General features: G+C 47.5%; 4 protein-coding genes and 1 long non-coding RNA gene across 15 annotated transcripts; 4 read left to right on the top strand and 1 right to left on the bottom strand.

Annotated features, from left to right (window-relative positions):
* The first annotated feature begins 51,858 nt into the window (after positions 1-51,858).
* Positions 51,859-56,296, top strand: LOC119975177. The gene is made up of 2 exons (XR_005462674.1): positions 51,859-52,272; positions 55,974-56,296. It is a non-coding gene; the product is annotated as an uncharacterized LOC119975177 (long non-coding RNA).
* A 72,946-nt stretch (positions 56,297-129,242) lies between these two features.
* asb7 (ankyrin repeat and SOCS box containing 7) lies at positions 129,243-170,118 on the bottom strand. Of its 2 annotated transcripts, XR_005462493.1 has the most exons (5): positions 169,768-170,118; positions 154,913-155,183; positions 141,982-142,587; positions 136,264-136,378; positions 129,243-133,298 (listed from the first exon to the last, which is right to left on the bottom strand). XR_005462493.1 is itself a non-coding variant. In XM_038812967.1 (4 exons), exons 2-4 carry the CDS (start codon positions 155,121-155,123, stop codon positions 133,159-133,161), a joined length of 957 nt encoding a protein of 318 aa, XP_038668895.1. In that variant the 5' UTR covers positions 155,124-155,183; positions 169,768-170,116; the 3' UTR covers positions 129,243-133,158. The 2 variants fall into 2 exon arrangements, 1 of the variants encoding a protein (XP_038668895.1); XM_038812967.1 differs by lacking the exon at positions 136,264-136,378 and having other exon boundaries at positions 169,768-170,116.
* Positions 170,119-170,384: 266 nt separating this feature from the next.
* Positions 170,385-232,180, top strand: lins1 (lines homolog 1). Of its 8 annotated transcripts, none has more exons than XM_038813901.1 (7): positions 170,385-170,407; positions 192,122-192,563; positions 204,511-204,600; positions 212,956-213,097; positions 219,018-219,635; positions 226,836-227,028; positions 231,201-232,180. In XM_038813901.1, exons 2-7 carry the CDS (start codon positions 192,162-192,164, stop codon positions 232,081-232,083), a joined length of 2,328 nt encoding a protein of 775 aa, XP_038669829.1. In that variant the 5' UTR covers positions 170,385-170,407; positions 192,122-192,161; the 3' UTR covers positions 232,084-232,180. The 8 variants fall into 8 exon arrangements, with proteins under 8 accessions (XP_038669829.1, XP_038669827.1, XP_038669833.1 ...); XM_038813899.1 differs by lacking the exon at positions 170,385-170,407 and adding an exon at positions 189,385-189,467; XM_038813903.1 differs by lacking the exon at positions 170,385-170,407 and adding an exon at positions 189,483-189,654.
* Positions 232,181-246,034: 13,854 nt separating this feature from the next.
* Positions 246,035-357,421, top strand: cers3a (ceramide synthase 3a). 3 transcript variants are annotated; one of them, XM_038813957.1, is made up of 11 exons: positions 246,035-246,281; positions 257,001-257,174; positions 276,583-276,700; positions 279,185-279,303; positions 296,102-296,159; positions 300,787-300,837; positions 307,111-307,203; positions 309,263-309,391; positions 329,885-329,991; positions 333,019-333,172; positions 355,266-357,421. In XM_038813957.1, the coding sequence occupies exons 2-11, from the start codon at positions 257,002-257,004 to the stop codon at positions 355,386-355,388; spliced, it is 1,125 nt and encodes a 374-aa protein (XP_038669885.1). In that variant the 5' UTR covers positions 246,035-246,281; position 257,001; the 3' UTR covers positions 355,389-357,421. The 3 variants fall into 3 exon arrangements, with proteins under 3 accessions (XP_038669885.1, XP_038669884.1, XP_038669886.1); XM_038813956.1 differs by having other exon boundaries at positions 256,998-257,174; XM_038813958.1 differs by lacking the exon at positions 246,035-246,281 and adding an exon at positions 254,837-254,856.
* A 55,404-nt stretch (positions 357,422-412,825) lies between these two features.
* adamts17 (ADAM metallopeptidase with thrombospondin type 1 motif, 17) lies at positions 412,826-997,185 on the top strand. Its single transcript, XM_038813320.1, is given in 23 exon segments — positions 412,826-412,943; positions 415,236-415,561; positions 418,916-419,075; positions 454,288-454,448; positions 525,717-525,800; positions 526,330-526,484; positions 566,656-566,699; positions 636,293-636,398; positions 699,239-699,379; positions 710,044-710,194; positions 749,101-749,202; positions 771,896-772,041; positions 790,548-790,711; positions 831,944-832,071; positions 837,529-837,649; positions 884,638-884,718; positions 894,283-894,440; positions 917,423-917,582; positions 925,640-925,775; positions 935,291-935,495; positions 956,984-957,136; positions 993,925-994,102; positions 995,962-997,185. Coding segments are annotated over 23 exon segments (3,321 nt in total). The 5' UTR covers positions 412,826-412,867; the 3' UTR covers positions 996,147-997,185.
* The last annotated feature ends 156,248 nt before the right edge of the window (positions 997,186-1,153,433 follow it).

Genomic DNA, 1,153,433 nt, shown 5'->3' with positions numbered 1-1,153,433 from the left:
CGGAGGGATGTTAGGCTGGGGAATTCTCTTTTCCAAAAAGTAGTGGAGTTTTAGTCATTGAATTTATTCAAGATAGAGTTAGATGTTTGATAGACAAGGGAATCAAGGGTTATGGTGGTCAGGCAAAAAAGTGGAATTGAGACCATAATCAGATCGGTCGTGGTCTTATTGAATCCTGCTTACCAATACCACCCCATTCCCCCAGCTTCACTCTCATGGGTACCACCAGAACCCCAGCCATTGGTTCTCCTTGTTGATGAGCCCCTTATTTTATTTTGTGAGTGTTGCACACCCTGTGTGAATTCATCTCATTCTGTTTAAATTCAGGATCACTATAATTCTGTAGCTGTTTTCCTTAGCCTGTCCTTTCAGTTTGCTTCTCCGTGAAATGCAGGATTAACATTGCCTCCTTTGGTGTAGGCAGCTCATTTTTCTGTTGATCAAAATCTCCTTTAGCTGCTTTAAGAACTTTGTTATGGTTATTTGGATGTTGAGCTAAGAAAGCTTGATAATCCTTTGTATTTAGTTCATAAATGTTCTTAATTTCTTCTTGCTTTTCATCTTCCCACTATCGTCAAGAATAGTTTAGTTCTGTTCTAATAAGTGAAATTACCACTACACTTTGACATTTAAGTTATGTTTAAGAACATGAATCCTTCCTCACCGCTCTATAATGTCAGTAGATTCAGCTTTTCCACTCTTTTTATGGTTTATTTCTGTTTCATTTTTAGCTTTGAGAATTTTGCCACCTGTGTTGCCTCATCTTGCTCATACTTATTCTGCATTTTTAATTCAGTTAACTTTAAATCATCTCTAATGGTCATTAACTTTTCCTTTTCAGCTGGATTAATAAGGGGATCAGGAGGTTATGGGGAGAAGGCAGGCGAATGGGGGTGAGAAATATTTGAATAGCGGAGCAGACTCGATGGGTCGAGTGGCCTAATTCTGCTCCTATATCATATGGTCTTACGGATGTGCCATGGTCCTTTAAAAATGAAAAGGTTGATTGGGCAGCATGGTAGCATAGTGGTTAGCACTATGGCTTCACAACACCAGGGTCCCAGGTTCGATTCACGGCTTGGGTCACTGTCTGTGTGGATCTACACGTTCTCCCCATGTCTGCGTGGGTTTCCTCCGGGTGCTCCGGTTTCCTCCCACAAGTCCTGAAAGACGTGCTGTTAGGTAATTTGGACATTCTGAATTCTTTTCACAGTAACTTCATTGCATTGTTAATGTAAGCTTACTTGTGACAATCAAGATTATTATATTATTATTATTGACACATCTTTGGTTTACAGAAACTCATTCATTCATTCTTTCAAGTAACTGAGCTATTCTGGTACAATGTCAGTTTCAACAGCCAAGACAACTGGAGACAGCGATACTCTATCCCCAGCTAAGTAATTTCTTACCCAGTAAATGAGTCACATTTTAAATTAACCCCTCACATCTTCCATTCATCCCCAACACCTGTCACCCAACAACCCTCTTCCAGCCTGACTCCAGACACCCCCAACTCTCCCCAGCCCGACTCTCTGCCCCCCTCATCCCCCCAAGCCTGGTTAGCTACCCCTTCCTCTATCCCCAACTCTCTGACAAAGAATCATCCAGATTCGAAACGATAGCTCCCTCCTCTCCCCACGATGCTGACCGAGGTGTCCATGACGAGGTGTTGGCATTGTCCAGTATTTTCTGTGTTGTCTTAGATAACAGGGGGTCAGTCCATGACCATGCATATATCCGGGCCACCGTGACCAGCAATGGATTCATAAAATGTATAGCAGCGATGACCTTGCTTGCATTGGGGGGCTTTGACAGCCTCGTCGGGAGCCTACTCAATACGTCAGAATTCACGATCTGTGTCCCAGGCTGGTATTCCAGCCCGTATTTGTACGGCACCAACAACAGAGCTTTATTGAATTGTGGCCAACGGTATAGGCAGGATGGCCGTGCCCTCTTTGAATAATCCCAACAGCGGCTTGTGATCAGTCAATACCGTGAAACAACGCCCATAGGTGCACTAGTGAAGCCTTTTTATGTCAAAGACCATGATCAGACCCTCCTTCTGTATCTGAGCATAACCTCGCTCAGCCGCGACCAACATCTTCAAGGAGGAAGCAATTGGATTCACCTTGCCATTGCTCATTCGATGAGACAACATGGCACCAATGCCGTACGGCGAGGTGTCACAGGTGACCGAGAGAAGTTTAATGGGGTCAGCAGCTGAGTGAGCTGCCATTTTTACCTCAGCAAATCTGCCCTCATCGCCCACCCCGGTTCTTTTCTGAGTAAATTGTGCAGGAGGTCACGCCCCATAGTAATTTACAAGCCCCAGGAACAAATGGAGCTGTCACGCCTCTTGGCACGTGGCCCTGTTGGATGGCCTGCACTTTGTCTTCAACCATGTGGAGGCCCTCCTCGTCCATGTGATAATCCAGATAGGCCAGTTCTCGGGCATGAAAAACACATTTTTCTCTTGCGGATGCGAGCGCCAGACTCGACAAAGCAACGGGGCACCTCGTCCAGTTTATTCAGGTGGTCCAATTCTGATGTTACTATGATCAAGACATCATCCAGATAGACCGCTACGCATGGTAACCCCCACAGAATATTCTCCATTATGCGCTGGAAATTGGCGCAGGCCGACGACACGCCAAAAGGCAATCTCGTACATTCATATAGTCCCCTATGCATGTTCATCGTCACATACTGACGGGACTCTGGGTCCAACACCAACTGGAGGTACGTGTGGCTCACATTGAGCTTGGTGAATGAGTGGCCACCAGCCAAATTGCCATTTAGGTCCTCAATCCACGGCATCGGATATTGGTCCAGCTTGGAGACCCTATTCACCGGCAGAAAATCGGCACAGAGGCGAACCGTGCCATCACGCTTCATGGCAGGAACAACCAGTGCTACCAAGTCTGCTAACTTCACCGGCTGGATGACCCCTAGACCTTCGAGCCGACCGAGTTCTGCCTCTACCTCAGGCATAGGGAACTGGGCTAGCACGAAAGTACCACGGTTACACCACCGGGTCCACGGGGATCTTCGACATGGCATTGCGGATCATCCCCAGCCAGGTCTGGAAAACCTCAAGGTACTTTGATAACACCGTTTTGGGGCATCCCGAGCCCAATGGAAAACTCTCTGCCAATCAATGTGGCGGTGTTGTAGCCAGTAGCAGCTGAGCAAGTTGGGGCCATCATCTTTCATCACGATCAGGTGCAAACAAATGGATTGCAGCTCGTAGCCCACTGGGGCCACCATTGACCCCGCTATAGCTAGCAGTTCTCTGGTGTACATAGCCAATAGAGCGATGGCATCCCCCACAATGACAGGAGATGATTTGATTTGATTCGGATTTGGATTTGTTTATTGTCACATGCACCGAGGTACAGTGAAAAGTATTGTGAAAAGCTGCACTCCCATCCGGAGCTCTGAAAAGTGTGCCTTCCGACATCCGAGATTAGCAATAGGTGGCCATTTACTTGAACCTTGACCCTAATGGGGGCTGCTTTGGATGATGCAACGCAGTTCAACTGCAGACAATCACCCATTCCACAAAAGGTGCGGGACCAGGATGGGCAGATGGACTATCCCACGGATGCTGTTTCCTGTGGCCTCTCCGACTGCACATCCCATAACACCATGGGCCTTCCTCATCCGGATCAGGGGAGGGGCACCCACCTGGTCATCGGGGTACTAGGCCACCGTCGTCCTGCTGCCCAGGGCGGTGAACAGGGTCACCTGGCCGAGGGGCGCCGTGCTCCAGCAAGGGGCACGACCCAAGTTGAGGACTTCCATTCCTTGTCATTCCTGTACACCCTGCCCTGCGCTTTCTCACAACAGGGTGATTTCCACGCCCGTTTGAGGTCCAGCTGAAGCTCGGCAAACAGCTTCTGCTGGCTCACTGTGTTATGCACACCACAGACCAATCTATCCCGCAATAATTTGGAGAGGGGAGTGCCATATTTGCAGAATGCCGTAAGCTTCTTGCAATGCATCAAGAATTCTATGATGCACTCACCAGGGGTCCTCTCCGCCGTATTGAAGCGTTATTGTTGGACGATGTCTGGGATTGAAATGATCTGCTACTAACATTAACAGATCCGTGAACGACTTTGAATCCGGGGCTGCGTGATATGTCAGTCTCTTAATCACACCAAAGGTGGGTGGCCCATTGGCCTTCAAGAGGATTACCATCTGCCACTGATCTCCAATAATGCCGTTGGCCCAAACAAAAATGCATTGCGCTCGACATATTGTAACCAATCTTCGATTCCTGCGTCAAATGCTTCCAGCTTCCTGAAGTGCGACATCGCAACGGTAGATGAACCGACCTCCAGAGGTCTGTTTGGCAGGTGGCCAGGTACAGCGAAAATGGTCCTTCTGTAGCTCCACTTAATCCTCATCGCCAGTGTTGAGTTCACAGAAGCAGCGTTGGGAACGAAAGTTTTATTTACACAAGTATAAAAAGCCTGTGTGCACACGTCCCAGTGGGACTACCGTGCCTAGCTCACACTCGGGCCGAGTCTAAATACTCTGAAGCCCTGCTAATAAGAAGGCCTCATTCCTCAGCGGGGAAACTTGTATTCCATGACACTCATGGTGAGCATAATCGGCCCAGCCCTGTGGGTGTTATAACAATGTGAAGTTAATCATTTGTTTCCCATTCACACTACAGTGAACTGTTCAGTCACAGAGCAACATTAGCAAAAGGTCATTCATCCCTTTACACCATCAGTCAATCAGATCATGGCTGATCATTATCTTAACTTTGATCACCTACCTCAGCTCTGTAATCTGTAAACCCTTTCCCCTCCAAAAATTAACAATCTCAGTTTTGAAGTTTCAATTAATACAGATTTTGGGGGCAGAGAGTTCAGATTGCCACTACTTTTGTCAGAAATATTTCCGGACATCGTCCTTAAACATTTAATGTGATTGTCCTTTTAAGGGAAACACGACAGAATAAGGGTCACATGGTCTGCGTGACCAATTGGGACTCAGAGTGTAGAATCACGCCACGATGAGAAAGATTTTTTTCGGCAAATAGACATTTGTGGGAGTTGGCCACAGCCATGCTGCTGCTGTACAATTTTTTTAAATTCATAAACACCTTTTGTTTCCACTAATGAAGTCTGTAAAACTGTATCCTTATATTTGGAGACGAGGATAAATTATCCTGACACTGCCTCTGTGAGTTTGGGTGAGTCAAGCGCCTTGGGTATTATTTCCAAGTAACCAAAATAGGGAGGAGGTGAAATGAATGGCAATTCTCCTCAGTGTTTGTGAAACTCAGACCTATAACCTTACTCGCAGTCTTAAAGCCCCAAGCGGGCCCCACTCCAAATCAGTTAATGAGTTTGTGGATTTAATGAAGGCTCAATTGCAACCTCATAGTTCAAAAATTCGAATTTAGTTCAAGGGTGAGAGCTCCAGGCAATGTATCACAACTTACATTGTTAAACTGATGCAATAATCGGAGTATTGTGAACCGCCCTAAATGACATGTGAAGGGATAGGTTAGTCTGTGGTGCGAATAATGTGCTATTCAACGCAGATTGCTTGCAGAGGTCGACATAAATTTTAAACTAACAATGAAGATAATGTTGGCTATGGAAAGCACTGGAAAAGGTGCATAAGAGCTGCAGAGCAACAAAATGCCGCCGTTCATGGAATCTGCAGTCATCCATGGCATCAAAAGCACCAAAGAAGCTGCAAAGCGGGAAACAATTTCAGCCACCAGATAAACCAAAACATACAGAATAACCAATCAGTCAGTAAAGTGGAATGTTACTGATGTGGAGATAACCACACTCCTGAATTGCGTGGTTTAAGGAGGCTGAGTGTTTTATTGCCACAGCATTTTCACATTATATATTAATGATTTGGATGAGGGAACTAAATGTAGTATCTCCAGAGTTGCAGCTGATACAAAGTTGGGTGGGAGAGTTAACTGTGAGGAGGTTGCAGAGGTGCTTCAGTGGGATTTGGACAGGTTGAATGAGTGAGCACATGCACGGCAGATGTAGTATAATGTGGATAAATGTGAGGTTATCCATTTTGTGAATAAAAATAGGAAGACAGATTATTGAATGGGTGTAAATTGAGGGAGGTGGACAGTTAGTGAGATCTTGGTGTCCTTGTGCATCAGTTGCTGAAAGTAAGCATGCAGGGACAACAGGCAGTAGAGAAGGAAGATGGCATAGAGCATAGAACATACAGTGCAGAAGGAGGCCATTCGGCCCGTCGAGTTGCACCAACCCACTTAAGCCCCCACGTGCACCCTATCCCCGTAACCCAAAAACCCCTCCTAACCTTTTTTTTGGTCACTAAGGGCAATTTATCATGGCCAATCCACATAACCTGCATATCTTTGGACTGTGGGAGGAAACCGGAGCACCCGGAGGAAACCCACGCATACACGGGGAGAACGTGCAGACTCCGCACAGACAGTGACCCAGCAGGGAATCGAACCTGGGACCCTGGCACTGTGAAGCCACAGTGCTAATCACTACCAGGTTGGCCTTCATAGAGAGAGGATTTGAGTATAGACATTAGGGATGTTTTACTACAATTGTGTAGGTAATTGGTGAGGCCACACCTGCAATAGTGTGTGCAATTGTGGGGCGGGGGGGAGGGGGGGGGGGGGGGTTGGGTTGTGTTGCAGCAAAGGTTTACCAGACTGATTCCTGGGATCGCGGGACTATCAAATGAGGAGAGAGTAAGTCAGTTAGGATTATATTGATTGCAGTTTGGAAGAAAGAGAAGGGATCTCATAGAAACGTATAAAATTCTAACAGGACGAGACAGAATGAATTCAGAAAGAATGTTCCTGATGGTGGAGGAGTCCAGAACTGGGGTTATAGTTTGCGGAGAAGAAGTAAACCTTTTAGGAAAAACCTCTTCACCCAGAGAGTGGTAAATCTTTGGAATTCACTGCCACAAAAAGTAGTTGAGGTGAGAACTTCCTGTAGTTTCAAAAAGGAATTAGGTATAGTCTTGGGTCTAAAGGGATCAAGGGATATGGGAGGAGCAGGGTATTGACCTTGATGATCAGCAATGATCATAATGAATGACAGCTGGGCTCCTGCTTCTATTTTCTATGTATCTTTCTGTGTAAAAAAGAGCATTTGATAAAGCATTTGTGATGAAACCCCGGATGACTGCACGGTCAATTCCAGCCCCACTGACCTCGAAGTCCCAACATAAGTGATTTAACCAATAATTTTTGTATTTCCTGAGATTTTTAACCCTTGACTGCTCCAATGAGTTGTAGGGACCAGATTTAAAAGTAAAACATTAAAAAATGGTTTATTATAACAAGAAATGAAATGAAAATCGCTTATTGTCACGAGTAGACTTGAATGAAGTTACTGTGAAAAGCCCCTCGTCGTCACATTCCGGCGCCTGTTCGGGGAGGCTGTTACGGGAATTGAACCGTGCTGCTGGCCTGCTTTGTCTGCTTTCAAAGCCAGCGATTTAGCCCAGTAAAACATGAACATATAATGGAAATAAAGGACCAATGATCTACTAGTCTAACTGTTCCCAAAGACCCATCCCACCCTCCATCCAGACACACACAAGACAGACACACGGTGGGAGTAGGAAAGAAGATTTGTGGATCTTCACTGCGGGGCTGAGGCCTTTGTATGTAGTGATATGTTCAAAATGTGAAGTGTTGAAATGTTGGTTGGTTTGGATCTTCAACCTGGGCCACTCAGGTTGGATTTTCGGGCTGTGGGATCCCCTCTAGGGTCATGCTTCAACTTGTGTTGAGCTGGGCCTTACCCACGGAAGATGCACTTCAGCTCTGCAAAGTTTCTGATGTGTGGTCAGCTTCAGCAGACTCACCAACAGCTTGTCTCAATTAAACAGAATATCAGAGCAATGGTCGGATTTAGGCAGGCCTTCAAGTAGTCTGGTAACTTTAATGGGAGAGGAATCCAGAAAGTACCCCCCTCCTCAGTTCTATCTTCAGGCTTTGAGTACTCACTAACGGTTCTGTTTCCCTGAGGGGAGTTCCAGCGAAGATTTGAGAGAGAATTTCCTCCTCCGGAAGAGAGATTCAAAAGGATTCTGCAGTTCAAATCAAAAACTGAAACCAAATACACAGGAAGTCACCCAGCAGGACATTCCAAAATAGAAAGCACACTCCGAGAGACATGCTTCGCCTCAGGATTGCAATGGAGTTGATCGGTTGTTGTGAAGTCCATAAAAATGACATGACGGGCTATGCCACAGAACATACTGAATCAAGGGGGCTGCCTGGTCAGTCCAAATAGCAGCTTGTCACGGAAGGGTTCTGCTCAAGTCTGTAATGTTGCGCAGGACAAGGATTAAAAAGAGAAACACAAGAAGGACGAGGATTTAACAAGTTCCTTCAACAGTGCAGAGCTAAGTCAAGATCAACGAGTAATCAATCATAGAATCATAGGACCCTGACAGTGCAGAAGGAGGCCATTCGACCCATCGAGTCTGAAGTGGCCCTCTGAAAGTGCACCCCATCTAGGACCAATTCCCACCCAATCCCCATAACCCTACATAGAGGCAATTTAGCATAGCCAATCCACCTAAGATGCGCATCTTTGGACTGGGAGGTAACTGGGGCACCCGGAGGAAACTCACGCAGACACAGAGAAAATGGGCAAACTCCATACAGTCACCCGAGGTCAGAATCGAACCCGGCCACTGGTGCTGCAAGGCAGCAGTGCTAACTGCTGTGTCAGCATGCCGCCCTAAGATGTTACAAGTATACAATGTGGAAAAGCCTGTCACCAGTGATTCTGGTATTCACTCTCTATTTAATCTAAAAACAGGCAAGGTGGGCACTATTACTGTAACGCTCCTGGGAAGTGAGAAGCATTTTAAGATGGAAATGAATACAGGGGCATCAGTTGCTGTAATGAGTGAGCATACATTTCAGTACCTAAGAGAAAGAGTCCAAACTTTGAATGTGAAGAGAACTTCTGCCAAATTGAGGACTTATACAAGGGAAGCAATAAAAATAAAAGGCACGACAATGGTGCCTGTAAGCTGTGGACAACAGTCTGCCCAGCTCCAGGTGATAATAGTGAAGGGTGAAGGAGTAAGCCTTCTCTGCCGCAATTAGAACCATAGAACCATACAATTCCCTCAGTACAGAAGGAGGCCATTCCATCCATCGAGTCTGCACCGACCCTCTGAAAGAGCACCCAACCTAGGCCACACCCCTGCCCTATCACTGAAAGGCTGAAATTGAACCCGAGTCTCTCGTGCTGATAAACAGCAGTGCTAACCATTGTGCCACCATGCTGCCCCTTGGGTATAAAGAAACCAAGTTGAATTGGGCCAAGATTTTTCAAGTGCGGGAAGGGGGACTGCCTAAACTGATAAGAAAATTTAAGAGTTTCTTCCGTGATGCATTAGGCAAAATCAAAGTGCCACAAACTAAGTTTCATGTGGATTCAGAGGTGACTCCCCAGTTCTTTAGGGAAAGACCGGTACCATGTTCCTTACAAGAGAAAGTGGATACTGAGTTAAACAGGTTGGCCGAACTAGGAATTATTCAACCACTTCAGTTCTCGGAATGGGCCGCACCTGTAGTCCCTGTATTGAACCGAACAAGACCTTCCCCATTTGCACCAATTATAACAGATAATCAGGCCACTGAGCTGGATAAATATCCAACCCTGGGAATTGAAGACCTGTATGCAAAGCTGGCAGGAGGTCAGTCTTACACAAAGCTGGATATGAGTCACACGTAGCAGCAACTCAAATTAAATGACACATCCCAGGGGTATTTTCATAGAATTCCTATAGTATAGAAGGATGCCATTTGGCCCATCGAGCCTGCACCAACCCTCTGAAAGAGCAACCACCCATGCCCACCTTCCCTCCCTTATCGCCATAACCCCACCTAACCTACACATCTTTGGACACTAAGGGGCAATTTAGCCTAGCCACGCCACCTAACCTGCATCCGGAGGAAATCCAGTCAGACATGGGGAGAAACTCCACACGGACAGTCGCCCAAGGCTGGAATTGAACCCGGATCTCTGGAGCTGTGGGGCAGCAATGCTAACCACTGTGCCACCCAGATCATGATAAACACACACAAAGGCCTGTTCCTGTGCACACGCCTGCCTTCTGGCGTGTCTTTGGCATTTTTATGTGGCAGAACCATCTCAGAAGCAGATAAAGGCTACTCACAACTCAAGAAGGGAGGACTATCAAGAATCTTTGATGTCAAGAAATTCCACCAGTACTTAAATGGTCAACACTTTACAATCGTTGTGACCACTAGCTGCTCTTGGGTCTCTTCAATAAGTCAAGGCTACTCCGTCGATCTCCTTAGCAAGAATTCAACGAATGGCATTTATTCTGTCTGCCTATGAATATACTATCAAGCACCGACTTTGAACACACATAGCAAATGTGGGTGCTCTTAGCAACCTACCCTTACAAGAAAGTAACACATGTACTCCAGTGCCACAAGAATCATGGCATTTTTAGACACATAGCCAGTCTCGAAGAAGCAGATCAGGAACTGGACCAATCGAGATCCACTTCTGTCCAAAGTGAGAGACAAAATATGAGTAAATGAGCCAGTTTCCAAGGAAATTAACCATTCTTTACCATAAGAATGAATTGGATTGTCAGGATGTCTTCATGCTCTGAGGAGCAAAAGTAGTCATTCCTGTACCAGGCAGAGAGCTGCTCCTAACTGAATTATGCAGCATTCATCCTGACATCTCCAAGGTGAAGTTGTTTGCCAGGGGTTTTGTCTAGTGGCCTGGTATCGATGCTACTGTCGAAGAGCTGATCAAGCACTGGCAACTGTGCTAACTGCAATAAAGGTTGCCTGCTACAGTCCCACTTTGCCCTCGGGAATAGCCTGGCTGGCCATGGGTACAAATTCATATCAATTACTTTGGTCCATTCCTGGGTACAATATTTTTTCTCATGTCATAATTGATGCACACTGCTACCCCACCATGGACTAATGTGCGGTCAATTCCAGCTCCAGAGTCACAACACAAGTGAATTAATAAATAATCATTGTAAAATACCTGAAGCCTTTGACCCTGGCTGCCCAATAATCACAGTCACCAGGTTTGTAAATGTAAACACAATTACTGCTTACTTATACCAAGAACTATCATGAAATATGCGGGAAATACAAATGGTTCACAAAAAGCTAATAACTAATACCCACTCTCTCTACACACACACACACACACACACACACACACAAGACATACAAACACAGAGGGGTGGAAATGGGTAAAAAGAAACATAAGTGGAGAGAAGAAAGAGTCTTTGTTTCAGATGATGGTCTTTAGCACACTTCCTTCACAGCGAGCTGGCAGATTAAAGCCTTAGGTTTGCAGCCTGTAATGGTCTTCTTTGTAGATTAATTCAGTCAGGTTACTTGTAGATTACTCACAACCTTTCCTGGAGAGGTAGTTTATTTCACATCAATCTCTGCTTTCAGTTTGTGCTTTGTCTTCAAGCCACTGTAGTTGCATTAGAGAGAGTTTGTTGGTTCTGGAGTTTGCTTATGCAGCCTGCAATGGTTCTCTTGTACATAGATTCATCCAGGCTCCCTGCCAGTTCAGAAACAGTCTTTCTGGGGAAAAAGGGAGATGAGGGGTTAGCAGGACTTTCCTTGAGGATGCCAGGAGTCAAACATCTTGGGTAATTCTATCAGTATTATTGGTTAATTTTGTTTTGACTCAGGGGCACGTGGGCTGCAATTGACTGTGCACTAGCCCAGGTTTTTAAACGTAATTTGGGGGCTTGTCCGGAACCTGTGGAACAGGAAACAGCAAAGTTTAGGTTACAGTATAAATTTAAAAATACAGCAGATTTGTAGTGATGTAACAGCATGGCTCTGGAATCTGCTAAGCGTTTTCTTCAGGTGGAAAACATATCTCTGTCTATTTAAAAGAGCTTCATAAAGACAAGCCAGTTGAATTGGTATGTGAATTTGAAATAGAGGTATCAGCTAGAGCTAAGAAGGTGGAGATAATTGAAGTGATTGCTCAACATTTAAATTTGAAAGAGATATGAGGAACACAGGTCAGACCACTAAGTACTTTTGCATCAAGAACGTTTTCTTGTGGGGACGTTGAGCTGGAAACAATTTGGTTGCAGTTAGAGAATTAAAAAGAATAGAAATGGAGAGGCAGCAAAAGCAAAGGGAGCTGAAGCAAAATGAGGCTGGACTTAGAGAGAAAGGAAGAAGCAAAAGAAAGAGAGGAAAAAGCAAAATAGTGCTTTTGAGAAAATAGCAACCCAAATGGAGTGGCCAAGAGAAAAGTGGACATTAGCCATGCAGAGTAAACAGATGGGATGGGCACAGGAAGTTTATGCTTCCCTGTCTGACGGGTGTCTAAGAATTATGAAGCGGTAAAAAATGACTATTCTGGTTCATATGAATTGGTTCCTGAAACATATTTTGTCAAAAGTTTCGGAATTTCAGGACACAGCCGGGACAGATGTATACCGAATTCAAAAGGGTTAAGCAAAACAATTTTAATAGATGGGTTAGAGCATCAGGAGTTGGAACTACCTGTGAGGTCCCTGCGAGAGGTCATTCTCTTGGAAGAATTTAAGAATTCCCTACGTTCTGTGAAAAGGACCCATGGTGAAAACCAGAGGGTGAAAAATGCGAGGCAAGCAGCAATTATAGCTGACAATTATGAGCAAATCCATAAATTCAAACGTTTGTTCCATCATCCCCATAATATTGAACAAGATATGAAGTGGGAGGATGGGAGGAAGGCTGGTAGCCAAGGTAAGGAATGAGAAGCTGGTGTCCATGTGGAGTTTACACATTCTCCCCATGTCTGCATGGGTTGCACCCCCACAACACAAAGATGTGCAGGGTAGATGATTTGGCCACGCTAAATTGCCCCTGAGTTGGAAGAAAAAAACATTTGTAAAAATGAACGGGGATCTGGGAATGATCCGAGATTGCCTCAGACTAAGAAGAAAGGTACTGAGGGTGGAGGTGAGACTCAGAAGCCTAGGTCTTACATAATGTTTAGTTAATATTTAGGACGGAGTGAATTTGTTATTGAACATTGTGTAAAAGACTTAAAGGGGGAGGGATGTGGTGATTGACCCCTTCAGGGCAACACAGCAAAATACAGGTCACATGGCCTGTGCATCAACTGGGACTCAGAGTATGGAATGACTACATGATGAGAAAGGCTTCTTAGGCAAAGAAACATTTATGGGAGTTGGCTGCAGGCATGGGGCTGCTGTACAATTCTTATTAATAAATATCTTTCATTTTCACTAGTGAGGTGTGTGAAAGTGAAAGTTTTTAGATTCTGTCCCCTTGTTCTGGACTCCCCTCACCAGTGAAAATAGTTTTGCTTTATCTACCCTATTAAGTCCATGAATCATATTACATAAATTGATTATATCGTCCCTGAAAGAAATGGAAACTGAGTCTATTCAATCTGTCCTCAGTTCAACTATTTCAGTGAAGACTCTGCCTGCTTCTGCTAAAATTCTCAGTGATAGAGAACATCTTTTAAAAGGATATTATTTATGATTCTGAGTGTGTGAATCTGATGCAAGTGTGCTGTAATCTTTCAGCTGTTCTCAGACTCCATCTGATTTATAAAGAACGCAATCACCCTCCCATCACTGACACTAATGACTAAACTGATCAAACTGCAGCTGTGGTGGCCTGAGAGAGTCCGGCCCAGATAACTCTCCCCAGGGCTCCAGCCCGCAAACAATGAGCCTTTTCAGCCATGTCTGAGAATAAAGTGGCTTCACTCATTTCCAAAACAGCCCTCAGTGAGATTTTCCCAGATGCCAATACAACTAGAGCAACATGTAGTTTGAAGATACTTTCTCTGTTAGCGAACACGTTCAGCCCTGAGGGAGTAACCTGCTGTAGGTGAACGCCCTATTACATGGTATTAATTTTTGATTGAAGTCCTTTCCAATGATTCACTTCACAAACTCAGACCCATTTAATACCTTCAAAATTATACTGAGGTACATGAGTTGTTTGATTGTTAGAAAGTTCAACCTGGGTTGAATTCTATAACAGACACGCTCCACCCCTGAAAACAATCTGCCCCCTCATCTCTCCACTTCAGCAATGATCTGTGCCAGTTCCGAATGGATGGCCCAAACAGCCTGAAACAGCTTGACGAAAGGGCCACATCAACTTTAACAACTGATGTTTTCTAACATTGCATCCCGTTTTGGATATTATGTGTAGAAAATATTGAAATGCAAAGAGTTACATTTAAATGTTTCTTAAATGCTACATTTAAATGATTCCTCCATCAAAGTATATTCAGACAAATTAGAAAAGGTTGTCATGGGAGTTGTTTTCCTGAACAACTGAAGATAAGAAATGGGTCACTAATATCCACCTATCCCCAGTGCTCAGTAACTGATGCAGTTGGTCTGAATTTAGCAATTTATAACATTGACCGCTGCACTCAGATCTATGTGAACTCTTACATTGAGAATCATGTCTATTTTGGTCACATTGATCGTCACACTTTTCATGTCCTAACTCACTGTCAGGGAATTGCTTTGATTCCAACCTATTTAAGAATAAACTGATTAGCAGCAGACACAGGCGAACAAATCCGGTCAGATTAGTTTAACCTGTAAACTGCACAACTTTTCAATAAGTTCTTCTCATTTATCTCTCTTTTCTATCTTATTCCATCAAAGAATGCACATGCCTGCATCTGACAGCTCTGAAATATGGGACTTTGAAGTTGTAAAGGATAATTTATCCCAGGTAATTTTCACCATTTCAGGAACTTGCTGCAGTGTGAGATAGCTTAATCTGTCATGACCTGGCAGAAGATTGAGAGACTGCCAGGCTCACTTTGCATTCAGAGATCAGAGCAAATGAGTAATTTATCAAACAATAAAGTCAGTACAAAAGAGTTTAGGTTTGGACCTATTAGCAAAATGGAACAAGAAAATCAGCTGGGAGAACCTCCTTTTTTCTGCCCATGTCCTGAAATGTTCTTGAGGAGGCATGATTTCAGTCAATAGTTAAAGCTGGGATGTTCACGTTCAGATGACATTTTCTCATTGCAACAATAAAATTAAGTCATTCTTCAAACATATCTCCGACATATTCAAGGTACAGGGATTCATTTCCATTCTTAGAAATCTGAAATAAGCGACAGGGTTATATAATGAGATTTATTTTAGCATTATATCGATGTGGTAAGAGTCAAACATGCCTAAGAATACATCAAACCAGTATTTCGGATCCTGATGGGAGCCTCGGAATTCGTTCCTGGGATGTGGTGTCACTGGCTAGTCAAGCACTTTATAGAATCATAGAATTTACAGTGCAGAAGGAGGTCATTCGGCCCATCGGGTCTGCACCAGCCCTTGGAAAGAGCACCCTGCGCCTCCACCCGATCCCCGTAACCCAGTAAGCCCAATAACCTTTTGGAAACTAAGGGGCAATTTAGCATGGCCAATCCACATAACCTACACATCTTTGGACTGTGGGAGGAATTCGGAGCACCTGGTGGAAACCCACACAGACACGGGGAGAAAGTGCAAAATCCACACAGACCGGAATTGAACCTAGGGCCCTGGAGTTGTGAGGCAGCAGTGCTAACCAAGTTCTCCCTGCCAGCCTCTGGTCAAGCGCTTGTTACACTTTCCCTAATTGTCCTTGAACTGAGTGGCTTGCTTGGTTGCTTGGCCATTGCAGTTAAGGCCCCAAGGTCGTGACCCGCGGGTGGGCCACGAGCGGGTGTCGGGAGTGTTGTCGGGGCATGCGTCGTGTTGCTCCCAATTGTGGGGCCATGTGCCGCAACGTTCCGGATTGAGGAAAGCTGTGCCCAACGGAATGACCGGCTTTGAAAAATGCTGGCTGTTTCGCACATGCGTCCCCCCCTCAGCCATGCGCCGGCTTAGAGCCCAGCTGGGCAGAACGCCTCCTTATGATGAATGCGTCTTGACCCAGGAGCAGATTTGTTTTAAATCGCTGGAGTCTTCCTGCTTGGAGCGGTGGCTGACATGTCCCTGTGAAAATGAGGGATAGAAATGGCAAGATTAGGGAACCATGGATGACAGGTGAAATTGTGAGACTAGCTAAGAGGAAAAAAGGAAGCATACATAAGGTCTCGGCGACTGAAGACAGACAAAACTTTGGAAGAATATCGGGAATGTAGGACCAATCTGAAACGAGGAATCAAGAGGGCTAAAGGGCTGAAATATCTTTAGCAACAGGGTTAAGGAAAATCCCAAAGCCTTTTATTCATATATAAGAAGCAACAGGGTAACTAGACAAAGGGTTGGCCCAATCAAGGACAAAAGAGGAAAGTTATGCATGGAGTCAGAGAAAATGGGTGAGATTCTTAACGAGTACTTTTCATTGGTATTCACCGAGGAGATGTTGAGGTTAGGGATGGATGTTTGATTACTCTAGGTCAAGTCGGCATAAGGAGGGAGGATGTGTTGGGTATTCTAAAAGGCATTAAGGTGGACAAGTCCCCAGGTCCGGATGGGATCTATCCCAGGTTACTGAGGGAAGTGAGAGAGGAAATAGCTGGGGCCTTAACAGATATCTTGAAATGAAAATCGCTTATTGTCACGAGTAGGCTTCAATGAAGTTACTGTGAAAAGCCCCTAGTCGCCACATTCCGGCGCCTGTCCGGGGAGGCTGGTACGGGAATCAAACCGTGCTGCTGGCCTGCTTGGTCTGCTTTAAAAGCCAGCGATTTAGCTGAGTGAGCTAAACCAGCCCCTCTTTGCAGCATCCTTGAACACGGGTGAGGCACCGGAGGACTGGAGAATTGCTAATGTTGTCCCCTTGTTTAAGAAGGGTAGCAGGGATAATCAAGGTAATTATAGACTAGTGAGCCTGACGTCAGTGGTAGGGAAGCTGCTGGAGAAGATACTGAGGGATAGGATCTATTCCCATTTGAAAGAAAATGGGCTTATAAGTGATAGGCAACATGTTTTTGTGCAGGGAAGGCCATGTCTTACCAACTTAATAGAATTCTTTGAGGAAGTGACAAAGTTGATTGGTGAGGGAAGGACTGTAGATGTCATATACATGGACTTCAGTAAGGCATTTGAAAAGGTTCCTAATGGTAGGCTGATGGAGAAAGTGAAGTCTCATGGGGTCCAGGGTGTACTAGCTAGATGGATAAAGAACTGGCTGGACAAGAGGAGACAGAGCGTAGTAGTGGAAGGGAGTTTCTCAAAATGGAGAACTGTGACCAGTGGTGTTCCACAGGGATCCGTGCTGGGACCACTGTTGTTTGTGATATACATAAATGATCTGGAGGAAGGTATAGGTGGTCTGATTAGCAAGTTTGCAGATGACACTAAGATTGGTGGAGTAGCAGATAGTGAAGGGGACTCTCGGAGAATACAGCAGAATATAGATAGATTGGAAAGTTGGGCGGAGATATGGCAGATGGAGTTCAATCCAGGCAAATGCGAGGTGATGCATTTTGGAAGATCCAATTCAAGAGCGAACTACATGGTAAATGAAAAAGCCCTGGAGAAAATTGATGTACAGAGAGATCTGGGTGTTCAGGTCCATTGTACCCTGAAGGTGGCTGCGCAGGTCGATAGAGTTGTCAAGAAGGCATACGGCATGTTTTCCTTCATCGGAAGGGGTATTGAGTTCAAGAGTTGGCAGGTCATGTTACAGTTGTATAAGACTTTGGTTCGGCCACATTTGGAATACTGCATACATTTCTGGTCGCCACATTACCAAAACAATGTGGATGCTTTGGAAAAGGTGCAGAGAAGGTTCATCAGGATGTTGCCTGGTATGAAGGGCGCTAGCTATGAAGAGAGGTTGAGTAGATTAGGATTATTTTCACTAGAAAGACGGAGGTTGAGGGGGGACCTCATTGAGGTCTACAAAACCATGAGAGGTATAGACAGGGTAGATAGCAAGAAGCTTTTTCCCAGAGTGGGGGACTCAATTACTAGGGGTCACGAGTTCAAGGTGAGAGGGGAAAGGTTTAAGGGAGATATGCGTGGAAAGTTCTTTACGCAGAGGGTGGTGGGTGCCTGGAACGCATTGCCGGCGGAGGTGGTAGAGGCGGGCACGATAGCGGCATTTAAGATGTATCTAGACAGATACATGAATGGGCAGGGAGCAGAGGGATACAGATCCTTAGAAAATAGGCGACAGTTTTAGATAAAGGATCTGGATCGGCGCAGGCTTGGAGGGCAGGAGGGCCTGTTCCTGTGCTGTAATTTTCTTTGTTCTTTGTTCTTTGAATTCAAGTCCCACTGGCTGTTGGGATTGAACTCACACCCCCAGAGAAGCCACTGCCTTCCGAGGCAGAGAGTTCCAAAATCGAACAACCTCAGAAAGAAAATAATTCTCCTCATCTTTGTCCTATAATGGTGACCCCTAATTTTAAAACAAGAGGAAACATCCTTTCCACATCTCCCTTGTCAATACCATTCAGTATCCTGTAAATTCAATCAAGTCACCCCTCACTCTTCTAAACTCCAGTGGAAACAAGCCCAGTCTGTGCAGCCTTTCCACATAAGACAACCCACTCATTCCAGCAACCTTCCTCTGAATGGCCTCCAACACACTTTCATCCTTCCTTAAATAAGGAGAACACAGTATTCAAAATGTGTTTTCAACAATGCCCTGTACAACTGAAACATAACATCCTTACTTTTAAGTTCAATTCCTCTCATAATAATGGATAATATTCCATAAACTTTCTTGATTACTTCCTGCGCCTGATACTAACTTTTTGCAACTCATGCAAAACACCCCAGTTACATAGAAATTCATAGAAAATAGAAGCAGGAGGAGACCATTTGGCCCTTCACGCCTGCTGCACCATTCATTATGATCATGGGCTGATCATTAAGTTCAATACCCTGATCCCCCCTTCCAACCATATCCCTTGATCCCTTTAGATCCAAGAGCTATATTTAATTCCTTCTTGAAATTACACAATATTTTAGCCTCAACTACGTTCTGTGGTAGTGAATTCAGGCGGCATGGTAGCACAGTGGTTCGCACTGTTGTTTCACAGTGCCAGGGACTCGGGTTTGGTTCCAGGCTTGGGTCACTTTGTGTGTGGAGTCTGCACGTTCTGCCTGTGTCTGCGTGGGTTTCCTCCGGGTGCTCCGGTTTCCTCCCACAGTCCAAAGATGTACAGGTTAGGTGGATTGGCCATTATAAATTGCCCCTTGATTCGATGAATTCCACAGATTTGCCACTCTCTGGGAGAAGAAATTTGTCCTCACCTCATCCTAAAAGGTTTATCCCTTCTCCTCAAACTATGACCCCTAGTTCAAGGCGCCGCCAGCATTGAGAACATTCTTTCTGAGTCTATCCTGCCTAATCCTGTTAGAATGTTATAAGTTACTATGAGATCCTCTCTCACTCTTCCTAACTCCAATAAATATAATCCTGTCTACAAAATTATGAGAGGTATGGACAGGGTGGATAGCAACAAGCTTTTTCCAAGAGTGGGGGTGTCAGTTACAAGGGGTCATGATTTCAAAGTGAGAGGGGGAAAGTTTAAGGGAGATGTGCGTGGAAAGTTTTTTACGCAGAGGGTGGTGGGTGCCTGGAACGCTTTACCAGCGGAGGTGGTAGAGGCGGGCCGATAGCATAATTTAAGAGGCATCTAGACAGCCGTCGTCAAGGCCGCGGCGCCGTGACGCACGGGGCCGCGTTCCTAGCCCCGCCCAGGGGGGAGTATCGGCCCCGGAAGTGGGCCTGAAGGCTGCCGTGGGTCACGGCCTGTCCCACGGCAGCCTTTACGATTCTCCACATTTGTGGAGAATCTCGCCCTAAGTGCCGACGCCGGAGTGAAAACCGGAGTGTTTCACTCCGGCATCGGAGGCCGCTCCTCACCCCTATTCTCCCACCCCTGGGGGGCTAGGAGCGGCGCCGCGTCATTTACTTTCGCCGGGCCTTGGCGCCACGTAAAAGCGGCACCGCGTAAGTTACACGGCCGCGCCACGTAAGTGACGACTGCGCATGCGTGGTTGCCGTCATCCCCGCAGGCGCCCCGCAAGAAATGTCGGAGTGATCTTGCGGGGCGGCGGAGGAAAGGAGTGCATCTTTCAGAGAGGCCGACCCGCCAATCGGTGGGCACCGATTGCGGGCCAGACCCCTTTTGAGCGCCCCTCCGGTGCTCGATCCCCCCTCCCCCCCACTACAGGCTGCCCCTGCAGCGTTCCCACGCTGTTCACGCCGGCAGCGACCAGGTGTGGTCGGCGCCGGCGTGAACATGTCGTATTGGGTAGGCCGCTCGACCCATCCGGGCCAGACAATCGCCGCTCGCCCATTACAAACGGCGAGCGACAATTCTCCGAGCGACAATTCTCCGAGCGGCCAGCCATAAATCTCGGCGCGCCGGTTTGTGGGGGGGGTAGGAGAATCGCGCGCGGGTGCCGGGGCGGCGTGGCGGGACTCGCCCGGCGCCCCCGCGATTCTCCTACCCGGCGTGGTGGGGGTAGAATTGCGCCTGTTATTCTTTCAAATAACTCCATTAAATTGGTTAAACATGATTTCCTTTGAGACTCGAGGATGAAATCCATTGGACCCGGGAATTCAACAGCTCGCAACTCTATCAGTTTGCACTGTACCACTTCCCTAGTGCTGGAATTTCACCAAGTTCCTCTCTCCACTCCACCTCCTGATCTACTACTATTTACTGGAATGTCTTTTGTATTCCTGCAATGGAAACAGAAGCAGAATATTTTTTCCTTTCATCCGTCATTTCCTTATTATCTCCTATTAATTCCCTCTTCACACTCTCTAGAGGACTGACTCTCACTTTACTTACTCTTTCCTGTTTGAATACCTCCAGAAACTGTTTCTTGCAGTTTTTACTAGCTGGCTTCCCCTCAGACTCTAATTTCTTTCTCCTGGTTAACATTTTAGTCATTTTCATGACCAATCATCTAACTTGCCAATTAACGTTGCGCAGTTCTATAATTTTTCCTCATGTTTGGTGTGCCTTCCTTAACTTCTTTAGTTAACCAATTATGGTGGATCCGCCTCTATTCTTCCTAGTTGGAATAGACTTATTCTGAGCATCCTGAAATATCCCCTTAAATGCCTGATATCTTTTGATCCCCACTTCTTCTGAAAGTAGATATTGTTGCTGGGTGAATCAATGAGTGCAGGGAGTCCCAGGTCAGACCAATCCTGTTCTCACATACACAACCTCGTTGAAAGCACTGGGCAATAAGGAGCAGGACCACCTCTGAGTAAGTTTTCTGTTCTGTGTACTGTGGATAAGTTATTGCACAATAGTGCTACTATGTCATGTATTTCTCGTTTGTGGATAATCATAGAATCCCTACAGTGCAGAAGGAGATCATTTGGCCCATCTATATCCATCCAGCGAAAGAGTACTCCACCCAGGTCATCTCCCCCGTCCACCCGGCCCTACACCCATAATCTAACTTGTGCATCTTTGGACAGTAAGGGGCAATTTTTAACTTGGCCAATCAACCGAATCTGCACATCTTTGGACTGGGGGACAGAACCGGAGCACCTGAAAGAAAACCCATGCAGACACTGAGAGAATGTGTAAACTCTACACTGTCACTCAAGGCCAGAATCGAACCTAGGTCCCTGGCACTGTGAGGCAGCAATGTTAACCATTGTGCCACCATAATGTACCTGTTACTTCATCTGAAATGAAATGAAATGAAAATCTCTTATTGTCACAAGTAGGCTTCAAATGAAGTTAGTGTGAATAGCCCTTAGTCACCACATTCCGGCACCTGTTTGGCGAGGCTGGTACGGGAATTGAACCATGCTGTTGGCCTGCCTTGGTCTGCTTTAAAAGCCAGCTAATTAGCCCTGTGCTAAACCACAAGTGCAAAGATAGCAGTGATGCGGAAGGACTTGACCCAAAAGGAATGCTGTCAGGCATTCATAGGAAAAATCAAGACCACAAGCCCTACATCACAGAAAGACTTGAGTGCAGAATGGAGGTCTACTATGGAGAATGCATGTGATTATTCCTCTGTGCTTACATAGTAGAGTCCTTGGCCAAGTGCATGAGGAACATCCTGGTGTGGTGAGGATAAAGGAATTAGAATGCATTTTTTTTTGGTGGCCAGAATTAGATGCTCAAATTGAAGAGAAAGTTGGGTAGTGCCAATCTTGTGCAAAACAAAGGAACATGCCAACATTACAACCATTACATCCGTGGGAATGACCAACACAGCCATGACAGAGAATACACATTGATTATGCTGGTGCAGTGGAGGGACACATAGAGTCATACAACACAGAAAAGGCCCTTCGGCCTTTTAACATCCTGGTAAATCTCCTTTGCACCCTTTCCAATGCTATCATATCCATCCTCTAATGTGGATTCCAGAACGGCACACTGTACTCTAGCTGTGGCCGAACCAATGTTTTATACAGTTGCAATATAACCTCCCTGCTCTGAAACGCTGTGCCTCGGCCAATAAAGGCAAATATGCCAAATGCCTTCTTAAACGCTGTTTCCTCCTGCTCTGCTACCTTAAGGGATTGGTGCACATGCATTGCAAGATCCCTCTGATCCTCGGTACTTCCCAGGGTCCTGCTATTTATCATGTATTCTCTTGCCTTGTTTATCCTGCCCAAATGCATCTCTTCACACTTTTCTGGATTGAATTCCATTTGCCACTGATCAGGCCTTCTGACCAGCCCATCTATATCCTCCTGGAATCTAAGGCTATCCTCCTCACTATTTACCATCCCACCAATTTTCATATCATCCGTGAATTTATATAAACCACAAATAGCATAGGCCCCAAACAGCATTGGACACAGCCTTCCAGTCAGAAATATACCCTTCGACCAGCGCCCTCTGCTTCCTGCCACTCAGCCAATTCTGGATCCGATTTGCCAAATTTCCTTGGATCCCACGGGCTCTTCCCTTCACTATCAGCCTCCCATGTGGGACCTTAGCAAAAGCCTTGCTGAAGTCCAAGTAGACAACATAAATGTATTTCCCTCATCTACACACCTGGTCATCTCTTCGGAAAATTCAATCAAGTTGGCCAGACTTGATCTCCCCTTAACAAATCCATGCTGACTGTTCTTGGTTAATCTCTGCCTCTCCAAATGCAGATTAATCCTGTCTCTCAGAATTGCTTCCAATAGTTTCCCCACTACTGAGGTTAGACTGACTGGTCTGTAGTTTCCTGGTTTATCCCTTCCTCCCTTCTTGAATAATGGTACCACATTGGCTATCTTCCAGTCCTCCGGCAGCTATCTTGTGGCCAGCGATGAATTGAAAATTATTGCCAGCACCCCGGCTATTTCTTCCCTTGCCTCACTCATCTGGCCCTGGAAATTAATCTTAAGCCTGCCAGACCACTCAGAACCTCCTTTCTGTCTATGTTAATATCTTTAATTTTATCACAGTCCTTGCCCCGATTTATATACCCACACTGTTCCTCTCACGAGTGAACACCGACTCAAATTGTTCATTATCTATGTCCTCCGGCTCCACATTGAAATTACCACTGTGGTCCTTAATGGGCGCTACTTTTTCCCTAGTTATCCTTTTACGCTTAATGTACTTGTACAAAAACTGAAGATTTTCCTTTAATTTACCTGCCAGTATCCTTTCATGCCCCCATTGTGCTCTCCTAGTTTCCTTTTTAAATTCCCTTTTGCACATTCTGTACACCTCTCGGGTTTCTGCTGTTTTGAGCCCTCAATATCTGCCAAAAACTTCCTTTTTTGCCTTATCCAGTATGTATATGCCTCCAAAGCCAGGGTTCACTGGATTTGTTGATCCCACCCTTTTTCTTGATTGGCCCTGTACTCTCCCTATTTCTTTCTTGAATGCGTCCCACTGTTCTGTTACAAATTTACCTAAAGGTGTCTACCTTTACCTAAAGTCCACCCTGGACAAATCAAATCTGATCTTATTAAAATCGCCCTTCCTCCAGTTTCGAACTTGGACCTCAGGCCGATCCTTGTCCTTTTCCATGACAATCTTGAATGTAACGCAGTTATGATTACCGACTGCAAAATGATCCCCCACTGATACTTCAACCACTTGCCCAGCTTTGTTAGCTAAAATTAAGTCTAGGACTTAATTGTAGGTCTCTTGCAGGACCTTCTACGTACTGGCTTAAAAAGTTTTCTGGATGCATTTTGAGAATTCTGCTCCCTCTAAACTTTTCACACCGGGCGGCACGGTAGCACAGTGGTTAGCACTGTAGCTTTACAGCACCAGGGGGCCAGGTTTGATTCCCGGCTTGGGTCACTGTCTATGCGGATTCTGCAAGATCTCCCCGTGTCTGCATGGATTTCCTCCAGGTGCTCCAGTTTCCTCCCACAAGTCGTGAAAGACATACTTGTTAGGTGAATTGGACTTTCTTAATTCTCCCTCTGTGTACCCGAACAGGCTCTGGTGTGTGGCGACTGGGGATTATCACAGTAACTTCATTGCAATGTTAATGTAAGCCTATGTGTGACAAAGATTATTATTACTCTGGCTACCCCAGTTAACGTTAGGGAAGTTGAAATCCCCCACGGTCACTACCCCATCACTTTTACACTTCTCTGAAATGTGCCTACATATCTGCCCTTCTATTTCTCTCAGACTGTTCGGGGGCCTATTGAACATTCCCAGCAATGTGACTGCCACTTTTTCACTTTGAAGTTCTACACATAAGGCTTCATTTGAAGAGCCTTCTAATAATAATAATAATCACTTATTGTCACAAGTAGGCTTCAATGAAGTTACTGTGAAAAGCCCCTAGTCGCCACATTCCAGCGCCTGTTCAGAGAGGCTGCTGGCCTTGTTCTGCATTACAAGCCAGCTGTTTAGCCCACTGTGCTAAACCAGCACCTAAGATCTAAGACGTCGTCCCTCCTCACTGCTATCATTGATTCATCGGATCAAAATTGCACCACCCCCTCCTCTTTTATCTCCTTCCCTATCTTGCCTGAAGATGCTGTATCCTGGAATATTGAGCTGCCAACCATGCCCCTCTATCAACCATATCTCAGTGACAGGAATGACATCATAGCCTCATGTTTTAATTTGTCCCCTCAATTCATCTGCCTTGTTCTTCAGACTCCTTGCATTAAAATAAATACCATCCAATCTTGCCAAACTCCCTTGTTACTGAACTGGTCTCGACATTCTAAGCCTTCCTGATACACTTGATGTCTCTTCTAATTTTGGCTGTGTATCTACCCCTGCTGAACCTTCTTTCAGGATCCCAGTGCTTTCCCTGTGAGTTTACAAGTTGTCTAAAAGCTGTGTGCAGACCTTCAATACCCAAACATCAAGTGTCACTACACGTGGATGTTCTGCCTGTCTCTGATCTTGTGGCCATGTTGCTCCACTCAGTTGGATCGTGCTGTACGAGCTGTCCTTCGTGGAGATGTTAATGCAGAAAAACACTTTTGGATTCAAGTCCATCAGGCGGTGGTCCGGTCCGCACGTGACCTACTCAGGACCCTGCAGGAAAAGGAGACAGTGGATCCTCGCAGTTGGTTCCCTGAGCAGTCTGTGAAAGTCATTTGGCAGAACGCCCCACCACCAGATATGTTTTCCAAGACATTTCTTGGCTGGTGGTAAGAAAGGCCCTCCCTATCAGATCCTTCCTACATTACCAAAGTTACACTCCCTCAGCATATCTTTTTGAGGTGGCTGTGGTGAGGAAGTGCACATTGTCCATCGCATTCTGGAATGTGCCTTTGCAAAACAGAAATAGATAGAAACTAAGTATTGTTTGGTGTGGTTCATCCTGAGTGCCTCTGTGATGCAGGACTCTGTGCTCTAAGGGCTCCTCCCAGTGCCACATATCGAACTAAACATCAATTGCAGCTTGAGGATCAGCAACTCGGTGAAAGACGCTCTTTGGTCTGCCCAAAACTTGTTGGTCTTCCAGTACAAAGAGTTGTCCTTGAGCTAGTGCTGTTAAGTAATGAGTTAAGAGACGTTCCAATTAGTTGTCTCATTTATCTTAAATATCCAATAATTGACACTGAAATGTAAAGAGGCTTCAGGTGGCCTTTGTGTCAGGTGATGTGAAGATAGAGTTTTGTGCAGAGTCTGTTAAAGTGAAATAAAGGCGTTTGTGAAAAGGAGAAGAACCTTTTGTCATAATATACACCAGTATATCATGGTGCAGACACACACACTTATGGACATACAGTAGGGCCAATCAACATGCATAACACCGCAGCCAATCACCAGTTAGAGCACACTCACTATAAAGACAGAGGGCATCAGTTTTCCCGCTCATTCGGGACGCAGCCTTTCAGAAGTACACGAGCTTATTGTCACGCTGGAGGGACGGACTTTGAATGAGCCCACCCAGCCTCAGTTTTCCAGAGATCCGGTTGCCGACCTCCTAAAATAAAAAGAAAATAAGGACACCCTCTCCCCACATGGATACGCAGACCCCCCCCCCCTCCACCGATATAGGAGCCCTCTCCACAGACCTTCCCAATGGACCCCCCCCCCCCGCATCAGTGCCAGGCACTGTCCCCCTTTTTTCCCCCTTATCCCTCTTTTATTGTGAGTGTAAAAAAGGGACAGGTGTTGCAATATCCCTTTCCTGTATTTTGTGTGTGAAATAAACCAACCCTCTAATTTTATGTTAATGTATTTTCTGTCGGGGGCGGGGCGGGGGGGGGGGCGGTATTCATAGAGGATCAGAACTGAAGGGCTGGGGAAAATACGCCACCATTCATAAACGGGGTAATCAACAATCATGAACACCTTCCTGTTAACAGACATGTAGTAAAAGTAGAAATCAAGATTGTTTAAATCAACCAACTCCTGTCCATACCAGAATACATTTTGGGGGTGAAATAAATGTAGCATAAATTCACCCTGTTCCACTTTGGTGTGACGTCCTTGGCTTGGCACACAGCAATAGGTTTTTAGGGTGAGAAACTGAGGTCGATGGGAGCCAGGTTCTCAGATGCAGCTCTGGAGGTTTGGGTGGGAAGGTCTAGAGGAGGAGTGATGTCTTGTATCCATGATGGGGTACGGAATCCACCACATCCTCCTGTCTCTCTCTCCAGCATCTTCTCTGTCTGGGCTCATGTCCTCCACATATTCCTCATCCAGGCCATGCAGGACCCCTGGCAAGATGCCCATGAGCAAGTACTCTCTGCTGTGATATGATGTACATGTAGCTTTAAATGTGCATACCTTAAATGGCTGTCAATCATTGCGCGCCTTGACACAAGTTGTGGGGGGGGGGATTCGCTGAGCCTTGCGCTGGGCCGGAGAATCGCCGCAACCGCGCCACGCCGCCCCGACGCCGGCGCGTGATTCTCAGAGGTGCAGAGAATCAGCGCCATTTGCACTGGTGCGTTTGGTGCGGCTCCGGCCCGGATGGGCCGAGCGGCGGTCCCGATGCGACAGAGTCCCGCCGGTGCCGTTCACCCATGGTTGCTGCCGGCGGGAACTCTGCGGGAACGCGTGGGGGGCGGCCTGAGGGGGGGAGGGGGGCTCCTTCACCAGGGAGGGGGGTGCCTCCGAAGGGGTCTGGCCTGCAATTGGGGCCCACCGATCGGTGGGCCGGCCTCTCCCCACCGGGCCTACTTTCCGCCGCGGCCAGCCCCTGAACACCGACTCCATGTTGGGTCGGGGCCGGCGCGAGTAAGAAGTTCCCCGCGCACGCGCAAGGAGGCTGGAGCTCCTGTGAGGGCCAGAATAGGTTGTGCCTGGGCCCTGTTCGCGCCGTCGTGAAACGTGACGGCGTTCACGATGGCGCGAACACGGCCTCAATATCGAGAATCGCCCCCATGATGTATTAGCTTCTTCACTCCATACTCAGAAAACAGCAGCAGTGGATCAGATCCGATATGTGTACAGACTGTTAACACTGTCTGGATATGCTCTTTATTGAAAATGTAGCCTATCTTTAAAAAATGCAGTTTGAGATTTTGGAGGTGAATAAAAACATGAAAGGTTTAGAAAACCTATTCCGAGGGAAGGAAACCTTGGAATGCAACATTTTTAAATTTCCGGCCCTTTCCCTTGTCTTGATGTGTCTATTTGAGGATTAGAACATAAACTATTTTAATATCCTTCATTGTATGGAAATTTATCTTGAAATCACGATCATTGAATTATTAATAATAATGAATATTTTCAGACATCCACAGTCTGAACACTCTACCGTAAATATCTTTCAGCATTATGGGTGGCACGGTGGCACAGTGGTTAGCGCTGTTGCCTCGCAGCATCAGGGACCTGGGTTCAATTCCTGGCTTGGGTCGCTGTTTGTGTGGAGTCTGTACATTCTCCCGTGTCTGCGTGGGTTTCCTCCGGATCCTCTGGTTTCCTCCCATTGTCCAAAGCTGGGCAGGTTAGGTGGATTGGCCATGCTAAATTGCCCCTTAGTGTCCAAAAGGTTAGGTTGAGTTACGGGGATAGGGTGAGTCATGGGCCTATGTAGGGTGTTCTTTGAGAGGGTCGGTGCAGATTCGATGGGTCGCATGACCTCCTTCTGCACTGTAGGGATTCTATGATTGGCTTGAAGTGAAAATATCCCAGGAAATTTACAGTTGATTGGTGGGCGAAATTACGATAATCAATGGTTCAGGATTACGGAAATGGGATATTAGTGTAGTTATACAGAAGTCCCAGGAAGCGATGATGGAGCATGAATGGAACTATAGAGCTTGATTTTACGAGTGGGAACTGACGTGAGCTTCCCGGCTTCTCGGCCCAACATTCAAGGCCAACATTAATTAGTCTACTGAATGAGGCCCCACGGGTGTTTTGCCGCAAATGAAGGCCTGCCAGCCGATTCCCCGGCACCAGGCTCGCCAGCACCCTCCCCCCACCCCTCCCCCTGCTCCGCTAACAAGGTCAAGCTGCACTTAAGCAGCACTTGCTCAGCAAACCCCAGGGAGCTCACAACAATGGCACCCAGGAGACCTGCCACAAGATTGGGGGAGGAGATCTGGGGACGCTCCTGGACACAGTGGAGGACAGGAGAGATGTCCTGTTCCCCGGACAGTCAGTCACAGAGCAGTCAGTGCTGCCTGGAAGGAGATGGCGGTGGCTGTGAGCACCAGGAGTGTGGCCAGGAAGACTGACCTCCAGTTCCAGAAGGCCAACGACCTACCACCAGGCAGACACCAACCCTCCCTCCAACCTCCCACCCTCTCCCTTCAAAACCCGCCAACCCTTCCTTCACACACCCCCTCCCACCACTGCCAGCCACGCATGTGTCTAACGATGCCCTCTATGCTTCTCCTCAGGAAAAGCTCTCCCACAATTGCCGGGAGAGGGCCCAGACAGGTGGTGGGGTGCCGGACATAAGAATCCTCACCTTCTTCGACGAATGGACCCTGGAGGTGACTGGTGTGGCCGAGAACAGAACGGTCACCAACGCGGAGGCTGGTGAGGCAGAGGTGAGGAACCCTCTGGCCCCATCGGGAGGAACGATCAAATGTGAGTTATTATTGCCCACTGACCAGATGTCCAATCTCCCATAGGTCCTGCAGCCGATGGCGCCGGCCCACCCTGGGTAGCCCCCTCTCCTGACTTCCTAAAGATCACTTCACAGCGGAGCTCCAAGGAAGGCACAATCGAGGTGTCACAGCTGTCATTGCCACCTTCCACCAACACAGATGAAATGAAATGAAAATCGCTTATTGTCACGAGTAGGCTTCAATGAAGTTACTGTGAAAAGCCCCTAGTCGCCACATTCCGGCGCCTGTCCAGGGAGGCTGGTACGGGAATCGAACCGTGCTGCTGGCCTGCTTGGTCTGCTTTAAAAGCCAGTGATTTAACTGAGTGAGCTAAACCAGCCCCTACACGCACCTCGGTGGGAAATGTTGGTGCTCAGTTTTCTGGGGTACAATCTGGTGAGCACCACACAGCTGTTGATGCACATCAGGTGGAGGCAGAACCCCCAGAGGAGCCAGCAGTCAGGGTTCTGCTGCATCCCAGGACCCAGCTGGGTCTCAGCCTGATGCTGAACTTATGGAAAAGGTAATCACAGAGCTGATGGAGATGATAGGGTGCAGTTAGGGAATTCAGAGAGAAATGTCAGCGACACGCCAGCAGATCCATGGCCAATTGGAGGAGTCCCAGAAGCTACAGGCGCAGGAAATGTCACCGGCGCAGTCGGTGACGGCCATGGCTGAGGGTTTTGACAGAATGTCCGCCTCACTGGGGGATGTGACCCAGTACCAGGCTGACCTTAACGAGGTTCTGTGGGTAATGTCCTGCGCTCAGATGGGAATGGCCGAGGTGCTGCGGAGCTTGTCCCAGCCGCAGGAAGTCATTGCTGAGACACTGCAGAGCATGTCCCAGTCACTGAGGAGCATCATTGAGGGCGTCGACACGATCATGCAGACCCTGGGGGGCCGCGAGGGCTGGCAGAGCTAGATGATGCAGGGTCAATCAGGGCTTGAACCAGCTGCCCCTGTATCCCAAGGTGAACCCCAGACCCCTGTGGGCACCGGCCGGGAGGAGGGAATGCTGAGTGCCAAACCGGACCCATCCTATGGAGTGGCGACTGTGGCACCAGCTCCCCCGAGTTCCACTCCTCTAATGAGGCCGTGTCTCTCAGCCAGCACCTGGCACAGGTTGGCACGGCTGTGATTGTGCTGCTGACAAGTGAGCTGGGGCTCCCCAACCTCAGAGCCACTGAAGGACGTCCACCAGGACATCGAAGGACACGGGATGTCGGAAATAACTGGCTGCCTCCACCTCAGATGTGCATCCTGACGACATAACGAGAAGTAGTGGTAAAGCTTGGAAGGCAAAGCATCTCAAGGATCATTGAGGGCACCGGGGTAGGGGGAAGTGGGGAGGGGGTGGCTGTGGAGAGGAAGCGGCACCATGGGCAGAGTAGGGAATTGTTACACACAATAAACACCATGTGAAAGTATGATGCTTCTGTCACTTTCTTCTGCAATGCGGGCCAAGATCCGAACCCTTGGCCCATGGCTCCAGGCATCCTCCCCTCCCCATGGCACCCACACACCCTCCGGCTGTGGACATGACCCCGGAGCTGTGTCCCAACCCCTGAGTGTTTGGATGTTGGCTGCTGCGTGTGCGGTATTTCCTCCTGCAGTGTTCAGGCACAGTGTCCAGGCATCGCAGTCTGATTAGGATGCTGGGCAATGACTCCCACATGCTACATGGCCCGCCTACCAACAGGAATCCACTTGGTTTGTGTGAAGTGCTCGCTTAACCACGATTGCCAATTCCCCATAAGCAATACCCTTCAACCGCACAGCCAGGGGCCTTGGTAGTCTGTGGGGTTATGGGTGGTCGGTGCGGCAGACAGGCAGGGGCAAGGGTTGCCCCCGGAACGAGTACACACGATCCAGCAGTTGGCTTCATGCTGCCGCGTGCAGTTGCCCCCGGTTTTCCTCCCCCCAGCACCTCCCCTCCCCAATCTCCCATGGCAGCCCATCCTTGCAGAGGGTCCACCATCTCCTGCCGAGGGTCCCTCAACCCCGCCGAGCACTGGGGTGGCAAGCCCAGCGTCTCCGGGCTCTTTGCCTGTGAGCAAAGATAGCTACTCACCGCCACGGCTTCCCACGGAAGCCCTTCTGCCACATTTTTAAACAGTAGTACTAATCGGCACCAGCATGCTCACAGGCTGATGAATGATGGGACACCATTGGCTATGGGGTGGCTCCCGTTAATTGTATAGAAATAGGGCTTAACTGGTGATAATTGGTTTCTCGCCACGCTACGGTGAGATCCCGATTTCGCCCACGGGAGCGGACCGATTGCATCGCAAACTGTTTGGCGCCTGGCACGGTTTTCGTTTTCGGCCTTTCCCAGTATTCACCAGCCTTGTTTTGCTCGAGCGATAGCGTAACGAGCCGCAGAATCGCGGCCAGAATTTGCAAACACCATCATTTTCTTTAGCTTCAAGTCTAGCTTCGTAATGTTGCAACAGCTATGTCATTATTCTGGTCCAAGTTTCCGGGGAATTCTCAGCTGAGCTAATAAGACAAATTAAACCGCATGTATTTGACAATTTGCCCTGGAGTTGTTTACAGGAAGGTCCACTAAAATAACATGTTAATATTGTAAGTTAGATGTAAATGGAGATGGAAAGTCCCAGTTCTCCCTGCCCCATGATATTTGCATCTCACATCCATGTACGAACATAATTCATCTGTTGTTTCCAAAGTTTATATCTCCACTTATTTTTTCCAATTTACAGGAATTGTTGATATTGCAGCAATGAAAGGGGCCATTCAGACCGTTGTACTTGTGCAATCGCCAATCTTTCAATGGGAGTGTCTGAATCACATTCCCCTGCACCTTTTAAGTATGTTGCCCATAATATCAGACACTCAGGCTGAATTGTATTTATATATTTTAGTTGATTATGGATGAACCGGAGCTCCGGAGGGGGGCGAGGGTAGGTGTCCTGGCCTTTGCCTCGCTTGTGGCTATACCGCCAAGCACCTCAGTGTGGCTGGGTGACTTGATGGAGTTTTTGCACCTCGAGAAGATCAGGTTTACTGTAAGAAGGTCAGTGGAAGAGTTTTACCATCGATGGCAGCTCATTATAATGTACCTTTAAAGAGCTGGTCACTATTAGCTGTTGGGGGGGAGGGGGGAGTTAGTGTTGAGGTTTATAATGCTGTAAGGGGAAGTGGGGGTCATACCTGTTTAGTTGTTATTCTGTCTTATTGTAAGCTTTGTATAAAAACTGTTTCAGATGATAATTAAAATATTTCCAAAAAAATGAACAGGACAGGAGATTGTAGGCTAGAATTAAATAAAGGAGGATATTGTTGGCAAGGGAATAGGTAGAGCTAAAAAGCAGGAGTTTAAAAAGACTCAGAAAGCTCCAGGATCCCAGGTTCGATTCCTGGCTTGGGTCACTGTCTGTGCGGAGTCTGCATGTTCTCCCCATGTGTGCGTGGGTTTCCTCCGGGTGCTCCAGTTTCCCACAGTCCAAAGATGCGCAGGTTAGGTGGATTGGCCATGCTAAATTGCACTTAGTGTCCAAAATTGCCCTTAGTGCTGGGTGGGGTTACTGGATTATGGGGATGGAGTAGAGGTGTGGGCTTGGGGAGGGTGCTCTTTCCAGGAGCCGGTGCAGACCCGATGGGCCGAATGACATCCTTCTGCACTGTAAATTCTATGAAAAAGAAATCCCATTAAAAATTAGTTAAAATATCTGTACTGCAATGCACTCAAGATGCAATCTACCCGAATGGGAACGGAGTCCCATAGTGCGAGATTAGCACCGAGAAACACCCATCTGGGTAGGTCAGGGGCCTCTGAAGGGCACTCTACAATGAGGCCACACTTAGCCCTGTTTTTGGAAGTGGGTAGATGCCGCCCACAATGTACATAATATATCAGCTGGAGGCAATTGTGCTTTAGAAGAAAGCAGACATAATGGGAATAACTCAGATATAGCTACAGGGAAATCAAGACTGGGAATTAAACATTGAAGGATATAACCTGTTTAGTAAAGATAGGAGGGGGTGGAGTACCTGTATTGATTGAAATTGAGAAGAGGGACACAGCACGAAAGACAGAAATATAATCTCTATGGACAGAGATGAAAAGTAAAGGACCAACCAAATTTATTTGGTTTCATCTGCAGTTCACCTAATAGTAATTGAGACAAGGAGGAAGAAAAATGCAAATTCGAGGATTGAGGGAAAAATGGACAAAAATCATGAGCGTTTGAGCTCCCCTGATATGAATTGGACAGAACAGGTAGAAACAGGGAAGTGAAATTCCTTCACTGTGTCCAGGATTCCTTTCTAGCACAATACGGAAAAGATAAGCCTAACAAGGGAAGAGTTGATAGGAAAAGTAAAGCTTGGAGAATATCTCGGCAATGAGGAGATCATGCACTCAGATATAACGGTGCCCATAGCTTGAATAGACTCCTCCATTTTCATCGCAAAGTGCTTCACTCTCTCATGGGAATAAATCAATGTGGTGGGCTACCAGCGGACTGGTGGCCACATGGAGCCCATCTGGCTTCTGAATGCGGCCCACGAGACAGTTTGTTGACTGTTGCCCACACTGACCGCACTCCCTCAAGCGACTCTGGTTGACACGATCCACACATTTCCAACCACTTGGTTATTTTTCCTATCTGTATGACTGCAGTGATATGCACATAAAGCAAGACTCCCTTTATGTCCAAAGTGTAAATATTGATTTTATTTTTACATTTGACGTTGGCGACAGTTCTACATAATCTTATTTGTGGGGTCATGGTGAGTGAAGTAACCCAATTTTAATCTTCCAGCTGATGAAGGAGGGCCACTTTTGCAGCAACTCACTACCCTAGGTAGCTCATCACTGCTCAAAGCACTCCTGCTGCAATTCCTCAAGGGGCTGACCGCACTCCCTCAGGGGACTGGCCGCACTCCCTCAGGGGACTGGCCGCACTCCCTCAGGGGACTGACCGCACTCCCTCAGGGGACTGGCCGCACTCCCTCAGGGGACTGGCCGCACTCCCTCAGGGGACTGACCACTCACCCTCAGGGGGCTGACCGCACTCCCTCAAGGGGCTGACGCACTCCCACAGGGGGCTGACCGCACTCCCACAGGGGGCTGACCGCACTCCCTCAGGGGACTGGCCGCACTCCCACAGGGGGCTGACCGCACTCCCACAGGGGGCTGACCGCACTCCCTCAGGGGACTGGCCGCACTCCCTCAAGGGGCTGACCGCACTCCCACAGGGGGCTGACCGCACTCCCACAGGGGACTGACCGCACTCCCTCAGGGGGCTGACCGCACTCCCACAGGGGACTGACCGCACTCCCACAGGGGGCTGACCGCACTCCCTCAGGCGACTGGCCGCACTCCCACAGGCGACAGGCCGCACTCCCTCAGGGGGCTGACCGCACTCCCACAGGGGACTGACCGCACTCCCACAGGGGGCTGACCGCACTCCCACAGGGGGCTGACCGCACTCCCTCAGGGGACTGACCGCACTCCCACAGGGGACTGGCCGCACTCCCTCAGGGGACTGGCCGCACTCCCTCAGGGAACTGGCCGCACTCCCACAGGGGACTGGCCGCACTCCCTCAGGGAACTGGCCGCACTCCCTCAGGGGGCTGACTGCACTCCCACAGGGGACTGACCGCACTCCCTCAGGGGGCTGACCGCACTCCCACAGGGGGCTGACCACACTCCCTCAGGGGACTGACCGCAATCCCTCAGGGGACTGACCGCACTCCCACAGGGGACTGGCCGCACTCCCTCAGGGGACTGACCGCAATCCCTCAGGGGACTGACCGCACTCCCACAGGGGACTGGCTGCACTCCCTCAGGGGACTGTCCGCACTCCCTCAGGGGGCTGGCCGCACTCCCACAGGGGACTGACCGCACTCCCACAGGGGGCTGACCGCACTCCCTCAGGCGACAGGCCGCACTCCCACAGGCGACAGGCCGCACTCCCTCAGGGGGCTGACCGCACTCCCACAGGGGACTGACCGCACTCCCACAGGGGGCTGACCGCACTCCCACAGGGGGCTGACCGCACTCCCTCAGGGGACTGACCGCACTCCCACAGGGGACTGGCCGCACTCCCTCAGGGGACTGGCCGCACTCCCTCAGGGAACTGGCCGCACTCCCACAGGGGACTGGCCGCACTCCCTCAGGGAACTGGCCGCACTCCCTCAGTGGGCTGGCCGCACTCCCTCAGGGGACTGGCCGCACTCCCTCAGGGGCTGACCGCACTCCCTCAGGGGACTGACCGCTCTCCCTCAGTGGGCTGGCCGCACTCCCTCAGGGGACTGACCGCACTCCTTCAGGGGACTGACCGCACTCTCTCAAGGGGCTGACCGCACTCCCTCAGGGGACTCTGTCCGCACTCCCACTGGGGGCTGACCGCACTCCCACAGGGGGCTGGCCGCACTCCCTCAGGGGACTGGCCGCACTCCCTCAGGGGGCTGACCGCACTCCCACAGGGGACTGACCGCACTCCCTCAGGGGACTGGCCGCACTCCCACAGGGGACTGACCGCACTCCCTCAGGGGACTGGCCGCACTCCCTCAGGGGACTGGCCGCACTCCCTCGGGGGCTGACCGCACTCCCTCAGGGGACTGGCCGCACTCCCTCAGGGGACTGACCGCACTCCCTCGGGGGGCTGACAGCACTCCCTCAGGGGACTGACCGCACTCCCACAGGGGGCTGACCGCACTCCCTCAGGGGACTGACCGCACTCCCACAGGGGACTGGCCGCACTCCCTCAGGGCACTGGCCGCACTCCCTCAGGGAACTGGCCGCACTCCCACAGGGGACTGGCCGCACTCCCTCAGGGAACTGGCCGCACTCGCTCAGGGGGCTGGCCGCACTCCCTCAGGGGACTGGCCGCACTCCCTCAGGGGCTGACCGCACTCCCTCAGGGGACTGACCGCTCTCCCTCAGGAGGCTGACTGCACTCCCTCAGTGGGCTGGCCGCACTCCCTCAGGGGACTGACCGCACTCCTTCAGGGGACTGACTGCACTCTCTCAAGGGGCTGACCGCACTCCCTCAGGGGACTCTGTCCGCACTCCCACTGGGGGCTGACCGCACTCCCACAGGGGGCTGGCCGCACTCCCTCAGGGGACTGGCCGCACTCCCTCAGGGGGCTGACCGCACTCCCACAGGGGACTGACCGCACTCCCTCAGGGGACTGGCCGCACTCCCACAGGGGACTGACCGCACTCCCACAGGGGACTGACCACACTCCCTCAGGGGACTGGCCGCACTCCCTCGGGGGGCTGACCGCACTCCCTCAGGGGACTGGCCGCACTCCCTCAGGGGACTGACCGCACTCCCTCGGGGGGCTGACCGCACTCCCTCAGGGGACTGGCCGCACTCCCTCAGGGGGCTGACAGCACTCCCTCAGGGGACTGGCCGCACTCCCTCACGGGGCTGACCGCACTCCCTCAGGGGGCTGACCGCACTCCCTCAGGGGACTGGCCGCACTCCCTCAGGGGGCTGACCGCACTCCCTCAGGGGACTGGCCGCACTCCCTCAGGGGGCTGACCGCACTCCCTCGGGGGGCTGACAGCACTCCCACAGGGGACTGACCGCACTCCCTCAGGGGGCTGACCGCACTCCCACAGGGGGCTGACCGCACTCCCTCAGGGGGCTGACCGCACTCCCACAGGGGACTGGCCGCACTCCCACAGGGGACTGACCGCACTCCCTCAGGGGGCTGACCGCACTCCCTCAGGGGACAGACCGCACTCCCACAGGGGGCTGACCGCACTCCCTCAGGGGACTGACCGCACTCCCACAGGGGACTGGCCGCACTCCCTCAGGGGACTGGCCGCACTCCCTCAGGGAACTGGCCGCACTCCCACAGGGGACTGGCCGCACTCCCTCAGGGAACTGGCCGCACTCCCTCAGTGGGCTGGCCGCACTCCCTCAGGGGACTGGCCGCACTCCCTCAGGGGCTGACCGCACTCCCTCAGGGGACTGACCGCTCTCCCTCAGGAGGCTGACTGCACTCCCTCAGTGGGCTGGCCGCACTCCCTCAGGGGACTGACCGCACTCCTTCAGGGGACTGACCGCACTCTCTCAAGGGGCTGACCGCACTCCCTCAGGGGACTCTGTCCGCACTCCCACTGGGGGCTGACCGCACTCCCACAGGGGGCTGGCCGCACTCCCTCAGGGGACTGGCCGCACTCCCTCAGGGGGCTGACCGCACTCCCACAGGGGACTGACCGCACTCCCTCAGGGGACTGGCCGCACTCCCACAGGGGACTGACCGCACTCCCACAGGGGACTGACCGCACTCCCTCAGGGGACTGGCCGCACTCCCTCGGGGGACTGACCGCACTCCCACAGGGGACTGGCCGCACTCCCTCAAGGCACTGGCCGCACTCCCTCAGGGGCTGACCGCACTCCCTCAGGGGACTGACCGCTCTCCCTCAGGAGGCTGACTGCACTCCCTCAGTGGGCTGGCCGCACTCCCTCAGGGGACTGACCGCACTCCTTCAGGGGACTGACCGCACTCTCTCAAGGGGCTGACCGCACTCCCTCAGGGGACTCTGTCCGCACTCCCACTGGGGGCTGACCGCACTCCCACAGGGGGCTGGCCGCACTCCCTCAGGGGACTGGCCGCACTCCCTCAGGGGGCTGACCGCACTCCCTCAGGGGACTGGCCGCACTCCCTCAGGGGACTGGCCGCACTCCCTCAGGGGACTGACCGCACTCCCTCAGGGGACTGGCCGCACTCCCTCAGGGGACTGGCCGCACTCCCTCAGGGGACTGACCGCTCACCCTCAGGGGGCTGACCGCACTCCCTCAAGGGGCTGACGCACTCCCACAGGGGGCTGACCGCACTCCCACAGGGGGCTGACCGCACTCCCTCAGGGGACTGGCCGCACTCCCACAGGGGGCTGACCGCACTCCCACAGGGGGCTGACCGCACTCCCTCAGGGGACTGGCCGCACTACCTCAAGGGGCTGACCGCACTCCCACAGGGGGCTGACCGCACTCCCACAGGGGACTGACCGCACTCCCTCAGGGGGCTGACCGCACTCCCACAGGGGACTGACCGCACTCCCACAGGGGGCTGACCGCACTCCCTCAGGCGACAGGCCGCACTCCCACAGGCGACAGGCCGCACTCCCTCAGGGGGCTGACCGCACTCCCACAGGGGACTGACCGCACTCCCACAGGGGGCGGACCGCACTCCCACAGGGGGCTGACCGCACTCCCTCAGGGGACTGACCGCACTCCCACAGGGGACTGGCCGCACTCCCTCAGGGGACTGGCCGCACTCCCTCAGGGAACTGGCCGCACTCCCACAGGGGACTGGCCGCACTCCCTCAGGGAACTGGCCGCACTCCCTCAGGGGGCTGACTGCACTCCCACAGGGACTGACCGCACTCCCTCAGGGGGCTGACCGCACTCCCACAGGGGGCTGACCACACTCCCTCAGGGGACTGACCGCAATCCCTCAGGGGACTGACCGCACTCCCACAGGGGACTGGCCGCACTCCCTCAGGGGACTGACCGCAATCCCTCAGGGGACTGACCGCACTCCCACAGGGGACTGGCTGCACTCCCTCAGGGGACTGTCCGCACTCCCTCAGGGGGCTGGCCGCACTCCCACAGGGGACTGACCGCACTCCCACAGGGGGCTGACCGCACTCCCTCAGGCGACAGGCCGCACTCCCACAGGCGACTGGCCGCACTCCCTCAGGGGGCTGACCGCACTCCCACAGGGGACTGACCGCACTCCCACAGGGGGCTGACCGCACTCCCACAGGGGGCTGACCGCACTCCCTCAGGGGACTGACCGCACTCCCACAGGGGACTGGCCGCACTCCCTCAGGGGACTGGCCGCACTCCCTCAGGGAACTGGCCGCACTCCCACAGGGGACTGGCCGCACTCCCTCAGGGAACTGGCCGCACTCCCTCAGTGGGCTGGCCGCACTCCCTCAGGGGACTGGCCGCACTCCCTCAGGGGCTGACCGCACTCCCTCAGGGGACTGACCGCTCTCCCTCAGTGGGCTGGCCGCACTCCCTCAGGGGACTGACCGCACTCCTTCAGGGGACTGACCGCACTCTCTCAAGGGGCTGACCGCACTCCCTCAGGGGACTCTGTCCGCACTCCCACTGGGGGCTGACCGCACTCCCACAGGGGGCTGGCCGCACTCCCTCAGGGGACTGGCCGCACTCCCTCAGGGGGCTGACCGCACTCCCACAGGGGACTGACCGCACTCCCTCAGGGGACTGGCCGCACTCCCACAGGGGACTGACCGCACTCCCACAGGGGACTGACCGCACTCCCTCAGGGGACTGGCCGCACTCCCTCGGGGGGCTGACCGCACTCCCTCAGGGGACTGGCCGCACTCCCTCAGGGGACTGACCGCACTCCCTCGGGGGGCTGACAGCACTCCCTCAGGGGACTGACCGCACTCCCACAGGGGGCTGACCGCACTCCCTCAGGGGACTGACCGCACTCCCACAGGGGACTGGCCGCACTCCCTCAGGGCACTGGCCGCACTCCCTCAGGGAACTGGCCGCACTCCCACAGGGGACTGGCCGCACTCCCTCAGGGAACTGGCCGCACTCCCTCAGTGGGCTGGCCGCACTCCCTCAGGGGACTGGCCGCACTCCCTCAGGGGCTGACCGCACTCCCTCAGGGGACTGACCGCTCTCCCTCAGGAGGCTGACTGCACTCCCTCAGTGGGCTGGCCGCACTCCCTCAGGGGACTGACCGCACTCCTTCAGGGGACTGACTGCACTCTCTCAAGGGGCTGACCGCACTCCCTCAGGGGACTCTGTCCGCACTCCCACTGGGGGCTGACCGCACTCCCACAGGGGACTGGCCGCACTCCCTCAGGGGACTGGCCGCACTCCCTCAGGGGGCTGACCGCACTCCCACAGGGGACTGACCGCACTCCCTCAGGGGACTGGCCGCACTCCCACAGGGGACTGACCGCACTCCCACAGGGGACTGACCACACTCCCTCAGGGGACTGGCCGCACTCCCTCGGGGGGCTGACCGCACTCCCTCAGGGGACTGGCCGCACTCCCTCAGGGGACTGACCGCACTCCCTCGGGGGGCTGACCGCACTCCCTCAGGGGACTGGCCGCACTCCCTCAGGGGGCTGACAGCACTCCCTCAGGGGACTGGCCGCACTCCCTCACGGGGCTGACCGCACTCCCTCAGGGGGCTGACCGCACTCCCTCAGGGGACTGGCCGCACTCCCTCAGGGGGCTGACCGCACTCCCTCAGGGGACTGGCCGCACTCCCTCAGGGGGCTGACCGCACTCCCTCGGGGGGCTGACAGCACTCCCACAGGGGACTGACCGCACTCCCTCAGGGGGCTGACCGCACTCCCACAGGGGGCTGACCGCACTCCCTCAGGGGGCTGACCGCACTCCCACAGGGGACTGGCCGCACTCCCACAGGGGACTGACCGCACTCCCTCAGGGGGCTGACCGCACTCCCTCAGGGGACAGACCGCACTCCCACAGGGGGCTGAACGCACTCCCTCAGGGGACTGACCGCACTCCCACAGGGGACTGGCCGCACTCCCTCAGGGGACTGGCCGCACTCCCTCAGGGAACTGGCCGCACTCCCACAGGGGACTGGCCGCACTCCCTCAGGGGACTGGCCGCACTCCCTCAGTGGGCTGGCCGCACTCCCTCAGGGGACTGGCCGCACTCCCTCAGGGGCTGACCGCACTCCCTCAGGGGACTGACCGCTCTCCCTCAGGAGGCTGACTGCACTCCCTCAGTGGGCTGGCCGCACTCCCTCAGGGGACTGACCGCACTCCTTCAGGGGACTGACCGCACTCTCTCATGGGGCTGACCGCACTCCCTCAGGGGACTCTGTCCGCACTCCCACTGGGGGCTGACCGCACTCCCACAGGGGGCTGGCCGCACTCCCTCAGGGGACTGGCCGCACTCCCTCAGGGGGCTGACCGCACTCCCACAGGGGACTGACCGCACTCCCTCAGGGGACTGGCCGCACTCCCACAGGGGACTGACCGCACTCCCACAGGGGGCTGACCGCACTCCCTCAGGGGACTGGCCGCACTCCCTCGGGGGACTGACCGCACTCCCACAGGGGACTGGCCGCACTCCCTCAAGGCACTGGCCGCACTCCCTCAGGGGCTGACCGCACTCCCTCAGGGGACTGACCGCTCTCCCTCAGGAGGCTGACTGCACTCCCTCAGTGGGCTGGCCGCACTCCCTCAGGGGACTGACCGCACTCCTTCAGGGGACTGACCGCACTCTCTCAAGGGGCTGACCGCACTCCCTCAGGGGACTCTGTCCGCACTCCCACTGGGGGCTGACCGCACTCCCACAGGGGGCTGGCCGCACTCCCTCAGGGGACTGGCCGCACTCCCTCAGGGGGCTGACCGCACTCCCTCAGGGGACTGGCCGCACTCCCTCAGGGGACTGACCGCACTCCCTCAGGGGACTGACCGCACTCCCTCGGGGGGCTGACAGCACTCCCTCAGGGGACTGACCGCACTCCCACAGGGGGCTGACCACACTCCCTCAGGGGACTGACCGCACTCCCACAGGGGACTGGCCGCACTCCCTCAAGGCACTGGCCGCACTCCCTCAGGGAACTGGCCGCACTCCCACAGGGGACTGGCCGCACTCCCTCAGGGGACTGGCTGCACTCCCTCAGTGGGCTGGCCGCACTCCCTCAGGGGTCTGGCCGCACTCCCTCAGGGGCTGACCGCACTCCCTCAGGGGACTGACCGCTCTCCCTCAGGAGGCTGACTGCACTCCCTCAGTGGGCTGGCCGCACTCCCTCAGGGGACTGACCGCACTCCTTCAGGGGACTGACCGCACTCTCTCAAGGGGCTGACCGCACTCCCTCAGGGTCTCTGTCCGCACTCCCACTGGGGGCTGACCGCACTCCCACAGGGGGCTGGCCGCACTCCCTCAGGGGACTGGCCGCACTCCCTCAGGGGGCTGACCGCACTCCCTCAGGGGGCTGACCGCACTCCCTCAGGGGGCTGACCGCACTCCCTCAGGGGACTGGCCGCACTCCCTCAGGGGGCTGACCGCACTCCCTCAGGGGACTGGCCGCACTCCCTCAGGGGGCTGACCGCACTCCCTCAGGGGACTGGCTGCACTCCCACAGGGGGCTGGCCGCACTCCCTCATGGGACTGGCCGCACTCCCTCGGAGGGCTGGCCGCACTCCCTCAGGGGGCTGACCACACTCCCTCAGGGGGCTGACCGCACTCCCTCAGGGGGCTGACCGCACTCCCTCAGGGGGCTGACCGCACTCTCACAGGCGACTGGCTGCACTCCTTCAGGCGACTGGCCACACTCCCTCAGGGGGCTGCCCGCACTCCCTCAGGGGGCTGACCGCACTCCTTCAGGGGACTGACCGCACTCCCTCAGGGGGCTGCCCGCACTCCCTCAGGGGGCTGACCGCACTCCCTCAGGGGGCTGACCGCACTCCCTCAGGGGACTGACCACACTCCCTCAGCGGACTCTGTCCACACTCACTCAGGGCATTCTGTCCACACTCCCTCAGGGGACTGACCGCTCTCCCTCAGGGGACTCTGTCCGCATTCTCTCAGCAATTCTGTCCACACTCCCTCAGTAGACTGACCGCACTCCCTCAGGGGACTCTGGCCGCACTCCCTCAGGGGACTGACTGCACTCCTTCAGGGGGATGACCGCACTCCCTCAGGGGACTGGCTGCACTCCCTCAGGGGGCTGGCTGCACTCCCTCAGGGGACTCTGTCCGCACTCCTTCAGGGGACTGACCACACTCCCACAGGGGACTGACTGCACTCCCTCAGGGGGCTGACCGCACTCCCTCAGGGGACTGACCGCACTCCCTCAGGGGGCTGACCGCAATCCCTCAGGGGACTGACCGCACTCCCTCAGAAGGCTGGCCGCACTCCCTCAGGGGGCTGACCGCACTCCCACAGGGGACTGGCCGCACTCCCTCAGGGGGCTGACCGCACTCCCTCAGGGGGCTGACCGCACTCCCTCAGGGGACTGGCCGCACTCCCTCAGGGGGCTGACCGCACTCCCTCAGGGGACTCTGTCCACACTCTCTCAGGGGACTGACTGCACTCCCACAGGCGACAGGCCGCATTCCCTCAGGGGACTGACCGCACTCCCTCAGGGGACTCTGTCCACACTCCCTCAGTAGACTGACCGCACTCCCTCAGGGGACTGGCTGCACTCCCTCAGGGGACTGGCTGCACTCCCTCAGGGGACTGGCTGCAGTCCCTCAGGGGACTGGCTGCACTCCCTCAGGGGACTCTGTCCGCACTCCTTCAGGGGACTGACCGCACTCCCACAGGGGACTGGCCGCACTCCCACAGTGGGCTGACCGCACTCCCTCAGGGGACTGACCGCACTCCCACAGGGGACTGGCCGCACTCCCTCAGGGGGCTGACCGCACTCCCTCAGGGGACTGACCACACTCCCTCAGCGGACTCTGTCCACACTCACCCAGGGCATTCTGTCCACACTCCCTCAGGGGACTGACCGCTCTCCCTCAGGGGATTGACCGCTCTTCCTCAGGAGACTCTGTCCGCATTCTCTCAGGGACTCTGTCCACACTCCCTCAGTAGACTGACTGCACTCCCTCAGGGGACTGGCTGCACTCCCTCAGGGGACTCTGTCCACACTCCTTCAGGGGACTCTGTCTGCACTCCCTCAGGGGACTGACTGCACTCCCTCAGGGGGATGACCGCACTCCCTCAGGGGACTGACTGCACTCCCTCAGGGGGCTGACCGCACTCCCTCAGGGGGCTGACCGCACTCCCTCAGGGGACTCTGTCCGCACTCTCTCAGGGGACTGGCCGCACTCCCTCAGGGGGCTGGCTGCACTCCCTCAGGGGGCTGACCGCACTCCCTCAGGGGGCTGGCTGCACTCCCTCAGGGGGCTGACCGCACTCCCTCAGGGGACTGACCGCACTCCCTCAGTGGACTCTGTCCGCACTCCCTCAGGGGACTGACCGCACTCCCTCAGGGGACTGGCTGCACTCCCTCAGGGGACTGGCTGCACTCCCTCAGGGGACTGGCTGAACTCCCTCAGGGGACTCTGTCCGCACTCCTTCAGGGGACTGACCGCACTCCCACAGGGGACTGGCCGCACTCCCTCAGGGGGCTGACCGCACTCCCACAGGGGACTGGCCGCACACCCTCAGGGGGCTGACCGCACACCCTCAGGGGGCTGACCGCACTCCCACAGGGGACTGACCGCTCTCCCTCAGGGGGCTGACCGCACTCCCTCAGGGGACTGGCCGCACTCCCTCAGGGGGGCTGACCGCACTCCCACAGGGGACTGGCCGCACTCCCTCAGGGGGCTGACCGCACTCCCTCAGGGGGCTGACCGCACTCCCTCATGGGACTGGCCGCACTCCCTCAGGGGGCTGACCGCACTCCCTCAGTAGACTGACCGCACTCCCTCAGGGGGCTGACCGCACACCCTCAGGGGGCTGACCGCACTCCCACAGGGGACTGACCGCTCTCCCTCAGGGGGGCTGACCGCACTCCCTCAGGGGACTGGCCGCACTCCCTCAGGGGGGCTGGCCGCACTCCCACAGGGGACTGGCCGCACTCCCTCAGGGGGCTGACCGCACTCCCTCAGGGGGCTGACCGCACTCCCTCATGGGACTGGCCGCACTCCCTCAGGGGGCTGACCGCACTCCCTCAGTAGACTGACCGCACTCCCTCAGGGGACTCTGTCTGCACTCCCTCAGGGGACTGGCCGCACTCCCACAGGGGACTGGCCGCACTCCCTCAGGGGGCTGACCGCACTCCCTCATGGGACTGGCCGCACTCCCTCAGAGGGCTGACCACACTCCCTCAGGGGACTGACCGCACTCCCTCAGGAGGCTGACTGCACTCCCTCAGGGGGCTGACCGCACTCCCTCAGGGGACTGACCGCACTCCCTCATGGGACTGGCCGCACTCCCTCAGGGCGCTGACCGCACTCCTCAGTAGACTGACCGCACTCCCTCAGGGGACTGGCTGCACTCCCACAGGGGACTGGCCGCACTCCCTCAGGGGGCTGACCGCACTCCCTCAGGGGGCTGACCGCACTCCCTCAGGGGGCTGACCGCACTCCCTCAGGGGGCTGACCGCACTCCCTCATGGGACTGGCCGCACTCCCTCAGGGGGCTGACCGCACTCCCTCAGGGGACTCTGTCTGCATTCCCTCAGGGGACTGGCTGCACTCCCTCAGGGGACTAAGTCTGCATTCTCTCAGACAACTCTGTCCTATCTCCCTCAGGGGACTCACCACAATGCCTTCGGGTCACTGACAGATCCCCAAACACCTGCTTTACATTTGGCCCATGGAGCTCCAAATCTCCAGCTGGCTGGAGCGGTATTGCATTATCCAATGGAGATTGCTGACTGAGAGAATTATACTCATTAGGATTCCACATTCACCTTCTTGTGTTTTCTTTTACCTACGAACACTGATGATGTAGTGATGTGTTTGTTTACCCTCCACCCTACATCTATCTCCATCGGGCTCCCTGTACACAAACACGTTCAGGTTTTCAATCTCAATCTTGATGCACCATCGATTCACCATTTCCCACTTTACTCTATTCCATATCTTACTCTCCTGTTGTTGAACAGATTAAAAGGCAGGTTCAGATAGTAAAGCAGCCTTCTCCAAGTCTACACGATAGCACAATTTACAATGGCCTATTGGAATCTTTTTTTAATCTCCGTTCGGTGTACTTTATCATACTGATAATGTCAATTCCCATTCTGATTCTTTATCAAGTAGATTACAGTGTTTGTGGTTTTAATGCATTATCTCCTTATCCACCTTTTTATCTCACATACAGAACCCTCAGGATATAGATAATCGGTTGGTTGATTCTGAATTTGTGAAGCTGACCCAAGATGTCAGCGTCTTTTGTGAAAGACTTTGTCAGAACATCGCCATCTATTCATAGCCAAAAGAGCTAAAATAAAATAACATGCCTGGAGACAGCAGAGTGACTCGGTGTAATTATCTGAAATGCAGTGTCAGAGAGAGAGAGAGAGCGAATGGTCACTGCCTGCTCACCTGCGACTCACTTTGATGTGAGTGAAGGCAGAAAAGGCCTGTCGGTATCATATAACTATCTTTGTACTGAATACATCAGAGCAAATAAGCCTTTTAATATGATTTTATTTGATAAACACTGTCTATAGATGAGGGAGTTGAACAAAGATAAAGGGCTTACAGATTCATGCTCTCCTCTGCATTGTGGGTCTTACCCTGCAGGGTGGGCCGCCCAGCTTTCCTGCCAGTTTACATACTGACTAATTGTAAAAGTGAATGCAAGCCTAAAAGATTGTGCATCTTGGAAGTTTATCAGCATCTCATCTCTCAAAAATGGGACATGACTGTGTTGTTGGTGTTGTGACGATCCTTGTGAATCAATGCCCTTGTGCAGGGTACTGAATAACAGAACATTGTTGACATTTCCCTGTGGCTCAGGGTGGGCAGGTCAGTGTAGCAGAATCACACTCAGAACTCCCTCAGGTACATCCACCTCACCTCTCAGCAAACGGAGACACTGGCTGACCCTCAGCACACTGTTCCTCCTCGCTGAATAAATAGAGCTTTTGTCTCACACCGGCTATCTATGTGTACCTTTCAGAAACCGATAAGGGAATGTGTTTGTTTGACTGCAGCTGGAGACAGGATGTTAGTCGGATATTTTCTGTATAACAAATTGATTTGTCTGATTACAGCGCCTTTGGTAGGTCTGAGCACTTGATGTAAGGGATTTTTCTTATTTTTATAATCTTTCTTATTATCACAAGTAGGCTTACATTAACTCTGCAATGAAGATACTGTGAAAATCTCCCAGTTGCTACATTCCTGTTTGGGTACTGAGGGAGAATTCAGAATGTCGAATTCACCTAACAAGCACATCTTTTGGGACTTGTGGGGGGAAACCCACACAGACACGGGGAGAATGTGCAGACTCGGCACAGACAGCGACTCAAGCCGGGAATCGAACCGGGGACCCTGGCGCTGTTTCTTGTCTGTTATTGTTTAACCCCTTAACATTCAGTGCAACTCTCTGACAGCCAATCTACGATACACCACTGCCACAAAAGAATGCGCCCAGGGATGCATGATAAACGAATATAATCCTTAGCTTTGTGTTTGTTCATGGTGTTTCAGACATACTGCTAACCCCAAGATTACCCCTCGAGGAAATGGCTTTCTTGACCCAAGGTCTTTTCAGTTTAACAGATGATGCTGTTCCATTTCAAGTTTGTTGAATATGTGCAATTGACCTTTTACACTGTTATCACCAGAAATATGAAATTAAACTTTACCCACATCCACTATGGACATGAGATTAAGGGAACTAATTAACATGAGACTGTAGCATGGGCTCTGCTTCAGCCACCTCCAGTATCCCATTGGTTAATGCCAGGGAAGACAGTGTGGCGGGGAGGGGCTGGAGTTCAGCCCAGGTAAGTAAACTGTTTATTCTTCACCGTCCAAGCGCCTGGTTACCACCCGGTGAGTAGGGTTTAAACTGACCCTATTAGTCCATTAGTTTTGATCATGAAAGCAAACGGTCTTCAGAATTATTCAGCAATCCCCCTATCCACCACCCCTTAACTATCTGCAAAAATAAACTTTGACAAAAAGTTGAAGCATTGATTTGGCCCTCTCGATAATTTTGCTATGCCTCGCGATTGTACCAGAGATGTTAACCAATTTAAAATAAATGCTTGTTAAATATTGATGGAGGCCTTCTGGTGCAATGGGTATTGTCCCTGTCTCTGAGCCAGAAGCTCATGCTTCAAGCCCCAGCTTGGACTTGACGGCCAATGATGGTGCGTTCAGAACCAGGGCCAGGGAGAGAAATCAAGGGCCCTGGTGCTTCTCCTCTTCTGTATCCTTTACTGTCCACCAACATCCACCAACCCTCAATCATGCATGGTGACACGGTGGAACAGTGGTTAGCACTGCTGCCTCACAGTGCCAGGGACCCGGTTCAATTCTGGCCTTGGGTGACTGTCTGTTTGGAGTTTGCATATTCTCCCCATGTCTGCATGGGTTTCCTCCGGGTGCTCCGGTTTCCTCCCACAGTCCAAAGTTGTGTAGGTTAGGTGGATTGGCCATGCTAAATTGCCCCTTAGTGTTCAAAGATGTGTAGATTAAATGGATTGGACAGGCTAAATTGCCCCTTAGTGTCCAAAGATGTGCAGGGTAGGTGGGGTTACAGTGGGTAGCGGACCTAGGTAGCGTACTCTTTCAGGGAGTCAGTGCAGAATCGATGGGCCAAATGGCCTCCTTCTGCACTGTAGGGATTCTATGATTCTATGATATCATTCATCTATGAATTCACCAATCACAGAAAGGTCTGAATAAATTAATAATGCCCATTGTTGGAAACTGATAACAAAAATTAGACATGCAGCATGGGGAGGCACGATAGCACAAGGGTGGAACGGTAGCACAGTGTTTAGCACTGTTACTTCACAACGTCAGGGTCCCAGGTTCGATTCCCAGCTTGGGTCACTGTCTGTGCTGAGTCTGTACATTCTCCCCGTGTCTGCATGGGTTTCCTCTAGGTGTTCCGGTTTCCTCCCACAAGTGCCGAAAGATGTGCTTGTTAGGTGAATTGGACATTCTAAATTATCCCTCTGTGTACCCGAGTGTACCCAGGCATCGGAGTATGGCGATTGGGGGATTTTCACAGTAACTTCATTGCAGTGCTAATGTAAGCCTACTTGTAACATTAATAATGATTATAAAACGATTATTTTAAAAATCTGACTATTATCAAATAAACATTAGGAATCAGAATCACGTGAATCAATGAGAAGTGAGTCCTGTTCAATATTCACTCATATGCTACTGGACCTCAAGGGTTAAATAATGAGGGCAGGTTCCATAAACTTTCTTGTATTTTGTTGAGCTTAGAAGAATGAGGAGTCATCAAATCAAGGAATTTGATAGGGCAGGTATATAGAAACACCTTTTTTTTGATTGGGCAGTCAAGAACAAGAACATGTATATTAATATGGGTGGATTAGGAAGACAGGGCCAGGAATTTTGGATGGGAAATTTTGTGCCTGGGAAAGCTGAAGTCTGGGTTTTCTCAAATGCTGTGGAGTTTTAACTCCTCAACATTTGTCTGTTGCTCCTGACAGGTCCCCTGAGCAGAAAGCAGACTGATTGCATTGTCAGTCTACAGATTGGTGTGGAATACAACAGAGGAGGTGGGTCTGATCCCCAACCAAGGAGAGGCGTCCAATCTTTAATGCCAGTGAGGGGGCAGATCCAATCCCGAGGGCAATAAATCCCTGATCCATGGCAGGGTCTTTGTACAGGCATGGGTCCTGATGACAGACGAACTTGGTGGCGGTTCATGGGAAACCCTTGTGCTTCCCTTCCCCACCCACCCCTTCACAGTTCAAGTTGTAACGGCAGTTGTGGGGAGGCAGTGGCGAGGAGGTATCACCACTAGATGTGTAACCCAGAGACACAGAGTGATGCTTTGGGACCCAGGTTCAAACCCCACCACGGCAACTGGTGGAATTTAAATTCAGTTTAAAAATCTGGAATTAACAGTCTAACGATGATCAGGAGCTTGGTTGGCACAAAAACCAATCTGGTTCAGGAATGTCCTTTAGGGAAGGAAGTCTGCTCTGCCCTTAGCTGGTCTGGCCTACATGTGTTTGATTCTTAACCTGCTCTGAAATGGCCGAGCAAGGCTCTCAGTGTTATCAAACCGCTACAAAGTCACAAAGGAATGAAGACGGCAGGATCACCTGACATTGACCTAGATACTGGTCACAAAATCAGCCCTGTCGAACGTGAACATTTCTCCTTACTGACGTCTGGGTGCTAGTGCCAAAATTGGGAGAGGTGCCTCACAGACTAGTTAAGCAACAAAATCATACCTTTCAGAAAATGCCCCAGGCACTGCCATCACCATTCCTGGATATGTCCTGTCCCACCGGCAGGACAGACCCAACAGAGGTGGTGACACAGTGAGGAGGAAATTACCCTGGGACTCCTCAACATCTTATGGCATCAGGTCGAACATGAGCAAGGAAACCTTTTCAGGATCGACAGGGCTGTACAATTTAGAATGCGTTTCCCAGGTATCTGGACTGGGAATCAGCTCTCAGACGCCTCTTTGAAAGATCAAAAGACCAAAGAGAGTAATATCGACCGTGTGAAATTGTAAATCGACAGCATTCCTCCTCGTATTTTATTTCCATTCCCTTCAGTGGAATTGAATATCATACAACAAGCGTACAATGGGTGTACAACAGGTGGACGAAACTGAATCACCCGTTTTTGAGGAGGGTCCACGATGAATTGCTCCCCTCATGAGTTTTAACCCCAGGGTGTCTAAAAGGGACACTAACTCAGAACAATCTGAGGACCAGGAAGATACACAAGGCCCATCAATTCTTCCTTCCCGCAGCTATAGCTGATGGGGCATTTCTCCCCGACAATTTCACTTGGAATGATCTTGGGCAGGTTTTCTTGTTTCTGGACTCTGGGTATTTAGGTCACCTGGTAATAGAGAAAGAAGGAAATTGAGCGTGGGACAGAGGGTGGCATGGATCGTACCCTCTTACAGGGTCCCATTTGATTTTCCTGCACTTGCTGTACGCAGGTCATATGATACAGTTACAGGAGTGAGGTAACTTGGTCCTTACGGTTTACCTTGGTATACCTTTCAAACGCCAACTCCCTTCTCTCATACCGAAGTAATGAATTTTTGTCTTCCCTCTTCAACATATACAAAATACCACTTACACGCCCAATTAATGAACACAGCATAAAATGTGAAACTTGTCTCATCTGTTATAAAATCTGCCCTTATATCTACTGTACACTACTTTTTTTGCTGTGAATGAAACTAATTGCAGTATATTTCTTTTCGATAAGACAGAGCTGTATTTTCTGACACTGAAATAAAGGCAACAGAGGTGGACCCCCTGGCCCTGACCGTGAAGAATCAGTTTATTGTTAGTGAGGTCTGGCTGCCACCCAAGCTGCTAATTGATACCAATGGTTAGATCTATATTTTGAGTTACTTCTGCAGTGACAATAAAACAATTGTTTCTGCTGCCAACAGCTGGTCGAACTGGTTTCAGTTTAAGGAACAAAAGTTAATCATTAGTCCCGAGTTATGAGTGAAATCCGCCACATTTCACGTAAAGTCTAATTAGTTTACCCAGAATGGTCCCAGATTTCTAAGAAATTATTGTACCCCTCAGACATTGGCCCCAATTGTATATTATTTATGATACTTTATTGGGACGTTGCTAAATAGATTGGACAGCTGTTATGAATGATAACCATCTCTTTCAGTGTGTTCGGGGTGGGGGGGGCGCAGAGGGGGGATTTATTTTTTCTCCTGTCTTGAAATAAATTGGAGAAAGATAGGGCAGACTTTTCCGACTTGTTTTGTCAATTTGCGTGTGAAAAGCGGAGTGTAGCCCACTCGGAAGCATTGGTAGCTTTTCCCTACGTATTTTTACATACTTAGAAACAAAACTGGATTCACTCTGCCTCTGTGGCGGGTGGAACCTGATTCGCCCATTCCACCATCAGCTGAGAGACCCAATCAGTGGACGCTCCATTTAAATGTCTCCCCAACACTTGTCCTAATTCCACCGAGCTGGGTTTTGGGAGAGAGACCTCACCGGAATGCTGGATCCCGTAGAGAAGAGACGCTATCTCCTGTACCCGCAGGCGGGGAGGAGACCCTCCAGCAAGCTCACCAACCCCGCATGGGGGGCAGTGGCAGCACTGGTAATCGCTCGCTCCTGTTTCTTGCAGAGGAGGACGGGCGTCCAGTGTTGGAAGAGGATGAATGATCTGTTCAGCCAGGGTAAGTCACTCTTCTCATCTGTCACCACTCACACACCCATCACACATCCACAGGGAGCTCACTCACGGTTACATCAAGGGGCATCACCACTCGCTCTTGCATACATTTCCACATCTCCTCACCACCTCACTGCTCGCACTCACCAAATACACTCCCATCCATTGACTCTGTCTCCACCTCCTGCTGCCTTGGGAACGTGGACAGCATAATCAAAGACCCCTCCCACCCAGGTTATTCTCTCTTCCAACCTCTTCCATCAGGCAGAAGGTACAAATATCTGAGAACATGCACTAACAGGTTCAAAAACAGCTTCTTCCCCACTGTTACCAGACTTCTGAATGGCCTTCTTATGAACTGAACTGAACTCTCATAATAATAATAATTATAATAATAATTGTTATTAGTACCACATGTAGGCTTACATTAACACTGCAATGAAGTTACTGTGAAATTCCCCTAGTCGCCACACTCCGGCGCCTGTTCGGGTACACCGAGGGAGAATTCAGAATGTCCAATTCGCCTAACAAGCACGTCTTTCGGGACTTGTGGGAGGAAACCGGAGCACCCGGAGGAAACCCACACAGACACGGAGAGAACGTGCAGACTCCGCACAGACAGTGACCCAAGACGGGAATCGAACCAGAGTCTCTGGAGCTGTGAAACAAAACATCTTCTACATTAAAATTTAAAATATTTTTTTTAAGCTTAGAGTACCCAATTCTTTTTTTCCAATGAAAGGCCAATTTAATCACAGTTATTCTATGCATCTTCTCTACAGTTGCAGGACTATCTTCCAAATGCATCACCTGATATCTATGTTTATATTTTACATTGTGCATTTATGATATGTTTGATCGATCTCGGATCGTGTTTTCGGGATCCTTAAGGGGGAGGAGGAGCAGTCCCAAGTCGTGGTCCACATAGGCACCGACGACATAGGTAGGAAAAGGGATAGGGATGTAAGGCAGGAATTCAGGGTGCTAGGGTGGAAACTTAGAGCTAGAACAGAGTTATTATCTCTAGGTTGTTAACCGTGCCACGTGCTAGCGAGACGAGGAATAGGGAGAGAGAGCAGTTGAACACATGGCTACAGGGATGGTGCAGGAGGGAGGGTTTCAGATACCTGGATAATTGGGGCTCATTCTGGGGTAGGTGGGACCTCTACAAATGGGATGGTCTACACCTAGACCAGAGGGGTACCAATATCCTGGGGGGGGGGTTAGTCAAGGACAGTATTACGGTGCCAGAAAGGAAGTTTGATGAGGACTTGTCTACTGAGGTTAGAAACAGGAAAGGAGAGGTCACCCTGTTGGGAGTTTTCTAAAGGCCTCTGAAAAGTTCCAGTGATGTAGAGGAAAGGATTGCAAAGATGATTCTGGATAGGAGCAAAAGTAACAGGGTAGTTGTTATGGGGGACTTAAACTTTCCAAATATTGACTGGAAACGCTATAGATCGAGTACTTTAGATAGGTCCGTTTTTGTCCAATGTGTGCAGGAGGGTTTCCTCACACAGTATGTAGATAGGCCAACAAGAGGCGAGGCCACATTGGATTTGGTACTGGGTAAGGAACCAGGAGAGGTGTTAGATTTGGAGGTAGGTGAACAATTTGGTGATAGTCACCATAATTCGGTTACGTTTACTTTAGCGATGGAAAGGGATAGGTATATACCGCAGGGCAAGAGTTATAGCTGGGGGAAAGGCAATTATGATGCGATGAGGCAAGACTTAGGATGCATAGGATGGGAAGGAAACTGCAGGGGATGGGCACAATTGAAATGTGGAGCTCGTTCAAGGAACAGCTACTGCGTGCCCTTGATAAGTTATGTACTTGTCAGGCAGGGAGGAAGTGGTCGAGTGAGGGAACCGGGGTTTAGTAAAATAGTTGAATCACTTGTCAAGAGGAAGAAGGAGGCTTATGTAAAAATGAGACATGAAGGTTCAGTTAGGGCGCTCAAGAGTTACAAGTTAGCTAGGAAAGACCTAAAGAGAGAGCAAAGAAGAGCCAGGAGGGGACACGAGAAGTCTTTGGAAGGTAGGATCAAGGATAACCCTAAAGCTTTCTATAGGTATGTCAGGAATAAAAGAATGACTAGGGTAAGAGTAGGGCCAGTCAAGGACAGTAGTGGGAAGTTGTGCGTGGAGTCCGAGGAGATAGGAGAGGTGCTAAATGAATATCTTTCGTCAGTATTCGCGCAGGAAAAAGACAATGTTGTCGAGGAGAATACTGAGATACAGGCTACTAGACTGGAAGGGCTTGAGGTTCATAAGGAGGAGGTGTTAGAAATTCTGGAAAGTGTGAAAATAGATAAGTCCCCTGGGCTGGATGAGATTTATCCTAAGAATCTCTGGGAAGCTAGGGAAGAGATTGCTGAGCCTTTGGCTTTGATCTTTATGTCGTCATTGTCTACAGGAATAGTGCCAGAAGACTGGAGGATAACAATTGTGTCCCCTTGTTCAAGAAGGGGAGTAGAGACAACCCTGGTAACTATAGACCAGTGAGCCTTACTTCTGTTGTAGGCAAAGTCTTGGAAAGGGTTATAAGAGATAGGATTTATAATCATCTAGAAAGGAATAATTTGATTAGGGATAGTCAACACAGTTTTGTGAAGGGTAGGTCGTGCCTCACAAAACTTATTGAGTTCTTTGAGAAGGTGACCAAACAGGTGGACGCGGGTAAAGCAGTTGATGTGGTGTATATGGATTTCCTCCCACAGTCCAAAGATGTGCGGGCTAGGTGGATTGGCCATGCTAAATTGCCCGTAGTGTCCTAAAAAAAAAGTAAGGTTGGGGGGGGGTTATTGGGTTACGGGTATAGGGTGGATACGTGGGTTTGAGTAAGGTGATCATTGCTCGGCACAACATCGAGGGCCGAAGGGCCTGTTCTGTGCTGTACTGTTCTATGTTCTAATTGGTGGCAGATTCATCCATCACACTACTGGGTCACTGTCATGTGGAGTTTGCACATTCTTCCCGTGTCTGCGTGGGTTTCACCCCCAAACCCAAAGATGTGCAGGTTAGGTGGATTGGCCAGGCTAAATTGGAAAGAAAAATGATTGTGTGCTCTAAATTTATTTAAAAAAAAGAAATTTCAGATGCGTCTGTTAAAAAAAAGATCTGTACGCTGAGGCTTGAATATTTGACAATTTGAAACTACAGATTGTTTTTAAGTCTCTTTAAACCTAAGTTACTTTTGATCATGTTGGTATGGAGTCTATTTGTTGAACAATGGATAAGACTGCATTATAAATGAACCATTATTGGTAGAACATAGAATCCTTACAGAACAGAAGGAGGCCACTTGGCCCATGAAGGCCCTCTGAAAGAGGACCCTCTGAAAGAGGACCCTACCGAGGCACACTCCCTCGCCCGATCCTTGTAGCCCCCACATTGATCATGGCCAATCCACCTAATCAGCACATCTTTGAACTGTGGGAGGAAACCAGAGCAGCCAGAGGAAACCCTCGCAGACATGGGGAGAATGTGCAAACTCCACACAGACACCCCAGACCGGAATTGAACCACTGTGCCACCGTGCTGCCTGCAACCTCACACAATGCAGTGGTAAAGCAATGGTGAATGAGTTTAGCAGGAATAGGAAAGCAAAGGGGTTTCCAGGGGTTCGGTCTGAGCTGTTCACCTCTGGCGGAGGTTTCTGCTCTCCGAGACGAGCTCTCGTGATCACTTCTCATGTCTCTCACAGGTGCAGACATCCGTCTAGGGAACCTTCAGCCGCCCAAGCAACAGCCCAGGAGCAGCAGCAAGAAACTGAAGAAGCTGGCCTTCCATCAGCATAGATACTCGCCCCTTGTTGGGTCTTCCTGTGTGTTTAAATAGGAGGCCACTGGGTGAGGAGCAGGACACAAATGTGCAGGAGGAGGTGCCAGAGGAAGAGGCAGCTGCGGACTGTCTCTCTCAGAGGACCAGCGATCGATCCAGCCCTGCTCAGCTGGGGATAGAAGCAGGATCTCAGGCGTTACTGATTCCAGACACTTTTCTGTTGGACCAATAAACTGTCTAAGCGGATGACTTGTCAAATATTCTTGTGGACACACTGTCACTGGTTTAAACACTTTCTTTTTAAAGAAAACGGATACTTCAAGTTTCTAGGGATAGTCAGAAGAGGTACGGGGGATAGGGAGAGTCTCGAGTTTAGTAGGGGCGGTGTGGGTGTCAAGAGGGTCATCAGGGGTGGTGGGGTCTGGATGAAATTGGGGTGAAGTCGGGGGCTAGTCAGGAGGTGTGAGAGTAGCCACCTGCACCAGCTAGGGCTAGGGCCTTGGCAATGCATACAAGGGAGGTTCACAACAACCTGATTTACAGCTACTTCTTACGAGGAAAGGTTGAGGGTGCTAGGCCTTTTCTCATTAGAACGGAGAAGGATGAGGGGCGACTTGATAGAGGTTTATAAGATGATCAGGGGAATAGATAGACAGTCAGAGACTTTTTCCCCGGGTGGAACAAACCATTACAAGGGGACATAAATTTAAGGTGAGTGGTGGAAGATATAGGGGGGATGTCAGAGGTAGGTTCTTTACCCAGAGAGTAGTGGGGGCATGGAATGCATTGCCTGTGGAAGTAGTTGAATCGGAAACATTAGGGACCTTCAAGCGGCTATTGGATAGGTACATGGATTACGGTAGAATGATGGGGTGTAGATTAATTTGTTCTTAATCTCGGACAAAAGTTCGGCGCAACATTGTGGGCCGAAGTGCCTGTTCCGTGCTGTATTTTTCTATGTACCTCCAGTGGCATGAGTTATCTGAGCTGCAAAAACTAATAGGCTATATCTCCACACATACTAATAATAATCTTTATTATTGTCACAAGTAGGCTTACATTAACACTGCAATGAAGTTACTGTGAAAATCCCCCAGTCACCACACTCCTGCACCTGTTTGGGTACAGAGAGGGAGAATTCAGATGTCCAATTCACCTAACAAGCACATCTTTTGGGACTTGTGGGAGGAAACCGGAGCACCCGGAGGAAACCCACGCAGACACAGGGAGAACGTGCAGACTCCACACAGACAGTGACCCAAGCCGGGAATCAAACCCCGGTCCCTGGCTCTGTGAAGCAAAAGTGCTAACCACTGTGTTGCTATGCTGCCCCATCTTACCATCATATCAGGCATCATTTAACACTTACCAGTATCCATCATCCACCCTCGCCAAGCCCTCTAGCCCATACAAAGAAATTACAATGTTCTGCCTTCACCCCTAAAAACAGGTCGATAAGTGTCCAAGGACGCAGAAACCTTCAGAAGCCAGGAGACACTGAACAAAGACACAGGAATATATAAACCAACAAAATTTAATGACACACATAGACAAATAAGTGAAGAGGGCATTCAGTAGAGCACACACTACCACCACACTGTGTTAACTCAGTGTTATTACAATTATACAGTTCTTCCTGAGGCATCTCCCGGCCGCGTTGATGCTTTGTAAACACAAAGGGAAAAATAGAATTTTCTTTTTAAATTCAGAGTTTCGAATTTGTTGTGGACGATTCAGGAGAGTCCACATCCAACAATCTGCCCCAAAAACCTCCATTCGGACTTTAGCAGCCGTGACAAATTGCACCACAGCAGCAGAGACAAGCCTCAACAAACTCAAACAACAACCAACATTCTAAATCAAACATCAAAGTAACATTTTAAAACAGTCAAAAAAATCCTAAAGCAAACAACCAGACATTCCAAATCAAACATCACAGAACATTCTAAAACAATCAGCAACTTTCCAAAAGAATCCATAACATTTAAAATCAAACATCCCACAATATTCTGTAATGATCAGCAATATTCCGAATCAAAAATCACACAACATTCTAAACCAATCAACAACATTCTAAAACATTCAGTAACATTCCAAATCAAACATTACACATCATTCTAAATCAATCAGCAACATTTGAAATCAAACAATCAACAGCATTCAAGAAGCATCCACAACATTCTAAATCAAATATCACATAACATTCCAAATAAATCAGCAACATTCCAAAACAAATATCACACAACAGGCTGGATTCTCCGTTTGGTATGTTTTCCCACCAGAAGTGAATCGTGCGGGTCTCAACCACTGGATTGCTGGCGAGTGTTGGGAGGGTTGTGGAGTGATCGGTCGTGCCATTCCCGTGGTTTTCCCGATCCCTGGGAGAAGCATCAATGACCGCGACCGGCTTTAACATTGAGAACGGCGGCCGCCGCCGCCTTTCAAATGAAAATAAATGAGGCTGTGTTGTGTCTTCCAGCCAGAAGCAGCAGAAAAGAGCACATACACCTGATGTCAAGGACGTGCTTTTGGCGACAAACCACGGAGCAAAGTTGTTTCCATTTTTCAGCTGCTGGCAAGAGGACTGTGAACATGGATTATGTTCTTAAAAGTAAGAGACGGCCAGAGACTCAAATAGACAGTGTACCTATTGGACAGGCCCTCACAACTAAATCTGCTAGAGAGAGCTGCTCTGGAGCAGGGCAGGTAGGGCAGGGAAGAGCAGTGCAACTGTTAGCTTTGTACAGATCGTCAGGGCCTCTGGTTAACAGCATACAAAGAAAAAACTTAAGTCGGGAACAAAGCAGGAGAAGATGATTTCTTGAGGTATGGTTTTGTCAATTGCGTCAATATAAATAAGGATGCCAAGCCCCTGTGTGCTATATGCAGGGAAGTACTGGCAAATGAGAGGAGAAGTTTCAGATTTTGAAAGAGAAGTGGTTGATGAAGAATTCCTTTTAACATTGAGACCCCAGAATCAGTTATTAACTTAGAGCTGACTCCAAATTAAAAGGTTACGCTGCTGTGGCTGATCTATGATACCACATTAAAATCATAGCAAAAAACCCACGAGACTGTCAGCATTCTGGAATACCATCTCCCAGGAGTATCAGTGCTAAATAAAACAAGCGCTTTGTAGCTAATGCCCTTCACGACAACCTACATGGGCAGGTTCGATTTCATGAAGATGAAAACGGCACAAGGGAACTGGCTGAAGTTTGCACCTGATATGCACATTGCCCTCTGCTCCTTTGAACCTGATTCAAGTGAGATTGTGAGGACCAAGCAGACGCCCCCTTCACATTAAAGGTAAGCGAATGTGACATGAGTCGCAAAGGTCTGCGTTGGCAAAAGTGAGTCCCGGAAAAAAAAGTTTGAGAAACACTGGTTTCGTATTTGTGGTTCCACTGGGGGGAAATTCAAAATTCAGGTCATGCTAATGAGCCAGCACCCTGTCCAAATAAAACGCGAGTGATTCCCAGCCCTGTTAGCACCAGGATTCGCATTCAAAGTGCCTGTCAAGCTCGAGTTGCCTATAAGCGCTCCACTCACCCCACACTGTCATTCCAGCCGGGACAATAGCTGCACTGACACTAGCCTCCTGGTTCCGTGAGTCCGAGATTGACCGAATGCTGGACACCATTGAGGAGAGAAGGGATACCATCTTCCTCAAGGTGGGCTGGAGACTCAAGCCCACTCTTCTCAACAGCGCCTGGGAAGAGGTGACAGAGGCTGTCAGTGATGGCAGCCTCAGCAGGAGGACTAGCACCTAATGCAGGAAGGTGAATGACCTCCTTAGCGAAACCCGGGTGAGTCATTACCTCTGTGCCCCTGGCATCACTCCCTTCCCTCACTCCTCACCTCACCCCCCAATCCCCTAGAGGCCAACATCACCCCACCTGCCTGCATCGCCCTTACAACCCACCCTCCACAAAAGCCCAACACGTGTATAGTCCTCTTTGGCCAGGAGTCTTGCACACACATGCCACCAGCGACAGACTGTCGCCGCCCCCCCCCCCTCCATTGAACCCATCCCCCAGCATCTCACTATGTCCTTTCTCTGTCCCCAAGGATTAGACAGCCCATAATAGGCGTGGGCACTAGAAGAAGGGAATCATTAACATTTGAGTCCAGACCTGCTCAGGGGAGAGGGCCCTGCAACTCGCAGGGAAGGCTGAGGAGAGGGTGGTGGCTGCGATGGAGGTCGACATGTGGCAAGCAAGTGAGAGTCCAATACAACGCAGGTGTCCTGATAACAAGTGAGTCACCCATCTCCCACGGACCAATGCTTCCCAGGATCTCACCCCATGGCTTTCGTCTTTCGGTGTGTGCCGCAATTTTGGAAGGTATGATCCCATCACTGATAGAGATGCAGGCACAGGATTTACAGGAGATGTCAGCAAATTTATAATGACTGCAGGTACAGCTGGAGGAGTCCAACCGCCTCCAGGAGATGCTGGTGACAATGCTTGGCACCCAGGCCAACAGTGAAAGGGTGGCTCCTGTGGTAGGAGGCCTGAGGAAGGAAGTTATAGCTATGGGTCAGGAAGACCAAGGCTTGGGGCACACTGTGCTGTTAATGGCTGAGGGGGAGGACAGGGAGGCCAATCACAGGTGGGTGCCGATGTACTGCAGCACTCCGGAGCTTGATCCATTCACAAAGGGTCACAGCTGAGGGCCTCAAGAGCATTGGCTGGGCACTGGCTGACCTTGGCCAGTCACAGAGGTGACAAGGATCAAGCACAGGATTCTCAACAACCTTCTTGAAATTCCCTGGCAACAACTCCGGTCAGAAACAAAACAAAATGAAAAACCCGGAAATGCCCTTGTTTGGGAAGCTCAAGCCTTATTTTTTTAAAAATATTTTATTCTCCTCCTTTTTCACATTTTCATCCAAATTTAAACCGACCAACAATGAACAATAACAATACAATGTCAAACCCCTGGTCAACAACCCCTCCTCCCACCAACCCCCAAACAGCCCCCAACATTTTAAATACAGACATCAAAGAAAAGGATTCAGGAATCCACCATCCACCCAGACGTATTCATCAACAACATACACAGTCCAAAACGCCCCCACAACCTCCAACCCTAATGTTCGATGTCATCCAATTCTTGAAAGTGCATAATGAACAAAGCCAATGGGGGGCACAGTGGTTAGCACACTTGCTTCACAGCTCCAGGGTCCCAGGTTTGATTCCCGGCTTGTGTGTGCGTAGTCTGCACGTTCTCCCCGAGTCTGCGTGGGTTTCCTCCGGGTGCGTCGGTTTCCTCCCACAGTTCAAAGATGTGCAGGTTAGGTGGATTGGCCATGCTAAATTGCCCTTAGTGTCCAAAAAAAGGTTAGGTGAGGTTACTGGTAGAGGTCTGGGTGTGGGTGGGGTGTTCTTTCCAAGGACCGGTGCAGATTCGATGGGCCCAATGGCCTCCTTCTACACTGTAAATTCTATGAATCTATAAATTGTAGAACTCTTCCACCCTTCCCCTCAACTCAAACCTCAGCTTCTCGAGTGTTAAAAACTCCAACAGATCCCCCCACCCTGCCAGGGCACAGGGTGGAGCAACTGACCTCCACCCCAACAGGATCCGCCTTCGGGCGATCAGCCAGGCGAAGGCCAAAACATTTGCCTCAGCACCCGCTTCAAATCCCGTCCGATCCGATACCCCGAATATGGCCTCCAGAGGACCAGGCTCAAGTCTCACATGTGCCACTTTCGAAATTACCCTGTAAACCTCCCTCCAATACCCCTCCAGCTGTGGACAGGATCAAAACATATAAACTTGGTTTGTGGGCAGGAAGCTCGAGCGTTATGATGTGGACGGGGAGGACCAGGCCCAGTGTGCCGAATGTATGCGCTACTTCTTCCACGCTAACAACGCAGAAGGGGATGACAGAGAGAAAGTAATCCTTTTGATCGCATTTGGGACCCCGACACTCATCATTATTAAGAGTTTAACGTATCCTACAGCCCTTGACACTAAAATGTTCAACAAGCTTGTGGGTTTAATAAAGAGCCATTATGACCCAAAACCATCTGTAATACTCCAACATTATCGATGCAACATGGATGGGAGGATCTCTGGGGAACCCGTGAAAGAATTCCAGGCTATGCTAAGGAAGCGGGCCAACTGACCGAGATGCTACGTGACCGGCTCGTGTGTGGGATCAATAAAGTTGCGATACCAAAGAAATTGTTGGCAGAACCCACCCTGGACCTCAAAAGGGCTATAGAATCAGCACTACCTTGGAGAACTCTGAGAAAGGGGCCCCAAGAGCTCCAAGTGATGATGGACAGTAGCTTTCTCAGGCTTGGGTGGGGGAGGGGGTGGGGAGGACCCTTATACAGAAAATCCAGCATTCCCAGCAAAGGTTCCCATGAGCCTCACCCACCACCAACTCAACATTCAGCCAGAACATTCTGTCATCTCAAAAGACGGCCGGACAACCCTAGAAGTACCTAGGAGGCAGCTGTCAGTGTGGTCAAAGGACATGACCCATGCATGGCTCCCAGAATCACCGGTACGCATGTCACCCAGGCCGGAAGCCATAGCCACCTCAGGCCCGGGCCTTGCAAGTCTATTAGCCCGTTGAGGATCATAGAATTTACAGTGCGGAAGAAGGCCATTCGGCCCATCGAGTCTGTACCGGTCCTTGAAAAGAGCACCCTACTCAAGCCCACACTTCCACCCTATCCTGACACCTCTACCCTATCCCTATAACCCCACCTAATCTTTTTTTGGACTTTAAGGGCAATTTACCAATCCACCTAACCTGCACATCTTTGGGCTGTGGGAGGAAACCAGAGCACCAGGAGGAAATCCACGCAGACATGAGGAAAAGTGCAGACTCCCTATAGACAGTGACCCAGGATGAAACAATGCAGCTCAACTATGGACTGTACGAGGTCATTGATAAATACCTAGAGGTTTCCAAGAAGGCCTTTGATGGATAAAGGGATCAAGGGCAAATATTTATGTGGATCCCAACACCCTATCCAAATATTTCAGGGCATGCCCAGTCCATACACTTTACTTACCAAAGTGGAGACTGAACTTGAGTGGTTGGAGAGCCTTGAGTTAACATGACCAGTGCAGTTTGCAGAGTGGGCTGCACCAGTAGCCCCCATCCACAAGCGCAACAAGTTGGTCCGCCTTTGCAGGAACCATAAACGAATGGTTAATAAAGCCTGACATTTAGATCAGTGTCTCATGTCATACGTTGAAGATCTAGATGACAAATTGGAAGGGGGTCAAACCTTCACCAAATTAGATATGAACCATGCCCATATCCAGCTAGAATTAGACGAGTCATCCAGGAAGTTCATGACGATTAAGAACATAAGAACATAGGAACTAAGAGCAGAAGTTGGCAATTCAGCCCTTCGAGTCCGCTCCGCCATTCAATATGATCATGGCTGATATCCTCTTGGACTCAACTCCACTTTCCGCTTGACGTCTACTTTGTCAATACCGTTTATCATCTTATGCACCTCAATTAGGTCTTCTCTCATTCTTCTAAGCTCTGGAGAGCACAGGCCTAAACTGTTTAATCTCTCTTCATAACACAAAACCCTCGGGTGGGATTCTCCATCGGCCGACGGCAGAATCAGGAAACACGATTGGGCGGAGAATCGCACGTCGGCCGAAAATCGAGGCCGGCGCTGGGCAGCCGGCAGAATGCAATGAAATGATGCCTCGACATCAGTGTGAATGCATTCTATGCCGCATGGACAGTAAACGCTGTAGGCCCATCCCGGCATTCTGGGAAGTGTGCACAATGCCTTTATCCTGGCACATCCGACAGTTCACGACACTTTAGAGGTGCTCCCCAGGTGAGGGGGTAGCATTTACTATCATCAAACCTCCTAACTCATTTCAACCCCAAGAAAGAACTGGTATTAACCTGTGATGGAGTAGGTGCAGTCCTTCCTCATCGATGGGGCGATAGCACAGAGAGATCTATAGCATCTGCATCCAGAACCTTGACGGATGTAGAAAGACGCTATTCTCAGATCAAGGAGTTTTGTCTGGTGGCCCAGACTCAATACAGACATCTGGTGAAACATTGCTCCTTGCGCCAGGAGAACCAGAAGCTCCCACCTTTGGCCTCTTAGCAGCCATGGGAATGACCATGAACACATTGGGTACGGGTATACGTGCATCTCACTGGCCTATTCTTGGAATCAATGTTCTTTGCCCACTGGAAATAGTTAGAAATACATTGTAAGTCCTCCAAAACGTCTCATGCAACAATAGAAAAACTCTCGCAAAGTTTCTGTACCTACGGCATATCAGGGTTCCTTATATCCGACAATGGTACCCCCTTTACCAGCAGAGAATTTCAGATATTCATGAAGTCGAACGACATTAAACACATCCAAATGGCGCCGTACCCTCCATCGTCTAATGACCTGGCCGAATGGGCTGTTCAAACATTCGAGACTGGAATGAAGAAACAGCCTGATGGTTCCCTGGGTACGAAATGAGCTCGGTACCTCTTTGATTGTAGAACCACGCTGCATACAATGACGTACGTCGCACCAGCGGAATTGTTAATAGGACGACTGCACACCAAGCACAGCCTGCTGTTTCCCAACTTGGGGGAGGGGCTGAAGGTGTGTGAAAGCAGGAGACTCAAAAAAGGAACTATAACACCAGAATACCCAAAAGGGCCTTCTATTTGCAAAGCTGTGGTGACAAAGTCAAAGTCCAAGGGAAGGCCATGAAAAAACACTTGGACCACCTGAGAAGCAGGGAACACACTCCAGTGGAGGCAATTTCAGCAGTGGCGACGTCCTTGGCGCCCGTTGCGACTACCTCTGTCAAGGGCACTCAGCCTTCTGAGTCCCCTTGAGCAATGAATATTCGGAGTACAAAATGGAGACTGAGGACTGTGGTGGTATGGATATGAGCACTGCCATTGGTGCAGAGCACTGGCTTCCCATTGGCTCTGGCTGGTCATGTGCCTCTCGTCCGATTGGTTGGGACTAGTCATGTGACTGCTCTCCAATTGGTCGAGAGGCAAGTAGGCCCCGCCTCCGAGGTGGGGTATAAGTACCCAGAGTTCCCGGCGGTCGGCCATTCTCTGTAGTCGACCACCGGGCTAACAACTAGCTGATTAAAGCCACAGTTCGGATCCTAATTGTGTCTTGAGTCGAATTGATGGTACATCAAGGGGATTGATCCTCCGTCGGAGGTCAGCACCAAAGACGCGCTTCTGTTTGTGACCCTTTGGCGCTCAACGAGGAGACAATCCCCAGTCTGCTTCACGTCCCCTGATCTGACTCCACCTTCCGCCGACTTGAGGCCTTGTGCCAAGCAATGAAAGGCGCCTCATTGCCGCGGGAGTGAAGGGGATGATTCGGAGGTGAGGGGGGGTAATGTGATAACCCTCATGAGGACCACAGGGAATCGCTGATTGATCTCCTCATGGGCTTCGTAGAATGCAAGTTCCCCTGGAATCAGTGGAGTGGCCGAGGAGCAGGAGTCTGCTCCCTCCCAACCTGGAGACAGAGCACTGAGAAGATCCTGGACTACAGGGTGTAACTGGTGAGTGGCAACAACATTCAGGTGTCATACCCTTCACTCTGACTTGTCCGGCATTCTCCTGCCAGATGCTTCAGGTCTACACCCTGACCAGCTCCACCCATTCCTCTTCCTTTAAACAGCCCCTCACCTCCCCAGATAAATGAAATAACTTCCAAAAAGTTCGTAATCACATGCCAAGCAGTGAGAGCTAGCTCTCAAAGGAGGTGTTGTGAACGGCAGCCTTAGGCATGACTGCAACTATTCAATTTTGCTTTTTACAATTTCCCAGCCTGTCTCGCTGAACAAATACTTCCCATTGTGATCCCGCTGAGTTCACACTGGCAAGTTCCACACAGCCCAAGAAACCCATGTGTTGGCTGTTAAAATCAGAAATCTGGGTTAAATCCTGAGTTAACATGGGAATTGAAACATTTTAATTATTCACGCAATAACTCCATGGGGCTATTACGTCCTGCAAACCTGCCCCTACCACCCCCTCTGACCTCTCTCAAAAAAGCTAAGGATCTGATCATTCTTTTAACAGCTTTCTCAATGTGTCCTGCCACCTTAATCGATTTCATAGAATTTACAGTGCAGAAGGAGGCCATTCGGCCCATCGAGTCTGCACCGGCTCTTGGAAAGAGCACCTTACCCAAGGTCAACACCTCCACCCTATCCCCATAACCCAGTAACCCCACCCAACACTAAGGGCAATTTTGGACACTAAGGGCAATTTATCATGTCCAATCCACCTAACTTGCACATCTTTGGACTGTGGGAGGAAACGGGAGCAGCCGGAGGAAACCCACGCACACACGGGGAGGATGTACAGACTCCACACAGACAGTGACCCAAGCCAGAATCGAACCTGGGACCCTGGAGCTGTGAAGCGATTGTGCTAGCCACAATGCTAACGTGCTGCCCTACTTGTGTACCTACATCACCAGGTCTCTCTGCTCCTGCACCTTCTTTAGAATTATATGGTTTCATTTACTTTGTCTTTTCTCATTCTTCCTATCAAAATGAATCGCTTCACACTTGCTGACATTGACCTCCGTGTCTGTCTGTAACTTCCTGAAATCTGGTCCAACTATATTTCCCAAACTTTGAAATGATGGTCTGCTCATCCATATCCAGGTCATTAATATGTATTAAAAAGAACAGTGGGTCTTGTCATGTCCAGCACTGGGCTTACGGGGTGGGAATGATTATCTTTCCTGTAGTTCCCACGAGTATGAGCTCCCTCGCTGAAGAGTGGGGGAGCTCCATTAACCTTTGTATTTAAGTATTACGACCCTCTACAGGGACAGAGCTGTATAACATCCGCTTCCCCTCTTAGGTACTCAGGTGACTAGGGGGTGGTGGAGCTCTCTCCTAATTGGAGAAGCTCCCCACAGAATATAAATCATGACATGGAAGCAGTTCGGGGAAGGAGCCCCTGCGAGGAGTGGAGTGTGGAGAAGAGTGATTATTGTGACTCGTGTGACAAATGTGGAATAAAGTAAGTTGTACCCTGTCAGCTTGGCCTCTCGTGGAGTCTTTGCATCCTTCTGCAACACTGGCGACAAGGATCAAGTGGAGCTGCCGTAAGAGGCAAGTACTCCGACCTCGGACCATTTTTCAACCACCTTGGGTGGCAGCTCTCTGACCGGCAGGCGTGGCAAACAAAAGGTAAACTCGAGCCTTTGACACCGACTTGGACGATTGGGCCCAGTGCGTCGAAAGACTTCAACTTGTTTTCCGCACAAACACCATCACCAGTGATGAGTGACAGATCGTCACCTTACTGACTGTCGTTGGCAGACCGACTTATGCATTAATCAGGAATTTGACTTACCTGGATAGGCCGGATGGATTGCCATTCGCCACGCTGATCAATCTGGCGGGCCGTCACCTAAATCCACAGCCCCCGATTATGGTCTGACAGTACCGTTTCCACACCACAGACGCTGGAGGAGTCCACAGGGGAATACTTGGTGCGCTTACGCGGACATGTTGACCCTGTGAGTTTGGAGCCACGTTGGCTGATTCGCTGGGGCACCACTTCGGTTGCTGACTTTGGAACTGGGAGACGCAGCAAAAGCTGATATTGGAGAAACCCCTGACTCTCGACTAGTCCGTCGACATAGCGCCACTCAGGAAAGCGCTAACCGCGGGCTCCAGGAACTCCAGGGCCTGGCAGTCCTGAACATTGGGCATCACCGAGACCACTGACTGATGATTACTGGAAGCGAGGTGATGGGATCTTCCTGGGTTGGAAGCCACCGCAGGTCCCGCTACCGCCACCCGGAGCGACCGTGGAGCTTCCCCCGACTCAGCATTTCCGGATGACAGACACCAGTATCCAGCGGGAAACCAAGGCTCCAGACAATCACGTGAGTGCGCTGTCCCCCAGCAACGAACGAGTCGCCATTTCCCCCCTGGAGGCCGCAAGCATTTCCTGGAGGACTTGGACGCTGAGGAGCCAACCTTACCATTGCTCTGTGTGACTGCCCCAGAACGACACCTATCTGAGTGGCGTTGCTGTTAAACAGACACCCCACCCAGATGGAAGATGGAAACGCCTATGGGAGCGGCACATTTACCGCCATCCAAACAGGTCTTCAGCCTCTAGAGCTTCGTGACACGGGGCCCAACTGGCCACGTAAACCAGTGAGCCCTTAGAAATTGAGGGCACCACCCATGTGCCCCTGGCATACGGAGACCAGTACACGTGCTGATTGGTGGTAGTCCGAGGCAACGTGCCCAGCCTACTGGGATGCAATTGGCTGCGGCACCTACATTTGGATTGGCAACGAGTGTGCCAGATGTACCCCCGTGGACCGGATGGAGCGCTGTCTAAGTTCCCTTCGGTTTTTGCTGAAGGCCTCAGGACCATTAAAGGAGCTATGGCCACGATAAATGTGGAGGAAAACTTCCAGCCCTGGTATTTCCGTGCCCGCCCAATGCCGTACGCACTTTGTGCCAAGGTAGACCCGCAATTGGACTGTTTGGAGCAGCTGGGCATTATTCGCCCTGTCCACTATACCGATTGGGCCGTGCCCATGGTCCCCGCGTTGAAGCCGGACAGGTCGGTGCAGTTCTGTGAGGACTATAAAATGACCATGAAACGGGTATCCCGCCTTGACCATTACCTGGTCCCTCAGACCAAGGACCTCTACGCCCTGCTCAGTGGCAGAAAACATTCACTAACCAGGACATGAGCCACGTGTACTTGCAGCTGATGCTCGAGCTAAGTTCCTGGAAATGCGTGACGATCAATATCCATTGGGGTTTGTACAAATATACATGATTGCCGTTCGGAGTCTCCTCCGCTTGTGCGATATTCCAGAGGGTTATGGAGAATATCTTGCGAGGATTGCCAAGGGTGGCCCTCTACCTGGACGATGATCTCATCATCGGGCCTTGCATCAGGAACACGTGGAAACCTAACCGAGGTTCTCAAACTGTTTGCTTGGCCCGGGACCCGCCACCAGAGGGATAAGTGTGTTTTCCATGCGCTGGAAGTCATGGATAGCAGAGGCCTCCATCCAGTGGAGAAAAGGTGCCGGCGATTCGCCAGGCCCCGCATCCCTCATGACCAAATGGAACTTTGTTCTTTCCTCGGCCTGGTGAACAACTACGGGAAGTTCATACCCAGGATGGCCAAGCTACTCAGTGCGCTCCGCAAACTACAGAAGAAGGGACAGAAGTGGAACCAGGTGGCGTTCCACGAGGTGAAGCAGCGTCTCTCATTAGAGGTCTTACTTAGCCATTTTGACCCGGACAAGCCCCTGCTCCTCACGTGCGATGCCTCATCACACGGCATCGGGGCGGTTCTGACACACCGCATGCCTGACGGCACAGAGCGATCTATAGCTTTTGCGTCCCGCAAGCTGGCGGACACCGAATGGAACCACACCCAGATAGAGCAGGAAGGCTTGACAGTGGCGTTTGCAGTGCGGAAATTCCACCAGTACGTTTATGGGTGGCCGTTCCCGGTTTAGATCGACCACAAGCCCCTGCTGGGGTTATTTAAGGAAGATTGGGTGATTCCACCGATAGCACCGGCCCGGGTTCAGCGGTGGGCTCTGCTGCTGATGGCCTAGTACACATATGCTGTGAGGGCTTCATTTTGGATCCAAACCACTTACCACCGCCCTCCCCCCAACCAACCCCCCCCCCCCCCCCCCCCACCCCCAGCAACTAGCACACCCCCCTGACTGTCTGTGCAGAGTCTGCACATCCTCCCCGTGTGTGTGTGGGTTTCCTCCGGCTGCTAAGGTTTCCTCCCACAGTCCAAAGATGTGCAGGTTAGGTGAATTGGCCATGATAAATTGCCCTTAGTGTCCAAAATTGCCCTTAGTATTGGGTGGGGTTACTGGGTTATGGGGATAGGGTGGAGATGTTGACCCTGGGTAGGGTGCTCTTTCCAAGAGCCGGTGCAGACTCGATGGGCCGAATGGCCTCCTTCTGCACTGTAAATTCTATGATGAAACTGGATTTTGCAGCCTAAGCCCACTCCTTTTAATGTTGGGTGTTAGTATGGAGTAGCATGTAGGATGAATAAGGCAGTAATGCTGGCTTGATATAGTCACCTTCTGAATCACCATTGTATCCTGGAGAAATCCCAAAGGAGTAATAGGGATGCTGTAAAGCATAAATATCCAGGAAAAGATGGACAAAGGGAGATTTTGGAACACACACCACTGTCTCATTGAGCAAATCTGAAACTGCAAGTAATTGTCCCAGGAGCTATTTGATATGTCAAGACCGGTCAGCGGATAAAAATAAAGCTTTTGATGGGGCCTCAATTTGGAGTGCGTGACCTTAATTTCCACAATGAAAGGTTTCTTGGCTTTCATCAAAAGCAGCCAAGGGCGATGCACAGTAAGTTGCGCAGGTACCAGGATCAGGAGAGGATCCTGAGTTGGGCTTGGCAGAGCAGTTGGGAAGGACACAGAATGAGGGTGTATCAGGATATTGGGCATTTCTGGCAAAGTGTGGGGCCAGGATTAACCACGCAAAGTCGGCACTGTACCAGAGCAATGTAAAATTTGGGATGTTATTGCCAGCCAGGCTCTGGGTGACATTCCAGAATAAGGAACGTTATTTCACCACCCTGGCAAAGGCGGAAACGTTCATGCAGGTGAACGGCTTGGACAAAGGTAAACAAAGCAGCAGTGAGGAAGGCACCGGGAGAGAAAACAGTCATGGGCATGGACAATTTTTGCATGCGACTGCACTGCTTCGCTATGAGCATTAGCTCATTGGAAGGAAGAAGCGAGCACAACAGAGCGCAGGAGAGGGTGAGGAGACAGAGAGGACAGCAATGGATCGGGCATAGGAGGGGGAAAGATCAGCCCTGGGAGGGGGGGGACACCACACTAGCGGGGGAAGCAAGTGCCAGGAAGTATGAAAGAGAGGGAGGCCGTGGCACATCTCAAAGCAGGGAGAGAGCGCCTGGCAGGGGGGTACACAGGTGTGGGGTATGTGGGGAGGCAAATAGGAAGGGCGACACGGGGGTGGGGTGGGCAGGGGAGGACAGAGAGGAGTATAGAGAGGGGAATCGGGACCACAGGGGAAACATAATGATAAAGAAGGGAAGGGCTCAAGACTGGCTTCAGCTGGTCAGGTTCGGGTTGAAGGAACAAGATGGCACCGTAAGCAGCCACTTTGGAGGGATCCTGAACAAAGGGAAACCCCGGAGTGCAGAGGCACACCCACGTGGTGTACACACAATGGGTGGGGGGGCGGAACAGAAACCCCTAACAGGATTATTACCTGTAACGCAAGGGGACTTAACGGCCCAGTGAAAAGATCCAGAGTCTTTGCCCACCTGAAACGTATGAAAGCCGGCATAGTCTTCCTCCTGAGGGAGAAGGGCCGACTGCGGGTAAGGAAGGGCTGGGTGGGACAGACCTCCCATTCCTGCTACAGGACAGGAGCAAAGGAGGTAGCCATACTGATAAGTAAGAGGACGGTGTTCACGGCGACAAAGACGGTTACGGACCGGGGAGGGAGGGCGGTACGTCATGGTCAGCAGTGCCCTAGGTCGGGAACCAGTAGTCTTGGTAAACGTGTACGTGCCCAACAGGGCGATACGGAATTTGTAAAGAAGACCAAGGTCTAAATCTCCAACATTGATAGGCACTGACTGATTATGGAGGGGGGCATACAGGACGGACAGTCAAACCCCAGAACGGGGAAAATGACAGACATGGTTACAGAACTGGGAACGTTCAGGGAGCAGATGGGGGGCAGTCGACCGATGGCGGTTGCTGCACCCAAGTGAGAAGGAGTTCTCATTCTTCTCACTAGTACATAAAGTCTACATCTGCATCAACTTCGTTGCAGTGGGGAAATCAATGCTTCCAAAAATAGTCAAAACGGAAAACTCCGCAATCATAATCTCTGACCACACTGCACATTACATGGATGTGAGGTTGGAGAAGGGCCCTGCCCAATGCCCCACATGGAGGTGGGACACGACCCTCTGGGTCGACAAGGTCTTCTGCCAGAAAACATCACAGGCCAAAGGTGAGTACGTTACTAACAACCGGAATGGGGAAGTCTCACCTTCCACATTCTGAGGCACTGAAGGCAGTGATTAGGTGGGAGGTTATAGCCTACAAGGCACGTAGAGATAGGGAAGAGTGGGCGCCAGGAAACAGCTGATTGTCTCCATACTGGAGGTTGACAGAAAATACTCCGAGGCCCCGACTGTAGAGCTTCTGGCGAAGAGGAGAAAGCTACAAATGGTCTTTAACCTGCTATCCACCAGGAAGGCAGTGCACCAACTCCGCCAGACACGAAGACCTTCTCTGAACACAGAGAAAAGGCTGCCCGCTTACTGACTCAGCAGCTGAGAAAACAGGCAGCCACGAGGGAAACAGCACAGGTGAAGAACAGCAGAAGGGCATTCGGAGCTGAACCAGAAAAGGTCAACAAAGCTTTCAAAGCCTTCTACCGGGGACTGTACAACTCCGAACTAGCCGATGAAGATTCGGGGATGAGCCAGTTCCTCGACGGACTGGACATGCCAGTTGTTGGAGACAACAGACAGGGGAGTTGGAAGCACAGATTGAACTGGGAGAGACCATGGAGAGCATCAACTCAATGCAGGTGGGGAAGGAGTCAGGACCCAAATGGTTCCCGGCGGACTTCTACAAAAAGTTTGCACCGGCTCCCACCCCACACTGCGGGAGATGTCCACATATTCATTAGTGAGGGGCACCCTGCCTCCAATGTTAACACAGGCCACCATATCACTGATACCCAAAAAAGCCAAAGACCCGGCTGAATCCGGATCTTGCAAACCCATTTTGCCGCACAATGTGGACACGAAAATACTAGCAAAATACTCACAAAAAGGCCAAGAGACCGGAAAACTGCATACCAGAGGTGTCACAGAGGGCCAGGCAGGCTTTGTTAAAGGTAGGCAGCTAACTGTGAACATCAGGCGGCTGCTGAATGTGATACTGACCCCATCCGGAGGTGATCGCCTCCCTGGATGCAGAAAAAGCCTTTGACCCAGTCGAGTGGAAGTACCTCATTGAGGCGCAGGAGACGTTTGGGCTGGGGACAGGTTCACCTCATGGGTGAAACTCCTGTACAACACCCTCAAGGTGAGCATTCGGACCAACACCACCAGCTCTGAATACTTCCAATTGCACATAGGCACCAGGCAGGGCAACCCTCTGTCCCCGCTCCTGTTCGCCCTGGTAATTGAATCCCTGACGATCGCCCTGTGAGACACGAGAGGCTGGAAGGGAATAAAGAGGAGATAGAGAGCCCAGAGTCTTACGCTATGTGGATGATCTGCTCCTCTACATCTCGGACCCACAAAGCAGCTTAAATGAAATCGTGAAGCTTCTGGGAGAGTTCAGGGGCTGGTTTTTCCAATTTGGAGACTATGTCCTGATGCTGGCATGGGAAAGGTGCCGTTTTACGACCGACAAAGTGGTGCAAAACAGCCACCGATCCGTCTGGTGGGGGGCGAGCAGGCACGCAGCGTAGAGCACCCACTAGCTGCCGATATGACCGGAGAATTGCCGGGTCCGTGGCCACACATGCGCATGGTGGCGGCTTGCAGCCGCCGCGCCACCCACGCATGGACCCGGCCTGCCAAATAGTGCCTGCCTTTGGCCAGGCTCTGCATCCGCGGCCCACCTCCCACCAGTGCCCCCAGCCCCTGCCAAAGTTCCCCGCCCATGGATTGGATCTCCCCTGACTGTGTTCCCGACAAAAATAACATGAGTAACCCACACTGTCAGGAACTCGGCCTATCTGAGGCGGAGCATCGGGGAAGGGCCTCAGGTAAGTCCTGAGGCCGTCCATATGGCGTGCGGTGTACTCCGAGAGTATGCCGTTTCGGAGGAGGCGAAGCATCGCAAAAGCGGTGCTGCCCCCAGTTTCGACGTCAACGTGGATTCTCCGGCAGATCGCCGAAAGTAATTTTGCCGTTGGAGGGAAGAGAATCCCGCCCAGAGCTTTCTCGGGCTACAAACACAACCTGGGGAAAAGTGGAGTTTGCCTGGTGAATCCGAACGGGGGAGGGGCAGAGCTGGAGGGTCTATCATTTAAAATAACCCAAAATAAATTCCGCTACCTGGGGATCCAGATAGCCCACGACTGGACACGGGTCCACAAGTGGCATGTGACCAGCCTGGCGGAGGAAGTTATAAAGGACCTACAGAAATGGGATGCACTCCCGCTTTCCCTGGTTGGTAATGCTTAGTGGATAGTTAATTCATAAGAATCATCCAGCTCAAACAAAAATCTCCTGTTATAGGCTGAGCACAAAATCCCTGAGGATCGAGAGTGCACTGATCGGGTGGTATAATGAACTGGGTTGGATTTGTCCTGCTTTATGTGAGCAGGACTTAGGTGGATAATTTTCCACTGTGTCAGGAGACTGTCAGAGTTGTGGATATACTGGAACAGCATGGCTAAAGATGCAGCTCGTTCTAGAGCACAAGCCCATAAGACCATAAGACATAGGAGCAGAATTAGGCTACTTGGCCCATTGAGTCTTCTCCACCATAACCTCTGATCCCCTTATTAATCAAGAACCTATCTATCTCTGTCTTAAAGACACTCATTGATTTGGACTCCACAGACTTCTGTGGCAAATAGTCCCACAGATTCACCACCCTCTGGCCAAAGAAATTCCTCCTCATCCCTGGCAGACTGTCAGTGGGTATCGGTGTGGGCAGTGGGTCACAATGCAGAGAGTGAGCTAAACGGAGAGAATTATGCGATCATGGGCTCTGCATATGGCAGTGAGGCCTTTCATTCACCTCATTTTGTCTTCCTAATCCGACTTTAATATTTGATTTGATGTCGCAATGATTAGAAGATACCTATTGCGACTGTACTTTCCCTGGCACTGTTTCAATTCAAATGGGACACTGTAAAAACAAAAGAGGAACTAAATAGAATTCTGTTGTTTCTTATTTGAGACATGGAATCCCCCTTAAAACAGAAAGGAAGTCAGAGAATTCCAGTAAATCAGAGATCTGACTAAGAGCTTGTTGATTTGAGGAAATGTAAACATCGCTGACAATGGTTTATTCTCTGACATTCTAAATTAAAGTTTTCTGAACAGATGGTGTAATGACTCAGCAGTTTAATTCACTCTCTAACTGATGTTTTAAACCACAGGGCCAGGATAGAATTGTAAATTCTGTGATTGAGCTGTAGACACCCACAAATAACCCTGAGACTGTGCCAAAATATGTGTTGATATCAATAGATTTCTTGGGGTACATTTTCCATGGGGTTTTTCCTGATCTGCTGAAGTGTGACTGATGCACAATCAATTATGACGAGCCGAGCGTAGAGAGTAATCGAGGCTTTATTACGCAGAGATGTGTAGCCAGGGGCAGCACGGTAGCATGGTGGTTAGCATAAATGCTTCACAGCTCCAGGGTCCCAGGTTCGATTCCCGGTTGGGTCACTGTCTGTGCGGAGTCTGCACGTCCTCCCCGTGTGTGCGTGAGTTTCCTCCGGGTGCTCCGGTTTCCTCCCACAGTCCAAAGATGTGCGGGTTAGGTGGATTGGCCATGCTTAATTGCCCGTAGTGTCCTAAAAAAAAAAAAAAAGAGATGTGTAGCCTCCTGCAGCTGCTGCCGAAATGGCTGCAGCTCGGAGAGCCCACACATTTATACTCCGCCTACTGGGCGGAGCCAGCAGGCAGGGATCTACCCCCATACCTGTAGTTCAGGGGCCTTACCGTAATACCCTCGTATGCAGTGTACACAATACAACATTAGTGACTACCACATTCATCCCCTGTTAAAAAAGAGTCCAGCGGGGGTGGTGGAAACTAGGTACATGCAGGTTGTTTTATTTTAAAATACAGGTTGTTTAAATGTTAAGAAAGAGGTTACAAATTTAGACGGTCGGGCGCCTTGGTCCGCCGTTGCAAGCGACGAAGTTGTGGTATTGATTCAGGCATCGGTTCACTCACTGGGGACACGCTCCGGGAGCGTGTCGACCTCATCTTCATCCATGGGTGGGACCAAGGGCAGGGCGGATCGTCCTGGCGCAGGGGCTATGGTGGGGTGCGCCGGGGGGAGGGAGGGTGGTGCCGGGGCAGGGGGGGGGGGGTTTGTGGGCACCCAGCTGGTGCCAGGTCCCGGAGGAACACTGTGTCTTGGCGGCCGTCGGGGTACGCTACGTAGGCATACTGCGGGTGCGCGTGGAGTAGCTGTACCCTCTCAACCAACGGGTCCACCTTGTGCAGCCGCACGTGCTGACAGAGGAGAACGGGTCCTGGAGCTGCCAGCCACGTTGGGAGCGAAACCCTGGAGGTGGACTTCCTGGGGAAGGCAAAGAGACGTTCATGGGGAGTTTCGTTAGTCGCAGTGCACAGGAGTGACCAAATGGAGTGATGGGAGTCGGGGAGGACCTCCTGCCAGCGGGAGGCCGGGAGATTTCTGAACCGTAGGGCCAGCTAGACGGCCTTCCAGACTGTCCCATTCTCCCGCTCCACCTGCCCGTTTCCCCTGGGGTTGTAGCTGGTCGTCCTGCTCGAGGTGATGCCCCTGTTGAGCAGGTACTGGCGCAGCTCATCGCTCATTAATGAGGATCCCCGGTCGTTGTGGACGGAGGCGGGGAAGCCGAACAGAGTGAAGATGTTGCTGAGGGCTTTGATAACGGTGGCAGACGTCATGTCGGGGCATGGGATGGCGAAGGGGAATCTCGAGTACTCGTCGACCACATTGAGGGAGTAGTCGGTGGAGGGGAGGGGCCCTTTGAAGTCCAGCTGAGGCGTTCAAAGGGGTGGGAGGCCTTCACCAGGCCCGCACAGTCTGGCTGGTAGAAATGCGGTTTGCACTCCGCGCAGACCTGGCAGTCTTGGTGATAGCCCTGACTTCCTCGATGGAGTAGGGCAGATTACAGGCCTTTATGAAGTGATAAAAGCAGGTGACAGAGATTGTCGTGCAGGGTGCAGAGTCGGTCCAGTTGTGCGCTGGCACATGTTCCTCAGGATAGGGCATCAGGGGGCTCGTTGAGCTCGATCCTCCACCTCAAGATTTTATCATTTTTGATCTTACCCCACTGTATGTTGTTAAACATGAAGGCAACCGACCGTTTGTCAGTGAGGAGAGTGAATCTCCTGCCGGCCAGGTAATGCCTCCAATGCGGCACAGTTTCTACGATGGCTTGGGCCTCCTTTTCAACAGAGGAGTGCTGAATTTCAGAGGCATGGAGGGTGCGGGAAAAGAATGCCACGGGCCTGCCTGCCTGGTTGAGGGTGGCGGCCAGAGCAATGTCTGATGCGTCGCGCTCAGCTTGGAAGGGTAGCGTCTCGTCGACAGAGTGCATCACGGCCTAGACAATGTCGGCCTTGATACGGTTGAAGGCCTGGTGAGCTTTGCCGTTAGTGGGAAAACGGTGGAGTGAATGAGTGGGCAGGCCTTGCCCACACAGTTAAGGACCCACTAGGCATAGTACGAGAAGAACCCCAAGGCATCATTTGAGGGCCTTAGGGGGAGGGGGAGTTCCATAAGGGGGCGCATGCGATCGGGGTTGGACCCTAGATCTCCATTCTGGACCAAATAGCCGAGGATGGCTAATCAGTCTGTGCTGAACACACACTTCTCCTTGTTGTAGGTTAGTTTGAGGAGTTTGGCGGTGTGGAGGAATTTGGAAAGGTTAGAGTCGTGGTCCTGCTGGTCGTGGCCGCAGATGGTGACATTATCCAGGTATGGGAAACTGGCCCGAAGTCCGTACCGGTCAACCATTCGGTCCATCTCCCATTGGAAAACCGAGACCCCATTAGTGACGCCGAAGGGAAATGGTAAAGATGACCGTCCGCTTCAAATGCGGTGTACTGGCGGTCCACCTTGCGAATGGGGAGCTGGTGGTAGGCAGATTTCAGGTCCACTGTCGAGAAGACGCGGTACTGTGCAATCTGATTGACCATATCAGATATGCATGGGAGGGGGAACGCGTCGAGCTGCGTGTACCGATTGATGGTCTGATTGTAGTCAACGACCATCCTGTTTTTCTCCCCAGTTTTCACCACTACCACTTGGGCTCTCCAAGGGCTGTTGCTGGCTTCGATGATGACGTTATTCAGGGCACGCCAGAAATCTTACACAGACTCACCGGGGAGTTGATGCCGTGTGGAGAGGAGGTGCCTAGCATAGATTTTGTTGGTCTGCTGCGTGTAGTTCTCCTTCAGTAGCGCCATGGCCTCAGCATATGTCAGTGCGTCCCGGACGAGGGGGAAGATGTCTGAGCTCAGCCGCGTATAGAGGATCTGGAGCTTCTTTGCCTCTGAGGGTTGTTCAGCTGCAGATCCTATGTATGCCTCGAAGCAGGCTAGCCAATATGCGAAGGCCGACTTGGCGTTGTCTGCTTTAGGGTGCAGCTGCAGGCGATCCGGCTTGATGCGGAGATCCATCGTTTTAAAATCTCTGCGTAATAAATTGATGCACTATCAATTATGACGAGGCGAGAGTAGAATAATCCAGGCGTTATTACGCAGAGATGTGGAGCCTCCCGCAGCTGCTGCCAAAATGGCTACAGCTCGGAGAGCCCACACATTTATACTCCACCTACTGGGCGGAGCCAGCATGCAGGGATCCAACCCCGTACCTGCAGTACAGGGGCCATACCGTAATACCCTCATATTTAGTATACATAATACAACACAACAGTGGTGACTACCACGGTGACATCAACAAAACCTTCGGAGAAGTGGCAGAAATGCTTTATTCACTCCCAGGATGGGGGTTGTACAGTAGATAGCAGTACTGCCTCACAGCGCCAGGGACCTGGGTTAAATTCCGGCATTGGGCGACAATCTGTGTGGAGTTTGCACCTTCTCCCACTGTCCCCGTGGGTTTCCTCCAGATGCTCCGGTTTCCTCCCACAGTCCAAAGATGTGCAGGATTGGGCATGCTGAATTTCCTCATCGTGTCCAAAGGCTAGGTGGGGTTATAGGGATAAGATGGGGAAGTGGGCCTACGTCGGGTTCTCTTTCAAAGGGTAGGTGCAGAATCGATGGGCCAAATAGCCTCTGTGGTAATCCCGACAGGGTCTAATTCTAAGGCCAACTAAATTGGACATCCTAAATTAAAGGATTGGGCATTTTAAAATTATATTGCAGTCAAACCTCAGACAGGCTGTTGGGATTTAGATTTGACCAAAGTCAAATACACAACCCACAGACTAACTGGCAGAGCATGTCCGGTCCTGCCCCGTCAATCGCCCATCAGGAGATCACTGCACCCTATTGATATGCACAGGCCTATTGTCAGCAGCTCAGATTGGACCAGACTTTCTGTCATCCAGAGTTCCTCATATTCCTAGGAGTGCACATCACCAACAATCTGTTCTGGTCCACCCATGTCGACGCTACAACCAAGAAAGCACAACAGCGCCTACACAGAAACGAAGGAAATTTGGCACATCCACATTGACTCTTACCAACTTTTATAGATGCGCCATAAAAAGCATCCTATCTGTCTGCACCACATGCTCGACCCAAGACTGTGAGAAACTACAGAGAGTCGTGAACATCACCCAGTCCATCACACAAACCCTCCTCCCATCCATTGACTCTGTCTACACCTCCCGCTGCCTTGGGAAAGTGGACAGCACAATCAAAGACCCCTCCCAATGGGCTTATTCGCTCTTCAAACTTCTTCCATCGGGCAGGAGATACAAAAGTCTGAGAACACGCACGAACAGATTCAAAAATAGCTTCTTCCCCGTTATTACCAGACTCCTAAACCATCCTCTTATGGACTGAACTGATCTCTTCACACATCTTCTCTACTGAGTAGTACCACACTCCTGTATGCTTCACCCGATGCCTGTGTCTATGTATTTATATTATGTATTTTATGTTTGCCCTATGTATTTTTTTCCATGTACCGAATGATCAGTCTGTGCTGTACGCAGAACAATACTTTTCACTGTACCTCGGTACACGTGACAATAAACAAATCCAATCCAACCCAATATGGCAACAGGTTATGTGCATCCCACACCACCAGAGATGGGACACCTGGGGTGGGCACAGGTGGCCAGTCAAGCGGTCATCAACCGGACCATTGAGTGCTGAGACCCTCCTCCTGAGGCATCATTGGCAGAAAGCCAGAGGAAATGGCAAAAAGGCACGAATGGATGGGGAATAAAAACAGGCACCCGAGGCAGATTAGGAGTGAAGACTCCAGGCAGAGGCAATCGGGACATCTAAGAGGGAAGGAAGGAAGAAGCTGCCAGCGAGACTCACCTTCCATGAGATGGGCCAGAGTGACTCAAGAATATGGCCCACAGTTTAATCAAGGCATATTTGCAGGTAGTATAACCGGATCTTGGGTGTTTCTAGTATCATATTGTGGTTTCATTTACAGGTTAATTGTCTGCTTAATAAGAGTTTCTGAATTTATACTCATGTTGTCCTTTGTTCATCTCACAGCTGATGGCACCTGGATAAAATTTTGATTAATGTACTGGTCAAAGTATCTGTGGTTTTACACATGCCACACCTCCTTCTGCATTGTGGGGTTTATATGAGTCACTGCGGGAGGCTGGTGTATAATAACCAACTTTAGTTGTCCTGACAAAGTTCTGGTTTGTTTCCTTCTTGAAGAGATGCTACAGTGAAAGGACTTTCTCTTTAAGAAAATACAGTCCCTTCCACACCCAGGGGTGAAGATTGACCGATGGAGAAGAGCTTGTTGAGTCTGACAGGGTTGACAGTGCTGTACCATTTCTCCGATGGCTTTACCGATGCCTGGTCACTATATGTAGCTGTGTGCCAGCATCTTCATCTTTGTTTGCCTAGGGTTGGCACTATGCAACTCTGGCTATTGGTGGAACAACATCTCGTGAGCCCCACAAGATCACACCATCCTCACCGGTCAGTTCACCTTGGCGAGTTAAACAGGTCCTCAAGTGCTCGGATTTCTCATAGGGCCTCCTGGTCTGTATCATTCATTTTATTTTCGATAATATGGGATCCCCCTGAGTCCAGTTGTGAATGTCTAGCTGACAAGGTCTAAGAAATTCAAAGCAAATATAATCTCCTGGGGTACTGATGGAGGTGGCATGCCTTTTGGTGAGTGAAGTCGGCTCAATACATTGGCGTTGGCAATCTGAGCGCCAGATCCGTGCATAGTCGTAGGCCGTAACCAGCAAGGCCCAATGCTGCACCTTGCAGAGGCTGGTGGGATTGATTTGTCCTAACTCAAGGGGTATAATAGTGGCTTATGGTCACTGATTATAATGAAAATTGGTGGAATTTCTTCACACCGCATATAACTGCTAATCTCTTTTTCTTGATTTGAGCATTGTTTGGCTCTGCTTTTTTAAATTCATTGATGGGATGTGAGCATCACTGGTTAGGTCAGCGTTTATTGCCCAACCCTAGTTGCCCTTCAGAAGATGGTGGTGAATTGCCTTCTTGAACCGCCGCAGTCCTTCAGGTGTAGGTACACCCACTGTGCTCTTAGGGAGGGGGTTCCAGGACATTGCCCCAGCAACAGTGAAGGAACCGTGATTTCTTTTCCAAGTCAGGGTGGTGAGTGACTTGGAGGGGAACCTCCAGGTGGTGGGGTTCCCGGTATCTGCTGCTCTTGTCCTTCTAGGTGGTAGTGGTCATGGGTTTGGAAGGTGCTGTCGAAGGAACTTTGGCGAGTTGCTGGTAGATTGTCTTTTGTAGATGGTACACACGGCTGCCACTGTTCGTCAGTGGTGGAGGGTTTGAACGTTTGCGGAAGGAGGAGCAATCAAGCGGGCTGCTTTGTTCTGGATGGTGTCGGGCATCTTGAGAGTTGTTGGAGCTGCACTCACCCACAGGGGTGGAGAGTATTCTATTACACCCCTGACTTGTGCCTTTTAGATGATGGACAGGCTTTGAGGGGTCAGAAGGTGAGTTACTTGCCGTAGGATTCCTAACCTTTGACCTGCTTCTGAAAGGGTCCTTGAGGCAAAGGCAATAGGCTGCTCTGAACCATCCCCCATCTTGTGGGATAGTACCGCTGCTATCCATGAGGAGACACATCACATGTGAGAACAATTGGTTCCAAAGTGAACTAAAATTTTGAGTATTGCAAAACTTGTTTTACCAAGCAAACAGCTTGGTGTGGCTCTGCCATAATTACCATGCCAAGGAAGGATTTGAGTTCAGTCACATTTCTGGATTCTGGGACCTCTCAAATAGTCTTGACTTTCTCCACGTGCGGTTGTAACCCTGCTGCATCTACCTAAATTTGTCAGTTTTGAGGCTTGGAATGTACATTATTCACGTTGAGGTGGACACTCACATCTCAATAATTTGAGCACCACCATCAGGCTAGACATGTGTACTTCAGGAGTAGTCCTGATGACAAAAACATCGTCAAGGAAACCATCAGTTTGGGAATCTGCTAAAGGCACTGCAGCAACTCGCCAGTCTGGGAATCAGTTGTAGGAAAATAGGGCAGGTTGACGCTTCACTGAACGGCAACCTCATGTAGTAGAATGGACCCTTGTGTATTTATCGTGGCAAAGCCCTGGGACACTTTGTTCAATTCCAATTTTAGGTATACGTGTCTGAGAACAATCTGGCTTGAGGACGGAGACTATTGGGACTGCCCACTCTGAGACTGAACCAGTTTGATTATGCCCAGTTCTTCTAATCTCTTAAACTCAGCTTCAAACTCTGAAGCAGGTCATAGGGAACTGGTTGGTTCTAAATAACTTGGGTGTTAAATCCGGATTGGCATTAATTTTGGCTTTGGTGCCTTTGATCCGGCCTAGCTCGCTGTGAAAAACGTCCTTGTATCTTCTCAGAACATCTTGAAGGATACCACTAGAAAGGTTAAACATTCCTAGCCAATTGAACATAGAACATAGAACAGTACAGCACAGAACAGGCCCTTCGGCCCTCAATGTTGTGCCGAGCCATGATCACCCTACTCAAACCCACGTATCCACCCTATACCCGTAACCCAACAACCCCCCCCCCTTAACCTTACTTTTTTTTTATTAGGACACTACGGGCAATTTAGCATGGCCAATCCACCTAACCCGCACATCTTTGGACTGTGGGAGGAAACCGGAGCACCCGGAGGAAACCCACGCACACAGGGGGAGGACGTGCAGACTCCACACAGACAGTGACCCAGCCGGGAATCGAACCTGGGACCCTGGAGCTGTGAAGCATTTATGCTAACCACCATGCTACCCTGCTGCTTTTCTGTCACCAGACCCCCCCTGTGAGGCTGGGCCTGTGTCCTTCCACGGCAACCAACGGCAGATGAGCCTCTTGCTTATTGTACATCACTGGTGTGATGGAGGTCCCAAGGATTTTGGGGGTTTCCCAGTGTAAGTGGAAAGCTTGGCTGTGGTGCAGCTCAAATTAAATTCCACAAACTAAACGAGCGTACAGCATATCGCTAAGTGCGACCCTGAACTCACAATGTTCAGTGAGCTGGTGAAGCCTGACTATGAAAGGCTGAGATGGACTCTTCAGGGTCCCTAGCAGCAGAATTGAATTTATACTGCTGGGGGATGATTGAGGGCCTGGGGTTAAAAGGGTCTTTGACCAGCTTGACTAAGTAGTCAAATGTCTTTGAGTGGGATGCCTCCAGAAACATGGGGTTCCTTATCAAATTATAAATTGGTGCCTTCAAACTGTCAGGAGTATCGCCTTCTGCTTGTCCTCAACTGTGATCTCACACGTGATGAAGAAATAGTCGAGCTGTTCAATATAGTGGCTCCAAACATCAGCCCCTTGGTCAAATGGGTCAAACATATTGATAATAGGCATTTACACTCATGTTTTGAAGACACAATACAATCGGCTGCATGTGATGTCCGGCTGTAAGGATGTTTAAGTCCCTGAATTTGATGAGACAACAGTGCCTCTATTGCCATGATCCGTGGTGGGTAAGAGGGCTCTGGAGAGGGCATCAGCCAGGTACAGCTCTCCCTCAGTACTGACCCTCTGACAGCGCAGAGCTCCCTCAGTACAGACTCTCGGACAGTGCAGAACTCCCCTCAGTACTGACCCTCTGACAGTGCAGAACTCCCTCAGTACTGACCCTCTGACAGTGCAGCACTCCCTCAGTACTGACCCTCTAACAGTGCAGAACTCCCTCAGTACTGACCCTCTGACAGTGCAGCACTCCCTCAGTACCGACCCTCTGACAGTGCAGCACCCCCTCAGTACTGACCCTCTGACAGTGCAGCACTCCCTCAGTACTGACCTCTGACAGTGCAGCACTCCCTCTGTACCGACCCTCTGACAGTGCAGCACCCCCTCAGTACCGACCCTCTGACAGTGCAGCACTCCCTCAGTACTGACCTCTGACAGTGCAGCACTCCCTCAGTACTGACCCTCTGACAATGCAGCACCCCCTCAGTACTGACCCTCTGACAGTGCAGCACTCCCTCAATACTGACCCTCTGACAGTGCAGCGCTTCCTCAGTACTGACCCTCTAACAGTGCAGCACTCCCTCAGTACTGACCCTTTGACAATGCAGCACTCCCTCAGTACTGACCCTTTGACAGTGCAGCACTCCCTCAGTACTGACCCTCTGACAGTGCAGCACTCACTCAGTACTGATTCTCTGACAGTGCAGCACTCCCTCAGTACTGACCCTCTAACAGTGCAGCACTCCCTCAATACTGACCCTCTGGCAGTGCGTCAATACTGACCCTCTGACAGTGCAGCACTCCCTCAGTACTGACCCTCTGACAGTGCAACACTCCCTCAGTACTGACCCTCTGACAGTGCAGCACACCCTCAGTACTGACCCTCTGGCAGTGCGTCACTCCTTCAGTATTGACCCTCTGACAGTGCGTGACTCCCTCAGTACTGACTCTCCAGCAGTGCAGCACTCCTTCAATCCTGCATTTTCCCCGGCAATGCAAGTAAACCTGTTTCTATTCAGGATCAGCCACCTTCCCCACGATTGGATGTCCGCCTGACCTGGAATTCTCACCCATGCTCTCACTAACACAGCTGCAGGCTTGCCTCCGGCTCCAGCTCTGAGGCCTCTTCCAGAACATTCCCCGCCTGACTGGGAACTAAAGCTGCCATCGGGCTGACGTCCAGGTAGGTAACCTGGTGCAGGTGAAAGATGTGGAGATAAAATGCCGTAGCATTCTGGGAATCACTTCACCTCAACTCAGAAATCCCTCCAACCAAATTGGAGCCAAAGACTTTTGAACCGTTCACCCTCTTACCACCCACATGTCCTATTTTATAACACTCCTGTGGAGCACTTTGGGGTGTTTCATTAAATTAAAGGCGTGATATAAATATAAGTTGTTGCTGTGAGAATGGTTCCAGGGATTAGGGGCTTCAGTTCCGTGGATAGATTGGAGAAGCTGGGGCTGATCTCGTTGGAGAAGGGAAGGGTGAGCAGAGATTTGATGGAGGTTTTCAAAATCTGGAGGGCCCTGGACCGAGCAGGTAGGGCAAACCCGTTCCCATTGGTGGAAGAGTTGAGAACCGGTTTAAAGAGTTTGGCAAAAGGAGCAATGGCGACATGAGGAATAATGTTTTGATGCAGCGAGTGATGAGGATCTGGAATCTGCTGAGAGTGTGGCGGAGGCAGATTCAATCACAACTTTCAATAGGGAAACAGCTAAACTGCTTAAGCGAAAACAACTTGCAGGGCCATGGGATGCGGACGGGTAAATGGGGCTTGTTGAAATGGTTTGCAGAGAGTTGGTGTGAACTTGATGGGCCAAATGGCCACCTCCTGTGCTGTCATAGTTACGATTCTATTCTATGATCCGAATTATTTCATTATCGTGCACATTGTTATGTTTGGATACTATGATCTCACATATGTTGCTACATTCTTCTATGTTTTTGGGTGCTGCCTAATGGCATTCATTTTGTAACTGAAGATTTGTGAATCCCAGTATCACCTGCGTGCAATATATGGGCGGGATTCTCCCAACGGGCAGATAACTGCCGACGCCAGAGTAAAAACGGTAGTGTTTTACTCCAGCGTCGGCGCCCATTCTAGGACCCCATTCTGCGGCCCACAGGGGGCTAGGGCGGTGCTGGAGCGGCCTCCGCCACCCCAGCTCCATCCGAGCCGCCCCAGCTGCCGATCCCAGCCTGAACCCGGCGCTGTGGGGTCCGCGCATGCGCAGTTGAACCGGCGTTAACTCGCGCATGTGCAGTGGCCATCTTCCCCGCGGTGGTCCCGAAGCCAAATGGCGCAGGGCTATAGGAGCTGGCGTGGAGGAAAGGAGGCCCCCCCGACAGAGAGGCCGGCCTGCCGATCGGTGGGCCCCGATCACGGGCCAGGCCACTACGGAGGCCCCCCCCCCAGGGGTCGGAACCCCCCTTCCCCCCCCACAGGCCAGGATGGGTAGGAAATTCAGCGCATACTCCGGTGCCACGCCAACCACGCCGGCACTGATTGCGCCGATTCTTCGCATTGTGGAGAATTGCGTCCTGGTGTCGGGGAGGCGTCGCGCAATTCGCGCGGCGCCATGCCGATTCTCTGACCCGGCGGGGGTCGGAGAATTCTGCCCTATATATCTGCAAATCTCTCCATTAAATACCCTCATGAAACAAGGCCAATTGATGAACAATCGGTTAACCAGCAGGCTGGGTTGTTTTATGTAAGCTATATGATTGAACAAAATACAGTTTTCGCTGTGAGATTCGGCACAGTGGTTAGCACTGATGCCTGACAGCTCCAAGGACCGGGTTCAATTCTAGCCTCAGGTGACTGTCTGTGTGGAGTTTGCACTTTCTCCCCGTGTCTGTGTGGGTTTCCTCCGGCTGCTCCAGTTTCCTCCCCCAGTCTAAAGCTGTGTAGGTTAGGTGGAATAGCCATGCTAAATGCCCCTTAGTGACCAAAAGGTTATGTCTGGTTACTGGGTTTATGGGCATAAGTGGGGGTGTGAGCTTAAGTAGGGTGTTCTTTCCAAGGGCCGGTGCAGACTCAATAGGTCTCCTCTGCACTGTAAATTCTATGATTCAATAAGATCTTTACAATTTTTCATACTGTTAAATACCGCCGGTCCCAGTTATGGATTAGATTCAAAAACAAGTTAGTGCCTCTCACAGGTATTTTCATCGTACAGCCTGTACTTTTCCAACTGGAGCTTAGAGCCTCTCAAGCCCCTTCTCGAGAGTACATCTCTCTGCTTTTGCTCCCTCTTGTTATCTCAAGGTGCCCTAGAATTACTGTTCCAGAGCGAAACAGAGAGTAAGACAAAGGGTGACCTCTGACTTAATCCTAAACTCAGTGTGACAGGGAAGGTTCAATGAATTGTCACTCAAAGTTAGCACCTTGAATGAGAAGCACCTCTTGATTTGGGAGTTCATGGCAGCGGCATTGTCTGTTTCGCTAAGTGGTCAGCAAGTTGTATTAAATTAAAACCCATTTTAACTCCCTGAGGTAAATTGCTCTGAGCTGTGTTCAGTGACTTCCCATTGTTGAAAAGGTAACGTGAAAATGTGAAAGCAGACAATTTCATGGCTCTCCATCTGATCCAGCGCCTGATTATTCTAATCATGCAACCAAATTTCTCCAACTGTTGCTCTGCACTGTCAGGTGTCGAGTTCTGACAAAATGGATTTGAAATAGGTTCTCACAAAGTTCGGATTGGGTAGGAGTAGCGGCAGTGAGGGGTAGGGGCAAGGAGGGTTGGAGGAAAAGAGGGGACATAAGCATAAGGAGGGGGGCAGGGTTTATAGTCCAGTGAGACAGTTGGTAAAGGATGATACTGGAGTCTATGGTTACTCGGTCTAAGATTTATTTATAGAGTGAAACATGACAAGCATGTACCTCCTAACTCAATCACCACACAGTCTCCTCATATGTGCTCAAGTAAAACTGCAATAAATGTCCTCCATCGACATAGAGAAAACACAATTCATGCACAATTACCAAGCATAGAGACAAGAAGGGAGGAGGAATTCTGTCTGAACTGGGAAATCCTACTTCTGCTGCCGTATGAATCTCTGCAGGTGTGTGGGGTTTAGTACACTTAATGCGATAAAGGCTGGGATTTTCCGCTGCAAGCCCTTCCCTTTACCACTGCTTTACCACTGCTAGTAAGGATGGAGAATTTGGCGCTCAGCCAAATCTTCCATTCATTGCAGCGGGACCAGAGAATCCTGTTGCAGTGAACAGACAGAGGATCCTGTCGAAAATCACACCTCCAAATGGACACGGGTATATCCCAATGAAGGGTCCAGTCAAGGAACTCCACCTGGGCCATCAAATTTCAGAGAACCCTGAAAACAATCTCACCTCCTCTTCTGGAATCGATTGCTTCAGTGGCCTTCCCAACGGACAAATGGCACACTGGGATACTCATGATCCTGCTGCACTAGTGCCCCTCCCAGAATGGGGTGCCCACATGCCATTCCAAGAGCAGCTGAAGTACAATTTCTTGCTTCTGAACTTCTGCAACACCACCTCCAACAGGGCTGTCAAAACTAATTTTACGCCCGTTGAGTCCTTGCAATGTTATTGGGGCCTGACTACAATTTTAATTTGGGGCTTTGAAGGGAAACCATTAAAGCCAACACAGGAAAGGAATTTTTTGGCCTCTCCAAGAGATGCCAAAAAAGAGCTAGGGCCTTCTTGCCTCCATGAAGCCAGGAGCAGTAGGAGTTCTCCTCCGGCTTCCACAGGGAATCATAGGCCATCCATGCCGTGGATTCCTCCCTTCTTAAACATGAGATTCCCACATGAATTATCCCTGGAATCCAATTCCTTCACCAACATTGTGTTGGCATGCGGCCACTGAATGCCATAGATTCCTCCGTTTTCCACTGGCCCTAAAAAATGTGCCGCATGTCAATGAAACCAGACAGTTAAAATAGCACCAGGTCGTATTGCTCCTTCTAAGTATACATTTCTAAATTACATCCCTATTCCGCGCCCCCCCCACCGCCACCCTGACCCCACATAACACCCACCACCTCTCTCACCACCAAACTGACCTTTCACCGCCCAACCCCACCCCTCACCCCAACCCCACCCACGCCAGCCTGCCCCCCCCCGCACCACCACCCCTACCCCTCACCCCAATCCCACTCCACCACCCTTACTCCTACCACCCCCACCTCCCACCTCCAACCACCTCTCCTCCCCCTCACCCCCACCACTCCCAGTGAGGAAAGATTGTGAAAACCACACAGACACAGAAAAAGCAAATAAAACTCAACCAGAAGGCAACAGTGAGTGACAGTGAATGAATTTAAAGAGACGGGCGGAAGCAGTTACAGGAAGAAAGGCAATATTCATTTTTCGCTGTAAGGACGATGTGAGGTTAGTGTGCATTACTGGCGTAAAACTATAATGAGGCCTCATTAGGAAGCAGAATGGAATGGTGATTATCTGGTGAGAGCCTGAGAACCAAGCAGGAGGCTAGAGATGAATTACAAGTAGTAAGATGAGTATCTGATGATTGATTTCCCTGCGAAATGCCCATCACTGTAATTGTAGATCTGTTTATGTGGGAAACCTCAATCTGCTATTAACATCTCAACAAAGCTCCAGCGACAGGACTTGGGTTATGTAAACCAGAAACTGAGAGCTATTATTAGTGAGACTACTAGTGTTCCCTGCCTGCTAAATGGGAGGATTCTCTGTAATTTTGTTATCCAGTTATGACAGAAAATACATGGTGTGCTAAGTATTTTACAGCCTAATGCATGTTATGTCACTGTGACCTGTCTCAAGTACATTATTCTGGGTGCAGTCTGCATTCTGGAAGTGTATTACTGCGCTTTTAATCTTCAATTCCACGCATGATTGCATCTTTTTAAACCCTAAGAGGCCTGATATCCCATTTCAAAGCACAAATATAATTTGTTGGAATGCTTCGCCCTTCTGTCGGTTCTGAAATAGTTGTGTCTTTCTACTTCTTTCACAGATGGATGACAATTTTTATGAAGGGAAACAAGAGCTGCCTCCCTGTTCCCAGATGGGTTCGCGCCATCCAGGGACAGGGAAGAAATTTGGTCGATGGAGAGGAAACATCAAGGCCGTTGTTTGGACTGGAGAAAGGTTGCACGTGGAGTATCCAGGGGGTCAGCGCAGGACCACTATTCTCCTTGTGTCTCGCGGGCAGTTTGGGCTCGGTCAGGGGGCAACATAATCTCTGAATCTTGCTGACAAAGACGTGGCATTGAGGAAAGTTCCAACAGAACTCAGGAGACAGGTTAGGGCAATGGGCAACCGGGTGTCAGAGGCTACGTGAATAAATGAGAGCTTGTTTTAAGAGAAAAGAAAACAAGGGATTGGAGGACAAGCTTGAATCGAAATTCACCGATGTTTGAGGACCAACAGGGAGACCAAGGATGCAATTCCACGAATGTATGAGTGGCAAAGACAACACCATAACTAAAAGGCTGTCAGCATTTTGCATTTTCTTACTAGTGACGTAGAAAACAGAGTAAAGAGGTTATGATAAATTTGTGGAAAAAGACCTTGAGCATTGCAGACTGAGACAACATAAGATCTTCGGAACAGAAGAAATAGGAGGAGGATTTGGCCAATCACATCCTCAAGCCTGCTCCGCTATCCGATAAGATCGTGGCTCATCGGATTGTGGCCGTCACTCCATTTTCCTGTCTGTCCCCCACAAACCTTGACTGTTGTAGATCAAAAATCTGTATTATTCCCTGGGCCGGTTTAGCTCAGTTGGCTAGAAAGCTAGCTTGTAATGCAGAAAAAGGCTAGCGGCACGGGTTCAATTCCCGTACCGGCTTACCCGAACAGGTGCCAGAATGTGGTGACTTGGGGCTTTTCACAGTAACTTTGTACTTGTGACAATAAAAGATTCTTATTATTAGAATGTATTCCACATGCCAATTTTCTTTTTTTATTAAATGTATTTTATTCCAAACATATTCAAAAGTATGAAAACATAAATAAATTGGAGAATGTTCTCCACATTGCATGGTTAACAATTATTACAGGTTTTCCCCCCTTTTCACCCCCTTCCCCCTCCCTCCTCACCCCCGCCCTCCCCGCCCCCCGTGCAATGAACAATTCCTCAAACATGGTAATGAATAGTCCCCAGCGTATCTCAAAGCCCTCCGCTGATCCCCTCAATTCAAATCTTCTCCAGCCAGAGGAAGTCATACAGGTCCACCAGCCAGGCCTCTATCCCCGACGGTGTTATCGACGGCCAGTCTAGCAAAATCCTTCAACGAGAGAGGCAACAGCCGCAATATTGGCCCTCGTGATATCCGCCTGTTGAACACAGAAAAACTGTTTGATTAATTTATTAGAGTTCTTTGAGGATGTGATGAGCAAGGTGGATAAAGGTGGGCAAGTAGATGTGGAATATTTGGATTTCCAAACGGCGCCTGGTAAGGTGCTACAGAAAAGATTACACAAGATCGCTGTAGGGGGTGATATATTAATATGGATAGAGGTTTGACCAACTAACAAGAAATAGTGTGTCGGGATAAATGGCTAATATTCAGATTGACAAGCTGTAATAGGAGAAAAGCCACAGCGGTCAGCTGTGGCCGTCGCTGGTTAGGCCAGCATTTATTGCCCATCCCTAATTGCCCTTCAGAAGGTGGTGGTGAGTTACCTTCTTGAACTGCAGCAGACCTTCAGGTGTAGAAGCACCCCACTGTGCTGTTCGGGAGGTATTCCAGAATTTTGCCCCAGCAACAGCGAAGGAACGGTGATATATTTCCAAGTCAGGATGGTGACTGACTTGGAGGGGAACTTCCAGGTGGTGGGGTTCCCAGGTATCTGCTACTCTTGTCCTAGATGGTATCGATCGTGGGTTTGGACGGCGCTATCTAAAGTACCTTGGTGGGTTACTGCAGTGCATCTTGTAGATGATACACTGTTCGTCGATGGTGGAGGGTTTGAATGTTAGTGGAAGGAGGAGCAATCAAGTGGGCTGCTTTGTCATGGATGATGTTGAGCTTATTGAGTGTTGTTGGAGCTGCACTCATCCAGGCAAGTGGAGAGTATGCCAATACACTCCTGACTTGTGCCTTGTAGATGGTTGACAGGCTTTCGGGAGTCAGGAGGTGAGTTATTCGCCGTAGGACTCCTAGCCTTTGACCTGCACTAGCTGCCATAGTATTAATGTGGCTAGTCTAGTTCGGTTCGCCATCAATGGTCACCCCCCCAGGATGTTGATTATAGGGCAATCAGTGATGGTAAATGCCGTTGAATGTCAAGGGCGATGGTTAGATCCTCTCTTGTAGGAGATGGTCATTTCCTGACACCTGTATGATGCAAATGTAACTTGCCACTTGTCAGCCCAAGCCAGGATATTGCCCAGGTCTTGCTGCATTTGGACATGGAATGCGTCATTATCTGAGGAGTGGCGAATGGTGCTGAACATTGTGCAATCATCCGCAAACATCCCCACTTCTGACCTTATGATGGAAGGCAAGTCATTGATGAAGCAGCTGAAGATGGTTGGGCCTCGGACAATGCTGAGGCTTCGAATATTCACAACCTATAATAATGACTTGGATGATTAAGGGACCAACTATACTGTTGGCAGATTTCCCACCGATTGAAAGATAGGTGGCAAAGCAAATTGTGAGGAAGATAGAAAGGGATATGGACTGATTAAGTGAGTGGAGAAAAAAATGGCAGATGAAGTATAATGTGAGAAAATGTGAGGTTGTCCATTTTGGCAGCAAGAATAGGAAAGCAGAATATTATTTAAATGGAGAAAGATTGCAGAACTCGTTGGTACAGATGGATCTGGATGCCCCTGTACATGAATCACAAAAAATGAGCATGCATGCACAGCAAGTAATTAGGAAATCAAATGTATTGTTGGACTTTATCGTCAGGGGGTTGGAGTATAAAAGCAAGGAAATTTTGCTATAACTGTAGAGGGCATAATTTTGGTCTCCTTACTTCGAGAGGGACATAGTGTGATTGAAGCAGTCAGTGCAGATTCACTTGGCTGATTCCTGGGATGAAAGGGTTTGTCTATGAAGAAAGGCTTGGCCTATACTCATTGGAGTTCAGAAGAATGAGGGGTGATCTTATTGAAACATGTATGATTCTGGGGGGGGGCTTTGATAGGGCAGATGTTGAGAGAATATTTCCCCCAGTGGGTCAATCTAGAACTAGGAGGCATCTGCGATTTATGAAGAAAGTGAGGATGAAAAATAAATATTGTATATACATCGGTTGTTTTTAGCTATTGACATCGGTTATGACTTCTTATTTTGTATTCTCCGGTGGGTGATTATTCCCAACTGGTTAGACCAATTTTTGAACTGCAAGGGGGACCAGGGTCATGGGGGGATGGGTGCAGGCAGGAAAGTGGAGCTAATGCCACAATCAGGTCACCCATGATCTTAGTGAATGGTGGAAGAGGTGCAAAGGGTCAAAACACCCACTCCTGTGCCTATTGTTATGGGCCGGGGTTTAGAGAACCCCAAAGTGTATCATGGAGTTCACCTGACCCACAACTTTTAATAGATTGTAGTTGTTGGGAGCACATGGGCCTACTTTCTAGGTGTGATGCAACAGAGATGTATAGTACATTGAAATTAAAACAATGTTTATTTATGAAACAGTTAACACTTTATAAACAGTAAAGATCTTAACAACCATCAATACCATTAAATCCCCCGACGAATACAGTACTCTATAAGTAACTCCTAATCTTTCCCTGCAACATTCATAAGACACAAAATAACCCTTTTTACAGAAAGACATCAGGTTTAACTTCTCTACTGAGAGAAGTTACCACTTTAAAATCACCAAATGAACATTCTTTAGCTTGCAGAGATTCATACACATCTTGCTGTGACTGCAGCTTCTCCAAATCTAAAACTAAACACACCCTGTAGCAGACATCCCAAAGCGAAAGTAAAAGCAGGCAGACAGCCCAGCTCCACCCACGCTTTGACATCACTGAAAAACACCCATTTCTTAAAGGTACATTGACTACAGCTATTTTATAAACCCTCATTTCTTAAAGGTACTCTCACATTACACTATTTCTTGTGTTATTACCTTGATGGAATTAGCATAGAGTCAATCCTGGGGTGACATTCACAGCTGCTATCACACTACACGAGTTATATTCCTGCCAAGGCGTGAGATACCAGGCCTCAGAATTGTGCCTTTTCCTGTGTTCCATGTTCTCCCGCCAGAATTTGAAGTTTGTACCAATAACACTAAGTGCTCTTCTGGATCAGCTTCTGTCCTGCTACCTTTTGGGAACAGACGCTGTGCATGTGGCCATTATTCTGTAAGAGTCCAATGCAGGCACTGGTTCCAGAGAGTGAAGAGAGGCAGTCGGCCACTCTTCCTCCAAGAGCATGAGGTCTTCAGCACCTCCGGCCCCTCTGTATTAGATCAGATCATGGTTGGTTTGCACCTCAAATCTATTTCCTTGCCTTTGCTCTACAGACCGTGCCACTATTAGCCAAATTGTTTTGTTTTTGTCAATTTCAACCTCTTTTCAAGTTCCAATTAGAAAGCATGATTTTTTTTTGAAATCACAGCAATGACATGAATCACTTCAAAGAAATTCAGCCTTTTTCTTGTTTTCCAGAAGCTGAGGATGTTTCTCACTGACCTCTGATAGATTATAGGCGGGATTCTTCATCCCACTAGCACATTTTCCAGCAGGGTGCGTCCCCGCCAGCAGGATCCTCTGTTCCGGCAGCCGGCCATCGGGGTTTCCTATTGTGGCTATCCCACGCCGTCGGTATACCAAATTCATGGCCAGCACCGGTTTCACGCCAAATCGCAATTCTCCGTCGCCTCGACAACCGCGTCAATACGTTCCAGAACGCACCATAGTGAACGCCGTTTGCATATCATTCACAAGCCCAACCCAGTTTTCTCTGGGACCTCCGCAAATCTCCACATCCAGTGGGCCGAATTCCCATGGCGGGGTTCATGTGCGCTTTTAAAAATCATGTAACCGACATTACTTCTGATGTGGGAAAGAGAGGAGGTAGGACATGGAGCGGCACGGCCGTGGGCTGCCGGGTCGGGCACTGGCACGGCTGGTTGGGGGGGGGGGGGGGGGGGGTGGTGCAGGGGTATCCCGGTGAATCTGGTTGGGCACTGGGGTTTGCATTATGCTAACCTATTTCACCCCCTGGCCTTTCACCCCTGCAGACAATGGATCTTTGAATTCAACCAGCGATGGTGGCCTTCCTCCTAGTTGCCCCAGGGGATACCCAGCGGCTGTACAAGCTGGAGCTGCTCGAGGAGCAGAGCGTGGAGCAATGGAGCGTGCAGCAGCGGAGCGTACAGCTGCGGAACAGGACGCAATCGCCACGGATGGAGAGCCGGCTGCCGAACAGGCCGAGGAGGAGAGGTGCCAAAGGGCGCATGAGGCCCCATGCGTACCAGCAGCGCCTGTCATTCAAGGAACTGCCGGACCGGGCATGCCATTGAAGACTCCGGCTGAGCAGGGAGACAGTGAGACATATCTGCCAGATCATGGAGCACCTAGCAGCACTGCGGAGGTATGGGGGAGGACACCCGCTCCCGGTGGCCATCAAGGTGACGGTTGGCATGAACGTTTATTCCATGGGCGCCAAGTGGGGACCTGCCCGGGATCTCCGTGATACATACCCGCCGCATTGCGGGGGTGCGGGCCCTGGGTTGGCAGTAACAGCGGGTCTAGTCCATGGGAAGGAGGATGATGACAACCCACTCTGCGATGAGTTCTGGTGCTCCGCATCGTTTGACAACATCTGACTCCACAGTAGCACTTTCCACCATCCACCTGGCGTGATCCCCGCATGCCAGCTGGTCGTTCCATCACATGGTGCCATCGGATCCCTGGGGTGGCGGGGGTTGGGACAATCAGTGGGGGGAGAGGGTGGGAAGGCCAGCCCACCAACAACGTCTCCCCAGTCCTCCCCCCTCCCCCGTACCCCCTCTCTGGCCAGCCCAGGCTAGCTCACACCTCATAGCCATCTGATAAAGCACCAAGGCAGGTTGTAACAGTGTTGACAGGTGTTAAATGTGAACAAATATACACAGATATGTGCCCTAGCCCATATCACTAAACTGTGCCTTGCAACCATGCCAACGTAACTGGTATCTAACTTTATGGTCTTACAGGCCCTAACGCTATGTCTAGGTGGGTCCCCAGACGGTACATCAGGAGTGGAGGTAGCCTGCTGTGATTTCCACCCTGTGACCTGGGTCCTCATTGGCCCTTGTCTTCTGGAGCGACTGGACCTGGAAGGGCCTGGCTGCTGTTCGGGTGTCCCAGGTGGTGTGGTGTCACTCTGTTCCGCCCGCTGCCCACCAGATGTGCCAGGGACAGGAGAGGGGAGTTCAAGTTTCAGCGGTGTTCTGGTAATTTGTCTGCGAGAGTCACCGGCCTGGGCCCCATCATCTTCTCTTCCCTCGGGGTGCCCAATGGTCCCTGGGGTACTCCATGGGATGGTGGTGCGAGTGGAACTATCCCTTGCGCTGCCAGTCCTGGAACCCGCTCTTGGCCTGGCCAGGGACTGAATGCTCGTGGCCATGGACACATCTCCATCTAGGACTGCGCCACATCACACTATGAATGTGCCATCACCTTCTGGGGCTGTGGCACATCAGCCAGTGACTGTGCCACCTCCCTCTGGGACTGGGCCGCCTAACTCTGTGTCTGCACCATGTCGGCCAGCGCCTGGGCAATGCCGCTGGTGTTCTCAGCTATGGCCCGCTTAGGCCATGCCAAGAAGCACCATTGCAATGTAAATAGCTCTGGCACATGGCTGCCTGTGAGAGGGCAGCCCTATCCTGGGCCTCGGCCAGCACAGAATGCCCCAGGCCTTGGACATGCTAATCCATGGCTGAAACCCTCACTCCCAATGCCTCCACCATGGACACCACCCATGCTGTGTTGGCCTGGGTGGCACATATGGTTGGCACCACCTCCTGCTCCTGCACGTTGTTGGACTCCTCCAACTGCACCTGCAGGTGCTGGATGCTCGCGACAACCCCTCATCTAGTTCCAGGCTCTGCTACTGCATCTCCATAATCAATGGGACTGTCCATTCCAGAAGCCCGAAACACATCTGGGCGGCAGCTAGTTACTGAGGATGGCCCGCCCCACAACCGTCCACCCCCTCGGGAGTTCCTAACTCCACCTGATATATGGGATCAGCCGTGTGGTGGCAACAGAGGGTGCCCCAGGAGCCTCTTCACTAAAGTGCCCAGCTATTCCCAATATATATTGATGATTTAGATCAAGGAACAAAATGTAATATCTCCAAATTTGCAGGTGACCCCAAGTTGGGTGGGACGATGAGCTGTGAGGAGGATGCAGAGATCCTTCAGTGTGATTTAGACAAATTGAGTGAGAGGGCAAATGACTGGCAGGTGCAATATAATTTGGATAAATATGATGTTCTCCACTTTGGTGACAAAAACAAGAGGGCAGACTATTATCCAAATGGCCATAAATTAGGAGAGGGGAATGTGCAACGAGACCTGAGTGTCCCCGTACACCAGTCACTGAAGGTAAGCATGCAGATACAAGAGGCAGATGGTATTCTGGCCTTCATTGCGAGAGGATTTGAGGACAGGAGCAGTGATGTCTTGCTGCAATTATACAGGGCCTTGGTGAGGCCACACCTGGAATATTGTGTGTAGTTTTGGTCTCCTTATCTGAGGAAGGATGTTCTAGCTATAGAGGGAGTGCAGCGAAGGTTTAGCAGACTGATTCCTGGGATGGCAGGACTGACGTACGAGGAGAGATTGAATCAGTTAGGATTGTATTCGCTGGAGTTCAGAAGAATGAGGGGGATCTCATAAAAACCTGTAAAATTCTAACAGGCCTGGACATGGTTGATGCAGGAAGGATGTTCCCGATGGTGAGGGTGTCCAGAACCAGGGGTCACAGTCTGAGGATACGGGGTAGACCATTTAGGACAGAGATGAGGAGAAATGTCTTCACTCAGAGAGTGGTGAGTCTGTGGAATTCGTTACCACAGGAAGTAGTTGAGTCCAAAACATTGTATGGTTTCAAGAAGCAGTTCAGTATGGCACTTAGGGCAAAGGGGATCAAAAGATATGTGGGAAAGCAGGGGGCCCATATAATCACCCGTGTAGGCTTTGTGAGCCAGTCTTGAGTTGACTGGACTGCTAGCAGCACTGTTTGTAGCTGCTCCTGTAATATCGTTATTGTAAATAAATATTGGTGTGGTGACGGAACTCCTGTCTCCCATGGATTACTACAATCATAATGAATGGCGGAGCAGGTTTAAAAGGACGAATGGCCTCCTCCTGCCATTCTATGTTTCAACTGAGATGAGTGTCTCAGGGATGGTGGAAGGTGTTGGAAACAGTTGTGACAGGAAATCAGTGTCATCCCTGGACTGGACCTCCGGAGTGTCTTGAGTTTCGGGTCAATGGCTCCCATCTGTGTCAGTGTCGTCTACGACGCTGGTTGACAAACAGAGAATTTAGAGTGCAGATGGAGGCCATTCGGCCCATCGAGTCTGCTCCAACCCATTTAAGCCCTCACTTCCACCCTATCCCTGTAACCCAATAACCCCTCCTAACCTTTTTGGTCACTAAGGGCAATTTATCATGGCCAATCCACCTAACCTGCACGTCTTTGGGCTGTGGGAGGAAACCGGAGCACCCGGAGAAAACCCACGCAGACACGGGGAGAACGTGCAGACTCCACACAGACAGTGACCCAGCGGGGAATCGAACCTGGGACCCTGGCGCTGCGAAGCTACAGTGCTAGCCACTTGTGCTACCGTGCTGCCCCAGGGGCTCTGGCTGTGGCACGGGCTGGGGGCATGGGGGACACCAGATGGACCTTCCCCATCACTAGCAGGTCCTGCAAGACACAAGACAAGACACATGATTAGACCGTGGCCGTGGGGGGTGTGGGGGTGAGGGTGGTGTAGGGTGAGGGTGGTGTGGGGCTGGTGTGGGGAGTGACGGTGGGGTTGAGGATGGTGTGGGAGTGAGGGTGGGAGTGAGGGTGGGGTTGAGGGTGGTGTGGGAGTGAGGGTGGGGTTGAGGATGGTGTGGGGGTGGTGTGGAGGGGGAACGTGGGGGTGAGGAGGTCAGGGTGTGGGGGTGAGGGTGGTGTGGGGTGAGGGTGGGGATGAGGGTCGGGATGAAAGTGTGAGGGGGAGGGTGGGGATGAGGGTGGTGTGGGGATGAGGGTGTGGGGGTGGTGGTGGAGTTGACACGTGTTACGGGGAACCGCGACTAAGCAGGTTCTCACCTCCTCGCCTGTGGCCAACCGCCACACCAGCAACATCCTTTTATTCTGACCCGCCGACCACTGCTCAGCCACGGTGAGGGGCCGCAGGTACGGAGGTCCCCATCTAGTTTTCTCTCGCTCCCAGCGGTTATGTGAAAAAATGAAAAATGAAAATCGCTTATTGTCACGAGTAGCCTTCAATGAAGTTACTGTGAAAAGCCCCTAGTCGCCACATTCCGCCGCTTGTCCAGGGAGGCTGGTACGGGAATCAAACCGTGCTGCTGGCCTGCTTGGTCTGCTGTAAAAGGAAACTGAAATCGATAGTGTTGGACAGTTTGACGCATGGAGCCCAGGGGGTGGGTAGCTTAGTGGCGAGGGCACCATGGCGGATGGTATGGGTGCAGGCAGGTGGCATAGGGTGGGGGTTCAGCCGCTCTCCTGATTGGTGGGGGAGAGAGGGGTCAGCCTCTTTTCCAGGCTGTGGTACAGGGTGACCTGCCTCTCCTCCACCGTGTCCAGGAGGGTCTCGAGCTCGGCGTCCGTCAACCTTGATGCCGTGCTGCCATCTTGTTGGCTGGGATGGTGTGTGTGTGGGGAGTGCAGTGTGTATATGTGGCTGCAGCTTGTCAGCCTCCTGAGTGTCAATGGCGAATTCGCACCGTTTCTCATTGGAATCGATTGTGTTCCTCATAGCCCCGGTGCGAGCTCCTTATCTGAGTCTCCCTTTTCCCTGTCTGATTTCAGGTGTAAATGTTAAAAGCAGAATGTGGTGATCTTTGCTTCTTTGTGTTTCTGTTGCTGTTTTTTGAGTTCCTCTCGCCTGGTGTCATAAAGGATGTGATTTCTATGCTGTGCTCTGTGTTAGGGTAAGCAGCAGAAAATGTCCATTTAGTTGAAAGATCCCAATCAGCCAGAGGGATTTACGTTAATAAGACTGGGTTCAGAATGTTTAACCTGAACCATCGCAGCAACATTCCTGGTACTGAGCGGAATTAACCCCTGTCAAACAGCAGAGAGTGTAATCAATAAAGCAGGAAAAAGGATCTTTCACTTAAGCTCCAATTTTACAAGCTGTGCACCTGAACAATATTAGTTTCTGAAGAATGTAATTTAATTAGAGTATGGACCATTTAGCACAATTAAATCCATGAATTTACAATTTATAAACTTTCTAAGTGGGTTCATTGATGAAACCTTTACTAAATATCCAGAGTCATTCTGTGTTTCACTTCTGAAGGTTTTTAATTTACAAACAGCAGCGGTGCCACTAAACCCAGCCTATTGTGCTGAAAGATTGGATAGAGTATCTTCCAGTTCACTGTCAATTCCAGTTCTTAATAAAGTCCTATTAAACCCATTAGGCTGACATCAGTAAGAGGTGGTTCTGGGTCTAGGGCGGAGGTCGGAGGGGAACTTGTGTGGCAATAACTTGATGAGACATTGCCAGCGGGGGTCTATAGAGACAATCCTCTCAGAGAAAACCTTCGCGAACTCAGAGTGCATGTTACACAATAAAACCCCTGACACTCGCCACTCCATTTAAACTTCCAGAAGATTCTTGACAAAGTTCACATGGAAGATTTCTAATTAATCTTAAAAACCCCCCGCACATTCCAGGGTTGAAGGGATTATAAAGTAGGAGAGAAGGTGTGAGTTGGCAGGCCGGGGAAATTCTGAGCTGGGTCCCACCACAGCCTCTCTGCCCCGACATCAGTATCCTGGATGTTGAAACCAACCGGAAGCTGCCTAAGTTAGCTGACCACGCAAAAACAAAGGCCGATTTACCACTGGTTTATTTGTAATTATTCAGATAACTATTCATGTTCATTCGGAGAACTGGTGCAGACACAATGGGCCGAATGGCCTCCTTCTGTACCGTAACAACTCTGTGATTCTATAAGGAGCCAGGAGTCAATTGTTATGTGGATATATATCCTGAGATGACATATCACTGTCGCACTGTAGTCATGTATTGAATAATAATGTGCGCAATTTAACCAAATGGGCACTTTGTCCCATAGCGAGCGCGTTTAGCCACGTGTTTCCCAGCACTCACAATGCCAAGAAACACAACGTTATCTAACGTGACTCTGGTTAGGTACAGGGCCTCAGCAGGTAATGCAGCCAAGGCCACACTTAGTCCCTTTTCCTGCACTAAGGAGCCATGCTTGCCAAAACCCCTTAGTGCAACGAGAGATCGGGATGCCCCAACAGCCCCCCACCCGCCCCCCCACACACACACACACCCGCACAGGGCCCCCCTCCCCCTCGACCTGATCACTCCCATGCAAAAGGTTCCAGCTTGGCAACTGGGTAGTGCCAAGCTGGCACTCTAGTGACACAGTCAGGGTGCCAGGTTGGCAGTGCCAGCATGCCCAGGTGGCAAAATCAGTGACGGTACCATCCCACCCAGATGGCATGCACCTGGGGGCCTCCAATCCCTTGGGAGAATATCACGAGTGCCATTCCGTCTAGTCCCCGTTTGTGGAGGCCGGTACTGAACGGCGTGTGGTGAATGTGATTCACACTATATATAGTTGCCAATATCACTCCATGTATATATGTTCGTTATCTACCCGTTGTAAGATCAATGTTGTATATAGTTGCCAATATAACTCCGCGTATATATGTTCACTATCCACCATTGTAAGTGCAGTTGCACTATCCAACCACCAGGGGGAGTCGCTCTGGGAGTACGCGAGAGTTTGTACTGGGCTCCTCCCTTGGCTCCGCCCAGGACCCCTCCCCCTGGGACCGATGTATAAAGATCAGTGCCTAGAGCCAGCCTGCCAGTTCATCTGAAGTTCAACAATGAATAGGCTGGCTCGGTTGTAAGTGTATTAAAGCCTCTGTTCAGATCCAACTACACTTTGTTCGCTGAATTGATGGTTCCATCACGGCGCTCATCCGAGGTCTCCAAGGTGAAGGGGATAGATTCCAACGCCTTGGTTACCTCAGGGAACTGCAATCAGAGTGAAACTAGCTGTCTCGCTCGAATATGCAGATTTGCCAAAAAGTGATCCTGCCCATAATGGGCGGGCTTCACATGGCAACATCTCGGGGGATCGCGTTAGGTCTTGCGAAGTGTGGCTAGCCGGATAGATTCTGGGAGCAAGGTCTCCCTTTATTTACTGGCCACGTTGCACCGCGATGTGCAGCTTTTCAAGCATAGCTTGGCCGGTAGATCGCGCCCAATGTACCAGTGTAACAGTCTGCCAGCCACATGGAGAGCAGCATTGGATGTACACTTACTGAAGCATGTCAAGTTGAAATGGCGATTATTTGTGGGAACAAAAAGACATAATACCATTCAATGAGTTTAATTGGATTCAACCAAGGGGGAAGGCGAAAATAAATTGGAGAAAGGATTTCAAAAAGTATTACCCTCTAGCTTCAGGCAGCAAATTAAGTTTAACAGTGATAGGTATTAAACATGGCACTTTGTGGATCAAGCCCGAAGAATGAGTGGAACTGAGTTGAGAGAATGGCAGGGGGAGGCGAAGTAGTGAGAGATGAAAAGCCACAGCTATTCCAGCAGAAGACCATTGTAACCCCGTCAGGAGTTTGCCAAGAACAGGAATATAAACAGGATACAGAGGTGGAGCAGGGAAAATGGATTGGAATGCTTAGTTCCAGGTGAAGAGTTAGCGCTATCACAAGCTCGATGGGCAGAATGGTTTCTAAGATTCTGTACTTGCTACACACAATAGAGACACAGAATTGATGGGCGGGATTCTCCGTTCCTGAGAGTAAGTGTTGATTTGTCGACTTTCACGACAGCAAAACTGCCGCCGAACCTGGACCGATTCAGCAACTGTTAAGGGGCTAGCACCAGCGCCACGTGGAATACAATCGATTCCAATGGAAAACGGTGCGGGATTCGTAGCAGAACCCTCCCGGCCAGCAGCATAACTGTCAGTAAACTATGGTGATGTTGAACACTTTCCGTACCCCCCTCTCTCCTCAGCAGCCATGATGCCGATTTCACGATTTTTAAAAGCACAAGTGAACCACGCCGTCGGGAACTCAGCCCATCAGAGGTGGAACATCGCGGAGGCCCCAGAGAATACCGGGTCTGGCCTGCTAATGACATGCAAAAGGTGTTTACTGTACATGCGTTCCGGGCCACACTGATGCTGCTGTGGAGGTGACGGAGGATTGCGATTTGCCGTCAAATCAGCGCCTGCCACGATTTTAGCGTAGGAACCTATTCCTCGCCCAATCGCGTTTCCCAATCTCGCCGTCATCCAATGGGGAATCCTGCCGATGTGTCAGACTTCCACTATTTTGAGATTGTTCGCCTACATAACTGTTAATAATATTTGAGGGACTGGGAATAGTGCTGCTGTTAATTGAATTTAATCCTCCCTAACCAGCAACAACTGAATGAGAGACGTTAAAATCACCTATGGAGCTTGCCCACGACGTTCCCCAAACCTACCACGGGTTCTGACCATAAGCTCCTGGTGAGGTACCTTTGTAAGCTTTGCGCAGGTCAAGGAGACACAGCCGGAGTGAGGCACATCCAGAGTGGGAATTGCAATTTGGTAATTTGGTGCAGTGAGGTAATTCGGTGCAGAGTGGGAGAAGGTGCTTTTTCCCTGTTTCGTTCTCTCTCTTTCTTCTGGCCTGTAACTTTTAATCTGCAGGGAGAGAACCAGAGAGCATCTGAGAATCTGGGAAGATAAGTGATTTGTATTTATTTTTATTTTTATTACCTTTTCAAATTGTGGTGGGGCGGGGGGGGGGGGACTGAAGTGACATCATAGTAAAGCTGTGACCTGATTGGCTGGTTGGGAATCTACAATAAATTTAAAAATTAAGCATTGTTAAACTAATTAAACTTAATTACTTAATTATAATTTAGAGGGGTATCTGAGCCAAAGATAGGAGAATGCTGTATTTAGCTTTCACATTTATAGTAGAAATCTAGTGCTGAGAAACATATACTGTAGTTAACAGTAACTTTTTTTTAAATTTAATTTACTAATTAATTGATGCCATGTCAATTAGAGGGACACAGTGCTCTGACTGTGAGATGTGGCAGGTCCAGGAGGCTTCCAGCATCCCGGATGGCTTCATCTGCAGAAAGTGCACCCAACTGGAGCTCCTCACAGACCACATGGTTCGGTTGGAGCAGCAATTGGATGCACTTAGAAGCATGCAGGTGGCATAGATAGCAGTTATATAAATGTGGTCACACCCAAGGTGCAGGCAGATAAATGGGTGACCACCAGAAGGGGCAGGCAGTCAGTGCAGGAATCCCCTGTGGTTGTCCCCCTCTTGAACAGGTATACCCCTTTGGATACTGTCGGGGGGAATAGCCTATTAGGGGAAAGCAGCAGCAGCCAGAGCAGTGGCACCATGGCTGGCTCTGATGTTCAGCAGGGAGGGTCAAAGCACAGAAGAACAATAGTCATAGGGGACTCTAGTCAGGGGCACAGATAGGCGCTTCTGTGGACGTGAAAGAGACTCCAGGATGGTATGTTGCCTCCCTGGTGCCAGGGTCCAGGATGTCTCCGAACGGGTAGCGTGCATCCTGAAGGGGGAGGGCAAATAGGCAGAGGTCTTTCTACATATTGGTACTAATGACATGGGCAGGAAGGGGCATGAGGTCCTGCTGCCGGAGTTCAGGGAGCTAGGCAGAAAGTTAAAAGACAGGACCTCTGGGGTTGTAATCTCAGGATTACTCGCTGTGCCATGTGCCAGTGAGGCTAGAAATAGGAAGATGGAGCAGCTAAACACGTGGCTAAACAGCTGGTGTAGGAGGGAGGGTTTCCGTTATCTGGACCACTGGGAGCTCTTCCGGGGCAGGTGTAACAAGTATAAGAAGGACGGGTTGCATCTAAATTGGAGAGGCATAAATATCCTGGCTGCGAGGTTTGCTAGTGTCACATGGAAGGGTTTAAGCTAGTATGGCGGGGGGGGGGGGGGGGGGGGGGTTGGGTACAGGAGCAATAGGTCAGAAGGTGAAAGCATTGAGGGAGAACGAGGGAATAGGGCCAGTATGGTTCTGAGGAAGAGCAGTGGGTCTTGTGGCCTATAGTGCGTGGCCGCGATTCTCCTCAAATGCGGTGAGTCGTAAAGGCTGCCGTGAAACTGGCCGTGTTTCACGGCAGCCTCCGCGCCCCCTCCCAGGACCCGATTCTCCCCCCCCCCCCCGGGCGGGGCTAGCAGCGCGGCCCCGTGAAGCACGGCATCGCGGACTTAGCAACCGTTGCTAAGTCCGCGCGCCAAGCGTCACGGCGGCTGACGCGCACGATGACGTCAGCCGCGCATGTGCGGGTTGGACGGCTCCAACCCGCACATGCGCGGATGACGTCATCACGCAGACGCGTCAAACCCGCACATGCGCGGGCCGTCATGCCCCTCAGCTGCCCCGCGGACTGATCCTTCGGGGCAGCGGAAGAACAAATAGTGCGCGGGTATCAGACCCGCTGCCTGCGATCGGTGCCCACCGATCGCAGGCCCATGCCACCCTTGGCACGGCCGTGGTGCAGCCGTGCCAATCGGTGCCATGGTTGTCTGGGACGGCACTTTGCGGCCGTTTTCATGAACATGAGAGCAGGTGTGATTGCGTTCGTGAAAACGGCCGTAAAGGCCTGGGTACTCGGCCCATCGGCCTGGGGAGAATCGCTGTTCGCTGTAAAAAACGGCGAGCAGCGATTCGTGTTGTGGGGAAGGCGGGAAAATTGTCGGGAAGGCCCTCCCGCTATTCTCCAACCCGTCGTGAGCAGTGGAGAATCGCACCCCATATGTTTTAATGCAAGAAGTATTACAAGCTTGGATTTGTACTTGGAACTATGATGTTGTTGCCATTACAGAGACCTGGTTGAGGGAAGGACAGGATTGGCAGCTAAACTTTCCAGGATTTAGATGTTTCAGGCGGGATATAGGGGGATGTAAAAGAAGTGGTGGAGTTGCGCTACTGGTTAGTGAGAATATCACCGCTGTACTACGGGAGGACACCTCAGAGGGCAGCGAGGCTATGTGGGTAGAGATCAGGAATAAGAAGGGTGCAGTCACAATGTTTGGGGATTACTACAGGCCTCCCAACAGCCAGCGGGAGATAGAGGAGCAGATAGGTTGACAGATTTTGGAAACGAGTAAAAACAACAGGGTTGTTGTGATAGGAGACATCAACTTCCCCAATATTGACTGGGACTCACTTAGTGCTGGGGGCTTAGACAGGGCAGAGATTGTAAGGAGCATCCAGGAGGCCTTCTTAAAACAATATGTAGACAGTCTGACTAGGGAAGGGGCTGTTCTGGACCTGGTATTGGGGAATGAGCCTGGCCAGGTGATAGAAGTTTCAGTAGGGGAGCATTTCAGGAACAGTGACCACAATTCAGCAAGTTTTAAAGTACTGGTGGACAAGGATAAGAGTGGTCCTAGGGTGAATGTGCTAAATTGGGGAAGGCTAATTATAACAATATTAGGCGGAAACTGAAGAACCTAGATTGGGGGCGGATATTTGAGGGTAAATCAACATCTGACATGTGGGAGGATTTCAAATGTCAGTTGAAAGGAATTCAGGACCGGCATGTTCCTGTGTGGAAGAAGGATAAATACAGCAAATTTCGGGAACCTTGGATAACGAGAGATATTGTAGGCCTCGTCAAAAAGAAAAAGGAGGCATTTGTTAGGGCCAGAAGGCTGGGAACAGACGAAGCCTGTGTGGAATATAAGGAAAGTAGGAAGGAACTTAAGCAAGAAGTCAGGAGGGCTAGAAGGGGTCACGAAAAGTCATTGGCAAATAGGGTGAAGGAAAATCCCAAGGCTTTTTACACATACATAAAAAGCAAGAGGGTCGCCAGGGAAAGGGTTGGCCCACTGAAGGACAGGGGAGGGAATCTATGTGTGGAGCCAGAGGAAACGGGCGAGGTACTAAATAAATACTTTGCATCAGTATTCACCAAAGAGAAGGAATTGGTGGATGTTGAGTCTGGAGAAGGGTGTGTTGATAGCCTGGGTCACATTGAGAACCAAAAAGATGAGGTATTGGGCATCTTGAAAAATATTACGATAGATATGTCCCCAGGGCCTGATGGGATCTATCCCAGAATACTGAAGGAGGCTAGAGAGGAAATTGCTGAGGCCTTGATAGAATTCTTTGGATCCTCACTGTCTTCAGGTGATGTCCCGGAGGACTGGAGAATAGCCAATGTTGTTCCTTTGTTTAAGAAGGGTAGCAAGGATAATCCAGGGAACTACAGGCTGGTGAGCCTTACGTCAGTGGTAGGGAAATTACTGGAGAGAATTCTTCAAGACAGGATCTACTCCCATTTGGAAGCAAATAGACATATTAGTGAGAGGCAGCATGGTTTTGTGAAGGGGAGGTCGTGTTTCACTAACTTGATAGAGTTTTTCAAAGAGGTCACAAAGATGATTGATGCAGGTAGGGCAGTGGATGTTGTCTATATGGACTTCAGTAAGGCCTTTGACAAGGTCCCTCATGGTAGACTGGTACAAAAGGTGAAGTCACACAGGATCAGAGGTGAACTGGCAAGATGGATACAGAACTGGCTAGGTCATGGAAGGCAGAGAGTAGCAATGGAAGGGTGCTTTTCTAATTGGAGGGCTGTGACTAGTGGTGTTCCGCAGGTATCAGTGCTGGGACCTTTGCTGTTCGTAGTATACATAAATGGTTTGGAGGAAAATGTAACTGGTCTGATTAGTAAGTTTGCAGGCGACACAAAGGTTGGTGGAATTGTGGACAGTGATGAGGACTCTCAGAGGATACAGCAGGATTTAGATCATTTGGAGACTTGGGCAGAGAGATGGCAGATGGAGTTTAATCTGGACAAATGTGAGGTAATGCATTTTGGAAGGTCTAATACGGGTAGGGAATATACAGTGAATGGTAGAACCCTCAAGAGTATTGACAGTCAGAGAGATCTAGGTGTACAGGTCCACAGATCACTGAAAGGGGGAACACAGGTGGAGAAGGTAGTGAAGAAGGCATATGGCATGCTTGCCTTCATTGGCCGGGGCATTGAGTATAAGAATTAGCAAGTCATGTTGCAGCTGTATCGAACCTTAGTTAGGCCACACTTGGAGTATCGTGTTCAATTCTGGTCACCACACTACCAGAAGGATGTGGAGGCTTTAGAGAGGGTGCAGAAGAGATTTACCAGGATGTTGTCTGGTATGGAGGGCATTAGCTATGAGGAGCGGTTGAATAAACTCGGTTTGTTCTCACTGGAACGACGGAGGTTGAGGGGCGACCTGATAAGGTCTACAAAATTATGAGGGGCATAGACAGAGTGGATAGTCAGACGCTTTTCCCCAGGGTAGAGGGGTCAATTACTCGGGGGCATAGGTTTAAGGTGCGAGGGGCAAGGTTTAGAGGGGATGTATGAGGCATGTTTTTTACACAGAGGGTAGTGGGTGCCTGAAACTCACTGCCGGAGGAGGTGGTGGAAGCAGGCATGATAGTGACATTTAAGTGGCATCTGGACAAATACATGAATAGGATGGGAATAGAGGGATACGGACCCAGGAAGTGTAGAAGATTTTAGTTTAGACGGGCAGCATGGTCGGCACGGGCTTGGAGGGCCGAAGGGCCTGTTCCTGTGCTGTACTTTTCTTTGTTCTTTGTTCTTTATCAGAGACTGTTCTCTGAGACCATCCTCTTCCCAGCCAGCATCATGCTCCTGCCAGCCAGCCTGCAGCTAGGAAGCCTTCCGCCCTAAGGCAGATGTAGCTGGGGAATTAAAATCTCACATTGCCTCGGCAAATAAAGCCCCTCCGCTGCCTCCTTCCCTGCACCCCCCCCCCCTCCCCCCACCCCCCTTGTTAGGGGCTGATTTAGCACAGGGCTAAATCGCTGGCTTTTAAAGCAGACCAAGGTAGGCCAGCAGCACGGTTCAATTCCCGTACCAGCCTCCCTGAACAGGTGCCGGAATGTGGCGACTAGCGGCTTTTCACAGTAACTTCATTTGAAGCGATTTTCATTTCATTTCACCGACCTGGCACAACTCCCCCACCCGCATGTGACTGCTGCCTTGAGTTAAAATCAGGGCTTTTAAATCTGATCACAGTCACCAATAGCCTCTGGTTAAAACATAAAATGCTGACAGTATACAGCGGGTATACAGTGTGGCATACAGTAGGTGTACAGTATACCGCAGATATAATAATAATAACCTTTATTCATGTCACAAGTAGGCTTACATTGCCACTGCAATTAAATTACTGTGAATCACTGTGAAACAATCTAGTCGCCACATTCCAGTGCCTGTTCGGATACACAGAGGGATAATTCAGAATGTCCAAATTACCTAACAAGCATGTTTTGGGGACGAGTGGGAGGAAACCGGAGCACCTGGAGGAAACCCACGCAGACACAAAGAAGATGTGCAGACTCCGCACAGACATTGACCCAAGCTGGGAATTGAACCTGGGTCCCTGGTGCTGTGAAGCAACAGTGCTAACCACTGTGCTACCATGCCGTCCATACAGTGCAGTGTACAGTAGGTAAACAGCATATAGAACATGAACAGTGCAGCAGGTACACAGTGCAGGAGGCAGCAAGTATACAGTATAAACAGCAGATATATTGTACAGCGGGTACACAGTGTAGTATACAGCACATATACTGTCAACTGCAAATATCAGTACAGTGAGTATATGGTGTGGTACACAGCAGGTATACAGTATATACAACGGGCAGACAGAGCAGAATATAGCATGTATACAGTATACAGCAAATATCAGTTCAGTGGGTATACAGTGCAGTACACAGCAGATATACAGTACACCGGGCATTCAGTGCAATATACAGTGCAGTTATATACAGTATACAGCAAAGATGCAGTATGGTGGGTATACAGTGATGTATTCAGCAGGTATGCAGTATATAACAGAGGTACAGTACAGTGGGTATACAGCACAGTATATAACAGTCATACATTATACAGCATAGATACAGTATAGAAGGTGTACAGTGCAGTATACAGCAGCTGTACAATGCAGTGTACAGTGGATACACAGTGCAATGTGCAGCAGATATGGCGTGCAGTACGCAGTAGGTATATAGTACAGTTTGCAGCAGGTATACAGTGCAGTTTGCAGCAGGTATACAGTGCAGTATGCAGCAGGTATAGAGTACAGTTTGCAGCAGGTATACAGTGCAGTTTGCAGCAGGTATAGAGTACAGTTTGCAGCAGGTATACAGTGCAGTTTGCAGCAGGTATACAGTGCAGTATGCAGCAGGTATACAGTGCAGTTTGCAGCAGGTATACAGTGCAGTATGCAGCAGGTATACAGTGCAGTTTGCAGCAGGTATACAGTGCAGTATGCAGCAGGTATAGAGTACAGTTTGCAGCAGGTATACAGTGCAGTATGCAGCAGGTATAGAGTACAGTTTGCAGCAGGTATACAGTGCAGTATGCAGCAGGTATAGAGTACAGTTTGCAGCAGGTATAGAGTACAGTTTGCAGCAGGTATAGAGTACAGTTTGCAGCAGGTATAGAGTACAGTTTGCAGCAGGTATACAGTGCAGTATGCAGCAGGTATAGAGTACAGTTTGCAGCAGGTATACAGTGCAGTATGCAGCAGGTATACAGTGCAGTTTGCAGCAGGTATACAGTACAGTTTGCAGTAGGTATATAGTACAATTTGTAGCAGGTATACAGTGCAGTATGCAGCAGGTATAGAGTACAGTTTGCAGCAGGTATAGAGTACAGTTTGCAGCAGGTATAGAGTACAGTTTGCAGCAGGTATACAGTGCAGTATGCAGCAGGTATACAGTGCAGTTTGCAGCAGGTATTCAGTGCAGTATGCAGCAGGTATACAGTGCAGTTTGCAGCAGGTATAGAGTACAGTTTGCAGCAGGTATAGAGTACAGTTTGCAGCAGGTATACAGTGCAGTATGCAGCAGGTATACAGTGCAGTTTGCAGCAGGTATAGAACACAGTTTGCAGCAGGTATAGAGTACAGTTTGCAGTAGGTATACAGTGCAGTTTGCAGCAGGTATACAGTGCAGTTTGCAGCAGGTATAGAGTACAGTTTGCAGCAGGTATAGAGTACAGTTTGCAGCAGGTATAGAGTACAGTTTGCAGCAGGTATACAGTGCAGTATGCAGCAGGTATACAGTGCAGTATGCAGCAGGTATAGAGTACAGTTCGCAGCAGGTATACAGTGCAGTATGAAGCAGGTATAGAGTACAGTTTGTAGCAGGTATACAGTGCAGTATGCAGCAGGTATACAGTGCAGTTTGCAGCAGGTATATAGTACAGTTTGCAGTAGGTATACAGTGCAGTATACAGCAGGTATACAGTGCAGTATGCAGCAGGTATACAGTGCAGTTTGCAGCAGGTATACAGTGCAGTTTGCAGCAGGTATAGAGTACAGTTTGCAGCAGGTATAGAGTACAGTTTGCAGTAGGTATACAGTGCAGTTTGCAGCAGGTATACAGTGCAGTTTGCAGCAGGTATAGAGTACAGTTTGCAGCAGGTATAGAGTACAGTTTGCAGCAGGTATAGAGTACAGTTTGCAGCAGGTATACAGTGCAGTATGCAGCAGGTATACAGTGCAGTATGCAGCAGGTATACAGTACAGTATGCAGCAGGTATACAGTGCAGTATGCAGCAGGTATACAGTGCAGTATGCAGCAGGTATACAGTGCAGTATGCAGCAGCTATACAGTGCAGTATGCAGCAGGTATACAGTGCAGTATGCAGCAGGTATACAGTGCAGTATGCAGCAGGTATACAGTGCAGTATGCAGCAGGTATACAGTGCAGTTTGCAGCAGGTATACAGTGCAGTTTGCAGCAGGTATAGAGTACAGTTTGCAGCAGGTATACAGTGCAGTTTGCAGCAGGCATAGAGTACAGTTTGCAGTAGGTATAGAGTACAGTTTGCAGCAGGTATACAGTGCAGTTTGCAGCAGGTATAGAGTACAGTTTGCAGCAGGTATAGAGTACAGTTTGCAGCAGGTATAGAGTACAGTTTGCAGCAGGTATACAGTGCAGTATGCAGCAGGTATACAGTGCAGTATGCAGCAGGTATACAGTACAGTATGCAGCAGGTATACAGTGCAGTATCTAGCAGGTATACAGTGCAGTATGCAGCAGGTATACAGTGCAGTATGCAGCAGCTATACAGTGCAGTATGCAGCAGGTATACAGTGCAGTATGCAGCAGGTATACAGTGCAGTATGCAGCAGGTATACAGTGCAGTATGCAGCAGGTATACAGTGCAGTTAGCAGCAGGTATACAGTGCAGTTTGCAGCAGGTATAGAGTACAGTTTGCAGCAGGTATACAGTGCAGTTTGCAGCAGGCATAGAGTACAGTTTGCAGTAGGTATATAGTACAGTTTGCAGCAGGTATACAGTGCAGTTTGCAGCAGGTATATAGTACAGTTTGCAGCAGGTATACAGTGTAGTATGCAGATGGTATAGAGTACAGTGTGCAGCAGGTATACCGTGCAGTATGCAGCAGGTATATAGTACAGTTTGCAGCAGGTATACAGTGCAGTATGCAGCAGGTATATAGTACAGTTTGCAGCAGGTATACAGTGCAGTATGCAGCAGGTATAGAGTACAGTTTGCAGCAGGTATATAGTACAGTTTGCAGCAGGTATACAGTGCAGTACGCAGCAGGTATACAGTGCAGTATGCAGCAGGTATACAGTGCAGTATGCAGCAGGTATACAGTGCAGTATGCAGCAGGTATACAGTGCAGTATGCAGCAGGTATAGAGTGCAGTTTGCAGCAGGTATAGAGTACAGTTTGCAGCAGGTATAGAGTGCAGTTTGCAGCAGGTATAGAGTACAGTTTGTAGCAGGTATACAGTGCAGTTTGCAGCAGGTATAGAGTACAGTTTGTAGCAGGTATACAGTGCAGTTTGCAGCAGGTATACAGTGCAGTATGCAGCAGGTATACAGTGCAGTATGCAGCAGGTATAGAGTACAGTTCGCAGCAGGTATACCGTGCAGTATGCAGCAGGTATAGAGTACAGTTCGCAGCAGGTATACAGTGCAGTATGCAGCAGGTATAGAGTACAGTTCGCAGCAGGTATACAGTGCAGTATGCAGCAGGTATAGAGTACAGTTTGTAGCAGGTATACAGTGCAGTATGCAGCAGGTATACAGTGCAGTTTGCAGCAGGTATATAGTACAGTATGCAGCAGGTATACAGTGCAGTTTGCAGCAGGTATATAGTACAGTTTGCAGCAGGTATACAGTGCAGTATGCAGCAGGTATACAGTGCAGTATGCAGCAGGTATACAGTGCAGTATGCAGCAGCTATACAGTGCAGTATGCAGCAGGTATACAGTGCAGTATGCAGCAGGTATACAGTGCAGTATGCAGCAGGTATACAGTGCAGTATGCAGCAGGTATACAGTACAGTATGCAGCAGGTATACAGTGCAGTATGCAGCAGGTATACAGTGCAGTATGCAGCAGGTATACAGTGCAGTATGCAGCAGCTATACAGTGCAGTATGCAGCAGGTATACAGTGCAGTATGCAGCAGGTATACAGTGCAGTATGCAGCAGGTATACAGTGCAGTATGCAGCAGGTATACAGTGCAGTTTGCAGCAGGTATACAGTGCAGTTTGCAGCAGGTATAGAGTACAGTTTGCAGCAGGTATACAGTGCAGTTTGCAGCAGGCATAGAGTACAGTTTGCAGTAGGTATAGAGTACAGTTTGCAGCAGGTATACAGTGCAGTTTGCAGCAGGTATAGAGTACAGTGTGCAGCAGGTATAGAGTACAGTTTGCAGCAGGTATAGAGTACAGTTTGCAGCAGGTATACAGTGCAGTATGCAGCAGGTATACAGTGCAGTATGCAGCAGGTATACAGTACAGTATGCAGCAGGTATACAGTGCAGTATGCAGCAGGTATACAGTGCAGTATGCAGCAGGTATACAGTGCAGTATGCAGCAGCTATACAGTGCAGTATGCAGCAGGTATACAGTGCAGTATGCAGCAGGTATACAGTGCAGTATGCAGCAGGTATACAGTGCAGTATGCAGCAGGTATACAGTGCAGTTTGCAGCAGGTATACAGTGCAGTTTGCAGCAGGTATAGAGTACAGTTTGCAGCAGGTATACAGTGCAGTTTGCAGCAGGCATAGAGTACAGTTTGCAGTAGGTATATAGTACAGTTTGCAGCAGGTATACAGTGCAGTTTGCAGCAGGTATATAGTACAGTTTGCAGCAGGTATACAGTGCAGTATGCAGCAGGTATAGAGTACAGTGTGCAGCAGGTATACCGTGCAGTATGCAGCAGGTATATAGTACAGTTTGCAGCAGGTATACAGTGCAGTATGCAGCAGGTATATAGTACAGTTTGCAGCAGGTATACAGTGCAGTATGCAGCAGGTATAGAGTACAGTTTGCAGCAGGTATATAGTACAGTTTGCAGCAGGTATACAGTGCAGTACGCAGCAGGTATACAGTGCAGTATGCAGCAGGTATACAGTGCAGTATGCAGCAGGTATACAGTGCAGTATGCAGCAGGTATACAGTGCAGTATGCAGCAGGTATAGAGTGCAGTTTGCAGCAGGTATAGAGTACAGTTTGTAGCAGGTATACAGTGCAGTTTGCAGCAGGTATAGAGTACAGTTTGTAGCAGGTATACAGTGCAGTTTGCAGCAGGTATACAGTGCAGTATGCAGCAGGTATACAGTGCAGTATGCAGCAGGTATAGAGTACAGTTCGCAGCAGGTATACCGTGCAGTATGCAGCAGGTATAGAGTACAGTTCGCAGCAGGTATACAGTGCAGTATGCAGCAGGTATAGAGTACAGTTCGCAGCAGGTATACAGTGCAGTATGCAGCAGGTATAGAGTACAGTTTGTAGCAGGTATACAGTGCAGTATGCAGCAGGTATACAGTGCAGTTTGCAGCAGGTATATAGTACAGTATGCAGCAGGTATACAGTGCAGTTTGCAGCAGGTATAGAGTACAGTTTGCAGCAGGTATAGAGTACAGTTTGCAGCAGGTATACAGTGCAGTATGCAGCAGGTATACAGTGCAGTATACAGCAGGTATACAGTGCAGTATGCAGCAGGTATAGAGTACAGTTTGTAGCAGGTATACAGTGCAGTATGCAGCAGGTATACAGTGCAGTTTGCAGCAGGTATATAGTACAGTTTGCAGTAGGTATACAGTGCAGTATACAGCAGGTATCGAGTACAGTTTGCAGCAGGTATACAGTGCAGTATGCAGCAGGTATACAGTGCAGTATGCAGCAGGTATACAGTGCAGTATGCAGCAGGTATACAGTGCAGTATGCAGCAGGTATACAGTGCAGTTTGCAGCAGGTATACAGTGCAGTATGCAGCAGGTATACAGTGCAGTTTGCAGCAGGTATAGAGTACAGTTTGCAGCAGGTATAGTGTACAGTTTGCAGCAGGTATACAGTGCAGTTTGCAGCAGGTATCGAGTACAGTTTGCAGCAGGTATAGAGTACAGTTTGCAGCAGGTATACAGTGCAGTATACAGCAGGTATACAGTGCAGTATGCAGCAGGTATACAGTACAGTTTGCAGCAGGTATAGAGTACAGTTTGCAGCAGGTATACAGTGCAGTATACAGCAGGTATAGAGTACAGTTTGTAGCAGGTATACAGTGCAGTATACAGCAGGTTTAGAGTACAGTTGGCAGCAGGTATACAGTGCAGTATGCAGCAGGTATACAGTGCAGTATACAGCAGGTATCGAGTACAGTTTGCAGCAGGTATACAGTGCAGTATGCAGCAGGTTTAGAGTACAGTTGGCAGCAGGTATACAGTGCAGTATGTAACAGGTATACAGTATATGTTGCTTGGGCTGGAGAGTTTTAGCTATGAAGAGAAATTGGATAGACTGAGGTTGTTTTCCTTGGAGCAGAGGACACTGATGGAGGAGATTATTGAGATGTATACAATTTGAGGGGTGTAGCTAGCGTAGGCAGGAAGAAACCTTTGCCCTTGGTGGAGGGATCAATATCCAGGGGGCATAGTTTTAAGGTAAGGGGCGGCATGGTAGCACAGTTGCTTCACAACTTCAGGGTCCCAGGTTCAATTCCTGGCTTGGGTCACTGTCTGTGCAGAGTCTGTATGTTCTCCCCGTGTCTGCGTGGGTTTCGTCCCAGAGTCCAAAGATGTGCAGGTTAGGTGGATTGGCCATGCTAAATTGCCCTTAAGTTAGGTAAGGTTATGGGGATTGGGTGGAGGTGTGGGCTTGGGTCGGGTGGTTTTTCTAAGAGACGGTGAAGACACGATGGGCCAAATGGCCTCTTTCTGCACTGTAGATTCTATGAAAAACATTTTACTCGAGAGGGTGGTGGGAGTCTGGAATTCACTATCTGAAAGGTTGATGGAGGCAGAGACCCCCATAACATTTAATAAGTAGTTTAGATGTGCACTTTTAATCCCAAGGCATACAAGACTATGGACCAAGTCCTGGAAAATGGGATTAGAATATTTAGGGTCAGAAAAGAGTAAAAACCCCAAGAAGATCATATCGGCACTGCATGGAGCAGCAAAGGAAGAACACCGTCCCTGTGGAATGTGGTTACATTCTCAGAAGACAGCAAGCGAAGGATATGCTGGTCTCAAGCCAGGCAACAAAGATCTTGTGGGGAAGAACCTGATAACTATTGTATCTGGGATCCCAGTGGCGAATTGAGTTCAGAAAGAAAGTGGGCAGGATGCAATATAACAAGGCAAATGGGTGCAGGTCCCTCACTCTCACATCAGTAATCGTGGAGGAAAGGACAACTCAATGATTGGGAATGGCCACAAGGAATAGATGCAGTAGCAGATCACAAGGCCCAGAAATAGGAGCAGATCATACGGCCTAGAAGAGAATTAGACAGCAAAGCCAACCTTCATACACCGTCAAATTCTCAAATTTCCTGACCTCAAGCCAGCCTTTCACTAACTGTTGCATGGAAATGGAAGTGGGACTCCCATTGTCCTAGATTCCCTTCAGATCCTGGGTTTTCCAGGGGTGGGGCAGTAATCCCTGGGCAGTGGTGGGACGTCAGTCAATGCCCCTGTTGGACAGGGAATCACCCAGTTCTGCGTCTTCTCAGCAGCCTCAGGCTTCAGCTGTTCACCTTTTGAGAGCCAAGCACAATCAAAGGCCTTCCAACAAAATTCTTTCCCCACCTCTCAGCTTTCTGCCCCTTGAAGAGGCCTCCTTCTCTTCAGGCGTTTCCCACTGTCACACTGCTTGGATGTTCCTTCAGAATCTAATCAGGAGCCCACCCTGTGAATTTAATAGCCGTAGCCTAGGATTCCGATCAGGGTAATGGGTGGAGACCTTGCCCCCACCATAACCAGTTCAGTTTGTCCAAATGATGTGAGGTGATCAATAAACAGAGTGGGTAATATTGCTGACACAGAGTGATTTCAAATCAGCCTGTTATACTGAAGCTTAAGGAGCACTGGTCAGGTAGCACCAGGAATATTCAGTAGGCAATCTGATGTCTGTGTGACAAATAGGGCCATTCAATCCTCAAAGAAGATGCTGAGGGCAGTAACAAGGTTGTCTCTCACAGCTGGAGGGAGGACTGATGAGGGACAGTATGATCAGCTAAGGTCCATCAATCAGTAGAAACACACGTTCTAAAATTATATAACATTTCTTATTGGAATCGGCAATGTAGAGGATGTATCAATACAGGTTGATTAGCAATCTGCAAATCATTTGAATATGAATTCCCTGGTCAGCTAGACTGCAGCAGGCAACGGCAAACCCACTGCAGCAGTTCACCAAGCGTAATCGTTGACCAATCCAATGGGAGTCCATGGTCGGCAATGCCGTCCCAGGGTTTGGTATCTGAAGGAGGAGGAGGCAGCAGTGACAGGATCACGGGAGGATATTTGAGGTAGAATGCCGGATACAATTCAAAGAAGCTCATTATAAAATTGGGATAAAATGGGAATAAAACCCAAGGGGCTTATGTAATGAGACAATGACTTAGTGAGATAATGGGCTGAATTTTACTGGCTCTCTGAAGATATTTCCTCGACCGTTCCAGTCCATTGAGGCAGGCGGCTGCTTTGCCAGCTTCACGAATCATATCATAGAATTTACAGTGCAGAAGGGGGCCATTCGGTCCATCGAGTCTGCCTACGAAGGTGGCCTACACTGGGGAAATGCAGAGGCCTTTCAGAACCAGAGGTCCATGACCCAAACAAGGGGCTGCAGTCATGAAAGGTAGCTCCTGCAACCTCAACAATCCCTCCCGGGGGGCTGTTCTTCTGTTTCATGCGGCCTGTCACCCTCAGCCTCCAAAATATTCATTTTTACATCGCTGTCCAAGGGTGTCTCCATTTTGAGACAACCCTGAGGTCTCTTCCTGCCTCAGCAGCACCCACATCTCCCAATGGTGAACTCACTGGCATCAAAGTAGGAGGCCGTCTGCTGTTAAATCGCTGAGTGGCATTTCCTGTTTTCATTCCAGGTTACAGAGGGATTTGAAAACAGGATTAAAGCCTTTGGCAAACCAGAAGCTAATGTAGATCATCGTGCTCATGGCTGATGGGAGAACGGGACTTGAAATTAGTTCACGTTTACAGAATATGGAAGAAGAAAGGTCAGCCGGGAATGCGTTAGATGGTGGCAGACTTGGACCTGCATCTCAACCTGCCATTGGGGTCCTGAAGCCCGTAGTAAAACTCATTCCCTGTAATACTTGGCTGACAACCTGACGCAATTCTCACTGAAAAATAATTTGTAAAGTTCTAGTGCCCGGGCAGACAGTTTTCACTCTGGCTGACGGTCATTCCTGTTTACAAGAAGCAGCTTGGACAGATGATAGTCTTCACAATTGGATAGCTCGACAGCACCTTCTACAGGAGCACTCCTGTCATTGCCGAAAGATTTAACACTGATCAACAACCACCATCTAGTGGTTAGTTAAAGCTGTTCTTCAAAATCGACAATAGGAAACCTTGCAAAGCTCAGCCTTTCCTCCTTGTTAGACTTATTAATTACAAACGCTTTATTAGTTAAGAAATTAACATCTAAAAGTCTTGAATTCTCTCAATGTTCAACAAATCAATTGTAAAACAATTTAATATAAGGGCTTACATGATGGAGAGGGTAGAACAGGGCAGATTCGGAGAGAAACAATTTAAGATAGCAAAGCAGGAGGGGTCTTCGAAATTAGATGTGAGGGACCAAGAGCAGGAGAAACACAGAGTTTTGTAGTGGGATTCACGTCCAAAGTCAGTGGGTGTGACAGAAAGTGTCAACAATCAAAGTGACACTGCATAGATTTATGAAGATAATGGGGCTGAGTGAGATGGAAGCAAACTGGGGGGGGGGGAGAATGTAAGAGGAATTATTTGGACTGGTTGGGTCATATGGCCTGTTTTTGAGCTGCATCTTCTCCTTATTCCATCATATTTGTTACAACTTCTGAACAACATTCACAGCTGCTTAATTTGTGTTGGAATCCAATTTCATTTTTATCTATCCAGTTGTAGCCAGAAATTCCTCGGCCCATCCCTGACTCCCTCCTATTTCTTATCCGCATGCTGTGCCTGATCAGCACTGTCTGATAGCACAATGATATGGAGTCGATAGTGTTATATTACTGGGTCTAGTAATATGTGTCGTTACTAGTTACTGTTGATGCAGATGGTCTGATGGTGTGATGCTGAAGAAACCTTCAGGTCTTCAACTTAGAGCAAACTAATTTGTTAAAGTAACGATTGATTATATCTGAGTTTGGCACTCTACAGAACTATCTCTAAAATCAAGTAATTAAATATGATCGAATTAACTGATTCACACTATAAATACTAACTGTACTAAGAGCCATCTGAATACACAACTGCTTACTAAACACTCCTGGGTTGAAAGAGACAAAGATCCTCTGGGAGCTGATACTTATAGGTGGATCTAGTGGTGCCCTCTAGTGGCAGTGTTACAGCTGGATGTCGTAATTAACCCTTTCGTTATATACACATATACATATCATTACAGATAGTTCAGCACAGTTCAGTTCCCAATGATGGGTGTGTCCAGAACCAGGGGGCACAGTCTGAGGATTCAGGGTAAACCATTTCGGACAGAGATAAGGAGACATTTCTTCAACCAAAGAGTGGTTAGCCTGTGGAATTCATTACCACCGGAAGTCGTTGATGCTAAAACATTGAATATATTCAAGAGGCGGCTAGATATAGCACTTGGAGAGAATGGGATCAAAGGGGGAGAAAGCAGGATTAGGCTATTGAGTTGGATGATCAGCCATGATCGTGATAAATCGTGCTCCTATCTTCTACGTAACTATGTATTTATGTAAAGATGTTGGCTGAGGGATAAATATTGGCCAGGACACTGGGGATAACTCTCCTTGCACTTGTCTGAAATGGCAGAAGACTCATTATTTTAACATCTTATTAGAAAGACAGCATCCCCACACGTCTCACTCTTCCACAGCATGGCACTGGAGTGTTAATGTCAACTTTGTACCCACAATCTGTAGCATTGGATCAGAATTCCCTTCTGTAAACTACTGCTGAACATTCAGCCACACAACCCTGGACGGCCTGTCCTGTCTGGTACACTTAGCGTCCAGCTCTTTATGCTTGGTCATGATCAAGTGAAGAGATGCGGATTGGGGATTTTAAAGCATTTCACTCGATCTCTCCTGTTTGATTTCACCAAGTTAATATCTAAAATATCCAGCTTGGATTGTAGTGATCTCACCCAACATTTCAAATCAGCAAAAGCTGGGGTTCAGAGAAAGGAAAATGAGGTATTACAAACAGATGGCTGAAGATTCTTTTATCTTGAATGGGGCTCAATCAAGTTCTCTTTGCCTCACATGACCAGCTCCCAGCAACTTTGAAATTCCTTCCTGCCTGTGAAACATGAAAGGGAATCACTTCACAAATTGGTCCTTAGAAACTAGTTCCTGTTGATTAACAGAGCAGAAACACATATCATTAAAGAGAAAAGGTTTTTGGAAGTGAGATTTGCTTGATAAAGTTGTCTGCATGCTATAAACAACGATGAAAGTGAATTCCACTGTATTCCTTTAGAACATAGAATTTACAGTGCAGAAGCAGGCCATTCGGCCCATCGCCTCTGCACCGGCCCTTAGAAAGAGAACCCCACTTAAGCCCCACATGTCTACCCTATACCCGTAACCCAGTAACCCCACCTAACCTTTTTTTTGGACAGCAAGGACAATTTAGCATGGCCAATCCACCTAACCTGCACATCTTTGGACTGTGGGAGGAAACCGGAGCACCCGGAGGAAACCCACGCAGACACTGGAAGAAAGTGCAGACTCCGCAAAGACAGTGGCCCAAGCCGGGAATCGAACCTGGGACCATAGCGCTGTGAAGCAACCGTGCTGACCACTGTGCTACTAAATGGGTGCCTCAATGGGTGATAGTGAATGACCAACCACCATCCCCTCACCCATCCTCAATAAGCTATTCCACTTCAGTGTTGCTCACTAACTAGGGAGGGTGGATACTGCAACATTTTAACATAGAAATACAGTTTGCATACGATCAGGATATTGAAAAAATGCATAAAGAAAATTTACAAAGCTATTGACAGTTGAAAGAATGGATCGATTTGGGCAGATTGAAAAGCCTTTTCCTCTGCATATAGGAATTTAAAATTATAAAAGGATTTGATGGGCTGGATATGGAAAAAGCATTTCCAATTATAGGTGACCACAACAAGGGAGCATAAGATAGCCACTAACTAATTGAAGAAGAGAAGAATACAGGATTTAGTGGGTGTAGGTAATTGGAGTGGGAAGTATGACCTCTGGCAGAAGCCAGTTGCGCTGAGCGGTCTATTTGTGTTCTCGAAGCTAGTTTCTAATCATACTAATATATACGGGTCAGTGTGGAATCCAAGATATTGCTCCTGTTGGTCCTAGACAAATAATTCATAACTAAGAACTTGAACTGCATGCACCCCAACAACATGCTTCCTTTACTAACTCCCATCTCTCCCCTCAAGAACATTTAAGGACTGGAACTACCTTTGACAAACCTCGAACACCATACCCTATTACTATTAATTGAAGGAAAATCTGATCGATTTTTTAAAAATTAAATGCAAGAATGCCGAATTCCAAACCATCACAATTTATACTACAGGAGAAAGTCTGATTGGTTGACAAGTGGCCTCTGATTGGATGAGGCATTGGTATGGAGAAAGCAAATACTACAGGCTCCCCAAGCTCATGGGTAACTCACAAAAGGTGTAAGGGCTTGAACATATTCCTGTTTGCAGGATGGCTCTCTGCGTATGAATGTTGGTTCCAGCAAATGTAAATGAGCCACATTTCAAGCTGGGCAGATCATCTGAAATTGGTTGTTGGTGTAGCTCTTACTTTTAAGTCTTGCACTTCTGGCTCACCCGGGAGCATGGGGAGCCTACAGTTCCCTGTCACTTTCTCTGTGGAAATGTCTTGGCCAATCAGAGTCAATTTGCCAACTAATCAGCACCCTTTACTCCTGCAGTATACATTGTGATTGGTTGAAATTCATTCTAGTGTTTGCTCTGATGAGTGCAAGGCAAACAACTTCAGCAAGATGAAAGTTCTATACCACCAAGTGACTGATTCCATAATTGCTGTCAGTGGCAAGGAGTACTGAACTCTTTAAATGTGGAGAGAGAAACCAGGTAACTGTCGAGCTGTCAATTCAGCATTGATTTTGAGGAAGCTGTTGGAATCTATCATCAGGGACCAACTACCAGCTTTTGGACAGATACGAAGTCATCACAAAGTGTAACTATGGGTTGTGAAAGATGGGTCGTGTCTGACCAACATACTTAAGATTATTTGAGGGAGTCATTGGCACGGCGGATAGGAGAGTGCCTACAGATTGTTGTTTGGACTTTCCAAAGGAATTTGATAAGGTTCCATACAGCAACAGCAAAAATAAAACTCCATGGAATTGAAGGCTGCAGGAAAAAGCGATGGAATTGAATTTTATAGAAACTTTTAAAAGGAAACCGTGCAACAACTTAAAGATAATTAATTTGCAGTATTCTGGGGGAATTCTAGATATGGAAAAATCCATGGCAAGTCCATGGCCCTCCTATGGACTGAACTGATCTCTGCACATCTTCTTTACTATGATAGCGCTAATACTCCATATGTTTCACCCAATGGCTATGCCTATGTAGTTACATTGTGTATTTATCGTATGTCCTATGTTTTTCCTGTATGAAGCAATCTGCCTGGGCTGTACGCAGAACAATACTTTTCACTGTACTTCGGTACACGTGACAATAAATCTAAATCTAAAAATTTAGGGTATGGAACTAAATTGGGCTGTTGTTCGAGAGAGCTGGAACAAGACTAGAACGGGAGTCACTGCAGACTCAATGGGCCAAATAGCCTCCTTCTGCACTGCAGCAAATCTATGATTCTATGCTTGGCGATACTCCAAAGGGTTCTGCCATTTACTGTATAATTCCCACCTGGATTAAACTCCATGTGCCATTTCTCCGCCCCAGTCTCCAACAATCTATATCCCACTGTATCCTCTGACAATCACCTTCACTATCCGCAACTCCACCAATCTTTGTGCCGTTGGCAAACATACTCATCAGGCCAGCTACATTTTCCTCCAAATAATTTATGTATACTTTGAACAACAAAGGTCCCAGCACTGATCCCTGTGGAATACCACCAGTTGCAGCCTTCAATTCAGAAAAATACCCTTCCACCGCTACCCTCTGCCCTTTTTTTGTATTTTTATAAATTTAGAGCACCCAATTCATTTTTTCCAATTAAGGAGCAATTTAGCGTGGCCAATCCACCTACTCTGCACATCTTTAGGTTGTGGGGGCGAAACCCACGCAAACACGGGGAGAATGTGCAAACTCCACACGGACAGTGACCCAGAGCCGGGATCGAACCTGGGACCTCGGCGCCGTGAGGCTGCAGGGCTAACCCACTGCGTCGCCGTGCTGCCCCCTACCTTCTATAAGGAACTGTCTTGTGATTCTTTGTTGGGACTCTTGATTCCCTTTTAATTCCTGTTCTTTTGGCTGTCATAATTTCTACACCAGCTGGGATCTACACCTTTAATTAAAAAAAAACAGTAGTAGGATGTGCTCTGATATCAGTGGTTACACATCTCGACAGAAGTCACCAGCAACCAAACACCACCATTGTAATCCCAGGGCTAATCAGATCCTCAATGCAGGTTGGTACTTTTTATTCTGGAATGCCCTGCTGGGTGACTGTGTTTGGTTTCAGTTTCTGATTGGAACTGCAGAGCTGAGCAGAATCCTTTTGAATCTTTCTCCCTAAAGAGGTGGAATTCTCTCTCAAATCTTTGCTGGAACTCCCTTCAGGCAAACAGAGCAGTTAGTAAGCTTTCAAAGCCTGAAGATAAAGCTGGGGAGGGGGATCCGTTCAGATTCCTCTCCTATTAAAGTTACCAGACCACTAGAAGGCATTGTGAAAACTGCTGCTTTGATATTCTGTTTAACTGAGACAAGCTGTTGGTGAGTCTGCTGAAGCTGACCACGTATCGGAAACTGTGCAGACCTGAAGTGCATCCTCTGTGGGTAAGGCTCAGCTCAACACAAGTTGAATCGTGTCCCGAGAGGGGATCCCACAGCCTAAGAATTCGGCCTGACTGGCCCAGCTTGAAGATCCAAACCAATCGATGGTTTTCAACACTGCGCATTCTGAAGAGATCACCGCCTACAGAGACCTCAACCTCAGCAGCGAAGATCCTCAACTCTCTCATACCTCTAAATCCCTGTTATTTTTAACCTTTCCTACCCCTCCACTGTGTGTCTGTCTTGTGTGGCGGGGTTTGGGGAATAATTAGATAAGCAGACCATTGTTCCATTCTTACCAGTATATGTTCATATTTTATTCTTATAAATAAAAAGGGATTTGTTAATATTTTACTGATAAATCTGGTGCCAGTAACTCATTGGAGCAGTAAGTGTCAAAGATCCCGGGAAAATACACAAATGATTGGTTCATTCATCTGATGTTGGGACTCCAGGGTCTGTGGGGGTGGCTCACAATAACCCTTGTCATCCAAGTTCCTGAAACTTGCCAAACGTAATAATATAATAATAATCACTTATTGTCACAAGTAGGCTTCAATGAAGTTACTGTGAAAATCCCCGAGTCGCCACATTCCGGCGCCTGTTGGGGAGGGCGGTATGGGAATTAAATCCGCGCTGCTGGTCTTGTTCTGTGATACAAGCCAGCTATTTAGCCCACTGTGCAAAACCAGCCCCAGTACTTATCCTTCACGTTCACATGAATATGCTGAATTCCAGAGGAAACCCACACAGATACAGGGAGACCATGCAAACTCCAGTCACCCAAGGCCGGATTGAATCCGGGTCCCTGCCGCTGAGTGGCATCAGTGCTAACCACCGTGTTGCACAGGGCAGTGGACTGAAATGGTGCAGGGGCTATTGTCCTCAGTTTTCCCTCTGACAGCTGGGCATTTTATTTCTGATCACCTTTTCCAATACCCTTCCCAACAATCATCTTCCTGATGATGTAACAAGTTTCTCTTACAGGGTGTACAGTGGGGCAAGAAACTAACATTTATACTAAATGGATGAACATTGATACTATCAGCTCAGATGCAGTGAAAGTTTTTGATCGGTGTGATGGCACTAGCTATACCTACCTTCACTAATTGCAGAATCACAATGAAGCTGCTGCTCATCTTTTTCACAGCGAGGAAGTGGGAAGCGGGAGGCTCAGTGAGAGGCGGGTTCAGAAGTGGGAGGGGCCAGGAACCCGAGGGTCAGTGATAGGAAGGGTCCACAGTGACCAGGAAGGTCAGAGAGTGGGATGTGTGGTGACTGGGTGATTCAGGAAGCAGGATTGGAGGCGGGGGGGGGAGGGGGGGGGGGGGGGCGGGGGGGGGGGGGGGGGGGAGCACGTAGAATGTATTTCTTTCAGATTTTAAAAATTATTTTGTTAAAGTTTGTTTCATTTGCTACCAGCCTCCCCGGACAGGCGGCGGAATGTGGCGACTAGGGGCTTTTCACAGTAACTTAATTGAAGCCTACTTGTGACAATAAGCGATTTTCATTTTCATAATATAGGAATTAGCAGTGTAAAGTATTTCAAGTACATTTTAACGGTTTTTTTTTCTGGTGAAGAAGGTTCTACCTCGGTGTTAATAGGAATATGTGATTTACTTAAAAGTCATTTCACTTGAATGCAACTACAACTTTGAAGTGAGGCTTTGCTGTACTCACTGACACTAAGCATTACTGTGAAAACTTCAATCTATTGTCAATCAGTATGTCAGATCACTTTCACATTTCTGTCATCATGTGAAGTTTTCTTGCATTCCTTGGCATTAAATTTCATCTGCCACCTACCTGTCTGTTTGTAAGACCATAAGATATAGGAGCAGAATTAGACCATTCGGCCCATCAAGTGCCTCGCCATTCAATCACGGTCGATATGTTGCATCCCCATTCTCCGGCCTTCTTCCCAGAACCCTTTAATTAAAAACCTATCTATCTCTGTCTCAAAGATATTGAAGAGACCTGGCCTCTGCAGCCTTCTGCGGCAATGAGTTCCACAGATTCATCATTCCCTGGCTGAAGAATTTCTTCCTCGTCTCAGTTTTAAAGGATCGTTTCTTCAGTCTGAGGTTGTGCCTTCGTTTCCTAGTCTCTCCTACTAGTGGAAACATCTTCTCCACGTCCACTCTATCTAGGCCTCTCAGTATTCTGTACGTTTCAGTGAGATCTTCCCTCATCCTTCTAGGCTCTATCGAGTACAGACTCAAAGTCCTCAACTGCTCCTTATATGACAAGATCTTCATTCCAATGATCATTCTTGTGAACCTCCTCTGGTCTCCCTCCAAGGCCAGCACATCCTTCCTTAGATAACGAGGCACAAAACTGCTCACAATATTTCAATACTAGCTTTTCCGGAGGATCTGTCAAAACCCTTGCTGAAATCCATGTACAACACACCTATTGCCTTACCATATTAAGCTCCACTGTCTCACGTCAAAGAAAATATCCCATGCAAACACAAATATTGTGCGCCCAATGCAACGTTCCAAGAATATTTAACATTTCTACTACCAACTATTTTGTGCATGCTCTCATCCCAGTCAAGGTTGAGGTCCCACTGCAGAGATCAGAGCACAGAAAGACTAGACTGACGCCAGTGCAATTCTGAAGGGAGCACTACACTGTCAGTGCTGCAGTCTTTCAGATAAGATGTTAAACCAAGGACCCACCTGCCCTCTCAGGTGGATGCAAGAGATCCCTTTTTAAAGAAAAGCAGGGGAGTTATCCCTCAATCAACATCTTCTAACATGATTATCACATTGCATGGACCAATTGGCTGCCACCTTGCTTGTGTTACAACAGTGACTACATTTGAATGAGTTGTAAAGCATTTTGGGACGCCCAAGGTTGTTAAAGGTGTTATCTATTTATTTTTTGAGACATTTAGATTACCCAATTAATTTTTTTTCCCAATTAAGGGGAAATTTAGTCTGGCCAATCCACCAAACCTGCATATCTATGGGTTGTAGGGGTGAGACCCACGCAAACAGGGGGAGAATGTGCAGACTCCACATAGACAGTGACCTGGGGCCGGGACTGAACCCGGGTCCTCAGCGCCGTGAGGGCAGCAGTGCTAAGCACTGCGCCACCGCGACATCCCCATGATATCTTATTTAAATACAGGGTTCCATATTGGATGTATGTATTCCCATCGGATTCATCCATAAAAATCATTGAAATAAAACTTCCAATTGTTTTCCTGGATTTTTGAGGGAGTTGATCAGTTCACAGATTTTCTCCTCAATTTAATATTTCCCTTTTGCTTTCTCACCAAAATTTAGGCCTGGAAATAGAACATAGAACAGTACAGCACAGAACAGGCCCTTCGGCCCTCGATGTTGTGCCGAGCAATGATCACCCTACTTAAACCCACGTAACCCGTATACCCGGTAACCCAACAATCCCCCCATTAACCTTACACTACGGGCAATTTATCATGGCCAATCCACCTAACCCGCACATCTTTGGACTGTGGGAGGAAACCGGAGCACCCGGAGGAAACCCACGCACAAACGGGGAGGACGTGCAGACTCCACACAGACAATGACCCAGCCGGGAATCGAACCTGGGACCACTGGAGCTGTAAAGCATTGATGCTAACCACCATGCTAATGTGTGACCATCAGATCCATAATGACAGAGGGGGACAGTGAAGAGCCTGGGTAATAACACAAAGTGATTATTAACAAGTGAATACACTACACAGACTAATCACAATATAGCACAGCACACACTACAAGCTTTCAATTAAGCACCGACTGTGTCACACTGTTTCAGACTTCAAAAATATTCAAGCTTCATAATTATGGTGATGTGCTCCTTGAAATTAGTTGCAGCCATTAACATTTTGCTGTATGCTGTGCAGACATTTACAATTTTCTGGTCAGGATAGTGCAACAGTATTTTGTAATTTTGGAAATCTGCAATTTGGAACCTGCCAATAAACAGTGCCTAGTGCTGTACTTTTTCCAGCTGGTGATGCCAAAATTTTAAAAATTAGAAAAATTTGGAAAAGCCCAGCAAAGCAAGAAAGGTTTAATGGGTTCCAATTTATGCATTAGGTTAGTTGAGAAGTTGCGACCAGAATTTGTGGAGGATCTAGAAGATGATTCACTTTTAAATGTAGAAAATACCTCTGGCAGAAACTTTTTTTATATGTGAATTAAGAGTGTTTCATTATTTTTTGTTCCAATTAAGGGGTAATTTAGAATGGCCAATCAACCTAACCTGCACATCTTTGGGTTGTGGGGGACAAACCCACGCAGACATGGGGGGAATGTGCAAACTCCACACGGACAGTGACCCGGGGCCAGGATCGAACCCGGGTCCTCAGCGGCGTGAGACCGCAGTGCTAACCACTATGCCACTGTGCCACCCTACCTCTGGCAGAAACTAATCAAAGAAAACACTTTTGCAAATGTGCCTTGGAGATCAGGTCGCCAATGTTTTTTTGTGAAATGTAACAGACAACACAAGCATGTTCAAAGTATCAGAACACAAACAATATAACGTGAGGAACACTTAGGAAATATTTTATTGAATTGTGGCATTTAAATAACTCAAAATGTATTAATCTGTTTACATTTAAGTCACAAAACATTTACAAAAATCAGTGGTCCATTTCGTCAAACATTAAATAGCTCAGCTGATACATTACCAGTTTATAAAACTGTACAAAAAAAAATTCTTCCAACGAATTCTTTAAGATCTTAGTTTCTCTTTGGTATTTCAAGTTAAGATGAAAAATGTACAAAAAAACACTTTAAAAAAAATCTGTGTCCCTTATGCATCATAGCTTACTAGATTTAAGAAAAAAGGTGTTTATATAATCCGGTATTTACTAAAGGATTGGATCCCAACCCATCAAGTCTAGAAATGATGCAAGATGTTTGGTCTTCAAAGCTGTTCAACTCCAATAGGTTTGCCATTTTGCACTGAAAAGGCCACTTACTAAATGTCCTTGCAGTTGGTGCATTTAGAGCTAAATAGCTCTCAGTCTGTTAAGGCATTTAATAAATGCCCTAATACATCCTGGTAGCACAGTGGGCCTTTGCTACAACATACTTTTCAGGACTAACTAAATGTCCTATGCAACAGGAAATGCATCATAACTTCAATGGGCATTATAAATTCTAGGGTCAGCTAGTGAATAGACTGCGATGGGCAGAAACAGTAGGTTTCAGTGCTAAACAAGAACAAGGCCAAGGCAAAATACGGGTTAGCCACCAAGAACATTGACTTATAGGTGCTCCTAACTACTTGAATTCCTACCAAATACATTAGTGTCACCTGAAAGAAACGGTCAGAAACAATTTAAGCTTTAAATTATATTTTATTAATTCTTTAAGATGAGTAAAACAAAATTATGACTGCTACAGTGCTTGTTCTCTTATTGTTCCTTTTTTTTTGCTGTCAGTGCGGAAAGGGGTTACTCAAGTGTCAGACCAGGGATAGATATGTAAGGCATTTTGTAACTGCAAGGTAGACACTAATATCTTGTACAACATCAATGTCGGTGGTTCCAATGTATAGATATCGCAATAATGGTTTTATTTGCCATTGCTATTTAGAAAGGCAACATGCAGAGGAATACTCAGCTCTGAGTTAGTTGCCAGGAACTGTTAACTGGTACAGTGCAGCATGCGACAGTTACTGCCGCTGGTATGAAAAACAAGTGTTGAAAGCTGTAAATAAATGTATATTTGTAAAGAATGTGACTGTATAGGATTTGTAAACATGCAGCACTACCTCTGCTCATATTTTCACCTGAGCAAAGAAAGGAGATAGGTGATAACACTGTAACAAACTGAACAGGAATACTTAGCCTAACCCCAAAACACACACACAACCCACACAAAACTGGCAAATAAAAGTATACGGTGAGTCTTACATCTTAGTGGCTAAAGCATATTCTTACCTTAGCTTACAAACTTTGAAACCTATGCTTTGAGTCATAGCAATCTTTCAACAAGTTTGAAACAGTAAGAGGATCCCATAACTTACTGTATTTAATTTGTTGGGGACATAGAGGGAAAAGAAAAAGAGGACAGACGGGGAAGTCGGGATCACCTCGAGTCTTACCAGCTTTAAAGAACAGCCTGCTTCCTAATGTCTGATTTGAACATTTAAGTGCACTGTTGAATAATACTCATCAAGCAGAACAGAACAGTGCACTCATGTCTACAGTAAACAGAATAATTCTCTCCATAGCAATAGCTGGAATAGTTCACCTGCTTTAATATTCTGATGGAACCAAATAGGAATTGATATTATTCTCACCAAGCTTGACTTTAACATAAAAACTTTGACTAGTCAGGTTTTCTGCTCCATGTTCACCAGCCTTCATTTTCCTGAGCATTAAAGTGAACCAGGGGGAAAATTATGGCTGAGGAGACACCAGCAGAAAGCCAAGGTCCATCTTTTTCCACAGCAGTTTCTTAGCTTTAACCACCCTGTTGCAAGCGATCATTCCAGACCGAGTATATCACGAAGCATGGCCCCTAATTTGATTTCTCTGCACTGGACTTCATATACCCATATAAAATTACAGATAAATTAGAAGAATTCTTTTTTTTAAATAAAACCGTTCAATCTTAGAATTGATTTCTAAAGTTTGTAATGTAGTTAGAAAATGTAATTGTCAGCGAGTGTTCAGAATATAGAGAGAAAAATGAAATATTCGGCTTAGAATTTGATTCAAGTGTAGTCTCTAAATTCGGCTTAGTACAACATTCATTAGAAAGTTGTATAGCTTTCAGGATACTTCTACCTTTTCTGAAAGACCTCACACAAGGACAAATACCATTGGGCACACATGAGAAGAATGACTCACCGGCACCCGTCAGCCTTACAACTAATGCTGGCTGTAAGTTTGAAAAACAGAAGGAACAATGAACTGGTTGTATGCACTGTACCACAACATAGTGGTCAGCTTACAATATAAATGAAGTTAATGAGGCCCTGGTGTCGAGAGAATGGAAAAATGTAAATTCTAGAGCAAAACAAGTTGAGGAAGAGGTGGTATCACAGAGGCACGCTAGTAAACAGCACAAATTGATGAGAGGGACCATGGACAGAACAGGGCTGAGTGAAGAGAGATATTTATTATATGAAAATCTGATTATGATACACACGCTGGTTAGCTTTTCCTCCATCTCTCAATCAATATATCCAAGTTCAAAGCATCAACTGTATCTTGGCATGTCACTTGCTGCCAAAGCACCACAGACATCAAAACAGAGAATTACAGTGAAGGGCAATACAAGCAGTTTTGGGAGGAGTGGAAAAAAGGGAAGACAAAAGTACAGGAAATACGGCAATAAAAGTCCAAATCACAATGGCACCGTTCAATTTTGTTTCTCACCAAAACATAATAGGCTGGATGTGGCAAACCATGTTTCAGAACAGGGAAAGAAAAATGGATCAATATATGAATAGAATTAGTAAAGAGGAAGGGGAGGGTAAAGTACCGCATGAATGTTTGTTGGGTGATTTAACAGATCACCTCAGTCACGTAATCCCGCAAATTGTTCCTTAAGCTTCCTGGCTCCCTTAGTTATTCACACATCCTTCTATGAACAGTGCTATCATTTACTTGACTGCAGTGATCGGATACATCATTCATTCCATTCTCATTTCACCAGTTTGTTGGGCTGTTTGTTGTTCCCCTCTCCATCCCACACTTTTCCTGATATATGTGGTCTCTCGTGTTTTTCCCTTTTTACTACCCCCCTCCCCACAAGCTCAATACTTGCTTAAAACCTGTTACATCTTTTTTCCAGTTCTGATAAGGGGTCATCAGTCTGAAACAGTAAATGTTTATCTCTTAACCTCTGCTGCCTGGCCTTCTGTGCATCTCCAGTATTTTCTGTGTTTATTACTTATCTTTCAATTCTCACAGGTGTACGAGGACAAAACGCCAACTCTCCGTTCCATTCACAGATGCAAAATGACCCATGCATTTTCAGCTTCTTCACTTTTGTTTCAGATTTAAAACACTTAAGCTGCATTCGTCGTGATAAAAAGTAATTTACAGCTGCACCAAATACATTTATGGATATTTTACAAACAGAATTTCTTTGTCGTTTGTTCGCTGTAACCTCCATCATTCAAATGACACTTGTTCCATTTCAGTGAATTTTACAGTCACTAAGCTAAAATAATTGAACATTATGTTGGAATAGAAGTCAAGTTGAAGAGAGGAAATAACGTAAGCTTTTGAACTTCACCAATAGTATGTATACCAGCTTGGAACAATTTTTGGAGGTGAACACAGATCTTCCTGGAGCAGGCCAGTAATGCCAAATTAAGAAATTCGGAGAGGTAATGATACCCGTACTGACTTTAATTCAAATCGGGAATTGCATAGGATGTACTTGGGGCAAGGCAGCACCTACTTCAAACCCTCAAGACTTGAACTTTCAACATTCAAATGTCATCAAACTTGTGCTTCAAATAGTCTTTCATGACTTTTGCAAGAGGAAGTTCATCCAGTCCTTTCAAACTTTGAAGGCCGATACACTGTCGAATACCAATTCGGCACAGATCCTGTAAATTTCTAGGCTGTCCTAGAGGAAAAAAGAAATGACAGAAGCATTAATGTCTCAGGCAGTCTTAATAAATCAGATTAACATGAAAACCTCCCTACATTGTCTTGAAGATAATTAGACCCAAAGTCAAGGAAAAGCTAACATATTAAAAGCCAGATGAACACATTTTATGGGGGTAAATTAGAAATATTGGTTTATTTTCTGTGATTTCCTTATTTATTTGGTGGAGGTTGGGAGAGAGGGAGAATCTGAAACTTGCTCGTTGGCTGCAAGTATTTGCCAGGATCAGGTCTACATTTACCAGTAATTTTAAATATTCACCAAACCACGGAGCAACTTCATTTTTCTACTTTAAAAATAATTAACTAGATTAAACTACATATCCTCTGGGCTAACCAGCAATTTAGGAACAAAGCAAATATAAATTTCACTTTTAATTGCATCTTACAGATTTAAAGACTCAATTTGCCACTGAAAATTAAGGTATTAATCATTTTTCCTGCACTTGTTTCAACCTCACACAAGAACTGAGACACACAGTTTGACTAAAGGATTAGCGTGCGTGTGTTTTGAAAGCAGCAGTGGTCCTTTAATCTATTTTGTTAATTACTGAATTATTCAAAGATTTTACAGAGGTGTTCTACTCTCCAAAACAGGCAAATATCAGAGCATGCACAAGTACCTAAATGCCAGCTCTGGCACCATTATGGATGCAATGTCAAATTCACTGGTCAGCCCAGATTGGTTTGTAAAGAAAAATATTCATGCATTTTAAATTTATTAGATAATTTGAAATAATTTGTACAAATTGCAAGCTACGTAGGTTTACAAAAATTATAGAATTTACAGTGCAAAAGGAGGCAATTCTACCCATCATGCCTGCACTGACCCTTGGAAAGAGCACACTTTTATCCTCGTCTATTCTGTCCAGATCCCTCAGTTTTTAACTCTTCTAGCACATTTCTCCTCAAAGGAGAGCACCCAGTCGCTCCAATTAATTCTTGTAACTGAAGGCCCTCATCTCTGTTACCATACTCCTAAATCATTTCTGGACCTTCTCTACATCAATTGTAAAGAGTGGTGCCCAGAACAGGACACAATGCTCCAGTTCAGATCAAAACAGCAGTGTTCCAAAGACTCTTCATAACTTGCTTACTTTTGTACTCTATTCCCCATGAACAAAAGGTATGTTTCCTGTGTCCAGGAACTTTGATGAAACACGGAGACTGATGAATGCGATTCAAGAGCTGAAATGATTGGATGAGAAACCCTACAATTCAGATGCCAAGTTGGAAGGTCAGATTATACGTGATGCCACAATTGTGTGGGATAGTGGGAATGCTTGGAACTTTGTAGGGTGCATCTTTGTGGCATCGACTATTTAAAGCAAAATTTACCTTTTTATTTGAAATATCCTATGTCTGAGTTACATTGAATTTATTTGATTTGTTGCAAGACAGGTTTTAGAAGGGAACTCTTGTCTGACGATTTTCTTTCCATTGGCATTGTGGGGATGTCTTCATTTCTGAAAAGTTATTGGGGTCCGTAACACTATACTGTCCTCCTCACAGTTCACAATATTTCCAAATTTTGCGTCATCCACAAATTTTGAAATTCTGTCCTATACACCCAGGTCTTGGTCATTAAGCATAGGTCAAGAACAGCAGTGGTCCCATGAGAAACCTCATAAATACCTTCCAAAATACAACGGTTCGAACTACAGAGTTGTAATGGACAGGGGGTGGCAATTAGGTCCATTCTGGATCTCTGTAGAACAATCCAGACAGTCCCATTCCCCTGCTCTGTCCCTGTAGCAAGTGTACATCTAATTTCCTTTTGAGATCTTTCATTGTCTCTGCTTCTACCCTCTTCGTAGGTCTTGTGTTCCAAGTCATTGCCATCCGCTGCGTTTAAAAGTTTTACCATACCTCATCCCTGTATCTCATCCCAAAATCTTTCTTTTTTCTTTTATAAAATAAATTTAGAGTACCCAATTATTTTTTTCCCCAATTAAGGGGTAATTTTAGCGTGACCAATCCACCTCCCGGCACATCTTTGGGTTGTGGGGGTGAGACCCACGCAGACAGGGGGAGAATGTGCAAACTCCACACAGACAGTGACCTGGGACCAGGATCGACCCCGGGTCCTCAGCGCTGTGAGGCAGCAGTGTTAACCACCGAGTCACTTCTCTTCCCGAAATCTTAATGTATTCCCCAAACCGTGCGCCATCAGCTGGAATCATTCCCAAAATTCTCCTCTGCACACTCTCAAGGACTCTCACATCATTCCTAAGCGTGACGAGAACCGGAACCAATCATTCAGTTGTAGTCTAACCAGAGCTGAATAAAGATTCAGCATAATTCCCTGTGTTTTATTAAGTACCTCTATTAAGACACCCAGATCCCACACGCTTTGCTAATTGCTCTCGCAATATGTCCTGCTACCGTCAAAAATCTTTGTACATGAACCCGCAGATTCTTCTGATCCTGGACACTCTTTAGAACTGCGCTATTATTGTGCCTCTCCCGACCTATCCCTCCTGCCAAAGTGGATCAACTCCCATATTTCGGTGTTAAATTCTATCCACCACTTGCCTATTCTGATAGCCTATGTCCCCTTGCAGCCTTTTTGTACCATCCTGTTTGCCGTATCTCCAACTTTGGTATCTGCAAATCTTGAAATTTTACTCTATATTCCAATCTCCAAGCCATTTACATACAGCAGAAAAAGCAGTGGTCCTAGCATTCACCCTGGGGAACACCATCCTCTAGTCTAAATAACAACCAATTTTGACAGCTCACTGTTTTCTGTTCCAAAGTCAGTGTTTCTATCCAAATTGGCAATGATCCGCCCATTCCATGAAACTACTTGGTTATCTTTGTCAAAGACTTTTTAAAAAAATTATCCCATTAGTAGCTTTTTTAATTTTAATATGATCTCATTAGTAACTTTGTTGTAAATTGGCGAAGGCCCAGTTACTTACCAAGAGAACGAAGTCAAAAGATTCCAGTTTTAAACAAATCTCTTTCAGAGGGTTGGTGCAGACTCGATGGGCTGAATGGCCGCCTTCTGCACTGTAGGGATTCTATGATGCTATTCTATGAAATAAGAATTTTCACCGTACAAGAGTCTCCAAAGCAACAGTCATGATTATCTATTCTACAATCTAACATCCAGTTCAGCAATTATTCTAGCCGTGGCATGCGCCTCAAGGCATAGATTATATTTTTTATGCCTAATCTGCTCCACCCCATCTCTTACTGCCCTCCTATGATTCACATGCTGCTGGAAGATTGTCGGATTCTCTTTCATGTTAGCTGCCATTCTATTCTCATTCTCTAGACGAGTCTTAATTTCTTCAAGTTTATTGTATTCAGCCTGCTTCCAGCTTGAAGAATTCACCTGACTTGCATCATGCAACTTTTTCTCGTTTCATCAGCTTCTCTAATTACCTAGTCATGCAAGAGCTCTGACTTTGGTCCCCTGACCTTTACTTCATTACAATGAACCTAACCTGTAACTAGAACATCTCCTCCATTGCCCATCAAATGTTAGTTCAATTCTACCCTGGGTATATCCACTCTTATCCCATTAAATTAGACCTCTCCAATTCAGAAGCTCATCATTACTCTGTCTTCTGTCAACCAGCCAACTTTGTAGGCAGGCTTATCAAACACTTTCTGAAAATCCATGTAAACCACATCAACTACATCCCGTTGAATCCCATAGAATCCCTGCAGTGCAGGAGGCCATTCGGCCCATTGAGTCTGCACCGACCCTCAAAGAGCACCCCACCGAATGTCACTCTACTGCCCTATCCCCATAACGCCATCTAATCTGCACATTTTTGGACTGTGGGAGGGAACCAGGGCACCACGCAGACATGGGGAGAATGTGCCAAGTCCACACCAACAGACACCCAAGGCCGGAATTGGACACGGGTCCCTGGCGCTGTGAGGCAGCAGTACTAACCACTGTGTCACCATGTCGCCTATCACACTCATCAACTTGGTTACCTCACAAAAAATTCAATAAAATTTAAACAGAATTAGCCTTTAATTGATTCTGTAATGGCTTTCCTTAATAAATCCCCATTTGTCCAAGTGACTGTTAATTTTGTCCTGAATTATTGTTTTCAAAAGCTCTCTCACCAAAATTAAACTGACTCGCTACAGCTTCTGGGTTGAACAAGGGTCCATTATTGCAATTATGCAGGCCTCTGGCAATAACCCTGCATCTTAAGGAGGATTGGATGATTATGGCCAGCAGTGTAACTAATTTAGACCTGGCTGCATTCCTTCTAAGTCTGACTCCACCTAATACCTTAAAATGTTTTATTCGCGTGCTATCTTTCTTTCCCAATCCTTTGTGTACCTCATTTCCCCTTCTAATGCTCCATTCTAGTTCTTATCCAAATTAGTTTAAGGCACTTTGCTTCACAGCTCCAGGGTCCCAGGTTTGATTCCGGCTTGGGTAACTGTCTGTGCGGAGTCTGCACGTCCTTCCAGTGTCTGCGTGGGTTTCCTCCGGGTACTCCAGTTTCCTCCCACAGTCCAAAGATGTGCAGGTTAGGTGGATTGGCCATGCTAAATTGCCCTTAGTGTCGAAAATGGTTGGGTGGGGTTACTGGGTTACGGGGATAGGGTGGAGGTGTGGGCTTGGGTAGGGTGCTCGTTCCAAGGACTGGTGCAGACTCGATGGGTCGAATGGCCTGCTTCTGCACTGTAGATTCTAGGATTCTCCATTGAGCTCTTCCCCATCTCCATTCAGCACTTCCTCATTCTACTTTCAACTTACTTTTTCTCCCCCTGCTCAGCAACACCCTGAACTGCATCTTCTGGATTGATAAGCAAATCTCTTAACAGCTATTCACAAATACTCTTCCTTCCTTTCTGCAGAACAAAATAGCTTAAATACTTGTGAGGGGAGAAAGACGAGGGAAGCAAGCCCTCACACAGATGGGGCAAATTGGCAGTACAGAGAAAGAGAGTTTTGGAGGTAGGTTTCCTCATTTCTCATCTAATCCTTCTACCAATTATTTGAAACCTATTGGGCCCTGCTTTCTAGCCTGGTTTTCAGTAAACTGCCCCAATATCTCATCATGTGGCTTGTGATAAATGTTGTCAAGTCACACTCCTGTGAAGCATCTTGGGACATTTTACTATATTAAAAGGGCTATGAGAGAAAAGTTGTTCTTGCTGACACAGGGGTAACAAAAGATGTGAGCAATCTAATTTAGTTAATGAATAAATCTGGGATAAAAAGCTAGTCGAGGAACGATAATCATGAATATACGGAGTTGTCAGGAAAAAAACAGGTGGTTGAAGCATTCAAGTGTTGAGGCTTTCAGTGCTGGAAGGTGAGCTGAGCAAGTTTCTGAAGAAATATAGCCAGAGATTCTGCATTATTCTGACAGGCTGGCAAGGGTCTTTCTTTCAAGCAGTCTCAAAAAGATCTCTCTTTTTCAAAGTGGAGTATCCAAGACATTTAGTGCGAACTGCATTTTAAAAGTGAATTGGGGCCAGAGATGGGTTTGTTGTTGAAGTGGAAATAAGATAGCAGTTAAGAGCTATCGTGCCACTGTATTGATTTGCATTGTTTGAGCTATTTTCCTGTGATGTTGAAAATATTTTGATACTGTGTTAGGAATAAAGTTTGTATCAAAATACCATATCCCTATTTTGTGCGAAATTACATCACCTATAACCGCTTGTACTTGAGGGATGCTAACTACCGCAACAAATCCCAAAGCCCTTTCATTCTTGCAATTATTGTGAAGTAACATAGCTAATGGCCCGAGCAAAGGGGGCATCTGCTTGATGCAATTACAGACTGAAAGATGGCGGAAAGTCCCCATTTCAACTATTACATAGACACAATCCAGCACACAATAAAACTTCCTGCAGAAGTCTGAAGACATTGGTAACAGCCTACTTGGGTACGGCTCCTCCAACAAATCCAGGAAACTCATTCTAGACCTTCCATCCAGTAAGCTAAGTGAAGGTCCTAACAGGACCATTGATTCTCTGCGATGGGACAGGTGCTCTACTTCATACAACCAAACAAGTTCCAAAAATTACAAGGGAACAAGATCATTATCTGGAGGGAATAAATTTCCACATCTGCAGTGACACAAGAATGGGGCTCGGTGAGATACTCTTGCAGGGAGACAATACAAACATGACAGGCTGAATGGCCTCCTGTAACCATTCTATGATCTCATGAAAAGAAGCAATCTCCATGAAAAACTGGAAATCCAACCAGAAGATACAAAAGTCTGAGAACCCACACATCCAGACATAGGAACAGCTTCTATCCCACAGCTACGAGACTCAACAACTCTCCCTTGGACTGATCTGTTCCCTGTAAGAACACTATTCATGCCGCCCTACGCTGTTCTTGCTCATGTCTTGCTCGTTTGGCCCTTGTTCCGCACTGTAACAAATCACTATTTATTGATGTACCATTTGTCAAGGTACTCTGTTGATTATTCTTTTGTCTACTATGTACGTACTGTGTATATTCCCTTGTCCGCAGAAAAATACTTTTCACTGTACTTTGGTACATGGGACTATTAATATCAATCAATCAAAAATCACACTGGTAGATAACCATTCAGTGCTTGCAGCTAAGAGTCCTTTTAAATAGGACTTCCATGGTCCTTCAATATGCCTTCCCTGTCCTTGAGAGATTAATGCTGTGAGGTGTTACTCTGCAGATTTATCATTAATGGGACTTCAATTTTGCTTATTAAAATTACTATGACATCTGAGGACCCCAATTCACATGCATTCTTGAGGCTCTTATCTGCTTTCAGGCAGGCACCTTGGATGCCGAATAGCGCTGTCCAGTTAAAATAGCAGCTGACCAAATCAAGTTGCAAAGGAGAGTTATAAAAGCATAATATATAATTTGCATTGGGCGTCGTGAATAGTGTTCTTACAGGGAACAGATCAGTCCAAGGGAGAGTAATTGAAGAGTCTAGTAGCTGTGGGGAAGAAGTTTTCCTCTGACGAGATGTGCGAGTCTTCAGGCCTCTGTATTTTCTGGTTGGATTTGCATTGTGATATATTACACTGTTGACCTCTATTCTCTCTGCAAGTATCACCTTTTGTCTCTTTTGTACTTTTTCAGTATTTCTGGTGCACACAATCTTTCTGGCTCAATGAACAGCAAGTTTGAGGTGAATAGGGGAGAGTTGTTGAATAATTTTAGAAAGGTTGGACAGAAGGTCATGTCAAGGAGAGGCAGCAGATAGGAGGGGATAAGCTGGAGTGGGCGGTACCTATTAAGAGAAGCAAGATTGAGCTATCGCGATGATGCATAGTTGCAGTCAAGGCGGGAGTCAAGTGAGATTCATGGCAGCGGAGGTGTGCGAGTCATGGGACCTGGATATAGATTCAGGAGTCTTCAGGTTTGTGCCACTCTCAAAATAATTATCAGCATTGGAGACTGCTGGAGATGACAACACCCTGGACGAGTGCAATCCAGAGCAGGGCACCAAAAAGGGACTTGACCAGGCAAAGAGTAGAGATTGAATAGTAGGAGATTCAGAATTAAGGGAACAGTTGGCATTTCTGCAAATATTGTCACGAGTACCACATGGTGTGTTCCCTCCCTGGTGTCAGGGTAAATGATTTCATGGAGAGGGTGCAGAATATTCTGCAGGGGGAAAGGAGTGAGCCGAGCTGCAGTACACATTGGCACCAATGACAAAGACGTCAGATATAATAATAATAATCTTTATTGTCAGAAGTAAGCTTACATTAACACTGCAACAAAGTTACTGTGAAAAGCCAATGGTCAGACTCTCAGAGCTAGGAAGGAAGCAATCTCTGTATTTTTCCAATTCCACACACCAGCAACAGTAGAAATAGGAAGATAGAGAGATACAAGGTTCGGTTCAACCAGTTCTGCTGAATAATTATTTTTGACTCAAAATGTTAAGTCAGATTCCCTCTCCAGAGATACTGCCAGACCTGCTGAGTATTTTCAGCACTTTGCTTTTGTTTCAGATTTCCAGCATCTGCAGCATTTTGCTTTCATTATATTGGAGAAGCTGGATTTATTCTCCTCGGAGCAAAGGAGACCGAGGGGAGATCTCTCAGAGGTGCACAAAGCAATAACAGGTTGAGATCAGGTAGCTACCCCATTAGCTGATGGTAGATTGACCAGGGGACACAGATTTAAGACCCTGAACAACAAATGCAGTGAGGATATAGAACATTACAGTGCAGTACGGGCCCTTCGGCCCTCGATGTTGCGCCGACCTGTGAAACCATCTGAAGCCTATCTGACCTACACTATTATGTGGAGAAACCTTTTTTTGACACATCTAGAACTCCTGTGAGGGACTGTAAAAGGAATTAGATGGGCATTTGAGATAAATAAACTTGCAGGGATAGATGGAAGGATCGGGACTGACTCAACTGTCCATGGATCTGTGCAATACTGATTCGTTGACCCCACATTAGTGCAAAGTTCTTTCTCCATTGTTCTATTTCGCACTGTGATTTGTGAAATTGTTTTGTTTTAAATTAAATAGAAAATTCAAGGCAGAACTTTTCTAAAAACTTGGTATTTCTTGCAAATTAATCCATGTGATCTACCTTAATTATAACATAGAATAGCATACTAAGACAGGTGGGCTGGTGGTGTGCTTCATGACTTAATCTTTCAAATCAAAAAATTAATGACTTACTTGTAACTTCCTGTAAGAAATCCAAGCAAGGTCTGCTGGTTCCAGATAGACTTACAGAGACAGCCAGAGGGGTCTGTCCCTCATAGTTCCTGGTGTTACAGTCTGCACCATAGTTATGTAACATCCGTGCACAAAGCACATCGTCCTTTAGTGCAGACAAGTGTAATGGGGTTTGCCCGTCCTCCAATCTGCCAAGGTTTGTATCTGCACCTCTTTGAAGAAACATTCGACAATATGAGTGGTTGCTTTTAATCACTGCATATCGCAGCAGGAAACCATTCTGAATGTCAATGTTGGCATTGTGATCCAAAAGAATTTTCACACAGCTTGAGCGCTCTCTGATGATAGCCAGTTGAAGTGGTGTGGTGCCTTTATCGCTGAGTGGGTCAACCTCAGCTTTAAACTCCAACAGCAGTCTGACAAATGAGTCTCTACCATAATGGGCAGCCACATGGAGAGGAGTCCAACCATCATTGCTTTTAGCATTAATTATATCAGGTCTGTGTTCTGATTCCAACATCAACCTTGCAATCCGTGCTCGGCCATGCATGGCTGCATAATGCAAAGCAGTAAAACCTCCAATTAAGTCTTTAACAGTGGGATCGGCTGCAAAAGATCAAAAACAATTAAAAGGAGATAGTATCAGGACATGGCCGTTCAGAAACAAAGAAAAGAAAAAGCTCATTAACTAATTGGGTAGGCAGAGTTGTAAACCTACAAGGTTGAAAACATTAAGAAAGGCTTGTGATTATGACGTCCCTCTCTCTAAAGAATTCTTCGGTAATCTGATCTCTAGCAGTCACTTTGCCCTCTGGAACCACTGTGTTAAACACCTGATCAATCTTTATTTGGGATTTTACCCATTCAATGCAACATTCTGACATGCCCTTCTGCTTGCTTCAGTTCCATATTCAAACTGCACTTTAATATCGTACTATGGTGAAATCGTTTTAAAGAGACAATACTCCTTAATTTAATCTATATAGACTATATATACCCTGTACAAATACTGTCTTCATATAGCAATAGACATAAGAGTGGAGGCAGAGGTGATTCATATGTTCAGCATTGCTCAGTCGTGGCAATCTTGACACAATTAGAAAACTCTGGGTTAAATTTTCAATCTAGAACTGGTGCACAAAATCTGCAATGACTCTTCAGTGCTGCACTGTTGGAGGTGCAGACTTTTAGACGTGTTGCAAGATGACCTGTCTGCCCTTTCAGGTGTACATAAAAGATCTCACAGCACTAGCTGAAGAGCAGGGGAGTTTGTAGAGCCAACGCTTATCCTTCAAGGAATGTCCAAGGCCTATGATCGGATTAATTATTTCATTTATATTTGAGAGTGCTTGATGTAAATTGACTACAAAATTTCTTATGTTAACACAAAGTGCTTATTGGTTGTAAAGTGCTGTGGTGTGTTGCGACGTCATGAAAGATGCTGTATAAATGCATACCTTTCATTCCTCTTAAAATAACAACCTCAAGAACAAAGCTACAGAACAATGGTAATGCACATCATCCAGACTTACAATGCTCATCATGCAACACTGAGCCTGCTAACCACCAAGCTGGTTTTTAACCAGGCAATGATTTTGTTATCCAGCATAGTGTTATTGGTGATAGCAACAATTCTGTACTGAAAGGAGGAGCGTGGTATTGATTGTGACTGCAGGGTCTTGGGAGTATGGGCCAGGGGTGGGTTGAACAAGATCTTCCAGTTTTATTGTCGGGCTGAACAAGAATCTGAATGTTCTCTGGAGCATGTGCAATGAGAGCGCAGTCGTCTGCAAAGAGTTCACTCACCAGCTGTTCGGCAACTGTTGTGCAAGCTTTGAGCCTTTGCAAGTTGAAGAGATTGCAATTTGCCCCGAATTGAATGTGAACTCCTGTATCAAGAGTGCGTACTACAGCATGGCTGAGAAGTTTCTTTATGCGTCGCAGGCTATGCCAGCATTTATTACCCATCCCCAATTGCCCCTTGAGGGGGCAGTTAAAAGTCAACCATATTGCTGTGGATGTGGAGTCACATGTAGGCCAGACCAGGTAAGAATGACAGATTTCTTTCCCGAAAGGACGTTAGTGAACCAGATGGGTTTTTAACGACAATCAACAATGGTTTTATGGTCAACATTAGACTTTTAATTCCATGTTTTTATTGGCTTCAAATTTCACCATCTAAAGTGGTGGGATTTGAACCTGGGCCCCCATAGCATTACACAGTGTATGGTAAACAGAGCTGGAGCCAGCACACAATTTTGCTTGGTGCCGTTGGCATGAGGAAAGACATCTGATAATTTGCCACCATGTACCACACTGGCCATCATAAAGTCATCATAGAGGGTATCCTTTGTGCAGAATCTTCCACAGGATTTCCCAGTTTCCGGTGCCAAAAGCCTTCGCCAAAACAATGAACACCGTATCGATGTTCTTTTTCAGTTAGGACTTTTGTTGAATTTGACATGCTGAAAAGACCTTGCGTACTGTTCCCCCTTCTGCATGGAAGCCACACTGCAATGCTGGGTACACAGTCATTGAGCTGAGTGACAAATCCGATTAACTAGAACTCCCCAAAGAATTTTTCCTGCTATTGAAAGAAATTATATTCCACATTGATTGTCACAGGTGGACTTTCCTTTCCATCTGTAGTATAAATTACAGAAGCATCCTTGTTGTGAGCCACAACACTGCCCTTATCCCAAGTTAGACTGAAGAGATTAGTGGGTTTTGAAATGATGTGAGGACCTCTGTATTTTCAGATTCTATGGTACATTTCTAAAGGGATTGCAGGAGCACAGAAATCTGTAGGTATATCTATACAAATGTTTGTAAGTGGCAGGGCAGATTGAGAAACAAGTTAAAAATAGATTTGGGATCCTGTGTTTGAGGCACAAAGCAACAAAAAAAAAAGTTACAATGCAAGTTTATAAAAGACTGCTGGGGTGGCACGGTGGCACAGTGGTTAACACTGCTGCTTCATGGTGCCGAGGACCCGGGTTCAATCCTGGCCCCAGGTCACTGTCCGTGTGGAGTTTGCACATTCTCCCATGTCTCTGTGGGTCTCACCCCCACAATCCAAAGACTGGCCACGCTAAATTGCCCTTTAAAAAAAATAGACTGCTTCGACATCAACTAGAATAGTTGCCCAATTCTGGATACCGCATTTTAAGAAAGATGTGAAGGCCTTAAAAAGGAAGAAAAAAAGGCCTCAAAAGAAAGAAGAAAAAATTCCCAGAATGGTTCCAGGGCTGAAAGAATTTGATTATCATCATAGATTATCATAGAATTTACAGTGCAGAAGGCGGCCATTCGGCCCATCGAGTCTGCACCGGCTCTTGGAAAGAGCACCCTACCCAAGGTCAACACCTCCACCCTATCCCCATAACCCAGTAACCCCACCCAACACGGAGGGCAATTTATCATGGCCAATCCACCTAACCTGCACATCTTTGGACTGTGGGAGGAAACCGGAGCACCCGGAGGAAACCCACGCACACACAGGGAGGATATGCAGACTCCGCACAGACAGTGACCCAAGCCGGAATCAAACCTGGGACCCTGGAGCTGTGAAGCAATTGTGCTATCCACAATGCTACCGCGCTGCCCCCAAAGCTACCGTGCTGCCCCGGTATGTGAGAACAATCCCAGCACCTCCATAAAGGAGAGAAGATTGAGAACAGATTTGATAGAGGTGTTCAAAATCATCAAGGCTCGAGGCAGAGTAAATAGTGAGAAACTGTTCCCACTGTCAGAAGGGTTGGGAATTACAGGACACAGATCTAAATTATTTGGCAAAAGAGCCAAAAGGCAACATGAGGAAGAGTGATTTTGTGCCGCAAGTGGCTCGGAATGCAGTGCCTGAAAGGGTGTTGGCAGCAAATACAATCACAGCTTTCTAAGGGAATTGGATAAGCTCCTGCAGGGACAAGCTAAATTACTCTTGCAGAAAACTGGCATGGGTTCAATGGGCCCAATGACCGCCTCCTGTGCTGCAGCCATTCTATAATTCTTTCTGTAACTGCATCATCATCAACAACTTGTATTTATACAGCACCTTTTACATATTAATATGTCGCAAGGCCTTTCATAGGAGCTTTATAAAGCCATGCCATACAAGATAATGTTAGCGTAGATGGTTAAATGCTTGGTGAGTTTTAAGGAGCATCGTAGAGGAAAGAGATGTAAAAAGGCACGGTAGTCTAGTAGAAATTTTTTCCAAGATATGGACAACCCAAAGCCAGCATTTACTGCCAGTCCCTCACTGCTCGAGTGAGTGGCGGTGCACCACCTTCTTGAATACACAAACTGATTTGCTAAGCCAATTTAGAGGGCAGTCGACAACATTGTTGTGGTTCTGGATCACAGTGGCTAGACCAGATCAAGTTGCCAAATTTCCTTCCAAGAACGACTTTTGTGAACCAACTGGTCAATCTAGTTGTTTAATGATCACCTTTACTGCCGAGTGTTTTTGCTCCAAATTCCTTTAATTAACTAATTTTAAATTTCCAGTTGTATAGTGGGATTATGAATTCAAATCACTTAGCAAGACAACTACATTCTATTCCAATAACTTAACTATATTGCCATCGTCATACCAAAGCTTAGGGACTTGGAGGCTGAAGGCACAGGAAATCAGGTATGCTCAAGAGGGCAGAATTAGAAGGGAACAGATATTTCCGAACATTGTGGAACTAAGAGATTACAAAGGTAGAGAAGTCAAGACTATGGAGTGATTTGAAATTAATAATGAGTATTTAAAAACTGAGGCATTGCTTCTCGAAGAGCAAATATAAGCCAGCAAGCATATGTGTGATATGAATGACGAGACTTTTTTTTTTGTTTATAATAATTTAGAGTACCCAATTATTTTTTTTCCCAATTAAGGGGCAATTTAGCGTAGTCAATCCACGTACCCTACACATCTTTGGTTGTGAAGGCAAAACCCACGCAAACACGGGGAGAATGTGCAAATTCCACATGAACAGTGACCCAGGGCTGGGGTCGAACCTGGGACCTCGGCGCCGTGAGGCAGCAGTGCTAACCACTGCACCACCGTGCTGCCTAATGAATGACGAGACTTAATGAGAGCAAAGGTACTGGCAACAGAGTTTGGATACCCTAAAGCTTATAAAGGGTAGATTGTGGAAAGTCGGTGAAGAACGTGTTGTTACAACCATATCAAGATCTATCAGAGGCACAGTTTCAACAGCAGATGAAGCTGAGAATGAATAGAGATGGATGATGCGAGGGATTTGCAAATGGGCAATCTTGTTGACAGCATGGATATGTGGCGGGAAGCATATTTCAGGGTCAAATACGATACCAGGATTGCTCAGCACAGACAGTTGCCAGACTGTGGGATAGATGAGGTGAAGCTAATCAATGATTACAATATTAAACATTTTAAATTGATATAGTGATGTTATTGGATAGGCTGCCTGTACTTAAAAGCTGATAAGGGGGCAGGACTGGATGAGAATCATCCAAGCATGTGCTGAAGGAGATAATATAGTCTTTTTTAGACTCAGGGATGGTGCCAGAGTATTGCAGAATTTCAAACAAAAAGGCATAACCGTAAGCCCAGCCAATCAATTTAATCTCTTGTGGTGGGGAAAGAAATAAAAACAATAATTTGAACAAAAATTAATAGTTACAAGAACAAATTTGGGTTAAGGGAAGCAAGCATGAATTTAAGAGAAAATTGTGTTTGACTAAGTTGCTAGAGTTTTTTGAAGGGGTAACAGAGTTGAAATTTGTTGGTAAAATTTATAGTTTGGTGTCCACATTTAACACAAATGGGTACAAAAAACAAAGAAAGCACTGCACCTCCACTTTAAAAAAGAATTAAACAAGAGTCTTGATTAGAGAGATTTATTTGATACGAGTGTTAAAACAAAAGATAATACATTGCTCCATGTAGAGTGAAGGCAGTGTGGCCGTGTTGAGCCTGATGTGTGGTGGTGGGGGGGGAGGAAGGGAAAGAAGAAGAAGATACAGTGTAAATCGCTGTCATGGGGTTGGGCGATGTAGAAAGATCAGGGTGGAGCTTGGGTACAAGTGTTGGGATTGGGAAATAAATTACAAGTGTCTGAAGAGTTCAGTACAAGGACGGAGTGCTGTTACCTTCTACACGCCAGCCTATCACTGCACCATAACTCCCTTGGGGTTGTCTATTCCCCATCACTTCACTTTGAGTCTTGTACTCCCCAACACCCCTCTGCTCTGCTGCTTTTGCAAACACCGCTCATGGTCCAAAAGGTAACCGTGCATAAGATCACAACTGTGTTCCAGACTGCAGACAGGCTATAAACAGGTAATATGTGCCTGATCCTACAGCAATCATTACATTACAGAAAAAGCAAAACAGTCTGATTGGAGTTAAATAAAAACAAGCAAAAGACTTTTCAATTGGAATCTGTGCTGAACACATAAAAAGTAGATGATAATATTGGATTTGAACAGTTAATGTTGCAGCGATACATAAAAGCAATTAACCCAATACTAAACAGAATGGAAACACAGCAACATAATACAAACTGGTAACCACAACAAGCTGGTAACCACAGTGGAAGACAAAAGCTTGCCACAATTCATCGTTAGGAGAAATTTGCATCAAAACTTGGTTCTCATAGCTCGTAAGGGTGACAGTGACAATTTAAAAATAATGGAACACATGTGGCAAGCAGAAAGAACCAGCAAAGGAAGGTAGGATTTCAGAGTGAGTGTTCCAATGCTGAGAGGGAGAAATGATCAGCTGAAAGAAAGAAAAACATTTAAAACTACGGGACATAAAATATACACAATGGGTATATACAGATAAATAAGTGACTACCAAACAAGTGACCTCCGAAACAGGTGAGCAAAGAAACGGAAATCTAATTTTAGATTAAAACCAACATGTACGCAAGTTTTAGAAGTGCCAGTGAGGGAAAGAGAGATGAGAAATTAGGGAAAGGAAGTGGGCGAAGGCTTGAGTGTTGTCGAAATTCCAAAGAAAGAATACTGCGAGAAAGGGAGTGAGTGCTAGCCCGCCAGCCTAGTCGACGGCGGTACGAGTGTGGTTGGAGGAAAGATGACGGTAGCAAGTTCCCGTCATCTTTGGATCTTGGATGTGCTGGCTGAGGTGATAGCGGTGGAGTTTCAGCGGCAAGGGAAGGAAATGATGAACACTCTTAAGAAATCAGTGGAAAAGTCACTGGCCCCGATAAAGTAGGCTCTTGGAAAGACGTCGGAGATGGTGAGAGAGAATGGTGAGATGCTGCAGGGGATAGAGAAATGAAATGAAATGAAAATCACTTATTGTCACGAGTAGGCTTCAATGAAGTTACTGTGAAAAGCCCCTAGTCGCCACATTCCGGCACCTGTCCGGGGAGACTGGTACGGGAATCGAACCGTGCTGCTGGCCTGCTTGGTCTGCTTTAAAAGCCAGCGATTTAGCCAGTGTGCTAAACCAGCCCCTAAGCACTGTCGCGACACAGTGACCAGATTGCCTCACTCGAAGCGGAGATGCTGAGGGTGGAGGACAGGAATAAGGGCCCGAGGGCCAAGGTTGAGAATCTTGAGAAAAAGTAACGAAGGCAGAACCTTAGAATCATGGGGCTGCCTGCGAAGATGTTCCCCCCACCACACCCCCCAAGGTGGATAGGGCCCACCAGTTCCTCCGGCCGAAGCCACGGCGAACAAGCCGCCACAAGCTGTGATTGTCTTCACTCATAGCTATCAGGTGAAGGTGCAGGTATTGAGATGGGCCACGTAGAATCGGGAGATGTGGGATGGCAGTAAAAGACAGTAAAACAGTCTGATTTCATCCACGTTAAAAGCGTTTCATGGCACATAATCGCTCAAGACTTGGGCAAGACATTTTGAAGTTAATCTGTTCATGCTGCTATAACCACTACATCCTCCGCACTTACTGCGTGGAAGACGATGTTGGGTCTGGTCTTGAATCGGTCCAGCCACCTAACACTGTGGGTGAACTCCCTGAAGCCCAATTTCTTTGCCAGGGCGACTCCCCTTTTCTGCAGCATTGGGCTAGAAATGGGAACATTCTCTGCTTGGACTGTCTTGAACCACATTTGCAGAGCTTCTTCAACATTGGGATAGTCAGCCATTCTAATCCTCTTCCTTCCTGGAGAGAATGCCTACTTGTCAAACTGTTCCAAATTGTTTGCTTTGTACTTCATAATACTGGAGAAACTCAATGGTGGAATCTCTGACTCCGTTGTAATGTTCGCTTTCTGCTCTGGTTTTCCACTTGCTGTATTAACTTCACCTTCTCCTTGATTAACACTTTTATCTTTCTCACAGGTTTAGCCATAATCGTAGACTATACATGTCCTTTCACAGGGATATCGCAGAAATTGCAAAGTATTCCATGATTTTGCACTTGAGATCTAACTCCACTCCAATTGGTTGACAGGGTCCTATGATATACTTTGACAAGTTTAGCTAATCCAGAATTACCAGTGCGGAATTTCAGCTATCATGAGCATTGTCCAACAGAATGGTGACGACATAGACATAACTGGAATTTGTCACCTTAGTTGGACTCATCGTAATCTCATTGTAATTTATGACTCAGAAGACATTCCAATAAAAAAAACAGCATTGAAACATATGGGAACCAAGGGTAGAATGTAATTTGGAACTAGGGTGCTTAGAAAACATAGGACTAATGAGAGATGTAGTGTCACCGAGTAAAGTACTGAATGTAGTCCCACACATCAGTACTTGGAATTTACTTACGCAAGATATAGAGCCACTAAACAGGCTATTTGGCCCAAATGGCTAATGCAGGTGTTAAAAAATGAGCCTTTCCCCACTATTTATCCCTTTAAACTCTGTAAGCATATTCTCTTTTCCACTGTGCATACTTCATTCAGCCTCTCCATAATTGTGTCAAAGCTATTGTTTCAACCGTGCCACATGTCAGCAGTGCAACCATTTCAATTCTGTGAGAAGAAATCTTTTTTGATGACTTAGTATCGATGATATGTGTGTCCCTGTCAGGCAGGGAGGAAATGGTCGAGTGAGGGAACCATGGCTTACAAAAGAGGTTGAATGTCTTGTCAAGAGGAAGAAGGGGGCTTATGTAAGGATGAGGAAACAAGGTTCAGTTAGGGCACTTGAGGGATACAAGTTAGCTAGGAAGGAGCTCATAAAAGGGCTTAGGAGAGCTAGGAGCGGGCATGAGAAGTCCTTGGTGGGTAGGATCAAGGAAACCCCAAGGCTTTTTACACTTATGTGAGAAATAAAAGAATGACCAGGGTGAGGTTAGGGCCGGTCAAGAACAGTAGTGGGAATGTGTGCATGGAGTCTGAAGATATAGGAGAGGCCCTAAATGAATACTTTTCTTCAGTGTTCACAAAGGAGAGGGGCCATGTTGTTGAGGAGAATAGTGTGATACAGGCTGGTAGGCTAGAGGAGATAGATATTCGGAAAGATGTGTTAGAAATTTTGAGAAGTCTGAGGATGGATAAGTCCCCTGGGCCTGATGGGATATATCCTAGGATTCTTTGGGAGGCGAGGGATGAGATTGTAGAGCCTTTGGCTTTGATCTTTATGTCCTCACTGACCACAGGAAGAGTGCCAGAAGACTGGAGAGAGGTGAATGTTGTCCCCTTGTTCAAGAAAGGGAATTATAGGCCGGTTAGTTTCACTTCGGTCATAGGTAAATTATTAGAAAGGGTCCTGAGGGATAGGATTTATGATCATTTGGAAAGATACAGCTTAATCCAGGATAGTCAGCATGGATTTGTGAGGGGCAAGTCTTGCCTCACAAGTTTGATTGTATTCTTTGAGGAGGTAACTAAGTACATAGATGAAGGTAGAGCAGTTGATGTTGTATACATGGATTTCAGTAAGGCGTTTGATAAGGTGCCTCATGGTTGGCTCATGCAGAAAGTAAGGAGGCATAGCATAGAGGGAAAATTGGCCGATTGGATCAGTAACTGGCTATCACATAGAAGACAGAGGGTGGTGGTAGATGGTAAATTTTCATCCTGGAGCACAGTCACCAGCGGTGTACCACGGGGATCAGTGCTGGGTCCTCTGCTATTTGTGATCTTTATCAATGACTTGGATGATGGAGTTGAAGATTGGGTTAGTAAATTTGCTGATGACACCAAGATTGGTGGAGTAGTGGATAATGTGGAGGGCTGTTGTAGGCTGCAAAGAGACATTGATAGGATGCAGAGCTGGGCTGAAATATGGCAGATGGAGTTTAACCCTGGTAAGTGTGAGGTGATTCATTTTGGTCGGACAAATTTGCATGCAGATTACAGGGTTAACGGCAGGGTTCTGAAGAACGTGGAAGAGCAGAGAGATCTCGGAGTTCATGTCCTTAGATCTCTGAAAGTTGCCACCCAAGTGGATAGAACCGTGAAGAAAGCCTATAGTGTGTTAGCATTTATTAACAGGGGGATTGAGTTTAAGAGCCGTGAGGTTATGCTGCAACTGTACAAGACCTTGGTTAGACCACATTTGGAGTATTGCGTGCAGTTCTGGTCACCTCATTACAGGAAGGATGTGGAAGCATTGAAAAGGGTGCAAAGGATATTTACAAGGATGCTGCCTGGATTGGAGGGTAGGTCTTATGAGGAAAGGTTGAGGGAGCTAGCGCTTTTCTCATTGGAGCGAAGGAGGATGAGAGGTAACTTAATTGAGGTGCATAAGATGATGCGAGGGATGACAGAGTGGACGTTCAGCGACTTTTTCCTCGGGTGGATGTAGCTGTTACAAGGGGGCATAACTATAAGGTTCATGGTGGATATAGGAGGGATGTCAGAGGTAGGTTATTTACTCAGAGTGGTTGGGGCGTGGAAAGCACTCCCAGCTATGGTAGTGGAGTCGGACACTTTAGGAACTTTCAAGCAGTTATTGGATAGGCATATGGAAATGAAAATCGCTTGTCAAAAGTAGGCTTCAAATGAAGTTGCTGTGAAAAGCCACTAGTCGCTACATTCCGGCGCCTGTTCGGGGAGGCTGGTACGGGAATTGAACCGTGCTGCTGTCCTGCCTTGGTGTGCTTTCAAAGCCAGCGATTTAGCCCTGTGCTAAACAAGCCCCTAAGTGTTCACTAGAAGAGTGCACTAGAATGATTGGGAGTAGGTTGATTTGATCTTAGTTTCAGACTAGTTCAGCACAACATTGTGGGCCGAAGGGCCTGTACTGTGCTGTCCAGTTCTATGTTCTATATATTGCTGCTCTCTAACCAGGGCTCACATTTCACCTTGCGTCTCTTGGTCTTTTCTCCAGAGAAAAGGGTCCTATCCTACTTGATCTTTCCTGACAGTTGCATCCAAGACATCGCCAATGTACCATAAGACCATAAGACCATAAGACATAGGAGCGGAAGTAAGGCCATTCGGCCCATCGAGTCCACTCCGCCATTCAATCATGGCTGATGGGCATTTCAACTCCACCTCTCAGCATTCTCCCCATAGCCCTTAATTCCTCACGACATCAAGACTTTATCTATCTCTGCCTTGAAGCCATTTAGCGTCCCGGCCTCCACTGCACTCTGCGGCAATGAATTCCACAGGCCCACCATTCTCTGGCTGAAGAAATGTCTCCGCATTTCTGTTTTGAATTTACCCCCTCTAATTCTAAGGCTGTGCCCACGGGTCCTCGACTCCTCGCCTAACGGAAACAGTTTCTTTGCGTCCATCCTTTCTAAGCCATGTATTATCTTGTAAGTTTCTATTAGATCTCCCCTTAACCTTCTGAACTCCAATGAATACAATCCCAGGAACGCCAGCCGTTCCTCATATGCTAGACCCGCCATTCCAGGGATCATCCGTGTGAATCTCCGCTGGACACGCTCCAGTGCCAGTATGTCCTTCCTGAGATGTGGGGCCCAAAACTGGACACAGTACTCCAAATGGGGCCTAACCAGAGCCTTATAAAGGCTCAGTAGCACATCGCTGCTTTTATATTCCAACCCTCTTGAGATAAATGACAACATAGCATTCGCTTTCTTAATCACGGATTCAACCTGCATGTTTACCTTTAGGGAATCCTCGACTAGCACTCCCAGATCCCTTTGTACTTTGGCATTATGAATTTTCTCACCGTTTAGAAAGTAGTCTATGCTTGGATTCTTTTTTCCAAAGTGCAAGACCTCACATTTTCTCACGTTGAAATGCATCAGCCATTTCCTGCACCACTCTCCCAAACTGTCTAGATCCTTCTGCAGCCTCCCCACTTCCTCAGCACTACCTGCCTGACCACCTAACTTCGTATCATCAGCAAACTTCGCTAGAATGCCCCCAGTCCCTTCATCCAGATCATTAATCATTAATGTACATGCCAAACAACATGTGTTTTCCCAGATCTAAACAAACTGGGCAGAGCCCCTCCCATCCTGATGCATGTCTAAATGAGTGGTCATTAATACATTAACTCTTACTTCTCCACTCCATTTCTGGAGTTCTGTGCAGTCACTACATTCAATACTTGGAAGAAAACACACCTCTAATTTTCCCATTCAATTAATTAATAGACATATTGTAATAGATACCTTGTAAAATGCTAATTTCTAAATTTGTAACATCTTCAAATCATGCAGTTTTTGAAATATGGTCAGGACCGTAGACAGTTAATTCATTCTGAACAAATTTGCACTCCAATTGTTACCATGCCCCATAGTAAAGAAGCGGCATATTAAATACATCTGAACTATTCACATGATTTTACACCTCCTGATACAATTAATCTTAAATTACCAATTAGTTACCAAGTTTTGAAACAAGACAATGCTCAATGCCTTTCCTTCCGTATCTCTTAACATGTTTTCTCTGGTCCGATCACCCTTAATCTGCAAAAAGGTGATTGGACATCACCAACAAACATGCAGTTGGTTTTGCTAATCAAGAACACAAGCAATTGCAAATAAACTAAGAGTTAGGTTTGAGGCATTGTCTTCACTTACCTCCGTGCTCTAAAAATACTCGAACACATCTTTCTTTGCCTCTAGCTGCAGAGAAATGGAGCAAGGTCCACCCATTGGCATCACGACCGTTAGGAGAATAGCCTTGTTCCAGCATCTTGCGCACTGTATGAACATCACCAGCTGCAACAGCATTTTGAATTTGCAGTTCTTGCTGCAGTTCTGGGTTTCTTCTACAGTGATGATGGAACATGCTAGTGAGTCACGTTGTCACAATAGATGCATGAGGTCAATGTTCTACACCTTCATCAAACTTTAACAAGAATTCACAAATTAGTCAAATGTAATGGCAATCTCCAAATCATTTTATAAAAATAAACACCCAATAGAATTTGCAATTGAGGAAAGCTGGTGTAAACTTAGCAGATCTGTCAATAAATAGAATAGATTCTGTTGGAAGCTTTGTTTTCAAAAATCTATTTGCTTAATAACAGGCTTATTTGTACTCTGAATTCTCAACAACAGACATTGTGAAACTAAGTAAATAACAGAAAATGCTGGATAAACTCAGCAGGTCTGGCAGCATCTGTGGAGAGAGATAGAGTTAACATTTTAGATTTACATGATCCTTCTGCAAAACTGAAACACGGTAGAAATGTACAGAATATATAGTTGGAAAGGGGGAGGTGGGGCAGTATAGAAAACTAGGGATAGGCCATGGTAAATGGCCAAATTTGTCATGGACATGTGCTAACTGAGTAGCCAGGGACAGGCGGCAAAGTGGGGTTGTGTTGGGGCAGACCATGGAGCTGAAAAACAACTGACAGCAACAGAAGGGGGTTTTAAGATGGAGGAGGACGTTTACTGTCTAAAGTTATTGAAGTTAACGTCAAGTTCAGAAGGCTGTAACGTGCATAATTGGAAGAGATGTTGTTTTTTCAGTTTGCATTGGGAGCATTACAGCAGGCCAAGGATGAACTTGTGGGCTTGAAAGCAAATGTGGAATTGAAATAGATAGTGACCAGAAAGTTGAGGCCATCCTTGCTGAGGCCTGCAGTCACATTCAAGTAAAACCAGCTAAGAATGGCAGAAGTTCTTCTCTCTTGGAAACCTTGGACAGATAAGTGGCAAGTAACATTCGCACCACACAAGTGTAAGTTTCTCCCCCACATATTCAATGGCATTACCATTGCTGAATCCCTCACTATCAACATCCTGAATAGTACCATTAACCAGAAACTGAATTCAACTAGTCACAGAAACACTGTGGCTCCCTCAGCAGATCAGAGACTGGGAATTCTGCAGTGAGTAACTCATCTTTTGACTCTCCAAAGCTGTAAGGTTCACCACCTGCAAAGCGTAATACTCTCCACTTGCCTAGATGAATATGCCTCGAACAAAACTCAAGAAACTCATCCAGGACAAAGCAGTACAATTGATCAGCACCCCATCCACTACCTTAAGCATTCACTTTCTCCACCATTGACATATAGTAGAAGCAGTGAACAGACACCAACACAGCAATTTGCCAAGACTCCTTTAACTACACCTTCCGAATCCAAGACCTCTGCCACCCAGAGGAACACAATTACTTAGTTTCCCATACCAACCTCCCCGAACAGGCGCCGGAATGTGGCAACTAGGGGCTTTTCACAGTAACTTCATTTGAAGCCTACTTGTGACAATAAGCGATTTTCATTTTCATTCTTTTCATTTCATTTCAAGGTCAATAGATACATGGGGAACATAACCACCTACAAAGTTCCCCTCACTGTTGCAGGGTCAAAATCCTGCAACAACCTTCATAACAGCACTATGGGTGTACCTGGGCCAAATGGACTGAAGTAATTAAAGGCTGTGGTTCTCCACCACCTTCTTGGGGATAATTAGGAATAGCGTTGCCAGTGACACCACATACGAAGGATGAATTTTTTTAAAAGTTGTGCTGTCTATCACGCAGCAAAGGAAAATTCAATTTAGACGTAATACCACTAACATCATTTTGGTCCAATTTCCAATTACATCCTATTAAATACAATTCATTTTCTACTTGAACTAACCAATTATTTTAGAATTCGATACACTATAAATCATTAGATAAAATAAACTTTCTTGGATGAATTATGTATGCTGCATTTAATCAGGAATATGATTACCACTTCAAAAAAAAACAGGATTGTTTAAAATGGTTGAACTAAAAGCTGACTAGAGTCAAGAGTCTTTTAACTCACGGATGAACTTGACAGAACAAATTACTGAATTAGTGGCAAACCTCTAGTCCAGGTCTGCAGATTGGTGCCTGAGGAAATAGTGCAGCTGCTCAAGAAGACAAGGAACAGCACCGACATTCAAAGGATTGTAAAATGATAAACCTGCCCCGTGATAGGACCCTGTTTTGTTGGGTCAGAGGCCAAGTAATGGCGATCACCACATCTTTTAAAAGCAGTCTACTAAAATCTAGCAATCTCTGTAGTTTTTACAATTTTGCTGATGTTGAAATCTGGTGCCAAAGTCAAGATAAGGGCCGGGATTCTCCAATCATTGTTCCCACCACCGCTGCCAGGGTGAACGGAGAATCTGCGCTCTGCCAAAACACTTATCCTGCGGCAGCCCAAGAAAGGACGGCACCTCTCTCTTAACAAAATTGCCACCTGCAGGTACCTGAAACCGTTCCCCCGGGTAACTCGTGCTCCTCCTCCAGGTCCTCCAACTTCACAAACCTGCCTCCTATGAACAGGTCACCAAATCGCTCAATTCCCCGCCTGCTGCCATTCCCGAAACCTCGTATTCAATCACCCTGGCGCAAACCTATGGTTGTCGTAGATAGGTGCCCACACCGAGGCACCCTCCAGTCCCAAATGCTGCCTCCACTGCCCCGCACCTTTAAGGCCGACACAACCACTGGGGTCACGGAGTGCCTGACTGACAAGAACGGCAGAGGCGCTGACAACCTTCGACTCATTCCCCTACATGATGCTGCGTCTATCCGGCACCACACCGACCACTCCCCCAAGACCACTTCCTAACCATGGTGATGTTCGTCGCCCAGCAGTCAGTCATCATGTTCAGCAACGCCAGCCCCCCACCCCCTCTCCAGGAAAGCCCTCCTGATCCATGTGGTCTTCCCTGCCGCAAACAAACCCAGAGATTAGTGCATTCATCCTTTTGAAAATCGAACTTCGGGATGAAGATTGGGAGGTTCTGAAACACGAACAAAAACCTTAGCAGCACCGTCATTTTTTACAGTCTGCAACCACCCCGCCAGCGATAGCAGCAGCAGATCCCACCTCTTGAAGTGCCCCTTTATCTGTTCCACCAACCGAGTCAAGTTCAGCAGCTTCTGCAGCTGCGCCCAACCCCGTGTCAACTGGATGCCCAAGTATCTAAACTCGTCTCCACTATCTTGATCAGCAGCTTCCCTAATCTCCTCTCCTGCCCTCTAATCTCAATCGGGAACACCTCACTCTTTCCCACATTCAATTTGTACCGGAAAACTGGCCAAACTCCTCCAAAATCCCTATAACGTCCCCAACACTACCAAATGAGTCCAAAATGTACAGCAGGTTACCCGCATACAGCGAGACCCTATGCTCGGCACCTCCCCACACATGCCCTCTCCAGTCCCGTGACGCCCTGAGCGCCATTGCCAGCGGCTCTATCGCCAAAGTAAAGAGCAACGGGAAGAGCGGATAACCCTGACTCAGCACCCGATGCAGCCCAAAATATCCCAAACTCACTTGGTTTGTCCGCACACTTGCAACCGGTGCCTTGTATGGCAACCGGATCCAGTCCACAAAACCCCTGCCTGAACCCAAACCGCCCCAACAACTCCCGCAGGTGCTCCCACTCCACCCAATTAAATGCCTTCTACGTGTCCATCGCCACCACTACCTCCTGTTCCTCTGAAGGCATCATAATTACATTAAGCAGCCTCCTCACATTCGCCGACAACTGCCTTCCCTTCACAAAACCCGTTTGGTCCTCCCCTATCTTCCCAGGGATGCAGTCCTCAATTTGCGAGGCCAACAGCTTTGCGTCTACGTTCAGTAACTATATCGGGCGCTCCGACCCACGCTGCTCAGGATCCTTATCCTTTTTCAATATCAAGAGATGGAATCTTGCCACAATGTAAGGGGGAGATCCCCCCTCTCTCTTTCCTAATTTTACGCCTTCATCAGCAGCGGCCCCAGGTCACAGACAAATAGAGTGCACAAAAGGCCCTTCGGCCCATCGAGTCTGCACCGCCGCATGAAAGACACGTGATTGCCAATCCTAATCCCATTTGCTCGCACTTGGCCCATAGCCTTGAATGTTAAAATGTGCCAAGTACTCATCCAAGTACTTTTTAAAGGAGATGAGGCAACCCGCCTATACTACCGTCCCTGGCAGTGCGTTATAGACTGTCACCACCCTCAAACCTTTCATAGAAATCCACTGGGAACCTGGCCGGACCCAGGGCCATCCCTGCCTGCATCACCCCCATACAAGGGCAGCACGGTAGCACAGCGGTAAAGGCAGCTCGGTAGCACAGCGGTAAGGCAGCACAGCGGTAAGGGCAGCACGGTAGCACAGCGGTACGGGCAGCGCGGTAGATGAGCGGTAAGGGCAGCGCGGCAGCACGGCGGTTCGGGACACCGAGCGTGAAGGAATTTTCATACATCTACCACATGCACTGTTGTACTCCTGGATCAACGTTACGTGTTGGACAAGACGTTGCTGGTGGTTGTCTTAGAGCATTTGGCGATCGTGACCTCTGACCATGCAACTGGGTGGATTTGCAAGGTTAAATGTGTCGGAACCCCCGGCCGGTGAGGAGGGGTTGCAGTGGTTTATGGATGGGGAAGTGGGGTTGGATGTGGTTCTGTTGGCGGATGAGGAGGTCTGTGAGTGAGTGAGGACTACCATTTCAGGGTATGTGGAGCTAAATGGCACAGGGGGGAGGACACAGATGCCACGCTGTTGGAGGCGGTTAAGGTGGTGGTTAGGGGGGGGAAGTTCATCTCAATTCGGGCGTATGGGGAGAAAGCGGAGCAGGTGGACATGGCAAGTTTGTAGGTGAGATCTTAAGGGTGGATAGGAGGTATTTGGAGGCAGGGCTGTTGAAGGAGAGGCAGAGGCTCCAGATGGAGATTGGGTTAGTGTCCACGGGGAAGGCGGTGGGGCAGTATGGAGGGGCAGTGTAGGAGCATGGTGAGAAGGCAGGCAGGATGCTGGCGCACCAGCTAAGGAAGCAAGAAGCGGTGAGGGTAGGGTGGTGTTGGGCCCAGAGGGGGGTGAATGGTGTGTTTGAGGTGTTTTACAGAAGGTTATACGAGTCGGAGACCCCGGCTGGGGAGGAGGGGATGCAGTGGTTTATAGAGTTTCCCAAGGTAGAGGAGGAGCTGGTTCAGGGATTGGGGGCCACCAATTAGGTTGAAGGTGGTGATGGACAGAATCATAGAATGTACAGTGTAGAAGGCGGCCATTCGGCCCAATGAGTCTGCACCGGCCTTTGAGTAGAACACCCTACCCAAGCGCTCACCTCCACCCTATCCCTGTAACCCAGTAACCCCAACCAACCATTTTGGACACTTAAGAGCAATTTAGCACAGCCAATCCACCTAACCTGCACGACTTTGGACTGTGTGAGGAAAAATGGAGCACCGAGAGGAAACCCACGCAGATGCGGGGAGAACGTGCAGACTCCGCACAGGCAGTGACCCAAGCCCGGAATCGAACCTGGGACCCTGGCGCTGTGAAGCAATTGTGCTAACCACTGCTACCGCGCTGCCCTTAACGCTGTGCTACCGCGCTGCCCTTACCGCTGTGCTACCGCGCTGCCCTTACCGCTGTGCTACCGCGCTGCCCTTACCGCTGTGCTACCGCGCTGCCCTTACCGCTGTGCTACCGCGCTGCCCTTACCGCTGTGCTACCGCGCTGCCCGTACCGCTGGGCTTCCGTGCTGCCCTTACGGCTGTGCTACCGTGCTGCCCTTACCGCTGCGCTACCGTGCTGCCCTTACCGCTGTGCTCCGGCGGCTGGACAATCCCGCCGGCTCCAAACCTTACCGACCTGACGCCCGTCCCTCAGGCCCCAATCGCCGAACATACCCGGGAAGAGAGAACCATGGGGAAACCCCCGAAAAAGTCCGACAAATCGCAGACCAGTGGAGCTTCTCCCCGACGCAGCCACTCTGCTCGTGAGCGCCCATCAAACCTTTTTCAACTGTGCATCAAACACAACCTTGTCAGAAACTCTTCCCCCACCACCCTTAACAAAACACCAGCCCCACACCCCCACCTCCTGACAATACACCTCTTCACTCCCGTTAATTTGCCCGCCCAGCTATCATGGTGGCTCCCGCCCAAGGCCTCCAACTTCCCTGCCGCCTCCAACTTCCCTGCCGCCTCCAACTTCCCTGCCACCCCCAGCACCCCTCCCACCTCCATACCCCACTAGAAAACAACAAGTACGCTCACCCTCGATGTTCCCCCATGACGAACCTGCTCTCCAGAAACCCCACCATCAAAAACACTTCAAAGAAATAAACTTTTCAAAAACAAACACACACAAACTCCTCCAAAGTTCAATGTCCTCACTCTCTTCCCAGTCCATTGTCCCTCATGAACTCAATCATCTGGCATGCCAAAATAGTACTCACACTTCTGAAAAGGCACCCAGAGGAGGGTCGTGTACAGCACTTGAACTTCACCCCCTTTTAAAGAGGGCAGCCTTGACCCAGTTAAACCTGGCTCTCCTCTTTGCCAGTTCTGCTCCCAGGTCCTGGGGCACCCGCAGCTCGTTCCCTTCCCAGTTGCACTTCTTAGTCTGCCTCGTCCATTGGAGGATCTTCTCCTTATCCAGAAAGCGGTGCAACTACACCACCATTGCCCTTGGCGGCTCGCCTGCCTGTGGGATCCTCATCAGCGCCCTATGCACTTGGTCGACCTCCAAGGGCGGGTCAAAGGCTCCCACCCCCATCAGCTTCTCCAGTATTTTGGCCACTTACTTGCCGGCCTCCGCACCCTCGATGCCTTTGGGCATCTCCATGATCCTCAGGTTTTGTCTTCTGGAGCGATTCTCCAGATCTTCCACACTCTACTTCGGTTTGGGCTTAGGTAGGGTGCTCTTTCCAAGGGCCAGTGCAGGCTCGATGAGGCGAATGACCTCCTTCTTCACTGCATATTCTATGACCCCAGCCTCTGCTTCACTCTCTCGATCCCCACTTTAATTGGCTCTACCATTTTAGCCAGGTCTTTCAGGCCTCCTTCCTCTGCTGACATAACTTTGCATTTAGGAACTCTATTAACTGCTCCGTTGTCCACTGGGGGTGCAGGGCAGCTCCCTTGCCCACCGCCATCTTATCCTTGGCGCCCCAAAGACTCTCCTGTTCCAGCAGCTCTTTTCTTCATGCCCCACTTCCAGTTTGTGGATCCATGCACCAGCCACACCAGAGGAGTAAAACCTTTCACAGGCACTCCTGCACCGCTTGCCGTCCAATACTTAGCCATTTGGACGGAGAAAAGGCAAACAAAAAAGCACCTTGAGCAGGAGCCACCAAATATGTGACCACTCACTCAATGTCCGCCACCGGAAGTCCATGGTTACTGCAGTTTATTGGGCTCAACCAAGGACCTCGGATATTTAAAATAAAATCTTATTTTACCTGTGTTGCGACTCCGGGTAAAGTAGCACTGAAGTAGACCGGGCACGAGCCCAGTGTGTGGTGACAACATATTCAATGTTTGGTTTGTTCAGCAAGTCATCAACCAAAATATCAGACAAACCAAGCTCTGTGGCAATGGGAGAGTGACGGCAGGGACAGGTAGAGAACGTCGCTGACAATTTTCAGTCATAACCCTGCAAGCGGGGGGGTATCCACTTGTGGCGACAAAGTAGACTTTTACAGGTACATTGTGGCTCTCCCCCATCTGAGGAAGAGGGAAGAAAAAGAACCCCAAACACAGTCTGCACTGGTCAGGTTATCGCTCCTGACTGGTCAAAGAATAAAATTACTAGTCACTATATGAAGCTCGGTTCACGGAATGTCCGATCTCTTGTACACAACAATACGAGACCAGAGTGCAGGACTGCCCTCATAGCCAAAATGCTGGGAAAGTACAACATCAACATAGCCACCCTAAGTGAAACATGGCCCGCTGAGGAGTCTCAACTTGCACAGGATGGTGCAAACTCCACACTCCACTGGACTGGTAACTCCACTGGACTGGCAAATCCAAGGCAGGCTTGACGGTTAAGCTTGGGCTTTGCCATTCCATCAGACCAACTGAAATAGGAACAGGAGTAGGCCATCGGCCCCTCAAGCCTGTTACACCATTCAATAGGATCATGTGGATCCAACATTCCTCAAGTCCACTTTCCTGTCCTTTCCCCGTATCCCTTGATTTCCTCACCAGTGAAGAATCTATCTCAGCTTTAAAAAAAACACAAGGACTTTGCCCCCACAGCTCTCTGTGGCAAGGAGTTCCAAAGACTCTCAACCGTCAGAGAAGAAATTCCTCCGCATCTCAGTCTTAAATTGGCACCCCTTTATTCTGGTACTATGCCCTCTGGTCCTAGTTTCTCCCATGAGGGGAAACATCCTCTCAGCATTTACCATGTCAAGCCCCTTAATAATCCTATATGTTTCAATGAGATCACCTCTCATTCTTCTAAGTTCCAATGAGTAAAGTCCAACCTGTTTAATCTTTGTTCATAAGACAATCTCATTATATCAACATCCAAGTGAACCATTGATGAAGCGTCTCCAATGAAATAACTTTCCTTAAATAAGGGGACCAAAACTGCTTACAGTGCTCCACATGTGATCGCACCAGTATCTTGCACATTTGCAGCAATAGTTCCCTCCTTATATTCCAACCCCCTTGAAATAAGGACCAACATTCCATCAGCCTTACTGATTACCTGCTACACCGGTGTGCTAGCATTGTGTTTCATGCACAAGTACTCCCAAGTCCTGTTGTGTTGCTTTTTGCAGTTTTTCGCTATTTAAATAATACTGTTCTTTTGTTCTCCCTTCCAAAATTAATTTCACATTTTCCCACATTATACTCCATTTGCCAACTTTTTGCCCATTTACTTAATCTTTCAATATATCTTTGCAAACTGTTTGCATCCCCCTCACAACTTGCCTTTCCACCTATTTTTGAGTCATCTGCAAATTTGGCTACAATGCATTCACTTCCTTCCTCCAAATCATTAATATATATTGTAACAGTGGCAATCCAGCCCAGGTCACCAACCTGAAAAAGGACCCCTTCGCCCCACTTGCCATTCCCTTCCCATTAGCCAATTCTCTGTCCATACCAATAAACCAGCCCCAACACCATGGGTTCTTCTCTTCTGACTTAACCTTTTGTGAGGTACTTTGTCGAATGCCTTCTAGAAATACAACATATCTACTGGTTCCCGTCTATCCACTCTAGTTGAGATTTCCTCGAAAAAAATCTAATAAATTAGTCAGACGTGATTTCTCTTTCATGAAGCCAAGCTGACTCTGCTTGATCAGATTATGCTTTTCCAAATGTGATATTACTTCCTTAATAGTTGATTTAACAGTAGATGTGAGGCTATTGGGGCCCATAGTTACCTGCATTTTACTCCTCTCCCTTTTTGAATAGATGTCACATTGGCATTATTCCAACCCTCCAGTAATACTCCAGAATCCAAGGATGTTTTGAAAATTACAACCAATGCATCCATTTTCACTGGAGCTACTTCTTTTAGGATTCAAGGGTGCAAGCCATCAGGGGAGCTTGGTGGCACAGTGGTTAGCACTGCTGCCTCAAAGCTCCAGGGACCCGGGTTCAACTCTAGCCTCGGGTGGCCATGTGTGTGGAGTTTGCTCTTTCCCCCCGTGTCTGTGTGGGTTTCCTCCAGGTGCTCTGGTTTCCTCCCACAGTCCAAAGATGTGCAAGTTAGGTGATTTGGCAACGCTAAATTGTCCCCTAGGTTAGATGGGGTTACAGGGATAGGGCAGAGGAGTTGGCTTGGTAGGGTGCTCTTTCAGAGGGTCAGTGCAGACGTGATGGGCTGAATGGCCTCTTTCTGCACTGTCGAGATTCCATGAAAAGGTTGTCCTTATTTTTAAAATTGCACAAGGTTGTCTAACTGAGCACGAGAAAATGTATGTTCAGCCAAAATAAATGATAAGACTCTGGAAAATTGGATTTAATCTAATATCAAGCATCTTCCAAAGCTTTAATTCGAAAGGCAAGTCATTGCAGGAGAGCTCTGAGCATTGGTTTGCTCTTGTTCCATGTGGGAGGCCAGGAACATCTCCAGTGCCCTGGGCCAGCATGTATGCAGGAAGTGTCTCCAGCTACAGCTCCTGGAAGCCCAAGTTTCGGATTTGGAGTGGTGCCTGGGGACCTTGTGGAGCATCCGTGAGGTGGAGAGCGTCGTAGATAGCACCTGTAGAGAAATGGTCAAACCACAAGCTGAGACTCCACAGGCAGGAAGGGAATGGGTGACCACCAGGCAGAGCAAGAGAGCTAGACAGGCAGTGCAGGAATCTCCTGTGGCATTCCCCTGCAAAACAGATATTCCGTTTTGGATACTGTTAAGGGGAATTACCTCTCAGGGGAAAGAAGCAACAGCCAAATTTGTTGCGTCATGACTGGTTCTGCTGCAGAGGGGAGGGGAAAAAGTGTGGGAATGCAATAGTTACAGGGGATTCGATTGGAAGGGGAATAGATAGACGTTTCTGTGGCCGCAAACGAGACTCCAGAATGGCATGTTGCCTTCTTGGTTCTAGGGTTAAGGATATCTCGGAGCCGTTTCAGAACATTCTGGAGGGGGAGGATGAACAGCCAGTGGTCATGGTGCACATCGGTACCAATGGCATAGGTTAAAAAAAAGGGATAAGACCCTGAAAGCAAAAAAAAAGGGAGTTAGGAAGAAAGTTGAGAAGTCACACCTCAAAGGTAGTGATCTCAGGATTACTACCAGTGCCACGTGCTAGCCAGAGTAGAAATAGTAAGATGAATCGGATGAATACGTGACTGAAGAGATGTGGTGGTGTGGTTGGGAAGGGGGGGTGTTGGCTTCAGATTCCTGTGGCATTGGGACCAGTTCTGGAGGACGTGGGATCTGTACGGGTTACACCTAGGCAGGACGGGGACCAAGGAGACCCTCTTGCTAGAGCGATTGGGGAGGGTTTAAACTAATATGGCAGGGAAGTGGGAAACTATGTAAGGATTCAGAGCAGGGGGAATGAAGAACAAGGGAAAAAGACAGAAAGGAAAATTAGAAAAGTGCTAGGCAGAGAAATCAAGGGCCCTGTATCAGATAACATCACTGTAAAAAAAGAGGGGGGACGGGACAAGGAACGTTAAAAGGACGAGCCTTAAAGGTTTTGTACCTCAACGCGCGTAGTACTTGAAATAAAAGGGATGAATTGGTTGCGCAGATAGAAGCAAAGGGATGTGATATAGTTTGGATTAGGGGAGACATGGTTCCAAGGTGACCAAGGATGGGAACTAAACATTGAGGGCTATTCAGTTTTCAGGAAGAACAGACAGAAAGGAAAAGGTGGTGGAGTTGCATTGTTGATTAAAGAAGATATTGATGCAATATCAAGAAAATAAATTAATTAGGATGATGTGGCATCTGTTGCTGTTGTTATTAGAAACACCAAGGGGCAAAAAACATTCAACGGGTGGATAACAAACCAGACAACTGCAGTGGTAATTTTGGGAATGGCATTAGACAGGAAATCAGAGATGCATTGGATAAAAGAACATCTGTGATTATGAGTGGATTTAATCTATATACAGATTGGGTGACTCAAATTAGTCACAGTACAATAGAGGAATTACTGGAGTGTATACGGATGGTTTTCTGGACCAATACGTTGAGGAGCCAACAAGGGAACAGGCCATCTTGGAAGGTTGTGCAATGAGAAAGGATTAGTTGGGGGGGGGGGGGGGGGTGAGAGAGACGATGGGGGGGGGGGGGGTGAGAGACACGATGGGGGGGGGGGGGGTGAGAGACACGATGGGGGGGGGGGGGTGAGAGAGACGATGGGGGGGGTGAGAGAGACGATGGGGGGGGATGAGAGAGACGATGGGGGGGGGTGAGAGAGACGATGGGGGGGGGGTGAGAGAGACGATGGGGGGGGTGAGAGAGACGATGGGGGGGTGAGAGAGACGATGGGGGGGGTGAGAGAGACGATGGGGGGGGGTGAGAGAGACGATGGGGGGGTGAGAGAGACGATGGGGGGGGTGAGAGAGACGATGGGGGGGGGTGAGAGAGACGATGGGGGGGGTGAGAGAGACGATGGGGGGGGTGAGAGAGACGATGGGGGGGGTGAGAGAGACGATGGGGGGGGTGAGAGAGACGATGGGGGGGGTGAGAGAGACGATGGGGGGGGTGAGAGAGACGATGGGGGGGGTGAGAGAGACGATGGGGGGGGGTGAGAGAGACGATGGGGGGGGTGAGAGAGACGATGGGGGGGGGTGAGAGAGACGATGGGGGGGGTGAGAGAGACGATGGGGGGGTGAGAGAGACGATGGGGGGGTGAGAGAGACGATGGGGGGGGTGAGAGAGACGATGGGGGGGTGAGAGAGACGATGGGGGGGTGAGAGAGACGATGGGGGGTGAGAGAGACGATGGGGGGGTGAGAGAGACGATGGGGGGGTGAGAGAGACGATGGGGGGGTGAGAGAGACGATGGGGGGGTGAGAGAGACGATGGGGGGGTGAGAGAGACGATGGGGGGGTGAGAGAGACGATGGGGGGGTGAGAGAGACGATGGGGGGGTGAGAGAGACGATGGGGGGGTGAGAGAGACGATGGGGGGGGTGAGAGAGACGATGGGGGGGTGAGAGAGACGATGGGGGGGTGAGAGAGACGATGGGGGGTGAGAGAGACGATGGGGGGGTGAGAGAGACGATGGGGGGGGGAGAGAGACGATGGGGGGGTGAGAGAGACGATGGGGGGGTGAGAGAGACGATGGGGGGGTGAGAGAGACGATGGGGGGGTGAGAGAGACGATGGGGGGGTGAGAGAGACGATGGGGGGGTGAGAGAGACGAAGGGGGGGTGAGAGAGACGATGGGGGGGTGAGAGAGACGATGGGGGGGTGAGAGAGACGATGGGGGGGTGAGAGAGACGATGGGGGGGTGAGAGAGACGATGGGGGGGTGAGAGAGACGATGGGGGGGTGAGAGAGACGATGGGGGGGTGAGAGAGACGATGGGGGGGTGAGAGAGACGATGGGGGGGGGTGAGAGAGACGATGGGGGGGTGAGAGAGACGATGGGGGGTGAGAGAGACGATGGGGGGTGAGAGAGACGATGGGGGGTGAGAGAGACGATGGGGGGTGAGAGAGACGATGGGGGGTGAGAGAGACGATGGGGGGTGAGAGAGACGATGGGGGGTGAGAGAGACGATGGGGGGGTGAGAGAGACGATGGGGGGGTGAGAGAGACGATGGGGGGGTGAGAGAGACGATGGGGGGGTGAGAGAGACGATGGGGGGGTGAGAGAGACGATGGGGGGGGTGAGAGAGACGATGGGGGGGGTGAGAGAGACGATGGGGGGGGTGAGAGAGACGATGGGGGGGGTGAGAGAGACGATGGGGGGGTGAGAGAGACGATGGGGGGGTGAGAGAGACGATGGGGGGGTGAGAGAGACGATGGGGGGGTGAGAGAGACGATGGGGGGGTGAGAGAGACGATGGGGGGGTGAGAGAGACGATGGGGGGGTGAGAGAGACGATGGGGGGGTGAGAGAGACGATGGGGGGGTGAGAGAGACGATGGGGGGTGAGAGAGACGATGGGGGGGTGAGAGAGACGATGGGGGGGTGAGAGAGACGATGGGGGGGTGAGAGAGACGATGGGGGGATGAGAGAGACGATGGGGGGGCGAGAGAGACGATGGGGGGGGCGAGAGAGACGATGGGGGGGCGAGAGAGACGATGGGGGGGCGAGAGAGACGATGGGGGGGGCGAGAGAGACGATGGGGGGGTGAGAGAGACGATGGGGGGGTGAGAGAGACGATGGGGGGGTGAGAGAGACGATAGGGGGGTGAGAGAGACGATAGGGGGGTGAGAGAGACGATGGGGGGGAAGCGAGAGGATGGGGGGGAAGCGAGAGGATGGGGGGGAAGCGAGAGGATGGGGGAAGCGAGATGATGGGGGGGAAGCAAGATGATGGGGGGGAAGCGAGATGATGGGGGGGAAGCGAGATGATGGGGGGGAAGCGAGATGATGATGATGGGGGGAAGCGAGATGGTGACGATGGGGGGAAGCGAGATGATGAAGATGGGGGGAAGCGAGATGATGATGATGGGGGAAGCGAGATGATGATGATGGGGGGAAGCGAGATGATGATGATGGGGGGAAGCGAGATGATGATGATGATGATGGGGGGGAAGCGAGATGATGATGATGGGGGGGAAGCGAGATGATGATGGGGGGAAGCGAGATGATGATGGGGGGAAACGAGATGATGATATGGGGGGAAGCGAGATGGTGATATGGGGGGGAAGCGAGATGATGATATGGGGGGGGGGAAGCGAGATGATATGATATGGGGGGGAGAAGCGAGATGATGATGGGTGAGAAGCGAGATGATGATATGGGGGGGGGAGAAGCGAGATGATGATATGGGGGGGGGAAGCGAGATGGTGATATGGGGGGGGAAGCGAGATGATGATATGGGGGGGGGAAGCGAAAATGATATGATATGGGGGAGAAGCGAGATGATGATGGGGGAAGCGAGATGATGATGGGGGAGAAGCGAAATGATGATATGGGGGAAGCGAGATGATGGGGGAAGCGAGATGATGGGGGGAGGGGGGGTCTAGGGCCCTGACGGTTGCGCTGAAATGAGGACCCGGGATGCCGCCCGTGTCTCCATGCCCCGATACGGTGCCCGGTTTCGCCCCCCACAGACACACTTACCTGACTGCGCCTTTCCCTCGGCCTCCCTTTACCCCCTCATCGCTCCGTCTCCACATCCTGTGAGGGGGGGGGGGGGGGGGGGGTCCCCAGGCTGGGCCCCGGATTAACAGAGCACGGTGCCGGCTGCTTGCCGGGAGCGCCTGTCGTAGGGGCTACCAGTTCCAGTTGTGCAAGGCGCCCTACCTGCTGCCAGTGAGCGAGTGAGGGCTGAGCAGGCCCCAGATGCCAGGTGCGGGCCGTACGCAATTTCCTGGGGAACTTGTTGCTGCGGAGCCATCGCAGGCCGAGGGAGCCGGGCAGCGCCTCGACCCCGGGGGCGCATGCGCAGGGCACGGCAGCAGCTCCATCTCCGGGGACGCATGCGCAATGCCCCAGCCGGGCCCGACCCCCGGCGGTGCATGCGCCTGCGCAGCGCCCACTGTCGACTCCAACCACACGAGCGCGTGCGTTGAGCTCGGCATCGGTGCCCACTCGAGGAACGCATGCGTACTGTCCAGCAGAGCCGCCTCCTCCAGGGGCACATGCGCAGGGTTCAGTGCACTCCCAGGGCTTTGACATCTGCGCATGCACAGTCTTTGGATCGCGCCGCAGAGGCGGGAATGTTCCAGAAGGCTGTCCTTTCGCCTGAGTCACTGGGATGGTCTTTTTTTTCCTAAAATCTGAGAGTATCCAATGTTTTTTTTTCCAATTAAGGGGTAATTTTAGCATGACCCAATCCATCGAGCCTGTACAAAATTTGGACTGTGGGAGGAAACCTATGCAAACACATTATGATCATCGCTGATCATCAAGTTCAATACCCTGATCTCGCCTTGCTCCCATATCCTTTGATGCCTTCAGCAATATATAATTCCTTCTTGAAATTACACAGTGTTTTAGCTTCAACTACTTTCTGCGGTAGTGAAAGGGGAGGACTAGCTGCTGGGATGTTAGTCTTATACTGCATCTCCCATCCATATACCCACTCACCCATCCTGCTCAAATCACGCTAAAGCATCTCTGCAACCTTCTCACACCTCTCCCATTCAGTTTTGTATCATCCAATTTGGAGATAATACATTTAGTTCACTTGTCCAAATCATTATTATATAATGTGAACAACTGGGATCCTAGCGCAGATCCCTGCGGTACCCCAGTAGTCACAACCTGTCATTCAGAAAATGACACATATATTCCAATCCATTGCTTCCTGTACATATTTCAAGACGCTACCCACAATTCCATGCGCTTTAATTTTACATAGTAATCTGCTACGTGAGACCTTGTCAAAGGCCTTCTGAAAATCTAAATAAACCACATCCACTGGTTCTTTCTGGTCAACTCTACCAGTTACATCCTCAAAGAATTCCAGTAGATTTGTCAAGCATGATTTCCCTTTTGTAAATCCATGCAGACTTTGTCTTATACTACTGATTTACAAATGCTGTGCTATGGAATCCTTGATAATTGACTCTAGCAACTACTGACGTTCGGCCCACTGGTCTATTGTGTCATGTGAGAGTACCTTTAAGAAATGGGTGTTTAAGAAATGTACCTTTAAGAAATAGGTGTTTATCAGTGATGTCAGAGTGTGGGTGGAGATGGGCTGTCTGTCAGCTTTTTACTTTTGTTTTAGGCTGTTTGCTGCAGGATGTGTTTTAGTTTCGTTTTCAAAGAAGGATAGCTGCAGTCACAGCCAGAAGGTGTATTAGAGTCTTTCTGTAATCTAAAGAATGTAAATCGATCCTTTGGTGATTTAAAACTAATAACTGTTCTTAGTAGTGACTTTAACCTGATGTGCTTCTGCTGAAAGGTTTTTTTTTAAGCCTGGATGTTAAAAGGACATCTTAAGAATTACTTAGTGTTGTATTCTTTGGAGGTTGTATTTGAATTAATGGTTGCTAAGATGTTCACTGTATGTTTTAAAAAGGTTAACTTGAGTTCATAGAATAAACATTGTTTTGCTTTAAAAATACTTTTCCATTTCTGCTGTACCACACCTGTAGAGTGGTCCCCATACCACAATCTATTAAAAGCTGTGGGTCAGGTGAACTCCATGATACATTTTGGTGTTCTCTAAACCCTGGCCCATAACAACTGTTCCCTGTTTTCTTTCTATCTCCTTTTTGAATCGCAGTCTTATATTAATTAACTCCCCTCTAATCTGGAGGAACCATTTCAGAGTCAAAAGAGTTTTGGAAAATGACCACCAATAGATCTACTATTTCTAGGGCCAGTGGCGGACTGGCCAGGGTGTCAGCTTGCCCGATGGCAAGTGGGCCCCCTATATCAAATAAAAATGCAATAAAGAAACAAACACACACAACTGTTTTAGTAATAAAAAGGAATAAGAAAAAAAAGAGAACAGGACACAAATAAGCAGTGCATGAAAAGGAACGAAGCAGAGGAGGTAGTGGAAGGATGTGGAACAGGGGGGCCCGGGTCGGGCATAATTAAGGAAATTCCATGTTTTCAGCCAGAGTGTGTGAATTTAAAGATAAAGTTACAATTCGTGATTTGAGATGGTCGGCAACTTCAAAGGTTATCAAGCAGTAGTCTTGGTTCAGCCGGTACATCGGTCCGGGGCCCGGAGAGCCAAGAAGGGGCCTGTGAATCTCTGAAGGGCCCTTAAAAATTATAATTAATTAGATAAATAAATCTCCAACTTCTTTCCTGAGATTTGTATTCTAACTTAATAAAATATAATTGTTTTTAAAAAGAGCAATACCAAATAAAAATGCAATAAAGAAACAAACAAATAATCACTCAGTGTATGAAGGAACGAAGCAGTGTTAAACGGATGTGAAAAGGAGTTGGGGGAGGGGGGGCTGGTTCACCCGGGTCGGACATAGTTGGAAATCCACGTTTTCAGCAAGAGTGTATGAATTTAAAGATAAAGTTACAGTTCGTGATTTGAGATGGTCGGCAACTTGAAAGGATATCAAGCAGTACATAGAGTCGTGAGGTCACTGAAAAGGAGAAGCGGTACCTTTGACCGTGAATCATGAGGTCAAAGATATTGAAGTGATAAGCCATGATCGGTAAACTCAAAGGGTTGCGACTTGTAACACTACACTGGTATCAAACTGGACATGTTAACTTTGGTTGTGGGACCATTCTTAATGTCTTACTATAGTCGGACCAAACTTCTAAGTTTCAACAGTTGTCTCAGTTGCTTGCTGGTGTGAACACTGGACAAGGGATTGTCTCCTCTTCTGAAGCTGCAAAGGCCACAGTAGTATTGACTAATGAACATAGCCTATTGAAGTGTAAGTAAGTTATTTTATATTTTTTATCAAGTAGGGGTTTATCTGGCGTTCCTTCAAGTTATTCTTGCAATCATCAATATTCATTTTTCCCAATGTGGGCTATTTTTAGTTAAGCTTTTATTTCAGGAATATTACCCCTACCAGCATGGAAAAGAAAAAGCATAAATCTGGGTCACTAAAACGCAAAGAACAAAAAGAAGCAGAAAGGAAGGAATCAGCCAAGCGATGCAGGCCTATTACAGAGTTTATAATACCACAAGCACAATCCACATCAATATCCAGTTCTGCAACAAATAATCAAGAAGCAAGAAACAATGCTCATGGTGATGATGCAATGACACGCGAGTTACAAGAACAGAGAAGAGCTACTTTGAATGTAGAGACAAATACAAGTGCATCCATTACTAATCAACCCAGGCCCAATATTTCTTCTGGCTTCCTTGTTCCGGTATCTGTACTGCCTGTAGTTGCAACATCTGAACACATAGCTTCAACTAGTGACAGGGAATCAGATATTCCTTCAAGCATAAATGACTTGGTATCTGAAGCACATCCTGTAAATGAACCTACGCAAGAAAATGAAAGATCAATTGCTGGAATCTTCCAATATCCATCACGAGCAAAGCTAAAACAGTTTTTTGCTGAACATCCACTTCAGCCACTTGATGATCTGCCATTTGATGCTCGTTTGTATGAGAGGAAAATTATGAATGACTCAGTCCCAAGAAAATGGCTAACATATAACAAAGAAAATAGATGCTTATATTGTTCATACTGCTTACCTTTGAGTTTCCCAACACTTGTAATCCATCACCCTTTGTACGTGGCTTTAGTGACTACAGGTGTATTAGCCAGAGCTTGACTTTACATGAATCGACAACTACACATGTCAGAAATGCTCAGCAATATATCAGTGTGGTTAATGATGGCACCTTTAATAAATTTTTGCAGCATCACTAATTAAAAGGAAAGAAGAAGTATTGAAGCAGAGAAATATTGTCATGAGGATTATAGACATCATAAAGATGTTAGGCAAGCAAGCACTTCCTTTTCGAGGTCACAGAAATGAATCGGCCTACACTCTAGATAATGAGGTTCTGAATCATGGCAATTTTTTAGCTACAGTGCAGTTGATGGCAAAATATGACCCCATTATGACAGCTCACGTTTCTGCAGTGCAAAACAAGTCTAAACAAAGAATCAAACGATTAGAGCAACAAGGAAAGGCTCAAAGTAAAGGCCGTGGTGGACTTGTTACATACCTGAGTAAAACAACTATAAACATGTTAATCAAAATTATGAAGAATATGATACAAGAAAGAATTAGTCATGAAGTTTCTCAAGCAAAATATTATTCTATTCAGGTTGATTCAACACAAGATAATTCATCCATCGATCAGTTTAGCATTATTATTCGGTATGTGCTTAAAGGTATTATCTGTGAGCGACTACTTTCAGTTGTGCCAAGTAATGATGGTACAGGACAGGGACTTTTTGATCTATTGATTGAAACATTACAGCATCTTAAAATTGACCCCCAAAAATGTTTATCTGATAGCACAGATGGCGCTGCAAGCTACCATGGCCAGTATAATGGTTTACAAAGTAAAATTGCTGATGTGGCTGATCAACATGTTCATATATGGTGCTATGCCCATGTCTTGAATTTGGTGATAACTGAAACAACAAAATGTTGTGTGCCTGCAGTTTCTTTTTTCAATTTGCTCCAGAATATAGCAACGTTTGTGAAAGCATCATACAAGAGAATGGCTGTATGGATAGAAGTTGTTGGAAAACATCTAGGACAAGAAAAAATGAAACAGTTAAAGCTAATTGGTGAGACCAGATGGTCAGGAAAATCCAATGCAGCAACAACTATATTTGGACGTTTTGATGATGCCGCTGCCAGTACTTCGGTAAATCTATTGACATGCTTATCAATGATACAAGATTCAGAAAAGTTTGATGCAAAAACAAAACATGAAGCAAATGTTTTACTTCAAAGTCTTCTAAAGTTTGAAACCATATTGACAGCATTTACTTACTTGTATATATTTGAAACTACAACCCCCTTATCAAGTTATCTACAGACAAGTGGTTTAGATATGTTTACTGCATGGAGTTTGGTAGATTCAGCTACAACAAAGTTGAAGGAACAGACAAGAACATTTGATAACGTTCACAGCAAGGCTTTGGAATTTGTAAATAAATGTAATGACAGATGAATATGGATGAAAATCAAACATTGGAAATTGATGCGTTGGAAACAGCATTGCCAGTTAAGAGGCAGAGGAAGAAGAAAAGAATGGCAGATAAGCTTATTGATGATGAAAGAAATTACTCAGATTCTCTAGCTGATTTTCGAGTAAATGTGTTTAACCTAATAATGGATCGCATTGTCCAATCACTAGAATCACGCTTTGTACAACACAAACAGTTGTATAAAGATTTGCCCTGCTTGGACCCAGCAAAGTTTAAAACTATTGCAGAGAAGGGCCTTGAAGATGAAGCATTGGAAGGTATTATTAAGCTGTTTCCACAAATCAGCAAAGATCAAGTAATATTGGAATTGTTTTCTTTTGCTTCAAACTTTGATGTATTAAAGCTATTGCTTAATGATGGTGAGAATATGGATTCCAGTTGCAACAATTGTAAAATTTGCAGCACTTGCCCATCGTGTGCACTAAAAATTCTGGCATCCAACAGACTTCATGACAAGGCATATGATAACCTTTATGAACTTTATAAAGTCATCTGCACACTATCAGTTACTCAAGTCCAATGTGAGAGGACATTTTCAAAGCTAAAGATCATAAAGACAAGGTTAAGAAATTCGCTGTCTGAGGAGAATTTGGAATCATTCATGTTGTTATCCATTGAAAAGGAATTGTTAGATGAATTGGATGCAGAAGCAATTATTGGCAGATTTGCACAATCATCTAGCGAACACAAACGATTGCTCTTAATATAGTGGACTGCATGCAATGCTCTATTGTGCTTTTGAACTATCTGTTAATGTGTAAATTGTGCAGTAAACTATTTAAAAATATCAACCAATTACTTAAAATTTAAAAAATAAATTAAAAATTCAATTATAACATTCTGTATTTACATTTGGTATCTACTGCCAGTAATATGTACAGTAGATGTACACTGTAATTACTAAGAAATACACATTTTTTCCACAAAAATTTTAATTGTACCCTTTTTTCCATATGTATTTTTTGAAAATTTTATTTATTCGTTATGAAAATTAAATGATAGGATAGTTGTGGGAGGGCCCTCTTTGTCTCCTGGCAACCAATATTTTTAGACCCAGTCAGCCACTGTCTAGGGCCACTTCCTTAAGTACTCTGGGATTAAGATTATCAGGCCCTGGAGATTTATCTGCCTTTAATCCCATTAATTTTTCCAAAACAATTTCTCTACTAATACTGATTTCCTTCAGTTCCTTACTAAAACCTGTGTTTCTCAGAACTACTGGTACATTACTCATGTCTTCCTTTGTGAAGACAGAAGCAAAATACAAATTTAATTCTTCAACCAAATCTTTGTTCCCCATTACGAATTTTACCATTTCTGACTAAATGGCCTACATTCATTTTTGTCAATCATTTTCTCTTTACATACCTATAGAAACTTTTACAGTCCGTTTTTATTGTCCCCTCCAGACTATTCAGACTATTTTCCCCTTCTTAATCAATCCCTTGGTCTGCCTTTGCTGAATTCTAAACTGCTCCCAATCATCAGGTCTATTGCTTTCTCTTGCCAATTTGCATGCATCTTCTTTGAATCTAATACCATCTTGATTTTCCCTAGTAAGCCATGGTTTTGCCACAGTTCCCTTTCCACTTTGCGCCAAATAGGAGTTAACAACTTTTGGAGTTCATCTATTTGTTCCTTGAATGCCTGTCATTACCTGTTCACTGTCCTTTCCGTAATGTATCCCAGTCCATCATTAAAAAAATTTTTTTAGAGTACCCAATTCATTTTTTCCAATTAAGGGGCAATTTAGCGTGGCCAATCCACCTGGCTTGCACATTTTTGGATTGTGGGGATGAGACTCACGCAAACACGGGGAGAATGTGCAAACTCCACATGGACAGTGACCCAGAGCCAGATCCCAGTCCATCATAACCAACTCGTGCCCCAGAATTACCTTTATTTGTAGCCACTATCCACCTTGATAAAGAATTCTATCATATTAAGGTCACCCATCCCCAAGGGTTCTTTCACAACTTGATTTCCAACTAATCCTTTCTCATTGCACAATACCCAATTCAAGATGGCCTCTTCCCTTGGTGGTTTTCAATGTATTGGTCCAGAAAACCATCTCATATACACTCCATAAATTCCTTCTCTGTTGTACTGTGGCTAATGTGACTCACCCAATCCTTATGCAGATTAAAATCACCCATTATTACAAACTTTTTTTTATCACACGCATCTCTGATTTCCTGTTTAATGCTATTTCCAACATTACCGCTACAGTTTGGTTGTCTGTGTACCACCCCACAAATGTTTTTTGCCCCTTTGAGTTTCTTAACTCGACCCACACAGATTCCACATCATCTGGGCTAATATGTTTTCTCAATATTGCATTAATATCTTCTTTAATCAACAATGCAACTCCACAACCTTTTCCTTTCTGTCTGTCCTTCCTAAACACTGATTAGCCCTCAATTTTTGGTTCCCTTCTTTGGTCACCTTGGAGCCATGTCTCCATAATCCTAATTATATCATACCCGTGTCCATCTATCTGAGCAGCTAATTCATCCATTTTATTTTGTATGCTCTGAGCATTCAGGTGTATAATAATAAAATAATAATAATTAATAATAATAGTTAATTCTTTTAACATTCCTTGTCCCTTTTCTACTATTTTTTATTGTGTCCTTATCCAATTCTGGCCCTTCATTACTTTGCCTGTCACTTTTCTGATTCTCCTTGCTGTCTTTTTCTCATGTTCTTGATTTCCTCTGCTCTGAATCCTTACATAGGTTCCCATAGGTTAGGTGGATCTGGCATGCTAAATTGTTCCTTAGTGTCCAAAAGGTCAGGTGGGGTAATGGGGATAGGACCCTCTTTGGGGATATGACCCTCTTTCAGAGGGTCGATACAATCTCAATGGACTGAATGGTCTCCTGTGCTGTTGGATTCTATGATTCTTTGAAAGGTGAAGTTTTGGAGCAACAAGTCCAGAGAACCCTGGATGTCAAGGGGTGAGGCAAGGGGTTACAGGGGATTTGATTGTAGTTTTCGAATTCTCAAACTGGGAATTACAGGCAGGTGAGTCGAGCATCAGCGGTCGTGGAATTATTGGAAAAAATTCTAAGGTACAGAATTAATCTTCACTTGGGAGGTAAGAATTAATCAAGGATAGTCAATGTAGCGTTGTCAAGGGTAGGTCACATCTAACAGATTTGATTGAATTATTCGAGGAAGTGATTAGTTGTGTAGATGAGGTAATATAGTTGATGTGGCCTACGTGGACTTCAGAAAGGCTTTTGACAAGGTCCCACATGGTAGACTGATCAAGAAGGGAAGAGGCCATGAGATCCATGGTGGCTATGTCGTGGAAAACGGAGTCCTGGGCCCCGACCCGGACCGTATGAGCCCCTCTTACAACTCCCTCTCCCTCATTGTCCCAGGGCCCTCAAAAGGTGCCTGGGATTTTTCTCTTATTATGCCCAGTGGGTCCCTCAGTAGGCGGACAAAGCCCGCCCACTATTTAAGGCCACACTCTTTCCACTGTCAGATGAGGCTCGTCAGGCCTTCACCTGCATGAAGGAGGACATCACCAAAGTGGCCATGCGGGCGGTGGATGAATCCGTCCCCTTTCAGGCGGAGAGCGACGCCTCAGAGGTCGCTCTCGCAGCCACACTAAATCAGGCAGGGAGACCAATCGCCTTTTTCTCCCGAACCCTCTCCGTTTCGGAACTTCGACACTCCGCAGTCGAAAAGGAAGCACAAGCCATTGTGGAAGCTAGACGACACTGGAGGCACTACCTCGCAGGTAGGAGGTTCACCCTCATCACCGACCAAAGATCGGTTGCCTTCATGTTTGACAACTCACAAAGGGGCAAAATTAAAAATGATAAGATCCTGCAGTGGAGGATCGAACTCTCCGCCTACAAGTACGATATTATGTATCGACCGGGGAAGCTCAACGAGCCATCAGATGCCCTGTCCCGCGGCACGTGCGCCAACGCGCAAGACGACCGCCTGAAAGCTATCCACAATGACCTCTGCCACCTGGGGGTCACCCGGCTCGCCCACTACATCAAAGCCCGAAATCTGCCTTTCTCCACCGAGCAGGTAAAAGCCATCACCAGGGATTGCCCGATCTGCGCGGAGTGCAAACCGCACTTCTATAGACCAGACAGAGCCCACCTGGTAAAGGCCTCCCGGCCCTTTGAACGCCTGAGCATCGATTTCAAAGGGCCACTCCCCTCGACCAATCAGAATGTGTACTTCCTGAACGTCATCGACGAGTTCTCCCGCTTCCCCTTTGCTATCCCGTGCCCCGATATGACCTCCCACACAGTCATCAGAGCTCTGCACAGTATCTTCACCCTGTTCGGGTTCCCCAGCTATGTATACAGCGACAGGGGTTCGTCCTTTATGAGCGACGAGCTGCGTCAGTACCTGCTCGACAAGGGCATCGCCTCGAGCAGGACTACCAGCTACAATCCCAGGGGGAACGGACAGGTGGAGAGGGAGAACGCGACGGTCTGGAAGACCGTCCTACTGACCCTCCGGTCCAGGAATTTCCCAACCTCCCATTGGCAGGAAGTCCTCCCCGACGCGCTCCATGCTATTAGGTCCCTCCCATGCACAGCCACCAACCAGACCCCTCACGAACGGCTATTTGTTTTTTCTAGGGGCACTAGCACAGGGGTTTCGCTCCCAGCTTGGTTGAAGACACCGGGCCCGGTTCTCCTCCGGAAGCACGTCCGGGCACACAAAACTGACCCACTCGTAGAGAGAGTGCTCCTACTCCACTCAAACCCCCAATACGCTTTCATCGAATACCCTGACGGCCGTCAGGACACTGTTTCCCTCCGGGGCCTGGCGCCAATCCCACTACCACTACCGCCGAGATACCCCTCACACTACACCCCACACAACCCTCCATGCCCTGCGCCCCGCACCTACAGGTTCAGTGCCCGTGCTCCGCGCCCCCGCGCCTTTGGGTTTCCGGCGCTCCCCATCGCCAGTCGAACCAGTCGGGTACGAAGCTCGGACCGAATCACCCCCGGAGTCCACTATCATACCCTCACCTACCGTCACCACCCAGCCACCAGAAGAGGCTGCAACCCCGGTGCTTCGCCGATCACAAAGGACGACTCGGCCGCCGGACCGGCTCAATTTGTAGACCCATCACCCCCGCCGGACTTGATTTTTTTTACAGGGGGTGAATGTGGTGAATTATAAACCTAGTAATTCACACTGTTGTATCATATGTATTGTGTCCTTGTGGAGCCATTGCACGGCTCTACCCATAGGGGGAGATGAGGAGTTTGTACTGGGCTCCACCCTTGGCTCTGCCCATGGCTCCTCCCACTAACCGGAAGTATAAAGAACTGCAGTCGTGAGCCTGCTGCCAGTTCATCTCGTCGCAGGCAGGCTCAGTTGTAAGACTATTAAAACCACTGTTCACTTCCAATCACGTGTCTTGTGAATTGATGGTCTCATCAGCCCGACAGCAGGGTTCCCTTAGGAATCCCTCATATTTCTTACCGTCCATACATTTGCATGGCAAGGATTACGGAATTGCTTCCTGATTTGTGCTCCCGGGGGAGAACATAGAGCTGGATTCACTGTTTTTGAGATTAAATGCGGAGTGTCATGTGAATGTCTCTTTAAGATAGGTTTGGTCTTACCACATGGCTTGTAGCATGGCTTCAGTGATGCCATTTGTGGGTGGAGATGGGCTGTGGCTGTCAGGTGAGAGTGGGTTCAGTGCTTCTGTATCAGTTGCAGTGTGTTGGTTTGGACTGCAAAAGAGAAGCAATGTTTCCCTGTTTTCTCTGTTTTTATTTTTAAAGCTGTTCCAGTGAACTGAGAGCACATTGGGTGTGGCAAACTGCCTTGGTAACTTTAAAGATAGAGTTACTTTTTGGAAGGAGTTTTGAATCTGCTGGTTGGAGGCTGAATCTCAGGGAAAGGACCAATCCCATTCAAGTGAGATTACAGCATACTGGGCCACACCCTTGAAGGGGTTTTGGTTTATTGGATTTTGTATTGAATTGGAATAGCTTCTAAATGGGATTCATTAATAGCTATTGTATACTTAGATTACTGTAGCTGTTGTATGTTTTTTAATGTTTGTAATTGATATCAAATTCTTGATAAGTGTTAAAAAATGTTAACTACATTCTTATAAGAAACTTTGTTTTGATAAAAGTGCCTAGGAAGTCTGATGAATATACGCCTGAAGTGAAGGCTCTTGTGCTCATCCTAAAAGCCAACATAAAAGTTACAGGTCAGGTGGGCTTCCTAGTACACTTTGGAGTTTCTAAGCCCTGACCCATAACAGGAGGAACTGTGGTAGTTTACAACAACAAAATCCGCACCGATCCTGCAACTGGTGGGGGGGGCTAGCAGCTGCACCGAGTAAAACTCCCGGCTCCCACGTTATAAACGCTTGGAGAATGGCCTGCAACAGTTGCGCCGTAAAACATGCGCGGGCCTTCAGGTGACGCGGTAATGCCATTCCAACGGCGTGCGGCGCGCGATACAATGACACCATTTCGGAATGGGCTGAGGATGCAGAACCTGCATCAAACTGGCGCCGCCCCCGATTTCGGTGTCAGAAAGGATTCTCCGGCTGACCGGCGATTCTGAAATCGGCATCGGGGAACGGTGAATCCTGCCCGTAATCTCCCAAATGGAGAATCTCGCCCCATGTCTTTCTCTTTAGTGAATACAGATGAAAAATATTTATTTAAAGCATCACCCATATCCTCTGACTCCACGCACAGATTGCCCCTTTGGTTTGTAATAAGCCCCACTCTTTCCTTGGTCATCCTCTTGTTCTTAATATACTTATAAAATGTCTCAGGGTTGTCCTTAATTCTTCAGGTTTTCGTTAATCCTATCTGCAAATAATATTTTGCGGCCCCTCTTTGCCCACCTAATTTATTTTTTAAACACTCCCTTACATTCTCTATACCCCTAAAGGGCCTCCCATGTTTTTAGTGCTCCATACCAATCAAATGCTTCCTTTTTTTCCTTTTATTAAACCCTTGATATCCCTTGACATCCAGGGTTCCCTGGACTTGCCACCCTTGCCTTTCACTCTTCGAGGAACACATTGGCCCTGAACTCTCACAATTTCACTTTTAAAATAATGCAGATTTACCTGCAAGTAGCTGCTCCCAGTCTATGTTTTCCAGATCCTGTCTAATGATATTGAAATCATCCTTCCCCGAATACAGGCACTTGATTTAAGGACTCTACTTATCCCTTTCCATAGTAACTTTGAAACTTATGGAATTATGCTCATATCCTCAAAATGCTCACCCATTTCCTAGAATTAGGATTAGCACTCCCCATCCCTAGTAGGACTATCTATGTACTGGCACAAAAAGCTCTCCTGGATGCACCTAAAAAGTTCCACCTATTTAATCCTTTCCCGTAATATCGGGAAAGTTTAAATCCCTACCTACGATAACCCTATTCCTCTCACACCTCTCTGTGATTTGCCTACATATTGCTCCCCTATCTCCCTCGGACTGTGGGAAGCCTGTAATATAATCCCAGCAGAGTGATCATCCCTTTTTTATTTCTAAGATCCACCCATATGGCCTAATTTGAAGAGCCTTCTGAAACATCTTCCCTCATTACTGCAGTGATGGTCTCTTTTTATCAATAATGCAATGCTCCAACCTCTCTTACCTCCCCCCATCATATCTGAAACTTTTTAACCTGGAATGTTGAGTTGCAAGACCTGCCCTTCTTTCAACCATGCCTCAGTGATTGCAACAATATCATAAATCCACGTGCTGATCAATTCCCTAAATTCATCGGCCTTACCAGAAAGGCTCCTTGTATTAAAATAGATACAATTTAGCCTTCCAATCCTCCCATGTGCCTTATCCTGCCCATGTCTTCTCTACCTGCTGGACTGATCTAGTTTTCGTCCATATTTGATTGAACCTCGTGCCCAACTGTACACATACACTGTTCCAAATTAGTTTAAAACGTCCCCAACAAATTAGTTTGAAACCTCCCCAACAGCACAAGCAAACCACCCAGCAACTGGACCCATTTAGCTTCAGATGCAAATTGTCCAGCTTGTGCAGGTTCCACCTGTTGCTCGTTATGCCCTCCTTAATTTTCTCTGTTTTAATTACGTTTGCTCAAGAGTCGCCAGGTATCTTTTCGATACCGCCACAAGGTTCAGAACCGAATACTGATCAGAGACTCGATTCACCACTTAGTAAGTTTGAAATCATTGCACATTTATTTGCACACACAGTCAATTATTACTCATGCACAAACTCTACTCACTAAACTACAACTACTACTAAAAGCCTAAACTTAGCTTCGGGTGCCCACTCAGCCAGAGGAACAATGGCCGTTGTCCGATTTTGAGGCTGCTGGCATCGAACTGGTATAGAATAGTAGCTAGGAGCGCCTATCTCGTAGCATGCGTTGACCTTAGACTTGCTTGGCAGGTCTCTCGTCGCTGAGAGCCAAGGCCAAGATGAAGGTGAAGAAGAAGAGAGCGATCTGTCTTTTGGGACTCCTCTTTATATCCCAAAGGTGCTTTGTGCTCTTTTGGGCGGGCCCTGAACTTGGCCCCAATTAATTGGACCATGTCCTAATCATTTGTATTGATTCTCTCCAATAAAGGGGTCGTTGCTTGATCATTGGGCGGGTCCTAGGTGACCGTTGGCCTGCCTTTGTTTTAGTCTCCACTGGCGCCGGGGAGTCTGCCCTGGTACCGATTGCTTAAATGTTTCTCTTTTGTCCCCGGAGATAGTTTATTAATATGCTAATAGCTTGTAGTATCGGTTTTGTCTGGGAGCTGCAAGTTCCAATCCATAGGCAAACCTTGCACCTGCTTGTCTCTTTAGCACTGTCCAATTTTCCCTTTACTCTTTGCAAGTGTCCATTTTGAAATCGGGACGTGGCCACCCCAGGTGGCTACACACCTAGCCCAGAATCTGTCCAATGATCCAAAATTCTAAAGCCCTCCCTCCTACACCATCCCTTTCGGCATGCATTCACCTGACCCATCTTCCTATCGCTAGACACAGTATCATGGGGCATTTGAAATAATCCAGAGATTACAACCCTATATATCCTGCTTTTTAATCTGCTACTCCCTAAATTCCTGTTGCATTCAAGGGACCACCTCCCGTTTTCTACCCATGTCATTCATATCATGAAGAAATTGGTGCATTCCTCAAACCTATTAGTACACTTCGACCCAGCTGAAGAACTGGTATTGACGTCAATGCTTCTCCATATGGTGTTCAAAGTGAGAGTCAAAATACTTATAGGGTGGTTCAATGAGCCAGTTTTCGAGGAAATGAAACCATTTACCCTCAAGAACAAATTGAGTAGTGGGCAGCTCTGTGGCAGAGTGGTTAGCCCTGCTGCCTCACGGCACCAAGATCCCAGGTTCGATCCCGGCTCTGGGTCACTGTCCGTGTGGAGTTTGCACATTCTCCCCATGTTGGTGTGGAGAAAATGAATTGGGTACTCTAAATTTATAAACAAAAAAAACAAAATACTACAATGAAGTCAGTGAAAATCTCCTAATCACCACACTCTGGTGCCTGTTCGGGTACATTGAGGGAGAACTCAGAATGTTCAATTCACCTATCAAGCACGTCTTTTGGGACTTGTGGGAGGAAACTCACGCAGACACGGGGAGAATGTGCAGACTCCGCAGACAGTGACCTAAGCTGGGAATCAAACCTGGGACCCTGGCGTTGTAAAGCAACAGTGCTAACCCTCATCTCCTAATCATCCCAGGAGCTCTCAGCTTTTCACCATGTCTCCCTCTGGAAAGGGATTCCCCCTTTGAATCGCCAGGATGTGAAAGGCAGAGCAGACCACAATGGTGTGGAACACCCTCTGTGGATAGTACTGCAGAGACCCGCCTGAGCGGTCCAAGTATCAGAAAATCATCTTTGTGATGCCAATGGCCTGCTCGATGCTGGATCATGTTGCTTATCCGGCACATTGTATCTCTCCTCTGAGTGACTCAGAGGGCGAAGTTCTGGTGTCATGAGCCATCGATTGAGTAGGTGGGTACCTCTTATACCCAAGGAGCCGTCCCTGTATTTGTGGAGGCCCTGGGAATATGTGAGGCACCTGGGAGAGTATCAGGCTATACAAGTCATTTCAGCTCCCAGGGTACCTGGCACAAATGATGATCACACCAATTGAGTGTTGATGCAGTGGAATCTTTTCCTGTTTATGAACATCAGAAGTTGTTGTCATGGAGCTCCCTATCCGAAACGTGTGCAATCAATTGCATCCTGTACTCTCAGGAAGCCTGAGACAGCAGGAAACCCCATCCAGGCCGAGAGCCTGCGCAGACTGCATTGAGCCAATGCACCTCATAATTTCCTCCAGCCCCTGCACTGTTTCCTTCTCTACCACCGGGAAGTCCAAACCATCCAAGAATTTTACCATCTCAGAGACCCTTCCAGGGGCTCCGACCTGTAAAACCCCAGTAAAAGGTCTCAAAACACCCTATTTTCCCTTCCAGGATCAGAAACCACTCTGCCCCCAGAGTCCAGAATTTGCACTCCCTAGAGGCCATCTGTGTCTCAACTGGTGAGCCATAACATACTGCCCTTCTCATGCTCATAGAACACCCTCGTACACAACACAGCTGGCCAACCACTTTCCCCATCAATACCAATTTGAACTCCATCTGGAGCTTCTTCTGTTCCGTCAACACGTCCTCATTCGGGGTAGCCGAGGATTTCTGGTCCACTGCCAAAATAGCCTCTCCCAACCTCTGTCTCTCCACCCTTCCCGCCTTATCTCTGTGTGCCTGAATTGAGGTTAGCTCCCCTCTAATCACCTTCTCTAATGCCTCCAAGAAGGTGGAAGGCAAGACCTTCTCACTCTTATTAAACTCCACGTACATCCCTACAGAAGCAGCTATCCTATCACACGCCCCCTTATGGATGGATAAAGAACTGGCTGGGCAACAGGAGACAGAGAGTAGTGGTGGAAGGGAGTGTCTCAAAATGGAGAAAGGTGACAAGTGGTGTTCCACAGGGATCTGTGCTCGGACCACTGTTGTTTGTGATATACATAAATGATCTGGACGAAGGTATGAGTGGTCTGATGAGCAAGTTTGCAGATGATACTAAGATTGCGGGAGTTGCAGATAGCGAGGAGGACTGTCAGAGAATACAGCAAAATATGATAGATTGGAGAGTTGGGCAGAGAAATGGCAGATGGAGTTCAATCCAGGCAAATGCGAGGTGATGCCTTTTTGGAATATCTAACTCAAGAGCAGACTATATGGTCAATGGAAGAGTCCTGGGGAAAATTGATGTACAGAGAGATCTGGGAGTTCAGGTCCATTGTACCCTGAAGGTGGCAACGCAGGTCGATAGAGTGGTCAAGAAGGCATACAGCATGCTTGGCTTCATCGGACGGGGTATTGAGTACAAGAGTCGGCAGGTCATGTTACAGTTGTATAGGACTTTGGTTAGGCCACATTTGGAATACTGCGTGCAGTTCTGGTCGCCACATTACCAGAAGGATGTGGATGCTTTAGAGAGGGTGCAGAGGAGGTTCACCAGGATGTTGCCTGGTATGGAGGGTGCTAGCTATGAAGAAAGGTTGAGTAGATTAGGATTGTGTTCATTGGAAAGACAGAGGTTGAGGGGAGACCTGATTGAGGTCTACAAAATTATGAGAGGTATGGACAGGGTGGATAGCAACAAGCTTTTTCCAAGAGTGGGGGTGTCAATTACAAGGGGTCACGATTTCAAGGTGAGCGGGGAAAAGTTTAAGGGAGATGTGCGTGGAAAGTTTTTTATGCAGAGGGTGGTGGGTGCCTGGAATGCTTTGGCAGCGGAGGTGGTAGAGGCGGGTACGATAGCATCATTTAAGATGCATCTGGACAGATATATGAACGGGTGGGGAACAGAGAGAAGTAGACCTTGGAAAATAGGCAACAGGTTTAGATAAAGGATCTGGATCGGCGCAGGCTGGGAGGGCCGAAGAGCCTGTTCCTGTGCTGTAATTGTCTTTGTTCTTTGTTCTTATCTGCCGACGATGCCACATCCAACTTCCACGGGGGTCGCTGGGCACATCTCCTCTATGAACACAAATCCACATCGTGCGGAGTGTGGTCGGATATAACAATTGCCGAGTATTCCGACTCTACCACCCGGGGAGGGGGACAATGCCTTACCCACTATGAAAAAGTCAATGCGGAAGTAAACCTGATGCACATGTGAGAAGAGAACTCCTTCTCCCTCGGGTGTCTAAATCTCCATGGATCCACAACCCCCATCTGCTCCATGAATCTGAGCAGCTCCTTCGTCGATAAGGGATTTGAGGCACAACCTGCCCAGTCTGGGATCAAGCCCCCAATTAAATTCCCTCCCCCATAATCAACTGATAAAAATCCAGACCTGGGACCGCCGCCAGCACCCTCTTGATAAACTCCATATCTTCCCAATTCAATGTGTTCATATTCACAAAAACCTCCCTCCAACCTCCCGCTCACTATCCCTTATCTGCCCCCCGGATCCACCACTATGTTACCCATCAAAAAGAGCACCCTCTTATTGATAAGCACGCGGTTCCTCTTGTCTTCGCATCAAAACTAGAATGGAACACTTGGCCCACCCATCCTTTCCTCAATCTCGTTTGATCCCTAATCCTCAGGTGTGTCTCCTGTAAGAAAACCACATCCGCCTTCAAGCTCTTGGATTGGATTTGTTTACTGTCATGTGTACCGAGGTACAGTGAAAAGTATTTTTCTGCGAGCAGCTCAACAGATCATTAAGTACATGAAAACAAAAAATAAAATAAAATAAATAGGGTAACACAAGGTACACAATGTAAATACATAGACACCAGCATCGGGTGAAGCATACGGGTGTATAGTATTAATCAGGTCCGTCCATAAGAAGGTCGTTTAGGAGTCTGGTAACAGCGGGGAAGAAGCTGTTTTTGAGTCTATTCGTGCTTTGTATCTCCTGCCCGATGGAAGAAGTTTGGAGAGCGAGTAAGCCGGGTGGGAAGGGTCCTTGATTATGCTGCCCACTTTCCCCAGGCAGCGGAAATTGTAGATGGAGTCAATGGATGGTAGGCAGGTTCGTGTGATGATCTGGGCTGTGTTCACGATGGGCATGTTTAAATGGGCGAACACTCAAGATAATTTATTTGCCCATTCAATATCCTTACGTTCCATGTGCCAGTCTGGTCAGGGGCCTCCAGGCCCCCCACCCTGATCAGCCATACCCTAGGCATAAGTGAATTCAACAGGGCCTCACCCAGAATCCAGGCCCACTCAAGATGGCCCCACTAAGAGACCTTCACCGTCAGCAGCCCCACTTCCCCCAACCTCCCACGGGGTTGCACGGTAGCACAAGTGGATAGCACTGTGGCTTCACAGCACCAGGGTCCCAGGTTCGATTACCCGCTGGGTCACTGTCTGTGCGGAGTCTGCACGTTCTCCCCCTGTCTGCGTGGGTTTCCTCCGGGTGCTCCGGTTTCATCCCACAGTCCATGCAGGTTAGGTGGATTGCCCATGATAAATTGCCCTTAGTGACCAAAACGTTCAGGAGGGGTTATTGGGTTACGGGGATAGAGTGGAAGTGAGGGCTGAAGTGGGTCAGTGCAGACTCGATGGGTCGAATGGCCTCCTGCACTATTCTATGTTCTGTGTTTTCCCCTTCTACCCCTTACTGACTTGAACCCGTCGCCCCACCGCCAGACATCATACCTATTGCCCTCCCCCACCTGCTCCATCCCAAAGAAAACCCAACCATCCTAGGCTCATTATCCCAACAAAGAAAACAACCCCCTCTCCCTCACAGTGGCTTTCTCACCCATTTCACTTCTGTTAACCAGCATCTTTGCTGGCAGGGTGACCCCCCGCACCTGGGGAGAAATGCAAGTTATATTTTCCGAAATTCTACACGCACTTCCCCCTCTCCAAACCTGATTTTAATCTTGTACATCAAACCAATCCTAACCCACACCCACTCCCCACCTCCTAGTTCCACTCTGGTCTCGCCTTTCCTTCCTGGCCCCTCCCATCCCACAGGTCCCGCCCCTTCCTTACTGGCCCCACCCCTCCCACTCTGGTCCCGCCCCTTCCTTCCTGGCTCCACCCCTTCCACTCTGGTCCCCCCCTTCTTTCTTGGCCCCTCCCTCCAGCCCTTGTCTGTCCTCTGGAGATGCTGTGCGCCTGCGCGGAGTGATGGTCGGTTTGAGGCTGCTCAGGTTGGTGACGTCGAGGCCCGGCGCCGCGGCTGGCGGGGGGCAGATCGGCCCGAGCCCGGGCGGGTTCCTCTCTACTGGGTGCCTCTCTTACTCACCCCTTTCATCCTCATGTTGATTAATGAGCATCAAGGCAGGAAATCCCCTGAATAAAACCCACCCCCCACATGCATGTTTTGCAGCCAGCTGAGTTAATTTTAAACTATTTAATATTTTATATCCATGTACTGGAATTTGTTTAATCTTTCCTTAAATGTCAGCTCTTTTACGGTTGGGATGTTTCCTGCACTGTTTTTAAAAAGAATCCGTACAGTGCAGAAGGAAGCCTTTCGGCCCCATTGAGTCCGTACTGACCCTCCGGAAGTGTACCCCCTTCCCCCACCCTGTCTCCGTAATCCCACCTAATCCTTTGGACACGAGGGACAATCCACTCGTGCTGTGAGGTAGCAGTGCTTCCACCGTGCCACCCTATATTTCTCCGGACTGAGTGATCAGAATTGCCCATCGTACAATGATTCTCTGACTAGTACCTAAACAACCCCCTGACACATGGGCAGCACGGGAGCACAGTGGTTAGCACTCTTGCTTCACAGCTCCAGGGTCCCAGGTTCGATTCTTGGCTTGGGTCACTGTCTGTGTGGAGTTTGCACTTTCCCCACGTGTTTGCGTGGGTTTCCTCCGGATCCTCTGGTTTCCTCGCACAGTCCAAAGATGTGCAGGTTAGGTGGATTGGCCATGATTCCCTTAGTGTCCAAAACGGTTAGGTGGGGTTATGGGGATAGGGTGGAGCTGTGGGCTTAACTAGGGTGCTCCGTTGCAGGCCAAATGTCCTGCACTGTACATTCTATGACTATGACTTCTATTGTTCACGTTCGTGTTTTATCTGCTCCGACATTTGTATTACCTCACCACATTATACAGGCACTGAAAATCATGAGTCTGTTGACACTGTCTGATTCCTTTCGCAATCTCCCTGTGGTAATTATATTCCATTCATTGAATTCTCATCATGTATATGTTTCAATGAATGAACAACACATTTGGCAGTGCTAAATTTTATTTGCCTCTTTTATTGGTAAGAATTTAGAGTCTGTTATTAAAGATGAGATTGCAAAGCACTTGGAAGCGCATGGTAAAATAGGACTGAGTCAGCACGACTTTGTCAAAGGGAAGTCGTGTCTGACAAATCTGTTCGAGTTCTTTGAGGAGGTACCAAGCAAGTTAGACAAAGGAGAACCAGTGGACACAATTTATTTAGATTTCCAGAAGGCCTTTGACAAGGTGCCGCATAGGAGACTGTTAAATAAGTTAAGATCTCGTGGTGTCAGGGTAAGATCCTGGCATGGATAGAGGATTGGCTGACTGGCAGAAGGCAGAGAGTGGGGATAAAGGGGTCTGTCTCAGGATGGCAGCCGGTGACTAGTGGTGTGCCTCAGGCATCTGTGCTGGGACCACCAACTTTTTACAATATACATTAATGATGTGGAAGAAGGAACTGAAGGCACTCTTGCTAAATTGGCAGATGATACAAAGACCTGTAGAGGGACAGGTAGTATTGAGGGAGCAAGGGGGCTGCAGAAGGACTTGGAAAAGCTTGGAGAGTGGGCAACAAAGTGGCAAATGAAATACAATGTGGAAAAATGTGAGGTTATGCACTTTGGAAGGAGGAATTTAGGCATAGTCTATTTTCTAAATGGGGAAAATGCTTCGGAAAGCAGAAGCACAAAGGGACTTGCGAGTTCTTGTTCACGGTTCTCTTCAGGTTAATGTGCAGGTTCAATCGGCAGTTAAGAAAGCAATGCAATGTTAGCACTCATGTCAAGAGGGCTAGAATGCAAGACCAGGGATGTACGTCTGAGGCTGTATAAGGCTCTGGTCAGACCCCATTTGGGTGAGCAGTTTTGGCCCCCATATCTAAGGAAGAGTATGCTGGCCTTGGAAAGGGTCCCGAGGAGGTTTGCAAGAATGATCCCTGGAATGAAGAACTTGTCATATGAGGAACGTTTGAGGACTCTATGTCTGTACTCGTTGGAGTTTAGAAGGATGAGAGGGGATCCTATTGAAACTTACAAGATACTGCGAGGCCTGGATATAGTGGACATAGAGAGAATGTGTCCACTTGTAGGAAAAACTAGAACCAGAGGACACCATCTCAGACTAAAGGGACGATCCTTATAAACAGAGTAGAGGAGGAATTTCTTCAGCCAGAGGGTGGTGAATCTGTGGAACTCTTTACCGCAGCAGGCTGTGGAGGCCAATTCTCTGAGTGTCTTTAAGACAGAGATAGATAGATACGTTCTTGATTAATAAGGGGACCAGGGGTTATGGGGAGAAGGCAGGAGAATGGGGATGAAAAAATATCAGCCATGATTCAATGGCGGAGCAGACTCGATTAGCCAAGTGGCCTAATTCTGCTCCTATGTCTTATGGTCTTTCCGCTGTACTGCATGAAGGATCTCAATCCAGATATCACTATTTTGCTGTATTTTCCTGCCTCTACTCTCCCTGTCTGAGAAGCTTTCATATTTGAATATCCAGGCTTTTCAATGTAAATCAGAAATAACAAGTCCAAGCACTGATAGTGCAACTTCAGTCACTTTCCCAGTTGAATGTTTTGCTTTCCGTAATTACACCGTTTTCTCTTTTCCACGTTCCAGCCAATATTCAACTTGGGGGATGGTCATCCAATGATACAGAATGATGGGGAAATACTTGCCATGTCTTCATCAATTCTACAAGGAGTTGTTGGCGGGAGGGAGGCCAAGCAAGGACAGCCAGGAACTGGCAACATTCCTTTCTCCTGATATGTGCATTGAAGACTCAAACATTTCCCTAGGAACCAATGAATTTACCGAACCAAGTAACCAAGTTTTTCATTTCGATGTGGGGAGCACATTGTCTATGGGTAGTCACGGCATGTCACGTGATAGGAACTCCAGCACAAAATGCAGTCAGAATGAAATCCTGTTGATACAGATATCCCTGATTCAGATGATGAGTTCTAAAGTACATTCTGAAGTATTGAATAAAGATGTCAGACAATCATACCTGAACGCTATAAGAGTTTTGTTAGAAGACATGGACATTTTATCCAAACTGGTGAGTGTGACTGATTATTCTGATCACTCTTATGTTTTATGACACAAATAGGACATTTGTGATGAATGTGGAAATTATTATATCTTATTATTAAATTATTTTAAATCTGTTACAGCAAGATTTTTAAAAGCCTGGGTTAAGGTATATGTTTGTTGCAGTAATATTACCAAAGAACCTAGGTTAAGATATCCAGACCGTGTGTGTTAAAGTTGTAATTAAGAAGTCATAAAAGGTGAGGTCATGACTCTAACCATTTACTTTGTTACATGCAGAAGGCTAATGGGATCTTGTTATTGTTGCTTGAGATTTCCGGAGAGTAGATAACATCTGAGGGATTGTATTTCGTTGGATCTAAGCAGATCGTGTGACATCTTAGTCGGAAACAGATGATGTATTTGATGGGAGGAGCCAGGCCTGTGTAGTTTTGCCATAGGATGAGAATCTGACAAGACCGAAGAATTTTAAATTGATCAGCAGTTTGGCAAACTACTGCTAGGTTGAGGAAAAGTGCACTGGTTCGGCTCCTGAAAGGATCTCTCCAAACATCCTCTAGTCTACACAACTAAACAAGTAATCTGTTTTGTTAACTTTATTTATAAGTGGCATTTTAACTGCATTGGGTTTCTCAATTGAAATTAGTAGCAGGTAAAGATAGTAAGTTTACGTCTTTCCTTGTATTTAAGAACTTTTTAATTGATAATTGTAAAGCTATTTTCAATGAGGTTAATGTAGTTAATTCTGTGTTTAAATTAAAATTTGTTTCAACATAAAAGATAGCTATTGGTCAGAGTCATCACTCCTGGGGTGAAGTATTCTTTTCTAACAGTTTTACAATTTCAGAAAAACTGTTTAGGATTCTTGTCCAGTATCCTAAGACAAGTTGTGGCCTGGTCCGAGATCTTGGCACATTCAGCTGAACTAATCCATGCCAATTTTATGCTCTGCACAAGCCTTCTCCCACTTTACCCTACCAGGACAATCTTATTCCCACAGAGGGTGGTGGTTGATGGCAAATGTTCAGAATGGAGTTCAGTTACGAGTGGCGTACCACAAGGATCTGTTCTGGGGCCGTTGCTGTTTGTCATTTTTATAAATGACCTAGAGGAGGGCACAGAAGGTTGGGTGAGTAAATTTGCAGACGACACTAAAGTCGGTGGAGTTGTAGACAGTGCGGAAGGATGTTGCAGGTTACAGAGGGACATAGATAAGCTGCAGAGCTGGGCTGAGAGGTGGCAAATGGAGTTCAATGTAGAGAAGTGTGAGGTGATTCACTTTGGAAAGAAAAACAGGAATGCGGAATATTTGGCTAATGGTAAAATTCTTGGCAGTGTGGATGAGCAGAGGGATCTCGGTGTCCATGTACATAGATCCCTGAAAGTTGCCACCCAGGTTGATAGGGTTGTGAAGAAGGCCTATGGTGTGTTGGCCTTTATTGGTAGAGGGATTGAGTTCCGGAGCCATGAGGTCATGTTGCAGCTGTACAAAACTCTGGTACGGCCGCATTTGGAGTATTGCGTACAGTTCTGGTTGCCTCATTATAGGAAGGACGTGGAAGCTTTGGAACGGGTACAGAGGAGATTTACCAGGATGTTGCCTGGTATGGAGGGAAAATCTTATGAGGAAAGGCTGATGGACTTGAGGTTGTTTTCGTTAGAGAGAAGAAGGTTAAGAGGTGACTTAATAGAGGCATACAAAATGATCAGAGGGTTAGATAGGGTGGACAGCGAGAGCCTTCTCCCGCGGATGGAGGTGGCTAGCACGAGGGGACATAGCCGTAAATTGAGGGGTAATAGATATAGGTCAGAGGTGGGTTTTTTACGCAGAGTGGTGAGGCCGTGGAATGCCCTACCTGCAACAGTAGTGAACTCGCCAACATTGAGGGCATTTAAAAGCTTATTGGATAAGCATATGGATGATAATGGCATAGTGTAGGTTAGATGGCCTTTAGTGTTTGACTTCCCATGTCGGTGCAACATCGTGGGCCGAAGGGCCTGTACTGCGCTGTATCGTTCTATGTTCTATGTTCTTTATTGTTTATCTAGCATCTCCTTAAATACATCTGTTTTTGCCTCAACGTCCTGTGGTAAAGAGCTCCATATGCTCACCATTCTGAGTCAAGAAGTTTCTCCTGAATCCTGAATTGGGTTTATTAATGACTATTTATATTTATGACCCTTAATTCTGGTCTTTAACACAAGTGGAAACATCATCACACGGAAACATCCTCTCCACGTCCACTCTATCCAGGCCTCGCAGTGTCCTGTAAGTTTCAATAAAATCCCCCCTCATCCTTCTAAACTCCGAGTACAGACCCAGAGTCCTCAAACGTTCCTCATACGACAAGTTCTTCATTCCAAGGATCATTTTGTGAACCTCCTCTGGACCCTTTCCAAGGCCAGCACATCCTTCCTTGGACACGGGGCCCAAAACTGCTCTCAATACTCCAAATGGGGTCTGACCAGAGCCTTATACAGCCTCAGAAGTACATCCCTGGTCTTTTATTCTCGCCCTCTTGACATGAATGCTAACATTGCATTTGCCTTCTTAACTGCCGACTGAACCTGCACGTTAACCTTAAGAGAATCGTGAACAACGATTCTCAAGTCCCTTTGTGCTTTTGATTGCCTAAGCAATTCCCCCATTTAGAAAAAAGTCTATCCCTAAATTCCTCCTTCAAAAGTGCATAACCTCACACTTTTCCACATTGTATTTCATTTGCCACTTCATTGCCCACTCTCCTAGCTTGTCCAAATCCTTCTGCAGCCCCCTTGTTTCCTCAGTACTACCTGTCCCTCTACAGATCTTTGTATCATCTGCCAACTTAGCAAGAGTGCCTTCAGTTCCTTCTTCCACATCATTAATGTATATTGTGAAAAGTTGGTGGTCCCAGCACAGATGCCTGAGGCACACCACTAGTCACCGGCTGCCATCCTGAGACAGACCCCTTTATCCCCACTCTCTGCCTTCTGCCAGTCAGCCAAGCCTCTATCCATGTCAGGGTCTTACCCTGACACCACAAGCTCTTAACTTATTTAACAGTCTCCTATGCGGCACCTTGTCAAAAGCCTTCTGGAAATCGAAATAAATTGTGTCCACTGATTCTCCTTTGTCTAACTTGCTTGGTACCTTCTCAAAGAACTCGAACAGATTTGTCAGACACAACCTCCCTTTGACAAACCCTGCTGACTCAATCCTATTTAACCATGCGTTTCCAAGTGCTTTGCGATCTCATCTTTAATAACAGACTCTAAAAGCTTAGCAATGAGCAAAGTCAGGCTAACCGGCCTATAATTTCCTGTCTGCTGCTTCCCTCCCTTCTTAAACAGTGGTGTTACATTAGCCAGTTTCCAGTCCTCTGGGACCCTTCCTGCCTCCAGTGAGTCCTGAAAGATCATCACCAATGCCTCCACAATTTCCTCAGCTATCTCTTTTAGGACTCTGGGCTGTAGTCCATCCGGTCCAGGTGACTTTTCCGCTTTCAGACCTTTCAGTTTCTCCAGAACCTTCTCCTTAGTAGCCAAGGTAGCTAAGGTACCTTGCCTAGTCTAGTTTAGTTTCATTGTACTGTAGACTGCCACTCACTTTGCCTGCTAAGCTCTGTGTATTTTTAGCCTTGAATCCATCTAACATATCTAGTTCCAACTCAAGATGAAAGTGTGAAGCTTTAACATCCTGCTGGACCCCCAACCTCAGCTTCCTTCCTCTTCACCTGATCCCAAAGTTCTATTCTTTTACCAAACCTGTGTTCTTCCATGTCTAACATTTTCCACCCCCTTCTGAAACTGTGATCTATGCATTCATCATCTTGAAGCTCGACCTAGCCTCCTCCTATCAACTGTTTGAAAGTTACAACTCATTTAAAACCCATCCATACTATGTTCCACACTCGCATCATAGATTTTCATTATTCATTTTAAATTTCTTGCTTTTGTTTTCAGATGTCTTCATGAACTTGGCTCGCTTAATGATTTCCTGTTACGTGATAGCCCTGCAAACATCTTCTCATGTCATGCTCCATTATCTTTCTGTCCTTCCCTGCTGCTCTCTAAGTTTTCCATCTGCTCTCCCTAAGCTTTAGTCCCTCATACCATTCCAATGAACCTCTATTTAGAATCTTCCTAAAAAGTGGTGCATAGTATTAAATGCAGTATTTCAAAAGTTTAACTTCCTTGCTTTAGTGCTCTATTAATAAAGCCAGAGATCCCTCATGTTTTTTTTTTGTCAGCTCTCACACATCTCACCTTCAAGCTCAAGTCTCCCTCTTCACATACCCCTTAAAAGTGTATAATTTAGTTCTTATTGCCTTTCCCATTTTTCCTTCCAAAATGGATCACTCCTACTTCTCCGTGCTGAATTCAATCTGCCGCAAATCTTCCCTGAAGTCTGCCACCATCCTCTTCAATGTTTTTAATTTAAAAAATTTATATATTTAGAGTACCCAATTATTGTTTCCCAATTAAGGGGCAATTTAGCGTGGTTAGTCCACCTACCTGCACATCCTTGGATTGTGAGTCAGAGACACAGAGACGGGGAGAATGTGCAAACTCCAAACAGACAGTGATCCAGGGCCGGACCGAACCCGGGTCCTCAGCGCCGTGAGCCAGTAGTGCTAACCACTGCGCCACCATGCCGCCTCTTCAATGTTTACAACATTTCCAAACTCTGCCATGGGTCCGAAGTTACACATCGACCAAACCAGATAAGGACATCACATTTCCTTCCTTAAAAGACATTCGTGAACCAGATGGATTTTTATGACAATGTGGTAGTTTTGTGGTCAGAAAGTGCCGCCTACTTCCGGTGGCGGCGATGTTCGAGTGAGCCGCACATTCGGCGGGCTCTCACTCCGGCGGGGCTTAACAGCTGATTCCCCGCGATAGCGGGACCACGGGGGCGGCAAAAAGGCTGCCGTGAAAGAAGAGGAGAGCGGGCTGCAGCGGATTGAATCATGGGAGGCCAGCAGGTAGAGGAAGAAAGAGAGAGAGAGAGAGACGGAGGCAAGGAGGAAACTGACCTGAAGGGTAAGATGGCGGACCCACGGACCTTCCTTCCTCCAGGACAAAGAAAAAAAGTTTGGAGTTGCTGAGGAGGGACAGCTTGGACCCACTTCAGATGCCCAGGAGGTAAAATTTAAGGAGCTGGGCGAAGGAAGGCGGCAGCGAAGGTGCTGAGGAGCGGGCTGCGGCACATGGAACAGCGGGATTCCAGAAGGCAGAAGAAGAAGAAGAAAAAGGGACAGAGACAAGGACCTGAAGAAAATTACCTGGGACCTAAGATGGCGGACACACGGACCCCGGACTCAGCAATCCATCTGGCGCTGGATAACATGCTCCAGGTAATGAAGTCCAGTTTTGAAGTGCTGAAGCGGGACAGCTTGGACCCAATCCAGAAAGCGGTGGATCAGCTGAACCAGAGGCTGGACGCCCAGGATGTTAAAGTTAAGGAGCTGGGAGAGGTGGTGGAGGAGCAGGCGGATGCGCAAACGGTTGCAGCGCTAGAAGCTGACGGCCTGAAAGAGCGGCAGAGAAGACTGCTGGACAGAGTGGAGGAGCTGGAGAATAGAGTCCGCAGGAACAATCTGAGGATGGTCAGCCTCCCGGAAGGGGCTGAGGGAACTGATGCTGCAGCGTTTGTAGCAGACCTGCTGAAGCAGCTGATGGGGGCCGAAGCCTTTCCGTGACCGCTGGAGCTGGAGGGGGCACACAGAGTGCAGGCAAGGCAGGGGCGGCCGGGCGGACCCCCCCCCCCCCCCCCCCGCCCGATGGTGATTAGGTTCCACAGGTTCGTGGACAAGAAGCGGGTGCTGCAGTGGGCAAAGAGCGCCAGGAGCAGCACGTGGAACAAATGTTCTCCGCATTTATCAGGACCTAAGCCAGGAGGTGGCTCGGCGGCGAGCAGCCTTTAAGAATGTCAAGGCGGTGCTGTTCAAGAAGCACGTGAAGTTTGGTCTGCTGTTCCCAGCTCGGCTATGGGTCACGCACCAGGGTCAACACCACTACTTCTCCGAGCCTGAAGAAGCGATGGATTTTGTGAGGGACCTGGGGCTGGTCCCGAAAGGAGGCCCCAAGGACGCGAGTTAGGGCCCGAGGATTTCTGTGGGAAGGAACGCCGAATGTGCCTGGACTGCTGATCAACGGTTTGCTGGGCCAAAGGGGCCAAGCGGAACATTTGAGACTCTTTCCTTTGTTCATGGACATTTATGTGCTTTTTCTCTTTTTTCTGTGTTTTTTTTTTCCTGTTTGGGCTGGTTTGTGCTTTTTGTGCAGCTCGCGGAAGACACTGGAGCCGGCTTGCCCCAGTGGGTGGGGAGGAGGACGGGGAAACAATGGGAATGAGACAGGAAGGCGCCGGAGTGTTGAGTCACCGGGCTAGCAGATTGGCTAGTCAAGGGAGTCAGATGGGGGGGGTAGTTACAGCCAGTAGATGGCAGGGGTGGGGGTATCGGGGGATGGGGTTAGGGGAGGGGGGGTTTGTTCTGCTGACGGGAGAGGGACTTTAAATAGGCACTGGAAAGGAGGTCGAGGGTGGAGGCAGCCAAAGGGCGGGCCAGGAATGGCGCGACGCACGGGTCAGGGGCCAGCCTGAGAAAGGCTATGGCTGATCGGCGGGGTGGGGGGGGGGGGGGGGGGGGGGGGGTGGGTGGGATGCGTCCCCCGACCAGGCTGATCACCTGGAACGTCAAGGGACTGAATGGGCCGGTTAAGAGGGCGCGGGTGTTCGCGCACTTGCGGGCCCTGAGGGCGGACGTAATTATGTTGCAGGAGACACATCTGAAAGTGTCAGACCAGACCAGGCTAAGGAAGGGCTGGATTAGCCAGGTCTTCCACTCGGACTTGGACTCGAAGTCCAGAGGGATGGCAATCATGATCAACAAGCGCGTGCAATTTGAGGCAGAGGGCATATCCGCAGACAGGGGGGGGCAGATACCTGATGGTACGGGGCAGACTGGTGGGGAGAAGAGTGGTGCTGGTCAATATATATGCCCCGAACTGGGATGACGTGGACTTCATTAAAAGAGTGCTGGGGAAGATCCCGGACTTGGATTCTCGCAGGCTAATAATGGGAGGGGACTTTAACATGGTCCTTGACCCGACTTTGGATCGGTCGTGTCCCAGAACGGGTAGACTCTCAGCAATGGCAAGGGAGCTGAAAGGGTTTATGGAGCAAATGGGGGCAGTGGGCCCCTGGAGAGATGGACAGCCAACAGGAAGGGGCTACTCGTTTTACTCGCACGTCCATAAAGTATATTCCAGGATAGATTTCTTTGTACTAAGCAGGGACTGTATGGGGGAGGTAAAGAACACGGAATACTCAGCAATTACCATTTCAGACCATGCCCCGCATTGGGTGGACCTGCAGTTCGGGGGAGCGAGTTATCAACGCCTGCCATGGAGGCTAGATGTGGGACTGCTGTCGGAGGAGGGGATCTGCGAGAGGCTTCGGAAATGTATAAAAAATTACCTGCAGGTGAATGACACTGGGGAGGTCTCAGCGGCCACCTTGTGGGAGGCGCTAAAGGCAGTAGTGCGGGGGGAGCTGATTTCAATTGGGGCCCACAGAGCCAAGGCAGACCGGGCAGAGATGGATAGATTGGTCAGGGAAATGGGTCGGATAGATGAAGAGCACGCGGAGTCCCCGGGGGAGGTTTTACTCAGGGAGAGGCAGAGACTACAGGCGGAACTGGGGGCACTATCCACGAGCAGGGCCGTGGAACAGCTTAGGAAGGCGAGGGGAGTGGTGTACGAGCATGGGGAAAAGGCTAGCAGACTGTTAGCGCAGTAACTCAGGAGGAGGGAGGCGGCCAGGGAAATAGGTAGAGTGAGGGACGAGGGGGGGGCGCAAAGTGGAGGATCCGGCAGAATTGAATAGGGTATTCCGGGACTTCTATCGTAAGCTATATACTTCGGAGCCGCCGGAAGAACCGGAGGGGGGATGAAAAGGTTTCTGGACGGGTTAACATTCCCAACAGTTGGGGGGGGGGGGCGCGAGTGGAAGAGCTGGGGGCCCCGATTAGCGTAGAGGAGGTATTGGGGGGCCTAAAGGCCATGCAGTCGGGGTAGTCCCCGGGGCCGGATTGATACCCAGTAGAGTTTTATAGGAAGTTCTCTGAGCTGGTGGGCCCGGTCTTGGCGAGGGTTTTCAATGAGGCAAGGGACAGAGGGACCCTGCCACCGACAATGTCACAAGCCGCCATATCTCTGATATTGAAGCGGGGTAAAGACCCGGAGGTGTGCGGGTCCTACAGGCCAATCTCCCTGATTAATGTAGACGCCAAGCTCCTGGCAAAGGTACTGGCGGGTAGAATGGAGGACTGTGTACCGGAGGTGATTGGGGAGGATCAAACGGGGTTCGTGAAAGGTAGGCAGCTGGCGGCCAATCTGAGGAGATTGCTCAATGTGATTATGATGCCCCCGGCGGGTAGAGAGGTGGAGGTAGTGGTGGCAATGGACGCCGAGAAGGCCTTTGACCGGGTGGAGTGGGACTATCTATGGGAGGTGCTCGGACGGTTTGGGTTCGGGGAGGGATTGGTGAATTGGATCAAATTATTATATCAGGCTCCGAGGGCCAGCGTCAGGACCAACAGAGAAGTGTCGGAGTACTTTAGGTTGTACCGAGGGACCAGACAGGGCTGCCCGCTCTCCCCGCTGCTGTTTGCGCTGGCCATAGAGCCGCTGGCGATTGCGCTGAGAGCCGCAGAGGGTTGGAAGGGGATGGTGAGGGGCGGGGTTGAACACAGGGTTTCTCTTTATGCAGACGACCTGCTCCTGTACGTGTCGGACCCAGTGGTCGGGATGGGAACTATACTGGGAATGCTGAGGAAGTTCGGCCAGTTCTCAGGATACAAATTAAACACGGTCAAGAGTGAAATGTTTGTGGTCCAGGCAAGGGGCCAGGAGAACAGATTGAGAGGGCTACCGTTTAGGCTAGTTGAGGAAAATTTCCGGTATTTGGGAATCCAGGTGGCACGAGACTGGGGCAGGCTGCATAAGTTAAATTTGGCCAGGGTGGTGGAGCAAATGAAGGGAGAGTTTCGGAGATGGGATGCACTCCCGCTGTCGCTGGCAGGGAGGGTGCAGACTGTAAAGATGACAATCCTCCCTCGATTTTTGTTTATTTTTCAGTGCCTCCCGATCTTTATCCCACAGTCCTTCTTCGAAAGAGTTAACGGGCTGATCATGAGCTTTGTCTGGGCGGGAAAGTCTCCGCGGGTGAAGAAGGCGATGCTGGAGAGGAACCGCAGCGAGGGAGGGCTGGCTTTGCCGAGTCTGGTCAATTATTACTGGGCGGCCAACATCGCTATGATAAGGAAGTGGATGGTGGGTACGGGGTCTATTTGGGAGCGGGTGGAGGCGGCTTCGTGCAGGGGCTCCAGTTTGGAAGCCCTGGTCACGGCTCCTCTACTGCTGCCGCCGGCCAAGTACACCACCAGCCCGGTAGTGGCGGCGACCCTGCGGATATGGGGCCAGTGGAGGAGGCATGTGGGGGAGATGGGGACGTCTGTCTGGGCGCCAATCTGTGACAACCATCGGTTTGCCCCCGGCAGTATGGATGGGGGGTTCCGAGTATGGCGGCGAGCAGGGGCGGGAAGGGTGGGTGATATGTTCCTGGAAGGGAGCTTCGCGAGTTTGAGGAGCTTGGAGGAGAAATTTGGGTTGGTAAGGGGAAATGATTTTAGATACCTACAGTTGCGGGACTTTGTTCGTAGACAGGTCCCATCTTTCCCGCGCCTCCCGCCAATGGGGATCCTCGACAGAATAGTCTCTAGGAGGGAAGAAGGGGAGGGCAGAGTCTCGGGTATATATAAGGTGCTCATGAGGGAGGAAGGGTCCCAGACAGAGGAACTGAAACTTAAATGGGAGGAGGAGCTAGGCGGGGAAATGGAGGATGGGCTGTGGGCAGAGGCCCTGAGTAGGGTAAATTCGACCGCGACATGTGCTAGGCTCGGGCTGATCCAATTTAAGGTCGTTCACCGGGCCCATATGACGGTGGCTCGGATGAGCAAATTTTTCGGGATAGAGGACAAATGCGCTAGGTGCGCGGGAGGACCAGCGAACCATGTTCACATGTTTTGGGCATGCCCTGAGCTGAGGGGGTACTGGGAGGGATTTGCGGGGGTCACGTCCCAGGTGCTAAAAACAAGGGTGGTGATGAGTCCAGGGGTGGCAATTTTTGGGATTTCGGAAGACCCGGGCGTCCAGGGGGAGAAAGAGGCCGATGTGTTGGCCTTTGCTTCCCTGATAGCCCGGCGACGAATATTATTGGCGTGGAGGGACTCAAAGCTCCCGAAGACTGAGTGGTGGCTTGCGGACATGTCGAGTTTTCTGGGGATGGAAAAAATTAAGTTCGCCTTGAGGGGATCTGTGCAGGGGTTCACCCGGAGGTGGCAACCATTTATTGACTTCTTTGCGGGAGAGTGAGCGTCAGCAGGGGGGTGGGGGGAGGGGGGGGGGGGGGGGTAGAGTAGAGTAGGAGGGAAAATATGGCGGGTAGTGCCGGTGGGAGGGGAGCGGGCTTGTGCAATATGTTACGATGGAAGTATTGAAAGTACGTGGATGTTTGCACATTTTTGCCTTTTTTTCTTCCTTTCTGATGATGTCTGTAACTGTTTATAAAGCCAAAAACTACCTCAATAAAATTGTTTATTAAAAAAAAAGAAAGTGCCGCCTAAGGAGCCTTGGTGTGTTCCTGCAGTGCATCTTGTAGATGGTACACATGGCTGCCACTACATTGTTGGTGGAGGGAGTAAATGTTTCTGGAAGGGGGAGTAATCGAGCAGATGTTTTGGCCTGGATGGTTTTGAGCTTTTTGAGTGTTGTTGGAGCTGCACTCATCCAGGAAGGGGATAGTATTCCATCACACCCCTAACTTGTGTCTTGTAGATGGTAGACAGGCTTTGGGGATGCAGGAGATGAGTTACTCACCATAGAATTCCTCGCCTTTGATTTGCTCTTACAGTAACATTGTTTATCTGGTGGCTAGTCCAGTTCAGTTTCTGGTCAATGGTAAATCCCAGGATATTGATAGTGAGGGATTCAGCGATGGGAATGACAATGAATGTTAATGTTCTCTCCTGTGGGGTCCCTTGCCCCCATTGGTGCCATGGTCTGGACTGCAGTCGTTCAAGTTGTTGCCACTCCAACCAGTCTCAAGGATTTTTTTTTGTAGAAAACAAATGCTATTTATTTGAATGTCACAACCTCATCGGATTGAACCCACGTGACATGTGGAAAACTCTTACGGTCACATTTCCTCGCTCTACATATTTTCTCCGATGCTTCCTCCTTCTCATTCAGTCCTCCCGTCTCTTTTCCTCCTTTTTAAAAATGTATTTTTATTCAAATTTTTGGTGAAAAACATAATCTTTTGCATAACCGTACGCAACAATTAACAGAACAAAATAAATGTTATCTGTACATACAAAGAAAGGAACAATACAACGTAACAATCCCCTCCCCTCCCCCCCGGGATGCTGCTGCTGCTGACCTATTTGATCACTCTTGGCGTGGATAGTGACCTCATTCGGTCTTTCTGTTGAACCAAAACCTTTTCAGACTGTGATTCTCCATCCTTCACAGATAATTCACTAGTCCTGGGTAGGTACAGTTTAAAATGCAGGAGGCTTTCCTGCCCTCTCTTCCTCTTCCATCAGGACATGCAGAGGCTCGACACATATTCTCGACCAGCAGGCCCCTTCACCCTCTTTAGCATTGTGAAACTGGACCTCAAGGCAGGTCAGGACAACTGGAGAAAATCAGAAATAAAATTCTAAAATGTGTCCATTTTGGATGAATATTCAGTTAAAGTTTATTCAGCCCAAGATCAGAACAGTGGAAGATGTCGACAGGATATGTAAAGTAACTGAATTATTCCACATCCTTCCTGTTTACTTTTATTAATTGCTACAGTCTTGAAATTCTGAATGATATGTGATGTATTCTGTCCTTAGGTTTCACTGTTTGGCTGTCCAGACAAGCTGTTGTCTCACTTGGCTATGAAATGCATCGGATCACTGATTCTGGTTCAGATTTTGACGATGGTGAGTCTGAACTGAGGGTATAGTTTATAATAATAATCTTTATTTGTGTCATATGTAGGCTTACATTAACACTGCAGTGAAGTTACTGTGAAAATAAGAGGATCATTTTACTATTAGATGCAAATACTGTATTAGTTTGATTACATGGCATTGCTTGTAGGCAAAACTTGTTGTCTCTCTGTCTGCAGTAAGTTTCTGAAACTTTAATTTAATTGTAATTAATTAATTTAACAGCTATTTGCAATGTACATGCATTCATGGTTCTATGGCACACTTGTGGTTTCTATCTACAGGAAGAGGGTCCCTACTGACACCAAAAACTATCAAGATATTTAGCTGATGCCAATGGTTGTTAACTTCAGGTTCTATTAGGTTATCTTCCAAGGTATCAGATGCGATGTCCTCCTGATCTCATGCTGACTTTGTTAAATAGCCTTCAGAGACACTCCTAGACTTCCATCACATTTCAATGACAGGCAATCATTTATTTCAGATCAGGAGCTAAACATACCACCTGTAAGCTTTCATCAGCAACAGAAATAAACTCATTAAGTTGGTGTGAAAGAAAGAGTCCATGTTAAATGCACCTACATCTTTGCAGAAATGCACATTATCTTTCACATGGTGCAGCACAACTTCTGAAGTAACATTCACACAAGTGGCAGGCAATTCTCCAACAAGAGAGAATCAAAACACCGCCCCATGACATTCAATGGCATTACCATCACTGGATTCTCCACTGTCAACATCCTGGGGGTTATTATTGGCCACAACTGAACTGGACTAGCCATATAACTACTGCGGCTTCAAGAGCAGGTCAGAGGTTAGGAATCCTGCGGCAAGTAACTCGCATCCTAATTCCCCAAAACCTGTCCACCACCTACAAGGCACAAGTCAGGGATGTGATGGAATAATTGCCTGGATGAGTGCAACTCCAACAACTCGCAAGAAGCTTGACACCATCCAGCCCGCTTGATTGACACCCCTTTCACAAACATTCACTCCCTCCACCATCGCCGCACAGTACCAGCAGCCATGCACCACCTACAAGATGCACTGTGGGAACTTATCAAGGCTCCTTAGGCAGCACCTTCCAAACCCACAGCCACTACCATCCAGAAGAAGGGCAGCAGATAGCTGGGAACTCCACCATCTGGTAGTTCCCCTCCAAGTCACTCACCATCCTGACTTGGAAATATATAGTTGTTCCTTCATGTCGCTGAGCCAAATTCCTGGAACTCCCACCCTCGTAGCACAGTGGGTGTACCTACATCTCATGGACTGCAGCAGTTCAAGAAGGCAGCTCACCACTACCTTCTCAGGAGCAATGAGGGATGGGCAACAAATACTAGCCTAGCCAGTGAAGCCCACATCCTGTAAAAAATGAATTAAAAAAATATAATGCCACGGAGGTCTGATAGTTATAGCTGTAAAAAGGATTTGCACCAATGCTACAGGTTTTCAGACTGACTTTGCAGAATGGGTCACTGTAATTACACAGCTCCATTTTCCATGATGAAGTCATTAATGTATTAAAACCCCATTTGTAAAATTCTATTAAAAAAGCAAAAAACCCCTAAAAACCTCAGTAGCTGTGCTCCATGCTGTTTGTATGCATTCATCTAAAAAGTGAATGCTTCATTGTTTTATGTTTGATTGAAAGAAATGAAAGTTGCTATAGTCCCTGAGGACCATAGGCTGCTCTCCCCTTTTGAGAGAAAACTGACGGGTGGTGATTTAACCTGAGGGTTACCACACCTCAGGTGAGGGGTAGGATTGAGAAGGATCTTTGTGGATAACCTCAGTCAGTAAGGGAATTGAACCAGGCTGTTGGCATTGCTCCGCATCATGAACCATCCATCCAGCTAACTGAGCTAATTAACCACCATGTTGGATTAGGGAAACGCCGAAATAATTACATATTTGTCTGCCTCCTCTCCATAGAACCATGGAATTCCTACAGCACAAAAGGAGGCCATACGGTCCATTGAATCTTCACTGACCTTCTGAAAGAGCACCCTAGTTAGGCCCAAACCCTGCCCTATGCCCATAACCTCACCCAATCTCCACATCTTTGGTCACTAAGGAGAAATTTTTAGCATGGCCAGTACACCTAACCTGCACATCTTTGGACTGTGGGAGGAAACAAGAGCACCCATACAGACACGGGGAGAATGCTCAAACTTCACAGTGACAGTCACCCAAGGCCAGAGTTGAACCTGGATCCCTCTCTGCAGGAAGGCTTTTTGAATCCTGGGAATCTTGCCACCCAAACAAAGACTGTAATTAACTTATCAAACCTAATGCAAAAAGATTTGGGGAAGAAGATCGGAAGACACGAGCACAAATAAGAACCTTGGCAGAACGTTCATTTTGACCTTCTGTATTCTCCCCACCAAGGTAGTGGGAGGGCATCTCACCTCTTCAAGTCCTCCTTCACCCCCTCTACCAGACTGGCCAAGTTCAGTTTGTGTAACAGAGCCCAGTCATGCACCACCTGAATCCATAAACATCTAAACTTCGTATTGGCCAGCTTAAACGCCAGCCTCCCTGAATCTCCTCCACCCGCCAGGAGATTCACCGGGAAGTTTTCGCACTTGCTCACATTCAATTTGTACCCTGAGAAGGATCCAAACTTCTTCAACAGCTCCATTATCCCTCCCACACTAGTGAGAGGATCAGAAACGAACGACAACAAATCATCCGCATAAAGGGACACCCTACGCTCCTCGCCCCGCCCTCTCAATATTTCTCACTCTCCAGTGATATAAGCGTGATGGCCAACGGCTCAGTCACGAGTGCGAACAACAACGGGACAGCGGGCATTCCTGCATTGTGCCCCTATATAATCTGAAATACCCTGAGCTCACTGAATTGATTTGGACACTAGCTGTAGGGAACTATACAGCAGTAAAGTGGAACATCTGCCACACCCAGCCCTTCCTCAGCCTCGCCTGAACCCAAACATCAAATGCGTCTTTTGCAAGAAGACTACCTCTGCTCAAACTCTTCAAATGGGCAGAAACACAGGAGATAAATGTTGGTCCAAACCTAAATCGTCCCAAGACCTCAAAGAGGTACCTCCACTCTGCCTGATTAAAATTCTTCTCTACATCCATAGGTATGATTATCTCAAGCTCCTGCCCCATAGAGGGCGACAGGTCCACGTCCAAAAGTCTCCTGATGTTGGTTCCCAACTGTCAGCCCTTGACAAACCCTGTTTGGTCCTCAGAGATCACCTCTGACAAACACCCCTCCAGACGCTTCAACGGATCCTTAGTGAGTACCGTAGCATCAGTGTTCAACAGTGAAATAGGCCTGTAAGTCCCACAGTGAACGGGACCCTTGTCCTTTTTTTTGGGATCATGGAGATCGACACCTACGCCCATGTGGCCAGCAACACCCCCCTTGACATAGAATCATTGAACATCCCCAGTAAATGTGGGTGGCAACATGCCCGTGAACTGCTTGTAGAATTCTACTGGAAAACAATCTGGTCCATGTGTCTTCCCTGATTGCACAGAACTGATACAATCCATAGCCTCTTCCAACCCCAACGGTGCCTCCAACCCCGGCCACTTCACCCTCTCCACCACCGGGAAGTCCAACCGTCCAAAAACTGCTCCATCCCTGAGTCACCCTCCTGCGGCTCAGACTTGAACAGCCCATGGTAGAAAGCCTCAAAAGCTCCATTAATCTTGTCTGAAGCAATAACAACCCCCCCTCTCAGTCTTAACCTGGGCTATCTCCTATGCGGCTGCCTCAGATGCTAAGCCAATTGGCAGCTGGCCTTATCCCCGTGCTCATTAAATGCCCCTCACGAGAGGCGAAGTTGGCTCACCATCTTCCCTGTTGATTCAAGCTCAAATTCCATTTGTAGCCTCTTTCTCTCCAATAACAACTCCGACGTAGGGGCCATGGAGTACTGCAGATTCACCTCCAAAATTGAGTTAACCAACCACTACCTTTCCGTCCTGCCAACCTTATCCCTGTAGGCCCTGTACGCGATTACCTCCCCTCTGACCATCACCTTCAACGCTTCCCAGAACATGGAAGACAAAACCTCCTGTTATAACTTGCACAAGATCCACAGGGTAGTTAATCATCCCAACCCTGTAAGACCCATACGGGCTGGGTCGGGATGATTAACTTCCCTGTAAGACCTGTGCAGGTTATAACACATCCCCATTCTGATTAAAACCTTCATAGTTCCCAATTGCTAAAGCTACCCTTTCACAAAACCCCTTATCTGCAAGGTACGACGTGTCTAACCTCCACGGGGGCGCTGGGCCTAGCCTATCTCCAATCGCACATCCACATAATGTGGAGCATGGCCCGATATTACAATTGCTGAGTACCCAGTCCCCACCAACGCCTGAGAGTTAACGCTTTCTCTACCACAAAGATGTCTATTCAGGAGTAGATGTGAGAAGAAGGAAAAATCCCTCTCCCTTGGATGATTAAACCTCCACGGATCCACCCCCAACCCCATCTGTTCCGTGAACACGGCCATCTCCCTCGCCATTCCAGAAGTTCCCAGAGACCTGGGACTCGATATGTCCATCCTCGGATCTAATACGCAATTTAAATCTACCCCATAATCAACTGATGTGAGTCATGTTCGGGATGGTTGCCAACATCTTCTTGATAATGTCCGCGTCGATCCAATTTGGTGCATCTCTGTTCACTAAAATCAGGTGCGCACCCGCCCACACCCCACTCATCTTGATGTAGCGCCCCCCCCAGCGTCCGTCAAATCACCGGCTGCTATAAATCATCCTTCTGTTAATCAAGATCCCCACCCCTCGAATCAAAATTTGAGCGAAACACCGGCCCCACCCAGCCCTTTGTCAACCTCGTCTGATCCTGAATCCTCAAAAATGTCTCCTGCAAGAAGACTAACTCGGCGCTCAAACTCTTCAAATGGGCAAACACCCGGGACCATTTAACCCCCTAACGTTCCATGTAACCAGCATGGCGGGGGGGCCTCAGGACCCCCCCATACTATAATCGGCCATACCCTGCTGTCGTCCCCCCCCAACACACACACAAACGCAGCGAAGAACTCCGACTGTGCCCTAGCCTACCTCGAATCCAGGCCACCCATGGTGGCCGCTGACCCCATAGTTCGCTTTGCCAGTTCTACCCTGATATCTTGGTAGATTCGAATGAAGTGTCCCTCCCAACAACTTTGACATGTGGCCTTCCCTTTAAGATCTGCTCCTTGTCCTGATATCTATTGAGATGGACCATGACCACCCAGGGCGGATCCCCAGATTTTGGCTTCTGTAGGCCCGGTCACCTTGCGAGGGTTCACAAAGACCGCCACCAACTTTCCGAACATCTTCTATGGCCTGACAATCCTCAGATCCTGGCGCCTGGACCGGTTCTCCAAAGAAGCAATCCAGTCACTGTGGTTCGAGACCGTCTCCTCCACCTCCTGGATCATCCTGCCCTGCTCCTCTAAGCGCTGCTGCACCTTCTCCAAAGTTATTCAAAGGGATGCCATTGCCATCTCAATCGCATTGGAAAATTCCTCTATCATTGACTGCCTTTGTTTCTGGAATTCCCCCATAAGGTATTTCGCCAATTCCTCTGTTGGCCAGTGGGAGGGTGTTAGCGACAATGAGGGCTCCGCGATATGTTCTTCCAATTGTCACGAGGGACTGCTGAATCTGATGCGGGGCCTTTATTGACTTCAGCCTGGTGTTATACCCTTCAGACATCCCACACCAGAGTAGAAATCAATAAGCTTCACTTACTTCCCCTTTCTTCCCACAAATCCGCTTGTTAACCGGGCCAGAAACTACGTCGCCAAGCGGGAGCCACCTTGTGTGAGACCACTCACCTCTTCGCTGCCACCAGAAGTCGGCTGGATGATTTTATGAAGGTTAATGGCTTGCATTAATCGATGCCTTACTCAATGTCAGTGACCAAACACCAATTTTCCATTTAGTGGCAGGGAGGTGGGGATGCTAATTACATTAATATCATTGTGCAATGAAATGCAAAATTGCTACTAACTAAAGGAGAGTTTCCGGTGAGATGATTAGTGAATTAGAATATCTATGGGTCAGTTATTAACCGTGGAACTATTGTATGTTTTCTGTAATTCCTCATTTCAAATGAATCATGCAGTGTTTTATGACCTTTTAATAGTTCAGACTGGGAACGAAGGATCCAATTTCTAAATTTAATTATGTTCCAATAGTCCAATACATATTTTAATCTATTTTGTATTTTGAGCAATAACATTTCATCATTGACAATTGTTTTGAATAAATAGATAGGAAGGGTTCCACTGCTGGGAACGATCACACAGATTTTAGATAATTAACAAAAACAAAACTGTGGGCTAAACTGAACAAAGGCAGTTAGACTAACATTAGAAGCAGCGAAAATTCTTGAGTCTATCGTTTGGGCTGTGGTAACTTAAAAAACGACAACATGATTAGACCCCGTTAGCACTGTTTTATGAAAGAGAAATCATGTTTGACAAATCTATTTTAGTTTTTTTGAGAGTGTAATTATCTGGGTAAATAACAGGAAACCGGTTTATGTAGTGGATTTTCAGAACGCATTTGATAAAGTACCACAGGTGATTACACAAGTTTGGGGCTTGTGGGGTTTGGGGTAATGTACACCAGCATAGAGTAGGAATAAATAGATCATAAAAGCAAATTAATGTGGATGCTGGAATCTGAAACAAAGACAGAAAATGCTGGAAAATCTCAACAAGTCTGACAGCATCTGTGGAGAGAGAAACAAAGTTAATGTTTCGAGAAGATTGGAGAAATGGTTAGCACTGCTGCCTCACAGGACCAGGGACCTGGGTTCGATTCCCGCCCTGGTTGACTGCCTGAGTGCAGTATGTACTTTCTCCCCGTGTCTGTGTGGGTTTCCTCTGGGTGCTCCGGTTTCCTCCCACAGTTACAACCTGTTGTACAGTTATTTATGATGTTGCTATTGCTTTATCTTTTATGTTTTTGCCAATGGCCCTGTCTCTTGTGTCTAAATCGTGTTACTAAATATGAAAAATCCCAATAAGAATATTTTTTAAAAAGAGAATGGAACCGTCTGGGATAAATTGAAATTGGCAGTCAAAATGGTACAGGAACAATGGGCTGCCTGGGAAGAGGAGATGATTCAAGTACAGTCAAGGGATACTCCCACAAGGGGGGTGGGTAGATGGAGAAGTTGTTGCCAGAACATCCTGGATGAGGAAGGAGAAAGAGAATCAAATGTGAAGAAAAAGTGGGTGGATGACATATCAGGTTGATACGACAACTGGGAATCAGGCTGAATATAGAATGCTCAAAGGGGGAGTGAAAAAGAAAATGAGAGGCAAAGAGAGAGTATGAGAAAAGACTGGCGCTAACATAAAAGGCAATCCAAAAGTCTTGCAGGCATATGAATGGTAAAAGAGGGTAGGAAGAGGGATGAGTCATGTTGGCAACCAAACACCACATCATGTTGCAAACTTTCTCTTTAAGTCACCTTGTGGAATTTTCTGGATTTGAATTAAAATTGCATGGGTAGGGAGGGAAAGAGGGGGGCAATTGAGGGAAAGAACAGTAAGGTTGGGTGGCGGAAGGACTGGGAGGGGAGAGGATCGAGAAGGATGGGGTGGGGGGGGAAGGGAAGAGGTCTGGGAACGATGGGGTGGTGAGGGAGGATTGGGACGGATGCAGTCGTGGGGGGTTAGTTGGGGGTGGTGTGGTTGGTCCCCTGGGCGGTTGGGCCTGGGTATTTTAGATCATTACTCTGGGGTGAGAAGTTTTTTTTCTTCTCTTTCAGAGAAATTATCAGGGTAAAACTGGCAGAGCCATCCAAAGTTAACCATTTAAATTGTTTCTGTCAGATGGTTCCCAGCCCAACGCAATTGTCCAAAGGAAGATTGCACTTCTGAACAATTGCCAGGTACAACTTCCTGGAGAGATTCTCCAGTGCATCATTGGGGTACACACTAAATGCGACGCTGCGGAACCAGGAAGTTCTGGGCCTATCTCTCTCAGCTATGCTTAAGTTTTATAATGTTTTGTGTTTTTAAGGATCGTGAAATTATTATAGCTTGTCCAATCATCCCATGTTATCTATCTGACTACAGTTAAGGGATTGGAAGGCGGCAACGAATTAGCAATATTAGCTAAATGCAAGCTCAGTTTCAGTTCAAATAAAGCTAGATTCTTTAACAAGAATAAAAACAAAATGTTGGAAAGAACTCAGCAGGTTAATCAGGGCGGGCGGGCAGGAGTGAGGGGGAATCCGAACAAATGTTTCAGATCAATGATCTTGCATCAGTACGTACCGTTTTGTTAGCAACTTTTAACAAATCCTGTTTTCATTTGCTTTTAGAATGTATCTACGGAAGGTTGGATGAGGCGCTGTCTGTACACACTGTCAGAAGAAGCTGAAAGTAGTCAAGCAGCTAAATGGCTTCAAACAATTACATTTGTGATTAAAGAACTCTTAAAGGGCAAATCTCTCAACAAGACAGGTCAGTGAATCCTTGTGGCAATATTAAGATCAAGCTGTGATGAATTCTGTATCTTTTAAACTTCATTGTGCACATATGAAAGGGTGGGAAAAATAATTATTGTGACCCCTCCCAACTCCACGATAGTGCCTCTGCATTCTGACCATTGCATTGTCCAACCTCCGTATGATAGCTTTCGATATTTACTCCACTGACCTAGTGTATTTGGTTTTATTTCATTGATTACTGTTCTGCAATGCATGATTGTGGTCAAAACAATGCAGCATGCACTTAACTTCCAAATCTCTTTCTGTTTCTTTCTAACTAGTTGAACATCGTTCGTCAAATATATCTATAACATATATTTAAAAATCCCAAATGGTCACAAATCCATGTGTTTTTTTTAATTTATTTGTTTATGGGATGTGAGCATCATTGGCCAGGATCAGTATTTATTTCCAATCTTTAATTGCCCCTGAGAAAGTGATGGTGGTGAGTTACCTTTTGAACCGCTGAAGTCCTTATATTGACAGTAGACACCCACAGTGATGTCAGGAAGGGAATTCCAGGATTTTCAACCTTCAACCGTGAAGGAAAAGTAATGTAGTCCCAAGTCAGGATGGCAGGATGGTGTGTGACTTAGAGGGGAGCTTGAAGGTGATGGTGGTCCCATGCTTTTCCAGCTCTTGTCTTTCTAGGTGGTCTGGAAGCTTGCAGATTTGGAAGCCCTCTGTGGCACCCACCAGTCGTGAAAGACTGCCAGCACAGTGGCTGACACTGTGTGCTCCCACTCCAGGGACACCCAAGCATGGACATAACCACAGAAGAGAGCCCGACAGTTGAATCGAATGACCCCCCTCAAAGATCCACTGTCCGGACCTGTTAGTGGCCACCATGGCCAGGCCGAGGAACAGACTAATAACCCTTCAGCATTGGGTAGCCAAATATCAGGAACGTTGGGCTGAAGTGCAAGCAAATGTTGAGGAGCAATGCCTTCTCAAATAATGGAAAGAAGATACAATCTGCGTAAACGTGGAACACAGGTTCCTGAAGGCTACATTAAGCAAAATGCCTCTTTAAACTTTTTTGAGGATACCAAATAAACAAAAGGACTAATAAACAAATAGGAGCAGGACCTTTAGAGGGATTTGAGGGTAAGGTTTTATCACCCAGAGGACGGGAATCCGGAATGCACTGCCTAGGAGCGTAGTAGAAGCTGGAAAGCTCACAGCTGTTAAAAAGAAGTGGATGAGCACTTGAAATGTCATAGCTTTCAAGGCAATGGGCCAAATGCTGGAAAGTGGGATTATATAGATTTAGTGTAGTTTTGTCAGTGCTGACTCGATGGGCCAAAAGGCCTGGGGCGGAATTCTTCGCAAGGCCCAACGCTGTCGTGAAACCCGGAGAGGTTCACGACGTCATCGGAGGCCGCTCCTCGTCCCCTATTCCCCCCTCCCCCCCCGGGGTGCTAGCAGGGCCGTGCCGTAAATCTTGGCTGCGGGACCTTGTCACTGGCGCCAAGGCCCGGTGCGCCGAGAATGACGCGGCCGGCGCGCCTAATGACGTCAGTCGTGTATGCGCAGGTTGGCCGGTGCCAACCCGTGCATGCGCGGTTGCCGTCTTCCCCTCTGCTGCCCCGCAAGCCGCGGCGGCTTGATCTTGCGGGGCGGCGGAGGGGAAAGAGTGCGTCCCTTTGAGATGCCGCCCCAACGATCGGTGGGCACCGATCGCGGGCCAGTCCCCTCCCGAGCACAGTCGTGGTGCTCACTCCCCTCTCCGCCCCCCACAAGCCACAAACCAGCTTTTGGCGCCATGTTCACGCCAGCAGCGACCAGGTGTGGTTGCCGCCAGCGTGAACTGGTCTGGAACGGCAGGCCGCTCGGCCCATCCAGGTCGGAGAATCGCGGGTCGCCGTGAAAAACGGCGGCCCGCGATTCTCCGAGCGGCGTGCCGCAAAACACGACACGCCATTTTGAGGGGTGTGGGAGAATCACGAGGGGTGCCAGAGCAGCCCTCCCGCAATTCTCCCACCCGGCGTGGGAGCGGAGAATTGCGACCCTCTTCTGTACATCAGGCAATGAGACCCTGTGCGAGAACCTTTCTGGCTGCGTCAAGGGCATCTTGAAGCCCATTGTACAAGGAACGCCCAGCTTCTGTCGCGATTTGACGAACTTCTTACAGAAACTCAGCACCCAGGGACCAGTTGAAGCAGGACCATTCCTCGTCACGATGGGCATCTTGGTACTCAACACCAGCATCCCTCATGATAACGGCATTGCTGCAACAGCCTCAGTACTCAACACCGACAACTGCTAATCTCCAGACGCAATTTTGCAACTCATCCGCTTCATTCTGGATCACAATGTCTTCACCTTCGACAACAAGTTATTCATCCAGACACACGGAACAGCCATGGGGACCAAATTCGCACCTCAATATACCAACATCTTCATGCACAAGTTTGAACAAGACCTCCTCTCCACACAAGACCTTCAACCGACGTTGTACACCAGATACATTAATGACATTTCTTCCCTTTGGACCCAAGACGACAAATCACTGAAACAACTACACAATGACATCAATAAGTTCCATCCCACCATCAGACTCACCATGGATTAATCTCCAGAATCGGTTGCATTCTTGGACACACTCATTTCCGTCAAGGGCGGTCACCTCAACACTTCGCTTTGCCACAAGCGCACGGATAACCTCACGATGCTCCACTTCTACAGCTTTCACCCTAAACACGTTAAAGAAGCCGTCCCCTATGGTCAAGCCCTCCGTGCTCTGGCCAGACGAGGAGGTGCGTAAAGACATCTAAATATGCTGAAAGGTGCCCTCGTACGAACGGGATATGGCGCTCGACTCATCAATTGACAGTTCCAACGCACCACAGCAAAAATCTGCATCGATCTACCTCAGAAGACAAACATGGGACACAACCGACAGAGTACCCTTCGTTATCCAGTACTTCTCCAGGGTGGAGAAACTATGACATCTTCTTCGCAGACTTCAACACGTCATCGATGAAGCCGAACATCTTGCCAAGGTCATGCCCACACCCCCACTACTTGCCATCAAACAACTACGCAACCTCAAACAAACCATTGTTTGCAGCAAACTACCCAGCCTTCAGAACAGTGACCACAACACCACACAGCCCTGCCATGGCAATCTCTGCAAGACGTGCCAGATCATCGACATGATACCACCATTACACGTGAAAACACCACCCACCAGGTACGTGGTATATACTCCGACTCGGCCAACGTTGTCTACCTCATACGCTACAGGAAAGGATGTCCCGAAGCGTGGTACAATGGCGTGACCATGCAGACGCTGCAACAATGGATGAACGGACATCGCTTGACATTCGCCAGGCAGGAAAACTTCAGCAGTCAAGGGCATTCAGCCTCTGATCTCTGGGTAAGCGTTCTCCAAGGCGGCCTTCAGGACGCGCGACAACACAGAATCGCCAAGCAGAAACTTATAGCCAAGTGCCGCACACATGAGTACGGCCTCAACCGGGATCTTGGTCTGGGCTTGTAAAATCCTACCAACTGTCCTGGCTTGAGACAATTCACACCTCTTTAACCTGTGATTATCCCTCTCTCCAGTTGCTCCGTTTGGACCTGTAAAGACTTAATTACCTGCAAAGACTCTCATTCAAAGTATCGTCTTGCCTCTTTGACTTTGTCTATATATATATATATATATATATATATATATATATATATATATATATATATATATATGTTTATATATGTTTCCGGAACCTACCTCTTCATTCATCTGAGAAAGGAGCAGTGCTCCGAAAGCTAGTGATTCAAAACAAACATGTTGGACTTTAACCTGGTGTGTTATTGTTGGGAGTGAAAGAGGAAGTGGCAGAGAGCAGTCCTGCACTTCCACACAGCTCCCGGCAGAGGGCATTATATACAGTGAACAGCAGCATTGTGTCACTTTATCTCAGTTGTAGAACTGAGCTACAGATCAGATCAAATCTCGGGACTTTCCTGATTCCCTTGGCAAATTTGCCACCAAAAAGTCTGTTCTTTAACTGCGCAGGTTGGAAAATTACCTAACTGCCTGAAACCAGGCCTCTCTTGGACCAGAGTATGTTTTTATTATTGACATACCATGAGGATTGTTCTGCATTAACCCTCACAGTATGAGGCAAAATCTAGGTATAACTGAGCTTTGGAGACTGCCAGTGTTTATTGGTCAGGGCTGTCTGCTGCACTCCACGGATTGACACAGTCAGATCATAGAATCAGGACAATGCTGAAGGAGGCCATTTGGCCTATTGAGTCTACACCAACCCTCTGAAAGAGCACCTTACCTGGGCCCACCCCCATGCCCTGTCCCCGTAACCCCACCTAACCTTTTGTACGGGCAATTTAGCATGGCCAATCTATCTAATGTGCACATCTTTGTACTGTCTGTGGGAGGACACTGAGCACCCGGAGGAAACCCATGCAGACACTGGGAGGTAGTGCAAACTCCATGCAGAAAGTCACCCAAGGCTGGAATCAAACCCGGGTACCTGGTGCTGTGAAGGAGCAGTGTTAACCACTGTGCCACCGTGCCGCCCATATTCAAATCTCAGCTGGGTCAACCAAGTTTCTCTGATCTGAATAATGAGCTTTATGATCCTGGAAGAGGAAAACATGGAATCTGATTTTTAAAACAATAACATTCAAGTGGAGAGATTGGGTAAAAACTGGTTTAAAAACAAGTTTAAATAGACTGGGAATATGGAGAAAATAAAGATAAATTAAACAATTAAAATAGAGACTTCATTTTTTTTTTGTAATTTAGAATTAACCTTGGAACTAAAGAATGAACATTCCCCATATTCAAATAGTTTCTTGACAGTAATATTAATACTTATTGCAAAGCAGCTGTTCAAAAACAGTAAACTGGAAGCCCAGAGAGGTGATCATTTTCCTAGAATTCTCGGTGGTTTAATGGATATACTCAATGCACCAATATAATGCTTGCATATGATAACTGACAGGACTATTTTATTTCATAATGGTGTTGTTCAAAATAATGCGAGAATCCGTTAGCGCCTAGGCAGCCAATTAATCTGCCATGTTGCAAACCTTACCATGCTAAGCACAAGGATGTGAGAATTTATTCAAATATTGAGCGAAAACTTTATGATTCGCAAACTTTTTCAACATATTGCGTTTTAAGAAACAAGAAGTTTTGAAAGAAAGTCAAAAAGCGGAGTCCGAGGGTTCTAGTGATGTTTTTAACGGCAAAGTCACAGCAAGGCAAGTGCCTACGGTGCCAGCTGATAACTTGGCGAGTAGTGACCTCACCTGAGGAAGGAGCAGTGCTCCAAAAGCTAGTGTTTGAAACAAACATGTTGGACTTTAACCTGGTATTGTAGGACTTCTTACTGTACTCACCCCAGTCCAACGCCGGCATCTCCACATCATGTATTCTCTTACACTCCTCGACACTATCTGCCACTCTACCAACCTTGGTGCCATCTGTTAACTTACTAATCAGACCAGCTACATTTTCCTCCAAATCGTTTATATATACTACAAACAACAGAGGCCCCAGCACAGATCCCTGTGGAACACCACTAGTCCCAACCTTCCATTCAGAAAAACACCCTTCTACAGCTACCCTTTGCCTTCTGTGACCAAGCCCGTTCTTTATCCATCTTACCACCTCACCTCTGATCCCGTGTGACTTCACCTTTTGTACAAGTTTGCCATGAGGCACTTTGTCAAAGGCTTTAAGACGTTGTCCATGTAAACAACGTCCACCGTCCTCTCCTCATTAATCATCTTTGTCATCTCCTCAAAAAACTCGGATCAAGTTAGACCTCCCCCTCACAAAAGCAACACTTGAATGTCTGTGCTCAATGACCATGCACCGTCTTTAGTTAACTTTGAAATTGTTTCCATTTTTGCAGTGACTATCCAGAAGTTCCTCATTCCGCTGGACTCTGTATTCGATGGGTTATACTCCTCCATATTTGCCTTAAATTTTGGTGACTGCCGAACAAGCAGAGCTACAACCAGCACTGATAACGGGAAGATTGCCGCAACCAATCAACTTGCATTCATAGATTTGCTCGAGGTTTTTGTTGCTATTAGAATCCAGCTGAAATTAAATTTCTCATGTCTGAGGATATTATACCTGCGTGCCTCACAAATACTGCAGTGCGTCATTTCCTCTGCTCATAGTTTGGTGAGAAAGAGGCTGCTTTTGCTGCTCAAACAATGTATCCTTTGCCATGCTGGTGAGGATGATGCCAGTGATTCCTGTTGTGCAATATCTCAGCAAGATAGTCACATGGTCCATGATTTGCTGGCAGTATCGAATGTGATGTTACAAGCTTCCATGTCAGGTTGGTTAAGACAGGTTCCTGTGAGTCCCAAGCCATCTTTCTTTGGAGGCAGTGAGATACTTGGTGTTGAAGATTCGAACTGTGGGCCAGATCTGGTGATGGTGAGGGCTGTAAGTCTAATTCTAATCAAAGCCATGGAAATGAAGGTGCAAAACAGGACCTTGGCAGTCAAAGAAAAAGGTAATAATTTAACATTTTATTTTTTAACTAACCTGAAGACTGTAAATAGCAAAAGTTGTTTACAACTACCTACCCTTTTGGTGTCTTAACATATTGTTTCTAGACAACATGGAAGGTTTCAAGATTACCTGAAACAATTGGGCTGACAAAAAAATATTTGAGCAATCTATTAGCACTTGGCACTGCCAACCAGTGAATGTTTAACTGCCACTAGTCAATAGCCTGTCAATGTAGGAAATCAATATTCATAAACTTAAAATCACCTTGTATTCCCCTCCTCAAACCTGTCTCTCTTCCAGCCACTTGTCATCCTTGTTTTAAAAATCCTCCCTATCTCTCTAACCTCCCAGCTTTACGACGCTTCAAGTGTTCTGCACTGCTCCAATTCTGGACTATTGCACAGCCCAGTTTTAATCACTGCATGGATGCCATGTATTCAGCTGTCTGTGCTCTAAGCTCCTGCTCTTGCCTCCCCCCCCCGGGCAGAAAAGTGAGTTGAGGTAGATGATCAGCCACTATCATATTGAAAGGCGGAAGGCTTGAAGGGCCGAATGGGGAAGGAGGGGCCTCAGTTACAGGGAAAATTAGAAAACCCAAATTAAAGGAGGAGGTAGGAGTACAGGTTAGCGATGTGGTGGATCGTTACCAGAAAATAAAGGTGCGGGCAGAATGGGCAAATGTCCTTTTGCGCCAAGGAACTATAAAAGAATAGGGAAATTTGATAATAGAACACATTTAAAAGCTTTGAAAGCTTCGTATTTAAATGCATGAAGCCTTTGGAACAAAGTTAATGAGTTTATGGCGCAGATAGAGACAAAAGGGTATGATTTGGTGGCAATTACTGAGACATGGTTACAAGGAGACCAGGTCTGGGAATTGAATATCCAAGGGTACTCAGTATTTCAGAAAGATTGACTGATAGGAAAAGGAGGTGTGTAGCTTTGCTGGTCAGTGCTCTAATAAAAAATGATATAAGCACTGGAGATCAAGATGTGGAATCAATCTGGGTAGAAATAAGAAATAACTAAAGGAAGGAGTCCCTGGTAGGTGTAATCTGTAGGCCCCCAAATAGTAGTTCCACAGTGGGACACAGTATAAACCAAGAATTATTGGGTGTTTGTAAGAATTGGGCGGCAATAACATGGGTGATTTTAATATGCACATCGACTGGATTATTCAAATTGGCAAGGGTAGCCTCGAGGGAGAGTTCATTAAATATATTAGAGATTGTTTCTTGGAACAATATCTTGTGGAACCAACCCAGGCTATTCTGGATTGAGTATTGTGTAATGAGGGATTACTTGATGACCTCATAGTTGAGGATTCTCGAGGGAATAGTGACCATAATGCAATAGAATTCAAAATTCAGTTTGGAGACGATAAAATGGAATCGCACACTAGCGTTCTGGAATTAAACAAAGGTAATTACATAGGCATGAGGACAGATTTGTCCTGAATAGAGTTCGCAGGAAGGCTAAAAGGAAGGACAGCTGATGAGCAGTAGCAGTTGTTTAGCGAGATGCTTAATTCCTCACAACTAAAATATATTCCAGAGAGGAAGAAAGGATAAGAGGGGTAAAATCATCCATGGCTAAGCAAGGAGGTTAAGGACAAAAACTAAGATATACCATGTTGCAAAGGGCAGTGGCAGGCTGGAAGATTCAGAAACTTTCAGACATAAACAAAGAGTTACTAAAAACTAATAAAAAGTGGTTAGGTAAATTACGAAAGAAAGCTAGCACAAAAGGATGGCACAAGCTTCTACAAGTACATAAAAGGGAAGAGAGTCACTAAAGTAGATGTCGGTCTCTTGCAAGTTGAAACCAGAGAGTTAGTAGTTGGGGGACACAGAAATGGCAGATATGCTAAATTAATATTTTGCCTCCGTTTTCACAGTGGAGAACACTAGTACCATCCCTATAGGAACGGGTAATTCAGAGCTAGTAGAAAGGGTGGAATTTAGAACAATCAGCGCCAATGGGGAAACAGTACTCAATAAACTATTGGAATTGAAAGCAGACAAGTCCCCAGGGCCTGATGGCCCACATCCTAGGGTATTAAAGGAAGTGGCTGCAGAGATAGTGAATCCATTGTTATAATATTCCAAAATTCCTTGGACACGGGAAAGGTTCCAGTGGTTTGGAAAAATGATGATGTAATGCCCTTATTCAAAAATGAAGGGTGGCAGAATGTAGGAAATTACAGACGTTAGTGTAAAATCTGTCGTTGGGAAATTGTTAGAATTCATTATTGAGGTAGTACGGGTAAATCATGTTTGACTAATTTTCTAGAGTTCTTCGAAGATGTAATAAGCTAAGTGGATAATGGGGATCCTGTAGAAGTTGTATATCTGGACTTCTGGAAGGCGTTTGATAAGGTGCTGCACCAAAGGTTAATACACAAGGATAGATAACATGGCGTTAGGGGGACTTCCGGTGGCGGCAATGACGTAGGAAGCCACACGTTTGGGAGTTCCTGTTTTAAACGGACTTTTCGGCTCTTTTTAGAGGTCTTCAAGGACTTTTACGGGGAACTGTACCGGTCGGAGCCAACGGGGGAGAGGAGGGGAATGGAGAGGTTCCTCGACGGGCTTTCTTTCCTGAAGGTGCAGGGGTTGGGTGCGCCGATTGAGCTGGAGGAGCTAGTTAAGGGGATCGGGCAGATGCAGTCAGGGAAGGCACCGGGGCCGGATGGGTTCCCGGTGGAAATTTATAAAAAGTTTGTGGACCTAGTGGGCCCCTTGCTGGTGCGGACACTCAATGAAGCGTGGGAAGGGGGGACTTTGCCCCCGACGATGTCGCGGGCGCTGATCTCGTTAATTTTAAAGAGGGACAAGGACCCCCAGCAGTGTGGTTCATACTAGCCCATATCTCTCCTCAACGTGGATGCTATCAGGTGCTGGCAAAATCCTGGCCACCAGGATAGAGGACTGTGTGCCAGGGGTTGTGCACGAGGACCAGACAGGTTTTGGGAAGGGAAGGCAGCTGAACACGAATGTGCGGAGATTGTTGAATGTCATCATGATGCCGGCGATTGAGGGGGAGGCAGAGATAGTGGTGGCGCTGGATGCGGAGAAGGCCTTCGATAGAGTGGAGTGGGGGTACCTATGGGAGGTGTTGGGGAGGTTTGGATTTGGTGAAGGGTTCATTGGATGGGTAAGGCTGCTATATGAGACCCCGATGGCGTGCGTGACCACGAATGGGAGGAGGTCGGAGTACTTCTGGCTTTACCGAGGGACCAGGCAGGGTTGCCACCTGTCCCCCTTGTTGTTTGCACTGGCAATCGAGCCGCTGGCGATGGCGTTGAGGGATTCAGAGAGGTGGAGAGGCTTGGTGCGAGGTGGGGAGGAACATAGGGTGTCGTTGTATGCCGATGACCTGTTACTGTATGTGGCGGACCCGGTGGGAGGGATGCCGGGGGTGATGGAGCAGCTAGCTGAATTTGGGACCTTTTCAGGTTATAAACAAAATTTAGGCAAAAGTGAGGTGTTTGTGGTGCACCCTGGAGACCAGGAGGAAGGAATTGGTAGGCTCCCACTTAGGCGGGCAGGGGAGAGCTTTAGGTACCTGGGGGTGCAGGTGGCCAGGGACTGGGGGACTCTTCACAAACATAATTTCACCAGACTTGTAGATCAGATGGAGGAGGAGTTCAAGAGGTGGGACATGCTGCCATTATCGTTGGCGGGGAGGGTACAGTCCGTCAAAATGACGGTGCTTCCGAGGTTCTTGTTCCTCTTTCAGTGCTTGCCCATCTTTATCCCCAGGGCCTTCTTTAGGAGAGTGACTAGCAGTATTTTGAGCTTTGTGTGGGCACATGGGACTCCGAGGGTGAGGAGGGTGTTCCTGGAGCGAGGGAGGGATAGAGGCGGGCTGGCGCTGCCCAACCTTCTGGGGTACTATTGGGCGGCCAATGTGTCAATGGTGCGTAAATGGGTGATGGAGGGGGGAGGGGCGGCGTGGAAAAGAACGGAGATGGCGTCATGTAGAGGTACGAGCCTGGGTGCCATGGTAACGGCGCCGTTGCCGCTCTCCCCTAAGAGGTTTACCATGAGCCGGTGGTGGCGGCGACCCTAAGAATCTGGGGACAGTGGAGACGGAATCGGGGGGAAACAGGGGGCTCGATGGAGGCTCCAGTGGGTGGCAATCATCGGTTCATCCCGGGGAACAAGGATGGGGGATTTAGGGGGTGGCAAAGGGCGGGCATCAGTAAATTGAGGGAGGTTTGCGGGCCTGGGGGAACTGGAAGATAAATTTGGGCTTCCCCAAGGGAACATGTTCAGATACTTGCAGGAAAAGGCGTTTGCTAGGCGACAGGTAGAGGGATTTCCTCTGCTACCCTCGCGGGGGACGATGGACAGAGTGCTTTCGGGGGTGTTGGTCGGAGAGGGGAAGGTGTCTGACATCTATAAGGTAATGCAGGAGGTGGAGGAGTCGTCAGTGGAGGAGCTGAAGGCTAAATGGGAGGAGGAACTCGGGGAGCAGATAGAGGACGGGATTTGGGCGGATGCCTTGGAGAGAGTCAACTCTTCCTCCTCATGTGCGAGGCTTAGTCTCATCCAATTTAAGGTGCTGCACCGTCCCCACATGTCCGGGACTAGGATGAGTAGGTTCTTTGGGGGTGAGGACAGGTGACAGGTTCGGGGAGTCCAGCGAACCACGCCCATATGTTCTGGGCATGCCCAGCACTGGAAGAATTCTGGAAGGGGTGGCGGGGACGGTGTCGAGGGTGGTTGGATCCAGGGTCAAACCAGGGTGGGGACTCGCGATTTTTGGAGTTGCAGTAGAGCCGGGAGTGCAGGAGGCGAAGGAGGCCGGTGTCCTGGCCTTTGCGTCCCTAGTAGCCCGACAAAGGATTCTGCTACAGTGGAAGGATGCGAGGCCCCCAAGTGTGGAGACCTGGATCAGTGACATGGCGGGATTTATAAAATTGGAGAGGGTCAAATTTGCCCTGAGTAGATCAATACAAGGGTTCTATAAACAATGGCAGCCTTTTCTGGACTTCCTGGCTCAATGATCGGTATCTTGGTCAATAGCAGCAGCAACCCGGGGGTGGGGGGAGGATGTTCCTTATTGTAGTTTCTATTCTGTAACTTTATATTGTGTTAATTTGCGTTGTTGTTAAAATGCTGTGTTGTTCATGGAGGTGGGGCGAATGTGTATGATTGTTAATATTATTGTTATTTTTGGTATTTTACTATGGTGCGTTATTGTTGTATAAATTCAAAATTTTTTCAATAAAAATTATTTAAAAAAAACAAAACATGGCGTTAGGGGTAATTTATTACCTTGGATAGAAGACTGGCTGATGGACAGAAGACAGAGTTGGGATAAATGGGTCTTTTCTGGATGGCAAGATGTAACCAGTGGGTACCACAGGGTTTCGGCCCTTGCCCCCAAGTATTGACAATCTATATCAACAACTTGGACACACTGATAGAATGTTTCATAGCCAAATTTGCAGATGACACTAAAATAGGTGGGACAGTAAGTTGTAATGAGGAAATAAGAACCTTCCAAATGGATATAGTTAGGTTAGGTGAGCCAGCCCAAATGTGGCAGATAGAGGTTAAGGTGGATAAGTGTGAGGTCATCCATTTTGGTCAGAAAAATGGAAAGGCAACTTATCTAAATGGAGAGAAACTTCAGAGTGCTCCGGTGCAGAGGGATCTGGGTGTCCTCGTGCAGGAGTTGCAGAAAACTAGCATGCAGGTAATAAAGAAAGGGAATGGAATGCTGGCATTTATAGCTAAAGGAATAGAGTATAAGGGTATGGAAGTGTTGTTGCAACTGTACAAGGCATTGGTGTGACTGCACATGGAGTATTATGAACAGTTTTGGTCTTATATGAGGAAAGATGTAGTGGCATTGGAGGCAGTTCAGAGGAGGTTCACTAGATTGATTCCAGAGATGTGGGGTGGGATTCTCCATTGCCCGATGCCGAAATTGGGAATGGCAATCGGGTGGAGAATAGCTCCCGATGCCAAAATTGCGGCAGGCGCCAGTTTGATGCCAGGCCGCATTGCTCCACCCCCTCTAAATCGGTGTCATTGCGACACGCATAGTTGCAACAGCATTCGCATCTCATTATCTGGCCCACCCTCGATACTCTGCCTCTGATGGGCCGAGTTCCTGACGGCACGGGCCACGTGTGGTCTCAACTGTCGTGAGCCTGGCGTGGTGGTTGCAGACCCACCAATTTCCTCCACCGTTTTTCACGTGTTCCGCGGGTGTGGCGCTAATTTGTCCATCATGGAACTCCACGGATCCTCCGTTAGTGTCAGCACTTAGACGCAGGAATGGAGAATATAGACCATCGGATTTGTCTTAAGAGAGATTGAGCAGTTTAGAACTATACTCTCTCGAGTTTAAACAAATGAGGGGCGATCAAATTGAGGTATATAAGATGATTAACGGTAAGGATAAAGTAGACGTGGAGCAGATACTTCCTCTTGTGGGGCATTCTAGAACGAGAGGTCATAGTCTCAGGATAAGGGGCAGCAAATTTAAAACTGAGATGAGGAGAAACTACTTCTCCCGAATGATCGGGAATTTGGAATTCATTACCCCAGAGTGTGGTGGATGCTGGGACAGTGAGTAAATTTGAGGAGTTAGACAGATTTTAAATTAGTAATGTGTTGAAGGTTTACAGAGAATGGTCAAGACGGGGAGCTGAGGCCTTGTCAGCCATGATCGTTTTGAACAGTGGAGCCTGAGAGGCTAAATTGCTTCTCCTACTCCTAGTTCTTATGTTCTAAAAAAGAACTATTGTGTCTAATTCCACCTTCCAGCTCTTCATCTGTAGCCCTGGCTATGAATCACTCAGGATGTGCTCTCTCCCACTGATCGTGTGCAAATCTCACTGTGCGCTTCCAATAGTCCCTTTCTTAAATCGGGTTGAGGTGACTCACGCCAGGTAAGAGGGTTTTAACAAACAGAAAGACTAAGTGATTCTGTACTCTGTACTAAGCCAAGGCTGACATGTAAACTGATTGAATGTGTACTGACCTACAAGCCACACAGGAGGACAACTTTGTTGTGTTGAAACTAGACCCACTTCTACTCTCAGCCTCAGGAATGTGGAATTTTTTCTTCCAAACTTTTCACCTTATTCTGCACATAATGTTTACAGGTTCCTCTAATGTATTTAACACGCTGTAAGAGCAGATCTTGAGGTGGTACTGACTGTGCGTCATGTTTCTAGGCAGCCTGAGAGATCAGCTCCAGTCTTGGGTGTCTCAACTGATGATGTTTCTGAGGATGCATTTCCAGAGCCCTGCACATTCCCAGCAGCTCTCGCATCCATGTGCCTTGGTTTCCTTGGTTTTCGGGGAGCAGGATGATGATATGGTGGAGGCTGCCAGAGGACTGCTAACCATCTATGCACGTTCCTACAGGTTGGTAGCTCTTTTGTATTTTGATCAGATTGTTTGACAATGATTCAAATTCAAACATCTATGTTTTAGTATTCTCCTTGGTGGCAAAGCCTGCAGTTATAAACATTTGTAAAGTACATTTATTTAATTTAGTTCCAGCTCCTCTGTCGAGTTGATTCTTATCCAAAGATTTGTGCTTTTGTTTAAGAACAGATCAGGAATAGGCGCAGAAGTAAGCCATTTGGCCCTTCGAGCCTGCTCCATCATTCAACATGACTCAACTCCTCCTTTCCATCAGAACCCAAAACCCATTCATTCCCTTCGTACCCTATAAGTTATGTACCTCAATGACTGAGCTCAAGCAGCTCTTTGGGGTAGACAATTCCAAAGATTCACAACCTTCATCCTTGCCTTTATTACCTCTAGATTTGACTATATCAGTATACTCATCGATGGATTCCCACATGTCTGCTGTAAAACTTGGTCTTCCAAAACCTGCAGCAAAACTCATTTCCCTATTACCCCTGTGCTCGCTGACCTTCATTGATTCCCAGACAACATCTTGATTTTAAAATTCTCATCTTCATCTTCACATCCTTCTGTGGTCTCGGCCCTCCCCATCTCCGGGGTCTCCTCCAACCCCACAACCCTCTGAGATTTCTGTGCTCCTTCAATGCTAGCCTCATGTGCATTCCCAATTGTAACCGCATCAGTGTCGGCGGCCATGCCTTCAGTTCCCTGGATCCCAACCTATGGAATTCCTTTCCTACATCTCTCTGTCTGTATTGTGCTTTTTTCCTTCAGGCACTCCTTAAAATCTACCTCTTTGACCAAGTTTTTAGTCACTTGACCAAATATCTCCTTATGTGGCTAAAACTGTCAGCGTTTCTCGAACTGTTTTGTCTGCGGATCACTTTGCCATGGCAAAGCAGGTGTGATACCTGTGGGTGACCAATGAGGGCTTCGGCCCACCTAAGTGATCCACAGACTAAATAGTTTGAGAAACACTGATCTGGAACATGGTCACAGTCTCAGATTAAGGAATCAGCAGTTGAGCATTGAGATGAGGAAAGATTCCTTCATTGAAATAACATAACATTATATTTATGTGTTGCCTTTAACACATCGAGACATCCCAGGACTCTTCCCAGGAGCATAATAAATAAATCTGACACCTAGCTACATCATAGAATTTACAGTGCAGAAGGAGGCCATTCGGCCCATCGAGTCTGCACCGGCTCTTGGAAAGAGCACCCTACCCAAGGTCAACACCTCCACCCTTTCCCAGTAACCCCACCCACCACTAAGGGCAATTTTGGACACTAAGGGCAATTTATCATGGCCAATCCACCTAATCTGCACATCTTTGGACTATGGGAGGAAACCGGAGCACCCGGAGGAAACCCACGCACATACGGGGAAGATGTGCAGACTCCACACAGACAGTGACCCAAGCCGGAATCGAACCTGGGACCCTGGAGCTGTGAAGCAATTGTGCTATCCACAAAGCTACCGTGCTACCCACATAAAAGCAAAAATTTGGGAATTGATGGGCAGAATGGACTTGCACTGTGAGGTGATGTCTGGTTCCAAGCTAGAGAGTTTTGGTCACGTCGTAGACTCCACCTTCAGCAGCTTCCTCATTGTTTTCAGCCCCACACGCTTTGAAACCCTTGCCTCACAGTTGAATGATGCTGAGAATGGCAACAGGTGCTTCAGAGCGATGTCGGCGACTCCAGGAAACTTTGGCTATATGTGCAGGCAAATCACCTTCAATGACCTGAATTATGGACCAGCCATGGACCACTTAGCGGATCCTCAGGAACACTGCTGATCCACAGACTACACTTTTGAAACCACTGCTCCCTGGGCCCCTCACTCACATCCTGGTTCCCTCCCCCCACCCAAAAATTTACATAAGTGTCAAACGCTGTGAGCCTCGACAGTGAGTGCACACAAGAGGCATTATACCCAAATCAAATTATCCTTTCTGCTTGTGTCCATATATTGATGCTCTCCACTAGGCAGCCGAATGCTCTGCTGTCTGGTCAGAGTCACTGGGGCAGCCGTGTGCTCTGCACTCTGGTCAGGGTCACTGGGGCAGCCATGTGCTCTGCACTCTGGTCAGGGTCGCTGGGGCAGCCGAGTGCACTTCTGTCTGGTCCGGGTCACTGGGGCAGCTGTGTACTCTGTGTCTGGTCAGGGTCACTGGGGCAGCCGAGTGCACTTCTGTCTGGTCAGGGTCACTGGGGCAGCTGTGTACTCTGTGTCTGGTCAGGGTCACTGGGGCAGCCGTGTACTCTGTGTCTGGTCAGGGTCACTGGGGCAGCCGTGTGCTCTGCTGTCTGGTCAGGGTCACTGGGGCAGCCGTGTGCACTGCTGTCTGGCCAGCGTCACTAGGGCAGCCGTGTGCTCTGCTGTCTGGCCAGGGTCACTAGGGCAGCCGTGTGCTCTGCTGTCTGGCCAGGGTCACTGGGGCAGCCGTGTGCACTGCTGTCTGGCCAGGGTCACTGGGGCAGCCGTGTGCTGTGCTGTCTGGTCAGCTGTCTGGTCAGGGTCACTGGGGCAGCCGTGTGCTGTGCTGTCTGGCCAGGGTCACTGGGGCAGCCATGTGCTCTGCTGTCTGGTCAGGGTCACTGGGGCAGCCGTGTGCTCTGCTGTCTGGTCAGGGTCACTGGGGCAGCCGTGTGCTCTGCTGTCTGGTCAGGGTCACTGGGGCAGCCGTGTGCTGTGCTGTCTGGCCAGGGTCACTGGGGCAGCCATGTGCTCTGCTGTCTGGTCAGGGTCACTGGGGCGGCCGTGTGCTCTGCTGTCTGGTCAGGGTCACTGGGGCAGCCGTGTGCTGTGCTGTCTGGCCAGGGTCACTGGGGCAGCCATGTGCTCTGCTGTCTGGTCAGGGTCACTGGGGCAGCCGTGTGCACTGCTATCTGGTCAGCTGTCTGGTCAGGGTCACTGGGGCAGCCGTGTGCTGTGCTGTCTGGCCAGGGTCACTGGGGCAGCCATGTGCTCTGCTGTCTGGTCAGGGTCACTGGGGCAGCCGTGTGCACTGCTGTCTGGTCAGCTGTCTGGTCAGGGTCACTGGGGCAGCCGTGTGCTGTGCTGTCTGGCCAGGGTCACTGGGGCAGCCGTGTGCTCTGCTGTCTGGCCAGGGTCACTGGGGCAGCCATGTGCTCTGCTGTCTGGTCAGGGTCACTGGGGCAGCCGTGTGCTTTGTGTCTGGTCAGGGTCACTGGGGCAGCCGTGTGCTCTGCTGTCTGGTCAGGGTCACTGGGGCAGCCGTGTGCTCTGCTGTCTGGCCAGGGTCACTAGGGCAGCCGTGTACTCTGCTTCTGGTCAATGTCACTGGGGCAGCCGTGTGCACTGCTATCTGGTCAGCTGTCTGGTCAGGGTCACTGGGGCAGCCGTGTGCACTGCTATCTGGTCAGCTGTCTGGTCAGGGTCACTGGGGCAGCCGTGTGCTGTGCTGTCGGGCCAGGGTCACTGGGGCAGCCGTGTGCTCTGCTGTCTGGTCAGGGTCACTGGGGCAGCCGTGTGCACTGCTGTCTGGCCAGGGTCACTGGGGCAGCCATGTGCTCTGCTGTCTGGTCAGGGTCACTGGGGCAGCCATGTGCTCTGCTGTCTGGTCAGGGTCACTGGGGCAGCCGTGTGCACTGCTGTCTGGTCAGGGTCACTGGGGCAGCCGTGTGCTCTGCTGTCTGGTCAGGGTCACTGGGGCAGCCATGTGCTCTGCTGTCTGGCCAGGGTCACTGGGGCAGCCGTGTACTCTGCTGTCCACCAGGAGAGCTCCATTTATCTAATCAGCTGCCCCCTGATCTTGTCCAGTATTTCAAACAACCCTGTGATGTACCATCAATTGTACGCGAGGCGAGTGATTTACCAAAGTTTGGCTTTAATTGACTAGAACACAGCTCTGCGATCGTCTACAATGGAAAGGGACGATCGTCAGTCGTCTGACCATTTATACCTCGTTAATAGCGGCGTGGTTAACTCAGCCTCTCGGCCAATCGGTCGAGAGGCACATGACCGACCAGGGTCAATGGTAAGCCGACGTTCTGGCCCAATGGCAGACGAGTAGGCAGATCATATCACCACACCCTGTCCACTGCTGTTTGCCATATTGAGAATTTTGGATATCATGAGATTTGAACTGGTCATTTGCAGTGTATTAAAAGTCTTTTCATCTATCCCTACAGATCTTTGGAGAGTTACCCTCAAGAAAAGGCAGATCTCTCTCGTGAAATACATGAACATTGCTTCAATCCCCATTGTATCTTTCTCCTGATGTTACAGAGTTTAGCGTTTGATCATTGTGTGCTGCTTGATTTCCTGATTTCCACGGAAACCTGCTTCCTGGAGTATTTAGTGAGATATCTGCGACTTCTTCAAGAGGACTGGCAGCCCTTCTGCTCTATTTGTGTTCAGTTTGAAGCTGTTGAATCATTTTGTTTGCCAGCAATTAATGATGTGTGTGATGACCTCAATCTCACTGTTGGTGTCGAGCAAGTCAGGACCAACAATCAAACTGGCACTGAAGCCTCAAAAGAAGCAATTGTAAATACTACAGAGCCGCACCTTCTGACACCCATGGGGGAGCTGAGGAACAGTGAAGACACTGTGAGCTGCAACAACTCTCACCTGGTGAGCAGCTGTAGGCCCAGGCCACAAAGACAGTCCCACGGCCTAGTGGATTATGAGAGTTCGGAGGACTCTGATAACGATGGAATGGAATCTGCCTCCATGAATGTCATCACCCTGGAAAGCAGTCAGGATAATGAGGAGGTGAAAGACGCAGGAATAAGTGAGAGAGTGAAACAGGTTTCAGAAACAATAGAAAGTATCAAAGTTGTAAGAAATCCAAGAGATGTCAATTCATACCATTGTGAAAAGGACACAAAAATGTCCTTTGAAGGAATGTTTCAGAAATCAATGAGCTGTTTGACTGAATTGAGAAAAACCATTAGCCGTTTGCAGGGAAGATGTCTTTTTCCATATAATGCAACGGCACTGCTAAAACTGCTGCTAGATATTGAAACGCGCAGCAGAAAAGACGTTGATAGCCTACCTAACTGCCAGTGAAGAACAGATCCTTTGTCAATTCAGACGATCAGTTTCTTCAAAAATTGTACAATATTAATTTATGATTAATTTTTGTAAATAAAACTTAACACGAAAACTGAGTTAACTTTGGTAAAATACAAAGTTTGCAACAGCAGAATGAAGATTAGAGAGATTACACTGAATCTGAATTACCTGTGTACTTCACAGTGAGGCTGAGACCTGAACAAGTTATGACTAGTTATAATTATCCTCACATTTTAGGATTTGGGACCACATGGGAAAGGAACCTGGAAAAATTAGACATTTCTCATTGGGACAACACAGATAACGGGACAACAGAGCAGATAGAAACAAAACTGTTTACAATATTTGAGGGGGCCAGGATCGAGGGGCATAAACATAAGATTAAACCAGTGATTTAGAACAGAGTGGAGAAGGTTTATGCAGAGTCATGATGTGGAAGTGTTGGTGGTCGTGGCAGAAACAATGTCAATGTTCAGTATTAGATTGGATTGTTTGGTGAAGTAAAGGATAAAGGGAACTGGGTTTGTGGCAGAGATTCAAATTGCTCGCATATGAATAGCAGCAGCAGTTGAACATTGAGTCCCTCGAGCCTGCCCCGCCGTTCAATAAGATCACGGCTGACCTGATTTTAACCTCAACTCCACATTGCTGCCTACCCCTGATAATATTTCACACCCGTGTTAATTATGAATCTATCTAGCCTGCCTTAAAAATGTTCAAAGACTCTACCACTCTTTGAGGAAGAGAATTCCAAAGTCTCATGATCCTTGGAGAGAAATTATTTCCTCATCTCTGTCTGAAATGGGCGATAACTTCTTTCTAAACAGTGACCCCCTAGTTCCAGATTGTCCAACAAAACAAAACATCCTCTCCACATCCACCCTGTCAAGACCTCTCAGGATCTTGTATGTTTCAATCAAGTTCCTCTTACTCTTCTAAACTCCAGCGGATACAAGCTCAGTCTGTCTACTTTTCTCATAAAACACTCCACCCATTCCTGGTTTGTTCTTGTAAACCTCTGAACTGCTTCCAAAGCACTTGCATGCTTCTTTAGATAAGGAGGCCAATTTTGTACACAATACTCCACATGTGGGCTCACCAATGCCCTGTACAACTGAAGCATTAGGTTTACAATTACCCTCGCGATAAACAATAATATTCTATTAACTTTCCTAATCACTTGCTGTACCTGGAAACTAAACTTTTGCAAATTATGCAATATGACACCAGATTATTCTGCATCATGGAGCTCTACAATCTCTCACCATTTAGACAATAAGCTTTTTTATCCTTCCTGCCAAAATGGACAACCTCACATTATCTCACATTATATTCCATTTGCCAGATTTTATCCTATCTATATGCTTTTGTAGCCTCCTTATGTCCTCTATACAACTTACTTTCCTACCTCTCTTTGTGTCATCAGCAAAGTTAGGAATCTTGCCTTCAGTCCCTTCATCCAAGTCATTTATATGAATTGTGAAGAGTTGAGGCCCCAGCACTGAGCCCTGTGGCACACCACTCGTCACATCCTGCATTTACGCCTACTGTTCCCTGTTAGCTGGCCAATCTTCTATCCATGCCAATATGTTACTCCCTACTGAGTTTTTATTTTCCACAATAACCTTTGATAAGACACTTTATCAAATACCTTCTGAAAATCAAAGTACAGTACATCCTCCAGTTCCCCTTTATCTACAGCACTTGTTACTTCTTCAAAGAATACCAATAAATTAGTTCAACACGATTTCTCTTTCACAAAACCACGTTGACTCTGCTTGATTACCTTGAATGTATCTAAATATCTTGCTATATCAACTTAAGTTTCGAACATTTTCTCTATGACTTGTCTCAGGACACCAAGGTCCCAGGTTTGATCCCGGCTGGAGGGCACTCTCCGTGTGGAGTTTGCACATTCTCCCCGTGTTTGCGTGGGTTTTGCCCCCACAACCCAATGATGTGCAGGGTAGGTGGATTGGCCACGCTAAATTGCCCCTTAATTGGAAAAAATGAATTGGGCATTCTAAATTTATTTTTAAAAATCATTTTCTCTGTGACAGATATTAAGCTAACTGGCCTATAGTTTCCTGCCTCCTGTCTCCCACCCTTTTTGAAAAACAGTTATATTTTCTATTTTCCAATCTGATGGAACCATCCCTGAATCTAGTAGTTTTGGAAAATTAATATTAACACATCAACTATTTCACTCGCCACTTATTTTAAGACACTGGGACGAAATCCATCAGGACACGGGGACTTGTCAATCGCAGTTCCAACAATTTGCCAAGTTCCACTTTCCTGATGATTGTATTTTTCTTGAATTCCTCCCTCCTAATTCCTGTTTTCCAGCTATTTCTGGGATGTAACTTGTGATGTGTTATCTGTGTTGGTCTAACATTGACTGCAACTGGATGCAGTGAAACGAGAAACAGGCTTCCGACACAGGAGATGGTCCAACACTGTTTTATTGAACCTGCTGATTGCTGTACATAATCTGCTGTGGGTTGACACTCTATTAACCTAACTGATAACCTCCTCCTGGCTTGACCAGACTAGCTCTCTACCACATGGTGATGATGTTCACTGGCTTGTGCACTGTGACTATCTCCTTAGCTGTGTCCTGTGAGAGAGGGAGAGTCTTAATGCCCTGTGGGCTTTATAGTTGTGGTGTCCTGTCTGGTGATTGGTTGTTCTGTGTCGTGTGTGTTCATTGGTTATCCTGTGTGTCAATCACTGCCTGTCTGCATCTTATGATATACATGAGTGGATATTATGACAACTTGTAACCTCTATTTTTAAAAATACATTTACGGGATGTGGGCGTCGCTGGTTGGCCAACATTTATTGCCCATTCTGAGTTGCCCTTCAGAAGGTGGTGGTGAGCTGCTTTCTTGAACTGCTGCAGTCCTTAAGATGTAGATACACCCACTCTGCTGTTAGGGAGGGAGTTCCAGGATTTTGCCCCAGCGACAAGGAATGGCGATATATTTCCAAGTCAGGGAAGTGAGTGACTTGTAAGGGAACCTCCAGGTGGTGGGGTTCCCAGGTATCTGCCACTCTTGACCTTCTAGATCAGGGGTGGGCAAACTACGGCCCGCGGGCCGCATGCGGCCCGCCAAGGGTCTTTATGCGGCCCACCAAGATCAAGTCATTAAAAAAAAAAAATTATTTTTTTTAATTTATTTTTTTAATTTTAAGGTTAATGGGGGGGGGGGGGGGGCTGTTGGGTTACTGGTATAGGGTGGATACGTTGACTTGAGTAGGGTGATCATTGCTCGGCACAACATGTGTTTCATATGAAGTTTCTACTTTAAAATATTAATTAATAAAAATTAATTGATTTTTTTTTCTTTAAAAACCTTTTATTTTGGCTATTTTAAATATTAATTATTTTACTTAATATACTATGCGGCCCTTTAAAATTGTGAATTTCTGAATGTGGCCCTTGCACGGAAAAGTTTGCCCACCCCTGTTCTAGATGGTAGTGGTCATGGTTTGGAAGGTGCTGTCTTAGGAACCTTGGTGAGTTACTGTAGATGGTACACACGGGTGCCACTGTTCGTTGGTGGTGGAGTGTTTGAATGTTGTGGAAGGGGAGCAATCAAGCTGGCTGCTTTGTCCTGGATGGTGTCAAGTGTCTTGGGTGTTGTTTGAGATGTACTCATCCAGGCACTCTGAAGATCAATACAAAATACCGGTCCACCGCACATCTCTTTATTTTCCAGACTCCCTTTCAATTGGACCAACAGAAACTCTTACGATCTATTTTTATGTTTCTAGCTAGCTTTCTCTTGTACTCTAATTTTCCCTCCTTATTTATCATTTCATCATTCTTTGCTAGTTTTTATATTTTGCCCAATTTTCTGACCTGCCACCACCCATCCTTATGCGATTATATGCTTTTTCTCTGAGTTTGGTACTATCTTAAAGTTTTTTAGTTAACCATAGAACAGTACAGCACAGAACAGGCCCTTCGGCCCTCGATGTTGTGCCGAGCAATGATCACCCTACTTAAACCCACGTAACCCGTATACCCGTAACCCAACAATCCCCCCATTAACCTTACACTATGGGCAATTTAGCATGGCCAATCCACCTAACCCGCACATCTTTGGACTGTGGGAGGAAACCGGAGCACCCGGAGAAAACCCACGCACACACGGGGAGGACGTGCAGACTCCACACAGACAGTGACCCAGCCGGGAATCGAACCTGGGACCCTGGAGCTGTGAAGCATTGATGCTAACCACCATGCTACCGTGAGGCCCCATGGATGCTGGATCATTCCGCTTGGAATTTTTCATTCTTGTTGGAATGTCTCTTCTGTGAATTCTGAAATATCCTTTTAAATGTCCACCACTGCACCTCCATTGACCTATCCTTAAACCTAAATTGTCAGTTTACTTTTGTTAGCTCTGTTTTCGTGCCCTCGTAATTGCCCCTATTTAAGTTCAAAGTACTAGTCTTAGACCCACTCTTCTCTCCCTCAAGCTGATTGTAAATTTAAATCACATTCTGATCACTGTTACCAAGGAACTACTATGAGGCCCTATCTTATTGCACAATACCAGGTCTAGTGTAGCCTTCTCCCTCATTGGCTCCAGAAGATGCTGATCGAAGAAATTATCCCGAAAACATTCCATGAATTTGTCATCCACACTACCTTTGCCTAAGTGCTTTTCCAGTCTATTTGTAGATTTAAATTCCCCATGAAAAGCACTATATCTTTCAGAAAATCTCCCATTATTTCTTTGATGCCCCATCCTACCATGTGATTACTGTTGAGAACATAAGAACTAGGAGCAGAAGTAGGCCATCTGGCCCTTTGAGTCTGCTCCGCTATTCAAATGAGATCATGGCTAATCTTTTGCGGATTCAGCTCCACTTTCCCGCCCGAACACCATAACCCTTTATTCGTCAAAATCTTTATCTTGAAAACGTTTAATGAAGGAACCTCAACTGCTTCACTGGGCCGGGAATTCCATTGATTCACAACCCTTTGGGTGAAGAAGTTCCTCCTAAACTCAGTCCGAAATCTACTTCCCCTTATTTTGAGGCTATGTCCCCTAGTTTTGTTTTCACGCGCCAGTTGAAACAACCTGCCCGCATCTATCCTATCTGTTCCCTTCATAATTTTTTATGTTCCTATAAGATTCCCCCGCATCCTTCCAACGAGTACAGTCCCAGTCTACTCAACCTTTCCTCGTAATCTAACCCCTTCAACTCTGGGATTAACCTAGTGAATCTCCCCTGCACACCCTCCAGCGCCAGTACGTACTTTCTCAGGTAAGGAGACCAAAACTGAGCACAATACTCTAGGCGTGGCCTCACTAACACCGTATACAGTTGCAGCATAACCTCCCTAGTCTTAAATTCCATCCCTCTAGCAATGAAGGACAAAACTCCATTCGCCTTCTTAATCATCTGTTGCACCTGTACACCAACTTTTTGCGACTCATGCACTAGGACACCCAGGGCCCTCTGCACAGCAGCATGTTTTAATATTTTATCATTTAAATAATAATCCCTTTTGCTGTTATTCCTACCAAAATGGATAATCTCACATTTGTCAACATTGTATTCCATCTGCCAGACCCTAGCCCATTCACATAAACTATCCAAATCCCTCTGCAGACTTCCAGTATCCTCTGCACTTTTTGCTTTACCACTCATTTTAGTGTCATCTGCAAACTTGGACACAGTGCACCTGGTCCCCAACTCCAAATCATCTGTGTAAATTGTGAACAATTGTGGTCCCAACACTGATCCCTGAGGGACACCACTAGCTACTGATTGCCAACCAGAGAAACACCCATTAATCTCCACTTTGCTTTCTATCCGTGCTACTTCTTTACCCTTAACGCCATTCATTTTTATCTCATGAAGCAACCTTTTGTGTGTTACCTTTTCAAAAGCTTTCTGGAAATCCAGATATACCACATCCATTGGCTCCCTGTTATCTACTGTACTGGTAATGTCCTCAAAAAATTCCACTAAATTCATTAGGCATGACCTGCCCTTTATGAATCCATGCTGCGTCTATCCAATGGGACAATTTCCAAGCTGATGCCTCGCCATTTCTTCCTTGATGATAGATTCCAGCATCTTCCCTACTACCGAAGTTAAGCTACTGGCCTATAATAACCTGCTTTCTGCCTACCTCCTTTTTAAAACAGTGGTGTCACGTTTGCTAATTTCCAATCCGCCAGGACCACCCCAGAGTCTAGTGAATTTGGTAAATTATCACTAGTGCATTTGCAATTTCCCTAGCCATCTCTTTTAGTACTCTGGAATGCATTCCATCAGGACCAGGAGATTTGTCTACTTTTAGCCCCATTAGCTTGCCCATTACTACCTCCTTAATGATAACCATCCTCTCAAGGTCCTCACCTGTCATAGCCTCATTTCTATCAGTCGCTGGCATGTTATTTGTGTCTTCCACTGTGAAGACCGACCCAAAAAACCTGTTCAGTTCCTCAGCCATTTCCTCATCTCCCATTATTAAATCTCCCTTCTCATCCTCTAGGACCAATATTTACCTTAGCCACTCTTTTTTGTTTCATATATTTGTTGAAACTTTTGCTATCTTTTTATATTCTGAGCAAGTTTACTCTCATAATCTATTTTACTCTTCTTTATAGCTTTTTAAGTAGCTATCTGTTGCCCCCTAAAAATTTCTCAATCCTCTAGTCTCCAACTAATTTTTGCCACTTTGCATGCTTTTTCCTCAATTTGATAATCGGCTTTATTTCCTTCAATATCCACGGTCGATTTTCCCTCTTTCTACCGTCCTTCCTTTTTGTTGGTATAAACGTTTGCTGAGCACATCGCTTGGAATGTTCTCCAATGTTCCTCAACTGTTTCACCATAACATCTTTGCTCCCAGTCTACCTTAGCCAGCCCATCCCATCCCAATGCCTCATCCCATTGTAATCTCCTTTGTTTAAGCACAAAACACTAGTGTTTGATTTTACCTTCTCACCCTCCATCTATATTTTAAACTTTGCCATATTGTGATCACTCCTTCCGAGAGGATCCCTAACTATGAGATAATTAATCAAACCTGTCTCGTTACACAGGACCAGATCTAGGGCCGCTTGTTCCCTTGTAGGTTCCATTACATACTGTTCTGGGAAACTATCGCGGATACATTCTATAAATTCCTCCTCAAGGCTGCCTTGACCGACCTGGTTAAACCAATCGACATGTAGATTAAAATCCCCCATGATAACTGCTGTACCATTTCTACATACATCAGTTATTTCTTTGTTTATTGCCCACCCCACTAGGATGTTACTATTTGATGGCCTATAGACTACTCCTATCAGTGACTTTCGCCTTACTATTCCTGATTTCCACCCAAATGGATTCAACCTTATCCTCCATAGCACCGATGTCATCCCTCACTACTGCCCCGACTGTCATCCTTAACAGAGTTACACCATCTCCCTTACCATCCACTCTGTCCTTCCGAATAGTTTGATACCCTTGGATATTTAACTCCCAGTCATGACCATCCTTTAACCATGTTTTAGTAATGGCCACTAAATCACAGTCATTCACGATGATTTGCGCCATCAACTCATTTACCTTATTCCAAATACTACGAGCATTCAGGTAAAGTGTCCTTATGTTGGCTTTTATACCTCAGTTTTGAATCTTAACACCTCTAACAGTAACCTCTCCGAAGTTATTTTTCCTTTTAACTTTTCTCCTAATTTTCCTTATTGAACCCATATCTTCATGTAACAACTTGCTGCGTTGCTTTCCATTTATGTTTTTACTTCCCGTTTTATTCCTTTTAGTATTACTGGACCTATTCACTGAGCTCTCCTCAGCCACTATACTGTGGCCCTTTTCGATTTTTGAACATGGCTTCTCTGCCTTACACTTTCGCCCTTACTGCCTTTTGTTTCTGTCCCCGTTTTACTTCCCTCCGACTTCCTGCATTGGTTCCCATCCCCCTGCCACATTAGTTTAAACCCTCCCCAACAGCACTAGCAAACACCCCCACCCCAAGGACATTGGTTCCAGTCCTGCTCAGGTGCAGGCTGTCTGGTTTGTACTGGTCCCACCACCCCCAAAAACGGTTCCAATGCCCCAGGAATTTGAATCCCTCCCTCTTGCACCATCTCTCAAGCCACACATTCATCCTATCTATCCTGACATTCCTACTCGGACTAGCTCGTGGCACTGGTAGCAAATCTGAGATTACTTCCTTTGGAGGTCCTACTGTATAGTTTAACTCCTAATTCCCTGAATTCAGCTTGTAGGACCTCATCTCGTTTTTTTACCTATATCATTGGTGCCTATATGCACCACGACAGCTGGCTGTTCAACCCCCCACCCCCACCCAGAATGTCCTGCAGCCGCTCCGAAACATCCTTGCACCAGGGAGGCAACATACCATCCTGAAGTCTCAATTGTGTCCGCAGAACCACCTGTCTATTCCCCTTATGATTGAGTCCCCTATAACTATAGCCCTGCCATTTTTCTTCCTGTCTTCGTGCGCAGCAGAGCCAGCCACAGTGCCATGAACCTGGCTGCTGCTGCCTTCCTCTGGTGAGCCATCTCCCTTAACAGTATCGAAAACGGTATATCTGTTTTGCAGGGAGTTGACCGCAGGGGACACCTGCACTGCCTTCCTACTCTTCAATTGTCTTTTGGTCACCCATTTGCTATCTCCCTCAGTAATTTTCACCTGCGATGTGACCAACTCGCTAAACGTGCTATCCACAATGTCCTCAGCATCGTGGAAACTCCAAAGTGAGTCCACCCGCAGCTCCAGAGCCGTCAAGTGGTCTATCAGGAGCTGCAACTGGACACACTTCTTGCACATGAAGGAACCAGGGTCAGTGGATGTGTCCCTGAGCTCCCACATCGCACACAAGGAGCATGACACGGATCTGGGATCTCCTGCCATGTCTTAAACCGGAGGTTAACTGATACAACTACAATGCTGGAAAAAGAAAGAAAATAAATAAATAGACAAATGAAAAGAAAAACTACTTACCAGTCACTTTCCAGGGATAAAAATCACCTCCTCCCCACCCAGTTTCAAATTCCCACCAAGCTTCAAATTCCCAAACTCACTCTTCAATGTATCTCACTCTCGCAGTGCCTTCTCTGGCTTACTGGGAGAACTCACTGGGAGTGGGTTTCAAATTGCTCTTTTAAATTGGCCTGAGATGATTCCCCCCACCTGCTAATGTTAGATCAAAATAGCTTCTAACCAGTGACTTTAAGGGGCCTGTACACCATTTCCACAAGCAATTTCTTGCCCTTATCATTCCTGTTCTCCACCCAAACTGCTTGTAGATCCTGATTTCCTGATCTTAGATCATTGCTCTCTGTTGTGTTTTTTATTTTTTTATTTATAAATTTAGAGTACCCAATTATTTTTTCCAATTAAGGGGCAATTTAGAATGGCCAATCCACCTATCCTGCACATCTTTTTGGGTTGTGGGGGTGAAACCCACGCAGACACGGGGAGAATGTGCAAACTCCACACGGACAGTGACCCAGGGCCGGGATTCGAACCCGGGTCCTCAGCGCTGTAGGCAGCAATGCTAACCACTGTGCCACCGTGCTGCCCTTCTCTCTGTTGTGTTAATGTTGTCTTTAATTAACAAGGCCACCGTTCCACTTTTCCTAACTTCCGATTGTTCCAAAAGTTCACATACCCTTCAGAATACGCATCCCAATCTAGGCTATTGTGCAGCCATGTGATATGGCTGCAGGATGACATAGATTAAACATTGACATGGACTGGGGCCTGTTTTTGTGCAGTATGAAATAGTGACAATAAAAGGCAAATTAGAGAATGTTCTAAGGATACTAAGGCCAGAAACATTCTAAATACACCACGAGAATCCTTCCAAGCCCATGTTACAAAACAAATCACAAAAAGTCACCGACAGAATCCACATCACAGAATGACCCTACATGTAATTTCTACACTTATGTGAGAAATAAGAGGATGATCAGAGTGAGAGTAGGGCCGATCAGGGATAGTGGAGGGAACTTGTGCCTAGAGTCTGAGGAGGTAGGGGAGGCCGAAATTAATATTTTGCTTCCGTATTCACTAGAGAGAGGGACCTTGTTGCTTATGATAACAGTGTGAACCAGGTTAATAGACTTGAACAGGTTGATATTAAGAAGAAGGATATGCTGGAAATTTTGAAAAGCATCAGGATAGATAAGTCCCCTGGACCAAACAGGATATACCCAAGGTAACTACGGGAAATGAGGGTTCGATTGCTGTGCCGTTGGCGATGATCTTTGTGTCATCACTCTCCACTGGAGTAGTACCGGATGATTTGAGGGAGGTGAATGTTGGTCCCCTGTTCAAGAAACGGAATAGGGAAATCCCTGGGAATTACAGACCAGTCAGTCTTACGTCTGTGGTGAGCAAAATAGTGGAAAGGATTCTGAGAGATAGGATTTATGATTAGAAAAACATAGTTTGATTAAAGATAGTCAGCATGGCTTTGTGAGGGGCAGGTCATGCCTCACAAGCCTCATTGAATTCTTTGAAGATGTGACAAGACACATTGATGAAGGTCGGGAAGTGGATGTGGTATATATGGATTTCAGTAAGGCATTTGATAAGGTTTCCCATGTTAGGCTCATTCAGAAAGTCAAGGGGCATGGGATTCAGGGAAATCTGGCTGTCTGGATACAGACGTGGCTGGCCGAAAGAAGACAGTGAGTGGTAGTGGATGGAAAATATTCCACCTGAAGGTCGGTGACCAGTGGTGTCCCGCAGGGATCTGTTCTGGGACCTCTGCTCTTTAAGGTTTTTATAAATGACTTGGATGAGGAAGTGGAAGGGTGAGTTAGTACATTTGCCAATGATACGAAGGTTGGTGGAGTTGTAGATCGTGTCGAGGGCCGTTGCAGGTTACAACAGGACATTGACAGGATGCAGAGCTGGGCTGAGAAGAGGCAGATGGAGTTCAACCTAGATAAATGTGAAGTGATTCATTTTGGAAGGTTGAATTTGAATGCTGAATACAGGGTTAAAGGCAGGATTCTTGGAAGTGTGGAGGAACAGAGGGGTCTTGGGGTCCACATACATAGATCACTCAAAGTGGCCACCCAGGTTGATAGGGTTGTTAAGAAGGCGTGTGGTGTGTTGGCTTTCATTAACAGGGGGATTGAGTTTAAGAGCCATGAGGTTTTGCTGAAGCTTTATAAAACCATGGTTAGACCACACTTGGAATATTGTGTCCAGTTCTGGTCTCCTAATTACAGGAAGGATGTGGATGCTTTGGAGAGGGTGCAGAGGAGATTTACCAGGATGGAGGCATGGATAGAGTGGATAGCCAGAGACTCTTCCCCAGGGCGGAGATGGCTGTCACAAAGGGACATAATTTTAGGGTGATTGAAGGAAGGTATAGGGGAGATGTCAGGGGTAGGTTCTTTACCACCTCCGCTGGCAGTGCATTCCACGCACCCACCACTCTCTGTGTAGAGTCAGAGTCATTAGGGACATTTAAACGATTCTTGGACAGGCACATGGACAGCAGTAAATTGAAGGGGTGTAGGTTAGGTTGATCGTAGATTAGGATAAGTGGTCGGCACAACATTGTGGGCTGAAAGGCCTGTACCATGCTGTACTGTTCTATGTCAGTAGTCATTCTCCAGTTTCTTGTTGATTGCACTGAACCATTTTGTGACATGGTTTAATTCATGACCTATTTGTGATCTTTTCTGTATTATTAACCATGGCATTCCTACAGTGAAAAAGGACGCCATTTGGCCCATCGTGTCTGCACTAACCCTCTGAAGGCGCACCATACCTATGCCCACTCCCCCACCCTATCTCTAACCCCACCGAACCACATCTTTGGACACTAAGGGACAATTTATCACAGCCAATCCACCTAACCTGGTTTAGCTCACTGGGCTAAATCGCTGGCTTTTAAAGCAGACCAAGCAAGCCAGCAGCACGGTTCGATTCCCGTACCAGCCTCCCCGGACAGGCGCCGGAATGTGGCGACTAGGGGCTTTTCACAGTAACTTCATTGAAGCCTACTCGTGACAATAAGCGATTTTCATTTCATTTTTTATTTCATTTCACCTGCACAGCTTTGGACAGTGGGAGATAACCAGAGCACCTGGAGCAAACCCATGCAGACATGGGGAGAATGTGCAAACCCCACATAGTCAGCCAAGGCTGGAATTGAACCCGAGTCCCTGGCGCTGTAAGGCAGCAGTGCTAACCACTGTGCACAATGCTGCCCCAGTGCTGAACATGTAGTAGAACCAGTGTGAGAGCAAACTGGGTCGATGCTGGGAGCAATGAAATAGATAGTTGTACATTTGAGTTGGTACAGAAGGAGTCAATGGTGTTCGACACCAGATTGGAAAACAGGACCTGAAGGAAAACCAATGCAGAGCTGGGGAGGGGGGTGGAGGCAGTGGCGTACTGGTATTGTCACTGGACTAGTAACCAGAGACCCAGAGTAATGTTCTGGGGACCCAGGCAAATCCCGCCACTGCAGATGGTGAAATTTTAATTCACTAAAAAAATCTGGAATTAAAGTCTAATGGTGACCATGAAACCATTGTCGATTCTCATGAAAACCCATCTGCTTCAGCAAAGTCCTTCAGGGAAGGAAATCTGCTGTCCTTACCTGGTCTGGCCTACATGTGACTTCAGACCCACAGCAATGTGGTTGACTGTTACTGCCCCCTCAAGGGCAATTAGAGATGGGCAGTATAGGCTGGCACAGCCTGCACGTCCACGTCTCGTGAAGGAATAAAAAAAGGGAAGTATTTGCATTCTTCGAACATTTGGAGGGGGGGGGGGGGGGGGGGTGGTGGTTTCTCGAAGAAACAGATGTATCATTTTCATCTGAACCCTAATGGCTCAATATCCATAAAGCATAAATGGATGAACATACCAGAGTGGGAATGGTCTGAGACTAGATGGTGACAATGAAGCTATCAAATTGGATTGGTGGAAATGATGATGAGAACGGGTATTCAGTGAGATTTTAAAAACATATTGGGTCAAAGGCCAGTGAAGGATTCTACCGCAGTTCCATAATACAATTTTGCGGGATGGAGGGAAGGAATTGCATTCAGACAGAATCTTTATGGGTGGAGTTAACAAATATGAATGGTGCAGGTCATGCATTACAGGTCATCAATTAGTGGAGCAGTGCAAATGTGGACATCTGCAGACATTTCAGAGAGAAATGCAAGATCCACAGGACGCTAAGACTGGATGGTTTCAATCAACCCATCATAGACTGGAATAAACGCAATCAATGAGTTTTCATTAGGACTGGTTCCAACTGGGTAATAGACATTGCTTCATTTAGTGTTTGGATCAATAACTGTTGTGAAAGTCGCAGAACAATTGGGAAATATCAGCCACAACAGAGTGAGGTAAGAACAGACAAGGACAACAAAGTCAAAGATAAGAGTAACAGCAAAAATCCTGCAGATGGCAGAAATCTAAAGACCAAGTACTGGAAAATCTCAGCAGGTCTGTGAAGAGAGAGAAACAGGATTAACATTTCGAGGCGAATATAACTTCTTCAGACTGAAACGACTCAGGTGTCTCTGTTCCTAGTAGCAGCCATCTTGTGTTCCCAGTGCCATTCTAATGGGACATTCTGAATTCTCCCTCAGTGTACCCGAACAGACCTGACGACTAAGGAATTTTCACAGTAACTTCATTGCAGTGTTAATGTAAGCCTACTTGTGATACTAATAAAGATTATTATGAATCTCATCTCGATCTCAGTCCCAGGAATCCTGTGTTATCTCAGCCACATAGCAATGGTAATCCCACATTTACTTCACAGAACTCTGCACGCAACTCACATCTTTCCCAATCCTTTCAGTGACTGTGGCTGATTGACAGCAGGCCCCGCCCCAGTGTCAGCAACTCTTACAGGTTGATTGTAAAAATCCCATGATTCTTCAAGCTCACTTTCCTTCAAACGCATTGTGTCCATTGTGGGGCAGGACGCCCTTAAACTATTGTTCAGGGTAACGCGTCAGTTTAGTGAGTAAGCATTAACGGAGTGAGGGCCTGAACTCCAGGACCTTCAACCCAGCACCCTGGTTACTGGGTTGTATCCATGTGAGAAGCCGGACCCGGAGAATCAGTGTTCAGACACAGCACTGCTGCCACCCCTGGGTTAAAGCATTCTGAACGCTACGTTTGAAAGGTGAGCTGCAAGTTCTTTTTTGTATTCCCAATCTTAAAAAGCACATCCATACCAGTTTAAAGTGAGTTTGCTCGGTGTCACTGTGTGGGGCCCAGCAATTGAATGGCACGTTTACCCCCAGCAATGTGACTGGAATTCAAGGCTCAATTTGTTTATGCAGAGAATTGCTTCGCATTCACTTCTGCCCCATCTAGGTGAGAGATTCTCAAAAGGTGTCTGTAGTTTCAGGGCGTGTGTGGGGACGGTTTAAATTACTACAGGGAATGAGGCGATGGATTGAACAAGAGTGGATGTGGCAGGAAGGTGTGAGGAGCCAGCAGGTTTTCTAGGAAGTAAGGCAGCCCACAGGTGGGGACTGACTTGACTTGTGGGCTGACTTTAGCGACAGGCGGACCAACCGCTCTGGGCAATACAGTGGCGGGATCCTCTGTCAAGCGCCAATTCTGTTCAGAGGGGACCTGCTGGACCACCCGGGCAACTGATCAGGGCCCGGGGACATTTTCCAGTGGCAGCAGCCACCCTCCCAGTGTATTCATTGCTGAGGGTGTGTAGTTTCACCTACAGATCGGGTGAACCTCCTGAGGAGGCGGGTTAATCTTAATCTCCTCGTTTAACCAGGCGAACAGGTTTCCAGGCTGTGGGGGAAACGTGGTTCTGAGTGCGTGCCGGAACATTCCTAACACCGAGAGCTGCTGTCGGAATGTGTGGCAATCAGCCCGGGTTTTATACTCATTGTGGGCAATATTACAGCTATAGGTAAACTGCTAGACTCGGAATTTGGATGCACTTTAATGCATTTAAACGCAGCTTCATTTCTGACCATTTAGACCTGATTATCCTGGACAGTTAGGAAAATAGAATTTCAGCTTCATTTCTGACCATTTAGACCTGATTATCCTGAACAGTTGCAGTGATTATCCGGAACAGAATTTACAGTGCAGAAGGAGGCCATTCGGCCCATCGAGTCTGCTCCAGCCCTTGGAAAGAGCACCCTACTCGGTGGAGCCTCCACCCTATCTCAGTAAACCCAGCAACCTGACCTAACCTTTTGGACACAACGGGGCAATTTAGCGTGGCCAATCCACCTAACCTGCACATTTTTGGGACTGTAGGAGGAAGCCGGAGCACCCGGAGGAAAACCACGCAGACACGGGGAGAATGTGCAAACTCCACAAACAGTCACCCGGGCTGGAATTGAACCCAGGTCCCTGGAGTTGTGATGCAGCGGTGCTAGCTACTGTGCCACCCCTAAACCCGGCACCAGATCATTGTAGATCAGAGATCCAACAGTCAGAGGTTGTTTGTGAAGTGATCCCAGCAGTATATCCACAGTATTTTGGGATCAATGTAGACATTTAGTGATAAGATCATCCAGATCACAATGGTTTTTCCTTATCCCCCAACCTGCCTGACTTTATCGTTTGGGAGGAGGATTCTCCACTCACATTGTCCCCTGGCTGTTCTGAAGAAGCAGCTTCTGATATCAGTCCCAGAGTTTACCTCTTACCCATGTGAACCCTGTCATGGAGTTTTACAGCACAGAAAGAGGCCCATTGTGTGTGTGACCCTGACACTGAGAAGTACAGCCTCATGGCACCTCTCAGCTATGCCTTAGGAACAGGAGGAGGCCATTCAGCCCATCTGGCTTGCTCCTCCAAAGCTTTACCTGTAACAACTCCATCCACTCACCTTGGCCCTGTAACTCTAAATGCTCCAGCTTAACAAAAATCTATCCATTTCAGGTTTGAGATTTTCAACTGATCGATGCTCCAGCCTCTACAGCATTTTCCGGGGGGGGGGGCTCTAGATTTCCACCACGCTGTGAAGGAATACTTCACAACATCCCCCAGAATGTATAATTCTCATTTTAAGGCTGTGCCCCTCGTTATGGCCTCTTGTACCAGAGGAATACTTTCTTTCTATTTACCCGATCAAGGTCTTTAATGATTTAAAATATCTTAATTAGGTCATCCCTTTCTCATCTATAACCAGAGTAACACAAGCTGCAAACTGCAGTCCAGCTTCTCGTCACAGTGATGACACCTTGAAGGAAGGCAGGGAGGTGGCACAGTGGGTAGCACTGTAGTCTCACAGCGCCAGGGGCCAAGGTTCAATTCCGATCTTGGGTGACTGTGGAGTTTTCACTTCCTCCCCGTGTCCGTGTGGGTTTCCTCTGGGTGCTCCGGTTTCCTCCCTTAGTCCAAAGGTGTGCAGGTTAGGTGGGGTTACTGGCATAGGGTGGGGGAGAGGGCCTATGTAGGGTACTCTTTTTCAGAGGTTCGGTGCAGATTGGATGGGCCGAATGGCCTCCTTCTGCACTGTATGGACTCTACGTTCTATGGTGTATGTTGGGGAGGGTTGGCGAGGGATAGGTGCCAGCATTCAGAAGTAGAAAAATAAAGTGCATAGTTCTGGAGAAGGAGGTAGTTCCATATTCGGAACAGGCTCACGAGAAGGAATACAAAGACAGGTTTAGAATGCAGGTACATAAACGCGCAAAGTGGGGTGAATAAGGTTTGTGAGCAACAAGCACAAAAAGCAGTGAGAATACAATATAGTAGCATACAGAAACGCGGCTTAAAATAGTGAGGACTGGATGCTTCATATTCCTGGGGACAGGGTGTTCAGAAAAGATCGAGAAGGATAAAAGGGAGGTGGGGTGGCAGTACTGATTCGGGAAGACAATGTAGTGTTGGAAAGGGAGCATGTCCTTGAAAAGGGGCAAGGTTCATTTGATTAGAACTGTGAAGTTTAAAAAAATATATACTTGCATAACTGCGGGTATTCTGTTGGCCATCAAATAAAGAGAGAGAGGAGAAAATCTGCAGTGAAAGTTGTTCAGAGCTATAACAAATTTTCTAAAATGGTGCTGGAGAGCTTCGTTGATCAGTATATTCTCAGCCCTAGAATCTTGAATACTGGGCCACTTGTTCCCTCGGGACTGCTCCGCCATTCAATAAGGTCATGGCTGATCTGATTGGAATCCCAGCCCCACATCCTCGCCTACCCCCGGTAACCTTTCAATTAACAGATTCCCGGGATGGCGGGGTTGTCTTATGAAAAAAGTTTGGTTAGGTTGGGCCTAATGCAAGAGGATTGGAGTGTGGCAAATGTTGCACCCTTATTTGATAAATAGTTGTCCGAGTAACTGCAAGCTGGTCAATTTTACATCAGTGGTGACTAACAGTGGAGAGGGGTGATGGGGAGGTTGAATGGGGCGTTGTCAGCGTACATGTGAAAACTAGGGGAGGCAGTGGCGTAATGGTATTTTCACTGGACGAGTGATTCAGGGTAATGCTCTCGGGACCCCGGGACCCGGGTTCAAATCCCACCATGGCAGATGGTGTATTTTGAATTCAATAAAAGTCTGGTTCACTACACGGTCTGACCTACATGTGACTCCAGGCCCACAGCAATGTGGTTGACTCAGAAAGTGAGACACTCGAGGGTAATTAGGGATGGGCAACATCCCATGAAAGCATAAAAAGATACGGACACTGTCTTTTCGGGGGGCAACATGGACATGGGAAATGATAGGAGGAAAGAATTGATCATTGGGTGGGGGGGAATATCAGAGGTGAAAGTGAGGAAACAGGAAGAGACACCATTGCAGATGATTCTCTGGCTACAGATAGAAAAGAGTGGACCCAGGTGAGGGCAGTCCCACCCAGCTGGAAACAGTGGAGAGAAGTTTTGAGGATTGTTTGGTCAAACTGTGTCAAAGTCTGCAGACAGATAGAGAAGCGATAGTTTACCTTTGTCACAGTCACACAGGATGTCATTATTCACTTAGTTTAAAAAAACTTCACCTCGTCTCTGGTTCCTTTGCCAGTAATTGAAACTTTGTGTTTCGTGTTTACCATTCCTCTCGGCACAGTGGGAACTGTTTCTCCTTATTTACTCTAGCTAAACTCCATGTCCAGCCGCTCCACGTAACAGTAAGCAAAGAATGAAAATGGGGGATGATGCTGAAGGCTCAGTCCTTTTCCTGCTCTTCTCTCTCTACCCAGAATCTCCAAGGCTCTCTCCAACAATCTCCAGTCAAAGGGTATATTTTCAGGTGATTCGTCCAGGCTGTGGTCACTGTGATAGATTCTGTGCAGTTTACTCGCGTCAGCAGCTGGTACAAGGCAGGTGTTGGACTAAAGAATCCAGTAGACGATTGTGTAGTTCAAACTCCCAGTTATGAGTGTGTGGAGAGCCAAAGTCTCAGAGAGTGGGCACATAATTCTTCACCTAGGCTGATTTGTCAACAATCCTGACTGCAGGTGCTCCCACCCTCCAAAAACATCATCCTTTTCTGTAGCCCCTCCCCCCACAGCCATCCCTGCCACATCCTATGGAAGCTCCTCGAACAGCAGTTTAGAATTGATCTGTATTTGTGCCTCACTTAAACTCGGACCTCATTCGTATTTGAGGGAGACCCGCGGCCCTCAAAAAGCAGCTGGGGTGGAATAATGTAAAAGTTCAACATTTGGTCATGAGCTCCATGGTGAGACTGTGGCCCAGCGTGACACAGTTTCTGTGCGGCTACGCCCCAATCCTCCTTGAGGTTTTGGGCTTGTGTTTAACCTGACCACTGGACTCTGCCCAGCATGGTACCTGGTGTTTGCTTTCCGATTGGATTTGGAATTTATTTGTCTTAGTCATAATTGGTTTAGTTATGGTTATTTTAAAATCTAAGCCACAAATCAAAGTTCAAACATAAGTGTGTTTGGTGACTTTGATATTTCTCACAACAGCTTTGTGTTTTTGGGACAATGAGATCAGAATCTCTCAAAATGTATTATTCATTCATGGGGAGAGAACACCACTGGCATTTGTTCAGCATTTATTGCCCATCTCTATTTGCCCTTGAGAGGCAATGGTGGTGAGCTGCCTTCTTGAGCCTCTGCAGTCTGCCTGTTGTAGGTCCACCCATAGTGCTATTAATCAGGGAGTTCAAAGAACCTGTGCAGGGAAAATGAAGGAACAGTAATATTGCTGCTGCTGGTCAGGATGATGTGTGGCTTGGAGGGGAACTTCCATGTGGTGGTCTTCCCCAACTGACTGCTACCCTCGTCCATCTAGATGGTTAGTGGTTGTGGGTTTGGAAAGTTCTGTCAACGGAACCTTGGGTGAGTTGCTGTAGTGGATCTTGTAGATGGTACACACTGCTGTCATTGCATCAGTGGTGGAGGGAGTGAACGTTTAAGGTTGTAGGTGGATGTTGATCAAGCGGGTTGCTTTGTCCTGGATAGTGTTGCTCACCCAGGCAAGTAAAGAGTATTCCATCACTCTCCTGCCTTATGCTTTGTAGATGATGGACAGGCTCTGCCTAGTAAGGAGGGTTAGGGTTATTTGCTGCAGAATTCCTAGGTCTGACCCACTCTTGTAACTGCATCATTTATGTCTTTGGTCGAGAATAGCCCCCAGGATGTTGATAATGGGGGATTCAGTGATACTAATGGGGGATTCAGTGATACTAATGCTGTTGAACCTCAAGGGGTTATGGTTAGATTCCCTCTTGTTGTAGGTGGGTATTATCTGGAGGTTTTGTGGCTTGAATGTTACTTGGTTCAGCTCGAGCCAGGTGGATGCAGTGGTTAAGAAGGCAAATGCTAATAATAAAGGCTTTAATAGCAGAGGCATAGAGTGTAAGAGCAGGGAGTTAACAGAATGTCCTTGGCAGACAGGAGTAAGGAGAATCCCAAGGCATTTTATATGTGTATTAGAAACAAGAGGGTAGCTAGAGAAAGAGTTAGTCCTTCGAGGACAAAGGAGGGTAATAATGTATCGAACCAGAGGAAGTAGGTGAGGTCTTTAATGTGTGTTTTGCATCGGTGTTCACAAAGGAGAGGGACATGTTGATTCATGGGGTCTCAGAGGGATGTGTAAACACTTTAGAGCAGGTCGTTATTACGAGGGAGGAAGTGTTAGGTATGTTAAAAAGCATTCAGGTAGACAAGTCCCCAGGGCCAGATGGCATCTATCCCAGATTTCTGAGGAAGACAAGAGATTAAATTTCTGGGCCTCTAACAGAAAGCTTTGTGGCCACAAGTGAGATCCCAGAGGATTGGGGGATAGCCATGAGATCCCAGAGGATTGGAGGATAGCCAATGTTGTACCATTATTTAAGAAGGGTTGCAAGGATAATCCGGGTAATTATAGGCCAGTGAGCTTGACGTCAGTGACAGTGAAATTGTTGGAAAAGGTTCTCGGAGATGGGATCAATGCACATTTGGAAGTGAATAGTCTTATAAGCAACAGGCAGCATGGTTTTGTACGAGGGAGGTCATGTCTCACTAATTTGATTGCATTTTTTTGAGGAGGTGACAAAATTCATTAACAGGGGAAGGGCAGTGGACGTTGTCCACATGAACTTTAGTGAAGCATTTGATAAGGTCCCTCATGGAATGGATCAGAAATGGTTTTGCACAGAAGGCAGAGGGTAGCAGTGGAAGGGTGTTTTTCCGAATGGAGGTTCTGCAGGGATCGGTACAGAGACCTCTGCTCTTTGTAATATACATAAATGACTTAGAAGAAAACATGACGGGTTTGAATAGCAAGTTTGGGATAATACTGAGATTGCAGGAGTTGCGGATAGTGATGAAGATTGTCAGAGAATGGGCTGTAAAATAGGGCTGGTCGGGGGAGGGGGCGTTGAAATAGGCCCTCGCGGCGATTCTCCGTGGGCGACCGCTCAAACTCCCACCGGCGTGGTTTACATCTGGTACCATCCGGCGGGAGTTTGGGCTGCGGTAGCAGTCCTGGTGGGGAGAATCTGACTCCCGGGGGGCCACCGCGGTGGCCAGGCCCGCGATCGGGGGCCACCGATCGGCGAGCCTTCACGATCTGGGGAGACCTACCTTACTCCGCGCGGGCCTGCTGTGTGGCTCCGCCATGTCGGCGATGCCTGTGGCGAAGTGGGCCACCGTGCGCATGTGTGGACCTGCTTGTGGCCGCCATGTGCATACACAGCCACTCGGTCTGGACAGCAGGATCCCACCAGTAGCCAGAGCTGCACAACGCATGCCAGGGCCCTGCCAGTCCCCTGGAAAACGGCGAATCACCCCGAACTTTTGAGGAAAAAGTCTAGAGTGATTCTCGCCCGTTTTCCGGCGGACGTGGGGATGTAGTCCCCAAAAGGGAGAATCGCGGCCGTCATCTCCGTGTGCCTCAGCAATCTGCCGTGTGGCCTTTACTCTTCCTGGTGTAGGCAAATAACCTTCCCAACAAGTTAGAAACCAGAGTGACTATTTGCTAATGACTGCATGATTTACGCAGCAGGGGAAACTCGAGATCATATCAATTCACAAGATGGTCTTCTGGAATTACAAAAATGGCAAAAAAAACATTTTGTACCAAAAATGCGATGTCATGCGCATCACCAACAAAAATGATTCACCAACAGATAACTTTTTTTTTAATATATGTTTTTTATTGGATTTTTGAACCGAGTATATTTTGCCATTTATGTACACAGGATATGGTATCTACAACTATAAGTAGGCTTCTGTTTGTGCCGGCGAGTCACTTCCGGAGGGCAATCCTCGAATGGGTCTGGTGCCGGTGCTGCCCCTCGCTTCTCCCCTGGTTCCTGGCTATTCTTCTACTTGTTTGTTGGCCACAAACAAGTCCCAGAACAATTGGGTGAATGGCTCCCGTGTTCTGTGGAAGCTGTCGTCTGACCCTCGGACGGCGAATTTAATTTTCTCCATTTGGAGAGATTCTGAGCGGTCAGGCAGCCAGTCTGCAGCTTCAGGTGATGCTGCTGACCGCCAGCCAAATAGGATTCTCCAGCGGGCGATCAGGGAGGCAAAGGCAAGGGTGTCTGCCCTCCTCCCCAGAAATAGATCTGGCTGGTCTGAAACCCCGAAGACTGCCACTTTCAGGCATGGCACCACCCTCGCCCCCACCACTTTGGACATTGCCTCAAAGAAGGCAGTCCAGTACTCCACAAGTCTGAGGAAAGAACAGAATATGTGGGCGTGGTTGGCCGGGCCTCCTAAGCACAGTTCACATCTATCCTCCACCTCCAGGAAAAACCTACTCACATGAGATCTTGTTAAGTGGGCGCTATGTGCCACTTTTAGTTGCGTCAGCTGAGCAACAGATAACTTTAATGAGATTCTCCAACAAGCAGCTACACAACCATACCTGGAGTTCATCTTCAATGGAGGTTCCACATTCGGCTGATTCCACCTAAAACAAGCAGTTCTTGGATTTCTGAGGAATAATCTTTGGTATTGCAGCAAAATTACCTAGAGTTAGAGCTTATCAAACATTTGTTTGTCCGAATCTGGACCATTGCTAGAACTCGTAGATACCGTTTAAAAATATTTAAGATGGAGATGAGAAGAATTTATTTATCTTAGAATCATTAATCTTTGGACCTCTCTTGCCCAGGTAACAGTGGAAGCAGGGTCAATTAATAATGTTAAGACAGAGGTGGCTGGATTCTTCACTGACCAGGGCGTCGAAGATTACCGGGGGTAGGAGGGATGTAGAGTTGAAGCCGCCATCAGATCAACCATTATTTTATTGAATGGCGGAGCAGGCTCGAAGGACCAAATGGCTTCCTACTGCCCCATTTGTAAGTTGTGTGTTTGGAATCCTTGTATATTTAGATCATAGATCATAGAATTTACAGTGCAGAAGGAGGCCATTTGGCCCATCGAGTCTGCACCGGCTCTTGGAAAGAGCACCCTACCCAAGGTCAACACCTCCACCCTATCCCCATAACCCAGTAACCCCACCCAACACTAAGGGCAATTTTGGAAAGATTGAAGAGATCCAAAAACTCGTGCTGCACGATTCCTGAAGAATCATTTTCCGAAATACACCAGTGTCACATCCTTGATCAAAGACTTAGAATAGGAATGACTACAGCAGCATAAAGAGAGCCATTTGTATTTGTTCCTAAAAATTATTCAAGTTCCTCGCTTTATTTGCTGGAAACAGAGTAAATCTGTCTCCTCATTGCGATAGGAAAGATCACCCGCCCTGCATCTGATGTTTATTCCGTTCATTTAATATCATAATCTATAACAAGCAGCCAATTCCTTTCCTCCAATAACTGTTGCCTTCATCACACAACAGCAATCTAAGTCATCATTGCTCACTAATCCTGCCAGCAATTACTGCCTCATTTTGCAAGTATGTCTTTGCCACTGTTGTGAATTGACATGAAGAACATTTGCCTTTGAACTGTCTCCAGGTCGAGAGACCAGTTGCTCTGTGATTCCTTCACAATTCCAGCTTTTTATCCAGAATTTACAGTGCAGAAGGAGGCCGTCGAGTCTGCACTGGCCTTGGAATGAGCACCTTACTTAAGACCATACCTCCAGCCTATCCCCGTAAATCCAGCAACCTGACCTAACCTTTTTTTTTTGGACACTAAGGGGCAATTTAGCATGGCCAATCCACCTAACCTGAAAATCTTTGTACTGCGTGAGGAAACTGGATGTGGAGATGCCGGCGTTGGACTGGGGTGAGCACAGCAAGTCTTACAGCACCAGGTTAAAGTCCAACATGTTTGTTTCAAACACTAGCTTTCGGAGCACTGCTCCATCCTCAGGTGAATGAGGAAGGAGCAGTGCTCCAAAAGCTAGTGTTTGAAACAAATATGTTGGACTTTAACCTGGTGTTGTAAGACTTCTTACTGAGGAAACTGGAGCACCCGCAGGAAACCCATGCAGACACGGGGAGAAAGTTTGCACCGTCACCCGAGGCCGGAATTGAACCCGGGTCCCTGGCGCTGTGGAGCAGCAGTGCTAACCACTGTGCCACCATGTCGCTCAACTATTGTTGACTCAGCTGGTCTAAAACAGCATCACCAAGCTAGGGTTGAAATCCAACGACCACACTGTCATAATATACATCCAGGTATATGATGGAGTGCAGACAGGCAGTGTTTGACACGCAGGATGACCAGTGAGCACGCAGAACACAGCAGCCAATTACCAGACAGGACACGACCGCTATAAAGCCAGAGGGCACCAGTTTTCCAGCTCTCTCGGGATCCAGCCTCTGAGACAGCCAGAGCTCGTGAGCAGCAACTAGTACAAACACTATGTGGTATTCAAATAGTCTGGTCAGGTTAGCCTCAGGTCTCCAGTCAAGTCAGCATAGTGTCAACCCACAGTTAAGCATGTATTATAGTTAGTTGATCAATAAAATCGTGTTGCATTTCTTCAAGTGTTGGAAGCCTGTCTCTCTCTACACTGCATCAAATGCAGTCCACGTAGACCCAGCTTATCCAACACATCACACAGATACTTTCTAAAATTCAGGCTTATGGATTTCCCTTCACTTCCCAGCTCATTAATCATTCATGGGTTGACAGGCCCCAGTATATTTGTAAAAAGGTTGTTTTACATTTAAAATTAAGTATTGTAAAGAAAGAGTATTAGAAAATTACTCCGTTCTAAATTCTCAATTCTTTGCACAAACAAATGTAATTTCTAATGACAGTATTTTAAAGTTGGAAACAAAACTGTTGTGACAGGGTTGGAGACAGTTTGTAACAATTCCCTCCCATGTGCCCCAAGTATGGAGCAGGGTATCTAAACTGAGCTGAGACAGATCCTTTTGTTCCCTGGACTCTGCGTTTATTACAGCAAACATGGTCAGCTAAGAACATTTAATAGAATCTGCAGATTGTGTAAGTTTTATTTAATGGTGTGATATACAATATGAAAATGGATAGTTGATTAATTGTTATTTTATTTCCAGCAGGATGTTACAGACACTGAGTGACTGGTTTTGGTGGGATCACCTCTGGCTTCCCCGAAATCTAACCTGGGCTGACCTTGAGGATGGAGAGGGCTATGTGTATGCCAAGGTCTCCCATTTATATGTCACAGTCCTGTATGCTATTCTTCTTTTGATAGCTCGACGCTTCTTTGAAAGGTAAAGCCCTTTACTTTGCTATGTCCTGCAGTGTCTGTGACAAGAGCTCTGAAGGAGAACATGGATGTTCTGTAGATGATATGAATAGATATTGAATGATTGGGAGGGGGGGATAAGTGGATTAGGTTTGAGGAGTTGCCATGGTGACAGCCCCGTTGCCGTTAGCCTTGGGAAAGCTTACTGAGAGTCCGGTGATGAAGTCGACTGATAGGATAAGGAACCAGTTGAGGAGGCATTTTAAGTTGGATTTAAAAAGTCGGTGTTGACGCCTGTGTGGGATCCATAGGTTTAAGGCAAGGGCGGATGTATGGGATGTATGAGAAGTGAAGCGAGGTGGGGCTGGAGTGAGTTAGAGATGTATTAAAAAAAAATTTAGAGTACCCAATTCATTTTTTCCAATTAAGGGGCAATTAAGCGTGGCTAATCCACCTACCCTGCACATCTTTGGGTTGTGGGGGCAAAACCCACACAAACATGGGGAGAATGTGCAAACTTCACACTGACAGTGACCCAGTACCGGGATCGAACCTGGGACTTCGGCGCGTTGAGGCAGCAGTGCTATCCGCTGTACCGCCCTGAGTAAGTAAATGGGAAGTCCTTTGTGTACGTGGGAGCATAAAATCAGGAGTAGGTCATTCAGCCCATCGAGCCTGCTCCACATTTCAATTAGATCATGGCTGATCACCTACTTTTCTGCACTATCCCCGTATTCCTTGATGCCATTAGTATCCAACAATCCAATGAATTTCTGTCTTGAAAATGCCCATTCTGCCCAAGACTGAGCTTCCACAGTCCTCTGGGGTAGAGAATTACAAATATTCACCACCCTCTGGATGAAGAAATTCCTCCTCCTCTGTCCTAAATGGCTTGCTCCTTATTCTGAGACATTTCCCTCTGGTCCTAGGCTCGCCAGCCAGGGGAAACATCTTGTCCACATCCACCCTGTAAAGATTTTAAGTTTCAATGCAATGACATCTCATAATTCAAAACTCTAGAGATCACAGTTTGTTCAATTTCTCCTCATGCAACAATCCAGCCATCCCAAGGATTAGTCTGGAGAATCTCCATTGCTCTCCGATCTATGGCATAGATAAGGAGGTAAAAAATTGTACACATTGTTCCAGATGCTGTCTCACCAAGACTATACAACGACAGCAAGACATCTCTACTCCTGTACTCTAATCCCCTTGCGATGAAGATCACATACCATTTTCCTTCTTATTCTTTGCTGCAACTGAATGCTAACCTTTTGTAACTCATAAACAATGACACCAAGGTCCTTATGGACGTCAACTCTTCCCAACTTCACCATTTAAGAAATACTCTGCCTTTCTGTTTTTTTCTAGCAAACTGGATAGCTTCATACTTGCATTATATTCCATCTGTGATATTCTTGTCCATTCTCTTAACCTGTCCAAATCCACTTTAAGCCTCCTTGCATCCTCCCCACAACTTACAATCTTACCTAGTTTTGTGTCATCAGCAAATTTGAATTTACCATGGTTCCCACATCCAAATAATTTCTATAGATTGTGAACAGCTGTGGCCCCAGCATTGATTCATATAGTACCCCAGTAGTCGCAGCCTGCCATCCTTGTTTCCTACTGTTTTCTGTCTGTTAACCAATTCTCAATCCATGCCAGTATATACTCTCCAATCCCACGTGCTGTATGGGACCTTAACAAAGACCTTCTGACAATCCAACTACATCACATCCACTGGTTATCCTTTGTTGCACCTCAAATTTAGGTCAACTAACGTTCCAGGCAAAAGACTCAAACTCTCAAATTATCGTACAACGATCTCACCGGGTTACCATAAAAGTATCAAAACTCCACTAAAATGGGTATCAAAAGTTCTGTACACAAGGTATCGAAACTCCGTTCTAGAAAAAGGTATCAAAACTCACAGCTTGGACCTAAATACCACCCATTAAGAGGCGAGATGATCAGTCTCCCTCTTGGTAGATTCCGATATCCTCTCTGAGTCCCAGACCAAGGGTGTTGCTTTTTATGGATGGTTGTTCCTGCAGGTTGTCACACCAGAAGTTCCTTTGTCTCTCCTTATACTGATCTTGCTGGCACTGATCATGGTCACAGGACAGACATTAATCAATCACTGTCATGAATGCTCAGGGAATCTTGTCTCTCTTAGGGGGTTGTATTTCTCCCAGGAGCACGACATGGGTCTGTATCCAATCACTCTCTACTCCAGGCATAGCAGCAGCCACTGTCCAATCAGCTCCTGTGCCTGTTCTTCATCGCAGACCCTCACAGCCTTGCTGCTCCCACAGTCCTTCACTTGATTAAGAGTTAGCTCTTTTAACCATCAGGCTTTGCTGGTGTCTTTATGAATACCCATCGGGTTACATCTCTATCTACGCCACAAGTAATATCCTCAAACAAATCTCCTACAGGTTTGTCAGACATGATTTCTCTTTTCTCAATCCATGGTGATGCCGCCCAATCATAATCATTATTTTGCAGGTATCCAGTTATCACGCCCTTAGATTCTAACATTTTCCCTACTTCCGATGTTAAACTAAAGTTTGTAGGTGTCTGTTTTTCTCTCCGTCCCTCTTTAAATAACAGGGATATATTTGCTCCTTTCCAGAATTTATAGAGTTTAGAAAGATAATCACCAATGCATCCACTATCTCTATAACCACCTTCTTCAACACTCAGGGATCCAGCTCATCTGGTCCAGATGATTTATTAACCTTCAATCCAAATAATTTTTTAGTATTACCTCTTTATACTAATATCTTTGCATTCCTCATTTTTGCAAATCCCTTGGTTCCCGGGTGTTTCTGGGAGATTTTCAGCATTGTCTCCTGTGGAAACGTTACAAAATAACTGTTTAGGTTCTCTGCCATTTCCTTATTCTCCAGTCTTCGCCTGTAATAGACCCACATTTAGCCTTGCTAATCTTCTTGCACACCAAAAGGAACTTTTACAGTCCGCTTTTATGTTTTTCACCAGCTTGTGTTCATATCCTCCCTTCCCATTCCCAGTTTCTTGGTCCTCCTTTGTTGGATTCTAAGTTCTCAAGCCATCATGTACATACTCCAGGAATTCATCCTCCACCGTGACACTGCTAATTAGGTTTACCCAGTCTAAGTACATTGAAGTCACCCATTATTACTGTATTTCACATGTTAAATGCAGCCTTAATTTCTGGATTTATATACAATCTAAGATCTTCTCGTGTACTGATCTTGCCCCATATTAACCGCACCTTTTCTTTTTAGCCTTTCCTTTCTAAATGATGAGTATCCTTGAATAGTCAGTTCCCAGTCTTGGTCACCCTGTAAGCATGTTGTTGTGATGGCATTTAAATCATAACAATTTACCTCTATTTATGTCTTCAAGTCATCTACCTTGCTATGAATGCTGCATACGTTCATATAGAATACCCTTAACATTGCTGTTTTAATGTTATTCTTCATTCTCATCCTATTTGATGCTTGCCTTTGCTTCACTTGCCTTTCAATTTCACTTTTCTACTTCCTGTTACCAGTTTTGCATCCGTCCACTCAGCTCCCTTTCAGGTTCCCATCCCTCAATCCTCCACAGCTGCACGAGCGAATCTCCCTGTAAGGGTGTCGGTGTCGTTCCTGCTAAGGTGCACCCTGTCCATCTTGTACAGGTCCCACCTGCCCCAGAACTGGCCCCATTGCCTCAGACCTCCGATGCCCTCTCTCTTTGGGCAGCACGGTAGCACAGTGGTTAGAACTGTTGCTTCATAGCTCCATGGTCCCAGGTTTGATTCCCGGCTTGGGTCACTGTCTGTGTGGAGTCTGCACATTCTTCTCCCTGTGTCTGCGTGGGTTTCCTCCGGGTGCTTCAGGTTCCTCCCACAAGTCCCGAAAGATGTGCTGTTAGGTAATTTGGACATTCAGAATTTTCCCTTTGTGTACCCGAACAGGTGCCAGAGTATGGTGACAAGAGGATTTTCACAGTAACTTAACTGCGGTGTTAATGTAAGCCTACTTGTTACAATAAGATTATTATTATTATTATTATTACACCAGTTGTCTAGCCACGTGTTCAATCGCTCAATCATCCTATTCCTGTACTCACTAGCACATGGCACTGGGGGTAAACATAGGAACATAATTCCTGATGATACTGCTTTTGAGATCATGCTTTTTAATTTCTCCCTAACTTCTGCTTTCAGGACTTCATCTCTCTTCCTACACTTCTGGGTGCTGGTTTAGCTCACTGAGCTAAATCGCTGGCTTTTAAAGCAGACCAAGCAGGCCAGCAGCACGGTTCGATTCCCGTACCAGCCTCCCCGGACAGGCGCCGGAATGTGGCGACTAGGGGCTTTTCACAGTAACTTCATTGAAGCCTACTCGTGACAATAAGCGATTTTCATTTCATTTTCATTTCTCATTGGTGCCTTTGGTTATTCACCCTTCCCAAGAACGAAGTCCTACAGCCATTCTGTAACATCCTTGCCCCTGGTGCCAAGGTACCATCCCAGAGTCATGTCTACGACTGCTGAAATGCCTGACTGTTTCCCCCAATTAATGAATCCTCCATCACTATTGTTCTTCCACTCGTCTCCTCTCCTGAGCAGCTGAGCCACCCATGGTGTCACAGACGTGACTCTTGCCACATTCCTCTGAGGAACCATCGACCCCTCCAGTATCCAAAATGGAAAACTGGTCAGAGACTCCTGCACTATCTGCCAGGTTCTCTTAGTCTGCCTGGTAATCGCCTGTTCCTTTCCTGCTTGTCCCCAGCCCGCATTGTAGCCACCTCCTTAAAGGAGTGATTGGTTTTCTTTCTACTAATCGGCTAATATCATCTTTTTTTGTTGCTATTTCTATAGAGCGATCAGGTCTGAAATTTAACACTGCTTTGGACTGAATAAACATCACCTGAAAACTATTAAAGGTGGTAATTCTGTATCTGTGCCTTTGTCATCGGCACATATCAGATAATTAAACCTTGAAATTATAATGTGTGCAGTCTTCTACATAATTTATATGTAGAAAACAAAGTGAAATTGAACATAAACTTGCTGTTTTGGAAATTAAACATCTTTCTTTAAATTAATATATCTCCCCTGACAGAGCTCTCAGCGATGACAATGCTACACAATGACACAGAATTCAGCACAGGTTAGCAGATCTCCCATGGGTGCACGCAGTGTGGAGCTCAGGTTCAGGGTGGGAGCAGTCAACTGGAAATGGAACAAATGCTGAGAGAGTAGATTTGTTGGCCTAGAGTGGCCTCATCTCTCAATCAACAAAGCAGGGAGGCAAGAGAAATAAAACCTCAAAGCAATGGGGTAAATTTTAGTAAGCTCCTGCTCTTGAAGTGAAGCGAGGGGGGCTAGATCAGAGAATCAGGTGCTGGCCTGTCGTGCTTTGTGTGCAGTCGCCAGCGATTAGCTTTTAGTTCAGCTCTGGACCTTCTCACATACTCCCAACAACATAATCCTCCAGAGGGCAGTCTTTATTTTAAATATGTCAAATCCACAATAATAGAATTGTTTACTAAATTAATGTAAACAATTTACCATGAGATTCAAAAATTGAATATTTATAATATTTTGTGAATATTGCAATATGATAGCATTGGGTAATCGAACATCTGAGTCCATAAACTAACAGATTTCATAATAACCGTGTCTGGGAGTTTTCAGATTTCATTGGCTCGATTACCGTCTCACCCACACTTAAAAAAACAATCCCACCGTGAAAACTTGAAAAGTACAACTCGCGTAAACTTGGTCACATCTGTCAAAGCGTTGAGCTGAAAGACAGATATCAATCAAAACATTCAATTTAAGGGCTGTTTTAAATTTAATTATTTCTTTCTGTCTGATGAGAACAATGGGATTCTGACAGGGTCAAACAGTTTGTTTCCATTGGTGCGCTTGAGTAAATAGCATCCCTCGGTGCTATTCCACCTGTCAAAAAACAGAGATCCAGGACAGCGCAGTGGTTAGCACTGCTGACTCGGCGTCAAGGACCCGGGTTCGGTCCCGGCCCGGGGTCACCTTCCGTGTGGAGTTTGCACATTGTCCCCGTGTCTGCATAGGTCTCACCCCTACGACCCAAAGATATGCAGGGAGGTGGATTGGCCACGCTAAAATTTTCCCTTAACTTTGTGGTGGTCTGTCCCTTTGGGGTGGGGTGGGAGAGTTATCAAGGGTCACATGACCCATCGGATGAAGCGAAGCAAACGCGGGACGTTTGTCAGTTGGGAGTCTGGGAGCCGTTGAGTTTAGAAGCTTTGTTATCTCAGGCTTGTATATAGATATTTTTACCCCAAATAAACCCTTGTTCATTTACCTGCCTTATTGATCACCATTTCCTCGCTGTCATTGCATTTGGCAACGAGGTAAAGCGGAACTTTTTCTGTTGCCTGCTGTAAGTCAGGAGAGCAGTCCTTGAATCGCAACCCTTCTCAGCAACACTACTGCAATAGCTTGTGAGTGCTAAAATATCTTTACTTGGGAAGTTGGAACCATTTGTAATAATAATCGTGATTGTCACAAGTAGGCTTACATTAACACTGCAATGAAGTTACTGTGAAAAGCCTCTGGTTGCCACATTCCAGCGCCTGTTCGGATACACAGAGGGAGAATTCAGAATGTCCAATTCACCTAACAGCACGTCTTTGGGGCCTTGTGGGAGGAAACCTGAGTTTCCCGGAGGAAACTCGTGGAGACACGGGAAGAACGTACAGACTCCACACAGACGATGACCCAAGCCGGGAATTGAACCTGGGACCCTGGCTGTGAAGTGACAGTACTAGCTACTGTGCTGCCCTAAATAGAGCTCTGGGTCAAAAATGTGGAACATCTCCGATTGTTTTTTAGGGCCAATAAACTCTGGGTGGGTGGGAAGGAAAAGCAGCAGGTAATCCTTCTAACAATTATGGGGCTCAGATTTGACTTCTCCAGAGACCCCAGAAACAACAACATTTGAGCAGCTGGTTGAACTGGCCAAAGAGCTCTATAACCCAAAATCATTGGTGATAACGCAGCGATATAAATTTAATTCTGCAGTGAGAAACCCAGGGGGGAGGTTGGCAGCATTCATGGCATGGTTAAGGCAGTTAGCTGAACAATGTGAATTTGGATCGACACTTAACGAGATTTTAGGAGATAGAGTTGTTTGTGGTATGAATAACCTCGCCATACAGAAAATAAACTGTTAGCAGAGACAGAATGTATCTTGAAAAATAATGTTAGATATTGCTCAGGATACAGAAAGCACTAAGTTGCAAATCATAGAATTTACAGTGCAGGAGGCCATTCAGCCCATTGAGTCTGCACCAGCCCTTGGAAAGAGCACACTACTTAACCCCACGCCGCCACCCTATCCCCACAACCCAGTAATCCCACCTCACCTTTTTGGACACTAAGGGCAATTTATCATGGCCAATCCACCGAACCTGCACATCTTTGGACTTTGGGAGGAAACCGGAGCACCCGGAGAAAACCCATGCACACGCAAGGGGAAAGGACTGATTGCGCACAGTGACCCAAGCCGGTAATCGAACTTGGGACCCTGGAGCTGTGAAGCAACTGTGCTAACCACTGTGCTATCATGCAGATAGGCGAGGTTAACCAACTTTGGCGGGAAACCTCAGGGACTCGTGGTGCCAGGCATGAGAGCTCTGAAAGCTATGAGTCGAAGAGCAGTGAGCACCATAGAGCACAGAGGTGCAGAAAGTCCGGCCTGCAGACCAATAACTTAGAAGAATGCGATCAGTGTGGGGGAGAGCACCCCAAGGAGAGGTATAAATTTTAAATTTGCAACATGTTCAGCCTGTGACAGGAGGGGGCATATTAGGAGTAAATTCAGCACCAAACAAAGCATCCCAAGGGCCAACAAAAAAATCTACTATTGTGGTGCATTGTTTAGAAAATGTACTCCGAAAAGGAATCTGAAGTTCATAAAGTAAACAATGCTGAAGTGAGCAAGTCAGCCCCAATTGTAATTGTGCTAATGGTAATTGATCGGCCACTGAAAATGGAGGTGGATACAGGGGCCTCTGCCATGACCAGAGGTGAGCAGACATATCGGTATTTGCAAGGTAGGGTCCAGCCTCTTAAATTAAAAAGCACAATGGCCAGGCTGGACATTGGAAATACTCGGTGCCACGGCAAAACCAGTAACCTACCAACATCAATCATTGTGGTCAAGGGCCAGGTCTTATGGGCTGAGATTGGCTCCATCAGATCCAATTAATTGGTTGGAGATTTTCAGCATTAATGAAGGCAATTTACACAATGTTAAGGAAATACCAAGACGTATTTCAGAACCAACTGGGCAAGATACAAGGTATCAAGGGAAAGGTCTACATTGATCATGAGGCAACACCCCAAGATCTACAGAGCTCTTCCAGTGCCTTCTGCTTTACACCGAAAGGTAGAAGCTGAGCTCAAGTTGCTCGAACTTGGGAATAATTAAGCCTGTGTGAGCTGCCCCCATCGTCCCTGTTGTTAAGCCTGACTGGACTGGAAGGATATGCAGAGATTATAAACTAACCATCAGTATCCTATACTAAAAATCGAAGATCTGTATGCCAAGTTAGCTGGAGGATTGACTTGCATGATACTCAACATGAGTCACGCTTATCAGTAGATAGAGTTAGATGAGACATCTAGGGAATTCGTAACAGTCAACAGCCACACCGGCTTATGTCAATATTCCCAGCTGTCATTCGGAGTATCCACAGCGTGTGCCATTTTCCAGTATACTATGGAAAGCTTGTTTCAGGGCCTGCCCAAGCTAGTGGGAAACATGGTGGCACAGTGGTTAGCACTGCTGCATCAGCACCAGGGACCCGGGTTCAATTCCAGCCTTGGCTGACAATCTGTGTGGATTTTGCACTTTCTCCCTGTGTCTGTGTGGGTTTCCTTCGGGTGCTCCGGTTTCCTCCCACAGTCCAAAGATGTGCAGTTTGAATGGATTGGCTATGCTAAATTGCCCCTTTTTAGTGTTCAGGGATGTGTAGGTTAGGTGAAAGGATTATAGGAATAGGGCGGGGAGTGGGCTTGTGTGAAGTACTCATTCAGATGGTCGGTGCAGATTGAATGGGCCGAATGGCCTCCTTCTGCACTGTGGGGATTCTATTCTAGTTGTCAATTTTGATAATGTATTAATTATGGGAACCTCTGAAGAAGAACACTTAGCAAATTTGGAGGATGTGTTGAAAAGATTAAAAGAAGCGGGGGTAAGGCTCGAGAGAAAAATGCACATTCCAAGTCCCCGCAGTAACATATTCGGCATTTAGGGTTGCCACTCAAGGACTGCATCCAATGGGAGAGAAGGTTAAGACAACCCAAGGAGCACCAGTCCCTGAAAGGCATCAGAACCAAAATCATTCTTGGGGATGGTGAATTATTATGGGCGATTTATCCCCATCCTGTTCACATTGCTGGCACTTTGCATACGCCTCTCTGGAAGTACCAAAAGTGGCACTGGAATGAACATCAAAAGGAAGCATTTAAGCGGGTTAAAATGACAATGCAGTCTTCAAACATCTTCGTCTATTTTGATCCTGTGAAAGAAATAGCGCTGACCTGTGACGACCTGCCCTACAGAATATTTGAGGATTGTGTAGAGAGACCTATTGTTTCCCGTCCTTGAACACGATTGAATGCGGAGAGGGACTATTCTCAGATTGAAAAGGAGGGTTTGGTTATTATTTATGGGGTGAAAAAGTTTCACCAGTACATTTACGGAGTGCACTTTAAGCTAATTACCGACCCTAGGGTACTTTTAGGGTTGTTCAGAGAGGACAAAGTCATCACTTCAGCGAGGGTCCAACATTGAGCCCTGGTGTTGGGGCACATGGCTATATGTGCCCACATTGCCAATGTGGATGCTTTAAGCCGCCTTCCTTTGCCACAAAATACTCCACCGCCATCAGTACCCCAAGGAATTGTGCTCCCTCTTAATTTTCTGAACATGTTACTTGCGTCAGCAAATCAAGTTTTGGACCCATTTTGCCTAGAGTCAAAACGGATGATCCTTCACGGTTGACATCATTCAAATCCGAACAATTCCGACCATTCCAAGTCAGAAAGGCTGAGCTAAGTTGCGAATATGGAGCACGGTTGTGGGGAACCAAGGTGATTGCTCCTGCTCAGACAATGATTTGCATTGTGCACATCCTGGTATGAGGAAAATGAAAATGTTTGCCTGGAGTTAAGTTTGGTGGCCCTGGATCGATAAAGACATTGAAGACCTTGATGGACACTACAACCAGTGTCAAATACAGCAAAGTTAACCACCCTCGGCTTTTCTGCACAGGTGGGATTGGCCGGTCCACCGTGGGTGTGACTCCATGTTGATTTTGCAGGCCCCTCATGGGCAGCTTGTTTCTCCTCATTATTGACACTCATTCAAAATGGATAGAAATTCATGAGATGAAGACCACAAACTCTTTAGTCGCAACTGATAAGCTACAGCAGACATTTGCCACACATGGGTTGTCTGGAGTGTAGGTCTCTGACAATGGGACTGCATTCACAAATGAAGAATTTTAGCACTACATGCAGACCAATGGGATTAGGCATCTAAGAACAGCCCTCTACCACTTGGCCTCAAATGGGTTTGCTGGAAAGGCCATTGAGACGTTTAAATCTGCTACGAAGAAAGAGTCCTCTGTGTCTTTACAACTTGGAATGGCCCTTTTGCTACTAGCGTACAGAACACTGTCTCATGTCACTACGGGAGTCGCCCCTGCTGAATTTCACATGGGAAGACATCTGAATTGGGTCCCTGGGATGGTTGTGGCCAAGATCGGTCCAGTGTCATACGTAATTGATGTACACGGGAAGGGAATGAGGACCTCCTGAGGAGACGAGAACCACGCGCAGTACCAATTGAACAGTCTGTCCCTGCTGCACCTGTTAATGTTACCCCAGCAATTATAAGTGCAACCAAATCTAACAGCCCTGAGAAGGAGCTCAGTCCATCACATTCCAGTGTGATTTTGGAGAGGTTATCGAACAACCTGTGCAAACTGGAAGTTTTCCTGTTGTTTCAGACAACATCAACTGACAAAGCACCTGTTAAAGAACTGTGACGCTCACATGAATTAGAAAATCTCCAGATACACTTACTTATTGAGAGACTGTGTTAAAGTTTTGCCCCCCCCCCCCCCCCCCCCCCCCCCCCCCCCCCCACCTTGCTGTGTAATATTGTAAACAGTTTTGTTATTGTAAAACATTAATTAAAAACCTGAAGGGGGAATGATGGGTGGGAGTTTATTGGGGGGGGGGGGGGGGGGGAAGCACATGACCCTTTTGGCTAATTGTAGGCGGGTACATGAATTAAGCACGGAGTGTGGGCTGAACCATTAAGTTCAGAAGCTTTTTATCACCGTCCTATAAATAGCTGCTTCACAGCATCGGGGACTTGGGTTTGAATCCCAGCTTGGGTCACTGTGCGGAATCTGCAAGTTCTCCCCGTGTCTGCGTGGATTTCCTTTGGGTGCTCGAGTTTCCTCCAACAAGCCCTGAAAGATGTGCTTGTTAGGCAAAAAGGACATTCTGAATTCTCCCTCTGTGTGCCCGAACAGGTGCTGGAATGTGGCGACTAGGGGCTTTTCATTGTAACTTCATTGCAGTGCCGATGTAAGCCTACTTGTGACACGAATAAAGATTATTATTTTTAGTTGTTTTTCCCCAAATAAACCCCTGTTTGTTACCTGCCTTGTTGGTCATCAGTTCCTCACAGTCATTACAATCTTAAAAGGGATCATTATTGCCAGCTCATAAGTCAATATTTCAGCAGACGTAGATCTTTAGCACAAAGTCCACCAACACTGACAAATATTGTCCAAAGCAAAGTTGGGTTGTAAATTTAGTTTACTTTTATGGTGACTGTTCCATATTAAATCTGACTACCTAACACAGCAAATAATGAGATCTTCGTGCCTAAGTTGTGATCTCGTCCACCACGAGGGTACATGCAGCTGATATAATTTGCTGCAAAACTTCTCTCAGTATCTCCATTTCTGTGCCCCCCCACCCCCGGGATGTGTGTGTGTGTGTTGGGGTATAAATCCATATTCTGCCTTCGTTATGACCTAGAATGAATATGGTGGGTATTCCATCTCGCATTTGCCACCCCTCTCACGGATTCAGTCATGATCTCAGCTGCCCCTGATCGCTGTGGTGGAAGGAAAAGCCATTTTTGCTAAAATGTGGATTATTTTTACTGTAAACCAACATCAAACCTGGTGGAAATTTTGTTCCGACTGCTGTTTAATATCGATTGATGAGAACTCTGTTTCTTTCAAAATGTGTCACCTAGACCCCTCCTATCCTCGACGTTTACCAAAATACTTCCCAGTCAATGAAACGTTGAAACATGGGGCTGGGTTTTGTTGATTGGATGAACTTCCCACTTAATATTACCCCAGAGGGCAGTTAATATAGTGACTGTTACCGTGGCTGCCACTGCATTCAGGATGGCTTCCGGCCCTATCGGAGAGTCAGGAGCCTCAGCGCTGCCACCAGGAACTGTGGTCATTGTTGAGGCAGGTCGGAGACTTGTCGGAATGCACGGTTAAGGAGAAAAACTTAAATAAAAATCTGCTGGGGCAGTGGGTGCTGCCTTCCAGCCGCCCCCCCCCCCCCCCATAACAAATCCATTCTCCCCCACCGCTCTTCCTCACCCCGAGCTGCCGCTGGGAGGCTGCTTCCATTCAGTGGGGCAAATACTGACTGCCCGGTAAAATAGCCCTTCGTTGGGCCTTCACATATTTAAATTGAAGGTGGACAGCCTCTTCAATTCCTGCATCAGGAAAGATCCCTGTAGGTGGGACATGGTCAGGGGGCTGATCTGCCACAGCTCCCCATGAATTCACTGCATGCTCCTTCCCTAGCCTCCCTTCCTGCCTCGTGGAGGCCAATAAAATTCTGGACGTAATTACTGGTGATACAGTGATAGCTAATGGTAGGCACAGCATAATCCCTTAAATAATAATAAGATAAATAACCAGCTAATCTGTCGAAACAGAGAAATACAGTCCCATTCACAGTCGCTAAAGGATTCTCTGGATTTACTGCTCAGCTTTATAAATAATAAGTATTCTGTTTGTTTCTTGACACCATTTCTGTACTTTGACTTCTTTTACGAAAAGACTCAAAAACAGCTTTTTACCCGCTGTTGCCAGACTCCTAAATGACCCTCTTATGGACTGACCTCATTAACATTACACCCCTGTATGCTTCATCCGGTGCTTATGTAGTTACATTGTGTACCTTGTGTTGCCCTATTATGTATTTTCTTTTATTCCCTTTCCTTACCATGTACTTAATGATCTGTTGAGCTGCTCGCAGAAAAATACTTTTCACTGTACCTCGGTACATGTGACAATAAACAAATCAAATCAAATTAAGAAATCTATTTTTAAAATAAATTAAGAGTACCCAATTATTTTTTCCAATTAAGGGGCAATTTGGCAGGCCAATCCACCTAACCTGCACATCTTTGGGTTGTGGGGATGAAACCCACGCAGACACAGGGAGAAGGTGAAAACTCTACACAGCCAGTGACCCAGGGCCAGGATTGAACCTGGGTCCTTAGCACCATAAGGAGCAGTGCTAACCACTGTGCCACCCCTTCTTTTAACTATGACTGCAGTGTATGAACAATCCATAAGCTGTATTACAGCAACTGCCAAGATTTTTCAACAGCACATCCAAAACTCACATCCCTAACTCCCAGAGGGACAGGGGAACAGCACCACCTCCCAAGATCCTCTCAAAGTCACGCACCATCCTAACCTTGACATACGCCATTGTCCCTTCACGTTCACTGAACTCCGGGAATCCTGGAACTCCCTCTCTCTAACAGCAATGTGGGAGAACTTCCATACAGAAGTAGCGATTCAAAAAGACAAATTATCACTACCTCCTCGGACAATTAAGAATAGGCAATAAATGCTTGTCAAAGAACTATTACTAAATCGTTAATTGACTACACTGAGGGCAAATTACATGGTGACGTTGTAAATGGTCTGTCTGATAAGGTAAATTACAACCAAGCTCAGTGACGTTGCACATTTGTCTGTAAGATTGCTTAAGTATTTGTTAGCTGGCCAATCCGTCAGTATAAATGAACACTCAGTCAGCCCAACTGTGCTTCCTGAGTCTGAATTTCATGTTCCATATGAGAACGGAAGCAGAAGACAGAAGGTGCAAAGTTCACTCAGATATTCTGTCCAACGGCCAGACTAAACTATGGCCTTGATAATATTCTTACTGAACTGAGAGGTTTAATTTTCTTTCCTCAAAGTTTTCAGCCAAACTCCCCGAATCCAACGGGTTAATAATAAATACCTTCAAAAAGAGTGACCATGCAAGTTTTTAAAAAATCTATCAAATATAGATTTGGACAAACTCAGGAGATGTTTGTATCGGAATTGAATGGTGTGGCCCGATTTCTTCAGACACCAGTTACCATCCACTTCAATCATCCAGTGTGTTAACTGATAACACTTCAGTGAGCTGAGGCTGGTGTACGTTGCCGAGCTCCACTGTTTACAGAGAGCCAGTAAACATGCTGAGAAACACTTCAATCAAAATCATTAAACATCAAATATTTCGTCATGAACAAGGACAACCAGTGAATCAATTTGCTTGCATAAATAAAAACAAAGTGTTGGAAATACTCAACAGCTCTGGCAACATCTGCGGAGAGAGAAATAGAGTTAACGATTCAGGTCGATGACATTTCATCAGACTGGGAAAGGTTGGCGATGTAATAGGTTTTGAGCAAGGGGTGGTTGAGACAAGGACAAAGGAAGGTCTGTGATAGGGTGAAAGACGGGAGTGATCGAATGACAGAAGAGATAGTTGTCAGGGCCAAAGGGAATGGAGATGAGACAAGAAAAGAAACCCCCAAAGATCAAACAGTCTGTGTTCCCATCTTCTCCAGTGATCTTTGCTCCAAGGCTTCCCACTCATAGTCCGTTCAGTTCGCTTCTATCACCTTCCAAACATCCACAAACAGGACTGCCCTGGTAAGACCTATTGTTTCAGGCTGTGCCTACCCCACTGAAGTGATTTCTTCCTACTTTGATAAAATGTTTTATCTCATTGTCCAGTCCAACCCCACTTAAATCTGTGACTCTCCTGGTGATTCCTGCCACTTTAAAAGTTTCCAAATTCCTGGCTCTCACCACCTCTATGGACACCCGATCTCTCTCCACCCCCATTACCCCCAGGATTGTCTGAGGACTCCACTCCTTCTTTGAATGAAAGCCCAACCAGTTCCCATCGATCACCACCTCTATCTGGCTGAATTTGTGTCTTATTGAACAATTTCTCCTTTAATTCTTCTCACTCCCTCCAAATAAAACGTGTTGTTCTGGGTATCTATAATGGCCCAGTTACGCCAGTCATTATATGGAATATTTGGAACATTCCTTGTTCCAGTCCTACTTGGGCCCTCAACACTTTTCCGCATACAACAATGATTGTATTGGTGACATGTCCTGCTCTTGCCCGTAATTGGAAAATATTGTCAACTTTTCTTCCAATTTCCACTCTTCTCAGTTTCACGTGTTGTCATTGACACTTTCCTACCCTTTGTTGACTTCTCGTCTCCATATCTGATGAAAGACCACAACTGAGATTCAGTATAAGCCCACTGATTCTCACTGCTACATTGACGACACTTCCTCGCATCCTACACCCTGTACGGATTGCACTCTTCCAGTTCCTCCGTCTCTGTCACATCTGTCCCGATGATGCAACCCTCCACACAAGCGTTTCTGAAATGCCTTTTTTTCTTCAAGCAAGGATTCTTAACTGCTCACCTCCACCTTATTCGGCGGGGTTGTCTAGGTTGTCTAGCACGTTTCCCACACTTCTGTTCCATTACATCCCTCTCAGAACCATGGTAGAGTTCCCCATTGTCCTCTCCTTTTTCTCTACATGCCTTCATGCTCAACGGATCATTTTCCACCATTTCTGTCACCTCCAACATGATGCCACCACCAAACACATCTTCTCCAATTCTCCCTAATTCCACAGAATCCTTAGAATTCCGACAGAACAGAAAGAGGCCATTCAGCCCATTGAGTCTGCACTGACCCTTCGAAAGAGCACCCTGCCTAGGTCCACTCCCCTACCCATCCCCATCACCCCACCTCAACTTTACATTCCGGGACACTAAGGGGCAATTTAGCATGGTCAATCCACCTACCCTACACATCTTTGGGCTGTTGGAGGAAACCAGAGCACTTGGAGGAAACACACGCAGACACACGCCCGTTTTCCCCCTCTCTTTATTGTTCAAGGTCCCAAAGGGGAAGCAACAATTTGCTTGTACTTCATTCTGCTGTGTCACTACTCACAACATCGCCTCCTCCAGCTCCGAAGAACAGTGACATGGATTCGAAACACTGACACTGATTCTCTCTTCCAAGATGCTGCCAGAGCTGCTGAGCTTTTCTAGCATGTTCTGTTTTTCTTCCCAATTTCCAGTATCCGCAGTATTCTGTTTAAAAAAAAAAATTAAACTCCCTTTCAGTACATTTCAACACCGATTATGACCAAGGCAGACTTTGACTTGGTTGATGTGACTCTTGCAATAAACTGTCTTTTTCTTAATCGAACATCCCAGTGATCTCGGGTGTTCCCTTGTTCTTTTTCTCCCAGTGTCCACATGGAGTGCAAGGATTGTTGCTCCGACTTCTCCCCCCATTCTGAGATTTTCCAACAGGCCTGTCAATCAAACAGGAACATTCTCCTGACCATGAACTCACTGCTTGAAACCCTGCACAATTGTCTCGAGTGAATGGTAGCTTGAAGGAAGATAACATTGTTTATTGGCGGTGGCAAATGTTCACACAAACCGATCACTGTTTGTCTCAGAAGATACAGTACATCACACTTTAAACTGGTGTGAACCCACTTTAGTCTTAAAACCTGACAGATTCCTAAATCCTTTCTGTGGGGTGGTGAGGTGGCACAGTGGTTAGCATTGCTGTCTCACTGTGCCAGTGACCTGGGTTTGATTCTGACCTTGGGCAACTTTCTGTGTGGAGTTTGCACTTTCTCCCTGTATCTGCATGGGTTTCCTCCAAGTGCTCCGGTTCCCTCCCACAGTCCAAAGATGTGTAGGGTAGGTGGATTGACCATGTTAAATTGCCCCTTAGTGTCCAGGAATGTAAAATTGAGGTGGGGTTATGGGGGTGGGCAGGGGAGTGGACCTAGGTAGGGTGCTCTTCCGGAGGGTCAATGCAGACTCAATGGGCTGAATGGCCTCTCTGTTCTGTCAGAATTCTAAGGATTCTATGGAATTGGGGAGAAAATCCCAAGTGTGACAGTGGCCTCAGTGTGTATTTGTCTTATCTTTTCTGCCACTTGATTAATAATTTACAATCCTTGGATTGGAGCAACTCTGAGGAAAGGTTTGAATGTGAAGGAACAATTCTAACCACAAATTCTTCCATACTTCTGATAAAATCATCAGACAGACTCAGAGGAAGTGTGAAGTTGTGTATTTTGACAGGAAGATTGAGAAGAAACAATACGAAAGTCGGTGCAGGAACAGAAATCTGTGCACAAATCTTTAAAGGTGAAAGGGCAAGTTGATACGGTTGTTTAAATAAAGAACAAAAAGCATCTTTACGCATGGATAATTGAGCAACAAATGCCAGGATGTTCTGGTAAAGGTACACATCACCAGTTGGTCCCTAGCTGAAGGATTATAACTGTTATAACCCCCACGGAAGTCACAGTATAAGGACAATCCGATTTCTGTCATCTCCACGGATTATGAACTTCCCTGGTAAAGGGTGTGGTGATATGCATCACTTTAAATACACAAGGGGTTAATGTAAATAGACGTAGACTAGATAGACACTAGAGGGGGCACCAGAGACATGACACACAGACATTCAACTAATAGGTCAGTAAAATAGGACACGACCAATGGGCATTCACGATACACACAAGAGGTGACACTACCATAGGAGGGCATTACACCAACCCATATAAAAGGACACAGCACATATGATCTTCCTCTTTCCAGTGGAGACACTCAGTGTGTACACAGGGTTGATTTGAAACACGTCACACCCACCACCTGGATTGTAGCAGACTGGTTCGTCAGTCTGAGTAGCTATAGTAGGATTAACAGGAGAGTCGAATCCAAGTAGGAGAATTGTTAACAGTTTAATAAACGTGTTAAAGCTATCTAAAAGTCTGAACTTTCCTTTGTCAGAGTGCACATCAAGGAAGCAGCTTATGCTACGTCAAGAGCATAACAAAACAAAGGGGGCGGGGGTTCATCTTTACTGGGGGAATCCTCACTTGTATATAAACCCTGACCTGGGTGCAGGTTGTGGAGGGAGACCTTTCAGGAAGTGGGGACTTATTGTAGATCGAATAAACCTAGTAATTATTTTCTACCTGCTGGGTCATGCGGGCTACTTTGGCAGATTCTACAGTGTCCAATTCTGGGTCTGACACTTCAGCAAGGAGAGTGTGCAGAGGAGATTGGCTAGAACAGTACCACGGATGAGGCACTATAGCTATGTCAAGTGGAGAGACGAGGAAAGCTAGGATTGTTCTCCTTGGAGCTGAGGGAGGTTATGGGGAGATTTAGTAGGGGTGTTCAAAATCATGAGCGTTTTTTATAGTAGTTAGCCCCTTTAAGGGACGTTCGCTAAGGGAGGGGTCATGTGACCTGCTCGTCGAATCAGGGCTCGAGTTGGGAATTCACTGGGGTGTGTTGGGACATGTTAGGTGGATTGGCCATGCTAAATTGCCCGTAGTGTCCTAAAAAGTAAGGTTAAGGGGGGGATTGTTGGGTTACGGGTATAGGGTGGATACGTGGGTTTGAGTAGGGTGATCATTGCTCGGCACAACATCGAGGGCCGAAGGGCCTGTTCTGTGCTGTACTGTTCTATGTTCTATGTCCCAGCAGCTGGACCCTCGAGTTGAACATGGAGAGAATATTTTAAAGCACTCTGTAAATAGTTGTTTATTGTTGTAATAAATCATTGTGATTTATAAGTTAAGTAAGTGGTGGGGCCAATTCTTGAAGTTATTACAGTTTTGATAGAGTAAATGAGACAAAACTGTTTATACTGCAGAAAGGTTATTACCTAGAGGACACTTGGTGTGGGGGGGGGGGGGGGGGGGGGGGGGGGGAGGTAGGAATTATTTTTCACACTGTGTCTTTGCAATGTCTGAAAAGGCAGTGGAAGTAAATTTGATAACTTTCCAAATGGAATTGGATGAATATTTGAATCAAAATATATTGCAAGGGTGTGGCGAAAGAGTAGGGAAACGGGAGTAATTGATTAGGTTTTTCACAAAGCCAGCACAGACATAATCAGAAGAAAACCTGACTCACTTTGATTGTAGCCCCAGGTTTACGATGATGTATTTACATTCACAGGTTGATAGCTACACCTCTTGCCAAAATGATGGGGGTTAAGGACCAAGTACGGTTGAAGGTCACGAATAACGTGGTGTTAGAAAACTTTTTTGTCTCTATTTCAAAGCATCCGACCAGGGTAAGTTTGAATTGCTGCAGAAAATATATGGTTTTTTTCGTGACAAAAAATGAAGTTATCTCTCTTTCGCAGTTATTGTGAATTCACCTGAATAGTGAGGTACTAGTTTAGTATTGATTATTTCCGATACAAATACATTTCCACGTGAGTCAGAGGTTGCACAGTGACAGGTTGGGAGGATTGGAAGTATGACGTTGAAAGGTGAGGTGTGTTGAACACACTGACCAAGTTGCAGTGCATGAATTCTCAAATTCATGATTCGATAATTCACCAGGTGTAGTGGCATCATCGGTCATTATACGCTAACTAAAGAATGCCAGTCAGGACAAGATCCACTTGTTCATCTGCCTGCCCATTACACTTGTGGTACCTTGACCATTGGAATGTAGACACTCCTCACTCCGAGCAAAGTAATGTCTCGAGACCAGAAACCAGATACAAAGCAGAATATTACATTGGAGTGGGTGTGGGGAGGAGGGAGCGGGAGAGAGTAGACAACATCACCCCTAGAAACAGGTAGCTGTGGAGCCAACCCTTTCCTGTCAGCCTGCCCCGTACCCTTAAGGTGCTGTGGACAGGCACAGCTAGGCAGGGTGCGACTTCCACGCCCGGGAGCTTCATTGGTCCGGATAGTGCCAAGAGTGCATTAGGTCAACGTCGAGTTTTCTTTTGAAGGAATTCAGTGGATCAGGGACCACCACACAAACAAGTCTCAGAAGTTAACTAATCTCTGGAGAAAGAAGCACCTCCAAGAATCCAACCTAGTTCTGCTGAAACAATTTGTCTCCACAAACACACAATCCAGGCCCAAAAGTGTTGCTGGAAGCCGCCCCAAGTGTCCACTTCTGTAAAGTGAAGCGACCAGACCTTTGAGCCAGCTGGGTGAGTAAAACGTTTGAAACTGGGACCTAGCCTAATAGGCCACCTCTCAGCCTTCTACAAAGCTACAGTGTCACCCAGGATGTGAGGAGATGGGTATTCTAGCTGAGTTCTGACCAGGGTCTTGTACAAAGACAGAATAGTGAGCTCTGTGTTTATTGATTATTCTGCGTCATTATCAGATTCCTCCATGATTTAGATAATGGATGTGTAGCAAATCTGCTGTAGCTGGGGCTATTTCATTTAGTGAACTTTTCCTGATGACTGAATGTGAGAGGCAGCTTCTGGTACAAGTACCACAAATGAAATGGTTATTGGGTGCCGTTGTTTTTTTAAATTCAGTTATGGGATGTGGGTGTTGCTGGTTAGGCCAGCATTTACAGCCCATCCCCTAGTTGCCCTTCAGAAGGGGTGGATAGCTGCCTTCTTGAACAGCTGCAGTCCCTGAGGTGTACATGCACTCAGTGTCAGCCTATCTTTTAACCACTTTTAGGCCATGCAGTATTTCAGCTTTTGGGTTTATTTTGTGCATCATGTAGACTTTGCTTCAATAATGGATGTCCTCTAGGCTGAATGGGTCTCAAAATAGCCTTTGTTGCAGGCTCCACCTTTACCAAATATTCCTGCTGATGTTTCACAAATTATTGATCTTGGCGACTTCCAAGTGTCATTAACATCAACGCCAGCATTCCCTGGTAAAGCTTTGGTGTTTTGAAATCACTCGAGTTTCAATGCGACATGTTGGTATTTGGTACCATTTTCTGTGTCAGGGATGTTGATGTGGGATAGTCAATCACATTCGGAGCTGTGAAACCTTTGGGGTTGCACCTTCATTTTACTGGTGACAGGAGAGTCGTGATTGTCTCAATCTGCGCTGTGGTTGATGCGGGTATGGAGAGCGCTGTGTAACAATGTATATGTTGTATGGGAGATAAAGAGTTAACAATTTCATGTACATTCACCTTATCACCAGATGGTGATCAATAGCAGTCACATATATATATATCTTGTGACATCCCTTGATTTCGAGAAGGTGTTTAGGCATGAGAGAGATCAGTTGTATATTTGAGAGTTCTGTTGTCAGAGTTGTAGTCTAGTTTATTTTAGCAACCTTTACTTTAGGAAGATGTTCAAATCTAGTTTAAAGTAGTGTAAATAAATCAGCCTTGTTAATTAACATCACTTGATGTTCTTTGTTAAACACTACGCATTCAAGGCATCCTGACAGAGAACATCACACACTGGACAGATCTTCTGATAATCAGGTCAAGTTGGTGACATTGGTTAATCCTAGGGTGTATGCCATGATGATGTTTGCCTTGAGAGAAAGTATTGCTGAAGCAGACTTTGTTCACAAAGTTCAGGAAGCAGTTGTCAGAAAACTTGCCCATCCAGCACTGACCGAGGTATGCTGGCTATGAAACTCTGTCCGACCAAACATTGAAATGACCAAGATAAATAATGCCTCAACGTTTGGAATGTCCCTCGTATTCACATGAATATGATGTTGAGCTGTACATGAAGCAAAAAGATTATACCGGGGAATTGAATTAATACTGCATTTTTTGTTTAAAGTACTTAATTGTTTTTCTGTTAAATTTGCAGCCACAGATAGAAGGCTTGTCAAAGAAATGTAGCTGGACAGAACGGATGATTGAGAGATGGTTTAGAAGAAGGCGCAATCAAGATCGACCAAGCTTGATGAAAAGATTTCGAGAAGCTTGGTAGGTTTGAAATGTTGCAGGTCCTTTGTTAAGAATATCAAATTGTTTTGCTTCTTTTTCAGGGAGCATCTTTGTATGGTGCACGACGGCACAGTGGGTAGCATACTGCCTCACAGCATCAGGGACCCAGGTTTGATTACAGCCTCAGGTCACTGACTGTGTGGAGATTGTTTGTTCTCCCCGTGAGAGGGCATGAAAAAAGATTTGCAAGTAGAGTTAAAGAAAATCCAAGAGGGCGGCGACACGGTGGCGCAGTGGTTAACATTGCTGCCTACAAGCTGAGGACCCGGGTTTGATCCCGGCCCCGAATCACTGTCCGTGTGGAAGTTGCACATTCTCCCCGTGTCTGCATGGATCTCACCCGCACAACTCAAAAGATGTGCAGGAGTAGGTGGACTGGTCACGCTAAATTGACCCTTAATTGGAAAAAAATTAATTGTGTATTTTAAATAAAAAAAAAAGAAAATCCAATCATGTTTTGCCAATATATTAATGGTATACGTTTAGCTAAGGAAAAAGTGGGACCTGTCAGAGATGAAGAAGGGAACTTGTGTGTAGGTGCAGAGGCTGTGGGAAGGGCTTTAAATGAATATTTTGTCTCCGTTTTTACAAAGGAAAGGGATGATGCCAATATAGCAGTCCAGGAGGAATACTGTGAGATAATATTGGACGGGATAATCATAAAGAAAGGAAGTACTCTAGTCGAAGGACTGGAATCCTTGAAAGTTGATAAGTCGCCAGGGCTAGTGGGGAATGTTTCCAAGGCTACTGAAGTAGGTCAGGGAGGAGATAGCAGATGCTCTGAGGATGATTTTCCAATCCTCGCTAGACGCTGGAGGGACCGAAGGACTGGAGAAATGCAAACGTGGTTCCATTGTTTAAAAAGGGATGCAAGGAAATGTCAAACAATAATAGGCTAGTTAGCCACCATCGGTGGTGGACACTTTAGTAGAATCAATCTTGAGAGATAGGATTAATTATCACATATAAAGGCATGGACTAATCAGGGATGGTCAGCATGGATTTGTTGAAGGAAGGTCTTGCCTCACAAATTTGATTGAATTCTTTGAGGAAGTGACAAGAAGGGTTGATAAAGGTAGTGCAGTAGATGTCGTGTACATGGCAGATTGGGAAATTTGCAGATGAGACAAAGATTGGCTGAGTGATGGACAGTGTAAAGGATAGCTATAATCTCCAAAATTATATAGATGGGTTGGTGGAGTGGGTGATAAAGTGGCAAATGAATTTTAACACAGAGAAGTATGAGGTCATGCATTTAGGAAGGTCAGATAGTTATAGGGAGCACACAATAAATGGAATATACTAAGAGGGGCAGGTGGAATTAGAGATCTTGGTATACAAGTACGCATGTCCCTAAAGGAAGCAGTTTGAGTAGAAAAGGTTGTAAAGCAGGCATATAGAATGCTCTCCTTCGTTGGCATAGGTAAGGATATGATGTTGGAATGGTATAAAATACTGGTGATGCCACAAATGGAGTATTATGTGAAGTTCTAGTCACCACATGACAGGTCGGACGTAATTGCTCTGGCAAGAGTGCAGAGGTTCATGCGAATGTTGGCAGGACCAGAAAAGTGTAGCTCCGAGGAGAGATTGGATAGGTTGGGATTATTTTCTTTGGAACAAAGAAGGCTGAGGGGGCGACATGACAAAATTATGAGGGGAAGAGATAGAGTGGGCAGGATAAAATTGTTTCAATTGGGGAGAATTCTAGAACCAGGGAATATAGATTCACGATATTGGCAGAAGGTGTGGAGGGGACATGAGGAAGAATTTTTTTTTTGCAGAGGGTAATGGGAGTCTGGAATTCGCTACCGAGTTAGCGGTGGAGACAGAGACCCTAAACTCTTTGGATCTGCAACTTAAGTGCTGTAAGCTGCAGGGCTATGGACCGGGTGCAGGAAGATAGGGTTAAAAAGGGCACGTAGGTGACCTCGGGCTGGATTGGAGAAGATGTGGTACAACTTTTCTATGGTTCAATGTGGGTGCCAGCCCTAATTACCCTCAAACAGGTGGTGGTGAGCCCCCTTCTTCAACGCTGCAGTCCATGTGGTGCAGGTCTCGGCCAGGCCTGATCCAGCACTGACTGCCTTTGGTTGTTGGAAAAACCCATCTGGTTCATTCATGCCCTTTAGAGAAGGAAATCTGCTGTCCTTACCTGGTTTGGCCTACATGTGACCCTGGCACAGCAATCTTAACTGTCCTCTGAAATGATCCAGCAAGTCACTTGGGCAATAAATGTTGGCCTTGCCAGCAACATCCACATCCCACGAAACAATAATAGTCTTATCTTAAATGTGCCTCATCTAAAAGTGTAGCACTCCCTCAATACTGCACTGGGAGTGTGAGCCCAGATTTTGTGATCTATTCTCAAGAATACAAGGTCTTGTGTTGCAGTGAGTAATGTTCACATCTCTAAGTCAGAAACTCCAGGTTTTAGTCCCACTCCAGGACTTGATGACCAATGAAGATACATTTGTAATGTGACCAAACAGTTTGATTATCAGCCTGTAAATGCTTCCAAGCATGCTCATGCCACACAGTGGGAGAGACTCCTGGCCAGCCACACTTAGAACATAGAACATAGAACAGTACAGCACAGAACAGGCCCTTCGGCCCTCGATGTTGTGCCGAGCAATGATCACCCCACTCAAACCCACGTATCCACCCTATACCCGTAACCCAACAACCCCCCCAACCCCCTTAACCTAACTTTTTTAGGACACTACGGGCAATTAAGCATGGCCAATCCACCTAACCCGCACATCTTTGGACTGTGGGAGGAAACCGGAGCACCCGGAGGAAACCCACGCACACACGGGGAGGACGTGCAGTCTCCGCACAGACAGTGACCCAGCCGGGAACTGAACCTAGGACCCTGGAGCTGTGAAGCATTTATGCTAACCACCATGCTACCGTGCTGCCCTTGATGCGGAATAGCACCCCTCAAGCTATAGCCTCTGACGACAAGTTAGCAACCTGTTCCAGGAAAGGTTAGCGAAGGAAACAACTTCTAAGCATATGATTTGTCTGCCTCACCCACCACGCGGTGTGGGAAGAGAGATGAAAAAGAAGATTCTCCAGAATGAGACTTGAGCCTGTACCGTGTGGCTGAGGAGATAGCAGCTGCTCTAGCTGGAGGATGTGGCATTGCCAAATCTCATCCCCTTAAGACCATCAGCAGGCATGGATGGTAGAGCTACATCATCTGTGCTGTTCTCGCTTTGAAGGCTGGCAGCACAAAAGTGCAGCTAAAGATGGGTGGGGTATTGGTGAGGCGAAGTGACAATCTTCTGCAGTGGGAGTGCTCGTTGACGGAAGGAACGCTTTGCAAAGTAACCTCTTCGCTGACCATGTCTGCAGCTGTTCCATGTAACTCCTCAACTTCAGAGAAAATGCTGGAAAATCTCAGCAGGTCTGGCAGCACCTGCAGGGAGAGAAAAGAGCTAACGTTTCGAGTCCGATGACTCTTTGTTCAAGCTCAACTTCTCAGCTTGTCAGTTTCAATGGGGTAATATCCCTCCCCTCCACCTTATCCCCTCTGCATCATCCCCACAGTACTCCCGCCTTCTCCAATGTATTGTTTTGGAGACACTGGGTAGGACAGATTCCTTGTTGGGGAAGAGGGAATCCATGCACACAGTTCCTCCATAATTACCTGCTTCACAGCTTTAAATGACCTTCCTCAGCCACAGAGTTCTCAACTTCACTCCCTACCTGCCTGGGAAAGGGAGAAGGAGGACGCAGTATGTCAAGATACTGACCAACATTTATTTTCTGCAATTTCGGTCCCAAACATTAAACTCCACACCTTTGGTCAAGGCACTGTGCTCAGAGTGTGATTTGGTAAATTACCTCTTGCGCCTTCAGTACATCATTTTCTTCTAGCTTTGTTGATGATGTACTTTTGCTTATCTCTCTCGGCATCGTCACAAGGACACTGTGGCATAGTGGTTAGCACTGCTGCCTCAAAGCACCAGGGATCCAGGTTTGATTCCGGCCTTGGGTGACGTGTGGAGTTTGCACATTCTCCCCCTGCCTGTTTCCTCCGGGTGCTCTGGTTTCTTCCCACAGTCCAAAGATGCTCAGGTGAGGTGAACTGGCCATAACCAATGCGCGGGGTTACGGGGATAGGGTGGCGGAGTGGGCCGAGGTGGAGTGCTCTTTCGGAGGGTCGGTGCAGACGTGATGGGCCGAATGGGCTCCTTGTGCAATGTAGGGATTCTATGGGTGTGATGTTGCTGTTTGTGGAATCTTGCTGTGCAGAGATTAACTGTTGCCATTCCTACAGTGCAGCGGTAACTGTTTTAATGTCTGTGAAGTGCAGGGCAGCACGGTGGCCTAGTGGTTAGCACAACCGCCTCACGGCGCTGAGGTCCCAGGTTCGATCCCGGCTCTGGGTCACTGTCCGTGTGGAGTTTGCACATTCTCCCCGTGTCTGCGTGGGTTTCGCCCCCACAACCCAAAAATGTGCAGAGTAGGTGGATTGGCCACGCTAAATTGCCCCTTAATTGGAAAAAATAATTGGGTAATCTAAATTTATTAAAAAAAAAAATGTCTGTGAAGTGCTTTCGGACATTCTCATGCCATGAAAAGTTCTTTCTATTTTTTTAATTGGGCTGGCTGGGTGGGTGATTAGCCTGTGTACCAGTGTCCTTGGCACGTCTGCACACTCTGCCAATATCCCTGTGCTGTCTCAGCAGATTGAGAGAAAATCACAGGCTGCCGAACAGGAAGACAGAGAACTGGCCTGTATCCCTTGTGCACTGATCGCTGAGAATATTCCCCCACAACGTTCTCACTGTCGTGGCTGAAAAGGAATCATCCTTTATTACATTCAACGTAAATGTTGTAATATTGTTTTATCTGTGAAGCAAATTGTTCCAGGTATCCCGATTGTCAGATTGATCTCCATTCTTGTCCCATGTCGTCTCATTAAGTGCTGGAGATTGTCAATGCTACATCAGAAATTGAGCTCATGGGCAGAACACATCAGCAAAAACCAGGTGGTTTGAAGTTGAAATGAAACAGAAAATGCTGGAAATCCTCCGAAGGTCGTGGCAGCATCTGTAGAGAGAGAGAAATAAGTTAATAATTCAGGTCAATGATCTTTTGTCAGAACACAATCAAAAGCTGTCTCTTTAACTGACTGCATCTTTCACAAGTGTCTGCCGCCGGGGTGTCCATGTTAGCTGATAGTGATAATCTTTTCCTCTTCAACTTGCGTCAAGCGCTATCTATCATCCCTCGAAATACCAACCCTTGTACCCACAATTCCTGTAAACTACCGTCCCATCTCCAACCTCTCTTTCCTCTCTCAAGTCCTGGTGATGTATTGCCACCTTCCAAATCCATTCCCACCTTTCCCAAAAATCCATGTTTGAATCCCTCCAATCAAGTTTCTCCTCTGCCACAGCTCTTATCAGAATCGCAAATGACCTCCTCTGTGGCTATGACAAAAGGTAAACTTTTCCTCCTTATCCTCCTTAACCTGGCCACAGTCTTTGACAGTATGACCAGGCCATCCTCCTCGAACCGCTCTTCACTGTTGTCCAGCTGGGTGGGACCTGGTTTCCTTCTCACCTGTCCAGTCCTAACCAGAGAATCATCTTCCTGCCCTCACACTATCCTCTCTGGTATCCCCTCCCCCCACTTCCTATCTACATACTGTCCCTCGGTGACACCATCTGATACCACAGTGCTAGTTTTCACGTGTGCTAATGCGCACTCCATCCCTCTGGCAGCAGTCTCAGATTAATTTTACAGCTTTGGCGTCACCTTTAATCTTGAGATCAGCTTCTGATCTCCTATTCATACAATCACTGAAGCCACCTATTCCCAATAACTTCTCCCAATTTTGCCTTGTCTCGACTCATCTACTGCTGTAACCCTCATCCATGCCTTCATTACCTCAGCGCTTGACTATTCCAAAGCACTTCCTGACTGCTATCCCGCAAACCTACCCTCTGTAAACGTGGGGCCATCCAAAACTGCTGCCTGTGTCTTGAGGCCCATCAAGTCCCGTTCTCCCATCACCCTTGGTGCTTGCTGATGTACACTGCCTCCCAGTCAATCATGGAACCATACAATTCCTACAGAGCAGAAGGAGGCCATTCGGCCCATCTGTGCCCCAGCGACTGTCCGAAAGAGCACCCCATCCCCGTAACCCCACCTACCTGCACATCTTTGGACTGTGGGAGGAAGCCAGAGCTTCAGGAGGAAACCCATGTTGACATGGGAAAAATGTGCAAACTCCACACAGACAGCCACTCAAGGCCGGAATTGAACCTGGGTCCCTGACATGGCCAGGCAGTAGTGCTAGCCACTGTGCTGCCCCAACATCTTGATTTTAAAGTTCTTATCCTCTTTTTTCAACTCCCTCCTTGGCCCTGCCCCTCTCAATCTCTTTAATCTCCACTTAACCCCAGAATCCTCCACCATCTCTACCCACCTCTAATTGCCTCTTCTGCACTCCTGATTCACTCCTCCATCAGTGGCCATGATTAAATTGCCAAGGCCCCAAGTCTCCTCGTACCTCCCCGTCTCTCTCTCTCTCTACTTTTTTTAAGGGCACTCCTTAAAACTGACCTGCTTGACAAAGCTTTTGGCCACCCGACCTATAATGTGGCTCGCTACCCTATGTGATACAATAAAGCTCTAAAGAAGCATCCTAGGATGTTTTAGTACATTGAAGGCACAATATAAATATGAGACATTGCTGTTGCAAACACTGCCCACAGAAGGGATTCATCCCAGGTCGACCACAAGGGAAGTGCTCACACTGGAAACTTCGCACAATGCATTAGCCCACCCTACACTGCATTCGGATGGGGGGAGGGACAGATGTGGGTGGGGGGGGGGGGGGGGGGGGGAGGTCTCAGCCAGTATCACCAAACAAGCAATCGAAAATTGACGGCATGTTTTATAGCAAGTTCAGTTTTTTTTGCGAGTGACATTGTAGGTTAAGATGTAAAGCAGGCGACTTCCGGTGGCGGCCATGGAGGGGCAGGTCGCATATTTGATAGCTCCCGCCCGTAATGGGCTTTTGGACCTTTTTCCCCTGTTTTTTTTTCCCGGATTTTATGGGATAAATCAGTGAAGAGTGAGACAGTAAGGAGAAATCCCCCACCCGTGTATGGCGAATTGGACCAGAAGTGGCCATGTGAGAAGACAAAGTCCTATAAGGGAGACGCAAGCAGAGCTGGTAACACGGGACAGCATGGCGGAGGGGAAGGGCCGCGGGGAGACGGCACAGTGGTCGACGGAGCAGCTGGTGAAGTTTTTTGAGGATTGCTTTGCCAAGCTGAAGAAGGACATGCTGGACCCAATTTAAGGCTTCGATTGATCAAGTGGTTCAGAATCGGGAGCTACTTAAATTTATACAATCCAGCACCACAAATCGTTGCCACAGTACTCCAAGGCTTAAGGAGAGCGATCCAGGAGGTCGAACAAAAGTTGTCCGAGTACGAGGAGTATATAACCATGCTGGAAAGCAAGGTGGGGGATGATGGACGACCGCCAGAAAAGAATGCAGGAGAAGCTGGAGGACCTGGAGAATAGGTCCAGGAGGCAGAATCTCAGAATTGTTGGCCTCCCTGAAGGCAGTGACGAATTGGATGCGAGGCCCTATGTGATGGACATGTTGTAGAAGTTGATGGGGGCTGGGGCGTTCCCTTGGCCCCGGAATTGGACAGAGCGCACAGAGCCCTCGCACAGAAGCCCAGAGTGAATGAGCCACCGAGGACATGGTGGTATGTTTTCACCGTTTTAATGGACAAGGAACCGGTTTTGCGGTGGGCCAAGAAAGAACGGAGCAGCAAGTGGGAGAACTGTGAGTTGCGCATTTATCAGGACCTGGGAGCGGATTTGGCCAAGAGGTGAGCTGGGTTCAATCGGGCAAAAACGACCCTCTTTTAAGAAGGTGGTGAAGTTTGGGATGCTGTACCCAGCCTGTCTGTGGGTCACACATGTGGAACGGGACATCTATTTTGAAACGCCAGACGAAGTAGGACTTTTATTACAGAAATGAAGCTGGACGTGAATGAAAAGACACTTAAGCCTTGGAGAAGTACTGTGGCAGTGATTTGTGGTGCTGGATTGTATAAATTTAAGTAGCTCTATGTGAAATAATGGGCTGTGTGGATGGTTAAAGATTGATCTGTCTTGCAGGGACCTTGTTGGGGGGGGGGGGGGGGATGGGATGGGCTCTGAGTTCTGCTTTTTGGGTGACTATTTTTCTAAAGTGACTGTTTCTTCACTGTTTTTTCTGTTTGTTTACTGGGGAATGTGATGCTTTTAAAATGTTTATTCATGTGGGGGGGGAGAGAGGAGAGTACAATAGGGAGACAGACTGCTTGGTGCCAGGGGCGGGAGCTATTGAGTCAGCATGGGTCAGCTGACTCTCGGAAGCGCGCTGCAGGGTGAGCAGGTGTTACGCTGGAGCTTGACTTGGGGGATTGGGTTTCTAGTGCTGTTGTTAGGGGGGAAGGTGGGGGGAGCTGCTTTGCTGACAGGAGACAAATGGAAGTTTGGGAACGCCGACAGCCCGAGTGGGGACTCGAGGAAGCGGAGGGCGCGAGCTCAAAGCTGGCCTAAAAGGGGTGACGGCTAGTCGGCGGGGGGGGGGGGGGGGGGGGGGGGGGGGTTGTTGGAAGCCCCCCCATCTAGGCTGATCACCTGGAATGTGAGAGGACTGAATGGGCCGGTCAAGAGGGCTCGCGTGTTTGCGCATTTGAGGGAACTGAAGGCGGACGTGGCAATGCTGCAAGAGATGCACCTAAAGGTTACAGACCAGACGAAATTGAGGAAGGGGTGGGTTCGCCAAGTGTTCCACTCAGGACTGGACTCAAAGACCAGGGTGGTAGGGATCTTAATCAGCAAATGAGTGGCATTCGAGGCAGGGAGAATCGTGTCAGACAAGGGGGTGGAGAATCGTGTCAGACAAGGGGGATAGGTACATAATGGTGAGTGGGAAGCTGGAGGGGGTGCGAGTGGTAATTGTGAACATATATGCTCCGAATTGGGACGAGGTGGAATTTATGAGGCGGGCATTAGATAAGATCCCAGACTTGGAGTCACATAACCTGATCACGGGAGGGGACTTCAATACTGTCATTGATCCGGAATTGGACCAGTCAAAATCCAGGACAGGGAGGAGGCCGGCTGCGGCAAAGGAATTGAAGGGTTTTATGGAACAGGTGGGGGGAGTAGACCCATGGAGGTTTGCACGGCCAAGGGCGAAGGAGTTTTCCTTTTTTTCACATGTCCACAAGGTATACTCTTGTATCGTCCTTTTTGTTCTGGGCATGGCGCTAATACCAGAGGTGTGGATACTGAGTACTTGGCAATCGCAGTGTCGGATCATGCCCCGCATTGGGTATATCTACGGGTTAGTGTGAAGAGAGGGCAACGCCCGCTGTGGAGACTGGCTGTGGCGTTGCTAGCGGATGAAGCGATCTGTGGGCAGGTTAACAAGTCCATCCAGAACTACCTGGAAACATGTGATATGGGGGAGGTCTCTGCAGCGACGGTCTGGGAAGCTTTGAACGCAGTAATCAGAGGGGAATTAATCTCGATACGGGCTCACAGAGAAAAGGTGGAACGGGCGGAGAGGGATAGATTAGTGGAGGAGATACTCCAGGTGGGCAGGAGATACTTGGAGGCCCTGGACGTGGGGCTACTGAGGGAACGGCGGAGATTACAGGTGGAGTTTTGGCTGTTGACCACAGGGAAAGCAGTGGAGCAGCTGAGGAAGGCAAGGGGAGCGATCTATGAGTACGGGGAAAAGGCAAGCAGAATGTTGGCGCACCAGCTCAGGAAAAGAGAGGTGGCCAGGGAGATAGGGAAAGTAAAGAGTAGAGGTGGGAATACTGTCCTGGATCCAGCGGGGGTGATCGAGGTGCTTAAGGACTTTTACAGTAAATTATATGAGTCGGAAGCCCCGGCTGGGGTGGAGGGAATGAGGCAATTTCTGGATCAGTTGAGGTTCCCGAGGGTGGAGGAGGACCTGGTGGAGGGGCTGGGAGCCCCAATTGAGATTGAGGAAATAATCAAGTGGCTGGAGGGCATGCAGTCGGGCAAGGCCCCGGAGCCTGACAGCGACCCGGTGGAATTCTGCAAGATGTTTTCAGAGATATTGAGCCCACTGTTGGTGAGGACATTTAACAAAGCAAGAGAGAAGGGAGACCTCCCCAAACAATGTCGCAGGCCTCGATTTCATTGATCCTGAAACAGGAGAAGGATCCGGAGCAATGCGGGTCATACGGGCCGATTTCTCTACAGAATGTGGTTGCCAAACTGCTGGCTAAGATACTGGTCACAAGGATAGAGGACTGTGTCCTGGGGGTGATAGGGGAAGACCAGACGGGATTTGTAAAAGGCAGACAACTCAAGGCCAATGTTTGAAGGCTTCTAGATGTTATTATGATGCCCTCGGAAGGAGAGGAGGCGGAGGTGGTGTTAGCGATGGATGCGGAGAAGGCTTTTGTTCGGGTGGAGTGGAATTACCTGTGGGAGGCTCTGGGAAGGTTTGGGTTTGGTGAGGGCTTTATTGACTGGGTGTGGTTGGTCTATCAGGCACCAGTAGCGAGTATGTGTACGAACTGGCTGAGGTCGGGGTATTTTGAACTACACCGAGGGACTAGGCAAGGGTGCCCCCTCTCCCCATTACTGTTTGCTCTGGTCATAGAGCCACTGGCCATGGCGTTGAGAGCCTCTAGGAACTGGAAAGGGCAGGTTCCGGGGGGAAGGGGGGGGGGGGCATCGGGTCTCACTCTACGCAGATGCCCTGCTCTGGTACATTTCGATCCCACTGGAGGGGATGGGGGAAGTAATGCGAATCTTGGGGAAATTTGGCAATTTTTCAGTGTATAACTTGAATATGGGGAAAAGTGAGATGTTTGCAATGCAGGCAAGAGGATAGGAGAAGAGACTGGGAGAGCAGCTGCTTAGAATGGTAGGGAAGAGCTTTCAATATCTGGGAATCCAAGTGGCCCAGAAATGGGAGTTACTACAGAAGTTAAAACCTATCTACCTAGTTGGTAGAACAAATGGAAGGGGACTTTAAGAGATAGGACATGCTCCCGCTATCACTGACTGGGAGGGTACAGACCGTGAAAATGATGGTCCTCCCCAGATTTCTGTTTGTCTTTCAGTGCCTCCCCATCTTCATCCCTCGGGCCTTTTTCAAGCGGGTGAATAAGATTATTTTGGGCTTTGTGTGGGCGAATAAAACTCCACGAGTAAAGAAAGTGTTGCTGGAGCGCAGTCGGGGGGAGGGTGGGTTGGCGCTGCCGAACTTCTGCAATTACTACTGGGCGGTTAATATAGCCATGATCAGGAAGTGGGTAGTGGGGGAGGGGTCGGCATGGGAGCGGATGGAGGCGGAGTCATGCAAAGACACCAGTCTGAGAGCATTGGTAACGGCACCTCTGCCCCTCTTGCCGGCCCGATACTCCGTAGGTCCGGTGTTAGTGGCAGCTCTGAGGATCTGGGGGCAATGGAGGAGATATAAGAGAGTAGAGGGAGCATCGATTTGGACCCTGATTTATAATAACCCCAGGTTTATACCGGGTAGGCTAGATGGCGGGTTCCGGAGTTGGCAGAGGGGAGGAATTGAAAGAATGGGGGATCTATTTGTAGACGGGAGCTTTCCCAGCTTGAAAGCTTTGGAGGATAAATTTAAATCACCAGCAGGGAATGGTTTTATATGCATGTGCAAGACTTCCTGAGAAAACAGGTTCTGGCCTTTCCACTGCTGCTGCCACGGGGGATACAGGATAGAGTAGTCTCCAGTACCGGGGTGGGAGAGGGGACGGTATCGGATATTTACCAGGAGCTTTTGGAGGTGGAGGAAGCTCTGGTGGAGGAGCTTAAGGGCAATTGGGAGGACGAGCTAGGAGGAGAGATAGAGGCGGGGCTATGGGCGGATGCCCTAAGCAGGGTTAATACCTCCTCATCATGCGCCACGCTTAGCATGATACAGTTTAAGGTAGTCCATCGGGCAGACATGACAGTGGCTAGGATGAACAAGTTATTTGGGGTAGAGGATAGGTGTGCGCGGGAAGCTCAGCAAATCATGTCCACATGTTTTAGGCATGCCCAAAGCTATGAGGGTTTTGGCAGGCTTTTGCTAAGGCGATGTCCACGGTACTAAAAACATGGGTGGTGCCAAGTACGGAGGTAGCGATCTTTGGAGTGTCGGAAGAGCTGGGAGTTCAGGGGGCGAAAGAGGCCGACATCCTGGCCTTTGCCTCCCTGGTAGCCCGGAGACGGATCTTATTAATATGGAGGGACTCGAAGTCCCTGCATGTAGAGACCTGAGTTAGTGACATGGCTGGGTTTCTCAGTCTCGAGAAAATAAAGTTTGCCTTAAGAGGGTCAATGTTAGGGTTCTCCCGGAGGTGGCAGCTGTTCATCGACTTTCTCAGGGAAAATTAAAATGTCAGTAGATGCAGTATTCCAAAAGAGAGAGAGGGGGGGGTGGGGGGATTGTTGTTGCATGGTTGAGGTGCGTGAAGATTGGGCTGGGGGGCTGGGAAATGTTTATTTTACCATGTTGATGTCATTGTTTATGTTACTGTTATAAAATTTTTCAAATACCTTAATAAAATATTATTGAAAAAAAATGTACAGCAGGCTGCCCACTCTGGGTATGTTGTGCTCACAGTGAAGACCACTTTCACCCTCCCCTCCCAATATGGAGACTCATTGTGTGATTCCTGCTGGATTCACTTGGTGATGCTGGAGAGTATTAAGTGGTTTTCTCAGAAGAAAACTTAATGGCTCATATTACACAGACTACACAATAAAGAGGCAGTAAAAGTTGATGTTAGTATGCAGAAGAAAATTGGACAATCAGTGCACAATCTGTGACCATAAATTGGCAATTGGAACAGTGCAATGTTATTATTCAAAGGGAGATTAAGACAAATAGGGACATTTGATTTGACCTCAAATCTATGAATTTTCTCTTCATTGCAGCAAGCTGTACATTAATCTCACACAGACTACCTGTTCAAAAGATCCTCTGTGTTTCAAAATTAAAGGTATAATTCATTGAGATCGAAATGGGAGAGTTAGTGTTGAGCTATCTCCCATAACTGGTCGTCTTGGTAGTTTGAATAATTAAGTGCACAGATTTATTTCCTTGTATTTCTCCAACATTGCTTCCTCATACTGGACACAGCCACACAGGAACAAATATCCTTTACCTTACCTTTATGTGCAAGTCTTCACAGTGAGTGTCAACACAATGTTCGACTGTTGGTGATGGTACAGCTAATGTAGTCCTATTCACATTGCACAAGGCCAGCAATAACTGGATAATGGAGCAAAGATCTTGACCCACTATTCCACTCCATGTCTTGGGGACACAGGAAAGAACCCTAATGCCTGCACAGGGCTCCAGAGGCTCAACACTGACTGTGCTGGGAGAACAGTCTCCATGACACCCAGTGAACCAGCAGAGGAGTAAGTTCACGTTGTACCTCTTGCCTGTCCCATGTGCCAGCACCTGCAGGCATTCAGAATGGGGGCATTGTGTTTGAGATTACCCAGCATAGGCTTGGGAGCATGCCACAGGCAGTGGGTTCAAAGGTGATACCAAAATAGCTACCTGAGAGTAACCTTTACATGCGCCTGGGAGTTGGTTACCTACCTACCCACTGATCAACCCAACATCAACCCAACTCCGCAATGGCTCTCATGTAGCTTCTCTAACATGCTTTTCCTCAACGATGCCAGTATAATCACTCCGAGCCCCCGTGGAAGACATCCTGACTGCAATGACAGCTCCAATCTCCTGGAGTGATCGGGTTTCAGGTCAGGTGCTCGTTCCGGAGTCTTCCCTCGTAATACCATATCCAACACTTCTGAGAGTATCGGATTGCTCCGAGTGTGTTTCCTCACTTGTTTAGAAGTGCCTGGTGTGTTGTCTACTTGTTGAAAGAAGAATATATTCTCATTTGAGCAGTCTGACAAACTACCTGACAGTGGTAATCGTGAAAATCCATCCACATTACCGTTAGACTTGTCTGTCGGTACTTAGTAGTATAAATATGCGCAGACAAAAGCAACGTCCGTCTTTGCTTTCTACTTGTGGCAAGTGATGGAATTCACATGTGTGGTCCAAAAATGGTGGCTAATGGATAATGGCTCATCAACAATGTGAGCTTTCTCCCGTACAAAAACTGATGGAATTTCTTTACTCCGAGAACTGTCCCCAATGTTTCCCTTTCAATCTGGGCACAGATACTTTCAGCTTCGCTCCAGGTTCGAGAAGAAAAAGCAATGGAACTAGCTTCACCTGATGGCATGATTTGAGAGAACATCACTCCTACACTTTAAGGAGACGCAACACAAGCTAAGGGTAGCATGGATCAAATAGTGGGTGAGGATGTCAGCTATAAGTAAAGCTTCATTGGCTTGGACGAAAGCATTACTGCATTGATCTGGCCACTTGCACTTTCTCTTCTGGTAGAAGAGTTTATGTCATGGTTTTGGAATTATTGCCAAGTTTGGGACAAATCTTCCAGAGCAGTTCAACAATTCCAGGGTGGAAAGTTATTGTTCTGGAAGGCCACTGGCAACAATTACATGTGCCAAATACTCAACAGAGGACTGGAAGAACTCACACTTACCCTTATGGACTCAGACCATAGTCGCCCAATCTCCAGAGAGTGGCATTCAGATTTGGAAGGAGTTCCTCTTCATCTCTCCCAGTAAGACGTCTTACAACACCAGGTTAAAGTCTGACAGGTTTGTTTCAAATCACTAGCTTTCAGAGCACTGCTCCTTCCTCAGGTTTTTCCTTGTGTTTAAGGGCTGTTTAACTGATAATTGTAAAACTATTCCCTTTGATGTTAATGTTGTTAATTCTGTGTTTAAAGTTTGTTTTAACATAAAAGATACCTATTGGTCAGAGTCATCACACCTAGGGTGAAGCATCCTTTTTTCTCAGTTCTACAAATGTTTCAAAAAACAGTTTAGAGTTTTCATCTGGCATCCTAACAAATGTTGGGGTCTGGTCCGGTATCCTAACACCCCCCAGTCATGCTCAGGAAAGAGGGCACCATAATTCCTTCAGCTATTTTGTTTGCCTGCACAAAGGAGCCAAAATGTTCAGTATAGGAACTCCATCGCTCCACATTTTCATGACAGGATCCCACAACTGCAAAAACTCCTGACATTTTTCCACCCATACGTACAATTCACAACCGCGTTTTCAGCAACTACAATATTGATTCCCTCACACAAGGCAACAATCTGATCTTCGGCCTCTTAGTTATCAGACTACTGTATAATCTGTTCTACAGGCAGATTATAATAACTCATGTCCACCTAGCCCGTTAGTTCTCTGCAGCACAGTATGTACAGTGTGTTATCTTTTACACGGCTGTTTCTTCTCTCACCGTTCCCCGTGCTCGGACTTGTGATGTCACAATGCAACAGAGCTTCTCCAGAACTAAAAAGAATTAATGCAAGTACATAACACTAACAACTCTTTTTTGTTTTTGAAAGATATTTCCCCGAATTGCTAATGGATTCATTGGTGACTCTCTTACATTTATGAACATGACAGAAAGTCTCTTCTCAACAACTATCCAACTGAACTCTTCAGAAATTTAACGGCCTCTATTAGGTCAGCCTTCACCCTCTTTTCCACCTGATCGATGGATAATGATGCACGAGTGCCAAATGGGGAATGCATCAGAGGATTTACAGGACTGCTTCCTAGGTGGGCCTGTGCAACAAGGAAAGAAGCATTGCTTGATTTAATCTATGGAAAGGAATTGGAACAAGTGTGAGAACAGGAGAACATTGGGAAATAGAAAACACAATATGGTTTTTAAAAATAAATTTAGAGTACCCAATTCATTTTTTCTAATTAAGGGGTTGATGTTCTGTATATTCTATAGATTACATTCTTAGTCCCATCCAAACATAAGCCACGTTTCTGTTCAAACTAATGAAATAACCATATAAATAATAAATTTGTAGCCAGATAAAAATTGGAATCTCCACTAGAGAAGCGAATGCTGCCAATGTAGCAGTAACCAAGGAGGAAGTGAGGAGATTTGATTGGATCAAATTGGGGGTGCTCAAAGTAGGGAAGTCACCTGATTGCAAAAAGGAGGGGAGACGTATCAGGGGGAGGGAAGGGGAGACGGATGGGGGAGATGGATCAGGGAGGGAGGGAAGTCGGATGGGAGGGTGGGAAAGGGAGACAGATGGTGGGGAGGGGACTTGATTGGTCTCATGAAGGAGCCTGGGGGGGGTTATGGGAGAGGAAAACCAGCACCTCAACTTTAATGCTGCTGTTTCTGCTGTGTGGCAAGTGTTAATTGTACCCTTCCCAATGCACCCTCCTCCCCAAGACCCCCCTCCCCCTGCCTCTCCCAATGGTATCTGCACCACAGCCTTTCTGAGGAAAGAACCACCGTTTTGACTACAGTGATGCCCCCTGATACCCCAAGTGTCTGCAGCCTTTCCTGTTGCTGCTTTTCAGCATCCACAGCCAGGCAGAGCAGAGAAACCTTCCTCCTGGGGCTCTGTGTTCTTGGGTCCACATTAGAGAGATGATCTCGGTATGTCACACTGATATAACTGCCCAAAGGATAACAGACAGGGCTGTAGGGATGGGCCATTGGGATAGTAGTGTAAAAGAGCCAGCAGTGGACAGAATGACCTCCTGTGCAGTGTAAATGATGTGTGCTTTCTCATTGCTGTCAGTCTGGTTTGGGAGAGAAATTTTTGACGATATAAGTGGTTTGTTTTCTAGCTGGCGATGTACATTTTATCTCCTGGCATTTACTGGTGGTGTTGCTGTCCTCATTGATGTGAGTAATTTCTCGGCATTCTTTGTTAATAACTTCATATCATTGAGTTTTAGTCACGTTTAACTTTGATACATAAGGGCAATTTTAACCTTGTCCCAGGCAGCAACTAGACAGGACAGAAGTAAATATCCAGGTGGTATATTTACCATGTGTTTCATGTGCGGGGTTATATGGGGCGGTGGTGCGTGGGTTGGAGGGCTGAATGTCTTCCCAGCTTCCCACCTGGGAGTTACAATTACTCCCATTGCTTGAGCGTGTGTGACACATTTTCACCTGATTCTCCCAGTGTTTCCCTGCCTCCCTGGAATCTCAGCCACGAGGTTATTCAGCTCAATTAGCAGTCAACCTCCCTCACCAGGTACAAAAATAATTGGATTTTTTTTTTAATAATCACTTATTGTCACAAGTAGGCTTCATTGAAGTTACTGTGAAAAGCCCCTAGTCGCCTCATTCCGCCGCCTGTTCGGGGAGGCCTGAACTCTGATCGGGAAATGCCCACTCTCTCCACATTAATGAAGCTCTGAACTCCCTTCTATAAAGGTACTCATAAATTGTCATTGCTCAAGCCGACGTGTACCCAATGTATAGGACGGACACCAAACCTTTGACAAACTGTGGTTGGCATAGCAGCCAGTTTTTATTGTAACCTTACTGTCCAGAGAACCCCACCCTTTTGTGGGCTACAAGTCTTGCAAGCAGTCTCTGCTCTATGTTACACAATGCCATATTACTCAGCACTGATCATAGAAAATGGGAGTAGGAGGGGGCCATTCGGCCCTCCGTACCTGCTCCGCCATTCACTATGATCATATTAACCATCCAACTCAATAACTGTTCCTGCTTTCCCCACACACCCTTTGATCCCTTTAGCCCCAAGAGCTATAAGTAATTGCTCTTGAAAACATGCAATATTTTGGCCTCACCTACTTCCTGTGGTAACAAACTCCACGGGCCAACCACTCTCTGGGTGAAGAAATTTCTCCTCGTCCCCGTCCTAAATGGTCTACCCCGTATCCTCAGACTGTGACCGTTGGTTCTGGACATCTCACCATTGGGAATATCGTTCCTGCATCTACCCAGTCTAGTCCTGTTCGAATTGTATATATTTCTATGAGATCCCTCCTCATTCTTTTTTTAAAATAAATTTAGGGTACCCAATTATTGTTTTTCCAATTAAGGGCCAATTTAGCATGGCCAATCCACCTACCTTGCACATCTTTGGATTATGGGGGTGAAACCCACGCAGACATTGGGAGAATGTGCAAACTCCACGCAGACAGTGGCCCGGGGCCGGGATCGAACCTGGGTCTTCAGCGCTGTAGACAAAAGTGCTAACCGCTGCACCACTCTGCCGTCCAACATCCTCATTCTTCTGAACTCCAATGAATATAATTCTAACTGGGCAGCACGGTAGCACAGTGGTTAGCACTGTTGCTTCACAGCGCCAGGGACCCGGTTCGATTCCCGGCTTGGGTCACTGTCTGTGCGGAGACTGCACGTTTTCCCCATGTCTGCGTGGGTTTATTCTGGGTGCTCCGGTTTCCTCCCACAAGTCCCGAAAGACGTGCTTGTTAGGTGAATTGGACATTCTGAATTCTCCCTCCTGTGTACCCGAACAGCTGCAGGAGTGTGGCGACTAGAGGACTTTCACAGTAACTTCATTGCAGTGTTTATGCAAGCCTACTTGTGACACTAATATAGATAATTATTATTATTAACCACTCACTCTCTCCTCATGTGTCAGTCCCACCAGCCCAGGAATAAGTCTTGCAAATCTTCGCTGCACTCCTTCTAGAGCAAAAACATCCTTCTTCGGGTAGCATGGCGGCGCATTGGTTAGCACTGCTGTCTTACGTTGCCGAGATCCCAGGTTCGATCCCGGCTCTGGGTCACTTTCCGTGTGGAGTTTGAACATTCTCCCTGTGTTTGCGTGGGTTTCGCCCCCACAACCCAAAGATGTGCAAAGTAGATGGATTGGCCATACTAAATTGCCCCTTAATTGGAAGAAATGAATTGGGTACTCTAAATTTATTTTAAAAATTAAACTAAAAAAAAGAACATCTTTCTTCAGATAAGGAGACCAAAACTGTGCACACTATTCCAGTGTTGTCTCACCAAGACCCTGTATAATTGCAGCAAGTCATCCCTGACCCTCTCACTATTAAGGCCAACATACTATTTGCCTGAGAACATAGAACAGCCTTCTTCACCGCCTGCTGCACCTGCATGCTTACTTACAACGACTGAGACCATCTAGGTCTCGTTGCACATTTCCCTCTCAATCTCCAGCCATTCAGATAATCTGCCTTCTTGTTTTTGCTACCAAAGTGGGTAACCTCATTTTTATCCAAATTATACTACATCTGCTATGCCTACTCACTCAACTTGTCCAAATCACACTGAAGCATCTTTGCATCCTCCACGATCTAATACGATCTCCAATTTCCCCTGTAAGCCATGTTTTGGCAACCTTTCCTGTTTTATTATTGCGCCAGACAAGAATATACAATTGTTGCAGTTTATCCATGCGCTCTTCGAATGTTTGCCATTACCTATCCACCATCATCTCTTTAAGTAACATTCTCCAATCCATCATAGTCCACTCTCAACTCACACCATTGTAATTTCATTTATTAAGATTCAACACCCTAGTCTCAGAATCAACTAAGTCACTCTCCATCTTGATGAAGAATTTTATCGCATTATGGTCACTCATCCCCAAGGGATCTCGCACAACTAGATTGCCAATTATGTCTTTCCCAATACATAATACCAAGTCGAAGATAGCCTGTTCTCTGGTTGATTCCTCAAAATATTGGTCCAACAAACCATCCCGTATGCACTCCAGGAATTCCTCCTCTATGATATTATTGCTAATTTGATTTGCTAATTTGATTTGCCCTATCTATTAAATACAATGTAATTAAAGTCACCCATAATTACGATGTTCTTTTATCGCATGCATCTGAAATTTCCTGTTTAATGCCATCCCCAGCATCACCCCAGTTTGGGGGTCTATATACAACCCCCACTAACGTTTTATGCCTCATGGTGTTTTTCAGCTCCTCCCATACATCGCCAGAGCTGATATGCTTCCTCTTTAACCACCAATACAAACCCACCACCTTTTCCATTATGTCTGTCCTTCCTAAATACCGAATATCCTTGGATGCTCGGTTCCCATCCCTGGTCTCCTTGCAGCCATGTCTTTGTTTTCCTGACTATATCATACCCATTTGCATCTGCTTGCATGATTAATTCATCCACTTTTAATGTGTGGAGCATTCGCCATAGGCACAAAGCCTTGAGGCTTGTGTTTTTAATATTCCTTGTCCTGTTCCCATTATTTTTCACTGTGGCCCTGTTTGATTCTGACCACTAACTTCTCTGCCTATCACTTTTCTTATTCCCCTTTCTGTCTCCAGCTCTGTCATCACTTTTCTCTTTCCCATTTCCGTCTTCAGTTCTTGTCCGCGTTTCACCCTCACCTGATTCCTTGAATAGGTTCCCAAACCCCCTCCCATTTTAGTTTAAACCCTCTCCAAGCACTCTAGCAAATGCTCCCTCTAGGACTGAGCCCCAATCCTGCCTGGATGTAAACCGTCCAGTTTGTACAGGTCCCACCTCCCCCAGAATTGGCCTCAATGTCCCAAGAATCTGAAACCTACATTCTCACATCATTTCTTCAGCCACGGAAATGTTAAAAGGGATGATCAAAAGTTTGCCAATGAAATGGGATTTATAGAAGGGGAGGTAGGTGGAAGAGCTGGGGGTGGGTTGGGGGGGGGTCCTAGAGCATGGGGTTTAGATTGTTCAAGGCTGGCTAGTCAATGTTGAGGTGAAGAGGATAGATGGATACAAGGCATCTCTGCTGCGCTCGTGTCCTTGAGATGGAACTGGCTGAGAGAAGCAAGAAAGGACAGTCCATAATAAACTGGCACACCAGGTACATCATCAGGTCCTCCTATACTCCACATCACAGTCTAGAAATCTGATTGTGCTGTACCATTTTACACCCATACAATGGAAGGCCAGGAATCCAACATAGTGGGTGGCGAATGTGCACTCATGTCACCATGTTTGATCGAGCTGCCCAGTCAGCCTCTGAGGTGCATGCCTGGAACATTTAAAGACCTCATAATATTTACATTTAAACCCTTTTGGTCTTTATTCAATTGCTGTCACATTTAACAATGGTGACTTTCATTCCTACGTTAAAGGCGTTATAGAGATGTACGATTCTGTTTTTATTGACAGAATTATACACATTGATTTAGCTAAATCCAGTTTAGTTTTGTCAAGTTGGTCTACATTGCTGTGAGAATGTAAAACCTGGTTTCACCCAGTCGCTACTGGCGATATAGACATAGACGCGAGCTCCGCAAACTTGCTGTTGCATTGTGCCAAGAAAGAACAATGGCTGTGATTTCAGCTAGTTAACTGGCTGGAAAGACGTGGGACATTCCGAGGAAGTGGCAGCAGGTGTTACAGAATTACTAGTTCTTTATTTCCCTGTTATCTTGATTGTAAAGAAAGGTTTTGATTATATTGTTTACTCTGTCTTGATGAAGGTTGTTGAAATGTTTGGTTAATGATGCCCATGCTGTGTTTTCCTATTCTATTGTAGAAGCCATGGTTCCACGACACATGGGAGGTGTGGGTAGGCTATCCTAAACAGGTGAGTTTACTCTTAAGCGCTTAGCTCTTAACTGTGTGCTTCCTGCCCACTTTCCAACCCTTGTATTGGTAATTGTCAAAGATTCAGCAAGCCTAATCTCAGCTCTGCTCTCAGTGCAATTAGCATCAAAGGTGCTTGTGATACATCTCTCAGCAGTTCCTCAGGACCAAGGACGACTTGCTTCCACTCTGGTTTGGTGGGTTCTGAGAAGGCTGATCAGTTCAATGCCTAGTCTACAGTCTCTGCCATGTGTGAGACAGGTGGTCTTGAAGCGTGGGGTAAATAGTTTGTGTGGGAACTTGTGCGCTCCATCTCATGCTTCGACTTCGCCTCTGTATGCTCCAGCAATCTCTCTGTGTTTGGTGCCTTCCCGAATGAACCCTCTCCAATTTGTTCAGTCACAAGCCAGCGTCTCCCATGAGTCAGCGGCGGATGTTTGACCGCTTCATGGATGCTTCGAGGACGCCCAAAAGTGTTCACCCCGTCTTCATGGGAGTCTCCTGTTGTGACCAAGCTCCGAGTGGAGCAGTTGCTTTGGGAATCTGATATACACATGACATATCTGCCGAGCGGAGCTGGTTTGGACTGGTTAGTGCCTCGATGTAGGTTTGGGAGGGGATCCTGCTGTTGGACCGCCTTGAGGCCGTAGACTCTGGACTGATCCATAGCTACCAGGAGCTCTGCAACACTGGCTGTTTTGCAGATATTATGACCTCCAGATACTGCCGAGAAACTCAACCATCTCTCAACCCTCCTTAGCAACTGAGGAGGATGCCCACCATATTGATAGAGGTGAAAGAACAGAACCCAGAACTTGTGCCTGAAATTATGTTAAACCCTGTTTACATGTGTTTGAAGCTGTCTCCCCACCATTCAAGTTTGTCTCAAGCCAACGGGAGTGCCATCATCAAGATAAATGCTTTGGATATACTGAGCTGAATGGAAAGAAGAGAATGCTCTTCCTAACCGCACATTAGGGGCTGATTTAGCACAGTGGGTTAAGACAGCTGGCTTTCAATGCAGAACAAGACCAGCAGCGTGGGTTCAATTCCCATTCCAGTCTCCCCAAACAGACGCCGGAATGTGGCGACTAGGGGCTTTTCACAGTTACTTCATTGAAGCCTACTTGTGACAATAAGCGATATTATTATTATTATTATTATTACAACTTGGGCAAACCTGCTGCCCAAAATAACCCCAGTTGCCTCCTTTATCCCACTCCCAACCCCCTTACAGCTATTGCCTCCGCCTTCATTATGGCCTCTACCGTTCTAGATCACTGCTGACTGCTACCTTTTCTCCCGACTTCATTGATCCAGCTTCCCCCAGTGGTCACCCCTCGCCGATTAAGGACTTAGCTGAGGGTTACTGGGGTCATAGTGACCCGATTGTCTTGTCTCCTTTGCCACTGAGCTGCCTGGCGCCACATATTAGGTGTCCACAGCGTGCCAATTCAAGGTTGATGGAGCACAAGACCCAATGTCACAAGTGCCACAGGCCTTGGCATTCTGGTAGGAATCATTCCCTGTACACTGCGGTTTTGGACTGCTCAGTATTTTACATCATTGTGTGGGAGGACTATTCTCAATTTCTAATTAACATCTTTGTAAATCAGTATAATTTCCTCTTTCGTTCTTCTTCTGGTAGTCCTCAATCTGTATCCCTGGTTACTAACTCAAACAATCTCTCACTCTTTACTGCCTCAAATCTTTCATATGTTTGAATATCTCCTTCTGTTCCCAGATAACTCAGCTAAAATTGAGCCTTTATTCATGATTAGATCCTTTTATTCCTGCCTGTTTTACGAATCATCATTAAATGATTCCCTGAACTGCATCAGATATCCTTGCGTTGCTGAATGCTGAGGGAGTGCAACACTGTCAGAGGTGCCTTCTTTTGGATAACACATTTAAATGCGACCTCATCACCCCCACCTCTCCCTCCCGCACCCACCCCCACTTCTCCCTCCCGCACCCACCCCCACTTCTCCCTTCCGCACCCACCCCCACTTCTCCCTCCCGCACCCACCCCCACTTCTCCCTCCCACACCCACCCCCACTTCTCCCTCCCGCACCCACCCCCACTTCTCCCTCCCGCACCCACCCCCACTTCTCCCTCCCGCACCCACCCCCACTTCTCCCTCCCGCACCCACCCCCACTTCTCCCTCCCGCACCCACCCCACTTCTCCCTCCCGCACCACCACATCTCCCTCCCGCACCCACCCCCACTTCTCCCTCCCGCACCCACCCCCACTTCTCCCTCCCGCACCCACCCCCACTTCTCCCTCCCGCACCCACCCCCACTTCTCCCTCCCGCACCCACCCCCACTTCTCCCTCCCGCACCCACCCCCTCTTCTCCCTCCCGCACCCACCCCCACTTCTCCCTCCCGCACCCACCCCCACTTCTCCCTCCCGCACCCACCCCCACTTCTCCCTCCCGCACCCACCCCCACTTCTCCCTTCCGCACCCACCCCCACTTCTCCCTCCCGCACCCACCCCCACTTCTCCCTCCCGCACCCATCCCCACTTCTCCCTCCCGCACCCACCCCCACTTCTCCCTCCCGCACCACCACATTTCCCTCCCGCACCCACCCCCACTTCTCCCTCCCGCACCCACCCCCACTTCTCCCTCCCGCACCCACCCCCACTTCTCCCTCCCGCACCCACCCCCACTTCTCCCTCCCGCACCCACCCCCACTTCTCCCTCCCGCACCACCACATCTCCCTCCCGCACCCACCCCCACTTCTCCCTCCCGCACCCACCCCCACTTCTCCCTCCCGCACCCACCCCCACTTCTCCCTCCCGCACCCACCCCCACTTCTCCCTCCCGCACCCACCCCCACTTCTCCCTCCCGCACCCACCCCCACTTCTCCCTCCCGCACCCCCACTTCTCCCTCCCGCACCCACCCCCACTTCTCCCTCCCGCACCCACCCCCACTTCTCCCTCCCGCACCCATCCCCACTTCTCCCTCCCGCACCCACCCCCACTTCTCCCTCCCGCACCCACCCCCACTTCTCCCTCCCGCTCCCACCCCCACTTCTCCCTCCCGCACCCACCCCCACTTCTCCCTCCCGCACCCACCCCCACTTCTCCCTCCCGCACCCACCCCCACTTCTCCCTCCCGCACCCACCCCCACTTCTCCCTCCCGCACCCACCCCCACTTCTCCCTCCCGCACCCACCCCCACTTCTCCCTCCCGCACCCACCCCCACTTCTCCCTCCCGCACCCACCCCCACTTCTCCCTCCCGCACCCACCCCCACTTCTCCCTCCCGCACCCACCCCCACTTCTCCCTCCCGCACCCACCCCCACTTCTCCCTCCCGCACCCACCCCCACTTCTCCCTCCCGCACCCACCCCCACTTCTCCCTCCCGCACCCACCCCCACTTCTCCCTCCCGCACCTACCCCCACTTCTCTCTCCCGCACCCACCCCCACTTCTCCCTCCCGCACCCACCCCCACTTCTCCCTCCCGCACCCACCCCCACTTCTCCCTCCCGCACCCACCCCCACTTCTCCCTCCCGCACCACCACATCTCCCTCCCGCACCCACCCCCACTTCTCCCTCCCGCACCCCCACTTCTCCCTCCCGCACCCACCCCCACTTCTCCCTCCCGCACCTACCCCCACTTCTCCCTCCCGCACCCACCCCCACTTCTCCCTCCCTCGCCCCCTCTCGGTCCCCTCTGTAGTGATCTTTGTGAGATTGACTTCAGGACGGAAAGCAGAGTGATCACAAAGATACTTGAAGTTCTTCTCATCAACTAAACTAATTTTATTTACACTACTTGATTTAGAGTTCAATACTTATTCCTACGATAAGCAAATGTATTATTAAACTGAACTCACTAACACTATCTCTATATTCTGACTACAATTATATTCTATCTTACTAGCTATACAATGCACTATACTCCAGTCTGTTACCACCTCCAGCTCACTCTCCCAGAAATCCAACAGTCAGTGCAATTTATAGTACTGTCCCTTATCTCCCTCTAGTGGCTAGTTTTAACATATCATTATCTCTTCACATGCTGTACATTTATATAATTTCACTCCCTCCCCCCACTCTCTCTAGTTCTCTACGACTAGTCAGCATTCCCACTGCAGGGTGTGAATTTATAGCCAGATGGAGGCCGAAGGCCACCATGCTCCCGCCAATAGACGCCTTTCACTTCCTCTCTAACCTGACGGAATTGAAGTGCATGGAGATTTACAATGTTATACCTGCTCAGGGCAGCACGGTGGCACAGTGGGTTAGCACTGTGGCCTCACGACGCAGAGGTCCCAGGTTCGATCCCGGCTCTGGGTCACTGTCCGTGTGGAGTTTGCACATTCTCCCCGTGTTTGCGTGTGTTTCGCCCCCACAACCCAAAAGATGGCAGGTTAGGTGGATTGGTCACGCTAAATTGCCCCTTAATTGTGGAAATAAAAATGAATTGGGTACTCTAAATTAAAAAAAAAGATCTAGCTGCTCAAAATGAAAATGTTGGTAATTGTGATGTAATTTGAAGCAAACTGTCCAGGCAGGAATCCCATGGGACTGGCTGGACTGCTCTTTTTACGTTCTGATCACTGACTCGGGTGGAGAGTAAAATTGCGTGCGGTGTGAAACTAGCGTTGTCCCCTCAGCAGTTGAGTCGGTGATTATTGAACTGATGATTCCGATGTGAGATGACCGACTCTGAGCTTTGCGTTGTGAAGATGTTTCTGAGAACAGTTTTACTCCTTGTGCTCTGAGTCACTGACTAAAGTGGAGCTTGCAAGAGATTTGGAAGCTGGTGTTCTGGTGTGAACCTGGCAGCACAGGTCGTCCATCCTGTACACCAGTCAACACAATGCAGGGCCGTTTCTGTAATGGCAGCTCATCACATCGCCAGATTTACAGGCTTGTGCTTCTTGCTGATCACCTTCGTATAAGACTGACGTTTAGGAATGCCACCCCTGGGGGAATTCACTGATGCTCCAATGTGGATTAAAGAAGATGATTAGGGGAATAGATAGAGTAGACAGTCAGAGACTTTTTCCCCGGGTGGAACACACCATTACAAGGGGACACTAAATTTAAGATAAATGGTGGAAGATATAGAGGGGATGTCAGAGGTAGGTTCTTTACCCAGAGAGTAGTGGGGGCATGGAATGCACTGCCTGTGGAAGTAGTTGAGTCGGAAATGTTAGGGACCTTCAAGCGGCTATTGGATGGGTACATGGATTAGGGTAGAATAATGGAGTGTAGGTTAACTTCTTAAGGGCAGCACGGTAGCATTGTGGATAGCACAATTGCTTCACAGCTCCAGGGTCCCAAGTTCGGTTTCGACTTGGGTCACTGTCTGTGTGGAGTCTGCACATCCTCCACGTGTGTGCGTGGGTTTCCTCCGGGTACTCCGGTTTCCTCCCACAGTCCAAAGGTGCAGGTTGGGTGGATTGGCCGTGAAAAATTGTCCAAAATTCTATGATTAACCTAGGACAAAAGTTCGGCGCAACATCGTGGGCCGAAGGACCTGTTCTGTGCTGTATTTCTCTATAAAAAAGAACATTTGGCTGAATATTCCCGTACCAGCCTCCCCGGACAGGGCGATGTGGCGACTAGGGGCTTTTCACAGTAACTTCATTGAAGCCAACTCGTGACAATAAGCGATTTTCATTCATATTGATTAAAATACCATGGAACTACAATCTACTCCACGGCTGCTGCCATCCCTTGGGTGCGATTTTAACCTCCATTTCAACCTCAAAGAAACCTATGGAATTCAAACAGGACTAGACAGGATAGATGCAGGAAAAATGTTCCCGACGGTGGGTGTCTCCAGAACCAAGGGTCACAGTCTGAGGATACAGAGTAAACATTTCGGAGAGAGTTGAGAAATTTTGTCACCCAGAGAGTGGTGAGCCTGTGGAATTTGTTACCACAGGAAGCAATTGAGGCCAAAGCATTGTATATTTTTGAGAAACGGTTAGTTATAGCACTTTGGGTGAAGGGGGTCAAAGGATATGGGGGAAATGCGGTATCAGGCTATTGAATTTAATGATCAGCCATGATCCTGATGAATGACGGAGCAGACTCAAAAGGGCCGAATGGCCTCCTCCTGCTCCTATTTTCTATGTTTCTATATTGTTTGACTGAAAATAGTGCAGAAAATTATCAGGTTTATAGAGAGCTGAAGAACTGGGCCATCCAAGAATGTGGTTGGGTGTGTAATTTGGACACCTTGTAAATTAGCCTGAAGAATGTTTCTGTCTTGACAAGCGTGTCTTTATTCTCCACGCAGACACTGTTACCATCCCAATATTGGTATTATATCCTCGAGTTGAGTTTTTATTGGTCGCTATTATTCAGTATTGCATCGGATGTAAAAAGGAAGGTAAGTTTTTGAATCATTACAATTAATTTGCTGTGATGTCAAGCCAATAGTTAGAATTTTGGTATTTCAACACAAAGGTATTCAGGCTGGGGATGAATTGGAAGTTTCAAAACTTAAGATCGATTTATATTCAGGATTAAAGAAGCAGGTGTACATGTGGAGTTAAGATGCAGAATGGCGGTGGGACGGGCCGAATGGCCTCCTCTTACTCCTATACCTGGCTCCACGGTGGCAATGATATAACAAGCTAATCATCAGCTGCTTTAAAATATTGTGTCTTTTAAAGGCATGTTTTCAAATAGTTTACATTCCCATCAAGCTCAGATATATTATTCTCAGTCTCTTCATCCAAGTCATAGTTTGCAAATAGTTGAGACCTAGTTGGCCTCCTTCTACACTGTAAATTCTGTGATTCGATTAGGGGCTGATCCTTACAGCACTTCCATTAGTCACAATTTGCCAACTTCAAAATGCCCCATTTGTCCCTACTCTCTGCTTCCTGCCTGTTAGCCAATCCCTTTCCATGCTAATATATTACCCCAACTCCAAAACATATCTTGCTTATGAACCTTTTATGTGTCTCTTATCGAATGCTTTTTGGAAATCTAAGTACATTACAACTACTGGTTCACTTTCAGCTACCCTACCAATTACATCCTCAAAAAACCCTATATTTGTGAAACACAATTCCCCTATCATATTGACTCTGTCTAATCATACTATGATTTTTGAAGTGCAGTATTAAGACTTCCTTAATAATAGATCCTAACACTTTCCCAATGGCTGTATGGCCTGCCTTTCCCACTTTTCTTCAATAGTGCGGTCACACCTATTAACTTCCAAGCCACTGGGGTCATTCCATAATTTTGGGAATTTTGGAAAATCATAGCCATTAACTCTGCAGCTCTCTCTTTAGAACCTGAGGATGTAGGCCAACGGGTCCTGGAGATTTGTCAGCTTTTCCTCACAAGTCCCTCTGATATTTTTCTTTGGTAATATTAGTTACTTTTAATAATTATTAAAAGTTCTACATGTTATTGACCTCTTCATTGTCCTACTTCTGATATGTAATTTGTATCTTTTGCTATGAAGACGGAACAAATATTTTGTGTCTGTGTCATTTCTTGGGACAATGGCTCAGTTGTAATGATGACTATCAGGCTTTCAAATCCTCCCTTTTCACATTCACAAACCCCCATGCCCCCTTATGCTCCTTATACATCCCATGCCAAATCATACCCCCCCCCCCCCCCACCCCCCAAACCGGGATCGTCCTTAGTGACTCGCCCAGCATCCATTATGGACAGACCTCAAAAGCCATGTAGTAGCAATGGGATGGCTTTGAAATAGACCTGAAAATAATTAAATTTTTAACAATCTAATCAGGCTGTCACATGAACGCACTTCTTCCTATATTTAAAAACTGTTGACCCAATAAAACAACTTTAAATCCACCAAGTAGTCTTTAAGTTGTAAAAATAAACAAACATCTATTAAGTAACCACATCATGGACAGCCTTGTAAAACCATTGATAACCTTGTAAAACTGTCGAAACCTGTACAGAACCCCTTGTTGAGATAAGCGATTCGCAGCTTTTGAAATTCAGCCAAGCATTCATCACGGGCTCAGCTCAGTGGAGCTTATGGAAACTGAAAGATCAGATGTCTTTTTTCTAATGGCCTGTCGATTCAGGAGGGTGGCTGCTTTCTTTCAGTTACTTGAGACTGGGGTTCACCCTAATTCACAACTTCTCCCAGATGCTTATACACTTGAAGAAGGGGCCCTGCACTTTTATCTGTGTCGTCTGAAACCGGAATAGGGGAAAGAACCCTGGAACAAGGTCCCACACACCATTTCTAATGGGCTTTCACATTGGCTTAACTTGGTGAAAATCCAGACCTGAGCCTCTATTTTCAGCCCTATGTGGATTGAACTGTTCAGATTTCCAATTAATGCTGCATAGCCTCAGATACTGTGATATCTATTACTGGGACAACACTGATTGTGAGATATTTCTGGCACATTTCCACAAATTAACTGTGACTTTTAATTGTTTAGGATTTTAAAGAACAAATAATACATCACTTATCTACCATCATCCTGCTGAGCTTCTCCTGGTGTGCAAATTATATCCGTGTGGGGACCCTGGTGATGGTTGTACATGACTCATCTGACATTGTGCTGGAAGTAGGTGAATTTTCCGAGATGTAAATATCAGTTCTGTACCTTGCATGTCCACCTCCGATTCAAGCTGCCTGATCGTTTAATACACTTTGATTTGACGTGTCACTGAATACATTGGCGAAGAATATCAGAGGGTGAGAAATTGGCCGCTGACTGTCTTTCAGTTATCCTGTCCTCCTGCCCAAAACTCATTTCATCCCCTTTGACCCCCATAGTAACAGCACAGGGAGGGGTTGGAGGTGGATGGGGGAGTTAGTTTTATATTTTGGTTCATTTGGAAGAATGCGTTTTCCTCGAATTCTGGAATAACATTATGAACTGATTGGCGTTTTTTACCTCTTTCCCATCCACAGCCAGATTGGGACTGGTTGTCCAATGGATAGGAACTGGAAGGAAAAAAAGAGATTGGGGATAGGAATGAGTTGGAAGAAGACTAAGGGGCACTGGATGGTGGCCAGGTTTTGACGGTAGGGTAAGGGGGGGGGGGGGGGGGGAGGGATAAAGATCACATGGGGAGTGAAGGGGAGGCAGATGGAGATTGCAGGCTGTGTGGACAACACGCTGATGGCGGGTGGGGAAGGAGGGATCGGTTTGCTGAGAGATTAACAAGTTCACTTGGTGGGCTGGAAGGACACAATCCTACTTCTCTTAGCCCACAGGCAGTGTTGTAAAGACCCCCCCACCACCCCCACTGTCATGCAGCAATCTTCATCTTCATCAGCTGATAGGTCCCACAAGGTCCACCTCGGCACTGGCATCTACCCGACATGTGGAAAATTGTCCAGCTATGTCCTCTTCACAAAGGGCAGGACAAATCCACCCGAACAGTTAGTGTCCCATGAACCTATTCTCGATCACCATCAAAGCGATGAAAAGTGTCATTGACGGTGCCATCAAGCATCACTTGATGATCCCTATCCTACTCTGTCAGGGCCACTGAGCTCCTGCTCTCATTACAGCCTTGGTTCAGACATGGACAAAAGTGCTGAACCCCAGGAATGAGGTGAGACAGATATCCCTTGACCGGATAAAAGAGCGCGAGGAGAGCGGCGGGGACAGAGTGAAAGAGAGCGGCGGGGACAGAGTGAAAGAGAGCGGCGGGGACAGAGTGAAAGAGAGCGGCGGGGACACAGTGAAAGAGCGCGAGGAGAGCGGCGGGGACACAGTGAAAGAGAGTGGCGGGGACACAGTGAAAGAGCGCAAGGAGAGCGGCGGAGACACCGTGAAAGAGCGGCGGGGACACAGTGAAAGAGCGCGAGGAGAGCAGCGGGGACACAGTGAGAGCGAGGAGAGCGGCGGGGGCACAGTGAGAGCGAGGAGAGCGGCGGAGACACCGTGAAAGAGCGCGAGGAGAGCGGCGGAGACACAGTGAAAGAGCGCGAGGAGAGCGGCGGGGACACAGTGAAAGAGGGCAAGGAGAGCGGCGGAGACACAGTGAAAGAGGGCAAGGAGAGCGGCGGAGACACAGTGAAAGAGCGCGAGGAGAGCGGCGGAGACACAGTGAAAGAGCGCGAGGAGAGCGGCGGGGACACAGTGAAAGAGCGCGAGGAGAGCGGCGGAGACACAGTGAAAGAGCGCGAGGAGAGCGGCGGGGACACAGTGAAAGAGCGCGAGGAGAGCAGCGGGGACACAGTGAGAGCGAGGAGAGCGGCGGGGACACAGTGAGAGCGAGGAGAGCGGCGGGGACACAGTGAGAGCGAGGAGAGCGGCGGGGACACAGTGAAAGAGCGCGAGGAGAGCGGCGGGGACACAGTGAAAGAGCGCGAGGAGAGCGGCGGGGACACAGTGAGAGCGAGGAGAGCGGCGGGGACACAGTGAAAGAGCGCGAGGAGAGCGGCGGGGACACAGTGAGAGCGAGGAGAGCGGCGGGGACACCGTGAAGGAGCGCAAGGAGAGCGGCGGGGACACAGTGAAAGCGCGAGGAGAGCGGCGGGGACACAGTGAAAGAGCGCGAGGAGAGCGGCGGGGACACAGTGAAAGAGCGCGAGGAGAGTGGCGGGGACACAGTGAAAGAGCGGAAGGAGAGCGGCGGAGACACCGTGAAAGAGCGCGAGGAGAGTGGCGGGGACACAGTGAAAGAGCGCGAGGAGAGCGGCGGGGACACAGTGAAAGAGCGCGAGGAGAGTGGCGGGGACACAGTGAAAGAGCGGAAGGAGAGCGGCGGAGACACCGTGAAAGAGCGCGAGGAGAGTGGCGGGGACACAGTGAAAGAGCGCGAGGAGAGCGGCGGGGACACAGTGAAAGAGCGCGAGGAGAGCGGCGGGGACACAGTGAAAGAGCGCGAGGAGAGTGGCGGGGACACAGTGAAAGAGCGGGAGGAGAGCGGCGGAGACACCGTGAAAGAGCGCGAGGAGAGTGGCGGGGACACAGTGAAAGAGCGCGAGGAGAGCGGCGGGGACACAGTGAAAGAGCGCGAGGAGAGTGGCGGGGACACAGTGAAAGAGCGGAAGGAGAGCGGCGGAGACACCGTGAAAGAGCGCGAGGAGAGTGGCGGGGACACAGTGAAAGAGCGCGAGGAGAGTGGCGGGGACACAGTGAAAGAGCGCGAGGAGAGCGGCGGGGACACAGTGAAAGAGCGCGAGGAGAGTGGCGGGGACACAGTGAAAGAGCGGAAGGAGAGCGGCGGAGACACCGTGAAAGAGCGCGAGGAGAGTGGCGGGGACACAGTGAAAGAGCGCGAGGAGAGTGGCGGGGACACAGTGAAAGAGCGCGAGGAGAGCGGCAGGGACACAGTGAAAGAGCGGCGGAGACACCATGAAAGAGCGCGAGGAGAGCGGCGGGGACACAGTGAGAGCGAGGAGAGCGGCGGAGACACCGTGAAAGAGCGCGAGGAGAGCGGCGGGGACACAGTGAAAGAGCGCGAGGAGAGCGGCGGGGACACAGTGAAAGAGCGCAAGGAGAGCGGCGGGGACACAGTGAAAGAGCGCGAGGAGAGCAGCGGGGACACAGTGAAAGAGCGCGAGGAGAGCGGCGGGGACACAGTGAAAGAGCGCGTGGAGAGCAGCGGGGACACAGTGAAAGAGCGCGAGGAGAGCAGCGGGGACACAGTGAAAGAGCGCGAGGAGAGCAGCGGGGACACAGTGAAAGAGCGCGAGGAGAGCGGCGGGGACACAGTGAGAGCGAGCTGAGCGGCGGGGACACAGTGAGAGCGAGGAGAGCGGCGGGGACACAGTGAGAACGAGGAGAGCGGCGGGGACATAGTGAAAGAGCGCGAGGAGAGCGGCGGGGACACAGTGAGCGCCAGGAGAGCAGCGGGGACACAGTGAGAGCGAGGAGAGCGGTGGGGACAGATTGAGAGCGAGGAGAGCGGCGGGGACACAGTGAGAGTGAGGAGAGTGGCGGGGACACAGTGAGAGCGAGGAGAGCAGCGGGGACACAGTGAGAGCGAGGAGAGCGGCGGGGACACAGTGTGAGCGAGGAGAGTGGTGGGGACACAGTGAGAGCGAGGAGAGCGGCGGGGACACAGTGAGAGCGAGGAGAGTGGCGGGGACACAGTGAGAGCGAGGAGAGCGGCGGGACACAGTGAGAGCGAGGAGAGCGGTGGGGACACAGTGAGAGTGAGGAGAGCGGCGGGGCCACAGTGAGAGCGAGGAGAGCGGCGGGGACACAGTGAGAGCGAGGAGAGCGGCAGGGACACAGTGAGAGCGAGGAGTGGCGGGGACACAGTGAGAGCGAGGAGAGCGGCGGGGACACAGTGAGAGTGAGGAGAGCGGTGGGGACCCAGTGAGAGCGAGGAGAGCGGTGGGGACCCAGTGAGAGCGAGGAGAGCGGTGGGGACACAGTGTGAGCGAGGAGAGTGGCGGGGACACAGTGTGAGCGAGGAGAGCGGTGGGGACAGATTGAGAGCGAGGAGAGCGGCGGGGACACAGATGAGAGCGAGAGCGGCGGGGACACAGATGAGAGCGAGGAGAGCGGCGGGGACACAGTGAGAGCGAGGAGAGCGGCGGGGACACAGTGAGAGTGAGGAGAGCGGTGGGAACCCAGTGAGAGCGAGGAGAGCGGCGGGGACACAGTGAGAGCGAGGAGAGCGGTGGGTACACAGTGAGAGCGAGGGGAGTGGTGGGGACACAGTGAGAGCGAGGGGAGTGGTGGGGACACAGAGTGAAAGAGAGCGAGGAGAGCGGTGGGGACATAGTGAGAGCGAGGAGAGCGGCGGGGACACAGTGAGAGCGAGGAGAGCGGTGGGGACACAGTGAGCGCCAGGAGAGCGGCAGGGAAACTGAAAGAGCGCGAGGAGAGTGGCGGAGTCACAGTGAGCGCGAGGAGAGCGGCGGGGACACAGTGAGAGCGAGGAGAGCGTTGGGGACACAGTGAGAGCGAGGAGAGCGTTGGGGACACAGTGAGAGCGAGGAGAGCGGCGGGGACACAGTGAGAGCGGTGGGGACACAGTGAGAGCGAGGAGAGTGGTGGGGACACAGTGAGAGCGAGGAGAGTGGTGGGGACAAAGTGAGAGCGATGAGAGCGGCGGGGACACTGTGAGAGCGAGGAGAGCGGCGGGGACACTGAAAGAGCGCGAGGAGAGCGGCGGAGACACAGTGAGCGCGAGGAGAGCGGCGGGGACACAGTGAGAGCGAGGAGAGCGTTGGGGACAGAGTGAGAGCGAGGAGAGCGGCGGGGACACAGTGAGAGCGAGGAGAGCGGCGGGGACACAGTGAGAGCGAGGAGAGCGGTGGGGACACAGTGAGAGCGAGGAGAGTGGTGGGGACAAAGTGAGAGCGATGAGAGTGGTGGGGACACATTGAGAGCGAGGAGAGCGGTGGGGACACAGTGAGAGCGAGGAGAGCGGTGGGGACACAGTGAGAGCGAGGAGAGTGGTGGGGACACAGTGAGAGCGAGGAGAGTGGTGGGGACAAAGTGAGAGCGATGAGAGTGGTGGGGACACATTGAGAGCGAGGAGAGCGGTGGGGACACAGTGAGAGCGAGGAGAGCGGTGGGGACACAGTGAGAGCGAGGAGAGCGGCGGGGACACAGTGAGAGCGAGGAGAGCGGCGGGGACAAAGTGAGAGCGATGAGAGCGTTGGGGACACAGTGAGAGCGAGGAGAGCGGCGGGGACACAGTGAGAGCGGTGGGGACACAGTGAGAGTGAGGAGAGTGGTGGGGACACAGTGAGAGCGAGGAGAGCGTTGGGGACACAGTGAGAGCGAGGAGAGTGGTGGGGACACAGTGAGAGCGAGGAGAGTGGTGGGGACAAAGTGAGAGCGATGAGAGTGGTGGGGACACATTGAGAGCGAGGAGAGCGGTGGGGACACAGTGAGAGCGAGGAGAGCGGTGGGGACACAGTGAGAGCGAGGAGAGCGGCGGAGACACAGTGAGAGCGAGGAGAGCGGTGGGGACCCAGTGAGAGCGAGGAGAGCGGTGGGGACACAGTGAGCGCCAGGAGAGCGGTGGGGACACATTGAGAGCGAGGAGAGCGGCGGGGACACAGTGAGAGCGAGGAGAGCGGCGGGGACACAGTGAGCGCGAGGAGAGCGGCGGGGACACTGAAAGAGCGCGAGGAGAGCGGCGGGGACACAGTGAAAGAGCGCGAGGAGAGCGGCGGGGACACAGTGAAAGAGCGCGAGGAGAGTGGCGGGGACACAGTGAAAGAGCGGAAGGAGAGCGGCGGAGACACCGTGAAAGAGCGCGAGGAGAGTGGCGGGGACACAGTGAAAGAGCGCGAGGAGAGCGGCGGGGACACAGTGAAAGAGCGCGAGGAGAGTGGCGGGGACACAGTGAAAGAGCGGAAGGAGAGCGGCGGAGACACCGTGAAAGAGCGCGAGGAGAGTGGCGGGGACACAGTGAAAGAGCGCGAGGAGAGCGGCGGGGACACAGTGAAAGAGCGCGAGGAGAGCGGCGGGGACACAGTGAAAGAGCGCGAGGAGAGTGGCGGGGACACAGTGAAAGAGCGGAAGGAGAGCGGCGGAGACACCGTGAAAGAGCGCGAGGAGAGTGGCGGGGACACAGTGAAAGAGCGCGAGGAGAGCGGCGGGGACACAGTGAAAGAGCGCGAGGAGAGTGGCGGGGACACAGTGAAAGAGCGGAAGGAGAGCGGCGGAGACACCGTGAAAGAGCGCGAGGAGAGTGGCGGGGACACAGTGAAAGAGCGCGAGGAGAGTGGCGGGGACACAGTGAAAGAGCGCGAGGAGAGCGGCGGGGACACAGTGAAAGAGCGCGAGGAGAGTGGCGGGGACACAGTGAAAGAGCGGAAGGAGAGCGGCGGAGACACCGTGAAAGAGCGCGAGGAGAGTGGCGGGGACACAGTGAAAGAGCGCGAGGAGAGTGGCGGGGACACAGTGAAAGAGCGCGAGGAGAGCGGCAGGGACACAGTGAAAGAGCGGCGGAGACACCATGAAAGAGCGCGAGGAGAGCGGCGGGGACACAGTGAGAGCGAGGAGAGCGGCGGAGACACCGTGAAAGAGCGCGAGGAGAGCGGCGGGGACACAGTGAAAGAGCGCGAGGAGAGCGGCGGGGACACAGTGAAAGAGCGCGAGGAGAGCGGCGGGGACACAGTGAAAGAGCGCGAGGAGAGCAGCGGGGACACAGTGAAAGAGCGCGAGGAGAGCGGCGGGGACACAGTGAAAGAGCGCGAGGAGAGCAGCGGGGACACAGTGAAAGAGCGCGAGGAGAGCAGCGGGGACACAGTGAAAGAGCGCGAGGAGAGCAGCGGGGACACAGTGAAAGAGCGCGAGGAGAGCGGCGGGGACACAGTGAGAGCGAGCTGAGCGGCGGGGACACAGTGAGAGCGAGGAGAGCGGCGGGGACACAGTGAGAACGAGGAGAGCGGCGGGGACATAGTGAAAGAGCGCGAGGAGCATGGCAGGGACACAGTGAGCGCCAGGAGAGCAGCGGGGACACAGTGAGAGCGAGGAGAGCGGTGGGGACAGATTGAGAGCGAGGAGAGCGGCGGGGACACAGTGAGAGTGAGGAGAGTGGCGGGGACACAGTGAGAGCGAGGAGAGCAGCGGGGACACAGTGAGAGCGAGGAGAGCGGCGGGGACACAGTGTGAGCGAGGAGAGTGGTGGGGACACAGTGAGAGCGAGGAGAGCGGCGGGGACACAGTGAGAGCGAGGAGAGTGGCGGGGACACAGTGAGAGCGAGGAGAGCGGCGGGACACAGTGAGAGCGAGGAGAGTGGCGGGGACACAGTGAGAGCGAGGAGAGCGGTGGGGACACAGTGAGAGTGAGGAGAGCGGCGGGGCCACAGTGAGAGCGAGGAGAGCGGCGGGGACACAGTGAGAGCGAGGAGAGCGGCAGGGACACAGTGAGAGCGAGGAGTGGCGGGGACACAGTGAGAGCGAGGAGAGCGGCGGGGACACAGTGAGAGTGAGGAGAGCGGTGGGGACCCAGTGAGAGCGAGGAGAGCGGTGGGGACCCAGTGAGAGCGAGGAGAGCGGTGGGGACACAGTGTGAGCGAGGAGAGTGGCGGGGACACAGTGTGAGCGAGGAGAGCGGTGGGGACAGATTGAGAGCGAGGAGAGCGGCGGGGACACAGATGAGAGCGAGAGCGGCGGGGACACAGATGAGAGCGAGGAGAGCGGCGGGGACACAGTGAGAGCGAGGAGAGCGGCGGGGACACAGTGAGAGTGAGGAGAGCGGTGGGAACCCAGTGAGAGCGAGGAGAGCGGCGGGGACACAGTGAGAGCGAGGAGAGCGGTGGGTACACAGTGAGAGCGAGGGGAGTGGTGGGGACACAGTGAGAGCGAGGGGAGTGGTGGGGACACAGAGTGAAAGAGAGCGAGGAGAGCGGTGGGGACATAGTGAGAGCGAGGAGAGCGGCGGGGACACAGTGAGAGCGAGGAGAGCGGTGGGGACACAGTGAGCGCCAGGAGAGCGGCAGGGAAACTGAAAGAGCGCGAGGAGAGTGGCGGAGTCACAGTGAGCGCGAGGAGAGCGGCGGGGACACAGTGAGAGCGAGGAGAGCGTTGGGGACACAGTGAGAGCGAGGAGAGCGTTGGGGACACAGTGAGAGCGAGGAGAGCGGCGGGGACACAGTGAGAGCGGTGGGGACACAGTGAGAGCGAGGAGAGTGGTGGGGACACAGTGAGAGCGAGGAGAGTGGTGGGGACAAAGTGAGAGCGATGAGAGCGGCGGGGACACTGTGAGAGCGAGGAGAGCGGCGGGGACACTGAAAGAGCGCGAGGAGAGCGGCGGAGACACAGTGAGCGCGAGGAGAGCGGCGGGGACACAGTGAGAGCGAGGAGAGCGTTGGGGACACAGTGAGAGCGAGGAGAGCGGCGGGGACACAGTGAGAGCGAGGAGAGCGGCGGGGACACAGTGAGAGCGAGGAGAGCGGTGGGGACACAGTGAGAGCGAGGAGAGTGGTGGGGACAAAGTGAGAGCGATGAGAGTGGTGGGGACACATTGAGAGCGAGGAGAGCGGTGGGGACACAGTGAGAGCGAGGAGAGCGGTGGGGACACAGTGAGAGCGAGGAGAGTGGTGGGGACACAGTGAGAGCGAGGAGAGTGGTGGGGACAAAGTGAGAGCGATGAGAGTGGTGGGGACACATTGAGAGCGAGGAGAGCGGTGGGGACACAGTGAGAGCGAGGAGAGCGGTGGGGACACAGTGAGAGCGAGGAGAGCGGCGGGGACACAGTGAGAGCGAGGAGAGCGGCGGGGACAAAGTGAGAGCGATGAGAGCGTTGGGGACACAGTGAGAGCGAGGAGAGCGGCGGGGACACAGTGAGAGCGGTGGGGACACAGTGAGAGTGAGGAGAGTGGTGGGGACACAGTGAGAGCGAGGAGAGCGTTGGGGACACAGTGAGAGCGAGGAGAGTGGTGGGGACACAGTGAGAGCGAGGAGAGTGGTGGGGACAAAGTGAGAGCGATGAGAGTGGTGGGGACACATTGAGAGCGAGGAGAGCGGTGGGGACACAGTGAGAGCGAGGAGAGCGGTGGGGACACAGTGAGAGCGAGGAGAGCGGCGGAGACACAGTGAGAGCGAGGAGAGCGGTGGGGACCCAGTGAGAGCGAGGAGAGCGGTGGGGACACAGTGAGAGCGAGGAGAGCGGCGGGGACACAGTGAGAGCGAGGAGAGCGGCGGGGACACAGTGAGCGCGAGGAGAGCGGCGGGGACACTGAAAGAGCGCGAGGAGAGCGGCGGGGACACAGTGAGAGCGAGGAGAGCGGCGGGGACACTGAAAGAGCGCGAGGAGAGCGGCGGAGACACAGTGAGCGCGAGGAGAGCGGCGGGGACACAGTGAGAGCGAGGAGAGCGTTGGGGACACAGTGAGAGCGAGGAGAGCGGCGGGGACACAGTGAGAGCGGTGGGGACACAGTGAGAGCGAGGAGAGTGGTGGGGACACAGTGAGAGCGAGGAGAGTGGTGGGGACAAAGTGAGAGCGATGAGAGCGGCGGAGACACAGTGAGCGCGAGGAGAGCGGCGGAGACACAGTGAGCGCGAGGAGAGCGGCGGGGACACAGTGAGAGCGAGGAGAGCGTTGGGGACACAGTGAGAGCGAGGAGAGCGGCGGGGACACAGTGAGAGCGAGGAGAGCGGCGGGGACACAGTGAGAGCGAGGAGAGCGTTGGGGACACAGTGAGAGCGATGAGAGCGGCGGGGACACAGTGAGAGCGAGGAGAGCGTTGGGGACACAGTGAGAGCGAGGAGAGCGGCGGGGACACTGAAAGAGCGCGAGGAGAGCGGCGGAGACACAGTGAGCGCGAGGAGAGCGGCAGGGACACAGTGAGAGTGAGGAGAGCGGTGGGGACACAGTGAGAGCGAGGAGAGCGTTGGGGACACAGTGAGAGCGAGGAGAGCGGCGGGGACACAGTGAGAGCGAGGAGAGTGGTGGGGACAAAGTGAGAGCGATGAGAGCGGCGGGGACACTGTGAGAGCGAGGAGAGCGGCGGGGACACTGAAAGAGCGCGAGGAGAGCGGCGGGGACACAGTGAGAGCGAGGAGAGCGTTGGGGACACAGTGAGAGCGAGGAGAGCGTTGGGGACACAGTGAGAGCGAGGAGAGCGGCGGGGACACAGTGAGAGCGAGGAGAGCGGCGGGGACACAGTGAGAGCGAGGAGAGCGGCGGGGACACAGTGAGAGCGAGGAGAGCGGCGGGGACACAGTGAGAGCGAGGAGAGCGTTGGGGACACAGTGAGAGCGAGGAGAGCGGCGGGGACACAGTGAGAGCGGTGGGGACACAGTGAGAGCGAGGAGAGTGGTGGGGACAAAGTGAGAGCGATGAGAGCGGTGGGGACACATTGAGAGCGAGGAGAGCGGCGGGGACACAGTGAGAGCGAGGAGAGCGGCGGGGACACAGTGAGCGCCAGGAGAGCGGCGGGGACACATTGAGAGCGAGGAGAGTGGCGGGGACACTGAAAGAGCGCGAGGAGAGCGGCGGTGACACTGAAAGAGCGCGAGGAGAGCGGCGGAGACACAGTGAGCGCGAGGAGAGCGGCGGGGACACAGTGAGAGCGAGGAGAGCGTTGGGGACACAGTGAGAGCGAGGAGAGCGGCGGGGACACAGTGAGAGTGGTGGGGACAAAGTGAGAGCGATGAGAGCGGCGGGGACACAGTGAGAGCGAGGAGAGCGGTGGGGACACTGTGAGAGCGAGGAGAGCGGCGGGGACACAGTGAAAGAGCGCGAGGAGAGCGGCGGGGACACTGTGAGAGCGAGGAGAGCGGCGGGGACACAGTGAGAGCGAGGAGAGCGGCGGGGACACAGTGAAAGAGCGCGATGAGAGCGCGATGAGAGCGGCGGGACCACAGCTGCCGGAGAAGCGGCCTTCAGATTTTCGGCGGGGGCAGTAGCCAGCGGTCTGTCGGGGAGGTAAGTTTACCTCTTTAAAAACTTTAAAAACTTTTAAAACTTACCTTGAAGACTGATATCACAGAAAGCAGTGACCTGATTGGCTGGTAAGGAAAGTGCTCCAATTAGCAGTAGCTGGGAGAAATTCAACTCTTCGTGTATTGGTAAGTATTGTGATTGGTAAGTAAAATCTTTATTCCTTTCACTTATTCATTATTTGATATATTTGTAATCAGTTAAGGTAAAGTGTAAAAATGGCAGGAGATCCCAGACCCGTGTTATGCTCCTCGTGCTCAATGTGGGAGTTCAGGGACGCGGCCGATGCTCCTGACTCCTTAATGGGCAAGAAGTGTGTCCAGCTGCAGCTCCTGTTAGACCGCATGACGGCTCTGGAGCTGCGGATGGACTCACTTTGGAGCATCCACGATGCTGAGGAAGTCGTGGATAGTACGTTCAGTGAATTGGTCACACCGCAGATTAGGATTGGTGAGGCAGATTGGGAATGGGTGACCCAAAGGCAGGGAAAGAGCAGGAAAGCAGTGCAGGTGTCCCCTGAGATAATCTGTCTCCAAAACAGGTATACCGTTTTGGATACTGTTGGGGGAGATGACTCACCAGGGAAAGGCAGTAATAGCCAGGCTCATGGCACCGTGGCTGGCTCTGCTGCACAGAAGGGCGGGAAAAAGATTGGCAGGGCGATAGTCATAGGGGATTCAATCGGAAGGGGAGTAGACAGGCGTTTCTGTGGTCGAAAACGAGACTCCCGAATGGTATGTTGCCTCCCGGGTGCACGGGTCAGGGGTGTCTCAGATCGGCTGCAGGACATACTGAAGGGGGAGGGTGAACAGCCAGTTGTCGTGGTGCATATAGGCACCAACGATATAGGTAAAAAATGGGATGAGGTCCTACAATCAGAATTTAGGGAGTTAGGAGATAAGTTAAAAAGTAAGACCTCAAAGGTAGTAATCTCAGGATTGGTACCAGTGCCACGAGACAGTCAGAGTAGAAATTCAAGAACAGTCAGAATGAATACGTGGCTTGAGAGATGGTGCAGGAGGGAGGGGTTCAAATTTTTGGGATATTGGAACCGGTTCTGGGGGCGGTGGGACCATTACAAATCAGATGGTCTACACCTGGGCAGGATTGGAACCAATGTCCTAGGGGGTGCTTTTGCTAATACTGTTGGGGAGGTTTTAAACTAATGTGCAGGGGGATGGGAACCAGATTAGGAAGTTAGAGGTCAGTAAAGAGGCAGCAACTAAAGCCAGTAAGGTACTAGATAATAAACTCAATGTGACTAAGGGGAAGAGTAGACAGGGAAGAGATGATGAACGCAAAGGGACAGATGGTCTGAGGTGCATTTGTTTTAATGCGAGAAGTGTAGCAGGTAAGGCAGATAAATTTAGGGCTTGGATTAGTACCTGGGAATATGATGTTATTGGTATTAATGAGACTTGGTTGAGGGAAGGACAAGACTGGCAACTAAATATCCCAGGGTATAGATGCTTCAGAAGGGATAGAGAGGGAGGTAAAAGGGGTGGAGGAGTTGCATTACTGGTCAGAGATGATTTCACAGCTGTGATTAAGGAGGGCACGATGGAGGATTCGAGCACTGAGGCAAAATGGGGAGAGCTAAGAAATAGGAAGGGTGCAGTAACATTGTTGGGACTTTACTACAGGCCTCCCAAAAGCGAGTGTGAAGTAGAGGTACAAATATGTAGACAGATTATAGAAAAATGTAGGAGCAATAGGGTGGTCGTGATGGGCGATTTTAACTTCCCCAACATTGAATGGGACTCATGTAGTGTTTGAGGCGTAGATGGAGCAGAATTTGTAAGGAGCATCCAGGAGAGTTTTTTAGAGCAGTATGTAAATAGTCCAACTCGGGAAGGGGCCACACTGGACCTGGTATTGGGGAATGATCCCAGCCAGGTGGTTGAAGTTTCAGTCGGTGATTACTTTGGGAATAGCGACCACAATTCCGTAAATTTTAGAATACTCGTGGACAAAGACGAGAGTGGTCCTAAAGGAAGAGTGCTAAATTGGGGAAAGGCCAAGTATAACAAAATTCGGCAGGAGCTAGGGAATGTGGATTGGAAGCAGCTGTTTAAGGATAAATCCACATTTGAAATGTGGGAGTCTTTTAAGGAAAGGTTGATTAGAGTGCAGGACAGACATGTCCCTGTGAAAATGAGGGATAGAAATGGCAAGATTAGGGAACCATGGATGACGGGTGGAATTGTGAAACTAGCTAAGATGAAAAAGGAAGCATACATAAGATCTAGGTGACTTAAAACTGATGAAGCTTTGGAGGAATATCGGGAAAGTAGGACAAATCTCAAAAGCGCAATAAAGAGGGCTAAAAGGGGTCATGAAATATCTTTGGCTAACAGGGTTAAGGAAAATCCCAAAGCCTTTTATTCGTATATAAGGAGCAAGAGGGTAACTAGAGAAAGGATTGGCCCACTCAAAGACAAAAGAGGGAATTTGTGCGAGGAAATGGGTGAGATTCTTAATGAGTACTTTGCATCGGTATTCACCAAGGAGAGGGACATGACGAATGTTGAGGCTAGAGATGGATGTTTAAATATTCTAGGTCAAGTCGGCATAAGGAAGGGGAAGTTTTGGGTATTCTAAAAGGCATTAAGGTGGACAAGTCCCCAGGTCTGGATGGGATCTTAACAGATATCTTTACAGCATCCTTGAGCACGGATGCGGTCCCGGAGGACTGGAGAATTGCTAATGTTGTCCCTTTGTTTAAGAAGGGTAGCAGGGATAATCCAGGGAATTATAGACCTGTGAGCTTGATGTCAGTGGTAGGCAATGTCAGTGGAATTCAGGAGAGTCAGTGATGTCAGTGGTATTCACATTTGGAACAAAATAGACTTATCAGTGATAGGCAGCATGGTTTGTGCAGGGAGGGTCATGTCTTACAAACCTAATAGATTTCTTTGAGGAAGTGACAAAGTTAATTGATGAGGGAAAGTCTGTAGATGTCATATACATGGACTTCAGTACGGCGTTTGATAAAATTTCCCATGGCAGGTTGATGGAAAAAGTGAAGTCGTATGGGGTTCAGGGTGTACTAGCTAGATGGATAAAGAACTGGCTGGGCAACAGGAGACAGAGAGTAGTGGTGGAAGGGAGTGTCTCAAAATGGAGAAGGGTGACTAGTGGTGTTCCACAGGGATCCGTGCTCGGACCACTGTTGTTTGTGATATACATAAATTATCTGGACGAAGGTATAGGTGGTCTGATTAGCAAGTTTGCAGATGATACTAAGTTTGCGGGAGTTGCAGATAGCGAAGAGGACTGTCAGAGAATACAGCAAAATATAGGTAGATTGAAGAGTTGGGCAGAGAAATGGCAGATAGAGCTCAATCCAGGCAAATGCGAGGTGATGCATTTTGGAAGGTCTAATTCAAGAGCGTACTATACGGTCAATGGAAGAGTCCTGGGGAAAATTGATATACAGAGAGATCTGGGAGTTCAGGTCCATTGTACCCTGAAGGTGGCAACGCAGGTCGATAGAGTGGTCAAGAAGGCATACAGCATGCTTGCCTTCATCGGACGTGGTATTGAGTACAAGAGTCGGCAGGTCATGTTACAGTTGTATAGGACTTTGGTTCGGCCACATTTGGAATACTGCGTGCAGTTCTGGTCGCCACATTACCAGAAGGATGTGGATGCTTTAGAGAGGGTGCAGAGGAGGTTCACCAGGATGTTGCCTGGTATGGAGGGTGCTAGCTATGAAGAAAGGTTGAGTAGATTAGGATTGTTTTTGTTGGAAAGACGGAGGTTGAGAGGGGACCTAATTGAGGTCTACAAAATTGAGAGGTATGGACAGGGTGGATAGCAACAAGCTTTTTGCAAGATTGGGGGTGTCAATTACAAGGGGTCACGATTTCAAGTTGAGAGGGGGAAAGTTTAAGGGTGATGTGCGTGGAAAGTTTTTTATGCAGAGGGTGGTGGGTGCCTGGAATGCTTTGCCAGCGGAGGTGTTAGAGGCGGGTACGATAGCATTATTTAAGATGCATCAAGGCAGATATATGAACGGGCAGGGAACAGAGGGAAGTCGATCGTTGGAAAATAGGCGACAGGTTTAGATAAGGGATCTGGATCAGCGCAGGCTGGGAGGGCCGAAGGGCCTGTTCCTGTGCTGTAATTTTCTTTGTTCTTTGTTCTATCAAGGCAGCATTTAACCGAGTATGGCATTCTGGAGCCCTAGCAAAACTACAGTCAGTGGGAATCTGTGGGGAGAATGTGCAGACTCCACACAGACAGTGATCCAAGTCGGGAATCGAACCTGTGACCCTGGCGCTGTGAATAATTGCAGGAGTTCCTCAGGGTAGTGTCCTAGACCCAACCATTTCAGCTGCTTCATCAATGACCTTCCTTCCAACACAAGGTCAGAACGGGTGATGTTTACTGATGTTCAGTACCATTCATGACTCCTCAGACATTGCAGCACAGTACCACAGTGCTGAGCACTGCTGCCTCACAGCTCCAGGGTCCCGAGTATAATTCTGTCCGAGGGTGACTGTCTGTGTGGAGTTTGCACATTCTCCCCATGTCTGCGTGGGTTTCCTCCAGGTGCTCCGGTTTCCTCCCACAGTCCAAAGATGTCCAGGTTAGGTGGATTGGCCATCCTAAATTGCCCTTAGTGTCCATAAAGGTTAGGTCAGATTGCTGGGTTACAGGGATAGGGTGGAAGTGTGGGCTAATAGGGTGCTCTTTCCAAGGGTACATGTGGACTCGATGGCTGAATGGCCTCCTTCTGCACTATAAATTCTATGATTCTATGAAGCAGTTCATGGCCAAATGCAGCACGATCTGCACAATATCCAGGCTTGGACTGACGAATGGTAAGTAACATTCGCGCTACACAAATGCCAGGCAGTGACCATCGCCAACAAAGGAGAATTTCACCCTTGCTCCTCAACATTGAATCCCCCACTATCAATACACTGGGTTATCATTGAGTAGAAACTGAACTGAATTAGCCATATAAATACTGTGGCTACAAGAGCAGGAAAGAGTTGAGAATTCTGTGGCGGGTAATTCACCTCCTTACTGCCCTTGCCTGGATGAATACAGCTCCAGAGGTTTGACACCATCCAGGACAACACAACCTGCTTGATTGGTACCCCATCCATCAAATTAAACACCGGCTCCCTCCAACACTGATGTATAGTGGCAGCCGTGTGTACCATCTACAAGATGCACCATCGCAACTCATCAAGACTCCTGCAACAGCACCTACAATCCCTGTGACCACTACCACTCAGAAGGACAAGCGCAGCAGACACATGGGGAACACTCACCTGCAAGTTCCCCTCCAAGTCGCCGGTCCTTCACTGTTGCTGGGTTACAATCCTGAATTCCCTCCCCCCCCCCCAACAGCACTGTGGGTGTTTCTACACTACATGGACTGCAGCGGTTCAGTAAGGCAGCTCATCACCACCACCATCTAAAGGGCAATTAGGTATGGGCAATAAATGCTAACCTAGCCAGCGATACCCACATCCCGTAAATGAATACTAAAAAGACTTCTGGTTGGAGAAACGCAGATGAGGGAAATGCTGCTGGTGTTTATTTTTTTAAAATATTTTTATTCTCCTTTTTCGCATTTTTTCCCAAATTTACACCCAACAATGAACAATAATCAGTAACGAATGTAATGTCAATCCCCATATCAATAACAACGATCCCAGCCTCCCACCAAACCCCCAAACATTAGCCCGCATGGTAACATAAACAAATGACAAAAAGGAACCAGGAATCACGCAAAGTCACCATTAACACACACAGTTCCCCCCCCCCCCCCCCCCCCCCAATGTTTGATGCAATCCAATTCTCAAAAGTGCATAATGAATAACGCCCATGAATTGATTGTAGAACCCCTCCATCCTTCCCCTCAATTCAAATTTAACCTTCTTAACCTTCTCAAGCATCAAGAGTTCCAGCAGGTCCCCACTCCAGGGCACATGGTGGAAATGTTGATCTCCACCCTAACAGGTTCCATATCAGGTGATCACGAGGTGAAGGCTGCAACATCTGTCTCCACACTCGTTTCCAACCCCGTCTGGTCCGACACCCCGAATATGGCCTCCCGAGGGCCCGGGTCCAGTTTCCCGTGCACCACTTTAGAGATTACCCTAAAAACCTCCTTCCAGTAAACCTCCAGCTTTGGACAGGACTAAAACATATGAATGTGGTTTGCAGGGCCTTCCCCGCAATGTTCACACACATCCTCGACCCCCTCAAAGAGCCGGCTCATCCTCGGCCTTCTAAGTGTGCTCTATACACCACCATCAGCTGTATCAGCCCCAACCTCACAGTCGAAGGTGTTCACCCTCCGGAGCACCTCACATCAGAACTGCTCCTCCATACCCTCTCCCAACTCTTCCCCCCACTTTACCTTGATCCCTTCCAGCGGCGCCTTCTCCTCTTCCAAAATAGCTCCGTAAACCGCCGATACTACCCCCTTCTCCAGTCCCCCTGTCGTCAGCACCTCCTCCAGCAATGTGGAAGCCGGCTCTACTGAGAAGCTCTGTATCTCTTTTCTGGCAAAGTCTCGAACCTGCATGTATCTAGTATTTCCCCGTGCACCAGCCCATACTTTGCTCCCAGATCCTTCAATCCTGCAAACCGACCCCCAAGAAACTAATCTTGTAGTGTCCTAATTCCTTTCTCCTCCCATCTCCGAAAATTTCCATCCCACTTCCCTGGCTTAAATCTATGGTTCCCCCGAATCGGCATTTCCCTTAACCCTGCCCTCAACCCGAAGTGCCTCCAAATTCTCAACAAAGCTATTACTACCGGACTCCTGGAGTATCTCCCCGGGGCCATCGAGAGCAGCGCTGTTACTAGCACCTTCAATCTCGACTCCCTACACTCGCCTCCATTCTGACCCATTGGGAGTCAACCCCTCTGACCCAGCTCTGTACCTTCTCCACATTCGCCGCCCAGTAATAATACATCAGGTTCAGAAGATCCAAACCCCCTGCCTGCCTTCCTCACACTAGTTGCACCTGGTGATGATGTTTATTAACTAGGCTCAGCATCATCCAAGACTAAATTAATAAGAAAAGCACAATACTGCAGATGCTGGGAACCTGAAATGAAAACAGAAAATACTGGAAAAGCTCAACAAGCCTGGCTGTATCTGTGTAAAAAGCAAGTTAACACTTTGAGTCCAATATGATTCTTCTTTGGTACTCATTTTGGAATGAATAATGGCTTGGGTTAGTGTGCTTGTTTGATTCCTACCTGTACACACAGAACCATTAACATCAGGGATGCCTGTGTACTGTATATTATTCTGTGCGTAGTTCATTTTAAACTTTTAAATTGGTGTTTGTCATGCCATATCACTGTTAGTTCTGTAACCACATTCCCAGAGCTTTGTTAGTTGGCATCACACAGCCTATTGAGCACCTTACAGGAGGAGCGCTTTAAATTAATTACATGTAATTGGACGCACTGAATAGATCTCGGTGAAGTCAACCCCAGAGAACTGCATTTGTCGCGCATTTGTGAGAAGTGGAATGATTACAATGGACATTCCTCCTCAAATCCCGTGCCCTCACTCCGTTTCTGCTACAGCCCACTCTGTGCCCTCAATTGGTGTCCGGTTACAGCCCATCACGTGCCCTCACTCGGTGTCTGGTTGCAGCCCATCTGTTAGGAATGGGTCAAGAGACATTCCAATTACATATCAAATTGGTGTTAAGTATCCAATAATTGACACTGATCTGTAAAGGGGTTGCAGGTGGCACGTGGTGTGGTGATAGAGTTTTGTCTGGACTGTGTTCAATGAAAAATAAAGGTGTTTGGGAAAGAAGCAGATCTCTTGACTCTTTACTCAACAGCAGCTCTGAACTAACACACACCCTGTGCCCTCAATTGGTGTCCAGTTAAAGCCCAACATGTGCCCTCACTCGATGAGGGGCCACCTGCTGTTAGATTGCTGGGGCTAGTGAATGGAAGAAAGTTGTAGCTGTTAGCCAGGAGCAGTTGCATTGTTGACGTTAACAGGGTTGTGGACAATCAGAATGTGGAGTGTAGCGGATTTACAATTGAAATGCCGGGTGTAGAATTTCCCGTTTATTTGAACCCAGAGACACACACAATTGGAGCCTATAGCAAACACCCAGGTAAAGGATGCAAGAATCCCAGATGTATTGCACACATAACTATACCGCACTCAAACTTTCCACACCTGCTTGCCAGACCCTGCACTCAGCCTGGTTCATTATAACCCTGAGGCCACGAACCAATCCCGCAAATCACATGCAGTTACACTTCCTCAAATTGGGTGCAAAAAGACCCCAGAATTTCAGGTAAATGAAATTGCTTCTTGTGTTTTATAGGGATTTTTTTAACTTATCCTCATTGAGGTCAGATTGAAATTTTCTGTTTTGTGGCTGAATATTTATGGTGTTGATATGAACCAGATGTGCAGGACTGATGGCTGACATTTTACTGGTTGTACTTGTAGTCAATAGAAAGATTGAAGCCTGTAATTTCCTCAGTTAAGCAGGCAGTGCAGTTAGAATAACAACAACCAGAAATCACAAATGAAAGCTGCCATCAATGAGCAGGTTCAAGTGCAACTGTGCCGGTAATGGCCTCAATGTAACCTCCTCCCCCACACACACGCCACGGTGGGTGGGAGACAGGTAATGGCCTCAATATAATACCCCACCTCTCCCTGTGATTGATGGGGAGCATCAGGGGAGGGGAGTTTAAAAAATGACATGTTGAGGAGGCAACTGGCGGTGCAGAAGCCCATGGTTATCAAAATAACGCTGAATGTCAGCTTGTCCTGCAATAGAGTGGCAAAGTGTTTCTTTACCTGCTTAAATTGGACTCTGTCAGTGCAGTTGAGAGCCTGATTTGAAGTGAAGTCCTGTTACACGGGCTTTCCCAGGGGTAGGATAACTGGCAGTGAAAGAGAGAAGAGCAAAAGTCCAAACCGATGCCCTTCGAAGGAGCCCCTGCCACCCTGTAACTATGGGAAGCCAGGTTTCAGTTTCATGACCTCTGAGCATGCCAGTTAGCGGTTCTACAGGCTGGGTGAAGGTTCACACTGTGTACGGTTTAAACAGCAGCTTAAACGATTGCTGCCATCTTCAGATTTGCCAGTGAACATAATAAGAACATAAGAACTAGGAGCAGGAGTAGGCCATCTGGCCCCTCGAGGCTGCTCCGCCATTCAATGAGATCATGGCTGATCTTTTGTGGACTCAGCTCCACTTTCCGGCCCGAACACCATAACCCTTAATCCCTTTATTCTTCAAAAAACTATCTATCTTTACCTTAAAAACATGTAATGAAGGAGCCTCAACTGCTTCACTGGGCAAGGAATTCCATAGATTCACAACCCTTTGGGTGAAGAAGTTCCTCCTAAACTCAGTTCTAAATCTACTTCCCTTATTTTGAGGCTATGCCCCCTAGTTCTCTGCTGTCACCCGCCAGTGGAAACAACCTGCCCGCATCTATCCTATCTATTCCCTTCATAATTTTAAATGTTTCTATAAGATCCCCCCCTCATCCTTCTAAATTCCAACGAGTACAGTCCCAGTCCTACTCAACCTCTCCTCATAATCCAACCCCTTGCACTTGCACACTGGAATAAACTCCTATTATGAGTTGTTCATTATTTATTTAATTATCTGACATGATGAATGAAGCATGAAACTCTGGCCATTTCATTTTGTTTGGCTGTAAAGTCATTTACGTTCAACCCTCTCGTTCCCTGACAGTTTGCCAAGATGCTTAATTACGCTGGCTGGAAATCCATCTGTAACTCGCTGTTCATCGTCTTTGCTGCAGTATTTATAATCACCAGGCTCGTCATCTTCCCTTTCTGGTCAGTATCTCTGCAAATCCCTTCCTCCTTTGCACCATCAGTAAGGAGATAGTTTCGAGTAACTGGATGGCACTGTCTTCCTGCTCTCTGTCCAATAATTCACTGGACACAGCTCAACAGAAATTCACTTGAAATCAATCAAGTCAGCTTCAAGTTAAAGGGACGGTGACTGTAGAGAGCTGGGTCGTTAAGTATGTTCAAGGCTGAGATAAACAGATTATTAATCAGGAAGGGAATCGAGGGTTATGGGGATAAGGTGGGAAAGTGGAGTTGAGGAATATCCTTCCAGATCTGTCATCATCTCATTGAATGACGGAGCAAACTCGATGGGCAGAATGACTGACTTCTTCTCCTACGTCTGATTGTCTTATGAGCACTGATCCTCACAGTGTCAGAAAAATTAAAGTGATTGTTATAATTCACCCACTGGGTGTTTCTGCCAAGCTGGCCTTTGCAAATGGTTCTGACCTGTTGGAGAAACCACCACTGGAACCTCCCCTTTCGGGTGTCAGATTGAGGTTTGATGATATCAGATTTGATGTGTGTATTTAAAACTGGACCAGTTTGAGCAGCCTAATCGGTGGAAAAGGCAGAACGGGAGCAGGGCCAGAGTGACTGCCTTGACTTAACCTCCACCTCATCCCTCCCAATTTCTGCCAAATTTCAGGGCCACAGAAACCTTTACGTGTTCCTGTAGACAGGGGAGCAGGGTGAACATAGGCCGAGCCCAGGGACAGGGGAGCAGGGTGAAAATAAGCCTAGTCCAAAGTCAGGAGAGCAGGGTGAACATAGGTCTATTCCAAGGACAGGGGAGCAGGGTGAATATCGGCCTAGCCCAAGGACAGGGAGCAAGGCAAACATAGGCCTAACCTGAGGATAGGGGAGCAGGGTAAACATAGGCCTGGCCTGAGGACAGGGGAGCAGGGTAAACATAGGCCTGGCCTGAGGACAGGGGAGCAGGGTAAACATAGGCCTGGCCTGAGGACAGGGGAGCAGGGTAAACATAGGCCTATCCTGAGGACAGGGAAGCAGGGTGAATGTAGGCCTAGACCAAGGACAGGGGAGCAGGGTAAACATAGGCTTAACCTGAGGACAGGGGAGCAGGGTAAACGTAGGCCTATCCTGAGGACAGGGGAGCAGGATGAATGTAAGCCTAGACCGAGGACAGGGGAGCAGGGTAAACATAGGCCTAGCCTGAGGACAGGGAAGCAGGGTGAATGTAGGCCTAGACCAAGGTCAGGGGAGCAGGGTAAACATAGGCTTAACCTGAGGACAGGGGAGCAGGGTAAACGTAGGCCTATCCTGAGGACAGGGGAGCAGGATGAATGTAAGCCTAGACCGAGGACAGGGGAGCAGGGTAAACATAGGCCTAGCCTGAGGACAGGGGAGCAGGGTGAATGTAGGCCTAGACCAAGGACAGGGGAGCTGGGTGAACATAGGCCTAGCCTGAGGATACGGGAGCAGGGGGAGCACAGGCCCAACCCGAGGCCAGGGGGGTAGGGTGAGTATAGGTCTCACCCAGGAACAGGGGAGCAGAGTGAGCATAGGCCGAGGCCAGGGGAGTAGGGTGAACATAGGCCTAGCCAGAAGCCAGGGCAGCAGGATGAGCATAGGCTGAGGCCAGGAGAACAGGGTGAGCATAAGCCTAGCCCAAGCACGCGGAGGCCTTGCTGATCTTTCCGGCAGGGCCTCATTTCAGTAATTTGCTGGAAACTCCTGCAGCTCAGAATATTTGCCATTTCACTGCTGTTTATAAATATGCCTCTTCTCTAGGGGTGTTTTCCCTCCATGATTTTTTTTTCATTTTTAACATTTTATTTCCTTGTACAAAATGGATTTCTTGTTTGTAGCTTGACATCATTGTACCTTCTTTAGTTGACTTAGTAACAATACAACAACTCCCCCCCCCACCCACTTCATCCCGTGCACAGCCACCCCAGACATCAGCTGAGAGGTAAGGTACTGAACAATTCTGGCACATCCCACATTGCAACGTTTCGGACTTGCATAGGCCTGGACATTAACAACAGCAGCTGCTTCTTATTTACCTGAGTGTACTTTGGAAGCAGTGTGCAATGGGCTGACTCGTCTTGCATACTCACCCTTGGCAACTCTGGTAGGCGTCAGGACACCAGCCACACCACACACTTTGGATGCGGAATATTCACAGCTACTTGTACTGTCAACCCTTTAGATTGATTTCTTTTTTTTAATAAAAATTTTTATTGAGGTAGTTTTTGGCTTTGTAAACAGTTACAGACATCATCAGAAAGAAAGCAAAAAAGGCAAAAATGTGCAAACATCCACTTACATTCAATACCTCAATTGTAACATACTGCACAAGCCCGCTCCCCTCCCACCGGTACTACCCACCATATTTTCCCCTCTACACTTCCACCCCCCCCCCCCCCCCCCCCCCCCCCCGACGCTCACTCTCCCGTAAAAAAGTCAATAAATGGTTGCCACCTCCGGGCGAACCCCTGTACAGATCCCCTCAAGGCGAACTTAATTTTTTCCATACCCAGGAAACTCGACATGGCCGCAAGCCACAACTCAGTCTTCAGGGGCTTTGAGCCCCTCCACGCCAATAGTATTCGTCGCCGGGCTATCAGGGAAGCAAAGGCCAAAACATCGGCCTCTTTCTCCCCCTGGACTCCCGGGTCTTCCGAAACCCCAAAAATTGCCACCCCTGGACCCATCGCCACCCTTGTTTTTAGCACCCGGGACATGATGCCCGCAAATCCCTCCCAGTACCCCCTAAGCTTAGGGCATGCCCAAAACATGTGAACGTGGTTCGCTGGTCTTCCCGTGCACCTACCGCATTTGTCCTCTATCCCAAAGAATTTGCTCATCCGAGCCACCGTCATGTGGGCCCGGTGAACGACCTTAAATTCCCTCCATGTTTTAACATGAATGCTCTTTCGAATATCCCAAAAGTTCAGTGTCAAGTGGTGATTATAATTATTTGTTTCAATGGCCACTGAGTACATCTGCCTTTAACATTGTAACCTATATTCTTGTTGACAGGATCATCCACTGTACCTGGGTCTATCCAATACATCACTACCCTCCATTCTTTGGATATTATTTCTTCAATGCCATGCTCGTTGTCCTTCAGCTGCTCCATATTTTCTGGGCGTACCTCATCTTCCAAATGGTCGCAAAATTCTTCTCCAGTAAGGTAAGTTGTTCCCTGTCAGCAGAGAAATGTCCAATGTGACGGGTAGTGGAATTGTCTGTAAACCATGCAGCACACACACACACACACACAGGGACTGGCACTGACACTGGGTCATTCTATTTACCCTGCATAGAAATTGGGTTTATATGAATGGTTGAAATAATTTTCTCCTTGTTCACTGTGGGGAGCATTTGTTTATTCCCTGTTCGACTCCATCGCTGGTTGACTCTGCTCCTCAGCAGAGTAGGAATCGATCACTTTGGTGTCTGAGTTGGCACTAATTCTGAGATTGACGCTCCCTTTCACTGGCTCGGTGCACTGAGAAGGGGAGAACTAACTGGTGTCCAGTGGAATTTCAATAAGCTTTTTAAATAATTCAATCACGTTAAAAAATATAGTAAATGTATTTGTACACATTGTGTAAAACTAACAGCAAATAAAAGTAATTTGTATTTGTGGTTATAAGACCATAAGACATAGGAGAAGAATTAGGCCACTTGGCCCATCGCATCAGCTCCGCCATTCAATCATGGCTGATATTTTCTCAACCCCATTCTCCTGCCTTCTCCCCATAACCCCTGATCCCCTTATTGATCAAGAACCTATCTATCTGTGTCTTAAAGACACTCAGTGCTTTGGCCTCCACAGCCTTCTGCGGCAATGGTTCCACAGAGTCACCACCCTCTGGCTGAAGAAATTCCTCTTCATCTCTGTTTTAAAGGATCGTCCCTTTAGCCTGAGATGGTGTCCTCTGGTTCTAGTTTTTCCTACAAGTGGAAACATCCTCTCCACGTCCACTCTATCCAGGCCTCGCAGTATCCTGCAAGTTTCAATAAGATCCCCCCTCATTCTTCTAAACTCCGACGACTACAGACCCAGAGTCCTCAACCATTCCTCATATGACAAGCTCTTCATTTCAGGCATCATTCTTGTGAACCTCCTCTGGACCCTTTCCAAGGCCAGCACATCCTTCCTGAGATACGGGGCCCAAAACTACTCACAATACTCCAAATGGGGTCTGACCAGAGCCTCATACATCCTCAGAAGTACATCCCTGGTCTTGTATTCTAGCCCTCTCGACATGAATGTTAACATTGCATTTGCCTTCTTAACTGCCGACTGAACCTGCACGTTAACATTAGTTAACGTTAAGGATTAGTTAAGAGAGAAATGTTGGCCAGGACAGCTTCCAATGTTGCTATGCAATCTTTCATCTCAATCTGAACCGATAAGGCAGTTCAGCACTCCCTCAGTACTGACTCTCTGACAATGCAGCATCTCCTCAGTACTGACCCTCTGACAGTGCAGCACTCCCTCAGTACTGACTCTCTGACAGTACAGCACTCCCTCAGTACTGACCTCTGACATTACAGCACTCCCTTAGTACTGACTCTCTGACAGTGCAGCACTCCCTCAGTATTGACCCTGTGACAGTGCAGCTCTCCCTCAGTACTGACCCTCTGACAGTGCAGCACTCCCTCAGTACTGACCCTCTGACAGTGCAGCACTCCCTCAGTATTGACCCTCTGACATTACAGCACTCCCTTAGTACTGACCCTCTGACAGTGCAGCACTCCCTCAGTACTGACCCTCTGACAGTACAGCACTACCTTAGTACTGACTCTCTGACAGTGCAGCACTCCCTCAGTATTGACCCTGTGACAGTGCAGCACTCCCTCAGTACTGACTTTCTGACAGTGCAGCACTCCCTCAGTATTGACGCTGTGACAGTGCAGCGCTCCCACAGTACTGACGCTCTGACAGTGCAGCACTCCCTCAGTATTGACCCTCTGACAGTGCAGCACTCCCTCAGTACTGACCCTCTGACAGTACAGCACTCCCTTAGTACTGACTCTCTGACAGTGCAGCACTCCCTCAGTATTGACCCTGTGACAGTGCAGCACTCCCTCAGTACTGACTTTCTGACAGTGCAGCACTCCCTCAGTATTGACGCTGTGACAGTGCAGCGCTCCCACAGTACTGACGCTCTGACAGTGCAGCACTCCCTCAGTATTGACCCTCTGACAGTGCAGCACTCCCTTAGTACTGACCCTCTGACAGTGCAGCACTCCCTCAGTATTGACCCTGTGACAGTGCAGCGCTCCCACAGTACTGACCCTCTGACAGTGCAGCACTCCCTCAGTATTGACCCTCTGACAGTGCAGCACTCCCTCAGTACTGACTTTCTGACAGTGCAGCACTCCCTCAGTATTGACGCTGTGACAGTGCAGCGCTCCCACAGTACTGACTTTCTGACAGTGCAGCACTCCCTCAATACTGACCCTGTGTCAGTGTAGCACTCCCTCAGTACTAACCCTCTGACAGTGCAGCACTCCCTCAGTACTGTTCCTCTGACGGTGCAGCACTCCATCAGAACTGCACTCAAGTGTCAGCCTAGTTTATGTGCTCAAATCTGTGGCGTGATCCTTGAACCCTTAACCTTCAAACTCCGAGATGAGATTGCTACCACCTGAGCCACACTTTGTAATATTACAGCCACTGGCAGCATGCAAAGTGAGACACTCTGACTGGTGTTCAGTTAGAGAGCAAACTGTTTATTCACCCCTTCTGCTGTCTACATGATAATTAATGATTTTTATTATAGAATTAGTGCTCCCCTCTAGTGCTGGTCCTTTGTCTTAACAGTTTATCACCTCATTGCTCCATGTGAATGTCCTGCACATGAAACCCATTAAGATTGAATTGGATTTGTTTATTGTCACGGGTACCGAGGTACAGTGATTAGTATTTTTCTGCGAGCAGCTCAACAGATCATTAAGTACATGGGAAGAAAAGTGAATAAAAGAAAATACATAATAGGGCAACACAAATTGTTAAGTGACAATTAAGCAGCTATTACTGGACTCAATGTTTACAGAAAGAAGCCTTACAACACCAGGTTACTGTCCAATAGGCCACCAAATATTGGGAAGGTGCAAGAGGGACATTTTCAGGCAAATTACTGAGAGGAGCAGTTTATTCTTTGATGGGAAGTGTGTGTCACTGGGGCTAGGTCAGCATTTGTTGCCCACCCCTAATTGCCCTTGAGAAGGTGATGGTGAGCCACCTTCTTGAATTGCAGTGGCCCGTGCGGTGCAGGTAGGGTGAGTTCCAGGTTTTGACCCAGCGACAATGAAAGAGTTATAGAGAAGTGATAATGGGAGACATTAAGTACTCCAATGTGAGTCGAATGGAACAAGCTACCGTGGGAGAGTGTTCCAGTAATAGTGATCGTAGTATCGTAATTAGTAGATACGTTATAGTGAAGGACAAGGGGAAACCTGGGCTAAACATATCTCTAGGGGTGAGGCTGTGTTGCTGACCCTGTGCTTCACTTCATCACTGTGTATTGGTTGTTTGGTTTCAATTAAATTGTTAAACTATTTGCTTTGTTGAAGTTTTTTTGGAGTTTGAGCAGGTGGCAATTTATGAAAGTGGCTTTTATTGCCAGGAAAAATCTGTTCAAGAGGTATTTTGTTCCCAGTCTCATAAGCTGACTAAATAACATAATGTGAATTTTGCCTGTTGTTTTCATTTATTTTAACTGCAGTAAGTGTTTTCATGGTAGAGTGTTATGTGTTTGTATGGTATGGATGTGTGTAACATTTGCACAAATGTATGAATGTAGGTATACATGAAGTATCCCTGTTTTTAACTAATGAATGTATGATTATAATTATACTGGAGGTGAAGCCAAAGACAAATTTCCACTTTTGCATCCGGACAATAAAGCTCTCCCCTCTCCATTCAATCAGAGTAGATGGTTCAGGTAGTCTACTTAAATTTCCACATGGGGGGGCAAGGAGAGAAACCATAGTCAGAGCTCCCTGATGTCAAAGGCAGCACAGTAGCAGAGTGGTTAACGCAGTTGCTCCACAGCTCCAGGGTCCCAGGTTCGATTCCCGGCTTGGGTTACTGTCTGTGCGGAGTCTGCACATTCTCCTCGTGTCTGCGTGGGTTTCCTCCGGGTGTTTAGGTTTCCTCCCAACAGTCCAAAGATGTGCAGGTTAGATGGATTGGCCATGATCATGGAATCATCGAATTTGCTGTGAAGAAGAAGGCCATTTGACCCATCGAGTCTGCACTGGCCCTTGGAAAGAGCACCCCACTTAAACCGAATCTATCCCCGTTACCCAGTAACCCCACCGAACCTTTTTGGACACGAAGGGCAATTTAATATAGCCAATCTACCTCTGCCCAAAAAGGTTCGGTGGGGTTACTGGGTTACGGGGATAGGGTGCAGGTGTGGGCTGAAGTCGGGTGCTCTTTCCAAGCCCGGCCAGGTGGTAGATGTTTCAGTAGGGGAGCATTTCAGGAACAGTGACCACAATTCAGTAAGTTTTAAAGTGCTGGTGGACAAGGATAAGAGTGGTCCTAGGGTGAATGTGATAAATTGGGGGAAGGCTAATTATAACAATATTAGGCGGGAACTGAAGAACCTAGATTGGGGGCGAATGTTTGAGGGTAAATCAACATGTGACATGTGAGAGGCTTTCAAATGTCAGTTGAAGGGAATTCAGGACTGGCATCTTCCTGTGCGGAAGAAGGATAAATACGGCCAATTTCGGGAACCTTGGATAATGAGAGATATTGTAGGCCTCATCAAAACGAAAAAGGAGGCATTTGTCAGGGCTAGAAGGCTGGAAACAGACAAAGCCTGTGTGGAATATAAGGAAAGTAGGAAGGAACTTAGGCAAGAAGTCAGGAGGGCTAGAAGAGGGTCATGAAAAGTCATTGGCAAATATGGTTAAGGAAAATCCCAAGGATTTACACGTACATAAAAAGCAAGAGGGTAGCCAGGGAAAGGGTTGGCCCACTAAAGGATAGGCAAGGAAATCTATGTGTGGAGCCAGAGGAAATGGGTGAGGTACTAAATTAATACTTTGCATCAGTATTCTCCAAAGAGAAGGAATTGGTGGATGTTGAGTCTGGAGAAGGGTGTGTAGATAGCCTGGGTCGCATTGAGATCCAAAAAGACGAGGTGTTGGGCGTCTTGAAAAATATTACGGTAGATAAGTCCCCAGGGCCTGATGAGATCTACCTCAGAATACTGAAGGAGGCTAGAGAGGAAATTACTGAGGTCTTGACAGAAATCTTTGCATCCTCACTGTCTTCAGGTGATGTCAATGTTTATGCCATCTATGTTGCTCGAGAATAGCCAATGTTGTTCCTTTGTTTAAGAAGGGTAGCAAAGATAATCCAGGGAACTACAGGCCGGTGAGCCTTACATCAGTGGTAGGGAAATTACTGGAGAGAATTATTTGAGACAGGATCTACTCCCATTTGGAAGCAAATTGACATATTAGTGAGAGGCAGCATGGTTTTGTAAAGGGGAGGCCGTGCCTCACTAACTTAATAAGAATTTTTCGAAGAGGTCACAAAGGTGATTGATGTAGGTAGGGCAGTGGATGTTGACTTCAGTAAGGCTTTTGACAAGGTCCGTCATGGTAGACTGGCACAAAAGGTGAAGTCAAAAGGGATCAGGGGTGAGCTGGCAAGGTGGATAAGGAACTGGCTAGGTCATAGAAGGCAGAGAGTAGTAATGGAAGGGTGCTTTTCTAATTGGAGGGCTGTGACTAGTGGTGTTCCGCAGGGATCAGTGCTGGGACCTTTGCTGTTCGTAGTATATATAAATGATTTGGAGAAAAATGTAACTGGTCTGATTAGTAAGTTTACAGACGACACAAAGGTAGGTGGAATTGCAGATAGCGATGAGGACTGTCAGAGGATACAGCAGGATTTAGATCGTTTGGAGACTTGGGCGGAGAGATGGCAGATGGAGTTTAATCTGGACAAATGTGAGGTAATGCATTTTGGAAGGTCTAATGCAGGTAGAGAATATACAGTGAATGGTAGAATTCTAAAGAGTATTGAAAGTCAGAGAGATCTAGGTGTACAGGTCCACGGTCACTGAAAGGGGCAACACAGGTGAAGAAGGTAGTCAAGAAGGCATACGGCTTGCTTACCTTCATTGGCAGGGGCATTGAGTATAAAAATTGGCAAATCATGTTGCAGCTGTATAGAATCTTCGTTAGGCCACACTTGGAGTATAGTGTTCAATTCTGGTCGCCACACTCCCAGAAGGATGTGGAGGCTTTAGAGAGGGTGCAGAAGAGATTTACCAGGATGTTGCCTGGTGTGGAGGGCATTAGCCATGAGGAGATTTTGAGTAAACTTTGTTTGTTCTCACTGGAACAAAGGAGGTTGAGGGGCGACCTGATAGAGGTCGACAAAATTATGAGGGGCATAGACAGAGTGGATAGTCAGAGATTTTTTCCCAGGGTAGAGGGGTCAACTACTAGGGGGCATAGGTTTAAGGTGCGAGGGGCAAGGTTTAGAGGAGATGTGCGAGGTAAGCTTTTTACACAGAGGGTAGTGGGTGCCTGGGACTCGCTGCCAGAGGAGGTGGTGGAAGCAGGGATGATAGTGACATTTAAGGGGCATCTTGGCAAATGCATGAATAGGATGGGAATAGAGGGATACATGCTGTCGTGGGCAGCATGGTAGCATGGTGGTTAGCATAAATGCTTCACAGCTCCAGGGTCCCAGGTTCGATTCCCGGCTGGGTCACTGTCTGTGCGGAGTCTGCACGTCCTCCCCGTGTGTGCGTGGGTTTCCTCCGGGTGCTCCGGTTTCCTCCCACAGTCCAAAGATGTGCGGGTTAGGTGGATTGGCCATGCTAAAGTGCCCGTAGTGTCCTAATAAAGTAAGGTTAAGGGGGGGTTATTGGGTTACGGGTATAGGGTGGTTACGTGGGTTTGAATAGGGTGATCATGGCTCGGCACAACATCGAGGGCCGAAGGGCCTGTTCTGTGCTGTACTGTTCTATGTTCTATGACCCTGGAAGTGTAGAAGATTTTAGTTTAGACGTGCAGCATGGTCGGCACGGGCTTGGAGGGCCGAAGGGCCTGATCCTGTGCTGTACTTTTCTTTGTTCTTTCCAAGGGCCGGTGCAGACTTGATGGGCCGAATGGCCTCCTTCTGCACTATAAATACTATTATTCTAAGATTATTGTCACAAGTAGGCCAAGGCAAAAGAAGGTGGTATATGACGAGGGAGGATCAGACTGACTATAATCTGTACAGAGGAGCAATGAGAAAAGGAAAAGGCATGTAAAGAGTCAATACTGGAATAGATTCATGGCAGACAGAAAAGGGAATTCAAATGTCTTTAAAAGGCGGATTATCAGTAAAAGCTTTGTAAGCGGAATGGTGGCGCTAATTAGGTAACAAAATTGAGATCTGGGGGGGGTGGGGGGGTCATGTCATGTGAGCACAGGAATGGCTGCGTTTGTCAGGAGCCCTGGTTCTGCTTATCTTGTAATACTTTATTTTATCCTGGTGCATGTTTCATATCTGTTTTTTCTTGGGATATACTGCTATGTTCCTGGAGGATTCTGATTGGTGTTTTACAAAGAGGAGCTGAGGTAAATTGCAGAGAATCCCCTGGCGATGGAGTGGGCTGGGGTGGGGCCCAGCTTGCAGTGGCGTTGTTGCTGGTGAGCAGGCCTTCGCCACGTCAGTGCTGTGTCCATCCGGATGATGGCCGCCATTAAGAATATTGTTCTGGATGAAGGTCTTGGCTTTGCAGTGTACGTCCTTAGAACTCACTTTGAAGATTTGAGGTATCCTTGGGAGAATGGTGGAAGTGCATGAGAGAGAGTCCTTGTGCTCAGAAGAGCACTTTCCCTGGTAAGGACCACCTTCGAGACATTGAGATTCTGCTGCTTGGCACGTCATTTATCCTGACGGCCTGGCCCCTGGCGTGAGGTGGAAGACAAGTTCCCGATTGGCAACCATGCTTTAATAATCTTGATTTGGAGGCTGGGTGCATTCGAGTCGAAGAAGCACAACGTATCCGAACGTTAACACCCCAACCACTGGCCAAATATCATCGTATCCTTAATGCTCATCACAACGGGTTGGAGGTGGCTGAGCGGATTGAGTCATCCCACAACGGGTTGGATGGCGGCATGGTGGAAGTGAAGGTGCTTCATTCATTGGAATCCTTGAAGGATCCTGAGGAGGACAGGGGCAGATCATGTTTTGCGTTGGTCTTCTCGAGCAACATAGATGGCATAAATATCGTGGCATTCTTCTGCAATCCTGGATGTTACTCCCTTGTGATTATGTTGTTGATTATTCAGAGTTGTCTTTTCTCCTGCAAGGCCGTGTGAGATGAGAGCACGAGGGCGAGTGTCCTGTTCCAGCAAAAATCATAAGAGTCGATTATGTGAAATCTGGCGTTTTACTCGTTTTTGTCATGTTAAAATCCTTGAGTGATGGAAGGGGAGTGCTTTTTGCCACTCCTTATCTCATTTATAAGGAAGAAGAATGTAGCCAGGGTGGGGTGGATGGTGGGGGAGAGTTGGATTATAGGGTTAGCTCAGTCCTCCCTTAGATTGAGGAAGGGAGGAGGGCTGAGACTTTGAGCAAATTGGTGTTGGGTTTGAGCTTATGCGCATTAAGTATTTTAAGTGAGGTGGAAGCGATAGAATTTACAGTGCAGAAGGAGGCCATTCGGCCCATCGAGTTTGCATCCGCTCTTGGAAAGAGCACCCTACCCAAGCCCACACCTCCAGCCTATCCCCATAACCCAGTAACCTCACCCAATACTAAGGGCAATTTTGGACATCTAAGGGCAATTTAGCATGGCCAATCTACCTAACCTGCACATCTTTGGACTGTGGGAGGAAACCGGAGCACCCGGAGGAAACCCACGCACACACGGGGAGAATGTGCAGACTCTGCACAAGTGACCCAAGCCGGGAATTGAACCTGGGACCCTGGAGCTGTGAAGCAGTTGTGCTAACCAAAGGAAGAGAGGGTTCTGGAAGTGTGACCCATCTGGTTTGTGAAGTGAGAAGTTTGAGGTACAATCACACCATAATTGTATAGAGTGGTTCATGTTTCATCAATTTATTCAGGAGTGCTTGTGTTCTTTTCAAAGCCATGTTCAGCTGTGAGCTTTTAAGATATAAGATAACATGTACAAACAGCTCCCAGTGAAGTGGAAAGTATACAAATGAGTCAATAAGGTTATGAACATGATGTGGTGATAGTCTGCAGGACAAATCCTCGGAGGGGTTTGTTGAACTAAAGGATCATGTTGACTACTTTGAGGGCATTTATAGTACATGTTGTGACATAAGTTCACTAATGAGGAGCACAAATAAACCTTTAGTCAACGTACCAGAACTGATGTGTTCCTGTGGCCCAGAGTTATGCTTGGGCTCAGGAAAACCAACCCCCACACATTTGCACCTTCCGAAATGCACACCCGACCCAGAAGTGACTTTGGCTCGGGATTCTTGTCATTCACAGAGGTTCACGTGCATTTTTTGAGCCAGAGTGAAATACGGGAAAATTGTGGGTGCAGAGGTGGACTAGTTAGAAGGCCCGTCTCGGTCATCCAACAGAGAAGCCCAGCTCCCAAAATTGTTTAAAGACCCGCTAATCCTAAATTCACTCCCCATCTACTCTCCTAACCCATCAGATCAAGCATGCCCCCTCATGTCACCATCCCACCCCGTGAAACATCCGTGTCCTTCACGTAACCTGCATAGCCACTCGCTCCGCATCCAGTATGTAAAGCCCTCTGGAACCATGCAATAACAATGGGAATTATTGCAAATTAATTAGAAACATTTGAACCTCTAACAATCTAATAAAACCGTCAAATCAAACACTATCATTGCTAATGGAAAGAAAAAAACCTACTCCAATGTAAAATAAATTGTAATCCTTTAATTGCCTATTAGGTTTGTAAAGAAACAAAAAACCCCATCCAAGGCTGAGCTACCCAAAGGTAGAGACAATGCTGGAAGTGTGACCCATTTGGTTTGTGAAGTGAGCAGGCCGAGAACCATTTGTATAGAATGGTTCATGTTTTGCATCAAAGGCATACTGTTACGTGGCCCGCTGAAACTGTCAATCATTCTTCAATCAAGGGGCCAGCTGCTGAGTAGAAGCCACCATAAGCTTTTGCAACCCATCCAAGCATTCACAATGGCTATAGCAACTGACAGAACAGCACAAAGTGCATGTTAATCAGTGGAGGGTAGTAGGTCCAAAAATCTTTCTCGATTTTCAAAAGTTTATTTTCAAAGAAGCAAGAGCTGTAGGTTGAGTTAAATCACAGTACAAAACATGGCAACAGAGTCTGACAGGACTTTTTATTACATTTTTAAAATAGGATTATTAATGTTTTACATTTTAGCAAACAATGCAACAAAATACAAAAATGGTATTTCACCATAGGCAAAGAAAAAATTGCTGCTGTATGTGCATAAATTCAGAGGGGAATAGGACATTATAACTGGCTTGATACAATCATTAGACATAGCTAGATACCGTCAACTACCTATGCTCCAGATGAGGGGGGTGGGGGGAGGAAACGGGGGAACGATGCGGCCTGCACGGGTGACCCCAACCCACCTTGACTGACAACAAGATCAGGATCACACAGACCAAGAGGTTGGATGACCAACCCAGCCCCAGGCCTTGGAGATAGGATTAAACATGGCAGCCTGTGCCCAAACTCAGCTAGGAACCTCTCCACCACCTCACCAGAGACTCCAGGCATGACCAGGTTCCCCTCTGGTTCCCGTTAATCCTCACCCGATCTTTCCAGGCTGGCGAAAGGCCATGCAACAGGGACTCAACCATGAAGAAGTGGGCCTGCACAAGAACCTCCTTGTGTGCTGCCACCACCTTCATCAGGATAACTCACAACTCTTTTATAATTGGGCTTTAACATCCTGCACCTCGGAACCAAGATTATCAGATAGAAGCATCTGTCAGTGTGCACCGGATCGTCAAGATGGGAAACCTCTCCAAGGCAGCTGTGCTGCCAAAAACTAGGCCCCATCCCAACTTCCTCCAACCACCATGAAGGTTAAGGCATATTGCCTTGACTGAAAGATGCTGAAACTTTGGCCAACAAATCTCGGTACGTGGTAAAGCCCTGTGAATTGGAAAGAGCCATAAAGGAGGTGTGCACACAGATAACAATAAAGATTGAAAGATTAACAGATGCAGAGCTTGCGGAAATGCAGCCGCTCCCATGCTCGCAACACGTGATCCCCAAATTTTCTCATACCAACCTCTCAAAAGAGAAAAAAGAGAGGACCAAAGGAAAAACTACAACCTCAAGGAAGAGTCAGAAGGAACCCTGTTATCTCTACATATGTAGTTTGCCCAGGCTATTAAAGGAGGAAGGCAGGGATTCTTAAATTCTAAATAACAGAAAAAACAAACAAAAATAAAAACCTGATACGGTTCCCTCTAACTGGGGGACTATCCTCAATTTCAGTGAGGGCTGAACCAACTCTATCATCCAGCTCCACCCCGACCATCCACCCATCACCCTGCCATGGCTCCACTCATCTTCGTTATAAACGAGATAGGGGTGTCAATAAAGCACTCCCTCCCATAACCACAGGGATGATAACACATTACGATAAAAAAGAGTAAAACTGCAAAGACCAGACAGCACATTCACCTTAATCAATGCAATCTACCCAGCCACAAAGCTGGCAGGGACGACCAAGGAGCCAGGTCCCATCTGAAGGACGCAATTAGCTGAGGAAACTTTGCCCCCGTACAGTTGCTTAAAGAAAGGGGTAATTACAACAGCTTGGTAAGTAAATCCCGAAGGGGAGAACCTGAAATGGAAGTTAGCGAAGGGGCTTGTCCATCTCTCAGTCCTCCCACTGGCGTAGTCCCAGTCTTGGTAAAATTAATCTTGTAACTACCACATCAATAACAAGGGGAATCGAGACGTCTGGTTTCGATATAAACAGCAGCACATCATCAGCATAAAGCATGAGCTTATGCTGCTCCCCGCCCTCCCCACACCCCACCCAACTGCACAACCCAAAATCCAGAGGCTGCTGTCTAACAGCCTCTGCCAGAGGCTCTATGGCCGATGCAAACAGCAAGGGGTATAAGGGTTAGCCCTGCCTAGTTCCTCTCTGAAGGCCAAAATTCTCAGATCTATAACCATTCTGTTGCCAAGGGCCTCTGATACAGCACATGTATCCACGTAGCATATTCCTTTCCCAACTCAAATCCAAAACCAAGTCACCCCATTCCACAAGGTCAAAAGCTTTCTCCGTGTGCAGGGAAAACAGGAACCCATCGGCGCCCACTTTTGAAAGACTTGGTAACATTGTCACCGTCTGACGTTATTGCAAGATTTCTGACCCTTTATGAACCCAGTCTGATCACCCCGGGCGATCAATGGGAGAATTTCCCCGCTACACCAACACTTTAAACCAACAATTTCAAATCAACATTCAGAAGTGAGTTGGTCGATAGGATGCACATTCCTCTGGGTTCTTGCCTGCCTTCAAAATCAGGGAAAGATTTGCTTCTCAGAGTGTCGGCGGTAGCAGACCTGCCTCAAACTAATGACAATGAACAGATATATCAGAAAGTCCTCAAATTCCCTGAAAAACTCACACCGAAAATCATTCTGCCCCAGGGCCTTACATGGTTGGAACTCCCTAATGGCCACAGCCACCTCCCTTTTAGAGTTCGGAGCATTTAGGACCAGCCGTTGATCCTCCGATACTGTGGGATACTCGAGGGAAGAAAATAAGTGCTCCATACAGGGCAACATGGTAGCACAAGTGGATAGCACTGTGGCTTCACAGCGCCAAGGTCCCAGGTACGATTCCCCGCTGGATCAGTGTCTGTGCGGAGTCTGCATGTTCTCCCGGTGTCTGCGTGGGTTTCCTCCGGGTGCTTCGGTTTCCTCCCACAGTCCAAAGACGTGCAGGTCAGGTGGATTGGCCATGTTAAATTGCCCTCAGTGTCCAAAAAGGTTAGGAGGAGTTATTGGGTTACGGGGATAGGGTGGAAATGAGGGCTTAAGTGGGTTGGTGCAGACTCGATGGGCCGAATGGCCCCCTTCTGCACTGTATGTTCTATGCGCATATCAGTACATCCCCAGACTGGCCCGTCTTATAAAAATAAAAATACAAAAATCCCTAATTGCTTTATTAATGACCATAGTTTCTATTAGCCCTGGAATCACTTACTGAGGGTATAGCCCTAGAATCAGCCCTCTTCTTAGGCCACAAAGCCAAATATTTACTCAGCTTGTTCCTGAATTCATACAATTTTTGTTTCGCAAACATTAAACTCCTCTTGGCCCGCTGGCTCAGCAAGGAATCAAGTGCCTCCAGAGCCACGTTAATCTCCTTCAACAACTGCCGGTTGGGTTTCTCCCAAACTCCAACGCCTCGGCAAATCTAACCTCCAACCGCCTCCTCTTCACTATGGATGTCCAATCCCTCTACACCCCCATCCCCCACCAGGACAGATTGAGGGTTCTCTGCTTCTTCCTTCAGCAGAGGTCTGACCAATCCCCAGCACCAATCTCATAGAATTATAGAATCATAGAATTTACAGTGCGGAAGGAGGCCACCCGGCCCATCGAGTCTGCACCGGCTCCTAGAAAGAGCACCCTACTCAATCCCACGAACCTACCCGATAACCGTAATCCCTACTTAAACATTTTGGACACTAAGGGCAATTTAGTATGGCCAATCCACCTAACCTGCGCATCTTTGGACTGTGGGAGGAAACCGGAGCACCCGGAGGAAACCCAGGCAGACACGGGGAGAACATGCAGACTCCACACAGACAGTGACCCAAGCCAGGAATTGAACTTGGGAACCTGGAACTGTGAAACAACTGTGCTAACCACTATCCTACCGTGCTGCCCTCTCCTCTGCTTGCCCAAACTTGTTCAGTCACTAAGTAATTTCTCCTTTAACATGTCTCACTTCCTGCAAATAAAAGGTGAGGCCAGGAGTACTGGCATGGGCCCCAGTCATGCCTGTCTTTTTTTGTGGGTTATGTGGAACATTATTTGTTCCAGTCCTACTCAGGCCCTTTCCTCTAACTTTTTCCATTACATCGACCACTGTATTGATGCCGCTTCTGGCTCTCAACTGGGCCTGGAAAAATGTATCAATTATTCTTCCATTTCATTCCTTCTTTCACTTTCACAGTGTCCATCTCCGGCATTTCACTTCCTTTCCTTGACTTCTCTGTCTCGATGTTTGGTGATAAACTGGCCACCAATATTCATTACAAACCCACCGATTCCACACAGCTACCTTGACTACAGTTCCTCAATCCACGCTTCCTGTAAGGACTCCATCCAATTCTCCCAGTTACTCCACTTCCATCGCTTCTGTTCCGATGATGCCACCTTTGAAACCAGCGCATCTGACATGTCTGTCTTTTTCCTTAACCGAGGTTTCCCCCCAGCTGTGGTTACCGGGCACTCAACCCTATCTGACCCATCTCCCGCACCTCTGCCCTCACCCCTTCCACTCCCTCCCAGAACAAGGATGGTCACTTTTAACCCCATTAGCCTCCGCATTCAAAGGATCGTCCTTCGTCATTTCTACCAATTCCAACATGTCACCACCAAACACGCTGTGGAGATGCCGGCATTGGACTGGAGTGAGCACAGTAAAAGTCTCACAACACCAGGTTAAAGACTTCTTACCGCCAAACACATCTTCCCTTCACTCCCCTGTCAGCATTCCACAGGGATTGCTGCCTTCGTTACAGCCTGATCCACTCCTCCATCACCCCCAACTCCGCAACCCCTTCCCATGACACCTTCTCTTGCAAGTGCAGAAGGTGTCGCACCTGCCGTTTACCACCTCCTGCCTCACTTTCCAAGAGCCCAAACACTCCTTTCAAGTGAAGCAGAATTTCATTTGCATCTCCATCAATTTGGTCTATTGTATTCGCTGCTCCCAATACAGTCTCCTCAACATTGGGGCGACTAAACTCAGACTGGGTGACCGTTTTGTGGGACACCTTTGCTCAGTCCACAAGCATGACACCAACCTTCCCATCACTTGCCATTTTCACTCAGCATCGTGCTCACATGTCTGTCCTTGGCCTGCTGCAATGTTCCAGTGAAGTCCAATGCAAGCTGGAAGAGTAGCATCTCATCTTCCGCCTCGGCACGTTACAGGCTTCAGGACTCATTGAACATAGAACGATACAGCGCAGTACAGGCTCTTCGGCCCTCGATGTTGCACCGACATGGAAAAAAACTAAAGGCCATCTAACCTACACTATGCCATTATCATCCATATGCTTATCCAATAAACTTTTAAATGCCCTCAATGTTGGCGAGTTCACTACTGTTGCAGGTAGGGCATTCCACGGCCTCACCACTCTTTGCGTAAAAAACCCACCTCTGACCTCTGTCCTATATCTATTACCCCTCAATTTAAGGCTATGTCCCCTCGTGCTAGCCACCTCCATCCGCGGGAGAAGGCTCTCGCTGTCCACCCTATCTAACCCTCTGATCATTTTGTATGCCTCTATTAAGTCACCTCTTAACCTTCTTCTCTCTAACGAAAACAACCTCAAGTCCATCAGCCTTTCCTCATAAGATTTTTCCTCCATAGCAGGCAACATCCTGGTAAGTCTCCTCTGCACCCGTTCCAAAGCTTCCACGTCCTTCCTATAATGAGGCGACCAGAACTGTACGCAATACTCCAAATGCGGCCGTACTAGAGTTTTGTACAACTGCAACATGACCTCATGGCTCCGGAACTCAATCCCTCTACCAATAAAGGCCAACACACCATAGGCCTTCTTCACAACCCTATCAACTTGGGTGGCAACTTTCAGGGATCTATGTACATGGACACCGAGATCCCTCTGCTCATCCACACTACCAAGAATTTTACCATTAGCCAAATATTCCGCATTCCTGTTATTCTTTCCAAACTGAATCACCTCACACTTCTCCACATTAAACTCCATTTGCCACCTCTCAGCCCAGCTCTGCAGCTTATCTATGTCCCTCTGTAACCTGCAACATCCTTCCGCACTGTCTACAACTCCACCGACTTTAGTGTCGTCTGCAAATTTACTCACCCATTCTTCTGCGCCCTCCTCTAGGTCATTCATAAAAATGACAAACAGCAACGGCCCCAGAACAGATCCTTGTGGTACGCCACTCGTAACTGAACTCCATTCTGAACATTTCCCATCAACTACCACTCTCTGTCTTCTTTCAACTAGCCAATTTCTGATCCACATCTCTAAATCACCCAAACTCAACATTGGGTTCAACAGCTTTGGACTGTGACGTTTCTCCTCCACCTTGAACCCTTTTTAATCTAAATGTTTTTGTCCCAATGCAAATCCCCTCCCCCATTGGGCCATTCAGCCCATCTTGTCACTTGTTCTTTAGTTTTATTTTCACCCTGCACTGATCTTTGTTCTCCTATTAACACATTCTGCTATCTTACCTTAATGCCATCATCAGCACCTTCCCATCACACTGCCATTAACACGTCCTCTGTCTCATGACCTGCACATCTTTGTGCCCTCTCTCCTTGCTCACACCTATCATTGACCCTGTACTTTACTCCACCTGCTCCATCACCTCCTATACAGGATAAAATATATCACATTTCTCTCTCTCTTTAACTCTGAAGAAGAGCCATATGGGCTCTGTTTCTCTCCCCACAGACGCTGCCAAACCTGCTGTGTTTTTCCAGCAATTTCAGTTTTTATTTTATTTTAGGGGCCTCACGGTAGCATGGTGGTTAGCATCAATGCTTCACAGCTCCAGGGTCCCAGGTTCGATTCCCGGCTGGGTCACTGTCTGTGTGGAGTCTGCACGTCATCCCTGTGTGTGCGTGGGTTTCCTCCGGGTGCTCCGGTTTCCTCCCACAGTCCAAAGATGTGCGGGTTAGGTGGATTGGCCATGCTAAATTGCCCGTAGTGTAAGGTTAATGGGGGGATTGTTGGGTTACGGGTATACGGGTTACGTGGGTTTAAATAGGGTGATCATTGCTCGGCACAACATCGAGGGCCGAAGGGCCTGTTCTGTGCTGTACTGTTCTATCTATTTATGATATGATAATACCTTAGACTGCAGTATAAGAGGGAGATGCGCCTGGCACAGTGGCTAGCTGGCAATATATGCCAGCTGTGAGTCATAGAATCGTAGAATTTACAGTGCAGAAGGAGGCCATTCAGCCTATTGAGTTTGCATCAGCCCTTGGAAAGAGCACCCCACCCAGGTCCACACCTCCACCCAACCTTTTTTTGGACACTAAGGGCAATTTAGCATGGCCAATCCACCTAACCTGCACACCTTTGGACTGTGGGAGGAAACCAGAGTACCCAGAGGAAACGTCTTTCCACCAAACCCATCTTCCCTTCACGCCCCTGTCAACATTCCACAGGGATTGCTCCCTCCGTGACAGCCTGGTCCACTCCTCCATCACCCCCAGGAGTCCTGAGTGCATGTCTCGAAACAGTGCTAAGTGTGTGAGGGGGAGGTAAGATCACAAATGTGAGGCATGTGCCATGGTTAATATAAACTGTGAGTGGACATGTGAAGGGGAGAGGTTGTGAATGGTGCAGTGTGGGAGGCTAGTTCTGCTGTGGGAATGATATGACATTTGATGATGCATTCACTGACCCAATGACTCCATGTGGGGTCATTGAACTCCTTTATGCACTACAACCTGGTCATTGGGGCTGCACTACGGGTATTAAATGCAATGGTTGTCTGTTCCCACTCCCTTCCAAATATCATCCAATATCTATGCAGCGTGGGCAATTATGATTAAAAGAATCATAGAATGTACAGTGCAGAAGGAGGCCATTTGGCCCATTGGGTCTGCACCGGCCCTTGGAAAGAACACCCAAGCATCTAAGCCCACACCTCCACCCTATCCCCGCAACACAGTAACACCACCTAACCTTTTTGGACACTAAGGGAAATTTAGTATGGCCAATCCACCTAACCTACACATCTTTGGACTGTGGGAGGAAATTGGAGCACCCGGGGGAAACCCACGCAGGCGAGAGGAGAATGTGCAGACTCCGCACAGACAATGAGCCAAGCCGTGAATCGAACCTGGGACCCCGGAGCTCTGAAGCGACTATGCTTAGCACTCTGCTACCGCGAACGATATAATGCACTGTTAGTTTGTGTGCCCCAGGCATCCCACTATGACTAGTAAACAAACTAGAGTGTACAACTTCTATTCTATTAGTGTTGTGCAACATTATTAATTTGACCGGAAAATCTCCCATTTGTTGCTTATAACACTTAGCAGAATGAGATTGATTGTCAATGGAAAGACACTTGAGAATCCTGTGCAGTGTAAAGCAGTTACTGTTATCCATGAGCACGTTAGGCTCCCTTGTCCTGGCAATTTCATCACATAAAACCTGCTCACAGTAAACTTTTATTAGCAACAAAATAAGCACAACTTCAGTCATGGTTTCTACCCTCTTGGCAAAATAATTACGGATGACAAAAGCCCAGTTCATCTGATCCTTCTAGAATGATAAATAAACACACCTATTTGGAGCAGGAGATTTTCGCCAAAGGCAGTGTGACACATTTTAACAGCTGCTGTCCACTGTGACCAGTTCAGTCAGCACAGACGGGATCAAACTTGGGCTTTTCGGGTCAGTATTTCCAAACGCAGCTGGTGAATGTCACCACAAGGTGGAGCTCCAAGACTGGTGTCTGATCCAAACATTCATTCTCGAAATGTGACCGCAACACCCCCCCCCCCCCCCCCCACCAAAGCCACGAGGCTGGAGTCGTCACAGGATGTTGGCTTATCTGAGTCTAACTAAATCTACCTGTGTCCTTTGGATGATAAGTCTAGAACAACATTGAAAGGCCATTGCTATAGAAACTCTTCAATCATAAGCCTGTTGGTTTTGGCAGAAATTGTGTTTGAAATGGAGAAGACAATTTGACACTGAGAACCATTAACCTTGCTCACAAGAGTGGGATTAATGACGTTGGAGACTGTAGCTGCTTCAATAAGCTGATGTAGTTTTGGGCAGCAGTTAATTGTCTGCCAAGCATAATATAATGAGAATTTGTTATAATTAGTATGTGTGTTTGAAGGCCAGAGTGGTGATAATGTCACATTTTCTTAGATAGATTCCTGATGTCACTTCCAAAAATCACTCTCCGCCATTGTACGAGACTCTCATGCTAGACTCTTGTGCTAGACTCTCGTTGTGCTAGACTCTCGTTGTGCTAGGCTCTCGTGCTAGGCTCTTGTGCTGGGCATTTGTGATAGGCTCGTAGTGCTAGACTCTTGTCGTGCTAGGATCTCGTAGTGCTAGACTCGTGCTAGATTCTCATTGTGCTAGACTCTCGTGCTAGACTCTCAGTGTGCTAGACTCTTGTGCCAGACTCTTGTGCTAGACTCTTGTCGTGCTAGACTCTTGTTGTGCTAGACTCTTGTTGTGCTAGACTCTTGTTGTGCTAGACTCTTGTCGTGCTAGACTCTTGTCGTGCTAGACTCTTGTTGTGCTAGACTCTCGTTGTGCTAGACTCTCGTTGTGCTAGACTCTCGTTGTGCTAGACTCTCGTTGTGCTAGACTCTCGTTGTGCTAGACTCTCGTTGTGCTAGACTCTGGTTGTGCTAGACTCTGGTTGTGCGAGACTGTGGTTGTGCGAGACTGTGGTTGTGCGAGACTGTGGTTGTGCGAGACTCTGGTTGTGCTATACTCTGGTGGTGCTAGACTCTGGTGGTGCTAGACTCTGGTAGTGCTAGACTCTGGTAGTGCTAGACTCTGGTCGTGCTAGACTCTGGTCGTGCTAGACTCTGGTCGTGCTAGACTCTTGTCGTGCGAGACTTGTCGTGCTAGACTCTCGTTGTGCTAGACTCGTGCGAGACTCTTGTCGTGCGAGACTCTTGTCGTGCGAGACTCTCGTCGTGCGAGACTCTCGTCGTGCGAGACTCTCGTCGTGCGAGACTCTCGTCGTGTGAGACTCGTCGTGCGAGACTCTCGTCGTGCTAGACTCATTATACTAGATTTGCATTTTATTCCTTAGTTCAACCCATTTAGTTTCTTTTGATGCTCCTTTGAGTGTATGGTCCCAAGTTTATTGTTTCTTTAATATTGTGACACCTCCTTTTTCATTCCCTCGCTGCCCCCCTCAGGATCCCTTCGTTGCACCCCCTCACTGCCCCAATTCGCTGCTCTCATTCGCTTCCTTCCCTCCTCTTGTTTTCCCCCTTGCTGATTTGCCCCTTTCATCCCCCCCTCTCGGTCCCCCCCTCTCTACTCCCCCCCCCCCCCCTCTACTCCCCCCCCCCCCCCCCCCCCCCCCCCGTCTATCCCCTCCTCTCTTTTTCCTTTCTCTATTCTTCTCTCTATCCTATCTGAAAACCCTGGAACCAGGAACGTTGAGCGGCTATTCCTGAGCTTCCTTTATCCACATTTTAGTAACAGTTGGGATATACGAAGTGCCTCTCTTTGCCCATCTGCCTTATTCACCAGGCTCATTGCATATAAATAAATGCAGCAACCCTATTATTGTCTATTTATGGGCCGTGTTTTCTCTGATTTCCATACTTGCTCAATAATTTTTTGTAATGTCATGGAATGTGGGTGTCGCTGGCTGGGCCAGTATTTAATGCCTAACCCTGAGGGCAATTAAGAGTCAACCACATTGCTTTGGGTTTGGAGTGGCCTGGAGATTTCCTTCCCTAAAGAACATTAGTGAACCAGGTGGTTTTTACAACAATCAACAATCATCATTAGAGTTCTAATTCCAGATTTTATTGAATTCAAATTTGACCATCTGCCATGGCAGGATTCAAACCCACATCCTGAGAACATGACTCTGGGTCTCTGGATTATTACTGCAGAGACAATACCACTACACCACTGCCTCCCCTTTCTGCCGTTCATGTCTAGCTTTGCTCTGCTCTCCTCCAGATCACCCCTCACGTTCTGGGGAGGCAGGGTTACAGTGATATTGTCACTAAATGAGTAATCCAGAGACCCAGGCTAATTGGGACCTGGGTTTGAATCCCACTATAAAAATCTGGTCTAATGGTGACCATGAAACCATTGTCGATTGTCATTAAAAACCCATCTGGTGCACTAACGTCCTTTAGTGAAGGAAATCCGTTGGTCTTACCGGGTCTGGCCTACATGTGACCCACCAGGGATACTCCAGAGATTTCATTTTTTTGTCTTAAAAATGTTGAGTACCCGCCGTGCGCCCCTTGCTTCAGAGATTTCAACTCCCTCCTTTTAATTTATTTCCCCACTCCCTGGAGTCTTAGCCAAACAACTTGCCTTTTCTTTCCCCATAGAATTTATAACCGATCAACAAAAGGGTTCAAAGAATAAAGAGGAACTTTATTTTAACATCCAATTGTTTTTATCCTGGACTCCTCACCGACATATCCTGGAGCTTAATCTTCTATTACTGGAATCTCCAGGCCAATCATGGAGAGTTGGAGACCCAGGGATAAAACCAAATGGTCCATTGATGTTTTCTCAGCACCATTATTGTAGAAAAGAGCCGGATTGATGCTGGACTGAGGGGGGGGGGGTCTGAGGAATGTGTCCCCAGGCAGCGTCTAGTATCCCTGGGCTGGATGCTGCTGCTGTAAGTCATGAATAATATATCTTAAACCACTATGATCTCAATTAATGATGAGCTTGGGTCATCAAAATCGCTGGAACCAGCAGAATTTCATCCCCAAATCTGGGCTGGAGTCAGTTCAGGCTCTGCAGCTGTGGCAACTTTCAAAATAATAATCTTTATTGTCACAAGTAGTCTTACATTAACACTGCAATAACGTTACAGTGAAAATCCCCTCGTCGCCGCATTCCGGCGCCTGTTCAGGCACACAGAGGGAGAATTCAGAATGTCCAAATTACTTAACAGCATGTCTTTCAGGACTTTATTTGAACCCGCTGGCACAACACGTGGAAGAAATTGAGGTCCAGACTGGATACTTTTTTATTGGGGATGCCTGTCGAAGGATTATTGCAGCAATTTACATTATGCCATGTTTCAATCATGTCATGATAACACTGGGTTTGGGGCTGCATCATTAATGCAGGAATTGGATCTCCGCCATTTCATTTAACCAAGTTCTTGGCTATATTCAGCTGAGCTTCATCATTCTGCCCTCGGAGAGTTTCAGGATCCATCTCCTCATCTTAACTAAAGGTAAAGACATATTGTGTTCGAAATACATATTGGTCCATTTAAATCAGAGCAACGCTGTCTGTTTTTCAGCTGGACGGTGACGATCGGAGTGATCAGGAGGAGTGCGATGGGAGTGATGAAGAAGATGAGGGCATGAAGAATGGTGCTGGCTCCAAAAACAATCGGGCCATGAACAGTCACCATGGTCACTGAGACCAAGGCCACGATAGCTCCTGTGACACAGAAAGAAAGTGGGTGTGGCAATGCCTGTGGAACAAGTGTTGATAATAAATGAGTAATGCGCTGTTATTGGACCGAGAGTAAAGCGAGCGTTGACTTCAATCAGCCCTATTTGTGGAACTCCCCCCCCCCCCTCTTTATAGGTAGGGAAATCCCCCTTCCCCCCGTAACCAAGTGTTCACCATTGATCTTGGTATGAAGACTGCTGAAGTTTAAACATTATCTGGCCAACCAGTACCAACACATACTGCTGGCAGAGTGTCGGTAACAGTATATCCAGGCCAGTTTCCCATTGACCGACTGACATCGTTGGTCTGCTTCAGCAGGCATCTCTCCATGTCCCAGACAAATTTTTGTCCAACACTTTCGGTTCCCATCACACTCACGGAGCACGGAGTCACTACGAATCCACGGCCTCCAGATCTAAAAACCAGCCCACGATTCACAGTAAATATTTGTGGAAAAACTTATTAAACCGTGACTGGCCTTTTTTACTGTCCTGAACGTGAACTTGTTCAACCTTTTATTTTGCTGATGCCCGTAGCTGCTCCCATTGTGCAGGTCGTTCAGTGAATGATGCTCCGAGCAGCTTGCACCTTGCAGCCTGTGAATTTCTGACCATTCGTTTTAATATTGGAATTGTCTCTGTTGTGCAATATTCAGACTGACATTTCAAACATAATGACCCAGTGCCAAATTCTAATTCTCCAGTTAGAGAGGGAACACACACACAGCTGAATTTTTAGGACCCCTGAAAGTAAGAACGGAGGCTGAGGACATGCAACCTGGAAACATTGGTGCCCAGCGGTTAGCTGTAGGAAGCCATTTCCGGCACTTCCCATTTTAGGGGAGATGAACTCGAGGCCCAAGTAGGCTTCCCCACACCCACGAGGCAGGCGCATTAAAGGTGAGTCTCATTAAAGGTGAGTTGATGGGATTATCCAGTTGACCTCTAGTTTCCTGATGCAATCGGACACGAGTGTGATCAGTTGCCTGGTGATGGGCACCCAGTGGCACGCCAGGAAGTCAGGGACTTGTGGGAGGAAACCGGAGCGCCCGGAGGAAACCCACGCAGACACAGGGAGAACGTGCGGACTCTGCACAGACAGTGACCCAAGCCAGGAGTCGAACCCGGGTCCCTGGCGCTGTGAAGCAACAGTGCAAACCACTGTGCCACTGTGGGTCTCTGAGCAGCCCTCCAGCTTCAAGGGTTCACCTGCTGCAGTTTATTGGTGAGGAAACCTGGCTTCATGCTGATTAAAGGCTACGTAATAATCTGAATTTTAATATTGTCCTCCCTAATGCGGGTGTCTGACCCAAAAACAAGCCTGTTTCCTGCCTCCCTGGTGAAAATCCAGCCTCAAGTATGAAAATACATAGATATTCCTAAAGATATGAGCTAACACTTCTGTTCTAAGTAAGAACTTCCAATATATGTTGCATCTTTCACACCCTCCAGACATCCCAAATGAATTGCTTTTGAATTGTAGTAACTGTGATACTGTAGGAAACACAGACATGAATGTACAGAATGCAAACTTCAATGAACAGTGATACATTAATGGTCGGGTAATCAAATTCATAATTTGAGTGGATAATTATTAAACAACTAAAGTGAATTGACTCCGAGGGAATAACATGATTTGAGTTATTAGGTGAATGAGCACAGCATTTTAATCGTCTGTCAGATGTTAATCGGCGGTCAGATGCCTATTTGCCGTATTCTGCAAGTAGCCAATTCTCACCCGCAAATATTTGAAACGGGCAGAGAGCCTCGGGAAGAAGGTTTTCCCAGAGGAGGTTTGTCAGTGGGCTGGAGTAACACATCCAACAGTTCGTCCAATCCCACAATGATCCTGGTCCATGTTCGCGCCTCAGGATTCGTCAAGGCAGACTCGCAGAGGCCTCTGTCTTCTTCAGTCCGGAGTTTGCCAATGCAAAGATGGAAGGGCAGAGTGCTGAGGTCTGGGACAAAAGGACAAATCAGTGCAATAGCTGGCACTCAGGGTGGGGGGAGGGTGGGGGTGGGGTGGGGTGGAGGCTTCAAATGTGCCTGGGCAAATTGTTAGGCTGTTCTGAGTGAGCTCAGCTCTAAGGAACTTTGCAATGGAGAGGTTGGTGGGACAGGGGGTAGCGGGGTACAGTGGGCAGGTGTTGGCAGTAGGTGAGGGAATTAGCTAGATCACCAAACTGAACCTTGCACCTTCCTGATCCTGCCAACCCCCAACCTCTCTCTCCTTATGGCCTTCCAATTTCACTTGCAATGGAAAGAGGAGTAATTGACCCCACCCGCCCCCATCTTAGAATAATAGTATTTATAGTGCAGAAAGAGGCTCTACAGCCCATCAAATCTACACCGATGGTAAGAGCACCCTACCTAAGTCCAGGCCTCCCCCCTATCCCAGTAACCCCACCTAACCTTTGGACAGTAAGGGGAAATTTAGCATGGCCAATCACCTTAACCTGCACATCTTTGGACTGTGGGAGGAAACTGGTGCACCTGAAGGAAACCCACACAGACAAGGGGAGAAAATGCATGCTACACACAGACTGTCACTCGAGGCTGGAATTGAACCCGGGTCCCTGGAGATGTGAGGTAGCAGCGCTAACCACTGTGCTACGTTGAAGCCCCTGATTTCCATGTGTTTACATTTTTACATATTGTGGGCAATCGATATTGGTAGTGGAAATCCCAGTGTCGGGATTGGTGGGAGATGAGCTCTTGTTCAGTCTCCTTGTTTCTTGGCCCCTACTCTCTGCTTTGGGACGAAGATGCGATGAAACATAATCCTCACTAACTCAAAAGAATCAAATACTTATCCTGCGATATTTACCGGGGTCTCCAGTTCAATTCACTTTTACTGCACAGTGCAATGATGCACTCCCACTTTGGGTTCTCGCTCAACAGGAGCATGGCTCATGGGGTCCTGGACAATCTGGAGTGAGCTACCTGTGAGAAGTGCCACGGTTAAACCAGTCTCAGCACTGAAAATACACTGGGCCAAATTTAACCCAATGTTCAGCTCTTCAATGATCAATTATTCAATTTCTTGTATTTTTAAAACTTTTAAGTTCAACTTTGCATTAAATTCCCAGCAACGATTCATTTGCGGTAAATATTTATCCCTTAGTCAACAGCCACCAAAATGAATGGTCTGTTCATTTATCATATTGCTGTTTGGGGGATCTTGCTGTGCACAAATTGGCTGCTGTGTTTCCTACATTGCAACCGTGATTATAGTTCAAAACGTCTCAATAGGCTGTAAAGCAATTTGGGATGACGTGATGTTATGAGAGGTGCTCTATAAATGCTAGTCTTTTCTCTTTTAATATGAAACGAGTTGTCTCTTCCACTGCAGTGAACTGTTTTGTTAGTACCTTGATGAAAGATTTTCACTTGGCCTGGTGAAACATTCAAAGTGCTGCCAATATTCAGTGGATTTGTTATTCATCCTGAACTCCTACTCAAAAAGGGAACACAAAAATATCGTGCTTCACAGTGACTCAGTGTTCAGACCCAAATGTATTAAACTGAATCCGTTCGCAGGAACAGTGTGGACCATGTGTAACGGTAACACACAAACGTGGAAACTATGATCATCTTTCCTTGTATTAACTCATTTCTATTTCATTTCATGATAACAGAAATCTAGCCTGCGACATTGAAATTAACCTCACTATTGCCCAACTGTTAGACCCATCAATGTTGTATTACACTGTAGTATGGCAACCAATACTCTTGTCATTCCCGACTCTTTCCTTCCCATCCCCAGTATTTAACTGGCAATGGTCACCACTTGTGCTTTATTTTGGACAAGTTTCCTTTTCGGTGCTGGTGGGTTTGATGGGAATGCTGATGGATTACAGTGCTGCATAGGCACCATCTTGAATCTCACGCTGAACACTAATTTTGAATATTCCCCTCGTATTATATTCCTTTGTGTTCTGCTATCACAATCATACTTTTTACTCAGCCTGGAAGGTGGGTTGGCTCCCGGCTGAAGCTCTCTGCTCATCCGCCAACAGGAAATTAAACTTGTGGAGTAAACAGAAACGCTTGTCTCGTTGTTAGACCCCACCCTCCGCCCACTCTGGCATGGAATGTTCCAGCACAGCCCAAAGCCAGCAAACCCCACACCAACAAGTTCTATACTTGTTTTGTTATTCAAATCCTAGACGATCAATCCAGGGAAATCCACAGCAGCAATTTAATGAGGGGTAATGCAGGAATCGTTACAATCTGGCTGCTGGGAGCCTTTGCACAAACGTTCCTCCACATTGTCTGTCTGGATCAGTGAACAATCATGCTCTGTGATTGTCTACGGTTTGCTGTAATTCGGAGTGGTCTCTGAGTGTGAAGATACTGTGTCCACAGAACTTGATGTTGAGGATCAGTATCTGATTCAGCTAGGTTAAGAGAGATTTGTGCTGTGATCTCAAAACACAATGACTGTTTACAACCACTATACTGACCACCATGTTAGAACCTGCAGTGTTGAAAAATGAACGATGGCAGTCAATGTTTGGGAAGCTGTGAGAGCAAACACAAACAGAGCAGAGCACCAAAATATTTATTTGAAGTTTCTTTTGGGTGTTACAGTTGTATTCAGAAATAATAACTGAGGGGCTCTGATTTGATTGGAGGAGTCACCCTGAAGTTGTGTCCTTCAATCACTGACTGTGCACAGTGGTAACCCACACAGTTCTGTATTCACACTAAGGTCAAATTTTGCATTTCTCCGAAGTAGTACCGGGATGGAGGGCCTGAGCTATGTCAGGATATAGTTGCCATTGTGAGCCAATGAGTTCATTCATTGAATGATGGCCACTTGGACTGGTTGTGACCTGAACCTTGGCCATCACCAGCTAACAGAGCTAGTGGCTGGACGAGGAGTGAAGTTCTGACCGGTAGGTTGCGCGTCTCCCATTGCCCAATTCTGTGACATGTCCCCTCAGTGAGTGAAGCCCTCTTATCAGCAGCAGGGTTCCAGGCATGAGTCCCCTCTGTTACCTGCCATCACCCAGTAATGTAACAATGTAATGGAACCAGAAATCTCTAATATTTTTATATTTTACTGAATAAGTGTGGTTTTACTGCTTACATTCTCATCATGTTTATATTTAGGTAACCAAGAACTCAAAATATTTGAGTGCGTATTCTACTTATGAAAATGTGAATGTTAAAATGATAATTTTCAATTTTGTTTACAATAAAACATTTGTTATCTGATTATTATTGTGAAATTTATCATAGACTTACTGTAGTGGCAGTGATTCATTTGAGGATTCAACCGATCCTACAAAGGATTGTTTCTGAAACGTTAACTATCCACCTCTCCACGCACAAACACCTGATCTGCTGAGTGTTTGCAACATTTTCCTCTTCACATTTCTCAATGTTCCCGGCTGGTCAGGAGCCTGATCCATTCGGTGTGTCACTGATATTCCGATACCTGTGGCTGGCAGATGAAGTGACAGATGTTCTTCAAAACAATTCAGCTTATATGAGCGTGTACATTTGGCAGTGGGTGTGAGTGCATGTGTGTGAGCGTGTGTGTGTTTGAGAATGAACGATTTAGAGTATTATCCCAATTGACATTTGGGAAATTCCTAATATAATCACTCTAGATCTTGTACATCGGTAATTTTCCTACGGATTTTCTACTCTCTCTCTCTACAAGTGGCAACCATGACGTGGAGATGCCGGCGTTGGACTGGGGTGGGCACAGTAAGAAGTCTTACAACACCAGGTTAAAGTCCAACAGCTTTATTTGGAATTATTAGCTTTCACCTAATGAAGGAGCTATGCTCCGAAAGCTAGTGATTCCAAAAAGATAATTCACTCCAGGAGTAACTCCACCTACACATAGAGATATGGTACATTAAAACAAACTTTATTACTAGCACAGTGTACTCACTTTAAGGCCGTGCAGAATATATCTTTCAATTACCAGTTAAACAGTGTTTAACAAAAAAATGAAACACCATCTCCTAACTGCTATCTTTGATCTCCATTCAAGTTTCAAGAGCTTCAAGTTTTTAGGTGTACAGATCACCATCAGCCTGTCATGGTCCCCCCTGGGGGGGGGGGGGTACCGCAACGTCCACATTGTAACAATCTAAGATGGTCTCCTGCAAAGATCCATGGGAATTATGGCCAACCCAGGACTCGGACAGATACAAAGCCTATATGTATCTAAAACACCGGTCACCAGACTGGACCAAGACCCCCCCCCCCCCCCCCCCCCGCTCGTTTACATTTTAATGGCCCATTTTCCCAGGACAATAGAACTCCAATCAAGCAACCGGTACAGCCACAGACTGATCGGCGCCACTCCCCTTACTCAGAAAGCACCACTGCCAAAGTCAATGACTGCTAAGGACCCGCCCAGCTACCAAAGTACCCGCCCCTCTATTGGCCGAAATCGAAGAGAGTGACCAGTGTCCTGTCGAACTATTGGGTCGAAGGTTAAGGACAGCCCCAAAAGCGCAAAATCCCAGAGGGATAAAAGAGAGTGCAGCCGTGTGTTCTGTCTCTCTTGTCACCCAATTGCAGCAGGAACAGCCAGTTAAGTTCAAGACCAATAATTGCTACCTGACAGATGAGCCCAGCCAAGTGAAATCCAGAAAAAAGGCCTTTATCCATTTGCACAGTGCCGGTCACCCTGAAGTTAAGTATAGGTTATTGTAGCTGATAGGTGTAGTTTAACTCATAGTAGATATTGTGTTTGCATGTTGAGATAACGCTTGTGTGTGTAAATAAACCATCTTATGAACTAGCTAACTGGTTGTGTGGTCATTTGATTGATATAAGGGAAAGGCTTGTGGTTCACCGAGATAAATAAATAGAGCAACAACTTGTTCTGAGTGTGTCCAAGACTAAGGGAGTTCTGGCAGGGATTCTCGGATGTTATATCCGATGTTCTGGGCGTGGGGGTGACCCCGAGTCCGGAGGTGGTGATATTTGGTGTGTTAGAATACCTGGGAGTGCAGGGGGGTTGAGGTGGGGGGGGGGGGGGGGGGGGGGGGGAGAGGCTGATGTATTGACCTTTGTCTCCCTCAGCGCCCGGAGACGGATTTTGCTAGGTTGGCGGGACTGGGAGCTGCCAGAGGCGGGGTGTGGGTGAGTGACCTGCCGAATTCCTGCGGCTAGAGAAGATCAAGTTTGCTCTGCGGGGGTTGGTAGATAGGTTTGCTCGGAGGTGGAAACCGGTCATCGATTTCTTCCAGGAGGATTGAGGGGTCAGCGAGGGAAGGATTTCGGAGCGGGGGGGGGGGGGGTAACGGAGTTAAGAAGGGGACGTGATTGTGGGCCAGTGTCAGAGGGGCTGGACCATTGGGGTTGATGGGTTGTGTGAAGGTCTTTTGATGCTCTGGTTGTTTTTTGGATATTTTGTATATTTATATTTTGTTGAAAAGCCTTGAATAAAAATATCTTTAAAAGTAGTCTGTGGTGAGCCACCTCCTGATCCACTGCAGTCCATGAGTGTAGGTACACCCACCGTGCTGTTAGGGAGGGAGTTCCAGGATTTTGACCCTGCGACAGTGAAGGAACGGCTGATATATTTCCAAGTCAGGATGATGCATGGCTTGGGGGTTATAATATCCACAGGAGTCCGAGAAGATTCAACCACAAAGGTTTATTTAGTCAAAGGAAAATAGGACCTCAACACATACAGTACATCAGTCCCAGCTGGAAATATCCATCTTTCCGGTTTCTGGCCAGCTTGGTTCATGAATCCCAGCTACCAGGCTTCCGTCCCTCAGCGAGGGAGCTTATATTCCACGAGCCCCATGGGTCTCGTGAGGGTTATTACATCCTTCAGCCCCCCCCCCCACCCCCCAGAAGTCCGTAAACCCCTCTGTTGGTGAGGATGGAGGAGGTCTCCTTTGTCTCATTGCCTGCAGCTGTGTTTCCAATGGTTGTGGGGCTGAGGCGGAGGGGTGTGTAATGCGTTGGGGTGCATTGCTTCCATGCCGATCATCTGGGAGGGACAGTCGTGGTCTCTTGCTGGGAAAACTGTCCTCTGAGACTATGGATGCTTTTGTCTCCATGTCTGACCCAGAATCTTCCACCTCGTGGATCTGCCCAGCTGTTGCTCAGATGACCCACAGATGATGTGGTGCTGCTTTGTTCTGCTCCCTGCCCACCAGATGCGCCAGGGGCAGGAGGGGGGAATCCGAGGTGCTGCGGTGTTCTGCCACCTCCCCTGCGGGAGTCACCGGCACAGGCCCCAGCACCTCCTCTTACCTCATGGTGCCCTATGGCCCTCAGGCTACTCCATGGGATGGGGATGCAAGCAGAGCTATCCCCTGAGGCACCCTCGCCACCTGTCATCACCTGGGGTCCTCTCTCGTCTCAGCCAAGACCTGCATGCTCGCAGCTATGGAGGACATCATACTGTAACTGTGCCACCAGCTTCTGGATTGTGCAACATCAGCCAGTGACTGCGCCATCTCCCTCTGGGTCTGGGCCTCCTCACTCTGCATCTGCGCCACGTTGGGCAGTGACGCCGATGCCCCCAGCCATAGCCAGCTGTGACTGGGCCACACTCAGGAGTGCCGCTGCAATGTCCGGATGCCTCTGGGACATGTCTGCCTGTAAGAGGGCAGTCCTGCCCAGGGCCTCGGCCAGCGCCTGCACAGATTGACCAGGCCTTGGACATGCTGATCCATCGCCCTTGCCCCCAAGGCCTCCACCGCGGCTGCCACCTGGGCAGTGTTGGCCTGGGTGGCATGCATGGTCAGCACCACCTCCTGCAGCTGCAGGCTGTTGGACTCCTCCGCTTGCGCCTGCTGGATGCTCGGCGACAACCCCTCATGTAGACCCTGGCTCTGTGACTGTACCTCCACTACAGATGGAATTGACCGTTCCAACAGCCCGAAACCCACCTGAACAGCAACTAGTCCCTGAGGACAGCCCGCCCTCCAACTGTCCACTCCCTCGGGAGTTCCTACCTCCACCTGATGTAATGGAGCAGCTGTGTGATGCACACCAGAGGGTGTCCCAGAAGCTTCTTCAGTAAAGTGCCCAACCAAAGTGAGTGTCTCTGGGATGTTGGAGGGCGTTGGAGACAGCTGTGACGGGAAATCAGTGTCCACATCGGAATCGTGCTCCAGGGTGCCCTGGGTTTCAGGCATATGCGTCGACTCCATGTCGTCATCGCTGCTTGGCACACGGGGAGGTTGTTATTGTGGCACACGTGGGGACGGGGCAAGAGGCACCAAATGGACCCGTCCCATCACCAGCAGGTCCTGCTAGACACAAGACAAGATACATGATTAGATCGGGGGGGGGGGGGGGGGGGGGCGTGGCGGCGGTGTCGGAGTGAGGCTGGTGTTTGGGTGAGGGTGGAGGTGAGGGTGAATGTGGGGGCGAGAGTGATGGAGAGGTGAGCGTGAAGGTGAGGGTGGTGGGGACGATTGGAGTCATGGGGGTGGTGTTGGGGGGGAGGGTCATTGACGTATGTGGCAAGGCAAACCACAACTAAGCGAGGCCTCGGCGATCTCCACCCCGGCGACTTCCCTTTCCTTGGGTCTGCCAACCGTGTCTAGGGTCTGAGGTGAGAGGCCACAGAACCAGTGGTCCCTTCCAGTGTTTTCCCACTCCCGGCAGTTATGGGCAGCCTTCCCCTGTGAGGGGGATAGGAGGGTGTGTGAAACATAAAATGCACAGTGTTAGACATGTTAGGCAGCCCAGGGGGTGGGTAAATGGTGGCGTCAGTGGCCTGGGCACCGGTCATGGCGGCCTGAATGGGTGCCGGCTTGTGGCGCAGTGTGGGAGTTCGGCCGCCCCCCCCGGTAGGTGTGGGGGGGGGGGGTGTTAGGGGTGTGTGGGACAGGGGTTGGTGCTGGGGTCACAGTGCTGCCCACTCTCCCTGGCCACCCTGAGGAGTTTCATCTGGCACTGCTGACCGGTCCGGATGGCGTTGCCCATGGCGCTTATCGCCTCTGCCACCTGCACCCGGGCACGGCGAACGGCAGCAGCTGGAAGCCTCCTTCCCGGGCCACGGTGCCGAGTCTCTCCTCCACGCGTCCAGGAGGTTCTCAAGCTCGGGTCCGTAAAGCATGGGGCCATGCGACTTGCTGCCATCTTGTTGGCTGACTGGGATGGTCTATGTGTTGGGAATGATTATGTAAATGCGGCTGCAGCTTCCGAGATTCAATCGCAAACGCAGCGAATCTGGCACTGTTTCTCTTCGGAATTGATTGTGCTCCACGTGGCGTTGGTGCTAACCCCTTAACGGTCACTGAATATGTCCAGGTGCGGCATCAGTTTTGATGTTGTGGCATCAGTTTTGATGTCGTGGAAGTTCACGAATCCTGCCCCGGTCTCAACTCTTAGTCTCAGGAACGGAGAATCCAGCTGCCTATCTTTAGGGGTGTGACTGCCTCCTGGTACAAAATGTCCAGGTAACTTTCCCCCTCCCTGATGTGTCGCAGTATCGGCAGTTCAGCCTCCAACTCAATGACTCTGAGCTGTGATGTGTTGGGTAAGCTGGGTCTGCGAGGACTGCGTTTACTGCAGCAGTGAGAGTGACAGGCTTCCAACACTTGAAGAAATGCAACTCTTAACTGTAATACATACTTTAATTGTGGGTTGACACTATGCTGACTTGACTGGAGACCTGAGGCTAACCTGACCAGACTATCTTACTACCACATGGTGGATGTTCTAGTTGCTGCTCACAGGCTCTGACTGTCTCAGAGTCTGGATCCCAAGAGAGTGGGAAAACTAGTGCCCTCTGGCTTTGTAGTGATCATTTCCCGTCTGGTGATTGGCTGCTGTGTTATGTGTGTTCATTGGTCATCCTGTGTGTCAATCACTGCCTGGCTGTGCACCATCATATACCTGGATGTATATTATGACAAGCTGAAGATCCTCAAGCCGCAAACACTCACTGTGTTTGAGCTGGATCACAATTTGATCCAGGAGCTCCACATGCTGTAGCAAAGACACTCTACCAGTCCTGCCATCCTTAATGTGTTTTAAATAATGACTTAATTACGTTATTCGTTTATTTATGTTGTGCTTTTGTATATTTTATTACTTTACCACAAATGTGGGTATTATTTTAAACTTGAGGATAGAATAGAACTTACTCACTTTCCAGTTACTTACCAAACAGCTAGCTTCTTTCCCTGTCATAACTGTAATTTCTTAAAGAGCGAGAAAGTTAGAAAAAGGAAATGAACACCCCCTTTCCCAAAGTGCCCCACTCACCAAACCCGGTTTCTCAGCTGCACTCATTTGCCTTGGCTGCATTAAAGAACCTGAATTCATGGTAAACTGAACTGGGGCAACATTAACTCAACCAGTTAGCTGATCAACTGCTATGGGGAGGTGGTGGTATAGTGGTATTGTTGCTGGATTAGTAATCCGGAGACCCAGAATAATGATCTGGGGACCTGGGTTTGAATCTCACCAGGGCAGCTGATGGAATTTAGACTCAATAAAATATCTGGAATTAAAAGTCTAATGAAGTCCATGAAACCATTGACTGTTGTCATAAAAACCCATCTGGTTCACTAATGTCCTTTCGGGAAGGAAATCTGCCATCCTTACCTGGTCTGGCCTATATGTGACTCCAGGCCCACAGCCTTGTTGTTGACTCTTCGTTGTTGTTGCCCCCTCAAGGGCAATTAGGGATGGACAATGAATGCTGACACAGCCTGCGACGCCCACATCCCATGAATAAATTAAGCTCCCCAGCTATGGTGAAAGGGAGCATTTTGAGCTTGTGGGAGGGTGCAAAATGCCTCATTTAAATACTAGGGTAAAGGACCTGAGTCACAGTTCTGAAATTCAGCCCACAACTTTATATCACAACGATTTAACTCTGGGTTGAAATCACCTCCTTTTACCCACCAAAGATTGAGCTGTGCAAACTCTGATGTTAGAAATTGGTCACATAGAACAGGATGTCAGTTTTCACAAATGATCCCCAGCACCAAGTGAGGGCTGAACTTCTGGAGAAGTTACATGAATTGGTCCGAAAATGCAAAATGGAAATGAACAAACCTCCAGCTTCACACCTGTTACTCTCATTACTCCCCAACGTGGGCGGGAGTCATTCCAGGGACAGTGCGGAATGGCACCGGAAGCAAGTTTGTGAAACTTGCAGCGAGGAACACTTTAAGGAAATTTCTAATCGCTCTCCCCGTGCCACTGCCCACCCAAAGCGTGACTCCCCGAGATGGTGAAATGTTTTCAGTTAAATGGGTGTTAATGGGAATGTTTGAATTGTGAAATTCAAGATGGCAAATGATTTCACGGAAATGTGAAATCCCTGCCAGAAGTTTATCAACCTGAAGAAGGGTGGAGGCTTTTCTGATTTTTCTGATAATGCAAACACTGGAAAATAATGCAGAAGTAATGGCCACGGTCCCCCTTTCATCTGTTCCATTCACACGTGGCTAATCATTCGTTCAATTGCTAACGCCTTTCATTTCTTCAGCTTGCTCAGTGCCATAACTGCTTTCATCTCCAGAAATGGAACTTCCTGCTGAGGGAATGTTTTTTTTCATTAGTGGAAGATGACTGTTCAAATGTGCAGAGTTGGTCATTTATTCAGAGCCAACAATCCAGGGGCCTGACTCACCATTTGTTTTTCACACACAACGCCTTCAGTTCCTGGTCAATCGATGGAAATTCAAGTACGTGGGGATTGACCCTGGCTTTGTGAGTTGCATAAAACAAGTGGGAGTGAATTGACCGCCTGTTGTGATCCTCTTCCCATTTCCATTTGAGTTATGGAAGGAGGGATCAGCTCATAGCAGTAATGGTGGCTTCAGCTCATAACACACTGAGGCCTTGATGCAGTCTTTGTTATTTTCAGCTCTGAACCTTATCCCTCTACACGGAACATTACCTGGACCAGCGATCTCCATCAATCATCGAGGCATTGGTGTGGCATCTGTCATCAGTGAAAAATGAAACATGTTCTCCAATTTGTGGGATGCTGCAAAGCACCTTGCTCTGTACATTCAAATTGCATGTTTAATTATTTTTTCCATGAAAAATGAAAGTAAAGTTGCCATAGGTCCCAGATTCCCCTGTTGAGAGGCAGAGCTGACTGGTGGTGATTGAACTTGAGGATCAGCGCTCTTCAGGTAAAGCGTGAGGTTGAGAAGGCAGGGCCTTCACAAATAACGTCAGCTGGTGCAAGGATTGAACCTGCGCTAGCGGCCTCCATTTTTTTTCCACTTTTTCCATGTGTACTTATTGAAACATTCCTCTCCAACACTGGTGGCAACATGAGAAGGGAACGCGTTGATATTTTCATCACCTGACAGATATTTCCCCAGCCAAAGACTGATTGATTTCACCCTCTGACATGTTCTGCAGACCCCACCCGTCAGCACCTTTCAGCCAATGGGTGTAGGGAATTGGGGGGGGGGGGAGAAAACACCCCCTGCTCCCTCCACCCCCTGAAGCAATTGACTCATTTGAATTCCCTGATTCTTCCCACCCTCCTTAGAAGTGGAATTCTGCAAAGTCCCTCTGAGGTTAGTTACTGAGCTATGTTGCAGCTTCCAGAATGTTCCCAGCTTTCCAAAACACTTCATAAGATGCAGCGGCCCTTTAAAAGCCAACAGATGCTGCAAATTTCTGCTCTCTCATTTCAGCATCACCGTGCACATTCTGCCCGTTAAACCTTTCAAAAAGGTATTCTATTCCACACACATGAAACATCAGCAAAATACACAGTCCATCAAATCACGATCCTCAGTTTGTACAATTTTCCCCTTTTTACCCCCTCCCACCGCAACGAACAACTCTCAAATAGCGTCATGAACAACCCCTCCCACACCCCAAAGCCTTCCTCTGACCACAACATCGGACCCCTTTCCCTCCAGGATCTCTGGCACTTCCGAGACCCCATAAATCGCCACAATCTTAGATAGCATCCCAAACACCACCTCCCAGTATTGGTCCAGCTTCTCGCAACTCCAGGACATATGTGCATGGTGCGCCCACACTTCTCGCACCCGTCAGCCACCCCTGGAAGCATCCACTCATCCTCGCCCGGGTCATGTGTACCCGATGCACCACCATGAACTGAACCAAGCTCATCCTCGCACAGGAAGAGTTTGAGCTCATCCGCTGCATTGCCTCAACCTATTTCCCTCCCCAACTCCTCCAATTTATTCTTGATCCTGACAAACAGGATACATTTCCAATCCTGCCCTCCCCCAGGTCATCAGGGAGCAGCAGTTTCTCCAACTCAAACCTCTCCTACAGCTCGTCCAGTCCCACTTCCCCTCCAAGACAATGTCCATAACCCGCTCCAGCCCCGCCGCCCCTCCACTTCCTATCCATCTCCCACAGCTAGAACCTGTGGTTTCCACACAATGACGTTAGCAACTTCATTAGTTCCAAGTTAAAATGCCTCCTCAATTCCTAAACCTGACCATCGGTCACACTACCGGGCTCCCCGTGTACTTCCCCAGAGCTAACGGCAACGGGGCCGCCACCAGGGCCCTCAGACTGGATCCCCTGCAGGACTCCGCTTCCAACCTGACCCCCCCCCCCCCCAACCATTGCCTCACCTTCTCCACATTCACCGCCCAATAATAATGAAGCAGGTTCAGGAGCGCCAGCTCCCCCCCCCCCCCCCCCCCCCCCCACCCGCTAGCCTTCCCCATCCCCCCCCCTTTTCTGTCTCTGCCTCTGTAGCAGAGCCCTCTTTACCCTCGGCACCTTCCCCGCCCATATAAACTCCGAGATCAATGCCTCCAGCCTCCGGAAGAAGGCCTTTGGGAGAAAAATCGGAAGGGTCTGAAAGATAAACAGCAGTCTGGCAGCACATTTATCTTCACCACTTGCACCCTCCCTGCCAACGTCAAGTGCAAATTTTCCCACCTCTTAAAATCCCCCTTAACCTCCTCTACTAAGGCTGTCAAATTCTACCTGTGCGATGTGGCCAACTCACGGGTCACCTGAATCCCCAAATACTCCAAATCTCTCTATCTTCCTTAAATAGCAGTGCCCCTAAAGTGGCTTCCTGTTCTGCCACATTCACCGGAAACTGCCCGCCCTTCCCAACATTCAGCTTATACCTGGAGAAGGTCCCAAACCTCTCCAACAGGCCCATGATCCTGCTCATACTCTCCAATGGGTCTGACACAAATAACAACAGGTTATCTACATACAACGATACCGGGTGCTCCCTGCACCCCTCGCAATCCCTCACCACTCAGCCGACCCCCGAAGGGGCATCTCCAATGCAAATAACAGTGGCGACAGCGGGCACCCCTGCCTCGTTCCCCTGTGCAACCCAAAGCCCAGTGAACTCACCTTGTTCACATACATGCTTACCACTGGGGTTGCATACAAAAGATGCATCCACGCCATGAATTTCAGTCCAAACACAAACTTTCCCAGAATTTCAAACAAGTACCTCCACTCCACCTTGTCAAAGGCCTTCTCTGTATCCATAGAAGCAACAACCTCCGGTGCCCGCCCTCTGACGGACTCATAACTACATTTAACAGCCTCCTGATGTTACTGCAAGCTGCCTAACCATTACAAAACCAGTTTGATTCTCAGAGACCACCCCTGGCACACACATCTCCATCCTACCCTCCTACACCTTAGCCAATACTTTCATGTCCGTATTCAACAATGAGATGGCCTGGACAACCCACACTCCAGCGGGTCCTTCCCCTTCTTCGGAATCACTGTAATCAATACCTGTGTCAGTGACTGGCAACTCCCCCTTCTCCACTGCTTCACTAAATATTCCAGCAGGTGATGGACCAACTCTGTTGCAAACAGCTTATAAAAACCTGCCGGAAAGAGGTCCGGCCTCGGGGTCCTATCCGACTGCATTCTCCTAACACCTCTCTCAACCCCAGTGGTCCTCCAATGCCTGGCTATTCTCTTCCTCCAACTCTGGGAAGTCCAACCCATCCAAGAATCATCCCATAGCCCCCTGTTTTCTGACCGGCTCAGCCTTATACAACTTCTCGTACTATCCCCTGAACACCTCATTTATCCTGCCCAGCATTGACATCATCTCCCATTCTCCAACCGCACCCTTAAAATAACCCTAGCCGCCGCTTGCTGCCGCAACTTGTGGCCAACATGTAACTCGCTTTCTCTCTGTATTCATAATGTACCCCCTTTTCCTCTACAAATCCTGAACCTCTATAAATCCACCATCTCAATACACTCCAATAAACCCTCCCAGCTCCTTCGCCATCCTCGACTTTCCCACCTACTTGAGTTCGACCTGTCTACCTTTGGCTCCAATACACAGTTAAAATCTCCACCCATAATCAGTTGGTGTGTATCCAAGTCCAGGATCGCCCCAGTAATCCCTTCAAAAACCCCGCATCGTCCAGTTATGCGCATGTACATGGACTAGCACCATCAGTGTCCCCTCCAACACCCACTCACTATCACACAGCTTCCCCAGGGTCCCACACTTCCTTGGTCCCCACAAACCCCATCCTCTTGTTCAACAAACTGACCACCTTCCCCTTGACTCTGAACCAAACCCCGAGTGAAATAATTGCCCTAGCCATCCCTTCTTCAGCCCAACCTGATCCTTCACCCGGATGAGACACCACCCCTCGCAAATTCCTCAGGTGCACAAAAACCCGGGACCTTTAGACTGGCCCATTTAGCCACTGGACGTTCCATGTCACGACTCTTACTGGAGTCTCCTCTGCCGTCTGGCAGTTCTGCTGTGCTTAATCCTGCCCTGAACTGGACCCATCCAAGATAACCCCCCCCCCCCCCTCCGCCCATGACCACGCTCATCTTGCAACGTTGCTTTCCTCCCTCCCCCACCCGCGCCCCCCTAACCTGGCCATCCCTTGCAACCTCCTCTCCCACCTCATTTCCGTTCACTGGCATCGGTTGCTCACATGGCTGCTCCCGACCGAAGATCCCACTTGCACACCCATCTGCCCCATCCTCACCCGTCCCTCTTTAGCCTTCCCTATGGCCCCTTACCCCCCTGAATACAGACAAGACCAGCACGCCACCCTAAGGGCCCTGTCATGCACACCCCTTACATGAAAAAAATGAAAGATGGTGTGCGTTTTAATAATAATCTTTATTATTGTCACAAGTCGGCTTACATTAACACTGCAATGAAGTTACTGTGAAAATCCCCTAATCGCCACACTACGGTGCCTGCTTGGGTACACTGAGGGAGAATTTAGAATGTCCAATTCACCTAACAACACATCTTTTGGGAGGAAACCGGAGCACCCGGAGGAAACCCAAGCAGACATAGGGAGAATGTGCAGACTCCGCACAGACAGTGACCCAAGCAGGGAATCGAAACTGGGACCCTGGCATGGTGAAGAAACAGTGCTAACCACCGTGCTACTGTGCTGCCCATTCTGCAGTCCATCGCAAATATGTGGCTAGAAAATGTTACAACCAGTTTATTACCTTCTTTAAGTTATTAAACATTGACCTGGATCCTTTAAAGAGATTGGACATGAAGATTAGAGTGAAAAATGACACTAAAATGAAGGAACAGGTGTTCTGTTTGCATAAGGACAGAAACGGGGCTATTTGCTGAAGTTTGCACATTCTAACCGACCAGATGTGGAACAAGAATGTTGGATTTCATTGGCAATTTCTGCAACGCACACTCGTGGTGTGTGAGACTGCATTGAGATCAGTAAAGATAGAAACATACTCCTTCGTGCTGAAAGCTCATTAAAGACCTAGCATGGAAAGAAAAATATCAGAATTAAGCTTTGAATTAATTTCCCTGTTGTTGTGCCAAGATTATCCTATTTCCCCCCTCAAAGGCTATTTTAGTATGTGCAATTAAATTCTTAAAGGGAAAGCTCTCTTGGATTGTTTGGTTATGTTTACAGTACCTGCTTAACCCCGATTTTATATTTCCCTATATTTCGGAAAATATTATTTGTAATACATATTTAGAATAATTTGGGGGAATAATATTTACTCATTACTGGTTTTTAAAAGTTTCAAACAAAATAGTCCATGGTTGCCCGTTACAATTTAGGAAATGGTCTAATGTGATTCATTTATAGAACGTTGACACCAAAGAAACATGGGTGATATGAAAGGAACTTCACTGTTAGCAATGTTCACGGGTGCTCAGGAATATTGCAATGTTGGAATATCCCTTTCTGGGATTTCAGTTTGACATGTCATGCGATTCAGTCTTAGTTCCACTTTTGTTTTGAGCAGAGCACACACACAGTTCTGATGTCTTCAAGCTTTATACCAATGTGTAGCTATTGTCAAGTCCCTAGTCTTAATAAATTAACTCACAACATGTTTACCCAATGCCTCATGAGTGATTAATGCCTTGTGTCTTAATCAGTAAATAAGCCTGAGGTATTATCTCAGGTTAATAACACAACAGAACCAAAAGGCATCTGAGTACAGGGTCCTGCCGACGCAGGCAGTATGGGGTCAGTGGGTGAATTTTCTGTTGCTCGGTGGTGGATGCGTGTCTGACCCTGAAGCGGCGGAAGACCAATTCCTGCCCCCGCTTTTGAAAGACACCAGATGATGCATCTTTCATCCAATTAACCGTTACTCTGCAGGAAGCTGGCTGATAGAAATCTAACTTTTAATATATAATAAGTTTGAAGGAAGAAATGGTTCAGAATTAAAATGGTTTATTAAAATGGTTTATTAAGGCCACGCAGTTCAAACGTGACAGTGAGAATTGCTGAATAACACGAGAATGATCAGATTAAAACAGGCCAGACAGAAGCAAGGACACATTTGTAAGTATGAAAATCTAGGGGCAGCACGGTGGCCTAGTGGTTAGCACAACCGCCTCACGGCGCTGAGGTCCCAGGTTCGATCCCGGCTCTGGGTCACTGTCCGTGTGGAACATAGAACATAGAACATAGAACAGTACAGCACAGAACAGGCCCTTCGGCCCTCAATGTTGTGCCGATCCATGATCACCCTACTCAAACCCACGTATCCACCCTATACCCGTAACCCAACAACCTCCCCCTTAACCCTACTTTTATTAGGACACTACGGGCAATTTAGCATGGCCAATCCACCTAACCCGCAAATCTTTGGACTGTGGGAGGAAACCGGAGCACCCGGAGGAAACCCACGCACACAGGGGGAGGACGTGCAGACTCCACACAGACAGTGACCCAGCCGGGAATCGAACCTGGGACCCTGGAGCTGTGAAGCATTTATGCTAACCACCATGCTACCCTGCTGCCCCCTCAGTTTGCACATTCTCCCCGTGTCTGCGTGGGTTTCGCCCCCACAACCCAAAAATGTGCACATTAGGTGGATTGGCCATGCTAAATTGCCCCTTAATTGGAAAAAAATAATTGGGTAATCTAAATTTATTTAAAAAAAAAAAAAAAGTATGAAAATCTGGGCAACGTTCCTCGTCCTGTTTTCATGACAACGGATAAAGTTTGGTGGGAACGAAATATTTCAGTCACACCGTATCAAAATGTAATGGACAGATATTTCAATCGAATTAAATGAACTATAATTATTATGATCCAATCACAGACAGAAAGGGACAGAACATCAACGACAGCAATTACCTTAAAGCTAGGTGCCGGTTTTGAACAATTCATTCCGGAATCATCTTACTTAATTTCTTTAACTATTTCCAATGCTTTTGCTTTGAAAGCCGCCGTTTTGTTTATTTCCAACTTCTCTGTATTGCATATTATGATTTGAAGAAATCATCAAGAACTGTAATTTGTATTGAATTTAACTCAGCCACCTGTATTTGCTTGGACAAAACAAACTTTTTTAAAACTCTGTATTTGCAAGCAAACTGATCTGATCAAGAGGCAATTTAAAACTGACTGAATAAAGCGACAATTTACTTCACACTTGAAGCTCAGTTTTATGTTCTGTCGAGTGATATATAGTGTGGCAACACATAAGATATATTAACCAAGCAGTTGATGTGGTGTATATGGATTTCAGTAAAGCGTTTGATAAGGTTCCCCATGGTAGGCTATTGCAGAAAATACAGAGGCATGGGATTCAGGGTGATTTAGCAGTTTGGATCAGAAATTGGCTAGCGGATAGAAGACAAAGGGTGGTGGTTGATGGGAAATGTTCAGACTGGTGTCCAGTTACTGGTGGTGTACCACAAGGATCTGTTTTGGGGCCGCTGCTGTTTGTCATTTTTATAAATGACCTGGAGGAGGGCGTAGAAGGATGGGTGAGTAAATTTGCAGATGACACTAAAGTCGGTGGAGTTGTGGACAGTGCGGAAGGATGTTACAAGTTACAGAGGGACATAGGTAAGCTGCAGAGCTGGGCTGAAAGGTGGAAAATGGAGTTTAATGCAGAAAAGTGTGAGGTGATTCATTTTGGAAGGAATAACAGGAAGACAGAGTACTGAGCTAATGGTAAGATTCGTGGTAGTGTGGATGAGCATAGAGATCTCGGTGTCCATGTCCATAGATCCCTGAAAGTTGCCACCCAGGTTGAGAGGGTTGTTAAGAAGGCGTACGGTGTGTTATCTTTTATTGGTAGAGGAATTGAGTTTCGGAACCATGAGGTCATGCTGCAGTTGTACAAAACTCTGGTGCGGCCGCATTTGGAGTATTGCGTGCAGTTCTGGTTGCCGCATTATAGGAAGGATATGGAAGCATTGGAAAGGGTACAGAGGAGATTTACAAGGATGTTGCCTGGTATGGAGGGGAGATCTTACGAGGAAAGGCTGAAGGACTTGAGGCTGTTTTCGTTAGAGAGAAGAAGGTTAAGAGGTGACTTAATTGAGGCATACAAGATGATCAGAGGATTAGATAGGGCGGACATTGAGAGCCTTTTTCCTCGGATGGTGATGTCCAGCACTAAACGCATTCAAATGGCCATTGGATAGGCATATGGACGATAAGGGAATAGTGTCGATGGCCTTTAGAGGGGTTTCACAGGTCGGCGCAACATCGAGGGCCGAAGGGCCTGTACTGCGCTGTAATGTTCTATGTTCTCAGTACAGATCTATCACTGGCTAATAGCACAGTGGAATTGTAGGCAGGCTGCCAAATTGGGGATGGGGAAAGAAGGGACAGGCCATGGACCAAATTCAGTCACAGCCATTCCCCCCGCCCTTCCCCCCCCCCCCCCCCCTTGGATTGTGGCAGCTGCACTAACAATCACACTTAGTAGCCTGAAGCTTTTGCCCACAAACTGTTTTAAATCGCTTGAAGTATTGGAGCAGGTAAGATCTTGGTTTTAAATGTGGATGAATCTTGTGCTAGTCGTGAATCATTCAGGAGTTTTGTCAGACAGGAAATGGGACATCTGACCCATTTCCATGAAGAATAGCAACTGTTTATGAGGAGACTTCAGGGCTAATCTCTCCTCGTCTCTCCACAGATGGAGGACAGAACAGAGATAACAACTGACTAGAGATTCAGACCCAGGATGGTTCCGTGGTTTGACAAGGACTCCCTGAAAACCCTCCTCACAACCAGACAAAAGCAGCCTGGTTAGCATTTGTAGAAGAGGTCACGGCAGTGGGATCACTCAGAGAACCTGGCAGCAGTGATGTAAAAGGCTCAATGACCTCTTGAGATCTGCCAGATTGAATGACTAACCATTTTTAGGTGCAGGTTGTAAGGGTGTGAACTGGCTTGTCGACAGTTTACAACATCGTTGACAAGGCTGCATGACGCTGTTATCTGCATCTTTAATCAGACCATCTTTTAGGTGTCTAAATTCACATGATTCCGCCAGCTGAGTTACTGCTATCACATACCAATCAATGGTCTCATTTGCACTCTGAACTCTAGTGTTCATCCATAACATTCATATGTAACACTCATTTGGGGCATAAATAGTGTGTTCAAGGCTTTCAAAATCTCTGTTATCAGTTTTATCTGCTTAGATTTAGGCTGGTATGCACTTTGTAGCCGTCTCTCCCCAGCAGTGTAAAAGTGTGGCTACTCTCATCAGTTTAGGCTTGTTTATTAAATCTGTTGCAATCTTAGTTGTTTCATTGTAAGTCAAAAAACTGCCAGTCTTGCTGTGCAGCACTTCCAGTCGACTGGCAATGGGAGTGTAAAACTTGCTGTAGCCATTTTACTGATGCAGCAATTTACATGCAGCCCTTCCCTATTTTCCTATGTCTTTTGCAGCAGCTTTTCTGCAGGATTGAACCTTCATGTGTTTCTGAGTTCTCAGTGCCTTCTCTCCATCATTTTCAGGATTAAAAAATCCATTTTTCTGAGCTTCCCATTTTCGGGGTTTGGGATCAGCAGGAACGGGAAATCCCACGGGAGTCCCAAAACACAATTTGCGCCAGCTGGATTTCCTGTTCTGATTATCACCATATGTCGCCAATGGCATAACGGGCATAACACTAGTTTATAATTATCAGACCTTTATATCTAATTGTGCACCCCCCCCCCCCCCCCCCCCCCGTCAGATTGCCCATTCACATCCAGGAACACAACAGATCTCCCGTGGCATGCATCTGGCAAGCAGAAACCGCCAGCGTAGTTCGGGTGAGAGCTTGGCTTGGGGAGAGGGTCATTGTTGGGCACGGCCTCCTGCCACTACCACCTGCCATGTCCCCCAGCACTACCCATGACCACTGCAGGGGCCAGAGCTGGGGTGTGGGACGGGTAGGTGGGGGGGCGTTGCGCATGGGTTGTTCAAGGGTGGTGTTCAGGGAAGGGTTTCTGTCTTAAATATTTTGCATTGGGGGTGTTCTTGGGATACCCTTTTAAAGTGCACCCAATTTCTTAGGCTGGCGGGGCATCCTGGGACCCAGGCCTTGGAATTTATTTTTCTATGTGCCTACCAATGGTGAAAGAAGCTACCAATGGGGCCAACAGCTTCCACCCTGTTTTTTTACTCCTGCCGCCGCACTCTGCAAAAATATGCAAATATTCCACCCCATGTTTCACATGTAACGACAACAGTGCTCATCAGTGAGACACTTTATTGAACTCTTTAAGATGTTTGCCTCCAGAGGCAGCCTCATGGCATAGTCACATGATTACAGAAACTCAGATGTATTAGTCAGACTGGTTACATTTCAAAACTATTCCTCAGGCTGATGAAATGTCAATTTTCCACTTCCCTGTCTCCTTCCTCAAACTCAAAGTTTTCCTGAGCTGGATACATTCACGTAACATCCCATTGGCCCATGCACCAGGGCTCATGCACATCGCAGCAGCATGATGTGGAGGGAAGGTTTCAGTGAGGCATTAGCCACTCAGCAGGGAGCCTGGGACGAGCTGCTTCTGATGAAATTTGGAAATTTGTCTCTAGTTTGTATCGCATATACCTGTTTCAGTAATTTTAATCACATTTGGGTAAGTGGCTTAGCAATAGAAGTGGCTAAAGAACATGTGGGCATTATTGGTTCAATCAAGGTTAGCAGGTAGAGAGTGTGAAGTGTTTGCGTGACCAAACGTATGACGCTCTTCGGGTAATTATGATTTTGGAAAAATGTAAAGATTCACTTCCCGCAGTAGTGAAAACTCCTGTGGAAGAGCAAAGGGTTAAAACTGCGAGATTAGCAGCAGAAATGGCAGAGTATTTTGAATTAGTTCATAATTTAAGTTTTGGTTTTCAATTTCAGGATTCCAAGCCTCTGACTTGCCCTTGTAGTGTTTATATTATTTTATTTTCATGTACTAAATGGTCTGTTTGAGCTGCTCGCAGAAAAATACTTTTCACTGTACCTCGGTACATGTGACGATAAACAAATCTAATCCAATCAAAGGTGGGACTAATCACGTTGGAAAGTCACATCTACGTAGAGTACAATAGAGGAGCGAAAGAGTACCCCTTATCCCTTTCCAGTACTGTTAGCAGGTCATCCTACATCCTTCCTCCCCTTACTCCAGGCCACAGAAGCTGAAAAGGTAGGAACAAATGAATACACAGCCTCCAGGCATAAGCAGCCACCAGCAAGCAGCAAACACAACCTACAGCATCGACTTAAAAATATTTTGTTTATTAACAGTCAACAATATCTTTATCCAAAAAAGATAAAAATAAACTACTTAACAGTCCACATTGTTAGACATTTAGCTGCTGTTGTACAAAGAATCAACGGTACTGCTGCTTTTACAAACACCTGTACTTCCCTTCAACAGACTGTGCACCAAACTATATCTTCCATTACTGAACAGTCTCCCCTTCCTTGGAGAAAAACAAATAATTAGGTGAAAACAAAATTACAAGAAACTCAAAAACACATACACAATTTCCCTTTTTTTTGGCGGAAGAAAAAAAGTCACAGAAATAGGCGCCCTTCATGAACAATATCCAAAAGTTTCTGTGAGCTAGCCCCTCTTTTTGTAAAACAGTCCCCAAAACAAAAATTATAAACCCTCCTGCGCTTGAAACCCCATCACATAAATTTGAACAGGACACATCACGATAAACTATGAGTTTCAAGTGCCTAAGGCCACCTAAAACTGAGAACCTCAAAACACACTCCTGCATTTTTAGTTTGACCAATGCTTTATTTGCTCTTATTATGTCTTCCACTTTGGGATTCATTTTTGTACTCAACTCTAAGACATCAAAATTCACATCCGGTCTAGTCTGTCTACCGAACCAGTTCAGTTGCCCAATTAAACTTCGCAGTTGCTCTTTTTCCATCTTTGAAATCATTGTGTCTTTTTGTGAAACCCAGGGCTAATTGCTATTGAGCTGATGCTTTCCAAAAAAGATTGCTGACGTAAAGTTGCCCCTAACTTAGTCTGTATGATTTCCAGTCCAATATATTTAAATGCACCGGAAGCCTGACTTCCAACCCTGAATTCTTTCCACAAACCAGAGATTACAGTAGCTTCGAAATCAATAGTCCCACCCCACAAAAAATCATCGCCACGCATCATAAAGATGCCAGAAAGATTTCCTTTACAGTGCCAGTAAAACATTGCAGGATCTACTTTCAACTGGCAACAGCCTAACTTTAAGAAAACTGACCTTACCGAAAAGTACCAGACTCTAGATGCATCGTTCAATCCATATACACATTTGTTCAACTTCCTGTGTTAGCTGCTTCTTTAGGAGGATGGAGAAAAGCTTTTATATCTATAGATTTGCATTCCCATGCCTTGGTGGCTCATAGAGCCAAGAAGATCGTTAAAATAACTTTCAAATTCCTTAACCTTCTTACGATTTTCAGTATTCAAGGAGGCCAGGTAACATTTTAACCAGTCAATTCCACACACAGTAGATGTGCAGCCACTGTCTAATACAGCACAATTGAAGGATTCTGCAACCAACACCCTCATTACTGGCGTAAAACTGCTTGTTAATAGGACAATGCCTTCTTTCTGGTCACTATCTTTTTCCTCGTCTGACTCTTGTGTGTCATGTGTCGCTTCAAACACTCTATTATAACGTGTTGAACAGTTGAAAGCATGGTATTGAGAGTCACATTGAAAACATCGATTTATCATACCCCAGGCATTTCTGGGGTTAACATAGAACATAGAACATTACAGTGCAGTGCAGGCCCTTCGGCCCTCGATGTTGTGCCGACCTGTGAAACCCCTCTAAAGCCCATCTACACTATTCCCTTATTGTCTATCTTCCTTTTGTAGATTCTAACTGGGTTTCTGTCTTCATAATTTCCAGGTCCCAATCTCCTTCTATAGTCTTGGAACCTGTTTGCAGACTGATCAATTTGGGTCATCAGAGCCATTGGAATCGAATGTTTCCCAGAAACCTTTTAAAGCTTCTGTCATCTGATCAAATAAGGTATCCTTATCCGCAAACTGAACTCCTGTCAAAACCAGAAGCCTATCCATGTTGCTCACTCTGGCTTAGTCAAGTAATTTAAAGGCCAACACAGACTGTGGAAATTCCAGGTTGTGTTTCTGCAGCCTTTATATAGTCTGCCAAATTCCATTATATGGTCTTCCATGGAGAAATCCTCTATTTTCCGGAACCTATCAAAATCCGACCATGCTTCATATGCACTTAACAAGTCATCCTTTTTATAAATCTTATCCATAATAGTTAATAGAGTCTCCAGACCTACTTCTGAGTCTAACTTCCAATTTCAGCTCAGAAAACACTTTGCTTCGGATTTTACTGTCATAAGGGAAGAGAAAGAGCCAATGCCATACCTTGCTTTCTCTTTCCCAAGGCAGTCTACATAACTACTGCATTTCTCCATTGGTCATACATTCCCCTTTCAGAAAATAAGGGGGCGTAGCCATATCCAGACATCTTTATCCTAAGTTCAGTCATATATCTTCTTTTTTTTTTCTTCTCACTCACTCCTTGGTTTGGGCTGGAAAAGTTGTATCTTTCAACCCTTCACATTTGCGCAGCAACATTCCTCTGCTACCATTTGTTAAACGTTTAGCTGCTGTTGTATAAAGAGTCGAAGGTACTGCCCCTTTTACAAACACCTTTATTTCCCTTTAACAGACTGCACAAAACTATATCTTTGCATCACCTGACACAAAGGCTTCTTGAAGCCTCTTTACATAATCAGTGTCAATTATTGGATACTTAACATAAATGAGACAACTAATTGGAATGCCTCTTAACCCATTACTTAACACACATATCAAATTAACCGTTAACCAACAAGGATGAGGCACCGTGCTATACACACAAGCACCTGTTCATGACTGAATATCAGTAAAAACACAAAGCCACAACAGTGGATTTATACAAAGACAACCAAATACACGTTAAACATTAAACAGTCAATAATACAAGGACGTTACCAATATCTGAGTCAACCTGCCACTCTTTCACCTTCCTGCAGCTCCCAGCAGCAGACTCACATCAGTGCAAATTTGCCTGGGGATAATGCAACGATACAGTGGAAAGTCACACTGATGCAGAGCATGGCGGAAGAGCAAAAGCAAGAGTTTCCGGATTCCAGGCCTCAGACAAAAGGGGCTGCAGCAGCCTAACACACAGCCTCCTAACATCAAACAGTAAACAGTCAAAAGTACAAGAACCCCCCCCCCCCCCCAACTCAGTTTCAGCAGTAACCTTACCAGTGGAAAGTCACTCAGGGATGAGCAGAACAGTACATCAGAAAAGTCCCACCAACACAGAGCATGACTGAAGAGCAAGAGAGCACCTACTCTGCTCTCTCCAGTACTGACAGTTGATCCGACATCCAGGCTACAGATCAAACGGGCTGCAGGGAAACAAGCACAAAGCCTCCAGGCATGAAACAGTAAACAGCAACAGTACAATAGCAAGCACACAGGCTCTGAACATTAAACACAAAAAAATAGTATGAAAAGACATTAGCATCTTCAGGGCTTCCAAAGCTGAAAACCTAAACAGTATAAAGTCAGCAGCAAACTTCAAAGGCTTTCTTCATGACCTTCAAGTTGCTTAGCTGCAATGAACCCTTCCCCTCCTGCGGTACCAGCATCTGGTCACCAACTCCACCCAGTCCTTATCCAGGCCACAGAAGTAAAGGAGGCAACACAAACAACTTCCAACATGAAACATTGAATAGTCAGTCGTACAACAAATGCACCAGCAATAATGCAAGAGCATACCTTCAGCAAGGGCTCAGACAAATCGAGCTGTCACCCCTCCACTCCTGCAGTACCTGCTTCTGGTCATGAACTCCACCCAGTCCCTGGTGCTGGCCATAGAAGTAAAAGAGGTGATAGCAAGCAAACACATGGCCTCCAGATATGAAACCGTGCACAGTCAACAGTGCAACAAAAACCCAGCAAGCTGAATCAGCCACCACCTTTCCCCTTCATCAGCACGAGCAGCAGTTACATCTTACTCTCTCTCCTTCCTCACTCCACGCAGCAGCAGCAAGCAGACACACTGTGCGTGACCTACCTGAGGGGGTCTAGAGTCCCATAGCATGCAGGGTGTTCCCCAGCCTATCTAAATCCCATCAGGGTAGATCAGGGCTCAGCAGGGGTCTCCCCATGGAGTCACACTTATCCCCTGTTTTCTGCACTGAGAAGCACTGCTCACCAGAACGCCCCAATGCAGGGAGAGATTGGGATGCCATTTGTAAATGGCATCCCAATCTCCCAGCCCCCACACAGCCCCCAACATTCCCCAAGTCCCAACAAGGAGGGTCGCTGGGGCTCTCCTACCCCTCCAGGGCACACTCCGGCCCAATTAGCACCATACATAAAATGCCAGCTTGGCACCTTGGCAGTGCCAGCCTGACACCCTGTCAGAGGCCCTGCTAGATGGCACTGCCAGGGTGCCACCCTGCCTAGAGGGCATGCACTTGGGGGCCTTCAAACCCTGGGAGCCACCCACGAGTGCTGCTCCATCTGGTCCCGTTTACGGTGACCAGTACTGTACAGTGCTGGCCCGAGGCCTCCAAGGCGAGCAAGTTAGATCCTACGCTTGCTTAGATACCATGAATGCATAGTAGAGGAGAACTCGCTGTGTGACTCTAATATTCAGATTTGGTCAGAAAGTGATCCCTCCCATGATGGGTTAGAATTCACATTGCGATGTGTTGGTGAGATCACGTTAGATCTCGCGTAGCGTGGCGAGGCAGATATATTCCAGAAGTGGGATCTCCGGCATATACCAGTCACGTTGCTCCACGCTGCGCTGATTTTCAGGCACAATGTGGGCGGTAGATTCAGCCGAATGTTTCTAAGTGACAACAAGAGCATTCAGGGTCACTCCTCCTGTTTCTCCCCCCTCTCGCAGCTCCCAGCAGCAGACTCTCAAGCCAGGAATAATCATTACCTGAATCCACACTAACACAGAGCATGGCAGAGGAGTGAGAGAGCACTTCTTCCACTTTGTCAGACGGGCAGTAGGCCAGCCAATCTCCCCTTGCCTGATTGCAGGCCACAGAAGCAGATGAGGTAGCAGCAAAAAAACACACACCAGCATCCACGCATTAGCAGCCACCAGCAGCAAACACAAACTGCAGCATCACTTGAAAGCTTGAATTGCTCCGACACTAACAAGGCCAATTCCCTATGAGCAATAATCTTCAGCTGTGAAGCTAGAGGCTGCTCACAGTCAAAGAGAGTTCAAGTACTTTGGCATATAACCAGAACAGGGCTCTATCCTGGAAGTTTTTGGTAGAACAGACATACAGCAGCTGTAGTGCCCCTGTAATGGGTATCTACACTATTTAAAAGATGGCTTCAAGGCCTCACAGACGAGAAGCCCCCTTGACCCTAACCCAGTCAACACCCCTGGCCCAGGAGCGACCCCGATCTGGAATGATTCAGCCCCCCATCAAGTACAACTCCCCTGAGGGGTCTCCCCCTCTCGCTGCTTCAACCACTGGGGCAGCAGCTCCAGTACCCTTGAACTGCATGCTCGAAATGAAAATGGCTACTTACCGTCCTCAGCTATTGTGCCAGCTTCACTTTTTAAAAAAGGATGCCAAACGAGGCCGCGCGTGATTTCACACTGTGAGAATTGGTTAATTCGAATCCAGGTCCCTGGCACTGGTGAAGCAACAGTGCTAATGACTGTGCTACCGTGCCTTGGAGGGAAACCTTAAAGTGTGGTGTTCCATTTATCGGCTGTCCTTGTCATGTCTGGGCAGCATGGAGCAACAATGGTAACACGTTGCTTCACAAGCGGCAGAGTCCAGGTTCGATTCCTGGCTTGGGTTCACTGTCTGTGCGAGGCCTGCACGTTCTCCCTGTGTACTGCATGGTTTTCCTCCGGTGCTCCGGTTTCCTACCACACCTCTCGAAAGACGTGGAGTTAGGTGAATTGGACATTCTGATTGTCCCTCAGTGTACCCGAACAGGCGCTGGAAGGTGGTGACTCGGGGCTTTCACAGTAACTTCAGTGCAGTGTTAATGTAAGAATACTTGTGATAATAATTGATTATTATTATTATTCTAGGTGGTAGAGGTCCTGGGTTTGGGGGGTACTGTTGAAGGGGCCTTGGTAAGTTGCTACAGTGTATCATATAATTGGTCACTGTGTACCGATGCTGTAGTGGAGTGAATACTTAATGGAGTGGATGGGATGCCATCAAGCAGATTGCATTGTCTTGGATGGTGTTGAGCTTCTTGAGTGTTGTTGGAGCTGCACTCATCCAGACAAGTGGAGAGTGTTCCATCACACTCTGGACTTGGTAGAAGTCTTACAACACCAGGTTAAAGTCCAACAGGTTTGTTTCAAACACGAGCTTTCGGAGCACGGCTCCTTCTTCAGGTGAATGGAAAGGCTTGTTCCAGAAATGTTTATATAGACACAGTCAGAGATGCCCCGAATGCGAGCACCTGCAGGCAATCAATCATCAAAGATGCAGAGACAGAGGTAACTCCAGGTTAAAGAGGTGTGATTGTCCCAAGCCACATCACTCTGGGACTTGTACCTTGTAGATGTGGAAAGACTTCAGGAGTCCAAAGCTGAGTTACTCGCTGCAGCATTCCCAGCCCCTGACCTGATCTTGTAGCCACAGTATTTATATAGCTGGTCCAATTCAGTTTCAGGCCATCCCCTCCAGATGTTGATGGCAAGGAATTAGCAATGAGCAATGTAATGATGGTTACAATAATGGATGTGACGTATTTGGCTGAGGGAGTGAAGAGAATCCTGAGGGAAGGAAAGGCACTATATAAATGCAGTTGTTTCTTGGTTCCATTTACATGCCCTGTTGTAGTTCCATGTACACTTCATTGACATCCACAAAGGTAAAACAGTTGGCGTATGTATCGAAAGTTAACCTAGAAAGTTGAGTGTTTGGCACACATACAGGTTTTCTTTACAAAACTTCTTATGTTCTTCTGCAAGTTACTTTAGGAAACCGGTTATTCCATATCTGGATGTACATTTGATGCTGTCAGGTTTAAAGGGAAAATAGCCCATTTCTGATAACCGTGTGCTGTTGTTCCATATGGCGAACACGAATACAAACAATACATTCACAACTTACAGCCACATTGACTCCACAGTGAAAACTGATGGCCCACCATGTGAGTTGTAAAGGTGTTCGGAGAAGACAAGCTTTTCACTGAAATAAAACAGAGGTGGCAACTTGTCAGTTTGCTGTGTAGCTGACGTGATGACATGATTGGCACACAGCACGCACAGTTGACATGCTCCAAGCTGCAGGATCCACTGCCACCCAGTCAAGACAAATTGAATAAGCTGTAATTCAATCAGCGCAGGATGTCCCACGGGGGGTTTGAATGTGAATATATAGTTTAACACAATGTGCAAACAATTGACAGCTGTTAGTGAGTGAAAGGTCCATTGCTATTTACTTTGGACCAACCCCAAAGGGGCATCTAAGAAAAAGACACGGGCCATTGACATAGTGCCTTAGGGTGACCCTGTAGCAAAAGTAGCAAAAGACGTTTGAAGACTAGTCACTGTTGTAATGAATGGAAATGTTGCGGTAATGGGCATAGCAAGGTCCCCAAACAACAATGTGGCTCATAATCCATTGTGGATGGAATTTCTCTAGAGTTCTGATGTGTCGCTGGTACACAGTCCAAGTCTCAATGCTGTCAGGAACGAAGTGATGACAACTGGCCCTACACTAGGACTTGCACTGACTTGCAGAGATCTGGACAGAGATAGTGGACAGCACTGTAGCATGGTGTTGCATAATGCTTCACAGCTCCAGGTCCCAGGTTCAGTTCCCGGCTGGGTCACTGTATGTGCGGAGTCTGCACGTCCTCCCCGTGTGTGCGTGGGTTTCCTCCGGGTGCTCCGGTTTCCTCCCACAGTCCAAAGATGTGCGGATTAGGTGGATTGGCCATGCTAAATTGCCCGGAGTGTCCTAAAAAGTAAGTTAGGTTAGGGGGGGGGGCGTTGTTGGGGTTACGGGTATAGGTGGATACATGGGTTTGAGTAGTGTGATCATGCTCGGCATAACATCGAGGGCCGAAGGGCCTGTTCTGTGCTGTACTGTTCTATGTTCTATCTTGTTGTCAAACATTCACTGTCATAGTTTATAGAGGCTGAGTTGACGCAGCAGAATTGAAGTTGGATATTCTCGTCAATGGCAGCCCTTCGAAAGAGGTGGCTGCCAAGGTGTGGGAAGTATTCAACATTCCGATTGTCTCCTTGAACCTATATAGGAGGTGGAATGTTTGGCTGATTCAATGGATTCAATGGCAGATAAATACTTGATGCCCTTCCTGAAGCCAGGTCCAAAAGTATTCAGGCTAAACCCCTGTAAAATATCATCTGCAAGTTCCCCTTCAAACCATACCTCATTCTGAATTGGAACTTTAAAAACAATTCATTTTATTGGAGCCAGCATTTATTACGGTGGCAGAGTGGTCAGCACTGCTGCCTCACAGTGCCAGGGGACTAGGGTTCAATTCCGGCCTTGGTGACATCTTTGCTGTGCTGGCTCAAAATCCTGGATCTCCTTAACGATGCTGTGGGTGTTGCAGCAGTTCAAGAAAGGCAGCTCATCACCACTTTTTCAAGGCGTGGGCAATAAATGTTGGCCTCGCGAGCATGCCTACAGTCAACTTTTATGGATTGGGTAATGTCTCCCGATTGCCAAAACTGTCTTCTGCAATGGCCAATATTCCAGGGGAGGGCAAGGAAACTGTTTGCAAAGTAATCTGATGCTCTCCATGAGGTGCAGGAGCATTGGCTATGTGTATTGAGTTTGTTATGGTCCAGGGTTTAGAGAATCCCAAAGTGTATCATGGAGTGCACCTGACCCACAGCTTTTAATAGATTGTGGTAATGGGGAGCACATGGCCCCTGTCTCTGTATTAGGGTAATAATAATAATAATCTCTATTGTCACAAGTAGGCTTACATTAACGCTGCAAATAAATTACTGTGAAAATCCCCTACTTGCCACACTACGGCGCCTGTTCGGATACACGGAGAGAGAATTCAGAAAGTTCAAATTATCTCACAGCACGTCTTTCGGGACTTGTGGGAGGAAACCGGCGCACCCGGAGGAAACCCATGCAGACACGGGGAGAACGTGCAAACTCCGGAAAGACAGCGAACAAAGCTGGGAATCGAATCTGGGATCCAGGCACTGTGAAGCGACAGTGCTAATCACTGTGCAACTATGTCACTACCCTGTGGGAGTTAGTGTGTGTCTGTACTGGGAATATGGGAGTGAGTCTGTGTCTGTATTGGGAATGTGGGAATGACCCTGTATCTGTATTGGGAATGTGGGAGTGTGTCTGCATCTGTATTGGGAATGTGGGAGTGAGTCTGCATCTGTATTGGGAATGTGGGAGTGAGTCTGCACCTATATAGGGAATGTGGGAGTGAGTCAGAATCTGTATTGGAATGTGGGAGTGACTCTGTGTCTGCATTAGGAATGTGGGAGTGAGTATGTCTCTGTATTGGAAATGTGGGAGTGAGTCTGTGTCTGTATTGGGAATGTGGGAGTGATTCTGTGTCTGTATTGGGAATGTGGGAGTGAGTCTGTGTCTGCATCTGTATTGGGACTGTGGGAGTGAATCTGGGTCTGTATTGGGAATGTGGGAGTGAGTCTGTGTCTGTATTGGGAATGTGGGAGTGAATCTGCACCTATATAGGGAATGTGGGAGTGAGTCAGAATCTGTATTGGGAATGTGGGAGTGACTCTGTGTCTGCATTAGGAATGTGGGAGTGAGTCTGTCTCTGTATTGGAAATGTGGGAGTGAGTCTGTGTCTGTATTGGGAATGTGGGAGTGATTCTGTGTCTGTATTGGGAATGTGGGAGTGAGTCTGTGTCTGTATCTGTATTGGGAATGTGGGAGTGAATCTGGGTCTGTATTGGGAATGTGGGAGCGATTCTGTGTCTGTATTGGGAATGTGGAAGTGAGTCTGCACCTATATAGGGAATGTGCGAGTGAGTCAGAATCTGTATTAGGTATGTGGAAGTGAATCTGTATCTGTATTGGGAGTGAGTATGTATCTGTATTGGGAATGTGGGAGTGAGTCAGAATCTGTATTAGGAATGTGGAAGTGAATCTGTATCTGTATTGGGAGTGTGGGAGTGAGTATGTATCTGTATTGGGAATGTGGGAGTGAGTCAGAATCTGTATTGGGAATGTGGGAGTGACTCTGTGTCTGCATTAGGAATGTGGCAGTGAGTATGTCTCTGTATTGGAAATGTGGGAGTGAGTCTGTCTCTGTATTGGAAATGTGGGAGTGAGTCTGTGTCTATATTGGGAATGTGGGAGTGATTCTGTGTCTGTATTGGGAATGTGGGAGTGAGTCTGTGTCTGCATCTGTATTGGGAATGTGGGAGTGAATCTGGGTCTGTATTGGGAATGTGGGAGCGATTCTGTGTCTGTATTGGGAATGTGGAAGTGAGTCTGCACCTATATAGGGAATGTGGGAGTGAGTCAGAATCTGTATTAGGAATGTGGAAGTGAATCTGTATCTGTATTGGGAGTGTGGGAGTGAGTATGTATCTGTATTGGGAATGTGGGAGTGAGTCTGTATCTGTATTGGGAATGTGGGAGTGAGTCTGTATCTGTATTGGGAATGTGGGAGTGTGTCAGTATCTGCATCTGTATTGGGAATATGGGAGTGAGTCTGTGTCTGTATTGGGAATGTGGGAGTGAGTCTATTTCTGTATTGGGAATGTGGAAATGACTCTATCTGTATTGGGAATGTGGAGTGAGTCTATTTCTGTATTGGGAATGTGGGAACGAGTCAGAATCTGTATTGGGAATGTGGGAGTGAGTCTATTTCTGTATTGGGAATGTGAGAATGAGTATGTGCCTGTATTGGGAATGTGGGAGTGAGTCTGTATCTGTATCTATTCGGAATGTGGGAGTGAGTCTGTTACTGTATTGGGAATGTGAGAGTGAGTCAGTGTCTGTATGGGGAATGTGGGAGTGAGTCTGTGTCTGTATTAGGAATGTGGGAGTGAGTCTGTGTCTGTATAGGGAATGTGGGAGTGAGTCTGTGTCTGTATCTGTATTGGAAATGTGGGAGTGGGTCTGTGTCTGTATAGGGAATGTGGGAGTGAGTCTGTATCTGTATCTGTATTGGAAATGTGGGAGTGAGTCCGTAAGTGTATGTATTGGGAATGTGGAATGAGTCTGTGTCTGTATTGGGAATGTGGGAGTGAGTCTGTATCTGTATGTATTGGGAATGTGGAGTGAGTCTGTGTCTGTATTGGGAATGTGGAGTGAGTCTGTGTCTGTATTGGGAATGTGGGAGTGAGTCTGTATCTGTATTGGGAATGTGGGAGTGAGTCTGTGTCTGTATTGGGAATGTGGAGTGAGTCTGTGTCTGTATTGGGAATGTGGGAGTGAGTCTGTATCTGTATCATGGCAATGTGGGAGTGAGTCTGTATCTGTATTGGGAATGTGGAGTGAGTCTGTGTCTGTATTGGGAATGTGGGAGTGAGTCTGTATCTGTATCATGGCAATGTGGGACTGAATTCAGTGTCTGCATTGGGCTTTAAATTTTCCCAGTTCTGATGAAATGCCATTGATTTTGCAAAAGGAAACTTTTCTATGTTTGGGGACTGTGTTGTTAATTAGGTTGAAATGGAAGAATGAAGGGGCCTTCAGGCCTGTTCTGAAGCCTGCTCCCAGAAAGCCGATGAAACATATGTGTAAGTGATTAAAGGGGCCCGGCGTTTTACAGAGCAGAAGGTGCAACGTGTTCACGCCTGTAAACAATGATCAAAGCAAATGTGCTGACAGTGGATAGGCTGTTGAGCCTAGTTTTAATGTGTTAATGGGGGAGGAGGGGAACCGGAAGGTTTTCACACATTCATGCAGGTTTTACGAATCAATTGGGACATATAAAAGTAAAGCTGACTCCAAGTAGAAGGGATTTTTGTCAGTGCCACAACCCAACTTGTTGTGACTTAAGACTTGTGTGGAAATGTTGTAACGCCATTGTGGGAAAGTCAGTTTTGAGTGTGCAGAAAATTCAAATAAGACATTTTTCAGGGGGGTGGATAGTCTGATCTCCTCGTTTGTCTGGATGGGGAAGGTGGCAGGGATAAGGAAGGTAATACTGCAGAGCGGACAGCAGGCCGTGGGGGGGGGGGGGGGGGGGGGGTGGCTAGGCCTCCCAAATTTGATGCATTATTATTGGGCAGTGAATGCAGAGATGGCTCACGGATGGAATAAGGAGATGGGGGCAGTTGTGCCTGAGGATGGAAGCGAGTTCATGTCGGGGTCAGGGTTCCGGGAGCTGGCAACAGCACCACTCCCAATCGCCCTGGGGAAGTATTCGGTGAGTCTGCTGGTGGTGGCCACACTGAAGATTTGGAGGCAGTTTCAGCAGAATTTTAGGTTGGGAGTGGGGTCCGGGAAGGGGGGGGCGCGTGCCGATCAGGGGAAATCCGGGGAAGGTGGATGCAAGGATGGGAAGAGAACTGGATAAGGGAGATGAAGGATCTGTTTCTGGGAGAGCGGTTTTCGAGCTTGGAGGAGCTGAATGAGAAGCTTGGGTTGGTGCAAGGTGGAAATTTCCGGCTTATGCAGGTGCAGGACTCTGTGAGGAAGGTCTTTCCGACTTTCCTGATAGTGCCCGCCTCCTCACTGTTGGAGGCGGTGCTGTCAGCGGGGGAGTTGGAGATGGGGATCGACTAGCGTTTTACAGGAGGAGTTTGGAGGAGGATAAGGTGTCCATGGAGGGGGTTAAGGTAAAGTGGGAGGAAGAGCTCGGGGCAGTGCTGGAGGAGGGATATTAGTGTGAGGTACGGTGGCGGGTGAATACCTCAACTTCATGTGCGAGGCTAGGGATGATCAAGTTGAAGGTGATGTTCAGGGCTCACCTGACAATGTCTATGATGAGCCGGCTGTTCAAGGGGGTGCAGGAGGTCTGTGAGCGATGTTGGAGGGACCCTGCGAACAATGTGCGTATGTTTTGGCCCTGCCCGAAGCTGGAAAGGTTTTGGGGGTCGCAGTTTTCAGCACTATTTCAGGGGTTCTGCATGTTGATGTGAGGCCAGTCCCCTGGTGGCCATATTCGGGGTGTCGGACCGGCCGGAATTGCATGCATATGTCTTAGCCTTTGCCTCAGTGATTGCTAGCAGGCAGCCCTTGTTGATGTGGAGGTTAGCTGCTCCACCCTGTACCTCGGTGCGGCGGGGGCACCTGCTGGAGTTTTTGGGGAAAGTGAAATTTGCTCTAAACGGGATGAGTGATGGGTTCTACAATAGTTGGGATTAGTTCATTTTGCATTTTGGGGAGTGGTTATTGTTAACTGCTGAGGGAGGGGCAGGGCGAGTTTGATTTTGTTTTACCATCGCGTTTACTGAGGTACAGTGAAAACTATTGTTCTGCATACAGTCCAGACTGATCGTTCCATGCATGAAAAAACATAGGACATACATAAATACACAATGTAAATACATAGGCACAGGCATCGGGTGAATATACAGAGTGTAGTACAACATCAGTTGAGAAGATGTGTGAAGAGATCAGTTCAGTCCATAAGAGAGTCATATAGGAGTCTGATAACAATGGGGAAGAAGCTGTTTTTGAATCTGTTAGTGCGTGTTCTCAGAATTTTGTATCTTCTGCCCGATGGAAGAAAATAGAAGGGAGAATAACCCGAGTGGGGGGGGTCTTTGAATATGCTGCCTGCTCTTCCAAGGTAGCAGGAGATGTATACAGAGTCCATGGATGGGAGGCAGGTTCACGTGATGGCTTGGGCAGTGTTCACAAATCTCTGTTGGGGGGAGGTATTGGGGGGTGGGTGGGTTTAATGTGCTGGGGGTGATAAAGTATTGATTTATTCATAGTTTTAGGTGCTAGTTAAATGCATATAGCTGAGAGGTAAAATTATTAAAAGTGTCTTGACTGTGGGAATCTAGTCATTGCTTCACATAATGAATTAGACATTGTATTCCAGTGTATTCAGCGTTAAGAATGTTCTCAGTCTAATCAATTAATCAGTTACAGCAAGGTCTCCGGACCAAGCTGTGTAACGTGGAACACATAGGAAACATATTCTGTAATTTTCCTGGGACTGCGCACGCAGACGCTGTACTAGTTTTGATAGGCACCAGTCAACGTTAAGTAATGTCCAATGTTTGAGTAATAAATCATCCTCTAAGTTACAGACTTTCATTTGAACAAACCAGGAGGTCTCAGCTGAGAATTAGAAACCAATGAGAGTAAATGAGGGGTGAAACCAGAGATAGGAATTCCCTTTAAAGTAGGACCTCGTGGTCGAGGTCCTTGTGCCTGAATTCCTGAATTCTTGAATCATCTATCTGTTTATTCGTGTTAAAGTGATGTCTTTATGTTTTATGATTTTTTTTTGTCATGTGTTCGACATTTTTATGTATTGTTTGATATTCCCTTTCTGAGTTTTGATTCAGTTCCAATTCAAGTGTATTCAAGTAAACAATTGGCAATGAAGTCCTATTTTTGAAACCTCCAATCTACCGGACTATCGACTCTTATTAGAATGTAAAATCAGGGTCCCAACAAGAGGGTTTTCTGGTTTGTTGTAAATTGTAAAAATGTTGAAAATTTAGAATACAAATACTTCAAAAAAATTAAAACTCGAATATGTGTCACAGGAGTTCCAACGGCTCAAAGACAGGTGAGTGGCTGACACCCAAGGGAGTTGGAGGGTGTACCCTTCAAGATAATTCACAGACTCAGCCATCCAGGTGGGAGGCAGTATTAAGTGCCAGGTCACTGAGTGGACAAGTGAGCAGAAAGCCAAGCAATCTGCTGAAATGAGGATGGCACCGTGCGGAAAAAGGCATTGAAGGCCGGAATGTGCAGCCAGAGGGAGGGGACTTGGTAAGGAGTTGGAAGCAGCATGCATGCACCGGGCAGGAGGAGAAGGAGGACAAGAACCAGCAGGCATATCCTGTGGTAAGGGTCTTCCAAATTGAAAGGTCATGACCGAAACCAGTGTAGGCGAAGGTTGAGAATATCCAGAGAACTGGTTGTAGAAATATGTTCCAAGGTGCAACAGGATCTGTACCACAGTCAGCAGATCCCTATGGCTCTCAATTACATTTCTGCCAAATCATTCCGGGGTCTGCCACAGAGCTTTGCAGCATTTCACTGTCAGCTACCCACTGGTGCAGCAAAACCATTACAGATGCCCTCTTTACTCAGGTGGGGAAAACACGTAAATATTCCCATGGATGCGTCAGCACAGGAGCAGAGGGCCATGGGGTTTGTGAACAGAGAAGGCTTGTCTCAGGTACAGGGAGTTGCAGACTGCACATACATCACCATAAGAACATCACTTCATCAGCTGAGAACTTTCATGAACAGGAAATCCTTGCACTCACTGCATGTATAATTGGTGTTTGACGGACAAGGTGTTCCGAAAGAAATGTGCACATAATCTAGGAAACTCCATGACGCCTTAAAACTCAGGAATTTGCAGCTGCCTCAGCGTTTTCAGCCCTCAACACAGGTCCATGGTTAGCGACTTGGTGCAAGGGTGGCCAATGACCCCTCTAGGAAGCAACATACGGAGCCTGTAATGCAGTAGAATAGGAGCCATGTGCAAAACCATTGAGCAGACTATTGGCATTTTGAAGCTGCCTTGACCATTCTGGAGGGGCATTCCAGCGCTCCCCCGAAAGGGTCTCCAGGATAGTTGTGATGTGTTGCATGCTGCACAATATGGTTCAGCAGAGGGGCCGACAACTAGAGAGGACAAAATCCGGCAGTACAGTCATCTGAGAAGGAGGACAGTGAGAAAGATAAGAACAAGGGGGAGACTTCCTATCCAAGGCAATGGAGTTGACATGGAGGAGAAGGGCATCAATGGGAGACCAGCAGGAGGAAAAGCGGTGCTATGTCTTTTGGTCCGACGTCATTTCGTCCAATGACACTTCGTCCACGTCTTTTGGTCCAACGTCTTTTTGTCCGCACGTCTTTTGGTCCTACATCTTTTTGTCCGATGATTTTTTTCGTCAAAGACTTTTTGTGACTTGTTACTTTTTTTGTCGGATGATTTTTTTTGTCAAAGACTTTTTGTAACTTGACTTTTTGTAACTTTCTTATTAGCACTCCACTCCACTCTCCACATTAACTTTTTGTAAATAGAAATCTTCTCTAATGCACATAGCAAGGTATAATATGCAATAAAGGATTTTTATTACCGGTCTCTTTCCTTTAACGAGCCTCGTTAAAGGATAGTTATTATCGTTCTCTTTCCTTTAACGAGCCTCGTTAAAGGATAGATATTATCGTTCTCTTTCTTAATTCGCCCATCCCGAAATGGCAAAGTTCATTGTGTCAACGAAGAGCAAAAGGAAGGTAGCTGATGAATCGTAGAACTACATCTACGATTTTCATTCGAGCAGTCCAAACCTAGGAAAAGAATACTGGAGATGTGAGAAAAGAAGGCTGTGTTCAGTGCGGATTCACACGGTAACGGAAAACAATGAGCCGAAAATTATTTATTTCTCTAATGAGCACCTTCATCCAGCTGATGTTGATTCGTTAAGTGCTAGAAAAGCAGTTGCAGAAATAAAGCATGAAGCAGTGGAAAACATAGCAGCAAGTTCGCGTAGCATACTAGCGGCCAAGTTTACGCTGCTATCAGAAAATACCTGCTCTCAACTCCCTAGGTTGCCCGTCGTCTCAAGGACTATTCAGAGGTGCCGACAAAAAAATTCTGGATTTCCCGCTATTCCAGCGGCTAGACACGGTTTTGAAATACCTGACAAATATTGTAAACTTGACAATGGCGAGCAGTTTCTGAGATACGATTCGGGCGCCGAGGATCAACAGCGCTTACTAGTATTCGCATCAGAAAGTGCTCTTCAGGATTTAGCATCATATCGTCATTGGGCATGCGATGGGACATTCAAGATTGTGCCACAACAGTGGTTTCAACTGTTCTGCATTCATGTACAAGTTAAAGGAAGCAGTTTTCCACGGGTCTTTGCATTACTGCCGAATTAAAGAAAGCAGACATATGAATTATTTTTTGACCAATTGAAAATTATGCAACCTAATGCAGATCCGATTGATATCATGGCAGATTTTGAAGTTGCAGTTCACAAGGCAATTAATTCATCATTCCTTAATTCATCTGTCGTGGCATGTTTGTTTCATTTGAGCCAATCTGTGTTTTGAAAAATTACCGATTTAGGCCTCAAAGAAAAATACAATACAGACTCTGAATTCTGTCTTAAAATTCGATGTTTTTCAGCATTAGCTTTCCTCCCCGTTGAAGATGTCGAAGAGGCTTATGAAGATTTGATAGACGATGAAGAAATACCTGCTGAATTCATCGTTTACTTCGACTTGACTTACATAGGCATTGTGAGAGGACGTGGTGCCAGATGAAGGAGAGAAACACCTACATTCCCGACAGCTGTATGGAATGTTAATCAGCGTGTTCTACAAGATCTACCGAGAACAAATAATGCTGCTGAGCGGTTTCATTCTGCGATAAAGCGTTCGGCGGGTGGAGCTCATTTGAATATCTGGAGGTTAATCAAAACTCTGAAGGAAGAGGAAGGGTTCATAATAGGCAAAAAGGCTCAAATTCTTCGGGGTGATCAGTCGACTTCATGTACGCGATATAAGAAAATAACTGAACGCCTCAAAAGATTGGTCGTTGAATATGATTCTACAACAAAAATTGATTTCTTGAGGAATGTTGCTTACAATTTACATCAATTTTAAGTAACTTTAAGAATTTACATTTTCCAACTGTATTCTCTAAGTGATGTGATATCTTTCGGGAATTTTAAGTAATTAGTAAACTTTTAGATTTTCTAACTGCATTTTTAGATTTTTTAACTGCATTTTTCAACTTGCATTTTAGCAATTAAATTCACTTGCTGTATTGTACTTGCATTTTAGCAATTAAATGGTTTTATACGGAGTTTATTTGTAATTGGATAATTGGACAAAAAGACATTGGACCAAATGACGTGGACGAAGTGTCGTTGGACGAAGTGACGTCGGACGAAAAGACGCGACACGGGAAAAGCTCATATACCCATGGCTGATTTCTCCCAGAAGTGGTTGATCACCAGAAACCTTCTTTATAGAGCAGGTTCTCCTAGGTGTGCACTGTGATATATCCCCAATTCAATATATCCCGGGGACTTCAACAAGGCCAACCTCAAGAGTGTACTGCCAAAATTCCACCAGCACATCTCCTGTGCCACCAGGAGCGACAACACTCTTGACCACTGATACTCAAAAATCAAGGGGGCCGACCGTTCCATCCCCTGCCCACACTTTGGAAAATCAGACCATAAGACGGTACTCCTTCTCCCGGCATACAACCGTAAGTGGGAGAAACCAAAGGTCATGCAGTTCTGGTCCGAGGAAACAGAAGAGCTCCTGCGTGACTCCTTGGAGACAGTGGACTGGTCCATATTTAAGAACTCAGCCACCAATTTAAATGAGTATGCCACTACTTTCACAGACTTCATCAGCAAATGTGTGGACGATTGCGTGCCGAAGAAAGCAGTACGTAAGTTCCCAAACCAGAAACCGTGGCTTAATCGTGAGATTCACTCCCTACTGAAGGACAGGTCTGAGGCGCTCAAGTCAGACGATCCTGACTTATACAAAAAATCCAGGTACGACCTCCGCAAAGCCATCCAGGATGCCAAGAGAGAATATCAGACCAAGCTAGAGTCACAGACAAGCGTTTCATACTCCCGCTGGTTGTGGCAAGGCCTAAACAACATAACGGGCGACAAAACAAAGCCGAGCAGTATCTCCAGCAGCAGTGCACCCCTACCCGATGAACTCAATGTATTCTTTGCTCGGTTCGAGCAGAAAACCATCAATCCGCTGCCAAATGCCCCAGCAGTTTAAGATTGGCGGGGAGGTTAACATTGGCGGGGAGTATCCAAATGGTGAAAATTAATATTCTGCCAAGGTTCTTGTTTATCTTTCAGGCTCTCCCAATCTTTATACCAAAGGCTTTTTTTTTTGAAAGGTGGACATGATCATTTCTAACTTTGTATGGGCTGGGAAGGTGCCGAGGGTGGGAAGGACTCTGCTACAGAGGCAGAGGCAGCAGGGGGAGTTGGTGTTGACGAGCTTCATTATTATTGGGCGGCGAATGTGGACAAGGTGCGATGGTGGCAGGAGGGAGAAAGGGTAGAGTGGGTTAGGATGGAGGAGGAATCTTGTAAGGGGTTTAGTTTGAGGGCTATAGTGACGGCGGCATTGTCAATGGCTCCGAGTAGGTATTCAGGGAGCCCAGTGACGCAGTCCACGGTGAAGATATGGAATCAGCTGAGGAGCATTTTAGGTTGGAAGGGATGTCGGTGCTAACGCCGCTGTGCGGGAATACTGGGTTTGAGCCGGGGGGATGGATAGTGTATTCAGGAGGTGGAGGGAAGTGCGGCTGGTCAAGGTGAGGGATTTGTATCTGGAGGAAAGGTTCGCCAGTCTGGAAGGGCTGAAGAAGAGGGTTGAGCTGCCGAGCGGGAGTGAGTTCAGGTATCTGCAGGTTAGGGACTTTGGGCGAAAGGTCTGGAGGGGGTTCCCTAGGTTGCCGGGATACACCCTGTTGGAGCAACTGCTGCTTCCGGATGTGGAAGGGGAGGGACGAATTGGGGATATATATACAAGTGGTAGGAGGAACAGGGAGGTGAGCGTATGGTGAAGATCAAGGAGAAATGGGAAGCGGCGTTGCGAATGGAGATCAATTCGGGAGTATGGAGTGAGGCACTGCAAAGGGTAAATGGACCTCCTCTTGTGCAATGATGAGCCTGATACAGCTTAAGGTGGTGCACAGGGTGCAAATGACTCGGGCAAGAATGAGTGGTTTCTTTCAGGGGATAGCAGATGAGTATGAGAGGTATGGGACAGCAAATCACGGGCACATGTTTTGGAATTGTGAAAAATTGGGAAGATCCTGGGCGGGAGTGTTCACGGTCTTAGCCAGGGTAATGGAGGAGGAAGTGGACCCGGACCCTATGGTGGCGATATTTGGGGTTTCAGAGAAGCCTTCATGGCCTTCACCTCTCTGATTGCACAGGGGCTAACTTTGCTGGAATCACGGTCAGCCACCAGGAGTAGCGCCTTGGTTGGATGACCTGTACGACTTCCTGCGGTTGGAGAATCTAAAGTATGAATTAAGGGGCTCAGCAGGGCAGTTTGAGAAAAGGTGGGGGATGCTTGTGACCGTGTTTGTGGAGCTGTTCATCGCAGAGGGGTGGAGTGGGGTGGGGGGGAGGGGGGGGGGGTGAAAAAGGGGAAAAATCTGCACAGACTGCAATTGATTGTTGGAAAGTATGTTTCCCAGGGTGTTTATTTGCTGTCACCTATTTTGATGCAAGCTTGTAATAAAATACATTTTTTAAAAAAGTGCCCCAGCAGCCCAAAACACACACATGCCCACCGTCACAACTTCCAAAGTCAGATTGGCCTTCCTGAAAGTGAACCCTCGGAAGGCAACGGGTCCGGATGGATCCCTGGCCCTGCACTCAGGGCCTGCGCGGACCAGCTGGCAGATGTGTTCACGGACATCTTTAACCTGCCTCGACTCCGCTCCTAGGTCCCCACCTGCTTTAAGAAGACCTCCATCATACTGCTGCCAAAGAAGAACCAGGCAACGTGCCTCAATGACGACATCAATCGTAATGATGTGCTTCGAGAGGTTGATCATGAAGCGCATCGCCTCCATACTCCCAGAATGCTTAGATCCACTTCAATTTGCATATCGCCACAACTGGTCCACAGCACACGCCATCTCCATGTTCCTACACTCATCCCTAGAGCATCTCGGCCACAAGGACTCCTACATCAGACCCCTATTTATTGACTACACCTCCGCCTTCAACACCATAATCCCAGCCAAGCCCATATCAAAGCTCCAAAACCTAGGACTTGGCTCCTCACTCTGCAACTGGATCCTCGACTTTCTAACCCACAGACCACAATCAGTAAGAATAAACAACAACACCTCCTCCACAATGGTCCTCAATACCGGGGCCCCGCAAGGCTGCATACTTAGTCCCCTACTATACTCCCTGTACACACACGACTGTGTGGCTAAATTTGGTTCCAACTCCATCTACAAGTTTGCTGATGACACAACCATAGTGGGCCGGATCTCGAATAACAATGAGTCAGAATACAGGACGGAGATAGAGAACCTAGTGTAGTGGTGCAACAACAACAATCTCTTGCTCAATGCCAGCAAAACTAAAGAGCTGACCATTGACTTCAGGAAGCAAAGTACTGTCTGCATCAACGGAGCCGAGGTGGAGATGGTTGACAGCTTCAAATTCATAGGAGTGCTCATCACCAAAAATCTGTCCCGGTCTACCCACTTTGACGCTACCACCAAGAAAGCACAACAGCGCCTATACTTCCTCAGGAAACTGAGGAAATTCGGCATGTCCACACTGACTCTTACCAACTTTTACAGATGCACCATAGAAAGCATCCTATCGGGCTGCATCACAGCCTGCAATGGCAACTGCTCGGCCCAAGACCGCAAGAAACTTCAGAGAGTCGTGAACACAGCCCAGTCCATCACACAAACCTGCCTCCCATCCATTGACTTCATCTACACCTCCTGCTGCCTGGAGAAAGCAGGCAGCATAATCAAAGACCCTTCCCACCCGGCTTACTCACTCTTCGAACTTCTTCCATCTGGCAGGAGATACAAAAGTCTGAGAACATGCACAAACAGATTCAAAAACAGCTTCTTCCCTGCTGTTACCAGACTCCTAAACAACTCTCTTATGGACTGATCTGATTAATACTACACTCCTGTATGCTTCAACCGATCCTGGTGTCTATATATTTACATTGTGGACCTTGTGATGTCCTTTTATGCATTTTCTTTTCTTTTCATGTACTAAATGATCTGTTTGAGCTGGCCGCAGAAAATTATTTCTCACCATACCTCGGTACACGTGACTAAAACAAATCCAAATCAGCCAGTTCCCAGGGCCGGCTCAAGGCACCGGCAACTCGGGCAGTCGCCCGGGGCGCCATGTGCTAGGGGGCGCCAGAGACTCGGGTCCCGCGCATGCGCAGTTGGGCCGGTGCCAACCAGCGCATGTGCGGTGGCCGCCCTCCCCCAGGGCGGCCCCCCCCGGCTCGGTCCGCTCCCCCCCGGCTCTGTCCGCTCCCCCCGCACCCCCCCCCCCTCGGTCCCCCCCCACCCCCCCTCGGGTCCGCCCCCCCCGCCCCGCCCTCGGTTCGCCCCGCCCTCGGGTCCGCCCCCCGCGGGTCCGCCCCCCCTCGGGTCCGCCCCCCCTCGGGTCCGCCCCCCCCCGCCTCCCCCTCGGCCCCGCCCCCCCAAGGGCGCCGAAGTTCAGCTTGCCCGGGGCGCCAGCAACCCTAGGGCCGGCGCTGCCAGTTCCCAGTGAGCAGCAGGACCTTAAACCTGGAAGCCACACATTTTCAGGAATCCATAGAATCCCTCCAGTCCACAGGAGTGTGTAAAACATGCAACACCCAAAGCTGCCAAACACCTTCGCTCCCTGTGAACCCACAACCTATTATACCTAGAAGGCAGACAAAAGCTTCAGTTATAGATTTTTAAAAATTGTTCATGGGATGTGGCCGGATTCGCTGGCTGGCCCAGCATTTATTATCCATCCCTGAAGGCATGGGTTGGGGTCTGGATTCACATGTTGGCCAGACCAGGTATGGATGGCAGATTTCCTTCCTAAAGGGACATTAGCAAATCAAATGGGTTTTTATCACAATTGATTCATGGTCATCATTAGAAGTTTAATTCCAGATTTTTATTGAATTCAATGTCCATAATCTGCCCTGGTGGGATTTGAACCGTGGTCCCCAGAGTATTACCCTGGGTCCCTAGATTATTCTCCCAGTGACAATACTACATCACTTCCTCCCGGCAAGCATTCTTCCCTGAAGCATACACAGCATCTTGACATGTCAGGAACCCTCATTAATCATTGTGTAAGAACCATGTGCCAACAACTGACTTCGACACAGCACTAACGCTTGGAGTGCACCAGATAAACTGGATTTGATCATTGAGTCTGAGTGATCACTGACCTTCCCTAAAAAGCAATCATTATTGGACAGCAACAGTTGCGAGGAGCTTCTCAATCACAACTTTTGGTGCTCTAAGATAAAAGCAAATTACTGTGGATGCTGAAATCCGAAACAAAAACAGAAAATACTGGACAATCTCAGCAGGTCTGACAGCATCTGTGGAGAGAGAAGGGAACTGACATTTCGTGTCTGGGTGATTCTTTCAAAAACCTGGAGCGAATTGGAGAAATAGAGTTAGATTTATACTGTTGTGGGTGGGGTATGGAGAACGGGGGGGGGGGGGGGAGGGGGGGCTGGATAGAGGGCCAGCGATAGGTGGAGATTGACAAAGGTGTCGTGGATGGAAAGACAAAAGGAATGTAAATGATAATGACTAAGAAGGGTGCTGATAGTGGTACATTATGAGATCAGAATGTGTTACTGGTAGAACAAAGGTGACCAGTATGTCAAAGAACCACCTGGAATAGCGAACAGATGGCCCAAGTGGGTTGAGGGGAGGGGGGGCAATGGTGATAGAAAAATGGATCGGTGGAAGAAATTAAAATGAATTGATAGAACTGAAAATGGGGTGAAGAATACAAATGTAACGTGCCTAATTGGAAGATGAGGTGCTGTTCCTCCAGTTTGCGTTGGGTTTCACAGGAACATTGCAGCAGGTCAAGGACGGACATATGGACATGAGATCAGGATGGTGAGTTCCTTTGACAGTGACACCTTCGGTGTCCTGCTATCTTATCTGAAGGTCTGAAGGTTCCAATCTTCCACTGGCAGACACGCATGGGCACACCCTCACCCTTGATGGTGTCAATGAGAGTTAGACTTCAGCATATAGTCTCCAGTGTCAAAAGGTAAAGTATCTTGCTTTCTGTTGACATCCTAATTGAAGATATTGGTGTAAAAAACAGACCAAAACATTTCTTCCATTGGATATGTGTATTTACAAAGTGATTAATTGTGATCGTCATAAAGTCATAAAGGGGCCTCACGGTAGCATGGTGGTTAGCATCAATGCTTCACAGCTCCAGGGTCCCAGGTTCGATTCCCGGCTGGGTCACTGTCTGTGTGGAGTCTGCACGTCCTCCCCGTGTGTGCGTGGGTTTCCTCCGGGTGCTCCGGTTTCCTCCCACAGTCCAAAGATGTGCGGGCTAGGTGGATTGGCCATGCTAAATTGCCCGTAGTGTAAGGTTAATGGGGGGATTGTTGGGTTACGGGTATACGGGTTACGTGGGTTTAAGTAGGGTGATCATTGCTCGGCACAACATCGAGGGCCGAAGGGCCTGTTCTGTGCTGTACTGTTCTATGTTCTATGTTCTAAAGTACTATGAAATAAAACCAGGCTAAACCCATTAGTTATTGAGTCACTGTGGTGCTCTGCAATCATGAATGCCCTTCAATATTAGCCCCTGATGTTGCCTCAGAGGAAGTGGAGGCCACTCACCTCTCCGCAATCCTGCGATATAACATTGAGGGATGTAATAGCCAGCCTTGTCATGGATGACAGTCCTCAGGCTGCAGTCTCTGCATTTTTGAAGAGGTAGCCACTGTCACTGGGACAAGGACTTTGGCAGAGGAGTTAGGAGATCAGAAGAGTGCTGAGATGCTCTTAGAACTTTCATTCTCCTCACACACCACCACAGCCCAAGAGTGGCCGTCAAATGGGTTAGTTAGGGTAGGCTGCTGGGGGGCAGCAGTTGTCCACCCCAGGATACTTTGCTTCTTTTGAGTTACATTAGATAGCTTTCATTCATTCACAGCCGCCCACACATTCTGCATTTCCATCTGCTATTGCAGTTTGGTTAGTGTGTCAGCATTTTCAAGAGACTTTTTCCAAGGCCATTTTTTTCTTCTGCACTGAAATGCGCGTGCATTTCAATGTGCTGACACGGCCGGCAACCATCTTGTGGTTTGCTTGAATATTGTCTCCTTTGCTCTGGGGTCTTTTGGCTCCCTTGTGCTGAGGTCTTTTGTTGCCTTCGGTGCTTTATTTGTAGTTGTCCCTCCGGCGTCTCTTGTTTACCTCAGTTACTTTCTTGGAGCTTTCCTCTCTCTTGACTCTCTTGTTACCTTTGGTGCTTTATTGGGGGCGTTGTAGACCACTCTTCTTTACCCAAAATGTGTCTAACTCTTCTAGTTTTCTGTCCATGGGCATTTGTGGTTTCTTTCCTTACAGCTTTAAATGTTATTGATGCTTTAAAACTGTCAATGCAGTAACCTTTTTTTTCACTTCAGACTGTCTCTGCAGCTATATATTTTCTTTGTTGTGAGTTTCCTGTGCTTTTATGATCTTGGCGGGTTCCCCGACAACTGTGGACCGTATTTTTAACTTTTTGAACTGCAGCAACTTCTTGTCCGGTCTGCACGGTGGTTAGCACAGCTGTCTCACAGCGCCACGTTCATTTCCGACCTTGGCTGACACAGTCCAAAGATGTGCAGGTTAGATGTGGCCATGCAGGGCAGCACGGTGACGCAGTGGTTAGCATTGCTGCCTATGGCGCTAAGGACCCGGATTCGAATCCTGGCTCTGGGTCATTGTCCGTGTGGAATTTGCATTCTCCCCATGTCTGCGTGGGTTTCACCCCCACAACCCAAAGATGTGCAGGATAGGTGGATTGGCCACTCTAAATTGCCCCTTAATTGGAAAAAATAATTGGGTACTCTAAGTTTATTTAAAAAAAAGATGTGGCCATGCTAAATTGTTAATGTGCCATGTTAAGTGTCCAGGGATGAACGGGGATAGGAGGAGTGGGCCTGGGTAGGGTGCTCTATCAGAGGGCCGGTGCAGATATGATGGACAAATGGCCTACGTCTGCACTGTCGAAATTGTATGGTTCTATGGTGAAGACCAACTTCCGGGTGATTCCTTTTGTTTAACTTTGCAAGTTTTCTATTTTTTAATGTCCCATACCCTGGGAAACTTCTCTGCCATCAGCCATGTGACCTTTTTATTTGAACTTAGAGTGACAGCACTTCATTTTTAAAGTGTGTCAGTCTTTATTTTTATCCTGCAGGTTCTTCTTCTGCTCTGCCTGCCTTTTAACTTTTATTCACTTCAGTCTAGCTCCCTCCTGTTATTTGGTGCTGACTAATATTGAAGCTTTCCTCCAGCTGCACTGTGCATATGCTGAGCCGTAGGACTGCCACCTATTATAGAATGTAAGTACAGCTTCAGTTTTTAATATTTTTTCTCATCATTTTGTGAATGAACTAAGGGGCGTTTCACAGTAACTTCATTGCAGAGTTAATGTAAGCCATTGGTAGATCCAAGTCAGGTGGGAACTATAAAATAAATGGCAGAACCATCAGGAGCATAAAGGCACAGAGAGATCTGGGTGTGCAGGTCCACAGATCCTTAAACATAGTAACACAGGTGGAAATGGTGGTAAAGAAAGCATATTGCATGCTTGCCTTCATAGGACGGGGTATCGAGTATAAAAGCTCAAAAATTATGTTAAGTTTTATAGAACATTGGTAAGGCCACATTTGGAATACTGTGTCCAACTCTGGTCACCGCACTACCAGAAGGTGGTTGAGGCAGATACGTTAGCGACCTTTAAGACTTATCTGGATATGCACATGAACAGGCCAGGTATAGAAGGATACAGGCAGTTGGTCCAGATAGTGCATGTGATTGGCGCAGGCTTGGAGGGTTGAAGGCCTGTTCCTGTGCTGTATCGTTCTTTGTTCACCTACTTGTGACAATAAAGATTATTAATGTGACTCTGTGTCGCTTAGGGTCTTGCAATTATTATAGTTTTGCTCAGTGTTTTGTGATCCAACCAGGTTTTTATTTTTCTTAACGTTGCTCCACTTGGGGATCTTGCAAGGGGCTTCCACTCACTTTGTTGGATACCTCAATTTCTAAGTCTGTGGCTTCTTCATTTTTTTCTTCAAATTTCCTCCTTAAGTGCACATCACTCTAATGCAGACTTCACTGCCTTTAGTTTTCCCCACCTTTGGATACTGTTCTGGGTTCATAATTTAAAATGTCACATGTCATATCACTGCTGATCACCACTTTCTATTATGATGTCAGACCCACCGCTGCCAACCACGTGGTAATATGATGTTTGTTGCGGTGATGGCTCAGTGATGAGAGTATCTCAAGACGTACACGTTTACAACATAAACTGTTTATTAGAGTCATAGTCATCGGGTCATGTAGTCTAGAAACAGGCCCTTCAGCCCACCACATCTATGCTGACATTCAAATACCAATCTGTACTAATCCCATTTACCCGCACTTGATCTATAGCCAACTAGCTTTGGTGATTTAAGTGCTCATCCAGATGCTTCTTAAAAGTTGCGAGAGTACCTGACTTCACCACCCTCTCAGGCAGCGCGTCCCATATTTCCACCACCCTCTGGATGGAAAAATGTCTCCTCCGGTCCCCTGTAACTATTTAACCCTCACCTTAAACTTGTGCACTCTGGTCTTAGACATCTCTGCCAAAGGGAATAGATTATTAATCTTTAGCTGTTTACAGATCCAAGATATTGTCTTTTTAAAAAATAAATTTAGCGTACCAATTACTTTTTTCCAATTAAGGGGCAATTTAGTTGGCCAATCCACCTACCCTGCACATCTTTGGGTTGTGGGGGCGAAAACAGGGAGAATGTGCAAACTCCACACGGACAGTAACCCAGAGTCGGGATCGAACCTGAGACCTCGGCGCCGTGAGGCAGCAGTGCTATCCACTGCACCACCAGGAAATTGTCAAGCATGGTGTTGCTGCTTCTCCATACAGGTAGGCTTCCAGAGAGTGTTCTCTTTGAGTCTATTACCATGTGACTTGATACATCATGCACTGGATGGTGCTGTTCTCCACTCCCTTGTTAACCCTTGAATAAACGCAAGATGCTGCAGCTTCTGCAATCTGAAACAAAAACAGTGACTGCTAGAAAATCTAGCAGTTCTGGCAGCATCTGTAAGGAGAGAAAACAGAGTTAACGTTTTGAGCCTCCATTTCTCTTCAGAGCTGACGAGAAGGAGAAATGTGTTGGAATATATACTGTGTAAGGGGCGGGACAGCTGGGTCAGAGTAAAGATCAGTGATTAGTGGGAGCTGGGAGAGAGTGCAACAAAGAATGAGCAAAGCTTAAGAACAAGTGACAGATGGCTCGATGGAGGAGGGAGGGATTTTACACAGGGACACAAAATATTAGGGACATAAAGCAAAGTTAAAGATGGAGGAGAACGGTTACCGTCTAATATTGTTGAACTCAATACTAAGTCCCGAAGGATGTAACGTGCCTAATTGGAAGATGAGGTCCTGTTCCTCCATTTTGTGTTGGGCTTCACTGGAACATTGCAGCAGGTCAAGGATTGACATGTGGGCATGAGAGCAAGAAGCTAGGATAAAATGTCAGCAGGAAGATTGGAGGTCATGCTTGTGGACTGAGGTGTTCCGCAAAGTGGTCACCCAGCCTGTGTTTTGTCTCCCCAATGTAGAGACAGGAGACCTCATTGGGAGCAGTACATATAGTTGACAAAATTGAAGGAAATGTAAGTGAGTCATTGCTTAACCTGAAAGGCGTGTTTAGAGCCTTGAACGGTGAGGACGGGGGGAAGTAAAGGGGCAGGTGTTGCACCTTCTGCGATTGAATGGGAAGGTGTTGTGGGAAGGCGATGGGGGTGATGTAGGAGTAGACCCGGGAGTCACGGAGAGAGTGGTGATATGCTGACAGGGGAGGTGAGGGGAAGATGTGTTTGGTGGTGACATCATGCTGGAGTTGGCAGAAATGGCAGAGGATGATCCTTTGAATGCGGAGGCTGGTGGGGTGAAAAGTGAGGACCTATCATGGTTCTGGGAGGGAGGGGAAGGGGTGAGGGCAGAGGTGCAGGAAATGGATCAAACCCAGTTGAGTGCCCTGTTGAACACAGTGGGAGGGAAACCTCGGTTTAGGAAAATGGCAGACATGTCAGAGTGTAATTTTAGAAAGTGGCATCAGCAGGACAGATGCGAAGGAGGCGGAGCAATTGGGAGAGTTGGATGGAGTTCCTACAGGAAGCGGTAAATGAGGAGCTGTAGTCAAGGTAGCTGTGGGAATCTGTGGCTTTGAAATGAATATTGGAGGTCAGTCTGTCATCAGAAATGGAGACAGAGAGGTCAAGGAAGGGAAGTGAAATGTTGGAGGTGGACTATGTGAAGAAAGAGAGGGGTGGAAATTGGAAGCACAATCGATAAATTTTTCCGGGTCCGGATGAGACCCTGAAGCGGCATCAATAGAGGCAGCAACGTAGCATAAAAAGAGTAGTGGGAGAGGACCTGGGTAGGACTGGAACAATTTATGTTCCACATAATCCTCAAAAAGATAGGCATAACTGGGTTGCATGCGGGTACCCGTAGCCATAAGTTTATTTGCAGGAAGTGAGACAAGTTAAAGGAGAAATTATTTAATGACAGAACAAGTTCAGCCAGGTGGATGAGTGGTGGTGGTTGGGTATTGTTCAAGCCTCTGCTCAAGAAAGAAGCGTAAAGCCCTCAGACTGTCCTGGTGGGGATCGGGGCGTAGAGGGATTGGACATTCAAAGTGAAGAGGAGGCGGTTAGGGCTAGAGAACTGGAAATTATTGAGTTCTATGGAGCAGGAATAGGCTGACACAATGGGTCTACAAGGACAGCCCAGTTTGTGGATTTTGGGGAACAGATAGAGCAGGCTGTCTAAGGTTGGGGGACTATGAGGTTAGAGGCTATGGAGGGAGAATCTCCAGAGGCGATGAGGTCAATGACAGTCCAGGAAACAATGGTTTGATGCTTGGTGTTGGGTCATGGTCCAAGGGGAGATAGGAGGAAATGACTGAGAGTTGGCACCAGCCTCTGAGTGGTAGAGGTGAGTATGCCAGAATACAACAGCCCCATCCTGGTCAGCAGGTTGATAACAAGGTCAGGGTTGGACCTGAGCGAACGGAGCTGCATGAGTTCAGAGGGAGACAAGTTGGAGAGGGTGAGATGGGCAGGGACATTGAGACAGCTCTCAATGAAAAGATCAATAACGGGGAGAATGGGATGGCATGTGGTGCAATGGTTATCACTCCTGCCTCACGGCACCAAGGACCCGGGTTCGATTCCGGGTCACTGTCTGTGTGGAGTTTGCACATTCTCCCCGTGCCTGCATGGTTCTCACCCCCAAACCCAAAGATGTCCAGGGTAGGTGAATTGGCCACGTTAAATTGCCCCCTAATTGGAAAAAAAATAATTGGTACTCAAAATTTTTTTTCTTTTAAAAGGTAGGTAGGAGGCCAGAGGAACCGTTCAGCGAGGGAGGATTCCAGCCCACAGGATGAGCACAGACGAAGGTGATGGAAGAAGAGTTCAGCATTGTGCGGAGTCCGAAATTGATTGAGGTGAGGATTGAAGGAGATGAAACTGTGTCCTCTGCTGATTACAGGATGTTCAGCGTCAGAGAGAAGCAGGTCAGAGAATAGAGTCAATATAAGGCAAGGGATGGGATTTGAAGAAGGAATGGCATCAGAGGGATGGGAAGGTGTAGAGGGTCCCGATAAGACGTTAGTTTCAGTAGGTTGTTGAAATATGCATTCCTTAACACATGAAAGGAAGAGTGTGAATCCCAGCACCCAGTGTGGCTCGGGCACCTAGTGTGGGTCCCGGCACCCAGAGTGGATCCCGCCATCCAGGGTGGATCACGGCACCCAGGTTGGATCCCGGAGCCCAGGGTGGATCCCGGCACCCAGTGGCTCGGGCACCCAGTGTGGGTCCCGGCACCCAGAGTGGATCCCGCCACCCAGGGTGGATCCTGGAGTGGATCCCGGCACCCGGGGTGGAACCCGGAGTGGATCCCGGCACCCGGAGTGGATCCCGGCACCCGGGGTGCATCCAGACGCCCATGGCAGATCCCGGAGCCCAGGGTGGATCCCGGCACCCAGGGCGGATCCCGGCACACAGGGCGGATCCCGGCACCCGGGGTGAAACCAGATTCCCAGGGCAGATCCCGGCACCCAGGGCGGATACCGGCACCCGGGGTGGCTCCTGGCACCCGGGGTGGATCCCGGCACACGGGGTGTATCCCGGCACCCGGGGTGAAACCAGATGCCCAGGGCAGATCCCGGCACCCAGGGCGGATCCCGGCACACGGGGTGGATCCCGGCACACGGGGTGGAACCCGGCCGGGGTGGATCCCGGCACCCAGTGTGGATCCCGGCGCCCAGTGTGGATCCCGGCGCCCAGTGTGGATCCTGGCGCCCAGGATGGAACCCGGCGCCCAGGGTGGATCCCGGCACCCAGTGTGGGTCTCTGTGCTCAGGATGGATCCAGGCACACGGGGTGGATCCCGGAACCCAGTGTGGATCCCGGCGCCCAGGTTGGATCCCGGAGCCCAGGGAGGATCCCGGAGCCCAGGAGGATCTTGGGGCCCAGACGGGATCCCGGCGCCCGGGGTGGATCCCGGAACCCAGCGTGGATCCCGGTGCCCAGGGTGGATCCCAGAGCCCAGGGAGGATTCTGGCGCCCAGGGAGGATCCCGGCGCCCAGGGAGGATCTCAGGGTCCAGACGGGATCCCGGCGCCCGGGGTGGATCCCGGAGCCCAGAGTTGATTTCATCGCCCAGGGTGGATCCCGGCGCCCAGGGTGAATCCCGGCAACCAGGGTCGATCTCGGCGCCCAGGGTGAATCCCGGCACCCAGGATGGATTCCGGAGTGGATCTCGGCGCTCAGGGTGGATCCCGGCGCCCATGGTGGATCCAGGAGCCCAAGTTGGATTCCGGCGCCCATAGTGGATCCCGAAGCCCAGTGTGGATCCCGGTGCCCGGGGTGGATCCCGGAGCCAAGGGAGGATCCCGGAGCCCGGGTGGATCTCGGCGCCCAGGGTGGATCCCGGAGTGGATCTCGGCGCCCAGGGTGGATCCCGGCACCCAGGGTGGATCCCGGATCCCTGGGTGGATCCCGACGCCCATGGTGGATCCCGGAGCCCAGGATGGATTCCGGAGCCCAGGTTGGAACCTGTGCGGATGGAAGTGCAGTTGGAGTGCATCTGGGGCAGTCGGTGTGGGAGAGTCGCTGGGGAAGGAGATGTGGCCGTGGGGTGAAGAGTTGGAGGGGACGGACGGTGAAGCTGAGACAATCGGGAGCTCCGGCGGGGTGGAACCCGGAGCGGATCCCGGCACCTGAGGTGGATCCCGGAACCCGGGCTGTATCCAGACGCCCAGGGCAGATCCCGGAGCCCAGGGTGGATCCCGGCACCCAGGGCGGATCCCGGCACACGGGGTGTATCCCGGCATACGGGGTGTATACCGGCACACGGGACAGATCCCGACACCCGGGGTGGATCCCGGCGCCCAGTGTGGATCCCGGCACCCATGGTGGATCCCGGCGCCCAGGGTGGATCCCGACGCTCAGGATGGATCCCGGCACACAGGGTGGATCCCGGAACCCAGTGTGGATCCCGGAACCCAGGGTGGATCCCGGCGCCCAGGGTGGATCCCGGAGCCCAGGGAGGATCCCGGCGCCCGGGGAGGATCCCGGCGCCCAGGAGGATCTCGGTGCCCAGACGGGATCCTGGCGCCCGAGGTGGATCCCGGAGCCCAGGGTTGATTTCATCACCCATGGTGGATCCCGGCACCCAAGGTGGATCCCGGTGCCCAGTGTGGATCCCGGAACCCAGTGTGGATCCCGGCGCTCAGGGTGGATCCCGGAGCCCAGGGAGGATCCCGGAGCCCAGGAGGATCTTGATGCCCAGACGGAATCCGGCGCCCGGGGTGGATCCCGGAGCCCAGGGTTGATTTCATCGCCCAGGGTGGATCCTGGCGCCCAGGGTGAATCCCGGCACCCAGGGTCGATCTCGGCGCCCAGGGTGAATCCCTGCACCCAGGGTGGATTCCGGAGTGGATCTCGGCGCTCAGGGTGGATCCCGGCGTCCATGGTGGATCCCGGCGCCCATGGTGGATCCCGGCGCCCATAGTGGATCCCGGGTGAATCCCGGCACCCAGGGTGGATCCCGGAGCCCAGGGTGGATTCCGGAGCCCAGGGTGGATCCCGACGCCCATGGTGGATCCCGACGCCCAGGGTGGATCCCGGAGCCCAGGATGGATTCCGGAGCCCAGGGTGGAACCTGTGCTGATGGAAGTGCAGTTGGAGTGCGGCTGGGGCAGTCGGTGTGGGAGAGTCGCTGGGGAAGGAGATGTGGCCATGGCGTGAAGAGTTGGAGGGAACGGACGGTGAAGCTGAGACAAGCGGGAGCTCCGGCGGACTGTGCATTAAACACTGAGATCAGCAAAGCTGCAATCAGGAGGCTGCAATCTGGCGCAGGACAATAGCGAACTCAGACTCTGTACACAGGCTGCCCGACCGCCTGGACAGCGGCTGCAATTTCCGCATTGATCCCAGTCCAGCACCTTCCCAGCACAGTGGGCGGGGCCACCGTGCGGTGGGCGGGGTCATCGTGCGGTGGGCGGGGTATCTGACCCAATGGGCGGCCCAGTAGTGCGATGGGCGGGACAACTAACGCAACGGGCGGGGCCAGTAGTGCGATGGGCGGGGTAACTAACGCAATGGGCGGGGCCGGTACTGCGATGGGCGGGGTCAGTAGTGCGATGGGCGGGGTCAGTAGTGCGATGGGCCAGGCAAACCCCGCCCCCCCCCTGCTCTCTGTGTCTCTCAGAGCGCAGCTGGTAAAGCTGCTTCTCCCGCCCGGAGTGCGGACCATGTGTGGCCGCTCACTGCCCTGCCTGGCGCTGGCCGCCTGCCTCCTGCTGCTGTCCGACTGTAATTCTGACCCAGGTACCCACTGCCCAACCGCTGGAACCGGCACCCGGGAGTTGTCAGGGAGGGATCGCGTGTCCGGAGGAGGTGTCACTCCCGGGTGTCCAGAGGGGGTCGGGTGTCCGGGGGGGCGGGCAGGGGGGTCGGGTGTCCGGGGGGGGGGGGCAGGGGGGGCCGGGTGTCCGGGGGGGGGCGGTGGGGGCCGGGTGTCGGGGGGGGGGCAGTGGGGGCCGGGTGTCCGGGGGGGGGGGCAGTGGGGGCCGGGTGTCCGGGGGGGGGGGCAGTGGGGGTCGGGTGTCCGGGGGGGGCAGTGTGGGTCGGGTGTCCGGAGGGGGGGAGGCAGTGGGGGTCGGGTGTCCGGGGGGGGGGGTCGGGTGTCCGGGGGGGGGGGTAGGGTGTCCGGGGGGGGGGGGTGGGGTGTCCGGGGGGGGGGGGGTCGGGTGTCCAGGGGGGGGGGGTCGGGTGTCAAGGGGGGGGGGTGGTCGGGTGTCAAGGGGGGGGGGGGTGGTCGGGTGGCAAGGGGGGGTCGGGTGGCAAGGGGGGGGTCGGGTGGCAAGGGGGGGGGTCGGGTGGCAAGGGGGGGGTCGGGTGGCAAGGGGGGGGTCGGGTGGCAAGGGGGGGGCAGTGTGGGTCGGGTGCCCGGGGGGGGGGGGACAGTGGGGGTCGGGTGTCCGGGGGGGGGCAGTGGGGGTCGGGTGTCCGGGGGGGGGGCAGTGGGGGTCGGGTGCCCGGAGGGCAGTGGGGGTCGGGTACCCGGAGGGGAGGGGGCAGTTGGGGTCGGGTGTCCGGGGGGGGGGGGGGGGGCAGTGGGGGGGCAGTGGGGGTCGTGTGTCCGGAGGGGGGGGGGCAGTGGGGGTCGGGTGTCCTGAGGGGGGTGGACAGTGGGGGGGGGCAGTGGGGGGGGGGGGGCAGTGGGGGCCGGGTGTCCGGAGGGGGGGGGGCAGTGGGGGTCGGATGTCCGGTGGGGGGGGGAGCAGTGGGGGTCGGATGTCCGGTGGGGGGGGGACAGTGGGGGTCGGATGTCCGGTGGGGGGGGGGCAGTGGGGGTCGGATGTCCGGTGGGGGGGGGGCAGTGGGGGTCGGGTGTCCGGAGGGGGGGGCAGTGGGGGTCGGGTGTCCGGAGGGGGGGGGGCAGTGGGGGTCGGATGTCCGGTGGGGGGGGGTGCAGTGGGGGTCGGATGTCCGGTGGGGGGGGGCAGTGGGGGTCGGGTGTCCGGAGGGGGGGGGGAGTGGGGGTCGGGTGTCCGGAGGGGGGGGCAGTGGGTGTCGGGTGTCCGGAGGGGGGGGCAGTGGGGGTCGGATGTCCGGTGGGGGGGGGGGGTGGGGGTCGGGTGTCCGGAGGGGGGGGGGCAGTGGGGGTCGGATGTCCGGAGGGGGGGGGCAGTGGGGGGGGCAGTGGGGGGGGGGGGCAGTGGGGGTCGGGTGTCCGGAGGGGGGGGGGCAGTGGGGGTCGGATGTCCGGTGGGGGGGGGAGCAGTGGGGGTCGGATGTCCGGTGGGGGGGGGCAGTGGGGGTCGGGTGTCCGGAGGGGGGGGGGGAGTGGGGGTCGGGTGTCCGGAGGGGGGGGGCAGTGGGGGTCGGGTGTCCGGAGGGGGGGGCAGTGGGGGTCGGATGTCCGGTGGGGGGGGGGCAGGGGGGGTCGGATGTCCGGTGGGGGGGGGGGCAGTGGGGGTCGGGTGTCCGGAGGGGGGGGGGAGTGGGGGTCGGGTGTCCGGAGGGGGGGGCAGTGGGGGTCGGGTGTCCGGAGGGGGGGGGGGCAGTGGGGGTCGGGTGTCCGGAGGGGGGGGGCAGTGGGGGTCGGGTGCCCGGGGGGGGCAGTGGGGGTCGGGTGTCTGGAGGGGGGGGGGGCAGTGGGGGTCGGGTGTCCGGAGGGGGGGCAGTAGGGGTCGGGTGTCCAGAGGGGGGGGGGGGTAGGGGTCGGGTGTCCGGAGCGCGTCGGGTGTCCGGATGGGGGGGGGCAGTGGGGGTCGCGTGTCCGGGCCGGGGGGGGGGGGCAGTAGGGGTCGGGTGTCTGGAGTGGAGGGGCAGTAGGGGTCGGGTGTCCGGAGGGGGGGGGGGAGTAGGGGTCGGGTGTCCGGAGGGGGGGGGGGGCAGTAGGGGTCGGGTGTCCGGAGGGGGGGCAGTAGGGGTCGGGTGTCCGGGGGGGGGGGGGAGGGGTGGTTGGGTGATCGGTTGGGGGGGGGGGGGGAGAGAGGGGGAGGGGTGGTGGGGATGGTTGGGCGATCGGTGGGGGGGGGGGGGAGAATCCCCCCTGAGTCCGGTCTCTTCTGTCCCCGCCCCCGCTAACCTGCCGCTTTCCTCTCACTCCAGCCGCCGCCGAGCTGACCATCCCCAGGAGGATCCGCCTGAGCGGGGAAGGAGCGGGAGGCCGGGCCCGGCGCGGGCTCCTCCCGGGGGAGGATGGAGCTACCGGCGGGGAGCAGCATCTCTACATCCAGCTGCCGGCCTTCGGGACCCAGCTGCTCTTACACCTGAGGCGGGAGCGGAGCTTCCTGTCGCCGGCTTTCACCGCCGAGGAGCGGGGCGATGGAGGACGGAGCATTCGGTCGCTTCCAGCCCCGCAGCTCTGCTTCTACACCGGCCACGTCCTCAAACAGCAGCGCTCAGCCGCCTCTCTCAGTACCTGTAATGGACTGGTAATCAATAATCAATCATTCATCAATAAGCCACTCCATAAACATCAGACAACACAGGGGAGGGAGACCACTCAGCCCATTAGCACTTGTACTAGCTCTATGGACTGAATGGTCAATGAACCCTCAGGTAAACAAGAGGTTAAGCCTTCCAGCAAACCTTTGGCTTTAAGCCCCGATCTCAGATTAATTTGCACCAACATGAACCTTTGCTTAGTTTGAACTTTCATTAAATCTGAGTATAACCGTTGGGAGGAGGGAATGAGAAGCAGATTCAGACATTTACTGGAGAGAAGTCAGAGTTTGGATCTGGGCTGGGGGCTAAACTCTGCAATGTGCTGTCACTCTGCTCAGAAATTAAGTGTTTTTTCTCGTGGAGAAGTGGGAGAGGTGCGAATCCAAATGTCATGTCCACACAGACGGGACACTTCGCATCATTGTCATTTTTCTTAATGGTTTGAATTTGCAGTTAATATTCCTGTGTCTAAACCCAGACCAACCCTGCTGCAGTAAGGAGAAGTGACTGGGAGCAAATTAGAGAGCTGGTAACAATTTACAAGCAGGAAACCCTGGCAGATGGCTTGGAGCGAGGAGGAGAGTTGAACTGGATCTCTTACTGTAGCTGGGTCAGGTGTAGACTAGAGACTCAGTTGTGGATTGGCAGCAGGAGCTTGGCTCTATATCAGTTGAGATGGAAAGCTGTAAGTAGGTTGGGTTCAAGCCAGATGAGCAGGACGTGAGCGGTATTCCCCTGACACCTCTTTCCTTTAGAAGCGAAACAAGGGGCAATATGACTGAGTGATGCCATGAAGTTCCCTGTAAGACCTCCCGAGAAGTCTTCAAATCCAATCATTTTTTTTTAAATAGTTGAAAATCCAAAGGGACTAAGATCAGCCAGAAGTGACTTCGATTGACTCCAGAGTAAGGATTAATTGGATGTTTATTATAGAAGCATAGCTACTGGCAGTCAGTTTGAACGGAACCCTGTGCCCATTAACTCTGTAATTGATTTAACTTGGGCTGCATAATTAATTTCCTTCTAACCAGAGTTCCGGAGCAGTTTTCTTATTCGAACTGTCTAACAATGGAAGTTCTAAAATATTGTAATATTGATCGATTGCATGCGGTTTGCTCAGTTAAAAATTTTTTTCCTACTTTGAGTTTTTTAATTCTCATCGTTTTGAAAGAGAACAATGGATTTTGAGAAGTTTGTAGGAATGATTACTGGGGTAATTGACTATAAACGCTGAGGTTCCAAAATGTGGGCATGGTAGGATGCTCTTTCAGAAGGTTGGTGCAGACTCAATGGGCCGAATGGCCTCCTCCTGCACTGTATGAATTCTATGGTGCTGTCGTTCTGATGAGATGTCCCCGTCTTCTCTGACCTTTAGGTATAAAATATCCCATGGCATTATCTCGAATAAGAGGATAGTTATCCCGGATGTCCAGGTCATCACAATCAATTTATCCATCAGCAGAATCAGATTATCTCATTATCACAATTGTATATGGGAGCTTGCTGTGTACAAATTGCCTGTCGCGTCTCCTACATTGCAGCAATAAATATGCTTCAAAGAAGTACTTCATTGGCTGTGAAACAATTTGACGATGGTCAAAGGTGCAATCTTCTATTAAATGATCGAGAATTCATTACATAAAAGTGGTACCAGGAAAATGGGTTCACATTGTTCAGTAGAGTCTTCACTAAATTCCAAGTATTACCAGACCACACCATATAGGAATATGTACTTTGTTTCTTAAGTCCAATTGATAAACAGATGCTTTGTGCGCAGATGGACCAGCTGTTTCCGAGAAGGGTAATTGAGGTTACAGCTCTCCTCCTCCCGTTGGAAGTCTTTCATTCCAGATTGTGGCTTCAATTTATGGGTTAAGTGAAAAGCACGGCAAGGAATTGTTTGCTTTGGTTCCCTAGAATTTAGGCAATGTTGCTGCAGATTTTAACTGTTAAATGTCCAATGTTTTAGTAAGACAAATGTTCTTTGTCAGAAGAGACATTAACTAAACAAGGAAAAAAAGTGCGCTTTGATGAGATTACAAATTATTATTGATGGCTAACAATTCTGCAACACTTAAAAAAAATCTGTAAAGTTGAGATTTCTCCAGAATACATTAAGATTATTTTTTTTATGTGCAGAGCCACAGCAGCTACAAACTGAGAACATCTGTGTTTTCCTAATACGTGGGTGCTTTAAGAGGCTTTAAAGGGCTCTCTGAACATGATCAGTTAATGAAAAAGTTATGCCTTTGATTTTACTGGATCCTACTAAAGGAATGCTCAAGGTCAAAGCCTTATGGGAGCAAGGAGTCAAATTCTGTCTTTGCACATCATCAATCACACACAGTAGTTTGTAATGTACCCCAGAGGTTCAGTCAGCCCCATCCTCTGTGACATAGAATCAAGAATCCCTACAGTGCAGAAGGAGGCCATTCAGCCCATTGAGTCTGCTCTGACCCTCCTAAAGAGCACCCTACCGAGGCCTGATCCCTGTAAACCCACCTAACCTACCCTTTGGACACTAAGCGGCAGTTTACCATGGCAAATCCACCTAACCTGCATATCTTTGGACTGTGCAAGGAAACTCAAGCAGACACCGGGAGAATGTGAAAACTCCACACAGACAGTCACTCGAGGCCGGAATCGAACCTGGGACCCTGGAGCAGTGAGACAGCAGCGCTAACCACTGGGGTACCATGTCATGTGTTTTTAGTCAGAGGAGGAATTTGTATAGCTGGCACCTATTAAAATAGTGGCACATCCTTCATTGGATAACATTTTACACCAAATAGTGTATGGATACATTTCACTCAATATCAATTAGGGGGCAGCACGGTAGCATGGTGGTTAGCATAAATGCTTCACAGCTCCAGGGTCCCAGGTTCGATTCCCGGCTGGGTCACTGTCTGTGTGGAGTCTGCACGTCCTCCCCTTGTGTGCGTGGGTTTCCTCCGGGTGCTCCGGTTTCCTCCCACAGTCCAAAGATGTGCGGGTTAGGTGGATTGGCCGTGCTAAATTGCCCGTAGTGTCCTCAAAAGTAAGGTTAAGGGGGGGTTGTTGGGTTACGGGTATAGGGTGGATACGTGGGTTTGAGTAGGGTGATCATTGCTCGGCACAACATCGAGGGCCGGAGGGCCTGTTCTGTGCTGTACTGTTCTATGTTCTATCACGATCCTCTCCTCCATTATATCTATGCTTTGACCCTCTAACCCATAACCGTGGGAGGCAGTAGTGAGATAATGGTTGGCTTGATAATTGGCAAGGATTGGTTAAAATATAAGATGGGTAAATATAAGCCACCTTACCTAATACATTAAAACAGCTTTCATTTTTTTTTCCAGTTTGGCTATATCCAGATTGGAGATGATCTGCTGTCAATAGAACCTGTGAATAAATTGAATTCGTCATTCAGCGGAGAGGTTCACCAGATCTACAGGCACAAACGCTCCCTCTTACCAGAGACAAAACACTTCCCACATGACTTCTGCAACGTGATCAAAGGTAATCTACTTTGGGTCAAAAGATGGTGGGTGTGTGGGAAAACTGGACCATGAACCTAGATTTTCCACATTGGGAGCAGTTTGAGGAACTGTGGTCAGCGTGGGTTTGTAGGGTAGGTCACCCTGATGAATCTGAATGTTTTGAAGAGGTGCGGAAAATGTCGAGGGATGCTATTTATTTTAAAAAATAAATTTAGAGTACCTAATTCCTTCTTTCCAATTAAGGGGTAATTTAGAGTGGTCAATTCACCTACCCTGCACATCTTTGGGTTGTGGGGGGTGAGACCCATGCAGTCACGGATAGAATGTGCAAACTCCAGAGAGCCAGTGACCCGGGACAGAATCGAACATCGGTCCTTGACACTGAGACAGCAGTGCTAACCACTGTGCCACCTTGCCACCCCGCTGGATGTTATTTATATGGACTTCGTGCCTTCTGAAGAGATTGTTAGCTGAAGTTGTAGCTCATAGAATTGATGGTGTCTTATTGGTTTGTCTAGGAAATAAGCTGGGCGACAGAAAACCGATTGGGTATAATGGGTGGGTATATTAATTGGCAGGACATGATCATGTTGTATGAGCATTTGTGTGCCTGGCCACGTTGTAAGTGGTATTGAGGTCTTCTCTACATTGGGGAGACTGAACCCAGACTGGGTGACCGCTTTGCGGAACACCTTCACTCAGGACATAAGCATGACCCCAACCTTCCTGTTGCTTCCTATTTTAACTCTGCATCCTGCTCTCATGCCCACATGCCCATCCTTGGCCCACTTCAATGCTCCAGTGAATCCCATCACAAATTGGAGGAGCAGCATCTCATCTTCCGATTAAACACGTTACGGCCCTCAGGACTCAACATTGAGTTCAACAACTTTACATTGTGACCGTTCTCCTCCTTTTTAACCCCTTTTATTTTAGTGCATCCCAAACATTTTTTGTCCCAATGCAAAACCTCCCTCCCATCTGTCATTTATTCTTAAGCTTTGCTACATCTTTATTTCAATCTCTCCCAGCTCCCACTAATCACTGACTTCCTACTCTGTTCCAGCTGCTCCACCCCATCTTTTACAGTATATAATTCAACACATTTCTCCCACTCTTCAGCTCCGAAGAAGAGTCAAATTGACTCAAATGTTAACTGTTTTCTCTCCCTACAGATGCTGCCAGACCCACTGAGTTTTTCCAGCAACCTGTTTTTGTTTCAGATTCCAGCAACCATTTTTTTTACTTGTACTATAAGTGTTGTTTGAATCACAGCATTACAAAAAGATGCTGATCAATTAAGTGAATGCATAAAATGTGGGAAAAAAATTACTTCGTTGCAGGCAAATGTGAAGTTGTTCACTTTGAAACTAAAGAAGTATAAAACAGGGCACTTTTCTAAATGGCGGAAAGCCAGAAACAGCGGGGGCCCAAATTAACGGGGGAGTGTCAGGGTCCATATGTATGATCATTAAAATGGAGAGTAAGATAGAGCAAATAATCAAAGGCTACTGGAATGCTGGGCGTTATATCTAGAGGATACAAGAGAGTAGAACTGGTGCAACCATACCTGTAGCACTGAGAAGTTCTGAGGCAGAATACATTGACTTTGGAGGAAGTGCAGTTTAGCTTTACTAGAATGATACCTGGACTTCAAAGGGTTAAATCATGAGGTGAGTATTACGCAAATAATGATTGTAATCCCAGCCATTTATTTGATCAAAGTTTTCTAGATTTTAAGGACATTTGATACAGGGAAACTATTTGCACTGTTTGGGAAGTATGTGCTCAGGGCCATAGTCTTAAAAACTAGAGCAGGCTTTTCGGGCACAATAAAATAGTAAAAGTTTGGAACTCTCTTCCTTGGATAGAAATTGATGTTAGACGTAGAAGCAGAATTAGACCATTCGGCCCATCAAGTCTGCTCTGTCACTCAATCATGGCTGATATGTTTCATAACACCATTCTCCTGCCTTCTCCCTATAAGGCCTGATCCTCTTATTAATCAAGAACCTATCTATCTCTGTCTTAAAGACACTCAATGATTTGACCTCCACATCCTTCTGCTACAAAGAGTTCCACAGATTCACCACCCTCTGGCTGAAGAAATTCCTCCTCATCTCAGTTTTAAGGGATCGTTCCTTTAGTGGAAACATCCTCTCCACGTCCACTCTATCCAGGCCTCTCAGTATCCTGTAAGTTTTAATAAGATCCCCCCAAATCCTTCTAAACTCCAATGAGTACAGACCCAGAGCCCTCAATGTTAGATTAATTGTCCATTTTAAATCAGAGATTGATAGATTTGTGGTAATCCAAGGTATTAAGGGATATGGAACAAATCTAAGTGAAAGGAAACTAGAGCAGGCTTTTCGGGCACAATAAAATAGTAAAAGTTTGGAACTCTCTTCCTTGGATAGAAATTGATGTTAGACGTAGAAGCAGAATTAGACCATTCGGCCCATCAAGTCTGCTCTGTCACTCAATCATGGCTGATATGTTTCATAACACCATTCTCCTGCCTTCTCCCTATAAGGCCTGATCCTCTTATTAATCAAGAACCTATCTATCTCTGTCTTAAAGACACTCAATGATTTGACCTCCACATCCTTCTGCTACAAAGAGTTCCACAGATTCACCACCCTCTGGCTGAAGAAATTCCTCCTCATCTCAGTTTTAAGGGATCGTTCCTTTAGTGGAAACATCCTCTCCACGTCCACTCTATCCAGGCCTCTCAGTATCCTGTAAGTTTTAATAAGATCCCCCCAAATCCTTCTAAACTCCAATGAGTACAGACCCAGAGCCCTCAATGTTAGATTAATTGTCCATTTTAAATCAGAGATTGATAGATTTGTGGTAATCCAAGGTATTAAGGGATATGGAACAAATCTAAGTGAAAGGAAACTAGAGCAGGCTTTTCGGGCACAATAAAATAGTAAAAGTTTGGAACTCTCTTCCTTGGATAGAAATTGATGTTAGACGTAGAAGCAGAATTAGACCATTCGGCCCATCAAGTCTGCTCTGTCACTCAATCATGGCTGATATGTTTCATAACACCATTCTCCTGCCTTCTCCCTATAAGGCCTGATCCTCTTATTAATCAAGAACCTATCTATCTCTGTCTTAAAGACACTCAATGATTTGACCTCCACATCCTTCTGCTACAAAGAGTTCCACAGATTCACCACCCTCTGGCTGAAGAAATTCCTCCTCATCTCAGTTTTAAGGGATCGTTCCTTTAGTGGAAACATCCTCTCCACGTCCACTCTATCCAGGCCTCTCAGTATCCTGTAAGTTTTAATAAGATCCCCCCAAATCCTTCTAAACTCCAATGAGTACAGACCCAGAGCCCTCAATGTTAGATTAATTGTCCATTTTAAATCAGAGATTGATAGATTTGTGGTAATCCAAGGTATTAAGGGATATGGAACAAATCTAAGTGAAAGGAGGAAGGTTACAGATCGGTCATAATCTCAGTGAATGGCGACAAAACAGGCGTGAGGAGTGCCGATTACTCCTCTTGTGAACCTAGCACCAATTCACTTTACATGAGAAAATCCTGGGACATAGTTGGTGGGGGGGGGGGGGGGGGGGGGGGAATGACTCGAGGTGGAGACATTGGATTGGAAGTTTCCACATCAGTAGCCCTGGCACCCACATTTACTGGTGGGCTGAATTATTGCAATTTTCTGATGTTGTTTGCCACGTGCCCTGGGAATTCTGTAGCGGAAATTCCACTTTATCTAAAAGGAAGAAATAAACGCTTATTTTTCTACTGCTTGTTTATCGTTTTTCTTGAATACAAATAATGCTGTTTGATATTCTATTTGCTTGTGATAGAAGCAAAATGGGAAATGGATTCCTGTATCTAGATTATTTCCTGATCCTATGTTCCTATGATCTGTTTAGGATGATTGAGGCATAATTTAGATTTCCTGCTTGCTGTAAAGGATAATTTTTTACCTTTTGGTTGGGGATGGGGCGTAGTGGTGGCTGACCGTAACCTATTGAGTCTCATGATCATGATTGCAAGCCACGGCCATCAAATGTTCAATGGTGATGGTGGAAGTGTTGGAACCCCGAGGGAAAGTGGCTGCTTACAGCCAGAGGATACTTTGGGAAGAGGACCTGTGTTTCTTCTGAGCACACATGAAGAAGGCAAAGCAAAACTACCTCATGTATTCTTTTCTCTAGTCATGTCGTTCATTGAAATTGGAAATGGGAGGCTGTTATGAACAGTGAAGAGGAGAGCACAAGACCATGAGATATGGCGAAATGCCTTTACAGTCGCTTACTGGAAGTTTATGTTGGGTGACATGATACAGTTTTGAGCAGGGGGACCTGAGGTGTTGGTGCAGAAGTTGTGAGGGCAGTTGAGAAAATGGTTAATGAGGCATTCAGGATTCTGGGCTATAGAAATAGATGGTAGCCATGATGTGGAGATGCTGGCATTGGACTGGGTTGGGCACAGTAAGAAGTCTTTCAACACCAGGTTAAAGTCCAACAGGTTTGTTTGGAATCACTGGCTTTTGGAGCGCAGCTCCTTCATCAGGTGAGTTATCTGATGAAGGAGCTGTGCTCCGAAAGCTAGTGATTCCAAACAAACCTGTTGGACTTTTAACCTGGTGTTGAAAGACTTCTTACTATAGAAGTAGAGGCACAGAGTACAAAAGCAAGGAAGCTATGGTGAACATTTTATAAACACTGTTTTGGCCTCCATAAGAGTATTGTGTCAAATTATGGATACTGCGTAACGCTACAATTTAGGAAGGATGTCAAGGCATTGGAGAGGGTTCAGTAAAGGTTTGAGAATGGTTTCAGGCATGAGGGACTTCAGTTCATGCATAGATTGGAGGAACTAGGGCTGTTCTCCAGAGAAGGATGAGAGGAGATTTGATAAAGGTGTTCAAAATCATGAGGGGTCCGGAATAGAAAGGAAGAAATTGTTCCCGTTGGCGGAAGGATCGAGAACCTAAAGGCATTGAAATAAGATGATTGGCAAAAGAATATAGGAGACACATGATGAAGCTTTTTTGCAGCAATTGTTTAGATCTAGAATGCACTGTGTTAAGTGTGGTAGAGGCAGATTCACTCATGACTTTCAAAAGGGAATTGGATAATCAGCTGAAGAGAGGATTTGCAGGCTATAGTAAAAAGGAAGCCAGAGTGTACCTCTGGTAGGAGCACCCGCCTCTGAGTTAGGAAAGCCGGGGTTGGTGTTCCACTTCAGGACTTGTTCTCCACAGGATAATCGTAGCATCCCTACAGTACAGAAGGAGGCCATACAGCCCATCAAGTCTGCTCCGACCCTTCGAACGAGCACTCTTCCCATATCCATTCACCCATTCACCCCTCCCCCCCCAACCCCATAACCTAACCAGCGCAATTCTGGACATGAGGGGCAATTTAGCATGGCCAGTCCACCTAACTCATACATCTTTGGGCTGTGTTGGGAAAACGGAGCACCCGGAGGAAACCCATGCAGACACTGGGAGAATGTACAAATTCCACACAGACAGTGACCCAAGGCTGGAATTGAAGCCGGGCCCCTGGCACTGTAAGGCAGCGGTCCTAACCGCTATGCCACCGTGCTGTGAGAACTCAGCAACTGGTTCAGGCAAGCCAGCATGTGTTAGTGCCATACCCCAGCCTCGATAAAGAGCAAGGTTGGCAGCAGAGAAGGCATCTGGTTGTAAACCGACCTGTCAAATCTGCCCCAAAACGACTGTTGATATGATGGGTGAGCAATCAACATTGTGGGTGACCCCAAGTAATGTGGGAAAGAGCTGAACGAGATGGGAAAAGATTGGGGACGATATGGGCTCTTGCAAAGAGTCAGCACCCAGAGATCAAATTATGGCCTCCTGTTCTGTAATCCTGCCACGATAACATGACTGATTTTAGTCCATAGTTGCTTGTGAAAGTGACCGCATGTTAGGTCTCTGTATTTCTGGAACTGCACTCCAAATCTCTGAATTCTGGTGTAAAGGAAGGTTACACACTCTGCTTTTCCGAAGAATGCTGTGAGCTCCCTCAGCTTAGTAACTCTGCTATTGTTTTTTAAGCCGTGCCATTGAACATGTTAGCTTGGCGACGACCCTTTACAATGACAATTTTTGTCATATCTCTAATTTGTGCCTCTTTATTAATAGCTCATAGCCAGTGGAGGTTATTTATTGGCATTTACCCATCGTGTGCCATATTTGTCCATCTGAAAGGTGTGGTGTTTGCTGTATGAAATTTTCCACAGTGATGATTAACATTATTCAATCTTCGGTTGGGGCATGCTCCTTGTGTATTGTACCATTGGCAGAATGTTGTGATGGGGGTTTTGTGCATCTGGAATTCAAGGCCAATCTGCAGCTGCACTATCTTCCATTCTTTAATATTTTCCACTTTCTCTATCTTTATCTTTGATAAAGTGTCACCTGGGCTCGAAATGTTAGCTCTTTTCTCTCCCTACATATGCTACCAGACCTGTTGAGATTTTCCAGCATGTTCGTTTTGGTCGCCCATTCTTTAATGGCTGCTAATTTACATCAGATCTGCTGATTTCCAGGTTCGAGTGTTGGACTGTTAAAAATAAAAGCAATAGTACGCACAATAAAATGCTAAACTCACTGAGGTAGGCACTTTTATTTTGCCAGAAAATGAAAAATTTTGACCAAAGACTCAAAAGTTTGACTCTTCATTTGAAAAAAACATTAGTGCCTCACATAAAATAAATGCTTAACTCATGGAGTGCAGTGTTTGTTGCAGTTCTTTCTTCACTGTATTCCAATATATGGTAGCACAGTGGTTAGCACAGTTGCTTCACAGCAGCATGGTCTGAAAGCTAGTGATTCGAAACAAACCTGTTGGACTTTAACCTGGCGTTGTAAGACTTTTTACTTAGAATAGAAAAGGGAAGGCTGAGGAATAATATTTCACGATATTAAAGGGTTTAATAGGGTGGGTTTCTTTATTATTCGAGGGGTGTGGGTGTCGCAGGTGAGGCCAGTATTTATTGCCAATCCCTAATGGCTCTTGTGAAGGTGATGCTGGGCCATCTTCTTGAACCGCTGCAGTCCATGTGGTGAAGGAACACGCAATGCCATTAAGCAGGGAGCTCCAGGTATTTGACTCAGTGGCAGTGAAGGAATGGCAATATATTTCCAAGTCAGAGGGGAATTTGCAGGCGGTGGTGTTCCCATGTATCTGCTGCTCTTGTCCTTTCAAGTGGTAAAGGTCGTGGATTTGGAAGGTGCAGCCAAAGGAGGCTTCATAAGACCATAAGACAAAGGAGAAAATTAGGCCACTTAGCCCATCGAGGCTGCTCCGCTATTCCATCGTGGCTGATATTTTCTCATCCCCATTGTCCTGGCCCCTTCCCATAACCCCTGCTCCCCTTATTAATCAAGAACCTATCTATCTCTGTCTTAAAGACACTCTGTGAATTGGCCTCCACAGCCTTCTGTGGCAAAGAGTTCCATAGATTCGCCACTCCCGGCTAAAAAAATTCCTCCTCATCTCTGTTTTAAAGGATTGTCCCTGGTTCTAGTTTTTCCTACAAGTGGAAACATCCTCTCCACGTCCACTCTATACAGGCCTCGCAGTATCTTGTACGTTTCAGTAAGATCCCCTCTCATACTTCTAAACTCCAACAAGTACAGACCCAGAGTCCTCAAACGTTCCTCATACGACAAGTTCTTAATTCCAGTGCTCATTCTTGTGAACCTCCTCTGGACCCTTTCCAAGGCCAGCACATCCTTCCTTAGATATGGGACCCAAAACTGCTCACAATACTCCAAATGGGGTCTGACCAGAGCCTTATACAGCCTCAGAAGTACATCCATGGCCTTGTATTCCAGCCCTCTTGACATGAATGCTGATATTGCATTTGCCTTCTTAACTGCCGACTGAAACTGCACATTAACCTTCAGCGAATTGTGAACAAGGACTCCCAAGTCCCTTTGTGCTTCTGCTTTCCGAAGCATTTCCCCATTTAGAAAATAGTCCATGCTTAGATTCCTCCTTCCAAAGTGCATAACCTCACTTTTCCACATTGTATTTCATTTGCCACTTCATTGCCCACTCTCCTAGCTTGTCCAAGTCCTTCTGCAGCCCACTTGCTTCCTCAATACTACCTGTCCCTCTACAGATCTTTGTATCACCTGCAAACTTAGCAACAGTGCCTTCAGTACCTTCTTCCAGATCATTAATGTATATTGTAAAAAGTTGTGGTCCCAGCACAGACCCCTGAGGCACACCACTAGTCACCGGCTGCCATCCTGAAAAAGATCCCTTTATCCCCCCACTTTGCCTTCTGCCAGTCAGCCAATCCTCTATCCATGCCAGGATCTTGCCTTTAACACCATGGGCTTTTAACTTATTTAACAGTCTCCTATGCGGCACCTTGTGAAAGGCCTTCTGGAAATCTAAATAAATCACATCCACTGATTCTCCTTTGTCTAACCTGCTTGTTACAAAGAACTCTAACAGATTTGTTAGACACAACCTCCCTTTGACAAAGCCGTGTTGACTCAGTCCTATTTTACCATGCACTTCCAAGTGCTTTGCGATCTCATCTTTAATAACAAACTCTAAAGTCTTACCAATGACCGAAGTCAGGCTAACCGGCCTATAATTTCCCATCTTCTGCCTCCCTCCCTTCTTAAACAGTGGTGCCACATTAGCCACCTTCCACTTCTCTGGGACCCTTCCTGCCTCCAGTGATTCCTGAAAGATTATCACTAATGCCTCCACAATTCCCTCAGCTATCTCTTTTAGGACTCTGGGGTGTAGTACATCCGGTCCAGGTGACTTCTCCACCTTCAGACCTTTCAGTTTCCCCAGAACCTTCTCCTTAGTAATGGTCACTGCACTCACCTCTGCCCCCTGGTTCTCCTGGAGCTATGGCATCCCGCAGGTGTCTTCCACCATGAAGACTGATGCAAAGTAACTATTCAGTTCGTCTGCCATTTGTTTCCTATTATTACTTCTCGAGCCACATTTCCTAGTGGTCGAATGTCTATTTTTGCCACTCTCTTACCTTTTATATATTGAAAAAAAATCTCTTCCTATCTTCCTTTATATTACTAGCTAGCTTGCACTTGTACTTCATCTTCTCAATGAGTTGCTACAGTGCATCTTGTAGATCATAGATTATCATAGAATTTACAATGCAGAAGGAGGCAATTCGGCCCATCGAGTCTGCACCGGCTCTTGGAAAGAGCACCCTACCCAAGGTCAACACCTCCATAACCCAGTAACCCCACCCAACACTAAGGGCAATTTTGGATACTAAGGACAATTTATCATGGCCAATCCACCTAACCTGCACATCTTTGGACTGAGGGAGGAAACCGGAGCACCCGGAGGAAACCCACGCACACACGGGGAGGATGTGGAGACTCCACACAGACAGTGACCCAAGCCGGAATCGAACTTGAGACCCTGGAACTGTGAAGCAATTGTGCTATCCACAATGCTACCGTGCTGCCCATGCCACAATGTGTCGGTGGTGGAGAGAGTGAATGTTTAGATTTGTGGTTGGGGTGCCAATCAAGTGAGCTTTTTGTCCTGGATAGCTTTGAGTTCTTGAGTGTTGATGGCCATTCAGCTTCTTGTACCAGTCTGCTCTTTGAAGGAGCATCAGAATTAGCCCCAATAACCCCTTGCTCTCTACCCATAGTCCTAAAAATGTCTCCCCTTCATATATTTATAATTTCCTTTTGAACGTGACTTTTGAATCTGCTTCCACTGCCTTTTCAGGCAGTGCCTTCCAAATCAGAATAACTCGCTGCATAATAAAAATTCTCATCTCCTTTTGGTTCATTTATCAGTTACCTTAAATACATGTCCTCCTTTGTGACTTTTATATGATGGACAGGCTTTGGGGAGTCAGGAGGTAAGTTACTCACCTGCTCTTGTCGCCACAGTTCAGATTCTGCTCAATGTTAACCCAAATGATGTTGACAGTGTGGGATTCAGCAATGATAATGCCATTGAATGTCAAGGAAGATGGTTGGATTCTCTCTTGTTGGAAATGGCTATTGCCTCGCACCTGTGTGACGTGAATGTTACTTGCCACTTGTCAGCTCAATCCTGGATGTTGTCCAGGTTTTGTTGCATAGAGACACATTGCTTCAGTATCTGAGAGTTGTGAATGGTACTGGATATTGTCCAGTCATCACCGAACATCCCAACTTCTGACCTTATGCCGTGGGGAAGGTCATTGATGAAACGGCTGAAGATGGTTGGACATGGGACACTGTTGTGAACTCCAACAGCGACGATGTGAGGCTGAGATGATTAGCCTCCCAAAGCCATCTTTGCGCTAGATGTTCGATTCCCGGCTGGGTCACTGTCTGTGTGGAGTCTGCACGTCCTCCCCGTGTGTGTGTGGGTTTCCTCCGGGTGCTCCGGTTTCCTCCCACAGTCCAAAGATGTGCTGGTTAGGTGGATTGGCCATGCTAAATTGCCCGTAGTGTCCTTAAAAGTAAGGTTGGGGGGGGGGGGGGGGGGGGGGGGGTTGTTGGGTTTCGGGTATAGGGTGGATACGTGGGTTTGAGCAGGGTGATCATTGCTCGGCACAACATCGAGGGCCGAAGGGCCTGTTCTGTGCTGTACTGTTCTATGTTCTATGTTCTATGTGACTCCAACCACTGGTGAGTTTTTCATTATATTCATCAATTTCACTTTGTTCGGGCTCCTTATGCTGCGCTTGGTCAAATACAGGTGTCAAAAGGCAGTCAGTCTCCCTTCAGCTCGAGAATTTGGACGGGGCAATGTTTCCAATTGTGCGGCAGTTCAAAACTGGAGATTTGAAGTAAGAGTCAAGAGTTCCAAATGGGAGGAATTCTGTTACTGAGTGGTTAGAATGAGGAACCTCCCGTTGAAGCAATTAGCATGGACATATTTCAGACAACATTATGGGAGAAAAGAATACAAGGGTATGCTGATGGTGTTTGAAAAGGAAAAGCTTGTTTGCAGCATAAATGCTGGCATAGCCCTGTCAGGTCAGGTGGCCTGTTTCTCGTTCAACCTCTTTGTTTCCTTATTGTCTCGCTACAGGTGGATCAATGTGTTTCTATAATTCCTTTCCCCTAATTCTGTTTTGTCTTGTTCCTGCAGCATTAATTTTTAACTTTTGATACTATTGTTACGACATCCTGGGCTAGTACACAATCAATTCTAGCCCCACTTGACCCAGAGTCGCAATACAGTTGAAAATAGCTCTTAATTTTAAAAGCACCCATGGTCTGTGGCAGCCCAATAACTATAGTCACCAGGTTTGTAAATTTAAACACAATTAACTTTTATTAACAACAACTATATTTAAGTAGGCAGCAAATACAACTATTATCTAATGTCTAACCCCCCTCCCTCTTATCTCGCTCCACCCCATATATATTATATACAGAGGGGGATGTAAAAATAATACTAAATGTAAAGGGATAAAACTCTCTGTTTCAGATGGACGTCTTCCAGTTAGATCTTTTTCAATCTAGGCCTCCCATTGCATGTCTTTGCTTTCAGCCTTTAATGGTTTTTAACGATAGATTCATCAGTCTCTTGAGACATCTCTGCAGACTCAGAAACAGCAGACATGAAACATTTGGGAGAGAGAGCAACACACAGCCTCTCCTCTCAGCGTTCAGGAGCTTTCTCCTAGGTTCTCTGAAAACCCTACCTGGCAGGTCCCAATCGCTGTTTGTTGCCGGGCAGAATACTGTTCCTGGTCAATCTGTTGTCCATACACCAACCTCTCGGGTATCATAAAGTCTGTTAATTGAAGCAGGTTTTTTCCTTGGATATTGATGGGGTAAATTCTATGTTAATAAGAAAGTTTGTTTTAATTTACAAGACCACTGGGTGGCAATGGAATCACTCCTGAAGCGAAGTATCCTTTCCTCACAGTTTACACATTGGAAAATTGTTGGGGTTTTGTCCGATTTCCTAATATAAATTGGCGTCAGCTTTGGGTACTGTAGCACTTGGAAACAAATATGTGTTTTGTAAGTGTTTACAACTTCTCTGAAGACAGACTGAGCAAATACTTAGACTTTGGGCTGGATTCTCCAGCGGCGGGATGCTCTATTTTGCTGGCAGCCCGGGAGTTTCCCGACGGCGTGGGGCTGCCCCACAATGGGAAACCTCATTGACCAGCTGGCGAAACGGAGCATCCTGCTGGCGCGCTGAAGCAGAAATCTGGCGTGGTGGGCCAGAGAATCCAGCTCTAGGTCTACTATAAATCTGTGCACTGCTTTCTTTCAGTGAGAAGTCTTACAACACCAGGTTATTGCATGCAGTAAGATGAAGATAGAGCATATGTTGTGAACTGAGTCTCATATCATGTCATTCATCTTTGCACAATAATACAAAATAAAGATTATGACACACTTTCCCATGAGTGGATCATTTGCCTTCAACAAAATTATTTCTGTCTGCATTCTCCCACCCTAATTATTCCATTTTCCTGGCTGCATCTCTCCCTATATCTGTTTTCTCTCTGGCTGTTCACAGCCAGATTAGGGAGTCTGGTTGGTCCTCCTCAGTGCCTGAGATCAGTAAGATACTAACTGTGCATGTGAGTGTGATTGATTGATAATTGAGACTGGCTAACTAACTATCCATTAACAATTTGTATTTATCTAATGTCTTCACACGAAATAACAAAGTGATAAGTGTCATTACCGATGCTATGAAATGGCACTTGTAACCTGCTCACTGCTCAGTTTGGGTTCTGTCTGGACCATTCTGCTGTGAACCTCATTACAGGTGGCAAAAGAACTTAATTGGTGAAGTGAGAGTCAATGCCCTCCATATCAAGGTAGCATTTGATGGAGTGTGGCATCAAGGAGCCTGAGAATAACTGGAGTCAATGGGAATTGGGAGGGTGGGGTGGGGGGTGGGGGGTGGGGGGTTGTCGGGGGTAGGAAAGAGAGAGAGAGAGACAATTCACTGGTTGTCGTCATACCTGGTACAAAGGAAGATAGTTATTATTGTTGTTATTTACAGCACAGAAGGAGGCTATTCAGCTCATTGTGTCCACACTGGCCCCCGAAAGTGCTACCCAGCTAGCCCTGTTCTCCAGCCCTATCTCCCTAGCCCTCCAAATGAATCAATTTCAAATATGTATCCAGCTCTCTTTTGAAACCTTCTCCAGATGGAATCCACCTCCACCACTCTCCCAGGCAGCACATTCCAAATCCTAACAACACTGAGTAACAACGTTTCTCCTCATCTCACTCCTAGCTCTTTTGCTGACCATCTTGATACTGTGACCCCCTAGTCATTGACATACTAACTAATGGAAACAGAATATCCCTCTTTACCCTGTCAAAATTGTTCAGAGTTTTGAACACCTCAATAAGGTCGCTCTTCTCTGCTTCAAGCAGAACAAGTCCAATTTCTCCAATCTTTCCTTGTATCTAAAATTCCTCATTCCTGGTATCATTCTAGTCAATATCCGCTGCACTCTCTCCACGGCTGTAACATCCTTCCTTAAATAAGGTGCTCAGAACTGAACACACTGCTCCAAATGTGGTCTGACCAATGATTTGTAGAGGTGCAGCATCACTTTCTTGTTTTTATACTCCATGCCTATTTATAAACCCAAGGATCCTATAAGTCTGAACTGTTTCATCTTTCCTGGCCGTCTTCAGAGAATTCTGCACTTGAACCCTGAGGTCCCTCTGCTCTTGTACTCGCCTTAAAGTTGACCAATGAGCCTATATTGTCCCCCCCATGTTGCTTACACCAAATGCATTACCTCACATTTCGCTGCATTGAAGTTCATCTGCCAGGTGTCTGCCCATTTGGCTGACTTTTCAATGTCCCTCTGAAGTCGCCCAGCGTAATCCTCACAATTTACTATTCTCACTGGCTTAGCATCATCTGCAAATTTAGAGATTTTGCCCTCAACACCCACCTCTAATCATTTATGTAAATCAGAAAAAGCCAGGGTCCCAACACAGCCTTGTGGAACACTACTTTCAACTTGCCAACTTGTGGTGGTTGGAGGTTAACATGTCAGCCCAAGACCATCACTGCAGGAGTTCCTCAGGGTAGTCCTTGGCCCAACCATCCTCAGCTGCTTCATCAATGGCCTTCTGTCGTAAAGTCAGAAGTGGGGATGTTCGCTACTGATCTTTGTTCAGCACCATTCACCATCACTCGGACATTGAATCAGTCAATATGCATCTACAGCAAGACCTTCACAACTTTCAGGCCTGGGCTGATTAGGAACAGTGCTGGGCCATGACCATCCAACATGCGAGAATCAAACCTTTCCTGGTTGACTTTCAGTTATATTACCGTTACTGAATCCCACACTATCAATGTCCTGGGTGGAGTCGCTATTGACGGGAAACTGATGTGCACCAGCCATGGTGTGGCTACAATTCCACACTCCTGATGGTGCCGCCCCACTCTCCCCAGCAAGTGGTCACACTGGCACCGATTCTCCATGACTGGCTCACCGTGGCTGCAGTAGAATCATCTACAGGATGCAATACCTATGTCAGCACTTCACTTTCTCTGTGATCTTTATCACCAGGAACAGTAATGTAATGAGTGATGTGTTCATCTGTATTGTCCCACGCTATTTTGGTTTGGATACACAGATCGCTGTACTATCACCAAACAACACATTTGACTCAGTCAATCGTTGTGATCTGTAGATCGTGTTCCAAAGATTTTGATGCCAAAGAAACGTCTTCATAATCCTGCAACTGCTTCATGAAGATATGACTACAACAATCACGAATGGGAGATCTGAAACAGATATCTTCAAAATTTGGCTTGGGGTAAACATGGCTGTGTGATAAGCCCCCTACTACCTGACACTGGCTGTTCACCTCATCAAAGGTCAAGCACACTCTGGTTTGAGTATTAAATCATAGAATCATAGAATTTACAGTGCAGCAGGAGGCCATTCGGCCCAACAAGTCTGCACAGGCCTTTGGAGAGAGCTCCCTACTTAAGCCCACACCTCCACCCTATCCCTGTAACCCAGTAATCGCACTGAACCTTTTTGGACACTAAAAGGAAAATTTAGTATGGTCAATCCACCAAACCTGCACATCTTTGGACTGTGGGAGGAAACCGGAGCATCTGGAGGAAACCCACGCAGACACCGGGAGAAAGTGCAAACTCCAGACAGTCACCCGAGGCCGGAATTGAACCTGGGACCCTGGAGCTGTGAGGTAGCAGTGCTAACCACTGTTTAATTCCTCAACGCCGCTTTAACAACGCCCTCAACCTATATATCTATCTATATCTACATCTACACGTCGACATATCTACACGTCTACACATACATATCTACATATCCATATCCATACCTGCGCCGACATACCTGCGCCGACATACCTACATATACACACACAAGATAGACAAACAGAGGGGAAGAAAAGGGTTAAAAAAAATAAGGAAAAGAGAAAAATAATTGTTGTTTCAGATGGTGGTTTTCAGTACTTTACTCCTCTTCAAATCTTGCTTTCAGTTTGCGGTTTTACTGTAGGTTTATCAAATCTCTGTAGTTTCATAGCCTCTCTGGAGGGAGAGAAGGTCTTGCCTTTGTCTGCAACCTGTAATGTTTTTCCTGTAGATTCACTCATTCACTCATTCAGATTCTCTGCAGCCCCAGGAATACAGCCTTACAGAGAAATACAGAGGAAAAAGAGTAGGGTTTTGCCTCTGAGCTGCCAGGAGTCAAATTGAAACCGTTGGGTCTTTCAGAACCATCCCACTGGGATAGGGTCCAATCACCACTTGTTGCCAGGCAGAATGCAGCCTTTTGGACCAATTCATTGGCGACCAACCAATCAATCAAACAGAGTTGCATCTAATGGGCAGCACGGTAGCACAAGTGGATAGCACTGTGGCTTCACAGCGCCAGGGTCCCAGGTTCGATTCCCCGCTCAGTCACTGTCTGTGCGGAGTCTGCACGTTATCCCCGTGTCTGCGTGGGTTTCCTCCAGATGCTCCGGTTTCCTCCCATAGTCCAAAGACATGCAGGTTATGTGAATTGGCAATGCTAAATTGCCCTTACTCTCCAAAAAGGTTAGGAGGGGCTTTTTGGGTTACAGGGATAGGGAGGAAATGAGGGCTTAAGTGGGTTGGTACAGACTCAATGGGCTGGATAGCCTCCTTCTGCACTGTATGTTCTATGTTCATCTCTCTCTTTGGTGCCAACAAGTATGGAGCCTCCTGTACAAATCAGCAGAAATGAGTGTTGTCTCCTGTAACTTCTGAATTCTGCTACTTGATTTAAAGTTGCATGTCCATTAATCCTCCATGGATCAAAAATAATAATGGCAAAATAAAAGAAAGGGGGATTAAGGAGGAAGGATTCTTGCAGCTTCCTGAATGTTCAGTGGGCAGTGTACAGTGAGCACACTTCTCGGTAGCTGTCTGGTTGTCTGCTAATTAAAGCCTTTGTATTACCAATCATCTCTCTCAAGTTGTAATTGAGGACATCTCAGGGCTATTTGCTAGAGCGGTTGGGGAGTGTTTAAACTAATGTGGCAGGGAGATGGGAAATGATGCAGGAAGTCGGAAGGTAGTAAAACAAGGGCAGAAACAAAAGGCAGTAAGGGGGGGGGGGGAAGTGTAAGGCAGAGAGCCAATAGTCAAAAATCAAAAAGAGCGACAGTACAAGGTACAGTGACTGAGGGGAGCTCAGTGAATAGGCCCAGTAATACTAAAAGGAATAAAACGGGAAGTAAAAACATAAATGGGAAGCACGCGGCAGGTTGTTACACGAAGATATGGGTTCAACGACGAGGAATATTAGGAAAACCGTTAAGAGGAAAAATAACTTAGGAGAGGTTACTGATCAAGGTGTTAAGATTCAAAACAGAGGCATGAAGCCAACATAAGTGTACTTTACCTGAATGCTCGCAGTATTCGGAATAAGGTAAATGAGTTGATGGCGCAAATCATTGCGAATCACTATGATTTAGTGGCCATTACTGAAATATGGTTAAAGGATGGTCATGTCTGGGAGTTAAATATCCAAGGGTATCAAACTATTCGGAAGGACAGAGTGGATGGTAAAGGAGGTGGTGTAGCTCTTTTATTCAAGGATGACATCCAGGCAATAATAAGGGATGACATCGGTGCTATGGAGGATAAGGCTGAATCCATTTGGGTGGAAATCAGGAATAGTAAGGTGAAAAAGTCACTGATAGGCGTAGTCTGTAGGCCACCAAATAGTAACATTATGGTGAGGCAGGCAAGAAACAAAGAAATAACTGATGCATGTAGAAATGGTACAGCAGTTATCATGGGGGATTTTAATCTACATGTCGATTGGTTTAATCAGGTTGGTCAAGGCAGCCTTGAGGAGGAGTTTATAGAATGTATCTGCGATAGTTTCCCAGAACAGTATGTAATGGAACCTACGAGGGAACAAGCGGTCCTAGATCTGGTCCTGTGTAATGAGACAGGATTGATTAATGATCTCATAGTTAGGGATCCTCTCAGAAGGAGCAATCATAATATGGTGGAATTTAAAATACAGATGGAGGATGAAAAGGTAAAATCAAACACTGGTGTTTTGTTCTTAAACAAAGGAGATTACAACGGGCTGAGAGAAGAGCTAGCGAAGGTAAACTGGGAGCAAAGACTTTATGGTGAAACAGTTGAGGAACAGTGGACAACCTTCCAAGCAATTTTTCACAGTGTTCAGCAAAGGTTTATGCCAACAAAAGGAAGGATGGTAGAAAGAGGGAAAATCGACCGTGGATATCTAAGGAAATAAGGGAGAGTATCAAATTGAAGGAAAAAGGCGTACAAAGTGGCAAAGATTAGTGGGAGACTAGAGAACTGGGAAATCTTTAGGGGGCAACAGAAAGCTACTAAAAAAGCTATAAAGAAGGGTAAAATAAATTGAGAGTAAACTTGCTCAGAATATAAAAACAGACAGTAAAAGTTTCTACAAATATATTAAAACAAGAAAGAGTGACTAAGGTAAATATTGGTCCTTTAGAGGATGAGAAGGGAGACTTAATAATGGGAGATGAGGAAATGGCTGAGGAACTGAACAAGTATTTTGGGTCAGTCTTCACAGTGGAAGACACAAATAACATGCCAGTGACTGATAGAAATGAGGCTATGACAGGTAATGACCTTGAGAGGATTGTTATCACTAAGGAGGTAGTGATGGGCAAGCTAATGGGGCTAAAGGTAGACAAGTCTCCTGGCCCTGATGGAATGCGTCCCAGAGTGCTAAAAAAGATGGCTAGGGAAATTGCAAATGCACTCGTGGTAATTTACCAACATTCACTAGACTCTGGGGTGGTCCCGGCGGATTGGAAATTAGCAAACGTAACACAACTGTAAGCATGTAATTATAGGCCAGTTAGCTTAACTTCGGTAGTAGGAAAGATGCTGGAATCTATCATCAAGGAAGAAATAGCGAGGCATCTGGATGGAAATTGTCCCATTGGGCAGACGCAGCATGGGTTCATAAAGGGCAGGTTGTGCCTAACTAGTGGAATTTTTTGAGGACATTACCAGTGCGGTAGATAAAAAGATCAGCCATGATCTCATTGAATGGCGGAGCAGGCTCAAGGGGCCAGATAGCCTACTCCTGCTCCTAGTTCTTATGTTCTTATGTTTTTATGTTTCTGATCATAGGATGCGATTGCATGAGCCTCTATACAAATTCATTAAATCTACCCCATTGTTCTCCTGTTTGTGTTGCAATGCTATTGGAACAAACCTAGAATGACTAGTTTTTCAGGCTAATACCAAATGAATTGAAACACTGCAGGCCCTTTGTTTAATTTTATTGTAGTAAGACATTTAAACTCTGTCCAGTTATGTGATTTTTAACCCTGATTTTTAACTTGGGTGGGATACATGGCCTCTGTGATCTCACTGGTGTGAGGTCTGTTCTGTTTTTACTTTCTGGGTTTTATTTAAACAATGGAACACTGACCACTATCTGAACCTGGGAGGCAGGAGGCCAATGTTGGGTTCCAGAGGGAACGGTCTCCCATAAGTGATCAGGAGGTTTTTGTGCTTGGGAGGGGGCAGAATCCATAGAACCCTTACAGTGCAGACGGAGGCCATTAAACACATTGAGTCTGCACCAACACGCTGAAAGAGCACCTTACCTAACTTCACATCTTTGGACATTAAGGAGCAATTTTAGCATAGCCGATCTAGCTAACCTGCATAAATTTGGCCGGCAAGAGAACTTCATGGCCAATCAACCTAACCTTGCATCTTTGGACTATGGGAGGAAACCAGAGCACCTGAAGGAAACCCACGCAGACCCGGGGAGAAAGTGCAAACTCCACACAGCCAGTTGGCCAAGGCTGGAATTGAACCGGTGACCTGGGGCCGTGAGGCAGGAGTGCTAACCATTGTGCCACCCTGGGACAGGGGTGGCCCAAAATTATGACGCCCCCTTCCGGTCAACTGTAACAGCCTCCCCGAACAGACGCCGGAATGTGGCGACTAGGGGCTTTTCACAGTAACTTCATTTGACGTCTACTTGTGACAATAAGCAATTTTTATTTTTCATTTTCAAATGTCCTGAAGATGAATCCTTGGACCAGTGAAGCTTAGAGGGATGCCATACGTGTTCCTTGTAGATACAAAACTGTTCAACTGACAATTTGGCTCATTCTCCGCCAACCTGAATACACTTGAACTCTGTTTAGTTCCATTTGAATGAGATGAGTTCTCTGATTAATTTCTGTGTTTCCACCCTGCCCCCCCCCCCCTTCAACTACATATTTATTGTTAATAGTTTTTGTGTTTACTGAGGACCAGTGGTGTCTGTAAACATTATGCATTGTATAGTATAGATAAAGCTGCAGTCCTGTGCTTGTAAACTAGGAATAATGTTAACACTAATAAACTTGCAAACCTTTAACAAAGATTAAATGTGACACCTGAACAAACCCAATAGCAAGATCAGAGAGGAGGCTATTATCCTTCTCTCTCGATTCTCAGGCTGTAGTTTTACTCCATTTAATCTATTGCTAGCTGTATTAACATTATAGGCCTGGGCATTTATGACCCTTCTCACTGTTTCAATTTCTGTTTTCACATCTTGCAACCTTAAGTTGTATCGAAAAGCATTAGCGCTTTAGAATTAGCAGGACATGACAGGCATGTGCACAAAAGAATGATACTGAGACTTAGGCTTGGGGAGGGTGATTTCAAATATGAGACTGTGCAAGCCTGATTAGAAGCAGGTTACACTTGATCTATGTACAGACATTGAAATCTGAGTGCGTTTTCAGTCCACAAAACTCAATACAGATTAATCGTTTTATCAAATGAATTAACTTTACAACCTCATAATTTTGACCCCTGAACAACGTCTCACTTCAAAGGAATTTTATATTTTGTATGATCAAAAATAGCAATTGGCTGAAATGACTGCCCTTTGATCAATTTGCAAGCAGTTTCGTTCATTAGCGATATACAGTAGTAAACGGGATCAGAAAAGTGCAATTTTCATCTGGCTACTTGCTATCAAATAAGTTATTTTCTTTCAACTTTTACGTTGTAATAGATGCCAGCTGTAAAATTGCTGAAGATATTCTTAGCGTAGCTTCTGGCTATATCCATAGAATCCCTACAGTACAGAAGGAGGCCATTTCAAACCCTGGTCCCTGACGCTGTGAGGCAGCAGTGCAAACCCACTGTGCCACCATGCCACCCATAAATAATCCAAGTGGCTTTGCAGACCGTTTGGCTATATATTAACGATTATATGTTTGTAAAAGTACTAAGTTCATGACATTGCATTGTTTAAGTTAGTTTATTTCTGAAACATTTACTGCTAAATTAAAGAGAGCCAAACCAAGCAACAGTAAATTAAAAGGACATTGGAATCAATGCAGTCAGTTAAGTGGGACTTATGGTCTTATGATTTGTGTTGGCCTGGGCTTGAATATTACATTTTGGGGTCTACCCAAAGGTTCCCCAGTAACGCCGAGACAGTGTTGTTAACATGATATTCCGCTTGGTGGCCAATTAATGACCATCAACAATATGAAATTGCCTCTGTTGAAGGCCGAGCACCACGGGAGGAGGGAGGCGGCTAGAAAGGGGAACGGGCGGGCTCGTGCTTCCAATGTGCTTCCTCTGGGGCCATCCTCAGCAGAGTTGTCTGAGATCTGCTGGCTGACCCGCGAACAATAAATATCAGTGGAAAAACTGTGCCATAATGTCTGGGCAGCACAGCCATACAGTCCGTGGACATACTTGTTAATTTTATTTGAGCCCTGACTTTCATTGCACTCTGAATGCAGGTTGCAGCTCAAATGGAGAGACGGCCTTGCCAATTGGCCTACCCATCAACAATAAAGGCGGACGGGCTGCATTAAATCCCAGCCAATCGCTCCTTAATTAATCTATAATGTGGAGATGCCGGTGTTGAACTGGGGTGAGCACAGTAAGAAGCCTTACAACACCAGGTTAAAGTCCAACAGGTTTGTTTCAAATCACTAGCTTTTGAAGCACTGCTCCATCCTCAGGTGAATGAAGAGGTAGGTTCCAGAAACATATATATAGACAAAGTCGAAGATGCAAGACAATGCTTTGAATGTGAGGATTTGCAGGTAATTAAGTCTTTACAGATCCAGAGAAAGGGATAACCCCAGGTTAAAGAGGTGTGAATTGTCTCAAGCCAGGACAGTTGGTAGGATTTTGCAAGCCCGGGCCAGATGGTGGGGGATGAATGTAATGCGACATGAATCCCAGGTCCCGGTTAAGGCCGTATCCATGTGTGCGGCACTTGGCTATAAGTTTCTGCTCGACGATTTTGCATTGTCGCCGTCCTGAAGGCTGCCTTGGAGAACGTTTACCCGGAGATAAGAGGCTGATTGCCCTTGACTGCTGAAGTGTTCCCCGACTGGCAGGGAACGTTCCTGCCTGGTGATTGTCGCTCGATGTCCGTTCATCCGTTGTCGCAGCGTCTGCATGGTCTCGCCAAAGTATCACGCTTCGGGGCATCCTTTCCTGCAGCATTTGAGGTAGACAACGTTGGCCGAGCCGCACGAGTATGTACTGCGTACCTGGTGGGTGGTATTCTCACGTGTAATGGTGGTACCGCACACGAGTATGAAAATGAAATGAAAATCGCTTATTGTCACAAGTAGGCTTCAAATGAAGTTACTGTGAAAAGCCCCTAGTCACCACATTCCGGCGCCTATTCGGGGAGGCTGGTACGGGAATTGAACCGCGCTGCTGGCCTGTCTTGGTCTGCTTTAAAAGCCAGCTATTTAGCCCAGTGTGCTAAATCAGCCCCAGAATGGCCTCAACCGGGACCTTGGATTCATGTCGCATTACATTCACCCCCCACCATCTGGCCTGGGCTTGCGAAATCCTCCCAACTATCCTGGCTTGAGACAGTTCACACCTCTTTAACCTGGGGTTACCCCTATCTCTGGATCTGTAAGGACTTAATTACCTGCAAATGCTCGCATTCTAAACATTGTCTGGCATCTTTGACTTTGTCTATATAAATGTTTCTGGAAGCTAACTGTCCATTCACCTGAGGAAGGAGCAGTGCTCTGAAAGCTAGTGATTTGAAACAAACCGGTTGGACTTTAACCTGGTGCAGCAAGACTTCTTACTTAATTAATCTAAATTGACTTCTTGATTATCGATGGGAGGTCTTCTGACTTGTGCCCGCCAACCGAAATATCACATTGGGACACACGCCCGATATATTCTCTTGTGATTATATGCACTTCCGGTCGGGTGCATACTCACCCGAGCAACGAAGAATTCTGGCCCTGGTGTGGCTAGGAAGGGTTACTTTATTGCTGGGAAAGGGGTCGTGGAGGGAAGCCCATCGGCAATGGCAGAATCAGGCTTTGGGATTGACACACATTCCAAGGATTACACATTGCGCTAAAACTGCTGGGCACACTTTCCTTGTCAGAATGACAAACAGACACGGAGAGAATGTGCAGTCTCAGCACAGACAGTGACCCAAGCTGGGAATCGAACCTGGGACCCTGGAGTTGTGAAGCAACAGTGTTAACCACTGTGCTGCCCTAGAGCACTGCCCTTGAGCAGTAAACAAATTGGAATCTGTCCTAGGTAGGTTGTGAGGTTGAATGCGAAAAGTCTGGGTGAACCTCATGGTGCCTGGATATGAGGGAGTTCTTGCATCCTCTCCATAGACTCCCAAACATCTGCAAGTGTTGATGGTGTTGCTGTTGTAAACAGTGTTTGCCACTGACTTGCGGCATGGTGAGACAGTGGTTAGCACTGTTACCTTACGGATCCAGGGACCCGGGTTCAATTCCAGCTTCAGGTGACTCTGTGTGGAGTTTTCACTTTCTCCCCGTGTCTGCGTGGGTTTCCTCCACATGCTCAGGTTTCCTCCCACAGTCCAAAGATGTGAAGGTTAAGCGGATTGGCCACGCTAAATTTCCCCTTGGTGTCCAAAAGCTCGGTGGGGTTACAGGGATAGGGAGGAGCTGTGGGTTGAGATGGGGTGCTCTTTGAGGCTTGGTGTAGACTCGATGGGCTTAATGGCCTAATTCGGCACTGTAAATTCCACAATTCTCTGGTTGAATGTGTAGGCTAGAGAATGCCTGATGTGACAGATTTTTTGCTTACCATGCCTGGATCGGAAGGATGTGCTGACATGAAAGCATCATGCTGTGTTCACCTTCCTTTCTACATAGCAGCTGTCCTGTTCCATATGTTGAGTGTAAATTCTCCTGCTTCAGAACTACAGCTGTGTGCCAGCTGCTTCTGTAAAATAGAAGTAACAAAGTCAGATCCCCAGAGCTGTGCCCTGTGGCATGTTTAATAAATGCTAAGCTTAGGTTTGTAGCTGGTAGAGGCCACCGTGCTCTGTTGTCCATCATCAACTTGCCTGCCTTATTCGTTCAGTTTCTTTGCAGCTCAAGTAGAAATTTATTAGAAATTTAAAACAAAAATGGCAAGCACTTTGTAATGGTTACGCAATACTAACCTGCCTTTCTGAAACAGTCCCACATTGGCCAGACCCCAGGATCCTGACCATAGGATACATGTCGGGAGCGGAGCTTTTCTTCGAACTGGAAGGGTTATGGGGGAGGGGGACCTAATCCATGTAATCAAATTAATCGGTGTGTAATAGCTGCTTAGTCTCTTGCCCTAAACCGTTGATTGGAACGTTGGGCACCAGGAATCCTCTCTCTCCTGAAGAGTTGGGGAAAAATTAAGATTTAAAAATCAAAGTAAAACAGGGAGTTGATTAGAAGAGTCTGGAGAAACGAGATATAAATTCATTTACCAGTGGAAAACAAAGATTTTTTAACATATGTGATGAGAGAAAACAATGGGGCTATAGACGTGGTAACTTCAAAGTGAAGAGATAAGGAGACTGACACATATCTGCCAAAAGCCAACTCCACAGGGTGAATAACATCAAAGGGAAAGAAATGGTATAACTGTAGGACAATAACTAAGGGAAGGGAGGGAGAGAGAGAGAGAACAACATTACAACTGCAGCAAGCTGACCTCGGGGCTCCGTTCCAGGAACCTGACTCCATGTATGCAGGCTGACAGGTGCTGAGGAAGTGATACTGTCGAAGATGCTCGCTTAACTTGGAGCTGAGTCGACCGCCTCAGGTGGATGTCGAAGATCTCATGGCACTGTTTGAAGAAGAGGGAAGTTTTCCCTCGGTGGCCTGAGCAATATCTATCCCTCAATCAACAAAACACAAACAACTGTACTGGTCGTTGTCACATTATTTCTGGGATTTAGCTGTGCAAATTCGCTGCTACCTTTCCTTCATTACAACAATGACCGCTTTCCAAAAGTAGCAGTTCATTGGCTGTAATGTGCTCCTGAGACACACAAGTCCCTTCTGCTTGTCCTGCCACGGAAATGTAATGCATTCGATCTACTTGCAAAGGGAGCAAAAATCAAGCCTAAATTCACCAGAAGCATTGTAGAATGATTTGATGCAAGTTCCATCATGGATATGTTGCTGCCTCATTACTGAAAAGAGATTGAATTCAGGATGGGTCAAGTTGCAGGAAATTGGTTTCCATTCCTTTGGTTGAAGTATTGTACACCATGCATCAACATTTCATTCTGTGATAAGTATAGCAACTTGTGTCTGGCGTGTATGGATAACAATGGCACTTTGGCTTAACATCCCCTTCTCAACACTGAACAATCATACATGTCTTCACGGAAGCATGCAAAAGATTTTCCATTTGGTACACATTGAGAGTGTGTGAATTTGCTGTATTCCCTTGCTAAATGGACAATTAGGATGGCTGGCTAAAGTTGCACAGCCTCCAGATGATGTTTGTAGTAACTCTTATTTTTTTTCTTACAAAAATAAGGTGTCCAAAACACGCTTTATCACTGAAAATTCACTTAATACACTTGCATAAGAACTGAATCAAAACATAGATCATAATAATACATAAACTTGTCAGAATACAGCGAAAAATCATTAAAAACATTAACATAAGAAAAAGTAAAATAAAATACTTCAAAATAAAAGTAATTTCGACAGATGCTTCAACAATTCTGGAGCTCTAGAATTCTTCTGAAAAATTAATCATACGATCATATTCTTAAGGAGGGCAGCATGGTGGAGCAGTGGTTAGCACTGCTGCTTCACAGCGCTGAGGTCCCAGGTTCAATCCCGGCCCTGGGTCACTGCACATGTGGAGTATGCACATTCTCCCCGTGTTTGCCTGGGCTTCACCGTTTTGGAATCGGGAAGGTGCCACCCCAGGTGGCTACAGCCATGGACTTCACCATGGCGGAGGCGGAAGAGACCCCCTCCCCTGCGCATGCGCCGGTATGACGTCAGCAGCCGCTGACGCTCCGGCGCATGCGCGGACTTATGCCAGCCGGTAAGGTCCTTTCGGCCCCGGCTGGCATGGCGCCAAAGGCTGTTCACGTCAGTCGGCGGAGTGGAAACCACGCCGGCGCGGGCCTAGCCCCTCAATGTGAGGGCTTGGCCCCTAAAGGTGCGGAGAATTCCGCACCTTTAGGGCGGCCCGACGCCGGAGTGGTTCACGCCACTCCATCACGCCGGGACCCCCCGCCCCGCCGGGTAGGGGAGAATCCCGGCTAAGTGTACCATAGGCCTTCTTTACCACTGTATCCTCCTGCTCTGCTACCCTAAGGGACCGATCTTGCACACCAAGAACCCTCTAATCCTCGGTGCTTCCCAGGGTCCTGCCATTTATCATTCTTTTCCGGGCCATGTATTCCCTTGCCTTGTTTGTTCTCCCCAAGTGCATCACTTCACACTTATCAGGATTGAATTTCATTTGCCACTGATGGGCCCATCTGACCAACCCGTCTAAATCCTCCTGTAATCAAAGGCTATCCTCCTAACTATTTACCACTCGACTAATTTTCGTATGATCTGTAAACGTGCTGACTAATCCTCCTACATTCATGTCTAAATCATTTATATAAACCACAAACAGCAAGGACTCAACACTGACTCCTGTGGGATCCCACTGGACACAGGCTTCCAGTTAGAAAAAAATCCCATAACAATCATCTTCTGCTTCCTGACACTCAGCTAATTTTGATCGAGTATTTGCCAAATTTCCTTAGACGCCATGGGCACACCTTGGTTATTAGTCTCCCATGTGGGAACTTATCAACAACCTCGATGAAGTCCAAGTAGACAACATCAAATGCATTTCTCTCATCTGTACACCTGGTCACCTCTTTGAAAAATTCAATCAAGTTGGTCAGACATGACCTCCCCTTAACAAAATCATGCTGACTGTTCCTGATTAATCTTGCCTCTCCAAATTCCAATGAATTCTGCCTTTCAGAATTGCTTCCAACAGTTTCCCCACCAATAAGGTTAGACTGATTGGCCTGTCGTTTCCTGGTTTATCCCTTCCTCCCTTCTTGAATAATGTTACCACATTGACTACCCTCCAGTCCTCTGGCATACCTCCTGTGGCTAGAGAGGAATTGTAAATTATTACCAGTGCCCCTGCTATTACCTCCCTTGCCTCACTCAGCAGCCTGGGATACATTTCATCTGGTCATGGAGATTTGTCTACTTTTAAGCCTGCCTGACCACTTGGAACCTCCTCTCTGTTTATATTATTCTCTTTAATTTTATCACAGCCCTTCTCCCTAATTTCTATACCCACACTGTCCCTCTCATGAGTGGGCACTGATACAAAGCATTCATTCTACCTACATCCTCCAGCTCCACGTACAAATTATCACTGTGGACCTTAATGGGCCTACTCTTTCCCTACTTCTCCTTTTACCCTTAATGTACTTGTAAAACAATTTAGGATTTTCCTTTAATTTACCTGTCAGTATCCTTTCATGGCCCCCTTTTTGCTCTCCTAATTTCCTTTTTAAGATCCTTCTTGCACATTCTATATGCATCTAGGGCTTCTGCTGTTTTGAGCCCTGGACATCTGCCTGCCTTGTTCTCCTTGTCCTTTACACAGATGCTTCCGGAACCAAAGGTCAGCTAGAGGGTTGGATGGTGCAGAGCCACGATTTGAGGTAGATTTAGGACTGTTCAGGAAATTCGCTACCAGTGATCATAGAATCCCTACAGTGCAGAAGTAGCCCATACAGCCCATTGAATCTGCACTGACCCTCTGAAAGAGCACCCTACACAGGGTCAAGCCCCCACTCTATCCCCATAACCAACTTAACCTTTTGGACATTAAGGGGCAATTTAGCATGGCCAATCCACTTAATCTTCACATTTTTGGACTGTGGGAAGAAACTGGAGCACCCGGAGGAAACCCACACAGACATGGGGAGAAAGTCCACACAGACACCCAAGGCCGCAATTGAACCCGGGTCCCTGGCACTGTGATGCACCACTTTGCCATCCTATATAAAATGTGATGTATAAAACTGACTTCCAGAAACAATAATAGAGTGAATATCCTTAAATTGTACAGAGCTGATTGAGTGTTAAAATGGGGGCTACTTTAGGTTCTCCGTGGTAGGATGATGAGATGGGTTGAATAACCTTCCTCCTCCGTAATCCTAGTCATCTCTGGACTATGGTATATTCGCATTGTTACTCTTAAAATAAGTACTGCAAACTCTGCATGTGTTGTCTACATTTGAAAAAACATTTGAAGCCTGGTCACAATGTGATTGATATTAACCACTCTCCATCATGCTTTTTCTGTCACTCTGGCTTGATTGCCACTGTGTTTTACTTGGGCCAAACCTCGAGCTAAGGATGTAGGAAAATTGCCAATCCTTTTAGTGGCCAGCAAAGAGAAGCAAAGAAGATTTCTCAAAGTGCTGTTTGCTTTTCTTTGTCTGGCTGGTGAGCTTGGGTTAAAACCAAATGGGACGATTTCCCCATTGGGTGCCAGGGGGATTTTCCCACTCATTTCCCCATTTAATGCTGCAGGTTTTGGCAGCAGGTGAGGTTTTTGCAGATACTGGCAGGAGCGTCACTAAATACATATTAGGATTCTGTGATTTACATGATAATTATACATTAGTTGGATGTTGTATTAAGGTAGTGGACATTGACAGGTGATTCACCTGTGCTCATTTGAAAATAGAAGGCTGAAGCAGTGATTGATTGGAGGTATATAACGTGATGAATATAGGAATTTCAGATATGTCAGGCGAGATTCAACTAAATGGGAACAAAGTCCCATAGCGAGAGTGTTTAGCCGTATGTTTCCCGGTACATGCAGCACCGAGGAACACCTGGCTATAAAATGCCACTTGCGTTAAATAAGGGGCCGCAGCGGATAGTGCGCGGCTAAGGCTGCACGTTTTCTATACCGAGAGGTTTCGCTCGCTGGAACTCCTCAGTGTAGCAATCTCTGGGGTCCCAAACATGACCCCCCCCACACCCCCAAGCCCCAACACACTATGGGAGGGTCCTCGGCCTCCCACATCCCCACACAACACCTGCGCAGGGCACCCCTTGCCAGCACCCAGAAAATGCGAACTTGGCACCTTGGCAGTGCCCCTGCCAGCTAGCAGTGCCACCTGGGCACCTTCGCAGTGCCAGGCTGGCACCCATGTGGCACTGGCAAGGTGCCAGGCTGCCCAGGTGGCACCAACTGTGCCAGGGAACCACACTGTCCAAAGGACATGCACCTGGGGACCTCCAATTCCCTGGCGAGCCCATGAGTGCCGTTCTTCTGGTCCCTGTTTGTGGGGCCCAGTGCTGAACGGCACTCGCCCAAGGTCTCCGAGACAAAGGGGATAGATCCCAATACCTCAGGTGCCTCAGAGAAACTGCATATTACAGATAGACTCGCTGTCTTGCTCTATTGTGCAGATTTGCCAAAAGTGATCCCACCTACAATGGGTAGGCTTCACATGCAACGTCTTGTGAGATCGCATTAGATCTCGTGAGGCATTAGGGGTCTCCTGGCTTTTATTGGCCATGCTGCACCTTGATGAGTTGCTTTCCAGAAGCAGCATGGCCATTGCATTGTGCCCATTGTATTATCTGTATTTGGTGCAGTATGGGTTAAAAGCCTGGGTTATGTGTGTGTGAGTGCTGCAGTAGTGTTTTTAAAGAATCCTGGTTTGCAAGACAACTAGGCGTTTTGGAGCCAGAGGTGCAATTAAAGCATCATAAAAGTATGGGCTACTGGACTTTGATTTATATTAAGAGGGTACCCTACAGAACAGTTAATTAGAAACATTGTCTTCAGTTGAGTAACATTAAGTAGTTAATGGGAGGACCAAGAACAGTTAATTAGAAACATTGTCTTCAGTTGAGTAACATTAAGTAGTTAATGGGAGGACCAAGGGGTTGAAGCAGTCAGGTGTTGAGGTTTTCAGGGTTAGTTATTGGCTGAAAGGTGTGCTGAGAAGGTTTCTGCAGAAAGACAGCCAGATGTTCTGCATTATTCTGACAGCAGGTCAGGTCTCTTTCTTTCAAGCAGTATCAAAAGATCTCTCTTTCACAAAGTGGAATATCCAATACATCTCTTTACAGCAAGCATTCAAAAGTCTGCTAACTGTATCTAAAAGTGCGTTGGTGTCTGAGATGTTTTTATTGTTTGCGTGGAAATAAAGGTAGCAGTTAAGGATTATTGCATCACTGCATTGATCAGCATTGTTTAAGGGCTAATCGTAAGTTATATTCTTGTGTGATTTAAAAAAAAAATTTAGAGTAGCCAATTCTTTTTTCCAATTAAGGGGCAATTTAGCGTGGCCAATCCACCTACCCTGCACATCTTTGGGTAGTGGGAGTGAGACCCAGGCAGACACAGGGAGAATGTGCAAACTCCACACGGACAGTGACCCGGGGCCAAGATTGAACGCGAGTCCTCAGCACCGCGAGGCAGCAGTGCTAACTACTGCGCCACCGTGCTACCACTTCTTGTGTGATGAAGTCTTTTAATACTATGTTAGTAATAACATTTATTTTAACATACCATATCCTTATTTTGTGTGAAATCACTCCTGGAGCAAGGTCTCCTTTCCTCACAGTCTTACAAAATTAAAATAAAGTATCGGGGTTTCTGTCGAGCATCCTAGCAAGTATTGGGGCCTGGTCTGGGATCGTAATAATTGTGTATTTCCTGTCAATAACTACTTGGAAGGCTATAAAAGGATGGCTGCAGTTCTAGTCTTCACTGTCAGGCTATCTTGAGTTCGAGTACATGGGGCCCTGAGGATATTCTGACCCAATCCTGAGCAAGTTGAAAAACTTGAACTCAGTTCTGATGAAGGGTCGCTGCCTCAAACGTTAACTCTGTTTCTCTGTCCGCAGATGTTGCCTGACCTGCTGAGTGTTTCCAGCGTTTTCTGTTTTTATTTAATATGCACAATCTGTTATGAAAGCTTATCTGACTTTATGAAAGCTTATCTGACTTTATGAAATGAAGTTGATTAGGAACTGAAATCTGTAACGCAGGGCCGGGCTGGATTCTGCCCACAGCCACTGGAGAGACTCCCAGGAGTTTGGCTGTATTTTAGCCTGGCAGTCATCGTGCTGTCTCTGAACTTGGAGCTTGAATGTTTAACTTCCAGCTTGGCAAGTTGTAAAATTGAATGAAACGCAAGCAGTTTGAGGTCTTACACCAAACAAAAAAAACAAAATCACCGTCGTTTTGTCAGGAAAAGCCACTTGTTTTCTTTTAACCTTTGGGGAAGGGAAGTTGCCGGGTTGGCCTATTCCTCTGAAGTGGCCTAGCAAGGGATACATGTGGAAAAAAATGGCCTTGGGTCATCAGTCATATCCTGTGAAGAGCAATATAATGAATACCACCCACTCTTCCTGCTGATCTGTCTCTGGTTGAAATGCTTGACGGCCATTCTCCACTCGAACTTGAAAAGAGTTGGACCTCAATTTGCACCTTTAATGAAGGATGATGTTTGCTGCAGGCCTGCCTGCCCAAGAGAGCAGGTTTAAAAACCAGGGGTCCAGGCAGGAAATGGGTGGGTAAATTACCCGAGTAAAAAGTTTGAGAACAAAAGTTCAAGAACATGTACCAATAGATTCAAAAACAACTTCTTCTCCGCTGTTACCAGACTGCTGAATGGCCCTCTTAGGGTCTGAACTGATCTTATTGACTGAACTGATCTTTCTACGCATCTTCTCCTCATTTGTAGCACTATATACCTTACACGTCACCCACTGTCTATGGTTATGTTTTTTCATTATGCATCCTCATGTATTTGTTAGGTTTTCATGTATGGAACGATCTGCCTGGACTGTGTGCAGAACAATATTATTCATTATACCCGGTAAACGTGGCAATAAATCTAAATCTAAGCATTAATACACTTCCGTGGTTTCTGTTGCAAAGCTTCAAAATCTCCGCACCTGCCCAAACCCAAAGTGCCTCATAAGGGAGAGCTCTTAGAGAAGAGAGTGAAAGAGGCAGCAAACATTGCCCCAGTGTAGTGCAGCTTTTGTTATCAGACTCTGACCGGGATGAGGTTGTGGGTATGGCCTTGGTTTGGAAAGTCTGCCCTTGTGGCAGAAGAATGAGCTCCGAAGGGTGCAAGCTATATGTTAGAACCTAGTCAGGAAATATCGCTAAATGCTTTTGTGCCTTAAGTGTTAATAACTGTGCCTATGATATGTTTTTTTGTAATAAGTCAGATTATAATAAATATAGTAAGTGGAGAACTGTTGGCTTGCCCACAAAGATCTCGCAATTTCTTTCAGTAAAGAGAAAAAATGCACCAAGGTTTACGTCTGGTGGCCAGGGGATACCTTGGTGACAACAGTAATGATAGCAGCCAGTCACATTAAAGTATTCACACATTGCAGACTTAAGAAATGAAAGCACTTGATATATTTTACTTTTGGTTTCACTATCTGAAAAAAAGAAATGAGGGGACTAACAAACCAACGTTTTAAATTAAATGATTTTTAAAAATACGCAATTTTAAAAATCATGATCATAGATATCATAGAATTTACAGTGCAGAAGGAGGCCATTCGGCCCATCGTGTCTGCACCGGCTCTTGGAAAGAGCACCCTACCCAAGGTCAACACCTCCACCTTATCCCCATAACCCCACCCAACACTAAGGGCAATTTTGGACACTAAGAGAAATTTATCATGGCCAATCCACCTAACCTGCACATCTTTGGACTGTGGGAGGAAACCGGAGCACCCGGAGGAAACCCACGTACACACGGGGAGGATGTGCAGACTCCACACAGACAGTGACCCAAGCCGGAATCGAACATGGGACCGTGGAGCTGTGAAGCAATTGTGCTATCCACAAGGCTACTGTGCTGCCATGGTGGGGGAGCTTGTGTGATGAATATAGGAATTTCTGATATATTGTATTATGTATTTGATGCAGTATATGTTAAAAACCGGGGTGAGTATGTAACTGCTGCAGCAATGTTTAAAAAGAAATACTGGTTTGAAAAGCAGCAGGCGTTTTGTCTACATAGGTGCAATTAAAACATCGTAAAAGTTGGGTGAATGAAAATTTTGTTGATATAAAAAGGGTTTCCTGGGGAGTAGATAATTAGAGACATTGTTTAGCTTTAGTAAGATGGTGTAGTTAATGGGAGGAACCGAGCAAGGGACTGGAGCAGTCAGGTGGTAAGTTTTCAGTTTTGAAGCTCTGTTTAGATAGGGGGTGTGAACCGACAAGCAGCTTTTTTTTGCAAAATGCTGGGAAGTTAAACAGTAGTTTGGCACAGGCAAGAATCTGTTTCCAAAGGATTTCCCCTCAAAGCAGTTTATCCAAGACATAATAATAATAATAATCTTTATTGTCGCAAGTAGGTTTACATTAACACTGCAATGAAGTTACTGTGAAAATCCCCTAGTCGCCACACTCCGGCACCTGTTCAAGTACACAGAGGGAGAATTCAGAACGTCCAATTCACCTAACAACACGTCGTTCAGGACTTGTGGGAGGAAACCCATGCAGTCACGAGGGGAACGTGCAGACTCCACACAGACAGTGACCCAAGCCGGGAAACGAACCTGGGACCCTGGCGCTGTGAAGCAACTGTTCTAACCACTGTGATAACGTGCTGCCCATTTATTGACATCTCAATAAAACGGGTATTCCTGGGTTAGTGACTGTATTTAGAAGTGGGTTTTGACCCGAGATGGGTTTTGCTCGAGTGGAAATAAAAAAACCTAGCAATTAGGAGTATTTAATTCGTTGTTAAGCATTGTTAACACCCCTACCAGCCTCCCCGAACAGGCGCCGAATGTGGCGACTAGGGGCTTTTCACTGTAACTTCATTTGAAGCCTACTTGTGACAAAAAGCGATCTTCATTCTTCTTCATTAATAGGTCATTGTAAACTACGTTCTTGTATGATATTAAAGTTATTTTAATCCTGCGTTAGTAATACATTTTAATTTCCCATATCCCTATTTGTGCATGGAATCATTCCTGGAGCAAAGCATAATTCCTCACAGTCTTACAAATTAATTAAATTTTGAGCGTTCGGTCTGGTATCCTAATAACTGTTTGGGTCTGGTCTAGGATCATAATATTGGTCATTAGCTTCCAAGAATCATTGAGGGTTTTTAGCAGTAATTAAGACTCTCGACAGTGCAGAAGGAGGCCATTCGGCCCATCGAGTCTGCACCTACCCTCGTATAGAGCACCCCACCTCGGTCCACTCTCCCACCCCATCTTCATAACCCCACCACATCTGCACATCATTGGAGGAAACCAGAGCACCCGGAAGAAACCCATGCAGACAGGGGGAGAACTCCACACAGTTACCCAAAGTCAGAATCGAACCCTGGTCCATGGCTCTGTGAGGCAGCAGTGCTAGCCACTGTGCCACTGTTGTTAGTCTTCTGTTATAGGCCCAATTACGCTTCTTTCAACAAGGTATAATTTCAAATGTTTCTAACAGTGAGGCCAGCAGAGTAAGGGGGAAATGAACTCCCCAATTAACTTGTTTTGCAGTCTGGGTAGTGCCTCTGGGAACGTGTTGAATCACTGACTGCTTCTATTTCTGCATTATTCTGTGCATGTGCGGTCTCCAGAAGTTGCTATCCATGATGGTGAATGCTGACCATTTAACATCATTATCACTGAAATCCGGGCCAGTGTTTAAATCTTTATTTAGAACAACATTTGCTTCTTTTTGTAGAATTCCAAGCTTGAAGTGGAAATTGGACATAATTGATTCAAATTCCCCAAACCTTTTCTTTGTTCTGTGAAACCATTTGTATAATTTGTAACCCTTTGAGAAAAGTTGACATGTCTCCATCAGGATGCTGAGTGGTAACCTATAGTTTCCAATGCTTCACACAATGACCCAAGTAAATAAACATGGCCCATCCTTTGGTAAATGCCTTCAGATTTTTCTGCCACCCTCTTTATCTGTGCCAATGCATTCCCCTCATAGCTGACCCAATGAAAAACATGCTCTATTTCTGGTTTTCCCAGCTCTGCCACTTCTCTCTCCATGACCAGATTAGAAATTGCAAGTATAGAACCCTCTTGGAAGGAGCAGTGTCATCAACAATAACTTCAGTTTATATAGCATCGTGAACCTGATAATTATCCCGAGGTGTTTCACGGGTGCCTTCAGGCAACTTTAGGTACTGAGCCACATAAGATGATTAAAGGGGCTTCAAGGATAAATCCAGGTCACCATTAGCTTTATCCAATGAGGCAATTTCAAGTCAGTGGGGTTTGATTGATGAGCAACCATAAACCCACCTATATCTGACCAGATGATAAACGCTGAAACGACTGGATCAGTAGGTTGCCTGATGCTATGTACATTTTTGTATGTCTGAATGCTTGGGCTGTTGAGCATGTGTGTAAATGTATCAATTCTCCTCTTAGGAAGAAAGAGACATAAGGCCGATGGCTGGCGACCCCGAAGAAATGCCATTCGGTTAACCAATGAATACACCGTGGAGACGTTGGTGGTGGCAGATTCGGACATGGTTGAGTATCATGGTGCCGAGGCTGCCCAGCGATTCATACTGACTGTCATGAACATGGTATGTTGTTTAAATTGCTGTAGACCATTGGAGCATTAGTGCCCTTGCTTGAGTGTCTGAATAATATTGTGCGGTTATCGAGCCGGTGTCTTCATGCCATTTGCACAAGTTGCTATGGTCTCCTGTCTCAATGCATATTACAAACCAAATGTTAGTGGTGAACAAGGAACCTATGAAGGGGTTTCAAGATAGACCTGGACAGATCAGATTCCAGGTTATACCCCAAGAAAATAAAAGGCCTTTCACAACTTCAACATCAAAATTGTTTACAGTCAATCCACAGTTTAGCAATGTCATCAGTTGTAATGTAGGAAACACAGCAGCCAATTCGTGTAAGACTAAGGTCCCATGTTGGATGACTGGATGACCTACGTTGATTGAGGAATGAATGTCTCGATTGGTTGATCACCCTCTTATTGAAATATATTGTGCTTCTGTGAAACCAACACGGACGAGATGGTGCTCGACTCTTACAAGAGAAAAAATAAAAGATTGATGGCACTTATATGGTGGAGGTTGCAGGGCCCAAAATGTTCGCGTCAGATTTGTTCTGCGTCCAAGTTCAGAAAAGCAGTTTTCACTTTTTGGGTTAAATGATTGAGGAAATATTCACTGAACAGGTGTCGCAATGGATTTTTCTTCAAGAAGTGATAGATGTATTCCCCAGGAGATCGAGTGTAAGGAGAGAGATATCTTTGCTGATCTACTGACCTAACTGATGTGCAATTTAGATTGAGATTAATACCCCCAGGGCTAGATTTTCCCTTGAGAGCAAGAAATAGAAATCCTGAATGTTTCCAGGTTCTGAACCAACCCCATTCCCAAAAACCTCATGCATTGATCATGGCCAATCCACCTAACCTGCACATCTTTGGCATTTGGGAGGAAACTGGAGCACCTGGAGGAAACCCACGCTGGCCACACGCAAAAATACCATACTCTTGATGCATCATTCAATCTGTAAAAATATTTGTTTAATTTCCATAATTTTCCTTCTATATCGCCGGCTTCTTTAGGTGGTTTCAAAAATGCTTTCCTTTGAAATTTTCCATGAAATCACTTTTAGATTTATCAATTTGCACTTCCAGGATTATGTGAGGATGGCACAATGGTTAGCACTTCTGCCTCATAGCGCCAGGAACCCGGGTTCAATTCCGACCTCACGTGACTGCGTGAAGCGTGCACATTCTCTCCATGGTTGCGTGGATTTTTTCCGGGTACCCCGGATTCCTCCCACACTCCAAAGATGTGCAGGTCAGGTGGATTGGCCACGCCAAATTGCCCCCAAGTGTCCAAAGGTTGGGTGGGGTTAAAGGATTATGAGGATAGGGCTGGGGATTGGGCCTAGGTTGGGTGCACTTTCGGAGGGTCGGTCCAGACTCGATGGGTCAAATGGGCTCCTTCTGCACTATAGGGATTCTATGTTGCCAAAAAGAAATCTCTCTTTTCCTGCTGCAGGGGAGTCTACTCAGATATCTTGATCTTTCAAATCTTTCCTCAAAACCCCTAGCTATTAGTCTAGCTTTAGCCTTGTAGGTGTTGACCGGGAGCACCTTTTCAGTCCATATCCACTTGCATGGCAAGGCTGGCTGTCCCATTTCGGTAACACCACAAATTCTTTCCAACTCTTTGTTTTGTTTCCTTACGAGTTCATCTTCCAGTTTATTAGCAGCTACTAACATTTCTCTATCATGAGGGCATCTACTTTTAGGTGACCTTCTGAAGTTTGTTCTGTAGTTCTCTGATCAAGCTCCGACCTGTACACGTCCTCTTCTCTCTTCTTAAATTGCTGCTACATGATCTTTCCATCATGTGATCAGTGTCCTATCTCTAAAATATTTTCCTGGATCTCTAGCCCTTTCCGCTTCACTGTCAGAGCTCCTATTCCATTCTGACCTTCCATGTTTTTACCTCTTTTTGCCAATCCACGGTTCTGATTTCCCACCTTCATCCTGCACGTTTAAACAGTGTTTATATTTAACAGTGGTCTTTCCTGCTCTTCCTAGCACCCATGCATGGCACCTGGCATGTTACCTTCTTTCCTACTTTGGGCAGTTGTCCTTTTGAATAAATAGTCCTATCCTACGTTTGTGTTACTTTGTTCATGGTCAATCAATTCTCTATTTTCCGTAGTTGACTCCTCAATTGCCCATTATGTGCATATGTGAAGTGCACCGTGCCTCTTCACTTTGTTCCAAATTTTTCTCTTATTTGTAACATACCAATCCTTTGGTCTTACGCGGTGCCATAAGGCTGGTTGAATTTTCTCCAAAACATTGAATGAAAGCCTTTTCGCTTGCATGCAAAGCATTCGGGTGACTGGAAAAGTAGAGCTAATGTAGTCCCTGCTAGAGGAGGGCGAGCATTTGATGAGACTAAGAACAACTTTGGATTCATCAACAGGTAGGAACGGTATCCCCAATTACAAAGAATTCTTTGAATGCACTGCCCATACCAGCACCCATTTGCAATTTATAACCTGGTTGATCAGCCAATATTTTATATAACATGTCATCTGTCACTACATGGTTTCTCTTGCACAAGACTATTACTGAACCGGCTCTCATGTGCATAACTATGATAATGACCCAACTTAAAATTCCTCACCATTATCTGTCAGGAATTTTGTTGGTGTCTCTAATCCTGTTAACTCCCTTTTCTCCATGACCGTTTTGATAATGGTCCTTTTGTCCTTGCCATATCTAACGATGGATGTGCTAAATCTGGTCACAATATCTATATAGTGTGGCAAGAAAAAATACTCGTCCTGTTCCCATACTTTTAAGCTCATTGACACTGTACCGTTAAATTCCTTGGCTTGTGGCAAGCTCACCACAGGATACTGGTGTGTCTTCCTATATGTTATACAAATTTAACATCAAGCTATAATTTGCTGAATATGGTTGCCTTATTCTTTATGAAATACTCCAGCATCTCACAGTAAAGCTTAGAAGTTTTGTGGTGCTGGATGTGCAACTTGCAAATAATCGTCCTTTTTTCCACCAAATTCTTATTCCCAGAAGTTAAGACTTCCTGGACTCTGATGAGAAATTTCTGGCATCCTTAAATTATACAGCAACTGCCTGACATTCCAGGGTCTGCCCGTACACGATCTTGGTCTTCAGGTCGAGTGTCATTTGTGCTTTTTTTGTTGACGATCTGCTCAACGGGAGAGATAGGTCGCTAGAAACTGCATCTTGTGTTGGTGAAAAGGCTGATCCCAGATGACTACTAGCATGTTGTCATCTCCAAACCTTTCATACTCCTTGACCATCCACCAACCTGCCTCAAGAGACTCCAAGTAAAAGTTAAGCCAATCCACCCTACATACTGTGGCAGAGCAACCACTATCTAAAACGACACAGTTGAACAAATCTAAACACTCATCACTGGATTCAAACTCAGTGACCAACTGAGTTCCTTCACGGTAGTCCCCATTGTTTGTAGCCTCAGAATTCTGTTTAATGTATGATTTCAAAAGCTTGATTCCTTCGCTGTGGACAGTGCATTGCAGAGGGATACTTGGAACTGCACCCATTAACTATTCCTTGTGCATGTCTTGGGTTTAAGCACTTAGTCACCATCCCAAATGCACTTTCTGTCTCACCTCTCAAATCACCTAAAAGTGCAACCATCTTCAGAACACTAATCAGTAATCCTGGGCTGGATTCTCCGTTGTCGGGATTCTCCGTTACGCCGACAGCGCACCCACACCTGGGGATTTCCCGACGGCGTGGGGCTGCCCACAATGGGAAATCTCATTTGCTGGCTAGCGGGACTGTGAATCCCGCTGCCAGCGGGATGGAGAATCCCACCCTCTATCTTTGACAAAATATTAGATGCAGATTCCAATACAATCTCAAAACTCAGCCACCAACAAATCTTCCATCCTTTTGCTTTACCAGAATTGCCTGTATTCAATGGGAAAGTAGCTGAAAAATGACTGTTTTCCTAAACATGTTTTAGGGCACAGTAAGAAGTCTTACAACACCAGGTTAAAGTCTAACAGGAAGACATACCTTTTCATTCGCCTGAGGAAGGAGCAGTGCTCTGAAAGCTAGTGATTTGAAACAAACCTTGAAGTGTTGGGCATTGTGGACTCGTGAAGCAGACATATCCCACCAACACTGAAGAAGGTTCAACACTATTTTATTAACTCTTATAAAATACTAGACGTACTATAACTGTGGGTTTACTCGATGTTAGTTTAACTAGAGACCTGTGCCTGTCCGAACCAGTTGAATCACTCAGCACGTGGTGTGAGTCTGCACTGTAACTGATAAGCTCTTGTGCTTCTGAGAAGCTGCACCTGAATGAGCGGGAAAAGTGATGCCCTCTGCCTTTATAGTGCGTGTGCTCTAACAGGTGATTGGCTGCGGTGTTTGTGCATGTTGATTGGTCCCAGTGTATGTCCATCAGTGTGTGTCTGCCCCATGATATACTGGTGTGTATTATGACAAACCTGTTGGACTTTAACCTGGTGTTGTAAGACTTCTTACTGTACTCACCCCAGTCCAACGCCGGGATCTCCACATCATGTTTTAGGACAGCAGCCATTTGGTCAAGGAGAGTGCCTTTACTGTGGAATTGAACCCCTCTCAATACCAAAAGTCTTATCAACTTGAGAAATACATGCATGATTGAGTAACTTAAATGCCAATGCAGATTCCAGGATTTCAAGCTCAAATCTCTTCAGTCTCTTATACCATTTATTAAAGTCGATAATGTATTCCTCCATGGATTGATCATCTGTTTTCTTAAATTATCAAAGGTTGACCATGCTTCATATACTGTCGATGACATTTTGGTAACATTTAACCATAAACAGAAGGTCTAATCCCTCTTCATTGTCCAAATCGTTCACTTCAATTTCAGAAAACACGTTACCAGGAAACAATAGGATCAGCAGGAACGACAAAGCCAAAATCATGCCTTGCTTCTTCTAGGGCAAAGCAGTAGCCCATGTCAACATTTCCATTTTTTTTTCTATTGTCAATATGGTTCAATCTCTCAGAAAATCAGATAATCAAACGTGATATTTTACAGCATCCTTCTGCCATTTTGCCATTTTCTAACCAGGTTTTTTCAGCAGCAGTAGACTTCCTTTCTCTCTTCCATCACTCCCCCACCCCACCCCCCACCCCCCACCCAACAGAAGATAGAGACCAAAAACCTCTTTTACAGCACCCTGTCTGTTTTACAGCACCCTGTGCATCCTCTGCCACCATGTTAACTCAATTAATTATATATGGTGAAGGAATAAGTCTGCAGCCAGTTTATTTCAAGAACAGCCCAGCATGGTGCCAGCCTCTTTCTGTTCCCCCACACCAAACTGTTCCAGCTAGGTCCATTTATACTCGTTTGGAGGTGAAGCTGTCAATTATCACCTTTAACAATGCAATTGCCAAATGATGTAATTGCTGATACATTAACAACCAAACTGGGTATATTCTACCTTAAACCAGTGTTATTCAAACTTTATTGCTGATGCGACCATCAATTCAACCAGAGACACGAGTTGGAGTAAACTGTGGCTTTAATCGGCTTACAACTGAGCCTGCCTGCGACTATGCTGAACTGAAGGCGGACTCGCAGGACCGCAGCACTTATACTTCCTGAAGGGGGGTGGAGCCGAGGGAGGAGCCTTGTACATGCTCCTCATCTCCCCCTGTCGGCAGAGCCGCGCAACGGCTCACAGATGGGGCCCACAGGGACACAGTAATGTACAGTGTGAATTATAGTGGTTACACATTCACCACATTCACCCCCTGTTAAAAAGATTAAGTCCGGTAGGGGTGACGGGTCTACAAGTTCAGTCGGTCCAGCGCCCGAATCGTGCGTTGAGACCGACGAAGCACTGGTGTTGCAGCCGTCTCGGATGGCTGTGGAAGGATGTTCGGTGCGGGTCCGGGGGTGGACTCCGGGGATGGTTCTTCCTGAGCTTCGTTCCTGCAAACCGGTGTGTTGGGCGGAAGGGAGCGCGGGGAGCAAATAGGCGCAGGGGCGCAGGGCATGGGAAGTCGGGTGGGGTGTAGTGTAGGAGGTACCTCGGCGGTAGTGGTAGTAGAGCCTGCGGATGCCAGGTCCCGGAGGGAAACGGTGTCCTGTCGGCCATCGGGGTGTTCAACGAACGCGTAGTGGGGGTTTGAGTGCAGGAGTTGGACCCTCTCTACCAGGGGGTCGGTCTTATGTGTCCGAACGTGTTTTCGGAGGAGGACAGGGCCCGGTGTCATCAACCAGGATGGAAGCGAGGCCCCCGTGGTAGTTCCCCTAGGGAAGGCAAATAAGCAATCACGAGGAGTCTGATTCGTGGCCGTACAAAGGAGGGACCTAATAGCATGGAGCGCATTGGGGAGGACCTCCTGCCAGTGGGACATCAGGAGATTCCTGGACTGTAGGGTCAGTAGGATGGTCTTCCAGACCGTCGCGTTCTCCCTCTCCACCTGCCTGTTCCCCTTGGGGTTATAACTGGTAGTCCTGCTCGAGGCGATGCCCTTGCTGAGCAGGTACTGACGCAGTTCGTCGCTCATGAAGGACGAACCCCTGTCACTGTGGACATAGTTGAGGAAACCGAACAGGGTGAAGACACTGTTCAGGGCTCTGATAACTGTATGGGAGGTCATATCGGGGCATGGGATGGCAAACGGGAAATGGGAGAATTAATCTATAACGTTGCGGAAAAAAATGTTGCGATTAGTTGAAGGGAGGGGCCCTTTGAAATCGATGCTCAGGCGTTCAAAGGGCCAGAATGCCTTTACCAGGTGGGCCTTGTCTGGTCTATAGAAGTGCGGTTTACACTCCGCGCAGATCAGGCAATTCCTGGTGACGGCTTTAACCTCCTCGGTGGAGAAGGGCAGGTTGCGGGCATTGATGTAATGGGCGAGCCGGGTGACCCCCGGATGACAGAGGTCATTGTGGATATCCTGTAGTCGGTCGTCTTGCGCGCTGACACATGTGCCGCGGGACAGGGCATCTGGGGGCTCATTGAGCTTCCCAGGACGATATACGATATCGTAATTGTAGGTGGAGAGATCGATCCTCCACCGCAAGATTTTGTCATTTATGATCTTGTCCTGCTGTGAGTTGTCAAACATAAAGGCAACCGATCTTTGGTCGGTGATGAGGGTAAACCTCCTACCCGTGAGGTAGTGCCTCCAGTGCCGCATGGCTTCCACAATGGCTTGGGCTTCTTTTTCGACTGAGGAGTGTCGAAGTTCCGAAGCGGAGAGGGTTCGGGAAAATAACGCTACCGGCCTACCTGCCTGGTTCAGAGTGGCAGTGAGAGCGACCTCTGAGGCATCGCTCTCCATCTGGAATGGGACGGACTCATCTACCGCACGCATGGCGGCTTTGGCGATGTCCGCCTTAATGCACTTGAAGGCCTGGCGAGCCTCGGCTGGCAGTGGGAAGAGGGTGGCCTTAAATAGTGGGCGGGCTTTGTCCGCATACTGGGGGGCCCACTGGGCATAGTATGAAAAAAATCCGAGGCACCTCTTGAGGGCCTTGGAACAGTGAGGGAGAGGGAGGGAGGGTCAGGGTCGGGCCCTAGGACCCCGTTTTCCGCGACGTAGCCGAGGATGGCTAGCCTGGTAGTGTGGAAACGCATTTCTCCTTATTGTAGGTGAGATTGAGTTTTTGGGTGGTCTGGAGAAATCGGTGGAGGTTGTCGTCATGGTCCTGCTGGTCATGGCCGCAGATGGTGATGTTATCCAAGTACAGAAAAATGGCCCGCAGCCCGTACTGGTCCACCATTCGGTCCATTGCTCGTTAGAACACCGAAACCCCGTTCGTGACGCCAAAGGGAACCCGGAGGAAATGGAGGAGGTCGCCGTCTGCCTCGAACGCCGTGTAGTGGCGGTCCTCCGGGCGGACTGGTGTTATGCAGACTTCAGATCCACCGTGGAGACCACGCGGTACTGTGCGATCTGATTTACCATGTCTGCAATCCGGAGTAGGGGGTACGCATCAAGGTGCGTGAACTGGTTAATGGTTTGGCTGTAATCAACCACCATCCGGAGCTTTTCCCCGGTTTTGACAACCACGACCTGAGCTCTCCAGGGGCTATTACTGGCCTCTATGACTCCTTCACGCAAAAGACGCCGGACCTCGGATCCAATAAACACCTTGTCCTGCAGACTATACCTCCTGCTGCGAGTGGCCACTGGTTTGCAGTTGGTGGTGAGATTAGCGAAGAGTGGAGGGGGGTCGATTTTCAGAATTGCTAGGCTGCATATAGTCCTCCGTGATGGGCGGGTGGCCACGCGCGCAGGCCTGGGGCAGCCTTTGGTCGGGGTTCCACGATGGGGTCGCGTGATCAGCCGAAAACGCAGTTAGACTTTTGAAAGCGACCTCCAATGAGGTCGCCAGTTTTACCGTGTCCTCCAGGTCCTGGGCCCCTTTCTCAAGGAGACGCTGCCGCACATAATTTGATCGGACCCCCGCAACGTACGCGTCTCGGCCGGCGAGTTCCATGTGCTGAGTGGCTCTAACGGCCTGTTAGTTTCAGTCGCGTGCTAGGGCTTTGAGTTCGCGCAGATAGTCATCTATCGACTCCCCAGGGCGCTGGCGACGAGTTGTGAAGATGTGCCGTGCATAGACTTCGTTCACGGGCCACACGTACAGGCGGTCGAGTATCGCGAGGGCCTCAGTGTAAGAGTCAGCTTCATTAAATTGAGTAGAAATACGATGGCTCACCCGTTCGTGGAGAAGACTTAGTTTCTGTTCATCTGTAACGGAGGAGGTCGTTGACACAGCCAGGTAGGCCTTGAAGCACCGAAGCCAATGCAAAATATTTTCTTTTGCCTCAGCGGCCTGTGGATCGAGTTCCAGTTGGTCAGGTTCGAGGGCTGATTCCATAGTAGTTCTTTAAGTCGATTAAATTGATGCGACCATCAATTCACTCTGAGATACGAGTTGGAGTAAACTGTGGCTTTAATCGGCTTACAACTGAGCCTGCCTGCGACTGCACAATACTGAGGGCGGTCTTGCAGGACCGCATCACTTATACTCCCTAAAGGGGGCAGAGCCTAGGGCGGAACTCTGTACATGCTCCTCATCTCCCCCTGTGGGCAGAGCCGCACAGTGGCTCACAGATGGGGCCCACAGGGACACATGTAAGGTACAGTGTGAATTACGAGTTACACATTCACCACAACCCATACGGGCTGACCTTTGGGACCCACACGGGCCGACCTTTGGGACCCACATGGGCCGACCCTTGGTATTCACATAGTAGACCTTCGGGCTGACCTTCAAAACCCACCATTTTTGCTTACCTCAAATGTGACAGGTGAGTCTGGTTGTCCTCATCATCTCACGTGCTTTGTCATTCAGTGTTACATTTCTGCTGTGGACTTCAGCTGACAATTTAAATTCTCGCTGCATCTTTTGGAAAAAGTATTTGTCTTCAAACTCGTCAATTGTCTTTGAAGTTTTGAGGGTTTTAACCTTTCATTTGCCAGTACACCCCTCATATGACAACATGGGCTTTGCATCCAGATTTTCAGTGGCACAATTAATAAATATATACCTCAAGAAATCATCTTTGTACTGATTTTTCTGATTTTGGCTTCTTCTCAATAGATTATTCATCAGAGGCGCTGGAGCTCACACCAGCACTACGGCAGCTATAAAATGGAGGAATCTCTCTCTCGTCCGGAGCACGTGACCTGCTCTCTGCCGTTGCTCCTGGAGAGGAGACCCTATTGATTTTTAAAAATAATCTGCCCCTGGGTCAGCGTTTGCTGGCATTGGGAGGAGCCGTTCTGTCTTGCTGGGCTCCAGGCCTACACACTGCTAAGGGGGCATGCATGCGTAGGACGGCCGGCATCCTGCAAGCCTGTCATGGCCCGTATTTGTGAAAACTGATCCTGGCCGTTGGGCACTTTGTCTCACGATCGGGAACGTCCAACGCCGCAACCGATGGTCCCACGGCCTTCCCTACACCCACCCACGACCCACCCACGGGTCGTGACCCTGAGTTTGAAAATTACTGCCTTAAACATTACAATTTCCATTTTTTTTTAAATTGAGGGGCAATTTAGCGTGGCCAATCCACCTACCCTGCACATCTTTGGGTAATGGGGGCGAAACCTACGCAAACACGGGGAGAATGTGCAAACTCCACACTGACAGTGACCCAGAGCCGGGATCGAACCTGGGACCTTGGCGCCATGAGGCAGTAGTGCCACTGTGCCACCGTGCTGCCCTACAATCTCCATAACCAGAGGTCACCCCCACTAGTGATAATTTGCAAAAAGAACACATGACAAATCCCTAACAAATTGATTCTATCATACAGTGCCTATTAGGGGAAGGTGATGGCGCAGTGGTATAATCAGTGGACTAGTAATCCAGAGACCCAGGGTAATGCTCTGGGGGCCTGAGTTCAAATCCTACCACTGCAGATGGTGAAATTTGTATTCAATAAAACAAATCTGGAATTAAAGGTCCAAAGATGATTATGAATCCATTGTTCTAAAAACCTATCTGGTTCACTAATGTTTGTTGGGGAAGTAAATCTCGCCGTCCTTACCAGGTCTGGCCTACATGCGTCTCTAGATTCAAAGCAATGTGGACCATCTCAAGCTCAATTAGGGATGGGCAATAAATGCTGGCAAAGGCTAGCGATGCTCGCATTCCATAAATCAATTTTAAAAAAAAAACAACCATTTATCCATTTGCAGAGGCAGTATCGCCGACAGTATTGTCCTGTGGGGCTGGGTATTGCCTGAAGCTCTTGAATGGCGTTTGGACCCACAATCTTCTCACTTGCAGGAAGAAGTTTGATTGACATAAAGAGTCATTTTGTGAATTACTATGAGTGGTAGTTTCTCTGAGGACACTGTCGACATTCCCGATGTGCACTCCTGATGGTGAAGTTTTGATCCAGGGATATAATCTCAGTTTTCCTGTTCAGAGCTCACTGTTAGTGTCACTCACTGACGTGGCTGCTCCAACCTGTACTCTCCCATCTTTCCAGATTATCTGATGGGTAGATGTGTTATGTTGAACACAAGCCTCAAGGTCTCTCATCATCGAACAATCGCTGCTTCGATTTACCAATATCTAACTTGTGTGTATAATGTTTATTTAGAATTTGGGTTTGAGTGGATTAATTTTGAAGATTGTACCAAAACAAAAGTTAAGGGGGGGATGCAGTGATTGTGGTGTCGGTCTCTTTATGACAGCACAGCGGAAGAGGGTCACCTGGCTTGGGGGACCAATGGGGGCTGAGAGCGGGTGACCACCCTAGAGCGTGGAGTCCCCCCTTCGGGCAGAATACATCTGGATGCCATGCAGTAAGCATGTAAACATTGGAGCAGCCAGTGACTGCTGCTCCAAGGCAGCCTCACACTGCAAACCCCTGCACATAATTTCTCTTTATTAATACATACCTTTTTGTTCCTAATAAAGCTTGAAGTGTCTCAACGACATGTGAAATGCCATCCAAACTGCTCGACAGGAGTTGTGGGGGAGGGAGTGTGCATGCCTTCTCATCAGGCTTCCGAGTCCTTTGAACATCCTATAAATAACCCCTGTAAATTGGGTAGCAGAGAACAAAGATAGGAGAGCCCGATATGGGTACATTCCTCATTATACCGTTTACGGTTTTTAATAGGCTGCTTTTTATCTCCTGGTGGGTAATCCTGGCTGAGCTATTTTGATAGAGCCCTCTATTTTTACTTGTTTCTGCACATCAATGTGTCTGTTCTTCCAATTAGTTAACATTTTTGGATCCTGTTTTTAGCCAAATCGAATGGAGAGTTGGGAAAATGTTCTAAGCTGTACAAAATGAAAATGGAAGTAGAATATGTTTAATTCAAGTTAACTGCAGAAAGTCAGCAGAACTTGCTTAAATTGTGTGTGAGATCTGAGGCTCGATAAAAGGATATGCACAGGAAATGCAGGCTATAATCATTGGTCTGCTGCATTGCATCTTAACTCCCTGTGTGGCGTTTCAGCTGGTTGTACCTGGTTGTGCCTCTAGAGGGTGCACCGATATAAATAGCATCTTCGACATATGTTGTACCAGGAAGTCTGAGTGCACCAAACGCTCTCGCAGAAAAACTGGTGATACAGCTTCCAGCATTGCTGTTTCAATGTCTCTGACACATTTTTGCCCACAATTTGCTAGAATTGGGGGGCACGGTGGTTAGCACTGCTGTCTCACAGCGCCAGGGACCTGGGTTCGATTACGGCATTGGGTGACTGTGCACTTTCTCCCCGTGTCTGCGTGGGCTTCCTCCAGGCGCCCCGGTCTCCTCTCACAGTCCGAACATGTGCCGGTTAGGTGGATTGGCCATGCTAAATTGCCCCTTAAGTGTTCAAAGATGTGCAGGTTAGGTGAGGTTACGGGGATAGGGCAGGGGCATGGGTAGGATGCTCTTTCGGTCGGTGCAGACTTAATGGGCTGAATGGCCTCCTTCTGCACTGTCGGGATTCTATGATTTTCTGAATTGGGACTTGCAAAACAAGGTTGTGGCTCACTGTGAGGGGTCAGTCTTGCCTTCTGATTTACACAAACCTGGTAACAGGAGGAGGCCATTCGGCTCTTTCTGCCTGATATGCCATTCAGTTAGCTAACAGCTGATTTTGACCCCATTTTACCCTTGAAAGTTTCAGTCGCTTCCCCCTCCCACTCCACAGTCTATCTTATTGGAAATTAACTCCAGGAAATTGCTATCTCATCTCATCTTATTCCACCATTTTTCTCTCTAGGTCCAGTTCTTACTTTAAAACTCTGTCTCTCTCCTCGTGGCATACTATGCCTATCACCTTTTTAAAGTGTTGCAGTCGCCAGCTACCTCTAACCCCTGCCTTGGTCCACTCTCCAGTTTAATTGGGGGTCACTTTAAATGCATTCCGGACCCCAGGCTACTCATACTACAGGAGGCCAGTTGGTAAATGTGAAATATCATAGGAGAGCCAAGTACCAAAAGTACCCCGAACACAAAATTGGGTGGAGAATTGGACGTCTGGCCAAAATTGAAGTCCATGCCCAGCACCGATACGGATGGCATGCCCCTCTCCCTCGTTGGTGGCAATAGCTAGGTTTGCGCCCTGTGCCGGTGGTGGCATGCAAAACCGGATTCGCATTAATTTAAATGCGATTAGTTCATTTGATCCACTATGCTCCGGGCCTCTGCAATGCTCCGCCCAGCTGAGGCAGACATCACACGGGCATGATTTACTACAGGCTCCACCGTCATGTGGCGGTGCCAGTCCTGGAGGCCCGCACTTGTCTCAACAAGGGTCTCGATGCCCTCAACCATGGAGCACAAAGACTGGGCCACGTCCCTCAGAAAGTGAGTTATGTCCCTCACTGATTCGGTCATGCCCCTTTGTGACTGACCCAGGCCAGCTTCAGTCAATGCCACGGCCAATGCTCTTGACACCCTCAGCCATGACCCTTTGTGACTGGGCCAAGCTCTTAAGCACCGCAGCAACGTCCATATGGGAGAAGTTTTAATATTGGAGACCCGTTTTGAAGAAAAACAAGAAATTCCTGCAAATGTTGTACAAGTCATTCAGAGTTTGCAAAAGTAATATTTCGGATGTGACTCCCCTTGTTTGTTAAGTAATTTGCAGTTGTATCTGCATTTCCCTGTATGTGCCTAAGGAGTCACTTCCTCCATTTTTTTTAAAGAATGGAAACCCTCAGGTTTTCATGGCTGTCATTTCCTAAGCTGTAGTCGGTGTGAGTGCTACACCCTTGGGATTGTTAGACTGCAGCAGCAACCTTTACTGTTAGCAGCAGGTCTCTTGTGGAGTTGGGTGTAGTGAGTGGGAGGTTGTGCTGCAGCTGGAGTTGGAGTGTGACTGGGTAAGGAATGAATATGACAATACCCTGATACAGAGAGTGCCTTGAATCTTGTTCAATACGTTTTTTCTTGTCAAAGTGAATGTGGCGACACAATTATTTTTGGACAAATCAGAAATTCGGTGGTTTCCATTAGTTGTATTTTTACAGGAATTGGCTTTATAATTGTGACTTATGTATATTAATACATATATATATATATATATGTAAAACCAATACGATCCACCAGATTATTGAGTCTTATGGCTGAGATTATTTTCCTTCTTGATATTGCCTCATATTAAGAAATGAATTATGCTAAATGATTACATTGTGTTTTTGAGATAGTGATCCCTGTGGTTAAAGAAGACTGGTTGGGGATGTTGATGAACTCATTGTTTCTGATGGCTGAAACATTAAGGGAATTAAGTCAAAAAATATCCAGACAAGTAGCAGCTGCTGCTAACCCTGGAATGCAAACAATTCCTATCATTTGGTTGGTAAACCCTTTATTCGGCCTGAAATATTCCGGGGAGAGGTCTCAATCTTCTGTTCAGTTTAGAGATGACTGCTGGGTGTCTGAAGATCACCCACATATGTACAGCATCACATCCAAATGTTTCATCCAGAAGACATAAGTAATATGTTATGTAAAAAAACTAGTACTTGCTAGAAAAGGCTACCTGTCTTATCTGATATTACAAATATTGGGCACGTTTTCATTGGGGGGGGGGGGGGGGGGGGGGAGAGGCCCGTTTTGGGTGGGTTTAGTGAGTTGCAGCGCTGAGAATGACCCCGATATCAAATGGGGCTTTTTTGTCTGGCCTCGGTGAAGAACGCCTGACTGCTGTGCCAATGTGCCCGGGTGGCAGCGGGAGCTCCAGGGTACCACCCTGCCCAGAGCCCAATGGCCTGCCCCCCCCCCCCCCCCCCCCCCCCCCCCCCCCTCCCCACCTCCACAGGTGCCATTACGGGTAGTGAAAGGAGAACCCTTCTCTGCTGGTGGCAGAGTTGAGGGAAAAGGGCCATAACCTTAAAATCAGAATGTGTTAGCTCAGTTTTTAATCTGAGATCAATTGATTTATATTTGAGTCTGGATGACACTTGGTCAAAGATTTGACATAGGGCCAGCCAGACTCAAAACATTATTTCCCTTCTCTCTCCACAGATGCTGTCAGACCAGCTGAGACCACCCAGTATTTTTTTGTTTTTATTTCAGATTCCAGCATCCGCAGTAATTTGCTTTCATCTTAGATTTTTACTTGGCATGGTTATGGAGATATGGAACCAAGCTAGTGGGATGCAGTTAGCATACAGTTCAGCCATGATCCAATTGAATTTCAGGGCAGGCTTAAGGGGCCGATGAGACTTCCTCCTCTTCCTTAGCCTCCTCAGGATCATAGAATTAACAACAAAAAAATCCCAACTACATAATTGATGATTGAGACAGTTGCTTTCTCAGTTGTCATGGCTCCTGATATGAGGAACACTCCGCAAGCAACCCCCCAATTCTAGCTTCTTGTGTATCCCTGATTCCCTTCTCTTCACCATTGGGTCCAGAACTCCGAAATTCCATTGTTTAAGTTATTCAGGAAAAGGTTTTATACAAACGCAGAGGCAGGCATTTTTCCTCAAATTTACAACTTTGCGTTTCTTATTTATAAATATTTCACATTTTAGAAGGTATAATTAAAACTGTTTGTAAAGCTAACTCTCAATATTCTCAGCATTTTGATGTTTGCTGCTTGTGAATTTGAGTGGGAGAAGTTGGGTGATTGGGTGACCTGATACCCAAGTATTAATTGGATTATATTTCACTTCATTTGTGCCTGTTCGATCAATGAAATCTTAGGTATAGTAAAGGCAAGTGTTCTTTTCAGCTGTTCCTTTTTTTTTCATATCAGATGAACACAGCACACATTGAGGTATGCTATTCTCTGATGTGGTACTTTAAGGAATGTGACATCTCCATGTGTTACATTCTGGTCGATGAGACTTTAGTGACACAGCCATAGAAAAGGTCAGTGGCAGCTGGGATTTTAAAAAATGAAGAATGGAGTGATGATTTGAGACAAAGCACTGCTATGGCCACACATAGAACATTGTGAGCAGCTTTGGGAACCCCATTAGGAAAAGAGCATTAAACCAGTCAAGTGCTGTCTGCAGAACCTCACCAGGGATGATGTTCGGATGGGAAACTATATAGTAAGAGGAGAAATTGGAGATGCTGGGAAAATTTCCATTGGATCAAAGAAGGCTGCACAGAGATTTAAGAGGATTTTAAAGTTATGAAGGATTTGATAGATTAAGTAAGGAATTTCCTCTCATTGCAAAAATCTTGGATTTAAGGTTGAGAGAGTAAGGGGAAACGTCCTATGGGATCATAGAATCATAAAATCATTGAATTTACAGTGCAGAGGAGGCCATTCGGCCCATCAAGTCTGCACCAGCCTTCGGAAAGAGCACCCTACCCAAGCCCACACCTCCACCCTATCCCCGTAACCCCAACTAACCTTTTTTGGACACTAAGGGCAATTTATCATGGCCAATCCACCTAACCTGCACATCTTTGGACTGTGGGAAGAAACCGGAGGAAACCCACGCAGACATGGAGAGAACGTGCTGACTCCGCACAGACAGTGACCCAAGCCGGAATCGAACCTGGGACCCTGGAGCTGTGAAGCAACTGTGCTAACCACTGTGTGCTACTGCGCTTTACCACAGACCCCATTGCACCTTTTAAGGAATCATTAAATGCACATTTGAAACTGAGGAATATGGAATACTCTGGGGGGAGAGAGCTGGGCAGTGCAGTTATTCAGCAGAATTACAGAATTGTTATGGTGTAGACGGAGGCCATTCAGCCAATCATGTTTGCACTGGCTCTTCGAATGAGCACCATGACTTAGTGCCATTCCCCTGCCGTTTCCCCATAACCCTGCACATTGTTTCTATTCAAGTAATCATCTCATGCTCTCTTCAATGCCTTGATTGAACCTGCCTCCACATCATTTCCAGGCAGTGCATTCCAGACCCGAGCCGCTCGCTGTGTGAAAAGGTTTTCTCATCTCACATTTGCTTCTTTTGCAAATCAATTTAATTCTGTTCCCTCTCGTTCTTGATCCGTTTATGAGCAGGACCAGTTTCTCCCCATCTACTCTGTCCATCCCCCTCATAATTTTGAACATCACAATTAAATCTCCTCTGAGCCTTCTTGCCTCCAAGGAGAACATTCCCAACCTCTCCAAACATTCCTCATAATTGAAGTTTCCCATTCCTGGAACCATTCTTGTAAATCTCTTCTGCACTTTCTTCAACACATTCACATCCTTCCTGTAGCGTGGCACCTAAAACTGTACACAATATTTCAGCTTAGGTCTAACTAGTATCTTGTGTAAGTTCAATATAATCTCCTTGCTCTTTTCCTCTCTGCCCCTATTAATAAAGCTGAGCATTCTATATGCTTTATGAACTACTCTCTCGACCTGTCCTGCTACCTTCAATGGTCGATGCACATATACACCAGACCCCTCTGTCCCTGCATCCCCTTGAGAATTGTACCCTTTATTTTATATTGTCTCTCCATGCTCTTCTTACCAAAATGCATCATCTCACACTTCTCCACATTGAACTTTATCTGACACCTGGAAACTCATTATTCATGAAGGCCCACCTTCTCAACCTTGCCTCTCGCCTGAGGTGTGTGATCCTCAGGTTAAATCACCACCAGTCAGCTCTCTCCTTCAAAGGGGAAAGCTGCCTATGGTCATCTGGGACTGAGGCGACTTTACCTTTACCTGCCACTCAGTATCCTTTTGACGTTCCACAACTCTCCTCGTCACAGGTTACAATGCCTCCAAGTTTTGTATCATCCGGAAACTTTGAAATTGCCCCCTGCACAACAAGATCTCGATCCGTAATATATATCAAGGAAAGCATGGAGTCCCAATACCAACCCCACTACGAACCTCCCTCCAGCCTGAAAAATATCCATTAACCATTACTGTTTCATATTACAAAACCAATTTTATTTGTGGCACTGTATCAAATGCCTTTTGAAAGTCTATGTGCACCACATAAACAGTATTACCCTCATCAACCCTTTCTATTACCTCCTCAATAAACTCCAGTAAGTCAGTTAAACATGATTTAGAAATGCAAGCTGACTCTTCCTAATCAACCCACATTTTTCTATGTGACTATTAGTCCTGTCCCAAATAATTATTTCCAGAAGCTCCCCACCACAGAAGTCAAACTGACTGGTCAGTAACTACTGAACTTATGTACACAGTCCTTTTTGAATATGGACATAATATTTACAATTCTCCAGTCCTCTGGCACCTGCCTGAGTCTAGGGAACACCAAAAGGTTCAGAGGGGAGATGACAAAGCTCAATAGAGAAGTGAAGAGGGATTATGAGAGAAGACTGGCAGCCAACACTTTTTAAAAAATTTAGTGTTCCCAATTAATTTTTCCTAATTAAGGGGCAATTTAGCGTGACCAATCCTCCTACCCTGCACACCTTTGGGTTGTGAGGACGAAACCTACGGAAACACGGGGTGAATGATCAAGCTCCACATGGACAGTGTCCCAGAGCTGGGATCGAACCCGGGACCTCGGCGCCGTGAGGCAGCAATGCTAACCACTGTGCTACCGTGCTGCCCCAACATAAAGGGTAATCCCAAAGTCTTCTGTAGGCATATAAAGAGTAAAAAGGTGGTAAAAAGAGGAGTAAAGTCAATTGGGGACCTAAAATGGGGCTTGGCTGAGGTATTCAATGAATACTTTGCATCCGTCTTTACCAAGGAGGTAGGTGCTACTCAGGCCATGGTAACAGATGTCCCTGTAATTTCCACTCTCACTTCATTCAATATCCTTGGATGCATCTCTCTGGTCCTGGTGCCTTGTCAACCTAAGTACCGACAGTTTATCCAATACTTCCTCCTTATCAAATTTGAACCCTTCGAGCGATAGAGTTTCTTCCTCTGTTACCATGGCCTGGGTAGCACCTACCTCCTTGGGAAAGACAGATGCAAAGTATTCATTTAATACCTCAGCCAAACCCCATTTTAGGTCCCTAATTGGCTTTACTCCTCTTTTTACCACCTTTTTACTATTTATATGCCGACAGAAGACTTTGGGTTTACCCTTTATCTTGAATCCCTCTTCACTTCTCTATTGAGCTTTGTCACCTCCCCTCTGAACCTTCTGTATTCCTCTTGGTTCTGAACTGTATTTTCTACCTGACACCTGTCATAAGCACTGTTTTTTCTTTATCTTAATTTTTATCTCTTCATCCAGGGAGCTCTGGGTTTCTTTGCCCTACCTTTCCTTTTTGAGGGAATCTGCATTTACTATGTCCAAACCATTTCTTGTTTGAAGGTAGCCAATTGTTCAGCTACAGTTTTTCCCTCCAACCTTTCATTCCAGTCTATCCAGCCCAGCTCTTTTTGCCCTATTGAAGTTGGCTTTTCCCCCAGTTAGGTTATCTTACTCTGGTATTCCCATTGTCCTTTTCTACTGTCACCCTAAACCTTACGATACAATCATTACTGTCTGCTAAATGTTCCCTCAATTTGTTTAAAATTCATTTATGGGCCATGGGTGTCGCTGGCTAGGCCAGAATTCATTGCCCATCTCTAATTTCCTTTGAGAAGGTTGGTGGTGTGATGCCTTTTTGAACCGCTGCAGTCCATGTGGTGTAGGTATATCCACAGTGCTGTTAGGGTGGACATGCCAGGATCTGACCCAGTGATGGTGATATACTTCCAAGTCAGGAAATTTCAGGTGGTGGTGTTCCGATGTGTTTGCTGCCCTTGTCCTTCTAGACGGTAATGATCGTGGATTTGGAGGTGCTGTTGAAGAAGACTTGGTGAGTTCCTGCAGTACATCTTGTAGATGGTACACATGACTACTACTGTGCGTAGGTGGTGGAGGGATTGGATGTTTGTCGAAAGGGTGTCAATCAAGTGGGCTACGTTGTCCTTCTTGAGTTATAGTGAGCTATATTGAGCTTCTTTAGTTGTTGGAGCTGCACTCATCCAGGCAAGTGGAGAGTATTCCATCACAATCCTGACTTGTGCCTTGTAGCTTGTGGACAGGCTTTGGGGAATCAGGAGGTGATTTACTCACCACAGGGTTCCTAGCCTCTGATCAGCTGTTGTAGCCATCATTATTATATGGCCAGTCCAGTTCAGTTTCTGGTCAATGGTAATCGCCAGGCTGTTGATAGTTGGGGATTCAGTGATGGTAATGCTATGTCAAGGGGCTATGGTTAGATTCTCTCTTGTTGGAGATGGTCATTGCCTGGCACTTGTGTGGAACGAATATCACTTGCCATTTGTTAGTCCAAGTACGGTTACTGTCCATGTCTTGCTGCATTTTGGACATGGGCTGCGTCAGTATCTGAGGAGTAACGAATGGTGCTGAACATTGTGCAGTCATCAGCGAAAGCCCCCACCTCTGACCTTATGATGGGAGGAAGGTCATTCTGAAGCAGTTGAAGATGGTTGGGCCTACAACGCCAGCCTGAGGAACTCCTGCAATGATTTCCTGGAGTTGAGACGACTGACCTCCAATCACCACAACTTCCTTTGTGCCAGGTATAACTAACCAGTGGAGAGCGTTCCCCATGATTCCCATTGACTCCAGCTTTGCTCGGGCTCCTTGATGTCATACTCTGTCAAATGTGGCCTTGATGTCAAGGGAAATCATGCTTACCGTACCTCTGGAGTTCAGCTCTTTTGTCCATGTTTGAACCAAGGCTGTAATGAGGTCAGAAGCTGAGTGGCCCTGGCAGAACCCAAACAGTGATCAGGTTATTTCTGAGTAAGTGCTGCTTGATAGCACTGTTGATGACCCCTTTCTACACTTTGTTGATGATAGAGTTGACTGATCTACTTAGCCCACGTCAGTTCAAAGAACCAGATCCAATAGTGCATCCTTTCTTGTTAGACTGGACACATACTGCCTTAGACTTTTTTCTTGAACGCAGACTGGGAACGTTTGCCCCTCTCTGTCCTTAACACTGCCACTTTCCCAGTCTACATCAGGTAATTAAAGTCCTTCATTATAACTTTAACGTTTGCATCTCTCTGTAATTTCCCTGTAGATTTGTTCCTTTCTATCTTACCCAATAGTTTGTGTCCTGCAGACTACACCCATCAATGTAATTGCATCCTTTTTGTTCCTTAGCTCCAGCAAAATTGATCCTAGTTGGCAGAATCTGGGAAGATAGAATCAGTTCATGTTTTGAGTCATTACCTTTTATCAGAACTGGAAAATGTTAAGAGATGAAACCTGTTTTCTGCAAGTACTGAGGTGGGAAAAGTGGGGATTGTAAAAACCAAAGAGGCAGCCTGTAATTGGCAGGCGGGATGAATGATGAAACAGAAGGGCCCAGGGCGGATGCAGATGCTGAAGCCTTGGCCTGGGAATGTGCTGGAGAGGGATGGGTGGACCCCAGGACTCCGGTCTACTCTGGCTGTATACAGATGGAGATCCCCAACCCAGAACCAGGCCCCACACTGCCTCCACTGCCCGTGGCCCTGGTGCAAACATCCTCTGTTACCAGAACCTGCTGCCTGAGAGAAAATGAGAATGGTTTTGAAGATGTAAGGTTGTGAGCCCAGAAGGATTCCTAATTTAAAGATGAGGTGATGTTCCTCAAGCTTATGTTGAGCGTCATTAGAACAATGTGGGAGGCCCTGGTCAGAGTCGGGAGTGCGGCAGAGAATTAAAATGCTTGCATTTCTGAACCGATGCGTTCAGCAAAACGATCATAGAATTTACAGTGCAGAAGGAGGGCATTTGGCCTGTCGAGTCTGCACCGGCCCTTGGTAAGAGTACCCTACTTAAAGCCATGCCTCCGCCCCATTCCAATAACCCAATGTAACCCCACCGAACCTTTTGGACAACAAGGGGCAATTTAGCATGGCCAATCCACCTAACCTGCACATCTTTGGACTGTTGGAGGAAACCGGAGCACCAGGAGGAAATCCCGCAGACGGGGAGAAAGTGCAAACTCCACACAGAAAGTCACCCGAGGCCGGAATTGAACCTGGGACCCTGGAGTTGTGAGGCAGCAGTGCGAACCACGGTTCCACTGTGCTGCCCTAATCATGCAATCAGCACTTTGTCTCCAGCATAGAGGAGGCGGCATCACCAAGGTGGCCAGATGCCCCAGTGCCCTTGCCACCACATTATCAGCTTACACTTGTAGCAAATTTCAGGGTAAGTCTTTTTTCGAGTTGGAGAGTGAGGGGAGGGGGGATTCTAGCCAACGGTAATGGTGTACATCGTAAGGTGGCTCATTACAGTAGATTGCTCTGCTTCTCCTGATAGGCTTTCAGTTAGTGATCTTAACCATCAGCGCAAAACGAGCTTTCTTCATTTACCCACGGATTCTTTTATCAATTATTTTGCATCTACGGTCTCTGGTTACTGACCCACTTGCTCTCTCAAAATCGCTCAATTTTGAATACAACTTTTAGATCTCTTCTTCATCTTCTCTGCTCCAAAGAGAACAATCCCAACATCTCCATCTTCTCCCAAGTTGCTTATCCCTGGTATCATCCTGGTAAACCACCTCTGCACCCTATCCGGGGCCTGGACGCTCTTCCTGAATAATTAGGTTTCCTCCTGAAAACTAACTGGGAATTTGTAAAGACTGACTGATTGATTTTCATGCTTCCGTACTCAAATGTCTCTATATTTAAAGTCATATGTGGTCTTCCCAACTTACAGGATTTGTGTGTACGCACTCGTGATACCTCTGGTTTTGCATCCCCTCAAAATAATACAGGTTAAAATATTACTGACTCACCGTCTTGTTTTGCGCAAAGTGCAACACCTCTGTACATATCAATGCAATTTAATGTCCACTTCAACATTCTGTCTGTGTTCTTCTGAAATATGCTACTATCCTGTATGTCGCTTACCCAAAGTTGCTGAGCTTTGTATCTGATTGGAATTTGTCCGTAGCACGTGGGTTTTGCTGGCAAGGTCGGCAAATAGTGCCATTGAAGTGGACCACCACCGTGAATCTTTGCAGCTTACGTGGCATACCCACAGTGTTAATGGGAAGGGAATTCTCGGATTTTGATCCTGTGACCATGGTGGAATCTCTTTGCTGCTGTGATGAATGTAGGAATTTGTATTGTCGTTCTTTGGTGCAGTAAGGGTTAAAAGCCTGGGTTGGTGTGTATGACTGCTGCAGTCATGTCTTAAAATAATCCTGATTCAAAAGGCAAGTACATTTTGGGAGCCAGGGATGCAATTATGGCGTTGTAAAAAGCTTGGGCTAATGCAGTTTTGTTTGGATTAAGGATGGTTTGGTTTCAGCTTGGTAAGATGATGTAGTTACTGGGTGGTGCTAAAGTATCAGGCATATTGCAGAGAAGGCAGAGTTTCAGTTGAGACTCGGATGGAGATGTGAGCCGGAGTCAAGCATTTGGCTATCACTGCATTTTAGTTAAGGATATGTCTGTGGACAGATCAGCAGTCCTTCCAAGCAGTTCAGAATTTGTGATTCGGACTTCCAAGCAACTGCCATAGTGCATAACTCCCCTCAATCGATTAAGATCAATAGCACAATCCTGGAAAATGTGGATCTTGGGAGCTTCCTCTCTGTAAATGGAGATAGTTGATGAAAATTCACCATCACCAATGTGCCGCCTCAGCTTTTGGCCAGCTGAGGAAAAGAATATTTGAAGACCATGGATCTCAAACCTAAGGTCTGGTTTACCAGGTAGGTGATCTTAATGCTTCAGAGATTTGGACAAGCACCTCTTAAGTACTGGAGAAGTACCACCAGCAGTGCTTTTGCAAGATCCTCCAAATCTAATGGCAAGAAAGGCAACAGCAAGCATTTGCTCGTGGACCAACCTACCCAGCATTGAGGCGCTAATGACTTAAAAACCCGCTCAGCTGGACATAACACATTGCTCATTTGTGTAACATCAGATTCCCAAAGCAATTGCTCTGTTCAGAACTCGCATTTGACAGGAGACACCCAGGAAGAGGGTGGAAACGTTCTCAGCAAACCTCCAGGATAACAGCCACAGCGCCAACTGACACACAGGAAACCTATACCCTCAGGGCCTCCAGTGTACCCCAGAAACCTGTGCCCCCATCGAGCTTTGTACCTTTCCAACCCCAATCAGGGCAATACACTATAAGAGGATGATTACTCCAGCCCAAGAGGGGAGGGGGGCCCAATCTGAGAAGAAGAATCATCAAGAAACCCAACAATTAGGCATCCTGGGAGAGATAGCTGATTCCATCCTCCCCGACACAACCATAGAAACACCCCGTCCCAAACCAGATCAGGACAAGAACCAACTCAATGCTCACCCGGATGAAGAGAAGAAAGGAAAACAGAATCCCCTGCGAGGGGATGCCCAGCCTAGCTCAAAATGACCATCGCAGAAAGGATACCTAGCGTGTTATGGGCCAGGGTTTAAAAACACCAAACTGTATTATGGAGTTCACCTGACCTATAACTTGTTGTTGAATTTTGCTGGGATGAGCACAAGAGCCTTCACTTGCGGTGATTCAACAGTCTGCCTAAACACTTTAATCAAAATAAACTTTATTCAAAGAACTTAGTTAACATTTATATAAACACACAGCACAAATTTTATCAATTACAAACATAAAGACACCCCACAGCTACAGTAATCTCTGTATAACACTTAATGAATTCCCCCTTAAGTGTTCCAATACAAAAACAAAATCCCATAAACCAAAAACCCATTTTCAAGGGCGTGGCTAGCACTCTGCATTCTCACTTGAATAAGACTGACTTTTCCTGAGATTCTGACCCCGTCTCACCAGCAGGTTTAAACCCTTCCAGAAAGCAAACTATATGTTTTTAGCCATGATGTGGAGATGCCGGCGTTGGGCTTGGGTGAGCACACACCAGGTTAAAGTCCAACAGGTTTGTTTCGAATCACTAGCCTTTGGAGCACATCTCCTTCATCAGGTGAGTGAAGGGGTGGGTTCCACAACCACATATATAGACAAAGTCAATCATGTAAGATGAGTAGTGGGGGCATGGAATGCACTGCCTGTGGAAGTATTTGAGTCAACATTAGGGACCTTCAAGCGGCTATTGGATAGATACATGGATTACGGTAGAATGATGGGGTGTAGATTAATTTGTTCTTAATCGCGGACAAAAGTTTGGCACAACATTGTGGGCCAAAGGGCTTGTTCTGTGCTGTATTTTCTATGTTCTATGTTCTATACTTTGAATGCGAGTATTTGCAGGTAATTAAGTCTTTACAGGGCCAAAAGGAGCAACTGGAAAGAGGAATAATCACGGTTAAAGAGTTGCAAATTGTCTCAAGCCAGGACAGTTGGTAGGATTTTGCAAGCTCAGGCCAGGTGGGGGGTGAAAGTAATGTGACTTGAATCCAAGGCCCCGGTTGAGGCCGTACTCATGTGTGCGGAACTTGGCTATCAGTTTCTGCTCGACTATTCTGCATTGTCGCGCGTCCTGAAGTCCGCCTTGGAGAACGCTTACCCGAAGTTCAGAGGCTGAATGCCCTTGACTGATGAAGTGTTCCCTGACTGGAAGGGAACATTCCTGCCTGGCGACTGTCACGCGATGTCCGTTCATCCGTTATCGCAGCGTCTGCATGGTCTCGCAAATGTACCATGCCTCAGCACATGGGTCATATGAAGTAAACAACATTGACCGAGTCACACAAGTATGTACCCCGTACCTGGTGGGTGGCGGTCTCACATGTAATGGTGGTACCCATGTCGATGATCTGGCACGTCTTGCAGAGATTGCCATAGCAGTGTTGTGTGGTATCGTGGTCGTTGTTCTCCTGAAGGCTGGGTAGTTTGCTGCAAATAATGATCTGTTTGAGGTTGCGTGGTTAGAACATAGAATATAGAACAGACAGTGGAGAAGGAGGCCATTCGGCCCATTGAGTCTGCACCGACCCACTTAATCACTCACTTCCACCCTATCCCTGTAACCCAATAACCCCTCCTAATCTTTTTGGTCACTAAGGGCAATTTATCATGGCCAATCCACCTAACCTGCATGTCTTTGGACTGCAGGAGGAAACCAGAGCACCCGGAGGAAACCCACGCAGACACGGGGAGAACATGCAGACTCCGCACAAACAGTGACCCAGCGGGGGAATCGAACCTGGGACCCTGGCGTGTTTTAAGGCAAGGTGTGGGGATGGCTTTGGCAAGATGTTTGTCTTCATCGATTAAATCTTGAACGTTGCGAAGAAGATGTCGTAATTTCTCCGCTCCGGGAAAGTACTGGACAAAGAAGAGTATTGTGTCAGTTGTGTACTGTGTTTGTCTTCTGAGGAGGTCAATGAGGTGTTTTTGCTGTGGTGCATTGGAACTGTTGAGCGATGAGTCGAGCGCCATATCCTGTTCTTATGAGGGCGTCTTTCAGCATCTGTAGATGTCTGTTACATTCCTCCATGTCTGAGCAGATCTTGGGTATACGGGAAGGCTTGTTCACAGAGGATGGCTTCTTTAATATGTTTAGGGTGGAAGCTGGAGAAGTGGAGCAGCGTGAGGTTATCCGGGGCTTGCGATAAAGCAAAGTGCTGAGGTGACCTTCCTTAATGGAGATACGTGTGTCCAAGTATGAAACCAATTCTGGAGAGTAGTCTATGGTGAGTCTGATGGTGGGATGGAACGTATTGATGTCATTGTATAGTCGTTTCAGTGATTATTTGCCATAGGTCCAAAGGAAAAAGTGCCATCGATGTAACTGATGTATAGCGTCATTTCAATGTCCTGTGTGGTGAGGAGGTCTTGTTCGAACTTGTTCATGGATATGTTGGGGTATTGAGGTGAGAATTTGGTCCCCATTTCTATTCCATGTATCTGGATGAAGAACTTGTTGTCGAAGGTGAAAACATTGTGATCCAGGAGGAAACGGATGAGTTGTAGAATTGCGCCTGAAGATTTGCAGTTGTCGGTGTTGACTACTGAGGCTGTTGCAGCAATGCCGTTGTCATGGGGAGTGATGAGATGTCCATTGTGACGAGGAATGTTCTTGGTTCAACTGGTCCATGGGTGCTGAGTTTCTGTAAGAAGTCTGCCGTGTCACGACAGAAGCTGGGAGTTCCTTGTACGATGGGTTTCAAGATGCCCTCAATGTAGCCAGGATGTCTCGGCGCTCTGCACCAGCACTCTACACCAACAGGCCAAAACACTTCTTTCTACTGTCTGAGTCCACAGCAGTCAAATGTGAAAGTGAAACCAAAACAGCTCACAGAGCCACAGCCCAGCTCCACCCACACAATGACATCACTGAAGCCATGTGATAAGACAAAAATCTTTCTTAAAGGGACACTCCCATGACAAGAGGAACCTTATTCCTCAAGAAGCTAACCAGCAGGATACGCCAGGAGGGGAACACTAAGAGAGACCCAAACATGGGAAGGAAAAACTCCTCTCAAGGAGGAGACAGGGAACCCCAGTCCTCCCCAGGCCAAAGAAGGATAAAGCCATGGATACTGAATTGAAAGAACATGAATTAAAAAAATATATAAATCTAAAAGAAAAATCAGAAACGGATTAGCTCCTACTGGGCCTGTGGGGGTGAGGGGGGTGGGGGGCGAGGAGGCAATACCCTCAATCTGTGAGGACTGATCGAACCCTATCAACCATGTCCACCCACCTTTCACCCCTCCCCAGATCTAGTCGCCCTCTTCATAAATGAGATGGGGATGACAAAAACAAAATTCCCCTCCCCCATCCATAATTATTATGAAACACAATAACCAGGAGTGCACAAAAACTATGCAAAAGTAACACTTCACATAACTGGCTCCAAATGATTTTGATGGAACCAGATAATCAACGACACCAAGAGCTCGCTCAGTTGCAACTGGGTCCCACCCCAGCCCATTCGGACAGCCACGAGCAAATGAGAATTTTAGCATTTCATCACTGCTCTTTCATCAGCAACATCCAGGTACATAGTGCAAGCTATGTATCCCAAGGAAAAGCAGGTATGAAATGTGCACCACAATGAGACAAAGGATTTAACGGCAAGCAGAGCCGGAGCTAGTTAAAATGCAACTAACCCTTGCTCACATCTCATGACCAATTCCCTCTGTCAGGGCCCCCTGGACTAGTGTGCGCTCAATTCCAGCCCTACCTGACCAGAATCCCAACACAGGTGAAATTAGATTTTAAAAAAAATATCCGAGGTCCTTGGTTGAGCCCAAATAAATACAGTCGCCTGGGGCCGCCGGAAATACTGCCCCCGCCGTGGCAGAGATTCTCCGCAACCCGGGAATTGGCGGAGGTGGGAATCACAGCCCGCCGATCGGCGTGATGTCCGCGTCGATCGGCGAGGCCCCTGTGGCGATTCTCCGGCCCGCGATGGGCCGAAGTCCTGCCGCTGGGAGGCCTCTCCCGCCGGTGAGGTTTGAACCACCTCTGGTGGCGGCGGGATTGGTGGCGCGACCGGGCCCCCGGGGTCCTTGGGGGGGGGGGGGGGGGGCGCGCCGGGCGATCGGACCCCGGGGGGTGCCCCAACGGTGGCCAGGCCCGCGATCGGGGCCCCCCGATCGGAGGGCGGGCCAGTGCCGTGGGGGCACTCTTTCTCCTCCGCCTCCGCCATGGCGGAAGCGGAAGAGAATCCCCCAGCGCGCATGCGCCGATGGTGATGTCAGCGGCTGCTGATGCTGACGTCACCACTGGCGCATGCCCGAACCGGAGAAGGCCTTTCAGCCAGCCCCGGCGCCGGGCGGCGGGCCTGAAAGGCCGCTGGTGCCAGTTTTGGCACCAGTCGGCGTCGTGCCAACCGCTCCGGCGCGGGGCTAGCCCCCAAAGGTGCGGAGAATTCACTACCCTGTCCCGCCGGGTAGGGGAGCATGCCACCCCAGGTTTGTAACTTAAAACACAAGTAACCTTTTCTGTACAGTATTATAATTAAAGGGACAGAAACTGTAACTGTATCTACAGCCCCTTTCCCAATCCCCTTCTTTCTAACTTGCCCCCTAAATAATAGACACACACAGACACACAACAGAGGGGATAGGGTGGTGGAAAGGGAAACAAAATATTCAAAGAACTGAAAGGATAAGGATTTTTGATGTGATGCCAGTCAATGTCCTTCTGGAGTTCAGGCTTTCATTTTGGTACTTCCTTCCTTCGAGGCTTGAGATGCTTTTATCTGTCAAGGTTCTCTACCTTCTTTGCCGACTCAACATCATTTCAGGTTCAAAGCACATGCACTCACTGCATTCAAGAGGGAGAACAAAACCTGGAACATATTGCCTTGACAAACAGGCTGTTTCAACTTTGAGTCTTCTGCTTAAAGGCACATCCCGACTACGTGTCTACAGACCGAAATAAAAAAAACATAAGGACGGTACGGTGGTGCTGCAGTCAGCACTGTTGCCTCATAGAACCATGGACCCGGGTTCGATTCCGGCCTTGGGTGACTGTGTGGAGTTCTCCCCGTGTCTGTGTAGGTTTCCTCCAGGTGCTCCGGTTTCCGCTCACAATCCAGATATATACAAGCTAGTTGGGGTTACGGGGATAGGACGAGTGAGTGGGCTCTTTCAGAGGGTCGGCACAGACCTGATGTGCAGAATAGCCTACTTCTGCACAGTAGACATTCTAGTATGAAATGGGAACACCAATTAACTCCAACATTTGAAATCTTGGAGAATGCACTAAAAATATCTCATCCATTAACATTTCCTGGGGAGCACGAGCCCTGATTCCACTACAGCCCTGGATACATCATTTTTAAATCCATCCCTGCAAGCATTACATGTTTGTGTGTTTCAATATTTCCCTTTGCACAGCTGAAGGAATACCGGCGCTAGTTACAATTAGACAATGACAATTTCACATCCTACCGCATTCACGTTGTCTGTGTGTCAGTTTTCACAAGAAAAACAACTTAAATAATGGAATGTGATGTTCAAACGTGAAATAATATCCTGAAAACGAACTAAATAAAATGAAAACCAGTGGAATGTAACTTATTCAGTCGCCTTGAAACCATGCCCGTGGTCATGATTCCTGATTTCAAGGCTGTTCTTCAGGCGAGCATTGATGTTTCGTGGTGTCGAGCTTTCACGAGCTATTCAGAACCCCTCTGGAAGTTTGATTTTTTTTATTGTGTGCATCAGTCCGAGCTGGAGAATGATCACTGACCATACCACTCCACTGTCCAATCGCCAGCCTGCACTTTTACATATTTAAGAGCTAGTTTCTGATGAATTGTAGGGGCTACCTTTCTTGAGTATAAACCTTTGTTGTTTGCTTTAGAAGCTGAGTCGCTGGGCAATCAAAGAAGGGATTAAGTGAAGTTGGAACATGATCTTCTGTGGTATTTGCATCATTTGCTGGGTGCAAAGAACTGAATACTTCTGATTCACTGTGAACTGCTTAATTAGGATCCATCATTCTTCTTGATTTGCACAGGACTGATCAGATTGTGGCCCAAAAGGTTTTAAGTGGAAAATCAGAATATTGTGACTGGAAACTCCTCTCTTCAGCGGCAGTCAGGAACATACTTCAGTAAAGACTATTTGCAGAGCCAAAATATATGGGGTAGCTATCTAGCCACTGCCTTTATGTTTGGCACCAGATCAATTGTTCAGTAAAAAAAATTACACACGAGTTCTCAGAATAAAAATGTATTGAATCCTGGTTAGAGCAGGGAGAGGAATGCACTCACAAAGCAAAAGGGAGAGAGATACCACAGGCAATTCAGCTGTAATATAACATCTATAAATTGCCACATACTGTTCTGTGTGAGGGATTGTTTGCACTGCATTTGATGAAGAATTAGCGAATTGATGGCCTCTTTAAAGAATACTTGTTGCACGTGATTGACACTCGATAATTGCGAAGCTTTTCCCAGAATGTGGGTTGGATTTTATGTGTGCAGTGACAGCTGGGAATGCTTTCCACCTAGCAAGTTCTGAAGGGCCGCTCCCTGATATTCTGGATGGTGACAAGCTGATACAATTCCTCAACCTTTGTATGGATTCTTTTTCTTCTCTTTTCTGTCGCAGATTTTTGTCCTTTGGGGTCTCCTTTCCCGGCACTGTTCACGATTTCACAACCGCAGCAAATTTACAGCCAGTAAAGTCCCTTTGAAGGGTAGTGGTGTTGAGCTGGAATACAGCAGACTCTGCACAAGCAAGCTCCCATAATATGTTTTAAAAAAAAATAATTTTTATTGAAAAAATTTGTATTTATATAACAACGAACCGCAATAAAATACCAACAATAACAGTAATGATAACAGTTATACACATTCGCCCATCCTTAATGAACAACAAAACATATTAACAATAACTTAAGTTGACAATATTAAGTTAAATAACCATAGAAAAAAAAATAGAAACAGTAAAGAACACCCTCCATTCCCCCCCCCCCCCCCCCCCCGGGTTGCTGCTGCTATTGACCAAGATACCTATCTTTGAGCCAGAAAGTCCAGAAAAGGCTGCCACTGTTTATAGAACCCTTGTACTGATCCTCTCAGGGCAAATTTGACCCTCTCCAATTTTATAAATCCCGCCATGTCACTGATCCAGGTCTCCACGCTTGGGGGCCTCGCATCTTTCCACTGCACCAAGATCCTCCGCCGGGCTACTAGGGACGCAAAGGCCAGAACACCGGCCTCTTTCGCCTCCTTCACTCCCGGCTCCGCCGCAACTCCAAAAATCGCGAGTCCCCAACCTGGTTTGACCCTGGATCCAACCACCCTCGACACCGTCCCAGCCACCCCCTTCCAGAATTCTTCCAGTGCCGGGCATGCCCAGAACATATGGGCATGATTCGCTGGACTCCCCAAACACCTGGTGCACCTGTCCTCACCCCCAAAGAACCTACTCATCCGAGTCACAGACATATGGGCCCGATGCAGCACCTTAAATTGGATGAGACTAAGCCTCGCACAGGAAGAGGAAGAGTTAACTCTCTCCAAGGCATCCGCCCAAGTCCCATCCTCTATCTGCTCCCCTAGTTCCCCCTCCCATTTAGCCTTCAGCTCCTCCATTGACGACTCCTCCACCTCCTGCATTACTTTCTAAATGTCAGACACCTTCCCCTCTCTGACCCACACCCCCGAAAGCACTCTATCCATCGCCCCCTGCGAGGGCAGCAAAGGAAATTCCTCCACCTGTCGCCTAGTAAACGCCTTTACCTGCAAGTATCTGAACATGTTTCCTTGGGGGAGCCCAATTTTTTTCTTCCAGTTCCCCCAGGCCCGCAAACCTCCCGCCAATAAACAGGTCCCTCAATTTACTGATGCCCACTCTTTGCCACCCCCTAAATCCCCCATCAGTGTTCCCCGGGATGAACCGATGATTTCCATCTAATGGAGCCTCCATCGAGCCCCTTGTTTCCCCCCCTATGCCGTCTCCACTGTCCCCAGATTCTTAGGGTCGCCGCCACCACCGGGCTCGTGGTATACCTCTTAGGAGAGAGTGGCAACGGCGCCGTTAGCAGGGCACCCAGGCTTGTACCTCTACCAGACGCCATCTCCGTTCTTTTCCACCCCCCCCCCCCCATCACTCATTTATGCACCATTGACACATTGGCCGCCCAATAGTACCCCAAAAGGTTGGGCAGCGCCAGCCCGCCTCTATCCCTCCCTCGCTCCAGGAAAACCCTCTTCACTCTCGGAGTCCCATGTGCCCACACAAAGCTCAAAATACTGCTAGTCACCCTCCTAAAGAAGGCGCTGGGGATGAAGATGGGCAGACACTGAAAGAGGAACAAGAACATTGGAAGCACCGTCATTTTGACGGATTGCACCCTCCCCGCCAACGACAATGGCAGCATGTCCCACCTCTTGAACTCCTCCTCCATCTGATCCACAAGCCTGGTGAAATTATGCTTGTGAAGAGTCCCCCAGTCCCTGACCACCTGCACCCCCAGGTACCTAAAACTCTCCCCTGCCCTCCTAAGCGGGAGCCTACCAATTCCCTCCTCCTGGTCCCCTCCACCTCCCTGAATCCCTCAACGCGATCGCCAACGGCTCCATTGTCAATGCAAACAACAAAGGGGACAGGGGGCAACCCTGCCTGGTCCCTCGGTAAAGCCGGAAGTACTCCGACCTCCTCCCATTCGTGGCCACACACGCCATCGGGGCCTCATATAGCAGCCTCACCCATCTAATAAACCCTTCACCAAATCCAAACCTCCCCAACACCTCCCATAAGTACACCCACTCCACTCTATCGAAGGCCTTCTCCGCATCCAGCGCCACCACTATCTCAGCCTCCCCCTCAATCGCCGGCATCATGATGACATTCAACAACCTCCGCACATTCGTGTTCAGCTGCCTTTCCTTAACAAAACCTGTCTGGTCCTCGTGTACAACCCCTGGCACACAGTCCTCTATCCTGGTGGCCAGGATCTTTGCCAGCACCTTGAATCCACATTAAGGAGAGATATGGGCCTGTATGAACCACACTGCTGGGGTTCCTTATCCCTCTTTAAGATTAAAGAAATCAGCGCCCGCGACATCGTCGGGGGAAAAGTCCCACGCCTCATTAAGTGTCCGCACCAGCAAGGGGCCCACTAGGTCCACAAACTTTTTATAAAACTCCACCGGGAACCCATCCGGCCCCGGCGCCTTCCCTGACTGCATCTGCCCGATCCCCATAACCAGCTCCTCCAGCTCAATCGGCGCCCCCAACCCCTCCACCTGCTCCTCCTGCACCTTCGGGAAAGATAGCCCGTCGAGAGACCTCTCCATTCCCCTCCTCTCCACCGTTGACTCCGACCGGTACAGTTCCCCACAAGCGCGCAGGCTGCAACATTCCAGACTTTATTTTCTTCTTATAGAGCACCTCCTTCATCCGATTAAACCCGGACCGCCGCTTAGCCGCCTCCGCACTCCAATCCTGGTAGATCCGTACTACCCCATTCTCCCAATTGCTGCTCTTCACCCTCTTGGCCCAGCGCAGCACACACTCCCGATCATTGAACCGGTGGAACCTCACCAGCACCGCACGCGTGGGTTCATTCTCCTTAGGCCTCCTGGCCAGTACTCTGTGGGCTCCCTCCAGCTCCAGGGGCAGATGGAAAGATCCTGCCCCCACTAGCGAGTTCAGCATCGTGGCCACGTATGTTGTCAGATCCGACCCCTTCAGCCCCTCCGCAAGGCTCATGATCCTCAGATTCTTCCGCCTCATGCGGTGATCAAGCTCTTCGATGCTGTCTTGCCACTTCTTATGGAGTGCCTCGTGCCCCTCCACCTTACTCACGAGGACCACGGCCTCCTCCTCTCGTTCAGCGGCTTGCGCCTGCAACGCCTGGATGGCAAAACCCTGGGTCGTCTGAATCTCCGAAAGCTTTTTATTCGTTTCCTGCAGAGAGCTCAGCACCTCAGCCTTAAAATCTGCAAAACAGCGCAGGAGAGCAGCTTGCTGCTCCTGCGCCCACAGCCTTCACTCCTCTGGTGCTCCGCCGGCCGCCATCTTGTAATCCTTCCCCCGTTTTTTCTGGGGAACTGCTGCCGTTTTTTCCCCCTTTCCACTCCGAGTTCGAGTCATGAAATGTGGAGAAAGTTGATCACCACACCTTCTCCCACCGTGACACATTGAAAAAATTCAGTTTTGGGCTCTAAAAAGAGCCGAAAAGTCCGTTTGAATCGGGAGCTCCCAAATGTGCGGCTGCCTACGTCATCGCCGCCACCGGAAGTCCTCCCATAATATGTTGATGAACGGTTAATCTGTTTTCATGAGGTTGGTTGAAGGATAAACACTGGCCAGGACCCCAGGAGATCATTGGCCTTGCTGCACTTTGAAACGCCACAGGATATTTTACACCTCTCTAAGGGAGTAAGCGGAGCCTCTCTGACAGTGCAGCACTCCATCAGTTATTGCAAGGTGGTGTCAGCTCAGAAAATATTCTAGCCTCTGGATTGAGCCTTGAACCCACAATCTTGTGGCTCAAGAGTGCTACCAACTGAGCCATATCTGACGTTTCATCAATGGTGTGACACAACTGTGAGAGTGTAGGTGTGTTAAAACCCATCTCATCTTCCAATTGCACTCTCTCTGTCTCTGGGAATGTCTTCATGGGTATTTCATATCTTCTCCTGATAGTCAGGCAGGAGCTTATCATGTGAAGATTTGGGGACATCCTTGCACCTTCTGACCCCTTGGCTCATACCAAATATACCAGATCTGTTATACTAATAAGCTGCCTCTGGTGTCTCCAATCTACCGCAGTGATCATTCACCAAAGGGAGCAGTACCATCAACTTCGCAACTGCTATTTCCCTCTACAGCAATGCAGAGTAGCGTTGTACATTGGCAAAGTTAACCATGATTATAGTTCATCAGTGTTCACTGCCAGTGATTAGTGGCGCTTTCCATATCCGCCATGGAGAATTGCCTGAATGACACTTATTTGAAGCCAGGCAGTTGAGAGCTGCCTGATTAATGGCAGCCGTTCTTCTCGCTTGGAGAAGGAACTGCACCGGTGATATTTAAATAAAACCTACCAGTTTTATTTAACTAATCATAAAAGCCCTACTGTCACTGGCAGGTGGGGGATTAACTTGTTGGACCGGTTTCCACTGGACACCCACTCTGATAAAATCCATCCTCATCATTACACAAGACGAAGCAGATATACATAGTTCTTTACATTAATGTTTCATTTAACGACAGAATTACATTGTTGCAGGAGTCGAACACAGGCTCATGCCAGGAGCTGTGTCCTTAAAATCACACCAGAGTACCCCCAAATTCAGCAAGTAGCATCTGGAAAACACTCGATTACTAAAATCTCAGAAATGGAGTTAAAATACATCACGGGCCCAATGTTACTAACCGGTGACCTTCATGACCCACCTGCTTGGTCCTCATGATCTCACTTGCTTTGTCATTCAATGTAAGGACTTCAGCTGACGATTTAAGTACTTGCTACATCCTTTGAAAACAATCAAGAGGTTTTCCCTTGAACCCACCGTGCTCAGCCTTCAAATGACGTTTTGAGGGTTTTAACCTCTCATTTGCCTTTACTTCCCTCCATTTAACACACACAGGCTTTGCATCTTGATTTGATTTGGCACAATTAGCAAAGCCACACCTCAAGAACTCATCTTTATACTGCTTTGTTCCCAATTTCAGTTTTTTTCTTTGTTGGCTGTTCACCAGAGCTAACACTAGCACTGCATTGTCATGCCGTGGACTCTCCTGTGCAGCTCTCTCCAGATTTGGTTGTGAGATCCTGGCCTGTTTGTGACTTGGCCCTCTCTTCCTTATAACAAAACAATCTATCTTCAGTTCTTCACAGCTCTGTTGCCTTGCTTGCTTTTAGAAAATGGAGGAATCGGACTTCTGGTTGCGGCTATGCGGAGCTAAGCCGCACGTTCGGCAGCTCCCGCTACTTAAGGACTTTTGGGCCGATTTCAGGGCCCCAAACGGCGCTGTTTCGACGAATCTCGGTGGGGGAAGGTGTCTAGAGGAGCATTCCCCATAATTTATGGTGCTCACCCGGAGTGGGGCAAAGGAAAAAGCTGCAGCAGCTCCCCAAGAAAAGCGGGGGAAGAAGGACAAAATGGCGGCCGGCGGAACACCCGAGGACTGGTGGAAGTGGGCGCAGGAGCAGCAGTCCTCTCTTCAGCGCTGTTTTGCGGAGCTGAAGGTTGAGCTGCTGGACTCCCTGAATGCGACTACCAACAAGCTGCTTGGGACCCAGGCGGCCCAGGAGGCGTCCATTCGGGAGTTGCAGCAGCAGGCTGCTGAGAGGGAGGAGGAGGCCGTGGTCCTCGTGCAGAAAGTGGAGTTTCACGAGGCACTTCACAAAAAGTGGCAAGACCGCTTGGAGGAGCTGGATGTTCGCACGAGGCGAAAGAATTTGAGGATCCTGGGCCTGGCGGAGGGGCTGGAGGGGTCGGATCTCCCAGCGTATGTGACCACGATGTTGAGCTCGTTGATGGGGGCGGGGTCCTTCCATTTGCCCCTGGAGCTTGAGGGAGCTCACAGAGTGACGGCCAGGAGGCCTAAGGCAAATGAGCCCCCGAGGGCGGTGCTGGTGCGGTTCCATCGATTCAGCGACCGGGAGTGTGTGCTGCGCTGGGCCAAGAAAGAGAGGAGCAGCAAGTGGGAGAATTCGGTAGTGAGAATCTACCAGGACTGTAGTGCGGAGGTGGCTAAGCGGCGGGCCGGGTTCAACCGGACGAAGGCGGTGCTGCATGCCAAGCAGGTCAGATTTGGAATGCTGCAGCCTGCGCGCCTGTGGGTGACATACAAGGACCGGCACCACTACTTCGAGTCCGCGGAGGAGGCGTGGGCCTTTGTACAGGCGGAGAAGCTGGACTCGAACTAGGGCCTGGGGACACACTATGGCCGTTGCTGTTTTCGCTGTTGCTGTTCTTTAACTTTGACATGTGTGTTTTTTATGCTGGTTTTTTTTTTGCTCTGTTTCCGGGTGGGTCTGTCTGTTGCGTATGGGTGTGGGGTATGTGGGGAATGTTTGGGGTTTGGGGTTTGTATTTTATATGTTCTCTTCTGTGCGGGGCTGGGGGTTGGGGTGAAACTGGATTTTGGGGAGCTGCATCAGAAGGGTGGGGTGTGGCAGTGTGAAAGCGCGGGCTTTCCTCTGGTTTCCCGCGCCGCGGGGCAGGGAGGGCGGAGCTGGCAGTGGGGGCATGGCTTCTACTGGTTTTCTTTCCCGCGCTGAAGAGGTGCCAAGGAGGTGTGGCAAGAGGGGGATGACCCCATGCCGGGAGGGGATGGGTTTTGGCGGGAGCTGCCGGGGTCAGCAGAAGTCAGCTGACTCACGGAAGTACCATGGAGGGTGCGTCGCGGCTAGGAGGGGTCCTAGCCTGGGGGGGAGGGGTGGGGGTGGGGGGGGGGGAGGTGGGGGGGATACCGGGTTGCTGCTGGAATGGTCAGGAAGGAGCTGGTGTGGGCCGGGGGGGGGGGTAGAGGAGGGGGGCGGGTTGCCCTCTGATCCGGCTGATTACCTGGAACGTGAGGGGGCTGAATGGGCCGATTAAGAGAACTAGGGTATTTTCTCATCTGAAGGGGTTGAAGGCGGACGTGGCTATGCTCCAGGAGACCCACTTGAAGGTGGCGAACCAGGTTCGTCTGAGGAAGGGGTGGGTGGGGCAGGTTTTTCACTCAGGATTGGACGCGAAGAACCGGGGGGTGGCGATTCTGGTGGGGAAGAGGGTGGCGTTAGAGGCGGCTGAGGTGGTGTCGGACAAGGAGGGCATATATATTATGGTGAAGGGTAGGCTGCAGGGAGAGAAGGTGGTGCTGGTTAATGTGTATGCCCCAAATTGGGATGATGCTGGCTTCATGAGGCGCTTGTTGGGCCGCATTCCGGACCTGGAGGCAGGGGGTCTGATCATGGGGGGAGGCTTTAACACAGTGCTGGATCCCCCACTGGACCGGTCCAGTTCAAGGACGGGTAGGAGACCGGCGGCGGCCAAAGTACTGAGGGGATTCATGGACCAGATGGGAGGGGTGGATCCCTGGAGGTTTGGGAGACCGAGAGCGCGAGAGTATTCCTTTTTCTCTCATGTCCATAGGGTTTATTCACGAATAGATTTTTTCGTCCTGAGCAAGGGATTGATCTCGAGGGTGCAAGATGCCGAGTATTCGGCCATAGCGATTTCAGACCATGCTCCGCACTGGGTTGATCTGGAGATGGGGGAGGCGCGGGACCAGCGCCCGCTCTGGCGCCTGGATGTGGGGATGCTGGCTGATGAGGAGGTGTGTAGGAGGGTCCGGAGAAGTATTGAGGGGTATCTTGATACCAATGACACGGGGGAGGTCCGGGTGGGATGGTCTGGGAGGCTCTGAAAGCAGTGATCCGGGGGAGCCGATCTCCATCCGGGCCCACAGGGAAAGGAGGGAGAGGAAGGAGAGGGAGAGACTGGTGGGGGAGCTCCTGGATGTGGACAGGAGATACGCGGAGGCACCGGAGGAGGGGTTGCTGGGAGAACGGCGTAGTTTGCAGGCCACATTTGACTTGTTGACCACCAGAAAGGTGGAGACACAGTGGAGGAGGGCGCAGAGTATGGGGAGAAGGCGAGCAGGATGTTGGCGCATCAGCTCCATAGGCGAGATGCTGCTAGGGAAATTGGTGGAGTGACGGATGGTGGTGGGAATGTAGTGCAGAAGGGGACAGAAGTAAATGGGGTCTTTAGGGACTTCTACGAGGAACTGTACCGGTCGGAACCTCCGATGGGGAGAGGGGGGATGGAGAGCTTCATGAACAGGCTATGTTTCCCAAGGGTTCAAGAGGAGCTGGTAGAGGGGCTGGGGGCGCCGATAGAGTTGGAGGAGCTAGTCAGGGGGTTTGGACAAATGCAGTCAGGTAAGGCCACGGGGCCGGACGGGTTCCCGGTGGAATTTTATAAAAAGTATGCGGATCTGGTGGGCCCCCTGTTGGTGCGAGCCTTCAATGAGGCATGGGGGGGGGGGGGGGGGGGGGGGCTTTGCCCCCGACGATGTCGCGGGCACTGATCTCTCTGATCCTAAAGCGGGATAAGGACCCCTTGCAGTGTGGATCATACAGGCCTATCTCGCTCCTCAATGTTGATGCCAAGTTGCTGGCGAAGATCCTGGCCACCAGGATAGAGGATTGTGTGCCGGGGTGATACATGAAGATCAGACAGGATTTGTCAAGGGACGGCAGCTCAACACGAATGTGCGGAGACTGCTAAATGTTATCATGATGCCGGCAGTGGAGGGGGAGGCGGAGATAGTGGTGGCGCTGGATGCAGAGAAAGCGTTTTATAGAGTTGAGTGGGGATACCTGTGGGAGGTGCTGGAGCGGTTCGGATTTTGGGAGGGATTCCTCAAATGGGTGAGGCTGCTCTACGTGGCTCCGATGGCGAGTGTAGTTACAAATGGAAGGAGATCGGAGTACTTTAGGCTCTACCATGGGACCAGGCAGGGGTGTCCCCTGTCCCCCTTGCTCTTTGCACTGGCAATTGAACCTCTGGCTATGGCGTTGAGGGAGTCAGGGAGATGGAGGGGTCTGGTGCGGGGTGGGGAGGAACATCGGGTATCGCTGTATGCGGACGACCTGCTGTTGTATGTGGCGGACCCAGAAGGGGGAATGCGGGGGGTGATGGAGCTGTTGGCGGAATTTGGGGGCTTCTTGGGCTATAAGTTGAATTTAGGCAAGAGCGAGGTATTTGTAGGACACCCGGGAGATCAGGAGGAGGGAATTGGGAGGCTCCCGTTTAAGAGGGCAGTGAAGAGTTTCAGATACCTGGGGGTGCAGGTGGCCAGGAGTTGGGGGACCCTCCATAAGCTTAATTTTACCAGGCTGGTGGAGCAGATGGAGGAGGAATTTAAAAGGAGGGACATGGTGCCGCTATCGTTAGCGGGTAGAGTGCAGTCCGTCAAAATGACGGTTCTCCCGATGTTCTTGTTCCTCTTCCAGTGTTTGCTCATCTTTATCCCTAGGGCCTTTTTTAGAAGGGTGACCAGCAGCATCATGAGCTTTGTTTGGGCGCATGGGACCCCGAGGGTGAAGAGGGTCTTCTTGGAGCGGGGTAGAGATGGGGGGAAGCTGGCGTTTCCCAATCTCTCGGGGTACTCCTGGGCGGCCAATGTGTCGATGGTGCGCAAGTGGGTGATGGAGGGGGAGGGGGAAGCATGGAAACGGATGGAGAGGGCGTCCTGTGGAGATACAAGCCTGGGGGCCCTGGTAACGGCGCCGTGGCCGCTCCCTTCTACGAGGTATACCACGAGTCCGGTGGTGGCGGCTACCCTCAAGATTTGGGGGCAGTGGAGGCAACATGGGGGAGAAGTGGGGGGCTCGATGGAGGCTCCGTTAAGGGGGAACCATAGGTTCGTCCCGGGGAACATTGATGGGGGATTTCAGGGTTGGCACAGAGCGGGCATCAGACAGCTGAGGGACCTGTTTATTGATGGGAGGTTTGCGAGCCTGGGGGAGTTGGAGGAGAAATTTGGGCTCCCCCCTGGAATCATGTTCAGGTATCTGCAGGTAAAGGCATTTGCTAGACAGCAGGTGGAGGGATTCCCTTCGTTTCCCGCGAGGGGGGTGAGCGACAGGGTGCTTTTGGGGGTCTGGGTCGGAGAGGGGAAGATATCTGATATCTACAAGGTTATGCAGGAGGTGGAGGAGGCGTCAGTAAAGGAGCTGAAAACTAAGTGGGAGGAGGAACGGGGGGAACAGATCGAAGACGGGACATGTGCTGATGCCCTGGAGAGGGTTAATACTTCCTCCTCGTGTGCGCGGCTTAGCCTCATCCAATTCAAGGTGCTGCACCGGGCCAACATGACTGGGACGAGGCTGAGTAGGTTTTTTGGGGGTGAAGACAGGTGTGTCAGGTGCTCGGGGAGTCCAGCGAACCATGCCCATATGTTCTGGGCATGCCCGGCACTGGAGGAGTTCTGGAAGGGGGGTGGCGAGGACGGTGTCAAGGGTGGTGGGATCCAGGGTCAAGCCAGGATGGGGACTCGCGATTTTTGGGGTTGGGGTGGAGCCGGGAGTGCAGGAGGCGAAAGAGGCCGGTGTGCTGGCCTTTGCGTCCCTAGTAGCCCGGCGAAGAATTTTGCTACAATGGAAGGATGCGAGGCCCCCAAGCGTGGAGACCTGGATCAATGACATGGCGGGTTTTATTAAGCTAGAGAAGGTCAAATTCGCCCTGAGAGGATCGGTACAAGGGTTCTTTAGGCGGTGGCAACCTTTCCTCGACTTTCTGGCTCAACGATAGGGTACTGGGACAGTAGCAGCAGCAACCCGGGGGGGAGGGGGGGGGGAAGGGGGAGGGAAAAGGCGGGGAGGGGGAGGGAAAAGGCGGGGGGGGGGAGGGAAAAGGCGGGGGGGGGGAGGGAAAAGGCGGGGGGGGGGGAGGGGAAAGGCGGGGGGGGAGGGAAAAGGCGGGGGGGGGGAGGGAAAAGGCGGGGGGGGGAGGGAAAAGGCGGGGGGGGGAGGGAAAAGGCGGGGGGGGGAGGGAAAAGGCGGGGGGGGGGAGGGAAAAGGCGGGGGGGGAGGGAAAAGGCGGGGGGGAGGGAAAAGGCGGGAGGGGGGGACGATGACTATGTTTATTTAATTTTAATTATTTTTAAGTTCTCTTGTTGGGGTTGGGAGGGTGGGGGGGATATGATACATGCGTTGATACGGTCTGGGGGGTGTTACAGTTGTTATGGGTTATTTTGTTGCATTTCATTGTTTGTTGTTATATTTTATATTTTTTGTAAAAAATTCCAATAAAAATTATTTAAAAAAAAAGAAAATGGAGGAATCTCTCCTCTGTGATTTTGTGCCAAAAGCACAGATATACAAGGCGCGTGATATCAATGTATGTGCCGAGTGCGTGATCTGCTCTCTGTCACCGCTCCTGGCCAGAAGATGGCATCGTTCCATTTAAATGCCGGTCACGGCCAACATTCTCAATATAATTTAGTGTGTAAAACGTTAGGTGGGGTTATGGGGATAGGGTGGAGCATTCACCTGGGTAGGGTGTTTTCACAGGGTCGATGCAGACTCGATGGGCCGAATGGCTAACTCCTGCAGTAGAGGGAGTCTAAAAGCCGGTCGCGGCCAGCATTCTCAATTTAAAAGCCGGTTGGGCCGTTGGGTTCTTCTACTGGGATCGGGAAGGCTGCGACTGATGACTGCGGCGTGACCCTCCTGACACCTGCCCACCCATGATCCACCCACAGATCGTGACCAGCAGTTTGAAAACCCTGTTTTACACAGTGAGTTATCAGTACGGGAGCACAGTGGAGGGCAGCATGGTAGCACAGTGGTTAGCACAGTTACTGCACAGCTCCAGGGTCCCAGTTTCGATTCCCGGCTTGGGTCACTGTCTTTACGCAGTCTGCACCTTCTCCCCCTGTCCGCGTGGGTTTCCTCTGGGTGCTCTGGTTTCATCCCACAGTCCAGAGATGTGCAGATGGATTGGATTTGCTAAATTGCCCTTTGTGTCCAAAAGAGTTGGGTGGGGTTACTGGATTGCAGGGATAGGGTGGAGGTGAGGGCTTGGGTAGGGTTCTCTTTCCATGGGCCGGTGCAGTCTCGATGGCCTGAATGACCTCCTTCTGCACTGTAAATTCTATGATTCTATGATCTGGAATATACAAAAACGGTGGAAGAAGATTTAATAATAACTTTTGAAATACTTGAAAGGGGACTGTTTGAATTGCCAAGATATTCATTAGGTTGAATACGTGGAACGTGCTGATATATCAAATGTGGAAGAATTTTGTGTTGAGATGAATTAGTTGCTACAGCCAATATTAGTAAATTAAACTGCATTCCTACGTGATGGATCTGAGCTGCTTATGTTCTGGGATGATTATTAACCCGAGGTGATTGCTAACACTGGTTTGTCCCTGCGTGTGTTCCCTCACGTTCCAGTATTTTTGTTTGATTACCATGTACACCATGGAATTTAAATGTAGCAAAATCTTTTCCTTATGTTTTGTCTTTCCAGAAACTTATTTGGTAAGCTAGTTTATGTTTGTGGGACAGTAATGAGTGATCCATGTTCACTTTAATTGTGTGATGTATTTTGCCTTGATTTCTGTGCCTTTAGTAAACGTGTTTCCCAGACATTACTTGCTGAATATGGAGGTGCTTTGGTGTCACTTAAGGGGTACAACTCCTGGCATTGTGCATCATTTTTGGATTTACAGTAAGACTGGAAATTTGAGATGTGTCAGAATGTGTGGTGTGTTTTAACCCTACTCAATGGGGATTTACAGAGACTGGGGAGAGCAGTTCAATAGATTTGCTGGGTGTAAGACCTCTGAATGTTGCTGTGATCTGCTGCACAAACAACACTGCGTTGGACGAGTTTTATCTGCAGGAGGAAGAGTGTAGGGACCTCCAGCTGCTGCAATATCCAAGAGAAATGCCCCCCCCTCCCCCCAAGCACCCCGTCCGCAATGACCACACGGTGAGTTGCCTGAAATGGTGTCCATAGCACTGGCGGCTGACTGATTAATATAACAATGCAACCCAGGTACCAGTTTGACCTCATCTCACTGATGGATTGACCATTAAACCTGATGTCCAGTCATGTCTGTGTGAAACTCAAATTCATTTGGAGTTGGTCACTCATTTTACAATGGAGTAAGTTCAATTTCTTGCCCCCCAATCTTTGGAACTGAGTGACTGGAATTTGCGGCCTGCTGTCTCTGAAGCCTCCGAAGGATTTATCCTCATCCACACACTGCCCCTTGCCTCTCATCTGAAAACATGTCAGACTCCACGCGTACAACATCCAGCTTTATCCACCGGTCCCAGCCATCAGTCCACTCCCTCTACTGTCATGCTGCTTATCTCGCATTATCATAGAATCGTAGAATCTACAGTGCAGAAGGAGGCCATTCGGCCCATCGAGTCTGCCCAGGCCCTTGGAAAGAGCATCCCACTTAAACCCACACCTCCATCCTATCCCCGTGCAGACATCTCCAACTAAAAACAGGAATGTCCAAAGTCATGGAGGGATGGGGGGGGGGGAGGAGGAGGAGGAGGAGGGGGGGTTCTTCTGATCCTGCTTTCAGCAGGCAGGAAGGGTGGCGGGGGGAGGGGGGGTGTATGGTGAATCGAGGGGTATCCCAAAACTGCTTTTATGCTAGCGGGATTTCTTCGTTCAATTGTCCCCATCCCCGCCAGCGTTGTAATGGGGTTCCTGCCGTTCAATGGTTGGAGCCCCATTTAAATACATTAGCATATAATTAGTGGGTCTCCCTGTAGTGATATGCATAAGCAATTGTACATGTAAATATGTTTGACCTCCGACCACTAGGTGGCAGCCAATTTATACCTTGTGACACTGCAACCTAGGGGGAGTCTGTGAAGAAGTCATCATGGTTAGTTGTGTTTTGTGATTGCTCCAGTTTGTTAGCATTAGTTTCCAACCCATGTTTTTATTATTCAATAATAAATAAAACCAGTCCAGAACTAAATGCTCTTTGGCGCACTGACTCAACCCACACACTGGAACGTAACACTCCCCACTGTATTATTGCCCGCATACAAAAGTCCTCCAGGGTGGGGGTGGACTCGTGTCTGTTGGGGGGAGGTGTCTGTGTCTGAGGGTTCCTTTTGTTTTTGATCGATAGGAGCCGGGTTTGCTGGCAGATTCAGAGCCTATCCAGCCAGTATGAAGTCGTGGGACACACCCCTACACTTAAAAAAAAATGTTTTAAGTACGGTCGGAAATGCCCGCAAGGCAGCTGGGCGGCTGTCCTCCATATTTCCCGCCGCTGCTGGAGACAACACTTCGGGGAAAAAGGAGTGAAAATTCCATCCATTTGTCTTCAGCCCTTGTTATAAACTCTGCTCCTTGGTCCGTGATTCCATCCCACCTCTCTCATGTCACTGTCTCAGGCCTTGCATTCAATTTGAGTTTGATAGACCAGGATCAGCTGAGTGAGCATCTCCTGATGCTGTAAGTTTTTATGTCCGAACACAAATAATGATCAATCGCACAAACAAAACACATTGCGACACTTATTGCAGTTAGCATTGAGAGGGAGGAGGTGTTCGCAGTTTTAGCAACTTAAAAGTGAATAAATCGCCAGGCTGCTGTGTGAAGCAAGAGAGGAGATTGCAGGGGGCTCTGGTGCTAATTTTCAAATCCTCTCGGGCGACAGAAAAGGTGCCAGAGGACTAGAGGACAGCTAATGTGGTTCCATTATTCAAGAAGGGAAGTAGGGAAAAACAGGCCAGTGAGTCTAACATCAGTACATAGAACATAGAACATACAGTGCAGAAGGAGGCCATTCGGCCTATCGAGTCTGCACCGACCCACTTAAGCCCTCACATCCACCCTATCCCCGTAACCCAATAACCCCTCCTAACCTTTTTGGTCACTAAGGGCAATTTATCATGGCCAATCCACCTAACCCGCACGTCTTTGGACTGTGGGAGGAAACCGGAGCACCCAGAGGAAACCCATGCAGACACTGGGAGAACGTGCAGACTCCGTACAGATAGTGACCCAGTGGGGAATCAAACCTGGGACCCTGGCGCTGTGAAGCCACAATGCTATTCACTTGTGCTACCGTGCTGCCCCTACGTAGTTGGGAAATTATTGGGAAAAAATCTGAGGGACAGATTTAATTTCCACTTGGAGAGGCAAGGGTTAATCAAGAATAGTCAGCATGGCTTTGTCAGGGGGAGATCATGTTTGACAAATCTGATTTAATTTTTCAAGGAGAGTACTAAGTGTGCAGATGAGGGCAGTGCAGTAGCCTACATGGACTTCAGAAAGGCTTTTGACAAGGCCCCGCATGGGAGTCTGATCAAGAAGGTGAATGGTCGAAGGTTTAGGGCAGCACGGTAGCATGGTGGTTAGCATAAATGCTTCACAGCTCCAGGGTCCCAGGTTCGATTCCCGGCTGGGTCACTGTCTATGTGGAGTCTGCACGTCCTCCCCGTGTGTACGTGGGTTTCCTCCGGGTGCTCCGGTTTCCTCCCACAGTCCAAAGATGTGCGGGTTAGGTGGATTGGCCATGCTAAATTGCCCGTAGTGTCCTAAAAAGTAAGGTTAAGGGGGGGTTGTTGGGTTACGGGTATAGGCTGGATACGTGGGTTTGAGTAGGGTGATCATTGCTCGGCACAACATCGAGGGCCGAAGGGCCTGTTCTGTGCTGTACTGTTTTATAAGTCTATAAGTTGTTTTTGTGACTGGAAGCCTGTGTCCAATGGTGTACCACAGGGATCAGTGCAGGGCCCATTTGTGTTGGTAGCATACGTTAATGATCTGGAAGTGAATTTGGGAGGTATGGTCAGTAAATTAGCAGATTACATGAAAATGGGAGGAAAGTCTGATTACCGGATTGTATAGCTGGTCAGATGGGCAGAACAGTGGCAAACGAAAGTTAATACTGAAAAGTGTGAGGTGATGCATTTTGGGAGAACTAACAAAGCAAGGCAATACACAATGAACAATTGGATGCTAGGAAATACAGCGGGAGCTTGTAGTGCCTGTCCATGGGCCTCTGAAGGCAGCAGGACAGATAGGTAAGGTGGTTGAGAAGATATTCTCGCCATTATTAGCCGAGGCATAGAATATAAGGGCAGGGACATTATGCTGGAGCTACATAAAACGCTGGTTAGGCCACAGCTGGAGTACTGTGTGCAGTTCTCGTTGCCACACTATTGGAAAGATGTGATTGCAGTGGAAAGGGTGCAGAGGAGATTCACCTGGATGTTGCCTGAACTGGAGCGTTTCAGCTATGAAGAGAAACTGTGGCTGATTTCCTTGGAGTAGAGAAGGCTGAGGAGGAACCTGATTGAGGTGTACATAATTATGAGGGACATAGATAGGGTGGATATGGAGAACCGTTTCCCCTCAGTTGAGGGGTCACTCACCAGGGGGCATAGATTTAAGGTGAGGGCCAAGCGATTTAGAAGGGAAAACCTTTTCCGCCCGGAGGGTGGTAGGAATCTGGCACTCTGCCTGAAAGGGTGGCAGAGGCAGGAATCCTCAAACATTTAAGCAGCATTTAGACGAGCACTTGAAACGCCACAGCATACAAGGCTCTGGATCAAGTGTTGGAAAATTGGATTAGAATAGATTGGTGCTTGATGAGCGGCACGGACATGATGGGCCAAAGGGCCTCTTTCTGTGCTGTAAAACTCTAACTCTATTCCAGGATATGGCTTGTTACACCATCATGGAGGGCGCCAAGACCACAATCACATGTCGGCCCAGGCTCGGTAATCGTGAGAGCTGACCTTTGCTTAAGGACATTGGTGAACCAGTTATTGTAGACCAGCCTGACCGTGGATAGCTGTAAAATACAAGGCCACAATCTAGCAAAGTAATTAAACTTGGTTTCACAACTCGTCATTGTGGAAGTTCTTCTGGGTTTTAAATGAACAATCTTAACACTGTACCATTTAACTGGTCAAACAAATACCTTTCACCAGTAGGCTCTGCTTAAATCAATAAATGTAAGTGCTGTTGTAGGCAATACTTGGCAATAAGGCAAGATGAGAAAATATTAAGCTGGAGTGTTGTAGGGTTTTCTAAGAATCTGGGCGTGATTCTCCGCAAATGCGGCGAGTTGTAAAGGCTTCCATGAAACTGGCCGTGTTTCACAGCAGCCTCCGTGCCCCCTCCCGGGACCCGATTCTCCCCCTGGGCGGGGCTAGCAGCGCGGCCCCGTGAAGCACGGCATTGCGGGCTTAGCGACCGTTGCTAAGTCTGCGCGGCAAGCATAACGGCGGCTGACGCGCACGATGACGTCAGCAGCGCATGCGCGGATGACGTCATCACGCAGATGCATCAAACCCGCGCATGCGTGGGCCGTCATGCCCCTCAGCCGCCCTGCGGACTGATCCTGCGGGGCGGCGGAGGAACAAATAGTGCGCGAGTATCGGACCCGCTGCCTACAATCGGTGCCCACCGATCGCAGGCCCATGCCACCCTGCCGTGCCAATCGGTGCCATGGTTGTCCAGGACGGCACTTTGCGGCCGTTTTCATGAACGGTGAGAGCAGGTGTGATTGCGTTCGTGAAAACGGCCGTAAAGGCCTGGGAACTCGGCCCATCGGCCTGGGGAGAATCGCTGTTCGCCGTAAAAACCGGCGACCTGCGATTCGTGTCGTTGGGGGGGAGCAGAATAGCGGGAGGGCGGGAAAAATGTCAGGAAGGCCCTCCCGCTATTCTCCGACCCGTCGTGGGCAGTTAAGAATCGCGCCCTCTATCTCTCGCCGACCTTTGGAGTGTAGCTTCTGGCGAGGAGCACAGGATCTCAGACTGGCCACAGCTAACTTGGCCTCCACAATAAAAAGCCACACCCGAGACAGAGGAAGAGTGAAGAAATGCTTCTGCCAGAATTAGCAAGGAATGATTCAGTAATTCTTGTTATCGAACCACTCTGCTGTGTTTTTTCTAAAAGAAAACACCCAGGTGTAATGTTAACTAAAACTGCCTGCTGGGAACAATAGATGTTAATCACCCTTCTGCTCCGTTCCTGCTGAGAACAGGGAATATTTATCAACCTTCTGCCAAGTCCCTGCTGGGAACAGTGAATATTAATCAACCTTCTGCTCCGTTCCTGCTGGAAGCAGTGGACATTGATCGATCTGATGCCCCGTTCCTGCTGGAAGAAGTGGACATTGATCGATCTGTTGCCCGGTTCCTGGTGGAAGCAGTGGACATTGATCGATCTGATGCCCCATTCCTGCTTGTAGCAGTGGACATTGATCGATCTGATGCCCCGTTCCTGCTGGAAACAGTGGACATTGATCGATCTGATACCCCGTTCCTGCTGGAAGCAGTGGACATTGATCGATCTGATGCCCCATTCCTGCTTGTAGCAGTGGACATTGATCGATCTGATGCCCCGTTCCTGCTGGAAGCAGTGGACATTGATCGATCTGTTGCCCGGTTCCTGGTGGAAGCAGTGGACATTGATCGATCTGATGCCCCGTTCCTGCTGGAAGCAGTTGACATTGATCGATCTGATGCCCCGTTCCTGCTTGAAGCAGTGGACATTGATCGATCTGATGCCCTGTTCCTGCTGGAAACAGTGGACATTGATCGATCTGATGCCCCGTTCCTGCTGGAAACAGTGGACATTGATCGATCTGATGCCCCGTTCCTGCTGGAAACAGTGGACATTGATCGATCGGATGCCCCGTTCCTGCTGGAAGCAGTGGACATTGATCGATCTGATGTCCCGTTCCTGCTGGAAACAGTGGACATTGATCGATCTGTTGCCCTGTTCCTGGTGGGAGCAGTGGACATTGATCGATCTGATGCCCCGTTCCTGCTGGAAACAGTGGATATTGATCGATCTGATGCCCCATTCCTGCTGGGAACAGTGGACATTGATCGCTCTGTTGCCCCGTTCCTGCTGGAAGCAGTGGGCATTGATCGATCTGATGTCCCGTTCCTGCTGGAAGCAGTGGACATTGATCGATCTGATGCCCCATTCCTGTTGGGAACAGTGGACATTGATCGATCTGTTGCCCCGTTCCTGCTGGAAGCAGTGGGCATTGATCGATCTGATGTCCCGTTCCTGCTGGAAACAGTGGACATTGATCGATCTGATGCCCCGTTCCTGCTGGAAACAGTGGGCATTGATCGATCTGATGCCCCGTTCCTGCTGGAAACAGTGGACATTGATCGATCTGATGCCCCGTTCCTGTTGGAAACAGTGGACATTGATCGATCTGATGCCCCGTTCCTGCTGGAAGCAGTGGACATTGATCGATCTGATGCCCCGTTCCTGCTGGAAGCAGTGGACATTGATCGATCTGATGCCCCGTTCCTGCTGGAAACAGTGGGCATTGATCGATCTGATGCCCCGTTCCTGCTGGAAGCAGTGGACATTGATCGATCTGATGTCCCGTTCCTGCTGGAAACAGTGGACATTGATCGATCTGTTGCCCTGTTCCTGGTGGGAGCAGTGGACATTGATCGATCTGATGCCCCGTTCCTGCTGGAAACAGTGGACATTGATCGATCTGATGCCTCGTTCCTCCTGGAAACAGTGGACATTGATCGATCTGATGCCCCGTTCCTGCTGGAAACAGTGGACATTGATCGATCTGATGCCCCGTTCCTGCTGGAAACAGTGGACATTGATCGATCTGATGATCCGTTCCTGCTGAAAGCAGTGGACATTGATCGATCTGATGCCCCATTCCTGCTTGAAGCAGTGGGCATTGATCGATCTGATGTCCCGTTCCTGCTGGAAGCAGTGGACATTGATCGATCTGATGCCCCGTTCCTGCTGGAAACAGTGGACATTGATCGATCTGATGCCCCGTTCCTGTTGGAAACAGTGGGCATTGATCGATCTGATGCCCCGTTCCTGCTGGAAGCAGTGGACATTGATCGATCTGATGTCCCGTTCCTGCTGGAAACAGTGGACATTGATCGATCTGTTGCCCTGTTCCTGGTGGGAGCAGTGGACATTGATCGATCTGATGCCCCGTTCCTGCTGGAAACAGTGGACATTGATCGATCTGATGCCTCGTTCCTCCTGGAAACAGTGGACATTGATCGATCTGATGCCCCGTTCCTGCTGGAAACAGTGGACATTGATCGATCTGATGCCCCGTTCCTGCTGGAAACAGTGGACATTGATCGATCTGATGCCCCGTTCCTGCTGGAAGCAGTGGACATTGATCGATCTGATGCCCCGTTCCTGCTGGAAGCAGTGGACATTGATCGATCTGATGCCCCGTTCCTGCTGGAAACAGTGGACATTGATCGATCTGATGCCCCGTTCCTGCTGGAAGCAGTGGACATTGATCGATCTGATGCCCCGTTCCTGCTGGAAACAGTGGGCATTGATCGATCTGATGCCCCGTTCCTACTGGAAGCAGTGGACATTGATCGATATGATGCCCCGTTCCTGCTGGAAGCAGTGGACATTGATCGATCTGATGCCCCGTTCCTGCTGGAAGCAGTGGACATTGATCGATCTGATGCCCCGTTCCTGCTGGAAAGAGGAAGTTAGTCGAACCGCTGCCCCGATCCTGCTGATGGGCAGATGAGTCTGGGGAATGCACTTGCGAGGAACAAACAGTTGCTTCATAAATGATGGAAAATTGAGACCTTTTCATTGGTTAAGACTCCAATGTGATTTCCAATAATCCACTAATTGAAACCTGACAGGATTGTCTTCAACAGTCTGAAGGACTGTTTAACGATGCACTAAACTGCCAGTATTTCAATCAGGGAGATCCGCATCCTGTTGTGCTTGGTGCATTTCTAAGAAATTTCAGGCTTGCAAATAGTTGTTCCTTTTTTTTTTTGCCTTATTCGCCCTTTAGCTTAACATGTAAATCATTTTTGGTTCTTTGCTTCCAAATTAAGCAGTTTCCCCAATGACCAGGAGAGGTGGCTGTCAGGCCTGTTAGATGGTACATGAGGGCACCTGCCCATCAAAGTCTATACCCAGCTCACTGGACTGACAGACTAGGATCAAATAATTGGATATTTCTGAGGAGCATATTAGTAGGAAGCTGAGCTTCACCTGACCGGCTGTTGCTGATCTCTGCAGAGCCCAGAGGACATGCCTTGCTACTGGCTGTCTGTCATGATCACTTTTAACGTTTGTCTCCTGCTGCTTCCAGGCTGTTACTGGGGTCACCGCCCACTGTCTGCAACTCCTCCGCCCAGCCAGCTTCGTGTCACTGTGGTAGATATTGGTTGAGGGGTTGGTGAGGGAGCTGGTCTGCTGACAAGTGGAGGGCAGCACCTGCCACTCCCATGAGACTGAGACTCATCATTTCCACTGCTCTGTGTAAAAGCAGCGACGTAGTGGCTCCATTCATTTACTCCACCACCTTTTCCAAGGTAGACATTAGCCTCCAAGCTGGAGCCGCAGTGCGGCCTGACTGGCAGAACCAGTGGCTGTATTGTTGACTCCTGATGAGTGGGTCCTCTGCCGTTTCTTTGATAGACAGCAGAGTGCCGATCACTTGGGAGGTGACTCCATGCAGGTCAGCCAGAACCCGGACCCCCGTGAAGCAATTGCAAGTTCCTGGTGTAATGATGCGTGAGAGAGACAGTTCGCTGTTCTCCGCTGAGTTGAGAAAAGCGTTTCTCCACTGAACTGTTTCTACCACCAGTACCAGCCCTTGCTCAATCCTTTATTGCATCACCACAGCTAGCTCACTCCCTTACCCCCTTGGCATGCCAATCTTTATGCTGGTGGTTGAGAGCAATGGAGCAAGTGCCTCCTGTCAATGAATAACCTCCTCCGAGGTTTCAACTTCACGGACCGTGGCTGTTGAGAAGAATCTGGAGGAAAGTGAAAAAGAACAAGTGTTGGCTGTGAGTCGCGGGAAGATTGGAGATGATGGCGATCACAGTGCAGGACTGGATGTTGTCAGGCTGGTTCTGCATTGCCCGTGTTTCCTGACGGGGTACAAATAAGTCATAGACCTCATTCAAAAATACCCTAGCCTTATAAAGCATGATGCACGTAACTCTCTTCATGCCACTTCTTCTCCAGCTTGCAGCTCCTGTTTCAATATGACCACGAGGTTGGGTAACCCTCTCCCAATCAAACTCTCCCTGGTATTTGCTGTTTTCCTCTGCAGAGTTAGTATGTTCTAGAAAGGAGAGTGCACATGTGTTGGCTTTCTGCTGCATTATACGTGCGAAAACGAAGGAGCACGGTTTGCATTCATTACTGGTGCATTTTGAGAGTTGTAATCTATCACCGGAATGTGCACATCGATCTTATGCATCTCATTTTTAAGCTGGGTAAGTTTAATATTATTATATTTTGTTACTATGCCTTGAGGTGACCTACAAAATAAGATGGCAACTTGACAAAAATTTTGAGCAGTTTAATTGGTTCTCATTGGCTCAAACCTTACTTCTGTCCAAGGCGTCACGGGTCAGGGGGGAGAGCTGGGGTTGGTGGTCAAGTGGATGTTGATGGGCCTCATGGATGAAGCTGAAGAGTTCTGTGTTGGAGGCAGGTTGCTCAGAGACAATGGTTCAGAACTTGCTTTTTGGTGCAGTGTTTTTTGTTAGTTGGCAGGTGAATTGAGAGTAGCGACAGAGCTGGGGAGGGGGAGGAGGCTGGAGGGGAGGGGGGGGGGGGAGGAGGCTGGAGGGAAGGGGGCGGTTAGTGAGGTCTGGCCAGTACAGCATTACAGATTCACTGATGTATGGCCTTAGGACCGAATCTGAGAGACATCGAAACTTACTTCACAAAGGCCATTTGACCTCTTGTGCCTGTGTTGGTTATTTCAAAGAGCAGCCACACATTCCCATGTTCTGTCCATGACCTTGCAAGTTTCTCATCCTCCAGAACCTGTCCAGCTCCTTTTTTGAAATTATTCATGGTTTCGGGTCCCCCCTCCCCAACTTTTCAGCTGGAGCATGATGGATTCCGACAACTCTGGGAACATTTCTCTTCACCTCCCATTCAGAGCTTTGCCCCATGATTTTGAATCTATGATCTGTGGTTATTGACCCATTTTCCAGAGGGAAGATTTTTTTTTCCCCCCGACCTATTGATCAAAACCTTTCATCATTATGAAAACCTTCATTGAACCACCTCTTAACCCTCTCTATTCCAAGGAGAACGGTCTTAACTTTACAACCTCTCCTCATAACTGGGGCGGGATTCTCCGACCCCCCGCCGGGTTGGAGAATCGCCCGGGGCCGGCGTCAATCCCGCACCCGCCGTGTCCCGAATTCTCCGCCACCCGAGATTCGGCGGGGGCGGGAATCGCGGCGCGCCGGTCGGCGGGCCCCCTGCGCCGGTTGGCGGGCCCCCCGTGGTGATTCCCCGGCCCGTGATGGGCCGAAGTCCCGCCGCTGACAAGCCTCTCCCGCCGGCGTGGTTTAAACCACCTACCTGACCGGCAGGATTGGCGGCACGGGCGGGCTCCGGGGTCTGGGGGGGGGGGGGGGGCGCGGTGCGATCTGACTCCAAGGGGTGCCCCCACGGTGGCCTGGCCCGCGATCGGGGCCCACTGATCGGCGGGCGGGCCTGTGCCGTGGGGGTACTCTTTACCTTCTGCCTTCGCCATGGTCTTCACCATTGCGGAGGCGGAAGAGTCCCCCTCCTCTGCGCATGCCCCGGCATGACGTCAGCAGCCGTTGACGCTCCGGCGCATGCGCGGACTTACGCCGGCCGGTGAAGTCCTTTCGGCCCCGGCCGGCGAAGTCCTTTCGGCCCCGGCTGGCGTGGCGCCAAAGGACGTTCACGCCAGCCGGCGGAGTGGGAACCACTCCAGCGCAGGCCTAGCCCCTCAATTTAAGGGCTTGGCCCCTAAAGGTGCGGAAAATTCCGCAACTTTGGGGCGACCCGACGCGGGAGTGGTTCACGCCACTCCGACATGCCGGGACCCCCCGTTCCACCGGGTAGGGGAGAATCCCGGCCCTGAAGTCCCTCATCCCGAGTACCAACCTGGAAAACTTCCTGTGTACTCTTTCTAAGGCTTCTACTTTAAATTAGATTTATTGTCACGTGTACCGAGTTACAGTGAGAAGTATTCTGCGTCTAGTCCAGGCAGATCATTCCATGCATGAAAAACATTGGACATACGGTAAATATACAATGTAAGTATATAGACATAGACATCAGGTAAAGTGTAGTGCTACAACAGTAGAGAATGTTGGTGGAGAGATCAGGTCATTCCATAAGAGGGTTGTTCAGGAGCCTAGTCCAGCGGGGAAGATGCTGTTTTTGAATCTGTTAGTACATGTTCTCAAACTTTTGTCCCTTGTGCCTGATGGAAGAGGTTGGAAGAGAGAATAACCCATTTGGGAAGGGTCTTTGATTATGCTGCCCGCTTTCCCAAAGCAGTGGGATGTGTAGGCAGAGTCAATGGATGGGAGGCAGGTTCGCGTGATGGATTGGGCTGTGTTCACGACACTAGTTTCTTACAGTCTTGGGCTGAGCAGTTGCCATACCTGGCTGTGATGCAGCCAGATAGAATGCTTTCTATGGTACATACAAAAATTGGTCAGAGTCAATGTGGAAATGCCGAATTTCCTTTTTTCCTGAGGAAGTATAGGTGCTGTTGTGCTTCCTTAGTCGTAGTGCCAATGTGGGTGGACCTGGACAGATTGTTGGTGACATGCACACCTAGGAATTTGAAGCTGTCAACCATCTCCACCTTGGCACCATTGATGCAGACAGGTGTGTGTATGACACTTTGCTTCCTGAAGTCGATGACCAGCTCCTTAGTTTTGCTGACATTGAGGGAGAGATTGTTGTCATTGCACCATGCCACGCTGTTCTCTATCTCTCTCTTGTACTCGGACTCATCATTGTTTGAGATGCGACCCACTACGATCGTGTCATCAGCAAACTTTTTATTAATCTAATAACTCAAATGTCTTTTTAACCACCTTATTAGCTTATCCTGCTACCTATATTGGTTGATCTGCACTTTTAAAAATCTTACCATTTATAATATAAGAGCAAAATGCTGCAGATACTGGGGATCTGAAATAAAAGCAGGAAGTGCCAGAAAAACTGAAGACAAGCCATATTGAACTCGAAACGCTAACTCTGTTTCTCTCGCCAAAGATCCTGCCAAGCCTGTTTAGCATTTCAAACATACACCATTTCCAATATTCTGTTTTACTATTTAAAAAAAAAAATTCATTTTTACAGAATGTAGGTGGTGCTGGCTAGGCCACCATTTATTGCCCATCCCTAGTTACCCTTTAGAGGTGATGATGAGTTGCCTTTCTGAACCGCTGCAGACCCAAAGGTGTAGGTACATCCACAGTGCTGTTCGGGAGGGAGTTCCAGAATTCCAGTGTTAATGTAAGCCTACTTATGACAATAAAGATTATTATTATTAAGCGGGGGGAAGGGGGTTAGGAATTAGATAATGGTTAACCTGTTGTATTTTCTGCATATTTAATTATTAACACTGCAATGAAGTTACTCTGAAAAGCCCGTAGTCGCCATATTCCGGCGCCTGTTCGGGTACGTACACTGAGGGAGAATTCAGAATGTCCAAGTTACCTAACAGCATGCCTTTCGGGACTTGTGGGAGGAAACTTGAGCACCCGGAGGAAACCCACCCGGACACAGGGAGAACGTGCAGACTCCATACAGACAGTGACCCAAGCCGGGAATTGAACCGGGATCCTGGAGCTGTGAAGCAACAGTAATAGCCACTGTGCTACTGTGCTGCCCTTGTGCTACTATGCCGCCCTAAACTTGTCCCACCCTTATATAATATTTATATATATATATATATATTTATATACACTCACACACAGGCCAACCAATTGAACTGCGTCCCACCGATCTCTCGGGTGCTGAGTTCGACTGTTCGAAAGCTAACAGTGTTCTCTTTGTAACTTTTGAATTCCTCACTTCCCCTGCTCCACTTAACAATATATGTACATTAAGTATCCATGTATCAAAATGATAACAGCAAAAATAACGTAAGGAGAAAAAAGGGAATCTACAGAAAGGGTGCTTACATACATGGACGTTTCATTAGGAGGTATGCAAGACATAAATCACAAATATATAACGGGATGAATTAATGAATATACAAGTTCCTTTCCCAGTATTTATCAATCTGTCTGTATTTTTTCAGTATCTTTATTACATCTTCTCTCTATTCTGCTTCTGCTGATAGGTTTGCATCTTTGGTTTTGGAACTCCCTCTAATATTTTCAAACAGTGCCTTGTTTTCACTCTTCTTCAAAATCCAAGTTTTAATAATCTTTATTCTCACAAGTAGGCTTACATTAACAGTGCAATGAAGTTACTGTGAACAGCCCCTAGTCGCCGCACTCCGGCGCCTATTCGGGTACACAGAGGGATAATTCAGACAGTCCATATTACCGAACAAGCACATCTTTCGGGACTTGTGGGAGGAAACCGGAGCACCTGGAGGAAACTAACGCAGACACGGGGAGAATGTGTAGACTCCACACAGACAGTGATCCAAGCCGAGAATTGAACCTGGGACCCTGGAACTGTGAAGCAACAGCACTACCCACAGTGCTACTGTGCTTCAATTTGTCAGGTTTCTGGCTGTCCAAATTGGAGAAAGCCCCTGAATGAGTTTCTTCTGCATTTCTGTCTCTTTCTGTCTCTCATGTAATGCAGCCAGTCTTTTCTGATTGTAAAAATAAATGTTCATCCAAATTTCAGGGATCGTCTGTAGCCAAACTACAAGCAGTATTGTCAATGCTGAGGGAAATATTTGATTCATATTTAATCAATAAACACTTTTTAACCCCTCCAGCTTTACATTTTCTCTTTTCCTTCACGTGATTACTTTCAGCGACAAGAAAAGCTGAGAGTTCAATCTTCACAAGAGTTGGTTGACTTTATATTCACCAGTGTTTGTTGAACAGCTTTTATCCCTTTATCAGAGTCTTTGTAATCACAGCTTTTATCTCCATTCAGTAATATGAGGTTATACAGTTAGTGCTTTCCAGATTTCAATTTTTCTTCTTTATTTTCAGACATACATAGATACATAGAAGATAGGAGCAGGAGGAGGCCTTTTTCCCCTACGAGCCTGCTCCAACATTTATCACGGTCATGGCTGATCATCCATGGTGAAAACCTGTAACTAGGAATGTTTATGGTGGATAAATTGAATTGAAGAAGTATTGTTCCTTTAAATGGTGGCTTGCAAATACTTTTGACCTCATTATGGGAATTAAGGATTGCAGATTGTTGGTTCCATGAACTTTCTGTTTTTTGTTAACAGATGTGGTTGCAGAAACACTGTATGGTTCTGCATTTTGATTTTCAAAAGGAATTGATCACTAATTATTTCATCTCCTTTGCCATTTGATTCCTTTACCTTGAAGAGGAACTGCAGGTCTTTAAAAGGATGTAGGTTGATCAGCTGTTTGCTTGGTATCATTTCGCCGTCACTGCTGTACTCACCCTGAATAGCTGATGCCATCCTATTATGTATATTTCCTTTCAAGATAGGCATGCTCTGGGAAATATTTGGTTGGCAATGGTTTACTGCAAAAGGCTGTAACAAGTTACTTTTAGGAAAGTCCAATTCATTTTCTTCTTCCAATTTGCTATCTTCTTCCTTAGCTTTGGAAGCATTAGTTGCAATCCGTTCAGGATCAGTTAGTGACAGGTTTATTCAGTAGCAGTTGTTCATCATTTATTCGTCAGAATCCAAATTGGGTTCCGAACTCTCGTCCAAATCTTCATCACTGTTATTACGATGCGGACTCCTCTGCCTCAGGATCACCTTCAGTCTTGGAGTTCTCAGAATCTGTTCTTCGACGAGACTTTATCTTTGACAAACTTTTGTGAGGAATCATTCTCGTAGATATAATTTAATCAGTATCAGCAGAACCTGGGGCCGCATGGTACCACATGGGTTGGCACTGTTGCTTCACAGCTCCAGGCACCCGGCTTGGGTCACTGTCTGTGCGGAGTCTGCACGTTCCCCCATGCCTGAGTGGGCTTCCTCCAGGTGCTTCTGTTTCCTCCCACAAAGTCCGAAAGACTTGCTTGTTAGGTGAATTGAACATTCTGAATTCTCCCTCTGTGTACCCAAGCAGGCACCGTAGTGTGCCGATTCGGGGATTTTCACAGTAACTTCATTGCAGTGTTAATGTGAGCCTACTTATGACACTAATAAAGATTATAAGATTATCAGATTCACTTCCATTGTCATTTGAAGTGTATCCTGGAAATAATAATAGACAGAGGCTTCGAGCTTCGCTTTAGGATTTTTATTAACACAATATCATGGAGAGGCTGCCGTACCTAAATAGCCATTCCACAGCACTCTGAGATTGGGCAGAAAAAGGCATATCTTTATAGTCTGAAATAAACAGGTTTAGAGAAAACAGCACCTAACTGGCCATGTTTATGTTAAACAAACTTGGGAAAAGTACGTATTTCTTGCCCTTGCTAAAACAACTCTAAAACAACCTGTCAGCAGAATAAGGTTTTAGCTGTTTAAGAACAAAGAACAAAGAAAATTACAGCACAGGAACAGGCCCTTCGGCCCTCCCAGCCTGCGCCGATCCAGATCCTTTATCTAAACCTGTCTCCTATTTTCCAAGGTCTACTTCCCTCTGTTCCCGCCCATTCATATACCTGTCTAGATGCTTCTTAAATGATGCTATCGTGCCCGCCTCTACCACCTCCGCTGGTAAAGCGTTCCAGGCACCCACCACCCTCTGCGTAAAAAACTTTCCACGCACATCACCCTTAAACTTTCCCCCTCTCACCTTGAAATTGTGACCCCTTGTAACTGACACTCCCACTCTTGGGAAAAGCTTGTTGCTATCCACCCTGTCCATACCTCTCATAACTTTGTAGACCTCAATCAGGTCCCCCATCAACCTCCGTCTTTCCAACGAAAACAATCCTAATCTACTCAACCTTTCTTCATAGCTAGCACCCTCCATACCAGGCAACATCCTGGTGAACCTCCTCTGCACCCTCTCCAAGGCATCCACATCCTTCTGGTAATGTGGCGACCAGAACTGCACGCAGTATTCCAAATGTGGCCGAACCAAAGTCCTATACAACTGTAACATGACCTGCCAACTCTTGTACTCAATATCCCGTCCGATGAAGGCAAGCATGCTGTATGCCTTCTTGACCACTCTATCAACCTGCGTTGCCACCTTCAGGGTACAATGGACCTGAACTCCCAGATCTCTCTGCACATTAGTTTTCCCCAAGACCCTTCCATTGACCATATAGTCTGCTCTTGAATTTGATCTTCCAAAATGCATCACCTCGCATTTGCCTGCATTGAACTCCATCTGCCATTTCTCTGCCTAACTCTCCAATCTATCTATATTTTGTTGTATTTCTCTGACAGTCCTCCTCGCTATCTACAACTCCACCAATCTTAGTATCACCTGCAAACTTGCTAATCAGACCACCTATACCTTCCTCCAGGTCATTTTGTAGATCACAAACAACAGTGGTCATAACACGGATCCCTGTGGAACACCACTAGTCACCCTTCTCCATTTTGAGACACTCCCTTCCACCACTACTCTCTGTCTCCTGTTGCCCAGCCAGTTCTTTGTCCATCTAGCTAGTACACCCTGAACCCCATACGACTTCACTTTTTCCATCAACCTGCCATGGGAAACCTTATCAAATGCCTTACTAAAGTCCATGTATACGACATCTACAGCCCTTCCCTCATCAATTAACTTTGTCACATCCTCAAAGAATTCTAGTAGGTTTGTAAGACATGACTTTCCCTGCACAAAACCATGCTGCCTATCACTGATAAGTCTATTTTCTTCCAGATGTGAATAGATCCTATCCCTCAGTATCTTCTCCCAACAGTTTGCCTACCACTGACGTCAAGCTCACAGGTCTATAATTCCCTGGATTATCCCTGCTACCCTTCTTAAACAAAGGGACAACATTAGCAATTCTCCAGTCCTCCGGGACCTCACCCGTGCTCAAGGATGCTGCAAAGATATCTGTTAAGGCCCCAGCTATTTCGACCCTCGCTTCCCTCAGTAACCTGGGATAGATCCCATCCAGTCCACCTTAATGTCTTTTAGAATACCCAAAACTTACCCCTTCCGTATGACAACTTGACCGCGAGTATTTAAACATCCATCCCTAGCCTCAACATCCGTCTTGTCCCTCTCCTTTGTGAATACCGATGCAAAGTACTCATTAAGAATCTCACCCATTTCCTCTGAGTCCACGCATAAATTCCCTCTTTTGTCTTTAAGTGGGCCAATCCTTTCTCTAGTTACCCTCTTGCTCCTTACATACAAATAAAATGCTTTGGGATTTTCCTTAACCCTGTTAGCCAAAGATATTTCATGACCCCTTTTAGCCCTCTTTATTGGGCGTTTGAGATTCATCCTACTTTCCCGATATTCCTCCAAAGCTTCATCAGTTTTGAGTTGCCTCGATCCTATGTATGCTTCCTTTTTCATTTTAGCTAGTCTCACAATGTCACCCGTCATCCATGGTTCCCTAATCTTGCCATTTCTATCTTTCATTTTCACAGGAACATGTCTGTCCTGCACTCTAATCAACCTTTCCTTAAAAGACTTCCACATTTCAAATGTGGATTTACCCTTAAACAGCTGCTCCCAATCCACATTCCCTCGCTCCTGCCGAATTTTGTTATACTCTGCCTTTCCCCAAGTTAGTACACTTCCTTTCGGACCCCTCTTGTCCTTGTTCATGAGTATTCTAAAACTTACGGAATTGTGATCGCTATTCCCAAAGTAATTACCGACTGAAACATCAACCACCTGGTCGGGATCATTCCCCAATACCAGGTCCAGTATGGCCCCTTCCCGAGTTGGACTATTTACATACTGCTCTAAAAAACTCTCCTGGATGCTCCTTACAAACTCTGCTCCATCTACGCCTCCAACACTACATGAATCCCATTCAATGTTGGGGAAGTTAAAATCTCCCATCACAACCACCCTATTTCTCCTACATCTTTCTATAATCTGTCTGCATATTTGTACCTCTACTTCATGCTCACTTTTGGGAGGCCTGTAGTAAAGTCCCAACAATGTTACTGCACCCTTCCTATTTCTCAGCTCAACCCATATTGCCTCAGTGCTCAAATCCTCCATAGTGCCCTCCTTAATCACAGCTGTGATATCATCTCTGACGAGCAATGCAACTCCTCCACCCCTTCTACCTCCCTCTCTATCCCTCCTGAAGCATCGATACCCTGGGATATTCAGTTGCCAGTCCTGCCCTTCCCTCAACCAAGTCTCAGTAATACCAATAGCATCATATTCCCAGGTACTGATCCAAGCCCTAAGTTCATCTGCCTTACCTGCTACACTTCTCTCATTAAAACAAATGCACCTCAGACCACCTTTGCGTTCATCATCTCTTCCCTGTCTACTCTTCCCCTTAGTCACATTGAGTTTATTGTCTCGTACCTTACTGGCTTTAGTTGCTGCTTCTTTACTGACCTCTAACTTCCTAATCTGGTTCCCATCCCCCTGCCACATTAGTTTAAAACCTCCCCAACAGTGTTAGCAAAAGCACCCCCTAGGACATTGATTCCAGTCCTGCCCAGGTGTAGACCATCCGGTTTGTAATGGGGCACCGCCCCCAGAACCGGTTCCAATGTCCCAAAGATCTGAACCCATCCCTCGTGCACCATCTCTCAAGCCATGCGCTCATTCTGACTATTCTTGAATTTCTACCCTGACTGTCCCATGGCACTGGTAGCAATCCTGAGATTACTACCTTTGAGGTCCTACTTTTTAACTTATCTCCTAACTCCCTAAATTCTGATTGTAGGACCTCATCCCTTTTTTTACCTATATCATTGGTGCCTATATGCACCACGACAACTGGCTGTTCACCCTCCCCCTTCAGTATGTCCTGCAGCCGATCGGAGACATCCCTGACCCGAGCACCCGGGAGGCAACATACCATTCGGGAGTCTCGTTTTCGACCACAGAAACGCCTGTCTACTCCCCTTACAATTGAATCCCCTATGACTATAGCCCTGCCAGTCTTTTTCCCGCCCTTCTGTGCAGCAGAGCTAGCCACGGTGCCATGAGCCTGGCTACTACTGCCTTCCCCTGGTGAGTCATCTCCCCCAACAGTATCCAAAATGGTATACCTGTTTTGGAGGGAGATGACCGCAGGGGACACCTGCACTGCCTTGATGCTCTTTCTCTGCCTTTTGGTCACCCATTCCCTGTCTCCCTCACCAATCCTAATCTGCGGTGTAACCAACTCACTGAACGTGCTCTCCACGACCTCCTCAGCATCGCGGATGCTCCAAAGTGAGTCCATCCGCAGCTCCAGAGCCATCATACGCTCTAACAGGAGCTGCAGCTGGACACACTTCTTGCACATGAAGAAGTCAGGGGCATCGGCCGCGTCCCTGAACTCCCACATTACGCACGAGGAGCATAACACGGGTCTGGGATCTCCTGCCATTTTTACCCTTTACCTTAACTGATTACAAATATTGTATCAAATAATTAATAAGTGAAAGGAATAAAGATTTCACTTACCAATCACAATACTTACCAACACACGAAGAGTTAAATTTCTCCCAGCAACTGCTAATTGGAGCACTTTCCTTGCCAGCCAATCAGGTCATTGCTTTGCTGTGATGTCACCCTTCAAGGTAAGTTTTTAAAGAGATAAACTTACCTTCCCGACAACCACGGTTGTTTTTTTTTGGTTAGACGAGGGGGTAGGGAGGGAAACACTGAGGAAGTGTTTCAGGTTAAATTTGGCAGCAGTATTTTGTTTACATTACCTGACCTTCTAAGTTTTGTTCAAACGCAGTGTTAAAATATAGTCAAGCATTCCCATCATGCTTTAGCAAAGTGCCTTTTCTTTAATAGCAACTAATATTAATGTACTCTCTAAGCGGGCAACTAATCCTCACATTAATTTCCCTTCCACAGAGTGTGATTAATGTCTTTTAACATTTCTTTCTTTGAGTCATTTAATGCCCAATGTGTTTTCTTAATTTCCACCTGTCCTGCCGTTAGTATCTCGTGCGCTATCCACATGTACCTCCCTTAGACTCTCTATAATCCCAGATGAAGCTACAACCTTCACTTCTGCCAAATCATTCCCCAGAAGGAATTCTACTCTCCACTGGTACGATTCCCGTACCAGCCTCCCCGGACAGGCGCCGGAATGTGGCGACTAGGGGCTTTTCACAGTAACTTCATTGAAGCCTACTCGTGACAATAAGCGGTTTTCATTTTTCATTTCATTTCACTGGTAATTCCTTAACCACTCCGACAACTACTGGACCTGACACTAAATCACACTACAATTGTACTTTATGCAATGGAACCCGGATAGAATCTCCACCTATCCCCTTCACTAATATCTTAGCATTGATTGAACTCTCTGGAGGGGAAACCAAATCCTTCTCCAGTAAGAGAGTTTGCGTATCACCTGTGTCCGTTAAAATACTCATGGGTTTTCTACCTCAGTTGATGAAAATGGGGTGATCTCCCCCTTTTTAGACAAAAACTCTGTATATCTCTCATCTACCTCATTCGTCACAACTGCTCCCACAGCAGAGATTACCTCAGCTCTCCTAAGTCCAGTTAGAGCTACAGTCTTCCCTGTAGCATTCTCCACTTTGGTTCACTTTTCAGGATCCTCATTATAAACTCCAATAAGCCCCATGGGCTTTCCTTGCAACTTCCAACATGCTGAACAAACGTGTCCCACCTTATTACAATGGTAACACCTAGGCTTCCAAGTCTCACCTTCACCCTCAATACCTTCCTTCCTGGTCGGAGGAGGCGATTTCGGAGCACTCCCAGCTATCCATTCTCTACCATGGCTACCTGCCTTTCTTTCTTTTAAAAAAAATAAATTTAGAACACCCAATTCTTATTCTTTCCGATTAAAGGGGCAGTTTAGCGTGGTCAATCCGCCTAGCCTACATATTTTTGGGTTGAGGGTGTGAGACTCATGCAAACACGGGGAAAATGTACAAACTTCACACAGAGAATGACCCGGGTGCTCAGCGCCATGAGGCAGCAGTACTAACCACTGTGCTGCCCTACTTGCCTTCCTCTCACTCTCCCACTTCCTATCCTTTTCAAAAGTATGGGGGTGATGGCAAGGGTTTAAATTTATGATCAGGTCATAATCATCAGCCATTATTGCTGCTTGTCTAGCGGTTTTCACCCTCTGGTCTTCAGCATGAGTTCTTTTGAGGGCAGCACGGTAGCACAATGGATAGCACTGTGGCTTCACAGCACCAGGGTCCCAGGTTCGATTCCCCACTGGGTTACTGTCTGTGCACAGTCTGCATGTTCTCCCTGTGTCTGTGTGGGTTTCCTCCGGGTGCTCCGGTTTCCTCCCACAGCCCAAAGACATGTAGGTTAGGTGGATTGGCCATGCTAAATTGACCTCAGTGTCCAAAAGGTTAGGGGCGGTTATTGGGTTACGGGTATAGGGTGGAAGTGAGGGCTTAAGTGGGTCGGTGCAGACTCGATGGGCCGAATGGCCTCCTTCTGCACTGTATGTTCCATGTTATCACAGAAGTTTGGGAATTCTTAAATTCTTCTGATAGAATGACCTCTCTCAGGGGCCTCATACGTAGTTTCAACTCCCGATGCTCGTACCCATCTATTAAAATTGTTCTGCTTAACTCTTTTGAATTTGGTGTACATCTGTCCCGGCTGTCTCCTTAAATTCCAAAGCTTTTCCCAAATGCCTCGAGAAACAATTCATATGCACCCAGAATAGCTTTTAACCTCGTCAGTATTTTTAGACACCCGCTCTGACAGTGAAGCATAAACTTCCTGTGCCCACCCCGTCAGTTACTTTGCATGGGTAATACCCACTTTCCTTTTGGCCACTCCATTTGGATTGCTATTTTCTCAAAACCCGAAAAAGTTTTCTACCTCATTCTCTTCGAACTTTGGGAGAGCGTGTATAAATTTAAACACATCACCACTGGGTTCCGTAATAGGGTTACGCTCACTTCTGGTTCCTAGCAGCTTCCTTTCAATTTCAGTGCCTTAAATCTCTCTCTTTTGCTTTTTCCCCTCTCTCTATTTTCAGGTTCCTCATTTCAATTTCCATTTGAAAAGCTCTAACTTTTTCTTTTAAAAAAAATGTATTTTATTACAAACATATATCAAAACAGCAAATAAACACCCCGGGAGATATACTTCCCAGTAATCAACTATACATCCTGTACAGATTTTTTTCCTTTTTCACCCCACCCCCGGCGACGAACAGCTCCTCAAACACGGCCACAAACATCCCCCACCTTTTCTGAGTTATAGCTGGTATGTCTATATTTAATTCAGCTGCCAATTTGATTAGCTTGTCTTTTTGAAGCCCTTTTATATAAACCAAAGACAGATTGTCCACCTAAAGAAAAATCTTAGGAGCCACCCTGTTATAATGTTGCAGACCTGGGGTGGGATTCTCCAATCCCGCGCCAGAGCGTCCACGCCGTCGTAAACGCCGTCGCGTTATACGACGGTGTGAATGGGCCACTCCCAGGACTAATTCTGGCCCCTATAGGGTGCCAGCATGGCGCTGGAGTGGTTGGCGCCGCTCCAGCTGTGAATCTCGGTGCAAACTGTGCGCCGCGGGATCCGTGCATGCGCAGTGGCGCCGGCGCCAACACGCGCAGTGGCCTCCTTCAACGCGCCGGCCCTGATGCAACATGGCGCAGGATGACAGGGGCCGGCGCGTAGGAAAGGACACCCCAGCCACAGAGGCCGGCCCGCCGATCGGTGGGCCCCGATCGCGGACCATGCCACATCAGAGGCCCCCTCGGGGTTGGACCCCCCTCACTCCCCCCCACAGGCTGCCACCCAACGCCAAGATCCCGCCGGCCCCACAGCAGGTTAGAACGGCACCGGCAGGACTCGGTTCTTTTCTTACAGCTGCTCGGCCCATACGGGCCGGAGAATCGGTGAGCCGGGTGCGTAGGGCGGCCAGTGACCGGCGCCGCGCCAAGCATGCCGGTGCCAATGGCTTGCATGCCGGCTTCGGGGCGGCGTGGCCCATTCACGGGGATTCTCCGGCGTGGCCAGGGCTGGGAGAACCCTGTCCAAGGTGTCTCTTTTTAATTTATACTGTAACCTAAACAAGGCTGTCTACCATACCGAAGATCATGGACTCTCGCTCCCAAATTATGTTATGGCTCCTTGGGCTGGTGCGCGGTCAATTCTAGCCCCACTTGACCCAGAGTTGCAACACAATTGAAAATAATAAATACTACTTAGACAAACACTCAAAGTCTTTGGCCCTTGGCTGCCCAATAACTACAGTCACCAGGTTTGTAAATTTAAACACAATTAATTTTATTAATAACAGTGACTATAATTAAATGTGCAGAAAACACAACAGGTTAACTATTATCAAAATCCTAACCGCCCACTCAAACTCACCTCACCCTCTATATCAGACATACCACAAACACATAGCAGACAAATTCAGAGGGGAGAAGAGGGGGTTAAATAATAAATAAAAGGGATAAAAGTCTTTGTTTCAGATAGTTGTCTGATAGCACCCCTTCCTCCAATTTAGGCTTTCAGCTCAAGGTTTTCTGTTTCCAGTCTATAATGATCTTCACCTTAGATTCATTCAGGTTTCATAAGTACAACAGCTTTTCTGGAGCGAGAGAGAGAGGGAGAGAGAGAGAGAAAAGAGAACAGGTCCTTTCCTCTGACCATCCAGGATTCAAACTTGCTATTCCTGAGGCTCTCTGAAAATAATCACACTCAGGCAGGATCCAATCACCACCTGTTATCAGGCAGAACACAGCCTTTGGCCAATTTATTGGCCACCAGCCAGCCAATCAAACTGAGTCTCACTGATCTCTCGAGTGCTGAAAATTCTGAGTGTTGTCCGTAAGCTAGCAGAGTGTCCTCTTTTGTAACTTTTAAATTCATAATTTCCCCTGCTTGGGCAGCACAGTAGCATGGTGGTTAGCATAAATGCTTCACAGCTCCAGGGTCCCAGGTTCGGTTCCCGGCTGGGTCACTGTCTGTGCGGAGTCTGCACGTCCTCCCCGTGTGTGCGTGGGTTTCCTCCGGGTGCTCCGGTTTCCTCCCACAGTCCAAAGATGTGCGGGTTAGGTGGATTGGCAATGCTAAATTGCCCGTAGTGTCCTAAAAGTAAGGTTAGGGGGGGTGGTTGTTGGGTATAGGGTGGATACGTGGGTTTGAGTAGGGTGATCATTGCTCGGCACAACATCGAGGGCCGAAGGGCCTGTTCTGTGCTGTACTGTTCTATGTTCTATATGTGTACATGAAGCATCTACCGATCAAAATGACAACAGTAAAAATAACAAAAGGGGAAAAAAGAGAAGCAACCGGAATTGCGCTTACATATTGCCAATAAATAGTCACTGGAACTGGATGCTGTGTCAGTGACGAGCAGTTTATTGCTTTTCTATCAGGAGCTCAGTGTTTTTTCCATTTATTGGCTGCAGATGGAGACACAGACGTCCTGAATCAATGCCTTTTTGGGGATTTTCCTTCAGCTGTTTATCTTCTGTTCAGCAAGTTGGCCGTTCTTGTGAGCTCTCATTCCCTCCAGACCATAATGTGCCTCTGCATGTCCAATATTTCTCATGCCCAGTCATCAAATGGAAAGCTTTCATTTACATTTAGTTTATTGGTTTTATTACTGGCGCTGGAGGCTGTGCAGAGGAGATTCACTAGGTTAATCCCAGAGCTGAAGGGGTTGGATTATGAGGAGAGGTTGAGTAGACTGGGACTGTACTCGTTGGAATTTAGAAGGATGAGGGGGGATCTTATAGAAACATTTAAAATTATGAAGGGAATAGATAGGATAGATGCGGGCAGATTGTTTCCACTGGCGGGTGACAGCAGAACTAGGGGGCATAGCCTCAAAATAAGGGGAAGTAGATTTAGAACTGAGTTTAGGAGGAACTTCTTCACCCAAAGGGTTGCGAATCTATGGAATTCCTTGCCCAGTGAAGCAGTTGAGGCTCCTTCATTACATGTTTTTAAGGTAGAGATAGATAGTTTTTTGAAGAATAAAGGGATTAAGGGTTATGGTGTTCGGGCCGGAAAGTGGAGCTGAGTCCACAAAAGATCAGCCATGATCTTACTGAATGGCGGAGCAGGCTCGAGGGGCCAGATGGCCTACTCCTGCTCCTAGTTCTTATGTTCTTATTACATTCCACTAAACTGTGGCCCAGACTGTACGCTGCCAAAGAGAATTAATAATCAATAAATGGAGAAGTGAACACACTGTGAACACCATCTGAACTATCCTTCCTTGGAATGTGAAAAAAAATTGCCAAGTTTCAAGTTGAACTGAAGCTGTCAAGGAAGATTGTTTTGATGATATTGTTTGATATGTTGATTCCTTATTGAGAAGGTTCCAGTTGTGCTCCTTCCAGTGGTTCCAGATGGCTGCATTATCTTTTTGAAAATTTATTCTTCCATGGGATGTTGGTTTACGCTGGCAAGGCCAACATTTATTACCCGTCCCTAAATGCCCTTAAACTGAGTGGCATACCAAACCATACCAGAGGGTGGTTAAGATTGAACCCAATTGCTGTGGGTCTGGAGTCACACGTAGGACAGACCAGGTAAGAACAACAGATTTCCTTCCCTAAAGGACATCAGTGAACCAGATGGGTTTATATGACTCTCAATAATTTGATGGTCACCATTCGTGAGACTAGCTTTCCATTCCAGGCTTATTAAGTCTAAATTGGTAGCACAGTGGTTACCACTGTTCCTTCACTGCACCAGGTACCCGGGTTTCATTCTCGTCTTGGGTCATTGTCTGTGTAGAGTCTGCACATTCTCCTTGTGTCTGTGTTGGTTTCCTCCGGATGCTCCGATTTCCTCCTAAGACGTGCTGTTAGGTGATTTGGACATTGTGAATTCTCCCTCAGGTGGTAATCGAACAGGCGCCGGAGTGTGGTGACTTGGGGATTTTCACAGTAACTTCATTGCAGTGCTAATGTATGCCTACTTGTGACACTAAAAGATTCTTATTCTTCTTCTTAATATTAAATTCCACCAGCTGCTATGATGGGAGTTGAGCTCATATCCCCAGAGAATTAGCCTTGGCCTCTGGATTACTAGTTCAGTAACATTACCGCTTTGCCATAGTATTGCTGCCATCTGCTCCGAGTGGGGAATAATTACTTGTTCTTGGTCCATGGATGGTCTTGGTGGTTTGGACGTTTGTTGTGTCGGGCTGTGTAGTGTTGAATTTCATTGGCTTTCTCACCCCACCACATCTTGATGACAGTATCTGCGCTGGGGCTTTGAGTGCGAAGTATTCTTCTCGTTTCTGCAGTGATGTAGGGTGCTTTTGACAGGTGCTATCAGTTATCTAATTTTTCTCTTCATCCCCTGAAGGAGAATCTGATTTCTTGTAACTGCAGGGTGGAACTGTTGGTTCTGTATTTAAACTCCAAACCATACGAGTGCCTCAGCCAGGTTGGGGATGTTGTGACTGCACCCTCGGTTTGTCTACTCGTAGTCTAGCTGAGATCATATGCAAGCCCTGCCCTTTTCCCCCATCTCTCTCGTGAGTGCAGCATTGACTGGTTGAACTGAGGCTTTGAAATCAATATGTACATTTTTTTTTAATATATAAATTGAGAGTACCCAATTCATTTTTTCCAATTAAGGGGCAATTTAGCGTGGCCAATCCACCTAGCCTGTATATCTTCGGGTTGTGGGACCGAAACCCACGCAAACACGGGGAGAATGTGCAAACTCCACACGGGCAGTGACGCAGAGCCGGGATTGAACCTGGGAACACGGCGCCGTGAGGCAGCAGGGCTAACCCACTGTGCCGCCGTGCTACTCATATGTACATTTCTTACTTTGCAGCCAAGATATTTCCTAACTTGTCGACTTAGTGCTGCAGGCGAGAGATGTTATTAATAATGAGGCTATTTGCACTCGGGGAAGCAGTGAAAATAATAGAATCACATCCTTTGAGCACTGATTTTATGATCAACACTGGCAGAAGCTTTGCTGTAGCTCTATGATCTCTGGCTATTTCCACTTTCCTCACCTGCCCTCCCGTTCACTCCCACTGGCCCTCTTCCTGCGACTACGCACACTCACTCACTCACGCTTTCTCTTTCTCTCTCTCTCACTCTGTCTGTCTCTCTCTCTCTCTCATTCACTCTGTCTCTCACTCTCTTCTTCGGCTTCTCTCTCACTTTCTCTCCCTCGCTCTCTGTCCCCCTCGCTCTCTGTCTCCATTGCTCTCTCTCTCACTCCCTCACTCTCTCTCACTCTGACTCTCTCTCAATCTCTCTCACTCTCACTCACTCTTCTTCGGCTTCTCTCTCGCTCTCTCTCCCTCGCTCTCTGTCCCCCTCGCTCTCTGTCTCCATTGCTCTCTCTCTCTCTCACACACACAGCCTCTTTCTCCACATCGTTCGGTCTCTCATTCTCACGCTGTCGGGCAGGCTCTCTTTTCTCTACTCCACTAAGGTGATAGTTGTAGTGACACTTTGGAAGACCAATGTGGTTGTGATTGCAGTTGTCACCCTGTTCTTTCTGCACTGTTTCTCTCATCTTGGTTATCGTTACAGCTGAAAATGTTATTTCTTTGGCAGGTGTACAACATGTTTCAGCATCACTCTCTGGGAATCAAGATCAATATTCAAGTGACCAAACTAGTCTTGCTTCGCAATCGTCCAGTAAGTATGATGGGAGAAGTTGGAGGCCATCCAGTCCCTCGATTATGTCACACTTTTAGTTAAACCATGGCTGATCTTTATCTCAATTTATGCCTTGGTTCCCTAGCCCTAAGTACCCCAAACAAAAATCCTTTTGGATTTCACCCACCGCAACATCTGCCATTAATCATTACAACGACCCATGGTCACCTGACTGGTAAGTATTCCAAGAGTGCTGAGAGATCAGATTTGGTTTATTTTGTATAATATTTTAATTAGAAAAGTTCAGCCTTTTAATCTACAAAAATATTAAGTCGTTTTAAATTCCTTTTGAATAACGGAACAATTTCATACCACATCAATCCAAATTTTAACATATCTATATCAAAACACAAGGGGTTACTAAGCAACCAGCCAATTGCATGCTGTAGACGTTTGCAGCAAATGTCTTTGTAAAAGCTAAAAATTACTTTGTCAGCAATTTTCTTTTGTTTCGAATAGTTCTGGATTTCCTTATTTGCGTAATATATTTTGAATTTTTTTTTCTTAGGAGCAACTGTTGATTGGTCACCATGGAGAACGGTCACTAGAGAGCTTTTGTCATTGGCAGTACAAGGAGTTTGGAGTGAAGTATCTGGGGAATAACCAGGTACCTGGTGGGAAAGATGACTTCCCAGCCGTGGATGCCGCCGTGTTTGTCACAAGGTACTTGGTTTTTGTCTTGCATAGAACTATTTGTGTTCTTTCAGCTGGTGAACCCAGTGCTTTGGGATTGAATAACAACTTCATCATCTCCTTCAGCCTGTACATCATTGTGCAGAGTTTATGGTTGTCCGCGCTGCTTAAATATATCATCCATTGACATTAAACTTCAAATAGATTCTTCCACTTTTACCAGAACCTTGTGTCCATTTTCATACTTGTGAAAAACTAAGCAGAAAGCCAATGTGTTGAAGGAGAACTGAACATTTCAAATAATAACAACTTGCATTTTTATAGAGTCATTAAGGAACAGAATGAGGCTATTTGGCCCATTGAGTCAATGCCAGCTCTGTCTGCAGCAATCCAGTCAGTCCATTCCCCACTCTATCGCCGTGGGCCTGGAAGTTTATTTTTCTTTTGTGTTGTCCACTTTCCTATTGAATCATTCATTGTCACTGCTTCCATCCCTCTCATAGATAATGTTCCAGGTCATTACCATTCACTTTTGGTGGAATTTAGTCAGTGCTGTGCCATTCCCTATGGTGAAACCAGAAGTGGGTGCCTCTTCTCGCTTGCTTTTTCTTACTTGCCACGCAATTACAATTAAAATTTAAAGTGTTGGTGACACATACGGGAGACTCGGACGATTCAGATACATAGAACATAGAACATAGAACAGTACAGCACAGAACAGGCCCTTCGGCCCTCGATGTTGTGCCGAGCAATGATCACCCTACTCAAACCCACGTATCCACCCTATACCCGTAACCCAACAACCGCCCCCCTTAACCTTACTTTTTAGAACACTACGGGCAATTTAGCATGGCCAATCCACCTAACCCGCACATCTTTGGACTGTGGGAGGAAACCGGAGCATCCGGAGGAAACCCACGCACACACGGGGAGGACGTGCAGACTCCGCACATGTGTAGCATTACTGGCCAGTTACAGAACCGAATGAGTTATCGCGCTTTTATTACCAGGAGCAGTGTTGGGATGCCCTGTTGGGAGGGAACTCCGAGGGAAACATAAATGAAATCTCCAATATCGAGAAAGGTGGTGAATCTAAACTCCTGAAAAGCATTGCTTCAAAGATTATGCAAGGACAGCCCTGGTATAGTCCAGCTAAATTGAAAGGCTTGATAGGAATACTCACCATGATGAACCATTGAGAAGACATAGACTCACTGCTGTTCATGATTTCCCATAGTAGGAACAGGAGGAGTAGGATGTTCATCCCTTGAACTTGTTCTGCCATTCAATTAGATCACGGCTGTAGATCTAATCTCAACAACATTTACCTGCCTTCTCTCCATATACCTTAATACCCTTACCTCTTCATATGTTCATCTGGCAAAAAAATCTGACCTGTTTTGATACTTTCAATTAAACTCAACCAGCCTCAGTAACTTTTTGAGTAAGAGAGTTCCAGATTTTTAAAGTGATGACCCTTTGCTCTGGACCCCTGTCCTGCAACAACTAGAAAGAAAGAAACTATCATAATACTTATTCTCTTGATATGTGCTCCAAGGAGGTGATTTCAGAGATTTGTCAGAGAAGCTATTTATATATTAGGCAATTTCAGAAATGAACAGATGGCTGGTAAAATTGCTTCAAACAATTACGACCAATCCCATAAATAAGGAAGATGGCCAGAGAGCTCTCCTCTCATTAACATAAGTCTCAGCTGGTTATGAGCTTCATTAACATGTATCTTTCTAATTGAGTTCAGTGCAAATCATTTATGTCCACTCTTTGCTTTTGCTAACCTTTAAAAAAAAAATTAGAGTACCCAATTCAGTTTTTCGAATTAAGGGGAAATTTAGCATGTTCAATTCACCTACCTTGCACATCTTTGGGTTGTGGGGGCGAAACCCACGCAAACTCGGGGAGAATGTGCAAACTCCACACGGACAGTGACCTAGAGCCAGGATCAAAACTGGGACCTCGGTGCCGTGAGACTGCAGTGCTAACCACTGCGCCACCGTGCTGCCCCTGCTGCTTTTGCTAACCTAATGGAAAATGTGAACATTGGTTTTAGGAACAGGTGACTCATAAAATATGATTTGATAGTGGTGGAAGGAACATTAAGAACAGAAGGAGGCCAGTTAGTCCTTGAGCTATGTAATTAGATCACAGCTCATCTAATGGTTGCGGTTGGGGGGTGGTGGGGAGGAAGAGAGAGAGAGAGTGTTTCCTGATTTCACTCCCGAATAACTTAGCCTTAATTTTAAGATTGTATTCCCGTTTTCATGATTCCTCCATGAAAGGAATAGCTTCCCTTTATCTCCCCTACAAATCATTTAACATGTAGGGTGTCACAGCTTACCCTCAGATTTTAGTTTCTATGCCATTTGGCCTTTCTTCCCTTGGTGTCTGTGGCCATGACTCATCTTTCATTCCCTCACCCTACAGTATAAATATCTCCCACTTTCTTTGCCTTTTCGCTTTGACAAAGGGTCATCTGGACTTGAAACGTTAGCACTTTTCTCTCCTTACAGATGCTGCCAGTCCTGCTGAGATTTTCCAGCATTTCCGCATTATGTATGGTCAATGAAAGAAAAGGGCCAAAATAAAATAAGATTGCAATGCCTGTGGTAACCCTGAGCTTTGACAGTCAGTGACATCTCAAGATCAGTCCAACGATCTCAAGCCAGGGATGGGTTAGACATGTTGCATTCAGAAGTTCCCTGACTGCAGGATGAATATCAATGTGGGTTCCTGCTGCTCAGTGTTAGGATTCTGGATCAGCCCCAACATTTGTTCAGAGACCAGACGAGAACCAATATTTTATTTGTTAATTTGTAAAACTGTGAGGAAAGGATACTTCACCCCAGGATTAATGACACTGAGCAATAGGCATCTTTTGTTAGAACAAACTTTAATTTAAACACAGAATTAACCACATTAACATCAAAGAAAATAGCTTTACAATAATCAGTTAAGCAGTTCTTAAACGCAAGGAAAAACTTAAACGTACTATCTATACCTGCTACTAATTCCAATTAAGCAACCCAACACGGTTCAATTGCCATTTATAAAGTTAACAAACAAATTACTTGCTTAGTTGTGTCGACGTTTGGAGAAAGTTTCTTTCAAGAGCAGATTCAATACAAAATGCCTCTTCAACATCTCTGCCATTTCCTGGTTTTCCATTAATTCCCCAAACTCTCTCTCTAAAGGCTTTAGTAACTCTTTTTCTATTTAGAATCATAGAATTTAAAAAGTTTAGAAACTCCTAATATCTGTTTTTATATTACCCGCTACCTGTCTCTCTTCTTCTTTCTCCTTCTTTATGTTTTTTTGTCATTTTGCGATTTTTAAAATTTATTTAACGGGTCATGCTCATTGCTGGCTAGGAACGCATTTTATTCTCCATCCCTTGAGAAGGTGGTGGCAAGCCACCTTCTTGCACTGCTGAAGTCCATGTGGAGTAGATCCTTGTTTGGGAGGGAATTTCTGGATTTTGACCCTGTGACAGTGAAGGAACGGCAAATATAGTTGCAAGTCAGGATTGGGAGTGACTTGGAGGGAAACTTGCAGGTGGTGGTATTTCCATGTGTCTGCTGCCCTTGTTCATCTAGTCCAACAGGTTTGTTTCAAACCACTAGCTTTCGGAGCACTGCTCCTTCCTCAGGTGACTGAAGAGGTAGATTCCAGAAATATATATATAGACAAAGTCAAAGATGCAAGACAATTCTTTGAATGCGAGCATTTGCAGGTAATTAAGTCTTTACAGATCCAGAGAGAGGGGTAATCCCAGGTTAAATTGTGTGAATTGTCTCAAGGCAGGACAATTGGTAGGATGAACGGACATTGCACGATAATCGGCAGGCAGGAATGTTCCCTGCCAGTCGGGGAACACTTCAGCAGTCAAGGGCATTCAGCCTCTGATCTCCAGGTAAGCGTTCTCCAAGGCGACCTTCAGGATATGTGACATCGCAGCATCGCTGAACAGAAAGTTATAGCCAAGTTCTGCACACATGAGTACAGCCTCAACCAGGACCGTGGATTCCTGTTGCATTAAATTCACCCCCCACCATCTGGCCTGGGCTTGCGAAATCCTAACAACTATCTTGGCTTGAGACAATTCATACCTCTTTAATCTGGGGTTACCCCTATCGCTGGATCTGTAAAGACTTAATTACCTGCAAATGCTCTCATTCAAAACATTGTCTGGCATCTTTGACTTTGTCTATATATATGTTTCTGGAATCTACCTCTTCATTCACCTGAGGAAGGAGCAGTGCTCTGAAAGCTAGTGATTCAAAACAAACTTGTTGGACTTTAACCTGGTGTTGTAAGACTTCTTACTGGGCTCACCCCTGTCCAACGCCGGCATCTCCACATCTTGTTCATCTAGATGGTGGAGGCTGATGATTTGCAAGGGATTTTCAAAAGAGCCTTGGTGAGCTGCTGCGGTGCATCTTGTAGATGGTACACACGGCTGCCACTGTGTATCGGTGGTGGAGGAAGTGAATGTTTGTGAATGGGATGCCAATCAAGCTGCTGCCTTATCCTGGTTGGTGTTAAGCTTCTTAAGTGTTGTTGGAGCTGCACTCATCTAGGCAAGTGGAGAATATTCTATCACACTCCTGATTTGTGCCTTGTGGGACAGCCTTTGGCAGTCAGGAGGTGAGTTTCACTGCAAGAATGTCCAGCATCAGACATGCCCTTGCAGCCACAGTATCTATTTGCGGGTCCAGTTCAGTTTTTTGGCAATGGTAACCCCAAAATGCTGATAGTGGCGTATTTAGTGATGGCAATACCATTGAAGGACAAGGGGTGATGGTTGGATTCACTTTTGCCAGAGATGATTATTGCCTGGCTTTTGTGTGGCATGAATGTTACTTACCACTTATCAATCAGCCCAAGACTGGATATTGTCCAGGTCTTGAAGCATATGAGCATAGACTACTTCAGTATGTGAGGACAGGTGGTAAAAATTGTGCCATCATCAGTGAACATCCCCATTTCTGACCAAGTGATTGTAGGGAGGCCATTGATAAAGCATTGAAGATGGTTGGGCCAAGAACACTATCCTGGGGCACTCCTGATGTGTCTTGAGGCTGAGATGGTTGACCTTCAACAACCACAACCGTCTTATGACTCCAACCAGCGGAGCGCTCCCCCCCCCCCCCCCCCCCCGATTCTGATTGACCAGTTTTGCTGGGGCTCCTTGATGCCTAACTCGGTCAAAAGTGGCTTTGATGACAAGGCAGTCACTCTTGCCTTATCTCTTGAGTCCATGTTTAGACTTCGGCTGTAATGAGGTCAGGAGCTTTGTAGTCCTGGTGGGACACAAACTGCGATGAGTGAACAGAGTTGTTTCTGAGTAAGTGCTGCTTTATTCCACTGTCAATGAACCTTCCAGCACTTTACTGATGATCAAGGATAGACCAATTAGGCCGTAATTGGTCAGATTGAATTTGTCCTGCTTTTTGTGTTCAGGACATAACCTGGGCAATTTTCCACATTGTCTGGTAGATGTCAGTGTTGTAGTTGCACTGGAACGGCTTGGCGAAGGGTGCAGTTAATTCTCCAGCACAAGTCTTCAGCACTATTGCTGTAATGTTGCCAGGCCCCACAGCCTTTGCAACATCAGGTGCCTTCAACCACTTCTTGTATTACGTGGAGTGAATCGAATTGGCTGAAGATGTGGTGCTGGCGACTTCAGGAGGAGGTCGAGATGGACCATCTACACTTCTGTTTGAAGATTGGAGCAACTGCTTCAGCCTTGTCTTTTGTACTAATGTGCTGGGCTCCCCTGTCATGGGATGTTGGGGACATTTGTGGACCTTCCCCCTCCATTTGGTAGAATTGCAGAGTTTAGATTTGATCAATTGGTTGTGGAGTTGTTTAGTTCTGTATATCACTTGCTACTTTTATTGTTTGGTGTGGAAATAGCCATGTGTTGCAACTTCACCTGGTTGGCAATTCATTTTTCGGTATGCCTGGTGTGGGTCCTGGCATGCCCGCATGCACTCTTCGTTGAATCAGGATTGACCCCTGACTTGGTGGTAATGATAGAGTGGGGTATATGCTGGGTCATGAGGTTACACATTGTGGTCAAGTACAATTCTGCTGCTGATGGAACACAGCGCCTCATGAATGCCCAGTTTGAGCTGCTAGATCTGTTTGAAATTTGGCCTGTTAAGTATGATCATAGGGCCGCACAACATGATGGATGGTTTCCGCAATGTGAAGGCTGGACATGGTCTCCACCAGGGTGCAGTGCTGTCGGAGCAACTCCCATGCACCTCCCATTTAAAGGTTTTAATATTCACTGCTCAATTACTGCTGAGGGACAAGGCCACTGAGCCTTAACTTTTAGGAGCGACATTCATGGTGCGACTCAAGTCTTTCCAATCGGTCACCACCCAATATGCCGAAATTGCAGGCTTTCTCCTGGTCTACATCGGGAAGCTTATTCTCCTGATGGCTGTGTCCGCACTGATGCCCTGTATAATATCCCAAGGCACTCTCTCTAGAAGACCGACTGAAAAGAGCTCCTCTGCTAAACGATGAGAACACCGGCTACCTTGTGGTCGCCGACACCTTGGACAACTCTTCCAATGTTGCCTATGGTGCTTACGTTTGAAAGGCAGCGTGCCCCATTGAATCAGAAATTAACGTATCAATGAGGGAGGGGACCAGAGGGATATGAGATCTCAGAACTCAGATTGTGGTTTGAGCAGAAAGACTGTGGTTTGAACAATATAAAAATCAGAGCCATGATTCCAGCACTGTCCTGATAGAAGGGTGAATAAACTCAATGCACTGAACTTGTAGAAAGGTTAATGTATTTTGAACATGACTCTACGTCCATGCTTGGATTTCCTCCGGCTGCTCTGGTTTCCTCCCTCAGTCCAAATATGTGCAGGTTAGGTGGATTGGCCGTGATCAATTGCCCCTTAGTGTCCAAAGATGTGCAGGTTAGGTTGGGTTATGGGGATAGGGTGGGTGAGTGGGCCTAGGTTATGGTGCTCTTTCAGGGAGTCGGTGCAGATTTGATGGACAAGTGGCCTCCTTCTGCACTGCAGGGATTCTATGGATTCTGTTCGCCGCAATGTTTATTACTGAACAAACTTGTGAAACGTGTCGTTTCTTTGTAAACTATGGTCAATATGACGGCATTCCAAATATACTGTGAAATACTATATCTTTCGTGTTTTTTTAATACTTTACCTGGCTTGAAAAGTGAGATAAAGCAATGACGGAAATTTACAGATACTCTTGACGCTTCTTTGTGAAAGACAGTTTTTGAATGGACATTGTGCGAGAACACCGTACCTGATGTGACAAGTGTTCGAGAAATGGTGAACCTTGTAGGCAAGATCAACACTATATTGTGTGTGATGAAAAACGTTTTGAAATTGTTGACTTTGCAGATAGATTGTGTTTTATTTGAAATCAGACACTTCGATTACATTTTATAATAAATGTTTTAAAAAAACACTCAATTTGTTTTGTTCCTCGTACCAGCTGTAACTACATAATTTAGAGCTGATTATAGTTTTGGGTGTGGACAAGGAGAAGGCGGAACATCTTTTGAAGTATTCCAAGACCAGTGCAAGTATTCACTACCCTCTCCGATGGAAACTCCTATTATCCTTCAATATCTGTAAAGTCGCACAGGAACAGAAATTATGAACATGCAAAATTGAGCAGTAGGAAAAAAAACAGCTGCTGCATCAAACCTGCCCCCCCCCATTACTTTTTGTAAATTTTGTCGTGGGTCGATACAACTGAAGTGACTCGCCCGACCATTTCAGAGGGCATTGAGGAATCAACCACGTTGCTCAGGTCTGGAGTCAGATGTAGGCCAGACCACGTAAGGACGGCTGATTTCCTTCCCCGAAGGACATTAGTGAACCAGGAGGGTTATATAACCATTGACAATGGTTCCATGGTCACTATTACCGAGATTAGATTTTTAAAAAAAAATTAAAATTGATGAACTGAATTTAAATTCCACCAGCTGCCATAGTGCAGTTGTTAACCTGGACCTCTCGATTATTCGTCCACTATATCACCACCTCCCCGAAAATATAACCATTATTTTATCTTGAAATTTGACCAATCTCCTGACCTACCATTAACTTTCGCATATTTTCGTGTCTCTTTCAATTTGATACTATTCTGAACTTCCTTATTCAGTCATGGATGATATTTCCTTTTCAAAGACTCTTCCTTTCTCACCGGGATAAATTTTTGCTGAGACTTAATAAGTATCTCCTTAAAAGTCTGCCACTGCATCCTTACTGGCCTAACTGTTTAATCTAGTTTCTTAATTCAGTTTAGTTAGATCCGCATTTATACCCTTTGGTGGTCTTAGACTCACACTGCTCTCTTTCAAACTGAACATGAATGTTATGATTGCTGTCAGCGAGAGGCGCCTTTACTATGAGATTATGGTTTCTCTTTGATCCACCAACATAGGCTTCAGCATCCCTGGTTATATGTGTACAGCGCTGCCGGGTATGTGGTGGTGGTGGGACAGCTGTTGATTGGGCGGGGATCCAGTTAGGATGGCATTCCTTGAACCAGCTCCGCTAGGTTGCGTTCCTCTGATAGATGTGGCTCCGAATCAGCCTCTCCTTGAAGTGTGGATATAAGTGAGGTAACTTTTTACCTGCTCTAGGCAAGTGTTTTGAGGTCAGTGGTGTAGTTCCCTGGTGGGTGTGTCCTTACTCGCTTACCGGAAAACCCAAATACCCAAACTACAGAGAATCCACCCTTTTGTGACTCTTGGATCGGAATTATACGTAGCAAGCTAGCAGCCATGTTAGAGTCCTACACTGGTCAAAAGTTATGCCCTATACAGTAAAAAGCTTTGAAAATATATCATTAATCGTTGAACCCTTTTATGCTATGATAATCTCAGGATGTGCCTTATGTACCAATGGTAACTTTATCAGTTAATCTGGAGGGTAGTACAAGTTGCACACTGGATTTGGTGAGACTAATTTCCATGTTGTGCATTTTACAGGATGATTACATTCAAAACGTGACTCTAATTGGATCAGTGGTTCCCAGATGTGATTCATCATGTGCAGGGGGCGCGATTCTTCGAAATGGAGACTGGGTGTTTGCGGCGTCGTGAACGCCGTCGCGTTTCACGTCGGGGCAAAACGGGCATGGGGACTACCGATTCTGGCCCCAACCGCGCCAACCTGCGCATGCGTGGGGGACTTCTTCAGCCCACCGGCCCCGACGCAGCGTGGCGTGGGAGTTTCGGGGCCGGCCGTGGAACAAAGTAGGCCTAGGGGGAGGAAAACACTGGCCCGCCGATTGGTGGACCCTGATCGCGGGCCAGACCCCATCGGAGGCCCCCCGCCCCCCCGCAGGCCGTCCCACCCGCCGACCCTTCCCACAGAGTTCCCGCCGGCAGCGACCAGTGGTTGGCGCCACCGGGACTCTGCTTTTTCCGCTCGGCTGCTCGGCCCATTCGGGCTGGAGAATCGGCAGCAATGCTGTGTACAGTGGCCCGCGACTGGCGCTGCGTCAAACACGCCGGCGCAAATGCTGGTGATCCTCCTCACCTCGGAGAATCACGCGCCGGCGTCGGGGCGGCATGGCGCGGTTGCAGCGATTCTCTGGCCCGGCATGGGGCTCGGAGAATCGCGCCCCTGGTTTTTCAAAGTTAGGGTTGTGACCCATGGGCGGGTTTTGAGAGGGTTGTGGATTGATTGGTCAGGGCATTCCAGATTGCGGGGGAAGTGCCGGGGGAAACGCAAATGGCTGCAACCAGCTTTTAAAAATGCTGGCCGTGACTGACTTAAAAATGCTGACCACGACCGGCTTTCAAGAATGCCAGCTGCCCTGCACGTGTGTCCCCTCAGGCAGATCCGACAGTGCACAGGCCTGGAGCCCAGTGGGACAGACCACCTGCTGACGTCAGTGTGCTGTCCCAGGACCAAATTTCTTTTTAAAAGGGATAGAGTCTTCCCACCAGAAGAGATGGCAGAGAGCAGATTGCATATCCTATATGGCTGTGCTTTGGGTGTGAAATCACGGAGGAGAGATTCCTCTATTTTGTTGCTGCCAGTAAGCAGGCAACAGGTCTGTGAAGAGCTGAAGATGAATCATTTTGTAAGAAGGAAGAGGGCCAGAGACACAAACAGCCAGGATTTCACAACTGAATCTGCTGGAGAGAGCTGCTCAAGAGAGTCTATGGTCGGACAAAGCAATGCTGATGTGAGCTGGAGTAAGAGCTCCAGGGCCTCTGGTGAACTTCCCATTAAGAAGAAACTGAAATGGGAACAAAGCAGTATTAAGATGATTTCTGGAGGTATGGGTATGCTAATTGTGCCAGTGCAAATCAGGATGCAAAGCCCATGTGTGTTACATGCAGGGAAGTACTGGCAAATGAGAGTTGGATGCTAACTATATGTTACCTGCAGACATCTTTTCAATTCTAAACAAACAACCTCAAATTGCAAGGGAAGAAAGATGATTGCTTTTGCCACTGTGCAGAAATAGATGCTTTCCAAAAGTCATTGAAAGTTTGGCAAGTGCGAGTACATGTTCTCCATACTGCTACGACACATTGAATAAAACAATATTGGTAGGGGAGCTGTCAATAGACTGGCAAGCTTTATTCAGTCGCAGCTGGCTGTGCTGATCCGCTTTTGTCGCTACTTTCCAGAGGAGAAGTTTCAGATTTTGAAAGAGAAGAGGTGGGTGAAAAATCCTTTTGTTTGAGACCTCAGAGTCAATTATTAACTTACAGCTGATTCCAAATGAAGAGACTGAACTTCTGCGCCTCACCTGTGACAGCACATTAAAAACATGGCACAAGTCCATGAGGCCGTCAGCATTCTGGACTAGCGTCTCCAAGGAGAATCCAATTTTGAGTAAAACAAGCATTGTTGTTTTTGCCCTTCGCAATGACCTCCATGTGCGAGGTTGGAATTTCTATTCTCACAAAGCTGAAGGCAGCACAAAGGAACTGGCTGAAGTCTGCACCTGATATGCGCATTGCCCTCTCCTCCTGTGAGTTTGATTAGAGTGCGATCGTGAGGACCAAGCCGGCTCACTTGTTACATTAAAGGTAAGCGAAAATGTTATGTTGCGAAGGTCAGCCAGTGTGGGTCCCAAAGGTCAGCTGGTTGGTAAAAGTGGGCCCCGGGAAAAAAAAGTTTTGAAAAACACTGCTCTAACAGATCTAAAACTAATTCCATAATCCCACTGCCCTTTGCTGAAAACATTGTTGGAACTGAAGATAATTAAATTCATACACAATTTAATTGAGTTCTTCAAGTGACATTATTCACAGGACGAAACACATGATCCCTCGAGCATTAAAGAGATGACTTTGATGGAGAAATCTGACATTGCTGTTTTCTAGTGTTTGGGTAGTGAACAGCATTCTAATTGATTGGCTGAAGAGGAAACTTATCGATTCTGTGCCGTTTTTAATATAATGTTGTGTTCTTGGTGTTGCGGAACCAATAGAGCTGTGAGGCTTGGGTGTGGATTATTTACTGCATTTCACTGGATTGCTTTAAAGGCACTTTAGCATATTTAAACAGATGTCCTCAATGCTTTGTTTCATTTATTCTTCCCGAAATTGTTGTACATTTTTGGGGTGTGGGTGATACTAGTAAAGTTTCTATGTGCCATGCATTTCATGTCCGACCTAAGGGCATGAAGAGCTGACCGCTTGGGCTCGAATTTTGCAGTAGGAATCTCAGTGATGCTCACTGTTAATAAGGGTAAATTGCACAGTATCTCCTGGCATTTGCACATGAGCAGTTGAACACAAATTTGGAAGTTCCCGTTTGACTTGCCCTGTTCCTACTCCAAGCTTGGCTTGGCGACACTGGTACCTCACTGATAGATTCAGTGTTAAAATACGTGTAAGGCCATGAACTTACTGTCATTGCCCACTAGTTGCTCACTCAACTCATCACACAGTCAGGACTTCATTTGGACGTAAATTCATTTTCAGTAGTGTAATAATAGGTCTTAATTACTGACGAACAAGCTCTCAGGCCCAGAAAAATAAATTTTACAAGACTGGTGGAGTGTCATTTTTGCAAAATGTCATTATTGGAGACAAAAATGAAAAGTTAATGTAATATGATTTTACTTGGTCTCATCCCTCAATCTCATTTTCCCTTCCCTCACTTTATTTTGATTTCTGCACATGAATATTCCAATCCATGTGCTTGCCCTACCGGTCACATCGCACCCCAACGTCAGCACAAATAGTCGGTAGATCCTGGGTGAAGCCTCCCGTGGACTTCCCGGCAGCCACAATGCCTCAGGATCTACCCAAGTCTCATTAGGAATCCACCCACAATGGGCGGGACCAAGCCCCGCTCACATAGGTAGGTCTTAAATCTACTTACGGCCTACTTACCTGGTATATACCGGCCTACTGGGATCTACTGGATTCCCAGGAAGGCTGCAGCCAGGCGCTGTTCAGTACTGGTCCACACAAATGTGGATCAGGCGGAACGGCACCCGGGGGGTCTCTTCGGCCATCGGAGGCCCCTTGGGTCCACAGGTAGAGCAGGCTGGCCCTTTGGCATTCTGGAATGCGAGCACCTTGGCATTGGCACTGTAGCACTGCTGTCCTGGCACTGCCAAGGTGCCCGGGTGGCACTGCCAAGCTGGCAGGAACACTGCCAGAGTGGCAGTGCAAGAGTGCCCAGGTGACATTGCCCAGGGTCAGGGCCCGAGGGGGACCATGCTCATAAAAGGACGGTGGAGGGAGGAATGAAAGTTGGAAGGATGCATGAAGGGTGGAGGGGGGTATGAAGGGTAGAGGGGGGATATGAAGGGTGGACGGGGTGCAGGGCAGGTAAGAAGGGACCTCCTGAGAGGTTGGGGGGGTGACGGGTGGGAGTCCTGGAAAGGGGGGGCTGTGAGGGGGGGGGGCCAGGGACCCCATAGCGAGGTGCCCTCACTTGGGGTGTGTTTGGGGTAGTGCCCATTGTGTGGCGGGCGACATTACCCATGGGTGGGGGTATAGCTGACTCACAAGCTCACTTAGAAATTGGGGCACCCTTTCAAAAACCGACCCGATCTCGGAGTCCAGCTTCCCAGAGATGAAAAAACTATTAGTGTGGGCTACACCAGTGAGAAACTCCCCAGGGCTCAATACCATGACTAAGTATCGTTGTAAAGCAATGGGGAGCTTGCCGGCAGAGCCGGCGGGAAACTCCCTGAAAAAACCCGCCACAAATAACACTTGGAAACCTGTCTGTTAAATCATGCCCTATATTTTTAGACACCAATTGTCTCAATACATTTGATTGGTTGAAGCGATGCACTTGACTTATGCTCAATTGCTGCAAATTCCCTGTAGAGGACACTGCATCGAAAACGAACGCTAAATATCACTTGTTCCTGCTCATAAGGCCACAAAAAGATTACGAGCAGCTTTGGGAGAGGTGAATTGCAAGCACCGATCCTTCACCACTGCCCGCAAAATTCTAGCCACAGCGTGGAACTAGAATTGGGATTCAGGGTGGCTGAATTCTTTTGTGTGAACAACATGAGTCAAAGAGCTGGAAATTTATGACAGCTTTAAATTGTGATTTTCCTCTCACATGGACCGACCTCCAGATTCCTGGTTGGCAGCTTACTACTACGGAATTTGCCTGCAGATCATACATTCAATATCAAAGCCTTGCGAGCAACCTTCCTGCTGAGAATGTCACTGTTGACATAAAAACTATTTTTCTGAATGAGTGAAAAATACTGAAACAGTTACCTTGTTTAGCAACTGTACAAATTAAATTATTCGATACACCTGAATGATTGACCTGTAAAAAGGCGAGCTATGGTGAGCTATCAGTCAAGCAGATATGGAAGGATTGGTTGAAGAAATGCCTGTGAGTGATTGTATTCATGTTCTCTGGCAGTATAGCAGCTTGGAGAAAATGTGGCATAATGTCCAATGAGAAACATTAATAATAATCTTTATTAATGTCACAAGTAGATTTACATGAATATTACAATGATGTTACTGTGAAAATCCCCTAGTCGCCACACTCTGGCGCCTGTTCGGGTACACTGAGGGAGAATTCAGAATGTCCAACTCACCTAACAAGTACGTCTTTCGGGACTTGTCGGAGGAAACTGGAGCGCCTGAAGGAAACCCGTGCAGATTCAGAGATAACGTGCAGACTCCGCACAGACAGTGACCCAAGCCAGGAATCGAACCCGGGTCCCTGGTGCTGTGAAGCAACAGTGCTAACCCCATTGCTACCGTGGCTTATAAGATTCAATGGTAGGGCAGTGAAGAGGTGGTATTCTATTGAGATGTGTGCTGAACAAAAATGAAAATTGCAGTATATTTAATTTTTACAGTGAGTACCTGAGCCAAGAGGGGATGTGAAAATGGATGAAAGTTTTTTTGTTAGAACAGCTGTCCAAACAATACAAGTCTGTAAGAACTCTTGACAGAACCTGCTTTAGCCCAAGATAGATGTGAAGCTTAAACGTTACATGACATGCAAAGCTGTACTTTGCCATTTCAGAGGCTGATGAATTTCAGACATTGACTTATAACCTACTTGTAACATAACTCCTTTTCATTAAGTTAGAGTGTGGACAGGACAAGAAAATGAATGACAAGGTTGGCTCAAAACTGGTGACACCTTTAGTCGCCGAGATTTCTTTTCACACTGGCTGTTCATTTTGTATTGTAGCTGACCAATTAGGACTCATCTCTGATTTTTACACCATACGCTTTGCCCCTCAGTGATTGGTTGGAAAGTTAACGTTTCCCATTTCTTATCACCTGTGGTCCATATGTTTGGACCGATCAGCGAAACTGGAAACGCTGAGAGAGTGGTAGTGCAACTCAGAACAGTGGGAAATTGCTTAAACTGAAAGCAAGCAGCTAAATTGAATGAAATTAAATGAAAATCGCTTATTGTCACAAGTAGGCTTCAAATTAAGTGACCGTGAAAAGCCCCTAGTTGCCACATTCCGGCGCCTGTTCGGGGAGGCTGGTACGGTCTAGCCCAATTCATTGACTGAGATATTGCCTAATTGGTAATTCAGTGTCATTTGAACCAGAGCTGTTACTTTTTATGGGTGTCGCCAACCTGTTAAATTTGAAGTGCAGGTATTAAAAACTGTTTGCATAGTTCGTGCTGCACAAGGAGATGATTTTAAAATTGAATTCTTGAATAGTTCTGATTCAATTCTTTGCACTGCAGTAATTTGTTTAAACAAACGAACCTTGACGTTGTCAATTTCCCACAAGGACCCATGCAGTTTACAGCTCGCACCACACTGGGGCTCTATCATGGTAGGAGGAATCTCAATTATTTCCTGAAACTCGCCTACTTTCACCAATTGCAGCACTTAATCATTAATGTACCAGCTGAAATTAAACCCCCATTAAACAGATATCACAAAGGATTTAATAAGCTCCAGGCAGAATTGTCTGTTTCGGTGACTGAGTGCTTCTGCCGACGGAGAAACGGGACTGTGGCCCACTGACGCTAGGAGTGTCGGCGAGATAGTATTCTTAGACCTTTATTGTGCAAAATTCTGTATAGGGCAGATGTGCCGGTTCTCCTGCACCTATTGGTCTTGGGCTGTCAATTTTGAACGAGTGCCCTGATCCCAGTGTCCAGAGACAGGCCCCCCTTTCCTCGATAATGCAAATGTTGACCAACCCCCTCTTCCCCCCCCTCACCCCCTCCCCCCAAGCTGACAAGGGGAGCAACCCCCACTCCACATCAAGGAGGGGCACCCTCTACCCATACAAGAAAAAAACAGGTCACCCCCCCGCCACAGCATGCACGCATGGGGGTGACCCGACACCCGCCCGTCCCACCTGGCCCCCCCAGAACCCTTGCGTGACCCTCCCTCTGCAGCCTGGCAGTGGCAGAGGGGCACATGAGCACTGGGCCATCCCCTTCAACATCACCCCCCCCCCCCCCCCCCCCCCCCCCCCCCCAGCCTGAGGTCCATTGTGCCACGACTGCACTTGCCAATACTTGTACCAAAACCCGGCCAGCGGTATTCCCGCTGGGGAGGGGATCGGAGCATTAAAAGTTGGGGGGGGCGGGGCAGAGATTTGGACTTCCAGTCCCTTAATCGCATTCAAATAAATGCATATCATGCCTCAGTTGTATAGAACCTTAGTTATAATAAGTTGGAAGATAGTGTTAAATTCTGGTCGCCACACGACACGAATGTGTGGATGCATTGGAGAGGGTACAGAGGAGTTTTACTAGGATGTTGACTGGTATGAAGGGCATTAGCAATGAGGAGAGGTTGGATAAACTCGATTTGTTCTCACTGGAACGACAGAGGCGTTTGAGGGGCGAACTCAAAGAAGCCTACAAAATTATGAGGGGCATGGACAGAGTGGATAGTCAGAAGCTATTTCCCAGGGTGGAAGAGTCAATTACTAGGCGACACAGGTTTAAGGTGCAAGGGGCAAGGTTTAGAGATGTGTGAAGGGCGTTTTTTTACACAGAGGGTAGTGGTTGCCTGGAATTCGCTGCTGGAGGAGGTGATGGATGCAAATACGATAGGGTTATTTGAGAGGCATCTCCACGAATACTTGAATAGGATGGGAATTGAGCAATACGAGCCCTGGAAGTGTACAAGGCAGAAGGCAGCACCTGCAAAAATTAGGGTTAGCAGCTCAGATTGTGGTGAATGGGACAGAATAGCTTGAGGGTGGGGGTGGGAGTGGGAGTGGAGAGGGGGGCGGCACTCTGCTTGTGGACGTCTTGGGATTCAGTAGGTAGTGCCCCTTTGTCTAAGCCAGAGGCTTTGGGTTGAAGACCTATTCCAGTTCATAATGTGGTTCAACAGTTTGATCCTTCCAACACTTCTCCACTACTTCCCAAAGGGGAAAGCACGTATGTGAAGATGGGAAACACACACATGTTGCTGAGTTATGATAGCTCCAGAAAATCCAGGCTGCAAGAACTCAGCTTTATAGGGTGCACGTTAGTGAGCCAACCACTGGAACTCGGGATCTCAGGCCAACCCCAGGGCGTGGGACAGCGGGCCAACCCTAGGGCCTGGGACGGCAGGCCAACCCCAGGGCCTGGGACAGTGAACCACCCCAGGGTATGGGACGGTAGACCAACCCCAGGGCGCGGGATGGCGAACCAACCCAAGGCATGGGTCGGCGGACCAATCCCAGGGTGCGGGATGGCGAACCAACCCCAGGGCATGGGGCGGCAGGCCAACCCAGGGCATGGGGCGGCAGGCCAACCCGAGGGCATGGGACGGTGAACCAACCCAGGGCACGGGGCAGCAGGCCATCCTGAGGGCACAGGACGGCGGGCCAGCCCCAGGGCATGGGGCGGCAGGCCAACCCCAGGGCATGGGGCGGCAGGCCAACCCCAGGGCATGGGGCGGCAGGCCAACCCCAGGGCATGGGGCGGCAGGCCAACCCCAGGGCATGGGGCGGCAGGCCATCCTGAGGGCACGGGATGGTGGGCCAACCACAGGGCATGGGACGGTGAACCAACCCCAGGGCATGGGGCGGCAGGCCAACCCGAGGGCATGGGACGGTGAACCGACCCCAGGGCATGGGACGGTGAACCGACCCCAGGGCATGGGGCGGCAGGCCATCCTGAGGGCATGGGACGGTGAACCAACCCCAGGGCACGGGATAGCGAACCAACCCCAACAGGACGTTGGAGGTTTGATCACTGATATTATTTTAATTAATGGGATTAGTTTCCTTTTTGAACTACGGTGCATCCAAATTTTGTGACTGTTTTTCATAAAATCTCAATTATAATGTAAGGCAGAACTTAATAACTGGGAAGGATTTAACTGGGACTCGTCCTCTCCATAATTCAACTGGTTACAAGCTAATTCAACAAAATGGGCACCCCTATAGGTCCAATTTTCCTAAAATACACCAAATGCCTGAGAGATAGAAAATTGCAGAAATGCTGAGCAGGCCTGGCAACATCCATGGAGAAAGAGACCGAGCAAATATTTTGTCAGAACCAGCAGAAGGCTGTGGAGGCCAAAATCACTGTGTGTCTTTAAGACAGAGATGGATAGGGTCTTGATTAATAAGGGGAACAGAGGTTGTGGGGAGAAGGCAGGAGAACGGGGATGAGAAAAATATCAGCCATGATTGAATGGCGGAGCAGACCTGATGGGCCGAGTGGTCTAATTCTGCTCCTATGTCTGATGGTCTTATGGTCTAACTGCATTTGCACTGACCAAGGTTTGTCTGACAGACACACAAGGGGAAAAATGTGGGCCAGCTCCAGGATATTCCATTAGGAGCTTTGGTTGAGTGAGACTCTGACCGAAAATATTAAATCATACAGCATAAGAGACCATTGGTGTGACATGCCTGTGCTGATTCTTTGAAAGAGCAATTAATTAACATTTATCAAATTCCCTTTTGAGGCAATGCAATCCAGATCATAACGACTTGTGCTGTTTTTGAAAAAAAACTCATCGTCCCACTTCCTGGCTCTTTTGCCAATTATCTGAAGTCCGTCAACATCTGTGGGGATCAGGTCTGTGGCCTTTTCATCAGGACAATATTACATTTTCATTTCCGATTCCTAGAATCCACTGTATTCCACTTTTGTATCTGAATTCTGTCCGTGGGTTACTGTCATGCATTGAGGAAGTCAGTGCAAGCATCTGTCAGAAGGGGTTTTAATGTCAAACCAGCAACTGTTTCTTTATGGATTGTAATTATCTTGAGATACATTACCTACAATGAGAAATTCTTTCCTTTAATTAAATTGGAGCGAGCTGCTGGGCAGAGACTGAAGAGATGCGGTGTAATTCTGTACTGTAGCTGGGAATGCCATTAGTGTTATTGTGTCTTCTGGGTGTGAGGCTGCTGTGTTATAAATGATGTAGTTCACTGATGCTCATTTTTAACATATAGCTTTGGGAATGTTTAAACAGCAGTGATGTTGTATCCTGGTTTATGAATATTCAGTTCAAAGAAGACTTTACAGAGTCCCGACTGATGTTCCAATATAGTGTGGTATCGGGTGGCACAGTGGTTAGCAGTGCTGCCGAACAGCACCAGGGACTCGGGTTCAATTATTTCAAAAGGTCAGTGCAGGCTCAATGGGCCGAATGGCCTCCTTCTGTAATGTGGGGAATATGTGATTATGTTAGTTCTCCGGCAGCTGGATCCATTGTTCAGAATCCTGTCAGTCCCAGGCATGTTGGATTTTAGATTCATCTGGACCACTTTGCCGGTATTCCTGACACTAGCTTTGACCAATAATGAATGGTTTACATGTTTTTAAAAAGTGCAACTGGACTGATGTTTTTTTAAGTTCAATCTGCCTGCCATCCCCCTAATATTTTATGAATTTCTTGATTTTGAGTGGAATTTGTTGACGTGTCAAGGATTTGACTGAAGAGGTCCCTGAAACTTTCCCAGGAACCAGATGTGTTAAATTGAGTAGAGTTAGCGGTTACTGAATATCAGTCGTCGTCAAGGCCAGCATTTGTTGCCCGGTCCTGATTGATTGCCCTTGTAAAGGTGGTGATGAGCCGTTGCATTGAACCGCTACAGTCCATGGGATCTAGGTACATTCATAATGCTGTGAGGGAGGGAGTTGCAGGATTTGGACCCAGTTACAGTGAAGGAATGATGATATATTTCCAAGTCAGGATGGTGTATTGCTTGGAGAGTAACTTGCAGGAGGTGGTGTTCCCATGCCTATGTTGCCCTTGGCATTTAGGCGGTAGAGATTTGGAAGATATTGCCAATGGAAGCTTGATGAGTTGCCGCAGTGCGTCTTGTAGGTGATGCACACGGCTGCAACTGTGTGCCAATGGAAAAGGGATTGAATATTTGTGGTGGTGGATGGGGTCTAATAAAGCAGACTGCTTTGTGCTGGATGGTGTTGAGCTTTTTGAATGTTGTTGGAGTTGCACTCATCCAGCAAGAGGATAGTATTCCATCACGCTCCTGACTTGTGCCTTGAGATGATGGACAGGCTTTGTGGAGTTGGAGATGAGTTATCATTGTAGGATTCCCAGAGTACTGCTCATGTCGCCATAGTATTAATATGGCTAGTCCAGTTCAGTTTTTAATGGTAACCCCTAGGATGTTGATAATGGGAGATTCAACAATGGTAATACCATTGAATGTCAAGGGGAGATGGTTAGATTCTCTCTTGTTGGGGTTAATTATTGCTTTGATTTATGTGGCAAGAATGTTACTCAAACTTGGATGCTATTTACATGTTGTTGCTTATCAACATAGATTGCTTCTGTATCTGTGGAGTTGTAAACAAAACTGAATGCTATTGTCATGGGAGTGTGCCTTTAAGAAATATTTTTGTCTTATCAGATGCTTCAGTGATGTCATGGTGTGGTTGTAGCTGGGCTGTGGCTCTGGGTTTTTCCTTTTGCTTTTGAGTTGGGAGCTGGCTGTGGCTCTGAATTTTACTTTTTGCTTTGAGTTTGAACTAGTTTGTACAGCACAGGTTGAAAAAGGATTTTTTTCTCTATCTGCATTTTAAAAGTTGATAACTTGAAAATAAATAATTTGATTCTGGAAGAAATTCAAACCTGCTGTTTTGGAAAGGAAACAAGAACATCCAAACCAGGTCTTGAGTGCTGTGTTATTAAATTGGAACAGCTTAAGGGGGAAATTTATTAAGGGTTATGCATAGAGTGTGAGGGCAGCACGGTGGCACAGTGGGTTAGCACTGTGGCCTCACGGTGCCGAGGTCCCAGATTCGATCCCGGGTCTGGGTCACTGTCCGTGTTGAGTTTTCACGTTCTCCCCGTGTTTGCGTGAGTTTCGCCCCCACAACCCAAAAGATGTGCAAACTAGGTGGATTGGTCATGCTAAATTACCCCTTAATTGGAAAAAATGAATTTGGTACTCAAAATGTTTTTAAAAAGGTTATACATAGAGTACTGTAGCTGTGTGGGGTATTTATATTTGTAGTTGATAAAAATGCTTACTGTGTGTGTTTATAAAAATGTAAATTAAATTTGTAGAATAAACTTTGGTTTTGATTAAAAGTGCTTAAGGCCTCTGTTGAATAACATCTGAAAGTCAGGCTCTTGTGCTCACCATAACCAAAATCAATAAACAGTTGTAGGTCAGGTGAACTCCATGATAAATGGAGTTTTCTAAACTCTGGCCCATACACTGCCTATGCTATCCCTCCAGTCTCTTCTTAGATCTTTCTGATTCTTTCAATAGTCAATCATTCCATTCTGTCTTCTGTGGATCTGTCCTTAGTTACTTTTTTATTTATCCGAATGGAACTCCAGTTCCATTCTAATTCTAATGCCAGCGACGACTCCTGCCCACATGCTCCATCTACAGTGCACTCCTGTTACTCAATTACATGTTGTCTCTCCACTTTAATCCTGACTGCTTAGCAAAAATTGGATGGGCAGTTAAAATGTTTGCAGCTAATATAAACTTATAAAGTGCTGGAAAAACTCAGCAAGTCTGGCAGCATCTGTGGAGAGTTAACATTGAGACCAATGTGATTGTTCTTCAGAACTGGGAGATTTTACTGCCAGATATATAGAGCTTGTGCTTTGAAGGCATTGAGCGGGACAGGTCATTTTTTAACCAGACATTTGCTTGGGGAAGCCGTTGTAGCTTTCCTATCTGCCCAACCTAGCAGAATTATTTTTTAAATATTTGTTTATGGGATATGGACGTCGCTGGGTGGACCAGCATTTATTGTTCATCAACCACATTGCTGTGGATCCGGAGTCACACGTAGGCCAGACCATGGCAGATTTCCTTCCCTAAAAGGCATTAGTGAACTAAATGATTTTTGCAACAATTGACAATGATTTCTTGGTCACCTTTGAGACTTTTATCAAATTCAAATTTCACCTTCTGCCATGGCGGGATTTGAACCTGGGTCTCCAGAGCATGACTCTGGGTCTCTGTATTACTACCCAGCGATCATACCACTACGCCACTGCCTCCCTTCACGTGTCAGGACCAGAATATGTCCAAAAAGCTAAATGTACTTTCATTTGTTTTTTTGAGTCAGGAAGAGCAAAAGTACTTCTTCAAGACCCTCTGGGAATGTTTAGGCATCCCACCTCTGGCTTTTACTACACCCCCCCCCCCCCTCTAATTACGAGATCCTCATCCTTTTGTTTTACCCAAATGCTGTTTGTTCTGCCTGACACAGCACTGCCCCTTGCTAGCACTGCTGCCTCACAGCGCCAGGGACCCAGGTTCAATTCCGGTCTTGTGTCATTGTCCGTGTGGAGTTTGCATATTCTCGCTGTACCTGCGAGGGTACCTGCACAGTCCAAAGATCTGAAGGTAAGGTGGATTGGCCAGGCTAAATTGTCCAAAGATTAGGTGCGGTTGCGGGGATCGGGCGGGGGTGTGGGCCTACGTGGGCTGCTCTTTCAGAGGGTCAGTGCAGACTTGATGGGCCAAATGGCCTCCTTCTGCACTGTAGGGATTTTATGATTCTATGTGTCAGTTAGAAGACCTTTAATAGTAATGATAGATACTCAAAGATCAATTGCTCCAAGAATTTCTTAGAGTGGACACTAAACACTCCCCTGTAATTGCAAATAGTACAAGTTAGATATCAATGAGACTGCACCCAAATTAGGCTTCACTTGCAGTCAACTAGCTTTTGGCAATTTGCATAGGCTTGAGGCTTTTCCAGTGCAGGCCCAGTCCAAGTAGCACTTGCAGCAACAGTAAGTTAGCTGCTGGCATTTCGGGACTTCTAGCTGCTGGCCTTAGCCCTCTAACAACAAAGGTACCTGCTTTGGGTCCTGTCACCTTTGTTGGCCCTCCATGACTCGAGAGGGACCGGGGGCCTGAGGTGTTCTTATTCTGGGCACCTCTTCAAATTGGTGACTTTCCAGTATTGGGGAAGGTAAATACTGTGGGATTCAGGGATATCCTTCACCTCATTACCCAACAGCCCTTTACCTGCTCCTGCTGCAGAGGGAGGTATTCAACCTGCCCTCGGTCTGTGGTCAAGAGATCCTGGAGTAAAGGTGAAGGAGGTAAAGACACCTGATGCTGCCTCCATCGCTTCTTCCTGGACTTCCATTTGAAGAGTAAGAACTTTGTGTGTTTACAACACTGGAAAATCAGCATTGTTGAATTGTTCAAAGGAAGCAATCAAATCAAACTGATCCAGGGTTTCAGCAGAAAGTCATGATTATAAATTAAGAGCAACAAAAACTATTCAGGAGGTTCTCATCTCCTCTAAGGTGGGAAGTGTATGTGGAACAGATTTCCTGCACAGGAGGTGGAGTGAGGAACTGCCATGGGTTTCCAGAAGAAACTAAAGAGGTTCTTAATGGGAGTCAGAGTTCTTAGAAATGCACTAAGGAAAGAGGACTAAAAGGGCCTTGTCTGTCTGAAATAATTGAGTCACTCAGCTAAACTAACCAACCAAATCAGTGATGAGGGGGAGGATATTCTGTAATGGTTATGTGATGCCTTGGTCAAATTCACCTCAATTGTGCCATCCAGTGTGGTTAAGAGAATCGTAGTCGATGGTTTGTACAGATTCATAGGTTCCCAACAATGCAGAAGGAGGCCTTTTGGGTCCATCAAATCTGCACCCACCCTCTGAAAGAGCACCCTACCTATCCCACCCTCTGAAAGAGCACCCTACCTATGCCAATGTCCAGTCCCTATCCCTGTGACCCAGTAATCCACCTAACCATCTCACCCAAACTTTTTTGGGCACTGAGGGTCACAATCGTAGAACCACAGAAAAATAGAGTGCAGAAGAGGCCCTTCAACCCATCAAGTCTGCACCGATGCATAAAAAACACCTGACCTGCTCACCTAATCCCACTTGCCAGCTCTTGGCCCATTGCCGTGAACATTATGACATGCTAAATGCTCATCCAGGTATTTTTTAAAGGATGTAAAGCAATCCACCTCTACCACCCTCTCAGGCAGTGCACCCCGGACTGTCACCACCCTCTGGCTAAAAAGGTTTTTCCTCAAATCCCCCCGAAACCTCCTACGCCTCATCTTGACCTTGTGTCTCCCTTGAACTAAGGGGAACAGGTGCTCCCTATCTACCCTGTCCATAACCCTCAAAATCTTGTACGCCTCGATCAGCTCGCCCCTCCGTCTTCTCTGCTTCAGTGAAAACAACATAAGTCTATCCAACCTCTCTTCATAACTTAAATATTCTATCCCAGGCAACATCCTGGTCAATCACCTCTGCACCCCCTCCAGTGCAATCACATCCTTCCTATAATGTGACGACCAGAACTGCACACAGTACTCCAGCTGTAGCCTAATCAAAGTTCTATACAACTCAAACTTGACCTCCCTGCTTTGTAATCTATTCCTCAATTGATAAAGGCAAGTGACCCATATGCCTTTTTCACCACCCTATTAACCTGCCCTCCTGCCTTCAGAGATCTATGGACAAACACGCCAAGGTCCCTTTGTTCCTCAGAACTTCTCAGTGTCATGCCATTAATTGAATACTTCCTTGTCAAATTACTCCTTCCAAAGTGTATCACCTCACACTTTTCAGGGTTAAATTCCATCCGCCACTTAACTGCCCATTTGACCTTCCCATCTATATCTTTCTGCAACCCACACACTCAACCTCACTGTTAACCACTCGGCCAATCTTTGTGTCATCTGCAAATTTATTGATCCTACCCCCCACATAGTCATCTATGTCGTTGATATAAATGACAAATAATAGAGGACCCAGCACAGATCCCTATGGTACGCCATTGGACACTGGCTTCCAGTCACTAAAGCAGCCGTCTGCCATCACCCTCTGTCTCTACAGCTAAGCCAATTTTGAATCCATCTTATCAAGTTACCCTGTATCCCATGTGCATTTTCCTTCTTTATAAGTCTCCCATGTGGAACCTTGTCAAAGGCTTTGCTCAAATCCATGTAAACTATATCAACTGCAGGACCCTCATCTATACACCCGGTCACAGGTTCAAAAAATTCAATCAAATTTGTTAGGCATGACCTCCCTCTGACAAAGCCATGCTGACCATCCCTGATCAAACCTCGCCTCTCCAAGCGGAGATAGCGAGCACAATTACCCAGCCTTGTTGCGCTATCGCTCGAGTGAAACAGGGCCGGTGAATAGTGGGAAAGGCCGAAAACGAGAACCGCGCCAGGCGCCAACAGTTAGTGATGCAAACGGCCTGCTCCCCTCGGCGAAATCGGGATCTTGCTGTTGAGTGGCGAGAAAACAGTTATCACCACTTAAGCCTTATTTCCATACAATTAACGGGAGCTTCACCGTATCCAACGGCCTTCCATCATTCATCGGCTTCCCCAACAATCTTTGCTCAGAGACAAAGAACCCAGGGGCGCTGGGCCTGCCACCCCAGTGCTGTGGGGGGGGGGGGGGGGGGGGGGGGTGTGAGGTGGAGGGGGTGGAGAGACACCCCGGCTGGGGGTGGGGGCCCTCTGCATGGGTGGGCCGCCATGGGAGGGTGGCAATCGCTTGTGGCAACAGCATGTCAACCCCTGGATCATGTGCATCCTTTCCGGGGATGACCCTAGCACCTGCCCGTCTGCCCCAATGACCCTCCACCGACTACCAAAGCCTCTGGCCATGCGGCTGAAGGCTATAGTTAATAGGGAATTGGCCATCGTGGTTAAGTGAGCACTTCACACAACCCAAGTGGATTCCCATGGGTTTACGGGCCATGTAGGAATGTGGGAGTCATTGCCTAGCATCCCAATCACACCTTGATGCATTGACACTGTGCTTGATCACTGCGGAAGGCAACACCACAGACGCAGCGGCCAACATCCACACACCCTGCAGATGGGACACAGCTCCGGGAATATGTTCACGGCATGAGTGCTACAGCAAGGGGGAGATGCCTGGAGGGATGAGTCAAGGGTTCGTAGGTCGGGCCGCATTGCGGAAGGAAGTGACAGAGGCGTCATGTTGATTGTGGCCAAGGATGTTTATTGTGTTTTACAGTTCCCCACAGTCCCGATCATCCTGCCCCTTCCCCAATCTGCCTTCCCCCATCTCCCTTCCCCCAGCCCCAACAGGGGCTGTTTGGCACAGGGCTAAATTGCTGGCTTTGAAAGCAGACCAAGCAGGCCAGCAGCACGGTTCGATTCCCGTAACAGCCTCCCCGGACAGGCGCCGGAATGTGGCGACTAGGGGCTTTTCACAGTAACTTCATTTGAAGCCTACTCGTGACAATAAGCGATTTTCACTTTCACTTTCATCTCCCTCACTCCCTACCTACCCCTCCTCCCCTCCCCCTGGTGCGTTCAGTGATCCTTGATGTGCTTTGCCTTCCTAGCTCTACTGCTACTTTGAGGTGTGTTCCCAGGACACACATCGGAGGTGGAGGCAACCAGCTGCTTACCTCGTCCTGTGGCCTTCGATGCCCTGGCGCGCGTCCTCTGGTGGCTCTGGGGCCGAGGGCCCAGGCTCACTTTGCGGCACATACACAGACAGGCCGACCTGTTCTGGTTGCTGACTGTGAGAGGCGGCTTCATCAGAGGGGTGGAACTCGGGGGTGCTGGTGGCCACCATCGCCATCCCATGGGACGGGTTAGGTTGGCACCCGGCATTCCCTCCTCCCACTCGGTGCCTATCGGGCCTTGGGGTTCACCTTGAGGCGAGGAGCAGCTGGTTTGCGCCCCAGCTGCCCCTGCATTATCTGGCTCAGCCAGCCCTGGGGGATCCCTGATGCCTGCACCATCGTGTCGATGCCCTCGGCGGTGCTCCTCAGTGACTGGGACATGCTCTGCAGTGCCTCGGCCATGCCCATCTGAGAGTGGGACATGTCTCCAGCACCTCATCCAGGTCGGCCTGGTACTGGGTAACATCCCCCGGCGAGTCGGAATTCTGGTGAGACCCTCAGCCCTGGCTGTTACCGGCTGCACGATGCATGGGACACCTTCACTAATACTACTGATGCCGTGCCCCAGGCTCTCCACTAGCCTGTTCAAGGTACCACCCTAGCAGTGTTGGCCTTGGTGCCACGCAATGCTGGCGACATCTCCTGCGCCCGCAGCCTTTGGGACAGCTCCAATCGGCTATGAATCTGCTGGAGTGTTGCTGACATCTCCCTCTGAATGTACTGACCACACCCTAATGTCTATATCAGCTCCAGAATGACATCTTCCATAGGCTCAGCATCAGGCTGGGACCCAGCTGGGTCCTGGGATCAAGCAGACTCCCACAGCTGTCTTGCATAGGGGTTCCTACCTCCAGCTGATGAACATTAGCAGCTGTGTGGTGCTCATCAGATTGTGCCCCAGAAGCCTGACCGTGAACACTTCCCACCGAGGTCCGTGTATCTGCACTGGTGGAGGGTGGGGATGACAGCTGTGACGCCTCGATCGTGTCCTCGGAGCTCCCCTCCGAGGTGGTCTCCTGGGAGCCTGGAGTGCTGTACGGAACGGTTTTCAGACTGGAGGAAGGTTTACAATTGAGTGTTAAGACCACTACTCTTCCTGATTCACATGTAAAACCGAGCCTTTGGTGCATAAAGAACACAATTTCAAAACTTGTGGATGATAGGAAACTTGGAAGCATTGTGAATTTCAAAAAGGCATAGAAAAGTTGGTGGAATGGGCTGACGAGTGGCAGATGAAATCTAATGCAGTGAAGTGTAGGGGATTTTATTTTATGGGCCGCATGGTGACACAGTGGTTAGCAGTAGATCGAACCCGGGTCCTCGGTGCCGTGAGGCAGCAGTGCTAACCACTACACCACCGTGCCGGTCCCCGGTTTTACATTTCCAACGTGGACACCAACGCTCCACCTAAGGAGGCATTCGCAGAAATGTGACTGGATCCGTGTAAGCAGGTCAATGTTTGAACACACTGGTTTCTCATTTACACCACTCCGAACGGTGACAAAACAACCGTTCGGATCAGTTAGTTTATCTTCTGAAGTGTGACTCTCCAGTGGCGAGAATTGGAATAAATGGATTCCAGCGTCAGACATGGCTCAATTGTTGCACTGTTGCCTCCGAATCTGCAGATCATGGACTCAACTTGCCTTCCAAAAACTCCAGCACATACACAAAAAACACACTGACATTGCATTCAGTGCATTTCTGACCAAGCTTCTAGTCATTTGCCCTACTGTGCCTTTATGTATCTGTCAAACGTTGTTTCAAGATGTTCCTATGTATCTGTGGACACGTAACTATTATGGTGACATATAAATTCAATTAATTGTTGTTATTGAATGCAGTATTTTGGATGTAATATTAAACTGAAGGCTCAATTTTGTCCCTTTTAAGATCTTTTGGATTGAAAGGGCAGGATTTTCTTCCCCATCCACCGTGTGTTCTGCAGCGGCAGGAGGCGGCTCGTCAGTGGCCATTAGCGAGATCTTCCTGTTGACTGCATCCCTCGCCGCCACAAAACTCGTGGCGAAGGCGTACTGCTGACGGCGGAACCTTAAGATCCCGCCAACGTGACTGGCCAGAAAATGCCACCGAAAATATCCCCGGGTACAATTTGAAGAAGGTGGACTTCTTCTTTGTATCTTGACCAAATGTCACTGAAGATTATCTTGAACATTTTTCCCATTGATATTTGTGGGAGCTTACTGTGTTCATATTGGCTGCAGCGTTTCCTACATTACACTTCAAAAATACTTATTGGCTGCAAAGTAAATTGAAACATCCGATGATCATGAAAGGCGCTACAAAAGTGCAAGTCTTTCTTAGTGATGTGAGTAAAATTTCAATGATTCATCTGAAGTTTAAGCACACTCAGCCCATTTACCCGAGCCAAAGACCCCATTGGCAGTGAAGGGAATTTGAGATTATAAAACGTAATTATGTTAGCAATAAAGATTTTTTTCCGGCAGAAACTTCTGCTCAAATAGAATTTACTTGTCAATATTAGCCTCCATTCTTTGCCATTAAGATTAGGGATGACGTAAGGGACACTTATGTCATTCACAACATTTCAGATGCACAAATTTTGTAGAAAGCAGGACCTCACTTAACCTAAAAGTTGAAAATTTCAGAATTGGGATGGCTAGCTTGTTACGAATACAGAAAAGCTGGAACTGCTCAGTTCTGGCCGCATCTGTGAAGAGAGAGACAGATTTGAGTCTAATATTACTCTTCTTCAGAACTTACTGATAGATTTTTGTTACGCAAGGATCTTAAGGGTGACAGAACCAAGGTGGGTAATGGTGTTAATTCAGCCATGATCCCAGTAGATAGTGGACCAGGCACATGGAGCTGAATAGCATCCTCTTGTTCCTATGATTTGCATGCCACCCATCATTTTATACTGGCTTCAATAAAATTGAATCTTAAATAATAATCATCTTTATTGTTGTCACAATTAGGCTTACATTAACACTGCAATGGAGTTACTGTGAAAAGCTCCTAGTCGCCACACTCTGGTGCCTGTTTGGATACACAGAGGGAGAATTCAGAATGTCCAAATTACCTCACAGCACGTCTTCGGGACTTGTGGGAGGAAACCAGAGCACCGGGAGGAAACCCACACAGATACGGGGAGAACATGCAGACTCTGCACAGACCGAGCCGTGAATCAACCTGGGACACTAATGCTGTAAAGCAACAGTGTTAACCACTGTGCTACCGTGCCGCCCATAAATGTTACCGAGGGAGAACCCTGATGCTAAGTGTATGCTCATGTCCCTTTCCACTTATGTAACTGGTTATCTGGGCAATGCATTTACAACTTTACAAATACAGATCATGGAGGTATATACGGCACAGAGGAACTTCTTCACCCAAAGGGTTGTGAATCTATGGAATTCCTTGTCCAGTGAAGCAGTTGAGGCTCCTTCATTACATGTTTTTAAGGTAAAGATAGATAGTTTTTTGAAGAATAAAGGGATTAAGGGTTATGGTGTTCGGGCCGGAAAGTGGAGCTGAGTCCACAAAAGATCAGCCATGATCTAATTGAATGGCGGAGCAGGCTCGAGGGGCCAGATGGCCTACTTCTGCTCCTAGTTCTTATGTTCTTATGTTCTAAACAGGCCATTTGACCCAACGGGTCTCTGCTGGCATTTATGCCCATGAGCATCCTCCCACCCTTCTTCATCTTGCATGAAATCAGCATCAGCTCCTATTCAGTTTCCCCCTTGCGCTTATCAAACTTCTCTTCAACTGTATTGCTCTATTGGGTTTATTTATGCTTAGCGCAGCTATTTGACAATGAATTAGAGTTGTGAATGTGCGCTGTGAGCTGCAGGTGCTGGAGTGCAGTGAGAGTCACAAGTGCGGGCCTCTGGTGCTCGTTCCACTTTCACACCAATCCGCTCCTTCGGCTTGGAGCTGCCACAGAATCAACTCCATTTTGAACTGTGTGCTGAGAGCTGCATCTGGTCCGAGCAAAGAGTGTTTCAGCCCATGTGAAAATGGTAAAGCAAAGATTTGAACCTCAAGATACCAGTGCAACCTTGCTAAAGAGCCAAAACTGTGACAAAAGCTTCTAAACCAGATTACATAAAGCACCTAAGAGACGTTTAATTTAAATCTGCATTCCAGCATGATGTAATACTGAGAGCTTTGGAAAGATAAATACTTAGAAAATGTAAAGTCATGGATGTCTGTAGCTTTACACTTAAGTACTTGAAAAAGTTCACAGAAAATTAAGCACTGAGAAAAGTATTTGGCTTAAATTCTCTGTACAGTCTCATGGACACTGAGCCAGTTCAGGGAAAATAGGTCTGCTTTAACTCATACCCTATGGTGACTGTTCTAAGGTGGTTCTACAATAAATACTGCATGTGCAGATAAATCGGCTTCAGGCTAATTTGAATAGCTTCAAATCCCATGTGTAGACTGAATTTAAGCCAAGCCTGGTGCGGTGGGGTGAATGTGTATTTAGGTTTTCTCTGAATAAAGATGATTTGTAACAGCGCTGATGGCTGTGCGTCACCGGGCTCTCTCTCGGGATCACCTCCATTTGAAGGGCAGGCTGCCACGGACTGATGGTTTGGCAGCCACAATGACTAGAACCTAACGTGCTGACTGCCAATATAGTCCCAGAACCGGCTGCCAACTTTCTCTCCAGTGGCTCAGCAGCAGACCTGTCTTCCGGTCCAATGCAGTATGGTACATAACTACAGCAAAATTGGAGCCCTCGCGCGCACTCTTTATTTTTCACAATGATTTACTTTTAATAACTTACTGTTGCTTTCTGTCTGTCGTGCGCTGTTCCTGGGAAGAGATCACCACTCCAGACGTTCTATCACATTTTTGAATGTGGGTTGGAATTGTCTTTCCATGGTTTCAATAATGTTCTTTTAACCTACAGTTTGATTGAACACTTAGTGAAAAAAATGTGGGAAGAGGAATTATTAGAAGTTGTTGGAATTACAGGGCCTCTGTATAAATTGATATGAGGGAATTCAATCTGGAAATTCTTAGAAAATAAGTCATATGGATTTAATTTCATTACGTGGGACTTGGCGATTCGTGCCTAATATGGCACCCAAAACTCCAAATAGCCCTGAGAAGTTAGAAAAAGTAATGCTGGCTATCCAAAGTTTCTGTGGTAAAGTTGATCTTTGTGGAAAGTGTGAAACAGGAGACAGCGAATTGGACGTCTAATTTACCTTTCCCTTCCCCTCCACTCGATTTGCCTCCACCACAAACATTGAACCCTGCCTCCCGAAGCACTGCCACTGTCCCCAGATGGAGTGCCCCAGGTGCTCTCCTTCAGATAAGACATTACCGGTTGTTATCACTATGCTGTCTGTGGGAGCATGCTATGCACAAATTGCCTGCTGTGTTTCCTACATTACAAGTGACTACACCTCAAAACTACTTAATTGTAAGCAGTTCGGGATGTCCTGACTTTGAGGAATGAAAGTTTTTCTTTCAACCTGCAAATTTCAAATAGGATAAACAAGTGAATAAAACTATAAAAGCAATTGGGCTTGGTGGCTCGAAATCCGGGGCTGATAGTCTCTAGGCCACAATCTGAAAACCCCTGCCCTAAGATAAATGGGAGATTGGTCTAACCAGGATTCAATAGAGGTTTTGTACAACTTCCCAACTTTTGAGTTGAGCTGGAAATCCAACCTAGTGCTTGATATTTTTTCTTTTTATGGTCTTGCTAACCCACAGCACAACCTTTAGTGATTGGTGTATTTGTAATATGCCATCTCTTTATTCCTCTGCTCTATCTAGCCTTGCATCTTCCAAGTAATAAATTATCTCCCTATTCTTCCTACCATATGTTATCAGTGGTTGAGCACCATTTGCCAATTACTTATCCATTCCTGCAAATTTATTAATATCCTCCTGTAATTTGTAGCAAACCTCCTCATTATTGATTATACTACACCACTCCCCAACCCAAATTTGGTGTCACTTGCAAATTTAGAAAATGTGGTTTTAGTTCCAATCTATTAATCTGGTATTCGTCATACTTTTTCTATCATCACCGTGAAAGCATATTATATTATGGTCACTATTGCCCAGATGTTCACCCACATTAATTTCTTTTGTATGCTCTGGTTCATTCTCCATTACCAGATCCAATAGTGACTCTTCCCTTATTTTATGTATTGGGTTAGAAAGGAGTCCTGTACACATTGGAGCAACTTTATCCACTTTGTCCAATTAATATGAATTTGTTCATGATTAATATTCTGTTTTAACTCAATTCTCTAATTTGCATTTTCCTTCCTCCAGCTATTAGGTGATCTGTAAACTACACTATTAGTGTGATCAGTCCTTTATTAATTTTCTTATCTCTATCCATATACCGTAGATTTTATCCATTGCGGAAGAAAGTGACAGATGCATCCTACTGGTTGTGCACAAGGGTGTTTAATGTTCCATACAGGTCCCCACTCGCCCGATGGTGCTGCCCCCTCCCTCCCAACCCCCACCCTCCATGCCCTCCTCACCCCCTACATACCCGTCCCCCCTCCCCTTGTGCCCTCAGTGATCCTCGATGTGCTTTGCTGCGCCCCCCTCCTCCCGGTCAGTGCCCATAGGGCCCTGGGTTTCACCTTGGAATGGGGGAGCAGCTGGTTTGAGCCCCGGCTGCCCCTACATCATCTGGCTCTGCCAGCCCTGGTGTTTTCCCATGGTCTGCACTATCAAGTTGATGCCTTGGCGATGCTCCTCAGTGACTGGGACACATCCCCCAGTGACTCTGCAGGGACACATGCTCTGCAGTGCCTCAGCCATGCCCATCTGCGATTGGGACAAGCTCCGCAGCGCCTCGGCTATGTCCATCTGAGAGCGGGAGATATCCCGCAGAACCTCATCAAGGCCAGCCTGGAACTTGGTGACATTCCCCAGCGAGTCGGACATTCTGCCCAGACCCTCAGCCATGGCCGTATCTGACTGTGTGACGCCTTGGACACCTTCACTAATGGTGCCAACGTTGTGTACCAGTCTCTCCACTGCAGTCGCGTAGATTTGGCCTCGGTGCCACTCATTGCCGGCGCCATCTCCTGCGCCAGTAGCCTCTAGTACTCCTCCGATCGGCTATGGATCTGCTTGAGTGTCGCTGACATCTCCCTTTGAATGTCCCAACCACTCCCCAACATCTCCATCAGCTCAGGGTAACCATGTTCTATAGGCTCAGCATCAAGCTGGGTCCTGGGAATCGGCAGATCTCCAACTGCTGTCTCCCCTGGGTTCCTGCCTCCACCTAATGCTCCAGCAGCTGTGCGGTGCTCACCAGAATTTGCCCCAGAAGCCTGACCACTAACATTTCCCACCAAGGTGTTTGTATCTGCGCTGGTGAAGGATGGGGATGACAGCTGTGCCACGACTATAATGGTTGCATCCTCGGAGCTCTCATGGGAGGAGAGGCGGTCTCCTGGGAGGCTGGAGAGAGTGACACCTGGGATGGACCGGTGCCATCGGCTGGGGGACCTGAGGGAGAATGGACATGTAGTCAGTGGGGGGGGATGGGTCAGTCAGTAAGGCAATAACAACTCACGTTTGACAGGTCACTCAGGGGGAACCTGGTGGCTCCTCACCTCTGTGGCGTCCGCCAGATTCCGCGTTGGTGAGCATCCTATCCTCGGCCACACCAGTCACCTCCAGGGATTGCTCCTCGAAGGAGTTGAGGATTCTTAAGTGCGGCACCCCTCCGCCAGTCTGGGCCCTCTCCATATGATAGCGGGAGAGCTTTTCCTGAGGAGACACAGAGAGGGCTAGTGAGCCACAAGCTTGGTTCACAGTGTTAGAAAGTGGGTGTGGAGGGAGGGTTAAGGTGGGTGGGGAGGCTGAAGGGGGTGGAGGGAGGGTTGAATGGGGAGGACGTGGAGGGAGTGTTAGGGTCGCCTGGGGGGTTGGGGAGTGGATGCTCCTTGGCGGGGGGCGGGGGGTGGGGGGCGGGGTGGAGGGTGGGTTTGGGGGGCGGTGGTGTCTACTCATTCGTGGTGCCCGGTGTTTTGACCTTTTTCTGGCACTGGAAGCCAGTCCTCCTGGTCACACTCCCCGAGCTGACAGCTGCCGCCATCCCGTCCCAGGCAGCACTGGCTGCCTTCTGGCTGACTCTCCGGGAACCTCGGACATACAGGACACCCCTCCTGGCCTCCACCATGTCTAGCAGCCTCCGCAGGTCTTGGAGAATCGCCGAATCTTGGAGCTGGTCTCCTCGGTGCCATTGTTGTGAGCTGGCTGGAGTTGGCTGAGCAAGTACTATTTAAGTGCTGCTCGACCTTCTTAGCGGGGGGGGCTGGCGAGCGCGGTCCCGGCAAATCAGCTGGCGAGCTTTCATTTGCGACAAGAAGCCCGTGAAGTCTCGTTAAGTGGACCAATTAACGTTGAATAGCGTTGCCGACCTCCCGGCAATTCCGGCTCACTACCACACTTTTTCCGGAGAGTGTGTGTGTGTGTGTGAATTTGAATAAAAAACACCAGCAGCAAAGCCTTTATACAGTGCAGAGCTAATGTGTTTTGATGTTAAGGTGTGTTGTGTAAAGTGAAGGTCTTGAGGTGTACAGTTGTCTTTGCCGCTGCATGACTTCCACGGTTGAACTGCCAGACCTTGCTTTCACGGATAACTTAATAAATGGAATCAGGTGAAGGGGAGGGAGGAGCTTCACTTTCAGGGAGATACAATGTGGCCCATTTTTGTTCTTAATAAATTTAGAGTACCCAATTCATTTTTTCCAATTAAGGGGCAATTTAGTGTGGCCAATCCACCTAGCCTGCACATCTTTGGGTTGTGGGGGCGAACCCACGCAAGCACGGGAAGAATGTACAAACTCCACACAGACAGTGACCCAGAGTGGGTTCGAACCTGGGACCTCGGTGCCGTGAGGCAGCAATGCTAACCGCTGTGCCACTGTGCTGCCCATGTGGCCCTTTTTAACCTGATTGATTAAAGCAGTTTGATGGCTATGCTTGTTATCATGTGACATGTACAAAACTGCCAAGTCATCTCCCAAATAAGGCATTGACACTTCAGACAACCTTTCTCCCACCTGTGGATCTTAGTTCTTGTCCTGGCCCATGCACAATTTACATTCTTACAATTTATAAAACTTTGCTATATCCTGGCCAAGACCACAGTGAACTATCACTAAATTAAGAATTGTCTTTTGTACTCTCAAAAGAGATGGCCCAGCCTGAAATACACAACTTTGTCTGGTGACATGGAGCCATTTTGAAACAGTCTTCTAATAATAAAAAGAAAAAATCTTTATTGTCACAAGTAGGCTTACATTAACACTGCAATGACGTTACTGTGAAAAGCCCATTGTTGCCACATTCCAGCGCCTGTTCGGGTACACAGAGGGAGCATTCAGAATGTCCAAAATACCGAACAGCATGTATTTCAGGACTTGTGGGAGTAAACCGGAGCACGCGGAGGAAACCCACGCAGACAGGGGGAGAACGTGCAGACTCCGCACAGACAGTGACTCAAGCCGGGAATCGATCCTGGTGCTGTGAAGCAACAATGCTAACCACTGTGCTACCGTGCCACCTTTAAAACTCAGTTCAACATTTTTAAAACATGTAGCCTTTAGAGCAGTTTTTCTTTTTTTTAAATTTAGATTACCCAATTATTTTTTCCAATTAAGGGGCAATTTAGCGTAGCCAATCCACCTACTCTGCACATTTTTTTGGGTTGTGGGGGCGAAACCCACGCAGACACGGGGAGAATGTGCAAACTCTACACGGACAGTGACCCAGAGCCGGGATTCGAACATGGGACCTCGGCGCCGTGAGGCAGCTGTGCTAACCACTAGGCCACCGTGCTGCCTTAGAGCAGTTTTTCTAAACAAACAATTGTAATGTCGTAACTGTGCACCGTAACAGGAAGCAATAAAATTGTGTTCCTTAACCATCAGAGGACTTTAGTAAAGTAACTCAAGATATCTGTGGATATCACAGAAGTAGAGAGGGCCTCACGGTAGCATGGTGGTTAGCATCAATGCTTCACAGCTCCAGGGTCCCAGGTTCGATTCCCGGCTGGGTCACTGTGTGGAGTCTGCACGTCCTCCCCGTGTGTGCGTGGGTTTCCTCCGGGTGCTCCGGTTTCCTCCCACAGTCCAAAGATGTGCGGGTTAGGTGGATTGGCCATGCTAAATTGCCCGTAGTGTAAGGTTAATGGGGGGATTGTTGGGTTACGGGTATACGGGTTATGTGGGTTTAAGTAGGGTGATCATTGCTCGGCACAACATCGAGGGCCGAAGGGCCTGTTCTGTGCTGTACTGTTCTATGTTCTAGATTTCCTCCCCAATTCCACACGCTCGGTGTGAGCAGTCCGTGAAGAAGCAGCAGGCTGGGCAGTTCACTCTTTACCCAGCAATCCTTTTTCGTACGAAATCCTTGAAGAAAAGCAGGGTTGAGAAACTTGCACAAAGCTATGAATTAGTGAGTGGATAAATGGAACGCTGCAATTATGATAGGATACAGGGGGATGCGAGCAGGCGAATGGATTGTTCTGGTGGCAGTTCTGAGATCTTGATGTGCATGAATGATCTGGATTTGCAGTTTCCATGAATTCCCTCACATTTGCATGTGAAAGAACTCTAAGGAACTGCGCTCTGAGGAGACAACTCAGATTATCAAAAGGAGCTCATTAGAGTTTGCAGTGGGCTAATCAGTTAGAAATAAAGTTTCAAAGGGGACAAAGATATCCTACCAAGTGCTTACCGTTGGTGTTTGTGAGCAGCGATACAGCATACTAAATTACAAGTGGTACAGAAAAGCGCTGCTTCACCTGGAAGGAATCAGTCGCAGGGAAGTGTAATATCTGACCTTTCACCTTCTCTCTCTTCGCTGTCCAAGATCCAAACTGCTCACTGCAGACACAACACCAACTTTACGCTTGTTTGCTATTTTAATTCAGCACCTTGCCTTCAGGCTCACTTTTCTGCTCTCAACCTGCTATAATGTGCCAGTGAAATCCAATGCAAGCTTGAGGAACACCACCACATCTTCTAATGAAACACTTCACATCCTTCAGTGCCCAACTTTGAGTTCAATAAGATCAGACTCTGAACTCTATCCTCCATTGAGATGCCACACCTGGAATTTTGTGTGCCGTTTTGGACGCCTTATCTGAGGAAGGATGTTTTCTCTCTCTAGAGGGGGTGCAGCGAAGGTTTACCAGACTCATTCCTGGGATGGCGGGATTGATGTATGAGGAGAGATTGAGTCGGTTTGGATCGTACTCACTGGAATTCAGAAGAATAAGGGGGATCTCATAGAAACCTATCAAATTCTAACAGGACTAGACAGGGTAGATGCAGGAAGGATGTTCCCGATGGTGGGTGTGTCCAGAACCAGGGGTCACAGTCTGAGGATTCAGGGTAGACCATTTAGGACAGAAAAAGGGGGAGAAATTTCTTCACCTAGAGAGTGGAGAGCCTGAGGAATTCATTACCATAGGATGTAGTTGAGGCCAAAACATGATATCAAGAAGCAGTTAGGTAGAGCACTTCGGGTGAGGGTGCTCAAAGGTTATGGCGGGATCACGGGATTAGGCTATTGAGTTGGATGATCAGCCATGATCATAATGAATGGCAGAGCAGGCTCGAAGGGCCGAATGGCCTTCTCCTGCTCCTATTTTCTATGTTTTTATGACACCCCGAGCCTTCTTTATTACAGCATTTTGCGGCCTGTCTTTCTCTAAATAATGTTCGTGGCCATCGCATTTTCCCGTAACCTATGCATGTCCCTTTTCAGGTGCTTTATATTCTCACAACTTGCTTTCCTACCTATCTGTGTATCATTCCAGTCATTAATACAAACAGTTGAGGCCCCTGCACTCCACCCTGCAGCACTCAGTTAGTTACAACCTGAAAATGGTTCTTTTTTCCTGACTCTTTATTTCCTATTAGTTAGCCAATGCTCTATCCATGCTCATACCAACCCCAACACCATGAACTGTTATCTTGTGTAGCTATCTTTCATGTGGCACCTCTTCGAATGCCTTTTAGAAACTCAAAATATAACTCCTTTTTGAGCTGGGAATCTCTCTCCCTTCCTTTCCAGCTAAATCCATATTTATTATGGTTTGCATTGTAAGGCTTAGAATGACCAACGCAAGGACAAGAAAAGACTGGTTGGTTAGTCGCACCTGTTTCGACCTGACATGCCCCATCTCTCTTAAAACCCATTTAAGACCAAATTCCTGGAGGAACAGAGAAAGCCTTGGGCTGATTTAAGAGAGCGCTTGACATGGTTAATGCTGGGGCATTCAGACTGCAGATGGCTGATGCTACGAGCTCCAGTGATCCACCTGAATTCCACAGACATTAGAATAAAGCTGGCATGTTTGAAGTCAACATCTTTCTGGGAGATCAATTAAATTGATAGAAAATTTGAACAAAAATCTGGTCACAAAAATCCTTCTTTCTGATTTTCCTATATTTTAATTTTTGTTGCAGATTTCATCCTTATGGAGCAGCTTGCCAGACAGGGACATGAGATGGTATTCCATTGTACCGTCTAACACCCAGTGCCACACTCTACTCCACAGACACCCACACAGCACCCCACAGTTTGGAGCCCATGTTTGTATTGGGGGCGATTCTCCCCACCCCGCCCCAGGCTAGAGAATAGGCGCAACTGTGCCACGATGCCGGCGCGCGATTCTCCGAGGTGCGGAGAATCGGCGCCGTTTACGCCGGCGCGTTTGGTGCGGCGCCAGCCACAGGCCGCTGGAATTGGCGGGGCTGCTGATTCTCTGGCCCGCATGGGCCGAGCAGCTGCTCGGATACGACAGAGTCCCGCCGGCGCCGTTCACCCCTGGTCGCTGCCGGCGGGAACTCTGCGCAAACGGTCGAGGGACGGCCTGTGAGGGGGGGGAGGCGAATGGGCTCCTTCACTGGGAGGGGGGGGGGGGGCCTCCGATGGGGTCTGGCAAACGATCGGGGCCCACTGATCGGCGAACCGGCTTCTCCCCTTCTGGGCCTACTTCTCTGCGTGGCCAGCCCCTGAACACCGATGCCATGTTGAGTCGGGGCCGGCGCGCTAAAGAAGTCCCCTGCGCATGCGCAGGTTGGCGCGTATCAACTGTGCATGTGCGGGTTGGCGTGGGAAAGGAGGCTGGAGCAGCGTGAACTGCTCCAGTGCCATGCTGGCCCCCTGTGGGGGACAGAATAGGTCATACCCGGGCCTGGTTCGCGCCGTCGTGAAACGTGACAGCGTTCACGATGGCGCGAACACTTGGGCTCCATTTGGGAGAATTGCCCCCATTATTTGTGATATGCTTGCATTCGTTCTCTTGCTGAGGTTATTGCTGTGTTCAGTATCAGGCATTTTATTACTTTAAGTATGTTGTATAAATGCAAGTTGTTGTCTGGCTTTTGAGGGTTGCTTGTCATGGAGGGGAGTGTGGATTCCATTGGAAGTTGTTTCCACAGCCTTTTCAACTATAGACCTCAGGCTTGTCTTCTACAATGCATCTCTGGGTAGCTGAAAGCAGCTTTCAAAGGCTTCTTTTTCTTCAGCTATTTGGGAGGGTGAATTTGACTTGTTTATACCGCCAGGAACCAAAAAGAGAGGATGGTCAATGGGCAGCTCAAGCAGTTAGCAGGAACTCCTGTACAGCCCACCATCACCTGCCAGTCAACAGATGCGCACACAGTCTGCTGATACCCAGAGTGACAATATTGAGATTAACCTTAACTAGCTCACTGCTTTTGATATGGTTTCAATTCATCATTGAACGAGCATCAGTTTTCATGATGGACCAAAGCTGTCCAGTTGTTTAGTTGTGTCAGGGATGTGTGAAAGTTTTATCTGCAGAAAGTTATTCCCTCTTCCCCTTTATTTGCAGGACTGATTTCTGTGTTCATAAAGATGAACCCTGTGATACTGTAGGTGAGTAAAAGCTTTTTGAAATGTAAAGTTTGTTTATAATGAATATATTTACAGCACATTGATTAATATTTGATCTTGAGCTCAAATTGTATAATCTTACATTGTAAAATTTCTCCTCTAATCTAGACTTTTTTTGTGGCATTTGTTTTAGAGTTTGTAGAGTTTACTCTTCCTTTCCATGTGTATTGAGTTGAGATGTAAATATTGATAAGTCCTCAAATTTGCAAGATTTCACTCCTGATGTGGTCTTGCTTGATTGAACTCTCAATTTGCAGTGTGTTATAACCCCCACAAAGCCAACGGGGAAGCCTTAATTGATCTCCCTGTGGGACTTGTGGAGTGCGAGCTCCCCAGGTAGGGGGCGAAGACCAACCACCTAGGGCCCGTGGTGTGCAAAGGTAAAAGCAGGCCCAGCCAGGGCCTGACGAGATACGTCCGCCCAAATAGGGTTTCACTGGGGTGCTGCATTATTATGACCCTTGTAAATAAATCTATATTAAGTTTACCATCAGACACTGCGTCATTATACAGTATTTCCAATTTTCTGGTCTCTTTTGCACACGCCCACCTCTGTCACCTGTCTTCTGGCCCAGCTACAGTGCATGCTGGGAAGCAGGGTTAATTCTGAGCTGTAACATGCTTGGATCTCCCTGAACATTCATTGTGAATACTCTGCTTTGGTTATCTCGCTGTCCCTCTGCAGGATTGTGAGTGGTTTTGTAATCATATTTACAGATTTTTATCCAAATAGCTACACTCTATCGTGGACTGATGTTTTCATTCAAAATACTTCCTGCTTGAAATTGCTTGTGTGTGAAGAATGGAAAGCTGAAAAGTAAGGCAATGTTGCATTACATAGGGTAACTTCATTAACCTTGGCCCTTTCTGCATCTTTGGAATGGATGACTGCAATTTAGTGAAACTGTGGATTGTTTTCTGATAATGCAGTGGTATAGTAATCACATCACATTACAATGGTAACCTTTGTAACCAGATTAACACTGACAAATAAGTTGCTAGTGGATCACCCATTGACATTACTCAAGATATGTAAGATCTATAGAGGGATAATTTTAATTATGGATATAGGAAGGAGATTGGAAATTATGAATCTGCCACCCATTTTACATCTTGCCCATTTATCTTGCCTGGTTCCCTGGTGCATTGACATTTGTAGGAGAGAATATCAAGTCAGTGTTATAATGGAGTAACTTACAGGCTATGTGTCCAATAAGGGGTTAATTCATAGCAGTTTTAAGGGAAACTCCTGTTTTAATAATAATCTTTATTGTCACAAGTAGGCATACATTAACACTGCAACGAAGTTACTGTCAAAAGCCCCTAGTTGCCACATTCCGGCACCTGTTCGGGTACACAGAGGGATAATTCAGAATGTCCAAATTACCTAACAGCACGGGCGGGATTCTCCGACACCCCGCCAGGTCGGAGAATTGCCGGGGGACAGCGTGAATCCCGCCCCCGCCGGCTGCCGAATTCTCCAGCGCCGGAGATTTCGCGGGGGCGGGCATTGCGCCGCGCCGGTCGGCGGCTGCTCGCAGCGGCCCCCCCACCCAGCGATTCTCCGCCCCGCGATGGGCCGAAGTCCCGCTCATTCTATGCAGGTCCTGCTGGAGTAAATTGGACTAGGTCCCTTACTAGCGGAACCTGGCGGTGCGGGCAGGCTCCAGGGTCCTGGGAGGGGCGCGGGGAAATCTGGCCACGGGGGGTGCCCCCACGGTGGTCTAGCCCCTGAAGGTGCGGAGGATTCCGCACATTTGGGCTGGGCTAACGCCGGAGTGGTTCACGCCACTCCGTCCCGCCGGGACCCCCCGTCCCGCCAGGTACGGGAGAATCCCGTCCCATGTCTTTTGGTACTTGTGGGAGGAAACCAGAGCACCTGGCAGAAACCCACGCAGACACAGGGAGAACGTGCAGACTCTGCACAGACAGGGACCCAAGTCGGGAATCGAACCTGGGACCCTGGCACTGTGAAGCAACAGTGCTAACCTCTGTGCTGCCTTGACACATTGGGGGTTTTTGATGAGGTAACAGAGAGGGTTGATGAGGTGTACATGGACTTCTAAAAAGCATTTGAAACAGTGTCCAACAACAGACATGAGAGCAAAGTTATAGTTCAAGGCGTTAAAGGGAGAGTAGCAACTTGGGTACTCAATTGGCTAAGCGACAGGAATCAGAGGCATTGCTCATGGGATGATTTTGATACTGGAGGGAGGTCTGTAATGGAGTTCCTCAGGGATCAGTGTTGGGACCATTGCATTACCTAAACTTAGACGTTGATGTAGGGAGCACAGTTTCAAAATTTGCAGATGATACAAAACTTGGAAGCATTGGAAACTGTGAGGAGGATAGTGTGGAACCTCAATAGAAATTAGACAAGTTGGTGGACTGAGCGGACAGGTGGCAGATGAATTTCAGTACGGAGAAAGGTGAAGTGATTAATTTTGGTAGAAAGAACATGGAGAGACAATAGAAGATAAAGGGTGCAACTCCAAAAAGGGATGCAGGAGCAGATGGAACTGGGTGTATATGTGCATAGATCATTGAAGGTGACAGGGCAGGTGGAGAGAACAGTTAATAAAACCCAGGATACTGTGTGCTTTAATAATAGGGGCAGAAAGTACAAGAGCAAGGAGATTATGTTGAACTTGTATAAGACATTAGTTTGGCCCCAGCTAGGGAATTGAGTCCAGTTCTTGGTGCCGTTCTTTAGGAAAGATGGGAAAACATGAGAGAAGGTGCAGAAAAAATCGATGGAAATGGAGCTAGGGATGAGGAACTTCAATTATGATGATAGGTTGGAGAAGTTAGGAGTTGGAGAAAAGAAGATTCAGAGGAGATTTGATATAGGTATAAAACCATGAGGGGTCTGGACAGAGCGGATAGAGTAAAATACTCCCCACTCAGTGCAGCAGCATGGTTGGGCCATGCCTCCTATTTTCCTTCCACCCCCCTTTTTCCCTTTACCCCCTTACTGCTGACGTTCAGTTTTTGTTAAAGAAATCGATGAATGGCTGCCAACTCTGGGCAAATTCCTCTATTGATCCTCTTAAGCAAACTTGATTTTCTCCAGACTGAGAAACTCTACCATATCACTGACCCACACTCCTGATTTCGGGGGCTCCGAGTCCCTTCATCTCAGCAAGATCTGTCTCCGGGCCACCAGGGAGGAGAAGGCCAGAATATCGGCCTCCCTCCACCCCCCGCTTTGCCCCCGGATCTTCCGACACCCCAAATATTGCTAATTCTGGTCTCGGAGTTACCCTACCTTCCAGGACTTCGGACATATCATCTGCAAATGCCTGCCAGAATTTCCTCAGTATCGGACATACCCAAAACATATGAACAAGGGTTGGCCTGGGTGCCCCCACACTGCCCACTTCTGTCCTCCACCTCCTCGAAGAACCTACTCATCCGGGCTAGCATTATGTGTGCCCTATGGACTACCTCGAACTGAATCAAGCTGAGTCTAGCACAGGACGAGGATGCATTTACCCTTTTCAAGGCTTTTTCCCACAGTTCAGTTTCCAGCTATCTCCCATCTCCTCTTCCCACTTCCTCTTCACCTCTCTGATTGGGGCCCCTTCGCACTTTAACAATTCCCTGTATTTGTCCGAAAACCTTCCCACCTTCAACTCCTGTTTTTGACAGCACTTTATCCTGTAGTCCCCTCAGGGGGAGGCGAGGAAAGCTTGGGACCTTTCTCCGTACAAAGTCCCGCACTTGAAGATATCGAAACCCGTTCCCTCCCGGCAAGTCAAACTCCTCCTCTAATGTCTCCACGGTCGGGAAGCCCTCCTGGATGAATAGATCCCCAAACCTCTCAATCCCTGTCCCCTGCCATACCATAAAGCCCCCATCCAGCCCTCCTGGGACAAACCGGTGATTGTCACAGATCGGTGACTACACTGACGCCCCCTCCAGTCTCATATGCTGCTTCCATTGCCCCCACACCCTCAGGGCTGCCACCACCACAGGACTTGTGGAGCACCGAGCCGGTGAGAACGGCAGGGGCGCCGACAGTAAAGCCTCCAGACTCGTACCTTTGCAGGATGCTGCCTCCATCCACTCCCAGATCGACCCCTCCCCCACTACCCACTTCCTGACCATCGATATGGTGGCAGCCCAGTAATAGTTAGTAAAGCTCGGGACTACACGGAGAACAACCAAAACGGGGAGGTCTCATCCTCCACGTTCTGGGAAGCGCTTAAGGCCGTACTAAGAGGGGAAATCATTGCCTACAAAGCGCAAAGAGATAGGGAGGAAAGGGTGGCTAGGCAGAAGCTGGTCGACTCCATACTGGAGGTAGACCGTAAATACTCCGAGGCCCCGACCGTAGAGCTCCTGGCGGAGAGAAAAGAATTACAAAGGAACTTTGACCTGCTCTCCACCAGGAAAGCAGTACACCAACTCCGCCAGGCACGCGGGGCCCTGTACGAACACGGAGACAAAGCCAGCCGCCTGTTGGCACACCAGCTGAGAAAGCAGGCAGCCAGCAGGGAAATTGCGCAAATCAGAGGTACCAGAGGCACGTGGGAAACAGAACCAGAGAGGATTAACGAAACCTTCAAGGCCTTCTACCAAGAGCTATACACCTCGGAGCCCCCAACGGGGAAGGCTGGGATGAACCGGTTTCTTGATGGACTGGACATACCAGTCGTGGGAGAGGGCAGAAAACGGGATCTGGAAGCACCACTAGCACTGGGAGAGATCATGGAGAGCATTAGCTCCATGCAGACGGGGAAGGCGCCGGGACCGGACGGATTCCCGGCGGACTTCTACAAAAAATTTGCGACAGCGCTGGCCCCACACCTGCGGGAGATGTTCACAGACTCGCTAGCTAGGGGCACACTGCCACCCACGTTAGCACAGGCCTCAATCTCGCTGATACCTAAGAAAGACAAAGACCCAACGGAATGTGGGTCATACAGACCCATATCTCTGCTGAACGCAGACGCCAAAATACTGGCCAAAATCCTAGCCAAAAGGCTAGAAGACTGTGTACCTGAGGTGGTCACAGAGGACCAGACGGGCTTCGTCAAAGGTAGACAGCTTACCGCGAACATCAGGCGCCTACTGAACGTGATAATGACCCCCTCCGGGGAGAGAACACAAGAGGTGATCGTCTCCCTGGACGCAGAAAAGGCCTTCGACAGAGTCGAATGGAAATACCTCATAGAGGTACTGGAGCGGTTCGGGCTTGGAACAGGGTTCACCGCTTGGGTAAAGCTCCTATACAACGCTCCCATGGCGAGTGTACGGACCAACAATACCAACTCCCAATACTTCCAGCTGCACAGGGGCACCAGACAAGGATGCCCACTGTCCCCGCTGCTGTTCGCACTAGCAATCGAACCGCTAGCAATCGCGCTCAGGGCAGCAAAAAATTGGAGGGGGATCCGAAGGGGAGGTAGAGAGCACAGAGTCTCACTCTATGCGGATGATCTGCTCCTCTATATCTCGGACCCACAAAGCAGCATGGACGGAATCATAGCGCTCCTGAAAGAGTTTGGAGCCTTCTCGGGCTACAAACTCAACATGAGCAAAAGTGAGATCTTCCCAGTACACCCGCAGGGGGGGGGGGGGGGGGGGGCAGCACTAAAGGGCCTGCTGTTCAAACAAGCCCGAAATAAATTCCGCTACCTGGGGATCCAAATAGCCCATGACTGGAAAGGGATCCACAAATGGAACCTCACCAGCCTGACGGAGGAAGTTAAAAAGGACCTGCAAAGATGGAACACACTCCCGCTCTCCCTCGCGGGGAGAGTCCAGACGATCAAAATGAACGTACTGCCCAGGTTCCTTTTCCTGTTTAGATCCATTCCGATCTACATCCCCAAGGCCTTTTTCAAAGCGCTGGACAAACATATCATGGCGTTCGTATGGGGGGGTAAAAATGCTAGGATCCCAAAGAAGGTCATACAAAAAACAAAATCCAGGGGGGGGCTAGCCCTCCCGAATCTACAATTCTACCACTGGGCGGCAACAGCCGAGCGAGTAAGGGGATGGATCCAGGAGCCAGAAGCCGAGTGGGTGCGTGCGGAGGAGGCCTCCTGCATGGGAACCTCCCTCCGGGCCCTCGCCACGGCAGCACTCCCATCCCCACCCAAAAAATACTCCACCAGCCCAGTGGTGACAGCCACCCTCCAATCCTGGAACCAACTGCGGCAGCAATTTGGCCTGTACAAAATGTCGGACAAGGCTCCCATCTGCAACAACCATAGGTTCAAACCAGCACTGACCGACGCCACCTTCAAAAGGTGGAGGCAGGACGGGGGGACACTGACAGTCAGGGACCTATACACGGACGACAGGATCGCAACACTGGACGAACTGACAGAGAAATTTCAGCTAGCTGGGGGGAACGAGCTACGGTACCTGCAGCTCAAAAACTTCCTACGAAAGGAGACAAGGACGTTCCCACAACCGCCACGACAGACACTATTGGAAGACCTACTGGACGCAAGTATCCTAGAGAAAGGGAACTGTAGTGACATGTATGACCGACTGGTAGACAGGGACGACACCGTACTGGACGCAACAAGAAGGAAATGGGAGGACGACCTGGGGATGGAGATACGGTGGGGACTCTGGAGCGAAGCACTGCATAGGGTCAACTCAACCTCCACGTGCGCAAGGCTCAGCCTGACGCAACTAAAAGTGGTACATAGAGCCCACTTAACAAGAAACCGTATGAGTAGGTTCTTCCCGGAGGTGGAGGACAAATGTGAGCGGTGCCAGAGAGGCCCGGCCAACCACGCCCACATGTTCTGGTCTTGCCCCAGACTTGTGGAGTACTGGACAGCCTTCTTCGAGGCTATGTCCAAAGTGGTGGGGGTGAGGGTGGAGCCATGCCCGATAGTGGCGGTCTTCGGGGTTTCAGACCAGCCAGATCTATTCCTGGGGAGGAGGGCGGACGCCCTTGCCTTTGCCTCCCTGATTGCCCGCCGTAGAATCCTGTTTGGCTGGCGGTCAGCAGCACCACCCAGAGCTGCAGACTGGCTGTCCGACCTCTCGGAATCTCTCCAAATGGAGAAAATCAAATTCGCCATCCGAGGGTCGGACGACGGCTTCCACAGAACGTGGGAGCCATTCATGCAACTGTTCCGGGACCTGTTTGTGGCCAACGTACATGAGGAAGAATAGTCGGGTGGCCAAGAACCAGGGGAAAATGGGCGGGAATCGGGGGAAGGTAGCCGGGGGGAGGGGGGGGGGGGGCGCTACGGGCTCGGTATGGGGGTTTGATGGCAAGCCAAGGCCCAAAACCAAACTATAAATAAATGCCTATAAACATGTGCCTCGGCCATATTGGGGAATGTAAAATATGTATGCTGGCTAAAGGGGGCGGCCACAATTATTGTTATGAAGATGCTTACCTGTAAATATTCATGTTAAATTTTTGTGTTTTCCTTTTTTTTTTTCTCTCTCTCTAATAACTTGTAATTTGTCATATATAAAATATGAAAACTCAATAAAAAAACATTTAAAAAAAAAAGTAAAGCTCGGGAGAGCCAATCCCCCTTCTCCGTGGGCCCGTTCCAGGACTACCCTCTTTACTCTCAGGGTTTTACCCGCCCATATAAACCTCGATATTGCCACATTAATACTTCTGAAAAAAACCTTTGGGACAAAAATCGGGAGACACTGAAAAAAGAAAAGCAGTCTCGGAAGGACGGTCATCTTCACCGACTGAACCCTCCCCACCAGCCTCAGTGGGAGCATGTCCCATCTACAAAAACCCTTCTCATTTGATCCACTGCTTTGCCCAAATTTAACTTGTGAAGCTGCCCCCACTCCTTGGCCACTTGAATCCTTCCCAACCACTTTAAAAGGTAGCTCCTTCAGCCTCTTTTCCTGCCCCCGTGCCTGAATCACGAACATCTGGCTTTTTAAATTTGTAATTTTTCAACTGTCAGGCGGCAAATTTAATGAGACAAGGCCAGTTTTAAAGATTCAGAAGGAAACCGAACGAATGCAATCTGAGTTGATTATATTTTATTCACATATTTAGATCAAACTGGTTCAAGAGAAAATCCAATCCTAACTCTCCAGAAAGGCCGAGTCTTAGGGAGTGCATTTATGCAGAAGGGAGGGTATGTCTTCCAAGTATACATATAAGGTTCTTAAGGGGCTTGACAGGGTAAATGCTGAGAGGATGTTTCCCCTCATGGCAGAGTCTAGAACCAAAGGGCATAGTCCCAGAATAATGAGGTGCCGATTTAAGACTGAGATGAGGAGGAATTTCCTCTGAGTGTTGTGAGTCTTGGAACTTCTTGCCACAGAGAACTGTGGGAGCAGAGTCCTTGTGTAAATTTGAGAAGTCTTACAACACCTGGGTTAAAGTCCAACAGGTATGTTTGGAATGACTAGCTTTCATAGTGTAGCTCCTTCATCACCTGAGGAAGGAGCTGCGCTCCAAAAGCTAGTGATTCCAAATAAACCTATTGGACTTTAACCTGGTATTGTAAGACTTCTTAATGTGCCCACCCCAATCCAACACTGGCATCTGCACATTGTGTATATTTAAGGTTGAGGTACATAGGTCCTTGATCAGTAAGGGAATTCAGGGTTACGGGGAAAGGACAAGAAAGTAGACGTGAGGAATGTTGGAGCAGCCATGATCCTTTGAATGGCAGGGCATGTTCAAGGGGTCGTACGGCCTACTCTTATTTCCTATGGTCGTAAGTAATCTCTGTCACAATAGCCGGTGGACAAACAGACTGTGAATAACAAGGTGAGGGAGACGTCTGTGATGCGATGTAGAAAGCTGCAGTTTCCCACAACATAGCTGGACTGCAATATACAAACTAAATGATAAGATAAAGCATAAAACAATGTGACAAATTCCACATGGTGGCGTAGAGAAGAACTTCAGGTTTAACAAGTTGGAGCGATTAATATAACAGAGACTCCTGCTTCAGACCAGGCTGAAGATAATTTTTCTCTGAGGGTTGTTAGTTTCTGGAATTCTCTTCCGCAGAGAGCATTGCAGGCTGGGTCATTGGATATGTTCACAGCTGAGTTAGGTTTTTGATTGACATGGGAGTCAAGGGTTATGGGGAGGGGGTGGGGGGCAGGCAGGAGAGCGGAGTTGAGACCACGACCAGATCAGTCATGATCTTATTAAATGGCAGAGAGACTCGAGGGGCCGAATGGCCTATTCATGTTCCGGCTCTTGTGATATTACCCTGCTCTGCTGGGAATGTTGTTTTTCAGACTCTTCCCTCTCGACTTCACCATGTGGAACTTCTCACATTTTAAAAAATACTTTTGCCATATCTATCTGTTCATATTTTTTGCGGTCCAGCTATTGTGGGAGATTAATTGCTTTTCAAATCTCATCAGAGACTTGTCCCTCACAGCACTTTCATCCAGCCATTGTGGGAGATAAATCAGAATGGTGAGGCAGGACGTTATGGTGATCCTGTATAAAACTTTGGTTCATCCCCGAATGCAGTATTGTGTTCAATGCTGTCGTGGCATTTCAGGAAATTTGTGAAGGCTTTGGGGCAGTGGTGGGCAATCTGTGGCTCATCAGGTTCTGACTGTGGCATGCAAGACATTTTGTTGAGAGAGTGAGAACAGTGTTTGCGAGAGTGAGGGCGCAGGAGGGAGGATAAAAGAACACGAGAAAGAGTGAGACTGAGAGTGGAGCCGGGAAACATAACGGCACGGTGATGCACTATCAATTACGAGGAGACGAGAGTAGAGAGTAATCAAAGTTTATTATGCAGAGATATGGAGCCTCCCGCAGCTGCTGCCGAAATGGCTGCAGCTTGGAGAGCCCACACATTTATACTCCGTCTACTGGGCGGAGCCAGCAGGCAGGGATCTACCACGTACCTGTAGTACAGGGGCCTTACCGTAATACCCTCGTACGCAATATACACAATACAACAGTGGTGACTACCACAAATGGGAAAGATCGTGGGCAGAGCGATTGGCTGGTTTTCCGAATTCATCTTTAAATACTTTAACAATTTGCCCGTCACTAAGGTTTTTTTCAGAATAAAGTTTTAAGAGCAGCAGGAGTAAAGCTGATCGGGAGGACCGTAGAACCGTAGAATTTCTGCAATACAGAAGTAGGCCATTCGAACCATCGAGTCAGCACTAGCTCTCTCAAAGAGCACCCTACCTAAGACTACTCCCCCGCCCTATCCCTGCAACTCCACCTAACCTACACTTGCACACTAAGGGGCAATTTAGCATGGCTAATCCACCTAACCTGCATATCTTTGGACTGTGGGAGGAAACCGGAACACCTGGAGGAAACTCACGCAGACAGGGGGAGAATATACAAACTCCACACAGTCACCCAAGGCCGGAGTTGAACCCAGGTCCCTGACTCTGTGAGGCAGCAGTGCTAATCACTGTGCCATCGTGCCGCCCAAGGCATGGTCTGGTGTGGGGAACCTGGTGTCAGGAAAGAAGAGCGGGAACACGAGGGAAGCAAGGAGCTATCAGTGGGGTGATGGGGATGGTAAAGAATGTGATTAAGGCCTAAAGGGAAGAAGGGACAAGTGATCCAAATAGAATTTTCTGTCAGCGTTTAATCTTTAAGCTTTCTTCTGCCTTGAGACAGCACAATATAGAGGGGCTATGTACCCATTGTTGGGAGTCTGGTTCGGGGGCATTAGGGTGTAACTACATGCCAGTCGGCCTGTCTGCCACCCATCTGGGGGCTAGGCTACCTCCCAGTTCTCTATAGGTTAGCCTGGGTCCGTGAGGTTCTGACGCTATACTTGTTGCCATGGAGAGGGCCAACAGAGAGCCTGTTGAAGAAGAGACTCCCAAACGCAGTGAATAAGTGAATTGGAGCACACATCCTTGAAAAGAAAGTAATTTGCTTGCAATTCTCCTTAACATCTGAGTATGCCATGGCTGACATGGACTGGTTTGCAATAGCCACATTAGTCTTTCTTGTCTTCCTCTTCATGGACCATCCGGACTGACTGTCCTTCTCACCTGGACCTCTGTTCTCTCCTTTTCCTTTGTGCATCCACAGGAAATGGGGAGGGTGAGGGGCCATCACACTGGCTTCCATCCTGACCACACAGTTTGGGAGAACACCTTCCATTTAGCCCAGCTACTCCCTTTTCTCGCCGAGTGGATTCCTGGCCGAAAACCATACTGGATTCAAATGAAAGGCTCCCAATAGGTGTGGATGTTTAGAAGCTGCCTGCAGCAAGGTAATGAATCATAATATAAACATCTTCAGTGCCTGGCTCGAAAACCTATAAACTCCACTTTGACTCTCTGGCTGTAAAGAGAATATTAAATTTATCCAGCTCTGATTTAATTTGAAACATACCAGTTAAATGTAACTTGTTATCAAATCCTTTCTGCAGACAAAACCCCCAACCCATTCTGTGGCCTGCTGAACTGCTTGCCATTGTATTGCCAAAAACAATAGCCCTGATTCTAACCTCGCCAAGCTTGACAAGAACAGGATGTGCAGGGGAGATTACAATAGAGACAGTGTGTAACTCACCATGTTTGCAATGCACACATGGCATGCACCAGTTTGAGCATCTAACGAGGACATTGCCTCATCCGAGATTCACGCACAGGGGTCAGAGGGTGCCTGGGCAATTGGGCTTGGAACATTAAAATGAAGCTAGGCTGTTACATTGATCCGGGCTTTTCATCTGTGAGCCAGATTGCGCCCTGGCGCACCCCCTGCTGACTAGCCCCACAATCGCTCTTTAATCTAAATTGGCCTTGCGCTGCGTGACAAATTGTCAAGCCTGCCCTTTAAGCTGCTTGCATGCCATTAACACCCTGCAGTAGCACTCCATTTTCCCACTCCACAATGAGTGAGCTTTTAATCACAGGCATTGCTGATTTCGAGGGCTCTAAGATGATGCTAATGCTGCTGATCGCACAATTCTGCCCAGGATCAATCACTGACCCACTTATGGAAGATCTGCTCTGATGTTCACAACTGATTAATTATGGCAGTCAAACTGAGATGAAGCATTGGTTGCATTTTTTTGGCACTACTTTTAATTTGTTGCTCCCAGCATGTAAGGGGAACACATTCGAGGTCTTCCTAATGGGTGTGGTCTGAAGGTGGCTTTTTAGCACAGGGCTAAATCGCTGGCTTTGAAAGCAGACCAAGGCAGGCCAGCAGCACGGTTCGATATCCGTACCAGCCTCCCTGAACAGGCGCTGGAATGTGGCGACTAGGGGCTTTTCACAGTAATTTGAAGCCTACTTGTGACAATAAGCAATTTTCATTTCGTTTCATTTTTCATTAATAGCTGCCCACAAGGCCAGTGCGAATAGGACATGCCCTGGAGATCAGCGCCAAAGTACCCAATGATTTATTAGAGATGCTATAACTGGCGGCATTGTAGGAGATCGATTGCTTTGTTGATCAGTTGCCATATCAGCTCTACGTTTTCTTTTGCAAAAATTTACTCTGTTCATAAAATATCTGAAAGAACATTACAAAGTGCAATAGTATTCAGGTTTTCTACATAGATCCTGTTTTCACTCAGAGATGCGACAATACAATTGTGTTGTCTACATGTAACATTCACTGTATAGATTCAATGTGAGTCATACAGCCTGAGAGGGTTCTATATATTCTCCTCCCCTCGGTGCACTATTGCTGCAAAGTCTTAGACAGCGACCTTTCCCCATTGCGCCTCTGCAATCTTTAGTCCATCCCTCAGCACATAGTCCTCGGCTTTGGAATGTGCCAGTCTGCAACACTCGGTCGGGGACAACTCTTTGTCCTGGAAGACTAACACATTTTGGATAGTTCAAGGAGCATCTTTCACTGAGTTGCTGATCCTCTAGCAGCAGCTGATGTTTGCCGCGGTGTGCATCCATGGAAACAACCCGTAGAGCACAGTGCCCTAAGTCACAGAGCCACTTGGGATGCACCTCAACAAAAACCACCTCATCTCTCTCCAGACTTTCTTTGCAAAGGCACTTTCCAAGAATCAGCTGCACTTTACTTGTTTTGCGTTATTAGTTTGTGCATATTGGTGAAATTTCTGCCAGTCTTGACCACCTGGAATGCACATTGGAAATCATTTAGCTATTTGAGTTACGTGCACAGTACGAGGTACAGTCATGGTCCTCCTCTTGTGCCCTGAGATCATTTTTTCTGCATCTCTGCTACTCATCTTCCTCATTCCTTGCCATTGTGCTCAGTGAAATAGGACTCCTGCTTGTTCATTTAGAGACAGAAGTGGGGGGGGGGGGGGGGGGGGGGGGGGGGATAATCTGGAAGGCTAACTGTGCGGAGCTGGATGTCAAAGGGGAGGAAGTTGTTTCAGTTGTACAGAGCCTTGATCAGATTCTAATTGGAGAAATGTGTTCGGTTCTGGCCACTCTACCTGAGGCTTTGGATGGGGTACAGTGCAGGGCAGATTCACCAGAATGCACTTCTGAGGACTGGTTGCACAGATGTGGCTTGTGTTCCTTGGAGTCATAGAATTTACAGTGCAGAAGGATGCCATTCGGCCCATCGAGTCTGCACCGGCTCTTGGAAAGAGCACCCTACTCAAGCCCACACCATCCCCATAACCCAGTAACCCCACCCAACACTGAGGGCATTTTGAGACACTAAGGGCAATTTAGCATGGCCAATCCACCTAACCTGCACATCTTTGGACTGTGGGAGGAAACCGGAGCACCTGGAGGAAACCCACGCAGACACGCGGAGAACGTGCAGACTCCGCACAGACAGTGACCTAAACCAGGAATCGAACCTGGGACCCTGGAGCTGTGAAGCAATTGTGCTAACCACCATGCTAATGAATAGAGGATTAAGGGATGATCTGATTGCAGTGTTTAAATTGAGAAAATAGTTTGATAAAGAAGCTGCCGTGAACCTAATTGACCTGATGGGGGAATAACCTTAAAGTTAGAGCTTGGACCTTTTGAGAGAGGAATCAGGAAGGGCCCTCTCACAAAGGGTTGAACTCGCTTCCTCAAACGTCCGAGTGCTTTGCCATCAGTTGGTACTATCATGGTCGAGATGAAATTGGCACTCTTTCAGATTAGAAATTCTCCCAATTTATTAGATTCAATTTGCTGGCCCTATGTCATTGATCACAAATTTCAGACGTGGAGCTGGGAAGCCTGTGTTCTCTGAGCACAGCCATTCCAGTTTGTGGTGTGCCGTTACTTGGGAGCAGTATTCTCTTTGCCTTCCCATATGTGAGAGTACCATTAGCTAGCTGGAGTTTATTTTAAGTGTTCATTTGTAAAGCATTTACAGCCTTTAAAACTGCAAAGGGCTCTCACAGATGTTCGCTTGTCTGGGATGAATAAGTGAACCTGTCCCCAGGCTAATAGTGCACGACTGGTGGATCTGGAAACGCCGTCTGAGCTGTCTTGCTTCGACTTGCCATTTAACCATTTGTTTTGTCTCGTCCGTCTGTTTATTTCTGATTTTCGATCGTAAATGCCCAGTTATGTCTAAACTCCTTTTTGGCCAGGGTTGCAGAGTTTACAATAAGGTATCACAGACAGGACCATTCCCAGCAGCTGCAGAATCGGCTGGACTACCAGATAAGCACCAGCCCCGGGAACATGCAGGGAAGCAGCTGCTGTTGCATATAAAATTATCCAAAAATGTAAACATCGAGAGGACAAGTAACTGCAAATAAATAGCCTACCCCCGAGACTGGGAATTACGGAACTGCCTCCAAATATATAAATAAGATCTAAGACAAAATCTGAATAACGATGAGCCGGAGGCACGCCATCTCAATCTGCAGCAATTTAATAGTGAGGTGGAATTCAGACTGGGAAACCCAGAGAAACAGCGGTGAAAGATAAAATGGGAAAGAAAAAACGGAGAACAAGCACTGGAGAAAATGGAAGAGGGATGGGCAGATACTCCTTATTGTGATCCTAAACCAGATCCCAACAGTGGCTAGGATACTGGACAGAAACCCCAATATTTCAATTTAATTTTGTAAGACTGTGAGGAAAAGGATACCTCGCTCCAGGAGTGATTTCACAAAAAATAGGGACATGGTATCATTAAAACAAACTGTATTCCTAACACAGTATTGAAAATATCTTTTAACGTCACACAAGACAATAGCTTACAATTATCCCTTAAACAAAGCCAATCAATACAGTGGAACAATAATCCTTAACTGCTATCTTTATTCCCACTCAAACAGCAAAACCATCTCAGCTCTCAATCCATTTTCTAATACAGTTAGCACTCAGGAAAACCTGCTGTACAGAGATTCCTGGATACTCTACTTTGAGAAAGAGAGAACTTTTGACACTGCTTTCAATAAAAGACGTGAATCCTGAGACTCTGGCTGTATTTCATCAGAAGCTGCTTCTCAGCTTCTTCCAGCCACACAATTCTGAACTGCGTGGAAAGGAACTGCTATTCTGTCTACAGACATTTCTTTATCTGAGCTGCAGTGAGAGCAGATCCTTGTCGTCTGCTCACATTTCAATCTAAAACTCAACTAAAACCGCTTTTCTGCAAAAACCTGATATCTTAGCTCCTCCCATTAATTACACCATCATGCTAAACTGATTAAATCTAATTAGATCTAATTAAATCCACAGGGAACCCCCTCCCTTAACCCAAACATAACTCAATTTTCCCAAGCTTTTTCAATGTCTTAATTGCACCTCTGGCTCCGGAAACATTTCAAACCAGGAGTCTTTAAAAACACTAATGATAAAATTGCCATATTCCCAGATGCTCATAGGCTGTTTTCCCCTTTGAGGAGGAGGGCTGACTGTTGGTGATTTAACCTGAGGATCACCACACCTCGGGTGAGGGGCAATGTTGAGAAGGTGAGGCCTTCATGAATAATCTGCAGCAGTCATCCACACACTAAAGCATGCTTTTAACCTTTACTGCATCAAATACACATAATACAATAATTAATCTCTGTAATTCCCATATTCATCACATCCTTACACTGATTTCAATGTACTCCCTGTTGAATGTTGACCTATGAATAATTTGCTTTAATTAAGACACTTGTTTAAATGTTATTCTAAGCCACACCTTTTTCTCCCAACTTGAGCCAGCAAGGTTCCAATTCCATCTGTTTCCCTGATTTAACTCTCTTATTTTGTGACTTCTTCATCTCTCTTTCCATTTCTTTCTCTCTCCTCTATGTAACCTCTATCATACATTCTCACTTTTTGCCTCCCACCTCTCCTTGCTTTTTCTCATTCTCATGCCTGTCTTTCTCCCATTCTTTCTTCAATAGTTACCTCTCTAATCCTCCTCTCCTATGCCAGATTTGTAGCCACACGTTTAGCTGTCACGTTCTGTCCTATTCTGTTCTGTGCTGCTTGCAGAATTCAAAAGACTAATGTTAGGGTCCTTTCTGCGTGTTCCTGTTCATTCCCTTATTTGTTTCTGCCGTTACATTTTTGATCCATGAATGATTTATGGACATGTGTCTGTAAGAAGAGTGGCATGGGCCTTTAATTCAAGCAGAAGCCGGCGCTGGTTTGGTCTGGGGTTGTGGACTGACTGGCACCAATGACAGAAATTGGTTGAGTCTCAGTTTGATTGATTTGTTTGACTGCTAATAACTTGGCCCAAAAGGGTGTGTTCTGCCCGGTAACAGGTTATGATTGGATCAGATCTCACTGAAATGGTTCAGAGGTCTAAGGAGCTTTCAGTTTTTAAAATAAATTTAGAGTGCCCAATTTTTTTTTCCCAATAAAGGGGCAATTTAGAGTGGCTAATCCACCTACGTGCACATCTTTGGGTTGTGGGGGCGAGACCCACACAGACACGGGAGAAGATGAAAACTCCACATGGACAGTGCCCTGGGGCTGGCATCTAACCTGGCCCTCGGCACCGGGAGGCAGCAATGCTAACCACTGCGCCATCGTGCTGCCCTAGGAGCTTTCCGTTTTGTTTTTGGCAGCTTTGAGAGAAGACACACTTTACCCACTTTCTTTCCACTCCGTTTCTCTCCACTGGCACGTTTCTGAACTGGCAGACAACCTGGATGAATTAGTTTACAGGGTTGGTTTACAGGAGAACCATTACAGGCTGCACAGGAAAGGTTCATGATCTGATCACTCACTTTCCAGAAAAGGCAGTGGCTTGGAAGAACCCCACCCGCGTTTGTCTGTCTTTTGCAAGGGCCAAAGATTTCAGGAATTTCTATAGGACTAAGTGGTTAATTCACTTGTGTTATTACTCCGGGGCACGTGGGGCTGAAATGAGTGCACACTTATCCATGGTGGTGTAAGAATAATATTTTAGAGCTGCCTAGCTCCTGGAAATTTGACTGCCAAACCTCTTGCCTGTATTAGAAATGATAATGGGGGACTCTAATTATCCGAATATAGTTGACATAATAATAGTCATGTTTACAGCATGGAAACAGGCCCTTTGGCCCAGCTTGTCCATGCCGCCCATTTTCTATCACTAAGCTAGTCCCACTTGCCCGCATTTGGCCCCATGTCCCTCTATACCTACCCTGCCCATGTAACTGTCTAACTGCTTTTTAAAAGACAAAATCGTACCCACCTCCACCACTGCCTCTGGCAGCTTGTACCAGATGCTCACCACCCTCACCACCCTTTGTGTCGAGATCAGAGAGACTTTTCTGAATCGGATCTTTCTGAGCCAGTAAGGAAGGAGGCATTGCTGGATCTGATTGCAAGGAAATAGGTGGAACAGTTAAAATGCACTTCAGTTGAGGAACATTTAGGCTGCAGTTGTCATAGAGTCATAGAAAAGGCTCTTCGGCCCATCGTGTCTGCGCCGGTCAAACACACCCACCTCACCATTTTAATGGCATTTTCCAGCATTTGGCCCATAGCCGTGTGTGCCCTGGGATTGCAAGTGCATAGTACAAGGCTTAGGTTAGCTATGGAAAAGGACAAGATGTAATCTAAAATAAAATTTATAATTGTCACAGGCGCCCTGAGAAGGTTTCAAGATAAAGGTTTATTCTGTGAAGTCAAAATAAGACCGCCAACGTGGCAGACATAAAATCAGTCCAGCCAGGTCTATTGGTCTTGCCGGTTCCAATCTTGGCCATCTTTTGAAAAAATATTTTTATTGGAATTATGCAGTTTATACATAGTTTACAATAGGTGATTGTTGTGTATTTACATATGTATAGTTCCTCTTCCCCACCCCCCACCCCCCCCCCCCCCCCAACTTGCCCTCCTCTCCCCTGTCGATTAGCCTCACTCTCCATCTCCTCTCCCCCCATCCCCAATTGTTTTAGGTATCCTTGGTGTCTTGGTCTATTTTGTCTTATTTGCTTGTGCCGGCCCCAACAGTGCCCTCGCTCTGTTAATCTGCCAGTTGGTATGGACTTTCCAGCCTGAGGTTGTTGGCACCCCTCCCCCTACTGGGCGGTTCAGCGGCTCCCATTTTGACCTGGGGCCCTTCATCCCTGCCGCAGGGCCCTGTCTATGTGGCCTTGTCCTCCAACCCTCGGATGGTGAATTTGACTTTCTCCAGGTGGAGAAATCCCCAATAGGTTGGCCAGCCAGTCTGCAGCTTTGGGTGGTTCTGGATTCTTCGGCGGGCGATAAGGGAAGCAAATGCAAGGGCGTCGCCCCTCTTCTCCACAAATAGTTCTGGCTAGTCTGATGCTGCCACTTTGGGGCTTGGCCTCTTCCCCACGACCTTGGACATTGCTTCAAAGAAGGCTAACCAGAACCCGAGAAATCTCAGAACATGTGGGTGTGGTTGGCGAAGCCTCCCTGGCGCTGTTGACATTTGTCTTCCACCTCCGGGAAGAACCTGTTCATTCGGGATCTGGTTAGGTGTGCTCTGTGCACCACTTTCAATTGCATGAGGCTTAGCCTTGCACAAATGGAGGTGGAATTGGCCTTGTTCAGTGCTTTGCTCCATAGTCCCCACTCTATTCTAATCCCTAGTTCTTCCTTCCATTTTTACCGTGTATTGTCCAATGGGGAATGTGCACTTTCTAGTAGTCGTTCACACAAGTCCCCATAGTTTCCCCCCTCACAGATTGCCCACGCCCAGTAATTCCACTAGTATTGTGTGTCTTTGGGTCCGTGGGTATGATGTCGTCTCCTTGCAGAGGAAGTTCTTTACCTGTAGGTAGCACAGTTCGTTCTGTTGGTGGTTGTAGTTTTTCTCTCAGTTCCTCTAAGGTCGTTAGCCTGTCCTCGTATAGAAGTCAGTATCAGTCAGCGTCCCTCTGTCCTGTTTCCAGCTATTTATTCCGGATGTTCCACCCCTCTCCCCACCTCCCCTCTTCTCCCGCCCCTCCTTTCCTCCCTCTTCCTGTTCTGTGCTGTCTTGTAGGCCCCTCTGCAGCTCCCTCTCCCCTCACTCTATTGGCTGTTGGCTTCAAACAAGTTTGTGAATGGCTTCCTCCCTCCTCCAACCCTTGGATGGTGAATTTGACTTTCTTCCTGTTCTCTCCCTGGATGGGGTCATTATCACGTTTAGGAGTTGCCTGGTGTTAGCTGTCTACCCTTAACAAAGCCCGTCTGGTCTTGTGCATCCACTTCTGGTACGCAGTACTCCGGTCACCTGGCTAGGATTTATGCGGGTATTTTCAAATACACATTGAGAAGCAAAATGGGCCTGTAGGATCGGCATTGGGTTGTGTCTTTGTCTTTCTTGGGTATCATTGATATAGTGGCTTGTGGTAGCATTGGAGGCAAGGTCGCTAGTGACTCTGTGAACATCTGCAAGTGTGGGGCCAATGCTGCCGCAAATATAGAACATCCAGTGCAGAAGAAGGCCATTCGGTCCATCGAGTCTGCACCGACCCACTTAAGCCCTCACTTTCACCCTATCCCCGTAACCCAATAACCCCATCTAATCTTTTTGGTCACTAAGGGCAATTTATCATGGCCAATCCACCTAACCTGCACGTCGTTGGACTGTGGGAGGAAAACGGAGCACCCGGAGGAAACCCATGCAGACACGGAGAGAATGTGCAGACTCTTTTGTAGAAGTCCGCCGGGAACCCATCTGGTCCCGGAGATTTCCCTGCCTGCATGGGGCTGATGCTTTCCATGACTTCCCCCAGTTCTCGTTTCCAGACCCTTCCTCCTATCATCCCCCACGACTGGCATGTCGGGACTCGCTTTGGTTCCGTCCAGTGGAGTTCCCCACTATACAAAACGGGGCTATGTATGGCCTCAAAAGCGAATTTTCCCATTCAGGCCCCTTATACAATGCGAATGTGTTTCTCGGGACTGCGAGCGCCGGAAAACACGCGACTAAACACACTCGCTAGGGGAGTTGGTTCCCTTTTGGGAGTATCGCGGCCATAGTCTTAAGACGAGACAGGATTTATGGCCGAGGAAGAGGCCCAAGACCGGGAAAGGCTCTTGGTCAAAGCTTGATGCTAGGTAGGACTCAGAGCCACAGGAGGGAGAACGTATTCATGCCTCTGTTTGAAATTAATATTATTTTAAATAATTTCTGTGTATTCATATGTGTTGGGCATAAGCTATAGCTTTAAATTTGAGTTTTAGTTTAATTAATATTTCTGCACTTGTGTGTTAAGGAGCATTGCATTTTACCAAGAACAAACAACAAAGAAAAGTACAGCACAGGAACAGGCGCTTCGGCCCTCCAATCCTGTGCCGATCATGATGCCCTAACTAACAACAAAACTTCTGCCCTTACTCTGTCTGTATCCCTCTATTTCCTCCCTATTCATACATTCATCCAGATGCCTCATAAATGTTATTAATGTGCCTGCTTCCACCACATCCCCTGGCAGCGCATTCCAGGCACCCACCACTCTCTGCGTGAAAAACGTACTCCGCACATCTCCCTTCAACTTTCCTCCTCTCACCTTGAACCTGTGCCCCGTTGTAATTGACGCATCCACCCTTGGAAAAAGCCTCTGACTATCCACCCTGTCTATCCCTCTCAAAATTTTGTAGACCTCTAACAGATCTCTCCTCAGCCTTCGTCTTTCCAGTGAAAACAGTCCTAGCGTATTCAACCTCTCCTCATAGCCAACACTCTCAAGACCAAGCAACATCCTGGTCAAACTTCTTTATTCTCTCTCCAAAGCTTCTACGTCCTTCTGATAATGTGGCGACCAGAACTGCATGCAATATCCCAAATGCAGCCCAACCAAAGTTTTGTGCAGCTGCAACATGATTTTCCAACTCTTGCACTCAATGCCCCGGCTGATGAATGCAAGCATGCCATATGCCTTCTTAATCACCTTGGCCAACTGTGTTGCCACTTTTAGCACTTTTAGGGAACTGTGGACATCCGTGTCCGGATCCCTCTGTATGTTAATGTTCCTAAGGGTTCTGCCATTTACAGTATCATTCATACCTAGATTAGATCCTCCCAAATGCATCACCTCGCATTTGTCCGGATTAAACTCTGTCTGCCATTTCTGTGCCCAAGTCTCCAATCTATCTATATCCTGTTGTATCCTCTGACAATCCTCGCCACTATCAGCAGCTCCGCCACATTCGTGTCATCCGCAAACTTACTAATCAGACCATCTGCATTTTCCTCCAGATCATTTATATATACTACAAACAACAGAGGTCCCAGCACTGATTCCTGCGGAACACCACTAGCTACAGATCTCCATTTTCAAAGAAACTCCTTCCACTGCTACTCTCTGTCTTCTTTAACCAAGCCAGTTCTGTATTCAATTAGCAAGCCTACCCCGAATCCCATGTGATTTCAGTTTTTATACCAGTCTGCCATGTGGGACCTTGTCAAACGCCTTACTAAAGTCCTTAAAAACCAAATACACAACCCTTCCCTCATCAATTTTCACAAAAAACTCAGTCAAGTTGGTGAGACATGACCTTCCCTGAACAAAATCATGCTGCCTGTCACTAACTAGTGCATTTTCCTCCAAATGTGCACATATCCTCTCCCTCAGTATCTTTTCCAAAAGCTTCCCCACCACTGATGTCAGACTCACCGGCCAATAATCTGCTGGATTGTCCCTGCTTCCTTTCTTAAACAAAGGAATAACATTGGCTATTCTCCAGTCCCCCGGTCAAAGAGGATGTGAAGACATCTGTTAAGGTCCCAGCTATTTCTCCACTTGCATCCCGCAGTACCCTTGTGTAGATCCCATCCTGCCCCGGGGACGTGTCTACCTTAATGCAATTTAGGATACTCAACACTTCCTCCTTTGATGTATTGATGTTCTCAAGAAAGTTCACACACCTATCCCTGACCTCACCATCCGTTGTGTCCTTCTCCATGGTGAATACCGATACGAAGTACTCATTAAGGATTTCACCAATTTCCTGTGGTTCCACTTCTCTTCTCTCCATTGTCCTTAAGTGGGCCTACTCTTTCTCTTGCTACCCTCTTGCTCCTAATATATGCATAAAAAGCCTTGGGATTCTCCTTGACCATGTTTCCTTTTAGCCCTCCTAATTCCACGTTGAAGTTCCTTCCTACTTTCACTGTACTCCTCAAGGGCTTTGTCAGTTTTTAGATGCCTAGACTTATTATATGCTTCCTTTTTCCTTTTGACTAAGCTTACAATTTCCCTTGACATCCATGGTTCCCGAATCCTGCCATTTCTGTCCTTCACTTTTACGGGGACGTGCCTGTCCTGCACGTCAATCAGCTGGCCTTTCAAAGCCTCCCACATGTCAGACATGGATTTGCCCTCAAATAGCCGCTCCCAATCCACAGTCCCCAGTTCCTGCAGAGAGCAGGTTATAGAATATAGAACAGTACAGCACAGAACAGGCCCTTCGGCCCTCGATGTTGTGCCGAGCAATGATCACCCTACTCAAACCCACGTATCCACCCTATACCCGTAACCCAACAACCCCCCTTAATCTTACTTTTTAGGTCACTACGGGCAATTTAGCATGGCCAATCCACCTAACCCGCACATCTTTGGACTGTGGGAGGAAACCGGAGCACACGGAGGAAACCCACGTACACACGGGGAGGACGTGCAGACTCCGCACAGACAGTGACCCAGCCGGGAATCGAACCTGGGACCCTGGAGCTGTGAAGCATTTATGCTAACCACCATGCTACCGTGCTGCCCCTGTGAGGTTTAGGTTCCAACCTAAAGAACAGAAAGATCCCAAAACAAGGGAGAGGGACAGAAGAAAGTTTCAAGAAGGCCTTCTGATCAATGGGGCATAGCAGTAATCTGGAAAAAGGTCCTGTTATGTAAGGCTGAGAATGAGGAGGAGAGGCTCTCATGCAAAAGACAGTGCTTCATGTGAGACCTGGAATAATGTGGGTTTGCGAGAAGCCAGAGCTCCAAGGTGACCTTAAGGTTTGTGATGGGCCTGGGAGACAGTGGGGTTCTGTAGGCACAGCTGGGTATCTGAGAGAATGCGTCAAAGACTAGGCTTGAATGCACTTGGGGCTCCAGAGCAGAGCAACACTAGAAGCAGAGTATAAAACCTTGAATAGGAGCCTTGGTGAAGCCATCCAAGAGAAAGTGTCATTTGGGAGAAGATTCCAAAGCGTGTTCTTTGAGAGAGGAGATTGGAAACTCTTGTATCAAAGATAGGGAGGGCAATTCTCCAATATTGGGCCCAAGAGTTTGTGTCGTCGTGAACGCTGTCGCATTTAACGATGGCGCCAACCAGGCCCGGTCACGTACGATTGGGGGCCAGCATTGTGCTGGAGCGGTTCATGCCGCTCCAGCCTCCTTTTGGCGCCGCGCCAAACCGTGCCCGCGCAGTTGGGCTGCGCCAACCTGCTCATGCGCGGGGGTCTTTTGCGCGCCAGCCCCGACCAACATTGGGTTGGTGTTCAGCGGCCGGCTGGGCCAAGAAGTAGGCCCGGGGGGGGGGGAGAGGCTGGCCCGCTGATCAGTGGGCCCCGATCACGGGCCAGACACCATCGGAGGCCCCCCCCCCCTCCACAGGCCGACCCCCGACCATTCCCGCAGAATTCCCGCCGGCAGTGACCAGGCGCCGGCGGGACTCTGTCATATCGGAGTGGCCACTCGGCACATCTGGGTCGGAGAATTGGCGGCCTCGACGATTCCAGTGGCCCACGGCCGGCGCCGCGCCAAACGCGCCGGCACAAATGCCGGCGGTTCTCCGCAGCTCGGAGAATCATGCGCTGGCGTCTGGGCGTCGTGGCGCAATTGCGGCGATTCTCTGGCCCGGCGCGGGGCTCGGAGAATCGCCCCCAGAGTTCCAGTAAGACCAGTTGGCTCACAGTGTGATAAGCGTCTGGGGGGAATTGATGAGAAATCCACAGTTGTTTTTGGTGGAATCAGTCACTTGGTTTCAGAATGTGGTGTGTTTGACTACAGTTTGCCTATTGGTTTACATGGACTGTGAACATACTGTGACCATTAGAGTATAGGATAGATTTTGTAACTTGTGTTATCCTGACAGATCTGTATGTGTCTATAAAAATATATTTGGGGTGAAGGATCAGTGTAATATAGTTAATATTTTCCGGTTTAATAAATGTTTAATTCTTTTGTTAAAATTTCATCAACTGACTCTTTCCACGTATCTAAACAAAAGAATAAAAGCTAGGATCTATCAAACCGGTTTTTACCCTGGGATCTGACTAGTTGGAGCATCATCTGGGATCATAACACTTCTGATTATGAAATTCACTGACCACAAGTTTAATCTCTTGTTGTCTTTAATTATCCACCCTTCATGCCATGGCTAGCTCATTCCTTAGGGACCGCACCGATGTGCGAAGGCTTGTGTGATCTTTGTATTCATGCAGGTGAAAACTTGTAGTTTTCCCTCCATTGCTCATCAAGACTATGTGGTTGAAGTCAAATGTCTTCCAACGATGTTATGTATATAATCTGGTTTCTGTCTGGTTAGTTACCGTGTGTTTTTGGTTCTAAAGAGTAGCAGAAAGTTGAAACAGTGGATAAGGACCTGGGGCGGGATTCTCCGACCCCCTGCCGGGTTGGCGAATCGTCGGGGGCCGGCATCAATCCCGCCCCCGCTGTGTTCCGAATTCTCCGGCACCGGAGATTCGGCGGGGCGGGAATCGCTCCACACCGGTCGGCGTGCCCCCCCCCCCCGACGATTCTCTGGCCTGCGATGGGCCGAAGTCCCGCCGCTGTCATGCTTCTCCCGCCAGCGTGGATCAAACCACCTACCTTACCGGTGGGAGCGGGCGGGCCCTAGGGGGGTCGCAGGGCGATCTGGCCCCGGGGGTTGCCCCCACAGTGGCCTGGCCCGCGATTGGGGCCCACCGATCGGTGTGCAGGCCTGTGCCGTGGGGGCACTCTTTTTCTTCCGCCTTCGCCTTGGTCTTCACCATGGCGGAAGTGACCCCCTCCCCTGCGCATGTGCAGGGATGACGTCCGCATCTGCTGACGCTCCGGTGCATGCGCGGATCTCCGCCGGCCGGCGAAGTCCCTTCGGCCCCAGTAGGCGTGGCGCCAAAGACCTTCCACACCAGCCGGCGGAGTGCCAACCACTCTGGCGCGGGCCTAGCACCTCAATGTTAGGGCTTGGCCCCTAAAGTTGTGGAGACTTCTGCACCTTTGGGGCGGCCTGACGGCGGAGTGGTTCACGCCACTCCATCACGCCGGGATCCCCCGCCCCGCCGGGTAGGGGAGAATCCCAGCCCTGATCTTTGAATTAAGGCTCTGCTAGTGTGTAAATATATCCCACTTTTTTAACTGAATGTGTTCATAGTTTGCACCAGCTCCGGGTTCCACTGCCTTGGTCCAATAAAAGTTCTCATTGGAATCATTCAGTCCTGATTGAGGCTTATATTCCCTGTTGTTTTAGTCTGTGTTTCTGGGAAATTTTCATCAAAAGCTAAAGTTTGAATGTTTTTTTGTGCCGGTTTGGGATTATTCAACTGTCTGTAATAACCACTTGCAATCATCAGAGATTCAAATTTATTCCCTCCTGTATTCATTCAAGCTGGAGGCCCCTGTTGTAAAAAAGGGTTCCATGATAGTTTGACACTGGGCACTGTCCAAAGCTTACAAGGTTTCTGCAATGAATCCCGTAGCAGCATGTCTGCCCCAAATTAAGATGTTAATGTAATTTGAGTAATCCGTTTGAGCTGTTGGGAATGATAACTTGTTAGTCTTTATATTCCCCAGTTCTGTATTGAGCAGGGAATACCTACAAGTGTATACAGAAAGGTTCCTTGAGGCTTGCATAGTCACTGTAAGTAGAGAGATTCCAATGATTTCCGCATTGTGACCATTTTATGTTTAAGTTAATTACCTTTAACCGTTGGACGGATAGCTACTCAATTCCTGAATCAGGCGAATTGCTGAGATGTCAGTGGCTGATGAATGCTCCACAGTAAATAGTGCCCAGGTAATGGGGAAAGCTCTGTTCATGTTGGTGTGGCACTACCATTGTCCCACTCAATACCTATTCTTCAGTCAACCTTAATAAAACAGATGATCTGGTCATTCATGGGATCTTGCTGTGTGTGAATTGGCTGCCATGTTTGGTACATTTCAGAAGTGGCCCATTGGTTTTAAAGTGGTTTGGAGGATATGGAGGCGCTCTATAAATGCAAGTCCTCCTTTCTGTTACTGAGAAAAAATGATGAATAAAGTTGTGAGCAGTTTTACATGTACTGTGACCGGTCACCTCGATCTCAGTACATTTTTGGGGATTATGATCAAATGGCCGACTCTATGAGTCTCCTCAGCAGTGCGAGGAGTTATCTGTTATTCAGCAGTGTTCAGGCTTGTTTCAATTTTGGTCTGAAAATTGTGCCCTGCCTGTGCCCAAATTTCAGGATGAACTGTTGGCTGCGGATGCGATGCCAGAGCCAAGACGTTAAGAGAATTAATGATCACCGATCACCTCCTCCACTCTTGTCCCGCAGTTCAACAATTTTTATGGGTGGCAGTTGTAAATTCTGAATGGCGCCCCTGGCAGTGAAGCTTTTGAGAGGAGCAAGCAATCGATAAAATTCCAACTGTCAACATTGTGGCAAGGGAGAAATGAAAGGCTTCTCCGATGGTAAACAGATTTGAAAGCTCTTTCCAGCAATCTGTGAATGATGGATTGTTTGGTGTTTGAGCTCGGTTGGCAGGCTGTGGAGACAACTCTCGCCTGTCTTTAAATTATGACCAGATTTCTGTGAAATGTTCCTGGCTCCTCGCCCCCAAAATTTGTTCGTCTTCAAAGTTCACCAGTCAGATCTTCCACTTAGACAGATCGCATTGAACGTTTAAGGAGGTATTGGCCTTAAAAAACAAAGACACTGCTTTACAGTTAGGGTCATTTCTGTTCTCTGTTTGTACTTTATAGGAGTGGAGTTTTAATGTTACACCCGAGGGAAGATTTTTATTATTATTATTCTTATTGTGAGCCCAGGGTATGTTGCAGGGGCCAGACAATTTAATTGAAAACAGAAAGCTAGATGGATTTTCACTCATCCGCTCATGGGGAGGTGTGGTGTAGTGGCGTTGCCTCGAGGCTACTGATTCAGAGGCCCAGGTTAGTGCTTGGGGACCCGCATTTGGTGAAACGTGAATTCGATAAACATCAGGAATTAAAAGTCTAATGATAATCACAAAACCATTGCTGTTTGTCATCTGGTTCACTAATGCCATTTAGGGAAGCAAATCCGCCATCCGTACCTAGCCTGGCCTACATCTGACTCCAGACCAACAGCAATGTGGTTGACTCTTAAATATTGCCTCTCAGGACAAGGTTTGGGCCCAACCAGCGATGCCCACATGCCATGAATGAATATAAAAAGAAAACACCCCCATTGTAATGAGCAGTAGGATTGGCACATCTAGTGCATTGATATAGTACCTTTTATGACCCCAGGATGTCCCAAAGATCTTTACAGCCAATGAAGTGCTTTTCAAGTACTATTGTACTTACTGTTGTAATGAAGCAAATGTGACACCTGATTTGCACAAAGCAAGCTCGCACAAAAGCGAAGTGATAATCTTGTAATGTTGTTTGATAAATGTTAGCCAGAACACCAAGGAGAACACTCCTACACTTCTTTGAAATAGTGCCAAAATCTCTTTTACATCCACCTGAGAGGACAGAATGAGACCTTGGATTAAATCTTGATGCGACAGACGGTGCCTCTCGGCAATGCAACACTCCCTCAGTTCTTGAAAGTGCCCGTCTTTATTTTTTGTGCTCAGGGACGGAGTTTTCCATATTTCTTTCAAGGTGTGAACTTGGGCAGGAAAAGTGGCGTGTAGCCTGAATGTTCTCCTGCTGAATGTTTCGGCACTCTGGGAGGGAAGGGGTGGGGGGACGACTCTTGGTGGTGGGTCCCTCTATGTTACACTCGATGCCCCGGTCACGAAAAAGAAAAAAAATGAACTCCCCCATGGCCATGTAATCCCTTCCCAGTCCCCTCCCCAACAGAGGCCCCCCCCCGCCCTCCCCAACACTGTCGAAGTTAATTCAGTGCCCCCATCTCCATTGGTGTTGAAAATTCTGAGTTTGTCTCTGTGTTTGGTGCTCTTGGCTTTCTTTTGAAAAGCAGCATCACTGGTGAACTCTGTCGTTTTGTGTGCGGTATTTCGGTATGACATCAATAAGTTGTTCACTCGTCTAGGCAAGGTAACTTGATCCTTCGATGCCTTGATTGAATATTTAAGGGCTTTTCACAGTAACTTCTTTGAAGCCTACTTGTGACAATAAGCGATTATTATTATTATTATTATTATTATGTGACTGTACGAATAGCTCGGCCAATCTATTTGTTGCAAGGTGATACAGAGCCGATTTGATGTGCTGTATACCATTTCCTTCTAAGTAGTCTTCGAACACCTTGGAAGTGAAGTGTGTTCCATTGTCACTTATGACCTGCTCCGGTCTAACAAATCTTGCCAATATTTCATCCAACTTCTCAATAGTTGGTTCTGTCATCGTGGACTTCATAATAGAATGTGCATCTACAATCACTAGGAACATGTGTCCTTCCACTGGACCAGGGTAGTCCATGTGTATTCTCTGCCATGGCTGCGTCGGCCATTCCCACGGATGCAAGGGTTGCAGTGGTGGAGTGCTTCTTAATTTAATAATAATCGCTTATTGTCACAAGTAGGCTTCAATGAAGTTACTGTGAAAAGCCCCTAGTCGCCACATTCCGGCGCCTGTTCAGGGAGGCCAGTACGTGAATTTTGCACAGGCCCAACTTTTCTCTTCGATTTGAGTATCTAATCCTGGCCACCAAAAATAACTGCAGGCCAGTTTTTCCATCCTCACCGCACCAGAACGTCCTTCATGCAGTTGGTCAAGGATTTTATTACACCAGCACGGAGGAATAATCACTCGGATTTTTGATAATGAAACTCCATTCTGGACTGTCAACTGAAGTCTTGTGATGTAGGACTTGAGGTTTGGATTTTTGCAATGTACGTCTGTCATCTTTCCTTTTAGAACCATGTCCTCAACCTTCTCCATCACTTGATTGGTTCTTGTGTATCTCTGTTGTAGAGATGAAGTCACAGATTCTTTATCCACGTGTGAGAAATACACACCATCTTTTAGGATCAGATAGGAGGTAGTTAACTGCGCCGAGGAACCCTGGCCATTGTACTGTATTGCTCAATGGGCCCCACTGTCTGCACGCAGGTTATGGGAGAGTTTAGAGGGAAACCAACATTAAAGCCCCAATCATCTTTGTTTTGGTGAGGTGCCTTCTCGCTTAGAGTGGGATTACCACATTTTGAGGCATTCGCATTCTCTTCTTTGTGTGTGTGTCCCCGTGGGGCTGAGGACTGATTTGTATGCACTGTAGGGTCGTGGTGTGGAGGAGTGTCAGTGCAAATGTCAAGTGCCTGTTCAGTGTTTGGAAGCAGCAGATGGCTTATTTCTTGAGGGCTGATCCTGCCTCCTGTCTGCTTTTGTTAGCTGGAGCATAGGTGCCTGGGTCCTTGGCAAATGGACAGCTCAGGCAGGTCAAATACAATGTAAATCGATTCCCCAATTAGAGCATTTCAAACCGCGGTTACTTGGGCTGGGTTGGGGTGTTTGAACCCACAATCTAATCTCCTCAAGTACTGGTTTGTGTCTGAGTTTCGCTCGTCATCACAATCTTTGACTTCATTTGATTTTCCTAAGATGTTAGGCAGTTTGTCTCTGAGATTGAATTGGTGCAATTAATTCTCTCTTTTGCCAAAGGAAAGGGATAATCTACGTGATTGACGAAGGACACGGTTTAATTTGTTCAAGTTAACTGCCAGATGTTCAATGCTGCTGTGGTCTCAACTCGTGGAAAGCCCCTGCACCTTGAATTTGTACATTGTTCTCTTTAACTCTGAGAATTCATTAGAAAACTTTCACCTTTTTATCATGAGAATATTTAGCTTGATTTATGTTTGAAATTCTTCCTGGCCTGTTTCATTAGAATAGTGATATCGCTGACTATCTTCCCATGGAGGATTTAATCATTCCCTGCCCTGAGATATGATGAGGATTACTCTTGTGACCTCACTGGTGTTTCCAGTTACATAGAATCGGCTTTGTGCCCAGTTGAGTTGAGCAGTGATATATTTGAAGTGTGCACACTTCCTCCAGTCTTGGATTAAATACTAAATTTGTTGCACTTGAATTTGTTTTCGGGCTTGACATGGCTAAAATCCGCATCTGAAATTAGGCCCCAGGCCTCCGCTGAATAATTCAGCATGTAGCTGAATGTATGGGCGGCACGGTAGTTCAGTGGTTAGCACTGTTGCTTCACAGCACCTGGGACCTGGGTTTGATTCCCGGCTTGGGTCACTATCTGTGCGGAGTCTGCACGTCCTCCCTGTGTCTGCGTGGGTTTCCTCCGGGCGCTCCGGTTTCCTCCCACAAGTCCCGAAAGATGGGCGGAATTCTCCACAGGGGGCCGAATTCGTGAAGGCCGTCGTGAACTCGGCCGAGGTTCACGACGGCCTCGGAGCCCGCTCCCCGCACCTAATTCACCCCCACCCGGGGGGGGGGGCTAGGAGCGGGCCTCCGTCTTTCTCGGCAGCGACCTCGTCGCGCCGAGAATGACGCGGTCCGGCGCATTTGTGAAGTCATCCGCGCATGCGTGGGTTGCCGGTTCTAACCCGCGCATGCGCGGATGGCTTCATCGCACAGACGGCACGAACCCGCGCATGCGCGGTGGCCGTCTTTCTCCTCAGCCACCTGGCAAGAATGAAATGAAAATGAAAATCGCTTATTGTCACGAGTAGGCGTCAATGAAGTTACTGTGAAAAGCCCCTAGTCGCCACGTTCTGGCACCTGTTCGGGGAGGCTGTTACGGGAATTGAACCGCGCGGCTGGCCTGCCTTGGTCTGCTTTCAAAGCCAGCGATTTAGCCCAGTATGCTAAACAACCCCTAGACGGTTTGATCTTGCCGGGCAACGGAGGGGAAAGAGTACGTCCGTTTTGGACGCTGGCCCGACAATCGGTGGGCACCGATCGCGGGCCTGTCCCCTCCCGAGCACAGTCGTGGTGCTCCCGTCCCAATCGGGCCCCTAGATGCCCCAAACGGGCATCTGGCGCCCGTTTCACGAATGCAGCGACCACAATCGGTGGTGGAAAACGGCAAGCGGCGATTTTTTCTGAGCGGGGGGTGGGGGGGAGAATCGCGGGGGTCGCCAGCGGGGCGTAAAAAATGTCAGGGGGCCCTCCCGCGATTCTCCCAGGCCACGTGGGGAGCCGAGAATTCCGCCCATGCTTGTTGGGTAAATTGGACACTCTGAATTCTCCCATAGTGTACCTGAACAGATGCCGGAGTGTGGCGACTAGGAGATTTTCACAGTAACTTCATTGCGGTGTTAATGTAAGCCTACTTGTGACATTAATAAGATTATTATTATTATTTATCGGTTCTCCTGAGGCCACTTTCCTCTGGGTCAGTTTGTTCCAACTCAGATGCTGGCAGTAGTCCTCAAGTAGCCCCTGGGGTGGAGAGGACCAGGAGTGGGGCTAATATATGCCCAACAGCGTAGAAGGCAAACAGTCGGCCGATGGAGCCTGCACCAACCCGCCAAACGAGCACTCTATCTTAGTCCACTCCCCCAGCCACCTTGCCTTATCCCTACCCTGCGTATCTTTTGACACTAAAGGGCAATTTATCATGGCCAATGCACCTGATCCGCACACCTTTGGACTGTGGGAGTAAACCGGAGCACCCGGAAGAAACCCACGCAGACACGGGGAGAAAGTGCAAACTCGACACAGTCAGTGACCCTTGGCCGGAATTGAACCCGTGTCTCTGGTGCTGTGACGCAACAGTGCTAACCACCGTGCCACCGTGCAGAACAGTAAGAAGTCTTACAACACCAGGTTAAAGTCCAACAGGTTTGTTTCAAACACGAGCTTTCGGAGCACGGCTCCTTCTTCAGGTGAATGGAAAGGCTTGTTCCAGAAATGTTTATATAGACACAGTCAGAGATGCCCCGGAATGCGAGCACCTGCAGGCAATCAAATCATCAAAGATGCAGAGAGAGAGGTAACTCCAGGTTAAAGAGGTGTGAATTGTCCCAAGCCAGTTCAGTCGGTAGGCCTCTGCAAGTCCAGGCTTGTTGGTGTGGGCCGAATGTAATGCGACATGAATCCCAGATCCCGGTTGAGTCCACATTCATGCGTGTGGAACTTAGCTATAAGTTTTTGCTCAGCAATTTTGCGTTGTCGCGTCTCCTGAAGGCCTCCTTGTAGAATGCTGACCCGGAGATCAGAGGCTGAATGTCCTTGACTGCTGAAGTGTTCCCCAACTGGAAGGGAACAGTCCTGCCTGTTGATAGTCGCACGATGCCCGTTTATTCGTTGTCGCAGTGTGCATGGTCTCGCCAATGTACCACGCTTCGGGACATCCTTTCCTGCAGCGTATGAGGTAGACTACATTGGTCGAGTCGCACGAGTATGCACCGCGTACCTGGTGGGTGGTGTTTCCACGTGTAATGGTGGTGTCCATGTCGATGATCTGGCATGTCTTGCAGAGACTACCCTGGCAGGGTTTTGTGGTGTTGTGGTTGCTGTTCTGAAGGCTGGGTAATTTGCTGCAAACAATGGTTTGTTTGAGGTTGCGCGGTTGTTTGAAGGCCAGTAGTGGGGGTGTGGGGATGACCTTGGCAAGATGTCCATCCTCGCTGATGATGTGTTGGAGGCTGCGAAGAAGATGTTGTAGTTTCTCCGCCCCAGGAAAGTACTGGACGACGAAGGGTACTCTGTCAGTGGTGTCCCGTGTTTGTCTTCTGAGGAGGTCGGTGCGGTTTTTTGCTGTGGCGCGGTGGAACTGTCGATCAATGAGTCGAGCGCCATATCCCGTTCGTACGAGGGCATCTTTCAGCATCTGTAGGTGTCTGTTGCGCTCCTCCTTGTCTGAGCAGATCCTGTGTATACGGAGGGCTTGTCCATAGGGGATGGCTTCTTTAATGTGTTTCGGGTGAAAGCTGGAGAAGTGGAGCATCGTGAGATTATCTGTGGGCTTGCGGTAAAGCGAGGTGCTGAGGTGACCGTCCTTGATGGAGACGAGTGTGTCCAAGAATGGAACTGAATTTGGAGAATAGTCCATGGTGAGTTTGATGGTGGGATGGAACTGATTGTTCAACCGATGCTATACACCAGATACATCGATGACATTTTTTTCCTTTGGACCCACGGCGAGACATCACTGAAACGACTACACGATGACATCAATAAGTTCCATCCCACCATCAAACTCACCATGGACTATTCTCCAAATTCAGTTCCATTCTTGGACACACTCGTCTCCATCAAGGACGGTCACCTCAGCACCTCGCTTTACCGCAAGCCCACAGATAATCTCACGATGCTCCACTTCTCCAGCTTTCACCCGAAACACATTAAAGAAGCCATCCCCTATGGACAAGCCCTCCGTATACACAGGATCTGCTCAGACAAGGAGGAGCGCAACAGACACCTACAGATGCTGAAAGATGCCCTCGTACGAACGGGATATGGCGCTCGACTCATTGATCGACAGTTCCACCGCGCCACAGCAAAAAAACCGCACCGACCTCCTCAGAAGACAAACACGGGACACCACTGACAGAGTACCCTTCGTCGTCCAGTACTTTCCTGGGGCGGAGAAACTACAACATCTTCTTCGCAGCCTCCAACACATCATCAGCGAGGATGGACATCTTGCCAAGGTCATCCCCACACCCCCACTACTGGCCTTCAAACAACCGCGCAACCTCAAACAAACCATTGTTTGCAGCAAATTACCCAGCCTTCAGAACAGCAACCACAACACCACAAAACCCTGCCAGGGTAGTCTCTGCAAGACATGCCAGATCATCGACATGGACACCACCATTACACGTGGAAACACCACCCACCAGGTACGCGGTGCATACTCGTGCGACTCGACCAATGTAGTCTACCTCATACGCTGCAGGAAAGGATGTCCCGAAGCGTGGTACATTGGCGAGACCATGCAGACACTGCGACAACGAATAAACGGGCATCGTGCGACTATCAACAGGCAGGACTGTTCCCTTCCAGTTGGGGAACACTTCAGCAGTCAAGGACATTCAGCCTCTGATCTCCGGGTCAGCATTCTACAAGGAGGCCTTCAGGAGACGCGACAACGCAAAATTGCTGAGCAAAAACTTATAGCTAAGTTCCACACGCATGAATGTGGACTCAACCGGGATCTGGGATTCATGTCGCATTACATTCGGCCCACACCAACAAGCCTGGACTTGCAGAGGCCTACCGACTGAACTGGCTTGGGACAATTCACACCTCTTTAACCTGGAGTTACCTCTCTCTCTGCATCTTTGATGATTTGATTGCCTGCAGGTGCTCGCATTCCGGGGCATCTCTGACTGTGTCTATATAAACATTTCTGGAACAAGCCTTTCCATTCACCTGAAGAAGGAGCCGTGCTCCGAAAGCTCGTGTTTGAAACAAACCTGTTGGACTTTAACCTGGTGTTGTAAGACTTCTTACTGTGCTCACCCCAGTCCAACGCCGGCATCTCCACATCATGGCTACCGTGCAGAATGATAGTGAGCTGCAGCAGTACTTTGGGCCCTGCAGGAGAAACTTTGTTCACTCCACATTCAGACAGGTTGAACGACAAAATTTTCAGTTACCAACCTCCGACAGCGTCTTTGGTTAGCTTTGGAAGCATTCCCGAGATGGGCTCTGCTCACATCCAGACAGATTCTAGAGAGGGATCCTTAATGGATCTCTGTCCTATTGAAGATGGCTGTCATTATCAGGGTGGATTCTCCATTGCGAGGACCCCCCCCCCCCCCCCCCCCCCCCCCCCCCCCCACCAGAATGGAGAATTTGGATCAGCTGTTCGCTGGTGGCGGGATTCTCTATTCCTGCTGCTTGTCAACGGGATTTCCCATTGAAACCACTCCATGCCAGCGGATACCCACAGGTGGGGGTGCGGTGTTGGCGTGACCAAGGAATCTCACTGCCAGCAAACAGTCGAAGAATCTTGCCCATCGTGTCTGAATATCTCCCAAGCTAATGAAGCGACTGATATTTGACTGCAAGCTGGGCCTCTGCTTCCCATTTCAAATCCATTCTGGCAAAGTTACTCCGATGGGTTTGGAACAACTTTGGGGGAATTATCGGTCAAAGTCTGCGATTCATCAACGGTGCACATAGTTTATCACAACAATCTAAACATGGTTACATTTTCTGTTTGTCCTCATTTAGTGTAACTCTACATACATTCAGTTAGAAATGTCTGGGAGCATCTTTGATCATTCGATGGTCACCAAACTTTGAAATTATCCCCTGATTTTACAACGGGGTAGGACGAGGAGGCAGGGCCCAGGTTCACCTCAGCTGGAACAGGGATCGAACCCCAAGCTGCTGCCTTTATTTTAAACTGCATGCTGAGTCCCCCAATAGAAGCAGTGCAAATCTAAAATGCTGTTACATTTTATTTTTAAAAATTCCCAGATGGCGAAGTTAAATTAGCAAATATATGTTTGCCTTGCACAGTACGATATTAATGAATTAGTTACTGTTTTTTCTAGAAGCTGTTACAAATAAATCTGTTAAACTTTCAATTAAATGTTTGCACTCCTACTGTGTCCTGGTAATGAGGCAATTGATCATCAATAACTGAGATGCTTGATATGGATGTTGAATTTTACAAATCATTAGATTTAAACATTTATTCCTATTCTGGAAACATTTAGTCATATTGAAATGAAATGAAGATGGATATCTTCAAAATGATATTAATAGGGGGCTAGAATGTTATGGCAGCATCATTTAACCTCACTTGCATTTGCTCCCAGCCATTTTTAAGATCCTCATTCTTGCGTTCAAATTCTTCACTCTCTAACCTCCTCCAGTTCAACAATGTTGCAGGTTCTTTGCACGTTCCCAATTCTGGCCTCTTTGCACATCCCCATTTCTTTGTCTTCACCCTAATATTCTCTGGAATACCCTTCCCTGTCCCTCCTCCGCTACCATGCTCCCTGAAATTGACTCTTGTGATACTATGCTTTTGGTAACTAATAATCTCTTTTGTGTGCCTGATAACACTACAGTGAAACACGCTGGGGATGTGTCACTAAATTATAACCGGGCTACAGAAATGAAAGTTGTTGAATAAAGTATTGGCAAAGCTGCCGTTGAAACATCAGGTCAGAAATACTGAAAATGAGCCTCTGTTGGTTCACTGGCATCCTGCTCCAGGACAGCACAAAGCCCCAGTGCAATTCTCTGGAGGAAACAATCCCAAGTATGTGGTGAATTATTTAATGAGGACTGGCATTAAATGAAAGATTAGCTGAAGTCTGATTGTTTCCGATTTGTCTGATGTGTGATTTTGATCAACAGACACATTAAATTCATTGTGTTCTTAGCGTTCAGTTTGCGTGCATCATTTTAGCTCCTCACATATTGGGTTTCTTCACGTCTCACAGTATGTAAAGGTTGCTATCTCATTTTCAATCAGTAGCCAGCAGGGCCAGGATCTGAAATCAGAACGGAAAATGCTGGAAACACTCTGCAAATTTGGCAACATCAATGGGTTGAGAGATAAAGTTAATGCTTCAGGTCTGTGACCTTCCATCAGAACTGGAAGCTCTTAAAGATGAATGACTTGAGCAAATACAGGGAGGAATGAGAGGGAAAGAACGACATAAGAACTAGGAGCAGTAGTAGGCCATCTGGCCCCTCGAGCCTGATATTCAAACCCCTTGATCATTCAATGAGATTATGTTTGATCTCTTTGGACTCAGCTCCACTTTCTGGCCCGAACACCATAACCCTTAATCCCTTTATTCTTCAAAAACTATCTATCTTTATCTTAAAAACATTTAATGAAGTAGTCTCAACTGCTTCACTGGGCAAAGAATTCCATAGATTCACAACCCTTTGGCTGAAGAAGTTCCTCCTCTGCTTAGTCCTTAATCTACTTCTCCTTATTTTGAGGCTATGCCCCCTAGTTCTGCTTTCACCCGCCAGTGGAAACAACCCGCCCGCATCTATTCTATTAATTCCCTTCATAATTTTATATGTTTCTATAAGATCCCCCCCCCCCCCCCCCCCCCCACCGCATCCTTCTAAATTCCAATGAGTACAGTCCCAGTCCACTCAACGTCTCCTCATAATCTAACCCTTTCAGCTCTGTACACCCTCCAGTGCGTCCTTTCTCAGGTAAGGAGACAAAAACTGAACACAATACTCCAGGTGTGGCCTCACTAACACCTTATGCAGTTGCAGCATAACCTCCATAGTCTTAAACTCCATCCCTTGAGCAGTGAAGGACAAAACTCCATTTGCCTTCTTAATCACCTGTTGCACCTGTAAACCAACTTTTTGCGACTCATGCACTAGCACACCCAGGTCTCTCTGCACAGCAGCATATTTTAATATTTGATCATTTAAATAATAATCCCTTTTTCTATTATTCCTACCAAAATGGATAAGCTCACATATGTCAACATTGTATTCCATCTGCCAGACCCTAGACCATTCACTTAACCTATCCAAATCCCTCTGCAGACTTCTGGTATCCTCTGCACTTTTTGCTTTCCAACTCATCTTCGTGTCGTCTGCAAATTTGGACACATTGCACTTGCTCCCCAATTCCATATCACCTGTGTAAATTGTGAACAATTGTGAGCCCAATACTGATCCCTGAGGGACACCACTAGCTACTGATTGCCAACCAGAGAAACACCTATTAATACCCATTCTTTGCTTTCTATTAATTAACCAATCCTCTATCTATGCTACTACTTTACCCTTAATGCCATGCATTTTTATCTTATTCAGCAATCTTTTGTGTGGCACCTTGTCAAAAGCTTTCTGGAAATCCAGATATACCACATCCATTAGCTCCCCGTTATCTACCGCACTGGTAATGTCCTCAAAAAATTCCACGAAATTAGTTAGGCACGACCTGCCCTTTATGAACACATGCTGCGCCTGCCCAATGGGACAATTTGCATCCAGATGCCTTGCTATTTCTTCCTTGATGATAGATTCCAGCATCTTCCCCACTACCGAAGTTAAGCTAACTGGCCTATAATTACCCGCTTTCTGCCTACCTCCTTTTTTAAATAGTGGTGTCACGTTTGCTAATTTCCAATCCACCGGGACCACTCCAGAGTCTAGTAAATTTTGGTAAATTATCACTAGTGTATTTGCAATTTCCCTAGCCATCTCTTTTAGCACTCTGGGATGCATTCCATCAGGGCCAGGAGACTTGTCTACCTTTAGCCCCATTAGCTTGACCATCACTACTTCCTTCGTGATAACAATCATCTCAAGGTCCTCACCTGTCATAGCCTCATTTCCATCAGTCACTGGCATGTTATTTGTGTCTTCCACTGTGAAGACCGACCCAAAAAACCTGTTCAGTTCCTGAGCCATTTCCTCGTCTCCCATTATTAAATCTCTCTCCTCATCCTCTAAAGGACCAATATTTACCTTAGCCTCTCTGGTTCAGAGGTTGGCGGGCAGGAATAATTAAATGACAAAGGGTTGGTGATGCAAGGAATAAGGAGATAGTGAAACAAATGCAGAAGAGACCAGAGGAGATGTAAATGATTACAGCCGAAAAGCAGAGTGAAACATGGCAAATTTGTTCATGGGGATTAGGCTGTGGCATGGGAATGTGGCGAGTAAAGGCGGGTACGTGCGAGGGGTGCAGACCACCATGTCGACCATGTACTGATAGGCGCTCCCCACATCTAGCACCAGCTCACAACTCCCCTGTTCTCAGCCTCAGCCTACACAAAGCCCAACCTGCAGTCTATCCCACCAACTTCAGCTTATAGCTTGACTTCTCTCAGCACTAGCTTGTACATAGAATATAGAACATACAGTGCAGAAGGAGGCCATTCGGCCCATCAAGCCACTTAAACCCTCACTTCCCCCTAACCCCGTAACCCAATAACCCCTCCTATCCTTTTTGGTCACTAAAGGCAATTTTTCATCGCCAAATCGCCTAACCTGCATGTCTTTGGACTGTGGGAGGAAACCAGAGCACCTGGAGGAAACCCACGCAGACACGGGGAGAACATGCAGACTCTGCACAGACAGTGACCCAGCGGGAAATCGAACCTGGGACCCCCTGGTGCTGTGAAGCCACAGTGCTCTCCACCTGTGTTACTGTGCATGCCCAACCCCAACCAGCATATCCTACCCCCAGCACCAGTCCATTTCACCAACCTCTCCTATTCTTCGAACGACCAGGACCTGCACCTGGGAACATTCCTTTCATTAATTTATGGGATATGGGCTTCATTGGTTAGGCCAGCATTTATTGCCCAGCCGTAGTTGCCCTTCAGAAGGTGGTGATGAGCTGCCTTCTTGAACCGCTGCAGTCCCTGAGTGCTGTGCTGTGCGATTAGTGAGGCAGTTCCAGAATTTTGACCCAGCTATAGTGAAGGAACGGCAATATATATCCAAGTCAGGATGGTGAGTGTCTTGGAGGGGAACCTCCAGGTGGTGGTGTTCTCAGGTATCTACTGCTGTTGTGCATCTAGATGGTAGTGGTCTTGGGCTTGGAAGGTGCTGTCTAAGGAAGCTTGGTGAGTTCCTGCTGTGCACCTTGTAGATGGTACACACGGCTGCCACTGCTCGTTGATGGCGGAGGGATTGAGTGTTTGTGGTAGAGGTAACAAACAAGTGGATTTTTCCTGGATGGTGTTTTGCTTCTTGGGTGTTGTTAGAGCTGCATTCATCCAAACAAGTGGGGAATATTCCATCACACTCCTGACGTGAACCTTGTGGATGGTGGACAGGCAGGAGGTGAGTTACTCCCTGCAGGATATCTCACCTTTGACCAGCTCTGGTAGCTGCAGTATTTATAGATATGTCCAGTTTAGCTTCTTGTCAATGGTAAACCCCAGGATGTTGATAGTCAGGGATTCAATGATGGTAATGTCATTGAATGTCAAGGGACAAAGTTATATCCTCTCATTCTGGAGATGATCTGACACTTGTGTGGCATGAATGTTAATTGCCACTTGTCAGCCCAAGCCTGGATATTGTCCAGGTCTTGCTGCATTTGAACATGAACTGCTTCATTACCTGAGAAGTCACAAATGGCGTTGAACATTGTGCAGTCATTCGCAAATACCCCCACTTCTGACCTTCTGATGGAAGGGAGGTCATTGATGAAGTAGCTTAGGATGTTTGGGCTGAGGACACAATCCTGAGGAATTCCTGCAGTGATGCCCTGGAGCTGAGATGATTGACCTCCAACCACCACACCCATCTTCCTTTGTGCCAGGTATGACTCCAACCAGCAGACGTTTTCCCCCTGACTCCAGTTTAGCTGGGGCTCCTTGAAGCGACACTCTGACAAATGCTGTCTTGATGTCAAAGGCAATCACTGTCACCTCACCTCTGGCATTCAGCTCTTTTTGTGGAGTTAGATTAGGGAGAACTGAATGTGCAACAAAATGTAAGTGAGAAGCAGTAAGTACAGTATTCATCAACATCCTTTCAAGGTGGGGTTACGATTGACCAGGAACAATTGGGCCAGCCATATAAATACTGTGGCTACGGGAGCAAGTCAGAGACTGGACATTTTGCAGTTAGTAATTCACCTCCTGACTCCCCTAACCTTGTCCTCCATCTGCATGGCACAAATCAGGAGTGTGATGGAATACTCTCCACTTGCCTGGATGAGTGCAGCACCAACAACACTCAAGACCCTTGGCATCCAGGATAAAGCAGCCTGCTTGATTGGCACAACCTCCACCACCAACGCACAGTGGCAGAAGTGTGCACCATCTACAAGATGCATTGTGTCAACCAGCCAAGACTCCTTCGACAGCACCTACCAAACTCATGACCTCTACCACCGAGAGGGACAAAGGCAGCTGATATATGGGAATACCACCACCTACAAGTTCCCCTCCAGGTCACACACTATTCTGACTTTCCTGCTCCACTTGCATTTGCACCAGATGGATTTCAGCAGTTCAAGATGACAGCTCACCACCACCATCTCCAGGGTAATTAGGGATGGGTAATAAATGCTGGCCTTGCCAGTGAGGCCCACATCCTGTGAATGAATAAAAACAAAGTGGCAACTGGAGAAGGTGGGATTTTGTAGAGACTCGGCTTCAGGCCCCACCTCCGTAGAAAAGAGAGGCCGATGATGATCATGTTGAGACATTTGAGAGGTGCAAGGGTGATGCTAACTATAATGGCTGGTGTGACAGTATTTGTGCAGTGAACTGTGATTCCAACCTGACATGTTTGCTACCACCCGTGGGATCTCTCTGCTTCAGCATACTGATGGTGGAGAGACCTTTGACGCTGATCTCCAGGACTTGCCCGTACTGGATTGGCGCATTTGAGAATGGTCTTGACAGGACTCTCCCAGCAGCCCCAAGGATTGCTGCCACACAGGTGACCACTTATCTCTTGGAGGAACATTTGATAGAGGTGTTCAAAATCATGACATGTGTTAATGGAGTGACAAAGGAGAAATTGTTTTTAGTTGTAAAAAGGTTGTAAACAAATTTAAGGTGATCAGCAAAAGAACGAGAACTGATTTGAGGATTTTTTTTTCTATTACACAATAAGTTACCTGAATGTTTTAATTGTAAGGGTGGTAGAAGCAGATTCAATAGTAGCAGAATTGAGTAAATGTGCAGGGCCCTCTGTGGGGGGAGTGGGCCCACGTGGATAGCTTTTTGAAAGAGGCTCAATGGAAAGAGTCTCATTGCATGCCTATTTTACCACAGTCGCACTGTGATGGGGTATATTTAAGCCAACTGTCAGCAACTGGGGCTGGTTTAGCACAGGGTGAAAGAGCTGGCTTTGAAAGCAGACCAAGGCAGGCCAGCAGCACGGTTCAATTCCCGTACCAGCCTCCCCGAACAGGCGCCGGAATGTGGCGACTAGGGGCTTTTCACCGTAACTTCATTTGAAGCCTACTCGTGACAATAAGCGATTTTCATTTCTCAACTGCCAGCTCCATAAGTCATATACATAGAACATTAGAACATAGAACATTACAGCGCAGTACAGGCCCTTCGGCCCTCGATGTTGCGCCGACCTGTGAAACCCCTCTAAAGTCCCTCTACACTATTCCCTTATCCTCCATATGCCTATCCAATGACCACTTGAATGCATTTAGTGTTGGTGAGTCCACTACTGTTGCAGGCAGGGCATTCCACGCCCTTACTACTCTCTGAGTAAAGAACCTACCTCTGACATCTGTCCTATATCTATCTCCCCTCAATTAAAAGCTATGTCCCCTTGTGCTGGACATCACCATCCGAGGAAAAAGGCTCTCAATGTCCACCCTATCGAATCCTCTGATCATCTTGTATGCCTCAATTAAGTCACCTCTTAACCTTCTTCTTTCTAACGAAAACAGCCTCAAGTCCTTCAGCCTTTCCTCATATGATCTTCCCTCCATACCAGGCAGCATCCTTGTAAATCTCCTCTGTACCCTTTCCAATGCTTCCATATCCTCCCTACAATGTGGCAACCAGAACTGCACGCAATACTCCAAATGCGGCCGCACCAGAGTTTTGTACAACTGCAAAATGACCTCATGGCTCCGAAACTCAATTCCTCTACCAATAAAAGCTAACACACTGTATGCCTTCTTAACAACCCTCTCAACCTGGGTGGCAACTTTCAGGGATCCATGGACATGGACACCAAGATCTCTCTGCTCGTCTACACTACCAAGAATCTTACCATTATGAGCACATCATTACCATATAATCCTGCTGAATAAGGAAGGAGTGTCCAGAGGGTGAAAATCGGCTGACTTTAAAAGTTTCTCCAGAAGTTGGACTGAGATGAAATGAAACGAGCCGCAGATGCTAAGCCAGTGAAGCATGAGTACATGTGCAAACGGGAGATAATTCTGCCAGTTTCACAGGAGGAGGACTGCTGCAGAGTGGAAAGACTGCCACCGTCACTTTGCATCTTAGTATGCCCGACTGTTGGCTGAGAAAAGGTTTCATTAGTGCTGGTGCTGGGGATACAGACTCTGACTAATATGTGTACAGTCAAGGAGCTTTATCTTCATGAACCTGCTGTGCTATGTGATTGGTTTAGCTAAAAGTGACATTTTTTGCAGCCTTTGTCACTTTTTAATCACCAATGGATTATACCTTAGCAGATGCATGCAGACATGTTCCTGGCTTCATGGCAGAATTAACCATTAGCACCATATGTGTAGAGGCTTACCCCATTCATAAAAATATAGCCGGGGGAGAAGGTTGCCCCACAGGGCCCTGTGCAAATTGCTTTAACGTGGACTCTGCCCATCTCGGCAAATCTGAGATTGTCAGTGTGGTCAGTGGAAAGCAGGGAAGTGCAAATAGGAACGTCACGCCAGTCTTCCACCATTCCAGAGAGAATGGAAGTTGCACCAGTTCTGGTGTGGGGATTTGGTCCATTTCATTTCGAGGGAAGGTTCTGTATTATTTTCTCAACCACTCTCAAAATTCAAATGAAACCTTGCCTTATGAGACAGCAGGCTCAACATGAGCACAGATCAGGCTCCACCATCAATACTTAGATTCTGCGCACGTTCTTGCCAGTGGGAAGACATCATTCAGTCAAGAGAATATTGCTGAATTACACTTAATTGCCAAACTAGAAACCTACTGAAAAATGAACGAAAACTTCAATATGTTCCAAAAAGGAGAAAACACCCCTCTGAATGTAGGCTTATGCCATGTGATGACGGGTAAATATACTGAATTTGCAGTGGGACAAGGCTTTGTCGGAACACAGGAGTTCATCTTTGCTCAGTTGTACAACTCTTGACTCTCAGTCGCTTGACTGTGGATGGGGTTCACTGGCCTCCAGGACGCATGTTCCTTGGTGACGGTGCATCATTCGCTGGCAGCGGGATATTCTGCTCCCGCTGCTGTCAATGAGAATGAAGCCACCCCACGCTGCCTGGAGATCCGCGGGGGTGGGGAGGGGCGTGTGGTACACTGCTGGCAGGACCAGAGAATCTTGCTGCCAGCAAACGGCTGGTGAATTCTGGCCTGTGTGTTCAGGTTGCACTCTGGACACTTGAACACTTCAGTACCTGAGGGAGGTGCAGCTTTCAGCTGAGGCACAAGTGCTGACCCAGTTGACCATCAGCCGGTGTACATGACCCTGTGGTAGTACTTGAAGGGAAGTCTTCACTCCTGGGTAATTTTAGTAGCAAAATAAATAACCTGGTGATTTCTTGCATTGCTGACTGAGGCCCTGTCAGTGCACAAATTGGTTGCAATGATTGATCCGTGTGCAATAGTTCCCAGTACAACACAGCCAGATGGCTAAGTGCAAAGCACTTTGGAAAATACCGAGGATGTGAAAATAAGTATGGTGTGAGGGAAAGTGTGGCAAGTTAAAGGGAAAGGACAAGGCATTGGAACTGCGTAACAATAAGGGAAGGTGGTGGTGGTGGCACAATTGTCTTGTTACTGATCTGGGGACCCAGGTTCAAATCCCACCATGGCAGGTGGTGAAATTTGAATTCAATAAAATTCTAGAACTAAAGGATGAGCCAATCTGGTTCACTCATGTCCTTTAGGGAAGGAAATGGTCTGGCCTACATGTGATGTCTGAAATGGAGGGTAGTTAGGGATGGGCACTAAATGCTGACCCACACCCCGTAAATGAATTTAAAAAAAATAAGGACAGAGTGTATAAATTTAGACGTTTGCCAGCATTTTAGACTAAAGTTTGCAAAATGAGTAAACCTGAGTGTAACATTTGTAACAAAATGTCTGAATTGTCAGTAAAAATAGAGATAAATATGTATATGCGGAACAATTTCTTCGAGCTGCATGTTCTAGTGCCAACAGAGAGCAGGCTATGCTAGATTTGATAATATGCAGTGAGACAGAATAAATGAATGACCTCCAAGGTCATTCTAGGTTATGACATTCTAGGTTATGACATTCTCATAATATGATTGAGTTTGACGTTTAGGTTGAGGGTGTGAAGTGTGGATCTAACCTTGAATAAACTTAAACTTCTATTCCGAGGGTATGGAGACAGAACGGGCTAAAGTGAACTGGGAAATTAGACTAAATAGTCGGACGATGGAGATGCAGTCGCAGGTGTTTAAGGAGGTATTTCATAACACCCAGCGCCCCTTAATCTAACTCCACAAAAAGAGATGAATGCCAGCGGTGAGGTGAGAGTGGCTGCCCTTGACCATCAAGGCAAGATAAGGGTCAGTGAGAAAGAAAGGCTCTATGAGCAGAATGCACCATTTGTGGGTAATCAAAGAAGTCTAGTGTTATGATTCCAGCTGGTGTTACTCCTGGACACGTCAGATTCTGAAGTAAAAGCCCACTTGAAAGATCCTAACTTCTGTACTTTGTTTAGAGACATGGATGAACAGAGCCACAGGACTGCCGATGAACTTTTAACAAAATAATAAAACATTTATTAAACAAGAAAAGATCAACTCTAATACACCACTCCTTCACCCTAACTGTACCTTTGTAGATATATACGGGTGGCATAGTGGTTAGCACTGGCCAGGGTCCCAGGTTCAATTCCGTACTTGGGTCACTGTCTGGGTGGAGTGTGCACGTTCTCCCCGTGTCTACCTGGGTGTCCTCCGAGTGCTCCGGTTTCCTCCCACAGTCCAAAGATGTGCAGGTTAGGTTGATTGGCCATGATAAATTGCCCCTTGGTGTCTGGGGATTTTTGGATTGGATGGGGTTGTGGGAATAGGGTAGGGAATGGTCCTGGGTGGGGTGCTGTTTCAGAGGGTCGGTGCAGACTCAATGGGCTGAGTGGCTTCCTGCACTGTAGGAATACTATGAAAATTACTATACAGATTTGTAAGGATAACACAAGTTACAAAATCCATTTTATACTCTAAATGATCACAGTAAGTGTGCAGTCCATTTAAACCAATAGGCAAACTGATCAGACACACCATACTCTGAAACCAAGTGGCAGATGTCGCCCAAAACAACTTCTGTGGATTTTCCCTTCAATTCTCTGTTTGTCACGCTGTGAGCCAACTGGGCAGCATGGTGGCACAGTGATTACCTTTGCAAATATATAAGGGTGGAACAGCGGTTAGCACAGGTGCCTCACTGCTCCAGGGACACGGGCTTGATTCCGACCTCGGGTGACTGCAGAATTTGCACGTTCTCCCCGTGTCTGCATGGGTTTCGTCCGGGTTCTCCGGTTTTCTCCCACAGTCCAAAGATGTGCAGGTTGGTGGACAGGCCATGCTAAATTGCCCCTTAGTGTCTAAAGGTTAGTTGGGGTTGTGGGGGAGAGGGCCTAGATCAGGTGCTCTTTCAGAGGGTCAGTGCAGACTCACTGGGCTGAATGGTATCTTTCTGCACTGTATGGATTCTATGAATTGGTCTCACCGGTTCCCTGTTTTCCACACGAGGGTTTCCAATCTCCGCTCTTGAAGAACATGCCTTGGAATCTTCTCCCATACAATGCTTTCTCTCGGATAGCTTCAGTAAAGATCCATCTCCAGGATTTCAACCTTCTTTAGCTATTTCTCTGCCCTATGTCGTCATGCACATTCAAGCTTCCCCTCAATCTCTCGGGTCCCAGCCACTGTTTTACAGGCTGGGTTAAGGTGTCATTAACCTTTTGCTTAACCTGGATATTTTGGGCGCGATTCTCCCAAAACGGGAGAAATCGTAAAGCTGGCGTCAAATCCGGGCGGGTTTGACGCCAGCGCGCCCCTTCCCGACCGGGAACCGATTCTGGTCCCCGGTCGGGGCTAGCAGCCCGACGCCGTAGGCTCCGGCATGACGGGCTTAACGAATATCGTTAAGCCCGCTTGCCGGAGTTAGCGCCGGCTGACGCGTCATATGACGTCATGCGCGGATGACGTCATCGCGTATTTGCGCAAAACCCGCGCATGCGCGGGCCGGGTTGCCCCTCAGCCGCCCCGCGAATGGATACTGCGGGGCGGTGGAAGGAGAAAGAGTGCGCGGGCATCGGGCCCGCTGCCCGCGATCGGTGCCCACCGATCGCGGGCCCATGGCACCCTTGGCACGGCCGTGGTACTGCCGTGCCAATCGATGCCATGGTTATAAAAAGCGAGTTTGTCACACCGTTTTTACGAACGGCCAGACCAGGTGTGTTTGCCGTTCGTAAAAACGGCGTAAAGGGCTGGGACTTCGGCCCATCGAACAGCTGTGAATCGCTGCCGGCCGTAAAAAAACGGCGGCAGCGATTCGGGTCGGGTGTTGGGCGGGGGGTGGGGGAGAATAGCTGGAGGGCGGGAAAAATGTCGGGAAGGCCCTCCCGCTATTCTCCGACCCGTCGTGGGGGGCGGAGAATCGCGCCCATAGCTTCTCGCTCCTCGACATCTCCTGATCTGCACATTGCAGTTGTCTTTTTAAAAAATATATATTTTATTCCAAACTCCAACAAGGTTAGGTGACAAAAGCCATCCTCAAACACAATAGTCATAGATAGTTTATAGCATTTTACTAACGCCTGCCCAAAGTGCTTTGGTAGCTGATTTCAGATCTTCAACGGCGATACCACCACCGGGCTTTCAATGTATTTCCCAAGGGCAAACGGGAAACATCCCTCCAACCACCTTGGCAACAACTTGGCCAGAATCTTCCTGTCCTATTTAGCAATGAAATGGGTCTGTATGACCCACACTCCAGTGGATCCGTATCTTACTTTGAAATAAAAGAAATAGAGGTCTGCACCAAAGTACCCTTCAATTCCCCCTTCTCCAGTGCCTCATTGAACATTCTCAGGAGGTGTGGGCCAATTCCTCCAAGAGAATTGTGTATAAAATTTGACCGAGAAGCTGTCGGGCTCTGGCACCTTCCCCGACTGCATCAACCCCACCCCCTCCACTATCTCCTGCAATCCCAATGGCTCCTTCAATGCTTGCCACTTCTCCTCCCGCCAGCTCTGGGAGCATTGATCCATCCAGAAAGCACCCCATAGAGTTGTGTCCCCTCCCCCCGCTAGCCTTATTGCCATGCACCATGCCCCTCACCCTACGAAGCTGACCCACTGCCTTTCAAGTTGTCAATCAGTCGAACTGCCCCTGCAGTTCTTTCCTCCTCGCTGAAAGCTCCCTAGACAGGGACGCCACGTATCTGCGGTTTACCCCCACAATATCCTCCGCCTCTCTTCCTATGGGCCTTAAAATAAATCACCCCCCCCCCCCCCCCGACCACCGCCTTCAATGCCTCTCAGAACATGGCGGTAGGAACCTCCCTGTTTTGATTACATGCCACATAGTTCTTTATGGCCAATTGCACCTTATTACAAAACTGTTTGGCCGTGATCTTCCCGCCACGCTGTGCCGGAAAAGCATCTCGTCCCGGCGCAGCGTGGCCAGTGAAAGCCGGGAGACCCAATGGGCGGGATCAGTTATTGGAAAATCTGCATATTAGAGGGAGGTAGTAAGCCTTTCTCTAATGTGCAGATTCCCGAGGTACTTGAGGCTTTGTGATTCAATCCTTTCCCTCGGGGACCACTGAGGAACGCCATTTGGTACTGGTCCCCACAAACGGGGACGAGTCAGAACAGCACGCGTTCTGGTCTTCAAGGGGATCAGAGGCCCCCAGCTGCATGCCCTTTGCCTGTTGGAAAACCACATCTGCTTTTAAACTTTTTCAATGCGCAAATATCCTTGACCTTTTAACTGGTCAGTTTAAGCCTCGGACATTCCAGGTTACCATCAGCACCGGAGGTTTTCGACTTCTCCCTCTATAGGTTCCACCATCATCCCCTCATCTACAATCCTTGCCTGGACCAATTTTCCTGGTCGTCTACTCTCACTCGCAGCACCTTGCACATTTTTCCCACAATCAACATCTCTGCCTCCAGCGATACAATCCGGTCACTGGTCCGTCACTGTCTTCTCCCACTTCTTTTATTGTTGCACCCTGTGCTTCCAGACACTTCTCCACTTGGTCCAAACACCCGCAAAGAGGCACTACTGCACCCTCAATGGCTCATGACAAATCTCCCTGCATCTCCTTTCGCTGTTGTCGAAATTCTTCTTCTATGAATCTCATACCCTACTCCCATCGGCAATGTGGCCATCAATGACCCCTCCCCCGCCATCTTTCACAATATTACTGCGCCATGAGACTCCTACAACCCCTGAGCTAGGGCTTTACTGACTTTTGCTGGGTTTGTTCCACACTGGGGGGAGAATCCACCACCCTCTTCTCGCCTCACAATTTGTCACCAAAAATGACCAATCAAATGGGCAGAATGTTCCAAAACCAACACTTCCACACAGGAGCCACCTTGAGTGCGACTGGTCAAACCATGGCCACCACTGGAGGTCCGCAGCTCTCTTTGGGCTCCCCAAACATTTCTAAGTTAATTTGTGAGGGTTTTTCAGATAGTTTCCGGCTGTCTGCCGGTGAGTTCCCCACCGCTATTCAATGACATTTTTATGGGCCCTGGGGAGTTTCACACCAGTTTAGCCCACTGGGCACTGGGGAGCTGAACTCCGAGATCGTGCCGCCATTTTGAAAGGATCCTCCGATCCCTAAGTGAGCTAGCTTGTGGTTCCCCCACACCCCCCACCCATGGGCAATGTCACTGCCCACAATACATGGACACTACCCCACACCCCACAAGTGAGGACACCCTACTATGGAGTCCCTGAGGGTCCCCCCTCTTCAGGCCTCCCGAAGCCCCCTTACAGCACCCCCTCCCTTCCAGGACCCCGTCCTTTCACCCTCCCCCCCCCCCCCCCCAAACTCCCGGAGGCGCCTACTTACCTGCCCTCTCCCTCCCTTCAAATCCCTCCATCATCCTAATTTCATGGGCATAGAATCATAGAATTTATAGTGCAGAAGGAGGACATTCGGCCCATCGAGTCTGCACCAGCTCTTGGAAAGAGCACCATACCCAAGCCCCCACCTCCAATTTTGGACACTAAGGGCAATTTAACATGGCCAATACACCTAACCTTCAGATCTTTGGATTGTTGGAGGAAACCGGAGCACCTAGAGGAAGCCCACACACAGACTGGGAGAACGTGCAGACTCTGCACAGACAGTGACCCCAAGCCGGGAATCGAACCTGGGACCCTGGAGCTGTGAAGCAATTGTGCTAACCACTATGGAACCACCCTGGCAGTGCTCCTGCCAGCTTGGTAGTGAAACCTGGGCATCGTGGCGGTGCCAGGGCCAAGGTGCAAGCTGGACAGTGCCAAGGTGCCCGTGTTCCAGAGGGAGGGCCAGGGAGCCACATTGCACTTATCCTGACCACCCAGGGGTCTGCAGTGGCCCGAGAGACCCACTCCCCCCCCGGGTGCCGTTCCTTCTGGTCCACGTTTGTGTGGACCAGCACTGATCAGCACCAGGCTGCAGTTTCCCTGGGGAGGCCGGAGAATTGTAGGAGGGCGGTGGATCCCGGGCAGGTAGGTCGTACATAGGTTTACGACCTATGTCCGTGAGCGTCATTTTGTCCCGCCCATTTTGGGCAGAGTTCCGACTCTGTGAACCTCATGTGGTTCGGAGTCTGTAAGGAGGTCTGCTGGATGCCTCTCCCGGGATTCTCCGGCCATGTGGTGCTCTTGCTTGAGCGCAACACGGCAAGAGAATCGTGCCCTATAACTGTGAACCCCTCCCTGCTCCTCCTAACTGAATGGAAGCCTTTTTTCAGATTTCTGTTCTTTGTTCCTTTAACTTGCTGGAATTCTCTTCGATCATATTCCCTGATTCTGGCACTTTCTGTTCTTTAGCTCCTGGCACTTGCTTTCTGTCCTGTCTGTTCTAGCAGTTTCTGTGGAATGCTGCTTGCCTCTGGGTTACCTAGCTTCAAACTGAAACTTAAGTACTTCTGCTTTTCAGTGTGGGGTTCTGGTTGCTGAGCAACAGCGTAATTCAAAAAAAAATCCTACAATTGCTTTTGCATAATAAAACCTTCATTGCAATGCAGGCAAGGTTTGACGTAAAACTGAAGCTACAAACCTGCAGGCACCTTTGTTTAACGTGAAGCTAAATGAAAGTTATTAATCCTTTCTGACCATACAAATACAGAAACCCAAATTAAGCTTTAATTTAAATTTATACCTTATTCCATACACGCAGAATACAGATATAAATTACTTAACCTGTCTATTTCTTAACACAAGCGTAGTATCAAATTGAAAGTAAAAGGGTACAATTCTTTGAAGCTGTGGTAAGTCAGAAGGCTTGCCAGAATATAAAAATCAGCAACGAATCACTAAAATCAAAAAGAGAAATATGAGGATGAGAGAAAGGTGGCTAGAATTATAAAAACAGGTGGGAAGAGGTTTTGAAAGTGTTTAAAAAGGAAAAGAGTAACTAAGATGAGCATTGGTTCTCTAGAGCAGGGGTGGGCAAACTACGGCCCGCGGGCCGCATGCGGCCCGCCAAAGGTATTTCTGCGGCCCACCAAGTCATTAAAAAAAAAAAAAAAAATTTTTTTTTTTTAATTTTTTTTTTTTTTTTAAATTTTTTTTTAAGGTTAATGGGGGGGGGGCTGTTGGGTTACTTACTGGTATAGGGTGGATACGTTGACTTGAGTAGGGTGATCATTGCTCGGCACAACGTCGAGGGCCGAAGGGCCTGTTCTGTGCTGTACTGTTCTATGTTCTATATGAGGCTCCCAGAATCATAACCGGGTGAAGTAATTATTTTACTTAATATACTATGCGGCCCTTTGTGAATTGTGAATTTCTGAATGTGGCCCTTGCACGGAAAAGTTTGCCCACCCCGGCTCTAGAGAGTGAGTCTGAGGAATTGATAATGGAAAATAAGGAAGTGCCCAAAGTTTTGAACAGATATTTTGTGCCTGTTTTCACTCCACGTGAATTGCCGTCTGTAGTGCCGAGAACAACCCTGTTATCAAACGGGAACGCCGCGCCGAGGCTGCACTTAACTCCACATGTACACCTGCTTCTTTAATCCTGAATATAAATCGATCTTAAGTTTTGAAACTTCCAATTCATACTGGGGCAGCAGGGTAGCATGGTGGTTGGCATAAATGCTTCACAGCTCCAGGGTCCCAGGTTCGATTCCCGGCTGGGTCACTGTCTGTGTGGAGTCTGCACGTCCTCCCCCTGTGTGCGTGGGTTTCCTCCGGGTGCTCCGGTTTCCTCCCACAGTCCAAAGATGTGCGGGTTAGGTGGATTGGCCATGATAAATTGCCCGTAGTGTCCTAATAAAAGTAAGGTTAAGGGGGGGGGTTGTTGGGTTACGGGTATAGGGTGGATACGTGGGTTTGAGTAGGGTGATCATGGCTCGGCACAACGTTGAGGGCCGAAGGGCCTGTTCTGTGCTGTACTGTTCTATGTTCTATGTTCTACTGTAGAAGGACACAAATAACATCCCAGAAATACTTATAAGTCATGAGATGAAAGGAAAGGAGCAACTTAAAAAATTAACAATCAACATGGAAAGGGTACTGCAGGATCTGTTCAAACTAATGGCTGACATGTCCCCAGGACCAGATGGTCTATATTCTAGGGTTGTTTAAAAAAAAAGTGGCTACTGAAATATTAGATTCCTTTTTTGCAATTTTCCAAAATTCCCTCGGTTCTGGAAAATTTCCATCAGATTGAAAAATAGCCAATGTAACTCCCCTATTCAAGAAAGCAGGGAGACAGAAAACTACTGTTGAGGTAGCCTGACATCTCACAGGGAAAGTGATGGAATCTATTCTTAACACTGGCCCAGTGGTTAGCACTGCTGCCTACGGTACTGAGGACCTCACGGTGATCCTGGCCTTGGGTCAATGTCTGTGTGGAGTTTGCACATTGTCCCCGTGTCTGCATGGATTTCACCCCCACAACCCAGAGATGTGCAGGTTAGGTGGATTGGCCACACTAAATTGCCCCTTAATTGGAAAAAAGTAATTGGGTACTCTAAATTTATTAAGAAAAAAGAATCAATTCTTAACAAAATCGTAGCAGGGCACTTAGAAAATCTTAATATAATTAGCAGAGTTAACACGAAAGGGAAACCGTATTTGACTAATTTATTAGCATTCGTTGAGGAAGTAATAAGCAATGTGGATAAAGGGAAATCTGTGGATGTGGTGTACTTGGATTTCCATGAGACACTTGATTTGGTACCACTACAAAGGTTACTGTGCAAAATAAGAGCACATGATCTTATTAGCATGGATAGAAGAATGGGTCATTCTGTGGGTTGCCAAGCAGTAACTAAAGGGTGACCACAGGGATCAGTGCTGGAGCCTAAACTAATCAGATGGGTTGAGTGAGTAGGCAAAATTTGGCAGAGGAAGTATAATGTGGGAATATGCGAAATTGCCCACTTTGGCACGAAGGTTAGAACAGCCCTATATTATTTAAAAGGAGAGGTTACTAAACTCTGTGGTATGGAGGGATCTGGGTTTCCTGGTACGGGAATCACAAGTAGTATGCAGGTAAAGCAAGTGATTGGGAAGGCAAATGAAATGTTGGTGTTTATTGCAGGGGGAATAGAATATAAAAGTGGGGAATATTTTGACAGTGGTACCGGTCTTTTGTGAGATCATGCCAAGAGTTGGTCTCCTTAAAAAAGGATATAATTGCAATAGAAACAGTTCAGAGAAGGTTCACTTAACTGATGCTTGGGATGAAATGGTTACCTTGTGACAAAAGGTTGGGCAGATTGAGTCTGTATCTATTGGCATTTAGACGAATGAAACATTGATCCTGAGGGGACAGCATGGACACTGAGAAGGTGTTCGCCTTGTGGGAGAAACAAGGACTTTAGGGAGACACAGTTTAAGAGTAAGGGGTTTCCTATTTGAGACTGAGATGAGGAAAACTTGTGGTTGTGAGTCTGTGGAATTATCTTCCTTCGGGAGCCGTGAAGGCTGGGTCATTGAATGTTTTTAAGGCTGAGTTAGATTCTTGAGTGACAAAGGGGTCAAAGGGCATGGGGGCTGGCAGGAAAGTGGAGTTGAGGCTTTAGTCAGATCAGCATGAGCTTAGCAAATGGCAGAGCAGGCTTGAGGGGCTTGAGGTTAGGTGGATTGGCCATGATAAATTGCCCTTAGTGTCCAAAATTGCCCTTAGTGTTGGGTGGGGTTACTGGGTTATGGGGATAGGGTGGAGGTGTTGACCTTGGGTAGGGTGCTCTTTCCAAGAGCCGGTGCAGACTCGATGGGCCGAATGGCCTCCTTCTGCACTGTAAATTCTATGAAATGTCCTGCTGCTGCTCTTCCTAATTCATATGTAAAGGATTTGGCAGCAAATCTCCATATCAAAGAAATGCACATATTTCTAGTTTGCTGCACTTTCAGTATGTTGGAGTCCATTGCGTATGTATGTATATTCTGTCAATGTATTTCAGTAATTATACAGAATATGTTTTTTATATTAATTTAGGAGCAGTGAACAGAAGTGAGTATTCAGAAGTGAAACACAATGTTGGAGTTGCAATATTAAATGGCGATAAATAAAGGGCATATATTCACTTTTCTCCTCTTGTATGTTCGGGAGCGAATGCCACCGAAATGAAAATTACACATCTGTTAAATGGAGTTGATAGCTCCTGCCGCTGGGCTGCGATGACAGGATTGTGAGCTCATATTTGGAAATCTAAAGGAAGCTTGCTGGTGCAAAAAATCTATCAGAGTGGTTTAGCCCCTGGTTATATATCAGAACAATTGGACGATAGAAGTATTTTGTTAATGATCCCCATGGTACCGACTGCAACTGGAAAGGCTTGTGGGCACAGTTGTCTGAGAGAGAGGTGTGTGATTGACGTGCTTCCTTGCACCTTGCAGATCATTGTGCATTCTACTTTATTTTACAGCCACTTGGGGGAGCATCAGAATGGCTCATTTGGAGAATTGTCCCTTGGCGCGTGTCTTGATTGTGCCATCTCACACTGCACATTTAACTCAAAGTGAGCAATCAAAAGAATTCTAGCACATAGTTTGAAAGAATTTGTGCAGCCACCAGTGTGTTAAACACACAACGTTCTGTTGCGCTATCTAATCCCATTTAGTTATTCCAAACAAATCAATTCCTTCCAGCCTACCTCCTCCTGTTTCCAGACTAATTAATTATAATTATTATGTGGCCATTATTTGAGAATTTGCTGCAACAAACTGTGTCAAATCAAAGGCAGGAAGCTTGAACTGTTGGTAGTGCCACAGTTCTTCATTTGATACCCTGGTGATGCTTTGCAGCTTGTTCGGTTTATTGACACGTGAACAAACTTGAATTTTTTGATTCACTTAATTTTCATTTGCCTCCTTTGGGTGAAAATTGAGCATTTGAGTCATTTAGCTCTTTTAACATTGATTAGTCTCTTATTTCTTTAGCATTGGGTTATCTCTCTCCACTCCCCTCCTTGTCTCACCTACTCTCTCCGGGTACAGGAATTCTGAGGCATCGCAGCACTCTCATTCGGGCGTGATTGGACTGTCTGTCACGCCCGACTCGGTGACATGACGAGGCCGTGAAATCTCACGTTAAGTGCAGCCTCGGCGCGGCGTTCCCGTTTGATAACAGGGTTGTTCTCGGCACTACAGACGGCAAGAAACATCCCGCTATACAGGCCCAAAACATGATTTTAGTTTTGTTAAATCATGTCCTAAAGTGCAAGTTATGTAATTCATTGACAATCTGACAAAGCGCAGAAACCCTGGGTTCTGAGGGGACCAACTAATCTTCATGGCAGCTTTCTCCTTGCTCACTCAACACTGGCCAAAGAGCCATTACCAGGCCATGAATTGGCCAGGTTGGTGGTAAATACACAGCCACTGCACTTCTCTGTTGGCTACTGCAGTACAAGTGAAGGTATGTCTATAGTTTGTTACAGCAAGTTTGTGACCTATATTCTCATTGTAACCGCGTGTTTCCACATGCCATATAAAAGGCTTTCGGTTTGAATTTTCACAGGATTATTAATTTATGATGGATTATGAATTTCAAAGAATCGAGGAAACCTCATCCTATTCAAGTTATATTCAGGGCTGTTTTTGAATTGTCAGCTTTTCAGAAAGTTCCTCAGTTTTGCAGGTAATTTAGATTATTTTTAGAAATGCGTTCATGCTACCCGATGTTAATATGAACATACGAAATAGGAGCAGAAGTAAGCCATTCGGCCACTCGGGCCTGGTCCGCCATTCGATAATATCCGCTAATGTTTAAAATTCCACACATCCATCAACTCCCGATAGCCTTTGATTCCCTTGTCTAACAAGAACCTATCTACCTCCGCCTTAAAAATATTCAGTGAGCCCAGTCCACCACCACCTGAGGCAGTGTTCCAAAGTCACACAGCTCTCTGAGAGAAAGGCTCTGGGCTGGATTCTCCGTCCACACGATCCTCCATTTGCCAGCATCACACTCATGGCCGTGGATTTCACGTTGCCGCTGGGGTGCCCACAATGGGAAACCCCATTGACTGACTTCCCCGGCAGAGATCCCGCTGTCGCCGGGGGAGTGCCACACCAGAGAATGGGTGCGGTGGGAGGGAGAATCTCGACCATTGTTCTTTACACAAAAGGAATACTTTGCCTTGACATTTGGATCAGGAAACACTATTTTGTTTAATAAATAAATGGGGTGGTTTGTGCTGCACAGTTTGAAACACAGACCAAATTGCTGTTTTTTTTATTTTGGCCAGTGGATTGTGAAGTGATGGATGAGAAGCATATGCTGCTGTACAGTTTTTATTATTTAATTGATTAAGTGCACCAGTGCTAACTTGTACATTACAGATGGATCTCTTCAGCCTTTTGTGCAGTTTGTGATTTACAGAAACACTCAGATTATTTGTGTGTCTGGATACCTAATTCCTCCTTCACCTCAACAGCTTTTCTCACAATTTTGGCTTTCTCAAATCTCAAGTGGATGAGCTCACAGTTCCTCTCATTAATCTGCATTTAATAATAATAATCTTTAGTGTCACAAGTCGGCTTACATTAACACTGTAATTAAGTTACTGTGGAAAAACCCCTAGTCGCCACATTCCGGCGCATGTTCGGGTACACAGAGGGAGAATTCAGAATGCCCAGATTACCTAACAGCACGTCTTTCGTGACTTGTGGGAGGAAACCGGAGCACCCAGAGGAAATCCACGGAGACACGGAGAGACTACGCAGACTCTGCACAGACAGTGACCCAAGCCGGCATTCGAACCTGGGACCCTGCTGCTGTGAAGCAACAGTGCTAACCATTCTGCTACCATGCCGCCCACCATCGATTTTCCAACTTACTTGATCATTTTGTAACTTGCCTTTTCCATCCACAAAATTTACTCTACCATTTGCAAACTTGTGCAGATATTTTGATTTCAAAATGTTATATTCAATTCTACTTCACGCAGTTAGTTCAGGAAAGAACACCATTTGTCACCATTTGTAACGTGACAGTGAAGAGGAATTGAGAGTTAAATTTTCCAGTGGATAGCATCTTTAGAAAGGACAAGTAGATGAGGATTAGGAGAGGGTTAGCAAGTCTGATTAAAAAAAAAAAATTAACAGCTACAAGGGAGAATTTCAATAAGGGTAATTGATAGGGTTAAGAAATAGCAAAGTATGCAAGAGTCTGGTCAAAATTGGTTCCAGACTAATAACTAAGTGATGTAGTGGGGCATGATTCAAATACACTAGGTAACAACAGACCTATCAAACTAACTCAGTTAAGGGATGTTACTGAAATCCAATGTCAAAGTGACCAATGAGCACTTGGAGAATATAGGAACAAGAGTAGGCCATTCAGCCCCTTGAGCCTGCTCTGCCATTCAATGACATCATGGCTGATCTCTGGCCTAACTCCACACACCTGCCTTTGGCCCATATCCCTTAATACCTTTGTTGAACAAATATTTATCTATCTCAGGTTTAAAATGAACAACTGATCTAGCCTCAATTGTCGTTTGTGGAAGAGTTCCAAACCTCTCCCACTGATTGAATGAAGAAATTCTTCCTAACATCTCTCCTGAATGGTCCGGCCCTAATTTTTAGACTATGCCGCCTAGTTCTAGAATCTCCAACCAGTGGAAGCAGTTTATCTTTATCGACCCTGTCCTTTCCTGTTAATAGCTTGAAGACTTCGATCTGTTCACCCCTTAACCTTCCAAATTCCCTAGAAAACAGACCTAATTTGTGTAATCTGTCCTCATAACTTCACCCCTGTAGTCTAGGTATCATTCTTGTAAACCTATGTTGCACTCCCTCCAAGGCCAATATATCCTTCCTAAAATGTGGTGCCCGGATCTACTCACAGCTCTCCAAGTGGCTTCTAATTTGGGCTTTGTAAAGCTGCAGTATAGCTTCTGCATCCTTGTACTTCAGTCCTCTAGATATGAAGACTAGCATTCCATTGGGGCAGCACGGTAGCACAGTCGTTAGCACAATTGCTTCACAGCTCCAGTGTGCCAGGTTCGATTCCCGGCTTGGGTCACTGTGCGGGGTCTGCACGTTCTCCCTGTGTCTGCGTGGGTTTCCTCCGGGTGCTCCGGTTTCCACCCACAGTCCAAACATGTGCAGGTTAGGTGGATTGGCCATGCTAAATTGCCCTTAGTGTCCAAAAAGGTTAGATGGGGTTATGGGGATAGGGTGGAGGAGTGGGCTTAGGTAAGGTGTCCTTTCCAAGGGCTGGTGCAGACTCGATGGGCTGAATGGCTTCCTTCTGCACTGTAAATTCTATGATTAGCCTTCTTGATTATTTTCTGCACTTGTTCGTGGCTAGAATTGGAAACTCCAGGTATCTTTGGAGAAAGTATCAGTGAGAGTCAGCGTGGGTTGTGAAGTCATGCCCGGCTAATATACTAAAATTTTCTGAGGAGGTCACTGGTATGCAAGATAGGGGAGTGCCCATGTTTTCTGTGTGGACTCGGAGAATGCACTTGATAAGGCTCCACACAAGAGGTTATTGACAATAATGAGAGTGCACCATTGAAGACCACATGGTGACATGGGCCGGGATTCTCTGTGGCAGATCTGCCCTGCTACCACTGCTAGCAAGGACAGAGAATTTGGCAAGCAGCCTAATCTCCCATTCACTGCCGTGAACGGACAGAGACTCCTGCTGTCGTGAACAGATGAAGAATCCTGTCCATGGGTTAGTAAATGGTCAACAGATAGGAATAAAAAGTTTGCTCTGTGATTGACAGAATGCGACAGGCGGTGTAACCAGGATCCCCTGTTCTGGGGCCTCGGTTTTGCACTGTAAATAGAAGAAATCAGTAATATGTACAACTGAAGTTTGCAAATTACACAAAGTTAGGAGCCACAGCGGGCGGGATTCTCCGTTGCCCAATGCCAAAATCAGGAACGGCGATCGGGCAGAGAATGGCTCCTGATGCCAGAATTGCAGCAGGCGCCGGGTTGTGATGCTCCACACCTCAAAATCGCCGTCACCGGGACGCGGCCGCGTGCAGTCGCAACCCCGTTGGAATGTCATTTGCAGGCCCACCTGCGATGCTCCATCTCCGATGGGCCGAACACCTGACGGCGAGGGCCACGTATGTTCTCAGTGGTGGAGAGCTTGGCATGCTGGCTGCGGAGAGAGAGAGAGAGAGGCGTGCGGACAGTGTCTAGCACTGCCATACTCCGCCAAGAACCGTGCCGCTGGCCGGGGGTTTCTGCCAGGGTTGGGGAGAGTGGTGTGGGTGGCCAGGAAATAGGCTGTGGGGTCGGGGTGGGTGGGAACGCGGTTCAGCACAGCCAGCACCATCTTCTCTGGCCCAATTGATGCACGTGTGGGAGGTGTAGGCGTATGCGTGGCTGCAGCTTGTCAGCACTGCGCGTGTCCAGCACGGACCCAGTGATTATCCAACCGTTTTCCCTCACGTGCCGCGGGTGTTTCATGCAGCGTGGTGCTAGCCCCTCACCAGTATGGAATCAAAGAACAATACAGCACAGGAACAGGCCCTTTGGCCCTTCAAGCATGTGCCGATCACATATCCTATCTAGACCAACTACCTGTATCCTTCTGTTCATGTGCCTATCCAGATTAGTCTTAAAGGTCGCTAATGTATCTGCCTCAACTACCTCACTTGGCAGTGCATTCCAGGCCACCACCGCCCTCTGTGGAAAAAACTTCCCCCGCACATCTACACTGAACCTTTCCCCCCTCACCTTGAAACTTGTGCCCCCTTGTAATTATAATTTCTGCCCTGGGAAAAAGCCTCCAACCATTCACCCTATCATACCCCTAGTAATTTTATAAACTTCTATCAGGTCGCCCGTCAGTCTTTATCTCTCTAGGGAGATAAACCCAGTTTATTCAATCTCTCCTCATAGCTAATACCCTCCATAACAGGCAACATCCTGGTAAATCTTTTCTGTATCTCTCCAAAGTGTCCAAGCCCTTCTGGCAGTGTGGTGACCAGAAACCTATCCTATGAAGGCAAGCATGCCATACGCTTTCTTCACCACCATTTCCACCTGTGCTGCCACTTTTAAGGATCTGTGGACTTGCACGCCCAGATCTTTCTGTGTCTCTTTGCTTCTGATGGTTCTGCCATTTATTTTATAGCTCCCACCTGAATTGGATCTACCAAAATGCATCGCCTCGCATTTGTCTAAATTCCACCTGCCATTTCTCTGCCCAATTTTGCAGCCATATCTTGTTGTATTCTCTGACAATCTTCATGTAAAAATGGTATAGCAGTTATCATGGGGGATTTTAATCTACATGTCGATTGGTTTAACCAGGTCGGTCAAGGCAGCCTTGAGGAGTTTATAGAATGTATCCGCGATAGTTTCCTAGAACAGTATGTAATGGAACCTACAAGGGAACAAGCGGTCCTAGATCTGGTCCTGTGTAATGAGACAGGATTGATTAATGATCTCATAGTTAGGGATCCTCTCGGAAGGAGCGGTCACAATATGGTGGAATTTAAAAACAGATGGAGGGTGAGAGGTAAAATCAAACACTAGTGTTTTGTTCTTAAACAAAGGGGATTACAATGGGATGAGAGAAGAGCTAGCTAAGGTAGACTGGGAGCAAAGACTTTATGGTGAAACAGTCGAGGAACAGAGGAGAACCTTCCAAGTGATTTTTCACAGTGCTCAGCAAAGGTTTATACCAACAAAAAGGAAGGACGGTAGAAAGAGGGAAAATCGACCGTGGATACCTAAGGAAATAAGGGAGAGTATCAAATTGAAGGAAAAAGCGTACAAAGTGGCAAAGATTAGTGGGAGACTAAAGTACAGGGAAATCTTTAGGGGGCAACAGAAAGCTACTAAAAAAGCTATAAAGAGTAAGATAGATTATGAGAGCAAACTTGCTCAGAATATAAAAAAAGATAGTAAAAGTTTCTACAAATATATAAAACAAAAAAGAGTGGCTAAGGTAAATATTGGTCCTTTAGAGGATGAGAAGGGAGACTTAATAATGAGAGATGAGGAAATGGCTCAGGAACTGAACAGGTTTTTTGGGTCGGTCTTCACAGTGGAAGACACAAATAACATGCCAGTGACTGATAGAAATGAGGCTATGACAGGTGAGGACTTTGAGATGATTGTTATCACTAAGGAGGTAGTGATGGGCAAGCTAATGGGGCTAAAGGTAGACAAGTCTCCTGGCTCTGATGGAATGCATCCCCGAGTGCTAAAAGAGATGGCTAGGGAAATTGCAAATGCAATAGTGATAATTTACCGAATTCACTAGACTCTGGGATGGTCCTGGCAGATTGGAAATTAGCAAACGTGACACCACTGTTTAAAAAAGGAGGTAGGCAGAAAGCGGGTAATTATAGGCCAGTTACCTTAACTTCGGTAGTAGGGTAGATGCTGGAATCTATCATCAAAGAAGAAATAGCGAGGCACCAGGATGGAAATTGTCCCATTGGGCAAATGCAGCATGGGTTCATAAAGGGCAGGTCATGCCTAACTAATATAGTAGAATTGTTTGAGGACATTACCAGAGCGGTAGATAGAACATAGAACATAGAACAGTACAGCACAGAACAGGCCCTTTGGCCCTCAATGTTGTGCCGAGCCATGATCACCCTACTCAAACCCACGTATCCACCCTATACCCGTAACCCAACAACCCCCCCCCCCCCCCATAACCTTACTTTTATTAGGACACTACAGGCAATTTAGCATGGCCAATCCACCTAACCCGCACATCTTTGGACTGTGGGAGGAAACCGGAGCACCCGGAGGAAACCCACGCACACGGGGAGGACGTGCAGACTCCACACAGACAGTGACCCAGCCGGGAATCGAACCTGGGACCCTGGAGCTGTGAAGCATTTATGCTAACCACCATGCTACCCTGCTGCCCCTTTTAACGGGGATAACGGGGAGCTAATGGATGTGGTATATCTGGATTTCCAGAAAGCCTTTGACAAGGTGCCACACAAAAGTTTGCTGCACAAGATAAAGATACATGGCATTAAGGGTAAAGTAGTAGCATGGATAGAGGATTGGTTAATTAATAGAAAGCAAAGAGCTGGGACTAATGGGTGTTTCTCTGGTTGGCAATCAGTAGCTAGTGGTGTCCCTCAGGGATCAGTGTTGGGCCCACAATTGTTCACAATTTACATAGATGATTTGGAGTTGGGGACCAAGGGCAATGTGTCCCAAGTTTGCAGAAGACACTAAGATGAGTGGTAAAGCAAAAAGTGCAGAGGATACCGGAAGTCTGCAGAGGGATTTGGATAGGTTAAGTGAATGGGCTAGGGTCTGGCAGATGGAATACAATGTTGACAAATGTGAGGTTCTCCATTTTGGTAGGGATAACAGCAAAAGAGATAATTATTGAAATGATGAAATATTAAAACATGCTGCTGTGCAGAGAGACCTGGGTGTGCTCGTGCATGAGTCGCAAAAAGTTGGTTTACAGATGCAACAGGTGATTAAGAAAGCGAATGGAATTTTGTCCTTCATTGCTAGAGGGATGGAGTTTAAGACTAGGGAGGTTATGTTGCAATTGTATAAGGTGTTAGTGAGGCCACACCTGGAGTATTGTGTTCAGTTTTGGTCTCCTTACCTGAGAAAGGACGTACTGGCGCTGGAGGGTGTGCAGAGGAGATTCACTAGGTTACTCCGAGAGCTGAAGGGGTTGGATTACGAGGAGAGGTTGAGTAGACTGGGACTATACTCGTTGGAATTTAGAAGGATGAGGGGGGATCTTATAGAAACATATAAAATTATGAAGGGAATAGATAAGATAGATGCGGGCAGGTTGTTTCCACTGGCCGGTGAAAGCAGAACTAGGGGGAATAGCCTCAAAATAAGTGGAAGTAGATTTAGGGCTGAGTTTAGGAGGAACTTCTTCACCCAAAGGGTTGTGAATCTATGGATTTCCTTGCCCAGTGAAGCAGTAGAGGCTCCTTCATTAAATGTTTTTTTAGATAAAGATAGATCATTTTTTGAAGAATAAAGGGATTAAGGGTTATGGTGTTCAGGCCGGAAAGTGGAGCTGCGTCGACAAAAGATCAGCATTGATCTCATTGTATGGCGGAGCAGGCTCGAGGGGCCATATGGCCTACTCCTGCTCCTAGCTCTTATATTCTTATGTACCCATCCTTCTTGACACGCTAAACAGCCAATGGGATCTGTTGTTGTGGACAATAGCAATCATTGGCCGAGTAGAAGGACACGCCAGATTCCTCAGTCCCTCTTTGTCTACCTCATGGACTTCGGTTTGGACCTTATTGATTTGAGTGCTGATTCCTTAACCTTCATTCTCCTTTCTTCGCACCTAGGGGCTGGAGGCTGCTGGAATGCAGGGTAAGAGGTAAAGCACCTGGTGTCTCACCTCACATTGCTGACCACCTCCAACCACTATTCCATGTTAATACAGAGGTTTTTTTCCACTGCATTGTTCATCCCTCTCTCACCAAGACCATGAGACGGGCTCTGGACATATAACTGATGACAGTCTGGGTATCAGAGTATGCACTGCGTTTCTGTATCCCCGTCATTCATGTTCACTTGACCAAGCCTGGGTCTCATGGTGACACACCTTACCATTCCCTCATTCGCTGATCAGAAAACCTTCTGATTGTGGTGTCGGGGCCTTGGCAATGCGAGGATGAATTTCAGTGTGGTGACAATGTCGTGAGCAGGAAGATTTTTACACGAAGCCCAGGAGAACGCCCTGAAATCCTCAGCTACAATGGAGCTGGATCAATGGGTGGAGGGGATGGAGATTTTATCACAGGATACTCAGCAACTTTCACCGCCAATCCAGGTTTAGGCTTGGCTCCCTCCGCAGCTGGCTCTGATTTTGGTTCTGAAGGGGTTCCTAGGGTTCAGTGTTGTTATGTGTTCTCCCTCGTTGGTGAGTGTGAGTGTATGGGAGAGGGAGAGTGCATGAGAGGTAGGGTGTGAACCGGACACACATGTCTACCCTTCACTTTCATCACCAAAAACCTATCCACACACTGGGCAGGGAGATGAAGAAAAGCCTGGCTTGAAAGGCAATCAGCTTCTGACGCCCATTTTCATACATGAATTCCACCGAGGCCAGCTGGGAATGTACAGCATCAGAGTCGAACACAAGGTTGGTGTGAGTCAAATCCAACTCTTTAGCTCGGCCCTGGTCTCCTCCCCCTTTACTGGTGAGCAGGACTTGGGGCCTAGTCTGTTACTCTCTCGTTCTACCTCTTAAATCAAATGGCAAGAAAGGTTTTATTGGTTGGCTCTGGTGCTTGCCACTTCTTAATGGTCATTTTTATGAATTACTCCTTTTAAAAAAAATTATCAACTTATTGCTTTGACATTGATGTTTTTGGTTCAGCAAGTGGTTTATGTTTTCTTCATACATCAACTTTCTTTTGATGTTTTGTCAGACCAAGGTCAGAATTCTCTGATTGTTGGGATTCTCTGCTCCCGCCTGCGCTGCCAATCATTATGATCATGGCTGATCATCCAACTCAGTAACCTGTTCCTGCATCCCCCCACCCCCCATATCCTTTATACCCTTTAGCCCCAGTAGCGATATCTAACTCCTTCTTGAAAACATGAAGGACTGGCTTCTCTGCGACCCGCCACCGGTAGCGGAGTACCCGATGCGGTGGAGAATCCAGCGTTTTGTTAGGGGGGGGGGGGGAGTGCTCATCGTTTCCGATGCTGTAGTCCCCTACAGGCGGCTGCATCGGGGCTCGTGCCCCACGAGTATGCAAATAAGTCATAATTATCCATTTGCATCCTATTAACGAGCTGGCAACGGGATCGCCATATCGCTGTGATTTTCTGGCCCTCTGGGCTGGGATTCATATGGGAGTAAATTGCTACAAGTATTTCCCAGCGTGGCCCTGATGTGGTGGAACCCGCGGTGGGCCAATCGGGTAGATAGTTCAGGTAGGTGCATCCCAAGTTCATCAGAGTGCTCCCCGCCACCACAATGCAAATCGTGCCCACCCCACCCCCAGCTTTGAACCTGACCACAATGTTTAAAAACATTCACTTTCACTGCCTCTTTTTCTGAGCAGAAAGCACTTGACTGCTTTTAATGTGGTCATGAGCTGTCAATCATAGCTAGATGTTTATAAACATTGTGCTTAGTTTCACAGCAGGGTACTTGAGATCAATTCGAGCGTGAAGGGAAATGAAATTAAACAATCCAGTCAATTGGCTGTCTTGAAGCTGTCAGTTACGGCCTAGTAAAGGACTTTTCTCTTTGAAGTGAATAACAGGCTTGCAGATCAAAGGATCTGAGGGGGTTTAACCCTGGAGATGTGGTTTTCGCTTTCTCTGAAGTTACAGCTGTTGCTTTCCCTGCCTGAGGCAGCAGCTTTAAGAAACAGCTGAGTTGCAAAGCAGTGATTTTTTTTCCCACTGTTTCTGTCTGGACTGCTATTTAGCTTCCAGGCAGGGGAAACTAATTTGGGGGGGGGAGTCTCTATTATGGGGGGAAACATATCTCTCCCTGGGTCATGCCACACCTTCTCTCTCTCCCCCGGGCCCTGCAGTACCTTCTCTCTCTCTCTCCCCCCGGATCCTGCAGCACTTTCTTTCTCTTCTCCGGATCCTGCGGGACCTCCTCTCTCTCTCCTGGGCCCTACAGCACCTTCTTTGCTTGTTCAATCAGAGAGTGTTTCTTTCCCATATTTTCTGCTTCTCAGCTCACCAATAAGCCTTCAGCAGCAAACGCGAAAGAGGACTGTCCTGTGTTTGGAGGAGCAGCCCATTACAGAAATCTTCACTCTCATTACTGTCTTACCAATAATTTGAACAGTGTCTCAGGGGCAGCGGACATCACCGTGATTGATTTGAGCAGGGCAAGTTATTGGTATAACCAAACGGGGAAGCTTTATTAAGGCGAGGGCTGTGATCACCCAACAACTATGTCTTTGTTAAGGCTGCAATATCAATGTCTACAATAATCTCATGGATGATTAGTCACTGTACATTCTGGAGGGAGGTGCAAAATGGGCAGTGATAGCTGGTCTACACACAGACTTGACAGGGTCAGAGTTGGGAGCAATAAGAGACGTGGGAATGGAGTTGGCGAGATTAGCTCTCAGCAGTGCAGTTGCTGCTCATTTACAGTCAGTGATAAGTGCCTCGGTAAAACTTTCTGAGGATGTAAGAAAGGCACAGGGGACGGTTGTAGGATTACTTAAGAGGGGACCAGCCCTGGGACAGCAGCTTGAGAGCAGAAAGACATAAGTTCTGAGGAATTGGGCTTGTGAGAGGGGGGAAGTCCTGAGTAATGGATCTTTCAATACACTACAGGCAACCTGAGGAACCTGCTTTACATTCAACCCTGAAGCTCCCATAACAGTTGCAAGAACATCATGAGAATTGTTACTATATCCATTGTATGAAGAATGTTTGTCACCGACAGGACAGATGTAGGGGTCCATCAAGTTGCTTTGTGTTTCACATTGGTGAAACATGATACAGCTGGTGGCCTCCCCCTGAATCACCTTCCAGAGTGTCTTGCACCATGACTCAACAAGATGGGTTGTTATCTGAACAGTGCATTGTTTAGATGCAGGTCCGAATGCCTGGATCCTGCAGCTGAGGACAGACATAGGTGATTTGTTTGTTCCTGCACAGCCACAATATGCTCTGTGATAGACATAGAACCGTTACAATGCAGAAGGAGGCCATTTGGCCATCAACTCCACACCAACCCTCTGAAAGAGCACCCTACCTAGGCCCACACCCCCACCCTATCGCCACGACCCCACCAAACCTTTTGGACACTAAGGACAATTTAGCATGACCAATCCACCTAACCTGCACATCTTTGGACTGAGAGAGGAAACCGGAGCACCCGGAGAAATCCCACGCAGACACGGGAGAAAGTGCAAACTCCACACAGTCACCCAAGGTCGGAATTGAACCCGGGTCCCTGGTGCTGTGAGGCAGCAGTGCTAACCACTGTGCCACCATGCCTTCCTACCGTGATGCATTTCCTCAAATTGTTGACTTAAATTCCCAAAGATTGCTGGAGCATGTGAGACACCGAGTAGGGGAGGCGGAACACCGGCTCCTTCAGTTTCCATGTAAATTGCAGCTAGTGTTTTGTGATACCTATAGAAACAGAAGGGAAACAGATGTTTCTTTTCTTTGAAGCACCCTTTCAAACATGGCATTTGAGCAGACTGTCATGTTTATCCTACATGTCAGAAAATGAGTGGGTGGAGAAGAGATTACAGGAGAAGGATGCTGAATTTGAGGATTAAAGGACCAATATAAACCCCTATTTAATTACCCTCAGTCCTGTTCTTACTGGAGATGTTATTGAAGATTACACATTCTAAGAACAGATTTTCAAAAAAATTACTTTATCAGAGTTATAAAGCCAGAACTCGGAGTGTGGACAGGGGCAAATGCCTAATCCAGCTCCTTGCCTGCTCCAAAAAACAATTCAAATTGAATCCAATTCACGGTCCCCACAAGAGAGACATACCATATCCAGGCATTACACCTGATCTCACGCTCATCTTAGCCAGAGGGCCGAGAAGCGATAAGATTACAAATGCTATTCATAATATAAAACCAGACAAAATTCAATCACTCTTGATTTAGATCAGCATAAGAACATATGAACTGGGGGTAGGAGTTGACAAATCAGCCCCTCGACCCCACTCCGCCATGATCATGCCGGATCTCCTCTTGGCCTCAATGCAACTTTCCTGCCCGTCCTCCATAACCTTTAACCCATTACTAATCTGCTTATCTCCTTAAATTTACTCAATGTCCCAGCACCCACCGCACCCTGAGGTATTGAATTCCACAGATTCCTGATACTATCCTCACTGAGTTCTGGAATAAACCACCTCCACATTGAGCTCTGGAATAAATCACATCCTCTCTGAGCTCTGGAATAAATCACATTGTCACTGAGCTCTGGAATAAATCACATCCTCACTGAGCTCTGGAATAAACCACATCCTCACTAAACTCTGGAATAAATCACATTGTCACTGAGCTCTGGAATAAATCACGTCGTCACTGAGCTCTGGAATAAATCACGTCGTCACTGAGCTCTGGAATAAACCACATCCTCACTGAGCTCTGAAATAAACCACGTCCTCACTGAGCTCTGGAATAGACCACATCCTCACTGAGCTCTGGAATAAACCACATCCTCACTGAGCTCTGGAATAGACCACATCCTCACTGAGCTCTGGAATAGACCACATCCTCACTGAGCTCTGGAATAAACCACATCCTCACTGAGCTCTGGAATAGACCACATCCTCACTGAGCTCAGGAAAAAACCACATCCTCACTGAGCTCTGGAATAAACCACATCCTCACTGAGCTCTGGAATAAACCACATCCTCACTGAGCTCTGGAATAAACCACATCCTCACTGAGCTCTGGAATAAACCACATCCTCACTGAGCTCTGGAATAGACCACATCCTCACTGAGCTCAGGAATAAACCACATCCTCACTGAACTCTGGAATAAACCATGTTGTCACTGAGCTCGAGAATAAACCACATCCTAACAGAGCTCTGGTATCTTTGCAAGACCTGGCTAATCAAAGCCAAGAGGGAGACCTCCCCTCCCTTCCACCGCACCATATCATTTGTCAAAACATCTGGGACGGCTCACGTGTAAAATATTCTTTTGCTTTTCTTCATGTGAAACTGTCGCTCCATCAGCCCACGTGGCAACAAAATGTGATGAGGTTTCATATAAACCATTGAGCAAAAACTGAGCCAAAGAATCTCTTCAAGTCAGAATTTAGTAGATGACGTAAGTATCAGACTGTGCAGAACTCAGGAGAGTGCAGCTGGCACTGAACTCCATGTGTTACATATTGTGTGTGGAACCTGGCTGCTGTTCTTCATTCTTACCGAGCAGGAAGTATAAAAACAGGTTTATTTTAAATTGATTTTTGCCTCCAGTTATTTATTCATTCTCCATTTTTGGATTCTCCCACAGGAATCGCATATCTTGGAGGAGCATGCAGTGCGAAGCGCAAGTGTGTGCTTGCTGAAGATAATGGTCTCAACCTAGCATTTACCATTGCCCATGAGCTGGGCCACAAGTATGTTATTGCCGAGGGCTCAGTAATCTGTCTTAAGTTTGGAACTGGTCATATGTTAAGAATACCATATTTGTAAAAGAAATGTGAAGATCATTAATCTAAATACATCTGAATTTGCAGATAGTTGTTAAACATTTTTCAGGATGAAGATTGAGTTATTGCTCTACTATTTGATAGTGTCTGACGATAAGCTGCCTAGACATGTCTGGAGCAGTGATATACAACCCATGCTGTTTGATAGGGACAGTGCTATACAGCCCGTGGTGTGTGACAGGTACTGTTTAATACATCCCATGGTGTGTGACAGGAACAGTGCTACACAGCCCGGTGTGTGTGACAGGGCCAGTGTTACACGGCCCGTTGTGTGTGACAGGGACAGTGTTACACAGCCCGGTGTGTGTGACAGGGACAGTGTTACACAGCCCGGTGTGTGACAGGGACAGTGTTACACAGCCCGGTGTGTGTGACAGGGACAGTGTTACACAGCCCGCGGTGTGTGTGACATGGCCAGTGTTACACAGCCCAGTGTGTGTGACAGGGCCAGTGTTACACGGCCCGTTGTGTGTGACAGGGCCAGTGTTACACAGCCCGTGGTGTGTGACAGGGACAGTGTTACACAGCCCGTGGTGTGTGACAGGGACAGTGTTACACAGCACGCGGCGTGTGACAGGGACAGTGTTACACAGCCCGTTGTGTGTGACAGGGCCAGTGTTACACAGCCCGTGGTGTGTGTCAGGGACAGTGTTACACAGCCCGTGGTGTGTGACAGAGGCAGTGTTACACAGCCCGCGGTGTGTGTGACAGAGGCAGTGTTACACAGCCCGTTGTGTGTGACAGAGGCAGTGTTACACAGCCCGCGGTGTGTGTGACAGGGCCAGTGTTACACAGCCCATGGTGTGTGACGGGCAGTGTTACACAGCCCGCGGTGTGTGACAGGGCAGTATTACACGGCCCATGGTGTGTGACGGGCAGTGTTACACAGCCCGCGGTGTGTGTGACAGGGCCAGTGCTACACAGCCCGCGGTGTGTGTGACAGGGCCAGTGTTACACGGCCCGTTGTGTGTGACAGTGCAGTATTACACGGCCCATGGTGTGTGACAGGGCCAGTGTTACACAGCCCGTGGTGTGTGACAGGGACAGTGTTACACAGCCCGGTGTGTGTGCCAGGGCCAGTGTTACACAGCCCGGTGGTGTGTGACAGGGACAGTGTTACACAGCCCGGTGTGTGTGACAGGGCCAGTGTTACACAGCCCGTTGTGTGTGACAGGGCAGTATTACACGGCTCATGGTGTGTGACAGAGGCAGTGTTACACAGCCCATGGTGTGTAACATTGTGCACAGGAGGACCCCACAAACAATGAAATAAATGACAATTTAAGCTGTTTTTGCTTGTCTTGTTTGAATGTTCAATATTAATTTAATCCATTGAATCTATTAAATCCCTACAGTGCAGACATAGGACATTTGGCCCATTGAGTCTGCACCGAACCACCAAAAGAGCATCCCACCCAGGCCCACTCCCCTACCTCTATCCCCGTAACCCCATTACCCAAAATAATCTGAACATCTTTGAACTTTGGGAGGAAACCAGAACACCCGGAGGAAACACACGCAGCCACATGACGAACATGCAAACTCCATGCAGTCACCCAAGGCGGGAATCGAACCCGGGTCCCTGGCGCTGTGAGGCAGCAGTGCGAACCACTCGTCAAATGTTGGCCAGGACATGGACAGTATTCTCCTGCTGTGGGATCATAAATCTCAGCAAGCAGATTGGGCTTGGGTTAACACTTAATTTGGAAGAGAGCAGTGTTAATTTGGACCCTACTGTGAGGTGGAAACTGAGGGAGGGCTGTTCAGAATGAACAAGTTACTTACCAGCTCAGAAACTGAGTGTTTGCATTGTTAACCTTGGCATTCCTGTCTTTGAGTTTGAAAGTTGTGGCCCTAATCAGTACAGAGCTTGCTAGAAGAGCTATGATTCTCTTGAAATGTGGCTGATACTTAGTGGAGTAGCTGTATCCACTGGGAGTGGAATGTATGAGTTCCAATCCATCACCAATTTAGCTATAGTGAACAGGGGACTAATGCTCCAGCCTTTGGATGCTGAGTGAACAACAACACATGGGAATCTCTACACTTCTCAGTTCCCCTCCAAGTCACACAGTATCCTGAATTGGACATTTATCAGTCATTCCTTCACCATTGCTGGGTCAAAATCCTGCAATGTACTCCTTAACAACACTGTGTACTGTATCGGTTTAAAAAGAAGGTGTCTCATGGCCCTCTTCTCCAGTGCACCTAGGGATGGACAATAAATGCTAGCCTTGCCCACATCCCAAGAATGTACTTGTGGTGAATGAGATTCACACGGTATTATAAGTTACCAATGTCACTCTGTTCCATTGTATATACGTACCGATATTGTAAGTGCAGTTGCACTACCTGACCACCAGGGGGAGTAGCTCTGGGAGTACTTGAGAGTTTGTACTGGGCTCCCCCCTTGGCTCCGCGCAGAACTCCTCCCCCTGGAGCTGCTGTATAAAGATCCGTGCCACAGAGCCAGCCGACCAGTTCATCGAAAGTTCAACGGCGAACAGGCTGGCTCTGTTGTAAGTATATTAAAACCGCTATTCTAATCCTACAAGCACGTGTCCGTAGAATTGATGGTTCCATCAATTTAATATACTTACGAAACAGTCGAAGTAAATCACGGAAGCAGCCCTCAAGCCCGGATGCCTAGAACTCGACCAGCAGGATGCAGAGGCTAAAGACATTTTCTCCCACTGGCTGAGATGTTTTAAGGCCTACCTGGCAGAAGCCAAGCACCGCTGGAACAACGGAGGAACAAAATCTCAGCCTACTGCACGCGAGGGTAAGCCACAGAATCTCCACACAGCTAAACCAGGCCGGTTCTTATACCGCAGCGCTGGCGATATTGGACAAAATGTACGTTAGGCCCATTAACGAGGTTTATGCACGCCACGTGTTTACGACTCGCCGTCAGCGGCCTACAGAAACGCTAGCCGAATTTGTACGTGAACTGAACAATCTTTCTAATGACTGTAATTATCAAGCCGTTATTGCGGCTGAACATAGGCAGCTTGCTGTGCGGGACGTTTTCGTAGCGGGCCTTAGATCGAACTATGTGCGCCAAAGACTGCTAGAAAAGGTGGCCCAGGACTTAGATACTACTGTGGAGGCTGCTACCACTATGGAAGTCTCCTTCCGCAGCCTCACCTCATTTCCCGCGGACCCCGCGACCTCATTGTGGGCCCCGACAAACAACTCCCCCAGGCCTGTGCCGCACGGCCCCCCAGCTACCGCGCTGCCAAAACCAGTTACTCTGCTGCCCCAGCCAGTCACTCTGCTGCCCCAGCCAGCTACTCAGCTGCCCCGGCCTGCCATTTCTGTGGACAAAGCCAGCACCCGCGGCAGCACTGTCCAGCCCGATCCGCGACCTGCAGCAGCTGCGGGAAGAAAGGCCACTATGCCAGAGTGTGCCTCGCTAAAAGGGCCCCAGTTTCTAACTCCCCAGTAGAGAGAACAAATCGCTCCCAGCACCAGCGGGCCCACGGGGCCCGAAACGCTGCGGCCTATGCCCCGACTCCGCCCCCTCCCGCCACATGCGATCCATGGGGGCCGCCATCTTGGCAAACCCCGACCATGCGGTCGGCCACGTGCGACTCATGGGGGCCGCCATCTTCCTCGCCGCTTACTACGTGCGCTCCATGGGCCCCATCTGCATTTCCATGCTCAGATAGCTCATCAGAAGACTACGACTTCCCCGGGCACTCATCATGCGGCCCGCAACTCAGCGCAGCGATCCTGCATCAAGCTCGCCAGAACGTACCGGCATCTACTCGACCGGACGCCCACTCGGAAGACTACGACTTCCCCGGGCACCCATCACGCGGCCCACAACTCAACGTGGTCACCCTAGATCAGGGGTGGGCAAACTACGGCCCGCGGGCCGGTATTTCTGCGGCCCACCAAGTCATTAAAAAAAAAAATAAAAAAATTTTATTTTAAAAAAGGTTAATGGGGGGGGGGGGGGGCTGCTGGGTTACTTACTGGTATAGGGTGGATACGTTGACTTGAGTAGGGTGATCATTGCTCGGCACAACGTCGAGGGCCGAAGGGCCTGTTCTGTGCTGTACTGTTCTATGTTCTATATGAGGCGCCCAGAATCATAACCGGGTGAAGTAATTATTTTACTTAATATACTATGCGGCCCTTTGTGAATTGTGAATTTCTGAATGTGGCCCTTGCACGGAAAAGTTTGCCCACCCCTGCCCTAGATCAATCCCGCCCCAAGCACCTACGAAGTTCGATGGCGGATTTCCAGATCAACGGGTACAGCACGCCATGCCTCTTTGACTCCGGGAGCACTGAGAGCTTCATACATCCAGAGCTGGTAAGACGCTGTTCGCTTCCTATTTTTCCTGTGAGCCAAACTATCGCCCTCGCTTCGGGCTCCCACTCAGTCCAAATCTGAGGACGCACCGTCACTACGCTCACAATTCGAGGCGCTAGTTATTCAAAATTTAAACTTTATGTCCTGCCTGACCTCTGCGCGCCACTCTTATTAGGCCTGGATTTCCAGTGCAACCTCAAGATCCTGACCCTCAGCTTTGGCGGGCCCCTGCCCCCACTCACTATCTGCAGCCTAGTCATGCTGCGCATCTCCCCCCCTCCTCTCTTCGCCAATCTCACTCCAGATTGCAAACGAGTAGCTACTCGCAGCAGGCGATACAGCCTACAGGATAGGGTCTTTATCCGATCGGAGGTCTGGCGGCTGCTCAGTGAGGGGATCATAGAGGCCAGTAACAGTCCCTGGAGAGCTCAGGTGGTGGTTGTCAAGACCGGGGGAAAATTTCGCATGGTCGTCGACTATAGTCAGACCATAAATCGCTTTACGCTCTTAGACGCATATCCCCTCCCCAGAATTGCAGACATGGTTAACCAGATCGCCCAATATCAGCTATTTTCCACGGTGGATCTGAAGTCTGCATGCCACCAGCTCCCAATCCGCCCGGAGGACCGCCACTACACGGCATTCCAGGCCGATGGCGGACTCTTCCATTTCCTCCGGGTTCCCTCCAGCGTCACTAACGGGGTTTCGGTGTTCCAACGAGCAATGGACCGGATGGTAGACCAGTACGGGCTGCGGGCCACGTTTCCGTATCTGGAAAATGTTACCATCTGCGGCTATGACCAGCAGGACCACGACGCCAACCTCCACCGTTTTCTCCAAACGGCACAGAAATTACATCTCACTTATAACAAGAAGAAATGCGTTTTCCGCACAAACAGACTGGCCATCCTCGGCTACGTCGTGGAGAACGGAGTCCTGGGCCCAGACCCGGACCGTATGCGCCCCCTCCTAGAACTCCCCCTCCCTCATTGCCCCAAGGCCCTCAAACGGTGCTTGGGGTTCTTTTCATACTACGCCCAGTGGGTCCCTCAATATGCGGACAAAGCCGCCCACTCTTTAAGGCCACACGATTTCCTCTGTCTGCTCCCACTGCGCCAGGCCTTCAGCTGCATCAAGGAGGACATCGCCAAAGCAGCCATGCGGGCGGTGGATGAATCCACTCCCTTTCAGGTTGCGAGCGACGCCTCAGAGGTAGCTCTAGCAACCACTTTAAATCAGGCAGGGAGGCCCGTTTCATTTTTCTCTCATACCCTATCCGCTTCAGAACTCCGACACTCCTCAGTCAAGAAGGAAGCACAAGCCATCGTGGAGGCTGTTTGTCACTGGAGGCACTACCTCGCAGGTAGGAGGTTCACCCTCATCACCGACCAATGATCGGTTGCCTTTATGTTTGACAACTCGCAAAGGGGCAAAATAAAAAACGATAAAGTCCTTCGGTGGAGGATCGAACTCTCCACCTATAGTTACGATATTAAATATCGACCGGTGAAGCTCAACGAGCCCTCGGATGCCATATCCCGCGGGACATGCGCCAGCGCGCAGATCAGCCATCTGAAAGCCATCCACGATGACCTCTGCCATCCAGGGGTCACCCGGCTCACCCACTGCATCAGAGCCCGAAACCTGCCTTTCTCCAACGAGGAGATAAAAGCGGTCATCAGGGACTGCCCGATCTGTGCAGAGTGCAAACCGCACTTCTATGGACCAGACAGGGCCCACCTGATCACGGCTTCTAGGCCCTTTGAACGCCTTGCGATCGATTTTAAAGGGCCACTCCCCTCCACTAACAAGAACATTTATTTTCTCAACATCATACACGAGTTCTCCCGATTCCCTTTTGCCATCCCGTGCCCCGACATGACCACCCACACAGTCATTAGGGCCCTGCATAGTGTCTTCACCCTGTTTGGTTTCCCCAGCTACGTGCACAGCGACCGGGGTTCGTCCATTATGAGCGACGAGCTGCGTCAGTACCTGCTCGACAAGGGCATCGCCTCGAGCAGGACTACCAGCTACAACCCCAGGGGGAACGGGCAGGTGGAGAGGGAGAACGCGACGGTCAAAAAGACCGTCCTACTGACCCTCCGGTCTAGAAAACTCCAAGTCTCCCAATGGCAAGAAGTCCTCCCAGACGCGCTCCACGCAATTAGATCCCTCCTCTGTACAGCAACTAATCAAACCCCTCACGAGCGGCTCTTCATTTTTTCTAGGGGCACTACCACGGGGGTCTCACTTCCGGCGCTGAGGACACCAGGCCCGGTTCTCCTGAGGAAGCACGTCAGGGCACACAAAACCGACCCCCTTGTTGAAAAGGTGCGCCTCCTCCATTCCAACCCTCAGTACGCATTTGTGGAGTTCCCGGACGGTCGCCAGGACACAGTATCCCTTCGGGACCTGGCACCCGCTGGATCCAGCCACTGAGGAACCCCTTACCCCATTCCCTATGCTGCCGCCCCCTCGCGCCCCCGATCCCGCAAGCTCGCCCCACCTGTTCCGTGCGCCAGCACCAGCCCGCCCCCAGCGACCCCAGTCTCCGGTTGAGCCAGAGGTGTATGAAGTTTGGACGAGACCCGCCCCGGAGTCTGCCATCGTACCCCAGCACTCAACACCCACCCAGCCACCGCAAGAGGCTGCAACCCCGGTGCTCCGCAGATCGCAACGAACAATTCGTCCACCGGACAGACTAACTCTGTGAGCCACCACCCCCGCCGGACTTGATTTTTTCACAGGGGGTGAATGTGGTGAATGAGATTCACACAGTATTATAAGTTACTAATGTCACTCTGTTCCATTGTATATACGTACCGATATTGTAAGTGCAGTTGCACTACCTGACCACCAGGGGAGTAGCTCTGGGAGTACTCGAGAGTTTGTACTGGGCTCCCCCCTTGGCTCCGCTCAGAACTCCTCCCCCTGGAGCTGCTGTATAAAGATCCGTGCCACAGAGTTAGCTGACCAGTTCATCGAAAGTTCAACGGCGAACAGGCTGGCTCTGTTGTAAGTATATTAAAACCGCTATTCTAATCCTACAAGCACGTGTCTGTAGAATTGATGGTTCCATCAGTACTTAAAAATAACATCCAGCAAGATGTTATTTTTAAGAACAACTGGAGAGTAGTGATTTCCCCATTGCATCATGGGTCGGATCTCTAACAACGATGAGTCAGAGTACAGGAGGGAGATAGAGAACCTAGTGGCGTGGTGTAACAACAGCAGTCTCGCCCTCAATGTTAGCAAAACTTAAGGGCTGGTCATTAACTCAAGGAAGCAAACTGTCATACACGCCCCTGTCAGCATCAATGGTGCCGAAGTGGAGATGGTTGGCAGCTTCAAATTCCTCGGTGTGCACATCACCAACGATCTGTCCTGGTCCACCCACGTTGATGCAACGACAAAGAAGACAAGGAAAGTAAGGAAATTCGGCACGCCCACATTGACTTACCAATTTTACAGATACACCAAAGAAAGCATCCTATCTAGCTGCATCACAGCCTGGTATAGCAACTGCTCAGGCAAGAGTGTATGAAGCTATAGAGGGTTTTGAACACAGCCCAGTCCATCAAGCGAACCCGCTTCCCATCCATTGACTGTCTGCACCTCCGTGCTGCTTTGGGAAAGCGAGCAGCATAATCAAAGACCCCTCCCACCCGGGTTATTCTCTCTTCCAACCTCTTCCATCAGGCAGGAGATACAAAAATTTGAGAACACGCACTAACAGATTCCAAAACATCACCTTCCCCGCTGTTATCAGACTCCTGAATGACCCTCTTATGGACTGACCTGATTAATACTACACTCCTGTATGCTTCACCCGATGCTGGTGTCTACGTATTTACATTGTGTACCTTGTGTTGCCCTATTATGTATTTTCTTTTCATATACTTAATGATCTGTTTGAGCTGCTCACAGAAAAATACGTTTCACTGTACCTTGGTACACGTGACAATAAACAAATCCAAATCCAATGTATTAACATTATATATTTATTGTATGTCCTACGTTTTTCATGTATGGAGCGATCTGCCTGGACTGCACGCAGAACAATACTGACAAGAAATCAAATCAAATTTAACCAGTTCTCCTGGTAGGGGGTTAGAATCACCAGTCCATATGATAAAGGACTTTGTTATGGAATCAACTCAGAACAACATCTGTTGGATGTAAAGCAGTGGAAGAAGTGATTGTAACATGTCTCTTAGGGCAGAGCTTTTCAACGTATCGGGAGGGTCGTTGAGCGTTCAGTAACTCTCCCTGAGGTGGTCCCGAGTGCGGGAGAAGCCCCTAAGGGTCGGTACCGGCATTTAATTTGAAAATAGTGACACCTACTGGCTTTTCACTGAGACCAAAGTGAGGCTGTATGCAGTCCGACCAGAGGCGGCAGCAGTGAGTCGGTCACACGTCCTGCACGTACATTTGACGTCAAGCGGCCTGTATGTATATCCATTTGGTGCCTCATCATGGAGGAGAGCCTCTTCCATTTTCCAGCTGCTGGCAAGTAACCCAAGAGGACTGTATGATGGATTGTTTTGTTCCAAGGAAGAGGCAGCCAGAGGCACAAATAGGCTGTGTACCTACTGGCCAGGATCGCACATCTAAACTGCCGGAGAGTTGCCCAAGAGAATTCACATGTACAGAGCTTCAGGGCCTCTGATTAGCAGCCTACAAAGAAACAACTTGGGATCAAAGCAGTATGAAGATGATTTCTTGAGGCATGAGTTTTGTCAATTGTGCCAATGCAAATAAGAATGGAAAGCTCTTGTGTCCATGCAGGGAAGTACTGGCAAATGAGAGAAGTTCCAGATTTTGAAAGAGAAGTGAACATAGAACATAGAACATTACAGCACAGAACAGGCCCTTCGGCCCTCGATGTTGTGCCAAGCCTTGTCCGAAACCAAGATCAAGCTGTCCCACTCCCTGTCATTCTGGTGTGCTCCATGTGCCTATCCAATAACCGCTTGAAAGTTCCTAAAGTGTCCAACTCCACTATCACAGCAGGCAGTCCATTCCACACCCTAACCACTCTCTGAGTAAAGAACCTACCTAGGACATCCCTCCTATATCTCCCACCCTATACCTATAGTTATGCCCCCTTGTAACAGCTACATCCACCTGAGGAAATAGTCTCTGAATGTCCACTCTATCTATCCCCCTCATCATCTTATAAACCTCTATTAAGTTGCCTCTCATCCTCCTCCACTCCAAAGGGAAAAGCCCTAGCTCCCTCAACCTTTCCTCATAAGACCTATCCTCCAAACCAGGCAGCATCCTGGTAAATCTCCTTTGTACCCTTACCTATGCTTCCACATCCTTCCTATAGTGAGGTGACCAGAACTGCGCACAATATTCCAAATGTGGTCTCACCAGGGTCATGTACAGTTGCAGCATAACCCCACGGCTCTTAAACTCAAGCCCACATTAATAAACACTAACACACTACATGCCTTCTTCACGGCTCTATCCACTTGAGTGGCAACCTTCAGAGATCTGTGGACATGAACCCCAAGATCTCTCTGTTCCTCCACATTCCTCAGAACCCTGTCGTTGACCCTGTAATCCGCATTCAAATTTTTCCTACCAAAATCAATCACCTTGCACTTATCAAGGTTAAACCCCATCTGCCATTTTTCGGCCCAGCTCTGCATCCTATCAATGTCTCTTTGCAGCCTACAACAGCCCTCCACCTCATCCACGACTCCACCAATCTTGGTGTCATCAGCAAATTTACTGACCCACCCTTCAGCCCCCTCCTCCAAGTCATTGATAAAAATCACAAATAGCAGAGGACCCAGCATTGATCCCTGTGGTACACCGCTGGTAACTGATCTCCAGTCTGAACATTTTCCATCCACCACCACCCTCTGTCTTTAATGTGATAGCCAGTTACTTATCCAATTGGCCAAATTTCCCTCTATCCCACATCTCCTTACTTTCTTCATGAGCCGACCATGGGGAACTTTATCAAACGTCTTACTAAAATCCATGTATACGACATCAACTGCTCTACCTTCATCTACACACTTAGTTACCTCCTCAAAGAATTCAATCAAATTTGTGAGGCAAGACTTACTCTTCACAAATCCGTGTTGAAAGTGGTGGATGAAGAATTCTTTTTGAGGTTCAGACCCTAGAGTCTGTTATTAACTTGCAGCTGACCCAAAATGAAAAGATTAAACTGATGTATCTGACCTGTGACAGCGCATTACAAAGACACTAAAAGTCCATGAAGCTGTCAGCATTCTGGTGTAACATCTCCGAGGCATAGCCAGTGCTGAGTAAAATGGGTATATTTTTGCTTTTACCCTTCACGACGTCCTACATGTGCGAGGTTCTCACAAACACGAAGATGGCACAAAGGAACTGGCCGAAGTCTGCACCTGATGTGCGCATTGCCCTCTCCTCCTGTGAACCTGAGTGAAAGTAAAAGTGTTGTGTGTCACGAAGGTCGTCTGGTTGGCAAAAGTGTGTCCTGGGTAAAAAACATCTGAAAAATACTGCTCTCAGGCACCGAAGAGAAACATTTGCATCATAAGTCAATTTGTCATCCTATTATTCTTGTCTTCTGTGTGTGAGAAAAAAAGTGTGTGTGAGACAGTTTGCATGTGAGAATGTACAAGTGAATATACATGCATGCTTGCAAATAAGTGCTTACATTTATGAGTGTGTGTGTGCATGCACATGTACATTTTGTGTGTCTCAGCTCTGTTTTCATTTCAAACACATGGACCCAGACGCTACTGTCGGGAAGGTATAGAATTGGTGAAATGATCTTTCACTCTAGCAGAGTGAAGCAGGGAGACTTCAGGAGAGGGAGGTATTAGAAAAGAGCAAACCTCAGTATAAATGCTGCTGTCACGAGGTGATCTACTATATACATGCGTGCTTTGCGTTCTAAAGATTGCATCCTGGTTTCCAGTGTCTGGATTTTCCACAGATTTATTTCAACAAAAGTACTTTTTATAAATGTAAGCAAACAAACAAAATGATAATTATAGTCAGTGGATGGTGTTCCTATGCGATCTCTCCGACACAATATGAGTCTGCTTTGATAATAATCATTGACGATGGGACAACAGGCCTATTAAATGCGTCTCATGTTGATGATAATCTGCTCTCAGTTGGAAGGTTCTTTCTGTTCTCTTTGATGGGTGGACTCCCCAGTACTTTCAATTATATTCATAAATTTGCTTTTGTTTTGCATTTTAAAATTTAATTGTTCTAATATTTTAGAGTAGTTTTCAAAATCAAATTATGAAATCCTGCGTGTCTTTTGAATTTCTGTTTAAATCCATATGGTGCCAGTAACGGGCCTCTTTCACATCCTGCACACCACAGGCTTGTTTTCGAGCTTGCTGTTTTTAAATTAATTTTCTCGTTCTGTTTAACATGTAGAACTGTAATTGGCTCTCCCATTGTTAAAGCAGCGAGTTCATAACAGAAGCATCAGCCAGCTCACATTCATTGCTTTTCTCAGTAATTTGGATTTTATTCAGCTCATTATCAATAACTAACCCAGCGAGTGAGGGCAGCTGCAGAGGTGACAAGTGTTGATGTGGAATGGCGATGAGTTGGCTACTTAAAAGTCTCAACAAAGAGTTATGTGATTTTGCCGTTTCCTCCTTTTTTATGTTGGATAAACAGCTTGTGTGCACTTTCTCTGCCCAGCACGTGCAGGGTATGGGCGGTGTGGTAATAATAATAATATTTATTGTCACAAGTAGGCTTACATTAACACTGCAATGAAGCTACTGTGAAAAGCCTCTCATCGCCACACTCCGGCGTCTATTCGGGTACACAGATGGAGAATTCAGAATATCCAATTCACCTAACACCTAATAAGCACGTCCTTCGGGTGCAGACTCCGCACAGTGACCCAAACCATGAATTGAACCTGAGACCTTGGCAGTGTGAAGCAACAGTGCTAACCACTGTGCTGCCATGTTGCCTTGTAGCACACTGGTCAGCACTGTTGCCTCACAGCGCCGGGGACCCGGGTTCAATTCCCGGTTTGGGTCCCTGTGCGTGAGGAGTCTGCACGTTCTCGCCGTGTCTGCGTGGGTTTCCTCCGGGCGCTTCGGTTTCCTCCCACAAAGTCCTGAAAGACATGCTTGTACCCAAACAGGCGGCGGAGTGTGGTGACTAGGGGCTTTTTACAGTCACTTCATTGCAGCGTTAATGTAAGCCTACATGTGACACTAATAAAGATTATTATTGTTGTATGTTGTCCAGCTGGGTGCAAATGGTTAATCTTGTCCTTACCTCACCTGATATGGGTACAAACACTTCCCAGCAGCAGCTACTAGATAGAAAATCAGAGCAGGAAGTAGCCCACGGCTACTGTTACCATGTCTGAAATCTGCTGTCTCATTGCAGACAGGGCGATTATTGGATCATCCTGGTCTTGGTGCTACTCAATATGAGCCATTGAGATACCCATCTAGCTATCTAAATGTCTTGTGTCTGGCATATGACAGTTCAATCTTTCCTGATAGTCAGAACCTCTCAGTTCTGGTGTCATACTTGTAAATATATGTTGTTCTTTTCCATTGCCTTGATTTCATACTTCTAACTTGGAGAGCAGAGCAAGGCATTGTAGTTCACATGTTTTCCAACCAAGATTCTTTGGAATGTGACCACACCATCTTTATTTATCAATTCCATTTCTCTAGAATCTGGTGCTTTGTTTGCTTTTTCACACTGTGGGAGGTGCTATATATGTGGGTTATTGTAGTTGTGTGCAATGTCTCTTTAAGAACCAAGTCACATGACATGCATGATGTCATTGGCTACTTTGCGAGCTTTTGGCCTTACTCTAGTATTGGCCTTTATACAGGGAAGACCTATTTAATAAACCTCTGTCAACGTTGCTTTCAATTCACGTGCACTTGCAGTCTTTATTTTGTACTGTTTGTCTAAAGCTACAACAGTTTACAAAAGGATAATAATAATAATCTTTATTGTCACAAGTACGATGTTGTGGTCATTATGGAGACATGGATTTCACAGGGGCAGGAATGGTTGTTATGTGTTCCGGGGTTTAGATGTTTTAAGATGGATAGGGAGGGAGGTAAAAGAGGAGGGGGAGTGGCACTGTTAATTAGAGAATGCATCATTGGCCATTTTCTACAGACCCCCAATATCAGCAGCGAGATGGAGGAAGAGATTGGGCGGCAGATCTTGGAAAGGAGCAGAAGTAGCAGAGTTGTTGTCATGGGTGACTTCAATTTCCCTAATATTGACTGGAACCTCCTTGGTGCAATTGGTTTGGATGGAGCAGATTTTGTCAGGTGTGTCCAGGAAGGATTCCTGACTCAATATGTAGATAGGCCGACTAGGGGGGAGGCCATATTGGATTTGGTGCTTGGCAACGAACCAGGCCAGGTGTCAGATGGCTTGGTGGGAGAGCATTTCGGTGACGGTGACCACAACTCCTTCACCTTTACCATAGTCATGGAGAGGGATAGCAACAGACAGTATGGGAAGGTATTTAATTGGGGGAGGGGAAATTATACTGCCATTAGACAGGAGCTGAGGAGAATAAATTGGGAACAGATGCTCTCAGGGAAATGCACAACAGTATTGTGGGGGGTTGTTTAAGGAGCACTTGCTGCGAGTGCTGGATACTTTTGTCCCACTGACACAAGGAAGGAATGGTAACGTGGAGGACCTTGGATGACAAGAGAAGTGGAGCTTCTAGTCAAGTGGAAGAAGGAAGTTTATTTAAGATTGAGGAAGCAAGGATCTGGCACGGCTCTAGAGGGTTACAAGGTAGCCAGGAAGGAACTCAAAAATGGACGTAGCAAGAAGAGGGCATGAAAAAGCCCTGGTGGGAAGGATTAGGGAAAACCCTAAGGCGTTCTACACTTATGTGAGAAATAAGAGAATGATCAGATTGAGAGCAGGGCCGATCAGGAATAGTGGAGGGAACTTGTGCCTAGAGTTCGAGAAGGTAGGGGAGGCCCTAAATTAATATTTTGCTTCAATATTCACCAGAGAGAGGGACCTTGTTGCTCGTGAGAACAATGCGAACCAGGTTAATAGACTCGAACAGGTTAATATTAAAAAGGAGGATGTGCTGGAAATTTTGAAAAGCATCAGGATAGATAAGTCTCCTGGCCCAGACGGGATATACCCAAGATACTACGGGAAGCGAGGGAGGAGATTGCTGCGCCGTTGGCAATGATCTTTGCGTCCTCGCTCTCCACTGGAATAGTACCGGGTGATTGGAGGGAGGCAAATGTTGTTCCCCTGTTCAAGAAAGGGAATAGGGAAATTCCTGGGAATTACAGACCTGTCTGTCTTACATCTATGGTAAGCAAAATACTGGAAAGGATTCTGAGAGATAGGATTTATGAATATTTAAAAAAACATAGTTTGATTAAAGATAGTCAGTATGGTTTTGTGAGGGGCAGGTCATGCCTCACAAGCCTCGTTGAATTCTTTGAGGATGTGACGAGACACATTGATGAAGGTCGGGCAGTGGATGTGGTGTATATGGATTTCAGTAAGGCATTTGATAAGGTTCCCCATGGTAGGCTCATTCAGAAGGTTAGGGGGCATGGAATACAGGGAAATTTGGCTCTCTGGATACAGAATTGGTTGGCCGAAAGAAGACAGTGAGTGGAAGTGGATGGAAAGTATGCTCCTGGAGGTCGGTGACCAGTTGTGTCCCGCAGGGATCTGTTCTGGGACGTCTGCTCTTTGTGGTTTTTATAAATGACTTGGATGAGGAAGTGGAAGGGTGGGTTAGTAAGTTTGCCAATGACATGAAGGTTGGTGGAGTTGCAGATAGTGTTGAGGGCTGTTGCAGGTTATAACAGGACATTGACAGAATGCAGAGCTGGGCTGAGAAGTGGCAGATGGATTTCAACCTGGATAAATGTGAAGTGATTCATTTTGGAAGGTTGAATTAGAATGCCGAATACAGGGTTAAAGGCAGGATTCTTGGGAGTGTGGAGGAACAGAGGGATCTTGAGGTCCATTTACATAGATCCCTCAAAGTTGCCACTCAGGTTGATTGGGTTGTTTAGAACACGTATGGTGTGTTGGCTTTCATTAACGGGGATTGAGCTGCGAGGTTTTGCTGCAGCTTTATAAAACCCTGGTCCAGTTCTGGTCACCTCATTATAGGAAGGATGTGGTTGCTTTGGAGAGCATGCAGAGGAGATTTATCAGGATGCTGCCTGGACTGGAGGGCATGCCTTATGAAGAAATGTTGAGGGAGCTATGGCTTTTCTCACTGGAACCAAGAAGGAAGAGAGGTAACTTAGTAGAGGTGTACAAGGTGATGAGAGGCATGGTTAGAGTGGATAGCCAGAGACTTTTCCCCAGGGCGGAAATGGCTGTCATGAGGGTACATAATTTTAAGGTGATTGGAGGAAGGTCTAGGGGCGATGTCAGAGGTAGGTTCTTTACACAGAGTGATGGGCGCGTGGAATGCATTGCCAGTGAAGATGGTAGAGTCAGAGTCATTAGGGACATTTAAGCGACTCTTGGACAGGTACATGGACAGCAGTAAATTCATGAGCTGTGGTTTAGCTTGATCTTAGATTAGGATAAATGATCGGCACAATATCATGGGCCGAAGGGCCTGTACTGTGCTGTACTGTTCTAAGTTCTACGTAGGCTTACATCAACACTGTAATGAAGTTAGTGTGAAAATCCCCTTGTCGCCACATTCCAGTGCCTGTTTCGGGTACATAGGGAGAATTCCGAATTTCCAAATTACTTAACAATACGTCTTTTGGGACTTGTGAGAGGAAACCGGAGCACCCAGAGGAAACCCATGCAGACACGGGGAGAGCGTGCAGACTCCGCACAGACAGTGACCCAAGCCAGGAATCGAACCTGGGACCCTGGTGCTGTGAAGCAACAGAGATAACCACTGTGCTGCTATGCCGCCCATACTGGTGACGGGGAACGGAAATGAAAAAAAATTGTTTTGTGAAGAGTGTAGGATTTTCAGATATATTGTATTGTAGTTATTTGGTGCAGTAAGGGTTAAACGCCTGAGTCCATAGGCGACCATGAAGTGAGTGGTTGCACAAACGTTGGCTCCTGCCTGAAGGCTGTATTTTCTGGCCCTGTCTGCCTGTTTTTCGAGTGCTGTACAGGTGGAAATCTGTTACAGTGGAAGAACTGGAATCTCCCCTCTGGTGTGGGATGTTGAAAAGCTACTAAACAAGGAGTGTGTCGAGTATAGGGTTCTCTTCAGACTCAGAGGACACGTGTGGCGCAGGAGGGTAAATCATGGTGGTGGGACTTGTGTCATTGTTGCCCACTCAGTGAGAGGTTGGTGGAGTGCCTGGTGACACGATTTAAGCAACAAAGGCAGGCAGTCACGGAGGACTTGCCAGAAGTGACCGAACCAACTTGCGAGCCCTGGAAAGGGTGGAACAGCAGTGGGAGGTGCAGTGTTCACTGATCCAGAAGGTGGAGGAGAAGGTCTCTGACCGTGAGCATTGGATTGCCTCTTTGCAGGCAGAAGTGAGGATGATGTTACAGGGGCAAAAAACGTTGAAGGCCAAGATTGACGACCTGGAGAACCGCTCCAGATGACAAAACCTGAGGATCATTGGGATTGCCGTGGGCATAGAGGGAGTGAAGGTAAAGATGTTCAAGCAGCTGGTGGGGGAGGGCGTCTTTGCACACCCTCGTGAAGTGAACCAGGCCCATCGGTCGTTGAGGAAGAAGCCCAGAGCTGGGGAGCCGCCACGGTTGTCCATCGTCCAGCTACACTCGTACTTGGACAAAGAAAATATCCTGAGGTTGGAGAAGGAAACATGAGTGAAACTGGGAAGGCCACACCATTAGAATCTACAGGACTTTGGAAGCGGAACTGGCAAAAAGGAGGGCTGGGTTTAATAAGGTCAAGTCTGCTCTTTTCAGAAGCAAGGTGTGGTTTGGAATGATGTACCTGGCTTGCCTGTGGGTCACGTATGGGGGTAGAGACCATTATTACAACATAGGCGGAGGAGGAGAACAACTTTATTAAAGAACATAGACTGGGAGACATTTGAATGTTTTGGGTGGGTTCACCTGCATGGCTAAGCTTTGGTAGTGTTCAGCTTTATTATCACTGAATTTTCCGGTTATATTTTTGTATCGTTCTGTAATATCCGTTACTCTGCGTTTGGGGTATGGCTGTTGGATGTTTTAAAGCAACCGTTGGAAATAGTGTGGAGTGTGAGGGATCGGGGAAAGTGGAGGTGGGGGAAGGACTGGGTTGGGGTGTAAGATTAAGAGTGGATGTGTGCCTGAGTCCCCCGACCAGACTGGTCACATGGAATGAGAGTTCCTTGTCACTTGGGTGTTCGCTAATTTAAAGAGCTTGATTAGGGATCAAACGAAGTTGAGGAAAGGGTGGGTGGGACAGGTGTTCCATTCTGGATTCAACGAGAAGACGAGGGGAACCGCAGTGCTTATTAATAATAGGGTGGCATTTTCAGTAGGGAATATAGTGGGAGATGGTGAGTGGAAGTTTGGAGAGGGCCCCTGTGGTTTTAATGAATATGTAGGCACATAATTGGCAGGATACAGAGTTTATTAAGAGGGTGCTGGCGGCGGTCCCAGATTTGGATTCTCATCAGCTAATTATGGGGGAGGGGGGGATTTTAATTGTCTGCTTGACCCCAGAGAGGACCGGCCGTGCCCCAAATCCCTTAAGGTATCGGGGGTGGTGAAGGAGTTTGTTGGGTTCATGGAACAAATGAGGGGTGTGGATCTGTCGAGGTTTAGGCATTCGGGGCAGAAAGTATTTTCCTTTTTCTCACATGTGCACCGGGGTTACTCCCGCATTGACTTTTTTATAGTGGGGAGGTAACGTTGAAATAGTCTGCAATTGTCATACCTGATCATGCTCCACACTATGTGGATTTGTGTGTGTAGAGGGGCTGTGGCCAGCAACTTCCATGGAGGTTGGACACGGCATTGTTGGCGGATAAGGGGGCATGTGAGAGGATAGCTGCTGCTGCAGGGACGTACGTGGAGTTTAAAAAGAGCGAGGAGGTCTCACCTCCCAGTTAAAACGGGTGATTAGGGGGGAGCTGAACTTGATTAAGGCATATAGAGAGAAGGCGGAAAGGCTGGAGAGGCTGAGATTGGTGATGGCCATTTTGGCAGTGGACCGACGTTACTCGGCTCCCGCGAAGGAGGACTTATTGGGCAGCATGGTAGCACAGTGGTTAGCACTGTTGCTTCACAACGCCAGAGGCCCAGGTTCAATTGCCGGCTTGGGTCACTGTCTGTGTGGAGTCTGCATGTTCTCCCCGTGGCTTTCCTCCGGGTGCTCTGGGTTCCTCCCACAAGTCCTGAAAGACGTGCTGTTTCGTAATTTGGACATTCTGAATTCTCCCTCTGTGTACATGAACAGGCGCTGGAATGTGGAAACTAGAGGCTTTTCACAGTAACTTCATTGCAGTGTTAATGGAAGCCTACTTGTGACAATAACGTTGAGTCTGCTCCGCCCATTCGATCATGGCTAATACGTTTCTCATCCCCACTCTCCTGCCTTTTCTCCATAACACCTGATCCTCTTATTCATCAAGAACCTATTTACCTCTGTCTTAAAGACACTCAGTGACATGGCCTCCACAGCCTTCTGCACAAAGAGTTCCACAGATTCGCCACTCGCTGGCTGAAGAAATTCCTCCTCCTCTCAGATTTAAAGGATTGTCCCTTCAGTCTGAGGCTGTGCCTCGGGTTCTAGTCTCTCCTACTAGTGGAAACATCCTCTCCACGTCCCCTCTATCTAGGCTTCTCAGTATTCTGCAAGATTCAATGAGTTTCCCCCCCTCATCCTTCTGAATTCCTTTGAGTACAGACCCAGAGTCCTCAACTGCAACTCATATGACAAGCCCTTCATTCCAGGGATAATGCATTTGTGAACCTTCTCTGGACCCCCTCCAAGCTCAGCACATTCTTCCTTAGATACAGGGCCCAAAACTGCTCACAATATTCCAAATGGGGGTCTGATCTCAGCAGTACATCCCTGCTGTTGTATTCTAGCCCTCTCAGAATGAATGCTAACATTGCAATTGCCTTCCTAACTGCTGACTGAACCTGCAAGTTAACACTAAGAGAATCCTGAACTAGGACTCCTAAGTCCATTTGTGCTTCAGATTTCCGAAGCCTTTCCACACTTAGAAAAATAGTTTATGCCTCTATTCTTCCAACCAAAGTGCATAACCTCAACTTCTCCAAATTGTATTCCATCCGCCACTTCTTTGCCCACTCTCCTAGCCTGTCCAAGTCCTTCTGCAGCCTCCCTGTTTCCTCAACTCTACATAGCTTTGTATCATCTGCAAACTTAGCAACAATGTCCTTCAGTTAATTCTTCAAGATCACAAATGTGTTTTGTGAATAGTTGTGGTCTCAACACTGACCCCTGCGGAACACCACTTGTCACCACTCTCATGCTGAAAAGGACCCCTTTATACCCACTCTCTGGGCGAGATTCTCCGCACTCCCGACGGTGCGGAGAATAGCGTGGCTCGTAAAATTTTACGGCCACGCTGTTCCGACGCCCTCCCGCTATTCTCCCCCCCCCACGTCCGACTCCCGATACGAATCGCTGCCGCTGTTTTTTTACGGCCGGCAGCGATTCTCAGCTGATCGATGGGCCGAGTTCCCAGCCCTTACGGCTGTTTTTACGAACGGCAAACACACCTGGTCTGGCCGTTCGTAAAAACGGCCGTAAACTCTCGATTTTTAAAACCATGGCACCGATTGGCACGGCAGTACCACGGCCGTGCCAAGGGTGCCATGGTCCCGCGATCAGTGGGCACCGATCGCGGGCAGCGGGCCCGATGCCTGCGCACTCTTTGTCCCTCCGCCGCCCCGCTGTATCACTTCGCGGGGCGGCTGAGGGGCATCCCGGCCCGCGCATGCGCGGGTTTCGCGCAAATGCGCGATGACGTCATCCGCGTATGCGCGGGTTGGAGTCTTCCAATCCGCGCATGCGCGGCTGACGTCATATGACGCGTTTGCCGGCGCTAACTCTGGCAAGCGGGCTTAACGAAATTCGTTAAGCCCGCGATGCCGGAGTTTACGGCGTCAGCATGCTAGCCCCGACCGGGGACCAGAATCGGTTCCCGGTCGGGAAGGGGGGGGGGGCTGGCGTCAAACCCGCCCGGATTTGACACCAGCCTTACGATTTCTCCCCATATGGGAGAATCGCGCCCTCTGTCTTTTGCAAGTCAGCCAATCGTCCATTCATGCCAGTACCTTGCCCTAATACTATGGGCAAGATTCAATGAGTTATTTAGCAGCCTCCAATCTATAGGAACTGTTCCAGAGTCTATAGAATCTTGGAAAATGACCACCATGCTGCCGCCATTTCTCAGGCCACTTCTTTAAGTACTCTGTAGATTATAGCATCAAATTCCCCAGTACCATTTCTCCACTAATACTGATCTCCTTCAGCAGCTCCCTCTCACTAAATACTGCGTTCTCCAACATTTCTGATATGTTATTTGTGTTTTCCTTTGTGAAGACAGAACTAAAGGATATATTTAGTTGGTCAGCTATTTCTTTGTTAACCATTGTAAATTCCCTGTTTCTGACTGTAAGGGACCTACATTTGTCTTCATCAATCTTTTTCTCTTTGCCTACCTATAGAAGCTTTTACAGTCAGTTTTTATGTTCCGTGCAAGTTTACTCTCGTACTCTACTTTCCCCTCCTTTTAAAAAAAATGTTTTTATTCTCTTCCTTTTTCACATTTTCTTCAAAATTTACAGACAAACAATAAACGGTGACAAATACAGTGTTCCCCTTGTCAACAACAACAATCCCATCCTCCCACCAACCCCCAAACAACAGCCCTCATGTCAACATCAAATAAAAAAAGCAATCAGGAATCACCCACAGGCCCCATCAACATTCACAGTCCTACCCCCCCAACCCCTCAACTCCACCCCCCTCTCTAATGTTCGATGTCATCCAATTCTTGAAAGTGAATAATGAATAACGCCCATGAATTGTAGAACCCCTACATCCTTCCCCTAAGTTAAAACTTAACCTTCTCAAGAGTTAAAAATTCCAGCAGGTCCCCCTGCCACACCAAGGCCCAGGGTGGAGAGGTTGATCTCCATCCCAACAGGATCCGCCTTTGGGCGATCAATGAGGCGAAGGCTACAACATCTGCCTCCGCACCCGTTTCCAACCTCGGCTGATCCGACACCCCGAATATGGCCTCCCGAGGGCCCGGGTCCAGTTTCACGTTCACACACATCATCTACCCGCTCAAAGAGCCGGCTCATCCCCACCCTCGTGAGCTGTGCTCTATATTCCACCTTCAGCTGTATCATCCCCAACCTCACGTATGAGGTGGAGGCAGTCACTCTCTGGAGCGCCTCACACCAGAACGCCTCCCCCATACCGTCTCCCAACTCTTCTTCTCTTCTTCCCACTTTGCTTTGATCCCTTCCAGTGGTGCCTTTTCTTACAAAATAGCCTCGTAAACCACCGACACTACCCACTTATCCTTGAATTTTTCATAATATTTGACTGGAAACCCATCTGGCCCTGCCACCTTCCCCGACTGCATCCTCCCAATCGAATCTTTTATCTCCTGCCCTGCTATTGCCCCTTCCAATGTAGCCCTGTCCCCCTCCCCAAACCTCGGGTACCCCAGCCCATCTAGAAATTCCTGCATCTCCCGGTCTTCCCCAGGTCGCTCCGACCTATTAAACCTCTCATAAAATTCCTTAAAGACCTTATTAATCTGATCTGGAGTCACCACCAACTTTCCTGCCCTGTCCCGCACCTGAACAATTTCCCTTGCCGCCGCCGCCTCCTGTCTTGTCTCCATGCCCTTTGTTTACCTCAATTGGTGCACCGCCATCCTGATAGATAGTCGGTCAAAGCTCACCTGCAGTTCCTTCCTCTTTTCCTCTTATCCAATTTCGCTGGATCCCGATCTTCTGCATAACTATCTACCTCCAACATCGTATCTATTACCCTCTGAGGCTCCAACCTCTCCTCTTTGTCCACCCTGGCCTTAAACAAGATCACCTCACCCCTCACCACCGCCTTTAGAGCCTCCAAGACATCTGCCTTCGACACCTTTGGGCAGCACGGTAGCACAGTGGTTAGCACAGTTGCTTCACAGCTCCAGGGTCCCAGGTTCGATTCTCGGCTTGGGTCACTGTCTTTGCGGAGTTTGCACGATCTCCCCGTGTCTGCGTGGGTTTCCTCCGGGTGCTCCGGTTTCCTCCCACAGTCCAAAGATGTGCGGGTTAAGTGGATTGGTCATGATAAATTGTCGTTAGTGTCCAAAAAAGCTTGGTGGGGTTACTGGGTTATGGCGATAGGGTGGAGGTGTGGGGTGTTCTTTCCAAGGGTCAGTGCAGACTCGATGGGCCAAATGGCCTCCTGCACTGTAAAGTCTATGGCTACCTCATCCGGACAGTTGAAACCCTACATATTTCATTACTTTTTCAGTTTTGTCACAGAACCCTCGGCCCCCCAACAGTCCCACATCTAATTTCCACCCCGGCCTCTGTACCACACCCTTCTTCAGTACCATATCCACCCAATGCGGAACATGATATTGCAATTGCCGAGTACGCCAACCCCCTTAACCCCAGCCAGCAGCGCCTTTGATCACAAATAAGTCGATTCCCGAGTATACCTCATGGCCTGCAGAGAAAAGCGAGTACTCCCGCTCCCTCAGATGCACAAACCTCCAAGGGTCCACCCCTCCCATTTCCACCATTATCCCAGTCACACTCACCCCCTCCTGACGGGACAGCCTACTCCCTCTTGATCAATTCCTTGGTCCTCCTTTGCTGAATTCTAAACGAATCCCAATCCTCAGGTCTGTTGTTTCTCCTGGCCTCTTCCTTGGATCTAACACTATATCCAATTTCTCTTTTGAGCCATGGTTTGGCCACCTTCCCCATTTCACTTTTCCGCCTGACTGGAATGAACAGCTGTGTCATTTATCCAAGTGGTCTTCGAATGTTTGTCATTGCCTATCCCCTTTAAGTAACATTTCCCAATCCATCATAGCCAACTTGTGGCTCGTACCATAGTTGTTTCCTTTATTAAGATTCAGGACACTAGTCTCAGAATCAGCTACGTCACTCTCCTCCTTGATAAAAAGTTCAGTCATATTATGGTTGCTCATGCCCCAAGAGCAAGTAGTTTGCCAATTATTCCTTTCTCATTACACAATACCCAGTCCATGATGGCCTTTTCTCCAGTTGGTTCCTCAATGTATTGGTCCAGAAAACCACCTTGTACACACTCCAAGAATTCCTCCTTTAAGGTATTGTTACTAATTTGATTTGCCCAACCTATATGCAGATTAAAGTCATCCATAATTACAGATGTTCCTTTATCGCATGCATCTCTAATTTACTGTTTAATGCCATTCGCAACATCAAGACTACAGTTTGGGGGTTTATATACGCCACCCATTACCTTTTTTTGTCAACTCTACCCATCAGATTCCACATCGTCGGAGCTAATATCCTTCCTCACTATTGCGTTAATTTTATCTTTAACCAGCAATGCAACTCCACCGCCTTTTCCTTTTTGTTTGTCCTTCCTAAATACTGAATACCACTGGACGTCCAGTTCCCATCCCTAGTCACCCTGGAGCCATGTCTCCATAATCCTGACTATATATACCCATTTACATCTCTTTGCCTGATTAATTCACCCATTTTATCGCAAATGTTCCGTGTGTTAAGGCACAAAGGTTTTTCTTTTTAACATTACCCTTTTAACATCACCTTGCCCATTCCTCCTATTTTTCACTGAGGCCCTGTTTAATTCTGGCCTTTGATTTCTCTGCCGAACACTTTTCTGATTTCCCTTTCTGTCTTTTGTTCTTGCCTACATTTCCACCCCTCTGACTGCTTACATAGGTTCCCATCCCCCTGCCATTTTAGTTCAAACCTTTCCCCAACCACTCAAGCAAATACTCTCTGAGAATATCAGTCCCGGTCCTGCCCAGGTGCAGTCCAGTTTGCACTGGTCCCACCTCCCCCAGAACCGGTCCTAATGTCCCAGGAATCTGAAACTCTTCCTCCTCACACCGTCTCTTCAGCTATGCATTCATCTTGCTAGTTCAACACTGAATTGCAGGTGGCACTGGTAGTGATCCTGAGCTCTACCTTCGAGGTTCTACTTTTCAACTTACTTCCTAACTCCCTATATACTGCATTGAGGACCTCATCCTTTTATTTAACCTATGTCGTTCATACCTATGTCTACCACAACCACTGCCTGTTTACCCTCCCTGCCCATAATGTCCTGTAACCGTTCCAAGCCATCCTTGACCCTAGCACCAAGGAGGCAACATACCATCCTGGAGTCTCATTTGCAGTCACAGAAACGGCAATTTATTCCCGCGACAATCGAATCCCCTATGACCATTGTATTCCCACACGTTTTAGAAAGAAGAAAGAAGAAAAGAAAATTGCTTATTGTCACGAGTAGGTTTCAAATGAAGTTACTGTGAAAAGCCCCTAGTCGCCACATTCTGGCGCCTGTTCGGGGAGGCTGTTACGGGAATTGAACCGTGCTGCTGGCCTGCTTGGTCTGCTGTCAAAGCCAGCAATTTAGCGTTGTGCTAAACAGCCCCTGTACTCCTTCCCTGTGCAGCAGAACCAACCATGGTGCAATGAATTTGGCTATTGCTGCTTTCCTCTGGGAACACATTCCCCCCAACAGTATCCAAAGTTGTCTGTCGATAGCAAGGGAATGGCCACAGGATATTTCAGCACTGCCCGCCTAATCCTCTTCCTCTGTTTGGTTGTCACTCATTCCGTTTCTGTCTGTGACGTTTTAGCCTGTGGTGTGACCACCTCTCTACCCATGACACTCTTTGCCTCGCGGATGCTCCACAGTGTGTCCAGCCGCCACTCCAGCTCTGAAACCTCGTCCAATGGAAATGTTCCCAACTTCTCACATTGAGCATGCGGAGCACACCACAGCTTTGAGCTCCCCTGCCTTGAATTACCCCTTTAAATTAAACATTTGGAAGATGTTTAATTTCAGATAATATCAATTATTGTAGGGCTCTTCTTTCCAGGTCCTCGTTACTATAGAATATAGCCTTACAAACTATAAGTCACGAAAAGAACTTTCAAACTATAAGTGTTAAAATAAATAAATGCTTACCTGGCCTCACCTACTACTTACCGATGGACTCTCTCTCATGTTGCCTATACTGCTGCAGCAGGACAAGACCACTCTCTGAAGAATTAAAAGTTCAAAATGTAAGAAACCTCTTTTAAAGCCTTGTCAGATCCTTGTGTCTTGTTAATTCCTGTCTTGCATGCTGCTTTTTGCCATCTTTTTTGATGGCTGCTTTTTGCTTGCTTTTTGGCTGGCTGCTTTTGAACTACAGATATTTGAACTCCCCCATCCCCCCCTGCTGCAAGTTGCTATTTGAACTGGCCCAAAGGGATTCCACTCCATGCATGCAGTGCGCTGTTTGGCATAGTCCTGTGATGTCCTTTTGATGGGCGTGGCTAGCTGCAATCGACTCTTCTAAAATTCCAGGTCTGTCCCATTCTTGATTTTGATTGGTGGAGCCCTTCAGAAGCTTCTGGAAGGAAACTGGGAGAAGAAGCAATCTCCATTTTTTGATTCAGTTCTGTTTAGACCGAGAAGGCAACACACAGCTGGACTGTCTCTATCATCTCTCTGCCTGGTGATTTCAATGCTTGCAGCCAGCTCCACTGGAAGCTAAAGCAATTTGCTCTAAGCTGAGGACTTGTGACTAAATACTTTCCTCTTTCTGCAATCCTGGGAACTGTGGGCAAGTAGGCATTCCTGTTCTTATTAAGCAACTGTGAGGCCTATTATCCCTCACCTATTAGTTTCTTCCTGAGGGCTCAGGATAAAGAGAGGGTCCGTTTGAAAATCCATTTTAAAACTCTCATGTTGAGAACTTCAATTTGACACAGTGAGGCTGGTGGATGCAAGCTAGAATTGCACAGACCTGGTGGGAATTGTCCGTGTGAAAGCCCGTGTCTGTGGAAGTTAAGGTAACTTCCAAGAACTTACAATCTGAGAGTTCTAATTAAAGGCAGATAATTAAAGGTCAGAACCAAACAATAGTTTTCCAACACTCCCATGTCCAGAGAAGATCATTGCCGACAAAGAACACAATCTCAGCAGCGAAGATACGCATCTCTCATCCCCAGTTTAATCTCTGTTATTTTGAACCTTTCCTACCTGCCCACTGTGTCTCTGTCTTGTGTGTTTCTGGGTGGAGGATTGGACGGGGTTCGGGGAATAATTTGATTAGCAGACCATTGTTCTGGTATTACCATCACATGCTTATCTCTTTTGTTATAAATAAATAGATTTTTTTGTTATGCTTTACTTACAAATCTGGTGCCTGTAAGTCATTGGAGCAGTCGCGTGTCAAAGACCTCAGGAAAATATACAAATCATTCGTTAATTCACTTATCTTGGGACTCCGCGGCCTGTGGGTCTGGAATTGACCGCGCACTAGCCCAGAGTGTCATAACAGATAGCGGAGTGAACGATTTACCAGTTCAATTCCTACTGTGCTTCAAATTCCCGATGCCCACACTCACTCTGGCTGTGTTTCACCCATGATGAATCCAGGCCTAAATCTTACGATGTTGTCATTATGACAGATTATATTGAGCTAATTAATGGTGGTGAAATCAATGGGGAAATGCTGTTGAACAAAAAACCTTACCAGTCATGCAAAACTTTGCAACTCTGGTAAAGCTTGAAGTCAAGAGACTTCTGGGAATTTAGCTATGTCATGTTACTTTGTGGCCGGTAGTTATGGTTGGGAGATTCAAATTTAATTGCAAAACTCAGCTGGCGAGTGAGTCAGCCACCCGGTCCCTGGGAATGATGAGGTCAACAGGTGATCATTGTAAATCTAAGGGTTACTTATTATGGAATCAGAAATTTTCACATCAGAGAAGGAGGCCATTGTGCCGACTGTGTCTGTGTTGGGCCCTTCATGATCTTTTCATGTTTGTCTTATGAATGAAAGGATTTATTATTAACTATTAGTTAAGCAGGGTAATACATTATTGTCACACCTTTGGCTAGTGTACGGTCAATTCCAGTCCCACTTGACCCGGAGTCACAACACAAGTGAATGAACCAATAATTCTTATAAACGCCCAAAGTCTTTGGCCCCTGGCTGCCCAATAATTACAGTCACCAGGTTTGTAAATTAAAACACAATTACTACTGGTTATTGATAACAAGAACTATATTGAAATATGCTGCAAATCCAACTGGTTAACTGTTATTTAATTCCTAATTCCCCACTTTACTCACTCACTCACTCACTCACTCACCCACCCACTCACTGGTCACCAACCAATCAATCAAACAGAGTCCCACCCCATCTCTCTCTGGTGCCTCCTGTTCAAACCCGCCGGAACCAGCAGAGTGTTTTCTACTGTACCTTCTGAATTCTGCTTCTTGACTTAAAGATACATGTCCATTAATCATCCATGGATCAAAAATAATCACGGCAAGATAAAAGAGAGGAGAAAAAAGGGAATAAACAGGAAGGACCCTTGCAGTATGAAAGGCATTTGCTACAGTATAAACGCCTGAAACAGTTTGAGAAATAAGCAGAACACATGGACGTTTTTGACAATATGAAGAAAGCGAGGTCGGGTTTGGAATTTTCAGTGTTCCGCCTTGTTACAGTGAGGTGGGAGGAAGCCCAGACAAATCCTGCTGGGGAAACTGTTGCTCATTTACGCTGTTGGCCAAATGAACTGCTCCATCTCCACAGAGTATAGTGGCAGAGCAAGAGAGCCTCTGCAAAACATGATTTCAAAGCAAATTTTTACTCTAGTCTTGAGCCCAGAGTGATCACAGAGTGCAACAGCAGCATGCTGGAGTGTACCTTGAGTTTCATTAAGGTTTACTCTGAATTCAGCTGAAGTAATTAAGTGTAGATGCTCTTCAAACTGAAACTCATAAGTAAAGTTGGGAACTTTCATTTTAGTTTTGGGAGGCATGTGGCAAACAACTTTGAAGGTTCTGTTGTAACACAGTTCTCAGTTTTTATATTGGATTCCTACTTGCAAAATCAATAGAAGCTCCCTCCCACTGTCCTCATTTCCTAACACCACAGTGGTTTTTGTGTTTCCAGAGTGCTCTCCTGAACTCGGGCAGTTTTTCTTTCAGTCCTTTAAGAGATGAGCTGTGACTCAAGGATAGACTGTAGACCCCACTCAAAAGTTGTTGATTTGTTCAAGGATTGTCTCAGGACCTCCCTGATACATCAGTCAAAATATTGCACCAGATGTCAGTGCACGTTCACTCCAGGAATCGGGCTACACAGTTACTCCCAATCACTGTTAAAGGAAGTGGCCTTTCTATTGAGGCAACGAACAGTGAAGACCGGGAAAATTAATTGAATTTGTAGGATCTCCGTCTGCAGTTCCTGTTGAAAGAAGCACTGAAGATGTTTTTGGAGGCAGTTAATGGAATTGAAGGAAAGGTGGAGTTGACTGCAGAAGGGAACCTCAATCGGACACTGTGTAAACCAGACGGGCCAGAAAGGCTCAGCAATAATGTCCTTTTTCAGAGAGTCCCTTATCATCAGCAGTTCCAATCCCTCGAGGAATCCCTAAAGATTCCAAATTCAGTGCAATCAGCTAACTAATACTTAATTCAGCTTCGTTTACTTGATGAATATACCTGAAATTCTACCCTTTCATTCATATAACACATCTTTTCCTGGTCCCAATTTTCAGCTTTCTCTTTTAATCCAGTAATGTTTGATCTTCCTTATTCATCCTCTGCACCCCCATCCGCTGTGAGATGACACTCACGATGCACTGTCTGGTTGGGTTATTCCTCCTTTATTTCAGAGTAAGCTTCAATCTGGTTTTGCTCTGAATTCTCTACATTCATTTTGATCATTCTGTTGGAAGTTCTGCAGGTCTCCATCTGAATTCCTGGTGAGAAGCTAGTACAATCCCATGGAATTCTGCAGCTCAGCGGACTGGCTTATTTATTTCCCTGACAGTGACCCGGATGGATTTTGTCCACCATACTATCCAGCATCCGATAACTCAGTGCAAAGGGCTGAACATGGGGATTCCTTCTTTGGATATCACACAAAATATTGCATTTAACCCATTGAGGAATTGAAGCTTGGGCTGTGGGTTTGAAATGCATGGCCAGAGGAATCAGTATTGCCACTGACGAGCCACCCTTTTGATGACTATGTTGCTCGGCTGGTTCTGTGTGTTTGGGTGGGCGAAGTCGATTGTTTGTTGTAGTTTTACCCTGGCAGTGTGGAAGAGCTGGCGTCTTACTTCCGTCCCAATTTAATGGTGTTGATTTGTTCCTCTTTGACCTGCGATTGGCCCTTCAGTGTGTGATGGATTTGTCTCCTATCACAGAGCAGCGAGGCCAGCCTCTGTTAGCTTTAAACAATGACAACCATGTACCTTGAGCAAGTGAATGTGCCTCATGCTGGAGAGCAACATTTGCCAAGCAATAATAGAATGGTTAGCAGAGATAGCCAAAAGTACATTGAAAAGATTTTCAGCAGGTTTTTACAGACAAGGATATAAACCAGAAACTCGCAAATTGGAAATGCATTTTACATTGAATGGAAACACAAAGGGGAGAAATTTTGATGTTCACACACCAAGTCCAAATGATTCCCACAGAGAGAAGTTGAACAACAAAGAGATGGAGGAAGATGGATGAAGGGAGATCAACTATAATTAGACCAAGTGATTTGAGACGGTTCTAATTAGTTGGCGGTTACAGTGAATCCCTTAACAGTTTTGCCCCCTCACTAGAACTTTAATCTCAATCAGCAGCATGACCTGCCACACTCAGTGTGACCAACACTGAAGGAAGCTTCCTGCCGGCCTTACTGTCAAAATACGTTCAGCTCAACGGAACTGCTTATAATGTGAGTTTTGATTAGATTGCTGGTCAGGGAAGCATGTGCCAGCAGCAGAGGCAGTTGGAATAACCAGCTGGGAACCCCTGAACAGGCGGAAAGCGACAGAATATTAACACTTATGTAATATGCTCATGACAGTTGCTTCGTTTGTAAGGAGAGAAACTGACTGGCGTTAGATGATCATTGAATGGGTCACGCAATCTTGCCTGGCTTACAATATTCTGCATTTCGTGGTACAATACTCCTGTCATTACAAACAGGTTATCTTATGATTTATTATGAAAAATGTCCCGGGATAACTGTCATTACAGATAATAGTTGAGTAAAGTATTAATCCTTCACTGCAGAAAATATCACTTTGACAAATGCTGTGCCATGCACCATTGATTTAAATGTCACCTTCATAATTATCAACAAATTACAAATGACCAAATGTCGAAAACCCACACTGTCCAGGCTGCCATTTGGAATGTGCAGGTCTTGAACTTATTTAAAGCTGCGTGGCGCGGCCTTTAAATGGACATTTGATGCTGCTTTCTGGGATGGGGCAGATGCTGCATAGGTGGTCCATGGGTGATTGATCCAGCACAAGGCAAGCTCTGGGGTGGGATCCAGATCACAGGGAATGTCTACGAACAAAGCTTATTTCTGACCGCTTCTGCTGACATCTAATTTTTCTGAGGTGTCCTTCAGCAGGCATTGATTAACATAGACGACGTTGTCAAGTTGCTACCCACACCTCTGAGCCCAGGTTACTTTTAAACACCTCGATGAAATCTCCTTTATGTCGTCTCCCCTCTTGAGGTCAACAAGCCCAGCTTCTCCACCTATTCATGTAACTAATGAACTAATCTGTCATCCCTGGAACCAATCTAGTAGATCTCATAGGGACCTTCTCCAAATCCTCACAGCCGTCCTGGAGTGTTGTGCCCAGAATTGGACAGACTATTCTAGCAGAGGCTGAATATGGGTTTCCAAGTAAAAAAGTAAAATAATGCAGAGGCACTCAGACATGATTGCATTCTGAAGAAAATCAAAGTGCAACATCGCAGGGAAGAAAGTAAGTGATTGGTTGGCGATTATTTTTCTCTTTTCTCGCTCCAAATCAGAATATTCATTTCAAATTAGGAGTTGGGATTATTACTTCAGCAAGTGAATGAATTAAGTGTAAAACCACAAAGCAGGCCCAGAGGCATTAATTAAAATTAATAGCTTAAACAAATTGTTAAAGAGGGAACATAGAATTTTTTAAACATCAGCTTCTGGGCATGTGACCTGTTGCTTGCAATCCCTGCGATTGTGGGAATTTCCAGGCATTTCATGTAAGTTGTGGAACCACCTGTGTAGGAAGTATCTCCAGGTGCTTCAGCTCGAGATCAGGATTTACAACACTGCGGAACATGAGAGTTTCCTGGATCATTTATTCCAGGAGGTGTTCATTCCACAGGTAGTCAGATGTCAGGGTTGTAGGTGAGAGACCATCTGGAAAACTATGAAGAGCAGATAGTATAGGAGTCTTCAGGGTGTGTACCACTCAGACAGATAGTGTTAGGGACTGCTGAATGTGATGACACCCTGAAGGAGCACATCCCAGACCATGGCACGAGCAGGCAAGGATCTGTCTATTGCAAAGTGTAGATGTCCTGTTGTTATAGGACATTCCACAGTCCTGAAGATCGGCAAATGTTTCTACATCTGCCATCGTGAGTACCACATGGTGTTGTCTCCCTGGTGCCAGGTTAAAGGGCATCAAGGAGAGGGTGCAGAATATTCTGCAGGGGGAGGAGAGTAAGCCCGAATTCATGGTGCACATTGATGTCAATGACAGAGAGTGGTCCTATGGTCAGATTTTTATGAGCTAGAGAGGAAGTTTAAAAAATAGGAAATTGACGACAGGAATTTCTGGATTTCTCCCAGTGCCATACAGTACTCAGAGTGGAAAAAGAAAAAATGGGAGGATACGTGCATGGTTTGAGGTATTGTGCCCTCAGGAGGGAGGGCTTTGGATTCTTGGGGCATTGGAAACATTTCTGAGGCAGAAGACTCCTATTCAAATGGGACAGCTTGTGACTCAACAGGACTGGGGATCAATGTCTTTGCAGGGAGGTTGGGAGGATTTAACCTAAATTGCCAGGGGATGGGTGCGAATATATAGAAGTAGTAAAGAATAAGGCGCATAAAGAGAGAATGGTGGGTTGTATGGAGAAGAGGTAGTTCCATATTAGATAGGAGCAGACTACAAAGAACCACAAGGAATATAAAGACAGGCTTAGAATGCATGTACGTAAACGCACAAAGTTCAACGTGTAAAGATTGTGAGCTACACCCACAAATAGCGGTGTGGGGATATGATGTAGTGGCATCACTGAAACATGACTTAAAATAATGAAAACTGCTCAATATTTATGGGGACAGAGTGTTCAGAAAAGATAGAGCAGGATAAAAGGGAAGTGGGATGGCAGTACAGATTCGGGAAGACAGTGTAACGTTGGAATAAGAGGATGTCCTTGAAGGGGCAAGGTCAGAACCCATTTCGTTAGAGTTGTGAAGCAAAGATCAAACTACTTGGGTTATTCCATAGACCCCCAAATGGTGAGAGAGATATAGGAGCTAGATCGACAGGGGATTATAGAGTGCTGATACTGGGGCACTTCAGTTAGCCAAATATCGATGGGGATAATGTTAGAATAAAGGGGGAAGACTTTCTAAAATGTGTTCAGACGAACTACCTTGATTAGTATATTCTCAGCCCAACTAGCATAGGGGGCATTGATAGATCTGCCGCTGGGGAATGGGTGGCATTGTATCATAAAGTTTAGATTTGTAATGGAGAAGAGTGAGGAACAATATAATATAGAATTTCTAAATTGGAAGAAGGATAGTTTCCATGCGATGAGAAGGGATCATGCCCAGGAAAAATGGAACCAAAGACTGACAGAAAAAAGTTAGAACTAAACAGTGGGTGATCTTTAAGGAAATATACCGTCTCAGTCCAAATTTCAAAGGTAAAGGAGCCAAAAGCAGAGCTCCTTGGGTGATGAGGGAGATAGAGATTAAACAAAAAACAGGCTTTATGATGCAATTGAGATCAATTCTTCCCCACTGTCACCAGACTCCTAAATGACCCTCTTATTGACTGTCCTCATTAACACTACACCCTGTATGCTTCAACCGATGCCAATGCTTATGTAGTTACATTGTATATCTTGTGTTGCCCTATTATGTATTCTCATGTATTTTCTTGTCTTTTCTTGAATTTTGTTTAATTTCCTTTTCTTCCATGTACTGAATGATCTGTTGAGCTGCTTGCAGGAAAATACTTTTCACTGTACCTCGGTACATGTGACAATAAACAAATCCAATCCAATCCAATCCAATTCTTCAAGTAAGAATCAGGTCAAATACACTAGGTTGTGAGGGGAGGTGAAAAGAAATTTAGACTGCCAAAGAGAGAGTATTGACGATAGAAAGGCAGTCAACTTTAAAAGGGAACTCCAAAAATCTTCTACCAGCATAGCGAGCATTCCGAGGTGGAGTGGGTCCTATTAGGGACAAAGCGGGAGATGTATGCTTGAAAGTGCAGGGCAAGGTTAAAATACTTAACGTGTGTTCTTTGGATCAGTGTTAATTAAAGAAGAGGAATCTAACCAAATATTGGTGGAAGCGGAGACAGTGGAGATGGTAGAAAAATTGGAGTGGGATTGATTGGATTGCTCTGCAGGAGCCGGCATGGACGCAATGGGCTGAATGGCCTCCTTCTGTAGCATAAATAACTTTGGGCTGGAAATCAGAAATAAAAACAGAAAATGCTTGAAAGCACTCAATGGATTTGGGATGGATCTAAACAGATCTATGGAGAGAGAACTGGAATTAACGTTCAAGGTCGGTGACATTTCACCAGTACTGACTATTTTCAGTGCTTTCTGTTTTATCTTAGTGTTTTCTATAGGCTTAACATAATTTCCTGTCTTTTATACTCTATTTATAAAGCCACGTATCCCATATGTTAACTGTTGTGTTAACCTGTCCTCCGACTTTAAAAGATTTGCTCACAAGCACCCCAGATATTCTTCTTTCTGCATCCCCTTTTGAAATTGTACCATATGTTATTTCTCCTCATTTTTCCCACCAAAATGTATCAGTCACATTTTGCTGCGTTGAATTTCACCTGCCATGTGTCCTCCTGTTCCCCATCCTCTCTACACCCTCTTGAAGTTTATCGCCATCTTCTTCACTGTTTGCTACATTTTCGAGTTTTGTGCCAACTGCACATTTCAAAATTCTGCCCTGTTTTCCCGAGTCCAAGTCAGTAATGTATATCAAAAACAGCAGTGATCCTAGTACTCAATGTTGGGCAACTTCATTCCAGTCCTGAAAACCTACATCTTTCAAGAAAAAATTCTCCTTGCCAATTTTGCACCCACATTGCAGCTCATGGGCTTCAATCTTCCTGAAAAGTCCATTACATGGTACTTTATCAACCAACTTTTGAAAGTCCATATGCACTGTATTGCCATGATCTAACCTCAATCACGTTAGTCAAACATGATTTGTCCTTAATGAATCCGTGCTGACTCTCTATTAAGCCATTCTTGTCCATATGATTGTAAATTGTCTTCCTGACTAACCTATTGTTTCAATTCCCCACACCAATGTTAAACTTTCTGCTCTGTACCTGCCAGAATTATCCTTCTCGCCCTTTTTGAACAAGAGTGTAACATTTGCCATTCTCCGTTCCCAGTATCTAAGGCGAATTACAGTCAGCACTTCGGCAATTTCCTCCCTTTCTGTGCTCAGTGTCTTGGGGTCCCATCTAAATGGGCGACTTAGCGATTTGTAAATTCAGGTTCTGGGAGTTCAGACAGCAAGCCCTTTATTACCCAAGTTGCCTCATAACTTCACAGGTGAGAAGTAAAATTAATGCGCTGAGTTATAACAGACTGTGTTACGAATTGTTGTCACTACTGTTCGGAAAATATAACTTGCTGCTTTGCCAGTTATAGAATAATTATATTTAATTATAGTGCTGATTTTTGGAAATACAAGCAAACAATTAACAGCTTTGCATCTGTAATTGTTTGCATTGAAGAATAAAAACAAATGACGATTGCAGTTCCTCTGAAGGGCCAGCTGGCAATGGCTGTGACAAGCAATCTTCTGGCATCAATTCTCACTCTCCATTTAATTAGTTGGTTTCAGGCTGTTGGGGCTGGTTTTGGTGCTCCTGAATTAGGAAAGACAGTAGGCAGGATTCCCCCCGTCGGAGAATCCCCGGGGGGGCGACGCGAATCCCGTCCTGCCGCACCGACGTTGGATCCGTGTTCTCTGGTGCTGTTTATCGGGCAGGGGCGGGATTGATGCAACGCCGGTCCCATCAGGGCCCGGAGAATTGCCGGGGGGACCATTGGTAATTCTCCGGGCCCCAACGGGTGGCCGTCCGTTTTTGGCCAGTTCTGCCGGGGTGAATTACTCAACTCACGTACCGGCGGGACCTGGCAGGTAAGTCGGCTGGGGCGGTCCTTGGGGGAGGGCACTTCTTCCTTCCGCGTCGGCCCGTGTCGGGCTCCGCCTTTGCCAGCGTGAAGAAGAGAATCCCCCGTGCCAAAATATGCCGGCCGGTTTGCATATGTGCGGAACCACCGCTGTGGTTCCGCACATGTGCGAGATCGCGCCGTCCCTTCTGCGCCGGCTGGAGCGGCGCCAACCCCTCCGGCATCCACCTAGCCCCCAAACGTGCAGAGAATTCTGAACTTTCGGGGGCTGTTGACACCGGAGTGGTTGGCGCCGGTTTTCCCGCCAGAGTGGGTACTTAGGCCCCAGAAGGGAGAATCCCAGCCAGTATGTTTCCTCCTCTAGATTAATAGCTGGTGATTCTGTTAACAAGGCAAAGATGGATGAGGACTGCGAGGGAGTGGCCCCTCACATTCTAATAAACTGTCGATACCTTGAAGGATGTCTGCTGCCTGTTGCACAGTTTCTGGCATGGAGTCAGTGCCCTCAGGAGGGGGGATAGGGAAACAAGGGGTTTAGCTATTTACCAGATCTGGCTGAGCCAAATAAAGCACTTTAAAATTCTGTTCTTATCTGGGGAAACTGCTCCCTATTCCCAGAAGATCCTGGAATGCAAAGGAAGCTCCGGTTTCTTTCCTTACTGCAGACCATTTTCTTAAACCCCTCTCCCCGGTTTCATCTGCCCTTACCTACAACAATAAGAGTGAGGACTTCTTTGTCACTCAAGGTTGAAATCATCCATTCAGCTGCCTCTCTCTTTTTCCTTCCTTCTCCTGGACCAACAGAATCACCTCAAATGTTATCCGCAGCTCAGCCCTGAACTCGCACAGAGTCATAGCGGTCTAGAGCATGGAAAAGGCCCTTGGGCTCATGTGTCTGTGCCAGTCAAAAACAACCACTCCCATTTTCCAGCACTGACTGGCCTGCAGTTTCCTGGTTTATCCCTTCACTCATTTTTGAATAATGGTACCACATTGGCTATCTTCCAGGCCTCCAGCACCTCTCCTGTGGCCAGAGAGAGGAATTGAAAATTATTGCCAGCACCCCTGCTATTTTCCTTTCCCGTGCCTCACTAAACAGCCTGGGATACATTTCCTCTGGCCGTGGAGATTTCTCTACCTTAAAGCCTGCCAGACTACCCAGAACCTCCCCTCTGTCTATGGTAATTTCTTCAATTTTATCACAGTCCTTCTCCCTGATTCCTATACCCACATCGTCCCTCTCACGAGTGAACACTGACTCAAAGTATTAATTTAGAACGCTCCCTACGTCCTCCGTCTCCACACACAAATGATCTCTGTGGTCCTTAATGGGCCCTACTCTTTCCTTAGTTATCCTTTTACTCTTAATGTAGTTGTAAAATAACTTAGGATTTTGCTATATTTTATTGCCGGTGTCCTTTCATGTCCCCTTTTTGCTCTTTTTAAGTTCTCTTTTGCACATTCTATATGCCTCTAGGGTTTCTGCTGTTTTGATTCCTTGATATTTGCCATAAGCCTCCCTTTTTTCTTCATCCGTTACTGTATATTCCTCAATATCCCGGGTTCATTGGATTTGTTGGTCCCACCCTTTTTCTTGATTGGAACATGTTGGTCCTGTACTCTCCCTACTTCCTTCTTGAATGAGTCCCACTGTTCTGTCGATTTACCTAAAGGTGTCTGCTCCCAGTCCACTCTGGCCAAATCACATCCGATCTTATTAAAATCGACCTTCCCCCAGTTTCGTACTTTGATTTCAGGCCCATCCTTGTCATTTTCTGTAACAATCTTGAATCTAATGGAGTTATGATCACTGTCTGCAAAATGCTGCCCCACTGATACTTCAACCACTTGCCCGGCTTCGTTACCTAAAATTAAGTCCAGGACAGCCCCTTCTCTGGTAAGACCTTCTACATACTGGCTTAAAAAGTTCTCATGGATTCTCTGGATGGCAATCAGTTGCTAGTGGTGTGCCTCAGGGATTAGTGTTGGGACTGCAATTGCTTACAGTTTACATAGATGATTTGGAGTTGGGGACCAAGTATAATGTGTCAAAGTTCGCAGATGACAGTAAGATGAGTAGTGTAGCAAAGTGTGCAGAGGACACTGAAAGTCTGCAGAGGGACATGGATGGTTTAAGTGAGTAGGCAATGGTCTGGCAGTTGGAGTACAATATTGGTAAATGTGAGGTCATCCATTTTGGTAGGAATAACAGCAAAATGGGCTATTATTGAAATGGTACATTGTGGCATGCTGCAGTACAGAAGGACCTGGGTGTCCTTGTGCATGAATCGCAAAAGGTTGGTTCGCAGATGCAGCAGGTAATTAAAAAGTAAATGGAATGTTGTCCTCCATTGCTGGAGGGATGGAGTTTAAAACAGGGAGATTACGTTGTAGGGTGCTGGTGAGGCCACACCTGGAGTACTGTGTACAGTTTTGGTCTCCTTACTTGAGAATGGATGTACTGACATCGGAGGATGTGCAGAGGAGATTCACTAGGTTGATTTCGGAGTTGAGAGATTGACTTATGAGGAGACGCTGAGTAGACTGGGACTATACCCACTGGAATTTAGAAGAAAAGAGGGATCTTATAGAAACATATAAAATTATGAAGGGAATAGATAAGTTAGAAGCAGGGAGGTTGTTTCCATTGGTGGGTGAAACTCGACTGGGGGACATTGCCTCAAAATGAGGGGGAGCAGATTTAGGCTTGAGTTGAGGAGGAAATTCTTCACCCAAAGGGTTGTGAACCTGTGGAATTCCCTCCCCAGTGAAGCAGTTGAGGTTACCTTGTTGAATTTTTTTAAGGCAAGGATAGATAGATTTTTGAACAGTAAAGGAATTAAGGGTTATGGTGAGTGGGCAGGTGGGCAAGTGGAGCTGAGTCCGCAAAAAGATCAGCCATGATCTTATTGAATGGTCGAGCAGGCTCGAGGGGCCTGATGGCCTACTCCTGATCATAGTTCTTATGAACAGTACCTCAATTTTAAAATTCACACCCTTATTTTCAAATCCCTCCATTGCCTTACTCCTCCCTACCTCTGTAATCTCCTCCAGCCCCCAAACCCGCCAAGACATTTGCACTCCTCTAATCCAGGGCTCTTAAGCATCTCTGATTTAAATTACTTCACCATTGACTAAGCTTTTAGTCATCTCCCCTAATAGCTCATGTGGCTCAGTGTGATACTTTGTTCATAATATTCCTGTGAAGCGCCACAGGATCTTAACTCGGCTGTATAAATACAAGCTGTTGTTGTTAACTCAAAACTTGCAGAGAAATTCCCGCTAACCTATTTGGACCTCTGGACTGGAATTACTTTTTAGTTGCGACACTCAAAGCCAATTGAGTAGCTATAAAGATTGAGAACAAATGCATTGCTTGCGTTTGAACATGAGTGAAGACTTAATCTACAGCATCTTTGTTATTCCACAGTTGGCAATGTGTAGTTAGAAAACTACACATTCTGAGCAAGGTGAAAGGTTGAATGTGACCACTCCCTAACTCCTACCCGAAATATGTATCCACTGAATTGCAACTTAATTTTATTTTTGGGGAACTGTACAGTATACCAAAATCGTTTAACCCCAATTTATTGACAGCCATTGATATTCCCAATGTAGCATACTTGTATTTTCAAAAGACATCCGATCAGGTGCCCCATAGGAGATTGTTGTACAAGATGAGGGCACATGGATTGGGGATAATTTATTCGCATGGAATGAAGATTGGCCAATGGATAGAAAACAGAGCGTGGGGTTTTCTGTGCAACCCTCTGTGTGTTTTGCAGAGATGGTGGTGGCCTGCCATTGGCTGGTGATGGAACCTTCTGACCCCGCTGTTGTCAACGGGGTTTCCCGTTGAATGCACCCCTCGTCAATGTGAAACCCTTGAACATCTGGAAAGTTCCGACCAGAGAGTAGGAATAAACGGGACATTTTCAGTATGGCTAGTTGTAACTAGTGGAGTGTCACATGTGCCCGTGTAATGTATCTGAATTTGCATACAATATCCAGCTGGTGAGAAAGTAAACTTTGAGGACACAAAGAGGCTGAAGAGAGTTAAATGAGTGGACAAGAACATTATTAATGGAGTGTAATGTGGGGAATTGTGAAATTATCCAAGGTAGAATGAATAGAAAAGCAGAATGTTTTTTCAAAACTGTGAAAGTCTAGGAAATGTTGGCATTCAAAGGGATTTGTGAGTCTTTGTATGGGTATCACAAAGTTAACATGCAGGTTAAGCAAGCACTTAGAAAAGGAAATGGCTTGTTAGCCTTTATTCCAAGGGGATTTGAGTGTAAGAGTTTGGTGCGATTATGTAGGGTTTTGGTAAGATCCCATCTGGAATAATCTGCACGGTTTCGCTCTACTTCCCCATGGAAGGGTATGCGTCCCTTAGAGGGAGAGCAACAATGTTCACTGGTTTGATTTCTGGGATGAGTGCATTGGCTTGTGAGGAGAGGTTGAGTAGAATCAGCCAATGTTCTCTGGAGTTTAGAAGAATGAGAGGTGATCTGTCTGAGGCGCTGAGAATACGCACAAACAGATTCAAAAACAGCTAGCTCCCTGCTGTTACCTGACTCCTAAACGACTCTCTTATGGACTGACCTTATTAATACTACACTCTTGTATGCATCACCCAGTGCTGCTGTCTCTCTATTTACATTGTGGACCTTGTGTTACCCTATTATGTATTTTCTTTTCTTTTCATACACTAAATGATCTGTTTGAGCTGCTCGCCGAAAAATACTTTTCACTGTACCTCAGTACACGTGACAATAAACAAATCCAATCCATCTCATTGAAACGGACAACCTTCTCAGAGGGCTTGACAGAGTAGATGCTGTGAGGCTACTTTCCCGTAACTGGAGAGTTTGGAATTAGAGTCACAGGCCCAGGATCAAAAAGCAAAAATGCCTTCATTCAAAGGGTTGTGAACCTTTGGAATTAGCGAAATCTTCCCACGTTGAATGTCCGGTACGGGCTTTCTTGCCATTTTGGTCTTTCTTTGGCTGCATCTTGTGTAATCTTATAGTTAACGTTCTGAAGTATCCTGGTACCATGTGTTGTTCCTTGTGTCTGAATAAAGGTCGTAGTCTTGCAGTTGAAGTAGATGCTTTATTTTGAGGTCGTTCTCTCTCCAGCGTTTATACTTTGTTACATCTGAGCTCCATGTCTGTGTCCTGCTCAACAGCTGCCATCCTTGTGAAGTGTGGCTGACTTCCTGTTTGTCTCTTTATACCTCTCCCGTGCTCCCTCAAGTGCTTGCTCAGTTGTATTGCATCTACATTGACCCCTTGTGTAAATACACAGGTATACAGATCACTACAATCCCCTGCTGCTTCTGCAATGGGGCAACGCTCCTGAGGAGTGCCAACACCTGGGCTCCTGAATGAGCTTAGCCCTTGATGATACAGCTAGGGTATGATGGTATCCAGAGTGGTGGCCTGTGGGGACTCCCAGATGTCCAAAGACGTTCTGAGCATTTAAAGACACAGGCAGCACTCAACAGTGTGAGCAGCCAGGAGCCTGTAAGTAGCACCAAAGGGGTGTGTTTAAAAGACAGACTGCAGCAATGGCGGTCTGAGCCAGGCCACCCCGATCCCAAGGGGGACACCCTAAGTCCATGAATTTGGCACTAAGTCACTACCTGCTGCTGCCCCAGGCCCGGGCAGCCATCCCCCAGCAAGCCTGACTGTTTTCAATGGTTTTTCAGTGTTTTTCTAGCCTCCTGCTCCCCCTCTGCTGCCATGGCGCCCAGTAAGTACTTGTAGTAATTCACACACTTAAGACTACGGCCTGAGAGGAGTGGAGCATTGCGGAAGGGCGGAGCATACTGTGACCAACCATTGAAATGCATGCCAATGCCGGATTTGCATGCCGCCTCTGTGGGGCGCAAACCTCGTTATCGCCACCAGCAAGGGACCAGAACACGGCGCCAGGCGCGGTCCTCCATTTTGGCCGGATGCCCGATCACAGTTCATGTCTGTGGCACCTCAAGGCGAAGGGTTTTGCCCTGTATTTGACAAAAAGGAGATGAGCTGCTATCTCTCTAGCATCATCACCACAAACAGATTACCTGTTCATGTATGTAATAGCTATTTGTTGGATCCCTGTTGTGTAAAAGCTTGCTGCTGTGGTGCTTATTTTATTACAGTGACTACATTGAATTATTCATAAAGTGCTTTGCATGTCCTGAGGTTGAGAAAGGTGCTACACCAATTCACATTTTCTTTCTTGGATCTGAAAGCACAGTTGATAATTAATCATAACGCAGTATAAACAAGGCTGGAAGTCATTATGCTCCATCATTGGGACAATAAACTAGCAAGATAGACCTGGCAACAGTGAAAATTAATATCGTGTAGGATGTAAAATGAGCTGCTAATTTGCTAACACCAATTTCAATTTCATGTTCTGTACTTATTGGACAACACAGAGAGCCAGCACAGTGTATTTGCGGCAAGAAGCTTTCCTGTCCATTGTTAAATAAAGGGCCTCTGTTTTCCCTCTTAAGTTTCCCTGACAGGTTTTTGAAGGTGTGATTGTATTCAGAGAGGTTTTCTTCCCGTAAAGCGATCGGACATGCTGATTTATTTGTTTTGAAATGCTGTGCTGGGGAACCCGCTTCCGCTTCATCTGATAAAGGAGCAGCGCTCCGAGAGCTTGCGATTTCCAATAAACCTGTTGGACTTGAACCTGGTGTCATGAGACTTCTTACTGTTATATTTGTTTGTTATCTTTTGGGCCCAGTTACAACAGATATGGAGGTCAGACAACAGCTCCATATGTACTTTGAAGAAAGGAACTTTCTTGTAGTACTGAGGGAGTGCTGCACTGTGACAAGTGCTGCCTTTCAAAGGAGACATTAATCAGGAAGCCTGTTTAGATGGGCATAAAATATCCCAAAGGTAAACAGTGGAGTTTTCCCGAGTGCCAGCATTTATCCCTCAATTAAGACTGTTAAATACTTATTAAGTGGGTAGTTATTTTATTACTGTTTGTATTATCTTGCTGTTTACAAAATGGCTCTCATGCTTCGATACAGAACAGTAGCCACAATCCAAAAATACTTTATTGGTTGTACCGTCCTTGGGATGCCTTGAAACGTGACAAATTTGATAGTTTGAACTTTTTTCTATGTTACAACAGTGACTATACTCTTAATAAGTACCCCATTGGCTTTGGGACATCCTGGGATTGTGGCAGGTTTTAGTAGTTGCAAGTCTCCATTTCATAGGAACAGGAATTGTGGCCATCACTAAGGAGAAGGTTCTGGGGAAGCTGAAAGGTCCTAAAATGGACAAAGCCCCCCCGGACCGGGCCGAATGGACTCCACCCCAGGGTTTTGAAGTAGATAGCTGAGGAGATTGTGGAGGCATTGGTGGTGATCTTTCAGGAACCACTGGAGTCAGAGAGGGTCCCAGAGGACTGGAAAATGGTTAATGTAACACCCCTGCTTAAGAAGGCAGGGAGGAGATTTCCGGAGGCGAACATGGAATGTGTGGTTCCACATAAGACGGCTCCTGCCTGAGGACTGTTCTTTTGGCCCTTCTTGCTCATTTATCAGGGGTGATGCATGTGGAAAAGTGGTAGTTTTGGAAAACTAGGAAGTCTCCTCCAGTGGGTGATGTCGCAGAGTTACCAGGTGAGGAGCGTGTTGAGCAAGGGGCATTCTTCGGAGCTGGAGGACATGCATGGCACAGGAGGGAAAAAAATGGCGGAGGGACTTGTGGCACTGTTGCCCGCACAGTGGCCGACGAGAGGTTGGTTGAGTTCCCATTGGTCAAATTTAAAAAGCAAAGGCTGGAAATCACTGAGGACTTGGCGAGAGTGGCAGAGCCAATTCGGCCTGCCCTGGAGAGAGTGGAACAGCCACCGGGTATGCAGAATACGTCAATCCAGAAGATGGAGGAGACAGGGGCTGTCCATCACGATCGGTTTGCCTCTTTGGAGGCAGAGTTGCCAATGATGTCGGAGGGGCAAAATAAGCTGAAGGCTACGATCGATGATCTGGAGAATTGATCAAGGAGGCAGAACTTGAGGGTCAACGGGGTTCCCATTGAGGGGGCTGGAACCACGGAATATGTGGCCTCAATGTTCGAGCAGTTGGCGGATGAGGGGGTCTTTGACCGCCCTCCTGAAGTGGACTGGGCCCATCAATCGTTGAGGAAGAAGCCGAGAGCTAGTCGATTATCGTATGACTCCATCAACATCTGGAAAAGGAAAAGATCCTGAAGTGGGCAAAGAAAACCAGTGAATGTAGCTGGGAAGGCCATACTTTCTGGGTTCACCTGCGCGGTTGAGCGATGGCATTGTACTCGGCGGGAGGGTGGGGTGAGGACCTGTTTGTTTTTGTTTGCTGCTGTTTTCTGATCGCTTTGTTCTCCTAATGTATAGTTTTGTAATACCTGCCAACCTGTGTGTGGGGTATAGTCACTGAGTGTATTAAAACGAAAGGGAAAATGCTGGAAAATCTCAGCAAGTCCGGCAGCATCTGTAGGGAGAGAAAAGAGCTAACGTTTCGAGTCCGATGACTCTTTGTCAAAGAGTGTATAAAAATATTTGTTCGGTATGTATGGATCGCGGTTGACCTGTGTTTTTTGGGCGGGGGGCGGGGGGGGGGGGGGGGGGCGGAGGTGACATGGGGATGAAGGAGTTTTGGGTAAGAGATTAAAGAGGGGTCAGTCAGGGGCCGGGAGGAGAGATTATGTGGGTCTTTTTTGTCAATAAAGTTTATTTTCAGCCTCAGGTGGGGATCACCCTGCTAACAGAAATGCTAATTAACGGACGTGAAGTGAGGGAGGTGCAGGGAGGGGAAGGGGGGGGGGGGAGGGGGAGAGTTGTGGCTGGCTATTTGTGGGGCGGGGGGGTGGATTTTTCTGTTTTCTTTTATTTTTGTGTGGGTTGGGATAGCGAGCCTGGGGTGGGGTGGGTTTCTTTGTTTGGGATGGGGGGAGGGATGGATTGCTGGCAACAAAGGTTTCTTTATGGAGTCATTGGATGGAGGGGAGTGATAGCGGCCATCTCCGGTGGGCCTGGGTTGTGGGCGAGGTAGGGGCCTGGAGGAGTCCGTGAGGAGTCTGATCAGGGTGGGGGGTAGCTGTTTGGAGACCCCCTACCTGATTGCTTTCATGGGATGTGAGGGGACTGAATGGGACAATTAAAATATTAATAATAATCTTTATTGTCACAAGAAATCTTCCTCTGTGCACCTGAACAGGCGCCGGAATGTGGCAACTAGGGGCTTTTCATTCATTGCAGTGGTAATGTAAACCTACTTGTGACAAAAATAAAAATTAAGATTATTATTATTAATAGGATAATTTCAGCCTTTGTATGGGCAAGTAAGGTGCCTCAGATTGGGAGAGCCTTTTTGCAGAGGGGCAGGTGGTCGGGGTTGGTGTTGCCAAATTTGATGAACTATTATTGGGCAGCGAATGTGGAGAAGGTTCCGAAATGGGTTGTGGCAGGAAGGCCGGTTTGGGGCCGGGTGGAGGAAGCTTTGTGCATAAAGTCAAGTCTGAGGGCACTGGTGATGGCTCTACATCCCTTCTTGCTGACCAAATACTCCACGAGTCTGGTGGTGTTTGTTTCGTTAAGTGTTGGGAATCAGTTCAGGCAACATTTTAAGCTGGAGCGTATGTCGCTGTGGGTGCCGATTTGTGGAAATCATAAATTAATTCCAGCGGGATTGGATTCGACATGCACGGTGGGAACAGGAGGGGATAGAGAGGTTTAGGTACTTGCTTGTGAAGGGTAGATTTGCAGAATTGGGGGAACTGGTAGAAAGATTTCGGCATCCGAGGGAGAAGGTGTTCCAATACTTGCAGATTAGGAATTTTGTGAGGAAGGATCTGGCCACATTTCCGTGGTTCCCGCACCCTTTGTTACTAGAAAATATAGTGTCGAGGATGAGATGGGGAGGGCAAGGTCTCTGATATTTATGGGCAGTTAATGGAGAGGGAGAGGGCCTCGGAGGAGATAAAAAGGAAGTGGGAAGAGGAGTTGGGTGATGCATGCTTGGCGGGGGGGGGGAAGTTGGAGTGTGGCATTGCATAGGATAAACTCAACCTCCTCATGTGCAAGACTGAGCTTAATTCAATTTAAAGTGGTGCACTGGGCACATGTGACAAAGAGGGTCTAGGACAACTCATCGCGGCCGACTCATTGCCGCCGACTCATCGCCGCTGACTCATCGCCAGCCAACTCATCGCCAGCCCAACTCATCGCCAGCGAACTCATCGCCAGCCCAACTCATCGCCAGCCCAACTAAAAATTGAAATTCATGGTAATTCATGGTAAAAGCTGTCGGCGGCGGGTAACTTTTGAACGGTCCGCACCAAGCATTTGATAGATAGACCGGCCGGCGAACCAAGTTATATCACAGTTCAGACCGGTGGTATTTCAAATTTAATTCATGGTAAAAGCTGTCGGCGGCGGGTAACTTTTGAACGGCCCGCACCAAGCATTTGATAGATAGACCGGCCGGCGAACCAAGTTATATCACAGTTCAGACCGGTAAATTTGAAATACCACCGGTCTGAACTATGATATAACTTGGTTCGCCGGCCGGTCTATCTATCAAATGCTTGGTGCGGGCCTGTTCAAAAGTTACCCGCCGCTGACAGCTTTTACCATGAATTACAATTTTTAGTTGGGCTGGCGATGAGTTGGGCTGGCGACGTGTTGGGCTGGCGATGAGTCAGCGGCGATGGGTCGGCGGCGATGAGTTGGTGGCGATGAGTTGTCCCATTCCCTGACAATGATGTGCATGAATAGGTTCTTTCCGGAGTTGGAGGACAGATGAGAACAGTATTTAATGGGGCCAGTGAATCACACGCATCTTCTGGTTCTTTCCGTAATGGGTAGGATTTTGAGAGCCCTTTTCGGGGACAATGTCAGAAATTTTAGGGGTGAAGGTGGCCCTGAGCCCATGGATGGTGATATTGGGGGTATCTTAAAATCCAGGAGTGGAGAGAGGCTGACGTGTCGGCCTTTGCCCCCCTGATAACCCGGAGGCTGATTTTGTTTGGGTGGCGGTTTCGGAGACATCAACGGCAGCGGAGTGGCTGAGTGACTTGTCGGAATTTTTACACTTGGAGAAGATAAAGTTTGCCATTAGGGGTTCGGAGGAGGGGTTCTATTCGAGGTGGAGTCTGTTCATCTCCTTTAAGAGTTGGCGATCGTCGACGGGGGCGGGTGGGGGGGGGGCATTGTTTTGTTTTAGAGGTATAAAACGGGGCATGTGAAGTGGTATGGTGGATGGGGTATTTATAACGAGAAATATATAATGTTGGATTGAATGTGAAAATGTCCTGAATAACAATATTAAAAAACAACTGAGGGAGGTAGAAGACTGGAAATTATAGGCCGGTTCGCCTGACTTTGGTCGTTGATAAGATTTTAGAGTCTGTTATTAAGGATGAAATTGCGGAGCACTTGGAAGTGCATGGTAAAATAGGGCTGGGACAGCACAACTTTGTCAAGGGGAGGTTATGTCTGACGAATCTGTGAGAATTCTTTGAGGAGGTAACGAGGAAGTTTAACAAAGGAGAGTCAGTGGACGAGATCTATTTGGATTTCCAGAAGACCTTTGACAAGGTGTTGTACAGGATGCTGCTAAATAAGGTGAGCCCATGGTGTTAGGGGCAAGGTGCGCCTGTGCGCGCGCGACTGTCGGCGATTCTCCCGTCGCCGGAGAATCGTGTGCCAGCGTGGGAGCCTATTTTGGGTAATTCCCATCTATATAGAGGGACAGGTAGTGTTGAGGAAGTGGGGAGGCTGCAGAAGGACTTGGACAGGCTAGGAGAGTGGGCAAAGAAGTGGCAGATGGAATTGTGGAAAAGTGTGAGGTTATGCACTTTGTTCGGAAGAATGGAGACGTAGACTATTTTTAAATGGGGAAAGGTTTCAGAAATCTGAAGCACAAAGGGAATTGGGAGTCTTGGTTCAAGATTCTCTTAAGGTTAACATGCAGGTTCATTTGGCAGTTAGGAAGGCAAATGCAATGTTAGTATTCATTTTGAGAGGGCTACAATACAAGAGCATGGGTGTACTACTGAGGATGTATAAGGCTCTAGTCAGACCCCATTTGAAATATTATGAGCAGTTTTGGACTCCGTATCTAAGAAAAGATGTGCTGGCCTTGGGGGGGGGTCCAGAAATGTACAGAATACTAAGAGGCCGAGATAGAGTGGATGTGGAGAAGATGTTTCCACAAGTAGGTGAGATTAGAACCCAAGGGCACAGCCTTAGACTGAAGGGACGATCCTTTAAAACTGAGAGGAGGAAGATGGGCTGGTGCCGAGGCTGGGAGCCCCAGGCTAGCTGAGTGCAGTTAGTTAACGGGAGCCAAGGTGGGGGTGTCCATATAGTTAGATGAGAGCAGGGGTTAGGTGATAGGATGGTGTTGCTAGGGGAGGTGGTGGGGGGATGCTGTTCTGCTGACGGGGTGGAAACTGGGTATGGTAACAGTGAGGAGGTCATGGGTGGAGCCGGCCAGGAGACGGGCCAGAGGAAGCGCAACACATGGCTGGGGGGCTGGCCAAGGAAAGGTGATGGCAGCGGTGCTCTGGGAGGCACTGAAGGCAGTGGTGAGAGGGGAGCTGATTTCAATCCGGGCGTACAGGGACAGGACAGATGGGGCAGAGATGGACTGACTGATTAAGGAAATTCAGGCGGACGGACACGAGTTACGCGGAATCCCCGAGGCCAGAGTTACTCAGGAAACGACAGAGGTTGCAGGCCGAATTTGGGGTGCTGACTACAGGCAAGGCTGTAGAGCAGCTTAGAAAGGTAAAAGGCGCGCTTTATGAGCATGGGGAGAAGGCCAGTAGAATGCTTGCGCAGCAACTGAGAAAGAGGGAAGCGGCTAGGGAAATAGGGAGGGTAGTGAATGGGGAAGGTAATCTAGTGGGTGATCCAGCAGGGCTGAACAAGGTCTTTGGGGACTTTCATAGGAAGCTGTACACTTCGGAACGATCAGGGGGACCAGGGGGGGATGAGACGATTACTGGACGGACTGACCTTCCCAAGAGTGGGGAGGGGGTTGGCGGACGGACTGGGGGTCCTGGTCAGGATTGAAGAGGTATTGGGGGGCCTGAAATCATGCAGTCGGGTAAAGCCCCGGGGCCGGACGGGTATCCGGTGGAGTTTTACAAAAGATTTGACGGGATAGTGGGGCCAGTGCTGGTCAGGGTCTTTAACGAGGCAAGAGACAGAGGGAGTTTACACCCGACGATGTCGCAGGCCACCATCTCGCTCATTCTGAAAGAGGATAAGAACCCGGAGGCCTGTGGGTCACACAGGCCGATCTCCTTGATCAACGTAGACGGCCAAGATTTTGGCGACCAGAATTGAGGACTGTGTATCGGATGTAATTGTGGAGGACCAAACCGGGTTTGTAAAGGGGAGGCAGCTGGTGGTTAACATCAGAAAGCTCAATGTGATTATGGTGCCCCTGGAGAGTAGCGAGGTAGAGATAGTTGTAGCCATGGATGCTGAAAAGGCTTTTGACTGGGTCGAGTGGGATTATCTGTGGGAGGTACTTGGACGGTTCGGATTTGGGGCAGTGTTCATCGACTGGGTTAGGCTATTGTATCAGGCCCCGGAGGCGAGTGTAAGGACGAACAGGATGACATCGGACTACTTTAGACTGCACCGTGGGACAAGACAGGGCTGCCCTCTCTCCCCACTGCTGTTTGTGCTGGCCATAGAGCCGCTGGCAATTGCACTGAGAGCTTCTAGGGGCTGGAAAGGGCTGGTCCGGGGGGGAGTGGAACATAGAGTCTCGTTATACGCGGATGATCTGCTGTTATATGTATCGGACCCAATGCTGGAGTGGACGGTATTATGGCAACCCTGAGGGAATTTGGCCGGTTCTCTGGATACAAACTGAACATGGCTAAGAGCAAGTTGTTTATAATTCAGGCGAGGGGGCAGGAGAATAGGCTGAAGGGGTTGCCATTCAGGCTAGTGGGGGAGAGTTTCCGATATTTGGTGATTCAGGTGGCACGGGACTGGGGCAGGTTGCATAAGCTCAACCTGTCCCGACTGGTGGAACGAGTGAGGGAGGAGGTCCAGAGTGGGACGCGCTCCCGCTGTCATTGGCGGGGAGGGTGCAGACTGTTAAGATGACGATTCTCCCGCGGTTCTTGTTTGTTTTTCAGTGTCTCCCCATCTTTATCCCGCGATCCTTCTTTAAGAGGCTGAATAAAATTATTCTGGGATTTGCATGGGCAGGGAAGTCCCCTGAAGTGAAGAGGGTGATGCTTGAAAGAGCAGAAGAGAAGGGGGGCTGGTGTTGCCGAACTTCAGCAACTATTACTGGGCGGCCAACATAGAGATGATAAGGAAATGGATGGTGGGTGTGGGGTCGGTTTGGGAGCGGATGGAGGCTGCTTCGTGCAGGGGCACTAGCTTAGCAGCCCTGGTCACGGCACCTCTGCTGCTTCCGCCGGCACGGTACTCCGCCAGTCCGATTGTGGTGGCGGCTCTTTGGATCTGGGGCCAGTGGAGGAGGCATGTAGGGGAGGTAAGTGCATCGATGTGGACCCCACGGGTTCATAATAGGACGGCTTGGTTTAGCACAGGGCTAAATTGCTGGCTTTGAAAGCAGGCCAAGGCAGGCCAGCAGCATGATTCAATTCCAGTACCAGCCTCCCCGAACAGGCACCGGAATGTGACGACTAGGGGCTTTTCACAGTAACTTTATTTGAAGCCTACATGTGACAATAAGCGATTTATATTTACATTTACAATCTGCGGCAACCACCGATTTCCCCCGGGGCATGCCCTCCGAGCATGAGGGCGCTGGAGGAGAAGTTTGGGCTGGGGAGAGGGAACGACTTTAGATACTTGCAGATGAGAGATTTTGTACGCAGACTGGTGCCGTCCTTCCCACGTCTCCCACCGAAGGGGAAGCAGGACAGGGTAGTTTCTCGGGGAGAGGTGGGAGAGGGTAGAGTTTCAGATGTCTGCAAGGAACTAATGGGAGCTGAGGATACGCAGACCGAGGACCTGAAGCTTAAGTGGGAGGAGGAGCTCAGGGGGGAGCTGGAGGACGGTATTTGGGTAGAAGCCCTGAGTAGAGTAAACACGACCGCAACATGCGCCAGGCTCAGCCTGATCCAGTTTAAGGTTGTGCACCGGGCCACATGACGGTGGCCCGGATGAGCAGATTCTTCGGGCTGGAGGACAAGTGCGCTAGATGCGCCGGAGGGCCGGCTAACCATGTACACATGTTCTGGTCATGCCCTAAACTCAGGGGTTATTGGCAGGGATTTGCAGATGTCATGTCCCGGCAATTGAAAACTGGGGTGGTAATGAGCCCAGAGGTGGCAATCTTTGGGGTTTCAGAGGATCCGGGAGTGCAGGAAGAGAGACAGGCCGACGTTCTGGCCTTTGCTTCCCTGGTAGCCCAGCGACGAATACTGTTAGCATGGAGGGACTCGAAGCCCCCGAGGGCTGAGGTATGGCTATCGGACATGGCGAGCTTTCTTGGCCTAGAGAAAGTCAAGTTCGCCTTGAGAGGTTCGTTACGAGGGTTCGCCCGAAGATGGCAGCCATTTATTGACTTATTCGCAAAGGAGTAAGCGTCAGCAGTGGGGGGGGGGGGGGGGGGGGGGGGGGGGTGGAGTGGGGGGTAAGAGTAGAGTAGAGGGATATTGAGGCAGGTCCGTGCGTGAACAGAGCCGTGGTTTGCACTATGTTTAATTTGTAATTTGTGTCTTGACTTTTTTTTTGTACTGTACAATGTCACTTTTTCTATATGCCTAAAATACCTCAATAAAATTGTTTGTTTAAAAAAAAACTGAGAGGAGGAGGAATTTCTTCAGTCAGAGGGTGGTGAATAGGGGGAGCATATTGCCAAAGAAGGCTGTTGAGGCCAAGTCGCAAGTGTCTTTATGACAGAGATAAATAAGTTCTTGATTAATTAGCGGATCGGAGGTTATGGGGAGAATTCAGGATAATGGGGTGAGAAACATATCAGCCATGATTGAATGATGGAGCAGGCTTGATGGGCCGAGTGGCCTAAGTCTGCTCCTATATATTGTGTCTTTAGTCTTATGAAAAAAGTCACTTAGTCCCTTGAGCCTGCCCCGCCATTCACCTGGAGCATAGCTGATGTTCTGTCTTTACGCCATTTTCTTGCACTATCTCCTTATCCCTTGATGCCATTGGTATCTAGAAATCTACTGGTCTCTGTCTTGAATATACACAATGACTGAGTCTCCACAGCCCTCTGTGGTAGAGAATTCCAAAGGTCCCCCCCGCACCCCCCCTCGCACCCCCCCTCTGGCCTGGAGAACCATCCTTTCTACATCTATCCTGTCTCGCCCCTTAAGAATCTTGTAAGTGTCAATGAGGACAAAGCTCATTCAGAACTCTAATTTTGTGTCATTCGCAAATTTGTAAATATTACATTTGTCCCACATCCAGGTCATTGATGCAGATTGTGAATAGCAACTCTCTCTCTCCTCAACCCCCTCCTCCCCCCCGCTCTCACACACACTGAGGAGGATCGCAGGATCAGGATCATGGGAAGAGACTCCACAATTTTCCAACATTCCTCCCTTCAACAACTTAGGATGCATCCCATCCGGACTTGTTTTTTTTCTTTGAGCCTTCCAATCATTCTAGTACATCCTCTTCATCTAATCTTATCCTTCCCGTTTTCTCCACCATGATATTTGCTGCACCCACTCCTCTGGTGAAGACAGAAGCAAAGTGCTTATTTAGTACTTCAGCCATGCCCTCTGCCTCCACAAGAAGATTCCACCCGCTCAGGTGTGTTCAGAGGAAAGGAGGGGGGGGGGGAATCCATAAATTTACATTTCCTGCCCCCCCCCAGCCTTGATACAATTTTTTTTTCAGATGGGAAACCCATCGTTTCCCCTGTAAAGATTCTTAAGTGGCCACTCCCAGCCTCAAATTTGAGGCTGGTGGGCGCCAGTTGGATCAGGGTGCCAAACAGAAAAAGTCTTCACCCTCAATCTTGGGTCATTCAAAGGGACCCCTCAGATTTGGGGTATCCTCCCTTTAGGGACCTGGGATCTCCTGCACTCCCTTTATCCATGGTCTACTCCCCGACACCGAGTTTGTGCCCTCCCTGCAAGGGGAATCCCCCACCCTCCCCTCTTGGGGACCCCGGCATTTACTCAAAGTGTAGTCCTCGGACGTAGGCTCAGGCGCAGCATTGTAGTACCTCTTCTGGCCATGGCAGAGCTATGCCTGGAGGAACTGGAGAGCTGACGGCCAATGAGATTCGCTGACAGCTCTCCAAGGCGGGACTTCTGTCCAGGGGCAGACAGATGTCCCACTTGCTGTCAACCAACGCTCAATTGGACGTGAAATGGCAGCAGATCGGTAGGAGTCGGTGGGGTCCCACCAACTCTCAGAACGATGGGCTCCAAGCGACCGCCATCCTGAAAATCCTATGTGTATGGGATAAAAGACATTTAGGTTCCCTACTGTGATTGGAAAGAAACCCATCAAACAGAATGAAGTGGGGGGAAAGTAAATGCCAAAAATGTCATTTGGCTCTCTCTCTGATAGTAAAATTTCCAAAGCTGGGAAGAAAAACCTCAAAACCCACTAACCCTTAATCATTCCGAGGTTTGTATCATTCTGGGACATGGCCTTTCCAACAATTAATCCTCCAGTTATATCATATAGCTTGTGAAATTCAGAAAATGAATTTTCAGCATGCAGGATCTTCAAATGAGTTAATCCCTATTGCTTAAAGCAGCATTTTTAATAACACACTGTGTGTGCTGGGAATGATTAAACTTTCTGTATTTGGTATTCAAGTACAGTCTATTTTTCCTGTTCAGAAATACATTTTGTCTGGTTTAGGTACAGCTGAGACTACTAATCCACTTTTGCTCGTATCTCTGTAGAGTAGTTTGTACTTTTGCACTGTCTAGCTTGGATTTCATTGTGAAAGCCAAAATGATTTTTAGCCTAGTTTCAGTGAGTAGAAAGCAACTGGGAGAGGGGCTGCTAAGAAAGTCGATCTAACATTACACACAATATTTCTATTATACAAATGGATACCAGATGGAGGCAGTGCCTCAGATAGCATGCTTTAAACATATTGCCACATGTTTAAACTAATAGTCACAGTGGATTGTCAGTGGTCTGCTTTTATTGGACCAGTTATATCACAATTACATGTGTTCCCCACTAAGTCCTCAGGAATATGCAAGTGGCTAGTGCACAAACAATATACATGTCTATTTCACGCCAATTTCCCTGTGGATACATTGACAGGGAAGCCAATGGGTTTGTGGCCTGCTGGCTGAGCTCTTCCTATTCCTGCTTCATCCTACTTTGCAGTTGTTTCAGACCCCGGACTGGCTGTTCAGGTTAGTTTTGCTTCAGTTGACCTGCCCAATTGGAAAGAAAGAAGAGAGCCTCACATTTCTGTTGCATCTTTTGTGACTTCAGAGCAGCCCAAATGCTGCCAAGTGTACTTTTGAAGTTTTGTAATATAGAAACATGGTCACCAATTTGCGCACAGCAAAGCTACACAAACACCCTAGATAATCTATTTTAGTGATGTTAGTTGAGGGGCCAGGATACCTGGGGGAATTGCCATGCTCTTAAAAATGCAATATTCTACCTCTGCCGCAGAGGACCTGGTTTAAAATATAACCCAAAAGACAAAACCTTGCACAGTGCAGCACTCCCTCAGTGAGTGTCAGTCTCGAGTTTGTGCTCAGGTTTCTGGGATTGAATCCACAACCTGCTGCCTCAATGGTACAAGTGCTACAAATGGTGGCAGAGCTGAAAAAGGTGTAGTCGTGCATTCAAGGAAAACTCCCAACATGTGAGCTAGCTTCACATTTCAGAGCAGCTGAACGTAGAAGGAGATTGAGGAGGGGGTTTTGAGCTCCTATTTGCACCGGACATGAATGGCGATAGAAACACAAACCTTGAGAGAGGCCCAAACCGGTCAGAAGTTATAAATCGTGCGGACAGTAACACGCCTCCTGACTGCCCAAAGCCTGTCCATCGGCTACAAGGCACAAGTCAGAAGTGTGATGGAATAGTCCCCACTTCCCTGGCTCTCATAACTCTCCAGAAGCTCGACAACCATCCAGGACAAAGCAGCTCGCTTGATTAGCACCTCTTTCACAAACATCCTTAGTTAGCACCTTATAGGCAAAATTAATCCACGCATCGCAAAAGATGCAACTGTTTGGGCAGCACGGTGGCACAGTGATTAGCACTGCTGCATCACCCCGCCAAGGTCCCAGGTTTGATCCCGGCTCTGGGTCACTGTCCGTGTGGAGTCTGCACATTCTCCCCGTGTTTACAACCCAAAAGATGTGCAGGGTAGGTGGATTGGCCACGCTAAATTGCCCCTTAATTGGAAAAAATGAATTGGGTACTCTAAATTTATTAAAAAAACCAAAAAAAAAACAAAAAAGAAAAAGATGAAACTATTATGTCCAAATTAAGTAAAAGTGTGGAATAATAGAAACCTGACTGAGAACACCAAACTGTGAGTCTACCAAGCCTCCCTCTTCAATGCACTCCGCTGTAGCAGTGAGGCCTAAACAACATATGTTAGCAAGGGAAAAGGTTCCACTTTTGCGATGTCAGGTATATCATTAACATTTCTTGGGAGGACAAGGTCACCAACTCATGGAAGGTACTGATTTGCTCAGTATACACTCATTGCCAAGCCAATGAAGTCTATGCTGGCTTGGTCACGTTCATTGGATGCATGCAACTGTATATCCAAAGACCTTCTCTGCAGTGAACTGGCCACTGGGTCACAACCTTCTTGGCATCCATACCTCCACGACAAGGACACATGCAAACAAGATGTGAAGATGGTGTATATTGACGCTGGTTTAGCTCACTGAGCTAAATCGCTGGCTTTTAAAGCAAACCAAGCAGGCCGGCAGCACGGTTCAATTCCCGTGCCAGCCTCCCCGGACAGGCGCCGGAATGTGGCGACTAGGGGCTTTTCACAGTAACTTCATTGAAGCCTACTCGTGACAATAAGCGATTTTCATTTTTTTTTCATTTGGTACCTGGGAGACAGCCGTGACCTCATTGGAAGGGGCAAGGAAAAGTAAAGCTCCCCTGGCTGAGAATAAAGCCCAAAGAAAACAAACAGGCAAATTCTGCACTACCTTAGCCCACCTGCAGGATAGGCAGTAGTGACTGTCATACCAGATGACAAGGAATAGGAGCCGGACCCTTTGAGCTTGCCCTATCATTCTATATGATCATGACTGATCTTGGGTTTCAACCCCACTTTTCCACCCACTCCCCATATCCTTTGATTCCCTGAGAGACCAGAAATCTCTCTTCTAACCTTAAATGTGTTCAACAATGGAGCATCCACAATCCTCTGAGGTAGAGAATTCTAACATTCACAGCCCTTTGAGTGAAGACATTTCTCCTCATATCAGCCCTAAATGATTGGTCCCTAATCTTGGGACTGTGTCCCCATGTTTTTGATTACCTAATCAGCGGAAACAATCTCTGTGTCCACCGTAATAAGCCCCCTCAGTATCTTGTATGTTTCAATGAGATTGCCTCTCAAAGGTAATCCCAGAGGATATAGACCCAATTCATTCAGCCTTTCATTATTGGACAACTCCCTCATCCCAGGGACCAATCTAATGAACCTTTGCTGTACCGTCTCCAATGCAAGTGTATTCTTTCTTAAATGTGGAGACCAAAGCTGCATCCAGCACTCCTGATGGGGTTGCATCAAAAATTGTATCAAGACTTCTTTATTCTTACAGTTCAAACTACTTTCAGTAAAGGTCCGCATGCCATTTGCCTTCTGTCATGTGAGTGTGCCTTTAAGAAAGGTTTTTGTTTTATCACATGGCTTCAGTGATGTCATTTTGTGGGTGGAGGTGGGCTGCGGCTCTGAGCTGTTTTTACTTTCGCTTTCAGATTTGACTGCTGTGGACTCGGGGAGAAAGAAGTGTTTTGTTCCTGTCTGTCTATTTTCATTTTAAATATCCGTTCCAGTAAAAAAAACATTGATTATAGTTACCTGTTTTGATAATTTAAAAGATATAGTTTGCTTTCCAGAAGGGTTTAAACCTGCTGGTGAGACGGGGTCAGAATCTCAGAGAAAGTCAGTCTTATTCAAGTGAGAATGCAGAGTGCTGGACCACGCCCTTGAAAAGCGGTTTGGTATATGGGATTTTGTTTTTGAATTGGAACAGTTAAGTGGGAATTCATTAAGTGTTATACATAGATTACTGTAGCTGTGGGGTATCATTATGTTTGTAATTAATAAAAATTATTCTTGCTGAGTGTTTATATAAATGTTAACTAAGTTTTTAGAATGAAGCTTGTTTGATTAAAGTGTCTAGGCAGACTGTTGAATCACACATCAAGTGAAGGCTCTTGTGCTCATCCTGGCCAAATTCAACAAAAAGTTATAGGTCAGGTGAACTCCATAATACAGTTTGGAGTTTTTAAACCCTGGCCCATAACACATCCTAATTGCTTGCTATACTTGCATGCTGCCTTTCTGTGTTCTTTATATGAATACACCCCACATCTCTTTGAATATCTTATAGGTTTCACAACTTTTAAAAAGTATTCTGGTTTTCTATTCTTATGACCAAAGTGAATAACTTCATACTTCCCCACATTATGCTCCACCTGATATTTTGTTTCCCACTCGCTTAACCTTTCTGTATCTGTTTGAAACTCTATGTCCTCCCCACAGCTTACTTTCCCATCTAGCTTTGCATAATCAGCAAACTTATATACCTTACTCTGTCTCTTCACCAAAGTCATTAATATAGATTGTAAATAGCTGTGATCCCAGCACTAATCCTTGCAGCACTCTACTATTCACTGCCCGCAAACTTGAAAAAGCCCTATTTATGCCACCTCTGTTTTCTCTCCGTTGACTATTCCTCTATCTATACTAATATATTTTTGCCAACTCCGTGAGCCCTTATTTTGTCTATTAGCCTTTGTTTGGCCCTTATCGAATGTCTTTTGGAAATCCAGTATACTACATCTACTGGTTCCCCTTTAACAACCTATTCGTTACATCCTCAAAAAAACTCATACATTTTTCAAACAAGATTTCCCTTTAGTCAAAACCATGTTGACTTTTTCTAATCATAGTATGCTTTTCATCAGAGTGAGGCTCCTGAGCCACACCAGGTGATGTTTAACAGCGATTTGCCAATGCGGTTCAAACCATCGTCTCATGAAGCAGAAGGCTACCAATGACATTGTAATCCAAGAAAATAGGAAATGGTACCATTAGATCATTGCCGATATCCAATCAGAAATCTGAGACCCTCCACACCAAGCATTTGTGCAGCTCCATTAGATATCAATGGAGTGTGGTAATCTGCTCTTGTAAAAGGTGCAACTGATAGTCTCAATGGCCGAGATCTTCCCGTTGTTCATGCCGGTGGATCTTCCGATCCCATCGAGAGCGCATCCCTGCTGTAGGTTTCCCGGCGGCATGGGGTCTATTCAATGACAGCAGTGGGACCAGAAGATCCTGCCGCCCAATGGCGGGCTACCTCCTGCTGTCGAATAACATGCCATGGGGAGGCCAGAGAATCTTGCCCAATCAAACCAGCTTGGCCTAGGTGTAGCACGCTCATTACTGAAACTAGTAATCTCTGGGTCCCAACTATACTCCAGGATCTATACTGACATTTAAAAAAGCCCTTTTAGAGGTGCTGAATTTGAGTTACATTTGCACTCAGGTTCTATCTGCCTATTGAAGAGGAAAGATCAAGGCACTTTTTGAAGAATATTTATCCCTCCATAAACTCCACCAGCAAAAGCTTAGCTGGTTATTGGTCTCATTGCCCTTTGTGAGACCTTGATGTGCACAAATTGGTTGCGGTGTTTATTTACACAACATTGGCTGCACATCAGCAGAAATTCATTGACTCTGAGCTCCTTGGTATTCTTAAATGAAGACAGATATGATATGACTTAGAAATGTCGCATATTCTTTCTTGCTGTAGCCTTATCTGCTTCCAGGCAGCTACCTGCTGAGAGTTGAAGATCGGTGAAGGCAGGTATGATATGACTTTGAAATGTAACATCTTTTATCTGCTACCTGCTGGGAGTTGAAGATCGGTGAACGTACTGATGATTTCACTGAACATTTCCAATGCAGTATTGCCTGACTCCTCCCCGTGATCATTCAATAGGGGTTGTCATTTGCAACCCCGTTCTCAACTTCACTACTGAACGTTATGGTGATATGACAAAGGGATACGTTTGCAGTGTCTTTTCTTGAACTCCTGTGACCAATATTATTAAAGATCTAATCTGTGGTATTTGTTCTACTTTTATTTGTAAAATAATCTACAATTCAATTTTTATTACAAGTTTTAAAAATTCAGAAGTGCTCTGATTTACAGGAACAAAATGTAAAAGTTAGCCCCATTAATAAAGACCAGTCTCGCTTCGGAGAGCATTTCAGACTTTCAGACATGGAGGTAATGGTGTTTTGGTTTATGCCCTTTCAGGATTCAAGTAATGTTTATTGGGAAACATGGCCTCCAATCTGTGCCAGTAACACAGTGGTTAGCACTGTTGTTTCCCGGTGGTTAGCATTGTTGCTTCACAGCACCAGATTCCCAGGTTCGATTCCCGGCTTGGGTCACTGACTGTGCGGAGTCTGCACGTTCTCCCCATGTCTGCGTGGGTTTCCTTCGGGTGCTCCGGTTTCCTCCCACAAGTCCCAAAAGACCTGCTTGTTAGGTGAATGGGACATTCTGAATTCTCCCTCTGTGTACCCGATCAGGCACCGGAATGTGGCGACTAGGAGATTTTCACAGTAACTTCATTGCAGTGTTAATGTAAGTCTACTTGTGACAATAAAGATTCGTATTATTATTAACATACCAAACTGCAGTGAGTTCACGACCATTCAATATGTTTCTTGTGGTAACAGGAGGAGGGGCTTTGGTCACAGGAGAGGGGCTTGCTAGACCAGTGATGATTCTGCCTGTTCTTGAAGTAGTACCACAGAAACCTTAATGTCTATTCAAATAGGCAGATCGAACTGCAGTGGATTAAGGTGCCAGTCTCTTTCGGAGAGCATAGCAGAGGAGGGTCACCTGGCTCCGGGGACTGAGAGCGGTTCGTCACCCCAGAGGGTGGAATCCCCTCTCAGGCAGAACACATCGGGGAGCCATGTAGTAAAGATGTAAAGGCTGGTGCAGCAGCTCCGTGCTGCTCCAGGGCAGCGAGGCCAGTGGTCCCTGTCACATTGTTCCTTGTTATCAATAAACTCTGTTTGTTGACACAAAGAGCCTCCGCCTCATTGCTGTCGAGCCACCACAGGAACCTTGATAAGTATCTGAGCTGAAGCATGACACCCCTGACAGTACAGCCGTTCCTCAGTACCCCGTGTTGCCCTGAGGTGTCAGCCTGGAGTAAGTGCTCCATTTGCATGTTGTTCAGGCTTGCTCTAAGGATCAAACACTTTGAGCTTTCTGTTCAGGAAATGTCAAACTTGAGCATTGCTTCAAAATGATCTGCATGTGTGGTGCTTTAGGGAAGTGCTGTTGAAATTCTGGCACTGAACTTCAATTCTGCTTATTGTGACATGATGAAAATCATTTTTTGGTTGTAAAACTGCTGGGTGAAGTTACTACTGGTTATCTTGTTTTTACATATTTGCTTTCATTTTAAATGAAAATATTTTCTACATTAGTGGGGTTGAGATCGCCAGTAATTTGTCAGACTGTGAGATAAACTCCCACTAGGACATGGAGTGAATGATTTTGCTTCCCAAGGTGTGATTTTCTATGTGATCTTTGTCACTCCTGTGTGGTTAATCTTTGCCGTGGAGAATTCGGTGTCGCACTTCACGTTGCCCTGTACAGCTCTTTGGCTGGAGGGAATGGGGGAGGGAAGAGGATATGAAGAGCGCAAAGTCCGAGGGACTCTGTTCCAGGCTCGGGTGACTCAGAGAGAGACCTTTACCACTTACAGACACACATGCAGATGACAGATTGCAGGGACAGTGCCATCTGACTGTTTCAAGGTGGTCACATCACTGGAACTTGAGGGTGGCTCCATGTGATCAGACAACTGGGAAGTTATTATATGTAGTTACAGATGGCAGCAATGATTCACAGGTTTAACCTAATCGACCTGAACCAAGATGAAGTATACAGATGGTGAGTTTAAAAGATTCATTGTTTGGAAGGTCAACTAATATTTCCTTCACGTGAAAAGTACACAACGGCAGGATTTGCAATCATGAAAATACTGCTAAGTCAAGTCCTCCTGATTGGAGGCTACAAGAACCAAGGGGAGATGGTCCTCAATGGATTCAGTAGAGTATGAGCTATTTTTTCAATGTAAGGCACATTTTCATTAGTAATGGATTCTATCTGGGTTTACTATCTTTGGCTGTCAAGGTTACAGAGCATTTTATGTGCCGCAGCAGGGTGGTCACCAGCTCTAAGTGAGTATAGGTTCAGCTTTGAGTGTGCAAAGAACAGAAATCCTGGGGGAAACCTTTGTTCTCTGCTCAATGATCCCGATTGGTATATGGGCAATGGGTCACCTATGGCTCCCCATTTGGAGACTGAAATCTTGGAGCATAATCCTTAAGAGGGCTGGGCCCTGTCTCATTTTCTGATCAACTTTGTGAGGAATGATTTAGCAAAGCTCTGAGGTTTAATTAATCCAAGTTAAGGTAATTCGAGCGCAATGTGAAAATAAGTATGTTCTATTCTATTCATGGACACATTGAATATAAACTTATTTTCTTTTCGCTTCCATGTTTGAAGAGCCATTCCATTTGTAGTATATAGGCCAAGTTCTGCCAATCAATGGCGATGTTGCTCCCTGGTCTATCGCGAGATGTTTCATTTGAGGCAAAGGGTGAAGGACCAGCATTCAATGTTCTGGTTAACTTCCTTCCTGCACACTGAAGGCTCCTTACTGCCCACAGCAGATCTGCCACTCGAGTCACTGTGGCATTAATCTCAGTGGTTCTCAGCTGGGCTGCTGGGCGAGGATTTGACTCGACCTGAAACATCAGCCCCCTGAGGTGAGCAGACCATGACTTCATCTCCCGCCAGGTGTGTCTATGTGTGATCAGAGTAAATTGTTGCCAGAAATGAACAAGAATCCTATAGTCACAGCAAAGGCTGCTAAGCGTGCACACATTCATATGGGAATCGGAGCCACAGATAAGATTGTGTTTCTGCTGTGTGTAATTTAAACCAGATGTTTTCCAGATTTACTGGCTAGCATTTTAAAGCTGTGGTATCGTAAATCAGACACTAATTACAGTTTAGACTTTCTAATGGTAGATTTCAGGAAAACAATGACAGATAGTTATGTGGCACATCTGCCAGTTGTGAGATTTGGACAAGTTGTTATGGGGTTTGCTCCCTTACTTACACTCTACTCTCTCTCTCTCTTCTCCTCAACCCCCCCCCCCCCCTCCTCTGCCACCACCACAATTCCCTGCACATTTCCTCTCACTTCATGACCCTTTTTTGCTCTGCCCCTTGACTGTTTCTCTCTCTGTCCTCCTATTCTCTATTCCACCCACCCGGCCCCTCCCTCTCTCTTTTCTCCTAACTCCTCTGTCGTCTTCTCCTCCCCGCTCCTTCCCTTTCACCTCCTAATGTCATCTTCCCCTCCCCCTCCTCCTCACCCTTCCCCTTGGTCTCTTTTCCCCTCTCTGTTCTTCCCATCTCTCATCTCCCGATCTCTCATCTCCCGCTGTCTCCTCCGCACCCTGTCTCCTCTGCACCTCTCGCTGTCCCCCCCCCCCCCACCTCTCTCTGTCCCCTCCCCCACCTTCTTGTACGCCCAATTCTCCATCCGTCCATTACCCCTGTCCATCTTCCCTCTCCCCCCCCCCCCCCCCCCCCGGTCAATCCTCCCTCCTGCTTTCTGCTTTCTCCTCCTCGCTGCTTCCCCCTCCCCCACCACTTCTCCTGATCTCTCCTCCCTGTGCGCTCTTCCCTATCCCTTGTACACCCTATTTCTCTTGGACAGCATGGGCATGAGCCACGATGCTGATCATTCCTCGTGTGCCGAACACTTCCACATCATGTCCGGTGAATGGGTAAAAGGAAAGAACCCAAGTGATCTGTCCTGGTCTATCTGCAGCCATGACGACCTGGAGAATTTTCTGAGGTAAGACGTCTTTAAAATGCTAACTTTTCCTCACTAGAATACTTCTGAAGGTAAATTCTCTTCCAACGCAAACTAGCCTATGTGGACTAGCTGTCCACTGCCATAATAACATCATCAGCATCCGGGAGTCTTGGACAACTTCAGTAGAATATTTTAAGAGATTTACGTCCCAGCAGGTCACTTGTGTTCACTGATTTCACTTTTTTTTGGGGGGGTGGGGGCAGCTATAGCTCTCACAGGGTTTTGAGAAAAGTTGAGTGGATGAAGTTCAGGCACGATCTGACATGATCTAATCAAACACCAGAGCAGGCTCCAGGGGATGAATGACCTACTCCAGTTCCTATGATATTTGAAACTACAGTGAGACAAACTAAAATCACCGCCTTTATATCTTACTTTTTAATCAGACAAACCCAGTACAAGTTCACAATCTATAAAAGTCAAAAAATCTGAGCACTTTAATAGTGTGACTAAAGTTCATTTATATTTACTATGAAGGTGTGAAATGGATTTTTAGTGGCATTGGCTGACTGCAGTTTAACATCAAATTCCTCAAATATATAACCAGAAATAAGTCAGCGACAGAATAAGGCAGGTTTATAACATTACACAGAGAAATCATTCTTGTCACGCTCTGCAGGAAATAATCCATTTGCTGAGTACAAGTGGAAGCTTTGATCTGAGAGGAAATTCCACTGAGAAAGAGGGGGTGTGGTTAGTGCAGTAGAGAAATGCAGTATTTGTTCAGTTGATTGAACTGATTGAACACACCTTGGTAGTTAGCAGTAAATGCTGAACTTGGGTTTGCAAGGCCAAGAATTGAGGGAGAATCCACTTTAAGAAAAAAACTGCCTTCATATCAGCAGATGTTTTCCTGATTCTCAAAGTAGCCACACCCATTTAATCTCTACATTGCAGAAGGAGGCCATTCGGCCCATCAAGCTTGCACTGGCCCCATAAAAGAGCACCCAGAGGAAACACACATAGACACGGGGAGAATGTGCATACTCCACGCAGGCAGTCACCCAAGGTCATATTTGAACCTGGGTGACTGGCGCTGTGCGGCAGTAGTGCTAATCCAGGGATGGAGGGACTGTCATATGAGGACAGATTGACTAGGTTGAGATTGTTCTCGTTGGAGTTCAGAAGAATGAGGGGGAATCTCACGGAGACTTATAAAATTCTAACAGGACTAGAATGGTTGATGCAGGGAAGATGTTACCAATGATGGGTGTGTCCAGAACTAGGGGTCACAGTCTGAGGATTCAGGGTAAACTATTTCGGTCAGAGATAAGGAGACACTCTTCACACAAAGAGTGGTGAGCCTGTGGAATTCATTACGACAGGAAGTAGTTGATGCTAAACCTTTGAACTTTTCAAGAGGCGGCTGGATATGGCACTTGGGGAGAATGGGATCAAAGGCTATGGGGAGAAAGCAGGATTAGGCTATTGAGTTGGATGATCAGCCATGATCGTGATGAATGGCGGAGCAGGCTCGAAGCACCACAGGCCTCCTCCTGCTCCAATCTTCTATATATCTATGTATCTATGAATCACTGTGTCACTGTGCCGCCCGTGTCTCCCACTCCATTTATGGCACCTACTTGGAGCACATTCATAAACGTATTGTCTACCCATCAGATCCACAAAGGAGACTGCTGGAATAAAAGCACAAAATGCTGGATAAACCCAGCAGAACTGGCAGCATCAGAGCTAGCCAATGGAATAATCAATTGATTATAGCATTTACCCCAGTAAAGTGTTCCAAAAAGACTTCTCGGACCAACTCAAAGATTACAAGCACAAAGCCAAACTGCTGGTTCTGTGTAATTCGTCCATCATTCCACGATAGCCAATGCAGGCAAGCCTAGTAAACGGGCAATGTGGCCTCATACATGCAGCCAAAAATTGCCCAGCTTTTAACGCTATACGCAAGGCTTGTGACACCAGAGGACACTGGCAGCGCCAATGCAGAAAGAGAAGGATGGAATGTTCAATGTTACAAGAAACCACAACCAGAGGCCAGACAGGCACAACATTCCAATCAATTAAGTGCTTGTAACAGACCGTTCAAATAAGTATTGAAATGTCTCGTCAAGCTACAGAGTCAGATAATGAGGATAACCAGACCATCAAAAGACAGAATGAGCAGATACCCAGCATGGTGAATATTAAAGAATAGATTGGCATAGTGGCACCAACAGAAGCCTTTGCCACCATCCAGATTATATGCTGTTATGGGCCAGGGTTTAGAGATCCCCAAAGTGTATCATGGAGTTCACCTGACCCACAACTTTTAATAGATTGTGGTATGAGGAGCACTCGGCCCACTCTACAGGTGTGGTACAGCAGAAATGGAAAAGTAGTTTTTAAAACAAAACAATGTTTAGTCTATGAACTCAAGTTAACCTTTTTAAAACCTACAATGAACATCTCAGCAACCATTAATTCAAATACAACCCCCAAAGAATACAACACTAAGTAATTCTTAATAAATTCCCAAACAATATCCAGAAGACAGAAGAAACACCTTTGAAGAAAAGCACATTAGGTTTACATTCACTACTGAGAACATTTATAATTCTGAATTCAACAAATGATCAAGAGATAGTCTTTTGATGGCAGAGAGAACAGCAGCACATCTGCTTGGTCTGGCTTCAGCTCCAACACTGAAAACAAAACTAAAACACACACTGCAACCTGCTCAAAAACGAAAGTAAAAAGCTGACAGACAGCCCCGCTCCACCCACTCTCTGACATCACTGCAGTAGTAAACACCCATTTCTGAAAGGTTCTCTCACTACAGATATTTATATATACACCCATTTATAAACATCCATTTCTTAAAGGCACTCTCACATGACAATGCCCACAGATGCAGGATCTGCAGAACTTATATGCACAACTGGATACCAGTGCAGGTGCAAATATCCTTCCACTTCGCACACTGAAATATTTTGTACCCAGTCGTGGTAATTGATGATTCAGTCAAGCGCTGTGAAACTCACTACGCACAATGTCTCGGAGATTATGTCCCTGGTTTCAATTATGCTCATGCGTCAGTACAAGAATTCACGAGTCACCCCCAGCTGCGTTACGTTGTCATCATCACAGGCCCAGTGATCTCAGGCCTACTGGTATTCAAGCCCCTGTGGTTGGTTACCAACCAGACAATGGTGAAGGTTACAGACCACAAGGTGCACCATTGGAAACATGGTGCTTACACTGGGAGAAGACCACATAACTCCTCAATGGAGTAGACCACCTAACTCTTCAACAGAGAAGACCACCTAACCTTTCAATGGAGATCATCAGCCAACAGTCTACATGACATATTTTGAATATGTACACCCTTTCAAACGTCATTGTACTGTGGAACCAATGCAGCATTACTGTTCAGCAGGCAAGTGAAGATACCGCTACCTAGACATCACTCATTGATACTCCCAAGAGTACAAGATGCATTAATCAAGAAAGGGGGGAAGATGAGAGATGCCCTTGACCGGTATGTGCGTAATGAATTATCCAGCCTGATTGTTGGACAAGACGTTTGAGTTTAACACTGAACTTGTGGCATCTGGAATACAGCAGAAATGATCAGCATTTGGCCCAGAATCATATCAAGTGTGAACACCAAGTGGCATGACAAGATGATGAAATAGATAATAAATCCGAACAATGGGCGAGATTCTCCATTCGGGAGACTGTGGACTGAATTCTCTGCCGTCAGGATTCTCCATTTTGCTGGCAGCCCGGAGGTTTTCCTGATGGTGTGGGGCTGCCCCACAATGGGAAACCCCATTGACTAGCCAGCGAAACGGAGAATCCCGAAGGCAGAGAATTCAGTCCATAGTCTCCCGAACGGAGAATCTCGCCAAATAAATGCATGGTAAGGATTACGAACGATTCCCAAGGGAATCCCGCTATTGGGCTGCCATGTTTAGCGAGCAGCCTGATAGCGAGGTCCTGCGGCTGCCCATCCCCCCTCCGCCCCGCATCACAATTCATCTCCCCACCCACCCCCTTGCATCGCAATTCAGCCCCCCCACCCACAGGTTTTCTGGGTTCCCCTTACCCCAAGCACAGGGGTGACCCGACCGCCCGCATGAGACCCCTAAATAAAGAGACACACCCCATCCCGAGACCCCCTAATTAAAGGGACCCCAGAAAAGAGGAACCTGTCAGGAAGCCCCCGGTAAAGAGTCCCTTATCTGGAAGCATGTTGTAAGATGCAACAACTTTCTGAAAACATATAACATTCTCCAGTCAAGGGGCTGGATTCTCCCCTACCCGGCGGGGCGGGGGGGGGTCCTGGCGGGGTGGAGTGGCGTGAACCACTCTGGCTTCGGGCCGCCACAAAGGTGCGGAGTCCTCACCTTGAGGGGCTAGGCCCGCACCGGAGTGGTTGGCACACTGCTGGCTGGCGGGAAAGGCCTTTGGCACCACACCAGCTGGGGCCTAAGGGGCTTCGCCAGCTGGCGGAAGTCCTTGCATGCGCGGGAGCGTCAGGGGCTGCTGATGTCATCCCCGCGCATGTGCATGGGGGGGGGTCATCTCCACGTCGGCCATCATGGAGGCTGATGCCCGACGCGGAAGGAAAAAAGTGCCCTCACGGCACAGGCCCGCCCGCAGATCGGTGGGCCCCAATCGCGGGCCAGGCCACCGTGGGGGCACCTCCCAGTGCCAGATCGCCCTGCGCCGCCAGTCCCGCCGGTAAGGGAGGTGGCTTGATTCACGCCGGCGGGACAGGTATTACAGCAGTGGGACTTCGCCCCATCGCGTGCCGTAGAATCGCTGGAGGGGGGCCTGCCGATTGGCGCGGCACGATTCCCGCCCCCGCCGAATATCCGGTGCTGGAGAATTTGGCGGCTGGCGTGGTCGGGATTGACGCTGGCCCCCGGCGATTCTCCAACCCGGCGGGGCGTTGGAGAGTACAGCCCAAGATCATTGTGCCTAAATCTGGGCAGATAAGCAAACCACAGACATGTTTCAGAGATTAGTAAATTGAACTTCAATTATTTAAGATATAATAATAATAAACTTTGTTGTCACAAGTAGGCTTACATTAACACTGCAATGATGTTACTGTGAAAAGCCCCTAGTCACCACATTGGCGCATGTTCAGGTACACAGAGGGAGAATTCAGAATATCCAAATTACCAAACAGCACGTCTTTCGGGACTTTCGAGGAAACCAGAGCTCCCGGAGGATACCCATTCAGACTCATTCAGACACGAGGAGAACATGCAGAGTCCGCACAGACAGTGACCCAAGCCAGGAATTTGGACCTGGGACCCTGGCGCTGTGAAGCAACAGTGCTAACCACAGTGTTACCGTAATATAAAGGGAATATGGGGATATTTCAGGAAAATGTTGCTGAGCTGTAATACAGGCGATAATCTAGTTGAAGGCAGAGTAGGTTTAAGGGGCCAAATGGCCTACTCCCGTTCCTATTTCCCATGTTTCTATTTTCTTATAATGGTATATTTAGACATTATTTTCTTTTCTTTCATGTATTAGTTTGATTCTTTCAGGTTAAACCTCTGGTCTAGGAAATGGGGGATGTTGTGATGTGATGTACATGTACCTTTAAGTTGGTGTATCTTAAACTGTTGTCAATCACTACCACTGAGGTAGGATGTGATGTCGTAGCCCCATGACTCTGAACTCAGTCTACAGCAGTAGCATTTTAGGTCAGATGGGAGTATATAGTCTCCCAGTGAACATTGTACATATGAATTTAAGTCACCATAGTCCCTGATGACTATAGGCTGCTTTTCCCCTTTGAGGAAGAGAGCTGACTGGTGGTGATTTTACCTCAGAGGAGGGGTAAGGTTGGGTGCTCAATAAATGTATTCTGGGGCGGCTCGGTGGAGCAGTGGTTAGTTCTGCTGCCTCACGGCATTGAGGATCCGAGTTCGATCCCTGCCCCCGGCTAATTTGGAGTTTGCACATTCTCCCCGATCTGCGTGGGTCTCATCCCACAACCTAAAAATATGTGCAGAGTAAGTGGATTGACCACACTAAAATGCCCCTTAATTATGAAAAAAACGGGGCACTCTAAATTTATAAATAAATAAATAATAAATAAATGTATTCTGAATTTATTGAACTTCGAAATAGGTTAGTTAAAACTTCATTAATTTTATTCTTGTTCTCTTTTAAGACTCTTGCTATGCGTTGTCTGGGCCAGGTGCTTTGTGTGTTAACTTTTATCATAATTCAATATTTTTAAGGTAGAAGTAAATAGATTCTTCATTAGGGGGTAAAAGGTTATTAATCTTATAGAATGGCGGAGTGGAGCCAAGTAGCCTTCTCCTGCTCCTATTCTATAAGATTATATAAGATTATATAAGATTCTATACAGATCCCAATTTTGATTAAGATCCCGGATTAAATCCAACTATTTGCATTTGGTAAAACTGTGAGGAAAGTTGCTGCAGCACAGGAGTGATAACACTGATCAGTAGACAGCTTTTATATTAAAACAAACTTCAATTTGAACACAGAACTACACACATTAGCAACAAAGGAATGGCTTTATAGTTAACAGTTATAATACCTTAACTTGCTTCCTGAAATTTGCTTCTAAATTCCAATTAAGCAACCCATATATTTCAAATACCATTTCTGTATACAGTTAACAATCAGGCTTTACTTGCTGATCTTGGTGCAGAGTCCATGGAAAGAGAAACTTGTTTTTAGGACCAAGCTGAAAACCTTCTGCTTAGCTTAGAGCCTTGGAAGCAAATCCTTTGTCCAGTCAGACCTGGGCCCGCCCATTAACTACACCAGTTGCACTCAAAGCATGCAGCATTCTTTTGGCTCTTGTTACAAGATGTGCCATGATTTGTCTAGCCAGGCTCAAATTGTTACAGCATTGGATTTGCTCTCTCTATCTGCATCCAGGTAAAATGGCTTTAAATATCTGTTAGCAAAACACTGATTATCTCGCTTTTAATCACAGCTTTGGCAGACATATTGGGCGGGATTCTCCACCCCGCCGCGCCGCATTTCTGCCCTGACCGGCCGGTGGGATTCTCCGTTACGCCGGCCGGTCAATGGGGTTTCCCATTGTGGGGCAGCCACACGCCATCGGGAAACCCCCAGGCGCCGGCGTAACGGAGAATCACGCCGGCGGAGAATCCCGGCCACTGTCTGTAAGCATTTAAACTGAGGTTTTAACAACATTACTGAAAAAATACAAACTATAAAGTATGACAGTTTCTAACATTCATCACAATTGTGATCAGAATTATTTGTCGTTTCTTCTCCAAAACTGAAGCCGCGAAAGTGACAGCAATTTGCATTTATATAGCACCTGTAACAGAGTAAACATTTGAAGGCTCTTCGCAGGTGTGTTGTCAAATAAAATTGACACCGAGCATCATACGGAGTTACTTGGACAGCTGACTAAAAGATTGGTCAAACAGACAGATTCCAAGGGCCGTCTTAAAGGAGGACTTGTTGATTCTAGTCTCATCACTAAGCCCATGTGCTTCAGTGATGGGTAATCTAGGCTGGTCAGTGGGCCCCCTTCATCTCAGTGGACCCGCAAGATTTAAAATCAGCATGTTCACGAACTGTGATCCTTGAATAAGATTGAGTGCATTTAATACACGCTGAATATCACCAATCACCCCTGTGCTCACTGGCCTACACTGGCCCTCAGACCAGCACTGCCTCAATTTTACGATCCTTATCCTTTGTTTACAAATTTCCTACAGCCCTACAATCACAGAATTTATAGTACAGAAGGAGGCCATTCAGCCCATCAAGTCTGCACTGGCCTTTGGAAAGAGCATACTACTTAAACCCACGACTCCACTCTTTTCCTGTAAACCCAGTAACCCAACCTAATCTTTAGGACACTAAGGGGAAATTTAACATGGCCAATCCACCTAATCTGCACACCTTTGGACTGTGGAAGGAACCAGGAGCACCCGGAGGAAACACACACAGACACGGGGAGAACATGCAAACTCCACACAGTCACCCAAGGCCGGAATTGAACCAGGATGCCTGGAGCTGTGAGGCAGCAGTGCTTACCATGTGTCACCATGCCGCCCCAACCAATCAAGATATCAGTCTTCCTTCAACTCTGGCCTCTTGCGTAGCCCCAGGTTTACCACTCCATCATTGGTGACGATGCCTTCAGCTACCTGGACCCTAAGCTCTGGAATTCCTGACCTAACCCCCTCCATCTGTAGCCATCTCAGATGGCCACCTGCAAAGGACTATGGGAATTATGGCCAACCCAGGACTCAGACAGACTCAGAGCTTGTGTGTGTATTTGCAACCCAGATAGCTTGACGCAATCGAAACCCCCGCTCGTTTGCATTCTAATGGCCCATTTCCCCAGAACAAAAGGACTGTACTCAGGTAACTGATACAGATGCAGACTAACTGGCGCCACTCCATTTGTTAAGAAAGCCCAAACAGCCAAAGTCAATGGCCACTCAGGACACGCTCAGCCATCAAGGCACCCGCCGATTTATTGGCCAAGAGCGAAGGCAGTAATCGAAGCCTGTCGAATTATTGGGTCCAAAGCTAAGGACCGCCCCAAAGTGTGCGAAATCCCAGAGGAATTAAAAGAGACACAGCCATGTGTTCAGTCTCTCTTGGCCTCGGCCTACGCCTAAAACCAAGTGTAGCATTACGACCAGAAGACAAGTTTAAGACCGACGATCGCTACCAGACGGATGAGCCCAGTAGAAACAAAGCCACTTCTTTTACCCAGCCACGCAAGATCCGAACAAAGGCCTTGTTCATCTGCAAAGAGCCGGTTACCCTGAAGTTAAGTAGAGGTTATTGTAGTTGTTAGGTGTAGTTTAACTTGTAGTGTTTTATGTTGCATGTCGAAGTAATCCTTGTCTGTAAATAAGCTATCTTTGAACTTGAACTGACTAACTGGTTGTTTGGTCATTGATTGATTTCCGGTAAAGTCTTGTGGTGGTATCATTTGATACCTAGCCACTCTGAAAAGCAATATTATCATTAATAATATCTAGTTAATTTGGCAACATTATTGGTGACGCTGGTGGGATAGTATTACACTCATTAAAAAGAGCCGACATTATTCCGGTGTCGATTGGCAACACGCCTCTCTTGTTTCCTTTGAGACATTCCATTAAACTTTTATGACAAAGGTTTTGGTCTAATAATTCCTTTTGTGGCTCAGTGTCAATTTTATGTGTGATTTTATTCCTGTGAAGTTCCTTGGGACGTTTTGCTATGTTAAAGGTGCCGACTAAATGAAAGTTGTTGTTCAGAGATAGGCGGAGAAGCAGAGATTTAGAGAATTTCGGAGCGGAAAAAGACTCCGACATTTCTATAGTGCCTTACATGACTTTGAGGTATTCACGAGGGCTCCCCTTCTCTTGAAATAGTGTCATAGGATGTTTTACATCCATCTGAGAGAACAGACGAGGCCGCTGTTTAACATCTCATCTTAAAGATGCAACAGGGCAGCATTCGCTGTGCATTGGAGTGTCAGCCTGATGTCGGAGACTCTGGAATGGGAGTTGAATCCACAAATTTCTGACTCAGAGATGGGAGTGCTGCCACTGAGTAGATTAGAACCCAGGCATCAACATACATCTTTTGAATCCTCAGGAAATCCCAAACTACTTTGCGGCTAATAAATTATATTTTGAAGTGCAGTTACTGTTATGCAGGCAATACTAAAGTAATTTTCCTCCTCATTCCTGTGTTAAGTTGATGTGAACTAGCTGTTTAATAACTCCACGGTTTCCTTTTCCCCATTTCCTTAAATGGACCATTATTTTCACCCTTTGTTGACCACAGCCATTTGAATCAAATCCCTTTATTGTTCATCGAGATGCTATCAGCTGTTTGTAATGCTTTTCTTGGCTTGTCAAGTTACGACTTGACAAGCTGCTTTTGCTCATCTCGTATGTTTATACCGTCTCCACACAACCTTTTGTGAACATCCTGCTTATCACTGATAGCAGCCTAGATATCTCCACTGAATGATACATGCCTCTTCTCTTTGAGTTGACGTGGAATGAATTTCAAGTCGAACATTTCTTTAAATATTATGCATTTTGCATTGTAGACTTCCTAATCATTTTGTGCTCCAACAAATTAATCTAATATCTTGTTCAGTTTATGGCTCTCTTGTCCTTGTTCCTAACCCTCATAGTCCAGTTCTAATGATATAAGGAGCACTGATTCCTCGAACCTCTTGAATGTCATTACAGAAAGATGAAATCCAGAATCACCATGGGTGGTTGTGTTGTTCAACACACTGAATGAAGAAGCAACTGCACTATTTATACGGTTAATGTAGATAACCACAAGAGATACACATATTTCTAGTTTGTCCTGTGCTTACTAGGTATCTAATAAAAATCCCACATGATTGATGCTCTCGGCCATTCGGGGTGATGTCAGGGAGACCTTTTTCCTGTAGTGGAAATCTGGAACACACTTTCTCAAAAGAGGTCGAGGAATAGCTGAAAATTTCAAACTAGGTTTGATAGATTTTTGCTCGGGAAGACTAGTAAAGGTATTGGAACAGTTGGAGCTGAGATACAGATCAGCCATGATTTAATGAAATGGTGGGACTTGATAAGTGTTTTGCTTAACTCACTTTACAACCCTAAACATAATTAAGACTTTGCCTTTGTTGTTGTTAACAGGTCAAAAGTCAGTGCCTGCCTCTTGGTAACTGACCCAAGAAGTCACCATATAATGCGACTACCACCCAAGCTGCCCGGAATGCATTATAGTGCCGATGAACAGTGCCAGATTCTTTTTGGGAGCAATGCAACCTTTTGCAAAGAGATGGAGGTAAATTTACACAGTGCTCACCTTAACAGCAACGTTATTGTGGTTGGAATTTTATCGTAACTCACACTGGGCAGGATTTTCTGACCGCGTCCACTACTGGAATGGTCCGCTCTCGCTGACTGTCGATGGACTTTCTGCTGGCTCCCTGGCCCCCAAACCCCACGGCAGTTCCCGCCACGACAGAGCTGGAAAATCCCTTCACAGTCCCTTCTCCACCTGTCTCCTGCTTAAAAAAAAATCAGTTGTAAATAAATGGAATGGTAAAGCACCTTAAAAAAGAAGGAAGCTTTACACTGTAACAGCTATTTTTATAAACGGGTTAAAATTACACTTGCTTATGAATGTATCTGTGGAAAAACAGCATCAGTCTCCACACTTCCAAAGAGGATTCACAATTAAACCTCCTAAAACATGTTTTGCACAGCCAATTTGCCTTATGCGCCAGGAGTGAGCTGCGGGGAACCAGTTTGCCAGGTGATCGTTGGGTTCTATTTTTATGAAGCAGCAACTTGCACTTTTAATGCGCATCTCAAGAATTTTTACAGAGGGGGAAGGAGAGGAAATAGATAAAAGGGACAAATGAACCGGCATCTAACCAGAACCAACAATTTGCATTTATATATCACCTGTAATAAAACATCTCAAGGCGTTCACAGTAAAGTTGTGGGACCAAGTTTGAGACCAAGACACAAATGCAATGCGAGGCCAGATAACCTCAAAATGCAAGGCCTTAAGAAGAGACTGGAATGATAAAAGCGAGGGAGAGGAGTGGAGAGCATTCAAGAGGGAATTTCAGAGCTTCAGGCCTCAGCAGCTGAAGGCACGGCTAAAGTTAAAATTGAGAACGGTCAATAGGGCAGAACTGGAGGAGCGCAGAGATCAAAGGTGAGGGTAAGGTTGTGGACCGGGAGGACATTGCAGAGAGTTTGTGATGTGATTTGAAAACCGGACTGATAATTTTAAAATCGAGACATTGTCTGACTAGGAGCCAAGGTAAATCAATGAGCATAGGTGATGGATGAATAGGACTTGGTGCGAGTTAGTGATGGGCAGTATAGTATAAAGGGTCAACAGCTAGAATTCTGATCGCTAACATACATCATCAGTGATATCAAATCACGTGTCACTAGAACTCAGAGAGAATCAGTTCTAGAAGGATCCTCATGCTTATTCATCTCATTATATAATTGCATATAATTAATAAATGCTTCAATGTTCCCAGAGGCCTTGCTTCCAATAGTTTGTGTTAAGCACATAGGGACCATTTATGATAATACTGTGCGGTGGCAGTAATGAACGTTCAGAATAACAAGGATGAAACCAATAGTGGCTGGAAAATGAAAGCCATAAAGCAGCCAGGCAACAACTGCGGCAGGGAATCAGGGAAAAGTGCCATCTTTTGCTGCACTGGTGATAGATGTTTCTGAATGATTAAGGGCTATGTGACAAAGTTAGGTATAATTGCTGATCAGCCATATCTCTATCAATGGTGGGATGGTGCTAAATGGCTACATCCTGTTCCAATGTGCAATTCTCTATCATCAGTTCCACTTGGAGAGTGGATGGATTATATGCAGCCGTGCTGTCGACGAAGAATTCATCTCGTGCTGAGGTCGTCAACAGCCATAAAATTACCCACTGGGTAGGCAAAGGGAGGAAGTGACGTAGGGGTAATAATACTGGGCTAGTAATCCAGAGGACCAGGCTAATGCTGTGGACACCCTGCTTCAAATCTCACCATTAAATTCATCAATAAATCTGGAATAAAAAATTATTTTAATGGTGACCACAAAACCATTGTCGATTGTCGTAAAAATCCATCTGGATCACTAATGTCCTTTAGGGAAGGAAATCTGACGTTCTTATCTGGGTCTGGAGTCACATGTAGGCCAGACCCAGATAAGAACGGCAGATTTCCTTCCCTAAAGGACATTAGTGATCCAGGTGGATTTTTACGACAATCGACAATGGTTTTGTGGTCACCATTAAAATAATGTGGCTGGCTCTTAATGACCTCCGAAATGGCTTAGCAAAACACTCAGTTATATCGAACCATTAAGAAGTGTAAAATGAATTAAACCCAGCGTTGACCAAGGCACCAGAAATGACAAGTGCACATACAGCCTTGTCGACCCTGAAAAGTCCTCCTTACCAACATCTGGGTGCATGTGCCAATATTGGGAGACTGTCCCACAGACTAGTCAGGCAACAACCTGACAGTTATACTCATAGAATCATACCTTACAAACACCAGCATCACTGTCTCACCGACAGAGGTAACAACTCAGTGGTATACAGTCAGGAGGGAGTTGCCCCGGGTGTCTGCAACGTTGACTCTGAATTCCATGAAGTCTCATGGCTTCAGGTCAAACATGGACAAAGAAACCAATGCTGATTACCATGTAATCCACCCTCAGCCAATGAATCAACACTCTTCCATGTTGAGCACTGCTTGGAGGAAGCATTCAGGGTGACAAGGGCACAAAATGCACTATGGGTCAGAGGCATCAGTAACCATCAATAAGAGTGGCTCAGTATAACCACTACTGACCAAGTTGGCTAAGGCCAAATGGACTGGTTCTTAGATATGCGGTGAGGGAGCAAACAAGAGAGAAAATCCTACTTGACCTTGGCCTCACCAATTTATCTGTCACAAATGCATCTTTCCATGACAATGTTGGTAGGAGTTATCACCGTACAGTTCTTGTGGAGCTGAGGTACCATGTTCAAGGGAGACATTGAAGATACCCTCCATTATGTTGTGTTGCACTACCTCTGAGCTGAGTTGGATAGATTTCAAACAGATTTAGCAACTCAAAATTGGGCATCCATGGGGTGCTATGGGCCATCAGCAGAAGAATTATACTTGACCACATTCTGTAACCTCATGGCCCAACATATCCTCCACTCTACTATTGCCACCAATCCCAGAGATCAACCCTGGTTCAATGAAGGGTGCAGGATGGCAGGCCAGGAGCAACACCAGGCCTACCTAAAAGTAGTGAAGCTACAAAACAGGACTACTTTCATGCCAAATAGCATAAGCAAGAGTGATAGACAGAGCGAAGCAATTCCACCACCAACAGATCAGTTCTAAGTTCTGTAGTCCTATCACATACAGTTGTGATGGTGGACAATTAAATAACTCACTGGAGGAAGAGGCTCCACAAATATCCCCATCCTCAGTGGTATTGGATTGGATTGGATTTGTTTATTGTCACGTGTACCGAGGTACAGTGAAAAGTATTTTTCTGTGAGCAGCTCAACAGATCATTAAGTACATGGGAAGAAAAGGGAATAAAATAAAATACATAATAGGGCAACACAAGGTATACAATGTAACTACATAAGCACCGGCATCAGATGAAGCATACAGGGTGTAGTGTTAATGAGGTCAGTCCATAAGAGGGTCATTTAGGAGTCTGGTAACAGTGGCGAAGAAGCTGTTTTTGAGTCTGTTCGTGCGTGTTCTCAGACTTCTGTATCTCCTGGCGATGGAAGAAGTTGGAAGAGTGAGTAAGCCCGCTTTCCCCAGGCAGCGGGAGGTGTAAATGGAGTCAATGGATGGGAGGCAGACAAAAGAAACACCTTTTAACAGAAGCACACAGTGAAAAAGATGAGGTTTAAGTGTTTGCCGCCACTTTCATCCGGAAGTGCTGAGTGGATGATCCATCTCGGCCTCCTCTGGAGATCTCCAGCATCACAAGATGCCAGTTTTCAAACAATTCGATTCACACCATGTGATATCAAAAAAACAGCTGAAGACATTGGATACTACAAAGGCAATGGACCCTGACAAAACTCCAGCAATAGTATTTAAAACATGTTCTTCCAGAACTAACTACACCATTATGTTATGGGCCAGGGTTTAGAGAACTCCAAAGTGTATCATGGAGTTCATCTGACCCACGACTTTTAATAGATTGTGGTATGGGGAGCACTCTACAGATATGGTGCAAACAGAGCTTTACAGTACTTTTAAATTAAAATAATGTTTATTCTATGAACTCAAGTTAACCTTTTTAAAACATACAGTGAACATCTTACCAACCATCAATTCAAGTATAATCCCCAAAGAATACAACACCAACTAATCCTTAATAACTTCCCAAACAACATCCAGAAGACAAAAGAAACACCTTTTAACAGAAGCACATTAGGTTTACATTCACTACGGAGAACATTTATAATTCTGAATTCACCAAATGATCAAGAGATAGTCTTTTCATGGTAGAGAGATCAACAGTGCACCTGCTTTGTCTGGCTTCAGCTCCAACACTGAAAATGAAACTAAAACACGCCCTGCAGCAAACAGCATAAAACGAAAGTAAAAAGCTGACAGACAGCCCAGCTCCACCCACACTCTGACATCACTGATAAACACCCATTTCTTAAAGGTACATTTCTTAAACGCCCATTTCTTAAAGTTACTCTCACATGACACTTAGCTAAGCTGTCCAAGTACAACTACAACACTGGCATCTACTCATCAATGTGGAAAATTGCCCCTGTATGTTCCATTCCCAAAAAAGGAAGACAAATCCTATCTGGCTAATTACTGCTCCATTAGTCTACTCTCGATCAGCAAAGTGATGGAAATGTTTGTTGTCTGTGCAATTTTTAAAAAAAAACTTTTTTCCCCACAATTTGGGCATAGTGGGGAACATGGTGGAGGATTCCCAAGCTTACTATTAGCCCGCTGAACCACATTATGAATGCTCCTTCTATGACCAACAGGTCCTGGCATTGGACTTGAAGCCAGAACTTCTGGTCCAGATGTAGGATGCTACCATTGTTCTGCAATACCTCCTTTCTGACAGTGCAATAAAGTAGCCTTTACTCTGCAATAACCTGTTCACTGATGCTCATTCTGTGCGCCTCCAGGGCAACTGAGCTCCTGACCTCATTACAGCCTTGGTCCAAATATGGACAAAAGAACTGAACTCAAGTGGTGAGGTGAGAGTGACTGTCCTTGACATGAAGGTTGCACTTGACCGAGTGTGGCGGTTTGGGATTTGGAATGCAACATGTCCGATCTGGCTTGCTATAGCCATGTGATTCTGCCATAAGGCAGGCTATGTGGGCTGATATTTCTGCTCAGTTTAATGAAACCACTCCCTGAGATAGACACTGAAGAAGACTGCTTTCTTTTGTGTCCGGAAGTGGCGATAAACAGATTTTTGAATCCTGAAGGTGCTGCAGGGAAGACACTGAGAACCTGGGTACACAAACTCAAATCTGCACAAAAGCTGCTGAAATGAGGACAAAGGAAAAGTACACAATGGCTGCAAGTAAAATACTGGTTATAGAGAACACGCAGCTCAGAAAGGCACGCAGAAAAGTTCAAACCTGCCGAAAGCTATAAAAAAAAGACAAAGGAAAAGCAAAGACAAAAGGAAGGTTATTACATCCTAAAGTTTGCAAGCAAACACTGAGCTCCAATAGACATGAAATGTGATACACAACAAAATTGAAATCTTTTTCACTTACAATGGCAAAACTATGAGATTGCAACGGACTTCATTAACAATCCTGAACTCATGAGTGTAGCTACATTTCTGAAACTGCTTGGAGAGGGACTGCTACAAAGTGTATATAGGGCAGCAGGGTAGCATGGTGGTTAGCATAAATGCTTCACAGCTCCAGGGTCCCAGGTTCGATTCCCGGCTGGGTCACTGTCTGTGTGGAGTCTGCACGTCCTCCCCCTGTGTGCGTGGGTTTCCTCCGGGTGCTCCGGTTTCCTCCCACAGTCCAAAGATGTGCGGGTTAGGTGGATTGGCCATGCTAAATTGCCCGTAGTGTCCTAATAAAAGTAAGGTTAAGGGGGGGGGTTGTTGGGTTACGGGTATAGGGTGGATACGTGGGTTTGAGTAGGGTGATCATGGCTCGGCACAACATTGAGGGCCGAAGGGCCTGTTCTGTGCTGTACTGTTCTATGTATACAACCCAAAATCTAACCGACGAACAAAGGAAAAAAGACGACAAAGGTTTTGAAAGCCTTGAACGAATACTTTGACCTAGATGAAAGGGCAGCTTAAGATGGCATCTGGAGTAACATTCCTAAGGAGATGAGAGGAGAGATGCTGAATCGCATCCATGCAAGCCATTAAGGAATTGAATCGACTCTGCGCAAGACACGAGAAGTGCTCTAATAGCCAAACATGAGCACTGAAATTACGTCTGTGCTAGATTTGCTTGATTTCTTGACGATTCCTTTGGGGATTTTCACTGCCACCTCAGCCTTTTCTTTTGACTGGGGTTAATGCCGAAATGATGTATAGTGCTAAATTTCCCAATACTTTGTGAATCAGCTGAATTATTCACTTGGGCTTGCCATGCATCACAATGTAGGACAGTGGTTTACACTGCTGCCTCACAGTGCCAGGGGCCTGGGTTCAATTCCAGTCTTGGGTGATCATCTGTGTGGAGTTTGCACTTTCTCCCTGTGTCTGCGTGGGTTTCCCCCGGGTGCTATGCTTTCCTCTCACTGAGACAGACACTGAAGAAGACTGATGCCCTTATACAGTGCCATCAAGGAGATCTAGCAAAACTGAAGTCCATGGGAAGCAGAGGAGTGGGGGGAGCTCTCCACTGGTTGGAGTCATATCTAACACAAAGGAAGATGGTTGTGGTTGGTGGAAGTCAAATCATCTCAGTCTTGGGGTGAGTTCCTCAGGGTAGTGCCCTAGGCCCAACCAATATCAGCAGTTTCATCAACGACCTTCCTTCGATTCCAAGGTCAGAAGTGGGGATGTTCACTGATGATTGCACAATGTTCAGCACCATTCGCGGCTCCTCGGATACCGAAGCGGTCCGTGTCCAAACAGCAGCAAGTCCTGGACAATATTCAAGCTTGGACTTAGAAGTGGCAACTGACATTTATGCAACAATGACTATCTCCAATGAGATTCTAACCTTCTTTCCATGATATTGGATGGCATTACCATTGCTAAATCCTGCACTGTCAAATTCCTGGGGGTTACTGTTGTCCAGAAAGTGAACTGGATATCAACACTTTGGTTACAAGATATGGTAAGGGGATGGAATTTCTGCAGGGAATAACTCACCACCTGTTCCCCCAGAACCTGTCCACGATCCCTGTACACCAGGAGTGTGATGAAACACTCTTACTTGCCTGGATGAGTGGTGTTCCAACACTCAAGGAGCTCGGCACTATCCAGGAAAAAGCACCCCATTTAATTAGCACCATTTCCACCACCTTCATGTTTATTTCATCCACCACTGGTGCACAGTGGCAGCAATGTGCACCATCTACAGAAATGCACTGCCTTCACAAAGGCTCCTTCAACATCGCGTTCCAAGACTGTGACCTCGACCATCTAGAAGGATGAGCAGCACATGGGAACACCATCACCCGCAAGTTCTCCTCCAGGCTTACCATCATCCTAACATGGAAATATACCACCATTCCTTCAGGTTCATTGGGAAAATTCTGTAACTCCCTCCCTAACAGCACTGTAGGTGTAACTGCACTAAGTGGACGGCAGTGGCTCATGGTGGGGGCTCAACACCACCTTCTTGATGGTCATTAGGGATAGGCAATAACCGCAGGCCTAGCCAGGGGCACCTATCATGTGAATGAGTCGAAAGTACAGCAATAATTTGGAAAATCTGACTGGGGCACGGATTTCCATGTGTAGCTGGGGAAATTCCTTCGCTACCAGAAAAATTCGTGGACTCTGGGAATGGGAGTGGCAAGCCTGGAACTGGCTGTTGTTTACCATTTGTAAATGGCCCTTATGTTTCGATACTTTAGATACACCTCCTGCCTGCCTCACCACATCATCATGACTTTTCTCTCCCACCCCATGGAAAATATGTTCGTGCTCTAGCAGAAACCTGTGACTATTGACTGACTGCTGATGCTTGATATTCCAGGATTGCTGCGACCCTGCAATGGATTGGCAGGTCAGGAGATGATCCCAAAAGGCTGATGTTGTCAGCTGAGCTCCGCTCACTTTTGGACAGGCACAGACCATATTCCCTCTGGGTTACAGCAGCAGGCTTTGGTACGACTGTCCAATTTATTGCTGGCTTCACGAACGTTCGTTGATAAATGCAAACCACGAACGCCTGCACCATAGCATTGCCAGACAGCAAACACCACGTAAACCGCTACGTTTTCAGCGAACTAAAGTCTAGAAACACATGTGCCACAGTGGCAGCCGAAGAGATCTATAAAATAGGGGCTTTGTTCTTGCCTGAGTTTCTTGAAGCTTTGACCTTACTCATGTCGAGCTTTTTCTGTGAACATATGGAACTGATTAGGGAACATGAAAGAAAGAATGAAGAGCAGATGGAGCCTGAGACCAGTTTTTCCAAACCTGCCCTTTTCTGTGCTCTACCGGTGAGGTGGGGGAGGGGGGGAAAACTCAGCTTCTGCAGATCATTTCTTGCTTGGAAAAATATAGTGGCTGCTGGTTGAAAATTAGTGGATGGTGGAGGCCTCATGGACATCCCATTGAGGCCTAAGGTGTGATTGATGTACATTTTAGGCAATCTATCCTCTTATTCCATTCCTTCCATCCCTCAGTCTATCTGGCCACTGTCTTCTGCACCCTTTCAATAGCTGCAGTCTCCTTTATTGGAATGTGGTGACCGACCACAACTAGACACAGTATTCTTGGTATCGGGATTACTTCATTCATTTAACACAAAATTGACCTTCCAACAGATCCCAGCATCAATAGCTGATTTGCTGTACTCACTGCCAGATAACAGATAAGAAGTGACAGATAATAATCTTTATTAGTGTCACAAGTAGACTTACATTAGCACTGCAATGGAGTTACTGTGAAAAGCCCCTCATCGCCACATTACGGCGCCTGTTCGGGTACACAGCGGGATAATTCCGAAAGTCCAGTTCACCTAACAAGCACATCTTTTGGGACTTGTGGGAGGAAACCGGAACACCCGGAGGAAACCCACGTAGACACAGGGAGAACGTATAGACTCCACACAGACAGTGACCCAAGCAGGATTCGAACCTGGGACCTTGGAGCTGTGAAGCCATAGTGCTACCCACTATGCTATCCTGCTGCCACTGAGCGAAGACTTCAATTTATTCTCAACCGGGACCTCAGATCACTTTCATGTTCTATGCACATTGATTTCTTTCAGTCATTTCCTGGATTTTTTTGTTACTTGTGTGAAGATTTTTGCATTTCACTCCGTTAAATTATGACTGCCACCTGTCTGTGAGTGATCCTCTGGAAACTGTACTGAAGGGCCCCACTGGACCTGTTGAGGCAGTGGAAGTGCATCTTCAATATGCCAATGCACCGCTCTATAATTGACCAGGTGGCACTGTGTGCCTCATTATACTGAACTCTCCATCAGTCTCAGGCCTTTGATTTGGGATCATCAGCCAAGACCAAGTGGCCCCTCTGGCCTCCTGGTGCTGGGTCCTCCCTGCATTTGGCATCTCTTAACCGCTAGAGTCTGTCCTCCTCCAGTGCTGTGATAAGTATAATAGCCAATTCCACTGGCTCCATCCCGACAAATATCGGTGCGCTGGGAGAGGAGGGAAAGACAGTCAGGTTGGTGTTGCATCTCGTTACCTTCAAACCCTCCCAACACCCCTTGTCATCCTGGTCTTGGGAGCTGTCAATGCTACACCGCCTTCGGCAGCCAGTACTCACTCATCTGCTGTCCATCCAAAATCATCACTTGATCAGCCACGGTCACTGCCATCGCCCCTTCAGGGCCGCATATGGGCTCCGGTCTGGTTGTTCCCTGCCTTGATATCAACAGCATAGGAGTTTTAGGCAGCATGTTTCCAGGAGAGGTGTGTGCTATCAGCTGCTTTCCCTCACTTTGCCTCCCAATGCCCAGCACCCAACCTTTATTCTCGACACATGAGTTTTCCAACCTCTCCTTGACTTTTTGACAGTGGCCAGCTGACTTTGGTGAGGCTTGAATGATGATGGCCTATTAGTTAGATGAGCCCCCTGACCCGGCCTGATCATCACCCTTTTGCCTTCTCTCCTTCTGTGTCATCACTCCCTCCCCCCCTCCTTCAGGGTTTCGAGCCCCACTCCCCCAGTCAGGCTATACCCCCAGGCCACTGGCAAATGATATATGTGCACTTATTCTCACTTCTTTGTCACAAAGGCTGAAGATTTATTTGTGGCAGTGAAAAGGTTTTAAAACAGAAAGCCTTCCTCAAGAATCACTCAGGGCAGTCAGCAGCTGGGAAAACAGAAAGCCTTTTTCATTCATATAGAGCAAAACAAATTACTGCGGATGCTGGAATCTGAAACAAAAACAGAAAATGCTGGAAAATTTCAGCAGGTCTGACAGCATCTGTGGAGATAGAATTGAGCTAACGTTTCGAGCCTAGATGACTCTTTATCAAAGCTTTGTCTTTAAGATTTGACAGAGTCATTCAGATTCGAAAAGTTGGGCATGATTTAACCCAGAAAGAGTCCAGTTCTGGGCGCGAATAGCGGGGTGTTTCTCAGAGCCTGCAGCGCCGAGAATGACCCCGCTATCAAACGGGCTTGCTGGGTGGCAGCGGGGGATGACAGGGTATCACCCTGCCTAGAACCCGACCACCAGGGGCCGCCGATCACCTGGGAGACCACACCCAAGTACTGTTCGGCCTTGACCACATTTGTGGAAACTAGTGCCATGTCGAGGTCTGTCAGGCTCGGGTATCGGTTCCCGGCTTTGGGATATTCCAGTGCAGACATTTAAGTGAAGCTTACAGCTCTCTTAAATATGCAAATCTGGATCCAGCCCAGTGAGGGCGAGATTCAGATCGCAACGTCTCTCAAGATCTAATGAGATCTTGTGAGGCATCTCGAGTGTCGTAAATAGCGGAGTTGGGCACGATGAGGCCATACGATCGCGCCCATTTGCTCCGTTCTCTCTCCACAGATGCTGTCACACCTGCTGAGATAGTCCAGCATTTTCTGTTTTGTACCTTTTCATTTATTCTGGGCTGTGAAGGGCTTTTGAGAGCAATGCACTGCATACTTTAGGACAACAGACACCAATCGCGACCCCATCCTGGGCTGACCCCCCAAACCCCCACCCCCCAAACACCCAGCACCCTTTAACCACCCTCCCATCTGCAGCTGGCCAGCGGATACTTTTTAAATGAAAAATGAAAATCGCTTATTGTCACGAGTAGGCTTCAATGAAGTTGCTGTGAAAAGCCCCTAGTCGCCACATTCCGGCGCCTGTCCGGGGAGGCTGGTACGGGAATCGAACCGTGCTGCTGGCCTGCTTGGTCTGATTTAAAAGCCAGCGATTTAGCCTGGTGAGCTAAACCAGCCTCGCCCAAGAGTTTGCAGCCATTATGGGATTTGCGCCCACAGCGAACGGGCCTGAAACATTGCAGCTGCTGTCTTTCGGATCAGAGATTAAACTGAGGCTTGACGTCCCTTTTGGATTGTGGGGGGTGAGACCCACGCAGACACGGGGAGAATGTGCAAACTCCACACAAATGGTGACCCGGGGCCGGGATCGAACCCGGGACCTCGGCGCCATGAGGCAGCAGTGCTAACCGCTGCGCCACCGTGCTGCCCTCGTGGCATCATTTTCAAGACGATCATGTGAGTTCTCCCCAACATTCTGATCAGTATTTATTCCTCAACCAACATCCCACACACAGATTGTCTAGTCATTATCACATTGATATTGCAGGATTTTGCTCTGTGGTTCCTGTGTTTCCCACATTATAACAGTGGCCACGTTTTTTTAAAAGTTCGCCATTGGCTGTAAAGGACTTTTACACCCTGCTGGTTGTGAATGACATCATATAAATTAGAGATGGCCTTTCTTTAATTGGTGAGCAGGGGTGAAAGTTGTGTTGGCCTGAATGGATTGGTATCATCATGCTGCACTAGGGAAGAGTGCGGACATGAGGCAGGGTAGGGAATGGTTGGACCTGAAGCAGAATGGGGAGTGACGTTTATCAGTGATTGTATTGATTCAAGTGGATTGAGAGTGCTGGTGTCCAAAGTGACCAAGGAAGAATGGACCTTATCTTGCCTTCTGTGCGCTCAAGCATTGTAAATGAAAAAGGATTTGGATTTCTGCTGCACCTGTTATCTACCCCAAGGCATCCCAAAGTGCTTTGAACCAATTAAGTACTTTTTAAAGTACAGGCACTGTTGTAATGTAGGAAACACAGCAGCTAATTCATGTCCAGCAAGGTGCCACAAAAAGCAATAAGTTGAGTAATGTTGGTAGAGAGCTGAATATTGGCCAGGCCACCAGGATTATTCTCCTGCTCTTGTTTGACTGGTGCCTTGGGAACTTTAACATCGACCTTGGGGTAAGATACTGCCTCGGTTTAAAGTTTCGTCCAAAATCTTGTACTAAATTGTCCCATAAGTGTATGAAAAACAGATTACGCACATGGAAACCAGTGCAGGAAACACACACACTCTACGGAAACACACAGAGGCTGCAGCTGTTGCCAATCTCTTCTCTGAATGAATGGACACTAATAGGCTGCTTGAGAAGCAATTCAAATATGACTTTGTTCAGATAGTATATTGAGAGGAAAATTACATGGCCATGTGTTGGGATGGATGCTGGACAAGCATGGAACAAGCCCTGAGGTCTGCTGTCTGGAGATTTAACAGGCCTTTATTGAGAAGTAGCAAGTGATGATTAATCTTTTATAGAAGGCATAATTACTTTCTGACATTAGTCCGGAACTTCTCCTTTTTCCAAGTGTGTACATCCTTCTGCCCTATGTTTGCTGTGCTGTCTGATCCACCTCCACAAAGGTGGCCTCTTTGCCCCCATTGAAGGGGAAACAATCTGTATGTGCCTGTCCTTTGCTATATAACTAAGTGCTTAGACTTAAGGGAACCTGCCTCATCGTGTCTCTTTGAACCACTCACAAAGTCTCGGTGCCCATAACAAAGTGCTCAGGGATTGGCATGTCCAGTGCTTGAGACAGCCCCATTACAATGACCACAGACCTCTCTGCAGTCAAGAATAAATTAGAGGACGGAAGATCTCCAACACCTTTCCAGGATAGTGGGTGTGTGGAAATTGGCCTAGGCTGGTGGGGTTAGGATGGGAAAGGTGTCAGGGACAGACAACTGCAACAGGTGATAGCTTTGAAGTTACCTGGGAATGAGGTTGGAGTGTGATCTCAATGCCTCCCACCCCATTTATCTTTGATGTCAATCTCAGATTAAGTGATGGAATGCACCTCTGTATAATAGAAATTTGTAGTTTTATTTCGAGCAGTTGAAGGAACTGTTCCATATTTAAATGAGGTGGTAATAATATACTGCAAAGTCATCTTGCTTTTATTTGTTTGATTTTAGTTTTGCCGTTGACAGCTGCACCAACATCAGCTACTATTTTTTTGCTTTGTCCAATGCAAAGAGCTCACCAATCAGAACATCCTGCCATTGGGAACATGGCTGTGTAAGGGGGTGGGGGAGTGAATATTAACTCCACAAAAAGGGTAGATTGTGGGTCAGGTGGGTTATTAAATTTTAAACCAATCACCAGACTGCCCACTTAATTAAACAGGAGTGGCATAGTAGTTAGCACTGTTGCTTCACAGCTCCAGGGACCACGCTAAATTGCCCTTTAGTGTCCAAATGTTGGGGGGAGGGGTTTACTGGGTTACGGGGACAGGGTGGAGGTGTGGGCTTAAGTAGGGTGCTCTTTCAAGGGCCGGTATAGACTCGATAGGCCAAATGGTCTCCTTCTGCACTGTAAATTCTATGTTTCTGTGAGCAGAACAAAGGCCAGGCACCCAATCCACTCCCTGGAGGCGGGTTGGAAATGTGAACATTTTAATGGGCTTGACAACTTCTGATTGAACCCGTTTTCCTGAAGGGAGAGCTGCAACAGCTGCCAAGGCACTCACCGTTACCTTGCCCCTGTGCTTCAAGGTGACGGTGAGTGCCTTGACAGCTCTACCTGTGGGTTGAGGAGGAGCAGGAATATTCCTACTTTTGCATTTTGCCTTGGATTAAATTCTCATCCCTACTCCCATCGGATCCCTTGTGTTTGGAATAAGTCAGTCCCTCTCTTCAGGGTCAGGGGTTTGGACGTTCTCTCGCTAAGAGCTGCAGCCTTCTTACGTGTGGCTGCGGCCTGCTCTGGATGTCTGCCCCTGTTGAAAGTCCAGGCTGTCTACTGAGTGGGTATTTTGGCAGAAAAACAAATGTACGCTCTGGAGTCAAAACTCTACATCATCATGTAAAGTAATGAAATCCAGATTTCCTGCCCTTGGCTGACCTCTTTGGCCCTTTAACAATTGCTTTTAAATGCTAGAGCAGTGGGTCATTTTCTATCTCCCAGCCAGTCAGAGTCTGTAACTTTCAGGAGCCCACTTACCATAAATAATTGAAGCTAACGGAAAAATACATTGATGGTGGAATTCCTGGGATTTTCACATTCTCCCAGATGTTCTCAAGATAACACTGCAGGAGTTCCTCAAGGTAGTGTCCTTGGCCCAAACATCTTCAGCTCCTTCTTCAATGACCTGCCCTCCAACAGAAGCTCAGCAATGGGGATATTTACTGATGGTAGCACAGAGTTCCCGACCATTTACCTTCTTCAGGTATTGAAGGAGTTTGTGCCCACTAGCATAAATTCCTTTCAACATTTAAGCTTGACCTGATAAATGGCAAGTCACATTCACGCCTCACAAGTGCTAGGCACTAACCATCTCTAACAAGAGAGAATCTAACCATCTGCCCATGATATTCAATGTCATTGCCATCACTGGATCCCCCATTATGAACATCCTGGGGAATTACCATTGACCAGGAATTGAACTGGACTAGCCATATAAATACTGTGGCCACAAGAGCAGATCAGAGGCTAGGAATCCTGTAGTGAGTAACTCACCTCCTTACTCCCCAAAGCCTGTCCATCATCTACAAAGCACAAGTCAGGAGTGTTATGGAATAGTCCCCACGTGTCTGATGAATGAATCTCCAACAACATCCGAGAAGCTTGACATTGTTCAAGACAAAGCAGCCCACTTGATGCACCCCATCCACCACCTTCGACAATTACCCCACCTCCAGAGGAACACAGTGGCAAATGTGTGCACCATCGACAAGATGCTCTGCAGCAACTCACCAAGACTCCTTCAACAGCACATTCCAAACCCATGCCCTCAGCAGATGCATGGGAACACCACTCACTACAAATTAGTCTCCAAACCATGCACATTCCTGACTTGCAAATATATCGGTGTTCCTTCGCTATCGTGAGGTAAAAATCCTGGAACTCCGTCCCTAACAGTACTGTGGCTGTAACTACACAACATTGACTGTAGCAGCTGTTGAAGGTGGCTCAACAACTTCTCAAGGGATGGGGAATAAATTCTGGCCTCGCCAGTGAAGCCCTCATCCTGGGACCAATTCTGTTGGCTTTTTCAAGTTCCTCTTCCACAAATTTTTTAATTGATGAAATTAATACGAGACTTTTCACAGAGCGGATGAGTCAGAAGAGGAAAAATCCGCAGACTCCGAAAACAGGAATGTTTGTGGAGGGGAAATTATTTGGCCCGGATCAATGGATGGGGAGGGGGTTATGGTTATCCCTGAGTTAGGAGAGGGGCGGGGAGAAACTAGTTAAGTTGAACAGTCCAATGAGAGCAACAGTTATTTATCTTCATCGACCAAAGAAAAGGTGAAAGATTTATACAGTCTGAAGAGAAACCAGAGTGTACGAAATATGATAATGATAATATGTGCCTAAATTAAGTCAGTTGCAAAAAGAGGGAAAATAGAATAGTTAAACCACCTGCGTCAAATGTATTTTCTATTAGAAACTCTGGGTTGTCCAGTCATAACCTCAGTGCCGAATGCCTCATTTAGGTGATGATTCCCCATTGCCTTGACACAGCTCCTTCTTCAGTAGCTCGTATCTCTTTGCCTTATCAAAGTTGGTGTCTTAGATAATGATATATTTATATACACCCTGAGTGCAGTGTATGCAATAATGATACAGTATCACCACCATTAGACCTTCATTGCAGCGACTCTTTCATGTAATTGTAATTGAAAATCATATACCTGCCCCTTCACACCAGGCTCCCATGCCACCTGATGTCGAGTGTTTACTTAGACAAATGCGCATGTTACCAAATCAGAGTATTAAATGGTTAATATATTGTAGAAAAACCTTGTTCCCTCCTCTTCCCCCCCCCCCCCCCCCCCCCCCCCCCCCATCCCCAGCATCAACATCTGGACTCTGAGAGTCATAATGTACCATTTAATGATGTCATGTGGAGTTAATTCATTCTCGGTTGTAGTCTGTTTCCGTTGTGCTTTAAACAAGAGGGGAAAAAAAACCCAAAACACCTAAAACAATATTGCTGCTTAGGTTCGAAATGAACAGATGAAATTTCAAGGGGAAAGGCTGGTGTTTACATCAACGCTGCTGTTTATGGAGCTGGCCTCTATAATTAACTCATGTCTTTAATGCCTATCGAGTGTGCAGCTGTATCTCTGAGAGAATAGATTTGATGAACTCTATTTGCTGTTTTCACAACCAAAGATTTAGATACCAATATATTTTTAAATATAAACTTGCTTGTCACTTTTTGCGCAACCGATTATATTGGTACTTAGTCCAGTACCGTCCGAATATATAAATGCATTATCATGTTTTCTGTATAATTTGCTTTTCTCTCCACTATATTTCTGATGATGTTTTCCAGTTGTTCTCCACTGCTACCAGTCTGTTAATGACAGGTAGTTTAATAGCTCACTGGGTTTTCAAGCTAACGGGTGGGGATGTTGTTTGAAAGCTTCAGGTGCCAAATTCCTCTCGCTGCTGTTTTAAAGAAGCTATTAACCCATTTCAAATAAATATTTAAACAAGCTACTCCCAGATGGAAATATCCTCCCTGCGGCGATACCCTGGCCAGCTTTGGTATTTTCCACTCCTTGAAAATGAGCACAGGCAGGCACCATGATCTGCTAAATTGCGCAGAATCCACTGAATTTGAGCTGTTGTGTATATATGCCGATCAGGTTTACAACAGATAGGGTTGGAAGGAGGCCACTCAGCCCCTCAAATCTGTCCCACATACAATAAGAGTATGGTTGTTCTGTATCTTCTGTTTACTCGCCTTGGTTCTATAACCTTCAGTGCCCTTCCCAAACTAAAGTCTATCAATCCCATCCTGATCATTTCAAGTGACTCCCCAGCCCAAATAGCTTATTGGGAGAGAAAACATTTCTTATTTCAATACGCCCAAAGAGACGTCATTTGAAAATTGAAACCATTTTTGCATTGATTTTATCCCATTATAATCAACTAATGATCATGCTAATGGTTTGATGCTGTAGCAAGTGATTTTATGATACCTGGAGGTGCTCTGACACTACTAGACAGCACTTACTCACTTTAAATGTCCAGTACAGAGGGCAGATGGGCTGTATCATGCCTCAGCTCAAAGACAGCATTTCCAACAGTGCAGAGCTCCCTCAGTACTGCACGAGTGTGTCAGCTTACATTTTTGTCATCCAGCCTTTGGCGTGGAAATTAAACCCACAACCTTCAGAGACGAGAGCTGGACTACCCACAAACCCATGGTTGGTATAAGTATCCGTGCATTTTCAAAAAGACACTCCACGTGGCATTCCATTGTCCTTTATTTGAGTTATCTGGTTGACATAGGGTGTGGGGTAAGATGAAAGTTGCTATGAGCTGTGTCTCCATCAAAATAACTAGGTTGAATTGGTGAGAAACCAGCTCCAGGTTATGAGCAGATGAATTAATTGAGCTATTTAAAGTGGTTTCCAGATTGTGTATGCCACATATGTATTGCAGTGAATATTGGCTCTCTATTCTGTATATATTGTAACGACAAAAGCAACTTTCTGCCTTTTTGATGAAATGATTATGGGGCATCTCCCCTGTCATTATACTGGAATGTATAACTTACTGCACAATGATCATTAAACATAACATGAGACATAAGCTGTTGACAGTTTTACAACATGGAGTGGTTACTGGAACTCGTCCTAGTTAATAACTTTTTTACCATCTGTGCGCCCAGTGCCTCAGACAATCTGGCCCTTGTATAAGAGGTGTGTACTCCATCTGAAGACCCACAGCAGTTGAAAGCCAATACCTTGAGACCAAATTCCTTTTGAGTTCCAGGTCAAACCCTTCAAGGTTCCCTTTGAAGCACAGTATATCTTTGCCTGACATAGAGGTGCTTCATTTTCTAAGAGGCAAAACTCTTCCTGGATATCATTAATATCATTCACGAAACAAGGCCGTTGCTTTGAAGTAATTAATTAATCTTCATCTCTCACTTCAAGGAGGCTTTTCTGTATTTCCTTCAGTTTGGCACACGGGTTTGGCAGTTCCTTTAAATAATGAACAGTGTGGATCTGGTTTGTGTTAAAGGTGTTTGTCATTGTTTATGTTACAGCTGTCACACTCTAATGAGCATAATTACACCGACCATTTGTGTGCTGTGCTTATGTTTTTCCAACAGTTGAACAATGCACCCAAGCTCTCATTTTCCCACTGCGATGAAAAATATTAAAAAAACATTTGCAGTGAGACTGTTACGTTCCTGATGGCTGCAGGTGCCGAGCAACACGTTGGTTTGTTGCAAACTGTCGAGGGTTATTTACCACTGAACTCAGAACAAATTAACAATAGCTCTTGTATGCCAAACCTGCATTAGTTGCCATTTCAACATTTTCCAAGGAAGAGCATCAAAGCAGATCATCTGGTCATTATCATATTACTGTTCATAGGACCTTGGTGCGCTCAATCTGACTGCCACGTTTCCTACAGTGACTACACTTTAAAAGCGCTGCATTGGCCGTGTAGCATTTCAAAACATCTGAAGTCATGAAAACAATATAAATGTAAGTTTTTATTTTAGTGTTGAGGGGACTGCAAGGGGAGTCAGTGGAAATAGAGTGGATGAGGCTCCAATCCCCTAACCCTGTTGCAGCTCACTGAATTAAGGCCCAACCGACTAATAGAACGGAAGAAGGGTGAAAAGAGGACCTGGAGATAGTAATCATCATCTTGAAAAGTGAGTGAAAAGACGACCCGGAGAGAGGAACCAATATCTAGAAGAGTGAGTGAAAAAAGGACCTGGAGTCCGTAACCTCCAGTTAGAACAGTGAGAGAAAAGACGACCCAGAGACAGTAACCTCCATCTCGAAGTGATGTGGAGATGCTGCCGTTGGACTGGGGTGAGCACAGTAAGAAGTCTTACTACACCAGGTTAAAGTCCAACAGGTTTGTTTTGAATCACTAGCTTTCGGAGCACTGCTCCTTCCTTCAGCTGAGGAAGGAGCAGTGCTCCAAAAGCTAGTGATTTGAAACAAACTTGTTGGACTTTAACCTGGTGTTGTAAGACTTCTTACCATCTAGAAGAGTGGATGAAAAGAGGAACTGCTGACAGTAACCACCACCCAGAAGAGTGGGAGAAAAGAGAATTCTCCGTGTCCCCTTTTCACCACTCCTCGAGGTGGTGGTTACTGTCACCAGGTTGCCTTCACTCACTCTTCCGTTGTATTCGTTAGTTTTGTATTAATTCAGTGAGCTACAGCGGGGTTAGAAGATTGGAGCCTAATTCGGTCATTTCCACTGACTGTTGGGAGTGTCACCGAGCGATCAACCATGACATTGCCGATCATGGGAGAAGTACCCCACGATCGTGACCGTCTTTTAAGAATACCAGCCGCGACCGGCTTTTGGAACGATACTGTCTTTAGGCCGAATGCGGCGGCAGTGAGCAGGTCACGCGCCTGGCTTGTACACTTATGTCACGCAACCTGTGAGTCTGCTTGTGCGTGAAATCATGCACATTCCTCCATTTTTTTAGCTGCAAGCAACCAAGGCAACAGGACTGGGAAGAACGGAAAATGGATTGTTTTAAACAAAGAAACATTGAAATCAGGGAGAAAGCAGTCTTAAGATGATTTCTTGAGGTATGGCTTTGTTAATTGTGCCAATGCAATTCAGAATGCAAAGCTCATGTGTGTTATAAGCAGGGAAGTACTGACAAATGATAGTTTAAAACCCTCAAAATGCCAAGGCATTTGATTTATTTATTGTCACATGCACTGAGGTTCAGTGAAAAATATTGTTCTGTGTACAGTCCAGACAGAATGCTCCATACATGAATACATAGAACATACTGTAAATACACAATGTAAATACATAAACATAAGACATCGGGTGCAGCATGCAGAATATAGTGCTACAACTGTAGAGAAGATGCGTAGAAAGATCAGTTCAGTCCATAAGAAGGCCATTCAGGAGTCTGGTAACAGCGGGGAAGAAGTTGTTTTTGAATCTATTGGTGAGTGTTCTCAAACATTTGTATCTTCTGCTGATGGAAGAGTTTGGAAGAAAGAAAACCAGAGTGGGAGGGGTCTTGGATTATGCTGCCCGCTTGCCCAAGGCAGGGGGAGGTGCAGCCAGAGTCAATGGATGGGAGACGGGTCCACGTGATGGACTGGGCTGTGTTCACAACTCTCTGTAGTTTCTTTCGGTCTTGGACTGCGTAGTTTCCATACCAAGCTGTGATGCAGCCAGATCGGATGCTTTCTATGCAACATCTGTAAAAATTGGTAAGAGTCAATGTGGACACACCAAATTTCCTTAGTTTCCTGAGGAAGTCGAGGCACTGTTGTACTTTCTTGGTCGTAGCTTCGACATGGGTGGACCAGGACTGATTGTTGGTTATTTTTACACTTATATACTTGAAGCTGTCAACTTCAGCACTATTGATACAGACGGGGAATGTACGACACTGCTTCCTGAAGTCGATGACCAGCTCCTTAGTTTTTCTGACATTGAGGGAGAGATTGTTGTCGTTGCTCCATGTCACTAGGTTCTCTATCTCCCTCCTGTACTCTGACTCATCTTGGTTTGAGATCCGACCCACTACGATCATGTCATCAGCAAACTTGTAGATGGAGTTGTAGCTGAATTTTGCCACAGTTGTGTGTGTATAGGGAATATAGTAGGGGGCTATGTACGCAGCCTCGAGGGGCCCCAGTATTGAGGACTATCATGGAGGAGGTGTTGTTGTTTATCCTTGCTGATTGTGGTCTGTGGGCAGGAAGTCGAGGATCCAGTTGCAGAGGGAGGAGCCGAGTCCGAGGTTTTGGAGTTTGGATATGAACTTGGCTGGGATTATGGTGTTGAAGGCGAGGGGTGGCATGGTGACGCAGTGGTTAGCACTGGTGTCTCATGGCACTGAGGACCTGGGTTCGATCCCGGCCCTGGGGCACTGTCCATGTGGAGTTTGTACATTCTCCCCATGTCTGGGTGGGCCTCACCCCCACAACCCTAAAAGATGTGCAATATAGGCCATGCTAAATTGCCTCCTAATTGGAAAAAAAAATAACTAAAAAAATAAATAAATGGTGTTGAAGGCGGAGGTAGTCAATGAACAGGAGTGTGACATAGGTATCCTTGTTGTCGACATGCTCCAGGGATGAGTGTAGGGCAAGGGAGATTGCATCTGCTGTGGACTGGTTGTGGCGGTAGACAAATTGCTTTCAATCAATGCAACCTGGAAGGTTTGAGTTGATGTTTCTCATGACTAACCTCTCGAAGCTCATCACAATAATAGCTGTCAGAGCCATCGGGTGGTAGTTGTTGAGGTGTGTTTCCTGCTTCTTCTTTGGCACTGGTATATTGAAGACTAAGCATGGCTGGTTTGAGGACAAACTTATTCACTTTTTTCCAAGGGTGCAGCGCAAGCTTAAATCATCAGCTGAAGCAGAAATGCAGAATTGAATGACAAAGCAAGTGAGATCGTGAGGACCAAGCAGGCTCTCCTGTTGCAGCAGAGATAAAGCCGGTGGGGCGGGGGAGTTTGCAAAACACTGTCCTGGACATCCATACGTGCAGGAAGTGTGCCAGTTGCCAGTTACAGAAACTTGAGCTCTTGGTTTCAGAGCTTGAGCCGCACTGGAGTCACTGTTTTGATTTACGAGGTTAGAGCTACGTGGATAGCATGTTCAGCGTTCAGAGGTTGTCTCACTGCAGCTTAGGAGGCAGAGAAGGAAAGGGTGACTACCAGGCAGTCCACGAGGACCAGGCAGGTCGTGCAGGAGACTCTGGGGTCCCACTCATAATTTGGTTTTCCATTTTGGAAGCTGGTGAGGGTGCTGTTCCTCAAGAGAGTGCAGTTAGAGCCAGGTTTGTGGCACCAGGAGAAGCTCAGCTGTACAGGAGGGGATGAAGAAGAAAAGAAGAGCAATAGTGATAAGGGATTCATTAGATGGGGTACAGTTTCTGTGGCTGTAGATGTAACTCCAGGATGGTATGATAACTCCCTGGTGGCAGGCTCCAGGGTGTCAAAGAATGACTGCAGGACATTCTTCTGGGGCAATGTGAATAGCCAGAGGTCATAGCCCACACTGGCACCAATGATTTAGCGAGGAAGGGGGGTATGGTCCTGCAATCAGAATTTCAGGAGCAAGGAGAACGTTAGCAAGCAGTACATCAAATAAAGATGACAGCATGGCTGGAAAGACGGTACAGGAGGGAGGGCTTTAGATTCCTGGGACTGGCTCTGGGGGAGATAGAACAGTACCATAGAACAGTACAGCACAGAACAGGCCCTTCGGCCCTCGATGTTGTGCCGAGCAATGATCACCCTACTTAAACCCACGTAACCCGTATACCCGTAACCCAACAATCCCCCCATTAACCTTACACTACGGGCAATTTAGCATGGCCAATCCACCTAACCCGCACATCTTTGGACTGTGGGAGGAAACCGGAGCACCCGGAGGAAACCCACGCACACACGGGGAGGACGTGCAGACTCCACACAGACAGTGACCCAGCCGGGAATCGAACCTGGGACCCTGGAGCTGTGAAGCATTGATGCTAACCACCATGCTACCGTGAGGCCCCTGCACCTGCATATTCCGGACAGGTTGCACCTGAGCAGAGCTGGGGGTGAGATCCTTGTGGGGCGGTTTTCTAGTGCTGTTGGAGGGCTTTCAGCTGACCTGGCAAATGTGTGTGAACCAAGAGAAAACACTGGAGAGGAATATCAGGGTGCACTAAATATTGGGTGAAACAGATAACACTGGTATACAGAATAGTAAGTTAATAGGTAGAGTCGGAGAAAGTAAATCATGGTTACTGTGCATGTATGTGAATACACAGAGTATGGTGAATAAATCAAAGAGTTCCAGGCAAAGATCATGATGTGAATGTTGCGGTGATAACAGAAACCTGGCTGAAGGAAGGGCAGGATGGAGTGTTGAATATTCCTGGGTACAAGGCGTTCAGAAAAGACAGGAGAGGAGGTGGGGTGGTGGCATTGGCTAAGGAGAGCATTGCAGGTGCTGGAGAAAGAGGATGTCCCAGATGATTCAGGGATAGAATCAATTTGGTTGGAGCTCAGGAACAAAAAGGGTACAATTACATTGCTGTGTGTCGTCCACCAACTAGTGAGAAGGATGTAGAGGAACAAACCTGCAGGGAGATTACAAAGAGATGCAAACATTATAATGTCACTTTGATAAGGCACAGGGAGTCCAAAATAAGCAAAAAGTACACATTTATTTTACAAAAATTATATGCATGAGTACTGGTAAAACCTCACCAGGTACTCTCTCCTATCAGTGGCTCCAGACTGACCGACCTTGTTTACAAATAAGCTACCCCACCCCTAGTGGCGGAGCTCGTACCCCTTAAGGAGCACATGGAAAACAATCATTCCCCCCACTGTATGTCCCATGCAGGTTATTATATTCCTCGCCCCCCCCACCAAAGTCCAAAGACCCCCTTGATGAGGAGAAGATAACAAAGTTGCAAAAATCATTGACAAAGAAGAAGAAACCAGTGCAGTACTTTCAGCAGTCAGATGACGGAGATGTTTCGACTATGGCAGGTCACCAACGAGCGGAGGAGTAGGATCGGCCAGCATGTACCTTGCCGGCGAATGACATTTACGGCGAGAATTAATTGGCTGATCATCAGCTCAGGGTGGCAGAGCCACGACGTTGGCAACGGAAATTCCAGGCATTTGGGTCTTGATGGTGAAGTCCGAGGACAGGACTTCAGGCATATCTGCATTACGTGATAGCAAAGGTGTCACAGCAGGACGTACCGGCAATGGAACCGGAGGACCCTAAGAAGAGCTCTCTCGCAGTACCTGACGAAGAAGAGACCGATGAGAGCAGATATGATCTAGGTGTCACCGCATAAGCTGCCCACGAACGTGAACCTGGTAAGACACAGGACCCAATTGACAAATGTTAATCTCAGAGATACAGCGAACGCCTTTGGCAAAGTTCCGCACATAGACTGTGTCGCTAGGTTCGAAGCTTGAAGAGGCCGACTTGGGATTCTAGGCTACGGCGCACCTTAGCACCAATGTCGGGCATTAGCAAACACAGTCGGGTCTGAAGCTGTCCACCCATTAACAGCTCAGCAGGGGCCACCCCAGTCACCGTGTGAGGAGTGGTCCTATACGAAAACAGGAATCTTGTCAGCCGGGTATCCATTGAGCCACAGTCAGCTTCTTCAGCCTCCTTTTCACCGTCTGTATGGCTCCCTTGACTAAACCATTTGATGCTGGATCATAATTGGCTGTGCAATCATAGCGAATCCCATTGCGCTTTGCAAAAAATGGAAAAATCTTTGCTCATAAATGAGACTCCATTATCAATGGCGAACATGGACTGAAAAAGAAGTACCTCGTACCCTAGCGCATTATTGTCGATAAGGACATGATGGACGCCATCCGGTGGACCTCTAGCCACTTTGAATGGCTGACAACCATGATCAGAAACAAATGGTCCAAAAAAGGACTGGCGAAATCTGCTTGAAGGTGAACCCAAGGGCAACCCGGCCATTCCCAGGGATGTTATGCTGCCGCTGCGGGGTGCTCCTGATGTTCCTGACAAATGGGGCAATTCTGGGCCAATACCACGATAACAGTGTCCAACCCTGGCCACCAAACGTAGTTTCTAGCCAACACCTTCATCCTGGATACACCAAGATGCCCTACATGACGATCCTTCAAAACCAAAGCCTGCTCTTTTTCAGGGAATGACGATCCTCGTCTCCCATAGGAGAGTACCATCTGCCATGGTTAATTTGGAGAACTTGGAAAAAAGCGCCTTCAACTCTCCTTGAAGCTGTTGCCACTGTCCACCATACAACACCAGCTGATGTACCTTAGCCAGCACAGTGTCGGTCTGTGTCCACCCGTGGACACTAGAAGCAGTCACAGGCAAAGAGTGGCAAAGTTGAGGACCACAATGACTTTGTCCGTCATGGGCGGGTCAGTGGCCTCCACCGGCAGGGGAAGATGACTCAACACATCCGTATTCATTATTTGTGTCCCTGGATGGTGTTCAAAAGAGTACTCATATGCGGCTAACAGCAAAGTCCAGTGCTGGGTCCGTGCGGACCCTATCGGTGGGACTGCTTTGTCCTCACGAAAGAGAACGAGTGGCGGCTCACGGTCAGTTTTGATGACAAAATGGTGCCTTAGACGTATTGATGAAAGCGTTTGCTGCAAGAAACCACAACTCGGCCTTCCTTCTCAATACGCGCAGAACTCCTCTTGGCAGCTGTCAGTGGTAAACAGGAGGTAAACACGATTGGATGGCATCGCTCTCACCCATACGACGGGACAGAACCGCTCTTGTGTCATATGGTGAGATGTCACATACAGCGGTTTGGATGAATCAAAATAAGGCAGCAGATTCGAAGAGGTTAAACGGTGCTGTACCACGCCGTCGGGAATATGGCTGGTCGGGGACGGAGAATAGCGGGGCGGGCCTCAAGCAATGGCCTGAGGCAGTGGATACTCGGTGGAGTAAACCGCTTTTCGGAGGGGGGGGGGGGGGGGGGGGGCAGAGAATAGAGGAACTGGCACCAGTCCCGATTTCGTGTGGGATAACGGATTTTCCACCCCATCGCCGAACTCGATTTCGGCGTCAGGGTGCGGAGAATCCAGCCAGATATGTTCTGTGCAGGTTGTTACAGTTGTTGTAATGGGGAACTTTAAATACCCAAATGTAGACTGGGACAGTGGTAGTGTGTGGTATTTTTAAAGTAAGAAGTCTCACAACACTAGTTTAAAGTCCAACGGGGATTATTGAAATCACAAGCTTTCGGAGCGCTGTTCCTTCATCAGGTAAAGTGGAGGCAGGTTCACAATCACAGCCTATATTGGAGAGACACAATTGGAAGCTAATTTCAGCTGGAATGAGAGCCTTTACAGGAACAAACAGTGTGAGTGGAGTGAATGAGAATCACAGGTAATCGAAGTATGAATTGTCTCAAGCCAGGACAACTAGTAGGATCCTCCAAACCTGGACAGTATGGTGGGGGTTATGTGTAATGTGGCATGAATCCGAGATCCCGGTTGAGGCCTTCCTCATGCGAATGGAATTTGGCTACCAGTTTTTGCTCGGTGATTCTGCGTTGTCGTATGTCTTGAAAGCCGCATTGGAGAATGTTTATCCAAAGATTGGAGGCTGAATGTTGTTGACTGCTGAAGTGTTCCCCGGCTGGAAGGAAACACTCTCTTGCCTGGCAATTGCTGCACGGTGTCCGTACATCCGTTGTCATACCGTCTGCATGGCTCGCTGATGTACCGCGCCTGGTATTATTCAAACAAGGTCCCCCTGTGCTCAGCCTGTTTCCTTCTGAGTTTTGGAACACTCCCAGCTCTAAACTATTGTTGCAGGGTAATTGCTCCTCACTGTGCACCCAGTAATGTTCCAGATCTTACCAGGCAGAGCACATGGCGAGCTTCTTTTCGACATTGTTTCCTTTTTCAGTCCCTTCGATGGCTGCTACCAATATTTGACATCCCTCCGTTGCCAGCTTTAGCAAAGCTTTTAGCTTCAGAAACCTTTCCGGATGTCTTCGCGTGGATCAACGATTTTTCTATGTTTTCCTTAACTTCCCCAGAAGTCTCCTAACATGGTTCCGTCATCCTTGTCGTCAGTTTTCTTTGTGGTATTTTTAAAGGATAGGCTTTCAGGCCACAAAGATACAAACAAACCAGAGCTTTATTAGAAAGGTGCTTACTCTACAGGCTGCTAGGATAGACAGCCTGTTTGCCTTCGCAAACGGCAGATGGTGTCATCAATTTGTCATGTGATCGGACTCTTAAAGTAACCTCGTTCCAAGGAGGAACAAACATGAATACACAGCATAGTGTAAAAGGCGGAGAGGGGCAAATGTTTCCAGATTGTGTCCAGGAAAATGTTCTATGCAGTATGCGTCCAGTCCAACAATAATTATACACTGTTGGATCTGGTTCTTGGATATGAGATAGACCAAGTGGATCAAGTGTGAGTTGGGGAACAGTTAGGAGTCAGTTAAAGGTGAGGGGCGGGATTCTCCGACCCCCCCGCCGGGCCGAAGAATCGCCGGGGGGGGGGGGGGGGGGGGGTAGCATGAACCCCACCCCCACCGGCTGCCGAATTCTCCGGCGCCGGGGATTTGGCAGGGGCGGGAATCGCGCACCTGCCGCCCATTTCCGGACAGTCCCGCTGGCGTATATTACACCAGGTATTTGCTGGCAGGACCTGGCTGCGCGAGCGGCCTTCGAGGTCCTCGGGCAGGGGGGGATCTGGCCCTGGGGGGGGGGGGGAAGAGTGCGGGGGGATCTGGCCCCGGTGGGTGTCCCCACGGTGGCCTGGCTTGTGATCGGGGCCCACCGGTCCGACGGTGGGCCTGTGCCGTGGAGGCACTCTGTTGTTCCACATCGGCCACTGTGGTCCTCCGCGATGGCTGAAGCGGAGATGAATCCCCCTCCCCGCGCATGTGTTGGGATGATGCCAGCACACACTGGGCCTCCCTCGCATGCGCCAACTTGCGCCGGCCAGCGGAGGCCCTTCGGCGGCGGTTGGCGTGGCGCCAAGCCCCTTCACCGCCGGCCGGCATGGTGCAAACCACTCCGGGGCCGGCCTAGCCCCTGAAGGTGTGGAGGATTCCGCACCTTTGGGGCGGCCTGATGCTGGAGTGGTTCACGCCACTCCTTGGCGCCGGGACCCCTCGCCCGCCAGGTAGGGGAGAATCCTGCCCAAGTTCTTTCGGTGAATCATTTTTCATTTCCCAGTAAAACATGTACTTATTCATTGATTCAATGCTCAGAGCCTGAAATGAATTAAATTGGACAATGCTCAAAAATATTCTAGAGCAGGACTGAAAAATATGCAAGGTACTTTCACCCTATTTCAAATTTATGCACTCCTGTTCACCAAGAACTTACTTTTGTTTCTCCCCTGCCTTGTCCTGAGTGAAAAGTCCCACCGACTCATTTCAATGGGAATTTCCATAAGGACATTTATAGGTGTCAGTTTTGCTCAATTGATCGCACCCACACCTACAGTCAGAGGTTTATAGCTTCTGATGCCGTTCTAGATTTTGAGTACCGATTGGAGCCAACGCTATTAGTGCGCGACCAAAGGAGTGCTTTGTGGTAAGAGACACCATCCTCCAGTTTAAACGTAACACTGGCATATGTTAGGTGTATGTAGAAGGTCCGTGCCATCATCTGCAAAGGAACAGGAATATCTTGTGTTAGTCTCCTGCCTTAACCAACAGCACCAAATTAAAACAGAATTACTGGTCATTCATCTCATTTGCTGTTTGTGGGGCCTTGCTGCATAAAAACTGCCTGCTGTTTGCCTACAAAGCAACTGCGAGTATAATTTATTGGTTCAGGGGAACTTAGTGAGGCCTTGACGATGTGATAAAATGCTAAATAAATTCCTGCGTTTTTTAAACCAGTAGAAACATTTATTATGGGGAATCAGAATCTATAACGCATGGAATGTTAATCATGTAGAAACCGACAACGCTACAGAAAGCTTTGCACCATCTGCTGCAGTGCTGAAACCTTTGTTTCCATATTATTTTATTGAACTGTCATTAGATTTGGAGATAAAATAGCAAGTTATTAATCAGTTTTATGATGTGCTAAAAAGCATGCAGGTCTTAAAAATTGACGCACGAGTGGAAAAGCAAGGAGGTTAGGCTACAGCTTTATAAATCACTTGTTAGACCAGAGGTGGGAGTATTGAGGCTAATTTTGGACGCCACACTTTAGGAAGGATGTCAAAACTTTGGGGGGGATGCAGAGGCGATTTATTAGAATGGTGCCAAGGATGAGGGACTTCAGTTTTTTTAATTTGTTCGTGGAATGTGGGCATCTTTGGCAAGACAGTCGCTGACCATGGGCTTAGTTGTCTCTGCACCGGGCTGCAGAGGGTGATAGTAACTGGAGGTAACTGCTTCCTGCAGATTGGAAAGACATAATCCTCGACTTCCTCACCAACAGACTGCAGTCTGTCAGGACAGGCAACAGCACCTCCTCCACAATAGTCCTCAACACCGGAGCCCCGCAAGGATGTGTGCTCAGTCCTCTACTGTAATCCCTATACACACATGACTGTGTGGCAAGATTTAACTCCAACTCAATCTATAAGTTTGCAGATGATACGACTGTGGTGGGCTCATCTCAAACGACGACAAATCAGATTACAGGAGGGAGATAAATCGCTTGGTCGCATGGTGTACCGAAAACACCTCTCTCTAAATGTTGGAAAGACCAAGGAACTGATCATCAACTTCAGGGTGTGTGGTACAACCCCCACCCCCCCATCTACATCAATGGCTCAGAAGTGGAGATGGTCAATAGATTTAAGTTCCTGGGTGTCACCATCACCAACAGTCTGTCCTGGTCCACTCACGTTGATTCAACAGTCAAGAAAGCCCCACAATGTCTCTACTTCCTATGGAAGCTAAAGAAATTTAGCATGCCTGCATCAACTCTCACAAATTTCTACAGATGTGCGATAGGGAGCATCCTATCTGGCTGCATCACAGCCTGGTATGGCAACTGCTCGGTCCAAGATTGCAAGAAACTGCAGACTGTAGTGAACTCAGCCCAACACATCACACGAACTTGCCCCCCTACATTGATTCTGTATACACCTCTCGTTGCCTCAGGAAGGCAGACAGCATTATCAGAGACCTGTCCCACCTAGGCATTGCCTTCTTCCAGACCCTTCCATCAGGCAAAAGGTACAGAAGTCTGAAGACTCGCACATGCAGACATAGGAACAGCTTCTTCCCCACAACTACAAGACTCCTCAACGGCTCCCCCTCAGACTGATCTGTTCCCTGTAAGAACACTATTCATGACGCCCTATGCTGCTCTTGCTCATGCATTTGCTTTGTTTGGCCCCTTGTTCTGCACTGTAACCAATCACTGCTTTGTCAATGTACCATTTTTCAATGTTCTCTGTGATGTGCCATCAATTAATCACAAGACAAGTAGTGGATGAAACTGAGGCTTTAAAAAGCTAAACAGAAAGCCTCCTAGCCTCTGATCCCGAACTGGGGCAGGGCCGGAGGTTGGCCACCTTTATAATGAGCCTGAGGGGAGGCGGAGCCACCAGGCAGTGGTTTACCGCAATACATGTAGTACAGTAACAATTTACCATAATACATATAATATACCAACAATGGTTAGCCACACTCTGTTGATTATTCTTGTGTCTACTATGTACGTACTGTGTACGTTCCTCGGCAGCAGAAAAATACTTTTGACTGTACTTCGGTACATGTGACAAGAAACCAAATCAAATCAAATAAAGGGGATGGTGTGTGAACCACTCTTGTGGGGGGGGGGGGGGGGGGGGGGGTGGTGGTGGTTCACTTTGGTAGGTGACAGCCCCCAGATAGTGTGGATAGAGGTCCAGATAGGGCATGGGCAGGAGGGTAGGGATGTTAACCACAACAAGAATGGGATCCAGTATTATTGGGAGAGGCGGGAGAATAACAAGAGGAAGCTCAACCTTTACATTGTCAGGCTCAAGGTATGCATCTGGCCCACGGACTATGAGGGAGCGTACAACACTGTCTGGGATTAAAATGAAGAACCACCTTCCAGTTAAACGGACTCCAAGCTGTGGTATAAAGAGACAAAAGTCCTGTTCCCTTTTCACCAACACACCTTTATTTCGCCCAACAGACTCTGCACAAGACTCTACACATCACCTGCCCCAGAGGCCACCTGAAGCCCCTTTACATATCAGTGTCAATCATTGAACACTTAACATAAATGAGACAATCATTGAACACTTAACATAAATGAGACAACTAATTGCAATGTCTCTTAACCCATTTCTTAACACCAGTAACTCCAGTAATGCCGTTGGCTCAGAACAATCTGATTGGGAGGTGTCTAAAGCAGTGTTTGGGGTGCGCAGTGCTGGGCTAAAGAGCCCCTTCTGCGGCACTCTCTCACTTTGGTGCAGCAAGAGTAAATAGGAGTCAGCTCAGTTAGACAGGGCGAAGACCTCATTGGGGAAAAAGCCACTGAGTGCCAATGCTTTCATTCACATTGTTGAAGGGATACTCCGAACTCAGTGCTTTCTAATCACAGTTGCTCAAGAGTGATCCCTAGGAATGTAGACTCTGTGAATGGAGGTAAATGTGAAGGTGACACCGTTGCATCACATATGGCATTCCATTAATGAAGGCCAGTCATGTGTTCAGCAGAATTGTAATTCATTATGGGTCAAAGGGCATCTGTCATTAACCATGAGCAACTGATTGGCCATTAGAATTCCACATCTGCGAGTGGTCATTAGAATTCCACATCTGCGATTGGAGTACAGAGATACTTTGGGTCATTTCATTTGCACCTTGTCATCCCACACAGGGCTCCTGATGCCACATTTCTGGGGTGTCATCTTAGTCACCTCAACATGTGTGCCAGCATCTCAGGGACAAGGCACATCGGACACCATGCAAGTCGGGCAGGAATGGCTGTGGACCCTTACATTCCCCATCAGCTTCATATTCAGAACTTCTCTTTCTTGACCCTTAGTTATTCTTGTCTTCAGTGTTTCCTTTCAGAGGGAAGATAAAAGGAAAAATGAATCCAATGCTCAATGCTGCCTTTGTCTTAGTTCTAATGCAATGGAGGAGGTGAAGGATGGAGAGACCTCCTGAGCACAGCTGCAGTAGGAGGCACTGTCTGAGGAACATGGTCAAGGGGAGCCAGAGCATGAACAGGAGGGAAGGCCCACAAAACTCACCAGACCTAGTGTTTATCGTGCAAGAGTGTTCTATTTACAACTGAGTGAGACGCAATGATGGGCAAGTTTGCACATGTTCCGAGATCTGGTACATCACTTATGCTAAGTTCTTCTGGAAGACCTGACTCTATGTGGGGTTTGGAAGCTATCTCCTGTCAGTGACTTTAAGGGTGGTGACAACGCTCAATTTCTTTGCCTCTGTGTTTTTCCAGGGATCAACAGGTAACCTGTGCAGCATCTCTCGGTCTGCAACACATCGATGCATAAAGGAAATCACAGATGACCTTTCCAGGAAGGCCTTTCATTATGACAGGTTTGCTCTGGATGAATATAACCAGGCTTCCCAAGAGCACAGGGTGGACCAGTTTGCACCCATGTTGCTGCCGGTCTCCATGGCAGCAGTGCCTAATCTTTATAAATTGTAGTGGTTATCATTCCATCAATGTACAAATGGTGTGTGATCATTGGCACCGCATACTGCACTTTGGTGCAGTGTACTCTGTCAGTTGCCATGACTCCAACACCCTCGTACATCCAGGTTTTCGATGGGCCAGTTTATCTGCAGGAATGGCTACTTGGGGATCAGGTACCTATTGAAACACTGGCAGATGACATTGGTGCGTTGCCCTCAAAGGCGTTCCGAGGAGAGGTACAACACTGCTCACAGCTTCACACGCTTCCTTATAGAGTAGACCAAAGGGCTTCTGAAAATGCACTTCAGATGCTGGAGCACTCAGGTGGCTCACTACAATACACTCCCAATAGGGTTTCCCACATCATCGTAGTGTGTTGTGGCCTGCACTGTTGGCAATGCAAAGAGATGATCCCTTGCCAGAGGGTGAATTGGAGGATAATGAGAGGTCATTGGAGGATGAAAATCCGGAGGATCAGGAGCCTCAGGAAGCTGCTGAGGGTCAGTATGAGCACAATGATGCAATGGAGGAAGGAAGATCATAGATAGAATCATCATAGAATCCCTGCAGTGCGGAAGGAGGCCATTTGTCCCATTGGATCTGCACCGACCCTTTGAAAGACCACGCTACCTAGGCCCAATCCACCCCCCCCCCCCCCCCCTCATTCCTACAACCTTACCATAAGGGGCAATTTAGCATGGTCAATCCACTAACCTGCACAGACTGTGGGAGGAAACCAGAGCATCTGGAGGAAACCCACGCAGACACGGGAAGAATGTACGAACTCCATACAGATAGTTGCCCGAGGTCGGAATCGAACCCGAGTCCCTGGTGCTGTGAGGCAACAGTGCTAACCACTGCGCCACCATGTCGCCCCAAAGATGCGGGAGACACATCCATGATAATTTAATTGCTGACAGGGTCCAGGAAGTATGGAGTTAAAGTGAGGGCGTTTGGCTACATCTCTCCAAGTACTCAATGCAATTTCCTTTTATGTCGGGAGATGCCCAACCGCTTGCAGCGAGACTGAGTCCTGCATTCACACTTTGCCATTCTGCTCTCAGGAATCGCTTTGTTCTGCACTGCCCTGTGAATTACATAAATGTTAATCTTAAAGTGGGACACTGTCACTGAGTCAGAGGAAGGCTAAATCTTGATAGGGGCTAGGTCACAAATCTGTATATACATTGTCACATTAAACACCTGTTCACACTGTTACAACCTGCCTTGGTGCTTTGTCAGATGGGTGTGAGGGGGGCGCTCGTCTGGGCTGGCCAGAGAGAGTGGGGGGAATGGGGTGGACATTGGTGGGGGGAACTGGCGGACATTGTGGATGGCCTGGGTTCCACCACCCTCCACCCTCCTGACCATCCCCATCACCGTTATCCCAGGGACTCGATGGGGCTGTGTGATAGAACGGCCAGCTTGCACTCAGGAATCACCCAAGTGGACGATGGAAGTGCTACCGTGGTCATGAGTCAGACGTTGTTAAGCGATGTGGAGCACCAGAGCTCATCACAGATCGGGTTAGCATCATCCTCCAACCAATGGCCCGCGCAGCGTAGTGCAGCAGGTATGTAGCACAGAGGGGGTTGCAGCCCAAGGGGTGGGGAGGACGGGGTGGGATGCGATGCGCTGTCTCTGTCCCTGGCCAGTCCTCTTCCGCCCCCCACCACCCTAGTTGGTGAATCTGGAGGCAATCAGAGCATCCCGTGCGCATTGGCCCTGATGCATCCTGCCTTGCCTCCATGTCCTGCCCATTGTCCCCCATCCTCGCATCCTCCCCATCGGATGAGGACTGGCATTCCTCCTCCTCCACCTCCAGCACGTCACCTCTCTGCTGCGCAATATTGTGGAGGACACAGCAGGCCGCCATGATGCAGGCCTGGTCCATTTCAAGTCTAACATGGGCTCCGCCAACGGCTTCCTTTGCGTGTCCGTGGTATTTATTCCACAACTGGGCCAATACTTCAACATCTACGAGGGGGACAGCCCAAACACACAGTGCTTCACCAGCCGCCTAAGGCGGTCAAAAGTGAGTGACCGACTCACACGGAGACCGCACAACCATGTTGAACCTACAACGTTGCATTATAACGGAAGGTTTCAGAGCATAGTGTTCAGCCACTTGTGCAACCAATTCATCAAATGATTTGGAGTCTGGTGTAGTTGGGTAAGTAAGACTCTTTATAAATCCAAAAGTCGGGGTTCGACAGGCGTTCAGGAGGATCACCTTTTGACGTTCTTTCCCGCAAAATAACGTTGTCCTGAAAAAAGTACCTCATACGTTCTGTGTATTGGCTCCAATACGCAGACTCACGTTTAAGGCCTCCAGCTTACCAAACAGCGGCATTTCCAATCTGTATACGCTCACGTTTCTGCACGGTTGTTGTGTGGGGTGGCTAGGCATTATAACCAGTGGGTCTGGACTATCCTTTGACCTTGTCTCCAGTTTAATGATCAAAGCAACCAGCAAAAGATTTATTTTACTTTTAAACAATAATCTGCCCACGGCAGTAACTATCTCCAATCATAGTCCCCTTTGGGACAACCGACATACCGGTCCTTGCTCGGGCTGGCTTCAGCGCTCAGTTCTAACGAACCCACCTAGTGGGCCTACCTGAGATGTTCGTACTCCATGAGCCCCACGAGGAGATTGATAATGTTTTCCCCGAAAGCCTCGTGGGAGGGTTTTGACAAACAGTAAGCAATTTCTTGTTTATCTGTGACTATTAAAAGTGCCTTGCATCGTGGAGAAAATATCTGTTCTCACTCTCTCCGGGTAGTACAGAAATTGCGCAAAATATTAAAGTTGCCTACATGCCTATTTTCAATGTAAAGTTTACCTTGTGTTCACTTAGGCAGCGCAGAAGGATTAGGGAAGCTGTTTAGATTCTTATTTGTGCTCATTATATGAATGGTCGAGGTCCGGGTTTACTCCTGGTTCATTGATTTTGCTGTGCCCACAACGTTAGATTTTGCACGTGGCCCGCGCAGTGGGGGGATTTGGCTGCTCCACAGTGACTGGTATCCCAGGCTTGGGACAGTGTTGTGTCCCTGGTTGAAAGGCGTGGAGAGGGCATTGCTGTGACAGCTGGTTGCAGATAGTGGAGGCTGGAATAATAACCGACAGCAAACTGAAATCTCCCTGCTTTTTCCCAGTGCAACTGGTCAGTAAGCAGGCTGGCTCTTTAACATTTCCGTTACCCTTCCCGGAGAAGAACATCAATTATTCCAGCACCCGACATTCCTGTAATGTGCAATGGAAAATAATCATTTCCTCATTGTGTAATATTCATTTTATTATGGCACGTTTGACACTGCTTTGGCAGCAATATACTGAAATGGATATTTATATATTTAAATGGAAAAAATTTAAGGGTAAAACGTGGGAGGGTTTGGACTAATTCAAAGAGCAAGCGGAGGTGCAATGGGTCAAATGACCAACTAGTGATTTGAACGATACTATGCACTGGTCGAGGGGGCTGTGTGACTCCCAGCTGATTTGGCCCATGGCTACTTCCACAGTTGCGCAGTACAGGTTGTATTTAACTCTTGCGGTGCTAAATGGTAAAATCCACCTCCACCGCCTGAATTAATGGAGTCACGTTTATGACAAACATAAGGAACAGCTATTTGGAAATTTTCAGTCCACATGTAGCCTTGGGTAGCTGTCCCTTGTCAACAGTAGCACTGAACCGGTCAGCAATAGCTACAGACCAGTCCATGGTGAACAGATTTTTCATCAGTGAACAAACTCCACGTCGCTGGATGAGAAAATTGCCTCCTGAAGTTTTAATTTCCTCCGTTGGAAAGCTGCTCTGCCTCTCTGTGAAAGCTCATTAATAAAGAGCTAATGAGCAGCAACAGAATGCTTGGGGGAGAAAATTGGTGATAGCCGCACCTTTATTGAGGGTGGAAGGAATGTGGAGTGATGCAGAACAGATCATTTTCATTTAATTGCTGGTTTTCCACCAATTTTAATGAACTCAATTTCTATAGTTCTTTTCCTGACCTCAGAATGTCAAGACGTGCTTCAAAGCCAATTAATTACTTTGGAAGTGGAATCTGTGTTTTAGTTCTGGAAGTGGAGCTAGTAATCTGCGCATAGCAAGTGTCCACATGTGGCAAATGATAAATATTAGCCAGGACTCTGGACAGAAACTCTTCCAAGTGGCGCCATAGGATCCTTTGAGCCCACCCATGAGAGCAGAAGGCCCATTAGCTTAATGTCTCAGTTGAAAGATGACACCTCCGGCAGCGCAGCACTCTCTCAACGTTGTATTGGTATATAAACCTGGATTATATGCTCAAACCACTGGAATGAAATTGACCCAGAGCCAAGAGAGTTCTCCATGAGCTAAGGCTAATACCTCGATGACACTGTGCATCTGAGGGGAGTAAAAAACACCAGAAAGCACCCAGAATGCGATAGATTATGACGCCTAAAGGCAGACGCACATATTTTCCAACTGGCTGCCAGCCTGACCGAGAGTTGGCCTCTGCTGGATCTCAGCCAAGTAAACAGGGTGGTTTATATAATGGGTGACCAATCCGTACGGCCAGTTTCCTCTCTGAAAGTCTATCCCATAAGTGCCCTCAGCTACGTTTGTGGGTGAGAGGCGCTGGTGGAGGATGCTTAATTGGAATCTGACCTTCTTCCCAGTTTTAGAAATGACTTGGTACAGGAGCACATTAAGAAGTCTCACAACAGGCTAAATGGGAGGGGGAACTTGGGGAACAGATAGAGGACGGGACTTGGGCGGATGCCTTGGAGAGAGTCAACTCTTCCTCTTCATGTGCGAGGCTTAGTCTCATCCAATTTAAGGTGCTGCACCGGGCCCACATGTCCGGGACGAGGATGAGTAGGTTCTTTGGGGGTGAAGACAGGTGCACCAGGTGTTCGGGGAGTCCAGCGAATCATGCCCATATGTTCTGGGCATGCCCGACACTGGAAGAATTCTGGCAGGGACGGTGTCGGGGGTGGTTGGATCCAGGGTCAAACCAGGGTGGCGACTCGCGATTTTCGGAGTTGCGGTGGAGCCGGGAGTGCAGAGGGCGAAAGAGGCCGATGTCCTGGCCTTTGCGTCCCTGGTAGCCCGGCGGAGGATCTTGCTGCAGTGGAAGGATGCGAGGCCCCCAAGTGTGGAGACCTGGGTCAATGACATGGCGGGATTTATAAAGTTGGAAAGGGTCAAATTTGCTCTGAGAGGATCAGGACAAGGGTTCTATAAAAGGTGGCAGCCTTTTCTGGACTTCCTGGCTCAAAGATAGGTATCTTGGTCAATCGCAGCAGCAACCCGGGGGAGGGGGGGGGGGGGGGGGGGGGGGGGGGAGAGCAAGGGGGGGGGTGTTCCTTATTATAGTTTATATATTTTTTCGCTACGGTTATGTAACTTAACATTGTGTTAACTTAAGTTGTTGTTTATATGTTGGGTTGTTCATTGAGGAGGGGCGAAGGTTCATGATTGTTGTCATTACTGTTATCGTTGGTATTTTAGTGTGGTTTGATGTTGTTGTATAAATTCAAAATTTTTCAATAAAAATTATTTAAAAAAAAAAGAAGTCTCACAACACCAGGTTAAAGCCCAACAGGTCTGTTTCAAATCACTAGCTTTCGGAGCACTGCTCCTTCCTCAGGTGAATGGAGCACTGCTCCTTCCTTCACCTGAGCAGTGCTCCGAAAGCTAGTGATTTGAAACAAACCTTTTGGACTTTAACCTGGTGTTGTAAGACGTCTTACTGTGCTCACCCCAGTCCAACGCCGGCATCTCCACATCATTGGTACAGGAGGTGGGACAGGCTCCCAATGACTGGTGATCCTACTTTATCAAAAGGATCCTGATAGTCATTTTGAAATCCGTTTACAGCCTATCTGAAGAGGATCCTGAAGGTAAGTTCCTCACCCATTGTTTTGTGGGGTTCATTGGTGGTGTGTGTGTGTGTGGGGGCAGGGGGGGGGGGGTGGTTTGCAGAATGTCTCCTCCAATTCCACCAGTCAGAATTGGCCAGGCTGTAACTAACAGGCAACATCCACCCTGTTGCCTATATAACTTGTTGGTCTGACAGTGATGGGTGAACTGCTGATCTGTTTGAGACTGTGGTGGCACTGAGGAAAACATGAGATGCTGCTTTTTATTTTGCAAGGGCGTTAAGGTTCTGGAAGGAGGCAGGTAGATAGAGTCAAGACAGAGAGCAGCAATCTAACTACATGGAGGAATGAGGGAATCTGGACTACCTGTGACCAACAACTATGCAGCTCTATTATTTATTACTAATAATTATGGATTTAAATTGTCATTACAGGATGGGAATTTTCATTTAATTGTTTATTGGTGACATGCCTTTTCAGTTGATGGATATATTCAGCTATTTGATACATGATGGCCCCAAAATCTAACCTACAACTTCCCTTTTACTTTAGCATTTAATGTGCGCTGGCCTGTGGTGTCTGGTAGAAGAGGACCAGCCATGCAGAACAAAATTGGATCCTCCGCTGGATGGTACAGAATGTGGTGTTGACAAAGTAAGTTAAAGATCTGTAAAATCCCAACAGATTCACACTTAAATAGTTTTAGTTCTGTGTTTCGATATTACACAGCCACTGAAGGTCAATCAAATCCTGCTATGCCACTCCACAAAACCTGGCAGGACAACATGTTATTTTAAAATTTTTCCACTCAATTTCTCCAAAGCATGTACTGTTTCAAATTATTATTCTCTGAGTGCCTGCCGTTGTTCCCAAACCATTTTGCGGCTGTCGAGGGAAGCTTTGGATGGGCTGCCATCCATGGCCGAATTGAGGCCCTTCACTGAGCAATTAATGTCCAATTAAGAGAAATTTGCGCTGTTGTTTTGATATAGTGGGCGGTGGGTGGGAGAGGCTGTTGCACAATGTGCAGCCCGACAGCTTTAGCTCTGTGAATTGTTGACCAGTAGAAGTAGGGGGAGCATCTCTTGCTGGACCCCGGTGCCAATTAGAAGCCACCCCCCCTTCTTCACAAATTTGGTTCCCCTCACACTATCAGCAGCACCAGCAGTTGCCACTATTCCTGCTAGTTGGCAGAGTTGCCAACCTTCAATTGGTTGGCAGTTCTTATGAGGCAGGACTTCCTCCTGGAGATGATGGATAGAAGTCTCACCTCGTGCTAATTAAAAGGGTTGAAATGGGATGAGTGGAGGTGGGTTTGCCCCTAACATTTACGCTGTGGTGTGCAGTGAATGTTCTGAGACTATAACCCAGCCTTATGCCCCTGTCATTCTCTGTTACTATCTGTGCCCTTTGCTGGTGCTCTACATCAGCCTGACCTCTAGCCTCTAGCTTTTTATAAAACTGTTTTTCATCACAAATTCCTTCTGTTCTGCCACTGTCATTTTTCCAATTGCTACAATTTCCTTGTTCCTTGTCTCTGCCAGAATCACAAATGGGTCCTTTCTTCAAGAGAAACAGCTCTAATTGAAGCAATAGCTGAAGAGTTTTAAAAAACTTGCCCAGCAGACGCACAAGAAGATGGAAATTAAACAGCATTTTAGCCGTCAGCCCTACAGTTCCACCCAATGTCAGGCCTCTGCTCATATCCTAGAAACCCACCCCAGCACGAATTCCAGCTGCTTCTTTATCATGAAAGGCGCAATAGTGCTTGACACACCTAGGATTTCCGTGAGGGGTGCATGTTGCTGAATGCACCCAGAATGAGCTGGACACTGTGCTTGTTTCACTGAGCTAGATTTACGCCCAACTTCCGACACAAACCCATGAAACCTCCATCAATTCCGTGGCGGCAAGGAGTGTCATTAATTGTTGGATGGGATGTCACAGTGAGGAGTGGGATTGGCAAGGAATGAGCCATTCTTACTTCTTCTTAAAATAAGTGATGGCTTCTGCAGCAACATAGTAGACCAATTGATTATTTGCTGCTGGTGCTTTCACTTTTTAATCGGCTTCAATGGACTGCTGGATTCTATTGACCGTAGAATGTACCCACAGTTAGATGAACATGACCCTGCCCCCCACCCCGCTCAACCCTAACCCTAATCCCTCCTTTGGCCAGTGCAGTAAAAGGGGCTCAGCTTCTCAATTCAGAAGGGGACCCCAGATCTGTGAATGGGCATTGCTGGGGGTGAAGCGACTGTTGAACGAGAGTGAGGAAGTCATGATGCTTATGTGTAAAGTAATTATGAGTGCACCTTATTTTTCTAAATTCTGCAATCTTTTCACTATTTCATTTAATTATGGATGAATCTTTTATCCTGTGAAAACTCCAGGCAACAATCTCATTAAAAACTTCCTCTGATAAAATGTGACTGAATCAGTGAGGGCGACATACAGAAGAGGGGAAGAGAGAGTTTCAGAAAAAGGTAGATAAAGAGTTATAAAGACACTGACAAGTTTGTAACAAAAGAAAGAAACTGGAGATGGAAAGAATTTATGATGAGGAAAGAGAGAGAATAGAGCAAGAGTTCGTTGCAGCAAAATTGAGGAATAACGGGCGGGATTCTCTGACGCTTCACGCTGGGATTGTGCCCGGGATTCCGGCGGGACGGCGTATCCGCGATTCTCCGCGGACCCGCCAGTCCCGCATGCGCGGTCAACACGCCGCCGGTTGAGGCTGTTGGAACAGGTCTCCACGGCGATTCTCTGGGGTCGACCGGCTGAACACCCGCTGGCATGGTTGACATGTGGTACCACCCGGCGGGAGCTGGGACCTGCGGCTGCGGTGGCGGTTCTGGTGGGGGGCGGGGGTATCTGACTCAGCGGTGGCCAGGCCTGCGATCAGGGGCCACCGATGGGCAGGCCATCGCGATCTGGGAGGGACGTACCTTTCTCCACGCAGGCCCACTGTGTGGCTCCGCCACGTCGGCGGCGCCCACGCTGAGGTGGGCCGTCACGCGCATGCGCGGCAATGCGGTCTGGCTAGCAGGGCCCTGCCGGCAGACAGAGCTGTGGGACACACGCCGGGGATCTGCTAACCCCCTGGAAAAGGGAGAATCACCCCGGACCTTCAAGGAAAAAGTCCGGAGTGATTCCCGCCCATTTTCCGACAGGCATAGGGACTTAGTCCCCAGAAGGGAGAATCCCGCCCAACACTTTTCCATCAGTTGCACAGACTGAAGTTTGTAAGTTCTCTATTCACAATGGACAAAAGTCTCAGAGTGAAACAGGAGCACTTGCAGATCAGAAGTTTCTAAAATTGTAGAGGTGTCACAGTTATCATGGAGAGGTGTATCGCAGCCTGCAGGTCTGAATCAAAGGCCGGCCTTGCGTGGCATTACACTTCGTTCCTGTTTTGTTATAACTCGTTTGGATCACCAGATGGAGCATATTTCACCACTGGAGTGCACTATCTGGAGAGTCAAAATGACACGATTTGTGTAACAGGCAGCAGTTGGCAAAACTGCTCCTGAGGCTGTTCCTTCTTTGTGCTAAGGAAGGAAATATGATTAAAAGGCAAATTGGCAGGAATAAATGGGAGCCAAATCTATAAAAACTGTTTGCGCAGAGTAGCTAGGTAAATGGTACTAATTGATGTTAATGATGCTTTTTGTCTGTGTTTTTTTTTTGCAGTCTTAGCGTTTATTTGATCCTGAGCAGAGTGTCCACCCCATACCCTCTCCATCACCAAGACTGCTTAATCCTCCCTCTGTAACACTCAACCGCTGCCCAGACTTCCCAGGTGCCAAAGGAGGGGATAGCTTAGGGTGTAAAAGACTGTGGCCAGGTTTCCCCATTGCGGAAGTGGCAAGCTATTGGCCACTAGCGGGAACTTCTGGTCCCGCCGAACCTGCTGACAATTTGCATGGCCCGCCGGCCTCTGCGTCAGGGAACCTGCCATTGGGGGGGTCGATTCGGGCAGGATCGGAAGATCCCACCAGTGGAAAGGGCCAAAAGGGCAGGGGTTTCCGGCCTCAACACTAGAAGGCATCGTCGCAGGCGGGGCAGGAAAATTGAGAGAGATGTTGATTTTTCACAGCTCTCCAAATTTTCCCGTCCCGCCTGGGGTCGGAAAGTCCCACTCTTTGAAAAGGGAAGGGGAGGAGGAAGGGAAGAGTCAAAAGCTGTGGTTCATGTTCGAATCAGTGAAAGAAGAAGATATCAAATTGGGAGCCTGAAGAGGGTGTTCAGGAATTCTGTGTGATTTATTAAGGGTTGAACCTTGAAGATAGGAATCTGAGAATTACTTCCAGTACCACCTCTGGTCCGTATGAAAACAGTAAGGTAAGAGGTAAATGTAGCTGCAGAGATAGTTCAGAAGGAAAGAGTTCAGCCACCTGGAACATTGGGCTCAGTCTGGGGCCATGGACAACTGAATGAAATATCGTGTGAGAGTACCTTTTAGAAATGGGTGTTTACTAACGCAGTGATGTCAGAGAGTGGGTGGAGCTGGGCTGTCTGTCAGCTTTTTACTTTCGTTTTAGGCTGTTTGCTGCAGTGTGTGTTTTAGTTTAGATTTCAGAGCTGGATAGCTGCAGTCACAGCCAGAAGGTGTATTAGTATCTCTCTCTGTAATCTAAAAACTGTAAATCGATCCTTTGGTGATTTAAAACTAATAACTGCTCTCAGTAGTGACTTTAACCTGATGTGTTTCTGTTAAAAGTGTTTTTTTTTAAGTCTTATGGATGTTAAAAGGACAGCTTAAGAATTACTTAGTGTTGTATTTTTTGTGAGTTATATTTGAATTGATGGTTGCTAAGATGTTCACTGTATGTTTTAAAACGGTTAACTTGAGTTCATAGAATAACCATTGTTTTGCTTTAAAAAATACATTTCCATTTCTGCTCTATCACACCTGTACAATCATAGAATCATAGAATTTACAGTGCAGAAGGAGGCCATTCAGCCCATCGAGTCTGCACCAGCCCTTGGAAAGAGCACTCTGCCTAAGCCTCCACCCTATCTCCTTTATCGCCGCAACCCGTCAACCCCACCTCACTTTTTTTTGGACACTAAGGGCAATTTAGAATGACCAATCCGCCTAACCTGCAAATCTTTGGACTGTGGGAGGAAATCAGAGCACCCTGAGGAAACCCACGCAGACACGGGGAGAACATTGGGGCAGCACAGTAACCTTGTGGATAGCACAACGCTTCACAGCTCCAGGGTCCCAGGTTTGATTCCGGCTTGGGTCACTGTCTGTGCGGAGTCTGCACATTCTCCCCGTGTGTGCGTGGGTTTCCTCCGGGTGCTCCGGTTTCCTCCCACAGTCCAAAGATGTGCGGGTTAGGTGGATTGGCCATGATAAATTGCCCTTAGTATCCAAAATTTCCCTTAGTGTTGGGTGGGGTTACTGGGTAGTGGGGATAGGGTGGAGGTGTTGACCTTGGATAGGGGGTAGGGTGCTCTTTCCAAGAGCCGGTGCAGACTCGATGGGCCGAATGGCCTCCTTCTGCACTGTAAATTCTATGTAAAATAAAAACATGCAGACTCCGCATGGACAGTGACCCTAGCTGGAAATCGAACCTGGGACACTGGAGCTGTGAAGCAACTGTGCTAACCACTATGCTACCGTGGTATGGGCTGTGTGCTCCCCACACCACAATCTATTAAAAGTTGTGGGTCAGCTGAACTCCATGATACACTTTGGGGTTCTCTAAACCCTGGCCCATAACAAATTGGGGGCTCGAGGGGGATAAAAGTCTATCTATTGGATTGGCTTAGTGAACTTAAATACAATGAGGGGTGAGCATATTGTCGTTGCTTTTCAGGTGTGGTATTTTCGTTTAAGTAGGGAGTGTGTTGTGGACAATGGCTCTTTCAGAGGCTCTGAAGTTTTTGGGGGTGGAGACGGTCACACGCAGTACCTTACGGACAGGACTAAAAGCAGATTGTTAGATTTGGCAAAAGCATTGCAGTTAACATTACCTGACAAAATGAGGTAATTATGGCGTTGGCTAAGCATTTAAAATTGCCTAAGATACAGTTTCACTCATTGGAAATGGCAAAAATCCAGTTACAAATTAAACAAATGGAACATGAGAAATAATTAAAGAAGCTTGAATACGAGAGAGAGAAGAAAAAGAAAGAGAGGGAAAGAGATATCGAGGAAAAAGAAAGAGAGAGAGAGGAAAAAGAAATGGAGAGAAGAAAGGAGAAAAGAATGAATAGCCCTAGCAGAACAAAAAGAAAGAGAAAGGGAGATACAGATCAGGGAAAAAGATAAAGAGAGAGAGTTGAACTTCAGAAAATGGCCATGAAACATGGCAGTCAGTTAAAATTGACATACGTAACGGGAACCGCACAGTTGGATAATAGAGATGAGGATAGTGAGAAAGAGCATCAAAGTCGAAGGCTTGGTGGGAATCTATTTAAATATGTCCAAGCATTATAGAGAAATTATACTTTTGGAGGAGTTTAAAAATTCAATTCCTGATGCAGTGAGAACTCATGTGGAAGAACAGAGGGTTAAAACTGCGAGATTAGCAGCAGAAATGGCAGATGATTATGAATTAGTTCATAAATCAAAGCTTGGTTTCCGACATCAGTTTCAGCCTGTGAGGGAGAGAAACTGGGGACATGAGGAATACTCAAGTGGTAAAGGTAAAGGTGATCTGATGGGAGATAATAAGGAGAGTGTACCTCAGACTAAAAAGGAAATCCAGGAGGGTGGAAGAGATATGAAAAGTTTCAAATGTTTTCACTGTAATAGACTAGGCCATGTAAAGTCACAGTGTTGGTGGTTGAAGAAAAGCACTGGGAAGGCTGATGTGGTAAAACAGGATAAGACAGTGGGGTTTGTTAAAGTGGTAAAGGAAAGCCCAAGTGAAGTGAAGAAAGTTCAAAAGATTGTACAGCCTGATCAAGAGGTGATTGATAAGAAGGTGCCAGATGTCTTTAAAGAATTTACTTGTGTGGTAAAGTTTACTCATGTGTATCAGGAGGAGCAGGTAAAGAAGTCACAACTTTAAGAGATACGGGAGTTAGTCAATCTTTAATGGTAAGAGATTAGGAATTATGTAGTTGGGAAGAATGTTGCCAGAAAAGGTGGTAATATATGGAATTCAGGGTGAGAGGAGTAGTGTTCCATTGTATAAGGTAAGGTTGGAAAGTCCACAGAAGAGTGGTGAAGTGGTAGTAGGGGTAATAGAGAAACTATCTTGTCTAGAATACAGTTTATCTTGAGTAATGATATAAATGTAATTATATCTTTATGTAGTCCAGGCCAATAAAAATGTTTTTGTATTTTAGCTTGAGTTTTCCTTATTCCCAAATGACCTCCCACTGGTACCTCATGTGCAACTCGCAACACCTCCTTTCTATACCCTACCGGCAATACTACTTGATGAACTTCTGTCCATTTTTCATCCGCCTGCATATGTAAAGGTCTCCATTTTCTCACCAAGACATCGCAGGTGGGATGATGCCTACTGTGGTTGATAAGCCAGTGGAAAATCAGACAACTGAAGTGACTGAAGAGTTGAAGGACGAATATCCTGGGATTTTTCCGGATTGTGTAGTGACAAGGTCGCAAATTCACAGGTTAAGACAAGAGGAGAAATCAAAGAATGAAGATGACGTTGAAGTGCAATTGTCAGAAACGATTTTTGATGAGATGGTTGAAAAAGAACAAGAACAGGTGGAGGATGAGGCGGATATTTTTAGTTCAGGAAAATTGGTGGAGTTACAACAGAAAGAAGTAGAAATAATACGGATGTATCAGAAAGCATACACAGAAACGAATCTGCGTGTATACCAGAGCGTTATTACCATAAAATTGATGTGTTGATGAGAAAATGGAGACCTTTACATATGCAGGCGGATGAAAAATGGACAGGAGTTCATAAAGTAGTTTTGTCGGTGGGGTATAGAAAGGAGGTGTTGCGAGTTGCACATGAGGTACCAGTGGGAGGTCATTTGGGAATCAGGAAAATTCAAGCTAAAATACAGAAACATTTGGCCTGGACTACATAAAGATGTAGTTAAATTTTGTCAATCATGTCACACATGTCAAGTGATAAGGAAATCTCAAGCGGTGGTAAAACCAGCACCCTTAATACCAATTCCAGCGTTTGAGGAACCTTTTACAAGGGTCCTAATTGATTGCGTAGGACTGCTTCCCAAAATGAAAAGTGGGAATCAATATCTTTTGACTGTAATGGATGTGTCTACCAGGTTTCCAGAGGCTATTCCGGTATGTAATATTACAGCTAAAAAGATTGTGGAGGAGTTACTTAAATTCTTTACTAGATATGGACTACCCACAGAAATACAATCGGATCAAAGATCAAATTTTGGCTCAAGGTTATTCAAAGAAGTTGTGGTTAGCTTAGGAATAAAACAATTTAAATCAACTGCGTCCCATCCAGAATCACAGGGAGCGTTAGGAAGGTGGCATCAGACATTAAAGACAATGTTGAGGGCATATTGTCATGATTATCCAGAGGATTGGGATAAAGGAATTCCATTTGTACTGTTTGCAATTAGGGATGCACCTAATGAATCAACCAAATTTAGTCCTTTTGAACTAATTTTTGGTCATGAGGTAAGAGGACCTCTTACATTGATTAAGGAAAAATTGGTGAGTGAGAAATCTGAAATTACATTATTGGATTACGTGTCAAATTTTAGGGAACGATTAAATAGAGCAGGTGAATTGGCTAGACAACATTTACAAGTTGCACAAAATGTGATGAAACGGGTAGCGGACAAGAAATCCAAAGTTCATAGTTTTGCCAGTGGAGATAAAAATTTAGTATTGTTCCAAGTGCTTGGTGAACCTTTAAAAGCAAGGTTTGTGGACCTTTTCAGACTGCAAGGAAATTAAGTGAGGTGAATTATGTGGTAAAAATACCAGATAGAAGGAAGACTCACCGAGTGTGACATGTGACTATGCTTAAAAGGTACTTTGAACGGGAAGGAGAGAAAAAAGGAGGTTTTAATGATTCTAACTCAAAGTGACGAACCAAATCCAGATGACTGTGAATTTGACATAACTCAAATTAAATTAGAAAATGAGGATGTTCTTAAAAATTGGGATAAATTGTTGAATTACCTTCCAGAGGAAAAACAGACTGACCTGAAAGAGTTACTGATATCACGTGGGCACGTTTGTAGAGATAAATCGGGATGTACTAAAATGGCTATACATGATGTAGATGTGGGACAGGCTGTTCCAATCAAACAACACCCATGTAGATTTAACCCTTTAAAATTGACACAGATTAACAAAGAGATTGAGAGTATGCTTTAAAATGGCATAATTGAAGTGGGTTGCAGCCAATGGAGCTCACCCATAGTGATGGTACCAAAACCAGATGGTATCCAATGGTTGTGTGTGGACTATAGAAAGGTCAATACAGTTGCAAGAATGGACTCTTATCCTATCCCACGTTTGGAGGATTGCATTGAGAAAATTGGACAATCAGCTTTTATTTCCAAACTGGATTTACTTAAAGGTTACTGGCCGGTACTTTTATCCGAAAGGGCGAAGGAGATTTCAGCTTTTGTGACTCCAGATGGTATATACCAGTTCAAAGTTTGGCATGAAAAACGCACCAGCCACATTTCAACGGTTAACGAACAAAATCGTTTCAGGATTACCCAATTACCATGTGATAATTTTCAGCCAGACATGGAAAGAAAATTTAAAACATCTGATGGAGTTATTCGATCGACTTCAGGAGGTGGGTTTGGTGATAAACCTAGCCAAAAGTGAATTTGGAAAAGCCCAAGTCACTTTCCTTGGCCATACAATCGGACAAGGTCAAATGGTCACACGGGATGTGAAACCAACAGTTATTGAGGAGTTTCCGAAACCCTCAAGATGAAGGGAAACAATGCGATTTCTATGCATTAGTGCATTTGATCGAACATTTGCGCAAACGTTTTGTAGCGTGATTGCTTGCTGATGGACTTGCTGAAGAAGAGTAACAAATTCCAGTGGATAGCGGAGTTTCAACAGGCATTTTAAGAGAAATGCCGAGGCGTAGAGAAATGGAAGTAACGTGCAAGGACCTTCTTGTTCAAAGAGACTGTCAATCGAGAAGGATTTCAGTTGGAGGAAGAAAAACGAGAAAAAAAAAGGACTATATTATTATACCTGTTTGCGTGTGTTTTTGAAAATAAAAAAGTATATTTACTGTGTGCATTTCTTAAAGGATAGTGAAAAGGTGAAAAATGAAACTATCTTGAAGTCGATGGTTTATTTTTTTTCTTGGGCGGAGGTGTCATGTGAGAGTACCTTTAAGAAATGGGTGTGTTTATAAATGGGTTTGTATGTAAATATTTGTAGTGAGAGTACCTTTAAGAAATGAGTGTTTACTACTGCAGTGATGTCAGAGAGTGGGGGGAGCTGGGCTGTCTGTCAGCTTTTTACTTTTGTTTCAGGCTGTTTGCTGCAGGGTGTGTTTTAGTTTCGTTTTCAGAGCTGGGTAGCTGCAGTCACAGCAAGAAGGTGTATGAATCTCTCTCTGTAATCTAAAGACTGTAAATCAATCCTGGTGAGTTAAAACTAATAACAGTAGTGACTTGATGCGCTTCTGGTAAAAGCTGTTTTAAGTTGTATGGATGTTAAAAGGAAAGCTTAAAGTATTACTTAGTGTTGTATTCTTTGGGTTTGTATTTGAATTAACGGTTGCTAAGATGTTCACTGTTTGTTTTAAAAAGATTAACTTGAGTTCATAGAATAAACATTGTTTTGCTTTGAAGATACTTTTCCATTTCTGCTGTACCACACTTGTAGAGTGGATTGTGTGCTCCCGATACAACAATCTATTAAAAGTTGTGGGTCAGGTGAACTCCATGATACACTTTGGGGTTCTCTAAACCCTGGCCCATAACAGAAACTAGGTCCAGCACCCTTATTGAGTGATTAATTATAATCAGCATTAATGAGCTATAGCCACACATTGACATTGCTATGTTCAAAGTAAGTGAGTACTCTAATTGGCAGGACGTGAATACTGATGTACACTAGGGATCTGTGTTGGTGCTTTAATTATTCATATTATTCATTAACGACTTGGATGATGGCATAGAAAGTCATGTATCCAAATTTGCTGATGATACAAAGTTAGGCATCGTTGTAGCCAGCCTGGCATAAAATTGTAAGGAGATATTGACAGATTATCTGGAGTTGGGGACCAAGTATAATGTGTCAAAGTTCGCTGATGACATTATGATGAGTCATAGAGCCAAATGTGAAGAGGACATTGAAAATCTGCAGAGATATAGATGGTTTAAGTGAAAGGGCAAGGGTTTGGCAGATGGAGTACAATGTTGTTAAATGTGAGGTCATTCACTTTGATATAAAAATGAACTATTATTTAAATGATAAAACTGCTGCTGTGCAGAGGGACCTGGCTGACCTTGTGCATGAATCGCAGAAAGTTGGTTTACAGGTGCAGCAAGTAATTAAGAAGGCAAATGGAATTTGTCCTTCATTGCTAGAGGGGTGAAGTTTAAAAGCAGGGAGGTTATGTTGCAATTGCGTAAAGGATTGTGGAGCCACACCTGGAGTACTCTGTACAGTTTTGGTCTCCTTACTTGAGAAAGGATGTACTGGCACTGAAGATGGTGCAGCGGAGATTCACTAGGTTGATTCAGGAGTTGAAAGGATTGGCTTATGAGGAAAGACTGAACAGACTGGGACTACACTCATTGGAATTTAGAAGAATGAGGGGAGATCTTCTAAAAATATATAAAATTATGAAGGGGATAGATACGATGGAAGCAAGGAGGTTATTTCCACTGGCGGCTGAAACAAGAACTAGGGGGCATTGCCTCTAAATAAGGGGGAGCAGATTTAGAACTGAGTTGAGGAGAAACATCTTCACCCAAAGGGTTGAGAATCTGTGGACTTCTCTGCCCAGTGAAGTAGTTGAGGCTACCTTGTTAAATGTTTTTAAGGCAAAGGTAAATAGATTTTTGAACAGTAAAGAAATAAAAGATGACGGTGAGCAAAGTGGAGCTGAGCCCACAAAAAGATCAGCCATGAACTTATTGAATGGTGGAGGAGGCTTAAAGGGTCAGATGGCCTACTCCTGCTCTTAGTTCTTATGCTCTTATTGGGTGAATAGGCAGAATTGTGGCCAATGGAATTCAGTGTTAGCCAGTGTGAGGTTATCCATTTTGGACCAAAAAAGGATATAGCAGGGTACTTTCTAAATGGGAAGAGGAAATACAGAGTCGCCCACTTTTGTGTTGTAAATAATTTTTCCAGGTGTACAGAGTTGCTGCTGCTGAGCTGGTGCACAATACCCTACCAGTTATTCTAGTTTATTTTTTATTGTATTTTTTTATTATTTACTATTTTCTTTTCTTTGGTATGTTTGGGTGTGCCCTTCTCTTCTATATATGTGTATATATATGTCTCTTATCCTGTGTACATAACAGTAAACATAGTTTGTTCAAAAACCCAATAAAAAACATTTATTAAAAAAAAGTACAGCGGATGTCCAAAGAGACTTGGGGGTTCAGGTGCATAGATCCATACAATGTCCTGTACAAGTGCAGAAAACAATCAGAAAGGCTAATGGTCTTTATATCCAGAAGATTGGAATAAAAAGACACAGGGATTATGCTGCAGCTGTACAAAACCCAGGCTCATCTTCAAGATATTAACAAGAAAAGACAGGGTAGCTAAAGATAAACTATTTCCACTGGTTAAGAGATTCTAGAACTAGGGGGCATAACCTAAAAATTATGGCCAGACCGTTCAGGAGAAATGTTACTAAGCACTTCTTCATGCAAAGGGCGGTAGGGGTTTGAAACTCTCTTCCCACAAACAGCATTGAAGCTAGAACAGTGGTTAATTTTAAATCCGAGATAGATAGTTTTGTGTTAAGCAAAGATATTAAGGGCTATGTGCCTAAGGTATATGGTGTTAGGCCACATATCAGGAATTAATGGAGGGTCAGGCTCAAGGGATTGAATGGCCCACTCCTGTTCCAATGATTTATAAAATCAGTAATAGACTTATCATTCATGATAAGGCAACACTGGGATTATTAGTTTCAAGATAGTTAGTAGATATAAGAGTGAGCTTGTCTGTGCAAAACCCCACCATGATAGAGGAGTTAGACTGAGCAGTGAGTGTTTATGTCCGAATGCGATTGGCACAAGTGGAGTTTCAGATCACTTCACCTCAGACCCCTTAGTTAAAAACGCAAAGACACTGCGCCTCTGCCTTTCCCGCCGGCACGGTACTCCACCAGCCCCGTGGTGGTGGCGGCCCTGAGAGTCTGGGGGCAATGGAGGAGACATGTGGGAGCAGAGGGAGCATCGGTCTGATCTCCAATCTGTAATATTCACTGGTTTGCCCCGGGAAGTATGGATAGGGGGTTCTGGATATGGCGGTGAGCAGGGATTGAGAGGATGGGGGATATGTTTATAGAGGGGATCTTTCCGAGTATGAGGGCACTGGAGGAGAAGTTTGGGTTGGCGAGGGGAAACAAATTCAGGTATCTGCAGGTGCGGGACTTCTTACGTAAACAGGTGCCAACCTTCCCACTCGTACTGCTGAGGAGGATTCAGGACAGGGTAGTTTCCAGAGGGTGGGTAGGAGAAGGGAGCATCTCTGACATTTACAAGGAACTTATGGGGTCAGAGGAGATACAGACCGAGGAGCTGAAGTGCAAGTGGGAGGAGGAGCTGGGAGGAGAGATAAGAGGATGGTCTATGGGTGGATGCGTTAAGTAGAATCAAACCATCCGCAACATGTGCCAGGCTCAGTCTGATACAATTTAAGGTCATTCACCGGGCTCACATGACAGCGGCCCAGATGAGCAGATTCTTTGGGGTGGAAGACAGGTGTGCAAAATGTGCGGGAGGACCAGCGAACCATGTCCACATGTTCTGGGCATGTCCGAAGCTTAGGGGATTTTGGCAGGGGTTTGCGGATGTCATGTCCACGGTGTTAAAAACAAGGGTGGCGCTGAGTCCAGAGGTGGTGATTTTTGGGGTTTTGGAGGACCCGGGAATCCAGGAGGAGAAAGAGGCAGACGTTCTGGCCTTTGCTTCCCTGGTAGCCCGGAGACAGATACTATTAGCTTGGAGGGACGCAAAGCCCCCAAAGTCGGAGACCTGGCTGTCGGACATGGCTAGCTTTCTCTGTTTGGAGAAAATCAAGTTTACCTTGAGAGGGTCACTGTGGCAACCGTTTGTCGATTTCTTCGCGGAAAATTAATTGTCAGCAGAAGGGGGGATGGGAGTTAGTTTAGCTTAGAGTAGGGGGTTAGTAAAGGTGGGACCTGGAAGGGAGGGAGATGGCTTTTGCACTATGTTTATAGTTTCATGTACATTGTTTGTTGTGTTGTGATAATATCAAAAATACCTCAATAAAATGTTTATTAAAAAAACCGCAGAGACAGAGATGTTCTTTTATCAGCTTCACTTTGTGTAAAAGAGGCCACTCCAAAATTGGCCTTTTTCTCTTAAATATCATTATCTATGGCTGTCCCATATTTATTTCAGTTTTTATATTCATGTGATTCAATTGAGTAGATACAGAGAAATAGCTTGCTCTGGGAGGAGAAGCTAGAACAAGGGCACATTCTAAAAAACAGAGTTATCTCACGAAAAGGGAAATGGCTTTTTTTCTACGTAATGGGTAATGACAATCCGGAACTCACTCTTAATAGCTGACATTAAACTGGCTGGTCTCTCTCCCGCCCTCCATAAATAATAATTAATATTTCTCTGGCCAGTTGGTTCTCTAGGCTCTTTAGTTCTGTCCTCAATCTCTGGGCATCAACTCCTCCTTCCTCATATCTCACAGCACATTGTGATCACTCCAATCAGCTGCCCAGAGACATCTATAGGAGGACACATGAGGTATTGAACCTGATGGGAGGGCATGAGGGTGATTCACAGAGTGGGGCAGAAAAGGCTGTGCAATTGTTTCTCACTTGCTTCATTCTAGGACACCGGAGGATTTCCTGTCACAGTTTGTGAAGGAGGAGAGCTCTTTACTTCCCACCTTCCTATAATTTTATTGCTTCCTTCTCCAAAAATTGCAATGTTTTCTACTTGCAGAGGTTGAGGGTGAGGGTTTGAGCTCTCCCACTTGTCGGCACTCTCTCCAGATTGTTGTCTGCTGTCTTGCTCTAAGAACGGACAGTGAAATGGAAACATTAGCTTCAATAATTATAAGATGCAGTAAAGCCAGGTGTCTAATTGCAGTCCTAAAAGCTGTAACTAGCAATGACATTCCACATAAGGTATCGAGTGGGCTGATTCCAATACATGAGTGAAGGAATGGGGGGGGGGGGGGGGTGTAAAAGGCATGACATGTTCATATAAGCATTGACAATAAGCTCTTCAAATACTTTGGTGATTGCAGGTTGCAGACCCATGTGATGCAGGTGGTGGCGTTGGCAACCATTGCCCTGCTTGATCTGGGAGGGTTGTTAAACATATTCTGCAGCATTGACTGATCATTTGCCAATGTTTGCATCTGGCACAAAATATCTTGGAATCTCCTCACACTTCTCAGCAGCTACACTCTTTGGACCCTGTTGCTTGCTGAATAAAGCTTCCTGTCAGCCTTCTTCTGGGCCTTTCCCAGGAGATTATCTGAATTGTGGGTGAAAGGATGCTGGGTGAGTTGGTGCCATTTCTGATGGGCTAACCCTGGCTTCTGTTCACTTCACCGCCATTTTAATCACAATGGCAACAATTTGCATTTGTATCGCACCTTGAACAAAGCAAGAGTACTATCAGGCAGGATTTGAGGTGTATACGAAAATGTTAAAATAGTTTGCCAAAAACACGGTCAAAGAGACAGGTTTTGAGAAGTATATTGAACAAGGAGAGCGAGACAGGGATTTTTTTGGGGGAAATTGCAGAGCTTATTGCCTTTGCAAATGAGGGCACGGCCGCCATTGATGAATCAGTTAACATCAGGCATGAAAAATGAAATAGAATTGGAGGAGCGCCGAGATCTCACATTTTGTAGGGCTGGAAGAAATTGCTGAGATAGAGAGGGTGAAAGGAATTTAAAATAAGAAATCAGAATTTCAAACTTTAAAAAAAATGAATTTAGAGTACCCAGTTCATTTTCTTTTCCAATTAAGGGGCAATTTAGCGTGGCCAATCCACCTACCCTGCACATCTTTGGGCTGTGGGGGCGAAAGCCACGCAAACAAGGGGAGAATGTGCAAACTCCACACGGACAGTGATCAAGAGCCGGGATCGAACCTGGGACCTCAGTGCTGTGAGGCATCAGTGCTAACCACTGCGCCACCATGCTGCCCTTAGAATTTCAAACTTGAGACTTCTGCTCCCATTTCTGATGCCTAGAACATAATAGCTAGGGGAATCAAAGGTGCCACATCAAAAGTTACTATGTAAAATAAGAGCTCATGGCATCGGAGGTAACATTATCATGGATAGAGGATTGGTTAGCTAATAGGAAGCAGTGTAGGCATAAAGAGGTCATTTTCCCATTGCTGTAACTGGCGGAATGCCGCAGAGATCAGTGTTGAGGCCTCAAATATTCACAATTGATATAAATGATTTGAATGAAGGGATTGAATCTATGGTTGCGTAATTTGCTGATGACACAAAGATAAGCAGGAAAGTAAATCATGAGGAGGACATAGAGTCTACAAAGGTACTTAGATAAATTAAGTGAGTGGGCAAAGAATTAGCAGATGTGTAACCCTGGGAAATATGAGGTTATTCACTTTGGCAGGACGAATAAAAAAGTGACAGAGACTGCAGAACTCTTGAGGTATAGAGGGATCTGGGTGTCCTGGTGCATGAATTATAAAGTGTTTCAGCAAGTCTGTGTGGAGTTTGTACGTTCTCCCTGTGTTTGCGTCGGCTTCCTCCGGGTGCTTCAGTTTCCTCCCACAATTCAAAGATGTGCAGGTTAGGTGGATTGGACATACAAAATTGCCCTTTGGTGTCCAAAGGTTAGGTAGGGTTACGGGGACAGGGTGAGGCCATGGGCCTTGTGAGGGTGCTCTTTCAGAGGCTCAGTGCAGACTCGATGAGCCAAATGACCTCCTTCTGCACTGTAAAGATTCTACCATTCTCTGTGATTAAAAGGGAAATGAAATGTTGTTTATTGCAAAGGAAATTAAATATATAAGTAAGGAAGTTTTGCTGCACTTATACAGAGCATTTATGTGACCATATTTGGAGCACTGTGTACAGTTTCCTCTCCTTGGTTAAGAAAGGATATAATTCCCACATGTCCGGGACTAGGATGAGTAGGTTCTTTGGGGGTGAGGACAGGTGCACCAGATGTTCGAGGAGTCCAGCGAACCACGCCCATATGTTTTGGGCACGCCCAGCACTGGAAGAATTCTGGAAGAATTCTGGAAGGGGGTGGCGGGGACAGTGTCGAGGGTGGTTGGATCCAGGGTCAAACCAGGGTGGGGACTCGCGATTTTTGGAGTTGCGGTAGAGCCGGGAGTGCAGGAGGCGAAAGAGGCCGGTGTCCTGGCCTTTGCGTCCCTAGTAGTCCGACGAAGGATTCTGCTGCAGTGGAAGGATGCGAGGCCCCCAAGCGTGGAGACCTGGATCAGCGACATGGTGGGATTTATAAAATTGGAAAGGGTCAAATTTGCCCTGAGAGGATCAATACAAGGGTTCTATAAACGATGGCAGCCTTTTCTGGACTTCCTGGCTCAAAGATAGGTATCTTGGTTAATAGCAGCAGCAACCCGGAGAGGAGGGGGGGGTGTTCCTTATTGTAGTTTCTATTATGTAACTTAATACTGTGTTAATTTGCGTTGTTGTTCATGGAGGTGTGGCGAATGTTTATGATTGCTATTATTATTGTTATTTTTGGTGTCTTATTATGGTTCGTTGTTGTATAAATTCAAAATTTTTCAATAAAAATTATTTTAAAGAAAAAGAAAGGATATAATTGAAGTTCAGAGTTGGTTTACTCGACTGATTCTTAACTTGAAGTATTGGCTTGTGAGGAAAGGTTGGACAGGTCAAGTTTGTATCCATTGGAGTTTGGAAGAATGAGTGGTGATTTTACTGTATAAGATCCTGAGGGAATTTTACAGGGTGAATGCTGGGAGGATGCTTCCCCTTGTGGGAGAGACTAGAACTCGGGAGCACAGTTTACAAATCAGCGGCCGCCCATTTGAGACAGAGATGAGGAGAAATCTGACAAGGGGGTCAAAGGGTATTGGGGGTAGTGAGGAAGGTAGTGGCTACAACCAGATCAACCATGATCTTATCAAATGATTGAGCAATCTCAAGTGATAGAATGACCTATTCCTGCTCCTAATTGATATCTTCTATATGTTCACCTGAATCTCGCTTAATACTAACATTTACAGTCTTGTCACCTTTCAGAAAATGTTATGATTTCCCATTCTTCTTAGCCAATTGAATAATTTCACACTTGTGTCCCACTTACCTTCCTGTCTTCTCACTTAACCTGTCTACATCCCTTTGTATCCTCTGTCTGTTAATCAATCCTCAAATCATGCTGATACACCACCCCAGCCCCGTGAGCTCAAATCTAGTCCAACATCTTATTGCATACCTTCTGAAAATCCAAATATACTCTGGTTCCTCCTTATTTACCCTGCTAATTATACCCTGAAAGAAACATAATTTCCCTTTGGTAAATCCTGTTGGCACTGCCTAATTGTAATATTATTTTCCAAGTGTCCTGTTACCACGTCATTAATGATCAAATCGATCATGAATGATGTCCTCTCATTTTCCCTTCTGTTGATTCCAGACTAACTGACAATGGCCTTGATGTGAATTTCCACAGCTGATGGCCTAGTATAGCGGTATTATGGTGATGGTGGTAGGCAGTATTGGTGATGGAGCTGAGATGCATCTGAAAATTCAGCTCATGGACAAATAGAGGTAGTGAACAGTCTGATTCAGGCTTAGACTGTTGGCAGGGAGAGACCGCCTCCCGATACGGGGCCTTGCACTTCCGGTCGGGGGTCCGCGCATGCGCACGGCGGCGGCCCCTGTCGGCCGCCTCGCGAGACATGGCCGACCCACACTGCGGACTGGCACCAAGAAAATAGGCCTCCCCCCAGATCACGCGCGCCCGCAGATCGGTGGCCCTCGATCGATAGCCTGGCCATCCTGGGCACCCATCCACCAGTGAATGATCCCCCCCCCCCCCCCGCCTTCCACCAGGGTGGCCACGGACTGAGTCCGCAGCCACCACGCCGAGTACACGCCGGGTGCAACCATGAGAGAACCGCGCTGGCGGGAACTCGGCCAGCTGCACTCGGTGAATCGCCGTGGGGGCCTCTTTCAATGGCCCCCGACCAGAGTCGCGTCGACCGCGCGCGCCCGATTGGCGGCGATTCACCGGAGACCAATCACTGGTTTGATGCCCATTCTCCGGCACGCGCCGATCGCGATTTTGGTGCAGAGGCTTGGAGAATCCTGCCCCCGGATTGTGTGGCTGAGAAACGGAGCAGTGTAGGAACCGAAGACAGTGCCTTTGATCTTCAATATTTAATTTATGTTCATCTGATCCTGGATGTTGAAGGAACAAATCGAGGCAGCCGATGGGACAATTCCCCAGGATGGAGACTTTCCAGGCTTCGGAGTATGTTTAAATCTCAATGTAAGTCTTAAAGCCTGAAGCCTCAGTGATTATGTTCCAGTTGCCTGATCCCTGACCAACTCTTGCCAAACGTACCCAAGATTCAGTGAGGTATTATTAGAGGCCTCAAGAGCTAACTGGGCCCCTTTAAAATGGAATTCTCCAGTGAAGAACAGTGACTAACTGAGAATCACCTCAAGCACAAATGGCTTGTCTTTGCCGCAGACGCAGGTTTTCCTGCCACTGATTGTAGAAATGTTGCACATGCAGAGAGATGGAATGCAGGGATTTGGGAATCAAAGACCACAAGCCACTTAAAGCTATTGCACTGATGCAAAAAGGAATCAAACAGGAAAAGAAAATGTTGACCTTTATCTCTAGAGGGCTGGAATATAAAGGAGAGGAAGGGATGCTTCAGTTGTACAAAGCAATAGTCAATCTGGAGTAACAGTGAGAAGTCTTCCAACGCCAGGTTGAAGTCCAACAGGTTTGTTTCAAACACTAGCTTTCAGAGCACTGCTCCTTGCTCAGGTGAAATCCCCACATCTGGAGAAGTGGGTTCAGATCCGAGCACCGCACTGCCAGAGGGATATATGAGCCTTGGAGATTCACCAGAACAAACCTGAGACATTGTTATATCCTTTTGCAGGATGTGGGCTTCTTTGGAAAGGTCGGCATTTATTGCTCATTCCTAATTGCCCTTGAGAAATGGTGGTGGCGATTCTCCTTCTGGACCCGCTGCTTGCCTTGTAGTGTAGGTACACCTATAGTGCTATTACAGAGGGAGTTCCAAGATTTTAACCCAGTGACAGTGAAGGAACGGCAAAATATATCCAAGTCAGGATGGTGAGTGATTAGGAAGGGAATTCGCACATGGTGATGTTCCCATGCATCTGCAGCTCTTGTCCTTCTAGATGGTAGAGGTTACGGGTTGGAAAGTGCAGCCGAAGGAGCCAAGGTGTGGTGTTCCATTGCATCTTGATTGTGGTACAAGCTGCTGCCACTGTGCATCGGTGGTGGAGTGCGTGAATGGTTAAGCTGGTGTGTCGGGTGCCAATCAAGCTGTCTGCTTTGCTGTTGGAAAATGGGACTTGGAAACAGGCCATTTGCCCCTTCGAGCCTGCTTCTCCATTCAGTAAGATCATGGCTGATCTGATCATGGTCTTGATTCCTCTTTCTTGCCTGTCCTCCATAATCTTTAACTCCCTTGTCTATCAAAAATCTAGCTAATTCAGCCTTGAATATATGCAACAACCCAGCCATCACGGATTTCTGAGGAGGAAAATTCTAGGGATTAATGACCCTTTGAGAGAAAACAATTCTCCTCATCTCTGTCATTAAAAAAAGGAGACCTCTTATTCTTAAACTATGTCCCTTGGTTGTAGTCTCCCCCACAAGAGGAAATATTCTCCACCTTATCAAGTCCCCTCAGGATTTTACATGTTTCAATAAGATCACTTCTTATACTTCTAAACTCCAATGGGTTTAGGTTCAAGCTGTTCAACTTTTTTTCATAAAATAAGCACCATCCCTGGAATGAGTTGAGTGAACCGTCCCTGAACTCCTTCTAATGTAATTGTATCTGTTTGCAAATAGTGTTATGAAACCCTGGGCAAGTTCGCAGTCAATTCTAGCCCCATGTGCCCCAGAGTCGCAGCACAAGTGAATTACCATATAGTTCTCGTAGAAATTCCCGAATTATTTGGCCTTTGGCTGCCCAATGATTACAGTCACCAGGATTGTAAGTTGAAACACCATTATTATTTATTTAAAATAAGAATAGTAATGAGTTATGCAATACATACAACAGGATAACAACAAGCTAATACCTATTACCCCCTTTAACTGTCCCACCCTCTATCCACATACACAATACAGACAGACATAGAGGGGAAAAAGGGGAGAAATGATAAGAATGAAGATAAGAGTCTTTGTTTCAAATGGTGGTAGTTTAGCACATCCTTTTTTACAGCGTGCCGGTTGATCAAAACCTTTGGTTTACAGCTAGTAATGGTCTTGCATGCTGACTCATTCAATACAGCACTTACAGGCAGAAAACTTTCTGGAGAGATGCTTTTTTTCTTATTAAACTGGGCCTTCAGCTCGGGTTCACATTCAGGCCATATCTTTCTGTGTAGACACTTTATATCACATCAAACCTTGCTTTCAGCTCGTGGTTTGACGTCACGCCTTTGTAGCCTTGAGAGAATGACACCCAGTCTTGCTTGAGAGACAGTCAGCACTCACAGTGGCCTTATGGAGAGGATTTGTCAGATATTTTTGGAGAGAGTTTGTTAGATTTCTGCATCCCGGCTGCAGAATCAAAAGTGAAATCAAACTGGAACCTCGTGACTCTAAAAAGTATTTCAGTGGTATCAGATCCAATCGCCACCTTTTACCAGGCAGAGCACAGCCCTTTGGGCCAATTCATTAGTCACCAGCCAAATCAATTAAAGCAAGTCAGCACTGATGTCAGCCAGTCTGCAATCATCAGCCTAGAACAGCACAACCTTCTAGATCGTTCTGTTTGAATTAAAGATACAGGTTGCTTTGCCTTAAAAATTACAGGTCTATTGAACACCCATGGATCAAAAATGTAACAGGAAAAAGAAAAGATAGGGGGAAATAAGGGAATAAGCAGGAACATACAAGGAAGGCGCTTACAATAGGGATTTTGCGCACAAAATCCAGATGTGGTCACAGGTAGTCCCTGTATAGCTGAAGTAAAATTTCTATTATAGGGCAGCACGGTAGCGCAGTGGTTAGCACAGTTGCTTTACAACTCCAGGGTCTCAAGTTCGATTCCCGGCTTGGGTCACTGTCTGTGTGGAGTCTGCACATCCTCCCCGTGTCTGTGTGGATTTCCTCCAGGTGCTCCGGTTTCCTCCCACAGTCCAAAGATGTGCAGGTTAGGTGGATTGGCCATGCTAAATTGCCCTTAGTGTCCAAAAATGTTAGTTGGGGTTACGGGGCTGAAGTAGGGTGCTCTTTCCAAGGGCTGGTGCAGACTTGATGGCCGAATGGCCTCCTTCTTCACTGTAAATGATTCTATGATATTATATTCCTTTCGCGACAAACAACAACATTCTATTTCCCACCTAATCACTTGCTGTACCTTCAGACTAACTTTCTGTGCATCATGTACCCGGACAACCAGATCCCTCTGCGCCACAGAGATCTGAAATCTCTCTCCATTTAAGTAATATATTTTTCTATTCTTCCTGCCAATGTGACTAGTTCATATTTTCCCACATTCTATTTAATCTGCCAAATTTTTGCCCAGTCACTTAAACCGCCTATCTACGTTTGGGATACTATGTTCTCCCACCAGAGCTATATTGCTCCTGGTTCGGGCTGGCGCTGGAGCTGTACTGTAGCAGATTCAGAGTCGTTGAATTTAAATTTTGATGGCAGGCTGCATAGACTACACCTGTACTCCCTTGGGTCTTAAAAGTGAGGGGTGAACTGATTGAGGTGTTTAAATACTAAAATGATTTGCTCGATAAAATATTTGCTCAGGTGAGGAACGAGGAACAGAAGCATTCGGGAGGAAATTCAAAAAGCACTCTGTGGTGGTGGAAATCTGACCAAAATGGATTTTTGTTGAATAAGTGAATCGAGGTACTTATGGAAGGCTGTGGGGGCAATAAATGGCCTCCTGTTCTTGTGTTACTGCTAAACAGCTGGTGTGGAGGTGCAGGTTTTAATGTATACTTTCTACTGTGATTTAAGTGGTGCAGAGCAGGGGAGTGTGTCAGCAAAACGCCAATCCCGGAGCACGTGGATGGAGACTGGAGTATGTGGAGCCAGTGGAGTATGTGTAGCAGGACCTGTGGAACTGGAGCCAGGTTTAGACAAAGAAAATGCGACAATCCCCCGTAAGTGATTTTGACAAAGCTCTACTGCAAAATGTGCTGTAATTTATTGCTGTGCTGCCAAGTGTGGAGGTGCCTCCTGATGCCAGATTACATACTGTCACCCTGATTCTTGGAGCACATGGTGGTAATGATTCAGTATTCAAAGCAATTGCTTAGATTACAGGAAGAACACTTGTTTCTCATCTCAAATGCATAGGAAAAATTAAAAAGCCTCGAGTCATGTGTAAGACATTGCTCAAGATTCAACTCACTGCAGGCAAAAGAAAATCAGGTTTTGCATTCATGTTAAATTCTTCTTCTGTCTTCCTTTAGAGGGATAAAGACAGTGCATATGCAGGCAGGCGGAGGATTGCTTGGGAATCTCTGTTCCATCCCTGAAAATACTGAATCTCCCATTTCATCATTCAGCCACTCCTCACCTATATTATTTTGGACACAAAATATGACAGCAAACTACACACGGCACTATATCCAAAACAGGCTGGAGAGGTGGAAGGATTGGGGATATGGAATATGATGTCCCTGATAGAGCCGCAGGGGCTATTATTCCTGAGTCGAATTCATACATTTGGAAAAGTGTTCATCTGAAAAACATGACCACCATGTACAGACACCATCAACAAATATCATTGTGTGCAGGCACTATGAACAGTCTCTCTACATAATAATAATAATCTTTATTAGTGTCACAAGTAAGCTTACATTAACCCTGCAATGAAGTTACTGTGAAAATCCCCTAATCGCCACACTCCGTCGTCTGTTCAGGTACACAGAGGGAGAATTCAGAATGTCCAATTCACCTAACAAGCATGTCTTTCGGGACTTGTGGGAGGAAACCGGAGCTCCGGAGGAAACCCACGCAGCTCCAGCGTCCCAGGTTCGATTCCCAGCTTGGTCACTCTCTGTGCGGAGTCTGCACGTTCTCCCCTTGTCTGCGTGGGTTTCCTCCGGGTGCTCCGGTTTCCTCCCACAGACCAAAGGTGTGCAGGGTAGATGGATTGGTCATGTTAAATTTCCCTTAGTGTCCAAAAAAAAAAGGTTAGGTGGGGTTACAGAGATACGGTGCCCAAAAAGGTTAGGCGGGGTTACTGGGATAGGGTGGAGGTATGGGCTTAAGTAGGGTGCTCTTTATAAGGGCTGGTGCAAACTCGATGAGCCGAATGGCCTCCTTCTGCACTGTAAATTCTATGATATGATAATTCTAGTTAGCCTCATATCAGAAATGGGAAAGTTGCGTGTGTCTATTATGAAAGATGTGATAAGAGGACATTTGGAAAGCATTAACAGAATTAGACAAAGCCATCATGGGTTTATGAAAGGCAAACCATGCTTAACACATCTACTGGAGTTTTTTGAGGATGTAACTAGTGGAGCAGATAAGGGAGAACCAGTGGATGTGGTGTATTTGGATTTTCAGAAGGCTTTTAATGATGTCCCTCATAAGAAGCTAGTAGGAAAAATTGAAAGCCCATGATAGGGGGCATGGAGCGGGAATTGGTTGACAGACAGGAAACAGAGTGGAAATAAATGAGTCTTTTTCCGAGTGGCAGGCAATGGCTAGTGAGGTACTGCAGGGATCAGTGCTTGGTCCCCAGCTGTTTACGACATACATAAACGATCTGAATAAGGAACCCGAATGTAACATTTCCATGTTCGCTGATGGCACAGAATTGGGTGGAATTGTGAGTTGTGAGGAGGATGCAAGGAGACTTCTAAATTGATTGAGTGGGAAACACATGGCAGATGCAGTGCAGTGCAGCTAAATGTGAAGTTATAAACTTTGGTGTGAAAATCAGAAAGGAAGAGTATTATTTAAATGGTGACATATTGGGAAGTGTGGATGTGCAAGGCGGTCTGGATGGCCTTGTACACCAGTCAATGAAAGTGGAGAGGCAGGTGCAATGAGCAATTAGGAAGGCAAATTGGATGTTGGCTTTCATTTGTGAGAGGATTTGAGTTCAGAAATAGGAATGTCTTACTGCAGTTATATAAGGCCTTGGTGAAACCACATTTAGAGAGTTGCATGCAGTTTTGGTCGGCCTGCCTAAGAAAGGATATACTTGCCATCGAGGGAGTGCAGCAGAGGTTCTCTAGGCTGATACCGGAGTTGACAGGACCGTCCTATGAGGAGAGGTTGGTTCGACTGGGCCTGTATTCACCAAAGTTTAGAAGGATGAGAGGAGATCTGATTGAAACGTATAAAATTCTAACAGGGCTGCACAGACTGGATGCAGGGAGGATGTTTACCTTGGTTGGGGAATCTAGAACCCAGGGATACAGTCTCAGGATACGAGATGGACCATTTAGGACTGAGGTGAGGAAACATTTATCCACTCAAAGGGTGGTGAATCAGTGGAATTCTCTACCACAGATGGCTGTGAAGGCCAAGCTACTGACTATATTCAAGAAAGCGATAGATAAATTTTAAAATTTTAATGGAATAAAGGGTTAGGGGAGAAAGCGGGTATTTGGCATTGAGATGGAGGACCAGCAATGATGATACTGAATGGTGGAGCAGGCACAGAGGGATGAATGGCCTATTCCTCCTAGTTCCCATGTACAGAGGCTCCATAGACAGCTTCTCTCACCTCGCACACAGGCACTGTAGACAGTCTCTCTCACCCCATTGTCATGTGAGAGTACCTTTAAGAAATGGGTGTTCATCTATATAAATATCTGTAGTGAAAGTACCTTTAAGAAATGGGTGTTTATTACTGCAGCGATGTCAGAGAGTGGGTGGAGCTGGGCTGTCTGTCAGCTTTTTACTTTCGTTTTAGGAAGTTTGCTGCAGGGTGTTTTAGTTTCGTTTTCAGAGCTGGATAGCTGCAGTCACAGCCAGAAGGGGTATTAGTCTCTCTCTCTGTAATCTAAAAACTGTAAATCGATCCTTTGGTGATTTAAAATTAATAACTATTCTCAGTAGTGACTTTAATCTGATGTGCTTCTGTTCAAGGTGTTTTTTTTAAAGTCTTATGGATGTTAAAAGGACAGTTTAAGGATTACTAAGTGTTGTATTTTTTGGGGGTTATATTTGAATTGATGGTTGCTAAGATGTTCTCTGTATGTTTTTAAAAGGTTAACTTGAGTTCATAGAATAATCATTGTTTTGTTTTAAAAAATACTTTTCCATTTCTGCTGTATCACACCGGTAGAGTGGGCCATGTGCTCCTCATACCTCAATCAATTAAAAGTTGTGGGTCAGGTGTACACCATGATACACTGCACTGACAGTGCAGTGCTAGTACTGACTCTCTGACAGTGCAGAAGTCTCTCAACACTGACCCTCTCATAATGCAGAACTCTCAGCACTGACTCGCTGACAGTGCAGCACCCTTGCAGCACTGAATCTCATAGTGCAGCACCCTCGCAGCACTGACTCTCTGACAGTGCAGCACCCTCGCAGCACTGACTCTCTCACAGTGCAGCACACTCTCATCTCTGACAGTGCAGCACCATTGCAGCACTCACTCTCTGACAGTGCAGCACCCTCGCAGCACTGACTCTCTGACAGTGCATCACTCTCTCTGCACTGACTCTGATAGTGCAGCACACTCTCAGCACTGACTCTCTGACAGTGCAGCACCCTCGCAGCACTGACTCTCTGACAGTGCAGCACTCTCTAGCACTGAGACTCTGACAGTACAGCACTTACAGCACTCTCTCTGCACTGACTCTGACAGTGCAGCACTCTATCAGCACTGACTCTCTGTCAGTGCAGCACTCTCTCAGCACTGACTCTCTGTCAGTGCAGCACTCTCTCAGCACTGACTCTCTGACAGTGTCGCACTCTGTCAGCACTGACTCTCTGTCAGTGCAGCACTCTCTCAGCGCTGACTCTCTGAAGCACTCTCTCAACACTGACTCTCTGAAGCACTCTCTCAGCACTGACTCTCTGTCAGTGCAGCACTCTCTCAGCGCTGACTCTCTGAAGCACTCTCTCAACACTGACTCTCTGAAGCACTCTCTCAGCACTGACTCTCTGACAGTGCAGCACTCTCTAGCACTGAGTCTCTGACAGTACAGCACATTCTCTGCACTGACTCTGACAGTGCAGCACTCTCTCAGCACTGACTCTCTGACAGTGTCGCACTCTGTCAGCACTGACTCTCTGTCAGTGCAGCACTCTCTCAGCGCTGACTCTCTGACAGTGCAGGACTCTCTCAGCACTGACTCTCTGACAGTGCAGGACACTCTCTTTTAAAAAAAATAATTTTTATTAAGATTTTTACAAAATATAAACAACACAACAATATTAACAACACAACCGCGGTAAAAACCCAAGAACAACACCCACCCAACTTCAAAAGCAACTGCAAACAAAAGAAAAAACAAAAAAACACCCAAACAACAAAAGGGAAAGAGATAACACCCGCCATATCCCACAAACCTATGTTGACAGTTCTCCCTCCCACCGAACCAAACCCCTCCCCTCCCTGGTTGCTGCTGCTGCCGGCCTATTTCCCTACCGTTCCGCCAGGAAGTCCAGGAAAGGCTGCCACCGCCTAAAGAACCCTTATACTGATCCCCAAAGGGCAAATTTCACCTTCTCCAATTTAATGAACCCCGTCATATCATTGATCCAGGCCTTGACACTTGGGGGCCTCGCATCCTGCCATTGAAGCAAAATCCTCCACCGGGCTACTAGGGACGTAAAGGCCAGAACACCGGCCTCTTTCGCCTCCTGCACTGCCGGCTCCACTGCAACCCCAAAAATTGCAAGTCCCCAGCCTGGCTTGACCCTGGATCCCACCACCCACGACACCGTCCTTGCTACCCCCTTCCAAAACTCCCCCAGTGCTGGGCACGCCCAAAACATATGGGCGTGGTTCGCTGGGCTCTCCGAGCACCTAGCACACCTGTCTTCACCCCGAAAAACCTACTCACCCTCGCCCCTGTCATGTGGGCCCTATGCAGCACCTTGAACTGTATGAGGCTAAGCCTCGCACAGGAAGAGGAGAAATTCACTCTCTCCAGGGCATCCGCCCACGTCCCCTCCTCAATCTCCTCACCCAGCTCCTCTTCCCATTTCCCCTTCAGTTCCTCCACCGAGGCCTCGTCTACCTCCTACATTACCCGGTATATGTCCGAAATCCTCCCCGCCTCCAACCCACACCCCCGAGAGCACCCTGTCCCGTACCCCACGTGGGGGCAGCAAGGGGCACCCCTCCACTTCCCGCCTGGAAAACGCCCTAACCTGCATGTACCTAAACATGTTCCCCGGGGGGAGCCCAAACTTCCCCTCTAACTCCCCCAAGCTCGCGAACCTCCCCTCCACAAACAGGTCCCTCAACCTCCTAACCCCTACCCTGTGCCAGCCCAGAAATCCACCATCAATGCTCCCTGGGACAAACCGATGGTTCCCCCGCATCGGGGCCTCCATCGAGCCCCCCACTTCTCCCCTATGCCGTCTCCATTGCTCCCAAATTTTGAGGGTAGCCGCCACCACCGGGCTCGTGGTATACCTCGTTGGAGGGAGCGGCAATGGCGCCGTTACCAGCGCCTCCAGGCTCGTGCCCACACAGGACGCCACCTCCATCCTCTTCCATGCTGCCCCTTCCCCGTCCATTACCCACTTACGCACCATCGCTGCGTTGGCAGCCCTATAGTACGCACAGAGGTTGGGCAACGCCAGCCCCCCTATCCCTACCCCGTTCCAGGAACACGCTTCTCACCCTCGAAGTCCCATGCGCCCACACAAAATCCCGGAATACTCCTGTTGACCCTCCTAGAAAAGGCCTTCGGGATAAGGATGGGGAGGCACTGAACAGGAACAAAAGCCTCGGGAGCACCGTCATCTTAACGGACTGCACCCTCCAGTAACAGCGGTAACATATCCCACCTTTTGAACTCCTCCTCCATCTGCTCCACCAGCCTCGTGAGGTTACGCTTATGCAAGGCTCCCCAGCTCCCAGTCACCTGGACTCCTAGGTACCTGAAGCTCTTCCCTGCCTGCTTCAGTCGGAGCCTACCAATCCCCTCCTCTTGATCCCCCGGGTGCACCACAAACAACTCATTCTTGCCCAGGTTCAGCTTATACCCAGAGAAGCCCCCGAATTCACTAAGAATCCTCATCACCTCCGGCATCCCCCCCCACCGGGTCCGCCACATACAGCAATAGGTCGTCCGCATAAAGTGACACTTGATGCTCCTCCCCACCCTGCACCAGGCCCCTCCAGTTCCCTGACTCCCTCAACGCCATGGCCAGGGGCTCAATTGCTAACGCAAAGAGCAAGGGGGACAGGGGACACCCCTGTCTCGTCCCCCGGTACAGCCGAAAGTACTCCGACCTCCTCCTATTCGTGGCTACACTCGCCATCGGGGCCTCATAGAGCAGCCTCACCCACCGGATAAACCCCTCCCCAAACCCAAACCTCTCCAACGCCTCCCACAGATACTCCCACTCAACCCTATCAAAGGCCTTCTCCGCATCTAATGCCACAACTATCTCCGCCTCCCCTTCCACAGCCGGCATCATAATAACGTTGAGGAGCCTTCGTACGTTTGTATTCAACTGCCTTCCCTTCACAAACCCCGTCTGGTCCTCATGAATGACCCCCCGGCACACAATCCTCTATTCTTGTGGCTAGGATCTTTGCCAGCAGCTTGGCGTCTACATTGAGCAGCGAGATCGGCCTATATGACCCACACTGCAGAGGGTCCTTGTCCCGTTTCAGGATCAAGGAATTCAGCGCCTGTGACATAGTTGGGGGCAAAGCCCCCCCCCCCCCCCCGCCTCATTAAAGTTCCGGACCAACAGGGGGCCCAACAGGTCCTCATACCTTTTATAAAATTCCGCCGGAAACCCATCCGGCCCCGGCGCCTTCCCCGACTGCATGCTCCCTATCCCTTTGACCACCTCCTCCAGCTCGATCGGCGCCCCCAGTACTTCCACCTGCCCCTCCTCCACCCTCGGAAATCGCAGCTTGTCCAAGAAGCGCCCCATTCCACCCCCCTCCACCAGGGATTCAGACCGGTACAGTTCCCCATAGAAGTCCCTGAAGACCCCATTAACATCTACCCCCCTCCGCACCAACTTCCCAGCTCTATCCGTCACTCCCCCAATCTCCCTGGCCGCGTCCCGCTTTCGGAGCTGGTGTGCCAGCATCCTGCTCGCCTTCTCCCCATATTCATACACTGCCCCCTGTGCTTTCCTCCACTGAGCTTCTGCCTTTCTCGTAGTCAATAGGTCGAACCTGGCCTGAAGGCTACGCCTCTCCCCCAGCAATCCCTCCTCTGGAGCCTCCGCATATCTCCTATCCACCCTCACCATCTCCCCTATCAGTCTCTCCCTCTCCCTCTGCTCCCCCCTCTCCCTATGGGTTCGGATGGAAATCAACTCCCCTCTAGTCACCGCCTTCAATGCCTCCCAGACCGTCCCCACTCGGACCTCCCCGTTGTCGTTGGCCTCAAGGTACCTCTCGATACACCCCCGAACCCTCTCGGCCACCTTCTCATCTGCCAGCAGCCCCACCTCCACGCACCAGAGCGGACGTTGGTCCCTCTCCTCCCCAGCCCGAGGTCCACCCAGTGCAGGGCATGATCTGAAATGGCAATGGCAGAGTATTCAACATCCTCCACCCTCGAAACCAGCCCCCTGCTCAGGACAAAAAAAATCAATCCTCGAATAGGTCTTATGCACGTGGGAGAAAAACGAGTACTCCCTGGCCCTTGGCCTCACACACCTCCAGGGATCCACCCCCCAATCTGGTCCATAAATCCCCTCAACACCTTAGACGCCGCCGGCCTCCTACCCGTCCGGGACTTAGATCGATCCAATGGGGGATCCAGTACCGTGTTGAAGTCCCCCCCCATGATCAGGCCCCCCACCTCCAGGTCCAGAATGCGGCCCAACATACGCCGCATAAACCCCGCATCGTCCCAATTTGTGGGGTAAACATTCACCAACACCACCCGCTCCCCCTGCAGCTTACCACTCACCATCACATACCTCCCGCCACTGTCAGCAACCACATTTAACACCTCAAACGTCACCTTCTTCCCCACCAGGATTGCCACCCCCCCGACTCTTCTCATCCAGCCCTGAGTGAAATACTTGGCCCACCCACCCCTTCCTCAGCCGAACCTGGTCCGCCACTTTCAGGTGTGTCACTTGGAGCATGGCCACATCCGCCTTCAGCCCCTTTAAGTGCGCAAACACCCGGGCCCGTTTGACCAGCCCATTCAGCCCCCTCACATTCCAGGTTATCAGCCGGATCAGAGGGCTCCCTGCCCCCCCTTCCCTGCCGATTAGCCATAAACCATCCCCTGCCCACCACTGGCCAGCGTCCCCCGCTCTGCCAGTTACCCACGGCGGCAACTCCCCCCCTCCAGCACCTCCTGCATCCTCCAGCTCCTTCCTGACCGTTTCAGTGCAGGGCTCTCTCAGCACTGACTCTGACAGAGCAGCACTCTCTCAGCACTGACTCACTGACAGTGCAGCACCCTCGCAGCACTGACTCTGACAGTGCAGCACCCTCGCAGCCCTGACTCTCTGATAGTGCAGCACTCTCTCAGCACTGACTCTCTGACAGTGCAGCACTCTCTCAGCACTGACTCTCTGACAGAGCATCACTTTCTCAGCACTGACTCTGACAGTGCAGCACCCTCGCAGCCCTGACTCTGACAGTGCAGCACCCTCGCAGCACTGACTCTCTGACAGAGCAGCACTCTCTCAGCACTGACTCTGACAGCGCAGTATCTCTCAGCACTGACTCTGACAGTGCAGCACCCTCGCAGCACTGACTCTCTGATAGAGCAGCACTCTCTCAGCACTGACTCTCTGATGGAGCAGCACTTTCTCAGCACTGACTCTCTGACAGAGCAGCACTCTCTCAGCACTGACTCTCTGATAGAGCAGCACTCTCTCAGCACTGACTCTCTGACAGAGCAGCACTCTCTCAGCACTGACTCTCTCGCACTCTCTCAGCACTGACTCTGACAGTGCAGTATCCCTCAGTACTGACTCTCTGATAGAGCAGCACTCTCTCAGTACTGACCCTCTGACAGTGCAGTATCTCTCAGCACTGACTCTCTGACAGTGCAGTATCTCTCAGCACTGACTCTCTGACAGAGCAGTATCTCTCAGCACTGACTCTCTGACAGAGCAGCACTCTCTCAGCATTGACTCTTTGACAGTGCAGTATCTCTCAGCACTGACTCTCTGACAGTGCAGCACTCTCTCAGCATTGACTCTTTGACAGTGCAGCACTCCCTCAGCACTGACTCTGACAGTGCAGCACCCTCGCAGCACTGACTCTCTGACAATGCAGCACTCTCTCAGCACAGACTCTGACAGAGCAGCACTCTCTCAGCACTGACTCTCTGACAGTGCAGCACTCTCTCAGTACTGACTCTTTGACAATGCAGCACTCTCTCAGCACTGACTCTGATAGAGCAGCACTCTCTCAGCACTGACTTTCTGACAGTGCAGCACTCTCTCAGCACTGACTCTCTGATAGAGCAGCACTCTCTCAGCACTGACTCTGACAGTGCAGTATCTCTCAGCACTGACTCTCTGACAGAGCAGCACTCTCTCAGCACTGACTCTCTGATAGAGCAGCACTCTCTCAGCACTGACTCTCTGACAGAGCAGCACTCTCTCAGCACTGACTCTCTGATAGAGCAGCACTCCCTCAGCACTGACTCTCTGACAGTCTCGCACTCTCTCAGCACTGACTCTCTGACAGTGCAGCACTCTCTCAGCACTGACTCTGACAGTGCAGCACCCTCGCAGCACTGACTCTCTGATAGAGCAGCACTTTCTCAGCACTGACTCTCTGACAGTGCAGTATCTCTCAGCACTGACTCTCTGACAGAGCAGCACTCTCTCAGCACTGACTCTCTGATAGAGCAGCACTTTCTCAGCACTGACTCTCTGACAGTGCAGGACTCTCTCAGCACTGACTCTCTGACAGAGCAGCACTCTCTCAGCACTGACTCTCTGACAGAGCAGCACTCTCTCAGCACTGACTCTGACAGTGCAGTATCTCTCAGCACTGACTCTCTGACAGAGCAGCACTCTCTCAGCACTGACTCTGACAGTGCAGTATCTCTCAGCACTGACTCTCTGACAGAGCAGCACTCTCTCAGCACTGACTCTGACAGTGCAGTATCTCTCAGCACTGACTCTCTGACAGAGCAGCACTCTCTCAGCACTGACTCTCTGACAGAGCAGCACTCCCTCAGCACTGACTCTCTGACAGTCTCGCACTCTCTCAGCACTGACTCTGACAGCGCAGTACTCTCTCAGCACTGACTCTCTGACAGTCTCGCACTCTCTCAGCACTGACTCTGACAGTGCAGTATCCCTCAGTACTGACTCTCTGATAGAGCAGCACTCTCTCAGCACTGACTCTCTGAAGCACTCTCTCAGCATTGACTCTTTGACAGTGCAGCACTCTCTCAGCACTGACTCCGACAGTGCAGCACCCCCACAGCACTGACCCTCTGACAATGCAGCACTCTCTCAGCACTGACTCTGACAGTGCAGCACCCTCGCAGCACTGACTCTCTGACAATGCAGCACTCTCTCAGCACTGACTCTGACAGCGCAGCACCCTCGCAGCAATGACTCTCTGACAATGCAGCACTCTCTCAGCACAGACTCTGACAGTGCAGCACTCTCTCAGTACTGACTCTTTGACAATGCAGCACTCTCTCAGCACTGACTCTGATAGTGCAGCACCCTCACACCACTGACCCTCTGACAGTGTATTACTCTCTCAGTACTGACTCTCTGATGGAGCAGCACTCTCTCAGCACTGACTCTCTGAAGCACTCTCTCAGCACTGACTCTCTGATAGAGCAGCACCCTCTCAGGACTGACTCGCTGACAGTGCAGCACCCTCGCAGCACTGACTCTGACAGTGCAGCCCCCTCGCAGCACTGACTCTCTGATAGAGCAGCACTCTCTCAGGACTGACTCGCTGACAGTGCAGCACCCTCGCAGCACTGACTTTCTGACAGTGCATCACTCTCTCAGCACTGACTCTGACAGTGCGCACCCTCGCATCCCTGACTCTGACAGTGCAGCCCCCTCGCAGCACTGACTCTCTGACAGAGCAGCACCCTCGCAGCACTGACTCTGACAGTGCAGCACCCTCGCAGCACTGACTCTCTGATAGAGCAGCACTTTCTCAGCACTGACTCTCTGACAGTGCAGCACTCTCTCAGCACTGACTCTCTGATAGAGCAGCGCTCTCTCAGCACTGACTCTCTGAAGCACTCTCTCAGCATTGACTCTTTGACAGTGCAGCACTCTCTCAGCACTGACTCTGATAGTGCAGCACCCCCACAGCACTGACCCTCTGACAGTGTATTACTCTCTCAGCACTGAATCTCTGATGGAGCAGCACCCTCGCAGCACTGACTCTGACAGTGCAGCACCCTCGCAGCACTGACTCTGACAGTGCAGCACCCTCGCAGCACTGACTCTCTGATAGAGCAGCACTTTCTCAACACTGACTCTCTGACAGAGCAGCACTCTCTCAGCACTGACCCTCTGACAGTGCAGCACTGTCTCAGCACTGACTCTCTGACAGTGCAGCACTCTCTCAGCACTGACTCTCTGATAGAGCAGCACTCTCTCAGCACTGACTCTCTGACAGTGCAGCACTCCCTCAGCACTGACTCTCTGACAATGCAGCACTCTCTCAGCACTGACTCTGACAGAGCAGCACTCTCTCAGCACTGACTCTGATAGTGCAGCACCCTCACAGCACTGACCCTCTGACAGTGTATTACTCTCTCAGCACTGAATCTCTGATAGAGCAGCACTCTCTCAGCACTGACTCTCTGAAGCACTCTCTCAGCACTGAATCTCTGATAGAGCAGTACTCTCTCAGCACTGAATCTCTGATAGAGCAGCACTCTCTCAGCACTGACGCTCTGAAGCACTCTCTCAGCACTGAATCTCTGATAGAGCAGTACTCTCTCAGCACTGAATCTCTGATAGAGCAGCACTCTCTCAGCACTGACGCTCTGAAGCACTCTCTCAGCACTGACTCTCTGATAGAGCAGTACTCTCTCAGCACTGACTCTCTGATAGAGCAGCACTCTCTCAGCACTGACTCTCTGATAGAGCAGCGCTCTCTCAGCACTGACTCTCTGAAGCACTCTCTCAGCATTGACTCTTTGACAGTGCAGCACTCTCTCAGCACTGACTCTGATAGTGCAGCACCCCCACAGCACTGACCCTCTGACAGTGTATTACTCTCTCAGCACTGAATCTCTGATGGAGCAGCACCCTCGCAGCACTGACTCTGACAGTGCAGCACCCTCGCAGCACTGACTCTGACAGTGCAGCACCCTCGCAGCACTGACTCTCTGATAGAGCAGCACTTTCTCAACACTGACTCTCTGACAGTGCAGTATCTCTCAGCACTGACTCTCTGACAGAGCAGCATTCTCTCAGCACTGACTCTCTGACAGAGCAGCACTCTCTCAGCATTGACTCTGACAGCGCAGCACCCTCGCAGCACTGACTCTCTGACAATGCAGCACTCTCTCAGCACTGACTCTGACAGAGCAGCACTCTCTCAGCACTGACTCTGATAGAGCAGTACTCTCTCAGCACTGACTCTCTGATAGAGCAGCACTCTCTCAGCACTGACTCTCTGATAGAGCAGTACTCTCTCAGCACTGACTCTCTGATAGAGCAGCACTCTCTCAGCACTGACTCTCTGATAGAGCAGCACTCTCTCAGCATTGACTCTTTGACAATGCAGCACTCTCTCAGCATTGACTCTTTGATAGAGCATCACTCTCTCAGCACTGACTCTCTGATAGAGCAGCACTCTCTCAGCACTGACTCTCTGATAGAGCAGCACTCTCTCAGCACTGACTCTGACAGTGCAGTATCTCTCAGCACTGACTCTCTGAAGCACTCTCTCAGCACTGAGTCTCTGATGGAGCAGCACCCTCGCAGCACTGACTCTCTGATAGAGCAGCACCCTCGCAGCACTGACTCTGACAGTGCAGCACCCTCGCAGCACTGACTCTCTGATAGAGCAGCACTCTCTCAGCACTGACTCTCTGACAGAGCAGCACTCTCTCAGCACTGACTCTGACAGTGCAGTATCTCTCAGCACTGAATCTCTGATAGTGCAGCCCCCTCGCAGCACTGACTCTCTGATAGAACAGCACTTTCTCAGCACTGACTCTCTGAAGCACTCTCTCAGCACTGACATTGACAGTGCAGCACTCTTTCATCACTGACTCTCTGATAGAGCAGTACTCTCTCAGCAGTGACTCTCTGAAGCACTCTCTCAGCACTGACTCTCTGAAGCACTCTCTCTGCACTGACTCTCTGACAGTGCAGCACTCTCTCAGCACCGACATTGACAGTGCAGCACCCTCGCAGCACTGACTCTCTGAAGCACTCTCTCAGCACTGACCTTCTGACAGTGTCGCACCCTCTCAGCACTGACATTGACAGTGCCGCACTCTCTCAGCGCTGACTCTCTGACAGAGCAGCACTCTCTCAGCGCTGACTCTCTGACAGTGCAGCACTCTCTCAGCACTGACATTGACAGTGCAGCACTCTCTCAGCGCTGACTCTCTGACAGAGCAGTACTCTCTCAGCAGTGACTCTCTGAAGCACTCTCTGAGCACTGACTCTCTGACAGTGTGGTAGTCACCACTGATGTCTATATTGTATATAGAAGATGTCGGTGTAGAGGTTTTGTGGTAAGGCCCTGTACAATAGGTACGGGGGTACTTCCCTGCCTGCTGGCTCCGCCCAGTAGTCAGAGTATAAATATGTGTGCTCCCAGTACAGCAGCCACTTCGCCAGCTGCTCTAGGAGGCCACACATCTTAGTGTAATAAAGCCTCGATTGCATCCAACTCTCGTCTTTGTGTAATTGATCGTGCATCAATTCATTACACTACGATGTGTGGCCTCCTACAGCAGCTGGCAAAGATAGTCATCAAGGCCCTCAACACCATCTTCCCCGCCTACGTCCACAGCGACAAGGGATCCTCATTCATGAGCGAGGAACTGTGTCAGTTCCTGCTCAGCAGGGACATTGCCTCGAGCAGGACGACCAGCTAGAACCTCTGGGGAAACGGGCAGGTGGAGAGGGAGAATGGTATTGTCTGGAGGGCCGTCCAGCTGGCCCTACGGTCCAGAAATCTCCCGGCCTCCCGCTGGCAGAAGGTCCTTCCCGACGCCATGCATTCCATTCGGTCGCTCCTGTGCACCGCGACCAATGAAACACCCCATGAACGACTCTTTGCCTTCCCTAGGAAGTCCACCTCGAGGGTGTCGCTCCCGACTTGGAGCTCCAGGACCTGTACTCCTCTGTAAGCACGTATGACTCCACAAGGCGGACCCATTGTTTGAGAGGGTACAGCTACTTCACGCCAACCTACAGTATGCGTACGTAGCATACCCCGACGGCCGCCAAAATACTGTCTCCCTCAGGGACCTGGTACCAGCTGGTTCCTCACACAACCCCCTCCCCGACCCGGCGCCACCCTCCCCTCGCCCGGCGCACCCCACCGCAGCCCCCACCCTGGGACAATCCGTCCTCCCCTTACCCACACGCGAGGATGAAGAGGATTTTGACACGGTCCCGGAGTCACGGAAGATCAAACCGACACTGGAATCACTGCCAGCACTGCGGTGCTCCCGACGGCAGATCAAGGCTCCGGACCAACTAAATTTGTAACATGACCTAGACTTTTAAAACACCATCCCTCTGTACATAATATTTCCCTCCATCCCGCAGGACTCAATTTTTTTTGCTCTCTGTAGTTTGCAAAGTCTACCTGTATATAGTTCTCCACCGCCCCCGCTGGACTCCATCTTAACAGGGGGTGAATGTGGTAGTCACCACTGATGTATACATTGTATATAGAGGTTGTCAGTGTAGAGGTTTTGGGGTAAGGCCTGTACTACAGGTACGGGGGTAGTTCCCTGCCTACTGGCTCCGCCCAGTAGGCGGAGTATAAATATGTGTGCTCCCAGTACAGCAGCCATTTCGCCAGCTGCTGTAGGAGGCCACACATCTTAGTGTAATAAAGCCTTGATTGCATCCAACTCTTGTCTTTGTGTAATTGATCGTGCATCAGACAGTGCAGCACTCTCTCAGCACTGACAGTGCAGCACACTTGCAGCACTGACTCTCTGACAGTGCTGCACCCTCGAAGCACTGACTCTCTAACAATGCAGTACTCTCTCAGCACAGGCCTGTTGACAGTGCAGTACTCCCTCAGTAAAGACCCTCTGACAGTGCGGCACATCCTTCATACTAACCATCCAACAGTGCATTGCGAGCTCAGTACTGACCTTCTGACGGTATAGAACATTCTCAGTTTTGCCATTCCAACAATGCTGCGTTCCCCCAGTACTGATCCTCTGACATTGTAATGTGGCCTCAGTACTGTCCCTTGGTCAGTGCAGCACTGTCCCTCCATCAGTACCTTCCCTCTATGAAGATCCAGATGGGCTTCTTCACCCTGACTCTCAGCAATGCTTGTGGAGACTGTACATCACCTCAGTAAGCAATAGCTGAGTTATGCAATCTGCTATAGACAAGGGCAATAAGTCAGAAATCCAGCTGACAAAGCTCTGAACCCACTACGTGCCTAGTTCCACATTGACAACAGCCCCAACTTGATTGCTTTCTGCCCCTGGTCACTGCTTGGCAAATTCAAAGACTATCATTTGGAAGTGGTTCTGCAGGCGTCCCTTCACGTTATCACAAATCATTTTTCACATATCTTGTCAGTGCCACTATCAACAAACCAGAATCTTTTAAAAATTCTTTCATGTCTGCTGTTGGGCACCTTTTCCAAATTGGCTCCATCTCCTTAAGTGACAAGGTTGGCTGAGGTGACCAGTTGACAATTTGCAGCAGGACGTTTGAGGTTGACAGATTGCATCTTTAACTTTGTTTCTGGAAATAGAGAGCAGAGTGGAAATGAATGTGAGCATCACAAAGCACTTCACAGCCAGTTAAGGCATGTTGTATTGCAATTAATCAAAACCTATCTGAATCTGGAATGAATGTGCACTGAGGAAAATCGGGAAGGTTTACAGAGGTAAAACAGGGAGATTAGCAAACAGTTTCAGTGCATTAACTGCCAGTATAAATCCACAGTTGAAGAAATCCTATTTTATGACTTAAGAATACCACTCATTAGCCTATTTGATCAGTTAACTGTAGATTACTGAAATTTTGACCTGTTTTTACTCCTCAGTTGCACATTGGTTGTCACGCAGACCAGCTGGAAGAGGTTGCACTGAGTTGAGTTGTGCTCTTTAGTGAGCATGTTTAAAAAGAGGTAGAGTACAATAATGCTTCTGTTAACCAGAGCACCACCAAGAGGACATCCACTCACATTATTCCTTGTGTCAGGTTGGTTCAGTGTCAGCAGTTGTGTCCTGAATCTGAAGGTGTGGGTTTGACCCTCAGTATGGGCCTAGACGTCTGTGCAGTCATGCATTGTTAGCGACGTCGCGTCCTTGGGGAGATGTTAATTGCACGCTCCTGGTTGTCTTTCCAATGCAGGATAAAGGATCCTATTGCAGATTTTGAGCAATTTTGTGCCATGGTCAACATTCACACCCTAACCAAAGGCTTGACGTGGTTCCATTTGTGTCACTCAACTGTGCACAGATTGACTACCTTATTTCCCTCAATAACAATAGCAGCCACACTTCAAAGGACCACTGTGACATTTTTTGGGACTTTCATTAAGACTCTCTCCAAATTTAATGATGTTACAGCTACTGTAACTGTACAACTACTGTTTATATGAATCATTTTTTATCTGGCTGTTGCAGCTCTAAGGTAAGCACCTATGAAAGAATTGTCATTTTCCGTTTAAGCTAATTTACAAAATAGAAAACCCTGCAATCAGCACATGTTCTGGTTTTCCCCTCTGATTTGTTCAGCTCTCTTGCTGTGCATGCTGCCGATTGGAAGTCAGCTTGTGTGTCTCCATCCAGCAGTTTTGATTTCCACGTTACTTCAGGAAAAGTTGAAGAGTTCATACTTTACTTTGTTGTTGATTTTTCATTAAAAATGAACAAATTCTGGTTACTGTCGTTGCTTTCAAAAATGGATTCTCTTGGGGATTTCTCTGTTGCAGTAATTTTCCATTGTTAAACCAGAATGCAAGAGGGAACCAGGCCTGTGAACAGCAGGTTCTAGCACGCACTGCTAATGACCATTGTCGCTGTTAATCATAGAGGCACTACAGTGCAGGAGGAGGCCATTTGTCCCATCGAGTTTGCACCAACCCTCCGAAAGAGCACCCTACCTAGGCCCACTCGCCCAGCCCGAGCCCTGTGACCCCAACTAATCTGCACATCTTTGGGCTGTGGGAGGAACTGGAGAACCGTGAGGAAACCCACGCAGACAAGGGGAGAACGTGCAAACTCCACGCAGACAGTCACCCAAGGCTGGAAAAGAACCCGGGTCCCTGGCGCTGTGAGGCAGCAGTGTTAACCACTGTACCACCGTACCGCACCTGTCTGATTGGAGACATTCTAGAGATTGCAGATACATGCTAAGCAAAACTTAGAATGTATCCTGGTTAACTCTTGACAGTCAAGGCTGTGAGTGGGGGCTGAGGCCCGGCCTCTCACATCGGCAAGAGTTTGCAGCCAAAGTCCATGTTGCTGCAGAAGGTATTATTGTATCAGTAAGTTTAATACATTTTCTTGTAATTTTGTCATATTTTTTTCGATCCTTTTATCTGTGTTTCCTGAAGGATTTTCATGTTCTTTGGTTTTCATGGTCATTTTCACAACTAATTATTTGGTCGCTTTTGTACATCTGTCAAAGGTTTTCCACTGGAAGCTTTGCCTACTTCCCATTGGTCCTGGCAATGTCGATTCCGCTGTAATTTGGTTAGTTTTATGAACAACAAATGTGAGGCCAGTGTCTGTCAGAAGAGTTTGATTCATAGAATCAGAGTTTGCCATGTGCTGCAACACCTAATTTCTCCAATCATGCAATTTGCAAACGTGCTAAGAATGTGAAGGAAATATTATTTATTCATCGTTGGGGTGCGAAAGAAAATGTTCAACTCATTTAGAGGGTACGAGGATCTGCACCTAAAGGGCTGGAACCTGCAAGGTTACGGACCAGGGGCTGGAAAGTGGGATTAAAATGAGCTGGCGCAGACCTGATGGGCTGAATGGCATCTCCTTAATTTTTTAATGGTCACTGAGAATCTTTAAGCCAGTCTCTTTACCAAAAGCGCTGGAAAAGCTCAGCAGATCTGGTAGCAGTTTCCAGGCTACTCTTCCTTGGAACCCTGCCAGACTTCCTGCGTTTTTTCAGTACTTTTATTTCAGATCTCCAGCACCCGCTGTATTTTGCTTTTATTCTTCTATTTACACATCGGCTTTTGAATTGTGTAATAGTTGGTTTAACATAAAGAGACCAGAGACTTGACAACATCTGAGAAGGTGCCAGAATGGTGCAAGATCATTTATTTGTGCCCAGCTACTAACCTATTTGGCGATGCCTTGTATCTTGTGCTTACCAGTCCAGGGCCAGGAGGGACAAACTGCCAGGGAGCCAGTGTGGAGCACAAAGTGTGTGAGAACGTGCCATGTACCAAGGGATTACCCAGCTTCAGAGATCAACAGTGCCAGTCCCAAGACAGACAAGGTCATAAGAAAAAACACTGGACTGCAGTCCTCAATGATGGTAAGCACATGTTAAACTGTTTGCTTGTTGAGTAAGAAAGCACGATAAGGCCTAAAGATTATTAACCAAGTGTGGATTAAAGACGGAATTTTGTTTTTCTTTTCAGTTACTTCTCTCTGTTGACTGCTAAAATAAACCCTTGCACTGAATTACGGCGTGTTATGTTCCAATGCATGTCAAATCAGACAATGAAGTGTTGTTGGGTTACAGTCACTGTTCGTTTATCGGCAAATGCAGTGCCTAAGTTCTGGCAGAACAAGGCCCCACAGTCAGTAACGAGACAAATGGCCAACTACTCAATTTTGTTGGTGTTGCTTGAGGAATAAATGATGAGGATTTTAGGGTTAACTCCCCTCCCTCCTTTTAATCAGTGTAATGGGATTTTTTTTTACATTTCCCTAAGCAACGTGGCAAAAATGTTGTACCAGTAGGTCTAACTGTGAACGTAACATGGCGTAAAGTTATGTGACACACAGCGCAGAAACAAAGATTGCTATCCAACTCACCATTTTTTTCTGCTAACGTTGGTCACAGAGAAACCCTATGGTTATGATTGGTGGTGGGGGCCCTCTGTCGGGTTTCAACATGGGGTCCTTACATTTTGCTGCACCAAATTCTTAATCTGATGCCAATTCCACACATGGACAATTGTGAGAAGCATGTTTACAGTGGGTAATTTAAGAATAAGTAACAAAATGATCAGTGATTGATCACACAAAAAAAGATTGCATCAGCCAATTGGAAGGATCCTGAAAGGTCATTTCAAAGGTGGAGAGACACAACACTCAGAAACCAGGGGCGAGATTCTCCGCAAATGTGGAGAATCGTAAAGGCTGCCGTGGGACAAGCCGTGACCCACGGCAGCCTTCACGCCCACTTCCGGGGCCGATTCTCCCCCCCCGGGTGGGATTAGGAACGCGGCCCCGTGCGTCACGGCGGCGCGGCCTTGATGACGGTCGTCAAGGCCGTCAAGGCCGCACGCCAAGCGTCACGCCGGCTGACACGGCCGATGACGTCAGCCGCACATGCACAGGTTGGACAACGCCAACCCGCGCATGCGCAGTTGGCGTCTTTTCCCTCAGCCGCTCCGCAAGATGTGGTGGCTTGGTGGGCACCGATCGCGGGCCTATGCCCCCCTTGGCACGGTCGTGGTTCTGCCATGCCAATCGGGCCCCCAGATGCCCCAAATGGGCATCTGGCGCCCGTTTCACGACGGCAGCAAGCAGGTTCAGAGAATCGCCGCTCGCCGTTCGTGACGTGGGTCGGGCGTTGGGGGGGGGGGGGGGGGGGGGGCGAATAGCAGGAGGGCGTGAAAAATGTCGGGAGACCCTCCCGCTATTCTCCCACCCGGTGTGGGGGGCGGAGAATCGCGCCCCAGCTTCCTTTGCTTTACCTGTAGTGAGGGGCAGCACAGCAGCATAGTGGTTAGCACAGTCGCTTCATAGCTCTAGGGTCCCTGGTTCAATTCCCGGCTTGGGTCACTGCCTGTGCGGAGTCTGCACGTTCTCCCCGTGTTTGCGTGGGTACCCTCTGGGTGCTCCGGTTTCCTCCCACGGTCCAAAGATGTGCCGGTTAGTTGGATTGGCTATGCTAAATTGCCCTTAGTGTCCAAAAAGGTTAGATGTGGTTACGGGGATAGGGTGGAGGTGTGGGGGTAGGGTGGAGGTATAGGTTCTTTCCAAGGGCCGATGCAGGCTCAATGGGCCGAATGGCCTCCTTCTGCACTGTAAATTCTATGATCTATGATCGAGGACTTGTATAATGGGCTGGATGAGTTGTGTTGAGTGGCGTTTACACCTGCTTCTCCTACTTCAGCAATGACTGTGCGAGGGAGCTTGTGCTGGGCGAGAAGTCAGCTTCTGAGGTCAAAGGCTGTTGCAAGTTTCTGCATGACCACCTGTGCTCACACATTGATACACACCTTTCCACTCACTCACTCCACTCACACTCACTCACTCACTCAATTTCCAAACACACGGTCTCACTGTAACTCACCACCTCTTATTTCTTCATTCAGTCTTCCACTCCGTCACTCATTCCCTCGATTTTCCTCAGGAACCCAGTCCCTTTACCCACGAGCCTGGGCCAAGTCAGTGGGAATGGTTTAGGGGGGCAATTCAAATGAAGCGCTTTTTATTTCCAGCTTCGTTCTCAGTGATTCACTGTTTTAACAGTACTGGTTCGGACGGTGGTTGAGACACTCGCCAGCAAGTTCTGCTGTTTAAAAAATGACTCCACAGCGAACTGTGGTGGGAAAAAGGAAAACTCAGAAACAATCAGTCATGAATAAGAGCAGGTTCGTTTATTTCTTAACTCTGCAGAGGACACGTTCCTCTAATCACAGGAGAAAGAGGAAAGCGCACCGAGCGCCGTAACCTTCAGTCTTGATACATTCAAAAGATAAGCAGGTTAAACACAGGCATTCATGTAGACAATGGCTGGCTTTCTCTTCTTACTAGTATTTCTCCATTCCATATAAGGAGTTATTTTTCTCCTGGCTTTACTATCTCGTCCTTCACACAGCTGGCATATCAGTTTCTCTCTCTGTCTCTCGCTAACCTTGCACACACACACACACACACAAACGCCTGCAGCTTTAGTTAATCACACTATTAAGCAGTCATTCAATATTAAGTATTAAAATTGTCCATTACAACACTCTGCATGGAAATTATTTTCCTTTGATGCCTGGATTCTCGCCCTCCTTCACTGGCAGTTCCTGGCACCATCGCATCTCTCCCATACTTACTTTGCTGTTGGCAACCTCCTCCCTGTGCCCGCAGGCAGCAATATGCCCAGTCGTCACCCACCCAAATGGGCCAGCTGCCACTTTCTGCCCAAATGAGCAAACAGCCATGCAAATGAGGGGCAGCAGTTAAAATCTGCACTTTCAAAGACTGTCAGAATAAATTGTGGCTTCTCCTGCTAGGAGTTTAAATTATCCTCTGCTCTCAGCCTGTCGTGGAGCTTATTCTCATTGTGCTCACCAGTAGCTCTCCAGGCACACTGCTACAGGGGTGGCAGAGGCTGAGGCATGAAGAATGTGCTGTGTGTGGTCAGGGTTATAGCTCACTGATAATATTACCAGCACTAAAGAAATAATTGCAAAACTGTCCCAGCAGTGAGAAAGAGGAAAGAGTGAGGAATGGGCTTCCCAGGAGGGTTTGTTTAACTTTGCCTCCAGGTTTCACATCGGTTGAAGCGAACTACTTTCAACATTCCGGTTTTCTCAAGTCCTGCAAGGTAAATGTGCAAATGTGATGGGCTTGTGCTGTGCAACTTGTGATGGACATTCCATCCTTATTTCTTTATTCATGATACAGTTATTCAACTGAAATTTTAAAAGTCATACACCAGAAGAAAAAGGTGTTATTTATAAACTTTTAATGAGCTCAAAAGAAAGTCTGGGATCATTTCTCATTCAGTTGGAGAAGAGAGAGAGCTGCCAATGTTGAGGTACTGTGCATTGACCAGAACTCTCCCAGTCCGTACAGGGCATTGAGCCAGAACTCTCCCAGTCCGTACAGGGCATTGAGCCAGAACTCTGCCAGTCCGTACAGAGCATTGAGCCAGAACCCTCCCAGTCCGTACAGAGCATTGAGCCAGAAACCTCCCAGTCCGTACAGAGCATTGAGCCAGAACCCTCTCAGTCCGTACAGAGCATTGAGCCAGAACCCTCCCAGTCCATACAGAGCATTGAGCCAGATCCCTCCCAGTACGTACAGAGCATTGAGCCAGAACCCTCCCAGTCAGTACAGAACATTGAGCCAGAACTCTCTCAGTCCGTACAGGGCATTGAGCCAGAACTCTCCCAGTCCGTACAGAGCATTGAGCCAGAACTCTCCCAGTCCGTACAGGGAATAGAGCCAGAACTCTGCCAGTCCGTACAGGGAATAGAGCCAGAACTCTGCCAGTCCGTACAGGGAATAGAGCCAGAACTCTGCCAGTCCATACAGGGCATTGATCAGAACTCTCCCAGTCCGTACAGAGCATTGAGCCAGAACCCTCCCAGTCCGTACAGGACATTGAGCCAGAACCCTCTCAGTCCGTACAGAGCATTGAGCCAGAACCCTCCCAGTCCATACAGAGCATTGAGCCAGAACCCTCCCAGTCCATACAGAGCATTGAGCCAGATCCCTCCCAGTCCATACAGAGCATTGAGCCAGAACCCTCCCAGTCCGTACAGGACATTGAGCCAGAACTCTGCCAGTTCGAACAGAGCATTGAACCAGAACCCTCCCGGTCCGTACAGAGCATTGAGCCAGAACTCTCCCAGTCCGTACAGAGCATTGAGCCAGAACTCTCCCAGTCCGTACAGGGCATTGAGCCAGAACCCTCCCAGTCCATACAGAGCATTGAGCCAGAACCCTCCCAGTCCATACAGAGCATTGAGCCAGATCCCTCCCAGTACGTACAGAGCATTGAGCCAGAACCCTCCCAGTCCATACAGAGCATTGAGCCAGAACTCTCCCAGTCACTACTGTGCATTGAACCAGAACTCTCCCAGTCCATACAGAGCATTGAGCCAGAACTCTGCCAGTCCGTACATGGCATTGACCAGACTCTCCCAGTCCGTACAGGGCATTGAGCCAGAACTCTGCCAGTCACTACTGTGCATTGAACCAGAACTCTCCCAGTCCATACAGAGCATTGAGCCAGAACTCTGCCAGTCCGTACATGGCATTGACCAGACTCTGCCAGTCCGTACAGGGCATTGATCAGAACTCTCCCAGTCCGAACAGAGCATTGAACCAGAACCCTCCCAGTCTGTACAGAGCATTGAGCCAGAACCCTCCCAGTCCGTACAGAGCATTGAACCAGAACTCTCCCAGTCCGAATAGAGCATTGAACCAGAACCCTCCCAGTCTGTACAGAGCATTGAGCCAGAACCCTCCCAGTCCGTACAGAGCATTGAACCAGAACTCTCCCAGTCCGAATAGAGCATTGAACCAGAACTCTCCCAGTCCGTACAGAGCATTGAACCAGAACCCTCCCAGTCCGTACAGGGCAGTGAGCCAGAACTCTCCCAGTCCGAACAGAGCATTGAACCAGGACTCTCCCAGTCCGTACAGAGCATTGAACCAGATCCCTCCCAGTCCATACAGAGCATTGAGCCAGAACTCTGCCAGTCCGTACAGGCATGAAGCCAGAACCCTCTCTGTCCATAAAGGGCATTGAGCCAGAACTCTGCCAGACCGTACAAGGCATTGAGCCAGAACTCTCCCAGTCCGAACATAGCATTGAGCCAGAACTCTGCCAGTCTGTAAAGGGCATTGAGCCAGAACTCTGCCAGTCCATACAGAGGATTGAGCCAGAACTCTCCCACTCCATACAGAGCATTGAGCCAGAACCCTCCCAGTCAATACAGGGCATTGAGCCAGAACCCTCTCTGTCCGTACAGGGCATTGAGCCAGAACCCTCTCAGTCTATACAGGGCATTGAGCCAGAACCCTCTCAGTCCATACAGGGCGTTGAGCCAGAACCCTCTCAGTCCGTACAGGACATTGGGCATTGAGCCAGAACCATACAGGGCTGCGAAATAGCTTCAACGTGATTGGCCGCTTGCCAAGTACTTCATTCCTAGAAACTCGCTGAAATTAATTTTCACATGAGATGCAGCAGGGCCTGGAAGGTGCAGGATGGGGGTTGGCGCGGGGGTGGGGGGGGGGGGGGGGGGGGGGGGGGGGGGGGGGGGGGGGGGAAATATTCCCCACTGGATGACATTAATGGAAATAAAAGTCAGACGGTTTCTGGAGCAAGTAACTAACCTAAAGGGAAAACATTAACCACTTCAACATTAATGAAGTTGTGAGACAGAAGGACTGGCAGAGACTAGTAGGACCGAATGGCCCGTCCCGGTGCTATAAATTCTAGGGGCTGGATTCTCCCGAAATGAGACTATGTCCCCACGCCGGCGTACAAATGGTGAGGTTTTACTCCAGAAATCCCTTACAAAATATCTTTGGCTAACAGGGTTAAGGAAAATCCCAAAGCCTTTTATTCGTATATAAGGAGCAAGAGGGTAACTAGAGAAAGGATTGGCCCACTCAAAGACGAAAGAGGGAATTTATGCGTGGAGTCAGAGGAAATGGGTGAGATTCTTAATCAGTACTTTGCATCGGTATTCATCAAGGAGTGGGACAGGACGGATGTTGAAGCTAGGGATGGATGTTTTAATACTCTAGGTCAAGTTGTCATATGGAAGGGGGCAGTTTTGGGTATTCCAAAAGACATTAAGGTGGACAAGTCCCCAGGACTGGATGGGATCTATCCCAGGTTACTGAGGGAAGCGAGGGACGAAATAGCTGGGGCCTTAACAGATATCTTTGCAGCATCCTTGAGCACGGGTGAGGTCCCGGAGGACTGGTAATTGCTAATTTTGTCCCTTTATTTAAGAAGGGTAGCAGGGATAATCCAGAGAATTATAGACCTGTGAGCTTGACGTCAGTGGTAGGCAAACTGTTGGAGAAGATACTGAGGGATAGGATCTATTCACATTTGGAAGAAAATAGACTTATCAGTGATAGGTAGCATGGTTTTGTGCAGGGAAGGTCATGTCTTACAAACCTAATAGAATTCTTTGAGGAAGTGACAAAGTTAATTGATGAGGGAAGGGCTGTAGATGTCATATACATGGACTTCAGTAAAGCGTTTGATAAAGTTTCCCATGGCAGGTTGATGGAAAAAGTGAAGTCGTATGGGGTTCAGGGTGTACTAGCTAGATGGAGAAAGAACTGGCTGGGCAACAGGAGACAGAGAGTAGTGGTGGAAGGGAGTGTCTCAAAATGGAGAAAGGTGACTAGTGGTGTTCCACAGGATCTGTGCTCGGACCACTGTTGTTTGTGATATACATAAATGACCTGGAGAAAGGTATAGGTGGTCTGATTAGCACGTTTGCAGATGATACTAAGATTGGTGGAGTTGCAGATAGTGAGGAGGACTGTCAGAGAATACAGCAAAATATAGATAGATTGGAGAGTCGGGCAGAGAAATGGCAGATGGAGTTCAATCCAGGCAAATGCGAGGTGATGCATTTTGTAAGATCAAATTCAAGAGGGGACTATATGGTCAATGGAGGAGTCCTGGGGAAAATTGATGTACAGAGCGATCTGGGAGTTCAGGTCCATTGTACCCTGAAGGTGGCAACGCAGGTTGATAGAGTGGTCAAGAAGGCATACAGCATGCTTGCCTTCATCGGACGGGGTATTGAGTACAAGAGTCGGCAGGTCATGTTACAGTTGTATTGAACTTTGGTTAGGCCACATTTGGAATACTGCGTGCAGTTCTGGTTGCCACATTACCAGAAGGATGTGGATGCTTTGGAGAGGGTGCAGAGGAGGTTCACCAGGATGTTGCCTGGTATGGAGGGTGCTAGCTATGAAGAAAGGTTGAGTAGATTAGGATTATTTTCGTTGGAAAGACGGAGGTTGAGGGGGGGCCTGTTGAGGTCTACAAAATTATGAGAGGTATGGACAGGGTGAATAGCAACAAGCTTATTCCAAGAGTGGGGGTGTCAATTACAAGGGGTCACGATTTCAAGGTGAGAGGGGGAAAGTTTAAGGGAGATGTGCGTGGAAAGTTTTGTACGCAGAGGGTGGTGGGTGCCTGGAACGCTTTGCCAGCGGAGGTGGTAGAGGCGTGCACGATAGCATCATTTAAGATGCATCTGGACAGATATATGAATGGGTGGGGAACAGAGGGAAGTAGACCTTGGAAAATATGAGACAGATAAAGGATCTGGATCGGCGCAGGCTGGGAGGGCCGAAGGGCCTGTTCCTGTGCTGTAATTTTCTCTGTTCTTTGTTCTTTAAAAAGTTGAACAAATTCAATGCCCTTCAGGGGACTAGCAGGGACCCGGAGTGAATCTCGCAGCTTTTGCTGCGGATACGGGCCCCTGTATTTCCGGTTCGAAGTCCGCGCATGCGCATGGCGGCAGCCTCCAATGGCGCGTCGAGATCCATGGCGGACTCGGACCACCGAGCCACAGAGAGCTAAGAGACCCCCCGATCGGCCGCGCGCCCGAGCCTGAAATTGTTCAGATTTAATCCCTGGCCGCCTACAAAGCCCCCCCTGGCCTCTGATCCCCCACAGACTGAGTCCACAGCTGCCACGCCACCATCCCGACCGGCAATAGGTGGTTAGTTCCACGGCGTCAGGGACTCGGCCGGGCGGGAGCAGAGGACTGCTGGGCGGCCTCTGGCAATGGTCCCCTGGCGTCTTGGCGCTCTCCAAGGTCACGACGATTTTCAGGACCCGGAGAATCGCCAAACCGCCGCCGCGCCCGATTACGGCGTGAAAGTGGATTCTCCGTCCCTGCGCCGGCCGTGATTTTGGTGCGGGGCTGCGGAGAATCCAGCCCTAGGTACTTCTGATCATGGACTAAACTTTAGACCAGGAAAAAAAGTCTACATAGATCTCATCCGATGATGTGAAGTTAGCAAGCATGTTTGTGGAGAAATACAAGGGACTTCCAATGTCGGTAGAGCTAGCTCTCGGGCTGAATGGCATTCTCTGATTGATTGCTGATGGCTCATATGAGGGGTTAGCGATGAAAATGAATACTGAGGTATGTTGCAAACTGGCCAGTTGCTTGATTTTAAAGCTCGTCAAAACTGGAAAGTTGGCAGGTGGAGTTTCCAGCCTTTACTCTGCACAATAACATATTTAAAAAGCTCGAGTGGAGCCAAATCAAAGAGAGATTTGAATTTGGCGTCAGACCAGAGAAATCAGGTATGCTAGTATTTTGAGTTTGTCTCTCCTCTCAAAATACAGTGCTATTGGCATTGGCCTCTCTTCACATAACCGAGTGCTGGCCTCGGTTGTTCGCAGTGCAGCCCCACCCTTATTATAACTAATTTTCTGTTCTTCTCACTCATCTGGTCAACTGACATTGGAATGCACAGAAGTGGGAGAGACCATTGTGGTTAAACTAGGCAGTCCCAAAGTTCTAAACATACAGCACACTGTCTTTTCCATGCCTCAATCCCTTTGTCTACAAGAAGGCAGAGCTGTGTAGGAAAGAGAAGAGACCATTCTTCTCCATTTGGCTGGCCTCAAATTCAGCAATTGAAAAGGATGTTTTGTGCCCTGATTTATCAGAAGAACATGAAAGTTGGCCCCATGTTGGTATGTGTGGAGAAATGATGAATTGCAGCTCATAATTTACTCCCAATGTTGCAAAATATTTATTTTCTGTGAATAACCTGTGGTAATGAACTAATTAACTGAACCTTGTCCCAGTGCAAATGGTATGGAAGAACTAAATAAGGATCCCAGGCTAGATCTTTTATTTCTATCATGGGGATCCGACGACGTTCTGGAACCGTTACCTCGGGCACTCACTGTTCCCTGCCAAATCAAACACTTCTATTTTCTTTTGAGTATCACCTTCTAAAAGAACCCATGTATTGCAAACCTATCACCCAGGTGGAACTGGTAAACAAACTGGAAAATTCACATGGTCAATGTTCCTCATCTTTGACTGCAGATAATACCCAACTCGGGGCAGCACGATAACACAAGTGGAAGCACTGTGGCTTCACAGAGCCAGGGTCCTAAGTTCAATTCCCCGCTGGGTCACTGTGCGGAGTTTGCACGTTCTCCCCGTGTCTGCGTGGGTTTCCTCCGACTGCCGCATTTTCCTCCCACAGTCCAAAGGCATGCAGGTTAGGTGGATTGGCCATGCTAAATTGTCTTAATGACCAAAAAGGTTAGGAGGGGTTATTGGGTTACAGGGATAAGTGAGGGCTTATGTGGGTCGGTGTAGACTCGATGGGCCAAATGGCTTCCTTCTGCACTGTATGTTCTATGTTCTTATGTTAACTCCCAGATGCAAAAATCAGCAAAATGGGGCAGTAACTTGCTTCAGATTCTCTTGTCTACAATTCATTTCCCCATTTACATGTGCAAGATCTTTAACATACCGTAAGTATTGAGCTGGTTTTGAGCTGCCTGAAGAAGGTAGTATCACAAGTACAGTCTTAGCCAGGAATTTAAAGTAGTGGCCAGGGGTTAGCTAAAAGCTGATCTGAGCCACAGCATGAACACAGTTAGCGTGTGAGCTCCAATTTTACAACACACTAAAGATTGATGTTGTGCATGCCCACGATGAAGGCACATCTACATTATTTGTTCTGGGGATGGATTGCAGTGAATGTTTGCAAAATAAACCTCACCCCATATTTAGATGTAGGTTACAGACTCAGGAGAGTTTGGCCCGTAGAACTGTTGGTTGAGCAGTGTAAAATATGGTATTGGAGAGTTCTTACAAGGATGCCGTTCCCATTGAAGGAAAAGTGTATGATTAGGAGAAAAGTGAAGCAGTCTGTTCACTGTATCAGAGCAGAGAGTTGTCGAAAACATTCGAAATATTGAGATTCTTGCTGAAGGTGTTCCTATTCATCACTGAAATATACACTCCAGTGAAAATACATGTACCAGCTACATGAAATGAAATGAAATGAAAATCGCTTATTGTCACGAGTAGGCTTCAATGAAGTTACTGTGAAAAGCCCCTAGTCGCCACATTCCGGCGCCTGTCCAGGGAGGCTGGTACGGGAATCGAACCGTGCTGCTGGCCTGCTTGGTCTGCTTTAAATACCAGCGATTTAGCCTTGTGAGCTAAACCAGCTAAAACATCCAGGGTTGTTGGTCAGTTTCCTCACAGTGGCTTCAAATGAGGAGGAAATGTGCCATCAGGGAGAAAGTGAGAATGTTTCTCACTTCTCAACCCATCGAAACTTGTTCATCTCCTTACCTCGCTCTCATTCACCAGCCAACTTACATTTGCTAGTGCAGCAGGCACTGCTTGAGGCCCCTCCCCACACCATAGAAACACACCTATCACTCCCAAACCCTTCCAACCGCCCAGCACAATTCAGTACAGGAAGCCCCTAATCCCCAAAACACCCCTTACACAAAAACACATAAAGATAAACTGCCATAACGATAAGGAACAATCTACAGAAAAAGCAGAACAAAAACCATAAAAGTCCAACTCAATCCAGCCCCAAGCCTCCTGCCTTCACAAATGCCTCCACCATTGTCTCAAAATAATAACCTCTGCCATTATGTGTAACCCTACTTGGTTGGGTAGACTACAGTAAACCGTATGTTGTATTCATACAACGCCGCCTTCACTTAACCAAAGGCTGTCCGTCTCCTCACCAGCTCTGTCGTGAGATTCTGGTGTACAGGTATACCACTCCCTTCCCACATCACCTCTTCCCACATTGCCTTCGACACTATCTCAGCACCTTATCCTTCATCTGATTACGATGGTAACAAGTGATCAAAGCTCTCGGCGGTTCATTCTCCTTTGGGTTTGACCAAAATGACCGGAGGGCCCTATCCAACTCAAAGAGAGAAGGTCTTTTCCCCTCTCCCATCAGTTTGGCAAACATCTCTCCAAAGTACTCTATAGGCCTCTCGCCCCTCAGGCAAACCCATTATCCTCAAGTTCTGCCTTTGTGACATGTTCTCCAGGTCCGCCACTTTGGATCTCAGCCCTCTATTACTCTCAACTACATCAGTCCAGCCTGTTGCATCATTGGATAGCTTCTTAACTCCTGATCCCCAACTGAAGTTATGGGGAGAAGGCAGGAGAATGGGGATGAGAAAATATCAGCCATGATTGAAAAGCGGAGCAGACTTGATGGGCCGAGTGGCCTAATTCTGCTCCTATGTCTTATGGTCTTATGCCTATATCTATCTCCAAATTCGGACAACAATTTGTCGACCCTACCTACATTGTCTTACATTGAGTATGGACACCTTCCTATTGTGTCCTATTGTTCCAATCCTTTTTGAGACCAATAACCTTTAAGACTTTGACTGCAAGAAAGAAATGAAAAGCCACATTGATCAAACATTACCTACCAGATAACTAATACACTAACCTGAAGAGAAGGTACTTTTGCATTAGCTAACTAACGCAATTCGGATATGCCTTACAACATCTTTATGCACCACACAGCTGGCAGGCATGTGGCATTACAAGAGCAGATCTTCCAGATTGACTTTCAACAGCAAAGCCCATCTCAGTGACTCTTTCTTCCTTAAATCTTCCAAAATCCAATTGGTGTCTCCTTCTTTCAGACAGAAAATAAGCTCTTACAAGCAACCTGCTTGGTTGATAACTAAAAAGTACTTCTGTGCTGTGCCCAGCAGATGCTGTTTTGGTTCTCCTCTTTATCTTGCTCTCTCTTTTTTTTTCTCTCTCTCTCTCTCTCTCCTTTTTCTTTGAGTTACATTGTCAGGGATGAAAATTGTCACTTGGTATTTCAACAGGTTTCTGTTAAGGTTATCCCCATGATAACCCGATCACAAAAGAACATAAGAACTAGGAGCAGGAGTAGGCCATCTGGCCCCTCGAGCCTGCTCCGCCATTCAATAAGATAACGGCTCATTTTTTTGTGGACTCAGCTCCACTTTCCGGCTCGCTCACCATAATCCTTCATTCCTTTACTGTTCAAAAATCGATCAATCTTTGCCTTAAAGACATCCAACGAGGTAGCCTCAGCTGCAGCACAGGACAGGGAATTCCACAAATTTACAACCCTTTGGGTGAAGAAGTTCCTCTTCAACTCAGTCCTAAATCTGCTCCCCTTATTTTGAGGCTATGCCCCCTAGTTCTAGTTTCACCTGCCAATGGGAACAACCTCCCTGCTTCTATCTTATTTATTCCCTTCATAATTGTATATGTTTCCCTAAGAACCACCTTCATTCTTCTAAATTCCAATGAGTATAGTCCCAGTCTACTCAGTCTCTCCTCATAAACCAATCGTGCGCCAGACCTCTTTTGAGCGCCCCCCCCCCCCCCCCCCCCCCAGAGGCCGCCCGCCCAGCGTTCCCACGCAGTTCCCGCCGGCAGCGACCAGGTGTGCACGGCACCAGCAAATATTAAGACACTGCGGCTTGTTGATAGACAGTGAGAAAAATAAAGTTCAGTTTGCTTCTCTCCCCTGTCTGTAACAGAGAGGTAAAAGGAAAAGAAGTAAAGAAGAGCAGAAGTAGAAATTGAGTGATGGGGTCCAGAATGGCAGATAAAATGCACAAGTAAATGGACTCAGAGATCTCCAGTTACATAGATCTGGTTACGTAAAAAATTTGAGACATAAAAGTTAACTGGAAATAGTGTCAGAAATGCTCGACTTTACAAGACAGATGTATTTTAAAACATCTCCTTTAAAGTGAGGTGCAACAGGTCATTCTGAAAAGGGGCTGGTGAGATCATACTAAAAGCTCATCTTGTATAGGTTCTATGGAGAAAAAGGTTGAATCCATTTGGGTGGAAATTAGAAATAGTAAGGAGAAAAGGTCGCTGAAAGGCATCGTCTATGGCCACCAAATAATAACATCACGGTCAGCGGGCAATAAACAAAGAAATAACTGATGCATGTAAAAATGGTACGGCAATTGTCATGAGTGATTTTAGTTTACATGTCGATTGGTCAAACCAGGTCGGTCAAGGCAACCTTGAGGAGGAGTTCATAGAATGTATCTGCAATAGTTTCCTCGTACAGTATGTAATGGAACCTATGAGGGAGCAAGCTATCCTAAATCTGGTCCAGAGACAGGAAGAATTAATGATTTAGTAGTTAGGAATCCGTCATATGGCTAGTGATGGGAGATGAGGAAATGGCTGGAGAACTTAATAAGTACTTTGCGTCTGTCTTCACAGTGGAAGACGTTAGTAATATCCCAAAAATTTTGTTTGTGAAATCAATTTTAAAGTGACGTGAAGCAAACTCTTTTTAGGGTTAACTTAGAAGTACTACTGATTCATACATTCAAAACCGGAGGGGTCTTGTAACTATAAGCACACGCATAAGAGCATATGAAGGAGACAGGAAAGAAAAGAGTTTTCCAACCAGGAATAACTTGAAACAAAATAAAAAATAAAAATCTGGATATTAATTCACGTGAATGTCAGAGTCCAGAGGGGTGCTTCAAAATGGAGTTAAAGTTCAGGTGGGTTTAGCTATCTTAAAGCGAGAGCTACAAAATTCCTTTGAACATAGAAGCCTAGAAAATAGGAGCAGGAGTAGGCCATTCGGCCCTTCTAGCCTGCTCCGCCATTCATTATGATCATGGCTGATCACCTAACAGTGTAACCTATTCCTGCTTTCCTCCCATATCCTTTGAACCCTTTAGCCCTGAGCTTTATCGAGCTGCTTCTTGGAAGCATCCTTGGTTTGGGTCAACTGCTTTCTGTGATACAGAACACCACAGGCTCACCACTCTCTGGGTGAATACATTTCTAATCATCTCAGTCCTAAATAATTTACCCCGTATCCTCAGTGTGTGACCCCTGGTTCTGGCCGCCCCCACTATTGGGAACATCCTTCCTGCAGCTACCCTGTCTAGCCCTCTTAGGATTTTATAGGTTTCTATGAGATTCCCCCCTCATTCATCTAAACTCCAGCAAATATAATCCTAGCTGACTCAATGCCTCCTTATAAATTAGTCCCGCAATCCCAGTAATTAGTCTGGTGAACCTTCACTGCATTCCACGAATAGCATGAACACCTTCCTCAGATACGGACATCAAAATTGGTATTCCAGTTCTGGTCTCATCAAGGACCTATATAACTGCAGCAAAACATCCCTGCTTCCGTACTCTGATCTCTCGCTATAAACGCAAACATACCATTTGCCTCCTTCATTGCCTGCTGCACCTGCATGCTTACTTTCAGTGACTCGTGTACAAGGACACACAGGTCTCATTGCGCATTCCCCTCTCTCAATCTGTAGTCATTTAGATAATTAGCCACCCTCCTGTTTTTGCTGCCAACGAGGATAACCTCACATTTGCCCAAATTGTACTACATCTGCCATGCATTTGCCCACTCACTCAACTTGTCCAAATCACACTAAAGCATCTCTGGATCCTCCTCACAGCTCACCCTCCCACCTACTTTGTGTCATCTGAAAATTTGGAGATATTACATTTAGTTCCCTCATCTAAATAATTAATATATATTGTGAATAGCTGGGGTCCCAGCACTAATCCCTCCGCTACCCCACTAGTCACTGCCTGGCGCATGGAAAAAGATCCATTAATTTCTACTTTGTTTCCTGTCTGTCAACCAGTTTTCTATCCATCTCAATGCACTATCCACAAACCCATTCGCTTTCATTTTACACATTGATCTCTTATGTGAGACCTTGTCAAAAGCTTTCTGAAAGTCCAAAGAAACCACATCCACTGGCTCCCCCTCATTAACTCTACTAGTTATATCTTCAAAAAATGCCAGTAGATTTGTCAAGCATGATTTCCCTTTCGTAAATCCATGCTGACTTTGTCCAATCCTGCCTGTTTTCCAGCTGCTCTGCAATTAAATATTTTATAATGGACTCTAGCATTTTCCGCACTACTGACATCAGGCTGACTGGTCGATAATTCCCTGTTTTCTCTTTACCTCACTTTTTAAAAATAGTGGTGTTACATTAGCTACCTCCAATCAGTCAGAACTGTTCCAGGGTCTGTAGAATCTTGGAAGATGACCACCAATGCATCCACTATTTCCCGGGCCACTTCCTTACGTACTCTGTGATGTAGATTATCAGACCCTGGGATTTGTTGGCCTCAATCCCATCAATTTCCCCAACACCATTTCCCTACTAATACTGATTTCCTTCAGTTCTTCTCTCTCACTAGACCTTGCGTTCCTCAGCATTTCTGTACGCTATTTGTGCCCTCCATTGTGAAGACAGAACCAAAGTATGTATTTCGTTGGCCAGCCATTTCTTTGCTCCTCATTATAAATTCCCCTTTTTTGAACTGTAAGGGACTTACATTTGTCTTCACTAATCTTTTTTACTTCACATTCCTAGCTTTTACAGTCAATTTTTATGTTCACCACAAGCTTACTCTATTACTCTATTTTCCTTTTCTTAATTAACCACCTCTGTCGTCCTCTGCTGCATTCTAAACACTTCCCAACCCTGAGGTCTGTTGTCCTTTATGACCAATTTGTATGCCTCTTCCTTGGATCTAATACTATCTCTCATTTCCCTTGTAAGCCATGTTTGGCCACCTTTCCTGTTTTAGTTTTGTGCCAGACAGAAATGAACAATTGTTACAATTCACCCATGCGCTCTTTGAATGTTTGCCATTGCCACGCCACATCGTCCCTTTAAGTAACATTCCCCAATCCATCATAGCCAACTCGCACCTCCTACCATTATAGTTTCCTTCAGTTAGATTCAGGACCCTAATCTCAGAGTCAACTACGTCACTCTTCATCTTGATAAAGACTTTTATCTTTTTATGATCGCTCATCCCCAAGGGGCCTCGTACAGCTAGATTGCCAATTGTTCCTTTCTCATTACACAATGCCCAGTCTAGGATGGCCTGTTCTCTAGTTAGTTCCTCAATGCAGTGGTCCAGAAAACCTCTCATATACACTCCAGAAATTCCTCCTCTACAGTATTGTTACTAATTTGATTTGCCTTACCTATATGCAAATTAAAGTTACCCATAATTACTGATGTTCCTTTATTGCATGTGTCTCTAATTTCCTGTTTAATGCCATCCCCAACATTACCACTATAATTTGGGGGTCTATATACAAGCTCCACTGATGTTTTTTGCCCCTTGGTATTTCTCAGCTCTATCCATTTTTGGAGCTAATATCCTTCCACACTATTGTGTTAATTTCCTCTCTAACTAACATTACAATCCCATTGCCTTTTCTTGTTTGTCTGTCCTTCCTAATTACTGAATACCCCTGGATGTTCAGTTCCCATGCCTGGTCACCCTGCAACCATGTCCACAATCCAGACTACATCGTATCCTTTTACATAATTTGTGTGATTAATTAATCCACTTTATTGTGAATACTCTGTGCATTAAGGCACATACCTTAAGGCTTATCTTTTTAACATTCCTTGTCCCATTTCCGTTATTTTTCTCTGTGGCTCTGTTTGATTCAGGACCTTGATTTATCTGCCTATTCCCCTCCTCTTATTCCCTTTCTGTATATTGTTCTTATCCTTATACTCTGACTCCTTGCATCGGTGACCGGAGAAGCCCGCCCACAATATCCTCATCATGCCCTTCCACCTATTTTTGTATCATAGGCAAATTTGGAGATCTTGCATTCTGTTCCTTCCTCCAGGTCATCAATGGAAATAGTGAACAATTGCGGGCCAAGTACTGATCTCTGAAGTACTCCATTACTTACATATTTCCACTCTAAAAGGACCCATTTATTCCAACTCTCTGTTTCCTATGTGTCAGCCAGTTTTCAATCCATGCTGACACACTTTCTCCTGTTTCATGGGCTTTTACTTTATGCACCAGCCTCTTATGCAGCACCCTGTCAAATGCCTTTTGGAAATCTAAATACTATTCATCTACAGGTTCCCCTCTATCTGCTCTCCCTGTTACATCCTCAAAGAATTTGAGCAGATTTGTCAAACACGATTCACCTTTCATAAAACCACTTTGACTGGGTTTGATTACATTCAGCTTTTCTAAATGATTAGCTATTTCTTCTTTGATTATTCACTCCAGCATCTTGCCAATAATAAATGTTAAACTAACTGGCCTATAGTTCCCTGATTTGTGCCTTTCTCCTGTTTTGAACAGAGGAGTCACATTGGCTGTTTTGCAATCTTCTGGTGTCCTCCCGAAATTTACCGAGTTGAGAAAAATTTCAACCAATGGGTCCACTATCTCTGCAGCCGCTTTCATTAAAACCCTAGCGTGCAGTTCATCGGGTCCTGGCAACCTGTCCGTATTTTCCTCTCTAACTAATTCTTCCATGGTGAAGACTGATGCAAAAAGCGTATTCAGCAGATCCACCATTCCTTTTTTTAAATTAAGGGGCAATTTAGCTTGGCCAATCCACTTACCCTGCACATCTTTGGGTTGTGGGGGTGAGACCCACATAGATATTGAGAGAATGTGCAAACTCCACACAGACAGTGACCCGTGGCCGGGATCGAACCTGCGTCCTCGCGCTGTGAGGCAGCAGTGCTAACCACTGCACCATCGTGCCACCCATATCTGCCATTTCTTTGTTTGCTGTCATTATTTCACCAGTCTCTTTCAATAGAGGTCCCACATTTACCTAAACCACCTGCTTCCTATTTATATATCCACAGAAACTCTGCTGTTTGTTTTTAAATTAAGTGCCTTAATTAGTTAGAGAGGAAATTAACATGCAAGTTTTCTCTCAAAATTCTTTTTCTCCCTTTTTATGAGCTTTTTAGTCTTTTGCTGCTGGATCCTAAAAACATTCCAGTCCTCTGGTCTCCCACTATCCCTTGCCACTCTGTATATCCTGCTTTTCAAGTTAACATTATCCTTGACCTCCTTTGGTAATCATGGATTTTGCCTCTTTCTTGTGGATTCTCTCTTTTGATTGGGATAATCTCTTGCTGAACATTATGGATAAGTTGTTTGAATATCTGACACTGCTCATCTACTGACCTGCAGCTTAGCTTGTTTACCCAGTTCACCTTAGACAACTCCTCCCTCATACCATTATAATTGTCCTTATTTAAGTTGAAGATACTGGTTGTGGACCTATGGCCTTCCCCCTAAAACAGTACCTGGAATTCGATCATATTGTGGTCACTACCCGCTAGGTAAACACATGATCCCTTATTAATCCTTCTTTGTTACACAGAACCACAAGTTTAAAATAGCCTGCTCCCGGGGAGGTTCCACAATACACTGCTCTAAAAAGAAATCCCTGATGCACTCCACAAATTCTTCTTCTATGATACCCTTGCCGGTATCGTTTGTCCAATCAATATGCAGATTAAAATTTACCATGATAATTGCAGTTCCCTGTAAACATGCTCTTGATATTTCCCCATTTATGCTGTCACATTTTGGGGGTCTATCGACTACTCCCACCCTTGTCTTCCTTCCCCTGCTATTCATGATTTCAACCCAAACTGATTCTACATCACTATCCACTGCCTTTATATCATGACTCAACACTTCTCTGAAACTTCCTTGACTAACAACGTGACACTACCTGCTTTGGTTTGTTCTGTTGGAACTCTAGCAGATACACCCCCAAAGACATCAGTCCGGTCCTGCCCAACCCGTTCAGTTTGTACTGGTCACACCTTCCCCATAACTAGTCTCAATGTCCCAGGAATCTGAAATCCCCACCCTCGTGCCATCTATTAAGCCTGTATACATCTGGTATATCTTGCTATTTCTGCTCTGACTCCCATGTAGCACTGGCGGTAATCCTGTGATCACTACCTTTGAGGTCCTACTTTTCAACTTACTTCCTAACTCCTTATGTTCTGCTTTTAGGACCTTATCCCTTTTTTTAACCTATGTCGTTTGTACCAATGTGTACCATGACAACTGGCTGTTTACCCTCCCCATCCAGAATGTCCTGTAGCCGCTCTGAGACATTCTTGACCCTGGCAGCAGGGAGGCAACATGCCACCCTGGAGTCTCGTTGACGACCACAGAAACATATGTCTATTCTGCTTATAATTGAATCTCCTATCGCTATTGCATTCCTACACTTAATGCTCCTCCTGCACCGCCTGCCCAATCCTGATGTCCTGCCGGCTGGTCACTCATTCCCGCCCTGCTTCTGTAATTTTACCCTAGGTGTAACCATTTCTATACATGCTATCCACGATACTCTCTACCTCACGGATGCTCCACAGTGTCCCCACGTCCCACTCCAGCTCTGAAACCCAGGCTTCTAGGAGCTGCAGCTGGAGACACTTCCTTCACACATGCTGGCCCTGGGCTTTGGAAACGTTCCCAATTCCCACATAGTGCAGGAGGTGCCCACCACGGCTTTGCACTCTTCTGCATGATTCGCCCCTTTAAATATCTTCCAAAAGGTTTAATTTAAACTCAAATAATATCAATTACTATAAGGCCCTTCTTTCCTAGTTGTCGTTACTACCAAGTATAGTGCTTACAAACTATAAACCATGAAGTACAGACCTTACAAGCTATAAGCGATAAAAGTGGTAAATATTTGCCCGACTGTGCTCACCCAATCAGCTGCTTCCACTTGCCCTGCATCAATTTTGAATCCTGATGTCACCGCAGGACCTTCAAATTCCAAGCTAGGACTCAAATTTCTCCCTGCACTCTTGCGCTGTTTTCAATCTCTCAACAAATAGCTCTCCCTTGTCTCTATTGAGTTCTACGTGCTGCTGACTGTCTGTCTTGGTGTCCTCTCACGCTCTCCTCTGGATGTTGCTGACTGTATGTCCCAATTTCCTCTCGTACTCTCCTCTAGGTGTTTCTCTCTACCTGTCCCAGTGTCCTCTCACACTCTCCTCTCGGTGTTGCTCTCTGTCCCAGTGTCCATCTCACTCTCCCCTAGGTGCTTAAGTTGGTGATGACACAGCAAGATGAGGTTAGTATACAAAGGTTTGGGGCGGGATTTTCCCATCGGCCCACCGCGTGTTTTTCGGCGGTGCACCTGTGGGCTCTACTGGTCCTGTCGTTGTCAATGGAACTTCACCCCTCATCGCTGAGAAACCCGTGCTCCGGCGTAGGACCGGAATCTCCCGCCAGCTTGAACAGCCGGTAAATCCCGTCTGGTCCGCTCTACAGGCAATGGCAGGAAACTTCCAGAGAACCAGGATTCAAGGAGGTTTTCGCTGGATCCTGACTTTGTTGTCAACCTAGAATGCTGTTTTGGTGTTGACAGGCTGGATGTTTAACAGAAAGACTGACTTGGAGGGACTGCAGGAATATAACATCTGAACTTCCCACTGGGCAAAGGAGCTTTGATCTTGTGGTGTTGTCCATTGATGTGTTAGTGTTGGGTGAACAATCAGTTTTGATGTCTCTGGTCAAAATCTGTTGTTGAACTTGAGAGATCGATGGTAGTTATTTGCACCTCTGAAGGTATAACAGGTTTTGAAGGCTTTTTGTTCATTATAAGTCCAGGCTGGGGAGACAGACTCTCTGCTGCTCCATTGTTTCATCGACTGTAATGGGTCTACACAGTGACAGGTGTGAGATTCCTAAAGGACAGCTGCTAGACTGAGTCTGCGACAGGTGGTGGGGAACCAACAATAGGGAGAAACATACTAGACCGCATCCTTACCACCCTGCATAGATGCATCTGTCCATGACAGTCGTGGTAGGAGTGACCACTGCACAGTCCCTGTGGAGACCAAGTCCCATCTTCACATTTAGGACACCCTCCATTGTGTTGTGTGGCACTACCACTGTGCTAAATGGGATAGATTCCGAACAGATCTAGAAAATCAAGACTGGGCATCCATGAGGTGCTGCGGACCATCATCAGGAACAGAAATTGAATCAACCACAATCTGTAACCTCATGGTCCGGCATATCCTCCACTCTACCATTACCACCAAACCAGAGGATTAAACCTGGTTCAGTGAACAGTGCAGGAGGACGTGCCAGGAGCAGCACTAGGCATACCGAAAAATGATGTGTCAACCTAGTGAAACTACAGTACAGGACTACTTGCATGCCAAACACCAGGAGCAGCATGTGATAGATGGAGCTTTAATAGAAGAATCGTAGAAGAACCATTGAATCTGGGGAGGCAGTGGTGCAGTGAATCTGGGGAGGTGGTGGCGTAGTGGTATTGTCACTGGACTAGTAAACCAGAGACCCAGTGTAAGGCTCTGCGGATCCAGGTTCAAATCCCACCACTGCAAATGGTGAAATTTGAATTCGATGAAAATCTGGAATTAAAAGTCGAATGACAACCATGAAACCATTGCCGATTGTCGTAAAACCCCATCTGGTTCACTAATGTCCTTTAGGGAAAGAAATCTGTGATCCTTACCTTGTCTGGTCTACATTTGACTCCAGAGCCACGGCAATGTGGTTGACTCATTGCCCCTCAAAGGCAAAAAGGGATGGGCAATAAATGCTGGCACAGCCTACGACACCACGTCCCATGAACAAATTTTTAAAAATCATAGAATCCCTCATTAAACAATAGAGCAGCAGAAGTAAGCCATTCGGCCCATTGTGTCTGCACTGACCCTCTGAAAGAGCACCCTACCGAGGCCCACTCCCTCGCCCTATTCCCATAATCCCACCTAAACTTTGGACATTATGGAAAAATTTAACATGGCCAATCCACCTAACCTACACATCTTTGGACTGTTGGAGGAAGCAAACGCAGTCACGAGGAGAACATGCAAACTCCCTCACACAGACAGTCACCCAAGATCAGAATCGACCTGGGTCCCTGCCACTGTGAAACAGCAGTTAACCACAGTGCTACCGTACCATCCATAAATAACCTCAGCCAGTACAGCAATTGAACCCACACTGTTGACGTCCCTCCGCATCACGAACCAGCCAACTAAGCGAACCGATACAAACATGGCTAAGCGATCTCACAACCAACGGATCAGCTCTAAGCTCTGCAGTCCTGCCACATCCAGCCGTAAATGCTATTGGACAATTAAACAATTCACTGGAGGAGGAGGCTCTTCAAATATCCCTGAGCTCAATGATGGAGGAGCCCGGTATATCTGTGCAAAAAACAAGGCTGAACATCCTGCAATAATCTTCAGCCAGAAGTGCCGAGTGGATGATCCATCTTGGTCTCATCTGGAGGTCCACAGCATCACACATGCTAGTCTTCAACAATTGGTTTACGCCGTGTGATATCAAGAAACAATGGAAAGCACTGGATACTATATAGGCCCTGACAATGGGAATGGGACAACTCATCGCCGCCGACTCATCGCCGCTGACTCATCGCCGCCGACTCATCGCCAGCCCAACTCATCGCCAGCCCAACTCATCGCCAGCCCAACTCATCGCCAGCCCAACTCATCGCCAGCCGAAAATAATAAAAACAAAAACACCTCTTCATACATAACAAGTAATTACCGACTAACTAGATCCACAAATAACTCAATTACCAACACACCTATTTGTCAACAAATAAATCTGTTCCTCCACATAACAAGTAATTACCGACTAACTAGATCCACAAATTACCGTTTCTAGGAACTTCAATTTTAAATTCTTCCAATTTTAAACCCTTTACAATGGAGCAAGTTTTAAGTCAGCGAGGCAAAGCGAAGTTTTCTCATAATGGACATTTGTTCATTTTTGATAAATTCAGTAAAACCGAAGGCGATTTGATGTTTTGGCGATGTGAACAGCTCAGCAGATGCAAAGCAAGAATTCACACAAGATTTGGAAATGTAGTGAAATTCATAAATACTCACACCCATGACTCTTCACCAATAAGAATAGAAGTGGCAAGGACGACTACAAAAATTAAAACGCGAGCCGAAAAGACAATGGAAAACCCAAGTGTATTGATTAATGAAGTTTTGGCGAATGTTTCCCAAGCGGAACAAGGATCACTACTGTGTGCGTCTGCTCTGAAGAAAACAATTCGACGGAAACGGAATCAAATTAGCGTCCCTCCGCCAGACCCAATTGACCTTCATCAGTTAGCAATCCCTGATGAATATACTTCTCGTTATAATAACGACAGCAAGTTTTCGTTACAAGTCAAGATGATACTGACTCTTGCATTTGTCCCTGTCGAACATATAGATTCCTATATTGATGCCTTAGTTGACGAATTATTGACAGAGCATATGCCAATCCTGAATTGGCTCGAAAACAATTATATAGGTCAGTTAAACAGACGCGGAAATAGCAGACGTGCCCCACTCTTCCCAATGGAAATGTGGAATTTGTATGTTCGAACTTTAAATCATGAAGACAAAACCAACAACCACGCAGAAACAGCAAACAGAAGACTACAAATGGAATTAGGGATGGAACATCCTACAATATGGAAATTCATTAATGCACTCAGAAAAGTTCAAAAAGGACGAGACTGTTATTTGGAATTGCTTATAGCTGGCAGTGCACCACCAGCAAAATTAAAAAGATACCTAGATACTGATAACCGCATTCTTAGGATAGTCCAAAATTTTAATGAAAGGATTCCTATTGAATATTTACGCGGTATTTCTCATAACATAAAATAAGTCTTTTCACCTCCATTCATTTTTGAGACTTTGATTTTGAATAAAGATGTTTTTAATATCCACCGAATTTTATTGAGCACTCCATGAATTTCAATTTTTAGTTGGGCTGGCGATGAGTTGGGCTAGCGATAAGTTGGGCTGGCGATGAGTTGGGTTGGCGATGAGTCAGCGGCGATGAGTCGGCGGCGATGAGTTGTCCTAGACCCCTGACAATCTTCCTGCAATAGTACTGAAGACTTGTGCTCCAGAACTTGCTGTGCCCCCTAGCCAAGCTGTTCCAGTACGGCTACAACAATGGCATTCACCCAGCAATGTGGAAAATTGCCCAGCTATGGCCAGTACACAAAAAGCAGGACAAATGCAACCCAGCCAATTACGGCCCTCAGTCACCTCAGTCATCAGTAAAATGCTGGAAGGGTCTATCAACAGTGCTATCAAGCAGCACTTACATAGCAATAACCTGCTCACTGACACTCAGTTTGGGTTCTGCCAGGGTCACTCAGCTCCTGACCTCATAACAGCCTTGGATTAAACATGGACAAAAGAGCTGAACTCCAGAGGTGAGATGAGAGTGACTGCCCTTGACATCAAGGCAGCATTTGATCGAGTATGGCATCAAGGATCCCTAGCAAAACCAGAGTTAATGGGAATCAGAGGGAAAAGTCTCCACTGGTTGGAGTCATACCTAGGACAAAGGAATATGGTTGTGGTTGTTGGAGGTCAGTCATCTCTGTCCTGGGACATCACTGCAGGAGGTCCTCAGGGTAGTGTCCTTGGTCCAACCATCTTCAGCTGCTTCATCAATACCCTTCCTTCCAACATAAGGTAAGATGTGGGGATGTTTGCTGATGATTGCACAATGCCCAGCACCATTCGCGACTCCTCAGACACTGAAGCACACCACGTGCAAATGCAGCATGAGCTGGACAATATCCAGGCTTGAGCTGACAAGTGGCACGTAACTCTCATGCCACACAAGTGCCAGGCAATGACCCTAAAGTATTAGTCTAGGCCTTCTGGATTACCAGTCCAGTGACAGTACCACTGTGCCATCACCTCCATCATTAACCTTCCCATCCGTGCACCCACTGAGGGGTAATCATGTAAAATTCCTTTCCAACTAACACATCCATCTCATTGCTGGCCCTGTGGTCTCTGATCTCACCACCCCGCTACACAGCTCTCTTCAGAATGTAATTTGCGAACAAGGCCTTTAACATCCATAATAATATTGTGGATGGTTGCATCAATGTCATGGCCTCAACAGAAATCTGGCAGAGGCCCGCTAATGAAATCATCTGACTACATCTCTCAGGATTGCAGTGTGGTACTTATCACCAAACTTCACCATTGCCAGACCCATACTCTTCTGGTACTTTCTCCTCCTTTGAGCATATCATCTTGTTCCATGCCTCTCGCCTCTCATTCAACATTAACAGGTCCACAGATCTTTGAAAGTGGCAACACTAATGGATAAGATAGTCAAGAAAGCATATGGAATGCTTGCCGTCATTGGACGGGGCATCAAGTATAAAAACTGGCAAGTCATGCTACAGTATAAAACGTTGGTAAATCCGCACAATTCTGATCGCCACACTACCAGAAGGATGTGGAGACTTTGGAGATGGTGCAGAGGAGGTTAACCAGGATGTTTTCCAGTTCTAGAGGGTGTTAGCTATGCGGAGAGGCTGAATAAATTCGGACTGTTTTCATTAGAACGTTGGAGGTTGAGGGGCAACCTGATATGGGTCTACAGGATTATGAGGGGCATGGATAGAGTGAATGGGCAGGCACTCTTTCACAGGGTACACGGCCCTCCACTGCGGCCGCGGGTCCGCGCATGCTGGCCTCTTTCAATGACTCCTGACCTTGGAGAATCCCGGCCTCCATGTTTTCAAGAAGCAGTTAGATGTAGCACTTAGGGCAAAGGGGATCAAGGGTATGGGGGGAAAGTGGGATTAGACTATTGAGTTTGATAATCAGCCATGATCCTACTGAATGGCGGAGCGGGCTTGAAGGGCCAAATGGCCTCCTCCTGCTCCTATTTTCTAAGTTTCTATGTTGAGGCCATCTTTAATCACTTCCTTGTATTGCTCTCTACCCACATTTCACTTGCCCCTCCAAACCCTATCCACTTCTAGATCTGTTCCTGAAGAAAACTGTTCCCCAATTCACTTACAACTTCACTTTCAAAATCCCAATTGCCTTCTCTTTGTCCCTCCATCCACCATGACATTTCTGCTGCTCATGATTAGCTCAACTGCTTCCTCACTCCACCTTCAACACCCGGGACCCCAGTAAAACCATTACTCTCACCCTGGATACTCCAGTTAGCATGACATTCATCTCCGGATCATAACCAGATCTGGCTAGAAGGCTAGATGATCCCAAGCTCATCTTGTCCATGAGATGGGCCTAATGTTCTCTCTAGCCTATTTTTACTCGACTGTTGGCCACACAACTTCCCCTTCAAGCCCCCAGGTTAGATGCTATTGTTAATTGTTCCATCTCCTCAAATGTTGGCCTTCCCTCCTTTAAATCTGCTGTCATATTATCTCTCCTTAAAGGACCAATCGTTGACCCCAGCCTGAAAATTAATGCCCCATCCCCAACCTCTCTGTCCAACTCCAAGTCCTTGATTATCAAAATTATAAATGAGATCCCATGTGACTGTGACAAAGGTAAACTGTCCCCCTTCATCCTTCTCAACAATTCTGGAGCCTTTGGCATGGTTAACCATACCATCCTCCTCCAATGTCTCTCCACTGTCATCCAGTTGGGTGGGACTGCTCTCACCTATCTACTAGATTCTATCTAATCGCAGCCAGTGTACCACTTGCAATGGCTTCTCTTCCCATTCCTTGGCCATAATCTCTACTGTCCCGCAACTATCCATCCTTGAACCCTCCTATCTCTGCAAGCTTCCACTTGACGTCATCATCCAAGGGCACAGTTCCTACACGTACGATGATGACACCCAGCCCAACCTCACCATCACCCCTCTTGACTGCACCATTGTTGCTTAACAATCAGACTGCTCAACCGACATCCGGTACAGGATAAGCAGAAATTTTTTCCAGTTAAATATTGGGAAGACTGATGGTGTCCATTTCAAACTACATTCATTCGCTACCGACTCCATCTTTCTGCCTGCCAAATGTCTAAAATTAAAACAGATCGTTCTCAACCTTGGTATCACAATTGACCCTGAGGTGAGCTTCTGACTTCATATTCACGCCGTCATTAAGACTGTCTATTACAACCTCTGTAACTTCGCCTGGCTTCACCCTTCTTTCAGCTCATCTGCTGCTGAACCCCGCATTCATGACTTGGTTACCTCCAGTCTTGATCATTCCAGTGCACTCCTGGCTGGTGTCTCACATTCTATACTCGAAAAACTCTGCTGCCGATGTGTTGACTCGTAGCAAGTCCCATTCACCTATTAGCCCTGTACTCGCTGATCTATACTGGGTCCGGATCAAGCAATGTCTTGATTTTAAAATGTTCTTCCTTGTTTTGAAATTTCTCCACTTTGCCTTCAGCTGCCGAGGCTTTAAGCCCTGGAGTCTCCTCCCCAAAGTTCGCTATCTCACATTCCTCTTTTAAGGCACGCCTTTAAGACACTCCATAAAAGTATTTCATTGGCCAAGCTTCTGGTCGTCTGACCTAATATTTACTAGGGTAATATTTCACCTGACCTAATATGGCTTGGCATCATATTTTGTTTTATAATACTTGTGTGAAGCACCTTGGTATGTTTTATTGTTTGTTCTTCATCATGCCTGAAATATACCTCAATTCCATGAAACTGCCTTTTCAAATATCCCTTGATGACCTTATTCAACAAATATTTGTTGATATCAGTCTTGAAAATTTCTATTGTCCCCTGCAGCCACAGCATTTTGGAGAGGAGAATTCTAGATTTCTAAAACTCTCTTTCAGAAGAAGTGTTTTCTGATTTCAGACCTAAATTGCACACATTTCTTGCAGGACCTGTTGTTTATGGCATAAGCCTGCATTAGGACGAGATCTTCCATCTCTTCACACACCCCCACGGCAGGTTTCCCTGCGGCCTGGGGTGGACTCAATGGGAAATCCCATTGACAGCGGAGGGATCAGAAGATCCCAACGCCAGGGGTCGTCTCCCACAGCCGAGAAACACTGGAGACCAGCAAATCCCACCCCACATTTCACAATCACATCCCTCCTGCATATTGGACTGCATGACATGCCTCTTTTGGAAATAGCAGCAAGCAGACGCTGAGATATCCAGGTCTCCGAAGAGCCATTCGTCCAGTGTTTCCTACGCTTCCAGGAAGATGGGATTAGGGGGTGCCAGATATCATGGCTGGTTGACAAGACCAGAGATGTACAAAATGGCCCTATGGCAATGGAGCACCTGAACCTTAATTCTGTACAAACCTACTCTATTCACATCGGCAGTAAGGTTGGTATGAAGAACCCTAATGCTCTCATTGGTTCCCTGCTCGAATGACCACTAGCACATGGTGAAACACATGTGCCCTGTCCAGGTGATGCCCCTCTTTTCAAAAGAAAAATGGCAATGGTACATGCAGTCTTCGCCGGGTCATTTATGGGATCAATGCTTTTGATCTTGGTCGATGCGCAATCTATATTTTTTTATTTTTGCTATTAAGGAGCAATTAAGCGTGGCCAATCAACCTACCCTGCACATCTTTGGATTGTGGGGGTGAGACCCACGTAAACACGGGGAGAATGTGCAAACTCCACACGGACAGTGACCCATGGCCGGGATCGAACCTGCGTCCTCACGCCGTGAGGCAGCAGTGCTAACCATTGCGCCACCGTGCCGCCCATATCCACCATTTCTTTGTTTGCTGTCATTATTTCACCAGCCTCTTTCAATAGAGGTCCCGCATTTACCTTAACCACCTGATTCCTATTTATATATCCACAGAAACTCTACTGTTTGTTTTTATACTGCATGCAAGTTTTCTCTCAAAATTAATTTTCTCCCTGAAAGGAGCCCCTAGGTTTTAGGAGTTCTCATGTCAGGTACTCCATCCATTGCCCTGCCTGTGGGAGGGCCGGTGCTTGCGCAAGAGACTCCGCTCGACCCGCCATGTCGTGCTCTGCCTTGCTCCTCACGTCTGTGGCCTTGGCCTTCCTCTCCTGGCTCTGAGGGCATTTCTTCAGGTGCTTTATGTTTCAGTGTGGTGGGGGGGGGGGTTTGCCTCCTTAGTACTTTTTGTGTCAAAAGTACTGAGGTTGGAATCTCTAGGGGGAAAGCCACCTTTCATCCAACTGCGCAGCACATTCCCGCCACCAGGAAATCATCCCACTTTTGGGGCTGGATTCTCAGCACCCGGACGCCAAAATTGCATTCGGCCATGGGGTGGAGAATCCATGTTCCCATACAAAATCGGGACCGCCACGGTTCCGCCATTCTCCCCTTCTCCCCCCCCCCAAAAAAAGTGGCTTACCCCTAGGGAGTACGCCGCATAAAGTATCCACCCCCCCCCCCCCAAAAAAAAAGCGGCTTACCTAGGGAGTACGCCACATAAAGTATCCACCGCCTCAGGACATTGCCTGAGGCACAGCCGCTATTCTCCATCCCCGACCGGCCGAATTCCCAATGCCGTTGACCTCTCATGGTCCCACTGTCCGGGATCCTCGCGTGGCAGCTGCGGACTCAGTCTGGGGCCGGTACGGGATTTGAACCCGCACTGCTGGTATTGTTCTGCATTACAAGCCAGCTGATTAGCCCACTGTGCTAAGAGAAGCTGCTGAAGGTTGACTTGAAGCCAGCTGTAGTCAAGGCTGGTAATGATAATCCCTTCTGGTCCTAGGGTGGGATTCTCCCCTACCCGGCGGGGCGGGGGGTCCCGGCGGGACGGAGAGGCGTGAACCAATCCAGCGTCGGCCCGCCCAAAGGTGCGGAATCTTCCGCACATTCGGGGGCTAGGACGGCGCCGGAGTGGTTGGCGCCACGCCAGCCGGGGCCGATGGGACTCCACCAGTCGCCGCAGGTCCGCGCATACACGGGAGTGTCAGCGGCTGCTGACGTCATCCCCGTGCATGCGCGGGGGGGGGAGGGGATCACCTACGCGTCAGCCATCATGTAGGCTGACATGGCTGGCACGTCGGAAAAGAGTGCCCCCACGGCACAGGCCCGCCTGCGGATCGGTGGACCCCGATCGCGGGCTAGGCCACCATGGGGGCACCCCCCGGGGCCAGATAATCCCGTGCCCTCCCCAGGACCCTTGAGCCCGCCCACGTCGCCAGGTCCCGCCGGTAAGGGACCTAGTCTAATTTACGCCGGTGGGACTGGCAAAGAACCAGTGGGACTTGTTGAAGAAAGAGAGTCAGGTGAAGCAGAAAAAGGGGGTGTAGGACAGACGTTAGATTAATATCACAAGCAAGAACCAGGCACACACAGTTCAGTGAAAAAGTGAAAGGGAAATAAGAGAGACAAAGTGTGTCTGATAATATACTAGCTGTTAAACGAAAGCGACCCATAAGCATTCTACAGTCACCTAAATAGTAAAAAGGTGGTTAAAAAAGGGGGTAGGACCAATTCTTGATTATAAAGGATAGCGCATGTGGAGTCAGAGGATGTGACTGAGATAATAAATGAAAACTTTGCATCTGTCCTTACCAAGGTAGAAGACAATGTCACAGTGAAAGAGGACATAGTTGAGATGTTGGTTGGGCTAAAAATTGATAAAGAGCAAATAATGGAAAATCTGACTTTGTGAAATAGCTAAGTCACCAGTCCAGATGGAATGCATCGGAGTTTCCTGCAGGAAATAGGGGTGGAAATTGCAGATGCACTGGTCTTAATCTTCCAATGCTCCTTTAGATATGAGCACGGTGCCAGAGAACTGTGAACAGAAGACAGAGAATACAAAAGCAATGAAGTTCTGATGAACATCTATAACTCTGGTTTGGCTTCAGCTGTGCCCAATTCCGCAGAAAGGCTCCTCGAGAATGATTGTAGAAATGAGAAACTTCAGTTACTGGAGTTCTCCTGAGTGAAGAGAAAGTCGAGTGGAAGTATCCAAAACCCAGGACTTGGCTCCTCACTCTGTAACTGGACCCTCAACTTTTTGACCCACAGACTACAATCAGTAACGATAAACAACATCACCTCCTCCACGATGTACAGGTTAGGTGGATTGGCCATGCTAAAATTGCCTCTTAGTGTCCAGGGATATACAGATTAGGTGGGGTTACGGGGATGGGAGGGGGCGGGTAGGTTTAGGTAGGGTGCAGAGTGCTCTTTCAGAGATTCTGTGGATCGCTGTTGCTGGTTCAAAATTCTGGAACTTCCTTCCTCACATATCGGTGGCTGTACTTAGTCCAGATGGGCGACAGCAGTTCAAGGAAGCTGCTCACCAACTTCTCAATTGAAATTAGAGGTGGGCAACAAATGCTTGCCAAGCTGGAGACGCCCATGTGCCATTTTTAAAAATTGGCAAATTAACACATGCTTCCGAATATGTCATTGTGAAATCATCATGCAGTTAAAAAGTTGCTTTGATGTAACTGCTAAAGTGGCTTGGGTCAGTGGGAAGCACTCTTGCTTCTGAATCCTAGAATCCCTAGAGTGCAGAAGGAGACCATTCAGCCCGTCCAGTCTGCACAGACCCTTGGAAAGCATGCCCTCCCGAGTCCCAACCTCCACCCCATCCCCGTAACCCAGTAACCCTACCTAACCTTTTGGACATTAGGGGGCAATTTTAGCATGGCCAGACCACCTAACCTGCACATCTTTGGACTGTGGGAAGAAATTGGAGCACCCAGAGGAAACCCACACAGCCACGGCAGAAAGGCAGGAAGTGAACCCAGGTCCCTGGCGCTGTGAGGCTGCAATACTAGCCGCTGTGCCACCGTGAAGGTTAGTGGTTCAAGGCTTAGTTGAAGTTGAATATATAATCTGAGCTGACACTTCAGTGCAGCACCGAGAGAGTGTTGAATTGTTTCGAGGTGATAAAATGAGATCTGTCCGCTTGCTTAGTCAGATGTGAAAGGAGAGTTGGAAATTTGGGGATTTTTTTAGTACAAATTGGTTGTTGTGTTTTCCTGTGTAACAACAGTGACTACGTTTCATAAGTTGTCTAATTACCTGGGAAGCATATTGGGGTATCCTGAGGATGTGAACACCCTATGTTCCTTCTTTAATAAAAATATTCTTCAGAAAAATATGAGTGAAAAATATTCTTCACTCTTCAAAACAGAGGTAAAAAAACCAACATAAGTGTACTTTACCTGAATGCTCATAGTATTCGGAATAAAGTAAATGAGTTGATAGCACAAATCATCGTAAATGACTATGATTTAGTGGCCATTACTGAAACATGGTTAAAGGATGGTCACGACTGGGAGTTAAATATCCGAGGGTATGAAGCTATTCGGAAGGACAGAGTGGATGGTAAGGGAGGTGGTGTTGCTCTGATATTTAAGGATGACATCCGGGCAATAGTAAGGGATGACATCGGTGCTATGGAGGATAAGGTTGAATCCATTTGGGTGGAAATCAGGAATAGTAAGGCGAAAAAGTCACTGATAGGAGTAGTCTATCGGCCACCAAATAGTAACGATATGGTGGGGCAGGCAATAAACAAAGAAATAACTGATGCATGTAGAAATGGTACAGCAGTTATCATGGGGGATTTTAATCTACATGTCGATTGGTTTAACCAGGTCGGTCAAGGCAGCCTTGAGGAGGAGTTTATAGAATGTATCCGCGATAGTTTCCTAGAACAGTATGTAATGGAACCTACAAGGGAACAAGCGGTCCTAGATCTGGTCCTGTGTAATGAGACAGGATTGATTAATGATCTCATAGTTAGGGATCCTCTCGGAAGGAGCGATCACAATATGGTGGAATTTAAAATACAGATGGCGGGTGAGAGGTAAAATCAAACACTAGTGTTTTGTGCTTAAACAAAGGGGATTACAATGGGATGAGAGAAGAGCTAGCTAAGGTAGACTGGGAGCAAAGACTTTATGGTGAAACAGTCGAGGAACAGAGGAGAACCTTCCAAGTGATTTTTCACAGTGCTCAGCAAAGGTTTATACCAACAAAAAGGAAGGACGGTAGAAAGAGGGAAAATCGACCGTGGATACCTAAGGAAATAAGGGAGAGTATCAAATTGAAGGAAAAAGAGTACAAAGTGGCAAAGATTAGTGGGAGACTAAAGTACAAGGAAATCTTTAGGGGGCAACAGAAAGCTACTAAAAAAGCTATAAAGAAGAGTAAGATAGATTATGAGAGTAAACTTGCTCAGAATATAAAAAAAGATAGTAAAAGTTTCTACAAATATATAAAACAAAAAAGAGTGGCTAAGGTAAATATTGGTCCTTTAGAGGATGAGAAGGGAGACTTAATAATGGGAGATGAGGAAATGGCTCAGGAACTGAACAGGTTTTTTGGGTCGGTCTTCACAGTGGAAGACACAAATAACATGCCAGTGACTGATAGAAATGAGGCTATGACAGGTGAGGACTTTGAGATGATTGTTATCATTAAGGAGGTAGTGATGGGCAAGCTAATGGGGCTAAAGGTAGACAAGTCTCCTGGCTCGGATGGAATGCATCCCCGAGTGCTAAAAGAGATGGCTAGAGAAATTGCAAATGCAATAGTGATAATTTACCGAATTCACTAGACTCTGGGATGGTCCCGGCGGATTGGAAATTAGCAAACGTGACACCACTGTTTAAAAAAGAGGTAGGCAGAAAGCGGGTAATTATAGGCCAGTGACCTTAACTTCGGTAGTAGGGAAGATGCTGGAATCTATCATCAAAGAAGAAATAGCGAGGCACCTGGATGGAAATTGTCCCATTGGGCAAATGCAGCATGGGTTCATAAAGGGCAGGTCATGCCTAACTAATATAGCAGAATTGTTTGAGGGCATTACCAGAGCGGTAGATAACGGGGAGCCAATAGATGTGGTATATCTGGATTTCCAGAAAGCCTTTGACAAGGTGCCACACAAAAGGTTGCTGCATAAGATAAAGATACATGGCATTAAGGGTAAAGTAGTAGCATGGATAGAGGATTGGTTAATTAATAGAAAGCAAAGAGTGGGGATTAATGGGTGTTTCTCTGGTTGGCAATCAGTAGCTAGTGGTGTCCCTCAGGGATCAGTGTTGGGCCCACAATTGTTCACAATTTACATAGATGATTTGGAGTTGGGGACCAAGGGCAATGTGTCCAAGTTTGCAGAAGACACTAAGATGAGTGGTAAAGCAAAAAGTGCAGAGGATACCGGAAGTCTGCAGAGGGATTTGGATAGGTTAAGTGAATGGGCTAGGGTCTGGCAGATGGAATACAATGTTGACAAATGTGAGGTTATCCATTTTGGTAGGAATAACAGCAAACGGGATTATTTATTAAACGATAAAATATTAAAGCATGCCGCTGTTCAGAGAGACTTGGGTGTGCTAGTGCATGAGTCACAGAAGGTTGGTTTACAAGTGCAGGTGATTAAGAAGGCAAATGGAATTTTATCCTTCATTGCTAGAGGGATGGAGTTTAAGACTAGGGGGGTTATGTTGCAATTGTATAAGGTGTTAGTGCGGCCACACCTGGAGTATTGTGTTCAGTTTTGGTCTCCTTACTTGAGAAAGGACGTACTGGCGCTGGAGGGTGTGCAGAGGAGATTCACTAGGTTAATCCCAGAGTTGAAGGGGTTGGATTATGAGGAGAGGTTGAGTAGACTGGGACTGTACTCGTTGAAATTTAGAAGGATGAGGGGGGATCTTATAGAAACATTAAAAATTATGAAGGGAATAGATAGGATAGATGCGGGCAGGTTGTTTCCACTGGCGGGTGACAGCAGAACTAGGGGACATAGCCTCAAAATAAAGGGAAGTAGATTTAGGACTGAGTTTTGGAGGAACTTCTTCACCCAAAGGGTTGCGAATCTATGGAATTCCTTGCCCAGTGAAGCAGTTGAGGCTCCTTCATTAAATGTTTTTAAGGTAAAGATAGATAGTTTTTTGAAGAATGAAGGGATTAAGGGTTATGGTGTTCGGGCCGGAAAGTGGAGCTGAGTCCACAAAAGATCAGCCATGATCTCATTGAATGGCGGAGCAGGCTCGAGGGGCCAGATGGCCTACTCCTGCTCCTAGTTCTTATGTTCTTATAGTTTCTGAGGCATTGTCCTCTGGTAACATAATATATTATTGTTACAACAAAAACACTTTTATTTAAATAGTAACTTTAACATAGTAAACTCTTTCATGAAGCTTCACAGGAGTGCATTCAGGCTGAAGTTTCACCAGGGCCGGGATTCTCCCCTACCCAGCGGGGCGGGGGGCTCCCGGCGTAGCGGAGTGGTGCCAACCACTCCGGTGTCGGGCCTCCCCAAAGTTGCGGAATTCTCCGCACCTTTAGGGGCTCAGCCTGCGCCGGAGTGGTTGGCACCACGTCGAGTGGCGCCAAAACCGGTGGCAACGGCCTTTGGCGCCCGGCAGCCGGTGTCAGGGCTGGCCGAAAGGCCTTTGCAGATTCACGCATGCGCCGGTGCATCAGCGGGCATTGACGTCACCACCGGAGCATGCGTGGTGGAAGCGGAGGCGTGGAGGCGGAGGCGGCGGCGGAAGAAGAAGAAGAAGAGTGCTCCCATGGCACTGGTCCGCCCGCCGATCGATGGGCACCCCCCGGGGTCCGATCATCCCACGCCCCCCCCCCCAGGACCCCGGGGGCCCGCTCGCGCCGCCAATCCCTCTGGCACCAGAGGTGCTCCAATTCCCGCCGGCGGGAGAGGCCTGTCAGCGGCGGGACTTTGGCCCATCGCGGGCCGGAGAATCGCCGCGGGGGGCACACCAATTGGCGGGGCGCGATCCCGCCAATTCCCGGATGGCGGAGAATTCCGGCCACGGTGGGGGCGGGATTTACATCGGTCCGGGCGATTCCCCGACCCTCCGGGGGGGTCGGAGAATTCCGCCCCAGATCCCTTAAACAAGTATTAGGAGAGACAACAAAAATTTGGTCAAAAAGGCAGGCTTTTTGGAGAAGCAAAGCAGGAAAGAGGATCAGGGAGGAAGTTCTGGAGTTGAAGAACTTGGAAGCTGAAATGACAACAGCCAATCAAAATTGGGAATGTGCAAGAGGCCAGAATTGGGCTACACAAATATTTGGAGGGTTGAAGTACTGGGTGGGATTAGAGAGTCAGGGAAATTTGAGGCCACAGAGAGACAGGGGGAGATTATAGACACAGGGAATTTCTTTTTTTTAAAGTGTTTTTTATTAGATTTTTGCACAGAGTATATTTTGCCGTTGTTTACACACGACGTATCTATATATACGTAAGTAGGCATCCGTTCGTGCTGGTGGGGCACTTCCGGAGGGAAATCCTCGAGTGGGTCTGATGCCAGTGTTGCCCCTCGCTTCTCCCGGTCGGATTTCGCCGCCGTTGTCTTCTCGTGCGTGCTGCCTCTTCATCCGGCCCTCCTGTCCTCCGCCTGTGTTCTCCTTTTTCTCTGTTCCTGTGGATGTCAGGTTGGTTAACATTTCCCTCATTTGGAGTGATTCCGAGAAGTCGGACAGCCAGTCTGCAGCTTTGAAGAAGGCAGTCCAGCACTCCACAAGTCTAGGGAAAGACCAGAATATGTGGCGTAGTTGGCCGGTCCTACTTGGCACCGTTCACATCTATCCTCCACCTCCGGGAAGAACGGGTTATATACGGGTTCTTGTTAAGTGAGCTCTATGTACTTTTAGTTCCGTCAGGCTGAGCCTTGCGCAGGTGGAGGTAGAGTTGACCCTATGCAGTGCTTCGCTCCAGAGTCTCCACCCTAACTTGATCCACAGGTCCTCCTCCCACTTCCTTCTTGTTGCATCCAGTACGGCGTCGGCCCCTTCTACTAACCGGTCATACATGTCGCTACAATTTCCTGGTTGTGCACCCTGTCCTTCAGGCTCCCCTGCGTTGTGCCCAGTCTTGCCACCTCCCTCTCCAGGGCCGTGATCCGGTCGCTCATGTCAGTCGCAGCCCTCTCCAGCTCCTTAATGGTCGCCTTTTGGGTTTCCAGCTTCGTCTCCTGGGCTTGGACCCCGCTTTCGCTCAGGCCGCCCGCGTTCTGTTGTGCAAGGGTGGTGGGGGGGGGGGGGCTCGGTCAGTCGAGCCGGCTCGCAGGCCCGCTGTGCCGTCTCCGTTCGGTGGGGAGGGGGCGTAACTTTCCCTGGCCGCTTCCTGGTCTCCGGCTGCCCCCGCGTTCCTTTCCTCCCTCCGGCTCCCTGTGGCCTCCTCTCCTTCTCCGGGGGGGGGGCTCTCCCCACGTGCCTCTCCTGCCGCTCGCTCCATTCCCGAGTGCCCGGGACTCCGGCCCCCCTCTGCCTCGGGTTCTGGGTCGCTCCTCTTCCCTTGCTCCCGCTGTGCGTGGGCCCAGTTGGCCTGGCTCGCACACCCGGGCGCGCGTTCTTCTTGGGGGGGAACAGGACGCGACTATGTTCCCCCCTCCGGAGCTCCTCTGTGTGCGACCGCTCCCCTCCGCCGCCGGAAGTCGAATGATACAGGGAATTTCAAGGTCATAGAGAGACTAGGGGAGGTCATAGAGACAGGGAAGGTCATGGTCATAGAGAGACTGGGGGAAGTTAGAGAGATGGAGGAGTTAGAGAGGCAGGGAAGGCCAAAGTCGTAGAGAGACTGGGAGAAGTTAGAGAGACAGAAAAGGCATAAAGAGACTGGGGGAGGTTGTACAGACAGGGAGGAGGTTGTCGGGTCAGGGGAGGTTATAGAGTCAGGGAAGGTCAATGTCATCGAAAGACTGGGGAGGTAATAGAGACAGGGAAGGTCAATGTGACAGAGAAACTGGGGAGGTAATAGAGTAAGTGAACACTAAGAGGCGGTTGTAGAGTCAAGGAAGGTTAATGTCATCGAGAGACTGCGGAGGGTTATAGAGTCAGGGAACATCAATGTCACAGAGAGTGACTGCAGGAGGTTGTAGAATCAGTGAAGGTCAATGTCATCGAGAGACTGGGGGAGGTTATAGAATCATGGAGCGCTAAGGCCATAGAGAGACTGCCGGAGGTTATAGAGTCAGGGAACGTCAATGTCACAGGGAGACTGGGGGAGGTTATTGAGTCAGGGAACGCTAAGGCCAAAGAGAGACTGCGGGAGGTTAGAGAGTTAGGGAACATCAATGTCACAGAGAGACTGGGGGAGGTTGTAGAACCAGGGAAGGCCAATGTCATCGAGAGTCTGGGGGAGGTTATAGAGTCAGGGAAGGTCAATGTCATCAAGACACTGGGGGAGGTTGTAGAGTCAGGGAAGGTCAATGTCATCAAGACACTGGGGGAGGTTGTAGAGTCAGGGAAGGTCAATGTCATTGAGAGACTGGGTGAGGTTGTAGAGTCAGGGCAGGTCAAGGTCATCGAGAGACTGGAGGAGGATATAGAGACATGGAAAGCCACGTTCATAGAGAGACTGGGGGTGATTATAAAGTCAGGGAAGGTCAAATATCATAGAGAGACTGGGAAAGGTTAGAGAGACAGGGAAGGTCAAGGCCATAGAGAGACTTGGGGGCACGCGGGGGGGGGGGGGGGGGGGGGGGGGGGAAAGGGGGTTGTTTATAATCAGGGAAGGTCCAGACCTTGGATTGATTACAATATGGGATGGTAAATTTTAAAATTGATATATTACCCAACCAGGAGGAATAAAAAAACTGATTATCTTACTTCAAAATGCTTTGGTCCAGGGGGCTCTGCGTGTCCTTGTGCACTAATCGCAGAAAATTAGTATGCAGGTACAGCAGCTGATAAGGAAGGTGTCAAAACCCCCACAAGACCGACGGGGATGAACTGATTAATCTCCCTGTGAGCCTCGTCGAGTCCAAGCTTCCCCACTGAGGAGCGGAGAGCCACCAGCGGGATATTGGATGTGGGATATAAAAGCCAGCCCCGGTAGGAACTGGGCTGTTGTGTGCAGTCCGGACTGGGAATTGTGCTTGTACATCGTGTACTTTGACAACAAACCTTTTTGTTAAACTCTTACCGGACTCCTCTATGACCACTAAAGAAGACAAACTGAAATTTGGCATTCATTACTAATGGAATAGAGTATAAACATAGTGAAGTGCTGCTGCAACTGTATAGGATACTGGTGAGACTGCATCGGGAGCACTGCACACAATTTTGGTCCCCTTACTTGAGGAAGGACATAAATACATTAGAGACGATTCAGAGAAGGTTGACAAGACTGATTCCAGAGATGAACAATGTGTCTTATGAGAAGTTTAGGCCTATACACGCAGGAATTAAGAAGAATGAGAGGAGATCTAACTGAGGTATATAAGATGCGAAAGGGGATTGACAGGGTAGATATAGAGTAGATGTTTCCCCTTGTTGGACATTCTAGAACAAGAGGCCATTGGTTTAGGCTAAGGGGTGACAGATTTAAAACTGAAGTGATGAGAAATTATTTGAAAATCTCTACTCCAGATTGCAGTGGACGCCGGAACACTAACCAAATTTAAGGAGGAAATAGATAAGTTTTAGTAGTGGAATGAAGGGTTTGGGGAGCAGGCAAGAAGGTGGATACGGGCACCAGATGAGATCAGCCACGATTATTATAAAGTCTGGAAAGGAGTTCACGCCGAGCCGATAATGCAACAGAACAGGAGTACAGAGCAGTTACTCTACTGCAGGAGCCAGCACACAGTTCATGGTCCTCTGGTTTTATACAGGGTGTAGAGGGAGTGTGCATTCGTCATAGATTTTGGGAATATCAATCCCCCAGTCTCATAGGTATCCAATTACTAGGTGGCACAGTGGTTAGCATTGCTGCCTCACAGCACTGAAGACTCTGTTTCAGCCCCAGGTCACTGTCCGAGTGGAGTTTACACATTCTCGCCATGTTGGCGTAGGTCTCTCCCCCACATACCAAAGATGTGCAGGGGAGGCGGATTGGCCATGCTAAATTGACCCTTAATTGGAAAAATTGAAAAAGATATCCCATGACCTGCTTAACCCCAGGTTATGACAACGATGGTATTGAATTGTGAAGCTGGCTCAAGGGGCTGAATTGGTGACTCCAAGTTCTTATGTTCTTAGGAGCCAATGTAGGCCAGTAACAGCACCATTCAGCCTTGGTTTATTAATAGTAATACAACATTGATCCATGTTCGTTGCAATTAACTCGTAAAAATGGAGCAGTTTAGAAGCGGAGATGTAGAGTAGGTCAGTGTATGGAAGTCACTCTGCAGTCGAGGCTAAGGAGCTGGGAGATGTGAAATTGAAACCTTTGCTGGTGGAGGTGTGTAGTGAAATAGCAACAAGTTTACATTATGGGTTTGTGTTAGAAGTGTAGATACAGGAACATATATTGGGAAAAATTGACCTGAAAGAAAGTTTTGTTGCCATTGAGCACGGAGATGTAAGATTCTGAATTTATTTTTCATAATAATGCTTGGGAGACGTTCTGTACTGTCCACATCCCACAATGAGCAGTGAGGTGAATGAACAGTTAATCTTTTTTGCAGGACTCTGGTGTTATTGTCTTTAACCTGAACCGCTGGAACAAACAGACTGCAGTCAGTTGAACAGGGCCAAGTTTTCATAAGCACACTTTGAGTGGAGAGCTTCACCCACCAGGGTATCAGGAATTCAAGCATATTCACAAAGTCCAGATGTGGAATAAGCCTCTTACAAGAAGCAGCACTCGCTCTTTAGTGATCTGGAACAGGACTTTAACCGACAATCATCCGACCCATGGGGGAGAGTGCAAATGCCATGTCAGCAAAACCAGGCATTGTTTGAGGATCGGACAGCACGTTGACACAGTGTCAGCCCTGCTGCCTCACAGTGCCACAGACCCGGGTTCAATTCCGGTTTGGGTGACTGTGTGGAGTTTGCACTTTCTCCGTGAGTTTCCTCCGGGTGCTCCGGTTTTGTCCCACAGTCCAAAGATGTGCAGGTTAGGTGGATTTTCCATGCTAAATTACCCCTAAGTGTCCAGGAATGCACAGGTTAGGTGGGATTATGGGGATAGGGTGGAGGAATGGGCCTAGATAGGGTGTTCTATCATTGGATAGGCGCGGACTCCAAAGGCCGAATGACCTCCTTCTGCACTGTCGGCATTCTATGATCTGTTGCATTTACACATTAGGTGCTCGTTTGATTTAAATTCAACCAGTTATCTCACCCTCCGTTATCTTTTCTTTGTAAATGTAGAAACTATAAGCTTGATATTTTTCCTCTTGCAAGGTGTTTGGTGTTAACAACCTGACCTGTAATCAGACTTTGCTGATCAGAGATGCCTTTTCCTATTTCAGATGAACCGTGTGCTTTGTATTGCTCCCCTTTTGGTAAAGAATCCCCTGTGCAAGTAGCCGAGAGAGTTCTCGACGGCACTCCTTGCGGTCCCTATGAGACGGACCTCTGCGTGAATGGCAAGTGTAAGGTGAGTCTCAACTCTGAAATATTTCCTGTAAAAACATCCACTGTCGAATCAGAAATTGACTAATCCATTCTTGCAATGATATTAAATTATAGATTGACACATTCACATCAAATCTCTCCATCCATTACTTTAATTAAAGGTTTCAGAATTTTTTGAATCTCTCAGTGAAAAGTCTCAATGAAAACATTCATAAAAGCACATTAATTTATTATCAACCAATAAGGTGTTTATCTGCTCCTATCATTCATAAAGGTGAGCGTTGTCATGGAGATAATTTTAGTTGTGTTCTACCTCTATTTTCTCGGAATGCAGTTTTCCAGTATTATATCGTGTGTTTTAGCTCAGTTTGAGATCACATTCTGAAATGAGTCACAAATCAAGGGGGCCTGGAAGACGAAGTCACAGAATTCTTCCTATGATATGGAGCCAACTAGGGATGAAACATTTTTAGACGAGGTATTGTGCAACAAGGCAGGTTTAATTAATTAATTTCATAGGAAAAGATGATCTTTTAGTGATCATGATACAATTGAATTCCATTTCATGTTTGAGCGCGACCTACCCTAGACCCAAACAAGAATCTTAAACTTAAACAAATCCATTTACAAAGGTACGAAATGGAAGTCGCCAAAACCCCAGAGAACAGGAGGCTGCTCTCCCCCTTTTTGAAAAAGTGAGCTGGCTGGTGGTGATTTAACCCGAGAGTCACCACCCCTCAGGTGAGCGGCGAGGTTGAGAAGGTGGGGCCTTCATGAATAACATCAGCCGGTATGGGAATTGAACCTATGATGTTGGCATCGCTCTGCATCATGAACTAACCATCCAGCCAACTGAGCTAACCGACCCCCTCACAGAGGCATAGGGGAGAGCTGGATAAAGTTGATTGGGTAAATAGACGAAAAGATTATAGTGGTAAATAAGCAGTGCATCCTGACTTCACCACTGACTGGCCTCGCTATAATTTTAAGCTTATGACCCCTCGTTTTGGCCACCCCCATCAGAGGAACTTGTTTCTCCCTACATCCCTCATGTGACCCTTTAATCAGCATAAACATCACAATTAGATCACCCCTGCGAAGGACAGCTGTGAATGTATATGTTGTGTCAGTGTAAAGTGGCTATGTACACCATTTGCGTAGTTAATGAGAAGTCTTATGCTGTCAACAGGAACAGCTGCTTTATGGTCAGAATCGAATCCCATCATGTAAATAATGAATGCTCGTTACATGGCCCATGGTATAGATAGATCGCGGGAGTAATTCAACATACTCTGTTCACCTTTGTGCAACTGAACTAGTAATCCAGTAATTTAGATCGATAGACCAGAGAATGAGAGTTCAAATTCCACAGCTCCATCGAACCACTGTGTTAAACAAAGTCTGGAATTAGAAAGCGGTTAGTCATTCAACGCAACTGGTTCACTCATGTCCTTTAGGGAAGGAAAGCTGGTCTGGTCTATGTATGACTCCAGTTCCTCTTCAATATGGTTGATGCCTGACTGCACTCTGAAGTAGTCGAGAAAGCCACTCAGTTGTAACTATGATGAATGTCGGAATTTCTGATCTATTGTATTACCTATCTATATATTTAGTGCAGTAAGGGTTAAAAGTCTGGGTTAGTGTGTGTATGACTGCTGCAGTAGTGTTTTTAAAAATCCAGAGGTGCAATTAGAGCATTGTAATGGATTTTTGTTTATATTAAGAGGGTTCGCTGCGGAATATTTAATTAGAGACATTGAGCACAATTTAACTGCCACACTGCGCCTAGCGCAGATCTGGGGGGGCTGGTAAATAGCGGGAAAGGCCAAAATCGAGATTTGCGCCTGGCGCAAAACAGTCTGTTATCTAATCAGCCTGCTCCCGATGGCAAGTTCCGGATCTCGCCCAAATACGGCGAGTATATCATTGACCCCAATTTACATGAATTTCAATCTCATTGCCAAGATTGAAGTCAAATGTAAGAGCCTCCCAGGAATTAACCGGCTCCCCAGGGAGAAATCACGCGGGCGTCATTTAGGAATCCGTTTTAAAAATGTGAAGCTGATGCAATGGCTCCTTAGGGGAACTGAGGAGGTGAGTAGCCATTTCCATTTTTGGGCTGCTGCCCCAGTGTCCAGGGTGGGAGTGGAGGGGGGTTGCTTTTCGCCTGTGAGGACATCTAGCCATCTTTAAATATTGCGGATACCCATAATGGGGGCAACTACAGCTGCTGCCTGTCTGTCCCACCAAACACTTCCAGGACAGAGCCCTGTTCTTGGTTATATGCTGACGACCATTTTAACTCCCTTTGACTGTGAACAACCTCTAGTTTCACAGCTAAAGGCTATTGCTAATAAGGAATTGGCCTTGTTAATTGTGAGAGCACTTCACAGCTGCAGGTTGTGTTTGCTGCTTGCCCCTACTGGTGACTGCCACAATCTCTCCAATGTGGCCGTCGGGAAACACCCCGCCAATTGTGCCCAAAATTAAACTTAGAAATGTTCCCGTTAAATCGCACCCATTGTGTTCAGTTAGTAAGAAGGTAAAGTTAATGGGAGGAGTCAAAGGTTGAATTGGTCCACTGTTAAGGGTCAGAGTTTTAGTCGGGAGCTGGAAGTCAAGCTATGAAAGCATTTTCTGAAAACCTCAGCTAGTGATCCTGTATTGTTCTGACAGAGTCCGGTCTCTTTCTTTAAAGCAGTCTCAAAAGAGCTCTCTTGTTCAAAGTGAGGTTTTAAGACATCTCTGTACAGCAAGTATTGCTGAGTGCTAACTGTATTTAAAAGTGGATTGGGAATCTGAGATGGTTTTGTTGTTTGGGAATACAGATAGCAGTTAAGGGTTAGTGGGTCACTGTATTAATTAGCATTGTTTAAGGGATAATTGTTTTCTTGTGTGCTGTTAAAGATAATTTAATACTGTGTTAGCAATAAAGTTTATTTTAATTTACTATATCCCTATTTGTTTGTGACGTCGCTCCTGGAGTGAGGTATCCTTTCCTCACGGTCTTACAAAATGAGAAAGATATTGGTGTTTCTGCCCAGTATCCTGGCAACTGTAAAGTTCTGGTCCGGAATCGTTATATAATAAATGGCTCAAAGCATAAATAAATAGCAGTTCAGAAAGAAAGCAGAGCATCACTGACTCAGGTCAACCCGAAGCACACAATAAATGGCAGCCTTGCTCGTGGCACCCACAGCCCTAGAATGACTTAAAAGGAAAGCCCTCATTTGAAGTATTGCCATGCCTGTGTTATCAGTCACTTTAATGCTTTTCCCCACAGGAGAACGTTACCGAGGCATTACTAATGGACAGGGGGAAGAAAATGAATAAGCTATACAGACACCTTGGGCTTATTTTAAATTCTTTATTTACAAGAGCACATTCATATCAAAGAAAATTAAACACGAGGGTTTAGGCATCCCATACTCTTGGGGCTAGATTTTCACCGGTCAGTTTAGACCAGAATAGATCAGCAGCTGTCTGCCTTCGACCAGCTACAGTCAGGAGACGATTACATCAGGGGCGAGTCATAGGGGTGAGAAAAGTTTAAAAGGATGAATGTTCATCATAGAATTTGCAGTGCAGAAGGAGGCCATTCGACCCATCGAGTCTGCACCGGCCCTTGGAAAGAGCACCCTACTTAAGCCCACACCTCCACCCTATCCCCGTAACCCCACCTAACCTTTTCGGACACTAAGGGCAATTTAGCATGGCCAATTCATCTAACCTGCACATCTTTGGACTGTGGGAGTGACCCAAACTGGGAATCGAACCCGTGACCCTGGAGCTGTGAAGCAACTGTGCTAACCACTGTTCTACCATGCAGGTTAAAAGGCTCACCCCTTTATAGCTAAAGTTGCTGCAGCCCATCACAGGGCAGGGGAGGAGCCAGCATTTATAACTTAGCTTATGCAGAGGGTCGTCACACACCTGGCATGTGTGACGACTCACGTGTGTGGGGGCCAGGCTGATTTTTTCATTTATTTATATACCTTATGTTAAAATATGATTCCAGATTAAAAGAGCAATAAAATTATTATAGATCTTCAGGATCTATAATAACTGTAGTGATCTTTACATGGGTATGTACATAAGGGGTTCTTGGGAAATTGAAAGATCACTAGGAGGCAGTACTGGCGGATATAAAAGCCAGATGCAAGCAGCTCTCTGCCTCTCTTGATGATTAGACTGTGATGAGAGCAGGAACATAGATCTAGCTCAGGGCTACTAGTGTGGTCAGACATAGCTACCGTATATAAACATTGTAACCTTTCTACTGATTTGATCTTAAAGTAAGATCAAGCAGTTGTTAAATTCTGTCACTCAATAAACCTTTCAATACCTCTGGACGACTTCGAGCCTTCTTCATCAAGGTGCAGAAAGCCGCTGCCGCAACTGGTTTGAGTAACGCATGTTACATACAGTAGTGCTACCAAACACACTACAGTAAGGTAACAAAAGAGTAACATTACAGCAAAGGTTTTTACAAAACAGCCGTGAATCTCTGATCACCGGGATTCACTTCTCCCGCTGGCAGCGCACCCCCACCAGTGGGTCTCTCAGTGCCGTGGGCTGGCTTCAATGGGAAATCACACTGGGACAATAGAATCCCACCACCAGCGAACGGCACGTGGCGAGGGGACCGGAGAATCCAGCCCACTTTTAATCAGTCATCTCTTTTGTAAAGAGACAGGTCTTAAAAATAGTATAACGTCTTTTTACTGAACTAAAATCTGCAGAGTTTACCTATCCCCCTCAGTAATAAAGGATACCGAGGAAATACATATCCCTGTCTCTGAGGAATTTGAACCAGAGGCTAATGGGCGATAATGGGGTTTGGCTCAAACTCAACGGCATTTGCGAACTTTCTGGAACCAATTGAACAGAATTAGTCTGTTTGGGAAGTTTCAGGAAACGTTTATAACTCTTTCGAATAACTTTGCGTGGGATTATTTTTTTAATTGGGTTTTTGGACAGTATAATGGTTTAATAACTGGAATTCAATGATAATTCTGAGAGGGAAATAGTCCTCCTATTTAGTGAAAGTCTTTGTCATTGATGCAATATGTCAGTTTTACTCTCAGGCGGTGAGTGATTTTTACATGTTCTTATCTCCACAGTCAGCCTCTCGTGCAATGGAACGTGTGTGAATTTAGTTGAGGCTTTCACGGAATAATATCAGCACCCACTCCCCTCCCCAAAGATTTCTCCAATGTTTCAGTACATTTCTGTAAAACTGACAAAAAGAACAAATGGCATCCTGCAAATCGCATTTTTACCTGGTCTACGTTCTGCTCAGCTAATTAACAGCACAGCTCGGACGGTAATATTGGTCTCAGGCCCTGTTGCGCTGTAATATTCTGCTCATAATCAAGCCCGAGATATCTAGAAACAACACCAGGATGTTGCTGTTAATTAAATCTCACTGTGTTTTGTTGTGGAACCAATAACAGGGACACCTGTTTGTTATTAACAGAAGATTGGCTGCGATGGAATCATTGGCTCAGAGGCCAAGGAAGATGGCTGTGGGATGTGTAACGGCGATGACAGGTCCTGCAAGATCATCAGAGGAGATTTTAATCAAAGCCGAGGAATGGGTGAGGACAAACGACAGAGGCGGCTGTAATCAGCCTTTTATCTTCTTCCTAGTAAACTAGCTCAAAGTGTCGTGTTTATCAACCCACACACTGGAGTAAGGTGGAAACCATTTGGACAACAATAAGTATTTAGAATGCATTTAGGCTGCAGGCTGCTTGGGAACCATTTCCTTGGAAAAATCACAAAGCTTTTGTTTTATGAAAATCGATGCCAATATTTTCATGTAGTCTAAAATTACTGCCAACCGAATTAAACTATGACCGTCATATTAGATTTCTAAAGTTGTGGCCAGCTTTCCTGTTTGCCGGTACAATAGAGCTGAGATTCCAGGAATCGTGGAAAGGAAAATGAGTTGGAGGTTGTTTTGCCGGAGCTCTGTTCCGATTGAGCAGACCAGGATCTGATCACCACAGTCAGGATATTGGGCAGGAATATGAAGTAAGAGGGAGCCTTGCCAGGCTTTCTTCGGACATCCAACATGCAGGAGGTGGGAAAGGGGGGGGCATCAAAAACACAGAGCAAGGGTGGGGGCTTCACAACACTGCTTGTGGAGTTTGTGCATGATTCCGATCAGGAGGGAGGGTTAGTGGGGTATGGCAGGAATAACCTGCTGAGCAGCAGTCAGTCTGTTTCTTCTCTTCCCCAAATAGGGCTCCTCTGACCTGGGGCCCACTGGCGGATGATTTCCTACAGCTTTGAATGCCTTAAATCAACACCAGCTGAGGACATGCCTGTGCCAGGGCAACATCTGGACCATATGGCACCTTTCCAATGCCCAGCTGAGGGTAATGGGCCCTTAGGTTAGACACAAACGTGGTGGAGTTTTACTGGGAGGCCAATTAATTGATCTACAAACTTCATTGTACAACCTTGATGGCATTTTACCGACATAGCGACGGGCTCCCGGCTGGGGCAAAGGGTGATGGAACCATCAATTCACCAGACACGTGTTTCCGATATGAATATAGGCTTTAATCGACTTACTACAGAGCCAGCCTGTTACCCGTTGATGAACTCTCAGTGAACTGCAGGCTGACTCTGGACAAGGGTATTTATACAGCAGCACTAGGGGGAGGAGTCGTGGGCGGAGCCGAGGGTGGACCCTGTACTATCTCCTGAGCATTCCCAGAGCTACTCCCCCTAGTGGTCGGATAGCGCTACTGCGCTTACAAAGATATAGTGTGAATTATCATGTTACATTCACCACATTCACCCCCTGCAAAAAAAATCAAGTCCGGCGGGGGTGGTGGTCAACAAAGTCAGTCTGTCCGGTGGTCGAATTGTCCGCTGTGATCTGCGGAGCACCGGGGTTGCAGCCTCTTGTGGTGGCTGGATGGGTGTTGTATGCTGGGGTACGATGGCGGACTCCAGGGAGGGTTGTATCCGAGCTTCATACTCTCCTGGTTCGATTGGGGGCGCTGGGGGCTGGCCGGCACGGGTGCGCGGAACTGGTGGAGCAAGCTCGTAGGGTCGGGAGCGCGAGGGGGCGGCAGCATGGGGTGTAGGGTGAGAGGTCCTTCTGTGGGTGTAGAGGGGGCGCTGGATCCGGCGGGTGCCAGATCCCGGAGGGATACAGTGTCCTGATGGCCATCAGGGAACTCGACGAATGCGTACTGGGGGTTGGAGTGGATCCGGCACACCTTTTCAACAAGGGGGTCGGTTTTGTGTGCCCTGACGTGTTTCCTCAGAAGTACGGGGCCCGGTGTCCTCAGCCATGCCGGAAGTGAGACCCCCGTGGTAGTGCCCCTGGAAAAAATGAAGAGCCTCTCGTGAGGGGTCTGGTTGGTCGCCGTACACAAAAAGGACCTAATAGCGTGGAGCGCGTCTGGGAGGACTTCCTGCCACTGGGAGACTTGGAGCTTTCTAGACCGGAGGGTCAGTAGGACGGTCTTCCAGACCGTCGCGTTCTCCCTCTCCACCTGCCCGTTCCCCCTGGGGTTGTAGCTGGTAGTCCTGCTTGAGGCAATGCCCTTGTCGAGCAGTTACTGACGCAGCTCGTCGCTCATGAAGGACGAACCCCGGTCGCTGTGTACGTAGCTGGGGAAACCAAACAGGGTGAAGATGCTATGCAGGGCCCTAACTACTGTGTGGGAGGTCATGTCGGGGCACGGGATAGCGAATGGGAAATGGGAGAACTCGTCTACGACGTTTAAAAAGTAAACGTTCTTGTTAGTTGAGGGGAGTGGCCCTTTGAAATCAATCGCGAGGCATTCAAATGGCCTAGAAGCTTTGACCAGGTTGGCCCTGTCTGGTCTATAGAAGTGCGGTTTGCACTCCGCACAGATCGAGCAGTCCCTGGTGACCGCTTTTACCTCCTCGTTGGAGAAAGGCAGGTTTCGGGCCCTGATGTAGTGGGCGAGCCGGGTGACCCCCGGGTGGCAGAGGTCATTGTGGATGACTTTCAATCGGTCAATCTGCACGCTGGCGCATGTCCCGCGGGATAGGGCATCCGGAGGCTCGTTGAGGTTCCCGGGTCGATACTTAATGTCGTAATTGTAGGTGGAGAGTTCGATCCTCCACCTCAGAATTTTGTCGTTTTTAATTTTGCCCCTTTGCGAGTTGTCGAACATGAAGGCAACCGATCTTTTGTCGGTGATGAGGGTGGACCTCCTACCTGCGAGGTAGTGCCTCCAGTAACGGATAGCCTCCACAATGGCCTGTGCTTCTTTCTCGACTGAGGAGTGTCGGAGTTCTGAAGCGGAGAGGGTACGGGAGAAAAATACGACTGATTTCCCTGCCTAATTTAAAGTGGCTGCAAGAGCTACCTCTGAGGCGTCGCTCTCTACCTGAAATGGAGTGGATTCATCCACCGCCCGCATGACCGCTTTGGCGATGTCCTCCTTGATGCCGTCGAAGGCCTGGCGTGCCTCGGCTGACAGGAGAAATCGTGTGGCCCTAAAGAGTGCGTGGGCTTTGTCCGCATATTGAGGAACCCACTGGGCGTAGTAGGAAAAGAAACCCAAGCACCGTTTGAGGGCCTTGGGGCAATGGGGGAGGGGGAGTTCTAAGAGGGGACGCATACTGTCCGGGTCTGGGCCCAGGACTCCGTTTTCCACGACATAGACGAGGATGGCTAGTCTGGTTGTGCGGAAAACGCATTTCTCCTTGTTATACATGAGATTCAGTTTCTGTGCCGTCTGGAGAAAACGGTGGAGGTTGGCGTCGTGGTCCTGCTGGTCATAGCCGCAGATGGTGACTTTGTCCAAGTACGGAAACGTGGCCCACAGCCCGTACTGGTCCACCATTCGGTCCATTGCTCGTTGGAACACCGAGACCCCATTAGTGACGCCAAAAGGGACCCGGAGGAAATGAAAGAGGCGGCCATCGGCCTCGAATGCCGTGTAGTGGCGGTCCTCCGGGCAGATTGGGAGCTGGTGGTATGCAGACTTCAGATCCACCGTGGAAAAGAGCCGGTACTGGGTGATCTGGTTTACCATGTCTGCAATCCTGGGGAGGGGATACGCGTCGAGGAGCGTAAATATATTTATGGTCTGACTATAGTCGACAGCCATGCGGAATTTTTCCCCGGTCTTAACGACCACCACCTGAGCTCTCCAGGGACTATTGCTGGCCTCTATAATCCCCTCACTGAGAAGCCTTCGGACCTCTGCTCTGATAAATACCCTATCCTGCAGGCTATACCGGCTGCTACGAGTGGCTATGGGTTTACAGTCCTTTGTGAGATTGGCGAAGAGAGGAGGGGGGGGATTCGCAGCGAAGCAAGGCTGCAGATAGTGAGTGGGGGCAGTGGCCCGCCGAAGCTGAGGGTGAGGCTCTTGAGGTTACATTGAAAGTCGAGGCCTAAAAAGAGTGGCGCGCAGAGGTCGGGCAAAACGTAGAGTTTGAATTTTGAGTAGCTAGCGCCTCGGATTGTGAGTGTCGTGGCGGTGCGCCCCTGGATCTGGACTGAATGGGAGCCTGAAGCGAGCGAGATAGTTTGCTGCACGGGGAAAACGGGGAGCGAACAGCGTCTTACCAGGTCTGGATGTGTGAAGCTCTCAGTGCTCCTGGGGTCGAAGAGGCATGGCGTTTTGCACCCGTTGATTTGGACCTCTGCCATCGAATTTCGCAGCTGCTTCGGGCGTGATTGGTCCAGAGTGACTGCGCTGAGTTGCGGGTAGTCGGCGGCTCGAACAGCTGTGCTGGAGTGGCCCGTGATGACTGCCCTCTGAGTTCATAGTCGTATTCTTCCGATGAGTTGTCCGAGCGCGGAGATGCAGGTTGGGCCCAATGATCGCACGTGGCGGGCGGCGAGGACGATGGCGTCCAAGATGGCGGCCCCCATGAGTCTCACGTGGCCGGCCGCGTGGTGGAGGTTTGCCAAGATGGCGGCCCCCATGGATCGCACGTGGCAGGAGGGGGCGGAGTCGGGGCATAGGCCGCAGCGTTTCGGGCCCCGCGGGCCTGCGGGTGAGGGGAGCGATTACTTTGTGCCGCTGTGGAGTTGGAAGCTGGGGCCCTTTTAGCGAGGCACACTCTTGCGTAATGGCCTTTCCGCCCGCAACTGCTGCAGGTCACATTGCGGGCCGGGCAGTGCTGCCGCGGGTGCTGGTTCTGGCCGCAGAAATGGCAGGCTGGAGCAGCATAGTGGCTGGCTGAGGCAGCATGGTGGCTGGGCGGCCGTGTAGCACAGACCTGGGGGAGGCGCTGGTCGGGGGCCCATGATTGGGTCGTGGAGTCCACGGGGAACGAGTTAAGGCTACGGAAGGAGACCTCCATCGTGGTCGCAGCTTCCACAGTCGTTTCTAAGTCTTGGGCCACCTTTTCCAGCAGTCGTTGGCGCACATAATTAGACCTGAGGCCCGCTACAAAACATCGCGTACAGCAAGTTCTCTGTGTTCAGCCGCGGTAGCCGCTTGATAATTACAGTCATTGGACAAATTATTGAGTTCCCTTAGAAATTCGGCGAGTGATTCTGTAGGCCGCTGGCGGCGAGTCGTGAACACATGGCGTGCGTAAACTTACATATATCTTATCGAGTACTGCTAGCGCTGCAGCATATGAACCGGCCGAGTTTAGTTGCGTAGAGATTCTGTGGCTCACCCTCGCGTGCAGTAGACTTAACTTCTGTTCCTCTGTCGTTTTGGCTGTGCTCGCTTCTGCCAGGTAGGCCTTGAAGCACCGTAGCCAGTGGGAGAAGATTTCTTTAGCCTCTGCATCCTGCGGGTCGAGTTCCAGGCGTCCAGGCTTGAGGGCTGATTCCATGATCGATCTTGACTGTTCTTAAGTTGATTAAATTGATGGAACCATCAATTCACCAGACACGTGTTTCCGATATGAATATAGGCTTTAATCGACTTACTACAGAGCCAGCCTGTTACCCGTTGATGAACTCTCGGTGAACTGCAGGCTGACTCTGGACAAGGGTATTTATACAGCAGCACTAGGGGGAGGAGTCGTGGGCGGAGCCAAGGATGGAGCCCTGTACAAGCTCCTGAGCATTCCCAGAGCTACTCCCCTAGTGGTCGGATAACGCTACTGCGCTTACAAAGATATAGTGTGAATTATCATGTTACATTCACCACAAAGGGGTTGCCTTCTTTTCTGGAGGCTCAAAGACCCATGAAGTGCCCCACCAGCAGCACTATTTGTTCTTGCAGCCCTGACACTGACACAGATGGGTGCATGCCTCAGGTCATTGTGGATTGCCTTCCTGCCTGGCACTTCAATATGGAAGTTGTTCAGAAGCTTCCATTAGAAACTTTCTCAGCATCTTGAAGAATGTTGGAGGGACATTGATGCAACATTGGACCTCAATAAAATAGAAGGAGTAGAAAATGAAAAATCCATTCCAACAATGATTTCACTTCATTTTTGTGGGGGGCTATGGTGCCTTAATGGTTACAGCACTGGATTAGCAACCCAGAGATCAAGAATTCAAATCCTGTCACAGGGTTGTTGTTTTGCTAGGGGAACAGGGTGCTGACAAGGGTGTGGTGGTCGTGGCGCATTTGGAAAGGGAGTGATAATGGTGGACGTCCGAGGATGGGCCTGGAGGGACACGTGATACAGGCCAGAGGCAGGCCCATAAAAGGATATGGTTCATCGACAGGGGAAGGGGGCTGAATGGCGGATCAAACGCTCATGTATGTTTGCGTACCTGAGGAGTCTGAAGGCGGATGCGGCTTTTTTGCAAGAGACGCATTTAACGATAGGGAATCAGAGAAGGTTGAGGAAAGGGTGGGTAGGGCAGGTGTTTCATTCGGGACTGGAGATGAAGATGAGGGGGGTGGCGGTACTGATAAACAAGCAGGTGGCTTTCGAAGTGGGGAACATAGTGGCAGAGGTGGTGCCCCAAATTGGGACGATGTGGAGTCTACCAGGTGAGTGCCGGGGAAGATTCCTGACCTGGACTTGCACGGGTTGATTCTTTGGGGGGAATTATAACATGGTCATTAAGCCAGGTTTGGACTGGTCGAGCCAGAGATCAGGTAAGGTGTCAGCGGCGGTGAAGGATCTGAAGGGGTTCATGGAGTGGATGGCGCGGAGGGGGTGTTGGGGGCAGTAGACCTGTGGAGGCTTGGGAGGCCAGGGGCGAAGGAGTTTTTGTACTTTTCATTTGTGCGCAAGGTGTACTCCCAGATTGACTTCTTTGTGGTGGTCAAGGCGTTGCTGCTGTGGGTGGTCAACTCAGAGTATTTGCCGATTGTGGTTTCAGACCACGCGTCGCACTGGGTGGATTTACAAGTGGACTTGGGGTGGGGTGAGAGGGTGGAGGCTGGAATTGGGGTTGTTGGCAGATGAGGAAGTCTGCAAGCGGGTGAGGGCTGCAATCCGGGGGTATGTGGAGTGCAATGACACGGAGAAGGTCACGGCCGCCACGCTGTGGGAGGCACTCAAGTCAATAGTTAGGGGGCCATTTATTCGATTCGGGCGCACAGGGAAAAGGTAAAATGAACAGAGGTGGCAAGGCTGGTGGAAGAGGTTCTGAGGGTGGATACGAGGTTTTCTGAAGCCCCTGAGGGAGGGCTACTGAAGGTGAAGCAGAGGCTCCAGATGGAGTTTGGACTGGTGTCTACAGGGAAGATGAAGGGGCAGTTGCGGAGGACCAGGGGGACAATGTACGAGTACGGGGAGTAGGTGCTGGCCCACCAACTTAGGAAACAGGAGGTAGCGAGGGAGATTGGAAGAATGAAGGACGGGATGGGAAAGGTATTACTGGACCCTGGTGCGGGTAAATGGGGTGATCGAGGAGTTTTATAGGAAACTATATGAGTCGGAGCCCATGGCCGGGAGGCTGGTGGAGGGCTAGGGGCCCCTATTGGGTTGAGGGAGGTGATGGAGAGTTTGGGTGCTATGCAGGAAGGGAAGACCCCGGATCCTGACAGGTTCTTGGTGGAGTTTTATTAAGATTTTGCAGGGATCTGGGGCCGCTGCTGGTGAGGGCGTATAACGAGGCTCGGGAGAGGGTGAGATAATAATAATCGCTTATTGTCACAAGTCGGCTTCAATGAAGTTACTGTGAAAAGCCCCCAGTCGCCACATTCCAGCGCCTGCTCGGGGAGGCCAGTATGGGAATTGAACCCGCGCTGCTGCCTTGTTCTGTATTACAAGCCAGCTATTTAGCCCAGTGTGCTAAACCAGCCCCTATACTATCACAGGCATCTATCTCCCTGGTGTTGAAGAAAGATAAGGATCCGGAGAAGTTCAGATCCTACCATCCGATTTTGTTGTGGTTGCTGCCAAGTTGCTGGCGAAGGTGTTGGCTTTGCGAATCAAGCACTGTGTCCTGAGGGTGATAGGTGAGGATCAAACGGAGTTTGTGAAGGGGAGACAGTTGTCGACAAATGTGAGCAGGTTACTAAACATGATTATGATGCCCCAGAAGGGCATGAGTGGAGGTGGCAGTGCCGATGGATGCAGAGAAGGCTTTCGAGTAGAAATATCTGTGGGAGGTGTTGGAACAGTTTGGGCAGGTGTTTGTGGATTAGGTCCGGTTGCTGTATAAGGCGCCCGTAGCAAGTATGCAGATGAACCAGATGAGCTCGGGATATTTCGGGTTGAACCGTAGGACAAGACAGGGGTGCCCGCTCTCCCCGTTGCTTTTTACTTTGGTGATAGAACCATTGGCAATGGCGCTTAGAGTGTCGAGAGGTTGGAGAGGAATTGTGCGGTGGGGGGGAGCGGGGGGGGGGGGGGAGTTGAGCACAGACCTGTTGCTATATATTTTGCATCCATTGGGAGGCATGGGCAGAATTATAGGGATTTTGGAGGACTTTGGCCGGTTTTCTGGATACAAGCTGAACACGGGAAAGGTGAGGTGTTCCCAATTGAGCCCAGAGGGCAGGGGAAAAGGCTGGGGGTGTGCCGTTCAGTGCTGGGGGCGGATTTCAGGTCCTTGGGTATTCTGGTGGCATGGGATTGGACACAGCTGCATAAGTTGAATTTAGCTCCGTTGAAACTGATGAAGGGGGCTTTTAAGTGGCCGGAACTTGGGAGGGGGCTCTGTGGAGGGTAAATGCGTCCTTGTCATGTGCAAGGCTCAGTCGTATTCAGTTCAAAATGGTTCACAGGGCGCATAGGATGGTGGCAAGGATGAGTAGGTTCTTTGAGGGAGTAGAGAATAGGTGTGGATGGTGCGCGAGGAGGCCGCAATGTCCACATATTTTGGGCATGTCCAAAACTGAGGGGGTTCATCCAGGTGTTCGTGAATATTACGTCTGAGGTATTGAGGGTAAAGGTGGTCTCGAGCCCAGAGGTAGCGATATTTTAAGTATTGGAAGATCCAGGAGTCTACGGGGCGAGTGAGGCCAATGTTTTGGCCTTTGCCTCACTGATTGCGCTGAGGCGAATTTTGCTTGGGTGGAGGGACTCGGAGCCACCGAAAGTGGGGTGTGGATGAGTGACCTGGCGGAATTCCTGATGTTGGAAAAGATTAATTCACCTTGAGAGGGTTGGTTGATGGGTTCACCTGGAGGTGGAAGCCGTTCATTGACTTATTTGACGAGGATTGAGGTGTCAACAGAGGGGAGGGGGGGATAAGTAGGTTAAAATGGGGGAGGGAAGACAGGAAGAGGGGTGTGTGGGTGCTGGTTATTTATTATGTTGTACAATTTTGATTCTGTTCTTATTTGTTATGTTTGTTGTTGATGTGAATGCCTTAATAAAATTTCTTTTTAAAAATCAAAGAATATCAATGATTTGAAAAGGAAATTCGATAGATACTTGAGGAAAATAAATTTGCAGGACTGCAGGGTTGGAGCAGGGGAATGGAACCGACTGAATTGCTCTACAGAAATCTGGAATGAACCCGATGGGCTGAATGGCCTCCTTCCATGTTGTAAATGATTATGGCCTGGATTTTCATAATCGAGGCATACAGCAGGAGTCAGGAAATATACAAGAATTCTGATTGAGTTTCCATAAATTCAATACCGTATTGAAACAGCTGAGCTGCAGGGAAAACATTACTTTATTGGGAGCTCTGGTTCTTCAACCAATGCTGTCAATTGCACAATGTTTAGATACACATGGTAAAGAGGTTTTCAGTACTTGCAGTTTCTGCTATTGATACTTTGAAGGGTCTGGATGACACCTCTATACATTTAATAATTTTAAATGAGATCAGCTCTGTAAGGGTCCCTCCTGTTTGTTTCCTGTTTATTCAATTATTTCCCATTTGTTTTTGCTATTACAATTTGTACCATGGAAGTTTAACTGACCTGCGAATTTAAGGGAAATGGCTTGTACCTTTAATTCAAATAAGCAGCTTCCAGAAAACCGCTATTTTAGGCTGGTGATTGAAGATCGGCTGACATCAGCGCTGACTCAATTTGATGGATGTGGCTGGTAGCCAATGAATGGCCCAGAAGGCTGTAATTCTGCCTGGCACCAGGCAGTGATTGGATATCTTTCCTCTGAGGTGCTGTTCAGTGCCATCGCTGGTTTCACTTTGGATTCTGAAGCCTGGGTGAAGGGGCACTAATTCATTCCCTCCCGTTCTCGCTCTCTCTCGTGCTCTCTCTCTCTCAAAAATCTGAGGAATTCTCTCTCAAAGTCCAGCGTACAAACTCATCTCTTTCCCTAGTGAGGCTGGATGTCATTTTATTGAAACTACAATGGATCAAGATTAAAATTCAGGCTGGAATCTTGGTTCCTTGCAAGACAAAGAGTCTTAAGAGACAAGTATCTTGAGTTGAAGGCCCAGTTTAATAAAGGCTCCAGAAGAAATCCTACTGCCTGTGAGAACTAAATGCTCATCTCTGCTAGAAGACTATCACCAGCTGTACGCTGGTGGCTTCAATCAATCAATGTGCTGGAAAGAAAGTCTGCAACAAAGAAATCAAATTTGAAAGCAAGGACACTTATCCTTTTTCCTTTATCCTTAGTATTTTATCCCTTTCCACTCCTTTTGCATTTGTTTGTCTCGGATTTGTGGGTAGAGGGTGGGACAGTAAAAAGGGGGTAGTACGTTAGCTGGCGGTTATTCCCTTGTAATACTGCATATTTCATCTTTATTTCTGTTATAAATGAACAGTAATTGTATTTCAGCTTACACACCTGGAGACTATAAATTATTGGGCAGCCAAGGGACAAAGATTTTGGGAATTTTTATATGCAGTTTTGGTTAATTCAGTTTTTTTAAATGGAATTTACAGTGCAGAAGGAGGCCATTCAGCCAATCGAGTCTGCACCAGCTCTTGGAAAGAGCACCCTACTCAAGGTCCACACCTCCACCCTATCCCCATAACCCAGTAACCCCACCCAACACTAAGGGCAATTTTGGACACTAAGGGCAATTTAGCATGGCCAATCCACCTAACCTGCACATCTTTGGACTGTGGGAGGAAACCGGAGCACCCGGAGGAAACCCACGCACACACGGGGAGGATGTGCAGACTCCGCACAGACAGTGACCCAAGCCAGAATCGAACCTGGGACCCTGGAGCTGTGAAGCAATTGTGCTATCCACAATGCTACCGTGCTGGGACACCGGAGCCTGTGGGGCTGGAATCGACTGTGCACAAGCCTAGGGTGTGGTAACACCTCTCATTCTTCCAAAGTGGAAGAAATATAGATCCAGTTGAATCAATTCCTCCTTGTTGAACAGGCCTCTCTTACCCAGAATCAATCTAGTCTTGTTCGGGTCTCATCTTCTAGTCTGCTGATGTGTTTGCCATATTGATGAGGAATAAAAATTGTCAGCCAGAATGTGTTACTGTCCAATACGGCTGTCTACAGGAACCGGTTCCATTCACTCATGAGAAATTCAATATCAGTTAACTGCTGCCATTGAGTGATCATTAGCTCCATCGTCATCAAGAAATCAGCTCAATATTTGGTTCTTGGAATGTAAGTTGGATTCTGACTGGTGTGATGGTAAATCTGATACAGTAAGGCTGTCAGCTGATGATATTCAAAAGCAGATCTATGCTCAAGGCTGCAGAATTCTGTGGCTGTGCATTCCTAAAGCTGGGTTGATGCTGCGATGATGTGCCCCCTTCATTGGGGAAACTAGAACAGGAGGCAAACGTTCATATGGCCTTCCATTCACAACTGAGATGAGGAAGACCAGGGGCGGGATTCTCCCCTACCCGGCGGGGGGTCCCGGTGTATTGGAGTGGCGTCAACCAATCCGGCGTCGGCCCTCCCCAAAGGTGCAGAATTCTCTGCACCTTTAAGGGCCAAGCCCTCACATTGAGGGGTTAGGCCCGTGGCGGAGTGGTTGCCCCTCCGCTGGCCGGCGCAAACGGGGCCGAAAGGCCTTCGCCGGCTGGCGGAAGTCCGCGCATGCGCCGAAGCGTCAGTGGCTGCTGACGTCATACCGGCGCGTGCGCAGAGGAGGGGGTCTCTTCCGCCCCCGCCATGGTAAAGGCCATGGCGGGGGCGGAAGAAAAAGAGTGCCCCCACGGCGCAGGCCCGCCCACCGATCGCTGGGCCACGATCGTGGGCCAGGCCACTGTGGGGGCACCCCCCGGGGTCAGATCGCCCCGCGCACCCCCCCCCCCCCCCCCCCCCGGACCCCGGAGCCCGCCCGCGATGCCAATCCTGCAGTACCAGAGGTGGTTTAAACCACGCCGGCGGGAAAGGCCTGTCAGCGGCGGGACTTCCGCCCATCGCGGGCCGGAGAGAATCGCCGCGGGGGGCCCACCACCCGGCTCCGGCACGATTCCCGCCCCTGCCGAATTGACGGCGGCCCTGAGCGATTCTGCGAACCACGGGGGGTCGGAGAATTCCGCCCCTTGTTCTTTCAGGAGGGTTGGAATCTTCGGATTTCTCTACCCCAGAGAATACTGTGGGCTGGGTCATTGTGTATATTCAAGGCTATAGGAGAGTCAAGGTTTATGGAGGACAGGAAAGGAAAGTGGAATTGAGACCAAAGTCAGATGAGCCTTGATTCTATTGAATGGTAGAGCCAGCTTGAGGGGCTCAGTGGCCTCTTCCTGATCCTATTTTATTATGTTCCTATGTTCAATCATGTGGTGTTAGGAACTTCTGCATCAGTAGCTTGTCTGTCTTTGAAAACGGAAGTCTCGTAACAGTGAGACTTAATTTTAATTTAGGCAATGGAGGTCTTATTGAAGTGCCATGGGAGTTCTCCCTTTAAGAATGTTTTGTTTTTTCACATGGATTAGTGATGTCATGGTGTGGGTGGAGCTGGGCTGTGGATCTGGGAGTTGGTTTCACTTTCGCTTTGGGTTTGAACTGGTTTTGTTCTGCACAGGTTGAAAGAAGGTGTTTTCTCTCCTTGAATTTTAAAAGCTGTTTCCAGACTGCTTGATAACTTGAAAAGAAATAACTGTTTTCTGGAAGAAATTAAAACCTGCTGCCTTGGAAAGGAAACAGGAGCATCCATACCAGGTCTTGAGTGCTGTGTGCTGGGCCACAACTTTGAAAAGGGTTTTCTGGTTTATGGGATCTTGTTATTAAATTAGAACGGCTAAAGGGGGGAATTTATTACGGATTTTACATAGAGTACTGTAGCTGTGTGGGGTATTTATGTTGGTAGTTGATAAAATGCTTACTGTGCGTGTTTATAAAAATGATAACTAAATTCGTAGAATAAACTTTGTTTTTGATTAAAAGTGCTTAAGATCTCTGTTGCATTACACCTGAAACCAGGCTCTTGTGCTCATCGCAACAAAAATGAATAAACAGGTGTAGGTCGGGTGAACTCCATGATATACTTTGGACTTTTCTAAACCCTGGCCCATAATAGGAGTTAGCTCCAACTGTCCACCCCACTGCATTTTCACTACGAATGGAAGATGTGGAAATGGGCCATGATACAAAACAGGCAGCAAGTTCAAAATTGTCCATTTCATGCCATTGGCTAAACTACCCAGCGGATTGTTTGATGTTTGAATCATTCCCATTAAAACCAGGGAACTTGAAGCTGATTTGAAAACATAGCTCTCGGACATTGTTTCCTAACTTTTAAACAATAAGAAAAGATAGTGCCAAGAGGAGAAAGTTTAAGTCCGGTTTGAAAAGTTTGAACAACTTCAAATAAGACTCTGTTTTCCTCACCACAACAATGAGCTCTTCTCTTGCATTTCCCTTTTTCTTCAAAAGATCAGGGGCTAGATTCTCTGCCCTGCCACATTTCTGTGGGATGCTCCGTTACGCCGGCTGGTCAATGAGGTTTCCCATTGTGGGGCAGCCCCATGCCTTCCTGAAACCCCTGGGCTGCTGGCAAACGGAGCATCCTGCCGGCGGAGAATCCAGTTCTTTCTTTTTCTTTTTTTTCTTAGCTTTAGGGCCAGCAGAAGTTTTGTTTACTGGAGTCTGAGCACCATGCTCTATAATTACTTCAGATAGCTGTTTCAACTAGGTTGTTTCAGCCTCTTCCTTCTCTTCAGACGCAACTACTCTGATTTAAAGTATTATTACTCTTTTTTTAACCATCCTACTTGGAAAGAAATGTGGACTCAAGGGTCAGACAGATCAGAACTCAGCTCCTCTCTCTCTCAACAATTCTAAACTCACTGCTTCTCTGCTTTTCTGAACTCCACCCAGAAATTACCTCATCTCCCGTAGCTGGAAAACACTTAATCTCTGCAGGCTGCAAAAGCACATTAACTGCCCAGACACCTCCCCAGTCAAACCACTGGGCATTTGCCTAGACTGATAAACACATTCCTTCATCAATTTCATCTTCTGGCTGCTAAAAAAAAACCCAGGATCTGCAGACAGAAGTTTGTTTAAAAAAACATGACCACTGCAGTCAAACACACCATACCACCAGGCTTTTAACTCCAATATTTCGAAGCCAATATTCCTAAAATCCTCCAATCATGCGCTTCTTTACAAAGATCACTCACCTCCACCTGTTTATAACGTCCACCACTGCTACTGCTTCAGCTCACCTGCTGTGGGAACACTCATTCAACCCTGTGTCATTTCCAAACTTAACCACTTGGATGCTCTTTTATCCGGCTTCCCAGCCTCCACGCTCTGGAAATGTCAGTTCGGGCAAAAAATCCTGGACTGGATTCTCGGGTCCCCCAGCCACGTGTTTCTCGGCAGTGCGCCGTTCTCTGGTGGCGGAATGCTCTATTCCCCCTGTTTGTCAATGGGATTTCCCATTTCCCGCAGCTGCATAAACCCGTGGGCGTGTGCTGCTGACAGGAATCCCAAAGAATCCCAACAGCTGCAGAATGCCGGCCCCTTTTAAACAAAGAACAAAGAAAATTACAGCACAGCAACAGGCCCTTCAGCCCTCCCAGCCTACGCCGATCCAGACCCTTTATCTAAACCTGTCGCCTATTTTCCAAGGATCTACTTCCCTCTGTTCCCCGCCCGTTCATATATCTGTCTAGATGCATCTTAAATAATGCTATCGTGCCCGCCTCTACCACTTACACAGGCAAAGGTTTCCAGGCACCCACCACCCTCTGCGTAAAAAACTTCCCACGCACATCTCCCTTAAACTTTCCCCCCCTCACCTTAAAATCGTGACCCCTTGTAATTGACACCCCCACTCTTGGAAAAAGCTTGTTGCTATCCACCCTGTCCATACCTCTCATAATTTTGTAGACCTCAATCAGGTCCCCCCTCAATCTCGGTCTTTCCAACAAAAACAATCCTAATCTACTCAACCTTTCTTCATAGCTAGCACCCTCCATACCAGGCAACATCCTGGTGAATCTCCTCTGCACCCTCTCTAAAGCATCCACATCTTCTGGTAATGTGGCGATCAGAACTGCAGCAGTATTCCAAACGTGGCCTAACCAACGTCATATACAACTGTAACATGACCTGCCGACTCTTGTACTCAATCCCCCTTCAATGAAGGCAAGCATGCTGTATGCCTTCTTGACTACTCTATCGACCTGCGTTGTCATCTTCAGGGTACAATGGGCCAGAACTCCCAGATCTCTCTGTACATCAATTTTCCCCAGGACTCTTCCATTGACCGTATAGTCCGCTCTCGAATTAGATCTTCCAAAATGCATCACCTCACATTTGCCTGGATTGAACTCCATCTGCCATTTCTCTGCCCAACTCTCCAATCTATCTATATTTTGCTGTATTCTCTGACAGCCCTCCTCGCTACCTGCAACTCCACCAATTTAGCATCATCTGCAAACTTGCTAATCAGATCACCTCTACCTTCGTCCACATCATTTATGTATGATGTGGAGATGCCGGCGTTGGACTGGGGTGAGCACAGTAAGAAGTCTTACAACACCAGGTTAAAGTCCAACAGGTTTGTTTCAAACACGAGCTTTCGGAGCACGGCTCCTTCTTCAGGTGAATTTATGTATCACAAACAACAGTGGTCCAAGCACAGATCCCTGTGGAACACCACTAGTCACCCTTCTCCATTTTGAGACACTCCCTTCCACCACTACTCTCTGTCTCCTGTTGCCCAGCCAGTTCTTTATCCATCTAGCTAGTACACCCTGAACCCCATACGACTTCACTTTTTCCATCAACCTGCCATGGGAAACTTTATCAAATGCCTTACTGAAGTCCATGTATATGACATCTATAGCCCTTCCGTCATCAATTAACTTTGTCACTTCCTCAAAGAATTCTATTAGGTTTGTAAAACATGACCTTCCCTGCACAAAACCATGCTCCCTATCACTGATAAGTCTATTTTCTTCCAAATGTGAATAGATCCTATCCCTCAGTATCTTCTCCAACAGCTTGCCTACCACTGACGTCAAGCTCACAGGTCTATAATTCCCTGGATTATCCCTGCTACCCTTCTTAAACAAAGGGACAACATTAGCAATTCTCCAGTCCTCCGGGACCTCACCCGTGCTCAAGGATGCTGCAAAGATATCTGTTAAGGCCCCAGCTATTTCGTCCCTTGCATCCCTCACTAACCTGGGATAGATCCCATCCAGACCTGGGAACTTGTCCACCTTAATGCCTTTCAGAATATTCACAACTTACCCCTTCCTTATGCCGACTTGACCTACAGTATTTAAACATCCATCCCCAGCCTCAACATCCGTCATGTCCCTCTCCTTGGTGAATAACGATGCAAAGTACTCATCAAGAATCTCACCCATTTCCTCTGACACCACACACAAATTCCCTCTTTTGTCTTTGAGTGGGCCAATCCTTTCTCTAGTTACCCTTTTGCTCCTTATATACGAATAAAAGGCTTTGGGATTTTCCTTAACCGTGTTAGCCAAAGATATTTTATGACCCCTTTTAGCCCACTTTATTTCGCGTTTGGGATTTGTCCTACTTTCCCGATATTCCTCCAAAGCTTCATCAGTTTTAAGTCACCTAGATCTTATGTATGCTTCCTTTTTCATCTCAGCTAGTCTCACAATTCCACCCGTCATCCATGGTCCCCTAATCTTGCCATTTCTATCCCTCATTTTCACAGGGACATGTCTGTCCTGCACTCTAATCAACCATTCTTTTAAAGACTCGCAAATTTCAAATGTGGATTTACCCTTAAACAGCTGCTTCCAATCCACATTCCCTAGCTCCTGCCGAATTTTGTTGCACTTGGCCTTTCCCCAATTCAGCACTCTTCCTTTAAGACCACTCTTGCCTTTGTCCATGAGTATTCTAAAACTTAGGGAATTGTGATCGCTATTCCCAAAATAATCACCGACTGAAACTTCAACCACCTGGCCGGGATCATTTCCCAATTCCAGGTCCAGTATAGGCCCTTCCCGAGCTGGACTATTTACAAACTGCTCTAAAAAAAACTCTCCTGGATGCTCCTTACAAATTCTGCTCCATTTACGCCTCCAACACTACATGAGTCCAATTCAATGTTGGGGAAGTTAAATCTCCCATCACGACCATCCTATTGCTCCTACATTTTTCTATAATCTGTCCACATATTTATACCTCTACTTCATGCTCCCTTTTGGGAGGCCTGTAGTAAAGTCCCAACAATGTTACTGCATTCTTCCTATTTCTTAGCTCTACCCATATTGCCTCAGTGCTCGAATCCTCCATCGTGCCCTCCTTAATCACAGCTGTGATATCATCTCGGACCAGTAATGGAACTCCTCCACCCCTTTTACCGCCCTCTCTACCCCTCCTGAAGCATCTATACCCTGGGATATTTAGTAGCCAGTCATGCCCTTCCCTCAACCAAGTCTCAGTAATACCAATAACATCATATTCCCAAGTACTAATCCAAGCCCTAAATTCATCTGCCGTTCCTGCTGCACTTCTCACATTAAAACAACTGCACCTCAGACCATCTGTCCATTTGCGTGCATCATCTCTTCCCCTTAGTCACATTGAGTTTATTACCTAGTACCTTACTGGCTTTAGTTGCTACCTCTTTACTGTCCTCTAACTTCCTAATCTGGTTCCCATCACCCTGCCACATTAGTTTAAAACCTCCCCAACAGTGTTCGCAAAAGCACCCCCTAGGACATTGGTTCCAGTCCTGCCCAGGTGTAGACCATCCGATTTGTAATGGTCCCACCACCCCCAGAACCGGTTCCAATGTCCCATAAATCTGAACCCCTCCATCCTGCACCATCTGTCAAGCCACGTATTCATTCTGGCTATTCTTGAATTTCTAATCTGACTGTCCCGTGGCACTGGTAGCAATCCTGAGATTACTACCTTTGAGGTCCTACTTTTTAACTTATCTCCTAACCCCCTAAATTCTGATTGTAGGACCTCATCCCGTTTTGTACCTATATCGTTGGTGCCTATATGCACCATGACAACTGGCTGTTCACCCTCCCCCTTCAGTATGTCCTGCAGCCGATCTGAGACATCCCTGACCCGTGCACCCGGGAGGCAACATACCATTTGGGTGTCTCGCTTTTGACCACAGAAATGCTTGTCTACTCCCCTTATGATTGAATCCCCTATGACTATAGCCCTGCCAGTCTTTTTCCCGCCCTTCTGTGCAGCAGAGCCAGCCATGGTGCCATGAGCCTGGCTACTACTGCCTTTCCCTGGCACACCTGTTTTGGAGGGAGATGACCACAGGGGACACCTGCACTGCCTTCCTGCTCTTTCTCTGCCTTTTGGTCACCCATTCCCTGTCTCCCTCGCCAATCCTAATCTGCGGTGTGACCAACTCACTAAACGTGCTATCCACGACCTCCTTACCAGCCAATCAGGTCACTGCTTTGCTGCGATGTCACTCTTCCCGACAGACCCCTGGCCACTGCTCCCGCCGAAAAGCTGAAGTCCGCTTCTCCGTCGGCTGTGTCCCCACCGCTCTCCTCACTCTCACTGTGTCCCCGCCGCTCTCCTCGCTCTCACTGTGTCCCCGCCGCTCTCCTCGCTCTCACTGTGTCCCCGCCGCTCTCCTCGCTCTCACTGTGTCCCCACCGCACTCCTCGCTCTCACTGTGTCCCCACCGCTCTCCTCGCTCTCACTGGGTCCCCACCACTCTCCTCGCTCTCACTGTGTCCCCGCCGCTCTCCTCGCTCACACTGTGTCCCCACCCCTCTCCTCGCTTACACTGTGTCCCCGCCGCTCTCCTCGCTCACACTGTGTCCCCGCCGCTCTACTCGCTCTCAATCTGTCCCCACTGCTCTCCTCGCGCTCACTGTGTCCCCGCCACTCTCCTCGCTCTCACTCTGTCCCCACCGCTCTCCTCGCTCTCACTGTGTCCCCACCGCTCACCTCGCACTCACTGTGTCCCCACCGCTCTCCTCGCTCTCACTGTGGCCCCGCTGCTCTCCTCGCTCTCACTGTGTCCCCGCCGCTCTCCTTGCTCTCACTGTGTCCCCACCGCTCTCGCTCTCACTGTGTCCCCGCCGCTCTCCTCGCTCTCACTGTGTCCCCGCCGCTCTCCTCGCTCTCACTGTGTCCCCGCCGCTCCCCTCGCTCTCACTGTGTCCCCACCGCTCTCCTCACTCTCACTGTGTCCCCGCCGCTCTCCTCGCGCTCACTGTGTCCCCGCTACTCTCCTCGCTCTCACTGTGTCCCCGCCGCTCTCCTCGCGCTCACTGTGTCCCCACCGCTCTCCTCGCTCTCACTGTGTCCCCGCCGCTCCCCTCGCTCTCACTGTGTCCCCGCTGCTCTCCTCGCTCTCAATCTTTCCCCACCGCTCTCCTCGCTCTCACTGTGTCCCTGCCGCTCTCCTCGCTCTCAATTTGTCCCCACCGCTCTCCTCGTTCTCACTGGGTCCCCACCACTCTCCTCGCTCACACTGTGTCCCCGCCGCTCTCCTCGCTCTCACTGTGTCCCCGCCGCTCTCCTCGCTCTCACTGGGTTCCCACCGCTCTCCTCACTCTCACTGTGTCCCCGCCGCTCTCCTCGCTCTCACTGTGTCTCCGCCGCTCTCCTCGCTCTCATCTGTGTCCCCGCCGCTCTCGCTCTCATCTGTGTCCCCGCCGCTCTCCTCGCTCTCAATCTGTCCCCACCGCTCTCCTCGCTCTCACTGGGTCCCCACCACTCTCCTCGCTCACACTGTGTCCCCGCCACTCTCCTCGCTCACACTGTGTCCCCACCGCTCTCCTCGCTCTCACTGGGTCCCCACCGCTCTCCTCGCTCTCACTGGGTCCCCACCGCTCTCCTCACTCTCACTGTGTCCCCGCCGCTCTCCGCGCTCTCACTGTGTCCCCGCCGCTCTCCTCGCTCTCACTGTGTCCCCGCCACTCTCCTCGCTCTCACTGTGTCCCCGCCGCTCTCCTCGCTCTCAATCTGTCCCCACCGCTCTCCTCGCTCTCACTGGGTTCCCACCACTCTCCTCACTCTCACTGTGTCCCCACCGCTCTCCTCGCTCTCACTGTGTCCCCGCCGCTCTCCTCGCTCTCACTGTGGCCCCGCCGCTCTCCTCACTCTCACTGTGTCCCCACCGCTCTCCTCGCTCTCACTGTGTCCCCACCGCTCTCCTCGCTCTCACGGTGTCCCCGCCGCTCTCCTCGCTCTCACTGAGTCCCCGCCGCTCTCCTCGCTCTCACTGTGTCCCCGCCGCTCTCCTCGCTCTCACTGTGTCCCCGCCGCTCTCCTCGCTTTCACTGTGTCCCCACCGCTCTCCTCGCTCTCACTGTGTCCCCACCGCTCTCCTCGCTCTCACTGTGTCCCCACCGCTCTCGCTCTCACTGTGTCCCCGCCGCTCTCCTCGCTTTCACTGTGTCCCCGCCGCTCTCCTCGCTCTCAATCTGTCCCCACCGCTCTCCTCGCTCTCACTGGCTCCCCACCACTCTCCTCGCTCACACTGTGTCCCCGCCACTCTCCTCGCTCACACTGTGTCCCCACCGCTCTCCTCGCTCTCACTGGGTCCCCACCGCTCTCCTCGCTCTCACTGGGTCCCCACCGCTCTCCTCACTCTCACTGTGTCCCCGCCGCTCTCCTCGCTCTCACTGTGTCCCCGCCACTCTCCTCGCTCTCACTGTGTCCCCGCCGCTCTCCTCGCTCTCAATCTGTCCCCACCGCTCTCCTCGCTCTCACTGGGTTCCCACCACTCTCCTCACTCTCACTGTGTCCCCACCGCTCTCCTCGCTCTCACTGTGTCCCCGCCGCTCTCCTCGCTCTCACTGTGGCCCCGCCGCTCTCCTCACTCTCACTGTGTCCCCACCGCTCTCCTCGCTCTCACTGTGTCCCCACCGCTCTCCTCGCTCTCACTGTGTCCCCGCCGGTCTCCTCGCTCTCACTGAGTCCCCGCCGCTCTCCTCGCTCTCACTGTGTCCCCGCCGCTCTCCTCGCTCTCACTGTGTCCCCACCGCTCTCCTCGCTCTCACTGTGTCCCCACCGCTCTCCTCGCTCTCACTGTGTCCCCACCGCTCTCCTCGCTCTCACTGTGTCCCCGCCGCTCTCCTCGCTCACACTGTGTCCCCGTCGCTCTCCTCGCTCACACTGTGTCCCCGCCGCTCTCCTCGCTCACACTGTGTCCCCGCCGCTCTCCTCACTCTCACTGTGTCCCCGCCGCTCTCCACGCTCTCACGGTGTCCCCGCCGCTCGCCTCGCTCTCACTGTGTCCCCGCTGCTCTCCTCGCTCTCACTGTGTCCCCACCACTCTCCTCGCTCTCATTGTGTCCCCACCGCTCTCCTCGCTCTCACTATGTCCCCACCACTCTCCTCGCTCTCACTGTGTCCCCGCCGCTCTCCTCGCTCTCACTGGGTCCCCGCTGCTCTCCTCGCTCTCACTGTGTCCCCACCACTCTCCTCGCTCTCACTGTGTCCCCACCGCTCTCCTCGCTCTCACTATGTCCCCACCACTCTCCTCGCTCTCACTGTGTCCCCGCTGCTCTCCTCGCTCTCACTGTGTCCCCGCCGCTCTCCTCGCTCTCACTGTGTCTCCGCCGCTCTCCTCGCTCTCACTGTGTCTCCGCCGCTCTCCTCGCTCTCACTATGTCCCCACCACTCTCCTCGCTCTCACTGTGTCCCCACCGCTCTCCTCGCTCTCACTGTGCCCCCACCGCTCTCCTCACTCTCACTGGGTCCCCACCGCTCTCCTCGCTCTCACTGTGTCCCCACCGCTCTCCTCGCTCTCACTGGGTCCCCACCGCTCTCCTCGCTCTCACTGTGCCCCCACCGCTCTCCTCGCACTCACTGTGGCCCCAGCCGCTCTCCTCGCACTCACTGTGCCGCAGCCGCTCTCCTCGCTCTCACTGTGTCCCCGCCGCTCTCCTCGCTCTCAATCTGTCCCCACCGCTCTCCTCGCTCTCACTGGGTCCCCACCGCTCTCCTCGCTCTCACTGTGTCCCCTCCGCTCTCCTCGCTTCACTGTGTCCCCGCCGCTCTCCTCGCTCTCACTGTGCCCCCGCCGCTCTCCTCACTCTCAATCTAACCCCGCCACTCTCCTCACGCTCTTTCACTGTGTCCCCACCGCTCTCCTCGCTCTCACTGTGTCCCCACCGCTCTCCTCGCTCTCACTGTGTCCCCACCGCTCTCCTCGCTCTCACTGTGTCCCCACCGCTCTCCTCGCTCTCACTGTGTCCCCGCCGCTCTCCTCGCTCTCACTGTGTCCCCACCACTCTCCTCGCTCTCACTGTGTCCCCGCCGCTCTCCTCGCTCTCACTGTGTCCCCCGCCGCTCTCCTCGCTCTCACTGTGGCCCCGCCGCTCTCCTCGCTCTCACTGTGCCCCCGCCGCTCTCCTCGCTCTCACTGTGTCCCCGCCGCTCTCCTCGCTCTCACTGTGGCCCCGCTGCTCTCCTCCCTCTCACTGTGGCCCCGCCGCTCTCCTCGCTCTCACTGTGTCCCCGCCGCTCTCCTCGCTCTCACTGTGTCCCCGCCGCTCTCCTCGCTCTCACTGTGGCCCCGCTGCTCTCCTCCCTCTCACTGTGGCCCCGCCGCTCTCCTCGCTCTCACTGTGTCCCCGCCGCTCTCCTCGCTCTCACTATGTCCCCCACCACTCTCCTCGCTCTCACTGTGTCCCCGCTGCTCTCCTCGCTCTATTTCACTGTGTGTCCCCACCACTCCCCTCGCTCTCACTGTGTCCCCGCCACGCTCCTCGCTCTCGCTGTGTCCCCGCCGCTCTCCTCGCGCTCTTTCACTGTGTACTCGCCGCTCTCCTCGCGCTCTTTCACTCTGTGTCCCCACCACTCCCCTCGCTCTCACTGTGTCCCCGCCACTCTCCTCGCGCTCTTTCACGGTGTCCCCGCCGCTCTCCTCGCGCTCTTTCACTGTGTCCCCGCTGCTCTCCTCGCGCTCTTTCACTGTGTCTCCGCCGCACTCTTCGCGCTCTTTCACTGTGCCCCGCCACTCTCCTCGCGCTCACTGTGTCTCCGCCGCTCTCCTCGCGCTCTTTCACTGTGTACCCGCCGCTCTCCTCGTGCTCTTTCACTGTGTCCTCCGCCGCTGTCCTCGCGCTCTTTCACTGTGTCTCCGCCGCACTCTTCGCGCTCTTTCACTGTGTCCCCGCCGCTCTCTTCGCACTCTTTCACTCTGTTCTATGTCTATTCAATCCGGCATTAGCCCCATTCACACATCACGGCCGGGATTCTCCATTCCGAGTTCATCCCACCGACGCTACCAGCGGGAACGGAGAAATCTGGCGCTCAGCCAAAGCACCATTCACTGCAGTGGAACCGGAGAATCCCAGCCGGCGTTAAAGGTCTGAGAATCCCTCCACCCCACATCTCTGGTTGCTGACCTGCAATTTAAAATGTGTACCCTCTTGTGGAGCGGGGAAGGGGGCTGATGGGGCTGGTTGGAGGAGCAAGGGTGAGATATTTGCAATCAAAAGTGATTTTTTTTTTTTAAAGTTGAAAGCCATTTAAAATGACACTGTCATTGAGCTGAAGGTCGACATCCAGGAGCTTGTCTTCAGCTTATGATGTCAGAGGAATGCGTTGCTTTAGTAAATGCCACTCCATGAGGCCTCCCCACGTACTGCACTGACGCATTCACACTGCAGCTGGGAGAGCAGGTTCCCTCTGCAGCCAACAGAAAAGGAAAACAATTTGTGGCATCTGCCTCCACTTTGCAACTGACCACAGGATCCAGACCAATAAAACTATTTAAAGGGTAGAAGGAAGATTTATCAAGAACAATTTGCTTTTATTTAATTCGCTTAATGCAGCTAAACAAACCAAAACGCCCCACAGGAGATTGGCCAAACAAAATTTGATACCGAGCCCAAGTTCTATTAAAGCAATAACAGGATGGTAAACGCAAGGTTTGATCAAAGGGACAGGTTTCAAGGAGCATGTTAAAAAAGGAAAGAGGTGGAAAAGAATTCCCGATCTTGGGCCCGAAGCAACTGAAGGTGCAACACCAATGATGGAGTAATTAAAACCTGGGGATGCACACGAGGCTAAAAGTAGAGGAGGACTCATTTTAGTGAGGGTTTGGGGCAGAAAGGGGATTACAGAGATGGAAAGAGGCTTTGCTTGATTGGGAGTGAGTGTAAAGTCAGTGAGAGTAGAGAGTGTTATACTCCTTCACTGCTCGCAATGCTGTCTCCTCATTGGGGAGACTAAATGCAGGCTGGGTGACCGCTTTGTGGAACATGTTCTCTCAGCCCGTAAGCAGAACCCCAACCTTCCTGTTGTTTTCCATTTTAACTCATGCCCACATGTCCGTTCTTGGCCTGCTGTGATGTTCCAGTGAAGCCCAATGCAAAGTGGAGGAGCAGCATCTCATCTTTCGATTAGGCACGTTACAGGACTCAGCGTTGAGTTCAACAACACCGGGCCCTCTGTCCCTTGTTCTTAAAATTGCCACGTCTTGTTGCAATCTGTCCCAGCTACGGTTTAATATTCAACGCATAGGGCAGCACGGTGGCCAAGTGGTTAGCACAGCAGCCTCACGGCGCTGAGGTCCCAGGTTCGATCCCGGCTCTGGGTCACTGTCTGTGTGGAGTTTGCACATTCTCCCCGTGTCTGCGTGGGTTTCGCCCCCACAACCCAAAAATGTGCAGAGTAGGTGGATTGGCCACGCTAAATTGCCCCTTAATAGAAAAAATAATTGGGTATTCTAAATTTATTTTAAAAAAATAATAATAATATTCAACGCATTTTCCCGCAGTTTAGATCTGATGAAGAGTCAAACGGGTTTGAAATGTTAACTCTTTTTTTCTCTTCCTACTGAGTTTTTCCAGCAGTCTCTGTTTTTGTTTCAGATTCCAGCATCTACAGTGTTTTGCTTCTAATAGAGTATAGGGAATGATGGGTGAAGGAGACTTGGTATGAGGTAAGACACGAGCAGCAGAGGTTTGGGTAGGCTCAAGTTTATGAAAGGTGGTAGGTGCGATGCCAGCTCCGAAAGCGTTGGACAGTGGAATCTAGTGGTCATGAAGGTACGGTGAGGGTTTCAGCAGCAGATAAGCTAAGGCAAAATGGAATTAGGCGCTGTTACGGAGATGGAAAAAGGTGATCCTAATGGTCAGAAACTGATCTCTGACATACATAATATCAAGGGTCTGTATGCCCTGGTTCAGCCTCTGTCACTGGCCAGTGACAGGGACAGGATCCATGACTAGGGAATGTATTTGCGACAGATATTGAAGACAATGGTTTCGGTCTTCCCTATATTTAATGAGAGAACATTTCTGCTCATCTCGCACTGTATGTGAGAGAAGCAGTGTGAAAATCAGTGATTGTGGAGGGGTCAAGAGGGAAGTAGATGTGAGGTAGAGCTGTGGTCCATACATTGTGCAACCTGATGTTGCAGTTTCCAAAAATGATGCTGAGGGGCAGCGTATGGAAGAGCAACAGGAGGGGGCCAAGAATAGCGCCAAGGAGTGAAAAAAATAAGGCTTTGCATGTGACTTTCAGGCTACAGAATGGAACCAGATGAGGGCAGTTTGATAGATGTAGTATCCTTAGATCTCCAAAATGCATTAAATAAGGTGCAACATAAAAATTTGACACATAGGTGAGAGCTCATGGAGGTGAGATTAATATATTAACATGGGTAGAAAATTGTTTGACAAGAAGCCAAGAGTGGTGATAATCAGTGCATTTTCAAGTAGGCAGGTTTTGACTGGTGGACTGCTGCAAGAAGCAGTGCTGGGACTTCAGCTATTTATAAGCTATATTAATGAAATAGCCAATGAGACACATGAGTAAAATATCTACATTTGCTGATGATATAAAACTAGGCGGGGAAGTAAGTTGTCAGGAAGATACAAAGAAGCTGCAAAGAGATACAGACAGGTTAAGTAAGTGGGGAGCAAGGTAGCAGATGGGAAAGGGAAAATGCTGGAAAATCTCAGCAAGTCTGGCAGCATCTGTACGGAGAGAAAAGAGCGAACGTTTCGAGTCCGATGACTCTTTGTCAAAGCTAACAGACAGAGAGAGTGGGAAATATTTATACTGTGGAGTGAGAATGAAAGATGAGTCATAGCCACAGAAACCCAGGGCCACCGGGTGCTAATGGCCACAGAAACCAAGGGGAAAGAGTTTTAATGGCAGTCCCCAGAGAGGACAAAAGATGTGAAAGGTCAAACAGCAGGGAAACTAATATCAGAGGATGAACTGTAGGTGTGGGGTGAGGGGAAGGGGGAAGCAAAGAGGAGAAAGGTGCAGGAAAGAAATAAATGGTAAAAGACAGTTAAAATGAAATGAAAACAAATAGGTCGAGGTGGGGCTGATCATCAGAAGTTGTTGAATTCGATGTTCAGGCCGGAAGGTGTAGCGTGCCTAACCGGAAGATGAGATGTAGGGGCAGCATGGTAGCATAGTGGTTAGCATCAATGCTTCACAGCTCCAGGGTCCCAGGTTCGATTCCCGGCTGGGTCACTGTCTGTGCGGAGTCTGCACGTCCTCCCCGTGTGTGCGTGGGTTTCCTCCGGGTGCTCCGGTTTCCTCCCACAGTCCAAAGATGTGCAGGGTTAGGTGGATTGGCCATGCTAAATTGCCCGTAGTGTCCTAAAAAGTAAGGTTAAGGGGGAGTTGTTGGGTTACGGGTATAGGGTAGATACGTGGGTTTGAGTAGGGTGATCATTGCTCGGCACAACATCGAGGGCTGAAGGGCCTGTTCTGTGCTGTACTGTTCTAAATTCTAAATGTTGTTCCTCCAGTTTGCGTTGCGCTTCACTGGAACATTGCAGCAGGCCAAGAACAGACATGTGGGCATGGGAGCAGGGTCTTTTTTTAAAATGGCAAACAACAGGATGGTCAGGATCCTGAATGCGCACAGACCGAAGATGCTCAGTGTTCCAGTGAAGAGCAACGTAAACTGGGGGAACAACCACTCATCTTCCGGTTAGGCACGCTACAGCCTTCCGGCCTGAATATCAAATTCAACAACTTCAGATGATCAGCCCCACCTCAACCCATTTGTTTTCATTTCATTTTAACTGTCTTTTACCATTTATTTCTTTCCTGCACCTTTCTCCTCTTTGCTTCCCCCTTCCCCTCCCCCCACACCTACAGTTCATCCTCTGATGTTAGTTTCCCTGCTGTTTGACCTTTCACATCTTTTGTCCTCTCTGGGGACTGCCATTAACACTCTTTCCCCTTGGTTTCTGTGGCCATCAGCACCCGGTTTCCCTGGTTTTCTGTGGCTATGACTCATCTTTCATTCTCACTCCACAGTGTAAATATTTCCCACTCTCTCTGTCTGTTAGCTTTGACAAAGAGTCATCGGACTCGAAACGTTAGCTCTTTTCTCTCCCTACAGATGCTGAGAGACTTGCTGAGATTTTCCAGCATTTTCCCTTTCATTTCAGATTCCAGCATCCGCAGTAATGTGCTTTTATTAAGGTAGCAGATGGAGTATAATATCGGGAAGTGTGAGGGTATTCATTTTGGTAGAATGACGAGAAATGCTGAATTTTTTTTAATGTACATGTTGAAGTTGAGCGAATTGGGTGCACTGATATGAGGAACACAAACATCAAAAGGTAGATACAGCAAATTAGGAAGACGAATACGCGGGGCGGGATTCTCCATTGGCCGAAAGCGGGCCGTGCGATCGGGCGGAGAATAGCTCCTGACACTGAAATCGGGGCAGGCGCCGGTCTGCCACATGAGGAAGGAGCAGTGCGCCAAAAGCTAGTGATTCGAAACAAACCTGTTGGATTTTCAGTTGGTGTTGTAAAACCACCCCAGTCCAACGCCAGCATCTCCACATCATATATATAATATATATATATAGTTACAAACAGTCAGTAAAGACTTGCTGTTAACATACAAAAGACTACAAAGACTTCTTTAATAATAATAATAGCTTATTGTCGTAAGTAGGCTTCAATGAAGTTACTGTGAAAAGCCCCAAGTTCCCACATTCCGTCGCCTGTTCGGGGAGGCCGGTACGGGAATTGAACCTGCGCTGCTGGTTTTGTTCTGCAGTACAAGCCAGCTGTTTAGCCCACTGTGCTAAACCAGCCCCTGATGAGATGCATTCTGTAACTAACACCATGACAACAGTTTCAAGTGTTTATGGTTTGTGAAAACTTCAAGGGGACTGGATGATTGGCACTTTTGTTAGCTTATCCAGACCTTTTTAATCAAGCCGAGGAGAAAGTGATCAGTGTTCCATTTATTCAAAGCTTTTTCTTTAAACATCCCACTAAATATTGGGCTGGGTTCATTTGCTCTACACAGTACATAGTGGATCAGTGGGCATGGAGTTGCCAGAGTTTGACATGACGGGTCTGAGGTGTTGAGTGGAAGGGCAGAACTTGACAACGAGGCTGAGTGGGTGGGTGGAGGGCATGAAGTGGAGTGGATGGGGCACGGAGAGTGTTTGGGAGGGTAGAGGGGTGAGGGGTGATGGATGAGAGGACCTTTGTGTTTTTCTTTCGCTGGGGCAATGTCTCACAGCATCAAGGCAGGGTTTCTGAACAGCGACTTTGGCACCCAGCAGCGCCTGTGCCTGCCTCCGCACTTCTTTCTGGGTCAGCCAGCCAGACTCCAGTTTTCGCACATACCCCCAGCAATGAAGATCCTGTGTCGGTGGGAATCTTCTCCGGAGGCTGTAGGGTCAAATCAAAGATTATGCCAACTTCCCCTATGCGTCTAGCGGATGTAAATCCAGGCCAACTTCTCTTAGTAAGTCTATGCCTCCATCTATATGGCTTACAATGCCACCTATCTCTGGTTCATTGATAAATTTGGATGCATGGCTTTCTATTCTATTATCTAAGTTATAACTGAATATGGTAAATAGTTGAGGCCCCAACACAAATCTATACAGGTCACCAGTAGTCACATCCTGTAAGCTAGAGTACCTGCCGCTATCCCTGTTCTCTGTCTCCTGCCACTCAGCCAATTCCCTAACCAGGGGCGAGATTCTCCCGCAACTGGCCGGATGGACCGACGCCGGCGCCAAATGCAGCGTGAACCACTCCGGCGTCAGGCCGCCCGGAAGTTGTGGAATCCTTCACACTTCCGGGGGCTAGGCCAGCGCCGGACGGGTTGGCGTCGTGCCAACCGGAGCCAAAGGGCCGCCGCGAGCCAGGGCGAGTTGGCGCACGCGCAGAACCGCTGGCGTCTTTCCTGTGCATGCACAGGGAGTTTCTTCTCCGCGCCGGCCAGTCCTACAGTGACCGGCGCGCAGAGAAAGAGTGCCCCCCCATGGCACAGGCCCGCCCGCAGATCGGTGGGCCCCGATTACGGGCCAGGCCACCGTGGGGGCCCCCCCAAGGACTCCGCTAGCCGCCCTCCAAGCCAGGTTCTCGCCGGGATGGACCATGTCCATTTCGCGCTGGCGGGACTCTCCGAAAACGGGTAGCCGCTTGGCCCATCGTGCCTGGAGAATTGCCGGGGTGGGGGGCGGGACGCTGCCAATGGCCCCTGACCGGATCGACGTGATCCCTGCCCCCGCCCGAAAACTGGCGTCAGAGAATTCGGCAGCCGGCGTCGGAGCGGTGGGGTGGGATTCACGACACCCTCCGGCGATTCTCTGACCTGGCCGGGGAGGGGGGGGGGGTCGGAGAATCCCGCCCCAGGCCAGTAATTCCCTCCCCAGGCCAGTAATTCCCTCCCATTCCTCACTGCCCCATCTGCTCCTCTCAACCACTTATCCTGCATTTTATGGCCACAGCGGCTGGTTTAGCTCACTCAGCTAAATTGCTGGCTTTTAAAGCAGGCCAGCAGCACGGTTCGATTCCCGTACCAGCCTCCCCGGACAGGCGCCGGAATGTGGCGACTAGGGGCTTTTCACAGTAACTTCATTGAAGCCTACTCGTGACAATAAGCGATTTTCATTTTCTTTTCATTGTGTGGGTGTGTTTGTGTCCAGTGGAAGATTTCATGTCGGTGATAGTAAACCAGCAACAATTTTTCTTTATGAATCTTTACATTATGCTCTTACCTATTGAAGTCAAAAGAAAATGAAAGTGGGCACAAGATAAAATGGCAAAGGCCAGTTTCACTTCGCTTGGGGCCTGACATTTAAGTGTGATGGTTCAGAAGAATAGAAAGTGAGTTTACAATTTAATTTAAAAATACAATCTCTGCCATCCTGTTCTCAGAGGCACAGAAGCAAACTTCTCACTGCGCAATCATTGAATCAGTAATTATATTTTACAAAAGCAAAGGACTGTGGGATCTCAAAATCTGAAATAAAAATGGAAAATGCTAGAAATATTCATCAGGTCTGGCAGCATCTGTGGAAAGAGAAACAGAGTAATTGGGCTGAATTTTACTCAGGTCTTCCAGAATCAGGCTGAAAAGCAGGATCCGAGCCTCCACCTGCCGGAAGCGGAACCAACATGGCAATTTCACCAGAGGTGACCTCCTTCTGTGTAATGACTCTATGGTTGTATGAGGGCTGGCACCTTTGAATCCTGAGCAACACCTTCAGGAGAGGGTGGCATTGCTGAGGAAGATCAGAGGCCTCTCAAAAAGGGAGGACCCTCAGGCAACCTGTTACGATGCCCTGGGCAAGGACATTGTCAATTCTAGCCCCACTCATCCTGGAGTCCCAACACAAGTGAATTAACCAATAATTCTTATAAAAATACCCAAAGCCTTGGGCCCTTGGCTGCCCAGTAATTAGAGTCAACAGGTTTGTAAGTTGAAACACAATTACTGTTTATTTATAGCAAGAATAATGATAAAATAACCAGTAGACGGATATGGTTAAATATTAGTAAGTACTTAACTCCTACTTTAACTTGCCTCCCAACCCTCACCACAAACACACCAGACAGACAAACACAGAGAGGTGGAAATGGGGGGTGGAGGAGAGGGGGGGGGGGGGGAGGGGGGGATCGTAAGTCAAAAATAAAAGAGTCTTTCCTTCAGATGATCGTTTCTTGCATGCTTTCTTCGCAGTAAGCTTGTAGATTACAGTTCTTGTGTTGCCACCTGTACTGGTTTTCCTGCAGTTTTTAAAGCACTTTACTCGCCCCTTTCCTGGCGAGGCAGAGGCATTGTTTCCTCAAACCTTTGCTTTCAGTTCTTGATTCATTTTCCAAACTCTGTGGTGTAGAAATGTTGTGCTCACAGGTAGCAGGCCTTCTGGAGAAAGATAGGCGATTCACATCAGGTTTTCTGGTTAGGATTGACAGATTCTGGATTTTACCTGCACAGCCTGTAATAGTTCATCTGTAAATAAATTCATTCGCACTCTCTGCCAGTTCAAAAACACAGCCTTTCTAGCGAAAACCAGAGAGAGGGGAATAGGAGCTCCCTGCTTGGGGCTGCCTGGATGAGAACTGAAACCAAACTCAAGCCTTGCGACTTTGGAAAATGCATCCAATCACTACCTGTTACCGGGAAGAGCACAGCCTTTTAGATCAATCCATTGGTTATCAGCCAATCAATCAATCCGATTCCTCACTGATTCCGGTCAGTCTGCAATCACCAAATTAAATCAGCACAGCCTACTGGATTCTTCTGTTTGAATTAATGGTACAGGTCCATTAATCATCCATGGATCAAAAGTGTAACAGCAAATTAGAAGAAAGGGAAAATAAGGGAGTAAACAGAAAGGACCCTTACTAAGCACAAATTAAAATTTAGTGGGCAGAGGGCGGTAGGCCTCACAGGACAGAGAGAAACATCTCCAGGGTGATATCTAGGTCGATAGGGCTGCCTTTCTTGTCCACCACCGCCTCTTCAGGCTATGGTGGCTCTGAACCTGATTGTCCCCTGGACTGCCACAGCGAGGCAGGCTCCTTGAGGTTGGCCATCTCCCAACAAGGTGGGTGACTTCCCGCGCTCAGCAAAATGCTGGGAGCACTGTAGGATGGCCCCAAACAGAGCCTTTAAATATGTAAATCGGCTCTCATCTCCCTAAATGGGCAGCTGATTTGCATTGGACCTCCTGATATGGCTCCCACTATTTCACTCGCAGCCCGGCCTCCGGTCCTGCAACTCAGATGCCTTTAAAATCCCCTAGTAGCCTGTCAAGTTGATGATCTTTCATTATATCTTACAGATTCCCTTTTCGCGAGGCCCCTTTCCAAAGGTAGTTTGCTCAGAATCATCTCCCTTTGTGAATTGATGTCAGATGTTCCATCACCATAACTCATCAAGTTACTTTTTGATTTACATCAAAATTGCACAAATACCTCTTCATTCAACTACTCGACTGAGCTGACATTATGTAATGCCTCTATAACTTCATCATGTTCTGTTAAATTTTAATCAGATTTATGGATACTTTGATCCAAGGTGAATCGTACGATAAAGCCTGTGCACATATTAGGAAATCATACCGTGCCTTGATTTTATATCCATTAAGAGCAAAAACTGAAAGCTATTGCCTATATTTATATAACTTCTAATCCCAGTCATTTAAGATGATCTTTCCAGCCGGCAGCACACACAGAGACACAATGCTGCAGTCTTCCATCTGTCCAGTTCCATATCTCCGTGAGCGAAGAGAAGGAAATAAATGCATCTCTAAAGTGTCTTCCAACACTTTGAGACATTACAGAAGGAGGGAAATTAAAGGAGGTGTCATCTCACTCAGCAACCATGTTGTAGGTTTTGTACCAGCCTTGATTGAAGGCAAAGGAGTAGCAGTCATCGCCTCAGCAGTGAGTGTTTTATACTTGTACTTGGCTCAGTGGTAGCACTCTCAACTCTGAGTTAGAATACACTAAGTTCCAGCCCCACTCCAGGAACTTGTGGATATAATATAGATACGTCATTGCATTGTTAGAGGGATGCCTCTTGAATGAGCCATTAAACTATCTGTTCAGTGAAAGGAAATGATCACATGGCACTACTAGAAATGCATTGAGTATTGTATTAACCTGATGTTCTGACCAACGTTTATCCTTTACTAACGCCAATAGATGATGCGTTTTGGCCATCATGCTGTAGGGCCAGATGATCTTTCCCTGTCCATTAATTTTTTGTGTGCACTATCAAGTTGCTCTTTGTGGAATGCTGCTGTACGCAGGTTGGCTGCGGTGTTTGCTGACATAATCCTTCCTTGGCCTTTCTGCCACCATTAACCTCTTTCACTATCTCTGCCTTCACTGAACATCAGCAAAACAAAACAGCCCTATCTGGATTTTGTTAACAATACAAGAACCTTGTCTAATTCAGTTCACCTCTGGACGTCTTTGCAGAAGTTTAACTTGACAACCCATAACTCCAGACTTTGACTGTGAGCTGAGCTACAAACCCAACATTTTATCCCCATCACCAAAACCATCTGTTGCCCCGTATTATCCATCTCAGCTACAACATTTAAAATCCTCCTCCGCCTGTTTGTCACTTAGTTTCATTACTTAAATGATACCCTGAATAAATATCCATTTATCAAGAACTCTTTCACCTGCACTTCATTCCCTTTATTCTCCTCTGTTAGTTCCCAAAATACATTCCCACCTGGAATCCTCGAGTGGAGGGGCACCGATTTACAAAATCAACCCAGTTATGTTGAGTACGTTATCAGTTATAATGCAGCACGGTAGCATTGTGGACAGCACAATTGCTTCACAGCTCTGGGTCCCAGGTTCGATTCCGGCTTGGGTCACTGTCTGTGCGGAGTCTGCACATCCTCCCCGTGTGTGCATGGGTTTCCTCCAGGTGCTCCGGTTTCCTCCCACAGTCCAAAGATGTGCAGGTTCGGTGGATTGGCCATGATAAATTGCCCTTAGTGTCCAAAATTGCCCTTAGTGTTGGGTGGGGTTACTGGGTTATGGGGATAGGGTGGAGGTGTTGACCTTGGGTAGAGTGCTCTTTCCAGGAGCCGGTGCAGACTCGATGGGCCGAATGGCCTCCTTCTGCACTGTAAATTCTATGATCTATGTTAAGGGACCTATCTGTGACCCCTCTCCTGTGAGATATCTGCCTTCCCCACCCTCTTGGAAAAACGTTGTCCAATTTGCCTCACAACAAAATGTACACTTAAAACTAGCACTTAAACATGTTCTATTAGTGCCCTTGCCATTGAGGCCCATGTTTACCCTCCCATTCAGTGAGGTTAGTGTGGGCAGTTGAGAATTCTCTTACCCTGGTGGCATGGATGTGGTCATTCACCAGTTTCAGGCACTGCAGGGTAGACCTCCAGTGGAGGCCGTTGATACTGACCATCTTTGCGACTTCTTCCCATGCAGTGTTAGCCACACAACTCGGCCTCCTTGTTCCACCCTTGACGTAGTGGACACTGTTGCGTTTGGTCCTTTGTACTTCACGAAGGAATCCACCAGCCACTTCAACTTGTCCAAACCAGAATATTTTATTGAGCCTTTTGTGGTAAGGAAGCAATCTGATACAAAGCATGTTATCATCGAGTCTGCTAACTTCTCCTCTGGAACTTGCACCTAGCACTGACCATTCACATGTACATCTTATTACCCTCTCAACCTTCTTGAGATGGCCGGATGTGTCTCCCTTTATATCGGAGTCACAGGTCACATGACCTTTGTCTAGAGCCTGTATGGTGTGTATGTACCGCCGCCACCTGCTGGTTGGAGGTTGCACACCATCCAACTATGATATAGCCCATAGGCATATCACCACAGACACCCCACCTGGTCTCCAGTGCATTGGACAGCATATCGAGGGAAGCGTTCCTCAATCTGGGGACCAGAACTCTGAGATTACCAGGCCACCTCCTTCCAAGGAGGGTTTTTGACAAAGAAGGCGATGTCTACGCATCTTTTGAATATGGTGCCCGGATATGACAGCGTCATCCAGCCTTCCATGCCACACATTACGTCAGGAAACCATGGCTGCATAATGACTACCCCAGCAACATACAATTCCGTACAAATTCCTACCGGGCTCCACAGCAGAAATGACTCCTGCTTCCCATCCCCATCATGGCACTTATGCCAGAATGGAAAGTCCTGGACTATGGTCATTTTAACAGATGAATCTCACGGTTTGTTTTGTCTCCAATGGAACTCTGCGTTGTTAACTGCACAGTACAAAAACAGAACCAGCTGTTTTGAAATGGTGAAGCTATTCAGTGCAGATCTAGATAAATCACTTCAAGAAGGTAACTCATAATGGATGTTACCATTTTCAATTGAGCAGGTTATCTTGTTGCAGTGAAACATGGTGTTATTAATGTTTATCAGAGCAATTATCAGGCTGCTGTCTTTCTCACTAACTGACTTTTTGTGTTAAGATCAGAGATTTATGTAATCACTTCTGTTGCTCCCATCCAATCAATTTTCAGCTGAGATAAATGAAGATGAGTCATTGTGAAACTTTTCATTTTCACGGAGATGAAGGACAGAGGGCTGAATGTTTCCGAACCCCACACTATCTTGCTGCCACAACCAAACGTGGGTCCTGAGTTTGCACGGACAGACAGCGAAACCTCGGGCTGGATATTACCAAGTTGAGAAGCTGCCGCTGTCCAATTGACGATCATAGTCCACCCCTCAGTGCTCCATTGTGGCTGGAAGATATCAGCTGTCCGCCCCCCCCCCCAACTACCACCCCACCCCCGACATTTTCCTCCGCTGTTTTCCAAGACCTCCGACCTCCTAAGCTCCAGCCCATAGTTTCAGACTGACTTTGTGTTTGTGCATTTGGAATTCACCCCCTTATCACTCAATCTGCCTTTCAACATCCTCACCTTCCTCTCAACATCCTCACCTTCCTCTGTGGGTGATGCTGTGTCAGGAATGTTCATTCAGAAATAACAGCATTGCATGTCCAGTCACCACAGGGCTTTCAGGGTGAAGTCAGTGCTGATTGTTTATGTGATGCCTGTTTCAGTGTTTCCAGTGCACTATCCATTTGTACATCGCGCAACAGCTGTACACTTAGAAATGCAGATGCATTGTGCAACTGATGGCCTTTCTAATTGATGGAACCATCAATTCACCAGACACGTGCTTTCCGATATGAACAGTGGTTTTAATCTACTTACTACAGAGCCAGCCTGTTACCCATTGATGAACTCTCGGTGAACTGCAGGCTGACTCTGGACAAGGGTATTTATACAGCAGCACAAGGGGGAGGAGTTGTGGGCGGAGCCAAGGGTGGAGCCCTGTACAAACTCCTGAGCATTCCCAGAGCTACTCCCCCTAGTGGTTGGATAACGCTACTGCGCTTACAAAGATACAGTGTGAATTACCAAGTTACATTCACCACACTATAGCAATATAGCACCATTTTAAAATTGCACTCTTTTGCACAAGGTCCCACTTAGTAGGCGGAATTGCGTGCCCTCCACTGTGGCGAGTCTGATAGCAGGAGGGTGGAGGGGAGCCCTGCCACTTTCCTGCCTCCACCCTGAGTAAATCCGTAGGAGGAAGGCCCATGGAATGACTTTCAAAGGCACTCAATGTCTGAGTCAGGGACCTGACATCAGCAAGGGAGGGGTCCGCTGAGTCGCTCCATCCCATCACCAACCCCCTCCATTGTTCCGCCATCACTCACCCCTTAACTAGAATCCAGCATTGAATTTGGGCTACAGGTGGACGTCATACGAGCCAGAGCCACCACCTCCTTGTGGCGCTATTGTTCGGTTGAGCTATCAGCCTCTGATTGGCCAGTAGCTCTTGGCAGATGATGAGCTGGGGGGGGGGGGGGGGGGGGGGGTTATGTTACATTCAGGGCTTATACCACACATATTACCTTGAATCTAAAGCTCTGGAAAAACAAATGTTAAATCCATAAAATATGAGAGTTTAGAAACCAAATCATAATCAGATTGTAGAAGAGAAAACTGGACCACTGAAGAGGCAGACTACCATTGTATAACCTCTGTGTGTTAGTGTGTTGAACACACAGTTCAGACAGTTGGGAGGACATTCACTGCCTCTTCCTGAAAGCCAAGCACCTGGGGAATTTTCTTTTATGTTGAAGATGCTGTATTAATGTGTGTTGCTGGAGTGAACATCAGAAATATGAAAAGAGCCAAGTACTTGCTGGACTTCTCTCCCACTCCAGGTCGAATAGAGACTGGCAGATTTTAAGGTGATTTGGATATTTAAATGTTGATACTGCCATGAAAGACACTATAGCTCCGCTGGCATCACATCTGGAAAGTAAACATCTGTTTTGCTCATTGAATAAATATGTTGTCCTTAGCTTTTTGAAGTAAAGATTAGTATCCGGTCGAAGCTATCATTTAAAGGAATGCTGATCAGTGCCTTTTTCAAACATGTCTGATATTACCTGACAGTCACCAGCATTCTGTTTCATCTCGTGTCACACAAGCCGAGTGTTGGCTGCACAAGTGCAGCTGTTTTTTTGTGTTCTTCTCATCCTTTAGGTATCAGCTTCCTGCAGCATTGCAGTCACCTTTCATTTATTTAGGGTGCACAGGCCAAACAACAATGTTACTGGCTGAAATAACATATATTATCAATAAAAGCAGTAGTTTAGAATCAATTAACGAAATATCATACCTGCCCCTGTTAATTGGAGGATACATCAATCAACAATTATTGTTTTACCACTTTACTTCAAAGCTTCCCACGCTTTTCCCCACTGTAACCCCATTTTACTGCTTGAAAATTGGTGTAAACCCAGAGTGGAGAGTGAGGAGAGTTGTTGAGTGGGGCGCGAGGAGAATTGCCGAGTGGTGGTGAGGAGCGTTGTCGAGTGGGGGGCGAGAAGCGTTGTCGAGGAAGGTTGTCGAGTGGGGGGGAGGTGGAGACGATGGTCTGGTAATTTCCCGATAACAGTCAGTAGGCTAATTGGTCCATGATTCCCTGGTTCCCCTCTGTCACCTATCTCAAATAGCAGAATGACGTGTGCAATTTTCCAATCGTGAGGAATTCCCAAATCATGAAAAAAATGTGGAAGTTGAGGCTTTGCATTGTTCACGCCTGCTTCCTTTGTCATGAGAATATCTCTTTAAGAAATGTTTGGCTGCTCATGTTACTGCAGTGATGTCAGAGTGTGGGTGGAGCTGAGCTCTGGCTCTGCTTTTTAGTTTCACTTTGAGAAAAGTTTGGGTGTGTGTGTCTTTTTGCTTTCGTTTTCAGTGTTGGAGCTGAAGCCAGACAAAGCAGCTGTACTGCTGTTCTCTCTGCCATGAAAAGACTGTCTCTTGATCATTTGGTGAATTCAGAATTAAAAATGTCCTGAGTAGTGACTTTAACCTGATGTGCTTCTGTTAAAGGTTATGCTTTTTTGTTCGTCTTCTGGATGTTAAAAGGACAGCATATGCAGTACTAAGTGTTGTATTCATTGGGGGTTGTATTTGAATTAATGTTTGCTAAGATGTTCACTGTACGTTTAAAAAGGTTAATTTGTGTTAATAGGATAAACATTGTTTTGCTTTAAAAAATACTTTTCCATTTCTGCTGTACCACACCTGTAGAGTGGGCCGTGTGCTCCCCATACCACAATCTATTAAAAGTTTTGGGTCAGGTGAACTCCATGATACACTTTGGGGTTCTCTAAACCCTGGCCCATAACAAATTGGGGGCTCGTCTGGGATAAAAGTCTATCTATTGGATTGGCTTTGTGAACCTAAAGAAAGTGAGGGGTGAGCATATTGTGGGTGCTTTTCAGGTGTGGTATTTTAGTTTAAGTAGGGAGTGTGGTGTGGTCAATGGCTCTTTCAGAGGTTCAGAGGTTTTTGGGGGTGGAGACAGTCACACACAGTACCTTATGGACAGAGACTGGAAGCAGACTGTTAGATTGGGCAACAGCATTGCAGTTAACATCACCTGACAAAATGCAAAAAGATGAGGTCATTATGGCGGTGGCTAAGCATTTAAAGTTGCCTAAGATACAGTTTGACTCATTGGAAATGGCAAAAATTCAATAACAAATTAAACAAATGGAACATGGGAAAGAATTAAAGCAGCTTGAATACAAAAGATTTGATTTGATTTATTATTGTCGCATGTATTAGTATACAATGAAAAGTATTATTTCTTGCATACTGTACAAACAATGCATACCGTACATAGGGAAGGAAGGAGAGACTGCAATTCTCTGGACTGGAACAATTAGAGCAAGGTGTAGAGAGAAGATCAACTTAATACGAGGTAGATCCATTCAAAGGTCTGATGGCAGTAGGGAAGAAGCTGTTCTTGAGTCGGTCGGTACGTGACCTCAAACTTTGGTATCTCTTTCCTGACGGAAGGAGGTGGAAGAGAGTATGTCCGGGATGCGTGGGCTCCTTAATTATGCAGGCTGCCTTTCTGAGGCAGCGGGAATTATAGATAGAGTCAATGGATGGGAGGCTGGTTTGCGTGATGGACTGGGCTATATTCACGACCTTTTTGACCTGCAGTCTTGGGTAGAGCAGGCGCCATACCAAGCTGTGATACAACCAGAAAGAATGCTTTCTGTGGTGCATCTGTAGAAGTTGGTGAGGGTCGTAGCTGACATGGCAAACTTTCACAGTCTTCTGAGAAAGTAGAGTCGTTGGTGGGCTTTCTTAACTATAGTGTCGGCATGGGGGGACCAAGACAGGCTGTTGGTGATCTGTACACCTAAAAACGTGAAGCTCTCGACCCTTTCTACTTCGTTCCCATTGATGTAGACAGGGGCATGTTCTCCACTATGTTTCCTGAAGTCGATGATAATCTCCTTCATTTTGTCAACATTGAGGGAGAGATTATTGTCGTCGCACCAGTTCACCAGATTCTCTATCTCATTCCTATATTCTGTCTCGTCATTGTTTGAAATCCGACCCACAACGGTGGTGTCATGAGCAAATTTGAAAATAGAGATGGAGGGGAATTTGGCCACACAGTCATAGGTGTACAAGGAGTAAAGTAGAAGGCTGAGGACACTGCTTGTGGGGCACCGGGTTGAGGGTGATCGTGGAGGAGGTGTTGCTGCCTACCTTTACTGATTGTGGTCTGTGGGTTAGAAACTTCAGGATCCAGTCGCAGAGGGAGGAGCCGAGGCAAAGACCATGGAGTTTGGAGATGAGTTTCGTAGGAATGATGGTGTTGAAGGTTGAGCTGCAGTCGATACCTAGGTGTCTTTGTTATCTAGGTGTTCCAGGGTAGAGTGCAGGGCCATGGAGATAGCGCCTGCTGTGGACCTGTTGCAGCGGTAGGCAAACTGTAGTGGATCAAGGCAATCTGGGAGGCTGGAGTTGATTCGTGCCATGACTAGCCTTTTGAAGCACTTCATGATGATGGATGTCAGAGCCACTGGACGATAGTTAATAAGGCATGTTGCTTGACGTTTTTCAGAGAGAGAGAGGAAAAAGAAAGAGAAAGAGACAGAGAGGAAAAAGAGAGAGAAGAAAGGAAAACAGAAAGAATAGACCTGGCAGAAAAAAAAGAAAGAGAAAGGGAGATACAGATCAGGGAAAAAGATAGAGAGAGAGTTTGAACTTCAGAAAATGGCCATGAAACATGGCAGTCAGTTAAAATTAGCAGACGTAAAGGGAAACGTACAGTTGGTTGATCGTGATGAGGATAGTGAGAAAGAACATCATCGTTGAAGGTTTGGTGGGGATCTTTTTAAATATGTCCATGCATTGCCAAGGTTTGACGAGAAGGAGGTTGAAGCCTTTTTCATTTCATTTGAGAAGGTGGCTAAAAAAATGAAATGGCCACAGGAGATGTGGGTATTACTGATTCAAACAAAGCTGGGAGGTAGGGCGAGTAAAGTGTTTGCATCACTACCGGAGGAGGTATCTGAGATGTATGAGGAGGTGAAAAAATCCATCTTAGGTGCATATGAACTAGTGCCTGAAGTTTACAGACAAAGGTTTAGAAATTTAAGGAAAGAATTTGGTCAAACATACATGGAGTTTGAAAGGCTCAAACAGAGTAATTTTGATAGGTGGATAAGGGCTTTGAAAATAGACCAAACGTATGAAGCTCTCCGAGAAATTATACTTTTAGAGGAGTTTAAAAATTCAAAATTCCTGATGTAGTGAGAATTCATGTGGAAGAGTAGAGGGTTAAAACTGCGAGATTAGCAGCAGAAATGGCAGATGATTATGAATTAGTTCATAAATTAAAGCTTGGTTTCCGACATCAGCTTCAGCCTGTGAAGGATAGAAACTGGGGACATGAGAAATACTCACGTGGTAAAGGTGATCTGATGGGATATAATAAGGAGAGTGTACCTCAGATTAAAAAAGAAATTCAGGAGGGTGGAAAAGAAATGAAAAATTTCAAATGTTTTCACTGCAATAAACTAGGCCATGTAAAGTCAGTGTTGGTAGTTGAAGAAAAGCACTGGGAAGGCTGATGTGGTAAAACAGGATAAGACAGTGGGGGTTGTTAAAGTGGTAAAGGAAAGCCCAAGTGAAGCGAAGGAGGTGCAAAAGATTGTACAGCCTGATCAAGAGGTGATTGATTAGAAGGTGCCAGATCTCTTTAAAGAATTTACTTGTGTGGGTAAAGTTTACTCATGTGTATCAGGAGGAGCAGGTTAAGAAGCCACAATTTTAAGAGATACGGCAGCTAGTCAATCTTTAATGGTAAGAGATGAGGAGTTAAGTAGCCTGGGAAGAATATTGCCAGAAAAGGTGGTAATATGTGGAATTCCGGGTGAGATGAGTAGTGTTCCATTATATCAGGTAAGGTTAAAAAGTCCAGTGAAGAATGGTGAAGTGGTAGTAGGAGTAATAGAGAAACTATCTTGTCCAGGAATACAGTTCATCTTGGATCACAGGTGGGAGTGATGCCTACTGTGGTTGATAAGCAAGTGGAAAATCAGACAACTGAAGTGTTGAAGGACGAATATCATGGGATTTTTCCGGATTGTGCAGTAACAAGGTCTCAAAGTCACAGGTTAAGACAAGAGGAGAAATCAAAGAGTGAAGATGCAGTTGAAGTACCATTATCAGAAACGATTTTTGATCAGATGGTTGAAAAAGAACGAGAACAGGTGGAAATTGGCGGAGTTACAACAAAAAGATACAGAAACGGATGTATCAGAAAGCATACACGGAAGAGGAATCTGAGTGTACACCAGAGTGTTATTACCGTAAAAGTGATGTCTTGATGAGAAAATGGAGACCTTTACATATGCAGGCGGATGAAAAGTGGGCAGAAGTTCATCAAGTAGTATTGTTGGTAGAGTATAGAAAGGATAAAACCAGCACACTTAAGACCCATTCCAGCATTTGAGGAAACTTTTACAAGGGTCCTAATTGATTGCATAGGAACACTTCCTAAAACGAAAAGTGGGAATCAATATCTTTTGACTATAATGGATGTGTCTACTAGGTTTCCAGAGGCCATTCCAGTACGTAATACTACAGCTAAAAAGATTGTGGAGGAGTTACTTAAATTCTTTACTAAATATGGACTACCCACAGAAATACTATCAGATCAAGGATTGAATTTTACCTCAAGGTTATTCAAAGAAGTTATGGATAGCTTAGGAATAAAACAATTTAAATCCACTGCATACCATCCAGAATCGCAGGGAGCATTAGAAAGGTGGCATCAGACATTAAAGACAATGTTGAGGGTTAAAGTCTAGATTATCCAGAGGATTGGGATAAGGGAATTCCATTCGTACTGTTTGAAATTAGGGATGCACCTAATGAATCAACCAAATTTAGTCCTTTTGAACTAATTTTTGGTCATGAGGTAAGAGGACCTCTTAAATTGATTAAGGAAAAATGGTGAGTGAGAAATCGGAAATTACATTATTGGATTACGTGTCACATTTTAAGGAATGATTAAATAGAGCAGGTGAATTGGCCAGACAACATTTAAAAGTTGCACAAAATGTGATGAAACAGGTAGCAGACAAGAAATCTGAAGTTTGTAGTTTGGGCAGTGGAGATAAAGTTTTAGCGTTGTTACCAGTGGTAGGTGAACCTTTAAGAGCAAGGTTTGTGGACCTTATCAGATTGCAAGTAAATTAGGTGAGGTGAATTATGTGGCAAAAACACCAGATAGAAGGAAAACTCACTGTGTGTCATGTAAATATGCTTAAAAGGTACTTTGAAAGGGAAGGAGAGAAAAAAGAGGCGGTTTTAATGATTCTAACTCAAAGTGACAAACCAAATCCACATGACTGTGAACTTGACATACCTCAAATTAAATTGGTAAATGAGGATGTTCTTAAAAATTGGGATAAATTGTTGAGTTACCTTCCAGAGGAAAAACAGACTGACCTGAAAGAGTTATTGATATTACATGGGCAGATTTGTCGAGATAAATTGGGAAGTACTAAAATGGCTATACATGATGTAGATGTGGGAAATGCTGTTCCAATCAAACAACATCCATATCGACTTAAACCTTTAAAATTGGCATTGGTTAACAAAGAGACTGAGAGTATGCTTAAAAATGGCATAATTGAAGTGGGTTGCAGCCAATGGAGCTCACCCATAATGATGGTACCTAACCCAGACAGTACCCAACGGTTGTGTGTGGACTATAGAAAGGTTAATGCAGTTACAAGAACGGACTCTTATCCTATCCCACGTTTGGAGGATTGCATTTATTTTCAAAATGGATTTACTTAAAGGTTACTGGCGGGTACCTTTATCCGAAAGGGTGAAGGAGATTTCAACTTTTGTGACTCCAGATGGTATATACCAATTCAAAGTTATGCCATTTGGCATGAAAAACACGCCAGCCACATTTCAACGGTTAACTAACAAAGTTGTTTCAGGATTAGTGGGCAGCATGGTAGCATGGTGGTTAGCATAAATGCTTCACAGCTCCAGGGTCCCAGGTTCGGTTCCCGGCTGGGTCACTGTCTGTGCGGAGTCTGCACGTCCTCCCCGTGTGTGCGTGGGTTTCCTCCGGGCGCTCCGGTTTCCTCCCACAGTCCAAAGATGTGCGGGTTAGGTGGATTGGCCATGCTAAATTGCCCGTAGTGTCCTTAAAAGTAAGGTTAAAGGGGGAGGGTTGTTGGGTTATGGGTATAGGGTGGATACGTGGGTTTGAGTAGGGTGATCATTGCTCGGCACAACATCGAGGGCCGAAGGGCCTGTTCTGTGCTGTACTGTTCTATGTTCTATGTTCTATTACCCAATTGTGCGGTGTACATCGACTATCTGGTAATTTTAAACCAGACATGGAAAGAACATTTAAAACATCTGATGGAGTGAATTCGATAGACTTCAGGTGGTGGGTTTGGTGATAAACTGAGCCAAAAGTGAATTTGGAAAAGCCCAAGTCACTTTCTTTGGCCGTACAAGTTGGACAGGGTCGAATGGTCACACGGGATGTGAAACCAACAGTTATTGAGGAGTTTCCGATACTCTCAAGACAAAGGGAAATAATGTGATTTCTTGGCAAGAATGGTCAACATTGGTGAAAAATTTTTGTCGTGTGGTTGCTCCACTGACGGACTTGCTCAAGAAGCGTAAGAAATTCCAGTGGACAGCGGACTTTCAACAAGCATTTGATGGCCTGAAAGCTGTGATAACCAATGCTCATGCGTTGGAGAATTACAAGGGTCTCTGTGATCAGATTGAACAAAAGTATCTGACTTTAAAGAGAAATGCCGAGGCGTAGAGAAACGGACGGATCGTGCAGAGACCTTCTTGTACAAAGAGACTGTCAATTGAGAAGGATTTCAGTTGGAGGAAGAAGAACGAGAACAAAATGGACTATATTATTATACCTGTTTGCGTGTGGTGTTTTTTGAAATGCAAAAGTATATTCACTGTGTACATTTCTTAAAGGTTAGTGAGAAGGTGAAAAATGAAACCATCTTGAAGTTGGTAGTTTTTTTTTTCTTGGGGGAGGTGTCGTGAGAATGTCGCTTTAAGAAATGTTTGGCTGCTCCTGTTACTGCTATGAAAAGACTGGGCGCGATTCTCCGCTCCCCACGCCGGGTGGGAGAATTGCGGGAGGGCCGGGCGACTCAATTCACGCCCCACTGCGCCCCCCGCGATTCTCCCACCCCCCCGCTCGGAAGAATCGCCGCTCGCCGTTTTTCACGGTGACCGGCGATTCTCCGACCCGGATGGGCCGAGCGGCCTGCCGTTCGCAACCGTTTCACGACGGCGACAACCACACCTGGGCGCTGCCATCGTGAACATGGGCACCAAAGGCCCATTTGAAGCTTGTGGGGGTCGGAGAGGGGAGTGAGCACCACGGCCGTGCTCGGGAGGGGACTGGGCCGCGATCGGTGCCCACCGATCGTCGGGCCGGCGTCTCAAAGCGACGCACTCTTTCTCCTCCACCGCCCCGCAAGATCAAGCCGCCACGTCTTGCGGGGCAGCGGAGGGGAAGACGGCCACCACGCATGCGCGGGTTTGAGCCGTCAGCTGTCATGACGTCAGCCGCGCATGCGTGGGTTGGATCCGGCCAACCTGCGCATGCGCGGCTGACGTCACATAGGCATCTGCCGTCGCGTCATTTTCGCCGCGCCACCTTGACGCAAGCGACAAGGCTCGGCGGCCAAGAATAATGGAGCGCCGCTCCTAGCCCCCCAGGTGGGGGTGAATACGGTGAGAGGAGCGGCCTCCGAGGCCTTCGTGAAACTCGGCCGAGTTCACGATGGCCTTCCCGATTTTTCCCGGGAGCAGAAAATTCCGCCCACTGTCTCTTGATCATTTGGTGAATTCAGAATTATAAATGTTCTGAGTAGTGACTTTAACCTGATGTACTTCTGTTAAAGGTTATTTTTTTTGTCCGTCTTCTGGATGTTAAAAGGACAACGTACGCATTACTTAGTGTTGTATTCTTTAGGGGTTGTATTTGAATTAATGGTTGCTAAGATGTTCACTGTACATTTTAAAAAGGTTAACTTGAGTTCATAGAATAAACATTGTTTTGCTTTAAAAAAGTACTTTTCCATTTCTGCTGTACCACACCTGTAGAGTGGGCCGTGTGCTCCCCATACCACAATCTATTAAAAGTTGTGGGTCAGGTGAACTCCATGATACACTTTGGGGTTCTCTATACCCTGGTCCATAACACCTTTTAAACCTCAGCATGGGAACTGGGGGATTATTTGTGTCATTATTTCTTCATTACCCTTTCTTTGATTACATTAATTTTGGCATTGATAATATCACCGTTATTAATTTTTAACAGGCCTACATTACTCCTGCACCCTCTTTTTCCAAGTATGATTGCAGCAAATTGTGTTGATTTCATTATCCATTGCAAGTCTCATTTCACACTTCCCTTTCTATAGTTACTATTTTTGTTTTGTCACCTTTTGCTGCTCTTTCTATTTGCCAAGATCTATTTTTTTTGCAGTTTATGGGTTATTTTTGTTGTTTCTTTTTGGGTCAGTCGAGACTTTGCACCTTAGGGGTATGAATTGCATTAAATTCATTATCAAGCACCTCCCACTGATCTTCAATCATTTTAGTCATTGACAAATTTTCACAGTTTACTGCTTCATTGTATTGACGCCAGTCTTACCTTTAATGTAACTGTTTCACGTCTCTACCTTTCAAATACTATCTTCGACTCAACCATTTTGCAATCGCAATTGGATAAATGTTTACACACCATTATGCAGTTAACTAAATGTGGCTCATCACTAAATTTAATATAGAGAACTTCCAATACCAGATCAGGGCAACTCATGATGGGTAATAAATGCAAGCCTTGTCTGAGTCACCCACATACGGAGGACAAATTAAATAAGAATTGAGGAACATATTAAGTCCCATTAGGAAAGATGAGACTGCCTGAAGTACCATCCATACCTATTAGAGTCTGGCAGAACAACTGAATTTTTGAGGAGCCACTGACGGTGAAGTGCTGAAAAATGTCTTTGATTACCAGCTCACTCCTGATGAGGGTCGCCTCTCAACATGATACCTAATTGCGTATTTTGAAAGAGCCCCAGAAGTCTGCTCGGACTTAAATGGTCGGGATCCAAAAGCAGATTTTTAAACTGTTGACTCTTTGTGCGATTGCCGGGATTGTGGCACTGGATAGGATGCTGCAGAATGACACTCTTTCAAAACCCTCCTGATCTGTTCAACTTCTTGTTGCCTCAGGTTACGTTGAAGCCGCTGTGATCCCTGTCGGGGCCAGGAGGATTCGTGTGGTCGAGGAGAAACCGGCCCACAGCTTCCTGGGTAATTAATGATGATTTGCTGCCACTCTGAATTTTTTCTCCAATAACGTTTGCCAAAGAAACTAAGCTAGCTGGGACAAATTTCACTCTTAATATACCTGGGCGTAAAGATACACCACAATATAGAAAGAAGCCAGGATTTGGGGGCTCGCAGCCAGTGAAATATTCCACCTGATCTGTTAACAATTTGAAGAATGAGGCTGGCGCGATGGCTGGCTGGGATCCTCCTCCTTGTGCTCCCTCTGTGCTCTGCACTATTACAATCAAATGCAGGATCAGGAAAATCTGACCCAATATGCTATCTGTCTTGCCATTTTACCGTGTTAAAGGTGCTATATCAATGTAATATTGATGCTTTATTATTGATTCTGTTCCCATTGCTTATTGACAAAATTAAATCCACTTGTCTGTAAAGAAATCAAGAATGTAGGTTGCTGCTTCTTGACGGTGTATTTCCCATAATCAGTTTGCACTGATACAGTTGATCCCAGTAAGTCACCATCATAGAATTGTAATGATCTGGATGTGAAGCAGATTACGTTTTCAGCTTCTGTTGTTGTGGCAGTATTATAGGGAAATGGTTTTCAGTTATTTTTACAGAAGGTTTTTATGATGTTTTATTCATTTCTGGGATGTTGATATTGCCGATAGGCCGGCATTTATTGCCCAGCCCTAATTGCCCTTAAGAGGGTGGTTCTTGAACCGCTGCAGTTCATGTGGTGTAGGTGCACTCACAATGCTGATAGGGAGGGAGTTCCAGGATTTTGACCCAGTGACAGTGAAGGAACGGCCAATATATTTGCAGGTCAGGATGGTGAGTGACTTGGAGAGGAACTTCCAGGTGGTGGTGTTCCCAGGTATCTGCTGCTCTTGTCCTTCTGGGTTATAGCAGTCGTGGTTTTGAAAGTGTGATGATCGGAATACCTTGCCCCTTTAAGAGGCTTGGCATTGCCCCCCTCAGAGGCTTGGAACCCTGGGGGACTCCGCCTCTGGCTACGCCCCCTGGGAAACAGTATTTAAGATGAGACTCCATTTTGCGAGCACACTTCTCTTGGATGCTGCCATTGTTCAATGCTTATTAAAGCCTTTGATTACTGACCTAACTTTCGCGTCGTAATTGAGAGTGCCTCAGAAAGGTACTGTTGAAGGAGCCTTGGTGGGTTGCTGTAGTGTACCTAGCAGTTTACACACGGCTGCCACTGAGAGTTGGGGGTGGAGGAAGTGAATGTTCAAGGTGGTGGATGGCCTGCTAGTCTAGTGTGCTGCTTTGTCCTGGATGGGTAAGTTAACATTAAATCAATGGGTTGTCACGTTGGGTCAATTTCCCTGTGCTAGAATAGGAAAAAAGTCCCGTAAAGGCAAAAACAGAAGTAACTGAAATTTATTTTGCACCTTTCACAGCCTCAGGTCATCCCAATGAGGCTGTTCAAAAAGCACATGGGATCCTTGGCTTTATAAATGGAGGCATAGAGTGCAAAACAATATAGTTAGGCCCTAGCGAGGGAATTATGACCAACTGTGGGCCCCACAGTTAAGGAAGGATGTTGAAGCCTGCAGAGGAGATCTGCTAGAATGACAGCAGAGTTGAGAGGCTGGAGAGGCAGAGATGGTTAAAAGGAAATTTGATAAAAATTTAATAAAGTCATGAACTGTTTAGATAGGGTAAATAAGGGAAAACTGTTCTCAGTGACAGAGAGTCAGAATCCATAGGACCCAGATTTAAGGTAATTGGCTAAAGAACCAAAGGTGACACGAGAAAACATTTTACCCAGAAAGTTGTTGTGATCTGGAATGTACTGAGTGGCAAGAAACTAATAATCACCAATCAAGTCCAATCTCCAGACCATTAACGGGAAGTGCCCCCTATGGAATGGTCACCCATGATCTAACCACCTCCCCAGCGAGCAGTCACACGGACGGCGTTCATTACATCTATTTAAAAACATGGAGCCAGCACAACGGCTGCTATGGGATCTGAGGAGGTGAGTAGCCAGCTTCGAAATCGGGCAGTTAGGCCAGGGACGCAGGTGGGGGGGTTGCTCAGTCGGGAGGGTGGGCCGCCATCAGTGGGGGGTTCGCCTTTGGGCTGGAGGGGGGAAGGAGGGCGGGTGGTCCAGTGTCCGCTGGTTTTGCATGCCACCCCCCCCTCCCCCCAGGATCGTGTATACCCATACTGGGACTGATTCCTGTCTGACCCACTGAAAACCCTCGTGACAGAGCCCCTCTGATCACGGTGGCATCTGGCTGCACAGCTGAAGGCTATTGTTAATGGGGAACTGGCAATTCTAGTAATGTGTTCTTCACAGCTCCTAAGTGGATTCCCATGGTGCCCGTGCCACGACCGAGGTGGTTGTTACTGCCTAGCATCCGAATCAGGCATGAGGCCTAGACACTTTGGCTGAACTCCGGAGGCATCAACACCACAGAGGCAGCAGCCAACACTCTATTACCCAAGTGCTGGGCCTCAGCACTAGGGACATCCCCGTGACAGAGGATGTTTGTGTGGGTCGGGGAGGGAACCAGCGCACATTCCAGGTAATGTTTCCAATGTGTATCTGGGTTACAGGGTCTGGGTTCCATTGCCCAGGGGCCCCTGCCGCAGCCAGGGGTGCCTGTGCAGGGAGTGCCGGGTGGCACTCTGAAGGATGGCAGGGGGAGACATGGGGGACCCACGGGACCGGGGTGGAAGCCACAGCTCATTGGCAGATTCACCCTCTTCAATTCCTTGCAGATATTACACAATGGATGATACCGTGGACCCCGAGGAGCTGCCCTCGCAGTGCTGCTGCCAGGCCAGGTGGACAGACACTGGAGAAGGTGGCGGCAGCAGCATCGACAAAGGCCAGAGGTGGCGGCCCATGTGCAGGGCCCTGCCTCATACCCTGGGGACCAGCCGCCCTTCAGACCAGGGAGGGATCCAGAGGGGGAGGCCGGTGACGGCCCAACATGTGGAGGATTTGCTGGTCTTTCGAACTGATGTCGGACAGTATGCGCCGCAGGTGACTCCGCCTCAACCAGGAGACTATGCACAGCTGTGCCATGTCCTTGCAGACTTAGCACCATGTGGAGGAGGCAGCCACCCACATCAAGTTGCTGTTTACGCCTCAGGTTCATTCCAGGGCTCGAGCGGGGACTTGTGTGGCATATCCCAACCAAAGGCCCATGGAAGTCACAGATGTCCTGATTGCCCAGGCTGCTGAATATATAAACTTCAACCTTGGCCAAGCCCACCAAGATGCCCAGACAGCCGGGTTTACTGCCATTACCAGGATGCCCCTAGCCCAGGGAGTAATAGACAGCATGCATGGCTGTGCACCAGGCGGTCCGGGAGTAGCCTTCCACTCCCTGAACATGCAGCTTGTGTGTGATGACCACCTCAAGATCATGCTCGTGTGTGCATGCTTCCCAGGAGTATGCATTCAGCTACATGAAAATGAAAATCGCTTATTGTCACAAGTAGGCTTCAAATGAAGTTACTGTGAAAAGCCCCTAGTCGCCACATTCCGGCGCCTGTTCGGGGAGGCTGGTACTTGAATCGAACCGTGCTGCTGGCCTGCCTTGGTCTGCTTTCAAAGCCAGCGATTTAGCCCTGTGCTAAACTGCCATCGTGGGCAAATGGAGATCCCCAGCATCTTCAAGGAATACCCCAGGCTGACCAGATGGCTCTTGGGGAATAAGAAATACCTGGTTAGGTCCTGGCTAATGACATCAGTATAGAGGTCGGTTTCCGATGCGGAGACCCAATATAACAAGGCCCATGTGGCCTCCCGGGCTGTCATTGAGCAGTGTGTCGGACTGCTCAAAATGCGATTCTGATGCCGCAACCCCTCTGGTGGTGCACTGCAATGCCCCCCCCCCCCCCCAGATGACCGCCCGCCTTGTGATGGTCTGCTGTGCCAGGTTTGGAGGAGGAGGAACATGCTGCCGGAGCAGGGAAAGGCTGGAGGATGAGCCCTGGGAGGACCAGTGGGAGAAGCCGGAGGGCGGAGGACAGGCGGCGGCGAGGGTCCAGCATGCCCAGAGGACCAGGGAGACCCTCACCCTCACTTGCTTCTCATAGGACATGTTTCATCCGTCATCGCACCACCTCTCCCCATCCCACCCACCGTCTCCACCCATAACCCTTCCCCAGCCCCATTGCTCTGTTCCAGCTTCCCAGGGTCTGTGTTACATCAGTCAGGGTGATGGGCCTGTGTCAGCACTGTCGGCGGGTCAATACACAAGTGATGATAACCAACCCACTGTGAGCTGAGCTCAATCTATCCCATTGCCTGACTCCTGTCTGTCTGTTGAGTGCGCGCTCACACCCATCATCTGAAATCACACATGACTCCCGTGCACACTGCTGGCACTTGGAAGTTTAATTGTAATCGTGGGTAACAGGAAAAAACAAGCAAGCAGGAGTGGCACACACTTCCCATTCTGCTATCGGGAACAGCATGCCACCGACAAAGTAACATCCACAGTCTGGGCTGTTGTACACCAGTGCCAACCCTCTCCCATGAGAGAACACAGAGGCAGTGGTAGCTCCTCTCCAACAGGCAGGAGAAGCTGGTACCTGCTAAAGCCAAAAGAGCCGGTGTCCTGTTCCCCATCGGCCACATCCACCGGCTGTTGCGCAGTGTGCAAGATTCACTCTGTCACGCATGTGGAGGCTGACATCCCTACCTATTTGACCACTGTCGAGGTCCTTGAGTTGGCCGTTAATGCAGCCCAGGACAAGAAGATGATCCATATCACCCCTGCAACATTCAGCTCAAATCCACAATGTTGTGGAAGTCAGAATGCTGCTGGGAGGACTCACCACAGCCCAGGGCGGGGTCCTGCCCAACATCAAGGTCTTGCTGCTGCCCAAGAAAACATGATACACCAGTAAGGTTAAAGGACAAGATTAGGTCAGAAAAAAAGTGGGAGGGGATGTTTCTATGATTGAGGAGCTGGAGGTGTGCAGATTAGGTGGATTGGCCATGCTAAATTGTCCCTTAGTATCCAATGATGTGCAGATTAGGTGGGGTTACGGGGATAGGGTGCAAGAGTGGGCCTACATAGGGAGCTCTTTCTGAGGGTTGGTGCAGACTCGATGGGCTGAAAGGTTCCCACTACCCTTGTCGTAGGCTACTCCGAGAGTCTGACTGCAAAATTGGGCGCATGCCCTGATCGTTAAGCCCAACCCTCTTCCCGGGATTTCGGATCATGAGAATGTGGAAGTCCCATTCAGCCAAACTTCACGGGACTTTAAAGTGCCAACATTTACAGGGAATCTATAAATATTTATAAATATAAATATGATTTTGTGGTGTTTTGTTGAAATCAGCTTGATGCGATTCTCTCGATTTACATCTGGTTTTAGAGGAGGGAACTCTGAGGTAAACCCTATAACCTGCTCCAGCCCTACAGCTCTTCAAAATCTCTATAGTCCTTCAATTCTGTATATATATTTCAACTTTTAACTTTCGTAACACCTAGGCACCTAGGTAAGATGAATAAAGTAATCGTGGTATAGTAATAACTGAAGCGAATACAGGGACAGAGGGTATAGAGAGCCTCCATTTCAGGGACATACATTCCAAGATTTACAAAGCTATGGGCCAATTGCTGAAGGATGGGATTAGAATACTTTGGTGGTTGTTTTTGATTGGTGCAGACGCGAGGGACCAAAGGGCCTTTTCTATTTTGTAATCCTCTATGGCAGACTCAACCACGTTTAATGCACTAAAAAGATTTTTTACTTGTTGCGACTATATTCCAGCACACAGTGGGGCTGCCAGGACTTAGTGTATCAGCAGCCCATTTTATACTACCTCGAAATCCGCGGGGAAAGTAAATCAGGGACCAGGTAGAATGAGGTGTTGATTCACTTTGAGTGCTTCCTGTGCTATTGGCAACTGATTTCATCCCCAGTCACTCTTCAGTAGCTGTATTACTTAAAATAAATCAACTGGAAGGTATCATTCTACATTCTAAGTAAAGTACCTCGAACCATAGGGCGGACATTTCACATTTCTGACTAAGTGTGGGATTTTCCCCATTCTGCATGGTGTGTTTTACGGTAGTGGCGGCGGCACGTCATTGGCCATTTCCCGTTCGCACTTTCCACCAATGAAGAACCCGTGGGGGGGGGGCTCACAGTTGTCAGGTCCGGAAGATCCCACCATCGGGAATGGCTGGAAAATCCCACCCTAAGTATCAACTCAGGTGGGAAAAGAGGCTTGCAGCCCACCAACTCCAGTGCCAGCTTTTCCCGCCATACGTTTTGCCACTTAGTCAAAAAAAATCAAGGAGGTGGATCCCAAGATGTAACACCAGCCTGCCCCGCCAGCGACCTCGCCCCTGACAGGTCAGAAAAAGAGAGCCCCAATTTAACAAATATAAGGAACCCCTAACCCCACACCCCCTGGACACAGAACCCCCCCCCTGCCTTACTCCTCATTGAATGGAAGCCCCCCCCACACACTGGCAGTGCCAGGGCCCTAACAGAATGCTACCTGGTTATTACCCACTCTCTCCGGGGGCTGTAATTACCTGTGCACCCCGGCAGGTTCTATTCACCAGTGATGTCATGTCGGCGGGGTGGGTGGGCATTCAGTACATGGGGGCGATATTAGTGGGGGGGCCCACTAAATAGATTCAAATGTGTGCTAATGGGGTTCACGACCTTTCATGGCAGAAACCAGGTTATGTCATTGGGAGGGACAATGTCAGCGTAAAAGCCGTTTTGGGACACCCGCTGGATTCTCCTCCTCCTCTCGCATTTCTGTCCACCGAAACCAGAGAATTCCACCCCCCCCCCCATAGATCAATATAGCAAAGGAAGAGATTACCACCCCCACCACCAAAAGCACCTACAGAAAGACCACAGAGTCTAATTTCCCTGCTCTGTCTCCACGTGCCTGTAAATTATTCACGTTTCAGGCATTTAACCAATTCCCCTTTGAAAGTTACTGTTCCAATGCTCTTTCAAGCCGTAAATTCCAGATTACAATAACTGGCTGTATTAAAACAATTCTTGTGTTTATCACCTTCGATCTGTGCCCTCTGGTTGTTGACCCTCTTGCCACTGGAATTCAACTTTATTTATTCTATTAAAACAGTTCATGATTTTGAGTATCTCTATCATGCCCCATCCTAACCTCCTTTCCTTAATACCGCGAACCCACCCTCTCCAATCTTTCCACATCACTGAAGTCCCTCATCCCGGAATCATACTACAAAATCTCGTCTGTACCCTCTCTAAGACCTTGAAGTCCTTTTGAAGGTGAGGTTCCCATAATTGAACAGTATACTCCAGCTGAGGCCTAACCAGTCTTTAGCCTAACTTTAATAATAATAATCGCTTATTGGCACAAGTAGGCTTCAATGAAGTTACTGTGAAACGCCCCTAGTCGCCACATTCCGGCGCCTGTTCGAGGAGGCCAGTACGGGAATTGAACCCGCTCTGTTGGCATTGTTCTGTACTGCAAGCCAGCTATTTAGCCCACTGTGTACCCAATGCCTCATTTTATGGAGAGAAGTCTTACAACACCAGGTTAAAGTCCAACAGGTTTGTTTCAAACACTAGCTTTCGGAGCACTGTTCCCTCCTCAGGTGAATCAGTAAGTTCCATCCCATCATCAGACTCACCATGGGCTACTCACCAAAATCAGTTGCATTCTTGGACACACTTATCTCCATCAAGGAGGGTCACCTCAGCACTTCGCTTTACCGCAAGCCTACGGATAACCTCACGATGCTCCACTTCTCCAGCTTCCACCCTAAACACATTAAAGAAGCCGTCTCCTATGGACAAGCCCTCCGTATACACAGGATCTGCTCAGACGAGGATGAGCGTAACAGACATCTACAGACACTGAAAGATGCCCTCGTACGAACGGGATATGGCGCTCAACTCATCGATCAACAGTTCCAACGCGCCACAGCAAAAAACCGCACCGACCTCCTCAGAAGACAAACACGGGACACAACCGGCAGAGTACCCTTCATCATCCAGTACTTACCCCCGAGCGGACAAACTACGACATCTTCTTCGCAGCCTTCAACATATCATCGATGAAGACAAACATCTTGCCAAAGTCATCCCCACACCCCTACTACTTGCCTTCAAACAACCGCGCAACCTCAAACAAACCATTCTTTGCAGCAAACTACGCAGCCTTCAGAACAGAAACCACGACACCACACAACCCTGCCATGGCAATCTCTGTAGGACGTGCCAGATCATCGACATGGATACCACCATTACACGTGAAAACACCACCCACCAGGTACGCGGTACATACTCGTGTGACTCGGCCAATGTTGTCTACCTCATACACTGCAGGAAAGGATGTCCCGAAGTGTGGTACATTGGCGAGACCATGCAGACGCTGCAACAACGAATGAACGGACATCGCATGACAATCACCAGGCAGGAATGTTCCCTTCCAGTCGGGGAACACTTCAGCAGTCAAGGGCATTCAGCCGCTGATCTCCGGGTAAGCGTTCTCCAAGGCGGCCTTCAGAACGCGCGACAACGCAGAATCGCTCAGCAGAAACTTATAGCCAAGTTCCGCACACATGAGCGCGGCCTCAACCGGGACCTGGGATTCACGTTGCATTACATTCATCCCCCACCATCTGGCCTGGGCTTGAAAAATCCTACCAACTGTCCTGACTTGAGACAATTCACACCTCTTTAACCTGGGGTTACCCCTATCTCTCGATCTGTAAAGATTTAATTACCTGCAAATGCTCGCATTCTAAGCATTGTCTGGCATCTTTGAATTTGACTATGTAAATGTTTCTGGAACATACCTCTTCATTCACCTGAGGAAGGAGCAGTGCTCCGAAAGCTAGTGTTTGAAACAAACCTATTGGACTTTAACCTGGTGTTGTAAGATTCTTACTGTGCTCACCCAGTCCAACGCCGGCGTTTCCACATCATTTTATGGAGCCCAGGGCCCTCTATATTTTTCATATAATTCACCTTAGCTTCCCCTGCGACCTTTAAAAATTTGTTGACATTTATCCCTGGGTGTCTCTGTTCTTGCACCCCTGTTAAAATTGGTCCACATAATTCGTATTGCCTCTCCTCATATTCAGAACAAAGTGAATCATCAATATCTTCCTGAAGTCTGCTACTAACCTAGATCCATGGTTGCAGTGACAGCCAAATCTGCTTATTATTTAAGTAATTCAGTGGACAGTTGTAACTAGGCTGTTTGACGGCCTCTGAGGAAACGTTGCTTGGAGGTTGTCTGACTGTCTGGAGAAGTAGCCAACTGGCTTCCCTTTCACACACCAGATGGAGGCCTTGCGAAAGATCGAGCCACAGTTCCACTCCTAGTTTATTCAGTTGGATTGTGGCTGTTCAAAAAAATTTAAATATTGGGCCTGCCAATAATCCACACCCACCCACACTTCAGACGCTTTTGAAATCTATTATAAATTCTGGTGGAAGATACACATCCGAAGCCAGCTGCTCAAGTCTTTCCATGAGGCTCTTTGCCGATTTCTCCCTTGCTGAGAAAAAGATGTTTGATCACAAATGTTTCACAAGTAAATTTGTTTGATATCTGTATTTCACCAGCTTTAAAAGATTCCACAAAGCAGTCCATCAACAGCGACTGGAAGATTGAACTCCCTGGAGAATTTCCAATGGCAGGAACCACGGTCCGTTATGTGCGACGAGGGCTGTGGGAAAAGATGTCCGCCAAGGGACCAACTAAAACACCACTTCACTTAATGGTAACTCTCCCATCTTTCTGTCTTCTCCGTTGGAATACGCCAACTCCTTAATTTGATGCAAGAACAGAGGATGCTGGAAAAGCGCAGCAGGTCTGGCAGCATCTGTAAGGAGAGGAAAAAGAGTTAACGTCTCGAGTCCGCTTGGTTCTTCGTCAGAACGAAAGGGAGGGAGAATGTGTTGGATATTAAACTGTAGCTGGGAGAAATTGCAACAAGATGTATTAACCTTAAGAAAAAAAAGACAGAGGGCCTGGTGGGGGGGGGGTTCACAGACACTGGGCGAAATTCTCCCCCCCCCACGATGGGTGGGAGAATAGCGGGAGGGCCTTCCCGACTTTTTTGACGCCCTCCCGCTATTCTCCCACCCCCCCGCCGAAATCCCGACACGAATCGCTGCCGCCGTTTTTTTACGGCCGGCAGCGATTCACAGCTGTTAGAAGGGCCGAAGTCCCAGCCCTTTACGACCTTTTTACGAATGGCAAACACACCTGGTCCTGCCATTCGTAAAAACGTCGTGACCACCTGGAAAAAAATAACCATGGCACCGATTGGCACGGCAGTACCACGGCCGTGCCAAGGGTGCCATGGGCCCGCGATCGGTGCCCACCGATCGCGGGCAGCGGGCCCGATGCCCGCGCACTATTTGTCCTTCCGCCGCCCCGCAGTATCAATACGCGGGGCGGCTGAGGGGCAACCCGGACCGCGCATGCGCGGGTTTCGCGCAAAAACGCGATGACGTCACCCGCGCATGCGCGGGTGGAGTCTTCCCACCTGCGCATGCGCGGCTGACGTCATATGACGCGTCAGCCGGCGCTAAGTCCGACAAGCGGGCTTAACGATTTTCGTTAAGCCCGACTTGTCGGGGCCTCCGACGTCGGGCTGCTAGCCCCGACGGGGGACCAGAATCGGTCCCCCGTCGGGAAGGGGCGCGATGCCGTAAAACCCGCCCGGGTTTTACGGCAGTTTGACGATTTCTCCCGTTTTGGGAGAATTTCGCCCACTATTTTTAAAAAGGGGTTTAAAATGGAGGAGAAAGGGCACAATCTAAAGCTGCCAAACTCAACGTTGAGTCTTCAGTTGTGCATGTTGCAATTCTTGGGACCCGGCAGATGCTGCCAGGCCTGCTGGCTTTTTCCAACATTCTCTGTTCTTGTCTCAGATTCCAGCATCTGTAGTATTTTGCTTATTTCCTTAATTTAATACTTGTTTTTGGAAACTTGTTGCACATTGACCACAGTTGCGTGTTAGTATTCAGATCTGGTACAGGCAAATAAGATGCCACTTTAGCAGAGACTATCTTGGTTGGAGTCTCGTCATCTCTTGAGGATTGCGTGAAAGTGGCACCCTGGAGAAGTACACATAGAGAGAGAGCAAGAGAAGCAACAATGTCATTCTGCCGGCCATCTCTGGGAGACAGCATTCAATTTTCATACTACTGTTTTCCACATTGCAGGTGAAGCACGCTTGTTCTCTGAATGCGGATGGAGCAGGCAAGGACACATTTATTGCCCATCACCAACTGTCCTGATATACTTTGATCACTTCAAAGTGCATTAAAGAACCAATCATGGAGGGGTGGCAGGTCCCTTGCTCTGACGGATTCTGTTATCAGTCCAGCACCTTTGAAAGTTAATTTTTCCTGGTGCCAGCCCATAAATTGCCAGATTTATTGAGTTCAATTTCTGAACTCTGAACACTTGGAATTATCATCTCTCAGTTGCCAGTTCAGTCTGACACTAATTAGACTGTTATATGAAAATAAGAGATTGCAACTAGATTGCTCATCCCATGCACCATTCATTTACAATGTTATAAGTATATTAACCCAGTAAATTGTGTGCCCTGCTGCATTGCAATGACCTGCCCATTAAAGCACAGGAATATGAAGAAATTAAATCTGAGAATTTTACAACTCAGAAGAGGCCATTTGACTCATTAGACTTGTACTGGCTTTTTGAGAGAAAACGGTCCATGTAGTCACATTTTTCAGCTTCTGAAAATACTTTTTCTTCATTTTCGAATAACTTTCCACATTGCGAAGCTATCCTGGATCCTCCTTCACTCCCATGTCTGCTTGGGTGGTCCAGCACCCAACAGCCCTCCGCTAAAAACATTCCCGAAATCTGTTGTTTTGCTCTTTTGTCCCTGGTGCCTCTACTCCCTTCCTATTCCATGCCTCAAAAGGAAAGAAATCGTCAAAGAGGGGTCCTCCGATTGACACTTCTCCCCTGGCCCATCTTGTTAAGGGATGCAAGTGGCCTTCTGGTACTGTCACAGAACCATTTTTTTTTAACATACAATTTTATTGAGGTATTTTAGGCATATAGAAAAAATACAGTACAAAAAAAAAAGAAGTGAAGACACAAATTACAAATTTAACATAATGCAAACCACGGCTCTGTTCACGCACGGACCTGCCTCAATATCCCCTTCTGTACTCTACTCTACCCTTGCACCCCCCCCCCCCCCCTCCCCCCCTCCCAACCCCCTCGGCTGACGCTTACTCCTCTGCGAAGAAGTCAATAAATGGCTGCCACCTTCGGGCGAACCCTAGTAGTGAACCTCTCAAGGTGAACTTGTCTTTCTCTCGTGTCAAGCTCCAGGTCCCTGCTGATTTCATCTGTGGGAAGTGCACCCAACTCCAGCTCCTCGAAAACCGTGTTAGGGACCTGGAGCTTGAGCTGGATGAACTTCGGATCATTCGGGAGGCAGAGGGGGTCATAGATAGGAGCTTCAGGGAAGTAGTTACACCAAAGACTGGAGTTAGATGGGTAACTGTAAGAGGGACTTGGAAGAAGCAGTTAGTGCAGGGACCCCCTGCGGTCGTTCCCCTGAGTAACAAGTATACCGTTTTGGATACTTGTGGGGGGGGGGGGGACTTACCAGGAGTAAGCCATGGGGTACGGGCCTCTGGCACGGAGTCTGTCCCTGTTGCTCAGAAGGGAAGGGGTGAAAGGAGTAGAACATTAGTAATTGGGGACTCAATAGTCAGGGGCACAGATAGGAGATTTTGTGGGAGCGAGAGAGACTCACGTTTGGTATGTTGCCTCCCAGGTGCAAGGGTACGTGATGTCTCGGATCGTGTTTTCCGGGTCCTTAAGGGGGAGGGGGAGCAGCCCCAAGTCGTAGTCCACATTGGCACTAACGACATAGGTAGGAAAGGGGACAAGGATGTCAGGCAGGCCTTTAGGGAGCTAGGATGGAAGCTCAGAGCGAGAACAAACAGAGTTGTTATCTCTGGGTTGTTGCCCGTGCCACGTGATAGTGAGATGAGGAATAGGGAGAGAGAGCAATTAAACACGTGGCTACAGGGATGGTGCAGGCGGGAGGGATTCAGATTTCTGGATAACTGGGGCTCTTTCTGGGGAAGGTGGGACCTCTATAGACAGGACGGTCTACATCTGAACCTGAGGGGCACCAATATCCTGGGGGGGAGATTTGTTAGTGCTCTTTGGGGGGGTTTAAACTAATTCAGCAGGGGCATGGGAACCTGGATTGTAGTTTTGGGGTACGGGAGATTGAGAGTATAGAGGTCAGGAGCACAGATTTGACTTCGCAGGAGGGTGCCAGTGTTCAGGTAGGTGGTTTGAAGTGTGTCTACTTCAATGCCAGGAGTATACGAAATAAGGTAGGGGAACTGGCAGCATGGGTTGGTACCTGGGACTTCGATGTTGTGGCCATTTCAGAGACATGGATAGAGCAGGGACAGGAATGGTTGTTGCAGGTTCCAGGGTTTAAGTGTTTTAGTAAGCTCAGAAAAGGGGGCAAAAGAGGGGGAGGTGTGGCGCTGCTAGTCAAGGACAGTATTACGGTGGCGGAAAGGATACTAGATGGGGACTCTTCTTCCGAGGTAGTATGGGCTGAGGTTAGAAACAGGAAAGGAGAGGTCACCCTGTTGGGAGTTTTATATAGGCCACCTAATAGTTCTAGGGATGTAGAGGAAAGGATGGCGAAGATGATTCTGGAAAAGAGCGAAAGTAACAGGGTAGTTGTTATGGGAGACTTTAACTTTCCAAATATTGACTGGAAAAGATATAGTTCGAGTACATTAGATGGGTCATTCTTTGTACAATGTGTGCAGGAGGGTTTCCTGACACAATATGTTGACAGGCCAACAAGAGGCGAGGCCACATTGGATTTGGTTTTGGGTAATGAACCAGGCCAGGTGTTAGATCTGGAGGTAGGTGAGCACTTTGGAGACAGTGACCACAATTCGGTGACCTTTACGTTGGTGATGGAAAGGGATAAGTATACCCCGCAGGGCAAGAGTTATAGCTGGGGGAAGGGCAATTATGATGCCATTAGACATGACTTAGGATGTGTAGGTTGGAGAAGTAGGCTGCAAGGGTTGGGCACACTGGATATGTGGAGCTTGTTCAAGGAACAGCTATTGCATGTTCTTGATAAGTACGTACCAGTCAGGCAGGGAGGAAGGGGTCGAGCGAGGGAACCGTGGTTTACCAAAGAAGTGGAATCTCTTGTTAAGAGGAAGAAGGAGGCCTATGTGAAGATGAGGCGTAAAGTTTCAGTTGGGGTGCTTGATAGTTACAAGGAAGCGAGGAAGGATCTAAAGAGAGAGCTAAGACGAGCAAGGAGGGGACATGAGAAGTCTTTGGCAGGTAGGATCAAGGATAACCCAAAAGCTTTCTATAGGTATGTCAGGAATAAAAGAATGACTAGGGTAAGAGTAGGGCCAGTCAAGGACAGTGGTGGGAAGTTGTGTGTGGAGGCTGAGGAGATACTAAATGAAGACTTTTCGTCAGTATTCACTCAGGAAAAAGATAATGTTGTGGAGGAGAATGCTGAGACCCAGGCTATTAGAATAGATGGCATTGAGGTGCGTAGGGAAGAAGTGTTGGCAATTCTGGACAAGGTGAAAATAGATAAGTCCCCGGGGCCTGATGGGATTTATCCTAGGATTCTCTGGGAAGCCAGGGAAGAGATTGCTGAGCCTTTGGCTTTGATTTTTAGGTCACCATTGGCTACAGGAATAGTGCCAGAGGACTGGAGGATAGCAAATGTGGTCCCTTTGTTCAAGAAGGGGAGTAGAGATAACCACGGTAACTATAGGCCGGTGAGCCTCCCGTCTGTTGTGGGTAAAGTCTTGGAGAGGATTACAAGAGATACGATTTATAATCATCTAGATAGGAATAATATGATTAGGGATAGTCAGCATGGTTTTGTGAAGGGTAGGTCATGCCTCACAAACCTTATCGAGTTCTTTGAGAAGGTGACTGAACAGGTAGACGAGGGTAGAGCAGTTGATGTAGTGTATATGGATTTCAGTAAAGAGTTTGATAAGGTTCCCCACGGTCGTCTATTGCAGAAAATACGGAGGCTGGGGATTGAGGGTGATTTAGAGATGTGGATCAGAAATTGGCTAGTTGAAAGAAGACAGAGGGTGGTGGTTGATGGCAAATGTTCAGAATGGAGTTCAGTTACGAGTGGCGTACCACAAGGATCTGTTCTGGGGCCGTTGCTGTTTGTCATTTTTATAAATGACCTAGAGGAGGGCACAGAAGGTTGGGTGAGTAAATTTGCAGACGACACTGAAGTCGGTGGAGTTGTAGACAGTGTGGAAGGATGTTGCAGGTTACAGAGGGACATAGATAAGCTGCAGAGCTGGGCTGAGAGATGGCAAATGGAGTTTAATGTAGAGAAGTGTGAGGTGATTCACTTTGGAAAGAATAACAGGAATGCGGAATATTTGGCTAATGTAAAATTCTTAGCAGTGTGGATGAGCAGAGGGATCTCGGTGTCCATGTACATAGATCCCTGAAAGTTGCCACCCAGGTTGATAGGGTTGTGAAGAAAGCCTATGGTGTGTTGGCCTTTATTGGTAGAGGGATTGAGTTCCGGAGCCATGAGGTCATGTTGCAGCTGTACAAAACTCTGGTACGGCCGCATTTGGAATATTGCGTACAGTTCTGGTCACCTCATTATAGGAAGGACGTGGAAGCTTTGGAACGGGCGCAGAGGAGATTTACCAGGATGTTGCCTGGTATGGAGGGAAAATCTTATGAGAAAAGGCTGATGGACTTGAGGTTGTTTTCGTTAGAGAGAAGAAGGTTAAGAGGTGACTTAATAGAGGCATACAAAATGATCAGAGGGTTAGATAGGGTGGACAGTGAGAGCCTTCTCAAGTGGATGGAAGTTGCTAGCACGAGGGGACATAGCCTTAAATTGAGGGGTAATAGATATAGTACAGACGTCAGAGGTAGGTTTTTTACGCAAAGAGTGGTGAGGCCGTGGAATGCCCTACCTGCAACAGTAGTGAACTCGCCAACATTGAGGGCATTTAAAAGTTTATTGGATAAGCATATGGATGATAATGGCATAGTGTAGGTTAGATGGCCTTTAGTTTTTGACTTCCCATGTCGGTGCAACATTGTGGGCCGAAGGGCCTGTACTGCGCTGTATCGTTCTATGTTCTATGTTCTCTAGGACAAGAAAGCTCGCCGTGTCCGATAGTCATACCTCAGCCCTCGGAGGCTTTGAGTCCCTCCATGCTAACGGTATTCGTCGCCAGGCTATCAGGGAAGCAAAGGCCAGAACGTCGGCCTCTCTCTCTTCCTGGGCTCCTGGGTCCACCGAAACCCCAAAGATTGCCACCTCTGGGCTCATTACCACCCCAGTTTTCAATACCCGGGACATGACATCTGCGGATCCCTGCCAATACCCTCCGGCGCATCTAGCACACTTGTCCTCCAGCCGGAAGAATCTGCTCATCCGGGCCACCATCATGTGGACCCAGTGCACAACCTTAAACTGGATCAGGCTGAGCCTGGCGCATGTTGCGGTCGTGTTTACACTGCTCAGGGCTTCTGCCCAAATACCGTCCTCCAGCTCCCCCCTGAGCTCCTCCTCCCACTTAAGCTTCAGGTCCTTGGTCTGCGTATCCTTAGCTCCCATTAGTTCCTTGTAGACGTCTGAAACTCTACCCTCTCCCACCTCTCCCCGAGAAACTACCCTGTCCTGCCTCCCCTTTAGCGGGAGATGTGGGAAGGACGGCACCAGTCTGCGTACAAAATCCCTCACCTGCAAATATCTAAAGTCGTTCCCTCTCGCCCGCCCAAATTTCTCCTCCAGCACCCTCATGCTCGGAAAGCTCCCTTCCAGGAACAGATCCCCCATCCTCATTATCCCCGCTCTCCTCCACAGTCGACACCCCCCCATCCATGTTCCCCAGGGCAAATTAGTGGTTGCCGCAGATTGGGGTCCACATCGATGCTCTTTCCTCCCCTACATGCCTCCTTCACTGGCCCCAGATCTGAAGAGCCGCCACCACTATTGGGCTGGTGGAGTACCGTGCTGGCGGATGCGGCAGAGGCGCCGTGACCAGGGCTGCTAAGCTAGTGCCCCTGTACGAAGCAGCCTCCATCCGCTCCCAAACCGACCCCACACCCACCATCCATTTCCTTATCATCGCTATGTTGGCCGCCCAGTAATAGTTGCTGAAGTTCGGCAATGCCAGCCCCCCTTCTCCTCTGCTCCACTCAAGCATCACCCTCTTCACCCACGGGGACTTCCCTGCCCATACAAATCCCAGAATAATTTTATTCAGCCTCTTAAAGAAGGATCGCGGGATAAAGATGGGGAGACACTGAAAAACAAACAAGAACCGCGGGAGAATCGTCATCTTAACAGTCTGCACCCTCCCCGCCCGCCAATGACAGCGGGAGCGCATCCCTCCTCCGGATCTCCTCCCTCACTCGTTCCACCAGTCGGGACAGGTTGAGCTCATGCAACCTGCCCCAGTCCCGTGCCATCTGAATACCCAAATATCGGAAACTCTCCCCCACTAGCCTGAACGGCAACCCCTTCAGCCTTCTCTCCTGCCCCTTCGCCTGAATTACAAACAACTCGCTCTTAGCCATGTTCAGTTTGTATCCGGAGAACCGGTCAAATTCCCTCAGGGTTGCCATAATACCGTCCACTCCAGCATTGGGTCCGATACATATAACAGCAGATCATCCGCGTATAACGAGACTCTATGTTCCACTCCCCCCCGGACCAGCCCTTTCCAGCCCCTAGAAGCTCTCAGTGCAATTGCCAGCGGCTCTATGGCCAGCGCAAACAGCAGTGGGGAGAGAGGGCAGCTCTGTCTTGTCCCACAGTGCAGTCTAAAGTAGTCTGATGTCGTCCTGTTTGTCCTTACACTCGCCTCCGGGGCCTGATACAATAGCCTAACCCAGTCGATGAACCCCGCCCCGAACAGTCCTTGTACCTCCCACAGATAATCCCATTCGACCCGGTCAAAAGCCTTTTCAGCATCCATGGCTACCACAATCTCTACCTCCCTACTCTCCGGCGGCAGCATAATCACGTTGAGCAGCCTTGTTAAGTTGGCCACCAGCTGCCTCCCCTTTACAAACCCGGTTTGGTCCTCCACAATTACATCCGGTACACAGTCTTCAATTCTGGTCGCCAGAATCTTGGCCAGTAACTTGGTGTCTACGTTGATCAAGGAGATCGGCCTGTATGACACAGAGGCCTTCGGGTCCTTATCCCGTTTCAGAATGAGTGAGATATGGTGGCCTGCAACATCGTCGGGTGTAAACTCCCTCTGTCTCTTGCCTCGTTAAAGACCCTGACCAGCACCGGCCCCACTATCCCGGCAAATTGTTTGTAAAACTCCACGGATACCCGTCCGGCCCCGGGGCTTTACCCGACTACATGACTTCAGGTCCCCCAATACCTCTTCGATCCTGACCAGGGCCCCCAGTCCGTCCAGCAACCCCCACCCCACTCTTGGGATGGTCAGTCCATCCAGGAATCACCCCCCCCCCCCCCCCCCCCCCCCCCCCCCCGGTCCCCAGGTGGTTCCGAAGTGTACAGCTTCCTATAAAAGTCCCCAAAGACCTTGTTCAGCCCTGCTGGATCACCCACCAGATTACCATCCTCATTCACTACCCTCCCTATTTCCCTAACCGTTTCCCTCTTCCTCAGTTGCTGCGCAAGCATTCTACTGGCCTTCTCCCCATGCTCATAAATTGCACCTTTTACCTTTCTAGTCAGCACCCCAAATTCGGCCTGCAGCCTCTGTCGTTTCCTGAGTAACTCTGGCCTCGGGGATTCCGCGTAACTCCCGTCCGTCTCTGCCCTATCTGTCCTGTCCCTGTATGCCCGGATTGAAATCAGCTCCCCTCTCACCACTGCCTTCAACGCCTCCCAGAGCACCGCTGCCCAGACATCTCCAGTATCGTTCACCTGCAGGTAATTCTGCATGCATTTCCTCAGCCTCTCACACACCGCCACGTCCGTGAGTTATCCAACTTCCAGCTTACATGGTGGGCGCTGAAAGCTATCCTTACAAAACTGCAGGTCTACCCAGTGCGGCACATGGTTTGATATGGCAATTGCCGAATATTCTGCCCCCACCATTCTGGCCAGCAGGTCCCTACTCATCACAAAGTAGTCAATTCGGGAATACACCTTGTGGACGTGGGAGTAATACGAGAACTCCCGCGCCGTCGGCCGGCTAAATTTCCACGGATCTGCTCCCCCCATTTGCTCCATGAACCCTCTCAGTTCCTTTGCCATCACTGGCAACTTGCCCGTTCTTGAGCATGACCGGTCCAGGCTCGGGTCCAGGACTGTATTAAAGTCCCCGCGATAGAGAGAGAGAGACTCTATCGGGCTTCCTCTTCCGCAGCTCCATCCCCATTCCCCCCGGCTCCATCCCGTTCCCCCAGCTCCATCCCCAATTCCATTCCGACCCCTTCCCCCCCCCCCCCCCCCCCCCGGCTCCATCCCCTTTCCCCCGGCTCCATCCCCTTTCCCCCGGCTCCATCCCCTTCCCCCCGGCTCCATCCCCTTTCCCCCCAGCTCCATCCCCTTCCCCCCCAGCTCCATCCCCTTTCCCCGGCTCTATCCCCTTTCCCCCCAGCTCCATGCCCTTTCCCCATCCGTTCCATACCCTTTCCCCCGGCTCCATCCCCTTTCCCCAGCACCCTCCCCTTTCCCCCGGCTCCGTCCCCTTTCCCCCCCTGTTCCATCCCCTTTCCCCTGCCTCCATCCCCTTTCCCCCCAGCTCCACCCACTTTCCCCCCCATTCCATCCCCTTTCCCCCGCCTCCATTCCTTTTCCCCCCCCGGCTCCATCCCCTTTCCCCCCCGGCTCCATCCCCTTTCCCCCCGGCTCCGTCCCCTTTCCCCCTGCTCCGTCCCCTTTCCCCCTGCTCTGTCCCCTTTCCCCCTGCTCCGTCCCCTTTCCCCCCAGCTCCGTCCCCTTTCCTCCCCCGGTTCCGTCCCCTTTCCCCCGCCTCCATCCCCCTTTCCCCCGGCTCTGTCCCCTTTCCGCCCCCGGCTCCATCCCCTTTCCCCCCCCCGGCTCCATCCCCTTTCCCCCGGCTCCATCCCCTTTCCCCCCTGGCTCCATCCCCTTTCCCCCCGACTCCATCCCCTTTCCCCCGGCTCCATCCCCTTTCACCCCCCGGCTCCATCCAGTTTCCCCCGGCTCTGTCCCCTTTCCCCCGGCTCTGTCCCCTTTCCCCCCGGCTCCATCCCCTTTCCCACCCTGGCTCCATCTCCTTTCCCCCCGGCTCCATCCCCTTTCCCCCGGCTCTGTCCCTTTCCCCCCGGCTCCATCCCCTTTCCACCCGTCTCCATCCCCTTTCCCCCCTGGCTCCGTCCCCTTTCCCCCCCGGCTCCGACCCCTTCCCCCCCCCCGGCTCCGACCCCTTTCCCCCCCCCCGGCTCCGTTCCCATTCCCCCGGCTCCTTCCCCTTTCCCCCCGGCTCCAACCCCTTTCCCCCCCCCCGGCTACGTCCCCTTTCCCCCCGGCTCCATCCCCTTTCCACCCGTCTCCACCCTCTTTCCGCCCCCGATTCCATCCCCTTTCCCCCCTGACTCCTTCCTCTTTCCCCCGGCTCCATCCCCTTTCCCCCCCTGGCTCCCTCACTTTTCCCATGGCTCCATCCCGTTTCCCCCCCCGGCTCTGTCCCCTTTCCCCCGGCTCCATCCCCTTTTCCTCCCGCCTCCGTCCCCTTCCCCCCTCCTCCGGCTCTGTCCCCTCCCCCCCCCCCCCGGCTCCGTCCCCTTTCCACCGGCTCTGTCCCCTTTCCCCCCGGCTACATCCCCTTTCCCCCCCTGCTCCGTCCCCTTTCCCCCAACTCCATCCCCTTCCCCCCACCGCCTCCATCCCCTTTCCTCCCACCTCCAGCCCCATCCCCTTTCCCCCGGCTCCATCTCCCCCCCCCCCCCCCACCGCCTCCATCCCCGTTCCCCCCAGCTCCAGCATCTTCCTCCCAGCCCCATCCCCTTTCCCCAGGCTCCATCCCCTTTCCCCATCGGCTCCGTCCCCTTTCCCGCCGGCTCTGTCCCCTTTTCGCCCCCGGCTCCATTCCCTTTCCCTCCGGCTCCATCCCCTTTCCCCCGGCTCTGTCCCCTTTCCCCGGCTCCATCCCCTTTCCCCCCGGCTCCATTCCCTTTACCCCCCCGCTCCATCCCCTTTCCCCCGGCTCCATCCCCTTTCCCCATCGGCTCCATCCCCTTTCCCCCGGCTCCATCCCCTTTCCCCATCGGCTCCATCCCCTTTCCCCATGCTCCATCCCCTTTCCCCCGGCTCCATCCCCTTTCCCCATCGGCTCCATCCCCTTTCCCCCGGCTCCACACCTTTCCCCGAGCTCCATTCCTCTCCTACCCGGCTCCAAACCCTTTCCTACCGGCTCCATCCCCTTTCCCCCAGCTCCATCCCCTTTCCCCGGCTCCCTCCCCTTTCCCCCCCGGCTCCGTCCCCTTTCCTCCCGCCCGGCTCCATCCCCTTTCCCCCGGCTCTGTCCCCTTTCCTCCCGCCCTGCTCCATCCCCTTTCCCCGGCTCCATCCCCTTTCCCACCGACTCTGTCCCCTTTCCCCCCCCCGGCTCCATTCCCTTTCCCCCCGGCTCCATCCCCTTTCCCCCGGCTCTGTCCCTTTTCCCCCGGCTCCATCCCCTTTCCCCCCGGCTCCATTCCCTTTCCCCCCCGCTCCATCCCCTTTCCCCCGGCTCCATCCCCTTTCCCCATCGGCTCCATCCCCTTTCCCCCGGCTCCATCACCTTTCCCCAAGCTCCATTCCTCTCCTACCCGGCTCCAAACCCTTTCCTACCGGCTCCATCCCCTTTCCCCCAGCTCCATCCCCTTTCCCCGGCTCCCTCCCCTTTCCCCCCCCCCGGCTCCGTCCCCTTTCCTCCTGCCCGGCTCCATCCCCTTTCCCCCCGGCTCTGTCCCCTTTCCTCCCGCCCTGCTCCATCCCCTTTCCCCGGCTCCATCCACTTTCCCCCGGCTCCATCCACTTTCCCCCGGCTCCGTCCCCTTTCACCCCGGCTCCGACTCCTTTCCCCCAGCTCCTTCCCCTTTCCCCCCGGCACCGTCCCCTTTCCTCCCGCCCGGCTCCATCCCCTTTCCTCCGGCTCCCTCCCCTTTCCCCCCGGCACCGTCCCCTTTCCTCCCGCCCGGCTCCATCCCCTTTCCTCCGGCTCCCTCCCCTTTCCCCCAGCTCCATTCCTCTCCTTCCCGGCTCTGTGCTCTTCCCCCGTGGCTCCTTCCCCTTTACCCCCCCCCCCCACTCTAGGTCTCTCTTCCACTCTCATCGTACCTACTCACCCACCTACACCCTCCCACCCCACGCTGATTTCACGAGTGAGGTTGAGTGAGAGAGAATGAGGCTACGTGGGTTGTTGAGAGGGTGGGTGGGTTAGTGAATGAGAGTGGATAAGTGAGTGAGGGTTCCTGGGGGAGTTGCACACAAACAATGTCCATGAGCTGTGCAGTACATGGATTTTCAACTCAGATTGTGTGTTCCAGCACAATACAATATGTATCAGCAAAACTGAAGTATCGAACACCCATCCATTTGGATTAGTGACTTCATTTTTACAGTCAATATCCTATCCAGATATCTGACTGACCCAATGTTTAAGGTTATTACCAAAACAGGACTGACCATTTCTATAATGTTAACAGTAAGTGTGTGTGTGCGCACGTGAGAGAGAGAGAGATAGAGGGGTAAGCATGTGTGAGAGGGATAAACGTGTAAGAGTATGGTCAATGTGTGAGAAAGGGTTGAGAGTGTGAGAAAGGGTTGAGAGTGTGTGTGAGAGGGGTGAGTGTGTGTGAGAGGGGTGAGTGTGTTTAGAGGGGTTAGTGTGTGTGAGAGGGGTAGAGCGTGGGGTGAGAGGGGTGAGTGTGTGTGAGAGGGGTGAGTGTGTGAGAGGGGTGAGTGTGTGTGAGAGGGGTGAGTGTGTGTGAGAGGGGTTGAGTGTGTGTGAGAGGGGTTGAGTGTGTGTGAGAGGGGTTTAGTGTGTGTGAGAGGGGTTTAGTGTGTGTGAGAGAGGTTGAGTGTGTGTGAGAGGGGTTGATTGTGTGTGAGAGGGGTGAGTGTGTGTGAGAGGGGTGAATGTGTGCGAGAGGGGTGAGTGTGTGCAAGAGGGAGGGGTGAGTGTGCATGAGGGGGGTGAGTGTGTGCGAGAGGGAGGGGTCAGTGTGTGCGAGAGGGAAGGATGAGTGTGTGCGAGAGGGAAGGGTGAGAGTGTGCGAGAGGGAAGGGTGAGAGTGTGCAAAAGGAAAGGGTGTGTGTGTGCGAGGGTGGGGGTGTGAGTGTGTGCGAAAAAGAGTTGACTTCTTCAGAAGCGCTGTGCGGTTCCTCCTTATGATTGAGCCCTCTTCCGTTACGATGATGTATGAATATGGAGCTGCCTGGCAAATTACATGCGCCACGCTTGACCAATCATCCGGAATTTGTACCCGTATTGCATCCCCTGGCTCTAGCTGTGCTAGATCCTTCACTGATCTGTCAACCCATGCACGTGGTTATGGAATTTGTCCATAGCCATGAGTCGACCCAAGCACTTCATTTCAATTTGCGCTGCTCGGTTGGTGTCATTCTCTCGAGGCAAATGCAACTGGTTGCCACAGCCCCTCACTTGTTTGCTCTCACAGCACTGCGTCTATGTTGTCTTTGCTGGCATCTGTCGAAATCTTCGTGTTACTCTTGTGATCGAAGAAGGACTGACAGGTGCTGTAGTGAGTGCTCTTTTCAGGTCAGACCACGCCCCATCCTGTTCCCCAAACCAAGTGAAACTTATGTTTTTTCTGATAAAGTTTCGTAGTGCCATGGCGCGTGATGCCAAATTGGGTATGATTTTGCCCAAAAAGTTGACATCACCCAGCATTCGTAATATAGCCTTTTTTGTATTTTGGACATGACCTTCTGGTGATGGCTGTGATCTTTTCAGTGTCTGGCTGGACTCCTTGAGCTGATATTTGATCACCCAAGAAAATTCATCTGGAGATGCCAAATTGGCATTTGGCTCTGTTCAGTTTGATCCCAAACTTTTCCATTTGCTTCATGACTTGCAGAAGTCATGCATTATGTTTCTCTTCTTGGATGAGCAAATGATCATATCATCAATGTACACTCGGACGCCTGCAACCATCTGCTCCATAGCTCGATGAAACATTTCGGAAGCTGAAATGATCCGGAAAGGCATTCTATTGAAGCAGTACCACCTGTGTGGTGTGTTGAATGTGAAGAGTTTCTTACAGGCTTCGTCCAGCTTTAGTTCCCAAAAAACCCTAGGTGCGTCTAGCTTGGTGGAGATCTTGGCACCAGACATATCACTCGTGACTTCCTCTCTCTTTGGAATCGGGTAGTGTTCCCACTTGATATTCTGATTTAGATCGTTGGGATCCAGACAGATTCTCGGGTCACCATTGGCTTTCTTCACACAAACCATAAAACTGACCCCCAGTTGGTTCTTCCACTTTGGTGATTATTCCCAACTGCTGCATATGCTCCAGTTCCACTGTGAGATGTTCCCTCAAAGGAGCTGGAACCCTCCTGGGAGGATGAATGACTGGTCCGGTATTCTCTCTTGGCTGGATTTTATATTCAAATAGTAATGTTCCCATACCAAGAAAGATGTGAGAAAATTTTTAAGTAATGGCCTCAACCTGGTCATTGCAATTGTTTGAAATCCTGTCCGAGCTGTATATGCGTTTCACAAGTTGCAGAATTTCATAAGTCTTAACACCCAGTAGTGAAGATCTCTTTGGCTCAACTATGGCAAATTTAATCAGAACCTCTTTTCTTTGATCCCTACTGTTAGGTAGCAAGTGCCCATTGTGGTAACCACATTGCCATTGTAATCCCGCAGTCGACAGTCATTTTCAACAATCACTGGTGTAGTTTTTAATTTGGCTAGGTCTGTCTGATTAATGAGATTTGCTTTTGCTCCAGTGTCCAATTTCATTTTAATTGTGACTCCATTTATTACTAATGGAATCGTCCAATTATTATTATTGTGTATGACTGATATCTGTCTTTAAATGTCTGAATCAGAAGTTTCTTGTTGCGCTTTCTCTATACTTGGGCGGGTTTAGCATCGGGCTAAATAGCTGGCTTTTAAAGCAGACCAAGGCAGGCCAGCAGCACGGTTTAATTCCCGTACCAGCCTCCCCAAACAGGCGTGGAATGTGGTGACTAGGGGCTTTTCACTGTAACTTCATTTGAAGCCTACTTGTGACAATAAGTGATTTTCATCTCATTTCATTTTCATTTCTATTGTTTCGACAAAGAAAGAATCTGCTAAATCAAATGCATCTTCCAATGTGTTGAGTATAATCGTTTTATTAACATGTGTTAGACTACTTATCTCTTGTATAGCTCTTCCCTTGTGCACCGTACTAAGCTGCTGAACTTGTTGCGACTTTTTTCCCGTTCTGCACTGAGATGCAAAGTGATTCAATTTGTTGCACTTCACGCAAGTTTTTCCAAGCTCAGGGCATTTTTTTTATTTGGTGGGTGTTGCCACAATGTTTGCATGTCATGACGTTCGTGATGCCATGCGCAAAATGGCTGCCGTCTGGAGCACGTTGATTTTTGGCGCACCACAGCATTAATGACGTCGGCCACATTGTTAGTTTCCGTACTTTATCACCGACTAACATTTCAGAGAACTGATTTCTGGCAGGTTCGCTTGCTTCACACAGACTGATTGTGCCTTCTAACATTAGATCCGACTGTCTCAATAATCTTTCCCTCGGCTTATCGCTTTTTATTCCATAGGCTATCTGATCCCGCAGAAGTGAGTCTAGGAGAATGGAAAAATTACACGTCTGCGCTTTAATTCTCAGATCCATGATGAAGCAGTCAAGCATTTTGCCTGCTTTTAGCATTCTTTGCCTGAACATATACTGTTCATTTTGTTTTGCTGCAACTGACAGTGCTTATTGAATTTTTCAATTACTTTATGGTATTTTTTCTTATCTGCTTCATCCCGATCGTAACAAGTTGAAAGTTTCTAGGGCTTTACGGACCAGCCACTGTTAGAAACAGTGCTATTTTTCACTGGCCGCTTCTGGGTCTAGGGCAGAGATATACAACTCAGCCTGCTTGAAATTGCACCAATTAACGTCTACTTTACCCGAAGTACAAAATTGCCGTGGAATTTGCAAACCTTCCATCTCGCTTCGACTGGGGCGTTCTTCGATGTTGTCGATGTAGTCAGAGCCTGGTAGAATTTTTGCTTTGAAGTTTTGTTTTTTACAACGGAGATCTTTTAAAAAAAATTCTCTTCTCGCTGAACCTTCTCTTCGTCTTAGCAGTTCTTTACTTTGTGGATGATGATGATGGCTTTGAAACGTAGTGACTTACAAAGAACATGTTTCAAACAAACCTTATTTATTAACACTACAACTAAACTAGATTCGAACCTAAGATACAAATATTACAAAATATACGAAGACTATTATTCTATCAACAGAATTTCTGAAACCACAACTACTCTCTGTCCCGCCTAATCACCTACTCCCACCATCAAGGTATCACGAGATTCACGTGTGCTCTTGATCACCATCTAGTGGTCGAAGCATTCACATCAAATTGTTAACCTTTCATTTACCATACAATATACATATTGTCACAAGTGTATGTGAGAGAGAGAATGTAAGTGCGTGAGAGAGAGAGAGAGGAGAGTGTGTCCGGCCACTCCCAGTCCAGCATTCTCATTCACCCTCACCTCCACACACTAAGACACACTCTCTCCCACTTTCACAGTGGGTGAGTGTGAGTGAATGAACTGCCTGAGACTGGGGGTGAGCTGGACACACACACACTCACCCTTTCATACTTGAATGGCTGTCTTTATTTCTTACTTGTTTTTAAATGATCCTTGTATTGTTTTGATTTAAGGTCAGGAAGTTGTTTATTTTCATATCAGCTTTTAAAAAGAAAATTCATGCTAAATATTGTGCCAAACATTATCTTTCCAAAATTTATTCATCAGCCCGGATGCAAGGAAAATTGAATCATGGCCCCCATGTAAATAGGTTGGACAAGCCTGGATTAAACCATATTTTAATCAACACTCCAGAGGACTATTGTGTTCACTGCAGAGATACTAAAAGCTACATTAGCTTTCTCTTGACAGGACTGGATGGGAAAATCTAGCCAGTAGCAATTTTTTAAGCTTTGGGATTCAGAGGATACCAATCAGTTTAAGTTTACAATGAGGCCAAGCTAAAATGTCAGTGTGCGCTTTTAATTGATTTTACACAGAGCCTGTGTCCTCAATGAAGCAGGTTGATTACCCAGTACCTGATTTCTTATCATGCATCTGTGATATTTTGTTTCAAATCTGACATCCAAATTCAAGCCTCTGGCTTGAATGGTTTACTGCCATTATTTATTTTGAGGGCATCATTTTTAAGATGGAAAACCACAGTGTTATTCTCAGTCTAGTCGACGCAAACTACAGCGGTTCAAGAAACAGCCCACCACCACCTCGAGGACAAGTGGGAATGGGCAATCAGTGTCGGCTTTGCCAGCATCCCGAGAGCGACGGTTTTGAAATGTCGCTTCAAAATGAAAAGGACAATCAAGAACAAGCTGGGCAATCAGAGTGCGTTGAGAGTGCGGTGCTCGCACTGTTACCTTGCAGAGTCACAGAGGATTGTTAATCGTTTAAAGCAGGCTGGACTGCACTTTCTATTCTTCCTCTAATTTGTTGGAAGCGGCCCTTCAACCTCAGGCGCGTGAAACCGATTATGGTGCAGAATGTGAAATGTGAACTGAAGATTTAATTGCCACTTAGCTGAAGTGTTGCAGGAGATTGCTGACTGAGCAATAATGAGAACAACCTCAAGAAGCTGTTGGTTATTGTGGAATGTGACTTTACTGAAATCAGTTCATCCAGATTTGACCTGGCTGGTGTGTGGCTCTGTCTTTGCAAGTTTCAAGTAAAGATTCCAGGAGATACTCAGCTGAGCTTTTTAGATCTGAAGGAAATAATCCAAGCCAGTTCCTGTACAAATGTTTATTTGAATAAAGAATGACAGTGTGCAAGTGGTTGTGCCTTGGCATTCTGGCATCAGTGTTAAAGGTCATTTGTCTCATTGCAGGAAAAGAGACCAACTCTGGCGATTTAGATCTTGCGCAAAGCTGCATTTATGTCCAGCAATTAAACCTGTTACATAGAACATATAGTGCAGATGGAGGCTATTCGGCCCATTGAGTCTGCACCGACCCACTTAAGCCCTCACTTCCACCCTATCCCCGTAACCCAATAACCCTCCTCACCTTTTTTAGACACTTAAGGGTAATTTAGCATATCCAGTCCATCTAACCTGCGCGTCTTGGGACTGTGGGAGGAAACCGGAGCATCCAGAGGAAACCCCCGCAGGCACGGGGAGAACGTGCAGACTCCGCACAGACAGTGTCCCAGCGAGGAATCGAACCTGGGTCGCTGGCGCTGTGAAGCCACAGTGCTATCTACTTGTGCTACCGTGCTGCCCATATATACATGGGAACATAAGAATCTAGTAAAAACAGGCTAGTAAACTTGACTACTCAACATTGGTCTTTTTTTTAGCCAATGGCCTACATACAAGGTGCTACCAGTGCTAATTTTTTAATATTCACTGTCCAGGCGTTGGTGTCACAAGCAGAGTCAACATTTATTGCCACAGCCCGTTACCCTGACAAAGTGGTGGTGGGCCATTTTCTTTAATGTTTGGAACCGTGGTTTGATACAACATCCAGGTTACTTCAAGAGCACACTTGGGAGTTAACCCCTTTGGTGAGGGACAACCATGTTGGTGTGGGTCAGGAGTCACATGTAGGCCCAGACAATAAATTTCCTTCCCAAAAGGACATTCGTCAAACAACTGTCTTTTCTCAACAATCTAGGAGACCAAGGGCAGCAGACCCATGGCAAGGCCACCACCTGCACGTTCCCCTCCAAACCATTCACCATCCTGACTTGGAAATGCATCGACCTTTTCTTCACTGTCGCTGGGTCAAAATCCTGGACAACCTTCCCTCACAGCACTGTGGGTGTACCTATACCTCATGGACTGCAGTGGTTCAAGAAGGTGGTTCAGCACCACCTTCTCGAGCAATTAGGGATGGGCAATAAATGCTGGCCTAGCCAGGGAAGCCCACATTCCTTCAAAGAATAAATAGAAGTACTCTGACAGCTTCATTGACAGTTTACTGATCCCAGATTATTTCAAGATTTTAAAAACTGAATTAAAAGTCTGAAACTCATGTCTTCCCGCTTATTAAACTAGACCATCAGGGTTATTAGCCTAGTAGCATAAGTACTACTTTACCATTACCTGAACCTCCTCCCTCAGATCCATACATATAAAAGGATTGATGCCTTTATATCCAGTCCCTGCCTGACTCAGCACCTGGAAGAACATGTTTCCTTGACCCCCCAACTTTGGCCATGTGCTCTTTCAACCCTTGTGAAGGGAGACTGGCAAGAATCTTTTTACAAGTATTGAGTGCAGGCTGCTTGGACCAACCTTCTCGTCCCCGGTGAGACTCCTTGCTCTGGGGTATGTCATCATGACCGACTCCAAGTGTTGGGCCTTGGACACTGCACTCAGTCCTGAATGAACCGAGGGAATGAGATTTGCAGTTACCTCCTCAGTGACAAAATCTTGTATTAGGTGGGTGAAGCAAAGAACAAAGAAAAATACAGCCCTCCAAGCCTGTACCGGTCATGATATCACGCTTGGCCAAAACCCTCAGCACTTCCTAGTGCCGTATCCGTCCATACCCATCCTATCCATGTATTTATCGAGATGCCTTTTGAACGCCGCTTATGTATATGCTTCCAAAAACTGCCCTGGCAGCACATTCCAGGTACTCGCCACCCTCTGTGTTTAAAAAAAACCTGCCACACTCATCTCCTTTAAACTTTGCCCCATGGGTCTTAAACCTCTGCCCCCTGTTGACTGACCCCTCCACCCTGAGAAAAGAGTGCCTGCCCATCCACTCTATCCATGCCCCTCATAATCTTGTAGACCTCTATCAGGTCACCCCTCAACCGCCGTCGTTCTAATGAAAACAATCCAAGTTTATTCAGCCTCTCCGCATAGCTAACACCCTTCAGACCAGGCAACATCCTGGTAAACCTCCTCTGCACCCTCTCCAAAGTCTCCAGATACTTCTGGTAGTGTGGCATCCAGAATTGTGTGCAATATTCTAAGTGTGGCCTTATCAGGTTTCTATACAACTGTAGCATGACTTGCCAGTTTTTATACTCGAATCCTCTGTCCACAAGAAAGGAAACTGGGAAATCCCAGAAATGGGGGGCTGTTATTTTCCATTTCAGGGACTATGTCCCCACGCCGTCGTAACAATTGTAGCCTTTCACACCAGAAAAACTGGCATCAAAAGGCCTCATATTCATAGCCCAGCAGGGGGCTAGCAGGGACCCATCATAAATCTCACAACTTTAGCTGCAGATACGGCCCTCCGCCGCCGGTCCAGATTCCATGCGCGAAACTGGTTCTCTGCCACGGCGCCGGATGCTATTTTGGCTTTGGGGTGTGGAGAATCCAGCCCGGGATCTGTGCTCCCAGATAGTCGTCACTGATTGAAAGTATTTGGATTCTTTATTACTAGTGCAAAATTTTGCTGTAATTTCACCACACTCCCTTATTGCAAATAGAGATGAGAGCTGGCTCGTGCAGTGATGACAAAATCAGGAAACTCAGCTTTGCTGCATGCTCCCAACAATATTCCAGTTCCCACATTAGCAAATGTACTTTCACTTCTCTAAAGAATTAGTATGTAACTTATATAAAGATAACTTCATTGTGAATAAGAGAGAAACAATTCACAAAGCTTCTTGTGCTGTGCGCCAGATTGTTGCTCCCGAGGCGGAGAGTGCGACCGGAGAATTTGCCCAGCTTGCTGCATGCCTCTCAGGAAAAGGTTCCACCTTCCGATCCGGTTTTCACTTCGGTGGAGGGGGGGGGGGGGGGGGGGGGGGAGGCAGGATAGTCAGGCCCACCACCCCCAGAGGCAGATCAGAGGCAGCCACAGATGCTGTCGAGGTGCTGAGACAGACCAATTAAAAAGCCCACTTCAGTTCTCTGGGACATCACCCTCAGTTGTTTTTTTTAAATAGTAGGCTCTCCAGCCAGCCCTCACCCCATCACATCTCCAACCACTCCCCGTGTCCCACCCATGGAACTCATGCCAACCTACGTTTTGCACCCACCCCAATGGCCTCTTTTAGCCCTCGTGCCAACTTAATGCCGACCCAGGCATTCACACAACCTTTTTGTCCTTGCATCCCCATGTCAACTCGATCAGATCTCAAAAACCATGTTGAGATGAAATAAAACAAATATCTAAATATCTAGTACAGCATTTACTACAATATAGTTCCATTCATGAAAGCCCATTCAAAACTGATATTCATAAACCCACATCACAGAGAATCTTTCACTAACCTCTGATCTGCCAATCAAACTGTGAATGTACACACCTGCTGAAATAATTATCAGTTGTTGGAAACAGCCAAGAATGAATTAATGTAACCTTTGGTCATGTCAGTGAACATCTATTGCAACTTCTAGAGATTTTTTTTCAACTCTCACTGATTTGCAGACAATTTTAATTTAACTTTCAAAGTGCTGGGAATTTAAATAACTTTACAGCTTGACAGTTGTACAGACTTTTTACACCCTTTATGAGCCTTCATGTCACCTCCATAAATTTATGGCTCCCACAATCTGGGATAAGGTTCCTGCTACTGTGGAAATGGAATCTGTTTGAACATAGAATCCTTGCACTGTAGAAGTAGGCCATTCGGCCCATCGATTCTACACTGACCCTCCGACAGAGCACCCTACCCAGGCCCACTCTCCCACCCTATTCACGTAACCCGACCTAAACTACACATCTTTGGACACGAAGGGGAAATTTAGCATGGCTAATCCACCTAAACCGCACATCTTTGGACAGGGAGGAATCCAGAGCACCCGGAGGAAACCCATGCAGACACGGGGAGAATGTGCTAACTTCACACAGGCAGCCAGCCAAGGCTGGAATTGAATCCGGGTCCCTGGCGCAGTGAGGCAGCAGTGTTAACCACAGTGCCACTGAGTGCCACGTTCAAATGACCTTGCTGAGTTAGAGTTTCCTGCCGGTGTGAATCATGCCCTGCCCCCTTTCCCTACTGGCAAAAATGGAATGTATCCAAAACAGTGGAAGCTCTTCCGTTATGGGTCCCACCCGTCATTTTTAATGGTCCACAGGGTCCTCCCAACTTTGCGAATATCCATCCCCAGACCCTTTATATTCTGCATTTTAAAACACTTGTATGTCTTTAGCTTCTGACAAACATTTAACAATTGCGAACAAGAGATTGATGGTAATGCATAAAGAATGACATTTTCTCAGTACTTACACTGTGAACACCCAGCTGCCTGTCCCCATATTCTTCAGCAGCTTGTAGTTAAATCCATTAACTCGCATTCCATGGATTTACAGACTTAAAATGATTCTAGTTGCAAAGCAGTGCATGTTACCACTGATTAATTATTTAAAGGCAAACGGTGTAAAAATTCCAGTGTTTCAAAGCTGATATGTTGACAATGATATCATTAATAAAGCTCTCAAATTAACAGTGCAATTTCATAGAAAGCTAAGAGGCTACTGGAATTTGTGTTCTAACAGACTGTTGTTTCACCAAATAGGTGCTGCTGTTCCATGATCAAAGTTACGGCATCCACTATGAATACACAATCTCGGTGAACAACTCCATGGATGGGAGAGGCGAGGTGCGGAAACAGCTGGTACCTCTTTACCTGTGGACAAACACTGGCTGGGGGGACTGCAGTGTGCAGTGTGGAGGAGGTACAGTCAAATAGCTTCCGTTTAGTATTTCCATGGACATGCAGGGAGGACCAGAGGACTAGTAGGTCTCAGGTTCCTACTATACTTGTATCGGATTGTGAACTCTGCTTTACAACATGCAACTTGGTGGCTTGTCTTGATACAAGATCCTTTATCCTAGAAACGTGACACCAGTTGTTTCAAAGGGCTCTGAGGATAGGAACATAGGAAATAGGAGCAAGAGTAGACCAATTGGCCCCTGGAGCCTACTCCGTCATACAACCCGATATTGACTGATCTTCTACTTTACTGTAATTTTCCTGCAATACCACAATGTCCATTGATATCTTTAATATCCAGACATCTATTGATCTCTGTCCTGAATATGCTCAGTGACTGAGACTCCACAGCACTCTGAGATGGAGAATTGTAAACGTTTGTCACTATCATAGTGATGAAATTCCTCCTTGACTCAGTCCTAAACAGGCTGCCCCTTATCCTGGGACTGTGTCCCCATGGCTCTGGATCTCCAAGCCAATCTCCCCTCATAGGATAATCCTGCAAGCTCAGGGATTAATCTTGTGAACCTTCATTGCACTTCTCCTTTGCTAACTATATCCTTTGTTACAGACAGGAGAAAGTGGCAAAACTGAACTAATTTATTCTCTCATTGTCTGTCCTTAAGTTGAGGTGTTTTACTTCTTTAAAATAGGCTGTGGCTCTTCTTCCAAACACCTTGGTTTCTGTTGTCAATTTTTAAAATAACTCACAGCGAACCATTTTGGGATTAAATCAGGAAGTTTAGTTTATTCATACATTCAAACATGGAGGATGATCACAACTACAGGTATACATTCAGTTATACAGTAAAGGGCATAGAAATGAGTTTTTTTTTTACAACTATCATAAAAATAGCAGTAAAAAAAACCCACCAAATTAGATGTCAGTTCACATGATTTCCACAGCCCAAAACGTTCAGAGGGGTTCCCTCGCAGAGAAGTTCCAATTCAGGTGGGTTCCTGGCTGAATGCAGAAATGTAGAATTCATTTCAGATGATGGTGTTACAATGAGATTCAGGTGACATTCAGAGACTTGGTCTGCTTGGTGGCCAGTGGATTCAAGTAAGATTTGGTGCAGGTTGCTTGGCCAGACTGGAGTTCTGCTGTTGGTCTTCCAGTTTGGTGGTAAATCGAAGACTTCTAAGTTCTCAACCAGATTAAGACATTTCACAATGGTAACCAAAGTCGTGTGACCTTTCTGCATAATGATCTCATCAAGGGACGTTTATCAGATGCCAGGACCTGTATTGTGGCCTATAATGTCCTGGTCATTAACCTCTGAAGGAATCATCATCTACATTAAATACCTTGTTCCAGGTAGCTGTAGACCATTGGACCCTGCTAGATGGGTAAGCTTATAAAGATGCAAATGACAATCATTTACTTGCAGATGTTCTTTTTTGATATGGACCATGACAGTTCCAGGTGTGAGATTCCACCAGCAACATGTCAGGGCAAGTCTTCATTCTTCTTCTTTGGCGATCACTCGCTAACGATATGATTGTCCGCCTAAGAAACTCGGAGTTACTGGTCATGGGTTCTTTGGATCCTTGCGTGGTTGATGAGCTCAATTCTAGAGCCACATCTCCAACCTACACTTTGCAGGTGTTTCCGCGGGGTGGGATCGGTCCTTGGACTGTACATCGCTGGTATTCCTTTCTCGGACTACTTTTCTGGACCTCCTCTTGCCATCGGGTGGCTTCAAAGAATTGTGTCCCTTCAATCAGGAGGTTTCTCCAAGTAGGTCTCATCTGAGCAAGGGTCTCCCAGGCTATGTTGCATTTCTTGAGGTAAGTTTTCAGGGTGCTTTTGAAGTGTTTTCTTTGTCTTCCTCTTGTTTGGAAGCCTTCCTTGAGCTGGGCAAAGAAGATTTGCTTTGGCAGTCGGGACTCTGGCAGCCTAGCACATAGCCGGCACTGGAGTTGGTTTCAGATGGACACGTGCTGGTGCGCTTGGCTCCTTCAAGGATACTGATGTTTGTACGCCTGTCCTCCCAGAAGATGCAGAGAATTTGTCTCAGCCAATGTTTATGGTAACTCCAGGGCCTTGAGGTGGCGCCTGTATGTAGTACAAGACTCTGAACCATTTAGAAGAGTTGGGTGGATGACTGCCTTGTACAGAAGGGTCTTGGTGTCAGCACAGATGTTGTGGTCATTAAATGCTCTTGTCCTTTGGCATCCAAAGTAACAGCTCACAGATTGGATACAAATTTGGATATCCGCACCGATGTCGGCCTTAGGGGAGAGATGACTCCCCAGGTAGGGGTCATGTTCCATGTTTGATAGGGTTTCTCCATTCATCTTGATGGAGGGGGAGACCAGATCTTGCCCTGAGCGGGTTAGTAAAGGACATGTCAAGGCGTGTCTCCAGTACAATCCATATAATGCCTTAGTGGTCGCCTTACAATTCCAGACATTAGGTGACTTGTGGCAGTCATCTTTTAGTTAAGCAAAGTTAATTTTTAAATAAGCAAAAACGAATAAAGTTTGATTTACATAGTTTATTATTTCTTCCATGTCTAACGGACATGATACCTTCCTTAGGTAAGGGGAACAAAACCACACAGTACTCCAGGTGCCACCTCACCAAGGCATCACTTCTTTGCTCCTGCACTCAAATGCCCTTGTGATAAATGCCAACATACCATTTGCCTTCCTAATGGCTTGTTGAACTCACATGTTATAATTCAGTGACTTATGAACAAAGATACCCAGGTCCCTTTAGATATCAACACTTAACAATCTCTCACCAGCTCTACAGTCCTGCCACATCCAGCCGTTAATGGTTATGGACAGTTAAACAACTCACTGCAGGAGGAGGCTCCATAAAAATCCCCATCAATGATGAGAGAGCCCAGCACATCAGTGCAAATGATAAGGCTGCAGTATTCACAACAATTTTCTGCCAGAGGTGCCAGGCGGATGATCCATCTTGGCTTCCTCTGGAGTTCCCCAGTATCACAGATGCCAAACTTCAACCCTAGCAAAACTGGGGTCAGTGGGCTCAGGTGGAATAGGTTGAAGTCATATCTGATACAAAGGAGGATTGCTATGATGGTTGGATGTCAATCATCAGGACATCACTGCAGGATTTTCTCAGGGTGGTATCCTTGGCCAAAAAATCAATGCTGCTTCATCAATGATGTTTCTTCCGTCACTTTTGTTTTATAAATTTAGAGTACCCAATCATTTTTTTTTCCAATTAAGGGGCATTAAGGCCAATCCACCTACCCTTCACAGCTTTTTGGATTGTGGGGGTGAGACCCATGCAGACACAGGAAGAATGTTCAAACTACACAAGGGCAGTGACCCAGAGCCAGGATCGAACCTGGGTCCTCGGCGCAGTGAGGCAGCAGTGCTAACCACTATTCAACTGTGCTGCCCCGCATTCCTTCCACCATAAGGTCAGAAGTGGGGATGTTCGCTGATGACTGCACAGTGTTAGCACCAGTCAAAACTCCTCAGATACTGAAGCAGTCCATGTCAAAATGCAGCAAGACCTGGACAATGTCCAGGTTTGGGCTGACAAGTGGCAAGTAACATTCCCGCTAGACAAGTGCCAGGCAATGACTATCTCCAACAAGAGAGATCCTAGCCATCTCCCTCTGACATTTAATAATAATCTTTATTATTGTCACAAGTAGGCTTACATTAACACTTCAATGAAGTTACTGTGAAAAGCCACTAGTCGCTACTCTCCGGCGCCTGTTCGGGTACACTGAGGGAGAATTCAGAATGTCCAAATTACCTAACAATCACGTCTTTCGTGACTTGCGGGAGTAAACGGGAACACCCGGAGGGAACCCACGCAGACATGGGGAGAACGTGCAGACTCCACACAGTGACTCAAGCTGGGAATCAAACCTGGGACCTGGCGCTGTGAAGCAACAGTGCTAACCACTGTGCTACCATGCCACCCATAATGGCATCACCATTGCTGAGTCTCCCACTATCAACATCCTGGGGGCTACTATTAACTAGAAACTGAGCTAAACAGGCCATGTGAATACTGTGGCTACAAGATTAGGTCAGAGGCATGGAATCCTCTGGTGAGTAACTCATCTCCTGAACCTCCACAACTTGTCCATCTTCTACAATGGACAAGTCAAGAGTGTGATGAAATACTCTTCACCTGCCTGAATTAGTGTAGCCCCCAACAACACTCAAGGATCTTGACATCTAAGAAAAAGCAGCCCACTTCATTTGCATCTCTTCAACAAACATTCAATCCCTCCACCACCAAAGAACAGTGGTAATAGGGTGTACCACGGCTCCTTAGGCAGCATCTTCCAAACCAACAACCACTCCCATCTAAAAGGACAAGGGCAACAGCTACATCGGATCGCCACCATCTGGAGGATCCCCTCCAAGCCACTCACCATCCTGACTCGGAAACATGTCGCCGTTTCTTCACCGTTGCCTGGTCAAAATCCTGGAACTCCCTCCCTAACAGCACTGTAACTAGCTGCAAACATTCAAGAAGGCAGCTCTGCACCAGCTTTTCAAGGGCAATTAGGGATTGACAACAAATGCTGGCCCAACCATCAGCTTCCACATCCCGAAAATGAATAAAATTAAATACTCTGCATGTCCCATATGCAAATCATTGATATGGATTGCTGTCATTCCCTGACCTCGGAGGGGCTTGTTAATCATGCCTCCAGTGTCTGAAATGAGACTTGCAATAATAAGAATAGAGTTGGTAGTTGCAGTGTTGCGAATTGAAGTCTAACATTGCCTATCAGCCTGTCCTTGTCCCTAATTACTGTAGAACATTTGGCGTTGGTGGAATGTGGTGAGTCATGTAAAGGTTAGCCAGTGTGACCTGACGCTTCTGGGAATGTCGCCCATATGGTGGGCATATGGTGTCCATTTCACCTTCGGGAAATTAACATTCAAGGCAGTTGCCAGCTCCAAGAGCTTCCAGGCTACCAGACTCGGTACTGTGTAAATGAATATAATAGCACTGCCACATCAGCTAGAGAGTTTTGCAGTCGGATGTGTGAAAATGTAGTACATTCTTTTCCACATTTCAAGTCTCTCAAATAGGAACCTGTTCTTCTCTGAATGCATTTTGTTTTGCAGATGGTAACTATATTCTCCTTTAGCAGTGATCTGCCTTCTGCTCATTTCTCCATACTCTACAATGTTGCGCTTTCCTCTTCAAATGTTCATGAGAGACTCCCGTTTTCAATTTAAACTATCCAGAGTAAAGAATACATAAAGAGGTTTCTCATCGTCTTCCTCATGTTTAGAGGAAACCTGGTCGATATTCTCCGTGCCAGTGGCTAATTGCCGGCGCCAACGGAGAATCCGTGGGTGGTTCATGATGGGAAAATCAGCGCGAACCCCTCACTGATTCTGGTACCGGTGAGGGGTTAGCGCCGGCGCCATGTGAACCAACCACGAATCGTGTGGAAAACAACCAGAGAATCGGCAGGTACCGGGCCACACATGCGGAGGGCTGACGGCCTGCACCGGAAAACATGGCGCGGACCGTGCTGGAACCCTAACCCACCCACCCCGACCCCACAGCCCACCCCTCACCATTCCCCCCAGCCCTAGCAGAAGCTCCCCGGCCAGCGGCACAGCTCCCAGACGAATGTGGTGGCGCTGGACACTGTCCGCAGCTGGCACAACAGCTTCCCGACAGATGGAACCACATGTGGCCTGCGCCGTTGAGAACTCGGCGCATCATGAGGGGAGCATCGCAGGTGGGCAGGCCAATGATAGCACAGTAGCACAGTGGTTAGCACAGTTGCTTCACAGCTCCAGGGTCCCAGGTTCGATTCCCGGTTTGGGTCACTGTCTGTGCGGAGTCTGCACATTCTCCACATGTCTGCGTGGGTTTCCTCCGGGTGCTCCGGTTTTCTCCCACAGTCCAAATATGTGCGGGTTAGGTGGATTGGCCATGCTAAATTGCCCTTAGTGTCCAAAAAGATTAAGTGGGGTTACTGGGTTACAGGGATAGGGTGGAGGCGTGGACTTGAGTAGGATGCTCTTACCAAGGCCCGCTGCAGACTTGATGGGCCAAATGGCCTCCTCCTGCAATGTAAATTCTATGATTCCACGACGCGCCAACGCGTTGGGGCTGTGCTTGTCGCGTGTCCCAATGATGCCAATTTCGAGGAGCCGGAGCATCACGAATTGCCGTCAAATCGCCACCTGCCCCAAATCCAGCGTCGGAAGCTGTTCTCCGCCCGATCCCGATTTCGGCGCTGTGCTACGGAGAATTCCGCCCAAGGCCCCCTTGCTGAAGGATCCACTGTCGGTGAGCACCGCTTGTCCCTTTAGGTTCTCGCTCTTCCTCCATTGCACTAAAAATCTGCTGGTTCTGCTGTTGGCCAAGGCTCGCAACCCTGAGCATGGTACCCTTAACTGTACCTGGGCGATTTACAGAAGAGCGGACACAATTGAGTCTGCGACCCTCATGCAGCACTTGCAATGACTGTGCCACCCAGATTAAACCTCAAATTCACTGCCTGCTGATTCAGAGATTACCTGCCAAAGGATGGAAAAGGGCAGAGGAATGGGGCTAATTGAATAGTTCATTCAAGGTCCCAGCAGAGGCGTGAGGGGCTGAATGGTCTTCTGAGCAGTACCATTCTTTGAGTGTCATACAAAAGGTTTTGCAAATGTTTAAAATCTATTTTTTCCCACAGGTTTTGTACTTGTAATTGAGGACAGACTGTTGGAGAATGAAAAAGAGAAGGGGAGGGGTTTTATATACATTCTGAACCAAAATGTCTTGGGACAGTACTTTAAAAAAAAAATGTCAACAGATAAAGATACATGTGAATGAAGCCTGCACTGTGCAGGAATAACTAAGTTGAAGCATTAAATGTACAGCGGAAGATTTTACAAAGACATGACCGCAGCAAGGAGCCTCTTGTGGTATGAGCACGTTGGAAAAATATCTCCCGCGGGAATCAGTGAAAAATCACAGGCAGTGTAAGATTCCATCCAATTGGTACTAGTTTACATGTAACTGCTATGATTTTATGTAGTATTTCATTGCAGTTCACCAGTCCAAGAGGGACCTTCTGGCGTACAGTGTGCTTGAGACCCATGGTTGCATTGCAATAAACCACCGTGAGACTGGGGCTTTTTGACGAATAATCTGAGGGTCAGTCCAAGAATTAAAAAGAGACATTCTGAACTAATTATAATATTTCTCAGCATTTGACGCTGTGGCAAGTATTTTAAAAAAATAATTTAGAGGACCCAATTATTTTTATTGCAATTGAGGGACAATTTAGCGTGGCTAATCCACCTAATCTACACATATTTGGGTTGTGGGGGTGAGACCCACACAGGCACGGGGAGAATGTGCAAACTCCACATGGACAGTGACCCAGGGCCGGGATCGAATACGGGTCCTCAGCGCCGTAGACAGCAGTGCTAACCACTGCACCACCGTGCTGCCCTACGCTATGGCAGATCGCTAGAAAGTATGGACTTCATCAATTCACAGGTTCAAAAGCACCAAATACTGCTGCAGCAGCCATGGCCCTTTAATAGCTCAGTGTCCGGAGAGAGGCACCTTTTTCTTAGTTTCCATTGCAGTCATGTTGCTGTTGAGTCTTTGAACCAGCAGCAATATGCAACCTGGAGGTTGCCAACGAGCAGCTGGATGGCAGACTGACCACTGGACATGCACAATCTAATTGTGTCATGGTGTCACCAAAGTATGATGTGCTTTCTTCATATTATGTCATAACTTCATGGTGCAACATTCCAAATTCCCTTTTGGATCATCCTGCTGTCAGTGCTGACAGAGTTAGACCAGCGGCAGGCACCAGAACCCAGTATAATTGCATTCTGCTGAATGGCAGTCCCAACAAAACCCAATTGATCAGGCAGCTGGAAGCATGAGGGTAGCCTGGGGAATGTCTAAGAGCAATGAAAGCTGCTTTGGAGATCAATCAGAAACGTTTACTATTTTTGGAAGGTGGCTCCCTGCATTCCGATTTCAGTGTCCTTTCTCGTTTCTCTTCACACTGTGTTCATTGTCTTCAGGTGAGCGCAAAACTATTGTCCGCTGCACCAAGATTATTAATAAGACGTTGTTGGTGGTGAATGACAGCGACTGTCAAAACATGACTCGTCCAGATCCACAGATCAGGAAGTGCAATATACATCCATGCCAGTCACGGTAAGAAACTGTGTCATATAGAAGAACTACTCAAGTATCTTGAACAGTAATTCCTCCGGTTAAAGGTAACATCCTGGTGTTTTACAAAGAAATCTAGCATTTGTATAATGCCAGAAGCGCTCCAAGTGTCTCTGATGCAGCTTTTTGTTGGGATGCATCATGATGATGTTGATGAATTAGGCAAGGCAAAGACTAATGAGATGAATGATGTTAATCTGTTTTCCATGGGGCTGGTTGAAGGAGTAACGTTGGCCACGGAGAATTCCCTGTTCTGTGAGTAGTGCCATGGTATCCGCCTGAACCATCAAAACAACACTTCATCCAAAGAACGGCACCTCCCAACAATGCAGCACTCCCTTGGCATTGCACTGGACTGTCAGTCTCCATTATGTACCAAAGCTTTAGTCTTGAAAAGCTCAACTAACATGAATTAATTTCAGACATTTAAAAAGTCCACTTTCAATCTACTATAAATACAAGTGTGTAAAATTTTATCAAAAAATATAAAAGAGGCACAAGAAAGAGAAAAAGCGCGAAGAAATTAGTGTTCCATTTTGACCGATACTTGATACTTAGTCTTGTTTTCATGCTAGGTCCATTCTCCTGCCCTATCCCCGTAACCCTGTGCATTGATCATGGTCACTCCACCTAACCTACACATCTTTCGACTGTGGGAGGAAACCGGAATACACGGAGGAAACTCACACAGACAGGAGGAGAACAAAACTCCACACAGACAGTCACCCAAGGTTGGGATCAAATCTGGGTCCCTGGCACTGTGAGGCAGCAGTGCTAACCACTGTGCTACCGGCCATGGAAATATATCAGCTGTTCCTTCACTATCGCTGGGTCCAAATCATGGAACTCCCTCCTTAACAGAACTGTGGATGTACCTACACCACATGAACTTCAGTGGTTCAAAAAGTCAGCTTGTCACCACCTTCTTAAGGGCTGTAATCTTACAATATTTCTGGGCAGCCAATGAGGTTCCCAGATGGTGGCCATTTTACCAATATTTACATTAAAATGGTATGAATCATGACTCCGCTCTTGCCCCTCATTCATGCTATATTTAAGATCTGGTATGCAACGTTAATTCTCCAAACTAAAAATAGCAGATAGGGAGAAACTATGTGTTAAATAAAACTTATTAAGTAATGAATTAAGCAATAAGCAGTCCCAAAGAAATATTCCAATGTCAAATATTATAAATAACTACAAACACGTATACTATAAAGTTGCTACAAAATCCTTTAAAAATATCTAAATAGCTCTTTCACTTCTGAGGATTCCAGGCTCCCATTCTAAACTGACGTATAAGGAAATAAATTATGCCCAGTGCCACGTGCTAGTGAGCATAGGAATAAGACAATTGAACTGGTGTAAGAGGAAGGGCATCAGATTGCTGGGGCATTGGGATTGGTTCTGGGGCAGGTGGGACCTCGACAAGATGAACAGGTTGCACCTGAGCAGGACCGGGACTCGCTAGTGCTGTTGTGGACGGTTTAAACTAGATCGACATGGGAATGGGAACCTGAGAGGGAGCTCAGATTGGAGGGAAGCAAGATTGTGTCTGGAAGTGGAAAAGTAGTGAGTGAAATTAGAAGGCGAAGGAAGGCAAGCAGCAAATATGACCAGAATGCAGAACAACGTTAGTAAGGACAAGATTTTGGGCATCTTCTCTGCATGCACAACGAGATACATGACTTGAAGGCACAAATAGAGGTAATGGTTATGATTTAATTGGCATTAAGAAGACATTGTTACAGGGTGACCGAGATTGGGAACTAAAAATCCAAGGATAATCGCCATTTAGGAAGGATAAGCAAAAAAGAGTAGAATCATAGAATTCCTATAGTGGAGAAGAAGGCCATTCAGTCTATTGAGTCTGCATCAACCATTTGAAACACCGCCCTACACAGACCTAATCCTTGCCCTATCCCTGTAACCCCACCTAACCTTTGGACACTGAAAGGCAATTTCCCATGGCCAATTTACCATGGCCAATCCACCGAACCTGCATGTCTTTGGACTGTGGGAGAAAACGGGAGCATCCAGAAGAAACCCACGCAGACACGGAGAGAATGTGCAAACTCTACACAGTCACCCAAGTTCAGAATCGAGCCCAGGGTCCTGGCGCTGTGAGGCAGCAGTGCTTGCCACGTGCCACCCCAAAGTGGAAAGTGGGAATAGCACTGTAAATAAGGGACGAGATCAGCACATTAGTTGGAGAGGGTCTTGGATCAAAGGATCAGGATGTAGAGTCAGTTTGAGTGAAGCTAAGAAACAGCAAAGAGCAGCAAACATTGGTGGGAGATATTTATAGACAACCAAACTAGTGGTAATGTTGGGCAATGGAAAATACAGTAATAACTGGCAACTTCTATTTACCTATAGATTGTGTGCACCTAATTAGCACAAGTGCTGGGATGGGTGAATCCTCAAGTGTGTACACAATGCGTTTCTGGAGCAGAAGATTGAAGAACTAACGATTTTAGATTCAGCATTATGTAATTAGAAATTATCCTTGTTACATGTGCCTCTAATTTCACGATTTACAGCGTGCCCTACATAACTATTTGCTGTTCGGTGGCCAAGAAACAACTCCCCCCAACGTTTACTGCGCCTTGCTGTTTTTTCTTAGCTGCACCCAAACTGAATCGACATCTTGGTCTTGCAATCTAGGGTCTTCTCTCAATAATGTACTAATCTCGGGCTGGATTCTCCCCCCCCCCAACCCCCACCATCTCCCAAAGTCTCCGGCATCAGAGATTCGGCTGGGGGGAGGGGGGGGGGATTTCACCGCGCCGGTCGGCGCCCCCCCCCCCGGCAATTCTCCGGCCCGCAATGGGCCGAAGTCCCACTGCTGTAATGCCAGTCCCACCAGCATGAATCAAAACACCTCCCTTACCGGCGGGATTCGCAGCACGGGCGGGCTCCGGGATCCTGGGGGGAGGGGCGCGCGGGGTGATCTGGCCCCGGGCGCATGCACAGGGATGACGTCAGCTGCTGCTGACACTCCGGCGCATGCGCGGACTTCCGCCGGCCGGCGAAGTCCCTTCGGCCCCGGCTGGCGTGGCGCCAAAGGCAATTCCCGCCGACCGGCGGGCGTCAACCACTCCGGCACAGGCGTAGCTCCTCAAGGTTAGGGCTTAGCCCCTAAAGGTGCGGAAAACTCTGCACATTTGGGGCGGCCCGACGCCGGAGTGGTTCTCGCCAATCCATCCCGCTGCCCCCCCCCCCCACCCCCCCAATGCCGCCGGGTACCCCTGAATATTAAGTTCACAGACTTGGTCAACCTGTATTAGCAATTAGATCTGTTTGCTTTCATTTGTGCTGTCAATTCATCTACGTTGTTGCAAACACTGTGCATTTGGATCTTTTTATTATTTTCGCACCCTCTAACCTTATCTGCTAGCACAGTCATATATTTCTATACTCTGACTCTTTCTGTCACATTCTGACTATCAATTCCCTTATCACTACCTTGCTCTCTTGCTGTGACCTCTCTTTGGAACAGGTTTAACATAAGGTTTGATACAGCTTCAGCATAACTTCCCTACTTTCCAATTTAGCTGCAACCAATAGAGTGATATGAACTAGATTTTTCACTATGTGATAGACAGAACAAACTTGCCTTTGCCCTTGGGTAGCGATCACTGTGCATTGCATGTAAACCCCCAGCTACTGCTCCTGCAATAAGTCCAATACTGAACCTTTTGCACTGTTCTAGATTGGCAGTACCCCCAGCTATTGATGTTGCCTTCAAACATTGTACCTCTGCAATGTTATTACACAGGCCTCTTCCTATTTCTGTTTTGAGGGAGTCAAGTTCCTGGATACTGACGAGGCTCTGTAAAGCAACACCATCACTCCATATTAATTATGCTGCACCTTGATTGTGCTGCCAATTAATTATCATGGCACTTGGGCTGGATAACAAATCATTGCAGCTACATGTGTCAGTGCTGAGGATTTTATTGACAGTTGGCTGACATTGGATGTTGTGATCAAAAATGAGCCATGGAGCTTAGAAAATATTAGTTCCCTTCCAGAAATTAAGACATTTAATGTCTATTGGTTAATGTTGTACCCTTTCTGAGTGATTTACCCTTGGGAGAAAGAGAGATCAGGATAATTTTGAAACCAGCCTGCTTGAAGTAATGTTGCGGATTTTGACTTGACAAATCTTGCTACAAAGACTTACTGCAGACATTGCCAGCCACCTGCTGTGGACACAAAGACGGTTACCTTTTAACCAGAGTCAAATTTACTAACACAACCAATTTTCAAGAATACTCCATTAGGAACAAGTTAACCCACCTGGCACCCACCCACCACACTTCAGATAAACAAAGTGGAAGCCATAATGCTTGATTGTTTCAACGATTACTTTCGTAGAACCATGCCACACAGAAGGAGGCCATTCAGCCCATTGTGCTTATTACCACTCTCTAAAGGAGCTACAGTGAGTCCCCTGCTGTTTACCTCCAGCCCTGCGATCGTTTTAAATCTGTATCCAATTCCACTTTGAAACTTCTTATTGAATAGCAAAGGGAGTAAAGATAATGTTGCTGGACATGTAATTCAGTACGCCTGGATTAATGATTAAGACTGTATAGAATGTAGAACATAGAAAAATCCAGCACACAACAGGCCCTTCGACCCACGATGTTGTGCCGAACTTCTGTCCGAGATTAAGAACAAATTAATCTACACCCCATCATTCTACCATAATCCATGTACCTATCCAATAGCCGCTTGAAGGTCCCTAATGTTTCCGACTCAACTACTTCCACAGGCAGTGCATTCCATGCCCCCACTACTCTCTGGTTAAAGAACCTACCTCTGACATCCCCCCTATATCTTCCACCATTCACCTTAAATTTATGTCCCCTTGTAATGGTTTGTTCCACCCGGGGAAAAAGTCTCTGACTGTCTACTCTATCTATTCCCCTGATCATCTTATAAACATCTATCAAGTCGCCCCTCATCCTTCTCGGTTCTAATGAGAAAAGGCCGAGCACCCTCAACTTTTCCTCTTAAGACCTACTCTCCATTCCAGGCAACATCCTGGTAAATCTCCTTTTCCAAAGCTTCCACATCCTTCCTAAAATGAGGCAACCAGAACTGCACACAATACTACAAATGTGGCCTTACCAAGGTTTTGTACAGCTGCATCATCACCTCATGGCTCTTAAATTCAATCCCTCTGTTAATGAACGCTAGCACACCATAGGCCTTCTTCACAGCTCTATCCACTTGAGTGGCAACTTTCAAAGATCTATGAACATAGACCCCAAGATCACTCTTCTCCTCCACATTGGCAAGAACCCTACCATTAACCCTGTATTCCGCATTCATATTTCTCCTTCCAAAATGGACTTTTCAGGGTTAAACTCCGTCTGCCACTTCTCAGCCCAGCTCTGCATCCTATCTATGTCTCTTTGCAGCCGACAACAGCCCTCCTCACTATCCACAACTCCACCAATCTTCGTATCATCTGCAAATTTACTGACCCACCCTTCAACTCCCTCATCAAAGTCATTAATGAAAATCACAAACAGCAGAGGACCCAGAAGTGATCCCTGCGGTACGCCACTAGTAACTGGGCTCCAGGCTGAATATTTGCCATCCACCACCACTCTCTGACTTCTATTGATTAGCCAGTTCATTATCCAACTGGCCAAATTTTCCATTATCCCATGCCTCCTTACTTTCTGCATAAGCCTACCATGGGGAACCTTATCAAATGCCTTACTAAAATCCATGTACACCACATCTACTGCTTTACCTTCATCCACGTGCTTGGTCGTCACCTCAAAGAATTCAATACGACTTGTGAGGCAAGATCTACCCCTCACAAATCCATGCTGACTATCCCTAATCAAGCAGTGTCTTTCCAGATGCTCAGAAATCCTATCCCTCAGTACCCTTTCCATTACTTTGCCTACCACCGAAGTAAGACTAACTGACCTGTAATTCCCAGGGTAATCCCTGTTCCCTTTTTTGAACAGGGCACAACATTTGCCACTCTCCAATTCCCTGGTACTCCTGTTGACAGTGAGGATGAAAAAATCATTGCCAACAGCTCTGCAATTTCATCTCTTGCTTCCCATAGAATTCTTGGATATATCCCATCAGGCCCGGGGGAATTGTCTATCCTCAAGTTTTTCAAAATGCCCAATACATCTTCCTTCCTAACAAGTATCTCCTCGAGCCAGTCTGTTTCACACTGTCCTCTCCAACAATATGGCCCCTCTCATTCGTAAATACTGAAGAAAAGTACTCGTTCAAGACCTTTCCTATCTCTTCTGACTCAATACACAATCTCCCGCTACTGCCCTTGATCGGACCCACCCTTGCTCTAGTCATTCTCATATTTCTCACATATGTGTAAAAGGCCTTGGGGTTTTCCTTGATTCTACCCGCCAAAGATTTTTCATGCCCTCTTTTAGCTCTCCTAATCCCTTTCTTCAGTTCCCTCCTGACTACCTTGTATCCCTCAAGCGCCCTGTCTGAACCTTGTTTCCTCAGCCTTACATAAGTATCCTTCTTCCTCTTAACAAGCCATTCAACCTCTCTTGTCAACTATGGTTCCCTCACTCGACTATCTCTTCCCTGCCTGACAGGGCCATACATATCAAGGGCACGTAGTATCTGTTCCCTGAACAAGTTCCACATTTCAATTGTGTCCTTCCCTGACAGCCTATGTTCCCAACTTATGCACTTCAGTTCTTGTCTGACAGCATAGTATTTACCCTTCCCCCAATTGTAAACCTTGCCCTGTTGCACGCACCTATCCCTCTCCATTACTAAAGTGAAAGTCACAGAATTGTGGTCACTATCTCCAAAATGCTCCCCCACTAACAAATCTATCACTTGCCCTGGTTCATTACCAAGTACCAAATCCAATATGGCCTCCCCTCTGGTTGGACAATCTGCATACTGTGTTAGAAAAGCTTCCTGGACACACTGCACAAACACCACCCCAATAGATCAAACTATTTGGTTACGCAAAGAGTGGTGAGGCCATAGAATGCCCTACCTGCAATAGTAGTGCACTCGCCAACATTGAGGGCATTTAAAAGTTTATTGGATAAGCATATGGATGATAATGGCATAGTGTAGGTTAGATGGCCTTTAGTTTTTGACTTCCTATGTCGGTGCAACATCGTGGGCCGAAGGGCCTGTACTGCGCTGTATCGTTCTATGTTCTATGTTCTATCTAAAGAGTTTCCACTCAATATTTGGGAAGTTGAAGTCACCCATGACTACTACTACCCCGTGACTTCTGCTCCTTTCCAAAATCTGTTTCCCAATCTGTTCCTCCACATCTCTGCTGCTATTGGGGAGCCTATAGAAAACTCCCAACAAGGTGACTGCTCCTTTCCTATTTCTGACTTCAACCCATACTACCTCAGTAGGCAGATCCTCCTCAAACTGCCTTTCTGCAGCTGTTATACTATCTCTAATTAATAATGCAACCCCCCCACCTCTTTTACCACCCTCCCTAATCTTATTGAAACATCTATAACCAGGAACCTCCAACAACCATTTCTTCTATCCAAGTTTCTGTGATAGCCACCACATCGTAGTCCCAAGTACCGATCCATGCCTTCAGTTCACCCACCTTATTCCTGATGCTTCTTGCATTGAAGTATACACACTTCAACCCTTCTCTGTGTCTGCAAGTACTCTCCTTTGTCAGTATTACCTTCCCCACTGCCTCACTACACGCTTTGACGTCCTGAACATTGGCTACCTTTGTTGCTGGACTACAGGTCCGGTTCCCATTCCCCTGCCAAATTAGTTTAAACCCTCCCGAAGAGTACTAGAAAACCTCCCTCCCAGGATATTGGTGCCCCTCTGGTTCAGATGTAACCCGTCCTGCTTGTACAGGTCCCACCTTCCCTAGAAGCGCTCTAATTATCCAAATACCTGAAGCCCTCCCTCCTACACCATTCCTGCAGCCACGTGTTCAACTGCACTTGCTCCCTATTCCTAGTCTCGCTATCACGTGGCACCGGCAATGAACCAGAGATGACAACTCTGTCTGTCCTGGCTTTTAACTTCCAGCCTAACTCCCTAAACTCGTTTTTACATCCACACCCCTTTTCCTACCTACGTCGTTGATACCAACGTGCACCACGACTTCTGGCTGCTCACCCTCCCCCTTAAGGATCCTGAAGACATAATCTGAAACACCCCTGGCACCCGGGAGGCTGTGAGGGTGTGACGCAGACACGGGGGGGGGGGGGGGGGGGGATGTGCCAACTCCACACAGACAGTGACCCGGGTCTAGGATCAAACCTGGGTCATCGGTGCCATGGAGCAGCGGTGCTAACCACTGCACTACCAGCCTGCCACCCTCATTGTGGCATTTTGAGTTTTCAAAATCAGCTTACAAAATCTGGAAATAAAAAGCTGTTACCATTGAAACAACACCCTGAAACGGTAACAACTCAACTAGTACTCCAATGTCCAATAGAGACCGAAATCCCGAAATCTGCCATGGTTACCATGGTCTGACATCTACGTGACTCCAAGCTGCCGTTACAACATTTCAAGCAGAAATTTCACCACGATTTATGCTGCTCAAGCATCCCAAAGTACTTCACAGAAACATTATTAATCAAAACTTAAGGGCTTCACCGCACGGCCTCTGATATTAACTGAGTAATGTGGGGAATTTGCCCTGCACAGAGTAGAACAAGCAAAGCTTGCCCGTTTGCTCCGGGAAGATGGGAGTGGGGATACTGACTGATTAATTCATCAACCTGGCATTGGGAATAGGGCTTTTTCTTAGAACCAGCCCCTTGCTGTCAAGCCCCTTTTCAGCTAGCAGGCAAGACCTCTGTTGCCTGCCTTAAATGCCACCCTTCTTTTTCAAGGAGCTTTAATTTTCCCACCAAAAAATACCACCTCATACTTGTCATGTCACTTGGGTGCTTTATCCAAATACGAGTCCTTGGCTCATTGTCTGCTGATGCTTTATCCTGAGCCATTTCCTTGGCAGGCTATTTTTGTCAGTGGTGGTTTGCTATTGTCTTCCACTCTCTTAGGCAAGGTGACGGGCCAGGCCCCAAGTCTACCTCTGTCAGAATGGGAATCGAACCTTTGCTGTCCATGTTATTCTGAATGACTTTCCAGCTATCTAGCCGTCTAAGCCATATTGGATCCATACCTCATACTTAAATTATTTTAAAATGAATTTGCCATTGACACTCATTCTGCGGGTTTATTATATTTTGTTACATGCTTCGTGAAAATTAACCATACCCCTCAATTTGTTGTTATCCACAAATTCTGTAAACTGTGTTCCCAATTCTCAAAACAAAAAGCTTTCAGAACCAAAGGTGATCATTTCACCCAATATGTGGCTTTTTTACTAGTTCATATTGAAAATATTGTAGAAATATCTTTGCTCATTGTTTCTACTTTTCACTGTATAAAAATGATGGATATTATTTGGTGATGATTGAGTCACTGAGGTGATCTTCTTTCCCCTCCAGCTGGGTGGGAGGTGACTGGACTCCATGCTCCAGCACCTGTGGAAAAGGCACTCAGTTTCGGAATGTAACCTGCGTCTATCAGCTGCAAAACGGCACTTATTTCAACACGAGAAATCTCTACTGCCTTGGTCTGAAGCCGTCCGCAGTACAGGGCTGTGAAGGGCGTGATTGTCTTCTATTGTGGGAGGCCTCGGACTGGTCAAAGGTATGTGCTTTTCAATGACTAAACTGGACCGACAAGGTCATATTTCTCTATCTGAACTCTCTCATGAGGCGTCTCATCTGTCACCCATCACCATCCTGCCAGTAAATGCATTATTTATCAAGCGCTTAAAGAATTACACGCATTGCCTGGGTCCCATAGACTGTATTTGAATTGTGAGATTTGTTACAATACTCTTTGCTACTTTACAGAGTTCAACCATAAATGTGTGTTTAGTTTTGTCACATTATTTCAAGCATGTTATTGAAAGAGAAATGGTACCTGCATTATTACAGTTTTTTTTAGTGTGCTGATTCTCCATATTTTGAAGAAGTCGTTTATTTCAATCATGTTACTATCCTGTAAAGCTGATCGCATCAATCAGGCACTCCCAGCATTCGCAGGGAGCGTGAGCTAGGAAAACAGAAGCCTGATTTATTTTTTCTTGTGTGCAAGGTCCATGTGTCAGGTCCTGAGGGCTACAGACATCCACCCAGCTCTCCCTCTGAACATGGCTCTATGCCTGGAACTCTTGATTAAGAAATCAACCCATCACTACAGCAACACATTTAAGCTGAAGCTCAGCTTCAGTCTTTGGAAGCAAAGTTCAGAAAGATCCTCCAGAGGAGTGGGCGAGTTGCAAATCATCACAGGTGTCATGAAATGTCAGATTTTAAGGAATTCCAAGACGATTCTAACTCCCCTGCTCTTATTGAGCTAGGTTGTAGATTTTAGCCTTCGGTTCTGAGGGAATGTTTATTCCTCTGTCTCAATTTCAGTTTTCCAACATTTATTGTTTCTATTATTCTTGAACTGATACTGGTTCAGCGGAATGAAGGAAAGCTGTGCAGTAAAAGATCTGTCTCCCTCTGGAAGTGATAGGACCAGATGACTGGTGTCTGCTAATTAGCCTATCTCTTGCGATGGGGTAGGGAAAGCGGAAATAGAAAAACAGTGAAGGAATATATTGACGGAACCATATAAAACAAGACTTTATTCAACCCACTGTGCCTGGACCAGCTCATTACAAAAACTCTCACTTATCCCCTGCTCTCACTCTTTCCCTATTGCCCTCCAATTGATTTCCCATTTTAAGGATATAGTCCGTTCCTTTTTGATAGTTGCCAGTGATTCTACTTCGACCACCCTTTCAGACACAGCATTCCACATCGCAACAACTCATTGTGCAGAAACATTTTTTTCCTCATCAGACCCCTGGCTTTATTGCAGTTTTTGTTTAATAAATTTAGAGTATCCAATTCATTTTTTCCTATTAAGCGGCAAATCCACCTACCCTGCACATCTTTTTGCTGTGGAGGCGAAACCCATGCAAACACGGGCAGAATGTGCAAACTCCACCCGGACAGTGACCCAGAGCCGGGATCAAACCTTGGACCTTGGCGCTGTGCGACAGCAGTGCTAACCCCTGCTCCACTGCGCTGCCCCCAGGCTTTTTTGCAGCTTATCTTAAATCTGTGCCATCTGATTGCTGACCCTTCTGCTCCTGACTACATAGGCTCACCCAAAGTGGCCCACCTAAGAAACACATCATTGTCATATTGATCTTGGTGCTTTGGACACATAAAATGCACATTTTCAGCTGTCAATCTTGCTGAAAAACTACATCCATCCAGGAATACGCCTTTAATTATATCAATTTGTTTTTCTCTTTGTCAATGCAGTAGGGGCAGTTTTACGCCACCTGGGCAAGTGCACGGTCAATTCCAGCCCCACATGCCCCAGGGTCACAACACAGGTGAATTAACCAATAATTCTTATAAACATTCCCAAAATCTTTGGCCTTGGCTGCCCAATAATTACAGTCACCGGGTTTGTAAGTTGAAATTCAATTACTGATAATTAAAGCAAGGACATATATGAAATACACAATAAACACAACTGCCGAATGACAAGTTAATACCAGACTCCTCCTTTAACTGCCCCATCCTCTACCCACACACAAGGCAGACAAACACAAGTGGTGGAAAGGGGTAAAAATAATAATGTTGCAGGTCAACAGATAAGAGTCTTTGCTGGAGATGGCGATCTTTCAGTAGCTTTGCCTCAATCCTTTTCTTCAGTTCAAGGCTTTTACTGTGGATAAAGTCTCTGGTTTACAGCCTGTAATGATCTTCCTTGGAGTTTAGCAATATCTTACAGCTTTTCCAGGAGAGGCCCCCTGGCTTCACAGAAGCCTGTTCTGCAGAAAGAGCTATCAGCTGCTGGATTCTGCTTGCATCAGCCTTTCTGCAGAGAGATTTGGTTCCGACAGTGGCCTTTTGGTGAGAATTCGCTGGTTATTTCTGGAGACAACACAGTGACAAAAAGAGAGATCTTCTCACTTAGCTGCCAAAGCAAAACTGAAAGCCCCTTGGATCTCTGAACCATTTCAGTGGGAACAGATCCAATCATCACCTGTGCAGTACACAACCGTTTGGGACAATTCATTGGCCATCAGCCAAACCAATCAAACCAAGACTGTTGTTGGTGCCGGCCAGTCCACAACTCCAGTCCAAACTAGTGCAGGCTTCTGCTCAAATTAATGACACAGGCCACTTTCCTTAAAGGCACATGTCCATAAATCATCCATGGATCAATAGTGTAACGGCAGAAACAAAAGAAAGGGGAAATTAGAGAATAAATAGAAGGACCCTTATAGCAGTGTCTGTTATTAACAAGAGGCTTGAAAATACATTATGCATCTGGCTACTTCCCTTCAACCATGGTTACAATATGATCCATGTTAATCACGAGACATCTAAATCATGGCAATGATACTTTACTTTTGCCCTCCAGAAATAGTCATGCACATATTGCTTGGGCAGCTTGGGGCTGCAGATTGTTCTCCTGAGCATGATAGGAATGGGATTGTATCCATTAATCTTGTAGAACCATCAGAACCAAATGGCAACAAGGTGCCTTTCAGAGGTTGGAGCAGGGAGAGAGCTTTTAATGATAACAGTGAATCAGAATGCTCCTTCAGCACAGGTATGCTCTCTGGGCCAAGACTGACATGTAAAGAAGAGTAAAGATTTAAAACATTAAAACCCTCAGCTGCAGCTGAGTCAGACAGTTGCACTGTAAACACCTCCACAGAACTTGAAATTCACATTGTTTATGTCTCTCCCTCTTGCTGGCAAAACAGGACGTGAACCATCTCTTCTACAGTGTTCTATGCTCCTTTCTGTTATATTTGAACAGACCTCATGTTCATTGAAATGCATTGTCTATCTAAACTTCAGGGAATATAGATCCTATGAATTAAAATTTTATATCTGTCAACTTCAGCTCCGAAGGGAGCAGCAACTAAATGTGTTCCACCAAATCTTGAAGCCAGGATAAAAATGATTTTTTGAGGATTTGCCAGGAGTGAAATTTCATATCAATGAGACAGATCAAACATCCAGACAGTAGTTTTGCTTTATTTTGAAGCCTGTTCCTTTAAGTTCAGCCTGACTGTTTAAAAACCAGCAGTGACTCAGACTGCTGTGACAAACCGATTCCTGGCGAGAGGAAAGATTCGATCTTAAAAAGCACCGTGTGATTTGTTCAAATTGCAGGTGATTGAAGGTCTCGTTTTAAATTTGAATGGTCAAATATTCAAAGTCACTGCAGCACTTTAATCTGATATAGAAGGCTTATTCTGTTTAATTATAGGAGTCTGTTTGCAAATCTCAGACGAAGTAGAACTGATTAGTTTGAATAACCAAAAAAAGAGGGGATCAAAAAGACCTACGATAGCAATCGCGGTTTGACTCTGTGCTGAATGTGATAAGACAAACTCGATTAAGATTATATAAGCACCCAACATACAAAATAAGATTTTTTTTTAATATAAATATTTCGAGTAGCTAATTATCATTTTTTCCAATTAAGTTGCAATTTAGCATGGCCAATTCACCTACCCTGCACATCTTTGGGTCGTGAAGGTGAGACCCACACAGAGACATGGAGAATGTGCAAATGCCACACAGACAGTGACCTGGGGCTGGGATCGAACCGGGGTCCTCAGCGCTGTGAGGCAGCAGTGTTAACCACTGCACCACCCACACAAGATAAGATTATTGCTGAAAGTGTAACAAATGTAAATTGTAAATTCAGCCCCATAACTGTGCCAGTTAGCCTTCATAAGAAAATCTACTGCAATGTGGAATTCCCCATGTTGACTTGAGACAAAGGCAGGTAAAGGAAAGGTTTTATTGATCATGTTGCTCAGAACCTGTGTAGTATCAGGAAATAGGTGCCGACCATTAGCATATTGGGAGTACATTGCGGAATGTCAGCGAGATAGAACCACCACCTGGTCAAGATCGTGTAAGCAATAACTGTGTCAACATCCCCGCATTTAATAAAGTAATGAACAAGCTTCTACCAGGGTCCATTTACCAAGTCCTTTGGTGATTGAGAATTGGCAACTGTGAAGCTGCACACAGGCGAAAGATACATGAATGTCATTGAACACCATTGGGACAGAGGTGTCTTTGGGCAGTAGCACCTGTGACTGAGCAGTCTTCTTCAAAATATTATTATGATCCCGATATGGTTTTCCTCATCTCATCTAAATGACAAGATACTTTCTCTGATAGCGATGCTAACTCGCTCTACCTACCAACTTTGTTTGAACAAACACTCCCCACATGGTCTTTGGCGAATTTAATTGCTTAGCCACTTTATCAAATGACATTTTTAAATAGTGTCCACATCTTTCGTGTCAAACATTGGCAGTGCTTGAATATATTTAAACATATTCCGACTAAGCTTCTGAGTAGGAAGTGTTTCTCCTTCCTCAAGACCTTCCTCAGAATATCAACTTAAAATGTTAGAATTCCCAAGCCAAACAAGGAATTATACTTTAATATTCCGGACGAGCCCCAGTTTTATTACAATCCCAGACCAAACCCAAATATCCCAGTATCCCAGGCCTAGGATACTAGACAAAAACCCCAATATTTTACTTTAACTTTGTAAGACTGTAAGGAAAAGATACCTCACCCCAGGGGTGATTTCATGCAAAACAGGGATATGGTACATTAAAACAAAAAGTATGTTTGGAACGGTTTCTTTCTTTCAGGTTTTGAAGTTTAAATAGGAATAATTGGAGATGGCTCTTTCCATTGCAAACAAATTCCTATGTAGGAGAGGCCACTCAGGCTGGTTTACAAAGGGTGACTAAAACAAAACTTATGGGCTTGGTGGGGAAGCTGCAATTTATTACTGACACAGTATTATAATATCTTGAACATCACACAAGAAAAATAGCTTGCAATTACTCCTTAAACAATACTAATCAATACAGTGACACAATAACCCTTAACTGCTATCTTTATTCCCACTCAAACATCAAAACCATCTCCACTCTCAATCCACTTTCAAATACAGTTAGCCCTCAGGAATATCTGCTGTACATGAGATGTTGTTGGTATACTTTACTTTGAGAAAGAGAGAGCTTTTGACACCGCTTAAAAAAAAAGACCTGAATCTCATCAGAAACACTGGACCTGCTCAAGCTGGATGTAATGTTTTGGACCTGGATATGAGCTCTGAACATTTACATGAAAATGAAAAATGAAAATCGCTTATTGTCATGAGTAGGCTTCAAATGAAGTTACTATGAAAAGCCCCTAGTCGCCACATTCCGACGCCTGTTCGGGGAGGCTGTTACGGGAATCGAACCATGCTGCTGGCCTGCTTGGTCTGCTTTCAAAGCCAGCGAATTAGCCCTGTGCTAAACAGCCCCTGGCCTAAACATTGGGCCATGGTGATGAGAAAGGAGTAAATGCATTTTTGCACAACCACATCGTTGGGGTCATTTTTGCTCGTGAAAAAAATGATCAGAGAGTTGTGGGCAGCACAGACTCAGGAAAATATCTCTACTGATGCTATTGCCTTGTTAGTACCAGTGATAAGCGAGCACTTTTTCAGGAGACACATCCGGAGTGAGACTCATACAGAGTGGGAGATTTAAACTTGGTAATTTGGTGCAGTGAGGTAAATCAGCAAAGGTAAGTGGAAAATCTAATTCTGCTGTTTTTCAGTTAAAAGTGCAGTGTGGAGCTTAGTGTCTGATTGGTTGAAGCTGCCCCCACCCTAATTGCTGAGAGGCAGTTATCTGTCAATCACCTGAGGCCTGTTGAGGCCTGTTTAGGGGCACATTGTATTATTCTCTTTGAAGTTAAGGTTTTTTTTGAGTCATCGGTTAGCTGAGGTCTGTATAAAAGGCAGCCAGAGAGCGCGCACAGTAAGCGAGCACTTTTCCAGGAGACACATCCGGAGTGAGACTCATACAGAGTGGGAGTTTTAAACTTGGTAATTTGGTGCAGTGAGGTAATTCGGTGCAGAGTGTGAGGAGGTGCTCTTTAACCCTGGTAAGTGACTGATAAGTAGTCTCTCTTTTTCTTTTCATTGTCTAATTTATTTATTTTTATTTTGAAATTCTAGTTGTTTAAGTTTACCAAGGGTTTAAGACATGGCAGGAGATCCCAGACCCGTGTCATGCTCCTCTTGTGCGATGTGGGAGCTCAGGGACACGTCCACTGTCCCTGGCTCCTTCACGTGCAAGAAGTGTGTTCACTTGCAGCTCTTGTTAGACCGCTTGACGGCTCTGGAGCTGCGGATGGTCTCACTTTGGAGCATCCGCGATGCTGAGGAGGTCGTGGATAGCACGTTTAGCGAGTTGGTCACGCCGCAGGTGAAGGTTACTGAGGGAGATAGAAAATGGGTGACCAAAAGAAAGAGCAAGAGTAGGAAGGCAGTGCAGGTGTCCCCTGCGGTCATCTCCCTGCAAAACAGATATACCGCTTTGAATACTGTTGAGGGAAATGGCTCACCAGGGGAAGGCAGCAGCAGCCAGGTTCATGGCACCGTGGCTGGCTCTGCTGCACAGCAGGGCAGGAAGAAAAATGGCAGGGCTATAGTGATAGGGGACTCGATCGTAAGGGGAATAGACAGGAGGTTCTGTGGACGCAATTGAGACTCCAGGATGGTATGTTGCCTCCCTGGTGCAAGGGTCAAGGATGTCTCGGAGCGGCTGCAGGACATTCTGGGGGGGGGGGGGGGGGAGACAGCCAGCTGTCGTGGTGCACATAGGCACCAACGATATAGGTAAAAAACGGGATGAGGTCCTACAAGCGGAATTCAGGGAGTTAGGAGTTAAACTAAAAAGTAGGACCTCAAAGGTAGTAATCTCAGGATTGCTACCAGTGCCACGAGCTAGTCAGAGTAGGAATGTCAGGATAGATAGGATGAATGCGTGGCTCGAGAGATGGTGCAAGAGGGAGGGATTCAAATTCCTGGGGCATTGGGACCGGTTCTGGGGGAGGTGGGACCAGTACAAACCGAACGGTCTGCACTTGGGCAGGACTGGAACCAATGTCCTAGGGGGGGTATTTTCTAGAGCTGTTGGGGAGGGTTTAAACTAATGTGGCAGGGGTATGGGAACCAATGCTGGAAGTTGGAAGGTAATAAAACAGGGACAGAAACAAAAGGAAGTAAGGGGAAAAGTGCAAGGCAGAGAAGACATAGTCAGAAATCCATAAGGGCGACAGTACAAGCTACAGTGACTGAGGGGAGCACAGTGAATAGGCCCAGTAATAACAAAAGGAATAAAACTGGAGATGTTAAGATTCAAAACAGAGGTAAAAAAACCAACATAAGTGTACTTTACCTGAATGCTCGTAGTATTCGGAATAAAGTAAATGAGTTGGTGGCACAAATCATCGTAAATGACTATGATTTAGTGGCCATTACTGAAACATGGTTAAAGGATGGTCACGACTGGGAGTTAAATATCCGAGGGTATCAAACTATTCGGAAGGACAGAGTGGATGGTAAGGGAGGTGGTGTTGCTCTGATATTTAAGGATGACATCCGGGCAATAGTAAGGGATGACATCGGTGCTATGGAGGATAAGGTTGAATCCATTTGGGTGGAAATCAGGAATAGTAAGGCGAAAAAGTCACTGATAGGAGTAGTCTATCGGCCACCAAATAGTAACGAGATGGTGGGGCAGGCAATAAACAAAGAAATAACTGATGCATGCAGAAATGGTATAGCAGTTATCATGGGGGATTTTAATCTACATGTCGATTGGTTTAACCAGGTCGGTCAAGGCAACCGTGAGGAGGAGTTTATAGACTGTATCCGCGATAGTTTCCTAGAACAGTATGTAATGGAACCTACGAGGGAACAAGCGGTCCTAGATCTTGTCCTGTGTAATGAGACAGGATTGATTCATGATCTCATAGTTAGGGATCCTCTCGGAAGGAGCGATCACAATATGGTGGAATTTAAAATACAGATGGAGGGTGAGAAAGTAAAATCAAATACTAGTGTTTTGTGTTTAAACAAAGGAGATTACAAGGGGATGAGAGAAGAACTAGCTAAGGTAGACTGGGAGCTAAGACTTTATGGTGGAACAGTTGAGGAACAGTGGAGAACCTTCCAAGCGATTTTTCACAGTGCTCAGCAAAGGTTTATACCAACAAAAAGGAAGGACGAAAGAAAGAGGGAAAATCGACCGTGGATATCTAAGGAAATAAGGGAGAGTATCAAATTGAAGGAAAAAGCATATAAAGTGGCAAAGATTGCTGGGAGATTAGAGGACTGGGAAATCTTTAGGGGGCAACAGAAAGCTACTAAAAAAGCTATAAAGAAGAGTAAGATAGAGTATGAGAGTAAACTTGCTCAGAATATAAAAACAGACAGTAAAAGTTTTTACAAATATATAAGACAAAAAAGAGTGGCTAAGGTAAATATTGGTCCTTTAGAGGATGAGAAGGGAGTTTTAATAATGGGAAATGAGGAAATGGCTGAGGAACTGAACAGGTTTTTTGGGTCGGTCTTCACAGTGGAAGACACAAATAACATGCCAGCGACTGATAGAAATGAGGCTATGACAGGTGAGGACCTTGAGAGGATTGTTATCACTAAGGAGGGAGTGATGGGCAAGCTAATGGGGCTAAAGGTAGATAAGTCTCCTGGCCCTGATGGAATGCATCCCAGAGTGCTAAAAGAGATGGCATGGGAAATTGCAGATGCACTAGTGATAATTTACCGAAATTCACTAGACTCTGGGGTGGTCCCGGTGGATTGGAAATTAGCAAACGTGACGCCACTGTTTAAAAAAGGAGGTAGGCAGAAAGCAGGAAATTATAGACCAGTGAGTTTAACTTCGGTAATAGGGAAGATGCTGGAATCTATCATCAAGGAAGAAATTGCGAGGCATCTGGATAGAAATTGTCCCATTGGGCAGACGCAGCATGGGTTCGTTAAAGGCAGGTCATGCCTAACTAATTTAGTGGAATTTTTTGAGGACATTACCAGTGCAGTAGGTAACGGGGAGCCGATGGATGTGGTATATCTGTATTTCCAGAAAGCCTTTGACAAGGTGCCACACAAAAGGTTGCTGCATAAGATAAAGATGCATGGCATTAAGGGTAAAGTAGTAGCATGGATAGAGGATTGGTTAATTAATAGAAAGCAAAGAGTTGGGATAAATGGGTGTTTCTCTGGTTGGCAATCAGTAGCTAGTGGTGTCCCTCAGGGATCCGTGTTGGGCCCACAATTGTTCACAATTTACATTGATGATTTGGAGTTGGGGACCAAGGGCAATGTGTCCAAGTTTGCAGATGACACTAAGATGAGTGGTAAAGCGAAAAGTGCAGAGGATACTGGAAGTCTGCAGAGGGATTTGGATAGGTTAAGTGAATGGGCTCGGGTCTGGCAGATGGAATACAATGTTGACAAATGTGAGGTTATCCATTTTGGTAGGAATAACAGCAAACGGGATTATTATTTAAACAATAAAATATTAAAGCATGCCGCTGTTCAGAGAGACTTGGGTGTGCTAGTGCATGAGTCACAGAAGGTTGGTTTACAAGTGCAACAGGTGATTAAGAAGGCAAATGGAATTTTGTCCTTCATTGCTAGAGGGATGGAGTTTAAGACTAGGGAGGTTATGTTGCAATTGTATAAGGTGTTAGTGCGGCCACACCTGGAGTATTGTGTTCAGTTTTGGTCTCCTTACTTGAGAAAGGACGTACTGGCGCTGGAGGGTGTGCAGAGGAGATTCACTAGGTTAATCCCAGAGCTGAAGGGGATGGATTATGAGGAGAGGTTGAGTAGACTGGGACTGTACTCGTTGGAATTTAGAAGGATGAGGGGGGATCTTATAGAAACATTTAAAATTATGAAGGGAATAGATAGGATAGATGCGGGCAGGTTGTTTCCACTGGCGGGTGACAGCAGAACTAGGGGGCATAGCCTCAAAATAAGGGGAAGTAGATTTAGGACTGAGTTTAGGAGGAACTTCTTCACCCAAAGGGTGGTGAATCTATGAAATTCCTTGCCCAGTGAAGCAGTTGAGGCTCCTTCATTACATGTTTTTAAGGTAAAGATAGATAGTTTTTTGAATAATAAAGGGATTAAGGGTTATGGTGTTCGGGCTGGAAAGTGGAGCTGAGTCCACAAAAGATCAGCCATGATCTAATTGAATGGCGGAGCAGGCTCGAGGGGCCAGATGGCCTACTCCTGCTCCTAGTTCTTATAACAAAAATATCCAGTAAGAAAACAGCACTGCCTGCCTCAAGTTTGAAAAGTGTGAAAGATCTACTCCACAAAGGTTACTGGCCACAGAACAGCATGGAGGCAACTTGCCTGTGACTGGATAGAAGGGGTCACACTGCTCATTACGACTTTAAGTTATATTTTTGTATCATCTTTAACATAGAAGAAATCCCAAGGTGGTTTATTTTTTGGTGCAAAATGGAAGCCAAGCCTGTAGATCGAATAGTCATGTGATGACACGGCTACTTAAAGGGTCACATGACAGAAGCGCTGCGGTTCTCCCCGGAAGGTGGGCAGAGTACAAGCGTGTAGAACTGCTGATACTATTGGACAAACTATTGTTGTTCTGAGTCCTTGGTGTAGGAGCGGTTTCAAGACCTGTGCATTGAGTCAGCTTCCACGTGGATTCTTCCCTGTGGCTCAACTCAGTACAGAGATCAACAGACACATCAGCAATCTGGATAAGATGGCTTATTTATTAATCCAACCTTGGTTACGTGTCCACAGAAATGAGGTCTGGATAATGCCAAGATATATCGACTCAACACTGATAAAAACACATCAATTATGCAATTTCCGAAAATCAATAGCCCACCCCAGTTGGACTCGATCCAGTCCCTGAAGCTGTCATGTTTAAACCTTATCCAATAAAATTGCAATCAGCCCATGATTGAGCCTCATCCTGTTAGCTGTGTTTACAAAAAGGCTTGACGTCAATCTTAGCATCCTAAGTTGTTTTTCCCCATCTCACCATCCTGCGCACTCATTGTTCATGAGGGCCAGGATGGCAGAACTGGCATCCTGTTCACTCCATGGATTGTTTTAGAAAGCCAGGATATCAAAAGTGACTTAGAACATAGAACATAGAATAGTACAGCACAGAACAGGCCCTTCGGCCCTCGATGTTGTGCCGAGCAATGATCACCCTACTCAAACCCACGTATCCACCCTATACCCGTAACCCAACAACCCCCCCCCAACCTTACTTTTTTTTTTAGGACACTACGGGCAATTTAGCATCGCCAATCCACCTAACCAGCACATCTTTGGACTGTGGGAGGAAACCGGAGCACCCGGAGGAAACCCACGCACACACGGGGAGGACATGCAGACTCCGCACAGACAGTGACCCAGCCGGGAACCGAACCTGGGACCCTGGAGCTGTGAAGCATTTATGCTAACCACCATGCTACCGTGCTGCCCTTTTCGTTTCCAGAGGATATTGGAGGCCACTGATAAAAACATGCATATACTAGTAATTTGCTAGATCACACATTTTGTGTGTCTCAAAAAAATGGTCAAGTTAGCTAGCCTAAATCCCATCATGCATTATGGTTCCTGCTTGTAGCAAGAATTTGATTACTTATTACTGCTATGTCCTAAAAGTACACTTCCTATAATTAATCTCAATCCTTAATAAACTAACTTATGTAAAACTACTCTAGTAGCATCCTAGCTATTCAGTTTTAAGAGGTCTCACTGCTGGACCCACCTTCAATCCCCCCTTTTGGCCCTTGGCTAGCCCAAGAACAGGCCATTAAATAGACATATTAAACCTGCTGGAGTCTGGCCTAGGTGTGTAATGGTCAACAGATAAGAGCTGTAATAATTCCTTTTTATCTATGGGGTGACTGTCTTTCTGACATTCCCTAAAGTGGCGCCTGACGCAACAGAGCATAATAAAAAGACGAGCAATATAAACAGCTGCAAAATTACAACAATGTGTGTATAATACGTATCCATGGATGGATATAGGTATTCAGTCTCCAATTCCATATTCTAGAGAAAAAATGCTGTGATTTAAACCGTTCCTCAGCCTTCTCAGCATGAGTCTTGATGAGATCGCACTCCTTGTTCCAGAGGTGGTCAATCTGCGTTGCCTCCTTAAATCCTTCCCTGTTGGTCCGCAAGTGCGGGATTCGTGGAAGTCCCTTCTGGACGTATTGGTGAATCCGTTGGTCATCGTCAGTTCGCTCGAGGTCATCTGTTTCCATGATGGACACATCCCTGTATGGCGTCAGTTCATGACGGCCAATGATAATAGACTCGGACAAATTGGTTAGAACAACATTATGCCCAGGCAATTCACACACAATGCCACGCCTGGTATAGTTGTACGACGTAACTCATTAATTGTTGTCTGAAATTGTTGTCATGCTCCACATGAGCCAATTAACCAGCTGGCTAAGGTCTGTAGTAATTTCGGCATCTTGTATATATCCTTGACTGCAGCTCTCATTTGCCCTTCCATAACTTCAATCTCTTCACTTACCTTTGCAATGTCAAGGGCGTTGACAGTCGAAACTCCTGCCCCATATCCTCCAACTGCTAATTCCCCTATGTCTCTCTGTTGTTGCTTATGTGTTTTCAATCCATTCCCGTCCAAAATCTCCCTCTCCAAGGCTACAATCCATTGTGGACCATAACAATAGGCTAGTAGGCTGGCGATATTAATCATAACTTTCACATGTTCATATCCTGGTACTATCATCACTGATTCATCAGTGGGGGTGAGAACTAACCCGTGTCCCATAGTATGGCTAATGATATGCTCACCACATTCGGGCCTGGGGGTTGTCCTTGGACTCATGGTTGTAACCGAGCTGGTGCTCGCCGGTGTCACAGTGGTGGTGGTAGGCTTCTGCCTGGTCCCCACCCTTATCCTGTGGGGTGCTTGCTTCCTACAATATCCCACCCGATTCTCGGGCTCCTTTGCTGACTGGCTGCCTACCTCACTTCTCCAATGCAAAACTGTTAATCTATCACATATCATCTCATGATTTGTAATACGGAGAGCTGCCATGGATTCATACAGTGAATTTCCAGACAGTCCCCTATAACTTTATATTTCACAATCTGGCGATTTGGGCCATCGATGGCATTTAACGTTTTCTGATCGGTCATTTTAAAAAACAATTTTAGAGTAGTGTTCGTAATAAATAGTTTTGTTGTAAAACAAAGTCTAATGTTCTTTGTAAACGCTACCACTTTAAGATTAAACATCAGCATAATCAACGGACGTTACATGGTTTCTCGGAGTGAATGTCGAAAGAGAACAGTTAGGGAAATTTAGGTACAGTGAGAAGACACAAGAAAACAATCGGAGACTTGGAGAAAATCGACTGCAAAACAACATCCTACCAGGATCGTCGAAGTGAGATGGAAGCATTGAAGACTCCCTTGTCAACTGCTCACGACTGGTAATGTAGATGTGAACTGGCGTGTTTTCAAGCAAGAGTCCTTTTTACGTGCATCTCAAAGAGCAATCCTGCAATTTCGCAGACCTCCATGATGCATTGATAAAAGCCTAAATTATAAACTGTCTGCAACCTGATAAATTAACTGAACGATTGCTGAGGGAAAACAATTTAAAACTAGAAGACGCCATAAAAATATGCAAAGCCAGTGAGATTGCACAAAAGCAAATCACTGAGATCCAAACACAAGAAAGACACGAGAAAAAAGAGGGCGCGACCGACGCCACCTTTGCTGTGTCGCAGCGGGATCAGAAGCGTCCGGGCGACGGACATTTTCAGAAAGTTTCAGAGAACACCATTTTACATCGGAGGTGCGGCAGAACGCATTGCCTGAGAAAATGTCCTGCATATGGAAAAACATGCGGCAGATGCTCCAAGAGAAACCATTTTGCCCAGCAATGCCTGTTGATTTCAAGAACACAGCAACCTAAGAGTGTTAATGTCATATCCAAGGCTAAAAAAATGGGTGATTCGTCAATTATGCAAAGTGAACAGGCAAGTTGAGTTTAATGATGCACCAGATGTCCTGGAAGGTTCTATTTTCATGGACACGATCAATGAAGGCGCTGAACAACAACAAAAATAGAAGAAGGAATAACAAACCACTTGGATAATTGGACGATTCCATTCATAATTAATCAAACCAGCACAAACATCAAACTGGACACAGACCAGAGCAAATTTAATCAACAAAGCAGACCTGCTGAAGATGTGGATTCAACCACGAATAGAGGAAAATGATAGCAATCTCACCGACCACCATGGCGCACCAATTAAGGCGTTAATTGGACTTAAAGTCTTCAGAAATTAACTTGCAAGGTGTAACCTGCAAGTCAAAGTGAATGCACAATTATTCACAGTTAAATTTGCAACTGTTGAAGCAGACAAGTGATCACTGCTAGGCGCAGCAGCAACGATTATACGATACAGACACCAACGATACAAATACCGACTATACAGACACCAAAGATACAGACACTGGCGATATACCAATTGCGCACAGGCTTCCATAGATTCAAAGTCAGTACAGACTCCAGAGAAACAATCCAAGACTCAGGCCACAGCTCCATACACAGCGAATTACAAAAAAGATTCCACTTAAACGGTGGTGGACCAAGAAGATACGGGTGCCCTCGAGAGTGTGAAACAATGTATAAATACCAAGTCGGAAGTCGACAGAAACAAAGTCTTCAAAGCGAAGCAGAAGGCTGCTTCAGACGATGACTGTACGGGTTCTGGATGTCTCCTTGAAAAGAAACACAACGGTGATGTCAATGACTGCTCATCAAACATCAAACAGAAATATTGTGTCAAAACAATAGAAAACACGAACGAACGGTCCGAACAGCAGGACAAAAGAGAGTTTGAAAAGCATGGAAAGAAATCAAATAAGCCAAAAAGCACTGATCTTGAGTGACAAACAAAAGACAACTGGCATATTGTATCATATCATGGCCTCACAAAAGAAAATGGTGACCTTTTGGAATTGAAACAGCACCATGAGCTAGAAATGAAGGAACTAGAGAGGACACAAGCTGTGCTGCGGGAGGAGAAGAGGGGACTAGAAACCCTGCAACTTGCCTCTCGGTTTGAACGAGCAGAAATAGTGCACCAGAAACAGCTTATTGAGAAGGATCGGCAGTCATAAACCAGCTGAACACAAAGATGAATTCCCTTCAGCACAGAATTGAGTCTCCAGAGAGAGAGAGAGAATAGCCACATGAAAGGGAATTGCCTTGAATGAATTGGAAAACAAACTCACTCAGTCAAAAAGAGCACTTGAAGCAAGTGAACACAACAACAGAAATGCTGTGCTGAAATTGCAGAAACTACTCCAGTTGCATCAGGAAATCAAGCAACTGAACATCCAGAAGAAAGAGCTAACTAGAAAGACAGGAGATATGGAAACCTTCCTGCAACTGAAAAAGGCAGAGCTGCAAGTGGTGGCGGATAATCTCAGAGATACCACCGAACAGCAGTTGAGTGCAGTGAAAACCAGAGAAAAGCTGAAAGGGCATTCTGACTATGAAGAAGTTAAAAAAGAGCTGAGTATCCTGGTCGATGGGAGATGCAGCATCAGAAGGGTCTGGATCACAGGATACATCCAAAAACCTAGAGGTATTTCTGCTGCAGAAGAAGCACTCATTGCAATCTGTAAATGCAACTTTGTGTATCACCAACAGTGACCGCAATGATCCTGTTCCAACATTAGATCTAGGACAACTGCTCCAGCTCAAAGTCCAGTGTATGCAAGATATAGAAACCGAGAATCAGAAACTGCAGGACATACTTGAGGAATACAATGTGGGCAGCACGGTAGCACAGTGGTTAGCACAATTGCTTCATAGCTCCAGGGTCCCAGGTTCGATTCCCAGCTTGGGTCACTGTCTGTGTGGAGTCTGCACATCCTCCCCGTGTGTGCGTGGGTTTCCTCCGGGTGCTCCGGTTTCCTCCCACAGTCCAAAGATGTGCACGTTAGGTGGATTGGCCATGATAAATTGCCCTTAGTGTCCAAAATTGTCCTTAGTGTTGGGTGGGGTTACTGGGTTATGGGGATAGGGTGGAGGTGTTGACCTAGGTGTTGACCTAGGGCGCTCTTTCCAAGAGCCAGTGCAGACTCGATGGACCGAATGGCTGCCTTCTGTACTGTAAATTCTATGAAACAGGGGGTTTGCAGAAGTCAAGAATCAGGAAGTAGCAATAAAAGCACTTAAAGAAAAAATCAACGAATAAGCAGATCTTGAGCAGCAAAGCAGAAAACCTTGCTCTTGGGAAAGAGCAGAAATTACAGAATGACTTCATGGAAAAGAAAAGGAAGTTGCAGGAGACTCAAACATTTTGAGCCTCCAAATTTGAGGAAGCTGATCACAAGATTCAAGTGTTACAGACAGCCCAAGAATCAACTCAGACTGAGCTATGTGATTTAAAAGCAAAGTATGATGCAGAATCAACTGCCAAAGTGGATGAAGTTGAAGTTATCAGGAGATCTGGAAAGAGTCAATCAGAGGGCAGGGGTGGTTTAAAGAGAGACAGAGACCTTACGTAAGCAACTTTCCTCAGCTAACAAATCCCTGCAGCTGGCCACCCAGATCCACAAAGCTCCTGGTGGGGAACAAGCTATCGAAGCGCTAACACGATCAAGTCAGGAAGTTGAACTGGCAGCAAAAGACCATGAGATAATACAATTAGTTGAGGATGTACAGAGGTTACAGGCAAACATACCCAAACTCCATGAAACTTCAGCAAGTCAGGTCTCACAACTAGAGCAGTTCACGCTCAAGAAAAATGTAGATCATGGTGCATATAGATACCAAGCCTGTCTTGAGAGAGAAAACAGAAAAGAACAAAAGTTCTTCATGCTTCAGCAACAGGTCTTTCAAGAAGCAAGAAGTCAATAGTCCTTTAAAAATAGAGCGAAGAAAACATGAAGTCAATACATATTGCAATACCACAAGTACAGGAAAAAGACCACTTCAGGAACAAAGGCGGTTCAGCAGCAGAATCATTTGGAAGCCATGCAGTTTTACATGGCTAAAATCAATGTATATGTGTCTAGTTTGAATGTACATGATTATGATTCAAAATCATTTCGAAAGAAAGGAGGATGTGATGATAGGTAGACTATCATCTATATAATATTAGTAGACCATCATCATCTGTATGTGTATTATACATTATATGTTTTACTGTTGTAGTTCTAGCATCCGACCAGCAGGTGGTGCGAGTATGCAGGCACATGACACAGATGCAACATGTGTTCCACGACAAAGTGTTAGTAAGGAGTTGATAGCAGTTGCATGTTAGAGTAGCTCTGAAGTATCTGAGTGTAAGTTAGTGTTAGACCATTATTTCTAACTGTATTCATCTTAGGCATTACAGTAATCCTTTAGAGTAGTGTGAGTAATAAAAAGTTTTGTTGTAAAACAAAGCCTAATGTTCTTTGTTAACACTACCACATCAAGATTCAACATCAGCATAATCAAAGAACATGACAGAGGTGAGAGAGATTCAGCATTAGACGAACGCAACTGAAAACGTGACCTCCATTGGCGACAGAGGGAGTTGCACAAGAGGGTAGAATCACAGGTACAGAATTTTGGGGAAGGATTTGTAACAGATAGTCCAAAGATGTGTAGGTTAGGTGGATTGGCCATTATTATTGCACTGGGACAGAGTGGGGGATTGGGCCTAGGTGAGGTGCTCTTTCAGAGGGTGGGTGCAGACTCGGTAGGCCGAATGGCCTCCTTCTGCACTGTAGGGATTCTATGGATAGGGGGAGCAAGGGAGGAACAAGGCAGGGGAGAGATTTAAATATAGGGGTGGAATTGGGCCAATTTGTGCTATGAACAATTACTCAGTTCTATTGGTGCACTTATTCTCTGAATAAACTTGCAAAAATGCCAAATTTCACCAAGTAAACATCCAGTCCTTCTCACGAAGAAGGCTGCATTTTCAAATTCAGGTTCTTTGATATCTCGCGGTTTGATTTTCATGCTTTTAGATGCCGGCTCCCTTTTCTGTGATGGCAATCCTTTTGAAAATTAAGTTTACAGCTGTGTTAAGTCCTCTGCTATTGACCAGCATTCAGCCTTCAATAGGTTTTGATGAAGTTGGCCAGTAACGAAGACGGGTTTTGCATTTTGCAGGAGGTTTATCATGCTACTATTCAGTTCTGTCCTGGACAATGGCACAAGGTGGCAAAAGAAAGCTGTTTTGTCTGTCATTGCCATTTCATCCTTATTCACATTTAGTAACTTTTGAGTAAAACAATCATTGGCGGAGCTTTAATGATGACAAAAGGTGTTTGAGTGATAGTTTGTTGTATCACCAAAGCCAAGGCAGGCAGATTTCCAATTGCCGCACTCTGATGCTGGTTCCAGCATTCAGACCCGAGTACTGAGTGCCTGAGAGAAGACCTAATTCAGGACAGCTCCCTGGGATGAAAAGTAAAACGCAAATAATCAAAACCCAAGTGGAGTTTGCACTTTCTGCCTGGGTGCTCCGGGTTTCCTCCCACAGTCCAAAGGCATGCAGGATAGGTGGATTGGCTATGCTGATTTGATGTACAGGTTAGGTTATGGGGTTGCGGGGATAGGGCGGCGTGGGTGAGGGAGCAGTGCGTCTGGGTAGGGGCTCTTTCTGAGGGTCAGTGCAGACTCGATGGGCCAAATGGCATCCTTCTGCACTTGGATGTATATGAGCTGAATGCACTGCCTGATGGGGTGGTGGAAGAAGATTCAATAGGAACATTACAAAGAGAACAGGATAAATAAATGGGAGGGAAAACATTTGGAAGAAAGCAGGGAAGTGGGACTAATTGAGTGTCTCTTTCAAAGATCCACATTGGCACGATTGACTGAATTACTTCTTTCTGCACTCTATGATCCACGCTATAAAATATTACATCCAGTTAAAATCATCTTTCTTGCTGTCAATTCTGTCACTCTTAACCATTTACTTTTTTTATATAAATTTAGAGTACCCAATTATGTTTTCTCCAATTAGGGGGCAATTTAGTGTGGCCAATCAACCTACCCTGCGCATCATTGGGTTTTGGGGGTGAAACCCACGCAGACACGGGGAGAATGTGCAAACTCCACATGGACAGTGACCCAGGGTCAGGATTCGAACCCTGGTCCTCAGCGCCGCAGTCCCAGTGCTAACCATTGTGCCACATGCCGCCCTCTCGCAACCATTTGCAATCCAATTTTTCACTCCTGGCTTTGTCCCTGACATCAATAATTGACTTCTGCATTCCTCTATGAAGCAATGTTCAGAAGGGTTTCCTTTAATGCGCTTGATAATTTCATTCCTTGCTGATTAATAATTTATGGCAGTGAAACTCATTGTTCCAATTTATTGGAATGAATCATCATTTAAACAGACTAAAAATGATCATAAGCGCACAGCGGGTAAACAGATAATCACAGCCTGATGAAGACTGGACCATTTCCAAAGAGAAAATCTATCATTGCATGGGACGCTCATAATTTTTTGGCCTTTCACAGTCGTAAAAATATCCTTGCAACACCATGTCCTGAAATACACCCAGTAAGCGCCACAAACAATCACTGAGATGAGCTATTTATTTCCAAATTGTGCATTTAACTGAATTCAAATTCTCAAACTACGACGTGAACTCATGTTTTTTGATTCTTAATCCTGTATCATAACCCCTGTGCTACTATGCCCCAGTCTTGTGTATTGTGCAGCAGCTAACACAATAGAAAGGAGAGGTGATCGTATTTTGTTGGTGGGTCATTAAAAACGTTCACTAGGCAGTATACAAAACCACAGGAGTGTTGGGATGTACAGCGAGGGGTGTGACACTTAAGTCAAAGGATGTGGCACTGAATGTCTGTCTGGCCTAGTAAACCTGCCATCTAAACCTTGCAAAAACCTATGCAGGCTCTGAAAAAGCTGACAATTCCAGAAGCCAATGAAATCTAAAAAAGTAGTTGTGTAGGTTTTGTGACGTTAACTATTTTAGAATATGCAACATTACTCAATACCACCATCCCCCCTTCTCCCTCCCCCCCCCGTTAACACTAGCTCTCAGCTTCCCAACTCCCTCAGTTAGTATTGTCCCTCTGGGCCCTGGCTCTGCTGTTTTTAATACCTTAATTCTGTTTAAATACACCTAAATATAGAGTAGGCATTTTTCAGATCAACCATAAAGGGAAGACATTGGGTGCGATCTACCCGAATGGGAACTGATTCCCATAATGTGATTAGCCGGGTCGTTCTTGGTGCTTGATGAGCCGAGAAACACCATGCTATCAAATGGCCATTCAGGTAGATTGGGGGCAACAGCAGGGAACGCGTGGCCGAGGCCATGCTTAGTCCCGTCTTCTGCATTGAGGAAGTCCGCTCATCGGAACTCCACAGTGCAGGGGGAGAAATGGTGTCCCTAACTCTCGACCCCCCCCCCCCCCCCCCCCGACGTGACTCCCCCTCCCAAGCCCCAACTGAACAATAAGGGGATCCTCAGGCCCTGCTGCACCTGCCAGGCAACCCCGCCCAATCCACAGCACAGAAAAAATGCACTCTGGCAGTGCCAGACTGGCACTCAAGTTGTACTGCCAGGCTGGCAGTCTACGGCTTGCATTGGCAGTGCCAGGGTGCCACCCTCTCCAGAGAGAAAGCAAGTGGGGGCCTCCAATCCCCTGGGAGACCCCCATGTGTGCCGTTTCATCTGGTCCCCATTTGTGGAGACCAGCACTGAATGGCGCTTGCCCAAGATCACCAAGGCAAGGGAGTTTGATTTCACGCCTTGGGTAGATGGTGAAAGAGCATATTAGAGTTAGATTAGCTAATTCTTAAACTGAGACTAGCTGTCTCACTCTAATATGCAGATTTCGCAAAGGTAATCCCACCCACGATGGGCGGGATTCACATTGCAACGTCTCGAAAGATTGCATTCGATCTTGCGAGGCGTGGTGAGCCTGTTAGATCCCGGAAGAGGGATCGCCCGGCATCTGCCAGTCATGTTGCGCCATGCCACACTGCCTATTGGGCGTAACGTGGCCAATAGACCTTGCCCAAGATTTAAATGGATAATTTAAATAGCGAATAGAATCCTAGAGAATAGGGTGAGCAGATGAAAAAACGTAAACATTGAGAAAGTGGGGATGGGGAATTGCAATATTAACCCTAATCAATTTCCTACAGTGCTCAACAGACTGTGGCCGAGGAGTCCATCTGAGGACAGTGAATTGCACCAACCCACAAAGCAAATGTGATCTTGCTACTAAACCCAATGAGGAGGAGGAGTGTGAGGACCACACAAAGTGCTACAAGTGGCAGACAGGAGACTGGTCAAAGGTGTGTAACTCTATTTCTACCTGTTATTGTACCTGTGTGGTAACTTATCACCACAGTTTTATTGTCTTGCATTTGTTCATGTTGCCCACTTAGATCTAGTAGAAATTTGCAGTCCCAGTTTTTGACTCTACAGCAGGCACAAACATAGTGAAGCATTTGTGTTTTTTGCTATCTGTCAGCTACATGGTAATTTTCCAATTTGTATATTTAGCTGAATTCAGATTCTTAAACTGAGATTTCAACCCTTGATTTCATATTTACTCTACTCTGGGATCCCGCAATGTATGTGAACTGACAGTTTTGGCAGGTGGGTGATTAAAAGTGTTTACAGGCAGATTAGCAAACAACTGAAGTATTGTGATGATCAGCGATGGGTGTGATATTGGAGTCCAAGGACATGCACTGAAGTTGTACCTGGCCTGATGAGGCTACACCTCATGGGGCTTTCGTCTCCATATTACAGGAAAGATAAACAGAGGAGAGCTTCAACATTGATCCCTGAACATACAGGCTACATTAGATTGAAACTTGGTCGACGCTGAGACAATGATTTGTCCTGGCCAAAGCGCAACTGTTGTTAGTCTCTTCAAGTCCTTATCGGGAAAGTATTGAGCACACAACTAATTTTGGTAAAAAGAATTTGTCTTGGAGCAACCTGAAAGATTTTTGGTGGTGATCGGGGAGTTTTATTTGAGGTCAGAAGATTATTGATTCTACTCTGCGTTGATGAGCCTTTTACAGCGCGGATCTCAGTACATTTTGCACTCCTTTATTTCTAACAACAAAAACTTAAAAGACAGCACCTGCTGTTTGAATCTACGAGAGAGGTGAAGAACACAGATCTAAAAAGAACTAAGAGAAACCGATTTCCATTGCCTCATGGAAAGGCACGTGGGAACTCAAGGCATTAATAGTCATTACAAACAAGAGAGCTGCAGATTGTGAAGAAAGTGCCCACCTTAAAGATCTTAAGGAAGTTAATTAATGGAGAGTGGAATTGGTTTCAAAAATGCAGAAAGGGCTGGATCATATGTTCTAGTGGTGTTGCTCTCATCCAAATGACGCTACCTCTAATCATCACCCATTCCTCCCCTGCCTCAGCCCATCTGATCCTGATTCATGTTTTCCTTACCCCGAGTCTCACCTATCCCAATGCTCTTTTGGCCCGGCTCCCACCTTCCACCCTCTAAAAATCTCAGCTCACCCGAAGCTCTGCTGTCCGTATCCTAATTTACAGCAAGTCGCGTTCACCCATCACCCTTGTGTTGGTTGGCTTACATAGGCTCAGGCTCCGGCAACACCTCAAAATTAAAATTCTCATCCTCATGTCAAATCCCTTCATGACCTTGCTCTTTCTCTGTAACCTCCTCCAGCCCCAACACCTTCTGAGAACTCTGCATTTCATTACTTTGTTATTCGCCCACAAGGCACCATGCCCCTTCCCCAAATATAACTCTACCACCCCCACCCCACCCCACACCATTGTGTCGCCCATTCCTCAGACACTATTCTCTCCCACCATGCATGTTTCCACTTTAAATGTTTACAACATAAATTATTTTCTAGATATGGGGAGAATTTGAATGCCCAGAACAAGTAAATTTGGGGAAGGTGAGATCTTAAAATGTTCTGCATTTGCAATGAGGATACAACACAGCTCCAAAATGCCCAGTTCGGGGTTTAACAGGCACACATTTGGATATGTGTCAGAAATTTATTCACTAAAGTTGGGATTTATTTATTGCAGCTGTCAGATAATTATTGGGGCAATTTACACCCTTAGGAGACTTTAATGAAGCATTCGGAAATTGCTTTTAACGTTGTTCCAAATTTAACATGTTCCACATGAGTTTCCCAGGGCTTCAGTTTCAACAGTTCAGGTGAGTGTTTAAACTTGTCATTGAAGGTTTTCAAACTGACAAGTTCAGAATGTGAGGTGGGTTGGATCTGTTTGACAGCAGAGTAGGAAGACTATCACTATGCAGAGTATCAATGCTCTGGGCACAGTGGGATATGCACATAGACAAAAGATGGGAAACAGGAGGGACACAGGATGGGGAATGGAGGAACAGAGCTCATTGCCAGGGCTTCTACCTGGGGCGGGGGGTCCGTTGGCCAAGTAGCCTCTCAATCAATAGAGCAGCACGATGGCACAGTGGTTTGCCCTGCTGCCTCACAGCTCCAGGGACCCAGGTTTAATTCTGGCCTCTGGTTACTGTCTGTGAGGAGTTTGCACTTTCTCCCTGTGTCAGTGTGGGTTTCCTCCAGGTGCGCTGGTTTCCTCCCACAGCCCAAAGATGTGCATGATAGGTGGATTGGCCATGCTAAATTTTCCCTTAGTGTTCAAAAGGTTAGATGAGGTTACTGGATTACGAGGATAGAGTGGAGGCATGGGTTTAAGTAGGGTGCAGTTTCCAAGGGCCGGTGCAGACTCGATTGTCCAAATGGCCTCCTTCTGTACTATAAATTCTATGATTCTAACCTGGAGTCAGTGTCCAAAGCAGCCAATCTGGCATTACTCATTCCAATTCACAGGCTAATTGGACAATAATTGCTGTTGTTCTGAACAAATCCTCCACAGGTAGCTCTGGTTCCCATCCTGAATTTATTCTAAGGATTCTATGTTCTTATGTTCCTCCTGATCTCAATCCTCCCTTGATAATGAATGGATTGTGAGAGTGCACATGAGTGAGAGTACATATGGGAGACAGCGAGCGTGTGTGTGCAAGAGAGAGTGTACATGAGTGAGTGTGAGAGAGCGAACGCATGTGAGTGAGGGCGGGCGGGCATGTCAGTGGGTGTGCTCACCCTGGAGACACTGAGTGAAAAACACACGCGCGCACACATGCACACAAAATCTGTCTCTGAGTGTGTACCACCAGAGTCAAACACAAGGGTGGTGTTAGTTGAACTCCATTCCTTAGTATGGTGCCAATCTCCTCCCCTTGCAGCCTACTCTGTTTCTCCCTAACTCTGCTTCTTAAATAAAAGGGCAAGTGAGGTTTTATTGGTTAGCTCTGCTGCTAGGCATTTTTTAATAGTCATTTTTATTCATTACTCTTTTTTTAAGGTGGCCAATTTATTGCTTTGAAGTTGATTTTTTTCACTCAGAAAGTTGTTTATGTTTTCTTTGTGCCCTCACTTTCTGTTTAATGTTGGGCCAAACCAGATCTCAGGCAGCTGCTGTTGGGTTTCTTGTTGAAGGGGCATGAGAGGTTCACAAGAGTCCGATTGAATTTTTTGGGATAGGGTGTGGGGGTCGGGGACGGTAAGGGTTGGAAATGCTCTGCCCATCTGGCTATTCCTGTGCAGAAAGAAACAGAAGGTCAGTGACCCTTCGTCAGAACTCGTGCAAATCGTGGACCTGAGGCATTGACTCTGCTTCTATCTCCACAGATGCTGCCTGGCTGCTGATTATTTCCAGCATTTTCTGTTTATATTTCAAATTTCCAGCATCCGCAGTACTTTACTGTCCTATCATATGCTCGGTACTGGGCACTTGTAGGTGCTGGTAGTATCTATTTAAAATGAGAAAATATTTATCCTCAATGCAAAGTGTGATTTTACTGTTCAGGACATGGCTTGGAGAAGATAGGATACCTCCTGCGAACATGGCTCACAGCATCCTTAAGGAACCAATGAGGTGAAGGAGCCCTGGAAAGAGAATCACATGACCACAGGTCATCAAGTCACTTTCTACATTGTATTCATGATCGAGGCACAACGCTCTCTTTGCGTCCAACCGTGCCTTTTTGGTTGCTGGAGAATACCATGTCCCTCTTCCTCCAAAATGCATTCAACAGTAATTCCTGTGAGGCATCATTTAATCTGGGTGCCACCTTAGCGCTACATCCATCATCGATGCTGATAATCTCCATTAGTGGATATTCCTTCTCGAGATCATGTCCTCCACGTCAGCAGCATGTCTGTCATCTAGCTTCAAGACACAAAGTCCAGATGTCAGCTTAGTAGGCACAGTTGAGTTAAGATTGCAGATGCCAACCTGTTCTGTTGATTTCTGGAATTGACCCACAAACTGCTACCCAGTTGGTAGCGAGAATATTCCCCTTGTTAGAATTCTCTGTGATCCTGAAAATGCAGGGGTGGGCCTCCTTTTTGCTTCTTAGCAGCTGATTTTACAACTGAGTGGTTAGCTGGGCTACTTCAGAGGGCATTAAGTAATGCGTATATAGAGCTATGTGCTTTCCCGGGTCAGGTTTCCTTTACTCCAGCGCATTGGCGAGACAGTTGAATCTTCAACGACAAACCAGAAATTTGTATGGCCCTTTTTCCTCAAGTTAACCCACAAATTCCCAAAAGGGTTCTCAAAAGCCTGATCGTGAGTTAATTCTGGGCAAATGAATGCAAGATACACTATGTCAACCACGTAGGGTAGGAATATGCTATAGAAAGCTGCATGCTCATTCTGAATAAAACTAGAAAATGTTAGAAATATTCAGTATCTCTGGTGAGAGAAACAGTTAGCGTTTCAAGTCAATGTCCTTTTATCAACAACTTGAATGTCAGTAGCATTCCAGTGTTCGTCACAGGAGCATTTAAAAACAAAGATCGAGATTCTCCGATCCGGGATCGCCCCACCACCATTGCCAGCGAGAACGGAGAATCTGGTGCTCAGCCAAAACTCCATTCACTACAGTGGGACCGGAGGATCCCGGCAGCGTGAACAGACAGCAAATTCCAGCTAATGTCTGCCACTGAACCACATAAGGAGCCACTAGGTCAGATTACCAGTTCATAAGATATGGGAGCAGAATTAGGCCATTCAGCCCATTGGGTGTGCTGCGCCATTCTATCATGGCTGATGTTTTCCTCACCTGCTACCCGCAATGTTACAGGCCAAGAGCTGAAAAGTACAAGGAGTGGAAGTTTACCTTTGCTGCAGTCACATAGGATGTAAGGGGCGGGGTTTTCCATACCCTCCATGGCGTGATTCGCTGCGGTGGAGTTGGCCCACCATTGGCCAGCGGCAGGACTGGAAGATCCCGCCGGCGAAAACGGCCGGAGAACCCCGGCCCATTTCCGATGCTGTGGCAGGGGCAGAAACCTGATTGGAGTAATTCAAACGTGGAGTTTCGGGAAAGATGGGAGCGGATTTGGAAGGCAACTTTGGAGTAGAAAGGGAGATTGGAGACTGGACGGTACTTTGAAAGGCGACAGGGTCAGAGGTTTGTTTACTGAGGAGAGGGCTGTTAACCACAGAGATAAGGGTGAGGGAGACGACACCTGAAGTGAGGAAACCCTTGGCAATATGGGCTCACAGGAGGACGAAGCGTGATGAGTAGTTTAGTGGAGATAGAATTGAGGGAACAGGGGGTGGGTCTCACGGACAGGTTTAGGACACTGGGCTAAATCGCTGGCTTTTAAAGCAGACCAAGGCAGGCCAGCAGCACGGTTCAATTCCTGTACCAGCCTCCCCGAACAGGCGCCGGAATGTGGCGACTAGGGGCTTTTCACAGTAACTTCATTGAAGCCTACTCGTACCAATAATTGATTTTCATTTCATTTCATTTTCAGAAACTAAGACGCGAGTTCAGCGCTAGGGCAGGGGGAAATCATTGAAGGAAGATTTGGTCAGGTGGGCTAGTGCAGTGCATCTCAAACTATCTGATGTGGCGGACCGGCAGTTTTTTTTTTCAATGTGCCAGGGACCGGTGAGCGAAACAAGCCAATCCAGGATTACTGTCTCTTTCTTTTCTGGAAACACTCCAAGTACCGGCATCGGTACGCGTACCACACTTTGAGAAGCACTGGGCTTGTGGAAGGGAGGGATGCAGCTGACCTCAAGCTTAGTGATGAACAAGTCCATGAACTCCTCACGCTTGTTATTGGAGGTGAGGGGAGAGGGTTTGAGAAGATGGCTGACAGCAGAGAAACCTTTGCATTCTGGGAGGATCCTGTAATAGTGAGAGTTGATAGTGTTTTAAGTGGTCCAGTTAGATCTGTCAGCAATTAGTGGACCAGTAGTCTGCCAAATCCTTTCAACCCCTTACCCTTTGGACTTAAAGGAGCAGAGACGATTGCCATGCCAGGGAAGCAGCCAGGGTACGAGAGAATATTGGTTTCATTGGATTTGGATTTTTTGTCCCGTCTACCGAGATATAGTGAAAAGTATTGTTCTGTGTACAGTCCAGACAGATCGTTCCATAAATGAAAAATATAGGACGTATGAGAGATACATAATGTAAATACATAGACATTGGATGAAGCATACCGAGCGTAGTACTACCCAGCTGTGTGGAGAGATCAGTTCAATCCATGAGAAGGTCATTCAGGAGTCTAGTAACAGTGGGAAAGAAGCTATTTTGAATTGGGGACGATGGCATCCAAGCTACAGAAATGTTGTGGCGAGGAGAAGACCAAAGGATAAATATGTGAGATTTTGAAAGAGCAGAATTGAGTATATACTCACTTTAACACTGGACCCTACATTTTAATTATATATTCGTTGGCGCACTTTACGCCTTGCAAGTATTTTCATAATCAGCCGAGCGGAGCATTTATTTATAGAGCAACATGTTATTGTCTATAATTGATGTGACATGGGGCTTAGGTTTGGTACCTTGGAGAGCTTTGAGTAATGCAGTCTTGAAAATAATGCGCTGTGTACTTTTTATTAGTCTATTAAGCGTATTTAATTATTGAATTAAACCAATTAGGTAGCACACAAATTGAACCAAATTCCTGTTTCTGGAGGAATAAATTTAGGTGAAATGTCCTTCAAGCTACTGAGCCAACACATTAAACAGCTCAAGCTTAATTTGGTTTCTAAATCAGTATGGCGTTTATAACCAATCAGCACCACTTACAGCAGCATCAACAACAACTGCACTTGTACATGCAGGATACTGTGGTATAGTGGCAATATCGCTGGCCATACACTGGGCCAGGAATCACTGATCATCATAAAAACCCATTGGTTCATCAAAATGCTGTAGGCCAGGACCTGGCCTACATGTGACTCCAGACCCAGAACAGTGTAGCTGACTCTGAACTGCTCTCTTACAATGACCACTCAGTTCAAGGGCATTTATATACATTTTTAAGAGTAGCATATGCTGACCCTGCCTGAATCCCATGTAAGAATAAAGAAACATAAAGCATCCCACGTACTTCACAGGAGCATCATCAACTAAGAATTTGAGACCGAGCCACACCCTGGGATATTAGGACAGGTTGATAAAATGGCTAAGATCATCTTAAAGGTTTAGGAACGAACTCTAAAGTGTAGGATCCACCACAACCATCAATTGTGAGTGAAGAAAAAAAACTATGGATGCACAGGGAGTCAGACTTTTAAAAAAATTTTAGAGTACCCAATTCATTTTTCCAATTAAAGGGCAATTTAGCATGGCCAATCCACCTAACCAGCACATCTTTGGGTTGTGGGGGTGAAACCCACGCAGACACTGGGAGAATGTACAAACTCCACACGGACAGTGACCCAGGGTCAGGATTCGAACCCGGATCCTCAGTGCTGTAGGCAGCAATGCTAAGGGAGTCAGACTTGGAGGAGCACAGAGATCTCCAAGATTTGTAGTGCTGAAGGAAGTCGCAACACATACACGGTGGCCCACCTCGATGCGGGAGCCGCCGACATGGCAGAGCCACACAGCGGGCCCACAAGGAGGAAGGTAGGTCCCTCCCAGATCACGGTAGCCCCCGAGCGCAAGCCTGGCCACCGCTGAGGCCCCCCCGGAGTCAGATAACCCCCCCCGCCCCCCACCAGAACCGCCACCGTAGCCATGAGTCCCAGCTCCTGCTGGGTGGTACCACATGTAAACGACGCCGGCAGGGGTTCGGCCGGTCGACCGCAGAGAATTGTCGCGGGGGCCTGTACCAATGGCCCCCGACCGGCGCCGGAACTGGCGGGTCCGTGGAGAATCATGGAAGTGGTGTTGTGCCGGATTTCCGCCATGAGCAGCTATTCTCCGTCCCCGTGCTGGGCGCGATTCCGGCGCTGAGGGTCAGAGAATCCCGCCTTGGGGGTGGCAAGGAGAGCGAGGGATTTCAAATCAAAGCATTTCAGCAGAGGAGCTAATGTAGGTATATACGAGGGTACAGGGTGATGGGACAAATTCATAAGACCACAAGAAATAGGAGCAGGAGTATATCATTCAGCCCACCAAATCTACCCCGCCATTCAATAAGACCAAGGCTGTTAAATCCACAAATTGTATATGGTGAAGAAAGAAGCCTGAAGCTTGACTTTTACCCAACTGTACCAGCTGTGTCCATTTATAGTTGAGCCAATGATCATAACCTATCTTTAACAATGTTAATGGATCCCGCTGCTGGTGAGGGCATTTAATGAGGCAAGGCAGCAGGGTGTTCTTCCCCCAACAATGTCACAGGCTTCGATTTCATTGATCCTGAAGCGGGAGAAGGACCCAGAGCAATGTGGATCATACAGACTAATCTCCCTACTGAATGTCGATGCTAAATTGCTGGCCAATATTCTGGCCTCAAGGATGGAGGACTGTGTTCCGGGTGTGATAGGGGAAGACCAGACGGGGTTTGCTAAAGGCAGGCAGCTAATGGCCAACGTTAGAAGGTTCCTGAATGTAATCATGATGCCCTCCAAGGGGGGGAAGGCAGAGGTGGTGGTCGCTATGGACGCGGAGAAGGCCTTCGACTGGGTGGAATGGAATTATTTGTGGAATGTCCTGGGACGGTTTGGGTTTGGGCAGGGCTTTATTGACTAGGTTCGGTTGCTGTACCAGGCACCGGTGGCGAGTGTGCGGACGAACCGGGTGAGTTCGGACTACTTTAAACTGCACCGGGGGGGTAGACAAGGCAAGGATGTCCTCTCTCCCCACTGTTTTTTGCCTTGGCTATAGAGCCATTGGCGATGGCGCTGAGAGCGTCAAGGGAGTGGAAGGGGCTAGTCTGGTGGGGGGGGGGGGGCAGGCAGGGTGGAACACAGGGTCTTGTTATATGCAGACGATCTACTCCTATATACTTCGGACTCATTAGGGGGGATGGGGGAGATTATGCGGATCTTAGGGGGAATTGGGCCGGTTCTCGGGGTACAAATTGAATATGGGTAAGAGCGAGGTTTTTGTGATCCAGGTGAGGGGGCAGGAGAGGAGACTGGGGGAGTTGCCGTTTAAAGTGATGGGAGGGAGATTTCGCTACCTGGGTATTCAGGTGGCACGGGGTTGGGAGCAGCTACATAAATTTAATCTGGCCTGGTTAGTTGAACAAATGAAGGAGGACTTTCGGAGGTGGAATATTCTCGCATTGTCACTGGCGGGTAAGTACAGACCGTAAAAATGACGGTCCTCCCGAGATTTCTGTTTGTTTTCCGCTGCCTCCCTATTTTTATACCAAAAGCCTTTTTTAAGCGGGTGAATAGGGTGATATCTGGGTTTGGGTGAGCGGGTAAAATCCCGTGAAAGTACTGTTGGAGCGGAGCCGAGGGGGCGGGGGCGGGTGAGAGTGCTAGCACTGCCGAACTTTAGGAACTACCACTGGGCAGCAAATATAGCTACGATTAGGAAGTGGGTAGGGGAGGAGGGGTCGTGTGGGGGTGGGTGCAGGCGGCCACATGTAAGGCCACAAGTTTGGTAACGGCTGCTCTGCCGTTCTCGCCAGCCTGGTACACCACAAGCCCAGTGGTAGTGGTGGCCCTGAGAGTTTGGAGACAGTGACGGAAGCATATGGGAGTGGGGGGAGGGGGCTCCAATTTGTGGTAATCACCGGTTTATCCCAGGGAGGATGGACGGAGGGTTTCGGAAATGGCAGAGGGTAGGTAGTGAGAGGCTGGGGGATCGGTTTATCGATGGGAGCTTTCCCTGTTTGGAGGATTTGGAGGAGGAGTTTGAACTGTTGGGAGGGAATGGGTTTCTGTATCTGCAGGTAAGGGATTTTGTGCAAAGGCAGGTTTCGACCTTTCCGCTTCCAGCACCACAGGGGATCGAGGACAAGGTAGTTTCTAGAACGGGGTGGGGAGGCACAGGTATCAGAAATCTATAAAGAACTTAGGGGTGGGAGGAAACCTAGATAATGGAGGGGTAGCACGGTAGCATGGTGGTTAGCATAAATGTAAATACATTTGATTGGAAAAAAAAGAATTGGGCGTTTTTAATTTATTTTTAAAAGACTTCCCTATTTATATACTCCACTCCCTTCGCAATAAAGGCCAACATTCCATTTGCCCGCCTTCCTAATTACTTGCTATACTTTTGAATTACTTTTGTGATTCATGTTCGAGGACGCCCAGATCCCTCTTATTGCAGTATTCTGCAATCTCTCTTTGTAAAATTAATATTCTGCTTTTCCATTCTTCCTGTCAAACGGGACAAGTTAACATTTCACCACATTATACTCTTATCTGCCATTTTTTGCCCACTCACTTAACCTATCTAAAACTCTTTGTAGACTTTCTGTATCCTTCTCACAACTTAGTTCCTATTTATTTTTGTATCAACAAATTTGGCCGCAATGCAATCAGTCCCTTCATCTAAGGCATTTATATGGATTCTAAGTTGTTGCGGTCCCAGCACTGATCCCTGCGACACTCCCCTCTTTGGGCAGAATTTTCAGGTTTTGAAACTAAGTGCGATGGCAGGAAGGCACCTGCCCCACTGGCCAGAATGGCAGGATCCTACACCAGATCCTGCACTTGAAGCCTCATTAATTACGTACCTGTAAATTCCCCTCCCGATTCACCTGGCAGGCCAATAGCTAATTCAACCATCCACCTTCAGCTGGCGGGTTTGAAGGAATGCCACCATATTTAAATGCCAGTCCATCATACTCCTATCACTCTCTCCAGCCCACCTGTCTTCACCAGACCGTGCGGGATGTCAGCAACTCAGAGGGAAAAGGCTAGCAGCCTCAAGAATAAGCCTGTTTCTGGATTTCAGACGCCCTCCTCCCAGGCCCATGCCCCACCTAGCTCTCTACCCACCGCATCTGGAGTCTTTGTATATCACTTCCAGTAAACAATGTGGTATCCCTTTGACCCCCTTGTTTGGGAGCTTTTTACCCATCCGTGTCAGGGTCCAGGTTCCCTCCCCACGGTCTTCCCTCTGCCTTCCATTGTTCATCATCTTTAATCACTTCCTTGCCCCCTTTATCTTCGTCAAGTCACCCACCACCTCCTTTTGGCCTCACATCGCACTCCATACCTTGTCGAACTTCGGACTTTGTTTCAGAGGTTACACGAGTCCCACTGCACCGTGCTGTCCAGATAGACGCTGGTGTGTGACACTGGGTCCAACAGCTTAGTGCTGTATTGAATCCCTGCAGTGCAGAAGGAGGCCATTCGGCTCATCGAGGCTACACAGACCCGCTGACAGAGCACCCAACCTAGGTTCCCGCTCCATCCTGTAACCCCACCTAAGATTGCAAATTTTTGGAAAATTAGCATGGCCAATCCACCGAACCTGCAAATCTTTGGACTGTGGGAGGAAACCGGAGCATCTGGAGGAAACCCACGCAGACACGGGGAGAACGTGCAATCTCCACACAGACTGTCACCCAAGGCTGGAATCAAACCCGGGTCCCTGCCGCCGTGAGTCAGCCGTGCTACCACTATTCCACCCTACCACCCATGAAGACCAGCATGGAGATGGAGGGCAGGAACCAGTCTGCCTTGGCAGAGTGGTGTCCCGCGCATCAGGTGCAGTGCAGAACAATGGCAGAAAGGCTTCTTTGCACTCACCTTGAAGTCTTCATGAAACTGAGGACCGTTTTGTGCATGCCACTCTTTAGCAATTGAGTTTCAGACTGATGTAATTTTATGCTGGCATGATGCAAGATTGGAATGCTTGTCACGATTGCAACAGGCAGCTGTTTTAATGAGCATTCATGAGACACAAATGAATTAACATTCCCATCCAGCGGGAAGACTAACCCGCCATTGGGAGAATTGCAATTTGATTTAACACGAGCAGGTTTCCCTCTTTTTGGCTCCCACTAAATTCTCCACCCTTTGTTCCCTGTTAATTAGCCAATCTTCTATACATGCTAATATATCACCCCAAGACCCTGAATTCTTGCGAATTCACCTCTTAAGTTGCATCCTATTAAACAACTTTTGGGAATCCAAATACACTACAGGCAGTATGCTCCGTTTCATGTTCTTCCACCGGAGGGTAATCGCATCTGATTTGTACTCACTCTGGGAGTGCAAATCAGGAAGCAATTAACAGTCCTTAACCATGCAAATTGATGTATGGGGAGGATTTTGAGGGATTCCCTAGGAAATCCCCCCCATCGGGCCACTATTTTGAGCAGGCGGCCTGATAGTGAGGTCCGGGGGCTGCCTCCCCCCCCCCCCCCCCCCCCCCGGCAACACAATTCAGCCCCCCCCCCCCCCCCCGGGAATATCTGGGTCACCATCTCCCTCCACAGTATGAGGGTGACCTGCCCCCCTCCCCCACCAGAGACCCCATGAGAGTGACCCCCACCAATAACCCCCTAATTAGAGAGACTCTCACCAGAGACACCCCCCCCCCCCCCCCCCCCCATAAGAAAGGTCCCTGCCTGGAAGCGAGAGAGCAGACCAGACAGAGTCAGTGTAAAAAAAGTAACTGCTTTCACACTCACCTGGGCAGTACATCTTCTGGCTCAGGCAGAGAAAGCAGCACCTGCCAGTTCCTGGAAAGATATAACCAGTCAACTTTGTTTAAACCCTCTCAGATCTTTGATCTGCAAGCCTTTCATTCATTTCCCTGTGAAATTGTTTTCACTAGGCTGTGATCAGAGGCTGGTTTAGCACAGTGGGCTAAACAGCTGGCTTGTAATGCAGAACAAGGCAGCAGCGCGGGCTCAATTCCTGTACCGGCCTCCCCATCAGGCACCGGAATGTGGCGACTAGGCGCTTTTCACAGTAACTTAATTGAAGCCTACTTGTGACAATAAACTATTATTATTTACAGCTTCCACACGCACCCAGCAGTCTGCTTTGTTTCATTAATTTCCCTTCATGCTTGAGTGGCGTAGAAGAAACCAGGGTGAAACTAACCAGTTAAGTTCTTTAAATACTCCCATTTCCTCTTTTAATGTGCAGACATCACTTAACTGTCTTTGATGTGGTCCAGTAACTGTCAATCATAGCTCGATGTTTAACAACATTGTGGTTAATTCCACAGCTGGAACTGTAAATCTATCTCTGCTATTTCACCAGGGTGGTGAAAGGAGAAATCAGGACTATTTGAATTAAATCCCCTCCTGTCCATAACACTCCCTTCTTGATTTTTCCAAACTCATTCATGGGATGTGCCGATCCCAAATTGCCCTTGAACTTGATAGCTTGCTAGTCCATTTCAGACAGTATTTAAGAGTCAACTACATTGGTGTGAATCTGTAGTCATATTTAGATCAGACCAGTTAAGGATGGCTGATAATGGAGTCACATTTGTTAACTTCTAATCTGTCACGACCTTTGCTGAATCTAGGAATCTTTAGAAGATTAACCATCATCCCTGCACTACTACCTTTAAGACACACTATTGGGTCCAGGGGACTTGTCAACCTTAAGCCCCATTAATTTTCCAGGTAGATCTGCTGTAGCGATAGTGAATGTTTCAAGTTCTTCCCTCTTTTTTGCCGTCAGGGCTATTCAGCTATTCTTGGGATTTTTTTCATGGCTTCTACATTGAAGACGGAAGCTAGATACATATTCAACATGTCTGCCATTTCTTTGTGTCCCCAAATTAATTCCTCAGCACCCCCCCCCCCCCATCAGAGACCAATGCTCACCTTAGCTACTCTATTCTTTTTTATATACTTGTAGAAGCTTTTACTTTTTGATTTAGATTTTTTGCTAGTTTTCTCTCATATTCCAATTTCTCACTCTTATTTTTTGTTGTCATCCTTTGTTGGTTTCTGAAGCTTCTGGCCTACCACTAATCTTTGCAGCATTTTATATCTTTTCTTTCAATTTAACACCATACTTAACTTCCCTAATTAGATATGGATGGAATATCCTTCACATTGAGTCTTTCTTTCTCAATGGTGTTAGGGGCAGGTGGTGGTTAATCTAAGCAGCACTAATCCCTCCACTCGTCACCCCTATGTATATGGAGAAGGTGTTTGATTTGTTTCCCTCTTTCTAAGCAGTGGCTTATATCCCAACCCCTCAGTTTTGGCGCAATACAATTTTCCGTTAACCCCACAACATACTCAGGATAGGATGAACTCAATGGGTCAGCTCGTTGCGCACCTTCAAACCACAAAAGGAGGGTCGCAATGTCCCATCCAGACTCAAAGACAGTAAAGAGAGGGGTAGAGAAAATAAAGATTTACAGTGCAGAGACCACAGAGGAAATAAATACAGGTTCACATAGCCCAGAACCAAAGTACAATGAGGTATTCACAGAGATCAACAGGCTGAAAACTGATGTAGTCGAATTTGCTCTTCTGGTGAGATGGCGAGAAAGACGGGCATGAATTTGGGAGGCGTCATTGTGTTTGAAGAAAGGGTAGTTGTTAAGGGGATGGCAGATTGCAAGGACAGAATGGTCAAAGATAGATTTTTTAGGAGTAGGCCGATGAAGGAGAGGGGGTTAGTAGTGTTACACTGTAATTACAGCATCAAAATAAGCCATTCAACCCAGCTTGTTTATGCCAGTGTTTAGGCTCCATCTAACCACCCGCCATCCTATTTTATCTAATCCTATCAGCATAACATTCTAATCCTTTCTCCTTCATGTTCCAAACTATTGGTGTACACTCCATGTCGTAACATGATCCATGTTTTAACCATTTCCTAATTTCTCCTTAATGACTATTGGATTTGTTAGTGACTATAGATACATTTACAGCGCCGGAGGAGGCCATCAGGTCCACCACTCGCCTTCTCATCCCTGTACCCCTTTTTTCATATGATCATATAATTTCTCTTTGAAGTAATTGCTCATCATTGTGAGAAGTGAGCTCAAGGTCATTACCATTTAGTGTATATAAAAGCTCTTCCTCACGTCCCTCCCCACATCTCTTGACCAAAGTCGTATATCTGTGTCCCCTTGCCCTTACATCATCAGCTAATGGGAAGTGAATTTCCTTGTCTACCTCATCTAAGCTTGTTATAATCCTACCTTTAGCATCAAATAGAAACATAGAATGCCTACAGTGGAGAAGGAGACCATTCAACCCATCACATCTGCACCGATTTTCTGAAAGAGCACCCTACCTAGGCCCACTCCTCCACTTTATCCCTATAACCCCACCGAACCTGCATATCTTTGAACAGTGGGAGGAAACCGGAGAACCCGGAGGAAACCCACGCAGACACGGGGAAAACGTGCAAACACACAGATAGTCAGTCACCCAAGGCCTGGTCCCTGGTGCTGTGAGGCAGCATTGCTAACCACTGTGCCTCCTTGCCACCCTTTGTAACCCATAATTGTGTACTCCACAAACAGAAGCGTCTCCATAACTACCTCATGTCAAACTTCCTCATAAGTAGAAATATCCCTACTTAATATTCAAAATTGAACTGGATGACAGGCCAATGATTGTTTTGTTTGCACTTTACATAAATGATACCTCAGAAATCATTTTCATTCCTTTCTGGTGACATCAATCATGTTATCATTCCATCCAATCATACAGACCAGTTTTGAAATATTTGTATCAACAATTGTAAATTTGTGGGAGATTAACTGAATGGAGCAACACCAAAATATCTTCACTATCAGCATTGCGCCAATCTGCTGCATCGAAATCGAGAAATGACCGTGAAGCGGTTTCAGTTTCAGCGCGAGAGCTGAATATTCGGCTTTGAATGTTCTGCCTCTACCGTTTTCTCACTCACTTTGCCATTTGCAGCATTGCAACTTGAAAATAAAATGCCTGAAGATAAAAATTATTTACTAGGATTAGCATAAAGTAGTCTGATCTGTGCAATTGAAAATTCATGCCGTGCTCATTTTCATACTGACTTACCCACCTATTAAAGGGATTTGCACCAATTCCGTCCTTAAGGCAGATTATCAAGTTGGTGAAGGACAACATTCTTTTCCGTTCATTTATCTATCAGGAACATAGTTGTAGGATTATTTAAATAAGAGACCTGGAGCAATAGTATGGCAGTGGGGTGGGAAACAGAGCGTGAGCTTAGAAGGTGTAATAACTGAAGGGGAAATAGAGCACAAAATCAGAGAAAAACATCACCCTGTGTGCCCAAACGCAGTAGTTTGAAGTGTATTTGTTTCAATGCCAGAAGTATAGCGGGTAAGGCAGGTGAACTTAGAGCATTTATTAGTACCTGGAATTAATGGGCAGCATGGTAGCACAAGTGGAGAGCACTGTGGCTTCACAGCGCCAGAGTCCCAGGTTTGATTCCCCGCTGGGTCACTGTCTGTGTGGAGTATGCACGTTCTTCCCGTGTCTGCGTGGGTTTCCTCCGGATGCTCCGGTTTCCTCCCACAGTCCAAAGACGTGCAGGTTAGGTGGATTGGCCATGCTAAATTGCCCTTAGTGTCCAAAAAGGTTAGGAGGGGTTATTGGGTTACGGAGATAGGGTGGAAGTGAGGGCTTAAGTGGGTCGGTGCAGACTCGATGGGCCGAATGGCCTCCTTCTGCACTGTATGTTCTATGTTCTTAAGATGTTGTGGCTATCACAGAAACATGGTTAAAGGAAGGTCAGGATTGGCTGCTGAATGTTGGAGGATATAGATGCTTCAGGAGAGAGAGAGAGAGGGATATAAAAGGGGTGGGGGAGTATCATTACTAGTTAAGTAGAATATTATAGCCGTACTGCGGGAGGACACCTTGGAGGGCTCATACAATGAAGCAATCTGGGTAGAGCTCAGGAACAGGAAGGGAGCAATCACAATGTTGGGGGTTTATTACAGGCCCCCCAACTGCCAGCAAGAGATAGAGGAGCAAATAAGTAGAGAGATTTTGGATAGGTGCAAAAATAACAAGAGTTGTTGTGATAGGGGATTTTCATTTCCGTGATATTGACTGGGACTCACTTAGTGCCAGGGGTTTGGATGACAGAGTTTGTAAGGTGTATCACGGAAGCCATCTTGATGCAATATGTAGATATGTGATCCAACTAGCGAATGGGCAGTACTGGGTCTGATATTGGAAATGAGCCCGGACAGGTGGTTGAGGTTTCAGCTGGAGAACATTTTGGGAGTAGTTACCACAATTCCATAAGCTTTAGGGTACTTTTGGACAGGGATGAGGGTAACCCTCGCCTTAAGGTGCTAAACTGGGGAAAGACAAATTACGATGACATTAGACAGGAATTGAAGAATTTGGATTGGGTGCGGCCGTTGGATAGTAAATCAACATTGGAGATGTGGGAGTCTTTCAAGCGACAGTTGATTAAGATTCAGTAAAGTCACGTTCCTGTGAAAATGAAGGATAAGTATGGGAAGTTTAGGGAGCCTTGGATAACGAGGGGTATTGTGAACCTCGTCAAAAAGAAAAAGGAGACTTTTGTACGATATAGAAGGGTGGGGACAGTCAACCCTCGAGGAGTATAAAGAAAGTAGGAAGGCACTGAAGCGAGAAATTAGGAGGGCTAGGAGGGTTCAGGAAAAGTCATAGAATTTCATAGAATAGGGGGGGGGTGCATTATTGTAGTGTTTATTCTGTAACTTTATAGTGTGTTAATTTGCGTTGTTGTTAAAATGCTGGGTTGTTCATGGGGATGGGGCGAATGTATATGATTGTTAATATTATTGTTATTTTCGGTATTTTACTAAGGTGCGTTATTGTTGTATAAAATCAAAATTTCTCAATAAAAATTATTTAAAAAAAAAAAAGAATTTCATAGAATTTACAGTGCGGAAGGAGGCCATTCGGCCCATCGAATCTGCACTGGTCCTCGGAAAGAGCACCCTACCCAAGCCCATGCCTCCATCCTATCCCCACACCTCCACCCTATCCCTGGAACCCCACCTACCCATTGTTGGACACTAGGGGCAATTTAGCCTAGCCAATCCTCCTAACCTGCACATCTTTGGACTGTGGGAGGGAACCGGAGGAAACCCACGCAGACACGGGGAGAACGTGCAGATTCCGCACAGTGAACCAAGCCGGAAATTGAACCTGGGACCCTGGAGCTGTGCTAACCGCAGTGCTACCGTTTTACCCAAGTCCTTGGCAAGTAGGATTAAGGTGAATCCAAAGCTTTTTATTCATATGTAAAAAGCAAGAGGGTTGCCTGGGAAACGATTGGACCACTTAAGGATAGTGGGGGGAATCTATGTGTTGAGCCAGAGGAAATGGGAGAGGTACTAAATGAGTACTTTGCATCAGTGTTCACCAAAGAAAGGGACTTTGTGGAAGATGATTCTTGCGTATGGTGTGTGGACAGTCTGGATCATGTTAACATAGAAAAGGAGGAAGTAATGGGTCTTTTAAAAGCTATTAATGGAGATAAGTCCCCTGGGCTGGATGGGACATATCCCAGAATACTGAAGGAAGCAAGGGAGGAAATTGCTGGGCCTTGACCAACATCTTTGCATCCTCATTGGCTACAGATGAGATCCCAGAGGACTGGAGAATAGCTAATGTGGTACCGCTGTTTAAGAAAGGTAGCAGGGATAATCCTGGAAACTATAGGCCGGTGAGCCTCATATCGGTAGTAGGTAAATTATTGGAGAAAATTCTCAGGGACAGGAATTATACCCATTTGGAAACAAATGGACTCATAAACAATAGACAGCATGGTTTTTGTGAAGGGGAGATCGTGCCTCACTAGCTTGATCATGTTTTTTGAGGAGTTGGCAAACATGATTGATGAGGGGAAGGCGATGAATGTTGTTTAATGGACTTCAGTAAAGCCTTTGACAAGGCAAAAGGTAGCAGTAGAAGGGCGTTTTTCTGACTCTAAGGTTGTGACTAGTGGTGTTCCACAGGGATCTGTGCTTGGGCCTCTGTTGTTTGTCGTGTACATAAACAATTTGGAGGAAATGTAGCCAGCCTGATTAGTAAATTCCTGGGTGACACCAAGGTTGGTGGAGTGGCAGATAATCTTGAGGATTGTCAGATGATACAGCAGGACATAGATAAATTGGAGACTTTGGCAGAGTTTAATCCGGAAGAATCTGATGGAATGCATTTTGGTAGGTCTAACATGGAGGGGAAATATACAGTAAATGGCAAAACTCTTCAGAATATAGAAAGTCAGAGAGACCTTTGAAGGTGGCAACACAAATAGACATGGTAGTCAAGAAAGCAAATAGAATGCTTGCTTCATTGGACGGGGCATTGAGTATAAAAACTAGCAGGTCATGCTACTGTTGTATAGTACCTTGGTGAGGCTACACTTGGTTGCCACACTACCAGGAGGATTTGGAGGCTTTGGAGAGGGTGCAGAGGAGGTTTACAAGGATGTTGCTATGTCTGGAGGGTGTTAGCTATGTGGAGAGGCTGAATAGAATCAGACTGTTTTCATTAGAAAGACGGAGGTTGAGGGGTGACCTGATAAAGGTCTACAAGATTATGAGGGGCGTGGATAGAGTGGATGGGCAGGCACTCTTTCCCAGGGTGGAGGGTTCAATCACCAGGGGGCATAGGTTTAAGGTCCTTGGGACAATGTTTAGAGGAGGCATGCGAGGCAGGTTTTTTACGCAGAGGGTGGTGAGTGCCAGGGGAGGTTGTGGAAGCAGATACATTAACGGCGATCAAAAAGCATCTTGACAAACACATGCATAGGGTGAGTATAGAGGGATACAGCACAAGGAAATGCTGAGGGCTTTGGCTAAGTTTGGTCTCATGACTGGTAGAGGCTTGGAGGGCTGAAGGGTCTGTTCCTGTGCTGTATTGTTCTTTGTTCAATCGCACCATCAGACTTCTGGAACATCCTTTGCTCAAAATCAACTGCACCAGCTCCCATTACAATTCACAGAAGCCACCTTCAGTTATTGCCAAAAACCTTTGAGAGATGGCGTCACACCAGCCGCATGCACTCTTATCACAAACTACCTTCAGTCAGTCTGAATCTGCAATGCACCTAATGAAATCAAGCCCACTATTTTTAGTAAAGAGGTAGTGAGATGTACCTGGAAGGTGTGAACCAGCAAGTGGAAGTCTAACTAATGGAGGGCTGATAGTATGATTTCAAGAAGGGACCTCATTCGGCTAATCTGAAATAGAGTTGAATTTTAGGAAGCTGTCTGCAGTAAGCCCCAGACCAGGAGGTAAAGTATAGCAATGAATAGAAAACAACATTCAAATGCAGCAAAGAGAAGCTATGATGGAAACTTCATAGATGGAAAGCGATAGTTGTTGGTGTCAGCCTTCGCACGTTCTTAATATCATATTTTCTTGTTTTTATCTTTTAAATTATGAATTTATGTAATTATAAGTAAAATCTCCAAATCACATCAGTATGAGAAAGCCTACAAGTGTCTGTTAAACTATGAAAATAGCCTTAGAGGAACGACATGAGTGAAGGCTAAGGTGCTAGGCCAGTAGGTGATGGATGCAGTTCAGTATAGAAATATAAAATAAATATCACAAAATCAGCAAAGTAAGCATGAGCTACTTCAATCAGTAAATTGGAAAGTACAGATAAGGTGCAGGGAGACACAGCACATATTTAACAATGTGTTCCTCAGACAAAATCTATGCCACTCTGGTTATTTAATCAAAGGAAAGGTCTAGTCCTGTTTTTTATATTCCTTCAGAGGATGTGGAAGTTGCTGGATAGACAGTTTTTAATATCCTTTTTGTGTTTGAGAATGTGGCGGTGAGTTGTCTTCTAACAGCCAATCGGGTGCACATACACCCACAGTGCTGTTAGGGAGGGAGTTCCGGGGGTTTGACCCAGCAACAGTGAAGGAGCAACAATATATTTCTAAGTCAGGATGATGTGTGATTTGGAGAGGAACTTGCAAGTGGTGGTGTCCCCATGCATCTGTTGCCCTTGTGCTCCTAGATGGTAGAGATCATGGGTTGGTAGGTAGTACTGCAGCAACTTGGTGAGTTACTGCAGTGCTTCTTGTAGATGGTACATAGGGGGCAGCACGGTAGCATGGTGGTTAGCATAAATGCTTCACAGCTCCAGGGTCCCAGGTTCAATTCCCGGCTGGGTCACTGTCTGTGCGGAGTTTGCACGTCCTCCCCGTGTGTGCGTGGGTTTCCTCCGGGTGCTCCGGTTTCCTCCCACAGTCCAAAGATGTGCGGGTTAGGTGGATTGGCTATGCTAAATTGCCCGTAGTGTACTAAAAAGTAAGGTTAAGGGGGGTGTTGTTGGGTTACGGGTGGATACGTGGGTTTGAGTAGGGTGATCATTGCTCGGCACAACATCGAGGGCCGAAGGGCCTGTTCTGTGCTGTACTGTTCTATGTTCTATACTACTGCTACTGTGTATCAGTGTAGGAGGGAATTAATGCTTGGATGGGGCACCAACCAAGCCAGTTGCTTTGTTCTGGATGGTTCTTGAGTGTTGTTGGAGCTGCACTCATCTAGTCAAGCAGAGAGTATTTCATCACACTCCTGACTTGTGCCTTGTAGATTGAGGACAGGCTTTGGGGAGTCAGGAGGCGAGTTACTCACCACTGAATCCCCAGCCTCTGACCTACTTTTATAGCCACAGTATTTATATGGCTAGTCCAGCTCAATTTCTGATCAATAGTAATCCTTCACGGTTTTGCTCTCCCCAACTCCCTACCATTAACTGAGTAAAGGTAACTGTCTAACTGTTTTTTAAAAGACAAAATTCATAATTTAAAAGATAAAAGATTTAAAATTCATCATTTAAAAGATTCAGCAATAGGAATGCCATTGAATGTCATGGGGAGATGCCGGCGTTGGACTGGGGTCAACACAGTAAGAAGTCTTACAACACCAGGTTGAAGTCCAACAGGTTTGTTTCAAATCATTAGCTTTCGGAGCACTGCTCCTTCCTCAGGTGAACCAATGTCTTGTGCAACTTCACCTGAGGAAGGGGCAGTGCTCCGAAAGCTAGTGATTTGAAATAAACCTGTTGGACTTTAACCTGGTGTTGTAAGATGTTTTAATGGGAAGATGGTTAGAGTCATAGAGCCCTAGATGTTTTCAGCATAGAAACAGGCCCTTCGGCCCAGCTTGTCCATGCCGCCTAGTTTCTATCACTAAGCTAGTCCCACTTGCCCGCATTTGGCTGATATCCCTCTATATCCACCATGCCCATGTAACTGTCTAACTGTTTTTTAAAAGACAAAATCGGCCCCGCCTCTACCATTGCCTCTGGCAGCTCGTTCCAGATGCTCACCACCCTCTGTGTGAAGAAATTTCCTCTCTGGTCTCTTTTGTATCTCTCACTTTAATCCTATGCCCTCTAGTTCTAGACTCCTCTACCTTTGGGAAAAGATGTCGACTGTCTACTTATCTATGCCCCTCATTATTTTATAGACCTCTATAAGATCACCCCTAAGCCTCCTACGCTCCAGGAAAAAAAAGTCCCAGCCTATCCAGCCTCTCCTTATAATTCAGACCATCAATCCTGGTAGCATCCTCATAAATCTCTTCTGCACTCTTTTTAGTTGAACAATATCCTTCCTATAATAGGGTGACCAGGACCGAACACAGCATTGCATGTATGGTCTTACCAATGTCTTGTACAACTTCAACAAGACATCCCAACTCCTCTATTCAATATTCTGATCAATAAAACCTCGCATGCTGAATGCCTTCTTCACCATCCTGTCCACCTTGCTACTCCATCTTCAAGGAGCTATGCACCTGTACTCCTAGATCTCTTTTCTCAGACTATATTACAGCATTGAATCAGTCACCAAACTGAAGATTTCCTTCACGGCTTTGCTCTCCCCAACCCCCTACCATTAACTGAGTAAAGGTTACATCTTCCCTCGTCAGTTGGCCATTGCCTGCTACACGTGCAGTGCAAGTGTTACTTGACATTGGTCAGCCCAAAACTGAACATTATGCAGGTCTTGCTACATATTGGCACTAGTTGTTTCAGTATCTGAGGAGTAGCGATTGGTGCTGAACATCAGCAAATATCGACACTTCTGACCTTATGGTGGAAGGAAGATCATTGATGAAGCAGCTGAAAATAGTTGGGTCGAATACACTACCCTGAGGAACTCCTGCAGTGATATCCTGGGGCTGTGATGATTGACTTCCAACCATCACAACTATCTGTGAGCACTTTGGAAACAGTGACCACAATTCGGTGACCTTTACGTTAGTGATGGAAAGGGATAAGTATACCCCGCAGGGCAAGAGTTATAGCTGGGGGAAGGGCAATTATGATGCCATTAGACATGACTTAGGATTTGTTGGTTGGAGAAGTAGGCTGCAAGGGTTGGGCACACTGGATATGTGGAGCTTGTTCAAGGAACAGCTATTGCATGTTCGTGATAAGTACGTACCAGTCAGGCAGGGAGGAAGGGGTCGAGCGAGGGAACCGTGGTTTACCAAAGAAGTGGAATCTCTTGTTAAGAGGAAGAAGGAGGCCTATGTGAAGATGAGGCATGAAGTTTCAGTTGGGGCGCTTGATAGTTACAAGGAAGCGAGGAAGGATCTAAAGAGAGAGCTGAGACGAGCAAGGAGGGGACATGAGAAGTCTTTGGCAGGTAGGATCAAGGAAAACCCAAAAGCTTTCTATAGGTATGTCAGGAATAAAAGAATGACTAGGGTAAGAGTAGGGCCAGTCAAGGACAGTGGTGGGAAGTTGTGTGTGGAGGCTGAGGAGAGAAGCGAGATACTAAATGAATACTTTTTGTCAGTATTCACTCAAGAAAAAGATAATATTGTGGAGGAGAATGCTGAGACCCAGGCTATTAGAATAGATGGCATTGAGGTGCGTAGGGAAGAAGTGTTGGCAATTCTGGACAAGGTGAAAATAGATAAGTCCCCGGGGCCGGATGGGATTTATCCTAGGATTCTCTGGGAAGCCAGGGAAGAGATTGCTGAGCCTTTGGCTTTGATTTTTAGGTCATCATTGGCTACAGGAATAGTGCCAGAGGACTGGAGGATAGCAAATGTGGTCCCTTTGTTCAAGAAGGGGAGTAGAGATAACCCCGGTAACTATAGGCCGGTGAGCCTAACGTCTGTGGTGGGTAAGGTCTTGGAGAGGATTATAAAAGATACGATTTATAATCATCTAGATAGGAATAATATGATTAGGGATAGTCAGCATGGTTTTGTGAAGGGTAGGTCATGCCTCACAAACCTTATCGAGTTCTTTGAGAAGGTGACTGAACAGGTAGACGAGGGTAGAGCAGTTGATGTGGTGTATATGGATTTCAGTAAAGCGTTTGATAAGGTTCCCCATGGTCGGCTATTGCAGAAAATACGGAGGCTGGGGATTGAGGGTGATTTAGAGATGTGGATCAGAAATTGGCTAGTTGAAAGAAGACAGAGAGTGGTAGTTGATGGGAAATGTTCAGAATGGAGTTCAGTTACGAGTGGCGTACCACAAGGATCTGTTCTGGGGCCGTTGCTGTTTGTCATTTTTATAAATGACCTAGAGGAGGGCGCAGAAGGATGGGTGAGTAAATTTGCAGACGACACTAAAGTCGGTGGAGTTGTAGACAGTGCGGAAGGATGTTGCAGGTTACAGAGGGACATAGATAAGCTGCAGAGCTGGGCTGAGAGGTGGCAAATGGAGTTTAATGTGGAGAAGTGTGAGGTGATTCACTTTGGAACGAATAACAGGAATGCGGAATATTTGGCTAATGGTAAAATTCTTGGTAGTGTGGATGAGCAGAGGGATCTCGGTGTCCATGTACATAGATCCCTGAAAGTTGCCACCCAGGTTGATAGGGTAGTGAAGAAGGCCTATGGTGTGTTGGCCTTTATTGGTAGAGGGATTGAGTTCCGGAGCCATGAGGTCATGTTGCAGTTGTACAAAACTCTAGTACGGCCGCATTTGGAGTATTGCGTACAGTTCTGGTCGCCTCATTATAGGAAGGACGTGGAAGCTTTGGAACGGGTGCAGAGGAGATTTACCAGGATGTTGCCTGGTATGGAGGGAAAATCTTATGAGGAAAGGCTGATGGACTTGAGGTTGTTTTCGTTAGAGAGAAGAAGGTTAAGAGGTGACTTAATAGAGGCAACAAAATGATCAGAGGGTTAGATAGGGTGGACAGCGAGAGCCTTCTCCCGCGGATGGAGGTGGCTAGCACGAGGGGACATAGCCTTAAATTGAGGGGTAATAGATATAGGACAGAGGTCAGAGGTGGGTTTTTTACGCAAAGAGTGGTGAGGCCGTGGAATGCCCTACCTGCAACAGTAGTGAACTCGCCAACATTGAGGGCATTTAAAAATTTATTGGATAAGCATATGGATGATAAGGGCATAGTGTAGGTTAGATGGCCTTTAGTTTTTTTTCCATGTCGGTGCAACATTGAGGGCCGAAGGGCCTGTACTGCGCTGTATCGTTCTATGTTCTATGTTCTATGTTCCTTTGTACCCGGTATGACTCCAACCAGTGGGGAGATTCCCCCGGATTCCTGTTGACTTCAATTTTGCAAAACCTCTTTGACATCATCTCATGTAGCCAAATTATGTCAAGGGCAGTCACTCTCAACTCAACTCTGGACCATTATTGGACCAAGTTTGTAAAGAGTTCAGGAGGTAAAGGGTGCAGGGAAGGAACAATTAGGATGACCGTGCGTGTTTAAAATTAAAGTTATGAGGGAAGATTTGAAAAATTGGATATTTTTGGAAGAGGACACGGTAGCTCAGTGGTTAGCACTGTTGCTTCAAGCTCCAGGGTCCCAGGTTCGATTCCCGGCTTGGGTCACTGTCTGTGTGGAGTTTGCATGTCTCCCTGTGTCTGCGTGGGTTTCCTCCAGGTGCTCCGGTTTCCTCCCACAAATCCCGAAAGACGTGCTTGTTAGGTAATATCGACATTCTGAATTCTACCTCTGTGAACCCGAACAGGTGCCGAAATGTGGCGACTCGGGGCTTTTCACAGTAACTTCATTGCAGTGTTAATGTAAGCCTACTTGTGACAATAAAGATTATTAAAAAATAAAGGACAGATTCTCTTCACAATTCCTATTTGAGGAGGCAGCATAAACCTTTGACCCGCATCGTTACTTTCCTGGGGTTATTGCAAACAGAACCTGCCTTGGACACAAAGCAGGAGAATAATACCAGCAGATTTTGCCATAGTACGCTGTGACAGCACCTCCAGCAGGGAAAAATCATCTTGTACAAAAATAGTTCAGAATTTCCAGCCTTGCCTGAGTAATCAATGACTCTGTGATCAGTTACAGCAAGCAAGGTAAACATGTCAAATTAAAACCATTCTACCATCTGGCCAGCCCTGAAGATACAAATCACCCTGAGCCTCAGCATTATTAAGAAATACATCAGATGACTGCTTTTGTCACTTTGCGATGAATTGCAAGGCTAGCTTGTGCTTGACTGAGTTGTTTTACACCCAACATCACTCCCAGCAGGAGATCGCAAAAACAGCATTAGGTGACATTGAGATGCGGATGGATGGCTCAGTGCTGGATATTCCCCACCAGGGAGTCAGGATTTACTGTGGAGAAACATCTGCCCTGAAACCCCTATCAGATGATCCACTGAAATTGGAAGATATTGAAGGCAATTGATTTAGGCAAAATGTCAAATTTGGGGAAGATTTCAAATACCAGGCAACACATCAAAGCTCAGCAAATTTTTAGGAGTGAGGGAACACGGGAGGGATTTTACTGAAAGGATAATCGTCCCTGAAATTGTGCAGAGTTTCTCCTGCTCTCTCGCTGTAACCAGTGAAACATCAACCTTTCTGAATTTGCGGCGGTTAAAGAATAAATTATTGTGGAAGGTGAGCAAAGTGTGCAGGAGACAAGCAGACGCATTTCTGATGTCGGAAGTGATTCAGAAGTAACCCAAGAAATCTGGTCCATGCAATCAATCTCTTTGGACAATTGAAGATGTTTCCCCATCAGTGTGTGTTGTTTCACCATCCGCATGTGTCGTTTCCCCATCAACGTATCTCCTTTCCCCATCGGCATGTGTCCTTTCCCCATCAGTGTGTGTCATTTCCCCATCAGTGTGTGTCATTTCCCATCAGGGTGTGTCATTTCCCCATCAGCATGTGTCGTTTCCCCATCAGCGTGTGTCATTTCCCCATCAGCGTGTGTCGTTTTCCCATCAGCGTGTGTTGTTTCCTCATCAGTGTGTGTCGTTTCCCCATCAGCGTGTGTCATTTCCCAATCAGCGTGTGTCGTTTCCCCATCAGCGTGTGTCATTTCCCCATCAGTGTGTCATTTCCCCATCAGCGTGTGTCGTTTCCCCATCAGTGTGTCATTTCCCCATCAGCGTGTGTTGTTTCCCCATCAGTGTGTGTTCTTTCCCCATCAGTGTGTCGTTCCCCATCAGTGTGTGTCCTTTCCCCATCAGCGTGTGTCGTTTCCCCATCAGCATGTGTCGTTTCCCCATCAGCTTGTGTCGTTTCCCCATCAGCATGTGTCGTTTCCTCACCAGGGTGTGTTATTTCCACATCGGCGTGTCTCCTTTCCCCATCAGTCTGTGTCATTTCCCCATCAGTGTGTCGTTTACAAATCAGTGTGTATCGTTTCCCCATCAGCGTGTGTTGTTTCCCCATCAGTCTGTGTCATTTCCCCATCAGTGTGTTGTTTCCCCATCAGTGTGTGTCATTTACCAATCAGTGTGTATCGGGTTCCAGGGGCCTAGGCTGTGAGATGGAAAATCAAGACCTATCCATCATTGCTGTGCATCTGTATATAACTGCCTTTGATGACTGTTAACAAACTCCCTTTGTTGTTACTGGAAGTCCCCAATGTTTTGGCTCAAGCCACCACAATCTCAATAACTATAGAGGCAACCTGGTGCCTTCAATGTAATAGCGCATTCATGACTGTTTAACTTCGATGTGTTTCAATCATTGGTTTCCCTGCAATAACCCATTGTACCAATCGTGGTATTTTCCCCAATGTGATAACTAGAAAACAGGAGGAAACCCCCACCTGTAGCTGCCAAGTTCAGAGATGGGAACTCCCAAACTCCCCTAAAAGAAGCTCATCCCCTCATAGAGCTTGTGCCTTCGTGTGTCCAAAGGATATAGTGATAGATTTGGCTGAATGAGTAATTTATTACCTTAAATAAATATAGGACACCCAAGCGCCTGGCCAAATCCATCCCATAGCAGTTGGTTTACTGAAATGGGCCTGAGGAAGGGGTGACACTGAGAGTGGTCATTTTGATGGTCAGGAATTTATTGGCTAATAAGGCACCTAGATTGGAACTATGCCTTTATCCACCCCCACCAGTCAATTACTAGTCAGTGACAGAAAGAGAACCTTTGGAAGCTGATGGTCACTCATGTCTTTCTTTCAATGTTCCTGCAGAATATCCTAGTCGTTAAGGCAGCCTTCAAGAGATAGGTTCATCAGCTGAGTGGGGGCGGGTGCAGTTGGCAGTGATCACTTCGATTTTCCTTGCCCGTGTGATTCTATGCCTCTGCACCCCCTCCAGTGCAATCACATCCTTCCTGTAATGTGGCGACCAGAACTGCACACAGTACTCCAGCTGTGGCCTCACCAATGTTCTATATAACTCCAACATAGAATCATAGAATTTACAGTGCAGAAGGAGGCCATTCAAAGAACAAAGAAAACTACAGCACAAGAACAGGCCCTTCGGCCCTCCCAGCCTGCGCCGATCCAGATCCTTTATCTAAACCTGTCTCCTATTTTCCAAGGTCTACTTCCCTCTGTTGCCGCTTGTTCATATACCTGTCTAGATGCCTCTTAAATGATGCTACCTCCGCAGGTAAAGCGTTCCAGGCACCCACCACCCTCTGCATAAAAAACTTTCCACGCACATCTCCCTTAAACTTTCCCCCTCTCACCTTGAAATCGTGACCCCTTGTAACTGACACCCCCACTCTTGGAAAACGCTTGTTGCTATCCACCCTGTCCATACCTCTCATAATTTTGTATATCTCAATCAGGTCCCCCCCTTAACCTCCGTCTTTCCAACGAAAACAATCCTAATCTACTCAACCTTTCTTCATAGCTAGCACCCTCCATACCAGGCAACATCCTGGTGAACCTCCTCTGCCCATCCCTCCCTGCTCATCGAGTCTGCACCGGCCCTTACAAAGATCACCCTACTGAAACCCACGTATCTACCCTATCCCCGTAACCCAATAACGGCCACTTAATATTTTTTTTTTTTACACTAAGGGCAATTTAGCACGGCCAATCCACCTAACCAGCACATCTTTGGACTGTGGGAGGTTACCAGAGCACCCGGAGGAAACCCACGCACACACGGGGAGGACGTGCAGACTCCACACAGACAGTGACCCAGCCGGGAATCGAACCTGGGACCCTGGAGCTGTGAAGCACCTGTGCTAAACACTATGCTACCATGCTGCCCACCCAACATGACCTTCTTACTTTTGTAATCTATGCCTCGATTGATATGTCTTTTTCACCACCGTTTTATCCTGCCCTTCTGCCTTCAGCGATCTATTTACAAACAAGCCAAGGTCTCTTTCTTGCACACATATTTGCTCCTCAGTTTCCCGCTGACTACCTGGGGGTCCAAAATAAACACCTAGCAATGTGGCTGTTCCTTTTTTATTCCTAAGCTCTACCCACAAAGCCTCATTTACGCCACATCCAAGATGTCATCTCTCCTTATTGCTGTAATTGACTCCTTAACTAATGGTGCAATGCCTTCCCCTCTTTTGCCCCTCCCCTGTCCCTCCTGAAGATCCTGTATTCCAGGATGTTAAGCTGCCAATCCTGCCCCTCCCTCAACCACGTCTTTGTGATGGCTACTATATCATAACTCCATGTGTCAACCCTCGCTCATAACTCATCCATTTTACCTGTAATACTCTGGGCATTAAAATAGAGGCCATTCAGCTTTGTCTTACTCTCCTGAAACGTACGACCATTGTATCCCTCTGACTTGATTGCTTTTCTGTGTTATGCTGCGTCCCTATTCTGTTAACAGTCTGCGTCCCCTCCCCTTGTCAGATTAGTTTAAACTCCTCCCAACTCGTCCCAGGCCCTGGGTGGTACCCTGGCACCCGAATGCCACCCAGGCTCCCTGGCAGGTGCACTGCCTGGTGGCATCTTGCCCACACTTGGCATCAGGACCAGAGGTGCCCTGCCCTTTATGAGGTGGGGTGTGAGGGCCTCTATGACTCTCTTAAAAGTGATTTGGGTGTTAACGGGGGGTCCAGAGGCCACGGTGGGAGGTCTCAAGAACATTTAAAAATGGCACCCCGATCTCTTCCTGCAGTGGCGAGAAGAGTTAGTTACTGCAGGAAATGGGACTGAGTGTGACCTTGGCAGGGTATTCCTCGCTGAGGCCCCAAAATGAAGCAGAGTCCTGTTGGATAACGGGGTGATTCTTTTTTTTAATAAATTTAGATTACCCAATTATTTTTTCCAATTAAGGGGCAATTTAGCCTACTCTGCACATTTTTGGGTTGTGGGGGCGAAACCCACGCAGACCCGGGGAGAATGTGCAAACTCCACACGGACAGTGACCCAGAGCCGGGATCGAACCTGGGACCTCAGCGCCGTGAGGCAGCTGTGCTAACCACTAGGCCACCCTGCTGCCCAACGGGGTCATTCTTGGCCGTGCTGGAATCAAGGAACACCAAGCTAAACACGCTCGACATGGGACTCCATTTCATTTCAGTTAAATTGGGTCCCATGAATTTTTCCAGGCTGTTGCTTGAGACTGTAGAACAACTCTCCTAATGTTGGCACAAGACCCTAGATGTTAATGCAGCGGACTTTGAGAGGTCGACGTGGGCTGGGTATGTCTGGCATAAATCTGATTTTGATGCTTAGGTTGATAGCAATTCTGGTTTTATTCTTGTGGTAATTGTTTTGTAAGCAGTTCAATATAACTGAGTGGTTTTCCCAGCCATTTCAAAGAGTATTTAATAATCAGTGACTTGCTGTGGGTCTGGAGTCACATGTCGGCCAGACCAGGTAAAGACGGCAGATTTCCTTCCCGCAAGAGCATTAATGAAGCAGTTGAATTTTGAGGGCAATCTGACGTGTCATGGCCACCATTATTGTTGCTGCCTTTTAATTTATTCCCAATATATTTAACAAGTTTAATTAAAATACCATGGATTTGAATTTACATCTCTGGATTATTGGTCGAGGCCTGTAGATTATTTGTCCAATAACATTATCACGTGCTACCATAACTTTATTCGACCATTATTGCATCACTATTGTGGGACTTGCTTTTTCACACATCGGATGCTGTGTTCCCTACATTTGGACGGTAGCTACACTTCAAACATACTTCACTGCCTGTGAAGTGCTTCGGACAACCTACAAATTAAATTCTAAATAAATATATTTGCCGCGCTTCAATTTTTGCAACAAAGACAAATCCAGCCCAGATCAGAGGGGCCAAATAGCCTGTTCATGAGCAGTAACTTTCTACAATTATATGATCTCTGCTCTGGTAATATTTAAGCTATATATAGTTATTGACCACATTAATGTTATGCCACAGATGTACCTCCTTAATCTCAGACCACACACAGAGTGTAAAACAGCTCCATTCACCCTTCAGGAAACACAGCAACTTGATAAAATCCTATACAAATTTCTATTAGTTAAGTAGGAGGGACAATTTTCTGGTTTGCAGTGATCTGGTTTGAGTGGAATAGTCTGATAAATAAGCTGGTTCATTTCAGTCGATTATTTTGAAGTGAAAATGGCTCTTTCGTTCCCTGATCTCAGCAGGTTGTCTGAAGGGCATCATCTTGTCTGGGAGCAGTGGGATATCAGTCAATACTGGAGCAGCTGCTACTCAATGAGACAGCAGCGATGTTACAGATTTGCCGTTTCTTTCTTTGGTTGCAGCCAAGAGCTTTATTTATATAGCAAAGAGCTATTTACATACTCCAAGTATCAGCCGCAGCTGAAATAGCACTCGCATCATTGAGACTAAGTCCACTCTACTCATGGAGCTGCACCCTCCCCTCAGCAGCAGGATCCATGGTTTGTGCCATTTTATAACTTTGTCATCCCAATCCCATCACGCCCTCCAACTCCCACAGTATTTTCATCATTTGTGAGATGTGTAGCAGGCAAGGTATGTGCCTGCTGCCTCCCTTAGCAGGTGTGAAGGCAGCGAGGAATACATGCAGGTAGCAAAGCAATCTGTTTAAAAGCCACGCCTCAAACCACTGGTACATCGGCGTATTTCAATTCAGGGTTGTTAGATCCTCTAGCTCTCAAATCTCACTCCCCTTCAGGTCCACTCCCATTGCCTGTATAAGTCCACCTCCCCATGTATCCTCTATATCCATTCTCCCAGTATCCAACTAATGAAGCATTGTCAAGTCTGAAAAGTCTTTGAAATACACTCAAAATTGACACAAAAAGCAAAGAGGCCTTCAATATCTCCTTCAAAAATAATAGTTAATCTTTAAATCTCATAAAAGTGTCAATTAACAACAGTCATTCATTGTATCGGTGAATAAAGCTTTAATCTTCTTAACACCACGTAATCTTGTCCAAATAACCAATCTGGCATTGAAAAAACATATCAAAGAAACTATTTATTGCAAGATAATAAAGAGGTCAGTCAAACACAGCTAGCATTCCCCTTCACGCCGTGTAATTAGACCAACTGCTGAGCTGAATCATTGGTCATTCTTCGAATCCCGCCAAGCATTCATAATGAGGCCACCTGGAAATCAGATGCCTGGCCAACTGTTGAAACTGTTTCTATGGATACATGTTTACAAGGGAACATGGGAAATATGAAAGGGCTTGAATGGGACATTGGCAAAAACTTTTGAACTTATCTGTCAAAAGATTCCTGACTCTTCAGCAGGCTTCCCCTCAAAGTTCACGAACTAACTTAACCTGATGGGGCTCCAACAGCCTTCAGGAATCCATCTACGAAAATGCCAAAGGTGGGAAATTTGTTTTTCCAGATTTAAATGTCATCCTGACATCACTTTAAGTGAGTATCCAGGTGCAACCAACCATGACTTTCCCAAAGCAAACAAAATGGCGGGCGACAGGTGACGTTGGGGAAATTGAAAACTGCCGGCCCACACGTTTCCAGCCGAGCAGAGTCAGCTTTGCTCGGGGTTAGGCTCCTGTGCACAAAATCGAGACTGATGCTCCAATCCTATACTTCTCGGGTGGCATCTTTCAAATGAGACGTTAATCTGAGGCTTTGCTGCCCTTTCAGAATGATGTGAAAAAAAAATCCCATGGTCATTATTTTGAAGAAGAACATGTGGCTTCTTCCCAGTGCCCTGATCAATAACTATCCCACAACCGTGAATACTAACACTGGTCATTTTCACATTGTTGTCTGTGGGAACTTGCAGTGCGCAAATTGCCGGCCACATTCCGACACCTCAACAGTGACTACACTTCGAAAGTACTTAATTGGCTGTAACGTGCTTTGGGAGATCCTGGTAAAAGCGGCTGGATAAACCCAAGATGGTGGAAGCAGGTCCAATAGTGACGTTTAAGGGGCGTCTTGACAAATTCATGAGTAGGTTGGGAATAGAGCGATACGGACCCCGGATGTGTAGGAGGTTTCAGGTTAGATGGGCAGCATGGTAGGCATAGGCTTGGAGGGCCGTAGGACCTGTTCCTGCGCTATTCTTTTTTTTGTTGTTTGTTTTTTTTTAAATTAAGTCATTAGGACATTTCAAAGCCCTTCAAGTTGATTGGATGGCATTTAAATTGCAGTCACTATTATTTAAGCAAATACAGTTTGTGAACAGCAAGATGTCATGGTTCAAGTTCCAGTCTGAATGAATTCTTGGGTTGTCTGGCATCAGCCATTCACAGAAGTGGTCTTTGTGCTTTAAGTTCACAGATGTTGACCGTCAGTGCTCGAAATCCAGCATAGCATGGGGAGGAAATCGGAGCACCCGGAGGAAACCATGGCCCCTGGAGCTGTGAAGCAGCAGTGCGATCACCACTCTGCCATCATGCAGCCATCTCTTTTTACCTGGATAAATGGGAGGCACGGTGACAATGGTTAGCACTGCTGCCTATTAGTGCCAAGAACCCAGGTTTGATTCTGACCTCAGGTGGCCATCTGTGTGGAGTTTGCACATTCTCCCCGTGTCTGTGTGGGTTTCCTCTGGGTGTACCGATTTCCTCCCACAGTCCAAAGATGTGCAGATTAGGTGGATTGGCCATGATAAATTGCCCCAAAGTATCCAAAAGTTGGATGTCTTTCGAAGGGTCAGTGCAGACTCGATGAGCTGAATGTCCTCCTCCTGCACTATATGGATTCTATGATTCATGTTTTTGGCATATGCATCTCTTCAATCTGTAGGTTGCCCAAGTTACGAAAAAGTTTGATTTAATCGTAAACCCTATTTCTTTACAGTAAGGTGTAACATGGAGAGAAATAAATACGGAGCGAGTCTTTTCATTCAGTTGGCATATTTTAAATTTGCACAATGGTATAAAGTAGCGAACACGCAATCCCCCACTTCAAAGGTTCATCCTATTTTGTTGAAACAGAGCAATCACTCTATGTGGTGTCTTACAGCCCAGAGCAGAGCCACTCTCCCTGCACCCTCCCCATTGTCTTTCGGAATCTTTTTCAACCACCTCTCTTTTCCAAAAGCTCGTCTGATTCCTGGTGTTTGTGCTGTGTTCTTAAAAGCCTCTTTTCCTGCGTCAGAAAGCCTATTCCTCTCTCCCAGAATGGGAAAGGTCAAAGAGTTTGACAGCAAAAATGGCTTATTGATCAGCCTCTGAAGGAAGCAACTTCCGATCAGCATGTTATTTGCCCTCTTTTCAACAGAGAGCTGCTTATGCTTTAATTTGTGAAAAGCCAACATTGCTCTCAAAAACTTGACATCAATCATAGCTCTTCGCCCCCACTCCTTCTCAGGGAAATGATAAAAACAATCTTGAAAGGTGCAGCCACCAGGAGTAAATGAGGTGAATGGATAGTGAGCCAGAATGCCTCTTTAGTTCAGTCTACAGGCTGTGGTTTAAGGTGACCTTCAGGATTTCAACCCTCGTCAGCCTGCTTTTGCCTCTCAAAGAAAACTAGTTTTGATTGCTGTGCCGATATCCCTGTATAGGTTCAGTTGGAAGAGGGACATGTTGGTAGACGGTAATTGGTTGGAGCGCAATATTTGGGCCTGTTGGAATCAGACAGGGTCGATTAGAGATCGTAGCCGGAGGTTGCTGGATCTAATCAAAACACCCTCACTTTCTCTCTCAGATTGTTGCATGTAAACTTGAGACAAAAGCTTTATGAGCTCATGGTTTTTGAGTGCTGTAGTCACAGATGTGTTAATGTAGTGTTTGTCCCAAATACGTTATATGCAACAAATAAACTCGTGCAGCTTGTAAATGCCTTTAATCCTCTGAGGAACTTTGTGGTGTAATTTCCAAGTATCCAACAGTGAGCACTTCATATTTCTCATAAGGGATCACTTTTTATTGCCTCAGAAAGAGAGAATGCTGGAAGTACTCAGCGGGTCTGGCAGCATCTGTAGGAGAAGAAACAAAATTAACAGGCAGTAGAGAGGGCAGCTCACCAGTGGCCAACGACAGGATCTTCTGGTCCCTACGTTGCCAAAGGGGTTTACCACTGAACACGCCCCTCAAGGCTGCAAAGCCTGCAGCGGGGGTGCAGAGTCGGCAGGAGCGTAAGACCCCGCCAACATGAAAAGCCAGAAAATCCCATCCACCATTTCAAGTCCGTTTTGACTCCTCATCATAACTAAAAGAGAGGGGAAATGTGTTGGATATTATACTGTAGCTGGGAGAGATTGCAACAAAGATGGAGCAACCTTAGGAACATGAGATGAATGGCCTGGTGTGAGAGGGTTTTTGCATTGAGGCAACAAATGTATGGGATATAAAGAAAAGAGGATTAAGATGGAGGAGGAAGATCACAGTCCATCGTCGCTGAACTCAAAATTGAATCCTGAGGGCTGTAATGTGTCACATTTTATTGTCTGTCTGTTTAGTTTACTCAACATGTAGTTTAAATAATCCAGTGCTCTTGCTATTATCAAGGTGACATGGACTGGATGAATGAGCTGAATTAATCTGAAATGACAGAAGAAAGGAATCAACCTGGGTTACTGATCATCTGTCCACTGTCATTAACTCATCTCACACACACTGTTCGTCTCATTAGGACAGGTTTTACTACTTCACCAACTTGACAGCACAGTTATCAGGATACGTCGGTGACCTCTGTGCCATAATTCCCATTCAGCATCCCCACTGCAATAGTCCCAGCACCAGGATCTGTAACATTTTCACAGTAACTTCCCAAGTCGGTTCCCTAATTTAATCCATCAGTTTCTATCATACAGAAAGACAGAGCAGTAAAGATACATTGCATTCTGTATGAGCTCTTTTAAAATGATCTTTTGTTCAATTACATTACCTGGGCCAGAATTCACCGGCGGTTTGCTGGTGGCAGGATTCTCTGATCCTGCCGGCAGCGCACCCCCGCCCGTGAGTTTCCCGGTAGCGCGGAGTGGCTTCAGTGGGCATTCAGGAGCAGAGAATCCCACTGCCTACGAATGGTGGGCCGCTGAGAAACACACGACTGGGATTCTGTCGAATACCACATGTTTTCAAATTATGTTTCACTCATTAATTTTGTAATTCTTATGTGTGTTTGTTTATATATATATATATATAGATTATATAGGCAAGTGACTTCTGATGAAAAGTTATTGACCTGAAACTTTAACAGTTTCTCTCTTTACAGAAGCTACCTGACCTGCTGAGTATTTCCAGCATTCTCTGTTTTTATTTCAGATTTCCTACAACTGAATGATGTTCAGCATGAATAACTAATTGATATTTCCCCTCTGTCTGTGGTGGTGTGTTTTTCAGTGTTCTTCCACATGTGGCAAAGGCCTGCAATCGCGAGTGGTTCAGTGCATGCACAGAGTCACCGGCCGCCATGGCAACGAATGTCCATCATTACTTAAACCAGCAGCTTACAAACAATGTCATCAGAAGCCCTGCAACCAAAGTATCAACATCAACACAATCACCTCCCCCCGGCTTGGTGAGTTTCACTACACCTGTTGTGCCACAATGAGGGATTGGAGATGATGCGGTTAAGTTATGAGCCAGAATCCTGACAGATCATTAGGGGAATGGTAGATTAACACTGATACAAAACACAAATGTAACCTGATCTTCATTCTGGAACTAGATAGCAAGATATAGACTGCATTCAGGAGTCATTAGGAATTAGGAACAGAAATAGACAGTTCAGCCCTTTGAGCCTGCTCCACCATTCAATCAGATCATGGCTAATCTCTTCTTGGTCTCAAATCCACCTCCCTGCCTGTTCCCCATATCCTTTTATCAAAAATCTAACTATTTCCTTCTTGAAACCATTTACTGATTCAGACTTTGCCACACTGTGGAGCAGCGAGTTTCACAGATTCACCGCCCTCTGCGAGAAGTAGTGCCTCCTCATCTCAGTTTTAAATCTACCGTCACTCAACCTATTTCTGTGACCTCTCGTTCTAGATTGTCCCACAAGGGGAACATTTGGTCTACATTTACTTTCTCAATTCCTTTTAGTATTTTATATAACTCGATCAGATCCCCTCTCATTCCTCTAAATTCCAGTGAGTATAAGTCCAAACTGTTTAATCTCTCCTCATACGTCAACCCTTTCATCCCGGAAACAATCTGGTGAACCTCCTCTGAACTGTCTCCAATGCCACCACATCCTTCCTCAAATAAAGAGACCAAAACTGGACACAATACTCCAGATGTGGTCTCACCAACACCCTATACAATTGCAACAACATTTCTCTACTTTTATACTTCATTCCTTTTGTAATAAACGCTAAAATTCCATTTGCATTTTAATTACATTCTTTACCTGCGTACAGACTTTCTACAATTCATGAGCAAAGACACCCAGATTCCGCTACCCAGATGCACTTTGAACCTGCTTTCCATTAGATAATAATTTGCTTTTCCATTTTCTTCAGCCAAAATGGATAACCTCACACTTATCCACATTAAACTCCATCTGTCAAATTCTGGCCCATTCTCCAAACCTATCTATATCCGTCTGTAAACCCTTTATCTTCTCTTCACTGCCCCTGCTTTCCCACCTATTTTAGTATCATCTGCATATTTTGCTGTGTTACACTCTGTCCTTGCTTGCAGATCATTTATATAGATTGTAAACAGTTGAGGTACGAGGACTGACCCCTGCGGCTCCCCACAGAGAGCTATGTCTATATTTTAATGCAAACTGTTATCAGGATGGGTCTGGGTATGAATAAATGCAGACTGCGATTAGGTCTGGCTAGGTCTGTGTATATATAAATACAGATTGTGAATGGGATGGGCTTGTGTGCATATTTTAATGCAGGTTGTAATCGGGAAGGGTCTCGGTATGAATAAATGCAGACTGTGATTAGGTCTGTGTACATATAAATATAGACTGTGAACGGGATGGGTTTGTGTAAATTATAACACAGATTGTAATCAGGATGGATCTGGGTATAAATAAATGCAGACTGTGGTTAGGTCTGGCTGGGTCCGTGTCTATATAAATACAGACTGTGAACGGGATGGGTTTGTGTTTATTGTAACACAGATTGTAATCAGGAAGGGTCTGTGTATGAATAAATGCAGACTGTGATCAGAGTTTACCAGGTCTGTTATATTTAGATCAGACCACCAAATGGCTGTGGGATAATTGGAACTTTCAAGACAGATCAACAGATTTTGTTATTCATTAAGGGTCTCGAGGGATATCAAGCAAAGGTGGGTAAATGGAGTTGAGGTGCAGATAAGCTAGTGCTCAGTGTTGGACAGTTTGATGAAGTTAGAGACTGGAAGCCATTGTTGTCGATTCAGAGCACCTGGTAACAGCCTGTCTTGATCTGTCAGCTGCCTTGACGTACAAGTGCCCGGGAGATCGGTGGACGGTGTACTGCAGGGTGATCCGAGAGAAGAACCTGTGTCAGGATATGCGATGGTACCAGCGCTGCTGCCAGACCTGCAGAGACTTCTACGCAAACAAACTTCACCCCGGCAGCTAATCACAGGTTTTACTGCAGCGCGAGATAAGCTAAGAGGAGCTTTACTTTGTCTGATCCTGAGCAGCACTGGGAGTTATACAATTTCTAAAACTGGAAGAGAACAGTGCTGGGACATGCTGTGGGCTCCACAACACTGTTACCCACACTCTTGCACAAGATCTCTGCAGTTTTGGATCATATCGTGTAAACTGCTGCTACAGCGTCAGAAGCCAAAGCAGTGACCTTCTCAAGAACCGCTGCCTGTGAACACTCTGTGATTCTGCATTTACCCATTACTGCAACTTGAGCAGCCTGACTTTAATCAGTGGGGAAGAAGAGGTTAAACAGCAGCCTCTTTTTCCGCCCCCCTAAAAACAAAGGTGCTTTGAATCCCTGACTGCATGTTTTAGAGGAGTTAATATTATGGGCTTGAATTGAAGAAAATGAAGGACAATGTAGGAGCTGGAGAGGCATCACTTCAATGGACAGCTCAGGTGGAGATGTGTTTAGAATACCAATCCACTCCTGCCACCCTGGACCATATGACTAACATAACGAGCCTCTTCATCCAGAGTATTGATCAAACCACTTGCTTCAGGAAATTATTTTTTAACTTGATAACTTCATTTATAGCAACATGAATATTTACGGTTTTTAGCAAAGGCAAACTTGAATGATCCTGTTTAACCTTTTCACGACTGTTCTACCCCATTCTTCCTATTTGGTAGCATTAATCCTGTTAGTCACTGAATGGGACCACAACAGCCCAGTTGAGAAAAAGCAGATGCAGTACATCTGACAGTACCACTTTGGCAGTGATCGGAGCAATGTTCCTGTTAGCAGAAGCAGTGAACAAGCTCTCTTCTGTTTACCCACCTTTTTGGACAATTCACTTGTGAACTAGGTTGAGTATACAGAGATTGGGTACACTTTCAAACAAGGGTACAATCTTTGAGTGCTAACAGCCAGATGCTGGATTTTCCTCTTTTATGATTACATCACTGATGTGAGCTGGCCCTACCCCTGCATGGACATCAAGGTAACCTTAGTTCCCTCACACATATACACCAACTGGAGCACTCTGGGGGGGGGGGGGGGGGGGGGGGGAGGGGGGGTAACAACATGGCATTACCGACAAACTTAACAATTAGGTAACATTCCCATTAATTGGGGCCCAGATTGAGAGAAATGGCTCCCTGAGCATGGAATGATAGTTATGCCAATGGTATCATTTCTTCATTGAGAAGAAATGCAGATTTTGACCCAGTTGGCTATTCCTACACTCCCAGGTGAACGTTTATGCTCTTAAACCTCATATGAGCATAAGTAAAACAATCGCAATGTATTTACTTCTTGCGCTTGTCACTCTCTGCATATGGGTGTGTGGACTCATTGAGGCCACAGGTGGACATCAGCTAATTCAGAGCCTCACTTTATGGAGATCCATGTCATCGAAACAATGCCAAAGCTAGCCTCGGTTCAATTTTCCAATATAAGCTTCATCCCCCTGTTTTGTTTGGGCAACAGGAGAGCCTATCCTCCTGTTGTTTGATTAGGGGGTCATACAATTGGCTTTGCAGCAGTTTTTAAAAGACTGTAATCCGCGTTAAAATGTTCCTTACGCCACACCTTTCAAACTCACACCTTTCAAACTCACAACCACCGCCATCTAGAAGGACAAGGGCAGCAGATACCTGGGAACACCACCACCTGGAAGTTCCTCTCCTAGCCGCCCACCACCCCGACTATATATAGCGCCGTTCCTTCACTGTCGCTGGGTCAAAATCCTGGGGTTTCCTCCCTATTTGCACTGTGGGCGTATCTAAACCTTAGGGGCTCCAGTGGTTCAAGAAGGCAGCTCACCACCTTCTCTAAGGCAATCACGGATGGGCAATAAACACTGGCCTAGCCAGTGATGCCCACATATTGTAAATGACATTTTAAAAAGGAGTAAATTTTGGTGGAATGGAAAAGCTGTTATTCACAAAGTCAGAGGAATGTGTCGCATTCTTTCCAGTCAACGCAGTTCACCAGCTTTCACGTACTTGTTTGTAAATGAGGAGCAAGATGAAGGAGAGTGCTTCACACTGCTGCACACATTTTGAGCAAGGCCCATCAAGTTGGAAATACGCCAATCTGCTGGAAGTATCAGTTTGTGTGTTCCCCCTTGAGGCAAGGGACGTGTGTCTATGGCCTCGGGATGCAAAGGGACATCCTCTGTTTGGATGCCTGACAGAGCGGCATTGATTCTGAATGGCGACCGTAGGGAAGTTACATCGAATTCACAGCATAGAAACTGCTCTGTGCCAATGTTTATGCTCCATTGGAACTTCCTCTCATCCAACAGCATATCATAGAATCCCTGCAGGTTAGTGCAGAAGGAGGCCATTCGGCCCATCGAGTCTGCACCGACCCTCTGAAAGAGCACCCTACCTGGGTCCAATCCCCCACTCCGTCCTCGTATCCCCACCTAGAGGCAATTTAGCATGGCCAAATGACCTAACTTTCAAATTGTTGGACTGGGAGGAAACCGGAGCACCCAGAGGAAACCACACAGGCACGGAGAGATAATGCAAATTCTACATGGACAGTCACCCGAGATTTGAAGTGAAGCCGGGTCCCTGGCACTGTGAGGCAGCAGTGCTAATCATTGTGTCAGCATGCCGCCGCCCAATATCCTTCTACTCCTTTCTCCCTCACATGTTTACCTCGCTTCCCCTTAAACGTATCCATGCTATTTACCTCAATTACTCTTTGAGTTATTCACCTCAACTATTTGTAGTAGCAAGCTCCACAATCTAAAATAAATTTTCCTGAATTTCTTATGGAATTTATTAGTAATCTCTATTATTAATTCCCCTAGCTCTGGACTTCCCAATTCTATTTGCTATGACTAAATATTCTCTCCATGGGAGGGTATGGGAAGTGGTTGAGTTGCCCATTTCCCCCATTCTTACCACTGACAATTCCGACCCTCTGGTATTTGTTAGCTGCCATTGCAGCAAGAAGCAAGGTTTTGAACCTGCCTCACTGATAATTCGTAATATCTACAGGCAGAGTTAGTCTGACACATCCCAGTAAGTGCACTGGAGCCTGTAGGTGTGGGTGTGAGGGTACCTGTGGGTGGGCACAGCCTGCCAATGTTGTCGCCTGGCCAAGCTGCTGTCAATTCTCTTGCATCTCCTCTTTTTTACTCCAAGTGAATTCCTATTCCCTTTGTGTAATTGTGAACACTCCAAAATTAGTGGAAATGACAAGACTTTGGCACAAACCCTTTGAGCAACAAAGTGTCACGAGGGCACATGGAAAAAGAAACCGACAAAAAGAAATATTGAAAACAGCAATGTGTTTGTTCACAACCTTAACTAAAAGCACTTGACACAGCTGTGCCCTCCCAACCAAAAGATGTCTCGTTTTAATTCCAAAACCAACTCTGGGAAATTGCATGAATGTCTCAATGACATTATCAGAACTTCAATTGAATATTGCAACTCTCGAACTACTGGACTGAGAACTGGATCAGAAAATTAAGTGGGCCACTACAAATTCAGATACAATAGAATTGGTCTGTTAAACCCGCCTTGTGCCTGTTCACCGGCACTCCTTAGTGTGAGCCTGTGTGTGAAACAGGTTCTAAAACTCAGTGAATGATGAGGCAAGATTTAATGCCTAAAGCAGGGATTCAGGAAATTTGGTATCATCTTGGAAGCCACACAAGGTCACATTACCAGATACACGCACACTCATCACAAACACACTCATTCCATAGCCCCATACTCATTCCTTTTCCACAACTGTTACAACCATGTGAAGAGGGGAAAAAAATTGACTTCCCTCATTTACCGCTCCAGGTCTGGTAGTGACGGGGTTTAGTTGTGTATTTAATAAGGATGTACTTTCCTTATACTGTAAAAGATCCACGGTGCACACTTTCAGATTATTAGGAATAAGTCAGACAGGCTTTCTGAGTTTAAATCAAAGAATAGCCACATTAATACTGTAGCTACCAGGGCAGGTCAAAGGCAAGGAATCCTACGGCGAGTAACTCACTTCCTGATCCCCCCCCGCAAAGCCTGTCCACCATCTACAAAGCACAAGTCAGGAATACTCTCCACTTGCCTGGATGAGTACAGCTCCAACAACACTCGAGAAGCTTGACATCACCCAGAACAAAGCAGCCCGCTTGATTGCTCCTCCTTTCACAAACATTCAAACCCTCCACCACTGACGAATAGTGGCAAACATGTGTATCATCTACAAGGTGCACTGCAGTGACTCACCAAGGCTCCTTAGACAGTACCTTCCAAATCCATGACCACAACCACCTAGAAGAACAAGAGCAACAGATACCTGGGAACACCCCCCCCCCCCCTAACCTGGAGGTTCCCCTCCAAGTCACTCACCACCCCGACTTGGAAATATATTGCCGTTCCTTCACTGTCGCTGGGGCAAAATCCTGGAACTCCCTCCCTAACCGCATAGTGGGTGTACCTACACCTGAAAGATTGCAGCAGTTCAAGAAGGCACCTCATCATCACCTTCTGAAGGGCAACTAAGGATGGGCAATAAATGTTGCCGAACCAGCGACGCCCACATCCCGTAAATGAATAGAAAATAAATAAATAATGAGATAAGTGTATTGACCCTACTTCCCGAATGAAAAAAAAGTAAATCCTAACCCTCGTTTATACATCACACACATTCCCTGGGTTCCATACACACATTAATAAAGCTTGTGGAATGGAATGGATTTCCACGTTTTATCTCCAAAACATCTCAATTTGTAATCGATTTTCTATTCTCTGGATGGTTACTCTGCAATATTCGTGCACAGTACCTCCAAGAGACAGAAAGAGAGGGGGTTCTTTGCAGCCTTTCAGTATATCCTTCCGATCTCTGCTCTCTCACTTGGTGAACAGTTCAAGGCCTTGCTGGCTGAATATTCCAGAGGAATTTGAATACCACGTCTGCAAGAGTTATTGCATTGGAGAGCATGTATCTTTTTGGTGTCTCATCTCAGAAATCTTTAAAAAGTAATAGTGTAATAGTCAACAAGAGATGGCGTCTTTCATGTTCCCCTGAGTGTTTGAGTCTTCCTTTTCATCCCACTTGCGTGGAATGCAAGTTGTGTATTATGGCCGGCTAGACGTCCTCTCATTGTCTTAATAAGATTACAGTTTATTGGTGTAAAGAAAATCCAGCCAGAAAAGGAGATTTCTAAATTGTAACCTTTTTTTGAGTAAACACACCCTCATAACACCACTTACACACTTACTTACCTGTCCTCCCACATACATCATACATGAGGTTAGTTGTGGTTTTAATTCTTCTCTTTAAAAATGTATTTTAATTAGTATAAATTAAGAATAAGCAGGTAATTTTTTTGATTGCCCACTGCCCACTGAGCTTCGTACATCAGGGGCACCTATCAGAAAGATGTGCCAGGACCAGACAATCATAAAGCTGTGCTGGTAGACACAATAAGACAGAGCAGGTGCCTCAAGGGCCCTTCTGCTCATCGACCTGCTGGAGTTTCACATGTAGCACAGCTCTATGAAAATAGCGTCTGGATCTTGAACAGTGGCCCAACTTAACCACTAAACATACACTTAGTCTCTAGCAAGTGACAGTAGTGAAAAGGTTATACTGTTTCTGTGGGTGGCAGACCTTGTAATCTGCGAGGTATATTTTTTGGTGTTTATTTTATTGGTGCTATTTTGTCTGCAGTCTTTACTTGTTTTATTTCAGTTTTACACAGTAAGCAGCGTACTATTCCAAATGTACTGTTAAGTGCAAGTTGCGCAAGTGACTGCCACTATTATTCTACAAGGTGCTATCCTATTGAAACAATATTTTTTGTCAGAAGGTGCTTGTTATTACCATAATGTGATACTGAGATATATTCATCATGACAAGCTTTTTATTTACAAAATGGAACGTCATTGGCAGTTTTGCCAACACACATATTGTATTGATGGTCTGCAGTATATTTATGTTTTTCTTGAGTCAGATAAAGAATGCAGAAAGTGCTTGAGAATTTGCAATAAAGCTAATGAACCCAGGCAGCCAGTCCTCCCATTAGCGGAAGAATATTTTGCAGAATGATTTGTATTAAATTTATTTTCATCAATCAAGTGTCCCGTCATGCTTTAATTGGGTGTCTGAGTTTGAATTTCTGTTCTGCCATTATGTGGATAATATTGTGGGAGAATCATTGGGTGAAAAATGACTAGATCCATCTAGTTTCAACTTCTACCTTCCTGATAGTCACCTGATTATATGACCATGGAGTTTTTGATGAATCATGGCAATCAATCTATAAATTAGTCTGCAGCAAAGTCAGAAATGAGAAGAGCAAATCCTAGTGGTGACGAACTTCAGAGCTCATTGATCAAGAAATCATCTGGTCTTTTCCAACATGTTGCACTCGCCTTATATCAAGTCACAAATTATTCAAACACTGTGTTTCGAAATGTTAGTTGACTATGATGGATTGGGGAACATTACTTAAAGAGATGACGGTGGATAGGCAATGGCAAACATTCAAAGAGCGCACGGGTGAACTGCAGCAATTGTCCATTCCAGTCTGGCGCAAAAGTAAAACAGGAAAAGTGGCCAAACCATAGCTTACAAGAGAAATTGGAGACACTATTAGATCAAAGAAGAGGCATACAAATTGTCCAGAAAAAACAGCAGACGGGAAGATTGAGTGCAGTTTAAATTTCAGCAAAGGAGGACAAAGCCATTCATTAAGAAGGGGAAAATAGAATACGAGAGGAAGCTTGTGGGGAACATTAAAGCTGACTGTAAACACTTCTACGTGATGAGAAAAAATTTTTTGAAGACAAATATAGGTCTCTTACAGACAGAAACAGGGAAATTTATAACGGTGAACAAAGAAATAGCTGACCAACTGAGTACATACTTTGGTTTGTCTTCACAAATGAGGGCACAAGTAAAATACCAGAAATGTTGGGGAACAGAAGGTTTAGTGAGAGGGAGGAACTGAAGGAGTAGAGAAATGGTGTTGGAGAAATTGATGGGATTGAAGGCCGACAACGCCCCAGGGCCAGAAAATCGACATCCCAGAGTACTTAATGAAGTAGCCCTGGAAATTGTGGTTGCATTGGTGGTCATCTTTCAAGATTTAAAAGACTCTAGAACAATTAGTACAGATTGGGGCGAAGCTAATGTAACCCTACTATTTATAAAGGGAGGTAGAGAGAAAATGAAATTATAGACCGTCAGCCTGACGTCCATCGTGGGGAAAATGCTAGAGTCCATTATTTCATAGCTGAACACTTGGAAAACAGTGGCAGGATTGAACAGAGTCAGTATGGATTTACAAAGGGAAAATCATGCTTGACAAGTTACTGGAATTCTTTGAGGATTGAACTGGTAGAGTTGATGAGGGGGAACCAGTGGATGTGCTTTATTTGGACTTTCAGAAGGTTTTCAACAAAGTCCCATATTAGAGATTAGTGTGTAAAATTAAAACAGATGGGTTTGGGGTTAGTGTATTGAGATGGATAGAAAACTGATTGGCAGACAGGACACAAAGAGTAGGAATAAATGGGTCTTTTTCCAAATGGCAGGCAGTGACTAGTGGATACCGCAAGGATCAGTACTAGGACCCCAGCTACTAGGACCCCAGCTATTCATAATATATATATTAATAATTTAGATGAGGGAACTAAATGTAATATATCAAATTTGCAGATGACACAAAGCTAGATATGAGGAGGATGCTTCAGTGTGAATTGGACAAGTTGATTGGAAAAATGTATGGCATATGCAGTATAATGTGGATAAATGTGAGGTTGTCCACTTTGTAATGAAAACAGGAAGGCTGGTTATTATCTGCATGGCAACAACACCTGGGTATCCTCGTACACCAGTTACAGAAGGTAAGCATGCAGGTACAGCAGACGGTGAAGAGGGAAAAATGGTATGTTGGCCTTCATAGCGAGAGGATTCAAGTGCACGAGCAGGAATGTCTTGCTGCAGTCAAACAGATCTGGTGAGACCATACCTGGAATATTGTGTGCAGTTTTGGTCTCCTTACCTGAGGAAGAATGTTCTTGCTCTGGAGGGAGTGCTCAAAACCTGGAGAGAATTGAAAAACCTAATTCCCTCCAACATATTTTGGATTTGCAATTTTCACCCCCCCCCCCCCCCCCCCCCCCCCCGGGGTTGGGACAGACATGATGGACCAAATAGCCTATTTCTGCACTGTAGTGACTCTATGGAAATGACAGGATGGAGGATCTGCTGGTGATAGAGTGATTTATTCCCAAGTGATTGTCCCAGTGGTGACCTGTCTTACTTAATCCCTCTGCTTATCCGTGTTCGCTAGATGCCGGCAGTTTGTTACTCTTCCTAATTCTCCCAAAGATCCACAGCTGAGGTTGATGCCTTTCATACCCTGTTTCCGGAGATGACTTTGGCAGGTGTCCCCTGGGGGCGAGGGGGGTGCTGGAACTTGAGGGTGCCGGCATACCTTTGAGTGCACTAGTGTTGCAGTGCTGCCCTCCTTCGTGTGCGGGGCTGGAGGCAGGCCATTCACAACGAGGGAGTTGCTAGTTAGGCTGGACACCCCCTTGGATGGAGGACCCCAGGCTGCATTCCTGCTGATCCGCTTCCCTTTGGGTGCTCCTCCATGGGATAGAAGGTCAACTGGAGTGAATTCCAGAAGCCCCGCCATCCTCTGGCACAGATGCTCATGGATTCCCGTTAGTGCCTGCAGTGCTGTCAGTTGAAGCACGGCACCATGAAACTGAAACTCATGCCCTCAGCCATGGAAGTCTTGACTGAATCATGGAGTGGTCATCTCCTGCCATGGAGTTCACCTCCTGCACCAAGGTCTCCTTTCTGGATGCCACCCTCCATGTTGGCCTCATTGCGTTGGAGTGAAGGCACCATCTCCTCGGACAGAAGGCAATGAGACTCCTCCAGCCGGCTTCGCAGTCCGAGGGGAGATGCTGTCATCCCTTCCTGATGCTTGCGACTCTGCCTTTTCAGTTGTCTGGCATCCTTCTGAGTGCTGGATCCCTGGGACGTCCTTGCCTCCACCAGCTGTGGATCTTCAATTGTGAGGTGCTCATGGGTGAGTGACCCAGAAGCCTGCCTACTACTACTTGGTGGAGGGTATGGGTGATAGATGATCTCAAAGAAGCCTCCCTCAGATCTGTTCTGGTCTGTGGTTTGCAGGGTAAGGGAGATGGCATGAGTTCACCATAGGGAATAAATGATGGAGATGTTTACTCACATGAGGCTTGAGGAATGATTGTTACTCCTGAGGGTTCTCACTTTTGCTTGCTGCTCCCACATCGCTTTCAGCACAGGCATGGCCATGCTCCTCCCTGGCCAGCTCAAGGGTTCTTTCCTCCTGTGGGGTGAGTGTGTGGAACTTCCACATCACTCTGGGTGGCTGTACCTTCTCACGCCGGTTGTACCCTATTTTGTCCTGCAGGCATACGGATGGGAGAAGAGTGTAAGAAGGAGCCCCACCAGTTCAGATGGTTGAGTGTCATGTGTGGGACTTGAGCAGGAGTAGGAATGTGAGAAACTGAGTTGAGATTGGGGGGCACTAAAGTGGTTGGCTGGTTGGGGAATTGGGGGGAGGGGAAGAGGGCCTCATGACAGGCGGTAAGGAAAAGTCGCCATAGTCCCAGGTGACCACTAGCTGCTTTCCCCTTTGAGGGGGAGAGCTGACTGGTGGCTGGTGGTGATTTAACCTGAGTATCACTGCACATCAGGCGAGGGGCAAGGTCATGAAGGCGGGGCCTTCATGAATAACCTCAGCAGGTACGGGAATTGAACCCGCGTTGCTGACCCATCACAAACCAGCTGTCCAGCCAAGTGAGCTAAACCAGCCGCGTGACAGGTGGACAACCCATGCGGTGACTGGGTGAGCGATCACCTTATAGGTGCAAGGGGTAGGTGAGGGGGTGCAGTGGGTGACTGCAGGTGGCAGACTTACCCTGGCCACGCGAAGAAGGTCATTCATTTTTTGACAGCACCGCAGCACTCTTCTGCAGGTAACTGACACTGACCAAAGCTGCAATGACCTCCCAGGCGGGGGTAGTCACCTTGTTGGGGGTCCGTCTCCTGGAGTGTGGGTACAGGACATCCTGCTTCTGCTGGACTCCATCCAGAAGTCTGGTCAGGGCTCCCTCCAGGAATGTTGGGTCAGGCTTACTGGCTGCCATTTTCTCAGTTGGATCAGGATCAAGTGCCGGGGAGGCATTTATATGGAGCTCCCCAGTGATTAAATTTCCTTGGGGCGAGCGAATCAGCGGGAATCCGCCGAGAATGCAGTGGGATTCACATGCAGGAAAACAGTTTGGCTTGAGTGGCTCAAAATTCGGTGCGAAATTCGGCCTGCGTTGTCAGCGAGATTCACACCGTTTTTCTCACCAGAACTGACACTTTGCCATTTTTCGGTAAGATTCCGCCCAATATTGAGTCAGTTAGGATTATATTCACTGGAGTTTAGAAGAATGAGGGTGGATCTCATAGAAACCTATGAAATTCTAACAGGACTAGACAGGGTAGACACAGGAAGGATATTCCCAATGGTAGGTGTGTCCAGAACCAAGGGTCACAGTCCGAGGATACATTTAGGACAGAGATGAGGAGACATTTCTTCACCCAAACAGTGGTGAACCTGTGGAATTCTCTAAAAAGCAGTTAAGGCCAAAACATTGTACGTTTTCAAGAAGGAGTAGAACTGGGCGAAAGCGATCAAAGGATATGACGGGAAAAGTTGGAACAGGTTACTGAGTTGGATGATCATTAATGAATGGTGGAGCAGGCTCGAAAGGCCAACTTCTGCTCATATTTTCTACATTTACCATAGAATCATAGAATTTCTACAGTGCAGAAGGAGGCCATTCGGCCCATTGAGTCTGCACCAACCCTCATAAAGAGAACCCTACCCAGGCCCACTCCCGCATCCTATCCCCGTGACCCAATGAACCTACACATCTTTGAACACTGAGGGGCAATTTAACATGGCCAATCCACCTAACCTGTACATCTTTGGACTGTGGGAGGGAACAGGAGCACCAGAAAAAGTGCAAACTCCACACAGATAGTCACCCAAGGCTGGAATTGAACCCACATCCCTGGCGCTGTGAAGCAGCAGTGTTAACCATTGTGCCACCATGTCGCTCCTTTCTATGAAAGAAATATACAATTTGCATTGGAATAAATCAGCATTATCTGTTCCTACCATTGCCATAGGAAAAGTGTTCCATAGATTGATCACTCTCACTGAAATATTGGGCTGAATATAAAGGCCAGAGTAATGGTCCTGACTCCTGACCAGAAAGCTGATGGAGCCAGTGGCCAGGATGCCCAACGAGGTTGAATGACAATCAGGCATTTCCTGTCCATGGGGATCCTTGGGCCTTTGGAGGCGAACATCCCGCCGTGAAGAGCTGCCGGCCAATCAAAGACCGGGTAGCTCTTTGGTCCCGGCAGCACCAACTTCCCGCCTGATTAAACAGCACCCCACACCCAACCTCATAAACACCCCACACCCAACCTCATAAACTCCCCACTCCCTACCTCATAAACTCCTCACGCCCAACCTCATAAACACCACACACCCAACCTCATAAACTCCCCACTCCCTACCTCATAAACTCCCCACTCCCTACCTCATAAACTCCCCACACCCAACCTCATAAACACCCCACACCCAACCTCATAAACTCCCCACTCCCTACCTCATAAACTCCCCACTCCCTACCTCATAAACACCCCACACCCAACCTCATAAACTCCCCACACCCAACCTCATAAACACCCCACACCCAACCTCATAAACTCCCCACACCCAACCTCATAAACACCCCACACGCAACCTCATAAACTCCTCACACCCAACCTCATAAACTCCCCACTCCCTACCTCATAAACACCCCACACCCAACCTCATAAACACCCCACACCCAACCTCATAAACTCCCCACTCCCTACCTCATAAACTCCCCACTCCCTACCTCATAAACACCCCACACCCAACCTCATAAACTCCCCACACCCAACCTCATAAACACCCCACACGCAACCTCATAAACTCCTCACACCCAACCTCATAAACTCCCCACACCCAACCTCATAAACACCCCACACCCAACCTCATAAACTCCTCACACCCAACCTCATAAACTCCCCACTCCCTACCTCATAAACTCCCCACTCCCTACCTCATAAACACCCCACACCCAACCTCATAAACTCCCCACACCCAACCTCATAAGCACCCCACACCCAACCTCCTAACCACCCCACACCCAACCTCATAAACACCCCACACCCAACCTCATAAACTCCCACTCCCTACCTCATAAACTCCCCACACCCAACCTCATAAACACCCCACACCCAACCTCATAAACTCCTCACACCCAAACTCATAAACTCCCCACTCCCTACCTCATAAACTCCCCACACCCAACCTCATAAACACCCCACACCCAACCTCATAAACTCCTCACACCCAACCTCATAAACTCCCCACTCTCTACCTCATAAACTCCCCACTCCCTACCTCATAAACACCCCACACCCAACCGCATAAACTCCCCACACCCAACCTCATAAACTCCCCACACCCAACCTCATAAGCACCCCACACCCAACCTCCTAACCACCCCACACCCAACCTCATAAACTCCTCACACCCAACCTCATAAGCTCCCCACACCCAACCTCATAAACTCCCCACACCCAACCTTATAACCACCCCACACCCAACCTCATAAACTCCCCACACCCAACCTCATAAACTCCCCACACCCAACCTCCTAACCACCCCACACCCAACCTCATAAACTCCCCACACCCAACCTCATAAACTCCCCACACCCAACCTCATAAACTCCCTACACCCAACCTCCTAACCACCCCACACCCAACCTTATAAACCACCCACTCTCTACCTCATAAACTCCCCACACCCTACCTCCTAACCACCCCACACCCAACCTTATAACCCCCCCACTCCCTACCTCATAAACTCCCCACTCCTAACCTCATAAACTCCCTACTCCCAACCTCCTAACCACCCCACACTCTACTTTATAAACTCCCCCCACCAACCTCATAAACCCCCCACTCCCTACCTCATAAACTCCCAACATCCTACCTCATAAACTCCCAACACCCTACCTCATAAACTCCGCACTCCTAACCCGCCACCCCAATTTCCTAACCACCCCTCACTCTACCTCATATACCCCCCACTCCCTACCACATAAACCCCCACTCACTACCTCATAAACCCCCCACTCTTTACCTCATAAACTCCTCACACCCTACCTCATGAATCCCTCACACCCTACCTCATAAACACCCCACTCCTGAACCCCCCCACCCCAATCTCCTAACCACCCCACACCCTACCTCATAACCCCCCACTCCTAAACCTCCCCACCCCAATCTCCTAACCACCCCACACCCTACCTCAGAAACTCCTAACCCCCCCCACCCCATCTCATAAACCCCCCACTCCTAACCCCCCCACCCCAATCTCCTAATGCCCTGACCTCCTAACCCACCCATCCCCAACCTCCGAACCCCCCCAACCCAATCACCTAATGCCACGACCTCCTAACGCTCCCATCCTCCTAACCTGCCCACACCCAACCTCCTAACCCGCCTACCCCCAACCTCCTAACATTCCCAATCCTCAACCCTTTGAACTCCACAACCTTGTAACCCATCAGCTCCCAATTTCCTAACCCACACAACCGTCTAACCCCCCCACCCCAACCTCCTTTCCCCCACCTCGTACCTCCTAACCCACCCCAATCTCATCAGCCCCAACCTGCTAACCTGCCCCCAACCTCCTAGGCTTCCCTGGGATGGGTTGCATTGTTTCTGCCAATTAGATTTGAATTTGCCTTCTCCAAGTGCAGTCCATATCCCCTGGTTTTCCTATTCTGGACAAGATGAAACAACTTGTCATCTTCCATATTATCCAGTCCGTTTTCCATCTGTTCAAATTCCTCTTTGGCCTTGCGCTCCTCAAACCACCCCACCTCTATCCTATGGGTGCCACAGTGGTTAGCACTGCTGCCTCATAGCGCCAGGGACCGGGGTTCAATTCCGGCCTTGGGTGACTGTGTGGAGTTTGCACCTTCTCCCTGTGTCTGCTTGGGTTTCCTCAGGATGCTCCAGTTACTTCCCAATGCCTAATGAAGTGCAGGTTAGATGGATTGGCCATGATAAAATTGGCCCTTAGTGTCTAGGGATATGAAGGTTAGGTGGGGTTACGGAGATAGAGCAGGAGAGTGGATCTAGGTAGGGAGATCTATCAGAGGGTTAGTGCAGACCCAATGGGCCAAATTGTTTCCTCCTGCACTGCAGGGATTCTATGGATTCCATCCCACATGTCTGTCATTTTCTTCAGTCATCCGACCTTCTGAGAACTCTGCATTCCTCCAATTCTGGACCCTTATGTATCCTTAACTTTTTTCCCTCCGTGCCTTCAGCTGCTTCAGCCGTAGGCTCTGGAATTCCCGCCTCAAACCATTCCACTTTCTCTGTTTCTTTAAGGTCACACTTTCAAATCTACCTCTTCGACCAAGCATAGATTGCTTAGTGTTGCGCGTTCCGGTCAAATATCTTAGGTCAGTTCTGCTACATTAAAGCTGCTATAGAAATGCAAGTTGTTGCTGTTGATCACCAATGGAGGGGCCAACATCACTTCCTTCCTGGAGAGTGGAAAGAAAATGCCTGATGCGAAACAGACAAAAGCAGGAGAACCATGGCAGAGAGTGAGTGAGGACGGAGGGAGCTGGTCCATGGACAAGTCAGAGTCAGCACAAGCTGAACATGGAAATTCAGAAGTGATGATCATGCCACAGAGTGACGGATTGCTGATAAACAGGTTAGATTTTCACCAAGTCAGGATGACTAAAGAGCCCTTTAAAAAGGGCAGGCGGGACCAGATTCTGGTATTCACAACACCATTTCAGGAGTTTCCAATTTCTGGGGGTGCTTTTTAAGATTACAGGCTGGTTCAGGTCAAAAGCCAAACCCCTGCACTCTTGACCCCCCAGTTCTTTTGCGGGGATAGTCCGCCACTTTTTTCATGGAGTTGGACCAGGATTTTAAAGAGGCTTGGTTCACAGTCCCTCTGAGATGATGTCTTGAACCCTGGTCTGTAAAATGGGACTTTTAAAAAGGAAGTTCAAAAGGTTGCAAGTCTTGCCTCGGTATGTCCCCCCCCCCCCCTCCCACAACCCCCTCCCAGCCAAGCTGTGGCACTTCCTTGCCCATTGACCCTCTATACTCAGTATAAAACCAATGAGCCCTATAGTGATGGGAGGACGTTTTTATGTTTTAAATCACTCATTCATATATTTCTGCTATGTTAAACCCGTTCACTACAATCATGCAGACTTTTGAAATTTTCCGTAGCCAGAACTGCAAGCACTTGAAACCTCTTAACCTTGTGTAAATGGACATTGTGCAATTGGCAGCAGAGATCAGAGAGCCAGAGATGTCAATCAAGCAATGTTTTACATTGGCTTGGTTGTTTCAATGGACTAATCAATTTCTGGGCTTTCAGTCGAACCTCATTTTGTATTCTTCCTTGAAAGCCCAGACAACCGTTAAAGTATAAAAACATCTGGTCATGGAAGTGCCACAGCTTTGCATGCAGGTGGGTGGAGGGGAATTATTTGGCATGGGGGCATGAGGGCTTATTTAGGGGAATACCTTGGTGGAGGGGCATGAGTAGCTATTGGGTGGGTGGAGGGGATGAGACGGCATGGATGAGACGTGACGGCTGGAGGAATTTCTGTTTTTATTGTAACTGGGACAAAGCCCCTCAGCACCGAAGCGAGCCTTTTAAACAGTCCACCTTACACCCGTCAGCCCTGTGGCTGCCTCCGAACGTTTTACAGAGTCAGTGGGTGCAGCTACTTCTGCTTTCACCATCAACCCCCCCACCGCCACAATGAAAACTCCCCTCCTTGTGGGAACGTCCTCCCGAGTCGGGCAGGCCGAGCCGGGAAATTTCTGGATTCCGACTCCTGGCCCTTGAGGATGAAAATCCAGGCCTCTGTTTGTTTAATTTAGTTGGGGGTTTGTAGAAACTAGGAGGTCTTTGTAGGAGGTTTGGAGGAACCAGGAGGTCACCACGGTAGCACACGTGGCTAGCTATGTGGCTTCACAGCGCCAGGGTCCCAGGTTCGATTCCCCGCTGGGTCACTGTCTATGCAGAGTCTGCACGTTCTCCCCGTGTCGGAGTAGGTTTCCTCCCACAGTCCAAGACGTGCAGGTTAGGTGGATTGGCCATGCTAAAATTGTCCTTAGTGTCCAAAAATGTTATGAGGGGTTATTGGATTATAGGGATAGGGTGGAAGTGAGGGCTGAAGTGGGTCGGTGCAGACTCGATGGGCCGAATGGCCTCCTGCACTGTATGTTCTATGTACCTATGTACAATGAGCATAGTTTGTCACTTTTGTTGATCACTTTGTTGGTCGTTGATAGCAATTGCCGCTAGCAATTCCATTGTTTTAGATGACTTGCATAATATTTCTGTGTCTTTAATATCTTTCATTATTTTAGGCGTCAATCTCTTCGGGTTTTGTAAGTCAATGTCTCAGTATCTGGGGTTGCACGGTAGCACAGTGGTTTGCACTGTTGCTTCACAGCGCCAGGGTCCCAGGTTCGATTCCCACTTGGGTCACTGTCGGACCGGAGAATCATGCCAATGTGTTCCTTATTAGGAGCATAGGGAGCAACTACATGCCGAGCACTGAGTGAATAGAGGACCTGGAACACACATGAGCACAGCAGTCTCAGACACAGCACAGAACCATAATAACGCATCACCTCAGTGTGAAAATGCTGTGTAAAAGAAGAGGAGAGCGAAGCAGCTGCTCAAGCATTGGCTTAGAGCTGTTATCAGGAGAACATAGAGGATAGATTTTATGAGGGCGAGACTTTGATCTCTTGAGAAGAGCGCAAGGCTGCTGGTCTCCGTGGCTACCTCGAGTTATATCTGCTTGGTTTGGCTCACAAGAGCTCTTCCTCCACTTGGAGGCAGGACTCCAGCTCTCCACTTCACACAGCCTTGATCTGGGCCTCAAGGCACGGTAGCACAGTGGTTAGCACTGTTGCTTCACAGCGCCAGGATCCCAGGTTCAATTCACGGCTTGGGTCACTGTCTGTACGAAGTCTTCGCGTTCTCCCTGTGTCTGCGTGGGTTTCCTCCGGGTGCTCCGGTTTCCTCCCACAAGTCCCGTAAGTCGTGCTTGTTAGGTAAATTGGACATTCTGAATTCTCCCTCTGTGTATCCGAACAGGCGCCGGAATGTGCTGACTGGGAGCTTTTCACAGTAACTTCATTGCAGCGTTAAAGTAAGCGTACTTGTGACAATAACGATTATTATTATTATCTTTAATGTATGTTTCCTTATTTTTTCCAGCATTCAGAATCAATGGGGGCGATTTTAAGTGCCTATTAGCCCTCAGCGAGAAAGGCACTAAATCCGGAGAGAATCGGTAAACACGTTTCTTTCTGGCAAGATCATAATTTCTGATTTTCAACCCCCTTCAGCAGTGGGGTGGCGCGAAACACACCATGGAAACCCAGAACCTCATTTTTATACGCTAGCATGTCATTAACGAGCACTCACACCGAGACTTCCCTCTTCACTGATTATTCAGTGGGCATGGTCACTGTACCGTCCTTGTGGAGGCAAAGTTCCGTCTTTATACTGAGGACACCCTTTATCCCCCATTATGTGGCACTTCTACTAAATGTGCCAAAGCGATAGATTCAAAGAGAAGGATTTGTGATGAAACACCTGACCAATGGGGGGGGGTTCCCATGCCAGCCAGTGTCTGAGGGCACCAGTCAGAGCCTAATAACTCTGCATTTGTTGATGGGCTCATTATCGGCAGAGCAACATCAGACTTTGGTCCCCTTCAAGCGGGAAAATAGATGGTCTGAACGTTGGGGCGCGTGTGCATGAGGAATGAGTGGCGACTAGGGGAGGAGGGAGAGAGGCAGAGGCAGAAGATCCTGGGTTTTATTCTTGTGAGAAATGGCGCAACCAGCAGATTTCTCGACCCAGGGCTGATGGAAAGTCAGCCAGCAACAGCAAGGTGAGACACAAGGCATGAGGGGCCTGGCAAAAGACACGAGCCAAGGTGAGATAGTCAGTCAGCAGCCATCGAGCAGTGGGGCGAGCAGGTGAGGGGCTCGACTCAACCAAGACAGGGCTGAGGGCAGATCAGCCAACAACAGCGAGGTGCCGAATCAAACCTTTTTTTCTAAATTTAAAGTACCCAATTATTTTTTCCAATTAAGGGGCAATTTAGCATGGCCAATCCACCTACCCTGCGCATCTTTGGGTTGTGGGGGTGAAACCCACACAGACACGGGCAGAATCTGCAAACTCCACACGGACAGTGACCCAGGGCCGGGATTCGAACACAGGTCCTCAGCACCGTAGGCAGCAATGCTAACCACTGTGCCATCGTGCTGCCCCCGAATCGAACCTTAACAGGAGCAGGAAATGTCAAGCGAGATTGGACGTTGTCTTGAGGACACCAGGTAAGCGGGTTTAATGAAATTATGAGAAAGGGAGAGTGTGGCGGATGGGGGAGATGTTGGGTGGGTGGGTGGTCATCTCCAACAAGAGAGAATCTAACCATCTCCCATTATCGTTGCTGAATCCTTGCCTGGAGGTAACCATTGACACGAAACTGAACTGGACTATCCATATAAATACTGTGGCTACAAGAGCAGGTCAGGAGCTGGGAATTCTGCAGTGAGTAACTCACCTCCTGGCTTCCCAAAGCCTGTCCACCGTCTATAAAGCACAATTCGGGAGTGTGAGGGAATAGTCTCCACTTGCCTGGATGCATGCAACTCCAACACATTCAAGAAGCTTAACACTATCCAGGACAAAGACAAAGGAAACATATAGAAAGGATGGATTAAGATACATTTCTATTTGCTTAACTAATTATACCATTTTAAAACATAATTGCTGGATTTTTAACAAAGCTGTTCATTAGCTGCTGGTTCCAAATATGACAAAGCCATTGGAATTCCAGAGTTTGTAATTACAGAGTAAAACCTGAGATCCTGCCAGCCCTTCCACTCCACTTTAATAGCAGTCAAATATTTAGACTTTTCAAATCAGAGGTTTCAACTTACGCCTGAATGAATTTCAAGTGTTTATGGACATACAAAATGCCAACATTGGCACAGGCACAGTGAGACAAGCAATGCTCTCCTATTCTGCACCCTCTGTGATGAATGTAACACGGTAATTCACACTATATCTTGTAAGCGCAGTGGCGTTATCCGACCACTAGGGGGAGTAGCTCTGGGAATGCTCAGGAGCTTGTACAGGGTTCCACCCTTGGCTCCGCCAACAACTCCTCCCCCTAGTGCTGCTGTATAACTATCCTTGTCCAGAGTCAGCCTGCAGTTCACTGAGAGTTCATCAACGGGTAACAGGCTGGCTCTGTAGTAAGTCGATTAAAGCCTATATTCACATCGGAAACACGTGTCTGGTGAATTGATGGTTCCATCAATTTAATCAACTTAAGAACAGTCAAGATCGTTCATGGAATCAGCCCTCAAGCCTGGACGCCTGGAACTCGACCCGCAGGATGCAGAGGCTAAAGAAATCTTCTCCCACTGGCTGCGGTGCTTCAAGGCCTACCTGGCAGAAGCGAGCACAGCCGAAACGACAGAGGAACAGAAGTTAAGTCAACTGCACGCGAGGGTGAGCCACAGAATCTCTACGCAACTAAACTCGGCCGGTTCATATACTGCAGCGCTAGCGGTACTCGATAGGATATATGTAAGGCCCATTAACAAAGTTTACGCATGCCATGTGTTCACGACTCGCCGCCAGTGGCCTACTGAATCACTCGCCGAATTTTTAAGGGAACTCAATAATCTATCAAATGACTGTAACTATCAAGCGGTTACCGCGGCTGAACATAGAGAACTTGCTGTACGCGATGTTTTGTAGCGGGCCTCAGGTCTAATTATGTGCGCCAACGACTGTTGGGAAAGGTGGCTCAAGCCTTAGAAACGACTGTGGAAGGTGCGACCACGACGGAGCTCTCCTTCCGCAGCCTCACCTCGTTCCCCGCGGACCCCGCGACCCAATCATGGGCCCCCAACCAGCGACTCCCTCAGGTCTGTGCTACGCGGCCGCTCAGCCACCATGTTGCCCCAGCCAGCCACTATGCTGCTCCAGCCTGCCATTTCTGCGGCCAGAATCAGCACCCGCGGCAGCACTGCCCGGCCCGCAACGTGACCTGCAGCAGCTGCGGGCAGAAAGGCCATTACGCAAGAGTGTGCCTCACTAAAAGGGACCCAGTTTCCAACTACCCAGTTGCACGAAGTAATCGTTCCCCTCACCCGCAGGACGCGGAGCCCAAAACGCTGCGGCCTATGCCCTGACTCCGCCCCCTCCAGCCACGTGCGATCCATGGGGGTCGCCATCTTGGCAAACCTCCACCACGCGGCCGGCCACATGCGACTCATGGGGGCTGCCATCTTGGACGCCATCTTCCTCGCCGCCCGCCACGTGCGATCCACGGGCCCGACCTGCATCTCCACGCTCGGACAACTCATCGGAAGAATACGACTATGAACTCAGAGGGCAGTCATCACGGGGCCACTCCAGCACAGCTGTTTGAGCCGCCGACTACCCGCAACTCAGCGCAGTCACTCTGGACCAATCACGCCCGAAGCATCTGCGAAATTCGATGGCAGAGGTCCAAGTCAACGGGTACAAAACGCCATGCCTCTTCGACTAAGGGGGCACTGAGAGCTTCATACATCCAGACCTGGTAAGACGCTGTTCGCTCCCCGTTTTCCCTGTGCAGCAAACTATCTCGCTCGCTTCAGGCTCCCATTCGGTCCAGATCCAGGGGCGCAACGCTGCGACACTCACAATCCGAGGCGCTAGCTACTCAAAATTCAAACTCTACGTTTTGCCCGACCTCTGCGCGCCACTCTTATTAGGCCTAGACTTTCAATGTAACCTCAAGAGCCTCACCCTCAGCTTCGGCGGGCCCCTGCCCCCACTCTATCTGCAGCCTCACTACGCTGCAATTCCCCCCCCCCTCCTCTCTTCGCCAATCTCACAAAGGACTGCAAACCCGGAGCAACTCGTAGCAGCCGGTATAGCCTGCAGGATAGGGTATTTATCAGATCAGAGGTCCGAAGGCATCTCAGTGAGGGGATTATAGAGGCCAGCAATAATCCCTGGAAAGCTCAGGTGGTGGTCATTAAGACCGGGGGGAAATTCCGCATGGTTGCCGACTGTAGTCAAACCATAAATAGATTTACGCTCCTCGACACGTATCTTCTCCCCAGGATTGCAGACATGGTAAACCAGATCGCCCAGTACCTGCTCATTTCCACGGTGGATCTGAAGTCTGCATACCACCAGCTCCCAATCCGCCCGGAGGACCGCCCCTACACGGCATTCGAGGCCGATGGCCGCCTCTTCCATTTCCTCCGGGTCCCTTTTGGCGTCACTAATGGGGTCTCGGTGTTCCAACGAGCAATGGACCGAATGGTGGACCAGTACGGGCTGCGGGCCACGTTTCCGTACTTGGACAATGTCACCACCTGCGGCTATGACCAGCAGGACCACGACGCCAACCTCCACTGTTTTCTCCAGATGGCACAGAAACGGAATCTCACGAACAACAAGGAGAAATGCGTTTTCCGCACAACCAGACTAGCCATCCTCGGCTATGTCATGGAAAACGGAGTCCTGGGCCCAGACCCGGACCGTATGCGCCCCCTCTTAGAACTCCCTCTCCCCCATTGCCCCAAGGCCCTCAAACGGTGCTTGGGTTTCTTTTCCTACTACGCCCAGTGGGTCCCTCAAATATGCGGACAAAGCCCGCCCACTCTTTAGGGCCACACGATTTCCCCTGTCAGCTGAGACACGCCAGGCCTTGAACTACATCAAGGAGGACATCGCCAAAGCGGTCATGCGGGCGGTGGATGAATCCACTCCATTTCAGGTAGAGAGCGACGCCTCAGAGGTAGCCACGTTAAATCAGGCAGGGAGACCAGTTGCATTTTTCTCCCGTACCCTCTCCGCTTCAGAATTCCGACACTCCTCAGTCGAGAAAGATGCACAAGCCATTGTGGAGGCTATCCGTTACTGGAGGCACTACCTCGCAGGTAGGAGGTTCACCCTCATCACCGACCAAAGATCGGTTGCCTTCATGTTCGACAACTCGCAAAGGGGCAAAATTAAAAACGACAAAATTCTGAGGTGGAGGATCGAACTCTCCACCTACAATTACAAAATTAAGTATCGACCCGGGAAGCTCAACGAGCCTCCGGATTCCCTATCCCGCAGGACATGCGCCAGCACGCAGATTGACCGATTGAATGTCATCCACAATGACCTCTGCCACCCGGGGGTCACCCGGCTCGCCCACTATATCAGGGCCCGAAACCTGCCTTTCTCCAACGAGGAGGTAAAAGCGGTCACCAGGGACTGCCCGATCTGTGCGGAGTGCAAACCGCACTTCTATAGACCAGACAGGGCCAACCTGGTCAAAGCTTCTAGGCCCTTTGAACGCCTCGCGATTGATTTCAAATGGCCACTCCCCTCAACTAACAGGAACGTTTACTTTCTAAACGTCGGAGACGAGTTCTCCCGTTTCCCATTCGCTATCCCGTGCCCCGATATGACCTCCCACACAGTCATTAGGGTCCTGCATAGCATCTTCACCCTGTTCGGTTTCCCCAGCTATGTACACAGCGACCGGGGTTCGTCCTTCATGAGCGACGAGCTGCGTCAGTACCTGCTCGACAAGGGCATTGCCTCGAGCAGGACTACGAGCTACAACCCCAGGGGGAACGGGCAGATAGAGAGGGAGAACGCGACGGTCTGGAAGACCGTCCTACTGACCCTCCGGTCTAGAAAGCTCCAAGTCTCCCAGTGGCAGGAAGTCCTCCCAGACGCGCTTCACACTATTAGGTCCCTTTTGTGCATAGCGACCAATCAGACCCCTCACGAGAGGCTCTTCATTTTTTCCAGGGGCACTACCACAGGGGTCTCACTTCCGGCATGGCTGAGGACACCGGGCCCCGTACTTCTGAGGAAACACGTCAGGGCACACAAAACCAACCCCCTTATTGAAAAGGTGCACCTGCTCCACTCCAACCCCCAGTACGCATTTGTCGAGTTCCCTGGCGGCCGTCAGGACACGGTATCCCTCCGGGATCTGGCACCCGCCGGATCCAGCGCCCCCTCTACGCCCACAGAAGGACCTCTCACCCTACACCCCATGATGCCGCCCCCTCGCGCTCCCGAGCCCACGAGCTCGCTCCACCAGTTCCGCGCACCCGCGCCGGACAGCCCCCAGTGACCCCAGTCCCCGGTCGAACCAGGAGAGTATGAAGCTCGGATACAACCCTCCCTGGAGTCCGCCATCCTACCCCAGCACACAACACCCATCCAGCCACCACAAGAGGCTGCAACCCCGGTGCTCCGCAGATCACAGGGGACAATTCGACCACCGGACAGACTGACCAGCACCCCCGACGGACTTGATTTTTTGCAGGGGGTGAATGTGGTGAATGTAACATGGCAATTCACACTAGGGCAGCAGGGTAGCATGGTGGTTAGCATAAATGCTTCACAGCTCCAGGGTCCCAGGTTCGATTCCCGGCTGGGTCACTGTCTGTGTGGAGTCTGCACGTCCTCCCCCTGTGTGCGTGGGTTTCCTCCGGGTGCTCCGGTTTCCTCCCACAGTCCAAAGATGTGCGGGTTAGGTGGATTGGCCATGCTAAATTGCCCGTAGTGTCCTAATAAATGTAAGGTTAAGGGGGGGGTTGTTGGGTTAGGGGTATAGGGTGGATATGTGGGTTTGAGTAGGGTGATCATGGCTCGGCACAACATTGAGGGCCGAAGGACCTGTTCTGTGCTGTACTGTTCTATGTTCTATGTTCTATATCTTGTAAGTGCAGTAGTGTTATCCGACCACTAGGGGGAGTAGCTCTGGGAATGCTCAGGAGCTTGTACAGGGGTCCACCCTTGGCTCCGCCCATGACTCCTCCCCCTAGTGCTGCTGTATAAATACCCTTGTCCAGAGTCAGCTTGCAGTTCACTGAGAGTTCATCAACAGGTAACAGGCTGGCTCTGTAGTAAGTCGATTAAAGCCTATATTCATATCGGAAAACACGTGTCTGGTGAATTGATGGTTCCATCATTACAGCAATGCACATTACTGGAAAATGCGTCAGTTATATTTCAGGATAGTGCTGACCTGGCAGTGAGAGATTTACCCACATCAGCCACCATGCTGCTTTACTCAATTTGTCATGGTGACAATCCTGATTCTTTTGTCGCCAGTCTGGGCTGAATAAAATTTGAGATGGATTTGCAGGTATCAATTATTGTTTATTTTAACCAGCTAGCTGGGTGACTCACTCTATTGGGAGAGCAGGACACCACCAGTCTCCTGCCTCTTCAACAGCCAGAGTGCAGGACAAAGGAACAAAACATCTCATTTCATATACATTCAAGTTGCATCAAGTTTCACATACATACGACCAAATAAGGCAACGGTGCAAATGCAAAGCTCCTATCGGCTTTCCCACATTCCTTAACCTGGCCTGAGGCCCCTTTTCCCAGTATCCCTGGCAACAAAGAAATGGTCTTAGTGGCTGCCCATCCCCCTCTTCCTGCCTTGAATCCCAGTTGATGTTTAAAAGTCCACTAACCTAACTCCTTATTCTACTGCAGTAAAATGTTACTCCTAACTTGGCCTAACTACCCATTATGCCTTTCTGTTCATTTCCTCAATAGTATCACCAAAATTGCATCACAGAAGGAAGCCATTCCACCCATTGCATCCATTCCAATATTAGTTCCGGTAGGCTTCTAAATCCTGGAAAACTTTGGAAAGTGATGAAAGTATGATAGAGCATTTAGTTTACATATAGGACTATAGGAACAGGAGCAGGCCTGCTCTGTCATTCAATGAGATAATTTACCTCAATGCCACTTTCCCATGCTATCTACATATCCCATGATGTCGTTAATCCCCAGAATCTATTAATTTCAGATTTCAATAGGCTCAATAATTGAGCTTCCACACCTGCCATGCGAGGTTCTTGAACGGCGATAGATGGTTAGAACCACACCGTCAGGAACTCGGACGGTTGGGAGTGGACTGACCCCTCCACCCTGGGAAAGAGTGCCTGCCCATTCACTCTATCCATGCACCTTATAGTCTTGTCCTCTATCAGGTCACCCCCTCAACCTCCATGGTTCGAATGAAAACGGTCCGAGTCTATTCATCTCTCCGCATAGCTAACACCCTCCAGAATAGGCAACATCCTGGTAAACCTCCTCTGCACCCTCTCCAAAGCCTCCACATCCTTCTGGTAGTGTGGTGACCAGAATTGTACGCAATATTCCAAGCGCGGCCTTACCAAGGTTCTATACAACTGTAGCATGACTTGCCAGTTTTTATATTCGATGCCCTGTCCAATGAAGGCAAGAATTCCATATTCTTTCTTGACTACCTTGTCCACTTGTGTTGCCACTTTCAATGGTCCATGGACCTGTACGCCCAGATCTCTCTGACTTTCTATATTCCTAAGAGTTTTGCCATTTACTGTATATTTCCCCTCTATGTTAGACATACCAAAATGCATTACCTGACATTTGTCCGGATTAAAGTCCATTGTGCCATTTCTCTGCCCAAGTCTCCAAACTATCCAGGATACCTGCTGTATCCTCTGATAATCCTCAACACTATCTGCCACTCCACCAACCTTGGTGTCATCTGTGAACTTACTAATCAGACCAGCTACATTTTCCTCCAAATAATTCATGTATACTACAAACAACAGAGACCCCGGCACCAACCCCTGTGGAACACCACTAGCCACAACATTCCATTCAAAAAAACACCCTTCTACCCGTGCCCTTTGCTTTCTGTGACTGAGCCAGTTCTGTATCCATCTTACCACCTCATCGCTGAACTGTGTGACTTCACCTTTTGTACCAGTCTGCCATGAGGCACCTTGTCAAAGGCTTTACTGAAGTCCATGTAAACAACATCCACCGCCCTCCCCTCATCAATCATCTTTGTCACCTCATCAAAAAACCCGATCCCCTTCGCAAAACCATGCCATCTATCACTAATGAGTCCATTTGTTTCCAAATGGGTATAAATCCTGTCCCTGAGAATTCTCTCCTATAATTTACCTACTATCGACGTGAGGCTCATCGGCCTATGGTTTCCTGGATTATCCCTGCTACCTTTCATAAACAGCAGTACTACATTATTTAATGGTGGAACAGACTCAAGGGGTCAAATGGCTTACTTCTGCTGCAATTTATGTATTCTTCTAATGGGGTGTGGGTCTCACTGGGCCAGCATTGATTGCCCATCCCTAATTTCTATTAAGAGTCAGTTGAGAGTCAACTGCATTACTGCAGATCTGGGGTCACATGTAGCCCAGACTGGGTAAGGACAGCAGATTTCCTTCCTTAAAGAACATGAATGAACCAGGTTAAATTTTACGTCAACCGACGATGGTCGAATCGTTGGACGTTTATTTCCAGATTTTTAATGAATTCAAATTTCACCGTCTGCCGTGGTGGGTCCCCAGAGCATTTACCTGTCTCTGAATTACTAGTCCAATGACAACACTAATGTGTCACCTACTCCCCCTATTTTGCCCAATGTTGGCTAAAATTCAAATCCTAAATTTCGGGGACTGTATCACTTTAATAAACAGGGAAGAAGAGCCATGACTGTGGAATTATGACACAGGAATCTCAAAGTGATGCATGACCACTCTGAAAGGTGATCATGAACCCATCAGTGCTTGAGCCACCATCTGTTGTAAAATCCATAGCATCCCTACAGTGCAGAAGGAGGACATTTGGCCCATCGAGTCTGCACCAACCCTCAGAAAGAGCACCCAACCTAGGTCCATTCCCATAATCCCAAATTGATCACGACCAATCCACTGAATTTACAGATATTTGGACTGTGGGAGGAAACCAGAGAACGAGGAGGAAACCCACGCAGACACGGGGAGAAAGTGCAAACTCCATACAGTCACCCAAGGCTGGAATTTAATCCGGCTCCTTGGCATTGTGCTAACCACTGTGCCACCATGTCACTCATGAACACTCATACGTACTGCCCGTCATGTTGCCTCAGAGTAAGTAAAGACAGGCTGTTCACCCCTCCTGCTACATGGCATTGGGGAGCATGGTCAAGCGCCTTGCTGGGCACCTACCTGAGATTGCAGTCTCTGCAGTTCTACAGCGGTAGATGTTGTTACTGAGATATGCCACACAGACGATTGCTCTGGTGGAGAAGCCAGAGAAGCAGTAGAGATGAGCCAACTGAGATGTTCACAGAACCCTCAGCCTCCCATCCATCTGTATCTCCACAGCCCTGAGTTGGCTTTTACTCAGAGCTCCTGGGTATAACAGCCCTCCCTTCCAGCTACAACTGTGCCACCAGTGCGAGCGGCCTGTTATGGGCAGGCAGTTCCTCACATCCTTCTTGAAGATCGGTGCTCATACTATGAACATACTAACATACGTATATTTGAACATACAAACTTGGACCAGGGACAGGCCATTCGCCCTATCGAGCCTGCTTCACCATTTGATAAGATCATGGCTATTCTGATTGTGGTCTCAACGTGACATTCCTGTCTACCCCCGATACCCTTTGTCTCCTTTGGCAATCAAAGATCCATCTAACTCAGCCTTCCGAACATTCAATGAATGTGTGTTTGGGCAGCGTTTAACTACGGTGCCCAGACCTTTGACCTCACTACGTAAATGCGGGGAGGATCAATCAGTTCCCACCCTCCATGTCTTCGGGGAGATATTCAACTGTGCACAATTAATGAGCTTCCGAATGCAGAATTGGACACAACTTCCCGCCATTTGCACCAGCGGGAAACGTACCGCGGAACCCGCCTATCACCGCAATTAGCTTCAATATTTGAAAATTCCACACAGATACTACCTGACCTGCTGAGTATTTCCAGCGTTTACTTTTTAAAAAATAAATTTAGAGTACCCAATTATTTTTTTCCAATTAAGGGGCAATTTTAGCATGGCCAATCCACCTACCCTGCACATCTTTGGGTTGTGGGGGTGAAACCCACGCAGACACGAGGAGAATGTGCAAACTCCACAGGGACAGTGCCCCAGGACCGGGATTCGAACCCGGGTCCTCAGCAATGCTAACCACTGTGCCACCTTGCTGCCCCTTTCCAGCGTTTTCTGTTGTCATTTCAGATCCCCGGAGGATGCCTAGAAAAACAAAAACCCAAATATTTCTGGCCCATACATGTGGTTGGCAGAACATGCACCCAGCCATGGGATAGAATCTGTAGGTGAGGGAAATGGGGCAGAACCACAGCATCTTGAAAGCAACTCCAAATTTCACCTGCAATGTCAACACAAAAGCATTTCAAATCCACGGGTCCAGGGGATGAAATTTCTCAGCTATGACCTCGTGCCATCTTCCTACCTTTACCACATACATACCCTTTTATATTCTTCCTTCTTACACACCTCTTCAATTCGCTTAGAAATAATTTCAACATCCAGCGTCGGCTTCGGATGCTGAAAATCCGAAGCGCAGATGTTGGGATGAACTCAGCAGGTCAGGAAATACCTGTGGAGAGACGGCTGGGGGAATTGATGTTTTAGGAATTGACCTTTGATCAAACTCGCTCCTGACAGAGAGAGTCAGTGATTCAAATAAAGAACAAATAGGAAACCCAGACACAAAATGCTGAAAGAGTTTTTGCAAAGATTCTATATCTGAAACATTAACTCGGTTTCTTCCTGCCCTGCCGCCTCCTAACCTGCTGAACATTTCCAGCATTTTTTTTCTTTGTGTTTTCCTTTAAATTATGTGGGAGGCCGTTGAATTTTAACTGAATTGAAGTGTAGCTACCGGAATGTTATCAACTATGTGTTTCTTTTTGAAGGGTTTCCTCTGCTCTCCTTAGGCAGTGACTGTGGAAAGGACTGAGCAGCCCCAAGGAGATTTTGGGTCGATGTCGGCCTCTGGTGTCAATCACATCGAGAGACTTCATTGGAAACGTGCGGAGATGAGATCCAGGAAGTGCACAACCCCCCCCAAACAATCTATCTACTCGACCCTTCGAGCACCACCTGCCTCAGATGTGACCAAATCTGCAGATCACATATTGGTCTTATCAACCATTTCAAACTCCATCAAACCAGAGTGGAAGGAAGTCATCCTTGACCCCAAGGTGTGGTGGTATGCCTATGGACTATATCATAGTTGGATGGTTTGTGACCTCCAACCAGCAGGTGGTGGTACAAGCACACCATGTGGCCTCCAGACCAAGGTCAGGTGACCTGGGACCCGGATATAAAGGGAAACACGCCCGACCATCTTCAGAAGAAGATTGAGAGGGTAATAAGATGTACATGTAATTGATCAGTGCTAGATGTAAGTTCCAGAGGAGTAGCAAGACTCCATGATAATGTGCTCGGCATCAGCTTTCCATCTTACTACACGAGATACAATAAAGGGATTCTGGTTCAGACATATCAAAGTGTTTGGTGACTTATTTCATAAAGTGCAAGGGACAAAACATAACGCAAGGGACAGCCTAAAAGTAGAGAGTACTGTATGGTGAATCAGCCCCGATATAATCAACCCTGTCTTTAAAAAGAATCATTCTAATTCCCCTGACACTCTTCCAACAATAACCATCAATCTGTGCTTCTTGTCACTGGGGCAGGACCAGAACATGTGGGTGTGGTTGACTGGGCTTCCTTGGCACCGTTCGCGTATGTCCTCCACCTCGGGGGAGAACCTGCTCATTTGAGATCTGGTTAGGTGCATTCTATGCACCACCTTCAGTTGTGTTCGGCTCAGCCCTGCACACGTGGAGGTGAAGTTTGCCCTGTTCAGCGCTTCGATCCATAGTCCTCCCCCTATCTCCATGCCTAGTTCCTTCACACATGTTTTCCTTGTCTCATCCAGGGTGAGCCTACCTCCTCCAACAGTCTCCCATACATGGCCACACAGTCCTCCCCCTCCCCCCCCTCCCCCCCGGAAACATACAGTTGGCCCCTCCCCTGGGTCGGTTGTACCCAGCAGTTTTTCTATTAGCGAGTGTACTGGTATCTGGGGCTCCATCCTTGTTTCTTTGCAGGGGGAGTTTTTGACCTGAATCTCTCTCAGGTCATTTCCTCTCGGGAGCTGGAATTTAGTTGTGAGTTCCCCAGGGTTGCTCCTATATCGTCCGTGTACATGTCCCTAACCATCAAAGACCCTCGTCCTGTCTCCTCCTTTTGAAGGAGGTGTCCATTATTGTGGGAGTGAACCTGCGGTAGTTGAAAATCGGGGCTATAGTGGACATTTCGGTCTGACCGAAGTGCTGCCTCATTTGGTACCACTTTCGGAGCGTGGCTACCACTGGGCTATTCGAGTATCTGGCATGGGAGTGCGGTTGAGGCCAGCAACCGGAGGCATCTCCCTTTGCAGGAACTCTCCTCCATCCTCACTCACTCTGCTCCCGGTTCCTTGACCCATCCCCGTACTCTTTCTGCTGTGGCCACTCAGTGGTAGAACTGGATGTTCGGGAGGGCCAGGCCTCCCACATTCCTCCTTCTCTGCAGGACCTTCTTTTGGATTCTCCGGGAGAGTGGGAGTGAGCCCCACCTCTGCAGCTCCTTTTTGACTTCCCCCACCAGACTCGTCAGGTTCTATTTGTGGATCCGTGTCCAGTCGTGGACTATTTGGATTCCCAGGCAGCGTAAGGTAGCGGAGGTAGTCTGGGCCGGTTTGAACGGCAGTACCCGTACCCCCCCCCAACTCTGTCCCTCCCCTGTTCACCGGGAAGACCTCACTCTTGCTCAGGTTAAGCTTGTAATCTGAGAAGGCTCCCAAATCCTTTAGGAGTTACATTATCCCTTCCATGCTGGTCCGGGGGTTCGAGATATAGAGGAGTAGGTCATCTGTCTAGAGTGAAACTCTACATGCTCTCTGTCTCCCATTTGGATACCTCTCCACCCTTTTGCCACTCGGAGGGCGATTGCTCGTGGCTCGATTGCCAGGACAAACAGTAGCGAGAATAGAGAGCATTCCCTGCCTTGTCTCTCTCTGTAGCCGGAATACTCGAGGTGGTGTTTGTCCATGGAGCATTGTATAGTAGTTTCACCCAGTAGGTGAACCCTGGTCCAAACCCAAATCGCTCCAGTACCTTTGGAAATACTTCCATTCGATTCTGTTGAAGGCCTTTTCTGCGTCCAGTGAGATGAACATTTGAAAAATGAAATGAAAATGAAAATCGCTTATTGTCACGAGTAGGCTTCAATGAAGTTACTGTGAAAAGCCCCTAGTCACCGCATTCCGGCGCCTGTTCGGGGAGGCTGGTACGGGAATTGAATCGTGCTGCTGGCCTGCCTTGGTCTGCTTTAAAAGCCAGCGATTTAGCCCAGTGTGCTAAACCAGCCCTAATGTTTCTGTCCCCGGATTAAGTCATCACCTTGTTCATCAGGCTGTCTAATGTTCGCTGTTAGCTGCCTGCCCTGGACAAAGCCCATCTGATCTTCCACAACTACCTCTGACACACAGCTCTCCAGCCGCCTCACCAGGGCCGGGCCTATGCCAGGGTCTTGGTGTCCGCATTTAGGAATGAGATGGGTCTGTAGGACCAGCACTCCATCAGGATATCGATGATATTGAGGTTTGGGTCAGCGTTGGTGTCAGGGTGGTCCTTACTAGCGACTGCGAACATCTCCTGCAAGTGCGGGGCCAGTGCTGCCGCAAATGTTTTGCATAAGTCGGCCGGGAATTCACCCAGTCCCGGCGCCATCCCTGCCTGCATGGAGTTGATACTCTCCATCACTTCCCTCAGTTCTAGGGGTGATTCTAAGCCCCATCTTCATCTTCCCCCATGACCGGCATGTCCAGTCCATTGAGGAACTGCATCATGTTTGAGTCCCCCTCCGGGGGCTCAGAGGTGTACAGCCCTTGGTAGAATGTTACAAAGGCCTCATTGATCTGTTCCTGTGCTGTGACTAGCGTGCTGCTCCTGTCTTTAACCTGAGCTATTTCCCTCGTGCCTGCCTGTTTTCTCAGCTGGGGAGCCAGCAGGCAGCTGGTTTTGTCTCCATGTTTGTAAAAAGCCCCCCCGTGTCTGGCGCAGCTCGTGCACTGCTTTACCAGTGGAGAGCAGGGCAAAGTCCATTTGTACCCTGGTATACAATCGGCGAGCTATTGCCTGGCCGCCCTCTCGTTCCTGTCTTTATGCACCTCGAATGCACTAATTTCCCCCCTGATCACCACCTTTAATGGCTCCCAAAATGTGGAGGGTGAGACCTCCCCGTTCTGGTGTTTGTTAACAGACCCGTCCATGGCCTGTGATATCCAATCGCAAAATGCCTTCTCGGCAAGGAGGGCCGTGTCCAGCTTCCATGGGGGCTTTGAGCCCATCTCCAACCTCACATCCACATACTGTGGAGCTTACCATTGCAGAGTACTCCGCTCCTACCATCCCTGGAAGCACCAATTTCCCCACTACAGAGAAATCGATCCCCACTACAGAGAAATTGATCCTAGTATCGACCCCATATTTGTTAGTTTTTCCGATTAGTGGCGGGATCTGTCGGTCCGTGGGTCCTGCACGCAGTTGACGTCTGTCCATAATGAGTCGGTGGGACTCTATGTCAGGAATTTCTGCCATGGTTTTTTTCCTTGAATTCCGTGTCATCCCTGTTGGGAGCGTACACGTTTGCAAGGACCACTGGTGCGTCCTCCAGGACACTGCTAACCATGACATGCCGTCCCCCTGGGTCTGTAACGGTCTTTGCCATCATGAAGGCTGTCTTCTTGTTCAGAAGTATGGCTACCCCACTCGCCCTCGTCCCGCAACACGATCGATACATCTAACCCACCCAGCTTTGTCTTCCCCGCAGTCGGTCCTTCTCCCTCAGGTGTGCCTCCTGGAGGATGATAACATCGGCCCTCAGGCCTTCAGGTGGGCAAAGATTCTGGATCTTTTCATTGGGCCGTTCAGTACCCTGAAGTTCAAGGTGACTATCCTGATGGGGGGGGGGGTTCTGCTCTCCCCTCCTGCTGGGTCAACTGTATGCCCCTACACTCTGGGGTTTCCCCTTGCCGAGGAGGCAGCCATGATGGCCACCATTGCCATTTACTTCATGTGGCTGTATCCCTGCACTCCGGGGTTCCCCTTTGTTAGGAGGTCTGCCAAGATGGTGGTTCATGGTGTTGTTGTTTTCACTGCCACCCTGTGCCATGTGTCGTAGCCAGCATTCTACCCACCCACCCCCTCCCTCCTAAACCCCCCCATCTTCTGCCAGGCATTTCCTCCTGTTGGGAACAAACTCCACATGGACAGTGACCCAGAGCCGGGATCGAACCTGGGACCTCGGCGCCGTGAGACTGCATTGCTTCCACTGCGCCGCCGTGCTGCTCTTTGTTTCTACTGCTGCTGTTGCTGCTGCCTTCCTAGCCCGTGTCTGTGCACGAACCCGTCCGCCTCAGCCAGTGCGGTGAAGTATTATTCCTTCCCCTGGAACGTTACCCACAGTTTGCCGGGTACAGCACCCCACTCTTGTAAAGGGGCGCATTGGCTGCATTAAATTCAACCCGCCACTTGGCCAGGTCTGTTTCAATGTCCTGGTTCTTTCGGATCGAGTGGCCTTCCCACTGGCAGGACCGTGTGTGTCTTGCCCAGTTCAGAATCTTCTCCTGATGATGGTACCAGTGAAGTTTCGCCATGTCAATCCTTGGCTGTTTTCCCGCTTTAGGCTTTGGCTTGAGTGACCTGTGGGCTCTGCCCCTCTCCAGCGGTTTGGAAAAGCTCTCTCTCCCGGCCAGCTTGCCCAGCATCTGGGTCACATATTCTGTGGGGCTCCTGCCCTTGATACCCTCTGGTAGCTACACAATACATTTTTAAAATTAATTTAAGGGATGTGGGCACTGCTGGTTAGGCCAGCATTTACTGCCCATCCCTAGTTGCCCTTCAGAAGATGGTGGCGAATTGCCTTCTTGAATCTCTCCAGACCTTCAGGTGCAGGTACACCCACTGTGCTGTTAGGGAGGGAATTCCAGGATGTGGCCCAGCGATAGTGAAGGAACGGCAATATATTTCCAAGTCGGGGTGGTGAATGATATTGAGGGGAACCTCCAAGTAGTAGGGTTCTCAGTCATCTGGTGCTCTTGTCCTTCTAGATAGTACTGGTCGTGGATTTGGAAGGTGCTGTCTAAGGAGCCTTGGTGAGTTACTGCAGTACATCTTGTAGGTGGCACGCACGGCTGCCGCTGTTTGTCGGTGGTGGAGGATTTGAATGTTTGTGGAGGTTTTGGCGGCGCGACCAATTCTTTTGGTCCTCGATCTTCTCCTTCAATGCATCTTGCGTCGCCATCAAGCTAGCCATTTCCGTCCACAAGGAGGTGATTCGGTCACACTGGTCAGTTACCGCTTTCCCCAGTTCCCTGATTAACGACTCTTTTGCGTCCAGCGCTGCTCAGGGCGTGATTCTCTGGCCTCGTTACTCTCTCACTCGATAACACAAAGCCAGTGAATAGCAGGAGAGGCCAAAAATGAGAAATTTGCCATGTGGCAAACGGTGTGCGATGTAACCAGTCTGATCCTGTAGGCCAAATCAGGGTTTTGCTGTAACGCGGCTGGAAATCAATTATCACCACTTAACCCCCATTTCCATGCATTTAACAGGAGCCAACCAAAATCCAACAGCCTCCTGTGATTCAGCAAGTGCTCACAGTGGTGCCAAACAGTACTCCTTTTGAAAAATGTGAACCTGGCGGATAGACTTCTGCAGGAGTCGAGGAGGTGAGTAGCCATCTTTGCTCATCCGGGGGCAAAGAACCCGGGGGCGGTGGGGGGGGGGGGGGGGTGGTACCCTCGGCTGGACGACACCCTCAGAAGGGGCAGGCAGCCATTGTGGGGGGGGGGGAGGGGAGGCAATGGGGGGCCAGCATGGCACCCCTGGATCATCTGTACCTGTTCTGGTGGCAACCCTTGCCCCTGTCCGTCTGCCCCACTGACCACCCATAATGCCAACCATGTGCCCAGGCCTCTGGCCATGTGGCTGAAGGCTATCACTGATAGAGAATTGGCAATTGCGGATAAATGAGCACTTCATACAACCCAAGTGGATTTCCGTGCGTGGGTGGGCCATGTAGCATGTGGCAGCCATTTCCCAGCATTCTAATCAGAACACGATGCCTGGACAATGTGCCTGAACACTGCGGGAAGCAACACAACACATACAGCAGCCAACATCTGAACACACAGGGGATGGGACAGAGCTCCGGGGCGTGTCCATGGCCGAAGGTTGGATGAGTGCCACTGGAGGGGGGGGGGGGGGGGGGGGGGGGGGGGGAGGTATGGAGAGATGGGCAAAGGGTTTGGAGGTCAAGCTGCATTGCGGACGAAAATGACAGAGGCGTTATATTGGTTGTGGTGAAGGGTTTTTAATGTGTCACCGGTGTGCAACAGTGCCCCACTCGCCCGACGGTGATGCCCCACTCCCCCACCAACCCCTCAGCCCCCACCCCCTACCTATCCTCCCGCCCTCTCCCCGCTCCCCAGGTTCCCTCAGTAATTCTCAACGTGCTTACCATCCTTGCCCACCCGCTATGTCTAGGTGTGACATTCTGCCGAGGCCCTCAGCCAAGGCCGTCACCGACTGGGCGATGCCTTGGACGCCTTCATTCATGCTGGCCACATTGTGTGCCAGGCAGGCCAACCCCAGGGGCTAGCTGCCGTCCAGACAGGGTTTGGGTTTCTGGAACAGACAGTCCCATCGATTGTGGAGATGCAATCGCAGAGCCAGGGTCTACATGAGGGGTTGTGGGCTAGCATCCAGCACCTGCAAGTGCATGTTGGAGGAGTCCAACTGCATGCAGGAGCAGGAAGTGCCGACCATGTGTGCCATCCAGGCCAACACTGCATGGTTGGCGCCACCGGTGGTGGCATTGTGGGCGAAGAGTTTGGCTGTGGATCAGCATGTCCAAAGCCTGGGGCACTCTAGGTGCTGGCTGAGGCCCAGGACAGGGCTGCTCTCTCACAGGCAGCCATGTCCCAGAGCCACTTACACATTGCGTGGCTCAGTCACAGCGGGCCATGGCTGAGAACGTCAGTGGCATTGGCCAGATGCTGGCCGCCTTGGCGCAGACATAGAGGGAGGTGGCCCAGTCCCAGAGGGAGATGGAACAGTCACTGGCTGACGTGTCACAGACCTAGAAGGTGGTGGCACAGTCACCTCGTGATGTGGCGCATCCCAGATGGAGATGGAACACTCCCTGCGCACCATGGCCACGACCATGCAGGCCCTGACTGAGACGAGAGCGGGCCTCCAGGACTGGCAGCATCAGATGGTGGGGGTGCCTCAGGGGATAGCTCCGCTCACACCCCCATCCCATAGAGTAGCCCAGGGACCATCGGGTACCCCGAGGGAGGAGGAGGTGGTGGGGCTTGTGCCCGCAGGGGAGGTCCCGGATCACCGCAGCACCTCAGACTCCCACCCTCCTGTCCCTGCTGCATTTGGTGGGCAGCGGGCAGAACAGGGTGCCACCACACCACCTGGGACACCCAAGCAGTAGTTGTGTCCTTCCAGACCCAGTCGGCCGAGAAGACGACCGCCAACGTGGACTCAGGTCGCAGGGCGGGAAACGCAACAGGCCGCCTCCACTCCTGATGTACCACCGGTTGATCCACTTAGACGCAATGTTACAGCCCATGAGGCCAGAAAGTTAGACACTAGTTAAGTTGGCATGGGTGCAGGACACAGCTTAGATATAGGGGCTAGGGCACAGATCTGTATATATTTGTTCACATTAAATACCTGTTACCACAGTTACAATCTGCGGTGGAATGGGCGGACGTTGTAGGTGGGTTGGGCTCCTCCCCCTCCTCCCCATGACCGTCCCTACCACCGCCACCCTCGGGATCTGATGGGACCGTGTGATGGAACGACCAGCTGGCATGCAGGGATTACCCAGGTGGATGGTGGAAAGTGCTACCGTAGGCAGGAGTCAGACATTGTCAAACGATATCGAGCAACAGAGTTCGTCGCAAAGGCGGGGTGTATTCATCCTCCATCCCATGGACCATACGCACTGTTACTGCAAACCCAGGGCCCGCATCTCCGTAGCGCGGGTGGTATGTATCACATGTGGTCCGTGCCCCCTCCTCTGCCTGTCGGTGAACCTGCAGGTGATCAGTGCGTCCGTGCAGGTTGGTCCTGGTGCACACGTTGTGTGGCCTCCTGTGCCTGCCTGGGCTCTATGTCCTGCCCATCCTCGCCCTGCCCCACATCCTCCTCATCGGAAGAGGCCTGTCGTTCATCCTCCTCCTCCAGCACGTCACTCCTCTACTGCGCAATGTTATGGAGGGTGCAACAGGCCATCACCATGTGGGCAACCCTCCCAGCGCTATGTTGGAGGGCCCCTCCAGAAAGGTCCAGACACCTGAAATGAAAAAAATGAAAATCGCTTATTGTCACGAGTAGGCTTCAATGAAGTTACTGTGAAAAGCCCTAGTCACCACATTCCGGCGCCTGTCCGGGGAGGCTGGCACGGGAATCGAACCGTGCTGCTGGCCTGCTTGGTCTGCTTTAAAAGCCAGTGATTTAGCCCAGTGAGCTAAACTAGCCCCTAAATGAAAAGCGCCTATACTTCCTCAGGAAACTAAGGAAATTCGGAATGTCCACATTAACCCTTACCAACCTTTACAGATGCGCTATAGAAAGCATCCTATCGGGCTGCATCACAGCCTGGTATGGCAACTGCTTGGCCCAGGACCACAAGGAACTTCAGAGAGTCGTGAATACCGCCCAGTTCATCACACGAACCTGCCTCCCATCCATTGATTCCATCTACACCTCCCGCTGCCGGGGGAAAGCGGGCAGCATAACTAAGGATCCCTCCCACCCGGCTTACTCACTTTTCCAACTTCTTCCATCGGGCAGGAGATTCAGAAGTCTGAGAACACGGACGAACAGACTCAAAAACAGCTTCTTCCCCACTGTCACCAGACTCCTAAATGACCCTCTTATTGGCTGACCTCATTAACACTACACCCTGTATGCTTCAACCGATGCCAATTGTATATCTTGTGTTGCCCTATTATGTATTCTCATGTATTTTCTTGAATTGTTTAACTCCCTTTTCTTCCATGTACTGAATGATCTGTTGAGCTGCTTGCAGAAAAATACTTTTCACTGTACCTCGGTACACGTGACAATAAACAAATCCAGTCCAATCCAATCCAAAATCGCTTATTGTCACGAGTAGGCTTCAATGAAGTTACTGTGAAAAGCCCCTAGTCGCCACATTCCGGCGCCTGTTCGGGGAGGCTGTTACGGGAATTGAACCGTGCTGCTGGCCTGCCTTGGTCTGCTTTCAAAGCCAGCGATTTAGCCCAATGTGCTAAACAGCCCCTGGTACCCCATCTTCAGGATGCCGAAGCACCGCTCAATCACGTCTCTGGTCGCGGCATAGGCGTCATTGTAGCGGGCCTCGGCATCGGCCTGTGGCCTTCGGATAGGCGTCATCAGCCACAGTGGTTAAACCCTGTTGCCCAGAAGCCAACGCCCCAGCTGGGGAAGGGGGTGGTTGCTTCTCGAAGAGACCGGGAACCCTTGAGTGTGCCAGGATGAAGGCATTGTGCAAACTGCCTGGCTATCGGGTGCAGGCGTACATGATGCACATCTGATGGTCACATATCAGCTTCACGTTCGTCACATTGAGCCCTTTTGGGTTTGTGTAGAAAGGCCTGTCATCTGTAGGTGCTCTTGGGTGATGTGGATCCCTTTGATCATCCCCTGGGCCCGGAGCATGTTGACAATGGCGACGAACCCCACTGCCTGGCCATCTGATGAGTTTAATCCACATTGAAATGGATGTATTGTGCCCACTCGACATATAGGACGGCCGTGATGGCAGAGATGCACCTGCACACCGAGCTCTGTGAGATCCCGGACAGGTCCCCACTCAGCCCCTGGAAAGAGTCCATAGAGTAAGGGTTCAGGGCGACCATCACCTTGATGGTCACCAGGACCGGGTATCCTCCCCCATACCCCGCAGTGCCAGGTACGCTGTGATCTGGCAGATATGTCACACTGTCTCCCTGCTGGGCCGGAGTCTTCGATGACATTTCTGGTCCGCCAGGTCCTCGAATGACAGGCTCTGCCAGTCCATACGGGGCCTCATGCGGCGCCTCCTTTACTCCTCCTCTTCCTCAGCCTGTTGGGTGGCCAGCTCTTCATCCTGAGCGGCTGCCTCCAGTTCCTCTGGGGCACGGTCTGCTGCTGCTGCTTCCTCTTCCTTGAGCAGCTCCAGCTTGTACAGTCGCAGGGCATCCCCCAGGGCTGCGGCGACTAGCAGGAATGCCACCATTGCTGGTTGTATTCCAATATCCATTGTGTGCAGGGGTTGAAAGGCCGATATGTTAGCATGCTGAATACCCTTGTGCCCAACAAGGCCCAACAGCAATATGATGCCCCCCGTCAGTGCCCTGCAGATGGTGCTGCCCTTTGAAGTGGTACACTCCGCAGCACCCTCCAGTACACCCCCCACTCCCCCCGAGAAGCTACTGTGGGCACTGTCCATGGGTAGGCGCCTAATGTCCTGCCGGTGGGTGGTGGCCGATGGGGTGGAGGGTAGAGGCTGGGGTGGTGGATTGGGGGAACCTATGTGGATGGTGTCACTCTGCAGAACCAGGGGTCAAAGCGGGTGGTCAATGGGGTATGCAGCAAGATGGCTGCCTTGAAGGCCGCGGCAATGCCTGGACACCACCCCAATCCCGTGGGTGGGGGGCCACCCTGGCTACACAGCTCATTCCCCCATCACCCTAACCCCCTCCAGCCCTGGAAGATATCCCCATCCCCAACACCAGCCAGCCCGGCCAGTGTCCAGCCTGGTAGCCCACAGTCACGCCTCTCTGTGTCTCAACCTTCTCTCATTTCCTCATCAGCCACAATGCTGGCTTCATGATTTTCAAAAGCAATAGCCGTCAGGAATTCAACCCATTGGAGGTGGAGAATGGTCGGGCCCGCTAATGATGTGCCAACAGTGTTTATCTGCAATGCATTGACGCCGCTGTCAAGGTGATGGAGAATTGTGATTTGACATGAAATCGGCGCCCGCCGCGATTTCGGCATCGGAACCGATTCTCCGCCCAATCGAGTTTCCCGATTCCGGTATCAGCCGATGGAGTATCCCGCCCACTGTCTCTATCTCCTTTGTTTTTGAAGTGATGTTGAATTGTGTCCAGGAGATTCATTTCCCAGAAGCCATGGTATCACCGTGCCACCAGAGACTAATTCTGAACCTTCTATTCCTCAGTCATCATTTCGCCTTCCTTTCTTGGAGAATTTACTCCTCCTCTTGGCTATAGAATTGCCCCACCTCTGTAACTAGAACCACATAAAGACTAGTATTCATCCACTTTCCCCGGGTCTCTCAGCGTTTACATTCCATGACAAACAAATGCACATTTCCTTCCAGAATAGAGAAGCCATAAATACAGTCACATTCTTTCGTCAACTTATTTTAACCCAAGCCCCACACTAAAGCTATTACAATCAACAATCATGACCACTTCCTGACATAATATCCGAAAATAAAAGGTCCCACTGGTACAGATCAATTAAAACAATACATGGTTTATTTAAATATAGTCTGAATTTAAGATGACACTATTTTCGCTATTCCTTCAAATTCACTGAAAAAACCCACCCCATTGTATTGTGGCCATTAAGAAATATACCATTGCTTCAGCCCGAGACTGGAAGGAGCTTTGATGTAAAACAGTAAAACAAATTTTGTTTCTTCACAAACAACTTTTTGAAGTATTCCAAATAGCAGAAATTCAAACTGAACTTTTTAATTTAAACTGTGGTTGCAGAATTAAATCCATAAATAATTCAGATTCTAAAAAAAAAAATCATAGCTATCAAAATCTTACAAGGCTGAAGGAGAAGTTGTTAAGTTTCAGTTGGGAAGTCCTTCAGGCAGACCCCATATGAAATAATTGCACCCCAGGAAGCATTTAGATCCCAAATGTTGTGCACTTTAAGGAATTGTCAAGGGCAGGGGCCACTTTCGGGTCCCAACCCTGCACTGACCGCCCTGCCAACTCTGGCCACAGCTCTGAGGTCACTCTGTCCAGTCGTTATCGATCCTCTGGGTGGCCGATGCCAGCAGCTCTGTTGGGGCTGAGAGGGTAAATATCACAGAGCGCCCAGGCCAGCAGCTGGCAAACCAACTCCGGCACAGTTGCCGACTTTAAAAAAATTTTTTTTATTCAAGTAAGGAATTTACACACCAACATATAAACAATCAATCAATAATAACATAAACAAAATTCAATCCTCTTAATTTGAGATATATTTATCTTCTTTCCATTGAAACATTTGCTTTTTTCCTCCCATCTTATCCCATTTCCCCTACCCCCCTCACTTTACCTGCTGGCAAAGAATGGATCTATAAATAGAGACAAGAATAGCTTCCAGTTGCTTACGCTGAGGGAAGGACCCATCTGTTGCTGAGAAGATCCCAGTGACATGTTCAATCAGTGCACAAATCACAGAATCATAGAATCCCTACCATGCAGAAGGAGGCCATTCGGTCCACTGAGTCGGCACCGACTCTCTAAAAGAGCACCTAGGCTCACTCCCCTGCCCTATTGCTGTAACCCCATAACCCCACCTAACCTTTTGGACACTACGGGACAATTTAGTTTGGCCAATCCACCTAACTTGCACGTCTTTGGACTGTGGGAGGAAACCGGAGCACCCGGAAGAAACCCACACAGACACGGGGAGAACGTGCAAACTGCACACAGACCGTCACCCGAGGCCGGAATTGAACCCGGGACTCTGACACTGTGAGGCAGCAGGGCTAACCACTGTTCCACCGACTGTTAATTAGCCGCTGCTGCTGAGCAGGTGATGACCAGTCTCTGGAAAGATCACCCAGAAGGAGGACACCGATTGACCCACTGATTCAACGCTACCTTATGCCCCAGTATCGTTCTGATGAAGCTGCACTCCATGCCTCTGAGTACATTGGTAGGAATCTTCGCAATCCCATAGGGGTGGTGTTGAATCAGTGGGTCAATGGGTGTCCTCCTTCTGGGTGATCTTTCTAGAAACTAGTCATCACCTGCTCAGCAATTAACTCAGTTACTCCTGCGTTGCCACACTCCGGCGTCTGTTCGCGTCCACCGCGGGAGAATTCAGAATGTCCAAATCACCAAACAAGCAGGTATTTCGGGACTTGTGGGAGGAAACTGGAACCCCCGTAGGAAACCCACGCAGACACGGGGAGAACTCAAAAGCCCAGGACTACGTGCTGCGGGGTGCACTAAGTCTTGGGGCAGCTGCACTGAGCCGCAATGGGGGAAGGTTGCCTTCAAAGACCTTTCAGCCATTGTAAACCGAGGGGAATGGGAATTGGACACAACCCACTCGGGTCTTATGACTCACGTTGAATGTACACAGTGAATGTTACAAGTATCATAATTGTATTGATGTACCTCAGAGTGCAGATGTATGTAGAAAACCAGAATATTATGTCACTTTGTGTAATGGTTATTTTGAAACACTTGTAATGTTCATTCAGATATTTTACGAATAAAGTATATCTTTCCAAATAAAATGGAGTTAAATCACAAAGCAGTCAAATTATTCTCCCAAAATGTGGTGCATTCTCAGATTCAACAGCAACTTCAAAGACTGGCTTTTGGCACATTATTGGGCAAATGTATCGAGGCCAACGGAGTTGAGGTGCGGATTATCCAAAATGTAACTAAACGGTTGAAGAAGTTCAAGGAGCTGAATGCGATCCTTTTGTTCTTATTGTTCTTAGGAGGCCTCTTTGCTGCAATTGTACAGGGTGTTGGTGAGACCTCACCTGGAATACTGTGTACCGTTTCGGTCCCCTTATCTAAAAAGGGATATAGTAACATTGGAGGCCATCCAATGGAAATTCACCAGGCTAATTGCGGGGAGGAGAGGGTTGTTCTGTCAGGAGAGACTGGGTCTGTATTCCTTTGAAGAGTGAGGGGTGACCTTATTCAAACATATAAGATCCTGAGGGGGCTTGACAGGGTAGATAGTGAGATGTTTTCACTAGTGGGAGAGTGTCGAACAAGGGGACATAGGTACAAGATAAAAGGCCGGTCATTTAAAACTGAGGTGTGTAGAAATGTCTTCTCGCGGCGGGTGGCAAATCTCTGACATTCTCTGCCCTGGAGGGTAGTGGAAGCCGGATCATTAGAAGTATTTAAAGTGGAGATGGATAAATGTTTGATAGATTGAGGAATAGAGAGCTATGGGGAAATGGAACAGAAAAGTTGAGGGTGACATGGACCAGCCATGATCGTTTTGAATGGCAGGGCTGGCTTGGGTGGCTTATTCCTGCTTCTAATTCTTGTGTTTCCTAACCCCAACAACCACCCATAATCACTCCAAAAGTTTTTACGTGTAAGACTGTGGAATTGTACGTTTCTACATATCAATGTCATTCACATTGATATTCATTGTGCCCAAAAGTGTATTTACAGTTTGACTGATGTTGTTGATATCTCCTGGGCAACTTGTAATGATCCTGAGGCATGCATGTTCAATAATGTGCTGATGAATGCTCGTGGACGTGCCATCCCTATGGATTGGAGTAAGCAGATGTCACAGTCTGCCATCCCTCAGTGGGGTGTGACTGGGCCAATAGGCATCATTCTGGGCCACAATAATGGGTACAAGTGCATTCAAACTTCCATCTCCTTCCACATTTCATCATCTTCTTCCAGTAATTTGACATGAGAGGCCGCTGGAATTCCCGAGTCCAGAATATTGATTTTAGTTGTGATCTTGCAACTCCCTTTCTTCGAGGATAAAAAACCCAACAATGAACAAACTGCCAAAAATGAAACAAACCGTGGAAAGTTCAGCTCCAGAAAAATCCAAAGAAAAACTTTATATATGCACATAAAACTAATACAGCTGTTTCCTATTCAGACACAGCCTTGCAGTCAGATCAGGACATAGTCTGACCCTGCGTGGCCCTTACATACAGGCAGTCTAAACAATATTCCCTGCGAGCAGCTCTGAATCACGCCAACACTAATTTCTATCATGTTGCTATTCAGAGTAAAACTCAAACTGAGCACTCAATTTTGCATCTCTGACCAATTGAAAATCTGCCACATTTGGTGTTGGCAATTCCTCCCTGGGCCTTGGTTACCCAGTACATCCAGGCCTCCCAGAAACTGCAAGTAGAAAGATAGTGTAAGATTTGCAGATATTCTTAATGAAATAGTTTAACTAGTTTATGGCCGGACCTAAAGATGCCCTTCAAATAGGAAACCCCAACAGCAGAGGTATCCCTGTCCTGAAACCATGGCGTTAGACCATGAAGAGTCACTATACTGGCCTCATCTCAGATCTTTCCCTTTCTTTGTCCCACCACCAATCATCACTCCATTTAATCACTAAGATTGAGCAAAACTCCAGATCTTGGGTAAAAGCAAATTATTGTGTCAATCTGACAGTCATCCAGACTCGAAACGGTCGCTCCCTTCTCTCTCCACAGATGTTGTCAGGTCTGCTGAGATTGTCCAGCATGTAATAATAATAATAATCCTTATTGTCAAAAGTAGGCTTACATTAACACAGCAATGAAATTACTGTGAAAAGCTCCTAGTCGCCACACTCTGGCGCCTGATAGGATACACTGAGGGAGAATTCAAAATGCCCAAATCACCTAACAGCAGGTCTTTCAGGACTTGTGGGAGGAAACCAGAGCAAACCCACGCAGACACGGGGAGAACATGCAGACTCCACACAGACAGTGACCCAAGCTGGGAATTGAACCTGGGACCCTGGTGTTGTGAAGCATTCATGCTAACCACCATGCTACAGTGCAGCCCTTTGGTTTTGATGTTTGGTTTTTACTCTAGATCTTAGGATGTTGGGACGATACAATTTTAGTGCCTATTCTGCGTCAGTCAAAAACATGTGCAGAAACTGACCAATTACAACACTATACAAATGTCAGTTTCCTCTTGCTGTGTGTCTCACTACTTCTTACAATTTGGACCATACTTGCAGTTAATTATAATAAGACAGGACATATATAGGGTTATCTAGAATGTGCAGCAGAGATACAGACCATTCAATCCATGCTGGGTTTCTGCTCCACGTGAGCCTCTCCTTCATCCTCCCCTCTCCTTTTATTCCTTTCTCCCTTATAAATGTTTCCCTTATATATCTCCATGCCATTTACCTCAAATTCTGTTTGTGGTAGCAAGTTCCACATTCTGATCACCCTTTGGGTAAAGACTTTTCTCCTGACTTCCCGGCTGGATATATTAGTAACCTATATTTATGGCTTTTTTTTTCCTTTTGTCCCTACGATTTTCCCATCAAATCTCTTCATAACCTCAAAGGTCTCTACACAAGGCCACCCCTCACCTCTTTCCTGGAGAAAAGCGACTCAGCTTGTCCAATCATGCATTTCCAAAACAGCCTTCACGACCTCAAAACACCCAAAAGCTACTTACAGCCAATGAAGTTTTTTTGATGTATATTCACTGCTGTGATGTAGGATTGAGGGCAACCGTTTTGCACAGTGCAATCCCTCCAATAATCAGAAAAAATATCATATAATCTGTTTCTGTAAAGTTTGGTGAGGGATAATTATTGCCCAGACAGATGTAGCAACACTCAGAGTGGATGTGTAATAACCCTCATAAGACCCAAGGGGACACACAAATTAATCTCACCATGGGACTCGTGGAATGTGAGCTCCCCTGCTGAGGGGCGGAGGCCCATCAGCTGTGGCTCGTAGACATCATCTCATCAAAGCCAACCTGGACTGGGCAAGATCAGTAATCCCGTTTGGGAACTTGGAGCTGCAAGATATGTTGTGGCCTTTACTTTTGTTGTTGAATCAAACTTCTTTTGGATCTACCTTCTCGGGCCTCCTGAATGTTTATACTGGCGACGAGGAAAACTACGGCTGCTGTCGAAGGTAGATGATGGGCTGAGCCACCTGGAGAAACTGGGCATCATTCACAGAGTGGACAGCATTAGTGGTCCTGGTGCTGAAGCCTGATGAGTCCAATCACCTGTGTGGTGAAGATAAAATGTCCATCTGCCTGGATAGGTACCCTATGTGACTCAGAGAGGACCTATCTGCAAAGTTAGCTGGGGGCTTTTCTGTCACAAAACTGGACATGAGCCATGGGTATCTCCAGTTGAAGTTAGACACAGCGCCTGGAAAATATTTCACCGCCAACACCCACAGGGGTATGTACGAATACACCTGGCTTCCATTTGAGGTGTCATCGGCATGTACAGTATTCCGCGGGTGATGAAAAACATCCTCCGAGGGCTCCCCAAGGTGGCTACTTACCTGGAAGACGTTCCCATTACAGGAACCACTGAGAAGCAACATCTGGGCAACCTTGAAGTGGTTCTTCGACTGTTTTCCGATGTGGGTGTTCGCCTGAAATGGGGGAAGTGCACCTTCCAGGTGAAAGAGGTCACATTTCTGGGATACTGCTTTAATAAGGTCGAGTTGTACCCAGTTGAGGAAAATGTCCGGGCCATCGAGGGAACTCTGACACCTAGAAACAGACATAGTTGAAGCCATTCCTCGGGCTTGTCAACTATTACGGGAAGTTTATCCCGAATCTGGCTATCTTGTTGGTGCCTCCTCACACACTCCTAAAAAAGAATCAGAAATGGGAATGGAAAGTGCCGCAAATGGAAGCATTTGCCAGGGTGAAGTGACAGCTGCTATCTTCAAACCTGTTGACAGATTATGGCAAGTCTACCCCGCTCGCCCTCACGTGTGACACCTCTCCATATGGCACTGGGGCAGTGCTGTCCCATCGGTGGGAAAGGCAAGTGAAAAGGAAGGTCTGGCCGTGATTTTTGCAGTTAAGGAATTTCATCAGGACATCTACAGACATCATTTTACTGTAATCATGGACCATATTCCCTGACTCAATCTATTCAATGACAATAAATTGATACCGCCGATGGCTTCAGACAAGATCCAATGGTGGGCTTTGCTGTTGGTGGAGTGCGATACACATTCAAGTATCATCAAGGTGCACAGATTGCACACACAGATGCAAATGAGGAATGGGATACGCTAGAATCTTTGATCAGAAAAACCAAAGGCTCTTAAGCATGGCATAGATCTTGCAATCAACTGAATATAATTCACAATAATGCACATCAAGAATATTATGTCAGGCAACGTGATCATTTTATTCAAGTAAAAGAGTTCTCGTTACACGCCGCCCGATCCAGCGCCTCGTGCAAATGGTGTCCTGCGGCAAAACGAGTCCGACGCCCTCCTTTGCCAGGGTCTTCGGTGGATTCCTTGGACTTTGGGGGGGGGAGGGATGTTATAACCTGCCTGCTTACCATTGGCTGGGGACTAATGACAATCCCACAATCCTATGGGAGTATGAGCTTCCCCAATGAGGAGGGCGGAGAAATCATTAGTAGACATCTGCATAAATAGAGCTGGCCAGTTTGGAACCAGTAGAGAGAGAGGAGTGAGCAGCAAGGGAAGTTGCTGCTGCTGTTGTATATATATGTTATTGTAAATAAATGTTATTTCTTTGTATCCTGAAAACTCGTGCTGGATTCTTCGTGGCCCTCACAAAAGAAGGCAACTGGTATGTTAGCCTTCATCATGAGCGGACCTCAGGACAGGAGTAAGGATGTCCTGTTGCAGTTATATCGAGTTATAAGAAAGGTATACTTGCCATTGAGAGAATGCAATGGTGATTCGCAAGTTAGTCTCTGAGATTTCCAAATTATTTTATGAGGACAGATTGAGGAAACTGGGACTGTATTCTCCAGAACTTCAAAGAATAAGGGTGACCTCATTGAAACTTACAAAATTCTCGTGGTGTGAGAGGACTCCGTTATTTTGCTGTTTGTTTTTGACTTCAGCGAGGAAGTACCCATCGAGTTCAGTTCGCCAATGCTGGAAGGCATTGTGGATCAGGACGCCATTTATAAAGGCAGCCCTGATCTTTCGAAATTACCCCCCCCCCCCCCCCCCCCCCCCCCACCCACCCCACCCTCCTCTGTGCTCCCACTGTGGCTTCAGGAGCCCTACTTCACCCAACTTACCTCTTTCGGGCACCTCAAGCACCCCCTCTCACCCCACCTCTTATGTGCAAGGCCCCCCCGTTCCCAGGCCCAACCACTGGCATTGCCAACCTTGCGCCTTGGTGCTGCCAGCCTGGCACCTTAGCAATGCCACCTGGGCAATCTGGCAGTGCCAGGGTGGAACTGCTGTGGTGCCAGGCTGGCAGTGCCAAGGTGCCCAGGTGCCACATGACTTTGTGAACAAGTACCAAATGGCATGCAGTTGATGCCTCGCTGGCATCCTGTACATACGGGCTTTTGGTGCCAATTCTGGGGGAGAGCTTCTCCCATTCTCCAGCTGCTGGCAAGTCAGTCAAGAAGACTGTAAAGGTGGGTCATTTTATTACAAGAAAGAGATGGCCAGAGACACAGATAGGCAGTATATCTACTGGCCAGGATCTCACATCTGAATCAGCTGGAGAGAGCTGCCAGGAAAGTCCATGGCAGGGCAGAGCAGTGCTAGTGTTCGCTCTGTACAGAGCTCCAGTTCCCCTGATGAACAGCCTACAAAGAAGAACTTAATTCGGGAATAAAGTAGTATAAAGATGATTCCTTGAGGTATAGTTTTGTCAATTGTGCCAATGCAAATAAGAATGCAAAGCCCATGTCTGTTATATGCAGGGAAGTACTGGCAAATGTGAGAAGTTTCAGATTTTGAAAGATAAGTGGTGAGTGAGAAATTCCTTTTGAGGTTGAGACCCCAGAGGCACTTATTAATTTACAGCTGACTCCAAATGAAAAGACTATGCTGCTGTACCTGACCCATGAGAGCACATTAAAAACACACCAAAAGCTGATGAGGTATAGCATCACTTCTTTGTTTTATACTCTGTGCCTCTCTTTATAAACCCAATAACTCTATAAGTCTTCTTAACTGTTTCAACTTGCCTGGCCACCTTCAGAGAATTATGCACTTGAACCCCAAGATCCCTCTGCTTGTATACTCCCCCCAAAGATGTACCATTGAGTCTATATTGTCTCCCCATGTTTCCTCTACCAAAATGCATTATCTCACATTGCTGCATTCAAGTTCATCTGCCAGGTATGTGCCCAGTTGGCCAACTTGTCAGTGTCCCTCTGAAGTCACTCAGTGTCATCCTCACAATTCACTTTTCTCTCTAGCGTAGTATCATCTGCAAATGTAGAGATTTTGCCCTCAACACCCACCTCTAAATTACTTCTATATATCAGAAAAAGCAAGGTTCCCAACACTGAGCCCTGGGACACCACTTTCAACTCATCTCCAGTCTGGAAATGTCCGTCTACACCTACCCTCTGCTTCCTATCTCTTAGCCAACTTCTAATCCATGTTTCCAAGGACAAATCAATCCCAAAGCAACCTGCCATGTGGCACCGAATCAAATGCTTTCTGAAAGTTCAAATATACAATATCCACAGCACTACCTTCATCTACTGCCTGTGTCACCTCATCAAAGAACTCAATTAAATTTGTCAGACATGTCCTGCCCTTGACAGAGCCATGTTGACTGTCTAGTATTAACTTATTCTTCACTAAGTTTATATTTATCTCATCCCATATTATGGCCTCCATCAGTTTTCCCATTATTGATGCCAAACTGACAGGTCTGCAATTTCCTGGGTTATCCTTTAACCCTTTCTAAAACTATGGTGTCACATTTACAATCCTCCAGTCCCCCAGGACTAATCCTGTGTTCAGAGTGGCCTGGAAAATTTCTGTCAATGGCTCCCCAATATATTCCCTTACCTCTATCAGCAATCTAGGATGCACCCCATCCAGGCCATGTGACTTCTCTACCTGGAGTGCTGCCAGCCTTGTTAGCACCTCTTCTTTATCTATCACTATACTGCACAGGTGCTCAACACCCACATTTTCTACTGGGCCATTGTCACCATTTTCTAATTTGGCAAAGACAGAAACAAAGTACCCTCCGTCTCAATGAGAAGTTCACCCTCCTTGTCCGTTATGGGCCTCACTAATCTTTTACCATTAGTATACTTCAAGAACATTTTGCTATTTGTTTTACCACAGCCTGCAAACCTTTCCTCATACTTCCTCTTAGCTTTCCTTAGTCCAGCCTGAGCCTCTCTTCTGCATTTAAGTTACTCTTTCTGATTTCTATTGTTATTATAATTCCAGCATGCATCGTATGCCTCTTTTATCTTCCTTATTTTATCACCAATATCCTTAGTCATCCAGGGTACTCTTTGGATACCTGTATTTATTTCTCATGGGTATGTATCTAGTTTGCACCCTATTCATCTCGACTTTGAAAGATTCCCATTTTTCATCCACTGTTTAATCCACCAAAATACGTTTCCTTTCAACCTGCTCCAATTTAACATTTAAACCCCTAAAATCTGCCCTTTTCCAGTCTGGGATTTTAATCCGTGACTGATTTTTACTCTTTCCAACTTAATATTGAATTGTATTATATTATGATCGCTATTTCCCAACTGCTCCCCCACTCTGATGTTCTCCACCTGCCCTGCCTCATTTCCTGACCAGATCCAGCACAGCTTCCTCCCTGGTAGGACTGAAAATGTACTGTTCCAGAAAGTTCTGCACACACAACAGGAATTTTTCCCCTTCCGTGTCCCACACTCTACCCATTTCCCAGTCTACCTTAGGTTAATTGAAATCCCCAACTATCACAATCCTACTTGCCCTGTAATTTTCCATAATCTGCCTACAAATACTCTCTTCCACTTCCTCCCCACTATTTGGAGGTTTATAGTAAGTACCAAACAAGGTCACCGCACCCTTCCTGTTTCTCACCTCCAACCTTATAAATTCTAATTCAGGAACTGTATCTCATTCAAGAGCTATGATACTGGGCTGCATTCTCCGCCCCCGACGCTGAAATCGCGTTTGGCGATGGGATGGAGAATCAGTTTTGACGCCGAAATCGGGAGCAGCGGCGTTTTTCTGATTCTCCGCCCCCTGGAAAGCAGCATACTCTCGGATTACGCCGTGCCAAGTATCCAGGGCCACAGGCCATTGCCATTACGCTGCTCCATCCCTGACCAGCCGAGTTCCCGACAGCGTGCGTTATGTGTGCTCACACCATCCGGGAACCTCGCTTGGTGGCTGGGGACTCAGTCCACTGCCGCCACAGTCTGGGAAGAGCCGATCCATGGACAGGGGTGGGCTTTATTCGGTGCAGGGGGCACTGTGGGCGGGCGGTCCGGGGTGCGTGAGCGGCTGAAGGGGGGCACTACTTTTGCAGTCCGGGTCCGCGGGCTGAGTCTGCCATGAAGAGCGGTGCGGCCGCTGCAGATCGCCGCCGTACGCCTGTGCGGCCACGGAACCGGAAATGTTCAGGACCGTATTGGCAGCTAGAGCTGCAAACTCTACACTGCCTTCCTGCTAGTTCCCAGCAAAATGGGGAATTGGTGGCCATTTTGCGCCAGTTTTCCCAGTGTAAAAGACCACCTTTTTCACGCCGGCGTGGGGACTTAGTCTCCCAAACCGAGAATCCAGCCACTGTCTTTGACCAGGACTGCTACACCTGCTCCCTTTTTACCCACCCTGTTTCTACTAAAGACCTTATAACCTGGGATGTTAGTTATCCAGTTTTGTTCTGGCTTGAGTCATGTTTCTGTCAATGTTACTATGTCTTACGCTGCCAGAGCAATTTCTGTCTCCAGTTCCCCAATTTTGTTCATTTACATGCATACAATTAACCCTCTCCTTATCTCTTTCTTGCTCTCTGGGAGGCGACCATTTCTTTGTTCACTGTCAACACTGACGACTTCTCTCACTTCCTTTTCCTTATTCGCCATCTTCTCTCTTTTGCCCTCACTGGTATTTCTAAGACTAAGCCCATTAGTCAACCCGACCCCCTGCCTTACAAGTTTAAATTTACCCCCATTACACTATTTACTCTCTCAGCCAGGACATTGGTTCCACTTCGGCTCAGATGAAATCCACCTCTTCTAAAGAGCTTTCTCCTTTCCCAAAACTGATACCATTGACCCAAAAATCTAAACCCCTCCCTTCTACACCATCCCTCAAGCCATACATTTACCCCTGATCTACCTTTGCCTAAATGGTGAAGCAGGTAGTATTTCTGAGATTACTACTCTGGACGTCCTCTGGACGTCCTACTCCCTAACTCCTGAAACTGGTCCGACAAGACCTCGAAACTGTCCCTCCCTATGTCGTTGGTTTCCACATGAACGACACCCTCTGGTTGTTCATCCACCCTTTCCAGACGTTTAATCCTTTTCTGTTTGGCAGGCTGTAACAAGTGGTGTTGCTCATGGATCAGTGCTGAGACCTCAACTTTTTACCATTCATATGAATGACATGGATGAAGGGACTGAAGGTATGGTTGCTAAATTAGCTGATGATACAAAGGTAGGTGGTAAAGTAAATTGTGAAAAGGATGTAAGGAGGCTACAAAGGGGTTTGGAGGGGTTAAGTGATCGGGTAAAGATCAGGCTGATGTAAAAATTGGCCATTTTGTCAGGAAGAATAAAAGAGCTCATTATCTAAAATGTGAGCTCTGAGATGCAGAGGGGTCTGGATGTCCTAGTGCATGAATCACAAAAGGCTAGTATACAGGTACAGCAAGCAATTAACAAAGCTGATGGAATGATATAATTCATTGCGAGGGAAATTAATACAAAAGAATGGAGGTTATGCTTCAGTTGTGCAGGGTACTGGTGAGACCACATCTGGAGTACAATGTACAGTATTGGTCTCCTTATTTAAGGAATGATGTCAATACACTGGAAGCTGTTCAGAGGATGTTTACTCGATGAATGGCTGGGTTGTGTTATGAGGAAAGGTTGTTCAGGCCAGGTTTGTATCCACTGCAGTTTAGATGAGTAAGAGGCAACTTGATTGCAAACTTTAAGATCTTGAGGGTTATGGACAGGGTGGATGTGAAGAGGATGTTTTCTCCTATGGGAGAATCTAGAACTACGGATCGCCATTTAACTGCTCAACCTTGCAGATGAGCACAACTCACTGATCCCAGCTCTTCAATCGAATCATCATCCAGGCCTTACAACACCTTAATCCACCTTCCCATTGGCGTTCAATCATTCCAGATGTGCATTTTAAGACCCTTAGCTGCTGTTCTGTCCACTCAGCATTTGACCCTGTGTGACCCTGATTAAACGGATACTCCTTTGTGCCAAAACGCCTCTCCATCATCACTATGTCACCTTCACTGGTGTGTGTCACACAAATGCAGCATTAGATCGACACTGTGCTGTGTGAAAGTTCCTTCCTGCATCTTGTGCTGCTCAATTATCTAAATGGTTTGTGTGCATAAGAAATGGAACAAAAAGCTCCTGATCACTTCTTTTTGTAGTTTGTGTCAAGTTGTACCATATCACAGAGCCTGGAGCAGCAATCCAAGCAATTCCTCAACATAAGGGTATTCACATTTGTGCTGATTTACCAAACCCAATCGAACAGAGGCATTAATGAGGAGAAAAATCAATTCTGTCGTGACAGTCAACAAATTATTTCGATAGATTGTTGAACTGGACCTTTGATCTATGACTGGGTCAGTCGCCCTTTGCTGCTGTACGAGCGGCCACAAGAATAAGCTTCACTCGCCCGTCTGTACATTAACGTCAGGCACAGTCATTGTAAAATGAAATTACCCCACTAAATCACATTTGCCAGGAAATTATCAGCATAAAATTTGTGACTTCTCCACTAACTGAAAGGGGAGCCTGATGTTTCCAAGATGACTTTGATATTTATGATTGTTTCCTTTTTGATCCTTCTGCAATGAATGTCTTTTTGAAAGAGGCTGGCTTGGCTAATAATGGCATTTCATTAATGTACCAGTGATTTACCCAGTGACCAATAGATCATTTTAGAAATAGCTGAAGAATATGTGGAAAGTCTGCATGAGTTCAGAAGATAAATGCCCATTACCGCTCATTGCTGGCATGAGATTGCCACATCTGCAGCACCGATGCAAGTCCCTGAGACTTTTGTTCTTTACGCAACTGCCTGATTTGGCAAATGTTGCCTACTGTACCTTAAATGAGGAATTCTTCAACTCCCTCCATCCCCCGTCCATTCCTGAAACATTGGAATACGAGTTGGCCATGTAGTCACTCAAACCTCTTTATTGATTAAATTAGATGTGCCTGACCTTTATCTCATCTTTAATTTCCTGCTTTTTTTCCATTTCGATTGCTTTCATTTCCCCCCCACAAAAAAGTTCCACTACTTCCAGCTCCAGTCCCAGTCGTAAAATCTCCAATTAACCCCCAGCATCCATGGCTCTTTTGAGGAGAGAGTTCCAGGTTCCGACTGTCTTTTGTGATTCCCGCTTAACTGGCTATCCCTAATTTGAATTAACTTAAACGTTATTATAAAATGTTTATAATGGATCTTTCTTTTCCATCCTTGGTGGGTTTTCTTTGCACTGTCTTGTGGGTTTTCGGTGACTTTGAGTTTCTATGAAGAGAGGTCACGTTCAATGTGTTGGTCATTAGCGAGGATTTCATGTGATGCATCAAAACTAATGGATTGCAAACCAGATGTGGCAATCTCCTCGCCAAAATTCCTCAAATGCACCTCCCTGCACATGAAGATCTGGAGCTGAATTTTGATTACCTTGGCTGTAGGTGACTGTCCGATCTGGAACTGCATTGATTGCTGACTCCTGCCCCCACCTTTGAAAAAAATCGCATAATATGTGTAGAGGACAATTAATGGCTGCTGGCAGGGGGCTGGACGACAGAATCCAGAAATAATGGGCACTGAGCTCCATTGGCCATGAAAGACCAGGGACAGAGAGGATAGTCTGTTAACCAGAAGTAGGTCACGGCCACCCAATTAAATGAAGGCAGCCCTGGCTCGTGACTATGATTGCTGTGACAGAAGGCATTCTTTGGACACTTAAGAATTTTGTGCTGAAGAATTTGAATTCTTGTGAACTATCGCAGTAGGTTAATAACTTGTTTGTATATATAGATGGCCTTTCTATCAGTTTGGAAGCATTCTGGACCTTTGCCAGTGAAGGAATGAGTTTGGATAGCAGCAGATCAATTCACCTGAGGAACAGCATGTATTCAGGGAGATATTGAACATCTGGCTTTTAACTCTCTTTGTCTCTCCACAGATGACCAAGAGAATAGAGCCAGGAGATAGAAAGAGCAGAAGACCAAGAATGGCTCCAGCATTGGACAATGACTCCTTGCGAGCCTGCCTCAGGCTGTAAGTGGCAGGCGGGAGGGAAGTCCTCATGCTTGCTGATGGGAAGAGGAGGCCGCCTAGACTGAGCAAAGCAGCCTGGACAAAGATGAATGCAAATTTCAGCAGCCTTGGGACTGTCCAGTGAACCTGGCTGCGGTGCCATGAAAGGCTCAATGACCTTGAGATCTGTGAGGGTGATGGACATATTCAGGAGATGAACATATAAGGAAGGATGAGATATGGGTCGATTAAGGTATTGTCATGCGTGTTATTCAAGTGTGTACAATGCAGACATGTCACTCTATATGGTCAGAGGGGTAACATTGTGGGGAGGGGACCAGAGGAACTGCAACACCTATTACAGTGAGAGCACATCACAGTAATACAAACAGCTGCCAGAGCCTGAGGTAGAGCAGGTCCTTGGCAGTTGGAAGACTTCTTGAGGTGACCTAGATGCTGACCCCCGGGCTGATGATGAGCCTCTGTCAGACGGCAGATACTGAATGTAGAATACGAGTGGCGTGGTAATATGGCGGTGATATCGGCACGTTTCCCACCATCCTGCACTTAATATCACACAGCTGGCCTCCTCTCCCTATTCCTCCTCACTCGAGGTAGTGCCTCCAACAAAATGTACATTTCCCATTTCAGACCCTGATTTGCAACTAAATGTTGCAATAATGATGCTTTACGACAGTAACAATTCTGTCATTGGATGGCAACACATGCAAGCCCACCCAACAGAGCCCTCCAATGCTATCATGTGTGGCCAGAGGAATTTTGGGCTCGGCTCTAGCCCCAAAGATACATCCCAACATTGCTGCAGTGAGATGTGGACTGTCTCCAAAAGATTCATAGATAAAGCAGCAGCCAGATACCTCATTCAATCCTGCCACCACCTGGAAAAGCACAGGTCCAGGTTTAATGGAGCTGGCACCAAGGGGAAGTGTGGGTAGTACACACTATGGGATTTCATTGAATTCTGCTTAATATTGAGTCATTGTGTATGTGACAAGATTTGAAAGCTACTTTCGCCAGGTGCCATGGATGGAAATACATATGGAAAGGGTCTGCAGATGATAGGCTGTTAGTGATGGATTAGTTATTAGTGAGAGACAAACGGCAGCCTTCCATCTCATCAGAAAATGGTTTGTGCCACGGTGGCTAATTGTTAAGCCTGTCTCCTGTGTTGTTTTCATGCCCTGCAGCAAATCTGGAGTCTCCTCTTCAGGGCCAAACCCTAGGATAAATGTATGGAGACCCTGGGCTGCCCAAATGTTAGGATCCCCCTCTTGACATCTCTAGTTGAGCGCAAAGGAATGTCAAGCTATGTTGAGTTACTGGAAAGATGACAGATTTAGATAACCATCCACCTTTGGGCTGCGCTCCAGATTTTTTGTTAGGGTTTATTCCCTTAGCCTTCAACTCTCCCAAGATGTCCACTCGGTAGTATGAGAGCTTGGAGAATGCTTACTGTATCAATGTGCCACAAATATTATCCTCTGTGTCTCTTCAAACCAGTGCTTCCCTTGCTGATCTTCAGGCTGAAATTTCACACAGGGTTTATTGGTCTAGCACTGGAGTTACAGCTGTTTTGTTTTTCTTCTTCAGTGTAGACATACTAATGAGACACACCAATGTAGACTGACTGACAGACATGGACTAATACATCATATCCTGTTGGGGTATATGATGACTGACAATAGTTTCTGATATGTACCCTTAGGCAGCGAGTTCCACACTCCCACCACCCTCTGGGTAAAAAGGTTTCCCCTCACATCCCCTCTAAACCTCCTGCCTCTTACCTTAAATCTATGCCCCTGCTCATTGATCCCCTGTCTACTCTATCTATGCCCCCCATAATGTTATACATCTCAATCATGTTCCCCCCTCAGACTCCGTATCAATGAAGAAATAAAAGAATGAATCATTCAGGCAGGGCAGGCTAATCCGACATGTTCTGGTAACCATTGATACCATTCAGCTTATCTGTTATGTACTGCTACACATTGCTTCGTCTCTGTTTCCTTTTAATCAGTAAAAGTTGACGAGTATTAATGGAATACCACATTGTTGACCGAGCATGCTGGTGACACCGCGTTTAATATTTAATGTACCTGAGCAATATAATTGATCAACTCTTGGAGCACGTGACTGGCATTCCGATAAATCTCCAACAGTCATGAATTCCCATGGCAACAGTGAAGAATTGCAATCAGCAGCAGCAGAGCCAATCAGGCCTTAACACCGAGGGAGAGGATCTGTCAAATCTTTTCTGTTATTTCTCGTTATTTATCTGGTCAGAGTTTCAGTCCGTTTCTGAATTAGAATTCCTTGCTGTTGAATACTTTATCATTTCTCTGACCTACAAGAGAACATTTTCACTGATGTTCTCAAATATTTTAAAAAATATATTGTTTAATAATATTTCAATATTATTATTCACCATCTTGCAATTGTCAAATCCTGCATTTGTCGACATCCTAATAATATTTAGCAAATCATCACATATTGCAATTCCCAGGGGCTGCTTGAGGCTGTCAGTTCTACTTGTTACTGTCCACATTAAGGTTTCAGTTAAGTGGTGAACAGTATTTATGTAATGCTCCTAATGCAATACAAAGTGCTTCACGTGGAGTCAGAAAGACAGGCCAAGTTGTAATCCTGATCCAAGAGAGTCAAACTGAGTTGTACTGAGCAGCTCATTATCTCCACCCCACTTCCCCCACTCCCAACCCCCATTTCCAGAGTTTAGAGACTGGAGCAAATAATCCACTCCTGTTAAGTGCCAAGGGGGTGCTGCGCTGCCAGAGCTGCCAGAGGTGCCGGGCGAGATGCTTCGTCCCGCAGCACCCTTTTTCAGGTGCAGAGCCCCCCCCCCCCGTGCCGGCAGCCGGATTTTCCATCCCGGCAGCCGGCCAATGGGGTTTCCCATTGTGGGAAGGCCCACACCATCGGTAAATACATGGGCGTGAGTGCGCTGCCGATGAAACGGAGGATCCTGACGACGGAGAATCTAGCTGGCCTTCTTTCAAGTGTGAGGTTAAACTGAGGCCCTCTCTGGCCTCTTAAGGTCTTGTAAAATATCTCAACAAACTCTTTTGAATCAACAGCTGAGGGACCTTGCTATGCGCCACTTTTCCTTCATTATGTTATGACACTTAGAAACTTCTAAAATTCTAACAGGATTAGACAGGGTTGATTCAGAAAGAACGTTCCCTTTGGAGGGGAGGTGGTGGGAGAGTGCAGAACTAGGGGTCATAGTTTGAGGATAAAGGGTAAACATTTTTGGACTGGAGAATTGCTAATGTTGTCCCTCTGTTTAAGAAGGGTAGCAGGGATAATCCAGGGAATTATTGACCTGTGAGCTTGACGTCAGTGGTAGGCAAACTGTTGGAGAAGATACTGAGGGATAAGATCTGTTCACATTTGGAAGAAAATAGACTTATCAGTGATAGGCAGCATGGTTTTGTGCAGGGAAGGTCATGGCTTACAAACCTAATAGAATTCTTTGAGGAAGTGACAAAGTTAATTGATGAGGGAAGGGCTGTAGATGTCATATACATGGACTTCAGTATGGCGTTTGATAGTTTCCCATGGCAGGTTGATGGAAAAAGTGAAGTCGTATGGGGTTCAGGGTGTACTAGCTATATGGATAAAGAACTGGCTGGGCAACAGGAGACAGAGAGTTTTGGTGGAAAGGAGTGTCTCAAAATGGAGAAAGGTGACTAGTGGTGTTCCACAGGGATCCATGCTCGGACCACTGTTGTTTGTGATATACATAAGTGATCTGGACGAAGGTATAGGTGGTCCGATTAGCAAGTTTGCAGATGAAACTAAGATTGGTGGAGTTGCAGATAGTGAGGAGGACTGTCAGAGAATACAGCAAAATATAGATAGATTGGAGAGTTGGGCAGAGAAATGGCAGATGGAGTTCAATCCAGGCAAATGCGAGGTGATGCATTTTGGATGATCTAATTCAAGAGCAGACTATCCGGCAATGGAAGGGTCCTGGGGAAAATTGATGTACCGAGAGATCTGGGAGTTCAGGTCCATTGTAACCTGAAGGTGGCAACGCAGGTCGATAGAGTGGTCAAGAAGGCATACAGCATGCTTGCCTTCATTGGACGGGGTATTGAGTACAAGAGTCGGCAGGTCATGTTACAGTTGCATATGACTTTGGTTCGGCCACATTTGGAATACTGCGTGCAGTTCTGGTCACCATATTACCAGAAGGATGTGGATGCTTTAGAGAGGGTGCAGAGGAGGTTCACCAGGATGTTACCTGGTATGGAGGGTGCTAGCTATGAAGAAAGGTTGAGTAGATTAAGATTGTTTTTGTTGGAAAGACGGAGGTTGAGGGGGGACCTGATTGAGGTCTACAAAATTATGAGAGGTATGGACAGGGTGGATAGCAACAAGCTTTCTCCAAGAGTGGGGGTGTCAATTACAAGGGGTCACGATTTCAAGGTGAGAGGGGGAAAGCTTAAGGGAGATGTGCGTTGGAAAGTTTTTTACGCAGAGGGTGGTGGTTGCCTGGAACGCTTTGCCAGCGGAGGTGGTAGAGGCAGGCACGATAGCATCATTTAAGATGCATCCAGACAGATATATGAACGGGCGGGGAACAGAGGGAAGTAGATTCTTGTAAAATAGGCGACAGGTTTAGATAAAGGATCTGGATCGGCGCAGACTAATTTTCTTGACTGAGGTGAGGAGACATTTCTTGACCCAGAGAGTGGTAAATCTGTGTAATTCACTACCACAGGAAATAGTTGAGGCTAAAACATTGTGTAATTTCAAGAAGGAATTAGATGTAGCTCTTGGGGATAAAGGGCTAAAGGGATGGGGTGGCACAGCTCCAAGGACCTGTGTTCAATTCCGGCCTCAGGTGGCTATGTGGAGTTTGAACTTTCTCACTGTATCTGCGTGAGTTTCCTCCGGGTCCAAAGGTATGCAGGTTAGGCAGATAGGCCATGCTAAATTGCCCCTTAGTGTCCAAAACAGGGGCTGTTTAGCACTGGGCTAAATCGCTGGCTTTGAAAGCAGACCAAGGCAGGCCAGCAGCGCGGGTTCAATTCCCGTAACAGCCTCCCCGAACAGGCGCCGGAATGTGGCGACTAGGGGCTTTTCACAGTAACTTCATTTGAAGCCTACTCGTGACAATAAGCGATTTTCATTTCATTTCATTTCAAACGTTAGGTAGGGTTACAGGGATAGGATGGAGGCGTGGGCTTAAGTAGGGTCCTCTTTCCAAGGGTTTAAAGAACCCCAAAGTATATCATGGAGTTCACCTGACCCACAACTTTTAATTGATTTTGGTTAAGGGGAGCACAAGGGCCCACTTTACAGGTGTGATGCAACAGAGATCTAAAAGTATTTTTCAACAAAACAATGTTCATTCTATAAATCCAGTCAACATTTTATAAAAACACAGTAAACAGTTTATCAACTACCAAAACACGTAACGCCACAGATACAATATTATATAGATAACCCTCAATAACTTCCCAAACAACATCTATAAGTTAAACCCTTTTTAAATACAGACAGCAGGTTTAAATTCTCTGCAGAAACAGGTATTACTTTGAAATCATCAAATGATCTGGAGACATTCTTTAGCTTGTAGAGAGAGAGATCATTACACAGCTGTTTGCTTTGAATACAGCTCTCCAACTCTGAAAGCAAAAGCAAAAACACACTGCAGCTCCCAGCTGAAAAACAAAAGTGAAAGACAGAAAGCCGAGCTCCACCCACACACTGGAATCACTGCAGCTATTTGATAAACACCCATTTCTTAAAGGTCCATCCACCTGACAGGGCCCAATGGCCTCCTTCGACATTGTAGGAATTCTATGATATGGGGAAAGTTGGGATCAGGCAATTGAACTTGATGATCAGCCATGATCATAATGAATGACGGAGCAGGCTCGAAGGGCCGAATGGCCTCATCATGCTTCTATTTTCTACGTGCGTTTCTATGTATCCTTGGCCAGACTCCTAGACGCTGGGCAGTGGGGGAGATACAGTTAGGGGCCAGTAATATTTTGTTAAAAGTACAGAAAGGTTGAGATTCAATTTTGGAATAAAGTCACAAAATTCCATGGGCAGGATTCTCCATTGCTGACGCAATCGGAAAAGCCGATTGGTCGAAGAATCGGTTTTGATGCCAGAATCGTGGCAGACACCAGGTTCGCACTCAATCGCAATTTTCTAGTGCCTCAACAGAGGCGTCAATGTTTCCCCTCCGCACATACCGTAAACATTGTTTGCAAATCATTCGTGGGCCTGACTCGGTATACTCCAGCTCCTCTGCGATACTCCGTCTCTACCGGAGGGAATCCCTGATGGTGAGGTTCACTTGTGCTGAGGAGGAGTGGGCCGTGGGTGTGGGGTGGCCCGCCATGGGACTGGGTGGTGTCCAGGCACGGATCACCATTGCTGCAGACTGAAAGGCAGACATCTTGCTGTGCATCCCACTGACCACCCACCTTGGCCCCTGGTTCTCAGAGTGCCACCAGCTGATGGTACCCCTGCCAGCAGGGGTGGTTGGCAGGGCCAGAGACCCCCATAATGCTGGGAACTGACGGGGCCAGGGGTGCAAGGACAGGGGGAGGGCGGAGGCATGCGGGGGCAGCATCAGCAGTGCCAACCTGGGCCACCGTGTAGTCCATTCGACATGGTTAGGCATGGGGTTACGTGCCATGCTAACATGACAACCTTCCACCCCCTGCAGACAATGGATATTGGAATTCAACCAGCAGTGGTGGCCTTCCTGCAAGTCGCTGGAGCCCTGGGGGAAGCACTGAGGGTTGATGAGCTGGAGCTGCTCGAGGAGGAGGAAGCTGCAGCATCAGAACACGCCCAAGAGGAACGGGAGACAGCTAATGATGATAGAGAGCCGGCTTCCCAATAGGCCCATGAGGACAAGGAGGAGGAGGTGCAAAGGAGGTGTGTACCGGCAGCACCTGTCATTCGAGGACCCGCCAGACCAGGCATGCCATTGAAGATTCAGCTGAGCAGGGTGACAGTGAGACGTATCTGCCAGATGATGGCAAGGCGTGGCACCACGGGGGTATGGGGGACGACAACCGCTCCTGGTGATCATCAAGGTGACGGTTGCCCTGAACTTCTACGCCACTGAATCCTTCCAGACGCCGAGTGGGTATCTGGCCAAGATCTCAAAGAGCTCGATGCACAAGTGCATCCGCGCCATCACAGAGGCCCTATATGCCCAGTCGCCACAATACAGCAATTTCAATGCGGACCGAGCCCACCAGGATACTCGGGCAGCGCGGTTCTCCGCCATTGCTGAGATGCCCCGGGTCCAGGGGGTGATTGACAGGATGCATGTCACCCTACGATCACCTGCAGATGACAGGCCAATCTTCATAAACCAAATGGGGTTCCACTCGATGAACGTGCAGCTGGTGTGTGTCACCATGAGCTGCACATCATGCACGGCTGTGCCCAATAACCGAGCAGTGTGCTCAATACCTTCATCCTGGCACACTCAACAGTTCATTGCCCCTTTGAGGCGCGCCCCTGGCTGAGGGAGTTGGCTCCGTCTGCGGTCGAGGCTGATGACGACTATCTGGAGGCAACAGACATACGCGAAGACCCGCTACAACAATGCCCCTGCAGCGACCAGGGACGTGATCGAATGGTGCTTTGACATCCTGAAGATGTGGTTCAGGTGCCTGGACCGCTCTGGAGGAGCGCTCCAGTATAGCACTGGGAGGGTTTCCCACATCATAGTGGCCTGCTGCATCCTCCACAACATCACAGGGGTGACATGCTGGAGGAGGAGGATGAAAGCCAGTCCTTATTCGATCAAGCATGAAAGGCTGCACAACATGTGTGCCAGGGCCAAAGCGTATCGGATGCTTTAATCACCTCCAGGTTCACCAATGGGAGGGGGGTGGGGGGACTGGCCAGGGGCATGGACACTGCATCCCATGTCGACACCACCCTCACCTTATCACCCCTCCTTCCTGCAACCCCCCTAAGTACCACACTACAGAATGCGAGCCCCGGGTTGGCAATAACAGTGGGTCTGGTCCATGGGATGGAGAATGATGACAACCCACTCTGAGATGAACTCTGGTGCTCCGTATCATTTGATAACGTCAGACACATGCCCATGGTAGCACTTTCCACCATTCCCGAGGAGATCCCTGCGTACGAGCTGGCCACGCCATCACATGGGCTCATTGAATCCCTGGGGCGGCATAGGTAGGATGGCCCGGGGGGATGGGGGGGTCAGATGGGACACTGGAGCGGTGAGCACTGGCTGAACCACAGTCACTGGGCCATTCCCACCCCCAGCGTGGCGGGCTGCTGGGATTCCCATCATGTGACCTGGGGCTCCTTTGATGGCATCTTCTTGGATGAAAGGACATGGACAGGCCGGGCTGCTGCTTGGGTGTCCCAGGTGGTGTGGTGCTGCCTGCTGGCCATGTGATGTGCCAGGGGTAGGAGGGAAATACGAGCTGTTCTAGCATCTCCCTTGCAGGAATCACCGGCACGGGCCCCATCATCTCCTCCTCCCCGGGGTGCGTGGTGGCCCCTGGGCTACTCCATGGGGCGGGGATGCAAGCAGAGTTAACTCCTGAGGCTCCCCCGCCCCCTGGTACTGCCAGTCCTAGAGGCCCACTCTCGTCTCAACCAGCATCTGCATGCTCGCAACCATGGAGCACAGGGAGTGGACCTCCTCAGTTTGGGACTGCCCCACAACACGCTGTGACTGGGCCACCTCCGTCTGTGTCTGTGCCACGTCGGCCAGTACCTGGGCAATGCCACCGATGCTCTCAGCCATGGCCTGCTTCCTGCTGTGACTGGGTCACGTTCTGGAGCACCGATGCAATTTCCAGGGGGCATTGGCACATGGCTGGCTGCCTGTGAGAGGACAGTCTTGTCCTGGGATATCCTGACCCATTGCTGAAACCTACGCCCCCAAGGCCTCCACAGCGGATGCCACCCATAAGATGTTGGCCTGGATGGCACGCATGGTCGGCACCAGGTCCTGCTCCTGCATGTGGTTGGACTCATCCAACTACACCTACAGATGCTGGATGCTCGCCGACAACTCATCATGTAGTCCCTGGCTCTGTGACTGCATCTCCACAATCAATAGGACCGTTCCAGAAGCCCGAAATGCATCGGATGGCAGCTAATCCCTAGGGTCGGCCCGAATTCTGACCATCCGCCCCCTCGGGGGTTCCTACGTCCACCTGCTTACCACAGCACGTGTCATGTCTGCACCAGATTGTGTCCCAAGAGCCTCTTCACTAACATGCCCAACCGAGGTGAGTGTCTCCGGGATTGTGGAGGGTGTTGGAGACGCTGTGACAGGAAGTCAGTGTCATCCTCGGACTCGTGCTCCGGGGTGTCTTGGGATATGGGTCAAGGGCTCCCGTCTGTTTCTGGTCGACATTCGGGGTTCTGGCTGCGCTGGGAGTGGGGGACACCAGAAGGGCCCACCCCATCATCAGCAGCTCCTGCAAGACACAAGACAAGGCGCACTATTGCATCGCGGGCCGGGGGCGGGGGAGCGGAAGTTTGGTGGTGCCGGGTGTGGGGGTGGTGTGGGGGTGGTGGTGGGTGTGGGTGTGGGGTGGTGTGGGGGTGGTGGTGGGTGTAGGTGTGGGGTGGTGTGGGGGTGGTGGTGGGTGTGGGTGTGGGGTGGTGTGGGGGTGGTGGTGGGTGAGGGGGTGGGGTGGTGTGGGGTTGGTGGTGGGTGTGGGTGTGGGGTTGGTGTGGTGGGGTGACACACGTGCCATGGGGAACCGCAACTTAGCGGGGTCTCACTTCCTCATCCGATGCCCTCCTCCACCCCGGCAACTGCCCTTTTTTTGTGTTCATCAACCAGATCCAGTGGCCTCTGCTGTGCTGCGGTGAGGGAACACAGGTCCGGCGGTCGCCCTCCAGTCATCTCACGTGTCTGGCGGTATGTGCGCGACCTCCTCCTGGTGGGGAAGGAACAGAAAACTGTTAGATAGTCCGATGCATTCAGCCCAGGGGGTAGGCAGCTGGTGGCTTTAGTGGCCAAAGCATCTGGCTATGGCAGCCGGCATGGGGAGCCAGCATGTGGTGGAGGTGCAGGGTCGGCCGCTCTCTGGGTGGAGGGGGGTTGGTGGCAGGGGTACAGTGCTGCCTACTCATCCTGGCTGCACTGAGGAGGTTGTGCAGTATTTTCCCCGCATTGCTGGCCGGTCCGGATGGTGCTGCCCATGGCGCTGACCACCTCTGTCACCTATACCCCAGCCTGGCGAATGGCGGTGACTGGCAGCCTCCTTCACATCCCGAGGTATAGGTCGCCCACCTCTCCTCCACTGCATGAGAAAAGGGTGTGAGGTCCTCAGCAACCCAATTGCAGGGTCTCCTCACTTGGTGGTGGTGGTGGGGGGGGGGGGGGGGGGGGGGGGGGGGGGGGGGGGGGGGCATGGTTATGGCCATGCCTGCAAGGGATGGGCATGTGAGGTACCCTCAAGCGCACTTAAAAAGCAGGGCAAGCTTTCAAAATGGCGCCCTGATCTTTGAGCAGCCGGTTCGCTGGTGAGTTCAGCTCCCATTACTGAAATAATTTCTAAGTGTGGGCTAGGCCTGAGAAAAACTCCCCAAGGCCCAACAAAATGACTAAGTCTGGGTGAATCCAGGTCTAGATCTCACCCGAAAAGCCAACAGGAAACACCCCGCCAAACTCTCCCAAGATAATACCAATATTTTGGTTGAATCACACCCTACATATCGATCTTATATTTTGATATTTAGGGTAAGTGTGAGATACTTGTGAATTAACAGACAAAATGTGGTTGATCACACCACACTGCAGCGTAAATGACAGATGGAATCAAGACAGAATCCATGGATTCCTCAAGAATATACCCAGAAGTCAATAAACACCAGGTCGAACAATCTCATTGACACTCTGTCTCACGAGGGATTCCAAGCTTCCCCATTGAAGCTCTCTTCTTAGAATTTTGTTAAATAATTGCTCGGACTGCTTTTGCAATGGCCCACCCCACAGGGTTTCAATCTTGCCATCCGAGATTCCTTCTTCCTGGACTCCGAGTACATGCACCACCAGTTTACAAGCACACTTTCAGATTTATGGCTGTGTCATACAGAACACAAGGTGGGTACAGTTGGGGAGGGGCTGCAGTTAAGGAGGGTGCAGTTGGGGAGTGTGAAGTGGTAGGGAGTGCAGTTGGAGGATGCAGTAGAGGTGGGGATGCAGTCGAGGGGTGTGCAGATGGGGGGTGCAGTCAGGGGTGTGAGCAGTCGAGGGGTGTGCTGTCAGTGGGGTTGCAGTTAGGGGGGTGAAGTGAGGGGGAACTGCAGTCAGGGAGTTGTAATCGCAAGGGGGTTCAGTTAGGGGGTGGGCTGTGTGTCGTCTGGTGGTGGTGTGATGGAGTCCTGCGGAAGGGATGGGGGATGTAATCTGCGGGGGCTATACAGTCCGGGGGCTCTAGTCCGTAGCCTGAGATGGGGAGTGTAGATGGGGGGATCGCATAGGGGTTTGGGGGCTGTTTGGGAGTCATGTGGGTGATCGAGGGCTGGCGGGAGTTCTGTGGAGTTTGAGGGAGGGGACCCTGTGGGAGGGCATCAGATGGGGTGTAGTGCATAGGGTGGGGTAGTTCAGGATCCCATGGGATGTCAGGGGATGTTAGTACAATAGTTACCCAGGAACTAGAGGTGGTTTTATTTATTGTAATTTTTTCTGGGTAACTGTTACTCTAGGACAGTCCCAGTGCACAGCAATTGCCCAACAGTGGTTTGAACTTCCCGGGCAATTGCCGTGCAATTCTTACCTGGGAACGTCCAGGGTGTGAGGGGGTTACTCTGGTGCATCTTTGGGGTCCACCCAGATACATTAACCAGGAGCTCCAAAGTTACTGGCTGAAATGAAAATAAAACAGAGAATGATATTGTCCCAATACATGCAACAAAGGATTGATCAAGGGCAACAAAATCTAAATCTTATCAAATCAAAGATCTTGGGTGGGATTATCCAATCCATCGGCCCCGCTTTCTAGCATGGCACAGCGCACCATTGTCAGCAGTAGGATTCTCCGTTCCCGCAGCCGACCAATGGGGTTTCCCATTGTGGCACCCAAGGCCGTCGGGAAAAGCTTGGGCGTGGGAGCGCTGCCGGCGGGCCGGAAGATCCCACCTGGGGTACTATCACAAATGTAAGAACTGTAAGGGTTAATGAAATGTATAACTCAACCTTTAGAGGGAACTAGATGTATATAAGACATTGATGCTAAGACTTATGGGTGAGATGTTGAGAAGAAGCCTGTAGATAGCAGACTGTAGGAAAGCTGGTGTGAATGAGAGCAGATTATAGTTAATGTTATAGTGTAGAGATTAGTTGTAGATAAGTGTAGATTATATGTTTACTATCAACTGTATATTATTTAGGAGTATGTGCCGAATCCAAATTAGTAGTGTTGATAAATTTATAGCTTTGTTCAAGTTAAAACTATTTTGTGGTCTTTGTGAACACTACGCCAACCATCCTGAATTCAGCAACACAAAGAACACCACACCGCCAACGGAGAATATCGCAGCTTAAGTTTTGTCACATGGCCCACAGACCTCCAACACAATAGGGTTGAACCAAAATAATTGCATCAAAGAGCTGACAGGATGATATTGTCATGGTTACAATATGGATTTATAGATCTACCCTTTGAAGAGAAAAATAAAACTGTTCCATTCAAACCAAATTTATAGATCAATTGTAGTGCAACTTTTAGTTTTGATTTATTCATCACATTTTCAATCAACTGCTATAAAAACAGTTCCGTTGGCCAACAATTCTGCTTTGAAAAACACATTAAACTCAACAGAGCAAACCGTGCCTGATTACTAACTGCAAAATATCCAGTTAAAGTCACGGGGCTGAATTTACTCGGGATAAAGTTCTTCTGCTCCTTCTGGTTTGATTGTCTCTTATATGGTAAACGCTTAACTGTCAATTGTATCGATTAAGGTTCAGTGTATAATGATAATCTTTATAGTGTCACAAGTAGGCTTACATTAACACTGCAATGAAGTTACTGTGAAAAATCTCCTAGTCGCCACACCCCAGCACCTGTTCGGGTACACTGATGGAGAATTCAGAATGTTCAATTCACCTAACAAGCACATCTTATGGGCTTGTGGGAGGAAACCGGAGCACCCGGAGGAAACCTATGCAGACACAGGGACAACGTGCAGACTCCGCACAGATAGTGATCAAGCCTGGAATCGAACCAGGGTCCCTGGCGCTGTGAAGCAACGGTGCTACCCAGTGTGCTACCGTGGGTACAGGGGTTGCGGGGGGCATTGTCACCCATTGGATAATGACTTATGCATATGTAAATAGACATTTATTGACTCTATAGGAGTTCGGAACTATGCATTTGTAATTTTTGACTTTGTGAATAAATCTAAAACTGAGTAAAGTGTGGGTTTCCTTTGGGTGCTCCTTAGGGTGGAGGTGTGAGGTGCTCTTTCCAAGGGTAGGTGCAGACTCGATGGGCCGAATGGTCTCCTTCTGGACTGTAAGTTCTATGATTCTATGACCTCTGGCCTCCTCTTTCACCAATGGCTGTCAGAAGTTTAATACGGAATCAGAGAATGGTAGTGGAAAAGTGAAGGTTGGAAACCATACAATGTTATTTAAAAGCTATAAGGTCGCAATCAGAGTAGCTGTTTTGAAGATTGATCAAAGTGTAAATTGTCAGGGTATGATTACCTGCAAAGTTCTCGGAGCATGAACCTTATGACCAGCAGAGGAATGACAGTAGATATGTGGACACGGGTTATGATCCTATCAAGGAGGTAACAAGGTATGGCCTTGCCATTGTCAATTTGCCACAAAAGTAATATCGGACGCATTGTGAGCTGGATGTATTTCAGTTGCACACTGAGGAAGACTTGGATCTTCCATTAGGTTTAGTAGCTGAAATTTACTAGAAAGGTGATCTATTGGATACCTACAATACCTGGTCAGACTTTGATAGATTTTGAAAGCCATTCCGTGGAGGAATATATCATGGGCTGTATAAAAGATTAAAGAAGTTCAATTTGGAGATAACTTTCGAATTCCAGTGGAGATCTATAAATCAAGGCTGCTCAGAAAGCTCACACAACTCTTCCAGGTCACATGGGAGCATAGGGGTCCTTTCACAGGATTTTAGAAACGCCTTAATTGTTCATATCTACAAACACAAAGGCATCAACCAGTCCTGTGACAATCACAGAGGGATATCTCTCCTGTTCATTGCTGGAAGGGGTCTTGCCAGAATCCTTTGAAACCAGCTTGTATTACATCTTGAGCAGGGTTTACTTCCAGAGAACCAATGTGGTTTCAGAAAATGTAGGGGAATCATCGACATGGTGTCTGCTGCTGCTCACCAATGGCAAAAGAAATGCCAAGAACAAATGCTGACCTATCCACCACCTTTGTCGACCTAACCAAATGCTTTGACACTGTGAAGGCCTTTGGAAGGTTATGAACAAGTTTGGTTGCCCAGACAAATTCGTTCAAATGGTCCGGCAATTCCACAATGGCATGCAGGCCCACATCCTTAATGACAATGAGTCTTTAGGTCCCTTCTCTGTCACCAATGGAGTGAAACAGGACTACGTATTGGTGCCGGCCCTCTTCATCATCATGTTCTCAGTCATGCTCACTGGTGTTTTCCAGGAAGTCATGCTCACTGGTGTTTTCCAAGATCAGGACACAGACATAGGTACCAACCATCAAATAGATGGCAAGCTTTTCAACCGGCGATGCCTCCTGGCTGAGACCAACGTCCTCGTTGATAGGCTGCGTCAGTTTCTACTTGCTGATGACTGCACTAAACGCTGGAAGTGAGGGAGACAGGCCATACATTATGGACCTGTTTTCTGCATCCTGTGATAACTTCAGTCCCACCATCAGCACAAAGGCAGAAGTCCTGTCCCAGCCTTCTCAAGGAAAACTCCATCAAGAGCTGACCAGAAGCTGAAGACTGGGGACAAGTTCACCGACCTAGGCAGCATTCTCTCATACTCAGTTCATATTGATGATGAGACCCATGCCAGAAATGCCAAGGTCAGTGAGTCCTTCGGACGACTTTGCAATTCATTTGAGAATATAGACGAGTGAACCTTAAAAACCAAGCTCGAGATCTACTGAGCAGTCGTCCTCTGCACTCTATGCAAGTGAGACCTGGGCTGACTGCCAATGGCACGCAAAGAAAACCAGTCACTTCCAGCTTTGCTGCCTCCGCAAGCTCCTCAATATAAAGTAGCAAGGCCAAGCCCCAGACATGGTGGTCCTCAGGAGAACCGGCATGGTTAGCATCTTCATAATTTTTGACAAAACTGTTCTGATGGGCTGAACATGTTGCCAGAACGCTTGACAACCGAGTCCCCCAATGTATCTTCTATGGTGAACTGCAGAACGGAACACGTTCTGTGGCGGTCAAATGCTTCAAGGATACCCAGAAAGCCTCCTGCATGGGCTTCAAAATTGACACTACATCATGGGCGACCCTTGCCAAGGACCGCTCAGATTTGAGAAGTGAAATTGCCAACGGTGCATCAGCATACAAGCAACAATGGATAGTGTCAGCTCAAAACAAGCACAGGCACATAAAAACCATGAGACCAGTGCCCCAGCCATCTACCAGCCTCATTATCCCCATTGCACTGGAACATTTTGTGCGAAGATAAATCTTACCGTTGTAGCCACCTGGGTTGGCCACTTCCCGACTTTAAAATGGAGATCTGCTAAGAATGCAGAGAGAAATTTCCAAAACGAAAACAAGCAGGTGCAAAATCTGCTGTATATTAGAACTTGCAGAAACCCAGACAGCACTGAAACTGATGACCATCTACATATTGATGAGCGATCCCCGGGAACAATTGAAACAGTTAAGATAATCGAGGTCAAGCCAGACTCCTCGGCGCCAGCGGGAGCCAAAACAAAGGGAGGCCAACAGACACTTAGGAACCGCCCAGCGATCAGGGAACAGCTCCAGTACTGGAGAAATCGATCCAAGTGATCAGAACTCAGTCCAATCACTTGGAATCAGGTACGGGGTCAGTACAAAAGGGCGCGAAGCCCCTGGGGACTATAAAGTAGAGTCCCCAAGTTCAATTCGTCCTTCTTGGCAGCGCTCAAAGAACTCTTGCCGTGACCCTCAACTCGGAGAGACTTGCCTAGCAGCTGCACCAACCAAGTAAGTGTCCAGTCAACGCACGCTACGAGATAGGCGTTCCTATCTATTTTTCCATACCAGCTGGAAGCCTGCAGGCTCAGGATCGAACGAGAGGCCAATTGTTCCCCTGACCTACTGGGTCCCTTTTCCAAAGCTAAGTATTGGCCTGTTAGTGTTAGAAATAGTCTAGTGAGTAGTAATTTATGCATGAGTAGTGATTGACTATGTATATAATAAATGTGTTTTGATTTGAACCTTACTAACTGGTGTATTGAGTTATTGGTCAGCACTTGAACTTGAACCTTGTGGTGGTATCATAAAGAGACCTGGTGACTCTAGAGCAAGGTGATTAAACAGAGCAAATTAAGTGTAAAGCACACTTAGCAAAATTAGCAACACCGCCCGTATCCACACAGCTGGATGACAAATGTAGATACTGAAGGGTGAACATTGATAAAATATTGAAGAAATTCAAGTTGGAAATAATTTGTTCGGTGCTTGCATTTAAATGATTAGTTTGTGGTAGGCGCCCTAGCCTTATCTGGGGTGTGGTTCTCGAAAAGAGACCTTTTTGGAGCAGGTGTCTGCTGCCTTGAAATCAATTCCCGAGGAAACAGTCATTCCCAACATGCAATTTTAATCCTCAAATAGATTGGGCAAATCAAATTGACAAAGATAGCCTGAAGAAAGAGTTCAAACCGCATATTCAGGACAGCTTCTGAAAGAAATGCACGGGAACAAACCAGGAAATGGGTTATTTTAGAATTGGTAATGTCTCAGGAAATAGGGTGAATTAATGACCACATAGTAATGGATCCTCTAGGTAAGAGTGATCTTAACTTGAAAGAATTTCATATTCAGTTGGAGAGTGAGAAATGTGGCTCTGACGACTGGGCGGAATTTTCCAATATCTTTTCAAAGTGTCGGTTTCAACAAGAGAACTGAAGGGAATCCCGTTGATGCGTTGGTGAGAAAAAATCATTGTATCTTCAGCCAGTTTTATAAAAATGTTTTCACGAGTTCCACACTGTGCTTGTGGTGACCTGCCTCTGATTCGTTCACCCTAGCATTACTTTATCTCAGCAATCGGGGGTGGGGAGCATACCTTTTAAATGCCTCTGCAGGACTTGTTCCAAGTCCAATTGGGAGACGGCAATCAGGAATACAGACCTCACTGTTCAGCACCTCACAGCTGATGATCCACAGCAGGTGGAGGCAGGGACATCACAGGGATCGGGCACTTGGAGGAATGCTGGAGCCCAGGACTCGGCTGAGCCCCAGTCAGCTGCTGTGCACCTGAGTCTGGTTGTTCCACAGCTGGTTCAGCTACAGTCGTGAATATCAGGATGGGATGTCAGCGTCCCTCTATGGACTGAAAGGCCGGCTGGAGGATTCCAAACGCCTTCTGTCTGAGGAGATAGTGCCATCACTCTGAGGCAACCAGGCCAGCACTGTAAAAGTGGGGTGCACAGAGTAAACCTTGATTCAGGACGTGCATTCCTGTTGGGGGATGCCTACACCCCTCAGGCCATGCACTCCATGACTGAGGGCATGAGCTGCACGGTGCGAGGTCTAGCTGTAATATTTAATAATGAAATGGCCTCTGGAAATCTCATAAACACATCCATTATGGTCAACTAGTACTGATTCTCAATTTTTATCTTAGGAATGGGTTCCACGCAATCAATTCGGCAAATGCAGGCAAATTGGGTTAGCTTAGATGGGCTTTCTGGTTGGCATGGACCAGTTTAGGCTGAAGGGCCTGTCTCCAAGGTGTAGATTCTATGAGTCTATGATTCTATATCATCTGTACCCATTAAGATGTCCCATGACCTGCTTAGCTAGGACTAAACATCCCTCATCAATTATCTGCACCCGAGGGAACTTCCAAAAACATGAACAATATTCCATTAACTATTTCTCTGTAAACCAGCAAATGGTTAAAATCAATGATGACCGCCCCTTTATGATTCCATAATGACACCTTTAACAAGCATACTGCCTGCATGTATTCTAAATCATGTTTTTAATACCATGACTACAACAAATATAGAATACAATATATAACAGTTTCCTACTTTCATGACACCACAACATTGAAAGCCAGCCCGGGCCCTCAAGGTGCCAGCCTTCCAAGTGACACCCGCCAAGGTCATCTCAGAGCAGCAGGGTGTGGCACTCAGCAGGCTGCTTCATCCTCAGCTGTAGATCCTGGGGATATACCTTGATGTAGCAGGAGAGTTAGGAAGGCTAAGAGATTACAGTCATAGCTGAATTAAGCATGAGAAGAGATTAATCACTGTTAGCACCTTTGAATATATTAAAAGTCAATTTATGCACCCTAGAGGTGACTCTCCGCTGTCATTTCATTGCAGCATGCACAGCCAACGCCTACGTTTAGGCTGGAAGCACAATGCCACTCATCCTCTACCTCTCCTGAGACGATGGCAGCTTAATGGGCAGCACGGTAGCACATGTGGATAGCACTGTGGCTTCACAGCCCCAGGGTTCAAGGTTCGATTCCCCACTGGGTCACTGTCTGTGCGGAGACTGCACGTTCTCCTGTGTCTGCTTGGGTTTCCTCCGGGTGCTCCGGTTTCCACCCACAGTCCAAAGACGTGCAGGTTAGGTGGATTGGCCATGATAAAGTGCCCTTCATGACCAAAAAGGTTAGGAGGGGTTATTGAGTTATGGGGATAGGGTGGAAATGAGGGCTTAACTGGGTTGGTGCAGGCTCAATAGGCTGAATGGCTTTCTTCAGCCCTGTATGTTCTATGTTATATGTAATGGTTAATCCCCCCCCCACTCTACTGATGCAATTATGCTGATGGAATCCTGCTCATGGGCACCATTCCCCATATTGTCTGGTTATTGGGCTTCCGCTCCCTGCCGGTGAAAGGAGAATCAGCGAGGGGAAATCCCGTTAGCAACACACAAGTTGAAAGTCTTAGGACCCCATGGGGACTTAATTTCCCAACAAGTCTTGGTCCTCCCCAAAGCGAGAGGCTATCATGGCATCCTGAGCACTGTGTTCCATTTGGGCCTTGGCCATTGCCCAAGGTCCTTCCTCTTCTTCCTCCGGGATTTACCCCTCACTGCACTCCTTGACTCCCTCCTCATCTGGTGAGATGTGATAGCCCTCCATCTTCTCCTCATCCAGCCCCTCGCCATATTTCAGTGTCAAGTTATGGAGTGTGCAGTACACCTCTCAACACCCTCTGGGGCTGGACTGGAGGCACTCCCTGACTAGTGCAGGCATTGGAACCATATCTTCAGCAGGTCTATCGTCTGCTCCACCAACTCGCAAGTTGCAGCATGAGCCTCATTGTAACGAGTGTCCAGGGGTGTTTGTGGCCTCTGCACTGGCGCCATTAGATACCTCCTGAAGGGTCCCCAAGGAGCCATTGCTCCAAATGCTGCTCTCCCGTGAAGGCAGCCAGGATCTGAGAGCGTCTGAGAATGTAGGTGTTGTCGATGGGCTCCCCGGGAAATGGGCACACACATGCATAATGCGCTTCGCATTGTCACAGACGATCTGTACATTGAAGGAGTGGAATCCCTTGCAGTTCATGAAGAGCACACCATGCCGCCAAGGGGAGTGCGGAGCCATATGCGTGCAGTCAAACAGACCTTGCACTTGGGACAGGCCAGCCATGTGGGTGAAGCTTGGTATCCTGGCTAACTTGGTCCTGGTCAAAGTTGATGCCGTAGTGAGCCTCCACAAATAGTGCAGTGGTCAACTTCCTTATGCCCTTACGTGTGTCAGACTGGGAGATACTGCAGAGATCCTCCGTGCAGCCCTGAAATGAGCTGCTGGCATAAAAGTTCAGCATAGATGTAGCCTTCATGATCACAGGCAATAGATGACCTCCCAACCCATGTGTCACCAGCTCCTGCATGATCTGGCACAGATGGCCCACCGTCCCTCGAGACATTAACAGTCGTCGCCAGCCCTGGTTCTCCGACATCTGAAGGTATGTCATTCTCTGGTACACTTGTGTCCAGCATTTTCACCTCCGAGCCACCTCCATTTTTATAACCTAGCCCTGGTAACTCAGCGGGCCCTGCCACTCCTTCCTCTGCGGGGAACTGATCCTCTCCACGTCCAGCCACACATTAATATTCTTTCCTAGTCCACTGCAATCAGAAGGCCACCAGCTCCTCTGGCTCCATCATCCACACACTCTAAGACCCGAAAGGGAGGGGAGGAAAAATGTGTGTGAGCAATGAGGATTCCTGTCAATGTCCTGACCTACTGTCCTATCAAGAAATGGGACATCTACCCATACACATTCCCTTATGCGAGTGCCTTTCCAATGAGCTTAACTCCCTTACTCTCATACGCAGTGGCCATGTCCCACATGTGCCTCTCCCAAATCCATATCTTCCTTGGATCGCCTTAGTGGCCTGCGGAACCCTCCAAGGGGGCTACTCAGGGCACATGCATTAATTGACTTGGCTTGTGTGCTGAATTCCCGGGCTGGGGGTTGGGTGGGGGGGGGGGGGGGGTGCTGAAACAACAATGCCATAGTGCTTCTTGTTTCATGTCTGCCTGCTGGGGCCTCTAACCTTTGCCCTATAAATTGGGGCTCAAACCTTTGTCACCTATCTCTTATCAAGACGTGAGTGCAAGGCATGGAATTTAATGCTTGAGAGTTCCGCTCCCAAACGATTAACTAGTGGGTGTCAATCAGTGGCAGAATCATGCATTACAATACTGACTTAATGGGCATAATTCACAAATCAAGGAAGGGTCAGGAATGTTATGAGGGAAGTGGCCTCCTATGGCAGGCGATGCTCACCTGATTTATTTCAAGACTCCAAATTGCACTCAACTTGATTCTTAACTTTAACCTGCAATCCCCTAGATAGTGGATCATACAAGCTCTTCATTTTGAACACCCAGTCATCCATGATAACATACTTGATAGCCTGGACTCCAAGACTTTTGACAGCGCCCTACCACACTGCTCATGCCCTGTAGCTTTATCTTGCAGCCTAAGGGTGGGGGATAAATTAGGGGAAGCACGATAGCATTGTGGATAGCACAATTGCTTCACAGCTCCAGAGTCCCAGGTTCGATTCCCGGTTGGGTCACTGTCTGTGTGGAGTCTGCACATTTTCCCCGTGTGTGCGTGGGTTTCCTCCGGGTGCTCCGGTTTCCTCCCACAGTCCAAAGATGCGCAGGTTAGGTGGATTGGCCATGCTAAATTGCCCTTAGTGTCCTTAATTGCCCTTAGTTTTGGGTGGGCTTACTGGGTTATGGGGATAGGGTGGAGGTGTGGACCTTGGGTGGGGCGCTCTTTCCAAGAGCCGGTGCAGACTCGATGGGCCGAGTGGCCTGGTTCTGCACTGTAAATTCTATGATAAATACGAGTCATCCTCCCTGCGTTAGAATCCTCTTGCCCCCACAAAGCTCCTCACCACTCCATGTCATAGTCCCCCACATTGCCCATCCAACCTGACATGTCACCATACCCCACCTCGCCCCCTTGCTGTCACTCACTGTACTGCCCATGTTGTAACACCCGTTCCCACCCAATTCCAGCTGCCACTCTGGAATGATAATCCCTTTGAGGAACCATCGCTTAAACCCAAGCATTTCAAGATGGGCAAAGTCCATACAAAATTCCCACCCCCTACCAAGTGCCAGAATTTTCGATGAGTATGAAAGTGAAGACGGGAAGGCTCGCTAATGATATTATAATTTATCAAAGTAATGTTCCCACCCTTCCTGGGTGAGAACCTCATTACATCACGGGCAAGGGGGTGTGGAAAATCGAGAAACAATTTTCATTCCCCCTCTCTTCCGGGCTTTTGGGTCCACATCATCGTTTACACGTAACAGCTAACGCGGGCTCAAAATTCCGTCCATTCTCTTCAACTTAAATACAAGTAATCTAAATTGGAATAGCAAAATAGGTCAAAAGTTAAGACAATAAAGAAGCAGTGACAGTGATTTAAGGAAATATTTCATAATTCACAATAAAAATGCATTCCATTGAGAAAGCAAAACTGTGCAAGAAGGATGCCCCAACCTAATTAAGGTAGTTAAGGATGGTATCAAGTTGAATTAAAAGATGTACAATGCTTCAAAGATTAATGGTAGTCCAGAAGACTGGAAACATTTTGAAAACCAGCAAATGATGACTAAAAAAATAAAGTGAGGAAGTAGAAATGTGAGAAAGCCAGCAGGAAATATATAGAACAGACAGCAAAAGCTTCTACAATTAGATGAAAAGAAAGAGAGTGGCTAAAGTTATCATGGGTCCCTTAGATGTTGAAACTGGGGAATTAATAATGAGACACAAGAAAATGACAGAGACTTTGAGCAAGTATTTTTTATCTGTCTTCACAGTAGAAGACAAAAGAATCACAAGAATAGTAGAAAATCAAGGCAAAAGCTTGCGGGGGTGAGGGTGATGTGTGCGGAAGAATCTAAAGCAATATTGGTCACTAGAGAAAAAGTACTATGAAGCAAATTGGACTAAAGGCTGACAAGTTCCCTAGACTTTTGGTCTGCATCCTGAGGTCTTAAAGGAAGTTCCTACAGAGATAGTGGATGAGTTGGTTGTAATCTTCCAAAATTCCTGAGATTCTGGAGTGGTCCCAGTGGATTGAAAGCCGAAAATGTAACACCTCTGTTCAGGAAAGGAGGGAGTCAGGAAATAAGAAACCATAGGCCAGTTAACCTAATGTGAGTCAGTTGGGAAAATGCTAGAATCCATTGTTGAGGAGGTGCTATCAGGACATGTAGAAAGTCACAATGTAATCAGGCAGAGTCAACATGGTTTTGTGAAATGAAAATCGTGTTGGACTAATTTCTTAGAGTTATTTGAGGATGAAGTAAGCAATGTGGATAAATCAGTAGCTGGGGTGTGCTGGATTTCCAAATGGCATTCAATAAGGTGTTGCATAAAAAGTTATTGCAAAACAATGTTAATTCAGCTTGATTGCAGAACGATTTCCCAAGTGCCCACGATAGCTTCCTTAATCATAGATTCTGGTATTTTCCCAATGATAGATTATAAAATGACTGGCCTGCAGTTTCCTGCTTTCTGTCTCCTTCCTTTCTTGAATAGAGGAGTCACATTTGCTATTTTCCAATCTGGTGTGATTGGGATTTCCAGAATCTAGGGATTTTTAGAAAATTAAAATCAATGCATCAGCTATAAGACTCTTGCATGAAATCCATTAAGACCTGGGGACTTGTCAGCTTTTAGTTCTAATAATGTTCTACGCATCCTTTTCCCCAGTGATTGTAATTGTTTGACCTTCCTCCCTCCCTTTCACCTCCTGATCCACAATTATTTCTGAGATATTATTTCTATCCTCCGTTTACAGTGAAGGCAGATGCAAAATATCTGTTTAATTCATCCACCATCTCATTATTTTCCATTGTTAATTCCCCAGACCCATTCTCTGGAGGATCTCTCACTTAATCTGTCAACATCGCTTTTCAGCCATTTTGTTTTCTCTTCACAGCTTGCCATTTCCACCTAGCTTTGTTTCATCTGCAAACTGTGCTACATTACTCTTTGGGTGGGATTTTCCTCTCTCCCTTCCCTCTCCCGCGCCCCGCGGTGTGTTCTCCAGAGAATGAGGCCAGCGGGATCTTCTGGACCCACCAAAGATTATCGCGATTTGTGTGGCTCGCCCGTGCCATTGCCGGGGAACACGCCGCACGAGGAGGAGGGAATCACCTTCAACGGGACCAGAAAATCCTGTCGGCCTGCCAGTGGGGAGGGTCGGAAAATCCCAGCATCTGTCTAATTGACTAAGTTATTAAGATGGACTTGGGCACGGTAGTACAGCGGTTAGCACAATTGCTTCACAGCTCCAGGGTCCCAGGTTCGATTCCGGCTTGGGTCACTGTCTGTGCGGAGACTGCACATCCTCCCCGTGTCTGCGTGGGTTTCCTCCGGGTGCTCCGGTTTCCTCCCACAGCCCAAAGATGTGCAGGTTAGGTGGATTGGCCATGATAAATTGCCCTTCGTGTCCAAAATTGCCCTTAGAGTTGGGTGGGGTTACTGGGTTATGGGGAATAGGGTGGAGGTGTTGACCTTGGGTAGGGTGCTCATTCCAAGAGCCGGTGCTGACTCGATGGGCCAAATGGCCTCGTTCTGCACTGTATATTCTCTCTGTAAATAGCTGAGGCCCCGCACTGTTTGCTGCGGCACTCCTCTAGTGACAGCCTGCTCGCTTGAAAATGCTCCATTTATCCCTAATTTGTCCTTCAGCTCTGTTGCCCAATCCCGTAACCATGCTAGCATAATTATGTGAAGCAGGATGGTTCTCTAATTTGTCACAAAATTGGTTCAAGTGCCTGATGACAGCAATCAAATTCAATTAATTCACTGGCTGCAGCAAGTGTAGAGTTTAACCCAACTCACCTGGTGGAAAGGTGCGTGATTCGATTGACTGTCTATTTTATTGCCTGCCTCAGGGTATCTGAACCATTCTACAGTCAATTAAACACTTTTTGAAGTGTAGTCATTGTTATTTTGTCAGAGCGGCACGGTGGCACAGTAGTTAGCACTGCTGCCTCACAGCGTCAGGGACCTGGGTTCGATTCCAGCTTGGGTGACTGTGTGAAGTTTTCGTGTTCTCCCCCTGTCTGCGTGGGTTTCCTCCTGGTGCTCCCATGATGTGCAGATTAGGTGGATTGATCATGCTAAATTGCCCCTTAGTGTCCCGGAATGTACAGGTTAGGTTACAAGGTTATGGGTATAGGGCTGAGTGGGTGGGGTAGTGGGCCTAGATAGGGTGCACATTCGGAGGATCGGTGCAAAGCCGATGGGTCGAATGGCCTCTTTTGCACTGTAGGGCTTTTCTGATTCTATGAAACACATCAAAATTCAGTGTAATCAATAGAGAATTCACAAGGTAATAAAATGAGAAAACATTGAAGTTTGAGCTGAAGTTTAAGATAAAGTTTGGAAACAACATAAAAAAGACAAAGTAATTAATTAGGCACTGATTTTAAGGAGATGAGAAAGGAACTGGGGAAAATAAACTGGAAAATGTACTGGAAAAGAGGTCTGCTCGCAGTGAGAGAAATGTAAGCAATGATCAATATAGTCCAGGAGAATTATATCCTGCTAAAATCTGGAACTAACAACCCAATAATGGGAAAACATGGCTGGATAAAGTAAAACGGGTACCATTGAAACTAAAGAGAGGGTTATACACTAAATACACAGAAAACAAAGGGGATGATGACAAAAGGGAATATGAAATGATTGGGAAAGAAGGAAAAGATTAATGAGAAAGACAAAGAGAAATGCAAAATTAAATCATCAAGGAATGTCATGGGAAACAGTGAAGTATTCTACTGTTATAACCCTCACGAGACTTACAAGATTGGAGCAATCAGTCTCCCAGTGAGTTCTGTATAAAGTAGGCCAGGTATAGAACTGACAGATCAGGCCCAGCTGGGATCTGATGTATATTGTAAATATAATTGCTTTCCAATAAACCTCGTTTTCTTTTTACCAGCTCGGTTCAAACTTGGTTGTGGCCTACAAAACTTGTGACGAGGATAAATGTGGATTACTGTCGACGCTGTTACACCATCGGACAAACAACCACCTCCTTTCCACTGTGGGACTAAGGTTGGAGTAATTTTTTTCTATTGCAAAAATGACTTTGTTCAGAAGACTGGACGTGTTCGACACACGCATAGCGCAGTAGGGCATTAGACACGGGTGGTGATCGACAGGCAGTGATAGCGCTGACTGTCTGTGAAGCTCATACCTTTGGAGTAAGAAAAAACCTTACACATCCCACAGCTTCGGACACTAAGGGCTGGATTCTCCATCGTGTGACGCCCGAAGTATGCTTCTCGATGGGATGAGATTCGGGCGTCGGGGAAAAATTGTGATTGTGCGATCCAAATGCGATGTTCCAACCCCCCTACTTGCGCTGAAATTGGGGTTCACAAACGCACGGCAGTGGGAGGGTGTAAGCGAATACAAATGGGTCTTATCAGACCCGGCACCCTATTCTCCGGCCCTCCATTGTTTTCCAGTCCACTGAGCTGAGAATCACATGGGCGCGGATCACGTCTGGTATTTATCAGCTTGGCCCTGACATGGTGGACCTTGACTTGGGCCAAGGGGATTGGCCCTCAAAGTCCATCTGAGGGCCCTCCCCCCTGCCAACAATGCACTACCTGCCCAGCCCTCCTCTACCAGGTCACCTCTACTCTACTCACCTCTACTTAGGGGCTGGTTTAGCTCACCAGGATAAATCGCTGGCTTTTAAAGCAGACCAAGCAGGCCAGCAGCACGGTTCGATTCCCATACCAGCCTCCCCGGACAGGCGCTGGAATGTGGCGACTAGGGGCTTTTCACAGTAACTTAATTGAAGCCTACTTATGACAATAAGCGATTTTCATTTTTTCTCAAGCGTGTGATTGGAATGCACTTACCTGTCTTTGATGTGGTTAAAGTTTGTAAACATTGGAGTTTCATCATTTAGAGTCACCGATCCATGAAGGGAGATGAATGAATCAAGGCTGCAGCAGGTTTGTGGAAGCTGTTAATCACAGCCCACTACTAAAAGGTTATGAATGGCTTGCAGCTAATGGATCTGGGGAGTCTATATGCAGATCACAGCTGTTCTCCTTTGAGGAATGGACAAATGGAACTTTCAGGTAATGTTACACCTGTATTTTTTCTCACTGTTCCCGTCTGGACTGCACTCTGGCTTCCAGCCAGGTATCTCTTTTCTGGGGGAGGGGGGCATTCTGTCAGGAGGTCCCTCTGGGAGGTCTCTTTAGTCAGGGGGTCCCTGTGGGGGTCCCTTTAGTTAAGGGGTCCATGTGAGAGTCCCTTTAGTTCAGGGGGTCTATGGTAGTGGTCTCTTTAGTTAGGGGGTTCCTGGGGTCTGCCTCTTGCAGGTGTCCCGGGGGGGGGGGGGGGGGTCCTTATTACAGGGGTCCCTGGGGGGGGTCTCCCTATTCAAGGTGCCCCTGGGGGGTCTCCCTATTACTAAGGACCCTGAGGTGGGGTCTTCTTTATTAGAGTCCACAATGTCCTGGGTAATTTACAGGCAACAGTCGGTATGACTCCCGTTGACACATTCAAGTGACACGGCCCCAGCCTACTCGGCCGCGATTCCCTAAAGTGCCTACACCTGGGCTGGCAGAAAATTTTCCAAATGGGATCGGGGACCTCAACAAAGTGCCAGTGAAATACCCGGAGGTTTTCCAACCTGGACTGGGAAAAATAAAAGGGGTCATAGCAAAAATTCAGTTAGACTAGGATGCACCACCAAAATACTTTAGGGCTCGCCTGGTCCCTTAAACTTTATTAGCGAAGGCTGAGGCTGAACTAAACTGGCTCAAAGGCCTTGGGATTATTAAACTTGAATGCGTTGCTGACTGGGCAGTGGCGGTGGTCCAGGTGCTCAAACCAGGTAAGACGGCCAGACTGCTGTGGAACTATAAACTAAGGCAGTCAACAGGACCTCCTGGTTGGATTGTTAACTGATGCCCTGCATCGAGGATCTATGCGCAAAACTGGCCGATGAACACTTATGTACGAAGCTTGATACAAGCAATGTGTCTCGCAGTTAGAACTCGATACTGCCTCACGCAAATATGTGATTATAAACCCCCATTGAGCCTATACAAGTATACCAGACCACCCTTTGCAGTGTCGTTGGCCTGTGCCATTTTCCAGAAGGTAATGGAAAACACGCTGAGGGGATTGCTGCGAGTGGCAGTGTATCTGGACAACATGTTAGTCACAGGGGCAAATGAACAGCAACAATTAATTAATTAGGATGAGGTCCTTGTCGTTTCTCAGAGACAGGCATTCACCTGCGGAGAGAAAAATGTGTGTTCCATGTGAGGGAAGCGGTGTACCTGGACTACCTCATGGATTGTGAGGGCTCACACCCATTTGCGGAGAAAGTATGGGCAATTCAGCAAGCTCCTCCAGCTGAAAACACCAGGGAGTTGCACTCTTTTTTGGGATTGGTGAACTATTACAGAAAGTTCATCCCCGGACCCTTCATCTCCTCTTAAAAAAGAGCTAGGAATGGGCGTGGAAAAGGCAACAGGAAAAAGCTTTCACACAGGTGAAAAAACGATTGAACTCCTCAGGCTTGTTAACACATTATGATCCCGCCAAACAACTTACAGTCAAGTGTGACATGTCACCATATGGCATTGGCGCCGTTTTATCACACTGCATGGAAAATGTCAGAGAGGCTGATAGTTTTCACCTCCCTGACACTGGTTGAAGCAGAGCGCAATTATGTGCAAATTGAGAGAGGGTGTGGCAGTTGTTTTAGACGTGAAGAAATTCCATCAGTATGTGTAAGGTCGACGGTTCACTATCATCACGGCCCACAGGCCACAGTGGATCTTTTCAGAGAAGACAAGGCAATTCCGCCCATCGCCTCCACCAGGATACAGCATTGGGCCCTCCTGCTGGTTGCATATGAATACTCATTTGAGCATTTGATCATGGTACCCAGATCATGAACGCGGATGCGTTGAACTGACTGCCTTTGCCAACGTGGCCACCTTCTCCAGGACTGATCAGGTAGTGACCACGCTCAATTTTATAGACCCATTGCCTGTTACAGCGTCTCAAATCCATGGGTGGACACAAACCGACCTTTAAAAGGTTTGTCGCATAGTCCTATCTGGGGGATGGAAGATTGCCAAACGGGTTACGGGCATTCGGGACCTACATAATGGACAATCAGGCGTGTCTAAAATAAAAATGCTCACCCGCAGCTATGTATGGTGACCATACCTGGACGTAGATATAGAACAGGTGGCCCAGCAGTGAGATGTTTGTCAGGAGCAACAGACGCTTCCACCAGCAGAGCCCCTTCACCCATGGGAATGACCAGGGTGACCGTGGATGCGATTACACACTGTCTTTGCCAGCCCCCTTCAAGGCTCGATGTTCTCGATGCCCTCTCTAAGTGGTTGGAAGTTCATAGAATGCCGTTGACCACCTGAAAGGTGACCATTAAGATATTGCAACTGTCTTTCAGTATGCACGGTATCTCAGAGGGGTTGGTGACCGACAATGGGATATACTTCACCAGTGAGGAATTCATGGGATTTGTGAAGGCAAACTGGGTACGGCACATCCATACGGCTCCGTATCACCCGGCTTCCAATGGATACTTAATATAAATGAGACAACTAATTGGAATGTCTCTTCACCCATTACTTAACAAGGGACTGGGGTCCGTGGGTGGAGATGGATGGAAATAATCGACATACCGAGCAAACTTTGAAAAGATTAAACCCCAATCCTATGTGTATTGAAATAAATTGTGGAAAAGATATGTGACAAGCATATATTCAGTTATTGTCTAAGTGGTTTTATGGGACAAATTATTTGGTGGGCGGTGTCTGGTGCAAATGGAGCATGGTGAGGAAGAGAGAGTCTCGCCCAGTGTGCTGAGCGCAATCTGGGGGGGGTACGCTGGCCCAGTGTGCTGCACACGGTCGGGGGAGGGACTGCCCCAGTGTGCAGCGCATGGTGGTGGAGGAGGTAGGCGCTGGCCTCGTGTGTAGCGCACGATGGTGGGGCACTGGCGCAGTGTGCAGCACATGATGGGGAGGGTGTTGGCGCAGCGCATGGTGTATGGAGGTGTGGGGACTGGCCCAGTATGCAGCGCACGGTGAAGGGGGCACGCAGATCAGAGGCGTCGGTGGGGGTAGGGGGGGGGGGGGGGGGTGTTTGAAGTAGATTCAGAGTACAAACAACATAAAAGCTAAACTGGTGGTGAAATCAGAAAAACAGGCCATAAAGAGTTAACAATGTTAAAATGAAGCGATGTTAAGTGGGGTGACTTAAAGTGAGGGTTTACTGTACGACAGGGAGAATATAAGGAAATGAAATGCTGAGTTTTCAGTTGCCTGTGGGGGTCAGTTCCTGTGCAGACATCCTGGAAATTCACACACTTCAAACTCATCTCAGATTCCTCCTTAGCATTTATGGGCTTTCAAAAGGGGGAGGAAGCTGGAAACCCGCAATGCCTCTGATATAACCCTCACTAAACACACAGGGACAATCCAATTAATCTCTCCATGAACCTCGTGGAGTACAAGGGGTGGAGGCCCATCCGCGGGCTAGTTAATTCAATGATGTAAAAGCTGGCCCAGGTAGGTGCCGAGTTGCAGAGTAATCACGACTGGGACTCGGACTGTTACTTGTAAATTCTTTCCTTTTGGATTTAAACCATTTCTTGACCCTTCTTTCTGGAATTCTCCTTGACTACTAAAGCCTCCAATCAATTTCTTGTCAAGCTCATTTAGTGGAATTCTCCGTCTGCAGGATTATCCGGACCGCCGGCAGCGCACCCACGCCCACGGTTTTCCTGACGGCGTAGGGCGGCTGCAATGGGGAACTGCATTGGCTGGCTGTGGGAACAGTGACTCCCACTGCCGACCGGGGAGCTCCTCGCCAGAAAGCATGGCGGGCGGACTGGAGAATCCCGCCCATTGTGTTCCTCATTAGGAACATCGGGAGAAACAGTTTGTAATTTATGCATGCCAAGCACTGGGTGGATAGAGGACCTGAGACAGACATGAGCACAGCAGTCTGAGACACAGCACAGAACCATAATAATGCATCACCTCAGTGTGAAAATGCTGTGTAAAAGAAGAGGAGAGCGAAGGAATTGGCTCAGAGCTGTCATCACGAGAACATGGAGGCTAGGTTTTGCGAGGGGCGAGGGTTTGCTCTCTTGAGAGGAGCGCAAGGCTGCTGGTCTCCGTGGCTACCTCTAATTATATCTGCTTGGTTTGGCTCACAAGAGCTCTTCCTCCACTTGGAGGCAGGACTCCAGCTTTCCTCTTTGCATAGCCTCAATCAGGGCCTCAAGCAACGGTAGCACAGTGGTTAGCACTGTTGCTTCACAAAGCCACAGTCCCCAGGTTCAATTCCCGGCCTGGGTCACTGTCTGTGCGGAGTCTGCACGTTCTCCTGGTGTCTGCATGGGTTTCCTCCGGGTGCTCTGGTTTCCTCTCACAAGCCCTGAAAGACGTGCTTGTTTGGTGAATTCTTCGTCAGTGTACCCGAACAGGTGCCGGAATGTGGCGACGAGGGGATTTTCACAGTAACATCATTGCAGTGTTAATGTAAGCCTACTTGTGACAATAATAAAGATTATTATTATTAAGTGCGGCATCAGAAAAGTAGGGGGCTGCCCATGGACTTGTGCCCAAACCAGCACCAGCCCCCTGCTCTCCCAGCTCATCCATTTCCAAGGTGATGGTAAGCCTATGGCTGACGTTTGCTTTTTAAATTCTCCTTGCTGGTCCAGCTCCCAAGTCCTATCAGCACCGGACTTCCCTGACTAGGTGTCGAACTCTCCTCCAGGCCGATGCGAGGGCTGTTGCTTTGAAAATTCTGTTGTAGCACTGCGCCAGACGCACTGAGTGGCCTGGACTCCGAAATGTTCGGGCGTCAGGTTCCAAGACCTCATTGGCTGGAAGCCAGAGAAGTTTCTGGAAAAGTGAGTAGAGGAGGGAATGAAGTAGGCTTCTCAGAGCAGAAGAAGCAGAAGGGGCAGAAGGCCTGAAGCAAAGACTCGGTGTGTGGGGTGACCCTGACCAGACCAGAAGGAAGCAAGGAAGAAACAGCCAGCGAGAATCACCTTCGCAAAGAGGAACCAGAGGGACTCAGGGATTGGATCTACAATTTACCAAACCACCTTTGCAGTGGTATAATCAAATCCTGGGTGTTTATTTTATGTATAGTGGGTAGTTTATGGGTGAACTATATTTAAGAAAGTGTGTTGCATTATATCCTTGTCCATATTTTGTTCTACTCATAAATAAAGACATCTGGGTAAACTTTAATTAACAAACTGGTTGAAGTATCTGAATTGGACAGATACAACAGTGTCCAAACACAATGCTCCAACCCTCGCTGGTGGCGGCAACGAGGTCCATGCCAGCCACCAATGGTAGCATTGAAAAATGTAGCGGGCCCTGTGCTCCGGCCTCCCGAATTCTCCGGACCTCGCAGCAAGGAATGATGTGGGCGCAGATCACTTGTGCTGCACAATGTTCAGTCCAGTGGGGGAAGTGGGCCTGGTGGAGTGCTCTTTCAGAGGGTGGGTGCAGATTCGATGGGCTGAATGACCTCTTTCTGCACTGTAGGGATCCTATGGAATGTGGTGTGAAAAGCTGGCTCTGCAGCCGGTGAGCTGCACGATGGATTTCTCGCCTCAGCCAGCACTCTGTGCAAACGAAAAGGGAAAATTCCGCACAACACCTTTGTGGTCGCCTCCTTCGACACTCTAGTTTGCAGCTGACCAGGTCCAGTGAATTCATCAACCTTCAACCCAATGGCTGAGAGCTGGTCACAGGAACCACCGACCTCATCGGACCAATATTTAAATCGTATTGAAAACTCAGAAAGTTTGAAATGGGATCTGGGCAGGGATGCCCAAAAGCTGGAATGGTTTGACCTTGAGCTGTACGGAGCAATATATCAGGCTGATTGTTTATTGGGTGGGATGTGAGGCAGCCTGCTTATTGGGCCACCGTATCCTCCAGTGTCTCTTTGGAATACAAGGGGGCAAGATCGAGTGAAGCACAGCAAAACAATCAGGGACGAATCCAGATGTAATGAGGTTCCATCCTCACTCTGTTCTAAAAGCTGGTGGAGCAGCAGCACACAGCAACGCAAAATCTGTTAAATTGCAAAGGAAATTATGGCTGGCAAAGAAAATAGATTGCAGCTAATGATTTGTTGACAATGTGAAATAAAGCAAGGAAATAACAAGCCATTAAAGCAGAACAGGAAGAAATGAATTATTCATTGGAAACATTCAGAGATAAAAGCACCAGTGTATCACATTGAAGGATTATTTTGAAGCATGTTAAATCTTTTATGTTCAAATTCAGATGTTACTCTTTCAACATTCTTTAAAGTTAGTTGTTGTCTTCTATATATGCATTTAACTCATTGGTTTATTTGAATATTTTGCAACATTTCTTCCCTTTATTTCCTGTTGCTCAGGTGAGTTTGCTGCCCCTTCAACTGGTCTCAACATATCTACCCAGTCTGGAGGGGTTAGTGAATGGGATAGGGTGGGGCTGAAGCTATGGGGAGAATGACCATATCCTCCCGAAATAACCCCAACAGGGGTTTGAGGTTAGTAAAGACTTCGGAATGTTGCCCATAGACGTATTGACTCCAAATATTATGGCTAGCCCCTCCTTTCCAATTTGAGAGTAAGCTTGTTCAGCACTGGTCAAAGTCCTTGAGATATTTATGATAGGCCTTTTGGTACCATCTTCCATCTAATGGATCAGAACCACTCCAATTCCGTAAGGGGACACGTCAAAGGTAAGGATAGTCTCCCTTGATAGATCAAAATGGACCAAGACACTGGATGACTGAAAAGCTAGTTTACCTTGGTCAAAGGCTTCCTCCGTTTCCAATACCACATCTGTTGCTCTTGAGTAGTGTGAGTAAAAGTGCCAACAATGTGGAAAGGTTAAGAATAAATCTGCTGTAATAATTCATCATTTCTAAAAAGGATTTGAATTCCAACGTATGTTTGGGGGCCGGTGCATTTTTAATTGTTTGAACTACACCTCCATTGGGTGCAGTTCTTTGGCGTCTACCCTGAATCCATCATGAACTTGGAATGCACATTCTTCTTTTTTTAGTCTTACTCCAGCTGTCTTCAATCTTTTTAAGACTTGTTCAAGATTTGCTGGGGACTCTTCTTTGAATGCTCCTGTAATCAGTACATCACCTAGACATCACCTAGACAGACAATCCCCTTGGCTTGGTCATGTAGTAAACTTTTCATCATGCGCTGGAGTATCGCACAGACAGATGAGACTCCGAAGGGTAAGTGGCTATACTGGTATAAGCCTTTATTGTGTTTTTGGTAACAAATTTCCTAGAAGCTTTGTCTAGCTTCAGTTGTTGGTGCGCATGGCTCACTTCAAGTTTGGTGTAAGTTAAACCTTCTGCTCATTTAATGTATAAATGACTAATTCTTTGATTTGGATACCGCTCTAATTTACAGTTAGTTGTTGTCCCCGCTTGGAATCATAGAATCACTACAGTGCAGAAGGAGGCCATTCGACCCATCAAGTCTGTCCCAATTCTCTGAAAGAGCACCCTACCTAGGCCCACACCCCACCCTATCCCCGTGACCCATATCCAAACTTTTGGGCACTCAGGGACAATTTATCACAGCCCATCCACCTAACCTGCACGTCTTTGGACAGTGGGAGGAAACTTGACCAACCAGAGGAAACCCACGCAGACACAGGGAGAATGTTCAAGCTCCACACAGACAGTGACCCAAGGCTGGAATTGAATCTGGGTCTCTGCCGCTGTGAGGCAGCAGTGCTAACCACTGTGCCTCTGTGCTGCCCGCATATTCTGGTCATTCCATCTGGCTTAACCACTGGCACAATTGAAGCAACCCACTCCAAAAACTGCAGGTGTCATGATACTTAATTATTTCAGTCATTTGACTTCAGACTCAACCTTCTCATTTAAAGCATAGGGAATGGGTTGAAGTCTGAAAAATCACATATTCTTTGTTTTAAGGCCCTGGATCTTGCCTTATTTATCTTGGAAAACCTCCTGATTTTATTTATAATGTCATGAAAACCTACTTCATTCATTTCTAAGATTTCTAGTCAATTTAGTTTAATTTGGCGAAGCCAATCCTGGCCTATCAGATTTGGCCATTGGGCCCACCACTACTATTAGGGGCAGTTGATGACTGGTCCCAATAGCTTATGGGCAGTGTGGTGGTTCCTAGAATTCTTCCTCAGTATATGTGACAAGCCTGGTCAATGTGCTTTTTAACTTCAGGGGTTGGAGCCCACCTTGCAAATAACAATACGTTTGTTCACCTATAACTGTAGCGGAGGCCCCTGTGTCCACCTCCATTTTAAATTGTTGACCATTTACCATCAACACAATCGTAATTGGGGCATATTGCCCCCTTTAATGTTGTTTAAATTGTATACTTCAGATTCATTTTCAGGGTTATTCTCAATACTGTATACTGGAGTCAGAGTTTTATTAAACAGGCCCATGCGGGCTCTGCCTAATCTTGCAGTTCCTTCTAATGTGCCCTCTCCTATTTAGCTTCCCTATATTTACATTTCTCCTGGAAACGATCTCTCCTGCACTGGTAGCATTCTTCATAGCGCCTGGTCTGCAGACCAAATTCCCTGGGCTGGATTCTCCATTATTGGGTCTATGTCCCCACATTGGTATTAAAACCGTGGAGTTTTACTCCTGAAAATCCTGGAAAAAAGTGACACGAATTCATAGCCCTGCAGGGGGCTAGCAGGGACCCAGAGTAAACCTCCCAGCTTTTGCTGCACACACGGCCCCCTGCACTTCTGGGTCAGAGGCAGCGCATGCGCATGGCAGTGGCCTCCAGTGTCCGAGCTGTGCTCCATGGTGGAATCAGGCCGCGGAGCTGGACCCGAAAAAGAGATCCCCTGATCGGCCGCGCGCCAGACTTTCAAATCCCCCACAATCATTCCCCGGCCGCCTATAAGGCCCCCTTGGCCTCCGATCGCCCCGCCCCCAACCAAGGAGTCCACGGCCGCCACGCGAGTATCCCAACCGGCAATACCAGGTTAGTTCCACGCCATTGGGAACTCGGCCGGTCGGGGGCGGCGGATGTTGGAGCAGGCCTCTGGCAATGGCCCCCAGGTGGCGCGGCGTACTCCCCGGTGTCGCCGCTTTTCGATGCCCGGAGAATCGCCGAACCGGAGCCAGGCCCGATTTCAGTGTCAAATTGGGTTCTCCGCCCCAGCGCCGGCTGCGATTTTGGCATCGGGGTGCGGAGAATCCAGCCCACTATATCTCTGCACTCTCTTTTGCTGCGATGTGCCATTATCTCTGGTGCCAAGACTGCCCACGGCTTCTTGCCAAACCTAATGGGCCTCACCTGCTTGTGCCCTCTGCAACTCCATTGTTTCCCTTTTGGCACTTTCCATAACCTAGGAAATATCTAATACCTTCTTTAAGATAATCTCTACCTCTGCTACCAGTTTTTTTTGTCTGGCTGTGTCATTAACACCACAGACCAGCCTGTCTCTCAACATGTCATTGAGTGCACACTCGAACTTACATTGTTCAGCATTTGGCTTAGGTGTGCTGCAAATGCCGCAACCGTCTCACCTGGGGCTGGTGCCATTAAATTCAATTTATAACGCTGTTTTACTATTGAGGACTTGGGGTGGTAATGTCCCTTGACTAACTCCACCAACTCTTCAAATGTTTTGGAGTAACGGGCATCTGGAGAAGTTAAACTCCTAATCAGGTTGGAGCCCCGCAGGCCATTTTCTCATGCCAATTTCATTGGCCTTGAAAAAATAATGGTGGCGTTAAACGTATTGTGCTTGTTTCTCCGCGTTAGGGTCGAATGCTTCGAGTTTGCCAAAAAGGGGCATTCTGTCACTCACAGACTGTTGAACGCGTTTGCTTCGAAGGAGTGTTTTTAACACGAGGTGTGCTCTCTCAATTTCCATAACAGCATGAAGGTACTCCAGTTGATCCTTGTCGCCAATTTAATATCCTGACAGACGGGTGACCACCAGATGGATTAACAAATGAGCAGTTTATTAAAGTAAGAAATAATATACAGGCAGTGGGATAAAAGCTACCATGTCCCAAGTCTCAAAACGCCTAAGAAACTGGGAAACGTGCTCTCCATCCCCAGGGGCTGTGCGCTCCAGCCCCATTGGGTAGTCGGGTTACATGACCCTCCGGGAACCCATCCCACCCTTAAAGGGGTACGCTACAATAAACAGCTTCTGCAGTATTTTGCTTTTGCTGCAGATTTCAATGTCAGTGTCAAATCCTTACTGAAAGTGTTGTTATTAAAATGTTCAACATATGAAACCTCATTCAGGAAACTTTAATGAAAGGATCCTTGTCTTAGATCTGTTGCCTAAGATACTGGCATCCCTTATAGACTTCAGATTTTTTATTGGCCTCAAAACATTACTTTCTCTGCAGAATAATTGATCATCTGAGACCCCCACCACATACCGACCAGTTCATTAGATTTTTCACAGCAAACAAAACTTCATGCTCCAGTAATCCAAATGAAGCTTTCCTCCCCTCTAAACCTTGAGGTAATTAAATCTCAGAGCAGCCACAGAATCCAACAGTTATTATGTGATGTTTAATTATAAATACAGGCCATGAGGCCATCAGTTATTGCAAAAAGCAGTGGTTTGGCATTATGTACTGAATTGTCTGTCATAGAATCATAGAATCCCTGCAGTGCCGAGGAGGCCATTCAGCCCATCAAGTCTGCATTGACCCTCTGAAAGAACACCCCATCCAGGCCCACTCCCCCACCCGATTCCCATAACCCTGTAACCCCACCTAATCCTTGGACAATAAGTGGCAATTTAGCATGGCCACTCCACCTAACTTGCACATCTTTGGACTGTGTGAGGAAACCAGTACACCTGGAGGAAACCCACGCTACCATGGGGAGAAAGGGCAGAATCTACAAAGTCACCCAAGGCCAGGATTGAACCCGGGTCCCTGACGCTATGAGGCAGCAATGCTAACTACTGCTCGCTGTCATCATGGGTGCAGCTACAGAACACCATAAGAATATTAGATGGTCAATTTATGTTTGTTGGCTATAATTAGCTGGTTTAATTGTTGTTAATAATAATAATCTTTATTGTCACAAGTAGGCGTACATTAACATTGCAATGAAGTTACTGTGAAAAGCCCCTAGTTGCCACATTCTGGCGCCTGTTCGGGTACACTGAGGGAGAATTCAGAATGTCCAATTCACCTAACAGCACATCTTTCGGGACTTGTGGGAGAAACTGGAGCACCCACAGGAAACCCATGCAGACACAGGGAGAACACACAGACTCCGCACAGACAGTGACCCAAGCCGGGAATTGAACCTGGGACCCTGGCACTGTGAAGCAACAGCGCTATCCACTGTGCTACCATGCTGCTGTATGGATGAAGGTACAGTGTGAGAAGCTAATACATTGTTACTGCCACAGAGCAGGACGAGAGCAGAAAGGAGGTGGTATTTAGGCGTTGCGGGTATGCCGTTTAAAAAGAGCAGATTTTGTATCAGGGCTCAATCATCAATAAGGTGGGGCAGGTATTCAATCAAGGATTAAGGGGTAATTATTAGTTTTCATGGGATGTAGATCAAAGGTCTGTAAATGGAGTTGAGATATAGATCAACTGTGATTAAATTGAATGATGGTTTGGCACCAACATCACCTGAATTGGTGACCTTCAATGAATATGTGACCTCCTGGAACAAAAATGATCAGCCTTCATCCTAAGGTCACAAGTTCAGAAGGTGTTCCGACCAGGATGGGAGGAATGCACAATTCATCTAGCCCCACTACTCCACAGGTAACATTTTAAATTTTAATTCATTCACCAAAATGGCCAGTTATTTACCTTCATTACCATCTGACCCAGAAGAAAAGATTCTGCCAATTTACCCTGAGTGCCAGGAGTTAAGGTGAGAGTGGGAGTTTAGGGAAGTGGGGGAGCGGAGATTTAACAAGAGTGTGAGCCGAGAGTCAGAGTGGATGGAAGCTGAGAGTCAGAGCGGAGATTTATAAAGAGCAGGAGGTGAGAGTGAAAGCGGGGATTTAAAAAGTGCAGGAGCTGTGAGTGAAAGCGGGGATTTAAAAAGAGCGGGAGCTGAAATTCGGAGGTGAAGGAACCCTTAGGGGGCAGTGACCACAATATGATAGAATTTATCCTGCAGCTTGAGAGGGAGGAACTGGAACCAGTTATAATGGTATATATTACAAATGAATAAAGGTAATTACAAAGATATGAGGGAGGAGCTGGACAGGGTTCATTGGACGGGGAGCCTAGCAGGGAAGTCCATTGAACAGTCCATTGAAACTGCACCGACCCTCAAAAAAGCACCCTATCCTAGGTCCATTCCTCCCGCCCTATCCCCGTAATTCCGTCTAACCTTTGGACACTAAGGGGCAACTGAGCACCGCCAATCCACCTCACCTGCACATCTTTGGACTGAATTGTCATGTGATGTTTTAACTCCAATATTGGACAACTGAAAGTTGCTGTTGTTAGTTAGTTCCTTAATATGAGAGTAGTTACAGTATGAGGGTGATGTTATTAAAGTGAGCAATGCTTACGATGAGATAGGTACACATTTTATAATTGTGCATTCGTTTAATTGGCAATAGCTTTTATCATGCAATGGTTACACAACAAATATCTTACTGAACTCTACCAGAAAGAGCCATTGAGAATAAAAGTTTGTGTCACTAAGATTATGGCGGTAAAACTGTTGGAAAACTAAATGTGAATTAATGACATGCGACCACAGATCTGTGCCATTTTAGCATAAAACCCCCCAACTGGAAAATGAAGACGAGTTATAATGCATTGATAATTGATTGCCAAAACAATACAGCTGAACTAAAAGGAATCAATATTCTGGTTAACTAATGTTTGTTTGGCTTAATAATATTTTTCTTGAAATGTCACCTTAAATTCTGACTTTATGAAGCATTTCTCTTGGTTTTGACGGTGTGGGGATGTTTTGCAATACAAATCACCCAGTCTTGCTGTATTGAGCAGGAGCAGGCATCCCACAGCACACGGGCTTTACAGAACTCAATTATTCAGTGTAAACAATGCCATACAAATTTAGCCGATTCTCCACCCTTTTCCTGACAGCTGTAAATGATGGAATGTATTCTGACAGGAAGACAGTCAGCAGAATTCTCTGTCGGCGGGATCATCCAGTCCACCGGCAGCGCACCCATGCCAGCTGGCTTCCAGGCGGCATGGGGCTGCCACAATGGGAAACCCCATTGGCCGACTGCGGGACGGAGAATCCCGCTGCCAGTGGGGCTGCACCGTGCAGGAAAACACGGCTGGCAGACTGGAGAATCCCGCCCACTGTTTTGCAACCCTGGGCATTGTTTTATGGAATTTTCCAGAGATTTTTTTTGAATATTTGTGTATATTAAACGAATAAATGATTGGATCTGGCGGAAGGCTGTGGGTGTCAAAGCACTGAGTGTCTTTAAGACAGAGTTAGCTAGGTTCTTGATTAATAAGGGGATCAGGGGTTATGGTGATCAGGCAGGAGAATGGGGATGAGAAAAACATGAGCCATGATTGAATGGCGGAGCAGACTCGATGGGCTAAGTAGCCGAAATCTACTCCTATGTCTTATGGTCTTATGGCTCTGAAGCTCATTTGGATGCAAAGACTTCAGACAGTCAAAGGCAAGAACTGTGAGGCTCTGTTAGTGGTGTAGAGTTGTGTCTGTTGTGGGGATCGGTGCCCTGCACACTCTGAGCTTCTACATGGGAAAGTTAGACACATCACTGGCACCCACCATATTAATGCCCAAGGTACTGTTGGCCACTGTTCTGGTTCCCATTGTATTGGTGATGATTATATCGATTCTCATGACCCTATTTGTATTGGTGCCTGTTGGGCTGATGCCCAATTGTATTGGTGCCTGTTGGGCTGATGCCCAATTGTACTGGTGCCTGTGAGATTGGTGACCAATTGTACTGGTGCCTTTTGAGCTGATGCCGATATTATTCTGTCGCCTTTTGAGCTGATGTCCAATTGTATTGGTGCCTGTTGGGTTGAATCCCAATTGAACTGATGCATGTGTGATTGATGCCCAGTTGTACTGGTGCCTGTTAACGAGTAATAGAAGTGATACTGTGGTCTTAGTATAAACATATTTTAGTTTAGTTTATGAAAGAAATATTCCCTTACTGTGTGATATTTGACTAACCCTCTCCCTTCCCACCATCACCAGGTATTCTTTTCATTTTGTGGTGCTCATGGAGAAAAGACAGAAAACGAATGAAAATGGAGTGCTGCCAACCAGCTGGTATTTTAAAGACATTTTGAATGGTTTGAGTAGACAAAACTCAATAAGCAGCATGAAACTGGAACCAGAACATTAGAAAAATTCCAGCAACTATTGGGGTGCAAGTATTTGGTTGTAGGTGGCCCGCTCCATTTCCCTCCAATGTCCACTCCAGTAATGCGCCAACATTGGTCCGACTTGCACATGAAATGTAATACTTAGACAGGATACTGGGTGGCTTGCTGGTGTTCATGGAACTGTACCAGGACCCTGAATCAAATTATTGGGTTGGCAAAAGGTGGGCAAAGCTACAAGGGAACAGTGGTTGATTTAGCTCATGTGTTACAGATGATGCTCAGATTGTAAAGTGAGCCACGCTGTATTTGGGAAGCTTTACCATTTACCCTCCCCAGCCCTGCGGCACAGAGCCCAATTCTATTATCTCAACTGTTCCCTAAATTGAAATGTGCTACTTGATCTATTTGAACCACAATGCTGTAAACTCCAATCTCTAGTTGACCAGCGATCAATGCTGTGCACCATGTCAATCTTGTGGCTCAGTTGGTAGTACACCTGCCTCTGAGCCAGGATGTTCTGGCTCCTCCAATCTCACTCCAGGTACTTGATGGCCAAGGTCTTTGTGAATCAGCTCGAGTTCAAGGCTTTCTAATATTCCACACCATTCTCCAAGGGGAAGAGTAAAAGATAGAAAACTAACAAACAATCATGGCCGGAGAATGAGACTGGTCAGCTTGCAATCAACGTTGTGAGAAATGTAACCTTTATAAATAAATAATTTTTCTTTTTTTAAATTTGATTACCCAATTATTTTTTCCAATTAAGGGGCAATTTAGTGTGGCCAATCCACCTACTCTGCACATTTTCGGGTTGTGGGGGCAAAACCCACACAGAAACGTGGAGAATGTGCAAACTCCACACGGACAGTGACTCAGAGCCTGGATCGAACCTGGGACATCAGTGCCGTGAGGCAGCTGTGCTAACCACTAGGCCACCGTGCTGCCCCTATAAATAAATAAATAATGTTTATTTTCACAATTAGGCTTACATTAACACTGTCATGAAGTTACTGTGAAAAGCCCCTAGTCGCCACATTCTGGCGCCTGTTCGGGTACACAGAGGGAGAATTCAGAATGTCCAATCCTCCGAACAAGCACGTCTATGGGGATTGTGGGAGGAAACCGGAGCACCTGGTGGAAACCCACACAGACACGGGCGAACATGCAGAGTCGGCACAGACAGTGACCCAAGCCGGGAATCGAACTTGGGACCCTGGCGCTGTGAAGCAACTGTGCTAACCGCTGTACTGCCATTTAAACATAAACACATTCATCCTGAGTGTTATCAGACCCCCCAGTTCATGACCCTCCATCTGTGCGGAGTCTGCACATCCTCCCCGTGTGTGCGTGGGTTTCCTCCGGGTGCTCCGGTTTCCTCCCACAGTCCAAAGATGTGCGGGTTAGGTGGATTGGCCATGCTAAATTGCCCGTAGTGTCCTAAAAAGTAAGGTTAAGGGGGGGGGGTTATTGGGTTACGGGTATAGGGTGGATACGTGGGTTTGAGTAGGGTGATCATGGCTCGGCACAACATCGAGGGCCGAAGGGCCTGTTCTGTGCTGTTATGTTCTATGTTCTATGTTCAGTTGCTATCTGACCTTCTGAAGCTCACGACCAGCAAAGAAAATACAACGTCGCAGATTAACACATGAAAACAAGTGATTAAAGAGACCAATGGAAATAAGACACCATAGGAATATTCTAGCAGTGTCCGAATGTTCAGACTTTCCTCATCTCTGATGTAAATCATGATTTAAGAGACAAGAAGGTTGAGACAGATGGGAAGTGATAGATAGAACTTTTCGCTAATACTGACACAAACATATTCAAGAGTGAAAAGCATCTTTCATTTATTGACAGTATGGCATTACGTGTCAAAGCCAATGCTGGCTCTGATAGTTGAAATGTAAGTAATAATGAAGGCAAGATGTCAAGTGTCAGGAATTTTGTTTGACCATCTCAGAGCAATGCAGTCGGCCCATCTGACAGGAATGGAAACTTCCGGTTCATAATGAAAGGATAACATGCTAATGGTAGATTTATCCGGCCTTGTAGCAATTAAGGTTTTTAAACAGACATTTGACCCACTGTAATAATGATAATAATAATCTTTGTTAGTGTCACAAGTTTCATAATATACATCCATGTATATAATGGAGTGCAGACAGGCAGTGATTGACACACAGGATGACCAGTAAGCACACAGAACACAGCAGCCAATCACCAGACAGGACACGACCACTATAAAGCCAGAGGGCACCAGTTCTCCCGCTCTCTCGAGATCCAGCCTCTGAGACAGTCAGAGCTCGTGAGCATAGCCAGTGCAAACACCATGTGGTAGTCAGTTAGTCTGGTCAGGTTAGCCTCAGGTCTCCAGTGAAGTCAGCATAGTGTCAACCCACAGTTAAGCATGTAATATAGTTAGATGTTAAATAAAACCGTGTTGAATCTCATCAAGTGTTGGAAGTCTGTCTCTCGCTACACTGTATCAAACGCAGTCCACATAAACCCAGCCTGCCCAACACATCAACAAGTGGGCTTACATTAATACTGCTTTGAAGTTACTGTCAAAATTCCCGAGTCGTCACACTCCGGCTCCTGCTCGAGTACACTGAGGGAGAATTCAGAATGCCCAAATCACCAAACAAGCACATCTTTCGGGACGTGTGGGAGGAAACCGGAGCACCCGGAGGAAGCCCGCACAGATATAGGGAGAACTTGCAGACTCCGCACAAACAGTGACTCTAGCTGGGACTTGAAGCCAGGTCCCTGGAGCTGTGAAACAACAGTGCTAACCACTGTGCTGCCATGCCGCCTCAAGCTGTGATTATATGAATGGTTAGCAGAGGGGTAGGACACTGCAGTTCAAACATTGTTCTGTCATATTGCCTGGTCTCACCCCTCTCTCAGCCAACTTGCTGCTGAAACCCTTGTAATGAATGCAAGAAATTGATATATTTTATATCTGTTGCAGTAATGTCAGTAAAAAACTAAGATGCATTCACCCAGTGTGTCAACGAAACTGTGCTTGTGGGGTCGTAAAAGTGAGGCAATCCATGATTTTTCAGGGGGAGTGACCTGTTGATAGATTTGAGAATCATCTACTTGTTTACAGGTAGGTGGCCAATGGAATGTTGTTTTGGTTTGGAGGTCCCTGGTATGTGAATAATTTATGAGTGATATTATATTTGGTCCTGGCTAACCAGGCTATGGGTCATCTTGTGGGAGGAGACAGAAGAATGCCTTATGCTTTGGGTACAGATGATGTAATTAAGAGAAGGAGCCAGGTCAGTCTGTAGTTTCAGTTTGCCACCAGATCTTAGTCTGTCAAGAAGTGTCTTTTAGTTTGTTCCTGAAAGGTTCTCTCCAAGGGCTCCGCACAGAAAAAGCAAGTAAACCTGATTGTTAATTTTATTTATTAGTGGTATTTGAACTATATTGGTTTGATTAATTGGAATATATAGTGGCAGTAGGGAGTAAGGAAAGTTTTTTCTTTTACCTAAGAACTGTCGTAAATGTCATCTGTAAGGTTATTCCTTTGTTGCTGATGTGGTTAATTCTGTGTTTAAATTAAAGTTTGTTTTAACATTGAAAGTGCCTGTTGGTCAGTGATATCACTCCTATGGGACAGTCACCTTTTCTCACAGTTTCAAAAATTGCGTATAGTTGGATTCACATCTGGGATCCTAATATCCTTCGGTCATTTTTTTTTGTTATCAATAAACTTATTATTCTAATGGTCCTTGCCCAGCCTCCCCTTCCTGCAGCCTCCATCAACTTCAGTTCATCCAAAGCTCTGCTGGCTGTACCCGAACTGGTACAGTTCATGTGATGGTTGATCTAGCTCCCTCTCTGGCAAACCTTGATTTTACAATTCTTAAGATTCCAAATGGCTTAAAGTCATCATTCCTCTGTATCTCCATTACCTCCTGAAACTCTGTAATTCTTCTTTGGGTTAGTGTCTTTGTCTAATTTCACTCCTGTGAAGTTCTTCCTGAAGTTCATGTCAAAGAAGCTGAAAATAAATGTTTGTTATTGTTGAGAATGGCAGTAGGAGTAACAATGAAACGGACAGAGCTGTATTACCCAAAGATATTGGGGGGAAATTAATTTGTACCAACACAAATTGATTTCCCCAGGGCAGATGGCCTGCCTGGTCACCATCTGTGCAGCCTGTATGGTGCTCAGCAATAATATTCCTGAAGGAAGTACAAATATCAGTGCTGTCTTCCCAACTGAGTATCAAGGTAAATCTTCATAGAATCATAGAATTTACAGTGCATAAGGACACCGAGTCTGCACCAACTCTTGGAAAGAGCTCTCCACCCAAGCCCACACCTCCACCCCACCTCCACCACCCAGCAACCCCACCCAACACTAAGGGCTATTTTGGGCACTAAGGGCAATTTATCATGGCCAATCCACCTAACCTACACATCTTTGGACTGTGGGAGGAAACCGGAGCACCCGGAGGAAAACCACGCACACACGAGGAGAACGTGCAGACTCCGCACAGACAGTGCCCCAAACTGGGAATTGAACCTGGAACCCTGGAGCTGTGAAGCAATTGTGCTAACCACTATGCTACTGTACTGCCCTAGCATTCACAGCATTGCTGGAAGTGGCACAACACTAGTCTTTTTCTCTTAAAATCTTTTAGGTGTGAAGTGATTTTTTAAATATTTGGACCTAAACTATAAGTTGAATAATATACATCTGTTGATTGCTACTTAATACAGCATTGATCATTGTTCTATTAGGCATTCCGCCACATGATGGTATTACTAATGATCTTTATAGCCTTTGGAATGCTAGAAATCCATAACAAACGTTCAATATTTTAATTAATGATGCATGTCTCTGCCATGGAATTGTTCATAGCGGCTCTGGATACATTATTTTCCACATTGTAAAATATCAAAAATAATTGAAAAGGGGAATTGAATGAGGGAACTTGTGTTATAATTACAATTTACCTGTACACGTGAAAACAGCAAAGTGTCAAAATGCTGTGAGAATCCATAGAATCTCTACAGTGCAGAAGGAGACCATTCGGCCCATCAAGTCTATACCAACCCTCTAAAAGAGCACCCTACCTAGGCCCACCCCCCACCCTATTCCCACAACCCCGCCTAACCTTTTGGTCACTAAGGGAAATTTTCCAGTCCTCTAGCACCACCCCTGTGTCTAAGGGAGACTGGAGGATTAGCATGAGTACGGCTGCAATTTCCACTCTCACGTCCCTCAGTATCCTTGGTTGCATCTCCTTCAGCCCTGGTACCTCAGCAATTTTAAATAAAGATTTCCTTTCTAACTCTAACCTTCTCTTTCCAGTGGAGCAGTTACCTCCCCTCACCTCGGCCTGGGAAACATCTTCTTCCTTTGTTAAGACCGATAAAAAGTGCTCGGTTAATGTCTCTGCTATTTCTCCTGCTTCCATGTGCAAGTCTCCTTTTTCATCCCAAATCGGCATGTCTCTTTCTTTTACCACCCTTTTATTATTCATATGCTTGTTGATGACCTTGAGATTCTCTTTTATGTTAGCTGCCAGTCTCTTTTCACTCTCTCTCCTTGCTTTTCTTATTAGTTTTTCACTTCCCCTCTAGTCCAACTGTTTTCAGCTAGATTCTCCGTTGTATTTTCTACCTGACATCTGCTGAATTCACACTTTTTTCTTTTCATCTTCACATCTATCTCTCTCGTCATCCAGGGTATTCTAATTTATTTGTCCTATCTTTCCACTTCAAGGGAATACACCTTGACATTGCCTGCGAACGTCATTTTAGCCAACATTTGACTCCAACTCACGCGACTTAGGTGCATTCTCATTATAGAATAGTTATAATGGGAGGCTTTAATTATCTCAATATAGACTGGGATAGCAGCATTGTAAAGGACAGAGCAGCACAAAAGTTCTGAGCGTGTGGTCAGAAAAACTTTCCACAGCAGCATGTTTCCAGTCCAATGAGCAAGGATGCACTGCTAGGCCTCGTTCTTGGGAATGAGTTGGGCCAAATGGATCAAACATCAATAGAGAACAGTGATCATTATGTCATGTTGGTTATGATAAAGGCCAAAGAGAAATCCAGAGTAAGAAAAATTAACTGGCAGAAAGCCAACTTCAATATGGTGAGAATGGATCTGGCCCCGATCAATTGGAATCAAAGGTTTGTTATGATCCCAGCTGATGTTAATACTGGAAAAAAAATCAGATCCCAGAATGTAACCTGGTTTAAAAGATCCGACCGTCTTGATGGTTCCTAAGGTGCCCTGGCTCTGCCCTGTCATGGCCCCAACCACCCCAGGGACTCCAATGTCCCAGAGCGCCGGGCATTAAATTGAGGGCGTGAGCCAGATTACGTCAGCTGCAGTGGGCCGGGAGCTTTGCGCGCTGCTCAGTGCCTGCCGCAAACCCTATTTTAAGGAATGCCCCACTCTCCTGACATATCGGGATTTGCACCAGACACAACGCAACTGGAAAATCATCCCATAACATGGTAGAATTTGGCATTCACTTTGAGAGTGAGAAATCTGGGTCAGAAACAATTGTGCTCCACATAGAACATTCGGCCCATCGAGTCTGCACCGACCCACTTAAGCCCTCACTTCCACCCTATCCCCGTAACCCAATAATCCCTCCTAACATTTTTTTGGTCACTAAGGGCAATTTATCATGGCCAATCCACCTAACCTGCACATCTTTGTACTGTGGGAGGAAACCGGAGCACTCCCACAGACAGGGGGAGAATGTGCAGACTCCACACAGACAGTGACCCAGCGGGGAATCGAACCTGGGACCCTGGCGCTGTGAAGCCACAGTGCTATCCATTTGTGCTACCATGCTGCCCATAATTAACCGTGCTGTCCACTTAATTAAGGGTAGATATCAAGGAATGAGGGCAGGGGTGGCTGGATAGGATTGGGAAAGACGTTTAGCAGGAAAGACAGTTAGAACATAGAACATAGAACAGTACAGCACAGAACAGGCCCTTCGGCCCTCGATGTTGTGCCGAGCAATGATCACCCTACTCAAACCCACCCGATACCCGTAACCCAACAAACCCCCCCCCCCCTTACTTTTTAGGACACTACGGGCAATTTAGCATGGCCAATCCACCCAACCCGCACATCTTTGGACTGTGGGAGGAAACCGGAGCACCCGGAGGAAACCCACGCACACACGGGGAGGACGTGCAGACTCCACACAGACAGTGACCCAGCCGGGAATCGAACCTGGGACCCTGGAGCTGTGAAGCATTTATGGTAACCACCATGCTACCGTGCTGCCCCGATAGTTGATCAGCAATAGCAGACATTTATGAAAATAGTTCATGACTCACAACAAAGATATATCCCAGTGAACAAGAAGGATTCTAGGAAGGGGATAAATCAACCATGGTTAGTCAAGCAAGTTAAGGATTAGTGATAAACCAGAGGATTTGGAAAGATTTAAAAACCCACAAAAGATGACCAACAATAATAGAGGGAGAAGTTAATTACATGGGTGAACTAACAAGTAATATAAAAACGGACAGCAAGAGCTTCTTTAAATATATAAAAAGGGAGAGAGGAGCTAAAGCAAATATAGGCCCCTTAGAAATTGAGACTGGGGAAATAATAATGGGGAACTAGAAAATGACAGAGGAATTAAACCAATGCTTTGTGTCAGTCTTCACGGTGTAGGACACTAATAACATTCCGAAAAATACTAAGCAATCTAGATGAAAAGGTGGTGGAGCAGGGGAGCGGGGAGGAAATCAATACAATAACTATCACCAGATAAAATGTGCCAGGGAAACTAATGGAGCTAAACGTTGATAAGTCAGAGATAGAATACCTGCAGTTCAGAAGGAGGCTATTTGGCCCACTGAGTCTGCACTGACCCTCCGAAAGAGTACTCTACCTCGTCCCACTCCCGTACGCCCCCCACCTTATCCCCGTAATTCAACGTAACCATTTATCATGGCCAACCCACCTACTCTGCACATCTTTGGACTGTGGGAGGAAAGTGGAGCATCCAGAGGAAACCCACGCAGACATGGGGAGAAAGTGCAAACTCCACACAGTTGGCCAAGGCTGGAATTGAACCTGAATCCATCACGCTGTAAGGTAGAAGCACTAACCACTGTGCCACCGTACTGGCCCCCGAACCTGATGGCTAGCATCCCAGAATATTAAAGGACGTAGGTATGGAGATAATGAATGCACTGGTAGTAATCTTCCAAGGATCCTTAAATTCTGGTAAAGTCCCAGAGGATCGGAAAACTGCCAACGCTATTCAAAAAATAGAAAGGAGACAAAAACAGCTAACTATTGACCAGTGCCATGGCACCTTAGGGTCCATCAAGAAGGTTGGATCTTTCAAACAGCTTAACATCCGTCACTGGGAAAATGTTAGAGTCCATCATAAAGGATGTAATAGCAGAACATTTAGAAATACATAATATAATCAAGCAGAGTTAGCATGGCTTTATGAAAGAGAAATCATGTCAGACAAATTTCTTAGAATTCTTTCAGGTGGAGCGGCATGGCGGTGCAGTGGTTAGCACTGCTGCCTCACAGCGCCGATGACCCCGAGGGTTCGATCCTGACACCGGGTCACTGGCCGTGTGGAGTTTGCACATTCTCCCTGCGCCTGAGTGGGTCTCACCCCCACAACCCAAAGATGTGCAGGGTAGATGGATTGGCCACGCTAAATTGGAAAAAAATGAATTGGCACTTTAAATTTTAAAAAAATTATTTCAGGTGGTAACAAGCAGGAGAGAGAAAGGGGAATCAGTAGATATAATATATTTGGATTTCCAAAATTGGTTCAATATGGTTCCGCGCAAAAGGCTACTTTAAGATAAGAGCCTTTGATGTTGGGGATAGTATATTAGCATTGCTAGAGCTTTGGCTAACTGATAGAAAATAGAAAGTTTGGATAAGAGAGGCATTTACAGGATGGCAACCTGTAACTGGTAGTGGGCCACAGGAATCCATGCTGGGGCCACAGTTATTCACAATATATGTCAATGAATTGGACGAGGGAAGTTAATGTACTGTTAACAAGTAACAAAATAAAGTGAAAAGGCAAGTGATGAGGATGACACAAAGGGTGGAATTTTCAATAAAATGACAAAATGGAGGTGGCTAGCATGAGGGGACATAGCCTTAAATTGAGGGGTAATAGATATAGGACAGAGGTCAGAGGTGGGTTTTTTACGCAAGAGTGGTGAGGCTGTGGAATGCCCTACCTGCAACAGTAGTGAACTCGCCAACATTGAGGGCATTTAAAAGTTTATTGGATAAGCATATGGATGATAAGGGCATAGTGTAGGTTAGATGGCCTTTAGTTTTTTCCATGTCGGTGCAACATTGAGGGCCGAAGGGCCTGTACTGCGCTGTATCGTTCTATGTTCTATGTTCTATGTAAAGTATCATTTTCAGCTTGACAATCAGTGATTCTCACTCGCCCCGGTGGCGTGATCCTAGACCGCAATTTTTAGGCATTAGAAAAAAGGTTTTCCCACGTGAAAAATACTGGACTGAGGTGTGAAGGTGTCTGATTCAGCCACCTGGGGATCATCGGAGAACCTCATTGCATTTAAATGGCTCCACGGTAGTTGCTGCTATTCAAGCTAGGAGGATGGCAGCGAGGAAACTAGCTCCTCAATTCAAGGAGGCGGTCCTCATCCTTTTGCTGGATGTTATGGAGGAGAGGGGGGCGACAGAATGCCCTTGGACTATTACCTGCACCATCCGCCATTGCAGAGACACACATCTCAGTGAGTGAACTCAGCAGGCAGTCTTCTACATCACGATCTGGTGAGCATCACACTAATGCACATCAGGTAGAGGTAGGAATGTCCCAGGGATTGGAGAGTCAGAGATCTGCTGGATCCTAGGACACAGCTCTATCTCAGCCAGCTGCTGTGCTTCTGGACACATTCATCACTCAACTACTTGAGATGCAATAGCAGGGCTGGGAATACCAGGAGGGGGTGTCATCTCCCGCAATGCTGCTAGCGCAATGGGATCGGTGGCGGGTGCAACGCAGTGGGAAAATCATGCCCATGGATCAGAGAGAGTTACTGTGATTGTATCGGCCAGTAACCGGGACCTTGGAACTTGTGGTACACAGGGTGGGCAAAGTGGCAGTAATCACCATGTTAATTATGCCTCTCCAGGCACTAAAATCAATGGTTCCAGAGAGATAGGGGCAGGGTTCAAGCAAATGCAAGCTCGACAAGGGAAATCTTAAGTACTTTTCAGCTGTGTGAATGAAACACTGTCCACATCAAAGCAACGCAGAAGGAGTCCATTCGGACGATCAAGTCAATGGCGGTTCTGTAGAGTAATCCAGTCAGTCCCATCCCCAGCTCCAATGCTCTTGAACAGTAATTTGCAGGCATTACCACGTGATGCATGAAAAAAAAGTTCCTCCTATTCGCCTGTACCTCTTTGCTAAAATATTAAATCCAGCCATCCTTGAATCATCAGCTAATGGGATCAATTTTTCTTTGTTTATTTAAACCTGTGATCTCTATTCCCTATTTTTGAATCTATTTAATACCTTGTTCAAACTGTTAGTTTTAATTAATGCGGCTCAGCCTGTGGCGTGATAATACACTATTATTAATTCACTGACTATATTAGTCCTTCCTGATCATTATATGCCATTAGACTGAAAGTAATGTACCTGTTTTCCCGTATGCCTTTTGGATACTTTCTCAACTTCATTACTGTCGAGTGTTCCAATATTCAGGTTCCTTAAATCATAACTGAGATCTCACCAACTGACAGTACGCAGAGCACAGGGGAATATGTCTTAAAATGAGAAGTACATTAAGCTTCAAATTCTTAAGATACCTCAAGCTTTCATAAGAGAGATTGCTTACAAAGGTCTGCAGTTTATACCCTGAGGATCATAACGTGCTCCATTTATCGATTCGGAATGAGGCAAAAGATAAATTCTGCAAGTTCGTTTGCGAAAATGAGGAAAACAAATCTGTTTAATGGCACTTCAGGGTTTGCACTCTGGGGCGTAACCTTCTGACTAGGTAAGTGGTGCCAGTTGTTCATTTATCACTGAATCTGATCTCTCACGATCAAGATGATAAAACTCAGCCGTAATGAGAAACAATTTGCCACCGCATCTTGAAATAGATTTTTGAAAGTACAGTCTGGTGAGTTTCCCCATGGCTGGCACTGAGATTATAATAGCTGGACTTCAGTTAGAAGGGAAGCAATTAATGTTTCACATGCAGCTCAGTCCCAATAAATCTGTAACTGGTTTGGGAAAAAATATTGTTCTTGGATCAGACCTTCGATGCAAAGAATCCACTGCTGTATCAGCGAGTCTGTTTTGTGCATGTGTCACTCCTGGCTGTTGTGACAAATCTCACTGAGTGCCCCAGCTCCAGAGTACTAAGTTAAACGTGGCTCCATGGCCTGACCCCAAACCCCAACGTACATCCAGCCCTCCCCCTCCCCCAATGCCTGGAGGGTCCATAGAGGACGTGGGATGCTGCGTGATGACGTGCATGTGACTGGCCCGCGTTTTATTACAGTAGTCCTCAGGATGTGGACTCCCCAGGAGAGGCCTGGATAGAGTGAACGTGGCGAGGACGGTTCCATGAGGAGGAGAAACTAGAAACGAGGGCACAGCCTCAGACTGAAGGGACGATCCTTTAAAACTGAGATGAGGAAGGGTTTCTTCAGCCAGAGGGTGGTGAATCTGTGGAACTCATTGCCGCAGAAGGCTGTGGAGGCCAAGTCACTGAGTGTCTTTAAGACAGAGATAGATAGGTTCTTGATTAATAAGGGGATCAGGGGTTATGGGGAGAAGGCAGGAGAATGGGGATGAGAAAATATCAGCCACGATTGAATGGCGGAACAGACCCGATGGGCCGAATGGCCTAATTCTGCTCCCATGTCTTGTGGTTTTATGGATGCAAAATTGGCTGAGAAGCAGAGAGTAACACTGATAAGTTGTTTCAGATGAGAGGGAAGTGTAGGTTGTATTCTTCAGCGCTAGGCGATGGGATCACTGCTCTTTTGAATATATATTAATGACTCAGATGTAGGCATGCAGCACATCATTTCAAACTTTGCAATCGACACAAACATTGGAAATATAGTAAATAATGAGAGGGATAGCAACAGGAAGCAGAATGGCAAATTAACTCATAGAATCATAGAATGGTCTCATGGTCTCAGCACAGACAGAGGCCATTCAACCTGCATTGTTCTTTGTTCGTTGTTAATTGTTCTAAAGTACTTTTGGTACTGAATGTAACATGCAAAACATTCCCTACAGATAATTAGGGGGGTACAGCCCAGCCTAATTTGTATCAGGCCAGAATCCAAAATTGCCTTCAGTTCTATATGATGGTCCGACAGCAATAGAGGGAACGACTATTACCTCTACTTTCACCACACACTTTCATGCATTACATGCCAAGAGAAAAGCGTTAATCAAAGCTGACCCATTAGAAAATGTTGGAGGGCTTTAAGGTTTTCTATCAGAACATCTGGGTGGGATTTCTGTGTTGGTGACCTGAATCATTATGAAAGAGAAGGATGCAGCGAATGGAGCGGTCTGGGAAAAATTACTGGACATGATGGGAAAACTTCAATAATACGACACTGGAATTGATAGGCAGACTTACTCCTCTTCATTCCAAGACTACGGTTCGAAGTCTGCTAAAACCTCCACATATGATGATGATTCTTGCATGTGTCTCGTCATCAATATAGACAGCTCGAGAGTGTGTTCTGCTGAGATAAGTGAGTTTATCCACTGTTGACAGATCATGGTCATGGATTGAAACCTTGGACACAAGAGAGGGCTCCCCTGGAGCAGGTTAGTACATTACTTCAGTTTCTTTTCATTCTAATCATAAGGCTGAAATTATCAAATGCATTTAGGTGCATTTGAGTGCTATAGCGAGAGTTTGGTGACTGAGGGATATTAAGGGCTCATCTTTTATCTGAAGTCTACTCTCTTTTATTTAGTTAATTAACTTAAAAGTTGCTGTTTGGGTTTAGAAGAAGGTGAGTTTTCAATCAGCTTTAAACAGAGGTTCTAATTGTAGGTACTTGCAGCTGGAGCTTGTTAATTAGTTAATTGGATGAGGCCAGTTGTCAATGGCTAGTCACACAATATAAAGGCGAGCCAGCTTACAGTGCTGACCTTGTTTGCACTGAGTGCTGAATTTGGGTGCATTTGAGTGCTATAGTGAGAGTTTGATGACTGAGGGAGTGCTGAATTTGGGTGCATTTGAGTGCTATAGTGAGAGTTTGATGACTGAGGGAGTGCTGAATTTGGGTGCATTTGAGTGCTGTAGTGAGAGTTTGGTGACTGAGGGAGTTAGGTGAGGAGGGAGCAAGGTGCTCCTTTTATTTTGTTTCCTACACTTTCTCAAAGAGTGAGAAGGCAGCCAGGGGTTTACAGAGAGTGCAGCTGACTGGGAGCAGAGTCGGAGGGCAGAGTTCCAGTTGGTTCACAGCGTAGCTACATTCTGTAAGAATCAAAGGGGATGGAAGCTAGGGCAGTTGCATGCTCCTCCTGTAGGATGTGGGTGGTGAGGGATACCACCGGTGTCCCCGTTGACTACACCTGCAGGAAGTGCACCCAACCCCAGCTCCTCAGAGATCGTGTTAGGGAACTGGAGCTGGAGCTGGTTGAACTTTGGATCATCCGGGAGGCAGAGGGGGTGATAGAGAAGAGTTACAGGGAAGTAGCCACACCCAAGGTACAGGAAATGTGTAGCTGGGTTACAATCAGGGGAAGGAAAATGAAGGGGCAGAAATTGCAGGTATCCCTCGTGGCCATTCCCCTTCAAAACAAGTATACCGTTTTGGATGCAGTTGGGGGGATGACCTACTGGTGGAAGGCCCTAGCGTCCAAGTCTCTGGCACTGAGAGTGGCTCTGTGGCTCAGAAGGGAAGGGGGGAGAATATAAAAGCAATAGTGATAGGAGAATCAATGGTTAGGGGAATGGATAGGAGTTTCTGTAGTCGCGAATGAGACTCCCGGAAGGTATGTTGCCTCCCGGGTGCCAGGGCCAGGGATGTCTCGGATCGAGTCTAATGATTCTTAAGGGGGAGGGAGAGCAATCAGAAGTCATGGTGCACATAGGCACCAATGGCATAGCTAAGAAAAGGGATGAGGATCTAAAAAGTGATTTTAGGGAGTTAGGTTGGAAGCTAAAGAGCAGGACAAGCAGAGTAGTAATCTCAGGAATGCTACAGGTGCAAATGAGGCAAGGAACAAAGAGCGAGTTCAGCTGAACATGTGGCTACAAGGCTGGTGCAGGAGGGAAGGCTTCAGATATGTGGATCATTGGGATATCTTCTGGGGAAGGTGGGACCTGTACATGAAGGACGGATTGTACCTAAACTGGAGGGGCACCAATATCCTGGGTGGGAGGTTTGCTAGAGCTTTTTGGGAGGGTTTAAACTAGTTTGGCAGAGGGATGGGAACCAGAGCTATGGATCAGAGGATAGGGTAGCTGTTGAACAGGCAGAAATAGTATGCAACAAGTCTGTGAGGAAGGATAGACAGTTGATAGGGCAAAGTTGCACTCAGTGGAATGGGTTAAAGTGTGACTTTTTCAATGCAAGGAGTGTCAGGAATAGAGCATGGATCAGTACTTGGAACTACGATGTTATGGCCATTACGCAGACATGGATTTCACAGGGGCAGGAATGTTGTTCGATGTTCCGGGGTTTAGATGTTTTCAGAAGAATAGGGAGGGAGGTAAATGTGGAGGGGGAGTGGCATTGTTAATTAGGGAGTGCACCACAGCTGCAGAAAAGGAGGTAGTTGAGGAGGGTTTGTCTACTGAGTCAGTATGGGTGGAAGTCAAAAACAAGAAAGGAGCAGTCACTTTATTGGGAGTTTTCTATAGACCCCCAATATCAGCAGAGAGATAGAGGAACAGATTGGGCGGCAGATCTGGGAAAAGTGCAGAAGTAACAGAGTTGTTGTCATGGATGACTTCAACTTCTCTAATATTGACTGGAACCTCCTTAGTGCAAATGGTTTGAATGGAGCAGATTTTGTCAGGTGTGTACAGAAGGATTCCTGACTCAATATGTAGATAGGCCGACTAGGGGGAGGCCATATTGGACTTGGTGCTCGGCAACGAACCAGGCCAGGTGCCAGATGTCTTGGTGGGAGAGCATTTCGGTGACAATGACCACAACTCCTTGACCTTTACCATAGTCATGGAGAGGGATAGGAACAGACAGTATGGGACGGTATTTAATTGGGGGAGGGGAAATTATACTGCCATTAGACAGGAGCTGAGGAGCATAAAGTGGGAACAATTAATCTTGGGGAAATGCACAACAGTAACGTGGGTGTTGTTTAAGGAGCACTTGCTGCGAGTGCTGGATTGTTTTGTCCCATTGAGACGAGGGAGGAATGGTATGGTGTAGGAGCCTTGGATGACAAGAGAAGTGGAGCTTCTAGTCAAGAGGAAGAAGGAAGCTTATGTAAGGTTGAGGAAGCAAGGATCTGGCACGGCTCTAGAGGGTTACAAGATAGCCAGGAAGGAACTCAAAAATGGACTGAGGAGAGCTAGTAGGGGCATAAAAAAGCCCTGGGGAGAAGAATTAGGGAAAGTCCCAAGGCGTTCTACACTTATCTGATAAATAAGAGGATGATCAGAGTGAGAGTAGGGCGACCAGGGATAGTGGAGGGAACTTGTGCCTAGAGTCTGAGGAGATGGGGGAGGCCCTTAATGAATATTTTGCTTTAGTATTCACTAGAGAGAGGGACGTTGTTGCTTTTGAGAACAGTGTGAACCAAGTTAATAGACTGGAGCAGGTTGATATTAAGAAGGAGGATGTGCTGGAAATTTTGAAAAACTGGATAGATAAGTCCCCTGGGCCTGATGGGATATACCCAAGGTTACTACAGGACGTGAAGGAGGAGATTGCTGCGCCGTTGGCGGTGATCTTTGTGTCCTCACCCTCCACTGGAGTAGTACCGGATGGTTGGAGGGAGGCGAATGTTGTTCCCCTGTTCAAGAAAGGGAATAGGGAAATCCCTGGGAATTACAGACCCATCAGTCTTACGTCTGTGGTGAGAAAAATATTGGAAGGAGTCTGAGAGGTAGGATCTATTGTTATTTAGAAAAACAGTTTGATGAAAGATAGTTAGCATGGCTTTGTGAGGGGCAGGTCATGCTTCACAAGCCTCATTGAATTCTTTGGGGATGTGATGAGACACATTGATGAAGGTCGGGCAGTGGATGTGGTGTATATGGATTTCGGTAAGGCATTTGATAAGGTTTCCCATGGTAGGCTTATTCAGAAAGTTAGGGGGCATGGAATACAGGAAAATTTGGTTGTCTGGATACAGAATTGGCTGGCCGAAAGAAGACAGCAAGTGGTAGTGGATGGAAATTATTCCGCCTGGAGGTCGGTGACGAGTGGTGTCCCGCAAGGATCTGTTCTGGGACCTCTGCTCTTTGTGGTTTTTATAAATGACTTGGGGCGGAATTCTCCGACCCCCCGCAGGGTCGGGGAATCGCCCGGGGCCGGTGTAAATCCCGCCCCCGCCGTGGCCGGATTTCTCCGCCACCCGGGAATCGGCGGGGGCGGGAATTTCACCCCGCCAGTTGCCGGGCCCCCCGCGGCGATTCTCCTGCCCGCAATGGGCTGAAGTCCTGCTGCTGTCAGACCTCTCCCGCCGACATGGTTTAAACCACCTCTGTGCCGGTGGGAGCAGGCGGCGCGAGTGGGCCCCGGGGTCCTGGGGGGGGGGGGGGGGGGGGGCGGCGGGACGATCGGACCCCGGGGGAGTGCCTCCACGGTGGCCTGGCCCATGATCGGGGCCCACCGATCGGTGGGCGGGCCTGTTCCATGGTGGCACTCTTTTTCGTCTGCCGTCACCACGGCCTCCACCATGACGTCAGCGGCTGCTGACGCTCCGGCGCATGCGCGGACTCATGCTGATCGGCGAAGGCCTTTCGGCCAGCCCCGATGCTAATCGGCGTGGCGCCAAAGGCCGTTGGTGCCAGTCGGTGGAGCGGGAGCCAGTCCGGCGCGGGCCTAGCCCCTAAAGGTGCGGAGAATTCCGCACCTTTGGGGAGGCCCGATGCTGGAGCGGTTGGTGCCACTCTGCTACGCCGGGACTCCCCGCCCCGCCTGTAGGGGAGAATGTTGCCCTTGGATGAGGAAGTGGAAGGGTGGGTTGGTACGTTTGCCGATGACACAAAGGTTGGGGAAGTTGTAGATAGTGCTGAGGGTTGTTGCAGGTTACAACAGGACATTGACAGAATGCAGAGCTGGGCTGAGAAGTGGCAGATGGAGTTCGACCTTGATAAATGTGAAGTGATTCATTTTGGAAGGTTGAATTTGAATGCTGAATACAGGGTTAAAGGCAGGATTCTTGGAAGTGTGGAGGAACAGACGGGTCTTGGGGTCCACATACATAGATCCCTCAAAGTTGCCACCCAGGTTGATAGGGTTGTTAAGAAGGCGTATGGTGTGTTGGCTTTCATTAACAGATAGATTGAGTTTAAGAGCCACAAGATTTTGCTGCAGCTTTATAAGCCCTAGTAATACCACACTTAGAATATTGTGTCCAGTTCTGGTTGCCTCATTAAAAGAAGGATGTGGATTCTTTGGAGAGGGTGCAGAGGAGATTTACCGGGATGCTGCCTGTACCGGAGGGCATGCCTTATGAAGAAAGATTGAGGGAGCTAGGGCTTTTCTCACTGGAGTGAAGAAGGCAGAGAGATGACTTGATAGAGGTATACAAGGTGATGAGAGGCATGGATAGAGTGGATAGCCGGAGACTTTTTCCCAGGGTGGAAATGGCTGTCACAAGGGGACATAGTTTTAAGGTGATTGGAGGAAGGTATGAGGGTGATGTCAGAGGTCGATTCTTTACACAGAGAGTGGTGGGTGTGTGGAATGCATTGCCAGCAGAGGTGGTGGAGTCAGTCATTCGGGACATTTAAGCGATTCTTAGACAGGCACATGGACAGCAGTAAATTGAAGGGGTGTAGGTTGATCTTAGATTAGGATAAATGGTCGGCACAACATCGTGGTCTGAAGGGCCTGTACTGCTGTGCTGTACTGTTCTATGTTCTATGTTATATGCATTGGAGAACAAGTTCAAGGGATATTGCATTGTCCAGCTTTACATGGCAGGTAGTGCATAATAATCATGAATTATGGGCTGGATTCTTCGATTTTGAGGCTATGTCCAGAGCATGTGTCTAGTCTTAGAACATAGAACATAGAACAGTACAGCACAGAACAGGCCCTTCGGCCCTCGATGTTGTGCCGAGCAATGATCACCCTACTCAAACCCATGTATCCACCCTATACCCGTAACCAAACAACCCCCCCCTTAACCTTACTTTTAAGGACACTACGGGCAATTTAGCATGGCCAATCCACCTAACCCGCACATCTTTGGACTGTGGGAGGAAACCGGAGCGCCCGGAGGAAACCCATGCACACACGGGGAGGACGTGCAGACTCCGCACAGACAGTGACCCAGCCGGGAACTGAACCTGGGACCCTGGAGCTGTGAAGCATTTATGCTAACCACCATGCTACCGTGTTGCCCCAAAATTTAGAGTACCCAATTCATTTTTTTCCAATTAAGGGGCAATTTAGCGTGGCCAATCCACCTAGCCTGCACATATTTGGGTTGTGGGGGATAAACCCATGCAAACACGGGGAGAATGTGCAAACTCCACACAGACAGTGACCCAGAGCCAGGATCGAACCTGGGACCTTGGCGCCGTGAGGCTGCAGGGCTAACCCACTGCGCCACCGTGCTTTTTGACCAAAATGTTGGTGCCAGCCCGCATCAATGCTCCGCCCAGTAGAGGGCTAGTAGCCACGCCACGTAAAACCCCGGCGTTCCCGACAGAAATGGCCGGAGAATCGCCTGGTCCGTGGCCGCGCATGCACATGGCGGTGACCTGCAGCAAACACGCAGTACAGCATGGCGCTGGCCACACGAGGATCTGGCCTGCCAGATAGTGTCCCCCCGTAACCCCCCTCGCCGCACCCGACCACCCTCCACCAGTCTCCCCAACTCCCACCGAAGTCCACCTCACCAGCGGAACATCTCTCCCCAACTGTGGGGGCTGCTGGTCACAGTCTGCAGCCGCTATGCGAGGTTGACAAAACCTCAGACCACAAGTGATCCACGATGTCAGGACATTGGCCCATCAGGAGCGGAACATCGGGGGAGGGCCTTCAGGTGCCGTCCTGAGGCAGTCCCAAAGGCATGCGGAGTACTCACCAATGACGCTGTTTTGGGGTGAAGGAGTATGCATAAACAGGTGCCGCCCCCAATTTCGGTGTCAAAAGGGATTCTCCACCCAATCACCGAATGCGATTTCGGCATCGGCAATCAGAGAATCCTGCCCATAGTCCAGGCATACCTTGGTCTTTGCCTGGAGTTGTCTCAGCTTCCGAGTCCATGTGATACTTCATTTTAATGACAGGATCACCATTACAGAAGGCATTTGAGAGCATAGCGGAGAAAAACAAACCTGTATAACTCTACAGTGACTGAGGATGTTTCAGGAGACTCACTATCATCCAAGACACAGGTGAGCACATTGTCATGAAATTGTCGGACCGTTGTGATGAATTTCTCAGGACAGCCAATCTACTCAAACATGATCATATCTATGGAGGAGGGAGCGATGGTTGTCAAATATGATGAAGTCAGGCAAGGTGAACTATTGAACCAAGCAGTTCAAGATTCTGAAGACGAAGAGGAGTGAGATTGTCACAGGATTGACGAGTTTCTTCCTGCTTGTCCAAGTATTCTTGCAGAACAGTTTCTATGCTTCCTGTTGGTAGTTTCTCAGGGCTTTATATTTGTATTGGTAAAATTAGAAACAAGGTGTAGCTTTAGGTGAGTTTAATTTAATGTTTCTGAGCCTGGAAGGGACCCATAGTTAGATTCATGCTGAACAAAGGGGCATGGGTTTGTGGGTGGTGGTTAAGTTCCAACAGTGATATAGGGAGCTAAGGTGTGAAGAGTAAACATAATTGCTTAGCAACTAGAGGCCTTTGTAAGGAAAAAAACTTTCCTTTGCACTTTAGTTTTGACTGCAAGTCAAGTGAGTTGGTGCAGCTAGACCACCAGAGAGGGAACATGTCCCACAGCTCTACTAGCAGCAGTTGGAGACAGGGAGAGAGGGATAAGGCAGTTCTTAAAGTTCTGCTCAATGGTATAAAATACAATAAAACACACTCCAGAGGAACTAAAGGAACTAACAGAAACCTGGAAATAGAACAGGATAATGTTCATAGGCAGCACAGACAAAGCTGAGAAGGAATTGGCTGGTGAGGAGCTAAGTTTTGAAAGGTTTCTAAAGTAATCCTAACATTTTTAATGTCTTACTACAGCTTATGAAAGAAACTTTAAAGTAATTGGAAAGACAGTATTGGCTGGATATCAGAGTGTGTGTAACAATGGAAGCCAATTGAGAGAAATAAATCCTGTAAGGGGTTGATGTAAAATCTTGGAGTAGATTCACTGTTAAAAGTGAAGCAGAAGCTCTATTCACAAGAGTCTTTTGAAAATGTGGACTGGATTTTGGAATGCAAACTGCTAATAGAAAGCAAGATTATGGGAGAAGGTTTTAAAATGTGATTTTGGAAGGGGAGTTTGGACATTCTTACATAACAATCATCTTTGGGGGCGGGGTTTCAGAGGAGAATCCACAGACATTAACTTGGGTTTCAGAGTGGAGTGTGTATTTGACCACAGGCATTTTGTGTGTGTCAAAGGGACTTTGTGCATCAATTAGATCATTGTAGCTTCAAATGTACTTTGTCATCTGTGTTAATCTTAAAACCTGTGTGTAATTGTTTAGCTAAGTGGTGTAGTAAAGGAGCACTGTATTTTAATCCATGTTTTCCATGTCTAAAATAAATGTATTTTCTTGTTGTTGACACTAACTAGCAGTCCTTTGACTCTGTTCCTCCACGTTTGCCTGGAACATGCAGCTTCTAACAATATGGGGCAGCTGGTAATGACCATAGATGGCAGCAGTGAGCAGTGTCACTTTTGTCAATGCAGGAAAAATGCACAGAAAATGCCAGTGAGAGGGCACAGACAGCTGGGCTGGTTCCCAACAGTCCTCACATCCACAAAGGAGGGACAAATGGTTGCCAACTAGGAGGAAGTCAGGCCAGGTAAAATGGGCATTGATAGCAGAGATGGTAATTAGTGAAAGCAATGCACTCCATGCCATCCCAATACATACAGAATATTAAGTTGTATTAGGAACTTCAGAGGTTTCTCCCTTCGAAGGCTGGTATTCATGATCTCTTCTGGAATCTCCCACAGGTTCAGACATTGAGGCAAGGAGCTCGTTCACCATCACTAGCCCAAGATCAGAAATAGCAAAGCTCTGATGAAACATTGTCAAAATATAAGTGCGCCCTCCACTAGCACAGATGCAGCCACCTCCTGCGTGGTTAGAAAAGGTGGCACTGGTTAATGAGCAGGGCACAAGTGTGAAGAGGAAGTTTCAGAGGCAGAGGCAACTGTGGGCAATCACCCTTGGAGGGGGCGAGAACAGACACAGCCCTGCTCAGCTGGGCAGAAACGCAGGGTGACAGAAGTTACTGCAATAAAGACCTTGACCTAGAGCAGCAGTAGCAGATGTATCCCTACATGTCAGAGTTCCCTGAGGCAGTGTGGAGTCATTGGTCAAAAATTATGGAATGCATCCAGCTCATGTGGGACCACATGAACACACGAGCTCCTCCATTGAGGGAGAGGCCAACCTCATGGAGAGCTCTTTGTGGCAGCTTGTGGGGTGTGTGCCGGGAATGTGGAATGTATACACAACCGGTCGAGTGTATACAGGAAATGTGCACTGCGGCCGCAGGATGCATTCCAGTCAGTGGGATGACTTATGGGGATTCTAGTTGTGCCCAAAGAGTGCCCCCCTTTCAGCCATCTGGGGTCCCAGGCAAGGGCTGAGGATGTCACTGAGCAGGATGAGGGTGTCACTTCACACCAGGCACCATCTTCATCCTTGGCCTTCCTGGGCCCTCCAACAATGGCAGAATCTGTGCAACAGGGCCCAGAGACGAACGTTGCCTCCACAATGATTCAGGTGCAACAGCCTCTGGAGATGCCCCTGTGGCACCACCACAATGAGGGTGACCATCATGTGCATCTCAGTCACAGTCAGAGAAAAATGAACAGGCTCCTTCCACCTCCTGTGAGGCCCCAGGGAAGCACCATGGGAGTGACCTAGTGGGAGGCTACCAAATCATGCATAACACTGAATGGGCCACTTCTTGTAACGGTTTTCCTTTAGGAGCACAGTGTAAAGATTGATCCTTGAATCCAGATGTGTCGCCCAGCATTTATTAATGGCAGGACAAAAAACAGATATGAAAGTATTTCACCATAATGATGGTGAAACCTCTGTGAAGATGCACATCCTTTGTGGCATTAACAGTTTACCTGCTTTAGGCTGCATCTTCAATAGAAGCATTAGTGCATCCAGCTCCGAGTTCCTGATCATACCTTTATTTTGGGTTAGAGGGGCTGATTCAAACTGAGCCTGGATCAGATAATACCTGATGAAATCTTTGAGCCCTGTGCAGTCCAAGCACTTTGGTGCACCTTCCTCCCCCACATGCAGTCATGCCATCCTTGAAGCCTGAACATCTTTGTTCCGGCTCCTTCTGAGGATCAGCTGCAGAGCTGCAGATAGCAGCTTGCAAACAGCTGCACACTACTACATCTCACTGGCCACTAATGTCCTATTTTCTAGAGGTGGACAGTAGATTTAAATTCAGACAGAAGCACCCTCATAGGATACAGAGGAGATTGGGCTTCCCCTCCATATCAGAATGCCCCTGGGTTAAGGGTATCATTGATTGCATTCATCTGGCCGTGAAGGCACTGACTGACTACCAAGGAAGGGCTTCCACTCCCTCAATAATCAACTGGTCTGTGACTACAGCAAGAGCTTCCTCCATGTATGTGCTGGCTTACTTGGCAATTGCCAAGATTCTTTCAACATCCACCAGTTTGGGCTATCACAGCTCTTCACTTAGTCCTTCAAATTCCAAGGATGATTTTAGGGTTCAAATGACATTCCTTGAAGAAACGGCTACAAGGGCCCCAGGCGGAGGCGATATAACCAAAACCCTCTGATCACTCGGACCCCCATTGAGCAGGCCAGCAGGTTTCTGAAGATGTGGTTCAGATGCCAGAACCAGTCAGGTTGTGCCCCCAATATCCTCCTGTAAGGGTTGTTTTTGTAAATTCACCACTCTGTCTTAGAATTCCCCCTATACCAAAAAGGGCCGATATTCCAAATGGTGAACAGGGATTCTCACTCCCTGACTCCGATGCAGGCTTCGGTGGGTGCTATTCAGGTCAAACTATATTTCCAAGTTATTCCCCGGTATAACCCATACCTTCACCGAAGAATTTTACCTACTTACCCCTTAATAGCATCGATGTCCTGGGTCCTGCGTTATTAAGGAAGTGAAGTAAGCTAATAACCACTTTTTCAGGTTAAGTTATTTTATTATTATACTTTTTTTTTCTTTAAGTTGCAAACACTTTCTTTACAGAAAGGAAAAACAATTAGTGATTCTGGATGCTGCCGGTTTGTTGTAGGGACCTTCAGACTCTCTCTCTCTCTCTTGTAGTTCTCCTCCCCTTCTCTCCTGTTGTTGTTTCTCTGTTCTCTGTGTTCTGTCCTCTGTCCTCCCCATTGCTGTTGGTTTGTTGTAGGGACCTTCAGACCCTCTCTCTCTCTCTTTTAGTTCTCCTCCCCTTCTCTCCTGTTGCTGTTTCTCTCTCTCTCTCTCTTTTAATTCTCCTCCCCTTCTCTCCTGTTGCTGTTTCTCTCTCTCTTTTTTTTAGTTCTCCTCCCCTTCTTGCTGGCGTTGATCTTCGAGCCTTCCACCTCCTTGAGGGGAGCGGAGCTCCCCCGGGCCGTGCCCCAGCCGTCAGCTGTTGCTGCTCTCGCGTTCTGCTGCTCTCTGTTCCTGCCTCGCGCGTGGGGGGAGGGGGAGGAGCGAGGGGAGCCCGCGCCTAGTGCTTTTTGGCGGGAGAGATCGGGACCTCCGATAGGGAATGGGCTACGGGGCTTAAAGGAGCATGGTGGGACACAACCAGGCCAATGGATCCCCCTCTATTCAGTACATCACAGTGCTTCAACACAGCACAAAGAAATCTATGCAAACTCTCTTTTTCTTTTTCCCTTTCTCCTGCTGCAGGTTGTAATAACAATTCTGACAGACTGAAATTGACTGCATTTTTGACAGAAGAGCTGGCCACAGTTTCTGCTCTTTTCAGCTGCCACCAACCTCTTGTGGGATCTTTCCCTGCACTCTCCCAGACCAGATATTGGCAGACTTCTATGTTTCAAATGACACATTCTGTATTTTCCAGAACAGGGTCACACTCATTGCAGTTGTCTGCTCCACTCTCCATAACATGGACACTCTGGAGAGGAATGGACTTTGAGGATGGAGGGACTGTGGGGACAGCTCCTGGCATGCAAGGCAATCAATGAGCTGTGAGATCTTTGGTGGCAAGGGCAAAGAGCTTTGTGGCCATCTTCCTGGAGAGTTGAGATCTCCTGCAGCTCTGGTCCTTGGCATCTCAAGGGATCTTCTTTTTTTCTGGTTGATCCTATGTTTAGGGTATACCCTCTGTGTCCTGCCTGCACCTTGTCTCTCACTTCTGCCTTCCTGATACCTGAACTCTGCCCTTCCCGAAGGATGTTGGTCACATCCTGACTGGACTCACAATTTGAGAGTTATGGCCCCATTGCCAGCTGCTGTCTTTCCTTGTACTCAGGAGGTGATTAGCAAATATGCCCCATCCGCTATGCCCCCACAATGGCAGGAAGGTCATGACTCCCTCTGCATTACCATGCATTTGCTGCCCACTCTCCCTGCCACCTCTGTTGTGCCAATGTTACTTGTCTCCCAACCACCATGTCTCCCTTTGCACCATGGGGCAAGGGGTGGTCATGGCAAGCTTTGGGTGTCCAGCCTGTGTGCCCGAGACAGCACATACAGCTCGTCAACCCCTTGGAATATCAGAACACGACCCTTAATGGGCTCTCACTGTGATCCTTAACAATGTTGATCGGCCTTCTTAAAAATCCTAGCAGGATTGCAGATATACCCTCCCCAGCCTAAATGAAAATTGCTGTTGCTATGAACAGGGTAGGAAAACTGGCATTCCAGCCAGCTCTGGAATTTCTGTCACCTGCCTATCCCTGTTGAAGCTATCAACTATGAAATAATGCTTTTCATAGCCGTCAGGCAGCACAGTAGCACAAGAGGATAGCACTGTGGCTTCACAGCGGCAGGGTCCCAGGTTTGATTCCCCGCTGGGTCACTGTCTGTGTGGAGTCGGCACGTTCTTCCCGTGTCTGCGTGGGTTTCCTCCGGGTGCTCCGGTTCCCTCCCACAATCCAAAGACGTGCAGGTTAGGTGGATTGGCCATGATAATTTGCCCTTAGTGACCAAAAAGGTTAAGAGGGGTTATTGGGTTATGGGGACAGGGTGGAAGTGAGGGCTGAAGTGGGTTGGTGCAGACTCGATGGGCCGAATGGCCACCTTCTGCACTGTATGATCTCTGTTCATAGAATGAATGAGGAAAAGCAACATATATTGACTATCACAATTTCACAGGGGGTAAAGAGAACTTGGGGGGTGTGGGGGGGATGGGTACCTGCACAAACCTCTGAAGGTTATGAAAGCTGTTAAAACGTATGGGCTTTATATAGACAAGCATGGGGCAGAAATGTAAGAAAATTATTGTGAACCTTTATACATCATGAGTTAGGCTTCAATTGGAGTGTTGTGTCCAATTTTTGGCATCACACCTTACGAAGGATGTGTAGGCCTTGGTCAGGTGCAGGGTTAATGATTACGGATCAAAGATTAGAGATTTGAATGATTAGGGATTCGAATGATTAGGGATTTTGGACAGGGATTGATTCCTTTGAAAAGTGAGGAACTTGTATGTTAAATTTGAAGAAGATGTTTCCACTCGGGTCAGTAACCAAGAAGGCATAGATTTAAGGGAATTGGCAAAACCAACAGAAGGACGATGAAGAGAATTATTTTAAAGTAGTGAGTTGCTATCTGGAATGCGCTGCCTGAAAGGGTGATAGAAGCAAATTCATGAGTAACTTTCAAAAAGGAATTGGTTAAATACTTGAAAATGAACCATTGTGCAGGTTGATGAAGCAGGGAACTAATTTGATCGGTCTTTAAAAGATCTTTCAATCAGGTGAATTGATTACTTCAGTACTTTGCGATTCTGTGCTATGGGGAAATGGGGAATGAGTAGATGAGGGTTTAAATGTACCTCTCACTCATATCAAGACAGTCTGTTTGTTGGCCTATAAACAATGATGTCTCATTTTACACAAAGCACTGCTGTCAAAGTACAGTGTATGTGAGACGAACAGTTGATGGAAGTAAGGTATTTGGGACACTTTCCAAGACCTATTAGAAAAGCAAAAACTTTGATACATTGCCAAACAAAATGAGAAACTATTTTAAATTTCAATCTCCAATGTCAAAAACACAATGGTAAAATGCAAGCGCAAATGCAATTTGCCAGACAAGACAGACACCTTGGACATCTTGTCACTATAACTCTAATCTCCTCAAATTAGTTTATTGTTAATTCCAATAGTGTTCATTGTCATTTGCCGCATATTGGGAAACTTGAACAGTTCGAGATTGGATGACTGGATCCAGTACGTCGAGAGGGTATGTTTCGGTCTAACGCAATTGTTTTGATGAGTGACAAACCGTTATCGGCAAACTGCAATCGGGGAACCCGCCTATGCGCTCATTAAAAGCTGCACCCACCTGGACAGGCTAAACTCCAAGTTTTTTGTCACGTTGGCAACCCTAGTCGAGGCACATCTCAACCTACAGCCCCCAATAATGGTCCACTGATTCCATTCCCACATGGCCTCGCAGGCCTATGGGGACTCCAATAGCAATTCTTTGGCAGGCTTAGGGGTTTAGTGAGTTTGGGGCGGCACTGTCTGGGTCTCTGTGGGACTGTTTCGTCTGCAGACTCTGAGACGCTGACACCCAGAGGAAACTCCTTATGGAGTTCCACTTAACCCCGCCAACGGGTGATGTACATTGCTATTTCCCGGGAGAGCTCAGAGCGTGGGGTCCAAGAGTTGCAGGGCTTGCCAGTTCTGACCCTCGGTCACCAAAGCGTTTGCAGACATGTCGCACCCAGACCCGAAAGATGAGAGCTTCTGTGAAGCAGGACCGACTGCGGGGCTCAAGCCATCGCTATGACGCACTCGGGCGTAACCGAGTCAACTCCCCTGATCCGGAGTACCAAGATGGCAGACACAGACTGCAGGCTGGGCACTGCAACCAGGTTCAGGACACCAGACAGGCCCATGAAGGCGCCGTTCCCTGTCAATGCCCCAGAGCACCGCCTGGATCATCGCACCAATTGCCGTTGTCTCTGCCCTTTGGTGGCCATGGATTGTGTTCTATACGATTCCCCCCTTTCACCTCAGAGTATGAATCAGGGAGGATGGCCCTTCAGGGAGAGGAGTTGTAGCTTTGTGATTTTGTGTGTATATCGTAAGAAACCTTTGTTCATTCCTATCCCAGCATGCGTTCCTACATCTCTTCCATTAGATTTTATAGTTGGGAGGAGTGTTAATGAGTCTAATTTTATATAAGTGTAGAACTGTTTCCATTTTCAGTTTACGATTTGCCTGAATGAGTGAAAGGCAATCAGTGTGACCTGAAGAGAAGTCACATTGCTCCAAAGCATTAAAAGGAAAGCAAAATACGAGATGGATAGATTTTTCAGATTTTTGATTGACAATCAACCATTATGGGGCAGGTGGGAAATTGGAGTTCAAGCCACAGTCAGTTCAAGCTGATTGAATGGAGGGGCAGGCTCACAAAGCTAATTTTCTTTGATCATTTCACAGGAAGTGTCTGCCACTGGCTAGGCCAACATTTGTTGCCCATTCCTAACTGCCCTGGAAAAGGTGGTGGTGCGCCGCCTTTTTGAAGCTCGGCATTCCATGTGGTGCAAGTATCCCATGGTGTTGCTTGGGAGGGAGTTCCAGGATTTTGCTCCTGGGATGCTTGAGGAACAGTATTTTGCTTCCAAGTCAAGATGGTGCGTAACTTAGTGGGGACTTGGAGATGGTGATGTTCCCAAGCATCTGCTCCCTTGTCCTTCTAGATGGCAGAGGTCTTGGGATGGATTCTCCATCAGCTGAGGCCAAAATCGGGAAAGGCAATTGGCCGATGATTCAGTTTTGATGGCAAATCATATCAGGTGCCGGATTCACGCCAAATCGCAATTCTCCGGTGCCTTGACAGCTGCGTTGATGGACTCCGCACGTAAATGCCGTTTGCATTCCATTAGCGGGCCTGACCCAGTATTCTCCTGGACCTCCACAATTCTCCACCTCCACCGTGGGGAAATCCTGACGGCGAGGTTCACTTGTTCTTTCAAAATCATGAAACAGGTGCCGTGGCTGCTGACGGAGAGAGAGGGGATACGGAAAGTGGCCAACATTGCCATAGGTTGCTGACAGTTGTGCTGCTGGTCGGAGACTTCTGCAAGGGCAGGGGGAGAGTAGTGGGGGTGGGGGGGGGGGGGGGGTGGGTGGGACCAGGAGGTGGGCTGTGATGTCGGGCACAGGACACCATTACCGCAGCCTGCTCACTGTGAATTTAGTACCACAGGCCATATGGCTGTCCCCCCAGGCCAACCCCATGTGCCTTCTGGTCCCAGCCAACTCAACAACAGGATGGTTTCGCTCCAGCACAACCAGTGTCATCTTGTTGTCTGTGATGGTGTGTATGGGGACTGAAGCCTGTATATGTGGGTGTAACTTGTCAGCCTCCTGAGTGTCAATCCCAAACCTGGTGAATCCAAAACTGTATCTCATTGGAGTCAATTGTGTTCCACGTGCCGCCGGTGTTAGCCCCTCAATGGTCGCTGAATCGGTCCAGGTGTGGCACCAGTTTTGCTGTCGTGGAAGTCCCCGAATCGTGCCCCGGTGTCAACACTTTGTCTCAGCAACAGAGTATTTGGCCGCCTGTGTTTGGAAGATGTGATAAAAGGAGTTATGATAAAACGAGGGGAGTCCGACGAGTTTCTTAAAAGTCTTTTTATTCAGCAAACAACATTACCTATATGAGGCCTGGTGCACCTCATCTGATCCTCTCTCCTTTTTGGTCAGCCCCACACTGGCTGAACCTTTATATCAATGAGGGGCTGGTTTAGCACAGTGGGCTGAGCAGCGGGCTTGTATTTCAGAACAAGGCAGCAGCGCGGGTTCAATTTCTGTACTGGCCTCCCCGAACAGGCGCCGGAATGTGATGACTAGGGGCTTTTCACAGTAACTTCATTGAAGCCTACTTGTGACAACAAGCAATTATTATAATAATAATCTTTAGTCGTGTCACAAGTAGACTTACATTAACACTGCAATGAAGTTACTGTGAAGATCCCCTCGTCGCCACACTCCACCTCCTGTTCAGACACACGGGGGGAGAATTCAGAATGTCCAATTCACCTAACAAGCATGTCTTTGGAGACTTGTGGGAGGGAACCAAAGCATCCGGAGGAAACCCACGCAGTCAAGGGGAGAACGTGCAGACCCCGCACAGACAGTGACCCAAGCCGGGAATTGAACCTGGGATCCTGGCGCTGTGAATCAATAGTGCTACCCACTGAGCTACCGTGCTTCCTCAAGCCAAGCTTGCCCTGCAACACCAATGAGCACAGGGAAACAATTATCCCCAGCTGGATGTGTCCCATGCAAATTATTACAGCAGCCTTGGTGAATTGCCACAGATCATCTTGTATATACTGTTGCCACTGTGCATTGATGGTGGAGGGAATGAATGTTTAAGTTGGATGGTGGAGTAATGATCAAGCATGCTGCTTTATCCAGGATGGTGGTATTAGAGCAGCCCCTGTTCATGCAAATGGCGGGCATTCCAAAACACTTCGAACTGGTGCCTTGTAGATAGGCTTTCTTGGGGGTCAGAAGGTGAGTCAGGTAGATGCCAGGGATTTAGCTTGAATGAAATAGCTTGGCGAGGGGTTGTGGGATCGTTTAGCTCTGCCTATTGCAAGCTGTTTTAACACATTGGTTTGCTGTGGAACATAGGTTTTCGGGGCTGGTTTAGCTCAGTGACCTAGATAGCTGGTTTGTAATGCAGAGGAAGGACAGCAGCGCGGGTTCAATTCCCGTACCAGCTGAACAGAACAGGCACCGGAATGTGGCGACTAGGGGCTTTTCACAGTAACTTCATATGTGTGACAGTAAATGATTACTATTATTGTTATTGCCCAGATGTTTTTGTTAGTTTCCACCACTATAGATGACTGGATGTGACTTTATTGCAGAGCTTAGATTTGATCCAATCGTTGTGGGATTGTTTAGATTGCATACTGTTTTAACAGATTGGCACGCATATGGTGGGGTGGGGGTGGGTATGGGGATGGGGCGAGGTCCCTCACTGAATTAAGTAGGGCACTCCCTGTCTAGAGGCCACCTTGTTGCACTGCCTGTATTTTGGGATTTAAAAATTCAGCTCAATTACCTTTTATCAGAAACATTAGGCGGGGTTCTCCCGAATCGGCACGGTGGCCCGACGCCAGCATAAAAAATGGCGCAAACCACTCCGGCATCAGGCCGACCGGAAGTTGTGGAATTCTCTGCACTTCTGGGGGCTAGGGGGGCACTGGAGGAGTTGCCGCCGCGCCAGCCTGCGCCAAAGGGACTGCGCGAATAGTGAATGCGCAGAACCACCAGCTTGGTTCAGCGCATGCACAGACCAGCCGGCATATTCTGCCGCATGCGCAGGGGGGGTGTCTTCTCCGTGCCGGCCATGGCGGAGCCCTACAGAGGCCGGCGTGGAAGGAAAAAGTGCCCCACGGCACAGGCCCGCCCGCAGACCGGTGTGCCCCGATCGCGGGCCAGGTCACCGTGGCTGCCCCCCACCCCCAGGTCGAATCCCCTCCAGCCCCCCCCCCCCCCGAGGACTGCACCAGCCAGCCTACCACCCAGGTCCCGCCATGTGGGACCATGTCCAATCCACGGCGGCGGGACTGGCCAGAAACCGACGGCTACTCGGCCCATCGGGGCCTGTAGAATTGCCGGGAAGGGGGGCTGCTGCCAACTGCCCCCAACTGGCATGGCGTGATCACCGCCCCCGCCCAAAAACCAGCGCTGACGAATACAGCAGCCTGCATCAGAGCGGCGGGGTGGGATTCACACTGCCCCGCTGGGGATTCTTCAACCCGGCGGGGGGTCGGAGAACCCATTGGGCGGGATTCTCCACCGGCGGGAATCTCAATTGCGCCGGCAGTCCACCCACGCCTGCGTGTTTCCCGATGGGGTGAACACAATGGGAATTCCCATTGTCAGGTGGCGGGAATGGAGAATCCCGCTGCTGGCCAGGGGACGCCGCCGATGAACACGTGGCTGGTGAACCAGAGTATCGAGCCTATTGTCCTGGTAAGTCATCAACCTGAAATGTTAACTCTGTTTTCTTCTTCCTGGATGTTGCCGGACCTGCTGAATGTTTCCAGCATTATCTGCTTTCATTTATGCCAAAAGCACCTTTGACAAGGTATAGATCTGGCTCTTTGTAGGATACTACTGAATATCAGCCGTGGCTCAGTGGTATTACACTTCCCAGTGGGTTATGGTGCGCCTGATGAAATTATTTTGTGCCACAGTATACAGGCAGACCTTTCAGGGACACATGTGCCAAATGGGGCATGAACCATGTGACGTCCTGACCACATTACCTCCGATTTAATGATCTCACCAAGTGGATGGCCCATACTGTCAAATCATTTATCCTGAAATTTAGGATAACGAGACTGAAGCAAGATTTTTGTGTCATCTTGTTACACCTCTGAGATGCACCTCTGGATATGGGTTTACCATTACCTAAAGACGTAATGTTTGGAAGGAAAGTGAGAACTATATTGCAATATTTCCAAATTTTCCGAGTTGCAAGACACACTACTCGATTAGCAAGAGAGGGTGAAGGTGATGCATGACCGGCGTGTGGGTGCGGAACTATCTCAGCTACATGTCAGACAAAAGTTCAGTGTTGCACAGCCCACAATGGGAACATGGCTATCCTATCCAACAGGTGCAGTGAGCCCATGTTTTCATAGAATTTACATTGCAGAAGGAGGCCATTCGGCCCATCGAGTCTGCACCGGCTCTTGGAAAGAGTGCCCTACCCAAGGTCAACACCTTACCCTATCCCCATAACCCAGTAACCCCACCCAACGCTATTGGCAACTTTGCACACTAAGGGCAATTTATCATGGCCAATCCACCTAACCTGCACATCTTTGGACTGTGGGAGGAAACCAGAGCACCCGGGGGAAACCCACACACACACGGGGAGGATGTGTAGACTCCGCACAGACAGTGTCCCAAGCTGGAATCGAACCTGGGACCCTGGAGCTGTGAAGCAATTGTGCTATCCACAATGCTACCAGGCTGCCCCAATATCCAATGGTGCGCTGTTGATGGTAAACAGAAGACAAACAATAGAAATGCACAACACACCCATTGTGCACAGCCAACATTAAAGCACACAACCAGACAATGACAATGTGATGTGACACCAGGACAATAACCAACACATCGACAACACGTCTGCAACCACAAACAGCCAAGCGAGAAAGCCCACATCTCCACACGGTTACACTTTAACAAGATCTGGAAGAACTTCAAACCACCAAAATGTGGTCATCCAAACTTATAAAATTGTACAATGATTATTTCTATACTCATAAATTTTACCATCTCTATCATTATATAACTAAATTTGCTATTACTCAGTGACTATGTGTTTCGCCTGTAACATACAAGATTTATCTTTGGGGTAAAAAAGGGGATGTTGCCCTATTGCTTTAAGAGTGACGTTCCTTTAAGCAGCTCAACATGCAGATGAGCAAGATACCTAGATGTCATGTTGAGACCAGGAGTCATGGTCTCTCTCTCTCTCTCTCTCTGCGCTGTAGTATCTCAGACAACAGGTTGTGTCCAGACATTGCTCTACTGCTTGTACTGATTTAGCTGTAAACAAACCCCACCGAGACCCTCAGGTAAGCAGAGCACAAGGATATCACCACCATCTACAACACTTTGCGCTTTATGGGAACATGCTGTGTGCAAATTGGCTGCTGCATTTTCTACATTGGAAAAGTGACTATACTTCAAAATAACTTATTTTATTGTAAAGTGCTATTGGAAATTCTGAGGTCGTGAAAGGCACTATATAAATACAAGACTTTTTTGTGGTCAAAATGATCGCTGTGTTGAAATGTTAGTCTGTGGTGCTTTTATTCTGCTTACATCAGCTTCCTTTTCACTCTCTGCTGCTTGGCTTTGTTGTTCTTCCTCTGGGGCAGTAACCTATTGAAAGCAGCGTTCCACAATGTAAGTGCTTGTGATTGAATCTCATCACTCGCTACATTAGATTTCTATTCTGAAGTTTTGCGAGATTGCCCTTAGGGGACTGCGGAGAAAATTCACACAGCTTTATCTTTTCTGATTGATGGTTACTCATCTCCTCGGATAGACGTGACAGTACGAATTATGTTGGGTGAAATTGCTTCATGTACGCTATGTTAAAGACAGGCTCACTTTTTAAAGAAAAACAGAAAATACTGGACAATCTCAGCAGGTCTGACAGCATCTGTGGAGAGAGAAGGGAGCTAACGTTTCGTGTCTGGAGGACTCTGTCAAAGCTGGAGAGAGAACTGGAAATACAGTCAGATTTATATTGTGGTGGTGGGGGGGGGGGAACGCGGCATGGAATGGAGAGCTGGATAGGGGGCCAGTGATAGATGGAGATTGAAAAAGATGTCGATGACAGAAAGACAAAAGGAATGTAAATGGGGGTGATTAAGGCTAAGAAGGGTGCTGACAGTGGCACTTAAGGTATTAGCAGGTGTGAATGGCATTTTCTTAAGCCTTGTACATGTTTCAGGTGCAGTGGGCTTGATGGACCACATGACCAGCTCAGGGCCAATATCGTGTGGGAGTTCACGAACCCTGGCCAACAGAGAATTTGTGTGGTTCTGGGAGCAGAACCCCGGGCAGTGAGAACTCTGGAGCCGAAGTGTTAAGACCTGTTTTACAGTGCATTGTGCCTGATACTTAACTGCCTTTCATCAATAAACCTCTTCTTAACTACTGGGAGCCTCCATTGTCTGTCTTGAACCATTATATCGGCGACGAGGTAAAAGTTTCGATCGCAGTTGATCGATGTCGTGAATTGTGGGAGGGAATAAGGAGCAGTTGAGAAAGTAGAGAAGCTACAGCAAGAGTCAGGAATTATTTAAACTGTGAGTGGAACTGCATGGTATTGGTAAACTAGGCCCGTTTGACTAAGGGGCTGAGGATTAGAGTCAGTACATCGAGTGGCTTCGCTATTTTACTACTGCGAGAGAGATCACAGACGAGGACAAGCAGAAGGTGATACTTCGGGCAGTTTGTGGACCGCAAACGTGTAACTTGATTAGGAACCTCACATCCCTGACATCAAAGACTTAACCTCAATGTCCAGACGATGTCCCAGCTGATTTCACCATAACATTGCCAAACGCGATCAAGATGGCTCAGACGAAAAAGTGCGCCAAAAAAGGCTTCTCTGAGCTCCAAAGCTTGGCTGAAGGGGAGGTTAACAATGTTTGGGGCAGTTTGGAAGTGCCAGACCCAGTCTGATGGGAAGAGACTGGTTACAGAGAAGCAGACTCAATTGGCTGAAAATCTTCAAAATATCCAATGGCGCCACCCAAGATGTCCTAAGGAGGAATGAACACATTTTCCACAAGGAACTAGGCCTGATTAAAGGTGAGAAAGCCAAAATCTATGTCAAGCTGGATTTGACACCCAAATTCTTCAGCAATAGACCACTGCCAGGCACATTGCATCAGAAAGTTGAAGCAGAGCTAAAGAGTTTGGAAGAGGTGGGCATAATCAAGCCGGTTCAGGTTTCCGAGTGGGCAGCACCAACAATCTCTGTCCTAAAACCAGATCACTGGATAAGTATTCGTTGGAACAATAAGCTAACCATAAATCAGGTTGCCCAGGTTGATAGGTACCCGATGCCCTGGATTAAGGACCTTTGCGATTAGCTGGCGAGAGTCCTTACCTATTCAAAATTAGACATTAGTCATGCTTATTTACAATGAGAATTGGACAAAGAGTCTCAGAAGTTTGCCACAATAAATACCCACATAGCCTCTTTCAGTATAAAAGACAACTGTTTTCTTCACCCTGTGCTATTTTCCTTTGTATAATAGAAAATATCTTCCAGTGAATTCTCAGGGTGTTCGAACAGTGGGTAGATTGCTACCATACAGGGCGCAGTATTCTGCAGTTAAGAGGTGATGGTAAGAGCAGCTGTCCTTAGAGTCTCGGCCTGTGATCCCCATGAGGTACCAGCCAGTTATTTCAGGAGCTTGTTGTGGATTTTAATTCTTTATATATGCTTGATGAGGAGCTGTTTCTACATGTGGGTTTAGTCAATGTTGACGCCAGAGGTAAAGTAAAGCAATCTTTATTGTCACAAGTAGGCTTACATTAACACTGCAATGAAGTTACTGTGAAAAGCCCCTAGATAATCAGGGTGGAAGTTATGCATCAGTCCCTGGACATCCAGGGTGATACTCAGTTCCTTCTAGGCACGAGCACTGTAAAATTGGTGTGTGCTATGCACAGAGTTACTCGTGTTCAATTGTCAGTAGCCTGCCAGCTTTGTAATTTCACTGTTTAATGCACCTTGCCTGTGGGTCGCAAAAGATTTTGCCTGCATAGATAAACTTCCAAGACAGGTTTGGGAGTAAATCTTTAGTGTGCAAGTTGAACAGGGTTGGGGCGAATACAGATCCATGAGTAGCTCATTTGTTTGTTTCCTCCAGCCGTTAGTCTGGTCACCCACATGGTTCTTGAACCCTCTGTCCTGGAGTAGTATTTCAATTATGTTGGTAACCCAGGAACGGCGAACTCATGACATTTTGACGAGTAGACCAATGAGCTAGACGTGACTGATGTGCAACTCAACTCAACAATATGGATCATCACAGGTACTCTTAGACCAATTATATTGCCGTCCCCTCCTCCAACATTCCTTTCAAAGTCTCCAAAGGTGTTGACTCCCAAATCCATGTGTATCTTTTCCTTGATTCCATGTTTGAATCTCTCCAAGCAGGCTTGGCATGGAAATCTGGCAACTCACCAAGGCTCCTTTAACAGCACCTGCCAAACCTGCAACCTCTACCATCTAAAAGGACCAGACCGGCAGAAGCATGAGAACATCACTTACTGAAAGTTCCCCTCCACGCCAGACACCATCTTGATTTGGAACTATATCATCATTCCTTCATTGTCGCTGGGGAAAAAACCTTGAACTACCTTCTCAGAAGTCCTGTGGGGGACCTACTCCAGATGGACTGCAGCAGTTCAAGAAGGCAACTGAGTACCACTTTCTCAAGGGCATTTAAGGATGGGCAACAAATGCTGGCCTAGGTCGTGATTCTTAATCCTAGGAACAAATAAAAAGGAAAGTTAAAAGTCACAAATTGCATCCAGTGTGACTGTAGCCATAGTAACTGTCCCTCCTCGTCTGTTTCAAAATGTTTGCCAATTTTGTCACAGCCGATCACATGTTTTCTTATTTCTCTGTTGTCCAACACAGTACAACTGCTCTCATCGGGTTCCACTCTCACATATCTAGCCATTGCCAGAGAATCTCATGTAACGGCTTCTCTTCCTGTCCCCACACCTTTGGATCCCCAAGGATCATTTCTTGGCACTTCCTATATCCTAAAATGGCACATCACCATCGCAGGAAGGCTTTGTTGCACTCACCTCAAAGTCTTTTGCGAACTGAGGACCACCTTGTGCACGCCACTCGTTTAGCAATCAGGTTTGGCTCAACTATGCTTAAACTCTCAACCCTATTTTCAACTCTCTCCATGGCCTCAATATTTCTGATCTCTGTAACCATTCAGCCTGTAACCCACTGAGAACATTTTTTTCTCCAACTCTGGTCTCTTGAGCATTCCTCAGTTTTTCAACCTCATTATTGATGGCTGTACTTTGTTATGATCCCTCTTGAGATGGATAACACCTGAAAAAAACCTCAAACATCCAGTTAATAGGTGACAAAGATGGCAGGACAAGATTTAATAAATTTTAAGATCTTTACTGTAACAAAAGTCCAAAAACACTTCTAATGAAACACTATTTTTGTAGGCAACTTATACTTTGAACTACAGAAGGTACATTCCTCATTTATACTTATTGCACAATGCACTCTTCAGAGAATCATAGGGCGGATTTCTCCCAATCCACCCATTGAGAGCTTGGTGATCGGCGGAAGAATCTGGTAAGAGGGAAAATGTCAGAAACCCACTGGTGTAAAATTTCCCCGCAATTCTCCCAATGGTAGTTTAATGGCAGGTCAGCCATCCCACTGGCAGGTGCTGCAAATGTCATTTGCATCTCATGAATGCTCATTAAAACCCCCAGCAGTGTTCCGTCAGGCCTCCCAATCTTGCGTCACAAAGGTGGGAAATCATGTCGGCGCCAAACCTGATTGCTAAAAGAGTGGCGTGCGCAAGGTGGTCCTCAGTTCGCAAGAGACTTTGAGGTGAGTGCAACAAAGCCTTCCTGCGATGGTGATGTGCTGCTCCTGATGTGCTGTACACAATTCTGCAGGGCCAGACGGTTTCTGTCTGCATCTCCATGCTGAGCTGGTCTTCATGGGTAGCACCATGCTATTGGACCAATGGACCCTCCTGCATCACCCTCTTGGATCAGTATTGTGCCTGAGGCTGGAGATCACTGGAGTCTCCTTCCTCCTGGTGCCACGCGTCCATGTCTATATGAACAGCACAGTGCCATGAGAAGCATGTAGCCAAGGTGAGGAGGAAATGGGGATGTGGTTGTCTGATAACGACAAGGGGGAAATGTGAAAAGATGGCTGTTCAGGCGGTGGGGTGGGGGGGGGGGGGGGGGGGGGGGGCTCATAGGGCAAGGGCTCACAATGGCAGCCAGAAGAGCAAGATGACAAACAATAGAAAGCAAAGGGAAGACCGAGGGCAGGGAAGCTGGGACTCAAAAAGACTGCATGTAAAGCTCACAAACACCGAGATCAAAGAGATATAATATAATAATAATCTTTATTGTCACAAGTAGGCTTACATTAACACTACAAGAAGTTATTGTGAAAATCCCCTACTCGCCACATTCTGGTGCTTGCTCGGGTACACTGAGGGAGAATTCAGAATGTCCAATTCACCTCACAGCACATCTTTCGGGACTTGTGGGAACGTGCATACCCCACACAGACAGTGACCTAAGCCGGGAATCGAACCTGGGACCCTGGCGCTGCGAAGCAACAGTGCTAAGCATACTGCCCTATACCACATCCCCGAAGGGGATAGAAACTCCAGATGCGGTGGGTTGAGGTCCCAGTGAGACATGGGAATCTCTCATGTGATGGGCTCAATTTGAATTGAGGAACAGATATCTTGAGGCTGCTCGCCTTTTTCCCCTGGATTGATGACATCCTGCAACGTCTGGTGAAGACAGGTGGGCTGGAGAGAGTGATATGAGTGTGCTGGACTGGTATTTAAATATGATGCCGAGACCTTCAAACCCATCAGCTGAAGGCAAGCGGGTGAATTAGCTGGCGGCCCGCCAGGAGAGCTGGAGGGGAACACCTGCCTGTGCATAATTAATGAGGATTGTAGCACTGAATCTGGTACGAGAACCCACCATTCTGGTTGGGGGACAAGCGTCACTTGAGCCTCCCACCACTACACTTAGTCTCAGAATGGGAGAATTCTTCCCATAGTCCTTACAAGAAGTAGTGCAGAGTTGCTTCAAGCTTCCAATGGATTCATGTTTCCCCCTATTTTGCCATGTAGCTACGTCGAGTGATCACCTGGCGGTGCTTACCTTAGTTTTGGGCGAGTTTCTGAAATATACTGCCAGCACTAAAAACTGTACCGATAATTTAATTAATTAATCATCTTTATTGTCACAAGTAGGCTTACATTAACACTGCAATGAAGTTACTGTGAAAATCCCCTAGTCGCCACATTCTGGCAACAGAGGGAGAATTCAGAATGTCCAATTCCCGAACAAGCACGTCTTTCGAGACTTGTGGGAGGAAACTGGAGCACCCGCACAGACATGGGGAGAACGTGTGGACTCCGTACAGGCAGTGATCCAACCTGGGAATCGAACCCGGGACCTGGAGCTGTGAAGCAACAGTGCTAACCACTGTGCTACTGTGTTGCCCCTGAATTTTGACCATATCAAAATGAGTCTCCTGGAACCCTAAGATGGCTGCATATGTGTCTCTTTGCCGAGAGACCCTTCTGCATCTGGTTAGAGTAGTTCACAAAGCCTCTTCTCTCTGCTGGCCAAAAAGCCGTCGGTCTATGATTTTCAATGATTTGCAGGGATGCCAATGGGCCAATCTCAGAACACGCTTCCACTACATTCTTCCCTATGTGAAACACATTAGCCTTGCATGCAGGTAGAAATGCTGATTAGTGTTTCTTGACCACAACTCTCTCTCATCTTAAAAGCAAATTTGCAGTTTAGAGTGCAACTGTTTGCAACCTGATACTTTCAACGCCTTTCTGGGACCTTTGGGGACTTCCCATTGTGAAATCAAAGAGTGCTGTCATAGTCTTTGACCATGAACACCTCAGCCATTTCTCCTGTAACATCATTTGGGTCTCACTTTGATCTATAACCACTCCAAGCCTGTGTTAAGCAGACTTCAGAACGATTGATAGGACCGCATTCTTTTTAACCTAAGTTTAATGATACAATTCCAAAACACAAAAATCTTATAAACTTCATAACTGTAGGACATCTGGTGACATCATGTGAAAGCAAGTCGCACGTAAGGTGACTCCTTTGCTTTTTATCCCATTTTCTCAGGGGATTTTGGTGTCCAAACCCAATTAGTTGAATTGGAGGACTTTGTCCCGATGGTGACATGTTGAAAACATAGGCAAAGAAGCCCAATGTGAAGAAAGCCCAGGAGGGTAGCCAGTCAAAAGAACCTGAAAGAATAAAAATGGCTGCCGCACCCATGAGATTAGACACAGTGGCTGTGGTGCTGGTGTAGGAGTTGAAAAAATACGGTAAGCAGATGGACAGGCAGTCCGAGCGGCAGGGCAAGGAGATAAAGGAATCATTTACAGACGCTGTCGGGAAGGCATTGGGCCTGATCCAAAAGCAGCTCGGAAAGATTGTGCACTTTCACAGCCACCAGAAGGAGAAGAACTGGAGTGGGTGAAAAAACACTGTTGTATTGACTGGGATAGGCACGCAGTGCGGATATATCAGGACATTGGGACTGAGCTGATGAAGAGGGGTGCGGCCTTCAACAAGGCAAAGGCGGTGTTTTACAGTAAAGGGGTGCAATTTGGAATGGTGTACCCGGCCCGACTGCAAGTCACAATGGATTTGAAAGATTATGGGCAGGATTCTCTGTTTCGGAGACGATGGGCAGGATTCTCCGCTTACCAACTGCAAAATCTCAAAGCGCAATTGGGCGGAGAACAGCTTCCAATGCCAAAATCGGAGAGGCACCTTGTGTGTACCGGCACCACCTGGCATTCGAGGACCTGCTGGACCGGGCATGCCATCGGAGACTCTGCTGTGCAGAGAGACATCGGCCAGATGATGGCGCACCTGGCCCCATAGGTGTATGGGGAGGACACTTGCTCCCGATGATCACCAAGGTGCCGGTCGCCCTGAACTTCTACGGGACGGGGTCCTTCCAGTCGCCGAGTGGGGATCGGTCTGGGATCTCAAAGACCTTGGTGCACAGGTGCATCTGTGCCATCATGGAGGTCCGATATTCCCAGGCGGATCATTACATCCATTTCCATGTGGACCGAGCCCACCAGGATGCCCAGGAAGCGGGGTTCGCTGCCATCGGCGGGATATCCCGGGTCCAGGGAGTGATAGACGGGGTGCATGTCACCCTATGGGCACCTGCAGATAACAGGTCACGCTAAACTAACCGAACGGGGTGCCACTCGATGAACATCCATCTGGTATGTGACCATCAGCTGTGAATCGTGCACCTCTGCACCCGATACCCGGACAGTGTGCACAATTCCTTCTTCCTGGCACACTTGGTGATTCCTGACATGTTCAGGGGGCACCACCTCCGGCTGAGGGGTTGGCTCCTAGTGGAGAAGGGTTACCCGCTGCGACCGTGACTGATGACACCTTTCTGGAGACTGTTGCTCGTTCTGGGTGAGTGTGCTTTACACTCAATTTGGCTCTGTTTCATTCCTAAGCTCTAGAGTCACCAGGTATCGTTAAGATACCGCCACAAGTTTCAAGTTCAAGTTCAGACCAATAACTCCATACACCAGTTAGTAAGTTCAAACAAGACATGTTTATTATAATACAGTTATCTACTAATTATGCATATAAAACTACAAGACTAGGCTAATCCTACCACTAACAGGCCAAATACTTCTCTGGATAAGGGAACTGCCGGATCAGGGAACAACGGCCTCTAGCTTTGTCCTGGATCCGCAGGCTTCCAGTCGGTGTGGACTAAAGGGGTCAGGAGTGTCTACTCTCGTAGAGTGCGTTGTATGACACTTACTTGATGGCGGCTGCTGACCAGGCCTCTCCTTCTCAAGGTCTTCTGCTGCAACGGTGTTCAAGGAGAGCGCTGGCTAAGAGGAGCTGGTCAAGAGAGTGAGCTGGGGTCGGGGTCTCTGTCTTATAACTCTCCCAGGGTCTCGCGCCCACCTGGGCAGACCCTCTATACACTCGCAATCGATTGGGTCTCTTACCAATCGATTGATTTGAATTTCCCCAATAACGGGGCAGTCCCTCGATCACTGGGCGGTTCTTGGGGCTTATTGTTTTGGATCTCTTGGCGCCGAGAAATCTGGCCTTCTATTCAATGTAGCGATTTGAGTTAACTTGTTTCCATTGTACCTGGGAATCACCGGGTATCGCCTCATTAGTATGCTAATTTGTTTTTTTTCACAGTGCTGTCTGGTTTCTGCAGCAGTCAGAACACACAAGCGCTTCTGCAAGCTGCTTGCTTTTGCAACATGTCCATTTTCCCTGCATTCTTTGTAATCTTCCATTTTGTGTTGGGCAGTGGCCACCCCAGGTGGCTACAAGACCACAGACTGGCGTGAAGACCGGCTACAACGACGCCCATACAACGACCAGGAGTGTGATCGAGTGGTGCTTAGGCATCCTAAAGATACGCTTCAGGTGCCAGGAGCGCTCTGGAAGGGCCATCCAGTACGAGGCTTAGAGGGTCGCCCGCATAGTGGAGGCCTGCTGCATCCTCCACAACATTGCGCAACAGAGGGATGATGTGCTGGAGGAGAAGGATGAGGAGGGACAGCAGGCATCGTCCAATGAGGAGGATGCGGGGAAGGGGGTCGATGGGTAGGACATTGGACCCGGGCAAGCAGGGGAGGCCACACAACGTTATCACCAGGGCCAATGCGCACGGGATGCTCTGAATGCCTCCAGGTTTACCAACTAGGGGAGAGCGGGTGGGGAGGGGGGTGGGATGGGTGCTGCCCAGGGGCACGGACTCCACATCCTAGATCCACACCCACTCACCTCCCACACCACCAAACCTCCCACATCCGCACCCCCTCCATGTGACATACCCTGCGGCCTGACGAGCTGGGGTCCCTGAGTTGGCAGTGACAGCGGGTCTGGTCCATGGGAAGGAGGATGATGACAACCCGCTCTGCGCTGAGCTCTGGTGATCCACATCGTATGACAACTTCTGACTCATGTCCACAGTAGCACCTTCCACCTGGGTGAACCCTGCATGCGAGCTGGCCAGTCTATCACACGGTACCATTGAATCCCTGAGGCGGGTGGGGTACTGGGTTTGGTTGGGACACGAGCATGGGGGCGGTGGGGGGGAGAGGGGAGCAAGGTCCTCCCACAGGACCTGCACTGGTCCTCCGCACCCCCACCCAGCCAGCCCGGACCAACCCACCCCCACACCCATCAGACGGAGCACCGAGGCATGTTTTAACGGACTGCTGTGACTCCTGCCCTATGTCAAGGGTCCCCATTGGCGCGCATCTCCTGGGGGACCCAGCCTGGATGGGCGCTGCTTGGGCGTCCCGGGTGGCATGGTACTATTCTTCCCGTTGCCTACCAGATGCACCAGGGACAGCATGGGAGGAGTCCGAGGTGCTGGTGTGTTCCGGCACCTCCCCTGCGGGAGTTACCGGCAATGGCACCAGCACCTCCTCTTCCCTCGGGGTGCCCCATGACCACTGGGATACTCCATTGGACAGTGCTGTGAGCGGAGCCACTCCCTGTGCCGCCCACCCTCCACCTGGCGCTGCCAGTCCTGGCGGCCCGCTCTGATCTCAACCAGGGTCTGCACTCGCAGCTATGGAGTGGAGCATCTCCATCTGGGATTGCACCGCATCTCACTGCGACTGTGCCACCACCCTGTGAGTCTGTGCCACATCAGCCAATGACTGGGCCACCTCCCTCTGGGACTGGGGCACCCAGCCCAGTGTCTGCGCAATGCCGGCCAGCGCCTGGGCAATCCCGCCGACGTTCCCAGCCATGACCTGCTGTGACTGGGCCATGCTGAGGAGCGCCATTGCAATGTCCAGGTGGCACTGGCACATGGCTGCCTTTGAGAGGGTGGCCCTGTCCTGGGCCTCTGTTACCGCCAGCACAGAATACCCCACAGCAAAAACCATCGCCACCACAGACGCCGCCCGTGCAATGTCCGCCTGGGTGGTATGGATGACTGGCACCGTCCATTACTCCTGCACGCGGATGAACTCCTCCACCTGTGCCTGCAGGTGCTGAAGGCCCCACGGCTGCTCCTACCTCTAACTGCTGTACTGGATGCGATGCGTGGTGCACATCAGATAGTGTCCCAGGAGCCTCTTAGTAATGTGCCCAACCTCGGTGATAGTCTCTGGGAAGGTGGAGGTTGCAGGAGACAGTGGTGATGGAAAATCAGTGTCATCCTCTGACCCGAGCTCCAGGGTGTCCTGAATCTCAGGCGGAGGAGGGCTGGTGTTTGGGCTGCTCTCCCCGTCGTGCTTGGCTATATAGCGGGTAACTGCACCGGAACCAGCTGGGGGTGGGAGACTCCGGATGGGCCGGCCCCTTCTCCGGCAGGTCCTGTAAGTCACAAGACGACATGTATGATTAAACAGTGGGCCAGGTGGGGGTGGTGGTGGGGGAGGGGGGGTGCGTAGGCAGCCGGGGTTGAGGGGGGTAGGGGTGAGAGGTGTGCAGGCTGAAGGGGGTAAGGGAGATGTGGGGTGAGGCGGGTGAGGGAGGTGTGGGGGGGGGGAGGGGTGTCCACGCATGTTTCATGGGGATCCGTAACTCAGCAGGGTCTCACTGCCTCGCTCCCAGCCGAACTCCACCTCGGTGGCCTCCCTTTCCTCACCCTGGCCACCCTGAGGAAGTTGTGGAGTTTCCTCAGGCACTGCTGGCCAGTCCGGATGATGTAGCCCATGGTGCTGACCGTCTCTGCCACCTACACCCAGGCACGGCGAACAGCGGCGCCTGGCGGCCTTCCTCCCAGGCGGGGGTACAGGGTGATCCTTCTCCTCGCCACGGCATCCAGGAGGGTGTCCAGCTCAGCATCCCTGCACCGTGGTGCTGCTCTTCCTTCCAGCCATCTTGATGGCTGAGACGGTGTGTTGGGGGGAAGGACTGTTTAAGTGTGGCTGCGGCGTGTAAGCCTCATGTGCGCCAATCACGGACCAGCAAATCCAGCATTGTTTTCCATGGAATTGATTGCGTTTCACATGGCGATGGTGCTAGCCCATTCAAAGTAGCTGAATTGGTGCAGCTGTTGCGCCCTTTTTTCTGGCGTAAAACTCCACGGTTCCCATGTCGCCGTCGGCACTTAGTCTCAAAATCGGAGAATCCAGCCCTAAATGTTGACGCCAATGCAGAATCCATGGACTTTCACGATAGGAAAATGGCGCCACACTTGGTCCAATTCCGCTACTATTAAGGGCCTAACAATGGCGCCGTGTGGAACACAATCGGATGGTGCGATATCGCCAGGAGTGATTGACACTCAGGAGGCTGACAAGCTGCAGCCGCACATACACATGACAGTCCCCACACACACTTATCCCAGACAAGAAGATAACACTGGTTGTGTAGAGCATGCCCATACAGCTGATGAGTCGGCTGAGGCATTTCAAATCTTTTGTGAAAGGCTTTACAGGTTGGAGCACGAACGGACGATCGGGATCGGACAGAGTTTTTAGAGGTTTTGGAGTTCCCCCAGGTGGGAGAAGAATTGCAGGATGAGCCGGAATCTTTATTGGGGCTGGAGGAAATCCGAACAGCTTTGGGGAAGATGCAGACTGGGTAAGCGCTGGGGCCAATCGAATTTTATAGGAAGCTTTTGGATCATGGAATGGAATCCCTATAGTGCAGAAGGAGGCCATTCAGCCCATTGGGTCTGCACCAGCCATCTAAAAGAGTACCCTACCGAGGTCCAATTCCCTACCCTATCCCCAAACCCCATCTAGGGACAATTTAGCATAGCCAATCTACCTAACCTACATATCATAGATATCATAGAATTTTCAGTGCAGAATCTTTGGACTCTGGGAGGAAACCGGAACACCTGGAGGAAGCACTCGCAGACACAGGGAGAACATGCAAACTCCACACAGACAGTGACCCTATGGCCAGAATTGAACTCGGGTTCCTGGCACTGTGAGGCATGGTACTAACCACTGTACCACAGTGCCGTCCGAACAGTTAACCCTGTTGGTGTTGGGGATGTTTAACCATTCACTGGCATGGGGTTCTCTCCCGGAGACGTTGGGGCAGGCATCCATCTTCCTATTCTTGAATAAGGATAAGGACCCCGCAGAGTGCAGGTTGTACTACCTAATTTTGCTGCTCAATGTAGATGCGCATGTGGACTGAAATCTTCGTTTTGAGGTTGTAACCCTGTCTCCTGGAGGTAGTGGGGGAAGGATCAGACAGGCTTTGTGAAGGGCAGTGATGCATTATTAATTACGAGAAGACGAGAGTAGAATGTAATCGAAGCTTTATTACACTGAGATGTGCAGCCTCCTACAGCAGCTGACGAGCCAGGGGGGAGCCAGCAGGCAGGGATCTACCCCCATACCTGTAGTGCAGGGGCCTCACCATAAAACACACACATATATATATATATATATATATAGCATATACATCAGTGGTGACTACTACAGGCAGCAAACTGTCGACAATGTGAGGCAGCTACTCAATGTAGTCCTTATCCCAGCGTTGGGCTGTATCCGGAGATAATCATGTCACTGGACGCAGTAAAAGCATTCGATAGGTTAGAGTGGAGCTATTTTTTTGCAGTTCTGGAGAAGTTTGGGCTAGGCCTTGGGTTTGTCTCATGGCTGTTGTACAAAGCTCCTTCTACCTGCGTGCGTACTAACAGCATGAGTTTGGAGTCGTTTTGGCTGTGTAGGGGGATGGGCCAAGAATGCCCTGTGTCTCCATTCTTGTTTATGTTCGCGTTAGCGATCAAGCCATTGGCTTTTTTTTCATTCAAGGGATGCGAGCACCGCTGGCTAGGCCAGCATTTGTTGCCCATCCCTAATTGCCCTGGAACCCAGTGACTTGATAGGCCATTTCAGAGGGGGGGGCAGTTAAAAGTCAACATGTGTGGGTCTGGAATTTGATGTTTTGTTACTGGGCGGCCAATGCAGAGAAGGTGTTGGGGTGATGACCGGGAATCTACCTGGGTGCGGATGGAGTCGGGGTCTTGCTTGAAGGTGCTGGTGATGGCGTCTCTGCCATTTGTTGTGGCAAAATATTCTTTGAGCCGAGTGGTTGTTTCCACTTTGAAAATATGCCAGCACCTCCGCCAGCAGTTTAAACTGGGGCAGTGTCAAGATGGGCCCCATGTGTCGGAATCGTCCATTTGAGCTGGCTAAATTGGATGCCGGATGTGCGGAGTGGAGGGCAAGGGGCTGGAGAGGGTGAGGGATTTGTTTTAGGACGGGCGGTTTTCCAGCTCAGAAGAATTGAAGGAAAAAGCAGGGGATTTGTGGGTTCAGATACGTTCAGGTACGAGATTTTGTTCGGTGGACATTTCCGTCATTCCCGGGAGAGCCGCTGTCCGCTTTATTGGAGAGGATACTTTCCTGAGTGAGGTCGGAAGAGGGCAGCACGTCTGGGTTATATGAGTAGATCATGGGGGAAGAGCAGGTTTCGGAGAGGAAGTGATGTCCAAGTGGGAAGAAGATCAGGTTCCCATTTTGGAGGAGGAGGTGTGGAGTAAGTCCCTCCGCAGGGTGAATTCTCCCTCATCCTGTGCAATGTTGAGCTTGATACAGCTCAAGGTAGTGTTGAGGGCGCACCTCACAAAAGGCCAGAATGAGTCGATTTTTTGCCGTGGTTGCAGAGAGGTGCGAATGGTGTTCACGAGGGTCAGCGAACCACATGCACATGTTCTCATCATGTCCCAAACAGGGGGGGGGTTTGGTTGTCTTTCTTCAGCAATATATCAGCAATACTAAATATTGATTTACAGCCCTCTCCACTAGCAGATATATTTTGGGTGTTGGGTCGGTCGGGCTGAGGATAGGTGCGGAGGCGGATGCCCTGGCATTTGCCTTGCTGATTGCTCGGAGGTGAATTCTGTGAGCTGGAGACCGGCGATGCCACCTCGTGCCTTAGCGTGGCTAGGTTACTTGATGGAGGTTTTGCACCCTGAGAAGGTCAAGTTTACAGTGACGGGGTCGATCAAAGGCTCCTACCGAAGATGGCGGGCTTTCATATTGTACTTGAAGGAATTGGTTGCTGTTAGCTGTTAGTGGGGGGGGGGGGGGGGGGGGGGGGGGTGGCGTCAGTGGGGGTCGTGGGTTGTTTGGGTTGTATTTCTGTTACTGGGGTTACCATTACTTTTGTTGCTTATCATTTGTGATACATGTGTTGGCTTTGTTTGGTTTTGTAGCCTTTTGATATAAAATGTTAAAAATTCAATAAAAGTATTTTCAAAAAAAATTTGAAAATTGTAACATCGCTAAGGTACCTCGCTATTTCTGTTTCACTGTTCTTTTCCTTTAAGATGACGTTTAAAACCTATCTCTTTGACCAAGCTCCCCTGGTGTTTAGTTCTTTGGCTTAATCCATAATCTTGGTGCCTGAAATTCCTGTGAAGCAATTTGTGATGATTTACTATGCTTATTTAAATTTAGCGTACCCAATTCTGTTACCAATTGAGGGGCAATTTACTGTGGCCAATCCACCTACCCTGCACATCTTTGACTTGTGGAGGTGAGACCCACACAGATATGGGGAGGATGTGCAAACTCCACACAGACAGCGACCCGGGGCCGGGATCGAACCCTGGACCTCGGCGTCATGAGGCAGCAGTGCTAACCATTCCGCCACCATGCTGCCCCTGATGATTTACTATGTTAAAGGTGCTATATAAATGCAGGCTGTTGTTCATGCTATTAATATTACATGCTTTGAAGTAAACAGAATTGTTTTCTACATGTGCAGGTAGCTTTGTGCATGGCATGTTACCATACAGGGTATTCTATAGTGTTGTGAGACTGGACAATCATAGAATCATAGAATCATGGAAGTTACAGTGCAGACGGAAGCCATTCAGCCCATTGAATCTGCACCAGCCTTTGGAAAGAGCACCCTACTTAAGCCCCATGCCACCACCCTATCTCTTTTATCCCCGTAACCCAGTAATGCCACCTAAACCTTTTCGGACACTCAGGGCAATTTAGAATGGCCAATTCACCTAACCTGCACATCTTTGGACTGCGGGAGGAAACCGGAGCGCCCGGAGGAAACCCACGCACACACGGGGAGTACGTGCAGACTCCACACAGACAATGACCCAAGCCGGGAATCGAACCTGGGACCCTGGAGCTGTGAAGTAACTGTGCTAACCACTATGCTACCGTGTTGGCCACGGGAAATACCTTTGTATGTAAATTAATTCTGCTACATTCTGTGTATCTCTGGTTTTCACCACACTCTGGTTCCATTGATAAATGCGTGGGCAGCATGGTATATCATGTGAGAGTACCTTTAAGAAATGGGTGTTTATAAATGGATGTGTATATAAATATCTGTGCTGAGAGTACCTTTGAGAAATAGGTCTTTATTACTGCAGTGATGTCAGAGAGTGGGTGGAGTTGGGCTGTCTGTCAGCTTTTTACATTTGCTTTAGGCTTTTTGCTGCAGGGTGGGTTTGGTTTCATTTTAGTTTTGGAGAAGTTGCAATCACAGCAGGATGTGTGTGAATCTCTGCAAACTTATGAATGTCCATTTGCTGATTTCAACATGGTAACTGTTCTCAGTAAGTTAAACCTGAGGTGCTTCTGTTAAAGGTTTTGTTTTTAAGTCTAATGGATGTTAAAAGGAAAGCTAAAGGATTACTTAGTGTTGTAGTATTTGGGGGTTGTATTTGAATTAATGGTTGCTAAGATGTTCACTGTATGTTTTAAAAAGGTTAACTTGAGTTCATAGAATAAACATTGTTTTGCTTTAAAAATACTTTTCCATTTCTGCTGTACCACACCTGTAGAATGGGCCATGGGCCGTGTGCTCTCCATACCACGATCTATTAAAAGTTGTGGGTCAGGTGTATCAAAGTGATACACTTTGGGGTTCTCTAAACCGTGGTCCATAACAAAGTGGGGGCTCGTCCGGGATAATAGTCTATCTACTGGATTGGCTTAGTGGACTTCAAAACAGTGAGGAGTGAGCATATTGTGGTTGCTTTTCAGGTGTGGTATTTTAGTTTTAAGTAGGGAGTGATTTGTGGACAATGGCTCTTTCAGAGGCTCTGAAGTTTTTGGGGGTGGAGACGGTCACACACAGTACCTTACGGACAGAGACTAAAAGCAGACAGTTAGATTTGGCAAAAACATTGCAGTTAACATTACCTGACAAACTTCAAAAAGATGAGGTCATTATGGAGGCCGTTAAACATGTACAGTTGCCTGAGATACAGTTTGACTCATTGGAAATGGCAAAAATTCAGTTACAAATTAAACAAATGGAACATGAGAAAGAATTAAAGCAGCTTGAATATGTAAGGGATCGAGAAGAAAAAGAAAGAGCGAGAGAGAGAGGAAAAAGATAGAGAAAGGGAGTTACAGATCAGGGAAAAAGATAAAGAGAGAGAGTTTGAACTTCATAAAATGGCCATGAAACATGACAGTCAGTTAAAATTGGCAGGCGTAAAGGGAAACGTACAGTTGGATGATAGTGATGAGGATAGCGTCATAGTCGAAGGCTTGGTGGGGATCTATTTAAATATGTCCAAGCATTGCCAAGGTTTGATGAGAAGGAGATAGAAGCCTTCTTCATTTCATTTGAGAAGGTAGCGAAACAAATGAAATGGCCACAGGACTTGTGGGTTTAACTGATTCAAACAAAGCTGGTAGGTAGGGCTTGTGAATTGTTTGCATCACTACTGGAGGAGATATCTGAGTCGTATGAGGAGGAGAGAAAATCCATCTTAGGTGCATATGAACGAGTGCCTGAAGCCTACAGACAAAGGTTTAGAAATTTAAGGAAAGAACCTGGTCAAATCTAAATATGGAGTTTGAAAGGATCAAACAGAGTAATTTTGATAGGGGGATAAGGACTTTGAAAATAGACCAAACATATGAAACTCTCAGAGAAACTATACTTTTGGAGGAGTTTAAAAAATAAATTCCTGATGTAGTGAGAACTCATGTGGAAGAGCAGAGGGTTAAAACTGTGAGATTAGCAGCAGAAATGGCAGATGATTACGAATTAGTTCATAAATCAAAGTTTGGTTTCCGACATCAGTTTCAGCCTGTGAGGGATAGAAACTGGGGACATGAGCAATACTCAAGAGGTAAAGGTAAAGGAGATCTGATGGGAGATAATAAGGAGAGTGTACCTCAGACTGAAAAAGAAATCAAGGAGGGTGGAAGAGATATGAAAAGTTTCAAATGTTTTCACTGTAATAAACTAGGCCATGTAAAGTCACAGTGTTGGTGGTTGAAGAAAAGCACTGCGAAAGCTGATGTGGTAAAACAGGATAAGACAGTGGGGTTTGTAAATGTGGTAAAGGAAAGACAAGTGAAGCGAAGGAGGTGCAAAAGATTGTGCATCCTGATCAAGAGGTGATTGATGAGAAGGTGCCAGATCTCTTTAAAGAATTTATTTGTGTGATAAAGTTTACTCATGTGTATCAGGAGGAGCAGGTAAAGCAGTCACAATTTTAAGAGATGCGGGAGCTAGTCAATCTTTAATGGTCAGAGATGAGGAGTTATGTAGTTTGGGAAGAAGGTTGCCAGAAAGGGTGGGAATTTGTGGAATTCAGGGTGAGAGGTGTAGTGTTCCATTATATAAGGCAAGGTTGGAAAGTCCGAAGTGTGGTGAAATGGTAGTAGGAGTAATAGAGAAACTATCTTGTCTAGGAATGCAGTTATCTTGGGGAATTATATAGCTGGATCACAGTTGGGAGTGATGCCTACTGTGGTTGATAGGCCAGTGCAAAATCAGACAACTGAAGTGTTGAAGGATGAATATCCTGGGATTTTTCGGATTGTGTAGTAACAAGGTCGCAAAGCCACATGTTAAGACAAGAGGAGATATCAAAGAGTGAAGATGAAGTTGAAGTGTAATTATCAGAAACGATTTTTGATCAGATGGTTGAAAAAGAACAAGACCAGGTGGAGGATGAGGCAGATATTTTTAGTTCAGGAAAATTGGCGGAGTTACAACAGAAAGATGTAGACATTAAACGATGTATCAGAAAGCATACACGGAGGAGGAATCTGAGAGTATACCAGAGTGTTACTACTGCAAAAATGATGTCTTGGTGAGAAAATGGAGACCTTTACATATGCAGGTGGATGAAAAGTGGGCAGAAGTTCATCAAGTAGTATTTCCGGTGGGGTATAGAAAGGAGGTGTTGCGAGTTGCCACGAGGTACCAGTGGGAGGTCATTTGGGAATAAGGAAAACTGAAGCTAAAATACAAAAACATTTTTATTGGCCTGGACTACATCATGATGTTGTTAAATTTTGTCAATTATGTCACACATGTCAAGTGATAGGGAAACCTCAAGCAGTGACAAAACCAGCGCCCTTAATACCCATTCCAGCATTTGAGGAACCTTTTACAAGGGTCCTAATTGATTGCGTAGGACCGCTTCCTAAAACAAAAAGTGGGAATCAATATCTTTTTACTATAATGGATGTGTCTACTCGGTTTCCAGAGGCTATTCCGGTATGTAATATTACAGCTAAAAAGATTGTGGAGGAGTTAATTAAATTCTTTACTAGATATGGACTATCCACAGAAATACAATCGGATCAAGGATCAAATTTTACCTCAAGGTTATTCAAAGAAGTTATGGATAGCTTAGGAATAAAACAATTTAAATCAACTGTGTGCCATCCAGATTCGCAGGGAGAGCTAGAAAGGTGGCATCAGACATTAAAGACAATGTTGAGGGCTTATTGTCATGATTATCCAGAGGATTGGGATAAAAGAATTCCATTCGTACTGTTTGCAATTAGGAATGCACCTAATGAGTCAACCAAATTCAGTCCTTTTGAACTAAATTTTGGTCATGAGGTCACTTAAATTGATTAAGAAAAAATTGGTGAGTGAAAAATCGGAAATTACATTATTGGATTGCGTGTCAAATTTTAGGGCATGATTAATTAGAGCAGGTGAATTGGCTAGACAACATTTAAAAATCGCACAAAATGTGATGAAACGGGTGGCGGACAAGAAATCCAAAGTTCATAGTTTTGCCAGTGGAGATAAAGTTTTAGTATTGTTACCAGTGGTAGGTGAACCTTTTAAAGCTATGATTTGTGGACCTTATCAGATTGAAAGGAAATTATGTGAGGTGAATTACGTTGTAAAAACACCAGATAGAAGGAAGACTCACCGAGTGTGTCATGTGAATATGGTTAAAAGGTACTTTGAAAGAGAAGGAGAGAAAAAGGAGGTTTTAATGATTCTAACTCAAAGTGATGAACCAAATCCAGATGACTCTGAATTAGACATATAGAATATAGAACATAGAACACTACAGCGCAGTACGGGCTCTTCGGCCCTCGATGTTGCGCCGACCTGTGAAACCATCTGAAGCCTATCTGACCTACACTATTCCATTTTCATCCATATGTCTATCCAGTGACCACTTAAATGCCCTTAAAGTTGGCGAGTCTACTACTGTTGCAGGCAGGGCGTTCCACACCCCTACTACTCTCTGAGTAAAGAAACTGCCTCTGACATCTGTCCTATATCTATCACCCCTCAATTTAAAGCTATGTCCCCTCGTGTTGGTCATCACCATCCGAGGAAAAAGACTCTCACTGTCCACCCTATCTAACCCTCTGACTATCTTATATGTCTCTATTCAGTCACCTCTCAGCCTTCTGTTCTCTAACGAAAACAATCTCAATTCCCTGAGCCTTTCCTCATAAGACCTTCCCTCCATACCAGGCAACATCCTAGTAAATCTCCTCTGAACCCTTTCCAAAGCTTCCACATCCTTCCTATAATGTGGTGACCAGAACTGCATGCAGTACTCCAGGTGCGGCCGCACCAGAGTTATGTACAGCTGCAGCATGACCTTGTGGTTCCGAAACTCAATCCCCCTGCTTATAAAGGCTAGCACACCATATGCCTTCTTAACAGCCCTATTAACCTGGGTGGCAACTTTCAGGGATTTATGTACCTGGATGCCGAGATCTCTCTGTTCATCTACACTACCAAGAATCTTGCCCAGTACGCTGCATTCCTGTTACTCCTTCCAAAGTGAACCACCTCACACTTTTCCGCATTAAACTCCATCTGCCACCTCTCAGCCCAGCTCTGCAACTTATCTATGTCCCTCTGTATCCTATAACATCCTTCAGCACTATCCACAACTCCACCGACCTTCGTGTCATCTGCAAATTTACTAACCCATCCTTCTACACCCTCTTCCAGGTCATTTATAAAAATGACAAACAGCAGTGGCCCCAAAACAGATCCTTGCGGTACACCACTAGTAACTGAACTCCAGGATGAACATTTGCCATCAACCACCACCCTCTGTCTTCTTTCAGCTAGCCAATTGCTGATCCAAACTGCTAAATCACCTTCAGTTCCATACTTCCTTATTTTCTGCAATAGCCTACCGTGGGGAACCTTATCAAATGTCTTACTGAAATCCATATACACCACATCAACAGCTTTACCCTGATCCACCTGTTTGGTCACCTTCTCAAAAAACTCAATAAGGTTTGTGAGGCATGACCTACCCTTCACAAAACCGTGTTGACTATCGCTAATCAACTTGCTCTTTTCAAGATGATTATAAACCCTATCTCTTATAACCTTTTCCAACATTTTACCCACAACCGAAGTAAGGCTCACAGGTCTATAATTACCAGGGTTGTCTCTACTCCCCTTCTTGAACAAGGGGACAACATTTGCTATCCTCCAGTCTTCTGGCACTATTCCTGTCGACATACCTCAAATTAAATTGGAAAATGAGGATGTTCTTAAAAATTGGGGTAAGTTGTTGAGTTACCTTCCAGAGGAAAAATGGACTGACCTGAAAGAGTTATTGATATCACATGGGCAAGTTTGTGGAGATAAATTGGGAAGTACTAAAATGGCTATACGTGATGTAGATGTGGGAAATGCTGTTCCAATCAAACAACATTCATATAGACTTAACCCTTTAAAATTAACACAGATTAACAAAGAGATTGAGAGTATGCTTAAAAATGGCATAATTGAAGTGGGTTGCAGCCAATGGAGCTCACCCATAGTGATGATACCAAAACCGGACGGTACCCAATGGTTGTGTGTGGACTATAGAAAGGTCAATGCAGTTACAAGAACGGACTCTTATCCTATCCCACGTTTTGAGGATTGCATTAAGAAAGTGGGACAATCAGCTTTTATTTCCAAATTGGATTTACTTAAAGGTTACTGGCAGGTACCTTTATCCGAAAGGGCAAAGGAGATTTCAGCTTTTGTGACTCCAGATGCTATATACCAATTCAAAGTTATGCCATTTGGCATGGAAAACGCCCCAACCACATTTCAACGGTTAACTAATAAAGTTGTTTCAGGATTACCCAATTGTGCGGTATATATCGATGATCTGGTAATTTTCAACCAGACATGGAAAGAACATTTGAAACATCTGATGGAGTTATTCGATTGACTTCAGGAGGCAGGGTTGGTGGTAAACCTAACCAAAAGTGAATTTGGAAAAGCCCAAGTCACTTTCCTTGGCGAGCCATGATCACCCTACTCAAACTCACGTATCCACCCTATACCCGTAACCCAACAACCCCCCCCCCCTTAACCTTACTTTTTTTTTTAGGACACTATGGGCAATTTAGAATGGCCAATCCACCTAACCTGCACATCTTTGGACTGTGGGAGGAACCCGGAGCACCCGGAGGAAACCCACGCACACACGGGGAGGACGTGCAGACTCCGCACAGACAGTGACCCAGCCGGGAATCGAACCTGGGACCCTGGAGCTGTGAAGCATTTATGCTAACCACCATGCTACCGTGCTGCCCGTGCTGACAGTGAAGTGTCAACTGGCATTTGACGGCCTGAAGGTTGTGTTAATCACTGCACTTGTGTTAGCCATCCCAAATTATACAAAACCATTCATATTGGCTGCTGATGCGAGTGATATGGGCGTAGGTGCAGTGCTTCTACTAGATGACGATGAAGGGCTAGAGCAGCCTTTTGGTTATTTTTCAAAGAAATTGAGTTCTCACCAGAAAAGGTATTCAACGATTGAGAAGGAGACTTTGAGTTTGGTGCTGGCTTTGCAACATTTTCACATTTATGTGACCAGCAATCCGTCTGACACCATTATATATATACTGATCATAATCCGTTGACGTTTTTGGAGCAATTCCGGAATAACAATGCAAGACTGTTTCGCTGGAGTTTATTGTTCCAGCCATTTCATTTAAAAATAGTACATGTGGCAGGACGGGAAAATGTGACAGCTGATGTGTTGCCACGAAAATGATGAACAGAAGCAGGTCCAGTTGGAGGTAGAAGAAAAAAAATTAATGAATGGACTATATTAGTATACCTGTTTGCGGTGTTGTTTTTTGAAACAATAAAGTATATTTCCTGTGTACATTTCTTAAAGGATAGTGAAAAGGTGAAAAATGAAACCACCTTGAAGTTGATGGTTTATTTTTTTTTCTTGGGGGGAGGTGTCATGTTAGAGTACCTTTAAGAAATAGGTGCTTATAAATGGGTGTGTATATAAATATCTGTAGTGAGAGTACCTTTAAGAAACGGGTGTTTATCACTGCAGTGATGTCAGAGAGTGGGTGGAGTTGGGCTATCTGTCAGCTTTTTATTTTCGCTTTAGCTTTTTGCTGCAGGATGGGTTTGGTTTCATTTTAGTTTTGGAGAAGCTGCAATCACAGCAGGATGCGTGTGAATCTCTGCAAGCTTCTGAATGTCCATTTGCTGATTTCAACGTGGTAACATTTGTCAGTAGTGAAGTTAGACCTGAGGTGCTTCTGTTAAAGGTTTTGTTTTTATGTCTTATGGATGTTAAAAGGAAAGCTTAAAGGATTTCTTAGTGTTGTGGTCTTTGGGGGTTGTATTTGAATTAATAGTTGCTAAGATGTTCACTGTATGTTTTCAAAAGGTTAACTTGAGTTCATCGAATAAACATTGTTTTGCTTTGAAAAATACTTCTCCATTTCTGCTGTACCACACCTGTAGAGTGGGCCGTGTGCTCCCCATACCACAATCTATTAAAAGTTCTGGGTTAGGTGAATTCCATGATACACTTTGGGGTTCTCTGAACTCTGGCCCATAACAGGTAACACAGTGGCTAGCACAGTCGCTTCACAGCTCCAGGGTCCCAGGTTTGATTCCCACTTGGATCACCATCTGTGAGGAGTCTGCACATTCTCCCCGTGTCTGCATGGGTTTACTCTGGGTGCTCCGGTTTCCTCCCACAACTCTCGAAAGACGTGCTGTTAGGTAAATTGGACATTCTAAATTCTCCCTCTGTGTACCCGAACAGGCACCGGAATGTGGCGACTCGGGACTTTTCACAGTAACTTCATTGCAGTGTTAATGTCAGCCTACTTGTGACAATAAAGATTATTATTATTACCTGTATAGTTCAGAGCAAACAAAGAACAGATCAATTCATTTCCACATCAATGCTAAGTGGCCATTACGAAGATGGAAACACATTGCTATCGATCCGCATCCACATCTTTTGGAATATTAAAATCGCAGCCTCCTGGGATAGAGGGCAGTCTGGGGTAATGGATTCAGGAAAATAAATTGGAACTGACTGCTGTGGTGCTGTTTGTAGAGTTGGATGATAGCTTGCAGCGGTAAACAAGCCAATTCCATTCTCATGAACTGCCAGCCAGAAACCGAGGAGCATAATAAACAGCCATGCAATATGTTCCAGAAAGATATTGGACGCCACAGCAATGATTGCATCCTGAAATTTTGTGATTGAATCCATAAGATCATTGTTGATAATGGTGAACTCTTTCGAATGCAGCTTGTTCACCAGCTTAACACCACACATTTTAAAATCAGACGAGGAGCACTCGGCACTATTAAAAGATAAATAAAGCGATATGTTTGTTGCTGGATTTCTGTAATTATAACAACCTTATTTCTGTTGAATTGTTGCTTAAACTGTTTAGACAGCAGTAATCAGTTACTGATCTGCTTCAGAAACCTTGAATCAAAAGAGAGATTACTGGACATTCCAACCGAACACGATTCAATCGTTTCAGAAGGGTGAGGGCAAAGAATGAGGTGGACATTACCTCTTTGATCTTTGATTTTAGTTTCACAGAAATAATTAGGTATTAAATGTTGCATTCAAAAAAAACCAAAGAATTTGCGTATCGGTTTAAAAATCCACAGGCCGTCGCATGGAGAAGAGTAGAAAGTTTTAATGAGCTTGGAGTTAGAGCTCTCTTCAATGACTGGGTCATTTAGCAATTTATGACCCCAGCTCAAATTGTCAACAAACATCCGGACCAATTAAGATGAAGACCATTCTGTTCATCTGGGCACAGCATGGGGAATTCTTTGAAATATACGGCTGCAAGAGGGTGCCTGTTGGTGGATGCCATGGAGGGCATTCTACAGTCGAGTGAAACTGGACATTGTATATATATAATTTTTTTTTAATGAGGCCTATTGGTGGATTTCTAAATAGAGAATGACACCACCCTTCTGTTGCCTAGGGTCCAAACTAGGAAAGGTTGGTGTGTGGAATTTGGGTTTGCATGGGAGAAATCATAGAACATAGAACATAGAACACTACAGCGCAGTACGGGCCCTTCGGCCCTCGATGTTGCGCCGACCTGTGAAACCATCTGAAGCCTATCTGACCTACACTATTCCATTTTCATCCATATGTCTATCCAGTGACCACTTAAATGCCCTTAAAGTTGGCGAGTCTACTACTATTGCAGGCAGGGCGTTCCACACCCCGACTACTCTCTGAGTAAAGAAACTGCCTCTGACATCTGTCCTATATCTCTCACCCCTCAATTTAAAGCTATGTCCCCTCGTGTTGGTCATCACCATCCGAGGAAAAAGACTCTCACTGTCCACCCTATCTAACCCTCTGACTATCTTATATGTCTCTATTAAGTCACCTCTCAGCCTTCTCCTCTCTAACGAAAACAACCTCAATTCCCTGAGCCTTTCCTCGTAAGACCTTCCCTCCATACCAGGCAACATCCTAGTAAATCTCCTCTGAACCCTTTCCAAAGCTTCCACATCCTTCCTATAATGTGGTGACCAGAACTGCACGCAGTACTCCAGGTGTGGCCGCACCAGAGTTATGTACAGCTGCAGCATGACCTTGTGGTTCCGAAACTCAATCCCCCTGCTTATAAAGGCTAGCACACCATATGCCTTCTTAACAGCCCTATTAACCTGGGTGGCAACTTTCAGGGATTTATGTACCTGGATGCCGAGATCTCTCTGTTCATCTACACTACCAAGAATCTTGCCATTAGCCCAGTACTCTGCATTCCTGTTACTCCTTCCAAAGTGAACCACCTCACACTTTTCCGCATTAAACTCCATCTGCCACCTCTCAGCCCAGCTCTGCAGCTTATCTATGTCCCTCTGTATCCTATAACATCCTTCAGCACTATCCACAACTCCACCGACCTTCGTGTCATCTGCAAATTTACTAACCCATCCTTCTACACCCTCTTCCAGGTCATTTATAAAAATGACAAACAGCAGTGGCCCCAAAACAGATCCTTGCGGTACACCACTTGTAACTGAACTCCAGGATGAACATTTGCCATCAACCACCACCCTCTGTCTTCTTTCAGCTAGCCAATTACTGATCAAAACCGCTAAATCACCTTCAATTCCATACTTCCTTATTTTCTGCAATAGCCTACCGTGGGGAACCTTATCAAACGCCTTACTGAAATCCATATACACCACATCAACAGCTTTACCCTGATCCACCTGTTTGGTCACCTTCTCAAAAAACTCAATAAGGTTTGTGAGACATGACCTACCCTTCACAAAACCGTGTTGAGTATCGCTAATCAACTTGTTCTTTTCAAGATGATTATAAACCCTATCTCTTATAACCTTTTCCAACATTTTACCCACAACCGAAGTAAGGCTCACAGGTCTATAATTACCAGGGTTGTCTCTACTCCCCTTCTTGAACAAGGGGACAACATTTGCTATCCTCCAGTCTTCCGGCACTATTCCTGTCGACAAAGATGACATAAAGATCAAGGACAAAGGCTCTGCAATCTCCTCCCTGGCTTCCCAGAGAATCCTAGGATAAATCCCATCTGGCCCAGGGGACTTATCTATTTTGACATTTTCTAAAATTGCTAACACCTCCTCCTTTTGAACCTCAATTCCATCTAGCCTGGTCGACTGAACCTGAGTGTTCTCCTCGACAACATTGTCTTTCTCCAGTGTAAACACTGACGAAAAATATCCATTTAATGCTTCCCCTATCTCCTCTGATTCCACACACAACTTTCCACTACTATCCTTGATTGGCCCTAATCTTACTCGAGTCATTCTTTTGTTCCTGATATACCTATAGAAAGCCTTAGGGTTTTCCTTGATCCTATCCGCCAACGACTTTTCGTGTCCTCTCCTCGCTCTTCTTAACTCTCCCTTTAGGTCCTTCCTGGCTAACTTGTAATCAGAGGTTGGATTCTCCGGTCCCCTAGTTGCGTGTTTCTTGGTGGCATACCATTCACTGGTGGCGGAGATCTGTCTACCAACCCCGTCCACGCCCTCGATCCCCAATCCATTGAAGCCACCCCATGCCACCGGGAAACCCACAGGTGGAGGTAAGCTGCCAGTGGGGAAGGAGAACCCAACGACAGGAGAATTCCGGCCCAGACTTCATGCAAACGACTGAGAGGGAGGCTTCATGGAGTCCAGGGCAACTCACCCCTCATTGTATACCACTGTGACCCAACCTCTGCTGGGTCTGTCCTGCCCGTGAGACAGAACATACCCAGGAATGGTGAGAGCGCTGTCTGAGATTCTCTGAGTATGACTATGGCTGGCTGTTACTTGATTAGTCTGTGATGATGTGGAGATGCCAGCGGTGGACTGGGGTGGGCACAGTAAGAAGTCTCACAACACCAGGTTAAAGTTTTAA

The sequence above is a fragment of the Scyliorhinus canicula genome, chromosome 12 (assembly GCF_902713615.1).
Source record: "Scyliorhinus canicula chromosome 12, sScyCan1.1, whole genome shotgun sequence".
Lineage (NCBI taxonomy): Eukaryota > Metazoa > Chordata > Chondrichthyes > Carcharhiniformes > Scyliorhinidae > Scyliorhinus > Scyliorhinus canicula.
The sequence above is the reverse complement of the archived record's forward strand: the minus strand, read 5'-3'. Positions and strand labels throughout refer to the sequence as shown.

Excerpts from the sequence above, each read along its gene's own strand:
- asb7 (XM_038812967.1), bottom strand. The coding sequence starts at position 155,123 with ATGTTCCATCATCACTGTAGAAGAAACCCAGAACTGCAGCAAGAACTG. Across the intron at positions 142,588-154,912 it reads AGTATTTTTAGAGCACGGAG|CCGATCCCACTGTTAAAGAC; the intron begins GTAAGTGAAGAC and ends GATCTTTTGCAG. Across the intron at positions 133,299-141,981 it reads TTTCTTACAGGAAGTTACAA|GACAGCCTAGAAATTTACAG; the intron begins GTAAGTCATTAA and ends TTTTTCCTCTAG.
- cers3a (XM_038813957.1), top strand. The coding sequence starts at position 257,002 with ATGTTACAGACACTGAGTGACTGGTTTTGGTGGGATCACCTCTGGCTT. Across the intron at positions 307,204-309,262 it reads CATCGGATGTAAAAAGGAAG|GATTTTAAAGAACAAATAAT; the intron begins GTAAGTTTTTGA and ends TTAATTGTTTAG. Across the intron at positions 333,173-355,265 it reads CAAAATTCTTCTCCAGTAAG|CTGGACGGTGACGATCGGAG; the intron begins GTAAGTTGTTCC and ends TCTGTTTTTCAG.
- lins1 (XM_038813901.1), top strand. The coding sequence starts at position 192,162 with ATGATGGGGAAATACTTGCCATGTCTTCATCAATTCTACAAGGAGTTG. Across the intron at positions 192,564-204,510 it reads TGGACATTTTATCCAAACTG|GTTTCACTGTTTGGCTGTCC; the intron begins GTGAGTGTGACT and ends TTCTGTCCTTAG. Across the intron at positions 219,636-226,835 it reads CTTGGCAGTCAAAGAAAAAG|GCAGCCTGAGAGATCAGCTC; the intron begins GTAATAATTTAA and ends TCATGTTTCTAG.